Source organism: Aspergillus luchuensis, chromosome 7, assembly GCF_016861625.1.
Source record: "Aspergillus luchuensis IFO 4308 DNA, chromosome 7, nearly complete sequence".
Classification (NCBI taxonomy): domain Eukaryota; kingdom Fungi; phylum Ascomycota; class Eurotiomycetes; order Eurotiales; family Aspergillaceae; genus Aspergillus; species Aspergillus luchuensis.
In genome coordinates this window covers 1-956,701 of record NC_054855.1, presented here as the reverse complement: position 1 = coordinate 956,701, position 956,701 = coordinate 1, and the positions used below count along the sequence as shown (strand labels likewise).

General features: G+C 50.9%; 365 protein-coding genes and 1 non-coding gene across 366 annotated transcripts; 181 read left to right on the top strand and 185 right to left on the bottom strand.

The window, feature by feature from the left end:
• Nucleotides 1–553: 553 nt before the first annotated feature.
• On the bottom strand, nt 554–2,401 carry AKAW2_70365S (uncharacterized protein; the record flags this gene model as incomplete). Its single annotated transcript, XM_041682938.1, has 3 exons — nt 554–1,561; nt 1,612–2,028; nt 2,081–2,401. 3 exons carry the CDS (start codon nt 2,399–2,401, stop codon nt 554–556), a joined length of 1,746 nt encoding a protein of 581 aa, XP_041547249.1.
• A 2,657-nt stretch (nt 2,402–5,058) lies between these two features.
• AKAW2_70364S (uncharacterized protein) lies at nt 5,059–7,034 on the bottom strand (the record flags this gene model as incomplete). Its single annotated transcript, XM_041682937.1, has 7 exons — nt 5,059–5,220; nt 5,274–5,552; nt 5,606–6,424; nt 6,478–6,616; nt 6,678–6,717; nt 6,774–6,805; nt 6,859–7,034. 7 exons carry the CDS (start codon nt 7,032–7,034, stop codon nt 5,059–5,061), a joined length of 1,647 nt encoding a protein of 548 aa, XP_041547248.1.
• Nucleotides 7,035–7,499: 465 nt separating this feature from the next.
• On the top strand, nt 7,500–8,276 carry AKAW2_70363A (uncharacterized protein; the record flags this gene model as incomplete). Its single annotated transcript, XM_041682936.1, has 2 exons — nt 7,500–8,095; nt 8,150–8,276. 2 exons carry the CDS (start codon nt 7,500–7,502, stop codon nt 8,274–8,276), a joined length of 723 nt encoding a protein of 240 aa, XP_041547247.1.
• Nucleotides 8,277–8,483: 207 nt separating this feature from the next.
• Nucleotides 8,484–8,897, bottom strand: AKAW2_70362S (uncharacterized protein; the record flags this gene model as incomplete). The annotated part of the gene is made up of 2 exons (XM_041682935.1): nt 8,484–8,665; nt 8,801–8,897. The coding sequence occupies 2 exons, from the start codon at nt 8,895–8,897 to the stop codon at nt 8,484–8,486; spliced, it is 279 nt and encodes a 92-aa protein (XP_041547246.1).
• Nucleotides 8,898–9,935: 1,038 nt separating this feature from the next.
• AKAW2_70361A (FAD-dependent oxidoreductase) lies at nt 9,936–11,247 on the top strand (the record flags this gene model as incomplete). The annotated part of the gene is made up of 2 exons (XM_041682934.1): nt 9,936–9,953; nt 10,003–11,247. 2 exons carry the CDS (start codon nt 9,936–9,938, stop codon nt 11,245–11,247), a joined length of 1,263 nt encoding a protein of 420 aa, XP_041547245.1.
• A 2,000-nt stretch (nt 11,248–13,247) lies between these two features.
• On the top strand, nt 13,248–14,243 carry rho2 (putative Rho GTPase Rho 2; the record flags this gene model as incomplete). Its single annotated transcript, XM_041682932.1, has 5 exons — nt 13,248–13,282; nt 13,493–13,571; nt 13,643–13,648; nt 13,713–13,904; nt 13,956–14,243. The coding sequence occupies 5 exons, from the start codon at nt 13,248–13,250 to the stop codon at nt 14,241–14,243; spliced, it is 600 nt and encodes a 199-aa protein (XP_041547244.1).
• A 723-nt stretch (nt 14,244–14,966) lies between these two features.
• AKAW2_70359S (mitochondrial 54S ribosomal protein mL40) lies at nt 14,967–15,567 on the bottom strand (the record flags this gene model as incomplete). The annotated part of the gene is made up of 2 exons (XM_041682931.1): nt 14,967–15,301; nt 15,360–15,567. 2 exons carry the CDS (start codon nt 15,565–15,567, stop codon nt 14,967–14,969), a joined length of 543 nt encoding a protein of 180 aa, XP_041547243.1.
• Nucleotides 15,568–16,043: 476 nt separating this feature from the next.
• On the bottom strand, nt 16,044–17,486 carry AKAW2_70358S (RING finger domain protein; the record flags this gene model as incomplete). Its single annotated transcript, XM_041682930.1, has 1 exon — nt 16,044–17,486. The coding sequence occupies one exon, from the start codon at nt 17,484–17,486 to the stop codon at nt 16,044–16,046; it is 1,443 nt and encodes a 480-aa protein (XP_041547242.1).
• Nucleotides 17,487–18,557: 1,071 nt separating this feature from the next.
• Nucleotides 18,558–20,915, bottom strand: ILV2 (acetolactate synthase catalytic subunit; the record flags this gene model as incomplete). The annotated part of the gene is made up of 5 exons (XM_041682929.1): nt 18,558–18,613; nt 18,674–20,359; nt 20,434–20,501; nt 20,574–20,672; nt 20,752–20,915. The coding sequence occupies 5 exons, from the start codon at nt 20,913–20,915 to the stop codon at nt 18,558–18,560; spliced, it is 2,073 nt and encodes a 690-aa protein (XP_041547241.1).
• A 2,256-nt stretch (nt 20,916–23,171) lies between these two features.
• GAL1 (galactokinase galE) lies at nt 23,172–24,861 on the top strand (the record flags this gene model as incomplete). The annotated part of the gene is made up of 3 exons (XM_041682928.1): nt 23,172–23,827; nt 23,887–24,768; nt 24,825–24,861. 3 exons carry the CDS (start codon nt 23,172–23,174, stop codon nt 24,859–24,861), a joined length of 1,575 nt encoding a protein of 524 aa, XP_041547240.1.
• Nucleotides 24,862–25,331: 470 nt separating this feature from the next.
• AKAW2_70355S (uncharacterized protein) lies at nt 25,332–26,582 on the bottom strand (the record flags this gene model as incomplete). Its single annotated transcript, XM_041682927.1, has 1 exon — nt 25,332–26,582. The coding sequence occupies one exon, from the start codon at nt 26,580–26,582 to the stop codon at nt 25,332–25,334; it is 1,251 nt and encodes a 416-aa protein (XP_041547239.1).
• A 612-nt stretch (nt 26,583–27,194) lies between these two features.
• On the top strand, nt 27,195–29,687 carry AKAW2_70354A (Mcm10/DnaG-type zinc finger protein; the record flags this gene model as incomplete). Its single annotated transcript, XM_041682926.1, has 2 exons — nt 27,195–27,204; nt 27,277–29,687. The coding sequence occupies 2 exons, from the start codon at nt 27,195–27,197 to the stop codon at nt 29,685–29,687; spliced, it is 2,421 nt and encodes an 806-aa protein (XP_041547238.1).
• A 1,415-nt stretch (nt 29,688–31,102) lies between these two features.
• On the bottom strand, nt 31,103–32,515 carry AKAW2_70353S (uncharacterized protein; the record flags this gene model as incomplete). Its single annotated transcript, XM_041682925.1, has 2 exons — nt 31,103–31,700; nt 31,764–32,515. The coding sequence occupies 2 exons, from the start codon at nt 32,513–32,515 to the stop codon at nt 31,103–31,105; spliced, it is 1,350 nt and encodes a 449-aa protein (XP_041547237.1).
• An 894-nt stretch (nt 32,516–33,409) lies between these two features.
• On the top strand, nt 33,410–34,251 carry AKAW2_70352A (DASH complex subunit DUO1; the record flags this gene model as incomplete). Its single annotated transcript, XM_041682924.1, has 2 exons — nt 33,410–33,706; nt 33,781–34,251. The coding sequence occupies 2 exons, from the start codon at nt 33,410–33,412 to the stop codon at nt 34,249–34,251; spliced, it is 768 nt and encodes a 255-aa protein (XP_041547236.1).
• Nucleotides 34,252–34,594: 343 nt separating this feature from the next.
• AKAW2_70350A (uncharacterized protein) lies at nt 34,595–35,348 on the top strand (the record flags this gene model as incomplete). Its single annotated transcript, XM_041682923.1, has 4 exons — nt 34,595–34,962; nt 35,031–35,073; nt 35,126–35,228; nt 35,278–35,348. 4 exons carry the CDS (start codon nt 34,595–34,597, stop codon nt 35,346–35,348), a joined length of 585 nt encoding a protein of 194 aa, XP_041547235.1.
• Nucleotides 35,349–36,022: 674 nt separating this feature from the next.
• Nucleotides 36,023–36,397, bottom strand: AKAW2_70351S (uncharacterized protein; the record flags this gene model as incomplete). The annotated part of the gene is made up of 1 exon (XM_041682921.1): nt 36,023–36,397. One exon carries the CDS (start codon nt 36,395–36,397, stop codon nt 36,023–36,025), a length of 375 nt encoding a protein of 124 aa, XP_041547234.1.
• A 1,004-nt stretch (nt 36,398–37,401) lies between these two features.
• AKAW2_70349S (formin-binding protein HOF1) lies at nt 37,402–40,739 on the bottom strand (the record flags this gene model as incomplete). Its single annotated transcript, XM_041682920.1, has 7 exons — nt 37,402–37,571; nt 37,631–39,710; nt 39,758–39,856; nt 39,918–40,130; nt 40,183–40,469; nt 40,530–40,634; nt 40,697–40,739. The coding sequence occupies 7 exons, from the start codon at nt 40,737–40,739 to the stop codon at nt 37,402–37,404; spliced, it is 2,997 nt and encodes a 998-aa protein (XP_041547233.1).
• Nucleotides 40,740–42,330: 1,591 nt separating this feature from the next.
• On the top strand, nt 42,331–49,562 carry AKAW2_70348A (CCR4-NOT core subunit CDC39; the record flags this gene model as incomplete). Its single annotated transcript, XM_041682919.1, has 4 exons — nt 42,331–43,053; nt 43,138–43,462; nt 43,525–49,433; nt 49,497–49,562. 4 exons carry the CDS (start codon nt 42,331–42,333, stop codon nt 49,560–49,562), a joined length of 7,023 nt encoding a protein of 2,340 aa, XP_041547232.1.
• Nucleotides 49,563–50,472: 910 nt separating this feature from the next.
• On the top strand, nt 50,473–51,671 carry AKAW2_70347A (seipin; the record flags this gene model as incomplete). Its single annotated transcript, XM_041682918.1, has 3 exons — nt 50,473–50,564; nt 50,667–51,122; nt 51,182–51,671. 3 exons carry the CDS (start codon nt 50,473–50,475, stop codon nt 51,669–51,671), a joined length of 1,038 nt encoding a protein of 345 aa, XP_041547231.1.
• Nucleotides 51,672–51,935: 264 nt separating this feature from the next.
• AKAW2_70346A (putative acid phosphatase) lies at nt 51,936–54,558 on the top strand (the record flags this gene model as incomplete). Its single annotated transcript, XM_041682917.1, has 4 exons — nt 51,936–51,947; nt 52,053–52,966; nt 53,018–53,077; nt 53,265–54,558. The coding sequence occupies 4 exons, from the start codon at nt 51,936–51,938 to the stop codon at nt 54,556–54,558; spliced, it is 2,280 nt and encodes a 759-aa protein (XP_041547230.1).
• Nucleotides 54,559–55,073: 515 nt separating this feature from the next.
• Nucleotides 55,074–56,694, bottom strand: AKAW2_70345S (aminoglycoside phosphotransferase family protein; the record flags this gene model as incomplete). Its single annotated transcript, XM_041682916.1, has 4 exons — nt 55,074–55,696; nt 55,753–56,137; nt 56,203–56,498; nt 56,547–56,694. 4 exons carry the CDS (start codon nt 56,692–56,694, stop codon nt 55,074–55,076), a joined length of 1,452 nt encoding a protein of 483 aa, XP_041547229.1.
• A 266-nt stretch (nt 56,695–56,960) lies between these two features.
• AKAW2_70344S (uncharacterized protein) lies at nt 56,961–58,284 on the bottom strand (the record flags this gene model as incomplete). The annotated part of the gene is made up of 3 exons (XM_041682915.1): nt 56,961–57,400; nt 57,496–57,779; nt 57,860–58,284. The coding sequence occupies 3 exons, from the start codon at nt 58,282–58,284 to the stop codon at nt 56,961–56,963; spliced, it is 1,149 nt and encodes a 382-aa protein (XP_041547228.1).
• Nucleotides 58,285–58,722: 438 nt separating this feature from the next.
• On the bottom strand, nt 58,723–60,083 carry pex14 (putative peroxisomal membrane anchor protein (Pex14); the record flags this gene model as incomplete). Its single annotated transcript, XM_041682914.1, has 5 exons — nt 58,723–59,460; nt 59,519–59,603; nt 59,660–59,912; nt 59,974–59,980; nt 60,054–60,083. The coding sequence occupies 5 exons, from the start codon at nt 60,081–60,083 to the stop codon at nt 58,723–58,725; spliced, it is 1,113 nt and encodes a 370-aa protein (XP_041547227.1).
• A 555-nt stretch (nt 60,084–60,638) lies between these two features.
• NDC80 (kinetochore-associated Ndc80 complex subunit NDC80) lies at nt 60,639–62,937 on the top strand (the record flags this gene model as incomplete). Its single annotated transcript, XM_041682913.1, has 2 exons — nt 60,639–60,683; nt 60,745–62,937. The coding sequence occupies 2 exons, from the start codon at nt 60,639–60,641 to the stop codon at nt 62,935–62,937; spliced, it is 2,238 nt and encodes a 745-aa protein (XP_041547226.1).
• Nucleotides 62,938–63,552: 615 nt separating this feature from the next.
• Nucleotides 63,553–66,687, bottom strand: AKAW2_70341S (uncharacterized protein; the record flags this gene model as incomplete). The annotated part of the gene is made up of 1 exon (XM_041682912.1): nt 63,553–66,687. One exon carries the CDS (start codon nt 66,685–66,687, stop codon nt 63,553–63,555), a length of 3,135 nt encoding a protein of 1,044 aa, XP_041547225.1.
• A 745-nt stretch (nt 66,688–67,432) lies between these two features.
• Nucleotides 67,433–70,301, bottom strand: AKAW2_70340S (uncharacterized protein; the record flags this gene model as incomplete). The annotated part of the gene is made up of 4 exons (XM_041682910.1): nt 67,433–68,873; nt 68,934–69,649; nt 69,727–69,838; nt 69,907–70,301. 4 exons carry the CDS (start codon nt 70,299–70,301, stop codon nt 67,433–67,435), a joined length of 2,664 nt encoding a protein of 887 aa, XP_041547224.1.
• A 1,565-nt stretch (nt 70,302–71,866) lies between these two features.
• Nucleotides 71,867–73,512, bottom strand: AKAW2_70339S (uncharacterized protein; the record flags this gene model as incomplete). The annotated part of the gene is made up of 2 exons (XM_041682909.1): nt 71,867–72,998; nt 73,073–73,512. The coding sequence occupies 2 exons, from the start codon at nt 73,510–73,512 to the stop codon at nt 71,867–71,869; spliced, it is 1,572 nt and encodes a 523-aa protein (XP_041547223.1).
• A 4,574-nt stretch (nt 73,513–78,086) lies between these two features.
• AKAW2_70338S (uncharacterized protein) lies at nt 78,087–79,179 on the bottom strand (the record flags this gene model as incomplete). Its single annotated transcript, XM_041682908.1, has 2 exons — nt 78,087–78,984; nt 79,073–79,179. The coding sequence occupies 2 exons, from the start codon at nt 79,177–79,179 to the stop codon at nt 78,087–78,089; spliced, it is 1,005 nt and encodes a 334-aa protein (XP_041547222.1).
• Nucleotides 79,180–79,465: 286 nt separating this feature from the next.
• Nucleotides 79,466–80,938, top strand: AKAW2_70337A (NAD(P)/FAD-dependent oxidoreductase; the record flags this gene model as incomplete). The annotated part of the gene is made up of 3 exons (XM_041682907.1): nt 79,466–79,514; nt 79,594–80,578; nt 80,647–80,938. 3 exons carry the CDS (start codon nt 79,466–79,468, stop codon nt 80,936–80,938), a joined length of 1,326 nt encoding a protein of 441 aa, XP_041547221.1.
• Nucleotides 80,939–82,635: 1,697 nt separating this feature from the next.
• SPT15 (TATA-box-binding protein) lies at nt 82,636–83,634 on the bottom strand (the record flags this gene model as incomplete). Its single annotated transcript, XM_041682906.1, has 3 exons — nt 82,636–83,127; nt 83,205–83,292; nt 83,366–83,634. The coding sequence occupies 3 exons, from the start codon at nt 83,632–83,634 to the stop codon at nt 82,636–82,638; spliced, it is 849 nt and encodes a 282-aa protein (XP_041547220.1).
• Nucleotides 83,635–86,744: 3,110 nt separating this feature from the next.
• On the bottom strand, nt 86,745–87,580 carry AKAW2_70335S (uncharacterized protein; the record flags this gene model as incomplete). Its single annotated transcript, XM_041682905.1, has 2 exons — nt 86,745–87,127; nt 87,247–87,580. 2 exons carry the CDS (start codon nt 87,578–87,580, stop codon nt 86,745–86,747), a joined length of 717 nt encoding a protein of 238 aa, XP_041547219.1.
• A 795-nt stretch (nt 87,581–88,375) lies between these two features.
• AKAW2_70334S (electron-transferring-flavoprotein dehydrogenase) lies at nt 88,376–90,437 on the bottom strand (the record flags this gene model as incomplete). Its single annotated transcript, XM_041682904.1, has 3 exons — nt 88,376–88,475; nt 88,526–90,047; nt 90,140–90,437. 3 exons carry the CDS (start codon nt 90,435–90,437, stop codon nt 88,376–88,378), a joined length of 1,920 nt encoding a protein of 639 aa, XP_041547218.1.
• A 1,536-nt stretch (nt 90,438–91,973) lies between these two features.
• Nucleotides 91,974–92,294, top strand: AKAW2_70333A (uncharacterized protein; the record flags this gene model as incomplete). The annotated part of the gene is made up of 2 exons (XM_041682903.1): nt 91,974–91,980; nt 92,023–92,294. The coding sequence occupies 2 exons, from the start codon at nt 91,974–91,976 to the stop codon at nt 92,292–92,294; spliced, it is 279 nt and encodes a 92-aa protein (XP_041547217.1).
• A 2,576-nt stretch (nt 92,295–94,870) lies between these two features.
• Nucleotides 94,871–96,859, top strand: AKAW2_70332A (putative pre-RNA splicing factor Srp2; the record flags this gene model as incomplete). The annotated part of the gene is made up of 7 exons (XM_041682902.1): nt 94,871–94,922; nt 95,300–95,428; nt 95,493–95,498; nt 95,560–95,720; nt 96,179–96,252; nt 96,315–96,411; nt 96,473–96,859. 7 exons carry the CDS (start codon nt 94,871–94,873, stop codon nt 96,857–96,859), a joined length of 906 nt encoding a protein of 301 aa, XP_041547216.1.
• Nucleotides 96,860–97,793: 934 nt separating this feature from the next.
• On the top strand, nt 97,794–98,918 carry AKAW2_70331A (dihydroneopterin aldolase; the record flags this gene model as incomplete). The annotated part of the gene is made up of 2 exons (XM_041682901.1): nt 97,794–98,657; nt 98,730–98,918. 2 exons carry the CDS (start codon nt 97,794–97,796, stop codon nt 98,916–98,918), a joined length of 1,053 nt encoding a protein of 350 aa, XP_041547215.1.
• A 1,244-nt stretch (nt 98,919–100,162) lies between these two features.
• PSK1 (AGC family serine/threonine-protein kinase) lies at nt 100,163–101,911 on the top strand (the record flags this gene model as incomplete). Its single annotated transcript, XM_041682898.1, has 1 exon — nt 100,163–101,911. One exon carries the CDS (start codon nt 100,163–100,165, stop codon nt 101,909–101,911), a length of 1,749 nt encoding a protein of 582 aa, XP_041547214.1.
• A 1,152-nt stretch (nt 101,912–103,063) lies between these two features.
• AKAW2_70329A (uncharacterized protein) lies at nt 103,064–106,202 on the top strand (the record flags this gene model as incomplete). Its single annotated transcript, XM_041682897.1, has 4 exons — nt 103,064–103,293; nt 103,347–103,659; nt 103,707–105,352; nt 105,401–106,202. 4 exons carry the CDS (start codon nt 103,064–103,066, stop codon nt 106,200–106,202), a joined length of 2,991 nt encoding a protein of 996 aa, XP_041547213.1.
• A 1,177-nt stretch (nt 106,203–107,379) lies between these two features.
• AKAW2_70328S (uncharacterized protein) lies at nt 107,380–109,506 on the bottom strand (the record flags this gene model as incomplete). The annotated part of the gene is made up of 1 exon (XM_041682896.1): nt 107,380–109,506. One exon carries the CDS (start codon nt 109,504–109,506, stop codon nt 107,380–107,382), a length of 2,127 nt encoding a protein of 708 aa, XP_041547212.1.
• Nucleotides 109,507–110,318: 812 nt separating this feature from the next.
• On the bottom strand, nt 110,319–111,983 carry AKAW2_70327S (putative cyclin; the record flags this gene model as incomplete). The annotated part of the gene is made up of 1 exon (XM_041682895.1): nt 110,319–111,983. One exon carries the CDS (start codon nt 111,981–111,983, stop codon nt 110,319–110,321), a length of 1,665 nt encoding a protein of 554 aa, XP_041547211.1.
• Nucleotides 111,984–112,924: 941 nt separating this feature from the next.
• AKAW2_70326S (ELL-associated factor) lies at nt 112,925–114,253 on the bottom strand (the record flags this gene model as incomplete). The annotated part of the gene is made up of 1 exon (XM_041682894.1): nt 112,925–114,253. One exon carries the CDS (start codon nt 114,251–114,253, stop codon nt 112,925–112,927), a length of 1,329 nt encoding a protein of 442 aa, XP_041547210.1.
• A 577-nt stretch (nt 114,254–114,830) lies between these two features.
• AKAW2_70325S (Dor1-like family protein) lies at nt 114,831–116,336 on the bottom strand (the record flags this gene model as incomplete). The annotated part of the gene is made up of 1 exon (XM_041682893.1): nt 114,831–116,336. One exon carries the CDS (start codon nt 116,334–116,336, stop codon nt 114,831–114,833), a length of 1,506 nt encoding a protein of 501 aa, XP_041547209.1.
• An 834-nt stretch (nt 116,337–117,170) lies between these two features.
• Nucleotides 117,171–119,093, top strand: AKAW2_70324A (acid phosphatase DET1; the record flags this gene model as incomplete). The annotated part of the gene is made up of 2 exons (XM_041682892.1): nt 117,171–117,185; nt 117,246–119,093. 2 exons carry the CDS (start codon nt 117,171–117,173, stop codon nt 119,091–119,093), a joined length of 1,863 nt encoding a protein of 620 aa, XP_041547208.1.
• A 1,952-nt stretch (nt 119,094–121,045) lies between these two features.
• AKAW2_70323S (putative cyclin-like protein (Clg1)) lies at nt 121,046–122,464 on the bottom strand (the record flags this gene model as incomplete). The annotated part of the gene is made up of 1 exon (XM_041682891.1): nt 121,046–122,464. The coding sequence occupies one exon, from the start codon at nt 122,462–122,464 to the stop codon at nt 121,046–121,048; it is 1,419 nt and encodes a 472-aa protein (XP_041547207.1).
• Nucleotides 122,465–126,505: 4,041 nt separating this feature from the next.
• Nucleotides 126,506–126,913, top strand: AKAW2_70322A (uncharacterized protein; the record flags this gene model as incomplete). The annotated part of the gene is made up of 2 exons (XM_041682890.1): nt 126,506–126,781; nt 126,893–126,913. 2 exons carry the CDS (start codon nt 126,506–126,508, stop codon nt 126,911–126,913), a joined length of 297 nt encoding a protein of 98 aa, XP_041547206.1.
• Nucleotides 126,914–129,648: 2,735 nt separating this feature from the next.
• AKAW2_70321S (forkhead domain protein) lies at nt 129,649–132,981 on the bottom strand (the record flags this gene model as incomplete). Its single annotated transcript, XM_041682889.1, has 1 exon — nt 129,649–132,981. The coding sequence occupies one exon, from the start codon at nt 132,979–132,981 to the stop codon at nt 129,649–129,651; it is 3,333 nt and encodes a 1,110-aa protein (XP_041547205.1).
• A 527-nt stretch (nt 132,982–133,508) lies between these two features.
• On the top strand, nt 133,509–134,475 carry AKAW2_70320A (uncharacterized protein; the record flags this gene model as incomplete). The annotated part of the gene is made up of 2 exons (XM_041682887.1): nt 133,509–134,025; nt 134,189–134,475. The coding sequence occupies 2 exons, from the start codon at nt 133,509–133,511 to the stop codon at nt 134,473–134,475; spliced, it is 804 nt and encodes a 267-aa protein (XP_041547204.1).
• A 571-nt stretch (nt 134,476–135,046) lies between these two features.
• On the bottom strand, nt 135,047–136,501 carry AKAW2_70319S (cyclic nucleotide-binding domain-containing protein; the record flags this gene model as incomplete). The annotated part of the gene is made up of 1 exon (XM_041682886.1): nt 135,047–136,501. The coding sequence occupies one exon, from the start codon at nt 136,499–136,501 to the stop codon at nt 135,047–135,049; it is 1,455 nt and encodes a 484-aa protein (XP_041547203.1).
• Nucleotides 136,502–137,924: 1,423 nt separating this feature from the next.
• On the bottom strand, nt 137,925–138,272 carry AKAW2_70318S (uncharacterized protein; the record flags this gene model as incomplete). Its single annotated transcript, XM_041682885.1, has 1 exon — nt 137,925–138,272. One exon carries the CDS (start codon nt 138,270–138,272, stop codon nt 137,925–137,927), a length of 348 nt encoding a protein of 115 aa, XP_041547202.1.
• Nucleotides 138,273–140,023: 1,751 nt separating this feature from the next.
• Nucleotides 140,024–142,557, top strand: AKAW2_70317A (carbohydrate-binding module family 48 protein; the record flags this gene model as incomplete). Its single annotated transcript, XM_041682884.1, has 3 exons — nt 140,024–140,046; nt 140,267–140,402; nt 140,764–142,557. The coding sequence occupies 3 exons, from the start codon at nt 140,024–140,026 to the stop codon at nt 142,555–142,557; spliced, it is 1,953 nt and encodes a 650-aa protein (XP_041547201.1).
• Nucleotides 142,558–144,655: 2,098 nt separating this feature from the next.
• On the top strand, nt 144,656–145,161 carry AKAW2_70316A (uncharacterized protein; the record flags this gene model as incomplete). Its single annotated transcript, XM_041682883.1, has 2 exons — nt 144,656–144,861; nt 144,948–145,161. The coding sequence occupies 2 exons, from the start codon at nt 144,656–144,658 to the stop codon at nt 145,159–145,161; spliced, it is 420 nt and encodes a 139-aa protein (XP_041547200.1).
• A 314-nt stretch (nt 145,162–145,475) lies between these two features.
• On the bottom strand, nt 145,476–147,160 carry AKAW2_70315S (uncharacterized protein; the record flags this gene model as incomplete). The annotated part of the gene is made up of 7 exons (XM_041682882.1): nt 145,476–145,791; nt 145,837–145,986; nt 146,035–146,243; nt 146,289–146,327; nt 146,376–146,552; nt 146,599–147,012; nt 147,062–147,160. The coding sequence occupies 7 exons, from the start codon at nt 147,158–147,160 to the stop codon at nt 145,476–145,478; spliced, it is 1,404 nt and encodes a 467-aa protein (XP_041547199.1).
• A 1,470-nt stretch (nt 147,161–148,630) lies between these two features.
• AKAW2_70314A (VIT1/CCC1 transporter family protein) lies at nt 148,631–149,589 on the top strand (the record flags this gene model as incomplete). The annotated part of the gene is made up of 2 exons (XM_041682881.1): nt 148,631–148,995; nt 149,061–149,589. The coding sequence occupies 2 exons, from the start codon at nt 148,631–148,633 to the stop codon at nt 149,587–149,589; spliced, it is 894 nt and encodes a 297-aa protein (XP_041547198.1).
• A 6,167-nt stretch (nt 149,590–155,756) lies between these two features.
• IPC1 (phosphatase PAP2 family protein) lies at nt 155,757–157,153 on the top strand (the record flags this gene model as incomplete). The annotated part of the gene is made up of 2 exons (XM_041682880.1): nt 155,757–156,178; nt 156,256–157,153. The coding sequence occupies 2 exons, from the start codon at nt 155,757–155,759 to the stop codon at nt 157,151–157,153; spliced, it is 1,320 nt and encodes a 439-aa protein (XP_041547197.1).
• Nucleotides 157,154–159,002: 1,849 nt separating this feature from the next.
• On the bottom strand, nt 159,003–161,021 carry AKAW2_70312S (phospholipid:diacylglycerol acyltransferase; the record flags this gene model as incomplete). The annotated part of the gene is made up of 2 exons (XM_041682879.1): nt 159,003–160,634; nt 160,707–161,021. The coding sequence occupies 2 exons, from the start codon at nt 161,019–161,021 to the stop codon at nt 159,003–159,005; spliced, it is 1,947 nt and encodes a 648-aa protein (XP_041547196.1).
• A 294-nt stretch (nt 161,022–161,315) lies between these two features.
• On the top strand, nt 161,316–162,101 carry MAK3 (peptide alpha-N-acetyltransferase MAK3; the record flags this gene model as incomplete). The annotated part of the gene is made up of 2 exons (XM_041682878.1): nt 161,316–161,750; nt 161,826–162,101. The coding sequence occupies 2 exons, from the start codon at nt 161,316–161,318 to the stop codon at nt 162,099–162,101; spliced, it is 711 nt and encodes a 236-aa protein (XP_041547195.1).
• A 373-nt stretch (nt 162,102–162,474) lies between these two features.
• Nucleotides 162,475–164,940, bottom strand: AKAW2_70310S (uncharacterized protein; the record flags this gene model as incomplete). Its single annotated transcript, XM_041682876.1, has 1 exon — nt 162,475–164,940. One exon carries the CDS (start codon nt 164,938–164,940, stop codon nt 162,475–162,477), a length of 2,466 nt encoding a protein of 821 aa, XP_041547194.1.
• A 441-nt stretch (nt 164,941–165,381) lies between these two features.
• Nucleotides 165,382–167,059, bottom strand: AKAW2_70309S (uncharacterized protein; the record flags this gene model as incomplete). The annotated part of the gene is made up of 2 exons (XM_041682875.1): nt 165,382–165,774; nt 165,872–167,059. 2 exons carry the CDS (start codon nt 167,057–167,059, stop codon nt 165,382–165,384), a joined length of 1,581 nt encoding a protein of 526 aa, XP_041547193.1.
• Nucleotides 167,060–167,795: 736 nt separating this feature from the next.
• On the top strand, nt 167,796–168,717 carry AKAW2_70308A (uncharacterized protein; the record flags this gene model as incomplete). Its single annotated transcript, XM_041682874.1, has 2 exons — nt 167,796–167,972; nt 168,049–168,717. 2 exons carry the CDS (start codon nt 167,796–167,798, stop codon nt 168,715–168,717), a joined length of 846 nt encoding a protein of 281 aa, XP_041547192.1.
• A 574-nt stretch (nt 168,718–169,291) lies between these two features.
• SEC14 (SEC14 family lipid-binding protein) lies at nt 169,292–170,536 on the bottom strand (the record flags this gene model as incomplete). The annotated part of the gene is made up of 3 exons (XM_041682873.1): nt 169,292–169,903; nt 169,979–170,102; nt 170,319–170,536. The coding sequence occupies 3 exons, from the start codon at nt 170,534–170,536 to the stop codon at nt 169,292–169,294; spliced, it is 954 nt and encodes a 317-aa protein (XP_041547191.1).
• A 1,903-nt stretch (nt 170,537–172,439) lies between these two features.
• Nucleotides 172,440–174,754, bottom strand: AKAW2_70306S (Ras GTPase activating protein IRA2; the record flags this gene model as incomplete). Its single annotated transcript, XM_041682872.1, has 3 exons — nt 172,440–174,299; nt 174,349–174,482; nt 174,550–174,754. The coding sequence occupies 3 exons, from the start codon at nt 174,752–174,754 to the stop codon at nt 172,440–172,442; spliced, it is 2,199 nt and encodes a 732-aa protein (XP_041547190.1).
• Nucleotides 174,755–180,491: 5,737 nt separating this feature from the next.
• AKAW2_70305S (uncharacterized protein) lies at nt 180,492–181,637 on the bottom strand (the record flags this gene model as incomplete). Its single annotated transcript, XM_041682871.1, has 1 exon — nt 180,492–181,637. One exon carries the CDS (start codon nt 181,635–181,637, stop codon nt 180,492–180,494), a length of 1,146 nt encoding a protein of 381 aa, XP_041547189.1.
• Nucleotides 181,638–182,592: 955 nt separating this feature from the next.
• AKAW2_70304A (putative membrane protein) lies at nt 182,593–183,466 on the top strand (the record flags this gene model as incomplete). The annotated part of the gene is made up of 4 exons (XM_041682870.1): nt 182,593–182,779; nt 182,860–183,076; nt 183,168–183,301; nt 183,384–183,466. 4 exons carry the CDS (start codon nt 182,593–182,595, stop codon nt 183,464–183,466), a joined length of 621 nt encoding a protein of 206 aa, XP_041547188.1.
• A 267-nt stretch (nt 183,467–183,733) lies between these two features.
• On the bottom strand, nt 183,734–186,088 carry RRP6_2 (exosome nuclease subunit RRP6; the record flags this gene model as incomplete). Its single annotated transcript, XM_041682869.1, has 1 exon — nt 183,734–186,088. The coding sequence occupies one exon, from the start codon at nt 186,086–186,088 to the stop codon at nt 183,734–183,736; it is 2,355 nt and encodes a 784-aa protein (XP_041547187.1).
• Nucleotides 186,089–186,431: 343 nt separating this feature from the next.
• MDM35 (uncharacterized protein) lies at nt 186,432–186,849 on the top strand (the record flags this gene model as incomplete). Its single annotated transcript, XM_041682868.1, has 4 exons — nt 186,432–186,472; nt 186,535–186,572; nt 186,628–186,698; nt 186,757–186,849. 4 exons carry the CDS (start codon nt 186,432–186,434, stop codon nt 186,847–186,849), a joined length of 243 nt encoding a protein of 80 aa, XP_041547186.1.
• Nucleotides 186,850–187,294: 445 nt separating this feature from the next.
• Nucleotides 187,295–189,673, bottom strand: GPI1 (phosphatidylinositol N-acetylglucosaminyltransferase subunit Q/GPI1; the record flags this gene model as incomplete). The annotated part of the gene is made up of 5 exons (XM_041682867.1): nt 187,295–187,639; nt 187,686–187,771; nt 187,824–188,285; nt 188,342–189,476; nt 189,539–189,673. 5 exons carry the CDS (start codon nt 189,671–189,673, stop codon nt 187,295–187,297), a joined length of 2,163 nt encoding a protein of 720 aa, XP_041547185.1.
• A 21-nt stretch (nt 189,674–189,694) lies between these two features.
• Nucleotides 189,695–190,147, bottom strand: AKAW2_70300S (uncharacterized protein; the record flags this gene model as incomplete). The annotated part of the gene is made up of 3 exons (XM_041682865.1): nt 189,695–189,760; nt 189,853–189,945; nt 190,028–190,147. 3 exons carry the CDS (start codon nt 190,145–190,147, stop codon nt 189,695–189,697), a joined length of 279 nt encoding a protein of 92 aa, XP_041547184.1.
• A 468-nt stretch (nt 190,148–190,615) lies between these two features.
• On the bottom strand, nt 190,616–193,522 carry MSH2 (mismatch repair ATPase MSH2; the record flags this gene model as incomplete). The annotated part of the gene is made up of 2 exons (XM_041682864.1): nt 190,616–193,426; nt 193,499–193,522. The coding sequence occupies 2 exons, from the start codon at nt 193,520–193,522 to the stop codon at nt 190,616–190,618; spliced, it is 2,835 nt and encodes a 944-aa protein (XP_041547183.1).
• Nucleotides 193,523–193,942: 420 nt separating this feature from the next.
• Nucleotides 193,943–195,418, bottom strand: AKAW2_70298S (DNA replication factor Cdt1 C-terminal domain-containing protein; the record flags this gene model as incomplete). Its single annotated transcript, XM_041682863.1, has 1 exon — nt 193,943–195,418. The coding sequence occupies one exon, from the start codon at nt 195,416–195,418 to the stop codon at nt 193,943–193,945; it is 1,476 nt and encodes a 491-aa protein (XP_041547182.1).
• Nucleotides 195,419–196,478: 1,060 nt separating this feature from the next.
• AKAW2_70297S (uncharacterized protein) lies at nt 196,479–196,850 on the bottom strand (the record flags this gene model as incomplete). Its single annotated transcript, XM_041682862.1, has 2 exons — nt 196,479–196,649; nt 196,731–196,850. 2 exons carry the CDS (start codon nt 196,848–196,850, stop codon nt 196,479–196,481), a joined length of 291 nt encoding a protein of 96 aa, XP_041547181.1.
• A 1,750-nt stretch (nt 196,851–198,600) lies between these two features.
• On the bottom strand, nt 198,601–200,436 carry AKAW2_70296S (C2H2-type zinc finger protein; the record flags this gene model as incomplete). Its single annotated transcript, XM_041682861.1, has 1 exon — nt 198,601–200,436. The coding sequence occupies one exon, from the start codon at nt 200,434–200,436 to the stop codon at nt 198,601–198,603; it is 1,836 nt and encodes a 611-aa protein (XP_041547180.1).
• A 2,947-nt stretch (nt 200,437–203,383) lies between these two features.
• AKAW2_70295S (uncharacterized protein) lies at nt 203,384–203,683 on the bottom strand (the record flags this gene model as incomplete). Its single annotated transcript, XM_041682860.1, has 1 exon — nt 203,384–203,683. One exon carries the CDS (start codon nt 203,681–203,683, stop codon nt 203,384–203,386), a length of 300 nt encoding a protein of 99 aa, XP_041547179.1.
• Nucleotides 203,684–207,655: 3,972 nt separating this feature from the next.
• RRP6_1 (Golgi transport complex subunit COG5) lies at nt 207,656–209,089 on the bottom strand (the record flags this gene model as incomplete). The annotated part of the gene is made up of 1 exon (XM_041682859.1): nt 207,656–209,089. One exon carries the CDS (start codon nt 209,087–209,089, stop codon nt 207,656–207,658), a length of 1,434 nt encoding a protein of 477 aa, XP_041547178.1.
• A 1,127-nt stretch (nt 209,090–210,216) lies between these two features.
• On the bottom strand, nt 210,217–211,398 carry AKAW2_70293S (class II aldolase/adducin domain protein; the record flags this gene model as incomplete). The annotated part of the gene is made up of 4 exons (XM_041682858.1): nt 210,217–210,517; nt 210,575–210,707; nt 210,769–211,029; nt 211,110–211,398. The coding sequence occupies 4 exons, from the start codon at nt 211,396–211,398 to the stop codon at nt 210,217–210,219; spliced, it is 984 nt and encodes a 327-aa protein (XP_041547177.1).
• A 1,299-nt stretch (nt 211,399–212,697) lies between these two features.
• AKAW2_70292S (protein SYS1) lies at nt 212,698–213,422 on the bottom strand (the record flags this gene model as incomplete). The annotated part of the gene is made up of 2 exons (XM_041682857.1): nt 212,698–213,109; nt 213,175–213,422. 2 exons carry the CDS (start codon nt 213,420–213,422, stop codon nt 212,698–212,700), a joined length of 660 nt encoding a protein of 219 aa, XP_041547176.1.
• A 441-nt stretch (nt 213,423–213,863) lies between these two features.
• Nucleotides 213,864–214,350, top strand: AKAW2_70291A (cytochrome c oxidase subunit 6B family protein; the record flags this gene model as incomplete). The annotated part of the gene is made up of 2 exons (XM_041682856.1): nt 213,864–214,088; nt 214,228–214,350. 2 exons carry the CDS (start codon nt 213,864–213,866, stop codon nt 214,348–214,350), a joined length of 348 nt encoding a protein of 115 aa, XP_041547175.1.
• A 552-nt stretch (nt 214,351–214,902) lies between these two features.
• AKAW2_70290S (putative RNA-binding protein (Nab3)) lies at nt 214,903–217,915 on the bottom strand (the record flags this gene model as incomplete). Its single annotated transcript, XM_041682854.1, has 6 exons — nt 214,903–215,450; nt 215,515–215,735; nt 215,798–216,293; nt 216,353–216,532; nt 216,595–217,410; nt 217,606–217,915. The coding sequence occupies 6 exons, from the start codon at nt 217,913–217,915 to the stop codon at nt 214,903–214,905; spliced, it is 2,571 nt and encodes an 856-aa protein (XP_041547174.1).
• Nucleotides 217,916–219,820: 1,905 nt separating this feature from the next.
• Nucleotides 219,821–220,602, top strand: AKAW2_70289A (peptidyl-tRNA hydrolase domain protein; the record flags this gene model as incomplete). The annotated part of the gene is made up of 3 exons (XM_041682853.1): nt 219,821–220,098; nt 220,182–220,442; nt 220,515–220,602. The coding sequence occupies 3 exons, from the start codon at nt 219,821–219,823 to the stop codon at nt 220,600–220,602; spliced, it is 627 nt and encodes a 208-aa protein (XP_041547173.1).
• Nucleotides 220,603–220,727: 125 nt separating this feature from the next.
• Nucleotides 220,728–221,990, bottom strand: UTP6 (snoRNA-binding rRNA-processing protein UTP6; the record flags this gene model as incomplete). The annotated part of the gene is made up of 2 exons (XM_041682852.1): nt 220,728–221,819; nt 221,901–221,990. The coding sequence occupies 2 exons, from the start codon at nt 221,988–221,990 to the stop codon at nt 220,728–220,730; spliced, it is 1,182 nt and encodes a 393-aa protein (XP_041547172.1).
• Nucleotides 221,991–222,562: 572 nt separating this feature from the next.
• Nucleotides 222,563–225,690, top strand: AKAW2_70287A (putative integral plasma membrane protein; the record flags this gene model as incomplete). Its single annotated transcript, XM_041682851.1, has 7 exons — nt 222,563–223,034; nt 223,094–223,220; nt 223,332–223,370; nt 223,428–223,512; nt 223,567–223,612; nt 223,663–225,467; nt 225,532–225,690. 7 exons carry the CDS (start codon nt 222,563–222,565, stop codon nt 225,688–225,690), a joined length of 2,733 nt encoding a protein of 910 aa, XP_041547171.1.
• A 1,755-nt stretch (nt 225,691–227,445) lies between these two features.
• AKAW2_70286A (uncharacterized protein) lies at nt 227,446–229,855 on the top strand (the record flags this gene model as incomplete). Its single annotated transcript, XM_041682850.1, has 3 exons — nt 227,446–228,073; nt 228,347–228,448; nt 228,513–229,855. The coding sequence occupies 3 exons, from the start codon at nt 227,446–227,448 to the stop codon at nt 229,853–229,855; spliced, it is 2,073 nt and encodes a 690-aa protein (XP_041547170.1).
• Nucleotides 229,856–230,286: 431 nt separating this feature from the next.
• On the top strand, nt 230,287–233,399 carry AKAW2_70285A (cleavage polyadenylation factor subunit CFT2; the record flags this gene model as incomplete). Its single annotated transcript, XM_041682849.1, has 2 exons — nt 230,287–230,435; nt 230,501–233,399. The coding sequence occupies 2 exons, from the start codon at nt 230,287–230,289 to the stop codon at nt 233,397–233,399; spliced, it is 3,048 nt and encodes a 1,015-aa protein (XP_041547169.1).
• Nucleotides 233,400–236,890: 3,491 nt separating this feature from the next.
• AKAW2_70284S (putative extracellular thaumatin domain protein) lies at nt 236,891–237,433 on the bottom strand (the record flags this gene model as incomplete). Its single annotated transcript, XM_041682848.1, has 1 exon — nt 236,891–237,433. The coding sequence occupies one exon, from the start codon at nt 237,431–237,433 to the stop codon at nt 236,891–236,893; it is 543 nt and encodes a 180-aa protein (XP_041547168.1).
• A 2,233-nt stretch (nt 237,434–239,666) lies between these two features.
• SFB3 (Sec23/Sec24 family protein) lies at nt 239,667–242,956 on the bottom strand (the record flags this gene model as incomplete). The annotated part of the gene is made up of 6 exons (XM_041682847.1): nt 239,667–240,301; nt 240,370–240,561; nt 240,611–241,048; nt 241,096–241,436; nt 241,486–241,583; nt 241,631–242,956. 6 exons carry the CDS (start codon nt 242,954–242,956, stop codon nt 239,667–239,669), a joined length of 3,030 nt encoding a protein of 1,009 aa, XP_041547167.1.
• Nucleotides 242,957–243,702: 746 nt separating this feature from the next.
• AKAW2_70282A (uncharacterized protein) lies at nt 243,703–244,041 on the top strand (the record flags this gene model as incomplete). The annotated part of the gene is made up of 1 exon (XM_041682846.1): nt 243,703–244,041. One exon carries the CDS (start codon nt 243,703–243,705, stop codon nt 244,039–244,041), a length of 339 nt encoding a protein of 112 aa, XP_041547166.1.
• A 2,918-nt stretch (nt 244,042–246,959) lies between these two features.
• Nucleotides 246,960–248,884, top strand: AKAW2_70281A (amino acid permease; the record flags this gene model as incomplete). Its single annotated transcript, XM_041682845.1, has 8 exons — nt 246,960–247,016; nt 247,064–247,464; nt 247,512–247,627; nt 247,672–247,849; nt 247,905–248,219; nt 248,287–248,616; nt 248,669–248,740; nt 248,800–248,884. 8 exons carry the CDS (start codon nt 246,960–246,962, stop codon nt 248,882–248,884), a joined length of 1,554 nt encoding a protein of 517 aa, XP_041547165.1.
• Nucleotides 248,885–250,212: 1,328 nt separating this feature from the next.
• On the bottom strand, nt 250,213–252,379 carry AKAW2_70280S (Zn(II)2Cys6 transcription factor; the record flags this gene model as incomplete). Its single annotated transcript, XM_041682843.1, has 3 exons — nt 250,213–251,402; nt 251,495–251,625; nt 251,706–252,379. 3 exons carry the CDS (start codon nt 252,377–252,379, stop codon nt 250,213–250,215), a joined length of 1,995 nt encoding a protein of 664 aa, XP_041547164.1.
• Nucleotides 252,380–256,686: 4,307 nt separating this feature from the next.
• Nucleotides 256,687–257,031, top strand: AKAW2_70279A (uncharacterized protein; the record flags this gene model as incomplete). Its single annotated transcript, XM_041682842.1, has 1 exon — nt 256,687–257,031. One exon carries the CDS (start codon nt 256,687–256,689, stop codon nt 257,029–257,031), a length of 345 nt encoding a protein of 114 aa, XP_041547163.1.
• Nucleotides 257,032–261,199: 4,168 nt separating this feature from the next.
• Nucleotides 261,200–262,099, bottom strand: AKAW2_70278S (uncharacterized protein; the record flags this gene model as incomplete). Its single annotated transcript, XM_041682841.1, has 1 exon — nt 261,200–262,099. The coding sequence occupies one exon, from the start codon at nt 262,097–262,099 to the stop codon at nt 261,200–261,202; it is 900 nt and encodes a 299-aa protein (XP_041547162.1).
• A 5,978-nt stretch (nt 262,100–268,077) lies between these two features.
• Nucleotides 268,078–269,439, bottom strand: AKAW2_70277S (camp independent regulatory protein; the record flags this gene model as incomplete). Its single annotated transcript, XM_041682840.1, has 1 exon — nt 268,078–269,439. The coding sequence occupies one exon, from the start codon at nt 269,437–269,439 to the stop codon at nt 268,078–268,080; it is 1,362 nt and encodes a 453-aa protein (XP_041547161.1).
• Nucleotides 269,440–280,463: 11,024 nt separating this feature from the next.
• Nucleotides 280,464–282,152, top strand: AKAW2_70276A (transferase family protein; the record flags this gene model as incomplete). The annotated part of the gene is made up of 1 exon (XM_041682839.1): nt 280,464–282,152. One exon carries the CDS (start codon nt 280,464–280,466, stop codon nt 282,150–282,152), a length of 1,689 nt encoding a protein of 562 aa, XP_041547160.1.
• Nucleotides 282,153–283,639: 1,487 nt separating this feature from the next.
• SLM5 (asparagine--tRNA ligase SLM5) lies at nt 283,640–285,404 on the bottom strand (the record flags this gene model as incomplete). The annotated part of the gene is made up of 3 exons (XM_041682838.1): nt 283,640–284,887; nt 284,945–285,065; nt 285,139–285,404. The coding sequence occupies 3 exons, from the start codon at nt 285,402–285,404 to the stop codon at nt 283,640–283,642; spliced, it is 1,635 nt and encodes a 544-aa protein (XP_041547159.1).
• A 391-nt stretch (nt 285,405–285,795) lies between these two features.
• On the bottom strand, nt 285,796–288,859 carry AKAW2_70274S (uncharacterized protein; the record flags this gene model as incomplete). The annotated part of the gene is made up of 2 exons (XM_041682837.1): nt 285,796–288,585; nt 288,638–288,859. 2 exons carry the CDS (start codon nt 288,857–288,859, stop codon nt 285,796–285,798), a joined length of 3,012 nt encoding a protein of 1,003 aa, XP_041547158.1.
• Nucleotides 288,860–290,192: 1,333 nt separating this feature from the next.
• On the top strand, nt 290,193–291,287 carry AKAW2_70273A (putative histone acetyltransferase (MysT1); the record flags this gene model as incomplete). The annotated part of the gene is made up of 1 exon (XM_041682836.1): nt 290,193–291,287. One exon carries the CDS (start codon nt 290,193–290,195, stop codon nt 291,285–291,287), a length of 1,095 nt encoding a protein of 364 aa, XP_041547157.1.
• A 619-nt stretch (nt 291,288–291,906) lies between these two features.
• CCT6 (chaperonin-containing T-complex subunit CCT6) lies at nt 291,907–293,895 on the bottom strand (the record flags this gene model as incomplete). The annotated part of the gene is made up of 7 exons (XM_041682835.1): nt 291,907–293,133; nt 293,196–293,369; nt 293,425–293,445; nt 293,498–293,539; nt 293,600–293,621; nt 293,676–293,770; nt 293,854–293,895. 7 exons carry the CDS (start codon nt 293,893–293,895, stop codon nt 291,907–291,909), a joined length of 1,623 nt encoding a protein of 540 aa, XP_041547156.1.
• A 383-nt stretch (nt 293,896–294,278) lies between these two features.
• Nucleotides 294,279–295,986, top strand: sik1 (snoRNP complex protein NOP56; the record flags this gene model as incomplete). Its single annotated transcript, XM_041682834.1, has 3 exons — nt 294,279–294,442; nt 294,502–295,621; nt 295,711–295,986. The coding sequence occupies 3 exons, from the start codon at nt 294,279–294,281 to the stop codon at nt 295,984–295,986; spliced, it is 1,560 nt and encodes a 519-aa protein (XP_041547155.1).
• A 650-nt stretch (nt 295,987–296,636) lies between these two features.
• Nucleotides 296,637–297,482, top strand: AKAW2_70270A (uncharacterized protein; the record flags this gene model as incomplete). The annotated part of the gene is made up of 1 exon (XM_041682832.1): nt 296,637–297,482. The coding sequence occupies one exon, from the start codon at nt 296,637–296,639 to the stop codon at nt 297,480–297,482; it is 846 nt and encodes a 281-aa protein (XP_041547154.1).
• Nucleotides 297,483–297,783: 301 nt separating this feature from the next.
• Nucleotides 297,784–298,437, bottom strand: AKAW2_70269S (uncharacterized protein; the record flags this gene model as incomplete). The annotated part of the gene is made up of 2 exons (XM_041682831.1): nt 297,784–298,040; nt 298,104–298,437. 2 exons carry the CDS (start codon nt 298,435–298,437, stop codon nt 297,784–297,786), a joined length of 591 nt encoding a protein of 196 aa, XP_041547153.1.
• A 478-nt stretch (nt 298,438–298,915) lies between these two features.
• Nucleotides 298,916–305,725, top strand: POL2 (DNA polymerase epsilon catalytic subunit POL2; the record flags this gene model as incomplete). Its single annotated transcript, XM_041682830.1, has 3 exons — nt 298,916–299,523; nt 299,582–299,721; nt 299,772–305,725. The coding sequence occupies 3 exons, from the start codon at nt 298,916–298,918 to the stop codon at nt 305,723–305,725; spliced, it is 6,702 nt and encodes a 2,233-aa protein (XP_041547152.1).
• A 1,738-nt stretch (nt 305,726–307,463) lies between these two features.
• Nucleotides 307,464–308,222, top strand: AKAW2_70267A (uncharacterized protein; the record flags this gene model as incomplete). Its single annotated transcript, XM_041682829.1, has 2 exons — nt 307,464–307,561; nt 307,631–308,222. 2 exons carry the CDS (start codon nt 307,464–307,466, stop codon nt 308,220–308,222), a joined length of 690 nt encoding a protein of 229 aa, XP_041547151.1.
• A 637-nt stretch (nt 308,223–308,859) lies between these two features.
• Nucleotides 308,860–309,915, bottom strand: AKAW2_70266S (AMMECR1 domain-containing protein; the record flags this gene model as incomplete). Its single annotated transcript, XM_041682828.1, has 2 exons — nt 308,860–309,328; nt 309,413–309,915. 2 exons carry the CDS (start codon nt 309,913–309,915, stop codon nt 308,860–308,862), a joined length of 972 nt encoding a protein of 323 aa, XP_041547150.1.
• Nucleotides 309,916–311,155: 1,240 nt separating this feature from the next.
• AKAW2_70265S (putative regulatory factor Sgt1) lies at nt 311,156–313,101 on the bottom strand (the record flags this gene model as incomplete). Its single annotated transcript, XM_041682827.1, has 3 exons — nt 311,156–312,523; nt 312,579–312,778; nt 312,837–313,101. The coding sequence occupies 3 exons, from the start codon at nt 313,099–313,101 to the stop codon at nt 311,156–311,158; spliced, it is 1,833 nt and encodes a 610-aa protein (XP_041547149.1).
• Nucleotides 313,102–313,516: 415 nt separating this feature from the next.
• On the top strand, nt 313,517–317,305 carry AKAW2_70264A (putative spindle-pole body protein (Pcp1); the record flags this gene model as incomplete). The annotated part of the gene is made up of 3 exons (XM_041682826.1): nt 313,517–314,107; nt 314,155–317,006; nt 317,074–317,305. 3 exons carry the CDS (start codon nt 313,517–313,519, stop codon nt 317,303–317,305), a joined length of 3,675 nt encoding a protein of 1,224 aa, XP_041547148.1.
• A 1,028-nt stretch (nt 317,306–318,333) lies between these two features.
• Nucleotides 318,334–319,863, bottom strand: VPS4 (AAA family ATPase VPS4; the record flags this gene model as incomplete). The annotated part of the gene is made up of 4 exons (XM_041682825.1): nt 318,334–318,555; nt 318,626–319,076; nt 319,146–319,478; nt 319,565–319,863. The coding sequence occupies 4 exons, from the start codon at nt 319,861–319,863 to the stop codon at nt 318,334–318,336; spliced, it is 1,305 nt and encodes a 434-aa protein (XP_041547147.1).
• Nucleotides 319,864–320,407: 544 nt separating this feature from the next.
• On the top strand, nt 320,408–321,096 carry AKAW2_70262A (tubulin-binding prefolding complex subunit YKE2; the record flags this gene model as incomplete). The annotated part of the gene is made up of 4 exons (XM_041682824.1): nt 320,408–320,468; nt 320,640–320,835; nt 320,916–320,976; nt 321,043–321,096. 4 exons carry the CDS (start codon nt 320,408–320,410, stop codon nt 321,094–321,096), a joined length of 372 nt encoding a protein of 123 aa, XP_041547146.1.
• Nucleotides 321,097–321,180: 84 nt separating this feature from the next.
• Nucleotides 321,181–321,354, top strand: AKAW2_70261A (uncharacterized protein; the record flags this gene model as incomplete). Its single annotated transcript, XM_041682823.1, has 1 exon — nt 321,181–321,354. The coding sequence occupies one exon, from the start codon at nt 321,181–321,183 to the stop codon at nt 321,352–321,354; it is 174 nt and encodes a 57-aa protein (XP_041547145.1).
• A 314-nt stretch (nt 321,355–321,668) lies between these two features.
• Nucleotides 321,669–323,415, bottom strand: AKAW2_70259S (2,3-bisphosphoglycerate-independent phosphoglycerate mutase; the record flags this gene model as incomplete). Its single annotated transcript, XM_041682821.1, has 4 exons — nt 321,669–321,879; nt 321,947–322,529; nt 322,584–323,321; nt 323,385–323,415. 4 exons carry the CDS (start codon nt 323,413–323,415, stop codon nt 321,669–321,671), a joined length of 1,563 nt encoding a protein of 520 aa, XP_041547144.1.
• A 624-nt stretch (nt 323,416–324,039) lies between these two features.
• On the top strand, nt 324,040–324,663 carry AKAW2_70260A (RNA polymerase II mediator complex middle subunit MED9; the record flags this gene model as incomplete). The annotated part of the gene is made up of 1 exon (XM_041682820.1): nt 324,040–324,663. The coding sequence occupies one exon, from the start codon at nt 324,040–324,042 to the stop codon at nt 324,661–324,663; it is 624 nt and encodes a 207-aa protein (XP_041547143.1).
• Nucleotides 324,664–326,222: 1,559 nt separating this feature from the next.
• On the top strand, nt 326,223–327,840 carry SHM2 (glycine hydroxymethyltransferase SHM2; the record flags this gene model as incomplete). The annotated part of the gene is made up of 4 exons (XM_041682819.1): nt 326,223–326,258; nt 326,331–326,381; nt 326,447–326,811; nt 326,877–327,840. The coding sequence occupies 4 exons, from the start codon at nt 326,223–326,225 to the stop codon at nt 327,838–327,840; spliced, it is 1,416 nt and encodes a 471-aa protein (XP_041547142.1).
• Nucleotides 327,841–328,457: 617 nt separating this feature from the next.
• On the bottom strand, nt 328,458–330,175 carry AKAW2_70257S (putative prenylcysteine lyase; the record flags this gene model as incomplete). The annotated part of the gene is made up of 2 exons (XM_041682818.1): nt 328,458–329,956; nt 330,016–330,175. The coding sequence occupies 2 exons, from the start codon at nt 330,173–330,175 to the stop codon at nt 328,458–328,460; spliced, it is 1,659 nt and encodes a 552-aa protein (XP_041547141.1).
• A 568-nt stretch (nt 330,176–330,743) lies between these two features.
• AKAW2_70256A (small subunit rRNA maturation protein TSR4) lies at nt 330,744–332,143 on the top strand (the record flags this gene model as incomplete). Its single annotated transcript, XM_041682817.1, has 2 exons — nt 330,744–330,869; nt 330,941–332,143. The coding sequence occupies 2 exons, from the start codon at nt 330,744–330,746 to the stop codon at nt 332,141–332,143; spliced, it is 1,329 nt and encodes a 442-aa protein (XP_041547140.1).
• A 749-nt stretch (nt 332,144–332,892) lies between these two features.
• On the bottom strand, nt 332,893–333,903 carry AKAW2_70255S (CSN8/PSMD8/EIF3K family protein; the record flags this gene model as incomplete). Its single annotated transcript, XM_041682816.1, has 2 exons — nt 332,893–333,478; nt 333,734–333,903. 2 exons carry the CDS (start codon nt 333,901–333,903, stop codon nt 332,893–332,895), a joined length of 756 nt encoding a protein of 251 aa, XP_041547139.1.
• Nucleotides 333,904–334,645: 742 nt separating this feature from the next.
• Nucleotides 334,646–335,665, top strand: AKAW2_70254A (sterol desaturase family protein; the record flags this gene model as incomplete). Its single annotated transcript, XM_041682815.1, has 3 exons — nt 334,646–334,866; nt 334,941–335,446; nt 335,493–335,665. The coding sequence occupies 3 exons, from the start codon at nt 334,646–334,648 to the stop codon at nt 335,663–335,665; spliced, it is 900 nt and encodes a 299-aa protein (XP_041547138.1).
• A 171-nt stretch (nt 335,666–335,836) lies between these two features.
• Nucleotides 335,837–337,902, bottom strand: AKAW2_70253S (uncharacterized protein; the record flags this gene model as incomplete). The annotated part of the gene is made up of 5 exons (XM_041682814.1): nt 335,837–336,144; nt 336,195–336,481; nt 336,543–337,661; nt 337,719–337,773; nt 337,833–337,902. The coding sequence occupies 5 exons, from the start codon at nt 337,900–337,902 to the stop codon at nt 335,837–335,839; spliced, it is 1,839 nt and encodes a 612-aa protein (XP_041547137.1).
• An 813-nt stretch (nt 337,903–338,715) lies between these two features.
• On the top strand, nt 338,716–341,697 carry AKAW2_70252A (uncharacterized protein; the record flags this gene model as incomplete). Its single annotated transcript, XM_041682813.1, has 11 exons — nt 338,716–339,001; nt 339,068–339,189; nt 339,241–339,387; nt 339,438–339,558; nt 339,610–340,125; nt 340,181–340,271; nt 340,331–340,872; nt 340,925–341,013; nt 341,065–341,135; nt 341,186–341,278; nt 341,328–341,697. The coding sequence occupies 11 exons, from the start codon at nt 338,716–338,718 to the stop codon at nt 341,695–341,697; spliced, it is 2,448 nt and encodes an 815-aa protein (XP_041547136.1).
• Nucleotides 341,698–343,604: 1,907 nt separating this feature from the next.
• On the top strand, nt 343,605–344,876 carry AKAW2_70251A (adenosine deaminase family protein; the record flags this gene model as incomplete). Its single annotated transcript, XM_041682812.1, has 2 exons — nt 343,605–344,195; nt 344,253–344,876. The coding sequence occupies 2 exons, from the start codon at nt 343,605–343,607 to the stop codon at nt 344,874–344,876; spliced, it is 1,215 nt and encodes a 404-aa protein (XP_041547135.1).
• Nucleotides 344,877–345,151: 275 nt separating this feature from the next.
• AKAW2_70250S (LOG family protein) lies at nt 345,152–345,952 on the bottom strand (the record flags this gene model as incomplete). The annotated part of the gene is made up of 2 exons (XM_041682810.1): nt 345,152–345,824; nt 345,903–345,952. The coding sequence occupies 2 exons, from the start codon at nt 345,950–345,952 to the stop codon at nt 345,152–345,154; spliced, it is 723 nt and encodes a 240-aa protein (XP_041547134.1).
• Nucleotides 345,953–346,578: 626 nt separating this feature from the next.
• On the bottom strand, nt 346,579–347,862 carry AKAW2_70249S (uncharacterized protein; the record flags this gene model as incomplete). Its single annotated transcript, XM_041682809.1, has 1 exon — nt 346,579–347,862. One exon carries the CDS (start codon nt 347,860–347,862, stop codon nt 346,579–346,581), a length of 1,284 nt encoding a protein of 427 aa, XP_041547133.1.
• A 902-nt stretch (nt 347,863–348,764) lies between these two features.
• On the top strand, nt 348,765–349,235 carry AKAW2_70248A (uncharacterized protein; the record flags this gene model as incomplete). The annotated part of the gene is made up of 1 exon (XM_041682808.1): nt 348,765–349,235. One exon carries the CDS (start codon nt 348,765–348,767, stop codon nt 349,233–349,235), a length of 471 nt encoding a protein of 156 aa, XP_041547132.1.
• Nucleotides 349,236–351,234: 1,999 nt separating this feature from the next.
• AKAW2_70247A (glycoside hydrolase family 16 protein) lies at nt 351,235–352,389 on the top strand (the record flags this gene model as incomplete). Its single annotated transcript, XM_041682807.1, has 2 exons — nt 351,235–352,031; nt 352,095–352,389. 2 exons carry the CDS (start codon nt 351,235–351,237, stop codon nt 352,387–352,389), a joined length of 1,092 nt encoding a protein of 363 aa, XP_041547131.1.
• A 766-nt stretch (nt 352,390–353,155) lies between these two features.
• AKAW2_t70001S lies at nt 353,156–353,227 on the bottom strand. The gene has a single exon. It is a non-coding gene; the product is annotated as a tRNA-Arg (tRNA).
• Nucleotides 353,228–354,011: 784 nt separating this feature from the next.
• On the top strand, nt 354,012–357,663 carry AKAW2_70246A (bifunctional cytochrome P450/NADPH--P450 reductase; the record flags this gene model as incomplete). The annotated part of the gene is made up of 5 exons (XM_041682806.1): nt 354,012–354,132; nt 354,274–354,519; nt 354,585–355,025; nt 355,089–356,075; nt 356,144–357,663. 5 exons carry the CDS (start codon nt 354,012–354,014, stop codon nt 357,661–357,663), a joined length of 3,315 nt encoding a protein of 1,104 aa, XP_041547130.1.
• A 553-nt stretch (nt 357,664–358,216) lies between these two features.
• Nucleotides 358,217–359,659, bottom strand: AKAW2_70245S (extracellular proline-rich protein; the record flags this gene model as incomplete). Its single annotated transcript, XM_041682805.1, has 1 exon — nt 358,217–359,659. One exon carries the CDS (start codon nt 359,657–359,659, stop codon nt 358,217–358,219), a length of 1,443 nt encoding a protein of 480 aa, XP_041547129.1.
• Nucleotides 359,660–363,706: 4,047 nt separating this feature from the next.
• On the top strand, nt 363,707–365,327 carry AKAW2_70244A (uncharacterized protein; the record flags this gene model as incomplete). The annotated part of the gene is made up of 4 exons (XM_041682804.1): nt 363,707–363,840; nt 363,921–364,503; nt 364,556–364,924; nt 364,983–365,327. 4 exons carry the CDS (start codon nt 363,707–363,709, stop codon nt 365,325–365,327), a joined length of 1,431 nt encoding a protein of 476 aa, XP_041547128.1.
• Nucleotides 365,328–365,843: 516 nt separating this feature from the next.
• AKAW2_70243A (glycoside hydrolase family 95 protein) lies at nt 365,844–368,492 on the top strand (the record flags this gene model as incomplete). Its single annotated transcript, XM_041682803.1, has 6 exons — nt 365,844–365,985; nt 366,046–366,128; nt 366,196–366,452; nt 366,500–367,366; nt 367,423–367,654; nt 367,701–368,492. 6 exons carry the CDS (start codon nt 365,844–365,846, stop codon nt 368,490–368,492), a joined length of 2,373 nt encoding a protein of 790 aa, XP_041547127.1.
• A 1,022-nt stretch (nt 368,493–369,514) lies between these two features.
• On the top strand, nt 369,515–370,517 carry AKAW2_70242A (4-hydroxybenzoate octaprenyltransferase; the record flags this gene model as incomplete). The annotated part of the gene is made up of 2 exons (XM_041682802.1): nt 369,515–369,762; nt 369,821–370,517. 2 exons carry the CDS (start codon nt 369,515–369,517, stop codon nt 370,515–370,517), a joined length of 945 nt encoding a protein of 314 aa, XP_041547126.1.
• Nucleotides 370,518–371,413: 896 nt separating this feature from the next.
• AKAW2_70241S (uncharacterized protein) lies at nt 371,414–372,464 on the bottom strand (the record flags this gene model as incomplete). Its single annotated transcript, XM_041682801.1, has 3 exons — nt 371,414–371,605; nt 371,705–371,988; nt 372,062–372,464. 3 exons carry the CDS (start codon nt 372,462–372,464, stop codon nt 371,414–371,416), a joined length of 879 nt encoding a protein of 292 aa, XP_041547125.1.
• A 516-nt stretch (nt 372,465–372,980) lies between these two features.
• Nucleotides 372,981–374,525, top strand: AKAW2_70240A (uncharacterized protein; the record flags this gene model as incomplete). The annotated part of the gene is made up of 5 exons (XM_041682799.1): nt 372,981–373,264; nt 373,319–373,650; nt 373,712–374,019; nt 374,079–374,241; nt 374,332–374,525. 5 exons carry the CDS (start codon nt 372,981–372,983, stop codon nt 374,523–374,525), a joined length of 1,281 nt encoding a protein of 426 aa, XP_041547124.1.
• A 568-nt stretch (nt 374,526–375,093) lies between these two features.
• Nucleotides 375,094–375,954, top strand: AKAW2_70239A (SDR family NAD(P)-dependent oxidoreductase; the record flags this gene model as incomplete). The annotated part of the gene is made up of 2 exons (XM_041682798.1): nt 375,094–375,671; nt 375,765–375,954. 2 exons carry the CDS (start codon nt 375,094–375,096, stop codon nt 375,952–375,954), a joined length of 768 nt encoding a protein of 255 aa, XP_041547123.1.
• Nucleotides 375,955–376,180: 226 nt separating this feature from the next.
• AKAW2_70238S (endo 1,5-alpha-arabinase) lies at nt 376,181–377,657 on the bottom strand (the record flags this gene model as incomplete). The annotated part of the gene is made up of 7 exons (XM_041682797.1): nt 376,181–376,212; nt 376,291–376,376; nt 376,430–376,491; nt 376,542–376,570; nt 376,621–376,808; nt 376,861–377,396; nt 377,448–377,657. 7 exons carry the CDS (start codon nt 377,655–377,657, stop codon nt 376,181–376,183), a joined length of 1,143 nt encoding a protein of 380 aa, XP_041547122.1.
• A 2,299-nt stretch (nt 377,658–379,956) lies between these two features.
• On the bottom strand, nt 379,957–382,630 carry AKAW2_70237S (putative C6 transcription factor; the record flags this gene model as incomplete). The annotated part of the gene is made up of 5 exons (XM_041682796.1): nt 379,957–380,034; nt 380,096–380,182; nt 380,238–380,539; nt 380,590–381,868; nt 381,968–382,630. 5 exons carry the CDS (start codon nt 382,628–382,630, stop codon nt 379,957–379,959), a joined length of 2,409 nt encoding a protein of 802 aa, XP_041547121.1.
• A 1,611-nt stretch (nt 382,631–384,241) lies between these two features.
• Nucleotides 384,242–385,174, top strand: AKAW2_70236A (sucrase/ferredoxin-like domain-containing protein; the record flags this gene model as incomplete). The annotated part of the gene is made up of 2 exons (XM_041682795.1): nt 384,242–384,538; nt 384,593–385,174. 2 exons carry the CDS (start codon nt 384,242–384,244, stop codon nt 385,172–385,174), a joined length of 879 nt encoding a protein of 292 aa, XP_041547120.1.
• A 533-nt stretch (nt 385,175–385,707) lies between these two features.
• Nucleotides 385,708–387,487, top strand: sld2 (the record flags this gene model as incomplete). Its single annotated transcript, XM_041682794.1, has 2 exons — nt 385,708–385,849; nt 385,920–387,487. 2 exons carry the CDS (start codon nt 385,708–385,710, stop codon nt 387,485–387,487), a joined length of 1,710 nt encoding a protein of 569 aa, XP_041547119.1.
• Nucleotides 387,488–387,738: 251 nt separating this feature from the next.
• On the bottom strand, nt 387,739–388,877 carry AKAW2_70234S (RING finger domain protein; the record flags this gene model as incomplete). The annotated part of the gene is made up of 2 exons (XM_041682793.1): nt 387,739–388,619; nt 388,670–388,877. The coding sequence occupies 2 exons, from the start codon at nt 388,875–388,877 to the stop codon at nt 387,739–387,741; spliced, it is 1,089 nt and encodes a 362-aa protein (XP_041547118.1).
• A 673-nt stretch (nt 388,878–389,550) lies between these two features.
• Nucleotides 389,551–391,467, top strand: AKAW2_70233A (rRNA 2'-O-methyltransferase fibrillarin-like protein; the record flags this gene model as incomplete). Its single annotated transcript, XM_041682792.1, has 5 exons — nt 389,551–389,677; nt 389,737–389,784; nt 389,839–390,020; nt 390,076–390,344; nt 390,396–391,467. The coding sequence occupies 5 exons, from the start codon at nt 389,551–389,553 to the stop codon at nt 391,465–391,467; spliced, it is 1,698 nt and encodes a 565-aa protein (XP_041547117.1).
• Nucleotides 391,468–392,070: 603 nt separating this feature from the next.
• On the bottom strand, nt 392,071–395,635 carry AKAW2_70232S (uncharacterized protein; the record flags this gene model as incomplete). Its single annotated transcript, XM_041682791.1, has 4 exons — nt 392,071–395,058; nt 395,116–395,166; nt 395,223–395,402; nt 395,471–395,635. 4 exons carry the CDS (start codon nt 395,633–395,635, stop codon nt 392,071–392,073), a joined length of 3,384 nt encoding a protein of 1,127 aa, XP_041547116.1.
• Nucleotides 395,636–399,287: 3,652 nt separating this feature from the next.
• Nucleotides 399,288–401,205, top strand: AKAW2_70231A (MFS transporter; the record flags this gene model as incomplete). Its single annotated transcript, XM_041682790.1, has 4 exons — nt 399,288–399,608; nt 399,679–399,865; nt 399,937–400,433; nt 400,513–401,205. 4 exons carry the CDS (start codon nt 399,288–399,290, stop codon nt 401,203–401,205), a joined length of 1,698 nt encoding a protein of 565 aa, XP_041547115.1.
• Nucleotides 401,206–401,986: 781 nt separating this feature from the next.
• On the bottom strand, nt 401,987–402,956 carry AKAW2_70230S (Fig1 domain-containing protein; the record flags this gene model as incomplete). Its single annotated transcript, XM_041682787.1, has 4 exons — nt 401,987–402,359; nt 402,416–402,743; nt 402,795–402,863; nt 402,929–402,956. The coding sequence occupies 4 exons, from the start codon at nt 402,954–402,956 to the stop codon at nt 401,987–401,989; spliced, it is 798 nt and encodes a 265-aa protein (XP_041547114.1).
• A 1,841-nt stretch (nt 402,957–404,797) lies between these two features.
• On the bottom strand, nt 404,798–407,170 carry EXO1 (putative exonuclease; the record flags this gene model as incomplete). Its single annotated transcript, XM_041682786.1, has 3 exons — nt 404,798–406,895; nt 406,952–407,099; nt 407,158–407,170. 3 exons carry the CDS (start codon nt 407,168–407,170, stop codon nt 404,798–404,800), a joined length of 2,259 nt encoding a protein of 752 aa, XP_041547113.1.
• A 447-nt stretch (nt 407,171–407,617) lies between these two features.
• On the top strand, nt 407,618–408,278 carry AKAW2_70228A (translation machinery-associated protein 16; the record flags this gene model as incomplete). The annotated part of the gene is made up of 3 exons (XM_041682785.1): nt 407,618–407,786; nt 407,852–407,936; nt 407,996–408,278. The coding sequence occupies 3 exons, from the start codon at nt 407,618–407,620 to the stop codon at nt 408,276–408,278; spliced, it is 537 nt and encodes a 178-aa protein (XP_041547112.1).
• A 422-nt stretch (nt 408,279–408,700) lies between these two features.
• Nucleotides 408,701–409,995, top strand: AKAW2_70227A (MAM33 family protein; the record flags this gene model as incomplete). Its single annotated transcript, XM_041682784.1, has 5 exons — nt 408,701–408,899; nt 409,072–409,193; nt 409,254–409,312; nt 409,387–409,913; nt 409,970–409,995. The coding sequence occupies 5 exons, from the start codon at nt 408,701–408,703 to the stop codon at nt 409,993–409,995; spliced, it is 933 nt and encodes a 310-aa protein (XP_041547111.1).
• Nucleotides 409,996–410,205: 210 nt separating this feature from the next.
• Nucleotides 410,206–411,861, bottom strand: AKAW2_70226S (uncharacterized protein; the record flags this gene model as incomplete). Its single annotated transcript, XM_041682783.1, has 3 exons — nt 410,206–410,599; nt 410,663–411,660; nt 411,730–411,861. The coding sequence occupies 3 exons, from the start codon at nt 411,859–411,861 to the stop codon at nt 410,206–410,208; spliced, it is 1,524 nt and encodes a 507-aa protein (XP_041547110.1).
• A 389-nt stretch (nt 411,862–412,250) lies between these two features.
• Nucleotides 412,251–413,914, bottom strand: AKAW2_70225S (DNA primase subunit PRI1; the record flags this gene model as incomplete). Its single annotated transcript, XM_041682782.1, has 3 exons — nt 412,251–413,382; nt 413,441–413,638; nt 413,700–413,914. 3 exons carry the CDS (start codon nt 413,912–413,914, stop codon nt 412,251–412,253), a joined length of 1,545 nt encoding a protein of 514 aa, XP_041547109.1.
• A 1,588-nt stretch (nt 413,915–415,502) lies between these two features.
• Nucleotides 415,503–418,228, top strand: cspA (putative cell surface protein; the record flags this gene model as incomplete). The annotated part of the gene is made up of 3 exons (XM_041682781.1): nt 415,503–415,577; nt 415,638–415,674; nt 415,731–418,228. The coding sequence occupies 3 exons, from the start codon at nt 415,503–415,505 to the stop codon at nt 418,226–418,228; spliced, it is 2,610 nt and encodes an 869-aa protein (XP_041547108.1).
• A 927-nt stretch (nt 418,229–419,155) lies between these two features.
• On the bottom strand, nt 419,156–420,926 carry THR4 (threonine synthase THR4; the record flags this gene model as incomplete). Its single annotated transcript, XM_041682780.1, has 3 exons — nt 419,156–420,380; nt 420,449–420,774; nt 420,873–420,926. 3 exons carry the CDS (start codon nt 420,924–420,926, stop codon nt 419,156–419,158), a joined length of 1,605 nt encoding a protein of 534 aa, XP_041547107.1.
• Nucleotides 420,927–421,251: 325 nt separating this feature from the next.
• On the bottom strand, nt 421,252–422,456 carry AKAW2_70222S (NAD(P)-dependent alcohol dehydrogenase; the record flags this gene model as incomplete). The annotated part of the gene is made up of 3 exons (XM_041682779.1): nt 421,252–421,545; nt 421,605–422,216; nt 422,283–422,456. The coding sequence occupies 3 exons, from the start codon at nt 422,454–422,456 to the stop codon at nt 421,252–421,254; spliced, it is 1,080 nt and encodes a 359-aa protein (XP_041547106.1).
• A 1,503-nt stretch (nt 422,457–423,959) lies between these two features.
• TRP5_2 (tryptophan synthetase) lies at nt 423,960–426,174 on the bottom strand (the record flags this gene model as incomplete). Its single annotated transcript, XM_041682778.1, has 3 exons — nt 423,960–425,592; nt 425,672–425,975; nt 426,039–426,174. 3 exons carry the CDS (start codon nt 426,172–426,174, stop codon nt 423,960–423,962), a joined length of 2,073 nt encoding a protein of 690 aa, XP_041547105.1.
• A 535-nt stretch (nt 426,175–426,709) lies between these two features.
• Nucleotides 426,710–429,321, bottom strand: APL2 (putative AP-1 adaptor complex subunit beta; the record flags this gene model as incomplete). Its single annotated transcript, XM_041682776.1, has 7 exons — nt 426,710–427,166; nt 427,229–427,590; nt 427,645–428,213; nt 428,270–428,907; nt 428,967–429,098; nt 429,169–429,189; nt 429,245–429,321. The coding sequence occupies 7 exons, from the start codon at nt 429,319–429,321 to the stop codon at nt 426,710–426,712; spliced, it is 2,256 nt and encodes a 751-aa protein (XP_041547104.1).
• Nucleotides 429,322–430,199: 878 nt separating this feature from the next.
• On the bottom strand, nt 430,200–431,380 carry AKAW2_70219S (putative transcriptional regulator; the record flags this gene model as incomplete). The annotated part of the gene is made up of 2 exons (XM_041682775.1): nt 430,200–431,030; nt 431,123–431,380. The coding sequence occupies 2 exons, from the start codon at nt 431,378–431,380 to the stop codon at nt 430,200–430,202; spliced, it is 1,089 nt and encodes a 362-aa protein (XP_041547103.1).
• A 638-nt stretch (nt 431,381–432,018) lies between these two features.
• AKAW2_70218A (flavin-linked sulfhydryl oxidase) lies at nt 432,019–432,750 on the top strand (the record flags this gene model as incomplete). Its single annotated transcript, XM_041682774.1, has 2 exons — nt 432,019–432,200; nt 432,270–432,750. The coding sequence occupies 2 exons, from the start codon at nt 432,019–432,021 to the stop codon at nt 432,748–432,750; spliced, it is 663 nt and encodes a 220-aa protein (XP_041547102.1).
• A 567-nt stretch (nt 432,751–433,317) lies between these two features.
• Nucleotides 433,318–437,374, bottom strand: AKAW2_70217S (coatomer subunit alpha; the record flags this gene model as incomplete). The annotated part of the gene is made up of 8 exons (XM_041682773.1): nt 433,318–433,572; nt 433,628–434,712; nt 434,761–435,356; nt 435,407–436,373; nt 436,430–436,765; nt 436,819–437,138; nt 437,199–437,248; nt 437,345–437,374. 8 exons carry the CDS (start codon nt 437,372–437,374, stop codon nt 433,318–433,320), a joined length of 3,639 nt encoding a protein of 1,212 aa, XP_041547101.1.
• Nucleotides 437,375–438,143: 769 nt separating this feature from the next.
• On the top strand, nt 438,144–438,797 carry AKAW2_70216A (uncharacterized protein; the record flags this gene model as incomplete). Its single annotated transcript, XM_041682772.1, has 1 exon — nt 438,144–438,797. One exon carries the CDS (start codon nt 438,144–438,146, stop codon nt 438,795–438,797), a length of 654 nt encoding a protein of 217 aa, XP_041547100.1.
• A 289-nt stretch (nt 438,798–439,086) lies between these two features.
• Nucleotides 439,087–440,622, top strand: AKAW2_70215A (uncharacterized protein; the record flags this gene model as incomplete). The annotated part of the gene is made up of 4 exons (XM_041682771.1): nt 439,087–439,306; nt 439,353–440,220; nt 440,273–440,490; nt 440,543–440,622. 4 exons carry the CDS (start codon nt 439,087–439,089, stop codon nt 440,620–440,622), a joined length of 1,386 nt encoding a protein of 461 aa, XP_041547099.1.
• Nucleotides 440,623–441,452: 830 nt separating this feature from the next.
• On the bottom strand, nt 441,453–442,847 carry AKAW2_70214S (putative tubulin-specific chaperone c; the record flags this gene model as incomplete). The annotated part of the gene is made up of 4 exons (XM_041682770.1): nt 441,453–441,659; nt 441,713–442,435; nt 442,484–442,644; nt 442,727–442,847. 4 exons carry the CDS (start codon nt 442,845–442,847, stop codon nt 441,453–441,455), a joined length of 1,212 nt encoding a protein of 403 aa, XP_041547098.1.
• An 843-nt stretch (nt 442,848–443,690) lies between these two features.
• AKAW2_70213S (uncharacterized protein) lies at nt 443,691–446,929 on the bottom strand (the record flags this gene model as incomplete). Its single annotated transcript, XM_041682769.1, has 5 exons — nt 443,691–444,278; nt 444,329–444,778; nt 444,833–445,516; nt 445,574–446,251; nt 446,315–446,929. The coding sequence occupies 5 exons, from the start codon at nt 446,927–446,929 to the stop codon at nt 443,691–443,693; spliced, it is 3,015 nt and encodes a 1,004-aa protein (XP_041547097.1).
• A 2,022-nt stretch (nt 446,930–448,951) lies between these two features.
• AKAW2_70212A (uncharacterized protein) lies at nt 448,952–449,959 on the top strand (the record flags this gene model as incomplete). The annotated part of the gene is made up of 3 exons (XM_041682768.1): nt 448,952–448,989; nt 449,064–449,312; nt 449,398–449,959. The coding sequence occupies 3 exons, from the start codon at nt 448,952–448,954 to the stop codon at nt 449,957–449,959; spliced, it is 849 nt and encodes a 282-aa protein (XP_041547096.1).
• A 565-nt stretch (nt 449,960–450,524) lies between these two features.
• On the bottom strand, nt 450,525–451,835 carry AKAW2_70211S (uncharacterized protein; the record flags this gene model as incomplete). The annotated part of the gene is made up of 3 exons (XM_041682767.1): nt 450,525–451,089; nt 451,149–451,724; nt 451,786–451,835. 3 exons carry the CDS (start codon nt 451,833–451,835, stop codon nt 450,525–450,527), a joined length of 1,191 nt encoding a protein of 396 aa, XP_041547095.1.
• Nucleotides 451,836–452,591: 756 nt separating this feature from the next.
• On the bottom strand, nt 452,592–454,440 carry AKAW2_70210S (cytochrome P450; the record flags this gene model as incomplete). The annotated part of the gene is made up of 5 exons (XM_041682765.1): nt 452,592–452,763; nt 452,830–452,996; nt 453,072–453,686; nt 453,772–454,260; nt 454,339–454,440. 5 exons carry the CDS (start codon nt 454,438–454,440, stop codon nt 452,592–452,594), a joined length of 1,545 nt encoding a protein of 514 aa, XP_041547094.1.
• A 581-nt stretch (nt 454,441–455,021) lies between these two features.
• AKAW2_70209A (uncharacterized protein) lies at nt 455,022–456,482 on the top strand (the record flags this gene model as incomplete). Its single annotated transcript, XM_041682764.1, has 6 exons — nt 455,022–455,180; nt 455,241–455,326; nt 455,412–455,559; nt 455,671–455,706; nt 455,774–456,365; nt 456,442–456,482. 6 exons carry the CDS (start codon nt 455,022–455,024, stop codon nt 456,480–456,482), a joined length of 1,062 nt encoding a protein of 353 aa, XP_041547093.1.
• Nucleotides 456,483–456,701: 219 nt separating this feature from the next.
• Nucleotides 456,702–457,762, bottom strand: AKAW2_70208S (uncharacterized protein; the record flags this gene model as incomplete). Its single annotated transcript, XM_041682763.1, has 4 exons — nt 456,702–457,184; nt 457,338–457,450; nt 457,518–457,603; nt 457,677–457,762. 4 exons carry the CDS (start codon nt 457,760–457,762, stop codon nt 456,702–456,704), a joined length of 768 nt encoding a protein of 255 aa, XP_041547092.1.
• Nucleotides 457,763–457,830: 68 nt separating this feature from the next.
• On the bottom strand, nt 457,831–458,367 carry AKAW2_70207S (uncharacterized protein; the record flags this gene model as incomplete). Its single annotated transcript, XM_041682762.1, has 1 exon — nt 457,831–458,367. One exon carries the CDS (start codon nt 458,365–458,367, stop codon nt 457,831–457,833), a length of 537 nt encoding a protein of 178 aa, XP_041547091.1.
• A 440-nt stretch (nt 458,368–458,807) lies between these two features.
• Nucleotides 458,808–459,548, bottom strand: AKAW2_70206S (putative secondary metabolism biosynthetic enzyme; the record flags this gene model as incomplete). Its single annotated transcript, XM_041682761.1, has 1 exon — nt 458,808–459,548. The coding sequence occupies one exon, from the start codon at nt 459,546–459,548 to the stop codon at nt 458,808–458,810; it is 741 nt and encodes a 246-aa protein (XP_041547090.1).
• Nucleotides 459,549–461,028: 1,480 nt separating this feature from the next.
• Nucleotides 461,029–462,243, bottom strand: AKAW2_70205S (uncharacterized protein; the record flags this gene model as incomplete). The annotated part of the gene is made up of 3 exons (XM_041682760.1): nt 461,029–461,772; nt 461,835–461,901; nt 461,957–462,243. 3 exons carry the CDS (start codon nt 462,241–462,243, stop codon nt 461,029–461,031), a joined length of 1,098 nt encoding a protein of 365 aa, XP_041547089.1.
• A 1,791-nt stretch (nt 462,244–464,034) lies between these two features.
• On the bottom strand, nt 464,035–465,891 carry AKAW2_70204S (cytochrome P450; the record flags this gene model as incomplete). Its single annotated transcript, XM_041682759.1, has 5 exons — nt 464,035–464,166; nt 464,254–464,821; nt 464,903–464,973; nt 465,043–465,587; nt 465,654–465,891. The coding sequence occupies 5 exons, from the start codon at nt 465,889–465,891 to the stop codon at nt 464,035–464,037; spliced, it is 1,554 nt and encodes a 517-aa protein (XP_041547088.1).
• Nucleotides 465,892–466,136: 245 nt separating this feature from the next.
• On the top strand, nt 466,137–467,241 carry AKAW2_70203A (thioesterase family protein; the record flags this gene model as incomplete). The annotated part of the gene is made up of 3 exons (XM_041682758.1): nt 466,137–466,233; nt 466,288–466,525; nt 466,581–467,241. 3 exons carry the CDS (start codon nt 466,137–466,139, stop codon nt 467,239–467,241), a joined length of 996 nt encoding a protein of 331 aa, XP_041547087.1.
• Nucleotides 467,242–469,865: 2,624 nt separating this feature from the next.
• On the top strand, nt 469,866–471,567 carry AKAW2_70202A (uncharacterized protein; the record flags this gene model as incomplete). The annotated part of the gene is made up of 3 exons (XM_041682757.1): nt 469,866–470,410; nt 470,466–470,601; nt 470,662–471,567. 3 exons carry the CDS (start codon nt 469,866–469,868, stop codon nt 471,565–471,567), a joined length of 1,587 nt encoding a protein of 528 aa, XP_041547086.1.
• A 177-nt stretch (nt 471,568–471,744) lies between these two features.
• Nucleotides 471,745–472,380, bottom strand: AKAW2_70201S (cupin domain-containing protein; the record flags this gene model as incomplete). The annotated part of the gene is made up of 2 exons (XM_041682756.1): nt 471,745–472,080; nt 472,147–472,380. The coding sequence occupies 2 exons, from the start codon at nt 472,378–472,380 to the stop codon at nt 471,745–471,747; spliced, it is 570 nt and encodes a 189-aa protein (XP_041547085.1).
• Nucleotides 472,381–472,534: 154 nt separating this feature from the next.
• On the bottom strand, nt 472,535–473,591 carry AKAW2_70200S (SDR family NAD(P)-dependent oxidoreductase; the record flags this gene model as incomplete). The annotated part of the gene is made up of 4 exons (XM_041682754.1): nt 472,535–472,791; nt 472,862–473,147; nt 473,236–473,483; nt 473,555–473,591. The coding sequence occupies 4 exons, from the start codon at nt 473,589–473,591 to the stop codon at nt 472,535–472,537; spliced, it is 828 nt and encodes a 275-aa protein (XP_041547084.1).
• Nucleotides 473,592–473,938: 347 nt separating this feature from the next.
• On the bottom strand, nt 473,939–475,133 carry AKAW2_70199S (SDR family oxidoreductase; the record flags this gene model as incomplete). Its single annotated transcript, XM_041682753.1, has 7 exons — nt 473,939–474,013; nt 474,064–474,200; nt 474,260–474,316; nt 474,372–474,530; nt 474,586–474,759; nt 474,822–474,998; nt 475,049–475,133. 7 exons carry the CDS (start codon nt 475,131–475,133, stop codon nt 473,939–473,941), a joined length of 864 nt encoding a protein of 287 aa, XP_041547083.1.
• Nucleotides 475,134–475,505: 372 nt separating this feature from the next.
• Nucleotides 475,506–482,914, top strand: AKAW2_70198A (type I polyketide synthase; the record flags this gene model as incomplete). Its single annotated transcript, XM_041682752.1, has 5 exons — nt 475,506–475,635; nt 475,699–476,173; nt 476,241–476,549; nt 476,603–481,145; nt 481,217–482,914. 5 exons carry the CDS (start codon nt 475,506–475,508, stop codon nt 482,912–482,914), a joined length of 7,155 nt encoding a protein of 2,384 aa, XP_041547082.1.
• A 247-nt stretch (nt 482,915–483,161) lies between these two features.
• Nucleotides 483,162–484,653, bottom strand: AKAW2_70197S (Zn(II)2Cys6 transcription factor domain-containing protein; the record flags this gene model as incomplete). Its single annotated transcript, XM_041682751.1, has 2 exons — nt 483,162–484,436; nt 484,528–484,653. 2 exons carry the CDS (start codon nt 484,651–484,653, stop codon nt 483,162–483,164), a joined length of 1,401 nt encoding a protein of 466 aa, XP_041547081.1.
• Nucleotides 484,654–485,583: 930 nt separating this feature from the next.
• Nucleotides 485,584–487,523, top strand: AKAW2_70196A (cytochrome P450; the record flags this gene model as incomplete). Its single annotated transcript, XM_041682750.1, has 8 exons — nt 485,584–485,688; nt 485,735–485,827; nt 485,881–485,950; nt 486,033–486,594; nt 486,669–486,785; nt 486,837–487,101; nt 487,155–487,312; nt 487,364–487,523. The coding sequence occupies 8 exons, from the start codon at nt 485,584–485,586 to the stop codon at nt 487,521–487,523; spliced, it is 1,530 nt and encodes a 509-aa protein (XP_041547080.1).
• Nucleotides 487,524–487,858: 335 nt separating this feature from the next.
• Nucleotides 487,859–489,545, top strand: AKAW2_70195A (aldehyde dehydrogenase family protein; the record flags this gene model as incomplete). Its single annotated transcript, XM_041682749.1, has 4 exons — nt 487,859–488,158; nt 488,235–488,397; nt 488,472–489,205; nt 489,261–489,545. The coding sequence occupies 4 exons, from the start codon at nt 487,859–487,861 to the stop codon at nt 489,543–489,545; spliced, it is 1,482 nt and encodes a 493-aa protein (XP_041547079.1).
• A 782-nt stretch (nt 489,546–490,327) lies between these two features.
• On the bottom strand, nt 490,328–491,405 carry AKAW2_70194S (Zn(II)2Cys6 transcription factor domain-containing protein; the record flags this gene model as incomplete). Its single annotated transcript, XM_041682748.1, has 3 exons — nt 490,328–490,722; nt 490,790–491,219; nt 491,274–491,405. 3 exons carry the CDS (start codon nt 491,403–491,405, stop codon nt 490,328–490,330), a joined length of 957 nt encoding a protein of 318 aa, XP_041547078.1.
• A 2,944-nt stretch (nt 491,406–494,349) lies between these two features.
• On the top strand, nt 494,350–496,055 carry AKAW2_70193A (FAD-binding oxidoreductase; the record flags this gene model as incomplete). Its single annotated transcript, XM_041682747.1, has 5 exons — nt 494,350–494,571; nt 494,632–494,848; nt 494,906–495,291; nt 495,357–495,733; nt 495,803–496,055. 5 exons carry the CDS (start codon nt 494,350–494,352, stop codon nt 496,053–496,055), a joined length of 1,455 nt encoding a protein of 484 aa, XP_041547077.1.
• Nucleotides 496,056–497,499: 1,444 nt separating this feature from the next.
• Nucleotides 497,500–498,549, top strand: PLR1_3 (aldo/keto reductase family protein; the record flags this gene model as incomplete). Its single annotated transcript, XM_041682746.1, has 2 exons — nt 497,500–497,554; nt 497,615–498,549. The coding sequence occupies 2 exons, from the start codon at nt 497,500–497,502 to the stop codon at nt 498,547–498,549; spliced, it is 990 nt and encodes a 329-aa protein (XP_041547076.1).
• Nucleotides 498,550–499,146: 597 nt separating this feature from the next.
• AKAW2_70191A (uncharacterized protein) lies at nt 499,147–500,490 on the top strand (the record flags this gene model as incomplete). The annotated part of the gene is made up of 1 exon (XM_041682745.1): nt 499,147–500,490. The coding sequence occupies one exon, from the start codon at nt 499,147–499,149 to the stop codon at nt 500,488–500,490; it is 1,344 nt and encodes a 447-aa protein (XP_041547075.1).
• A 1,337-nt stretch (nt 500,491–501,827) lies between these two features.
• Nucleotides 501,828–503,658, top strand: SED4_3 (S53 family peptidase; the record flags this gene model as incomplete). Its single annotated transcript, XM_041682743.1, has 2 exons — nt 501,828–503,314; nt 503,379–503,658. The coding sequence occupies 2 exons, from the start codon at nt 501,828–501,830 to the stop codon at nt 503,656–503,658; spliced, it is 1,767 nt and encodes a 588-aa protein (XP_041547074.1).
• A 543-nt stretch (nt 503,659–504,201) lies between these two features.
• AKAW2_70189A (uncharacterized protein) lies at nt 504,202–505,143 on the top strand (the record flags this gene model as incomplete). Its single annotated transcript, XM_041682742.1, has 1 exon — nt 504,202–505,143. One exon carries the CDS (start codon nt 504,202–504,204, stop codon nt 505,141–505,143), a length of 942 nt encoding a protein of 313 aa, XP_041547073.1.
• Nucleotides 505,144–508,099: 2,956 nt separating this feature from the next.
• Nucleotides 508,100–509,017, top strand: rpnL (proteasome regulatory particle lid subunit rpnL; the record flags this gene model as incomplete). Its single annotated transcript, XM_041682741.1, has 2 exons — nt 508,100–508,657; nt 508,739–509,017. 2 exons carry the CDS (start codon nt 508,100–508,102, stop codon nt 509,015–509,017), a joined length of 837 nt encoding a protein of 278 aa, XP_041547072.1.
• Nucleotides 509,018–509,188: 171 nt separating this feature from the next.
• AKAW2_70187S (uncharacterized protein) lies at nt 509,189–510,546 on the bottom strand (the record flags this gene model as incomplete). Its single annotated transcript, XM_041682740.1, has 2 exons — nt 509,189–510,272; nt 510,335–510,546. The coding sequence occupies 2 exons, from the start codon at nt 510,544–510,546 to the stop codon at nt 509,189–509,191; spliced, it is 1,296 nt and encodes a 431-aa protein (XP_041547071.1).
• A 307-nt stretch (nt 510,547–510,853) lies between these two features.
• AKAW2_70186S (proline racemase family protein) lies at nt 510,854–511,762 on the bottom strand (the record flags this gene model as incomplete). The annotated part of the gene is made up of 1 exon (XM_041682739.1): nt 510,854–511,762. The coding sequence occupies one exon, from the start codon at nt 511,760–511,762 to the stop codon at nt 510,854–510,856; it is 909 nt and encodes a 302-aa protein (XP_041547070.1).
• Nucleotides 511,763–512,723: 961 nt separating this feature from the next.
• On the top strand, nt 512,724–515,203 carry AKAW2_70185A (uncharacterized protein; the record flags this gene model as incomplete). Its single annotated transcript, XM_041682738.1, has 9 exons — nt 512,724–512,779; nt 512,832–512,954; nt 513,013–513,083; nt 513,161–513,304; nt 513,349–513,887; nt 513,938–514,208; nt 514,261–514,436; nt 514,482–514,665; nt 514,716–515,203. The coding sequence occupies 9 exons, from the start codon at nt 512,724–512,726 to the stop codon at nt 515,201–515,203; spliced, it is 2,052 nt and encodes a 683-aa protein (XP_041547069.1).
• Nucleotides 515,204–515,359: 156 nt separating this feature from the next.
• AKAW2_70184S (uncharacterized protein) lies at nt 515,360–516,394 on the bottom strand (the record flags this gene model as incomplete). Its single annotated transcript, XM_041682737.1, has 1 exon — nt 515,360–516,394. One exon carries the CDS (start codon nt 516,392–516,394, stop codon nt 515,360–515,362), a length of 1,035 nt encoding a protein of 344 aa, XP_041547068.1.
• Nucleotides 516,395–517,123: 729 nt separating this feature from the next.
• Nucleotides 517,124–518,116, top strand: AKAW2_70183A (uncharacterized protein; the record flags this gene model as incomplete). Its single annotated transcript, XM_041682736.1, has 1 exon — nt 517,124–518,116. The coding sequence occupies one exon, from the start codon at nt 517,124–517,126 to the stop codon at nt 518,114–518,116; it is 993 nt and encodes a 330-aa protein (XP_041547067.1).
• Nucleotides 518,117–518,913: 797 nt separating this feature from the next.
• Nucleotides 518,914–520,489, top strand: AKAW2_70182A (epoxide hydrolase family protein; the record flags this gene model as incomplete). Its single annotated transcript, XM_041682735.1, has 8 exons — nt 518,914–519,134; nt 519,187–519,320; nt 519,379–519,651; nt 519,701–519,709; nt 519,756–519,945; nt 520,003–520,123; nt 520,187–520,351; nt 520,406–520,489. The coding sequence occupies 8 exons, from the start codon at nt 518,914–518,916 to the stop codon at nt 520,487–520,489; spliced, it is 1,197 nt and encodes a 398-aa protein (XP_041547066.1).
• Nucleotides 520,490–520,931: 442 nt separating this feature from the next.
• On the top strand, nt 520,932–522,104 carry OXR1 (putative oxidative stress response protein Oxr1; the record flags this gene model as incomplete). Its single annotated transcript, XM_041682734.1, has 1 exon — nt 520,932–522,104. The coding sequence occupies one exon, from the start codon at nt 520,932–520,934 to the stop codon at nt 522,102–522,104; it is 1,173 nt and encodes a 390-aa protein (XP_041547065.1).
• A 510-nt stretch (nt 522,105–522,614) lies between these two features.
• Nucleotides 522,615–525,245, bottom strand: AKAW2_70180S (uncharacterized protein; the record flags this gene model as incomplete). The annotated part of the gene is made up of 3 exons (XM_041682732.1): nt 522,615–523,433; nt 523,486–525,047; nt 525,227–525,245. The coding sequence occupies 3 exons, from the start codon at nt 525,243–525,245 to the stop codon at nt 522,615–522,617; spliced, it is 2,400 nt and encodes a 799-aa protein (XP_041547064.1).
• Nucleotides 525,246–525,756: 511 nt separating this feature from the next.
• trm10 (tRNA (guanine(9)-N(1))-methyltransferase) lies at nt 525,757–527,019 on the bottom strand (the record flags this gene model as incomplete). Its single annotated transcript, XM_041682731.1, has 1 exon — nt 525,757–527,019. One exon carries the CDS (start codon nt 527,017–527,019, stop codon nt 525,757–525,759), a length of 1,263 nt encoding a protein of 420 aa, XP_041547063.1.
• A 377-nt stretch (nt 527,020–527,396) lies between these two features.
• AKAW2_70178A (putative NADH-ubiquinone oxidoreductase subunit GRIM-19) lies at nt 527,397–528,028 on the top strand (the record flags this gene model as incomplete). The annotated part of the gene is made up of 4 exons (XM_041682730.1): nt 527,397–527,447; nt 527,565–527,671; nt 527,746–527,898; nt 527,980–528,028. The coding sequence occupies 4 exons, from the start codon at nt 527,397–527,399 to the stop codon at nt 528,026–528,028; spliced, it is 360 nt and encodes a 119-aa protein (XP_041547062.1).
• Nucleotides 528,029–528,543: 515 nt separating this feature from the next.
• AKAW2_70177S (karyopherin MSN5) lies at nt 528,544–532,761 on the bottom strand (the record flags this gene model as incomplete). Its single annotated transcript, XM_041682729.1, has 11 exons — nt 528,544–529,220; nt 529,273–529,871; nt 529,920–530,062; nt 530,112–530,370; nt 530,419–530,522; nt 530,573–530,797; nt 530,859–530,930; nt 530,979–531,103; nt 531,153–531,624; nt 531,680–531,868; nt 531,934–532,761. The coding sequence occupies 11 exons, from the start codon at nt 532,759–532,761 to the stop codon at nt 528,544–528,546; spliced, it is 3,693 nt and encodes a 1,230-aa protein (XP_041547061.1).
• A 1,026-nt stretch (nt 532,762–533,787) lies between these two features.
• AKAW2_70176S (sterylglucosidase 1) lies at nt 533,788–536,250 on the bottom strand (the record flags this gene model as incomplete). Its single annotated transcript, XM_041682728.1, has 4 exons — nt 533,788–534,441; nt 534,510–534,828; nt 534,877–535,808; nt 535,867–536,250. 4 exons carry the CDS (start codon nt 536,248–536,250, stop codon nt 533,788–533,790), a joined length of 2,289 nt encoding a protein of 762 aa, XP_041547060.1.
• A 608-nt stretch (nt 536,251–536,858) lies between these two features.
• SKI3 (SKI complex subunit tetratricopeptide repeat protein SKI3) lies at nt 536,859–541,224 on the top strand (the record flags this gene model as incomplete). Its single annotated transcript, XM_041682727.1, has 3 exons — nt 536,859–536,974; nt 537,034–537,234; nt 537,291–541,224. The coding sequence occupies 3 exons, from the start codon at nt 536,859–536,861 to the stop codon at nt 541,222–541,224; spliced, it is 4,251 nt and encodes a 1,416-aa protein (XP_041547059.1).
• Nucleotides 541,225–541,357: 133 nt separating this feature from the next.
• AKAW2_70175S (OB fold domain-containing protein) lies at nt 541,358–542,083 on the bottom strand (the record flags this gene model as incomplete). The annotated part of the gene is made up of 1 exon (XM_041682726.1): nt 541,358–542,083. One exon carries the CDS (start codon nt 542,081–542,083, stop codon nt 541,358–541,360), a length of 726 nt encoding a protein of 241 aa, XP_041547058.1.
• A 315-nt stretch (nt 542,084–542,398) lies between these two features.
• AKAW2_70173A (COG1/VPS51 family protein) lies at nt 542,399–543,301 on the top strand (the record flags this gene model as incomplete). The annotated part of the gene is made up of 1 exon (XM_041682725.1): nt 542,399–543,301. One exon carries the CDS (start codon nt 542,399–542,401, stop codon nt 543,299–543,301), a length of 903 nt encoding a protein of 300 aa, XP_041547057.1.
• A 424-nt stretch (nt 543,302–543,725) lies between these two features.
• On the bottom strand, nt 543,726–544,814 carry AKAW2_70172S (DUF1917 domain-containing protein; the record flags this gene model as incomplete). Its single annotated transcript, XM_041682724.1, has 1 exon — nt 543,726–544,814. The coding sequence occupies one exon, from the start codon at nt 544,812–544,814 to the stop codon at nt 543,726–543,728; it is 1,089 nt and encodes a 362-aa protein (XP_041547056.1).
• A 1,643-nt stretch (nt 544,815–546,457) lies between these two features.
• On the top strand, nt 546,458–546,757 carry AKAW2_70171A (uncharacterized protein; the record flags this gene model as incomplete). The annotated part of the gene is made up of 1 exon (XM_041682723.1): nt 546,458–546,757. A coding segment is annotated over one exon (300 nt), but the record flags the coding sequence as incomplete, so codon positions are not given.
• A 2,883-nt stretch (nt 546,758–549,640) lies between these two features.
• ace1 (putative C2H2 transcription factor (Ace1)) lies at nt 549,641–552,095 on the bottom strand (the record flags this gene model as incomplete). The annotated part of the gene is made up of 4 exons (XM_041682721.1): nt 549,641–550,604; nt 550,654–550,926; nt 550,978–551,186; nt 551,241–552,095. 4 exons carry the CDS (start codon nt 552,093–552,095, stop codon nt 549,641–549,643), a joined length of 2,301 nt encoding a protein of 766 aa, XP_041547054.1.
• Nucleotides 552,096–558,021: 5,926 nt separating this feature from the next.
• Nucleotides 558,022–560,429, top strand: AKAW2_70169A (multicopper oxidase; the record flags this gene model as incomplete). Its single annotated transcript, XM_041682720.1, has 8 exons — nt 558,022–558,360; nt 558,419–558,515; nt 558,566–558,589; nt 558,636–559,025; nt 559,084–559,136; nt 559,192–559,336; nt 559,390–559,976; nt 560,049–560,429. 8 exons carry the CDS (start codon nt 558,022–558,024, stop codon nt 560,427–560,429), a joined length of 2,016 nt encoding a protein of 671 aa, XP_041547053.1.
• A 739-nt stretch (nt 560,430–561,168) lies between these two features.
• pex6 (AAA family ATPase peroxin 6) lies at nt 561,169–565,685 on the top strand (the record flags this gene model as incomplete). Its single annotated transcript, XM_041682719.1, has 3 exons — nt 561,169–561,352; nt 561,418–565,162; nt 565,217–565,685. 3 exons carry the CDS (start codon nt 561,169–561,171, stop codon nt 565,683–565,685), a joined length of 4,398 nt encoding a protein of 1,465 aa, XP_041547052.1.
• Nucleotides 565,686–566,672: 987 nt separating this feature from the next.
• Nucleotides 566,673–566,981, top strand: AKAW2_70167A (uncharacterized protein; the record flags this gene model as incomplete). Its single annotated transcript, XM_041682718.1, has 1 exon — nt 566,673–566,981. One exon carries the CDS (start codon nt 566,673–566,675, stop codon nt 566,979–566,981), a length of 309 nt encoding a protein of 102 aa, XP_041547051.1.
• A 15-nt stretch (nt 566,982–566,996) lies between these two features.
• On the top strand, nt 566,997–569,628 carry AKAW2_70166A (GABA permease GabA; the record flags this gene model as incomplete). The annotated part of the gene is made up of 18 exons (XM_041682717.1): nt 566,997–567,079; nt 567,166–567,199; nt 567,300–567,369; nt 567,487–567,559; nt 567,611–567,639; nt 567,757–567,821; nt 567,869–567,940; nt 567,993–568,107; nt 568,158–568,236; nt 568,287–568,321; nt 568,372–568,400; nt 568,451–568,483; nt 568,533–568,557; nt 568,606–568,807; nt 568,855–569,061; nt 569,118–569,265; nt 569,322–569,400; nt 569,453–569,628. 18 exons carry the CDS (start codon nt 566,997–566,999, stop codon nt 569,626–569,628), a joined length of 1,554 nt encoding a protein of 517 aa, XP_041547050.1.
• A 549-nt stretch (nt 569,629–570,177) lies between these two features.
• AKAW2_70165A (questin oxidase family protein) lies at nt 570,178–571,557 on the top strand (the record flags this gene model as incomplete). Its single annotated transcript, XM_041682716.1, has 4 exons — nt 570,178–570,372; nt 570,420–570,565; nt 570,622–570,749; nt 570,803–571,557. 4 exons carry the CDS (start codon nt 570,178–570,180, stop codon nt 571,555–571,557), a joined length of 1,224 nt encoding a protein of 407 aa, XP_041547049.1.
• A 794-nt stretch (nt 571,558–572,351) lies between these two features.
• On the top strand, nt 572,352–575,213 carry AKAW2_70164A (uncharacterized protein; the record flags this gene model as incomplete). Its single annotated transcript, XM_041682715.1, has 1 exon — nt 572,352–575,213. One exon carries the CDS (start codon nt 572,352–572,354, stop codon nt 575,211–575,213), a length of 2,862 nt encoding a protein of 953 aa, XP_041547048.1.
• An 829-nt stretch (nt 575,214–576,042) lies between these two features.
• Nucleotides 576,043–577,890, top strand: AKAW2_70163A (HECT-type E3 ubiquitin transferase; the record flags this gene model as incomplete). Its single annotated transcript, XM_041682714.1, has 3 exons — nt 576,043–576,738; nt 577,221–577,529; nt 577,594–577,890. 3 exons carry the CDS (start codon nt 576,043–576,045, stop codon nt 577,888–577,890), a joined length of 1,302 nt encoding a protein of 433 aa, XP_041547047.1.
• Nucleotides 577,891–578,180: 290 nt separating this feature from the next.
• Nucleotides 578,181–578,573, top strand: AKAW2_70162A (uncharacterized protein; the record flags this gene model as incomplete). Its single annotated transcript, XM_041682713.1, has 1 exon — nt 578,181–578,573. One exon carries the CDS (start codon nt 578,181–578,183, stop codon nt 578,571–578,573), a length of 393 nt encoding a protein of 130 aa, XP_041547046.1.
• A 248-nt stretch (nt 578,574–578,821) lies between these two features.
• AKAW2_70161S (TauD/TfdA dioxygenase family protein) lies at nt 578,822–580,229 on the bottom strand (the record flags this gene model as incomplete). The annotated part of the gene is made up of 6 exons (XM_041682712.1): nt 578,822–578,935; nt 578,988–579,121; nt 579,172–579,208; nt 579,261–579,715; nt 579,769–579,974; nt 580,024–580,229. 6 exons carry the CDS (start codon nt 580,227–580,229, stop codon nt 578,822–578,824), a joined length of 1,152 nt encoding a protein of 383 aa, XP_041547045.1.
• A 1,589-nt stretch (nt 580,230–581,818) lies between these two features.
• On the top strand, nt 581,819–583,754 carry AKAW2_70160A (putative transporter; the record flags this gene model as incomplete). Its single annotated transcript, XM_041682710.1, has 6 exons — nt 581,819–582,085; nt 582,139–582,467; nt 582,521–583,364; nt 583,415–583,533; nt 583,590–583,673; nt 583,730–583,754. 6 exons carry the CDS (start codon nt 581,819–581,821, stop codon nt 583,752–583,754), a joined length of 1,668 nt encoding a protein of 555 aa, XP_041547044.1.
• Nucleotides 583,755–583,936: 182 nt separating this feature from the next.
• AKAW2_70159S (uncharacterized protein) lies at nt 583,937–584,373 on the bottom strand (the record flags this gene model as incomplete). The annotated part of the gene is made up of 2 exons (XM_041682709.1): nt 583,937–584,156; nt 584,279–584,373. The coding sequence occupies 2 exons, from the start codon at nt 584,371–584,373 to the stop codon at nt 583,937–583,939; spliced, it is 315 nt and encodes a 104-aa protein (XP_041547043.1).
• Nucleotides 584,374–585,415: 1,042 nt separating this feature from the next.
• Nucleotides 585,416–585,955, top strand: AKAW2_70158A (uncharacterized protein; the record flags this gene model as incomplete). The annotated part of the gene is made up of 4 exons (XM_041682708.1): nt 585,416–585,577; nt 585,628–585,698; nt 585,750–585,863; nt 585,916–585,955. The coding sequence occupies 4 exons, from the start codon at nt 585,416–585,418 to the stop codon at nt 585,953–585,955; spliced, it is 387 nt and encodes a 128-aa protein (XP_041547042.1).
• Nucleotides 585,956–586,551: 596 nt separating this feature from the next.
• Nucleotides 586,552–587,329, top strand: AKAW2_70157A (uncharacterized protein; the record flags this gene model as incomplete). Its single annotated transcript, XM_041682707.1, has 2 exons — nt 586,552–586,833; nt 586,895–587,329. 2 exons carry the CDS (start codon nt 586,552–586,554, stop codon nt 587,327–587,329), a joined length of 717 nt encoding a protein of 238 aa, XP_041547041.1.
• Nucleotides 587,330–588,635: 1,306 nt separating this feature from the next.
• AKAW2_70156A (uncharacterized protein) lies at nt 588,636–590,021 on the top strand (the record flags this gene model as incomplete). The annotated part of the gene is made up of 5 exons (XM_041682706.1): nt 588,636–588,815; nt 588,883–588,987; nt 589,046–589,270; nt 589,326–589,468; nt 589,526–590,021. The coding sequence occupies 5 exons, from the start codon at nt 588,636–588,638 to the stop codon at nt 590,019–590,021; spliced, it is 1,149 nt and encodes a 382-aa protein (XP_041547040.1).
• A 754-nt stretch (nt 590,022–590,775) lies between these two features.
• AKAW2_70155S (DUF3431 domain-containing protein) lies at nt 590,776–591,927 on the bottom strand (the record flags this gene model as incomplete). Its single annotated transcript, XM_041682705.1, has 3 exons — nt 590,776–590,984; nt 591,036–591,478; nt 591,536–591,927. The coding sequence occupies 3 exons, from the start codon at nt 591,925–591,927 to the stop codon at nt 590,776–590,778; spliced, it is 1,044 nt and encodes a 347-aa protein (XP_041547039.1).
• A 548-nt stretch (nt 591,928–592,475) lies between these two features.
• Nucleotides 592,476–593,520, bottom strand: AKAW2_70154S (lipase family protein; the record flags this gene model as incomplete). The annotated part of the gene is made up of 4 exons (XM_041682704.1): nt 592,476–592,784; nt 592,838–593,174; nt 593,220–593,385; nt 593,439–593,520. 4 exons carry the CDS (start codon nt 593,518–593,520, stop codon nt 592,476–592,478), a joined length of 894 nt encoding a protein of 297 aa, XP_041547038.1.
• Nucleotides 593,521–595,797: 2,277 nt separating this feature from the next.
• Nucleotides 595,798–597,018, bottom strand: AKAW2_70153S (cleavage and polyadenylation specificity factor subunit 5; the record flags this gene model as incomplete). The annotated part of the gene is made up of 4 exons (XM_041682703.1): nt 595,798–596,090; nt 596,172–596,419; nt 596,487–596,738; nt 596,816–597,018. The coding sequence occupies 4 exons, from the start codon at nt 597,016–597,018 to the stop codon at nt 595,798–595,800; spliced, it is 996 nt and encodes a 331-aa protein (XP_041547037.1).
• Nucleotides 597,019–597,297: 279 nt separating this feature from the next.
• Nucleotides 597,298–601,192, bottom strand: IDE1 (a-pheromone processing metallopeptidase Ste23; the record flags this gene model as incomplete). The annotated part of the gene is made up of 3 exons (XM_041682702.1): nt 597,298–600,378; nt 600,453–601,060; nt 601,129–601,192. 3 exons carry the CDS (start codon nt 601,190–601,192, stop codon nt 597,298–597,300), a joined length of 3,753 nt encoding a protein of 1,250 aa, XP_041547036.1.
• Nucleotides 601,193–602,116: 924 nt separating this feature from the next.
• On the bottom strand, nt 602,117–602,599 carry AKAW2_70151S (putative BYS1 domain protein; the record flags this gene model as incomplete). Its single annotated transcript, XM_041682701.1, has 1 exon — nt 602,117–602,599. The coding sequence occupies one exon, from the start codon at nt 602,597–602,599 to the stop codon at nt 602,117–602,119; it is 483 nt and encodes a 160-aa protein (XP_041547035.1).
• A 1,785-nt stretch (nt 602,600–604,384) lies between these two features.
• Nucleotides 604,385–606,942, bottom strand: hdaA (histone deacetylase hdaA; the record flags this gene model as incomplete). The annotated part of the gene is made up of 12 exons (XM_041682699.1): nt 604,385–604,552; nt 604,603–604,695; nt 604,741–604,804; nt 604,862–604,909; nt 604,954–605,065; nt 605,109–605,319; nt 605,370–605,497; nt 605,545–605,657; nt 605,706–605,844; nt 605,900–605,913; nt 605,963–606,251; nt 606,303–606,942. 12 exons carry the CDS (start codon nt 606,940–606,942, stop codon nt 604,385–604,387), a joined length of 2,019 nt encoding a protein of 672 aa, XP_041547034.1.
• Nucleotides 606,943–608,347: 1,405 nt separating this feature from the next.
• On the bottom strand, nt 608,348–609,058 carry gpdA (glyceraldehyde 3-phosphate dehydrogenase GpdA; the record flags this gene model as incomplete). The annotated part of the gene is made up of 1 exon (XM_041682698.1): nt 608,348–609,058. One exon carries the CDS (start codon nt 609,056–609,058, stop codon nt 608,348–608,350), a length of 711 nt encoding a protein of 236 aa, XP_041547033.1.
• Nucleotides 609,059–611,682: 2,624 nt separating this feature from the next.
• On the bottom strand, nt 611,683–612,407 carry AKAW2_70148S (PHO88 family protein; the record flags this gene model as incomplete). Its single annotated transcript, XM_041682697.1, has 3 exons — nt 611,683–612,068; nt 612,126–612,286; nt 612,391–612,407. The coding sequence occupies 3 exons, from the start codon at nt 612,405–612,407 to the stop codon at nt 611,683–611,685; spliced, it is 564 nt and encodes a 187-aa protein (XP_041547032.1).
• A 968-nt stretch (nt 612,408–613,375) lies between these two features.
• htz1 (histone H2AZ) lies at nt 613,376–614,228 on the top strand (the record flags this gene model as incomplete). The annotated part of the gene is made up of 3 exons (XM_041682696.1): nt 613,376–613,474; nt 613,828–613,897; nt 613,981–614,228. 3 exons carry the CDS (start codon nt 613,376–613,378, stop codon nt 614,226–614,228), a joined length of 417 nt encoding a protein of 138 aa, XP_041547031.1.
• Nucleotides 614,229–616,556: 2,328 nt separating this feature from the next.
• Nucleotides 616,557–618,397, bottom strand: AKAW2_70146S (putative R3H domain protein; the record flags this gene model as incomplete). Its single annotated transcript, XM_041682695.1, has 4 exons — nt 616,557–616,573; nt 616,672–617,373; nt 617,440–617,986; nt 618,056–618,397. 4 exons carry the CDS (start codon nt 618,395–618,397, stop codon nt 616,557–616,559), a joined length of 1,608 nt encoding a protein of 535 aa, XP_041547030.1.
• Nucleotides 618,398–621,467: 3,070 nt separating this feature from the next.
• Nucleotides 621,468–621,902, top strand: AKAW2_70145A (uncharacterized protein; the record flags this gene model as incomplete). The annotated part of the gene is made up of 1 exon (XM_041682694.1): nt 621,468–621,902. One exon carries the CDS (start codon nt 621,468–621,470, stop codon nt 621,900–621,902), a length of 435 nt encoding a protein of 144 aa, XP_041547029.1.
• A 6,093-nt stretch (nt 621,903–627,995) lies between these two features.
• On the bottom strand, nt 627,996–628,647 carry AKAW2_70144S (putative GPI anchored protein; the record flags this gene model as incomplete). The annotated part of the gene is made up of 2 exons (XM_041682693.1): nt 627,996–628,279; nt 628,344–628,647. The coding sequence occupies 2 exons, from the start codon at nt 628,645–628,647 to the stop codon at nt 627,996–627,998; spliced, it is 588 nt and encodes a 195-aa protein (XP_041547028.1).
• A 1,367-nt stretch (nt 628,648–630,014) lies between these two features.
• On the top strand, nt 630,015–631,050 carry AKAW2_70143A (putative aldo-keto reductase (AKR); the record flags this gene model as incomplete). The annotated part of the gene is made up of 2 exons (XM_041682692.1): nt 630,015–630,281; nt 630,364–631,050. The coding sequence occupies 2 exons, from the start codon at nt 630,015–630,017 to the stop codon at nt 631,048–631,050; spliced, it is 954 nt and encodes a 317-aa protein (XP_041547027.1).
• Nucleotides 631,051–631,063: 13 nt separating this feature from the next.
• AKAW2_70142A (uncharacterized protein) lies at nt 631,064–631,369 on the top strand (the record flags this gene model as incomplete). Its single annotated transcript, XM_041682691.1, has 1 exon — nt 631,064–631,369. The coding sequence occupies one exon, from the start codon at nt 631,064–631,066 to the stop codon at nt 631,367–631,369; it is 306 nt and encodes a 101-aa protein (XP_041547026.1).
• Nucleotides 631,370–632,275: 906 nt separating this feature from the next.
• On the top strand, nt 632,276–634,718 carry HSF1 (heat shock factor family protein; the record flags this gene model as incomplete). Its single annotated transcript, XM_041682690.1, has 2 exons — nt 632,276–632,742; nt 632,795–634,718. The coding sequence occupies 2 exons, from the start codon at nt 632,276–632,278 to the stop codon at nt 634,716–634,718; spliced, it is 2,391 nt and encodes a 796-aa protein (XP_041547025.1).
• Nucleotides 634,719–635,565: 847 nt separating this feature from the next.
• Nucleotides 635,566–637,296, bottom strand: cwc27 (putative peptidyl-prolyl cis-trans isomerase; the record flags this gene model as incomplete). Its single annotated transcript, XM_041682688.1, has 1 exon — nt 635,566–637,296. The coding sequence occupies one exon, from the start codon at nt 637,294–637,296 to the stop codon at nt 635,566–635,568; it is 1,731 nt and encodes a 576-aa protein (XP_041547024.1).
• Nucleotides 637,297–637,746: 450 nt separating this feature from the next.
• Nucleotides 637,747–638,897, bottom strand: AKAW2_70139S (DUF3431 domain-containing protein; the record flags this gene model as incomplete). Its single annotated transcript, XM_041682687.1, has 3 exons — nt 637,747–637,792; nt 637,851–638,441; nt 638,503–638,897. 3 exons carry the CDS (start codon nt 638,895–638,897, stop codon nt 637,747–637,749), a joined length of 1,032 nt encoding a protein of 343 aa, XP_041547023.1.
• Nucleotides 638,898–639,513: 616 nt separating this feature from the next.
• Nucleotides 639,514–640,947, bottom strand: AKAW2_70138S (uncharacterized protein; the record flags this gene model as incomplete). The annotated part of the gene is made up of 1 exon (XM_041682686.1): nt 639,514–640,947. One exon carries the CDS (start codon nt 640,945–640,947, stop codon nt 639,514–639,516), a length of 1,434 nt encoding a protein of 477 aa, XP_041547022.1.
• Nucleotides 640,948–641,980: 1,033 nt separating this feature from the next.
• On the top strand, nt 641,981–642,415 carry AKAW2_70137A (uncharacterized protein; the record flags this gene model as incomplete). Its single annotated transcript, XM_041682685.1, has 1 exon — nt 641,981–642,415. The coding sequence occupies one exon, from the start codon at nt 641,981–641,983 to the stop codon at nt 642,413–642,415; it is 435 nt and encodes a 144-aa protein (XP_041547021.1).
• A 142-nt stretch (nt 642,416–642,557) lies between these two features.
• AKAW2_70136A (aldo/keto reductase family protein) lies at nt 642,558–643,927 on the top strand (the record flags this gene model as incomplete). Its single annotated transcript, XM_041682684.1, has 8 exons — nt 642,558–642,626; nt 642,683–642,829; nt 642,889–642,993; nt 643,046–643,242; nt 643,292–643,376; nt 643,434–643,489; nt 643,545–643,690; nt 643,752–643,927. The coding sequence occupies 8 exons, from the start codon at nt 642,558–642,560 to the stop codon at nt 643,925–643,927; spliced, it is 981 nt and encodes a 326-aa protein (XP_041547020.1).
• A 248-nt stretch (nt 643,928–644,175) lies between these two features.
• AKAW2_70135S (NAD(P)-dependent alcohol dehydrogenase) lies at nt 644,176–645,385 on the bottom strand (the record flags this gene model as incomplete). The annotated part of the gene is made up of 3 exons (XM_041682683.1): nt 644,176–644,451; nt 644,531–645,063; nt 645,118–645,385. 3 exons carry the CDS (start codon nt 645,383–645,385, stop codon nt 644,176–644,178), a joined length of 1,077 nt encoding a protein of 358 aa, XP_041547019.1.
• A 358-nt stretch (nt 645,386–645,743) lies between these two features.
• AKAW2_70134A (NAD(P)-dependent alcohol dehydrogenase) lies at nt 645,744–646,916 on the top strand (the record flags this gene model as incomplete). Its single annotated transcript, XM_041682682.1, has 2 exons — nt 645,744–645,902; nt 645,960–646,916. 2 exons carry the CDS (start codon nt 645,744–645,746, stop codon nt 646,914–646,916), a joined length of 1,116 nt encoding a protein of 371 aa, XP_041547018.1.
• Nucleotides 646,917–648,483: 1,567 nt separating this feature from the next.
• Nucleotides 648,484–649,599, top strand: ERG20_2 (FPP/GGPP synthase family protein; the record flags this gene model as incomplete). The annotated part of the gene is made up of 2 exons (XM_041682681.1): nt 648,484–648,603; nt 648,667–649,599. 2 exons carry the CDS (start codon nt 648,484–648,486, stop codon nt 649,597–649,599), a joined length of 1,053 nt encoding a protein of 350 aa, XP_041547017.1.
• A 544-nt stretch (nt 649,600–650,143) lies between these two features.
• On the bottom strand, nt 650,144–651,784 carry AKAW2_70132S (uncharacterized protein; the record flags this gene model as incomplete). Its single annotated transcript, XM_041682680.1, has 3 exons — nt 650,144–650,283; nt 650,333–650,377; nt 650,437–651,784. 3 exons carry the CDS (start codon nt 651,782–651,784, stop codon nt 650,144–650,146), a joined length of 1,533 nt encoding a protein of 510 aa, XP_041547016.1.
• A 900-nt stretch (nt 651,785–652,684) lies between these two features.
• Nucleotides 652,685–653,516, bottom strand: AKAW2_70131S (SDR family NAD(P)-dependent oxidoreductase; the record flags this gene model as incomplete). Its single annotated transcript, XM_041682679.1, has 2 exons — nt 652,685–653,359; nt 653,424–653,516. 2 exons carry the CDS (start codon nt 653,514–653,516, stop codon nt 652,685–652,687), a joined length of 768 nt encoding a protein of 255 aa, XP_041547015.1.
• A 2,793-nt stretch (nt 653,517–656,309) lies between these two features.
• On the bottom strand, nt 656,310–657,606 carry AKAW2_70130S (zinc-binding alcohol dehydrogenase family protein; the record flags this gene model as incomplete). Its single annotated transcript, XM_041682676.1, has 5 exons — nt 656,310–656,515; nt 656,598–657,157; nt 657,228–657,347; nt 657,407–657,429; nt 657,484–657,606. The coding sequence occupies 5 exons, from the start codon at nt 657,604–657,606 to the stop codon at nt 656,310–656,312; spliced, it is 1,032 nt and encodes a 343-aa protein (XP_041547014.1).
• An 866-nt stretch (nt 657,607–658,472) lies between these two features.
• AKAW2_70129A (hexokinase family protein) lies at nt 658,473–660,182 on the top strand (the record flags this gene model as incomplete). Its single annotated transcript, XM_041682675.1, has 2 exons — nt 658,473–658,921; nt 658,973–660,182. 2 exons carry the CDS (start codon nt 658,473–658,475, stop codon nt 660,180–660,182), a joined length of 1,659 nt encoding a protein of 552 aa, XP_041547013.1.
• A 215-nt stretch (nt 660,183–660,397) lies between these two features.
• On the bottom strand, nt 660,398–661,522 carry AKAW2_70128S (uncharacterized protein; the record flags this gene model as incomplete). Its single annotated transcript, XM_041682674.1, has 1 exon — nt 660,398–661,522. One exon carries the CDS (start codon nt 661,520–661,522, stop codon nt 660,398–660,400), a length of 1,125 nt encoding a protein of 374 aa, XP_041547012.1.
• A 1,629-nt stretch (nt 661,523–663,151) lies between these two features.
• On the top strand, nt 663,152–664,730 carry AKAW2_70127A (sugar porter family MFS transporter; the record flags this gene model as incomplete). Its single annotated transcript, XM_041682673.1, has 4 exons — nt 663,152–663,230; nt 663,278–663,999; nt 664,070–664,402; nt 664,458–664,730. 4 exons carry the CDS (start codon nt 663,152–663,154, stop codon nt 664,728–664,730), a joined length of 1,407 nt encoding a protein of 468 aa, XP_041547011.1.
• Nucleotides 664,731–666,001: 1,271 nt separating this feature from the next.
• On the bottom strand, nt 666,002–667,083 carry ARC18 (actin-related protein 2/3 complex subunit 3; the record flags this gene model as incomplete). The annotated part of the gene is made up of 6 exons (XM_041682672.1): nt 666,002–666,049; nt 666,103–666,181; nt 666,253–666,365; nt 666,464–666,738; nt 666,865–666,910; nt 666,979–667,083. 6 exons carry the CDS (start codon nt 667,081–667,083, stop codon nt 666,002–666,004), a joined length of 666 nt encoding a protein of 221 aa, XP_041547010.1.
• Nucleotides 667,084–667,288: 205 nt separating this feature from the next.
• AKAW2_70125A (replication factor C subunit 3) lies at nt 667,289–668,622 on the top strand (the record flags this gene model as incomplete). Its single annotated transcript, XM_041682671.1, has 3 exons — nt 667,289–667,425; nt 667,481–667,568; nt 667,639–668,622. The coding sequence occupies 3 exons, from the start codon at nt 667,289–667,291 to the stop codon at nt 668,620–668,622; spliced, it is 1,209 nt and encodes a 402-aa protein (XP_041547009.1).
• Nucleotides 668,623–668,812: 190 nt separating this feature from the next.
• On the bottom strand, nt 668,813–670,610 carry trm6 (tRNA 1-methyladenosine methyltransferase subunit GCD10; the record flags this gene model as incomplete). Its single annotated transcript, XM_041682670.1, has 2 exons — nt 668,813–670,466; nt 670,525–670,610. The coding sequence occupies 2 exons, from the start codon at nt 670,608–670,610 to the stop codon at nt 668,813–668,815; spliced, it is 1,740 nt and encodes a 579-aa protein (XP_041547008.1).
• An 889-nt stretch (nt 670,611–671,499) lies between these two features.
• Nucleotides 671,500–674,282, top strand: AKAW2_70123A (MINDY family deubiquitinase; the record flags this gene model as incomplete). Its single annotated transcript, XM_041682669.1, has 3 exons — nt 671,500–672,142; nt 672,195–673,093; nt 673,143–674,282. The coding sequence occupies 3 exons, from the start codon at nt 671,500–671,502 to the stop codon at nt 674,280–674,282; spliced, it is 2,682 nt and encodes an 893-aa protein (XP_041547007.1).
• A 1,202-nt stretch (nt 674,283–675,484) lies between these two features.
• Nucleotides 675,485–678,377, bottom strand: AKAW2_70122S (putative DUF221 domain protein; the record flags this gene model as incomplete). The annotated part of the gene is made up of 6 exons (XM_041682668.1): nt 675,485–676,200; nt 676,253–676,651; nt 676,703–677,626; nt 677,685–677,977; nt 678,039–678,271; nt 678,330–678,377. 6 exons carry the CDS (start codon nt 678,375–678,377, stop codon nt 675,485–675,487), a joined length of 2,613 nt encoding a protein of 870 aa, XP_041547006.1.
• Nucleotides 678,378–683,132: 4,755 nt separating this feature from the next.
• On the top strand, nt 683,133–684,269 carry AKAW2_70121A (uncharacterized protein; the record flags this gene model as incomplete). The annotated part of the gene is made up of 2 exons (XM_041682667.1): nt 683,133–683,763; nt 683,824–684,269. The coding sequence occupies 2 exons, from the start codon at nt 683,133–683,135 to the stop codon at nt 684,267–684,269; spliced, it is 1,077 nt and encodes a 358-aa protein (XP_041547005.1).
• A 1,393-nt stretch (nt 684,270–685,662) lies between these two features.
• Nucleotides 685,663–688,339, top strand: AKAW2_70120A (cell differentiation and development protein Fsr1; the record flags this gene model as incomplete). The annotated part of the gene is made up of 4 exons (XM_041682665.1): nt 685,663–685,774; nt 685,843–686,121; nt 686,183–688,024; nt 688,080–688,339. 4 exons carry the CDS (start codon nt 685,663–685,665, stop codon nt 688,337–688,339), a joined length of 2,493 nt encoding a protein of 830 aa, XP_041547004.1.
• Nucleotides 688,340–689,217: 878 nt separating this feature from the next.
• AKAW2_70119S (uncharacterized protein) lies at nt 689,218–690,002 on the bottom strand (the record flags this gene model as incomplete). The annotated part of the gene is made up of 2 exons (XM_041682664.1): nt 689,218–689,799; nt 689,892–690,002. The coding sequence occupies 2 exons, from the start codon at nt 690,000–690,002 to the stop codon at nt 689,218–689,220; spliced, it is 693 nt and encodes a 230-aa protein (XP_041547003.1).
• A 322-nt stretch (nt 690,003–690,324) lies between these two features.
• NOP2 (rRNA (cytosine-C5-)-methyltransferase NOP2) lies at nt 690,325–692,601 on the top strand (the record flags this gene model as incomplete). Its single annotated transcript, XM_041682663.1, has 1 exon — nt 690,325–692,601. The coding sequence occupies one exon, from the start codon at nt 690,325–690,327 to the stop codon at nt 692,599–692,601; it is 2,277 nt and encodes a 758-aa protein (XP_041547002.1).
• Nucleotides 692,602–693,361: 760 nt separating this feature from the next.
• On the bottom strand, nt 693,362–697,370 carry AKAW2_70117S (putative MATH and UCH domain protein; the record flags this gene model as incomplete). The annotated part of the gene is made up of 4 exons (XM_041682662.1): nt 693,362–693,938; nt 693,997–694,744; nt 694,795–696,888; nt 696,953–697,370. 4 exons carry the CDS (start codon nt 697,368–697,370, stop codon nt 693,362–693,364), a joined length of 3,837 nt encoding a protein of 1,278 aa, XP_041547001.1.
• Nucleotides 697,371–699,537: 2,167 nt separating this feature from the next.
• On the bottom strand, nt 699,538–700,739 carry DYS1 (deoxyhypusine synthase; the record flags this gene model as incomplete). The annotated part of the gene is made up of 2 exons (XM_041682661.1): nt 699,538–700,437; nt 700,512–700,739. The coding sequence occupies 2 exons, from the start codon at nt 700,737–700,739 to the stop codon at nt 699,538–699,540; spliced, it is 1,128 nt and encodes a 375-aa protein (XP_041547000.1).
• A 1,976-nt stretch (nt 700,740–702,715) lies between these two features.
• AKAW2_70115A (MYB DNA-binding domain protein) lies at nt 702,716–709,232 on the top strand (the record flags this gene model as incomplete). The annotated part of the gene is made up of 2 exons (XM_041682660.1): nt 702,716–706,981; nt 707,055–709,232. 2 exons carry the CDS (start codon nt 702,716–702,718, stop codon nt 709,230–709,232), a joined length of 6,444 nt encoding a protein of 2,147 aa, XP_041546999.1.
• Nucleotides 709,233–711,005: 1,773 nt separating this feature from the next.
• Nucleotides 711,006–713,000, bottom strand: AKAW2_70114S (uncharacterized protein; the record flags this gene model as incomplete). The annotated part of the gene is made up of 2 exons (XM_041682659.1): nt 711,006–711,565; nt 711,632–713,000. 2 exons carry the CDS (start codon nt 712,998–713,000, stop codon nt 711,006–711,008), a joined length of 1,929 nt encoding a protein of 642 aa, XP_041546998.1.
• Nucleotides 713,001–713,264: 264 nt separating this feature from the next.
• AKAW2_70113S (5'-methylthioadenosine/S-adenosylhomocysteine nucleosidase family protein) lies at nt 713,265–714,386 on the bottom strand (the record flags this gene model as incomplete). Its single annotated transcript, XM_041682658.1, has 2 exons — nt 713,265–713,413; nt 713,471–714,386. The coding sequence occupies 2 exons, from the start codon at nt 714,384–714,386 to the stop codon at nt 713,265–713,267; spliced, it is 1,065 nt and encodes a 354-aa protein (XP_041546997.1).
• Nucleotides 714,387–714,565: 179 nt separating this feature from the next.
• On the top strand, nt 714,566–716,535 carry AKAW2_70112A (uncharacterized protein; the record flags this gene model as incomplete). The annotated part of the gene is made up of 3 exons (XM_041682657.1): nt 714,566–714,797; nt 714,849–716,380; nt 716,440–716,535. 3 exons carry the CDS (start codon nt 714,566–714,568, stop codon nt 716,533–716,535), a joined length of 1,860 nt encoding a protein of 619 aa, XP_041546996.1.
• A 122-nt stretch (nt 716,536–716,657) lies between these two features.
• AKAW2_70111S (uncharacterized protein) lies at nt 716,658–720,022 on the bottom strand (the record flags this gene model as incomplete). The annotated part of the gene is made up of 10 exons (XM_041682656.1): nt 716,658–717,276; nt 717,335–717,849; nt 717,917–718,101; nt 718,156–718,271; nt 718,333–718,404; nt 718,457–718,655; nt 718,705–718,941; nt 718,990–719,152; nt 719,206–719,867; nt 719,914–720,022. 10 exons carry the CDS (start codon nt 720,020–720,022, stop codon nt 716,658–716,660), a joined length of 2,877 nt encoding a protein of 958 aa, XP_041546995.1.
• Nucleotides 720,023–720,107: 85 nt separating this feature from the next.
• On the bottom strand, nt 720,108–720,795 carry AKAW2_70110S (uncharacterized protein; the record flags this gene model as incomplete). The annotated part of the gene is made up of 3 exons (XM_041682654.1): nt 720,108–720,147; nt 720,232–720,694; nt 720,741–720,795. 3 exons carry the CDS (start codon nt 720,793–720,795, stop codon nt 720,108–720,110), a joined length of 558 nt encoding a protein of 185 aa, XP_041546994.1.
• Nucleotides 720,796–721,809: 1,014 nt separating this feature from the next.
• AKAW2_70109S (Zn(II)2Cys6 transcription factor) lies at nt 721,810–724,246 on the bottom strand (the record flags this gene model as incomplete). The annotated part of the gene is made up of 6 exons (XM_041682653.1): nt 721,810–721,866; nt 721,913–723,181; nt 723,235–723,266; nt 723,318–723,540; nt 723,729–724,086; nt 724,140–724,246. The coding sequence occupies 6 exons, from the start codon at nt 724,244–724,246 to the stop codon at nt 721,810–721,812; spliced, it is 2,046 nt and encodes a 681-aa protein (XP_041546993.1).
• A 414-nt stretch (nt 724,247–724,660) lies between these two features.
• AKAW2_70108S (Zn(II)2Cys6 transcription factor) lies at nt 724,661–727,008 on the bottom strand (the record flags this gene model as incomplete). Its single annotated transcript, XM_041682652.1, has 4 exons — nt 724,661–725,716; nt 725,769–726,259; nt 726,310–726,479; nt 726,596–727,008. The coding sequence occupies 4 exons, from the start codon at nt 727,006–727,008 to the stop codon at nt 724,661–724,663; spliced, it is 2,130 nt and encodes a 709-aa protein (XP_041546992.1).
• Nucleotides 727,009–727,637: 629 nt separating this feature from the next.
• Nucleotides 727,638–729,833, bottom strand: AKAW2_70107S (Zn(II)2Cys6 transcription factor; the record flags this gene model as incomplete). The annotated part of the gene is made up of 3 exons (XM_041682651.1): nt 727,638–727,702; nt 727,760–729,701; nt 729,756–729,833. 3 exons carry the CDS (start codon nt 729,831–729,833, stop codon nt 727,638–727,640), a joined length of 2,085 nt encoding a protein of 694 aa, XP_041546991.1.
• Nucleotides 729,834–730,727: 894 nt separating this feature from the next.
• Nucleotides 730,728–731,563, top strand: AKAW2_70106A (uncharacterized protein; the record flags this gene model as incomplete). The annotated part of the gene is made up of 3 exons (XM_041682650.1): nt 730,728–730,993; nt 731,042–731,273; nt 731,324–731,563. 3 exons carry the CDS (start codon nt 730,728–730,730, stop codon nt 731,561–731,563), a joined length of 738 nt encoding a protein of 245 aa, XP_041546990.1.
• Nucleotides 731,564–731,647: 84 nt separating this feature from the next.
• Nucleotides 731,648–732,556, bottom strand: AKAW2_70105S (uncharacterized protein; the record flags this gene model as incomplete). Its single annotated transcript, XM_041682649.1, has 1 exon — nt 731,648–732,556. One exon carries the CDS (start codon nt 732,554–732,556, stop codon nt 731,648–731,650), a length of 909 nt encoding a protein of 302 aa, XP_041546989.1.
• A 6-nt stretch (nt 732,557–732,562) lies between these two features.
• Nucleotides 732,563–733,047, bottom strand: AKAW2_70104S (Zn(II)2Cys6 transcription factor domain-containing protein; the record flags this gene model as incomplete). Its single annotated transcript, XM_041682648.1, has 2 exons — nt 732,563–732,865; nt 732,979–733,047. The coding sequence occupies 2 exons, from the start codon at nt 733,045–733,047 to the stop codon at nt 732,563–732,565; spliced, it is 372 nt and encodes a 123-aa protein (XP_041546988.1).
• Nucleotides 733,048–733,502: 455 nt separating this feature from the next.
• On the top strand, nt 733,503–733,902 carry AKAW2_70103A (uncharacterized protein; the record flags this gene model as incomplete). Its single annotated transcript, XM_041682647.1, has 2 exons — nt 733,503–733,567; nt 733,632–733,902. 2 exons carry the CDS (start codon nt 733,503–733,505, stop codon nt 733,900–733,902), a joined length of 336 nt encoding a protein of 111 aa, XP_041546987.1.
• Nucleotides 733,903–734,115: 213 nt separating this feature from the next.
• On the bottom strand, nt 734,116–736,490 carry AKAW2_70102S (uncharacterized protein; the record flags this gene model as incomplete). The annotated part of the gene is made up of 5 exons (XM_041682646.1): nt 734,116–734,723; nt 734,775–735,815; nt 735,884–736,067; nt 736,122–736,349; nt 736,407–736,490. The coding sequence occupies 5 exons, from the start codon at nt 736,488–736,490 to the stop codon at nt 734,116–734,118; spliced, it is 2,145 nt and encodes a 714-aa protein (XP_041546986.1).
• Nucleotides 736,491–737,756: 1,266 nt separating this feature from the next.
• On the top strand, nt 737,757–738,266 carry AKAW2_70101A (uncharacterized protein; the record flags this gene model as incomplete). The annotated part of the gene is made up of 3 exons (XM_041682645.1): nt 737,757–737,765; nt 737,873–737,947; nt 738,114–738,266. 3 exons carry the CDS (start codon nt 737,757–737,759, stop codon nt 738,264–738,266), a joined length of 237 nt encoding a protein of 78 aa, XP_041546985.1.
• Nucleotides 738,267–738,994: 728 nt separating this feature from the next.
• AKAW2_70100S (VOC family protein) lies at nt 738,995–739,583 on the bottom strand (the record flags this gene model as incomplete). The annotated part of the gene is made up of 3 exons (XM_041682643.1): nt 738,995–739,013; nt 739,071–739,325; nt 739,387–739,583. The coding sequence occupies 3 exons, from the start codon at nt 739,581–739,583 to the stop codon at nt 738,995–738,997; spliced, it is 471 nt and encodes a 156-aa protein (XP_041546984.1).
• Nucleotides 739,584–741,044: 1,461 nt separating this feature from the next.
• On the top strand, nt 741,045–742,817 carry AKAW2_70099A (uncharacterized protein; the record flags this gene model as incomplete). Its single annotated transcript, XM_041682642.1, has 7 exons — nt 741,045–741,211; nt 741,277–741,443; nt 741,500–741,595; nt 741,656–741,756; nt 741,808–741,863; nt 741,910–742,122; nt 742,178–742,817. 7 exons carry the CDS (start codon nt 741,045–741,047, stop codon nt 742,815–742,817), a joined length of 1,440 nt encoding a protein of 479 aa, XP_041546983.1.
• Nucleotides 742,818–744,154: 1,337 nt separating this feature from the next.
• AKAW2_70098A (uncharacterized protein) lies at nt 744,155–745,353 on the top strand (the record flags this gene model as incomplete). The annotated part of the gene is made up of 4 exons (XM_041682641.1): nt 744,155–744,319; nt 744,366–744,402; nt 744,450–744,523; nt 744,574–745,353. The coding sequence occupies 4 exons, from the start codon at nt 744,155–744,157 to the stop codon at nt 745,351–745,353; spliced, it is 1,056 nt and encodes a 351-aa protein (XP_041546982.1).
• Nucleotides 745,354–745,857: 504 nt separating this feature from the next.
• Nucleotides 745,858–747,772, top strand: AKAW2_70097A (uncharacterized protein; the record flags this gene model as incomplete). The annotated part of the gene is made up of 3 exons (XM_041682640.1): nt 745,858–745,929; nt 745,976–746,098; nt 746,147–747,772. The coding sequence occupies 3 exons, from the start codon at nt 745,858–745,860 to the stop codon at nt 747,770–747,772; spliced, it is 1,821 nt and encodes a 606-aa protein (XP_041546981.1).
• Nucleotides 747,773–748,942: 1,170 nt separating this feature from the next.
• On the bottom strand, nt 748,943–750,045 carry AKAW2_70096S (uncharacterized protein; the record flags this gene model as incomplete). The annotated part of the gene is made up of 2 exons (XM_041682639.1): nt 748,943–749,800; nt 749,854–750,045. The coding sequence occupies 2 exons, from the start codon at nt 750,043–750,045 to the stop codon at nt 748,943–748,945; spliced, it is 1,050 nt and encodes a 349-aa protein (XP_041546980.1).
• A 661-nt stretch (nt 750,046–750,706) lies between these two features.
• On the bottom strand, nt 750,707–752,241 carry AKAW2_70095S (uncharacterized protein; the record flags this gene model as incomplete). The annotated part of the gene is made up of 4 exons (XM_041682638.1): nt 750,707–751,272; nt 751,321–751,498; nt 751,549–751,682; nt 751,740–752,241. 4 exons carry the CDS (start codon nt 752,239–752,241, stop codon nt 750,707–750,709), a joined length of 1,380 nt encoding a protein of 459 aa, XP_041546979.1.
• Nucleotides 752,242–752,907: 666 nt separating this feature from the next.
• On the top strand, nt 752,908–754,271 carry AKAW2_70094A (uncharacterized protein; the record flags this gene model as incomplete). The annotated part of the gene is made up of 6 exons (XM_041682637.1): nt 752,908–753,075; nt 753,127–753,163; nt 753,222–753,289; nt 753,376–753,734; nt 753,795–753,859; nt 753,919–754,271. 6 exons carry the CDS (start codon nt 752,908–752,910, stop codon nt 754,269–754,271), a joined length of 1,050 nt encoding a protein of 349 aa, XP_041546978.1.
• An 806-nt stretch (nt 754,272–755,077) lies between these two features.
• On the top strand, nt 755,078–756,400 carry AKAW2_70093A (uncharacterized protein; the record flags this gene model as incomplete). The annotated part of the gene is made up of 1 exon (XM_041682636.1): nt 755,078–756,400. The coding sequence occupies one exon, from the start codon at nt 755,078–755,080 to the stop codon at nt 756,398–756,400; it is 1,323 nt and encodes a 440-aa protein (XP_041546977.1).
• A 493-nt stretch (nt 756,401–756,893) lies between these two features.
• Nucleotides 756,894–758,351, bottom strand: AKAW2_70092S (uncharacterized protein; the record flags this gene model as incomplete). The annotated part of the gene is made up of 4 exons (XM_041682635.1): nt 756,894–757,674; nt 757,748–757,874; nt 757,955–758,084; nt 758,181–758,351. 4 exons carry the CDS (start codon nt 758,349–758,351, stop codon nt 756,894–756,896), a joined length of 1,209 nt encoding a protein of 402 aa, XP_041546976.1.
• Nucleotides 758,352–762,559: 4,208 nt separating this feature from the next.
• Nucleotides 762,560–763,764, top strand: AKAW2_70091A (uncharacterized protein; the record flags this gene model as incomplete). The annotated part of the gene is made up of 4 exons (XM_041682634.1): nt 762,560–762,712; nt 762,760–763,132; nt 763,186–763,303; nt 763,356–763,764. The coding sequence occupies 4 exons, from the start codon at nt 762,560–762,562 to the stop codon at nt 763,762–763,764; spliced, it is 1,053 nt and encodes a 350-aa protein (XP_041546975.1).
• A 260-nt stretch (nt 763,765–764,024) lies between these two features.
• AKAW2_70090S (uncharacterized protein) lies at nt 764,025–765,946 on the bottom strand (the record flags this gene model as incomplete). Its single annotated transcript, XM_041682632.1, has 7 exons — nt 764,025–764,513; nt 764,574–764,899; nt 764,958–764,981; nt 765,037–765,497; nt 765,556–765,669; nt 765,723–765,793; nt 765,839–765,946. 7 exons carry the CDS (start codon nt 765,944–765,946, stop codon nt 764,025–764,027), a joined length of 1,593 nt encoding a protein of 530 aa, XP_041546974.1.
• A 1,072-nt stretch (nt 765,947–767,018) lies between these two features.
• NAT1_4 (arylamine N-acetyltransferase family protein) lies at nt 767,019–768,068 on the top strand (the record flags this gene model as incomplete). Its single annotated transcript, XM_041682631.1, has 2 exons — nt 767,019–767,455; nt 767,519–768,068. The coding sequence occupies 2 exons, from the start codon at nt 767,019–767,021 to the stop codon at nt 768,066–768,068; spliced, it is 987 nt and encodes a 328-aa protein (XP_041546973.1).
• Nucleotides 768,069–769,622: 1,554 nt separating this feature from the next.
• Nucleotides 769,623–771,141, top strand: AKAW2_70088A (uncharacterized protein; the record flags this gene model as incomplete). The annotated part of the gene is made up of 5 exons (XM_041682630.1): nt 769,623–769,850; nt 769,924–770,028; nt 770,086–770,310; nt 770,425–770,567; nt 770,622–771,141. 5 exons carry the CDS (start codon nt 769,623–769,625, stop codon nt 771,139–771,141), a joined length of 1,221 nt encoding a protein of 406 aa, XP_041546972.1.
• Nucleotides 771,142–773,235: 2,094 nt separating this feature from the next.
• Nucleotides 773,236–773,628, top strand: AKAW2_70087A (uncharacterized protein; the record flags this gene model as incomplete). The annotated part of the gene is made up of 1 exon (XM_041682629.1): nt 773,236–773,628. The coding sequence occupies one exon, from the start codon at nt 773,236–773,238 to the stop codon at nt 773,626–773,628; it is 393 nt and encodes a 130-aa protein (XP_041546971.1).
• A 399-nt stretch (nt 773,629–774,027) lies between these two features.
• AKAW2_70086S (ferric reductase family protein) lies at nt 774,028–776,746 on the bottom strand (the record flags this gene model as incomplete). The annotated part of the gene is made up of 6 exons (XM_041682628.1): nt 774,028–775,048; nt 775,105–775,226; nt 775,284–775,336; nt 775,402–775,634; nt 775,691–776,076; nt 776,129–776,746. 6 exons carry the CDS (start codon nt 776,744–776,746, stop codon nt 774,028–774,030), a joined length of 2,433 nt encoding a protein of 810 aa, XP_041546970.1.
• A 2,848-nt stretch (nt 776,747–779,594) lies between these two features.
• Nucleotides 779,595–780,886, top strand: AKAW2_70085A (FTR1 family protein; the record flags this gene model as incomplete). The annotated part of the gene is made up of 4 exons (XM_041682627.1): nt 779,595–779,622; nt 779,697–779,821; nt 779,874–780,319; nt 780,382–780,886. 4 exons carry the CDS (start codon nt 779,595–779,597, stop codon nt 780,884–780,886), a joined length of 1,104 nt encoding a protein of 367 aa, XP_041546969.1.
• Nucleotides 780,887–781,520: 634 nt separating this feature from the next.
• On the top strand, nt 781,521–782,909 carry AKAW2_70084A (uncharacterized protein; the record flags this gene model as incomplete). The annotated part of the gene is made up of 1 exon (XM_041682626.1): nt 781,521–782,909. The coding sequence occupies one exon, from the start codon at nt 781,521–781,523 to the stop codon at nt 782,907–782,909; it is 1,389 nt and encodes a 462-aa protein (XP_041546968.1).
• Nucleotides 782,910–783,832: 923 nt separating this feature from the next.
• Nucleotides 783,833–785,628, bottom strand: AKAW2_70083S (Zn(II)2Cys6 transcription factor; the record flags this gene model as incomplete). Its single annotated transcript, XM_041682625.1, has 4 exons — nt 783,833–784,648; nt 784,706–784,840; nt 784,897–785,496; nt 785,569–785,628. The coding sequence occupies 4 exons, from the start codon at nt 785,626–785,628 to the stop codon at nt 783,833–783,835; spliced, it is 1,611 nt and encodes a 536-aa protein (XP_041546967.1).
• Nucleotides 785,629–786,925: 1,297 nt separating this feature from the next.
• AKAW2_70082S (uncharacterized protein) lies at nt 786,926–787,746 on the bottom strand (the record flags this gene model as incomplete). Its single annotated transcript, XM_041682624.1, has 4 exons — nt 786,926–786,967; nt 787,020–787,166; nt 787,226–787,516; nt 787,576–787,746. The coding sequence occupies 4 exons, from the start codon at nt 787,744–787,746 to the stop codon at nt 786,926–786,928; spliced, it is 651 nt and encodes a 216-aa protein (XP_041546966.1).
• A 197-nt stretch (nt 787,747–787,943) lies between these two features.
• Nucleotides 787,944–788,474, bottom strand: AKAW2_70081S (epoxide hydrolase family protein; the record flags this gene model as incomplete). Its single annotated transcript, XM_041682623.1, has 3 exons — nt 787,944–788,043; nt 788,097–788,395; nt 788,451–788,474. 3 exons carry the CDS (start codon nt 788,472–788,474, stop codon nt 787,944–787,946), a joined length of 423 nt encoding a protein of 140 aa, XP_041546965.1.
• A 432-nt stretch (nt 788,475–788,906) lies between these two features.
• AKAW2_70080A (SDR family oxidoreductase) lies at nt 788,907–789,787 on the top strand (the record flags this gene model as incomplete). Its single annotated transcript, XM_041682621.1, has 3 exons — nt 788,907–788,981; nt 789,033–789,188; nt 789,245–789,787. The coding sequence occupies 3 exons, from the start codon at nt 788,907–788,909 to the stop codon at nt 789,785–789,787; spliced, it is 774 nt and encodes a 257-aa protein (XP_041546964.1).
• Nucleotides 789,788–790,283: 496 nt separating this feature from the next.
• On the top strand, nt 790,284–792,741 carry AKAW2_70079A (uncharacterized protein; the record flags this gene model as incomplete). The annotated part of the gene is made up of 8 exons (XM_041682620.1): nt 790,284–790,394; nt 790,446–790,528; nt 790,578–791,230; nt 791,278–791,410; nt 791,462–791,665; nt 791,762–791,917; nt 791,974–792,148; nt 792,253–792,741. The coding sequence occupies 8 exons, from the start codon at nt 790,284–790,286 to the stop codon at nt 792,739–792,741; spliced, it is 2,004 nt and encodes a 667-aa protein (XP_041546963.1).
• A 2,848-nt stretch (nt 792,742–795,589) lies between these two features.
• AKAW2_70078A (uncharacterized protein) lies at nt 795,590–797,218 on the top strand (the record flags this gene model as incomplete). The annotated part of the gene is made up of 1 exon (XM_041682619.1): nt 795,590–797,218. The coding sequence occupies one exon, from the start codon at nt 795,590–795,592 to the stop codon at nt 797,216–797,218; it is 1,629 nt and encodes a 542-aa protein (XP_041546962.1).
• A 1,499-nt stretch (nt 797,219–798,717) lies between these two features.
• AKAW2_70077A (uncharacterized protein) lies at nt 798,718–799,003 on the top strand (the record flags this gene model as incomplete). Its single annotated transcript, XM_041682618.1, has 2 exons — nt 798,718–798,792; nt 798,842–799,003. 2 exons carry the CDS (start codon nt 798,718–798,720, stop codon nt 799,001–799,003), a joined length of 237 nt encoding a protein of 78 aa, XP_041546961.1.
• A 954-nt stretch (nt 799,004–799,957) lies between these two features.
• Nucleotides 799,958–801,695, top strand: AKAW2_70076A (cytochrome P450; the record flags this gene model as incomplete). The annotated part of the gene is made up of 4 exons (XM_041682617.1): nt 799,958–800,176; nt 800,258–800,891; nt 800,945–801,267; nt 801,321–801,695. The coding sequence occupies 4 exons, from the start codon at nt 799,958–799,960 to the stop codon at nt 801,693–801,695; spliced, it is 1,551 nt and encodes a 516-aa protein (XP_041546960.1).
• A 506-nt stretch (nt 801,696–802,201) lies between these two features.
• On the top strand, nt 802,202–804,492 carry AKAW2_70075A (putative C6 transcription factor; the record flags this gene model as incomplete). Its single annotated transcript, XM_041682616.1, has 4 exons — nt 802,202–802,311; nt 802,375–802,497; nt 802,550–803,291; nt 803,341–804,492. The coding sequence occupies 4 exons, from the start codon at nt 802,202–802,204 to the stop codon at nt 804,490–804,492; spliced, it is 2,127 nt and encodes a 708-aa protein (XP_041546959.1).
• Nucleotides 804,493–804,579: 87 nt separating this feature from the next.
• Nucleotides 804,580–805,607, bottom strand: AKAW2_70074S (DUF1445 domain protein; the record flags this gene model as incomplete). Its single annotated transcript, XM_041682615.1, has 2 exons — nt 804,580–804,741; nt 804,837–805,607. 2 exons carry the CDS (start codon nt 805,605–805,607, stop codon nt 804,580–804,582), a joined length of 933 nt encoding a protein of 310 aa, XP_041546958.1.
• A 486-nt stretch (nt 805,608–806,093) lies between these two features.
• On the top strand, nt 806,094–807,760 carry AKAW2_70073A (allantoate permease family MFS transporter; the record flags this gene model as incomplete). The annotated part of the gene is made up of 4 exons (XM_041682614.1): nt 806,094–806,307; nt 806,366–806,789; nt 806,857–807,259; nt 807,329–807,760. The coding sequence occupies 4 exons, from the start codon at nt 806,094–806,096 to the stop codon at nt 807,758–807,760; spliced, it is 1,473 nt and encodes a 490-aa protein (XP_041546957.1).
• A 90-nt stretch (nt 807,761–807,850) lies between these two features.
• Nucleotides 807,851–808,898, bottom strand: AKAW2_70072S (aromatic alcohol reductase; the record flags this gene model as incomplete). Its single annotated transcript, XM_041682613.1, has 3 exons — nt 807,851–808,306; nt 808,393–808,803; nt 808,863–808,898. 3 exons carry the CDS (start codon nt 808,896–808,898, stop codon nt 807,851–807,853), a joined length of 903 nt encoding a protein of 300 aa, XP_041546956.1.
• Nucleotides 808,899–809,575: 677 nt separating this feature from the next.
• AKAW2_70071A (Zn(II)2Cys6 transcription factor) lies at nt 809,576–811,606 on the top strand (the record flags this gene model as incomplete). The annotated part of the gene is made up of 4 exons (XM_041682612.1): nt 809,576–809,624; nt 809,681–809,706; nt 809,768–810,544; nt 810,599–811,606. 4 exons carry the CDS (start codon nt 809,576–809,578, stop codon nt 811,604–811,606), a joined length of 1,860 nt encoding a protein of 619 aa, XP_041546955.1.
• A 466-nt stretch (nt 811,607–812,072) lies between these two features.
• On the top strand, nt 812,073–812,315 carry AKAW2_70070A (uncharacterized protein; the record flags this gene model as incomplete). Its single annotated transcript, XM_041682610.1, has 1 exon — nt 812,073–812,315. One exon carries the CDS (start codon nt 812,073–812,075, stop codon nt 812,313–812,315), a length of 243 nt encoding a protein of 80 aa, XP_041546954.1.
• A 488-nt stretch (nt 812,316–812,803) lies between these two features.
• AKAW2_70069S (gelsolin family protein) lies at nt 812,804–814,054 on the bottom strand (the record flags this gene model as incomplete). The annotated part of the gene is made up of 1 exon (XM_041682609.1): nt 812,804–814,054. The coding sequence occupies one exon, from the start codon at nt 814,052–814,054 to the stop codon at nt 812,804–812,806; it is 1,251 nt and encodes a 416-aa protein (XP_041546953.1).
• A 1,878-nt stretch (nt 814,055–815,932) lies between these two features.
• Nucleotides 815,933–817,196, top strand: AKAW2_70067A (uncharacterized protein; the record flags this gene model as incomplete). The annotated part of the gene is made up of 2 exons (XM_041682608.1): nt 815,933–816,255; nt 816,302–817,196. 2 exons carry the CDS (start codon nt 815,933–815,935, stop codon nt 817,194–817,196), a joined length of 1,218 nt encoding a protein of 405 aa, XP_041546952.1.
• A 236-nt stretch (nt 817,197–817,432) lies between these two features.
• On the bottom strand, nt 817,433–818,265 carry AKAW2_70068S (type 1 glutamine amidotransferase domain-containing protein; the record flags this gene model as incomplete). The annotated part of the gene is made up of 3 exons (XM_041682607.1): nt 817,433–817,821; nt 817,887–818,124; nt 818,188–818,265. 3 exons carry the CDS (start codon nt 818,263–818,265, stop codon nt 817,433–817,435), a joined length of 705 nt encoding a protein of 234 aa, XP_041546951.1.
• Nucleotides 818,266–819,047: 782 nt separating this feature from the next.
• On the bottom strand, nt 819,048–819,788 carry ASPF3 (peroxiredoxin family protein; the record flags this gene model as incomplete). The annotated part of the gene is made up of 5 exons (XM_041682606.1): nt 819,048–819,083; nt 819,147–819,287; nt 819,350–819,513; nt 819,578–819,690; nt 819,742–819,788. The coding sequence occupies 5 exons, from the start codon at nt 819,786–819,788 to the stop codon at nt 819,048–819,050; spliced, it is 501 nt and encodes a 166-aa protein (XP_041546950.1).
• Nucleotides 819,789–820,191: 403 nt separating this feature from the next.
• Nucleotides 820,192–821,523, bottom strand: AKAW2_70065S (NADH:flavin oxidoreductase/NADH oxidase; the record flags this gene model as incomplete). Its single annotated transcript, XM_041682605.1, has 1 exon — nt 820,192–821,523. The coding sequence occupies one exon, from the start codon at nt 821,521–821,523 to the stop codon at nt 820,192–820,194; it is 1,332 nt and encodes a 443-aa protein (XP_041546949.1).
• Nucleotides 821,524–821,785: 262 nt separating this feature from the next.
• Nucleotides 821,786–823,000, bottom strand: AKAW2_70064S (alpha/beta fold hydrolase; the record flags this gene model as incomplete). Its single annotated transcript, XM_041682604.1, has 3 exons — nt 821,786–822,435; nt 822,488–822,690; nt 822,741–823,000. 3 exons carry the CDS (start codon nt 822,998–823,000, stop codon nt 821,786–821,788), a joined length of 1,113 nt encoding a protein of 370 aa, XP_041546948.1.
• Nucleotides 823,001–823,232: 232 nt separating this feature from the next.
• On the bottom strand, nt 823,233–824,933 carry AKAW2_70063S (amidohydrolase; the record flags this gene model as incomplete). The annotated part of the gene is made up of 2 exons (XM_041682603.1): nt 823,233–823,699; nt 823,751–824,933. 2 exons carry the CDS (start codon nt 824,931–824,933, stop codon nt 823,233–823,235), a joined length of 1,650 nt encoding a protein of 549 aa, XP_041546947.1.
• A 937-nt stretch (nt 824,934–825,870) lies between these two features.
• AKAW2_70062S (uncharacterized protein) lies at nt 825,871–826,321 on the bottom strand (the record flags this gene model as incomplete). The annotated part of the gene is made up of 3 exons (XM_041682602.1): nt 825,871–825,903; nt 825,954–826,040; nt 826,097–826,321. The coding sequence occupies 3 exons, from the start codon at nt 826,319–826,321 to the stop codon at nt 825,871–825,873; spliced, it is 345 nt and encodes a 114-aa protein (XP_041546946.1).
• A 2,106-nt stretch (nt 826,322–828,427) lies between these two features.
• Nucleotides 828,428–829,891, top strand: AKAW2_70061A (putative solid-state culture specific protein; the record flags this gene model as incomplete). Its single annotated transcript, XM_041682601.1, has 1 exon — nt 828,428–829,891. The coding sequence occupies one exon, from the start codon at nt 828,428–828,430 to the stop codon at nt 829,889–829,891; it is 1,464 nt and encodes a 487-aa protein (XP_041546945.1).
• A 66-nt stretch (nt 829,892–829,957) lies between these two features.
• Nucleotides 829,958–830,775, bottom strand: AKAW2_70060S (CIA30 family protein; the record flags this gene model as incomplete). The annotated part of the gene is made up of 3 exons (XM_041682599.1): nt 829,958–830,141; nt 830,210–830,665; nt 830,729–830,775. The coding sequence occupies 3 exons, from the start codon at nt 830,773–830,775 to the stop codon at nt 829,958–829,960; spliced, it is 687 nt and encodes a 228-aa protein (XP_041546944.1).
• An 838-nt stretch (nt 830,776–831,613) lies between these two features.
• On the top strand, nt 831,614–831,901 carry AKAW2_70059A (uncharacterized protein; the record flags this gene model as incomplete). The annotated part of the gene is made up of 2 exons (XM_041682598.1): nt 831,614–831,660; nt 831,718–831,901. The coding sequence occupies 2 exons, from the start codon at nt 831,614–831,616 to the stop codon at nt 831,899–831,901; spliced, it is 231 nt and encodes a 76-aa protein (XP_041546943.1).
• A 1,018-nt stretch (nt 831,902–832,919) lies between these two features.
• On the bottom strand, nt 832,920–833,246 carry AKAW2_70058S (DUF3425 domain-containing protein; the record flags this gene model as incomplete). The annotated part of the gene is made up of 1 exon (XM_041682597.1): nt 832,920–833,246. The coding sequence occupies one exon, from the start codon at nt 833,244–833,246 to the stop codon at nt 832,920–832,922; it is 327 nt and encodes a 108-aa protein (XP_041546942.1).
• A 2,631-nt stretch (nt 833,247–835,877) lies between these two features.
• AKAW2_70057A (uncharacterized protein) lies at nt 835,878–838,850 on the top strand (the record flags this gene model as incomplete). The annotated part of the gene is made up of 13 exons (XM_041682596.1): nt 835,878–836,070; nt 836,128–836,184; nt 836,248–836,324; nt 836,374–836,532; nt 836,588–836,718; nt 836,769–837,051; nt 837,100–837,275; nt 837,330–837,936; nt 837,984–838,056; nt 838,104–838,285; nt 838,335–838,452; nt 838,509–838,595; nt 838,657–838,850. The coding sequence occupies 13 exons, from the start codon at nt 835,878–835,880 to the stop codon at nt 838,848–838,850; spliced, it is 2,337 nt and encodes a 778-aa protein (XP_041546941.1).
• Nucleotides 838,851–839,932: 1,082 nt separating this feature from the next.
• On the top strand, nt 839,933–841,766 carry AKAW2_70056A (MFS transporter; the record flags this gene model as incomplete). Its single annotated transcript, XM_041682595.1, has 4 exons — nt 839,933–840,237; nt 840,304–841,290; nt 841,343–841,474; nt 841,523–841,766. The coding sequence occupies 4 exons, from the start codon at nt 839,933–839,935 to the stop codon at nt 841,764–841,766; spliced, it is 1,668 nt and encodes a 555-aa protein (XP_041546940.1).
• Nucleotides 841,767–842,641: 875 nt separating this feature from the next.
• Nucleotides 842,642–843,755, top strand: AKAW2_70055A (uncharacterized protein; the record flags this gene model as incomplete). The annotated part of the gene is made up of 3 exons (XM_041682594.1): nt 842,642–842,699; nt 842,793–842,896; nt 842,961–843,755. 3 exons carry the CDS (start codon nt 842,642–842,644, stop codon nt 843,753–843,755), a joined length of 957 nt encoding a protein of 318 aa, XP_041546939.1.
• A 629-nt stretch (nt 843,756–844,384) lies between these two features.
• AKAW2_70054A (Zn(II)2Cys6 transcription factor) lies at nt 844,385–846,420 on the top strand (the record flags this gene model as incomplete). The annotated part of the gene is made up of 2 exons (XM_041682593.1): nt 844,385–844,777; nt 844,855–846,420. The coding sequence occupies 2 exons, from the start codon at nt 844,385–844,387 to the stop codon at nt 846,418–846,420; spliced, it is 1,959 nt and encodes a 652-aa protein (XP_041546938.1).
• Nucleotides 846,421–846,933: 513 nt separating this feature from the next.
• On the top strand, nt 846,934–847,979 carry AKAW2_70053A (NmrA/HSCARG family protein; the record flags this gene model as incomplete). Its single annotated transcript, XM_041682592.1, has 3 exons — nt 846,934–847,107; nt 847,162–847,582; nt 847,642–847,979. 3 exons carry the CDS (start codon nt 846,934–846,936, stop codon nt 847,977–847,979), a joined length of 933 nt encoding a protein of 310 aa, XP_041546937.1.
• A 532-nt stretch (nt 847,980–848,511) lies between these two features.
• Nucleotides 848,512–850,649, top strand: AKAW2_70052A (uncharacterized protein; the record flags this gene model as incomplete). Its single annotated transcript, XM_041682591.1, has 14 exons — nt 848,512–848,613; nt 848,669–848,746; nt 848,796–848,875; nt 848,919–849,000; nt 849,049–849,102; nt 849,152–849,222; nt 849,277–849,436; nt 849,498–849,551; nt 849,601–849,652; nt 849,702–849,809; nt 849,871–849,961; nt 850,009–850,132; nt 850,179–850,270; nt 850,325–850,649. 14 exons carry the CDS (start codon nt 848,512–848,514, stop codon nt 850,647–850,649), a joined length of 1,473 nt encoding a protein of 490 aa, XP_041546936.1.
• Nucleotides 850,650–851,131: 482 nt separating this feature from the next.
• Nucleotides 851,132–852,819, top strand: AKAW2_70051A (uncharacterized protein; the record flags this gene model as incomplete). The annotated part of the gene is made up of 6 exons (XM_041682590.1): nt 851,132–851,365; nt 851,418–851,543; nt 851,592–851,804; nt 851,858–852,355; nt 852,407–852,499; nt 852,550–852,819. 6 exons carry the CDS (start codon nt 851,132–851,134, stop codon nt 852,817–852,819), a joined length of 1,434 nt encoding a protein of 477 aa, XP_041546935.1.
• A 485-nt stretch (nt 852,820–853,304) lies between these two features.
• On the bottom strand, nt 853,305–854,082 carry AKAW2_70050S (caleosin family protein; the record flags this gene model as incomplete). Its single annotated transcript, XM_041682588.1, has 3 exons — nt 853,305–853,472; nt 853,544–853,768; nt 853,840–854,082. 3 exons carry the CDS (start codon nt 854,080–854,082, stop codon nt 853,305–853,307), a joined length of 636 nt encoding a protein of 211 aa, XP_041546934.1.
• A 1,039-nt stretch (nt 854,083–855,121) lies between these two features.
• On the top strand, nt 855,122–856,741 carry AKAW2_70049A (FAD-dependent oxidoreductase; the record flags this gene model as incomplete). The annotated part of the gene is made up of 1 exon (XM_041682587.1): nt 855,122–856,741. One exon carries the CDS (start codon nt 855,122–855,124, stop codon nt 856,739–856,741), a length of 1,620 nt encoding a protein of 539 aa, XP_041546933.1.
• A 949-nt stretch (nt 856,742–857,690) lies between these two features.
• AKAW2_70048A (uncharacterized protein) lies at nt 857,691–858,059 on the top strand (the record flags this gene model as incomplete). The annotated part of the gene is made up of 1 exon (XM_041682586.1): nt 857,691–858,059. The coding sequence occupies one exon, from the start codon at nt 857,691–857,693 to the stop codon at nt 858,057–858,059; it is 369 nt and encodes a 122-aa protein (XP_041546932.1).
• Nucleotides 858,060–859,219: 1,160 nt separating this feature from the next.
• Nucleotides 859,220–860,195, top strand: AKAW2_70047A (RTA1 domain-containing protein; the record flags this gene model as incomplete). The annotated part of the gene is made up of 3 exons (XM_041682585.1): nt 859,220–859,367; nt 859,429–859,677; nt 859,732–860,195. 3 exons carry the CDS (start codon nt 859,220–859,222, stop codon nt 860,193–860,195), a joined length of 861 nt encoding a protein of 286 aa, XP_041546931.1.
• A 1,684-nt stretch (nt 860,196–861,879) lies between these two features.
• AKAW2_70046A (uncharacterized protein) lies at nt 861,880–862,761 on the top strand (the record flags this gene model as incomplete). Its single annotated transcript, XM_041682584.1, has 4 exons — nt 861,880–862,045; nt 862,098–862,223; nt 862,269–862,424; nt 862,481–862,761. 4 exons carry the CDS (start codon nt 861,880–861,882, stop codon nt 862,759–862,761), a joined length of 729 nt encoding a protein of 242 aa, XP_041546930.1.
• An 842-nt stretch (nt 862,762–863,603) lies between these two features.
• Nucleotides 863,604–865,028, top strand: AKAW2_70045A (uncharacterized protein; the record flags this gene model as incomplete). The annotated part of the gene is made up of 1 exon (XM_041682583.1): nt 863,604–865,028. One exon carries the CDS (start codon nt 863,604–863,606, stop codon nt 865,026–865,028), a length of 1,425 nt encoding a protein of 474 aa, XP_041546929.1.
• Nucleotides 865,029–865,337: 309 nt separating this feature from the next.
• AKAW2_70044A (uncharacterized protein) lies at nt 865,338–866,968 on the top strand (the record flags this gene model as incomplete). Its single annotated transcript, XM_041682582.1, has 3 exons — nt 865,338–865,523; nt 865,580–865,648; nt 865,703–866,968. 3 exons carry the CDS (start codon nt 865,338–865,340, stop codon nt 866,966–866,968), a joined length of 1,521 nt encoding a protein of 506 aa, XP_041546928.1.
• Nucleotides 866,969–868,521: 1,553 nt separating this feature from the next.
• AKAW2_70043S (non-ribosomal peptide synthetase) lies at nt 868,522–871,617 on the bottom strand (the record flags this gene model as incomplete). Its single annotated transcript, XM_041682581.1, has 1 exon — nt 868,522–871,617. One exon carries the CDS (start codon nt 871,615–871,617, stop codon nt 868,522–868,524), a length of 3,096 nt encoding a protein of 1,031 aa, XP_041546927.1.
• A 3,170-nt stretch (nt 871,618–874,787) lies between these two features.
• On the top strand, nt 874,788–875,921 carry AKAW2_70042A (carbon-nitrogen hydrolase family protein; the record flags this gene model as incomplete). The annotated part of the gene is made up of 2 exons (XM_041682580.1): nt 874,788–874,960; nt 875,024–875,921. 2 exons carry the CDS (start codon nt 874,788–874,790, stop codon nt 875,919–875,921), a joined length of 1,071 nt encoding a protein of 356 aa, XP_041546926.1.
• A 534-nt stretch (nt 875,922–876,455) lies between these two features.
• On the top strand, nt 876,456–878,932 carry AKAW2_70041A (glycoside hydrolase family 95 protein; the record flags this gene model as incomplete). The annotated part of the gene is made up of 3 exons (XM_041682579.1): nt 876,456–876,925; nt 876,973–877,196; nt 877,254–878,932. The coding sequence occupies 3 exons, from the start codon at nt 876,456–876,458 to the stop codon at nt 878,930–878,932; spliced, it is 2,373 nt and encodes a 790-aa protein (XP_041546925.1).
• A 53-nt stretch (nt 878,933–878,985) lies between these two features.
• On the bottom strand, nt 878,986–879,993 carry AKAW2_70040S (TatD family hydrolase; the record flags this gene model as incomplete). The annotated part of the gene is made up of 2 exons (XM_041682577.1): nt 878,986–879,903; nt 879,958–879,993. The coding sequence occupies 2 exons, from the start codon at nt 879,991–879,993 to the stop codon at nt 878,986–878,988; spliced, it is 954 nt and encodes a 317-aa protein (XP_041546924.1).
• Nucleotides 879,994–880,643: 650 nt separating this feature from the next.
• AKAW2_70039S (uncharacterized protein) lies at nt 880,644–882,215 on the bottom strand (the record flags this gene model as incomplete). Its single annotated transcript, XM_041682576.1, has 8 exons — nt 880,644–880,726; nt 880,773–880,973; nt 881,022–881,213; nt 881,268–881,520; nt 881,570–881,755; nt 881,803–881,877; nt 881,924–882,049; nt 882,108–882,215. The coding sequence occupies 8 exons, from the start codon at nt 882,213–882,215 to the stop codon at nt 880,644–880,646; spliced, it is 1,224 nt and encodes a 407-aa protein (XP_041546923.1).
• Nucleotides 882,216–882,933: 718 nt separating this feature from the next.
• AKAW2_70038S (uncharacterized protein) lies at nt 882,934–884,089 on the bottom strand (the record flags this gene model as incomplete). Its single annotated transcript, XM_041682575.1, has 3 exons — nt 882,934–883,131; nt 883,193–883,923; nt 883,975–884,089. The coding sequence occupies 3 exons, from the start codon at nt 884,087–884,089 to the stop codon at nt 882,934–882,936; spliced, it is 1,044 nt and encodes a 347-aa protein (XP_041546922.1).
• A 1,353-nt stretch (nt 884,090–885,442) lies between these two features.
• Nucleotides 885,443–886,342, top strand: AKAW2_70037A (uncharacterized protein; the record flags this gene model as incomplete). Its single annotated transcript, XM_041682574.1, has 1 exon — nt 885,443–886,342. One exon carries the CDS (start codon nt 885,443–885,445, stop codon nt 886,340–886,342), a length of 900 nt encoding a protein of 299 aa, XP_041546921.1.
• Nucleotides 886,343–886,767: 425 nt separating this feature from the next.
• AKAW2_70036A (uncharacterized protein) lies at nt 886,768–887,851 on the top strand (the record flags this gene model as incomplete). The annotated part of the gene is made up of 3 exons (XM_041682573.1): nt 886,768–886,996; nt 887,061–887,427; nt 887,488–887,851. The coding sequence occupies 3 exons, from the start codon at nt 886,768–886,770 to the stop codon at nt 887,849–887,851; spliced, it is 960 nt and encodes a 319-aa protein (XP_041546920.1).
• A 1,582-nt stretch (nt 887,852–889,433) lies between these two features.
• AKAW2_70035A (uncharacterized protein) lies at nt 889,434–891,695 on the top strand (the record flags this gene model as incomplete). The annotated part of the gene is made up of 3 exons (XM_041682572.1): nt 889,434–889,588; nt 889,673–891,429; nt 891,481–891,695. 3 exons carry the CDS (start codon nt 889,434–889,436, stop codon nt 891,693–891,695), a joined length of 2,127 nt encoding a protein of 708 aa, XP_041546919.1.
• Nucleotides 891,696–891,796: 101 nt separating this feature from the next.
• On the bottom strand, nt 891,797–892,741 carry AKAW2_70034S (class II aldolase/adducin family protein; the record flags this gene model as incomplete). Its single annotated transcript, XM_041682571.1, has 2 exons — nt 891,797–892,416; nt 892,474–892,741. The coding sequence occupies 2 exons, from the start codon at nt 892,739–892,741 to the stop codon at nt 891,797–891,799; spliced, it is 888 nt and encodes a 295-aa protein (XP_041546918.1).
• Nucleotides 892,742–893,237: 496 nt separating this feature from the next.
• On the top strand, nt 893,238–894,396 carry AKAW2_70033A (NAD(P)H-quinone oxidoreductase; the record flags this gene model as incomplete). The annotated part of the gene is made up of 4 exons (XM_041682570.1): nt 893,238–893,475; nt 893,524–893,579; nt 893,629–893,715; nt 893,767–894,396. 4 exons carry the CDS (start codon nt 893,238–893,240, stop codon nt 894,394–894,396), a joined length of 1,011 nt encoding a protein of 336 aa, XP_041546917.1.
• Nucleotides 894,397–894,607: 211 nt separating this feature from the next.
• On the bottom strand, nt 894,608–895,930 carry ADH1_2 (zinc-dependent alcohol dehydrogenase; the record flags this gene model as incomplete). Its single annotated transcript, XM_041682569.1, has 5 exons — nt 894,608–894,837; nt 894,888–895,023; nt 895,074–895,194; nt 895,251–895,482; nt 895,540–895,930. 5 exons carry the CDS (start codon nt 895,928–895,930, stop codon nt 894,608–894,610), a joined length of 1,110 nt encoding a protein of 369 aa, XP_041546916.1.
• A 523-nt stretch (nt 895,931–896,453) lies between these two features.
• AKAW2_70031S (uncharacterized protein) lies at nt 896,454–897,833 on the bottom strand (the record flags this gene model as incomplete). Its single annotated transcript, XM_041682568.1, has 3 exons — nt 896,454–897,241; nt 897,293–897,641; nt 897,738–897,833. 3 exons carry the CDS (start codon nt 897,831–897,833, stop codon nt 896,454–896,456), a joined length of 1,233 nt encoding a protein of 410 aa, XP_041546915.1.
• Nucleotides 897,834–899,424: 1,591 nt separating this feature from the next.
• AKAW2_70030A (fungal specific transcription factor domain-containing protein) lies at nt 899,425–901,672 on the top strand (the record flags this gene model as incomplete). Its single annotated transcript, XM_041682565.1, has 2 exons — nt 899,425–899,524; nt 899,598–901,672. The coding sequence occupies 2 exons, from the start codon at nt 899,425–899,427 to the stop codon at nt 901,670–901,672; spliced, it is 2,175 nt and encodes a 724-aa protein (XP_041546914.1).
• A 233-nt stretch (nt 901,673–901,905) lies between these two features.
• Nucleotides 901,906–902,344, bottom strand: AKAW2_70029S (uncharacterized protein; the record flags this gene model as incomplete). Its single annotated transcript, XM_041682564.1, has 2 exons — nt 901,906–902,111; nt 902,164–902,344. The coding sequence occupies 2 exons, from the start codon at nt 902,342–902,344 to the stop codon at nt 901,906–901,908; spliced, it is 387 nt and encodes a 128-aa protein (XP_041546913.1).
• A 114-nt stretch (nt 902,345–902,458) lies between these two features.
• AKAW2_70028S (uncharacterized protein) lies at nt 902,459–902,791 on the bottom strand (the record flags this gene model as incomplete). The annotated part of the gene is made up of 1 exon (XM_041682563.1): nt 902,459–902,791. The coding sequence occupies one exon, from the start codon at nt 902,789–902,791 to the stop codon at nt 902,459–902,461; it is 333 nt and encodes a 110-aa protein (XP_041546912.1).
• Nucleotides 902,792–905,500: 2,709 nt separating this feature from the next.
• On the top strand, nt 905,501–907,289 carry AKAW2_70027A (uncharacterized protein; the record flags this gene model as incomplete). Its single annotated transcript, XM_041682562.1, has 7 exons — nt 905,501–905,664; nt 905,767–905,780; nt 905,848–905,920; nt 905,990–906,321; nt 906,379–906,522; nt 906,582–907,022; nt 907,090–907,289. 7 exons carry the CDS (start codon nt 905,501–905,503, stop codon nt 907,287–907,289), a joined length of 1,368 nt encoding a protein of 455 aa, XP_041546911.1.
• Nucleotides 907,290–908,684: 1,395 nt separating this feature from the next.
• AKAW2_70026S (dienelactone hydrolase family protein) lies at nt 908,685–909,532 on the bottom strand (the record flags this gene model as incomplete). Its single annotated transcript, XM_041682561.1, has 3 exons — nt 908,685–908,893; nt 908,951–909,391; nt 909,445–909,532. The coding sequence occupies 3 exons, from the start codon at nt 909,530–909,532 to the stop codon at nt 908,685–908,687; spliced, it is 738 nt and encodes a 245-aa protein (XP_041546910.1).
• Nucleotides 909,533–910,225: 693 nt separating this feature from the next.
• Nucleotides 910,226–911,795, top strand: AKAW2_70025A (uncharacterized protein; the record flags this gene model as incomplete). Its single annotated transcript, XM_041682560.1, has 4 exons — nt 910,226–910,507; nt 910,570–910,799; nt 910,854–911,064; nt 911,124–911,795. 4 exons carry the CDS (start codon nt 910,226–910,228, stop codon nt 911,793–911,795), a joined length of 1,395 nt encoding a protein of 464 aa, XP_041546909.1.
• A 197-nt stretch (nt 911,796–911,992) lies between these two features.
• Nucleotides 911,993–914,543, bottom strand: AKAW2_70024S (bifunctional terpene synthase/polyprenyl synthetase family protein; the record flags this gene model as incomplete). Its single annotated transcript, XM_041682559.1, has 9 exons — nt 911,993–912,310; nt 912,364–912,445; nt 912,501–912,567; nt 912,631–912,896; nt 912,963–913,117; nt 913,177–913,807; nt 913,859–914,106; nt 914,162–914,208; nt 914,267–914,543. 9 exons carry the CDS (start codon nt 914,541–914,543, stop codon nt 911,993–911,995), a joined length of 2,091 nt encoding a protein of 696 aa, XP_041546908.1.
• A 1,076-nt stretch (nt 914,544–915,619) lies between these two features.
• On the top strand, nt 915,620–916,833 carry AKAW2_70023A (CRAL-TRIO domain-containing protein; the record flags this gene model as incomplete). Its single annotated transcript, XM_041682558.1, has 4 exons — nt 915,620–915,759; nt 915,810–915,951; nt 916,005–916,388; nt 916,438–916,833. The coding sequence occupies 4 exons, from the start codon at nt 915,620–915,622 to the stop codon at nt 916,831–916,833; spliced, it is 1,062 nt and encodes a 353-aa protein (XP_041546907.1).
• Nucleotides 916,834–917,009: 176 nt separating this feature from the next.
• Nucleotides 917,010–918,164, bottom strand: AKAW2_70022S (tellurite-resistance/dicarboxylate transporter family protein; the record flags this gene model as incomplete). The annotated part of the gene is made up of 1 exon (XM_041682557.1): nt 917,010–918,164. One exon carries the CDS (start codon nt 918,162–918,164, stop codon nt 917,010–917,012), a length of 1,155 nt encoding a protein of 384 aa, XP_041546906.1.
• Nucleotides 918,165–918,900: 736 nt separating this feature from the next.
• Nucleotides 918,901–920,823, bottom strand: AKAW2_70021S (MIP/aquaporin family protein; the record flags this gene model as incomplete). The annotated part of the gene is made up of 1 exon (XM_041682556.1): nt 918,901–920,823. The coding sequence occupies one exon, from the start codon at nt 920,821–920,823 to the stop codon at nt 918,901–918,903; it is 1,923 nt and encodes a 640-aa protein (XP_041546905.1).
• Nucleotides 920,824–922,746: 1,923 nt separating this feature from the next.
• Nucleotides 922,747–923,421, top strand: AKAW2_70020A (uncharacterized protein; the record flags this gene model as incomplete). Its single annotated transcript, XM_041682554.1, has 1 exon — nt 922,747–923,421. One exon carries the CDS (start codon nt 922,747–922,749, stop codon nt 923,419–923,421), a length of 675 nt encoding a protein of 224 aa, XP_041546904.1.
• A 282-nt stretch (nt 923,422–923,703) lies between these two features.
• AKAW2_70019S (uncharacterized protein) lies at nt 923,704–924,903 on the bottom strand (the record flags this gene model as incomplete). The annotated part of the gene is made up of 1 exon (XM_041682553.1): nt 923,704–924,903. The coding sequence occupies one exon, from the start codon at nt 924,901–924,903 to the stop codon at nt 923,704–923,706; it is 1,200 nt and encodes a 399-aa protein (XP_041546903.1).
• Nucleotides 924,904–925,931: 1,028 nt separating this feature from the next.
• AKAW2_70018A (Gfo/Idh/MocA family protein) lies at nt 925,932–926,851 on the top strand (the record flags this gene model as incomplete). The annotated part of the gene is made up of 2 exons (XM_041682552.1): nt 925,932–926,226; nt 926,283–926,851. 2 exons carry the CDS (start codon nt 925,932–925,934, stop codon nt 926,849–926,851), a joined length of 864 nt encoding a protein of 287 aa, XP_041546902.1.
• A 75-nt stretch (nt 926,852–926,926) lies between these two features.
• AKAW2_70017S (MFS transporter) lies at nt 926,927–928,331 on the bottom strand (the record flags this gene model as incomplete). Its single annotated transcript, XM_041682551.1, has 2 exons — nt 926,927–928,059; nt 928,124–928,331. 2 exons carry the CDS (start codon nt 928,329–928,331, stop codon nt 926,927–926,929), a joined length of 1,341 nt encoding a protein of 446 aa, XP_041546901.1.
• Nucleotides 928,332–930,869: 2,538 nt separating this feature from the next.
• AKAW2_70016A (uncharacterized protein) lies at nt 930,870–931,609 on the top strand (the record flags this gene model as incomplete). The annotated part of the gene is made up of 2 exons (XM_041682550.1): nt 930,870–930,970; nt 931,042–931,609. 2 exons carry the CDS (start codon nt 930,870–930,872, stop codon nt 931,607–931,609), a joined length of 669 nt encoding a protein of 222 aa, XP_041546900.1.
• Nucleotides 931,610–932,882: 1,273 nt separating this feature from the next.
• Nucleotides 932,883–933,326, top strand: AKAW2_70015A (uncharacterized protein; the record flags this gene model as incomplete). Its single annotated transcript, XM_041682549.1, has 1 exon — nt 932,883–933,326. The coding sequence occupies one exon, from the start codon at nt 932,883–932,885 to the stop codon at nt 933,324–933,326; it is 444 nt and encodes a 147-aa protein (XP_041546899.1).
• A 494-nt stretch (nt 933,327–933,820) lies between these two features.
• Nucleotides 933,821–934,870, bottom strand: AKAW2_70014S (uncharacterized protein; the record flags this gene model as incomplete). Its single annotated transcript, XM_041682548.1, has 3 exons — nt 933,821–934,647; nt 934,708–934,763; nt 934,821–934,870. 3 exons carry the CDS (start codon nt 934,868–934,870, stop codon nt 933,821–933,823), a joined length of 933 nt encoding a protein of 310 aa, XP_041546898.1.
• Nucleotides 934,871–935,393: 523 nt separating this feature from the next.
• On the top strand, nt 935,394–937,772 carry AKAW2_70013A (fungal specific transcription factor domain-containing protein; the record flags this gene model as incomplete). The annotated part of the gene is made up of 3 exons (XM_041682547.1): nt 935,394–935,626; nt 935,691–936,619; nt 936,673–937,772. The coding sequence occupies 3 exons, from the start codon at nt 935,394–935,396 to the stop codon at nt 937,770–937,772; spliced, it is 2,262 nt and encodes a 753-aa protein (XP_041546897.1).
• Nucleotides 937,773–938,129: 357 nt separating this feature from the next.
• Nucleotides 938,130–939,057, top strand: AKAW2_70012A (RraA family protein; the record flags this gene model as incomplete). Its single annotated transcript, XM_041682546.1, has 4 exons — nt 938,130–938,192; nt 938,270–938,440; nt 938,508–938,678; nt 938,776–939,057. The coding sequence occupies 4 exons, from the start codon at nt 938,130–938,132 to the stop codon at nt 939,055–939,057; spliced, it is 687 nt and encodes a 228-aa protein (XP_041546896.1).
• Nucleotides 939,058–939,406: 349 nt separating this feature from the next.
• Nucleotides 939,407–939,685, bottom strand: AKAW2_70011S (uncharacterized protein; the record flags this gene model as incomplete). The annotated part of the gene is made up of 1 exon (XM_041682545.1): nt 939,407–939,685. One exon carries the CDS (start codon nt 939,683–939,685, stop codon nt 939,407–939,409), a length of 279 nt encoding a protein of 92 aa, XP_041546895.1.
• Nucleotides 939,686–939,695: 10 nt separating this feature from the next.
• On the bottom strand, nt 939,696–941,105 carry AKAW2_70010S (uncharacterized protein; the record flags this gene model as incomplete). The annotated part of the gene is made up of 3 exons (XM_041682543.1): nt 939,696–940,522; nt 940,573–940,846; nt 940,911–941,105. The coding sequence occupies 3 exons, from the start codon at nt 941,103–941,105 to the stop codon at nt 939,696–939,698; spliced, it is 1,296 nt and encodes a 431-aa protein (XP_041546894.1).
• A 497-nt stretch (nt 941,106–941,602) lies between these two features.
• Nucleotides 941,603–942,064, top strand: AKAW2_70009A (Dabb family protein; the record flags this gene model as incomplete). Its single annotated transcript, XM_041682542.1, has 3 exons — nt 941,603–941,621; nt 941,680–941,908; nt 941,965–942,064. 3 exons carry the CDS (start codon nt 941,603–941,605, stop codon nt 942,062–942,064), a joined length of 348 nt encoding a protein of 115 aa, XP_041546893.1.
• A 244-nt stretch (nt 942,065–942,308) lies between these two features.
• On the top strand, nt 942,309–943,445 carry AKAW2_70008A (Ldh family oxidoreductase; the record flags this gene model as incomplete). Its single annotated transcript, XM_041682541.1, has 2 exons — nt 942,309–942,455; nt 942,504–943,445. The coding sequence occupies 2 exons, from the start codon at nt 942,309–942,311 to the stop codon at nt 943,443–943,445; spliced, it is 1,089 nt and encodes a 362-aa protein (XP_041546892.1).
• A 945-nt stretch (nt 943,446–944,390) lies between these two features.
• AKAW2_70007S (class II fructose-bisphosphate aldolase) lies at nt 944,391–945,227 on the bottom strand (the record flags this gene model as incomplete). Its single annotated transcript, XM_041682540.1, has 2 exons — nt 944,391–944,658; nt 944,737–945,227. 2 exons carry the CDS (start codon nt 945,225–945,227, stop codon nt 944,391–944,393), a joined length of 759 nt encoding a protein of 252 aa, XP_041546891.1.
• Nucleotides 945,228–946,721: 1,494 nt separating this feature from the next.
• On the top strand, nt 946,722–947,165 carry AKAW2_70006A (GFA family protein; the record flags this gene model as incomplete). Its single annotated transcript, XM_041682539.1, has 2 exons — nt 946,722–947,045; nt 947,097–947,165. The coding sequence occupies 2 exons, from the start codon at nt 946,722–946,724 to the stop codon at nt 947,163–947,165; spliced, it is 393 nt and encodes a 130-aa protein (XP_041546890.1).
• A 234-nt stretch (nt 947,166–947,399) lies between these two features.
• Nucleotides 947,400–949,037, bottom strand: AKAW2_70005S (MFS transporter; the record flags this gene model as incomplete). Its single annotated transcript, XM_041682538.1, has 3 exons — nt 947,400–948,224; nt 948,298–948,754; nt 948,844–949,037. 3 exons carry the CDS (start codon nt 949,035–949,037, stop codon nt 947,400–947,402), a joined length of 1,476 nt encoding a protein of 491 aa, XP_041546889.1.
• A 3,155-nt stretch (nt 949,038–952,192) lies between these two features.
• Nucleotides 952,193–952,531, top strand: AKAW2_70004A (uncharacterized protein; the record flags this gene model as incomplete). The annotated part of the gene is made up of 1 exon (XM_041682537.1): nt 952,193–952,531. One exon carries the CDS (start codon nt 952,193–952,195, stop codon nt 952,529–952,531), a length of 339 nt encoding a protein of 112 aa, XP_041546888.1.
• Nucleotides 952,532–953,084: 553 nt separating this feature from the next.
• Nucleotides 953,085–954,476, top strand: AKAW2_70003A (uncharacterized protein; the record flags this gene model as incomplete). The annotated part of the gene is made up of 1 exon (XM_041682536.1): nt 953,085–954,476. One exon carries the CDS (start codon nt 953,085–953,087, stop codon nt 954,474–954,476), a length of 1,392 nt encoding a protein of 463 aa, XP_041546887.1.
• Nucleotides 954,477–955,290: 814 nt separating this feature from the next.
• On the top strand, nt 955,291–955,945 carry AKAW2_70002A (uncharacterized protein; the record flags this gene model as incomplete). The annotated part of the gene is made up of 3 exons (XM_041682535.1): nt 955,291–955,345; nt 955,405–955,721; nt 955,772–955,945. 3 exons carry the CDS (start codon nt 955,291–955,293, stop codon nt 955,943–955,945), a joined length of 546 nt encoding a protein of 181 aa, XP_041546886.1.
• A 51-nt stretch (nt 955,946–955,996) lies between these two features.
• AKAW2_70001S (uncharacterized protein) lies at nt 955,997–956,316 on the bottom strand (the record flags this gene model as incomplete). The annotated part of the gene is made up of 3 exons (XM_041682534.1): nt 955,997–956,038; nt 956,098–956,217; nt 956,275–956,316. The coding sequence occupies 3 exons, from the start codon at nt 956,314–956,316 to the stop codon at nt 955,997–955,999; spliced, it is 204 nt and encodes a 67-aa protein (XP_041546885.1).
• Between the last annotated feature and the right edge of the window lie 385 nt (nt 956,317–956,701).

The window sequence follows — 956,701 nt, the reverse complement described above, 5'->3', positions numbered from 1 at the left end:
GCTGATGTATCTATAAACGATGAGGACGTTGGGTCTTGTGATCCTCCTGGATGACCTGTCTCGTAGTCAAATACTGATCCGCACTGTTCTTCCACAATGCCTGCTGGCTAGTCCCGCAAAATATCCGCAATAGCAATCGTAAAGAGCACAACTCTGCATACGGTTGGAAGTCAAATGGAAGACTGAGAGGCTCCAGAGCATGGCATGCACGCCACCTCAACATAATCAGGGCAAGCGACCGGACCAAAAGTAGAGTTCCTACCATACGAGGGCGCTCACGACTGTCACCTAACCGAGACACGGCACGGCATTTGACGGCCTATGGGGTTATAGCCAGCGTCTTCCCTGTCCCCTGATACTGGTGCCCCTGTCTCGGTCCAGAAGCTGTTGGTGGACCTTTCGCCTCAAAATGTCCCGGAGATTGGCAGGCCAGACGTCATCCATGTTACTTATCTGTGCGTTGTGAAGCCCGATAATCGATGCGAAACTTCTGGAAACCGTGGAAATATCATAGCGCGATTTCTGCCCGCAAACGTTGAATGAAATTGCTGTGTCAGGTCGCAGTCAGGAGCTCTGCCTCGCGCATGCCGAGTTCTGTTCGGTCGCCAGAAAAGTCATACTCATCACCGCTGCTACTGTCATCCTCTTCCGTGAATGTCGCAGAGATCAGTTCGGCATACAGGGACTCGGTTGGCTTCCTCATGACCGTCCCTTTAGGTGTCCGGAAAAACCCGAGCTGCGGTGGACACAAAACAATCCGGGATCGCTGGATGATTGCGTGCTCGGAGGCAACGGAATTGGCTTCGACGACAGATGGCCAAATGGCGTCCAGTAGCTCGTCTCTACTCATTTCTTGATAGGAGCTTTGCCTGGCTTCAATGAGAAGCACGGGTTCGGGACGACCATTCCCCACAATCAAAGCCCCTGTAACATGAGGATCTCCTCTCAGAATAGTCTCCATGGGAATAGGCCACACTTTGAGCCCATTCTCCAGCACGATTATATCTTCGGTGCGCGAATGAAAGTGCCACAAACCAGCTTTGGTGGGATGAGGCTTGAATAGATCCTTAGTGCGCCACGTGTGTACCATGGGATAATTATGAGCAAGGGATAGATATGGCCGTGAGCTCTCGGTTGGGTGCAGAACCAGCTCATAGACGTCATCACCCACAGCCTCCATCTCAATTTCCGGCAGATTGTTGAACTCGATATATTGCCACTCTCCTGGCTGGGGATTGAGCGCCTGGATGTGACATGTCTCAATAGAGCCATACATCTGGCGTATATTAGTTACCTCACTGAGCTTATTCCCAACACTAGGTGCCAACGCCGCTCCGCCACAAAGGATGAAATCAAGCCGTCGTGCCTGGTCATAAGCATCTGGTTCAAGCACCCACTGCTCCACCAGAAACGGGGGAACATAGATGGCTCGTATCTGCGGCTGTTGTTTCATGATGGAGCTCAGCAGGGCCCCGCTGGGTGGGACGGTAAGAGGGCCCATGACGAAAGCAGCCGTACGTGAGATGAGAGGCAAAAGGGTGAAGGCATGGAGGCCAGCGAGCTGTTTGATCCATGAGCTCAAGAATACAAAGAACGCGTAGAGTTACTTACGTGGTGAGGCGGAAAGGGGGAGTAATAGCGTCCTGGTGGAGAGAAATTGAACTGATCTGCATTCTGCGCACGACGTCCTTCTGGGACAGACATAAATGTATCATTGTCAGCGCAGGCGAGAGTCCCGTGGGTGTATTGGACCAGTTTTGGCTGGCCTGTCGTGCCGGAGGTGTGCAGAATCAGACAACGCTGGTTCTGGAATTCTTCAAAAGAGGCATTCCAATGAAATGGAGATGACCTGGACTTGAAAAGCTCGGCCAGTGTTGGCACCGGCAAAGATTGCATGAAGGGGTCGAATTGCTGAAGGCTTTCTGCTGCCGAGCACATAACGTCCGCATAGAGAAGGCCATAGACGCTTGCTTCCTGCAAAAGGCCCAAATTCTGAATGGGGGTGTTTTGAGGAGAGACGAACATTGCCTGTCTCATGAGTTAGTATCGGATACTATTTATAGAGAGAATGAACACATACATTCCACCCGCACTTCATGAGTGCCAGCAGCAAAATGGGGTAGCGGAGGTCAGGAGGGCCAATGTAGGCCAGTGTTGTCTTTTTGGGTACTCCGTCGAAAGCGCGTTCAAGCCACCAAGCCATATGATCTACTGCCGTCGCCATCTTTTTCACGCTTATGTCTTTGTAACCATCCATGACGCTCTTCGTCTTGGGGATAGCAGCGAATACACGATCGGGCTCGTCATGGGCGTAGTAATCGAGAATGTCAGGAAGCAGCCGATGTCCTCTAAACTTTTCCCCGCCCCGAACCCACGACTCCGTGCCGTTACAAGCAGCCATTTTGAAAATATGGTAAGGACCGCCTAGTTCTCTAGTAGTTGCGACCTGAGAAGATCTACCGCTCCCCAAAACCGCGTCGAAAAATGAGGTTGTTGTCGCTTATGATATGACTGCCCGGGGGAAATTGGCCGTGGCGGGCTATTTCAAACTCTTGTGGTGGGTAGGCAGTCAGTCAGTAAACCAAGTGCAAAGGACCTTAGCCCAAGCAAATGCCACAGACTGGATGCGACTAAGCACGTTTTCACCCCTCGTGGGAATCCATCAACCTGCGTGTCTAGGTCTGCGCTAAATTGGTCTTTCGATCAATGATAGTTGGGCGACCCGTGCCTGCAACATGCATGATTAGCCCGTGGGCCGCACCAGGAACCTCCGTGAAGAAGGAAGGAAACTAAGAGGAAGACTGCCGTACTGTAAGTGTAATCGGCTGAACGGACCGGAGGAAGGTTCAGTCAATTGTAACTACTAACTGACTAGCAAAGCACACTGAGAGTGGGCTCTTGCTCGGAAATGGCCGCTGTCCCGCGCCACGACGACTGGCGGGCCGCTGGCACTTGTACCAACCAGTCTAGTAGTTCATACGCTCCTTTCGTTTGGCACACCCCCCCAATTGTGCGCTCGTTGATGGTGGTTAGGTTTAACCTAGGACCAGCTTATCGTATGACACGGACGTACAAAGGCGCAATCACCCCTTTCATCTTCTGCACTGCACCATGTGGCGCCTGGATGGCCATGAGGTGCTCCGCAATTGTCTCGACTATTTGGTTAGCGGAATGATAGAAGCACTAGGGAATGCCGATCAGCCTGGCCCAAGTGTGCGCCCGTGGTATTGAAGGCTGCTCCACAATTGCATCTGCGATTGTCGTTTCCAGATCAATTCCGCTCCGGTGTATCTTACCCAGAAGTTGGCATGTTCCGGCGGCCGGACCAGATGGAATTTGCGATTGACGTCTTGACGGGCCGGCTCACCATGGTTGAAGGGTGGAGGTTAGAATTTGCGGGAACATCATTGATCGAACCCTAGTTGCAGGATTCTTCCAAGAGCCGATAGAGGAAATCCTGGGAGACTAATGACTTCATTGACCGGCCACTCCCTTCCTGAAGCGTCAGGCGAAGTCTCAATTTTGATGTTTCGTGTCCGTCGGTTTTCTGAACCGCGCTTGGAAATAAGCGGTGACGGTTACAGTAGATGCCGAAGGAAGCGAGGCCAGAGATAAATGGTCCCCATAGATCCGTAGAGACCATCCGGCGAGACCATCATTGGATACGGATGATAAATGCGCAACCCGGGCCCGTTTCGCTCGATGCTTTGATTCGCAGAACGGTTAATGGGGCATCCTCGCGCGCCCCGAATCAATCGACGGCGTCCGGAGAAAACGCCCGACCCAAAATTCATGGTTAAAGGATGGTCCTAGTGTTAAGCATTTCACTGCTAACGGCTGCCAAAAGCCGTATTTGATCTTGAGATGGGTGACGGCCAGAGCTTATTGCTGAGCTTGTTAAGCAGATGTAGACCAGCACTATATGAAGGGTCCAGTCACAATAAGCAGGTACCAACGAGGTATCTGCAATAGCGGGCGTATCTCCTCCGATTCTATATGTTATGCATCGCAGGCTCGTCGTCAATAGTGGACTCTCAGCCGATGCCTGAGAGCTAGAGACCCTGTTGAGAAGAAAGCATTAGACCTGCTATACCAAACCGAGGAGCACTGTCAAACCTCCGGTAAATTATTCTATCAAGCGAACAATAATTTAGTGGTTCGTCAGAAGGCGGTTGATTCGAATGATAGCCCACAGGCACTTCTTGAGTGTCTACAACATGCATCGGTTTGTCGAGAACCGGCCTCCGTCCAGTCGGTCCGTGGTCGCATATTGCGAGTCGGGCAGATAATGATTGAGAGAGACAACAAGAGACGAGACGCTTTTAAGACGATCAGAGACCCACGGCGATCTTGTTAGTCTGATTAGCAGTCACTGGACGAAGACGCATGTCCCTATTTAGAGGGGTTCAGTGTTCAACGTCGGGAGCATGGATTGAATGGTTCAGCTTTCAATTTGGAGAGCAATTCCCAACTGGCTGTTAGGTGACTTGCTGAGAGTCAGACGCACGAATTTGAAGAGGGGTATGCAGAGATTTTCCTTTGTATAAGCCGGTCGCGCTCATCTTCGGCTCTTGACACTAGAATTGCCTAGCTTATGCAGGAGAGCTGCGCCGCAAGCTGGACTGCAACCAGATGCGACTATCGTACGCTAGTGAGAGGGCCAGACCATGACATGGATTTCTAGTAGGGTCATGAAAGTGTGATCGCAGAAGACAGTAATACAGTCAGTGAGGGGATGAAAGCGGTTAAGTAAAAGTTGATCTCTACGATGTGTTTACAACATGATGAGTGATTCGGGGTTTTCTTTGACCTAATACGCCTCAGTACCCCCGCCGCCCCGTTGAATATAAATAGCATCAGGCCCACTGGGTTAGATTATATTGTTGGCATTCCTATACTTACTACTGAGTTATGGGTGTGTATAATCGGCAAACATGCCCAGTTCAATAATTCGATGCGCACTGTCCAGAGTTTGCTTGGACACTCTTCAGCATTGACCAGGCTTTCACCCTCTCAACGCAAAATCCAACCGGAGCTTGCTGATATTGCAATGCGTGCCTAGCCAAAAATAAGATTCTTGATGTACTGCCAAATCTTGCTCATTGTTCCGGTGTCTGCCTCATAACCAACAGCCGCCCTCGCCCGATCTTCTTCATCAAAAGCAGCTGCCGCCGAGAAGTCCATTTCTGACGGCCGTACCAGCTTGGAGCGATAGTAGATCTAAACGAACGGTCAACGTAGTTCAGTGAGACTTTCCGATGATCATCACTCACCTTGTAGCCGAAGTAATCTAGGAAGAATAGAGGCGCCGCGATGTAGGATGAAAACCAAGTCTTTGCAGACCCCTTCTCGCCGAAGGGGAAGCACGCTAAGTAAAATTCGCATCCTGCGATGAAGAGAACCACAACGAGACCAAGATACTGGGCGTAAGGAGCCATTCGGTCTCGGAAAGGCAGTGTCTTTCTATCGATACCCTGCGCAGCAAGACCTTGTCGGAATCGGATGTGGGAGATGAAGATTCCCGACCATTGGAATAAGGCAGATACAGATACCTGTGGAATGTCAGTATAGGATATCAACGATCGCAAATAAGTGAGATACTAACCAGAGATGAGAACCAGCCATAGACGGTAGCTCCGGTGTCGCTACAGTTGAGGTAGCATAAAGCCCCTCCTATAGTGAGGCTGAGGGCTAGAGAGACGTAGGGCCTCCCGACATTGTCTTTGCGGCCGAAGAAAGGATGCAAAATGGCCATGTCAGACAAGGCTGCAAGACTGCGGCTAGCGATGTAGGCACTGGTAATGCCACAGCTAACCACTGTCAAGAATATGAAGCCGTTTATGATGTGCGCTAGCCACATCACGCCTGCACGCTCAATGGCAATGACGAACGGGCTCCCTAATGTGCCACTTCCATTGATGAGGTTTTCATCGTCGTAAGGAACACACATTCCCACGAGCCAAATATTGACCACGAAGAACGAAAACATGCGCCAAAACACGGGGTATACAGTCCTCTTGATGGTCCGGCGGGGGTCCTTGGCTTCTCCAGCAATGACTGCGATATGCTCTCCGCCACCGAAGCTGAACAGCGCTTGGACAAACGCCTTAGAGATACCTTTGATGCCATTGTTGAATGCGCCGGGATTGCGCCAGTAGCGGAATTCGATTGGGCCATGTGTGGCCGGGATACCGCCCGAAGTCATAATGAACATGAAGAAAATCATGACAAATATCGCCAAAACCTTGACGAAAGACATGATATACTCAACATGACCGTAGATCCGGACACCGAAACAATTGGCTGCGGCAATGACTACCAGGAAGATAGTTATATACGCTGCAAGTGGGACAACCTCTGTTGCTGGCCAGAATTCAAGCACAGAAACAGCTGCAGTTATTTCGGCAGGAATGCAAATCACCCACTGCCAGGAGATCAGTCGCCCATGCATCGTCTTAACTTGGCAGAGCTACCTACCGAGAACCAGAAATTGATACCGACCGCGAATCCGAATGCGGGCTCCACGTATTCAATGCATTGTCTAATAAAGCCTCCATGGACCGGCTTGAAGGTCGTCATTTCACCGATCGAGGTATACTGTAAGTACACTATGAATCTGATAATGATAGGTTGGCATGTCAGCAAGCCCGCAGTTGAGTGCAGCTTGATAGACTTACGCAGTGATGGTGTATGCAACGGCAATGCCACCAGGGCCAGCTACATGCTGCAGTTAGTCGCAAGAGACTTTGCCGCTTCGCTCAGGGGAGCCTCACCATACTTCAGTGCAGTACCTGTACCGACCCATCTAGATGTTAATGTCAATTAAAGTGAGCCAGCAGCATGAAGGGTTCGTCCTACAAGCCAGTTCCCACACCAGCGCCGAAGGTCATCATCATAATCTGACGACTACTGAGCGACCGATGGTAACCAACATCTTCGTTCGCTCCTAAGAGCTCACTGTCTCCCTTGGCAACATCTGTCTTTTCCAGGTCGGTGTCGACAACGATGTCTTTGACGTCCACCTTCTGCGTCATCGTAACGGTAGCTTACTCCACTGACTACATGAGCATCGGAGAGAGGACCTATAGCGGCATTTATACGTTAATTCTGGTGAATGTCATAAAAGGTATGATAAGTGTCATTGGCCATTATAGCCGTCGTATCTGGAAAGCGGCAGCGAAATGGAGACATTGCGTCCGAGATAAGCTAGGTTGGAGCTTTGATAGCGACTCGCGGCGTTAACAGCCAGTTGTAGATAATAGTACGGAGTAGTCCGAGTCTTTCCCCATTTCTGTATGAGGAAAAGCTGGAGTTTACTAGAAGCAAAAGTGGGGTTGCTGATCATCTGTTCTGTATGAACCCTGTCTCTTAGTTTGGAGTCAGGTGTATAAGAAGGTAGACCAATGGCTTAGGCAAGTTGAACGAGAGCTAAACTCTCAGTCACTCTCCCAACCCTTCTCATTTGATCCCTACGATAGATCAGCACCAGTACCAGCACCATGACCGGCAGTAAGAATGTGGTGTTCGACATTGTCGGCACACTGGTCTCCTACGACGTCCTTTTCGATGCGATCGACACGCAACTGGGCGACCGTCTCCGTGTGGAGGGGATCAAGCCTTCCTTGTTAGGATACACCTGGATCGAGGTCGCAGAGCGCGAGTACACATATCTGAGCTTGTCAGGCCAGTATAAAACATTCGCTACTTGTCTGGAATTGCTCTTCTGGCGAATGCTCAAGATGGCAGGCATCCAAGACCCGCGAAGCTTTGCCACAAAGAGCGATCTCGAGTTTATCATGAGTAGGTATGCCAAACTTGGACTCCGCCCAGGAGCGGCCGAGTGCGTCACTAAGTTGCGTGATGCTGGGTTCACTGTCTGGGCGCTCACAGCGGGGGACGCCGCGAGAGTGGGGGGTTATTTCGCCAACGCTGGACTTGAATGGCCCGCAGAGAATCTGAAATCCTGTGACTCGCAGGGAATAGGCAAGCCAGACTTGCGGGTGTACCAACCGCTCCTCGAGCAGCTCTCCCAGCACGGACAACCCTGGTTTGCTGCTGGACATATGTGGGACGTTTCGGCGGCTCGCCGTGCGGGGTGAGTACAAATGCACTAAATGATTACAGGACTAAGCTCACACATGACATATAGGTATAAAGGAGCGTACTGCAGCATCTGGGAAAAGGAGCCGATTGTGGAATTATTTGGAGAGATGGAAGTCATGGCAGACACTCTGCCAGCGATGGCTGACAAGATAATTGCTGCGGAAAATAAGTGAGAAGGGAGAAGTTGACGGCCGAGAAGCAGGCATATCGGCACTAGCTTGGTCACTAGATACTACTAGTCTGGGGAGCGTGTCAGCTACTGATAGATATGATACGTAGCCAGTGTAGTACTTCCTTTCAAAGAATAGCACATGGGGCATATCTTGCAGATCCATTTCGTTGCTGATAATGCTCCAAAGGATTTTATCTTCCACACAGACTTACTCCCTATTGGAAACAGACATGATGCGCACAATACTTGCTTGTGTCTCCTGATCGCAAATATTTTTGTAAGAGACAGGGAAGGGTCCAAACCACAGGTGATGCAGCACGAGGATCTTGACATCGTACAACTCGTGGCTTTCTGGTACATCCGGCTCAAAGATGTGGAAATTGAAGTCAACTAAAATCGTCACTTCAAAACTCCAGATGTCTGCAGCAGTGCCCCAAGAAACTCCTGGATGAACTTCAGAGGGTTGAAGAAAGGCCATCTCCATGCAACACTTGCAAAGCTACAAGCACATTCTTGGCCACTTACTTGATGTCTTGCCTGTTGAGCCTTTGCTTCCTAGACGACCGTGCCATGTCGTGATCAAGGTACTTGAAAATGATAGCCGGAGGCTCTGCTGGATCATGTATTTTATCCAGGACGGGGCGCAGGCTCAGACAGCGACTCTGCAGCGATTGAGGACGTCACGTAATCTGCTGGGTAACTATAGGCACCTGCTCTGCCGATGAGGTGTTGCCCACAGAAAATAGAGACTTGGCTGGCATTGTACGTTTTCTTGGACCGCACCAAGGGAGTAGGAATCATCATGGGAGCCCGTGGCATTCAAAATCGCGCCAAGGTTCTAAGCAGTTCATGTAATAGGCTGGTACTGTTTATTACAAGCAAGCTCATAAGTAAACAAAAAGAGGTTTCCGGAAATGAATTATGTAGAAAAAGAAGGAATATACCCTAAAGCCGCATCAGACTTACCGCTGGGAGAGACCACGAATCTGATAAGCGTTAATACGGAGGACTCATGTGCTGATAAGCCTATCCTGAAATGTTCGAGTCATGTCTCCACCCGACAGAATATACCTTCAAACGGCTGTGTATTCTTGCTTCATGATTTGCCCACTTGACATGATTCTAGTCGTCAGTGTATAAGATATTAAATAAACACCAGTAAACGAGTACCGTTCCCATGAGTCATTTCGCATAGTATCGCAGGAAAGGTGGCCTAATGGGATAGGTCCAGCAAGAACGCCATCACATGTCAGTTGCTGCTCTTGGCCGATCACAGCTACTTTGTATTCTCTGATAAGCTGATAGACTCAGTAGGCCGCGCCTACACAGCAACAACTCATTGTCACCCACGAATCATGTCCACTTATTCTATCTCGATCATGTCGGTGTTTAAAACAAGAAAGACATCGCCACTGCTTCGGGTCAGGTACATACGATGGATATGGGTGAGCCACAGGAACGATCGTCACTTCTTGGTATCAGGTACCAGGCTAAACTTATTTGGGTAACTCCCTCCACGGCCCTCCCCGGTCTCCGCGGGGACTAAACCCGATACTATCAAGCACTGATTTTGAGATCGAAGTATAAGACGAGCGATGGCTGACCGGCCTCATCAGCAATCCACTGTTAATTCAAGCACTTTTACAAGCATCCTACCAATATGCCTGCTGTACAGAAGGTGAGGCTACTCTCCTCAGCTACATGATCTAGCTAACATGCCTATTCAGGCCATCATCATCGGTGCAGGTCCCGCCGGCCTGGCTGCCGCCCTCCAACTGCACCGTAACAACAATATCGCCATTACCGTATACGAGTTACGCCCGGAACCAACCACCCTAGGCGGTGCTATAGGTCTATTCCCAAATGGAATGCGCTTGGTCCATCGACTAGGGCTACATAAGGAAGTCGTCGCCCGCGGATTCTCCGTCGCCGACATGGAGATGCACTCTCTGCCAAACGGTGACATTGCCAAAGTCGACATCTCTCGCTGGGCAAGCCAAAAGACTGGCTTCGGATACTTGCGTATTCGTCGCAAAGACCTCCAGGGTGTTCTTCTTGACGCCGTTGCAAAAGACCAAATACCTGTCCACTACAACAAGCGCATTGTCTCCGTTACCGAGTCGCCAACAGATGTCACCGTGACCTTTTCCGACGGTTCAACTGATACAGCCGATATCCTGCTCGGATGCGATGGTCTTCACTCTAGTGTCCGTCGACTGCATGTCGACCCGTCCATTGTGCCCGAATACTCCGGTATCGCGGGAACGCAGTCCGTCATTGACTGCGCAGGCCTTCCGGAGGAGCTGAGTACGCATGCCAACGCTTTCCTCACTCGCACGGGTATTTTGGCGATGATGCCGTGCTCTCCGTCTGGCGATAAGCTCTTCTGGTTCTTCTCCCGGGAAACCCCTATCCCTCACTCGGAGTCGGGCAATGCGCGAGACGGATGGGAGGAGCGACGTCAAAAAGAGGTTGCTGAGTACAAGGATACCATCCTGAAGATCATCGGAGAAGGCAAAGGTAAATGGCCGGAGGCATTGACGGAGATGGTGAATCGGACGGACGTTGTTGGGTTTTATCCCATCTTCCGGCTCCCGCTAGGTGGGAAGTACCATACATCTCGAACGGTGCTGCTCGGGGATGCAGCGCATGCGATGCAGCCTCATGCGGGCCAAGGAGTGTCCATGGCATTGGAGGATGTGTTTCTGCTATCGCGGTTACTGAAAGACGATCAGCGGAGCTTGGAAGATGCATTTGCCAAATACGAGGCGATCCGCAGACCGCGCATCACGGAGATATACAATCTGGCTGCCAAGAACGGAAAGAAGCGAAAAGATGTCAGTCCGTGGGGGTTGTGGGTGAAGGAGTATATGGCGTGGGCTGCTTATGGACTATATAACCGATTAGGGTTGGAAGCTTGGGGAATTGGTCAGAAGCATTTGGTCTATGATATTGATGAGGTGAAGATCTGATTGATTGATTGGGACTGGAATTTCTTTTTTCTTTTTTTCCCCTTCTTTTCATACTATTCTTATCATGTATATTTTCGGAGGGGTTCGGACTCTCTACTCATTTTTGTACCTTAATGCGGCGCTAATAGCGATGTCTCGGAAGCATTTATCATGTTGGGAACACCCTTCACCGGGAAGCTCTATGAGTGGTCTATTTCAAGCCTAGAATATGGGCACGGTGCCGGGGTATAATGTGTCGTATTATCCATGTCCTAGGGGGTGTAAAGCTGGCCAAGGATGAATGTAGTAGGATGTCATGTCATGCATTAACTGGAGACGAGGACAGCCCTGTTCAGTGCTCAGCCATAGTATGATGGAGCTCAACCCCCTGAAGTGGCTGTACTGTTTACAGGGGATCGGGGTGACTACTGGTGCCAGGATTTAGGGCGCCGTAACTAGTTTCGAATCTACTACTACTCATGCATTCTCAGCTCCAGAGGTAGACGGGATACGAGGAACTGATTCAAGAAGGAAGGTGAGAGAGAAACTGTTAAAAATTGTTGAGAGTTTAGCAGTAGTATCTAGTCAGTAGTTAGCGATTATCCAGTGGATCCCCAAAGAAGTGCATTTTTGTGTGTGTCTATTAGTTTGATCAACAACGGGTTTGACTGGGTCAGGGCAAGAGCCAAAAAAAAATATGAATAAATAAATAAACAAAAAAGAAACATCCCACCATCTCCTCCTCCACCACGAGGATGACTGGGGAAAATAGAAACAGAAAAAGGAAAAGGAAAAGGAAAATAACGGGAAACCGGACTTGCCCATTCATCGGCATCCCCTCCCTGCCAGAAGCATCCGGGGGGCTATAAATATACTAACTGCCATGAAATGGATCAATGGTCCAATGGTAAGCAGCAGTGCCAGGCCCCTTGGTCCCGGCGTGATCCCCCTCTCTTTTCTGGACCAACGCGCTTTCTCTCTCTCTCTCCACCCTCATAATAGTAACAGCGACTATCGCGAAATAACCACCGTCTAGCCTGCAACGTCTGAGACAAATCTCTAACCTTAGTAACAAGCGGCCGTGCGGTGACGATTCTTCAGCTGGGCCATCACTGGGTCGATCCCTCCTTCTCTTTGATTACTATGGGGGAGTCGTTTAGCTGCCAGTGGGATTGGTTGGTTGAGCTGTGATGCTGGGCGTCCATTTTGATGCTATTTGTGCCCATTCGGTCAGCGTGGTGGGAGGCCGTACTGATTCATGTATATATATGGAGTGAGATGCCTGGATTGTGAGGGTACAAGAGTTGCATCTATTCTAATTTCTAATACTTCTTCATATTATCATCATAATCAAAATAATCATCACCAGCTACTTTCCTTCCTGCCTCGTCATCTCCTCTATATCAAGTGCTGTTATAGTGAAGCTAAGTTACTCAAGTTACTTATTTCCCGTCGACTTAACCACGGTTGAGTATTTATTCGTATTTGAAGGTGCGTATTTTATCCATCCGTTTATTTCTCCCCCCCTCCAAATCTTTTTCTTTTCTCGTTTCTTTCCCTTCCGGATCAGCGTCAGCCTCAACGCTCGACCGCCTTCCCGAAGGAACGAGACAAGTTCTTTTGCTGGGCCCCCCAAATCCACTTCTCCCAGATTATCATCCATCCATTCATTCCCCCGGCAAAGCTATCCACCCCCTCCCCATTTTCCCTGGCTTCCTCCTCATTCTTGTATTCTTTAATTTTTAGGGGGAGGGGCTTCATCAACTATTTTCCAATTTTCTCCCCTCCTTCCCACAAATCGCATTTCCAAAAAACACTTCCCACCGAATTCCTCTTACCTTATCCTTGACCATTGATCCCGACCGCAGTTCTGGCCAGCCTTGCCTGCTGCTGCCTGATTCTTATTCCGTTCCGGGTTCCGCCAGGGCTCGTCAGCGCCCTCGCATTGCCTCGACCCATTCGTGCATTCTCGCTTCATCGATTCCAGGGATCCGTGATCCCCAAGCCGGTTGACGAAAAAAATGGCTCAACAACAGACTGATAATGTGATGCGAAGGTATGTTCCCCCGCCCTGTTGTCGTTCCTGGGTTCCCGGTGTGCACCTGAGGCCATCATGTTATCTACTGCCGATTTCTGGTTCCCGTTATCAGCCCACCCGCTGTCACTCGACCGGATTGCTCGTATAGAGGGGTGCGGGGGTGCAGCCAGCCCCAATGCAATCATCCATGCCATGAACGAATGGGGCATTGAGTTGACCTGCATGTAGGAAGTTGGTGATCATCGGGGATGGTGCCTGCGGAAAGACCAGTCTGCTCAGCGTCTTCACCCTGGGCTATTTTCCAACCGTAAGTCAACCCTCTTCTCCCAATGCGCTGATCGATGGAGTTTCATTGGCTAACCGGTTTCTGATCTGTAGCACTATGTTCGTACCTATCACCTCCTTCGCTGACTACTTAGCATGCATCTGACTGTCGCGTGTCAACCAGGTTCCGACGGTGTTTGAGAATTACGTGACGGATTGCAGAGTGGATGGCCGTTCGGTTCAATTGGCACTATGGGATACTGCTGGTCAGGAAGATTACGAACGATTGCGTCCGCTCGCTTATTCCAAGGCGCATGTGATCCTTATTGGGTTCTCCGTGGACACGCCCGATTCGCTGGAGAACGTTAAACATAAGGTTGTCTGACCATCTTGTTACCGTTGGACTGTTGCTGACTGGTTCTTGTAGTGGATCGAAGAAGCGAACGAACGATGTCCGGGTGTTCCTATCATCCTTGTCGGGTTGAAGAAAGATCTGCGGGAAGATCCTTTGGCTGTCGAGGAGATGAGAAAGAAGTCGCTAAAGTTCGTGACGTTCAAAGAAGGAAGCGACATCTCAACGCAGATCGGAGCTCGCAAGTATCTCGAGTGTTCCTCGTTAACCGGCGAGGGCGTCGACGATGTATTCGAGGCGGCCACGCGTGCCGCGCTCCTGACGTTCGACAAGCGAAAAAGCTCATGCTGCATTGTGCTATAATGGGGAAATGACGACTTTGCGATAGATACGTCGCCGACTCTGATGGTATTTCAGCGATTTGCATGCCAGCCATGATGGGTTCATTTGCTATGCGCTTCGAGCATGTTGCACTTGCAGTTGCCGCGCGACACGCGTGCGCCAGTTTGAATTGGATTTCGAAGAAAAGGGAGAGTGAAGGTGACGGATGTTGATCGATATATCTTGCATTTGCGGCGTTTGGGAGGGCCTCTTCTTTTGTGTTCGAATATCAAGTTTCGCATGTTGACATACCCTTGGTCCTCCGGGGGGACACGCTTGGTGACATTCGTTCATTTGGTGTTTGCCTTGTTCAGTGTCTTCTTTGCCTGTTGTCCGTGTTGTTTGCCTTCTTCTGTGTCTTACTGTCACTAGCGGTTATACCTGTATTGAAATTGTATCCACCAGTCTATACTACACTTTACACAGTAGACACAGTAGACACACAGTACCTACACAATAGACTGACCGAGAACAACCCATAATATAGTAACATATTATACAAAAGACAAATACAGAACATAGACAATAGTAATACCACACATACCCAATCATCCATATCCACCCCATTGAACCCACACCTCTATTTTCTATCACATTCCCATCCCCAATCCCCCTTCTCCTCCATCACATTTCCCCCTTCTTCCCCAAGGAACCTCTCCTCCGGAGAGATTATCCTCCGGAGGAGATTTCTCCGAAGGAAACAACCTAATCCCTCTTCCACTCATGATTCCACCCCTCCCTAGCCGGCCCATCCGTCTGCAAACGGGCATACTCAATAGGGACCAAATCCCTAAACACACCCGTCTTAATCATACTCTTACGGAACAGTTTCCCGCCATCGCCCGCACCAGTACGCAGTTCCTCACAGGCGGCCTGCATCGCCTGCCACTGTCTCTGCAGCTCCAGCTCGTGCTTCCGTCGCTGCTGGCCCTGGTAGAGGTTCCATGCCCGGTGGATCGTCCAGTGTCGGAGGAAGCGGGTGCGCGAGAAGCGCAATGGGCGGGGAGTGAGCGGGTGGTGGAGGAAGTAGCGGATCAATGCTATTGGATTATTTTGTGGTTAGTAGGTGGGTTGGATTGGAAATGGGGGGAGGCATACTGATTCTGCGGTCGCCGCGGAAACCGGACTCCTTTCGCTTTTGGAGCGTGGTGGTTGTGCTGAATTGGTTGGTTTGGGATTGAGGCTGCAATTGGGATTGGGATTGGCGGAGAGTGTTGGTGATGGTGTTGCTGGTCAGGGTTGGACGGGTCATGGGGATGCGGAAGACGGATGCCAGGGAGGCGAGGACGGGGGAGAGGGTGCGCATTTTGATTTTGATTTTTTTTTTTCCCTTCCCTTTCTTTCTTGGTTTCTTCTCTCCGGTGATTTCTGGGTTGGGTGTTGGGTCGGGGGTGGTGGTGGTGGTTTCTGAGAATGTTCGGAAGACAGACACTGCGCGCCGGAGCGGAAGTTTAGGTGGATTTAGTTGGGTTTGACTTACTGGGTTAGCCTGGTTGGCTTGCCTGGTCGGTTGGTTATCTGCCGCGCGCTAAGTAAGCGCCGTTTCTGCCTTTCTGTATTCCGTTGTATACTCCATACTACTATCGATTCGCTGGATTACTTTGTATAAATGCTTAAAAATACTAATATTCATACGACTCATATGAAGGAAAAGGTATATATTCACACTTTTACCAAGGCATCTGCATCGCTCGTCATCAATTGCAAAGAGCTCAAAACCAGCAAAGAGTGTATCTCAATCCATCAGCCTAAACGCCAGAAATGCTTCCATCATCCCTCTCACTATCGATCAGCCTTCCCAGCCCGCTTCTTCGATCGATCGTAGTTCAACACCTTGCGCCGTCGGTGCGTCTGCGCCAATTTCCACCGACAATATAACACCAGCGCATCCTTCAACAGCACGAATGCACATCCTCCGACGACACTCCGGCCCCAGCGGGTCTGCAACAGTCCTGGTCGGGCTTTGCCCAACGTAGATGGCGTCGTCCATGAAGCAGGTAAAATGTACTTCAACAGCCCGCCCATCGACGCAGATATGGCGGGAAACGCAAGTGCTCCGAGGATGATATCTGCCAGACTACTTGTGTCGGCTACCAGCTCATCCCGTCGACCCAAGCCCAATGGTTGGCCGTTTCCACCCTGATTCTGCCCTTGTCCACCCTGCGCATTTCCTCCGTTAAAGCCAAACAAGCCCTGCGGCCCGTCCTCGTTGCCCATGCGTAGCTCCAAATCTATCTCCATAAGGACACCATTGTCATCGTTAGGCGGGTCTGGCTCGGGGTGTTCGGGCGGCGCATTATCGTCAAACTCATTGACATCCGAGCGCGGTTGTACTTCCGCAATCCATCTCCGCTCCAACTTGCCAAACATTCTCTCGTAGACGCTGCCGTAAAAGCTTTTTAAGTATGGAAGAGCGGCGAACGTCACTGCCGCACTGGGCGGCCAAAGGTCCAACTCCAGCTCCTGTCCCGGTTGATGTGTGGCAAAGAACATCACGGGAATGGCAGGAAGGAGACCATCTGCGTACCGGGTGCGCGAGAAGATCAACACGAGCGGGATGAGGGGCAACCCCAGATTCAGCCCCGAATTCCATGCCCCATCAGCTGTTTCCTCCAGAATCTGGCGAGCCTCGTCGGTCCCGAAGACAAAGTACATCGAATATACTCCATGCGCACAGCACCCCGCCCACACGGTTGCTCCTAACGTGAAGACCATTCCTGGGAGGACCATCCGACCCGCGAGGCGCTCAACCAGTCTTACTATATCCACAATATAGCTTCGGGGACGAGAAACGATGATTTCGGTCTTGCATTGCGGACACAGCATCTTTGCGTCATGGCCGTTGCGCCTCCGCGATCGGGGATTCTCGAGATCCGCCAACCAGTCGAGCAGGCACGCTTCGTGGGCGGTCAAGGCGCATGGGCATGGCGAACGCCATTGTGAATTAAGGGGAGAGTCCTCTGTCTCATCTGTATAGCAAATCCAACATCTGCGTGGTTCCTCACCAGACGCATCGGCGAGAGTCGGACTTGTCGGGGAGCCATGGGCGGTGGCGGTATCCGAGGTGCCGTTGAGCAGAACGGTATCGCTAGCTTCAAACGACTCTGTCGATGAAGCGCTGCTGGTTATATTCGTGGAGACGCTATTCTGTTGGGTAGTGGAGGTAGTATTATTATCAGATAACTGTGGCCGGCTAGAGGCCGAATAACCTGGGAGGGAGGCCATGATGTGGGAGACACAAGAGGGGTGGATACAACAGTAGTAGAGAAGTGGACGGGGAGTTACGGAAACAAGCACTGCATCATGTGAGGAGAGGGAGGTTAGTCAAGTTGCGTCAGTCACCAGATGGTGGGAGAGAGAAAGAAAGAGAGAGAACTGGAGGCGAGAACGGAGGGGAGAGAGTTGAGAGTTGAGAGTTGAGAGTCACAGCCCTATTAGGCAGCTCCGACATCTGCACTCTGCCCCAGCAGAAGCAGCAGAGCAGAAGCAAATAATTCAGTCAGTCAGCAACCAAGTCCGACGGTGTCTCAGTCGACCCAGGCTCTCAGTACCAGGCTTAATTAGTGAGATACTCCGTACTACATTTCCCACTTCCCAGCCCCCGCTAGTGACCTTCGGATGTGAACCGCGGCTGTTCGGCGGCGAAACATAAAGGCGCGCATTCCGCGGACCCCAATTGTTCAACCCTCACGTGATGCCGAGACCGATCACCTCACTTTGCGCCATCATGGCGGATGCAGCAATCTGGAGGACTTGGAGATAGTAGATGAACTAGCTGCTCACTAGTCACTTAGGATAATCTACGTCGCTGCTCCAGTCAGCACTAAATTATCGCGTCATCCAGGAACACTCATCCCTTTTCAATGCCTCATGATAGTATTTCCAAGGTCATACAAAAGATTACAGCAACATAAGGATTATATACAGCTGGATTTCCCACAACAACATTTGAGGCAACTTTTGCGCGCAAGCCATAATGCAAACGGTGAAAATGGAAAACGCAATAAAGGGAAAGGAGGTCCAAGCCCAGCCAGAGGTCTTTTCAGCTCAGGACCCCAGTACAGGACCGAGTGGAGCTACTATAGCATGCCCTCCACGGTCCTGCACCATGCTAGTTCAGGGTTCTCTGGTCGAAGTAGACCGCTGCAGCTTGTCTCCGGGGCGCAGACCGGCACCCGCTAGCGTTTTAGAACCTGCCAGAAACGCCATGGATATCAAGAGATCAGGAATGGGTGGGCACTTTTGCAGCTTTCAAATAACAGGCATGGCAACTCATCGCTAGCATCCGCGGCTCACCTAGAAACCGGGAACTTTCCGCTTCTTCATCAGAGCCTTACGCTCCTTCTCCTTGGCTGTATTGCAAGTATTATATTAGCATTCATTCACCCAATCAGATCAATCATTGTGCATACCTTCGTCATAAACAAGGAACTCGTGCAGGGCACAGCCAGCGGGCACCATGGGAAGCACAGGCACCTTGCGATCAGTGAACACTTCCAGAAGGGCAGGGCCGTCCTGCTCGATCAGCCACTTGAGCTTCTCCTCAACCTCCGAGGGCTTGGTGCAGCGGTCCGCGGCAACACCCATGGCCTGGGCCATCGGGACAAAGTCGGGGTTCTTCTGGTGAGTGTGCGAGTAGCGGTCCTCGTAGAACAGGTTCTGCCATTGCGTCACCATACCCTGTTCCTCGTTGTTCAGGAGGAGAACCTTGACACCAATGTTGAACTGAGCAGCAGTGGTGAGCTCGGTCAGGGTCATGTTGAACGAGGCATCACCGTCAATATCGACGACAAGAGCGTCAGGGCGAGCAACCTTGGCACCGATAGCAGCGGGGAGACCGTATCCCATAGTTCCAAGACCACCAGAGGTGATCATGGTACGGGGGTGGCGCCAGCGGAAGTGCTGAGCAGCCCACATCTGGTGCTGACCGACACCGGTAGTGATGACAGTACGATCCTTCATGTGAGCAGTGAGATCGCTGAGTTTCTCAATGACAGCCTGGGGCTTGATAGGTCCCTCAGCAGTCTCCCTCTCATAGAGCGAGAAGGGGAACCGAGCCTTCCAGTCGTTGATCTGGTCGAACCACTCCTTACGCTCAGCAACGGCCTCGACGTGGGGCAGGAGGAGACGGATGTTCTCAGCACAGTCACCCTCAACAGCCTCGTTGGCCTGGACAACCTTGTTGATGTTCTTGGGCATGATTTCGAAGTGGACGATACCACCACGGTTCTCCGAGGCAGCAAGCTTGGCCTGAGGGGCGAACTTGGAGATGTTTCCGGTCACACGGTCATCGAAGCGAGCACCGATAGCAATGATGAGATCAGCCTCCTGCATGGCCATGTTGGCATAGGCAGATCCGTGCATGCCCAGCATGTGCAGGGCCTTGGGGTCCGTCTCGTCGAATCCACCCAGACCCTGAAGGGTCGTGGTGACCGGAATGCAAGCCTTGTCGGCCAGCTCCTTCAAGATCTGGGGGCCGTCGGGGCGAGCAAGGAGACCCTGACCCACATACAGGATGGGCTTCTTGGAGATGTTGACAAGGCGGGCCACACGGTTGATGGTACCCTTGAGCTGCTGCATGCTCAATTCACGGGCAGCCATGGTCGCAGCGCTGGGGAGAGAGGGCAGGGTGCTGTTCATCGGGATGGGTTTACGGAGAATACCGGCGGTGATATCCTTGGGCAAATCGACGAGGACGGGTCCGGGGCGGCCGCTGGTGGCGATTTCGAAAGCCTCCTGGATGCGACGGGGGAGTTCAGCGACGGACTTGACCATGACGTTCCACTTGGTGCAAGCACGGGAGATACCGATAACATCGGCTTCCTGGAAAGAGTCGGTACCGATCAGGCTGGTGGGCACCTGACCGCAGAAGACGACCATGGGAGTACCGTCCGAGAGGGCATCCTGCATGGGGGTGATAACGTTGGTGGCTCCAGGGCCGGAGGTGACGAGGACGACACCGGGCTTTCCAGAGGCACGGGCGTAGCCTTCGGCCATGTGTCCGGCGCCCTGTTCATGTCTCGGGAGGACGAAGTCGAAGTGTTTGGAGTTGTAGATGGCATCGAAAACGGGAAGAATGGCACCTCCAGGGTAACCGACTAAAAGTGGTGGGTCAACCTTATGGTCTTGAAGAATATCGGGAAACCGAAGGAAAAAAAGACGCGTGACTCACAGACATGCTTGACGCCAAGACGCAGCATCATCTCATGGAAGATCTCTCCTCCACTGAGTCCGACAAAACTGTTTACGCTCCAAGGACCAGGTCAGCTCTACTCCCATAATCATTTTTAAGGTGTTGAGGGGACTGCATACGAGTCGTCCAGTTCGGGGACCTGGCGATTTTGCAGTGGCGAGACCTCATTGCGGTGAGGTTCCTGGTTGAAGGCGGGGCTGGGGATCGGTCTCGTGTTTCTGGCAATTCACAAGCATGTTAGCAACAGTAATTGACGTCCCAGTAGCCAGCTGGATGCTTGTTGTAGATAATACTCACTCAGCTGGGGCACTTGCGGTGCTCTGGAATCTCTTCTGAGCTGAAAAGCGGTGGGGCGTGGTCGCAGCAGCGGAAGCAGTAGTAAAACTCATTCTGCCAGAGGCAATGTACCTCTGGTAATGCAGAGCGCGCATGGCGCTTTTCGAAGGTCTCATAGGCATCATCTTGATGGCGGATGACTGCCAGGCCTGGGAACAGAGAAAGGGGAGTGCTCACAACGGGGAAAAAGAACGGGACCAGGAAGAGTGAGTAAGAGATCCGTTCCTTAAGGCAGGAGCGAAGACTCAGACTTCGGGGACGGTTATGGTTGCATTCTAGCCTGTCCAGGTCTAGCGCCGTTGGAGTCGAATAATCTGGGTTTTCCCATTGGCTACGGATACCCCACTGCTCCGATCATCGGCCCTCTCGGACGCGAAAGCGGTCACCTGATTGGGATGCAAGCCTCTCGTTTGGTCCTGTCTTCCCCAGAGCAACGCCTTGCAAGATCGCAATAATACAGGCGAGGGATGTTGATGATAGAAGTTGACGTTGCACAACCACGTATTTTTATTTTTCAGTAATTGTCATGGTGCGGCCTTTTGTCAAGGCTCCAACTGCTATACGAGCTTAGAATCAACTAGCCTGATTCACTGCTGACATACTTTTAGTCCTCATAGCAACCAAGAGACAGAGAAAATTAACTACAACCCGCAGAGTACATCATTTATTAACTAGGGCTTCTACAATTTCTATTTGAACTATTACCCCTTCAATCTGTGGTATTCACAGACTTTCGGATTTTCTACATATACTCCTACCGCGGGTGCCGGTCCGAATACGGCTCGCTAATGCATCTCCATCACATGCAGGTAACCGGCATGAAAAAGAAAGCAAGTATTGTATGATTCTACCCCAGTTACAATTTATTGGCGCAGTAATTCTCCGTGGAGGGGTTGTCTATTGACTCTGAAGATGACTCACTCAGAACATTGGTCAGCGATACCTGAACAATGCCCCCAATTCTCAAGGTCTAGGAACATGGTACCTCGGCCTTTGAACTTCCCTCATATTCATGAAGCTGGACCGAGCTCGGCTGAGCATACATAGGCTGCCTGCAGATTACTTGTTCGGCCTTGCGTCAGATATGCAGAGTTTCTGCCACAACGGGAACTTGGGGATCCCATCCATTTTACTCCACCAGACGGAGTACATGTTTATGTGCTCGTGACCTGAATAATGAGCCGTTGTGGTCAGAATAGTGTAGTCAGTCCTTCCGTATAAGGTAAGAACCAGAGAGGATATGTTGTTGTATCGCCTCACATGAGTTGCGCATGAGAAATTCGCCGCGGGCCTTTTGTCCCTTCCCGGGTTACTAGAAGTAGGCGCATAGGTTCTGCTGGAATGAGCTCTTCCGAGATCGGGACCACCCGGCCTTTGTGAAGTAACTCTTGAAGGTTACGGGATGAGCTCATATACCGAACAGAAATCCTTTCTTTTCTGGAAAAGTCTTTGGATTTCAAGATACAAGATCTCCAGTTTCTTGATGACGATCGGAATGTGATGTTGTTACCCCACAATTTCCATCCAATACTAGTTAGTCAGTCTTGACTCGATCGGGCGAGGAAGCTAGCAATAGTCAACTAGGCCTGAACACCAATACCGGATCAAGAGCAGTATAGATTAAATATATTGTCTCTCGATTAGGGTGTACTAGTTGACTGGTGGTGGTTGACCTCTCTAATATTATACAGACGGCCGTGCGATTTGCAACGGTTGGCAACCACTCGGCCGTCCAGAAGCCGAGGCCACCTGGGTTCGGCTAAATTGGGTGTCTTGCGGGATTATGGGGAAGAGGATGCTTTACTTGGTGTTGATTGGCTGGCACCTGTCGAATCCATTAACAATGAGGTAGTGAAAATGAGATAGAAGTGTGATGAAAATTCAACGGGAACAAAGATACAACGGCTCGCCGTCGACACAATAGCAGAAGGGTATCCCGACCGAGCTGGGGGGACCCCAGGGCCATGCCGAATCAGCCGAAACACACGGGGAATCGGTTGAAAAGGACTGGAGAAGCGAGTCGGAGAGCCGTCCAGCGACTCCAGCGAGCGAGTGTCATTTCCGGGCAACTCCACTCTTTCCCCGGCCTTCAAGCAATCACACCTCCAGAACTATCCCGCCCGTGACCAGCCTGTTATGCTCAATCCGGAACCGATCAGGGTCTCTGCGGAGCACCACCACCTCGAATTTTTCCCTCCTATCCTGGCGATTCAGGGACGCTGACGTTTTAGCCGGTATTAATCTATTTGTCTTACTTTCTGCTTTTCTCCTTTTCTCACTTCGTTTCTTTTTTTTTTTCTTGCTTCTTCTCATCTTCTCCCATATCCCGCTCCCCTCGTGTGATCTGCTATTTTTCTTTTCCCTCCCATTTCTACCCCGCCATGGCAACCCCGCAGGAACTCGTCCCCCAAACGGAGTCTATCGCTGAGGTCTACGCAACTGACGATGCCTCCGTCACTTCAGTTGCGCCTCACCATCAGTCTCGGTTCAACAACCTGGTCTCTCAGTTCACCAAGGTTTACAGTCATCGTCCCGATTTCGTGGCTCGCAGTCCCGGTCGCGTGAACATCATTGGTGAGCACATCGACTACAACCTGTATGATGTCCTCCCTACAGCAGTAAGCGTGGACGTGATCATTGCTGTAAAGGTCGTCCCTGCGACTGGCTCCGACTCTGTTGTAAAGATTGCCAATGTCAACCCGGAGAAGTTCCCTACCCGCGAGTTCGTCGTGCCTCGTGACACGGACATTGAAATCGACCCTAAGAAGCATGAGTGGGTTAACTACTTCAAGGCGGGGCTCCTGGGTGCCTTGAAGTTCTTGCGTAAGCAGAATGCAGATGGTTCTTTTGTGCCTGCTAGTATGGAGGTTCTCCTGGATGGTAATGTACCTCCGGGTGGTGGTATCTCTAGCAGTGCGGCTTTCGTATGCGCCAGTGCATTGGCTGTTATGAAGGCCAACAACCATGATGTCTCGAAGCACGATCTTCTTGATTTGGCTGTAGTGTCTGAGCGTGCAGTTGGCGTCTACTCCGGAGGGTATGTTACCACTGACCACTCCATTTCACTATCCGATGCTAAACTCTACTGCTTACCAGCATGGACCAAGCCGCCTCCATCTTCTCTCGCCGAGGATACCTCCTCTACACCCAATTCTTCCCTAACTTCTCCGTTCAGCACGTTCCCATCCCCAAGGCCGATGAGGAAATCACTTTCCTTATGGCCCAGAGCTTCGTCACTTCCAACAAGGCCGAGACCGCTCCCCGTCACTACAACCTCCGTGTCGCTGAGTGCACGCTCGCTGCCGTGGTTCTGGCTGCCCGGAACGGCTTGACCCTCCCCAAGGACAACAGCTCCCTTGGATTCAGTCTCCGTAACTTCCACAACGAATTGATGCGCAAAGAGGGCCGTCTCGGCGACCCCCTGGAGTACCAGATCGACTCCGTCATCCAGAGCACCCTGGAGCTTCTGACGCAAGAGGAAGGATACACCCGCGAGGAGATCGCCAAGCTCCTCGGTATCACTGTCCCTGAGCTCGAAGCCAAGTATCTTTCTTCCTTCCCCGTTCAAGCAGAGCGTTTCCTCCTTCGTCAGCGCGCCCTGCACTGCTTCACCGAGGCCCGCCGAGTCTTGGACTTCAAGGCATGCCTCGCGAAGGCGAGCACCCTCGATGAAAGACGCATCCAGTATCTGGGCCAACTCTTGAACGAGTCTCAGGCTTCTTGCCGCACCCAGTACGAATGCAGTGCACCGGAGGTGGATGAAATCTGCGACATCGCTCGTCGGGCTGGCACCCTGGGTAGCAGACTGACCGGTGCCGGATGGGGTGGTTGCACCGTCCACATGCTGCCCCAGTCCAAGGTCGAAGCTGTTACCAAGGCCTTGAAGGAGGAATACTACCTGAAGCACTTCCCTGATATCAGCGAGGAGAAACTGGCTGAAGCCATGGTCATTAGCAAGCCGTCTAACGGCTCGTTCATGTATGCCTCCTACCCTAGGTTCTTCTCTCGTGAACAGATACTAACGTAATGGACAGGGTCACGGGCGCAGCTATTGCCCAGGTTGAGGTTTAAAGGTAGCATAGTATTCTCTTTTTGAAGTAGTGCGTCATATGACTGGCATCATGAACTTGGATCATTCAGCGTTGGCTTTTATTTCCCTTGCAGATTGCAAACTCAATCGCGACCCTTTGTGTCCAATTAGAAGCCCAAGCACTTGTGTAAATCGTGTGAGAGTATATGTACAAATGGGATTATTTTTGTGACGGGATTATCTTAATAGAATAATTCCTGCTTGGAGGAAGAAGCAGCAATGGCTTGTCTGCAAGTTTCTGTCCCAATCGCAGGATAACGTTGCAACCAGAAAGCCAGGGTCACTAAGCCCAACGCTCGAGGGGGTGAACTGAATACCCCAGGATTCTATGCATCCTGCTGGAGTATGGACCTTTAAGGTCCCGATAGCGTCTTCTCATGACTTCAAAGTGCGCCATCACTTAGAGTAATGGCGAAGCATATATTCGCAACATAACCAAAACCCCCGACTCTCAGGCCTTCTTCTTCGCAGCCGCCTTCCCAAAGAAATCACTCATCTTCTTCATTCCCGTCGTATTAACCTTCTTCAAATCCCGAACTCCCCTCGACTCATTCGCCTTCTTCTTCTTCTCCTCTTCCTCCATCCTGCGCTTCTTCTCCGCTCTCGACTCCGCAGCCTCCTGATCCTCCACGCTCCTCTTCCGAGAGAAATCACCCAGCGACCTCGACGCCAGCGCCTCCGCCCTCAGCTTGGCCACAAGGTCCAAATGATCCCGCATCGGCTTGAAATCCTTCGGACTCTCCGGCGCAGCTAGTAACTCGTCTATCCGCGCGCTCATCTCCTTGGACAGATAGCATTCTTTCATGAATGACAACGCCACAGATATCCGTAGGAGGTTGGCTACGCCTTCAGGAACCTTTACGCCTTCGGGGAGATCCTCCTTTGCATCTTCATTGTTTGTGGTGGTCTTCTCATCCGTTCCCTTCTCCTCGTTCTTATCTTCGCCCTCATTCTCCTTATTCTCCCCCGTAGCCGCTACATCATCCCTCTTCACCGCCATCAACGGCGTCGCTAGCGCCTGTCTCACAAACCTCTCCTCCAGACTCGGAGGCAACCCCGCACTAACCATCCTATCTGCCTTCGCGACAAGTTCCTGGAGAAGTTTCGTCTCGTTAAACCGGAACATCTTCTCGTCGCCGGCCTCAACGGAGTCGCTTATCGCAGCGGCGCGGGCGTGCAGTGTCTCGCGAAAGGTTTCGTCGTATAGGACATGGCGGAGGTGAGGCGGGAGGAATTCCTCGTCCAGCGAGTCGATGATGTCGTCTAGAGGTTGAAAGAGGTTGTTTTGTTTGGTGTTTGCGGTGAGGATGGGGATGAGGAAGAAGAGGATGTCGATGGGGGTGGCGAGGAGGAGTTCGGCTTTCTTGGAGATGTGCGCTGGCGGTTGGGATGTGGATGAGGAGGGATCGGAGTTGCGCACGAGTAGGGTGCTTCGGGGTGCGGAGGGAGGAGATGAGAGGACAGTGAATTCGTATACGCCGAGTTTGGGATCGAAGAAGTAGCGGGTTGGTTCGGCGCTTCGCGGGTTGGGGAGGGTGAGGAAGCGTGCGTCGGCGCCGGCGGTGGAGGGAAGGATGAAGGTTTTCTTGGGGGTGGATTGCGCTGGTGGTGCTGATGTTGATGCTGTTGCTGTTGTTTGGTGATCGGAGGTGGATGGAGGGGATTGAGGTTCCTCCGATGGAGCGCTTGAGCGGGTTCGCATTGTGATGATAGGATATGTGAAAGGTACTCCGTATACAAGAATATTATTTGAGGTGGATAGGTGTTATCGGCGGTTCATCAGCAGCAATTGAGGTTTGATTTTTGGCTATGAGATAGTGAAATGGAAATATTGACGGATAGTCCGAAGGGGGAAAGACAAGTAATAATGGTAATTGAAACGCGTCTTTTTCACTGGTTCAACGCGACACGCGCTAACCAATCATCGGCCGTTGCGACACAAGTCAGCGGGCAGGCATGCATGGGCCTCAGGCCGCGGGCGAGAAAGGAAACTAAAGGCGGATTGGTTGCAGCTCACTTTCATTCCCTTGCGTTTCATTTCATGCAGGCCTGCGGTTCCTGCTCCCCCTTTCTTTCTTCGTCAAAGTCTTGAATCCGTCAGGTGGCTGAGGTAGTTGTCCCTTTGCTGCTCCTGTCCTCCGAACCCCAGAGCCCCAATTTCGAAAAGACGCCATTCCCCGCATCCCTTCATTGAGTGAATATGGCAGGAAGGGTAGCACGATAGATAGAAGACGATAAGCGGGATCGGAATTCAAACTGCATTTCTTGTACTTTTCACAACCGGAAATACTCTAGAATTGACACCGTGGATGCGATGACAAGCAGTGAGTGAGTGCCTTGTGTTTCTGTTCAGCTCGACCTTCTTCCCGTGCGCTGACGCGCTGCTTCTGTTGCAGTGGCCGAGATCTCGTGGCCGCCAAAGTCCCCTCGGGATGCCCTCTTGAGTACTCCGAATGGTCGCAAGAGGTATGAAGAACTGCAGCGACGTCGCGAACACCTGGGCTCGCCTTTGAAACACTCTGTCACTACTCCCGACTTACGATCCAAGGCGTCACAGCTTCTTAGCGACGGGGTGGACGAGGGTGAAGATGATGAGGATGAGGAAACCTTACAGTTGAAGCTCGCGGCCATTGAGGCGCGTCTTAAGCTCAAGCAACTTCAGAAAAGCCGCACGAAGACGGGGACACCTGGTCCAGAGAGGCACGACGGGGAGACTTTCTCTAGGCCTACGTCAGCCATTGGATCTTTCCAAGGACATGATGAGCCATTAGGGACAAGAAGTAATGGTCATGTTACGGATAGCAATGCCCATATCGATGATGTGCAGGTGCCGCTGTCGCCAACGAGGCGTGCTGCTCCTCCCACGGATCCCGTGTCCCCGCGGAGGTATTTGTTAGGCATTGACAAAGGCCTCAGAAGTCGGGATGTGTCGCTGAAACGTCCGCCAAGCTCAAAGGGAGCTGCTCAGTCAGCAAGTAGACCAGGGACGCGAGATGGTCTAGTCTCTCGCTCTGGCAGTCTTCTGCAAGCAATAACCGTGGGTGGGGAGCGCAACCGTCCAAAGAGCTTCAGTGAACGTATGGCTGAGAGCCGATCTGCCGATGCGTCTCGGAGAGAACGAGCAGCACGAATGGAGAGAATCCAGGCAAATCGAAGCTCTGCCTTCCAGATCGATAAAGCGGAAGTGGAGGCCTTCAAAGCAGCTGCCGAGTCAAGGAAGGACGTCCCAGCTTCGCCAACGAGGAGGCGACGGGCCGAAAGCTTTAGTCGAGAAGATGTCCTCCGGTCATATAATCTAAAGCCGTCGCTGAAAAGGGGCCGGAGCCAGACCATGTCTAGCGTACAGAGATCTGATGATGGTGCGGCTGATGCGAAGGAGTCACTGCCATATTTTCACCGACGGAACCACAAGTCTGAGTCCGAGGTGCCGGCCAGCTCTCAAAACAGTGCAACTGATGATTCCCAAGGCGAGAAAAGTGGTGACTCCTCAAAGTTTGAAGCATTCTCTTCCTTGCACTTGTCCAACCGCATCCTACCCCATTCGTTCTTGTCTCGAACACTGGAAGACAAGAAAGCTCTTAAGATTCCTGATCTCCTACGCACAGTGAAGGCGCCTGACTTTGAACTGCCAGAGGAAATCGACACAGACTATGTTGTATTCGGTATAGTAGCATCGAAATCAGAGCCCAGGCAAATCAAGCAACCGGCCAACACTACTAAGAAGGAGGTTGATCCATTTGACGATGGAACTAACAACACCAACCAATATATGGTCATTACTCTGACAGATCTGAAATGGACAATTGATCTCTTCCTTTTCGACACTGCCTTTCCACGATACTACAGAATCTCCGAAGGAATACTCATTGCCATTCTGAACCCCACAATCATGCCACCGCCCAAGAACAAGACAGACACCAACAGGTTCAGCCTCGCCATTTCCTCATCCGACGACAAGATCCTAGAGGTCGGCTATGCGCAAGACATTGGATTCTGTAAGGCCGTTAGGAAGGATGGCAAGACCTGCCACTCATGGGTTGATGGCCGGAAGACAGAATTCTGCGACTTTCATGTCGACCTACAGGTCCGTCGAACACAAGCAGGTCGAATGGGAGTAAATGGTGGCACAGGAATGTATGGACCCGGTGGCCGCTCAGGGTCTCGAACCGGTTTCTACGGCGGAGACAAGAAAGTTCGCCCCCAGAATGGACTGAAGCCAAATGGCGCAAGATACGACTATCAATCACAATCGTCCTATTACGTTGCACCGGCTCCAAAATCCAGGGGCGGCGGACCCTCCTTCCACCCTCACCCGTCTGGCCAGTCTGCCGCAGCCCTAATCGATGCAGATCACGACGACCCATTCATCGCCGCCGGAATGATGGGCCGTGGCATGGAAAGCAAAGAAGAGCGCTTCCGCCGACGACTCGCAGAGAAGAAACGCGAACGCGACATCGCAGAGAGGCTTATTTCCCGTTCCGGGGGTGTTGGCGCTGAATATCTCCGATCACGAAATAACAACAACGTCCAATCACACCATCCCGAGCAGGCAAAGAACAACTTAGAAGACTTTTCCACCACCAATCTGGGCATCTCGAACTTCAGAAAGGCAGACAGTGTGAAGCTGAGCCCTCTGAAACGGGCTCATGACGGCGACAGACCCCACGGCAGCGGTGTCAAGAAGACCCGGTTCATAACTTCCCATGGCATCAAGGAAGCCGGAAGAGACAGTCTAGGAGGAAAACCCGACATGGTGCCAACGAACAATGATGATGACGACGACGACGATGAACTAGACATCATCTAGAAGAAAAACAGCGTTTTTTTCCAGTGTTATGAAAACAAAATATAGATACCCTTCGTTACCTGCAACGCAGTTGACCCCCGTCCTTCCACGGCGAATATTCCATTGAAATATCAGTCATTCCAGTGTCACTCACCAGCAAAGGAACTCACTCGCTAGTCCGTCTCACATGAGCAATAAAGAACATAGTCGACTACTCATTCCTATTTGACACCAACTTACCACTTTCATTTTCCTTAGCAGCAGAAACATGAACAGCAGCAGAAATCAGATACACCATCTTGGTACCCACTGGAATATTCCCCTTACTACTTACTACTACTACTACAACAAGAGAATGAATGAATGAACGAGATTTTTTTCCCCTTTCCTTTATTTGTCTGTCCTTCCAACGAATGACTAACCTGACTGCATGATGGTATTAGCACGCTTGTCTTTCTTCTTTTTCTTTCTTTCCTGATTTGTACGAGTACCCCCACTTTTCGTTCTTCTTCTTCCCGATGAGTTCTTGCGGATTATTTGGGAGATAAATTGTATTATTAGCAGAAGTTACCTACTACTATTCTTAGCTTAATGAAGTAGTATGAAAATACTAGTAGTCTTCACTGAACTGTTCTCCCGAGGTGATTTGGTTGAACCCTAGTACTACTAGTAAGTACTGCCATGTTTGTAGAGGGTCGTAAAGGGCTATGGCACTTGGTCTGGGCCACTATATATGTCCGTCATTCTTATAGAGAAGAAGCAGAATAGTAGGAAAGAAAGAAAAAAAAAAAAGGCGTCACAATTTCATGTTCATTGAATGGTATCTAAGTTGGTTGTACGAGAGAAACTGAAACTCTCAAGCTAGCTAACTAAGCTAAGTAGGTAGAAAGGCCGAGGTTCTCAAGCCAAGTCAGTCACAGAGACATAAGCAGTTGAAGGGAGCAGAAAACACGCCGGCAATATGGAAATAAGAAGCACTGAAAAAATAAAGAAGCAGTAAAAAGTGGAGAAGAGAAAAGAAAAAAGAACAAGAAACTCCATCCCATGTGCCAGTCCAGCCCATTTACCTATCCGTCCGTCCCATTTAGCCCATAGTATCGCGCCTGTTCCCTTTTCCGACTGATCACTCGGAGTCATTGTTATGTTCAAGACAAAAGACGATTGCGCTTTTGTAGTGGATATCAAACAAACGGAAACTGAACTGAGAACAGCCGGACACATTAAAAAACCTAGTATAGTCGGTCGACCTATTGAGTCAAGGACGCCAGTGAATATCGAACGAGAAGATGAAAGAACGCTGAAAACAAGGACGCTCGTCAAGAGATTGTTTTTTCCTGCGGCATAATCTGTGACGGCAGAATCAAGAGGGAAGACTTTGCTTCCGATGGCTTCAAGGTTCCACTGGTAGTCTTGCATATAGGCGGACAAGATCATGCTCATGACGCAGTCGCTTTGTTGCCCCGTGTCTTCTTGGGAGCTGGGCCACCAGGGCTGCCAGCGGCTTCGGCATCTCGCTTCTTGGCTTTGGTCCCTGTCAGAGCAGGAGCTGTCTTTTTGCGGAGCCAACCATCGAACGGACTGACGCGCTTTTTCTTGGTTTCGGAGGCCGTGGGTGTCTCACTATGCTCGGGGCCATCCCGCTTGGATCGCGAACGCAGTGACCGCATCGTAGCCCCGGGTGACGCAGGAGTTGCAACGGAGGATTGCGGGGGAGGAGTGACTGGCCGTTGCTGCATCTCCACGTCAACCGCAGGATCTTCATCCTCCTCGACTTCATCGTGAAGCAGGTGATCCTCAATATCAGTGGCTGCCTCCTCATCGACATCGCTCGAGCGAGATTCTTGGGGAGTCTGCGACTTCGCGGTAGGGAAGAGCACACGAGGCTTGATTGACGAGCGAGTCAGTGGACGAACATTGTGGATAGATGAGTCGATGAGGTCCGGACGGGCGGCCAGCAGGCCCAAATCATCATCGTCATCATCAAGGTCGCTCTCAGCATCATCCGTGAACTTGCGGAACATTTTCTTGCCTCGGCTGCGGGATATTGTTAGTACATAAGACAATGTAGGGAAGGGAAACTTGTGGTAGTGAACTTACAAAACGTAAAGCATGCCATCCTCACGATTGAGCGAGTCGTCTATTTCCTTGTCGCGGCGGCTCTCTTTGCGTCTGGAGGCACGAGTAGTTGTATTGCTAACCGTGGGTTTGTTGTAGAACGGGTTATCTTCGCTTTCGTCGACTTCCGGGATGCGATCGCGCGAGTCGGTGTAGATTTGAATCTCAGAGCCGCCCTGGGCGTTGTCTTCGCAGAAACTATCCAACGAGAAGCCTGTGTGCTTCTTTGTCTTCTTTCTGGCGCTAGGGGGCGGAGGGAACAGCACTCGTGCGGTATTTCCAACATCCGCGACAGCCTTCTTGCGAGGCGTCTTGGCTGGAGTGGGAAGCATTCCTTCAGTCATAGTCGGTCGAAGTGATCGCGATTGATGCCGGAGGGAGGAAGGTTCTGCGCCGAAGGGATCCGAATCATGTGTGCCGGACGGGCCTCCAAGTGAATGTGTCGCAAACAAGCCGGTAGCTCGGGCCGACTTGAGCTTCCGGGGCGAGGTCTGAGCTGAGCCAGGAGGAGACAGTGTGTCGGATTCATCCATGTCGTACTTGTTCGCGGTGGTCTTCGAACTCGGGAATGTAGGTGGGGGAGTGGTACGGGACTCTCTGTCTCTGGCAGCACGTTGGCTCGCTAGCCTGGCTGAGTATCGCGTGGAGTATGGTTCATAATCATCGTATTTAGCTCCCAGTCGCGGAGTAGGCGGGATTCGTAGGGTGGAGGGCGGTGGTGGTGTTGTGGCCATTGTGAATAATGACGCCGAACACGGGCTAATACAGGTCCAGTGTGGCTGTGGACACGCTCGATAGCCCCAACTTCGGGTGCACAATAATACCCAGCTAAACAGATAGATGCGAATCCAAAAGAATTATGATATATAAGCGTGGTGGGTGATGGGAATCAGGCCGTGACCGGTTCAAAGGCGATAAAAAGGGAGGAAAACGCCAAAAGCCGACCGTGTAATCCAAGGCAACAGGGCGCGCAATATCGATGGGCGTGTCACTATCAAAGAGCAGATCCAAGGGAGCGAGACCAATGGAACGGTAGTAGCCGTAAACAAAGAAAGGAGTAGGAGGAGTAGTGGTAGTGGTAGTTAGTAGTGGTAAGAGTGGATGTGAATTGTGGATGTGAGGGAGAGAAGGCGGTAGTTAGTGGACTGGGGAAAGGGAGGGAAGAAGAGACGAGGTGAGGTTCAGTGAGTGGATGGGGATGGCCGGTGCCCGCGATCTGGAATGTTTGGCCCGCTTTGGTGGTGCTTCCTTGTCGCGTCCCAGCCACACCTTTTTCTTCCTACACGCCTTCTTCCGCCTCGTTTAGTTAGGCTTTAACAACTAACTAACCAACCAATTGCTTGGGTACCGACTAGATAGACTAATTCCAGAGTCGGGCTATTATACTCTCCCATCCCAACGACTGGCTGAGACTGCCCCACGATAATTAGCTGTCGATCGGCATTCTTCTTTTCTTCATTGGTGGTTATTTCCCCTTCCCCTCCGCCAGCTGGTGCATTTCAACTACTCCGTTTTTGTATCCTCGTTTCCTTTCAAGATCAAACAAACAATCATTGTTGTTTCCACAGCCACGCCTCCCCCACATCATAACCACCACCACCACCCATTCTATCTACTCCTCCTAAACAATGACGCACCGCAGCACCGCAGAGGAAATGGACAGGCTTCAGCTGTCGGATGATGACTCTGATGACCTTTGGGATTCCCCCTCCAAACGCGGAAATAAAATGCTACACCACAGAGCTGTGAAGGAAGAAAGCATGTCGCCAGAACCCACCATTACCCATGACGGAGGGGAAACTCTGTTTGACCGTCAGGAGGCGCGGGAGGCCGCATTGCGCAGTGAATTGGAGAGCGTCAGCAAGATCAACCAGGTCATTGAGGGGCTACTAGGAAGCCTAGATTGTGCTAAGGAGAACATGGGTGTAAGTTCAAGGCCAACTTACCGTCATTGACCATCTACAATTTGCAATTGCTAACCACCGATAACGATCTGTAGACTGTCTCGCGCACCATAGACTCCGCTTCCACCTTGCTCCAAACCTGGACGCGAATCCTCTCCCAGACCGAACACAACCAGCGGTTAATCCTCAATCCTAATTGGCAAGGCGCCGTTCAAGATGTGGCCGACATGGAGAACGAAGAAATTCTCCGGCAACAGGCAGCAGAGAGACGCGAACGGGAACTCCAGCAGCAAAGGGAAGCTGCTGCTCGGAAGGCTGAAGAAGACCAGCGCAAGAGAGCACTGGCTGCGGGCACCCGCACTACGCGTGGCACGACCACTCGTGGACGAGTGGTGCGTAGCGGTCTGGGAAGGACACCAAGCACCTCGTACTCAGGAACAAGCTCCAGCACAACCAGGACTACCGCATCTTCAACAACCAAGCCATCGACGACCTCCACGACGCGTAGACCGGTCAGTGGGATCGCGCGGGGCACAGGAATTGCGCGGGGGCGCGGCAGGGTGTAGAGGAGGCAGGCATGAACAAAAACGATTTTCCATGTACAGTACTACGAGAGAGGAATGACAATGACAATGATGATATGATGATACCCAAGATGACATGCAGTTACGTGATGAGTGGTGGAAGTGAGAAGAATGTACCCAGCAGCAGCAGCAGCAGAGCAGCGGGGAAGTGAGGGCTGCCTGAGGCGACGAACTGCGGCACCGCGATAAAGCTACTTACTTGAAACTAGTAGCTCAAAGCGTGGGCTGATAAGCGCGTCTCCCGTCCATCCATCCCCGTTTGTCTGTCCTTACTTTTCTCTCCTGGCTTTCGTTCTCTCATCTTCCGCTTCATCGCCTGCTCAAGATGAACTTTGCGCCCTACCAGGACGAGTCCCCCGAGGTGGAACGCGCCTTTTCGCCGTCGCTGGCCGACGCGAATCGCATCAAATCCCCCAATCTTCGATCGCCTCGCGGATCTCCTCCCGTCCCCGGACTCGCTTCACCGGGGCTCCCCTCCCCCAGTCAGTTCGCCGGTGCGGGTCATATAAACACCAGTGGACATGGAAACACAGGATTTGGCAATGATGTGGAGAGCGGTCGTTGGAATCTTGGGGCTTTCGATACCAGTCTCCCCATCCGCATGGATGTTGAAGCTATGCTGGCATATTTGCTTCTGCCTCCTGCCGGTGGTGTCTTCCTCCTGTTGGTAGAACACAAGAGCGACTATGTTCGGTACGCTTTCTCTTTTCTCATATTCCAGAGACAACCCTTTGCCAACAAATTTGCTGACATATTCAAAGCTTCCACGCCTGGCAATCGAGCATGCTTTTCACCGTCATGTTTGTAAGTCTCGCTATCGACCGAGTCGACCGTTGACACCTCTAACGCCTTCCAGATACTCCACCTAATATTCTCCTGGTCAAGCTTTTTCTCATGGCTCTTGTTTATCTGTGATATTGCAATGATCGGTTTTCTCAGCATGCGGGCTTATCGAGATGGTGTGTTTCCACGATTGCGCAACGATAACACAAGCTGACCACACTTTAGTTGACACACTCGAACATTTCGAAGTCCCAATCTTTGGCCGACTGGCCAACTCCTTTGTTGACGATGAATGAACTCTCTATAATAACTGCATGATATTGCTCTTCACATGATATGTGTCCCGAGGCTGCTCGCCTGATGCTTCTTAAGCCACCTTGCCTGGACAATCTTCCTGATCAAGGACTGGTGAGCCTTCCATTGTACAGTGTCAATTGAACATATTGCGGAACTTCTTATGTCTTTATAATCTGTTATTTGCTGGCCTGCTGTGCATGATGCTCTGCTATGTATTCCTGTCACTACCCATCATGCTGTCTTCACTTGAATTGTAATATCTCTTTATCACATCTTTCTAGCTGCTCCATACCGTGCTTCAGCAAGTTCCGTCGTTGCCTGCCTGGCTGTGAAGTCTTAACAAAATTTTCATCTTGTAGTGATGCTGAAAACTTGATTCACAGCTTTCCGTGGAATAAACGTCGACACAATGGCTCGGCGTGTGCCCCAATTCACCACACTTTGGCATATAGAAAGTTTCCTTTCTGCGCCTGGCAAAGATGCCATAGCTCTCTACTCATCATCTTGCAGATCAACCAGCGAGATTTTTAAGCCAAGATTTCCAGACTCATTTGCATGGCTTCAGATAATCAGCCAATATCGAATTGAGAAAGCTGGAAACCACTTTTTCAAGCTCCTAACAATCGGCCTTTGACCCAGGGTCAATAAAATCAGCCATTCGCGGACTTCCACTCTAATACGCTTCTGCATGCACCAACTCCTTTTGAGACAGATAAATATGTGCCACATTCAGCGGGTCTGCAACAGTTGCGGACATGTTAACGACCACGTCTACCTCGTCTGCAACATCGCCAAAGCCGCAGCTGACACGAATGGAAATGGAGAACCATTCCAGCCCGGTCTTAAAAGTCTTATGCCCAAAACAATATGGGATAAGATCTCCCAAGTTGGGTTTCACGCGTCCACACAACCGTATTGCAAAGACGGGAGAATACGTTGCCTTGCAACTCCAGGAGGTTTCAGATGTATGGTGGAGGGTTGCGGCCGTGCAGACTGAATCGAAGACGCACCACAGGGTCAATGAGCTCTCTTCTCCTCCTACGACCATCTTCCTTCACCATAGACAACCTTGAAATCGAGACCGACCTGCTATTGCTTGCCTTGCAGGCATATCTTCTCCTTCTTCTCGTCTCTCAAAACTCCACACGCTCACACGCTGGCATGTGTTCTCTAGATTGCTAGGACTCGATTTCTCTCTCTATCTTTTGTTATGTACGATACATGTGCGCGGGCATCTCATTTTGTATCAGTTGGTATTGGTTTCTGAGCATTTCCTAGACATCGTGCAGGTTCTATACCCGTTTGCTACAATTTTTTTTCCCAGGGAGTGGGCTGGCGGGCTGGCGCCTGATGTGGCCTCCCTGTAATCGAGCGGTCACTCTATGGTATTGGGTTACCTTTTCAAGCTTGCTCTGCTCACTTAGTCTTTCTTTGTGGGCTCATTTAGCCATGTCTACAATTCTTGGTCAGGTATCTAATATTAACTGGCGATTCTCTTATCTGGAAGCTATTACATTACATGCATCCCCAACGAGATTAAGCTATAATAAATTGTCTAGTTATAGAACGTAGTACGTATACGCAGAAAATGCAGCGCCCATACGCCAAGTTATTATTCAAGTATCTCAACCTAGCTAAATCAAAAAGAAAAAAAGAGAAGAACTAGTCCGTATCTTCAACGAAAGACAATTCAAGCCAAATCAAGCACACAGGTATCGGAGATTCAGCACACAAGAAACACAATTGAGATCAACAAATGAGGTCCAAAGAGGCAAAAACCAACTTTGACATGCAAGTGACTGGGGAGAGAGAAAACGCATAAAGAATGTGCCATGGAAGGGGAGGAATAGATACTACTAGACCCAAAGATTAGAAGATGTGGCAAAGAAGAGACAAATGAGCACAATTTGGTATCATGATCATGAACACGTGATTAAGTAGGACATGGTTGGGTCATAGATGGGGTGATGGAATGAATGATTGGTTGTTGGTTCATGAGATAGGCATTGATCGTGTTTTGTCGTTCGTTTTTTTGTTTAGGATTTTTCGTCTTTAGATGATTTGGAGGTAGTTGCTCGGGACTAATCCGGTTCGGCTGCGTGCGGTGGTGATTTCGGCTTCCCACCAGCCGTCGTCTTGGAGGCGGATTACTGATAGGACGTCGCCTTTGCTGAAGCCTAGCTCTTCGGGGATGGCGGCGGTGTAGCTGTACATGGCTCGTGCTGCAGGCAAGGTTAGTTGATTATTGCTATGGGGTTGGAGGGGAGGAAGGGGTATTTACCGAAGTGAAGGATGGGTCGACCGTCGCGGCTGAATTGTCTGCTGGGATCGGCAACAGCGACTGTTCTGCTCCTAGACCGACTCCTCACGCTCGCGGCCTCGTCGTAGTATGACATGGGTCTACCGCTGCCGCGTCGAGAGCCGTACCCGTCACGACTGCCAGCATACATGTCGGGTTGTCCGGAAAGCTGAAGCTCCATGCCTCCGGCGCTGGATGGCCGGGTTTGTTGTCTGAACTGCAGCTGTGGTGAGACGGCACGGGGCATTGTGTTCTGAGGCTGTCTGTATTGAGGCTGCGGGGACACGCCGCGCGGTGCCATGGTGGGAGACTGCCGGTATTGTGGCTGAGGAGACACGGCACGCGAAGATCCTCTTCGGGCATATTCTGCAGTTGGAGATGCATCCACGGGACGCTGGGATGGGGATGGGACGGTTGGCGATTGGTTATACCGGCTTCTCATGCTGCTGCTCGAATGGTAGGTTGGACTAGGGCTAGCCGCTCTACTGTATTGCCCCATGCGGGTGTCAACTCGAGGGCTGGCATGAGGGCTCGCACTTCGTCCTGGACCGGGTGAACGAGCCCGGGTCGCCTCCTGGGACTGTCCACCGTGTCGGCTTGTCATTGAAGGGGGCTTGCTCGAGCCACGAAGCATACTCTGGGCCTGGCCAGTGTATCTCTGAGTTGTTTTCTGCATCTGCGCTGACGTGAATGCGGGTTGCGGAGCGTCGAGGCGTTTCAGGGATGAATCGTTGTAAGCGGGGGGAGGTGTGCTCACAGCACCTGGGTTAGCAGCTACCGGTGGCACTGGAGTTGCAATCCCGTGGTATCTGTCAGCAGATACACGAGTGGTTGATTGCTTCCCTGCTACTTTCAGATCTGCAAGAGCCCGGGCAATCGGATCGAGTTCCTCTTCACCAGCCTTGGCTGCTTTCGATGGGGATCCCTTCTTATCCTTGTCAGGGGAGTCCACATCAAAAACATTGTTTCCAACATTAAGCTGGAAGTTTGCCCTTGGATCCACGGGCTCGGGGCTTCCAGATACTCGGTCGGGGTCGGGAACCGAAATTGGCTGTTGGGGTTGAGGAGCTTTAACAGGACTGGTGGACTTTGACGGTGACTCCCAAGTGCCGCGAGAAGGTGGTTGAGACGGTCCAGACTGGCGGTCTTTATCATGGCGACTCTTCCGTCGGAAGGGACTGTTGCTGAAGAACGCACTCCTCTTCTTTTGTACCTGTTTGTCTGCCCCTAGACCTGGAAGGGCTACACCATTCGTGGGTTTCGTGGGAGATTGTCTAGCACTTGGTGGCTCCTGACTCGACATCGATGTAGGGTTTGACACTTCGCTCTGGGAATCCCGACTGGATGGTCGGTAGGCGCTATTGGATCCCGAGCTGCGCTCTGAAGGCGGACCTGTCCTGCAGAACATGGTCATACCATCGGTGGGATAAGCGTTGTGTGGCACCTTCGCAATTTCACCATGCTGGTTGGGGTCATAGTTCGGTGGAAGCTGACCGCCGCGCCGTAGATCCAAGGGAGCGGGTTGCTGCATCGGTTGTTGCATTTGTTGCGGCATCTGCTGAGGCATTGGCTGTGGCATAGGTTGCTGCACGGGTGGCTGCATTGGCGGCTGCATAGGCTGCTGCACTGGCGGATGCACCGGCTGCTGGATTGGCTGTTGCGGCTGTTGCTGCATCGGCTGCTGCACAGGCTTCTGTACGGGCTGCTGCATCGGTTGCTGTGGTGGTTTTTGCGGAGTGATTGTAGCTTCCCTGCTCGAAGGAGTGGACGGGCCGTTTATCTTGGCTGCAATCTCAGCATCGGGGTCAATTTGGGGCTCGTACGAAGAAGGCTGCGGTGATGAAGTGCGATATGCTGGGTTTATCGTCCGTTGGAACTGGGCTACCGAGTACCCTTCTTCTTCAGATATTTCCGAGCTGGTATCGTTGATGTCGCCCCGGCAAAAGTTGATAAACTTGGGAGGGTCAGGAATATCCTGACCAGTTCCTTTCTCTTTGATGAAGTAGATTATGTCCTTTTCAACTTCGCAGTCTTCCAGGGAAAGTCGGATTTTCTCGCAGGACTATTGATCATTAGCGGAAGCCGGGAAGTTGGGTTGATAGAACGTACCGCATCGTCACTGACGCAGACAGTTGATGCAATATTCGCATACGTCCATAAACTGCTTTTTGTAAAGTCAAGTCTCTCTTCCTCGAGATCTTGGAATTTCTGGAACAACTCATCAGTATTCAGAAGTCAAGTTTGAAGATAAGTTGTCGATCGCACGTACATCACAAGCTGCCTTCCACTCCTTGTTCCAGCGTGTAGTAGTTTCTTCGAGAATTTTAATAGCTGCTTCATACTCGCTACTGCTCGATGCCAGTTGTATTTGCGTCTTCTCCAATTTCGCTTTGTTCTTACGCTCTTCGTGGCCCATGACCATGTGCCCCTGAGCCAAATAACCCTTGATCCGCAGGCAATCTTGTTCATACCGATCTCTGGTCTGCTTTGTTCAGTACGGTCCTGTGCACTTTTCCATGGGCAGGGCAATTTACCTTGTTGACAGTCTGAGTCTGTTGGATTTTAGTCTTCAGAAGACGCTCAATACCGTTCTGTATGATCTTTCTTCGTTCCTTGGAACCACCGGCGAAAGCAATCAATGGCTCCTCTAGCTCCCTCTTCATCTGGCCCGCAATTGCTGCGTGGGCCTTGGCAATAGCCTCAGTCTCACCGCGGACGGTATCGAAGGACGACCGGAGGGAGCCTATCTCTGTTGATCCTAGTGGCTTGCGACATAGTGCTAGAAGCTTTCGCGCGTACTCATCCTCAATAGCAGCCCGTACTAATCATCATATTAGAACACAAACAAGCCTCTTCCTGAGCCCAGGATCGGCCGACGTACTGTTGTAGAATGTCTTTAACTCATCACACGATACTTTCGACGTGTGCATTCTATCCAACATTGGCCCAACACCCGCGTCTTCCTTGCCCCAAAAGTTGTTGGCAACTGTAGAAGTCGAAGTGTTAGCTGGACATGGAACTCGCTAATCGAATGTCGAGGTACTATACAGGACATGGCCACTGTTGGCCCATCTGCAACTGTGCCCGGCATTTTGGCAGATTATAGTCCGGTAAAAGTGTAGAGCTTCGGCCAGCCTTTGCTCATCTGGTTATCGGGTATCTAGGGATATGGACAATTTGAAAGGTAACGCAGAGCGAGCTGTAAAAATGTTGAACAACCCGAGAACCCCACGGCGACGGAAAACCAAACGAAGATGGCAACCTGGATGCCCCTGGAGAAGCAAGATAAAGAACCAGAATTCAGAAAGAAAGAATGGAGAAAGCAGTACAGATGGAACTGGATCTGGTGGAGTTAGCCACAAGCTACGCTGTGGAATGGAGATGGCTGACGCTGTCATGTTTACACTGGCGTGTCTCTCGGGGCAACCGGCGGTAATATCACGGGGCAGCGTCAGGCAGCCCAATGACCACCTCATCTTCCTCGAGGGCCCATCAAGGGATATCCGCCGGTGGCTATCATTCTCTCCCAATGAACGGAACCTGACGAATGGTATGGATTCTTGTTCCTGTGACGCCCTTCCCACACTTTATTTGCGCCCTTCCTTGGCTTGTAGGGTTTTAAAAACCCTGAGGTCGGTCATTATCCATCCATGGATGTGGCTGGTCCCGAGGTCTCACTGATGGCGCGCGAAGAACGCAATTTACCCATACATTCATTCTTCCTTTCAAACCCTTTATTAACACCTATTCTGCTCTTGGTAAAGTAGGATATATCTAGTGCTGTGGATCGTATACGTGGTTCTTCGAAAAGTGTTGAGAGAAGAAGCTCCATTGCGATAACTCGCCATTATCTACACTAGGTCTGCTCGAGCGGAAATGTCGGTGACCATGTTGAGGGTGTCGGGCATCAATTATCGAGTAATTCTGGGGACAACCGTCAAGAGGGGATTCCGGTTTCCCCCATTTTTGGACTTTTGAGAGAGAGCGTAGATAACTTTACCTTGACTGTAGATAACCCGATTGCAACCTTCAACCCAGGAACACCCGATGACTCAGCGGTTATCTAAGCCACCGCATTGGTCCCGTCATGCTCACGTGCCCGGGACCCCCAGCCGCACTTGCCTAAACGTAGTGGTCATTATGCAGGAGAGACAAAGCTGGAGGTCGAGTCCGGTCGCTCGCCTACGCACTTTGCCCAAAACTATATTGCGCGTCCTTTCCACTGGTCGTTAATCTCAGCTTGAGAACCCCTAAAATCGTGATTGCCGGTTTGAGAATTTCCATCTCTCTGCCCGTATTCAACCACACTTCCCCCCTCAAACTTTGGATTGATCGACCTCCCCTACCTACTCTCTTCAGTAAGTGGGAGGAGCAGGACGCAGCTCTCTTTCGCTGCCTAAGGCCACCTAGTGTGGGCTTCTCAGGCACCTCCCGACCCGCACGTCCACTCAACCTCGCTTTCTCTGCCCGTCATTCACACCCATCGGAACTTCCATCCTGTGCCACGAAGCAACATCCTCTTCATTGCCATCGGTCTCTGCTCTTCCGCTGCCAGAATCCGTCGCTCTGTTGCACGTCTCACGATTGTTTTCCATCAATTTTGGCTTCGACTTTGCTTTTATTCTGTTGCAAATAATAAAAATTTGTCGCTCGCCTTCAGATCAAATGATCGCGTCTCCTAGATGACCTTCCCTCCCCCTCCTCCTTCCTCCCAATCGTCGATTGCTTCTGGCACCGATAAATCCTCTTCGACCAGGCCGGCAAGGTCACAGCAATCTCCTTGGGGTCCGTCCGTGTCCCAGTCTAGTGTTCGGCGTGGGTTGACTCCACTTGCGACCAACAACCTCTCCTCACTCGCCTCAGCTTCTCGGGGGCCACCTCAGTCCAACAGTCCTGGTCCAGGTGGTTCAACCGCGTCTCCTTTGACTTCCTCCTTTTCCGCCGTTCTGAGCTCCGCTAGGGGCCATCCTGTTGGTCGGAACGTACCCTCGCCAGCCTCCACGCCCTCACCGTTCGCCTCCTTTCAATCTGGCTCGCAACAGCACCAACAACCTGGGCAGTCTCTCTCCTCACCTAAATTCAGAGCTCACACCCCGTCTTCAGGGTCACATCTGGCTTCCGCAGCGGGTTCTGTCGCGGGTGGAGGAGGCTCCGGGGGAGGCGGAGGTGGGACGGGATCTTCCAGAGGCGCCACCTTCTCTCCGTTGTTGTCCGGTACAACCGTGAACTCACCTACGGGATTTCCCTCTGACAAGCCGGGATCGGCAGCTTCAGGCTCTGCTGCTCACGCGAGCCAGTCGTCGTTGACGAAGATATCAATCGCACAGGTTTTCCTGCTCCTAGATTCTATCACAGAGAAAGAGGGTAGAGAAAAGTGGGAGACCAAAGCTGCTCAAATTCATAAGGTAAGTACATCAGATCATAGCGTCGCAGACGTCAACCTCCTCTCTACTATTTGTTGTATCAGTACGATGCTGACTTGGTACCAGCTTGTTGAGTCGAACGGAATGGAGGTCTTTTCCAAATACTTTCGCCGCTTGCTTACGGGCAATGCCCCGCAGATTTTCCCCGGGGTCAACAAGTCCGTGGAAAATGCTGGCAATTATCCGCTCCTAGTTCAGGAGATGCAAAAAGTGTCTCAGGATATAGAACAGGCCCAAAAGATCGCAGAGACGGTAGATACATCCGAGGGAGATATCTTCCGCGATTTTGATCTCTCCACATTTTTGGATCACTTCAAACTCGATCCTCTTGTGAAGGTTTCTCTCGCGCTGGCCTTCAAAACTGCTAATAAGTCGGACTTGCGTGCTAAAGGTGAGTCGTTAGTCCGAATATCAAACTGCGTCCTAAGTCAACTGACGAATGCTTTCCAACAGCTGATGCGATAATTTCCAATTCCATAACACCGTTCCTGCAAAGTCTGGCGACGCTGTCTGATGTCAGCAAGGATTACAAGAATTCTTTCATTGGCATGACTATCGAGCGGTTCATACTGTATCCGCCTAGGAATTTCACAGATGAAGTGAAGGGGAAATTGGTGTATGCGGCGAACTTGCGCTATCAGAAGCTGGGCGTGGACATGCCATTTGAGGTTGCGTCTGCTCTTCAGATGTTTAATTTCATTAACCCCAGGTATACCCTTGTCCGCCAACTTCACTCAAGAGGACCGAAAGCAACCTCAAATGCCGACGCCGTCACTGAGACGATAAACTCAACCGGGTCCGAGTGCTGGGGCGAAGAGCATATTGCCAGTGCGCTGCTTTTCCTTGTGCTCTCTCAACATTGGCGCGAGTTCTCTCTGGAGACATTCCTCGGGGCTGTTCAGGCACACTATGGCGAGAAGCGAATCAATTGGTCTCTCATCTTCCGCAGCTTCGACCGTGAGGGCTTGAGGCTTGATACTCGACAATTCGCAAAGCTGTATGCGGTCCTGTTGGCTGCTGCTACGGATGACCCATCCCTGGATATTCAGAAGCTTTGGGGTGGTGATTGGGAGCATCGTGATACACAGATGTCCTTCCTGACTGCTTTCATTGCTTCCAGGACAGATGTATCCCAAATCCCCAACCTACGTGCCACCTTTCCCTCCGACTTCTTCGCCGATGGTCCCGAGCTCGTTCGCTTGCAAGGCGAACGTGCTGCAAAGTCACCACTCCGGTCCTTGGACGCTATGAGAGCCATATTCGATCTGGCATTGTTTTCCCAAGCATCTTGGGCCGCCGCGGAGAGCCAACTGATGATCAAGGCCGTTGTTCAGTACGATCTACCCGTTTTCTTGTGCTCGGCCCTCTCTCTCCCTCAGCCTTGGACTAGTGTGCAGCAGAGCTTTGTCCTTCGAACTTTGATAGTTTTCATACTCAAACAAGAGGAAGGATATCATTTGGCACTGCATGGGGCCTGGCATCAAGATCGGCAGTGGGTAGCAGAGCAACTCTTCACAACTTTCACGCAGGACCCGACATCTACTGCTGCCATCTATGAACATGCTGTCGAGTTTGGTTGGCTCGACTATCTCCTGGGATATACGAATGGTCTCGCTATGGATCTTGCTTGCTACGCTCATCGTAAAGGGCCCTTCGACCTGGAACAATGGGTTCGTAATGCGGCACAGAAAGGCCCTATGGATATGGGAAGCCTACTATCCAAGTTCCTGAGGATTAAGGCAGAAGACGAGCTTCACGTCCAACGGAAGGAACAGTCGGCTCCCCAGATGGTTAGTCTTGCGGTCAAAACGGTGTTCACGTTGCTGTCAGTTCTCGAAGAATATGTCGGTGACCGCGAAAATCTTACTCCTGTCCAACGGATATGCATTCAGACTTATCCGCGACTCATCAACTACGGAGAAGGTTTCGACGACATCATTGACGCCAACGGGGAAAACGGAAATTCGTTGCCTGAGGCAGTTGATAAGCAGATGCAAGAGCTTTTCGGCAAGATGTATCACGAGGAGCTCTCACTCAGGGAAATCCTTGAACTGATGAGAAGATACAAGTCCTCCCGTGAACCAGCCGAGCAGGACCTATTCGCTTGTATGGTGCATGGTCTTATTGACGAATACCATTGCTACCATGAATATCCCCTGGAGGCACTTACCAAAACAGCTGTGATGTTTGGTGGCATCATCAACTTCCGGCTAGTGGACGGAATTACCTTGAAGGTCGGCTTGGGCATGATTCTGGAGGCAGTGCGTGATCACGAAATGCATGATCCTATGTACAAGTTCGGTGTCGAGGCGATTGAGCAGTTGATCAACCGTCTTCCTGAATGGGCTGGCTTCTGCCACCTGCTCCTACAAATCCCAACCCTGCAGGGCACTACGATCTACCAGAAAGCCGAGGAAGTTCTGCGTGAGCAAGGGAGTCAAGTTAGGGATGAGCCTGGAAGAGCGGACAGTATTCCGGGTGCTGCCGTGAATGGGAACGTTGACGAGAACGCGACCGCGGATGGATCGACTCGTAAATTTGTTTCCGTTCATGTTGATCCGCTTCTCAGACCTGAGGTCTATCGTGATCCTGATGAAGATGTCCAAGACAAGATTCTCTTCGTATTGAACAACGTGTCTGAACAAAACATTGATGAGAAGCTGCGTGATCTCACGGATGTTCTTCGTGACCAACACCATCAATGGTTCGCGTCTTACCTCGTGGAGGAACGTGCGAAATTGCAGCCGAATTTCCAGCAGCTCTACCTTGACCTGCTGGACCGTATCAATGACAAGCTGTTATGGGCGGAAGTTCTAAGGGAAACCTATGTCAGTGTATCTAAGCTTCTGAACTCCGAAGCTACAATCAACTCATCCACCGATCGCGGTCATCTCAAGAACCTCGGTGCATGGCTTGGATCTTTGACCATAGCCAAGGACAAGCCCATCAAACATAAGAATGTCTACTTCAAGGGACTTCTCTTGGAGGGATTCGATAGCCAGCGCCTGACTATCGTGATTCCTTTCACATGCAAGGTGCTCGTCCAAGCCACCAAGTCCACGGTGTTTAACCCTCCCAATCCTTGGCTGATGGACATCCTTGCATTGCTCATGGAACTGTATCATTTCGCTGAACTCAAGTTGAACTTGAAGTTCGAAATTGAAGTCCTGTGCAAGGACCTCGACCTCGATCACAAGACCATTGAGCCCTCTGTCATCATCCGTGACCGCTCTGCTCACATCGAAGATGCGCTGTCTACGGCCAATATTCCAGATGGTCTGGAGGCGTTCGAGGACATGACTCTCACAAGCATCAATCAAGGAATCCGCCACGAGCGATTGTCGCCCGCTGCCATTATGTCGACTCTCCCGAGCTTGGACAAGATCCTTGTACTCCCGTCGTCTGCCAGCAGCATGGTGGACCCGAATGTCCTTCGGCAGATAGTGCACAGCGCGGTCGAGCGTGCCATCGCGGAAATTATTACTCCCGTTGTGGAACGCTCAGTTACCATCGCATCTATCTCCACCGTCCAACTGGTGTCGAAGGACTTCGCAATGGAGCCTGATGAGGAAAGAGTGCGTCATGCGGCTGGCATAATGGTTAGGCAACTGGCTGGTAGCCTGGCTCTTGTGACCTGTAAGGAACCGCTCAAGGTGAGCATGACCAATTACATTCGCATGATCCAGCAAGAGTATTCCGATCAGCCAATGCCTGAGGGGTTGATTCTCATGTGTGTCAACGATAACCTCGATGCTGCTTGCGGTATCGTTGAGAAGGCCGCAGAGGAGAAGTCTCTTCCTGAGATCGAGAAGGTCATCGAACCCCAGTTGGAAGCTCGTCGGCGTCACAGGGCGGCCCGGCCCAATGAGCCTTTCATTGACCCATCAATGAATCGCTGGGGCCTTTTCATCCCCGAGCCTTACCGACAGGCTGCAGGAGGGTTGAACAAAGAGCAACTGGCAATTTATGAGGAATTTGCCCGTCAAGCCCGTGGCCCGGCAGCGGCCCACGTTCAGAATGTTTCTACCGATTCTGGTCGACAGCTTCCAGATGTTCTTCAGGAACCATATTCGCCTATTCCCAATCTCTCTACTCCTGCAGAACAGCCAGCTGTACCCCATAGGACACCACAAGCCCAGCAAGATGCTCGGTTACAGCAGACTGGTCTTGTCGGCGCACAGTCTCAGCTCAATGGCTTCCTTGAGGCACAAAGCCCGCGTGAGAAGGTCGAGAGCATAGTTTCCGAGTTACAGCAGGCAGCTCGGAACGCTCCTGAAGAGCGCATCCGGGACCTTGGCAGGGAGAGTGCTGTCCTCCAAGAGTACAACCAAGCACTTCGCACTATCCTTGCCTCTCCCAACGGTGAAGAACTCGCTCGTCTCACTGGCCTCAGAATCTGTACGACTTTGTATTCGCAGACACCCGGGACATTAGAGATTGAAGTCCTCGCACACTTGCTTGCGAAACTGTGCGATATGTCCACTCTTGTGGCCCGCTACACCTGGGCCATACTTTCTGAGGTTGACGACGAGCACATGTTCAACGTGCCAGTTACGGTTGCACTCATTGATGTCGGACTACTGGATATTCGTCGAGTTGACATGATCTTGACACGTCTTATTCTGCAAAAGAACACTGCTGCCCTGGATGTCCTCTCCAACCTCATGGACCGTGTTCTTTTCAGCGAGGAACCCTCTGCTCTAAGATCTGACTTCTCGGGTAGTCTTGAAGCCATGAGCCAATGGCTTGCGGAAGATTCGGACGTTACTGTGGCCAACGACATCATTCGCAAGCTGCGTGAATCCGGCATTCCCGAAGTCGTCAACCCCCTACTCAGTGACAAGGCCAGGTCCAAGCGTGACCAGATGGAGTATATCTTCAGCGAGTGGATTGGTATCTACAAGGCTCCCGGTGCCATTGATCGCACCTACTATTCTTTCCTCAAGGATCTGCATCAGCGACAGGTCATGGACAACCAAGAAGACTCGGCACTCTTCTTCCGCCTTAGCATCGACATCTCGGTTGCAATGTTCGATCACGAGTCACAGAACCCTAGTGGAAGTCTCGATGAGGCTTTCCTCTACATCGATGCCCTTGGCAAGCTGGTTGTCTTACTTGTCAAGTTCCAAGGCGAGTCTACAGGAGCTGCCAAGACAAGCAAGGCAGCCTTCTTCAATTCTACCCTCTCACTGCTTGTGCTTGTCCTGAACCACCACCATGTCATGAGAGGCGAGGCCTTCAATCAGCGTGTCTTCTTCAGGCTATTCTCCAGCATTCTGTGTGAATATTCCATGAACGGGCTTCAGCAAAGCGATCAGCATCAGGACATGATGTTCGCTTTTGCTAACAAGTTTCTGTCTCTTCAGCCCAAGTACTGCCCAGGATTCGTTTACGGGTGGCTGTCGTTGGTCTCTCACAGATTCTTTATGTCCGGTATGCTGAACATGCCGGAGCGGGCGGGCTGGGGACCGTACTGCGAAATCATGCAGGCGCTGCTCTCTTACATTGGCGAGCAGCTCAAGCCGGCCAGCATTTCATACGTTGCTAAGGACTTGTACAAGGGTGTTCTTCGCATCTTGCTGATCTTGCATCACGATTTCCCTGAGTTCGTGGCAGAGAATCACTTCCAGTTCTGTAACGTCATCCCTGCTCATTGCGCTCAGCTTCGGAACCTGGTCCTGAGTGCTTATCCGTCGTCCTTCCACAAACTCCCGGACCCGTTCAGGGAGGGGTTGAAGGTTGAGCGTCTGGAAGAAATGCGGGAAGCCCCCAGAATCGCCGGTGATACTGCAGGTCCGCTGGAACAGGCCAACATCAAGAGTGCTGTCGACAGTGCACTCCAGAGCACCAATGCATCTGACTCGGTCATTCAGCAGATCTCTGATGCCGTGTACAATCCTCCCACCAAGGAAACCGGCCCCTACTACACGCCGATTAACGTCAACGTGGTCCTTTTGAACGCGCTTGTACTTTACATCGGTCAGAGCGCCGTGTCTGCAAATGCGACCAAGGGCAACATTCGCGCGGCCTTTGACAATTCCCCTCACTCGGCGCTTCTCGAGAAGCTAGCAAAGGCCTTCCGGCCTGAGGCGCGGTACTATCTCCTGAGCGGCATGGCCAATCAGCTCCGCTACCCCAACAGCCATACCTACTTCTTTAGCTTCGCCATTCTCCGCCTGTTCGGCACCGACTACTCGGAGCAGGACGATTCTGACATTCGTCAGCAAATCATCCGGGTGCTTCTCGAGAGGCTTATTGTCCACCGCCCTCACCCATGGGGTCTCATCATTACCCTGCAGGAGCTGCTTCAGAACCGGAGCTACACCTTCTTCCGTCTTCCGTTTATTCAGGCTGCGCCTGAGGTAAGCTGACCTTTGTCTGAACGGTTTATTAGTTCGTTTCACTGACGTGACATTTCCCACTAGATCGGCCGTCTGTTCGATGCTCTCCTGCAGCACATCCAGCAACAGAGCCCGCGGGCCATGGCTTGAGTGATCGCCAACCTATACTCTCTCCTCTATCTTCTTCCACTATATTAATACGAAGTATTTGATCATGTTTCCATGCCTTGCATTCAGCCGCGATGACCGACTCTGATGGTGTTCTATCGATGCCGCTCATGACAATGCAGCGCAAAAATACGGGTCTTTACCGGGGTGTATGATCTGAAGGGTTTCTACGTTTGCTTTGCTTTCCGTTGGCATGCTGTATTGTTCTATGTTTCTATTCTCATTGTTTCGGTTGGGTTTCTGGGCGGGGTATGCATATTAGGACGTGTTAGCATGGTCCATCGCTACATGGTGCTTATATCTTGTTCCTTTTTGCTCGTGTCTCTTACGCTTCATGTTGGTGTTTTTTTCTTATCCATTCCATCTACCACATCGGTAGTCTGTAACGATAAGTTTATCCTAAAAAAGATGAGTCCATGAGTATCGGTGCATACGAATTCGTAGAAAACAGATCTCAGTAAAGAGATGGTCTAGATGGTGAGAGAGCATATTGTTTGGTGGAGCAGTTCAGTCCCTTACTTAAATTGGTGATCGGCGTCGGGGAGATTCTCCGCGCCGTGCTGCTCGGTGACGTCGACGCGATCCTCGTACCTCTTCGGAACAAAACAATTGTTGCGGCGGTTCTCCTGTCGCCGCACCTCCCATTCCCGAATTCTACAGATCGATCAAGGAACCATGAATCCTGACCATGGAGCAGATCCTCATAGGGGCGTCGTGTCAGAAGTGATGGTATCAATTCCTCTCCCTTCTCCCGTCCATCGTGGCAGACCAGGAACTAACGACTTTCGCAAACACGCAGCACACAGTGACAGAATATCTCCGACCACTTGTATCGAAGCGAGCCCAAAAGATATATCTAGGGGCTTTTCTATTCTTCTGTACGGCTATAGCCATGATCGTCACATCGACGGTCGCGTATGGGGTCTTCTACTACAGGTTCATCCCGCAGGCGGGCCTTGAACGGATTGTTCACTTGCAGTTTGGGTGAGTTAGGCTCTAAATCACGAGCAGGCATTGAGCTCTTGATGCCTTCGCTTGATCTATGGTTATGACTGATGATTGACTCTTTCTGTTACCGAATTCTAGCGAAGGTCCTCCTTGGGGAATCGCAAGCCTGGGATCAGACCTGGTTTCATCCCTGCCGTACGATGTCCAGGTGGAACTCGAATTACCACGAACACCCTCCAATCTCGCCGCGGGAAATTTCATGCTAGATTTGGCCCTCCTTTCCCGTCCGTTCACGTCTGCTCCGCAGGATACGAACACTTCGATTACGACTCTCTCCCACTCGCGCCGCCCTGCCATTCTTACCTATGCTTCGCCGTTGGTGGACACCGCTAGTAAGATCTCGTTCATGCCGTTTTATGTGCTGGGATGGCACCACGAAGCGGAGAAGCTACAAGTGCCGATGATGGAACGAGTGCAGTTCGCTCGTGGTTCGCGCAACATACCGGAAAGTTTGCGCTTGGAGCTGCACAGCTCGGAGATAATGCAAGTATACAAGGCGAAGGTCATGTTCCGGGCGCGGTTTACGGGCTTGCGGTATGTCCTTGGTACCCCTTATATTCTCGGTCTCTTTACGATGCTGATAGGAAGGTTAGCTGGGTCATGTATAACTGGAGACTCACTTCATTCGTTGTCTTCGGGTTCCTGTTCTGGAGCATCAGCATGGCTTCTGCAGGGCTCGCATGGCTATTTTTAGCATCGCTTCTTAGCAGTCGGGATGACACATCCGGTCCTGTTGTTGTTAAGGAGGAGGATCGCAGCGCTACACCCCTCATAAAGAAAGAAGAGGAGGAAATTGACGAGCCGCTTTCCGATGTACCGATTGCGGAATCCTCCAACGCAGCGGGGAAAAGGAGGGCAATAGAGCCTGAGGAGGCCGTGAAGGAAGAGGACGAGGAAGATGATGACGAGGAAGGTGATGTGGGAAGTGCAGATGAAATTGCCCTAAACAAATATCTGTTTGAAGGGGACGCAGAAGATGGCCGAGGCGAAGAGCCTCTGGAGGCTTCTGGCTCTGGCACAGCCAGGGAGAGTGCTCACGCCCGAGGAGTGCAGAGACGGCGAAGCCATATAATTCAAGAGTAACAGAGATAGGCATTGTAGCTATTCCTTTCGAGATACCCAATACGATACAGTTGTGTACTGGTTTGAATGTTGATGAGTACTGGACTGCAGATGGAGCGATGAATATAGTTAAGGCAGAGTAGTTATCGATAACGGGTGGAGAAGGAAGAGAAAGGCGGGGGAATATCGCTGCCGCCCAACTCTGCCTTTGCCTGCCCCTCCACCATCTCTTCCTTCTCTCCTCAACCCCTGTGTCTCTCGCTCCAGACTCCTCACGCCCATACAATGCATATCTTAGTAAGTGGCCTATCTTAACCTCGCAGACCTCTTCTGGAGCAAGACCAGATTCATTTCCCCCAATCCCCCTCTGGACTCATGCTGATCACCATCCTCCGCCTATAGGTTGTCAACGACGACGGCCCGCCGTCCAACCAGTCCTCGCCGTACATCCATTCCTTCGTCCAATCGTTGCAGTCTGCCGGGCACATTGTATCTGTCGTTCTCCCCCACCAGCAGCGATCATGGATCGGTAAAGCCCACTTGATCGGGGCCGCCGTGAAGCCAACCTACTTCCGTCCCGGTACTCTGCACAAAGACGATGGGACCACACACGAATTCCCTCATGGCATGAACGAGGGCGATGATGACAACTACGATGGAGATGAATGGATTCTTGTGGACTCCACACCGGCCAGCTGTGTTCAGATTGGCCTGTACCACTACTTCCAAGACCGTGGCCCGATTGACCTCGTGGTGTCCGGTCCGAACTACGGCCGGAATTCAACTGCTCTCTTCGCCCTGTCCAGTGGAACCATTGGCGGTGCTATGGAGGCAGCAGTCTGCGGTAAGCCCGCTATCGCACTGTCGTACGCCTTTAGCTCCAGAGACCATGATCCCGTTGTCATCGCGGAGGCATCGCGTCATGCCGTTCGGTTAATCGAGTACCTCCACAAGAATTGGGCCGACGGTGTGGATCTATATACTGTCAATGTCCCCCTGGAGCCTGGTGTGAGCCAGAACAAGGTGCTGTACACCAACATGCTTGATAACCGCTGGTCATCGGGCAGCTGTTTTCGCGCGGTCGATGCCTCGGCCTCGGCCAATACGCCTGAGAAGCAGGAGCACGACGTGCGACACCAGACTGTGCCCGCGGGAGAGAAGGCGCCATCAGCCGTGGATGGAACGACCCCATTGAAGAGATCTCGCATCCAACACAAACACTTCGAGTGGGCGCCAAACTTCTCGGACGTGTACAGAAGTGTGGAGGAGGGTGCTCCAGGGAACGACGGCTGGGCTGTCAAGGAGGGCATGACCAGGTTTGTACAGACCCTATCAATATGCTGGTCAGTCCCACTAATGCGTCACAGTGTTACGCCGCTTCGGGCCAATTTCATGCATACACCTGGAATTAAAGGAGAGATTACGCTGTGAGTGGAATGATGCTGAGTCGCGGCGTGGTTGCATATAACATAGAATTTGCGCGTCTGTCAGATATACAAGCTAGTTTATGCATCTCGCGCTCTGCTGTTCGCCCCTTTGACTGATGTTTTTGCTACCACTTTATCTTGGTCTGTCTGTTATGGCTGGTATTCTGATAGATTCCATCTCATGTAGACCGGATAATAACACTGAGCCTACCTTCTATTCTCTCGTCGACAGCGACGACTCCTATGTCCAGAGTCTGATGGAGCGGGCGCTCCAGCGTCGTCTTGGAAATGGTCAATGTCGCGCCATTTCATCTCTCGCTGACCTTCCCTCTCGCACTACGCCTATCTTCCAGTACCGCGAATACGAACGGCTAGACTTCGAGCATGTCATGATGCACACCTCCACCTCTCTCGCCAACGCCTACATCATCCGCAAAGCCCTCATCCGCAAACACTACCTGTCCAACACCGTCATCAACTGGGTAACGAAACACCCGGACAGCGTCCTAGCCAAGCACTTCAAGCCCGGCTTCGACTTCGAGCTCGACTACGCCGAATTCCTCGACGACGCCCTCCTCGAGGCCTACGAGCTACGCGACAGCCTCGCCAAGAACGAAACCCTCCCCGACGAAGAAAAAGAATGGTGGATTCTCAAACCCGGCATGAGCGACCGCGGCCAAGGTATCCGCCTCTTCAACAGCGAAGACGGGCTGCGCGAGATCTTCGAAGAATGGGAAGTGCCCGACTCCGACGATGAAAGCGGCTCCGAGCGTCCAGAGCCCGAAGAAGAAGACGACGACAACCACGGCGTGGTGACCTCCCAACTCCGCCACTTCATCGCCCAACCCTACATCGACCCCCCACTGCTCATCCCCTCCTCCCACAACCGCAAATTCCACATCCGCACCTACGTCCTCGCCGTCGGCTCCCTCAAAATCTACGTCTTCAAGGAAATGCTCGCCCTCTTCGCCGCAAAACCCTACTGTCCTCCCTTCGAAGACGAAGACGAAGTCACCGACCTCGCCCGTCATCTCACCAACACCTGTTTCCAGGAAAACGGCCGCGCTAACCCTGACAGCGTCCGCCGCTTCTGGAACCTAGAGGACTACGTCCCCGGTCTCAGCGATACATGGAAACAGAACGTCTTTGATCAAATTTGCGCCGTGAGTGGCGAGATCTTCGAGGCTGCGGCGAGGGGCATGATGGTGCATTTCCAGACTCTGCCGAATGCGTTTGAGCTCTTCGGTGTGGACTTTTTGGTCGATAAGAAGGGTAATGCTTGGTTGCTGGAGTTGAATGCTTATCCGGATTTCGCCCAGACTGGAGAGGACCTGAAGGAGTTGGTTGTGGGCAGGTTGTTTGAGGAGACGGTCGATGTGGCTGTTAAGCCGTTCTTTGGGTTGCAGGAGGATGGGGATGTGAGTAAGGGGACGGAGATGTTGAAGTTGGTTAGGGATGTGGATTTGGGGAGGAAGGCTTAAAACTATTTGCCTTCTTTGTTCTTTAATGTTTAATTCTGGTTTATGTTGCTTTCTGGCGTTTTTTATGGTTATCTGTTCACTTATATAAAAGGGGTGCTAAATTACTCTGGGTATTGTTGGTAGATAGAGGTAGAGGACTAGAAAAAGTTTTGGATTTCTTTAATAACATCATAGTACATAAGAACGGATTCTCTATCCTACCGACAAACATCCTATCCCTCTGAATTAGTTCAATCAAAAGGCCACCACCGCCGATACTCCTCCCTCTCCTCCTCACTCTCTCCCAACTCCTCCACAATCCGATCCCTAAGTTCCCCCAGCGCAGCCCTACACTCCTTATACCTCTCATTCTCAATAAGCCCCTTATCCGGCCACAAACCGCCCAATTGCTCCTTCACCCCATCGACAAGCTCCGTCCCCGCCACCGCTCCATCACAAGCCACTCTAATGCAATCGATCTCCGCATCTGTGAACTCAAACGGGAACGGGACATCACCAGTATCTGGTAAATCTTCTCAATGATCTTTCATATCAACCAGCAGCGACATGAAATGCGCCTTGCCATACTCGAACATCCGATGAGCGAGGAATATCAACCCGTACGCGGGCGTCTTTCTGAACTCGATAGCTCGATATAGAGCTGGGTTCTTGGCGCGCGTGAGCTTGCGCCATCCGATGAATAAGTTCTGGGTGGTGTATTCGCGTACTGCTGCGGCTCTTTCCTGGGGAGTGAGACCGGAGAGATTTGGTCTAGGTAGTAGGTCGAGAGTCTCGGGTTCGAGGCCATCCGCCCAGTCGAGGAAGGCCGGATCGGGATTATGGGTGAAGAGGGGGGAGATGTGGGTTGATTGCCAGTCGATTACGGAAGTGATGGTTTCGGGGTTCTGCGGGTCGATGAAGATGTTGTCGTCGTGGAGGTCGTTGTGCCAGAGGTGAGGGGTGGTTAGGGCTGTGTCTTTTGGGATGAGGGATTCGGAAATTTGGAGGTAGTGGGATAAGGTTGTGAGTTTGGTTTGGGGGCATGGTTGGTAGAGCTTTGGGCCGCAGAAAAGGGCTAGTTGTTTGGGTGGGTGCAGGGATTGGATAGCTTTTGTTTCTCGTGTCACAACTGCTTGCAGAAATTGCAGTATATCGGACCCTACGAACGTGTCAGCGACTGCTCGCAGATGGGAGGGATTCTGACGTAGGATGTACATGGTCCTCTATCTATATTCAAACGTGAGCGGCTCGCATCACACCAATCGCGGCCTGTGGTAGGGCCGATGGCGAATTGTGTATGCTTGATGGCTTTGCCGTTCTTGGTGTAGTGGGTGTCTTCTGGTGGTGATACTTGGATGTCTTTTGCGTAGTATAAGCTACCGTAATGCGAGAAGGACACGCTCAGCCATTTCTTCTGTAGACTTATCATGGCAAGAAGCACTTGGAGCTTTTGGGGTAGTTTCAGTGTCTCCCAGACATGAGAAAGAGGAACGCCGGCAGCTTTCTCCATGATGATGAACTCAGCTCCGACTGGGTGTGATTGTGCATGCGAGTTCCATGTATAGACACGAGGCACTGGTGTTTCAAGCACGTTTCTGGCCTCCCCAGGATCAAGTTGTGTTAGCTGGACCTGGCATGCATAAATACAAGCTCGGATATACCTACAAAGTCCATGGTAGCAACCTCGCTAGCTGTCGTTAGATGCGGAATACCAGCATTCGGATTAGGAACCTTGGCTACGACTTCGCGGCCATTGTCCATCGACATGAGAAAGGCCTTGTTGAACATGCCGTCGGGGTACTTCTGTATGGAGGTGCAGTGAGTGGCTCCGACTGATTCTGCTGCGACACGGGCGAGGCTGTTCATGTCGAATTGGATCTCGCGCATGCGGCGGTTTATGGCTTCATCGACGAGAAAGCGGCCTCGTGTGAATTTGAAGAATTCATCGTGGTTGTTCCAGTCTAGTAGTGATTAGAGTCGGTTGGGTTGTGTTGGGGTGGCTTGTTTACCTGTCTGAGAGGAGGTTCTGCTGGCAGGAGTGGCATTGTAGTAGAGCGTTGATGCTCTTGAGAGTGAGCGGCATGGTTGCTTTAGGGCTTTTTGGGTGTATTTGATACGACTGTACCGACAAATAGGCGCGGTTGGAGATCGGTTCATCGTTCATGAAATGTGATGGTTTGGATGATGTCCCTGCCCGTAAACAAAGTACGTCTAGTTTAACATGTGATCATCAGGGTATCCAGAATTAAGGTCTCTATAATAGCAAGACTAATGAGATAATGGCTGAAGGATGCAGCAGCAGCAGCAGTGTGGATGATAAGTAGGAAAGAGGTTGACAGGGATAAGGGGCTATATTCCATTGACGTCCCGTCTACAGCCAATGCCCGATCATAACACTAGTAGTCTATAGACCAACAGAAGAATCATCCAAATCTCTGCTTAGCCAACGTCTTCAACCACCCAATCGTCTCCTCCTCCTTCTGTCTATATTGTTGCAATCTCTCCTCACGCTCCGCCGCCCGTGCCCGGAGTAATTCCTCCCTTCGAATCTCCCGCTCATTCTTCTTCCGCTGCTCCCTCTCCTTCGCCTTCTTCAATGAATCCAGATCATTCTCTCCAGACCCCATCAACTCCTCCTCCGGCGCAGCCTCCGGAGACCCCCCACGCTTCGCCTCCGCAAAGGCACGATTACTCGCCGCAGCCTCCTGTCGCTTCTCCATGCGTCGTTCATGAGTCCCCGGTTCCGCGCGCGGCGCTACCTCCTCCTGCAAGTATTTGACCTCGGACTTGTGTGAGCGCAGTTCGCTGCGATATTGGGCGCGCGAGTCCTGACGTGCCGCAATTGCGTCTTCGGCTGCTAGTTCTGCTCGTTGTTAGCTTTCCTGTCCATATAAAATAGACCTTTCAACCACCGTCTGGTAGACAAAGGAGCCTCAGTAAAGAGGGAATGAGACATACCCTTCCGCAACTCCAAATCCTGCATCGTAGGTATTGTAGGGCCCGAGGACGGTCCTCCACCACGCCCAGATGTAGAAGGAAGCACCGGACCGTATTCATCGTCGTCCTCATCTTCCTCCCCTTCAACATCCCTATCTCGAGTCTCATCCCCTCGCTCATTCTGTTGCGATTCGCCCCGATAACCAGTATTCGTACTCGTCTGCGCCTGCATTTGCGCAATATTCGTTCTCGCCTTTTCTAACGTAGCAGGGTCATACCACCCCTCTGCTAACTCCCCGCGGTTCCTGTAGTAGCACCATGTTAACTAAATCCCGTCCTCGCATATATGTACCTATCCAAAGAACCAAGTTCGTAATCTGCTTACCATTTCCTCATAAAGCTCTTCCACCTCCCCTTCACCTCATCCTCCGGCAAATCATCCATAATTATCCCCTTCTGAATGTCCAGGTACATATCGAACATAGGGGCGTAGTGCTCCAGGTCATATTTGGTGAGTTCGCGCGAGTTGAAGGGAAGGACTATGGGGGCTGCTGGTGCCGGTTCTGCTTGATCTTTTGAGCGGGAGGTATGGCGATCACGGCGGTGGCGATCACGATCATGGTCGCGGTGGCGGTCGTGTCGGTGATGGTGATGGCGGTGGTGGTGGTGGTGATGTCTGCTGCTGCGGTGTCTGTCCGATCTAGAGGTAGGATCGCGATTGGGAGAGCGTGAGCGTGTGCGAGAGCGGGTGTGGGAGTGGGTGCGATCTCGGTGGGAGCGCGAGTGGGAGTAGGAGTCGCGGGTGGACATGGTTCTTTCTGGGTGGGGGTTGTCCATATCTGAGAATTGTCATAAGGTGCAAAATATTGGTGACTTGTGAAGGTGAACGGGACTGACGTCGAAATGCCAAGCTTTTGGGTGCGGCGGATGGGCGTCAATCATGGAATGTCTACCGACTGATAAGAGCGGGTCTGCCCTGTGGCTCTATGCTGTTTTTTCGTGGTCTATAGGAATTGAACGAGCATGCTGTTTCTAAGATCCTTTCTTGTATATGATCGGGATACCTATGGGTAGAAGTGGTGTTGCGACATGGTACTTTCACGTGCTACATACTGTACATCCTCCGCACCATCCAGCAACGCCTAGACATCTCATGCGTAAAGTTCGTTCGATAACCTCCATCTAATTACAAAATTGGAACAATGCAGTTCGCTGGAAAGTGAAATCTTCAAAGTATCTGGTATGTGTTCAGCTAGCCGGGGCGCTCGACTCAGGAGCCGCGCTAGCCGTGTTGTCCGGAGTGCTGGTGGAAGGGGTCGAGGGAGATGCGGTCTTGGAGCGGTTGGCAGCAGCCATCTGCCAGGCAGGAATGGAAGCAGAACGGCCCAGGTGCGACAGAGGGCTGTTGCTCGCCGAGGTAGTGCTAGGGCTCGCGCTTGGCTGTGCTGATTGAGAGGGCTGCTCGGTTGATGCTGGCGCGGCGGGCGTACCATTGACCGGGGCCGCAGCGGCGGGAGTTGACTCCTCCGCAGGTCGAGAAGCAGTAGGAATGCTCATACCGCTGAACCGTCCAGGAGCAGGAGAGGTGGCGCTGTTGCCGCTGCCACCAAGTCTATTGCCCAGCAAGACCTTCAAGCTCTTCAATTCAGCACCAAGCTCCTTCAACCGTGTCTCATTGCCTTCCCGGGCGCCTTCCAGCGCCTTGGGGATCGCATCCTTCAGTGACTTGACCTCGTCGCTGATACGACGGGTCTCATCGTCCCTCCGTCGGGAGGCGTTCTTCATGTCAGAAACGAGGTTCTCAACTTCCCGCAGGGCGGTGTCTAGCCGTTCTGTGCGCGTCTCCTCCGCAGACTTCAGTGCGGCAGTATCTGTGGACAGTTGTTCGATCAAGGCAAATGCGCGATTGAATTGCTCATCAATGTGTTCCTTGTCTTGTTCGAGCTGGGGTGGGGTGGGGGGTGCGATTAAAGGTGAGATGTAGCGCTTAACCAATGTCAGCATGTTTCAATTGATCGAGCAACGTGAGTAATGAGACACCGACCTTGGTGATCGTGTAAAGTCCGTAACCTACTCCTCCCATCACCGTAGCCATAATGAACCAGTCACGCCAGTCCCGTTTCGGGGGCCTTGCGACGTAAGATTAGTTGAATACAGTATGGAATGGACATGAATCGAGACTCACTCTGGCGGAGCCTGCCATTGACCATAAGGAGGATATCCATAGCCTGCAGCAGGTGGAGGAGGAGGTCGGTAGACAGCTTGTTGGGGAGGCGATTGATAGCCAGATGATGCGGTTACGGCGGCAGCTGCTGTAGACGGATCTTCACCTGCTCGGGCGAGCGCAACATCGATCTCTTCTTTAGTCAGGTTCTTTGACTGGAGAAATGCGACTCGCTTCTCAATTGGCGAGGCGGCGACAGAGGGGTCTTGGAGGACTGCAGAGGCATTAGACGAGCACATGAAATCAACACGAAAATGGGAGTGTTGAGCACATACAGGTGACCTAGCGATCGAGCGTGAGGGTCAGCTCCGATTCCGGCAACAAGATATTAATCATAGATAAAGGCGGCACTTACAGCAGAGGAGATAAGCTCCTCGCGAACCATGATGGGCAACTTTCCCAGGAGCAGTAGCTCTAACTGGGTGGTAACAGGGTTATTCTTAGCGAGGAGAAGTGTTGGGGGAAGGATCCGAGAGAAAGGGACGATGAGGAGAAGGGAAGAAGAGAGACACAGGATGAGGAGGCGATGGAGCGGCCCTTCCCAAATCAGATGGACCTCGGAAGTAGCGCTGGTAATTTACGTGGTTCTGGTTTCGTACCGCGGCGGAGATTCCCGTGACTTTCCCCAGAGTCTCGTGATAGCGCCTGGCCCAATCCGGCAGTTGTTCCCTGGACTTCACCGCCTACTTTGTTGGGACGAAAGAAAGTGGCATGTCTTGTTTACTTTGATTATTATGATTATTGCTGCCCGCTCGGTTGCTACTGCCATCCACAACTCTCCCGCCTCCTATTGCGCCTCCGTCGCCAACTTGGTGTCGCGCCTCTTCTGGATATATCGATTTTGGTACAAATTGCATACCCTTTGCAAACCAGCCGTTTTTCAAGAGTTTGCGCTTGCTAGGGTTGTGATTCCGCCGCAGTCGCGGCTTTTTCCGTCATCATGTCGCAGGATACAGGATTGTTCAGCATCAGGCGCCCCCGCGAGGTATGTACCTTGCTTCCTTCAGGCCTGCCCCTCTTGTATAATACTAATATAGCTGTCTCAGTCTATGGCGATGGGTAGCCAAAATTACTCTGCTCTTCCGCAACCTTCCTCGGCCTTGAAGCGCACCAGCTCAATCGGATACCAGAACCCTCCTTTCACGTCTCAGCACACGCGTATGTCGCTTCTCAACTCCGCCAGTCGTCCTCAACAGCCCAACTTCCAGCGGTCCTCTTCAGGTGGAGGCTTTGGTGCCGATGCCGGTCTCTCATCAGTCAGACGCTCCGTCTCCAGTAACATGTTCCATGGCCCTAGTGTCGGGCGCCCAAGCTTTGCTCCCGGCCCGATGTCGTCGCAAAGCACAGCAGGATCGCAAGGATTGCAACGAAGGAGTAGTGTATTCTCACGACCATCCGTGGGTGGCGCCATGGGTCACCATTCTTTCTTTACTCAAGTTCCGTCAGTTGCTGGTGTTCCCAGAGACCCACGGCCGCTCAGGGATAGGTCTTTCCAAGCTCGCATTGGACAAGAGCTGTTGGAATACTTGACGCATAACAATTTTGAGCTCGAAATGAAGCATTCACTGGGGCAGAATACCTTACGCTCTCCTACACAAAAAGATTTCAACTACATTTTCCAGTGGCTGTATCATCGCATTGATCCTGGATACAAATTTCAGAAGAGCATGGACGCGGAGGTTCCACCCATTCTCAAGCAACTACGTTATCCCTACGAAAAGGGTATCACCAAGTCGCAGATTGCGGCTGTGGGAGGCCAGAACTGGCCGACATTCCTCGGTATGCTGCACTGGCTTATGCAACTGGCCCAGATGATGGACAGATATCTGCTTGGAGAATATGATGAAGCGTGCGCAGAGATGGGAGTCGATGTGTCCGGTGACCGGATTATCTTCCGTTTCCTGACAAGTGCCTACCATGATTGGCTGCAAGGCGGGGAAGATGAGGATGACGCAACAGCAGAGAAGAGACTGGTCCCTCACGTTGAGATGATGGCCCAGGAGTTTGAGAGAGGAAATGAGAAATACGTTCAAGAGATGGAATCTTTGGAAGCCGAAAACCGAGCGCTACGTGACCAGATCGAAGAGATGGAGAAGAATGCTCCGGATATGGCCAAGTTGGACAAGCATTTCAGGATTCTGGAGGACGACAAGAGGAAGTTTGAGGACTACAACCAGAATGTCCAGGGCAAGATCGAGAAATATGAGACCCGCATCAAATTCTTAGACGACGAGCTCAAAAAGACGGAAGATGACCTGCAAGCCGCCGAAGAGGAGCGGGCTGGGCTTCAGGCCAGTGTTGACCAACAAGGCCTGACAATCCAGGATATCGACCGCATGAACACAGAACGTGAACGCCTGCAGAGAAATCTTGACGATACGGTCAACCGACTGGAAGAAACCCACGCGCGGGTCATGGCAAAGGAGGCCGAGGCTAGTAGGAAACTCGAAGATTTGGAGGAAATCGTCAAAGTCTACAACACGCTCGGATACCAGAATAGCTTGATTCCTTCGTCAGCTGTCAATGCCAAGGGCGAAGATTACGAACTTAGTCTCAACGTCAACGAGAGCAATTTCTCCGCTTCTCAGGTCGGTGGTCTAGCGAACCGAATCTCAACCGATGGAGATCGCCTATTGGCGGACCCGTTCACCGGTTATCACCCAGCACATTTGCTCAACCTCGATCTCCGCGGAATCGTGCGCAGCAATCTGCAGGCCCTCCGGAAGGAGATCAACGAGCGCCGGAAGCGTGCCATTGATGATGACTTGGAAAGACGCAATCTCCTGGACAACATCAAGGAAGCAATGGACGAGAAGCGAAGCGAGGTTGAGGCTCTGGAGCACAAGGCACGTGCCGCTGAAGAGGAATTCGAGCGGCTCAAGGAGGTCACCACCACGCAGAAGCTCGCGTCGGATGCACAGATTGAGAAGATGGAGAAGGAGCTGGCCAAGATGCGAGCCACGTTGGGCGAAAGCGTTCAATTGATGGAGCAGCGCGAGATGAATACGAACATTGAGTATGAGCAGTTGACTCTCCGCGCTAACGCGTTGAGAGAGGAGCTGCACACCAATGTGGAAAGCATGCTGAACGATGTCATCCGCTTCAAGGTCCATGTCCAAAAGGGCTTGGAAGACTACGAGAGCTTCGTTGTCGACGAGGTCGAGCAGGAATTGGGTGGTGACATGCAGTATGCAGATGAGGACGTTGAGATGGGAGTTGACGAGGAGGAGGAGCTCTAAATGATATTTCTGTGTATTCTGTGCCACGATGACGGTTCGAGTATGATGATTGATGATTTCGGGAAGCTCTGGAGTCGCAGTGTCATAAACATTTGTTCATTCTGCTGATATCGTTGTCTACTACTGGGGCGCTATTGGGAGCTAGCTGGTTGGGATTATATGTTATGGGTATTTTGGGATGTTCGGTTGTGGTTTCTATGTTGTTTATGATACCTTTGATGTTCAAATGCGCCATTAGTGTTGATAATTGCTAGAAGTGGGTGTACATACCATGCCTTATACAGCTGTCTCATAATGCTCCCAATCTCTAGTGCAAACTAGTTCAGAGGGAGGGATATTTTCATCTATCCCAACAACTAACTGTAACTGAAGTAGTCCATATTGCTACCACATACGATCAACAGTAGATATTTATTTGAAAAAGCACAGCAATGCTTTATTGAATAGGGTAATATGATACAGTAAGCTATTATCGCTCATCTATAAACAACCCATGCATATATATCTCCCAAAACCAAAATAATACATAGTACACAGTACATAACCCCCCCAAAGGACACACACATACAGACAGATCAATCATGGTATAAACACCCCCCTACCCAAATGCTCAAATCAAACAGCCACAGCCACAGCATCTACCTTCTCCTTCTCCTTCTCCTTCCTCTCCATCTCCCTCCTCAACTTGCCCCCCTCCCTCCGTCTCCTATACACAATCCCCCCAACCTCGCGATTAATCTCATGTCTCCGCATCCCAAAGGCCTCGAACCTCTTGATACAGAAATCCAGAACCTCTTCGGCAGGATTATTCTTCACCACCCCATTCTGCTTCTCGCTATCAAACTGATGAAACTCCGCCACAGCAGCCTGCGCAATAATCCTCACCGTCATGGGATTCGGCATCGTGGCTTTCTCCCTGGCTCGCTTGAAGTACTTGGCATCGAAGTGCGGATCGCCCTTGGCCGGGTTCCGCTCCTTGCCGAGATAGAATCTCTCGATACCTCCTTCCTGGAGACGGCGCGAGGTGGGGGACTTCGTGTCGAGACACCATTTGTCGTAGAAGCGTTGGCCGGCGGCGCTGCCGCGGGTGTCGACTATTGCGGAGAGGAGGGTGTGGAAGGCTGTTGTGGGGATGTAGGGAATGGCGTTGCGGGAGGGATTGTTGGTGGTGGTGGTGGTGGTGGGTTTGTTGTGGGGGAGGGAGTTGGAGAGGGAGGCGGCGAGGTCGTGGAGGGTGCCTGGGATGGAGAGGAAGATGTTGTGGAGGCCGGAGATGGCGCGTTCTTGGAAGCGGGAGGTGGCGATGTGGGTGGGTTCGTTGTAGACCCCCGTGAGGAGGCGTGAGAGGAGGTCCTTGGCGCGGGTGAGGGAGGTGGTGGTTTCTTGGAGGGTTGAGGGGTCAGGGGGTGGTTGTTGTCGGTAGATGGTGTGCTCGAGACGGATGATCTCTGCGGCGAGCGCGGTGGCGTTGCTCTGGCCCCAGGATTTGGCGCGGTAGTCGCGGAGGTATTCGAAAAGTTTGGTGACTGCGTCCCATTGGTGTAGGGCGATGCGGGAGTTGAGGAGTGCGCGGAGGGTGTTGGAGGAGAGAGGTTGGGAGAGGGATTGGACGACTGCGTCGCAGAGGGCAGCGTTCCGGGTTGCTGTAGCGTAGCGGATAATGGACGGAGCTAGGGCTTGGTCGCCGTAAGAGCGGGGAGGGACTGGGGGGCCATCGATGTCGTCGGAATAAAAGAGCCAGTTACCGAATGTGAAGGCGCGCGATACGGTGATTAGGTCGATCAGCTCGGCCAGGGTGACGCTGGACAGTTGCGGCATGGATGATTCGAAGGGTTCGGCGGAATTCAAATCGTCAAGGTCGAGGGTAGGGAGGACGACGCCAGGTCGATCAACGCGCGAAGAGAAGAATTCGTCGATGCGCTGCATCTTGCTGCTGTCAACGATGGCTTGCAGCCAGGAGAATGCGTTCAGGGCGTCACCGCAGAAACGCTTCGACGAATAGAACCGGATGTTGTACTCAATCAGACCGACCAAGGCAGCTGTGTCATCGTATAGCTGTGACCGACTCATTCGCGTCAACGCATCTTCATTGATGTGGTGGAGGTCGGTATCCCAGGGCGGAACGACACACGGCGTAATCCTGAGGAAGTCTTCAAATATCCGGGGGTCGGCTTCCGGTTTGAGGCCTCCTGATTCCACAACCCGCACGGTGAACCAGTTCGATGTTCTGCGCGTGGGCAGTAACTTGCCGTCGTCCGTTGACGGAGCAATCGCGAACTTGAGACTGGAAGCATAGCGCAAGAGGGCGCTCGGCGACATACCTCTGAAACCAAGGCCTAGATATACCTGATTGGGAAGGCTATCCAACAAGGCCGCGGCCACTTCAGTACTCATGGTTCGCTTTCCGAGCCCGTGGAAAGGCGTCGGATTATGCCGCTTTCGCAGCATCGTAGAGCGCTCCTGGTGGCCGGGCTGTCGCCAAGTCTCTTCCTGGTCGACTTTAGTCTGCCAGACCGACCCAGAGTCATCGAGTAAGGGCTTCCAGCTCTGAAACTTCCAGGCCTGATCTCCTGCCTTGCTTGTCATTCGATCAATTAGCCATACTCCCTCCTCGATGTGACCATGTTCGACACAGCACCAGAGGATAAACTCCAGCCAAATCTCCGGCCCAAGCTCACGAACCCCCATTTTGAACGGAAGATAAGGCGAATCCTCGCCAGCAGCAGCCGCTTTAGCAGCAACCTCCGCTTCATGAACCAGCCACGCAGCGTCAGACAGGACACTCATGATATGACTGGAAAGCAGATGCATTCCCGGAGGTCGGAAGGTAGCTTGATAACTATCCGGCGGGACGTACTTATACACCCTATCGGAGATAGCATCAGAGTGGTGCAGCCGAGCTAGAATCTGGAATACATGAGACATAGCCAGCTTCGACTCGTTAGGCGAAGCATCAGCAGCCTCCAGCACGATAGACCCTAAGCTCTGCCACACCTCAGCCATAAATCGTTTCGAATGGTCATCCGCATACGGCCGCTCCGTAAAAGCATCCAAGCTCGTCATACCCGACACCGGCAGGGCGTTCGAAGCCGCCTGCGGTATTTTCGGAGCCTGCGACTCAGACCTATCCGTCAGCTCATCCAGCGAGAGCCCCTGTCCCAGACCCCAATCATAGCTAGACAAAGGTCTAGAAGGTATCGTGACCTCCTTAAGAGAGTCCGCAGCATCAAGCAAACGATTAATCAAGAACTGCACAGCGGGCCAATTATTCAACCGAAAACCAACATACGCCAGCAAATCAATCTTCCCGGAATCCCGCGCATGCAACAGTAGATTAGCCAATTCAATCGTCTGCGCAAAATAAACTGCTGTGTCGGTCCGAACCACATCGTCATCCGAAACATCGTTAATGTTTGTATGACCACCGTCGCTATCTCTCCGCAACGAAGATGGCAGGTACTGATCCAGCCTTGCGATCCAAGCCTCCGGATTACTCTGATCTGGTCCTGCGATAGGACATCTCTTCTTTTCCACCCTAACATAGTCTTGCAACAATTGGCGATTGATCGGAGGACCGGCCCCGACGGAGAATTGGCGACTCCATTGTCGTCGCCTATCGGGGAAAGGTCCCCGGCTTGCGGACGCGAGTGTGTGTCGGGGGACGAGACGACGGAGGATCGAAGGGTGGAGGACGGAGGAAGATCCGCGGTCCAGGCACGGCAGACGAGCTGGACTCAGGCACCTTTTCATGACACGACGGAGGAGGTAGCGGAGGAGACCTGCGGGCGGAGGAAATCCAAATCTCGATGTGACCGTCGGACGGACGTTCTGTGGCGCATGTCTAATCGTTGAGATGGGTCGGCATTCCTCGGGCTGAGCGGACAAGGCGTAGGCCTGGCGATAACGGGCGACTTTGAGGGGAGCTGTTGGAGGGAAGCGAAAGCTTTGGATGCTTTTCGTCGCCGCCGAAGAGAAAAGCTTCGCCGGGGAAATTCATCCTGCTGAGTCAGCGTCTTGCGGTCAGCCAATCAGAGCATTGCATATTCATATCATGGTCTAGATCGATGGATGGGATTTATTACATAGATATGATGAGGTCCATTGTATTTCAGTGCACAATAAACTATCATCCTATAAAAAGCCAATCAGACCCTAAAGCTCCGGTCACCTCTACCCCATCTCGTGTATCGTTGCAGTAGCCACCAGTTCCAGCCTGTATCATCCCAATCTATCCCTCACCCTTTAAAACACCAGTCGCCCTGCGTGACATCGCTGACGTAGATAGAAATACATGTAATGTAGACATACTTCAATAGAATAAAGAAAATAAAGAAGAAGAAGAAGAAGAATAAAAGACTTGAGAGTCAATCCCAATAGACAAGAGGTATAGAGCATCGCTCGCTCGCACGAAATGGGATATGACAACGATCATAAGGCGCGAAATAACCACAACGAATGGCAAGGTTGCGCTCTCCAAGCAAACAACCAAAGACACTCACGCTTCACCCCATGGCTCCTCGTCGTTAGAGGAAGGGAAGAATGAGCGGATGAATTCCCCGCTGATCGGATCGTACGGGAAATACGAGTCCCCAGGACCGGAGTTCAACTCCGAATTCGTGGACAACGGGTTGGAGGCTGGCATCGCCAAGCCCTGGAAAGCCTGGTCGATCTGAGCGAACAAAATGTTGGGTTGCTGATTCATCTGAAGAGGAGCTGAGGATGAATTGTTCATATTCGATGCCGCAGGGTTGTAGAAGGTTGGTCCCGCCTGTATGGATTGTTCCGGCTGGTTCGAATAGCCAGGTTGTGTACCCTTGAGCGCCTGGCTCTGATCCTGGGCCTGAGGCTGAGCCTCAAAGCCACACGCGGGCAAGTCACTAATGTCGTAGCTCATACCTGCAGCGATCTGCCGAAGGCTGCCATAACATAACTCCCATGCACGCCGAGATGCGAGACTGTTCTCAGACATGGCGAAGAGCCAGCGAATGGCTTTTTTGGCGGCGTGTAGGAAATTTACCTCCTCATCTGGCATATGAATACTGCCGAAAGACAACTCCAACAGCAGCACGGTCGTTGCCTGCATAAGATAGTGCAGAATGCACCACCACGGGCAAATATCGTAGAGACGAACAGCGTCAGGCACATCAGGGATCAAGTCGAGCATCTTTCGGGCAGAGTCTAGTGATATCACCGCCATCTCATGGCTGAAGGTCTCCTTCTTGTTAGACGCCGTCTGTCGTGCGTCACGGCGACATAAACACGGTCGTCCTAACGTAATTCGCGCGCTGTAGTAGTGGAAGGCGAGGAAGAGCTTGCCACGCAAGGTATCTGCTGGCTGGTCTTCCCGTCGAGTGAAATCATAGGACTCATGGAGATTGGCGTACCACACGTCAGTGCGGGCTCGCAGCTCACCAATGCGGTTCTCAATGTGGCCCCATGGAATGGAAACACAATCCAGTGAGTACACACGGTTAACAATCTCCTGCGAAATAACTGCAAGGTCGACGTAGTACAGGAATCCAAGAGCACTTGAGGGCGGAAGGCTTCTCAGCCATGCGGGATCGCGCGGTTTATCTGTCGTCTGAGCATTTCGACCCCCTTTGGGATTAGATGGCATTTGCCGCACAGAGATGCAGGCGAGGGCCGTATCAATGTACTCCTGGCGTAGTTCGGGCTCGTTCAAAAGCTTGGTCGCTGCGGCTTCCACCAATTGATCTTCTTCAAAGGGGAGAGGGAACGGTGTAGTACAGATACCGTCAGTAATGGTTGTAGCTCGGCCAGTCATAATGCCCAGCATGTGCTCAAACGTGTATAGACACCACCACACCCGATAGCGTGCCTCCTTGGATATGTTGGCCGTTCCTTCGCTGGAGTTCTTCATGTTCAATCCGAGAGTGACTGCGGAGCGAACAGCCAAAGCAGCAATTCTCCAAGCCCTATCAAGTGTCAGGTTAGGACAGAGACATTCGGCAAAACGATTCTCTGGAGCTGCTTACCTGTTGATCTGGTCCGATGCAAGTAGATAATAGGCAATCAAACCTTCAACCTGCACCTGCTGGAGATCAGGGTGACTAAAAAGCACGTCGCCGTTCATGCTCAAGATCCGAGCTCGCGTCAGATACACCAGATGGTCATTCTCATCACCCCGCCACGGGGCCCGCGTAAGATGGGCATGCTTGGCGGAAATGGCAAATATCATGTTCAGGATAGCCAACCACTTGTCTCCTGGCCGTGCAGCGCTCTCGAAGAACGTTTTGTATTGCGCCCGAAAGAGGGTCCGGCTGATGATAGGATAAAATGGGTGGACCGTATCGAGGTAGTCTTCGAAGAGTTTATCTGCCACCTTGCGTGGCGGCATCCAGTACACATGCACAGGCCCTGGCACAGAGATATCCATGTCGTCTAGATGGTAGTTGACGGAGTGAATGGCAAACTCGCCCTCATGTTCAACCTCGTAGGGGCCTGGCAGTCTGCGAGCACGATGCTCGGCCTCCATGCGCACCCGCTGCATCCAAGTGACTTCAGAGTTCTTTCCCATATAACCAGTGGCTCTAGAACTCGGAGTGCGGTTCACATCTTCCTCAACCCGATCGATCGCATCCAAAGATCCGATGGACGAAGGAGAAGTCACCTCATCTTCGTTGTCTTCGTCCTGGGGTGTCACCGAACTGGACTGAGTGCCTTCACCGCTACCGCTGCCGTTATAGGAGTGCTGGCCGGGGTTAGTGACTTCGCGGGACTAGCAGAGACATTCGTTTCGTCGAGCGTCAAGATCGGGATATCTCTAACCTTTTCCAACACCGTCCTAATACGCTCCGCAGCCCGACCATCGACAATAGTACCAAGATCTCGCAGTAAGTTCTCATAGTCCGTAACCCTCACAGCAAGTTTATCCAATTCCCTAGAAACGTCAGTATCAATTCCCCACCTCAATACCAAGAAACAACAAAACACACACAACCAACATACCCTTTCGTCCGCTCCCGCCAAGAGATCGGATACCGACAACTTATCCTCAACTCCTTGCACTGTCGACACACGGGCGTATCACCACTACATTTCGTCTTCCGTTGCCTGCACGACTCACACGCCAGCGGGACACGTCTGGTATATCGCGGGGCTGCAGCCGAACGCTGTCGAGGGATGGCGACTTTGCTGCTCCCCGTGGACAGAAGCTGTTTCTTCTCGGCATGCGCGGGACGGGTGGCCAATCTGGGTTTCTGAGGGTTATGCGACGAGGTGCCCGGAAGAGCCGGCGGATGCGCGGTAGGCACGACAATAGATGGACCATCGGTATGAGGACGAAGGGGGATATCGCCCTGCGACAGGCCCTCGTCAGTCTGGGAAAACCCAGGCGTCTCCATGGTCTTTCTCTCCAACGATAGATGGTTCCTGGAGGGGCAACGCCACAGCACACCAGTCGAATCGCCGAGAGAATTAACAGCCGGTCACGTGGTATTTCTTGGGTCGGGAAAAGATTCTTTGGATGGAGAATTGGCTGGATATATTTTGCGATTTAGGAGACGATGAACCACACCGGTCAATACTTCAGGCGGACGTATGAGAAAGATCCAGTCAAGGTTTGAAGCATGATGTCGCGCGGGGACGGAGTGCGAACCGGGCTTCTAAACCGGGATCAAGGACCAGAAGACCAGGCGCAATGTCAAGGTCGCAAATGAATCGATGAATGTCGGAAGATGTTCGATGTGCCCTGGAGAGGATAGGAATGCAGGGAAGCACGAAAATTGGGGGGAGGAGGGGGGGTAAGTCTGGAACCAAAAGTGCAGGGGGATTCGGGATGAAGAGGGGCGTGCGGCGGGATAAGAACTACTATCGTATCCTACTTCTACTACGAAGTACTCGATACGACCGGCCGGCCACTCGAGACCATTGCATTGGAACAAAGTACTTTGTCCCCTTCCACTGCGCACCAACCAACCAGAACCTTCCAAATTCATCCACCGCCTACATGACTAAGAGTAGTAACATGACGTCATGGAAGTCCAGTGCCTTCTAGTGCCTGAGGTATCCACTCATCCCAGCCTCTCTCTCTCTTTCTTGACACAGGATACTTCTGCCATGGTGCTACATCTCTTCTCATAGGTCGGGCGTTTTCACTCCCTGCAACAACCGCTACTTTGGCATGTCTCGTTCCTGCAGTCACGCCAAATGGCCCCCCACATGCCAGGAAGGATCCGGTCATCCACATTCCCCAGGGCGCGGGAGGCCGTGCGTCTATCAGGCACAGCAGACGTTCAGGGTAGATATCTACTCACTATGATGAAAGGGCATACGAGGATGAAGGAGCTACTACTTCAACTTCAAAGCAGAGAGTGAACAGGCACATGGTTCTCGTCAGATCTAACCCTTGCGGGGAATTTTTGGATTCAAAGGCCACAGGCGCTAAGCATACATAGTCAGACATCAAGCATATCCCCAGTGTTTTTCTTTCTCCCTGGTCCTTTCCTTCCTTCGGCCGTATTCATCATCACCTGCTTCGGGCTTCATCTCTCCTTGCCCATCATTTGAGAAGAACTTGCAAATTCAAACCCCCAGAAAACGATCAATCAGATACATCACGGCCAGCCAGGGGATATAATAAAAAAATCAAGACGGTCAGAGTGAGAAAAGGGTAAAGAGTATATATGTACAGGCGCAGCAGGCGCGAGAGCCTCACCGGAGATGGCGGGGTCAAAACAAGATGCAGCAAGGTTGCGAAACGGGCATTAAACAAATAGAAGCTGTACAAGATTAGGTCAAACGGAGTATCAAGGTGGTGTAGGTGGGTAGCCGGCTCAACAGGCCGGCTACAGCGGGAGTGGAGATGGAAGGAGTTTGTTTGGTTTTCGACTCCCCGAGAAAGAAACACACGATCCAAAACGCCTCTAGTCTATCGATTGGTGGATGAGAAGTGCCGCGACGACGACGTTCAGATTTCCCCGAACATCTCGTCCAGCTCATCGACTTCCACGGTCTCGGGACTCTGCAGCTCTCGCCACGAATCAAAGACCATCTCGACATCCTGGCTGGCAAAGGCACTGGCTCCCAATGGCAGTTTGTCATCCTGCTCATTGAGATCGGACATTTTCATGTCCAGATCGGGAAGCCCACTGTTCAGCATGTCGATGGAACGCTTGAGCGCCGATACCGGGGGGACGGTCAGGTCCTCCGGGAGGCTGATCTGAGGGGTGCGTCCGATGGTTTCGGGTTGCGTCTCGCCATCCAGCCCGTCATCAGAAGCCACGCTCGTGCCAGACGAGATGGATGAGGCCACAGATGTGAGGGACGGGGAGGGAGATGTGCCGAAGAGGGTGGCGACAGCAGCGTCATCGAGATCCTGCTGCTGCTGGAGATGATCTTGCAGAGGGGACTGCTGCTGGTATGCGTTGTGCGAGAAGTAGTCGCCATCCTGGTCGTCCGACATGCGATCACCGCTAATGGAGGAGAGAGGGCTGTCCTCCACGGAATCGGAAATGCTCATGGCGCCATCGTGCAACTCGCTCAGACCTTCCGAAAGAGCAGAAAAGCCACCTCCCGGAATCTGAAGCTGGTCTCCTTTTTGTTCCGAGGCCCGCTCACGGACGGCGCTGGCAGTTTGTGTGAACTCCTTCTCATCTCCTTCCAACGGCGGGGAGGCAGCACGGTTCGAGTGCATCAACCGCGCATGGTGGTGATCGTTGAAGTCGGTGCCAGATCTTGACGCACCACCGGGGCCATTACGACCGTCCAAGTCGATGGACTCTTCCTCGAAGTCAGGCGAGGACAAGTCGACCTCCGGACTGGGACTGAGGCGAGACCGCTCCCGCGCCATCGCGTCTTCCTCGTCTAGATCAGCGCTGGAGACACTGGGAGTGATATCCTTGCCCTCTACACCGGGGATGATGACATCGTCCGAGTTCTCTGGAAGAGGCTGACGGGGTAATGTCGTCAAGTAGTAGTACACTTTGCGCGGGTGAATAGGGACCAGTTCTTTTGCCAAAGGACAGGGCGCCAGAGCAGTCCACGGGCGCTTCATGTAGGCACTTAACCGAGAAGATAGAAGGGCTGCAGGGTTTGCAGAGCTATAAGTAGAAAATAACCCGTTAGTATGGCCAGCGACATAGAAGAAGATGAAGATCAAAAGAGGGGTACGTACTTTGCGACATTCTCATTCAATGCGATAAGAACGGCAGCCAACTCCTTCACCAAATGAGGACGATTTCCAGTCTTTTCCAACTGCTCAATCACACCAACCACAATGTCATCATTGATCCCCTCGGTGTCGATCTTAGTCGCGACAGTACCATCGGTGGGCGATGGCGGTGGCGTATGTTCCAAAGGACCGCGCCGCCCACTCTGACGTAGAGGAGCGGCGGATTCCTTGCCATCGGGAGTGCGCGCAGAGGAAGACGAGGAAGGCTCGGGAGATAGAGAGTATGCCGAGTCGTGCGACCTCTTCACTTTCTTGGAGGGAGGGAGCTGATCATCGGTCGCGTGAGGCGATTTCGTGGCGGAGGGAGAGCGGCGAGATGTATTAGGGAGGTGAATTCCCAAGGAGGGGAGCGACAACGACTTGCGACGTGTATTATAAGGCATAGTTGCGTAGTCGGGAAAAAAGAAGGAAGGGAAGGAAGGTGGTCAAAAGGTGTAGTAGGGGTACAGTGGAAATAGGAGAACGATAGGCGATAATGGAAGTAGTAGTAGTAAAGTAGTATACCGATAACCACACAAAACACGAGGGAGGAACAATACAGTATAGAAACAGGGAAATAAAAGTAGCACTAAGAGTAGCAAGATAATAGTCTAATAACACACACAGAGAGACACAGATAAACAGACAGATAGAGAGACAAGAACAATAGGATAGAAAGGGAGATGGTGAGAAAGATTTGGGGGGAAAGGGGAAAGTAGGGTAAATGTTACAGGAAATATGGTGCACAGGGGGGGGATGAGGGAGGGAGGGAGGATGGATGAATGGATGGATGGGAAGGGAATGGGAGAGTTAGGGAAGGATGGGCGGCGGCGGTGGTGATGATGATGAGATGCCGACCGGCTGCACGGGAAGATGGGGACAGGACAGAGAGGCAGAGAGAGCAATGGAAAGGCGAGGGAATGGGAATGGAATAATCACCGGAACGATCGTTGGCCAGTTAGAGACCGGCCGTACTTACCGTCGGAACAGGAAGCAGCAACGATGGTAATCGAAATAGTAATGGAAATAACAATAGGAAGGCACGAAGCCTGAGGAATCCGTTCCGTGAGGTGGATATGTTCAAGTTGGGATAAGTTTGGATGTGATGGTTTCCACCTTTCGAAAAGAAAAATTTTTTTTTTTTTTCCTCTTCTCTCTTTTGCGCCCCGGGTGAAAATTAAAATGGGCAAAAACGGGTGGATGTTTTAGGGTGGCGATTATTGGTCCGACGCACGATGGGGGGTGTGAATTTTATTGGGGATTTCCAGGAATGCCGGGATGGGAACTGGAACTGGTGTGCCCCCCTCCGATTCCCTCCATTAAAATGAAAAATGAGAAGAAAAAATAAAAAATAAAATAAAAATTCAAATTTGAAGATGTGTCTTGTTTTTGTTATTCCATTCTAGGGGATTGTTATCGCTGCTTTTGGATCTATCTCTTTTCTTCTTGAGCAACCCCCCACAGTCGGAAGATTGAATACAATCTACTAAGAAGAGACTAGAGGATGTACACATCTACACCGCTTTATCCCAATTCCCTATTCTCAAAGGAAAGAAAGAAAAAAACGTCCGTGTGTCGCGACCAAAGCAACCCAAGCACACAAAAGAGCGTCAACTGGACACACACACTGGGAAGGAGACCGGCCGAGGGCGAAAGATGGGCGAGAAGCGAAACTAAAACACGGCCGATGGACTGAAGGGGCAAAAAGTACGGTGGAACCAACCATGTGTCTATGACGACCAGAATGAAAGCCCGCGATGGTGATTGGTGGAGGAGACCGTGATCAACTGAGGTTCTGCATGGACTCCATGATGGAGTATGCTCCGTGGAGTCAATCCAAGGGAGGGCGAATCGGGTAGCTACTGCTGGCTAACCTGCAGCTCACTAGAGCGCCTTGGGACCTGGTTGCTGCGCAGAAATTTTTCTGATAGATAGACAGAAACAAACAAGCCCTGCTCGAACATCCCTAACCCGCGATCAAGGCGACCGACCTACTTACTGACTTACTACTTCCAGCCCAGTTTCTTGAACTTCCGGACTAAAACTCGGAGTGGTTGTTTATTTGTTTTCTTTTTCTCACCGACAAATTCCGCGAAAATCGGACCATTTTTTGGGACTGTCGGATTTGATGTTTCTTCTTATTTTTTTCCCTAGCCTCTAACAAGTAAGAAGTCTTCTGCTCGGTCGTTTTGTCTAAAAACTACGGGGCAACACTTCAAACTACAATGGTATATACTGTGTCCCTCCCACTGACGGCAAAACGGCGGCAACCACCTACGGGTAGATGCATCATAGCTTTAACATCTTCCATGGTACTCATCAGCCTAGCTTGAAGGAATGCTTTGGTCCATGACAAGTGGGTGTGAAGTGCGTTGGCCATGGGAGCCTAGTGCTGGGACTCGAAAAGCAGGACCAAACCTTGGGACAGAAAAAAAAGGGACACACACCACCACCGAAAAAAGAAAAAAATGAAAGGAAGGGAAAAAGCACTACACACAAGAGCCTTACACTAGCGCATAGCGCTGCTGCAGGCGCTAGCCTTCCAAGTTACTTGACTTATGCACTAACTTCGTAGGAGAAATGGAGGCAGGCAAAAACGCAACGAATCACGGTGTACACAGTAGCTCCACCTACAACCGCGGTCCCAAGGATAATCGTTCCTAGCGTCGCCGTTTGGAGCCTATGGCGAATCAGATCGGCGAGAGTGGAGTAGATGCCGGGTCGTCTAGAAGATTGGAAGAGGACCCAATCGGATGGATGAGAGGTCGCGCTAAGACCAGAGCTGCACAAAGGGCACAGCGCGCTCCTTTCTGCATGGAACCCGGGCCTCGCCACTCCTAGTCTTGGCTGGGGGGAAGCCTGTGGATTTGGGATACCGCGACGAGGCTGTCATGCATATTGCTGTGCACTGCAGTAGCAGGGGGAGCTGGCCAGTCTCTTGTAGATAGATAGTGGTTGATAGGACAGAATATACCTATGGCCTCATCTCTGCGATGTGTGTGTGTGCACACACAGACACACACAGTAAATATTATCTGCCTCTCCTACTGTAGATCGGGAAAATGAGCGATGTATCACATCTCAGCAAGGGATCACCAACCTTATGCGACAGGTGGACGATTCACCAATCATCTGAGTCACCATCACCAACGAATAACTATGAATCATTCCAGGTCTCATCTTCATACTCCATCGTTAGTTACCTGTCTGTTGCCTAGGAGGAGAATGTTATCCATTATTGTTTCCAAGTATGTTCTCGACGGAGTAACAATAAATAATGCAGACAAGACAATGGGTTGGTTAGTTAGTTCACAGCCACTCTCCACCCTCCACTTTCTCTCTCCACCATGCATTCATCATTGTACGTATGCAATTGTCATAGTTCCTGCAGTCCAGGGAATGCAATGCAGATGGACGGGAAGAGGATGGATAGAGACGGAGAGGTGGGAGAGTGGGTAGGTAGAGTGGAAGGGGAAGTCGTACAACTCACATGCTGCAATGTATGTATGTATGTATGTACTTTATCTCCACTCTCTCTTCCGTGGCGGGCAGCATCTGCAGCTGGAATACAGACAGACAGGCTGGGAATTGAAGTTGTGTATCGTCATCGGCAGCACATCATCATCCCACCTCTTCAGCTTTTGTCGGTGCACAGATCGTCAGGATTTCATGCACGGTACTCTTGGTGATGGGTCTGTCCCACTATTCAGCTCTCGTATTCAAAGCACTGATGTGTCTATTTACTATCTATGTAAATAAAATAAAGGTATATGAGTAACTAAATGGCAAGTAAGCGTCAGCCGGAGTATATCACTCCTGAATTCTAAATGCTATACTCCGTAGATAGTAGTAGTAGTAGTAGTAGTAGTAGTAGTAGTAGTAGTAGTAGTAGTAAGTAGTCTAGATCAGGGCTCTCGAAACCCTGACCACTCAGTGACTACTACTATCTACTACTAACTCTCCGTACCTTTCAACGCAAAGTAAAATAACCCTCACCCCAATAATAGATAGACCGCATGTTCCCCCTCCCTCCCACTTCCTCCCTACATCTAAAGCATGTACCTAAACCACTCCCAAACTTCAATATATCCATCAATACCTGCACAACACCGTCACAAACAAACAAACAAACAGAGATATATTCTCCGCACCTCCTACTACGTATACAGATAAACTTTATCCTACATACACATACACATACAATACTTACATTAATGATAGATAATATATACACTGTATCCTGTGAGGGAGACCTACATACCTACATACAGGTAGCATCCCAGCCTAGCCTACATGTAGTTTAGTCCACGCCAACACATCTATGTTTACCCCGCAGACGCAGATCCAGAGCATCATCGTAATCACAACGCCATCTTGACTTCATTCTCGACGATCTAATGCTTCTATCGTTCTCAGATGATCGGGTCAAACCTTGGTTTTGATGGATTTTCTTGACACCGGTCCTGGTTTTGCATTGTTGGCCCGGTGATGTGTTCGCGTCGCGTGACTGGGAAAATGGGGTGGGATACTATGGTGTTGGTTGTTGAGTAGCAGGTTAGAGTTGGGTATTAGGAATATTTTAGTATAATCTGGGGAGTATGGTATAAATGAGACTGGGGTTAGAATAGTGGTTTGATGTTTCAGTTACTATAGTACCTTGGTTGGAGTAGAAGTATATTTATTCATGTTTCTAGTATACAAGAATGTCACTGGTTAGGTTAAGTACTATGATCATAAGTATTATGTTTACCTCATTATTCAATATTTATTTACTTTAGTTAAGCTACAAGATACAGCTTTGGCTAAGGTGAATAGTAGCGAGTAGATACTACGCAAGTCATCTTCACATTGTGATCCAAATAGTCTTATTATATAGTCACAACTATAAACCCCGCTATGCATATTTACAAATACATCCAATCATCCAAGTCTATCAAAATCCCTAGTTAGTAATATACAAGTAACATCCTCTATACCATCACTTCTCCCTCCTCGCCGGCCGCAAGACATACTTCCACGTCGTCCCAAAATGCCAGCGCTTCTCTTCCACCACCTCCAACCCACTATCCCGCACAATCTTCCCGATATCCCGATTCCACCAACACCCATGTCTATCCGCATGCGCCGACGCCAAATTATCCAAGATCCGATTGAGCCAATCATAATGCGACCGCCCGTGCTCCAACAACAAGATCTCACCCTTGTTCGGCTCAACAACCGTCCCCAGATGGCGCAACGTGCCCACCGGATCTGGCATCGAACAAAGCCCCATGGTCTGCACCACCGTATCATAATAGCCCTCGTCACCCTTCCGTGACGGATCAACCGGACGCCTAGACACACCTGCCGCATCCTGCACCTCGAAGTTCACCGGCACCTCATGCTCCGGGAATTGTTTCGCGAACTTGGCCTTCGTAATCTCCACCATCTCCGGACTCAGATCCACAAACGTGACGGACCGGCATCCATGCACACCGACACGCCCCTTGTTATCGAGTCCCCTCCGCTGTCCGAGCTCATAATACTGGAGGTTTCGACCCGTACCGCAGCTGACTTCGAGGACATCGCCGCGTGCGCGACTGATCAGGTCTGCGCGCTTGGAGCCCATGCGCATGACTTTCTCGGACATTTCGACGTCTGCGTCGAAGGTGCGTGCGGTGTGATTGTAACGGTCGGAGACATCGTGGGGGACGGAGAGAGATTGCGATTGGGTGACTTCGCGACGATAGGAGGCGTAGAGGTAGCCGATGTAGGTGCTGAGAGCGAGGGCGCTGACGCCGAAGATGGTCATGATTCTGGGGGATACGGGGGCGGACGGAGGTGTAGAAGGGGGGTCCTTGAGGTGTTGGTTGGCACGTTTAGGTAGGGTTTTGGGTCTGCATATCACAATAAGTCAGTAGGCGTGAGCTGGATTTGTTGCTGACGGAAAGCGACATGGGCAATGCGGAGTTCGTTAAGACTAACCCGGTGCCATCTGCTACTGGGAATCGAGGCGCTGGCTTGGAAGCAGAAGCAGAAGCAGGCAACTTGGCCTTCTTCAGCGCTGCTCGCCCGACTCGTGGTGCACTCATGGTTGCGGCGACTGGAGTGATATGGAATAAGGTGCGGAGGTGGGAGGGAAAGATGGAGAAGTTGGAGAAACTCAAAGATCGGACACCGACCGCCAAGACAATCAGGCACGAGCTTGTTCAATTTCATTTGCCAATGCGCCGTTATCGCTGCATCTCCGAATCATACCACCAATTATATAGTCTCTTTTCCCCCCTCATCTGTTGAGAGTCGACCTCCTCTCAATTATACTCCGTTCAGATTCTCGCCTTCTCTCTTATCATTATATCTTGTTCCTCCACCCGCAACATGACTCTCCCCGCCAACATTCTTATTGTCGGCGGAGGGGTCTTCGGCCGTAAGTCGCACCACACACACACCGCACCCATTCTTTCCCCCGACATTCCAGCATGAGCCAAGTTGCTCATTCAATCCAGTATCTACTGCGCTCTCCCTCTCGCACCGTCATCCCAACTCTCAGATTACCCTCCTGGAAGCCTCCCCAATAATCCCCAACCCGCACGGCTCATCCGTCGACTCCTCCCGTATTGTTCGTGCCGACTACTCCCAACCTCACTACGCCAAACTCGCCGCCGAAGCCCTTGATCTCTGGCGCAACACCGAGTGGGGTAAAGAAGGCCGATACACCCAGAACGGTCTTCTCCTGGTCTATCCCCCCGGTAGTACCAATGCCCGCGACTACGCCAACAAGAGCTACGAAAACGTCAAGCAAATCCCCGGCCAGGATGTCGAACTCCTCCCCACTCGTGAGGAGGTCGCGCGAGTCGCCCCGGCCTACGGAGTGAACCGCAGCGTTGCAGGTGGCTACGTGAACTGGGGCTCAGGCTGGTCCGACGCCGAAGCGGGTGTCCGGTACACCAAGCAGCGTCTGGACCAGGAAGGAAAGGTCATCTTTAAGACTGGCGACGTGAGCAGTCTCCGATACATCAACGACAAGACCAACAGAGTCACTGGCGTCAACCTTGCCGACGGATCATCCCTGACAGCCGACCTTGTCGTCCTCGCAACAGGAGCCTGGACCGCCAAGCTCGTCGATCTACGCGGTCGAACCGTCCAGACCGGTCAAGCAATCGCATACATTCGCATCTCGGACGAAGAACAGAAGCGTTTCGAGCATATGCCTACGATTCTCAACTTCGCGACGGGCATCTTCATCATCCCGCCGCGCAACAACATGCTCAAGATTGCCCGACATGCTTACGGTTACGTTAATCCTGTCCAGGTCCCGGTTCCTGGCACCACCCAGGAAGAGGGACAGAACATGCAAGTCAGTCTGCCAGAGAAGGGAGTGCCTATTCCTGCCGAAGGCGAAAAGGCATTCCGGGAAGCTTTGAAGGAGTTGATTCCCTCCTTTGCGGACCGGCCATTCGCTGAGACTCGCGTTTGCTGGTACACTGATACGTGAGTGCCCACTCCCCTTCAGTTATCCACTTGGTTGAATTCCTGGCTAATATATACCTTTGGCACAGCCCCAACGGCGACTTCATCATAACATACCACCCCGACCATCCTGGCCTCTTCCTCGCTACGGGCGGCAGCGGCCACGGATACAAGTTCCTCCCCGTGCTGGGCGACAAGATCGTCGACGCACTGGAAGGTAAGCTGGATCCTGCGCTGCAGGACTTGTGGAAGTGGCCCGCGGCAGTGTCGGAGAGTCAATTCGATGGAACCGAGGATGGCAGTCGTTCCGGACCGAAGGGGTTGCGGTTGATGGACGAGTTGTTGAAGACGAGAAAGGCGAAGAGGGGTAGCTTGTTGTGAGGAAACAAAGATAGGGGTATATAGATTAGAGTTTGCTGTTGGTAGACTTAACTAGACTGTATATATTGATCGTGTAAATATGCAGTAAAAAGTATGTGTGTATGTATGGAGGTTGGGAACATACCATGTGCAATTGAATTGGTTTGATGAGATGGAGAATATTCCAGGAGGGAAAGAGAGAGAAAGATACATCACAGTCGAATTGTGATACAAGCTCACATCAAGGCAGAGAGTCGTTGCATTAGCAGGACCTTCTAGTATAACTTTTAACCATGGAAGGAAGCGACTTGAATTCGTATTCAACTATACTCCCTCCGTCCCTTAAAATCCGTTGGCAATCTTGCGAAATAGCAAGGTATCCAGTGAAGTCTAAGTTCCCCTTCACCAAATACATTCAGCACAGCCTAACCATCTACTTCACATAAATATCTATCTGCTCTCCCACACCTTGTGCAAGGGTTTCCAGCCAAATTACCAAATATCTGCACCAAAGCTTTCTCACAAGTGCACCGATATACAAGAGTTAAAAATCTATTCTACTCTTCTAGTCCGAATTAGATTTTCATCGTTCTATCTGATGTGTGTGTGTGTATGTTAGTCACACTCATATGTAGACGGACAGACAAGGACATGAGTACTACACCAAATTAGAGCAGTTCTTCATTTGGAAAAAAGCATGGCCGACGTGACCTGGCCTCAAAAGACACACAAAGTACGTACTACTTAACGTCCAGACAGGTTCTAGTTGCATGACAATAACGTACCACCCACTGTTTCAGGAAGAACAGGGGGGGGGGGTTGGAGATAATAACCCCGAAGCACGGGGAAATTAAATTCATGCAAGGGTCCGTCCGTTCGCAGGAGTTATCTCATCTATCAGGTACACACTTTAATAAGACACACAGCCAAGACTAATTAAACTATAAACTACTACAAGCTACTACATAGTTTTAAGATTAATGTCCGACACACTGACGTTCTACATCATATGACACTGGTTCAGACAAGGGATATGCGCATGCATGTCTCGAGTTCATTTTCTACCTATAAGAGGAATAAGGAAATAGTTAAGAATAATTATGCCACTATTTGGAACCTGGGCACGCGCGCCCATCCTTCATTCTCCCAGTGTGTATTTCATCCACTTCCGTAGCAGAGCGTAGCGATCTAGAACAATAAACAGGAAAGATTTTTTTGGGTGCTTGAGCTTGAGTTAACCCTCCGAATCAATAGCAAGCAAGTCCTCGGAGGTCCGAACCACCTCGAGCGATGACCAAAGCCATACACATCGAGGATCACTGCCAATAGGCAAAGAACAGAAAACCAATAATTAGAAGGAGGCAACCATTCGACCAGCGCACAGTACCGCCCCCTTGAATCTGCGGTGTGCGACTATCTAAGATGGTGAGACACTTTGTTTGTTGAAACAGGAAGGAAAAAAAAAAAAGGGACAATAGAGACCAATCGCTCGAACGCCGTACAGATGCTAGCATGAAAATCGTGATGTGCAAAGGTGTAGAAGAGAGAAAAATCGGAACAGCAAAAAAAGCATCAGCCGTGCTGGGTTGAAGCGCGTTGTCCGTTCATAGTACAACCTCGCGGGCCAGTGCAAGGGGAAAAGCCAAGTGTTAATACAAGTTGATGAAGATGGGAAGGACGAGGTGGTCGAGATCTTCCTGAGAAAAGGCGATGCCCTTTTAGACTTTACGGAAATCTTTACAGCTGGTTAGCACGATGTCCACTTCAAATCCGAAGTGAGGAGAGCAATGCATACCCGAAAGCACAGGATAGATCAGTTCGAACGCCTGGTAGATCTCCTCACGGACCTTAGCACCAGTGAGGACGATCTTTCCACTGACGAAGATAAGCAGCACGATCTTAGGCTTCATCATGCGGTAGATAAGACCGGGGAACAACTCAGGTTCGTAGGAACTGAAGTTGTGATGGCGACTGGCCAAACCCTCCAGGCGGATGGGGAACTTGATATCGCAAGAACCCACGATGTTCTGGATCTTGAAATCCGTGAACTTGGCATTGAAACCAAGCTTCTGAATGATACGTGCGTATTTTCTGGAAGCCAGCTTGGAGTCATCCTCCGACTTGGCACCAGTAACCACCATCTTGCCGGAGGCGAAGATCAAAGCGGTCGTCTTCGGCTCTCGGATACGCATGATCACGGCCGCGAAACGCTATTGGAAGAAAAAAGAACAGTTCAGCCACACTATGCCCTGACATATCAAGCACAGGGAGGTGTGGAAAGTAATACCTTAGGGTTGTACTCCGCATTTCTTGCGTGGAGAGCGATCGTTTTCAAATCCAGACGACAGTCAAGGTTGACCGTCGCGACAATGTTTCTTCAAAGAAAAAGAGAGATCATTGTTCAGTAATCTGGTGACCCAGAAATAGAGACAGCAAGAGTATACTCACTGCAACGTAGGCACAATGCCACTTCCCGGAGTGTTGGCACCGGGGGTCGCAGCTGGAGTTGCGGGCGCCACCCCGTTGCCATTAGCGGCATTTCCTCCCTGCTGCTGACCGTTCATCATCCCATTCGCACCCTGAGCCATCGCCATGTTTCCGTCTTTATCGGAAGGCGGAGTCAAATCGCCGGCACCACCGGGGAAGGACAGAGAGGCGGGGGAAGTGAAGGCCCGGGCCTGCTGCGCGGTAGAAGGATGGGTCGTAAGAGAATCCATCGCGACGTGAGTAGTGGAGTACTCGAGCCGTAAACCAGCCGACGCTGAGAGTAGATAGAAAAGCTTTTTGCAGATAGCAGTCTGTGTAGACGCAGAGCTCAAAGTCAGTCAAGAGAGGACAGACAAGGTGAGTGACAGATGGAGATGACGCTCAGAGAGACTCAAGAGCGACAGGCACCTGAGGTGTCTGCCAGGAAAGGCAAGACAAGTGAGGTCAAGACCAAGTGAAGAGAACAACGTACCCTTTGCGGGAGATGGACAAGTCAATGTCTCCCCTGCAGCAATACTGCTCTGGGATCCAAGCAATAAACCGTTTCGAAGACGAAACGGAATGAAGTCAAGGTGGAGTGCAGAGGTATGTGACAGGCGATGACAAAAAGCCGCCGTGGAGGAAGGAGGATAAGGTGGATGGGAAGGGAGGATAAGGCAGCGACCAGGGGACTAGAAAAGCACAGTCAAGTGTTTTCTAGGGGAGATTAACTCAAGAGCAGCAGCGTTCACAAACTTATGGATGGAAGTAAGTGAACAAGTGCAGAAGAGGAAGGGAGTGTGAGATGACAGAAAAAGCACGTTGTTTTTTTTTTGTGGTAGATGACACAACTTTTTTTTTTGAGAGGGGAGGTGCGTGTGTTTTGTTTGCTTTTCTTGGTTTTTGTATGAATTGGGAATGTCTATCTGCGATTTGGAGAGAGAGTGGCGAAGATGCACACCTGAGGCTGCAAACTTCCTGTTTCAGTAACTGGGACTGATAACGGTTTGGAGTTCAGAAGAAAAAAGAGAAAAAGGGAAGAAAAGAATTTTTCTTTCCCAATTTGATACTCTTTTTTTTCTTGGCTTCCCTAAAAAATCTTCTTCCCGGAAATGTGTTTAGATCCAGCAGGTTAATAGCAGAGATATAAACAGCTGATATCAGCAGTAATCTCTGCAAACCGTACGTGAGTGTGGAGAGAGTGTATAGGGAGGGGAGGGGAGGATGGCGGGCGGGAAGAGAGGACAGTATGGCTTTCCGGGCGGTGCCAAGACCAGGATCAAAAATTCCAAAGGCGACAGGAAAGTGGGAGGTTGGGCCTTTATATAGGCTGAGTCACAGCGCCCGGGCGCAGCTGGCGTCAGGGGGGGCTGGGCCCGGCGGCGGCGGCAAAAGCAGCGACGAGCGGTCGCTTTCACTCGCTTTCCACTCGCTTTCACCCATGGAAGTGGCCGCTCTGCCACTGCTCGCTGCGTGTTAGCGCCTCCACTAGCGGCTCTTGGGTGGCCAAGCGCCATTCCGTCATCTCTGGTTTGTTGATCGGCGACTCCACTCACCACACCTGCGTTCGTTCTCGTTGGCTGTCGCCCCCCTTACGCTGGGGTTGCAGGCCTGCAGCCACTCATCTCCCCAGCCAGTCCGCGTCGCTCCTGCAACTGATAACTCTGACCCACTTTCCAGTCCATCCATTCTTCAGTCTACCAATCATTCCGCCTTACTGTTCTCGGCTTTTTCCCCTTCACTCCTTCTTTTTTTCCTTTTTCATTTTTTTTTCTTCTTTTCTTTTGCCTTGCCGCTTTAGCGGTTGCCAACTGAACAAAAATTTCTTCGATCCCTTTCACTCTCTTCCTGATCTCTTTCTTCCGAGCCCCAAAAATACAGCCTTTGGGGAAGATTTTTTTTTGTTGGGCCCGATTCATCGATGATCATCAAGATGATTCCAAAACATTCTAACAGATCACTACTTACACTACACTATCACAGTCACAGCTAACCGCTGTTGATGAATCTCATTCTTGAGTCACAGTCTTCCTGTTTGTCCAAGAAAGTTGGACCAGTCGTGAGGTCGCTCATCCCGGTACGCGCCGGTCGCGTCGTCGGTCGCGTCATGGGGTTCATCCCGCGCGAGGCTGTTCTCGCCTCTCATTTGGCGTTTGATTTGCCGCTTTCCAGCCAAGTTCCATACCATAATAACATACCCCAGACAACTTTAGTAGATCTCAGGCAATTTCCTGCCTTTCGATCCACAAATCTTGCCCCCCTCCGATCGTAGCCTTGCGCTGCGGTCGGTGTTCATTCGATTTTAGTGCAGGGGACGGAAATAGCCTCGACAAGAGTTATAGGCTACTAACCACTTATCGCTTTCACGCGCAACTCAAATCTCAGCTTTTATGGGCAAACTTCCGCGACGCGACTTTTGACTCAACTGTCGGTCGGTCGGTCGGCAGGCAGCGGCTACAGCCGTGTTCAATACGTAATCCGGCCAGGTGGCCTTTCCCATCCTTTTTTTTGCCATCTAAGTTTGTTACCCGCACCACCTTCAGCCTCCCCGGAATATCTAAACTGTGATAGAATGATTGGTGTGGGATGGATCCCGTTTCAAGTCTATTTTCACTTTTTACTTGACCATGGGTATATGCCGGACGGAGGACATCATGACTAGAATGATACTCCCGTACCACTCCGTCGGTATTATTAGCTGTGGCCCAAGGTGAAAAATCAGCTTACTGTATACAATAGCAATCGAGACGTCACAAAATAGGCATCTATGCAACATGGGACAAATTGGAATAGATTAGAAAAAAGTCGGTCGGTGATGAACATCCATCACATGGGCTGTCAGCGTTACTTGTCGCTTGCTTGCTTTGCTTTTTGCTTATTCGGCAAGCGGCAAAAGCAGCATCGCTTTCGCATTCGGGAGCTTGGCGTCATAGGGTCGTTTGTTTTTGTTTTTCTATTTTTCGTTTTCGTTCTTTTCATGTGATCAGCATTAACTGTCGGTCACGTTGACACCCCCTTTTTTTCGGTTGCTGCATACTTGATGCATGTAGGAAGTAACTAAGATAGTATACATTCTATAGTTAGTTAATTTCGATTGGTTTATGGTTATCGTGGATCGTCAGTACACCGGTTTCTTGTAGTGATTTTACCGTTTTGGGAACTATATATACTTACCTACTTAACTCTTAGTATACATCTCGACTTCACTACAACAACTACAACAAATTTACTACAACTACAGTCCCAACCTAAACAACACCCATTTTCTTAACGAAAAAACTACTATTCATTTTATAACCCCCCCAACCTACCTCCCCAACACCCCTCCAAAAAATCACCTAGTAATACTACGTAGTAATCACTATCTCAACCCTCTCATCCCGGCCCCCGGCGCAGGCAAATAGGGCAAAACCACCTGCTTAATAAACCGATCACTTAACCAGGCCGACAGGGTCAAAAAGTAAATCACCAGGAAGAAGATCTGCGGATCATTACACAGGCGATTAAACGAGCCAAGAATCTGCGTGAGGAGACGATCATCCTCCGAGTCGAACTCCTCCAGCGGCTTATCCACAGGAAGAAAGAAGCTATTCGCTTCTTGCTCCCGCGTCATGAGCATGATGTTCTCGCGCCGGAATTGGTTCACGGTTCCTTTGCCGCTGTCGGGGATGCCGCGCACGTAGAGGAGGGGGTAGTGGTCCATTAGGTTGGTGAGTTTGGTGAGGGTTGTGTGCCGGGTGTCTTCTATTATCTCTCTCATTTGTTTAGATATTGGTGGTCCGGTTGGTTTGGGGGGAGGGGGGGGGGGGGGGGGATGTTCTATGGGATAGGGATAGAGGGGAGAAGGGAAGGGAAGGACATGCCTTTTCGTTGGATATCGATATCAATGCCCTCGTGATCTGCGACGGAGTGCTCGCAGTCGATGCATTTATCGCTGATATCGTTGGTATGGGTTAGAGAGAAGATTCCCCTGTTGCAGGGACAATCTAGGCCTATATTGCCGGATTTGAGTTCCGCTTTGCATTTCCCGACGGCCATGAGGCGGGTGGATGGAGGGGATGATGAGGAGGATGAAGTGGAGGCGGCGGTGTCGACCACTTCTACGACGTCTTCGTCGTCCATTGGGGAGGAGGGACCAGGGGTGGTGGTTAGGGTTCGAGTTGATGGCATGCTGGTGGAATTAGTACCAAAGACCATGTTTGCTGTTGACGGTTGATTTGATCGTGTGTTGTATGATGGTGATGGTGATGGTGATGGTGAGTTTGGTCGTAGTAGGCTTGATAGTCGTGACAACTTGGGATTCGGAGACAGATGTGCGCTTTTTATAGCTGTGTCGCGCCATCCAGTGATTAAGATACTTTCTGAAGTGAGTTCCGTGAAGGTTTGGTCTAGATTGTTACTTCGGAGCGTTGATGGACTGGTAGTTGCGGGGGTTAGGGTGTGTATGACGGTGTTGTGAGGTTAGGGGATACATCCCTTTGGGGGTTGTGATGGGGAAGTGATGGAATTCGGGTGTATTTTCGGAGGTGTGTTCCTGGATGCTTGTCATTTTGCATGTGTTAGTTGGTTGGTTGGTTGGTTGCATCATTTGAAGTATATGCTCGTGGGAGAGCCATAATGGCTTAGCTGTGAGGTTGCTAGGCTCGTTGTGATATTATCAGACTTGCTTTAGCTGCCCTAACATTCAGCTTGAACATTATCTAGACATCTGCGCTGCTTCTAGGTAGCTTACGCTGAGCAAAACAGCTTATTTCCCGAGTAACCGGTATACTCAGTATTCATCGTCACCGCGAACTATGGAGTACAACTATATATACAAGGCCCCGTCCGGGCTCAACACGCAATAACGTAACAGGCATCCACCGGCCTAGAAATAAAACATGATCAAACATTAGTAACCAACGCCACAATGGATACTCTAATCCATCCAATCCTTTTTGTACCCTGATGAAGGGTAGAGAGAAATATGTAAGTGTTGAAAAATCGCTAGGCCTAAGTCATGAAGTACTTCGGGCCCTCTCCACCTTGAGGTGTCTGCCAGTTGATATCCTGGGTAGGCACCTTGATGTCACAGGTCTTGCAGTGAATGCAGCTATGACTAGTTAGCAAGAGAAACAGTACGAGCATTCGGGTTTGACTTACTTCTGGGAGTTGATCTGGAAGCGAACGCCGTGAGGCTTGCTAGAGTCCTCCACGTACTCATACACACCGGCAGGGCAGAAGCGGTTCTCGACACCCTGGTACTTGGGCCAGGCAACATCGGTGTGCTTGTCCCAGTCCTCCACCTGCAAATGCACTGGCTGGTCTTCCTCGTGGTTGGTACCCGTGCGGCTGACGCTGGTGAGGATATCAAAGCTGATCACTCCGTCGGGCTTGGGGTACTCGATCTTGTTGCATTCAGACGCCATCTTGGTCGCAGCAGCATCCGTGCCATGGTGCTTCAAAGTCCAGGGAGCCTTGCCCTTGAGAACGTATGCTTCGAGTCCAGAGTACAGGATACCGCCATAGAGACCCAGTGGCGTGCTGAAAGAGGGCCGCATGTTACGCACCTCGTACAGCTCCTTCCAGATGGACGACTTGCGCAGAGCTTCTTCATAGTCGAACAGGAATACAGAGCCCTCCGAGCTGCCCTGCAGGGCCGCATAGGCGGATTCGGCAGCAAGCATGGCCGACTTCATTGCGGAGTGTGTGCCCTTGATCTTCGGAACGTTCAAGAATCCAGCACTATCGCCGATAAGCGCTCCTCCCGGGAAAGCGCACTTCGGGATCGACTGGAATCCACCCTCGTTGAGAGCCCGTGCACCGTACGAGATGCACTTTCCACCTTCGAGGACGTCCTTGTACAGAGGGTGGTGCTTGAGCTTCTGGAACTCGCCATAGGGCGACAGCCAGGGGTTCGGGTAGTCCAACCCAACCACCAAGCCAATGCTGACCATGTTGTCGCCAAAGTGGTACATCCACGCACCACCATACGTGTCACTAGGAAGGGGGTATCCCAGGGAGTGTGTGATCTCACCGGGCTTGAACTTCTCGGGCTGGATCTCCCAGATCTCCTTCACACCAATACCGTAGGTCTGAGGCTGGCTATCGCGCCTCAGGTCGTACTTCTTGACCACCTGCTTCGTCAAGCTACCATGGCAACCCTCAGCAAGAAGGGTCACGCGGGCGTGGAACTCCATTCCCCGCTCGAAGCTGTCCTTGGCCTTGCCGTCGCGACCAACACCCAAATCATTGGTGGCCACACCGAGAACCGATCCATCCGACTTCTTGTAGACGAGTTCACTGGCCGCAAATCCGGGATATACTTCAACACCCAATTCCTCAGCCCTTTCTCCCATCCACTTCGTAAGTTCGTTCAGACTGATAATGTAGTTGCCATGGTTGTTCATCTGTGGCGGCGCAGGGATCGGAATGGCCGAGTTTTTGGTCAAAAAGCGCATCTTATCCTCCTTCGCCGGAGTCACATTCTCGAAGCGAGACGGATTGTCTTCCGACAACCAATCTGGCAACAGCTCGTTCATGGCGGTAGGCTCCAGGACGTTACCCGAAAGGACGTGCGCACCGAGTTCACCGGCCTTTTCCAACACGATGACACGGAACTCCTCGTTGCCGGCCTCGTTGGCGAGCTGCTTCAATCGGATGGCAGCAGCCAGACCAGCAGGGCCTATGTTGTAATAAAGACAGTCGGTTAGTTACTTAAATCCTGTACCATACCTCTATACGCCAAACGAAACAGGTCCGGGTCATTCTACATACCACCACCGACGATACAGACATCGACCTCATCCGACTCCCTGTCCAACTGTCGCGGATCAAAGTTGCCATGCTCATCAGTCAGCTTTCGGGATAGTGATTGCGAAAAGGCTCGAGTCTGAACGGGCGGGAAGAACAAGGTGCGACGAATGGCACGCTTGCCGGACGCTGCGAGGGAGCTGTTCGAGATTCGGGCGGAGTTGCTGAAGGGGGCGAGAGAGGCGGAGGGTCTGGAGAATCGCGACCAAGTGGGTCGCAATTCGCGCCTCAAAAGAGGCAAGACAGCTCCTTTCGAAGCCATGGCGGAGATTCAGAAAGGGAGCAATGTAGGAGAGGAGATGTCACAGTGTGTTGCTTGAATGGGGAGCTCCTATAAACGAGACAACTGCATGGTAGGATGGAAGCAAGCAATGGGTGAAAGGAGTGGCGAACGAGAAGGGCACAGGAATGGGCACCAGGCGGGATGGTGAAGGAGAAGGAAGAAGCAACTTTCAAGCGTGGGATCCAGATCAGAAGAGTAAGTAGGCTAAGTAAGTCCCCTCTCCGTCACCGGCAATGGAGAACGTGACTAAGAATATGGCGGCCGTGGGATAAAATTTGGCGGTGGGTGCTGGAGGTTGCGGGCAGAACTTGACCTGTCTTGGGACTACCCGAGGCTATGTCGGCCAATGGGAGGTTCGGTGATGGGAATCATTCGCACGCTTGCCGCTCCGCCCGCGGGTTTGCCGTCAATCCCGTCGGATATGATCTTCTACTAGTAGTAAGTATCGAGTCTCGACACATGCACCGAGTATCTAGATAGTCGTCTTCGGATATATCATGGCTGCCACTCTCCATCCGAGTAAATCCACCATGGAGTCAACGTCAAAGTGCTAGAAGATATCTCATGTCAAGTGCTGGCTCTTTAATATTGAACTCAAACTTGGCATCGGCTATGCTACTTAACACTGCTGATGTGAGACAGAGGTGCCGGTAGAAAGATCACCCATACGTTTAGATAACTTTTTACTACTAATCCTGTACAAATGAAGTATTCAATGACAGCCGCTCAAAGTGTCCCAATTTCCCAAAAAAAAATAAGAGAACAAATTGCCCAGCATCTTGATAATTCATTTGCACGTGATTCGGGCATACCTTAAAGGAGAGCCATTATCATGTGAAGCGAAGCCTCCGAACGGATGCTCTTCTATATAGCCTGACACTTAGTGCTCTGTGCTGCAGGGATCCCCGCTTAGGGCTATACTAAGATCGTTTCCTCATAAGTGGAGCCTCTCCGGTGTCTATTAGTGCAGACTATGGCTTCATGCCCTTTACCGCTGCACTGGACCATTGGCATATCCATCATACCCTATATTTTGCACCCTTCATACCTACTCTGCTTTCTAGACAGTGTACCTTTTAACTGCATTCGTATGATATGATAATGATGAATACCTCATCTCTACTCTCTCCGCCTGTCTCGATGTCATGCAGCGGTGACTGCTCTCTCTGGTTATTCCTACTACTCCTCTATATATCCTAGATAGCTTGAACGATAAAGCCTTAGCTCTTGTCGAAACGGTGTGGGCAAAAGAAGTACATCTGTACTACACCGTTGCCAACATTTTTCAGTTTATCTAGCGACAAGATTTTGGAATTCTATCTGTTGATTACTATTATCTCATATGACTATACGTGGGGTTGGAGTCTCACTCGCCGTTGAGTCAACATCAAGAGTACAATTACATCCATAACCATTTCGGAGGTTGTCAGATGCCAGAGAGTGTATTCGCTACATACAATTGAAAGCCAGTCTCATCCATATTAACCATACCACCCATTATACCATCTAAAACCAATGCAAGGTATCATATCTTGATCCCTACATCTCAACCCTGTGTCGTCAGTGCAGCGACAAGAACGACACCTGCGAAACGCTTTTGGACGCCCCAATTGCTACGACTTGGCTGACTGGCTACGCTCCCCGGGGTTGCTTGGTTATGTCGGCGATGTCATACAGATCTTGGACTGGTATGCTAGCTTCTATGATGGACCTGAGGAAGGTCAGGAGGGCTGGGATATAGAGGTGATTATGCTCGCCAAAGAAGCCATCATTCGCCTTGAAAACACGGAAAGTGGGCCCGAGGCCTATTGCCACAATGCCCTGAGCAGCCTTTAGTGTTCATCTGGTGAGGCTCGTGAAGAACGAGGCTGTGGAGAGGCTCGCCAATTGGTTGAGGACTTTGCCACTTGGTATGGACATGATGTTGAAAAGCGTATATACCGCAGGGTCGATTTATTGCGTCCTATTGCCTGTCTATCCTGTGTGTTTTCGAACTACTTTTGAGGTACCAGGGTATAAGCTTATGGGGGCGGGGGGTGACCAGCCACAACATACTACGAGCCCTCTTCCAACTGTCAACGACTGCGGCAGTTGAAAGTAGCTCACAGAAGGGTAGAGACAAGAAGGAGTACCGGAATTCCATAACTCCGAATATATCTTGAACTCAAGCACTCTATTGGACTGTGCATATTACTTTCCTTCTGTCTCTTTTCTTCATTTTTGGAACGCCGCGCGTCTTTTATTCTTCACACCCCTTTTGACGTGGTGCTGCGATTCGCTTTAAGTCGTCTACTTAGCATGACCCCCTTAATACACCCCAGCATTTAATTGCTACACGCCAAAGTATAATTGGTTCATATGCCGAATATATTGCGGTGATGTGTTGTCTCTAAACTGTTGTACGCCGGAAATGTGGCATACGTCCTGTAGGCTTCGGCCAAACACGTAATACATACCAGCATTCTATAAGCGTTCTGCCTGCATCTCGGTGGCTAGCATAGCATGGATGGTCTCACTGTTCAAATATAGCAAAATATGAGGACTTTGCGTAGGCGTTTCAGTGGCAAAGTGTCCAGAAAACTCAACGTTAGTATACAATCAACACTCGCCGCTTCATAACATGGCAATGTTATACCATACTATTTTTAACACACTGGGTAGAATAGTGCGCAATCAAATACAATGTAAAAGGGGTCTGGTGTTTTCCAGAGACACGTACATAACATTAAGATACTATCTCATCCATGTATTTACTAGCGGTAGCGATGGCTATAGTCAAGTATATTCATTGTAGGTAGAGTATCTCAAGGACTGCCTACTTAGTACATAGTACACGCTGTGCAAATACACAAAGTATGTCCATGCCGATCAAAGCCAGAACGTCATCGTCCTAACTAGCATACTCAACAATGTTATGGACGCAATTTGTTTTGTTGTTTGAATGAGAGGCTGACTATAATCACAGGTAGATCCTATTACATCAACGCAAATATATAAGATTGCAATGTAATATTGTCCAGCCACCCTGTGGCAAATATGCATTACTTTGCCTGATGATGAGATCAGTCATATTCATTGGAGCTGAATCTCAGCTGCGACTGCCCATCCCTGCAGAATTGACAGCCTTGTTAATTGCTTGGCAGGGACTAGACCCAGTGCAGATTAGTGGAGGTTCCATTTTTTCTACATTAATATATTAGTATGGGGTAGATGTTGAACAGTAAACTACAAAGTAGATGACTAAAGAAGACATACTTCAATCATTGATATGATATACATAGTGATATCATTGTACATCCTGCTACCATTGCCTACTATACTATTGGTGCTGTATGTATCCTACCTAGTATGTAGAATGCCGGAACGACTAAAGCATTCAGCTACTTTAGTAGGAAGCTTGACCGGGCCACCCGAGTGGGCTGAAGCCGAGATAATTATAGAGGGATGCAGCAGGGCTGTACCGGAGTAGTGGTGCTGGTTCAAGAAGTGTTGAGTAAGATAAATGTAGATCGGCTGCTCAGCATAATAGATTCTACATGAATAACTCATAAATATGGGCAACAGCACTGCCTCTGTAGCTAGTAGAGAGTGACATAGTGGACAAAGTACTACAGAAAAAGGTCAGGCGGGGCCACGTGGATCCCGCCGAGGGAAACAAAGTGAGGCGATTCCAGACTGCGGCCTCTGATTGGGTGCCTTCCCACCGCCAGCATCAAGTTGAATTTCCATTTCCACCCGGATTTCTGGTTTGGCAGGGCGGTCAGCCTCTCCCAATCAGTTCGCGCTTCTCCTCTTTTCCCTGCTGTGACCCGGTCCATTCGCCCTCAAAACTCTCCTTTCTCCCTCATCTTCTTCTGATCCTGCCTGTCTCGCTCTCTTTGCCCAGCGCTTCCCTGGATTCCCCGTGCTGCCGCTCTCCTTCTCCCGCTCGACCGGATCTCCGTCACCATCTAACCCTCTTCCAGTCCCGATTGTGTGTGTGCGCGCGTGAAAGCCAGCTCTTACCTGAGAGCTACTTCATCTCTGGTTCAGCTGTCCCCTCAGCGTACCAAACTATCCTCTCCTTGCTTCCCTAATCAGTCAGGCCCACCGTTACCTTCTGGAACCGTTCTATGGTCCTCGCATTCCCCGGATAAACACCAGGAATTATTACTTTGCTGAATACTGCCGCCATCACAACTTCCAGCTCTAGATTGCCCAGGATAACGACCCATTTGACCCCTCAAGGATCTGCTTCCCCACGGTCGCCTGTACCATCATTGAATCGGAATTTTCTTGTCTAAACCACGTTCCCGCAGGGCCAGAAGCGTTGCGACTGCGATTTGCTTGTTGATTTGCCTGGACGGATTTCACCTCGACCATTGTGCGCGCTGTGCTAGTCCTATCTCTCTCGCCATCTACTACTACCCGCCATGACTGAGGTCTCGTCCACCCGACTCTATCTCGGGAATCTCCCCCGCAATGGTATGAAGCCATCTACAAACTCTCCTTAGGTCTCCTTGTTTTCTCCTCAACCCGCTCTGGATGTTGCCCTTCTTGTCCACCTCTATCTTCGACACAGAAATCGGGATATTCCGCTGGATCGCCATGCGTCTGGATTGACCTCCCTGAGTCACCGAGGTTTTCACCCCTCCGGAGATTGATGGCGGATTTTTCCTTCCTTTCGTTTCAATCTTCCTTGCTTGTGTCACGGTAAACTCAGTTTTCCGGATACTGGGTTGGCAGCTTCGAAATCATATCCAGTTGTCTCGGTTATTTGTTCTTTCAAAACCATTCGCAGTAGGCTGACATTGTACTCACGGCGCCCCGGGTGGGCGCCATTAGTGGGGTTTCTTTTACAGTGACTAAACAGGATATCGAGGAACATTTCAGCACCCATGGTTCCGGAAAGATTACAGAGATCAAGCTCATGAATGGCTTCGGTTTCATCGAATACGAGGATGCGATGGATGCTAGAGATGTTGTACCCGGTAAGTCACCCTGTTTCGCTCCCTAGCTGTCGCGTGACCATGCTAATCTAGGACGATTATCTAGCCTTCCGTATGTACCACGCAAGCACCATATTCAAAGACCTTCATGGTTGACTTAACTCTCCATGCAGACGGCAGTGACTTCAAAGGCGAGCGCCTCACCGTGCAATTTGCCCGTGGACCGCGCCGCAAGGAGAACTTCCCTGGCCCAATGGACCGTCCCAACATGCCTCGTCCGCGTCGCACGATCTTTCGCATGATGGTTTCTGGACTCCCGGAAACAAGTTGGCAGGTTAGCAGCCCAAGTCCCCTTTCTTCTGGATCCACCGGACGCCTTGCATCTCGGCCGATTTGCGTTCCCTAATTCATCCTTTTCCTGTACTCCATTCTATGTTCCTCCACCTACGGCCCAAGGGAATCCTGGCGACGATGATCAGCTCCTCATGATGTATGGGTCGTTCACCTACCAACTTTCGGACCCCACCTAACTGAAAGGAAGGCTGGATGGCTGCCTTCCATGGTCGAACCCCAGCTCTGAGAGCTGAGAGCTGAGGCCGGACAACCCTGTCCAGGATGGAACGCCCTCGCAGTCATCGAAGGATCCCTTCGCCTACTACCCTGTATCGCTTGGGTCCCTTCCTGGCCTGTTATTCCATATTGTATTTTTCTAATTGCTGGCACCCGGACACATCGGATACCACTGTACCACTCTTGCACCTGGATATGGACTCACATCCTGGGGTTATCTAGGATCTTAAAGACTTTGCGCGTCAGTCTGGCTTGGACGTGGTTTACTCTGAAACTGGCCGTGAACTCGGCAGAGGGTGGGTTAATTCTTCAACTTCCTATCCGGTCGGACAGGACCCCATTGACATATGCCCCCAAGATTCGTGGAATTCGAGACCGCCAACGACCTGAAGACGGCCATTGAGAAGCTGGACGGACGTGAATTCAAAGGCTCCCGCGTAACTTGCATTGCCGATGTAAGCAACTTCACTGGTACATATGATCTGAGTGGAACGAGAAACCTCATACCCTTCCTAGATTCAAACCTACCCGGATGAACGTGCCATTCGTGACCCGTACCGATCTCGGTCCCCTCGTCGGAGTTACCCGCCCATGGATGAGTATGACCGGCGGTTCCCTGCGCCGCGTGGCTACAGCCCCCGGGCTCACTATCGGGAACGCTCTCCCATCCCAATCCGGAGGGACTATTATGACCGGGATGGATACGGACGCCGCACTCCTCCTCGTCCTCGGATGGAAGACTACCCTCCCCCGCGTCGTCCCTACGATGACCCCTACGATGTCCGCCCACCCCCGCCACCTCGCCATTATGATGACCCGTACGCACCCCCTCGCCCTTATGGACGGCCTCGTAGTCCGCCTCGGGGCGAATACATGCCTTACGACCGCCGCGGATACTGGTAGTCGTCTGTAATTAGCTCGTTGGTTGTGTTACCTCAGCGCATGGCGGATACCCATTGTGCATGCTTTCCCCCTTTGTTCTCTTGTTGAACTGGTTTCCCTCATTGCCGTTCCGGATGAGTTGACAATTCCCAATCGGAGTCAGCTTCTGGATTGAACACGGCCTCAGATACGAATGCGTGTGTCAGGTTGACATGGACAACGGAACGACACTGGCGCTTGCTTTCATCACTTGATGTGACCATGATCTCTAGCCCCGCTGGTTCCGGGCTCCGACTGGAAGGTTTTTCGAGGTTTCAAAAGTAGGCGTATGTGGACAGCCGTGTCGGTGGTTTCTTTGCCGGTGTGGACGGCTTTCCTGCACATAATGTACGGATGGACCTGCGGATGTGGATGGATCTTGGCCTTTTTTTTTATCTAACGTAATCACCCACGATGTCGATCATTTCACCCCCCGGGATATTGTGTATAGTGCAACAATCAAATCAAAATATAGTATTTCCACGCTTGTTGGTCGTGGAAGTAGGGTACATAGTTACTAGTTTATTATTATGCTAGTAAGTGACTCGCGTGGGTCCCGAGAAAATGAAAGCAGCTCCCCGCGCTAAACCCAACCCCGCCATCGTCTCGTCATCCGCAGCTCACGCGAAATTTCCTTCCAGCGCAGCTCTTTGTCTGAGAATTTTGCCTCGGTGGGACGGAATCTCAAAGCCAGGAAGGCCAATTGATCCATGCGACTGCAGTGGTAGCTTTCTTTATCTGGTTGGTGCTATCTCTACCAAGAGTTCGACTGGGGCTTCCACGCTTACTGGTTGACGTCACAACAGCCCATTGATTGTCTGGTACTCCAGCAGCTGCAGCTTCGAGCTCGTACCCCAGGAACTGACTAGTTCCAGCTCTCTCCTTTCATATCTCTGTCGCCCATCTTACAGTCATCATGGCCGATCAACGCGTAAATGTTCATATCCCATCCCACCCCCCGGTGTTGGACAGCGTGCGTCTCCGCAACATCCAACTGCCTCTCCCAGCTGCCCCGGACCCATGGCACCGTTCCGGTAAATCGCAGCCTTGCACGGCATCGCTGAAGCTCTCCTACTCCTCCGCCGTGGCCGCCGCCATTGCCGACGATGTCTCCCTTTCCTTGGACTACGGCAAGCTCTACCGCCGTCTCGAGGAGGATATCCGTAACCTGGGCAAGCACCCCGAGAACCCGGGACACCGAATGATCAGTGTCGACGGGAGCCGCCGTGACGAGATGTTGGCAAGTGATGTGGGACAGGATGTGCGCTTGACGGCCGGAATTGTGGCTCATTGTGGACTTGGACTGTTGGATGAGACTGCTGCTGGGGTCCGTAGGATGTCGCACGTGCACAACACCCAGCGGAGAAGCAGCGCTTCGGCGGGCTCACAGTCTCAGGCTCTGGCGGCTATTTTCAACTCATCTTCGACTTCGCCTATTGACGGGGTGTTTGGCCAATGTGAGGTGTCTTTGCATCTCCCCAAGGCATTGCTGCGGGCGGACGAAGGACTTAAGTACCGGAGTGTGACGGTATGGGGGTATCGTCAGGCTAATGAGGCCGTTACGGACGATGTGGGAGAGTCGGAGCGCTGTCCGGTCGTCCTGGAGGAGGAGTTCCGCATTGATGGGATTCGGTGCTACTGTATCTTGGGCGTCAACTCTCACGAGAGGGTGGAGAAGCAGGCTGTCATTGTCTCTCTGGAGTTTAAGGGTCCTGGACAGCTGCCTTGGGGGTCTACGGTGGTCAATACGTACCAAGCCATGACCCGGGCTGTCGCTGAGGTGAGTTCTCCTTCAATGTGTCTGTGCTTTTCTTCCCTGGGTGTTAGGCTAATCCAACCTACGAATTACTAGCGGGTCGAAACCACCTCTTTCCAGACGGTGGAGGCCTTGGCGACATTTGTCGCGCGCATTGTCACGGTGGAATTTGGGAATGAACGGGTGACAGTGCGGGTTGAAAAGCCCAGTGCGCTGGCCTTCGTGGAGGGATCGGGGGTGGAAATCACTCGGTCGCAGGCCTTTTTTGAAGGGAGAGATGCATGAAGGGCTGCAGGGGGTTTTGGATGGATCTGAACCTCTAGTACAAAATAATTACTAAATAGTTGGTTCAGGCGGGTGGAGCTAATAGCCCGTCGGTAGATCTACTACCCCTGCATAAGCTACAGTAAGTAACTCTATAACAAGATCCTGTGATAACGCCTTCCTCCTTCTCTCCTCCCTCTAGATACACATACCGTAGTATAGCCACTCAAGTACTTCATCGTACACAATATCAGTGGCTCTGGTTCCTTAGGCAGCTTCCCCGGATTGCCCGATTGGGCAATCAGGTGCCATCCTCCAATGACCGTAACACGTGAAGTCATCCTGCCCCATTGAGTCTAGCGTCGCTTAGCACCGGCACACGCTGATTGGTCTGCGGGCCGGGAAAAATACACTCAGCGCCGAGGCCGGGCAGCTTTCTTTTCCCGTTTGTCAAAGCAAATCCAAGTCAGCTCTCACTTTCTTCTTCTCCTCCTTCTCCCTCTCTTCTTTTAAAAGGGATCTTCACCCGGTTTTTAACCCTCGCTGTGCCTCTTGTGCCTGCTCCCTGGAGACTAATTTCCATCCCCTGCTATCTCAACCATCCTCATTTTAGCTGTTCCTCTATGTGCTTGTCTGCGCTGCCCTCGATTTCGTCGTCCGCTTTTATCCGCTTTCCCCGCTCTCGTTTGCTGACCCTCGACTTGAATTCGTCCTCCTCGGTGTCTCTCGATATTTCCTCTTCGACTGGCTTCTCGGCCGTGTCGTCCGCTCACTCCGTCTCTGACGACAAGGTGTTCTGGCTTAGGGTCCATGGTCCGTCCTGAACAAGGGCGGACGGTAAATAGGTGCTATATCCGAGAGATCTTGCAGGCTGCCGCGTAACTTCCCTGCTGGGTCGCTTAGCCCTCTCGGATTGTGTGCTACCAAGTGTACGCTGCTCCGATCGACCCTTGACTCCCCCTTGCATATGGAAATTTAGGGTTTTCCGTGCATACCCCGCGCTTGTGCGTGTGCGTGTGTATGTGTGGATATGCGTGTGGGGGCGTGGAAAGAAAAACAAAAAAAAGCTGACCACTCTGTTTGTGCTATTAGATTACTTTGACTAGACCTCAATTAGAGGAGTGCCTCGATTTGTCGATGCCTGGGTGCATTTGATCGCCCTTGGCTTACGCATCGTGCTGTTGCCGTTCTGATCGGACGGCTGCTGGATCGTGCTTGGTCAATTACGGGAATAGAGAGATATTCGAAAAGAAATCTACGACACAATGGATCCCTCGGTGAATACTACTGGTCACGATGACATCTCGGTCAGCGATGTGTTCAGTCCGCAAGCCGACATGTCGCATTCACACAAGGAGATCAATATGAGCGACGCCCCGGAAACCGGCTTTCGTATGAGCGCCCGTAGCCCCCAGCGCAAGCAAGGACCCATGATCAAGGGGCCTGGTGTTCATGGTGGCAATCCCTTTCCGGCTCCAGAGCTCAACGCACACCCTCTCGCCGCGAAGGCTGACCGCCGCAAGAAGAAGAAAAAGCACGCGGTTCATGAGGTTGCCCCGGCCCTTTCGACCGTGCGCGGGTTTACTCCTCGCGGCTCTGCCGATGAAGACTCGGACCGATCGGCTGCCAGCTCTCGTGCACCGAGCTCGCACCCGCGCACTCGTGCTGGAACTAATGGGGGCAGTCCGTTGGTTCAGCCCGCGGCTGGCTGTGGGGTGAGCGCTTTGAAACTCCAGCTTGAATCAATGAGCCTGTCTGGCAATGGAACCCCAGCCGGCCCCGCTGAGACCCCGAGTAATGCCAGTGTGTGCTCCGACAGTGATCAGACCGAGGTCCTGACTAGCTACGAGGTGCCTCTAGAGCATGACTATGTTAGCGCCGATGCGGCCGCCGAGGAAGACTCGCGGAATACGTCAAGCGTGCGGGATATGCGTACCCAGCTGTGCCGAAAGATGACAACTGATGACTTTGAGCCCCTCCTTTGCCTGGGGAAGGGGTCGTTCGGTACTGTATTACTGGTGCGCCATGTGCTCACGGGCAAGCTGTACGCACAAAAGCAGTTTCGCAAGGCGTCGATTACCGTTCACAAGAAGCTTGTCGAACAAACCAAGACCGAGCGCACCATTCTGGAGAGTGTTAACCGTCACCCCTTTGTGGTCAAATTATTCTACGCGTTCCAGGACCACGAGAAATTGTATCTGATCCTGGAGTACGCGGAGGGCGGCGAGCTGTTTACGCATCTAGCTATGGAGCGTATGTTTGACGAGGATGCGGCTGCATTCTACATGGCGGAAATGGTGCTGGCCCTTGAACACCTCCACCAAAACGTCGGGGTCATCTACCGCGATCTCAAGCCGGAAAATTGCCTGCTGGACAGTGAGGGCCATCTGCTTCTGACGGACTTTGGGCTCAGTAAGATTGCCATCAACGATGACGACCGTTGCAACTCCTCGCTGGGTACGATCGAGTACATGGCCCCGGAGGTCGTACAGGGCAAGTCGTACGGCAAAGCCTGTGACTGGTGGTCACTGGGCGCGCTGGGCTACGACCTGCTCACTGGATCTCCTCCCTTCAAAGCCAACAACAACGCCAAGCTGCAGGAGAAAATTGTGAAACAGAAGCTGGCTCTGCCTTATTTCCTGGGACCCGATGCCAAGGACCTGTTGACCCGACTGCTTCGCAAGGAGCCGTCGAAGCGGTTGGGTTACCACATGCCCAAGGACTTGCAGACGATCAAGAACCACCGCTTCTTCCGAAAGATCGACTGGAAGGCGCTGGAACGACGGGAGGTGGCGCCTCCGATCAATCCGGTGGTGACGGACCCAGCCCTGGCGGAGAACTTCTCGATGGATTTCACGCAGCTGCCGCTGAGTCCGATCGTGCATGCGTTTGACGACCATTATGCGGCCCGGGCGTCCGGTCCGCCAGCCAGTCACCCCGGTGAGGGCGAGCTTTTCGGCGGATTTAGCTTCGTGGCGTCGAGCAGCTTGCTGGATAATGGTATGATGGTTTGAACGGGGTGTAACTGGTTGGAGGAGAGCATACAAATAGAACCAGACTGGTAGTTAAGCATTGTGCATATTTCTTTCGATGCGATTGTGCGATGCTTAAGATGAGCGTTTTCCAGCAATCCTAATATGAATTTCGGCTTTTAGTGCTTGGACTCCTGAAATAGTGCAGCTGTAATACTGAGGGTTGAGAAGTGACGGTCGGGCATCACGCCAGTAGACAGAGCAGACATACAGCGCAAACAGACCCTTTTTAGTATGTCTCTGTAGCACACAAGAACTTCTCATCGTCCCTACCCATTGCACCCATCCTGGTATCAAGCTCTCAGGTTTCTCTTCACCTAAGTCTGGTATGTCATGTTCACCAAGGGCATTCAGGGAAGGTAAGCACAGGTCCAGACACTAATTGCTATTCTTGAGACTGAAAGACACGTGCAACAGGGACAATAGTATGGACCTTTAAGAGTGGAGAACCGGGGTAGATGGCAGTTTCAATCATCATACCACCCAGCGACCTGTCTATACTCGTCAGCCAGTCCAGTCTCCTGCAGTTCCAGACTCGCCTCGGTTATGGGTCATAGACAGTCTCGGCTCCACCGCTGAATCAGTGTCAATCCATGGGCGTCACTATGAACCAACCCTCTGTCGATCACTCGCTCGGCAAGTCCAACATCCCTGTTCTGCGGTCGAGCAGAGAATTTGCGGTAATGACATGGAGGAACAGGACGCGAATGGCATCAGCATCAGCATCAGCATGAGTCCTGCATAACCTCCTTTTCCAGCTCATCTTCGGCAATCCTTCAGGCAAACACCTTCCGGACCCCCCCGGACCATCCATGGAACGACCAACGGCCCTGGTTCAGATCAACCCGATCTATTTAACTCTAATTGCGATAATGGTCACTCCTTTTGCGGCGCCACATATTTGCCCGCAGGGCCTTCAAAATGCCAACCGGTTCCCCTCTTGATCGACGCCGGGCCTGTCAACCTCTTCTCTCGTGCATTCATTCCGCCTCCGTCGTTCATTTCTTATTTGCATCCCTTGCTTCTTTGCTTTCCCTTTCTCGACTCTCTTTTTAGAATCTCCTTCCTTTTCTTCCACCAGCCCTCATGCCCACGTGGGCCATTTAAAGCCAAGCAAAACAGCCCGAGGCCATCATGGCCGACGAACGAACCACGCAGGAATCCCCTCCGACATGGTCGGATTCGGACAGTGCTCCTCCCGCCATTGCTGAGAAGAAACGCCGGTTACCCCCGTTTCTGGACCATTTCAATGGTCGCGATCTCAAGATCTTCTTTCGATGCTGGGTCGCCGTCTGGGTGGCTTGTTTGTTGATCTTCATCCATCCCTCGCTGGAAAGCATCGGCACTGCAACATTCTTCGCAGCGTATGCATATGTCCCAATGCACGGCTCGCATTGATATGCTAAACATCATATAGTCTCGTTTTATTGTTTCTACCTCCATCCGGAATCGTATTCATCTATCTTTTGGGTGCGCTGTCCTTGTTCATCGGTATCTGTCTAGCTTGGGCATGGGGCGTCATCACCATGAAGGCTGCTCAGGCAGCTAGACCAGCGGCCGAAACGCAGGCTAAAGTGGCCGCCCTGCAGCAGACGGCTGTGTCACAGGCCCAGAACTCGACCTACTCCGCTACTGAAATAGCGCAGCGATTGGTTTACGAAGGGTACATGCTAGATGCGCGCGTCACTGCCGTGACCTTTTGCCTCATCTGCACTTTTGTTTATTTCATGGTAGGTAATTCTCCGATCAAGGGCAATGGGCTATACTGAATATACAGGCGCGTCTTCGGGCCAGCAATCCCAAAGCAGCTTTGACGGCTATATTTGGCATTATCATCTCGGATCTATTCCTGAACTACACTCCACTTCTACCCTCTTTCTCAGGAACCCTGCCCCTAACTCTCGTCAAACCTGCCGCAATTGGGGTCGGGCTCGGCCTAGCATGCTCAATCCTCTTCTTTCCTCAGTCGACATCGCATGTGGTTCTGGATAGTATGGAGGATATCGTCCGACTCCTCCAAGTTCCACTAGCAATGACAGCAAATACACTCTGCAAGAAGGAAGAACAACCGAATCCTGACGACCTGCGCATGACACAGGCTGGGATCATCCAGAAGTATAAAGGCATGGAACCATCCTTAGCGTTTCTGCCTCTGGACTTTTCTGTAGGCTGTTGGGGGGCTGAAGATGTCGCCTCCTTCCAGGGCCCTTTGCGAGACGTACTTGTTGCAGTTTTATCCCTTCTTGACTTTCACATTGGCCGGATCGTGGGAGAGGCTCGCACGCAGGATGTGCTGCGTAAGTATGTTGATAAGACTCCGGACGAGGATGAGAAACGTACGCGCGAGGTTGGCGCGCATCAGCTCACACAGCTTGCACAACTGCTGGATGGATTCCGCAGCCCGGACAGCCACCCGCTGCGCAAGGAGGTCGTCCAAGAGCTAGTCAAGACAAGCGCGACCGCCATAGATGCTTGTGCGGAGGGGCTGAGCGTCGTGCAGGAGTGTATTCACCTGGTGAATTGTCGGCGCTGGTTCAAAAGGCCATCCCAGGCTGAGCGCGAGCAGCTACAACAACGCTGTGAGAAGGCACTTGAGGCATTGAGCAAGGCCCGTTCGGTCTTTATCAATGAAATGAGCGACATCCTGATCGGACAACACGAAAAACAGCCGCTCGGCGAAGCCCATCACTTCCGGCCGCTCATGTTCGTTTTAGTCTTCGAGGAGCACATTTCCAACACCGTGCAGAAGACCGAGGCACTACTCGCGCGGGTATCTACGGTCTTCCAAGAATCAACGAAGATCCGCGTTTACCTGCCAACCCGGTTCAGATACGCCGCATCATGGGCCTCCTCGAATGAGGTCAAGGCACCGGGGTCCGAGGGTACCGAAGACGATCCGGATCGCGTCAGCGCCGACGACGTTACCAAAGCAGCACAAGAGAAGCTGCGTGTTATCCGTGGATTCCGCACGAAGCCACGCCCTCCTCTCAGTCGAGCCATCCTGGGAACCTACCACTGGTTTACCTGCGATGAAGGCCTGTATGCCATACGTATGGTTGTCGTCACGATCGCCCTGGGCATTCCGGGCGTGATCCCTCACAGTGCGGGTTTCTACTACCGTGCGAAGGGACTTTGGGCGCTGATCATGGGGCAGACGGGTCTGCTCGTGTACATGGCGGATTTTACCTTCTCCTTGATCGCAAGAGTCATTGGAACCGTCATCGGAGGAGTTTTGGGGCTGCTGGCTTGGTATATTGGCTCCGCAAATGGCCCGGGCAATCCGTATGGGCTGTCTGCTATCACCGCCGCAATCCTAGTCATCCTTGTCTGGATTAGACTATATCTGCCGCCGGCCCTGATGCAGGGAGGTATCATCGGTGGAGCCACGTTCCTGCTAGTCATCGCGTATAGCTACGATGATACGTAAGTTTTCCCTCAACCCTATCAAACCATCCACTAATAATTTTCCAGTCACATCCCTCAATACGGCAACCCTGGAGTAGGCTACAATGTCTTCTGGCGACGACTACTCCTCGTCCTCGTCGGCGTCGCCGCGTCCGCCATTCTCCAAACCCTACCCCGGCCTCCATCCGCCTCCCGACACGTCTGCAAAACGCTCTCCCGCGCCATGCGCACCCTATCCACGCACTACGCCCTCCTCCTCACCGTCTGGGCCCAAAACTCCACCGAAGGTAGGAGGCTCGCCGAACCTCTCTCCCTGCAACTCGCCGAAACCCTCGTCGCACTCGACGGGCCCATCAAACTCCTCGGCTTCGAATTCTCCAGCTCGCGCTTCGACAGCGCCTCCCTCGCCAAAGTGAACTCCCTCTGCCGCAGCCTCAACCGCCAGCTCAGCCGCCTCCTACTCCTCTCTTCATCCCTACCTCAGGAATTCCAGGAGCAACTAGCCCGTCAGACGGGACTTCTGGACCACCGCCTCATCGGCCAGGTCATGGCGGTTATGGGTCTCTGCGAACAGGCCCTGAAAACGGGCGACGCGTTACCGGAGATCCTTCCGACGCCGTTGTTCAAGCAGGCAGTGGATAGTTGGTCGAGGGGACGTCGTGGGCAAGAAGAGCAGGTTATTTCGGGGGAGATGATGCGCGATGAAGGATATAGACGGTTCTGTGTGGCGGCGAGTGCGTACTTTGGGTTTTTGATCACCGTAGATGAGATGGTGTTGGTCGTGAAGGGGGTGTTGGGAGAGGCGCATCTGGTGGGTGGTTTGGGGAGTAGGGAAGGGGGGTGGTTGTTGGGGGATGCGGAGGTGTGAATGAAGAACCAGATTTATAATAGATTGGTGATAGTATAGTGTTATAGAAAGGGTGAGTATCTATATAAATAAATACATTACATGGCACTAAGAATAATACAGAAGCATGAAATACAAGCCAAAGTAAAATAGTGAAACCAACACTCCCTCCCTCCACTAGACCGCGAAAACATCAACAATCAATGAAAACATCATGAATCTGACATATAAGTTTTATATAAAAGTACTAGTACATAAGACGATCGCTTAATCTACCCTCAAAACACAGTGACTAGTATTCATCTATCGGAATTATACTAGATCTCATCATCATCATCTATCTAATCAGACGGCAATTAACTAGTAAAGTTCACCTCAATCATAGCATAGTGCTAGGCTAGTTTAGATCAAACCCCAACATGGTATGGAAAAAAAAATAAAGTTCAAACTTGGAACATGGTAAGTCGGACAACACAAATAAGTTAAGGGTATACGTATAAGGTTAATAGACATCCATCCTACTACTCAACTTGAGTTTAATTTTAAAGAACTTTACATAACCCTTTCCACCTTGAAATCGGACTGATGTTGTCAGTATATATATATAGTTAGTCTGGACTATATATAGGATGGATGAGTGAATAGAGTATATAAGCAATTGGCTATTCAGTAGTTGCAATGTCTGTGTGGAAGAATGCATCGTTCGTACTTCATACAACAACTAAGTCTACAACAGTAATTGTCGATTGAATCCAGATGTCTAAACTGTATCTATCTACTACTAACTACCTTGAAAAGTCGCCTGTTTTTGTATGAAAAATGGTGATGAGGTAATTTAATTAAAAATAGATTTACTCACTTAAACCTGGATTTCCGTTTGCTCTATTAGTATTACTAGTTAGTTGAAAGTGAACGTAGTCGCGGATGTCTTCGTGAGGAAATAATGGAAAAGGTTGGTGGTGCTGGGAACGGTAGGAAGGTTAATTTAGATAAAGTTGGGGAAATAGAACGGTATAGATGTAGTTGATAATATGCATTACGATTCGGAATAATCTATCCTAATAAAGATGTTTATTATGATGTATCCACAGGAAATCAAACTACCCATGTGTGGTTGATTTCGTCCTACCCCAATCATTTTCACCGCATCCGTAACGCCATATGCAACATAATCCCCAAGCCAGATGACTGTCTAATGCTATGTTTCTTCATACGTTGAAGGCTCAACTGGGATGCTGTATCCCGGCACATACGGTAATTCAGTAGTAGCCGTGTATAGAGGCATAATGGGTGTGGGTGCCGGCTCTGTCGGCTCTGCCGCCACCGCCGCGGTCACTGTGGGTAGGGAGGAGGATGACAGTTGTCGCTCCGCCGCCCTGATAGGCATGGGAAGGCCCTCCCATCCGGTTGGTACGCTTTGCAGCTCCGTTTTGTACTTGGATAACCGATGGAACCGGTCTTGCACATTTCGCCACCGCCAGTCTGTCAGTAGTGTGTCGTTTGTGAAGAGTGTGTCTAGCTTTGTCGCCTGCTCAAGTAGTCGGGCTAGGCCCTGCAAGATATCCGGTTCCCAGCATTGGAATTGTTTAGGTGATATGAGGAAGAGCGCGTCGATGGCGCTGCCGCAGGCGGCCAGACCGGCCATGTAGGAGCGGACGCACGACTGAATGCTCGATTGAGGGAGCGCCTGAGTGGTGGAGACGTGGACGAGGACGGGAAAGCTGCGCGTAAAAAAGGCGAGACAGTCGGCGAGGTTCTGAACGAGGTCGGCTGTGATGGGAATGGTCTCCATGCGCGGGAACAGCAGGTGGATGAGCAAAGTGCGGTACGCGGTGAGAATCCATGTCTGAGCGACCTGATCTTCCATATTGGCTTCGATGATTTGCACGTTGCGCGCCAGGACAGCGCGAGCTTCGTTACACATATTGCCAATGTCGACCTTGTAGAGCTGGATGTTGCGCAATTGCTCGTGTAGCTTACTTTGCCAGGAGTGGTGGGGATGAGCTATGGGTGACGTAGGCCCGCTAGTCTGACGAGGGTAGATTGAGTTGAGGTGAACAGCCGCGGAGGTGATGTGACTGATGGTCCATATTTCCTGGATCCAGGCCCACTGGTGAGGAAGTGTGGACAAGTTGTCGGCCGCCTTGTCGAGTCGTAACACCAAAGACGCGTCCTTGTTCATGGGCGGGTGCTCATACATCATCGCGAGCGCTGGCAGACTGTCATCTACTATTCCCAAATGTGTAAAATACCAGACCATCAACGCGAGAGTCATCCACCCCAGGATGTGCATCATCTCCAACTCGATCTGAACTAGGTCGACGCCGTTGATCTGTCGGGCATCGCGTGAGGACCGGGCCAAGGTGTCCATTGTGAGGCGGGTTACGGTACGGTTCGCGTATATGCTGTAGGACATTGCTCGGATAATGTTTCCCTGACATGTCTCGTGCCAGGCCAGCAAGCTGAGAGCCTGCGCGGTCGACAAGTCGGCTGCCGCCGTCGAAATATATTGTAGGCGAGACGACGCCCAGTGCAGAAGTTGCTCGGATTCCACCTGGGCGTCTGTATCCTCCAACTCCTGCAGACCGCCTCCTAGCACGACGGCCAGGAGTAGGGGGTCGTAAGAGTTACTGCGGACATCACGCAGCAGCAGCGTCTTAGAAAGGGCCATGGACAACGGATGTGCGCCAAACCACACATCTAGAATCTGGGTAATGCGGTATCCGTTGTATGCGGCCAGCGGCGCCGGCTCGAGCGCAGGGGACGGTTCGGGGGGAGTGCTGGACGCCAGGTTGGCTCGGAAGAATTGGCTCTGGTTAGCGAAGAAGGCAAGGCAGTCGAGCCCGCTGAAACGGGCCACTGTAGCGTCGATAATATCCTGGGTCAGCACCATGATGAGCTCGTGACAGCCCAGCTTAGCCGGCTGCTGGCGAGGAGAACCAGCCTGGCTCCATGGCATCCCGTCGACCCTTTGACCTTGTAGCTTCTCCTGTATCTCGGCCGTCACCTCAGATAGAGCATCGGCAACGCTCTTCAGACGCGGCGAGAAGAGCTGGCCGGCCGCGGCGGACGACGGACTCGAAGGGGATGTCCAGGGAGTCTGTTTTGTGGCGGGCTCGGGCCCCGGCTGGCCAGCTACCAGGCGGCCGGTGGTGCGCGCCCCGGAGACCCGGGGACGGCCTTTGGGGCCGCCCTGGTCATAGACACATTCGATCTGGCGATCCTTGCAGGCACTACAGACGCTGGCGCCAGAGCAGCGGAGCTTGCGACTGCGGCAAAAGCGACAGCTGCGTCGCCGGTCCGTCGTCGAGGGAGCCGGGTGCATCTTGGCTTCGGCAGGGGAGCGATGTGGCCATAACGGGGTGCCCATTGGCTGGTTCAACTGACGTTGACGGACGGGCCGCTCGAAAGTTTCTCGTTCGCCCGAAGAAAGAAGATGATGGCAAGAGGGTTTTGTTGGCTGGGTGGCCAAGCCGACATTCTCTCCATGAACTTTGATTCTCAAGACGCAGGGCGAGTCGTGATGTCAAGCATTCCCAACAACACATAAGAGAGTCCAGTGGGCGCTGCTGGGATTCAGCCAGCCACGGCGGACAAAGAATCCGGCCGGTATGTCTCCTGCCAAATGCCAAAAGTCCACCTGCAGTATTGCTTGACTCGCCTTGGGTTGTCGGAGCCATCCCATTGGGACCTTGACGGCAAGTCCGGCTGCAAGGGGGTTGTTGCGCAACCATGGTTGCTCCCCTGTCATAGGCCAGCCCTCCGGAGATGGAAATTGTGATCAAGGGCTTCTGTCCACGATGATCGCTCTAAATTCAACGGTAGAAGATATAGATTAACTACAGATCTGGCGTATTTCCTGGGGCTTAATCCTAACCCCTTATCATTCCCCATCTTTGTCAAGAGTTTATTTCATCTTCGTCCCCTCGTCTCTCTGTCTCTCTGTATGTCTCTCTCACTCTGTGGAGGTGTTCGTGCCCTTGCAGATGCGCTCAGCCTCCCAGTCCTCATCGGAGGATAATGAGGAATGTGTCGGGTGGATTTTCCGACGCCCCCGGCCGAAATAAGTTATGTATGGAGGTGTCAGGCCCCACCTTTCATGAATGGGCTCGTTCGTCTCATTCAAAGGTGAAACTATCATAGCTCGCCCTCCTCGCTGCCACCTCCCTCGTCCTCTGGTTCCGGAGCCTGAGGCGGCTCGGGTTGCGATGGCGGACAGGATTCTTCTTCCGGAGGTGGCGGCGGCGGCGGCGGGAGATGCTGAGGTGGTGGATGTGGATGGGCATCCTCCTGCGACGGTAGCTGGCCTCCTGTGGACATGGACGGTCGTCGTCGTCGCCCCGAGTCGGTCTCAGCCTCCCAATCGCCCCGATGCCGTTCCTGGGGTCGTCGTTCCGCCCTGCCAGGCCCACCGCCCTGGGTGGGCATGTTCTGTTGCACGATCTCGTCAATCCGTTGCTGAATCGGATCGACAGGTGGCCCTGGAGGCCCACCCCCGGGCCGGCTGCCGCTGTCCCGTCGAGGGTAAGGCCGGGGAGGCGGTGGTAAGGGATGCGTATGTCTGGTCGCAGGGATTGGGTGCGAATGATGTGCTGGAGGAGGGTGCCCGTTCGCAGAAGGGCGGTCGTGGGAGAAGGCCGGCCCGCCGCTGGGGAGAGGCGCCTTTGGAATACGAGATGACGGGGCTCGGTCAGCCGATGCTCCTACTGAGTCCCTCCGGGGTCGTTTTGGGGATGGGGCCCCGTTCTGCGTCGCTGGCCCTGCCTCTAACAGGGGTATCGAGTCGGCCAAAGGGCGTGGGGGCTTCGTTTCATCGTCGGGGTCCCGCGAGCGCTTCCGACCGTTGACAGTGTCTGCCTCATGCCCGGAATCGATGGGGCGTGTCGTGTTGTCCGCCGGGCCATCCACGCGCGGGATCCTGGTCTTCTCAGTACCCTCGTCTGTGCTGATGGGGTTGGTCAAGTAGTACAGGCCGTTTCGATGCGCGGCGTTATTCTCATACAGCTTTGCCATGCGCATACACGCGCGACGCACCTGGGTCAAGTCCACCTCGAGCTGTTCCCACCACGGCCGGCCCAGCACATCGTCTTCAAAACCAATGTCACAGTGCTGGGCCGCCGCGTATAGTGCGGCGGCCGCAATGATGCGGGCGGTAAACTGCAGGCACAGCACCGTGTATCCGGAATCGTTGACGAAGGCCCATGCGACGTTACGGAGAGGCTTGTTGTCTTGCATGCGGAAGAAGCAGATGAAGTCATAGAGGATGCGATACGGTTGCTCGAGCTGCAGATCGAAGCACAGCGCTTCCAATAGAACATCCTCGTGCACCAGAATGGTATCGCGCCAGCGCCAAAACTCCTTAGACTGTTCATCCACCACCATGTTCGGCTGCTTCTGTCCCACCCGGCAGCATGCTACCACCAACTCCTTCATCCGCCGTACGTTCTCTTCCACCTTTGTAGCCAGAAACAGAGCCGCCGCGGCTGTTGTGTAAGGGTGAATGCCCGGTCGTTGAGGTAAGTCGACCATACTGTGTCGCATATAGAATCGGTGCAAATAAACGGCGGCCGTTGCGAGCGTAAGTTGCGGTAGCTTCAGCATGATTCCTACCTGGTTAATAAAATTGACACCTTTGCTGCGGCTCATATGCTCGGCCTCCAGAGCCATGCCATCTAGCTGCGATGGCGTCCGTGTAAGCTCCTCATCGGTGAAGATCCAATGCGCTTGGGTTGCAAGGAGGACGGGATTCGACGGGGCAGGAACCGGCGGGAGTTCGGAAGGATGGGCTGCGGAAGACGCCATCGGGGACAGCGGAAGCGGAAGCGATGAACTTGGAGCTTTGGGTCTTGGGAGGCGAGCTGTGTGAGAGACTCTACTATCCCCAGCGAACTTGGGAAGAAAGCAAAGCTGCCAGTGAGAACAGAGGAAGGCCTAGGAGCTCGCGTCGACCCGGGGCCGAAGTGAAAGAGACAAGAGGGATCCAATCCACTCAGACGAACTGATCGCGCACAAAGAGCCAGCTGGGACCAGCGCAGTGAAACAGCCTCCTGCTTGTCTGTAGTTTGTCCTACTTTGTTCCGATCACCCAGAGTCCTGAGATTACCGAGGCGTGTTAATCATCGCGGGAGAGGCCACTGCATCGCATGCATCGGAAGCCGGTGATTCGGGAAGCCAATCGCACCCACAGGATGTCCGGACCAGGTGAGAAGGAGGATTGGGAAGTCACAGTTGTCAGAAAAGCCGGTGGAGACGGGCAGAAGATTCGAAAATAGCGGGAGAGGAGGGCGATGGGAGGCAGCTAGCTTTGAGTGCAACAGAGAGAGAGAGAGAGAGAGCAAGAGGAAGAGAAGAGAGACTCCTTTCTCACTTGGGACTTTCCTTTTCCTTTTGCTGTGGCACTTTTTGGCGACTGACCGCCCAGCCAATGACCGCCGGCTTTTCGGATCATCCCGTTGTTCCGGGCCCCAGGGATCGTCGCTTCGCTTTTCGGAGAGATTCACATCTATATTTTTGGCGTATTATCATTATCGTTATCATGGCTATTATTAGTGTTATTGTCAGTGTTATTGCTGTTATCATATTATACGACGAAGTTCCCTGGTATTCTGAACCTTGCCCGTTGTTAAAACTCCGAATGGCGCCTTGCTTTGCTGGTATATACGCAAACACGGGGGAACCATGCCCCCAAAGAGAAATACGAGAGATATTAGCAAACATGCTACATAGTAGACTCTTCCATCCCCTTATTCCTCCTCACTGACTTCGCTCTCATCCTCACTGGCCATATGATACTGCTGCGACACCGCCTGCGTTGATACAGGCTGGCTCCGGTCGTCTTCCTGTACATCCTCCTCAAACGCCGCCTCCATCTCCGCCGCGAGGGGATCATCATCAACCTCCAACTCCTCCTCATCCAACCCGGGCTCCAGATTTAGGCCGCTCGAGGCCACAGGCGCTCCTCCGTGGCCAGCCGGAGAGGGAAGCCGTAGGTCCTCAATGTCCTCATCCTCCTCCTGCTCCTCGTCCTCATCCCGATGCCCTTCTTCATCCGCCGGGGTGTTGTTCGAAGAGAAGTATGCGGGATTGACCCGGAAGGGACGAGCAGGCGGCGGAGAGCCCATATCAATGATGAGATCGCCGTCGATGATGATATTCGAGCCCGGTGATGGAACTGCCTTTTGAGAAGAGACAGCACCCAGGCCCGTGTCGGACGGCGAGGAATTAAATGTCTCCACCAAAGGCTCCTCCTCGACCTCTGCCTTCCGCTCCTCCCTTGGCTGCACAGGACGGGGCGGAGACCTGGGCCGTGGCCGAGCAGCCGCCGGTTTAGGAGGCTTGACCCCGTCTGGCTTCTTCTTCTTTGCATTTACGGGCTTCGTCCGGCTCTCCGGGGGTGGTTGAGGGCTAGGAATGGATCTGGTAGCGGACATCAACGGAGTATCGAGCTTGCTGGTGTAGGAGGGAGGTTCTGGTGTCTTGTCCGAGCCCGACTTGTCATCGTCCGCATTCTCCTTGGGGAGGAAGTGTCGGTAATCATAAGGATTGCTGTCGTCAGCAGGGCCATCATCATTACCGCTGGCATTGTCCATGCCCCGATCATCACCCGACCCATGGTCCTCTTCCTGCAAAGTGCGTAGCTGCTCATATTGCTCGAGCACCTGCTTCTGGGATTTGGCCGGAGCAGACCGGAGGTTGAAGTTCAGCTGCGTTGAAACCGGCTCCAAGACAAACACTTTCCGCGCTGCGTCAAAGACTAGCACCAAATTATGTTCCCCAGCATCCGAGACAGCTTGTGTTGGGTCGACACTGCCTTGGTATGAATAGGTCAGGACATTATCAGCGTTGGGCGCTTTATCGGTGATTGTGAGGTTGTAGCGATCGCGGGACTGTCGGGCTCGGGTGATGCGTTGCCGTGCGGTCGCTGACTTGGTCTTATAGTTATATTGGATATTGACCAGCTGCGACTGTGGCGAGCTGGATTTACCATTGAGTCGATCACCCAGCACGATGGGATACTCAGCCTGTTTGGTCGGGTCGATCAACCCGCCGGTAGACAAAGCGGGGGCCGCCATCCAGACGAGGTGCAGGATCAGGGTTAGAGAGAGGATGTATTGCAGAGAAACGGCCGCTATTCTTCAGATAGCTTTGGTGCACGCTTTCAGAGAGAAATCTTCATTGCTGAGAAGAATGCGGTGTCTAAAACGCCAGCAGGCCCTGTACGCAAGGGAGAACGTCACACAGCAGCAGCGGCGGCGGCAATCGAAGGGGCCAATGCGACCGGCAAGCCAGCACCGATCATGAAGCAACGGCTGTGTCGACGCACTAAGAAACCAGGGATGTATATATATAAGGGAAAGTTCTGAAATATCCCCAGGAAAAGATACAGAGAAAAATGGGGAAAAGTAGACCAAGGATGTTGCCGAAAGCAAGTCTTGAGGGAGAAGGAGAGGTGAGGAGGGAGGATGAGATGAGATGACGGCCGGACCAGCAACCCGGGCGGAGGCCTTGCTCCATTCGGTTAGTGCCGCCCGGGGAGGCCCGAACTTCCCCTTTTGAAAGGGACGAGCCAAAGCAAATGCCGTCTCCAAGAATAGCACTTTGCACAGCCTGTGGAAGAAGTGGTGAAAGATTCTTTAGGGCATCTACCACTCAAATATCTCCTTGCGTAGGCAAGGCTTGTCGCGACGAATGTCCTTTGGCCGAGGACCCGGGAGTTGCACCTCCTGTCAGCTGCTCTAAGCGTCCTGCCAAGGCTCTGTGTTTCCGAGTCACTTCCTCCCATTCATAAGCCAAGTCATCGTCATCGGCATCGTCGTCCTCTTGCTCCTCATCCGCTGCCTCGCTGAGCTCGGTCAGAATCATGCCAAAATCACCCCCTAGTCGACCCAAGCTGGCAGCACAGTACAAGACCTGGGTCAGGAGACTCTCTCGGGAGCTTTTATCCCGGACATTGGGGAGATAGGTGCGCAAGGTGTCCGTCAACAGTTGTATTAGGTGCATTGGGAAGGTAGCAAGTGCCGGTGGAAGACACTGGAGTGGATCCTCTGGGTGAGAGGGTCGCGATGCCGCAGCTTTGATCCGCGCATCGATGCCCCGTAAGCCGGTCACGGCGAGCTCTGACTCCGATTGATCTGGAGTGAAGATGTTTTTGTAGAGAGAGACGATTGCAAAGCTCTGCTCGCGAAAGATCTCGATATACCGTTTCAGATACTTCTCCGTCTGGTGTCCTTCGGACCAGGTCCCCGTCGCCCCATTCTTCTTGTCTGTGTTTGGAGCCCTGCGCTGTGTCTCCTGATCGGCCAGCTCCCGTAGAGGATCCAGAGCTTCTAGCATCGTGATCAAATTCGCCAGCCTGCAGATCAGGAAAATAGCCCCCAATGCGCCCTCCGCCGCAGCCGGTGATCCTTCGTGGTGGAGGTTATCCAGTTCTGGTGCCACCCTACGCAGCCAACCCACCGTCCTCATAGCAGCTGCTAGTCGCAAGTTCTGTGCCCGAAGACCTGCAATCAGATTCGACGTCATGTCCTTCATAGCATCCTCAGCCTGGGAGACTACATCTTTGATGAGCGGGGAATCGGGATAGAGTGTCTGTAACCGCTTGATATGCGCGTACAGATCCAATGCCGTAGAATACGTCGTGGAGACCGAGCTGCCTGTCGTTGCCGAATTAGCGGCCGCGGAAGAGACAGCTGTTGCGAGCAGCGTGGGGAGCTCGAGGATATCGGACAACCGGTCGACATTCCGCGCCAGCTGCATCACCTTCTTCCGTTGCTCCATAGCGACATTCTCCGCTGCTCGGCTGTATTTGGACGAGAATCGGACTGCCTCTTCATCGAGTTTCGGGACCGCATCTCGCAGTTGCTGTGCGTTCCGGGCCAACTGGGGGATGGACGCGCGGAGATTGGACAGGCCATCTGCGGAGGTGACAAAGGTCTTGTGGGAGCGATTTGACAGAGCTTGCAGCGACAGAAGGGTAGAATGAGAGGACTGAGTTAGGGATTGAGGTTCCGTGGATTGTAATGCTTGGAGGGAGAGCGTAGGGAGACGATTCAGGTATTGTGCGGTGGTTGTATCGCGATCCGGATCGGAGAGGGCGGTGGCAGCCTTCGTCGAGGCCAGATGAGGGGCTAGAAGATCATATAGATAATCGGCCATCGTGAGAGTCGGCTTCTTCGTTGCTGAGAGCCGGGATGGTCGGCAATGGAGGGTAAAGGGGAGCGTGGAAGCGGGCGATGATGAGCAGGAGGGCGAAACAAGGCCAGATTTAGCTGTGCCGAACTACTTACTACTGCTCCGTACGGCGGCCTCGGCGACAACTGGCGAAGGGCCATCCCTCTCTTTTTTTTTTTTTTTTTTCTGGGAAAGCTAGGTGCTAGATATTATATTAGGGTGGCATATGAGGAGGTACATCATTGTTGTTGGTACTACTACAATCCATTTTATCAAGTACAGCTTATCATGGTCCCTAAGGAACGGGGCTTCCTAAACTACTACAATGTGAGGAGAGAGAGATGCTATGGAAGGATGTACTCTTTTGATTACGGGCAGGTAATTGAGATGGTAATACGTGATACCAAACGGTAACAAACCCGACCAGCGCCGACTGACATCATGCGCTGTGCTAACCTGATCGGGCGATTTCTAGATGCCTGGGGCCAATAGCAGTGCTGGATTTGGCAATTCTCCCCTACTCCGCAATCATCTCTCCTCTTTTCTCTCCTCCTTTCGAGTCCCAAGTCACTGACTCGCCTCGTCCCTCTTTCATTTCTTCTTCTTCTCGCGGTCGCTTCCTCTATCCCTTTACTTCATCTTGCTAGCTTGTGTGTTTTGTGCTTCAGTGACCTGATCGCTAGCCTACATACATACATCAGGTCGTTATCGCGGTGGGCCTGTCTTACTGATCTAGCATCGTAGCGCTTGCTTTTTCCCCTCAACCCCACTTCCACCCAACTACTTCTGCATGCAACAGTAGATGTCTAGTAAGTAATCATGGGCAAGCCGCGGGTCAGTTATTCCTCCCCCCTAAACTATCACTGTTTCCAGTACAATGTCTCACTCTGGCAGATGATCATCTTGATCCGCCATGCCCAATCGGAAGGAAACAAGAACCGAGAAATCCATCAGACTATCCCCGACCACCGAGTGAAACTCACCCCCGAAGGGCACCGTCAGGCGCAGGAAGCTGGCTCCCGTCTGCGTACCCTTCTACGACCGGATGATACCATTCATTTCTTCACCTCCCCATACCGTCGCACCCGAGAGACAACGGAGGGTATCCTGCAGTCCCTGTCCTCAGATTCTCCAGCCCCGTCCCCTTTCCCAAGACATACCATCAAGGTCTACGAGGAACCCCGGCTGCGGGAGCAGGACTTCGGGAACTTCCAACCATGTTCAGCCGAAATGGAGCGTATGTGGCTCGAAAGGGCAGACTATGGTCACTTCTTCTACCGAATCCCCAACGGTGAATCTGCTGCCGACGCCTACGACCGCGTCAGTGGGTTCAACGAGTCGCTGTGGCGTCTGTTCGGAGAGGACGACTTCGCCAGTGTCTGCGTGCTCGTCACGCACGGATTGATGACGCGGGTTTTCCTCATGAAATGGTACCATTGGAGTGTGGAATACTTCGAAGATCTCCGCAACATCAATCACTGCGAATTCGTCATTCTGAAACTCAACCCAGACAACGGGAAATACGTCCTCCAAAATCAGCTACGTACCTGGTCCGACCTGCGGAAGGAGAAAGAGGAAGAGCGGCAGCGTGAGCGGGCAGCCAAAGGACTGGATCCAGTGCAGCCAGCACCACCAGAGACGTCAGTCCCTATCCGTCGCAAATGGGGTGGTTGTCCTGATGGATGCAATCACGGCGTCCGAAGACGAAGCTCTTTACGTACGCCCCGTGCACACAACGCAGACCATCCAAAGCATCAACATGACCCTCAGTCGAAGGAGACAACAACACACAGCGCTACTCACAACCACAGATCTCACGGGAACCAAAACGGCCACCCAAGACCAGTCCCGGCTGGAACGGGGACAGCCACTCCGGTTGACCAGCAGATGCTCAGAGCCCCGGAGCCAGCTTTGGGAGATCGTTCTATCGATGCAAGGCCTCTTGAAAGGACCTTGCCTTCCCCAGCTCCGCAATACGAGTTCGAAGGTGTACAGCTTGAAACCACGTCCACCTCTCAAGCAACTTTCCCGACACCCGTTGCATCCACCACAACTATCAGTCACCTGAGCCAACCAACCTCAAATCCCAGCCCGATACCCCGCCGCCCCGGCCTCGCCCATCTCCACCGTGACAGCGAAGACCACCTCCTCCATCCCCCGAACTGCAATTACGCTTACATCCACCTCGTTGGCCGCGACGGCGGCGGTTCCATGAGCGGCGCAAACAGCCTCGCCCCGTCGGAGGATGAACGCGAAGAGAAGCTTCGCCCCAGCATGCACGCTTATACCCATAACCACAAACAGACTCACTCCCGCCCTAAACCGACCCCCTCTGCCCATCAAGTTAGACCATCTCAAGACCTAGATAACGACGGCGACGACGAAAGCAGTTCCAAGCAGGCTGCGCGACCCCGACGTACCCGATCCCACAGCCACCATGTCCGAAACCCTCCGGGCCTAGCACGCCAAACCCTGAGCAAGCAAGTCGCCAACGCCCTCAACCAGGATCGAGCAGGCCAAGACAGATTAGATGATGAACCTCTCCCCACCGATCCTCCAACTTCGAAAGCCGAGAACCAGCAAGTGGACGACCACAATCGTGAAGACAGTCATTACGATGATCACGATCATGAACACTATCACCATCACGGCGACGACGAAGAGGACGATTACAACGATGAAGACGCCTCTTTCGAAGCTGAAAGAAAACACGACCAGAGCATAAGGGGGAGTGTATACTAGCACAGGACTACGGGCAAATTCTTCTTTTTTTCTATCTTCTATACCCATATACAAGCAAACATACAAGACAATCAACCTGCCTACCCTACCAACCTCACATCACCGCCGTACACAGACCCCGTACATATCACCTTCTAACCCCATTTATACTCGTGTAATTATGACCTAGATTTCCTCCTTCATGATGTACAACCCAACCCCCTAACAATCTATCGAAGACCACCATCTATTCAATGAATAAATGAATGCGCACATCGACAAATAGATACCCCAGGGCAATCAATCAACCAATCAATCCAATAAATTCCAATTATTCTAATACTACATACATACATACTATCTTATTGTTCCCTCTCACTCTAGTTCATTTGAATTATTTTCGCATTAGATTCACGATAATAGAGTTCTACACAAAATCTGTACTTGCATTTCGGTTACGGTTCTTTTGTTTTTACACTCTTAAGTCGACTACTTACTATCTACAGAGAATAAAGGATAGATAGATGTCAATACAATTTTTGTCATTATTTCGTTATGGGTATCATTGAGAGTTTTTCTTTGTGCTTTGCTGTGAAATAGAAGTTCATTAACAACATCTTTGTGTTTCGTTCCTTTGCAAGGTTTCAAAAAGTCAGTGAGAACGACTAGTCAGTTCAGAGATCAATGGAAAGTACACCTTCCTTCACATGGGGGCAAGATGAAAGAAAAGAAATGTTAGACAGAGTTTTACATATACATAGTAGTTACTTAGAAGGGATAATGGAGAGCAGTATATATCAAATGGGATCCCTGTGCTTTTTCTGTAAGGGAAGCTCGAAATGTCTTTGTCCCATATTTCTTGTGAATGATAATAGAAAAGTAGTGAAAGAATCTAACTTACATTCAGGGAATGAGCAGTGAGAAAGAATAAAAAGGAAGCCACACAAGAGGGTGTTATAATCACCGGGAGGGGAATAAGACAAGACAAAGAGTAAATGTAAAACAAGGGGCATAAGGGGAGTATCACTTTTCAAATGCCTCACCAATGGTTTGAGGGTCGGGCGGAATAAACAAACATGCAAAATGGAAAAGGTCATCGAAGGTAAAGCGAACAAATAATGGTAATGTTACAACCGAGAGCGCACCTCCACAAACACGAAGCTGCAGTAATGTACTCTGGTCGCATCACGAAACGTAAAAAAGGATCTGTCGACCGGAACAGATGAGTATGAGAAAGAAGAGAAAAAGAAACAGATTAAAGGCAACCGAACAAAAAAAGACAAGGTATTAACGCCACGGGACTCAAGTGGAGCGTGCGTGAGAAGAAAGCCAAATGTACCAACTTGACAAGTGTCAAGGAACACAACACAATCTATGAGTAACAGTCGCCAGATGAAATGCCCAAATCCAGAGAAAATGAGGAAAGATCGAACAGGTCAAAGAGGGAGGATGGAGAAGGCAACGGCGAAGCACAGGCGAAAACGCAGAGAGAAACAATCGTAATTGTCGTGACATCTGACTCCAGAGCTTCAGCGCAAGGAATCTCTTGGAAGAACTTTTCGACACGATGAGAGGAGTGTTTCGTAAGAAACAAGTCGTATCGAGATAGGAAAGCGAAAGGCAAAGAAAAGAAGAAAGGAAGATAGTGTCACATCGTGCAGAAAATGCGCAACCGGTCGGACACTTTTTTTGGGAGTTTTTGCTTTTCGAAAAGCATAAAAGACAGAAAGAATCGGAGGAAAAAGGCGACCGATGGTACTTTTCAGCGAAACACAGACGTAACCGAAACTGACCAAAGAAAACGGGTAGTCATGCAGAAACACGAAGGAAACACGGTATCATCAGTAATAACGGAAAGAGACAAACAAGGACAACCTGGACAGGTCTAGAACGAAGTGAAGAACAGGATCGAAGGAAACACGTTTCTCCAGTGGACTCTGTCAGAGAGATGATTAGATGGCCGCAGCCCCTGACTAACCAGCCACGATCGGTTGCATCGAGCCAAACGGGTTCGCACACATGTAGTGCTCCATATGCTTGGCACAATACAGGCAACCACAGGATGACCCGTGGCCCGTCCACACGCTCTGCGCGAAAGGTAACGCATATGCGGGGGTGTGGTGGTAGGACGGAGGCTGGGAGCGAGGGGCCGGTGGAATGTACTGCTGGGGCGGAGGAACCCAGGTACGCGAGTATGGCGGGGGAGGCTGCGTGTACCACGGCCCAGCTGCGTAGTAGTCCGGAGTGTTCGGTCCCGTGTGAGGTGCAGAGGGCGGCGAATACTCCGACGCGGCAGGGTTCAGCCACGAGGTTTCATAGCTAGTACTGCGCTGGTACTGGGGTGGGATCGGCCCTTCGGGCGAGAGCAAAGGCTTCGACACGCGGTGGCTGCGGGAGACATTCGTGTCGATGGGAGCCAAAGCATGGCGGGACTCTTGCGCCCGAGCAACGGTCTTGGTACGCCAGGTTTCCCAGTGAGACAACCATGACGCAAAGCCATCCTGTTGATCGTAGATCCGGTCGTGTATCTTCCACTCGAAGGCAAACAGCCAGTCGAGCTCCATCGAGTTCAGCTCGCTCACAGGGATGTTGCTAACTTCGGCCCAGGACTTATTCTGGAAGGTGTTGTCGTCCAAGAACTTGCTTCCCAGAAGGAGGGCCACGGTGAGCATGCGGTAGACCTGGCCACTGCCGGTGTGGAACACCTTGGTGGAAGAAAGCATGCGCATCCTGCTGGCTAGGTAGTAGAGTCCCAGAAGGATGGTGGAGCTCGGGAGACGAGTGGATGACAAAATCTGGTAGACGTATTTCCGGAACTGAGGGGGGACCGACGATCCTGGGTAGACGCTTCGCGCTAAGTCAATATCTGCTAGGTTGATCTTGGTGATGTACAAAGCATACATTCCCTGGGCCATCTCAGCCACAAAGTCGGACATCTGGTCCATCTCATAATCCAAGTGGGCGGCGACACCTCCAGTGGCCTTTTCCTCCTTGCGCTGGGGTTCGGGCTGCACCATCATCTCTTGGCGTCGGTATTGGGGCGGGATGGCACTCTCCATCGGGGGCAACTGAACGTTGTTGCGGATGGGAGGCAAGACGTTGGCGGTACCCAGAGGACCGAACATGGGCTGGTTGAGCGCGGAGTGAGCGGCGACCATATCCCGGCCATTGCGGACGCCCAGAGCGGACTGCGAGTTCATGGGCTTGGAGTAGCAGGTCGACTGGGAGTACTGCTCAATGAAATCACAGCCGTTCTGGGGGTAGCGAGGCGGGAATGCGGCCGAGGGACCGAGGAGGTAGAAGGGTTGATCGTGTTCCATCCTGCCACCGCTCAAGATATGGGGAGGAGTAGGAGGAAGGCCCTGGAGGCCGGGAGCGAAGAAAGACGGCATAATGAAAATAAAAGAAAAAGCAAAAGAACCAGTTCAGAGCGGGAAGGTAGACGGTCTGAGGCTGTAACAACGGACAAGATCCCGAGTCAGCAAATTGGGTTTCAATGGGACGAAGGGCAATCCCAAAGAGCAAATTGAGTGAAACACCAAGTAAAACACAAGATACGAACCGTCTACACGTTCGCCACGCCCTGATCCTGGGGGGGTAGAGCAAATGCTCAACGAGCCGCGGCTCTAGATAATTTCGTAGTGAATGCTTCTTAGTTGAATAACATGGAGGAACAATTCCACGGCACGAATGTCGAAAGGAGCGGACGGAGCGGTCGCGACTAAGATGTCTCTTCGGGAAGTTCTTCCTTGCCGGGGAGGAGCGGTCCTGTAGCGGCACGAGTCTGGTGATCCCTTTCTGGTTTTTTTACTTCCGGTGTTGTAAGGCGGGCAATTGATCGAACACGAGGCTGTCGAGGACGGAGGCGAAAAGGGACGGAGTTTGACGGTAATCACCGGAGACGCGTGGGGACGCTCAACAATGAATAGCAAGCAGCAAAGGATGATGTAGTGGAGGGAGGCAACAGGCGAGAGACGTTGAGATTCTTTTCTTTTTTTCTCCTTTCTTCTTTTTTTATAATTTTGTGTAGTTCAAGGATGAGAGAAAAAAAAGTTAGAGCAAAACAAGTTCTCGCGTTTGGTGGGAATTAGCCCCGATCCACAGCGACAACGACACTTAGTGAAAAGCTCGTTGGGGTATAAGGGAGGAGAAGATGGAGAGAGCAAAGGGGGGGAGAGGGGATTGAGGAAGGTAAAGTTGCAAGAGCAAAAAGCGAAGATGGTGAGAGAAGGTGTAGAGAGGAGGGGGGAAGAGGATTGGAGAAGTAGGTTAGAGAAGGGGAAGAGGGAGAGGGGGGAGTGAGTGGGAGGATGGAGAAGAGAAGAGAGACGGAGAACGAGAGGTGGAAAGGCAAGGCGAGAGAGAGCCACAAGCCAAAGCAGGAGACCCGACGAGAAAAAACGAAGGGGAGAGCGGCTGCTTAGTGGTCCGAGGTGTCAGAGAGAGTCTAGTCTAGTGAGGGTTGAGGAGGTGACGATCCCCGGCTCACTTCTTCTTCGCTGCTCTTCTGACTAACGAGTAACACCAATACACCCTCTGGTTGTCTCTCTTGTCTCTATGTGTCGTGTCTGGCTAGGTTGGGTCTGTCTAGTATTCGAGTCGTGATCCTTCACAACATCCGCTGGGTTCCCTGCCATTGATTATGTAGCCTTCTCTGCCTGTTCACCATATTGTGCTCTGTTCTACCTATCCGAGCAATGGATGGGATATTCCCTTTCTATTCTCTTTCCCTGTTCTATTCTCATTGTTATACTGTAACTTTAAACAGTAAAAAAAAAAAGATAACTACATTGTAAAGTAACCTATGCCCCCTACCCATCCTTTTTTTGGTTATTTTAATTATCATTAATATTTTTTTTTTATCTCCTGTCCATGATCCTCCCGGCAAGTCCTCCGTTAGGGGAACGAGACCATCGGAATGGACCCATGGCCAGGTCAGTGTAAGGGAAATGTATCAGGTTTAACAGCAATTAAATTTCCCTCGAGAATATTTTTAATCTTTTCCCCCCCAAAGTGAATAAAAATCGTAGCCAAAATTTACATCATTAATATTAAACATTATTATTAAGATCAGTGGCATCTGCCTATGAGGGAATGGGGCAAAAAAGGATTTCTCTTCCTTTATTATGACGCAGACCAGGTACCGATTTGAATCGCAACCACCACGATCGAAAGGGAAAGGGAGGAAGTTACCAGAACGATCGTAGTGATGAATGGGGACAGGGTACACACCACTGTCAGACCAAACAGAATCCCAGCCGCAACACCCGAGTGAAGCAGTCCCAAGTAACTACTAGACTAGTAACATACTTAGTAGTTGAGTTACCTACGGCTTTCCACGGAGTACACCTCATGGGGTTGGAGGGTTGTTTAGAGTTTTCAGAGTTTTCCCTACTATTTTCCATTAGAGCCCAGCTAGAGGAGAGGGGGAGTACCCAGTGATGATGATGGAACGGCCGTCCTTGGGAGAGGGTGGAGGAGTTGACTAAGGCATGTTTAGGATGAAAGAGGGAACCTGAAATCAAAAAACAAAAACAAAAAAAAAGAACTAAATTAAATTAGAAAGAGGAAGGGGAGGATGAAGGAAGAAAGGGCAGAGGAGAGGGAAATAGGAAATAATCATAAAAGATAAATAAAAAAATAAAAAGACAAAAAAGAAAAGAGGAGGTCAGAGGGAAAGGAAAGGAAAAAAAAAAAAAAAAAGAGGGGACCAACCAGCCGACCAGTAATAAGTGACCGACTGACCAAACCGCCTCCACCGTAACGCTGCCGAACGGCCAGGTTACTTCAATCTCAGAGCCAGCTTTTCTCTCCAACTTTTCTCTCACCCATGAAAAGACCCGCGGCCAGAACGGAAAGAGAAGCCCGGGTCCATGGTTGAGGAGTGCTTACTCACCCTCAACAACAAGCAATCTTAATATAGCATCTTGCACGGGTAGCGATATGAATCCATCGTCTATTCTCTTGAATTGTACTGAAATGTTGGTTGACTGAGGCATCAATTCAAAAGTCCCAAATGTATCTCATCTCAATCAGTCAGTCAGTCAGTCCGTCCATCAGTCATCAGGTGCAATACGAGCAAATGGTCATGTTACTGGGTGGATAGTAAATTAAGTGTCAGATGGCATGGGCGGGAAATGCTTCAATCCAGCACCGGACAGGACGGCCGGGAGTCAAAGTAAGTCAAGTAGGCACTCTGACTGCAACTCCATCCAATAATCGACTGCACGACCTGCGTCGTCGGCAGAGACAGACAGACAGAGAGGCAGAGGCAGAGAGAGGCAGGCCAGCCAGCCGGACGGAACCAGACCAAAAACCCCTGGGGCGGGAGGACTCCGGCCGGTCAGACTGTTTAGGACTGGTACTTACGTAGTGTGTCTTGTCTACCTACTGGCAGTTTTCACTCCCCTTTAACTAAGGGGGTCAGCGAGCAGTTCGTGGTGACCGTTAGATTAGCGGCTAAGAAGGGGGGGAGAAAGAAAGGAAAGGAAAAATCCTCGAATCCACTTCGGTTACTACTACTGTACTGAATAGTCTTGTCTTGCTTTTTTGTCTTGTCTTGACTGGGAAAGATTATTAATTCCTTTCCCGAGTAACAACGGAGTAAGTGGTATGTAGCCTTGGTTATCTATTCTAGATTCTACTCGGTAGATTTGATAGTTTACAAAGTCTATCTAATAGTAAGTAAGTTACCAATGATACCATTCATTAAAGTGATGCAGGCGCAAAAAGTGACGAATTGACCCAATCAATCCCCGGCAGGCAATCGTCATTCCCTTCATTGGCTGCAGCCCGTGGGCAAATAGGGGAGTGGAACAGGAGGCAGTGCGAAAGCTGCGATTTGCCTATCGTTCACCAGACAAGAGGAATTAATGGGAATTGGGGGGTGGAGGCAAATGCAACTGCAAGAAGCCCAAGGCGTCACACAGAAAGGTTGAAAGTGGACATGACTGACTGACTGATTTGATGATGATCAATTTTAGTTGCAAGTTGAGGAGAAAAATAAGAGCAAGTACATTACTTAGTAGGATTGAAAAGTGACAGGCGGTGTCTTACAGGCTCCGTAATGTTAGTGCTCTGAACACTTTCAACTGTGGGTGGACAGCGCTAGTGGGAGGACCTCGAACTGCTTCGACAAATGGGTGGGACGTGCGCCCCCGTGCTAATTTAGAAAGAAAAAAAAAAGAAAATTCAAGAGGGAAAATAAAAAAAAGGGTAAGGGGAGAAAAACGTGTCTGAGTGGTACATGGGACTAGTCGGTCTGTGGCTTGGCTTATTGCAGGAGGCGAGTGATATAATCATCTGGGAAGATTATTTATAGCCAGTGAGAGAGGGAACCTGGCCAGGGAGAGGAACAACGGAAGGAAGCAACTAAGTAGACTAGATAGGCATCATCAGTTATTTTTTCACTTGTTACTAACTACCATGTATGTATGCGACTAGAGAAGCACAGATGCAGCAGGAGCGACAGTGGCAATGCCGTCAGTCAGTCAATCAGTCGCCCTCGAGAGGGCCAGCCAGGGCTTTGGACTTTCCTGTCAAGGCGGAGTCCCATGCCACCCACCAACCCTCGGAGGAGAGCCAATCCGAGAGGCGGACAGCCTCATTTTGAACTTCAAAGTATAAGCGCAATGACACAACAGGCAGACACAGGGAGAGAGACAGAGAATAAGTTACTACGGAGTACTACTACTATCTATCTGTACACTGTAAGTCACCACACATGCAGAACACAGGACAGGACAGGACAGGGACATTGCACCTACATCATCATCATCATCCTCATCATACACATCCTCACTTATCGTCATTATCATCAGCATCATCAGGTGGCTGAGTAAACCAACATTCCATGCCTACATTCCGCGGTTGCTAGAACAACAGGCTGGTCTACGTAAGGTCGATGCCTGAGAAGAGGCACCTTACAGTGATTGCGATTCCTACTGGTTTCTCGGATCAGGTGCAACTTCCAGTTTTGAGGCTGTTGCGATTCCTTCTGGGCTGAGAGGGACAGAGTGACTCACCGACCGTCAGGAAGGATGGGCAATCCAATCAGCATATGATCAGGCCGGAGTATTTTGGAGCCTGCTCGTTGATTACTTTGTACCTCACGATAGAGGTATACACTGCCTACTATGGAAGGTTACTACTACTTACGAGTAATAGAGACTGGCAATAGCCGATAGTAAACCGGTATATCCCTCACGATGGAGGGTTTCCTCTCCTCACTCTCTCCTGTGAACCCCGCAGGCACGGAATATACAACCACGCCTGTATATGCGCGTCTCCCACAGCAACCTACTACACCATTCGCAGTCCCCTTCATCTTATCAAATTTGATACCCAATCATCCCCGATCCCCAAGCGCGGTACCTACATCCCATCCCATCCCATCCCCCCTCAGGATGGATGAATGACCCGAGTGAGTGATCACTACCATCATCAATCTCTTCCCTACTATGTTTCACAATCCCCCAACCACCGAAATAATGAATAATATCAATGTCTCACTTACAACAAAACAACCAATGAATACATTATATTATAATTTAATCATATAATAAGAGTTATGCCAACCGAACCGAATCGAAACAAATCAAGTCATTGTGAGAGTTCAGTCAGGTACCAAGAATATATTCCCACAATCCCAGCCACACAGACTTCAGTACTACAGCTGAACCTGCACCAAGCAAGATCCAGTAACCCCAAGTGGGGTCCTCCATACACAGTACTTACTCTCAACTCCCCAAGCACACACTTGCATCCACCATCGAACCTACCAACCTCCATCATCGCTGCCCGATCTATTTTACCACTCTTTGCCCCTCCCTCCTCCCCCCTTTGAACTAAAAATGCACGCTCACATAATAATGATGGAATGAATGATGATGCTGATGATGATTGATAGCCGATATTCAACCTCATGCATTCTATTACTGATACCCAGTCAGTCACACCAACCCACTCACCTGCCCAATAAACACCACCAACCTACCTAAATACCTACCCAATAACCACCCACCAAACACCACTTAGACACTCAGGTAGATCACAATAACCATCCCCAATCCATCCATCCATCCATCAACTCATCCAACTGACAGTCTACATATACATACATACTTACATGACATCCTACATCCTACATACATACATGAATGACACCCCGCATAAACCATAAACAAATAATATCGCAATGATAGCGACAGCACCTACCAGCCATCCATCCATACAGATAGAATAGATAGAATTTGACATACGGATGAATGGAAAAGACCAAAATAGATGGTGGAAGGATAATCAATGCACACGACCGGCCCGGTGACATTCTCCTCCCTCCCTACCATACCGTACGTTAGTAAGTACTTAGTAGTAGTCATGGGTAATATATATTATATATTCCTGCAGTGCATCATCAACGGGTGAATCCGGTCATCGGGTCAATACTAACCTTTCTCTTCTCTTTTCTTATTATTGTTCCGATAGGGTAGGTACTATAGCTATGCAGTAGATACTAATAGATAATATTTATTATAATTTATTAGTAGGTGCAAAAGTTCAAATGTAATTACAAACCCCCGCTGTTCCGGTCGGAAGTAAGAAATGAAGAAAGAAAGGAAGAAAGAAAGGAAGAAAGAAAGGAAAAAAGAAAGGAAAAAAGAAAGGAAAAAGTATTAAGGAAAGAGTCGGATGAAGATAGTAGTAGTAGTAGTAGTGGGGGAGGGGTAATTCGATAATACTACTTACTTACTTCCTCCGGACTACGGTAGTTCGTTACTTGTTTCCCCCCTTCATGAAGTCTACAGAATTGATAATCATCAAATAATCAAGCCCCATCGTATAGCGACATCCCCATTTCGTACAAGAAATTGTTTTTGTTTTAAATTCTATGCAAATAAACTCCAGCTGCTTTTTTGATGTAATTTTAGATATAACGAAAAGTTGGACAAAAAATGAGTTTTCTTCTTCCGATTCTCGGAGAAGGAAGAAAAGAGAACCCCATCCCATCACAAGGGGAGAGGGAGGGGGTGGGGTGGGGTGGGGAGCAAGTGTCAATGCAAGAAAGAAAAGAAAAGAAAAGAAAAACTTGCCCGGCGCTTATAATCCATGCAAGTCCGGGATGTCGCGGACGTGGAAAAGACAAAACAGGATAAGCAACTAATAAAAAAGAAAACAAATACTTTGGAAAATGGACCCTCGGTCCAGAACGGAGGGGATATCATCGAGAAGCAACTGCAGTGGCGGGTGAGGAAAGACAAGAACACAACCCACTCAAGAGACGCAAATGGAAATAGCAATGGAAAATGTAGTAGTAGTGAGTCAGTCAAAATAGCCCCAGAAACAGAAATGGATAATAACAATCGGACTCCGTTTCAATATCATGAAAGATAAAGACCAGTTATGTGATCGCGCGCGCATGTTTTTGTATCCCAGATCACAGATCTCCTAACACCGGCCCGGTCTCCATGTGGTAGATGTATGTTCGTAAGCATAAAAGCAAATCCCAAGTCGTAAATTCGTCATCCCAGTTTGAATCCTATTCCCGCTTGCAAATAGTCGCCCCTTGTTGGGCTGACTATTCGTCCTTTAAGCTACCGATCAGATTACGAAGCGCATCCAGGATGACTGCTTCATCCTTCGGTTCGCCGCCGGGGAACGAACTATCCGTGGCATTGCCGAGAACGCGAGCGCGGGCACTCTTGAGCACCTCCCGGATGTAGTTCTTATCCTCGTAGTCTTCCATCAGGACCGCTTCAAAGTCGTCAATCGCCTTGCTGGCCCGCTCATTGAACGACGACGCCTCCGAGTTGTCCATTGGGCCCGGCCCAGGGTCGTGACCCATGCCCATATTCGGCGGAGGATGCTGCATAGGTGGACCTGGGGGCGGCGGGGGAGGATGATGGCCTTGATGTGGCGGTGCATTCATCGGCGGCATGGACGGTGGGTTGGGTGGAGGATAAGGTGACTGGTGCTGTGGTTGGGGTGGCATTGGCTGCGTCTGTTGCGACTGCTGCAGCTGAACCAGCTGCGGCGGCGGATCCGAGGCATAAGGCGAGGTATAAGTGGAGGGTGTGGTCTGCGCAAAAGCAGGTGGAAGGTTGTTGCGGAGCGGACTCGGTATCGGGAAGGGTGTAGAGGCAGCAGCTGGAGCAGGAGGCGGATAGGGACTGGAATGGTGAGGTGTAGGAGTAGGATTGGGGGCAGGAGCTGGGGGAGGAGGAGGAGGAGGTGCATAAGGATTGGGAGGCATAGAGGGAAATTGGAAGTGCGGATTGGCCATCCCAGGTTGTCCATGCTGATTGCCATAGGATGGGTTCAGCTGAGGCATATACTGGGGAGTAGCTGCCGGTGCAGACGGAGGCTGCGACGCCGGCGGAGGAGGCGACGGGCGTCGCTTCTTTTCCTTCTCAACCGATGCCCCTGGGCGGAGCTGCCACGACCATCCTTTGCCATCACGCTCTGCATGCATGAAGAGATGGCTGTTGCCATTGAGGTTATGTCGCACACTAGACGTCCAGCCTTCGGTTTCACACTTGAATCGGAAATACGGGTATTTCAGCTTCAGCGCGCGGTAAATCTGCTTGAGCGTCATCGGAGTACCAGCCTCAGTGAGGGCATCAAAGATAAGCACGGCATAATTGTATGGTGGTTTGGCCAGATCCTCCGGTGTGTAGGCGGATTCGGGAGGGTAATTGGGCGATGGTGAGCGAGAGGGCTTGCGCTTCTTGACTGGAGGTGCCTTGATGAACTCCTCTGGGCGATGTTCCATGGGAAACTGGCCGCCCTCGGTTGAGGGTAGTGGAAAGTCCATGGGCGTACCATCAGGCTTCTTCCTCTTCGTGTACTTGCGCTTCTCCGGCTTGGAATTAGGCGACTCCGCACCAACTGATTCTTTGGGTGGTGCCGTAGCACCACTGGTTGGTGCTGGTGCCTTTCCAGCTTTGGGACGGTTCATGGGCGGAGGAGTGACGCCTCCATTGGCCTCGCGCTTCGCCGCCAACTTCTGTTCTCTTGCCAGTTCGGCTCGCTCGCGTTTGGACATGATGCCGTCCTTAGGCGGCCGTCCAGGACCACGACGCCGAACAGGCTGCTGGTTGGGATCTCCGGAGCCTTCAACGGACTGCACTGGTCGCGACGGATCAGGTTCAGCCCGGGTCTTGAGAATGATCTTCGTGGTCTTCGGCGTCTCCTTTGTCTCTGAGCCATCAGATGCGCGCTTCGGAGCTGGCGTTTCGTTCTCGGCCGTGGTTGAAGCCTGAGCATTCTCGTCTTCGGCCGTAAATGGTTCTTCCACTCTATCTGCTCCAGTTTCGCCAATTGGGACGTCGGGAAGCAGGAAGCGGATGCGGACGCCTCCTATTTGGATATAATCGCCACTATGTAAGGGTCTTACTTGCCCCGGTGATAGCCAATCCGCGCCGATAAAAGCGCCATTTCTTCCCATAACCTCCATTTCGAAAAGGTTTCGGTCAAAGTTGTATGCAATTTTGACATGTTTACGTGAGATCCCTCGATGCCCGGCAGCACTACCGTCGACCGTCGCTGGGGGATGAATAGGGATCGTTGGACACGCATCCGGCGAAGGAAGTAAAGCCAAAGCATCCACTGGCTTCGCATCGCCGTTCTCTTCGTTCAAGGACTGCATTGCAAGTGCATTGTAATCAGTAGTCGATTGTAATTGGGCCGGAGTCGCATGCAACGGAGCCGATTCAGCGTGGGAAGACACGGACGAGCGACGACTGAGATGGTGTGGTAAATGAGGCGGAATATCGGGATCAAACCCCATAATACCACCGCGGTCACTGACCACACTTCCTAAGATGCCACTGCCCTCATGTTTCACGCGGTTGGGCGTATGCGACGTGTTGCCACCGCTCGAACTCTTAGCCCGGGAAGTCCTCATCGCCTGACGGACCTGGATTTCGCGCTGATGCGCCGCCCGGGCCGCCCGTACATCACGTCCAAGAATGAAGGAGTATGTATTGCAGTAAAAGTGACCGTCATCGAATTCTAGCTTCGCAAATGCCTGGATTCGGGGCTCCGATCCCGCGACTGAGCCAGCGATATCGTGAGACAAATGCCCACCAGAATAGCCAAGGGCGGAAAGATCAGCGCTTTGCGAGAGGTAGGCGGCGGTAAGCATCTCATTCTGCTGAAGGGCTTCAAACGGGGTCTTCGGAGCGGCGGTGATATCGAAGGAGGAAAAAAGGTCGGGATGGTCTAAACTCGCTTTGGAGAACAGTAACGGATCCGTCAAGCCTTCTACAGCATCTGATGCCTTCATTGACATACTATCGCCATGATCTGGGTTCGAAAAGGATAAATCGGTATGTTGTTCGGGGTTTTTCTCGTCTTGTTGGTGAGGAGCCAGCGATTCAGTCGATTCCGGCGGATATTGATCCGCGCCTCCATTGGTCGAATCTGCAGGGGCAGCCGGGGGTTCGGAGGTCGATTCGAAGTGCCATTGACTCTTTACATCCTGGTCGTTATTTTGGGACGGCTCGGCCCCGTCTTGGGCTTGCGGCATTGGATGATCCTCAGACTCCAGCCCGTCGGCCGAGACCTGGTTCCCGAGGAGTTGAGCCAGGAGCGCGCTGGCGGCCGATTGACGACGCATATCGGACTGGGCTTCTGGAGGAGCGGACGCGGAGGGGGCAGAATCGTGGTCGCCGGGTTCGGATTTGACCACGGGGGTGGTTGAGGACAGGGTAGACAGGCCATTGGGAGGAGAGTCGGGGGCAGAATCGTGCAGAGGGCGGATTGCGGAGTCGCTGGGCGGGGAGGGGTGCGGTTGGTCGTCGTGTTGCTGCTGGGAGCGGGCGTAGTCGTACACGGACGACATATTTGGAGCAGCATCTGGCGGACGATGGCCCACCGCAGACGCTGTCATGGTCTGCGACGACGACATGACCGGCGGGCAGGTCTTGAGGGCGGAGGGGGATTGGAGAAGGACGACGGGCTGGGAGAGGAGGAGGAGGAGGAGCAGAAGTCGAGGGCGGTGAGGCTGAGGCCCCCGTCCTCCTCGCCCTGTGACTGGCTGGGCCCGTCACGCCCCGGTCGGTTTTTCATAAATTTTCTGCCAGATTGTGACGGTATTTTTGGCATACTTCTATGCAGACGCAGCAATCTTACTGTACCCGCATGGTTATTACCACCGGGAACGTATCACGGGCCTTGATTCACTGTTTCCGTACCTGAACTTGACCCCATACTATACCACTCACTAGTAAAGTAACTTACCTGGGAACTTTTTTTTTACTCCCCATCTCGGACCGACAGATCAGACCAGACCGACCTGCATAGTACTTCACGACTACGTTCTAGTCACTCCTACTTACTACTGACTCATTATCCATCTGTCCAACTATCTATCTCCTCACCGACTCTCACTCCCATCACCACACACATCACCACCCCCATATCTCCACAAAAAGAATGCCCAAAAAGACATCCAACTCCAAGCAGCAGCAGCCCCCCTCATCCACCCCCAAATCCCATCTCCAACAAAAACACCAGCAGCAGCGGCAGCAACCCCCCAACTGGCCCCCTCTCCGCCCACTCATCCCCTCCACCTCTCTGACTCTCGACCCTCTCGTCCCCGACCAAATCTACCTCATCCGGAACTTCTTCCCCTCGACGCTCTGCAAAACCTACACTTCATTCCTGGCCTCCCTGCCACTGACCACCACACCCGGCAAACCCAAAAAGGGCGATGCAGTGCGAGTCAATGATCGGTTTCAGATCCAGGATGAGGGGTTCGCGGAGGGTCTTTGGTCGGGGACGGCGTTGAAGGAGATGATTCTGAATGCGGGGGGAGATGGTGAAGATGAAGATGAAGAAGAGGAAGCAGTGACGAGAGACATGAAAGATATCTGGGGCGGGGAACCCATTGGGCTGAATGGGAATATCCGTATATATCGGTATTCGAAGGGCCAGTTCTTCGATAAACATTGTGAGTCTATCCTATCCCCTCTTCCCTATTTATCCTTCTTTCTTTTAAAATCATGGTATCTCGGGGGTAGAGGTGGGAAAAGGCTCTGGTTGTAGAAGGATGTTTCGTAGTCAACTCCTAGTCAAAAGTAAATTCAGTATGCTGATAGCTGCTCCTACCGTAGATGACGATTCCAATGCTATCACTTTCTCCTCGCCCGGTCGTCCGCCCCGTGCGGCCCGCACCACTTGGACGCTTCTTATCTACTTGACGAGCTGTGAGGGAGGGGAAACCGTCTTCTATCCAGAGGCGACCCGGTCCAATCGCAATCCGGAGCCGGTGTCGGTGGCTCCGGTGCCGGGGATGGCGCTGCTGCATCGGCATGGAGATCGGTGTATGTTGCATGAGGGGAAGGAGGTGCGGGAGGGGGAGAAGTGGGTGTTGAGGAGTGATTTGGTGGTTGCACGATGATCTACAAAGGGCTTAGCTATCATTACAATTTACAGATACAGAGTCTGCTGCTTTTGAAGGCTATGCTGTATTATAAATATCATCTTACGCATCCTATCGACACTGTCAAGCACTTGTCGTACATGTCAACCATATATGTATCCTTCGTAGCCAATGAGCTATTATAAACATAGAAACGGCAAAAGACAGGAATAACCCAGGTGGTTTATCAATGACACACGCGTCCGATCGCAGCGAACGAAGTGAGCAGTCTGGTGGCTGCGGCTTCCTGCGCGACTCGGCCATGAATATAACCCGTGTATGAACAGTCCAGAGACATACACAACCCCCCGCGATGCCGATAGTAAAACACGACCCAAATGTTTCGCCGATGAATAGGGGATCCTTTTTTTCAGCCATCTGTCGTAGATCTCAAGACCAACAGGTTTCCCCGATTGGTCCGTCCAACCAAGAGCATAGATAGGCGAAATTAACGACACAAGAAAGAGATAGAAAAGTCACCACATTGTCCCACACAAAACTCCCTCCCTCTTCGCCAAGAATTTCGTGTATTTATGACCCATTACGCCTCTCAAGCGGGCACAGGTTTAGATTCATATTCCGCTCGTCGCATGATATCTTCCACAGGGCCGAGTAAGCGCTTGAAGCCATCCCGGCCCAGTTTCGCCACCTTCACCTCTGTCTTGGCCACGATGCTTGCGGCCCGTGGCTTGTCGTCCAACAAGGCTAGCTCACCAAAGTAGTCGCCGCGCTTGTAGGACTTCACAGGGCCCTCCACACCATTCTTGAAGGCCTCCGCCTCCCCGGATTCGAGAAGGTAGAAGGCATCACCTGGATCGCCCTCGTTAATGATCGTAGAGCCAGCAGGATACTTGATGGCGTCCAGAGCATCGGCGATCTTGGCACGCTCATACGGCTTCAGGCTGGACAGCAGCGGCACCTCCTCGAGGAATGCCTCGTACATGCGACGGCGCTGGAAGGCCGAGTCCATGAGGATCCGGCGGAAAGTGATGCGGTCCAAGGCCCAGAGGGTGCTCTTCGGGTCCACCGACACAACGGTGGCCGCGCGAGGCGCATTGTACATGAGAGCCAGCTCTCCAAACGAGCCTCCAGGTCCAACCGAACCGACTTTGTTGCCCATGCCCTCCGGACCGGGTTGCACAGAGCCCGACGGGTGGATCATGAAGTCAAAGTGGCCATTCTCTACGATGTAAAAGTAGTCTCCAGCATCACCCTGGCTGATGACCTTGATACCCTTGGCGGGGATAGGCTTCTCCACCAGGGCATCGAGCACACTCTTGAACTGGTCATCATCGAGGTGCGAGAAGAGGAAGTTGCTGCTGACCGCGGTCTTCAGCCGAGCCAGCTGCTCCTCTGATTTCTCATGATACGGGGGAGTCCAGCTATCTGAGCCAGCCGAGGTCGGGTTCAGTGACTCTGCAGAAACCGATGTCCGGCGGCCCAGCGCGTAGTTATTGGGGAATCCCTGATTCGCGGCGCCCGTGGGGCGGATGTCTTCTGGAGGGAACTCGTCGGCACCCTCCTCGTCCTCCTCTCTGGGCCCATTGTCGAAGGGACTCCTGTTGAAACGAATTGGACCGCTGTTATCGCCATAACCACCACCAAAGAAGGGGCTGCCGGTCGACGAGGATGCGGCAGCGGCGTTGGCAGATCGAAAAGTGGGATCGGTTGGTGACGTCACCTCGTATTCGTCCTCCTCGGAGATCTTCTGAAAAGCAGCGGCTTTGTCGTCTTTTGTGCCCACCCGGAGGGGTTGTTGGGCGCTGGGGAATGCACTCTCAGCCATGCTGGCGAAAGAAGGGCCGGAGAGAACACCGCTCCGGCCACAGTGAAGCGGGGAAGTTGGAAGGTCGGGAGACGGCGACTGAAGCGGCCGGCACGTAAGGACGGAAATGGTCTGAAGGAGGTCAGACGCTGAGCAAGACTTGGAAAGGCGAGCAGGTGAAGAAATGGAATGTATGTGCGGGAGAGAAGGAGAGGAAAAGTAGGAGGGGGCAGTAGTCATCAGAAAGCGAGAGTAGTAGTAGTAGCAGGGTTTGGAAAGGACGGGGGGAACAGAAGATGTGGTAGCACAAGCCCGAGAGAAAGAGAGGGAGGGGAGGGGCGGGTAGGGAAACCGACCAGAAGGTCGTAGCAGCAAGCAGATTGGAAGGTGGCCGTGGATGGAACAGAAATGGGGGATCCAGTCAGGGAAGCAAGATCATTGATGATTGGGGTCTCCGCTAAACAGTGTGGGTATTGGGTCCAGCAGGCCTCATTGGATGTCCGCCGTGGTACGTTTTTCTGCTTCGGAGCCTCTGAAGCTTTCTTCTGGCGGAGGGAGGGAGCTGTTTTGCCCGTAGATAGCTGGCCAGAGCTGTTCTGGTGCAGAGTAGATCTCACGAAGCAATACAAGCAATGTAAATACAAAGAAAAAAAAGAAAGGTAACAAAACTTGAGGAATATAATAGTGAGATACACAATAAAAAGAAAAAAATAAAATAAAATAAAATAAATGAGTCCAGTGTGAAACAACAAGCACAACAATCACAGCGGGAAAGGAAAATCACCGGGCAAGCTTTGGAGGGGCAACACGGCAGAAGTTTAATGGAGAGTAGCTTTGGGAGGAGGGGATTCCCTTACCAGTGAGACTTGAGCGGCTTCTCGGTCGCGTGGGATTTGCAGACAATGGAAGGGTTGGGGGGCCGGCTAGAAAAATGGCAGAAACACCTAATCTCGGGATGGAAGCCTTCTAGACAGTTCAATGGGGGGCTTTTAAATGAGATTAAATGGCACCAGAAAAGGGGTGGTGGTGAAGTGGTGATACGCAGGGAACTTAATCCGGAGGGGTTGCAGAAAAAGGGAGGGGGAATGAATTAATGAAGAACCATGAAAAAGGCGGGGAGCAAACCAAAAAGCCAAACTGGATGATGGTTGGATTATTATATGACTCGCGTCTAAAAAGTAAAGTCCTCTCATGATCATATCACTCTCTACTTCTATTTGCAGTGGGAAATCATGATTTTTCATTTTCATTTTTTACTTCCCTTTTCATGCTAATTATCTTCCTTCCTCACCCCCTTTCTCAGTCTATTCCATTCCAGGAGCTCGGCTCTATCCTACTACTGTACACACCATCCTTCGGAGAACTCCCCGGTGGTGCCCTTGTCGAACCCACCACCACCACCATCATCACTCAGGCCACCCTCCATTCTTACTAGTAGACTCACCTCCTTAATTAAGGGCAATGGACTAAATTTCGGATGCGTTGGGAACCTCCCATCGCTAGGACAAGATGGCTCAGACGGCTCGATCGACGTCACGGACACCCCGCTAGTCCAGTCCACTACTTCAATAGCTGACGGCCTTGGGTCAATAGTCTGTCTCCGTTCCTAGGTATTATCAAATGAAATCCATAGTCGGGCGTAGTCGATCGGACTAGCACCGTCTCAGCGTGTTCCAGAAGGTGAAAACGAAAAGGAGACGTGGACGATGGGCCCCAGACCTCCGAATCCTTCAGCCCAGTCGACCGGGAACGGACGCGATGTGGAAGAGGTGGAAGCTTCGATCGGCCCTCCCAGGGGCTTCCAGACGGTTTCTAGAACATTGCGGTATTCGGAATAGGAGGGCCAGTCAGAGTGCCAGCCAGCACTGGGTTGCGTTGCGTTGCGTTGCGTTGCGCCACCGGCGCTGTGATTGAGATTGACAATCAGACCCTTGAACCGACCAACAACAAAGGGGGCGGGGAATCGCAAAAAGGAGACACGCACTGCCGACCAAGCATCATTCCTGCCCATCCCAATTCAATCAAAGGTCGGTCTCGATGCGGATAATTGGCTCATTGGGGGGTTCTGATTCTCTCATCTCATCAGGCCCGACGCAGGTGGCGAACGAAATGGTGCTTGCGTTTGTGAGTCTGCTCTCCGTTCGGATGATCTGCTCGCTGAGGTCATAGCCAGGGTAGACTATCCGTTCGTTGACGTTTGCTGGAGAGCCACCATTCTGACAGGGCAAGTGGTTCCGTCAGCCACTTCGAGGTGTCAAAGTGCCATCATCTCCACTGGAAGGTCAAGGTAACGGTCTGCTGTTTTGCCCATGCGGCAGGCAATGAGAGCTATCAGACACACAGAGCTCCCATGGATCCATGAACTCGTTGCTGCTTTTGGCTTCATTCGAACCGACTTTCCCTCCCAAGCCTAATCCGGTTAGCGTTCTAGCCGTTATCGCATTCTTGGTTCGTCGACTTGGACTATTCCTTGTGCGGACTAGCTGCTGTCCGTGCTCTCTGGATCAGGATTAGCGCCGGGAGTTGCTGTTGGTGGAGGATGGAAAGACAAGACAAGAGCGAAAGGGTGTTGAATTTCATTTCATCCACTCCAGCGCTTCTTCTTACCGCCAGCCAAAAGGCCAGCTCCTATTCTCGTGATCATAGCCTTAAAACAATAATACAAACAGGGCGGTTATCTATTGGCGTAAAAAAACTTCAACAAAAAAAAGAAGAGAGGGGGGGTGGGCGGGGCGAGTGCCTAATGCAAGGTCGCCAACAGTCACATAGATGGCTGGACTGGACCTTTCAGTCTTACAGTGTCAGTGTAGTAGTCCAGTCTAGTACTTCGGCTGTGGGTTGGGATCTACACGGACCATATAAAGTTTTCCAAGCCCTCACAGTGCATATGTTGAATAACTTACTCTCATGCCCTCTGTAGTCTGTACGGATTAATATGTAAAGCAATGTGGGTGATTTGATCAGGTCCGTCAGGTACCATCGACATGCTTCATCCAGTAGAAACTCTGCCTGGGAGAAGCCCCTGGGAAAGATGCGCCAAAAGGCAAGGCGAATGGCTGTTGACTACGGGCAGGAATGCAGCCCTGCACGAGCCTCCATACCAACGGACTCTTTGGTTTCCCACAACAAGGTTCTGATGAAACTGGCCAAGTCTAGCGCGATAAGATGCCAGCTGTCGCTGCGCTGAGTTGTACACGGGCTGGCAAAGAGCTGGCAGCCACTGGGAGTGTCTAGAATTCCTTCCGATACGGTGACTCAATTCCATGTGTTATTCCGCGAGGCTTGCTTAAGATTCATCATTACCGAATCCTCGACACAGAATAAGCCACGGCGAAAATCATTGCGTGTGTGTGTGTATGCTGTTGCTTGCTGTTTCGCCTTGATCAATTTTGACACCAGGAACATCCAAGTGGCGGCTTCTTACAGCGTACCTACTTACTTACTCATCTCTCTTTCCAGTCAATACTTCCTGCCAAAGAGTCCGACCGGTGACGGTCTGTGTGCGACCGAACAGGGCCCCCGCTCCATCTCTCTCTCTCCCCTCTCCATCTTTTTCCCAGCAACACTTTATCGCCGTTCCCAGCCTCTTCCATACGCCATTTCTTACCATTCTTTAATTTTTTTCATTTTATCCTGTTTGCTTCCGAGCGTTTAGCTCTTTCCTCATCCCTCCTACTACAGTCTCTGCTGCTGACAAGTTCCTGCTACCCACCACATCTTATTGCCTGAGTTTGGGGGATCCAAAGCCCACCCGCCGTAAAGATGGGGAGCTACACATTTACATGGTAAGTGACAGATCCCATTCTTTCACCCTCTGGAACCTCCCCAATTGTGGGGGATCAGCCACTCCACGGCCCTCCCTGTGGAAATTCTATTCTATCCGACACCTTCCGTACCAAGCGACAAGCACGTATGGATCAAAGCCTAGCTTTCTTCAGCGTCATGAGCTGGAAACTCTCGGGTGGATTTGATCGCTGACCGATGCGGATCCTCGCATGCGACCAGGCCGTACAATGCGAACGAAGTGTTTGTCACCGGCACATTTGATGACTGGGGCAAGACAGTCAAATTGGATCGCGTAGGCGATGTCTTTGAGAAGGAAGTTCCCTTGCCAGTGACGGATGAGAAGGTGCACTACAAGGTGAGACAGCATCGCATGCTCTGCACATGACTTTTTTGGCGCAGAGCCGTTCCCTGTCCTGATTTGCTTGCCATGCCATTGTTTGTACTTCCCGCCGAGGATTACGTCCTTTGATGGGGAAACTCATCGTGAGGATCCCGTTCCTCTTCCAGTCCCTCTGCCTGTCCTGCTTATCAAGTTCCATCGCGCGATGACGCTCCATCCGTGGACTGACGTCATGTCGCCGCCAGTCGCGGACGGGCGTGGTTTCCCCCTCTCATGTTTCCTGACTCTCCTCCCCCAAAACTATAAGACTCCCTTGTCAGCGTCATCGTTGCATTGGTTCCACAAACTAACAATTGTTTTTTTCTTTGGTTCATAGTTCGTCGTTGACGGCATCTGGACCACCGATAACAGAGCTCCCGAAGAAGACGACGGCAGTAGCAATATCAACAACGTTCTCTATCCTGACCAAATTCTTAAAGAATCAACCACACCTTTATTAAACGGCACTGCAGATATGGCCGGGGTCACACCAGGCTCGACAACCGCTGCATTGGCAGCCGGAGTCCCCAAGGAGTCCAGCAGCAAACATGGACAGAATGGATACTATCCCACCATCTCATCAGCCGCTCCGGGGTCGACTACTGCCGCGCTCGGCCAGGATGTGCCGCTCGAGCAGAGGGCCAATGTGCCCGGATCGTATCCCATTACCCCAGCCAGCGAAGCTGACAAGTTTTCCGTGAATCCAATTCCGGCGTCCAGTGGCGCAGGAAACCCGATCAAGCTGAATCCGGGGGAGAAGGTGCCTGATCCCAGCACCTTCAACACGAACACTATCTCTTCGACTGCACGTACCGACCGCGCCGGCTATGAGCAGGGCACTAGTGGTGGATTCCCCGGAAGCCCTGCTTATGATGCCAGTGCCTTTGCGATTCCCCCAGTGTCCAAGAACATGATCCCCGAGTCTAGTCTGCCAATGGGTGAAAGCCAGGGAGCGACTGACCCCACCTACACAATCCAGTCGGCTGCACCGACGTCCACGACTGCTGGACTTGCAGCTGCTGTCCCGCTGGAGTCTCAGCGACAAACAAGCAGCCGAGTGCCCACGCGAGATGTCCCGGACGTGGTGCGACAGTCGATGTCTGAAGCCCACCGGGACCCTGAGGCGGCCACCAACAAGGAGGCTGTCGATGAGAAGAAAGAAATGGAAGAGGAACTTCGAAGGAAGGTTCCGGTGGACAACTCGACTGGCGCGCCGGCGCCTACCACTGTTGCCGGGCTTGGTACTTCATCTGGACTTGGGTTTACCGCTGGGGCTGCTCCTTCGACCAACCTTGGTCCTTCCACTGGCCTTGACGTTGCGACTGGTATGGGCACCACTACTGGCCTGGGTGCTGTGGCTGGGGCTACCGCTGCACAGGGCTCCCAGAAAGAGACAACCAGCGGGTTGCCGGCCCACGACGTCCCAGATGTGGTGAAGCAGTCGATCTCTGAAGCTCATCGGGATCCGGAGGCAGCAGGTGTCGAGGAGACTGTCGAAGAGAAGCGAGAAGTCGAAGAAGAGCTTCAACAGAAGGTTCCCGTGAGCAATCAGTCTGGCACACCCGCACCTGTGATCACGGCTGCGACTTCTGAGAGAGCACCCGGAGCGTCTGGTGCTGAACCTGCTTCGGAGAGCGCACCGCGTGCTACTGGTGCTGAGTCGGCTTCGGCCCAAGTTTCTCCCAGGGCCACTACCCCTACAGATGGGCCCACGGTGACCACCGGAGTTGCCACATCGAAGGCTCCCGAAGAGTCTGGACCTGGCGCATCTGGCCGTGAGGACACCACTGAGATTCCAACGAAGCCCGCTGCTGGTGCGACGGGAGCGAGTGCGACCAAGACTGTCGACTCTGGCGTAGAGAGTGGCATTGCTCCCGACGAGACGACGCCTGCTCCGACAGCTGGTGCCACGGGGGCCAGCGCAACGAAGACTGCCGATCCCACCGGGACCAGTGGTGCACCGACCAGTGGTACTAGCAAGCCAGCAGAGTCCGCGCCGACCAGCAATGCGGCGGCCACCTCGAAGCCGGCTACCAACAATGCCGCTGGAGCGACAACGAATGGCAAGGAAGAGAAAAAGAAGAAGAAGGGCTTTTTCTCGCGACTGAAGGAGAAGCTGAAATCGGTTTAAGAGGATGCAATGATACTATGATAATGACCCAGGTGTATAATGGGAGGTGGAATGGGGTTTTATGCTTTTCACGTTGACTGGATACCTGTTTGCATGGCTCGTATAATTGCTACGGCTTGTTTGGTTTATTGCTGCTCCACGGAGCATCGATAGCTAGTATGATAATGTTAATGTTCTGATGAATATATGCCGATTCTACCTATTGATAAGATGTAGCTATATTACTGGATTACCAGATTACTAGAATACTAGATGGGTATTGCGTTGCTCACAGCCCCATTGACTTTGACCGGATACCCAAGGACACTAGCAGAGATGTCAGTATACGCAGTAGACATGATAGAAAGAATGAATTGAATGAATGAAAGACATACTCCTTCCCCGTCTGCGTCAAACAACAACCACAGAAAATCGACGCCGGATAGCAAATGACCTGCAGGAAGGCGGCAGTTAGTTGTCAATTCAATTCAAGCCATGGAAGTAGTTGTGATATAGATATACGTACAGCCGCGACCACCGTACAAATAAAGCCTGAAGAAGTTACTATTAGCATACTTATATAGAAATCAAGAATATGAAGGAATCATATACCTAATGTCGGTCCCACAACCTTACAGCGACATGGGTTCTGGTCTGTTCCGCATTGGAAGCAGATGGGGAAGATGGGGAGGAAGGGGATGTCGCACATATTCCTTGGTTTTATTATCAAGGTGCGGGTTAATTGAGTTATTATGTATTAGAGGATTAAGGGGAGATACTAGTAGAGAGAAAGGATTGGAGCGGGATGGGATGGGGAGAACTTTTCTGGTGTTGGTGTCTGTGTTGTGTTCAGTGTTCATGTAGTATATTCCTAGTTGCTGAGAGGGAGTGCTGTGTCGTCATCATGAATCATGTATGCAGCATGCTACTTAGTAGAGTGAAACTGCATGATAAGGGGTTTATGCATAGTTATTTCATAGGATATCCTGTGCCTGTGATTATTCTGTAGATATAATTATATACTAGAGTAGATTCGAGTTGAGTGTTCTACTTGTAAGAATTGATATGTTCACTGGTGAGTGAGATAGTGGTGGTCACGTTCCACCGTACCTTACATACACACAACACACCTTTTATCATCAGCAATTGATCAGGTGTCAAATCAGATGACAGTTCTGCCTAGCACAGACTAGTTAGTAGTAATACTTCAGTAACCATATTATGCAAATGTCACAACCAACTACCGAATTGAACCCTGCATCCCATCCCATCCCATCCCTTCCCGCTTTCCCCCCCCCAAATCAACGCTCTGCATACCTAATCGGGTAATGTTTATGCTGATAGATAGAAAAACCGAAATTGACTGCATGACCTGCATTCAGCCATCAATATATCATCCATCCCTGCTCTTCATACATATTCCCACAATTTTCTCCAAACTCCACCTTCACCTACACAGCCTTTCTTCATATTTCTTGTCTCCCCTTACCAAGCCACACCAACCTACAAAAATAACTGCCAGTCTTGTCTAGGCATCCTAGGCACCCGAATTCCCCGTTGGTGGGAAATAGGAAATAGTTCACAAGGCAGGCATTTTCCTCACGCCCCCGCCCGCACACAAGCCTTGGCATTAATTGCACAGCAAAGCCACACGCATTACTTTCCTTTCCTTGGTTAACTTGAATTTGAGGAGAAAACCATCTTTGCTTTTTCTCCCTTTCTCAACTCTTTACATACACAGTGGACTTACTGCTTTTGCTTTTTTTGTCACTAATCTATTTTTCTCTCTCGTGTCAAAGCCACAATATCCCCCCCCACTCACTCCCCAGGATTGAAATAAATGATTTAAATACCGCTCGTGTGGGTTAGTTATATAAGGTGTTCGCCCGTGTTCGTATTCAGACTCAAGTTCAGATCAAAGATCAGCCCTACGCCTTATAAGGTCAACAGAACCGCTCACTATATTTCTCTTTCACTTCACTTCCTTCACACTACAACCAACACTACAACTACCACCACCACCACCACCACCACCATCACAACAACAACAACAACAACAACAACAACAACAACAACAACAACAACAACCCTACGGTTTTAAAAAAAAAAGAATAAAAAGATGACCCGCCTCTACCCCCTCTTCATCCTCCTCTTCGTGCTCCTCATCCTAGGCACAATCTTCTACATCACCTACTCGATCATCCAAGATGTGAAGCGCAACACGCGATCCAAGATGGAGAAGAAAAACGTCACGTTCTCTCGGGATGGAGTCACTGTTGGTGTGAAGGAGTTGAAGGATGAGGATTATTTGGATCGGAGTCAGAGGTATATATATATCCCCTTTCCTCAATAATAATTCTTTTGGATAACTGTGAAGCTAATGTTTGTTTGTTTGTTTTTTGTGACTGTAGTATCCTCGTCAGCATGTGGAATCATACCTCCTTCCCTGCGTATAAGAGTCGACTGTGGAATATGACGAAGCCGACGAATTGGAATGAGAATGGCGCTGGGGGCAGCAGTGATGACGGGTTGAGGGATCGGTTTTGGAGTGCGGCGGGGAAGGTTGGGGAGTGGGCTGGGTATCAGCAGGGTCAGGAGGGGGAGAGGGATAAGAAGGGGCAATGATGAGTTTGATGAACTTTGGGGTTGGGGTTTTATATATTACTAGAGATTAGGGATTGGGGATTGGAGTTTTCTGGTGGGTTGGGTTTTCTTCTGCATGGGGTGCGTGCGGGTGGTATTATGCTCTGCTATGTGCATTCGTTATTAGCTATGCATTATGCGGCTATCTCCTTTTTTGCTCTTCTTGCTGACGAGATACATGAATCAACGAATCGCATTGACTCGATTTTAAATCACTTTGCATATTTGCATATGTGCATATGTGCATATTGCAGTCATCATATTGTTAGTCACATCTCATCCGTCTCATCATGAGTTTAATCGAGATTCTCGTAATAGTCATAATCCTGGTTCAGCTTGTAGTATGGATCCGGCTTCGGCTCCCAGCTGCTGCCGTACCAGGTCGGCGTCGTCAATTTCTCCGGCGTGTCGTCGCGCTTCTCGCTCGAGAAGATGTACTCGAACGTCTTGGCCCATTGCACCCGGTTGTTCAGTCCCTCCAGACCCCACAGTTCCTGAAGGAAGTGCAGGAAGGAGGTGTGCGTGTACGCCGAGTTGTTGGCATACATGGTACCCTGGTCGTGGATCAGGTGGTTCGCCGGGATGTAGGGCGAGATGACGAATGACGGCACACTATGCCATTAGCTAAAGTCAGATACCTTATGGCTGGATACTCACCGAACACCGAGACGAGTAAAGTCATAGGTCACATTGTGGCCGTCAGACATGCCAGTGAAGGTGATGCCATCCTCGGGCTGGGGAACGTTGACCGGCGTGGGAACGTGGTCAGCAAAACCACCGTGCTCGTCAAAGTTGAGGATGATCAGACTGATATGTCAGTTGCTTAAGCTCAAAGTAACTTCTGCAGGCACTTACACGTTGTCCCAGTACTTGGACTTGCGCACTGCATCGTACAGATGCTTGATCAGCTGCTCACCCGAGGCCATGTTGCTAGTCGGGTGCATCGAGTCAATGGTGCAGCACTCGGGGTTATAGTAGGAGAACTGGGGCAGAGTTCCCTCCTCGAGATCGCGGTAGAACTGGTCGGAGTGAACCAGACGGTCCATCGCATTGTCTTGCACCCACTGCTCCTGTTAGAACTATACTGACGTGGAATCTGGCCTACTCACCTTGTACATGTAGGCATCGACAATGTCCGTCTCATAGTACTGTGTCACTTAGCCATTGCTCCGTTTCCAATGTGTCACATCGCTTACGTTCTTCCAGGTAATGTTCTTCTTGCTGAGAGCCTCGAAGATCGACGTCGCACAAGTCGTACCGGTGTAGTTGGCATACCATCCGGCGGACTGGTAGGTGTTGTCAACGAAACCGCAGGTCGATCCCGAAGTAGCGAACTGGCGGTTGGTGTTGGTCGGGCCAGGGTGTTCCGCGAACTGTCTGGTCAGTGTGCGCTTATCACCAACACAATTCGCAACTCACATAGCTGTCCCAGAAGGCAAAGTTCTTCGCAATCTCAATTAAAGTTGCCGTCTTCTTCTCATCATAAGCCTTGATGACGAAGCTAGACTCGCCCGGGCTGGCTGCGTATTTCTCCGACTGACGCTCAATAAAACCTCCCATGTTGGGAACATCGTCCTTGGTGGGGTACCACTTGCGGAAGATTTCATACGTGACGCCGGCGAAGTTGTGATCCGGATCGGTCAAGGGCACCTCGGTTTCGAATGGCGCAGCGCAGACATTGAGAGGTTCGTCCCAGACCGTCCAATTGGGATTGGTGTACTCGTTGCAGTAGGAAATGTTGCGCAAGTTGTCAATGTCGGGGTGGAAGTCCCAGTACCCGGCGATGTTGTCGAATGAGTGATTCTCCATCATCAGGTAGATGACATGTTTGATCTGTCCACGTCAGTGGCACTATCGTTTCTCGACAGGCAGCCGCACTCACATTGGAGCGAATGTGTCCCCATTGATCGCTATTGCGCTTGTGAGGGAGAGCGGAGGCCACAGTGGCCAGGACCGAGATAGCAGCCACGTTCAGCTTCATGTTGACTACTGCTCCGCAACCACTTTGTTTTGGAGAGACCTCTGAGCTTCAGAATCCCACCTCACCGACACCGGGGCTGACCGGTGAGATATTTATCTTCCTACCTTGCATGATGAAGGACGCAACCGGGCCTGGTCGGATGCATGGGGGTCTCCTTCGGCGCATGAGGGATCCACTGCGGCAGACATCTTGCGTTCACTAACCAGCTAGAAGCCAAAGAATGAGTCGCGATGCTCCGTAACTGCCAACCATGGTCCAATGGCACGCGAGATGGCCCATCCCACGTGGTAGGCGGACGGACTGCTCGCGTGAGCCTTTTTGTTGCAAGCAAGGCAACACAAGAAAATGCCAACTTCGGATGCACTCCGCAGTGGGATGAGGGGAAAGAATTGGAGCAACGAGCACAATTCGGACTATACAGCGGCGGAGGATGGTGATCAGCTGCTGGAATGATTGGTCATGAAGCAGTATATCGGAGATAGCTGCGTCGATTAAGCCGAAATAGGGAGGTGAAAGCGTCTCCGCTCACGCGAAGGACTTCCTGGAGAGGGGAGAAGAGGTGAACTCGGTGAAGTCGGCGTCCTCCGGTGCATGCGATAGCAGACGATAGGAGACGATAGTCGATGCAAGCGGTGCATCGTGCTTCAGCCGTGCTTCTCGATTGCAGCTTAACTTGGCCGACTAATCGGGGCTGGACCGGACAGCCGATTGTACTAATCAGCCAGTCGAAGTGGAGTGTGATAGGGACAAAGAGTGTTGTATTAGGAAATAAGCATCCCTTATTGGACAGTCACCCTCAGCGGCGGAGACACCCACTGTGACACTAAGCCCAACGAGGCAAGGGCGCTTTCCCTTACCGGCCCAAGCTTCAGGGACTCCGCAGTGAAGTGGATCCCTAATTGCAGTATCCCGGCTGCCCCAACCAATCAGAGGCCCACGTGCCGCATTCACGCACCCCCGCGACTGCAGATGACTGAGAGGCCATCAGGCACGTTGTCGGTCAGCTTCTCTCCATAGGCAGATGATAAGCCTGGCTGGCTATCACCGGAGCACGAGATGCATCCTGGAGGGGGTCGCTTCATTGTGCTTTTCCCGTCCGCTTCCTGGTCTCTCTTCCTCGGTGAATGCAGCTCATTCATATGTAGTAGCCGACGCTCCCGTAGACCGACTGAATAATAAGAATCACTAAAACTTTCCTGGACCTGAGATCATGCTGATGTTGCTGCTGTGATCTATTTGCTGCAGCCCATAGGTCAATTGTCTCCCCGATCTAGCTGGTCTGAAAACTACTTCTTCACCCAGCAATCGTCCTCTTCAGCAGAAATCCCCGATTTTCAGGCTAGTCTTCTTGCTGCTGATTTAGTCTGGTGGCCACTGTGTGACCTGCCAGTCCAGTAGCAAAGTTTCCTCCTCATCCTCTTCTTCAATTTTGGTTGAAACAACATTCGAAGTCCTGTCAATTCTGTCAACATGTCGATCTCTTCTCTTCGAGGCCTTCTTTCCAGTTACTCTCCCGTTTCAGAGGGATTCAGTCAACCTGATCTGGAAAAAGAGGTTCACGTTTCCCTTCGAAATGGTGACGACAGCGAGTCTTCCTCATCCCGGTCTGTCTGCCGGGAAAAAGCGGAGAAGAAGGAGTCCAAGATTGTTGACGGACGTATCGTCTCCGACGCTATTATCGGTCTCTCCGACGGCATGACGGTTCCTTTTGCTCTAACCGCAGGCTTATCTGCTCTGGGAGACACCAAGGTCGTGGTTTTTGGCGGCATGGCCGAACTCATTGCAGGAGCCATCTCCATGGGACTGGGAGGCTACTTGGGTGCAAAGAGCGAAGAGTGAGTATTCTCCAATTTTTCACGTAAGAGGAGGAAAGAAGCGGATAAAGCTAACCGGACTCCAGGGAGTCCTACCGCGCAACCCTGAAAGAAACGAAGCAAGAGATCCTGACTGACCCCGCTTCGGTGACCGAGACGATCTCCGATGTCTTTGCGCCCTATGATCTCCCCGCAGAACTTGTGGGAGAGCTCACGCGACACCTCTCCTCATCCCCTAACCTCCCCTCCTTCCTCATGAATTTCCATCACACCGTCCAAGAACCTTCTGGCTCTCGTGCCTTCATCTGCGCCTTGACCATTGCACTGGGATACTTCATCGGTGGCTTCGTGCCACTCTTGCCCTACTTCTTCGTTGGGCCTCATGATGTTCTCTCTGCTCTGCGCTGGTCAATCGCCACGATGGCCGTTGCTCTGTTTCTGTTCGGATACGGCAAGACATGCTTTGTGAGCGGATGGAAGGGATATCGGAACATCAGACGCGGCGTCATTGGCGGCTTGCAGATGGTTCTAGTCGGAGGTGTTGCAGCAGGCTCTGCAATGGGGCTGGTGAAGGGATTCCAGATGCTGGCAGACTCTCATGGGCATGAGCATTAGCCGAGCACGATGGCCGGTTCGATTCACACATGATTGTTAAAAATGGCGTTTTTGGCGGGATGACCAGAGCTTAAAATGGTATTATCTTCGGCGTTGTTAGGTCATTATTTGGGACATGTACATAGATCTATTAAATCAAGGGATGGTTTCAGATAAGTTGATAGTACATCGTATCTCTCGAATACTACATCAGCCCACACAACCATTAGAGCAAATCTTCCCAGAATCGTCAGCCCTGCAAACGTCCTCCCAAGCAAGGCACCCACAACCATTCACTGCAACCTCAGGCAGTCACATCCTCCCTCCAACCTGAGGCAACATCATACCCCATCCATCACCACACCTCTTGTTCATGATCAATAAACCAGCATTCCAAAAATACCCTCGCAACATACTAGCAGTACTACCTGGTATCTACCTCTCCCATTACCAATAGATACTGGATCCGTACATACTCTACAACATACAATACCAATTATACTAGGCACCACCAATTCAATCATTCTTCCCCATATCATTCACAAAGACCTGATACTATATATAACCACTATACATACAGTAGTCCCTTATACCCCCGAATATAGATCCATCACTGCAACTAGTAAGCGAGCAAGCGTTAAACAAGCAAACAGAACAAAGCAAACAATGCCACCTAGAATCGACTAGACGCTGGTACCTAGCACCTCCCCCATATAGTAGTGGCAGTGACACCGGTATACTAAAGAGTAAGCAGTGGCTGTGCCTGCATTCCCCAGATCAAAGCAGATCGACATCATTCATCCAGTCATCTGCTACGTAGTAACTCCGTACCTTGATCTGCACTGCGACTCGGCATAGCCCAGCCAGGCTGGCAGGTTGGCAGATCACTATCCATCGAGAAGTAGAAAAAAAGTATATAAGTATAACCGAGAAAAAAAAAAGAAAATAAAAGAAATACCAAAGAAAGGCTAAAGGCCGGTAAGGCTCAAGGGTGCACTGGCATTCCAATCCTCGTCGATCGGATCAATTGGGCTGAAACAACATGCCGGTTCTCAACTACTACGTACCCCGTTTCCCCACCGTTAGCCACGCTTTGGCTTGATTTTTCTCCCCGGTGAGAACTTAGAAGCATTCCATTTTATCTACTGTTCCTTCGGGAGTACAGTAGGTATGTTTCATCGTTTCACGGGTTGAAAGGGGTGGAATGGGGGGGGGGGGGGAGAGGGGAGAGGGAGCATGGCTTTGAGCCGCATTGTGGAGTAAATATCTACGAGGTATCCTGGGTTGTACAATTAGTTGTACCTGGGATGGTTTAGATAGAATGTTTGCAGATGTTGAGAACTCATGAATGAGTGAAGCCTTGTGGGTGGGTTGATGATGTGGGTAAGTAATCCATCAGGCTGTTACAAAGCCCAGTGCCAGTGCACCGCAGCGCAAGGCAGTGCTAGTGTTGACATTTGTGTCGTGATTGGCTTGCTAAGTATACTTTACTACTAAGTAAGTACTTATGTATGTACTGTGATAGTAGATGGAGTTACCTACCTTAGTAGTGCAGATCTTCCGGCGAGAGAGAGAGAATCAACTACTCCGTAGTGGTAGTCTATAATATACACAGTATACTATTGCTGCGTATCACCTGTAATTTATCCATCCATTAGGGAAAGCAATACCCGACCAGACACCACTTGTATACCCTGGAGGCGATCCAAGAGTTAATTTGACCACCGGACGAGTGGCATGCGGGCAGCAACTGAAATGATTTTAAACAACGAACATCATAGCGGAACGGCATGCGGCATGACCTCATTGCCCGGACCACCCTGCAGATGAAGTGGCTGTCTGATTCGTGCCATCGGATGGCACGAGCAAAAGAAGAAAAAAACAGCTTGAACATCAGGTGATGCTATGGGGCTGGGCTCCTGCAGCTGCCGACCGGGCGGCGGTCAACGAAAAAAAACCCCATCATGAGTTTGGTTTGAGAGAAGTAAAGAAAGAAAGGAAAGAAAGTAATGCTGTATTGTTGTATGTAAGTAAAATGGGTATGTATGTACGGATCCTTACTTGCACCCCAAACGAATGCAAGGCTCACTCACCCACTCAACTCACCCACTCAACTCACTGCTCGTTCCTGATGTCAGATCGATATCCATCAATAATGTGGGAGACGTTCGAGAAGCTCGGATTACAGGAAAAGAAAACCAGATTTCGAGTCGATTGTGGCTGATGGGCTGGAACTCCGCCCACGGTTGTCTCGGCTTTCCATGATGTACTATGATGTATACGACGTTGAACCCCATGTTTTCTGCCCTCGGAAACCGAATGTCCATGATGCAACAAGAAGCGAAGCGGGGACAAATGCTTCTGTTACTTTCTCGCTTGCTTCGAGACATCGAAGGTTAGCTGTCACCATCCTCCAATCCTTTGTTAGGGTACCCCCCTATGCATCCCTGACGTTGAATTTCTCAACCCAAATTGAAGTAGTGATGATGATGATCTTTCTGGTCCAAGCCACGGCTCGGCGTCGGGCGGTGGTCGCGTTGTGTTGGCCCAAGCTTATGCCGATCCACTCACGGCCAGGCAACCGTCAACTCTCAGCCATCACAGCAAGTCCGGAACGAGCTTGCTGTCGAGAAATATCCCTGGATTTAGGGGAGGGAGAAAAAAGGGTTTCTTTTTTGTTTCAATATCGGACCCTTTCTGATAGTTAATTTGTAAGAATAGATGAGACACGTTCACTGCCCCCTCTAGTAGTATTACTATTATTCTATTGTTCTCGCATCCTTTTCTGATTCGCAAGGTATACCTCCATTCTGGGGTTGCTTGCTGCCTATGCGGCTGGAATTAGACTGCGGCATTCCTTCGTCCTTTAATCTTAGCTCACCAATAATCCCAGCAACGAATCTATCAAAGTAACTATCGAAAAGCACTGCCCGGTGTGCTACGTAAGAAGAAGCTGTGCTCTCTGAGCCTCCGAAATGAAGCTGGACCCGTGCCCTCGTAAAGTGTTCCCAATATGTATCTATCTTGTTACCGAAATGAGAATCACCTGACGCTGAATCAGCGGAATTCCAAACGATGCAAGAAGTAACATACTGAGGTAAGTAAGTAACCAAAGTAATTAACGCGGCCACGACCACGATGGAGATTGTCATCAAAGTAAATTGGGGCGAAAACTAACTCATGACGCCGCATTCTGAAACAATAACTTCATTCAGCGCTGTGCTCCCCCAACGCATTATATTACTATATCTTACTTCTTACACAGATAGACAACTCAATAATGAAGCTGCCAGAAATCATCACAGTTGAAGTGAAGCGCCGGCGTCCACCCTCCCCGCATCATCACGATGGATGCAGTAATCTGCCGTGTGCCATGGTCAGCTGCCACTTAGATCCCCAGACTTCCAACTAACTACTGCAGAGAGTTTCACACCAAGAAAAAGCCTACCAGTGAGTGTGATGTTTTTTACTCTCTTCTTTACTCGGATGTGAACTGATCATCTCTGCCCGGCGCGGCTTGCCGTGATCTTCCCACCCCATCTCGAGGTATTCCAACTATGGTATGGAGCCCGCGTACCATACGTACGGTATGCCAACAATACCATACCAGACGGTAATGAAAGGTCCGGCGCTTCCAGCTTTCTTTCTACTCGTGTGCCCAATACAACATAATTCCCTACTAGACTGCTGCTTAGACTCCCATAGACTTGCACATCATTGCCTATCCTTGACCCTGAAAATGTCATGTCCCCTATAACTAATAGTTTAGTGACTTTAGTTAGCTAGAACACGGAGGTTTAATCATTCATCGTCGATGTCTGTGTCCCCTTAAGCTAGCACCTTAGTTATTAGGTAACTATGGAGCAAGTAACTGTCTCTACTATGTAGGTACTACTAGGTAGTAATGTAGCGGATGACGGAGGGGGAGGCGCATGCGTGGTCCCTCTCATCAACGCGCGCTTTTTTCTTACAGCAGCAGCAGTGCGTGCCTCGAGAGCGTTAGATCGGGCATATGACAGGCGCAGGCTGTTTCGTGTTGAAAGAAAGATGGCTGGTTGAGCGACTAGCCCTGTTAGACTTTTGTGCAGGACGGAGGGGGCGCGCCACTGGACAATCCCTCAACAAAAAGCACCTGTTGGCTGATCACTGTATAGCTAGTCTAGATAGCAAATATCAGGTCGGGCTGGGCACGCGGCTATCGTCCGAGCTGCTTGACCCAGTCATGGGTCGTACGGTCCTGTCTATCCGTCTGAGCTCCATAGCCGCTAGCTACTCTGTTTGGACAAAGGTCAAGATTCGAATTTTCGAGTCTTCCGAGCCCAGACTACTATCTCGTACTATCTACTTATGAAGCAAAGCGGGATCCGGAAGTTTAGATTACCGATTGATATCCGGGGGAGGAATGGGCTCTTGCCAACACTCCCCCGATTGTTCCCTTTGAGAGTGGGAATTCACACGGCAATCCCGGCACATGGACTCCGTATAAGCCTTGCCAGCCGGTCAGCCAGCTAGCTAGACAGGTGCGAAAACCCACACCAGCAACATGGCATCGTGTCGATGCCGGGTCCGATCGTGCCCCAGCTTCCGCAGGGTAAGAAGGAGGAGATTTGATAATGCGCATAATGCGCAGGATGATATTGTGACCAACCAGACTATTCAGGGACAGCGGGTCTTGGCTGCAGGGTAATCGGTGATTTCTTTGGTCGGATGCTGCTGACTGTGAGACCGTTGTGGGTTAAGCGAAATTGGTTCTGGAGATCCACTGCTTCCAATTGGCTGCGGATGGCTTGCGGGTGGAGCTTCCAAGACCAATCATCAGGGGCAGTCCGGAATCCCATGAAATGAGCGTCCGGAAGTTTGGCTGGGATGGTCTGAATTGGGCGTCTCGCTGAGTGATATTTTTCATTGTTTATTTGGATTTTGAGGTTTGCTTATTCCATTCCCCTCGAGACTCCTGCCCCCTCTCTTCACTATCTTAATCATATTAATGTGATGTGTAAGATTCATTTGGAACCTGCGTGTCACCAGCGAGCGTGTCTCATAGGTCACTCCTTGCGGAGAAGATTTATGTCTTGTGTCTCCGGCTACTCGGTGTCAGCCAAAATCCGTAGTAGTAACTACTAGCCTGCATGTTCCGTAGTATATCCCGACTTCTCCGAGAGCTGCTGTTTGGATCCGTTTACATTATGCCTTGTCAGGCAGAACAAGACAAGGCTTATGCTTGTTTGTACCCATCTTTTTCGATTTTTAGCCTCACCCGCAGTTCGGTTGTAGCGGACTCCGTTGCCCGACCATGAAGAAAATTTCTGCAATATGAAAAAGGTTGGACCTTGGTTCTCTCAGGCACCTCGGATCTGCCTGTCCAGCGCACCGAGGCACCACCGATGCGCGCTAGAGCCAACAGGGGAAGGCCTCCTTTCCCATGACTAAAAGCGGGCTAGTGGCTTTACCCGGACGACCCTGATTAGGGATAGCAGTGACGACATGATACGGGGCCAAACCGGTAATACGAGTACGACTTCCCAGTCAGGCCCCGTAAGCCCCCGTACCCGTCGCCGTCCGCCCCGTCGTCTGTCTTGCTGATCGAGAACCTGCAAAATCCTCATATCCCATCCATTGTTCCCTTCTTCTCTTCCTCTTTCTCTTCCGTTTCTTCTTTTCTTTTCCTTCCATTCCTCCCGCCTATACTTCCGCTCCTCCTCCTCCTCTTTCTCCCCAATCTCTCTTCCTTCGTCGACCCTCCGGCTCCGTGGCCATTTGCGCCCCTCGCAAACACGTCTCCCTCGTTCTTGGTTTCCTCTCTCGCCCTTACTGTCCGCCTTGCGTCAGAGTAACCCTTGCAACGTGACCGTCCCCGAATATCCTCGTTTGGCCGCTGGAGACCGGAGCCTGCGCTTCCACTTCATTACTGGATCCCTCCAATCTGGTATTTCTCCGCCTTCACCAAACGCCTGTCGGGCCTTGAGCCAGCCAGCGATCGAAACGTTTTGTTCCAGGCGCCGCCCCTTTCAGCTTCTGTCACGTTGACGCCCCGAATCCCCCTTTCCGCCGACTCCGCCCGGCGCTTCCTTTGACCATCTCGAACCTCAAGACTGGCGACATTCTTCCCTTCAGCTACGCCTAAAGTGCTGGGATTTCCTGACTATCGAAGATTCCACGGGGGTTTCCAGACGTGACTAGCCGCCGAGATGAATTCCACCCTTCCTTCTTGGAAGGACCGCACGCAGAATCAGTTCGGCAAGCTTCAGATCCAGGTACCATGGCGGTCGATCCAGCTCCTCGTCCCGCATCGCATGCGACGGAAGATTCGCTCCAAGCTTCGCAGCAGGCTTTCTCCGACATCTTCGATATCGTCTCTGCAAACGTCCTTTTCGCCCATGGATACGCTCCGATCACTGCAGAGCCATCGTTGGACGCTATATGATTTTCAATACTTGCTCCTGCTGATCCTTCTGATCTTCTCCCTGAGTGTGATGGGATCTCCTGGGCCTTTGGGGAAGACGGCGATGTTTACCCTGCTTCTCCTTTCTCTCCTACTCCCGATTACACGCCAATTCTTCTTGCCGTTCCTTCCAATTGCGGGGTGGCTGATCTTCTTCTACGCCTGCCAGTAAGTCAACCACCCTTTCAGATCGCAGTATGCTGGAGTTTTGAGAGAAAGTTGGGAACTGACGCTGTTTGAAATAGATTCGTTCCAAGCGATTGGCGCCCGGCTATCTGGGTCCGCGTGCTTCCGGCCCTGGAAAACATCCTCTACGGAGCGAACATCAGCAACATTCTGTCTGCTCATCAGAACGTTGTCTTGGACGTGCTGGCGTGGCTGCCTTATGGCATTTGTCACTATGGCGCACCATTTGTCTGCTCGCTCATCATGTTCATTTTCGGTCCTCCCGGCACGACTCCCCTCTTTGCACGGACGTTCGGTTACATCAGCATGACTGCTGTCGCCATCCAGCTGTTTTTCCCCTGCTCGCCTCCGTGGTACGAGAACCTCTACGGGCTGGCACCGGCCGACTACTCCATGCCGGGTAACCCCGCGGGTCTTGCTCGCATCGACAAGCTTTTCGGAATCGACCTGTACACCTCGGGCTTCAGGCAGTCCCCTGTCGTGTTCGGTGCTTTCCCCTCTCTGCACGCTGCGGACTCGACTCTGGCCGCTTTGTTCATGAGCCATGTCTTCCCGCGGCTGAAGCCCTTGTTCGTGACTTACACCCTGTGGATGTGGTGGGCAACCATGTACCTGTCGCACCACTATGCAGTGGATTTGGTCGGTGGTGGCCTCCTGGCTACGGTTGCATTCTACTTCGCCAAGACCCGATTCCTCCCGCGCGTCCAGAGCGACAAGACTTTCCGCTGGGACTATGACTACGTGGAGATCGGAGATTCTGCTCGCGAATATGGCTACGACTTGGCTGCCTACGACGGCGACTTCAACCTTGACAGCGATGAGTGGACGGTTGGATCGTCATCCTCCATCTCTTCTGGCTCCCTGAGCCCGGTGGACGACCACTACACCTGGGAAGGAGAGTCTTTGGCGTCGCCCATCGCCGATGTCGAGTCTGGCAGACATATGCTCAGTGCTTAAGCCAGTCGACCGCCATTTTGCACCCACCTCCCTGCATATACAGCATCCACTTCTTGCATCTATTTACGAACGGCGTTAGTACATTTGACGACATGCTGGGTTTATTGCATTGAGCCGATTTCGACACATAATATCTTTAATACCGCTTTTTATTTCGCAGACCAGGTCGGATAGTTTCGATTTTCCGTTTTGGATTGGTCACCCTGGATACTGCTATGTTTTATCTCTTCGTCTTGACCTAACTGTACATCATACCGCACACTTTTCTGGGCTGCGTTGCCGCATGATTCTGCAGCCCGACCTCCTCGAAGCTCCGTCGATAATATTAATACCGAAGGCTTAGTGTTGCACAGCACCGCGTCCCATCCGGTCGTGCAACTCCTGATGCCCTCGTTGGAGACATTCGCTTTCTACATCTCGCCTGGACAAACCAGGACGACCACACTCGCTTACTTCCTACTTTAGTCTTTCGCTTTTCACCAGCTGGTCGAGCTTTTTACCTTCATCTTCTTTTGCTCGGCCAGGTACATATTTTATCTTCGTGTCGATCGCTCACACCACTGGCGCCTGGGATTGGGAACTCAATGAAGAAAAAGTTGATTGAGGCGCCCAACTTGCTTGCACCTCATTCGCTGTGCTTTCAAGGGATTCAATGCTTTTTTTTATTTTAATGACCATTGCATTGGCATATAGACAGAGGGGTTATGATGAACCTTTGTATTACGGTCTCGTTTGCGCACCAGAGACTTTTATTGTTTGTTATACGGAGGGCCGTGCTCACACGGGCTGCTCATTCTCCGCAAAGGGGAACGAAGCCGAAATGAAGCCCGACGCACGCACCCACGAGGAAGGGGACGCGGGAATATAGATGTTGACGGAGGCATCTTTCCCGAACAACACGTGTGCCTGGATTTTGTTGATTCGCTTTGCTATGGAAACATGTCACCCACCCCATCATATCCTACACCTTTTAATTAATTCCGTTCGCACGGGACTACTCTACCTCCTGTGTCCCCTAGGTTGTGTGGTTTTCTGGTATCAATCGATGCAAGAGAACCATTTCTCTACTTTACCGCCCGCTCGCTCCTATGACCTAATTCATTAATAGCTGCGGCTGCGTGTGACGGGATAAGGGAAGGGGTGGTTTGATTGGATGGACGAAAGTATCCATTAGCAAGACCTATTCTTAATTATAATCAGGTAGCGTTATGATTTATGAATGCTTGTATCATATATGTTTTATTCTATTTTCCTCTTGTTTCTACTGTATACATTTCATGTCTCTCAGGGAACTTCTTGAATGACTACTATGCTCCTATTGGAAGTATTTGCCCTTTTTTCTTCTTTTCTTCAGTCTAGCCGTATGTAGCTTAGAAGTAAACCACTATATTATATTAAATTACTATCTTATCTGTCTCTACCATGTTAGTCTTGCGATAAAGATAATTCGAAATCAGATCACATGTAAGATTGATTGATTGATTAATGTTATCCCACGCAGAATTAATCACAACCTAGTCACTCCACAAGACACAACTGAATAAATAATGTTTACTAATATCATAAACAACCTCCCCAGATAAGACAGATTACAACTCAACCCCTGTTAAAACAAATAAAAGGATACACAAACAAGTTGACAGTCATAAGATTCACAACTCTATCTATATTGAACCTAACATACCCCATCACCACCACCATCTCACACATATAACATAGGTATATAGTATAGTATAGTATAGTAGGTACTATGTAATAATAGGTATGTAATCCCCGATAAAGTCAAGGAAAAGAAAAGAAGAAGAAAAATAAAACGCCCTCTACTCACATTACAATACATCTATCTCATTCATTCATCATCAAAAACCTGTACCCGATCCGCGTACTCCTTAATCCGCGAGACGAACGTCTCTTCGATCTGGTCTCCTTGGCCGCCTGCTACGCGGAGGATGAGGTCATTGAGGGATGCGCGGCCGAGGATGTCGACGTGGTCGCCTATATACTCTCTCATATCAGAAATAATTCTCCGGAAGGGTGGAAAGGGAGATGCTAAGGGGGGTTTTTGGGGCATACCTGTATTCGGACCACCACGGGGCGAGAAGCGATCCGGTTCATGCGGCATCTCAAAGACCTTGACTTGTACCCCGGCAGGGTTGTACCGTTTCATGCGCCAGCCCTTGGCGCACATGTAGCCCGTGCTCAGGAGATTGACGGTGCCGTCGCCCTCGCCCATGAGGACGCCGTGATCGACGCCGTCGTTGTTGGTTACTGTCGTGTCGATGCTGACGTTTAGGTTGACCAAGGGGTCACGTTCTTCCTGGTAGTAGTAGCTCCGCTCGGTGGGTTTTCCGACGCCGTAGAAGCAGTAGATTTTAAGGTCCGGGGCGAGCGGGAGCCGGGCTTCGAGGGGGTTGAGCCATGTGCGGGGGTTGTTTTCGTTCTCTTCGACTTCGCGGGCTGTGTGAGCCACGCCGTGGGAGTAGCTGCTGAGCACCTGGTCGCGGTACCAGGACTCGGATTCGTCGAAGAGGTAGTTGAGACTTTCGGTGACGGTCATGTTCTTGCTGGTGTGGGAGGAGTTGGTTTCGCGGAAGTTGAGCACGGTGCCGAAGGACTGGGACTGGTCGGGCAGGTCATCCGGGGCCCAGGTTGCATTGCCCCAGACGGCTTCGCCGCCCTTGGGAAGCATGCTGCTGATGCCGGGCATGGCGCGGAAGATCTCGGCGCGTTCTTCCTTGGAGAGGAACTTTTCGAGCCCGTAGACGGCGAAGGCGTTGAGTTGGGCGGTGTCGCGCATCTCGCCGGAGAGGACGGCCGTTAGGCCCTTCACGGCGCCCAGCATGCATCCGCTGATGTTGATCCAGTTGGCGATGTGGTTGTTGACCCAGTCGCGGCCGCCGGCGCCGTGGTCCGGGTGCTCGACCCATTTGAGGAAGTACAGGACCACCTGTGAGCCCATGCTGTGTGACGCGAGGGTGACTTTCTCGCCGCCGACCTGGACGGCGGTCTCGATGTAGGATTTCAGTCGGCTGAAGTACTGGTCGCGGCGCTCGAGGTTGGGGTACGAGAGGCGCCAGTCGTAGGCGGCGGTGAAGGCGTTGGTCGGGTCGTAGCCGATCGTTGCGAGGTTCTCGAGGATCTTGTTCCAGATCCAGTAGCCGGTGATGAAGAAGTCGGTAGCGTCAAAGCCCTGCGCGGCGCGGAGCTTGATGCCGGGGGGATCCAGGCCGGTTTCCTTGTCTAGCATAATGTGGTTCTTCCATTCGGTCTTGTCGAGGACCAGTGCGCGCATCATACTCCAACTACCCCAGAGTCTGCGACGGAAGTACTGGCGGGAGTTTGCGTCGGTGCCCCAGCTCTCGAGGCCGGTCGAGATGACGCCGGGGATCATGACAATGGGGTGTTTGGCGTGGACGCCTTCGGCTTGGAGGTGCAGACCGACGGAGAAGGAGTCGTAGTTGACGGTGTCGCGTTCATGTTGCTGCGCGGGGTGTCAGTATACGGTGTGTCCTATTGATATATCCAAGTCGTTTCATGAGCAATTGGGTCGTACCGTGAATTCCCTGACATCCGAGAGCAATCCCTGAGGCATAACATCCATCAACGACTCCAAGTTCAGATCCATTATGCTATCCAGACTAATCACATCCTGCTGGTTGGCGAAGAGGACGGCCACGAGGACACCAAACAAGCCACCCAGGACGAAGATAAGACCATTGCGCCGTTTACTCCGAGGTTTGGTGACAAACGACTCTCCTTTGGGTTTCTTCTGCGCCGACGCAGTCGAGTCGGGGATGTCGCGGGAGTCGGACGGGGACGGCGATGCGGACGCACCGTCCTTGTCCTTGGCCACACGACGGCGGAGCATGCTGTACTTAGACGACGGAAATCATGTAAGAAGCCGGGAAAGCAAAGAGAAGAAGAAGGAGTTCACGTCAAAGCAGAATCATAAGAGAAAGGAGAAAATAAAAGAAGGTTTGAGCCAAAAATAACCGAGTTTGACATGAAGAAAACCGAATCCGTCCCAATTCAGGCACCGCCGGAAAATCACATGTGCGGGACGTCATCACCTTCTTTTTATTCTCGGCTTCCCTTTTCTCTCCATTCATGCCCTGCTCTCTCTCTCTCTCTCTTCTGATTCGAGTCCTTCATCGTCTCCACAATGACTTCCAATTCTCCTACTACAGATGCTACCACCACTCCCACAACAACAAATAATACCACTACTGCCACCATCACTACTACTCCCCTCCGCTATATCCGTTACAATGCCGCCCACGAAGACACCTACGTCCCCGCCATGCGCCAATTAATCTCCAAAGACCTCTCCGAACCCTACAGTATTTATGTCTACCGCTACTTCCTCTACCAATGGGGAGATCTCTGCTTCATGGCCATGGACGACAACAACTCCGAGCTCCAATCCTCCTCACCAATGGTCGGCGTCGTCGTGAGCAAACTGGAGCCGCATCGCGGGGGCCCCTTACGCGGATACATCGCCATGTTGGCCGTGCGCGAGGAGTATCGGGGCCAGGGGATAGCCACGAAATTGGCTCGAATGGCCATTGATGCCATGGTGGAGAGAGGGGCAGATGAGGTAAATCCCTACCTCCCCAAAGTTCCCCATGGCTAAATGCATGTGCACGTTCCACTAACGCTCCATTGGTTGCAGATCGTGCTGGAAACCGAAACCACCAACACCGCGGCGATAAAACTCTACGAGCGACTCGGGTTCCTGCGGAGTAAACGTCTGCATCGGTACTACTTGAATGGCAACTCGGCGTATCGCCTTGTGCTGTACTTGAAGGAAGGGGTTGGGTCGATGCGGACGAATTTGGATCCGTATGCTCAGCAAACGGGACCGCCTTACCCCTTGATTGAGGATAGAACGGACACGGTGGTGACTGCGCCGGAGCCGGCGTTAACGCATGAAAATGGGAAGTGGTAGAGGTTATATGTCTACCCTACCTTCACTTTTTTTTGGACACCTTTCCCCTTTCTACCTTCTTGGATGGATGTGAATGACTGTAATGACTATGCTATGCTATGTTATGCTATGATGAAGATATATATGTGGATTTGTTGGTCTGGTTTGGTCTGCTTGCATCGCATTGCATGTGTGCGGGGTTGGGTTGTGGATTACTATAGATACAATCTATTGCTGTTGGGTTTCTATATGGTGGGGTGGTTCCAGGTCTATGTACAGAGTGTTATGTGATGTGATGTGGGGTGGAATAGGAGGGAGGGCATAATGTACAAGATGTTGTATGTATAATAGGGCCATGGTGAAACCACAATCGAGCAAATAACAAGGGAACAGATCAAGCCGGATACATCGACTTCCTCACCGGCACGCGAATGGCATTCTGGACCAGCCAGTGTACCGGCCGCGGCACCTTCCGCCACTCTTGATCCAAGACCGAGGCGGCCTCCAACATAATCAGCAGAGGAAACTGCGGGCGATGCCAGGAACCGATCTCGATATCATGCTGCGTGAGCGCAGAGGCCACTTGGATCTGCTGCTCCCGCTCTTCGCCGCTGGGCTTATAGCCTGAACTCAAATAGGCGATGGGGTTGGTGCGATACTCCCGGGGTAGTTTGTCGAGCACGGTGGTCTGGAGCTTATGGTCGGGACGGTGCAGATCCAGTCCTACGATGACTTTACCCGCACTCACATCCCAGATCGTATGGACATTGGTCTCGGGCTTTCGGGGCACGTTGCGAATCAAGGAAGTCACGACCGTGCGCTTCATCTTGTATGTTACGTTCCCGGACATGCACGCGTACCTCCAGAGAACCCGGCAGATGTTGTAGTATTGGCCTTTGAAAGCGACCAGGAAGAGTCGCTCCCATGCGTGCCGTTCGAGCTTCGTTTCCGGGCGCTCAAGGCATCGGAAGAGATACCGCAGAGCGGTGGGCATGTCTGCTCGGAACAGAGACAGAATTTGGGTGATGGTAGCACTGTTGAAGGTTAGGTCGTTCTGCTTGCAGATGTCGAATAGCCGGTCCAGGGCAGCAAAGTCTTTCAGCCGGACGATGACACCGAACATCTGGCTGATCAACGATGGAGCGAAACAGCTGTCTCCGCAGGAGTCGGCGGTCTGCCTGATGAATGAATCCACGCTCTTGCCACTTTCTAAGTGTGCTCGGAACGTGTTGGGCAGGGTCAGGTGTAGCGCCGTCCGCATCGCACCCATGTTCTCCAGGTACCCGCGCTGCAGCATATACGTGACGAGATCTGCTTTCGCCTTGGGAGCAACCAGGCAATCTAGCAGGGTGAGCCATGTGTTGGGGTCAGGCCGAATGCTCAGTCGAGACATGGCAAGCAAGAACTGACGGAAGAAGCGGAGGTCTTGCCTCTTAGCCGCAGACTTCAGGAGGATATTAAAGGTATCCACCGTCGCAAGGTGTTCGGACTTGAGGAAGATGTCGCGGGCGGCATTCAGAAACTCATGGTCGAGCAGATATGACAGCGCTCGATTCAGCGCCGCCGTCGACATAAAGCTGGAATATGCCTCATTCCGGAACAGCTGCACAAGGGCCCGCGCCACCTGCTTCTGGTGCGAATAGGGAATCTTCGAGTTATACGAAGGTTTCGACCTCGTCAATTCCTCCACATGTTCCGCGAAGTCCCTAATTCCAGACAAATTCTTCCCAGCAGGTAGAACCATATGCAACTTCGCGGCCTGCTTGACAGCCGACTGTATATCCCATACACCTCGAACCAACGGCACGGGCGCACCCTGACGCTTCAGCGCTTCAATAGACGGGATGATCGGGAAAAGCGGGATTTGAATATCGACCAGAGGATCGCTCTGCTCCTGCAGTCTCCTCGCCTGCGCAATCCTATCGCTGACCAACTCAACCACCCGCTCCGAGCCAGACAGAATCACTCTTCGAAACCGACCCTGGCTCTGCAACGGACGCAGCACATGCACCTTGCACCCATTATGCACCGGCACATACCAAACATTCTCCTTCAACGCCATGTCCGTGACGCCGGTCAACAGCGCGATCGTCTCCTCCGGCACGAGCAATTCCTTCTGCTTGACACCCTTCTTCGCCCAGACATGCGTATCCTCATGCATCTCCTCCAACATCTCCCGGATCTTCGTCCACTTATTCCACTGGTTATTCTTTCCCTTATCACGACCCTGACTCTGCTTCGTCAAAAACAGCCGATATCTCAACTTCCGTCGGTCGCGGTGCGATAGTCGCTTCAGCGCAATAGCGGGCGTTTCACCAGCCGACGATCTCATACCCTTCCGGCCCGTTGTCGGCTGCACAGGTCGCGTCTGTAAATCGGAGAAGATATTGAAAACGTGTCTTTCGCTCTTCACCTCGGTTTCCGGGTCATTGTCTAATTGGTTATAGATAGATGCAGGCGGTCCGGTGTCGGCATTCTCTTCACCACGTTTCCCTTTCTGCGGAGCCGCTGCCGACTTCCCCTGCTCAGGCGGAACAACATCCTGCTTTACCTCCGTCTTCACAGCAGCCTCCGCCGCCGTCGTCGAAACCCACCGTCTCGACGAGCTCCCAAACGAGAGCTTCCGTCCCGCCGGTGGCGGCTTCGCTACCGTCCTCCTTCGAGCAGCAGCGTTATATACATTCCCATTTCCACACGGCGAAGGACCTGACGAGGAAACAAGACTCCGGTGTTGTCGTACAGCCGAACCCACCCAGCGAGGGTACAGGAATAGGAGAGGTTCTTCGGGACTAGCCGCAACGGTGTCTAAGACGGTAGATAGACTACGTCTTTTCAGACACGGTCGACCACGAGATAACATGTGGGATCGGAGTGACACACCAACCAAGCGGGGGGTGGGTACTTGGGAGGCGTGGCCGTGGTCGGGGTCGTGGTCGTAGAGAGATCGGAATGGCCGAGGGAAGAAGAGGCAGGGGAGCTTCGGAGCCAAAAAAGTTATTATTACTGTTAGTTAAGTTAGGTGTTGGGTTGGGGTGGTTTGCCGGGCTTGGTAGGCGGTAGGTAGGCGGTCGTGGTTGGCATTTTTACCGCACCTCCGCGGTGCCAAGCATTTACTCCGTATGACATCTAGTCTAATCTACTCTTGCAATATTTATCAGCTGTTGCCGATGATTTATATGACATGAATACACATCAACAATAAACAGCTGGATAATGATACAGTTCCTACGCTAACCAAGCAGTACTAACCCAACCCAACCCAACCCAAAACTCCACCCCCCATCCAAACAAACCACCATAATCAAGAAGAATACTGGAAAATATGCCCTTCCCTCCCTACCTCCGCCTCCTTAGGAATCCCCTTAATCTCCCCACCATCATCCATTGACTTGAACTCGAACCGACCAGAGTATCTCGCCAACAGACTCCCGCGCTTCGAAACGGGTGTCAAATCCAGCATCTCCATGCTCGATTTCCGGTTCTCGGTTCGCAGGACCCCCGGGCCCGTGAGATGGCGTCTAGCTGTTTCGGTGGCCTTTCGGAGATGATTCAGCTTGCGCTGCAGCTCGGCGGCTTCGTTGTCCCCGCTAGATGAGGAGAGTTGTTGGGAGAGGGACTCGACGACGTCGGTGAGGTGGAGGACGAAGTGCCAGCGGGAGGCTTGGAAGACGAACATGGACATGATTTCGGGGATCTGGATATTCATGAGATTATCACAATTAGCATATTGCACCTTCTGGATGGGGATATCTGCAGGGAACGGGTAATGATATATATAGGGGGGGGACTACCTTCTCATCCAAATAAAACAACTCCTCCCCGCCCTCGTCGACGAACCGATCCAACGCATCCACCTTCTCGCGATCCACAATCGCTACTCTCAACGCGTGCATCAACGCCGGGATATCTGCTATTTCCTCTATCGGCGCCCCTTCCTCCTCCTCCATCTCCCTAGAAGTCGTCGCAGTCGTGGTCCGACCCAAACTCGTAGCCCCATACCCACCCCCACCGACCTCACTAACCGGCCTCTTCTTCTTATTCTTCCCCGAGTGAATCGTGAAGTAATCCTCATTCAACCTATGTGCCATCTCCAACTCCGTCCGTCCATGTCTATCCACCAACCGTTTCGTCCTCACCCGCACCCATCTGCGCCGGCGCACAAACGAATGGAACCACGGATGCGACCCATGCCACGCCGTCGACTTGAACGAGAACGAATACTGCCATCCCTGGTCGTCCACGTCGCCGGACATATCGACGTACCAGGACCGCCACGCCCACACCCAGCTGGGGTCGGGCACTTGCGCGTTCGTGATGTCCACGGGACTGTCGCGCAGGTCGGCGGTCTGCCAGGCGGAGGGGTCGAAGTTGAGCAGGGAGCTATGTGAGTAGAGCGGGATGCCAAAGAAGAACCACCCGCGTTGGTTTTCGTAGAGGATGTCGAGCTCGGTGTTGGGTTTTAGGCCGGTGAGTTTGGGGGCGTTAGCCCCTGTAGTTGTAGTGGTGGTGGTGATGAGGGTGTTGCTTTCTGGGGCGAAATCCGTGGCGCTTACATCCTGCGAAGGGGGGGAGGGTTGTTGTTGTTGTTGGCTGGGACTGTCACTTCGACTTTGGTATTGCGATGGGGGAGGGCTCGTGGTGGTTGCTGTTTCTGTAGTAAAGAGGTCTGACGGTTCTGGTCTTTCGAAGGGTCGTCTGCTGGATGACGGTATGCCTTCCTCCTCTTCATTGTTGCTGTTGTTGTTGTTGTAGTTGGTATTGTCTTCATCATCGGTCGTAAGCCCCAATCGATCCGGTTGCCATTTAGCGTACTTGCGCTTCTTCAGCTCCCCGCGAATTGACCGTTTCGTCCATTTTCGGGAGATGTGGCTGCCGCCGTTTGTTGTAGCGGTGGGAGTTTCTGAATGGCGGCGACGGGGCGCAGTGTTATCAATGAGGGCGATGGAGCTGGTCGTTGTATTGGAGTGGTCGATGTCCATTGTAAGTAGGTGCCTGCCTGTCTGCCTTACCATCCACTGTATCAGAAGCTGAGACCGATCTTGAAGTAATTATAAATTAAAGATAGTAGAAAAAAGGGATCCGATCATCGCAGTAATAATAAGGCCATCATTCCGCAGGGATAGAAGTAAATGAATAAGTGTTGTATGTGAGACAAGACAATACAACTAAGTAAAGTGACTAGTTGGAGATTAAAAGGGGACCTCTCCAATTAGAATAAGTAATAATGGGAGCCTGGACGAGCAGAGGCTACTATATAAAGCAACAAGATTTTTTTTTCTCTCAAACTAAGATTAAAGACTAGCCCATTGGAATGGTGCGACAGGAAACAACCCACCGGAACCTGCCTGGTTGGGAGAAGATGATGATAGGAAAGAAAAAAAAGTTAAGTAGTTCGTTCGCAAAGCAAGGCATGGGAATGGGAACTTCAAACTTCACCTTCCCGATTTCGATCAATGATGACATCGTTTGCGGGGCGATCGACGCCGTATATTGCCTGAGGCATACACACACGCTTTCAACTTGTTGTGTCCCCTTGTTGCCTTAGGCATCAAAGAGGGATAAGTTGCTAGTTATCGTAAAGTTAGTATCTCCGCATCAAACAATCATCAAACATAACTCTACGACGCGTGATTCCACTATTCCTCCCCGCCAGCACCACACAACCAACACCCCCCAAATCACAATTAGAATAAGATAAAAGAGGATAAAAAAAAGATGTCCACCGACCACCACCGCAAAATCGAACTCCAATCCCCAGCAGACTTCACCTACCTATACGCCAACACCGTCGCGCTCTCACGAGCAAAACTCGACCTCCACCTACCTCCATCCGCGAACCCCAACGATGGACCGGATCCCATGCGCGAGCGCGTCCGAGAATTAGTCGATGAGGTAAGACGACCCTTGCCCATATCATACATATAAATCCCACAATGTGTCTAACGACGAACATTTGTAATCTACCCAGTACATAAACCGTACCTTCAACTCCGCCTCCCCCTCCATCAGCATCAATGGACTCGACTCCACATCGCCCGAATGGCCCTTCCCAGCAGCCTTCACAGCCCCCACAGAACAAGTGGAATACGAAGCGTACGACGGGAAACTAGCATCGCGGGTAACATCGCTGTATGCGCAATTGGAGTCGTTAACGACGACGGTGGCGCAGTTGAGACGGGATGCGCCGGGCCGGGCGGCGAAGGCGTATGCGGAGCAGTTGAGGAGGGCGTTGAGGGAGGATGAGGAGGAGGAGAAATTAGAGGATTTGGAAGGGGAGGAGGAGATGAAGGAGGAGGAGGAAGAGCAGAGTACGGGACAGGATACGGAGATGGCTGATGCGGGGGCCACGAGCACAACGACAGCGACTCAAAGGAAGGGGCCGATGACGAGGTCGCGGGCGAAATTGGAGATCTCGCTGGGGACGGAGAATGAGGCGGAGAGGTGGCGGAGTGGGGAGATGGCGGAGGTGTATGAGGATGCGTTGCGGACGTTGTTGCGGCTTCAGGGTGAAGGGGTATCTGTGGACACGAGTGGTGATGGGACGGATGGGAATGCGCTTTCTTCGACGCTGGGGAAGGCCGAGAGGGCTGGGCGGGCTGTCGAGGTGGTGGAGAAGAAGGGAGAGAAGAAGAAATGAGGGGTTGTTTAGGCATGTCTGCTTACCACTGCGTTGTTTATTTTCTCTGCTACGGGTTTGGGTTGGCGTTTGCAGGGTTCTTGGGATGATACCAATCGGTTTACAATGTGTTTACAATAATGAAAGATCTGATGGACACGCTCTGCAACGTTCACTCTAACGCTATATGAGTGTATACCCTGGTTCTACCTAGAGCATCCTGACCACGTAACACTTTTATCTTCTGTCCCCTATTACTGACTGCCCCGGCTCCAAATCTATAAAAAGCACCTCGCGCCGCTCATATGGTGTTTGATATCTGACTGCAAAAGGAAAACAAGCACGACCAAAAGCAAAAACATATAACAATAGGACCGCGGAATCCCCGAGAACAACTCTCAACAACCCTTCCAGCACGTATCTTGAAATATGAAAGAAAAGTGGACAGGCACCCGCGGAGTACCTCTCCCTAGCAAAACAGTTCTAGAAACAAAAGAAGGGATATAGATCGGCAAGATAGTGCCTGAAGCTTTTACCATATTGATCCAAGATGTAGAACGAAAAAGAAACAAAACCGGTGGATGACACAAAGCCTCTATGCGGTGGCCTGAGCCTCAGCCTCCTTCTCGGCAGCAGCCTCAGTAGAAGCCTCAGCAGCAGCCTCCTTCGGGGCAGCCCACTTGGGGGTCTTGGCCCACTCAGACTCCTGCCACGGGCCCATGTCGCTAAGCTCGCAGCCTCCAGCACACTGGCAGGTACCGCCGAACTCAACAGGAAGGTTCTCAGCGGGGACCTGAGCCAGCAGCTCCTTCTTGTAGTTGGAGCCGAGAACGTGGATCTTGTTCACGGTCACCGGGTCAAGGAAGCCCTTGACCACGCTGAACACGCTGCTGAAGCCCCAGGGGGCGTTGATCAGGTAAAGCTTGCCCAGACGCTCGGGGTAGTAGTTCTGGGAGATGGCAGACGCCTGCTTGACGTAGCCGTAAACGGAAGGGACGCTGGTGATACCGACGCCCTTCAGGTCCATGATGGTGCAGCAAGTCTCGAGCAGCTTACCAGCCTTGCGGGAGCAGGCGGGCAGACGGGGGTCGGCAAGCTTCTCATACTCGGTCACGAGGTTCTGGAGCATGCGCTCGCCGGTGGTGATCTTGTACATGGCATTGAGGTCAATCTTGCCCAACTTCTCGATGTAGACAGGACGGCCATCCTATTCGGGGTTCCGATCGTTAGCGTCTCGACCAGTCTAGCGGTGGAGAAAAAGCGGTCTGTTCAAGTCACGCACCTTGTCCGTTTTGTGGTAGTACTGGGGGTAGTATTCGAAGACCTTGGCCTTCTCGGGGTACTCGAAAGTACGGACGAGCTCATCAGTGCCGAACTCCTTCCGCCACTTCTCGCAGTCGACGAACCTTTATTTCCAGACGTGGATGTTAGCGCGCGCTTCAAAAGTTTCAGGTTTCCATGATCACTGTGCATGGCATCTCGTAACAAAGTCTCTGTGAAACAGGGAGACAAAAATGGAAAACAGAAACTTTCGACACCATCTTCCCAGTAGCACCCGCTTACGCGTAGGCTCCAGCAACAGACGCTAGTCGTCACATCATAATCAGGGAGCAAAAACGTACATGGTCTTGGCAGCAGCGACATCAAACTTCCGGGCTCTCAGGAAACGCAACAGCGTCAGAGTATCCAGCCTCTCGGTGTAGCCAAGCTGTTCCAGCTCGGCCCGGAGCTGCTCTACCTTCGCATCCTGCTCGGGGGTGGTGTGGCCAGGGTGGCCGGGTTGGTCTTCCGGCGCAGTGGTCGGGAAGTCATAGTCATCGTACTTGGACGGAGCCGCCATTGTGAAGATGATGGTGGATGAAGGAGGGTTGGGGGAAAGGAAGAGGAGGGGAGATTTAAGAGAAAGTTATAGACCCGAAGGCGGGATGAGTTGATGGTCAAAAGGGAGGAGGAGTAGGAGGCAAGAGGAGAAATCGGGCGGTGCAGGGGGGGAAGAGAGAGGAGGAGAGAGGGGAGTGGGGAGGGACAATTAAGCGGGATGTCGCAGATAGCAGCGTTTAAGGGGAAGGAGAAGAGGAGGAGGAACAACTGCCTAGAATATTGAACAACTAAACTGGAAATTAACCTAGAGGCGGAGAGAGAGAAAGAGGCAAAAAAAAAAAGCCAGAAGGCGAAAAAGAAATGAGACGGCGGACGGAAACAGCCAAACTCAGACGGGAATCCAAACCAAGTCGAACTCACTGCAACTTCCTTACTACTGCTGGAGTTGACCACTCACTACTACCTACTCACTGCCTACTTGTCTGGCCTGTCAAGTGGCAGTAGTCGGCCTGAATTGCGTGCCTGAAAAACCGAAGGGTGGCGCGTAAAGCGGTCGACCTTCGATTCCCCCCTTCTTCTACTACTTCTTCTTCTTCTTTACGGAGTACTCTTGAGGCGTCATGCGTGGCTGCACCTGTTTCATTATCGATCCAATTTACTTGTTGATTAGGACGCATCCTGCTTCCTGATCATCATTCTCACTGAGACCCTTCGCAACCCCTGGTTGGCGACCACCTAAGCCTCTCCTTCGCCAATGCGCCCTTTCGTTTCAGGGCGGTCGCGCCGTTGCCATTCTGCGCCCCGGCGGCAGTGACGTAGGTGTCTGGACCAATGCTGGCGGGTGTCTGGGCAACTTGGCCGAATATCACTCGGCGGAAATTGCTGGCCAGATACCCCCGACGATCAGTTATTTACATCGACCAACTTGAACAGCTCAGGTCGATCATATTACAGTCGAAAGAATCTCATAATTTAAACAATGTCCGGTGTTGCAGACTGCTCGTGGCCTAGACACCTCAGAGCATCATCCTCATTAAAAGCCATATAATATATGATTCCGGGGAATTCACAACGCTAAATCCAAGGCATACTGATACATATAAACACAGGGTAACATGACGGCCGGCCTTACCAGAGCCGCTGAAGCAACACAGCGCACCAATCTCATCAAACCGCACTGACCCAATAAAAGACACTCAAGCGCAATATCATTCAACGGGGTATAGCCGTCGCAAGGACAAAACGAAAAGCAACACGGCTCAGAAAACCCCTGCTCATGACCACTCACCCCCGAGCCAGCGAGGGAAGAGTCCAGGACCACACGCTTGGGATTAACAGAGCTGGTCGCCCCACCACATTACTGCCCCGCATAGGAGCCTTATCTTAACAAAATCGGCAAAACGAAAACAAAAACAAAACGCAACTCATCTTATGCATCCATGGTCGACCCGCACCACGTCTGGGTGGGAAGCCGCATGGTAAAGTGTACAAATCAATCGTCCGTCCCCAGGTCATAACGTAGAATAGACGATCCAAACAGATAACACGGCCACGGCCTTCGGGACATGTTAGCGTATTGCCAAGGCCAATTGTCGTTCATAAAATTGGCGGCATAGTAGCCAAGACCAAAGGCTGGCCTGTCTTGAGGCTTGCCGGTGACTATCCGCTCCGTTTCATAGACGTCGTGATAGAGTGTAAAAGAGAGGCCATAGGTGCGGTCTCTCTACCACCCTTTCTTTCGTGCAAATCGTTTGTTCAAAAGTAGAAGCACCTTCGAGACATTGAACTGGACGTACTCCAGATCCAAGTCCTCCTGGTTGTCCTTTTGCATTTCGAGCAGATCATCGAGCTTGAGATCCAGCTCCAGAAGACCACGAGCACGGCCTGGCATAGTTTGTTAGCTAACATGAGAATGAAAAGAGTCAGATCCACGGCGTACCTTTGTAATGCAGGCTGATGACAAAAGTGCCTGGCAAAGGACTCTTGAACATAAAATAGATGTTGGCTCGGCGGTTCTCGGGCACGTTACTCTTGCGAATGACACCTTCCTTCTCAAGCTGCTGGTGTGTAAATTTGTACGGCCCGAGTTCCTGGTGCTTCTGCTGTTTCCGCTGCTTGCCCTCGGACTGACTGCGGACGTTGTGAAGATACGACTTGTACGTTTCCAGCTGACCCACCAAGTATGCATTGTGGTCGCGTATGGTGGCAAAGACTTCTTCCAGTTTCTTCGTCTCCTTCAAGACATTCTCCTTCAAGCCGCCCAGGTACGCCAATTCCTGTTCAACCTCGTCACGCAGGAGACTGAAGTCATCGGCACGTTCGATGACGCCCAACTTCATCAATTGATCGAGCAGTTCTATAGTGCGGATTCCTTTCCGGACCATCACCGCATCGTTCTTGAGGGTTGCAGCACTCTCCGCAATGAGATATAGCCGTAGCGGACGACGCATTGCCGGGTGTTTCGGAGGGAGAGACCGCAAAATCTGGACAAAGGTGGATTTGGCCTCCATGAAGAAGACTTCCTCTTGGGTGATATCCAAAGCCGCGGTCAGATCATCAAGAGACGTCTCCCAGCGGCTAAACAAGGGCACGGTGATGGTCCTGTTTTCCTTCCGGGGGACCTGTGGTGGCGCAGAACCAAGCTCCTGCAGGATTTCATTGAGATGGGAGTGCTGGTCCTGGGCCAAAGCCAAGCTGTGCTTCTCCAGCAGGGCGTGTGTGGCGTACATCTCGTTGAGGGTAATCTGCAACTCAAGGTCTCGCTTCGAGAGCGCGACGTAGTTGTCCATCTCCAAGCTCTCGTAGAAATCTTGCACATCACACAGATCGAGCATGAACTTGTTCACACGTTCCTTGTTCTGCTGGATAAAAGGCTGAAGTTTCGCCATGTACGGCTCCTTGGCATACGAAGGTTTGTTGGCCAAATTCTGAAGCATCTTCGCGATCAGAGTTAACGTCCGCCGGGGTTTCTCCGTGGGCGTCGATTCAATCAGCATATACGATCGGGGCGTGACAATAGCGGGGTTGATGAAGCGAAGGAAGAAAAATCCTCCGATCAAGGTACAGATGGTCTGATCTTGAGCGTCCGGGTACTTGCGTCGAGACAAGCTTCTGATCTGCTTGCATATCCATCGAATACCGTACGGTGTCTCTTCCACGGACTCGATAATTATGTTCAAGAATCGGTTGGCATAGTCGGTGAGCATCTTCAATCGCGGTTCGATAATGGCCTGCACCTGCGCATTTGCCGCTGCATCTTCCGCCGTAACAGATCTCTGAAGACTTTCTGGCAACGAGCCTTGCTCTTCTTCGATCTGTTTCACCATGGTTTCATACACTTTGAGCGGGTTGATCTCCAAGTCGACGTCGCGCAGCTCGATCAGGGCATTGATCTGGTTGGCAAGGACTTGTTTCAGGTAACTCTGACCAGGACCGCGCCGGGTGTAGGTGGTCATCATGCGGGAAACAGGGGTGTTCTGGCGCAAGAGTGACGAGTACTCCGGAGTGTTATCGAACTGATAGGTGAGGACAGACTGAAACATGGTAAGTAGCAGATGTTCTTCACGACTCTCATACTGATTTCCGTAAATAGTAAACATTACAGTTTGCAGGAGGGAGTCGATCTCGGACATGGAGACTAGGCGGCACAGGTGGGCGATGTGACGGGGTTCGGACTGGAGAAGGAAGAGAAGATTGCCGTACTTCTGTGTTCGCTCATCGTTAGGAAAGAATCCCTCCTGGGGATCTATAGCATCGTCGAGGTGGCTGGCAACTTCGTTTTGCTGGTACTGTCAGGAACTACCCATGCAAGACAGACGGATCAATTCTTACTTCTTCCAGAGCCATACGGTTTTGGATCAGCAGGGCAATCCGTGAATCCAAATACCGCACATCTTTTTCCAGGACGAAGTTCTTCTTCGATTGCGTTGAAATCTTCGCCTTCAGTTCGCGCAGATATATTTGAGCTGTCGCATAAATTGTCAGCAAGCGTGTCCAAGTTGAAAGTAATCACACCCAAGTCCAGTGACTAACCTCTCGCCAGGTCGTCTGATATATCCAAATCCCTGTCCTTAGCATTCATGGACATGTACAGCGCAGTGACTGACAGCCGCTTCGACTGGCGGAGGGACCGCGTATCGTGGGAAGACATGGTGTTTTGGCGTGTGACAGGCTGAAAGGAAGAAGACGATGAAGTCGAGGCTCTTGAAGCGGGTTGTAGCATCGTAGCAACGGACATTATGTGCAAGAAAGGAGCGTATAGAGGTGTGCTGGAATCGAGCAGCACACGATTGGGTGTTCAGGCGCGATATATGCGGGCGAACAATCAACCACACCGATACTCGACACCTTCAATATCGCGATTATGACAATTCACGAGCTGTGGTCGCAGGGTTTGTGTCTTTAAAAACCACTGATCATTTGGAACAAGACAAGCGAGTGCAGCGACGCAACGCAGGTGTTTCAAACCCCCCTTATCGGACGTGTGGAAAGGCTGTAGCTGTAGAGGCGAATGAGCGATCGGAGCGAGCTCTGTGCACGGTTGGTGAGTTTAACGGTGTTGGCAACCTCGAGACGTGGACGCCGCTAGTCGCGTAAGAGAAGGAGTAAAAATAGGATGGAGAAAAAGTAAAGGGCGATCGGAATGGAGGATTAACGTGTAGCGGAGCGCGATGGATGCGATCAACAGGAGGCGTCTCAGATACTGCCCGGCGGTTATAAGGGTTAACTTGGAGAGCAGCAAAAGATAGGCGGTGGGAATAATTCCGAATCGGAGAGGGACGGAGGAGTTGCAGAGAAAATCAAAGAGAGAAGGATGGGTTGTGTGGTATGGAAGAGGAGATTTCTCACTGCCGAAGAAGGAAGGAGGCGCAAGGCAAGGATGGAGAGGATTAATTTAATGATTGATGGAGAGAGTGTGGAAAGAGAGAGACTGGAGAGAGGGGAGGGAGGGAGGCAGGAGGAAAGATGCCGGTCGGATGCAGAGGAAAATCAATCAGGGCAACCTACTAACCAACAGGGGGAAGGGATCGGAATGACAGTGAATTGAGAAGGGAGAGAGGGTGATCGAGTAAGAGAAATAAGAAGTAATAAGGGAGAGAAGAAGTGCGGTGAATAGAAAAAAAAAAGTTAATAAAAATAATAAGAAGCGATCCCAATCAATCAACTTTGTAGAATGCGGCAGGATATCAGAGTGGAAAGTTGACAATGTGGTGAAGGGGGATGACGACGACGACAAGAACAAAGAGGGTACAACTGGAGGGTTGGAAGTATTGAAGAGGGAAAAATCAATAATAATAATAAAAGTAAATAATGATCATTAAGGGTAGAAGAATAAGAAGAATGGGTATTGATTGAGCCAGTGCACCAGAGATCCAGGAGAAACAAGAGAGGGAGGGGAAAAAAAGGCACAGGATGGTTCGCGAGTGGACTTAAAGGAGGGGAGAAATAAATCCGCTCGAACCCTCACGACGGCGTTTACGGTTGGTTAAGGGTGGAGTTGGTTTCCGTGACTTGCAGCGGACGGGATGGAGAGCCAAGCAGGTACCACTGCCACTAAATAAAAGTAAATACTTTTAGTTGCGCGAGGATTCAAATTTCGTCAGGGCAGTTTGACCTTGAGTATGGCTGGTGTGGACCTGCATCTAGTCTACACCTGCATCAATATCATGCTGAGGGTTTGCTCTGCTGGGGAGTGGTTTTCTTTTTTTTTTTTATAAAGTCAGTTTAATAAACGTGTTTCTTAAGACTGACAAATTCTCCTACTTGTATGTATCATCATTTGTATTAATCTTTTTTGTTTCTTTTTTATTTTCTCTTGCCCTGTTTCTTCTTACAGCGAGTGTGTCAATGAGTGAGGAACTAACTAGCACTGACTAAGTATTGCATGAGAGGGGGAGGAGGAGGGGGGGAAAGGAAAGGAAAAAAAAGGGAACGGAGCACAGGGTGGCCCAACGGTTGAACGGATTACATGAAGGCCCTCTCTCCACTCAGACAGCCCCAGAGACCCAGTGAACAATTCCTGTTCCTGAAATTGGTCCCTACGGTCTTGGTGTGTCGGTCTGTCGGTCTGTTCCTCCCCTCAGGGATTAATTACCCACCCACCATCACCACAACCACCACCAGCACACACCTCCTGATTTTTAAGGACTGGTCAATCCATCCCGCTTCCAGCTGACTGACTGACTGACAGCCAGACAGAGAGAGAGAGATAGGCAAGACAGACAGACGAGGTTGAATTAATCAATGCGTCATGACTGTCAATCCAAGACAAAGAATTTAGAGACATTCTCCAGGTCAGATGTTTTGGATATAATAGCTGGCCTATACCCATGGACGGAGAGATAATAAAATAAATTAGCGTTCGTCCAATTCCATTTACCGCTTTGGGTACTATTTCTTCCCCTCCTTCCTCTCCAAGTCCTCTCCTTCAAACCTTCGAACGCCCTTAACATCATCCTCATCCCCATTCCTGTTATGAGAGAAAAAAAAATTATTACTTCGTTATCCAAACAACCAACAAATAATTCCGATTATACCATTAAACCAGTAAAATCACAGTAGTATCCATTAATCAATTAAATCAATCATCCGGATCGTCCCCCCAAATAATGATATCCGGATGATCGTCTGCCGCCGCTTCTTGACCGTCGGATGGTCGCCCATGCAAGAAGACGCAAGGGGAAAAATCCAGCGGAGCCCACGGCTTGCACGTACCGTAACCGGGGGGTGCAGATAGATGTTTAGTAGCGCGTAGGTTAGGTTCCGAGCTAAGCAAGTAAAGAAATAGCGGCACTAAACCAAACTAGATAGAAATACCAAGTAGAAGAGAGACTAGCATCATTTGCAACAGTAGTATAATAGGAACAACCAGGCCATTTTTTACAGAGTAAAAGAAAAATAGTTATAGATAATTCGAAACTTAAGATGATATCTTAATCTTCTTTTTAGTGCATCAGCCCATCGCATGGCACATTCCAAGATTTTGCAAGGAAATGTTTAATTTCGCATGACCTGAGTAGTTGTTGATTAGTGCTGTAGATACTTTTGTAGTTTAGTTCAGTCCCTTTTCCCCATCCGTCCGCTGGCTCGCTTTGTCTGTCTGTCTGTCTTTTCTTACCCCTGGCCCAGTGCTTCTCCGTCCACGGGTACCTGAGTCCCCGTAGTCCGTATCTAGTCTGTTGCCACCACACCCACACCCACTCCTCTCGGTCGGGTCGGGGGTTTGGCACAGTAACAAAGTAAGAAGAGGAGAGGAAGAGAAAAAAAAGAGGGGATACTACTCCGTACTCGACAACGCGACGCGGCACTAGTCTGAACTACTTGCTACTGCACACGCAACTGTGCGGAGAGAAAGTGGAGGAATGAAAAGAAAAAAAATAATGAAATAGAGAAAAAAGAAAAAGAAAGAAATGCACAAAATCTTAAGCAAGTCTCGATTTACACATGCATGACATCGCTTTTTTGAGTTACGACCCATAGGTCAATCATCCTGTCATGGGAGGACATGATGGCAGGCAGGGCAGCACAAAATTCTGGAGGAGGGGAGGAGAGAGGGGGAGCATGACTGACTCCGTAGTTCGTTTACCTGCAGGGCGCCCAGTTCCAATCTAACTTTAGCCACACACACCACACACACACACACACACACACACACACACACACACACACACACACTTGATGGGGAAAAGTGAGAGAAAGAGAGAGTTTGGTACCACCGGTTCACTAATCACTACTACTGCCGGGATAAGTTTGGTGAGACGAAGTTGCCGGGGGCGGAGTAATGACTGAATCTTAAAAAGGACCAAGTTTCAGATTTGCGCGATTCGAGTCATCCATCCCATCCATGGATTGGACGGGAGTTGCATGTGTGGTACCTGCAGCATTGGTGGCTTTTCATTTTTAGTACGTACATTAGGCCCGCCTGACACGATGGATTGATTGATTGTTTGCTTCGCGTAGAATGGAAAATTTGAAATCGAAATCTCATGTGTCGAGATGATGTGGTTTTATTGGCTTTTTCCTGATGAGGGGTCTGAATCATTTGGTTAGTCATTTTAATATAATGTTTAAGCGACATGCTTGATTTGATCCCTTCTTCTTTTACTAACTGTACTGCTGTAGTCATAGTAATTTTCCCACAGTTGTTTGATAAATCTAGCCTGCAGATTTGCAATTCTCGCGTAGTACAGGATCTAAAGCATGTCTAGGAATTTGGAGTCGGGTAATTATGTGGAATTGATGAGTGATAATGCAAGCCTCTGACGATGCAGCATTGCGATGCGAGACATTTGAGATACGATCAGAGTCGATGACTGGGTGACTGGCCGCGCGCCCTCGTGAGCGGGGGGTTCCATACGTAGTAGAGATTCTTACTCCCTCCTTATCAGGGATCGGCTATCTGCCAAGTTTGGATGCATACCAAGCACCCATGGTGGATATTGCCACTGCATTGTATCTAATTGTCTCTTATTCTTGGCCTGAATATCTTCAAACAATAGAATAGCAGTCAATAACCGTGAATACCCTTGTGGCTTAAATTCTTGGTAATCAGGGTCAATGTATGTATGTAGATCGACCGGGGTTCTTCATTCTAAAGCCTCACGGTGCATACTGCCGGGCTTGGCAGAAGAACTACAGTAAGAAAAATAAGATGTTATAATAAAATGATGGTAAATTATCTACAATCAATAACCGAAAGAAAAGAAGAAGACGGAATACCAGAGTAATCTACATAACACAAAATATCAATCCTGCATGACTCGTGAAGCGAACCGTGAAATTGAAACATAACATACTAAGTTCCCGCCCCAGGATTGACTACTACCGTATCTAGATAGCATATCAATCCCCAAAAATCCCTCATCTTATGTTAATTGTTAATGATCTCCCGATATTAACATGGATCCTGCGACAGGAGCAAACGATGGAAAACGATCGACATGATCCAAGTTAACCTCGCACAGATCCTACAGTAGTAATCAGCAGTGACCACTTCTCGTCAGCGTCATCATGATCTTTGTCATTGTCATTAGTAGCTTCATTTTCTCCACATTAATTACTACATAGTAGATGTAGATGAACTCATATATCTATATATTCGGCAATATAAGCGAGTAGTAAGAAAGTATGATTCAGATCCCGACCTCCTACCTTCAAATCCCTAGTAAGTAACAACACAGTTTCAGAGAGAGAGAGAGAGAGAAGAGAAAAAGAAAATATAAGAGAAAAGCAATACCCACCCTCCCCAAACCAGAAAGAAACCATAGTAGATAATCAGCCCAACCCCAACTCTAATCTACTAAAGTTCGATAGTCCACACCTGTCAAAAGCAAACATCATCCACTGCCATGCAAATCCAGCAATCTGCTTATTGGATGTCACGGATTACTACTGGTCCTAGCTAACTAACGAATTAACTATTTCTTTTTCAATACTAGGTAACTCAATGCATTAAGCTTGCCTATGCACATATGCACACACTAATCAATCGTGTACCACCTTCACAATAATGTGGGGTCACACATATTCTTGTTGCTGTGGTACATCCACCAAGTGACACACATATGCAATGCATGCAGCCTGCAATCTGTGCATTATGCACCCCAAATTTCAGCGTGTGGTTGTGCTGTCAGTGGAGGTTGTCTGGCATAGCAGGCTCCTCCTGGTTGGTTTATGTTTGTGTTGGGTTGGTCTTATTCGGGATTGATACTGATAGGTACTGAAGGTTGGAGCTATGAGCACAGGATCTACAGTTAGTGTGGTATATAATTGTCTTCTACATTGGTTAGTGGAAAGCAAGAAAGGCGGTCTACAGGAAATGGAGTCATAGTTTATTCAATGAAGCAAAACTATGTTGGATTTTATGAGAGCTTATTTTCTGGCAGTAAGCAAGTAAAAAAAGGAATGACTATTGATACCAAGCTCCCAGGTCATCTCAAACCGTGGGTAAGGATGCAAGCACGGTCACTCTGTTCTCAAGAACTGTCGTCACCCGAGAGGTAGCCCATGTCCCGCAGCCGGTCTTCATCCCACATAAAGAGCATGTATTGTGGGTGGCCAGAACCGGTGAAGAAGAGGCTCATCTCTTGATCTGGATTAGCAGGCTGTTCCTCCGCGATCTCGTACCAGAGACGGTGTGGGCCATTATCCTCCTCGATGAATACAAACGGATCATACATCCTTTTGAGCATTGGGTCAGTATTTGGAGAAAATTTCTGCTTATTGAACTTGGGATCGCTGTTTTCTAGCTTTCCCCAAATGGCGTTAAGTATTCTCTCGCCACCAGCCCTCCAGCACTTGAAGCGAAATTTTTCTTCATCATCCAGTCCTCCATGATGCCATTTTTGGTCCAATGTGCGCTTGAACGCCAATCCTCCTTCCAACAGATAGTTGCAACCTTCTTTCTCAGAGAAAGAGCGGAGAGAGCTTTCCAGCTCCACATTATCGGCAATGCACCTCGCTGCATCATCATTGTGGAGAATCTTATTCACAGTTATCACCTGATATAGCATCCAGCCAGTGAAATTCTCTAGGAAGCTCTTCCAAGGAGCATTGGCTTCCTTGCGAGTCATAGTGTGGCGGGGTATGGTGGTCATCGCCTGCAATAGAATATCATGTATGTAGAGGGCACGTTCGACTCGTAGCAACTCAGTCCTAGAAGCGGTCCTCGACGTGGGCCTACCATGTTTTCCTGTTTGTCGCTCAATTGTGTTTTCAGTCAAACTTTTGGCATAAAATTGGACGAGGGCATAGAACCACAACATGCTGCGGGCCTGCTCCTCAGATACTTCCTGCTCCAACTCAACTTTGTGGGTGTTGTAACGGAATAGGAGAGCCGTGAGGCCATAACTCTTGTACCAGTCTGGTTGGACCATGTCACAGTGGACATACGCGTAGACTCGGATCTCCTTGGGGATGGTGTTGTACATGACATGTCTCATCCAATTGGCTCCATATGGTGCAATTTTCTGTAGCATTTGAGGACATTCCTTTTCGATGAGAGCATGCACTTCCACGGCAGGAATATCAAGCAGAGTGATCTTGTTCCGAATGTTTTCGGGAAAGTCGGAGAGACTTGGTCCAGTAACTCCTGGGTTCACCGCAGAATGACTTGACGCCATTTTGTAAGTGAAGGCGCTACTACGGCTTTTTGTAGAAATTTTGAGTTTTTCGAGGTTTGTTGCTTGCTAATTCCTAGGCGATAGTAGATTGAGGCGTGTTGCTGGGAAAAGAAGGAGACCTCTATGACTACTTGCCTCTATTTATAATAATTCGAGGGACTCGCGGGGAGTAACAGCATGCCTTGGTTGAGGACATGCTAAGGAAATACCCATTATGAAAACTACATGACGGTAGTTCCCATGAGTTGGTCTTCTTGCTGTGTGAGAGAAGTGGAATGTCCCTGAATACTCTGGAGCAGTGTTAAATGATTGCATCGGAAACAGCCAGACATTGATGTAGAAATAAGACTTCCCGTGAGCGCTTTCCAGGCATGACAAAAAGATAGAAAGGACTAGCAGGTGCTACCACTATTGCTTCCACACTAGGAGAGGAATGTATGTCTTTTGGAGACAACGAAGAGGCGACATTAGGCAACATCACTCAGTCAGGTGACTATCATGAGGGAAGGGAAAGCACGAGTCTAACAAAAGTATACAACCTATGTATCAATCAATACTACTAAAACATTATCCTTCCCTGAAAAGTGGACCCCAGGCACCCGAATGGCCATTGAATCTCCCCGAACAAAGCCCTTTCATCCACCGGGCTGTACGAACCCCTGCGCATTCCTGCATGAACCCTAATTTGTATCCGATAAGCTTAAATTCAAATCCTACAATGATGAGATAGACATGTCAAAATAGCCCTAAGAAAACACAACATACAACATCACCCGCAATGCTGGAGAAAATTAAATCGATAGTCCCTCATTTACCCGCAGCTATTCTTTTCAGCCGCAATCACATGCAAAAATCCACCTTAAACGGAGTTGTATTTCCTCCGTTTCTTCAGCACCGCGTTCCCCAAATCTCCACAACCACCACCATCACCACGTCACTACCTCAATCCGACAATATGCCCTCCCTCAGAACAACCTACCTAGTAACCTACAACACCATCAACGCCCTCCTCTGGCTCTACATCTTCTCCTCCATCATCCTCTCCCCCTTCCAATCCCCCCAGACAACCTACGCTACCCTCGAACCCTGGACAAGATGGACCCAAACCATCGCCATTCTTGAAATCCTACATGCTGCATTAGGCAAGCCAAGCCCCTATCACCATATACCTAATCCCTACAACATCCACCACCGAACACCAATAACTAACTGCAAAGAAAAGGCCTAACCCGCTCCCCCATCTTCACAACCTTCACCCAAATCTTCGCCCGCAGCGTCCAAGTCTGGGCCATCAACTACGCCTACCCAGAGACGACCAGCCCCTCACTAGCATACAAGTACATGCTACTAGCATGGTCATTCGCAGATGCAATCCGGTATTCTTATTTCGCGGTCCTAAGTGCCGGTGCGCCTGTGCCGGGATTGTTGAGGTGGTTGAGGTATGCACGCATGCAACTTACTCTTCATTTTCTTCTTCCATTGTTCCTCCCCCTATTCATATAGATAACGTGACTGAACTAATGGGATTAGATACTCCCTCTTCCTGATCCTCTACCCCATTGGCATCGGAAGCGAATGGTGGCTCATGTTCCAGGCGCTGCGCGTTACGAATAGCATCCCTGTTCAGGCGTTGTTCGTTTTCTTTCTGTTTCTTTATGGTCCTGGTGAGTTTTTTTCCCCCTTTCTCCTCGTTGACATTAGTGTGGATGTGGTATAGGAGCGGTGTTGTTGATCAGTTATGTGTAGGTTCGCCCATGATGTATTCGTACATGGTCAAGCAGAGAGGGAAGACTTTGGCTGGGGGTGAGGAGAGGAAGGAGAAGAAGTGAACGAGTGGTTGGTTGGCGGATGCAGGATGTGGCTAGTTAGTTATATACTAATATTGCAGGGGATGGATGTGGTTGGTGGTATGGGACAACTAGTATTGACGAATGATACAATTGGAACGGACTGGACTAGACAAAATTGAATTGATTTGAAGGAAGATTCAAAACCGGGTATCGCTATGCATTTACAAACACTATGTCCATGCCCATGCTTTTGCGCACCATTCCTCTGACAAAGAAACAACACTCCTTTCTATCACACCTAACAGATCACCGGAACGTAAACGCCTTACCAGCAGTCTCGCGCTTCTGTTTCCGCACGCCCGACGGAGCATCGAGCACCTTCGCATATGGGTTATAGCGACGCCTAGACGGGAGTCCCGAAGTAGCCTTAGGGTTGGCATTGAACACAGAGGCAGCGGACTCGTAGTTGAAAGCAGCCTCCTCTTCCTCCTCTTCTCCGTCCTCCTTGGAGGCAGACTCAGGCTGTGCTGCGGCCTTGTTCTTCTTCTCCTTGCGGCGCTGTTTCTTGGATGGCTTATCTTCAATGTCTAACGAGGAGCTGGCGTCCGTGGTGGGGCCATCGATTTCCGATGAGGCAGACTGCAACTGCTCGACCGTCTCTGAGGGGGCAGCCTTGCGCTTGCGGGGGCCACCCATCTCCTTGACGGTGAAATATTTGTTTTCGTCCTCCTCTTTCTTTTCTTCCTTAACGGCGGGAGCAGAGGTAGCGGGTTTCGGCGTTTGAGGTTGAGCGGGTGCGAGCTTCTCGCGGGCTTCGGAGACAGTTCTAGGCATAGGTGGAAGAGGGAGGGAGAGACGTAGAGCTTCGGCTGAGGCAACGGCGGAGTATTCGGGAACCGTGGGGGGTTCTTGCGACTCCAAAACGGAACCCCAGAATTGGGATACCTCGTAACGAGATACAGTGGGGAGATTGGCCTCTGCTGGGGATGGGGATGAGACATCGACCGCCTGTGTCGCCGGTGTGGCTGGTGTACCCCTGGTTGGCTTGACATACACGTCACGCCATTCAGGGCCTTCAGCACCCTCATCCTTCGCCTTCTTGATGACTTCCAGAAGGTCTACAGCGCGGTTCTGGACAATTGGCGTCACGGGCGACAATGTTCGGAACAAGGTGCCCAAGTCGAGCGGCATAGTGTGAGCAACCCTAAAGAGAACGTGCTTCGGGAACACACACTGCACGCCTTCATCTTCCTCTCTGGCAACCTCGTCACGCCACTGATGTACTGCCTTGAACACGGCGAACTGTTCCCGGTTGACCACAACCGAATTGCGGGAAAGGAGGTCGTACCAACCGCCCGGTCCTTGACCAGTAGCAGCATCGTAGACAGGACGCTCGTATACTTGCAGAGCTTCTTTCTTCGACTGCTCCAAGACGTAGTCGACAAGGTTGTTGTCAGGTAGGGAGTTTTCGACAAGTTCATTGCGAATGTGGTCGTAGATGTGAAGAAGGTAGTGAGTATCGGAGCGAGCGTAGTCGAACATGCCTTCCGGGATCGGCCGAATGCGCCAGTCGGCCATCTGGTAGCGTTTATCGGCTTCGAAATTGACAAACTTCTGCAGCAAGAACTTCAAACTGCGCTTCGGGTAGTTCAACGCGCACGCAGCATGGTATGTATCGAACATGCCGACGACATACAGCCCCAAGTCGCGCTGAAGCCAAATGATATCCATCGAGGAACCGTGAAGCACCTTAAGAATGTTGGGATCCGTAAACACTTCGTTGAGAACCTGCAACTCCTCCCTCCACGGCTTAAGCGTATCGACAACCCAATCCTTATCCCGAGTGCTAATCTGCATCAAGGAAACAAGACCCTGGTACGAATGCACATCGTGATGCTCCAAATCAATCGCAATCTCCTTCGCAGCCTTAAGCTCCTCCAACATCTCCTTCACACCTTCCTGAGTATCCACAAAAGTCGCCTTTGTCGACTCCCACGGCTGATAATCCACCGGCGGCGAGACACTGTACGACGAAGCGGGGTACTTCGCGGCACGGATCTCCGTCTCGTATGGGTTGACATATCCGACCGCAGAACCGGCCAATTTCAACGAGTCCTTCAACGGAACTACAGCATGGGGCTTCGTCTTAAGCAGCGGCTTGAAAGGGGCGGTATCGGTGTTATCGGCCTTGCGCTCAAACAGCAATTGCGGCTTCGGGATCTTCGACGGGCCGTAGTCGTAGATGGTCGGAAATTTGGCGGGTTGCTTCTTCGCGGCCTTCGCAGCGGCAGCGGCAGCCTGATCTTGTTGCGACGGACTCAGCTTCTTAATAACACCAGTAAATTCATCCAGGCACGCGTCGGCCTTTTCCAAAAGCGCATCGATAACATCCACGACACCGCGCCAATTGTCTTCAAGGGAATCTTCGTCGTCCAGAGTCGGCGCGGAAATATCGGTCCCGGCGGTGGCGGCTTTCAGGATGGACGAAGTGAGCGACAAGAGTCGGTTGCTCTGCTCGTCCAAGGAATCGGAGACCTCTGCGTTAGAGGTGCGATGGAAATCGAGATCTTCGGCTGAAAGTTGACCGGCGGTGCGCGTCACCTGCATCAGGGACGACTGCACCTGTTGCTGTAATGAGCCGAAATCTGCTGTGGAATCCATGTTGAGAAGCAGAGACCAGACAGACAAACCCGTTGGACTCTGGCGGCAGCAGCAATGGGAAGTGGACTTGTCTTTCCTGGATAAGAAAAAAAAGCAGTCGGAGGTGGAGAAAATCGTCGCGTCGGTTGATACTGACCGCCTGCTTGAAAAGTACTAGTGATCATCACGAGTGATCTCGAAGATGGATTACATAAGGTGCAATGAAGATGATCTCAACTGGAAAGCAGGTTTCATTTACATGCACTCGAAAATATCAGCATCTGGTCTTAGACAAGGGATAAAGTCATCTATCTCATACCCTTGATTATCTGTGGAAGGAATTGTCCGATTCATCCGACCCAAGATGTCAGCATCAATCGCCCCCGAGTGCAATGATATCAAAGAGTACGACTCATTCACCAGCACACCCCAACACATATCTAACATCCATCTAACAATTTGAGTAGAAAATATGATACATGCTTCTTGAAATGGTACAGCGAAAGTAAGTCTCAGCTCCCTTATCCCAAGTAAGCATATAACTCACCAAAGACCCGCAGAGTACCTCCGTGGCAACACCACCTCTAATGATTGCGACGAGCTTTTCAAGAAGTACAGGGCTTGTTTGAATGTATGACTCTACTCAAACCAGCTCTCAAGCTAGCTACCTAACTAATCTCGTCTAAAAGCTCGCACTGAAAGAACGGGGTATCGACACCATGCTTGATGATGCTCGCAAGAGTGCGAAGGAGAGCGAAGCTGAATACACGCGGAAAAGCTGATGCGTTGTGTTCACGATTTTTTATCAATCTTTTCTTTCGTTTCCTTTCGTTCCTCTTTCGATGTTTTTTTTCTTGCATTAGGGATGTTGGTTACGATGGACCTCTCCTCTCCGACGACATAGGGTTGGTCCAGAGACCCCGCCCAGCGAAGCATTCATCTCATCTCATCTTATTTTGTGCTGTATCTGACTCTCCTATCGGGTGTTTCATTGTCGAGAGAAGACGAGTCTACGATTGTATTATTAACACATGTCATTTTGGCGTTTTGGGTGCATCTCTCTAGACGCTTTTGCTATCATGGCAGGAGTTCTAACTGTCTATCTAGCTATGTTGTACTATATATGAAGCATATACTGAAGGTTAAAGCTTGATCTTGCAACCCGTCTCTATATCGTGTATCAACATTATATACTAGATTATTATCTAATGCGACATGAATCATATACTATCGATGCCCTCGCCTCCTCAGTTCGCCTTGGCCAAATGCCCCTGGAACCTTCAGTATCCCATTCGCTGCAGTTCCCATGCCTCCAACCATGGACGAGGAACTGCTGCTGCTACTACTGGTCTTGCGAGGCTGTGTCAGCATCGACCATACCTCAGTCATGCTCGCCCGGCGCGCAGGAAGCATGCTGTACTGCATGCCGTACAGGTTGCGGCGGTGGATAGGAGGCACAAAGCGGCCAGTCACAAGGCAGAAGATGACTTGTGGGGAAAGATAATGTTTCCGTAGGCGATGACCCAGTTGGAAGTACTGATCAAACATAGCACGGAGAGTAAGAGGGATAGACTGTTCAGGTTAGCATTTGATGGCTCAGTGGATATTGGCTGCTCACCTCGAGGTGAATATAAGGCACAGTGACGCTCGACTTGCTTGTCGAGGCCTTGTCGTGCTCTTCACGAAGTTCGAATCGTATCCCACCTAAGAATGCAATCAGCTAATTGGCCTTCGATAAGACGTGAATTTAACGCACCTGGCAGTCTCCGTGAGTCCTTGACTCGGAGCATCAGTGCGAAAAGCGGGAAATGATTCAAGAATGCCAAGCAGGTATCGAGAGCTGCCTTAAGTGAAATTATCAACATCCGCGCGCTCGCGAAGGCGAGATAGAAGACGATAACTGTGGGTAGAAGGAAGAAAAGAACGGTGAACAAGATGGTCCCAAGAAGTAGTTGGTCAAGATCGTAATCGCATGAATCTATACGGTTGCGAAGCACGTTTCGCTTCTTGCCGCGGAAAAGATGGAAAAGCGAGATAATGATGGTAAGTTGCCAGTTAAAAATCCGGGCAGATGCGATGTAGAAAGAGTAGATATGCACTGTCAAGATAGATATGAGGTCGGAAAACAGGGCAATTGGCATACTTGCCCCGGCGAAACTGGAACAGCCGACAACGTAAATAATATGTGGTAGGTAAGGTTGCAAGTTGGCGATGCAAGCTTTCATCTAATTAGCCCAAATGGAACATTAAGATGGACAGGGAATCCAAGCTTACCCGCCCAATTTTCAATGACCCACAAGAAAAGGTCACCCAAGAACGCGGCGAGTTCGTTATTGAGCTTAAGGCCAGCCGGCCAGTCCATGAGCCAGGAAATAGTACCCTGTAGCCCTTCCACTGTATAGCCTGTCAAGATGAAACTGATCTGAAAGGCGACCCAGTTGGCATTGTCGATAATGTATGACCCTAGTGCAATTCCAATAATCACATCGTTGGCGACAAGCCACAAGCTGTTGTAGAAGCGAATGTAGTCCGGATGACTCGTAGTCACACTCTCCCAATTATCTTTCCTCTGGCGTAGTTTCACATATTGTATGGGCCAGTAACAGAACTGCTGTAATCGAATATCCACCTGCTGAGCTGTCGCAGATATGTCTTTCAGAGCAGCGGCATCAGGACGAGCGCGCCATTCGAGAATCTGCAGGACAATCTCTGCAATCGTGCGATGGAACACAAGCCCAACAATGAATATGCGGGTAATTACAGGCCAGATCCACTGCCAGAAGACATAGGAAACGCCGAGAACGAACAGATCCCATAGCGTAGTAGCGGATTCTACAACCCGCTCACCCACACTCATGCTTCTCTTGACACGGATGCCTACCAAATGGCTATTCTTCTCCATAAGCTTCCCCATCTCATAAGCGCAGTTGACCTGGTTGATGATGAGGGGTAGGGCCTGTTCTTTAGACGACGGAACATGCTTGACCACCGTGTGGAGCTTCAACTTCTCCACCAGCATTCCAGCTTGAGCCTTGTCCGACTCCTCTTCGGTATCAATCTTGTCGGATACAGCATCTGACTTATCCGAGCCAAACACCTTGTCGCCCAATGCCAAAGAGATCGGTTCCAAAGACATGTATTCCATCCTGGTAGGATGGGGCCGATGAAACATGATAACCTGGACAGACAAGTTTGTTTCCGGCGGACAGAAGATCCGAGGGACCTTGCCTGACGAACTCGTAGTAACATAGAGATGGGACGGATTGAAAGCCGTTGGCGGATCTGGCGAATTAGTCGATCCTAGGACATGCATAGCCGAACGTCCACATAGAGCGAATATGCGCACGATAGGATGGGGACTATTGCGGAAAAGAATCCCCGCCCGCAAAGCGTTGTCGACATTCCGGGGCTATCGGCCAAATGTTAGCTGCCTCTCGCTCCCAGCATGAACACAGTATAACCCAGTTTTACCTCCACATCTTCCAAGACTGTCAGAACGAAAAAGTCCACCTCTGAATTCCGCCATCCAACAATCACTCCTGGCGACGATGACCGGGGAAGATCGTATGGCCAAAATACCCGTAGCAACCCATCGCTCATGAGCATGTTGACATCCTCCAACCGTGATCAAAAGGAGCCTCGACGGCGTAGTTGTTCGCGCGCGGAGACGCCCAGGTGCACGTATCGAGGGTGCTAATCAAGAATATCAGCCTTGTTCGGGATCTCATAGCTGTATGGCCGTTCCGCAACAGCACGGCAAGCCAGCCATGGCGATAGTAGCATACCAATTCACCCTCAGTCGCAGCTATGTGATTGATAGGAAGTACGAGAAGAAAGAAGAATACTGATAAGAGGAGGAAACCCTTTGCGGTCCGTGTCTATTGTCGAGGGAGAAGTTAGCCCGTCCGTTGTTCAGTTACCGCGATTGCGCGAAGGAACAGGTAGCAGAACGAAGCATACCACAACGCCGTGATCCCAGGCGAATATAGCCAATTCGTATAGGCGAGTAACAAGATCCCACCTCGCGGTGATGTAGCCCGCTACGAAGATACCGAGAGTGAGGATGGAAAAGGGGTGCATGAATCAAGCTGTCCGGCGGGTGGTCGCTTCAGTTTGCGCGCATTGCTGAGGGGAGTGAAGAGGGCTGGAAGCGGAAGCGAAATTGCCGAAAAAAAGTGACGATCGCACAAGACAGGCTGACAAGTCATACAAGAGGAGATCAAAGACAATGAGAGCTTCTCAATCAACCGGCAAGCTGAAAGTCTCACGGCACGGAGTGGGCGACGGGGAAGATGCGGACCGCAACCCTGAGGCGTCTAGATCTCCGCGGTCCCACGTGACTGGGTATACATCTATGCTACTACACAGTATGGAGTAGATGAAGATTTGAGGCATGTTTTTGTATTGTGCTCCTTAAACTAGATTTAACCACTAAATCCAATAAATTCTTTTAATCCTTTACCCATTGAACCATGTCAACATACAAATAATCCCAGTCCGAACTCCCAGCCGCTATAAACCCGAATGGCAGCAAACCCATACCCATAACTACAGAGCCTTAATGCCCTGGAACACCTTGTTCGCTTGTAACTTTGGATCACTGTTGACAAGGTCACGCATGATTTGGCGCTTTTCTTCAACCGTCAGGTCCTTGCCGGGTGCCTCAATTGCTTCCTTCCACTTCAGCAACATGTCCTTGAGGAGAGCACTTCCCTCCTCAACTTCTTCCTGGGAGTACTTGTCAAGTGTCATGTTGGACTCTTGTCCCTGTGCTCCAGAGGAAGTGAAGTCCTCGAGCTCGTCTGCCTTCTGTCGCGCCATGTTGACCACCTTCTCCGGGAAGCGGACCAATTCAGCGACGTGAATACCGAATGACTGGTCACAGATGCCCGGTTCGACGCGGTACAGTAGCGTGACCTGGTCCCGCTTCGAGTCTTTGCTCTCCTCATCACCTGTGCCATCACCAATAAAAGCCACTACATGTAGGTTCTTGGCCGACTTGGGGTAGCGATCGGCCAGGGCCGTCAATTCGTGGAAGTGGGTTGCAAACAGGCCGAAACAGCGAATCTCAGTGACGATGTGCTCTGAAATAGCCCATGCAAGGCCGAATCCATCGTATGTACTAGTTCCGCGACCAAGTTCATCGATGATGATCAAGGACTCCGAAGTCGCAGACTTGAGGATGTTTGAGGTTTCAAGCATCTCGGCCATGAAAGTCGACACACCCTTGAGCTGCGAGTCACTCGCACCAACACGAGCAAGGATACAGTCGAATATAGTCAGCTCCGCCTCGGAGCAGGGCACGAAACAGCCCGTCTGAGCCATCAGCGCAATAACGCCAATCTGTCGGATATAGGTCGATTTACCACCCATGTTGGGACCGGTAATAATGAGGAAGGATGACTCATCACGTATGAGCGACACATCGTTGGTGATGAATGAAATATCATCCTGCATTTCCATGCAGGGATGCCGCGCTTCCTTCAGAATCGTGTTTCCAGTACCGCGCGGGTGAATTCTGGGGCGGACATAGGGCGTAGGGGCGTGTACCGCACAATGCGCGAAGCTCACAATAACATCGAGATGAGCTAGAACGCCAGCAAGCTGCTCCAGGACAGGGCAGTAGGAAGCAGCTACACCAACGACCTCGCTGACCAGACCAGTCTGGGTGCGATTGTAGTTGGAAGACAGCTGATCGTGCTCACGACGGAGCGCTTGCATTGTCGAAGTCGTAAAGTAGACACCGTTCTTCTGGGTGGAGCACTCCTGGTACTCTCTCTTGTTGCGGATACAGCCTGCCTCGTTGCGAGTCAGTCGGAAGCACCAGCCATGCACACGATGGTTCTCCAGAAACAGCTTCTTGTCCACTTCTTGGTCCAGATCCCGGCCCACGCGACGGTGTTCCGAGTCCATATCGTGACGCAGCTTATCCAACTTCTTGCGAATGATGCGCAAGCTCTCATCGAACTCCGGCTTGATAATGAACTCGTGGTTCTCCAACGCATCCAAGTCCACCGTCGTCTCAACCATCTCCTCCAGCTTCGCCAGGTTATCCGAATGGCTGCGCAGCTTAGACGTATACTCCGCTTCCAGAGGCGTCTGATACTGCTCATCCATCACATTCTCCAGCGATGCAACAAAGCCCGGCAGGCGAATGGCGACTTGATACACACGCACGACATCCTCCAACGTCGCCTGCTTTCTCTGGAACCGCTTCGCCAAGCGATATAAATCCGGGATCGAGCGCAGATGCTCCTCCTGCATCGTCTGCCGAAGCTCCGTGTCCATCACAAACGACTCCACCAGCTGCTGTCTCTTCTCAATCTCATCCTTATCCATCAACGGCTGCTTCAACCACTGCGCCAGCAACCTGCTTCCTACCGGCGTCTTACAATGATTCAGCAACCCGAACAGACTCATCGACTTAGATCCGTCCCGCGGACCCGGCATGAGATTCAACGCCCTCAGCGCCGACGAATCCAGCTTCATGAACTGCGACAGATCATGCTGATACAGACGATACTGGCCAAAGTTGGATGGATCCGTCATAACGCCGAGGTACTTGATCAGCGCCGCCGCGGAACCCATTGCCAACTTCAGCTCAGTCTGCGGCAGCGTCCCCGCAGACCTCTCATCCCTCAACAACCTCGTCAAATCCTGCTCAATATCCCTGACCCCAAAGTCACCACTCTGCCTCTCTGACACTGCAATCCCACAACTGTCCATAATATTCCTCACCTTCCCCAGCTCCACATCCTTCCTCCCGGCGTCCATTTGCACAAGACACTCCTTCACTCCCAGCTGAATTACCAACGACTCCAGATTCGAATAGACATCATTATCCAAGAACTCACTCACACCAAGCTCCCTAACACTCGCATCCGCAAAGCAAACCCCCACGCTCCTCGCCTCCCCGGCCTTCGCGGATATCTTCACAGCCAGAATGATCGGTGCCCCGGCCTCAATATTCAATCCACCCACACTCCCCAATTCCTCTTCCACATCCTGCAAGTTACCGGGACTAGCCTGCTTAATGAGCTTCCACTGTCCGCCGCGCCCGCTCGCAGAGCCCCAGATCTCCACTCGCCGATTGAGTCGAAATAGCGCCTCGCGCAGGAAATTGCGGAATACAGTCACGCTCATCGTCACGGAAGGCAGGCCGCCTGTGTCGCTGCGGCCGAGGTTGCGGATCACAGAGGTGGTTTTGTAAACGGTGCGAGCGATGAATTCGGCTTCGGCGCCGTGGGCGGAGTACCAGTCTCCGCGGTCAAAAACTCGAATGGTCTCATTGTTGTTGTCGTTGTCAGAGGAGGAGGAAATGGAGCGGTAGAAGCGGATGAAGCCGACTTCGTCGTCCACCTAGATAGTACAATTAGTCCAATGTTAGCCGATTTCTCTTCTTATTAGTTTTTTGAATTGGGCGGAGCTTACCTTGAGATCTGGTCGAGATGACATGGTGCTATAGTCTATCTCCAACGAGGAAAGAGACTTGTGCGCCTGCTTGTCGGTCGTTGGAGGTATGGGCTCAAAGCTAAGCTGCGGATAGTTGATAGTTGATAGGTATGGCTGCCGACGCGCTGCGGGAAACGCGGTCACGTGTATACGCGTCCGCGCGCGGCCGGGTTAATTAAGGGATCTGCTGCCTGAGGTATGGACATGATGATGGGGAAAGAATACACTTGGATATACGGATAGGAAAAGCACAGAGTCATAGTCTTATAAGTTGTTTTTATACTATCATTACATACATATGCTAATGCTACATACCGCTGACAATGCAATCATAATGCCGGAGGCATACCAGGCCACCCGGATGAGGTATCAAACAGAACATCCATCCAAATGAAAGACACAGGTGTATCCAACGTATCCATATTAAGCAGCAGAGACGACAGTCTTCTGCGCCTCAGACCCTTCCCACCCAAGCTTCAACTGGGCCACCTTGGCTCCAATCTCCTTGAGCTGGACATCCGCACATGACTTAAGAACCACAGACTTCATCTGATTCACCGTGACGAGATTCACCCACCCCCCGGCAACATCCTCCCGGGCCAAAATCTCCAAACAAATCTCCACCTCCTGCTGGGAGATTGGACTCCGCACAGAATCCCGGACGTGCTGCGCAATCATCTCGATCCGGAACGGCGTCCGCTGCGCAGCCATCACGGCCTTCGCTCCGGTCCCGACATACCCAGCAGGTCTCAGTAGCGCCAAAACCCCCGCAACCTCCTCCACGCGCTCCGCAGCTGCCCTCCTTAACAGCTCCTGCTTCGACGGCGGCGGCGGCAACGTCGCCTGTCGCAGCTGCTTATCCTTGATGCGCTCCAGTAGTCCCTTCCGGCGCGTACTTGCCGCATCGATCGGTTTCTCTGGCACATCGTCCTTCCCATCCGCACGTAACTTTTCCGTCTTCAGTCGAATCACCCCGCCCCTCAAGTCCTGCAACCGTTGCTGTCCCTTCCGGAACGTGGTGAACGGTGTCAACGACTCTTGGATCGTCGCAACGCCCAGCGTGTTGACGAAGTCCACCCTTGATTCGTCTCCGTCCACCGCATCCAATGCCTTCTCCCAAAGCAAATCCACGCTCTGCTCAAACCGCTCTTGCAATTCACTCTCGCTCGTCCGCTCCTCGCCCTCCCGTACAATTCGCTCCAAACACACCCTTCCCAGTCCATAGTTCGCAATTCGATATCCGGGAAAGGCTGTCGATGATGGCTCCTGGTCCAGAACCCAAATGAGTCGTTGCAGATCCTTAATTACCACCTTCCGCTTCTTCCAGAGTCGTTCAATGGTAGGGAGCAGTTCTCTCAGGTCGGCAGGGGCAGTAACACCATTGTGCATAGCATGAAGCGCAACAGCCTTCAGGAACGCTCCATGCAGGTTTACGAGATCCTCCACACATGCTGCACGACGATTCACAGGAGCTGACTTTGTGGTTGTCTTCCTAGCACCTGTGCGTTTCGAGGGGGTACTCGGCGGCTGCTCAGGAACAGCAGTAGCAGCCGAGCCGCTCCTCCTCACTGACACCGAAGACCGTGCATAATGTCCACTTCTAGGCGTATTCAAGGTCAATTCTCCCAATCGAAGAGACTTGGAAGGTGTGACTGCATCCGTGCTTTCCACTCCTTGAGGGCCCCGGCAGTCGACGTTTTCGAGCTCGACCAGTTTGCGTTTCTTGGAAGGCGTGACCGGGACATTCGTCGTCGTTGTCGTAGCGGGCTTCTTGATATCCGATAAGGAGGAAGGAGCTACAACACCAGGCTTAGTCGCTCTTGCGAAGCTCTGGATGCCCGGTTGCTGCTGCTGTTGCAGGCCTCGGGCTGCCTGCCTTGTGGAATAAGTGCGCGGCATCGCGGTTTCCGACTATTAAAATGAGGAAATTAAGGGATAGGAATCCTATTGGCGTATCATAGAGTAATTATTAAACAATTAGACCCTTTAGATAAGATATGATAGAAGTAGTAGTGGTGTACGTATGGAAAGTCTGGGGAAGAGAGAAAGAAGATAATATGAGTGTTAGAGAAAATCCACTAAAACGGGGAATGATTATTCTTTTTTCTTTAAGGGATGGGACAAAATGGATGGGTAACAGCGGGTAGCGTGGATTTTAGGTGGAGTTCACGCGCGACGCGATCAAGGCGCGTCTGGTGTCTTTGGCGTATCCGTGTTAGCCGGAAAGGGTAATATTAGTTTTGAGTTGGAACTTTAGCTGCGGGTCATGATCACATTGACTTTTGATGAGTGCAGAAAGAGAATTATATCATTGATACACTCGAGAGAGAGAGATTGTTGTTCTCTCAATATTAGCCATACTTCAGTGGTCATATATGAATAGAATGAATGTTGATATCTCTCACTAGTCTCTACAGCAATAATCAGCCTCGGAATGCAGCATACCGGTAACCCCCTCCCCGCACTGGGTTAGTAGTCTAGACCAAGTGCTGCAGATTGGGGGACGGAGGTATGCTCTAGAACATTGCTTTTCTTGTCACTCTCTCTCTCCACTATTTTTGCACTTTGGTTGGGTACGTAGTTGGCTAGACTGCAGTCATCTAACCTTACTGACTAGATCATATTCAGGCTCCGCACACTACGTAACTATCCCACTTAACCATATTCCAAGACATAACAGAGAAGAGGGTAAATGAATGCATCATTCATTAACATAACACCATCACCTTAACCCAGATATACGTAGTTAAGTACATAAAACAACATATCCAGACAAGACACACAACTCGTCATTCTTATCATCACGATAATTATAAAAGTAGAAGAACGATGCATATTAGAACAGCATCAGCATCAGCATCATCATAAAGCCCAGCCCAGCTAAGCTCTCAATTCATTTTCCAATCAACCACCTTCCTTCTCATCAATTATGAATCACTTCCAAGAGGCTGTAAGATTATTATTTCTTCCCCCCAAACCACCCGGACACCGCTCCCTTCGCCTCCGCCGCCTTCTCCTCAACCTTACCCTCCAACTTCTCTGCTCCTGAGCGCAACTCAGCCGTCTTGTCGCGACCAATCTTCTCCAGACGGTTCATGCCATCTTTGGCGTCTTTGCTGGCGGTGTCGATCTATTCAATCACACAATATCATTAGCATCCATCGTGTCACATCATTGGGATGAAAACATAGAAAAGAGGGTATGGACATACCGCCTCATCAACATTCAACCGTGCCTCATACGCTGCCTTTTCACCTGCCTTCTCGGCTTGATCGCCTGTGGGTGCCTTGAGACGGGCAAGGTGGGCGTCATCTACACACATACCACACATTCAGCATTAGCAACAAACACCCATCAAACGACGAAAGGAAAGAAGAAGTGGCTTGGCATACGTCTCATCTCCTCCTTCGCAACCTTGGGATCGCCTCCAGCGCGGTACATGTAATAGCCACCGGCGCCGAGGGCAGCAATGCCGAGGTAGAGGGCGGTAGGGTTCTTCGACATGGTGAATGTGTATGTATATGTATGATCTTCTTTGAGGTATAGACAATTCGAATGGTATGCTTGTTATTGTTGTTTGCAGCTTGAATGAAATCCGGTACAGGAGGGAGACAACAGACAGGTACTTATAGATTGTAGATGAGTTGAAGTTGGAAATGAACTTTGGTTGTTAGTCTGGGCAGAGAGTAAGAAAGTAATGAGTGCAAGTGGCTAACTAGGCAAGTGTCACAGGGTATGACGTCTTTGGGGGGTTAGGGTCCGGCTTCGGTCTTCTTCTCCTCTTGTCGGGTGGTGCAGTCGGTTCTTTTTTTTGTTTTCTTGTTTGTTTTACTTGTAAATTTTTAGGTGTTTTTGCTTGTGCGAATCAGATGATCTGGGTACTTGATTTTAGTGTAGAGGTTTTGTAAGTCGATTATTTCTCCCATATATTGTTCTCTGTAGTAGAGGTATTTGCAGATAGCTACAGAGCTATGTTGCTCCGGCGCGGCGAGGATCGCCTGCGGGACCGACACTACGTCACTGCAAGGTCATCGGGTCCAACGGCTTCCATGACCCAACTCTTCTTGCTTCTGACACAACTAACGAAGGACATAGGGTAGATGTTGCTGGAGTGGGCTGGTGTAAATCGAACACGTCATGATGGGGCTGTTAGCTACTTCATGTTGGCCTATGTAGTGGTTACCCACCAGTTACAAAGTACAACTGGAATGGAATTGAATCTCTGACATTTATCACTTTACCCGCAGCTGGTTGCTAATTGAATCCTCACTGTCGCAGAAAAAAAAGACACATATAATGAAATACACAGAGGGCCACACTTGGACACCATAAGGAGAGCGCAATGGATAGATATAGACAGAAGCCGAACACACAATCGAAGCCACACCACGACCAGAGTAGGAAACTCCTTCCATAACCTCGTAGCTGAGCTCGAGATCAAGGCCGGGGGTATCTTCATGCACTATGGACAGCAGACCGGAGGTGATGAGAACGCCAAAACATGCAACCGGACAAAAAAACCAAAAGACAAAGAGAAAGAAAACACCCGAACGAAGACACAGCAATTGTCAGAGAGCCCATATATCGATCCAACCCACTGATGCATTATTCGTCAGTCATCACATCATAAAGATTCCCGCAGCCGAGCGGTGGTGTGCAGCTCCGAGTAACGAGAGGCTAAGTATCTAGCAATCCGCAGTTATATCAAGAACAAAGAAAATGTAGAGGATCCCCCAGAAAGAAAAAGACCGGGCGCCCCGTACTATACAACTCCGGCTCGAAACAAAAGAGGAAATGGCGGGAAAACCGAGAAAGATCGACTTCAGAATTGAAACAATTCAGAACCCCTGCTCGCAGAGGACATCCCAACATGTTCACACCACGATTCCTTCACAGAAAAAGCTTCGCTGCGCTTTTGTTCTCACTCGTGGCAACGGCAACCAGTGCCTCCAGCCGACCCATTCCAGGCTCTCGGGCAGTGTGGGGCAGGAATTCGGACCGTGGATCATGTTTGCCGTGATAGCTCTCAGTCTGTGGGGGAAGCGGGGGACAGGCCTGCAGTTCAATCAGTGATTTGGCCCTCAGCGATACTCCGGGTAACGGGTGCGTACTGCATGAGAAGTATCGGATGAAAACGGGGGGTGGTGCGGCTCCACATATCCATTGTTGTGCACAATGGCGGGGTGGTATTCCAGGGACGCCGTTGAGGGAGTATGTACCCCTTCACTGCTACTGGAGTCCTCAGGCGAGGTTCGCGTGGCCTGAGAGCTCGAGGTAGCATTGCTGTAGGAAGGAGCATGCCCATGTCCTCGGTATTCGTGGAACTGTGGTTGGTACGAAGACGAGGGGCGAGATCCCACATTGTGAATCTCTGCAATGGTCTGCTGGCTCCAGTTCGATGCGTCCCGCTGTGGAGGCTTGTCTCTGATGTGCAAACCAGTAAGGTTCGTGTGCAATGACATGTCCCAAGAGACATGGCCCCGTCGGTGACCAGGGCCAGAGATTGGCGGCGCCGGTCGTTTAGCGGGCTGTGTGTAGTTGTAGCCCCCGGCAAGGTTATAATTCGGAGGAGGCTTGTTAGGGTTGTCGATTTGCATCGGACTCGACCGCCGAACGGGCGGTGTCAAGGGCCTTTGAGCCACCACCTTATCAAAGCTTTCAATTCCAGGCAGCCGCGGTGGCTGCTCTGTTGATCCATTGGCGCCAAAAGATGGCTTAAACACTTCTGGCGTCTGATAGTTGCTAAGACCGCTTGTAGCAGGCCGAGGGACCGTAGACCAAGTCGAAGGATGCCAAGTCCTTCTCCGGAGATCAGCGTCAGTAGCACCGTGGTTTGTTTCGTCGCGGGAGAGTGAGTAGGACGAGCTGACAGGGCTCGCGTAGACGCCTCCATGAGGAGCATACGCTTGCGTCGGAACGTAGTTCGGCGGGTAGGCATTGACGTGTTGCGATGCGAACGGGTTCGCACCCGTAGGAACGGAGAGACGGCGGGCGGCAGTTTTGCCTTCCCAGAAGCCCGAGGCCTGTGATGCCGTAGAGATGGGGGAAGCTACGTGCGGGCTGCCGTTGCCGCCCGCTGAGAAGATGTGGTGAGACGGCGTGTAGGGAGATCCGCCGGCTGCTGGACCGGGTATTCCACGGGCTGGTGGCGTGCTAGGGGCGTCCATCGGCTCCATCAGGCGCGCCCTATCATTCGCCATCATCAAGGGTGGAGGTCGGCGACGAAGCTCCTGGGGCTGACTGAAGGTGGACGCGGTTGAGGTAATGCTCGAGGCAGATAGGTTTCGACTGTGACCTCTGCTATGGGTTCCCTGACTGCCCGCGGTTCCTGCTCTAGCTCGACCTTGGGGTCGTACACGGTCTGTCCGGATCTGGCGCTGGAATCGTGTTCCAGTGGCTGCAAGAGAGTCTCCAGGGATTTCCTCGTTGACGTGCACCGTCTGAGCATGCTGTCGCAGATTATCGAGACGGGAAAAGCGACGTGAACAGTGACACTGAAACGGACGTTCTCCGGTATGTTTGCGGATATGTCGAGCGAGATGTTCACTTCTTGTAAAACTCAAGTTACACGGTGGGAAGTCTGTGCAATAGAATCGTTGACCCTTCTTCTTTTTCGAAGGTGGAGCGCCACCCTTATTTTCCGCCTCATGTTCAGATCCTTCATCTGACTCACCGTGTACAGCATCCTCTGAGGTCAGCGATGCACTCCCCTGGGAGTCGGCATGGTGATGTGAGTCTTCGATGCTATTAATGTTCCGAGGCGTGCTCTCGTCGTGGGCAGCGATCATGGACGATGTCGTATCTTGGGGCGCCGCGCCGGGCTTGGCGTGAGGGCGAGGTGTGGAAGATGTTGTCGCCTCCTCCATGACGCGGTCTGGCGGCGATGAAATATTATTCACAGGTAAGAATGAAGACATATTGACAGCGAGGGCAACCCTCGACTCCACCGAGTAGTCTATGTACTGTTCCGAGAACCGGGCAGGCGAGCGATCGACGGAATGCGAGCTCGAGCCGTTTCAAGGGTGAAAGATGGAGGTTTCAAGATGTCAAAAACGCGGTGTCGATCGCACGATGCTGACTACTGGATAAATGTGCGCAGCAATGTAAGCAAATGAACCATCGTGTTTGAACATAATTTCCGTTGTGAATAAATTTTACCACCTCAAAGAAGGCGTAAACATTACCAGCAAGGGAGTAGTGAGGGGGATCTTTGTGGTTTCTGGTATCGGGCGAACGAGGATGGGGAGAAAAAAAAGAATTTTGGGAAACTTACGAAGGAGGGGAGGTAACTCAAGGTGTTCTGAAATCCGAGCGAGGGGTTGAAAAGTGAGGGATGTTGGAGACAAATGGCGATGACCTGTTTAGCCGAATGCCCGACGAAGATGGCGAAGCAAGGGTAGCCAGGTTGTACACGATAGATGGAAGGGCACGACCATTAGGTGTGAGGACGCATCGCTCACAGATCGACCTGGCCGAGAGGAGGTAGGGACAGCTGGTTGATCGACCGACAGATAAGACTGGTGGACTGAACGGGCAGAAGGATACGATGACGGAGAAGGGAGGGAGGTGAGGTTTAAGGCAGGTGTATCGGTGATCACTAATAGGAAAAGAGGCGGCGGCGGCGATGGAGGATGAGGACGTGGTAGTTGGAGGTGGTCAGCGGTGGTTGTTGTTTGGAGAGATTTGGCGGACTCGATCGAGTTTCCCGCCGACGTCGAGTCCTGGTTGTGGGTATGACAGTCAGGACACCGACCCAGCCAAGACCTGAACTAATGGCAATAAAAATAGGTGTATCGCGAACCGATCGGGCCCCTGGTTTACGGATCGTCCGGGGAGAAACCAGGCATGCGCAACGGAAACAATAAACGGAGAAGTCAAATGAAAATAGAACAGGATGAAAAAAAGAAAGAAAAACAACAACAACCGAAATCAGAAACTAAAATGTGATATGGATTGCCACAAAAAAACCAAAAATTGTATAAATCATATAAATAGTATAGGGACGAAACCAACCAGGTCCAAGCTAGGCTGGGCACTAGTAAGCGATGATGTACAGGCACCAGGGCCACGAGGGGCGGTGATGGATGGGAAGGAAGGATGAGGGGAGGGGGAGGGGGATTTGTTGGACAGGAAGGGAAAGGAAGGATGGGAAAGAATGGAAAGGGAAGAAGGATGGACGGTCAGAGGGTGAGACGGGAAAGTCAAGTAAGTAGGCGAAGAAAAAAAACAACAAGAGAGGAAGAGGAGGCTGATGGATCCCAAACTTTAGATTGGAGGGAAGGGAAGGGTGAGAGTCCATACAAGTAGTAGTAGTAGTAGTACTAGTAGTGTGTAGCCTGTAACCAGGGTGAAGATGACGGCAACCCACCCACCCCAAACAGGTGAATGGTGACGACGATAGTGCCGGGCGTCAGGACCCCAGCCAGAAACACTTCAGGAGTAGATGGAGAAGCAACTGGAGGCTTATCGGAAACAACGGTCGATTCGGCAGCGGACGGCGAAACGAGGGGGCACAAAGAGGAAGAGTAGTGTGATTGTGAATAGAGAGTAGATAGTGGAAGAAAGAGAAGAAAGAGGAGGTGAGAAGGGAGAAAGATGAAGAGAGAGGGAGAAGGTCAGAAAGAGACGAAACAGGCGTCAAGAGGAGGGGGGAAAACCGGTGGAGAGAGAAGAAGAGTACTAAGTAGTAAGTAGTAATGGTGGTAGATAGTGGTAGCGGTAGTGGTAGTGGTAAGTATAAAGTCGAATACTCATCCAGAAAGAGTAAGAATCCTTATTTTACTTAATATTTTCTTCTCTTTTTCCCCCTTTTGGGTACCAGACAAATTTACCCTACAAGAAAGAAAGGGAAAAAAACCACCATCTATTCAGACTACAAGGCTGAGTACCTTCGGTCGGGGGTACAGGGTACTTAGATAGAGAGCGGCGACTTAGCCAGTCACCGCCGCAATGCTACGTACGATCGTTGGAGAGGAACGGATAGCGCCTGAGTTTACAGTTTGATCAACATGACGGTGACGATGCGGATTTGTCCTCTATTGAGTTCGGGCGAATAATGAACTCACCGGGGGGTTGAGAGTGAAGGTTGATAGGTAAACTCTTTTAGCCCCAGGTACTGACGACTTGGTCCGGACCGATGGATACGAATCATCGATCGCAAGACCGGTGGAGATACTCCAGTTGGATGAATTCATGAGCCAGTCTCGCCGACGGTTGGAGCCTTGGATTTGCCTGAACGATGGGAAAGTTGGACTGTAGGATTCTGTTTCATCGAGTGGTCATCGGTCGGCAACCCCGGGTTTATCCCTTCCAGACACATAGCAGGGAAAAGAGAAAAGAAACGAGAGATACGATAACATCTACGAGGCAAAGTACCTGATACACCGATATGGCGAGATTGGAGGTATCTAGTATCCCAAGGAAGACAGAGAATTGAGAAGAGGATGGGCGCACCGAATCAATACCGCTCGTACGCGCCGGTATGAACCCCGTATCAGGAACCCAGCGCTTAGCAATCGCCAGAGAAGGAAGCGGGCAACAAGATGGGCTGGCTTGCGAAGACCCTTCCCAAGGGTTTGAACACCTTCCCTCGAGAACCCAGAACTAATTCGGATGAATGGGCTTCTTCGAGGTTGTTTCTCGGTAAGGCTGGCTAAATTGGCCCCAAAAGCAGTTCTCGGCCCAGGTCTGTCTGGAGCGGTGCCATGGTCGTCTGGATCAAGGGTCCTTCTTGGACAGTTCATATAACGGAGGAGGCCCGTCCAAGAAAAGAGTGGTGAGTGGTGAGGCACCAGGCACTGCAGCCAGTGGGGCACCGCAGAGGGGGACCGATCGGCTACTTTTTCCCGGTGCCAGGGCTGCCCGTCAACTGGACGGATTACTGTTTGATGATTCATGAATCGTTCTTGCCCGGCTGAGTCCAGGTGCTGACCAGAAATCCTCCGCGGATGGCCCACGGGCGGCGACTCTCGGTGACGTTAACCACTCAATGCTCCCTCGCCCCTTTGTCTGGTAAGTTTGACCGGTGACAAAACCCCCAGCCCAGATCTGCTCATTCTCTTCTTCGTCTTTGGTCTGTCCACCACCCAGACATCCCGTTCGTGAGTTTGGAGGGGAAAAGGAAAAGGGCCTGAGCCAAATGTTGCGGTGCAGAGTGTGTGCCATGTCTCGTGGCGTGGCACAGAGCGGCGTTACCGGGAAATCCGGGGGTTCGAGAGGGGGAGAAGAGGGAAAGAATAGTGAAATGGGGAAAAGTGGACTAATTGCCTAGATACACACATTGTGACTGACTGACTGACTGCCTGCCAAACTAGACTCCGTATAGACTAAACGGATTAAAGGTACATGAAGGTCCACCTGTCTTTCAGTGTGGACGGTATATTGTGAGATCTAGGCTGCAATGCTGCAGGAGAGGGGAGGCACAGGGTGCGACGACTGCGTAAGCCGGCCAACGCCTGACTGGATTATCAAACGGCCCAGGACAGCAGGATTCAGCATGGAATACGAACGGAATGTCGCACAATGGGTTCCGGGGCTTCCACACCTGCAGTTTGAGGTGGAATTCTCCGGGCCGAACGCTGCAGTACCTTACATCGGCCTCGTCACAAATTCATGTCCTCGCCGGTATACTACTGAGTAGATGGCTCGACATCTCAGTGTCATCTCACATTCAACGGCACACTCTATTTGAGACGCTCCCTCCGTTTCATAATCCCCACCAAGGAAGATTAGCAGTATCATCATGACAATGTCGATGTTAATAGCAGTGATATACGTCAGGCCTGAACTAACTGGCTGAAAGCTTGTTCCTGATTAACGAAGAGCGCAGCATTAACCCCCCAGCAGGCTCCATCATGGCCACGTTCAGGACATTGATAAGGTTCCTTCTTGAACTCAAGACCCCGGTGAACAATAGTAATTCAATTCATTTAGACTCTGGGGAAAACCTGGAGCAAAGTCAAAGTAGGGCACTCAGGTGTCTGCACGCATCTCCTCGCCAGCCTCTCTAGCACCTGCAAACGGCACGGGAGTCGATGGAAGCTTCTTCATCGCGTCTATGACCTCTGGTTGATGCGGGACAAAGAGGAGTCCATCTGGGGGTGCACGCGGACAGCTAACGCCACATGTTAGAGTGATGATGTGCTCCCCGGTATGGAGATTGGAGTCAAAAGCGCGCCGATTGACAGCAGCTTTCCCTGGAATCCCCATGCGCGGGGCTACTTAGCCTGAGCATGGAAGAGATAACCCAAGTAGGCGGAGCACCGTGCTTATAGGACGTCGGAGTATAGGCCTGCGAGCCTCGCAAAAGTTACTTTACTGTGGTGAGTAAAGATGTGAACAATGCATTAGTGTCCCGCATTGGCCTTATTGATGGGATCGTGGGGGTTTTACAGTACTGTGTACCCTTCTCTCCAGCCCAGATTGGCAGCCAATATCCACCAGCTATTTTGGAAACCCACACGCTTGAACAGGCTATTCAACCTAAGCCGTGCTATACAACGACATATGTCATATGTCAGTATGAAGCAACCCGTCAGTTGGCCCGATCCTGGATTAACCTAACTTCCACTCGGAAGGTAGCGGCACCAAGCTCTAGATGAATCAGTCCGGTCCCCCAGACCTTCAACTCCCAGCACGATCGTAAAGACTAGCACCTCAAACCAAGTCCGATCTCGCCATCATTCCCAGGGTCGAACGGGAAGAGGGGGTGGAAACGCTCGTCTCGTAAAAAAAGGGCGGGTAAGTTAGTTCCCCCCTCTAGCACTGCAGAGATCCGGTCTGGGTGATCGACGTGGCACTGCCAGTCTAGTAATCCACCAATGAACAGGACCAAGAGCAGGTAAGGCACAGGAGCACGGGCGAACGCACAGGTAAAGGTACCACGCCTCCCCGACCAGCAGGCCCATTCATCATTGCACCACCACCATCTTTCTCCTCCATTTGCTCTGGTTGCTTGCCCCTCATTTCCAAAACCTGATAAGCCCACCGGCACACGCGCGCGCCACTGAGGGGCAAAAAAAAGAGTCAATCAGGTTTAGTTTCCCCCTTTTGTGCCAAGATCATCTTCAGTGGCTACGATGTCCATCAAGGGGGAGCGGGTGGGAGACAAGAGGAGAAGATGGTTGTAGTAAATGCTGAAGAGGGATAAAAGCGGGTGTGACGGGATCCCGTAAGACAGGTTCAATCAATGATGATGATGATTGATGACAGGTGACACGGGTCTGTCCCATCCCTGTTGTATCTGAAACATCCATATCGGTGATGACGGGAACTGCCAGTGCATCCCTCGCCTCTAATCTATCTATTATTATCTCCTTTCCCATTTTTTGTTCCCTTCCCCTCCTTGCCGCCGGGTTCTTATCAATGGGAAAGCGGGGTTAAGATAAGTACAGTAACTGAGTAGTCCAAGTGGGATGTCCCCGGAGCTAACGAGAAGAGGGGAGAATAGAGAAAGGGAAAAGAAAAGGGCGCGTGCACGGATGTACGTGTGTGTGTGCTATCTGGCCTAGCTGACTGGCTGACAGGACTAAACTAGTAGTGGTTTCGTTTTTCCTTTAGTCTGCTTGTGCTACCCGCTGAGAGATGGAGTACAAAGCAGGTACCTGCGTTGCAAGAGAGGGGTGTACCTGGTAAGGTATTGTTGGGTATCTACTACTACCTCTCCCCAGATTAACATAACATTATACTCCATAGTAGGTGTAATCAACACCCAAACCACTTGATAAATATACACAACAAAACAAGTAAGAATAAAAGACAATAAAATAAAAAAAACTTAGGAATCCCATCAGCAACAAACTATCCACCTAAACGCTTACGTATAAGACCATCAGATCACAGCGGGTCCTGGATCCAGAATGCTGACGTCTTACATTATGTGATTCTCTCTCCGGCGGCCAAACACTTCCTCTCTACACACACTGCAGCACACTCCTAGAAATACATTTATCATAGCGGCAAGTAAGTATCTACTAAAACAGTACTTTCCTTCCATCCGTCCTTAATCAATCCCTTTTCGCCGAAGAATGTACCCTTTCCCCCAAAAACACACCCAAACTGAGGTATATATATATACACACTACTACTTGGTTAGTAGCACCGAATCAGTAAGTAAGTAAGTAACTAACAGATTAAGAAACTAAATCGAAACCCAAACCCCAAACCTAACCTAATACTCACTACTTAACTTACCTGTAGACTACTAAGTAAGTTACTAAGTAACATATATGACTCACATCATCATACATCAACCCAGCCAGCCAACCAACCAACCAACTAAATCCTCCTACCACCTACAGTACACAGCCTGTATACTACTTACGCATTACTTACCTCTATCGACAATCCAAAATTAAGTGCAGTGCGTATCGTATCTAGGCACAGACACAACATTACTTACACACTTACGTAGTGGCAAAAAAGCAAATTCAATCTGAAACTATACTATAGTAGTAGTAAGAATAAACCCTAAATATGGACAAGAAGATATCCTCCGATAAATTTACTAGTATCCCACACAAACATCAAATATCAAAAAAGGCAGATCAATCGAAGCATACGTATGCTTGCTTAGTAGTAGTAAGTAGGCTGTTCAATAAAAAAACAGAAAAAAAAAAAAAAAAAAAAAGAAGAGGGAAAGCAAAAAGTGAGGCGAAGTCAAACCCCCATGATTGGTCCAGAGATGTATGGTTGCACAGTTGAGTAATACTACCACCATCCCGACTTCACGCTTACTATTCATTTTGCTTGGAGATGGAAGAAATTGGGGGCCGAGCTGGAAGGATAAGGCAAGCCAGGGGGGGGGGGATTAGGGGGGATGGGGCAGGTGGGTTGGTGTCAGCTGATGATGACGATGTTGCATATGTGCATGTATGTATGTGTATGTGTATGTGTATGTGTATGTGGTCAGTGTGTACCTGATAGGCATGTACTGTGTCTATTTTACATTTTACATTTCACATGGGAAATGTGTCTGTTGTACTACTTACGTACTCTTGCCTGCTTGCTTTGGCTGTGTGCCTGAGGAAACTAACTTACTCACTGCGCATGTGGTAGGGGGTATTATGGCGTTATTGTATCTAGTTGGTAGCTATTTATCATTATAATACATACTGCACCGCCTCAAATGCGCTCCCATCATGCCTGTCTATCTAGTACACTGGCAATAGAACTGACCATAACAGCTGCTTCCCGTTCCCAGCTCCTCTCCAATCCCGAGTCAACCCCCAGTCGCTTCTCAGTGCCGAGGATTGACGTGGGGAGCTGCGAGCCCCGCAGAACGCAGTCCTTGACTTCCTTCTTGATACGGTCCCGGTTGGAGCGCAATGTCCGGGCGGACACGCCGCCGCGGTTGATGATTTCCTGCACACGACCCGCGAGGTACGATGCGAGTGATCGCCAAAAGTAGGATGGGAGGGAAGACGTGTCAAGAGCATTCAGCAATGGTTGCAGCAAATTATTCTTGCCACTGGCTTGGACCTGTGGTTCCGGCTGTTCCCCGTTGCGGGTGCCAGCAGCTGCAGCTGCAGCAGGTGCTGCTGGGGGGAAGAGTGGATGCGAGGGTGGACGCAGGTTGTTGAGAATAGCTTCCAGGGCAAAGACATCCTGGCAGCGTGCAGACAGGTCGGAGAGAGTGCGCTCGAGAGTGGGCAACATGGTGAGCGCCCGAGTGAGGTTACTCAGGGACGAGGAAATGGCCGTTTGCATGTATCCTTGCAGGGTTGAGAGGAGCAAGTCTGGCTGGAAACTTGCTGCGGAGGTGACATTTTTGGGGACCGGCGATAAGAGATACAAGATGTTGACGGCAGAAACGAGGCGTGCTCTGGCATCGCGCGCCTGTTTGTAGCTCATTTGAGACTGGGAGCCAGAGCCCGCGCTTGCAATGGTCGACATGGTAAACCGGCCGATGGCTTGCTGGGCTCTCGTCTTGACCATGTTCTCGGCGGGAATGACAAGCTCACTGCGCAGCGTTCGGATGACCTTGACGCGGTCTAGTCCATGGCCTTCCTCGCCTACTGCCGTCTCAGAGGACATTCGACGTAGACTCACAATCGTGGAGGCGGCCCGTTCCAGGGTCCGGTAGTCATCCTTTGCAGGGGCTGTAGCATCAAGGCCTCCGATCTCTGCGAGCTGGCTATCCAGCTGTCGGCCTAGAGAAAGACAACGTGCAACCGCTCGTGCGAGTCGTACAGTAGCCAACGACTTCTCTGCAGCCACCCTGGCCTCATCGGCAGCTTCCCATTTGCGGAGAACTTCCCTTTCCAGCCGCTCATATCCCTGCGTTACCGAAGCGATCTGCTCTTCGGCTTCTTTGAGGATACGGCCCGCTGCGGCGGTCTGGTCGCGCGTGTGCGTCAGTAGGGGGAGGGCAGACTTAGTGGTCAGCGCATGGATGTGGGTGTCGATCTCCTGAAGATCGAATAACACCCGTGAAAGCGGGGTTGAAAGATCCAGCGGTGTGTCTGTTGCATTGTTGGTGGCTACAACCAAGGAATTGGCAAACGAGGCGGGTGAGAATTCCGGGTCTAGGAAGGCCTCGTAGTCTATGTATGAGGGTTCACCGTCCGCCATGGCTTGTGGCGTCTGATTGGGAGGCAATCAGGGAAGCAGACAGGTAAGAAAGATTGGGAAGAAAGAAAGAGCAGCGAAATTGGAGAATATGGAACTGAAACTCAAAATAAAAGAGGCTTGGGTATCACCGTATCGAACAAAGCAGATGGATTACAGGCCAGCCGTGTTGTTTACCCCAGGTGGCCGCTTCACCGCAGGAAAATCAAAGCTTAATGTGGCAGAGACTCCCATGTGATAGAGAGGATAGAATGGGGGATGCTGATCCAGCTAGCCATCGTTCAGCTCAAATGCTCGTGAAGACAAGCAGCAGCAGTTGTTGTTCGGGATGCCATGTGTCGCCTAGTGCATTAGTCAGCTGGCATAAGACGGTGGATATTTCCCAAGCATATCCTGCCAGTTCAGTCTATATCCGACATGTTTACAACACACTGCATTCACATTGGTTGCTTATATATCCGACGATGGCAGTACCATCGTCTCTTGAAAAGTATTCTCCTATCACATTTCATATTTACATCTACTGACTCGCGTTCTGCCAACATATACTTGGTAAGGTTTGTGTCTCAAAAGTAGTCGATAAACTTTTATCAATCTTAGTTGCATTTTCTCGTTAGCCCCATAATAGACCCACCTATAACAAACCAGTCAATCACTGCATATAGACGATACTTCAGGCACATTTATGGCCATACAACAACCTCGCTATTGCTGTTTTGGTTGTTCTGGAACATATAGCAATAAACAGCAGCGCTGTTCATCAATCAAGGCAAGATGGCCGAGTTGGTCCAAGGCGTCAGGTTAAGGTCCACCTTAATACCCAGCTTCACAGCTTCCTGATCATCGTAAGATGGCGTGGGTTCGAATCCCACTCTTGTCATATCTTTTTGCTTTTCCACACTTCTTAAGCAGAGAGGTTCATCTTCTCTTTTCTTTTTTATTTTTGTTATGTGCCTTGCCTATCTCGATCATGTCTATTAGGTTAAAGTGGCACGATGAAATATGTGCTGCTTTAGGAGGCTCTATGTTAGAGGTTCTGCAATAGGGTTGTTTTATCTTCAAGGCTGCAGACATGGCAATGAAACGTAAAATGCATATTATGGACACTTTTGCTGGCAGACACCAGTTCCTTATTGCAGAACTCTTCCGTTAGTCTCTTCAACGATCAGCTCGTACTCGGGCTGGAACTCGGTGTAGAAGTTATGCTGTATGTTGTCAGCCATCCATCCATCCACTACAGATTCTACAGAAGAGTAACTCACATGGTTCTGCGCAACATCAGCAGTATACTTCGCTACCTCATTCGAGATGATTCTCTTCGGAACACCGTTTGCGGCCGCTGCTTCAGCCAGCAACTGCGTGTGGCAGGCATTGTCTAAGCTAAAGTAGAGAAAAGCCGCCTCGTCGACAGTTCGGCCCACAGTGAGAAGACTGTTTTCCTTCGTGAGTACATGGTGTGTCAAGTGTCATGATATGTATCCGACTCACCCATGGTTCTGCAAGATGCAAGCGATGTTGTCCTTTCCTAGGGCACGAGCAATTTGCTCACCCTCCTCCTGCGCAAGGGCAATACCGCCGTGGTCTTCGTAGACACTGACCTTTCCGTAGAGGTTGCATGCATCTATAGATACCAAATCAGACAATCCCTCTCAAGCAGCTAGTGTCAAATTGAATCTACTAACCCTGGGTAAGCATCTCAATCGGCTTTCCAAACGCACTCCACGTCTTCCCATGAATTGAATGAGTATGCGCTGCAGCAATAACATCCGGCCGGGCCTTGTGAATTTCAGAGTGGATCATGAATCCGGCCTCATTGATGGGCAGCTGAGCACCGCCCTCAGTGACATAACCCTCTGCGTCAACGAGGACAAGATCCGATGCTTTGATGGTGGAGAAGTGCTTGGCGAAGGGGTTCATCCAGAAGTGGTCCTTTAGGATAGGGTCTGTAGCACATCCCATTAATACTTGTCTTGTCGAGCTGAACTTCTGCAGTTGCATTGTGATACTAGAAATGATCACTCACCTCTCATAGAAATATGCCCCGACACACCCTCCCCGTACCCTTTCTTGCCAAAGAACCGAAACGCAGCAGCCATATGCTCCTTCATCCACTGCCGCTTAGCCACAGGATCACTAAAGGTCGGAATACCCCGTAGCTTGAGCGTTCCGGCACGGTTTCCCCGTGCAACAGATTGGAACTCCCTGTCGTTGGCGGCATCTTCGATGTGGGCTTTGCTAGTGGTGCTGTTGTTGTCGGCCGCTACGACGACGGGGACGGGGTTAGTGGTGGTTTCGGTGATGGTAGCGGACATGGTGATTAGTAGCAGTATGGCTTATTTCTCTTTGATCCGTGATTTATTTCTGGAATAAGGTGTCCTGGGGAGAAGAGGGGAAGATGAGTTGGCGGGGACAAAGTATAAATACTGAATGTATGAGGGGCACGCTAGATACTAATCTACAGTCTTTATCCTTTAGGCTTATCGCAGCCCCGGAATTGCATGTCAAGTAAAATGATAGGCGCACTGCGCCGAAGGGACGGGGGCTCCGATAGCTTGATAAGAGCTGTGCCCCGGCCCGGGGTCGTGCGCCTTCCGGGGACATGGTTCCATCCTTGTCTTAATAGGGTGCACTTGTCCGGATGACAGTACCCGGATGTATATAATTCTTTCCTTGAGGATGTAAAGTATAATAATCAAGTATTTCATGTTAGTAGAGGCTATGAAGTCTGTGATGTTCAACTTGTTTTTTGTTTTGGGGGGTTGTTGGGATCATTGCCCATTGCCGTTGCAAGAGAATGAGCTATTCAACCACTGCACTGTATGTTGCTAGATCAGTGGAGGTGATTATGGATTAACAAAATACCAATTGTGATGATGCAGCCAATGCATGAATAGACCAGCAACACTATAATGGAAGTGGTACAGTCTGCTGACCCTTCAACGAACTGGATACTATCTCCGATTAGGTGTATCAACAGCAGGATCTGCTACTGGCTTACTTTCACGATTGGCAATTCATACTTTTCACTTCTTTGAGGGATCTATATCTTTCAATCATATGCAGATATATTTCTGGGGGTCTTGTAATACGTTACCTGCAATCAACCCTGTTGTGGAATGGTCTGCCATTTATATTAATAGCCGTTAGTATCTGTAAGGGACTGTAGGGGTTTAAGTTCTGTGGAAGCTTTTCGTTTTGACCGTCTTTATACTATTGTCCTTGCTAAAATGTCATGGGCCGATCAGGTGCTAAAGTAATACGTTGCTGGATATATATCCGAGATCGTAGGGAGTGCAAAATCAATGTCTTCCATATCTATGCCTACTCTCGCCGCAGCAAGTTAAAATATATATTTCACACAATATAACTTAAAACAACACGTCGAAGAAAATGAGAAATAACAGTAATTGGCATCAATCCAACAACGCCACCAATGCAGGTACCAGCCAGCTAGGGTATACATGAGAAAAGAACAGGAGCAAACGTGAAGATAGACCATAACCACATCCAGTGGGAGTCTCACGCACTCCCAGGTCAATGAGAAATAATAAGAAGGGTGATAAGGTCATGACAAAGAAAAGGGAAGAGAACCCAGAGAAGAAGAGAGGTATCTATACCGCCGCGTCACCCTTCATTTCCACCATCTCGTACTCATCCCCGGCACTGCTACTATCGCGCAAGCCTCGTCCCCTTCCTCTACCCCTCGACAGTGAGAATAACTCCTCTTCGCCAGCACCACTTTCTGCCTCACCACCACCTGAGGCCCCAGCAGACGTACCGCCATTGCTACTACTCCCACCAATGCCACCAAAACTGATGGGCTGCAGTTCCCGCCAACGACAGGCCCAAATGCCCAAGAACGTCATGAACGCGGCACTCGCGCCTTGCAGGCCCCACCAGAGCCAATTCGCGGGCACGGAATGCGTGTACAAGGTTGTAGCGATGAGGTGGAGGAAGTGTAGGGTAAGAGCGAAGTCAGGGATAAGCTTGGACCGAGCGACGAGGAGAAGGAGGAATATTGCCCTAGTTGTGCATTTCTTATTAGAATGTGTGCCTTGTACTGTGGAAAGACAAGCTAGAGAACTCACCCAATCCCACTCGTCAACAACCACACCAAGCCAAGCATCCATCCAATCGTAGTATCACCGCGGAGGGCATTCCAGCTAAAGACAAGGTCGAGGGAGAAGGGAGTACCGTAGACGACCGTCGTAAAGAGGATGAGAGCCGTGGCGGTGACATAGTAGGCGACTTGAAGGAGGAGGATCTTCCGGACAATCTTCAGCGGGGGAAGGTCGGTTCGAGAGCCCGCTCGAGGGGCCCGGCGGCGCGGGGGCATGAACTGTTTATTTTATTGTGTATAGGCGATTAAATTTAGGTTGGGTGTGTTAGAGGGACCCCGAACTGCGGTGGTCGGGGAGTTGTGTAGTGTATTTGACCGCAAACTTATCGAACCGAGTGGATGTTTTGCGAGACGTCAAGTCTGAATAATGCGTTCCTGAATAACGCCAGGCCGGAAAGAAAATATTCCAGGGCAGAATTCCTCAGGTTGTATGACGTGGTGCTGCAGGGCTGATTGATCGATAAATATCCAGAGCGCCGTTCGGCGATGTTGGAGCCAACTTGACCGGACGGGTTAGCGCCACATGACCGGCGTCCGCGGCGGCGGAGCGGAGCAACCAATGCATCATCTCAATTATTGTCGTTCAATATCCGGACATTCTAGAAACCCCATCTACTCCTCGCACCCCTTCTACACAACCATATACACATAATAACAATGGGCTGGCTTCCCTGGTCCTCCGAATCTACCAACACCGCCTCCGATGGTGGCCGCATAGCTCCCGATCGAACCTCCCGCCAACGATGCTACGAGGGCCGCGACATGTTCTTTACCTGCCTCGACCGCAATGATATCTTGGATGCAATTAAGGATGACAAGGAGGCGCGCCGGAAGTGTGGAAAGGAGATTGCAGAGTTTGAAACGGCTTGTTCGAGGGCGTGGGTATGTGTTTTTTCCCTTTCTTCCTCGCGCATTAGTTTTCGCTTGTTGCTGGGGTTCACTGCGGCATAAGAGAAAAGATCATGGCAAATTCGTCTCTTAGTATTGAATCTGAAGCTGATTATATACGTATGAATGACAGGTCAAATATTTCAAAGAGAAGCGCGTGATGGAGTATAACCGGGACAAGACAATTGAGCGGATCAAGAAGGAAGATGCGGCCCAGGTTCAAGAATTAAAAGCACAAGGGTGGAACTCTCGGTAAAGAAGATGGAAAAAGAATAGTTGAGGTGATTGCTTGTGATCGGGGAAGTGGCGGCGCCCGTTGAGGGCTTTCTACCTGTACGATATTGATGTACGGTTACCAGGCTTCCAATGACTGCCGGACCGCATGCTACTAGATACTCTCCACTATAGGCTGGAACTGTGGCTTATTAGAATTACCGTGTGCTTGCATTGTGTCTGTCATGCTAGTCACTATGCCTGAGACCCCACAAGAATCAGGGGATAAAAATAGATACAAAAGCTCCGCATAGAACCCCAACATCGCTGTCCGATGTCTAATTCAATACCTCAAAGCAAACCGAACCATTGCACCCCTATAACGTGTATTCGCTGATTCGATCGAGTGCGCAAGAAAATCAACCCAACAACAGAACCTTCATAACCCTTACCTGCGGTAACGTTCCATATCCGATTCTCGATCAATCAATCAGTCAACGCCCGACTCCTTGAATGTCGCCAACGACTGCGAAGCCAGAGAGAAAGAGGAAGAGAGGAAAGAGAAAAGACGAGAGAAAACAGGGAATGTCATCAATCATTGCTTCCATTTGCCCAGTTGGTTCATGATGTTCTGCACATGGGGACCAACGGCTGCCTGGTTTTGAGGCTGTTGGCCTCCAAGTCCCTTGGCAAGTAACGAAATCAAGTTGGGGTCGGATACCAAAGGAGCATTTGGCGCTTGCAGAGGAAAGGGCGGTGGAGCTAGTGGCTGTTGCGGGTTAGCAGCAACAGGCTGGCGAGTGGCAGCGTTCAGCAGGCTAGCGAGGTCTGCTGCGCCATGCGGCGTGCTGGCACTAGGAAACGGCTGCTGCGCCGTTGGCACGGCTGGCGGCCGTTGCTGGAGCACTCCCAGCAGCGATTGTAGTGTGGGCCCGTCGAGGGAGGTAATCAGATTGGCAATATTGGGCTGATTGGCGACGGTAGGCAGCGGCGCCTGAGGAGGCACTGTTGCGGCCGGAGCAGGAAGCGGGGGAACCCCAAATGCCGGGTTGGGAGGGAAAGGCGCCGGGGGAGCGCCACGCTGCACCGACTGGGCATGGAACACAATTTCGGCGGCGATACTGGGCTCGACATCAGGGTATTCTAGCAGGAACACTGTCAGCGAACCACAACCCATGCAGACTTACTGAGGATAATGGCGACTCACCGTTGGAGCGAACATTGTCTGCCCCCCCGCTCCGGTCAAACACCTGCAGGGGAATTTTCCTAGAGAACTGACTCGGGCGCGAAAGCCTCACTACAGCAAGTACGCCCTCCTGGATCTGTCGTTGAACAGCAGCGTTCAGGGGAATCCGGAGTCCAAGGACGAGCACATCCACCCGGAGACCCCGGTTACGGAAAGAGTTCTCCACAAAGAATATGAAGTTGCTGGCCACGGCATTAGAAATTGCATGGATGGTCCACAGAGAAGAAAAACAAGAACCACTCACCGATCCAATTCCTCGAGCACAAGGATCTGTACTTCTGGTACGTCTCTCGGAGCTCGCCGAGGAACGGGCAGGTCTGCATCACCCTCGTAAGACCCACGGCCCCGTGGGCTAGGGGTGCGATATCTGCGATCTCTCGTGTAGGGCGACCGGGAACGCCGCCTCTCGCGTCGTTCGTACCGCTCTGGAGTTCTATCCCGAGACCGGTACCCGTCCCTGGCGCGGAAAGCACGAGGAGACGGCGAGCGAGGCGGAGGGGGTGGCCGATAGTCGTCACGTCTACGGTGACCGGGCTCATCCCTAAAATCGCTGAACGGCACGCGCCCCGATTCGTACGGACGGTCGTAACGATCAGCCGGGGCTCTCGCACTGCGGCTGCCAGAAGGACCACTCCGGCTGAATTCTGGAGACCTCGAGCGCCTTGGTGGAGGAGCGCGAGAAGGTTCTGCCGGGGCGGCCCCGGGCCTTGTGCTCCTCTGTGGCTTCGAAATTTCGAGATCTGGTGCAACACGGATGAGTCTCAAGCGAGGACATCCATTGTCGAGTGGGTATACTTACGGACTTTGCGCCCTCTAACAACAGCTCCTTGCTCAGCGTCGAGAGCCTGTTTACAGGCAGACGAGTCAAGGAACTGGATGAACCCGTAGGCCTGCTTGATGGATATCTGCGCCAACTTCCCGAACTTGTGGAATATGTGGAATAAATCGCGCTTCGTCACTCTTTCGGTGGGCAGATTACCTGCGACCTCGGTCAGATCACTGTTGGGGCCTTTGTCTTCATACACAGCAAGTGGTACTAACCAACAAACAATCTAGACCCCGGCGGGAACCGGTCCCAAAGACCCTCGGTTACGTAGATCCTCTCGTCATGCAGAAACTCATCGTACTTCTTCTGCACCTCGGGGCCCCATGGCGTGTCTTCATCGGAACCCTTGCTCTGTCGGGCCACTACCCGTTCACCGCCAGCCTTTCTGTTATTCACTGGTCCTGGGGAGTCCTGAGTCTCGGAGGTAGTAGTAGATGTAGACTGCTGGAAACTCGGCACGGGGGGAGGGGGCAAAGCGCTGGCACCCGAGGACGTCCCCGGTGCGCCAGCCGCAGCCAATGATGGGAGGCCCAGATTGGACTGATAATTACTCTGCTGGGCGGTGTAGGTGGAGGAGGGGGAGGGCTGTGCATTGGAAGTATTAGGGGGGAGCTGGTGATATGACCGGATGTCATCACTGGCATTGTAGTTGGGATGGATAGAGGGCTTCTCCTGGGGAGGGGGGCGAGGGGGAAGTCCCAGGGAAGATTGGAGCGCCTCGTCATCCGTTCCTGCCTGGGGAAGGGCAGAAACGTCTGTAGACAAAGGCGCTGTCTCTGAGACCGCAGGGGCAGAGGGCGCAGTGGAAGAAGGGGGCAGATTATCGAGGAGGTTCTGAAAATCGACACCATCCTCACCAGTGTTATCATCAGCTTTGCTCTGGGAGTCTAGGCGAGTTTGCGGCGCGGGCTGGGCGGTCCAGCTGGCGACTGCGTGGTCTACCTCGCTCGCACTGGGGGTGTCTTGAGCGGCATGGGAGGAAGAGGGAGGGACATCGGGGGGAGGAGGAGGAGCTAGGAGGGAGGCGGGATCTGATGGAGGCAGAGTGGTTAGAGAAGAGTCTGTTGGAGCGTCCTGGGCTGCGGAGGAGGTACCGCCGGCCATGGGAGGCGCGGGTTGGTCTGATGCAAAGGACGCCTGGGCAGTTGTAGCCGTAGCAGACAGTGCGTGGGCAATCTTGTTCATCGATCCATCCTCCACCTGCGACGAATCCGAGTGGAAGCTACCTTGAGTGTTTGGTGGTCGGCGCGGTGGTGGTTGCTCCGGCACTTGCACGGAGCCAGTAGTTCCCCTCACTTCGCCGGGCCCTGCATATTGGCCATGAAGTGAGGTGGAATCATTGGGATGCTCCTGGGAACTATTGCCAAGGAAGGCCTCGGACTTCTCATAAGTCGACGTGTCGTTAAAAACAGGGTCCATTTGATTCTGAAGCACCGGGATCTTGGCAGGTTCCGCGACGTGTAGCGGACGAGGGCTCTCGGGAGTCAGGGTCTTGCCGCGGAAGTGAAGAGCTTCATCTGGGGAGCTGGGCGTCATGTAGACCAGGGGGAAGAGGTCGATTCATCTACAAGAGCACACAAGAAGGTCCGACAAGAACCACACGGAGATGGGGTTTTTGGAAAATCGACAAAGCTAAGGTGGGGCTATCTTGCAAAATGAACCGGGCCGTTGGAGCCGGGGCGGTAAAAGGGATAGCAGCAACCCAGAGGGAAGTAGTAAAAGAGAGAGGGGTGGGCTTCTTTTTTTTCTTTCTTGTCTTCCGATGGTGTGGATGGGTGAAGAGTAAAGAGACGGATGGCGAGAGAGAAGATAAAAAAGACAAGCCACACACACACAGTCTCTGACACTCACACCCCTGGATCCTGTCCGAGGATAACACAAGAACCAGTGAGACTTTTTTTTTTGTGAAGGGAGGCGGGGGAGGGAAGGAAAAAGCGCGTAAATAACAAAGCGATAAGCGCAACGGAGAAATGGATGGAGTAAACAGTATAAGAAGAGAACAACTGAAAAGAAAAAAAAAAGAAATAATAGTACAAGGATGGGTGAGCAAAAGGGGAGAAAAATCAGGAACAAGCCGTTATAGAAAGCTCTAGCAAGATGGAGTCACGGAACAACAAGGAAAGGCGATGAGGTAGTGAGAGATGAGGAGGAGCGCGTATTATTTCATCAATACCCAATGACAATTGTCAGGAATTGGAACAGAACGAGGGACAAGCGATCAGCAGACGCAAGATTGCGATGGAGGAGCTAAAATGGTAAATGGAGCAGGGAAGAAACAATTCCTTATCCACCAGATGGATGATGGATGGCTGGACTGCTTTTTCGCGCTTTCACACAGATTCAATCTCTGGTGGTGGAGGGGGGAGAAGAGAAAGAGGAAAGAGGAAAGAGAAAAGGGTGGTGAGAATACTGAGAAGATTCGAGCTCCACGGCGTAACTTGAAAGTTACGGAAAGGTCAAAGTTTGCGCAAGTCAGTACCGGCGCCATGCCTGATCGGGGTGCTTTAGTGCTTCAGCAGGTCCAGCCATGCGGTGTGACTGGCTGGATCGGACACTAGCGGCGGGTCATGGCGCACCTGGACTATTTTCTCTTCTGGAACTGGTCGTAGTTGGCATCGGTATCAATTAGTCAAGCCCGACTACTTTTGTACTAACTACGGAGTATCTAGACTAACACAGTAAACTAAAAAACGTTAAGTCCCTCTAAGAATATCCCTGGGCCCCATGATGCCATCTTGCCATCTTGCCATCTTCGGGGCCAGATCCTTGTTGCCTCGCTCCGACGGAGTTCTTCCGTCTGTGGTGACTACACAATAATACTAATAAGTAATAACTAAAGTAGTAACTAGTTAGCTTGGTCTAAGGCTCGGAACACTTGGAAGTCAACTGACTGGTTTGTTGTTGTTATTGTTTGGAGTGCCACCTTGGTGTCGGTATCGGAACCATTGTTCATAATTTCAAGCGGTGACCGACCCAACCTATCCATCCATCTACCTACTACTTAGTACTCTTTTAGTCTGAAGAATCTAAACATCCCATCTTTGATTAATGATCAAGCTACTATCTTACTAAAAATCGCAACCGAGGCCGACCGCTGCTAACTACTGAGATTGGTGTCTACCCTACCCGTTGACGAACCATCAGCCCGACCCTGCCGGTCACCCTACTTTTAAATTACCTGACGGGTCCTTGGTGAAAGTAACTCCGTCATATCCGTACTAAAAGCTACTTTACTCTAGCTCGGCTTCTGGAAGATCCTTGTGCTTGTTACTCGTTAGCATACCCATCCTTAATTCAATGTCCCTGTTCCTATCGGTCCTACCTGCAGCTGCGCGGCACCTCCCTTCCCCGCGCACTGCTACTGCTGCTACTACTGCTGTTACTACTGCTGCTGCGAACATGGTGCGAGCGAATCATGTAAGCCGTGGATTAGAATCCATCATGGCACATGCCCGGCTTTCTCTCCCCCGTAATTTTCACCGCGTTTCCCTCGCTTGCTATTATCCCCCTTCGTCCCGCCCCACCGTCGCGACACGAACCTTTGCGTCCAGGCGAGCCGCCGCCATCTCGACTCCCTCGGGCCTAGATTCGGACCACCACCTGACGGCGGCTAGGGAATGGGTCGCTAGGCTCAATTCAAAGGCTATCACCATCCCGCGTGACATCTGCGAGATTTCCTTTAGTCGTTCTAGTGGCCCTGGAGGTCAAAACGTGAACAAGTCGGTTGCCGCCATCGGTCCTGAACCCAACCACTCCCATTGATTGGTGACTAACATGTAATTGTCACTGCTACTTCGTATAGGGTGAACTCGAAAGCCACATTACGAGTCCCCCTCAAATCGTTACTGCCTTTCGTCCCCCAACTTCTACATGCCCCGCTGCAAGCGTCTCGATACGTCGCGGCGAAATCCCAGTTTCTGGTCATTCAATCGGATGAGTCGCGCAGACAGACCGCCAATGTGGAGGCTTGCTACGATAAGCTCCACCAGCTCCTCAAGAGCATAGCAGAGGACACGATTCCCGGAGAGACTTCGCAAGAACAACGTGACAAGGTACAAAAACTGTATGTATTTTCCCTCTGGGTATTTAGGATCCACTTTGAGGAACATGCGAACCTCGGACTGATCTAGCGCAGAAAGAAAGCTGCAAACGAAGCCCGCATCAAGTCGAAGAAAATGCACAGCAGCAAAAAGAGCAGCCGCCGGGGTAGTTATGACGACTAACAAACATGCTAACTTTTCATCACCTAATAACCAAGAGGACCTTTCCCTCATTCTCATTGCCCATTAAGCTTGCGACGGAAAAAGCCCGATAAACGCCGATGAGTGATTTAAATGAAATGTAAGCTCTATGCTTCCTGTACAATGCGTTCCGCGTTACGGATAGTCGCAGAAATCGCCTTTTGGAGAGACGCATCCACGCCTTCTGTCTTCTCAAGGGGCTGTAGCCAGCTGATGATCTCCTTGGCGACGTTGGGGTTATTCCGGTACTCCTTGATACGGGCAAATGATGCGCTAAACGCACGTGGGAATTCGGGCGAAGTGACCTGGAGTCCGGCGGTGGGGAATTTGATGTAGCAGATTTGCGTATGAGGGCTGTTGGGCTTGCTCTGCTGCATCACGTCGACCACATGGCCGAGGATCTTGTGCAGACAGGGCAGGTCGTCGAACTCGACTGCCATATCGTAGAATTCATGACCGAAACGGTCGTCGTTTTCGAAGTTCTTCATGGCCGTATCGAAAATGGCGAGAGGGATGGCACCAGTCAGGGCAGGGGTGTTGGCAAGGTTGTCCAAAGCGACTTGATCCACACCGCCATCCTCTCCAGCACCGGGGTTGATATCTTCTCCAGTAATCTTGGGCATAGCGATCATGTCGGCATCCATATCATCCTCCTCCGCTGGCTTCGGGGCTTCAATCGGCTTATCGAGACCCAAGATTCGCTGTCGAGCAACCAATTTGGCGATATATATCAATTCCAGTTTGGCATAGTGGAGCCACAGCTTCTTCGAACTTTTGCAAAAGCGCAATCCGCGCTGCATGTAACCTCTAGATTGTGTCATATCCGCATGCTCATCCACAGCGTATTGCGCGGCGTATAGCCACAAATCGACGTTGGCGGGATGTAACCGCAAGGCGTCTGTAAGGATGCTCGAGACCTTTTTGTAGGCCTTTTGTTGTTTTGCATATTCGAGGTACTGCACCCACAAGCCCACATCCCCATGAAACTTGCGAGTCGCGCGGTCAAGGATGAAAAAGATGCGCCTCTGCCCAGTGTATCCCGCCGACCTGATTCCCAATCGCTTCACCCTCTTCCGGCGCAGGGTGTCTAGGTTCATCTCGTATTGCGCATATCGGACGAAGTCAACGGGCAGGGCGCCACGTGCATTCAGTTTGTGCTCAAAGTCGGACCGTTTCTTGATGATGGCTGTGATTTCATCCTGCAAGCAGATGAAACGGCATGTCAGTTTTCTAGGCGCATTGAGGTGGGTAGATAGATGATGGCCATGAGCGCCAATTACCTTAGAGAAGATTTTCTTCCGCTCAAACTCCTTGAGCTCAGGGACCGACTTCTCCAAAAAGAAGCGGGCCTTGTCGGTAGCAGCTGACATGATTGCTCTGGATGGCTTTGGCAAGCAGCGACTTCAGCAGTTCCTTTGCAACCCAGAAATCCAGCCAGAACCAGACGATAGGCAAAAAAAGTTGTCGGCATCCCGCACGAGATCTCCGCCCAGGGACCTGGCCGCCTGCCTGATCAGGGCTAGTGGCTGGAGCGCGCCGCCCGCGTGTTGCCGAGCCTCGCTCCGAAGGTCATCCCATCATCTGTCTCTCACCTTCAGGGGAATCTTGGGCTTCTCGCTGTTGGGATTCTTTGTACGACCCGCTCTTTCGCTTTTCTTTTCCCTTCTCGTTTCATTTCTCTTTCGTTGACGCTCATTTCTATCCCCCTTAGTCTGTTTCTTTATAGCTTATTCTTTTAATTGGCCGGAGTCCGTGCTCGGTGCCTCCCTGTGCTGCCATGGCACCCAGATATAAAGATGGGGATGCCGTTGTGGCGGTTAGTGTCTCTGCGCTTCGCGGTTTGTCAGGCTAATTGACCATCTCTCAGGTCAATGGAAAATGGATCTCTTGGGCACATACGGCTGTGGCCTATACGGCCTTCTTCAGTGCCCTGGTAGTGGGAATGTCCTTGCATTTCCACAAGATCGTCCAGAACGAACACTACGGCTACCCTGATGAATGGTTCCCTTCCGTGTCGGCCACCATCGGTGATCGCTATCCTGAACGCTCTTTCTTCCAAGTCTTCATTGCCATCACTTCCGGTCCTCGTTTTGCCCTCGTCTTCCTTTGGTACCTCCTGACTGCCCGCCCTAACTCCGCCCTGCCAAAGCTGGTCGCTGGTGTGGGCTTGTTCCGGACATTCACGTGCGGAGGCTGGACTTACGTTACCTCGACTGATGATCACGACTGGCACGATATTTTCATGATCTCGTACCTGGTGGCAACTTTGCCCTGGACTCTCGGTTGCCTCGCCCTCAGCCCGAACAACCGCCGCGCTGTCAAGTACCGCAAGATTTTGGCCAGCCTGTTCTTTGGCACTCTGGTGCCACTGATCTACTACTTCATCCAACACAAAGTGCACAAGGTTCCTGGGGGTAAGATCGCATGGATGCTGCTGCTGCTGCTGTGGATGAGATTGTTAACCTTTGGCCAGCCTACACGAGATACGCCTTCTTCGAGTGGTCGCTTATTTTGTTTGATGTCGGATTCGATGCCGTCACAGCTCTTGACTTTGACGCATTCGAGATTGTTGTGAGGGATGTCAAGGGGGTTAGCAGAGGGTATGTACAATGGCTTCCAAAGTAATGCAGAGCAAGAGAGGAAAATGTACAGTCGCCAAAAGATGGTTGTCGGTATTTGAAAGACGTGATCTAAGATTCGCAAACTTCCAGGCAGTTGAAGACCACTGCGGACTCTGTCCTTGAAAAAGAGTGTGTACAATCTGATTTCCAGACTTAACCTGAACATGGCAGTTAACTCGTAGTCAGGAAGGGCAAGCCTGTCGGAAATACGTTTGGCGAGGGCTTTTTCTGGTCTGAAATCATCGACGCTGCTGCAGACGTCTACAATGGGGTACGCTTCAGATTGGGCTTTCCCTCAAATTATGTGGTTGCTGATAAGTTGTAGTTCGTCTTCTGGACCCTCTGCACTGCCCTTCCCGTTCTCGTCTGGTGTAAGTAGTGCGTTTCTTATCTGCAGGATCGCATGTCTGATTGGATGTAGACTTCCCCCTTTGGCACATGGGTATTTCCGGATATGAGGCAGCCATTGTCTGCTACCTTTCGCCTTTGCTCCTCGGCATCCCGGCCATAAAATCTGCGGCAATCAAGAACCCTCGCCTTTTCCACCTGCTCTCGCTGTCCGGACTCCTGGCATATAAGGTGCAAGACCCTGCCAACCGCCTCTTCGTTATGGGCTTCGCCGTCGTCTGCAGCTGTGTTACCTGGGCCGCTAGCTTGTATGCGGAAAGGGCGAACAACGTCAGATTGGAGTCCCGTATCCTTTCATGGAGCATCGGTTTGATTCTGTCTAGCGTCGCCAAGTTCGCATGCGCTACCAACAACCCTCTGTGGCCAATCATGCACGCTCAGAACGGTGGATGGAACAAGATTGGACTTCTCGCCGTCCTGGCTGTCCTTCGATCCTACCGTAGACCTGCCACGAGCGGAGGAGATTATCTACCGTCGAGTGGAAAGAAGGGCTCTCCGTTCTTGGCCGGTCTAGGTGTTGGTGGTTTGATGTTCGCCATGCACTACCTTCTTTCAGACTCTAGTACGATGATGTCTTGGGTCTGGGAGGGTTATCCGGTGCGGGGCCCCATCGCGGCTCCCCACGGTGCCGTCACCATCTTTACCATGGGTGCTGGTCTCGTCTACGGCCTCTTTTATCCTTCTGTGGCCGGTAGTTGGACAGCGTTCGGACTTGGCTCTCTGGGTGCCACATTCCTTACCTGCTACAGTCACTGGACCGGATACTATGGCGGTCTCGTTCTCACGTTCTACCTCCTGGCCGTGACTCCCGTTCTCCTTTCCTCGGCCGTTAGACATTCTCCTGCATCTACGTTCGGTGTGGGCTGCGTCTTGTACATTTTCTTGATTCTGTTCCACGTTTGGGTCGTTGCTTACGCCTTTGTTCCTGGCGGATACCTCGTCAGAGAGCACACGGATTGGGTCGTGATCACCATCATGTTGTCCATTGGCGCTGGTGTCTTCTCGGCGGGTGTGTCGAATGCTTCCAGCCCGAAAATCAAGGCCGTTAGCCCCAACAGCAGAAGACAGCGTTCATACTTTATCTACGTTCTCGCGCTCCTGCAACTGCTCTCCGTCTCCATCGCATACCTCCGCTTCCCCACTAATGACTACACCCCTTATCACAAGGACGACAAAGTTGCCACCATGGGCATCTGGACGATCCACTTCGGCCTCGATAACGATATGTGGGCATCTGAGCGGCGCATGCGCGATGTAATCCAGGAGCTTGAGCTTGATGTGATCGGCTTGCTCGAGTCAGACAACCAACGCATCATCATGGGCAACCGTGATGTTACGCAATTCTTGGCGGACGACCTGGGAATGTACGCGGACTTTGGACCGGGTCCCAACAAGCACACCTGGGGATCTGCCTTGCTCTCCAAATTCCCCATTGTCAACTCAACCCATCACCTACTCCCTTCACCTGTTGGTGAGCTTGCCCCGGCCATCCACGCCACTTTGGACATGTATGGTGAGCTTGTTGATGTTGTGGTCTTCCATTCGGGTCAGGAGGAGGATCCGGAAGACCGTCGTCTGCAAACGGAGTACTTGTCCAACCTGATGGGTTCGTCGTCTCGTCCGATGGTGTTGCTGAGCTACTTGGTCACCAAACCGCTCGAGGGCAACTACAACACTTATGTCAGTGATATCAGTGGTATGAAGGACATTGATCCCACGGACTGGGACCGTTGGTGCGAGTACATCTTGTACAAGAGGTTGAAGAGAACAGGCTACGCAAGAGTTAGCCGTGACTCGATCACCGACACTGAGATCCAGGTATGCTCCTTTGGCCTATTTTACTTTCACGATTCTTTCCCCTCTAACCAGCTATTCTTAATAGGTCGGTAAATTTGTGATTGGCGAGCCGGAGCCGGAAAATGAAATGCGTATCCCCGAGGAAATGGTCCCTGAAGGCCGTCGATTCCCTGCGTTGTTCCGCGGCCAGGGAGTTCGTGGTCATCGGTACCATGTCTTTGACGAGCCCCGATACTGGCAATGAGTGTTAGCTCTCGATTGAAGGGGCACATCATTCCAGATACCTCTGAGCAACGCCGAATGTCTTCCATACACTGTTCTTGAGTATAGTTCATACGACAAGCATACCAGCATTGCGTGGCCAATTGCCTGCGGTGATCATATGTGGTCTTTTTCTTAAATCGTACATAATGTCATCTTTTCCTTATTCTTCTATTCAAAGTCGAAATTGTGCAACAAATCCGCAGCGAAGGTGCACTGTGAAGTGCTGTACGGACTACCAGGCTCAGGGACGACGGGGTTGCGCTTTGCCTGCTGTTGGGTTGTAAACTTAGTAGTAAGGGGATGGCAGGAGCTGAGGGCCCTGGTCTCGTGCCTGCCTGCCTGACTGCCTGATTGCCTGCCCCTCGTTCTGTGGAACGTAGTCCAGGACTGACCTTCACCTTCAGTGCCATCCTTGACTGAGCTGTGGAATGCGAAACCGCCAATTAAGCATGTTCGCTAGGTCGATGTGACATAATCTATATGACAAGGTACGCGATGCTGGTGGTCTTTACAGCGAAGCTCTGAGCTGGTCAGCTGCCAAGATCACTATTGTTTCTTGATGATTCTTCTAGAGCAGGCAACCTTGTCAGAGAATACAGGCCAGTCACATCATAAAGTCGGATTCCAGCTGATACCGGTTGTGTTGAAGCATCATTGTCCTGGACGAGTACCAGCGAGCACGACTACCAAGTACAACGTATATCACACCATAACAAAATCTTTTAACTAAGATCAACACTCAGGCTATCCACAAAAGAACATTCCAACGACAATAGAAACTAACGCTGAGGCAAGTAAGCACTTTCCATTGCTAGTTTACCAGTCATTCGGTGTCAGCAGTGCTAGGAATCCTCCGAGGAATGTACCGAGTACTTTGACTTTCTTTGTTGATCTTCGCCCCAGTTTTGCCTCCCCTAGATAGAAATTGTTTGACCTTTATCAGGCAACAATGAAAGAAAAGAAGGAAATTTCTTCGATTATCTTCTAGGGCGGAAATGTGCTGAAAATGTACATTGGAAAGGCCAGGAGGACATCTGACAGGTGTGATGAGGGCCATGGAGAGACGATATCTGTCTCTTTTTCACTGTCCTCGCGGGATTTACCGTCCCTGTATGTTGGATGCTCAGCGAACTCAATGTGATGGACTTTTCTGTTCAACTGAACTAACTATCCGATCGATCAACAGCACAACTTGCGAGAGACTTGCTCCTTCAAAGTGAAGATTGCAGTCAAGTGCATGAGTGCTTTTGCTCAGACTTCGGCGGGTATACGAAGGTTTAGGTAAGTTTAGCGTCGAAATCGATTGGCTTTGTTACTGACAATGCTGACGCCGGCTCATAGATCTTTCACTTTGCAATTTCCGCCTCGTGGGAAGTTCTTGTTGATGCTTTCAGGGACAAAGAAGTGTCCAACAAAGACAGAGGAATACATTGCGCCTGTTCTATTTTTGTTGAATCAATTACCTCGATCGATATATGTGAAAGGAAGTTCATTCGAAACCTAGCGTGAATGAACCCCTTCGATAATGCAAGTTGTCCCAGATATATTTGACTATCATCGTTCCGCACGGGGTGTCCGGGCTGACCATATTGTTTTCCAAGTCATCTTGAGCTTACAAGCCTTTGGGCTCGCATTCTGAGGAATTTAAAGTACGAGGCGTACTTCCAGTGTGTACTCGAGCATTATACTTTTATTCAAGCTATCCACATCCACCACCCCAGCAACTTGATAAGCAATGTCTGAAGAACCCGGCAAGCGGCTCGAGAATCCGTCGCAAAGAACTTCCCTTGACGCAAACCCACCAGGGGACCAACACGTGGAGTTTGTGAATGCGGAACCTGAACTCCTGTCAAGTGGTACCGGGAGGCTTTCGGCAGGACGGGGGGCCATCCTGGCCAATGCTGCCAGAGAGTTGCAGGATGTCGCTGCTAAACAGCCAACTAGCCATACGAGCAATAGGCTCGAACCTCTACATCTGGGGACGCGAAGATCTCGACCATATGGAGAACCAGTCGTCCCGCCATCGTGGACAGAGGGGCCTCAGGGCAAGAAGTATCGTCGACAAATGCCCGTTGGTGAGATGGTAGTACCGACTCAGGCTGGCACAGGTGAAGGTTACAATTATAGTTCATACCAGCGGCCGCCTTTATTCACACAGGCCCCCAAGAACAAGGTCCATCGGCCAAAGTCCCCAACTGAAGGACACAGTCGATACTTAGCAGGAACATTAAAGATGCTATCCAAGCATAATAACCCTCCCCAACAGGAAAATGATCCAAACAACGGAATAGACACGCCGCCGACTGAGTACATGGTCCATGAACCGCCATACACTCCGGATGATGGCGGAGTCACAAGTCAGGGTGAGTGTAAATGGATTTGGATTGTTGTCACTTTACTTGTGTTGAGCATGTTCCTATGCCTCTTTTTGTACGTGTTCAAGGTTATCAGATGATGTAATGTATGTCTTGTCGGATCGGCGTAAGTCGCTATAAGCAAACCTGGTTGGCGATATATACGAGCTATCTCTCAGATATTGCGGCTTACGGGAAGGATTTGCTCACATTCTTCATGTATCCCTTGCGTTATACATTCCGGAACTTTTTCTGATGTGCTAATTCTGGCCATGTGCTTAGCTCGTGGGGGTGATGTGGTAGTCTATGAACAATATGACCCAGACATTCATCCTCACCCGCCCCCCGATCCCCAGTTATATGGATTTGGAGTACCGCAACAAGGTAAAGATAAACTGTTGACTTCCCCTTCTGAAAGTGATGAAATGTCTGGCTGATGGGAATCTAGTGCCTCCAGGAGGAGCGTCCGACAGGCCATCAAGACAAGGTGCGAAAGCTTTAGCGAGGGAAAGACCGAGACAGCTACGGCAAGGTCTAGCAGAGCCGCAAGTACTTACTGGGGTATTAGGAGTGACACCGGAACCGAAGAGGCAGCTGCTACAAGAACCTCTCAATGGAAATAGACTTCTAGCGATACAAGAGGCTCGAGCCCGCCCACCAAGGTGGACAGGATGGGGCAACATAATAGGGCCACATGTCGACGTATACCCGGCTTTGATCGAGCCGGTCGACGAGATAAGAGAACAACAACGTCGGATTGAAGGTGGGGAAGCTGGCTCACGGAGAAGTCGACCTATTCAGGGACCACCTGCTCAAGGACCGCATGTTCAAGGACCGCATGTTCAAGGACCGCATGTTCAGGGACCGCCTATTCAGGGACCACCTATTCAGGGACCACCTATTCAGGGACCACCTATTCAGGGACCACCTATTCAGGGACCACCTATTCAGGGACCACCTATTCAGGGACCACCTATTCAGGGACCACCTATTCAGGGACCACCTATTCAGGGACCACCTATTCAGGGACCACCTATTCAGGGACCACCTATTCAGGGACCGCCTATTCAAGGGCCACCTGTTCAGGGACCGCCAGTTCAGGGACCACCTGCTCAGGGACCACCTGCTCAGGGACCACCTGCTCAGGGACCATCTGCTCAGGGACCGCCAGTTCAGGGACCAATCATTCCAAGAGTAATTTCCAAGGTAATTGACAGCACGCAATACATGCATGATCACTACGATGAATATTACCCTCAAGATATACTTCACCGGATGAGAAATTGGGGCGGAGTGAGCCCAAGCAGTTTGCATTCTGCTCTGGCTCCAGGTCAACTTGAGCAGATACCTAGGGCTCCGCCTACGCTACCCAAGGCGGCGCCAGCCCAAGTGGAACCAGCGAAGAAGGGAAAAGCGAAAGCGACGAAGAGGAAGAGGGCTACAGAACCGGAGAATTCGGAACCACCAGCACGCTCAGCATCACCAAGACGCTCAGCGCGCACACCACGGCCACCAGCATCAGCAGGAGCTGCAGCAGAGGAAGCAGCACCCAAACGATCGGCAGTACCGAAACGCTCAGCAGCACCAAAAAGCTCAGCGGCACAAAAAAAATCAGCAGCACCAAAAAGCTCATCAGCACCAAAACGATCGACACGCTCAGTACGATCATTAGCATCGACGGGGCCTGCAGCAGGGGAAGCAGAACCAGCATCGCCACCGCGGCGAATGCAAACGCGGGCCATGGCCAGGTCCCAGGGGAAAGAGGCTGCAATAGCGACTAAGAAAGGTTGAAGTAATGGGACAAAGCATATTTCCGTGTGTATTTAGCATATCTTGTAGCATTATTCACCATGCTTGTTATTGTTTGTGTCTTTGTATACTTCGACAATAGTACTATATAAATGATCTGCATTATGATTACCCGATAAAGACAGTACTGCAAACCGGACAAACAAGACCCGTGATGTGATGCTGCTTTGTGTCTGCCGATGTCGACCAAACAATCAGCGGCATCAGCATCCTTCGCACTCAGCCATTGTTTCGTATTAGTGAATGCTGATCAATAGTCTGGATATGTTACGATAATCGCCAACTGGTCGCGCATCTGTTCGTCGTTAACCCGTTTGGATCGATGAGCTAAGTGAGAGCGCTTCCCGAGTCTCCGCGACAGCCTCAACTGCAGCTCTCCTGGGATCGCCGCGCACGAGAATCTCCAAGCCAAGATGTTCACCTTTACCCCCCTTCTCGGCGCGCAGTCTGCGTCATCGAAGGCTTCACAATCGATTCTCGAGCTTGATGGAGGAATCAAGATTCTTGTGGACGTCGGTTGGGATGACACTTTTGATCCTCTCGACCTGCAGGAACTTGAAAAGTGAGCTACCACTGCAGTCCTGTATATCTAACGGAGGAGTCCGTCTTCTAATAAGATAATGATAGACATGTTCCGACCCTGTCGCTCATTCTTCTAACCCACGCTACACCCGCTCATATCGGTGCCTTTGCCCATTGCTGCAAGACCTTCCCTCTCTTCACACAAATCCCCGTCTACGCTACGAGTCCCGTCATTGCGCTCGGTCGCACGTTGCTACAGGATTTATACGCCTCTTCTCCGCTAGCCGCAACATTTCTACCCAAAGCCTCGATCTCCGAGCCCGGCGCTTCTACGGCCGCAGCATCAGCTGCTGCGTCGGTGGCCGAAGGCGATGAAAGCGCCGAAGCTACTCATGCCGGGCGCATCCTCCTCCAACCTCCTACCGCCGAAGAAATCGCCCGGTACTTCTCTTTGATACACCCTTTGAAATACTCACAACCACACCAACCGCTTCCGTCACCATTTTCCCCGCCCCTGAACGGCCTTACGCTGACCGCATACAACGCTGGACATACCGTTGGTGGTACGATATGGCATGTACAACATGGAATGGAATCAATTGTCTATGCGGTCGACTGGAACCAAGCTCGAGAGAGCGTCGTCGCGGGCGCTGCCTGGTTTGGAGGTTCCGGTGCTAGTGGAACGGAGGTCATTGAGCAGCTGCGCAAACCTACGGCGCTGGTATGCAGCACCAGGGGAGGCGAACGGTTTGCATTGCCCGGAGGCAGGAAGAAACGGGATGACTTGCTGCTGGACATGATTCGGAGCACCATCGCCAAGGGTGGTACAGTGCTGATTCCTACGGATACTAGCGCTCGTGTGCTGGAGCTGGCTTATGCACTGGAACATGCCTGGCGCGATGCGGCAGGCTCTGGCCAGGGTGACGATACACTGAAAGGAGCCGGATTGTACCTGGCCGGCCGCAAAGCTAATACTACGATGCGACTGGCAAGGAGTATGCTGGAGTGGATGGACGAGAACATCGTGCGAGAGTTTGAGGCGGCTGAGGGTGTGGATGCAGCGACTGGTCAGTCAAATACAGAAGGCCAACGTGCAGGTCAGAATCAGGGCAAGGCAGAAGGGAAGGGCGTGGGGCCTTTTACATTCAAACATCTCCGAATCTTGGAACGCAAAAAGCGATTAGAAAAGATTCTGTCCGACCAGAAGCCCAAGGTCATCCTGGCTTCCGATACGTCGCTGGATTGGGGATTCGCAAAGGATTCTCTTCGTTTGGTGGCGGAAGGTGCCAACAACCTGCTGCTTTTGACGGAGCCTTTGCATAAGGAGAGGATTACGGAGGGCCAGGAAAGCACCCACAGGAAGACACTCGGCAGTATGATCTGGCAGTGGTATGAAGAACGGAAGGATGGCGTCGCTCTGGAAAAGGCATCGGATGGCGAGATGCTGGAACAGGTGCACAGCGGAGGCCGGGACCTCTCCTGGACGGATGTGAGACGTGCGCCTTTGGACGCAGGCGAGCAGTTGCTCTACCAGCAGTATCTGGCCACGAAACGACAACTTCAAGATACCTCACAAGCAAGAGGACAAGAAAATCTTGACAATGCCGCCGACGCCCTCGATGACCGGTCCAGCTCTACATCAGAAGACTCGGAGACGGAACAGCAGGGTCGCGTCCTGAACTTCTCGACCTCCTTAGCACACTCCAACCGAAACAAGCTCGGCCTCAGCGATGAAGACCTTGGCGTCAACATTCTTCTACGACGCAAGAATGTCTACGACTACGATGTACGAGGCAAGAAAGGTCGCGAGCGCATGTTCCCGTATGTGGCACCGCGGAAGAAGGGGGACGAGTATGGCGAGTTCATCCGGCCTGAGGAGTACCTCCGTGCCGAGGAACGTGAGGAGGCCGACATGCAGCAGCGCCGGACTGACTCCCAGACCAAGCTGGGGCAGAAACGTCGCTGGGACGAAACAGCGCCCCACGGACGTCGACTGTCGGGCAGTGGCGCCAAACGGCAAGCGCTTGGCGATGCGCAGAAACGGGATGTCAGCACTGCTGACGAACTGAGCCTCGCCGAAGACGGCGAAGTGGATGCCGCGGTATCCTCGGAGGATGAGGTGGAAGGACAGAGCTTCGAAGGGCCAGCGAAGGCAATATACGAAAAGGCTACACTTACAATCAATGCCCGGCTGGCATACGTGGACTTTACGGGACTACACGACAAGCGCAGTCTGGAGATGCTCATCCCACTCATCCAGCCCCGGAAGCTGATCCTGGTTGGTGGCATGAAACAGGAGACGACCGCGTTGGCGACCGAATGCCAGAAGCTCCTGGCAGCCAAATCCGGAATGGATGTTTCGGCCGCGGATTCGGCAGTCATCTTCACGCCAGTCAACGGCGAAGTTGTTGACGCCAGCGTCGACACCAACGCATGGATGGTCAAGCTGAGCAACAACCTGGTCCGGCGTTTGAAGTGGCAGCACGTACGCAGCCTGGGCGTGGTTACGCTGACGGCGCAGTTGCGGGGGCCGGAACAAGCCGTCCTGGAGGATTCTACAGAAGAGAACCCCAGCAAGAAGCCGAAACTGTTGGAGGAGGAGAAGAAGGACGAAGGAGGTAGCACCAAGGTCGCGACGAACGCACCACCAGAGGGGGCCAAACCATCAGCCGACAAGTCCGAGGTATACCCACTGCTGGATGTGCTGCCGGTCAACATGGCGGCGGGGACGCGGTCCATGACCCGGCCGCTCCATGTGGGCGACCTGCGGCTGGCAGATTTGCGCAAGATCATGCAAGGGGCCGGACATACGGCAGAATTCAGGGGCGAGGGAACGCTCCTTATCGATGGGATGGTGGCAGTGCGGAAGTCGGCGACGGGGCGGATTGAGATTGAAGCATCAGCGCAGTCTGCGGCGTCGACGAATCTAGGACGAGGAGGAGGGAGTTTCTTGGCTGTGAAGCAGAAGATTTATGAAGGATTGGCTGTTGTGTCGGGGAGTTAGGTGCTGCCACGAACCGGTTCGTCTGATGTTGGATTATGCCAACCCAGTAGATTAAACAAGACATAAAATATCCGTTTACCCTCTATACCTATGAGATGTACTCCGTAGTATGCATGCCATGACTTTGGCCCGTCAGCCGAATCCTCCGAATAGCACTGTGTAATTTCGCCCCATTAGCTGAGCGTGCAGGTAGTATATACTACTGTAAGTCAGCATTATAACTCAATGGCACTTGTCACATCATTGTAGTGGTATAGTAGTTGATCATGAAATCGTGCACTAATACACATCTATCTACTATAAGTATACTATAAATGGACATGTCTTAGTCCCATCAAGCCACATTCTTGACTACAGTAGTACTGTATGTTATTTACCCCTTTTTCCTGCCCCAGATCCCGAAGTTGAATCAATAGTCGCGGGAGGGTGTTTTCTGGAAGGGCTAGAACTATGATCTAGGGCAGGGCCAGGCCAGGAGGCGGGAACTAGTTGTGTCAGATGGTGATAGTGTGTAGTTTTGTGTAGGAGTCCAGATTGTAGGTTGTAGATATTTTTGGTAGATGGTATATGGTATATGCTAGTGAGTATATAGGTGGGTAGGTTATTGGCGTAAGTGAATCAGGGGGAGTATTATTATCTAATTAGTCTAGATTGGTGTGGTATTGTTGAGCCTGTTCCTGGAATGATTAATTGAATATGTGGGAGTATTGTTAGTGATTACTTTCAGCCTGAGGTATCTATCCATCTACCCAGTAACTGACTAAGTGTCTAGTGAGATTAATTACTCACAATGAGATCAATCTGTCTCAGATGTCAGCTTTTCAATCCCTTAGCAATTGGAAGTGGAACCTGCCATTCCTTGATTGCGAGCAGTGATACTTGTCTTACAGGTACACAGCAAGTACTCCGTGAACTTTGTTAAAACAACCAGATCGTCATCCCAACCAAACCTACAGTAGTAATCAATCCATCCATCCATCCGGGAATATCCATCAAGGCAACAATAAACGAGGAGAAGAAGAAGAGGCAAGCAGGGTTCCCCTCATCACGGCGGCATTCTCTCGGATCCGTCGGATAATCTCATCCATTCCATTTCCCCCCACCACAACCACACTCACCCACCCACCACTTACAATAGTAGCTCGAAAGACCATTATCCAGAGCACCAACCACCAAAGCAACAAGTGATAGACAGACAATAGACGAAGTACTACTACTACTACTACTTACTAGGAGGAGGGGTAAATTGTGAAACACATCCAAAACACACCTACCTAACCCCCACTCAGCATCAGCACCATCCAGCAGTTGGTGAACCCACCACGTCAACCATCAAACATACACACTCTCATTGGATGAATAAGCATGATGGGTTGAACAAACCATGACATACGTAAACGTCCATTGACTGGTGGTGGAGTACGGCCCAAAAATCAATCGAAACGGACTCAATCGATCTTTGAATCTTGAATGGACAATGCGGCGGATCCGCGGTTGACCAATGGGATGTGGGGGATCCATGAAAGGATAAGGTTGGTGTAATGGCCAATCATATTGAAGAAATGGGGGGGTAGGGCAGGCAGGGCACCTGTTTTTACCGCTTTGCTTGCTTTAGGCTGGTGTTCATCGTTGCTTGGTTGGGTTCTTCAGCGGTTAGGAAGTGTTCACTTAATGTTATGTGTGTGTGTGTGGTAACTAGGTACTTGTAAACGATTGTGAATATTCTCTATTCACTTACCTCTGAAAGTGCAAGTTGAATGGCTGCCTAACTGGCCAATCACTTTTTTTTTTCCTGGTCTGTGTCTGTCGTGTTCTTCGGTATATTTGGTACTTACGTATTGCGCCACTTTCTTTCTTTTTCCATTTTCTGTTTTCTCTTCCCGTTTTCTTTTTTGCCTCGTAGGTTGACTAACCAACCAACCAACCAACCAACCGCGGAATTGAAGAACCCAATTTAACAACCATCCATACACAGTGCTCTGTAGGCTGACTGACTGACTTTACTGCAGCGAGATCCGGCACATGGGAGGATGAGAATCCCGCCCAAGTTTGCCTCCTACTGTACCGTAGTATGTTCACCCATCATCGTGTGGGATACTCTACACAGTAACTAATCCAGGTTAATATCATCCTTGTATTTCTACATTAATAATTCTAACCACACAGAAGAAACATGCACAGTACGATAGTAGTGGGCTGGTTGTTTACCACAGCATGTGTCATCCTCAATACGTTATCCTTGTCGGGCACACACACACACACCCCTCCTCCCCTCCCCTCTCAGCCGAGCGACAGCAAGAAAAAGAAAGTCTAGAACACCCAATTCATCGGTGAGAAAGAAAAAGAAAAGAAAGGGTGTGGGTCCCCGGATCCAGCCCAATCGATGAAATCTGTCTGAACTGGGGCTGGGAAAAATGGAAATGGAAGAGGCGCCTGCCCGCCGGCCGGCTGGCCGCCCATTCAGTTGTGATTCGGGCCCCACTTTTTGATGGAGTCTTCAAGGGGGATCCACTGTGGCTGATTTTTGCCTGTCCACGGAGTAGTTACGTAGGTGCTGTGTGTTCCTCCACAGGTTATTTGGTGAGTAGGTGGGAGGGGGAGGGGAGGGGTCACTTTGTGAGTCACTGCCTGCTCTTCCTGGAGAGAAGTTGTGTGTATGTAGAGTACGGTGAATTCGGAAGTAAAAAGTAGGTGTGAATAGTTCTGCATTAAGCTATTAAACTATTGATTTGTTCATTCTTGTTCATTCTGTAGGTTTGGAATTAGGGTATTTGATCTGTCAGATTGAGGGTGTACATGTATAGTATGTAGGTTGTGGGTTGTCAGAACTTTGGAAGGGGAATATTAGTATTCTTGAATCTGGAGAAAGTTATTCGATGTGTGTAATTGTAGGGATGAGGGAGGGATTAGGGGGGTGTGACAGAGATTGTCTTGGTTGGTTGGTTGTATTCCTTCCTGGAGGAGTAATATTGATCTTGTGAGTGGTAAGTGGTAAGTCAATTAATTGAGGGGACAGTTACACCGATTATACTTCTGACAGGTCAGACATTGATTTCGATGTCAATTATTGATCAAGTACTTCGTATAGGTATTTCTGAGGTATACCACTTCTCCATAGGAGAGAAGAGAATAGTAGAAGGTTGTCTAGAGTAAGGAAGAAAGTTGTTTGATGATGATTTTTTGATTTTCTTCTATCGAAGCAAGTCTATAGGCATAATTCATGTGATCTCAAATCACTACATACATAACCGCATAGCACAGCAAGCGAAATCCACCCAGAAGGTGTAGGTGTGATTCACGAAAGAGAGTGTGTTGTGTTTGTTCTGCTTTGTCTTGTGCGCAACTCATCCAGGAGGCAGATCAAGTCAATCTATACATGAGAACTTTCAAAACCAAAACCCATCCGACCCATGGTATATTCCAAAAAAGAAAAACTCCATTCCATCCATCTCTTGTTAGATCCCAATTGATTGATTGGTTGAGGGATCCGTTTAACCCAGAGTAAGAGTGAACTGAGTGTCAATGGGGCAGCCGTGAGTAGCCTCGTTGTCATCGGGCTGGAGGTAGGCCTCAGCGCACTCAGTGTCACCAGCCTCGCAGTTGACAGAAGGGCAGTTGTCACCCTCCTCGGAAGGAGTGACGGAGAATCCGTACTTGGTGAAAGCAGAGTCACTGCCGAGGTTGATGCAGGACATGTCCCAGTAGATGGTGTCACCACTCTGAGTGTACTCGAACTGGAGGACATCGGACTGGCTCTCAGTGGTGGACAGCTTGATGGAGATACCACCACCGTTGTCGTTGGATTGCCAGGACTCGGAGTAGCTACCACCGCCCGCAGAAAGGGTATGCATGTTACTGACTCTATCAGAAACAGACCACGCGTAGACGGTAGTGTTGCTCATGTTGTTGGAGATGGAGACGCCGCCGGAGCCAGAAGAGGTACCGTTGCGACGAACCATGTTGTTGCTGAAGGAGTGGGGAAGAGCCGTGGCAGCGGTGGCCAGAGCGGCAGTGAGGATGGTCTTGAAGAACATTTTGATTGTTGTAGTGGAAGAAAAGAGATTGACTCGAAAAGATGAGATTTTGGTTTTTGTTGTCAAAGATTTGACTTGTTGTGATTGTTCAGAAGAACGAAGTAGTTGGTAAAAGTCCAAAAGAGAGAGGACTAAAAGGAAGGCAGACTAGTCTGATCGACAGACTAATATCAGATGTATCAAAAAGAGAGAGAGAATGACAGGTCAGACAAAGCTGATCAAGAGAGTGTCAGTGGATTTGCTGATGGATTGAAGAGGAAGCAAAAGGTGCAGCGAGATGCATCCTTATATAGCTTTTTGCGGCGGCAAGGCATCCAACCGTCGGCGAAGAGATCGGCTAGTGGTCACCACTACTTTTGCTGCTGTTCCTGGCCGTTTCAACGAATCGCCGCCAGAGGCGCAGGGGTAAAAAGTTTGTTCGACTTTGGGGTCCACATGGCCACTGACGTGGATTGGATTGTCCCTGGCGAGCCATGAATTGCATTTTGATTTTGATTTTTTTTTTTCTTTTTGCCTTTTCGCTGATTTCCAAGTTGTGCTGGAAGTTGGGCGCAGGTGGAGAACAAGTTCCTGGAGACGCCACGAGACGGAATCCACTGCCATCTGCCATACGCAGATTCCGTTCAACTACACCGTAGATAGTTAGTTGATGGAGCATTGTGGTAGTGGTGGTGTGGGTGCTGACAGCGCCTGCAGTGGGTGTGTACACTCTACAGTACTATGCTACTAAGATACACTCATCACCACCCACTACGTAGTACTACCTTGTCCCTTGTCCACTCACTAAGTATATTCACCCATCTAGACCTCGATCCATCCACTAGATACATAATAGATACTTGTCTAGAATCTCTCACTTCTTTCAAATCCATGCTAATCCCAACCCTAATATCAACAATGAAATCTCAGCCATAGTACGGAGTCAAGTACTAACTAATTCATATTGATCCCAAAAATAGGCACTCAATAATACTCCCTTTTCCCCCCTAACCACACCAGCATGGCAGCTACCTACCGACCTACCGACCCAACTCCCTTCTTTCATCCATCCATCCATTCATTGACTGGCTGACACTCCACAGAACCCCAAGTTCGCCTTTCCCTGGGCCCAAAAAAGTCAAAGTAGTGTACCAACTCTCGGAGGCCGTGGAAATACACAACCCTCCTATCCCGACGCGTGGTAATAACGCCTATTACTAATAAACTAGTATGTGCCCACAAGCCCTGCCTGCACCGTTCCAGACTCTCTCTCTCGGAACCAGTCAATTCTGACTGATTTGACTGGCGGTGGATCAAAGAACTTCCACTCAGTCCCCAGTTCCAATGGCAATGGCAATGGCAATGGGGCGAATAGAAAAAGAACGCAACTGTCCCTCCCAACCAAATCCACGGATCGGAATTCTTCGCTTGCTCGTCTGTCCTGCCTTGCCTGTTCTTTTTCGCTGCTCGCTGCTCGTCCGAGAAAAAAACTGAGTAATCAATCCATTATCCACCAACGACAATAATGCCTACGCAATCTCAGTTCAACTCACCTGGTGGAGATGAACCACACATAACACACTTGTTCATCGGGACGAAAAGTGCTGTGCTTAGGCCACCACCACTCACCCACTAAACTACTAAGCTAATTCTAGTCTCCGAACCTAGTCCGACCTTATTCTACTTTTTCCCGATTTTCTTCCCTTGTAGAGAAAAGTCTTCGATTTGGGTGGAAAGTCTAGAAGTCTAGAACGTTGTGCCATCTAGATTTTGTGGTCTTCTCTTTCTTTCTTCCCCTCCTGCTAAGAATCTTTACCCCCTCATTGCCCCCCTCTTCTTGGATTTCTCGTGTGCCTATCCTTTCTGGGAAGGTGTTGCCTCTTTACTCTACGTCTTTTTTCTCTTTACATGGTGTGATCGTGGTGGCACAGACACTTGCGCATGCACCATACTACTATTACGCCATACCTGCCTTTTTCTACTTACTACTGCGTACTGCGTACTGCTTACTGCTTACTGCTTCTTCCTGGGCATTGTCTGATCGTGAGAAAGAAAAAGACCCTGAAAAGGATCCCAAGAATCCAAACTGAACGGAACTGAACCCTTTCTGTCAACGCTCTTCTCAACCGTGGTATATTGCAAGTCACTGCCGCTTCTGGAGCACACCCCCCTCTCTTCCAAATTCTTTCTCTTGAACCAAAATATGTGTAGAAATGTTCCCTGTACCCTGTATTCCACCCCCCTCCCTTCTATCCTACCAATATGGCGCTCGGAGACCCGCCAAACTCGTCAATCCCCCCTCCCCCGCTGTGTCCTCGCGTTTGCGATGCCCCGCCAGCTCTAGGTTGATTTGCCGGTGAATGTGTACCAGCCAGTCTACTGAGCTCTGCGCCTCGTTGTTGCGGTCTTCTACCAGCATCCGCGCAAACTCGTACTCCGCCCCGTCTAGACCCTGCCGCGCCAGCTGGATCGTCACGGCCTTGGATCCCCGGATCGTTGAGAAGTATTGCAGTAAATTGCGCACCTGCGCGTTCAAATGCGTCTCCAGCACTGGGATCGTCGAGGTCTGTGGACTCAACCCCTGCAGCGACGTCTGGCCCTCGCCGAACAGGTCCTCCAGGAGGTTGGGCGACACATGTGAGTGCAGCCACAACAGGCACTGCTGCCCGTTGTCCACCAGGTACGCCCCGCCTTCCTCAATTTTGGAGAAGCTGGCCCGCAGCGAGGGGGGCACTTGCAGTTGTCCCTGTTCGTTGGGGAATCCGTCGGTCGGCTGCATGTTGTGGATCGGAATAATGCGGGGGTACAGGTACAGTGACAGCTCCGTGCACCCGATGGACCGCAGCATCCGCATGTCGTGGATGCGTCGGTCCGACGCCTCTTGTCCGCCTGCATGCTGTCAGACACCCGCGTTCCTCCGATTGACGGTGAGCGAAAAGGGAATTGAGCGGTCTTACCTTTGATAGCCCGCGACTTGATCAGGCTGAGCATGTACATTGAGAACTCTTTCAGATTCTCTGGCAACACCAATTGTCCGGGAGGATGAGATCCGGAGAAGATCTTGCGGTATCCGCTGAAGATGTCCACCGTCTTCTCGGAAACGCTTGCCCGGATGTCCTTGAGGGACTTGTCTAGGGTCTTGGAGGCCGCTGTAGTTTTCATTAGCATTTGTCATTCCTGCCAATAGAGCAAACATACCATCCTTGGCCACCATTGCGACCACTGCGTCCTGATCCACAAACTTCATCGTCTCCATGCCACCCTCATTCACTGCAGCCACGGTGTTGATGCACCGCACCCGACGCTGGCCATTAGCCGAAGTATACAGCAAGGCTGCCTGGAAGTGGGCATCCAGCTTCGGGTCGAGCTTTCCATCGTAGCTGAACACCACTCCGATAGCCTTGTCGGCATCGATGGCTCCGATCTCGAGGTCGGCTCCGAACGTGTGCTGGACAAAGTTGCCGTGATAGCCTGACACCTGCAGTCCATTCGAACAACGGACCTTCATCAGGGCCTGGTAGCCCGTCTCTCGCGTGATCGCATGCGCCAATTCCTTCGAGAGCTTGCGGATATCGCGAGGTGCGTGGAAGTTCGGGTAGAAAAAGGTCTCACCGCCGGTTACCTCAGGGACGTGGCCTGCCAACGTTAGCGTAGTCAGGCAGGGGTAGCACGTGTCAACTCACCAATCGTAGCAACGTCCATGTATGTTCCGCTCGGTGCGGCGATGAACATGTCCAGTCCGATTCCAGCTTCGGCCAGATGCCCGGCCGTCTCACGCCATCCTGCATGCTCGGTCGTGAACAGCTTCCTCTCCGCATCGGTGCCGTGGACCTTGGGGTCGTCCCGTAGGGACAGCGCACCAGGACCCCAAGTGGGCAGGCTAGCGATCGTGCCTACGATCTTACCGCCAGTTGGTCTCAAGGCAGACAATGCCGCGTTGAGGGCGGGCAGCAAGGCTGGCTGTGGGTTCTTGACATGAGAGAAGATGGTCGGGATGCGCTGCAGCAAAGAGGTGATGACGTCCCTAGATTTGTTAGTTGCATAGTTCAATCACGATGGTGTAAGAGACGCACTTGGATTCGTAGGGGTCAACAAACAGTCCCTCGCTGAGAGGGACGAACGGCTCCTCCAAATCGGTCATCACCATCATCTGTGCCTGGTCGAGTTGTGCCTGGAACTGTAAGCTTAGTAGCGACAGGGGGTGATTCGAGAACCTACACTAAGGTTGTAGAAGTGCACCTCCTTGTCATAAGTGACAATGCCAACCTTGGCGCCTTCAGGTATCCGCCTTGAGGGGGCCTCATCCTCGGGATTCTCCGTCTCCTCGCTGTACAACGCTTCCATAATACCCTTGCACACGCCCTTCAGAAAACCCTTGTTCACTGATTCCTGGCTGACATCAACCAAGAACAGCCACTGAAGACCAACAGGCTCCTTATTCCAGTAATCCTTCGGCACCAAGAACTCCACGGTTCCCATCATCAGCTCCGGACGCTGCATGCGGTCGATGCGCGAGCCGGACGGGTCCAGCGGGGCAAAGTATTCTGGCGGCACATCGTTGGGGAATGTGCACATGTTACAAACAAACTTGTTTCCGCCGGAGCGGAACGACATGAAGGGATTGATATACGCTCTGCACCGGCGGCACCGCGGCGGCCCAGCGTCACCAAAGTCCAGCACCGGGATCGGCTGCTCGCCGTCTAGACGCGCCAACGGCTGCAAGACCATGCCCAGAGGAAGGCCGGTCGAGGAGAGGAAGTCGGAGGTGGATGGGATGTTGTTCAAGGTGAGACGGGCGTACTTGGGGGACGAATTGCCCTGGTCGTGGGCGACGAACGGAACCGCCGCCGGAGGAGGAAGATGCCGCTCCATCGTCGGGTACACATGATTAAAGTAGTATTGCGCAGGTATATCGCGAGACCGGGGAATGCTGGGAATCTGCTCCGGATCGACCTTCCCTTGTGTCGAAACCGCACCGGCACCACCTCCGAACGCTGGGTTCACCGGGGCGGGGATGCTCGCGGCGGGCGAGATGGGACGAGGTGCCTGGTTCAAGCCGGTGTTGAGGAACTGCGAGGTTGGCTGAGTGGGATCCTGGGGAGCAGCTGCAAAGGGTTGCGCGACGGATGCCGAAGCACCAGCAATCTCATGGTGCGCATGCCGATGCTTCTTCTTGCTTGACCGGGCCGCTCCTCCTTCACCTCCCATTATTCCCAAACCACTCATCTGAGATGCTAGCCCAGCCATTCCGGGGTCCACAGGGGCGCCCCCCGCAGCTTGCGGATCGGCTTGGTATGCGAATTGTGACGGTGGTTGTTGCAGAGGCTGCTGTGCTGGCGGGGGAGAGCCATAGGCGGGCCATTGTTGATTAGGGGCAGGAACTCCGTACGCAGCACCGGGCTGGGGAGGTGAAGGGCCGGGAGGAACTCCAGCAGCAGGATAGCCTTGCGGAGGCACCTGATATGCCATTTGATTGGGATCGGAGGGGTTTTCACCAGGCACCGGAGCCTGGCCGTAGGTATGATACATGTTGGGGTCGGCCATAGTGCTTCATAACGCGGGGGAAGCAAATCAACGAATGTGGACGAGGGGACTGAGGGATCGATCACCGGCGAAGAGAAACCCTGTCAGCCACGGACCATCACTGAATGCTGCAAGACGACAGCCGGGAAGGGTTTGCACCAAGAAAAGGGGAAGTATAGCAATTAATCGCAACTGACCACCTAAACACTTCCTCGTCGGAGGAGAACCCGTGGCCTTGGCCGCTTCCCCCTCTCGGCCTAGCGCCTGCTTATTCAGCGGCCACATGTATGGCACTGTTGGTCCATCTGGATGCCCGGACTCAGGTACACACATCCCTCCATTATAAAGTTATAGTGTTACCTTTACTCTTTTTGTATCATAGGTCATACAGATTAAGGCCTTTGCAGTATCCAGAGATCTCGTTGCGTGTGTAGATAACTGTGATTGGTAGGAAGGATCGGTCAAAAAGGTTTGATATGAACAGCAGAAATTATTTACCCCGCACTGTGTGTTGTATCTGCCCAACTTCTCATTGTTAACCATGATTGCTTTTTATGTTGGAATGTTTATCCGGTGGCATCCCTCAGAAAGACCCGTTCTTTGACACGATGAGTGTTTTAAACCTGACATCTATATCATGTTGTAATAGAATTCAATGAGGACTTCATTGTGAATATCCTGAATGAAGATGGAGTTATGCGGTCCCTGTCAGAACATCGACATCCGAGACCTCTTGCAATCTTACCACAATTCAAAAGCTGCCACGCATGAGATTCTGCGTCAAGTCTATTCCACAGAAATCCAGCCTCACCATTCTAGCATTAACGCTCTTCAAGATGCCGCGAGAACCGGATGTAAGTTTTGCAGGACGATTTGGGCACATCATTGCCACTTCCGGTCTCAACAATCGTACAGCGAAGTATCCCATGAGAAATTACCTGCATGCCATGAAACGTATGCATGCGCGTGTAAGGTATACAAAGGGCCGCTATACTTTGTCATCCACAAAGATTGGAAATCTGATGACCTCCGATTATTCATTTTACCTATGGGTAATCATCAAAAGTCAGCGATCCCGGATTTGGTTCGCAGACGAGATCGAGTGATCGCAGAGTTCGAAATACGTATTGCAAAGAGTTAGGTCCCCGCAAGTTCGATGGCTTTGAGTCCAAAGTTAACGTCGACAAGATGCAGAGATCCCAGAGGAGGACACACTTCTCCTTGAAGGTCTTCCTCGGAATGCATTGCCCTTTGATCTGCGCTCTGAGAGGTGTCTCTCGCTGGCAGCCAAATGGCTACGTAAATGCTACAAGGGACATATAGAGTGTGATAAGCGCGAAGGCAAACCGCCTTTTTTCCCTACACGTGTTATTGACGTCGGAAGCCCGCGCAGAAGGCCTCATTTACATGTCAGTAGTGTCGGCGAAACTGGGAGATGGGTGGCTCTGAGCTATTGCTGGGGCGGTTATTCCAGATTTACTCTCAACGCCTCCTCTTTCGACGGCCTCCGCAGAGGACAGTCTTTAAAGCTTTTCCCATCTACTCCACGGGACGCCGTCCTTGTGACAAGAGCCCTTGGGGTCCGTTACTTGTGGGTCGACTCTTTATGTATCTTTCAAGATGATTCTAGCGACTGGGAAGCCGAGGCTTCAAAGATGAGCAGTGTCTATAGGCATGCAGCTGTCACAATTGCCGCTACAAGCGCAGAATCAGCCAACGACGGGTTTCTGGATAAGAGGGCACCGTACTTTAGCTGCACTTTTCCTTGGCGTCGACGATACTACCAAGGTAGCGGTAGCGTCAATGACGGTTCTCGCGCTGACCCTGTCGTCTTTCGGAGTTGTAGGCTTTCTTTTCACCGGGAGCCGTTACGGCATTCGCGCTGGGCCACCAGAGGCTGGACACTCCAAGAGGAGCTATTGTCGAGAAGACTCTTGTATTACACAAAAGAAGAGATGGTTTGGAGATGCCGCGCCGGGAGGGCTAGAGAACCAGCGAGAGACGTCAGTAGATATGACACCGAGTTTCCGGAACCACGATTATTTACCCTAGATGAGCCAGATGACAAACACACACCAGGTTCCACGCGATCAGCCTACAAAACCTGGTTTCAGCTGCTAGAAGATTATGCAGCACGAAATCTCACATTCGAAAAGGATCGCCTGCCGGCGATCGGAGCATTGGCCGAGTCGTTCCATGCTCACTTGAAAGAACAATACTGCGCGGGATTGTGGAGGGGTGACCTCCTATTTGGCTTGCTATGGAGCATTCGCCATTATCAAGGTTCAGGAATACCTGCTCCGACGAGTGTTCCTTCAAACGAGCGCGGGCCGTCGTGGAGCTGGATAGGAGCCGACGCATATATCAGTTTGAAGTGGCCCTCGCCAATCGCTCGTTCCTATATGACCTACCTTGCAAGGGTTGTCCATTGCCAGGTTTACCGCAAGTCTCACGACCTTTTTGGCCACGTAGAAGGCGCGGAGCTTGTCCTGGAGGCACCGTATCGGCACGTCTGTCTTAGACCCGGCAGCTATTCGAAATTTAGATGGAATCCCGTGAGTTTAGCGCAAAGAGTTCTAACGCAACTTGGCCCGTTAGAAAGTACGAGGGAGCTAACACAGTTTGCTCTGATGAGGCCTGACCACCTTGAATCAACGGAAACCAGCGGCTCTGTCATCTTTCCGAGCAGCAGCGTGGGGTTCACACTGATCCAGGTTGCAAAAGTGACTGAAACTCTCAGGCCACGACTCTATCTTCTCATTTTACAGCCACACACAAGAACTGAAGCCAATAGTGGAGGACTGCATCGCTATCGTAGGGTTGGACTGTTGCGACTTTGGCCTGAGAGAGAAAATTGCTGGCCTGATGAGTCCAGCCACGCTGTATCTGTCAAGGGAATATCGACAAGACGATTGGAGGATGCTGCATATTGGGAAGTTATCCGAGAAGAATGGCCAGTTGGGTCCTTTCTAATTGAATGATTACGAAAAGGTCTGGGGGTATATTGTGTCAAGATGCTTATAGCTTATAGCAATTGGCAGTCCTCTTGCTGCAGTGTTTGGGTCATCCTTTCTCGATTAAATGCATAAGGTGCACCCTGGTATATGGAAGTTATCATCGTTTCGTAGAGAATGGTATTCCTGTGAAGACACAAGCCAGCCTTTGTGGATATGTGATCACAGACACTGCGCCGCATTGGATTTACTAACTGTTTATGTACACGCAGCGTGTTCTGATAATTCGTCCATTTGCTGCAGCCAGCAGCTTCAGCCATCTTGGAGATATACTAATCCTTCAATTTCCATGCCATGAACATAAGGTATGAGTACTAGGTTGAGCTAAATTGGGAGCCATCATGAATGAGCGTTAAGCCACTGCTAATCGTCAGTCGCTATATACTCCATACCCTATTATGCGTGGATGCCCTCCAGGACATCTACACGGCTCAACGCAGCCGAACCCCAAAAGCTATCTCTTCAATCATACATCAGGACATTAGCAAAGCATTCCGTTCAGGTATCCGAGAGCTGGACCTTAGTGCAGCAACTTAACTTCCCTCCGATCGAGATGCGATGATTGAAATTATTCTTGGGACAAGTTATCCTCAGATTGGAGGTAGGGATGCCCTTGCTGGGATTTATCAGTTCGGCCCCGATAAGAAATGCATCTCATTGCATCTGCCCCCCTCCCAGCCACTTCTGCTAGATTTCCAATTCCTTTCGACTGGTGATGGAACTTCGTCCGATTTCATGATCAATAGGTTGGATGTCTACTAATCTCTTTTTTTTTTCTCATTGTTAACCCTCTAAATTACCCAAATTTATCGCCAGTGTCCGTGGTGATCCTCGCGGGGTTCTCACCGACTCTTGATCGGCAACTGAGCGGGTGAAGTTCCGCATCGACTGAGCCCGACGATCACTGGTCAGAATCTACAGAACTACCCTGAATATCGCATTCGAACCCACCACTCGCCCTCGTTGCTTCATTTGATTCTAGGTAAAACTATATCCACACTCCCAGTGCGATGGCCACCATCCACGACAATGACGAGCTTCTTTTAGCCCGCATTGGCTACAAACAGGTATGGCCTAAGCGCCTGTATCCACCATCTGGTGCCTGACAGTCCAGGAATTGAAACGTGAATTCTCAAAATGGTCCACCGTCTCTTATGCCATCTCCATCCTAGGCATACTAGGCTCAGTCCCAGCCACGTTCGGAGCTCCCCTGGCTGCAGGAGGCCCGGCAACCGCAGTATGGTGTTGGTTCGTGGGCTCCTGCATGGCCTTGTGTATCGGCAGCTCGGTGGCAGAGCTGGTCTCTGCATACCCTACTGCCGGAGGCATGTACTTTGTCACCAAGCATGTAGTTCCAGATGAGCGTGTGCCTATTTTCTCCTGGGTACAGGGTTGGTGTAACCTCCTTGGACAAACGGCGGGAGTGTCCAGTGTCGCCTATACTGTCAGTCAAATGTTACTTGCTTGCGCGAGTATGAATTCGGAGCTGGTGGATGGGGAGTATTCATACTCACCGTAGGTCATCGCCTGTAGTCTGTCAACTATCTTAGCTAACGGGATAGTTCTGCATTGGATACGGTGCTCTTGTCTGTGATATTGCTCTGCCTACTGGGTGTGATCTGCTCAATGACCACCAAATCTCTGCACCAGATTTTCCTTTGGTTTGCCCCAATAAATAGTATGTCATTCTCTCGAGTAATTAGAACACAGCTGACCAACCAGTTGCCGCGACCTTCTGTATCTGCTTCTCCCTGTTATGGTTCACCCCGGAGAAGCAACCAGCTACCTGGGTGTTCACCCACTTCACAGATGGATCTGGTTGGGGATCAAAGGTATTCTCCTTCCTACTAGGCTTCATCTCAGTTGCATGGACAATGACCGACTACGACGGAACCACACAGTAAGTCTACCTTACATCTATGCCAATACCCAGACCCGCTCACAAATAGTCCCAGCATGTCCGAAGAAACCCACAACGCAGCAGCCCTAGGCCCCCTAGCTATCCAATGGGCCGTGATAGTATCCGGCATACTCGGCTGGATCCTGACTATATCAATGTGCTTCTGTCTCACCGACTACGAAGGCATCCTCAACACCCCCACCGGCCTCCCAGCAGCCCAGATCTTCCTCAACGCCGGAGGGAAGCTAGGTGGCTCAGCGATGTGGGGTCTAGCAATCCTCGTACAATTCTTCACCGGCTGTTCTGCCATGCTAGCAGACACTCGCATGGCCTACGCTTTTGCGCGTGACGAAGCCCTGCCCTTTTCTTCGTACGTTCCCTACTCCACCCCCTTCATCCCAACAAGCAAACCCAAATTAACAGCACAACCCACCCAGCTTCCTCTCCCAAATAAACCCATACACCCAAACCCCCGTCAACGCCGTGTGGTTCGTCGTCTTCTTCAGCATCTGCCTGAACTGCATTGCCATCGGCTCAACCCACACCGCCACCGCGATCTTCAGCATCACCGCGCCAGCCTTAGACCTCTCCTACGTATCTGTGATCCTAACACATCAGATATACCGAAAGCAGGTCAAGTTCGTCGAAGGACCATTTACGTTGGGACGATGGGGACCGTACATTAACTGGGTCTCGGTGATATGGGTGATGTTTATCAGCTCGGTGCTGTTCTTTCCGCCGACGGTGCCGGTGACGGTGTCGAATATGTGCGTTTATATCCCTTAATTGGGTATCTGGACAAGACTGATTAGTGACTAGGAACTACGGTATCTGCGTCGGTATTTTCATCGCTGCGTTTGCGATGGTTTGGTGGTGGGTTGCTGCGAGGGGGTGAGTTATCGTTCTATTTCTACATGACTTATAGAGAAACATACTGACTAGATGAACAGGAGATACACCGGCCCTCGAACAACAGAGCACATGCAACCTATTCCGACTGAGGAACCGGGCCTTGACTATGGGACTATGCAGTGATGGATTAATACCATCTCTCCTGATCCACACACTGAAAACCCCAACGTGACCATCCATCCTGGACCAGACTCCAGCCAGCTGGATAGTACCTTACCCCCCTGAGAACAGATATAGATCGAATAGAATAGACTTAACTCCTTGGATTTGATATACGTATTAACATATACCAGTCCGTGGTTATTACCCACCTTCGTAAACCAGGTAAATAACATACATCATAAAATCAGCAACGATCACGATCATCATCCATATCACACACACTCTCTCTCTCAGCTTTCAGCTCCGCTCCTTCCTAGATAGCATTCAAAAAAACAAATCTACCTCTAGTTACTAATAAGTAGATCAGCACTTACAATAGCCAAAGCCAAGGTATATGTATATGATCTACATGCCAAACCCATCCATCCATTAATTCCTAGACTGAAATAAAATAGAATATAGTACCAGCAATGACTCATTCATGCCCAACCAACTCCAAACCCGAATTTACTTACTAGTTAGCCAAATCCCGAGAGGGGAAAGAGATTAGCGGGAGCTTTCTTATCTACAACCATACACCATATGAATTGCAGAATGCAGGGGGAAGGGGGGAAAAAAAAAGAAAAGAAAAAAAAAAATAAGACGGATGATGATAAGAAGGGTTAAAAAAGCAAGCATATTCAGGAACAGGTATGTGTCAGTGGAGAGTTAATTCGGACCTACTGCTGTAACTAAAGGTTGCCTTGGGTAGCCAGTACTATTCAGTTGGGTGCATTGGGAGAGGTGGGTAGTTGACTAGTGGGTATTTTGCTGTAGCTATTGTCAGGGTTGATGGATGACTACGACTATGTCAAATTTGGTATAATGTTGATCCTGGTATAAGGATTGATAAAGGGTAATAATCTTAACTATCTGTATATACAATGCAGTAATCTTATACATGTATCACAAGAATGAAAAAAAAGAAGCAATATCATCACGACTCATCAGACGCATACTCCGTCATATATATAAATACATCTCAAAACCGTTCCCACCGGCCAGTGTCCCTTTTGGTATGTTGGTATACGGAACTGTGCCCCTATCCATGCCCGCTGACGCCATGTCCGTCCGTCTCGCTTTGGGGCTGATCCCCTTGGGTCCTGTTGCCCATTCGCCATTCGGTAGACCAGAAAAAGAAAAGAATGGTAAAGAAGAAAGAAGACAAAAGGAAGAAAAAACAAAAAGAAGAAAGAAATACATACATCGAACAACGAAAAGATCGTCACCAGTAAGAATGACGGACCATGCAACCGGACCGAACCGAAAAGAAGAAAATATGCAAGATGCAAATCGAAGTGGCCAATAGCCTAGGTAATCAAGAAATCCATATTCATGTCGCTGATGATCTTCTCCCAGTCCCAACTTTCTTCCATTTTCGTGTCCATCACTTCCCACACTCGCTCCACCACCTTGAAGGCGGGCTCGATGTTGCGGAGATTGGAGTAGCCCTTGAGGGTCTCAAAGCCCTTCTTGATCCTCTCTCGCTGGCGGGGCACGAAGGCAGAACAGCCCAGGAGGAACAGTGGCATCAACACAATACTGTATGCACCTGCATCCTGAGGTAGCTGGTCCAGAAAAGAAAGTCCGTCGTCCACAACCTGTGCAATTTTCTCGCTTGGTCGGGACGGGCGGATGGTGCGGTACAGGTAGACCCAGGTGGACTGGCGATATAGTTGTGCCAGGTAGTAATTCGGCGTGTTGGGCGTGTACGAGGTCTCCCAAGCCCGGATGGCGGAGTCGATGGAGACGGCGTCACCGAGAATCTGGTAGTCAACTGCAGGCTCGTAGCCTTCATTGGACCGCTGTCGAATCCGGTCTCGAATCCGAGTTACCTCGGAGATATAATTGAACAGACCATCAAACACTCCAAGGAACATCCCTGCCTGCGCGTGTGGCACAAAGTCAGGCAGCCGTAAGCCGCCCTGCAGATGGGCGGGGCGGCGATCCAGAGAAGTGATGGAGTTGGAGACATCATGGTACTGGAAGAACTCGACAATAAACTGCCGGAACTTCTCATTCCTCGGCTGCTGCGTCGACAGCAAGTACCGGGCCGCATCCATGTGGGGTCGGTATTCTCCTTTGGTTTCTCCTTCACTGATGGTGTTCAAGCTGAGAGCTATCGTGGATGCGATTATGGGATCTTCGATAAGAAGCTCAGGGTCCTGCTCAGCAGTACCCGAAGACGCTGTGATATTATCCTTGAGATCCCTGATAGCACGGTGGTAGTGATAGAACTTTCGCTCCTCCAACATCGGATCATGATGGAGACCCGACAGGTGCGATCCCGAGAGGCACATGAGCGAGTGCATTAAACCTCGGTGCTGAGTGGCCATAGGGAGCAAGATCTCCTTGAACGGGTTGGAGTCATCGTTGATCAGGGTCAAGACGCGACTAAAGCCATAGACGAAATGATCGAGGAAGCGTCGGTCAATCTCGGTTTCGATGCCGTCGATAAGCAGCGGTAGAGAGCGGGCAACCATGTTCTGGGTGCGAACTGCTGTGGAACCAAGGAGTCAGAACGTTCACACAAGTGTCAAGGTGATTGGATCAAAGGTGCCGGATAAGCAACCAGGAGTAGTAAATACGCACAGCAAAGCAGCTCGAGCATGCCACGGTCCAAGGTGCACTTACCATCCTCAAGCTTCTGCTTACCACTCTTCCATATTTCTTTTGGCGGGTAGCCCTCGCATACTACGGCATTCTTTTGACAGTTGAGACACCTGCAGGGAGGGAAAGAAAGTTAACCACTGCGACCGTTGCGACACAGGATGGACCAGTCAAAGGAGGACGGGAGCTTTACGCTGGCTTGGTTTCGTCGCATTTCTTCTTCCGCCGACGACAGGTAATACAACCGGTCTTGGATCGACCCTTGGTGATTTTGATCTGATTCCCGGGCGCTGGCAGCGGATGTTTGCGCGGTCGTCCACGTTTCCGTGGGACGTTGACGGGAGCAGCCGTGGAATCCGGATGGGTAGAACTCGCATGGGCCATCGATGTCTCCACTCCCACCGGTTTTATGCTTTGCAACTCGTCCACATCATCTATCTCCTCGATCTTGGGCGTGACCTCGTCCATGGACGCCTCCATGCCGTGGGATGCGATCACGTTGAATCGGAAGGTTTTCGGCGAGGTGTCTGCGGTCGTCGGAAATGGATGGTGTAAGCCGTCTTGAATTTTGACGTCGACCTCGGCAGAGGGAGAATTATCGGAAGGGGCGTCGCCATCCCACGAGGCGGGCGAATCGTTAGATATGCCGTCGGTGGTGCTGATGCTGTTTCGGTGCGAGAGTGACGAGTCGTCTACTAATGGGCAGTCGCCGAGGGCGGGGACGTCCGTCAACATGACCGAGCGGGTGGAGTCGCGACGCTCAGCTGCCGGGTTGGCCGATGGCATGGCATGAGGGAGACCGGTGACATTATTGTAGGTCGCGGATGGAGGGAGCACATAGGAGTGAGATTTCTGCATGGACAACATTGGCCCATACACACCTCAAGTTGAGGTGAGCTATGATTGCGAGGTAGACAGAGGAGGGCGATAAAGAGGGGGTGGGAGGATGAGGTGGAAAGGAAGGTGAGCGAACGGGAAGCGAAATGAGTTGGTTGGTTGGTTGGTTGGTTGGGGGAGTTTAGACCAGCGCGAGGAAGAGGGGTAAGTAGACGGGCGACAATGCTTCGGCAATATTGGGGGAGGGAAGAAGGGTGGTTTAAGAAGGAGGTTGCTGGGGGAGGTCTTGTTTAAGGAGGGGAAGGTGAAGAAGTGAGTTGAGGATAATAGAATCTCTCTATAGAGTAATTATGATTGGAGTGGGGAGCAGTTCAAGACTTGGCTGTGATTTAGTGGAAGCACGGATTGGACCCGAGGGAGATTAGTCGGTAGTTAAGCAGGAAGATTTCGTGGTGTGAGTGGATGGGGAATAGGCAGGTTTCAATCAGTCAATCAGTTAGCTGTTAGTGTAAGAATAGTTGTAATAGTAGTGGTAGTAAGAAGGAGGAGTAGTAGTGGATCGTCCGTGGGCAGTGATTGAAGAGTGGAAGTGCACTAGAGGCAGAATCTTTCCTCTTGAAACGAGGCTGAATTCGAAGATCCGGGAGAAGAGAAGGATGGGGAAGCGAGTTAATATAAGGAATAGTATGGTATTTTACTGGCAAGAGGAAGTAGAACCAAAGAAATGATTTTAGGTTTTTTTTTTGTCTTTCTTATTATTCAATAGGATTCCGAACAGTAGTCATAGGAATGAATAATGTTCCTGACAATCCGTATTGTATGGACGGGTATGGCGATGGGGATGGGGATGGGGCAAGGTATCAACAGTAATTCTCTGTGAATGGATGGTTGGAGGGGGATGGATGGCAAGACGGAAAGGTAACCAACCCAAGTGGGCAAGTCGAGAGGGTAGTAACAGTAATAATAGTAGGAGGAGAAAGTTAGTAGAATTTTTAGTAGTACTTCTGGGCTGCACCGGAGTATTATGAGAATTATAATTATAGTTATAATTCTTCGTCTTTTTGTGGTTAATTCATGATTTAACTTGCTACCAACTGATTTCTTACTACTATAGTTCTGATGGTTGAGCTATGGACTGACTGACTGACGCCTCTAGAGCCCGTCGGACTACTACTACTACTACCGACATAAGTACAGTAGCTACCATGCGCAACAATAATGAAGGCACAAAAAAATAAAAAAATAATCAATTTTAATTTCCTGAAAAATCCGAGAAACAATTCCCTTGGGAATAACATTCTCGTGATGTATGCTAATGGGGACTTCCCAACATTAGGATTATCATTAGTATCCTCCTGCTCATCTCTGGTTCATTCTCTTCTCCTCATCGGTCGGGGAGAGTGATTGGAGGCATGGAAGTGGACCCCATCAAGAGGGCATCCAAACTAGGCAAACTTTGTGATCAATGCTTCCTGTCTGGGGAGAATCGCAATAATTAACCGTGACAATGACAACAATGCGCGCCAGAGCCAAGCCCACTTTTCGGAGATTCCGCAGCGTGCCAGACAAGCCAACTATACCGGCAGTTCGACCATTACTACTTTGAGTAAGCTGAGGCGTTTTGTTTCTATTGATTTCTCTAACATAGCGGGTCAAAGGATCTGGGAATGATGATGATCAAGAAAATCAAACAAAATGGCTAAATAAATACAAAAACCAGGAGAAATAAAAAAAATGAGGAAAAGGGAAAAAAAAGACAGGGTCAGTAGGGCATCCATCCATCCCGTCCCGGGCTGCGCTTTTTTTAAATTCTAACATGGATGCGGGGGGGTCGAGGAACGCCAAGACAGTGCCCATTTGCATTCTGATTGGTCCATCGTTAGACGGAGAAAAACGCCAAAGAAGCGAGCCAAAGCGATGCTAAACTTCACTAGGTTAACCTGCGATTCTCTTCGCCGACCTGATTTTCGTCGTCCTTCCTTAGTGCCGAGTGCCTAGTTCCAGTTCCTACAGCTTCCACTGACTCCTGCTCCAGCACGGTGGATACGCAAAAGCAAATGATGCTGCTCGAATGAGAAATTTGTTTTTACCCCCAGTAGAACAGCCCCAGCTGGGAGGGTCCCCCTCCAGAAAATAAACCTTCCCTAGTCCTACGCATGGATGGTGCACCCTGGGAAAGGTCGCCGGACGGATTATCCTCGTCGCTCACCACTAGATCCTGCTGGGCACACCTTTCGGTTGGCGACCGGCCGGTGTGGGTGATTCCCCAGACCCGTCCAGAATGCAATGGATGGTCCTCCCCTCCCCCCTCTCTGCTTCTCCCAGGGGCCCGGCAGCCTGTAAGACTAGAGTGAAAAATATTAGTGATGGCCGAAGCAACTAGCGACTGGCTTGCGTGGAGGATCTGCCCCATCCGGTGAGGCTATTGCCGACTCCATACAACCAGATTGACTGGCAACCTTCCCCAGTGGTACAGGGCCGCGTCGCTATGAGAGAGTTCGTCACCTTGATTGCGAACTGCAGCTGGAAACCCCGAATCCGTCCTGATGACACAATGCCAGCGGGAAGCAGGTCCAGATTATGGAGCAGCCTCGCACCGGTATGTGCAGGTGGTGGCAGTGGTGGAGGTGGAGTTGGTGGTGGTGGTGCTTGTATTGCTGTGGGAACCAGCAACCGACTGACCGTGATCATGGGAATCTCGTTCTCGTATATTATTCAGTAAACTTTCCCCCGGCCCCCTAATGGTTTGGTGGAACAAGAACGGGAGGATTGGCTTGTCCAAGTGTAAATCTTTTGGGGCCCCCCCAAAACCACACCAGACGATCAGTCTACCAAAAAAAGCAACTACGCATTTCGATCTATCTCTAGCATATCGAAAGGAGAGAGGCGAAAAGTCAGGACCTTCTTTCATCTCTCACAGACCGGACACGTTTGAAGCATTGAATGCACCATGTGTTCGCGGACAGCCCTGCTGCAGTGGAAGAGCGACGCCGATGACGGTGGTGATGACGGGGCGTTCTAGTCGGTCTTATGTATTACTTGCATGCCGGGATGACACGGCTCGGGCTCAGCTGGACGCCACACCCCACGCTACGACGACCTTGGACACTGCGCCCTCTCTCTCTCTGTCTCTCTCTCATTTTCTTGGGTCTCATCAGCCGGTGTTGGACAAGTGCGGAGATGGCCAGATGCTCGGGCAGTGACACCACAGGCCAATTTCCCTTGAGGTACTAGTCTTGGAGCTCTTGTCCTCCCTGCATTGTGATCCGTCTGACCAGTCTGATGCCCCCCTTTCGAGTCGTCCGATCTTCCCCAGACTGCTGAGAGATACTGCGAAATCTATTCGTGAGAGCAGATCGGACGGTAATTAGCGAGGATTGACATACCCCTCCGAGCATGCCTTGGTCGTGTTACAGACGGTGACAGGAATGGAAGGCCAGAAAAGCCCTCACCCTGACAATCTGGGGAAAAGTGGGCCAGATCTCCTCTCCTGTGCGCCCCCAGCACGGACATTCAAGGCACTGCAGATGAATCTTCCATCCAGGACGGCCAACCCATCTGTCCACCAAAGCAGGCACGGATGGCTTGGAAGTGACTCCTGTAGGTACTGGAGGTATTACATCTCTTCCCGTGACCAGAGACAAATCCAATCTGGCAGGTCTGTGATCTTGTCATGGGCGACTGGTTCCCTGTTTATGCGCACGGCACCCCGGGAAGGCTCCGTGCGAAATAGGCAGAGGCCGCCTGCAAATGATCCTGTAGTAGGACTAGGTACTACAACTAGCTATTCTGTAAACGCTCATAGTCATACTACTAATACTGCTACTCCTACTAATCACCCCTACTTACATCCAGGCAGTACGTGAATGTCCTTGCGCCCGACGGATCGCCGTGTTGGGGGTCCTTGGTCAATGGTCTGTCCTCCCCATCGCAGGTGGTCTTCTCACTCCACCTTGCCCTCCCACGCTGTCTTTCCCCTCTCATCAGATGTTCTGCCTTCCCTGACATGAGGAGAGCGTGGACTTTTATTGGAGGACTATGTTTCCGAGGGCTTGGACCTCACGGCTGACGGTGATTCGAAACGGCTGGCGAGGAGTAGTAGTCCGCGCCATCTGCCAGACGACGAATTCGGAAGTGGAGCTAGAGCTTAGGCTGGCTGGAGCTCGAGCTCGGAGCTTGAGAGGCTCTGGCGCCGTATTCTTTTTCCCACTACTTACAAAGTGGACTAGGCTTCTGGGTCCGACCGTGCCTCGCTTCTTCCCCTTTTCCGTTGATTTATCCGCGTGTCGCCGGTTTCACTCTAGCACTCGTCCGGTTCGCTCTAGCGATTAAGCTTGATGATCATGGATGGTCAGATGGTCATGACGATGGCTTTTTCTTGTGTAAGAGCCAAGGTCATGAGTGGATTCTTTCTCCCTCTCTCTCGGGCGAGTGCCCGAGAGAGAGCACAAGAGAAAGCGTCGTGGGAGACGGCGGATCGCCCAATGGGGAAATCCGTAACGAATATTACAGTACCTTGTATGTACCCAGCACCTAAGCAGCTGCTGCTATTGAAGCTGGAGAGTTTGCGCTATGCTCTCTCAGCCCACGAGTCCTCCGTTTTTCTACGAGTCAAGCCGGTCTTGGGGTCAGGCAGGTACAAGAAACTAGGTCGCCTAGCTTCTGTTAGTCACGATGGCTAACCAACACTCGTGCCCGGTCACCGGAAAGCCCAGCAGGTGCTGACGCTGCAAGTGCACTCCTCACGATCAATTTGCTACAACAGGGAATTCGAGTTAGCCAGCTTGGGAAAATTAAGCATTCATGATGGAGCGACGATGCCTGAGTTGAAACACGCCCCACTCACCAACGGAATGGCCGTGACAAGACCCCTCCTGCACTCCATACTACTCTACCGCATCGGGTATACGCACATGGCGAGAGAGCCATTGTCTTTGCGCCAATTTCTCATTAGAAAGCAAGCACAGCAAGCGGGCGGGCATGAGCCCAACCACTGCATGAGAGAAGGTTAACAGCGCCATCTCAACCAGGAGAGTCAGTGGAACGGGACAAGTGGATCCACGGAAGGGTGTTCCCGCCGTATTCCAGTGGAGAGAGACAGGGAGTGAACCGCCGGTTCTGGTCACCTAAATTCTTCATCCTCATCCTTTTGCTTCAGATCAACAAGGCCTGCATTTGCTCACAAATGGGTGTACGATTGAATTTCCTTGCCTTATGCCTGCCTGTCCACGTAGACGCCTGCCACCTACCTACCCCGCCATTCTTGTCCTTGCGGAGTCTCGTACCGAGTATTGTACTTACTGGGCAGATCTCTTGACTCGCAGCTCTGTCGCTTTTCATCCGTTGCGATCGTCATCTCCTCATCACTCCTTGCGTTAATGCGGAGGTGACACGGAGACCTGGATGTGCTTGGTCTTAGCTTGTCAATACAGTCGTTTCTATAGGCACGCCATACAGACTACGTTATGGTGATGCCTATTCTCCCACCACTTCATCACATTATCACTATAAACTCGACAATTAAGGACTAACAAGCACCTACATCCATCCATAAGAGCATCCGGTATACATTCGACCGTAGCACAGCTCCGTTCCCGTCACCCAGCACCCACAGTCCTGTTTCCATAAACAAGCTATAAACACTCAACAGACGGACACAATACCCGTTGCGTAAGTAGTGTTTATTGGCATTGTCTACGAAACACGAACCAGAATAACAGTATACCACCTGACCACTCTCCGTACTAGAACGGGCAAGTCAGCCGAACCCCTGCTGCGGATAGGCAGCTACAGTACCTACTCTAGTAAGCGCTGTTCCAACTTTAACTTGGTGCGTCGGTTGAGAGCGATGATGTTGATGCTTATAGTAGTAACAGATTTATTATGATTAACCTGCTAAAGGGGCAGGCAAGGCACATCCCAACACACTAACCTTAGTTCAAAGTGTTAGGATGGATGGATTGACACAGGTGTGGACTGACCACTCAGGCCCTGGTTATAACTAACGCACGGCCCTGATTCGTAGCTTGCATGAGATGATGAGAATTGAGTCCGGTTCCAGGAAGTTCGGTGGGGTTCTATGCTCTTTGCTTCGCAGATAGATACTCCTTATGGCTGTGTGCTAGCTAGTATGTTGAGGTAGCATGTGCATGCAGTGTGGCAGTATTTTAGGTGAGTGAGGGAGTGAGAGGAAGCTATCTACTATTTACCCTATAGGGCATTTCTACCTACCACACGACACAACCACTTCCATCACTTCACAGTATATGTCAAGCGAGGATAAAGACAGAAAACTGTAAATAATATCCCAGAATAGAACGCAATATCAACGAACGTAGATATGTAGAGTGACCCTGATGGGAACAAATGTATACATCAGAAACCCCGATTCGTACATGTAGATCAGCTTTTTTTCGTCGCATCAATCCAATTGCCTATTCAGGTAGTTACCTAGTTACTTACTGCTTATGGTGACCTACCTAACACTTAGTTACCTAGCGAGCCGCTTGTTTTCTCGATTGCCTGCATAAAGCGGGCACAGTACTTATCCCCCATGTCTCCACTCTGGGTAGTGTAATTTCTCTGTCGCTGCTCTGTTGTACACAGTTACATACATAATGCTTGAGAGTAACCAGATTATACTGTACCATTTATTTGATAGTGGTATCTCTATACTATCTCTCTCTCTCTCTCTCTCTCTCACACACACACACACACACGCACAAACAACATCACCCTGAATAAAACAACGAAATAAACAAGACAGAACCAAAGCAACCAAAGCAACCCATATCCTCAATAGTACTCTAATGTTTCATCCCACCCATCCCACACACACACATAGTACCCACCCATACAACAAAAATACAAACAACATCCATCCATCCATACACAGCCCCATCCCATCCCATGCCCATTCCATCCCCCAATCCACCGATCAATCCACCCAAGCAAAACACTAAGTAACTAACCCAACAATTGCGGGGAACAAAATTTAAAAACCGTCTAAGCAGTAGCCAATCACATCGCCCATTAAAGAACACTTATTCAGCCTAGCACACAGCCTTTCAGCCAATCATCGTGCAGAAGTTGGCAATCGCCTTGGCTTTGCTCTCTCCAGCTACCACGGGCATCCCCTGGTTCCCCCCTTCTTCAGAATGAATGATGTGACTTTTTTTTCTTTCTCTTCTTGACTATTAGGTAGTAGGTGCCTAATAGTTAGGAAGAGGTGTGTATGACCTGATCCGTTTCTGGGAGGCGCCGGTCGGCCGGTCGGTCGGTCTGTCGGCCGACCGAGGGAGGATGGTGTGTGTCTTTGACCCACTATTTACTACTTACTGACTTGCTTACTACGTACAGTGGGTGGATGGGAGTATTATGTGTCGTGCGGTTGGGTACTGATAGTAGTTACCAAGATCTGATGATGATACTGTGTAGTCGGTTATTGATTAGTGAGAAATGAGTAAGTATGAGATCTGTAGATAGGTGATGTATGTATGTAAGTAGAGACATCTACTCCTTAGGCTTGCTTCTACAAAGTATTACTACCAAGTGAACAAAAGCACACATACATACACAAATACCTACCAACACCCAAAGACATACATACCTACTCACTTACCTATATCATCACATACATCAATACATACACATAGTATGACTCACTCCCCCTCCTCTCCACTCCACTCTTCTCTTCCCTTCTTCTAACAACTTCCCGCAAAACGAAAAAGTAAGAGTGCCTAATATACACCCACCCACATATACATCCCCGAACCAATCCCTCTATAGTAATTCCCGTAACTTGGGCAGCAACCCATCTCAAATAGAAAACAAAAGTACCATAATAGCTAACTTTTCCATCCGGTTTTTGCTTTTCTGCATGGGGTCAGTCAGTCATGTTGTTTGTCTTATGGAAGGTGGAAGAAGGTTCGTTCGTTCTGGATTCCTTACTAGTTAGTTAATTTGTTAGTAGCTAGCTAGACTAGCTGGGTAGCGAACCGGCTGCTGCTGCTGCTGCTGTGGTGGTGGCTTGGTGGCTTGGATGGCTGCTGAGTAGTTCGTTGGATAGTTGGTACAGAGTAAGTGGGTAGGTAGGGTATCACCTGATGGTGATGGGTATGCTATGTCTTGGCGGGAAGGATTGGTGATGGAGATGTTTGGGTTCGGATTGGAATCGGCTTTTTTTTCTTCTAATAGTTTCGTATTGAGACTGATGTGTTCCTTTGGTGGATGTCTTGATCATGGGGATTTGGGATATTATCACGTGATCTCACTGTCTTTGATGTTGCTTTATGTCCATCTAGCGAGCTACAGGAGATGAGGGGTGTAGATTTGTATTCAGATGCCAATAGAGTAGCTATGGTGGTATGCTACAGACGTTATATATGGAATATCCCCAGTAAATAGCAATACCACTAATCAAACATGCAAACGCAAACGCATCTGAGTATTATATAGCAGAATCCCGACGTTGTCTCAAAGCAAGAACAAGCGATGCACCATCATTCAAATGTCCCTTAGCACCGAGTATACTCCTAGTATTCTCTTGCTGAGCAGGCTCACGACGCCGCCTAAGGGCAAGCATGAGCGATGAAACATCGCTCAGCTGCTCTTTCGTATCCGGTATATCTGTATGATCCCCTGCACGAGCAGTTAGAATCAGAACAATAAGTCAAAAATGAAGCAGATCTCCAAGAAGACACCCAAAACAAAAATGCTTCACTCATAGTCAAAGGAATCAGGGTCAACTTCAGGCTCATCTGAGTCATTGTCATCATCGCTGTCAGTCTGAGCGAGAGGCTGATTCATGAACCCTAGAGTAATAGGAGGAACAGGCTCAAGACTAAGAAGTCAAGATGACGAACTACTTGAATCATCCTCAGCCATATCAGGGACATAAAGCTCATCGCCACTATCAGTCCCGTCAGACAATCCATCATGACCAGATCCAGAAGAACCCGGACGAACAGCATCATCCACACCCTCCCCACCGCAATCAGAACTGACGGCATCCGAAACAAAAGACTCATCCACATCTCCCTCCCCAAGAAAATCCTGCTCAACAAGATCTAACTCACTTTCGGACCCAGAATCAAACCCAGGATCATACCCCGGACTAGGAGCATGCCTCCTCAACCCGCGTCGAAAAGTACGAAAGTACCGTCTCAGCATACACTCATTATTCGCAACCCAGTTCCTGCCCATCTTCTTAATATACCTCTCGTCAGTGTGACTCCCGCGGAACCACGCCTGTTTCTCTTCATCGATAATAAGCCCCATTATCACCTTTGAGGACATCTTCTTCCTATTGCGATGCCAGGATAGTCGTAAGGCCTCTTTGCATGCTTCCTCGTGGGAGGAATGGCCGTATATAATGATTAGACAGAGGTATCGCGTCCTGCGGTTGGTGTGGTCCCGGAAGTAGAGCTTCTGCGCTTGGAAGAGCTGTTCGTCATCGCTATAGCTCTCTTTTTCCGGGTTTGGGCTGGCTTCGAAGGGTTCGAATTCGTAGCTCTCGCTCTTGGTGGTTGGGAAATATCGCTTGAGATTGAGAGGTATGATTGGCCAGATGGGCTCAATGGACTGGATGATTTTGTTGAGCTCGATGGGTTTGTTGGGCTCGGTGGGTTGGGTGCACTCATCTGGCTCTTCACACTCCATGGTGTGGCTGGAGTCGCTGGACATTGTGAATGTTGTAGTTGAATAGAGAGGGCATGAGGCGACTCGGACAAATTGGTGGGAGTACATCATGGAACTGCATTGATCCTTTTATCTATCTTCGCAATTATATCTCTGCAGTTGTTTTTCTAGGGATATTCCGGGAATATCACGGAACGTCAGTTTCCCTTCAGAAGAGGCAGGCAGCAATGCTTCTATTCTTTATATGATGAAAAAGTCTCATTTCACATGCTATATAAGGCCTACGCGGTATATACCACTCGTAATGGTGTCAGATACTTATTCGATGAAAATGCACTTAATAACAAATGGAAGGCTGAAGGGTTACTTCGAAGTGTGACTTGGGAGAAACTATAGTTTCTGGTTTGCGCCTAAGTTATCTTATAAGTCAAATCTCGATCCATCGAGTAGCCATCGGAAATCTCCCAATAATCAACGGGAGCAGGTATAATGGTTCAAATCTGCCGGTAATACCCAGCCGTAACATATTATTTCATTGTCGTTTCCAAAAGCAAGCTTTCTAAGTCTGCTAGGGCTTAGAAATCAATGTCTGTCACTATATTACGTACAATAAGATAGTCACAGTAGTAGTGCTCTCACTCCTAAGTCCTACTAAGCCACGCATTTTTATAAGAACCCAGAACTAAAACTCCTTCTATACTGGTATCATGATGAGCTAAATCAAATCCCATGACTCGCAAAATGCGGGAGCTTCCATCCCGATTCTCGTGAGCGGCCTTTCCAAATGACCATTGAAAACATGAGAGCTGCAATATCGTCTCCAGGGCATGTATGCATATAGACACAAGTTTGTATAGGGGCCATCATTGCTTGCAGCTTCCTATCCCTATGATCATTTCTGCCCTGTCTTATAAGCATCGTCTTCCTTGGCCTCGTGATTGTGGCCCGTTCCCAAATCGAATGGTCGGTGTACATCATAGTGGATGCAAACAAGACAGGCAGAATCTTTTTGCTAACTTCTTCAATATTCCCGTGCTCGGTAGGGGGTAGAAACCTCCTTGGGTGACTTGGTAAGCGTCACAACGGTGAGCGGCACTTCCTCTTCAACCTGTTCGCGGAATATACCCCATTTGCCTCGTGATAACGCAGAGAGTTCTTTGAGGTGCCTTCGGTCTTCGACTTGGAGTCCTCGCCAGTCTGTAAGAGACCTCGCATGTCCTCCCCACCCGCTGCATCAGGAGATCCTTCCAGATATGTTGAAGTCGCATACCCGTGTGACAGTGTCCATTGGGACAATATAGCTTGGATCTATTCCTGCTAGTTGAGGCCGCTCACCCACCCGAGGGTATTTTGATCCTAGCTGTTGATATATCCAGAGCCCACCAGATCATGTGTTGGTGCCCTGGTTCTGGCTAGTATCAATGTCAAGATGGTATGCAATTATCATAGAAGCAGATTGCTTATCTTGCAATTGTCCATCTGTTGTTGACTGGAATACTGGAAATCTTGGAAGATCCATCTTTCGAAAAATGTTCCAATACCAGATAATAAAGGCTTGGAGGCACTCCGTTACTAAAGAAGGAAGACCATACTATCATCTCATTGATAGGCAAAGTTTTGGTAAGGATACATAACTGTACTACCAGACTGTGCCTGGGGAGCGAGATATCCTATCCCTGGTGCTGCGTGCGTCTTGATCCGAGGCGTTGAATGCGCACGTCTAGTCTTATTGAAGGAGATGAAAGATGTGTAGAAGCGTGTGTTTATTTGTATGTGTCTGATTATGAAGATCATCTACAGACATGCAGTAAAACGGGTGAAGAAGATGTTGTGTTCGAGACCTCCCTCCCAAAGCTGAATTGCAGAGATGTTATCGAGTATTCCAGTGCAAAATCTTTCCACCTGCTTATCTTTGGAAGATATCAGGCATTATTTGGCCGAAGACAATTATGATGTCTCACCTTCTGCTTCGGAAAGCACGCGAACCAGCTCAGGGACAACAACTTCAGTGAAGCATACGATGTCTGCGCCCCCGCCCAGGAGTCAAGTGCATCGGCAACTTCGATCCCTCTCGGGGGACTATTCGGTGGTTGAACCCCTCGCGCAGTACCTCTTCTGGAAGAGCGCAGTACGCAAGAGGACCACTATTGCCCGTCCTCATTCCGTCGCGTCTATATGCAGCAGGAACTCTGATGAATGGTCAAGAGGGTTGAGGTTCCTGTGCTCTGAATTGGACGCAGTAACTGGTATAGAAGAGATTGTTGATTTACCAGGGATTTAGCATCTAAAGATTTTAAATGCTTTTGCTGAACCCTGGGTAGACTGCTTGCTATGCTATAGTTTCAATCTTTCTCCTCTTCACAGCTATCGACGTGCCAGGACCAGATCCTATTGTTGTGTCAATTCTGGCTTGACTCTATGAGTTATTATATTATACTCATATGCTTTTAGCGAGATTGCTACTTTGAAGTCATTAGTTGTAGCCTCTAGTAAGCGATAAACTGTAAAAGCAAATGCAGTTATCTGACTTTCGGTTCGATGATTCGAGACGTTCCATGTCTGCGAGCCATGTACATGTGGCGGTAGCGGCATCAACAGACCCTCACTCTATTTTATACTTTATCTTATCGCTCGAGCTTTTAATTACTGAGATCCTCTTGAAATGTAGAGCTCTGTCGACGACAACTTGATATTCAATCTTGGCTAACTCAGCCTACCGCTCGAACCAAGAACCAATTTCATCGTAGAGCGGCCGAAGCTTCTGTACCTTAAGCCACTGGTATTTAGTTGGAGCAGATTCAGGAGGACAGTCGGTTTACTTAGAATAAATAGATGACGATGATGGTATCTTCTGCACTCTGTTTCCAGGGTATGCTGGACGGCATCAGGAAGACTTCTTGTCCACATTGACAGGGGCATTCTAGTCATCCTACTTTGAGGAGTTCTGTACATGGCCCGATGCCCATTGTTTGTATGTGCAAGGATGCTTAACTGTCTCGACAAGGATGGACCTGATTGTCAATACGAAAATGGGGAGTGATACTGCATCTTGAGCACGAGTACATGCAATTGAAAGCCAGTGACTGACTGGATGTCACTGTCGAACATCACCTGCCTTGTATATGTCCATCCCTAGCAACGATCCTCACGGGTATCCATGTCTCCTATCTCTCTAGGGCGTTTTATGCTCATGCATATGTTTATGGATCTGTTTTTGATTGCCTGTAGGTTGTGAAGAACCCGTAGATTGGTTGTATGTCATTTGAAAAGAGATGGCATTCTCGAAGCGATATAGCGCTGCCAACCACAGTTTAGTGATGAAGCTATGCTTCTTCATTTCGGTGTTATGTAAACAAGAGAATATGCTGGACATGTAGGTGTTGGGACAGACATATCGTCGTCCAAATACTCGGGAACGCTGATATAGTACTTCTTTGAAATATAATCGGCAGGAGTAGTGATGATCGTACTAGTGGGGTGCCCTAACTCGAGGGAACGCACCGTGGTAGCTCTACCGCACGTATGGGAAGATGTAATTTCCTTATAATCATTGTGGGGGTCCTGGAAAAGCCAGAGATGCAAGATGTAACCAGAGTATGGCAAGAGAAGTCTGAAAAGTCAACAGACATCAGGGTAGTACTGCCTTTATTTTGCATCGGCAAATGCACGATACCAGAGAAGACAATTGTAGCGTCTTCGTCATTATCCCCAAGCATCAAGGCCGTGACTTTCTCTCAGAGCAATAGCTGTCGGTGGGGCTATCCTGGCCGGACCATGATTGGCCTCAATAATAATCAGGTTGATAGATTGTAGACATGTCCATATTGTATTTCGTTAATCAGAATGGCCAGCTCATAGATGAACTGTGCACAGTATGGAGGCATTAATTTTGCTCCACACTGGCAAATATCCCCCGATAGACTGTACACAAGTGATTGACTTCTCTGTCTCTCAGGTACGCCACGGCATATAGTATGTGAGGTTAGACATCTACCAGACCTCGATGGCAAGAACCTGATGTTAATGTGGAAGCTGTTGCATCATTTGAGATCGGCTCAGATTCAGTCCCATTTCATGGTCCCCTTCCCTTCTTGCCCTTGCCAGCCAAGTTGAGGAAAAGGGCATTCATCTTCGCTGGTACGTATTATCATCTATCTGCATCACTGTCTATCATAAGGCTTGGTTTGGAAGGATAGGATTGTTGTCCATAGCGAATCCTCCTCCGGTATGGAGATACATGCTCGGGAGGGGCTTCGCTCTATTTGTCGTTGCTGTACGATTCATTTAGCGTTGGAGCTAAGCCGGTGCGCATCATTGTTATCATGTGAGATAACTTGAGATAATCCAGTAGATACACAGGAAATATATGATCGTAGTAAACATGAGGAAATGCCCTATATAGATTGAACATGATGGGCTATGTATGCAAGACGTATTCCACTATGGCTTAGTTGAGTTCTCTACATAGAGTAGCTTTTATAAACTCAGATACCAGTAGATGTAGGAAGGAAGAAGAGGAGGAAGTAGACAAGAAAACTTATATAGCCTTGACCAGAAACGTGAATTATCACCTCCACCTTCACCATACTATAATCAATTTCCAACATATTCATCCTCAAGATTGAATACCCACCAACCCTACTCCCATATTCCCAGCCCACCCAGCAAAAGCAACCAACCCACTCACTTCCCCAAACCAGCAGCAGCAGAAGAAGAAACAACAAAAAGCAAAGATACACACACACACACATCACTTCGCCTCCGCACTCCCTAGCCCAGATGCCAACACACCCACCCACCCACCCACCACCTCCCAACACATCTCACGCCGTGCCTACAGTATCATTTCATCTTCACTTCCGATCGTCATCTACCTCACAGATCATCCCAGTCCCTCCACGCCAATAGATAAACCAACCAAAACAAACAAGTCAGTACCAACAAGATACGATACTCCAATGGAAGCTTCTCTCCCATTCTCCATCTGCAAGCCAGGAACGATCTTCATACATATGACAAGGAACATTGCATTGCATGCATGCCACAGTACGTACGTAAGTTCTACTGTATGCAGGGCTGCAATAGTTTCTTATCATGGCCAAGGAAATTAACTTTTTTTTTGATATGTAGATGCGGACATTGATCTTCGTTGCTATTTTAGATACTTGAGGTTCGATGAGTACATGTCAGTGTAACTTAGTTTGTTATATTGTGGTATTACTGTTACTTGGTCGTAGTTGTTTCGTTGATTAGTTACTCGTTTGGATTCGGACGATGTGGTGATATATACAATACATAATAGTAAGACAGACAGGGTAGTAGGTTAAGCACGGATGGATAGTAATGAATCAGTAGCTGCCAGGACTACAGAAGGCCCTTAACCCTGCCAAACGAGCTGCTGCTTTCAGCTGTAGACAAGGTCGGTGCGCTGAGCGATGGCATGGTTTCCTTGATGGCCCATGTCAAGTTGGCCAGGCTGATGCTCCATGCCGTGCCAGGTTTGACAGCGTTAGATACAGCACAGACTGTTGTGTCAGTCACTTAAGCAGTTGTGAGTTACATTAGTCGGCTGGAGTGAAATCCAATAGAAAGAGTAGGCGCAGAGATAAGATTGTGGCATTACTGGTGGTTATTTTTGCCACTGGACTGGAGGACATATGAATCAATCCTGGTCTGATGTACGACGGCAACTACAAGTAGGTTGAATGCGAATTTTGATATGTTGTATTCAGGGTGTATCATCGCAGCCCAACCGCCGGTCGTGACCAAACCCAATGCAATTATCAACATCAATGCAGCACACAAAATCACACAAGACAGTTAGAAAAAGACCCCACCCATGCTGTATAGCAATGCTCCTCTTGTACAACGCCGATCCAGTTCAACCCTGCCTGGGACCAACGGATCAAAGCAAACCCAGGGAATAAACCACAAAAGTGTCGTAAACATAACCATTCCAATCTGAACAGTGTCAGACAAAGAGCAATATGCTAATTCGTATACAACAGAAAAAAAGAAGAATAAAAAGAAGAGATCGACAGCATGAGGATCTAACTTCGTCAAATAGAACTGAAAAGGCCTCCAACAGACTATGCGGTGAACACCCGGTCCAATTGCCGCAGTGCGCGCATGTCTTCTCCTCCGAACCCGATCTTTTCGCTGGGAATGTCTCGGGGTCCCTCGGCGCGTCCTGCGGCCGGGGCTGGGGGAGCGGCGATCGACGGCAATCCACCAGAAGGCGCGCCGTTCATCAGCGCACCGATGCTGGGCACGGTGGTGCCGGTGCTGGCTTCCAGTGGCTTGGGCGCCATCGTGCTCGGCGGAGGGATTTGTACGCTACTGGACGGTGGCTGACTGATAAGCTGGGGACTGCGCGCAATCGATGGGATCCCGTTGCTGTGCGGCATATGATGTGGCTGTGTGCGGGGTGACGATCTCGCAATCTCGCGAGGCGGGCCAAGCTCCGGTGGACTCGGGCGGTGGTGAAGAAGCTCGTGCGCTCCAGGCGGCACTCGTGGTGACCGGCTTGCAAGCACCTGCACGCTCGACGGTTGATGGAGAGATGGCGCCATCGTAACTTCAGCTACATGCACCGGCCGCTCGTGGTGTGCCGGCAATCCCGGGGGTTGCGGAGGCGGCAAGGGCGTACCAGGTGGCACGGCAGCCTGATGGCCATATGGTATTTGACCATTGGGCTGAGACACTGACGGAAGGTAAGACGGATAGTGGACCGGAACGGGCGGAGTAGCCAGCGGAGTCGGAGGCCATGTATATGAAGGAGTGTATGGCGCCGGGTGTGCAGCCGGAGAGCGCCCATAGGGTGCCATGGGATGAGGAGGCACATATGCGGCACCGGCCATAGGACCACGAGTCACGACGGGAAGATTCTGTTGATCGTTTACAGTAGACTCCGGATAAAGCCCCTTTTGAGGACGCACGTGTCGCAAATTGGGGTCTGTCGAAGGTTGTTGAAGGTTGGCCGCAGACGGATGTGACCTCGAGTAGTAGCTGATCAGATGGAGGTGCTGACCGGTAGATGTCGTAATGCTGAAGGACTGTTTCATCAAGCCATCAGGCTTGTAGCGGTAGCCGTCCGGCCCTTCGTCTGCGCCATCTCCACGGTCGTCGTCACTGCCTCGTGTGCTTTCTGGTGTTTTACCAGCTCTCGACATCGTCGTCTGAGCAACACCGGTTCCTCCTCGTTTGCCTTCCATCTCGCGATATGTTAAGAAACTTCCAGATACGCGACTGGCACTCCATGACTTGCCATCGGTCCATCTTCGCATGCCCGCTTCGCGTTCATCCCAGACAAAGACTGACCCGGAACGAATTAATTGACGCTCCTTCTCGGATAAACGTCTCTGTACGCGGGGAAGAAGGCCAATGCGACAAGCTTCGAAGAGGATGATAGCGTCCGCAGGAGTGCGGACGTGCCCGTGATACGTCTCCATCCACCTTCGGTGATCTGTGTAGGTCCCCGTGATGACTGTTGGTTTAAGCGCTAGGACCGGGGGTTTCGTAGGGTGAAAAATGTTGAAAGATGTGCCGGAGTGCAGGCAATCTAGATGAGGTCGGAAGTCGAACAACGGCTCTTCGGTAGCCGTTCAACAAACACCGTTCAAGCGTGCGATATTCCCGGAACAGGAAACAAAAGGCCAAGCTTCACGAGAAGGTGAGAGGTGAGTAGGTGCTGCGAAGAACCCACAGCGGAAAATAATCTGAAGGGTCAAGAAACAACATTAATTTCCCATCTATGTGATTGAGTTTGAAAATGGATAGGGTGGAGGAGTGGAGTGGGAGGGGAGGGGGGAGAACAGAGGGGATGGAATGTAAAGAAACCAGGGCAGCAAGGAAGGGGATAGGAAACAAGGAGTGGGGAGGGACTGATAGGAGAATAAAGAAGAATGCAGGCAGGCGGAGGTTGAGCGTTATACAAACGCCGCTGAGACAAGGGGAGCTACGACATGCAAAGGCCGAGCAGGTACAGGCAAGACTTACCGTGGCGGAAGGTAGCGCGTTGTAGTCGCAGTTAAAATCGATCTTGGATGCAGCAAGGCGGGCGACGAAGTGTTTAGTGGGCGATAATGGAATGGTAACCGTCAACACCAAGTACTATACTTGGTAGACTCAGTTATAGCAGCAGTAGATGGGGAATGGTTGAAGGTCGCAAGTCGCAGCAAGTCGCAGTAGAAAGAGAAGAAGGGGAGAGGGATCGTGGTAGTAATAATAAGAATAATAATCCAGCTACTTGACTACTGAACTAAACTAATCGGAACCCGAATAAAAAAAAATATTATTTATTATAATAATAAAAAATAAATAATAATAATAACAGAAAAGGGAAAAGGAAAAAGGAAAAAGAATAATGCTTACTCGAAGAATTAGCATTAGAGATAGGGTGGGGAACCGACTTAACTCTGAACCCCACAAGGTCAAGCAGTGGTTTTTATTGAAAGACCATGTAATGATAAATTAAATTAGCTGATGGGAGTTTCCTTTTTGTGCAGGGTGGGAGTGACTAAGACTGGCGTATGTATTTGATTAAAAACCAATTTAGCGAACAGCTCCCGGAAAAAAGAATTCTCATGACCATTATCCTGATTATTGATGTTTTCTTTTTTTAATCTGTTGTAATATTATTATTTCCACATTTATTCTAATTCCATTACTGGTCTCTTTCTTCTGATATTACACCTTTTCAAAACAGCAGACAAGACAACCAAGACAAGTGAAGGTCAGAGGACTAAATGCTTGGGCCTCTCTCTAGGCGCTAGCCATACCGAAAATCAACCAGACGAAAGAAACGACCCCCCCGAAAAAGTGGGTAAATAGGAGCCGGCTGCAGCAAATGATCTCATCCGACTGATATTTAGTTGCTGGATTCATCACAAACAAATAGAACCTTGTTTTTAACCTTTTCTTTTTCGCCTGATGATTATCCATGGTTCTGGGGAGCGAGGCTGGCTGGTGTGGGCACCGGTGGAGGCTTCGGTTCTTCTTTTCTCTTTCTTTCTCTCTTCTGCTGCTGGGCCATTTCCATGGGGCTTAAGATTACTCCGTTTGTCTTACGGCTGATTGTTACCATATACTTACCAGGTCAGATCCGGTCAATCTCACTTGTAAGAAAGGGATTTAATTATAGCCGAGCGTGCCCACCTTCCCCCCCTCCCTCCTTATCGTAGAAAGAAAGAATAGTAATGAATTTGAGCGTGTTCGCACCAGGGTGAATAATGAGATATGAACAAAAGGGGGGCGCGCGGAGGGAGGGGTGGGAGGGGGGAGGAAATAAAGAGACTTCCGGTGGTGGAGTCTAAACCAAGCTTAGCGATGTGCCCGGTATGACTATCAAGTATGGGACTTGGAGCACAACATGAATAGTCAAGGTGACGCCTTTATACATCGGTATACAGATGGAGTAACTGTATACATACTAGGTGTACATGATGGGTGACACAAGCTCCTGCTTACAGGGCTGGAGGATTCCCACATACCAGATGTTCATTCCGCAGCAAGCATGCTGCACACTGATTGAGCTTCCCGTCCGTATCATGACGACGGAAGGATACCATGATAGTCGTGGCGGCCCTCCTTACGCAGTTTGGCTTCTCCGGTGACAGTCGATCGACCATATCTTGACCGGTCTGCTGCTTGGAGGCTTGGAGGTTTCTTGGCTCCAGTAAAACCCATGATTCAGAAAATTGAGAATATTCTCAGTAATCAAACAGGGAAAGGCCAAGAATATTACCGTATTACACTAGAAAGATACCAGTGGCGCTCTGATCGCTTGCTACCAACCGGAAATTGATTAGTGCGCGACTTTCTGAAGCTTAAGCTTAATCCAACACGAGGAACCTTAAGCTCGCTTAGAAGAGAGACATGGCCCCCTCCTCCTCCACTGTGGCTGGGGTTCCACTTGTTCCATGGTCGCTTTTATTAGTCTCTTGGGTTTTATGTTTGAATTTCTCATAATTATGCCCGGATATCCGGCGTGTGCACAATATTAATAAAAGTAAAACCTTTTTTCCGTTTTGCCAGCTCCATCCGATCCTGTGTCTTGATTTGGACCCCTACGCGATCGCCAATCACTCATCTGGGTTTGTGGGTGGTGGCCATCATCACCATAACTTTTACGGCATTTCTCGTGTTCATCTGATCCGTCTTTGGAGGCCCTCCGTATCGTCTAGAAGAACTTTAGCACAGACCTTGTTCCATGCCCCCGATTCGTAATCGGTATCGGACGGGGAATACGATACGCTTTTTTCTTTTATGATTATTTAGGGTTAGACTATCCCCGGGTTACGCAGCGGTTCCGCCCGAAAGTGACCCTTTCGGGCCAAGACTGACGACATTTTCTCCCTTGTAGGCTCGCCTGCCTTTGCCGTTTTGCCGTTGTTTAGGCTTCGTGACTGGATTTTCGGGTCCTCTTATTTTACTTTGTACTTTTCACATTTTATTCCCTTTCCGCTGACATTTTTGACTCTTTAATTCCGTGCTCTCGGACTTTCGGCTTCTCGGCAGATGACAACAGCCACTGTGGCGATTCGTACTCGTATCGGGGCGAGCACCTGATCCCGCAAAGGGAATTTCTTTCCCCTCTGATTAGCAGTGTCTTTGTCGCCGCAGTAAAACCAGTCCTAATATAGTCAAAAGATAGTCGCAATATAGGCCCGATATTGGTGATCTGGCTGGTCATGTTAAGCATTCTGACTAACGAGTTTCTCGGACTCTAACTCCGGGTAGCATAACTTCCAACCTATCGTTGGACCCAGGCCTCTTCCTCCATGCGTCTGAACACCTATCCTGGTCTCAAGCAGGGAACAACTGAGCCTACCAGTGATAAGCGCCAGGCAGATGATTATTCTTTTTGCCTGCTAAATGCACCCCTCTTTCCAGCTGAGAATTTATCCGCTGAACCAAACATCCAGGCATTCCCTGTGAAAAGCTTGACAAATCTTATCCGGGGTGATGGTTCGCATGACATACTTGTCCGATAAGTATGATAGTGGGCCCTCCCTCTTTCTTCCCCCTCTCCAAAAACGCCTCTCTTTACTGAGGTAGGCAGGTCTTCGGCTCTGGGCGGCAAAGTGAAACCCAGCCAGAAGCAGAACAAGGAACTCCGACAAGCAAAAAGAAGAACAGAGAACTTAAAGAAAAAGCCAGCCTAGGATCAGTCATATGCAAATCAATCGGCCACGTAAGACCAGAGCATAGCTGATCTGCTCGCGACTTATCATACTCCAATCAGCGGGCGTTACCTCCCCGGCGGCGCTTGACCGGGAAATTCGCGTCGCCCATAGTCCGGAGCTTATTGTCCAGTAACGTTGATTAGACTCGATAAAGTTGCGGGCGCAATTCAACCAGGATCGAGCTTTGTCCGTTGCTTCATTCTTTGCCTGAAATTACTCCGTACTTTAATTTAAATTGAAGGTTTGCCTTCTTCTCATTCTTCTGCTCTAGTTGACTTCATTCCGGATTGGCAAAGTTGATCAAATTAATACTTTCAGCTTTGACGTGTTAGTATTCTGGTCTTGCACAGCCTTCTTCCATTACCATCCATCATCCACCGTTTTAGGCTTCAGCTTTTTCATTTTCTTATTACACCTTGGCGCTAATGGGGTCCATGATCGATTAGAATCGAAAATAACCACACTAAGAGAAAGAAAGTATCCGACCAAGCCGGCTAGGCTACTAAATTATTACCTTTTCTTTTTCTTTATCACGATAGTGAATTTAATCGAATCGGAAAAATAAAATAATATTAATAGTAGCAAAAGCAACGTAAATTAAAAAATAGAAACACATACTGAAACATGGACGAAAAAGGGAAGTTTCACTCATTCGGGCGCTTCCCAAGTGGCTACTTATTTACAAACAACTTCATAGTTAATGGGAATCTCAAAGAGGAGGGGGTGTGAGATAGATACGTTACAGCTTACAAGGGCCCAACCACAACTAAGTACTAACTAGTAGTTGGACTAACTACCAGCAGCGCCATCACCACTAACTCCTGGAACTATAGCGTAGCCGTACTACCGACTAGCGTTCAGGATAAGCGTATCGCCAACAAAGTCGGTCGCATCCTGGCCGGTTTTCTTGGCCCTCCTTGGCTGGCCCACATCAGGATGCGTAAATTATTCGGGCCAAGCGATTCTGGCGGGGAGGTGTGGTGGTCAGGAGTTGCTGCTGACACTAAGCTATACTAGTACTTACAGGGCTGGGCTGGGTTGCAGCTGATGTCTCACATGGGGCAAATAGGAGATAAAAGAAACAAGACTTTCTTCGATGAAGGATGCGACTGTTGTTATTAATTTAGATTAATTTTTCGATTACCCCCATCCGGTGCAAGGTACGGCGTATCACACTTCACAAGGCAGTTGGCGTAGTAAGTCAGTAAGAAAGTAGTACAGTAGTGCAGGCTGATGTTATACTTGGATTATGAAGAAACCTGTCTACATTATCTAACTGCAAGTTACCAGTTGCGGTAGTACTGTGTGTTTGTTTGGGGCCAAAGTGTGGTCGTCTTAATTATTCACGCAATAAGTCGTTGGGTAACACTTATACTACCTATGCAGGGATCACAAACCCATCCAAGTCACGAACCGGTGGTATGTAGATTAGTTTGGTACTAGGTAGCTAGCTTGCTGCACCTTGTGTTCAGTGCTACAACAACCCAAGTATGGGATAGGATTAGTATACATAATGTAATGTGTGTACACCATGCCATTATGTTGTGGGACTCACACTAATGTATGTTCTCCGTCTGGATGCTCAAACTCCTAGTTTAGCGAAGTAGTAGGGTGTCACTCACTCACTCACATTGCTAGATCCAACGCAACACCCGATTTGATTTCCGACGTCTCCCATCCCACTCTGGCGCCTATGGCGGGCAATAGCTATAGCACCTACATATCACCTGCATAGCCTTGTTTTTTGGAATTGCTCGCCCCTCTTCTGCTTAGCTTCTTTACTTTTCTTTTCTGTCTCTCCACCCATGTATGCAAGGCGATGCGGAGAGTCCGGAGTACCACCATACCTATCTGAAAATAGATCAGCGGGTGTGTATGTATGTACACATTCACTTACATCCATCCATCCATCCATCCATACATTCTGAGCAGATCGTCTTTCCTTGGGCTAGCTAGAGGGTTAGTGTAGAGAACCTGTCGATATTTTGTTGAACAATGATGTCAGAAGGCAGAAGAATGTTATTATTCTTTTGCTTTTACTATTTGTTTTTACTTTTTCTTCCTTTCCTTTTTTTTCACACTCTTAAAACGGTATTTGCCCGTACCACTGGAATCTGTCTCCCTCCTCCCTCACTCATGCAACTGACGATCATGGCAGTCCGGGGAGACCGTCTAGATACACAGAGAACAAGAGTTTCCACATATCTGAGTTAAATATGTGTCTGGAACCAAACAACAAACGCTGCCCCCCTTCCCCCTCCCCCTCCCCATCCAACGTGTCACGGACAGTTAGTTGGCGATACAATCAAGCTTTTTCGCCTCCCAGGCGAGCGATATTAACCGTGTGTGTGTAATGTGAACAAGAAACCTTGTTTATGGTCATACCCAAGGTACATTGACACCTTAAGTGTGAGTCGACTGAACCTCATTCTCCATCTGCGACCAATCGGACTTTGAGCGTGACTCAAAAAAAGCCCAAAGACTAGACTAAATAACTAGTGTGGATTGTTTCACTGATCTACTGTGACTGATTCCATGATTTTTGGACAGGGCTTGACAGAGAGAGAGTGTGCGTGTGTGTGTTGTGCATCTGTGCTGCCTGCTTTTCTATTTTCCAGTTGTGTGCTTCTTGCGTTTTAGTTACTCCGTCCGTGGGTTTAGCTGAACTGAACTATTTGCTGTAGAGGATGTATCTACTAGTGAAGTAAGTGAGTTGAGTAATATATATGTAGGTAGTGTGATAGGGTAGTAGAAGGTTCGCTGATCGGGGAGGAGCTCTAAAGTTAATTTTCCTTCCAGTTCGCCTTCAACTTACTTACCAGGCAAGCGAGGCACTGGGTGACATGGTTGGATCAACCTGGAACCAGCAATACTATCTACGTAGGTTTGTGCTATGGACGCTATGCGCTCCGGACAAATGCGCAATGAGTCGCTAATCATTGAGACCATTCTATCTTGTACTCTGTAGCTTTTTAAAGTTATCATACTTGTAGTAGCCTGTGTTAGGCAAACGCCCTTTCCGTACCTGCTTAATCTATCTATTGTTGTCTATCTATCTACTGTATGATACGGAAATTCAGTCAGTGTGATCAATACAAATATTATTTATTATATTTTATTTAATATTTTTCTTCTGTTCTTTTTTTTATCTCCCCTGAGTTCCCTTGCATAAACTCACGTCACACAAGAACAAACTTTGCTTTCTGGGAATTTTGTGAGTCAAGATTTTTTATAGTTAACCCGCTACCAATGTATGCATGTATGTATGTATGTATGCCTGGATTTACTCCTTAGGCTACCACTACTACTACTACCTACTGCTTGGGCTCGGCTATGCTCCAATGCAACCCTTGATTCGGAAAAGGTTTCTGAAATGCCAAGGGGGTTAGAGGGTGTGTGTGTAAGTAAACAGAAACAGGAGAAGAGGAGCAGCCATTTTGTGAAACGTTGCACGGGCTTATCTCCACTAGCATAATTGGTTTAAGGTAGATTATTTTTCCTTTATTTCTTACTGGGAGAAATGGTGGGTGGGAGGAAAGATAGTCAGGCTATTCATTCCATTCATCCGTGTTTTCTCAATAATTGCGAAAGTTGGGTTTGGCCGGTGTAATATGTATGCATGTAAGAGATTGACGCTTTGATTCATTTATTTTGTTACTTACTTTTTATTTGACAGTCGCGTAGTTAACTATTTTGGATAATTAGATTAAGGTGTCATCGTGTTGGATGACGCGCTTGGACTTTGATGGTGGGCTTGTGGGTGGACGTGGGGGGGTGGCTGTATTTTATTTTATTCTTTGTTATTGAGCTTTAATCTAATTCAATGTAACTGATATGCAGGAATTTTTTCAGACAAAATGGAGCCTGTTGTTTGCTATTGCTATGGCAGTGGCAGTGGCATTTAGTTGTTGCTGTTGCTGGTGCTGTCAAAGCTATTTATTGACCTCTGTTGGTTGGTCTTGTAGTACTGCCATGTCTGTAAGCCTACTTTCATCGTCGCACTCGCAGATCAACTACCCGACGCAGACATTGCTGATGGAGATCATCCCCCCCTCCCTCCCTCTTCCTTCCCTCTCAAGTTGCATGAATGATCGATCATAGCCTGTTTGAATTAGGTTAAGGTACGGAAAAGATAAGGGTGTGTGCCTACAGCCTAGTCATTTTTTGACTTACAGACAAGGGAAAGACAAACAGACTACCCAAACTGTGCGCACTTTTTGCCTTCCTTCCAAGCCCCAAGCCCCAAGGCTGATAAGCCAAGACGAAGAAAGAATGAGCATAAATGGCTGGCTTACATCAATAACTCCAAACCAAGCGTGCTCTAGGCGCCCACCGTTGCAGCCCTAGTCGGGCGACTATTGCTTAGTTAGTGTGAAGGCTTTCCACCCCCCCCTCCACCTTGTCGCTCTCCATCCGCCACGCGAATGGAGATGAATTACCAGATTGGGAGATTTCCATGAGCGATTTGACTAATTGGCCGCCTCCGTGGCAGCGTATCAGACCTCCGTAGCCGAGGATCGCTATCCCTGACCAGGCCCAAGCGTCAAAGCGCTGCAGAAGCCAAGCCATCCCCGCTGACTACTTCGTTTTGGTCCAGCAAAAGTCGATGTAACACGAGTTTTCCGACTGGACCCTCGATTACCAGATAGCCAAGGCTTAGCCTGTCTGGCCCTGTGGTCTGGTCTTTTACATGGTGTATGGGTGTTGTACTAAGTAACAGTGTCCTATCTACTCCGTACTAAGTTACCTAGTTGGTATTTCCCCGAGCACAGCAACTGATCCTTTCCATCCATTCACACACGCTCTTTCTCCTTACACCACCCAGAAATAGTTCATCGTCTTACCTACTTAAGTTACTTACTCAGAAACAACCTCTCCCCTCATAGGGTATTGGAAATCAGCCTAAATTTGAAAGCAATTTTTAGTTTGTGTCATATCACATATGGCAAGGGAGACTGGCGGCTAACTCCGTCATGGCCATCATCTAACTATCCATCTGATGTCGCCGAGCCACTGCAAATTTACTGGGGGGCTATTATTATTGATTCTCGCATCCTTCACCCTTTTTGTCCGGGATTCGGCCATGGCAGCCGACCTGCCTTTTTCAATCTGAATCCGGTCCCCACGGAAATACCGGACCGATTATGTAATGACCACACCAGAGTGGTGCGTCGGGATTGAGGGAGCAAAAAAACCACCGGAAGAGCAGAGAGCTGGACGAAGAAGTACAGGTGTCCTCATCTGAGTCAAGTTGCCGAGCAAGCCAGCCGATACGAGCGAGCGTCGCGTAGGCGATCCACGGTCCCCAGTCTAGGCAAAAAGGGCCAGAGGATCGATCATCAGTCGTCCATACTCCATTCATGTCAGTTTTACGCTCATACGCCGAAATAGTGCCCTGCTGGTCTGGCGCCGGACAAAGGCCGAGAGAATATGCTTAACACCAGTAAGGTTGGCAACTTGGCATTCGCCCCCCCGCGTGGTATTCCTCCGCAGATTGACTAAAGGGAATACAAAGTAATACTGGCTACGTACGAAGTGCTCAGCAGGATTGAGCCCATCAGTCATGGATTCCTTCCTCCCCGTCTCCCAAGACTTATGTTTTCCAACGCTTACTTGACCACGACTGTTTTCAGTGGAAGTATATTAGTAACTATATTCCCTCAACTGGGGCATCCTTTTTTCGAACGGACCCCCCCACGATGGATGCTGACCCTGTTCAGCGCTGTCTCGTGCCGATATTAAACGATCCATCCAGTCATTTCGCCTGTTCAGCCCAATAGTTAAAGCTTTCCGTCTGAAACCGCCCGACGACCCTTTTCTCTCGCGACCATCGTAAACGAAGTGGATCGCTGCCATCCTGATTTGGGCAACCGGCGTAGCGAGGCTCCGCCCAGACCGCAGCTTGGAGGGAATAAAGTATCCGTTCGGTGTGGACCCCGTCCAGAATCCAGCGCCCAGGTAGGTCGGTTAGTTAGGCTTTCCCCCCTCTTCTTCCCTTCTGTTCCTGATTCCTGGGTACGGAGCACTAGGCAACGATTTCGATTGAAAGGGGACCCAACTGGCGCTGAGGGTGTGGATGGGTTTCACACCTATCCGCAGCTCCCGAATCCAATCCATCCGCCACATCCCTGAGACGTGTAGGTAATCGCGGTGACCTTCCAGAAACCGAATCATCGACGAAGAATGGATGGAACTTCGGCGCGGAACAGAACATGCTTCCTCCGGATACTCCGATAGAGATCCACTTTGCGCAGATAATGTAGAGCTGAGCCCACTCTGTGTGCGTGTACTCAGTATGTGAGAGTATTCATGTCGGCAGCCGGACACACAAAGTTCTCCGTAAACAGATGGATTGTATAGATTGTCAGTCGTTCCATGATCCATCAGATGGGGCCAAGGTTTTTTGGCCCCTCTCTCCCTTTGATGATGATGACTTCTTTGAGCTAATTTGAGTTGCTGGGCGTTTCTTTCGTTTTCTTGTCTTTCTTCCTTACACACCCTGGGTAATCTATAACAGTACAGACGGTATCGTAAGTTTGACACGTGAGATCACGCCAGCAGGGCCTGCCATCCATGGCAGTATCTCACCGCTATTCCCGCCGCTCCCTGTGCGTAGTCTATGTTCACGTGGCAATCTAACAACAAACAATCATCTTGGTGATACATTCCAACAAGCCATCCATCAAGTCTGGGCCAGTTTGTGATCATTCAACTTATCACACCATTGACTAAAGTCATCACAATGGCGGGTTAGACTTAGTGCCTCCATCGTCTTACTTGCCACTCCACAACGAAGTCATTCGATCACTAGGTAAACTAACTAGAAAGCTGGAACGCCGGTCCGCCGTTGCTGGCGCCGGAACTACTGCCCTGGTTTGATTGCCTTCAAGCCACTAAATGAAGTCTCGAGCATTCCACGAATCAGTTCGTCTCGTTGGGCGCTTGACTACACCTATTTGCGGTGCCCGTTCAATACATCCATCCATGGATAATAATGACTCATGATGACAGGGATATACACTGAGGGCTTATCTCTACCCAATCAATTAGCTCTTGTCAGGAACTATACACACACTATCTGGAACAAGTTGGCCATGAACCATAATGATGCTGCTTTCTACAGCTAAGAAGGGACGGGACGATGCGAGAAAAACATGCTCTTCTATACTTACAAATAGGATTGGTATTGGCTGCCAGCCAGATCAGCCATCTACCGAAAAAGTTAACCCTATTAGCCTTGTTTTTCTGGCAGTGATCAAAGGGCTATTCTGCTCGATACTACGCCTCCGATGTCAACCTCTGATCCGTCGATCCTGCATTTCGAGAGACTGTTTCCAAACAAGGAAGCTAACTCGGATTGCATCGTTGCCTTGTCTTTACTGGATGACACCACGGTAGACTTCTCGGATACAAGCGCTGTTTGGCTCTTTGAGTGTGAGCAGCAAAACCGCGGCAACCTGGTGAACCACCTCCGTCAATCGCTCAGGATCACGCTGGATGCTTATCCTCAGTGGTGTGGCTTGATCAAGGTTGTTGACTCGGTGGATGGCCCTGCGGTTGCTGATCGAGATCGGTTGGCGCCTCATGCCCGCCGTTTTGGCCGGGTGTATGTCCATTATGGCACGCGGGCTGACCCCGGCGTTGAATTCGTCACTGCACGTGCGGCTGATACTCTCGATGGTCTCTGTCCTTCCTCTCGTACGACATCTCAGCCTCTCTGGAATCAGGAAAAGGTGGCTTTGTCGAGGTTTGTCCCAAAGACTTGCTTGGCGAACCCGCTCAAACAACTTGTTGTCGACAATGCAGATATCACCCCTCCAGTCATGGCCGTCCAAATCACGAACTTGGCCTGTGGAGGGTTTGCCCTAGCAATCAAAATAGCTCATCCTTTAGCGGATGCGCAGTCACTTTTTCACTTCGTCAAAGACTGGGCAAGTGTTAGCCGTTCTGCGTTACTGTGCGAGCCTACAGCAGTCTTGAAACCTTTATTTGAACCGGCACGACTCGACGACGCAGCAGCAGGGGACATCAATGCTGCTACGCCGGACGAATCGATCATCGAACAGACAAAAAGCCTACCGTTTCATCGCTATGACTGGTGGAACGTGCCCCCTGACTCTCCTCTGAAGACACGCATCCCTGAAGCTTTCCGGAACCAGGACATCCCCCCAGCGGGGAAACAGATACCATGGTCAGAATGGGACAAGAAAGCGCCAGTGTCTCATTACATCGTGCACCTGAGTCGCGAGCAAGTCGAGAAGATCTGGACGCAAGCCAACAACGTATCCGCCACAACCACAAAGACTAATCGACTGAGTCGACACGATGCCATTCTGGCACATATATGGTCAAGCATCAACCGAGCTCGGAAGATGCAACACGACCCCGGGCCGGTCCACTGCGACCTGGCGTACGGGTGCCGACCGGCGTTTCATCTGAGCGATTCCTTTATGGGGTCGCTTTCCGTGATGGTCAATGTGGAGATGACTGGGGCGGAACTGACGACGACTGCAAACTCGGACGGCAAGGAAACTGCCGTACTTCCGCCCATCGCGCACCGCATCCGCCAAACTATTCTTCAGCTGAAGAATCATCCGGCCCGCTTGGCCGCCCACCTCCACCGTCTGGCATACGAAACGTCTCCGCAACGCATTTGGCAGGGATTCTTGGGTTCTCGGCACGTTATGGTGACGACGTGGGCGTGCGCAGGGCTGTATGATGTGGATTTTGGGTTGGGTCCACTTACTTCCTCCTCTTCCTCGGCTCGCTACGCGGATGGTATCCTCGCCAATCTCGATGGCCTCGTCTTGATCAAAGAGGCACCGCCGCCGTCGCCATCCGATCGGGAGTCGGAGGTCAGGCACTGCCGAGTTCCGTCGGCTTGGACGGAGCATGGTGTGGATGTGCAGATTCATCTCCGGAGTGAAGATATGCTCCGGTTGTTAAGAGATCCGATACTATTGCCGGACACTGCGTAGACCAAAACTATTTACATAGCTAAATAATCTTAATCTGAGTATACTACGTACACTCAATCGAATCAGATAAATTACCAAGCGGATGATCAGAGATACTCTGCTTGGCAGCTACACACACTGTCGTGAAATGGACCCACTTGCATATACTTAACCCCTATCTACTGTCTTATGGACTTGGCTTCAACGGCCGTCTTGTCTTCCCCTGAATCTATAATAAGTTTGTTAAGCATCTACTACGAATCAGACCTAGAGTTATGTTCTTATAGTAACTTTCGTTTGTAATGATTTGAAAATAATACAATACGTTAGACTCGGAATATACTTTCTATATAAACATTACTAGGTACATTCTGAAGCCATGCATGCATAACATAAGATAACAGAAAGCCCATTAATTTCCACATGTCCCTAGTACTTCATATACTAAATAGTAAGTAACTACTAGTTATTGCACTATGATCATGTTACATATATATATATTTATATAGAATATGAATTTAATGACATAGGAATATATCTTAGCCGGTGTGGCCTCTTACTAGTATATAGTAGTAGTATCTATTCCATAGAAACTTACTTAATACTATTTAGCAGTCCCTATTCATTTCCCCACGTAGGATGGACAAAATATACACATACACAGAATAAAAGTCCTGCCCTACCATGTATTCCACTACAGTACTAGTACTACTCATACATAATCCTTTAGTCAACTTAATTTACCAACAAGTAAGCATAGCATGCATTAGCCCATATTATCCCCAACATCAACCAATGTATCAATTAGTATTTATTTTTTCCCCCCTAGTGCTTACTTACTCCCATCCCATTCTCATGTCATAACAATCAACTAACTAGTTAACGTTACTGGTAATACTTAAACGTAACTGTCATATCCAAGTTTCCTACCTGGTTACTACAGGTATGTTTTATTGTGGCTTGGTGCTTACTTTACTTACAGTAGTTTATCTGGCTAATGCATGGCCTGGTTTCAGGTTATTTGTTTGGGAGGGGAGGGGGCTGTGGATGATTACTTACGAGGTAACTAGAAATGTTGTTGTTATTATGTTGGGGATAACTGGTCACTAGTATAGGTGGTAAATTACTTTAGCTAGTTACCTAAGTAGGTAGGTAGTGAACAAGGTATAACTAGTGTGATGGCTGTGTAGGGTGTGCTGGGGTGCTAAGCCTTGGGGGATGTGTGTGTGTGTGTGTGCGTGTGTGTGCTCTTGAACGGGACTGGTTAGTTGTTGTTTTGATTGATTGCTTACTATGCTTATTTCTTATGGTTTGTGTCAGTGTCAGTGTCGGTGTTGGCTGTTGGTTGTTACTAACATCATTGATTACTTTGAGAATAGTAGATGACTGGTTACTGGCTACTGGTGTATGCTACAATGTGAGATTTTAGAAAACTATAATACATACATTTAATATTTCGGGTAAATGGTGATAGATAATATACATGTCTCGTCTTGTCTCATCCTGTTCTAGCAATCCGCCCGACCGAAGTATCTAGGGAACGCGACAATATCTCTAACACTGGATACGCCAGCCAAGTACCCCAGGAAGCGATCGAACCCGAGTCCGAAGCCTCCGTGCGGCGCGGTACCCCATCGACGGAGGTCGGCGTACCATTGGAGATGGCCTAGATCTTCGCCGGGGAGGAGATGAGGGTACAGCTCTTCTGCTTGATGGGAGGTGGGCGTGGCTGTGTCAGTGCCGTCATTCGATGCGGCGGCAAGGTTCTTGATCAAACCATGTTGGCGCATGTTCTGGATGATCTCCGGGAGGCGGTGCTCGCGGAGTGAGCCGCCAGCTACTTCGCTGACCTCTGGTAGGAGAAGGTCAAAGCAGGCGACTGTTTCACCGTGGGTGGTGGCCGCTGATGCGTGCGACGGGGCCATGTAGAAGGGTTTGATTGGCTTGGGATAGTCGGTTACGAAGACTGGGTGCCCGTGGTTGAGCACATCAACGATGTATTTCTCGTGTTCGAGTTGGAGACCGCCCTCCCACGTTGGGGGGTACTCGAAGGTGGCGGAGTCCTTGGCAACGGCGTCTTGGAGGAGCTCGATCGCTTCGGTGTATGTCATGCGTCGCCATTTGGGCCCGTCGATCATGTCCTGCCACCGTTGGCGGAGGTCAGCAGGGTCTGTTGCTGTTGCCGATTCCTCCGAGCTGGATTCGCCGGGGCGTTTTGTGGTGAGGATTTCCTGTCCGACGGGCGTGTCGTAGAGGCGACGGGTTAGGTCGCGGAGAAGGTACTCGACGAGGTCCGTGAGGGTATGCAGGTCGTTCATGAAGTTTGCCTCTGCTTCTAACATGTAGAACTCGCTGAGGTGACGCGGCGTGTCGCTCTTCTCCGCCCGGAACATGGGTGACATGGTCCATACGTTTCCTAGCTCCGCAGCGTATGCTTCCAGATGCAGCTGTGATGATACCGTGAGGTACTTGGGAGCGCGGAAGAAGTGGTCGCCATCGGCTGGCGTCGTCCCTACAGCCTCACGCGGTAGCACTGTGAATGTTTCTCCGGCTCCTTCGCAGTCCGACGATGTGATTAGCGGCGGGTGCACCTGAACGAAGCCGCCATTGGGGGCGTGCCGAAACACATTTCCGAGTTGGTATAGGCATTCAGATCTGAATCGCGAGAGGAGGGAATTGAAGGGCGTGCGAAGGCGTAGGTGGGGGATTTGACGGAGGAATTCGGGACTGTGGTATTTCTTTTGGATAGGGTAGGTCTATGTATGAATATTTGTGTTAGTATACATCTGTAATTGAGGACGAGAGGATCCTACCTCGGGATCTGTTTTGCCCACGATGTTCACAGAGGTGGCCTGCAGCTCATGTGTCTGCTCCTTGCCTGGCGGACATGCCTTCCAGACTCCTGAGATTTCGACAGCTGTTCCGGTTGATAGTCTGGAGAGCGTGCGAGTGACAGTCAGTATCTAGGGTCGGGGGTGAAAAAGTTTCGAGATCGCAGAGCACGTACTCGGCAGCCTGGGAGGGATTCAGGATAGCCTGCAAAGGCTTGACTGTCGATCCATCGGAGATCTCTGCAAAAGCGAAACGCTTCTGCTTGCGAACGGATCGAATGAACCCGTTCAATTGGATCTCCTGGTCCTCCAGACTAGATCCCTTCTGACCCTGCTCGAGGACCTGGGCGCAGCGAAGAAGCGTGGAGCCGGCGCTCCTTGCTGCTGGCCTATTGTTCAGTCGCGCAACCGATGTGGCGAACGTCCGCCGCCATGTCAGCATCTCTTCGAATCAATGGGAGAAATCGCGCGGGCCAGAAATGATAGATTGGAGAAAGTATCGCGGGTGTGCATCGGCGTGGAAGAAGTGCGCCGGGCCGATCGATGATTCAGCTCCGTAAGCCGCACGCGATAAGCCGCTCACTTATCGCTGAACCTCTGTTACATGCGACGGACAGCTACGAGCAGCTCTACATTAAACCATATACGATTAAATATTGTCACTTTTCTGATTTAGCGATGGAGTAGGGAATATGTAGCGTAATCCGCCCAAAGCACACGCATTCCAGCAGTATCAGTCTCAGAACAGACCGTAAAGTCCACAGCTACTTGGATCACAACGAGTCTGGGTCATATCAAGTTGTAAGAAAAGAAGTATTATTACCAAGTTGTCATCACATCGTCGATCCCTGTTGTTCGTATGCCTTGCGTTCTTCCTCAATCATTTCAATCGCATCTGATACCCTGCCGTCTGCGGCCGCAGCATAAATCGCGATTCGTTGATGGCCACCATCGCTTGCACCGCCATATCCCAAACTCACTAAGGTAGAGACGCAGTCGTCAATGTCGCGTTGCCTGACATCAGGATTGATTGCCTGGGTCTCAGAAGAAGGGGTTTCAAAACTGTTCCGACGTCCACCGCGGTGACGATGACGTCCTTCCGGTCTCCAGCCGAATATGCCGCGAGGGGCGTCCCACCCTGAGAATTCATCTTGCCAAGCAGAGCGGGGTCGCTGGCTCTTCCAACGTCTAACATGCCGGCGAGGGCCAAAAGATGATTCCTCATGGTCATGCCCACCATGCAGATGATGGGTCTCTGAGAACTGTCCAGGCCGTGCCGACGAATTCTCACGGACCTCCTGCGGAAACGTGCCGGGAAGCCCCTGCAGCGCCACATTGCCGTTCAAGTTTCTGGCTTCTGGTGCTTTACCGTCAGACCTCGTCTGAGCGCTGGATGAAGCCGCTTCCTTCTGCTGCTCAGCCAAAAAGTGCGCTTCGAGCTGTGAGACCGGGGGAAAGCGGCACTCTTCCAATTCACGCGTAAGCTCGGGGATCCGATCAAATTCAGGACTCACGGGCTCAGAAGGCCCCGACTTGGGGACACCTTCAGGCAAGAGGGAAGGGTAGAGTGAATTGAGCCGCGTAGAATCCCCCAAGGACGAGTCTTCCAGACTATTGGGAGACGCTGTGTTGCCCGGATTGCGATTATCATTGGAACACAAGTCCGCCACGGTCAAAGGGACGGCACGTTTACCGCTGAGCGATTTAAACCCCTCTTGGCTGCTAAGTGATGTCTTCTCCAACTTGGCGGGTGTAGCTGTAGATCCTTGAAGCTCAGACGGAACGGACTTTCGCTCACTAACAGCAGGCACTGGACCGTCTGGTGTTGCTTGAGAAGAAGGTTCTTCGGGGTGCAGCCTGGTGACCGGGGTCTGCTCACTGAATTCTAGGTTAATCGCATGTCCATCAATATGCGTCCCCTGCAAGGCCTCCAGGGCCGCCTTTGCCGCAGGGACAGATGGGAAGGACAAGTAGCCAAATCCAGCGTGCTTCTCGGTCCCAACATCAAGAGGCAGATGTACATCTACGAGAAAACCCCTGGAGGCAAAAACGTCGCGGATCATCTTCTCGCTAACATTGAAGCCCACATTGCCGACGAACAATGATGTGTTAGTGGCGCTTTGTGTGTCTGCCGGCGTAGCGTCGCGGCCAGATGATGGCACATCGTTGGTTCTACCACGATCTTGTTCATGAGCATGTTGGCGACTAATGGGAGCGCGGCCACGGCGACAGTTGTATCCGGTGTGTGGATGCCAACGTCGGTGCGTGTGTTGGGAAGGATGTGCATGAGTACTCGTGGGTTGTGGACGAGGAACCTCAGGCCCAGCAGGGAAGTGAGGATGATTAAGATTTTCCGGTGTCGGCCAGAAAGGAGGCGGTGGTGGACCTGGGAAGGGCTGGTGAAAGTGATGAGGAGGTGGACCGAAGAAAGGAGGAGGCGGAGGCGGAGGCGGATAATGGTGATGGGGATGAGGATGCGGTGGAGGAGGGGGCGGTGGTGGTTGAAAGTAGGGTGTGAAAGCAAAGGGGTTGTGACGTCCATGAGGGACATGAGGCACGTATGAAGGTGCATCTGGCTGCGCCTGGTCAGGGCCGCCGCCTGGTTGAGTCGGTCCGTCCGCCCCTGCAGCTTTCTTGGAGCCAGTTTTAAGGTCTGATTCTGGTCCCGACTCTTTCTCTCCGGATTTTGTCTCGCGGCTTCCCAGATCCCGATCCTGGGTTGGCTGGTCTACCACATCGGGGACAACACTATTACCTGCAGTGGCATCAGATGGTCTGGAGGTTTCAGCAGGGAGGCCATCTGGACTTTGTTCAGAGGAAGCCTGGGGTTGACCACCAGTTCGAGTGCAGCCAAACTCCGACTCAAATGCTTCGAACAGAGTATGCCCTACATTTCCCAGTTCCGACGCCATTGCACGCAGACTGTCCACAGTTCCGGCGGCTGTGGGGAGTTCTCCCTGGAGAATGTTCCCTGTCGACGCACCGCCAACAGTATGGTTGATCGAGCCGGTAAGCTGTCTCATCTGGGCTTCCAAACTCGCAAGAGCACCTTGTACCGAGGACCCGACATTTCCAGGAAGGGCCCTCTGAGCGTTCTCCAGCTGCCGTTCAATCTCGGGTATACTTGATCTCACCCCAGAACTGAGCAACTCAGCCCCGTTGAGCAGGTTCCGCATTGCATGAGTAAATGCATCCGTGGGATTTGGAGTTCTGCCCCTGGGGGTTCCTGCTGGCTCCTGAGCGGGAGCTGAAGGCTCTTCCGTAGTGTTATTGTCTTGTATATTCCTAGAAGCATCGAGAATCTTGGCCATCTCAGCCTCAAAGGCGGCCATGAGTGATGCTGTGTCGTCGTTCTTCGTAGCTTCAACGTGCTCTTGCTCAGTTTCTGACCGTACTTCTGCTGAAGCGCTAGCAGCCGGGGCATCCCCAGTTGATGATCCAGCGTGGTTGTCCGCATCCTTGCCTTCTTGCTTTATCTGGAACTTCTTCCACAACTCGGTTATTGAGTTCGAGCGTCGAATATCGAAGAGGTGCATGGGTTCGGTGGCTTCCTGCGGCATCGGGTCGTGCGCAAGGTCAATAGGCTCATCGAGGCGTTGAGAGAGTTCGAGAGACGATCCAACCTGTAAAGACCGATTAGTACCATAATGACGCAGGATATGCGATAAGACATACAGTGATGATCTCCCCATCATCGTCATCAACATAAGTCAACCGTGCCCGCGGGTGCTTCGATGCAAGATCATCATATTGGGGAGCAGACAGCTGCACGATTCCCCGACGAGCTCTAGGTGATGATGGTTCCCTTGTCAAGGGTTGAGTGGATGCCGAGGGCACCTCTGCAGATGTATGTGATGGAGATCCATGAAGATCTCTGATCTGGAACGGTTTCAACATCTTCGGCGATAAAACACAACGGTCGCGGAAGAGCAAAGTTCCGCTCCCAGACCGTTATGAAGCCAAGAGAAGACGATGAATGATGAACCACGCAGCACGTAGGCGATGCTGGTGAACAAAGTAGCCAGTTGAAGGATTCAGATAGACCAGAGGGGAACGGTAAGCTGGCTGGCGATCAGCAAGAGAGAAAAGGGATCAAGCTTGACAGGAATCTAGGCCGTAGGATAAGGGTCTGTCTGAACCCCGGGGAGGGGGGAGCGGCGATAAGGAGGGAGAGGGGGAAACAAAGGCTGGCAGGCGGCGGTCGTCGTCACTATTGCTGCTGCCTATGGGAATAACCGCTTTAGTTTCGGCGTTGGATCGTCTTTTCGCCTCAGTTCAGACAACAAGATTCCGCAAGAGGAAGCCGACCATCGTCATACGAAGGCCAGCTGCAGTGTAACGGGAAGGGAAGGCACAGGAAAAGGTTAGGGGTCCAGGCAACCAGATATTGAAGGAGATGGTTTGACGTGATGGTGAGCAGTAGATAGTAGTCTATATGAAGGAATGAGGTTGGGTGGATGAGGAGAGATCTAGTCAGCCAAAGTATCTTCTTTGTAAAGTAATCCGTCAATAAGAGACGATGAGAAGGTTAGTTAGTTAGTCTGGATCCTCTCCAAACATCCCAAGAACTCCAAGACTCTTCTAAGAATCTCTCAGCAACGAAACTAGTTGCAGTCAAGCTTGTCTTTCTCCCCGCGCGGCGGTAATATGATTGGATGGTGACGGAGATCAACTGACCCGGTCCAACTGGTCTGACTGGTTTCATTTGACGGGAAGGAATCCGCAGGTGGATGGATGGAGGTCCTACGTATTCCTCTATACCAAAAACTAATCTAGTGACGACTGCCGCAAGTGTCCCTGTAGAGTGAGAGGGAAAAGAAAGCTTAAGCGGATCATATACTAGCTAAACAGCTAAACAGATTGATTGTATACAATTCCCCCCGATAAGCCCTCCACCTTTCCTTTCCCGGTTCCTTTCTTTCTCCCCATAGTAAGCAGAAAATATGCAAGTAAGCTGTACTGCCTTTCCGGACTCTTTTAGGCTAATCCCTCCCGCCCGGCCTATCCAAAGCAACCAGCGTAAGGGAGGAGAGAGAAAAAAAAAAGTGTCCAGGACATACTACGAACCGCCGTCACAGATGGCTGGCATCTCCACAGAAACGCGTCTGCCCTCCGATTACCATCAATTCATCATTAAGGGGGAAGGAAGAAAGAAATAAGCCGCGAATTGATGCCATTCGTTCCTAGCTACTAGTCCTGATCGTTTCCCCCCTTCCCTTCCCCGTCTCCAATGGCTCCCAGTGACCCTGTGTCGCGCACCGAACCATCCTCCTCCACCGACCGTAACGTCAAGCACGTCGTACTGGGTGACCTCCTTTTCCCAACATGGTATCAGTCCATCTATCCGGAAGATCTCGTCAATAAAGACACAGACCGGTTGTACGTCTGTCGTTGGTGCTTCCGGTACTCGTGCGACGTTCACGCCTACGCGCAACATACGCGACTCTGCCAACACCGGACAACACCTCCCGGAACGAAAGTCTACGATCATGGCGGATACTCTGTATGGGAGCTAGACGGTGAATGTCACAAACTATACGCACAAAACCTTTCCTTGTTCGCCAAACTCTTCCTCGATCACAAGTCCGTCTTCTACGATGTCGTCTCCTTTCTCTACTACCTCCTCGTCTTCACCGATCCCAATGACCCCCAGAATTACTACGTCTTGGGCTTCTTCTCGAAAGAGAAACTCTCCTGGGATGCGAACAATCTCGCATGCATCCTCGTCTTCCCACCCTACCAGCATAAGCAGCTTGGAAAGCTGTTGATGGGCGTGAGTTACAAGATCAGTTCCTGGGAGAGCGATAGTGGTCTCATAGGTGGTCCGGAACGACCGCTTAGTGAAATGGGCCATAGGAGTTATACTCGGTTCTGGCAGGAACGAATAGCCCGGTATCTATTGTTACAGGGCGGTAAACCGAAGGAAGCAGAGGCGGCGTCGGGCTCCTCCGTGCCACTGAAGCAGAAGTCTCCGAAGACGTCCAAACGAAAACATACCCACGAGCTCATGACAGTGCAGGACATTGGTCTGGCGACGGGGATGTTGCCTGAGGATGTCGTCACCGCTCTTCAAGGCCTGGGGGCCGTGGAGCCTGCGACGCCTGCTAAAAAGCGCCGGACAAAGGATTCATCTGGCGAGGCTGGATCGGGCGCAGAGGAGCCCTTGTTGATTCGGAAGTCTAAGATTCTTGAGTGGGCCAAGTCACATCATATGGCGCTCCAAGACCCTGTTAGAGATGAAGGTTTCCTGGGGAAATGGGCCCCAGCTGATTCCACTGAAGAGAGTGATGTCGACAGCGATGATGTTGACGAAGATGTTGGATAGGAGCTTCCTGCCTATCCTTGAGCCTATCGTTACGTTCTACCGCCATGTTTCCTGATGTGGAAACAGCGTGTCATGTATTATCATTTGCCTCTACTTACGCTACTGACCGTATGGAGCATCTTATCATTAATGAAATCCAGCAATACGATAGATTGACGGACTAGTCACATGGAATTAGTAGTATTTTTGGTCGGCTCCTGAAACATCCCATCCGAGGATGCTACCTTGTAACGGGTGAGTTACTACTCTGTGTATTGGGAGGTAGCTCTGCAAGTTACGCAACTCGCTCACTTATTCACTGGTCATTACAGCCAAGCGATAATACTAATACTCTGCATGTGCCATGAGCATGGTACTTTATCTCGCTGCCTACATTTTTAACTTTCAATGGATCAACTCAAGACACTCACCGTCCCTTAGGCAGCCATGAACGAGGCAATATTACATGCTAGCGGGTTTGAAACACGATTAATTCCCTCATGGATTAAAATCGATTAGGATACGTAAGTATGTGAAGTACAATTTTCGACGTAGGATATTTTTCTATACCGGTATTCCGAATATGGAAGAACCTGATGTTCTCGCTTTACAATAACTCGCCTTAGACGTAGCCATCACATTACTCATCCATACCGCCAGGTCCTCCCTGTCGGCCCATTTGTCTGGCCTTGAGCAGCTCATCGCAGAGCAGGAGGTTCGAGGCAATACCCGTGCTTGAAGCGACGCAGTTACGTAGCACACGGAAAGAGTCGAAGACACCTTCCTGGATGGGGTCCATCGGCTCACCAGTGGTCAGGTCCAGACCGACGGTGTTGCCGTTCGACTGCTCGTCTTGCAGAGCCGCCAATGAGTCCTGGACATCATGGCCAGAGTTGGCCGCGAGGGTCTTGGGGATGATGAGAAGGGCGTCGGCGAAAGCCTGAACACCCCACTTGGCCTTGCCCTTGACAGTCTTGCGGAAGGCCTCGGAAGTGAGGTGTGCTGCACAGGCCACCTGGAAGCTACCAGCACCGGGGATGACACAGTTGTCGACGATGGTGTTGTAGACGGACCGCAGACCGTCGCGAACGGCATCCTTCACCTGTGCGATGGTGTGCTGGTTGGGTCCCTTGATGAGGATAGTGACGGACTTGGGGTCCTTGACTTCCTCAACGAAAGTGAACTTCTCCTCGCCGAGCTGGTGCTCGTAAACCAAGCCAGCCCATCCAAGAACATCGGGGGTCAAGTCCTCAACACTGTTCTGTGCAGTACCACCGCAGATAAGTTGAAGACGCTCCATGTTCCTCCGCTTAGCTCTCCGGAGGGCGAGAATGCCATTCTTGACAAGAACATCCAAGCTCAGGGGGTCAATACCCTTCTGGTTAATAACAACGAAGCTCTTGTTGGGGTCGGTACCGCAGACTTGTTGCTTGAGCTCCACGATCTTCTTCAGCTTAGCATCGACGAACTTGCGTTCACTCTCCACCAACTTATCCCTCTGTTCGGCAGAAGAGTAGTAGAAGCCAGAGTTGATCTCAGACTTTTCGTATTCCAGACTCACGTTCAGGGTCAGGATGAACGCGTTCTCCACACGCTTGGGCATGTCGGGGTGTCTGGCACCGTGGTCAAGAGCAAGACCACGGATCAGTCTGGTGTCAGAGGACGTGCGATGTTGCATGGTCATGATCTCAATCATGTGTAGATCGGGCTTCTCGGGAGCTCTGTGGATGGCAAGGACGGCGTCGACGATATCAGGCGTAAGCTTCTCGGCCAGAGCGCTGTTCAACTTTGTGCTGAGCGACGTCCGCGCGACGGAAAGGAGGAGTTCACGGTCAACTGTCCGTTCAAGCTTGAATTGCTCGAGGAACTATACACCACCATAGCTTAGTATTGTAGATGACCGACCATCTGAAAATTCGATGTACTGACCTTCAGGGACTCGTTCTTCGCAATCTCATAACCATCCGTGATAACACGAGGGTGCAGACCCTCGGAGATGTGTCGATTTGCCTGCTTCAAAAGCTCACCCACCAACAGGACGACAGATGTCGTTCCATCACCGGTAATATCATCCTGTGCCGTTGCAGCCCGGGCAATCATAACCTTTTGCCTGTATTAATAATTGCGTTTGGGGGAGGAGGAGGGAGGTCTAGCTCACAGCCGTGGGGTTTTGGATTTGCTGCACCGGTTAGCATGAGAGTTTATAATGACTGATTGTAGATAACACTCACCATCTCACGCAGCAGAACATTTCCATCTTTAGTCAACTTGATCTGTTTGCAACATTGTTAATAAGAATGCCGAATTGCCGGACTCAAGGGAATATTTCATACTCCGCCTGCACCATCCACCAACCTGAGATCAGTCAGCTCTGCATCTGTCTATTAACCATCGTAAATTGGAACATACATCTTCAGGGTACCCGAGGGACCCAAGTTGGACTTCAAGACATCCTGAAGACCCTCACCGGCGCTGATGTTGACCTTCAAGGCCTCCGCTCTCCGCTGCGAACTGTTAGTCTCTGCTGGACCACTGAGGGGCTAATGTTTCGGGGGGGTAAAGGGAAGAAGGATAACTGCATGCATACCCTCGACTCGGCCTTGGGATTGAGTAACTGCGTTGCAGACATTTTCTGCAGCACGAAAGAGCGACAAGCAACAAAAAACCCAACGAAAGAAATCCGGAGAAAAACGATAAGGCTGGCTGGTGCTGTAGGGCCCCTAAGACGATGCCCGCGCGGCCACAAACCTGGTGGTGTTTGCCGTCGAATGCGGTGAGCTGTAGTTTTGGCAAAAAGCCCACATTCGATGTTCGCACTAGCGCCGCCGCGAAAAAAAAGAGCTCCGACGGCTCGACTCTGCAAATCTACCCTCCCAGGCTTTTCTTCAACTCCACGTCGGTCCACGGCAGGTCTACGGTCGCATAACCCCGGGAAATTGAGACGCGACCACGATAAGTCGCACGTAAAGGACCGTTTTGTCTAATTTTTAGGGCCCTTCCCTCAATTTCGCAATGGCCGACTTCCTTCTGTTCGAGGGCCCCATGGGCTACTCGCTTTTCAAGGTCGCCCACCAGGGTGACAGCGTGGGAAACCGCTTGAAGGAGGTTCAAGAAGGTGTTAACGACTTGGCCAGTTTCGGTAAAATGGTCGAACTGTCCAGTTTCCTGCCTTTCGAGTATGTGGTTCAATTTTTCCCATAGGGGCACTTTCCCGCAGGATTCTGACAACTTCCAGGAACAACAAGCAGGCTCTCAGTGAAATCAACGATGTCTCCGAGGGTGTCGCTTCGGACACTCTGATCTCTTTCCTCGAATTGAACTTGCCCAAGCCCAACAAGAAGAAGAAGGTTGTTCTGGGTCTGGCCGACAAGGCCTTGGCTGGAAGTATCAAGTCTGCCTTCTCTTTCGTTGACTGCGAGACTGGAGACACCAGCGAGGTCGTCCAGGATATGCTTCGTGGTGTTAGACTGCACGCCACCAAGCTGCTGAAGCAGCTGCGTGAGGGTGATATGGACACCGCCCAGCTTGGTCTTGGTCACGCTTACTCTCGCGCCAAGGTTAAGTTCTCCGTCCAGCGCGATGACAACCACATCATCCAGGCCATTGCTATCCTCGACCAGCTCGACAAGGCCATCAACACTTTCTCCATGAGAGTCAGAGAATGGTACTCCTGGCACTTCCCCGAACTCTACAAGATCGTCTCCGACAACCAGCGCTACGCCCAGATTGCCTTGTTCGTCCAGGACAAGAAGAGCTTGAACGACGAGAAGTTGCACGACATTGCTGCCCTTGTGGAGGACGATGAGGGTGTTGCTCAGAGCATCATCGACGCTGCTAAGCACAGCATGGGTCAGGAGATTTCCGAGACCGACATGGAGAACGTTATCTCTTTCGCCCAGCGCGTTGTCAGCCTGTCCAAGTACCGCAAGTCTCTCCACCAGTACCTGATTTCCAAGATGAGCGTTGTCGCCCCCAACCTTGCTGCCCTTATTGGTGAGATCGTTGGTGCTCGTTTGATCTCCCACGCCGGTAGCTTGACCAACCTGTCCAAGTACCCCGCTTCTACGGTCCAGATTCTCGGTGCTGAGAAGGCCCTGTTCAGAGCCTTGAAGACCAAGGGTAACACCCCCAAGTACGGTCTTCTGTACCACTCCTCTTTCATTGGAAGAGCTGGCCCCAAGAACAAGGGTCGCATCTCGCGTTTCCTTGCCAACAAGTGCTCCATCGCCTCCAGAATTGACAACTTCTCCGAGGAGCCCTCCACCAAGTTCGGTGAGGCCCTTAAGAAGCAGGTCGAGGAGCGTCTGGACTTCTACGCCACTGGTGCTGCCCCTACCAAGAACGAGGTCGCCATGGTGAGTCAATACAGCTAGTGTGATTGCTATTACACTAGTGAACCAAATATCCCTATCCTTCGTAACAAATTTACTGATGGTTTTTACAGAAAAACGCCATGGATGCTGTCCTTGCTGATATGGACATTGACGGCGCTGAGAGCGATGCCGAGATGCAGGACGCTGATGAGAAGGCCGAGAAGAAGGACAAGAAGGAGAAGAAGGAAAAGAAGGACAAGAAGGAAAAGAAGGAGAAGAAGGAGAAGGGCGAGAAGGAGGAGAAGAAGAAGAAGCGCAAGTCTGACGTTGGCGAGGGCGAGTCCGAGAAGAAGAAGCGGAAGCACGACAGCGATGCTGAGCCGTCCAAAAAGAAGAAGAAGGTTTAAAAGTACCGAGTCTTGGGACAGGAGGGCGTCATTGTCGCGGCGTTGATGGGTTTTCTTTATTATTCTTGCCAACCATGTTCTGTTTTCTCCTTGACGACTTGATGGGCTGGGTATCTTGTAAATTATTCGATTGAGGCCTGTGTCGTGCCAAAATTTGTTTGTAGTTCTTGCTGCCAATCTGATATGGCTTTTTGGTTCTAGACTTATATGACATGGCAATTGGCTGTAAGCGAAAAAGTACTAGTAGTACTAGTTTGACGGACTTCCAGTAGCGATCTAAACAAAGGAACCAACCATATCCTGGATATCTAATCCGAGCCAACAGCGGAGGAATCCTGGCTACTCTAAGTTACAGGGTCGATCGCTGCTTATTCACCGGGCGGAGGAAGGGGCCGATGACCACCCAGACCGGCTTCCCCCTCTCAACCCCCCCAGCGAGGACTGACAACCCCATTGCGCTTTCCCTTCGTTCAGCCACTACCATATATCATGGCCCGAGCATCAGTGCTCTCCTCACTTACTTAGTTATAATGGCTTCGTTTATGACTCTGGTCAAGATACTAAGAAGCTAGCTTTATTATTTAGCGCACACTTACTGTGTCATTCTTTACCATAGCCGGCGCGGTCGATGTGATGCCCCCACCTTCGCAATGAATCCCAGCCCCGCGATGATGCCAACTACCCTGCCGACGATGTCCTCTGAATCGCCTAAACGTAAGCGAGCATCGTCCGAAGATTTTGATTCCCGCAGTCCTTCCGCTTCACCTACATCAAGCAGCTCAATCCCCAACCCCCAGGAATCCAAGATCCGGGAAGCAGAGGACTGGGGACGATACAGCCCGCGAGCGCTAGTCGCTGGTCGCTTGGGACGATTGGCTATCCGCGGGGATCAGCTTTCCACGTCGCCAGTGCCGTACGGAGTAGATCAGGGCATAGTCGCACATACTGCGCAGTCGGGGAACTGGCCTACCTCGGACGGTGATTCTCATGATTCTTACGCCTTATCCGAAGCGAATGCCTCGATGGAGATTAGTCCCAGCCCAGGGGGATTGTCAGAATTTGCGGAAGCTACCCAATCTCCTGAAATTGCTAGAACCGGATCACCATCTCCCAGAAAGAGACGATCGACACCCAGCCCTCGCAAGAAGAAGCTCTCTACGGCTTCCTCCACGATGCGTAGCCGCAGTGCATCACCCCCTCTTATAACCGATACAGCTGAGAACCCACTTACATGGCATGACTCGGAAATCACGGGTCACAACCCGACTGATCCTACTGACGACGGATATGGGCTGAATGGAATTGGTTTCAAACCGACTGCGGCAATGGCTTGGGCCAGGTCAGAGAGGAGAAAGAAACAGGTCGCAGAATGGAGGAGCCGTGAAGCCAGAGAGGCGCGCGAAAAGCGGCGAGAACGCCGAGACGGTGCCGACTTCGAGAGGATACGGTCTATCCAATCTGGCGCCATTCAGAAAAGGGTCAAGTTTGACGTCTAGATGCGGACTTCACATGAGTATGCATATGCGTATGAATCCCCTTCTCTCGAGACACACCTTCTATTCTCTACGATATCCCTAACACTTCTGGAGTTTATCGGTTATTGTGGCTTTATCGAAACGGGCGTTGGATTAAATTTATCGACACGAGACATGACGACATCACAACTTCATGGTTGGATAGGGTAGCAACCCCTAACATAGAGAGGAATATGTACTTTTGCAACCAGCCCACTTTATACATAGTACTATACAATGAGATTCCATCCAACTCCAGTACTCCATGCGATGCACAAAAAGCCTACCAAAATTTGTAGTTCGATAGGTTGGTCCAGCTCTTCCGTTTCCTTTCCTCCTCTGCCAAACGGGCGGCTTCCTCGATCTTCTGTTCCTTCTCACGTTGTTTCTTGTCCTTGAGTGCCTTCATCAACTCAACTGCCTGTTTCATACCGTCCAATTCCTCCACGCGACGCCGTTGGCAGAACTCGTGGGCTGCAAGCGCTGTGATAGCGAAAGCACCTACTGCCCAGTTACAAGCGGTCCACATAGAGCGCAATCCTAAATTCATTCAATCCATCAGCGACCATGTACTATACCAGACCCGTTATTATAATATCGTACCTCCAACCACGCCCCTAACGCCGCCTACACCGAACCCGGCCCCGATTCCCAGCAGCAGCGAGTCACGCGCACATGGCGCTTTGTGGAAAGACATGGCATTTTCGAGCGACATTGTTTTCATAGCCTCAGTGACCGTGATATCCTTTGCCTTTTGTCCAGTCTTGGTGGTCGCTGTAGGCAGCATATTCACGGGCTCTTCGGGGTTTCCGAAGGCATCCCACAGCTTCCCGACCTGCGACTTGGGAAACTCATGCTTCGGTTTCCGGTCTGCCTGTTGCCCAGGCTCCCTCACTTCCGGGGTAGAGGTAGTTGGGTCCCGCGCATCGTCGGCCATTATGTGAGATCCAATTGTGGGTTCGAGATACCTCGTCGTCGCTCTATGTCCAATCTATGGCCTTATGCGGGCATTTTCTCTACCGGGTAACTATGCGCGGTATACGGATCAACCTATTATCCGGTACCTCCCGGCTAGCCAGCAGAAATGGATAGTTTCCCCGAGGTGCCTGCGATTATCCAATGACTACGCGTAAAGTAGAAAACGCGAACGCGTCGGAATGGCGTAGGGCAAATCTGGGCTCCGCAACATGCAAGTGGATCAACGACCAATTCAGTTACATTGGAGCGCGCTCAACTGTGTCTGTGAAGAAACGTCCATTTCACAAAGAAAAGAAGCTAATTTCCACCAACAGTCAACTATGCGCAGCTTTGTCCTGTGTTAATCACACCATTGCTCTTCCATGTTTCGCCTAACTCATTATCGCCTTGCTCTGCAGTGATCTTCAGCCCCGGCCAGTGGGCGCGTCGCCGTCGCAATGCCTTCAAGAAAACCCAGCAAGTTTGGGAACAAGTTCCGATCAAGCGCGGCCTCCTTTAACCCCAAAAGAACGAAGACAATCGAGTTCTCGTCCCTCCGATCCACTGAAGCAACCTCTCAAGATGAGAAATTCGAGGCAATTCGGCTGGCCAACAGCATCGATGAATCCTTGGGGTTCCCTCGGTTTGAGTCCGGCGAAAAACGAGTCGGCTGGCTCATCAACATGCACAGTACCTCCATAGAAGATCCGAATGTCCCCGGAGGACGCGCCGGCGTGGATTACTACTTTCTCGAAGATGGAGGTGGGAGTTTCAAGGCAACTGTTGAATACGACCCATATTTCTTAATTGCTGTGAAGAAGGGCCGTGAAACTGAGGTCGAGGATTGGTGTCGGAGGGCGTTTGAAGGGCTCATCAAGAAGATAACGCGGGTGGAGAAAGAGGATCTCAAGCTGCCAAATCATCTGCTTGGGTACAAACGGACATTTCTCCAACTCAACTTTGCGAGTGTGAGCCACTTGTTGGAAGTTCGCAAAACACTTCTTCCTCTGGCGGAGAAGAACAAGAAGAATGTAAATGTGATGGATACTTATATGGAGATCTCCAGGTACTTGCATTGATCTGAAATTTATGTCTTGGGAGTTCGGGCTGACTGATGTCTATAGCGCAAATGCTGGGTTTGACCTTTTTGACGATGAACTTATTAATGAATCACGATCTAATGCTACTATGAACGCGAGCGACTTCATTATTGATATTCGAGAATATGATGTTCCTTATCATGTTCGAGTCTCGATTGACAAGGGTATGTGTACTCATCATATGTAATCTCTTCACGTCGCTAACGGCTTCAAGACATCCGAATAGGAAAATGGTATACAGTAGAGGCGAAGCATGGCGTTATCTCATTGACCTGTATAGAAGAACGACTCACGCGAGCCGACCCTGTCGTTCTAGCATTCGATATCGAGACAACCAAGCTACCGCTGAAATTCCCCGACTCCGTGATTGACCAGATCATGATGATATCCTACATGATCGACGGGCAAGGATTTCTAATTACCAACCGTGAGATCGTATCCGAAGACATTAATGATTTCGAATACACGCCCAAGCCAGAGTACAGTGGTCCTTTCATGATCTTCAACGAACCCGACGAACGCGGTGTTCTAGAGCGATTCTTCGAACATATCAAAGAAGCGAAGCCTACTGTCATTGCTACCTATAACGGTGACTTTTTCGATTGGCCTTTCGTGGAAGCTAGGGCTAGCGTTCTCGGCATCGACATGTACAGAGAGATTGGTTTCCGCAAGAACAGCGAGGATATCTACCAAAGTGACCACTGTGTTCACATGGATTGTTTTGCCTGGGTGAACCGTGATAGTTATTTGCCCCAGGGAAGTCGCGGTTTGAAAGCTGTTACTGTCGCAAAGCTTGGATACGATCCCGACGAACTCGACCCAGAGCTGATGACTCCATACGCAAGCGAACGCCCTCAGACCCTGGCAGAATATTCCGTTTCCGATGCCGTCGCCACATACTACCTCTACATGAAATATGTCCATCCTTTCATTTTCTCCCTGTGTACGATTCTTCCTATCAACCCCGACGACACGCTGAGAAAAGGAACTGGAACTCTATGTGAGATGCTGCTCATGGTGCAGGCGTATCAAGGAAACATCGTCCTGCCGAACAAGCACAAAGACCCCCCGGAATCCTTCTACGAAGGACATCTACTCGAATCAGAAACGTATGTCGGAGGACACGTCGAGAGTATTGAAGCCGGTGTGTTTCGAAGCGATATCCCTGTTACGTTCAACGTGCAGCCTTCAGCGATAGACGAGCTCCTCCGCGATCTGGATGCGGCGTTGAAGTTCAGTATCGAGGTAGAAGAGAAAAAGTCGATGGACGATGTTACGAACTACGAGGAAGTTAAGAAGCAAATTGCGGACAAGTTGATTGACCTCAAAGAGAGACCACACAGGGATGAAGTGCCCTTTATCTATCACTTGGACGTTGCATCTATGTATCCGAATATCATGATCACCAATCGACTGCAGCCTGACTCCATGATACAAGAGTCGAACTGTGCCGCTTGTGACTTCAACCGACCCGGAAAGTCATGCGATAGGCGAATGCCATGGGCATGGAGAGGTGAATTTCTTCCGGCCAAGCGCGACGAGTACAACATGATTCGTCAGGCTGTTGCAAATGAGAGGTTCCCTGGAAAGCACAAGAATAGCCCGATGAGGTCCTTCGGTGATATGAGCATCGAAGAACAAGCCGGCATCGTCAAAAAGCGACTGCAGGATTACAGCAAAAAGATTTACCACAAGATTCACGATAGCAAAACAATGGTCAGGGAAGCCATTATTTGTCAGCGAGAGAACCCATTCTATGTCGACACTGTCCGCAGTTTCCGTGACCGAAGATACGATTTCAAAGGAAAGCAGAAGGTCTGGAAAGGCAAGACTGATGCTCTCAAATCTTCAGGCGCATCAGCTGCAGAGGTGGAAGAGGCCAAAAAGATGATCGTCCTCTATGATTCCTTACAGCTTGCCCACAAAGTCATTCTTAACAGTTTCTATGGTTATGTCATGAGAAAGGGATCTCGATGGTATTCTATGGAAATGGCTGGTGTTACGTGTCTGACTGGTGCTCGCATCATTCAGATGGCAAGAGAGCTAGTTGAACGCATTGGACGACCCCTGGAACTCGACACTGATGGTATCTGGTGTATGTTGCCGGGCTCGTTCCCAGAGAACTTTTCATTCACCCTAAAAAACGGCAAGAAGCTGGGTATCTCATATCCTTGTGTCATGCTGAACCACCTTGTCCACGGAAGCTACACAAATCATCAATACCAGACTCTGGTCGACCCTGCTACATTCAGATACGACAGAAACAGTGAGAACTCTATCTTCTTCGAAGTCGATGGTCCGTACAGAGCCATGATCTTGCCAACCTCAAAGGAGGAAGACAAGAACTTGAAGAAACGTTATGCAGTTTTCAACCATGACGGCTCACTGGCGGAACTGAAGGGTTTCGAGGTCAAACGTCGTGGAGAGCTGAAACTGATCAAGATTTTCCAAACTCAAATCTTCCGATTCTTCCTGGAAGGCACAAATCTTACTGAGACGTATGCCGCAGTGGCTAAGGTGGCTGACCGATGGTTGGATGTACTTTACGAACACGGTGCAACTTTGGCCGACGAAGAACTTATCGATCTCATTTCGGAGAACAGGAGCATGACGAAGACACTTGAAGAGTATGGAAACCAGAAGTCAACGTCTATCACAACTGCACGGCGTCTGGCAGAGTTCCTGGGTGAGCAGATGGTGAAGGACAAGGGCCTAAACTGCAAATACATCATTTCATCCAAGCCACGGAATACTCCTGTCACTGAACGAGCCATTCCAGTGGCGATTTTCTCTGCTGAGGAGAACGTAAAGCGTTTCTTCTTGCGCAAGTGGCTTAAAGATGACCCCGGCGATATGGATCCTCGTACTGTGATTGACTGGGACTACTATCTTGAGCGTCTGGGCTCCGTTGTGCAGAAGCTCATTACCATCCCCGCTGCGTTGCAAAAGATCCGTAACCCGGTTCCTCGAGTTGCTCACCCCGACTGGCTGCAACGGCGGATCAACACCAAGGATGACAGGTTCAAGCAAACGAAGATGACAGATATGTTCATCAAGTCCGATAAACAGGAGAAGAATCCCTTGACAGACATCTCGACGAATATTCTTGACCATCGTGTCCAGCATACAGGTGATCTGGATGAAGCCCTTGCCAACTCTACACAAAAGCTGAAGCCATCATCCGAAACTAAGGTCTCCCAAAAGCGAAAGCATCCGGAAGGTCTGTCGAAGACCTCTCTTGATCCTTTCGCCACCCTGCCCGCGAAGATGCCGTCAATGGCGGATGACTATGTTGGCTTCCTGAAATATCAGAAGCAGAAGTGGAAGATACAGAAACAAGCCCGAATCCGTCGTCGTCAACTTTTCGGTGAAAGGGCAAACGCAGGTGGTGATTCCTTGAGCAATCTTTTCAGAAACCAAGCCGAGTTGTTATACATCAACACCTGGCAGATTCTGCAGCTTTCAGAGACGGGAAGGCCTGGCATTGTGCGAGCGTTTGTGCTGATCGACCGAAAGATCCATGCTCTCACAGTCAAGGTGCCCCGGCAGATTTACGTCAATCTCAAACAGGACTCACTTCCTGATGTTGACGTGCCCGACTGCGAGGTTGAAAAGGTCAACCACACATTGCCCAACGGACATCCTTCAGTCCATCTGTTCAAGTTAACATTGTCGGAAGAGACGTATCTCAGCGAAGCGGAAAAGATCGATGTTCTCTTCCAGCACCCTAGTGTTGAGGGCGTTTACGAGAAGAACATCCCTCTCAACATCCGGGCAGTCCTTAAGCTGGGTAGCATTTGTACGTTCGATGAGGAGCAACGGGGTGTTCTGGGAGAAGGCCTGGACCGCGGCTTTGATCTTTCGACTCTATGCCGGACAACGACGGAGCAACCGTATCTTCTGGACTCGCCACTTGCCTTCCATTATCTCTATCATGTCGCATCTGGGGACAGGCAGATTTTCGCCCTTTTCTCCAGCACGAAAAATGAGGCACATGTCGTGATCCTGAACCGCACGCGGGATGTTCAGGGTCTTCCGAATCTCGATAAGATCTATTCTGAACTTCTCACGCGTAGAATGCAAACCATGGAGGGAGACCCGTCACAGACTGCTTTCGAATATCAGGAGAAAATCCATTTCAGGACTACGCAAGTGACCACTAGGAGAAAGGCCCACCTGGAGGTTGGAGACTTGATCAAGAAGTTCAAGTCCGAAGAGACCATGCCCGCTGTTATGGTCATCCAGTCACAACAAAGGAAGCGTCTGTGCCATGATATTCCGATCCTTCGAGAGTACCCTACACTGCCGGTCAAACCGGAAGTGTCAGATATGGATCTCCCACCACTGGGGTGGCAGTCCTTCATTGCCAGACGATTGGTCACTCACTACCTCTATCTCTCCGCCTGGATTCAACACTTGACATTGCTAGCTAGATACGGTGACGTTCCTCTTTGCAACTTGGAGAACGATGACCCTCGCTTCCTCATTGATATCTCGTATGCCAGACGGCTCCAACAAAACAACGTTGTGCTCTGGTGGTCTTCGAACCCAAGGCCTGATCATGCGGGCTATGAGAAGGACGATATCTCTGGTCCTCTTGAGAAAGTCTCCATGCCATCGGTGAATGTTCCAAGTGCGTATACCACAGTATGCATTGAGTTGGAAGTTCGTAATTTGGCAATCAACACAATTCTCACATCGTCCATCATTAACGAGATGGAGGGTGCGGATACACTCCTGGCTTCGTCCGGCCAATCTGCAGACCCTAACGGAGGCGGTGTCTTGTACTCCGAAAAGGCATTCGCTTCAGCCGGCGCGGTTGTGCTGCGTGAGATGGTCAAGCACTGGTGGACTGAGGCTTGCGACGGAAACAGCATGGCAGATATTATGGTGCAGCATTTGATCCGATGGGTAGAGAGTCCGGTCTCATGTCTCTATGATCGGTCCTTGCATCACTACGTGCGGATGCTGTCACGGAAATCTTTCCAGCGCCTGATGGCTGAATTCAGGCGCGTTGGGTCAAATGTCATCTTTGCTAGCTCCACCCGCCTCTTGCTCCAGACCTCCAAAACGGAGGTGGGCAATGCCTACGCATACAGTCAGTACGTGCTCAAGTCCATCCGAGCCAACCCGTCGTTCCATTTCATCGACCTTGAAATCAAGGAGTACTGGGACTACCTGCTTTGGTACGACGAGTATAACTACGGTGGCAAAGGTTGCCAAGAAGTCGTCGAGTCCGATGAACAAGAGCTGGAAACGGTCATGCACTGGCAACTCAACCGTACACTGCCCACGCCCATGCAAACTATTTTCCATGACTGGGTTGTGGAGTATATCGAACTCATGCACGGTCTCAAACGGCCGGATACAAACGACTCCACACCCCGATTGACGCAGATTCCAATCGGACGTCCCAGTGACGAGGATAGCCAGGAAGTTTCGGCTGCGCTTGCAGAAAAGTTTTCGAAGCCACTGAAGAAGCAAATCACTGGTCTCATTCGTCGGCAGCGCGACGAGCTTCTTCACCCGGAGTTGGCCTCTGATTACATCTTCCCTGTCCTCCCTGGTGTATTGTCGGACCCTAACGAAGAGAAGCGCAACCCTGTGTTGGAACTCGTGAAACTACTCATGCAAGTCCTTAGTCTGTCAAAGATGACCACTATGGAGACCCGGTTACTGCGGCGCGAATTGCTCGCCCTGTTCGAAGTGCGAGAATTCAGCAAGGAAGGCCGCTTCGAGAACCCCGGCGCGAGCCTCAAAATTCCAGAACTCACCTGCGGCTCATGCTGCCTGATCCGAGATCTGGATTTGTGTCGGGATGAAGATGTATTGCCCGAGCCCGGAGTTGACGCTGGTAAAACTTCGACCAAGCCATGGCGTTGTCCCTTCTGCCAAACGGAATACGACCGATTGGCACAGGAAGAGATCTTGATTGGTCAAATCCAGGGGTACATTGTCGGGTGGCAGACACAGGACCTGAAGTGCTCGAAATGCGGAACGCTAAAGGTCAGCGACTTCATGGAGCACTGCTCCTGCAGTGGCGTGTGGGTGGAAACGATGGATCGGAAGGAGATTGAGAGGAAGCTGCAGGTCTTGAACAGCGTGGCCAAGTTCCACGGGCTGAAGTTGTTAGAGAGTGTTGTGGGAGAAGTGCTTGCACAGATGTGAACATGTGTTTGTTCTTGCATGATTGCTTGTTGTCGTTTTGAGCGTTGATGGTTGGTGGCTATACCCGCGGTAACTCTTATACACTTCAGTTTCGATATATACATGCGGCCGGGGGCAACATTGGATAGGCGTTGTGGAAGGGATTAAGGGTCATTTGAATGGCGTACATAGCATTGTTATTATCTTGACTCCATTCAATACATAGTGTATGCATAATAGGATCTCAAAACGACGCTTGTTGTAGCAGTGCCAGTGCCCTCTTTTATGGGCTGCTCAAGATGTCGGGAAAAACCTCCGGACCTCCCCACAGTGAGCTTTCGATCTGAGAAACACATAGATGTATTTTATAAGGGTCCTAGGCCTGTTGCCTACTTCCATAGTGGGTGTAGAATCACATTCGTCTGATCGGTGTATATCGCAATTAATCGCATTCTATAAATATACGAGACCAAGTGCCCCCAATCCATGGATGAGACCTGATTAGCACCTCGGCACGTGTGTTTGTGGCAGGCGCAACACAATCCGATCTGTCACCCCAACTTACTTTCCTTCCCCTTCAACACGCCGATCTCCATCAATTTTGTTTCCCACTTTCCCCCAGAAGGGCAGCATCGCTAGCAGCGTGTTTCTCTCTTCTGTAGATATATCCCAGAAGCATCATCCTCACCTGGCTTCTGATAACACCCCCCCACTTTGAACAGTGTCCGCCCAACGGCTGTCTGCAACCAAAACCCCGCAGTCGGAACTCCACCACATCGTCCCATTGCGACGGAACAATCCAGTCCCTATTTCTGCCTATCACCCTGGCACGTTCCACTTTTGCCTGTGAATCCTTCACACTTCCTGCAGGTATGTAAGGGGTTTTCTGATTGGGCTCACCTTTATTGGGTCCAGGATCCGCTATCTTGTCTATCCATCTAATACTGACCGCGGGGCTGAAGACGCAGGCCCGAACCACCCTTATCCCGTCTGCCTTGAAACCCCGGACCCTATCGACCGTCCACCCTTACGAACTCCACCCCTGAAACACAATTCCGTCGCTTTTCTAAAATATCATATATAAATGGCGTCGCAACCGCAAGCCGGTCAACGGCCGAAAGTCCAGCCCTGCCGATACAAGACCGGAAAGACCCTAGGAGCTGGCTCCTACTCGGTCGTCAAGGAATGTGTGCACATCGACACCGGCCACTACTATGCGGCCAAGGTCATCAACAAGCGCTTGATGGCTGGACGTGAGCACATGGTATTTCTTTACCCTCATGAAGATCCAGGTGTGGCTGGGGAGAAAGTCGAGATATAGCAGGAAGGCTAATGATAAGGATTATGGGGGGGTTATCATGATAGGTTCGAAATGAGATCGCGGTGCTAAAAAGGGTGTCGATGGGGCATCAGAACATTCTGACCTTGGTCGATTACTTTGAGACTATGAACAACTGTATGTGCATGACTGGTGTGGGGTCTAGTATCAAATGTTGTCGAGAACTAACTATCCTCGCATTTTACAGTGTATCTGGTGACCGATCTTGCGCTTGGTGGCGAGCTTTTCGATCGCATTTGCCGAAAGGGCAGTTACTACGAATCTGACGCTGCGGATCTTATTCGTGCTATTCTTTCCGCTGTGGCATACCTGCACGACCACGGCATCGTGCATCGGGACCTGAAGCCAGAGAACCTTCTCTTCCGCACTCCGGAGGACAATGCAGATCTACTGATCGCGGACTTTGGTTTGTCGAGGATCATGGACGAGGAACAGTTCCATGTTCTTACAACGACGTGCGGTACACCGGGATACATGGCGCCCGAGATCTTCAAGAAGAGTGGTCATGGAAAGCCAGTGTACGTTGCTCGCCATGGCAATTTGCCAATCCGACTACTATTTTCATATACTAACGACCAACCCAACAGAGACATCTGGGCCATCGGTGTCATCACCTACTTCTTGCTATGCGGCTACACCCCCTTTGACCGCGACTCCAACCTGGAAGAGATGCAGGCCATCCTTGCAGCAGACTACTCCTTCACCCCCATCGAATACTGGCGCGGTGTCTCCCACGACGCACGGGACTTCATCAAGCGTTGCCTAACCATCGACCCTAGCGCTCGGATGACAGCCCACGACGCCTTGCAACACGCCTGGGTCAACCCGCCCTACGACACATCCGCCGACAAGCTCGGCTCCGGTGAAGATCTCCTCCCGACCGTCAAGAAGAACTTCAACGCCCGTCGCACCCTCCACAAGGCCATCGATACCGTTCGCGCCATCAACAAGCTTCGCGAAGGCGGCGGCCTAATGATGGACGGCATGATGAGCGTCGACCCCAAGCCCGAACGAGTCAACGGCAACGACGTCATCGAAGAACGACGGGACCACGACGGAGACATGGAAATTGACGGTCGTGCCAATGCTCGTGGTCAGACGGAAGAGCAGATCCGTGCTCAAGAGCGGAAAGTCCAAGAAATGGTCGCCGGGTTGTGGAGTCGGACTGGGAAGAAATAAGGGTCGGTAATAAATATATATACATCGTATTGTTATTACTTTTTGTGGGATTGTTTCTACTACTTACTAAGCTTATATACCTTTGCTCCCTTTCGCTGACGCCCTCTCTCTTATCATTATCCTATCCACTGCTTACTACCCTTGACGGGGAAGGATTCTGATCATTATCTGGTGTGGTTTTTGTGACAAAAGAACAGATATTTCGGTCTTCGTCCTTCGATGCTCTTTTATACCTAGTAGTAACTATAGCAAATGATGTAATTGGTTGATTGATGGATTGATTAATCCTTCAACTAGATTGAGCCCACATTACGTCTAGTACTGTAAATAGGGGTGGATTGAACTTAGTAGCTGGACATTAAGCACACAAGGCACTTCAGTGTACAATATCAGAGAGCTACAGGATATAGTACCGAAGGGGTCTATTCGCGAAATGAGCACGCTTAACCGAAAGATACATATATTCCCATTATTATAACCACACAAACGGTTCGTGTACGTGGTTTCGCTGTTTACATGGCATGTGGCAAATATGTCCCAAATGCATAAAATAACCAAAGTGACAAAACGCCTCTCGTCTCATTAACGCCATCGCATCATTAAACATCCAGGTTGAATGGAATCATTGGTTGGCTCGTCAACTCAATAGCTGTTGGCTCCCATCGTCTAGCGAGAGGACCCATTGGCGCCATTCTTGCCATTCCGCGTAGCTGCTGCTGGCCTTGAGGCCCTGGTACTTGACAGCTCGAAAATCGGAGACCTGCTCCCATGGCTTGGTTGCGGCGGCAGCGCCATGACCAGCATTGCTGCTGCCTCGCAAAAACCGTCTCGCCACGCTCTCGGAGGGCCCATCCCAGCCTGCTTTGTGCATCAGGCTGTTGACGGTCTCTTCTTTAGTCCATCCCTGCTCGACCGCGACATCAGGGAGGTAGGTTGCGCCATAGCGTCTGCCGCGATGAATGAAGGAGATGCGAAGGCCATGCACCCCGAGGATCCAGTCCAGAGCGTTGGTGCATGGCTCGAAAGACCCGAGCAGCGTCAATGAGCAAGAGAGAGATGGCAGAAGAGACTCTGGAATGGGGGAAAACCGAGTGTCATCAAACGCGCTGTGGGCGGTTAGCATGCGCGAGCCTTGCCAAGGTGTAGGTGGAAAGGCCCGGTCTCATGAATAATGAAAGGGGTATACGTACGATGTGAGCGCGTAGGATTTCAGGCCCTCGGCAAGCTCCTGCGCCTCAAATGTGCCAATGCAGCCCCGGAGCGATTTGTGGCCGTGTTTCGAAACAGTATTCCATGTTACAAATAGAGGATATTTGTCCTCTCTCGGCTTGCCACTGGCCGTGTCTGACGAGGAACTGGGTGTCGTGACTGAGGTTGAGCTTGACAGGACAGACTGCGATGAGTTGGTAGACGCGAGAGATTGAGTTGTAGAGGAGCTCGAGCCAGACTGAAGTCGGCTGACTCGGGGTACTTTGATTTTCTGGGAGCGACTGCTTTTCCCAGAAAGTGGCGCGGTGTTCTCGTCATCGTCTACGAATTGCGAATCGTCATCCTCATCTAACGCGGCGAGCTTCTTATATTGTTCGTGTCGTTCCCAGAGCTCTTCCACAGACGCAAGGCTGATTGGTTCTCTGCGCCTATAGGAGGCAGCAAGGGTCTCGAAACAGTAGTAGCATTGAGCCGGGGTGGCCATTCTTTATATCCAGATGTATATTTGCTTAGATAAAGAGTCACGGAGTCAGGACTTTCAATGAATATGTATAGAAACAGCGACGTCGATTTGAGGTCTGTTCGTCACAGCCTAGGAGTTCTGCCACTAGACAGGCACCCGGTTGCTCGGCTTGACCGGGGGAATCCGACACCAGAAGGCTACTTGCGGCACAACAGGTCCGATGGGACTTGAGATGAGATGGACCAGATGTTGAACGAAGAGGCCAGCAGAAACGTACAGTCCAGTGCCAGGGATCCGCCCAGAAGGTGAGAGTCCACGGAAAAGGCAGCAAGAGAGAGGCAAATGAGAGAGGGGAAGGAAGAGGGGGAAGAAGCCCAACGAGGGGAAGTACGAGCCAGCCCGGCCGATAACGCCGCCACGTGATCGACACGGGGGGCTTATCGGCAGGCCTTCTACCTCTTATCGGGCTTATCGGGGCCGCTGAAAGAAGATCCCTTGTCAGGCAGTTACTATATGGTGACAAGCGTACTACAGCATCATCATGGTGGTGGCTTCATCAATTGATGGTTTAATAGTATGACGCTGCATCTGGCATGGGTTGATGGACATGATGTTAGTAAAAGTACTGGATTCTTCACCAAATGAGTCCAACTCCAGCAAGTGTCTGAGTTCAATGTATATATACACTACAGTACTAGTATGTGGGGTTAATACTAGAACTACTACTGTGTGATGCAATCACTTCATCAGGCTGTCTTCAGAATGTTATAAGAGTAGTAACTAGTATATACAGTATCCAGTATGTCCATGGTTCCCTAAAATTTCGGCACTTATATTCTACCATGTCCGATATAACACCGATACAGCTCCATGAGAGCAGCCAGTCCCATGGGAAGTAAGGAGTGGTTTCATTGAAAAACGTCTAATGACCAGCTTTCCCAGACAGTGAGCACGTACTTTCAGGTCACATTTGACCTCGCTTTGCACTTCAGCTGAGCCTTCATGAGATTTACGTTGGCAGGCTGAAGTATATAGGGCTCGATCCGAGCTCCTCACAGCAAGCGTTCAGCTTCCCAGGACCCTAAGCATAGTACGACGGTAGGGAAGTACCTGCCCTCTTGTCTGGCAGAGGTATGTGAGGTCATCTCGTCTGGTGACGAACCATTGAAGGACCATACGTTAGCGACTGGCCATACATCATATTGTCGTTGACAGTCAACCCAGGACATTATTGGTATTCTCGTCATTTATAGTCGCAGTATCAGCGGTGGCGATCGTCCTTGGGCATAGCCAAGTTCATCATGGAAAGCATGTTTCCCGCTGGGCCAGCCGCACCACCTTGGCCCTGAAGACTTTCGAGAAGGTTTTTCGCAAAGTTGATGTCAATGTCTTCCTCATCCAGTTCAGGTAGGTCATCGTCATCTGCTTCTCCCGACTTTGTATCAGCCAAAGTCTGCTTGTCACCGGCTGCCTTGGGCTTGCGATTGAGATCAAGCACTCCCGTGCCTTTTAATTCTGCCTCCATTTGCCTCGAAAGCTCCTTGATCTGCTCCGTGTCATCCTCGGATTCGCTATCCAGTTCCTCCACTCGACCCCGAGGCTTCGAAGGCCGAGACGAGCCCGGCAGACCAGAACCGCGTGATGGCATTCCCATCATCTCCTTCATCATCCTCGAGAATTCCTCTTCGTCAAACGAAGCCTCTTTATCTTCACCGTCACTGCTCATCTCATCCTCATCATTATCGTCATCATCGGTGTCAGTGCCATAGTCATCAAAAAATTCCGCTCCTTCGAAGCCAGCCGCATCATCATTCAAGAACTTCTCGAATTGCGCCACAATACGCTGAAGATTTTCTTGCGCGTTCGCATCACCAAAGGTACCCTCAGCGCTCGGTCTGCCGTCTTTGTCTTTCCCCTTGCCTTTGAGCTCTCGATCTAAGTCTTCAAAGCTGATGTCGAGCCACTTCTCGTCATCTTGTCGCTTGTCCCAGGTTTCGATATCCTTGTCTGTGGGCAGTTGTTCATCGCCAGTGTCCAAATCTTCCAGGATAAGCTTCATTTCTCGGACGGCCGCCTTGTCTTGATTCTGAGGGTCCGTAAGAAGCATCTCAAATCCACAAGCCAACTTCATGCCTATCTCGGCCCGATCATATGCTTTCTGATCATCTGTCGTGGGAAGTTTATCGCTCCATGACTTCGGTACTGGAAAGTCCTGGCTTTTGAGCTGCGCATATCCAACTCGCGTGAAGCGGACGCTCACGGTGACGAAATCCTCAGGCTTGAAGATGAAGCTGTCGGTATCCTTGGATCGAAGAGGACGCAGTGCAATCGGGTCGCGCAGATAGAAGGCTTCCACAGCGGCAGAGATATATGCGGGTTTCTGATGAAGTAGGAAGGCAACTTTGCGAGGGATGGTCACGAACGCAGAGTGAAGGTTTTCGTTGATCTGCTGGGGATAGTTACGCAAACGGTAGAACGCCTCCTCCTGAATCATGGTAGACCTCATCAGACGTGCCGGCTCCTCCATGATGATCTTCTTCGCATCCGATAGCGAGATCTTTTCCGTCACTCTATCTTTCTTATCGTTCTTGGGCTTGATTATGACAAGCTGACCTTGATTGATCCAGACCTGGGAGGGAATTAGCCTGCGTCATAACAGACATCATACCGGAGGTGCCACTGACTCTGTTATCTGCTACCTCAGGTTCCAGCCAAGCAGGTAGCGTGGCGGCAGCTTCCACCAAAAGGAACTGACCGTCACCATCCACAGCTTTCGCCCAGACATTTTTGTGTTTCTTGGTCAACTCGCGCAACAGATACACGATAACCCACTCGTCCTCAATTGAATCGCCGAAGTTGGTGCGCCCGTGCAAAGAGGTGACTCCTAGGTATCTGTTAGTGGCTGGAACAAGCAATCAGTATAATGAATGAACGTTGCGCACCATCATCTTTCGTGATTTCCAGCCGAAAGCTTTCGCGTTGCCAGATATAGTCCTTTAGCAGGTCTTTTACCAATTCTGCAGAAGTACGTTGCACCTCTACCAATCGCGCTCGTGTTTCAGCGACTTCGTCGACGACAGCGGGGGCGGGGCTGGAAGGAATATAGTAAAGAGAATAATCGACACTATCGTCAGGGATCTCCGGCTTGGGAATGGGGTGGAAAGTGGACTTGAACCACTCCAGATCCTCCTCCGACATGGGTGCCATATTGCGAATATTTGCAACAGGCACACTTTCTGTTTGACAATAGTTTGCAGGCTGCTGTGTGCAGTAATTCAACTAACTTCTTCGGTCATAAGAACTTTGAAAATAAATTACGGCATGACTTCATACCGGACGAGACGCGGCGAATTGCTTGGCCGCGGGCCCCGTGACCGGGCGCTAGGTCGCGTTGGGCTAGATGTCAACAAGAACGAGGGCTTGAGGCCTCACCGCCCAAAACACGTCCCGTATCGCATCGCATTTCCAGTACTACCTTAGATTGTCAGTCCCCTCCGCCGCGTTCCCCCCGATTTCCAGTGGTGTTGTCGGCGATGGTTTCCCATTGAATGGCCTTCGCTCCTTCCCACACACTGTTCACACCAATTCTCAGCACTATAACCCCGCGTTATACCCGTCGACCATGGCGTATCCGTACATCGACACGCCGCGCACCGAAGTCGACGGAAACGCGACTTACTTGACCGGCTATCGCAGCGTGGGACGACCCAATTTGACGGCACTCGACTCAGTGGAAAATTCGTTTGCTACGCCTTCCAAGGATGATGACCTTCTTAAAGGTCTTGGTGACGGTCGAAGGCGGACTTCCGGGAGTTTCAAGACTCATACGCCGCGTGCAGGCGCAGCTTCCAAATCGACAAGAAGCGCGTTAAATAGTCGACATCAGCTTCCTACCGCAGCGCCTCCAAAGGGTGAATTTACGCCTCTTATGAGGAGTGCCACGAAGAACAATTATTTGCGAAATATGTCTACGACGCGCGGACCGAAGACCCCGGGACATATAGGCAGGAGTTATTTGAGCAATGGCAACACGCCGGGCTTGCCTGGAATGGAAATGACCGATATTGATGAGGAGGACGCGACTGACGATCAGCCCACTCCTATCCCGCAGGTTGCAAGCAGCAGCGTGCAGAGCACACCGCTTCCAGGGTTGTCAAGGAACGGTGGTGTCCTTAATGAGGGAAATAACATGACATTGAAGGAACAGGAGAAGGTGAATAAACGACTTTTGTCACCAGGAAACTTTGCTAACAGCAATAGATGATCGATCAATTAGACAAGGATAATTTCGGTCTTAAATTGAAGATTCACTTCTTGCAGGAGCAACTGGAAAAGGCCGGACCCGCTTACAACCAAGCAGCACTCAAGGAAAACACAGAGCTAAAGGTCTCGAAATTAACGATGCAACGCGACATCTCACGCTACAAGAAGAGCCTTCAGCAGGCTGAACGCGACCTCGAATCGTACCGCATACAATTTCAGGAGCTCAGGGAGAAAGCGCGGGGAAGACCGACCGACGATACGATACAGCGCGAAATGGATTTGATGCGGGAAGAGATTGAATCGAGAGACAACCAAATCAGGGAGCTCCAGGAGGATTTGAGGGACGCCAAGGACAGCCAATCTCAAGAAATGGAGAAACTCCGTGACGAAGTCGAAGACCTCGAGGCGTCGGTACGAGAGCGGGATCGGGCTATCGAGGAACGCGACGAAGAGATCGAGGAATTGAAGGACAGAGACGGCAAGGAACGCGATGCACTCACTGAGCTGGAATCAGAACTGCAACGTGCGAAGGAGCAGATGGAAGAGCTACAAGAGTCGCTGGATCAGGCAAAGTCTGATGCAAGAGAAGCGAGGGATGCCGCAAGCCAAGCCGCCATGGAGAAGGACCAGGCTCAGAAAGATCTCCAAGAGTTGCACGATGAGATGGCGAACAAGTCTATCAGTACAAGTGGACTGACACGCCAGCTGGAGGAGAAGGCAAGTAAGTTGGAGGAGGAGCTTCGTGAGCTCCAACAAGAGAACAACGCTTTGAAGAAAGATATCGAAGCGCGATCTGATCACGAAGCCCGAGTGGAGGAGCGATACCGGGAATCTCAGCAACAGATGAACGATAAGGAGCGGAAGCTTCAGGATGATGCTGCGCAAGCCAGACACGAGCGAGACTTAGCCCAACAGGAATATGACAGGATCTCCGCCCAATTACAGGAAGCACTCGACGAAGTTCAACGCAAAGCGGAGGAGAAAGAACTCCTACAAACCCGACACCATGCATTGACGGATGAGTCCGGTGGCCTGCAGCAGGAGCTGGCGCGAGCGCAGTCTAAGATTAAGGAGCTACAACAAGCCTTGGAGGAAGAGCATCACCATGCGCTAGACAATACAAATACTGTCCGTAATCACTACAAGGAAGAAGTCGAGAGACTTCAAGAAGAGATTGAGGCTCTCCACCACGAAATCGAAGACAAGGAAGGCCAATTTGCGCTCGAGCAAGACAGGTGGGAGAGCGCCAGGCGTGCCTTGCAGTTGCAGAAGGACAGGGCTGAGGATCAGGCAGCTGGTTTCAAGCGCACAATTGAAAAGCTAGAGCAAGTCGAACATACTCTGTCCGGAAAGGAGATGAAACTGCAAGAAGTCATCGATAGCGAAAAGACGCGCCACTTCAATTCGGAGGCTGTTTTGAGCCGACAGGTCAAAGAACTGAACGATGACCTGACATCAAAACGGGAGATTATCGATGAACAGCGGAATGAAATCCTTTCTCTCAAGGAGGACTTGAGAATTGTTAGACGCTCAGAGGCAGCGCTTCAAGAAAAGATCCAGGCTCTGGAGGATGAAGTTGTTGTCCTACAATCAAGCTTGGAGGAAGAACAGGAGTATACCAAGGGCCGAACACAGAAAGGGTCTGCAGAACACGACAGTCAAATCCAGAAGCTCATCAACGAGAAACAGAGACTCCGTGATCAGCTGGCTAATGCTCATGTTGAATTACATGACTTGCGGACGTCTGCTGCTGAGATTGAGACCGAACGCGATGAGCTTCAGGTCCAACTGGATCAGGCCCAAAATCAAGTTGACGACACGACGCGTTTCGATAAGGAAAAGGTCGATCTCCGAAAATCCGTCCTACGGCTTGAAGGCGAGGTAAGACGCCTCAAGGAGGACAGAACTTCATTGTTGGAAGCCAAGGAAACGCTAGAAAAGCAGCTAAGTGCTGAGATCGAGCGGGCTGCCCTGGAAGAGAACCGTCTGTCTGCCGAAATCGACCAACTTCACGATAAGCTACACACGGCTTCGGGTGGAAGGGATCGCGAGCTTGCATTGACAAAGAGTAAGGCTCAACGTTACGAGAGACGCATACAAGAGCTTGAGAACCTCCTTCAGCAGCAGCCACATGCTGAGAACGAACATTCGACTGCAAATGGAGATCTCTCAATGCTTCGTCATAGTCTGGACGAGGCTCGGAAGCGTGAGAAGACGTTGCTGCAGCGCGAAGCCGACCAGAAGTCGTCCGTCAGAAGTTACAAAGCACGGCTTGCTGAATTGGAGAAGGAACTGCACGATGCGATGATGAAGAAATACGAATCCCACTCACCCTCCTCTTCACCCTCCAACAAACTCCATGATGAGCTCCGGAACCTACGGAAACAGCTGTCTGAGGCACACCGAACGCTACGGGAGGTCAAATCGAAGAATCGCGATCTTGAAAGAGCCGCAATGAGAGAAGAAGACCAGCGTGATCTTCATGAGCTACTCAAATCATCGACTCTGGAGGCTGAATCGCTCGCGCTCAAGGTGTCAGAGCGAGAGGCCCGTATGGCCGAGCTCAAGGCGCAAATGCGCAGGATCCGTGATGAGCGTTCATTCTGTGCTAGAAAGGCTGAATCGGCATTGAAGGAGCTGGAAGCCCTGCAAGAACGTTATGACCATCTTGTGGAGAAGATGGGGACAAAGAGCGAGAGCAGTAAGACAAGGCATGAGAAGGAGATGCTCGGTCTAGGCAAGGAAATTATCTGGCTTCGTGCGCGACTAAAGCGTGAGGAGAAGTTCCGCCGTGACCTGGCTTGGAGTAAGGGCTTGATGGAACTTGGCGAGCGTGTTCGGGTTGCCTGGTTAGTTCCCTCATTTCTATAACTACCCTTTCTGTATAATGGTTAACTAACATCCTCCTTCCAACAGCAACGAAGCTGATCTCCGCATGATCTCCGACATGGGCGTCAAATCCCGTGACCGCAACAAGACCCGCACTCCCCAATCCAAGTTGAAGACTGCCGTCTCCATGGTCAGGGCCGTCGTCCGCATGCAAAGGATGTGCCAAGACTGGAAGAAGACGAAGAAGCTTGGTGAAGGTCTCAGACGGGCGAAGAACGAGGTGCTGAAGAGGCGAGACGCTTCCTACAGTAAATCCTGATCGCCCTCTCGAACCGTCTTATGTCGAGCCTCTCTCTTTCTTCCTCCCTTCCCTCTTTTCCTTTGACTGGGGCTACCCCCCATTGTTTTCCAATGATTTTGCATTTCCTTTTGGGTTCGTTGAGAAGATTCCCCGGCGTTATTTCGATGGATGTGTCTTAAGGCGTTGTCCTCTCCTAGGTTGGATTGTGAAAGGAATTGTCGTTGGTACTGTACCTACTAGCTACCCACTCTGTGTTTGTGTAGTTGCAACCCCAGGGACATTGGATCCCTCACACATATACTCTTATTCTTAGTTATGTTGGTTCTGGATGGTTAGATTGAATGGTTAATGAGATATGTCTGAGCCTAACATTGATATTATGGTTATTGTCTACCAGTAGTGGGTGTGTTTTCGGTCAACAGCCCTCAGGAAAACATTTCATAAAGACCACCACAAAGGCTACTTAGTCTATACGCACATAACGTAAGAATTGGATTTCCAGCCGACATTCATTTCATTCCACACCGAGCTCGTCATGTAGTTAGGTAAACAGAAACAGGAGAGAAATAAAAAAAAAACAGTGGACTTTGAATTAACGCCTCGCCTTGCTGCACAATGATAAAAACAGAGTTTGCCTAACACCGAGATGGAAGGTGAGAGGAAAATATAGGAGAGATAAAGAAAAATAAGATAATGGGGATAAGGTCGTAGGAAGCATTTCGATGGTGTAACGTATGTGTGTGTGTGTGTGGTCGTGGATTTTTCTTTTCTTCTCTTTCGTTCGTTCGTTCATTCCAATTGAGCACCTGATACCCAAGCATGCATGCCAAACTCATGTTCATCGAACCAATATCGGGATGGGGGGAAAGAGGAAACCTGAATCCATGACAGGGACGGATGAGAACGAAGGCTTGACTTTATGGGAGCGTGGTTGAATCTATCGGGTCGTGATGAGACACAACGAGAGGGAGGACGCATGGACTCGTTTGTCTTCTTCTAGATGGAGAAAAGATGGATGTGTGTGGACAGTAGAATGAAGGATTGGATTAAGCACCCTCGCTGCCGAATTCCTTGGTCCATTCGGAGTTTCGTTGCAGGTCTTCTTGACTGACGGTTGGTCGGGAGTTGCGGACCGCCTTGATGAAGTCTTTCAGGACAAGCGGGGGCTCCAGGAGCTGGTCGGCTTCTACGGTGGTCCATGACATTTCCATTGCGCCTTGATCGCCCGGTGAGCAGGGGGTTAGCTTTTCGGCGCCGTCGAGGATGACCTGGTTTTCGTGGTTAGTGGTATGCTCTTCTCTTTTGTATGGATGGATGGTGGGAGGATAGCGGGCTCACCTTCTTGTAGTGTGTTGCTGTTTGGATCTTGCGGATGGGTTGCATCAGCGCATCCTGGACAGCAATACTGATATCGCTACCGGAGTAGCCTTCGCTCATCTCCGCCAGGGTTCGGTAGTCGGCTTGCGTCAATTCGCAGGGTGTGGAGCCGACAGCCAGCATGAACATCTTCATTCGTGCATTGATATCGGGGAGACTGATGTGGACTCGACGTTGGAACCGACGACGAATGGCGGCATCCAATTGCCAGGGAATGTTTGTTGCGCCGAGGATCAGAACACCCTTTGAGTCTTTACCTACACCGTCCATCTGAACGAGCAATTCCGTCTTGATACGACGAGATGCCTCCGATTCACCTTCTCCACGAGGACCGCAGAGCGCGTCGACTTCGTCAATGAAAATAATCGCCGGCTTGTTTTCTCGGGCCATGTTGAAGAGCTGCTTCACGAGTCTGTAGAGGTGGGTATGTTAGCTCTAGGAACCAACATGTGGCAGCATAAGATCCCTAAGGTATCCATACCTTTCACTCTCACCCATCCACTTCGACACCAAGTCACTACTACTGACACTGAAGAACGTGCTGTTTGCCTCTGTCGCAACAGCCTTGGCGAGATATGACTTTCCCGTACCCGGGGGCCCATACAGCAGGATACCCTTCCAGGGTTGACGCTTCCCCGTGAAGAGGTGTGGGAACTTAATAGGTAGAATGACCGCTTCCTTCAATGCCTCCTTTGCGCTCTCCAGACCGGCAACATCCTCCCACTGCACGTTGGGTTTATCCGACAAGATCGCCCCAGCAAGGGCGGACCGTAGCTTCTTCGAGTCGGCGTCCTCGCCATCTTCGTCCTGGTTTCTAAATCACCGAACAAGTAGTGTCAGCACACAATGCTCTCTGTGCCAGAACCAATCGCAAGGCGATGTCGGCAGACATGTACATACCCTCCCTTCCCACTCCCCTGCGCCACCTTGCCGTTAGCGCCCACCGCACTCGGCTTTTTTCGATTATCTAGAGTAGCGAGATGGTTCTTGAGCTTCTCCGCACGATCCATGTACTCGCCCGCCTTTGCGCGGATCATCTCCTTGGACTTGGGGTTCTTCTCCCATTTCAGTGCCAGCATGAACAGTTCCAGCGCCGAGTAGTACAGCTGATAAGCCTTCTCGTATTCGCCCTCATTGTCGTGCTCGATGGCCTTCTTGACGGTGTCAATCGCCCTCCCTAGGAAGTCGGTATTACTCATGGTGTGAAAAGGAAAAGGATCGAAGTGTCGTTACGGAATGATCGCAGGAATAGGAAGCAAGCAGGGCTGCCTGGCTGGATTGGTTCAAGGCGGGGAGCGAATGACGACGGAAGCCTGCCTGGTTTCGTCCGTCCGTCCTGTAGTAGTACTTAGTACTAACTAGTCTGTGTCTCTGCGGGCGCAAGAAGGGAATGGGGACTCGATTGCACCGGAACACGGAACAAACAATGACGTATATGAGTAATTCTTAGCGAATAGACACTTCTTCCAAGGGGGGAGTTGAGAAGGTCCTTAATCAGGATAGAATGGTAAAGGAGGACATTCAAGAGGAAATACTTAGGAATGGAGGAATGGCACGAGAGACAAGAGACAGAGAGACACCGAAAAGGCGGGCAGACGGTCTTGTTTACCGTCTTTGGTTGGTTTTCTGCCGCTCCGCTTCCCATTTTGCCCCTCCGATAGATAACCCATTTCCCCGACGACCATCAATCACTACCCCAGCACACACAATCACGGGCTGAGTAGGGATTTATCACCCAGCATCATGGCGGACGCACAAAAGCAAATGCAGGCACTTACCGAGGAGTTTCAGGCCTTGCAGACGGGTATGTTGGTATCCCATGAGTTGTTTTCATATTCGGGGAGGGAGGGGTGCTTGAGCATGGGCATGCAAGCGTCATCTATCTATTCCAGTTACCCTGGTGCTGTGCTATGCTATGCGCACCATTGGTTATAAGCATGGAACAAATACTAACACCACACTTTTTTTGCAATAGAGCTTGACGGTCTCGTCGAAGCGCGCCAGAAGCTCGAATCCCAGCAACAGGAGAACGTCGGCGTCCAGAAGGAATTCAACTCCCTCGATGACGAGTCGAACATTTACAAGTTGATCGGACCGGTCTTGCTGAAGCAGGAGAAGAGTGAGGCCTTGATGGCCGTCAATGGACGTCTTGAGTTCATTGAGAAGGAAATGTACGTTTCAATTACCGTTGCTCCTCTCCCCACTTTCTCATTGGGTGGGAGCTGTGACTGACGTGACGCATTTATTGTAGCAAGCGCATTGAGGGACAGATCCAGGAGAACCAGGACAAGTCTGATAAGAAGCGCACTGAGGTGAGTGCTCCGATTTTCATAATTACAGGCATGCTTTCGGCAGTCGGTCTAACAATTGTGATGCAGATCGTTCAGTTCCAGACTCAGATGCAACAAGCGGCGGCGGCGGCTTCTGCTTGATTGTAGACGGATCGCTGTTATCAGTACTATAGGTGGAAGACAGTGGCTACCTTTATCACGCGAGGAGATAAATAATTGCTGGTGATGGCGGATGTGAAAGCAGCCAAGGTATCCGACCGGTCCTCGGAGGCGATGATGCACGTCGCCTTGGAGGTCGTGCGAGAAGAAGAAGAAGAGGAACAAGCACCGACGGCAGCGCAGAGCTACTTCGTGCGATGGCCAATCCTGGCCCAGCACTATGAGGTTGAGAGGTTCTAGATACCCTTGTTAATGATCGTTGCGGATACTCTCAGAAGACTATACGGATACGTAGTCGATCGATCAGGCTGTCTGTCGACCGAGGTGTGACACCTACCTTGTGTGGGTGCTGTGGTTGATCGAGATACGGTGTACACCTTAAGGCACAATTGGAAGTACGCTTGTATCAAAAGATGGGAGAAATTGAAAATAAACAAAATTCTGTTCTATCTCGCTCCAAAGCTAAACCCCAGTATAGACACCGTAAACAATTCATTTCTTCATCAATGGAATCGTATCCAGACAATACATGACATCTACTCTATACGCTAAATCTATGCCTTAACCAAAAGGCTGCGGCCGGACATCTCCTCGGGCTGCTCGATGCCCATGGCAGCCAGGACGGTGGGAGCAACATCTCCCAGAACACCCTCCTCCTTCTTGAGGCTCCAGCCCTCGGGGGCGTTGGCCATGACGAAGGGAACCTTGTTGGTGGTGTGGGAGGTCTTGGGGGTGCCCTTCTCGGTAAGCATCTCCTCAGCGTTTCTATTGCGAAGAGGAAACCAATGTCAGTGAGAAGGTCTTGCGCAAACGTGTCGGAGGCGAAACTTACCCATGGTCGGCGGTGATGAACAGGATGTAGCCGTGCTTCTTGCAGGCCTCGTAGATGACACCGATGGCCTTGTCGGTGGCAGCGACACCCTGGATGGCAGCCTCGTAGACACCGGTGTGACCAACCATATCGGGGGGAGCAAAGTTGTTCATGACAAACTCGAAGTTGCCCTCGCCAAGGCGCTCGGCCATCTTGTCACCCACGGCGGCAGCGCTCATCTTGGGCTCGAGGTCATAGGTGGCAACCTTGGGGGACGGGATCATATCGCGGACCTCGCCGGGGAACTGCTTCTCAACACCACCGTTGAAGAAGAAAGTAACGTGAGCGTACTTCTCAGTCTCAGCAACGTGGCATTGCTTAACATCCTTCTTGCCCAGCCACTCGGCCAACACATTACCCATGTGCTGGGGAGGGAAGGCAACAGGGAAAGTGTAGTCGGTCTTGTACCGGGTCATGGTGGTGATGTGGATGTCCTTGGGGTAAGGGAATTCGGGCTTGGGAGAGCGGTCGTAGTCACCCAGCAGCTGAGTGATCTCACGGACACGGTCGGAACGGTAGTTGAAGAAGAAGAGAGTGTCGCCATCTATTATCACAAGTCAGCACTTTCATCATTGAGCAAAGGGAACAAAAAACATACCCTGCACACGTCTGTCCTTGCCGCCAACAATGATGGGCTTCAGGAACTCATCGGTCTCCTTGTTCTCATAGCGCTCATTGATGGTCTTGACGGGGTCAGAGCTCTCCTCACCCTCGCCGGAGACGATACCCTTCATGGCGATCTCAACCCGGTCCCAGCGCTTGTCGCGGTCCATAGCCCAGTAACGTCCGACAACGGTAGCGATCTCACCAACACCGATCTCCTTGGCCTGGTCAAGCAGTTGCTGCATGTACTTGGTAGCGCTCTTGGGCTCGGTGTCACGGCCATCGCCGAAGAAGTGGATGAAGACCTGAGGAATCTCCATCTCCTTGGCGACCTTCAGCAGACCGATCAGGTGGGTGATGTTGGAGTGGACACCACCATCCGAAACCAGACCCAACAGGTGCAGACGGCCGTTACCCTCCTTGGCGCGCTTGAAGGAAGCGACGATGTTGTCCACCTTGCCCAGCTCGCCCTTCTTGAGGGTCTGGTCAATGCGGACACTGTCCTGCCAAACGACACGGCCAGCACCAATGTTCAAGTGACCGACCTCACTGTTGCCCATGAGACCCTCCGGCAGACCGACAGCGAGCGAGGAAGCATCGAGTTCGGTGTAACCCTGAGCAGTCTTCGAGTCGGCCTCCGCGAAGCCGGACATGAAGGGAGTCTCAGCGGCAGCGATAGCATCGCCGTCCTTGGGGGAGTTGGGACCGGCGACACCCCAGCCATCGATGACGACTAGACAGCAGGATATCAGTGGATTGATGGGCGACAGAAAGTAGTTGGCATATTTCAACTTACTGAGGGCGACCTTTTGATCAACCTTGGCCATTTTTGCTATATACTCTGTGCTCTAACTTGTAGGGGGTGCATATGTTAGCCAAAGCAATTTACATAGCCAGCGCAAAATGAAGTCCGGGGATAGAGCGGGATGGGCTCGGGGAAGCACTCACCAAAAGTGGGGAAGAGATTCAAGAGCAAGAAAATGGGTGGAAAAAGAAGAAGGGAAAGAGGGAAGAAGAAGAAAGATAGAGAGAAGAAGGATAGAAGAAGGAGAAGGAGAATTGATAGGTGGAGTCACGAAAAGGCTGGCCGGTGAAGAACACAATCGCAAGACCAGCGTAGTAACAGTAATAGTAATAGAGAGGAGGGGGAGGGGCACCACACTTTGGCTTTCGGTGACGCTTTGGGACTTGTTTTGTTTTCGCTCCGCCCCGACGTCACCTTCCACTTCCACTCCCTTCTTTAGTCTCTTTTTCTCCGACTTTCCTCTCCCTCCCGTTCTCGTCCGGCTTCCCCGGCTCTTCCCTAAACAATTACCCAGCTTCCCCCGCGAAACGAGGCTATTCCATTTTCCCCACGTGAGCCGCCTGCTCTGATACTTGGAATTTTTGTCTCTTCTTCTTCTTCTTCTTTTTTCGTCGTGTGTCTGGTCCGCGGTATTGCCTTTCCCGCCATGGCGTCCCGATCCCCCACGGCGGTGACTCCCCTACCAAAATCATCCGTCGCGCCCGAGACCCCGATGGTCAGAGACGCCCCCGCAAACCCCCAAGCCGTCCCTTTCCCTTCTCCACAGACATTCGACATTGTTCCACCGTTGCATGGCCTCCTTTCACGTCTTTTATCGCCGCCAACGAACGCTGCTGGCGTATCCAATGGCGTGAGAGCGGCCGATGACCCTACCGGAGCTGGTGCTCCTACCGGACCACCTTCAGGCACCCCCGGCCAACCTCAATCGCAACAACAAGCGGGGGCTGAGAACACCAACACTGCTGGAGTCCTGGGGACCGTACCTTCAGCTGGTCCAGGTGGTGCAGAAATATCCGGCTTGGGTTCGAATAGCTCTCCAGCGCTCGATATCAAGGACCTTCCGACAGAGGTCAGCTCAATCAAAATTCGCATTCAGAAGGCACAAGCCGTGGTGGAAAACCTACCCGACGTAGATCGGTCGGTTGCCGACCAGGAAGAGGAAATTGAGGAGCTGGAGGACCGCATTGCAAAGCTCAAGTCGGTCATCGCCGACTTTGGTCAGATGGCAAGCCCAGGGGGTGCTAAGAAGCTCAAGTCCCAGGGACCTTGAGGGTGTGCGCGGAAGATGATATGACAGTATGTGTAAAAGGGTCAAAGCCAACTACCCTCGATCGCACGTTGATCGCGTCCAGCCCACGACAAGGATCCGAGAAGAATCTCCTGAGATCCCTCCGCAACCCCGAGGGTGAAGAGCAACCTATATCGAGCTTGGGATGGAATCATACACTGCGACTCTGTCGGGTTAAGGGCTTAGGGAACAGCACACCGGAAGATCCAGTTGAGCAGGTTACTAGCTTCGCCCAACTCATCTTCACTCAAACTCCGGATAAACCATAAGTTGGAGGACCCATAGGTTGGTCAGTGTATGTGGCTCTTGGTAACGCACAGGTGATTGTAACCTGCAGGGACACACAGATGCTCTTATGGGGAAAGCTTTTTGGGGGGTTCTGCTGTCGTTCCATTACCCGTGCTATCGAGATTATAAGCTATGGCTTGTCCAGATTGCCATGTGATCATGAAGAAAGGAACAGGTCTTAATATTTGCAAAACTCCCAGTTGTCCAGCAGAACTTCTTTGATGGTGTCTCTCAGGTGGGGGACTGTTCGCAAGCTGCGTTGACCCCTCCAGCGCCACCACGGTCCCCATCACAAGGTGCGAGCATCCCGAGAGGCTACGTTTGCCATGGGGATTGGAAGATCTATGGTGGAGCAGGGTTTGTAACGGCTGCACTGTGATACGGATGGCGATCTAAAAGTAGAAGCTACGAAATAATAGTGGAGTGGATATATACTATGACTCATTACTATAGTAGGATTATCAGTTCAGAAGAGATGAAACTCATTCTGCAAAAATGACTACAACACTTGCATCCCTCATGAGTATCATAACCTCAACAACATCGAGGCATGATTCATATTATTTTATTTCTGTTCTTTGAAAATTTTGACTACTCATCAGCCCTCCAGATGTAGATCGAGGCCCCTCGTGTTTCATTGAGGATGGTAGCTTCAGTTGACCGGTGCTGATCGACCAGCGGCACCAATCGGAGCTGGGCTGGTAGACTAGTGGATTGACTTTTTCCTGCCTCTCTGTCGCCTTCAGCCACTTAGTGGCATCCTGTTCGGGATTCCGAGATTGAGGGAAAATTTACTAGATTGATTCTTGTCATACTGTGTTCTAGTCAGCCATGACACCTGATAGATCACTAAAATCAATCGCTTCTTGCATATGTTGGTCGGCTGCTGCTGGGTCAAAGATGGAATATACTTTACTGTAGTCATTAAGTAATGAAGACGAGTCAGCGCCAAATAATTTCCCCGAGCCGGTGAAGGTGTGGCCGGGCTCCGATGTCGTCCCCCCGGGGCCCGATGGGGCTTAGCTCGGGTTTAGAGCACAGGCGGCGGGGTGTAAGACTCACGTTCCGTCTTTCTTGGGTCCTGAGGCAATCTTTTTTTCCCTCCCCCACCCCATCCCTAGCTTTTCCTCTTCTTCCCTCTTAATCCTCCCCTTCTTCCCTCTTCTTCTTCCTTTTCTTCATCCTCAACTTTCATCTCATTCTTCTCTCTTTCCTCCTCTAACCCCCCTTTTCCTCACACATCCCTCTACACAATGGCTACCTACGCTCTCTCTCCGGCTCACCGGAACGTAAGTACCCCACTGCACTTTTTTTCTATCTGGGGTGTCCTCGCAGCAGCACTCACTGACTCATCGATGTAGCAAATGGAGGTGTCCCTCGTGGACAGCGATCCTGAGATCGCCCAGATCATGGTACGTTTTCCACTGTTGTCTTCTGAAGCAAATGTGGTGTCATGGTACTAACTGCCCGATTACAGGAGAAGGAAATCCAACGTCAGCGCGAATCCATCGTCCTGATCGCCTCGGAGAACTTCACCTCCCACGCTGTCTTCGATGCTCTGGGTTCCCCCATGAGCAACAAGTACTCCGAGGGTTACCCCGGTGCTCGCTACTACGGTGGCAACCAGCACATCGATGCTATCGAGCTTACCTGCCAGGCTCGTGCCCTCAAGGCTTTCAACCTCGACCCCGCCAAGTGGGGCGTCAACGTTCAGTGCCTCAGTGGTAGCCCTGCCAACCTGCAGGTCTACCAGGCTCTCATGCGCCCTCATGACCGTCTCATGGGTCTTGATCTCCCCCACGGTGGTCACTTGAGTCACGGTTACCAGACTCCCGCCAAGAAGTAAGCGAATTTGCCTCCCGACAACATGAGACATCAACATTGGATGCTAACCTTACACTCCACAGGATCTCTGCTGTCTCTACTTACTTCGAGACCTTCCCCTACCGTGTCAACCTTGAGACCGGTATCATTGACTACGATCAACTCGAGGCCAACGCCGAGCTCTACCGCCCTAAGTGCTTGGTTGCTGGTACCTCCGCCTACTGCCGCCTGATCGACTACGCTCGCATGCGCAAGATCGCTGACAAGGTCGGCGCCTACCTCATTGTCGACATGGCCCACATCTCCGGTCTGATTGCCGCCGGTGTCATCCCCTCTCCCTTCGAGTACGCTGATGTTGTCACCACCACCACCCACAAGTCCCTCCGTGGTCCCCGTGGTGCCATGATCTTCTTCCGCAAGGGTGTCCGCAGCACTGACCCCAAGACCGGCAAGGACATCATGTATGACCTTGAGGGCCCCATCAACTTCTCCGTCTTCCCTGGTCACCAGGGTGGTCCCCACAACCACACCATCACTGCTCTGGCTGTTGCCCTTAAGCAGGCTGCTTCCCCCGAGTTCAAGCAGTACCAGGAGCAGGTCATCAAGAACGCCAAGGCTCTCGAGGAGGAGTTCAAGACCCTCGGCCACAAGCTTGTCTCTGACGGCACTGACAGCCACATGGTCCTTGTCGACCTCCGCAACAAGAGCCTGGACGGTGCTCGTGTCGAGGCTGTCCTCGAGCAGATCAACATTGCTTGCAACAAGAACTCCATCCCTGGTGACAAGTCTGCTCTGACCCCCTGCGGTATCCGTATCGGTGCCCCCGCCATGACCACCCGTGGTATGGGTGAGGAGGACTTCAAGCGCATTGCCCGCTACATTGACCAGTCCATCAACCTCTGCAAGAAGGTCCAGAGCGAGCTCCCCAAGGAGGCCAACAAGCTCAAGGACTTCAAGGCCAAGGTTGCTTCCGAGACCGTCCCTGAGATCCTCAGCCTCCGCAAGGAGGTTGCTGAGTGGGCCAGCACCTTCCCCCTCCCCGTCTAAGCTAGTTATAGCCGGGTGAACTTTTGATATGATACCATAACATTCTATCTTCTTTTATTCTCCTTTTCATTTTTTTTTCTTCTGTTTTTTATCTTGTTAGGTTACGAGTTCAACATCATTGCGAGCAAAAACGGATTGTGGGCTGTGCGTTCTAAGGGGTTTTATACAGGTCTGCTTTTTCAACCTTACGCGGGTCATGGGATATGGATATGCATTGAGCATGTGAATGAACAAATAGCACCGGGATGGCTTCTTCAACACTTCTTCAACAGGGCAGGAAAAGTTCGTGGTTGCATGGAGGCTTGGTACGCCTGGTTGAGTATTACTTCTTACCTAGTAAATAGGTATTATGAACTGAAATAGAAAGATAATAAGTTCCATGAGACAACAGCCGTCCAATGAGTATTTGTAGGGTTATGTGTAAATATTCCCGGGACTTCATTATCAATGCATTAGTGAATACTATATACTCTAGACAATTATATTATATGGTCATCATAAGTGCCATATATCACCATGCCATTAAAACCTGCACCGACAGCGCGGCACGAGAACAGATGACTTGATACTAGGAAACGTCCTGCCAATTTCCCATTCTCCATTCCTTGCCGTCCCCTTTATAGCTCATGACGAACCGAATCCGCTGCCGACTCTCCCTCCTCCTCTTCAACCTGGGCCTGCCACTCTCGAGACATCAGAGCAGCTACATTCCTCCCCATCAATGCACTTGTCTCCATTGTAGAGATGAAGCTTTCAATTCCGCCCGTATACCAGACATGAGGGGCAAGAAGCGGCTCTTCAAACGTGACCCGTGGATATTCGAACGGATACGGCCGCCAGATCTTCTCATGGAACCAGCTGATGTCTCGCTTGGAGAGATCGCCGATGGAGGTGTCAGTTTCAGTGTCGGTGTTAGAAGATGACTTGTGCTCCAGGCCGAGAATCGATTCAACGAATTCGGCTGTTGGCCGTTCCGGGGAGAATATCTTGTACACGTAGTGTTTCCCTTCTGATGGGTCTGGAGCGTCCACGGTCCGGAGAGTGCTGATGCTCCAGAAGCCAGCTGGACCGACTCCGGCTTCGCTTTTTCCGATGTCGCTGTCCGGAGGGAGGGTGGTGAGGATTGTCTCCGGGGTGTAGGCATTGGGCTCTATGAGGCCAAAGTATTTAGGTGAGAGACGGTGCGGGGAGGCGAAGAGGGTGACGTAGAGTGTTACGAAGGGGATCTCATCCGGCGTCTTCTTTAGTGGTGGGGTAACGGTGATGTTGGAGAATTGCCATGGACCGGCGATGACAACCTCATCGAACTCGAGCTTCTCTTCGGAGTTGGTGTTCGTGTTGAAGGTTAGGGTTGAGGGGCCGTTGGCCTCCCAGTCGAGGGATGTCACTGTGTGGTTTAAGCGGACGTCGGCGTGAGACAATTTGAGCATTCCATCGAAGATCAGCCAGTTGCCTCCCTCCACGGCCATGGCACCTTCAGTTGCCATGCAGACCATGGTCTCGAGGCCATGAATCAGAGCAAGGTTCTGTCCGTAGTTGACGCGGGTACTAGCTTGGATAACTTCACGGGAGAACTTGGCGGATACCTGGTTCTGCTGGAGGAAAGTCTCTCCAGGAACGGCAGTTATATTGACCAACCCTGCTGCTTCTGAAGCGGATGTAAGGGATGAAAAAGGGAATATGGGTTCGTCGTAGAGTTTGAGGAAGTTGTTGACGGTCGATTTCATTAAACGATAGGTCCTCACGGGTGTCCACCCGTACCTCCAAACCAGCTTCGCAATGTTCCACCAGGACGATGCTTCCTTCATCACAAAGACGAATTGCTCGCCGTCCCAGACGCCAAGGGTGTCTTCGGTCTCTCTGGGTCGGTCATGATTGGCGCTGTTAACGTGAAGTCCCAGCTCTTTGGATGCGTTGACAAGGTGATGGTTGGCCTCCACGAAGATCGAAGCACCTAGCTCTACGGGTGTAGCTGGATTGTCATGGACATTCACTGTTGTGGAACGGCCGCCAACATATGGAGAGCGTTCGAAGACCGTTATATTGAGGGGAATGTGCAAGGCATCCGCATACTTGCGTAGTGAATAAGCAGTGCTAGACCCCGCAGCCCCCGCTCCTATTGAGAAGGTTAATTGTTGTCAATGGTACATGAGGGGACCATGGGAATGATCTCACCGATCACGGCGACCCTCTTGGGTGGTGTGACTCCAAATGAGCCCAGGGGTTGCTGCTCGGTGGCATTGGCATGTGGGGGAAGGCATAAAGCTAAGACGTAGTATACTACATGAATATGAAGAATAAACCGAAGGAAATATGAAAGAGATGAGCGATGCATGAATGCTCAAATTGATGAATTGCTTATTTTGTGAAGCAATGCTTCCACACTAGTGGACGTTACTATCGTTAGATGCAGGAGCTTGAAGAAGCAACGGTGCTCATGCTCAGGAGCTCGCGTGCAAAAAGAACCTGCTCTATAACCTCTTTTATAGAGATTTGCCAGACGAAGTAGATCTATAGTAAGCCGAAAAAGGGGAAAAGTGAAGATGGAATGAAGATGAAGATGAAACGAAGAGGTATTGAGACGGTCGATGGCGAGATGCTGGAGATGTACTGACTGACGTATCACACGGGTATGTATCGATACCACAGTTACTGCACTAGCCTATATCAGGAATAGCGCATTCTGGGGCTATCGCCGATGGGGCTTTTCCCGTTTGGGCCATTCCCTCTTTTTTTGCGCCAGAATTTCGGGCAGAAAAGAAAGACGCGCTCTTCTGGTGATAAACTCTCCATCGCAACCTCTTCTGCGTCTGGACTAGGATCTCATTGTTCTGGATCTTCCTTACTGATCCTCGAATTGACTATTATTCATTATATTCCTTGACCATACCAGCAACAACACCATGGATCCCTACGACAGCGACTCCTCCTTCGACGATGAGGGGGACTTCAGCGAGACCAACGTGCTGCTGGGTTACGCCGCCGACGAGATTGTTGAAGACACCATCAGTCACCTGGGAGGCTGGCCGGTACGTACTATATCCAATTCAACTCTTCATCCCCCTCTCCCCCAGTCCGACTAACAATGTACCCCTCACAGACCTGGCTCGACGACGCTACCCCGCCTCCGGGCGACTTCGCCAAATGCAAAGTCTGCAACCAGCCCATGCTCCTCCTCCTCGAGCTGCACGGTGATCTCCCCAACGACTTTCCCGACGATGAACGCCGTCTCTACATTTTCTCCTGCCCGCGCAAAGCCTGCAACCGCAAACCAGGCAGTATCCGGGCCCTGCGCGCCGTCAGAAAGCTGAAGATCGAGCCCCAACACCAGCCTCTCCGCCAAAAGGAAGAACAAAAGCCAGAACCCTCGAACAGAGAGAAGGAAGAAGAAGAGAAGAAGCCCGCCGCACCAAAGCCAGATCTTGGAGCCAGCCTATTCGGTTCTTCCACTCTCACCGGCAGCGTCTCCGCCAGCGCAAACCCCTTCTCCGCCGGCGCTTCTTCCACCAGCACCAACAACAACCCATTCGCAGCCCCAGCGCCCTCCCCCGGCCTCGCCGCCAAACCCACCCCCTCTCCAGCACCTACCCTCTCCGAATCCTTCGCCGACAAAGTCCGCATCTCTTCTCCTCAACAACAACAACCCAAAACCAACCTCATCCCACCCCCCGAAGCCTCTACCACCCCTAACACCCCCTGGCCCGCCCAATCCGACTTCCCCACCCCCTACACAAACTTCTACCTCGATGCCGAATACGAGACCATGTCGCGCCCCTCCACACCCACTATTCCCGCCAACGTGACCATCGACAACACAGAAGAAGAGGGTCCCAATGGTGGCGCAGCGGAGCTCAAAGATACCTTTGAATCCGAGCTCGACAAGGCGTTCATCCGCTTCTCTACCCGTCTCGGCCATAATCCCGAGCAAGTCCTCCGCTATGAGTTCCGTGGTACGCCATTGCTCTATTCCCATGCTGATGCGGTGGGCAAGCGGCTCCACGATCCGTCGAAGACAGCGAACCCCAATGCCAAGGTTACTACGGTTGGTGGAGGGAGTCGCATGCCTCGCTGTGAGTATTGCGGTAGTGAGCGCGTGTTTGAGTTGCAGCTTGTGCCTCATGTTATCAGTGTGTTGGAGGATGGGAGGGAGGGTGTGGGGCTTGGACCCAAGGATGATGCTGGTATGGAGTGGGGGACTATCATTTTGGGAGTTTGCGGGAAGGATTGTGGACCGAAGGAAGTCGGTGTTGTCGGTTATAGAGAGGAGTGGGCTGGTGTGCAGTGGGAGGAACAGGCGAAATAGGATGGTGATGAAGATGATGATGGGTTACGGATTGGAACTGTGAAGCGTAATGTCCGTTCAAGACTTGATGTTGATGACATATATATCATATATAGACTTGTGTTCTTTTTGTTTAGGTTTGGCCTCGAAATCAAAAGTACATACAATACTACTACTACTACGACTACTACGACTACTGGTTGTCTGTTACATCGCTGGTCATGATTTTATAAAGATTGTACTGTACTGGTACTGATCGCTTTTTGTGTATACGCACAACATGGATATCTTCGGTGAAATTGCGTTATCTTTTCACGTAGAGAGAAATATGGTGAGAGGATAATCAAGGAGGTAAAAAATGATATAGGAGGTAAGATGGAAGAGGAAAGAGAAAAAAGATGATGATGATGATAAAACACAACCTAGTCATGCAGAAGCAAAACTCGAAACGCCAATTGCGCCAGGTCCGGACTTCCCAACCCTCTCCCATGCTGGTCTATCCCCGTCATCATCATCTTTTTTGGTTGTGTTATAAGAGGCTCCGAGCTCATGTCATGGGGGGTATCCGAAGCAGACACTTCGTCCCGTGTTCTTCTTTTGAAACTTTTCTTTTCGGGTGGTCATTCTTCCAAACAAGACAGACCGAGATCAAGACCTTGGGGAAGGTCTAATCTTCGTTCGAGGCAAAATATGAGCAAGAATAGAAAGGGAATCTAGAACGAGAAAGGCTGCGTTGCGATGCGGATATCTATTTTATCGTTGAGATCCGCTCATGCAGCCTGCTCGAAACCCCGGCGGATGACACGGCCGAACATGTCAACACCGACACGCTCGCTCTTGACCTCGCTGCGGGCCTCGTTCTCCTTGTTGGTGGGCACCTTGATCACGGTGTTGGCGCCAGACTTGTCAACCTCCCAGCTGCAGACCTCGGCGACGAACTTCTCGAGAGCCTCGCGGCTGCGCAGGTCAAGCCACTGCTCCAGAACCTCGGCAGGGATCTCACGGAAGGTCTTGCCGACCTCGACGGCAATGCGGATGCGCACGAGCTCCTCGAAGCCGGCAACGTCGGCAACAAGGTCAGCGTACAGGTCGTCCGAGTTCAGGGTGGACCAGAACTGGGTGTACTGAGCAGACTCGAGGAGGGTGGAGAGACGGGCGAGCTTCTGGATCGACTCGACGAAGTCGGAGGTCTGGGCGGCGGCCTGGGCCTCAGCGTCGGAGGCCTGGAAGGGCTGAGTGTGGGCGGGGAGGAGAGCAAGGCAGAGGGAGAAAGCGGGAGAGGGGAAGACAGTCAGGGCCTTGACGAGGACGTTGGTGACGGTCTCCGCCTGGAGAAGGTGGGGGTTGAACTGGTACCTGCCAGAAGGCGTGAAGGGGTTAGCATCTCTCTCTAGGTATGATGTATATGCGACAGAGTAAAGGTCGAATGGATGGTTTTGTTTCAGGAGAATTGAGTCTCGACATCCCCCAAAGTAGGGTGTCAGGTAATAGGAAACGTGATAATGATATAAGATTCTTCATCACATAAAACCGGATAGGTTCCCCGCGTCGGAGCTCTTTTTGTTTCGGCTGAATGTATTTTGGGTGGAACATAAAGGCGCTTGAACTCACAGCTTCAGCAAGGCCAGGTTGGCGTAGCAGTCGAAGGTGCGGTCCTCGCACTGCTGGGCGACATAGTCCTGGAAGACAGTGGTGGTCTCGGGGTTGTAGCGGTCGAGGCCATTGAGGATGGCGTCAATGTTGGCCGGGCGGGTCTCGCACTTGTCGAAGGTGACACCCATCTTGACGGAGTTAAGGAGAATGGATGAGTCGGGGGAAGAAGAGGGGAAGGTCGTGGGTGGGTGGAGGAGGAGAGGGAGGGAAGCAGAACGAGGGGATAGAATGAGAGCAACGGAATGGATGGACTCGAGGTTTGGCTGGCCGCGACTTGCTTTTGGTGGGATTTTTCGATTGTCTCGCTGTGCGGCTGCCCGGCCATCGGAACCAACCCAACTCGGTTAATTTGTCCGATGCATCTGCATTGGCATAATTTTATTCCATTCTATCGCGGTTTACTCATCTTCAGTCAATAACTAAGACTTTGAACTAAGCATATTAGTGGCTGATCTGGTAGTCGTATGATATAATTTGTTTCTTAAGATGGACCAATTCCCACGTGCCCCCGGAATCGGTCTCGCCGGGGGGAATGGATCTCCCTCTCCCGTGGTGGGATCATGTCGGTGTTGGTAGGGATAGCCCGTGTCGCCAGTGTAGTTTGTTAGTAGGGAATCGCCCCCGTGTAGGTTTACCCCGTGGTAGGTATATCCCGTGGTAGGGATTCGCCGCGTATATAAGATGACGGGGGTAACAATCAACACAGTAGTAGCTTCTGCGTGTGATATCTAGTACAGAGTTGTATGAACAATCGATCGCAAATTTTCTTTTTCTTTGCCCCAAGCAGCAGTCGCATTTTCTGGGCGCAACCAGAATACCCTAAACAGCCCTAACGATATCCCCAGGTCCTACCAGACACCTTCACTCGCGATGGATGTTGTGCTCGATGTCCTCGACACATTCGTCCTCGATAGAGTGTACGCATCAGTCCTGCCTGGTGGGAATAGTACCTCGGATTTTGATACAACGTTCTTCCTAAATCAACATGTTGGCCGTTACTACCCTCTTCAACCCTCTCCATGGGCGACCGCCAGTCGCTGGAAGCGCGATGACCTGCCGAGACAAGCTACCTCATTGTTGTTCATCACATGGTAATATTGTTCATGCTCTTCTCTCAAGTCCATCGAGCATGGTCCAGCTGACAGCAAATTCGTTACACAACTAGGCTCTTCGGTCTAGCCATATACTTCATCGGCAGCACCATCTTCTACCACACATGGTGGGACAAGACCTTGCTCAAACATCCACGGTTCCTGAAGAATCAAGTCCGTCTCGAAATCGAGCAAGCCTTGTTCTCCATCCCGATAATGGCTATCCTCACGGTCCCGTTCTTCCTAGCAGAGATTCGTGGCTGGTCTAAGCTGTACGATTTCGCCAGCGAAGCTCCGTTCCCTGCGTACAACTGGCTCCAGTACCCCCTATTCGTGGCATTCACCGATTCCGGCATTTATTGGATTCATCGAGCGGAACATCACCCTTTGGTATATCGGTGGTTGCACAAGAGACATCACAAGTGGCTCGTGCCGACACCTTATGCGAGTTTCGCGTTCAACCCACTGGACGGGTGGGCGCAGAGTCTCCCGTACCACGTCTATCCGGTACTGTTCCCACTGCAGAAGGGTGCATATATGGGCTTGTTTGTTTTCGTCACACTGTGGACAGTTTTGATCCGTAAGTGTCGTCCTCTAGTTTGGTGTCTCCCGCTAATCGCATCCAGACGACGCCGACTGCCTTTCTCATTCTGCTATCATCAATGGCCCCGAATGCCACACCCTACACCACCTGTACTTCAATTATAACTATGGGCAGTTCACAACGTTCTGGGATCGTGTTGGAGGAACCTATCGGAAAGCCCGCGGCGACGAGTTCAAGATCGTCAAGAGTGAGTAGGATGCACGCGCATAAGATCGCTCGCTTACAGGGGCGCAGCGCTGCTCCGGTGACTAGAGTCCATACCGCCGGTCGGGAAAGCCGGTCATTGAGCCTAACCCTGTAATATTAATGTTAATAATGGATAGAGAAGCCCCTCGCCTGTACATATTGTTAGACAAGACATATGAACTATGTCCTATTGGGACCTTTAATATTCCGGATGAAGTTATTCAAGCTTTCTAGGTCATCGGTTGCGGCGTTGTCCAGGTATCGAAAGTTCACGTTCCGCCCACTGGCGCGATCAAGCGTAGCAGTCAATAGCCACCAGAGCTCTTCAGCATGCTTAGGATACCCTAAGTGGTGCAGCCCTTCTTTACCCACAATGCTGGAGACGGAGTCCCAAATGCTTCGCCAATTTTCGGCGGCCCGTTTGATCGAGTTCGTGGATATCCACCCGAACAAGCCGGTTCTCGCCTGAAACGCGAGAGAGTGCATTGCTAGGGGCATGATTAGCTCGATTGCTTTGCATGTGGACGGTTATACAAACCATATATCAGGATCAACAGGTGTTCGCCAACTAGTGAGCGACTCCATTGAATCAAGTCAGCCGTAGCATTTTCATCGAGCAGGCGCGTGATGAACTCCCTTAGCGAAGGTAGCGGGCGCCCCGCCGTAGAAGAAGCGGCGATCTCGCTAAAAGATGATGCGTTTTCAGCTTCAAATAAAGCGGAGCTCCAGGGAAATTGGCAGTCCATCTCGAATATCGACAGTGCAGGGTGATTGTTGAAACAAACGGTGAGAAATCCGTCTGCAAGGAAGGCCCAACAGGCGATTCTGTTGGTGAGAAGCTTGGTGAGAAGTGCCCAACATTGATGCTCATCTGGTAAGGTCTTACCTTATACAAACTTCCTCGGCGATCATTGCTCTCCATGTCTCATCGTTACACATATCAGGTGTCATACTTCGTTTGAACTGAAGAACTCCCAACGATCGTACCGTGGAAATGACACATGGATGTCTAATTATGCGAATGCGTCGTCTTGTACCCGTTTCGCCCTGCCCAAACTGAAGCATCTCGATGATCAAAGCTCCCTGAATAACTTCCACTGAAGGTAGGAGATAGGGAGCGCTGGTAGGGTGAGGGTTTGATGATAGATTAGCCAACTGACGGAAGATATACTCCTCAGCTACGTCCAGTACTCTACTTGCAAATACTGGGCCATCTTGCGAGGTAGCATATGTTGCTCCAGCCAAGAATATTGCAAAGAGAAGAGGGTTCGAGATTATTGCAGGATCGAATGTCGGAAAATGTACAATTGGAAGATGCCAATGAAGAGACTGAAAGTAAGCCGAGATAAACACCGAAAGGTTGGAGGTCGTGAAAAGCGAGTTTAGTTCCGCCATTTCGAGCTGGGCTTGTTGGCCCTGGCCCATAGACTTCGAAGTCTCGACCAGAATCATCATAATCTCGCCGAGCCTGTGGGAAATCGTTGAAGATAATGCACTTTCAGGCATAAACTCCATAGAAAGATGCCCAGTTGGGGTGAAAAAAGGCTGAAGGAATAGATCACCACCTGAAAAGCCTGGCATGTAAGCCGACAAGGAGTCGTGGGGCAAGAGTGGTTCTTCCTGTCGGAAGTATGCCGGGTCAAGATGCCTTCTAGTAGAAGATTTGGCTGTTTCTGCAATTGCAAGTTTGTCTTGCTTAACAGCGGGATCAGTGAAGTGTGCTAAGAAGAAAAATGGGTCGTTTCTTCTTTGCGGAGTCTGCGAGAGAGATGGCGAGGGCGATGGAGACATTGAGTAAGTGTTCTCTGTTGAAGGGGTCTGGACTTCAAAGGAACATTGTTTCCCAAGGGATTGGCAACGAGAGCATGGTGATGCCCTGTCGCAGGCTGTCTTCGCAAAGAAGCATTCGTCACAGGACTGCTTCTTCCTCCCGGGTTTAGCTGCTGCCGGAGGAGGCTGGTTGTGCTTTTTGGCACATATCTTACTATGCCTTCGTGCAACCTCCCTTGACGTGCATCGGATTAGAATGGCTTCATTCAGAGGTATCGCGGGGTTTACGCACTTCTTCAAGAAGGATTTATTGCAGAAAGGGCAGCTTGAATGGGAGGCGCCGGTATCTGTCGGGTTGTCAGCATGTTCCGCGTACCTGAGGCGGCATGATGTTCAGGGGCCTAACGTGTTGTTTCATGTCGAAGCAAGTGGCTCTTTCTCTGATAAGATTTGTTGCACTGCGAGCACTGAAACATGATGCTATTGTCATTCTGTCACCTTGACGGGCGAACTAAGGGGCAGTGGATGAAGATGGTTCGACTCAATCGATCTGGACTCCGAATACTCCGACCGTGCCGCTTAGTAATTGCTCACAAAGCCCTACCAGATATTCCTCTTCGTTTCAATTACTTTTTCTTCACTGAGGTATTGACGATGTAAAGACTGAATGGTATCCAAAGAGTGTCATGGATCCAATGACTGATGACTTTCATGTTTGTTGAAGGTACAAACACGTCCCCTTCCCACGTGGGGTCATGCCTTCCCCTCTTCAACCACTAACTTTAACCAAACTTTTGCAATGACACGCTATCCATTGTTGGTTCATTTGACCCGACGCTGTACCTCGTCTGGCATGACTTCACTGTAACTCTGATCTAGTTACCTCCCGGATACATCAATGGAACCTTGGATGGCACTCATGGGGACTTACCTGGGAAACACGTCTACCACAATTAAAAGGCGTCCGCGTGAAGAAGAAAAGGAGAAAATGAAGAATGGGAGAATCAGAAACAGTCAAAGAAGTGATAAATATGCGGGGGCCGTAGTGCGGCAGCGAGAGGGGTCATAACCCAGTGAACTATCAACAGCATTCCTGCAGTCGCTATGCAATGTGTCGTGGAATTATTCCAGCCAGGGATGAGCTGCAGCCGACTCCGCACTGATCATCCCCGCGGGGAAATGGCATATTTCCATGAATCTAAATAACCAGGAAGATCTATTGTTTATAAGCTTCCTCCCCCCGCGCTGCTTTGCCAGTCTCGTGAAGCGTCCTCTATTCGTGCTTTACCATGCGAGCTGCAAAAATGCGCGTTCCAAACCAGCTGTTGCTTCTTCTTGTCCTTGGAGTGTTAGAGCTTATCTCCGCCACTCAAGTGGATTATTCTCAATATGTTAATCCTTTCATGGGATCGGAAGGCCCAACTCCAGGTCAGGGTTACGGAGGGGGTGATATTTTCGTTGGTGGTGCTCGACCCTTTGGAGTAGTAAAGGTAGGAATCGATACAACAGCCGCAAATTGGAGTCTCGCTGTTCTAAACGGTGGCTGGACACCTGATGGGAATGTCACCGCAGTCAGTATGTTTATATCCTCTTAGGACTGCTTTGCATACTTGGAATTTGTGCCTAATCTCCATCTACTAGCCATGATGCATGAGAGCGGCACCGGAGGTGCCCCCAAATATGGTCTTATACCACAGATGCCTCTTACCTCTGTAGAGTCGCCGGTAAATCTGTTAGATAACCTTACTTATAGCCAGCCCAGGGTATGAAACTGCCTGTCCTTGACTTTCATTTGTCCCAGCTCACAGAAATAGGTTGGGAACGACTCTGCAAGTGTGGGGTATTTCAGGACCTTGCTTCAGAATGGTGTACAGATTGAACTTTCAGCTAGCCGACATGCTGGTATCATTCAGTATTCTTTCCCTGAAGGAGAGAAACACGTTTTGGTCGATATATCCCACGTATGAATCTCCACACTCAGAATATATGGAGGAAGCTAACATGGCTAAAGTATCTTCCCGGGTCACCCGGCGATTCTAATGGGCAGTTTTACGTCGGTGGCGAGATAAATCTTGAAGATAATGGAAAAGCATATACCGGTTATGGAACATATGTCGGTGGCTGGAACAATGGTTCGCACTTCACTCCGTAGCACCCACGCATGCATTCTAATGGGCTTTAAGGCGCACCTTTTACCATTTATTTCTACGGCGAGTTCTCTACGGCACCGACGAATGCCCGTACATTTACCGGTACTAACACAGATCCGATGCCACGTTATCAGAACCTGGCAAATGGAGGCATACCTCAACCAACATATGGCAACACCACCGATAAAGCGACATCAGGCCCTATGAATGACCGTATCGGGGCGCTCTTCAGCTGGGATGCTCAAGCAGAAACACAAATCAGCTCTCGGGTTGGTATATCTTTCATCTCTACAGAAAAGGCTCGCTCATACATCACATCGGAAATTCCTTCTTGGACGCTGAACGATACCGTGCAGTCTGCTGTTGACGAATGGAACCAGAATGTCTTCAGCAAGACTCAAGTATCTCTCGATAGCACGGCGAATATGACAAATGTGCGACTACTCTATAGTTCTCTCTACTTTATCCACTTGATGCCATCCGACCGCACCGGTGAAAACCCTCTGTGGCAGTCAGACGAACCTTTTTGGGATGACTTCTACACGCTTTGTCAGTCTTAAGAGGCTTCGCGCGGCAACTAGAGAGTGGTACTGACCATACTTAGGGGATATATTCCGCTGCACAGTCAGCTTCTATCACGTCTACCAGCCCACCTACTATGAGTCCATGATACGGGGGCTTATCGACATTTGGAGGCACGTGGTAAACCATTCAAAATCGAAAATATAGCATCACAACGCTAATATACACATAGACATCAAGGGTTCCTGCCAGATGGCCGCTCAGGGAACTGGAACGGGCTGGTTCAAGGCGGCTCTGATGCGGACAACATGCTAGCAGATGCTTATGTGAAGGGTCTGCGAGGTGCAATTAATTGGACGGACGGCTATGCAGCAATGAAGACGAATGCGGAGGTTATTCCATACAACACTTGGGACGCTACTGATCTATCTGCAAGTACGAAGGAGGGGCGTGGTGCTTTGGGTGACTGGTTAGAACTAGGATATGTCTCGCAAGATCGAAACACGCGCTGCATTTCTAGGACCGTGGAGTATAGTCTCAACGACTTTGCCGTCAGCCAAGTGGCCGCCGGGGAAGAGCCTAGCGACCAAGAAAAGTATTTGAATCGGTCTGCTGGCTGGCAACATATCTGGAACCCGGATGTGCAGAGTCTGAACTTTAGTGGCTTTTTGGCGCCCAAATTTTCGAACGGCTCGTTTAACAACAGTGGCTATGACCCTCGTTACTGTTACGGATGTGAATGGCTCGCATATACGTATGAAGGTGTTCCCTGGGGTAGGTCACCATTTGCAAATTGTGAATTGGTCTGACGAGTATGATGTTCTAGAATACTCGTTTGTGCTACCGCATGACATGGAAACTCTGATCGACTTTATGGGTGGTGCTGATACATTCGAATCCCGACTGGATATGATGGTACTCACCAAGATGACAACTCTGGGTACGCATACAGCTAACATTTTCTAGTTTGAGCCGAACATGTCAGTCCAGAACCTTGGAGCAAATGGGGCAGGTATTACGACAATCATAAACATTGGGTAGGCAGTTTGATATCCAGCCATATGAGTGATGACTGAGCAGTTGAAAGGAACGAACCCGACTTTGCGACTCCGTACTTATACAATTACATCAACAAGCAAGCCAAAAGCGTGGAAAAGTCGCGGAATCTAGGGTATCAGTAGTAAGTGAGGCAATGTCCTCTGCTATCCACAGTAACTAAAGTCGAATAGCTTCCGAGACGAAGCCTATGGAGTCCCAGGAAACAGCGACGCCGGGGCGATGAACTCGTGGCTCTTGTGGCAGATGTTGGGTATCTATCCTGTCGTCACACAACCAGTGTATCTTCTCGCTTCGCCCTGGTTTCCAGACCTTAACATGACCGTCAATGGCAACCAGACACTCCGTATCATCGCGAACGGATTAGACAAGGGCTACTATGTGCAAAGCGTGAAAATCAACGGACAAGCCTGGACGAAGAACTGGTTCGAGCACGAGGATGTCATGACCCAGGGCGGAACCATTGAGTTTGAGCTAGGCGCAGACATGATAGCCTGGGATACTGGCAGTGTGCCTCCCTCACCGGGACATCGGAGCATATGAAGGACAGGCAGCGCAAGCTAGTCACCCAGTTCTAGTCGATAGCCACCACTAATAGTGAGCAAATGCACATGCACACTGTGACTTAAAGCAATTACCCATACCTCGGCTATCCCGTTCTACTAAACAGTAGCCCCATAATTTCCCAACCGGTAACTACTTCCGCAAGCCTCCAAACCAAGAATTGCAACAATGACGCCTCCAAACCCTCACCAATGATAGCCATACCCCGCACCCTCAACACAAGGCACATCAAACCCAATTGACTCTTCCACGGACAGTCATTGGCAGAGTTCCACGCGTCGTAACTGAATCAAAAATCAAGAACAAGAAATCCGGGCCGTGGTGGAACGGACAATCGCTGCTTCGTTTGGCATCGTCGGGACAAAGACGTGTGATTGACGTCAACGGATAGAGATTCCCGCACAGTGTAGAAGGATGCGAGTAATTGTTATATGATGGACATTGCCCTCAGTTCAATCAATTCAGTGAAAATATACCCATCAAATTCCTATCAAATATCATCCTTAACATAATTGACCTTAATCCATTAATCTAATAACCATGGTACGTACCACCCACTCTTCATCCATGGATGGAATGAAGTGAATCCCCATCATCCCAGCCATAAGATAAAAAGAAAAGCGGGTCTCATCCGAGCCAACCACCACTCTATCCAACATCTACAACCACCATCAAATAATCACTAACACAACCCCAGGCCCCAATAATACCACCGCTACCCCTCCACCAAACAATTACCAACACAAATAACCTCCTTTCCGCCCGCGCCGACCCCGACTGCCCTAACACCATCTCCGGCGGAGGCATCGCAGGCATCGTCCTCGGCACTATCGCAGGCACCTTACTCATTCTATGGCTATGGCATTTGTGTTCCCTATCAGGGTCTAGTTCAAGTGGGGGATCGGATTACGGCGAGGCGAACTTGGCCACCTCAACGACAAGGAGAAGAAGACGGCGTCATAGTAGTCCCACGGTTTATTATCTCGAGAAGCATCCGTCGGGACATGGTGGGGGGTCGTCGGTGAGGAGGCCGACGAAGGTATATCTTTCTTGATTTTATGTATGGATTGGGAGGGGTTGGGTTGGAGAATTAGGGGGGGATGGGATGGGATGGGATGGCATGGTGTATGTATTTTCTGTTGGTAAGGGAGTATAATGAGCTATGATTTATGGGGGTTATATGATATATTGAGGAATAATATTTGTGATTTTGATATGATTGTTTGCGATGTGTTCGAGGGGATTCAGTGTATAGTTATAACGATATGTAGATAATGATTGAGGTACATGAAAGGGATTGGGAGTCAATTATTTGAGAATGAATTAAGGCCAATTTGCACGCTTACTGAGAAGAGATTAAGTACTGGATCATACGCTGTGAATATAGATAGATACAGAAAGGAAATATAGGAATGGTATAAGGATATCTCGAATTTGGAACAAATATACTAAGGAAGAAGTACAAGCTGACTGCGATCCAGGACTCTAGAGGAATATACTTGCTATTATCCATTATCTTTAGTATAATACTGAACCAGTACCTATGTTGCCCCTACCTCACTTGAGATATGTTAGAGTATCAAAATCTGCAGATTATATAAACCATGGGACAGAAGACTAAGCCTATCTTAAGATTACAGTTGGTGGCCAGGGTGGACGGAGATAAGGTACGGGGACATCGGTGGTATTTCGAAGAAGATGCAAGGTTTTCGGGACGCTCCAATCAATCAGCAGTCAGACATGACAATCTACTACTCAGTGGTAGGTAGTATTACATCGTAACCCCGCGCCCAATCATTGCTAGTTGGCTAAAACCCCGCTTCTCAGGCGTCCGATCGATATGACACGCTTCCAAGAGGGTTTATCCCTCGAGTTCTAAAAGATAGATGAACGACGTTCAATCCATTTGCTTCCCAATTCCAAGTCAACAATCGGAGCTGTATTTCCCGCTATACATTCCACTCTGTCTTATCATGGCCTTGAACGCGTCTGTCCTCTCAAACAAAACCCTGCGAGATTATCGAAACACAATCCACCAGCACAATGACAAGTTCATCAAAAACATGCCCAAAGTCGAAATGCATGTTCATATCGAGGGCACAATGACACCCGAACTCCGGTGGGAGCTCGCGCAACGGCGCGGCGAGTCAGTTCTCAATATCAATACCCAGCAGCCTTGCGAGACTTTGTCGGAGTTAAAGAGTACGTATGAGCTTCTCAATGACCTGGATGCAGGTGGTGTAGATGGTGGAATGCAGCGATTCTTTAAACTGTATTACGGTGGTTTCAGTGTCCTTCAGGATGAAGAGGACTTTTACCGTCTGGCAATGAATTACTTTCGGAAGGCTGCTTCCATGAATATCCGTTACTGTGAGCCGTTCTTTGATCCGCAGGGTCATACACGGAGAGGTGTTCCATTTAAGACAATGATGGATGGGTTTAAGAGGGCGCAGAGTGAGGCTGTTCGAGATCTTGGGGTAGGTGGTTAAGACCCTTTTCTTATGTCCTATGATCCCCACTGAGAATTGTTTTAGGTCCACTGTCAATGGATGATGTGCATGTTGCGAGACATGTCCCCGGAATCTGCTATGGATCATTATCTCCAGGCACTACCATATCGCGACATGATCGTCGGAATCGGACTGGACTCTCTAGAGGTGGACCGTCCGCCATTGCTCTTTGAAGACGTTTTTCTCCGCGCTCGCAAAGATGGTTTCAAAATTACCTGCCATTGCGACGTCGGCGACAAGGATACACTGAGGAATATTGGGCAAGTGGTTGACCAGCTGGGAGGAAGTGGAGCGGACAGGATTGATCATGGGTTACATGCCGCCGACGATTCTTTTCTTCTTCAGAGGGTCAAAGGAAAGGACCTTGGAATGACGATCTGTCCGTGGGGTTATCTGTGCTACTCTGGAGAGGCTCAGATTATTGATCGGGTTCGCACATTGTTCAACGCTGGCATCAGGATAGCCATTGGCAGTGATGACCCGTCATATATGGAGGATATTTGGCTGAACAACAGTCTTTACCTGCTTCGTGTACTGGGCAATTTCACTGATGCGGAGTTCGTCCAGCTACAACGGAATGCCGTTGATATCTGTTGGGCCTCTGATGATATCAAAGCAGCAATTCTGAAGGAACTTGAGGATTTTTGAATGAAAGAAGAGGCGGAACATGGTAGTCATGCGGTTTAACAAGCGTGTTATATTAGCCTGGCTAAATAATCATGTCCTTTCCGTTTGCCCACACCGAATGCTCGCACAAAAACTATGGATAAAAGCAGAAGCCCAGACAGACTCATTGATAATGAAATTGCACACGATGAAGTTAATTGGCCGGCAGCCGGCAACTGTCGGAAAGCCCCGAATTCTAACTTTATTCTCCAGCCCTCGAAATACCGCCCATCCCCCGACCTCCCCTCGCTTCTTCCTCACTTACTCCCCCAAGAAAGGTTCAACCTCCCACCACTCGGCCTATACGCCTTAAGCACCCCAATAACCTCCTCTACCTCCTTACACTCCACCATAATACCCTTATTCGCCTGTCCAACAAACCCCCGCTGAGCCGCCATTTCAATCCACGTCACAAGCCCATCCCAAAACCCATTAACATTCAACAAAACAATCCCTCTATCATGAATCCCCAGTTGATTCCACGTAATAACCTCAGCGACCTCCTCCAGGGTCCCATAACCGCCCGGGAGAGCTACAAACCCTGACCCAGGACCACCGGCAAGAACCTCCTCTGCCATTTTCTGTTTTCGCTCGTGCATGCTGTCCACGATGGTGATTCTCCCGTATTCGCCCTCAGCTGGTGAAGACCCTGGGGCAAGCATTCGCTCGGGTTGTTTTCCATCCTCCTGGGCATTGCTCTCGGCCTGGCGGCTGACGTCCGCATCAGGATAGTGTGCTACCAGTGCCTTGGGTATGAAGCCATGCACTGCAGATGGGCCAGATAGTGATACTAGAGTCTTTGCCACTTCGCCCATCAGTCCCTTTGTTCCGCCTCCGTAGACCAGTTTTGCGTTGGCGGCGTGCAGTTCATGCGCGAGTGCGCGAGCGGCGGCTATGTACTCGGGTGAATTGCCGGGTTGGGCGCCGCAACTGCATGGAATCAGTAGATTAGATTGCTGGTTATGGGGTTTAGGCGGATTGGGCTCATTAGGTTTGGGATTGACCTACAAAACGCATATGACGGGCTGCTGCACATCCCGGCCGCTAGGCATAGACATATTGTGTGATAGGGGTAGATAATTGTTGGCAATGAGAAGGGTGGTCTGAAGCGAGGATAAGAGTATCACAATGCTATAGGGGATAAAATCAGGTATGTAACACGCTTGAAGCTATTGGAGAGTGCTTTGGGTGGTGTCTAGAAGGAATGACTCAATCTTGAGGTGGGCCGGTTCCGTTAACTATGCCGATGGTACCCGGCATGATTTTCTTGACCCGCTTGCTTTTGACCTTCCCCTTTGAATCATTTTACCTCGTTTTTAGTTCGATAGTGCGGGTATTGGTTTAAATGCGTCAATTTGTTTGCCATTTCTTGTTTGGGGGTAGATGTGGGGTTTACAAATCAGCATCTTAGTGCGTAGATATATACAATAGAAAGATTAAGATTCTGATAGGGTGTGGTTGACTCTGACCATCCTGTGGTATGTGTAACAAATCTGAAGCTATTTTATATAGTACTTGTGCTCTATTATAGCTAAAACGTGCAGAAACCAGGAGATATACCACAGGGAACGTCTCCGAGATACGGCGTCGAAGGTCAAATGAAGGGCATATTCTTGCCGCAGGCAGATAATGACGATGTAGTTCGTTGTAATTCCCCCAGCAAGTTTATCACCACATGACCATATCACTTCAAGGGTGCCACTTGTGGCATGAGTGAGAATTCACGCAGTAGCTCTCTTCTAAGCCCTTCATTATGCCGAGCGCCAGACAGTAATCTCTGAACAATGGGCGCGCAGCCTGCACTGGCAGCCATGCACCAGAGTTCATATCCCCATTGCTGCTGGACCATTTGATCTCTCATGAGGTCAATTAGTGCAAAAGCGTCTTCCCAGTCGGGTCGACAGACACTCGATTCACGCCACCTGCGGATAATCAGGCGAAAAAAGTCCAGATTTCGTAGCTGATGACCAAGTCTCGGATCCAGAAAAAGTTCCCTGAGCCTGGACAAGTCTCCCCATTGAAGGAGTTGATCTGCTCCCTTCAAGGCCGTCATCTCGAGGAAGTTGCCATTGTCAAAATTAGAATCTCTGAGCATGACATGAAGCATATCTACAGAGCCATAAAGGCAGGTGATACTGAGGGGATCATATAGCTGGCTGTCAAATGGGAACCTCGGCGGCATCGCACAGCCTGGACGACGGTTTTGCTGCGTCCAATTGCGAATTCGGTTCGAGTCGGCTTGACACAACTTTTCGATGCTCGCTAGTCTGGGAAGGGCCTCAGCCGTGACAAGACGATAATATTCAGGCCAGTAGCATGACGCGTAGACAAAGAACTCGCCCAATCCACGCTCAGTCGGACTGAACCGAGGCATGTCTTCTTCCCAAGCTTCCCACGAGCAATGAGAATTGTACTTGACTGGGTCCTTCTCGTCGTTGAACAAGTCGGACGCTTGCGGAAGCTCCGAAATCGCAATCTGCTCTTCGGAGAACACGAATTTGACGCCTATCTCATCTAAAAGAAGATATCGCACGCATATATCCAATATTAATGCTTCTGGGCTTGCAAAGCGTTGTCCATCGTCTCCCGAGGAGTGTGAACCTTCTGTATTCGAGTATTTTGTGGCCCAATTCTTCTTGATTAAGTCCTGCAACGACTTGTCTATGAGCTGAACTTGGTATTTTCTCAAGTCATCAAGCTCAACACTTGTGATAAAGGGCTGGATCATGCTCATGAGCTTTTGGTGGTCTACTAGCTTGGAAAGATCGTCAACAGTAGTAACATGATGAGCGGTATGCAGGGTAACCGCCCAGGACAACTCTAGTATGCTAAATGGTCTGTGGGTAATGGCGAGGAGCTTCAGAGCTGTGATGGCGAGTCCCCAATCTTTATGCTCATTGGGTGCACAGCGGGAAAGAAAATCATTGTAGAGCTCAGAAACCTGGTCGGGAAGCGGTATTGCATCCATCTCTGTAAATGGGGCACTTTCTTGTAAGATTGACTACAACAGCGATTTAGTTTGGGTTCAGCAATTTATATATTGATATACTGGCTGCTTCAGGAATACTGTCGATCATTGCTTCTTTGTTTATGTGTGGTCGGGCCAAAGATGCGAGATGCCTGCGCCCATCTATGCCGCTCGACAAAGGAGATTCCTAGAACTTAGAAACTCTAAGCGCGTTAGAATCAGCTATATTATTGCTATGGATACCTACGTCCTATATCCATGGAAATACTGACAGTAAACCTGGGGTTGAAGCGACTGATGCCCATATCCTTTGGTTGGCTTGGAGTACTGTATATTGTTTGAGTAGTGAGTTTGGCAGCACATTCTGCCGTAAACCTAGGCATCAACATAGGGACTAGAAAGCTCAAATTACTTAAAGTTGTCATGTTTCGTTGATCAATTCGTGCTCCCTAGAATAGATCTAGATGCATCCAGTGGAACTGATGCAACCATGGATTGTAGGGAAGCAATCCCATGGGTTGGGAATTCTCGGAAAGAGGTAGGGCATGACATCCCCCGCTTCCGCAAGTCACATGGCTTCCATCCTTTGTTGTAGTGGCTTTTCTATCGATCATTTCTTCCTTTCCTCCAAAACCAAACTGTGAAAGGAGGGGAGTCATTATCTGGCCTACATCTTCCAGTGAGTTGCAGAGTATGGCACATCCCCGGGTGATGTATTGACAAACTCGTGAGTAGCTAGAGTCCAATGCCACAGAAGTATAATACCTTGCATTTCTGCTAACTAATGTAGATCACGCAACGCTGAACCTTTCTTTGTTTCGCTTGATAAAGAAATACTTAGCTTGGAAGAGCTGCCGAACAGCTTCACTTACCAAACATAGTCACTTCGATATTTTCTTATCATGTCCTGTTCAGGTATCGCAGACACGCCTACAATATTAGCATCGCCAATGCCTCTCAATTTCTTGGATTTGCCTATCAAGATACGTAACAGCATATACAAACAAGTTCTCGTTTTACCTCATCCAATTCACATCTTCCAAGACCCAGGATGTCCACTGGAAGCTTTTGCACCCGAAAAACCCGGCTCATGGCTTGCATTGATCTACGTCAGCCGACAAATATCGGACGAGAGCAGAATGATTCTGTATAGTATGAATCGGTTCATCTTCCACGAGATGGAGACGGCGTGTCGTCCAGGCACTCTCTTGGAGTCCTTCCTGAACTGTATCGGACCCAAAATTCCGGGATTTTGTCTCATCTATGCATCAACTTTCCGGTCACCGAGCACATACCAGGCGCCTCCGGAGAGCCGAGACTCACAGATAGCTTGCGAAGATTACAGCTATTACGACAAAGCTGTGTCAATTTGAAAACATTGGAAATGCTCATCTTTGGTCAATTTGCCAACATTCTGGTTGCGAATGACCAGATGAACAATAAGTTTATTCGGAAGATATGCCTGGAGGTCGATGCCCAGACAAAGGAAATAGCACCCCTAGATACCATTGTTGTCAGGATATATAACAACGGTACTCCAGCCGCAGTACGAGAGTTTCTACAAGAGCTTGGATGGATTGTCAAGTTTGGCGACGCTTAACATTTTTTTCTTTACATCACAACAAGACAGATGAAACGAGAAAACAGCCGCAATTATAGTCTACTATACACCAGTTCACTCAAAGCTCCTCGTCATGTGCCCCAAAGTTATGGCGGATCTACTTTGGACTGTTGACAGCAGTGGACGGGTACTAAGCCCCCAAAAAGGGGGCTGTAAGTTCTCCCCACTAGTCATGGGCCGACAATCTACCGAACGAGGTACAACAATCTACTAAACACAAGGGTACCGGGAGAGCGCATAACTTCCCTGATGATGGCGTCTAATAATATACGAGGTCAGGCACCCTCTTTGCAGTTCGGCATCTTGGCCTCGCGCTCATCCGAACGGGTGTTGGCAGTGGGTGAAAGAATGCTTGGCAAATCCGAAACTGCACGCTCTGCATAAGTTGGTAGGTAGCGGTCTGCAACCTCACCTTGAAAACGCTCCTTATATCTGCATGTTCTGCCTCTGCAGCACTGAGACCTCCTGCTGATCCTCATATCTTTAATCTTTGCAGGGTGAAGAATTATGGTTCGCCTATTATATCCACAAGGAGGCGAACCTTGCGGGAGGTTGCGGTGTCTCTAGACTACTGGCTCCTGACTCCAAAATTACCACCCCATTTAACGGACCTAAAATTTGCCGCAGTGGTGTCCACTGTTCAATGGCATCCACCAGCCACTGCCACAGCACTGGCCTTGTGCTGAGACCTTCCCCAGCCAGCCCCGCCACTAGTAATTCGCCTGCTGAGACTGCCTTTGACTTCGACAGGCCAAGGGTCTTGGCCAGGTGCAGGATGTTGGTGCCTGGGATGCTTCCGAAGCAAGGTCAAATTTGACCCTGGTTATTAATGAAGAGTGTCGGGAACAGAGGCTTTACACTGTGGGTGTCAGCCTGATGATTTGTTGGCAGGACCCTTCCCCGAATCTCGCACAGTGGCAATTGTTATCTCTGGCCCGGATCAAATCAGACTAACCCATACTAACACAAACTCATTTAATCTTCAGGAAGATCCAACGACGCTCCCCTGAGCTGATTGGATTTGGGTGCCTGAGCGTTGCTTATCGCCCATCGCGGCAGGGTCTTGGCGGGTACAAGCGACCCTTTCCAGATCAGACTAGCGTCAGGGTCAGGGACCACGCTAGTGGCCAATCCAGAGTGGATCGGCAGCCCGCTAGGCCCAATACCGTTTAGCCGTACCCTCTTGGTCGGGCAGTTTCCTGTTTCAAAAGTGCCCCTTAATGTTTAGGGCCGAACTAGTGACATCCAATGTAGGGAAAGAAAAAAGAGAGACATGCTGGTTTAAAAATAAGCATGACTCGGATATTAGTGATGAGGGGACGAAAAAAAAGGGAAAGCAAAGTGTTTGCCAACGCCCATGTGTGGGTTGGATGCCATGGCTCTAAATTAATTAAAAGGAAAACCGTCATACCCTCTCGTTCTTCTCCTCTCCTGTCGTTTGTTCTTCTCCGTTTCATCTCGTTCCTGTCTTCCTCCTGCTCCCCTTCGTTCCCTTGCCGGTGGGCATCAAACACACCTCGTGCGATTCGATCGCACTGCCATTCATTCAATAATCGTCACTCTTTTCTTGTGGGGAACAGTTGGATATTCGACAACGCCGTTGTAGGGTTCGATCCCTCCATTTAGATCCCTCTGTTACGTTTTATCATATTCGGGAGAGATCCTTGACCCGCAACTTTACCCGAGTCGTTCCGCTCATTGCAACCGAGATCTCTGGGGAGTGGTGACCCTCGACAACACAGCCTGCCATCATGTCACTCTTTCATGTACTGGCGCTGCTGGTAGCCAGTCTTAGTCTTGTTACCGCTCAGACTTTCAGCAACTGTAACCCACTCAATACAACATGTCCTGCAGACCCAGCCTTAGGTACCAATCATACCTGGTACTTCAACTCTACCCTCGACGACACGATCTGGAATGTCACCAACGGCAATATTGGCATCACCGATGAGGGTGCGGAATTCTCCATCGCTCAAAAGATGGATTCGCCCACTATGCAATCTAACTTCTTCATCTTCTTTGGCATTGTCGAGTCCCATGTCAAGATGGCCAAGGGTGGTGGTGTAGTGAGCAGTGTGGTGCTCCAATCGGATGACTTGGACGAGATCGACTGGGAGTGGGTGGGATATAACACCAGTGAGGTTCAGTCCAACTATTTCGGCAAGGGCAACAACACGTCTTTCGACCGGGGTGGCTTCCACTACGTTCCTAATGCCGACACGGAATTCCATAACTATACCACCTACTGGACGAGCGAGAAGGTTGAGTGGTGGATTGACCAGCAATTGGTCCGCACGCTGAAGTATGAAGATGCTGTGGGTGGCAAGAACTTCCCCCAGACCCCCAGCAACATCCGCTTTGGAATCTGGCCTGCCGGCGATCCCAGTCAGCCTCATGGTACCATTGTATGGGCAGGTGGTGAGATTGATTACTCGGCTGGCCCGTACACCATGGTAGTTGAGAAGGTTCGCGTGCATGACTTCCACACCGGCAAGGAGTATACGTACTCAGACCATTCGGGATCCTGGGAAAGCATCAAGGTCGTGTCGTAAGTAACTCCCTATAGCTGATTTATCCCACTATACCTACAATACTGACTCTCCAATCCTAGTGGTAATTCGACCACCGTGGAACAGCTCAACAAGCCTCCTCCGAAGTCACTGTCCGAAAAATGGAACGAACTACCAAGTAGCGCAAAGGCTGGTGTCGGCATTGGCGTAGCAGCTGTCGGAGCCAGCTGTCTTGCTGGTTTCATCTTCTTCTGTGTGCGGCAGCGCAAGAGGGGCCGTCTCGAACATGCCCTGAACGATGCGAAGTGGGATTCCGAACGGACGGAGATGAACAACTTCCAGTCCGAGTGGAAACAAAGCGAATGGAAACATAAGGGCTACCAGCCAGTCTCCTAGCCGGCTGAAGTATCCATTTTATAATGACCTCTGTGTCCATGACGAAAACGATAAATCCAACCTTTGTTCCAGGGGTGCCACCTTGTCTCTTTCTGTGGGGATTTGTATGAAGCTTTCTGCGTGCCCGTCACACCAACGCGGCGAAGCAATCCATACCAGCGCCTGCTTTGCTGGCCAAGGTCGCGCTGGAGTTGTTCTTGAACCATATTGAGTGAGCACCACGATCGGGAGAGCGGCGCACTATCCAACTTTTACTGAGTTTTTTTCTTGATCTTGTTCATATTGCTCCCATCATCTTCTCCAGTCCTGTGGTCCTAGGACGAGCGTTCATTTCCTCTTGTATATATACCAACTTGCATTTAAACGGATTCTTTTCTGGGCTACGCAGATTATTGCTTCTATATCTTTGCGAAATCAGCTAAGCACCCTGACTGATATACTGACCAGCCCCGTCGGCCTATCTAAGTAGTATAGAGCTTCCATAGTGAAGCAGACCGAGTCATATCGCCGTCTGTCACGTCCTGTAGCGTGCCTACGATCATCTACGGTGCTCTATTAATATTATTATTGATGGGTGTATTATCTCTGGGAATTCGCATTTGCGGCCGCTTCAGCACGGTGGACAGGCCTCGAGACCGAGCGATAAGGTTGTGAACCGGGAACACGGTTCAAGACGGAGATTTCAATGACGCAAGGATGCTTGTTGAGTGAGATGCGGTGCGAAAAAAGAAAGTATTACAACGGTCGGATGGCAAAAAGGAAAGAACGATCCCGGTGCGACTCGAACGCACAACCTCTAGTACCGGAAACTAATGCGCTACCATTGCGCCACGAGACCAGTTCGATAGCAAAGTGGGGGCCATGATGACTAATCATACGCACATACCAAGCATCATCTGGATCCACCAAAACGCATAAGTGGCATAAAAAGAGAGAGCATCCATGGAATGGATCGTTGCTTTTACTTACTTTGGAGTTGTCACGGAGTCTCTACTAACTTCAGCCATCGGTCCGTTGTCACCGATCTCCGTGTCGGACATACCGATGGACCGATCATATGCCCCCCGTTGCTAATCATAATTCATACCCCAGCTATGAATAGTAAACCTCCATCTCTGGCTGGCCGAGGTTCCCGCTAGTGCTTACAGGCCGCGGTAGATGCGCTGTTTCTCCATTACTTTACGATCCCGTCCTCTGGACTCATTGATCTACATTGTATCATGATCCAATCTCATCAGCCCCATGACGTTCGCCACTATGGTTGCCCTGGTATGCACTGCAGTCGGGCGGCCTTCTGGCTGGGGATTCCCTTCCGCAGATGATGGCGTGGAGTAATGACACTTCATCTGCACTGCACTTATGCACCATCATCAGGCATACGTTCCCTCCGACCGCAATATTTTCCAAATTTCTACGAGGTATAAAGTCTCCTTCCTGCATGTGTCTGTCTCCTCTCCAGTTCAGTTCGACTCAGTAAAATTGTGTCCGTCAGGTGATCTGTGGTCGCTGAGCGAAACTTAAACCCCGTGTTGTTTGTTCCACCAGACCTTTTGTGAGAACTAATCATCTTCTCTATCAAGAGCTCTAGTGCAATTGGCACCAATCCATATCCAGACACCATCATGAGCAGCGTACAGCATGTTCCTATCCCAGGCCCCAAAGGCGTTCCATTTCTGGGAAATGTCTACGATATTGACCAGGAGATGCCAATCCGAAGCTTTGAGTTGCTGGCAGATCAATATGGTAACCCCGCCCTTACCCCTCCACAATGCCATGTTTGCTTTTTCTATCCCTTTTGCGTCTCACTCCAGAGTCAGCTAGCCTTGACTCGTTCTTCCTCTCATTGAGATGATTATCTCTGCTAAATCTGATGCATCTGCCAAGGTCCAATCTACCGCCTGACCACTTTCGGCGTGTCGAGAGTGGTGATTTCTACCCAAGAACTCGTCGATGAAGCGTGCAATGAGGAGCGATTCGCTAAATCGGTAGATGGTGGTTTGGGCCAGCTTCGCCATCTTCTTCACGATGGTTTATTCACAGCCCGGTACCCCGGCGAAGAGAATTGGGCGCTTGCGCACCGTGTTCTTCTTCCTGCTTTTGGGCCCCTATCTATTAGGGCCATGTTCGATGGTAAGCAGCCCATCGCCAATTGTACCCCTATTGCATCGGACTAATGAGTTGTCAATCTGCCACAGAGATGCAAGACATTGCCAACCAACTCGTCATGAAATGGGCTCGACAGGGACCTGAGACTCCCATTGTGGTCACGGAAGATTTCACCCGCCTGACTCTCGACTCCATCGCTCTCTGCGCCATGGGAACCCGCTTCAACTCCTTCTACCACGATAGCATGCACCCCTTCGTAGAAGCGATGGTTGGTGGATTGCAGGTTGCTAGCTATAGGGCACAGCGGCCATCTTTGTTAAATCAACTGCCCACAAGCGATAACAATTCTTTCTGGAACGATATTTCTTACATGAGAAATTTGGCGAAGGAGTTGACCGAAGATAGGAGAAAGCATCCATCGGACAAGAAGGACCTGCTCAACGCTCTCATCCTTGGCCGAGACCCTCAGTCAGGGAAGGGCCTCAGTGATGAGTCGATCATTGACAACATGATTACCTTCTTGATCGCAGGTAGGTACCTTGTCTGACTTTGGTCGTTGTGATTTATCATGTTCTGACCTTTCTCACCCTCAGGCCACGAAACTACATCTGGAATGCTGTCCTTTGTTTTCTATTATCTACTCAAAAATGCACCTGCGTATAAAAAGGCACAGGAAGAAGTGGACAGGGTGATTGGCCGACGGAAGATTACCGTGGATGATCTCCCCAAGTTGCCGTATATCAATGCAGTCATGCGAGAAGCACTACGCCTTAACCCCCCGGCGAGTGCCATAAGAGTCCATGCGCATCCGACTAAGAACAAGGAAGACCCCGTGACCTTGGGCAATGGAAAATATGTTCTAAACAAGGACGAGCCAATCACAGTGCTTCTCCCGAAATTACACCGCGACCCCAAGGTCTACGGTGCGGACGCCGAGGACTTCAAGCCAGAGAGGATGCTGGATGAGAATTTCAACAATCTCCCTCGGAACGCCTGGAAGCCTTTTGGAAATGGCATGCGAGGTTGTATTGGGCGGCCATTTGCCTGGCAAGAAGGCTTACTGGCGATTGCTTTGCTGTTGCAAAATTTCAACTTTCAGCTGGATGATCCAAGCTACGACCTGCGGATCAAACAGACACTCACTATCAAGCCGCAGGATTTTAAGATGAGAGCTACTCTCAGGCATGGGCTGGACCCGATAACCTTGGAGTCCGCTTTGAACAGTGGATCCGTGCCTCCTGAGTCTTCCAAGGTAGCTAGCAGGGAACGTAAGAAAGACGCAGCCCTTCCTGAGGGAGACATGAAGCCGATGCACATTTTCTTCGGTAGCAACACCGGAACCTGCGAGGCTTTGGCTCGGAGATTGGCAGATGATGCAGCCGCATGGGGGTTTAATGCCAAGGTCAATTCGTTAGATTCTGCCACTGAGAATGTTCCGAAAGGAGATCCTGTGGTTTTCATTGCTGCATCTTATGAAGGCCAACCCGCTGACAATGCGGCCCACTTTTTCGAGTGGCTAAGCGGAGCGAAGGATAATGAACTCGAGGGCATAAATTATGCCGTATTCGGTTGCGGACATCGTGAGTCTCCCTTATCATCCATGTGGTTTCTGTTCTATGTAACTTCGCTGATCACCGATTCCATCAAGATGATTGGACTGCTACCTTTTACCGGATTCCAAAAGCCATCAACGAGCTGGTGGGCGAGCATGGTGGGAATCGCTTGTGTGATATTGGATTAGTTGATACCGCCATCGCCGACATGTTTACTGATTTCGATAACTGGAGTGAGTCGGCATTATGGCCTGCCATAAGTGCGAAATTTGGCTCCAAAGCTCAGGGTCAGGCTGGCAAGAAAGCCAGCTCAGGCCTACAAGTCGAATTCAGCTCGGAAAAGCGAGTGACAACCTTGGGTCTTCAGCTGCAGGAAGGATATGTGATTGAGAACCAACTCCTAACAGCACCCGACGTTTCAGCGAAACGACTGGTGAGAATCAAACTTCCAAGCGACATGACCTACCAGTGCGGTGATTACCTTGCCGTGCTTCCCGTGAACCCAACGAGCATCGTCCGTCGAGCAATGCGTCGGTTCAAGCTGCCTTGGGATGCTTTTTTGACTGTTCGCAAGCCATCCCAGACCCAAAGCGGACCGTCAGCCATTCCAATTGACACCCCTATCTCCGCCTTCGCTCTCCTCTCCTCCTATGTTGAACTGTCCCAACCCGCGTCTAAACGAGACCTGATTGCTCTGGCAGATGCAGCTGTGGCCGACGAAGAATCCCAGGCTGAGCTGCGATACATGGCGAACAGTCCTAGCCGCTTCAATGAGGAGGTTGTCACCAAACGCCTCAGCTTGCTGGACATCTTGGATCGTTATCCTTCCATAGGCCTACCCCTCGGCGACTTCCTAGCCATGCTCCCACCCATGCGAGTACGCCAGTACTCTATCTCATCCTCACCCCTTCCGGACCCGACAGAATGCTCAATTACAGTGTCCGTGCTCAACGCACCCTCTCTCTCCGGCACAGACGAGCCGTACATGGGCGTAGCCTCTACCTACCTTTCCATTCTCCAACCCGACGAACGCGTTCACATCGCTGTCCGTCCCTCCCACTCAGGCTTCAAGCCCCCCACCGACCTGAACACGCCAATGATAATGGCATGCGCAGGAAGCGGCCTAGGGCCTTTCCGCGGTTTTGTCATGGACCGGGCTGAAAAGATCCTCAGCCGAAGCGACTCTATTACCGAAAAGCCCGCCCCGGCTATTCTCTACGTTGGCTGCCGCACCAAAGGCAAGGACGACATTCACGCCGAAGAGCTCGCTGAATGGTCTCGCAAGGGTATCGTCGACGTCAGATGGGCATACAGCCGTCCCACCGACGGCTCCGTAGCCCAGCACATCCAGGACCGGATTACAAATGACCGCGACGAAGTAGTTTCGCTATTTGAGCAGGGGGCTAGGATCTATGTTTGTGGAAGTGCAGAACTAGGCAAGGCTGTGCGCCAAGCGTTTAACAATATCTACGTCGATGTGATGAAGGAGCGCCGTCGGGTGGCGCTGGAGGCGAAGCAGGAAGATGTCGCACCTGAGGTGAATGATGAGGAAGTTGAAAAGTTCTTTGATCACTTGAAGGCGAGCATGCGTTATGCGACTGACGTGTTCACTTGAATACACTTTGAATATGCTGCATATGTTTACACCTCTGCAGTGGTATTGTGTCTTGCTTGTTTTTGGGCAAGTGCTTGTCTCAGTATCTAGTGATAAAGGCAATCTATTATTTTGCGGTTAAAATAACGGAGTCACATCCACCAATAGGGTCTAAGGGGTACTACAATGTCCATTTTCTTTCGTATCACCGCACATATATCACCTGTCCGACAGCCAGGACGGTTCTCATCACTCCTCCGCCTTGGCTACCTCCCCTAAAACAAAGATGTTTTGAAATACCAAAGACCAATATACAGAACGGATTACTACCGTATGAGCGTAAACGACCAACTGACCATCTCATTGACAATCTAGGTACACACCACAGCCATCTCAACAAAGTGAACTACCATGTAAATTTCATATCCTCATATCCTGACCAGCAAGCATGACATAACAAAATCACATCCACCCATATCCACCATCCATCCTCATCAACCTCAATTCCTCCGCCCGGTTATCCATCCATCCACTCACTTTGACCCATCTGTGTATACCCCGTGTCGACCATCTTCTAAGCAAAGAACTGCTTAAACGAAGACGGCGCAGTCGGCACAGCCGCACTAGTAGGAACAGCCGAGCTGGTCGGAATAGCCGAGCTAGACGAAGGAGCCGGGAGGTTCAGACCACCGGGCGAGAACGCCAACGGAGTCGGAAGGCTGAGAGAGGGCTCGGAGTCCGACGCAGAGGATGAAGAGTCGCTGTCGCTGGAGTCGGAAGAGCTGCTGCTGCTGCTGCTGCTGCTGCTACTGCCGGTAGGCTCGGGGAGGCTGATGCTGGGGAAGGCGGCGCTGGGCTGGGGGGCGTCGCCGCTGGGTTGAGCCGGGGCAGAAGAGTCGGAGGAAGAGGAAGAGGAAGAGGAGCCGCCGAAGGGGTTAGGGAAGCTGCCGGAGGGTTGGGAAGGGCTGGAGGAATCACCCCCGGACGAGGAGGAGCTGGAGCCGCCCCCGAGAGAGCCTAAGATACCGGAGAGTCCGCCGAAGGGGTCGCTGCTGGAGGGCTGGGAGGAGCTGGATGGGCCGCTGGAAGACTGGGAGGAGTCGCCTCCGAGTCCGCCAAAGATACCGGAGAGCCCGCCGAATGGGTCGCTGCTGGAGGGCTGAGAGGAGCTAGAGGGGCTGCTAGAAGACTGAGAGGAATCGCCCCCGAGCCCGCCAAAGATACCGGAGAGGCCGCCGAGAGGGCTGCCGCTGGAGGGCTGAGCAGAGCTAGAAGAATCGCTGGAAGAGCCTCCGAGGCCGTTGAGGAAGTCGGGGATCCCGCCGGAGGATGATGAGCCGCTGGAAGGCGAGGGAGAGCCGCCGGACTGGGAGGAGGATGAGCCACTACCACCAAGGCCGGGTAGGCCTCCGAAGGGGCTGGAGGAGTCGGAGGAAGAGGAGTCACCGCCACCCAAGCTGGGCAGGCTTCCAAAGGGACTGGAGGAGGACCCGGAGGAGCCAGAAGAGGAGTCACCGCCACCAAAACCGGATAGGCCTCCGAAGGGACTAGAGGATGAGCTGGAGTCGCCGCCGCCGAGAGACGGCCCTCCAGAACCACCGCCAAAGGATGGACCGCCAGATGATCCGCCTTCAGGGCCCCCACCACCGCCGAATTGGCGCTTCTCGAATGGAAGCCCGGTGGGAAGGGTGATGCCGAGGCCGGACAGGTCGGGAAGACCAGATGGCAGTAGCTGAGACAGTCCCTGGGAGTCTGTAGGGAGTGCGGCACCAGAGGGCAGAGAGAAAGGCACGTCCCGGCGCTTCAAGCCTAGGTCGGACAGATCCGTAGGCAGAGAGAAGCTGGGGAGGCCTGAGGGGAGGGAGAGACCAGATGGGAGGGAGAGGCCAGTCGGAATCAGACCGCTTGGGATAGGGAACGGAAGGAGGTCGGAGAGATCCTGTCTCTTCTCGACCGGAGTCGGCAAGGCCAGGGCACAGCCCGCAAGGCACACCGGTGCGACGTGTTGGAATTTCATTGCAGTGATTGTTATCCTAAGTGTTGTGGAAAGAAAGGATGAGGAGCCCGAGAGCTGCAACTATCGAATTTGAAGGAAAGGAAGCGATGAAGCCTGATAGACAGTGGGTAGGGGACGCGGACCACGAGGATCCTTTATAAGTCTGCCGGCGGGTGACTCTCGCGAAGAGGTGATATGCTGATAGGCATAGGGGTTCAACATGCCGTCCGTGAGGGTTGATCGGATGAGATCATCGATGAACCAGGTTTTGCAATGGGATTGAGCACGCGTTCCCAAATGATGCAAGCGGCATCTTACTATTGCGGGACAGAACCAACATCAATCCGCCTCATGAGCAAGTTTGGCTTCGGAGTCGGTTGCTGTGTCTGCTCAAATGCCCAACTCTAAACCGCAGGGATCTTGAAACACTGGCGGGCTCGGGGTTTTAGTCCAAGACAGAAATTGATCGATGATCCCAAAAATGAGGCCGAACCGTTAGAGGGAGGGAACGGACCCAGCCTTATTCGACACGTCCGTCATGGCACCACCAGTCACTGTATGATGTTGATTAGCCAAGTCACCCCAGATGAGCCCATGAAACATTCTCTGTGTGATGCATACTGACAAATTCAGGGTCTTGAGGAAGTAAATCTCCCTGCCCATGTAAGCGCAATTACAAACGTAGAGACTCATGGGTCTGGAGTCGTCCTTCGGAATAGACATGGGTCATGGTTGATTCAGCCGCCAATCGGAGCGAATAATCGCAACCATGTTCCTGATCAGCGTTCCAAGCATCCAGGGCACTTGATCAGTGCCCGAGGTACATTCTGGCTGGTTGCGTCAGCCTTGACCCTATCCTTGAAGTGTTGACGGTCCATTGGCCTTTGTATCGAGAGTCCTTGCCGCAGATGCCAAAGAGTAGTGTGGACGAGATCATTCATTGAGGCAATTCCAGAAGCCTGATAAGCCCAGTCATAAGTCCCAGACTAGACAGCCCGACCACTTGTAAGAGAATAAAGCCTAAGGAGGAATGCCTGCCAGACCGTTGTCCGTCAGCTATAATACTTGGTGGTGGATCAAGGTTCACGGTTGCGGGGAGACGGCACGGTATTCCTCCTTATGGTGGACGGTAGATGGCTTATCCGTCGTCTGGTTTGAGTACGCGGCCCTGAAGGACAAGGCCATTCTCAAATCTTCTGGAAGACCTAACCCGGAGACTCAAAAAGAAGAACAAGTTGGAACGGGCAAATGTGGAGCAATCGCAGGGTCGATCGGCGGAGTTATCTCCCACTCTTGATGCCTAAGGCATCGAAGGCATTAATCGGGCCGTTTTGCCCTTGGTAGGCGACCCTAATCTGCTATACTTGATAGTATTGATATGCACTGACTCTTAGATAATTCGGCAATACATGCATACATACTGCAATTTGCCGCCTAAAGCACAAAGCCCGGCATGAAAGCATCGATTCGTCATATTCGCTAACGGAATGTCAGACTATGCTGAAGGAGGCAGAAGCTAGAGAGACTACCATGTGAGTAACTTCTACAATCACTGTCGACGTATGTCCCATATGCATTAGGCAGAGGACTCCTGCGCCAGTTTTCATCTGACTATTAGGTCAATGTGATAGCCATTCAAGAGATACCTGAATATCTAGTAGCAAAGGTAAATAAAAGTGTACAAATAACACTATACAATGGCCAGATTTGCGTGGCTAAATAGTGTACACAAGCCATAGGCATGAAGGCCAATGATAGAATCTCGGACTTTATCATGCTGATAGGGTTGTGAGATTTAGGAGGAAACATGAGCCTCTTCCTGCACACTTCATTCAAAAAGGGAATATACATATCATTACTGAGTAAACCCTGTGACCTTTCAAGTCAAGGCGCACCATCTAACGTTTTTTATGCTCCATGCTGAAACGTTCTCCGTACTTAGTATTTATGCAGACAAGCTTTTGACCGTTTTGTACTGATACGTACTTGATTGTCAATGAATAGCTCCTCAAAATTATGCATCTGGCTTGTTATATTAATCAATCACCCATACTGGAGGGATAGATCTCATCTGCGGCGACGACTAATACCTGGACCATTGCAGAATCGATAGCTGTTATGATTTGCCAAGAGCGTTTTACATCCCATACACTGAGACTGTCTGATGTGATGCACACGCATCACATTGGGTCTTTTCTACTTCAACATAATATAGTTCTTGTATCCAGTCGCCGAAGCGGGTGTTTCATGCTCATGCCTGCCTAATGAGCGTTAGTCGCTTTGTGACGGTGTGGCAAATCTCCCTGTGAAACCAACTCTGCCCCTCCCCAGCTGACATGTGCCCTCTTTGACAATAGGGACAGAACTATTGACCTTTGATAGTATATTAATGGGCATTCCTCAGCCTACTCATCAGCGTCTACGACTCTCCCGTTCTCATGACATGCTCCATACGTCTAGCGGACTTATTATCTAAACTGGCATCAGACGTGAGTGTAGTTGCGTGCTTTCCTTTCATCGGAAGTAAAGACCAAGTATTGATTGGCTACCAACATATGCCAAGTTCTGGAAGTTTCGTGTTAAACCTTACACGTCACCAATCTATCTAATGCAGAAGGACATGAACTGACCCAGTCAATACAATTCTACCGGACATGAGCAGATGTCACATCCATCGAAGGCGAGTGGAAAATTGCCCAGGTCCCAAATTTTAGGCTCAGAAAACTACTATGAAACCCACAGGTGTTTCAGGTTCATTGAGGAAAGATAATCCTCACGTGCGGGTAACAACCAACCTTATTAGACTCTCGGGCTAATCAGAGGCAGCACCGCGCAACAGTGCCCAGATGTGGTGGGCGGTTGATCTTCTTCGGGGCTAGTTACTCTACTAGTGACTACAGATAGGCTTACGATGTCATGATCTTGGACGGAGTTTCGATATTTGTCAGCGGAGAAGCCATTCCCTTGAGGAATGCCTGAAGATGTCCATTTGTCCAGGAAAAACTGGACTGTTGATGGCGAATCCTTGGCCAAATGGTTGAACCTCGGAAGTACGCTTCAAGTGTCGACATATGATGATCAGTCCACCACGCAGGATACAACTGTTCAAATTTGCAGACGAGGTCTATGCAGTGGAAGAACCTGAAAAAAACTAATATTTCTCATGCGCCAATGTCGCCATACTGCTCAATATTCGCTAGTTCAGTCGCTTGCCTTTTACCTTGTATGTTCTGATAGCGACTACCTTGATGCATGTATATGGTTGTATCGGTAAATTCCATGACCCTGAACAAACATAGAAGGCTGTGTTATATCATGGAGGACTGCTAACCCTAATAAGGATCACTTGTCATTGCCAGCTCAGTCTTCTGCGACCTTTGAGTACACTAAGACTACTCATTCCCACTCTATACAAGAGTCCAGTATTGGAGGATGAAAGGACGTTCGTTCATACTACTCCGCATCTCCCGATACGGCAAGTTGAGCATTGATCCAAGAACCGCGACTGAGAGTTGTTTCGGAGTCTTTCCGAACTCGATAAAAACAATCACAAATGCAGTTGGATACTGAAAGGCTCCAACCGATGCCACAAGCTGATTGGCCGTGATGCTTGGAAAGGAACCGGTTAGGTGTAACGCTGTCCAATGGGAGTGCTTATACAACTGACTAACATCAGCCACGTGACGAGGGGCTGAGATGAACCAGTCAGCGTCGAGGATGAAGAAAAATGAGATAAACGCAAAGTGAACCGTGCTTCGGAACCGCAATGGTTAGGTCTCGTCGTTGATAAGCCGCAGGAACATAGATTAGGGACAGAAGCTTCTGTGAGTACAATATTCCTGCATAGAAATGGGCTGGATGATCACCCGCGCCCATGTCGGTTTATTACTGGGCTCCGCTGACGCCATCCGCGCTATGATTGGCATCAAGATAGCTGGCTAGAACAATTCAGAAACTGACCCCTTGCAATCCAGGATAACCTCAACCACCAACCCTGAGGGTGAGCAATTCCTGGAGCTATAGAACATTCGGTTTGTATACCACCGACGCGTTAGAGCTTGCGTCAAAATGTCTCCAATCAAAAGCGTGGCTGTCATTGGCACGGGGCCTGCGGGCGCCATTGCCGTGGATGCCCTGATGCAGGAGAAAGCATTTGACCGGGTGCGCGTATTTGAGAGACAGGAAAAAGCCGGTGGGTGCTGGTATGTCTATACAGCTGCTACCAGAGGTCTTGGGAGCAATCCTTTGCTGGTTTACGCAACCGATAGTTAATCGACACTAGGGTTTCGCGAGACGAGAAACAGGTGCCCTTGGACGTCGATAAGCTATCCACAAGGACAGCGGATGCTCCTCTCCCAGTTCCATCCGATTTGCCTGCGTTCACACCAGCATTGACCCAGCATCGCTTTACTGACTCCCATATCTACCCGAATTTGCATACCAATGTGGATGTTGCGACCATGGAGTATTCCCAAGAGTCAATTCCGACAATCCGCTCGGAGATGTCAATCGCGGTGCATGGGCCAGACACCCCTTTCCGTCACCACACTGTGATTCGGCAGTATGTTGAGGATCTTCTGAACCGCAATGGTTATCAAGATCTTGTAGAATACAACACGACCGTGGAACGTGCGGTCAAAAACCCTAAGACCGGTAAATGGGAACTGGTCTTGCGGCGGGCTGGCAAGCCGGGTGGGTATGACTACTGGTGGATTGAGACGTTTGATGCACTGGTGGTTGCCTCGGGGCACTTTTCTGTGCCTTATGTCCCCTCTATCCCCGGCCTGAAAGAATGGATCGACAAAGACCCAGAGAGCGTGTTGCACACGAAGCAGTATCGTGGTCCCGAACGCTATCGCGGAAAGGTATGGTTCTATCTAGACTCTAGATTCAACAATCGGTGTTAACAACATTTAGAAAGTCGTCACCGTTGGAGCTTCTGTGTCAGCAGCAGATACAGCAGTCAGCCTGATCGGCTCTGCACAATCCCCCATCCACGCTGTGGTCCGAGGTCGGTATAATCCTTATTTTGGGGATTACGCGTTCAGACACCCGTCAATCAATCGCAAACCACCCATTTCGCGCGTCTCCATTGAAAATGGGCAGAGGACGGTGTACTTCGAAGATGGAACCTCGGTCTCGGATGTGGACTATATCATCTTCGGAACGGGTTTCACCTGGGCATTGCCCTACTTGCCGGATATCCCGACCAGAAACAACCGTATTCCGGATCTATACCTGCACGTCTTCCACCAGAACGATCCAACTCTGGCATTCTTGGGAGCGGTATGTACTCATGCTCATCTTGTTCGTGTCGAACGATTCAAGCTAATATTCGAACCAGGTTGGCGCCGGATTGACTTTCAAGATCTTCGAATGGCAGGCTGTGGCTGCGGCGCGGGTCCTGGCTGGCAAGGCCCAATTGCCACCCTTGAAGGAGCAGCAGAAATGGGAACAAGATCGGATTGCAAAGAAGGGCGATGGGCCTGGGTTCAGCGTCATCAATCCGGACTTCCGGGAATATTTTGAGACCCTGCGTAAATTGGCGGGCAACCCCAAGGCAGGCGAGCCGGGGCGTGTCCTACCTCCCTTTGAACAGGAGTGGCTGGATTTGTTCAATGCTGGGCATGAGCGCCGGATTCGGATGTGGCAAAAGGCCAACGAGGCGGCGGCGAAGAGTAAATTGTAGATGATGCTCATTTGGTATTTGGTTCTTATTTACGGACTATTTTGGCACTAGTATAGCGCTCATTGCTTAGACGTGATATTTAGGCTATATAGACCGGGTCACATGGTCCCCGACTCCGTTTCAAGCGTACATCTCTTTGATCCTCCCTCGAATTAATCAATCAATCACAATCAGACCAGCTGATTCCCCGCATCATCCTCTCGTGGAATACTGGTCCAGTCTTGCGAAATGCAACCAATTCTACCCGAAGCCGGTTTCGCCGATCTGCAGGCTAACGGGACTACTGCGGACAATTCCTATCCTCCTGAGATATCCCTCCAATAGAGGCACGGTACACCTCGGTTATAATGTAGGTAGCTGCAGCTAATATAATTGTTTTCATCCAATTCCCCATCATTCGACAGTGTGATCATCTCATAAATATTATGCTGGGTCAACCCACAACGGCGATAAAATGGCCCCTTTCCCTTCTCCGCTGCACTTCAGCCTTCGATCCAAGCAGCCAGCTCACGCAGAATGCTCATCTCTGGATCATCGGCGGCTCTTTGGGCATTGGCTTTGCCTTTTGCGGCAGCCAAGTCGTTATGGTCTGATTCCCCGGGAGATTACAGTAGCTTCATAAGCACTGCATTTCCTCTAGGAAATGGACGACTGGGAGGTAGTTACTTTGACCAGACTTCGAAAGGTTATTACGGTCGGATACTAAAATGCTCATTAGCCATGCCTGTGGGCTCCTACGACAAGGAGATTGTTAATCTTAATGTCGACTCGTTGTGGCGCGGAGGGCCTTTTGAAAGTCCGGTGCGTGGAGCGTGTAAAACCCGCATCAACAGCCTTCGAGGCTAAATAAATCCTGAGAGCGATATAGACATACTCAGGAGGAAATCCAAACGTTTCCAAAGCAGGTGCACTTCCTGGAATCAGGGAATGGATATTCCAGAATGGGACAGGCAATGTCTCTGCGCTGCTGGGTGAGTATCCGTACTACGGTTCGTATCAGGTGTTGGCAAACTTGACCATCGACATGGGCCAATTGAGTGATATTGATGGATACCGTCGGAATTTGGACCTGAGTTCGGCTGTTTACTCGGATCATTTCAGCACCGGCGAGACTTACATCGAAAGGTAAGCAGCCTCAACGGTCCCATGGATCGATTGTTGACAGATACCAGGGAAGCATTCTGCTCGTACCCAGATAATGTTTGCGTTTACAAACTCAGCTCGAATTCATCACTGCCTGGTATTACATTTGGCCTCGAGAATCAGCTCACCTCGCCGGCCCCGAATGTCAGCTGCCATGGGAATAGCATCAGCCTATATGGTCAGACATACCCCGTTATCGGGATGATTTACAACGCCAGGGTGACTGTTGTCGTTCCCGGGTCAAGCAATGCATCTGATCTCTGCTCCTCATTAACTATCAAAGTACCAGAGGGAGAAAAGGAGGTGTTCCTTGTATTTGCTGCTGACACCAATTATGATGCCTCCAACGGAAATTCAAAAGCTAGCTTTTCGTTCAAAGGGGAAAACCCGTACACGAAAGTACTCCAAGCTGCTACCAATGCTGCCAAAAAGACTTACTCTGCACTCAAGTCATCTCACGTCAAAGATTACCAAGGCGTCTTCAACGAGTTCACATTAACCCTCCCAGATCCCAATGGCTCAGCCGACCGTCCAACTACCGAGCTGCTGTCGTCTTACAGCCAGCCCGGGGATCCCTACGTGGAGAATTTGCTCTTCGACTACGGTCGGTACCTTTTCATATCAAGCTCGCGGCCAGGGTCTCTGCCGCCTAACTTGCAAGGTCTCTGGACAGAATCCTATTCTCCGGCCTGGAGCGGGGACTACCATGCCAACATCAACCTACAGATGAACCACTGGGCCGTTGAGCAAACAGGGTTAGGTGAACTGACTGAGCCACTCTGGACATATATGGCTGAGACATGGATGCCTCGAGGCGCAGAGACAGCAGAGTTGTTGTATGGCACCTCGGAAGGCTGGGTGACGCACGATGAGATGAACACATTTGGACATACAGCGTGAGTACATCAGCAGCTCATTAACGGCATGAAAGTCGCATTACTGATCAAACCAGCATGAAAGATGTCGCGCAGTGGGCTGACTACCCTGCCACAAATGCCTGGATGTCACATCACGTATGGGACCACTTCGACTATTCCCAGGACAGTACCTGGTATCGCGAGAAGGGCTATCCCATTCTCAAAGGAGCAGCGCAATTCTGGCTCTCTCAGCTTGTGAAAGATGAGTACTTCAAAGACGGCACTCTAGTGGTAAACCCTTGCAACTCACCGGAGCATGGACCGACAGTAAGTGCGCAACGAACCCTTAGCAGACACCCAGCTAACGCCCCAGACCTTCGGCTGCACCCACTACCAACAACTAATCTGGGAAGTATTCGGCCACGTCCTGCAAGGTTGGACCGCCTCTGGTGACGACGACACCTCCTTCAAGAACGCTATCACGTCCAAATTGTCCACCCTAGACCCAGGCATCCACATCGGCTCATGGGGCCAAATCCAAGAATGGAAGCTCGACATTGACGTTAAAAACGACACCCACCGCCACCTCTCCAACCTCTACGGCTGGTACCCAGGCTACGTCATCTCCTCCGTGCATGGATCTAACAAAACCATCACCGACGCCGTCGAAACAACCCTCTACTCCCGTGGCACCGGCGTCGAAGACTCCAACACCGGCTGGGCCAAGGTATGGCGCAGTGCTTGCTGGGCACTCCTCAATGTTACAGACGAAGCGTACTCCGAACTTTCGCTTGCAATTCAAGATAACTTTGCCGAAAACGGATTCGACATGTACTCTGGATCACCACCGTTCCAGATCGATGCCAACTTCGGGCTTGTGGGAGCGATGGTTCAGATGCTTATTAGGGATTTGGACCGTTCCAATGCTGATGCTCGTGCCGGTAAGACGCAGGCTGTGCTGCTTGGACCGGCTATTCCAGCGGCGTGGGGAGGTGGGAGTGTTGATGGATTGAGATTACGGGGTGGTGGTGTCGTCAGTTTCAGTTGGGATGATAATGGACTTGTCGATTCATGCAATACGGATCTTTCTGCGAGGGGGAGCGATGCCTCTCGCGTGGAGTTCTATGTTGCGGGTGGTAAGGCGATTGACTGTTCATCATTGTGAGACCTTCTGCTTCTATACTGCCAGGGTGATAGTAGCTGGGCGCTGGTCTAGCTGGTGTCAACCATGAATACTCTGCTATATAGTATGATTTATGAGGACCCCTCTTTCTCTAATCAAACCATAACCACTTGAGAAGCACCTAGTAACAACACCCAGCCGCTCAGCCACGTGTAGATTGCTTCCACTTGTATCTTGATCAAGTACGGGACATGGCACAATAGCCATAACAGGAAACTAGGACCACTCTCCACAAGACAAGTAAGGATCACCACCATGGACTAGCATCTTCGCGCCAACCAGGCTTGTAGGTTATCCCCACTTTCATCAGCAGTGCAGGGGTAGAGAGCCTACTGCAGAGGTGAGCCAATAAGTTGTAGTCGCCAGTTACCAGTGCCAGGTATCTTGCAGGATAAGCTGCATGCGGGCGTGAGGGGAAGTTGGGGGATTCCCTCACTGTCAAGATTGCGATAAGGGCAATTCTTTTTGGATGGGGGCTCGTTGGGAGAGCATATCCTGGCTATCATGCGAAGTCTCGCTAAATACGCTGACCGGGGAGAATCACCTGGGTAGAAATATGATGGAGGGGAGGGGAAGCTCTTTTTTTTTTTTTTTCCTTCTTCCCTAAGATGCCAAGTTAGCGTGAGAAACATACAATCATATTTGTAAAGACAGGAAAAAGCAATACATCACTCCACTTCATATCCATACTACTATCTGACATGCCGTACGGGCCCGTCGGATCTGCAGCGCTGTAAGCGCTGAGCTTAGTCTTGCTAGCCTGGTAAGGTTTAAATAATATACGTAGTATGATCTAGATGCAGGCATAAGCAGGGCATGGATGATCTACCGGAGTATCTACTCGGGCAAAAGAGATACCCCACACCGTCCCCTACTACATAAATTAACTCGCTAACAGATGACCATGACAAGTTATATTAAACCCATTCATTCAAACGGTAGCTGTGCTTATTATCATACTATCCGCGTTCTTTCACTCTACGTGACATCGTGAACGATCCATCATGGATGTCGCAGGAAAACTGATCCCCGAGACCGATATGCTGGATGACCACACACGCAAGCGCATCCGCGCTATTTGGGAAATGGGTCGTCTCCATACCCACGAGACATGGCTGTCTGTCTTCCCAGCTGTATGGGGAGCCAGTATTGGTGCGAAGTCAGGGAGGACGGATGGATGGTCACTTGCCTGGGTTCTGTTCGGCATCTGGGCAAGTGCGACGGTCTCTCATGCCGCGTTTTGTACTTGGAAGTGAGCAGATCCCTCTTCAGTATGTGCTATACAAGCAGCTATTAAATGATTTGAGCAGCGATATCTGTGATGTCGAATATGATAGACAAGTCGAACGATGCAAAAGCAGACCACTCCCGTCTGGGCTCGTCTCTGTCAAAGAAGCTACTTTCTTCTTCCTTTGCTGGATACTTCTCACCCTAGGGACCACGTGGTATACACTAGGACCTCAAGCAACTCTGTGCACCACACCTGCGTGGCTACTGGGCTTGATCTATCCCTTTATGAAGCGCATCATGCCCTTCCCTCAGCTTGTGGTGGGCCTCTCTATTGCCAGTGGTGTGATGCCAGGCTATGTTTCCGTGAAAGGAGATATCGAATTCAATGGGTCAGTTCTGGCTCTGTTCGGCGCAACTGTTTGCTGGATTATTTTCCTCGATACTGCCTACGCTGTCCAAGATATGGTTGACGATGCGAAGTGCGGAGTCCAGTCGCTTGCGGTGTTCCTTGGACAGCGTGTTCGGGTGTTTCTTGCCCTCGCTGCGATTATTTGTAGCGCATTCTTCGTGGCGGCTGCTTTTCTGAGTAACCGCTCTCTATTCTACTGGATCTTTGGTATCGGGGTATGGGTGGCAAGTATGATACGGAGCATATCTCTCTTGGATCTTAGTGACTGCGCATCTGGGGGACGTGTGTTTAAGTTTAACATTAAAGCTGGCTTTTACCTTACGGTAGTTACGCTTGTGGAAGGTTATCTTCAAGCATACTTTTTCTGAGGGGTTACAGCTTGAGCCTCTCAAAATAAACTGTTACTCGTCATTAAAGATCAATGTGCATTGCCTGAATATAATCCTGTACACCTCACTATGTTGTCTTCATTCCGTCAGGACTCTCAACACGTTCCTCTTTATAATAAAGCTGGTACAAAATCCTTGTTGAGGATATCTAGACTTCCAAATATCTGGTGGGTTCTCACAGCCACAGAACACTCATGCCTTCTAAATTTATGGTGAGGCGCGACTGAATGGTGGGTGAGCGCAAGATGAGGTACAGGTGAGGACTTTTATGATTGCCTTGGTTGCTTTTCGCGTCTGATAACTCCTTTATAAAGGCAGCAGCGCCCATTTGTCCTCTTTTAGGTACTTGTCATATTCTGGACCATATCCTTCCCATCGTATCCGGTAGGTTACCCAAAAATTGACGTCCCTTGCTTGCTCCCGTTTGAGATGTTTGGCTATATTAGGATATTGTTGATTCAATCAAATTGCAGAGCGTCAACCCAGGCTTTCCACAAGACCCTCCATTCTCATTGAAAATCTGGCATGTTCCCTGAGGCTATCTAAGCTCCACAACCAGATGTCGTTAGCGTTTCGACCAGCTGGCACAATACCTCCGGGGTACAGATCGCTTCTGAACAAGGTGAGATGTTGGGGACGTGTTCCTGGGGGTGTTTCTGGAGGTGGCACTGGGAATAGAGTCTACTTCTATACTATATCCAGAGGATGAGCACTACGGGCGCTCTTAGTGCTAGTTATGCGTGTCATATCATTTGTAAAGCAAATATAGACGAATAGACATGAGATGGGAATGATCTGTAGCGTTAGAGTACTCGGACGAGAGCCTCCTCGCGTCGCCTTACCCATGCACCGCTGCAGGTCAAAATCCCAAGCTGCTAAGCTGGAACAAGTCCCTCAATGTCCATTCTCTGCCCTGCAATGTCTCTCAGACGGTCCAAGCTCCATAGCCAGATATCGTTTCTATTCCTTCCAGGTGGTACTTCGCCTCCCGAATAAAAGTCGCTTCTATACAGGGTGATGCTCTCGCTCTCCCAAGGCGTTCCAGGAGCGGGAGCTGGGAAGATGTCCTATGGAGTCAATTAGGTGTATTCACTCATTGGATAGACAGCGAATGAGATATGTGACTTATGATCACTTAGAATGAAACCAGAATCAATGACACTTACCTTCCGTATAGCGGCACCATTATCCCCGCGGCGATGCAATTCGATCCACCCAGATACGCGGTCACTATCCGCCTCTTTATCCCACTTTATCAGGATAACGACATTGACATGCGGTGCTCCGCCCAGCATCCAAAGATCTTTATCACATTGCAGCTTGGTATTGCTTTCATTGTAGTATCCGCATTCAATAACCACTGTAGGTAGCAATGTGTTAGGGTGGATAATGTGGAAATCGGGTTCTTTATAGCTGCCGGCGGCCCACGGCGCGGGAAAGCTGAAGAATCCTGCATGCATGTAGATTTATTAGTGATATCCAGTTTATCACTTAAGAATGGATATGATAATCGGATTTCCTACCGTCATTCCCACCCATCATTAGATATCTGAACTCGTTCCTGGTGAAGTATCCTTGGCTAAGGCTGTCAATCATTTCGGTTACTCCCCAAAGAAACGCGCTGCCGTGGGTCATGCTTGACATGGTCACCGAGAGCACCCTGTCTAGTGTATTGTAGCTCAAGGTTGGGTTCGCTTGTTCCACATTGCCATCCCTGGAGAAGCTTCGTACCACCAAGGACCCGGCTTCAAGCGAGACCTGTTGGTATTCGAAATACTCGGGCCCCTCAGCTTCGACTATACGGCGTCTAACCAGCTGCAAAAGTTGCTGGGGAGTGGTGGGCGATGCTTGGAGCTCAGATTCGTTGCCCTGGGTTCGAGTGACTCTGATACTGAGCTCGAAGCTTCTTTGGTTTGAAGGGGGCATTCTGATGATGACGATAGAAATCTTGTCTTTCTCTGTCAAGATGACAACAAGGATGGAAGTATAGCAGATACTCGTCCTTACTGAGAGAAGGGATAAGTCCTTGATGATAAGAGCGTTAGTTTATGATGGACAGGTCCACAGGTAGATGAAGAGGAGAGGGTTTGTCCGGTTATGTCAATTAGCCAAGGGAAAGAGTGCTGAAGATGTGCCATAAATAGGCACTAGCAGAAGGATACCGCTTTCGCAGCCCATATCGTTGCGAAACGCCCTAACCCAGTAGTCCACATTGCAGATACCAAAACATCCAACTAGCATCTTCCATAGAACAATCTTAGGTTCCTCATGTAAGAGAGCGCGGGGTGAGTGAGCGTTTAGAGTGCATTGCTCGAAGCAAGGAGAGATTATCCTCCGCCTTGCATTGCATTCCACCTCCCGCACGTGGCGCATCTCCCATTAGAGCCGCGCTCCGGCAGACTTGCGTTTGACAACTACCTCGTACTCTCTTTGATCCTTGCAATGACACAAAAGTACTTTTCAACAATCAGGAGTGGTTTATCACTCATCAAGTATAACAAGCTCATCTCATCACAAGCAAGTGTCTTCAATTGCAAGCGTGCAATACGCTCTCGAGCATTTGCTACTAAGCCCGAGGAGCTCCTTGAAGAAGAGAAGCTTCCATTCTACAAACCAGACCAATTTTATCCCGTACACATTGGCGAACTTCTAAACTCAAGATACAGAGTAGTAGGAAAGCTTCGCTATGGCTCATACTCGACTGTGTGGCTATGCCATGAGAAAAGGTACGCCCACTCAGTCTACACAATGTCCTCTAGTACTGACCTACCTCTGTAAAGTGAACAGAGATATGTGGCTGTCAAGATCCTAACCAAGAATCATTCATCGAAAACATTATCAGGGGAACTGAGAATATACAGCCACTTAAGCAAGATAAACTCTTCTCATATAGGAGGTTCCTATATACGTGGCTTATATGATACCTTCGACATCACAACTCCAGACGGCACATATCCATGCTTAGCGCACCCACCAATGCATATGTCTTTGCATAAGCTGCGATTACTCTCCAGCTCCCGAAGACTGAGCGAATTCCTACTCAAAGAAACCCTGAAATGTATCCTCCAAGCACTTGACTTTCTTCATAGGGAAGCGAGTATTGTTCATACCGGTACATTTCCCTATTCTCAACCAGCTGATCAAATCATCAACAATAACACACAATAACACAGATATCAAACCCTCAAACATCATGCTCAGCATAGATGATCCCTCGATTCTCACAGATTTCGAAATATCCGAACAACAAACCCCAACCCTCAAGAAAACCATAGACAGCACCCGTTCAATCTACACATCTCGAAAGCTACGCCTTCCCAGAGACATGCTCTGGGGCCAGCCTGTACTCTGCGATCTGGGACAGGCGAGGATCGGACCATCTCATCAGGGAATCATCCAACCGAACATCTACAAGGCACCAGAGGTGCTCTTCGATATGGAATGGGGGTATAGTGCCGATATATGGAATCTTGGCGTCATGGTAAGCATATCCCTACTAACATCTATCTACATCAGTTTCAAACTTATCAATCTCCACAGATATGGGATCTGTTGGAAAACAAGCATCTATTCAATGCCCTCGACGAAGACGGGGATTACTCGCCATCGCACCATGTAGCTGAAATGGTGGGGTTTCTTGGTCTGCCACCGTCGTCATTTATCGAGCGAAGTCGGGAGACTCGGAATGTGTTTACAGATGACGGTTAGTCTCTCCTACCTCTTCCCTCGGGCCCCTATCTGTCCTCCTCTTGGTACGAAAATCTACTATAGGGGATGAGCTAATAATCTATAGGCAAATGGCTAGCCGCAGGCGGAGTCACCATCCCTGCAACCTCACTCGAGGAGATCGAGGAGAATCTTAGCGCAAAAAACCAGGAACTGTTCCTCCAGTTCATCCGATCAATGTTGCAATGGGACCCTGAGAGGAGGAAGACGGCTAGGGGCCTACTGGATGATCCGTGGTTGAACTCGACTTCACATTCGTAGTATTTGGTTAGATATTACACCACATCTCTAGAGGTTTAGCAATTGTTATTGTACCAATCCTAAGGGATACTTTGTTCTTGTGGATATTGTAATACATATTGACTCACTCGGTAACTACTATTAATAGCACTACTAGATTATCACGGTACTTCTTATGATTCTTATGGAATAAGCTGCTGCTTTACTGTTGTCGAAGTACTTCCTTTTTCAAGTAGTAGTAGTAGTAGCCGTCATGATCGCATTTACCCATTTAGCCGATTTGGCACGCTGATTTGATCCACACTATCATCTGCCATTGATCTATCCATGTAACCCTAGCTTCTAATTCTAGATCTATCATGTGTTCATCATTATCCCCGGATCGGAGTATCCCCGAGTCTGTCATTCCGAAACGGGTATATAAACGCCCCCTCTTCTTCTTCGTGGATGCCGATGCGGGGTAGGTCAAGTATACCATCCATCACATAATTCGGAAATCAAACTGAACTGAATCAATACATAATTGAGAACAAAGCATATTATCAGCTACAATCATATCCAAAACATATCAACAAATCATAACAGCATAATGTCGTCATCATCATCATCATTCAAAGACAAAGTCTACACCATAACCGGCCTCGCAGGCATCGGCCTGGCCGTGGCACGCCAACTGCACGCCCAAGGAGCTCGTCTCTCCCTGGCAGATATATCTGACTCTGCGCTACAGCATGCACGGGCCCAGCTCCCCAACGCCACCGATGAGAATGTTCTCACCCGAGTCGTGGATGTTGGATCCCGCTCGTCGGTGGAAGAGTGGATCGATGCCACGGTCCGCCATTTTGGTCGGCTCGATGGCGCAGCAAATATGGCTGGCATGATTGGGAGTAAGCATGGTACGGGCTCGTTGTTGGAGCAGGATGATACGGAGTGGGATATGTTGTTGAGGGTGAATTTGTCTGGGGTGATGTATTGCATGCGGGCCCAGATAAGATCGATTCAGGGGACGAGTAAGACAGGGAGTATAGTCAATGCGGCGAGTATTCAGGGTCTGAGGGGCTTTGCGTTGCATGCTGCGTATTCGGCCACTAAGCATGGGGTTGTTGGGTTGACCAGGAGTGTGGCTAAGGAAGTGGGGCCGGATATTAGGGTTAATTGTGTTGCGCCGTGAGTGTTGCTCCCTTTTTCTGATACCTTCATTTCGCTTCTTCGCTACCCTGGTTTGGGGGCTTGTTGGTGGTGATGCTGACGGGTGTGTAGTGGGTCGATTCAGACACCGTTGTTGGATAGGGCCACGGCCATCCAGGGAGGGTTCACTCCCACGCCGACGGTGATGCCGCGAGTAGGGACGCCTGATGAAGTTGCTCGTTCTGTGCTGTTTTTGCTCAGTGATGCCTCGTCGTATACAACGGGCACGGCCCTCAATGTGGATGGTGGATGGGACCCATGATCCTGCTGAATGTTTGTGGCGTGAATGGATCGTGTCTGTGCAGTTAGCTGCTCCATAAGAGGAGTTCGAACCAACATGTTGGTTTCAGATATACCAATTGAGCAATGCGTTGGCCCCATGTTGGTTCCTGCAGGATCGGACCCTGAGATTTGGCCCCATTTTGGCCAGGAACAGGCAGTGCGAGACGACTTGGCGGACATCGGTGGACGCTAGAAGAGGCGTAGATTCAACTGTAGAGCCAAAGGAATGCACCAATGACTAGCGCAACGAATAGAACAATGAGTTTGTTGCCAGTATAGTGGATAGGGAGCAGTATCAAGATTAGACAGCACATACACAGAAGCGCTAGTGAATTGAGCGAGTGGTTCGGTTGGATAGCCCGACCACTGCTTTCGGTTGATGTAGCGTTTATGCTAGATTTACTGATTTTCCACCTTTAGTGCCTGAGCGTTATTTGCCGTTGGCATTAACATACCCCTCGACAGCCACTGGCCATCCATTTACATAGTGCAGATAGTTCCATCCCAAGTGCGCGTCCTATATAGCGTTAGTATCGTTATCAGTGGAAAGGTTAGGATTAGACTCACGCCCTGTGCGAAACCAGATGTAGTGTTGACTGCAAGTTCTGTTAGCTAATTCCTCAACCATTGTGGACCGCAAACGTACGATAATGGTAATACAAGACATCCGCGTCGCTGCCGTTGTTGATCAACACGCCCACACCACCGGGGGCATAGACAACTCCATGGTTGGATCCGTAGACGATGGTACCGCCTCCCTTGAGGGTATCATGGCCATCCTTGTCCACGAAAGGACCTGTCGCGCTCTTAGATCTGCCGACTCGAATGCTGTACCTGTTGTGATTGTTAGCTATCAATTTCTCCATAGAAGATTGGGTGCACATACTCGTCTCCCATGGGCGGAAAAGCGTGAATATCAAAGTGGCAGCACTTGCCGTGGCTGAACCACAGATAGTAGTAAGGCTCCTTGTAAGTCATGAAAGAGCCCTCGATAGGCTTCGACTTGGCGTCTGGAATGTAGGCCAGGTTGGTCGCGTTCGGGGTCTTCGGGGTTTTGACGGAGAGGAGATCATCAGCCAATGGCACCGAGAAGATGCCATGCCAGTAGCTCCCGTAAAGTAGGTGAGACTGTCCAGTCTCTTGATCGGTGATAAATGCGCCGTCAATCGCATTGGAGACTGAGTAGGGATAGATGTCCGACAGGTCTCCGTTGCCGGTGTTGACAACAGCGCCATGATCCGTCCAGTTTCCACCGGTGGGAGTGTCCGAAGAGGCGACTCCAATGGCGCTGTCGCGACTGCCATTCTCGCTAATCGCGTAGAAGCAGTAGAAACGGTTGTCGTGCTGAATGGTCGTAGGCGCCCAAGGACGAGAGCGGTTTTGCTTCTGGATCACGCTGGACTCGTCCAGGACAGTGCCGACCTGTTACCAAGGCCCACTGAGGGAGCGGGCTCTGTGAATCGGGATGTGCACACCACCTTTGTACAAGTAGAAATAGCCGTCATGTTGAACGACATTAGGGTCATGGGCGACGATGTTGCCCAGATTGGGAAGAGGATAATCTTTGGTCTTAGAGAATGACTTGGTGTCGATCCCGGCGAGCGCGCTCTCCCGGGGCGCCAGCGGAACAGCGTTCACTGCATAGAGCAGGAAAAATAAGACGGAAATCACAGATGGCAGCATTGTGATGCTCTTCATGATGCTGTGGAACGAAATCTCTGCAAAAAAGGAGTGGCGCGAGGAGAATAGTCCTCAAAAATTCACAGAAAAGAGTAGTAGTACTAGTAGAGCAGAACTGACATGAATGACTGAAATGATGGGTCAGCATCCAGCAGAGGGGATCTCATCGGGATATATCAATGACAAGGATCCAGGGGAATGGGGCCGGAGCGATCCGGCCCCATTAAGGATGAGGGTGTTGGAATTGAGGACAAGGCAGATAGGGACGCAGAGCTAGACCAGGCAGCGTGCCGTGAGCAGCATGATTGGCAGTGAGAGAGACCGGAAGTGAAGCTAGTCAAGGGACTAACGGGGCCAACAAGGCTTAGCTGTATGACAGCGCAGACGCACAGAAAGGCCGCTAAGATTTGGCCCACGAGGCTGTGGGAGTAAGATTAACTGCCTGAGATCTGATTGAAAATGAACGACCATCATGGCGAGGATTCCTATCTAATAAAGCGAGATTATTAGTAGTAGTAGATAGATAGCAGAAGAGGGGATAATCACGAAGCACGTCACCAGCGACAAAGTTGGCGAGAAATCTAGATTGTCTCCATGACGGCAATCGTTCCAAGAATAGGCCACAGTCAAGCTTTTACACGAAATACCGTTACCGCTCGCACCGGCTGTAATACCCGTACCCGCCTGATGTTTACCCTCTAGCCAATCAACTGCTCAAATTGGTCAGAACCCTGCAGATCCGGATCACCCATAGCTGGTCACGACCCTGCATTGAGACGGTCTTCATACCGTCAATACCGTATAGATCGAACGGAGGATACCACAGCCGCTAAGGTAATATGCCTGCCTAAAATATAGTCTCTCTTTCTATCTCGTATTTGAACCCTTGAGTGCATGACGCTAGAAAATTCTGCTTCTGCTCATGATTTCGGTTCTTACTTGGATCAATGCGGTGTGGATCTACTCGGACGGGATGATTGTATTGTTGCATTGCATGTTACATTCAATCCTGCCTGAAGTCATTGTCTGACAAAGTGACAGCCTCTGTCATGATATCAGTCCAGGCAAGAGTCAATGTCCCTCCCCCACAGCGCATCAAAACTGCATTTTTCCGCTTGACACTTTCGAGAAATGGCCCCGCAAGAGAGGCGTTGAAAACCCCGCTGCATCTGGCGCTGTCAGCCTGCATTTCATATACACAGCGGGGTGTAACTACAGAGCATCAGCCACTCACAGTTTACTGCCCACCCATGTGATAGCCGTTCGTCCGTAGATAAGAATTGAGGCGGGACATAAAACCAACCATCTCAGTTCACAGTAAGGGGAACGAGTCTATATTAGTTGTTAAGCTAGTGCGATAAGTAGTGCTCGTTGATCATGCTAAGCAATTAGCCCCCACGCTCAGCCTCTTGCTCGGTAGAGCAACTTGGGGATAAAAGCGATGCAAAGCCACAAAAGGACCACTGAGAGAAAGTAGAACCCTCGAACAGAAATAGAAGGGCAGAATCTCCTGAAGATCATCTTCAGCCCTGTGTTTTGTTTGTAAGGTAACTGAATGTTCATGTTCGTGGTTTCGGGTATGCGAGAGTTCATCGCCAACCGGGGTTTGGTGGTCGGATCGCAGCACTGCCTGAAGTCAATTCCGCGATGGTAACTATCTTCGTGCTCCTTACATCTTTACTTTACAATTTTTGTGGGATGGTGTCAGTAATTTATTGGCCAATTGAGTCGTTGAGCTCCTCGTGGCAGCGACCAATACAATCAATCAGGTCTGCAGTAGAATAGTACAGTTTACCCTTGAAGCATGTGATCAATCACTCTCACCCGATATCTGAACTACTTCGTCTGTCTGTGAAATCAATTGTTTACTCACTCCTCAATCAAGTTGTGCTCCAGCAACCTCAGTTTGTGGACCAGCAATGGCAAAATCCTTACCACTTCTGATATCATCCGATCTGCATCGCGGTCGGGCTGTCGATCCCTCGGTCCACTTTCCCTGCCGCGGAGACGAATGACGGTTCTGCCTTTGTGTGCAATGACTTATTATTGACATCGATAATTACAAAGTATATGTATCCAATGATCGACATCCTGTTTGTGTCTGGTCGTCGTTCGGTTGTTGTGTTGTGGCGTCATGGTAATAGATGATCGGTCAGGGTTCACGATCGTATCTGAGGATAAAGAAAATGTTGTGTTCATACAGCATGATAATACATATTACAGTATTCCAGGGATTGAGTGTACACGAAGGTGTTGGTACAGTTACATACAGTCGTCATGATTATATAGAGGCATTTTTACATCATTGCTGCAACGTGAAGCCGGTTAGGTCGCCCCAGTCGAAGGCGTCGAGGAATGGATCTAAATCTCCTCCCGGTGGCTGCTGTGTCTGATTAGCTCATTGCTCCAGTGACATATATCCATATAAGAAACAGACTTACCATCATGCCAAAGTTCGGCGCGTGCGCCATGCTCACGTCGGGAGCAAATGGAGGTGCCAATCCAGGGGTTGCATTTAAGCTGGGAACCTATCGCAAACCAGATTAGTACAGGTTGGAATTTAAAGTAGACAGAAACACTCACTTGGTTGGTCTTGAAGTTGCCCAATCCCCATTCGCCTAGATGGGCGCAATTGGCGTGTCGTGTAAACAGGGTTTGCGCAAAGAGAATAACTCTCTCCACAACCTCCTGCTTGTAAATTTGCGCTTGACTCGGCCAGAGACCTACTTTAACCAATGCGACAATCGTGGACATGAAGAAATATTCCTTGGCTCCCTTGACCACAAGGAGAAGCCGGGATTCGAGACACGTAAGAACCACCTCCACCAGGGATATGAGAGATTCGGGTAGTCCAGGAAGGGTTCGGGTCAAAAAGGTGGAAGCGCCTGGTTTGAATCAGCATATAGTCCAATGGCATAAGGATGACTAGGCTTACCGTTGGTTATTTGCCCCTGATGGAGGAGCTCGCATATAGTGCAGTACGCCTGCATGGTCCAGTCGCCCATGTTACAGAGGGATAGCTGTTGCGAGGTTTCGCGTAAGCGCCGTTGTGTGGACAGGATCATCGACGCCACTTCTAAACGAGCCCGGGCGGACGGTGTAAAGAGGGAGTCCTTGGGCGCTTCAATGGCGAAAGGCGTGTGTATAGATAACAGGGAATGTCCGATTTTGTTTTCCAGCATTGCTCGGATAAGGATTCCGCGGTGCGCAGTTTGGAAGTCGTCCACGTCTGAAGTCGGCCAGGTAGGGATCTTAGAAAGGTGTCGGTTCAACTCGAAGTCATAGTGTAGGATATCTTCGTATCGGCAACTAATATGTGGGGAATGCATTAACGCACAGGCCTTGAGGCGCAGCGAAAGAGATTGTACGAGGACCGCTTGGAACGAGCAGTCAGTCATTACACCCAACGGCTTAGCCACCGGAAGCTCGGTGCTGTCCTCGTGGATCTCGTCGTCATTGATGTTGAGTGCTGGAGCCGTGTCATAATCGGCTTCCTGGACCGACGGCGGCATGCCTCGTTCAAGGGATACCTGTAGATCGAGTTCCAAAATCGTCGTCCATATTCTTCGGCGCATTTCCATGTTGAAGACGGAGATCCGGCTATATCGAGTCGGATCCCGGTGATAACCGGCCATCATGGCTTGCTTGACTAGCGTTCCCGTCGCAAGCCAAGCTTGGCTGCGTTTCATGCCATGAATATTGAGGGCGATGATCAGCAATGTATTCAGGCGGAGACTGGTCAGCTCCGGGCGCTTGATATGCGCGTTCTCTATCCACTTCTCGGCATGCATGACCCACTCGATGGCCGTATAACATTGCAGATGGCCGTCATTCTTCATTTGCAGGGTCTGGAAATCGGCGAGATTCCATGCACACGAAAGCACCAGGAGAAGCTGCACCACAAAAATCGGCGAGACCAAATCCGGCTGGTCTCGCTGCGGCCAAAACGCTTCCAGTTGCTTGAGGAATGTTGGGATGTGAAAGATCCGATGGGTGGATTCAATGTAGGTGCAGTACAAGGAGATAAGCTCATCCACCACTGCACGTGACGGGATCATTGTGATCAAGGAACTTGTGGTGGGCATGGGGAATGGCTCGTTCAGAGGCTTTCTCTTCCAGACGCCTTTCCGTACTCTCATTAGGTCAGGCCGTAACGCTGACAGATGCGGGCTGGCTTGACGGATCTCTTCCGCAAAGGCCCTCAGGTCAGGAAACTACATAGACGTAAACATGCGCCCAAAAACGAAGTCATGACTGGGCCCCTAATAGATACCAAGCTGGGGGGAAGGATGAGGAAGCAAGGGAAGGTTTACCTGCGCGATAAGGTTGGCAAAAATGCCCGACCCATTGAAACGGGTCTTTGTCTCTCGTCCTCGCATCATGATCCGAGGGGAGACATCCAATTGCTGCGACGGCGATGCAGGAGTGTCATCGTTATCGTCTGGGTAGGGGTGGGAGGTGGAATGATGATGGGATTCGGGAGGGTGACGGGGTCGCTGGAGGAGGTCGGTGTTGACATATGGCTCCTGGTTGACGGCGGCCTTGGGGGCACCCAAGACGGTTTCCAGAAATTTATCACGTTTTTCCTCAACGGGATGCGAGGGATGACACCGAGATGCGAGACTGCTTATCCCCGAGTCCGGGGTAGGGTGGGCAGTCGCCCGATCAGTTGGGGGCATTTGCACCGTGGTTGTGGGACCTCGCTCGGAGAAAACGGGCGAGGCAACTGTATTGGGTTGCTGCCAAAGGAAGCCGTCCTCATAAGTGCATTTATTCGGCGTCTTGCTCTTTTGACAACGACTGCATACAGGATACTCACGGTCGCAGCGTAGTTTCCTGCTGCGACACTGCATACATGCCATGGTGCGTCTGCGACGTTTCCTCACCCGTTGCTGCTCGGGCGGGGGTTCATGGTCGGAAGGAGCAGCAGCAGCAGCAGCAGCGGCCCCCAAAGGCTGCTGATGAAAGTCGGCCATAATGAACGGAATGGATACTTTTTCTTTTTCTCATCGGAGACAACTGCTGGGGAAGGGAGTGACTTGCGAAGAAAGAGTTAGTTAGTTGGCCCCTCTTCTGTTGATAGTGGTTGTATATTGATTGTTCTTTTGGTCTTCGGGGGTAGTAGAGTCTTGTGTGTCCTCGGACGGACGAACACAACCAAGCTCTCTCTCACACACTCAAGTGGCAGTTGGTCTCGCTCACTTACTGTATGGACTCTCACTCGGTCGGTCGGTCGGTCGGCCGCGGCAGTTCACTTTCAGATAAGAGAAGCGAGTCGCTGGGCTTACGTGTTTGGTCCACCGGCCCTTTTCCCCAAAACGGGCAGCTTCTCCCGGCCAGGTTTCAACCCTTCCCTGAAATGTTAACGATCTCCGAATGAGCCGTGTATTGGTTCAGGGAGATTTAGGCAGAGATCAAATCCCCTGTTGGTTATCTCTTTACCTTATCCAATGGCCTTGTTGTGTCGTCAGGAAATCGTGGGATTTTGATGGATTATGACTGCTGAGATTGCAGCCACTCCCTAAGCGGGGATTTATCGGACGGGAAGAAGATGAGAAGAAAAAAAAAAAAAAAAAAAAAAAAAACTCTCTTCTTCCTTCTCCCACCCCCCCCTGACCGAGGTAAGACAGTCAGACAGACCCTCAAACTCAGACTGGTTCCAATCAACCAGTCACTGCGCCTCGTTGGACTCCATCGTGTTAGTCATCCGAGTCACGACAGCAGCCAGATTAACTAAGAAGTTAACTAGTATCTGGTACTAACTAACTAGATACTACTAAAGTAACTATGAGAGGGTCTCTGGCTTCTTGCCTGTCTCAGCCTAGTGGTAGGGGTTCCAACTTCCAAGGGTTCCCGCGCACTTTTCTTAGTAGTATTTTTATTCTTAGACTTTCTATAAGCTTAACAAGGCTTGATGGGGAACGACCCATGTCGGAAAGTAAAACCCCCCATGAGTGTGATTTCCACCAGCTGTTCAATGATTTCTACTTAATTTGAATGCCAGTATAGAACAATGTACTACGTAGTTGAGAGAGATGTTGAGGTCTTGGCAGTATAATAGGCAGAAGGAATTGTTCGAAGATGACAGCAAGGAAGATCAGCCATGTGCTTCGTGTAATGGTTCCATCTACTCACAGCCATCACTACTAACTTTGTGAAACGCACGGCAAAAAGGGTCCCTGAAGTGGGCTGAAGGATTTCCGTCTTTGACAATCTTTCTCCTCTCATTGGAGAGTTACTCTTCACTACGGAGGTACTTAACTACCGATTGCCAACGGAGGGAACGGACGGAGGCAGCAGACGCCATGACTCCGTAACTAGTCTGACTATGCATAAGAATTAGGGTGCCTGGCAGGCACTTCAGGCTCGTATGTCCATCTCCTCCGGTCGGGGATAGGCCTCGGGATATTCGCCCCAAGGCCATCTCCGAAATCTTACGGCCGTAGAATGATATAAGGATTAAAGCAGACGAGTTGGATATTTTGCGTATCATTTTTTGACTCTTGAACTATCTTTCTTTTGGTCTCCGGTCTTGCGATCGCATTACATACAATACACACGCTGTGCTTAGCGAGACAATAATCATCATGTTCCGATCATTACTCTCGCGCGGCGGCCTTATCCGCAACGACAGCTACATTTTCCCGACCGTCGATCCGACAGAAGATGGCCCGGACTGTAAGAGGGATTGCGCCGACTGCACCGTGCAGTTTCCCTCCAAAGTGAAGGTTGAAACCACCAAACCGCTATACGGTCATATCAAGGAATTTCACACCCATGTCCTAGTCGCAACGGGGAAATCGGACTGGACCGAGAAGGTCGAAAACGAGAAGGGTTCTTTAATGCAGGCCTTTGACGAGTCTTCGCATCTATCCAAACATGGCGTATGTCTACTACCCCCAACTCCTCCTTGGAAAATCGCTGCTAATCGCAATTAGCGCTTCATGATCTCCGCTTCAAATCTGACACCCCCAGAAACCGACGATGAAACAAACCAAGGAACCACAGTTCTGCTCTTACCATCGTTCACTTTTATTGATGCCGTCAAACAAAGCGACGTCAATGAAGTGATCTCTCGTTTTATGGACGCACCATTATCCCACAATGGCGCCATCCCCGCTAATCCAGGGTCCAAATTGAACCCCCGGCCATGCCAATACGACTACGTGGTGTTGCTCTGCTCCCATAAACGACGCGACGCTCGCTGCGGAATTACTGCTCCGTTAATCAAGAAAGAATTGGAACGCCACTTACGGCCTCTGGGGCTCTACCGTGATGCAAACGACGAGCGTCCCGGTGGTGTGGGAATTTTCTTCGTTTCCCACGTGGGTGGTCACAAGTTTTCTGCCAACGTTCTGATCTATCGGAAGGAGGAGCAGCAGATGATCTGGCTGGCCAGAATCAGGCCCGAACATTGCGAAGGACTCATCAAGTACACCCTTTTAGAAGGAAAAGTAGTACATCCTGAGACGCAGTTGCGCGGAGGATTTGATAGAGCTCGGGGATTGACGAGCTGGTGAGACTATAAATTTCCTATAGCGAGAGATATATATAGATCTACACTAGACCCTATTACCACTAATAGATTAATGAGCGATGATCAATGAGTCCTTATTTCTAAGCACTAAATACTTCGTATTACATACAGATGTGTAAATGGAGATCAACTCTTGTCTCAAGAATTGCGGTGGCTTACACAGTAGGGACCCAATTCCATATTCACCCGACTATAGAATTGGCAATTAAAGATCACTTAAGATCTCCACTATGTGCAGACGACGGCAAATGATAGTGACTGCTACCCTATCGCTCTGTCAAGGACCCCGATTGGACAGACACGCTACGTCACTCCACGCGGGTGCTACCCGCGTTAATTGATTTCGCGCACGCGACGGTCCAACCGCCGGGGCTGCAATTAGCCATTACTACAGTTACTCCTGACGCACGGCTCTCACTCCCTTGAACCACCTCTGCAGACTGCATTTCTACTTATCAAACAGTCTATTCTTACTGCTACCCCATATACATCTTCTATCGCCACCAACATGCAATAATGGCGACCGTCATGGCTCCGGAGATGGCAACCCAATCCGCCAATCTACGCGCCGAACTGAAAGAATGGGAGCGGGCTTTTGCGGACGCCAATGGAGGGAGAAAGGCCGAACGAAGCGATATTAAGAAGGTCCCTGAAATCGGTATGAACAATATTTTCCTATTCAGCTCTTCTCATCTATCATCTAACTCACCAATTAACCCCCAATTCAGCCGCAAAATACAAAGAATACTCCCGCCTAAAAGCCCTCGAGACATCCTCATCCAACACCAAGACCGACAAAAACCCCGTCCAACTAGAAGAACGACCCAAGAAACGCAAACACACCTCTCCAAACGGCCCTTCAACTTCCCTCACCACATCAACCCCCCGCAAAGCCTCCAAAGGCGCCGCGGCAGCATTCGAAACACCCTCCAAATCCCGCCCCGTCGCAACCTCCCACCCCTCCGAAGTTGATCCCTACGACTCCCCCTCTGTCCTCCGTCGCCTCTTCAGCCCAAGCACTCATCAATCCCCTCTAAAGACAGCCATCGGCCCGACCCCACAGCGCGATGGAAAGGCCCTAGGCCTCTTTGACCTCCTCTCCGAGTCCGGCGGCAGCACTGCCACTCCCTCCGCAACACGCATAGCCAGTCTCCGCGACAACGCAGTCCAGACCCCCTCCCGACGAAAGAAACAGCTTGACACGATCGCCGAAGAAGGCGAAGAAGACGAACATGAAGAAGACGACGACGACAGTCCGAGAGGCGCACGCACCCCTGCATCATCAGGCAAGAAATGGATGCTTTCCACCCTCTTCGCAACCCCCACAACATGGCGCTACGCAATGATGGAAAACGAAAACCAAGGCCCCCGGTACCCTGCGTACATTCGAACCAACGACACAGCATCAAAACCAACAGAAGCACAACCCGGACCCAACGCCGAAGAAACCCCTTCGTTCCTCCGCCGCGCACCAGCAACCCGCTACAACCCCAACACCCATCCCGACGGAGACGACGGCGGCCTAAGCCCCATAGCAGTACGCAAGAGACCCCAATTCGTCGGAAAGGGCCTTTCAGCTCTCGTCCAAGGCCTCCGCGACATGGAAGAAGAGCAAATGCAGAATGACATGGACATACTCCATGAAATCGAGGCCGAACAACTGCAACAGCAACAGCAACAAGCAGGAGAGGATGTCGCAAATAGCCAAACCCAACAACAATACCCATCCACCGAAGTATCCCGCCCATTTAAAAAGAAGGGCCAGAAACGAACTACCCGCAAAGTGCGCATGAAGCCCGTTACCGCGAAACCGAAAGCAGAGCCCCAGCTACCCGCTTCGGACGATGAGGAAGATACCCAGGATGCAGATGCGGATGCGGATATAGTCCCCGAAACACAACGCCTCAATATCCCCGGGACGGAAGCGCACGATATAGACGGAGAAGAAGAGGAACTCAATTCACTCCATTCCTTTTCAGGGTCCGAACCGGACTTAGATCCCGACTATGACTTCGACGAAGATGAAGAGACATTATCTAAGCCTCCGGCTAGAAGTAAGAGTTTCTCAGAGAGAATGAAGGAGGCGATTGAGGCGGATAAACCGCAGGGGCGGGCGAACGATGAGGAAGTGGATGATGAGAAAGAGAAGAAGAGGAAGGAGAAGACGAAGGAGAAAACTCAGACTCAGCCGCGTGCTAGGAAGGTTAATCCGGCGGCGCATGCTAATTATCGGTCTTTGAAGTTGCGGAATCGAGGGAGTAAGGGGAGGTACGGGGGGCGGTTTGGGAGGAGGTAGATAGGTGGTAGATGAGTATAGATGGAGGGGATGGGATGGGATTGATAGATTACAGTGGAGAGAGGATACCCAATGTTGTCCCTGTGGTGTCTTGTCTGCGCGGGACATGATATGAGCAATGACTATAGCATAAGTATATAATTCTTGTTGAGATACCATCATATCAGTTAAACTATATATCAAGTCGAGGCGTCTATATGTCTATCATAGTACATAGTACCACACAACACGAATACTTCGAGCTTTACAGCTCAATCAGGAACATACCGATCCCGAGCATACTGCACCCGTCTCGCCTGAGCCACAGCATCCCGAGACGCCCTACCCCCTCTCCGAGAATACGACGGCTTATTCACCCGTCCAGAAGAACCAGGGAACCTCGGCCCCCTATCAGCCCGATACACCGGCGTAGCAGTCCTACTCTCCTCCCTCTCCCTCCGCGAGTCCGAAGGACGAGCATTACCACCACCACCCACCGTATCCTCATACTGAACATTCCGATCCCAATCCTCGAGAGAAACATACGGACTCCTCAACCAAGCCTGCAACTCATGCAGGAACAACCGGGCATTATCCCTACCCAGAAAATCCCGCAACAGTTCCTCCGCCTGCCCCGCACTACCCTTGATATCCACAGTCCGTAGAATAGCAATGATATACTCGAGCAGAAATTCTGCGTTGTTGCCGCGCCGGCTTTCGAGTCTCTGCTGGCCGGGGCGCGCAACCCCTCCCCCGCCTTGTCGTTGGTCCTCTGGCTCTGGGTTGAGGAACTCGAAGACTTGCAGTTCCCGACGGATCCATTTCCGGGCTCGCGAGACGAGGTCTTCTTCGCGGTTGAAGCGCTCCGGTGTCAGTTCGCGGTATTGGGAGAGACGGTTGGAGCCGACGCGGAGGGAGTAGAGTTGGTGGCGGTAGATGTGTTGTCGGCGGCGGAGGGGGTCGGTGGACGACTGTTGTCGTTGTTGGGGACGGGGGCTGCGCGGACGACGGGGTCGGCGGGGTGGGCGGTGATGTGAGGGTGTTGGTAGGTGTGAGGTGGTTGTGGTGTCGCTTGTGCTGGCGGGGAGTTGGTAGATCTTGGGTCCGTTGGTGTGGTCAAGGTTGTACTTTACGGATGTGATCTCACTCTTGCCTATATGTAGTCAGAGACTTGCTGGGGGAGAATACGAAAGGTGTACATACATAGCGGACAGTTGCGACGCTGTTCCAGCCAGCTCACCAAACACAGAAAGTCAAAGTTCGCATGGCGACATGGCACCGCGATGGCGGCTTCGGAGATGGGTTCGAGACAGATCACGCACGGGTTAGCGTCGTGCTCGCCTTCGTCGTGCGCTACCTCTTGCAGAGTTCGCTGGAGGATTTCCTGTTGCAGGTCGACATCATCGGACATGAGATCGACACCCGACCGCTTGTTGGAAGCTTGAGGACTGGTTGATGGGTGTCATGGAGCGATAAGTTGAAGCAGTCGCATTGCGGCGTATCTGACCGCCTGGGACGTCATTCCTGGCGTGACCGCCTTGACTGTGGGCTTCACCGCCAGAATGTAGTGGTTTCTGTCGGCAGAATGAGTACGGGAGACGGTAGTCCCTGTGTGGCAAGACAAGTATTCACTGCGGATTACTTAATGCCACGGAGTTATTTATCGCCACGGGTGTACTACTGTGTACCTTCAGCAGTGTTTAGAATATGCTATAGACTTGAACCTTAGAATAGATAGAAATGAAAGCTCAGTTTATATAGGTAGACTTGCTATCAGTTCATTAATCAAATGAGATAATAGTTATATATTTTTTAGCTTCATAATATATCAGTAGCTTTAGGTTGTCGATGTCCTTTCTTCGAGTACTGTGGCCATCCGTGTGGTTAGTGTAACAATTCCGTGCCATTCGGTCGGAGGGAAACTGGGTGCTGGCGTCCACCGTATCACAACTCTCGCGGCCGCATACATTGGCGAAATCTCCGCAAAACTCACCTCAGTCGCAAGCTGTAGCCAAAGAAAAGTCCTACTTCTATGTAGAGACATGCACTAACGATACACTGCTGATTGCTATGATTGATGAACAATGAGATCAGCGAAGGCTGTAGTCACTGAAAACGCAGCCGCCGCCATGCGTGTCCAGGCTCACGGCGCTCCAGCGCGAACCATCACAAGTTTAAGGCGATGGTCCATAGCGAACAGAGAGCTGCCAGGTAAGCTAGCTCTACGTGAAATTCATTACTGTGCTAACGGTGTTCCTCTCCCGAATCAGCGGTATCCCATATCCGATCTATTCACGTCTACGACTTTGATAATACCTGTAAGAATAACCCGTGGTGCCGGCGAACGACAGCGTCAGATTAATGTCGTCCAGTGTTCTTGAGTCCTCTTCCAAATCCACAGCTATGGAACGGCCCGACCATCGGGTTTCTGCAGGCCTACGAGAGCTTCGCGAACGGAGGCTGGTGGCACGATCCGAACTTGCTGGCCGCGACCGGCGACGGTATCGATAAGGAAGAGCCACGAGCTTGGGAGGGATGGTGGAACGAACAGATTGTGCGAAATAAGTGATTGTGATTGGCGTGGCTGGCAGAGAACTGACCTGTTACAGGTCCAATTGGTCAAGCTGAGTATGGAGCAGAAAGACGCCCTCACGGTGCTTCTGACAGGCCGCGGCGAGAGTAATTTCTCCGATCTTGTCCGGCGTATGGTGGACAGTAAGAAGCTGGAGTTTGATCTCATCTGCCTCAAGCCTGAGGTTGGCCCGAGGAGCCAGCGATTCTCCACTACTATGGAGTTCAAGCAAACTTTCTTGGAAGATCTTGTTCTCACTTACGATCAGGCTGAAGAGATTCGCGTTTATGAAGATCGCGTGAAGCAGTGCGTGTCCGCCAATACCTTTCTTATGACAAACTTCTGATGCTCTGCCAGTGTGAAAGCTTTCCGGGATTATTTCGAGCAACTAAACCGCAGGTTCCAGGCACCAAATAGTGGAAGAAGGCCCATCGGCTCTGAAGTCATTCAGGTCGCCGAAGGGTCCATGTACCTTGCCCCTGTAATGGAAACTGCCGAAGTGCAGAGGATGATCAACTCTCATAACCTTACTATCCGCAATCCGTCGCTCAACCGCGCCAAATCCCCTTACGGCCGGCTTCGCATCAAGCGGACTATCTTCTACACTGGATATTTGATCTCCAACGCTGATTCTGGTCGGCTAATCCGCCAGATTCTGAACCCTATGTTGCCATTTGGGCATGCTGATTCTAATGATCTGAAGTACATGGCCAACAGTATACTAATCACTCCCCGTCCAGCGCCCCGGTCAATTCTTGACAAGGTCGGTGGCATCGGTAAGAAATTGAGCTGGCAGGTTACTGGTACTGCATGCTTTGAGAACCGCGTCTGGGCTGCGCGCCTGACGCCTGTGCCAGCCACAGAGAAATACTACACAGAGAACCCCCACCCCGTGGTAGTGCTGGCGGTGCGCAAAGGCGCTCGTCCGATTGACGCGGGTAAGATCCAGAATTGGCATCCTGTCCCTGCCGACAAGGCCTTGACTTTCGAGACGGTCGTCGGAGAGAAAGTTGTCCTACGTGTTGAGGAAGAGAACCCCAATGAGGGCGAATGGGAGAGTCAATTCTTGAATAAAAACCACAAGAGGCGTCATCAGCAGGAACGGGATGAAGAAATCCTGTATCCAGATGGAACTCAGGATGGACCGCCCCATAGCAGGCCGCACTATAACCCGCGGTATGGAGGCAACAACCGCAACCACCACGATGATGGACCTCGACGAGGTGGCTCATACCGCGGGCGTGGCCGTGGGTCATCACAGCGAGGCAGAGGCCATCAAAACCGGGGTGGCACCCGTGGTCGAGGCCGTGGCCGTGATGCTGGACCTCCAGGAGGGTATCGGTCCTTGGATGACTATGGTGGCGGGTATGATGGGAATCACTACGAGGAGAAACCAGGACCAGGCGGGGGCCCGGTGATGAATTATTAGTCTTGGCTCTTTGAAGCTAAAAGTGGTACCCTGGGTTGTTCATTTCATGTTTACTTGTTGCAAACTGCTATCGAATGATATCCTGAAATGATATGCTTCCACCAAGGTTATGTACCGCAATCGCTCATCCGACCAATCTGCTGCGTGATGCAGGGGTCAATGAAATGTTGCAGACTAGTTGATAGATACCACATGAGATTAAAGTTGACGTCATTCAGCAATGAACGGGATATAACATCTACTATCCACCGTCCCTACCATTCGGTAGATTATGTCAGGAAACATATCCTATGAGGATGATCTTCCCTCCCCCCCCCCTTTTCTCTTTGATTTTCCTGTTCAATCCCTCAGGAGATATGGAGACGCAATTGGAGGAGATGCTCTACTTTATAGGAAAGGCTGTAGCGTGGTCGTACGTATTCAAGAAAGCTCGAGTGAATGTGAAGAAAGGAGGATAATAGCAGCCCATGTGAACAGTTCAGTTGCAAACTCGTAAATTCAAAATTCTGGCAGTCTGTAGCTAAAAAGGAAAACTAATAAGAGCAATTAATTTCGCTCAACAATCACTGAAAGCATGAAATCTAGAGCAGGGTAGCTTTAGTTTTAAGACTGCACCACAGGCGCAGGATTGGGTGGCTGCCCATCTTGGTTTCGCTGAACCTCCTCGCGCTTGTAAGCTCTACCCGACTTCCGTTCAACCCAGGCATAGTGTCGCTGATTGTTTATTGTATTGTCTGGATCAGGAGGTGCCTGCTTCTGGCCATCCAAGTATTTCTGGAAGTCCTCATTGTCCACATGCAACTTGCGCTGCTCTGCGTCGCAAATATCGCCCACCGTGATGGGATTTTCTTTTTTTATGTTGCTCATGGCCAGAATTGACTCCAGGGAACGAGCACCATGTAGGACGCTGGGGGTGAACAACAGGGCGTTGAGGACACCAAGGTCCATGTTAATTGGGTTTCCTCTAGTGAACCCGAAAATCCTCTCAAGCATGCTTCGAAGCAGAATCGCTCGTCGGATGGGGAAATAGTCTCTGTCGTCTTCCTTTGGGCTTCCATCCTCGTTCAACAAGATGCTTGGTCCGAGAATGTCTACATGTCCTTTCAGGGCACTCTTGAAAGTCTCCTTGGTTTTCTGGTAGGGATCTTGGAGGTTTTGACATTCCCGGAACAAACCAATCGAAAGTGGCTTGTTTGACTTGTCGCGCTCAAGATACCAGGTGAGAATGTTCGTGAGAGGTTTAAAACGTCGATCTTCCGCATCTGCGGAAGCTTGGTTCTGTGCGGAAGCTTGGTTCTGTGCGGGAGTTTGGTTCTGTGTGGGAATTTGGATCTGCCCTCGGAGTCTGCTCACGAAGTCCGGTAGTTTCGCACCTGGAAATAAGAGTGAGTTCAGTTGTCTTACAGGGAATCTGTTGAAGTGGGTTGACCCCTGTTCAAAGACGAATATGGCACGCCCGAGGAGATGTCGGCTGCCGTGGTCGAAGAATTCGCCGTCTTGCATCGGAGCAAGGAAGTATTTCAGCCATCCCAGCTTCTCGCTGCCAAAATCACAGTCGAAGTCTCTGAAGAAGACCAGTGGGATATTTTTCTCTAGCGTCGCGTCCCGGATTTCGTAGAATTTTCTTTTCAACTGGTCATATTGAGACATCTCAGAGATGTTTACGGTTATGGTTTTCAGCGTTGGTGTAAATCCATTGCGAGTTCGAGGGATAGTACCAAGGAATTGCCCGAGTGCAATTTCCGATTGCTCGAAACTGATGATTCCCCCGGGACTTCCTCCGGCGCCGCCGCCATTTTCTAAGGCCCGGAAGAAGTCGTCATATTTTGTTTTTGTGCCTCCGATGAAGATGTAGATGCCGCGTCCCAGTGGTCTTTCTACTCCACCATCCTGGTATTTACCCTCCGTGATGGGTTTGGTGAAAAATGGTAACCACCCCAGCTCTCTTCCTTGGAAGATTGAGTCAAATTCATCGAAGAACACAACTGGAATCTTTTCGGAGAGAGTTTTGTCCCGGATGACTTCGAATGCGTGTCGGAGGTCATCCGCTTGGCGAAACTGCGAGAGATTAAATTCTAGATCTGTAATCCCCTTCCCATCGGCAGCCAGTATGGATTTGATGACCTCCTTCACTCCAAAGGATTTTCCAGACCCTGGCTGTCCGAATACAGCAAGGGATAAAGGTATGGGATCTGTGTTAGTTGTGTACCATTCATGGACTTTGTTGGCAATTCTTCGAAAGCCATCAACTTCCCCCCGATCAGCCGTCACCAAGTTGCCGAATCGGGCACTGGGCATATATGGCAGTACACACTCAAATCCCTGTTTCAACGTATCGATGGCGGCCTTTTTGGGGGTGCATGGCAGACTTTTAAGGACCAATGGTTCTCTGGAAGTCGTCTGAGAATCTCTCAAATCAAGCTCCACCGACACCAACACCGGTTCTGAGTCAGTTTCGAGCTTCAAGCGGTTGTCGGCGGGCTTGGATTGCTTGGCCTTTCTTTTTGGGAACATCATCGGGGCACAGCGACGAGACCACCTGATCCCAGTCATTATTGCGTCTCTGATCTGCGTTATGCCGAGATTCCCAATGGAGTCGGTGGATCCTTCTTGCAGAGAGGACACCAGGCCTTCCATCCAGACAACCCCCACATCATTCCTCAGCTGTTTCCTCAGCTTCTCCATCAGCTTTCTCCTCACCTCTTCCCTCGCCTTCCCCTTCACTGCGTCAGTTAGCTGTTCAATTTGCTGTTGCACCTCCTCTTTTTCCATCAGATCTTTTACCTCTACACCCTGGCCTGTGACAATGTTCAGGCCCCCCTCGACTTTGAGATTTCCTGATGCATCCTCGCTGACTCCGAGTCTCTGTATATCCGCACTTCTAACTCTGAGATTTTCCATATCTTTATCCGAGTAAGAGCGAAGAAAACCGCCTTTGGCGCTGGTTGGCTCGTAGATGAGATGGACCTTGGTTGCGTCCTCTTGGAAGCCCTTGTATATCGCGCCCTCCAAACCGAGCTGGACGAGAAGGTGGAAATATTTGTTCGCGTTGGTTTTGTTCCATATCGTGTTGCAACGCGCTTTCATCGCATGCTCCCAGATATTCTGGACCGTCTGACCCCAGGACAGGCGGCGGTCTATAGCCGTCGAATCTGGTAGGTCTTCCGCATCAAAAACAAGCAGAACATGCTTCTTTTCCCTTTGAGCCTCCTCTGCGAGTGTCTCGTACTTATCAATCTCATCCCAGCTTTCCCATCCCAAATTACCCATGAAAGCCTTCGCCCCTCCCTGCCGGACTTTCCTCCTTATATCTTCTGTCGTAGTGAGCTTCAAATTATCAACGCTTGAAGCCGCCTCCGGATCTTTCGAAGCCAATCCAAGCAATCCACGAAGCTTTGAATCTTCAACGGGTTTCTCACTATCCGCGCATCCGACACCGAATATCAAGATACCCTTATTGTAATGATTTTCCGACTTCTTTTCAGCAGTGGACTTCTTTTCAGGAGTGGGCTTCTTTTCAGCAGTAGACTTCTTTTCATCAGTGGGCTTTCCATAGTCAGCGGCAGCGTGGACTTGGATACAATCACCGTCCTATAGTCCAAGTCAGTCCACTTATGACCGGAAAGGTCAAATTCAGCTGCAATTCACCTTCAAGGACTTCAAAATATCGCTGTGTCTGGTGAAGATTCTTCCTTCGTGCTAAATAAATGTATAAGCTGCAGTCATCGTGCGTTAGGGAACTGATCAATGCATACATATTCGTAATTTTGTGTCTTGAACCTATTTTCATGGCTCATCCAGCTTACTCCAATCAGGGCATTGCTCTGCGAATCGAAAGCTCGAACCATGACCGGCTTGCTTCGGCGACTTCGGATCCTTTGTCGTGGGAAGAGGTTATAAGCTGAATGCTGTTGAGACGCTTCAGAAGGGAGCCACTGAGTGCCTGGTTAGGTTATGATAGATTAGACATTTGAGTCAATATCACGGGCACAATGCGGCTTACCTGTGATCGAAACCACTCCTTGGTCTGTTTTCCTTGCACAACTCCTGGGTTAGCTAGATTATCTCCATGGCCCTGGTCGAAATAATAGCCGCATAAATTAGATTGACAATCCTTTGCGGGGAGAAATTGAGACTCAAGAGACACAGGATTGTTGGTGACGCTCATTTTGCTGCCTGTGTTATCTGGTTCGTTTTCTTGACTTGTGCTATCTGGCTTGTTTCTCTGTATTCTGGTCTCACTTTAGCAGACGCGAAAGGGGCCTTTATACCTTTCTCATTTTGCATCAAACTCTATGCTATTACCAAATTGAGAAAAATCTGAAGTCCAAATTCCAAAAAAGCTCATCAGGTCACACGAATAGTCCGATGCCTAACTACCAAGTGCTAATTGCGTCACAGCCTCTACTGTTCACAGGTCCTTAGCTCCTAGAGCAGGTATGCATAGGCGTCTAACCCGCACAGTCCTCCGGCATTTCCTCCATCTGTTTGTATGAGGGATATACATCATCGTCCCGTGCAAACCTCTGGATGTCGTGTTCTCTTGCCATTGAATACTGTAGCGTGTCGCTTGACCTTCTGTTATGGGCTCTATTGGCCTCATCGAATCAATGGAGCTTGCTCTACAAGCTACCGTCAATGGCAAGTTCCATATAATCACCGAAGATCTCACATACGACATACCCCACGGAGGCCGACAGCCTACAGCACAGCTTCCGACACAAGGTACAGTATGCCGACATCTCCGGGTCTAGCTTCTGCTGCAATCATAACATGATCCCACAATTCCGTAAGAAAGCAGTCGATACACGTCACTTATGCAAAATGCCGATAGCACCATATCAGCTGGAATGATATAAGCAAGCATCGAGAAATCCAGCCAATACAAATGTTGAAACGGGCCGTGCCGACTCCAAGGGATCTCAACCCCAGCTTCCACTATCCAATCCGGATGTATTCTCCACTCACACCTATTGGGCTTTCGGTGGTATCTATACTTCCAGTTGTAGTTGACAGAAGTGGAAGGAGGGAATTTGGGCCGACAAGGATGTGTTTCTGTTAGGATCAGCGAATGAACTCTCCGCCGACATCTTTGGTTTGGGGCTACTCCAAATCCCCCGCATTAGATACATATTTTAACCCCTCCTTTAGCGAGAACGTCGTTAATATTACCTAGGCCTAAGTTATTAATTTCTATCTTGATAATATAGATCATTATGATAGATTTAAATTACATAGTGCAGTATCTTGATATATCTCAGGATTATAAATCAGCGTTTGTATGAGCATTCTCAATCTTGAAAATAGCTGTGATCAGGCAGTCCACTCTTTTCATTTCTATCTGATATGCACGGAGTCATCTATGCTGCCTATCTATTTTTTTTCCCTGTGGGGCTACGTGGCGGTATGCCTGTGATATCTGCGTGTGCTGTACATTGATCCGTGAATCCATGGTGCATGGTGCATGGTGCACCATGATAAATGAGTCAATATGCATATGCGCGATAACGAATTTCAACGAAATATTCTCGAGTTTGCGATTCTGATTTTGGTTGGGCCATGCAAGCTGCAGTATGTGTTTTCATTTAGGTCGCATACGCAGAGACATAAAAACGGATATGTACATAGCCTTGTCTCTTATGTAGCTTACGACAGCTGCCAATGACAGGAGCCAGCTCTCAGCCTTGCATATATCTGAGTCAGTTCCATAGTACTTCCAGAAGTCATTTTCAATTGATGCCTGATCGGCGGTCCTTCTACTATCAATTGGGTAGGTGAATTGATGTCTAGAGTTAGGAGTGAGCTCTGTTTAGTGATGTGAACAGTAGATCGATACGATGGTATTGGAAAAGATGCTGAGATCATGGATTCTCCATTTGGCACTACCTCTACAATGTGATAGTAGGACATGGAATGGTAATCAAGCTGGTAGTAGAGCATGAATGTTGAATAATATTTGATATACGGAAATTCGAAAGAATCTCAATAAATAGTAGTACTGCTATCCACAGTAAAGTGCTGCGTCATATCAATATACACAAGTCAACAAGCAGCCCTAGTAATGAATCACATTCAGTTCAGAAGATCATGCACAGCACCCCGCAGGAAATGCAAGTGTGTCTCTAATTCGTTGAATTTTATTATTATACGCAAGGCAATGCAAGCCGTGGAGCCCAACCTTGATGAATCGGCTGTTTATTGTGGCTCGGTTATCCTTCTACAATAGCACGTCAATGTAGGGCACAACATGACTTTGAGTTGGGTTCTGTCTCCTATTTCCCAATGCAGTCTCGATCGAAGGAAGCCCTTTGTCGCGTTCAACTTATCTTCAGAATGGACGTAATTTCCTTTACGATACTATGTCTTGTTACCTACCTAGTTCAGAGTCCTTATCCATGATCTTTGGTTTGGGCCTTATCTGTTTTCAACATTTGACTTACTTATGATGGCGACAGCATAAGTTCTGCAGTCTTGTTGGAGAATGAGATTGAAGAAAGACTCATTCTACTCTGCCTACCATTGGCGCCTGTTTCAACTCCAAGAAGAAATAGCTATGTTTCTAAAGCCCAAGTTGGGATCTACAATAGAAATCAGCGAGTGGGGAAGTGGTGACTGCTAAAATGTAAATTCCGAAATTCATAGAGACGGTCCTTCGTGCTCGGTAGTCTACAACCGAATATATATGCCGTGGCTCTGCCTTACCTGCCAGTATCCTGGACACGTTTTCCGATTGACTATCCTTAACTTAAGGCATAGCTGAGTTTTGAAGCAACCCATTGGTCGTTGAACACACGCTTGCCACATTGATATGCCAGAATGATGCCAAAGCGACAAAGGAGATGTTCTGCATAGTCACATAAACTGATCTGTGGACATTAATTGCGCTGCTTACTGCATGTAAGAATGGTGATGTGCGCAGAGAAGTAAAGGTATCGACGTGCCCCTTTACCCCAGCTAAGTAATTTAAACAAAAAGATAACTGCGATACTATCGATGAGAAATTCCACGGTATGGCCATGAAGCCAGCTGCAAAACTTACCGGGCGTCAAGGGTAAACTATTTCGCTAGCAGCGACTAGAGCCTTTCCCGGAAGCTTGCTAGATCCGCAAAACTTTATTTCATCATCGCCTTCATGTCTGTCCATGGACCGGAAACCCGGTTCGCGCGTGTCCCACTTTGCACTTGCTGTTGGATCGCCAATACTGAGATTATAGGTTTGTTGTGGTGGTCCTCCACTGAGGTGAGTGGCATCTACTCACCGTCTAAAAACTGTACATGCCGAGCATAGTTAACACACTATTCCAACGCCTGACAGGAATAAATAGCATCTGCAAAGCAACAACCGGTACTCAAACTTCAGCTGGACAGTTTTGAGTGGTAAATCTTCTGCCGGCACGAATGTTCAACAAGTCGTGACGTCACAGCCATGAAGTCTCACGAAGCTACGATGCAACTCATCAGGGGGTGGATGACGTGCTGCAGTGTTTTTCGTACTGAAATGAAGTCATGCAAGGGATCAGAGTCCAGACCAGCAGCTACATCCGACGGTTCAACTCCCATCCAGCTATCGACGGCCCCAAGTCTTTCCGTCGGAAGGCTTTATCATCGGCATTACGGCTATGACCCCGGCCGAGATGGACGTTCGCCTGTTAACCTCGCTTTAGAGTTCATTGACCAGAGGATCGCTCTAATAGCTGCAGATTGCCACTGCATCTTGTTCTTATAAAGTAACCATGTCTCCGCTAGTGTATCGTGGTGATATAGAATCAGTGTGTTTGTTGCTCCCTTGGGCCCCCGAGATCGACTAGCCCTCCCACATCATGGAAACTATTCGAGACTCAGCATTTGGGAAGCTAGTACGCATCTTCAGCAGGAAGCGATGGCTACGTTATCCTGAAGAGAATGACACGGGCATGTGGACCGAGTACCTGAAGACAGAGAAACAGGTCAAAGATGAAGAAGCAGCAGCCTCTGAAAGCGATCAGGAAAACCTGGGTCTCTATACTGTTCTTTCGCAAGCGTCCAGAGCATCACGCCGCCTATCAACCGCGTCGTCAGCTAAGCATGACGGGGCAGAAGGAGCGCATCCAAATTCCAATGCATCACTTGTCATCGATTGGAGCGGGCCGGATGATCCTGAGGTACGTATAAATCATATGCTTTGTGTCCGCTTGCATCCGATAGCTTGATTTCGTGCTGACAGGCATATAGAATCCGCAGAACTGGAGCACATTCAAGAAGTTGTTCGTTAGCAGCTTAATCTGGCTTCTGACTTTCGCTATCTACATCGGATCTGCGATATACACCCCCGGCATCCCCGGCGTCTGTGAGCAGTTCGGAGTGAGCAGAGTGGCTGCCACGTTGGGACTGACCCTGTTCGTGTTGGGATATGGCTTGGGTATGTACTAGCAGCATCTGCTATACCCCCCACCAGAAACCTTAGTCTGATAACAACTAACGGCATAATAGGCCCAATGGTCTGGTCTCCCCTATCGGAACTCCCTCCAGTCGGCCGAAGCCCTACCTACGTCCTTACACTGTTCGTCTTCGTCTTCTTCCAATTTGCCGTCATCTACGCTACAAATTTCGGAATGCTTCTAGCCTTTCGATTCCTTACCGGCTTCATTGGATCCCCAGCTCTAGCCACTGGCGCCGCATCGATGGGTGATATCTGGAATCCGAAGATGCGCGACTACATGATCATCATATGGGGAGCATTTGCCATCTCTGCACCAGTCCTAGGACCCCTGGTAGGCGGATTCGCAGCACAAGCAGAAGGATGGAAATGGACCATATGGCAGCTCCTCTGGGTCTCCGGCTTTGCTTGGGTTCTCCTATTCTTCTTCCTCCCGGAGACATTTGCACCCAACATCCTCTACCGGCGAGCTCGTCGCGTCCGCCAGATCACCGGCAACTCCAACTACCGCTGCGAAGCCGAGATCGAGGTCGCCAACATGAGGAAGATGGTAAGCTCTCTCCCCCTCCCCTCCCTCCTCATATCCCTACAATCAGTCCACCCTCACTAACAACACCTTCCTCACACAGGACATAATCTTCGAAGCCCTCGTCCGCCCCTTCGAACTCTGCTTCTTCGAACCCATCGTTCTAATCATGAACCTCTACATCGCCCTAATCTACGGCATCCTCTACATCTGGTTCGAAGCCTTCCCGATAATCTTCGGCGAAATCCACGGCTTCAACACCGGCCAAAGCGGCCTCGCCTTCCTCGGCATCCTAATCTCCACCTGCGCCATCACCATCCCCTGCTACTTCTGGTGGAAATGGAAATACCAAGCCAAACACTTCGACGAGAACTGGAATATCACACCAGAAAGACAACTCCCCCCAGCCTGCGTCGGATGCTTCGCTCTCCCCATCTCTCTCTTCTGGTTCGGCTGGACGGGCCAATTCGCTTCCGTGCATTGGATCGTGCCGATCATTGCATCGATGTTATTCGCGCTCGGTGGGTGTCTTATTTTCAATTGCATTTTTTGTTACCAGGCGCATGCGTATCCGAAGTATGCGGCGTCGGTGCTGGCGGGGAATGATTTCTTGAGGTCGTCGTTTGGCGCGGGGTTTCCGTTGTTTGCTACCGCTATGTTTCATAATTTGGGGGTTGGGTGGGCGTGTACTTTGCTCGGGTGTTTGTGTGTGCTTTTTGTGCCGTTTCCGTTTGTGTTGTTGAAGTTTGGGAGGAGGTTGAGGATGGCGAGTAGGTATGCGAGACATGATATTTGAGGGGTGGGGTTGTTGTTTTGTTTGCTCGTCATGATTATGATTTGATGGTTTTACTTTCATATGGCGCGTTGTATAAAAGTATCTCGTTTAGTAAAATACCCCAGGATAATTGACTTAATATGTGCGTGTTGTAATTTGTGTATTGTGCATTGCATTTGCATTTGCAGTTACTTACATCTAGACTAAGAAACTTAAAATCAATCATGCAACCAATCGCAGGAACCATATCATCTTTTATACATGCTCAATCATCAATACTAACCGTAACAACGAGAACCGTCCATAAACACAATTCAAGCCAAACCGACAGAATGTACATATAAAAGAAGAAAGGACAACAGGGAATAATTGGCAGTGATTCGATCAATCATTTGGGTTTCAACATGTAGTGAATATAATCTTTGTTCATCCGGGCGAGACACTTAAAAACAGACGGTCTCAAATATGTTATCATGGTGATGTTGATGACAATGATGCTCATTATGCATTTCTTCATGAATCCCGTATTTCCATATCCATTGTAGTCCATAGCAATCCATATCCGTAAACCATGTGCCGTTAAAAAATTCCATAACAAAATTCAATCGTTTCGAGTTGGAGGGTGGGTGTAGGTGTGGGTCGTGATTATTCGTTTTGCTGGGTTGGTCGTGCGTATTCGTGTCGTGTCGTTGGGGAAGGGGAATCGGGGTGTAATATGTCCGGGGGAAGGAAACCAAAACCAATCCAAGCAGATATAATGCAGCATCAAAACAATAAAGAAAAACAGCGAAAAGAGATCATGCTAGTCCGTCAACTGCTGGATCAGTTTGACGCTCAGAATCATCACTAGCAGTCCTATCGTCACAACCACCAGAAGTCCAAATCCAAACCAGCCGAGAACCATAGCAGATGTACCCACGCCACTCTTGACACTTCCGTTGCCCAGATCCTGAACTATCGTGCTGGCGGCTACGGATGCGGTGTGCTGCCATAGTACGGACACAAGGACGAAGACCGAGGCTACAAATGTCAAGGCCAGTGCTGCTTGGGATACAGGCCGCGACGGAATCGGCCTGGCTTCGATCTCGGAACCGCTGGGGTCTAGCTCGTCATGCCATCCAGGGAAGGTGGCGAGGATGACGAAGCAGAAGAAAGCGAGAATGACGGCAAGAATTCTATATTGTAACCGTTAGTCAAAACGCGTTCTTGAGGGTGGAGGGTGTGAACGTACAGGAGATATGGGAAGACGACTGCATCTTTGAACGTCGATGCTACCCAAATCAGGTTCAACGGATCTTGGTCGACTGTGACAATCTCCGCCAATGCTGTCGCATTCGAGTTGCAAATGTAGGATCCGGAGTCTGGCTGTACACAGATGCCAAAATAACCCACACGGACTTCCATCTCGGCTCCTCCCACAATATTTGCTGTTGCTGTCACTACCCCCGGATCTACCTGAGCGAGATTGAAAGTTGGTTTGTAGCGCTCATAGTACATGGAGATCAGGAAGATGTCGGGGATCTGCGGGGAGGACGAGGAGCATCCTGCTAATAGTAACGCTGGAACAGAGTTAGTCGCATTGTTGGGAGAGTCGGGAAATGACTGCTCACATAGTAGGATGATCGCCACCGCGATGATAATCATCAACACATGGTGGTACCCGACCAGTTGCAGAACCCCTAGATATCGACAATCAGTATCGCTAGAGATATATCCAATCTGGAGGCACGTAATGTAAACATACGGGGTAGCTTCGCTGTTAGTCCCGGCATCTAGGGCGATATGTTCTTCGTATTCCTCTTTCTGTCCAGTCCAACTCGCTTCTCGGGACTCCGAGAAGGAGTATTAAATGTCCGGTGCGGCTCACTCTGTCGGACACCACCCGACGACGAGCGGTATAGCTATTGTGGTAGGGACAGGGCCCCGAGTCGACTGTCGATAGGGTCGTAAGGCGGAGCACGCGCTTGGTGAGGGAGAGCACCGATATGGTTGGAATGGAATGTGACGGATCTCGTGGGCGATGGGGTATTCGGAATGTGTCAATGCGGGAGATCGAAAGAATGGATAACTCCTTTGTCCCACGTTGGACCCTGACAGATCTAAGGGCAGTCAGAATGCAGAGAAAAAGTAACGAATCGGTCTTGTGGGTTGAGATAGATGGGTTGCAGTATGCCGAAAAGAGGCAAGTGGAATATGGGAGGGGGGAAGATGGGGAAGGGCAAGAGAGTGAAGGGGAGAGGGAGAGGGAGAAATGGCTCGTAGCTAAACGAATCCTCCGAAAACCTCGAATCGCGCAGCGGCAGGGTGGATGGCGATGGCGATGATGGTGGTGATAATCGAGGAGGCTGGGAAGGGCGTATACAACTAAGTGACGGGCGGAAGTGGCCCAATGGGGGAGGCTGGGCCACTGGTCTTTTGTTTACCGTGTTGGCCCGCCTCCCGTTCCCCGGTAACCATTCCTCACCGCCTGCTGTATTCTTATCCGTTACTGGCGCTTGTCCAGATCGGGCAGGTTGATCGTGTCCACCGATAACGCTAGCCGGATCAGATCAGCCCCACTGGCTTATCGGCACCTGATCGGTCCAGCCTCCAATTCGGAAATCAAGAATCAATTTCAATAGTACCTGCTGCTCCATCGGTACCTTGCTTAACTTCTGGATCATCTTCTAAATATATCCGCCCACAGCTGGCACTGCAGATGATATTTTAGAGCTAATTCTAGTCTCATTCTTATCTTCACAACCTTCGCAGTAGCTGCCTCGTTACTCACTTTCCAGCGTCATACGATACTGGATATATATATTAAACTGCATCTTAGTACTATTCATCGACTAAGAGTTCTTTTTGATACCCATGAAATTGGAGCACCAGTAGTTGCTTATTGGTACTGCTAGTAGTAATAGTTTTATAATGCTACTGATACTGAAATATGTTGATCGATAATACCTGTTTTTAGATGCCGCGCTGCATAGAGAACCGAGCCCTTGCACGACTAGTCGCAGCTGCGTTACTCTGTCGTTCTCCATCAAGCCTCTCATTTCATCAAGCTAGGTGCTGCGAGACAACATTTCCTACTTGTAACATCTCAAAGGTACTTATATATTGGGATCACTTGAATATCGAATACATGCCCAGAATCAAGGTGCTTCCAGAGAGGACCCTACAATGACTACTTGTGTATATCTACTGGTTCAGGTCCACGGTCACAGTAGTCAAACGCTTTATTTGAGAGGTATCTAATTATTATAATTCATCTACTGGATGTGGTATGTGTAGAGCGCTGGAAGGCTAGAGGATATTCATCAAACGCCCTGTCACGGAAGGCCTACCAATCTTTCCGGCATGGCCAAGTATAATCAAAATCTGTAAGGACCCATAACGGGAGCAGGTGTCCAAGCCTGTGTCTTCAAAACAGGGCCCTGGCGAGCGCATATAAGAGTCGATGCTATATGTATAGGAAAATCAAGTGGTGCAAGGTGAAGGCCATGAAATGTAATCCAGAGAGGGCGTTCACATCGAGGAAGAGCGAGTGTAGGTCCGGTTCCACGCATGTAAGATACTTCCAAATAATGCCAATGTCTAAGATGTAACTGCACTCCGAGAACCCAAGATTCTATTTACCCATGAACGAGAATCGTCGCACATCAAACGGGGCAAGTCCCACTGGGGCTCGGGTCTCGCCCTCGGATTCTTCATCTTCGCTATCCGGAATTATCATGTCTTCACTGCCTTGACTGGGGGTTGCCAACCTTCGCACAGGCTTGTGATCAAGCCTTGGAACTGCAGGGCTCTTTGCCGGTGATTTGGAGGCTCTAAATGCTGCAAGGGAAGGCGAAACACAATTGAGTGATCGAGACCGAGCCAAGGCGCTTTGGCCTAGCCGTTGCAATGGCGTCGTCCGCTGACGTCTGGGAGGTGTTCCCAACAAGCCGTGCCGCACTCCGGTAGTCGCCTTGTGCTCATTCAAGGAACCTGACTGATGACCCTTACCGCCAAGCTTATCATTTTGATTACCCACACCAGAAGTTCCGGCCTGAAAAACGTATTTTGAAAGCGTGGGAGAGTTTGCGACAGGCAAAGGGTTTGGTGTATAGCCGTCGCCAACATCATCCGATCTCTTCTCCGAAGCTTGTTCAGCAATGGATAAATTCTGCTCTTGAGTTTGCTCTTTGCAGTCTTCCTCAGAGGGTTCAGGAGCACCGAGCTCAGAAGTAGCTGCAGCAGGTGTTTGAATGGAACTGTCATCGATGGAGGATGAAATGACACGACTGCGAGTTTCAGTCGCCTGGCTCGGGTCTGGCAGCTGTGTCATGAGGTCTTCTGCAGAGTCATCTGAGAACACGTCCAAGGTAGACTTGCGTGCCTTCTTTGTGCGAGTAGCCTTCTGTGCGCTTGGGCTAGCATCGTTGACACTACCGGAGAAGAATCTGCTGCGGGAATCCGGCGGATTTGGAAGGTTAGCTTCCTCTGCATCAGAACATAGTCGCTGCCGCTTAGCGGGCTGCAAACTCGATGTTCTGGAGGCATGTGCCAGGAAGGCGTTACGCTCCACACTTCTAATCAAAGGGCTAGAAGCCCGGTTTGATGACCCGACTGATGACGCAGATCGCATGAGTGCTGGCCGTGATGGCGCAGGAACACTATCCCAGGAGCTGTTCGCATGGCGTTGTAGCAGCCGTTGTTGGCTGGGAGAGGGGCTGAGACTATTCGGGTCCAACTCTGCCAGGGGAACGCGCTTGGGGGTGAAAAAGGAATTGATCGGCTTGTTTGGCTTGAGTTCAGCAGACGAGCCCAGGGTCTGTCGACGGCTTATCGTGTTGGTCAGCCTCTTATCGGCCGGCTTAGCTGCGAGCGATGGCTTTAGTACAAGACGTTCCTTTGTCGTCGGGTCCAAATCGCCACGAGCAACTCCGACCGCAATGTCAGGTTCCACGTCACCACCGATAAACGTGAGTTCTTCCAACTTGACATCAGCCTCAGGAGGTGTGAGGGTGACTAGTTTCCCAGCTTTCGGACAAAATACTCTCTGATAGAGGAACGTAAGCTCCGCCTGTCTGAAGTTGTCCAGGTAATCAGAGGGTACGTGGTATTGACCGTCAAATTGAAGCATCCGCAAGGCCCGCTCTACGTTCTTGTACTTCCGAATGCTTCGGTAGGCTGTCTTCAACCCTAAGCGTGCAATGTTGGGGAGATAATCGCAGCCACTGAGAATGCACATCCGTCGAAAATCGGCGTCTGTCCACCCGATCAGACTTACCTCTCGGCAGGCCGAAAAGTCAGCACGGTTGATCTCAATACAGTCGCCATGTTGGTCGAGCTTGGATAACAACCGCTTTGCACCAAAGACGAGCAGATCAGAATCCTCTGAAATGATACCAGCAATAATGCCTTGCTGTTCCAGATAGGCCAGTTGCGCATCTGCCTCGTACGGAGCCACGACGTATTGGACGTCTATCTTCTTCAGTTCCTCTATTAATTCCCGCGCCATCAAGGGCGTCACGTCAACGGCCTTCTGCAGTTCCTGGTATGCCTCTGCGATCCGCCCTTTTCGCTGGAGTTCCAGACCGAGGGCTTTGCTGTCCTGCCGTCTCTTTTGACGCTCCACTTCGGTTCCAGCCTTGCTTGGCAGCTCATCGCCGTCGAATACAAGATATGGAGTTACTCCGAAGTAGAGGAGCATGCGGACTCGATTCAAGACGAAGTCGATGTGTCTGCGATCCTGTGAGAAAGGGATGGTGACATACAGCCTTGTTAGCTATGAACGTACTTCCTAGTAGGCCTTTCCAAGACCAAGTCCACTGCGCAGGCGACAGTGCCTCGATGTAGCCATCCATATGCATCGATTCCCAGGGTCTGCCCACTAAACTTTTTCAGGTGACATGGTTTTTGGATCGATTTAAGCAGGCCATGAAGCCCTATATTGTGTGTAAGCAAATGCAGTACTTCGCGAGTCAAGGACAATAAGAAGCATACCTTTAATGCCCATTGTCAGCGTCCTTAGAAGACCAAATACTCCTCGTTCAGGGAAGTAGCACCGCCGAAACAGACATCAACTGGTGTCTGTTGGTGCTTAGAGGTCAATTTTGACGACGGACATGGGAATTAGAGGACATCAGTGCTCAGTAGCATGCACCAAGCCTAACTAGCACCTAAACAGTCGCGAAATGAGGATGACCCAGACAACAAGATTGGAATGTTACCTCCCTGGTCCCTCTGACGCGCAAGGAACGCGATGGGGAGGCCCCATCCATCCGCTCTCCTGATTGGTCTTGTCGAGGCGGTGCTGCCACCTCATCTTACCGCCTTGAGATTCTGCCGGAGAAAAAAGAAATCCTCCGCAAAAGATGAAATTCGACTTTTGACTGTCGGATCAAAAAGTTCTCTTCATTCGTTGTGGAAGGAGCCGAGAATCTGATAAAACCAGTTGCCCACCATGCCGAAGACATTCCAGAAAGTTACCAAGCATATTGCTAAGAAGAGAGGCGCTGTTGAGGCTCTCCACGAGTTTAGCAGAGATGCCAGAAGACTGCGCCGAGCCAATGCCAGAGAAGATCGAGTCGCTCGTGTCTCCGCCAATATGTCGCGGGCCAGACAGACATATGGTACGGCAGTTTTCGTTGGGATTTTGTGCTTCGATGTTGCGATAACTAATGTTTCTCCTGTTTAGTGGAACGGATCGCCTATTTCCACGAGAGTGTCCCAGAAGGCCAAGCTCCGATGTCAGAGGATGAAATGAAGGACATTGTTGTCAGGTGCGCCACACTCTTCGTAAGTTGCGAAAATCGCATATACTTACGATCTTCAACTATAGGTACATCAACCGCAGCGTGCCCGAGATCGAACAACTACAGAGCGAGAGACGGAAAGGCAGACCACCCAGCAAGCGCGAAGAAGCATTGTTGCAGCGAACAGACGTTGAGAATCGCGAGTTTAAGACGGGATTTTGGATGCCCGACTTTAGCGATGAGAGTGTTCTCAAAGCCCTCGCCTCGTGGAACGGAGACTGGTCCGGACTGAGCACGATGAAGTTCATTCGCATCACTAAGGATGGAGCAAAACAACCTTCAGTATTCCCGCCGAAGGGCATGTCATGAGACGTCAAAAGTTCTAGTTTTCTTTCTGCATTTCAGTTTGGGAGATCGAAGATTCGCAGTATGCGCGGAGATGGATGGCATAACGGCGTTACGATTGCACATAGAATTTTACAAAACCTGTTCAATCATTTTTTGTAGCTGTATAATGTCCATTAAAGCCTTGAGGGTTACCAGAAGGCTTCTCATCACAGTATCATCCAAACCATGACTACTAATTGTAACTTCATGATGTCGAAATGCGATGGACGGCATGAGTCCCGCATTGCGACCGGTGATTGGTCTGGCAGTTCATTGCAGAGCTCCAGTCTTGGCGGGCGGTAACATCATCCATCATCAGCTTGTCTTCTTTTCCGATCCTTCATCATCCGTCCATTTCTTCCTCTTCTCCTGCCACTTTCCATTTTCATCCTCAATTCTTCAAGATGATGTCCCTCCGCACTCTCGCTCGCTCCGTGCCTCGCACCATCTCGCGCTCTGTCGCTGTCTCCTCCCGCTCCGCCATCTCCCGGCCGGTGTCCGCGGTCCCCAAGAATGCCTTCCAGTCTTCTCTGAAGCAGATTACGAGACCTTCCTATGCTGCTTTCTCGACGTCCCGCGCTTTCAAGCAGTCCCCTGCCGAAGGTAAGAATATATGAGTTATTTGCTTGTGTAGGAAAATTTCCAGAGAACAGCGATTGAATGAGTCTTTGTGCTTTTCTTTTCTTCTGGCAGAATGAGACAGAACCCTGTTGTCAATTGTCAATTGCGGATCTACGGAAGAATCATGCTAACATGGGCCTTTCGATGATTGTAGGCGATGTTGAGCTCGTCGCCAAGCTTGAGGACGAACTGAAGCACGAGAAGGCTTCTGGCCTTGAGGACCTCGAGTCCTCCGTTCAGAACATCCAGTATGTTCTTCAGAACAACTCTTGGGAGGTACGCTCTTCGCTGGATATCCATTAAGCCGTCGATCAAAACTAATATACTGGTGAACAGGTCAAGGACGTCCCTGGTGAGCAGGAGGTTGTCCTGACGAAGAAGTTCGGCAACGAAGAGTAAGAACCCTTGTTACTGAGCTTCCCCCCCCCTCTTCTGTGACATTCCTTCTCACGGTTCGCTCAATCATTAGGATCCGCCTCACCTTCACCGTCGCCGACCTTCAGAACCTCAGTGAGCAGGAGGACTTCGATGATGCTGCTCTCGATGAGATGGACTTCGGTGGCCACCAGCCCGTCAACCAGGGCCGCTCTGGCAACGTCTCTCAGCACGCTGAGGACCGCGTCGCTCCTGCTGACCGCGAAGGCGATGAGTTGGACCGCGACCTTGAGCCTAGCTTCCCTGCCCGTGTCAACATCACCGTTGAGAAGCCCAGCAACGGCGCCCTCCTGATCCAGACTGTTGCTCAGGACGGCCTGTTCCAGATCGAGGAGGTCTCCTACTTCAACAAGTCCGACCTGGCCCACGCCCAGACTGCCGAGAAGGACTGGACCAGACAGAGCATGTACGCTGGTCCTCCCTTCGAGAACCTCGATGAGGACCTGCAGACCTTCCTCGAGCGCTACCTCGACGAGAGGGGCATCAACGCCGAGCTTGCCAACATGATCCCCGACTACATCCAGGTCAAGGAGCAGAAGGAGTACGTTCGCTGGCTCGAGAGTACGTGACATCCTATCAGATCCCTATGTATGATACTTGGCTAACCCTATCCACAGACGTCAAGAACTTCGTCTCCGCTTAAGCGTGGACTATGTTCTATAAAATTAATACGGTTATGACAATCCGTCATGAAAATATCGAAATCATGTTTCAATAATTCTGCCACTGTTCTCTGCAGTGTGCTCATGTATATTAATAGTAGATGCTCAGTTGAACCTCGCAAGGTACCACTGTTGAAATGATTGATACTCCCCCTCTCTAAACCGAGACAGACATAAATTGCTCCAAACAACTAATCCAACCGCGTAAACCAAATCTTCTCCTTCATAGTCTTCTCCCACGCCACCCCAAGCGCGGACGGCTTCCCTTTCTCTCCGATGCGAAATTCCACCGCATACACATCAGGAAAGAAAGCCCCCAAGTCCCCAACATGCTCCGAGATAGCGAGAAAATGCTCCCCATTAACATGCTTAAATTTCAGATACTCCGGCCAGGTCGTACGATCCCGGTCAGCGCGCAATATATTTTTCGACTGATCAAGATAAATCTCAACAGTCTGATAGCCCGGGTGCACATACGTCCCCACATATTCCCCTAGCTCCAACGAATGCGGTATCACATGCGCGGGAGCCTTATGAATAGCATCAAAGGCTTTCTTCCTCTCCTCTTCTATGTGTGCCATATTCCTAGAAAGAAGAAAACCGTTAGCATTATAATCACCCCGAGCAGAACTCTGATCCAAAACATACTTCGCATTCCAATCGAACCGCCTCTCAACCGGCACACCAAGCTTCTCATCCACCAACCGAAACGCCAACGCCTTCTGCGCGTAATTCGACGTCCCAGCTGTGTTCGCCAACATGACAACCGCATATTTCAAACTCGGGAACAAAATTACCTCCGCCCCAAACGCATTCATGCCTCCCGTGTGCTCGAAGAACTGCACGCCTTGGTACACGCCCGTGTACCAGCCCAGAGCGTATGCGCGCGGGCCTGTGAACGGCGCCTCGGAGGGCAGTAAAGTCCGCGGTTCGAAGATCGCTTTGTATACGGCTGGCGATAGGGGCTCGGTTTGGTAGAGTAGTGCGCGCGCCCATTTCGCGTAGTCCAGGACGTTGCTGATGATGCTCCCGGCGCCGGAGATTTCGTCTAGTGGCATCCAGGGGACTCCGTGGTAGTGGTTGGTGTCATTGTCGCTGTCGCTAGGGGTATGGTAGTATCCCCGGGCCAGGTGGTGAGGGGATGCTTTGGCGTCGTTGAGGTTAAAATAGGTAGAATTCATGCCGAGGGGATGCCAGATAGTGCGGGCTAGGGTGTTGCCTAGCCATTCTCCGCCGGTGAGGGTCTCGATAACGTGAGAGACGACGACGTACATGAGGTTGCAGTATTGGAGCTTTGTGCGCGGAGGGGCGGTTAATGGGAGATGGCGCAGCTGGCGCACTATCGTTCGCACGGCTTCATCGCGGGTGAGACGGTTGCCGTAGGCTTGATCGTGACGAGGGAGGCCTGAGCGATGTGATAAGGCATCCTCGATGGTGGTGTGTTCGGTTGCGTGCTCGTCGTGTAGCACGAAGTCGTCGCGGATGAGCTGGCTGATGGGCGTGTCCCAGTGTACTTGGGAGTAGGTGTCGTTGTCTTCAACGATGGTGGCCATCAGGGCTGCGGTGAAGGCTTTGGTAGTGCTTCCGGCGTAGAAGAGTGTCGAGGGAGTTACGGACTCAGCGGGGAAGGCTGCGATGCCATAACCCTGTGTTTATCGGTTAATAATTTATTCTTGTATATTGTCTTGATCGTTGGGGATGTATGAGACACCTGCCTTGGCCCAGGTGTTGTCTCCATCGACTACTGCGATTGAAATGCCTGGGACGTGCCAGTAGTCCAATGTTTCGTGGACGAGGGTCTTGAACCGCTCATCTAGTGGGTTTGTAGTGGTGTTGTCTGTTGCCATGTTTGCCTGGCATGATGATTGAAGATTATGATCGAGCCAGGGCCTCTCATTTAAGTAGTTGAGAGCATTGTCAGCGCGGGGTTGAGGCTGAAATGAGGTTTCCCGTCGGAGCTCCGCATTTCAATTGAAGAAGCTTAGGGTGACAGTCAGGACTATGTGCCGAGGAACAGTTCTGAGAATATGGCAGGAAAAAAAACTGATTATTTACGTAGAATGATGAATAAGGTTGCAGTGACCTAGAAAAATAAGAGTAAACTCCAGCGTGTCCAGCCTTTGCAATGCACGATGACGCCAATCCCGTTCCCCATGAATGAATGTATCATATCCGACATGCTAATCCGAATCAACGATTAAAGCCAAACACGCAACATAGAACTGGCAGGGAATGTCTAGAACTCCATGCTTTCAGTCTTGATTTCAGTCGCATCGTCGGCCCTTTCCCGTTTGCCCGTCCGCTCTTCTTTCAGAAGCCCGGCAATGAATGAGCGGAAGTAGTCGACGTACGGCTTCAGACTCGTCTTTTCATAGTCTTGCAGTCGGCGACTTCCCCTAGCATCAGATTCGGGTACACTGCCTTCGCCCTCTGCCACTTCCGCACCTGCATTATTGCTCGGATGCTCCGCATCCCATGCATCGATCTCCGCAAGTAGCTCCGTAACTGTAGGCACCGACAGAGGGTCAAACTGTTCCGCCTTTCGGGCGTCTATCGGAACACACACGCGACCAGTGCCGGGGTGAATGACAAATGGACTCTTGAGCAAGTGGATCATCTTTTTGCTGACCTCGGAATCCAGGCGCGGATATGTGTACTCGAGAACAATGTCTTGCTTGGCGTCTCGCAGGGTAGTAGGGTTGAGAGTGCTGCTCTTGCCTGTCTTGGCCAAGGCATCGATATCCGCCCATTTATTGGCACTGCTGCGGTCGGGTGATGACTCCCATCGTTTCCGTAAGGATTCATTCAATCCCTTATCGGGCAACAATGAAAGGATACGTTGCGTCTGCTCGGAGCTGGAGAAGGTTTCCTGGTCCACCAGCGTAGTTTGAGCGAAGTATGGTTTTAGTATCTCCAGACTGCGAGACATGTGGGGATGCAGAGGCCGCTTGAGGTTGACCCGCTTTCCGCTCGAATTTCCTCCTCGGATGACATCTAGGTAGCCCGCGATGGCTCTTCTCCTATCATCTGGAAGGCTGCGCGCACGCGGGTCGCAAACCCAGGCGTGGGCACCACGACGACCAGAATAGACCCATAATATGTGCTCGAAACCAAAATCTTCGCGTAGCGCTGTGTCGACGACCTTCATTGCCATAGTGACAAAGGCCCAGCACTTGCTACAAATGTTTGCCTTTTCACAACATGATCTGATGTCATCGTAATCCGTAAGATCGATATCGAATACCAATTCTTTGGCGATCGGCTTCATCTGGCCACCTCGGAGTGTCTTTTTGTCGCGAGGGTTCGTGTTGTAGACAGGCCCAATTTCAAACCGAGAGGGGTTCATTTTCAGGATATCTTTACGGAACCTATGATATGGAAACGTTAGGACCTTGAAAAAAGATAATAGAGGATTCTTGGACTCACAGATCCGCAGTTGCATATGACTGGTACCGCAGGTAGGCATCGTTTTGGAGGGTAAGGGCGAATTCACGGTTTCCGAAGTCTGGAGATGGGACAATGCCATGGTTTAACCACTGGAAAAGGTAGCGAAAAGGAAAGAGGCGCTGATAGAACGCAAGCATTGTATCGGTATCAACCTGGGGCCCCGGAGCAGCAGCAGGTCTGTTTAATCTCAGTTAGATTAATGCTCTCTTTCACGAGATATCGCAGCATGTATACTTACTCCGGAGCAGATGAAGCACCATTTTGCGTCTCTGGTGCACTAGAGGCTGGGTATTCATCATCGTCATCATCGTTAAATAGGTCTTCAAGTTTCACTCCTGCGGCTGCATTGTCCTCCTGGTTTGCCGATGCTGTCTCCGGAGGAGGAGCGTCAGGCATAAGTTCATCATCCTTGCGATCGGCAGATGAGTCCTGCGAAGATACTGAGTGAGGCATTCCCAATGTTGACGTAGTGCTAAGCTGTGGTGAGTTGCATGAGCGCTTCAATCCACATCCATTATCGTCAATTCATTAAACCCACGCGTCGCGACGCGTTGCCCAACGCGATCGGCGTGTTCCCCGACAGCCCTAAGCCCTACCTCATCTGCTGCTTTGGGGCGGAACAAGCTACATATCACGTGAGTGGTTACATCCGCAAACGGCGATTACTCAGCAAGGTACCGAAGTATGGCCTCAACGACGACAACCACTTCTTTGCCTGCTACAACCTCATCATGTTTGGGTCCACCCCTGCGTGATCAGGAACACCCTGGCAGAGTTCTGGCCGTTTGCGGTATCTGCTGACGCTGTTCCATTGGACTTCTCTCGTAATCAAAGGTGGATGACGTGTATACTGCCCTGACCCATGAGAATGAACTTCGGGCCCTATGGAACCTGAAGGCTCCCATCAACACACTGAATCTATCTATATCCTCTAGTTGGCCTTCTTAGCCTGATCCGGCTGCACCATATTGTTGACTCATTGATGTTTTAGCTGATTCAGCCTGACTCGAGCCAATCCAGTTGGATCCTTGTGTGGTAACAACTGGTCTCCCCCAAAGTGAGCGAAAGGGTATCCCCCATGCTTGCCAGTTACTCTCGGTCGATACCCACAGCAGCCTCAACATGCTGTGGAGGCATCCCCAGCTGCTCGATTTGATTCTTCTTTTCCTTGTTTTCTTTTACTCTGAAGTTCCAGGGTTTCCCCCACCGCCCTGAATTTTATTCATGAAATGCAACGTTGCAGAGGTACTCATTGAGTATCCACCATCCGGGGTAGCCCATCGAAGCCCGCGGATGTTTTGGGACTCTATGGGACCCTACAGCTTGAGGGACAGCTGAGTACTCAATATTGCTAAGGACGTATGCCGTCAATGCCATGGTAGTTGTCATCTGCGAGAATGGAGCATAGTCAGCCGCTCGTTAACCCTTCATCCTATAGGTGGTGTTCACCAGCTTTACGTAGGGCTTTCGGTGCGAGGAAGTTCCTGTGATACACAAAAATAATTTTCTATTGGAGTGATGACGCCACCACTATGTTCTTTCATCTATTGGATTCTCTCCAAGTTTGCATCGTGAAGACCCTGATGTGAGCATTGTGGGCCTTGATGTTCATGATACGACGGAATGCGACACTCCCAACAACTTCTCCAAGCAGGACTCTCCCTCTCCCATTACATCGGTTCCTTCACTATCCATGGTTTGCCTAACTTTAACTTACAACGCAGCTTGCTAGCTCCTGGCGTTGAGCAGCAAATCTAGCTTTTTTCTACTGGACCGAGCGTCTATTGCGCCATGATCTGTTTCTCATTGGATCCTACTGTGGTATTATCGCCATCATGCACGAGCTATGGTCACGGAAACGGTTGGAAGATTCAACAATGAAAGATTTAAGGGCAGGCCTCCCTGCTTCCTTGACATGCTTCCGTTTCCTTTTCGTATTACATCCGGGAGTCACTCGCTGTTTCAATTTCCACTCGTTTCGCCTAAAAAGTTGTGTTGTGGTGTTCGCTTTCATTAACCGGTCTGAGTATCGATAATCGAAATGGTTAAGGGAGGTGTCGCATTACTGGCCTTTGCTGGCCCAGCTCTGGCAGGAGTCATTGCTCGCGGTGGAGAGGTATGCTGGAAATCATTCTGACACTGATTGTCTTGCACATGTTGACTTGAACTTCGATAGCCTGATGTCAAAACCGTCGTCGGCCCCAACTTCCCTGGTAAGAGATATGCCCGAATCCCTTACTGCTTATGATCGTCTCTAATTCTTGTACAGTGGGTACTGGCACGGCCCCGCCTCCCCCTCCTATCCAGTTTCCTACTGGTACTGCGCCTCAGCCCAAGCCTACCACCAGCCATGGGACTGCTCCTATTAAGCCTACCACCAGCCATGGGACTGCTCCTATTAAGCCTACCACCAGCCATGGGACTGCTCCTATTAAGCCTACCACCAGCCATGGGACGGCTCCTATTAAGCCTACCACCAGTCATGGTACGGCTCCTATCAAGCCTACCACTAGTCATGGTACGGCTCCTATCAAGCCTACCACTAGTCATGGTACGGCTCCTATCAAGCCTACCACTAGTCATGGTACGGCCCCTATCAAGCCGACTACTAGTCATGGAACGGCCCCTATCAAGCCGACCACCAGTCATGGTACTGCTCCTATCAAGCCGACCACCAGTCATGGTACGGCTCCTATCAAGCCTACCACTAGTCATGGTACGGCTCCTATCAAGCCTACCACTAGTCATGGTACGGCCCCTATCAAGCCGACTACTAGTCATGGAACGGCCCCTATCAAGCCGACCACCAGTCATGGTACTGCTCCTATCAAGCCGACCACCAGTCATGGTACGGCTCCTATCAAGCCTACCACTAGTCATGGTACGGCCCCTATCAAGCCGACCACCAGTCATGGTACTGCTCCTATCAAGCCGACCACCAGTCATGGTACGGCTCCTATCCAGCCCACCACCAGTCATGGAACGGCTCCTATCCAGCCCACCACCAGTCATGGAACGGCTCCTATCCAGCCCACCACCAGTCATGGTACCGCTCCTATCAAGCCGGTCACTACTGAAACTACTGTCGGCCCCATTCCCACTAACGGCACAACGGTGATCCCACCTGCAACCGTTACTACCCATACGCCTGTACCAATCCAGAACAGCACCGTTATTCCCACTCAGTCCACTCAGCCGCCATTCCAGAACACCACGGTTCCTGTTGTTCCTATTGTTCCTGGCGAGAGCACTGTCCCTGCTGTTCCTGGCGAGAGCACTGTCCCTGCTGTTCCTGGCGAGACCAGTGTCCCCGTTGTTCCTGGCGAGAGCACTGTTCCTGCTGTTCCTGGTGAGACCAGTGTCCCCGTTGTTCCCGGCGAGAGCACTGTTCCTGCTGTTCCTGGTGAGACCAGTGTCCCCGTTGTTCCCGGCGAGAGCACTGTTCCTGCTGTTCCTGGTGAGACCAGTGTCCCCGTTGTTCCCGGCGAGAGCACTGTTCCTGCTGTTCCTGGTGAGACCAGTGTCCCCGTTGTTCCTGGCGAGAGCACTGTTCCTGCTGTTCCTGGTGAGACCAGTGTCCCCGTTGTTCCCGGCGAGAGCACTGTTCCTGCTGTTCCTGGTGAGACCAGTGTCCCCGTTGTTCCCGGCGAGAGCACTGTTCCTGCTGTTCCTGGTGAGACCAGTGTCCCCGTTGTTCCCGGCGAGAGCACTGTTCCTGCTGTTCCTGGTGAGACCAGTGTGCCCGTTGTTCCCGGCGAGAGCACTGTTCCTGCTGTTCCTGGTGAGACCAGTGTGCCCGTTGTTCCCGGCGAGAGCACTGTTCCTGCTGTTCCTGGTGAGACCAGTGTCCCCGTTGTTCCCGGCGAGAGCACTGTTCCTGCTGTTCCTGGTGAGACCAGTGTGCCCGTTGTTCCCGGCGAGAGCACTGTTCCTGCTGTTCCTGGTGAGACCAGTGTGCCTGCTGTTCCTGGCCAGTCTACCGTCCCCGCTGTTCCTGGTGTTTCGACAAGTGCTGTTCCTGGCGAGACCAGCGTCCCTGGAGTTTCTACCAGTGGCGTTCCCGGCGAGACTAGCGTCCCTGGAGCCTCTACGAGCGTCGTCCCTGGTGAGACTGCTGTCCCTGGAGCCTCCACGAGCGTTGTCCCTGGTGAGACCACTGTTCCCGGTGCTTCCAGCGTTGTACCTGGTGCTTCCGGCGAGACGTCCGTGCCTGGAGAGACTGCTGTGCCTGGAGAGACTGCTGTGCCCGGCGAGACTGCTGTGCCCGGCGAGACTGCTGTGCCCGGCACCTCGGCTGCTCCTGGAGAATCTACTGCCACTGGTGTCTCGCCCGTCACCCCTGAACAAACCGCTGCCACTGGTGTCTCGCCCGTCTCTCCTGGAGAGACCGCCACCGGCGTTTCTCCCGTCAGCCCCGAAGAGACTACCGCTACTGGCGTTTCTCCCGTCAGCCCCGAGGAGACCACCGCCACTGGTGTCTCCCCAGTTAGCCCCGAAGAGACTACCGGCGCGACCGGCGTCTCCCCCGTCACTCCTGGAGAGACCGCTGCCACCGGCGTTTCTCCCGTTACACCCGGCGAGACCACCGGCGCAACTGGCGTCTCCCCCGTCACTCCCGGTGAAACCACCGGTGTCTCTCCCGTTACCCCCGGCGAGACCACCGGCGCGACGGGTGTCTCCCCAGCCTTCACTGGCGCCGCCTCCTCAAACATGCAGCCCGCGGCTGGCTTCCTGGCGGCCGTCATGGGTGTCATGGCTCTCCTCTAAATTGGCTCAGTCCGGTATGTGTGATCTAACGATCAAGCTACACTTGATCGCGATGTCACGCATTAACTAAGATAACCCCATATTATCTCCGGTGTTACGGTACGGTACGGTCCCATTTAGAAAAATTTGGCTTTTACTGTTTGTCTATTATTTTCTTGATCTCGTTCCGTGATTTCCTCCTTTGGGCTCCTTGCTTGTCAAGTTCCTAACGCATACCAGCCATCCTTACGTTGGTCTGGAATGTTTCCAAGGGCTTTTGGTGAGGAGTCATGTATTTGGCTTTTGTGTCAGATAATGATGCTCTAATACATAATAATGCATAATTTGTACTTGTGGACAGGAAGATTGAGATATATTTAGATAGACGTCGTCGTTCGTATTGCTCAGTGGGTCATGTGGTTGATGTCGTATCGGTCCCGGCAGGTTACGTTGCCCGGAATAGTAACAGTATGTAGCATGAGTCGTCGGTTGAGTAGTCAATGACACTTAGATGGATGGTCATGTGTCGTGAGATTCCCCTCACGTCCCTACGTACCCTTCTTCGCTTTTGGAATTAAGCCAATTGACAGGTCGAAAGTAATTTGCAACGTAGAACCTCTCCTTTCACTAGGAGGGGGCGAGCGGTTGACATTTTGTAGTGCCGTGATACTATCAGTTTTACTATCAGTTTCTACCTTTATTTCTGCTATGTCTGGAGGATCTAGTATAACCATCTCAGGATTGAAAAATCTATCTTGAATGAATGGTATGATATAATATGATCTATGGGAAGAGAAGCCAAAGATGCACAGGATGTAAGATATAAGTAAAGGGAGGAAGAAACATGAAGATCGTGAGATATCATCGACGTAGCTTGGCTTTTTTGGTCAAACAGACATTGCAGAAGGAGGAAAATCATCGTGATATGCAAGTTATATGATTAAGTGCCTACCGCTTACCCTCCAACTCCTGCTCGACCTCAGCCTTGACAATCTCGCGCACCTGCTCCCAGCCAGCACCGGGGCCGACGGCAGTGACGCGGCTTTCGCGGTCCTCAAGGCCAATGAACTCCTGGGGCAGGACCTCAGTGAAGTCGTAGCCGTCTTGGCCGCGGAGGGCCAGGTCGACGGCGCTAGCGAACTTGGCCGGGTGGGCCGTGGACAAGGAGATGTGGCTAACGCCAGAGTTACGCTCGATGGAGCGCAGGGATGCGGCGACACCAATGGCGGAGTGAGGGTCCAGGATGTAACCGCCCGTCTTGGAGCTCTTGGCGCTGCCAGGGCCCAGGTTGGACGGGAAGCAGGACTGGTAGGTGGAGCGAATCTGAGCGATGGTCTCGTCGTTGCTGACACGCTCGCTCTCGAACTCGGCCTGGGCGGCCTGGAAAAGGGCAGGGGGCACGCTGAAGCCACCCTCGGTCTTGAGCTGGTTGAGCCAGTTGCTGACATTGTCGCAAGCCTGCTTGCGACGCTCGTCGGCCGTGCTGGCCTCGCTGGTCTGGTAGGCCAGGAACCAGAGGAGACGCTCGAAGTTGCTGCTGACCAGGATGTCCATGGCAGGGCTGTGGGTCTCCTTGACGCCGGCACCCTTGCTGTCGCTCTTGCTGTAGGTACCGCCAGTGCGGAAGAAACGGTCCAGGATGTCGTTCTCGTTGGTGGCAATGACGAGCTTCTCCGCGGGGAGACCCATGCGCTTGGCGAACCAACCGGCCAGGATGTCGCCGAAGTTGCCGGAGGGGACGACGAATCTCATCTTGTTGTTGTAGCCGGGGGTCTTGGTTAGGGCGAGGTAGGAGTAGAAGTAGTAGGTGATCTGGGCGAGGATACGGGCGAAGTTGATGCTGTTGATGGCGGCGAGGTTGTGGGTGGAGTTCATGTCAGGATCGGCGAACAGGGCCTTGACGAAGTCCTGGCAGTCATCGAAGGTACCCTCGACGGTGAGGTTGTGAACGTTGGCATCGAGGATGGTGGTCATTTGGGCCTGTTGGATGGGCGAAACCTTGCCCTTGGGGAACAGGATGAAGACGGAGACATCCTTCTTGCCACGGAGGCCGTAGATGGCAGCAGAGCCAGTGTCACCACTTGTCGCACCGACAACAGTCAGGTGGTGTCTGTCCTTGCCCTCCTTGCCCTGGTTCTTGCGCACCAGGAAGTACTCGAAGAGGTTTCCAAGACTGGTAGAGATCGAAGTCAGCACCGAGTGTCCTTTTTCACATGCATGCGCAGTTTCCAGTAAACCTACTTTTGCAGGGCGACATCCTTGAAGGCAAAAGTCGGGCCGTGGAAGAGTTCGAGGAGGTAGAGGTTGCGCTTGGCGTCGAGTTCAACGATGGGGGTGCGTTCAGGGTGACGGAAGGTAGCATAGGAGCGCTTGATGATATCCTTCAGATCTGTACTGGGGATCTCGGACTCGGAGATGTAGAGGGACATGATACGGAAGGCCAGTTCCTCGAAGCTGAGATCGCGCCATTCCGACTCCCAGCCGGCGGGGAGGGTAGGGATCTCCTCGGGGATGAAGAGACCACCATCGGAGGCGAGACCCTTCAGGACGACCTCCTCGAAGGAAAGCTATTGTTGGAGATAGCCAGTTAGCAATTGACTCCGTTTGAAAAGAGGATAGGATTTGAAGGTGACGAGATATAATCAGGGCGTGGGATATCACTTACGCCGTAGGAGCCACCCCGGGTGCTCAGAAATCTTTGAGAGAGAGTAGGCGACATTGTGAATAAAAATTAAGGAGGCAATGGTAAGTAAAAGACCAAAGGAGAGAAGGAGAAAGAGTGATAAAGATGTCTGAGTCAAAGAGGCAATTCGGAAAGACCCCCCGCGGCGAAGGCCGAGGGGAAAAATCCACTTTGGGTTTAGCGCCTCCGACTGCGGCGCCCCTCGCAACAACGTGCCCGCCACCTGCCTGTTTCGGTCAACGAAAATGGTATCATTTTAGTCTCTATTTCTATCTCTATCTATTTCTGTGCAACATCGCTGTCCTCTTCTCCAACTAAACTCCAACAACTCCATACATCGTAAATCATCACCATCATCATATCACTGCTCATTCACCAGCACATAACGGTACCGCGCCTTGCCCGCGTGCATATCCACAATGGCCTGATTGGCGTCCTTCATCGGGATCTCTTCAATCCAGGCCTTGACTCCCTTCTCAGCAACAAGCTGGAACATCTCACGGATCTCGTTGGGGCTGCCGATAAAGGAGCTGGTGGCCTTCAGGCGACGCTGCAGCTTGCCGACAGGGGCCAGGAGAACACCGTCATCAGGAAGTCCGACCTGGACCAGGGCACCGCCCGTCGCAAGCAGGCCCAGGTACTCGGTCATGGGCATCTATATCCCCATTAGTACCCGAACCCCCCCAATTCATGCGTATAATGGGGTAAACATACCTTGGTCGAAGAAACAGTGCAGACAATCAGATCCAGAGACCGGGCATACTTGGTAGCCCAGTCCGGCTCATCATCCGTAGCAACATAGAGATCGGCACCCATAGCCAGCGCATCATTGGCCTTGCCAGTCTTGCGGGAGATAGCAACCACCTTATCAGCACCCATGGCCTTGGCCAAAAGCACACCGAAGTGGCCCAATCCACCAACACCAATGATACCCACGCGCTTGCCGGGACCACAGTTGTGGTGCTTCAAGGGACTGAATAGGGTGACACCACCACACAGCATAGGGGCGGCCTGCGCCGAAGGGATGCTGTCGGGGATCTTAATAACAAAGTGAGACGGGGTGCGGTTGTACAGAGCATATCCACCGTAAGACTTGCCGCCATTCAGGTGAACATTGTTGTAGGTACCGACGATCTTGTGGGAGCAGTACTGCTCATCACCCATCGCACATTCGGGGCAGTCTCCCAGACGACCAAGGCAGGAGTCGCTCTGCGCGCCGACACCCACGCGGTCACCAACCTTGATGCCGCCGACAGCCTTGGACCCAACACGCACAGCAATGCCGACGATTTCGTGGCCCACGCAGCAGGGGTACAAGGTAGGTCTCTGCTGAGGTTAGCATCTAAATTTTCGAACTTTCTACAAAATCAGACATGGTGATGGATGACTTACCCAGCCGCTGCGAAGAGTGTGCAAATCGGAACCGCAGATACCGCAGTGAGTGATCTTAATGTCAACATCGGTTTCCTCCCACGGCTTGGGCTCGAACTCCTGCCAGACCATCTTTCCGTCGGCGGAGTCCTTGTCGAGACCCATCCATCCTTCAAACTTGTAATCTTGAGCCATTGTGAATGATTGAATGGGCAGAGGTATGTCTAGGTTTTGGAGTATGACAGGTGCAACTAAGTGAAGGGATAGGAGACAACCCCAAATCTTTATAATTTATACGCCAGGAACCACTACAGAGGGGCAACTGCTATTCCATGGATCATTCATCGGTTGGATCGGCAGATGGCCCACTTTTGGCCAGAGACAGAATAGCCAAGAAGGGAGAAGAAGAGGCGGAAAGGGCACGGGTTATTGCGGATATCCCATCGATGGCCTATTAGCCCACTGAGAAGAAGTACTTGTGGTCTAGATGGAGTCTTTCCGATAGACAGCTGGCGGAGTCTTGCCTCGATCCGTCGGCTTGTTTTGCAGCATTATCAATGCTTCTTAACCCAATTTTACAACATGTAGACTTTGCAGATTTACTTTATTATACCGGAAACAACATTCCAAATATTACTCCGAGCATTTTTAGACTGAATTGAGTTGATAATTGAAACTAAACAATCGGTGTTAGTTTTCTCCAATTTCTCCAAATCTTCCTTCTCCAAAGCCGGACAATAAATGAGACTAATAAAGTGGACGGACAAAGCCCCCCCACTAAGTAATGAGAAATAAAAGAAAACCAAAGTGGGAAAACCTCCCTACAGCCTTAAGGACCTTAGTTGATTGATTTTATTATCTCACATACAGTCCCCTAAAACTCATAATACCCAGTAATATAAATGACATGTGTGGTGTGATCTAACTCATAGACAAATCTTCACGGCCCGATAACCCGTAAGTTGAAGAATACGACGCGGAAACCTTGCAGGAATCGGATCTTATCGGGAAACTCACTCTAATCAAAGCAATCAACCCCGTTCCGAACAAGGGTCCGATTCGGTAGGTATCTTTTTATCTTATGCCAGATCCAGATTATAGATAGCGATAACTTTCCTACTTTATTGTGCTGTCTGTCTGTCTGTCTGTCTGCCCTCGCTACATACATTATTTCCGAACTGGTATTTTTATTCCAGTCTTATCATTGAACTAAAAATATCAGGACATTTCGCTACACTGAGATGAATTATCGTGAGGGTACACTTCGGTAATATTCTCGGAATTATGTCGGTGACACGGTACTACGTATAGTTGACCGCTACTAACTACTGTCTATAATTATCGGTCATATTGGGGTGGTATGGCGTTATCTATACTACTACTTTTTAAGTAGCCCATGTGTTGCATTGAGCGTTGCACATCCTGGACGTACTAATACAGGGGGTGAGCTGCAGCTTTTGCTGTGCATATTTCTGTTTATTATTTACACTAGTTAACTAATATTGGAGGTTCATGTCAATTGAAAGTCATGAGCACTCAATTATATCAATGGACATTTTAAGAAAAGCTGCATTTATACTACTCGGGGTCCGTAGAAAATTTAAGTGAAAAAAGTACTAAATTGATAGAATTAAACACATCCCGAAAATTAAAGAAAAAAAAAAAAAAAAAAAAAGCTCAAGTATTATACTAACCTCCCTAAGCCATCCCCTCCACCCCCATAACCGTATCAACATCTTTATCCCCCCTCCCACTAACACACAAAACAACATGACCACCCACTCCAACTTCTCTCGCCACATCCACCACCTTGGCAATCGCATGCGCCGTCTCCAACGCCGGCAAAATCCCTTCCAACCGACACAACAACCTCAACCCCTCCAGCGCCTCGTCATCCGTCGCCGAGATGAACCTCGCTCTGCCCACCTCCTTCCAATGCGCCAGTTCCGGTCCGACCCCAGGATAATCCAGCCCCGCGGACACGGAATGCGTACCGGAGATCTGCCCATGTTCGTTTTGAAGTACGTACGTCCGCACTCCATGGAACACGCCTACTGAGCCAGACCCAGAGGATAAGGTAGCGCAGTGGTGCTCCGGGCCGGTGGTACCATCGCCGCCGGCTTCCACGCCGATCAACTGGACACTGGGGTCTTCAGAGAAAGGGTAGAACATGCCGACGGCGTTAGAGCCGCCGCCTACACAGGCGACCACTGCATCAGGGAGACGATTGATTTGCTGCGCCAGCTGGTTTTTGGTTTCCTGGCCGATGATGGATTGGAAGGTGCGGACGATTGTGGGGAAGGGGTGTGGACCGATAGCTGAGCCGATGATGTAGTGGGTGGTGTTAAGGCGCGTGATCCACGCGCGAAAGGCTTCGTTGACGGCATCGCGGAGTGTGCGGGACCCGGATTCTACGGGGATGACGGTGGCGCCGAGGAGGCGCATCCGGAAGACGTTGAGGGCCTGGCGGCGGACGTCTTCGGAGCCCATGTATACGGTGCATTTCATGCCGAATTTGGCGCATACGGTGGCGGTTGCTACGCCATGTTGGCCGGCTCCTGTTTCGGCGATGATCTCGGTCTTGCCGAGTCGGCGGGCGAGGAGGATCTGGCCGAGGGCGTTGTTGATTTTGTGTGAGCCGGTGTGGTTGAGGTCTTCGCGCTTTAGCCAGATGGTGGCGCCTCCGGCGTGGGAGGTGAGGCGTGGGGCTTGGTGTAGGGATGAGGGCCGTCCGATGTAGGGGTAGTAAGAACGGTATTCAGCCCAGAAGGTTGGATCGTCGATGGCGGTGTTGAAGCCGGCTTCTAGTTCGTTGAGACATGTCGTTAGGGCTTCTGGTACGTATTGGCCGCCGAAGGCGCCGAAGCGGCCGGGCTTGGGCGCTTCAGTTGACTGCTCTGAGACAGGGAGGTTTGATGATGGTGATGACGAAGATGAGTGAGGGTTCTCTGGGACAGAGTGAGGTTCAGTTGGCTTGACTGTCCGACATGTAATCTGAGAGCAGTAGTCTTGGATGATAGCTGCACCCTGGCCTGCAGGGGCGTTTGCCAGCTGGGCGATTATCTCACTGCCAATGACGGCGCCGTCTGCGACAGAAGTGACGCCGAGGAACTGTTCACGGGTGCTGACGCCGAAGCCAACGGCCACCGGTACTCCGCCGGAAAGATGCTTCACGCGCTTCATTAGTTCCGGGAGATCGTGACTCAAAGTGCCAGTGACGCCAGTGACACCCATTCTGGACACAAGATATATAAAGGAATCGGCAATTCCGCAGAGAGTTTTCATGCGGTCCTCTGTGGTCGACGGGGCTATCAATGGGACGTAGGAAAGACTGCTCAAAGGATACGTGTCAGTGAATGGTCAAGCAATGCCATGTTGCCTCAACAATTGGTATTAGAAAGGTAACTAACCCAGCATCCCTACACTGATTCCGGAATCGAACAGCTTCCTCGGGCGGTAGATCGACAATGATGAAGCCATCCACCCCCGCTGTCCTGCTCGCAGCGAGGAGCTCGGATTCCCCATAACGCATAATCGGGTTATAGTAACCCATGAAGAGAACGGGAACGTGCAGACCTCTTTCACGAGCATCCTTAACCATTTGCAACATAGAGGATATGGTGACACCGTTATCGAGCGCCTTAAGGTTTGACATTTGAATGGTAGGGCCGTCGGCAATAGGATCCGTGAAAGGGAGACCGAGTTCAATGACATCTACCACATCATTAGCACACCAGCGGACGTTGTCACTTATACAAGCTAGGAGGTATTGCATACCTGCTCCTCCAGCCTGCATTGCAAGCATAATGTCTGGAGTCTCTGCTGCCGTAGGGAAGCCAGCCGTGACATAAGTCACAAGGGCTGGCCGGCCCTCCTGCGCACACCGGGCGAAAGTTTTCTTTAGTTGATCCATTGCACGGTAATAGAAGGAGTTCAATGAATTTCAGTCGGAGAAAAGCGATGAGAGCCATGAGAATGGCTTGACTATTTATAGTGGTTCACAAACTGCCGGAAGTCTGGGCAGGATGAGCAGCCGTGACTCACCCGGACAAGGGAGGGTTTTGGTTCCGACCAACTAGCATTGCTGGCCCCCCGCTAGAATGGTTAAATGCAAAGTCAGCAAGTCCCCTGAAGTTGGGAAAGGTTTCCTGAATGCGTTGACCGGGAAAGAAGTGTGCAATTAAGTAAGGGATACGTAAAATAGATCAATGCTCGTCAAGTCCAATGAGATGGATATACAGGTGGGCGGAAAAACCCAGAATGGCAAACAGGAGAAAGGCAGAGAGACAAGAGTAGTATCAAGATAGACCCCAAGCTAGAGTAACGAAAAATAGATCTATATTCGGCATGCATCAACAGAATTATGTGTGCTTTTGGCTCAACCTTCCCGCACCTGCGATTCAGCTATACGAAATCGTGCGCCAACATACAGACATGGCTCATTGCGCTCAGAATAACGACAAAATATCCTCGTTTGTCTTCTTTGGTTGGCTTCCTCCAGGAGGTGGTGAAGCCATGCCACCTCCAGACAGGTCCAGCCCCTCAAAGCCATTCATCAAGTCTGCACCAGCACCGCCACTGGGAGCACCGCTCCCGCTGGCTGGGGCGGCGGCGGCGGCGGCGCCATCGCCAAAAACTCCGAGCAGGTCGTCCAGGTTGTTGCTTCCAGAAGGTGCCCCTGCGGCCGGAGATTCCACCCGCACGGGCGTTCCAGCAAGGCCTTCGAGACCTGACATCCCAGCGCCCGGTTCTTTCTGAGCAGATGCCGGCGCGGTGCCATCGAAGTCGATATCCAACAAATTCTCGACGTTGCTCTGGGCTTGCGGAGGCGGAGCACTGCCAGTAGCTGCTGCTGCTGCCGCCGCTGCCGCCAACGGATTCTCCCGAGCGTTTTGGATTTGTTCCCTAGGATTTTCATTAGCCTGGATTCCGAGTAACCAGCTTTGCAAGGCGAGTGTAAAACATACTCGATGGCAGCTCTTTGCACGGCATCTGCACCGAATCTGCCCTGTCCAACGAATTGCTCCGGAGGCTTGTGGTAGACAGATGCGAGGGTGGATAGTTCGCTCAGTAGCTGATCGAGGAGATTCGGGGGAAGAGAGTGGATTGTGGTGACGATCGGCGGTTTGTCAGACAATACGATGTTCTTCGTAGCATTGGGGTCGCTCGTGTTGGACAGCAAACGCCAATACACGTAAGCCCTATCGCGGACATCGGGGTTGTCATTCTCAGCCGTGGCCGCCTGCAGCACTTTCTGGACAAGCCCCTGAGCCTTCTCGGGCCGCTTGAGGAAGAGCTTGACGACAGCGGTCAAGATCTGCAGCTGGGTCTGCACAAAGGATCAGCAATTGGTCGAGAGACTTGGCGAGAAAAATAAACGAACCTGAGAGAACTCCTCATTGAAGCCTTCCACGAAACCAGCAAGAATGTCACCCGCGTTGCTGATCTTCTCCGCATACTGACCAACAATCCAGATGAGCGCAGCGCGCGCATTAGGTTCATCCAGTTCATCGATGCACTTGCAGAGAGTGGGAATGATTCCTTCGTAGCCGGGATATTTGCGGAAGATGTCCTTGATGACCACGATCGCCTCTTGCACCACATAATTGACCTTGGTGTTAATGAGGTCCAGCAGGGTGTTGACACACTTTTCGCTGGCGCTCTCGATCTTGATGGCGACCTGACCGATAGCTTTGACGGCACGACGCACAAAGTCCATGTCCACCTCCAGCGCGTACTCCTTCAGCTCTGCCAGGAGCTGGTCGACGTTGCGGTCGTTGGCTATGCGGACCATAATCTCCAGCTTCTGGAACTTAACATAAGGTGGATCATTGTACTTGCAGAAGAAGACCCGCAGTTCCTTGTTCAGGATATCAGGCTGCTTCTGCAACAACAGATCAATGTTCCGTAAAGCAACATACTGGACTTCGGGCGCCGACGACACCAGCGTTACTGAACCATAATACATCAGCAAGTCAGTCGGTCAGCAGAATCTATGGTTATCTTACCAAGTGGGGGAGCCATCTTCTTCAGGTAATTCTTCGCCAGCTCATAGTTGACGTTCCTCATATGGAGGAATACCACTTTAACGGCCGCCAGGACAACACTAGGATTGGCATGTTGGAATTGGGGAGCAACCCTTTCGCAAATGTGTTCAGATTCAGTCACTTCATTGGTTCTGTACTCGGCCAGAGTAGTCAAAATCGTGACTCGACCCCATTCCGTGCACTCGTTCAAGGCCATGAGAAGTTTGCGCAGAGTGTTGGAGGTCACCTTGAGGGCTTGCGTTTCAGGGGCAGCATGGTATATTTCGGACAGTGCGGTGACGGAGTTGGCGACAACCATGGGGTTAGGATCACCAATCATCTCTTGCAGCATCTCCAGGAAGCCGTTTTCCAGGCACATAGCGGGGTTCAGGTCGAAGAGCTTCGCTACACAAATCGCGGCGGTCTTACGGACATATGGCGACTCATCGCGAAGCGTCTTGCGGAGGGGCTCCTCCATATAATCCACCATCTTGTCCACGCGGATACATCCCATTGTTCGGATCGCGAGAGCCCTGATGAGGGGGTTCGGGTCTTCGGAGTCTTGTACGAAGGTGTTGACGGCGAGAATGCAAAGGTCCGGGTGAGATTTGGCGTAGTTCCTGGTACGTAGGGAGTGTTTAGTCAAGATCACTTGGACAACCAAAGAGCGAACACGTACATGAGATAGAGGTATACTAGTTTCTTCTGCTCGAGATCGCTGGTCGCAATGTTCTTGAGGACATCCGGAAACAGAGCGGAAACGTCCTTGCCCAACGTCATGGCCATGATGGTCTTCTGAATGGACTCCTTCCTATGCGCGCATCAGATAATGTGTCACGGGCTATCGGCGGTTCTCCATAGGCAGATTCATGTCGACGTACCGTTCATATGCATATTGAGATCTGTCGAGAGGTCAGCAAGATGTCGGTCACCGATCGGGCACGGGGCACACCATACACAAGACCAGCTCGCAATTCGAAGGTCTCTCCTTTTCTGGGGACCGCAAAGGCCCCCCTAATCTTACTCATAGCCATGCTGAGCGAACCGGGCTTCAGCGACGACGGGGTCGCGCCTCCGCAAAACCAGATGGGATCGGAAGTGGGAATGCAGGAGACTGCGGGGAATTAATGCGAGGCGGCGAGAGCTTCAGGGTGAACCGGACACGGGCAGCGATCCGGCAGAGGATGGTTGGACGAGTAAAAGGAAACAAGACAAGGTTAAAGGAAGAGAAGACAGAAAGTATAGAAAAAGACCCTAAGGGAGGGAAGAGGGGGGTTGATGGGGGGGAGCAAGAGGGCCGGGCAGGAAGTGGAAGGAGGACAGATACAATTAGGGAGTCGAGCGAGTGAGTGTCTGGACCCAACACTAACTTAACCTGAGCCGCTCTCTTTCTTCCCCGGTCTGGCTTCCCCGTCACCACCACCACCACAACCACCGCCGCCGCCTTCCGTCTTTCTTTCTTTCCTTCTCCTTTCAAACAGCATTACTTGCCACCAGAGCTATGGTATGTAACTTGAAATTACCCCCTCAACTGCTACCACTCACATCTCTATACTAGGCCAATCTACCCAATCTCCGACGCCTGTTTGTCGAGGCTAGAACAGAGGCGGAAGAGAACGAGTACTCCAGAACAGCGGTAAGCTCTCGCTAGCTAGCTATAGCTTTATGGTGATCCCAATTACTGACTGACATGCTATGCAGTTCTATAACCTCGTCCTCTTCATCTCTTCCGTCGCCGTTTTTAGCCTGGTGGCTCAACGTATGGGCGGAACAAAGACAGGGAAATAAGGCGTGATGTGCCAACATGGACTATTCAATTATCTCGAGTGTCATTACGACCCACAGCCTGCGCCAGGCAGATACTGCGACAGCTAAATCCTGCAGCAACCCGCACATTGATCGTCCCACCATCTCAGTCCGTTTCCTCTCCCTCGCTCTCTAAAAAGGCCAGACTCTTCCGCCCGCGATTCAGCCGCCGCTTTGGTCGACTATCATCACTGTTCTCGCTGCCGCTTTCTTTACCCCATCGCTTGGCTCCTTCTTGGACCATCTCCAGATCAGCTTTGAGTTCACGCTCCTCGCGGATACGATTAGCCTTCTCAACTGAGTAGCGACCCTCCATGCCTGCGTCTTTCAGCATGCCCTTGAGGTGATTGATCTTCGCTTTGGGCGTATCGTAGGGAGCCAGCTCCCGTGCCCACATCTTGCGGATCCCGCACTTCAAAAGCCAGCCTTGCAACCGCTTGATTTCTGCTTGGTTCGGGTCAATATCCGCATCCTTTCCCTTTGCCGTGGTCTGTTTCCTGCCCTTGCGCGGGGGTGCCTCGGCACTTTTCTGTCGCTTGCGGTTCGGCTTCGGTTTAGGCTCCTCGTCGAGGACAACTGAAAGTTCGCTCTCAGAGTCGTCTTTTGGCGTTTCTTCGGCTTTCTCTGGCTTTGCCCCTTCTTCCTCGTCCGAATCTTGAACGTAGTCTTCAGAAGTTTTAGGTGATTGCTGCTTCTTTGGTGTTGCCTTGGTCTGTTTCTTCGGGACCTTTTCTACCTTGTCTTCATCCTCGTCTGGTGATCCGTTGGCTGCATCTCCGCCATCGGATTCCGAAGCGCTTTTCTTGTGACGCTTGCGCGATGTCGATGGCTTCTCTGGTCTCGCTCGTTTGGCAGGCTTTGCGTCTTCGGAGGCAGATGAAGCGGCCTCTTCCTCGTCATCCGGCACAGGCTCCTGGGTAGCTTTCTCTTCCTCCTCCTGTATACAACAGCAAGTCAGTAGATGATCTTCACAAACATTATACACTCTTAGCCATCGCACACTATGACAAACAGAACCCGCAAACTCACCACCTGATCCTTGATAATCTGCTCACTCCTTGTCTTCCAATCCCCCTGAGTCTTGTAAAAGCCCTCCTCCAACTGGAGCTCCTTCTCCGCAGCTAGCCGCACCCGCTTCACCGTCAATTCCTCCATCTTGCCCGACTTGTACACCTGCGTAACCGCATCACGCAGTGCCTTCTCCAAGACATCATCGGCGGGTCGACCAGACGCAGATTCAGCTTCCGACTCGGGCTCCGAACTTGAAAGGGCGTATCGTGGCGCCATTGCGCTTGTATAACTGTATGGGGGGTAGATGGCACTGCGTTGCGATAACCTCAACTGTCGCGTGGTACCTAGCAGGAGGGGACACGGCGCTAGTTAGCTAGCTAGCTAGTTCGATAAAGTTACCGATCGCGTTCTGGCAGCACGTCTGATAATCTCGTCAGGCACAGAAGCCTATTTTAGCAGGAGTAGTAATCAAGTCAGAAACGCGTGTTGACGCGAAATATAACAAGTCAATTAGTTGATCAACCACAGTGTACGGATCCACGAAGCTTGGACGTCCCCATCATATTCCATTTGCTCCAGGCAAGGCACAGGCGGAGCAGCGGAGATAACTCTCGGCTGACAAAGCAGGCACATGGCAATTCTAGAAGCCGGAGGGATTCGACGGAGACATTCTTTTGTTGCATTACCAATCAAGCACTATCAATTCCCCAGAAGTTGTCTCTTAAGCTCTGTCGCGGATATTGCTCCTTCATGTCTTTGCCCTGCTCGGATACCAGACCCTACAGTGTACATACTACTTGGCCGAATTGACTACTTCTGCGCTGCGCTGCGTTCTACTTCTTCTCCGCATCGCATCCGAATACCTTCATCATCATCCTCCCACCAGCATAAATCACCAACCTATATAACCCACAATGGCAGACACAACGCCACCATCAGACACACAAAAACACCTCTTCATCCACCAACAACCTGCTACGCCTTCATCCTCCACCCAACAACAAGCCCCAGCGCCAGCGACAACAAAAGATGACTCCGTCCCCGCAGGCATGACCAAACTCCCCAACGGAGTCATCCTCGACAAGGACGGAAAGCCGTACGCCTTCCCCCATTTCCCTCCTATTCCCCACAAACCCTCCTACTAACAAACACATCCCATGAATAGATGCCGCCTCTGCACCTCCGCCGCCTCCTGGCGCGCCCTGACCAAACAAGCCAAATCAACCCCCACCACAACCAGCAGCACCAGCAGCACCACCATCCCAAAAGCCCTCACCACCACCCCCGGCTACACAGACTGCCCACCGGACTCAGAAGCCCTCGGCCGCTCCACCTGGACCTTCCTGCACTCATTGACAGCGTCGTACCCGGCGCAAGCGTCCAGCGAACAACAGTCCGAGATGCGCCAGTTCCTGGGGATATTCTCGAAGTTGTATCCGTGCTGGGTGTGTGCGGAGGACTTCCGGACGTGGATGGCGGAGCCGAGTGGGGAGAATCAGCCCAGGTTGGGCGGACGGAAGGAGTTCGGGGATTGGATGTGTAGGGCGCATAATGAGGTGAATCGCAAATTGGGGAAGAGTGAGTTTGATTGTAGGTTTTGGGAGGAGAGGTGGAGGAAGGGGTGGGGGGATGGGAGGTGTGAGTGATTTTTTTTTTTTTTTCAATCTCGTGTTGGGGATGGGGGAGTGTGTATAATTAGATTATAGATATAGATGACTGCTGCTGCTGCTGCTGCTGCTGCTGCTGCTGCTGCTGCTGCTACCATTGGATATGGTGAGGATGGGATAGATGGGGAGTTTACATTGTGTACTATACTAACTATTGGGTGACGGATATCTCTACTCTGCATCTGATCATGATATGATATGATATGATAATACTATCTCACCTCTTTATCTGTACAAGAACAGTCTCGCAAAAAGAATAAAAGAAGAAAAAGAACTGAAAAAGAAGTATATCAAACAATAACAATAACAATAAATAGATGAATGAATATACTAACGTCGCTGGAATTATGAATTTCACACATCGGGACCATCCAAAGCAGGAGAGCTTCCTCCAGCCATGGGCGCCAACATTTCCTCTCCAACCAGAATCCATCCTCCTTTTTCCCCCACCAGAGAAAGCCCATTTCTATCATGTTTGCACATCGAGACGGGGAATTACAAGCGTGAAGAAAGAAAAAGGAAAGCCGTCACATCTCGTCATCATCCTCAGTACTGACCCGGGACGAACAACCGCAGCCCGCTGGCCGGCGCGCCGATCTCCGTCACCTGCGAGATCCGGCACACGGTGCCCTTGTACTGCTCGTGGTACTTGGCGCCCGTGAACGGGTCCGACACGCTCGGTGAGCCGCCGTAGATCGGTGTGAACGAGGCAGCACAAATATCGAATTCGGCAAATTGGTCGAATTCGATGTCGATCTTGTCTTGCGGGCTGCGCTCGCATTGCAGCTTGATCTTCTTGGCCTATTTCATGTGTTAGCATCTCGGATCATCAACGGGGAAGGCATGTATTGCTTACCTGTTCCAGAAGCTTGGGCGAGCCACCGTTAGCCAGCATGCGGTTGGCAAAGCTGAGGGCCGAAGAGTAGTTCTTGTTGGCAAAGGCCAGCTTCATGGCAGCCATAAGTGCCAATTGCCGGTGTGCAACCTCCAGCTTGGGGATCGTGAAGTAAGCAGAAAGCTCGAGGCTTCGCTTGAGGTTGTCGGGAGTGTCAGTGGGGATGGAACGGCGCTCCAGTTCAATAGACATGGCCAGGATGTATTCCCGAGCAGTCTCGATGATCTTCTTGGCCTGCTCCACCTCCGCCTCGGACGAGACAGTGTTGACCAGAACGGAGTTTAGGATGTTGCGGAAGATCCGCACGCCATCTTCCAGCTTGTTGGCCCGCATGGCGGCGTAACCCTCCTGCAGATCCACGTTGGCGATTGTCTCCAGGTCCTTCGGGATGATAGGCAGGACCTTGCGGCTATCCGTCTCATCGACAGTGCGGCGCACATAGTTGACCAACGGGGGCAGGCCAGTGGTCGCTGGGAGGAAAGTCTTGGAGGCCTTGTACACCTCCAAGAACCGCGGCTTGAGAGGAGCAAAGTTGACCGCTCCGACTTGACGGTTAAGCAGTTGCATAGCAGTCTCGAAGGAGCCAGCGGCGACATGGTCGGCTGCTAGAGGGGAGTTGCGCGCCCACAGGTCGGCCTCGGTGCTGCCTGCACCGGCCTCTGCGCTGTCCACGTTCACAAAGTCAACGTCCTCCTCGACATTGATCTCGTCTCCCATGTCCCAGCCAGCAACGTCTTCTTCCTCATCCTCGAGGGTGTCGCGTGCAGTGATAGCCTCGTCCTCCTCCTCGGGCTCAAACTCGATCGCCGCAGCCTCCTCGTCGCCGGCGCCAACCTCTCCAAGAAGGGCCTTCTCGAATGAGGAATGACCAGCAGCCTTGACAGGCCAGTTGGACTTGAAGGTGGGGACAATTGGGTGGGGGACCCGTGCAGGCTCCTCGATGGAGGGGAGGGTGATCTGGTCCTCGGTAAGCCCGCAAGCCTCGAGGATCGACTCAGCCTCTTCCGTCAGTCCATGAGACTTGGCAGTGAGGTATGCGAGGGGATCTTTGACTGATTAGCGAAACCCGTTATAACTGCTAGTGTTTGACTTACATTGGTCAACTTCCTTGAACATCTGAATCCGGTCTTCAACGTCGCCACGGTAGATCGCATTCTGGAAGCGCGAGGTGAAATCGCCACGGTGTTCGGCAATCTTGGCCATTCTTGACAGCTTCTCCTGGTCACCAGTGGAGAGGTACAGGAAAGACAGCTTGTCAAAGTTCCTTTGCTTCTGGTAGGCCATCTCAACCGTCTGGTGATTACCATGAGCCAAAGCCTCAGCTCCGAGTCTGCTCCACAATTTGGGACGGTCGAGTTCCCTAGCCATCTCAATAGCCACCTCCAGGTTGCCGCACTCCAGCGCGAGCTCGAAGCGGGTCTGGGGGTCTTGTACGAACTGCAGCGCGATCTCAGGGTAACCCTTCTTCTGCAGGTAGGAGATGATACTTTGACCGACCAAGCTGGAAGTCTTGATGATCTGAAGCATTTCATCGTAGTTCCTCTTGACAAGGGCAAGCTTGAAACGGTACTCGGTAGGGTCAATCTCCAGAACGCGAGGCTTGGCATTACGATCCAGACAGTAGACATTGCGACCCTTGACCTTGACGAGGTAGACCGTCTGGTCCAGAGTGCGAATGATACCGTTGTCACTGCGAAGTTGTCAGTATGTAAAGCATTCACCACTTTTAAGGAGACATACCCGTTCAGAAGGGAGTATTTAACGTGGTTCAAGGTGGAGTAGAGAAGGACGCCAGCGTCATCCCAGGCTGCGCTCTTGATCCGGATCGTTTCGTGCAAGCTGCTCACCTGCTCAAGGGACTTGGTCACAATAGTGACGTTGTGCTTGCTGAGCAGAGCAGCGTAAAGGCCGTCGTTAGACCAGACAACATACTTGACACCGCTCACAGCCAGCTCCGCCAGTTGCTTCTTCTGCTGGATGTCGAAGAGGACAACGTTGGTGGGCGTGATGAAGAGCAGGCATCCAGTACCGCCAAAGTAGATGTCAGTGGTGCCGGCCGGGGGCTTGATCGATTTCGTGGTCGAGTTGCTCAGATCCTTGATGTCCACCTGTTGGTTGCCCTGGCTGAAGACGGCGAATCGGTTGCGGGCAACAAAGACAGCAGAAGAGCCCTGACCACGCTTGACATCCGTAGGCTCAACGGCACCAGTGGCATCGCGCGGGAGGTGAATCAGTTCGTACACGCCACTATCGGTAGGAGAGGTAACCAGGATGGCACGTTCAGCGGGGTTGTAAGAGAGGGTGCGAGGCGGCACCCAAGGGGATCCGAGCTTGCGCAACGACAGCATAGGAGGGGTCTCGACGTTCTTGGCAAAGTCATACGACTTGACGTGCTTCTCCTTCGTGATGTAGAAGAGCTGGTTCTGGTAGACGGCCGAGGCAGGGCGCTCACGCTCCAATTTGAACACCATGACACCGGTGTCGTGACCAGCAGCGAACAAGTTGATCTCCGGGTGAGCAGCAATAACCCAGAAGCGGTCCAAATCGCGCTTGAACGACTGGACGGATGTGCGCTTGTTCAGATCCCAGCACCGAATAGTCTTGTCCTCACCAACGGAAAGGATCAGGTCCTGGTGTGGGTGGAACAGACAAGCAGAGGCATTCTGGAAATGTCCACGGCAAGTGTCCACCTCCCATGCCTTTGTGTCTATACATCCGTGTCAGCCTGAAATCCATATCTCCTTAACAAGTATCTTGACGTACCACTCATCCTCCACAGCTTGATGAGACGATCGTCACCCGCGGAGACAATCAGGGGCAGGGTTGGGTGGAAAGACACCCAGTTGACGCCCCGGTCGTGACCCTCCAGAACGAACTTCACCACCGCATCAGTGTTTCCGAACATATCTGCCTGGGCGGGATTGGCGCGGGCCATCTGGTCTTCGAAGGACATGGACGTCGGGGCCGAGTGCTTCTTCCGCAAACCCGAAATATCCCAGATGCGAACCGACTGGTCCAAGGAGGCGGAGGCGATGAGGTCTTCGGTAGGATGGAACTGCGCGCACATTACATAGTGGTTGTGGCCGGTCATGGTGCAGACTGTGAAGCCATTGTCAGCACTCCTCCGGACAGGTGGCCAGATTCCGACTTACTCAAGGAGCGGTTCTGCCAGTTCCAGATTCTGATGGTCTGATCGTCCGAGCATGAAAGGATCCATGGCAGCTCATGATGGAAGAATACCGTCCGTACGTAGTCCAGATGGCCATTCAGTGTGAACATGCAACGACGAGTCTGGTAGTTCCAGACCTTGATCTTGTAGTCGTCACCTCCGGAAACGAAGAGGGGCTGTGTCGGGTGGAAGTCAATGCCACGAACGGGGCCATCATGTTCTTCGAAGCGATCAATGAGAGTTCCCATGCGGTAATCCCATAATTGGATGGTGGATGAATGAAGGGATACTAGGATCCATGGCCTGTTCGAGGGTCAGCCGAACTCGTTTGCGACGCGTTGAATAGGACAATTGTCCACTGACCGCTTGGGATGGAAGGCAATTCCCTTTGCGCGGGAGGATTTGGATTCAAACTATCAAATAGGATGAAGATTAGTTCCTGTTCCTGAAAGCAGCAGCAGCTCCGCGGCGATAGGGGGGAGCTGGCAATGGGGGAGGGGATAGCGGACCTTGGTGAGCATGTTTGGGGAGGACTGCATAATGAAGGAGGGTTGGCCGGAGCCGCACCATAGAGAAGCAAGCTCCGCACTCAGGTATTAAGAGAGGTCAAAAAGGCGACCACCGCATCCACAACAACGGCGGGAGAGAATGGGCAAAGGGGGGAAGACGGGGGGAGTTCGGAGTGTCTGGACTCAGTCACTCTGGGCAGCTGGTGGTTCCGTCTTGGATGGCGGTAAACGTGGACTTATTGTGTCGCAGCCAATAAGCGAGTCCCGCGGGCCAATGATGGGCCCGGCGGTGAGCAGCTGCCAGGCACTTCTTTTAGGCTCTCTCTTACATTCTGGGGCAGACATTACACTGATCTTAATTTACTTGGGGGACTTAGTCAAAGCTGCAGTTCTGCCTCCTTCACTCCGGTTCGAGTGGAGTTCGGCGGAGGTTATTCGAGTGTGATCTCACTCTCCCCCTTCTCGATGCTTCTTCGGGATCTCCCCCGTCGGGTCCATCTCTCCTCTGGGCCCCTCAGGATAGTACCATCCGACATGATTTCTCTTATCTGGGCCATTTCTGTCTGTTACAACAAGCGGTTGAAGCCGTGGTTGTGAAATTTCATTTGTCTCATATGTTCATACATCTAAATCAATGGAAAAGCGTCATCGCGTGACTTTGTTCGCTATTGAATTATCCTCGTTTCCGTTTCGCAACGCATGCGCGGTTTGCGTCACGCTCTACAGAGCAGCAGCTAACCTTCAGAAGGGCAATTTCGTCCATACAAGATTCGCTCTTTTGGACTTTGGCTGACTCAGGATGACGGAAATTCTTGAAAATGAAAGCCCCCCTACGTTTCAACCACACGATGGATCAAGAGCTTTTACATCTCAACCATGCAACACGCAAGGCGATCCGGGAATCTCGTCTGGAGCAGATACAGTTCCTTTGGAAGGTAATTCACCAACCATTCACAAACATGAGGCGAATGCGGATGTAGTTCTACCGTATTCTATTGAGGAGCCAGACGATGAGCCTGCCGAGGCTGCAGGACAGACCACAGACAAACCGGCGATACGTTTACTTGTTGGAGACAACTCAGAGATCTGGCAGGGAGAGCTGGTGGACTCGATGGAGGGGCTCCAGTGCGACTCAGACCAAAGCGCTAGCCGGACGAGAGGGAAGAAAAGAAAGCCTTCCGCGACAGCAACCGGTTCATCTCGACCATTCCGACAATCATCTTGCGACTCGATACCCAATGCTCAGCGTGATGAGTCCAATGAGGGTCCCAAGAGGAGGCGCCGAAAAGGCAGATGCGCGAGGGACCATTTGTCCCCGGGGATGATCTGGCAACACGATAGCAGCGAAACCACCTCGTCGGGGGGCTACAGTTCAAGGTCTCCGTCAACAGATGACAGTGCAACCCAGCCTTCCAGTCACACTGATGCCGACGCAATGGACCTAGATGAATGAGCGATATTATTCCGGGAGATTGACACTGTCGCTCATCCTTTCGTCCCAATTCTCCGAATCTATATGCGACACGTGACGTAGTTGACGCGGCGCTAGCCAGAACGGGCTGGACCCTGTATGACGTCACGCGGTTCTCATCGCCATTTCCGGCGAATCTCAACGACTTCCATTGGCGACCACCAGTCGATTGTTCATGCCCCTCACCCATTCATCTCTGCTCGTGGTCCCTGTGTGCATACCTTTCCAATTGGCCTATTGAATATTCATAAAGTTGACCCATATTGCTACAATGGCCGCCACTAGAACGTCTACCCGTCAAGCGGCTCAGAAGGCGAAGGAAGCCATTGCGGCTGCTCCGGATGTCAAGAGCCGAGGTCCTGCTGGCGCAAAGCGTAAGGAAACCACTGACAAGGGCCCTGCACCGAAGAAAGGAAAGAAGGAGGATGACAAGGTAAAGCCCGAGGAAAATCAGCAGCCGACGACCGAGGAAGAAGTGAAGACAACAGAAGGTATGGTGTACCATCAATCTATGGAGATTCGGGCTGACGAGATCAGAACGTGCGGAAGAGCCGGAAAAGCCAGAGTCGAAGTCTGAAGAAGAACCTGAGAAGCCTGTCGAAAAGGAAGAACCGCGGAAGACGGATGAAGAGCCCGCAGCGGCACCAGCTGAGCCTGCCGACAAAGTTGAGGATCAACCAAAACCAGATGAAAAACCCGAGGAGAAGCCAGAAAAGGATGTAGAGGAGAAACCAGAAGAAAAGAGTGAGGAGAAACGCGAGGCTGAGCCAGAGACAAAGCAAGAGGAGAAACCCGCTCCTGCTGCTGACAGCGCCGAAGCCGGTGTCAAGACATCCCAGGAGCGGGAGGAGAAGGTCGCATCAAACGTACTCGAAAAGGGAATCATCTATTTCTTCTACCGACCGCGCGTAAATGTGACCGACCCGCAAAGCGTTAGCGATGTTGCCCGGAGCTTCCTGGTGCTGCGACCAACACCCATTGGTGCCACATTGAATCAACAGCAGGGCTCTGTGGAGCCTGGCGCAAAGTGCCGGCTATTGATGCTGCCCAAGAAGAAATTTCCTACCTCTGGTAAAGAACGTGACATGGGGTTCGTCGAAAAGGCTGGACAGAGTATGAAGTCACTCCAAGAGACCTTCATTGCTGGCGATACATACGAAACGTCTACCCGTGGTGAGCGAACCGTTCCCGAGGCCAGACCGTTTGCTGAGGGCGTCTACGCCATCACATCTACGACTCGGGCGTCTCACTTGGCTTATGTCTTGACCATTCCGGAGACTATCGGATCCATCCAGGAAGACTTTGGTTTGCATTCTCGAGGCAGTTGGGTCATCCAGTCGAAGAACCCTAAATACCCCGGCCCATCCTATGCTCAGATCCAAAAGGACCCCGAGTATCCCGAAAGGTACACTATAGCAGCCCCAGATCATTCCAGAGACATTTGCTGATAATACTAGTGTGCGCGAAAAGTTCGGCGACTACCGTTGGGTCCCGTTGCAGCCAGAATTTATCGACTACCCCAACGCACAATTCCTGATGATCGGCGAGGCTACCGACGACCTGGGCAAGGCCGCGACAGCCGAAGAGGGCGACAAGCAGGCCAACGAAGCACAGCCCGGCGAGGAACTAGAGAAGTTGGAACAGGAGAATGAAGAGCGGATTGAAGCTCTACGGGGTAAGTTGCCAAGCCTAACTATGTTGCGATCAGATGACTAACTTCTATTTAGGCGATGACACCATCTATGAAGATCTCGGATTGGATGCGAAGAACTATCCCAAAGTGCCGACGACCTGGAATGGCGAATGAAAGCTTCAAAAGTAGTGACGAACCCCAAAAACAAGTATTGAAATGAAATGAAATGACATGACTCGAAAACTACCCTGTTGCTGAAGCCTGTAGAGAACTGCCACACTGGACTAGACCCTCGGCTCTGGCTAACTCATCCCTTTAAAGCAAATAGCCACGTGCTTCACTGCAATGGTATCCATTTAGTTCCGTTCCTCTAAATCTGGTCTTTAGAGGTACTAGTAGTTGGAACTAGTTAACAAGGGAGCTGCACTTCTATTACTACTTAGTCAGGGTTCATGAATTTCGCGTCGGGTTCAGGTATGCGAAATGGGTCGGGGTATGGTCTTGATAGTGATCAGGTGTTGGTGTGTAGAGTGAGGTTATAGATTTAAAAGAATTCAGGTTCTGTAACAGTTCTGTGATGGTTGGTATAATAGTGGCTACTAGGTTATTTGTAGTTGTGTGAATATATTTTTGCGGGCGACGCGGTCATTCAGCATCACGAGTGCAACCATTAAATTGCAGCGACAACTCAAAAATACTCAGGACACCGTCAAGTGGATATTTAAATTGAACCATAAGAGGCGGATACTAATAAATAGTAATAAATGAATCCGTGTGGGGTCCGACACCAGATATATTTACCCAGCTGCCTTAAATTGACTACCACTCAAGAGAAGAGAGTACTTCAGAAGCAACACTCGCATCGCGGAACCCAGTCCCGTACATAGAATATGTTTACCTTGTTTGTCCCCATCGCATTCATAATGCAGTAATTGCAACTACGACACTCGTTAAATCGGACGCCAATTCCCTCCTCCTCAGCTCGTTACTGGCAAAACGTTCAGTTAATGAGATGAAATATTGATCGCACGCAGAATATCATCCAGCGACCAGCCTGGACCGCCCGGGACAATCTCCGCCCAGACTTCTTCCGGCACGGCGTCTTCGGCATCCAGCAGGCTCCAGTTGGGACTGGGTTCCGGCTTGATCCATTTGAAATCTTCGACCTGGCTCCAGTGGTCTTCGTCATCTGGGCGATCGTGATCGAGCGTCTGGATTTATCATCGTTAGTAGAAGGATGGACATGGTTATAGAGGCAACCTACGTAAACGCGGGGTTTCCGACCGAATCGGACATTGCTGCAGTCCTCGATGATCGGGTTGCTGGAACAGCTGAGGTAGACGTCTACATTGGAGCAGTTGTGCATCCGGAACTGTCGACAGTCAACCACGAGAATGCTATTCTCCACCCCCGTGATATGGGCCGGGCCGTTGATCTGGCCACAAACGAGGAGACTCTCCTTGACGCTCTTGATGGTCAAGCTGGTATACGGTTTTCCGTTGGCGGTGGGAATGGACATGTCGACTACGCAGTGGCGAAGATGGGTAATAGATGCCGGCACAGTTGCGGTTGAGCCTGAGGACGGCAGCATGATGTGCAGATTATGGTGGTTGTTAACAGACACCGAGGACACGGCCGTTGCGGCGAATCCACCTCCTACGTCTGACTTGGGTTTGTCCTCATCTTCATCCACTGTGAATGCAGGGATAGAGGTCGGAGCAAGCTCCGGTCTTTGTAGATGGAGGCGGTTGTCGGGCTCGTTCAGAGGCGTTGACGGATACATGGGGGTTTGTGTCGCGGACGAGCTAACCGATGATGTGTCAGGGGAGGGGAACCCAGGGATACTGCGTCGACCTTGAGCGGCGAGATGCGCTGCATCGGACAGCGAAATGGCGGATGCATTCTTCTTGGTCTTGAAGCTAAACTTTGGTCGTGGTTCGACTGCAGCTCGAGTCTCGACGAGTTTGTCCTGCAGAGCTTTGATGGCCTGGAGAAGTCAGTATGGCAAGCGTTACTCAGGCGCGTGGATGTGTACCTCAGCATATATCCGCTGATCATAGGTTGGGATATAGCTGGCTGCGTCCTTGACCTCGTTGGACAAGCGCGCAATGCCCGCCAGACAGTGATCGGTTGCGTCTGTCCGTTCACCTCCCACTAACGACGTATCGGCCAGCCGATCCATCTGTTCCTGGAGCGCTACAGGAAGAACAGGGGTCAGATTCCTCTCTTCTGAAAAGAGGAAGAGCATAGGTAATCAGCCGGATCAGCTCAATCATACCGGTGATCTCATGCTGAAAATAGCGGAAGAACCGTTCCTTCAAGGGAATTTCGGACTTGAGAATGGTTTGATTCTCGGACTGAGAGGGCCGACGGGCCGGATCAAACTCAGACATCGACATGATGGCGATGATTTAGATGAAGGTAGAAAGTATAAGAGGATAGGGAAAGGACGAGAAGACTGCGAGTCGACGATGTTTTGGGGTTGGAAGAACGGGGCGGATGAGATGTATTGATGACGTCGACCCGAGCTCGCTTCACTTTTTGCAGCCGGGACAACAGAGGTTGGAGCTTGAATTTTGGGGACTGAAAAGGCAGGAGATGGTAAATGTGGCCTTGCTGAAGGGAGCAGAATGCTAGAAAGCTCCAGACACACGAAGGATTAGCTATTCACGTCCAATGCACGACAGGGCATCAGTCCACCCCAGCGATAGGGGGAAGACAGAGAGGGGCAAGCGCGCTTCGATGGCCAATGCCGAGTCGATCACCCGCCGGTCCACCTCCGGACACCCCGGAATTGAAGCAAAGGGAATCCAGCATTACCCACCCCAGTAGGTTAGGACGACATGCACAAGCAGCGTGTCCAGCTCGTGGTGGCACGAGACCAGAATTCACTGGGTCAGTTCTGCTACGAGAGAGCAATTGACTCCCAGAAGATGGTTGGTGACGTCGACTAACCGGGCCGTTCGGAATTCGGCGATTCTCGCCCTCCGCGTTGTTGGCGTCCCCGCACTAGTCCCTTTCGGGCCACGACAGCGGCCACTCCCGAATTGACATAAAATTATTATGGAAGAAAGTAAGTAGTATATTATGGATAGCATACAATTCATACATTCATTGCACATTAAATCAGAATATATAGTAGCTCATCACACATACAGCCAGAATGCATTGTAGCCTTTTATTCCAAAGCGCCAACGCCAATTGTCAGCCGCCAGACTCCACCTTCATTTTTCCCTTCAGAATCACGTCGACGATAGCTCTGGCAGATCGGGCCGGGGAAGAGAGGGAAGACCATCGATCTCGGCCAGTAGTTCGGTCGAGAGCAACGAATGCCGTCGACGTTGAGTATGGAAATCAGCTGCCATGGGCCGCTCAACTACTAGTCGGTCGAAATCGGATCGCAGATCACAGTCGCTGGTCGTCTCAATGCCGTCTTGCATGCGGACCGACCTCAGCACCAGTTTGCCCGCCTTAACCCAGAAGGCAAGCACCTCGGTTTCCTGAGGGAAGGACAATGCCAGTTGTCCTGGTCGGAAGACAGACGGGCTAATCTTGGAAGAAGCCTTCCTCACCCGCGAAAGCTGAAGACGCCCGTTGGCCTTGGAATCACCCACGTATACTTCGCACATCCCGTTTGCTAAAATGAATCGTGTCCCGGAGGGGGACTGCGCCGCATGCACCACTCGAGTACTGAAGGAGTCGTTCGTCGTCTTGTCATCCAACATCGAAAAGAATGAGGGGTATTCTTTCGCGAAGAAGGCCGTAAGGAGAACCGCATGCTGTGTCCCATCATAAAACACACCCGTAAAGTCCCCGTCGTTGCTTGTCCACTAGGAATAGTTAGTGACACATTTCTTTCGATGAGAACGAAGATACATACCGACGGAAGCTTGAGCGACTTCGACTTGTCAGGGACAATGCTCCATTGCTGAAACGTGCAGTTCCACACGTCAACGTAGGCATAGTGGTCTCCAAGATGGGTCGCAATGGCGAAGTGTTTTCCATTTGGAGAAAATTGCAACTTCCTCTCGATGATAGCCTCCTGTCTCTTCCCCTGATATGCCGTCCCCTTGGCATTGGGGGACGCGCCCATCACAGACCGGTGACCAAAGTCCGACGACCGATCCATGCCACTACCTAGCGAGACTCTCTGGATAGTTCGTGTGCATATCTCGTATACTCGAACCTGGTCTTGAAGGGTGAACGCAACATACCGATCGTTGCGTGACATCACCATGCAGGTAACGGGAAAGGTCTGGTTTTCTGTTTCGATGGTGAGGTAAGCTTGGGGAACGTCGCTGTCGTTCTCGAACACGACGAGCTCGTAGTGCTGTGTTTGTTAGTATCCAGTTCACAAAGTCAAGGACAAGTGGTGAATACACACCTGTCCAACAGAAGCCAGGACGGCGCACCGCTGGTCTCCTGCCGCGGCTTGTTGCACGCCCGGAATATCATATTTGTGACCCTTGGGCTTTTTACCGTCCCCTACGCTTGTTTCGAACCTCATCACCCAGTTGCTGCCTGCACCCCAGAACAGCAGGCAGCTTCCTGAGGTCGAGAAGCAGAACCGAGGTTGACGAGGTAACTGATGTCCTCTGGCCGAGTTCCTCCTGAAGAGCGATGCCCCGCCTCCAAAGGGGAGCTTGACATTTCTGAGGTCGCGTGAAAGGGTTTTGATCGCTTGCCTGTCAAATGACTGGTCCGTCCTACTACGTGATAGGATCGGACTGAAGACTTCGGTCGTGGTGGCGATAGCCTGCTTGCTCGTTACCTTCGACAACGGGGCTGGATTCGAGCTGGGTGAAATCGGGCGTTTTGACGGGTCGGACTCAAGCCGTGAGGACTGACTGGTGGAGTGACTGAGAGAGCTGGAACAGGACGTGGTGTTCCTCGAGGTCGAATCAAGAAGAGAATGACGCCGCTCTGCCTCCGAGTCTGAGAAGAAATGTAAGGCATCTGATAACTGCTCGAGAGGCTCGATCATCCGAGCATGCTGAACCCTCTTGTTGCCTGGGCATAGAGGACAGTCGATATCCATCGTCAGAAATTCGGGGCTCCCTTGTAATTGCTAATCAATGTTAACACTGCACAATCACAAGCAGGACCATCAAGATTCCGCTCCTACCTCGTAAGCACCTTTGTCATGGGCCTTTAAGCTTTCCTCCAGTAGTGGTCCAGGAACCGGATGCACCGCAGGGCAGTTGACGACGTAGACTGCGCTGACACGGGAAGTCTTAGGTTGAGGTTTCGGATCGGCTTCGGCTGCAGAAGAGCTCTGCAACCACTGCGTAAGGTGTTGTTGATAATCATGGGAGAATGCTTCTAATTCCCCGTTACAATCCCACATTTGCACGCGGCGGTTGATAAGCCACCGCACAAACTGGCTAGATGCCTTCTCCCATGAAGTCCGGATAGGAGCCATTTGATGCCAAGTATCCCGAATCCTCCGTGTCTGTAGGGGCGGGTGTTCTTCGGCAGTTTGACTTAAGATGATCGTTGCGAAAATGCGAAGAGGTGCGGTATTGAACTCGTCATCGAAGGCAGCCAGGACAGTCCTTGTGAGCTTTTTCTTTATTTCCTGTGCTTGATTGAAGGACTCGTCCACTTTATATGCTGCCGGACTGGTGTAGCCCTGTTCTTGGGAAATCCGACGGCGATCAATGTGACACTGGATGATGGCGGAGTCTACTGCCCAAAGCATATCGTATAAGAGACAGAAGGACACCAACTGATCCGCATCATTCTTCATCACGTTCGTCAGAAGATCAGTGATAAGCCTCTCTGGAGCGCCCGAAAGTGGATACTAAGAAGTAGTAAGTTTCTGTCCCATCACAGCATGTTTCCTTAACAAGTCTTCAAGACTTACAAGGCCCGTTGCAAAAGGAGGAAGATAGGGCTTTCCACAGTCCAACAGGAAGGCCTGACTCGCTGACAGATCTGGGGATCCAATACTAGTTAGGGCCTTGGGCAGAAAATCACTAATCAGGAAGCGCTCGACATTTGAAAGGTCCGGGTTCCTCCAGGCCGCTCTCATGGCTCGCTCAAACTGGAACTTCCGGTCGGTATCAATCGCCTCCCCGCGCAACAGGAGCACTCGAATACCGGTGAGTAGCGTATGCGCGATGAGGAGTCTGTATCGAATGAAGTCGCCATCGGTTGATTTATGGGAGGGAAAGAGCTCGACTTTGACTTTGACTAGGTACATCAGAGCCGAGAAGATGGTCTCGGTGGGGAGCAGATAGGGCAGGAAGTAAGGGTGACAGTCGCGAATATGGCTCAAACCCTGAAGATAGGTTCGCTGGGCGTCGAAGATGGTCTTGATCCAGAAGACGGAGCGGGTGAGAGGCTCAACGGATGCCTTGGCATCCTGTTGGTAGAGCGCGATGTCCAGCGCATGCTCTCCGATGATTTCGCGTAGGATGTGGGCAAGATCACGGCGGCCCAGCTGTTCCCACACGGCTGCCACCAGCGGATGTGACATGGGGAGAACCGGGATGGCAGGCCACGGACATAAGAGCGAGCGAGCAGACTAAAGTTCGATCACCAGATGACTGGTTTGGGGGGCACGACAAGGAGATCCGATCATCGACAGAGAGCCGCAGCGACAAAGAAGAAGTTGTTTCAGAGTAAGAGGAGAAGGAAGAAAGCAGGTTGAGGCGCCGTGCCCGCCTGCTGCCAGGTGACCCCGACTGATTGGGGGGGGGGAAAGCAACCATGCCGTACTAGGACGAAAATGCCTTATGTCGGTGACCTGCAGCCCTCCTCGAATTTTTTGTGGCCAGCTTATGCGAGGCTGCGTGTCTGTCTTACACGGTTTGCTGATTTGCTAGCAGCCCGTCACCCAGTCATCCGGCCCGCTCATGGACACGGGAGGGGTTGCAGACGCCCCAGCCTCGTTGGTTGATGATAAGTTAAGAAGTAAACCCTTGCTAGTAAGGCATTGGTGGTGTTAGCCATCGGAGAACCAACGACAGTTGAAAGAATGAGGGAATGTTATTGGAGAGGCTAGTGTGGGAACCGTCATAGCTTTGGGGGGGACCCATTGGGACTTTGATGGGCGATGGTCCGGGCTGGATCGAATGTGACAGAAGCACAGCAGAGAAGGAGGGATGGTAGGCAGTGTGTGCGCAAGAGTGGAAACGGAGAAGATCATTCCTGGCAGGAGATGGAGACGGATGGAGACGGGGAACAGGGATTGCGGGTGGAGAGAGCGACCAAAGCAGTAAGGTACCGGCCCCAGGCTGCAACTAGACGGAGCGACTAGTTGCTGTCCCTGGTTCTTCTCCTCCCCATCATTGCAGTGGGAGGGATCTGGCTCGCTTTAGGGCTCCTTCGCTTGACTCCGTTGCGTAGGGAAGCTTCAGGGCATGTTTCACGAAGCATGACTTTATTATTGCTTCGTCCAATGATCCTGGCAGGTTAGATGCATGGGGATAATGACCGACTTGGGATGCATAGAATGCTTACGGTGTGCCTGAGAGGATGAGCGGCACAACGAGGGGGCCAAATAGCCTAAGCTAAACTAGAACCTCGTACTAACAGCTGTATCTAGTATCTACTATCTTCTAGTCACTCCTAATAACTAATTGTTATTCACTAGTCAGCTCGTTACCCCGCCATGTCTCTCATCATCCCAGTCTGTTTTCCAGGCACCATTTCTGGTAGGAGTCTCTCCCCCCCTACTGTCGGTCTTTACTCCTCGCTGACATGTAGTTAGTGGTTAGGTAAAGATCCGACTACCTGCTAACTGATTTGGTTACTGACTAGGCTGGTCCCGGTAGTACCGCCGTTATAACTGTTTTGGACCCCACGGCCCGTCCGTCTCGCCTACAATTAGCGGCAACCACCGAATGGTCAATCCCCGCCTAATCCAGCAGCTCTACTTTGTAGGCTGTCTCTCTGTCAGTCTGCCGCGGTCGGCTTTCTTCCTCCATTGTGCTTACCAACCACAACCGCCATTATTTTACTTCTTCTCCTTCCACTTCTTATTCCTCTTTTCTTTTTCTTTTTAATCTACCCCTCGGTCTGACATGCATGCAGCCTAGTACCGCCCATGCAAGACCGACTGTTTCAACCCCAGGGCTTGTCTCATAGCATGTTTGCACCTTGCTGAGATAAACCGAGGTACACCGAGCCTGAGTGTAATTAGTTTGTGCCCTGAGTACAAAGAAGATAGTAGTGATGGTCTCGTCTCGTGCACTGCCACAGCCGGCGGTTCCCCGTTCTTAGGCCCGAGCGCCCTAGTAGTAGCAACTGGTGGTTCCTCTCTTGACAGGGTCCCACTAAAGATCGTGCACGAGGCTAAATTGATAAGAAGCAATGAAATCCTGTGTACGGCGGGCAAATGCAATTCCGCCGTGTTTACTGCGATCGAAGCTGCTCCCAATCTGCCACCCTTCCCAAATTCTATAATTATAATTTTGTAGTAGTAGTTGATCTCCCCTCTGGGTTTCTCCAGCACCCCACTGGCCATCCATACTACAATTTTTGAGGTTAAAGCGCGATGATCGACGGAACACTCCTTCCTTCCTGGTTCCGGATGTGCGTAATTTCGAAATAGCACTGCTTATGATAGTTCCCATTGTACAGGCCTGACACTGACTTCATCCAAATAGCCTCCTACTGGGTCTCAGCATCTACTCATACATACCCCAGCTGCAGCTCCTCTGGAAAACCAAGAATAGCTCCGGTCTTTCTCTTTGCTATCTACTCTTCAGTCTCATATGTGCGACAGAACAGTTTCTCCTTGCATTTATATGCATTAATAACCCAGATCCCAATGTCTTCGTGGAGAATCGCGGATCCTTGAGAGACTGGTTGAACTTCATTCAAATAACGGTGGTCTGGCTACTCTCTGGCCTCACGTGAGTTTAACATTTACATCTATCCCCACATTTAGTAGGTAAACAACCAAAAGAATGCTCATATATACTAACTCCACCTCCAAAGATTCACACTAACCCTAGCATATCCCTCCAACTCATCCTTCCGCCAGAAGCTCTACGCTGCCTTGTGGTACATCATCTTCCTCCTCCTAGCCGTCCTCCCAGCAGTATGCATAGCCGTTACAACAGATATGACGAAAGAAGACTCAAGCTTCGAGGACGAGGTGCTCTTTGTGATGATGAGTAGCGTTCATGTCATATTTGTCAACCCCGTCACGACAATCCTCGCATTCAGCGCCCTATTCTGCCAGACACCGAAACTGCGGAAAGGAGTGTCGCCGCCACGAGTTTTGAGTCTTCGAGGACTCGCACTACAGACAGGAGTATTCTCAGTTCTTGCGCTGACTTGGCCGTTCCGGATCATATATCTCGGTCCTGAGTGGGATATTCTATCATCGTGGTTTGCGCTGTTTAATTGGTATATGTTGGTCGGTTGGGTGGCTGTGGACTCTGCGGTCTTTGCACTGGTTCAGGGGATTCTGTTGTGGTTGGCGTGTAGGAACAGGAAGCACTGGCACTTGGCTGAGGATGGGGAGACTGAGCCGTTGCTGGCTAATGGGAGATGATTGAGCCGGTTGATGTGTACATTGTCAGTTATTCACCGCTCCCAAGGCCTTGTTTTTTGGTGTCTCTCTTAGTCAATGGCTGAGTTGGTCAGCTGCTGGTAGGCATCGGACCACATGATGTACACTTAATTCCCATTACAACTAAAGAAGTTCCCAGTCCGCTGATTTGAATGGAAAACGAAAATAGACAATATGATCTCATAGCACAGATACCCCTGTATTTCTATCTAGCTCGTAAGCATGTCAGAATCTTGACGCTGTAGTTAAGGCTAGTCAAGGCTAGTGATAGCTCTTTTATATTGAAGCTATGATAGAGTTAGAATATACACTAGTATGTTCAAGTAGCAGGAATGATATAGACTAAGTCGGGTAGTAATAATACTAGGAATTATGCTACCATTCCGACTCAATCGTTAGGTAATTCTATATAGACATCAAATCCGAATAGCTAGAGAAGGGAGCTTCTCCTTCTACCGGCTAGTACTATTAGTGACTCGAAGGGGGTACCATGGCTATATCATACCCGACGCTAAGTCATTGATCGAACAATCAATTGTCTTAACTTCTAGTTCACAGCTGTAAACTCCACCATATTCGAAGCCGGCACCACCACCTCCGGCCGTCCGTCATTGTCAGCTGGCTTAGTGATCACCCCGAATCCAACTACCATTACAATAGTGTCCATATGATCCTCCTTTGTTCCCCAATCCCACCAAGTCCACTTGCATCCCTTGAATCGGTGTCGCATGACCTCTCCATCGCGAGCATCCTCTGGTAGATCAACCATAGTGTCAAGCCTTTGTACTTCAGTCCAGGTCTCGTTGGGCTGTAGAGACATAAAACCGTCGCTTGTACCTACTGTTCGTGGAACCTCTTCATCCTCAAACAAACCGTATCCACATACGCCATCGCCGCGCCAGGACTCCCACTCTCCAGTATCCTGGCTACGCCGATAGAAACAAGATACCTCCCAATCATACAAGTCGCCCACTGAGAAAGTAATCGGTCGAGGGGTCTCGTCTCCTGATACCCCGTGGTAGGTAAGCTTCCAGGTCAACGGCCACCTTTCTTGGATTCTCCACGTCGGCGGGCCTTCAATCTCGAGGCTGAATATCGGCACGCCTGGGGAGCTTAGCAGTTGTTAGCGTCCTAATATCAGCGGATAAATGGGCGGAGAAGAGGTACTCACAGAGTATTGGGATCTAATTCGATGATTGGGGGAGTCAATGGCCTTGGTGGCGGCGGCGGCTCACTACCTTCGATTAAACTGAAGGAGCATCGTGCGCCTCCAGGCAGTGTCATCGGGGTCGATTTGGCCTCCAGCTCCGTGATTTTCAACGTTTCTATATTTGTATCCTTCGATCCCCAATCCCAAAAATGCACCTCACCTCCGGGCCAGAAGAGCTCGTATTTGATCCATTCACTTTTTATAACGGATCGACATAGATTCTCCCCAAGAGGGATATCCCACGACACGGCTTCATCATCCGCACCCAAGTACCAGAGGTGAAGAGGGTTTGATTGCCGCGTTATTGGTGAGGAGCAACCTGACTGCACCTCCACCTCCATTAGGCCCTCACTGGACGAGTCACGAAAGACCCTGAATCCTTCATCGGTGCTTGGGGACCAGTAGAAGTAGCATGGCTTGGGTTCCTGGTGCTCCTTGGATCGCGTGATAGTCACTGTAACGAGATTCAAATTCGGGCTTTCAGTATAGAAGTTTCTGGGTGCAGTTAGTGTTACCTCCAGCGCTGGAGTATGTGGACTTTCCGATCCCTTATGTCAGTATCTTTCTGATGGGCTGTAATAATACGAGGGATACACACTGTCGGTCCGCATCGGAGAATTTAAGATACGGTTTCAGGGGGTCGTTCATGGTAACGGATATCTTGGTTGAGTAATTTAAAGCTATAAGCAAATCGCGTCGGGATAAGAAATGGAGTGTATAGAAGATGATTGTCAGTGGACTTAGGTTACGGGGAACAGACGTCCTTATATGGAAGTGTTTGTGTGCGGGGTGTCATCGATACCACCAAGACGTAGTAAATTACTCAGACGAGCTCAATCAAAATTGTAATACTGGCAACTTCAAATTTCATTCTTCTTGCAGTTGGTTTTGCTGCTCTTATCTTAGTCGCTTTGTAAATGGTGGTGTGTTTCAATACACAGTAGTCATTAAATGACACTAGTATTTTTGCTGGGATACGACATTCTTTTTGCCTCACGTGATTTGGGGCCAAGTTATTTCGAAGTCCGACATCCTTCTGATATATGTACTTGTAGAAACTGTGGTCGAAGCGCCCCACGTAGGTGTTGACGATCTCGGGCTTGGGCTGAAGCAATGCGGTCTTGATCAGACCCTAGACGCAATCGTCCAACAGGGTGTCGTAATTGACCGGCTTATACTGCGACTCGGAAACCGCCAACATGATAGACTAGTATGAACCCTATTGGGCGTCGGAAGAAGCAGAAGAAGATGGGCTGAGATTCAAGCTACAGGAGCAAACGCCTACTAATATGAAACCTCGCCTACCGTTTCTAAAACAATCAATGACGTGTATTCTCCAACCTTAGGGAGTGGAATGAGTTTACCTGATGAGAACCTTTCATTCTATACATAGCACTCCCTACTCTACAATATATCCGAAGCAGTCCTCCTCTCTGTCACGCGGACATCCAATGGCCCTCGTTCCCAGACCATGTACGACATCTGCTCCGCCCAGTTGGAGCTATGTGGCATGAGCTGCAGATCAAACCGAAACAGTAGACGAGCAAGAATCAGACGCATTTCGGCATACGCCAGACTAAATAAGCGTTGTCAGTCGACGACCTAGCCATACAATCAGCTATGAACACAAGGGAAAGTATACCTCTTTCCAATGCAATTCCGAGGTCCAACATGGAACACCTGGACTGACTGCAAGTTATCGTCCTTGTATGCTGGATCGCCCAACCATCTTTCCGGAATAAATTCGTCCGGGTTGCGAAAGTTCTTGGGGGACCTCGACGTCGCCCAGCTATGAACGGATACGACGGCCTAGTTGGTCTTCAGTCAGTGCGCAGCTCTCATCTTCAATAATCAAAAGCAGAATGGACTATATTCAAGACGCACCCCGCCTGGAACCCATCTCCCAGCAATTTCAAACCCCTCCCCAGGCACCTGTCGTGGTAACCCCGAGGGAATTGGCGGATACAATCTCCATCCCTCCTCCAAACACGCAGTCAGGTACTTCAAGCCTGCCACGGACTGGATTGTGATCTCCTCCTCCATGCTGAAGGCTGTCTCAATCTCTTTCCTCAGCTTGCGCATCTTCTCCGGATTCTTCAGCAAGTAGAACGTCACTGCCGCCAACGAGGTCGCACTCGTCTCACTCCCCGCTACAATCAACGTGGACGAATTATTTGCTAGCTCGTCAAATGATAGCTCCGGCGTTCCCGTCGACAAATACTGCATGAAGTCCTTGCGATCCGTCTCTCTGCCCAGTCGGCGCATCACCTTCTCGGTCGTCTTGGCGATATGCGCCAGTCGCTTGCGCGCCAGCTCCGCCGGCAGCAGATACCACAGCAGAAGGGACTGCAAACCTGGGAACCGCGCGCTGATCTGTATGAGCATGCTCGTTTTGAGAGCGAGGAAGATTAAGCGCACCCAGTCGTCATACGCGCCTCGTTTGAGACAACCGAAGGGCTCACCGAAGCCTAGGTCACCGATGATGTCGAAGGTGCAGAACTGTTTCCTTAACTGATTAACATGATAGAGAACAAGTAACAAGAGGGGGTTTTATTCGTTTTTCCGCTGCTGCGCGGAAACTCACATTGAACCAAGCGCTCATGTCCACCACTTCGCCCGCGCGCTGCCCCAACTGCTGCACGAACAAGTCCACATACCCCTTGATGATGGGTTCTTGCTCGCGGATTGACTTTTCTGCAAACGCGGGGGCCAGCTTCTTTCGGAAGCGGTTGTGGTCGTGGAAGCCTGCGGTGGTGATGCTCTTGTTGCCTGAAGCAAAGCCCGCATAGAAAGTGGGGTCTTTTCCCAGTTCGGGGAATTCAGTGCCAGTGGGACGCCCGCTGTAGATGGACGTCCAGGCACGCGGGTCAGTGTAGGAGAGTTCGTTGGGGGCATAGCGTACGACGGAGCCGTAATGGGCATGGAGGTGGCGCATGTCCTCGTGGAAGTTACCGCGGAGGAGAGCGTAGGCATACCAGAGGGGGAAGACAGCGGCGTATTTAGGGCCTGGGTAGTTGGAGAGCGGGTGGAAGTAGAGGTTGTATAGAGCGAGGGCAGTGAAATAGGTGGGGAGCTGGATGGTAGCGTTTAGTGGGGATTGATTAGACATGGTGTAGGTGAGAGACCAGGATGGAAGTGCAGTACTACATACCGCGATGAGAACTGGGCTAATCGCGTATAGGGGGTTGGACCACAATGATGCAGCGACATGACTTCCTAGCATATACAACCCATGCAAGCTGGAGACAGCCATGGTGCCTCCCCAAGGCTGTGACTTGCCCCGACAGGTTTTGTGGCAGGATCCAGCGTATTAGCTAGTAGCAATGAGTCCACAAAAGGAAAGGATGGGGCGGATGTATCACTCTCTCAAATAGGAAATTTGATTCTATTCATGTCTATACCATGATTTCCCAACTGAAATAAGCATAATATTGAGGCCTTCATGGCCGGGCATTCTGCATTCGGTCTAGCCGCGGAGCCTCTCCGAAAGGGTTAGCCAGCATCGGGCCATCCCAATACGGTAATAGAGCGCCCTGGTTGTGTTACCTTGACCTGATAAATGATAAGCAGGGATGAAATGAATGACACAGTCATGAAAAGGTAGAAGGAAAAGCAAGTTCTGGCGTGGTATATGTATTCACTTCCTGTGGCCCCGGGCTTTCATGGACATAATCAAACTAGTATACATTCAGTAATCCCGAACTGGGAGCTTGAGTAGTTACCGGTGACCCTAAAGCACCGCCGAATCAAGTTAAACTATATAACGAACAAGTAAGGATCCATCATCCCAAGACGGAATGGATTTATTCAGTCCGATCGCGCTCCGAAGTCAATATGTCCTTCTCCCAGTATCAAGATCAAGATGGTGCAGTCCAGTCAGCAGATCGAATTCCCTGGGATCCCAATTGCTCAATCTTCCCCTCCAGAAAGGACCTGCCCCATATACCTGGTGCTCCCAAAGATGCTGCGTGGGTATGGGGAGAGAATGATCAGGTAGGATACTTCCTTCAGTCCACGTTATATCTTGGATAATTGGAACTAATTTATTCCCAGATCGGACGGTTAAACTTGTTGACAACCACACGTGTCAAAGATGCGGCCTCTTCAGAGATCAAGACTGGCCAAATGATCCGGCTAGAGTGGGTGATATTGCATACCTCCCCCCATAACCGCTCATCCCAGTTCATTGACAGGTACTTATTTATTATACCTGGGCTCCTATAGTCTTCCCCTAGGTGTACCCAACCCCCCTGCATTCGGTCGTGCAGGCTTTGTGCACAAGATCAAGCCCTTACAAGAAAACCTCATCTACGATGATCTGTACGAGTCATTGAACACACAGAGCAGCACGCAGTGGGATGGATTCCGGCATGTAAGTGAGAATCCCTTCTGTAGCAGTACTGTAGTAGTTCAAGCTTTATTTCATCCCATTCTATTCCTTTCGTGAAGACCCCATCACTCAGTATTCTAACATAACTACTAGTTTTCACACCTTTCCTCGGGACTGTTCTATAACAGTGTACGTACATCATGTCCAACCGCACCCAATCAATCAAACCAATTCACTAAGCAAATTACAAAAATAGGCCACAGCCACCGACATCACAGGCTCGACCCCAACCCTCAACAACAGCATCCACCACTGGTCCGCCACCCACGGCGGCATCGCTGGCCGCTGCCTCCTCCTAGACTTCTACACCTACGCCCAGACCCATGGCCTCACCTACGACCCCTACCAAGGCAGCGCCATTTCCTTCACCGACCTCCAGGCCTGCGGCCACAGCCAGGGGATCAACATCCTACCCGTCTCCCAAGGCGGGGATATCCCCGTGGGCACGATCCTGATGATCCGCTCGGGGTTCGTGGCCAGGTATAATCAGATGTCTCCAGAGAATAGGGCCGATATCCTTCAGAACGAGAAAACTGCGTATGCGGGGCTCAAGCAGGAGGCGGCGATACTGGACTGGCTGCATGATTGCTACTTCGCGGCGGTGGGAGGGGATGCGCCGGCGTTCGAGCGCTGGCCACCCCAAGAAGAGTATTTTCTGCATGAGTACGTGTTGGCATTGTGGGGGATGCCGATTGGGGAAATGTGGGATCTGGAGCGCGTGGCTGCGTTGTGTCGCCAGTTAGGTAGGTGGACTTTCTTCATGACGAGTGCGCCGGCCAATGTCGAAGGTGAGTAGGTTAGCGCATCGCTGATTTTGCTGTATTGGATGCAGGGTGTGTTTGCTAACTAATCTAATGGGTGTAGGTGGGGTTAGTTCGCAGGCGAATGCGATGGCGATTTTCTAAGTTTGGGGGGAGGTGTTAAGGTATGCGAATAAAACAGAGAGTGGTAGATCGTTGGTGTATGTAGTAGGGGCTTTTCCTTCTTTCTTTATTTTCAGTAGCTCTGAAATAAGATCCCATGCTTGTTGACTATAATACGACAAAGAATCAATCAAATAAACAGACCAAGTACTCATCAAATTCAACCTACCATATCTTCTCTCCTACGGTATTTCCAAAACCCTACTTCCTCAACTTGAACTCAATCACCCCCATCGTCCCCGGCAACCGAATAATCCTCACCACCTCATATCGCCGATCCGCCTTCACGATCAAATCCCGGAAATCCTGCTCACTTCGCTGCTTACTGTTCGCAATCACCATCATCGCCACATCCACCTGACGAACGAGATGTTCCTCGCGCAGCGGCACCGTACCCCGAGCCGGCACAATACTCTCATTGATCAGCACCGAGCACTCTGGGCGCGCCTCCAGCGCTGGTGCGAACTGCCGCAGCACGCGTACGCAGTCGTCGTCGCCCCAATTATGCAAACACGAGCGGATGTACCATGCCTTCACGTCCTCCGGGACGACCGGCTGTGGTTGGAAGAAGTCGTGCTGGCTGAATTCGACACGAGAGAGCAGACTCGGGTCGGCGCATTGGGAGTTTTCTGAAAACATGGTTTCCGAGATGTCTTGGACTGTGAAGGACCATGTTGGGAATTGCTGTTTGGATATTCAGTGTTTGGTTTGGTGGGCGGAGAGAGGGAGAGAGAGGGAGAAAGAGGGAGAAAGAGAGAGGGAGAAAGAGAGAGGGAGAAAGAAAGAGTATGAATGGGGGAGAAGATAGAGACACAACTGGAGAGATCAAGATCATACCTTGGCGAGTTCGAGGGCGACATGGCCGCTGCCCCCGCCCACGTCAATGAGTCGGCCTTCGGGGTGGCCACTGGATTTGATCCATTCAACGAGGGCGGCAGAGGATCGATCCACTAAAAAGGCAATTTCAGAAGTGTCTAAAAGACAATGAAGCATTGTATGGGTGGCCGCGGTACGTACACTTGGCAATCCCCTCCTGAGCGAGGGCGAATCGAACCCCCTTTTCCGGGTTCTTCTCATACCACTCGTAGAAAGGGGTGCCCCAGCTGTATGTAATATCATCAGTTTGGTTGTGGCTTTGAAATCCATGTTTAAATTTTGGAGTGGTGCGTGCCCTACCGATATTTGAACGGCGACAGATGACTCTCTTCGGCCGCCGGATACTCCTTGAAGTAATTTGCTGTCTCGACGCTCGCTTTGTGCATCTCATCCAATCTACCATCCCGCCTTAATATCAGTAATAAAGCGGAAAACGATCTCTTTACGAAGGAGTTCACTCTAGAGAGAAGTGGGGGAGGGAGACATACTGCATCTCCACCTGTGCCCGCAACTCGCGATCCCGGACCAACACCTCCGAAAAGGCAGTATGGCGAAACACCCCATCCTCGACCTCCTCCGCGATATTCAGCGTCGCCAGCAACCGTAGCATCCGCGCCAACTTGGCTGGATCCAGTCCCACGCGCTCGCCGAGCTCTGACAGTGTCATGCAACCGCCGCCGAGCGGAATCTGGTCATACACCCTGTGCTCAAGCATGACTTGCAGCGCGGCCAGGTCGAAGTGACTGCCGAAAACCTCGCGGTGGAAGGTTAGAGGTCCTGCAACAAGGCGGGTGAGGCTGGTGGCCGCATCCACAAGTCGGGCTTTGGTGGTGTTGAGGTCTAGCGTGGGGTCTTGCCAGAGAGGGTGGTCCGTGGAGCTGGTAAAGGTGGGTTCGGGGACATTGTGCATGGTGAGTTTAATGATGATGGCTTGGGTGAGGGTGTTGATGGTCGTGGCCAGGGAGAGGAGGGTTGGCGCTGGGGTGGTCATTGTGGATGAGTAGACTTCTTCTGATGGGGAGACTGTTGGATTCGAAGGCAGGAATGTGGATGGGGGAATGTCGACTACTGTTCGGGGAGTAATGGGTGTATTATAGATACTTCTGTTGCTTGTCTGAATGGGTGATGGGCATATTGCGCATTCGGGATATTGTCGAAGTGGTAATGGCCGAAGGGGGTCGGATGGAGACGGCAAGTTCGGCGAAAGCAACAGCAGGGATTTTACCTCTCATGCAGTTACGTAGTCGTGTTGTTGTACTGTTTTAGTGACAATTCTCTGGGAATCTATCAATACTATTATATGAGCAGGCTACCCGTCGTTGGCTACGGTTTTAGTTACACGGAGTACAATCTAGGTCCTTTCAGCTGTAGCTATCGTATCCAATCCGTTAGGATGCCCAACAATGATAGTCCCACCAATATACAGCGACACTACCATCCCAGTGGCCCATCTGTGTTGCTAAAGGTACCATTTGGTCCATCCTTATCCAAAGTCGCGAGGTGAACCGTCTGCAGTGCACCACTCTCCGGGGTGCCCCAGCCGCGGAAACGGTTGAAGTTGGTGGCGCAGAATCCCGGGTCGCTCGCGTTGACTTTCCATCCCTTGGGCCCATAAAGATTGGCGTAATGGCAGGCGATCATATTTAGCGCCGCCTTGGAGCTGCGGTAGGCAGGGAATTGAAAGGAAGCAAATTGATCCTTGGGGTCCAACCGACCGGTGCACGACCCCAAAGCTGAGGATACAAAGACAATCCGCGGCACAGCGGCCTTCTCCAGCAGAGGGATAAAGGCTTCCGTAGTGACGACTTGGCCCGTGGTATTGATGTCAAAGCCCGCTTGCCAGGTTTGGCGAAGGGAGGTGCCTTCGGGCAAGCGGCCCTCGGTGATAACACCGGCGTTGTTGATGAGGACGTCCAATCGACCGAACTGGTCTGCCACCTGTTTGGCAGCCGACTGAATGGAGGTGTCATCGGTCACGTCGATGATCACCCCGTCGACGGTCAATCCTTGGCTTTTGAGCTTGGCAATAGCTTCTTCACCCTTGGCGGCATCGCGGTAGCCCATGAGCACGTGGTAGCCCGGGTGGTCGGTAGCCAGCTTTTTGGCGACCTCGAAGCCGAGCCCCTGGTTGGCGCCGGTGATAAGGACGATTGTGCTGTCAGGAGAAGCCATTTTGTGCAGCCTAGATGAAGAAAGGGTTGAGGCAATGTGAGACAGTCTTTTGAGGGCAGGAAAGGCGGGGAAGCCATTCATTGATTTGAGAAAGAATGTGGAAGAGGAGAAGGAGGGGAAGGGTCCTTCAAGGGGGGGCTGATAGGGCAAGCAAATTCCAACGACTCGGGGAAGGCGAAAAAGGGCGTCGGCGAGGACGGAGCTATCGGCATTAACGACGAGCTACACACAGTTAAAACCCGGTACTTTACTATCAAACATCACATCAATACAAAGAAGATGTAATCAAGGCCCCCCATAATCCAATGCCCCGATTGCCTGACTCCGTTCCCGAACCCCCGCGGGCAACGTCAGCTTCAAACATCCAATTAGGACAAATACTGAGGTTAGCGCTTACTGTCAATATTCCTATTATTGTAGGTTTCTGATCCACCGGCCCACTTGCTTTATTTAACAAAAAAGCTTATTGATGATAAAAGCTTCCCAAGCTCCCGTGATCAGGGTTCGAGCCTTTGATCCCTGATGGGTTCGGCTACTTTTACTTCACAGAGTACCACGACAGCACCTTCTGCCCCTCCCTTGCCTATGTCTGTCTCTGATTACTCTTCCCGGCTATTTCTCTTTTAGTTCAGCCCGTCGCTTCCGATTACCACAACAGAAGGCAGTGTCAAATTCCCCTGCACTTTCAGTCCCCTACTAGTACCTTTCTCTTCCTTTACTCGAATCACGGGCCGGTCACTAGCCGCCACGCAGTCCAGAATTAGGGCACAATGCATTAGCGCTGAGGTGAGTTTGAAAATATCGTTAGCCAGAGCAACATTATTCTCATGTCCTTGGTTTTGAAAAGAAGAGAAAAAATACTTACTATACATAGAGTTGAAGAGGGCGTTTGAGGGGCGAATTATATTGTGACCCTAAATATTCCAGGAATTTATTTTATTAGTTAATAGTGCTCGACCCATGATTGAGAGGGTCGCTATACCTAGATGCTCTTGATATTATGTTTACACATATATTATTTTTTTTTCGCGGGTAGTACGTCTATTCTAACAGTCTTCTAGCTTCACTTCAGGGCAGAAACGTTGGAGGATACTATTAGCGTTTGAGGAGAAAGAAAGAAAGAAAGAAAAGATAAAAAAGTTTGATTCGTATGTTGACCTGTTCAAACTAGTATTCTGCATCATGTTTCCAAGAATAATCTGGCAGTATATACTCGTAACTCCTAGGACCGTCGACAAATTAGGAGTTCAATCTGAAGACATTTATCTCGCTCAATTTAAGTATCTACTCGGTATTCGCATAATCACCCCCTTGACACTCGACTCGGACCGAATAGAATTTCCAATGATGACAATCTTCACATTCTGCGGTTCGAATCTGGCACCGTACCGCCCACAAAACATCATATCATATCACCGATTGCAAAATGGGACAAGACAAATTTACAAGCCCCGTACACACAAGTAATGGAGCAAGCAAGCTAGACTACAACGAGAGGAGAAGCCTTGGCCTTGCTGGCACTTTCCGTGCCACTCATACGGTCCCAGTGCTCCGGGCCCTTGAACTTGCCGTGACGCTTCCCAGCTGCACGTCGCTCGATCCACTCCTTGCTCGTGAGCTCTTCCTCCACAACTCCATCTGCTAACGGTGGAATAACCCCACTGCCAGGCAGGCGCTTCAGCACTACATCGTCGCGCGGTCTCGAGAAGTAGATGAGGGAGTACCGATCCACGAGCTTCTGAGTGCCCAAGGGAGGGTCCACGCGGTGCACATTCGAGCGAAAGAGGCCGTTTGTGAACTTCACCAACGCATCGCCCAGATTGATGATCGCATTACCGGGTCGTGGCTGTACCCACGGCCATTCGTCCCAGTCGTTCTCGCCGTACTGACGGCCAGGCTCGACCACGCGCAATCCCGACAGACGGTTGAAGAGAACCGTGATGCTGCCGAAGTCAGTGTGCTCACCCAGCGCGGTGCGGCGGTCCGTGTCTGGCTGAGGAGGAACCTTCAGGAACCGGACGTGGTCTCCGGACTCGGCGGAAAGTCGGTGCAAGTCGGCGAATGTGCCCTTTGGGAGGTCGAGGAGCGATTCCAGGGCGGCCAGGATGGTCAAAGCAACTTCATGGCAGCTCTGCGTGAAGTTCTGGAGGGTTTTCTGGCTGTCAAGCAAGAGAGGCGGCTTGGGTACACTGTAGCCGGGCTGCATTATATCGTCTTTCCCGAGCTAAGAGTAGAGATGGCATGTGAGACAGTTGCTATTGTTCCTGGAATTGCCTGTCGACTTACATTCCATACTTCCATGCGGTCTCGAGTGCCGTTACGGTCAATGACTGTTCCGCCAGGGGCAGTGTATCTGTGCATCTGGTGAGAGGTCTAAGAAGGTCACATAGGGCTATAGGGGCACGTACCCTAAAAACTGGCCCGTATCGTAAGGACGTTTCTCCTCGGCAGGCAGGTCAAAGACCTTCTTCTGCAGAGTGAATGTCTCTTTGACGAGGTCGAGTAGCTGCTGGCCCTTCTCACTGTGGTCCAGCTTCAGGTAAAAGAACCCATAATGCTTGCAGGCCTCAAATAGACGCCCGGCTTCGTCAGCATCAGGGCCATTGACCAGTTTATCATAGTCGATGACTTCAAGTTGCGCTAGGTTGAGGCCCTCGGGAAACGGGGGTTCTTCTTGGAAGGCTTGTTTGTCCATATTATGTGACAATCTTCAATATGGCTTCTAAGATAAGAAGTCCACAATACCATAAGGGCATGCGATAAGAGTTTCTTATTGTTTCGCTTGGACTGAACGCTTCTTAAAAGTGAGACAGATTGTCTGACATGCCTTGATTCGCTATGCACATCCGCAGGTTTAGGGGTTTGCCGTATGGGGCTTTGTCCGGTCACATCCAGAGTAGGAAGGACCGAGGGCCGGTGAAATCGAAGACATTTGTTGCATTGCGTCGTACGGCCATGTGAGGGAATTGAAATAGATCAACATTCCCATATCTTCTTTAAACTGGAGAGAACGGGAACAGATTTTCTTATGTTTAAATAGTGCATCACGGTGCCATGTACCCTCTCCAGGTATGTATTGATATCGAAAGCCAACAAGATGGCTTCGTGAAAGTAGTATAGGTGGAGAATAAATTCCAAGCACTCCGTATAACCCTACCTATTTTGATTAAACAAGACATGAGTCTCTTCCGATACAAGCCACCAAAAGATTGTACAGGAGGCTGCAGCAACTGCTATTGAGACTGGGATCCCAAGTGGGAGACTAATTGTATAAAATTGCCTAGGAACGCACTGATGCTTTTATTGAGTGCGTCTTACTTTAGAGAGAGATCATAGAAAACATTTGCGGCCGACAGAGATGTTCAGAGTTGTTACGTTACATATTGCTTCTCATTCAGCGAAGACCAAGTCACAAGTCAGTAGACAAGTCTCAAGTTCATCAAATGATTCTATCAAACTTCAAGCATAGTTCCACCACGAATTGGTAGTTAGTATTGACTCTATGTTTAAGGTACATCACAATGCAAATATGTTGACATCGGTTTGCAGTACTGCAGCAACCCCTTTTCAAAAGGTTCAACAAACTCAACTCCAAGGCCGCTCTCCTCGTGCCCGCCAAAGACACCCTCAAAACGAAGGCCTTGCAAAACTGTTAATATGTACGCTTCTAACGTCCACTTAGTCTCCAGTTCGTCGGGCTCGCATTACGTCAAGGGACCAAATGTGAAAACCCTGGATGTGATAACTACGTTGATAGGGGCCATTAACTCGTTGTGCTTCAGCCACCTCATCTGGTCCTTAAGGCAATTTTGATGTTGGATGGAAGAGTATTAGTAAAATATATAGTGGCTTTCAAGTCTGTCTAGCACATCAAGCTAGTCAGTAATTGTTGTAGCTCTATGCATATATATTTACTTGAATATAGTATATTACGGGTATCCACAACGACTAGTTAGTTGAAAAAATTTCACAGTAAACATTAACTTCAAGGGATAATTATTTGTAAATACATCAATTTTGCCATTATCTCTCTTGCACTCCAGTACCGTTTGTCGGCTAAGCCTAATAAGGCTCGGGCCGAGCAGAAAGGGAAAGTCCGATTCTATTTTGCTCAACCAATTTCTGCATTATTATGTCATTAATGATTATACCAGTTTATGCCCTGACCCGTAATCTTTGCTTTGAACGCGTGTTAGCCCGTGTCTCAGAAATGACACCGCGTTGTGAGGAGTTACACTATGGTCGTAATCTAAATCCAAATACTGATTATTATCAGCGCATGTCTATTGGAAGCGTAGACAAAAGTGCCTGAGAGTCTAAGGTATGGAAAAATTCTGTCATGTCTTCTCTCTCTGCATCAAGTGTGTATGAACAGCATGTGCGCTAAAAAGAGAAGCCTGGCAAAGTAATCAATCATCGGTTTCTTCGTCACGTCTTAGAACTACTAGTGAGTTCAAATGGTCCAACCGCATCCCAAGGAAAAGCCTCAAATGGATATCGAGGTAGCTGTGCGCTCACTGATCCGAAGAAACTGCTTGGCAAAGACCATGATGGCCAAGTTATTCGCCTCCCAAGGATTGTTGCGATCTACGATGTCAATCGTAAAGTCACGGAACAGCTGCACTTCAAGTCAGACCGACTGAGATTCCAGGGTGAAGGGCACACAGAAGGAAGAAGTATGAGACAAGCAGGGCCGACCACGTACCTGGCAGCACAGTTTTTGAGTCTCCAGCTGAGCGATATTCTTCCCCAAACATACGCGCGACCCATACCCAAAACTCATAAGATACTTGTCCATCTCCTTTGATCGCGCCTCATCCTCCAACCATCGCTCAGGTCGGAACAAGTGCGCATCCTGGCCATAGATCTTCGTGTCCCGATGAACCACATATGGGTTGGCGCCCATTTCCGTTCCGCCGGGGATATACGTATCATTGAGCACCTTAATCCCATCCTTGGTTATGTAGCGGGGCATGATCATGGGGGTGGAAGGCGAGTAGCGCAGCGTTTCCTTGACACAGGCCATGAAGTAAGGCATCGCATTTGTCTCGTCAAATGTGACCACTGGGTTCGACAGCAGGCCTTTTCGCTCGTACGTGGTAATCTCTTCCATCAGGGAGTGGTAGATCTGTGGGTTTTGCACTACGTAGTTAACGAATGGGCAGATAAAGGCGGAGGTAGTATCTGATGCGGCGACCATGAGCACAAAGCATTCGGTCTTGATCTCTTCGATGGTCATGAGGCTGCCATCCTCGTTGCGGGCTTTGAGCAGACTGTATCCATTCGAAGTAGGGTAACAGATGGTTAGCGCCTTCATGAGTTGAGGAGAAGACTGGGAGATGAATGACACCTACTTTGAGAGGAAATCATCGTATCCTTCGGCAAATCGGTCTTTGAGTCGATGTTCAAGCATGTCATCTCGAAACTGATTGCGTCACATTAGCAAGTCAAATCAATTTTTTTCAGGCTCCCAATTTCGTCGTGGGCCCCTCACCTTCATAATCTGCCCCGTTCCAGTACTATCCCCGGGTTTCGGCATCGAAAATTTCTTGAACAAGGGGTTCTGGAAAATCGGATTAGCAAGCCACGGCAACGCCGCGATGAAGCCCGCCAACGGCGCCATGTCGTGAAAATGATGGATTAGCCCTCCAATGTCGCGCGTCTCGCGCACAAAGCCGACCGGAGAGCCGAATGCCAGCTGCGTCACTAGGTCATAGACGAACCACTGCGCATACTCAGCGAAATCCAGCGGGTTGCCGGTTTTGGCATGCTTGGTGCGCAAGGTGGAACAGAACTCAAGGATGCGAACATCCATGTCGGACTCCAGACGGCGCAGGTTGGACATAGAAAATGACGGAGCGATGCGTTTGCGCTTGGCTGCATGGTCCTCGTGTTTGAGGGTCTGGAATGGGGGCGGGATGTCGCCAAGGATGCCGGTGCTGTAGAACTCGGTCTTATCTGCGCGACGATGGTAGACCACGGGGAGGAGGAGAGGGTCACTGAAGGCCAGGAGATTGGGAGCTACTCGGACGATAGGGCCTGTTGGTTGATGCATATTAGTGACACTGAGCACTGTACTACATTATGGTAGTTGTAGTTTCAGACCATATTTCTTGTGCATTTCAATACCACGAGTGTGAGCATCTTTTTGCGCCACAATGTACAGCTTATAGAAATCCGTGAGACTTCCCCAGATCGGACCAGGAAAGTTACGAAGGGGGTGAAAGTAGCGATTGTACATCAAGCGAAGAACAATGTAGGATCCGAATAGGGTGAAAAGGATCCTTGAGGCGTCACATAGGCCAATCTGGCCAATCTGGCCCAGAGAAAAATAGTCCTGCATTCTGAGCGCCACCATGGTAGTATCTGCGAGCGAAACATGTAGTCTTTTCCTCTCAGGTACTAACGATGAGATGTCTCCATGATATAGTGCCCTTTGATTTGTGCCGGCCATCGTCCCATTACGGAAAGCCCCGACGACGGATTAGTGAATGCCGATCTGTAGGGCTATACTAAGCATCATCCTGCGGTTGGCTGCGAGCAAACTTCTACACTGTTCAGCTCTGAACCCAATCATACAAGCCTAGAATGGAGACCAAAAAACTCCGTGACGCACTGTCAGTCAAGCGTTTGACTTCTCATACATATGAAAAATATTTCGAGTCGGCGTATGCAAATGGACAAGGTAATAATTTTCCAATCTTCGAAGGGCAATAACACAGGCTGACCAGCTCTATAGCGGCCCATGGCGGCCTCATCGCGGCACTCTTTGCAGAGGCAGCGCGAGTGCATTTAAGCGAGTGGGATGTTTCTAATCCTTTGACCCTACAAAATCTGCATGTGGAGTATGTGCGGCGCGTTGCGATCCATAGAACTGGAGTCTTTGAAGTAGAAGAAATACAGAAGGGGACCCTTACCAGTCTGCTTCATATACGATTAGTACAGGATGGCCAAGTACGAGCATTGTGCTACGCACGGTATGACAACACATATGTGTAGACCAGGAGATGCTGATGCTAGAAAAAAAACCAGATATGGTCCTTGGATTAAAACTCCGGCGATTGCTCTGGACCCCGAAATTGAGCGAAGGCGAGCCGAGCCAGTTCCTCGAATGGTCATCGACGACGAAGAGAGTGTTCAAGATGAGTCGTGGATTCGGTGTAGAATCAGCCACGACCCCTACTCACGCGTCAGAACTCACTTCGACTACATTCTTCCGCGAGATTCTCGACTTGGCTCGACCAAGGTTGTGGAATGGATAGGTCCTCGGTTTGCTCACGACTGTTTGACAAATGAATGTATTCCGATGATCAGTGACCTTTGGCCGCAAATTCCGGATAATTTCAAAGCGGAACGAGGGGAGCCGTCGCCTTATAGCGCGGTCGGGATGGTGAACCGGATGGTGGAGGTGGAGGACAAGACGGTCGGCATGATGTTGACCAAAGAGGACGCAGATACGTGGGTGAATGCTTGGTATCCCACAATGACACTAGAGCTACAGCTGCACAAGCCATTGCCAGCCGAAGGCGTTAGATGGCTGTTTCAAGAGGCTCGTACTCAGCAGCTTACATCAAAGGAAATGGATATTGAGCTTCGGATTAGCGATGTTGAGGGTGATTTGGTGGCGATAGGCCAGTTATCGGTGCTGGTTGTACCCAAGGAAAGAAACGGCGGACGGGCAGAGAAGATTTAATAACTATTTAGATACGAAGATCTTATATGTTCGCTGTTATCTGACCTTATTCACCTCTCGCGTAAACCTAACACAACTTCTATGAGGAGATAATAGCCCTGACAAAGATGTCCTGGCTTAGAGCTTCGAGGATCTCCCAACCTCTGCTGCCATCTTTCTGAGCTCCCTCCTGAGTATCTTTCCACTGCCACTTTTCGGAATAGCGGACACATATACCACCCCACCTCTGAGTTGCTTATGAGCAGCTAATCGTGAGCTCACAAAACTCAGGATCTCTGATACAGGGAGTTGGGCGGGATCCGCAACCACGTATGCCCGCGGCAACTCGTTTCCAGTCTCCGAATCGGTCACACCAACCACCGCCGCATCCTGGATCAAAGGGTGGGACAATAGCAGACCCTCAATCTCAGCGGGTGCAACTTGAAGACCCTTGTACTTGATGAGCTCCTGTACCGAGCACGAGCGTCAGTAGAGATAATAGTTCGCTCGTTGTGACGCTCAACCTACCTTCTTCCGATCAACAATATACAAGAGTTGTCCTCGTTGCTGGCCGATATCGCCGGTTTTGTACCAAACGCCGTCTTGGGTAAAGCTGTTTTGAGTGGCTTCTGGATTCTCGTGGTAGCCTTGCATTACAGTTGGTCCGGAGATTAATAGCTCTCCTTCTTCCCCTTCGCCCACGTCCCTCTCGTCATCGTCCGCGATACGGAGACGGCAATTGGGCATTAGGGCGCCCACACTGCCAGAGTTATCGTTCAAGCTGCCATCCCACGGGAGCATTGTCACGCCCCCGGACGTTTCAGTCAGCCCCCAGGTTTGTGTGATAAGGCAGCCGAGACGTTTTTCAGCCGCTGCTTGCAACTGTGGCCCCAGCGGTGCGGCCCCTGACAAGGCGCGTTGTAGATTTTGGAACTGATCCGTTACGTGTGGTGACTTCGCGATCATGAGATAAATCGGCGGGACCGTGAAGAACTCGGTAATCTGGTACCTTTTGTTGTATTCGAGAAATTTTGCAAAGTCAAACCGGCGCATCCAGTACACCTTCACACCAGAGATGGCGGCGATGGTGAAGTATCCCTGACAGCCGCCGATATGAGCTGTGGGTAAATGTGCCAGCGTCGTACCGCGATAGACGTAGCTAGGCTCGGTGTGTCGTCTCTGCAGAATGTATTCCCGATCTAGCAGGGATGGAAGAAGTGAGGAGGAGACCAGATTCTGGTGAGACAGTTGCACCCCTATTTACCAGAATCATAAGTCAGTCCTTGAATGGGCCTGTCAAATTAATGGTATAAGGTATATCAACATTCGTGGACGTACCCTTCGGAAGCCCAGTCGTTCCGCTGCTGTACAGGAGACATATCGTCCGATTCTTAAGGGTTTCAGGCTCTTCAATTCGTTCCCAATCCAGCCTTTGGTTTGAACTCCAAGGTTCTTGGAGGTAGTTGCGATCAGTGGCTGCACATCTGAGTTCTCTCCGATGTCCTATGCTCTGCAATATAAGCACGCGATTCAAGGAGATACCACAATCCTTAGCAGCAGCAATGGCAACATCAGAGCAGTCTTCGCTGGCGAGCACAATATTACTCTTTGCCCGCTTGATCTGAGCAGCCAACTCCGATGCAGTACAGGTAAACGATGCGGACGAATAAACGCCCCCGGCAGCGATAACTCCATAGAACAGCACTGGCAACATGACCTGTCCGGAGGAAATGACGGTTACCACATCCGTAGATGGTGTACGGCCGACGCCAAAGTCATGGCAGAGATGGTATGCGATGCGCTTGGTCAGTATTCGTGCCTGGCCCTTGGTGATCTGGTTGCTTGGATCGTCCGCCTCGGCATGGAGGACGGTGTCTTCCTCGGTCCAGGAAATGGGAGAGTCTGCGTATCTTAGCAAAACGAAAATCTCACTTCTCCGAAGATCATCATTGTTATGTTCATACCAAATATAACCGACAACAAATCGAGTTGCGGGAGGTTGTAATCCTTTCGGGGCAAGTACACGGCCATGTTACGCGTCTGTTTGCATCTCGTTGTTGGATCGTCACGGTACAAGTGTGTAGATGGATTAGCAGAGACAAATGATGATATAGCTCTCATGAGTATGAATGAGCGGTCTTACATGCAGCTGGTGTCTCAGCCCCTGGCCGATGCACCAACTGAGTGACCACCACAATTAATGCCGGCCCTAATGGTCATTTCCTATTTCGGCCAGCCCGAACTCCCCAGGATGCAACTAAACCCCAAATATTGAACTCCGACGCTTCGCCCCCTCTATTATGCCTTGTTTCAGCTGTCACTTCCCAGTGGCGAACTGCAGGCTTCGAGCTTCTAGCATGTTTCAGAGAAGGGAGTTGATGGTGGAAGCCTAATTAATGTTGGTGATTGACCATGTGCACCGCCGCTCCCTAACTCCTGTTCGTGACCGGAAGAACATGTCAGATAAGCTGGTAGATAACATCGACTAGGTTAATGCTAAGGACTGAAAATAGAACCCGTAAGCAGTGGTAGACGTAGTATAAGATAAAAGAATGCGATCGGGAGTACTTGTACATTGAACTATATTGTCTCATCTTCTTGAAAAGGTTCCGGTGCCAGTGTATCAGACCTAGCATTTTCCAAACATGGCTCTGAATGCGACAAGAGAGAGTCCCAATATTGATCCTCAGTCAGACGAAAATAGCATCGCTCTAGAAGCAAAAAGGGGTATATCCACTCCAACCGACGAAGCGACACCGTCCTCGCAAGCAGCGTCGAGTGCTTACCTTGTACCCAACAACGAGTCTAGCTGGCACATTCCGGAGTTCTGCGTGGACTTCTGCGATGACGACCCCGAGAACCCCAAAAACTGGAAGACTTGGTACCAGGTCTGCGCGATCATGGCCATAACATACACTGCATGGGCCACGGTCCTCTATTCGACGTGCTACTCCAGCGGCATCACGGGGATGATGGTCGAGCTGGGTATTGCCAGCGAAACGGTCGCCAACCTGGGTATTTCGCTCTATCTGATTGGGTGGTCTGTCGGAGCGCTTGTTCTCGCTCCATTGAGTGAGACATTTGGACGGCGACCGGTGTACTTTGTTTCCTTACTGGTCTACGTAGGCCTAATTCCAGCCGCTGCTATGGCCGACTCGTTTGCTGTCGTCCTGGTGGCACGCGTCTTGGGGTGAGTCCTGTGTTTCCAGTTTGCAGGATTAGGAGAGCTTATGTCGATCGGTTAGGTCTATTTTCGGTGGTGTGATGATCACCCTTGCGCCGGGGAGCCTGGTCGATACCGTGCCCAGTTCACGACTGGCGCTGGCAATGTCAGTATATTCCATTGGTCCATTGAATGGGCCAGTAACTGGACCGATTATAGTAAGATATTCCCACGTAAGCACATGGAACAAGGTGCTAACAAGCAGATTGTTTGTTCAGGGTGGATTTGTCTACGAGCGCTGGGGCTGGCGAGGCATCAACTGGTTCATCATGATCATTTCCGGGGTGGGATGGCTGCTGATGAGCTGCATCAAAGAGACGTACCAGCCCATCATCCTGCGTCGACGCGCAGCCGCTAAGCGTCAGTCCACCGGTGATCTACGCTGGTGGTCGAAGCACGATGAGACAATCCCCCTTCAGCAACGCCTCCCTACGGCTATTTGGCGGCCCATCCAACTGTGCATCACCGAACCCGTGCTGTGGTTTTGGAATTTGTACATCGCCGTCATCTACGCCGTCCTCTACCTCTGTTTCATCGCCTATCCCATCGTCTTCTCCGACCTCCGGCACTGGTCCCCCGAGATCTCCGGCCTTGCCTTCGTGGGAGTGCTGATCGGCAATACGCTGACGGTCTTATGTGAGCCCATGCTGCGGCGACTGATAAATCGACATCCAGTCGATGCGCGAACAGGCAAACGCGCCCCGGAGTCAGCCGTCTCCGTCATTATCATCGCTGCCGTGCTGGCTCCAGTCGGGCAATTGATCTTCGCGCTGACCTCACTTCCCACCTCGATTCCCTGGATCGCGTCTATCATCGGTGGTGTCCTCTTTGGGTTTGGCAATACAGTCATCTTCACCTACGGCACGAACTATGTGGCGGCCTCATATGGGATGTTTGCCTCGTCGGCTCTGGTGTCCAATGTCGTCTGCCGGTCGCTCCTGGCGGCAGGCTTGGTCGAAGCCGGCGAGCGATTCTACCACGCGCTGAGTCCACGCTTGGCCGGGATTGTTCTGGCTGCCTTGGAATTTGGGCTGATCCCAATCCCGGTGCTGTTCTATATCTGGGGGCACAAGGTGCGGGTTCGGAGTCGGGCGCTGAAGAGATTGAATACAGAGTCTGCATAAGCCACATCATCTGTCTATGAGCTTGTTGGTTTCTGTAATATAACAGCTAGTTTCTAGATGGCCTAGACTTTCCGCGAAATCTGGTAGCATTCTGAGACATTTGTCTCCACGATTTCTCTAACTGTGTGACATCTTCGAAGATCACCTAAATGCATCACACGTCCTACACGAAAGCACTCATTCCTCCCTCTTAGCATATTCACCAGCCAAATCGCCCAAATCCTCCGTCATCTGCACCCCATTTACCGAATATGGCAAGCAGTCCAACAAAATAAACACCACGCGAGCGGGCTTCGTATCGGACACATTCCGCCACTTGTGCATCGTAGCGCGCTGCACCGAGATATCGCCCGGTTTCATGATTTTGGACTCGCCACTGTCCAGGGTAATCTCCACTTCGCCCTCGACAACAATGCCATAGTCCAGGGAGACGGCGCGGTGCATGGGCGATTCGACGCCGGGGGCAAAGTCAATGAGACGGACGACTGAGCCGTTGGGGATGTGCAGGGGAGGCTGTTCCGGGATGTTAGAAAGGGAAGTGGTTAAATGAGGCTGTGGGATGAGGGGAGAAGGGGATACCTCGTTTTCTTTGGCGAACTTGACGTCCGCGTCATCGGTCATGTCTACCGGGTTGCCCTTGGTGCTGTAGATGATGTTGGCTACGCCTTTGCCGCGGACCATGATCTTGTGGTGGTCACCGTGGTCCTCGGTGATGAAGACGCCTTTGCCCTCGGAATTGTGGGACGTGATGAGCCGCTTCGAGGCGCGGAGGCCGTCAGCTGGGAATTGGGTAATAGGGCCGGTGTCTTCCATGGTGGTTGGTAGTGGTAGTGGTAGTAATAGTTGCAGTTGTTGATAGAGATACGGACGCAGAGAGAGCAGATAGCAAGTATGCGTTGATGGGACTAATGGAGAAATACGACACCGATACTATCGAGGTACTATGTATGTTTATGTATAACTGCCTTCAAGTCTGCAGCTGCAGAGTTGCTCCTCCATCGACCATCCAGCCTGCCCCGGTGACGAAACTTGCCCGCGGACTACTCATGAACATCAGCACATCGGAGACTTCCTCCTTCGTCGCAATCCGACCCATCGGCACCACTCGACTCATCACAAATGCCAAATTCGGATCGCCCGCCACCGCTCGCTCGATCATCGGAGTTTCCACCCACGAGGGGCAGATCGAATTGATTCGGATCCCGTATGGGGCCAAATCTAGGGCTAATTTTGATTTTCTCGTTAAGCTTTGGAAATGAGGAGAAAAAGACAAAGAACTGAGTGTAGAACACACCGGCATTGCGAGTAATTCCCATCACCGCATGCTTTGAGGCCGTATATTGAACGATATTGGGCGTCGCCACATACGAATTACTCGATCCCAAATTGATGATCACGCCCCTGCCACAGTTCCGGGCAGGGGTGGACTTACGCAACGAGAAGTGCCGAGCTTCTTGCTGCTTCATCTGGGCGCTCACGGCGCGGACGCAGAGTAACGTGCCTTTGACGTTGACGTCCATGAAGCGTTCGAACTCTCGCACTGACGCCTTGGAAATCTCCGCTGGCTGCTCGACTCCAACCTAGAAGGGTTGAACGAATAGTCAGCTGAAAATAGCAAAGGCTTTGCGGTATATATTCTTGGGATGACGGGCGTCACTTGTCACTCACCCCTGCGCTGTTGACGGAGTAGTCAATGCGGCCAAAGGCCATGACGACTGTGTCAACCATCTCCTGGACACTGTCTGGATCACGGACATTAACCTCAATGGTCAATGCTCGGTAGTTGGGGTTCGTAGCGAGCAATTTGCTTTCTTCGGCGGCGGCTGTCGCTGCGACGGGATCCAGATCGGCGAATGCCACACCGGCTGCGCCTTCAATGGCATAGGCAATGGCACAGTCGCGGCCAATGCCACTACCTATTAATAATAACGGTATACATATTAGTTGTTGAACCGCATGTGTCTGTATATTGCTTGTCAGCGCCTACCTGCGCCCGTCACGAGTGCAAATCCGTCAATGTTCATCTTTGCCAAATGCGTCTTGTTTCTGGTCTCAAGGGCAAGGTGTACGTATGTGTGCAGTTATATGATGAGCAGTACGTCAAGGTTAAATATAACTATCGTGGTGTGTTTGCATGTTCATTGAAATCACAAAGGAGATCTAGTTATCTCCGACGAAATTAATATCGGGGTTGGCTCCTTTGAGAACCGGCCCGAGCTAAGGTCCAACCACGGTCTCACAAGCCAGAGCTCGAGTTCCACTACATCCTTACTATCCCTGGCAGTATAGCACAGCCTATATTGCTCCATGCAACAATATTTGGCAATTCGGGTGTCAAGATTATTGCCAATGTCCACGAAAGATTCCCCGATCAGACATCTCCCTTCACACCTCGGACAGCATTCGCCAGTTTTTCGAAATTGAACATATGATAGAAAAGCCAATCCTATTGAGACGGCGTTAGCTATGAGATGGACGGATTGCAAGGATTCCTACCCAGAATGTGCGCGGCAGCAACATGTCACACCACCGCACAATTCCCGTCTGCGCACCGTACCACACCCAAGCTGCTGGAGAAGGCTTGAGCAGTTGGTCGACCACCCCCCGGGCATACTGCTCCGGGGTGATAGTATCTGCAGTAAGAGTATATGAGCGAGTGATGGAGAGAACACATGGGTCGTGTGAAACCTACTGGGTGTACGATAAATGTGCTTTTGAAAGTCTTCCGCTAGAGCACTATAGATTGACTCTGCCATGTCGGAGTCAGTGATAAGTTTGGCGCGATGCAGAACATTGGAACCCACCTTCTGGGAGCTTCCGCTGGTTGTTACGATCAGTGCGCAGGACATTGGTCGAGACTTCTCCCGAAATGATATTAACAACGCGGACACCGAAAGGCTTGAGTTCCGCGCGCAGGGTATTGCCATAATGATGAAGCGCTGCCTTGCTGGCATTATAGCTGGCTGGGTGGGGTTTAAGTCTCAGTAATCTACAGGATCAGCTGGGGAGAAAACGCACCTCCATAGATGTAGGGCACAATTCCCCCGACTGAACCGATGTTGACAACGAGCCCTTTGGCTTGCACAAGAAGAGGATGGAGATGATGGACCATGCGCATTGGCCCGAAGACGTTCACCCGGAACATCTTTTCAACTTCGTCAACCTGGGTATCAGTTGCTGTCATCGTATAACCTGCTCGGCGCTTCCGTCAGTTGGAGCCACTCTATCGGGCTTCTAACCGGGTGATGACTTACATATGCCTGCGTTGTTGATGAGAATAGAAAGGCGCCCGTCAAGGCGTTTTTCCACTAGTCTCTTCAAGGCAGTTACGTCTTCTTCACTGGTAACATCGCACCGTACCACCTCAATGTCGAGGGCCTCGAGATGGCTGGGGTCTTCAAAGGACAGGAGTGTCGAGATGACGTGGAACCCTGGCAATCGTCAGGATGCTATTTCTACACATATCATGCGTGAGCCTAACCTCGACGTTTCAATTCGGCAGACAGTGCATGGCCGATGCCTCCACTTCCACATCCTGTGATCACTGCACCTTTAATATGGTTCATCCTTTCGTAGAGAAATGGTATCAAAGCAATAGGGCGTGTGATGAGCGAAAAACGTTCACAGAAGAGTCACTCAAACGGGTGCAACCATTGATCGAGGTATGTAAAGAGAGAAGAGACCATCATCGCACAAGTCTATCATCCAACGTAATAGCCATCTACCTCCGGAGCATGAGAGACCGGCACTCATAGCCCTATAGTGTTTCGGGGCTTTCCCAAAGGAGCTCCTCCGTCAGCCCTTCCTGTCTATCCACTGTCGTTACGGGGCACCATCATATATGGCCACGATCAAGGAGATCCAATCGACAATTGCATTGCAACATTTTGTATGATTCTGGGATTTAGCAGACTTTTCATTGTCTAAGACTCTCTACAATGGCTCCATCTAGTTCCTCAATTCCCTCTTCCGTTCCTTCGTCGCCTTCTGTCTTCACTGCAAATGGCACAGGCCCACATAGAGATGCCGCTCGTGGCCAGCATGAACCAATTGCTATTGTTGGGATGGGTTCGAACTCCCCCTTACCTCGGTCTACATAACATTTCAGTGCTAAGACTAAAGCTTTGCTAGGCTGTCGCTTGCCCGGTGACGTGAATTCGCCTTCCCGTCTCTGGGACTTTCTGAAGGAGGGAAAATCAGGACAATGCAAGATCCCTTCAAGTCGATTCAACGTTGATGCTTTCTACCACCCCAAGGGTGTGGATCGACCAGGATCTATGCACACCACGGGTGGTTATTTCCTCCAGGAGGATCCTCGCGCCTTCGATCCGGACTTCTTCGGCATCAGCCCCATCGAGGCGACCTACATGGACCCGCAGCAACGAAAACTGCTGGAAGTCGTGTTCGAGGCGTTCGAGAGCGCGGGGGCCAGTCTGGACGAGGTGTCAGGCTCTAACGTGGGATGTTACGTCGGCAACTTCACTGTTGACTTTCAGGTGATGCAGACGAGGGACCCTGAGTACTTGCATCGGTATAGTGCGACGGGTATGGGGACGACGATTCTTGCGAACCGCATCAGTCATACGTTTAACTTGAAGGGGCCGAGGTATACACTTTCCCCTGAAGCTACCAAAGGGAGATTGAGCCCGGGCGCTAATCCATATGGAATGCAGTTTCGTTCTCGATACCGCCTGCTCATCGTCTCTGTACTGCCTGCATGTAGCCTGCGCTGCCCTTGAGAATGGTGAGTGTGACAGTGCCGTTGTGGCGGGTGCGAACCTGATTCAGTCGCCTGAACAACATCTCGGGACGATGAAGGCCGGCGTGCTGTCGGGCACTTCGACCTGTCATACCTTCTCCGACGAGGCAGATGGATATGGGAGAGCAGAGGGCATTGGGTGTATCTACTTGAAACGTCTCTCCGATGCCATCAAGGATAATGACCCCATTCGAGCTATTATCCGGGGAACTGCAGTCAATTCGTATGTTTTCCCTTTCAACCTGAAAAAAAGGAACCCAGCTAAGATGAGAATAGAAATGGTCGGACATCAGGAATCACCCTCCCCTCCGCAGAAGGTCAGGAAGCCGTGATACGCAAAGCGTACGAAAAGGCAGCCCTCGATTTCTCCCAGACAATGTACGTCGAATGCCACGGTACAGGAACGCCCGTAGGCGATCCCATTGAGGCCGAAGGATTATCGAAAATATTCCACGGCCGGACTGGTCAGCCCTTGCTCATCGGGTCTGTTAAATCCAATCTTGGCCACAGCGAAGCAGCAAGTGGTATCTCTGGCATCATCAAAACGGTGCTCGCCCTGGAACATGAAAGCATCCCGGCGTCTATCGGAGTCAACCAGATCAACCCCAAGATCAAGTGTGAGGAGTGGAACATCGACATCGTGAAGAAGATGACTCCCTGGCCTTCGACTGGGACCTCTTCAACACGCCGAGCCGGCGTGAACTCCTTCGGCTACGGGGGCGCCAACGCCCATGCCATCATTGAATCTGCCGGGCCCTATGCTATCCCAATGCAGCAACAGCACCGTCTCAATGATATTGCACGTTCCAAAGTCCTCATTCCCATCTCGGCAGGTTCCGAGGCGTCTTTGACCACCCGGGTTGATCAGCTGCACCAGTATGTGCTGTCCCAGCATCCGGACTTGACCAATCTTCTCTACACCCTGGGTTCACGCCGGTCGCATTTGCCCTATCGGGCATTCCTAGTCTCCGATACCAGTCTCACAAACGGCCTTGTCAGCGAGAACCTCGTCACCGGCCGTCCCAGCTCTTCAGCCAACGGTCAGTACGCATTTGTGTTTACCGGCCAAGGGGCACAGTGGCCGCAGATGGGAAAGCACCTAATTGAAGAGTATCCCGAGTTTGCGAACGCCATTTCCGACATGGACGGCATTCTTCAGAGCCTTGATCATCCTCCCCAATGGAATCTGAAGGAGGCGCTAGTAGCATCAGCGGAGAGTAGCAATATCCAACACGTGAGCCAGTCGCAGCCGGCATGCACAGCGGTCCAAATAGCTTTGGTGTGTCTCCTAGACTCCTGGGGCATTCGGCCTGCGGCGGTTGTTGGCCATTCATCCGGTGAAATTGCGGCGGCCTTTGCAGCCGGTCGCCTGTCGCTGGGAGAAGCCATCACCGCTGCCTACTATCGCGGATACGCGGTCGCACTTGATACCGGAGATGGAGCCATGGCGGCTGTCGGTCTTTCGAAATCTGAGGCCGATGCCGCTATCAAAGAGATGTCGTTGGGTGGCCAAGCCAACGTCGCCTGTGTGAACTCGCCAGAGAGCGTAACTGTTTCTGGCGACAGGGACGCTGTGCAGCATTTGGTGGAGACTCTCGCTGGCCGAGGAACATTTGCACGGACACTGAAGACAGGCGGTCGTGCTTATCACTCCCACCATATGGCACGGATCGGCCAGAATTATGAAGACCTTCTACGATCTGCATTGGAGAAGCTGGAACCGTCAGTACAGCTCGATGCAGGCAATGTTACCTGGGTTTCAACCGTCACAGGCCAATTGAGCGAGAGCGCTCCGGACGCGGCATACTGGCGATCCAACTTGGAGAGCCCCGTTCTCTTCAGCGATGGTGTAGAGAAGATGACAGAGATTGACAAGTATCACTTCATTGAACTGGGCCCTCACTCGGCCCTGGAGATGCCCATCAAGCAGATCAAGAAGAAGCTTGCCTTGTCCGATGATCACTTCCCGTATGCCTCCGCTCTGTCGCGAGGCAAGAATGAAGTCACCACCATCCTCAGAATGGTCGGCCAGTTGTACCTCCGCGGAGAATCCGTCTGCTGGAGCAAAGTCAACGGCCTCCAGTCGGACTGCTCGGTCTTGCCTGATCTACCTCCATACCCGTGGACTTATGACGCCGCGCTATGGCACGAATGTCGGGCCAGCATCGAGTTCCGTACCCGCAAGTATCCCAGACACGAGCTTCTGGGATCGCAGATCCCCGGCGGAAATGGCCTGGAAGCACAATGGCGCAATGTCATCCGCGTCGCAGATATCCCCTGGCTAGACAGCCACAAGCTGCAAAACACAATTGTCTTCCCTGGAGCCGGATATGTCTCCATGGCAGTGGAGGGAATGCGACAGATTGCAGGGTTTGCCACCTCTAGCCCTGCCAACTACGAGCTGCAGAATGTGAATATCCTGGCTGCCCTGGCCCTAACAGACTCACCCACCGCTGAAGTCGAGCTGTTCACAACCATCCGGCCAACCCCGATCACGTCGGCCAGCGACTCGAAATACTGGTACGACTTCTCCATTGTCTCATACGACCAGGGCGATTCCACGACTCGAGCCACGGGGCGAGTCCGCATCAACCCCGAGGCAGAGTCTCTTGTACAGAACGTTCAGATCAACCCTGCCATGCTAGAGAGCACTCAGCCCAGAGTGTGGTACGAGAATCTCATCAAGGTCGGGCTGAACTTCGGACCGGCCTTTCAATCAATCCAGCGGTTTGATGTCTCGCGCATGCGGACCGATCTTGTCTGCAAGACTCAAGTCCCCCTGCTGCAAGACTATGTCTCCGAAGGGTTAGACGTTGAGTACCCCATCCACCCAATCACCATCGATGCCATGCTCCAGACGGCCATCGTGGCGACGACCGGAGGCCGTGTCCGCGAATTGCGGGCAAAGGTACCCGTCAGCTTTGATTCCATCCACATCCACGCCCCTGAGCCGTCAGACGCGACCACCAAATCCTGGGCGATCGATTCTGTCGCGCGCGTGGTAGGCTTCGGGACCTCTGAGATCGATGCCGAACTGAGCACCAGTGACGGGCAAGTCGCAGCCAGGATCGCCAATGTCAAGCTCTCGCCGTATCAGACAGGACAGGGCGCCGACGCGGGCGAACAGCGTCATCCGATGCTGCGCGTGTTGTGGAAGCCGGATGTGTATGGGCTGGGCTTGATGCCGGAAGATCATTTCCGGAAATATTTGAGCAAGTTCTTCAATGAGTCAACATCACCTGTTCGGGACGAAGGCCTCCTCAAAATGGGAGCCACCCTAGACCTGTTGTCCCACAAGAACCCGTCCATGCGGGTGTTGGAACTCGGCAATGTGAATCACCTTATCACTAACGCCACTCTCGATCTCTTGCACGGAGGAGATTCTTTCCCACGAGTTTTGGAATTCACGTCGGGGTTGATCAAGGATGACGGAGTCCTTCACGGTACTAAACTGGATCTAGGAAAGCGTCTAGATGGCCCCTTGGAGCATCACGCGGCCATCGATGATTCGAAGTATGACTTGATCATTCTGCCCGCTAGAGAGCAGACGGATATTTATCTTGCTACTAAGCTCCCCATCATCAAGGACCTGCTCGCAGAGGACGGATCCTTGTTGTGCTTGTCACCTTCTACTGCACGGCTGCATGCCGCGGAGAATGGCTTCCAGGCCATCGAATGCATTCTTGAATACGGGGGAGGTCGTGTATTCCTCGCTAAGCCAGTCGCCGATCCGGCGACATCAGGTGTTCAGCAATCTCCAGTGTATGTTATTGATCGCAGCACAAGCACCGCATTAGGAGAGTCTATCGTCGCGGAGCTACACAAAACCTACGGCCCGGAGAGTTGCAAGCATGTCTACCTCGATGATCTCGTTGACGGGATGATCCCCACAGGGGCAACAATCATAAGCCTTATTGAGTCTGAAAACCCGGTCCTCTCGACCAGTACAGATTCCGAGCTGCGCGGGATCAAACTAATGACCGACAATGCGGAGACACTTCTGTGGGTGACGGCAGGGGACTCGCTGAACGGGGCTCAGCCTGAGTTTGCCCTGGTTTCTGGCCTGGCGCGGGCCGTCATGATGGAACATCCTTCGCTGAAGTTCTACACTTTCGATGTCGATAATCCCACAACAAAGACCCCCGTCACAGCCAAGAACATACTATCTGTGCTCCACTCCCGTGAATTCCCCAGAGACTACGAATATATTCAGAACGACGGACTAGTGCACGTCAGCCGATTTGTGCCCGACGACCATCTGAACGTCACATTCCGGCAGCGCCAGGGCCACGAGATGGTGCAAACCACCCTGCAGCAGGCTCGGCCGGCGAAGCTGCAGATACTCGAGCCGGGCAACTTTGACAGCCTGTTTTTCGACCAGATGCGCCCCTTGCCGGCTACGTTGGAAGACCGCTTCAGTGTTCAGGTCGGGCTACGGACCGTGGGAGTAAATGCTAAAGATTTCTACGTGCTCGGTGGCAAGACAGAGACCAAAGATGCCACCTGCGCCTTGGAGTTCTGCGGTGTTGTTGAGAACGTTGGGGCTGCGGTGACCCGCGTTGCGGTAGGCGATCGTGTCGTCGTAATGGCTCCTAATCATTTCCGCACCTCGGAGGTCGTGCCGGAGTGGAGTTGTCAGAAACTGGAGGAGAATGAGTCTTTTGAGTTCATGTGCACCTTACCAGTAGTATACGCGACTGCCATATACGCTTTGCACGACCGAGCTCGGATTCAACCGGGCGAGACTGTCCTGATTCACTCCGCCGCCGGAGGCGTGGGTATTGCGGCAATTCAAATCGCTCAGGAAGCTCAGGCTGAGGTAAGTTTCCGGTCCCCATTCCCCTAATTTGGTTCTATATTACAGTCTGCTGATTATCAATCTTGGTCCAGATCTTCGCTACCGTCTCCAGTGAAGACAAGAAGAACTACCTCGTGGAAACCCTCGGCCTATCCGAAGACCACATCTTCAGCTCGCGCGACACTTCCTTCTATGAGGGCATCATGCGGGCCACACAGAACCGCGGCGTTGATATTGTCCTGAACAGCCTGGTTGGCGATCTCCTGCACGCGAGCTGGAAATGCTGCGCTTCGTTCGGGCGGTTCATCGAGATCGGGAAGCGTGACCTGATTGACTGCGGAAAGCTGGAGATGGACGGCTTCCTGCGCAACACGACCTACACGGCTTTCGATCTCAGTAACATGTTCTATAATCCCAGTGACGCCTACCACAAACGCTGGGCATCCCTTCTCGAAGATGTCCTCTCGCGCTACCGCGCCGGCACGATCGGGCGCGCCAACCCGATCACTACCTTCGACGTCGCCGATGCCACCAAGGCCTTCCGCTACTTCTCCTCGCGCAATCGCATGGGCAAAGTCGTCATCACTCTGGAGAACCCCCAGGCACAGGTTGCGCTGCGCCCGCAGAAGCACCGCACCACCTTCAGCGCCAACAAAAGCTACGTGATGATCGGCTGCCTAGGAGGTCTGGGCCGGGCAATGACCAAATGGATGATGGCGCGCGGAGCGCGAGGCTTTGTCTTCCTGGGGCGGTCTGGCACCGACAAGCCCAGTGCGCAGGCCCTTATCCACGACCTGGAGACACAGGGCGCGGTATGCGTTGTGGTGCGCGGGGACGTGTGCTCCCGCGCGGATGTTGACCAAGTCGTTGCGGCCGCACCGGGCCCCATTGGCGGTGTCGTCCAGGCCGCGATGGGCCTCCATGAAGCGCTCTTCACGACCATGTCAAACGCAGCGTGGCACACGGGAATCGACCCCAAGGTGCAGGGCACCCTCAACCTTCACCGTGCGCTAGAGGGCCACGACGCGGCGTTGGAGTTCTTCCTCATGACCAGCTCCATTTCCGGCAGCGTTGGCACGGCCACAGAATCCAACTACTGCGCGGGCAACCACTTTCTGGACATGTTCGCCCGGTATCGCCGCGCGCTGGGCAAACCGGCGGTAGCTCTGGGGCTAGGTATGATCTCCGAGGTGGGCTACTTACATGAAAACCCAGAGATTGAGGCACTGTTGCTTCGGAAAGGGATCCAGGCGATCAATGAGGATGAGATGATCCAGGTGATTGATATTGCCCTGTCGGAGACGCAGACGGTGCCGCATTCGTATGATGAGCGGGCGCACGCCCATGTCCTGACAGGGTTGGAGCCGTTTGGATTGAAGGAGTTGCGCAAGAAGGGATTTGAAGGGACGAATCCGACGCTGAATGACCCGCGGGCAATTCTCCTTAGTCGGGCGCTGGATGGCGAGGGCGATATGGCGCTTAAGAATCAGGCAGGCAAGCTGCCGATGGAGGTCGCGGCCGCCGTGGAGGAAGGAGCGAGTCTGCGTGCAGCCATAGGAGACCACGTCGCGCGCAGGTTCAGTAATCTTGTACTGATGCCGCTGGCGAAGTTGGATGCGAGCAAGCCGTTGGCGGCGTATGGAATGGATAGTATGATCGCTGCGGAGTTCCGGTCATGGTTCTTCCAGGCGTTCAAGACGGACATTCCGTTCCTGGAGTTGTTAAGTAAGACGGTGACATTGGACAGTTTAAGTGAGATGGTGTTGGTGGATGTAGAGGCTGATGCATAGGATTGAACGATACTGTTCCTTTAGTGTCATAGAAGAAGATTGGGATATGACTAAGTAGACAAATAGGAAAGACTACCTAGACCTGCAATGGTTGCTCTTGCCTTCCTGGGATGAGAACGAGTAGTAGTATTTTAGTCTTGCATTCTAGTATCATATTTGACTAATGCTCTTATGTCATCTTGCAAAGAAACAATATATACTATCTAATACTACAGTCACCGATCATGACACATTAGCATTACGCTCACTACCGGGCTTTAGATTTGGTCTGCAATGTATACGCCAGTCCCTGACACCGCTTCTGCAACCCCGAGAAAGTGTCATGATGGGTCCTCCACCCACAAGCATCAATTATCGGCCCCAATAACCGCAGCAGGTGCACCATTGAGGCTACCCGCGTGGCCAACAAGCCACAAGTCATGTTGATATCATCCTCGTCATCCAACAATACCGGCACATCACCAAACGGCAAATTGGCCAATTGCACAATCTCCCCAAGCTGATCCATTTCCGAGCGCGCATCAGATGCATTGATGAAACTGCTTCCGTTCGACGAGGAGGTCATACTCCTACTTCGCAATCGCCTCTGGTGCGAATCGTGAAAGATCTCAAAACAGGTCAGACACTGGTCGCAGACAGAACAGAGCAACATCACGAACAGTGGCTCACGCTTGCACGAGGAGCAGCCAATGAGCCGATGACACTGGTTCAGGGCCAACTTGCAGGCTTTAAGGATCAGGTGAGCCATTTCACGCGAAACACCCGCGCTGGCACCGCATTGGGCACGCCACTGCACGGCGCGGATACTTTCGTAGAGGGTCAGGGTAGACTGGAGACATGTGCACGAGGGCATGTGCAGATTTGCGATGCTCGGGCTACTGGCTAATTGGGACATCCCCGGGATCCCTGGACGGGACATTGAAGAAGAGAGACGTGGCATGGCGGGACTAGGGTTGGGAGGATACGACGGGTTCACGAGCTCCGGCGTACTGGAGGCGGCCAGCTGTGAGAGGAAGAGTAAGTCCTGGTTGACGTCGTTGCTGGCAAAGTCTGTATGGCCGAAGTCAGGTAGCAGGCTGGATAAATCATCATCGGGTGTCATGGGAATGTCTGAAAGCTGCACTTCGGCCCCTAACTCTGTTGCTGGCCCGTGCATGCTGGTCAAGAGCTCGGGGTCCAATCCGTCTTCGCCCAGGTCCGATGTGGCATGAGGTGTGCCTCCATTCAAATTACCGGGCCCCTCACTCCTTCTTCCATCTTGCTCTTTGTCTTCTCTGTACCTAATGTGGGCTTTTGCTGCTTCCGATGACTGACTTGCTCTTCTCGAACCGTCCGAATTCTTCGGTGCAGCAGAAGCGGAGGACTGATCTGTTGAATCTTCGACTTCTTCGTTATTCTTGTTGTTGTTCAAGCTGGCCCCACGAGGCCGTCGACCTCGATGAGAATTAGCTTCTTGGTACTCGCAAGGAAGTCCTCGATCGAGACACCGCTGACATCCCGTTCGCTCTCCGGTGCATTTCAGCTACACTGGCAGGTCAATTGTTTACTCATAGGGCATGATAACATCGTTTGTTCATTATTCTAAGGGTATCTTGGCTGCTGGAGTGTCATACCTTCTTTGTGCGACACGCCAAACATGCCAAGTGCTTCAACTCGCGATCGCTCTCAAACGGTGGTCTAATCACATGGGAGATAAATGGCTCCGATTCCGATTGAGTCGATACTAATGTCCCGAACATCCTGAAATTCGAACTAATGAACCTGTCCGGATACTTTCTTTGTCGTCTCTATATAAATCGCCAGCGAAATGTACAGAATACTGGACTTGGGAGGCCTCTCACCACCCACCAACGTCAAGTTCTAGCATGCCGTACATAAGCATCCTTCAGCAGCAATCCAACACTATCTTCTCCGCACGAAGGAACAGGTGTCTCCGCTGTCACAACAAGCCACGCTGAGGACCACGCCTCGCTCTCACCTCAGCGCTAATGCGATGTGTCCACGTTCTAAGCGATGTGGCGGCGAATGGCCGGTCCACAAATTGAGCGAAGCAATTACCTGAAAGAGAAGAGGAGCAGACTGAAGGCGCAAGGATTTTGAACCCTGTCATCTGTTTGTGGTAAGCCAGAGCGAACGGGCCGAGCCAAAGAAAGAAACAGCCGGGGAGGGTAAGCAGAGGAAGAGGCAGTGGTGCGCAAGGGGGGGATTGTCATGGTGGAAACGTCCGGAATCCATCAGACCCAACGGGATCCAATTCTAGCCAAAGGATCCCCAGAAGCTTTTATTATTGATGACTCTTATTGTCCCGTTCGGATAATAATCGGGTCGATAAGTCAGATTAGCCCGTCGATCAGGGAGCTACTACGGTGGATATACTGATAAGCCCTGGTTTGATTATCCGGTCTGGACAATTGGAGCTGACGTTGGAGATGATTCTCCGACGGATCCGGACAACCGGACCTTTGGATCCTGAAGGCTCTTAATTCCATCTATTAATGGCTGATGACGAGTAGCCCGCGATCGACGTACAGCCCAGCTGCAGCTTATCCGCCCATCGGTTTCCCCCATTTCGGATGGCCCGAGCGAGAGCTACCGAGGAATGGGATAAAGCCTGTAGACCAAAGCAATAATATGACAAGGATAGAAGACAGGATATGCAAATAACAACAATGATGATCAGCATGGAAGACGGACACGTCGCCAGCGCCATAGCCGGCTTGGCCTCGCTGCTCCCGGAATCGTTCAAAGATTGGGCTATTTTCCTAACAATATTGGTAAGTGCATTGCCTAATGTCTAGATCTGACGGCTAACTCGATCAGGGCATTGCCCTCCCCTGTCTTTGGGTTGTGTATTCTCTCACGTTGCACCCATTGGCAAAGTTTCCCGGACCAAAATGGGCGGCAATAAGCCAGGTGGGTTGTACATGCTCTGCGCTTGAGTGATGCCAATTCTGATGTGGAGAAAGGTATTCTACTGTCGCATGTCAATGAGTGGGAAAATACATCTCCAATTAGAGGAATTGCATCGTCAATATGGTATGTTTGGTTTTACTTCATGTCACTGCCAACATCCCGAGAAGGTATGGAAACCAGATGCTAATTGCGAAATAATGAACAGGGGACGTAGTCCGGATCGCTCCTAACGAACTGTCTTTCGCCACGGCATCAGCCTGGAAAGATATCTATAACACCACTGGCAGCGGCACATTCATCAAATCTACTTTCTACAAAGTGGCCAATTTCGAAGCGTCCGATATTATTGGTGAATCGGACATCAACGAACACGCGCGGATGCGCAGACTCTGGGCGTTCGGGTTCTCAGCTAAGGCCTTGATCGCGCACGAGGAGCTTGAACAGCGATATGTGGATCTGCTGATCAACCAGATTCAAAAGTTCGGAAGCAGTCCGCAGGGCATGAACGTCGTGGATTGGTTCAATTACCTCACTTTTGATATCATCGGGGAGCTGGTCTTTGGAGAGTCCTTTGGGGCTACGGAGAAGGGGACTTCGGCATTCTGGATCAGTGTTATACTGGGGAATATGCAGGCGGGTGCGATCATTGATGTCTTGAGACGGTTTGGCATGGTGTTGGGGTTTAAGAAGGTGTTCGAACTTTTGCCTTTTGAGAAGATCAAGGACATGAATCGGCATACGCAGGTCACAAGAGAAATGGCTGCAAGGTAGGCCCTCATTATGTGTGTTTACTGTGTTCTGTGAGAGACTATTGCTAATTAGCGCACACGTGCACGGGCAGACGTCTAGCGCGTCCCAAGGATGATGCGCGAACTGACTTTCTTTCTGCTATGCTGGAGAATGCTGGTCAGGGAGTAATATCGACTGAAGAGGTCGCAGCACAAGGGCAAAATTTGGTGTGAGTGTTGACTATTTCTTCGGCTACAGCGCATGAAACTGACGGAATTAGTATTGCTGGAAGTGAAACAACAGCGACAACTCTATCGGCAGCTACATATTTTATCCTTAAGCATCCCGAGGTCTACGCCAAAATGCGGGACGAGATCCGCTCGCGGTTCAAAGACTATAGTGAAATCACTTCCAGTTCTGTAGGCCAGCTGCCATACTTTCACGCCGTCCTCAACGAAACTATGAGACTATACCCCCCGGTGCCTTTTGGGCCACCACGGATTTCACCTGGGGCCTATGTAGATGGCCACTATATCCCTAAGAAGGTCGGTGCCGTGGTGAATCAGCAAAACAAGCATTTCTGACTTTCATTCAACAGACAGAGGTCTCAGTTCACGCATGGACCACCAACCGCGACGCCCGATATTTCAGTGACCCTACGAGATTTGATCCCGAAAGGTGGCTAGATCCTAACATGGACGATAAGTCAGCCTTCTTCCCATTTCTGCTGGGCCCACGAGTGTGCTTGGGACGAAAGTGAGTGCTCTCCTAATTTTATGGCATTCTCACCCACTGACAAGTCGATAGCCTAGCGTTTATTGAACTGCGGCTGGTCCTGGCCAAAGTCCACTTCATGTTCGACTGTGAGCTCGTCAACGACGATGTGGATCTCGAACGGGAGTCATTGAACTATATTCTTTGGCAGAAGCCGGACATCAATGTCCGGTTCGTGCCGAGACAAACTTGATGATAGTGTAGTATGCCGTGGTCAAAGTAACGCGAATGTGTGCAAAGCTAGACATTTTTCCATAGACTAGCGGAAGAGAGGGAGGGCGCCTACTTCGGCTTCGATTCGACTGTCCGGGGTTTCTATTCGTGGCCTCGGAGGATTCAATTAGCGGATGTCCATTCGCTTCTTTCCCTTTCAGGCTCTCCGAGGGGTGATCTCGGGGTACAGCTGCGTAGAAACAACAATATATATATAGTATATCAATCGATAATACCTCTGCATGGTAACTTTCTTCAACATCTTAGAAACACAAAGTACGCTTACGCTTAGGTCAATAGTACTACACAGTCAAGATGTCTTCGTCTCACTCAACCACCTTCACCACATTCTACAACACCATCAACGGCACCCTCCGCACCTCAAACACCACCTACACCTCAACCAACCCAGCAACTGGCACCACACTGCCGGAAGCACCAGTAGCCAGCTCAGCGGATCTCGACGAAGCCGTCGTCGCAGCCAATGACGCCTTCGTCACCTGGAAAAGCACCACCTGGAAACACCGCAGCGAGCTCCTAGCGAAGCTAGCCGCCCTGATCGCCGAACACGCGCCATCATTAACCGATTTGTTGATTGCTGAGACAGGAAAACCGGTATGCATGATACCGAACCTATATCAAATGTGTCCATACATGCGTATACTCTATGTCTAACACACACATAAACTAGAGGTTCTTAGCGCAAGCAGAAATCCAAATTGCTCAAGATACTCTACTGCATTTCGCTTCACTTCAACCCGTTGAACATACCGTGCTTGATGAGAATATCTCCAAGGTAGTACATACGACCTTTGAGCCGATCGGTGTGGTGGGGGCTATCTGTCCTTGGAATTGTATATATTTTCCCCTTTCCCCCCCAACTCCCCTCCATTCAATGTCCCACTGATCCTGATATAATTGTTATTAGTCCCCATCGCCATGCCAATGAACAAACTTGGGCCCGCCATCCAAGCCGGAAACAGTATTATTCTCAAACCCTCCCCTTTCACACCCTACACGCTTCCCAAGATATGTGAAATCGCCCAACAGCTCTTCCCACCGGGAGTTATCCAATGCCTTGGCAGCAGCGACGATGACGAGTCGCACAAATTAGGAAGCTTGATGACGCAGCACCCGGGGATTGGGAAAATTTCCTTAACGGGGTCAGTGAGCACGGGGAAGAAAGTGATGGCTGCGTGTGCGGGGACGTTGAAGCGCGTGACGTTGGAATTAGGTGGGAATGATGCGTGTATTGTGTGTCCTGATGTGAAGGATATTGAGCATGTCGCGGGGGAGATAGTGCTCAGTGCGTTTTTGAATACGGGGCAGGTGTGTGTGGCGACGAAGAGGGTTTATATTCATGAGGATGTTTATGGGGTGGTGAGAGATGCGATTGTTAAGAAGGTGGGGGAGATGAAGGTCGGTGATGGTGCGGCTGAGGATGGGGTCATGGTTGGACCGGTGCAGAATCGGATGCAGTTTGAGAAGGTAAAGGGGTTGGTTGATGAGGTGAAGGAATTGGGATATGAGGTTTTGACGACTGGAGAGAAGTATGGCTTTGATGGAGTGGGTGAAGGTAAGCAGGAGGGGGGATATTTTCTACCCTTGATGGTGGTAGATAATCCGCCTAGGGAATCGAGACTTGTCCGTGAAGAGCAGTTTGTCGGTGTCCCCCTCTCTTCTCTCCCGAATTACTAAAATTCTAACGATGGAACAGGGCCCCATCCTCCCCCTTCTGCGATGGAGCTCGGAATCAGAAGTCGTCCACTGGGCCAATGATACCCCAACTGGACTGAGCGCGAGTGTCTGGTCCGGTGATATAGCGAGGGCTCGTCGAATTGCCGCCCAGTTGGATGTGGGTAGTGTCTACATCAACAGCACACAGAAACCAAGCTTTCAGGGTTTGTTTGGAGGACACAAGGAGAGTGGAATTGGCGTGGAATTTGGACAGGCGGGGTTGTTGCAATATTGCAACGCCAAGTCGACCTATATTTCTTTTTAGGCGCCTGATTTGACGATGTTTACTTGGGATACAGTACTTGTGGACCAGTCTTAGTAAACGTGGATATTTAGAACGGTATATTCCAAAGTATGAGGTGGCAAGCAGGGCCAGGTGTAAGCTCTCGGAAACATCCACTTGATTGATTGCATGCTTCACGCTCGGGTTACCGTGCGTGTCCTTTGTCCAGATAGTCCAGAGTCAGCCAGTCATGGAACTGTGAGATTAAATGGATTCAATAGTTGGCTGACGCCTAAGACTCTATAGGATTTCATGCCATTGAGGCTTCTGAGCTAAGCATATAGTGTTTATTTAGACGGCCTCTGAGAGAAGGAAGACGGGGGTCTTCCTGTACGGTCATTGATAAGGGCACTTAATAGGAATCCCCGCCGTATCTTCAGATTACCCCACCAATTGGCACATTTATACGAGGCAGTATCAGAATCACCAGCAGCGATTTCAAAGACGCAGATGCCTCATTTCTCTCTCCTCCCCATTCGATGAATACTAGCCGCGGCAGCCTGATGCAGCGCCGACACCCTGTCCAGCAACTCGCGATGCTCGCGCCACCCCCCAACGTCAATGATATCTTGTAACTTTGCCAGAAGCTTGGCAGTGGCTTGCATTCTTAAGGTTAGTAATGTCTTGAGCACCTGGATCTCGTCTTCCAAGTCCTCTGATTCCAAACTGTGATGAAAGGGCATTGGCGGCCTCTGTGTAACGGGATCCAGGCTACTACGGTGAGAGAAACCCGTTCCCTGGCCTGTGTAAGCGTCATTAAGATGTCAGTCCGTCAGCCGGTGATGGCTTGTGGTGGTGCACTGGCGCTTAAGACAGATGATCAACTGGTGGCTGACGGAGAGGAGAATCATAGCGAGGTGAGACTGTGTCCGGCACAGAGCACATTCCGTTAGATTCTCACATTGGTAGATTATCTCCTTGCTTCGGTGGAGGGTATCCCGGGCGTCAAGGCTGTTTATCGTCGAGCGAGGTGTTGCGTCAAGCCGATTGTATAGAATTTGAGTGCGCTCGTAGAGAGCGAGGGCTTGGCTTGGGCAGTGGCACTGGTTGGAAGGGGAAATGGAGACGCGTTCTACTCCTGATGTTGAAAATGCAGGAAGGATGTCGGTGTCGAGGTCAATGCAGGCTGGTAGCCCGGGGAAGTTAGGCTTGTTCCGGTCTCCACCGTTCAGTCAGTACGGATGAATGGCAAAGAGAAGGTGACGGGGCTAAGTTCAATAACTTGCCTTGATTGATGTTGAATAGAGACCCGTGACCGAGAGTGTCTTCCAGGTTGGTTGATAGAGAGCCGGTTGGTAGACCACTGCTCAGACCCAGGGGCGCCTCTAACCGGGATATATCCTCTGCGTCCGGCGTAGAGGACAAGCCCGTATCATAGAAATCGGGTAGGTCAAGAAATACATCCTCGTGCATCTCTTCCTCGCCCACATGTATTTGACTAGGCGATTGTACCTGCTGGTTACGTGGTTCTGGAGAGCCTTGTCTGCCGCTGGCACTGCTGTTCGTCGGATGATGGGAGGTCTCTGATACAGCGGACTCGGAACGCTTGCTGCGGTGCTTCCTGGCGGAGCGCGAGGCGGATTGATCTGGAAAGACGCAGGACAGGTTCTTCACCTGACATCGTTGACAGCCCGTCTTTTCCCCCGAGCACTTGAGCTGGAGGGCTTCTGTTAACCGGGGACGCTGCAGTGGTGTAGGGTAAGAGCTCACCTTTTTGGTACGACAGGGCATGCAGGCCAAATGAGGGGTTCTTGCATTGCGGTCTGTCTGAAAGGGAGGATCGGTGACCTGGACAATGTAGGAGGCCTGGGTAGAATGGTCCTGTGATAGCGTCCCGAACATTGAGATAGTTGGAGAGATATTGTAAAGGAAATGCAAGACGATGAAGGCCTGCGGGCGTTACCCCTCATTCTATTAGTTTACCCAGGATATAATCATGTCATGACGGGAAAATGTATCCGTGCAATTTGCTTTCATGCATAATATCCCTCGGACCCCATGTATACTCAGGGCCGATCACTACCACGAATGGCAACAGAACAGACGGAGGCAAAGGAAAGCGGGGGACGAGGATCCAAAGATTCCATCCACTAAGATACACAGTCAGCACGGACAAGACCTAGACCCATTTAAGGAGTGCTTTGGTAACTGAAAAGAGTAAATGCTGGTTAGTTGGAGTCCAATTACCTTGGAAATGGTTATCGGACTAAACTGTGTAGCATGGATCTTGGCATGAGTGCTTGTCAGAGCCTCGTCTTGCACACACGTATAGCCCGCTCCCCTGCCAATGATTCTTTAGTGCTTATTTATCTGAGAATAAAAAGTACATCCGCTGTCTTCCAGCCCCTGTGAGCGTCATCCTTCAGCTTCCCTTTCGGGGGTTTATAGCGAGGTGCTTACATCTTGGCAGTTGGGTCTTTATTGTGTCAGATCCACAGCTCAGAAATTTGTGAGGCCTCCGGCTACCTAAATCGCCATCCTATCGGCCATTCGAAACCAAACATCTACTATTTGACGGATGATCCGTACTGCACAGGCCCACTGCCCGAGCTAACAAGGACCATCCGATGATAAAGGCTTGGTGATGGTTGAATGCAGGAAGACAATCAGATATCAGGCTGTGACCTACTCTAATACCTCTGATCAGTGACCGACCGATACCGGATACACCCCATTATTTGCTCTAATGGCTGACTATACCAAATGCTGCTGCGCCATCCCGGTAGCACAGTAGGGCGTCCTTGTGAAGATATCTGCCAACTCGGTGGTGAAGCGATCTGGATTAGCGCGCGGGGTGATCCACTTCTCCACCGGCAGATCGCTCCAACGTGTGGTCCGTGGCAACATAACATCGAATTTGTCCAAACTCAGGAAGAAGGATCATGGGCAATGCCACCATCGTATTCACTGCGCCCCAGAGTGAGGACCCTGGTTGGGGTATGTCTTACAACCCCGGACGGGGCCAGTAGAGACAGCAGCTACGGCGGGAGATGGTTGTGATGCATGTAGCTGGCTGGTTGGCAAGCAATAAGCGAAATGATCCGTTGCCCGAGGCTACGCCACCAAGTTCCTCTCCGAATACCTCGCAAACCTCGGGACAATGACCGTGACAGCCAGAGAAAGGGAGATACAGAAAAAGAAAGAAAATTCTCACTTTACATAATCCCGAGCACAGGACCGGTTCTTCAGATGAGAGTTGCTATAGAGAAGGCTCGTCAACTATTCCTGTCTTACAGTTTTTACCACAAGATACCCATCTCCTAGCCCCGGACAGGCCACGGGTACTCAACTATAGCAGGGACCCCCCAAAATGGTTGATTGAAGGATTTCACCCGTGGACTGGAGATCTTCCTGCGCCGTGTGAGCAATCAGCGCTGCCACAAAGCACCCATGAGCTGCCGCGTAAAACATGGCCATCCTTCAGGAATGCCCCTCGCTTACGCACCACTGCTTCTGGAATTTCGTGGTCCACATGCAGAGGAATATCAATACGCTCCAGGCATTGTGACAGCCGTTGCCGTCTGCAGGATTGTGGTGTTGGCGACCGGAATCGTGATATGAGGGTCGATCCTGAGCGTTTGGTCCGAATGTGTATGGAACCTCACATGAGACCGTAGGCTCCAGCTTCTTTCTGGAAAGCTAATCGGCTAAATTTAGAGATCCTGTCCATATACTAATGGCATTGGTGTCAGATGATGATACGCCCTCCAAACATCGTCAGGTACATACTTGGTCCTTGTTAGAGTAGTTCCTCACATTTCGAATATGTAGAGCTTGATTGACAAAGATCCGTACTCGGCAGTTGGCTTTATCGATAGTAAATATCTCTTATGGCTCTAAAAATGAGACTCCTGGATCTAGTACAAGGATTATTGAAGGAGTAAGTGGGGATAGATGCAAAATGGTTCTGGAACAATCCCCCCCCCCCAAAAAAAAACATCAAACGGACCAAGTGGAAAAGGAATACTCAACGACAACAATGAGACCAAAAATGGGCATGAACGTTCTCGGAGCTACCATTTTGGATCAGTCCGAGAATTATCGTCGTCAGAATTAGTAGCTAGGTGATCTAGGATCCGCAACCCTGCTGATAGAGGGGCTGTAATCTGACATCAGATTTTGGCAGAGGTCAAAGGTGGGACTGATTCCACCTAACTGAAGGCTTGACTCAAGGCGCATCCATGGTCCAAACGATAATTAAGACTGAAAACCACGTGTTACAGATCTCTTTTCGAATACCCCTGTCGATTCCAGAAAAGCGCTGGATGCTTTTCACTAAGGTTAGCCGCAACTCTCATGATATCGTAACGGACTGACGAACCTCTGCAGATTCTAGACGACACGGCGCAGTGGACGCTTTCACCAAGGAACTAAGTATCGGCCAGATATGCTTAGAATCCTTTTCAAAGCTTATCACCACCCACAGCGGATGAAGGAAGCCATTCTACGAAACAGAGGACCTGCCAATAGGACACTATCGTTAGCGAGTCCACTAATATTGCCATATCTAGATTTCAGGATAGTAGTTGAATCCTTCGACTCCCGGCTGTTTGTCAGCGGATATTATTGTTTTTGCGAGGCTACCTGAGTTGAGGGATGTCCGATACGATGTCAGATCTCTCGTGGGTTCATGCCATCATCTTACGTTTACGCACCACGTTGACTCTCTAAAATAAAAGACAGCGGTCACCGTTCCTCAGAATGCGTTCTCATAGTCGCTCCAACGGTATTTAGAACACTAGGTGCCTGGTTGTATTATTCTGCCTCTACCACAAGCACACAGGCCATGATCTCTTTCAAGCAATACGCTACGGCCTTGATCGGGCTCGCGCAGATTGCAACAGCCTCAAATATCACCGCGCTTCTATCGCAGCTCTCCCCAGCTGCCGAGGTGTTCTATCCTTACGCGACGAACTGGACCGACACTACCCAGCGGTGGACGACATATGAGGAACCGACTTTTTTCGCCTCCATCAAGCCGAACACGACTCTGGATGTGCAAAGAATTGTAGGTTGAAACTCAATTCTTTCTGTTCTCTATGCATTCCCCAGTACTGATGGTAGAAAGGTCAAATATGCCTCGACGCACAATATCCCCTTCCTGGCCATGGGTGGCGGACACGGCTACACGACGACGTTTGCTGAGCTGCAATACGGCCTCGAGATTGACCTTAGCGGCTTCAATCAGGTAGCCGTGGATGCGGACGCCAATCGAATGACCATAGGAGGTGGTGTGCGGTTTCGTGATATTTTCGAGCCGCTCTACAGCGCTGGAAAGGAGATCCGTAAGTTTAAAAGCATCTCATGGGAATTTAGAAGGTCATTAACCAGAGATAAACCAGAGACTGGATCTGGATCCTGTGTGGGAATGGTAGGAGCCACACTGGGCGCCGGTGTGGGTCGCTACCAAGGCATCCACGGCCTGATCATCGACGCGCTCGAGTCCGTGCAACTGGTAACCAGCAATGGTAGTCTCATCACCGTGTCCAAGACCCAGGAGCCCGACCTCTTCTGGGGCATGCGCGGTGCGGGTTTCAATTTCGGGATTGTTACCGAGGCGACATACACCATCTACGACCTGACCAACAATGGCTCCGTCTTGAATGCCGACTTTCTATTTCCGGCCAGTGCTAATGGCTCGTTTTTTGAAATCCTTGCCTCATTTAATGGCACTCTCCCTCAGCCACTCTCTCTGTTTACGTTGGTTATTAACGATACTACCTACGGTGTATGTGCTCTATTTGTTTGATCACTCACAGTGACTTAGACACACGACTGACTGTCTGAACTCAGCCCTCTATCATCCTCAATGCAGCGTACGCCGGCCCTAAATCCGAAGGTCTCGCTCACCTCCAACCATTCCTCGACCTCCCCTACCACAAGCGCAACATCACCCAGCTGACATGGAACGTACTCGATACATCGGCGCTCTTCGGGATGGACGCTGACTTCTGCATCGACGGCGACATGCACAATCTCTGGGCGCTGGGAGTCGCGCGCATTGATGTACCCACTCACATTGCCTTTTTCAACACAATGGTTGACTTCTACTACGCGTACCCGGAAGCAACGGGGTCCAGCTACGAGATTGAATTCTTCTCCACACAGGCAGTGCGTGCCGTGAAGGATGAGGAAACAGCATATCCTTATCGGGATATCACAGCGCATGTGTAAGTGGCTTACATCAATGCTTCCGTTCGTTTTTCAAGCAGGAATTAACTTACATGGGGTATACTTAGGATGCTCACATTCGCCTACGATGACGCCTCCTTGTCACAGCCGGTGAACGACCTGGCCAGTCGCTGGATCTCAAGATTCAATGCGACAAGCGGGTTTGACCGGTTGCAGGTGTATGTGAGCTATGCCCATGGTACGGAGGGCTTGGATGCGTGGTATGGGGCTGAGAAGCTGCCACGATTGTTGGAGTTGAAGAAGAAGTGGGATCCCAAGGGGTTGTTTGTTTATAACAATGGATTGCCGGTGGGGAATTGATGTCACGTATAGTTTAGATATTTGGCTTAGGTTATATCAGGATGGAGGCAAGGAGGGGGGGAAGCAGGTGTAGATACGTTGAGGTAGGGTGAGTTCGTTGTTTTGAGATGTGTCAATATTAAGTGGCTACTTTGCTGTCATTTGTATATCAAGTTCTCATTGTGCTTCTTCTAGAGTCTATACTACCACTTCATGATTAATATTAGCAAACCGGTGCCTATTCAATCCATTTGCACATAATATCATGCCAGTGGAGGCCACTGACAAGCGATCGAAGTCGGATTACAGGGGAAATTTTGGAAAAGGCGGGCATGGTCGCCTGATAGGCACTCCAGAGGGGCAGTGAATTAATAGTATGAAAAGAATATTAAATTAGTGTTCATTATCCATTGGATGATGGTTCGAGCCACATCATAGCAGTTACGGACGTAGATTTAGGTGAGCAACTAGCAGTCTGGGACCAAAAAGGAATGAGATCTGGCGGAGCGGTTGCATGATATTGATGTTTTCTAGTTGCATCCTCTGTAGTTGGAATTGCTCTATTCTGCTTGGTGCGTCCAGGACTGTGCATCGCGCATTTTACACTTTCATTCAGTCTCGTGTGTTATGCCGGTCGATCACCGTCGCTGCTAGGGGGGCTGTGCCCGAATAACGAGACCCTGGTTTTGAATGTCGTACTTTTTGGCTTTTCTGGATAGGTAATTGGTTCGAAGAGATGCGTCTCCATTTGGGGGATCTGCTTCGTGATCTGCAGGAACTGGGTCCCCGACCGCACTGTCATCTAAGTAGAAGAAACTAAAACGCTTGCGCGCATCTAGTAATTCCTTGGCCTCTTCAACGTCAGTATAATCGAGGAACTGGGACAAGGAATAGATGAAGATCCTTCTTCTCTAAGGATCTTCAGTCAACGTCAGCGCAATGCATAGCCACTGTACAAGTATTTGTGTTCGCAATATTGTGTCTGAAGGAGAAGTAAGCACTAAGTAAGTGTTAGGTATTCGCTGTCAGATGATCTGCGTCTAGGCCGTAGAGGGGAGGGGTATTGGGCGTTTCAGCTGTAGATGATCGAGGGTTCCTCCAACATCTTGATCTCTATTACGCCTCTCAGGGCGGCATTCCGATCGGTCGGGGAGCCCTCAGAGAGGCAAGTCCGTGACAGGGATTCTCACGGAGTTTGGCGGACATTAATGCGTATATCCGATGTGATTTAGGGCATTTCGCTGATGTGAATAGAGTGATGGATTTACCCCTCCCTCCAAATAGTAGTGGCGGGATTGATTAAGTATTACTACCCCCCGCTGGTCTTCTCTCGTCCTCATCTGACATTTTACTTCTGTTCTTTCTCTCCATCTTGATATCGTCACAAGCTCCCTAGAAATATCAATCTACCACCTTCAATACCCGTTTCCCTTAACTTATCCTTTAAATACCTTACCCTTTCACCATGACTGTCACTCTCGTCAATAAAACCATCGGCCCGATCGGGTTTGGTCTCATGGGTACGTCCACATCCTCTCCCATCCCATCGCCTAAAAAAGCCCTTCTAAACTGACCAACAGGCCTTACCTGGCGCGCCAACCCCACTCCTTATGACGAGGCCGTCAAAGTCATGAAGCGTGCTCTGGACCTCGGGGCCAATTTCTGGAATGCCGGAGAATTCTACGGTCCTCCACATGCCAACTCCCTACAGCTACTAGACTATTACTTCACCAAATATCCCGAAGATAGTAACAAAGTAGTCCTCAGCGTCAAGGGCGGTCTGGGCGCCAAAGGTCCCGACGGCACCCCCGAAGGCATCCGCGCCAGCATCGATAACTGCTTGAAACTCCTTAACGGCAAAGTGTTTATCAGTATCTTCGAACCCGCGCGAGTCGACCCCAACACTCCCATTGAAACCACCATCGGCGTGATAGCCGACTACGTTAAGGCCGGGAAGATCGGCGGCATCGGTATCAGTGAATGTAGTGAGCAGACAGTGCGTCGGGCTCATGCTGTACATCCGCTGGCTGCTGTGGAGGTTGAGTTGTCTCTGTTTTCTACAGAGCCTTTGGAGAACGGAGTTGCTGCTGCCTGTAAGGAATTGAATGTTCCGCTGGTAGCATACTCTCCATTGTCTAGAGGATGGTTGACAGGACAACTACGCTCGTTCGATGATCTGCCTGCCAATGACTCTCGGCGTAACTACCCTCGATTCCAGCCAGATGTGTTTCATCTCAATCTGAAGTTGGTGGAGCAGTTGGAGCAGATTGCTAAGAAGAAGAATGTGACGCTAGCACAGACTGCTATTGCCTGGGTGAGGGCCCAGAATAAGCTACCCGGCAATCCGGTGATTATTCCTATTCCCGGATGCACTACGGTCGAGAGGGTGGAGGAGAACCTCGCTGATGTAGAATTGTCGGAATCCGAGGTGAAGGAGATTGCTGCCATTCTGAAGGAAATTCCCGTTCATGGTGATCGGTATGGAGGAGCACTCGCCCGGTTCATGAATCTGTAGATGCTTAGAAGATTGTCTCGGCTGGGAACATATCGCTAGAAATCCAATCTGTCGGGCATTTCCAGATGGTCCTGTATCATGATGATATATATTTCCGCCAAGGATCAGGTGGAGCAATGCCCCTGAGGTGACCACGCAGACAAATGTAACAATGTTGATGGTGAGGGCACATCCTAGGCGATAATTGTAGGTTAATACTCTCTTTCGCATAACAATATCAGACATGATGCACGAAAAGACAGCGGTCTCTTACCAAGTAGTAGCTCTTGACGGGTGGCGATGTGCCCGACGCTGACGCTATACAACGACTCGAATTCGAGTCACCGGCTCCTGTTGCGCAACTCCACTCAAATAGCCCCTTACGAAAAGCACTTTTTATTATGCGTGGAGTCCTTCACCGTGCGAGGATATTCAGCAGGGTGTTTCTTGGTTGTATTAACAAATAGGTTCGGTCGGCGACCCGATCAGGTCTAGTGTGCTACCAACTCATTATGAATCATGATTTATGCAACCACTGCATATTGATAAATATATATATTCACGGGATGTACATATCCATCTTTCAAGTTCACTTCCCATTCTATCTGCTCAAGCAGTATGAACGATTATCTCGACATTTTCGGTCAACAGACCTTCACTATCAATATTCAATCATGTTTCTGCTTTCCCCTCCCGGACAACTCCGCATGCCCCAAAATCATCGACACACTCCCCAAAGGTCTTGAGAGACTCAGTGCAAGCTTCCCGTGGTTAGCAGGTCAGGTTGTCAATGAGGGCTCGGGAGATGGTGATACGGGTTCCTTCTTGATCAGGCCGCTGCAAAACGAAGCCCAGCTGGTAGTGAGAGATCTGCAGCATGACCCTTCAGTCGCGACAATGAAGGTCTTACAGCGTGCCAAATTCCCTATTAGCATGCTTGACCAAAACACTCTGGCGCCTCGAAATATTTTCCCAGACAACCGAGATGAATCGGCGCCTGTCTTCCTCATTCAAGCAAATTTTATCACGGGAGGCCTTATTCTCACCTTCGTCGCTCAACACAATGCTATGGATGCGACCGGCCTAACTAATATCATCCATCTATTTTCTAAGGCATGTCAAAACGATGACTTCGCAGACAAGGAGATCCGGGGCGGCAATCTCCCACGCCGTGATATAGTTCCCTTGCTCGAAGACAGCCATACGATAGGAACCGAGCTCGATCGTTACATTGTGAAACCCGCTCCATACAGACACCCATCAGACTCGCCAGAGGCTCTGATGCCCAAATGCTCATGGACATCTTTCAAGATCTCTCGTCGCTCACAGGAAGCCTTAAAATCAATTGCTATAGCATCCCTCGCACCGCCATCCTTCGTCTCCACTGACGATGCTCTCACAGCCTTCATCTGGCAATCTGTTACTCGGGCTCGTCTGCGGCGGTTGGACCCCTCCACTCACTCGACCCTGATGCGTGCCGTTGATGTACGAGGCATTCTCGGTATTTCTTCCCTCTACCCCGGTCCCATACAAAGCAATGTATATACCGGGTTTTCGATGAGGAGACTCACTGAGGAGCCACTGGGTACCATTGCACTGCAGCTTCGGTTAGCCCTAAGTGACAGATCACGCTTGGAACACCACACGCGTGCCATTGCAACCTTCCTAAGCCGTACGCCTGACAAGAGTAAATTCTCCTTTGGCGCGTCGATTGATACAACAACGGATCTTATATTCAGTTCGTGGGCGAAACTAGAGGGCTGTTGCTTCGACTTCAACCTTGGTTTGGGATTGCCCGAGGCTGTACGAAAGCCAAGATGCAATGAGGTAGAGGGGTTGACTTTCGTATTGCCCAAGACGCGTGAAGGAGATATCGTAGTTGCGACATGTCTACGGGATGAAGATATAGGACAGCTTAGGTCTGATGTCGTCTTTATTGAGCATGCGGAGTACATTGGATAGAGAAGACGCAATACAGTAGGGACTGAGAAACTTCTGATCTAATAAAGATGACAAGTCTTTTCAGGCTAGAAATAGCTAGATACGAATAGGAAAGTGTTGCAGTAAATAGCACTCTTACTTAAAGAGCACTATTGACATATGTTGAATATCTTGCACTTCATCTCGCATCTAGTTTTATGATCATGTAAGAATTGTGTACCTCTTCCTTTGAGTCCCCCATGCCCAAATGTCTTGTTAGAGAGCGTTGCTAAAATACCATATTGCACATCTTTGACTGATAAGCTTTTTGTAAGCATTTCGGTGACTGGGATCCACGACTCTGGCTGTCTTTGTCCACATAACATAGAAGTCCTTTCTTGATACAGTTGTCGAGCCGATGAGATATTCAACGGGTATAGGACATGTCTACCATTGATAGACAGTGTCAGCATTACAACAAGGCAATCGGAGTATGAGCAACTGATTACTTGGTAGATGACTCCAGTCCTTTGTCCTTGTGAATCAAGCAGCATATGACCGGGAGCTCTTCAATACATGATCAATTGTTATGACGTGCTCTAGCTAAGGCAGGGTATTTGGCTTACTCTGCAGGTTTCTATTAAATTGCACTAATTCCTTTGTTCCATTCAGCTAGAGAACCACAGGATTATCTCCCACGGAAAACAAGCTGCAGCCTCCCGCACTCCTTGATTGGCGCATTCCCAACGCCCCCTTTGCTAAATAAGGGAGTCAATAAATAACCGCGCATTGAGCCCTGAATAGACTCAATCCCGACCGGACCGCCCCTTAAGCGAGTCGCACTGCTGCCAAGGACGTAGAAGCTTCGAACCACTATCAGACCTCGATCTCGCTAAAAGACACTCAATACGCACATCGCAGACATGCTAATTCATGGTTATAGCCTAACAATTAACGAAGCTCTTCCAGCAAAAATGGCGTCTAGTGTCCGTGGATCTGCGGAGTTACATGCTCTCTGTGTTGGTAAACACGCTGTCACATTCTCCATGTCCTCTGGATTGCTCGATAACTTTAACGCGTCTCCTCCAACCACACCGATGAAACTGGTAACAAGACCCCGCCTTATTGGCATACCCGCCATTTCTCAAAAGTCTTGCGGGTGAGAAGAGGGGTGTTCGTCACAACAACTGTCGGTCTTCCTTGGTTTATATCGAGGGAGGGAGCTACGGGCGACCACAGCACGACATCCTACTAGGAGTGCAAGAGACAGTTCAGTTTCTGCGGCAATTTAATCCGCACGTGGGTAAAGGTTTGAGACAGCCTCGCCTGGGACTACTCCCGGTATCAGTACTTGAAACTAATGCGACATTCAAGCGACCATGACATATATCCAATATCTCATGGGACTTCTCTCCCTTATACACACGGCTGTAGCTACAGCGTCCGATTATGTCGTGGTAGACCAACTAAGCAGCATCCCCGAAGGATGGAGCAAAGGCGCAGCTCCATCGCCATCCACACCGATGAAGTTCTGGTTGTCGATGCATCATAACTACAAGGCGGAATTCGAGCAGAAAGTCATCGATATCTCGACACCCGGTCACCGAGACTATGGACAGCATATGAAACGCGACGATGTGAGAGCCTTTATGCGCCCATCCGACCAGGTCTCAAAGACCATTTTCTCCTGGCTTGAATCGGAGCATGTTCCATCGGATGCTATTGAAGATCGCGGGGACTGGGTCGCCTTTACAGTCCCGTTGGCCCAAGCACAGGCAATGATGAAGACAGACTTTTACAACTTCCACCACCTGGAGACGAACACAACTCAGATCAGGACACTCCAGTACTCAGTCCCAGAAGAGATCGATCCCTATCTCCAAATGATCCAGCCAACGACTCGCTTCGGACAGCCCAAGACCCAAACCAGTCTACCGAGCCTCATGCCTGTATCGATCAACATCGACGAAATAAGCGAAGACTGCCTAACAGGCGTAACGCCAGCATGCCTCCGCCAACTCTACGGCCTACCCAGCACCAAAGCAACCCCTGACTCGCGCAACGTCCTCGGAATTTCCGGTTACCTCGACCAATACGCACGCTACAGTGACCTCGACGAGTTCCTAGAAGTATATTCTCCAGACAGCATCGACGCCGACTTCTCCGTAGTTTCCATCAACGGAGGCCAAAACCCCCAGAACTCCCAGGAAAGTAGCACCGAAGCCAGCCTCGACATCCAATACGCCCTCTCCATGGCATTCAACGCTAACGCGACCTTCTACACTACGGCCGGACGTGCCCCGTCCGTCTCGGACACGGGTACGGTGAGTACCGACGGGTCGACCAACGAGCCGTATCTCGAACAGCTCCACTATCTGGTGGGTCTTCCGGATGAGGATCTCCCTGCAGTACTTAGCACGTCTTACGGCGAGGAGGAGCAAAGCCTTCCGGAGGAATACACGGAAGCCACGTGCAATCTGTTCGCCCAGTTAGGTGCGCGCGGGGTCTCGGTGATCTTCAGTAGCGGAGACTCGGGCGTCGGAGGGGGTTGTGTATCCAACGATGGAAGTCAGAGGACCCGCTTTCAACCTATCTTCCCGGCGTCGTGTCCATTCGTGACATCCGTGGGTGGGACGGAGGGCGTCGAGCCGGAAAAGGCTGTGGACTTTTCGGGAGGTGGGTTCTCCGAGCGCTTTGCTCGTCCGTCGTACCAGAACACTAGCGTGGAAGCATACCTCGCCCGTCTAGGTGACAAATGGGATGGATTGTATAACCGAGACGGACGGGGCATTCCTGATGTGTCGGCTCAGGCTAGCAACTATGTTATCAGGGACCATGGACAATGGTTACAGACTGCGGGAACGAGGTGAGTAGACCATCACTAGCACATAAGCAAACAATTAGAATCGAACGAGCTAATGCGATCATAGTGCCGCCGCCCCCGTCTTCGCAGCAGTCATCTCCCGACTAAACGCCGCACGTCTCAAGCAGGGTAAACCCACCTTAGGGTTTTTGAACCCGTGGCTCTACTCGCTGGACCAGAAAGGTTTCACGGATATTGTAGACGGTGGATCAGTGGGTTGTGAGGGATCTAATGGAGGAGCTCTTGTCCCGTATGCTAGCTGGAATGCCACCAAGGGATGGGACCCGGTTACCGGGCTGGGAACGCCTCTGTATCAGACTCTGGAGCAGATGGCGCTGTCAGCTTAGTACGCAGCGGGCTGTCCTAGTTATGCGCTGCTAATGTTATTCGTCTATTGTTATGCCAATGGGGAGTAGTTTTGAAATGATTGCGACGAATAGATTTCGTGACCAAACCAAGAAGCTCGATGAATGTAGGAATTGAAAGGTGGTACTAGTGATTGAGTGTGGATTCTTAGAATTGGCTAGTGGTTGTGGTGCTTGTGTTGAGAACAACATCCGCGATGCGTTAGGACACCCGCTACATGTGTCCACTGACTTAGCTACAGCAGTAGTAATCTAGAAGATACTGCATAAGCTAATCGCCCCTGAAACCTCTAAGCTTACCTACCCGCATCCGTATAGCCTTGTACACAACAACTTACTACGGTGAGAGATCCTTCACCCGTCTGTAAGATCTAAGAATTACTATACACGCAGTAAGCACTAACAAGCAGCTTAGGCAGCACGACGACTATAAATGTTCTCCCTGCACCACCCCGTTGCCAATCACATTTCTATCAATCACAATTCACATCTCAAATCTACAATTCCACAAACCAACCACTGACAATGTCTCCCAAAACCATCCTCGTCATCGGCGCCACCGGCAACCAAGGCCGCGGCGTCGTCCAGCACTCCCTATCCGCGGGCCACTCCGTCTCCGCCTTCGTGCGCAACCCAGCCAGCAGCGCTGCAGTCCAACTCGCCGAACAAGGTGCGAGTCTCGTCACAGGCGATCTCGACGACCTGGAATCTCTCCGCAATGCAACACAAAATGTGGACGCCGTGTTCTTTACCGAAGTGCAGACCGGCAAACCCGAGGCTGATTTCCAGCGCATGGAGAACATCATTCTCGCTGCGAAGGAATCATCCACTATCTCGCATATTATTCTCGGGACAGCGCTGAAGACAGGCCAACATGAGTCATTTCCCGGATGGGAAAGTGGTGCTCACCCGATGAAGGAATACTGGTTGAACAAGCATGCGTTGGAGAATCGTGTTCGTGAAGTAGCGGAAGCGAAGGAGGGCGGGCGCTGGACGATTGTCCGACCGGGCCACTTCCTTCAGAACCTCCTGCCGCCTGTGCGGGACTTCATGTTCCCTGCGTTCAAGGAAGAGCGGGTCCTGCGCGTGGCATATCGGCCCGGCACGGAGCTGCCGTTGGTGGATGCTCGGGATGTGGGGATTGTGGTTGCGGCGGCGGTTAAGGAGCCTGAAAGGTTTGCGAACAAGGCGGTTGATGTGGCAGTGGAGGTGGTGACGGTGGAGCAGCTGGCAGGGAAGATTGGGAAGGTGGTGGGTGAAGAGGTGAAGGTGGAGTTTTTGGATGATGAGGTCGTGGATGGGATGATCAAGGAGGGACATCTTGGTGCTGCTTCGTCGAGATGGGCGGATGAGGTGCCCGGTGGGGATGGAGTGAACAATTGTCGTGAGCAGTTGGGGGCGTTGGCGGAGGGTCTCACTTCTGTGGATGCATTCTTGAAGGAGAATGAGAAGGCGATTTTGGCTTGATGCTGATGATGCTGATTATGGTTTTGAGGGTGAGATGGGATGATTGGTTTGTTTGAGCATGTTATATGTAAAGGACTGTTTATGTGATTCTGCAATGTACGGTTATCTGGAAATGATATGAATGCCTCGTGCCATATTAGATCTGACTGTAAATCCTCCATGCAGGGGTTGGCTTGGACAAAGTATAGACCCCATGCCATTCGCAAGATCATCGTGAAATCAAAGTCATTAGCCGACGATAAAATGACCCTCTGATCCTCGGGGCAGAAGATGTGTTCCAATGTAACCTCAATTATCCTCCTGCCATCTGGTGCACCAGAATTAGCAAGCATTCCGCATTCACGCGAGACCCCTACTTACCTATGTCCACATTTAGCACAGGTATAGAAGATAGTACTTCCCTCATCCGCATTCCGCAACTGAACCTGGGCATAGGTCACCTCCCTAGAAGGACATTTGACGCATGCCATGTCAATGGAGGGACCCTTCCCAATAGTTTTCTAAGTCACCTATTGCGTATTCGATTTCAGTCTGTTTCTGAGCCTGGAAGGGAAATTCTCTGATGTGGATACCTGCGCACGATGCATTGCCATGTCTATTGCCCTTGGTCAGCCCTGCGGTAGTTAGGGAGGGAGGCTGGGGTGGTGTAATCTTAGCGGTCTTTCCACATATCCCACATTTCAGAGTGTCATCGGATGATTCCTCCAGAAGGTCACCACAATCGTCGCAGAACTGGACGACCATGTTTCCTTGGCAACTAGTCGGGATGGTTTTTAAGGGGGATGGGAGGGTCTGAATGGTACCCAGGAAGGTGAGACAGGACCTTAGTGGGGAGCTTGGGGTCAAGTGTGAAAAGAACCGTCATGTATCAAGCCACTGGTTTCAGTCGTCCAGTATATACTGCGTGTGAAAGTTTACTACCCGAGTAAAGCACATAGTAAAACACGTGCTTAAGCACAAAGACGTGGGCTTATACTCCGTACTCTTTTCCGTTTAGAAATGATTTTCTTTTGATCTAAGAATAAACTGACCACCTTTAGTGTACTAATTCCCAGGGCCATTGATAAACGTCTTAGGCTGCCAGATTCGGCTTTCTATTATAAGTTACGATGCCAGAAACTATACAATGTCCCTGTGTGAGTCACTGTCACATTCTAGGCTCGCAAAAAAGATGTCAAGACACAATACTACGTGGGCCTTCTGGTCTCATAGGTATAGTAAAATGGACGAGAAAGAAAACGGTTCAGACTCTCATTGATGAACGTAAGATGTGTTTTCAACCCTAAGCACCAAAGTGCGGCCATGGTTCTCAGGCCACCAGTGGAAAGTACTACCACAGTCTGTTATCCATACACCAAATTGGCGTCGAAAGTCTATTTCCGTGAACTGGCACCTCTAATAAATTCAGAATAGCCAGTCACCCAATCCTATCACACAACATCGTGTCGCGAACTGAATTTCTATCCACGCTTGTTAAGCGATCCCACTAGTAAGGCGCATCTGATGTACTTTCATACCGGTGCCAGCCCGGTAATAACATGGAAGGTTCCAACCATGGATATGGATGTCCGTTTTGAACAATCAGCTCTGCTTGGATATACCAACTGCTACATTAGCAGTATGGTTGGATATCGGCGGATCTCCTTTGGGAGGTTTGTATCTTCCTCGTGCAGCCTACATGCTAAACAGGCATTGTGACATGGTTTGACCACAAAGCTCATCCTCTGATCAAGGTTAAGTAGAATATCAACGTTTACAGCCCAGAGGACCATGTGGCCATCAACGAAGCCACTGTGGCAGTCCAGCAGGCCCAAAAAGAGGACCCAAAGATGGGGCTGTTTGCCAACTTCAACGGATCTGTCGTAGTAGGCATGTTTTACGGAACCACCCAGACGAGCCACCGAAGGTGTTTGAGCCGTTCCTCACCTCAAAAGCCTGGTGGCTAGGGTACTGCCATCCACTAACGGCACGCTACTGTCATTTTTCCAAGCTCTGGGTAAGGTGGGCCACGCCCAGACGTCCCAGAGGTGAGTACAGACCCCACGGAGGCGTAATGCACTAGTCCACTCGACAATTAACCTGATGCGTGATGACAGACGGTCCATTTGCACATTCGCGACTAAGGGTTCCGGGGAGCTTCATGAGAAGTGTATGAAACGCGGTTTGAAGTCTGCAAGACCCCCTTTCAAGGCGCTGTCCTGCACTACACAGTTCAGCCAAATTGGGTACGGCTAGTATTCAGGCCGGTAAAGATCGCGGAGGGAATATCGTGGACCTTGGAAGTGTCCCAGGGGCTGTAAGTCTCTTTCAATTCTCCCATGATGTCTGATTTTTGACCACAGGATTAAGGGACGTCACGCGATCAGTAGGGTGGGTTTTCACCTGTGATTGGCCTGGAAGATGGTAGTGAGGATGTCGCGGACCGAATGCAGTAGATACCATATCCAAGACGGCGCAGTCTCTGGCCAAAGAAGGGCGTGCTTTTGGATTTCAGGTGTATGACCTCTGCAAGTGGCTCGCAGAAGGTCCTTGGAAGCTACGGAGCCTAGAATATCAGGCTCATGCAGGAGGCGGCGGCCAAGAATGACGCGGTGGGCGTCTTTTATAAGTTCCAAAATGACAAATTTCTTGTATGTGACATCATTTAATGAAACATAGTTGAAAGTATGCAGCGTGTAAGCAGAAGAGCCAGTGGCTCTTTGCAAAAGAGAGAAAAGAGTTCAAACGCTGTAAACAAGATAAGCTCGATCCGTAGTTTTGCCCGATGATGTCACGTGATGGGCTTCTCCGAAGCTCCTGGAAGCTGCGGCTGCCAACGTCACAACCAGCACTTCCATCTCGAAACCACTACACCACCACACCAATCTAACCAGTCTATCATTCCTAATTCATCCCTATCTTGCTCCTCGCACACATATATCTCCACAGCCGATACATTCTACTATTCTAATCCACAATGGCCAACGACCTCAAGGTCATCGTGTCCGAGCTCCACAGCGCCCTCGGCCGGCAACAATTCGAAGCCGTCAACGACCTCCTCAGTCGCGGCAAGCGCGCCCTCCTCCTGCAGAATGTCCTGATTCCCACGCCGTCGGCACCCGCCGAGCTGGTCGCCCAGGCCCGCGAGGTTCTCGAGCTCGGAGCCATCGCCTCTATCCGACAGACCGACGCACCCACCTTCACACGATACTACCAGCAGCTGCAGCCGTTCTACGACCTGGAGCGGGACAGCACGAATGCCGGCCACGTGGACATCCGAAACAGCCAGCGCAGCAAGATCACAGGCTTGTATCTGCTGCTGTTGTTGAGCATGGGCGACAGCACGAGCTTCCACACGGTTCTGGAGGGTCTGGTCGAGGAGGCGAGTCTGAAGGGCAAGAGCGTTGAGGATGATCCGTTCATCAAGTATCCGGTTGAGCTGGAGAGGAATTTGATGGAGGGAAGCTACGATAAGGTGTGGCGGGAGACCAACTCCGAGCGCGTGCCCTCGGAGGACTTTGCGCTGTTCTCGAATGTGAGTATATCAATGCTTGACTATAATATGCGCGCCGCGTTTTCTTGTCGATGGTTTGGTTAGCTAATGCTGATGATGCAGGTCCTGGTCGGAACCATCCGCAGCGAAATCGCAGACTGCTCCGAAAAGGCGTACCCGTCCCTCCCCATCTCCAACGCTAAGAACCTCCTCTTCCTCGAATCGGAGGGCGCCGTGATCGAGTTCGCCCAGCAGCGCGGCTGGGTCCTCCGTGACGGCCGCATCTTTTTCCCCGTCGAGCCCGAGGCAGCTGCTCGGTCCGAGAAGGATATCCTCGTGGCCAGCGGCACGATCATCGAGAATGCGATCGGCTATGCGCGCGAGCTGGAGACCATCGTCTGATTTATCTATAATCATTTCATTCTCGGGTTTCGTTTCGGGACGGGGCGTGTTTCGTTGGTATACCTGTTGTTGATGTTCACTTCTGCATATGACCTCGAGCGTTTTACGAACATAACATAAACCTACTTCATCTCCTTCTTCCCAGAGCTTATGTAGACTAGGCAAGTATACTCATACATTAACCCGCCACACACAAACCCTCCGATCATAGAAACTACTCGACACAACCACCAACTCCCTTCCTTCCCCGTGATTGCCCCCCAGATTCCACACATCACTCGCATAATTCATACTCTGATGCTCCGTAAACTCCGCCAGCACCTCCATCTCACACTCCTTCAACTCCCCACTCTCCCCACCCACAACCCGCACCTTAACCACCCTCGTCCCAGCATGCATACAACTCGCCAACACCAGGAACTCCCACTCCTTAACCCCCTCCTCACCATTCAACGTACGAGACTGAGTTGAAAGAATCTGCAACCTCCAAACCCCACCCCCCAACCCAATCTCCCCCAGTACCTCCCCCCGCCGAGAAGCATGATACACCCGCAACGACTCATCATAACTTCCCGTTAAAAGCCACGGCGCGCCATCAGTCATAGGCACAGGGAGGGGCAGGATGGCCGTCACACCTGCAGTGTGGTGGCGGGCGCGGTCGTCATGGGAGAGGATGGGCGTGCTAGCCTGAGCTTCATCTTCATCTTCTGAATTGGTCCTCTTGCAAGGAGCAGGAAGATAGCGAGTGTGCAGCGAGCCAAAGTCACTCCCTGTAAAGATGTAGCGCATCTTATCCCCATCGGACTGAGGTGGAGGGTATGTAGCTGCTGCTACGAACCAGACTTCTATTTGTTGGGTTGCGGGGTAGGATGATTCCTCTGCTATGGAGAAAGAATTGGGAAGGGATGATAAGTTAGTGTTGAAGATAGTGGTTAGGCCGTCGGAGAAGGTTACGGCGAAGCCGTATTCTGTTTCTCCCTCGGGGTTGGTAGTAGAGGTGGAAGTGGTGGTGGAATGCCATCCAGCAGGTAACCAGGCTAGATAGAGGGCTGGGATGGAGGGGTCTTCGTGGACTTGGTGGGAATGGATCTCCTTGATACAGGAACTGACATCCTCTCCTGCATCAAAGTCGGGGGTGATGCGGAAAAATACCACTGATGCTGCACTGGTTGCTATCGCAGCCAGGGTTGGGTCAGTGGGGTGGAAGTGCAGGTCGAAGACTGCGAATGGGAGTGGGTGTTTGTGGCGGAGGGTTCTGTGTTACTTGTTAGGTTCATGCATTTCTTGTCTATTTAGATAGTATTAGGGGGATGGTACAGCTGGTTTGTGGCAGGATCTAAGTGCCATAATTGGAGACTGCCGGTTTTGGTTTGTTGGATTGGTGCAGAGTCATCTTCCTTGTGTTCTGAGAGCAGGTAGGTGCCTACGAGGAAGTGGTTCCGGGAAGAGGGGTGGAATTGGAGACAGCTTGGAGGCTGGTCCAGAAAGATGGTTGTATCTGAGGTGGGGTGTTGGGCCATTGTTGTCATGGTTGATAGTATATCAATATTTTATTATATCAAATGTTCAAGTGGGATGAATTGCATTGCCGTTTTGGGTTTTATGCTGCTTTGGGAATACATCCCGCTATGCTTAGTCAGGATATATACATGATTATGGACATAACTCGAACTGTGATTGTCTGCTACACTCCAAAGCGTAAATTCATGCTGTTACTCTGCCATATGCCATTGATCACCAACTCGGAAGCCCACCGGCCATGGATCAGTGGGATCCAACACCATCTGCTTGAACGAATTGATCCAAGCACTTCCTTTCACCGTCGGCAAGACAGCGTCATAGTCCCCCAATTTCTGTCCCGCGGATGTGGCACTCGAAAGTGCTTCCAATGATGCTATGATGCTGGAATCTCTCGCCTACTGCGAGCTGACCACGGGCATGAAGTACTGCCATTCTTGCGCAGCTTCCTGTGCCACACGGGCACCGATCGAATCGCCCTGGAGAAACCACAACGGTATTGACGGCCGTCATAGTATCCCGCTGAAGTGGCTCTGTAAATTCAAGGATACTTACGCCTCTTATGCTGGGGTTCTCCGGATGGATGGGAACAAATGGAGCCTTTTGGAGAGCATCTTTGATCCGCTCTCCGTATTCAATCAACTTCGGCCCGTTCTGGTTGCTGATGCTAATCCCAAGTGAAGTCGCATCGACAATCCCGTAGATCATTCCTCCCCATGCAATGTCCACCGAGACAGTCCCCAGTCCAGGGACATCGACCTTGTAATCCAGGGCGAAAACAAGCGAAGGGACGTTGTCAAATGCAACCGCCTTGCACTTCCCACCCTCGCAGTCCGCGGTGACGGGCACTAGACCTGCTGGGGTTTCCAGGATTATCTTGGTGACTGGTTCAGTCATGGGCACCATGCCTGTCTCCAGGAGAACAGTCGTAGTGGCAATGGTGTTTCCTCCAGACATGGCAGGGTATTCCTCAGTCTCCATGATTAAGAACCCAGCGTCGGCCTTTGGGTTGCAAGGAGGTAAAACGAGATTCACACACATAGCCGGTCGCCCCCGAGGCTCTTGCATGAGAAGCTGGCGGATATGGTCTTCTTTGTCGCGAAAGTGAACGAGCTTCTCATACATGGTGCTGCATCCCGAGGGATTCAAAACACCCCCGACGATTACGTCGCATACTTCGCCGGCACAGTGGCAGCCCACGACGTTGATGGATCTGGCGACTCTCATTTTCTCGGTGGATATTACTCAAGGGAAGTAGGTTTGAGATGAATGTCAGCTCGTAGGATTAGCCAGAGCTCGTGGACTATTTATCGCTTTCAGCGCCCGCTCGAGCATGTCTGCTCTACTGATACTTTGCGTACTGTCCGTAGCAGGAGAGATAGCCAATGCCACATCACCGGCAGTGTAGCCGATCAGAGACATCTTCCTTTCATGCGTCGGGTCACTTGTCGATCGTTCATGACTTGGATGGAACATAATACTGCCATTCAGTGATAGAGTGCATGCGGGGGAGTGGATCAGTCTGTCGGGAGCCTAAGCGATATCTTACAATATGCATCGGCAACGTTCCCGACCGGCTGTTACGATTGTGATACTTTCGTTTGTCAACTATCGCAATCAACATAGATCACTCATCTACGATTAGTTGTGTTTCAAATGAAAAAAGGAAGAGATTTGGCTAATATGCTCAATGCTTTTCGATTGAATTTATAAGGGAACAATTTCGAACCAATAGTTCAGAGATACTGTTGACATCATAAATACCAGAATCATGGAAAATAGTCGTAGAGTCATGAAAGGCATCTCACTATGGTTAGTCAACCTGGTGCTATTTGCAAGTCTTAATATGGAAATACGCCGGTGAGCGGGGTATACTTCCCCGCCTGTTTGTGGGGGTCTCTTCTGATAAGCATCTGTCTCTTCGCACACCGGTCTTTCTTATATTATAGTATCTTTCTTATCAGAATTTCTTCTCAAATTGCAATCTCTTCTCATGATATAGCGTTTTCTCATCTGTGGTTTCATCTATCTTGTCTCTCAATACACCTTTTCTATTCCGAAACTCTGCTGAACTTCGTTTCTTAACCTCACTCTAAGTTGTTCTATCGCATGTTCCTACTAAATTTCCCTACTACGCCGTCGTACTTGGAACATTCTCCTGAATCGCTTTTTGGACGCTTCACCCAAGATGAGAAAAAATTCAGTGGCAGGCGTCGCACAAGCCAGAAAGAGATCAGCTAAGGTGTAAGAGTCATTCGTGTTGAACTAACTACTATCGCTAAAGATTTCCGAAAAGGTGCGTACGATGTCGAAGACAGAAGATCAAGTGCTCTGGAACACAGTCATGCTTTAGCTGTAGCAACCGAAACCTCTCTTGCATTTTCGACGACATGAGCCAGAAGGTTCTAGTGACACGGAGGTCTGCCACACTGGGCCTAACCATCTATACCGTCCACTGACAATTGGAAGCTACATAGGCAACTTGCGGAGTTGAAGCAGAGAGCAGCACAATTGGAGAAACATACAAGTGACCGTCACACATCTTTAGGTTCGGCTCCCGATAATAGTTAGTACTCATTGGACCTCCTCAAGGTCTCCCCACTAGGTGAATGCTAACATTTTCAGGCTCAGCTTCTCGTGAACGTCCTCCCGAGAACACACCAGATAACTATTATACTCCCCCAGACGGAGAAAATCCTGAATCTGGATTAGTGAATCCACTAGTCTCTGGGCCACCTGCCTTTATGTCACCGGGCAATGGAAGAACTTGTACGTTCATGTCATGACCTGGCGATATGTCTAACAACTTTTAGATTATCTAGGGACATCCTCTAATTGGTCCTTCGCTCGACGCGTACTCAGTATGGTTCATGAACATGTCCACAAAGAATCCTTGCCAACAGAGGCGCTGGCGTTCGAGGGGACTGCATATGACCTAGGCTGGGACGGATCTCGAACTGATCCGAGTCCAGAAAGCCCTGTCATTCCAACTCTTGACCATGCCATATTCCTGATCAATGCCGTCAGGTTTCGCTGCGGGCGGTTATACCACTTGTTTGATGACAGTGACTTCAAGGAATCACTCTATAGTTTCTACTCGGAAGGTCAGCGGACAAGACCGAGGGGGCTATGGTACATCCACTTTCTTATCATTATAGCTTTCGGGAAAATGTTCACTCAAGTGAAGTACCTTAAAGGAAAGCCCGCTGGCATCAGCCTTTTTGTCAAAGCTTTGCAAATTCTGCCAGATCACACCCTCCTTTACTCCTCGCCGATGGTATCGACTGAGATCCTATGCTGTATTGCCATTTTTTACCAATCTCTCGACTGTCGAACTGCCTCTCATAACTATGTCAGGCTCCCCATGGGGTAGTTGCAAACTCGTTAGCTAATTAGATACAGGTGGGCCAAGCGATGCGAATGGCCATGGCTCATGGCATGCACACCTGTATGCCCGTCACGGACCTGGGACGGGATAGTGTGGAGAGGTGCCGGAAGATTTGGTGGACTGTCTATATTCTGGACAGGCACATGACATCTATCCAGGGGCTTCCGCAGTCTGTCGACGACCACTTCATTCAAACCAAGTTGCCCTCTCCTGTGAGTTCGGAAAACATCACAAGCTTAGACATGCACATCAAGTTATGCCGGAGCATAGCTGATATTAACGCCAGTAAGCTTCCCATTCTTTTTTAGCCTCAATGACCTTACTCAAAAAGATACAGGAGTTTATGCCACTGATGGCAGACTGGACCGATCCTTTTTATTGAACATCAAAGGAGCATTGTCCAACCTAGCAGGACTGGCAGATGAACTGAACAAGTCATTTCCTCTGCATCTTGAAGCGACAGACAGTGGACTCTCTCGAGTATCAGCATATCTACACCTATTTTATCAACAGGTGAGAATCAGTTTCTAGCCATCATTCTGATATTGACTCGATTAGTGCGTAATAGTGGCTACCAGGCCTTTGTTGTTCTGCTTTCTCAAAATCCGACTCGAGTCTGCGGAAACATGTGTTCAATCCCTCCAAAAATCTCACAATGTCAGGAATCTGATCAAGATGTGCTTAGACTCTGCGCTGCACAGTATAAGAATTTTGCACTGTCTAGCGTCTCAGGGCCTTCTAGGTAAAGAACACGTCCGTCCGATATTGTTATGGCACTAACAAAACGACTAGAAACCTTCCTGACTTTTGATCTGGAATCTCTTTTCATCTCCACGGTGGTTCTTCTAATGGCTCCAGCAATTGACCGTCAATTGGTAGTCAACGATACGTGGTGGCACGCTACAGCGGACCTAATATTTAATGACATGGTCGAGGCTGGGAATCAGATAGCACGGTTCCGGCATTCAGAAATACAGCAGCTAGACGAGAAACTAAATTTGCTCTTGCCAAACCAGGACCAGAATGGGCAATCCAATCCTGAAGTTCTTCAACACTCTATCACAAAACACCCGCTTTCTTCACATGAAGCTCATACAGCAACACCTATGGAAGAGAACTCTCGTGCTGACCCTTTCCTTGGGGGTGAGACTACACGGGTGACGGGATGTGCATTTGAGCCATCATTGACATCTGCTGAGATGATGGCCATGGCGAACTCGATCGAATTGTTTGACGCAGAATGGGTATCGACGATGATGGACAACCATGCTATCTGGTAGTTCTAGCATATACGTCCTGCAGCTGAGCATTTCAATGGCATTGTTCCCATCATATATGATAATCGACTACCTTCTCACAAATTACCCTGCTTCTCTTGATATAGCCTCAGAACCTCCCTTCCAGCCGTCAAATCAGTAAGACCCACGCCGACACTCTTATAAACAACCAACCCCTTCTCCATAAACCCCTCCCACACACTGAACATGCTCATCACCAGATACCTGAGTCCTCCCACTCTTCAGAGCAAGTATCTCCCCGATCTCCACCACATCCTCCTCTTCCAACCCACTCTGCACAACCTCCCCACACCCATGCATCGCATACTCCCTATCATCCACCAACACCACCCCCCTCCCCCTCTCCCCAGTCAACGGATTAACCCCCTCCTCACCACAAACCACCCCCCTAAGCAACTCGGGATCCAACTCAATCATCTCCGGCAACCAAGACCCAATCGCCGAAACCAACGGCTTCCTCCCTTCCTCACCCCTCTCCATCACCCACGCCGCCGGGAAAAGCATCTTCTGCGAAGGGGTCGTACAAAACACACAATCTGCCTCCCTCAAACACCTCTCAACCTCACCATCACTCCCATCAGCACTCACAAACCGAAACTTACACTCCTCTGATCCCCACCTCCCCCCCAACTCCCCCTTTACCCTCCCAACCAACGCCTCCACCCGTGCCCTCGAAGAACCCACAAATGTAATACACCTCACCTCCTCCCCCCTCAACCCCAATATCAACCGCGTATGCCACAGCGCCTGCATCCCAGCCCCGAATATCACTATATTTGATACATGCTTCCGCCAGGAGAACGGAATCATGGCGCTCATCGACGTCCGATAGCCGGTTATTTCCTCGGCGGATAATATTCCCGTGGGATTGCCCAGCGGGTCTAGTATAACTAGAAGGCCTTGGATTGGGTGCTCGCGTTTTCCGGTGGTGGAGTTGGGAGCTGGCTCGACGACGAGCTTGGCGCCGATGCTGTCCGGGGAAGTGAAGGGGCGGAAGAGTGTGCGTTGTCCGTCGGGACGGGTTATGGTGCTTGGTGAGGGCTGGTGTTGTCGTTCGGGGGTTGTGGAGAAAGAGAGGAGGGTGGAGGAGATGATGTGTAGGAAGTGATAGATTTCGGGTCGTGCGAGGTTTAGGAGGAGGGCTTGGATGGTGGGGTTTGGGAGGTGGTGCATTGTTAGTTTTTGGTTTTTCTTGGGGATGTGTAGATGGAGGGTGTAATGAGGTAGGAATAAATAGAGGGAAAGTTATCTTAGAGGATTAGATTCTTTGAATAGGAATATGTGGAGTATGGATGCATCTAAATACTACGAGTTTGGGGTACTACTGTACTTAGATGCCGATGCGTCGGGAGGGTTGCCGTAGCGTTGTGGACTGCGTCGGGTATGTTGCCGATTGATATCGCAACGGAGATCTTACGGAAATTGTAGTCTTGGTTGAAACGGGGATGTATTAACGCCTTATAATGGTCTATTCTGCGGTAATTAAATCTTGCAAGGCAGTGGCAGCGCGTGACTATGTGCTGGCCAGGTCTAAATGCATTTCGCAAGACTGGAACAACATTAGGACAACCTCCTCCCCAACGACACTCTACCACTAGTCAAGCGTCGTTTTCCTATTATTCGTACAACAAGTAATGATTTACATAAAACACGCTATTACAGAAATGGAAACAAAGCGAATCCCCAGCAGGCTGTGCTAGAGCTAGCTGAGTGTCAACGCTAACAACCGAGCCGGCCAGTTCTATAGTAGCGCCGGTTGGTCCGCTCGTCTAAACATGTATAACGATTGACGGGACTAAACATACCCTACAGGGGTCTCGCCCAAGAACGCAGCACATAAATTTGTGACCGAATCACCATCTCGCCTCATGTCTACAGCACCTACTACTCTCAGCCTCCACAATGGGAGCCCAATTCTCTCAGTTGTTCCCTCCCCGCCCAACCTTCACCCCCGATGACCTCCCCCAGCAATCGGGCAAAGTGGTGCTCATCACCGGCGGCGCATCAGGCATCGGCTTCGAAGTAGCCAAGGTCCTCTACCGCAAAGGCGCCAAAGTCTACATAGCAGGACGATCAGAGTCCGCTGCTCAGGCGGCCATCCAGACTATCCAGAAGTCCGTCCTGAAGACTACCAAGTGCAGCCCGGGCGAGCTACATTTTCTTGAACTCCATCTAGACGACCTCTCTACCATCAAGGCTACCGCCTCTACTTTTATCAGCAAAGAACCCAAGCTCGATCTCCTCTTCAACAATGCCGGCGTGTCCCAGCCCCCATTAGGCAGCGTCTCCAAACAAGGCATCGAGCTCCAACTCGCAACAAACTGTCTAGGCCCATTCCTCCTCACTCAGCTCTTAACCCCCCTCCTCGAAGCCGCGGCATCATCCGACTCTGGACTCACCACCCCCGGCTCCGTCCGCGTCATCTGGACAAGCAGCCAAGTCTCCGAGCTCTCCGCTCCGCCCGAAGGCATCATCATGTCAGAGCTAACCAACCCACCGAAAGACGCTGTGCGGAACTACGTCACCTCCAAGCTGGGAAACTGGTTCCTATCCACGGAAATGGCCCGCCGGTACGGCGAGAAGGGCATCGTCAGCGTAGCGCAGAATCCGGGCGGAGCTAATACGAATCTATTGAGGAATGCACGCTGGATGAAGATTCTCTCTTGGCCGCTGCTGCATAGTCCGGCTCTGGCGGCTCATACAGTGCTGTACGCGGGGTTGTCGGGGGATTTCGGACTAGAGAATAATGGTGCGTACGTTGTTCCTTGGGGGAGGATTCATGATGCTGTGGCGCCCGGGTTGTTGGATGCGATGAAGAGTAAGAAGGAGGGTGGGACGGGAAGGGCGTGTGAGTTTTGGGAGTTTTGTGAGGAGAGGACGAAGGATTATATGTAGATAGGGTTGGAAGGGTTTATTATGACAGAAATGATGTTTATTAGTGTCTTCATGTTCTTAGCTACCATATTCATTACCACGCGGAGGTATCCAAGGGTGTCTTGATACTTCAGTATATACTGCCGGTGTTTGTTTTAAGGGATTCCGGACACAAGTGGAAGTGGCTTGTCTAGATAATAATCTCCAATCAGTTTAGTTAGACCAGGGACAATAATCTAAATCAAAATCTAAACTCTATGTTGAAGTCGAGCTTACTGCAGTAGTAACCATGAAAGTGATCCAATCAACTGTGATTCCTTCTCTACCTGCGCATGATGGCCGTATACTTGCATGTCGATCTGCTGGCCACGTTGAGCTTGCTTGGATCCCCAATACCTGTAGGTAGTTCTTATACTCCAAACCCTTTTTTTGGAAAATCATAGTCTCGAATAAATAAAGGACGGAAGAACTAAGCTACTTAAATGAGTGATAGCTGCACGCATCCGCATCGGGGTAAGAGGTAGTATATGCTGACTCTAATAATGACAGATGATTGGTGCAATACCAAGAGGGCTTGCAGAAATGCTTATAAGCATGCTAGTTCTCTCCAATCTTTGCGTTGTCGTATCTGCGTGATACTCACTGGAGGAGCGATGATTAGAAGTGTAGGTGAGCCTCGGACCAGCCGTGACCCCGCTCATCATCTAATATTAATTATCCTTTAATACATTTTCTGGGCAACCCCTCATTTCTCACCACTTCTCTCTTTCATCTCTATTTCTTCTAAACATAGTATATCCAGTTAGCTTCAATACATCATGTCCGCTCCGTTTACCAAATTTCCCTCTTCGGCGAGCATTACGCCTAATCCCTTTACTGTCTCCATCCCGGATGAACAGTTGAACGACCTGAAAACCCTCATTCGACTGTCCAAGATTGCTCCTCCCACTTACGAGAGCTTGCAAGCGGATGGCCGGTTTGGCATCACTTCCGAATGGCTGACAACTATGCGGGAGAAATGGCTCTCGGAGTTTGACTGGTTCGGTTGCCTGTCTGCTCCATCGATGTGCAATGCTGACAGGCCGATGTAGGCGACCATTTGAAGCTCGACTGAACTCTTTCCCTCAATTTACCACGGAGATCGAGGGTCTCACTATTCACTTTGCTGCTCTCTTCTCCGAAAGAGAAGATGCTGTGCCCATCGCATTGCTCCATGGTTGGCCCGGTAAGTATATACTTTGCTTCGCTTACGGTATGTTCAAGCAGGTCTAATGAGTCTACAGGCAGCTTCGTTGAGTTCTACCCAATCCTGCAGCTATTCCAGGAGGAGTACACCCCTGAAACCTTGCCTTTCCATTTGATTGTTCCGTCCCTTCCTGGGTATACTTTCTCATCCGGTCCCCCACTGGACAAGAACTTCGGCTTGATGGACAACGCCCGAGTCGTAGACCAGTTGATGAAGGACCTCGGGTTCGGAAGTGGTTATGTTATCCAAGGTGGCGATATTGGTAGCTTTGTTGGACGACTATTGGGCGTGAGTTTCGACGCCTGTAAAGGTTAGTGCTGCTCTGCCATCGAATATGCTGCCATGCTAACTTCCACCAGCGGTTCATTGTAAGTGACACCCCATATATATGTTTACAAGACACCAACAGTATAGTGAACCTGTGCGCAATGGGGGCTCCCCCTGAAGGCCCGTCAATCGAGAGCTTGACTGCAGCGGAGAAAGAGGGAATCGCGCGAATGGAGAAATTCATGACAAATGGCTTAGCTTATGCCATGGAACACAGTACTCGGCCCAGTACGATTGGCCATGTGCTGTCCAGCAGTCCGATCGCATTACTTGCATGGTGGGTTTGCTTTTTTCGGACAAATATATCTTAAAGTTTCTGGCTGACTGCATCCAGGATTGGTGAGAAATATCTCCAATGGGTGGATAAACCCCTCCCTTCTGAGACCATCCTCGAGATGGTGAGCCTGTATTGGCTGACGGAAAGTTTTCCGCGGGCAATTCATACCTACCGCGAGGTATGTGTGAAGAATGTGCCCTAGTAGTAGTATTAATTAGTATTTGGCGTGCTGACGGTGTAGACTACCCCAACTGCCTCCGCTCCCAATGGAGCGACGATGCTGCAGAAGGAATTTTATATTCACAAGCCGTTTGGGTTCTCCTTCTTCCCCAAGGACCTTTGTCCTGTACCTCGGAGCTGGATTGCTACAACGGGAAATCTAGTATTCTTCCAGGATCATGCAGAGGTAGGTTAACCCCAGTATCAATTCGTGCGTTGAAAATCTGACATTGATCGACAGGGAGGACACTTTGCCGCATTGGAGCGTCCACGCGAGCTGAAGGCCGACCTGACAGCATTTGTCGAGCAGGTGTGGCAGAAGTAGGAATTCAGTAAATCAGTAACTAGCAAACAGTTGTAAATTGTTGATTCACCAATCGTATTCTTAACTGCACCAATATTGACAAATGGCATGTGCCGTGCCATGCACAAGCACGACTAATTACCAAAAGTAGGCAGGAGGAAACCTCCGTATAGAAGCTCACCCGCCGATCCGCAAAGCGTGACGAACATTAAATTAATTAATTAATTAATTAACCTCCCTCCTCCGTCTGCATCTCTTATCTTCCTCTTAACTCTCCACCACATCATCCTACTCCTCCCCTATCCCATCTCTCCCACCCCCTCTCATCCATCTCAATTGCATGATCTCCCCCTATCCCCATTATTAATCTCCCCCCTTCCTTCCAATCCTACCTAATCCATCTCCCAAACCAAAAACCCACGTCATCGCCCGCACAGCAGCAGCAGCAGCAGCAGCAGCACGCATGTCGTCCTCCTCCAGCTCGAGATCTGGATCTCGACCTCCCCCCACAACCAGCAGCACCAACGCAACCACCCCCTCCTCCCTCCAACAATCCGCCGCCTCCTACTTCTCCTACCCAGTAACCCACGTCGTCTCCGGTCTCTACCGTCGCCTCACCGACCCCCCCACCAACAATAACAACAACATGCGCCGCAAAACCACCACCACCACCACCAATGACCCCTCCAACCCCGTCTTCACCCCCATCCGCACCGCCTCCCCCTTCCAACCACCCCCTCTAACCCCCCTTACGCTCTCCGACCCCTCTCCGCTCCTCACCCGCTCCCTCGCCGAAGAAATCCGCCTCCTAGTCCCCCCGCGCCTCCAACTCTGCAACACCTGGCACCTAGCCTACAGTCTGGACCGCGACGGCGCCTCCCTCTCCACGCTCTACGACAACTGCCGCGACATCGCCTCAACCCGCAGCCCGCGCGCCGGCTACGTCCTCGTCATCAGGGATGCATCCCCCTCGTCGAACGCCGTCTTCGGCGCTTACATGACTGACCCCCCGCACCCGGACTCGCATTACTACGGGACCGGGGAGTGTTTCCTCTGGAGGGCGAGCGTGTTACCGCCTGCTACAGCTATGCTGAGCAATTTCACCAATGGGGATACCGCCGGTGAGGAAGGAGGAGCTGGAGCAGGTGTAGAGGCCGAAGTGCTCGAGAAAGCCGGATTACCGTTGCCTCCGAGCGCGGACACAACGAATGCGGGGCGGTCGACGACGCTGCGTCGGGCGGAGGGGGAGAAGTGGCTTTCTCCTACTTCTACCTCTGGAGCTGGAAATGGTGGTGGTGCAAGTAGTGGAAGGACGAGTGGGACTGTCACGCCCGAGCAGATTCGCTTCAAGGCGTTCCCGTATTCCGGGGTTAATGATTATATGATGTTTTGTGAGACGGGGTTTTTGAGTTTGGGTGGGGGGTATGTTAATTCCTTTTCTTTCTCTGGTGCTGTGTCTTATGATGATTGTGATGATGCTAATGGGTGTAGTGACGGACATTACGGTTTATGGGTTGACTCGAGTCTCGAAAAGGGCGTCAGTGCGTCGTGCCAGACTTTCGGGAATGAGCCGCTCTCGGATGAGGGCGTCAAGTTTGATATTATTGATGTGGAGGTGTGGTATGTTGGGTCTTGAGTGGGGAAGTTCTGCTTGCTACATTGCCAATGTCGGTTTGGCTGTAATGGATTGAGTGAGTGGGATGCGTGACTATCATCTGCTGGCAGAATGGTCCATAATCATGGGTTGGTTGGTGGTAGTGTTTTGGGGCTGGATGGGCAATTGCTGGCTTGGTTTGCCTACGTCAAGCTAGCTACTAGGGGATTGAGGCAGCGCCGCAACAGGTACGGGATACCTGTCGACGAGAAGCGCAACTATATACTACGTGGCCGTCGGCCCAGAATGTCATCCATTAACCATCATGCAACGTCAGTCATAATTCGTAGTCGGATTATCAGCTACTAATAAGGGTACAAATATCAATGCTTAATTCCGCAGTGCAACCGTTCGCCATCCGTTCATATCACCGTGAAAAGACATTAAACCGTTTCACAAAATATCAGAGTGGAAGAAGAAAATAGAAAAGTATGAGAAACCGAAACATCAAGAGGGTATGCAGCGGCGCAAAAGAACATGAAAAGCCACTCATCAGTAAGGCGAGTTGACAATCTCGTCCCTGCCTAACCGGCTGCCCCATTGGGTTCGGCGACGGGGAGTGACGGGAGGTCCGGCGATACTCTCGCGAGTGGGCTTCATCAAACTCCTCTTGGCAACCATGTTGACTTCGTTGGGCAGGGCCACAATGACGTTCTTGTCCGAGCCGAATCGGAAGTTGTCCGCCATGACGTCCTCGCCGTAACGCTTGATGGTGTAGGGGTCCTTGCGGCCGGCAACGACCTTCTTCAAGCTCCAGGTAATGATGAAAGGACCAGTGGCAGTGACAATCGATGTCTCCTGGCTGTCCACACCGGTGTTGAAACGCGCCTGGGTGAAGCTGATAGGCTTCTTCGTCTCGTGCTGGAACTGGGCCACATGGGCAGGCTGCAGACCCAGACGACGAGGCTGCGGCTTAGAGTCCTTGGCGAAGGAGCGCTCGAAGCCAAGCTTGCCCTCGTTCTTGCCCTCCTTCTGCAGCGAGTCGATGAGGAGGAGGTATGTCCGGCAGGTTGCGAGCACCCAGCGACCGTCCGCAGACACGTCCAGACCGATGATCGGCTCTCCCAAAGCAGGAATATGGGTCTTGGCGTTGATTCCAAGACGGTCAAACATGCGGATATCACCCTTGTTGGAAGCCACAGCAAGGTAACCCTTCTCAGTGGTAGCCACCGAAGAGAAGTCGTTCTTGCTGGCATACTGCTTCAGGTCTGTGTCCACCAACTTGTTTCCGTCGACACGAGGGTCGATGCGGTAGAGGGCATTCTTAGAAGCACCAACGAAGGTCTGCGCAGCGGTCATTTGAGAGAATTTCTGGGCAAGTCAGCAGATATTTCACATAAAACCAGATAAAGAGGTTACTCACAGTCTCAGGAGCAAAGGTAGTGACCGGAATGTCATCGTGGACCTTCCACTCATCCACAATCTTACCATACTCCAGGTCCATCCGGTAAAGCGAGTTCGGATCGTCACCGTTCTGGAGGATCATGTTGGTGTCTTCGGCGTGCAACATGACCTTCTTGGGGCTGAAGAGCTTGCCCCTGGGGGTCTCAACCTTGGAGATGTTGGTAGAGAACTCGAGGTTGTTGTCGGGAGTGTGCTTGAAGACGCCAATCTTGGAACCACGGACGACAAAGGAGCGGTCATGCTTGTAACCGACAGCAAGTTGAGAGTTGACGTTACCATCGTCATCCCGCGTAACGACATCATCTTGCTCCTCGTCAGAGTCGTAGTGTTCGCTGCGTTGACCGTCGTAATGGTCTTCCTCCTCACTCTCCTCTTCTTCCTCCTCTTCAGCCTCGGCTTCGCGTTCCTCGGCATCCTCCATTGTGAGATCCTGGAAAGCATCCAGCACGTACTCCCGTTCTTGTTCCTTGACCTTCGTCCACTTCATCTCATTCAGCTGTTCCCACAGAGCCTGCATGAGACCCTCCTGAAACCTCTCCTCAGTCTCCTGATCCTTGAAGCGCAAGAGCCAGGAGTAAGCCGAACCATCTTCACCGTAGGCATTGAAGATGAAAGACAGATATTCGAAGTTGAAAACGGGGTTGATGTCCGCAACGACAGCCTGCCCAAGCCACTCCTTGTCTTCTCCGCTGATCTGGAGCCAGTACGTCCAGTCACCAACCTCAGAAACCGTGGCAGTCACGCTGGCCGCCTGCAAAACGAACGTTCCGCTCACAAAATCGAACAGGTGCAGCTCGGCCTTCTCCTGGGCGAGGACCTCTCTAGCTTCAGGCTGTGCTGCAGAAGGGGGAGCAACTGTGGCTTCCTCCGAGGCTGCGGGCTTGATTTGTCCCTTGGACCGCGAGTATTCGACGTCCTTCACCATGGCGGCGGTCGACTCTCCAGATGTCAGCGACCGAGCAGGAGACCGTGCTGAAGAAGAGATAGGGCTTGCAGACGGTATAGGCCTCTCCTCCTGGAAAGAGAACTCTTGCAGATCTTCGCGGCTCACGTTCTGGGAGCTCCGGCGGTATGCGCGCTCGTACTGGCACTGCAGAGCGGCTAGCTCGAAGGTGGAAACCTTATCCGAAGGTACGGAGGGGTCGCAGACAAACTCGAAGAGGTCGCCAACGTCGCCACTCAGGTCTCTCCAGGCCAAGATCTTTGCTCCTCCGTCGCGCACCTCCGAGCGGAAGTGCAACGCCTGGTCGAGCAGGAAGACCTTTTCGTCCTTGTCGAGGCTGTCACTGCCGCCTTGTTCGTCGTCCTCTTCCCCGAGCTCCTCCTCGCCTTCCTCGTAGGCGCGCTGGATAACGAGCTGGTACTGAAATTCCTGACCGGTGCGTCTGATGGAGGCGGCGGCGTCCTTGAAGATGAGCTCTGAGTAGCCCTTGGGCGACAGAGGGCGAACGAGGTAGAGTTGTCCCTGAGGGATCTCGATAATAGATTCCTTGGAAGAGTCTCCGAAGAGGTACTTGCTCACTGCACAAGTCCCGAGAGGATACGTCAGTATGAGAGGGGACCAATAAGTGATGAAGGTAGGATGGGAGGAAGCAGGGGAGGAGGATGAGGGGAGGAGGGGCAGATGGCGGGGTAGCAAAGCCAAAGTGAAGGCAGAGCTGCCCTCGAGGAAAAGACATCCGGGAATGGAAGGGACTTACCGTTGCGGAGCACAAACATGGCTGGAGGTGCTTTGCTGCTCAGCAACAGCAACCTTGTTTACTGAACTTTGAGATAAGGTGGGTTGCTAGGGACAGGGATTGAGGCAGGTCACCAGACAACAGAGGGGACGGAAAGTAAACAGGAAAGGATGAGCCTTGGTCCGGGGGCAGAGTGAAGAAGGCCAGGGCCCAAACAGCAAACAGAGCAAAGAGCAGGCGAGTCTCTGTGGAGCTTCTGGAAGGAAGAAACAAAAAAAAGATGGAACGGCGAAGTTGTTGTTGTTTTGGTTGCCGTCATCCATCGCTCGGTGGCAACCATGTGGCGCAGCACGTGTGGCGGTGCGATTATGTCATCTCTCTACATCATCATCCCACTTGTCTACTAACTAGTCAATAACTACTGCAGAGTATGAAGCTCACTGCCTTGCGAGTGATTGGAAGAAATGTAGATTGGCCAGCCACTAGTCTAGTAGACAGCTCATGGCAGCTTATACCGCTGCATATATACACTTTACTTAGCACTGCACCCCTCACTTGCCCTCCGCAGGCACCTCTGCCATAGCCTGATCAGGCTCCTCTGCAGCCTGCTCAACCGCCTCATCAGTAACCTCCTGAGCCTGCTCCAACGCCTCCTCTTCCTCCTCCTCCTCTGCATTATCCTCCTCGTGCTGAGACCCCTCTGCCTCAGCCCCCGACTCCTTTAACTTCCCACCCTTCCGCTGCGGGATAACAGCCAAGAACGCCTTCCCCCAATCCCCCAGCTCCAACCACTTGAGCATGATCTCCACGACATGATTCGTAGCCAGCACCTGTCTGGAAGCCATCTGGATATAATCCCCAATAGGCAGCTTAGCCGTCTTAATCCCCTTCTCCACAGCCTGCTTATAACAAATCCCCTTGTGCCGATTCTTATCCACCAACCCCCCAACAATATACGTACTGAACGGCTTCAACTCCGTCAACGTATGGGGACTGTCACTGCTCAGATAAACCACCTCCCCTTCCTCAGGCTTCATCTCCGTCTTATCAGCAAAGACTCCCTCCATCTTACCCCCGTCAGGAACGACCATCCACTCCTTCGCCTTCTCCGCCACCTCGGCAAAATCATCCGGCAGGATCCTCACACCCTTCCAGTTCAAGTAATGCTTATTCAACTTCGTATCAAACCGCTCCTTCAACTTCTTATTGAACGACGAAAACACCAGATGCGACCGATACACCGACCGACTGTTATCCGAGTACGACCGCGTGATCTGCGACCCCAGTGAAATCCGCTCCTTCTCCAACATCAACTCGTCGTATCCGCAGTCAATCACCAGTGTAAGCGGAAGTAGCGTCGACTTGCGGAAGCGCTCCTGAGTCCGTTCGTATTGCTTCTTCAGTTCGGCTTCCGTACCATCCAGCCGCGCCTGCTCAAACGCTGCGCGGCGGCGCTCTTTGCGCGCCTGTGCGGTTTTCTTGCGCTTTGCGAGTCGCAGATCGCGTTGCTGGTCCCATTGTTCGCGGCGGCGTTGGCGCTTCATTTCGCGCTTGGAGATCTTGGGCGTTCCATCTTCGGTGGTGGGGGCTGCAGTGCTGTCGGCGGCGGCGCCGTGGGTGGTAGTAGTAGTAGTAGTATCATTCTCGGATGTCATGGTAGGTTGCTCGTTGTCGCCATTGTCTGTCCCAGCCGTAGCAGCCGTAGAGACATTATCAGCAACCTGCAGCGCACCGGTCATTCTGGGTTCAGAATCCTGAGACTCGTCGTGATCAAGCTTAGGAAGCTTTCTAGGTCGATCGTTGTCTTCCTCCATAACGTAGTCGGAGTCCTCAATTAGAAATGATATTCTGTCTCTCCCCTATCACAACTTTAGAAAATAATCCCTTACAGAGACCAAAAAAAAAAAAAATAATAATAAAGAAAGGGAACAGAGAATCACCAAGAAGTAGAAAATCAGTGGAAGCACACACCCAGCGGCTATCCAGCTGAAGATCACCAATATGCCCCACCCACCAATCACAACCCCCTCAGCGCTCATTACCAAACCATGCATGTATCACGTGACACAACATCCCAAGTTCCCATCCGCAACCGCATCATATCTCCCAGCACCACCCTCAATTGAAAGGCTGCGGCAACCCCCTCCCCTCCTCTTGTCTTGCCAGTCCTTTTTCCTCCTCCTCAGTCACCATGCCTCAGGATATGCCCCCGCAGGGGGGCTACTTGCCCGTGCAGTACAAGGTGCGTTAAACCAGACACGAAACGAACCGTCCGATTAATCCGATCCAACGACGAGCAACCACACACCCTACATTCGAACGAACAAGCAAGCAGGCCAATGGCTAATTAATTATATAGCGCAACATCCCTGCCCGTGGCTTCCGCCCCATCTACTACCTGATCGGTATGCACCTGATCATGGGCTACGGTTACTACAAGCTCTTCTACGGTGTCCGTGAACAATAGTACGTCCATGCCTGACCCTCCGAATAACCGGCAAAGGAAGAAATGGAAATTGACAAATGTGGCAATGAAATAGCGAACTCGCCCGTGAGAAGATGTGGGGCCGTATACACATCATGCCTCTTCTCCAGGCCGAGGAGGACCGTGACCAGGCTCGTCGCTACTTCGCCGACAAGGCTCGTGAGAAGGAGCTCCTTGGTACGGATGCCAAGATCTACAACTCGGACCGGTATGTGTATCTCTACATTTGTATTTGGATGATGTCAATTGGGCAGCAGGGAATCGCTAATCATGATTCATTTGAGTACAGCTTCGTCCGCCCTACCTTCACTTATACCCCCAGCAAGGTCACTCAATAAGCGCTTGGAAGATAATAAAATTTTGCGTGCGTTCGATTATGTTCTCTTCTGTTTGCCCGGGTCGTTCCCTTTTGGGGACGGCGAGCGTCTTGCGCATGATCTGATTGGGGGGTTCATGTGCAGGCAAATGATGGGTTCGGAGTATTCAGTTATGGGCGTGTAGGCTGCGGTTCCGTGAGAATCAACAGGTGCACCGGGATAGTCAAGATGAGCTACTATTGTATGTTGTAGATATACCAAACCAAAGAGACCGGCCAGTTCCGCAATGCGTTTTGAGTGTTTTGTATTCTTTTTTTTTCTTGCCAATTGGCGTCTATCAACCGCTGCTACATTAGACTATGCTGCGTCGCTGCCATGACCTCCGGGGAGGCGTCTATGTGCTTATATATGTGAGAAAAGTCAAAACAGCAAAAGGTGGCTGTGATGTCGGAGAAGGCTTGAAGCCAAAGCCACCATACTATACAAGGGGAAGACCTGGGTATGAGCGGCCGCCGCACCGAATCTAGGGGGAGATTTCAACCGAACAAGTCCGCGACACCGGCAAGGTCCGGGCCATCGTTGATATCGACCTTGTGATTCTGTTGGCCCTCCATCTCACTGGTACTCATGTACCGTTCCTGTAGCGCACTCCTGGCCTTTCGGCGTTCTTCACGAGAGCCCAGAATTTTACCCTGCTCGGCGATACTCACACCTCTCAGGCCTTCCAGAAGATCCAAAATCAGCGCACGCTGCTGTCGCGCCGCGGAGGAACGTATGAGAGCAGCCTCTGCGTTGGCAACCCGTTGTTCGTCCAAGCCCGGAAGGCTGAGCATCACGGCCCGCGGGGTGGGGCTGGACGATCCATACAAAATCCAGATAGAAGCGATGAGCTGGGCAAGGTCTTTCTGCATGTCAACAAAGTAAGGTTCGTGCACAGATGTGATGCAGGCCTTGAGCACCTCGGAAGAGATAAACTCGCGGATCGTTACGGTTGTTGCCGTATCATTGGGAGGCGCGAAGTCTTGAAGAATGGAGCGAATGACACGAGTGATGATGCTGCAGCACCGCGTATCGCGCATACGGAGGGCATGGGTGCAGAAGAGCATCACCGGCTCGAAGATCTCAGGAGAAGACAGGACAAAATGCCGGATGGAGTCAGAAAGCGCTGGTGCCGCCTGTGGGACACTGGGATCTACTGGCTCGTCGTCGGGGTCTAGCATAAGGAGTTAGCACATCATAAAGATCACAATTTTAATGCAACTTACCCCCTCTCTGCGGGTCTAGGAGGCTTGCCACGAAGATCACCGCGGAGTATGTCAACTGCCGTAGGATACTTTCCGATTTCATTTCATCGGTTAGATCCCCTTCCCCAAGGCCCTCCTTCTGACGTTCAATGGCGTCCCACTCGGACGTCACTTTCTTGTCGATATTTGTGAAAAGAGTGGAGAGCATTGGAGGCAGGAACTGGGCCCGGAAGCGGACAGGGCAGTCATCAATCAAGCACCTTGAGATGTTAAGAAGGACGGAGAACTGATGGGAGGAAAGATGGGCGGAGTCCTTGAACAACGCCTGGGCAAGGGGGCCGGGAAGTTCTGCGAACCCATAGAAATGCTCTCGCAGTCTACTCATGCTGAACAACATGGAGTAGCAGGATTCTCTAACTGCCCGAATCTTGCCTCTTACTGAGGACGCAAATCCCTCAAGCGAGGCTTTGGAGGCCGTGATCTTAGCATAAAATTCATCCCGGCTTCCAGTGGAAATTCCAGCTTGCCAAAATCTATCGGTCAGGATACGCTCGACCACACCGCGCATGTCATGAGGCAAGCCACCCCAGTTCTCCGGGTTGTGGAAGGCATGTGCGTTACTGTGTGTGGTTAGCCAAATATACAGGGCTGATGGACAGATGGCTTACCTGACAAGCTGCAGTAGCGTTGGCAAAATTGTCGGAATAATGTCATGCCAGATATTGCAGGCCAGTTCGTACGCCTGATCAGTTTTTTTAAGTTTGTCCGAGGAAACGGCCAACATAGTCTTGGTGCCTCTCAAAGGCAATTGCTATCCCGAAGTTAGCACTTGTTGGTGATGACTAAGGAGTTGTTATTACCTGGAACTTTCTGGTCATCTCTTCCTGGATTAGCTTGCCCTCGCTATCCAGAGGCACGGATGACCAGTCCTCGAGCTTGGGTGCATGTCTCGCTTGCATGTATGGACCAACACTCTGCAATCCGAGCATAACGCAGAAGCCTTCAAAGGTTGAGCTCATATTACGAAACTCCTCTTCCTGCCAAGCATTCTTTATGGGTTCCACGAAGGACACTAGGCGGGACTGGCGGAGATACGGTTCGACGTTGTTTGCACGTTGCCTGCAAGGTCAGCACTAGGACGCAAGGTATGATGTTGTTGAGCCATACATGATGATGAGCAGAATCGATGTGAGCTCCATTTGGAGCTTGTCATCTACGCGGTTGGCCATACTGATCTCCTTGATTTTAGGCTCGAGTATATCGTAAAAGGTCTGTGGGCAGAACAGTTAGCAGTGCTTGGACCGATAGTGGTCTAACTTACAGCAAAGTAGTCTGCATAACGCATAGCCAACCTCCGGAGTTCATGGCTGGTCAAGCCGTGGAGTTCCTTGACGGACTCGGAGTACACTGGGTATTCCGGCTGGTCAGGTAGACGCGTCATGAGGATGTACTCTAGGGCCTTGAGTGCAAAGCTAGGGGTCTTATCCAGAGCTTTGGATGAAATATCGACAACAAGCTTGATGACCCGTTGCTTGAGGATTGGATCCTGTAGGGTAACGTGAGTTGGTTATAGTGAAACATAACATCCGTGGACAAGTCAGTCGAACCTCAAAGTTCCGCTGCATCAACTTGAAAGCCCATGCCTCTAGCATCTGTTCTAGTTCGCTCCGCTTTTGTTCCTACATTTATGTTAGCTGAATAACGGTGGTTGGAGTCGTGTCTCGCACGTCTTGCTGGGGCATCCGTCCATGCGCAGACACCCATTTATTATATCCCTTCAACGTTGCCTCAACGACTGCGAACTGCGTGTCGGCACGCATGAGGGGCATTGAGTTCTTCGAAAACGACTTGACTGATGCAGGTTTTAGCTAACAGTTCAAACCCAGGCAAGACATACATACCGCTGAAAGGCTCCACTCCGGCGTAGAGATTGTCTAGGTTAGAGTCAACTTCCGACAAGATATGAAGAATGGCTTCCTGTGGTCTCTTTTGTACGATGCTTTCGATTATAGACGAGCAGTAGCGCCGGTAGTTACCAACGAATGCATGCCTTTCGGGGATAGTGTCAATATCCTCGTTAAGGAAAACAACCGTAGCATTCTCCGAATCAGACGGGAAAGACTCCCAACGAATCAATCTTTCGGTGCAGATACTCAGCAGGGAAGGTACGAGGCCAGTGACCAAGTCTGTATTTCCGATCCTCTCCGATGCGATTAACTTAGACCACACATGAAGAACGGGAATCGAAACAGTAAGACTTTGGTTCTGAATAACGCTGACGGTGAGGTGGAAAAAGAACGGAAGGTTAAGGCCCTGTACGCTTTCCAAGGCAAAAGACTTTTCCTCAAGGAAACCCGCAATATATGATATCATCTACTCATAATGCGTTAGTGTGTGCCTCCCCATCGAGTGCGGTTTCTTTTCATACCTCAGACACTTTCTTACATATGGTGTACCGTAGGTCGTCGACGTCGTCAGGCCCAACGACGGACCATTCGTAAAGTTTCTGCAGCACATTCAAGGACTCCGTTTCGTACATGACGTGGACAAGTGGTTGGAAACCCTCGATGTCGACATTGGAACGACTATATAAGGCATGCAGGGCTTCAACCGCGGCCTAGATTGGTTAACATTAGCACGACATGCCTTCGCATGACCCCCACAGGTTCGGTGGAGACTTACCATCAACACATATTCGTCATCACAAGTGAATGCCCTCGCAATTGAAGGAACGCAGTTGGCAGAGAGAATTGCTTTGGGAATTGACCATGCAAGGACGGACTTGAGAGTCGCGAGAGCTTTAAGGGCCGAGTCTTTCGCTTGCTTCGAGTTTTGGATGTTCCCGATACAATCGGCCAGGAACCCACAGATGCGGGAAAGCCAACCTTCCGAACCACAGCGCAGATCAATACTGTCCTTCTTTGGGTGAATCTCCTCGAAGACAGACAGGGGAGTGCAGATCTCCACCAGAGCCCGATTGAGATCCGTGCCGCGCAGGGAAGAAACGGTGTCTTCGCGGTAGAAGATGTCTTCGGACAGGGTTTCCAGAATCGACAGGACTAAATCCTTGTGAACAAGACTAGCATTCCAGAACTGAACGAGCGTAGCGTCCATGTCGTTCCAGTCCAAGCCCCAGCTCCGTTTGGCGACTTCGGCCCATAATTGGGTGATTTTGTTGCGGATATACGGGGGATCTTCTGGCCGTACCGATTCGGCCAGCTTGAGGACCAGACCCCTCAGTGCATCGATCTGTTCTGATGCCTCAAAGGAGGTGTGACGCAAGACGTGATCTAGCAAACCCAAGCCGAAGTAGCGAACCAAGGGGTTGCTCTGGTCCGGGGAAGCGAGCAGGAAACCATTACGAGCAGCAGATTTGCTTTCTTTCTGGGCCTCCACAAAGGTCAAGGCCTCCCTGCGCAGCTCATTTGTCGAGGAGGGGCTGTGGATGAGCTCCAGGGCACGGATGATGTCGGCCATGCGGCCCTCCGATAGATCTGCCTCGGCCGCCATGGATAGGATCTGACGGAACTAGTGCCGCCAGGGGACGAGTGAAGGATAAGTATAGCGGGAATAGGTTTAATTCAAGACTTTTTCCAGTGGCAGCACCAATGCCGGCATGATCTAGGCCCTTGTAAAGCCTTGGTCACTCTTCCCGATGAGAGAGAGATCCGTTCGTTGCGGGTCAGGTAGGACTGCGTTGGGCAAATAACAAACGCTGCCGCAATCAGCCTTCCAGAAAAGGTGGGCGACACACGGCAACCGCCTCCGAGGCAGTTGCGGCTCGGCGGTGCAGTGGTGTTCTGGAATGAATGGGGGATGCGGTTTCTGCCTAATGAAAGGGTTTATAAGGAGGGGGGAACCACGGGGGAAACTAGGAATGTTCCGAGTACGGAATTGAGGAATTGCTTCTCTCCTCTTGGTGGTGCTTGTTGAGTTGAAGGGGAACGGGGAAACCCGAATCTATCACGTCCGATGGTTGGACGGAGGGGGGAAGGGAAGAAGACTGCAAAAGTGGGATAGGAAGTAAGTTGCAGTAGTAGTAAGAAACGTGCCTCTTAAGGGAAGAAGAGGATCGGGAACAACAATAGAATGGTGAACCATAATCAATCATAAATAGCTCACTGTGAATTTTCCACGCGCCGCTGCTCCAATCACCACACCGACTAGGCGGTCAGGGAGGGGCTTGCACCACTCACAGCACGCCCTGCCCTTCACCGCTTCCCGGGGTTGGCCTTATCGATAAGGCCCGGATCAGCCCTGGAACTTCCCCTCTCCGTCGGCATACAGAAAAGGAGAGTTTATTTACCCCTTAAACCATAGGAGGCTTCAGTGCCCTACTCAGTGACCATGTTGGCAACCTACGTTGATATGTTCTATGACAGTTTATATAGAAGACAGGCAACACAATTACCGTACTTAGACTAATACGTATGACCCATAAACCATAGTATGACCGAAACTCCACCCAACATCTGGGAAAATATAATTTGTCGTTTCAAATGCTATACTAGGACGCAACAGCGATGGTCCAGCCATCTACATCACCGTGCAACCCCCCTTCTGGCACTGCTCAAGATAGCTCAGATCATCTGCCGATACACTGCTTAGGTCGCCGGGTTTCCGCTTTACACCTTGAATCTTGATATCCTGCTCCCCTTCCATATGCCACCAGCGGAGTCGTTGCACCTTGATCGAGTTGATCTCCGTGTAGTCGATGCTCCATTCTCCACTGCTGACCGAAACGACGGTTTGTGTATCAGGAAAGTGAAACTCCGGCAAGTATATCTCCGTTGCCACCTCATCTCCCAGGATCCGCTTGCTGCCGACCAGCGATAGGGTGAATGTGCAGTTCCGAAGGTCAAAAACATACTTCGAGACATCTCCATAGGTGTAGATTGGGCTGGGTCGGATGAATGCCTCTCCAGCTCGGAAGCCCAATTTGTCTGCGTTGGGCTGGGTGTATTCTGATGTGATGGACGGTGTGGCCAGTGCATCCTTCAGATTACCGGGTCCAACCTGATGATGCTCTGGGTTGCCTTGACTCTCCGAGTAGGCGGGTGAACGAGGGTCGGGGTCCGTTCGGGATTCACCCTCCAGTGCCAGAAGCTTGCCACTTGGCAGCTCCAGATCATCGAGGGAGTAGATGGACAGATCTTCGCCGTTCCAGTTGTCGCCCCACTCGTGGTTGTTCTGTGAAACATCGAAAGTAACTTGTTAGACAAAGATCCTCTTCCAGACGGTCAGGCGGCAATGCTTACCGTGGTGGTGTAGAGCCACAGCGTGAAGCCATTGCCCGTGCTTCCTTCTAGGGCAAAGTGGTTCGCATCCATCGCACTAACTTGGCTGCTATAATCGCCGGTTTTATAAGCATGTTTGTCGTCCATGTCATAGGGAATACCAATCTCCGTGAAAATCAACGGATGGTTCCCCATGTACTTGAGACTTTCATCACGGAGAAATTTGAGTTGGTCGCGCAAGCAATTCCGAATGGCTGTCTCTCCGATCTTGACGGCAAATGCCGGAGTCAGATACTTCCCTCGAAGAACGCCGATTACATCCACATTGTATAGCCGATTCCTGTGACTGTCAGCACCGCTAGTTGTGCACATTTGAGTAGTTACCTACCAATGTTTCGTCAAGAGAGTCAACCCATCGTAATAATGTACCGCATGAATCATATTAGGATCATCATCGGCTGTTCCCTTCAAGTCCGGGGGTATTTCCATGACCGGCGGTTGGCACAGCATGATGGCCCCCGGCCACACGCTTCGGAGAGCATCCCTGTAAGCCCGATAGTGTTCCATAAAATACGTATTGGTAAACCTATCATAATTCAGGGGTTCTCCGGTCTGCGGCACTTTGGAAAAGTAATCCTTCTGAAGGAGTTGGTCCGTCGACGGATCCCAAACTCCATGCTGGGCCCAAAGACACTCGCCTAATTTCCAATCGGGATCGCGCTTCCAGCCGTATTTGTGGTCGTCATAATCAGCTGGCAGCCATGCAGATTCACCCTCAGGATCTACAAGTTCTCTGCCAGTCTGGTGAGGGCCGAAGCTGCCAAAATTCCAGGTTGTTTGCTCGCATGCTCGCCCCGAGCCAGTAAGCATGGCTTGAAAAGCAGTGGGCGATGTGCCGAGCTGTAGTTGTTGCTCCGGTGGGATCACGGATATGTCCTGTACTCCAATGAGTCCACGATGGGGTTCATTCATACTCTCCCACCCGATGACAACGTCATTTTCAATGTCGCCAGCCTCATGAACCTTCTGGGCGAAATATCGACATGCTGCAATGAAGTGGCCTTGCAGATAGTCCTGTATGTTCATGCCGTTGATTATCGCTTTCGGAGCAAAGTCCCGACCTCCCCAAAACAGGGTAAACATTGTCTGACAGACAAGACGGGTGTAGTTCGTACTCCAGATCATTTTAGGGAATTCAGCCGGGACATCATACGTATTTTGAACAAGGGCAGCTTCGGTCTTCTTGAACGTCCGCGGGTTCAAGCCTGCCGCGTAAAGTGTCCAGGCTGGCGCACCGGAGCCTCCTGATAGTCTAGACCACTGGGCTTGTTCAGCAACAGCTCGTACCACCAAGCAAGCATAATGACTGGGAATATACCACATCCTGATGAGGATCCAGGAACACATAAAATTGGTACTGCTTGGCGATCCGCAGGACCTCAATAGTGAATGCTATCCATTCATCATCGTACTTCCCGGGCCCTTCATGTTCAATCGCTTCCCATGTGAAGATGTATCGCAAAGTATTGTAACCCCATTTACGTAGCCGGGCAAAGTGTGTATGAGCGTCGTCAAGGGAGAAAGGGCGACCGACGAAGGAAACGTTATCGGCGTCGAAGAAGTTATCGGAGATATAGGACGGTGTATCAGGGCTCTTAGGGTATTTGCATTCGCCAGCAACGTTTATTCCTCTTAATGTAATCTCTCTATTGTGCGAGTCCTTGAAAGTCCGACCATCAATGCGAAGCCGTAGAGGGCCCATGATTGCCAGTGGCAAGGTAGGTAGTAGGCGACAACGAACGGCGTTGACGCTCCAGATATGATAAAAGGGGTGTAGACACCGACGGCCACAGCCTCTCGGAGAATATCTAGCACAGCCTAAGGTAACGAGACAGGTCGGGTGACAGATAGGTTATTCTGGGAGTTGAGAGTCAGTCAGTACGGTGTACAGCAGGACAGCCGGGGGTCCGAATGAGGTGTCGATCGGGGATCCGCGCTAACCTTGCATGAGCACACCGTCCAACCATCAAAGGGAAAGTCAACGAGAGTGAAGACAGATGTGGAACATGAAGAGATGCACTTATTAAATAAGACGCGAATCCTGCACCGCAAAAACTCCCCTGGTGCCTGGAGAATCCGCTATCAAAGGTAGAGTGAATCCAGGATCACTGCGGAGAGAGTATCACGGGTGATTGGAGATAACGGGAAGGCGACCGGGCCTCTGACGTACCATACGAATATACGATCCGTACCCGCTTGGGCTTCCCCACATAGACTAGCTAGCCTTTTCTCGACCGGCGCTCAGCTCCTCCACTTCGTCTACCCAGAATCTCGCCTCGACAGGCTGGGCCATGAAGCAATTGTTCTAGAATGTCAAGCAAATCCGCTCTGAAGGCGGTGCGAACAGCACTCGACGCAAAGGATTTTGAGCTCGCAGCTGAGAAAGCCAAAGCTATTGTACAGCAAGACCCTCAGATCTACCATGCGTGTGTTGCCCCGACCCCGCGGTACCCATTGCGCTGCCCACTATCTAACCATATCACAGCAATGTCTTCCTTGGTCTAGCTTTAGATAAACTCAACAAAAACACCGAGGCTGAAAGAGCCTATCTTTCGGCAATCCGAGTGAAAGAGAACGACAAGACAGCGTGGCAGGGACTCATCAACCTCTTTGAGAAGCAGGGAGCTTACAAGCTCGATACGTATCGCGACGCAGTTCTCCGACTTGGTCAAGTATATGCCGAATCGTGCGTTTTTATTCCGTCTTTGTCTCTAAACTGAATGATTACTGAATAAAGTGCAGAGATGACAAAAACCGCTGCCAAGATTTGGTCGACAAGTACGTTGGGTTCGCGAAGAAGAACGGATCTCGGTCGCAGTACAAGAAAGCCCTCGAATTACACCTGCCATCATGCCCGCTCTACGATTTCCTCGAGGGGAGAGTTCCCCATCCTTCGCACACCTACCTCCGATTGATAGAAATGACCGAGGCGGAGGAAAAGGAGTTCATCAACAGGGAAATCGGTGAACGACGTACGCGACTGGGTGCAAAGATTGATCAGGTTACACTGGAGGTCAAGAGGGAGGCCTTCAAACGGAGCGAGCTAGAGGAGCTTTACCGTGGAATTGTCAATTGGTCTCATGATGATGAAGTTCGGCGTACCTACGAAGAGAAGTTGTTACAGCGAGCGAACGACATTCTCTCCGTGCTACCGGCGAATGAAAAGGACGCCAAGCGAGCAGAGGTGCTCCAGGCCGCCCACGATATGGTGATCATCAAGCACCCTTACGAGCTCGCGTGGAAGATCGTGCTGGAATGGCAGGATATTCAGAACTTCTCGGAGTGGGACCGCAACTTCTTAGACGACTTTATTGAATTCTTCCCCGAAGACGGTCTCTCTAAGCTGCTGAAGGGCTTCTTGGCTAGCGACTTGTCACCGTTCCCGAAAGACAAAGAGCCCAAAGAAGCTGCAAAGAAGGATGAAGAGACTGAGAACAACAATGGCGAGAGCAATGAGCTAGGTGTCCAGGATAACCTGCTCTTGATGGTGGAAGGCCTTGAAGGATCTTCGGCGTCGATCGTCGCTCACCGGGTTGTGGCCGAACTGTATCTCTCACTTGAAGAGTACGACAGCACGGTGGATGTCTGTCGCAAAGGCCTTCGCAATGTGCAGGACCTTGTCAGGAGGACTGGCATTGGCCTGCAAAACACCACGGATGCACTCAACATTATGCTCGCCAACTCGCTTATTTATTACCAGTCTCCCCGGCATCACCCCGAAGCTAAGCGAATTTTTGAAGAGATCTTGGGCAGAGAGCCGAAATCCACGAGCTGCTTGTTGGGTATCGGTCTGATTCTTAAGGTTGACGAGGATTACCCTGAAGCCGTCAATTTCCTGGAGCGTGCGCTGGAGCGAGACCCGACGAATATCAAAGTCCGCGGTGAGCTGTCGTGGTGTAGAGCACTCAACGGCGATATTGCATCTGGCTTGGAGGGACTGCAAGACGTCCTTGAAGAACTTCAGGAAGCGGAGTCCGACAATAGAGAATTCAAAGCTGAGATCCTCTATCGAGTGGGATACTGCCAGTGGGAGAATGATCCATCGCCGGCAGCGCGCAAAGACCGGACTGGAGCATACGCCAGCTTCCTCGCGTCTATCCAGTCAAACATGAATTTTGCTCCTGCCTATACAAGCCTCGGTCTTTACTATGCGGACTACAAGAAGGACAAGACCCGAGCACGTAGGTGCTTCCACAAGGCATTCGAGCTGTCAGCGTCAGAGATCGAAGCAGCTGAGCGACTTGCCAAGACATTCGCCGATCAGAGGGAATGGGATCTTGTCGAAGCCGTGTCCCAACGTGTCGTTGATTCAGGGAAGGCTAAGCCTGCCCCAGGCTCGAAGCGCAAAGGCTACAGCTGGCCCTACGCAGATCTGGGCACAGTGCAAATCAACAAGCAACAGTACCCTAAGAGTATTGTCTCTTTCCAGGCAGCTCTCAGAATCTCTCCCAATGACTACCATTCGTGGGTCGGTCTAGGCGAGAGCTACCACCACTCTGGCAGATTCATTGCCGCTACAAAGGCGTTTGAGCACGCACAGCAGCTGGAGGATAACCTGTCCGACAAGGAGCAGATCTGGTTTGCAAGGTACATGCTGGCTAATGTCAAGCGAGAGCTCGGCGAGTACGAGGATGCTATTGCGAGATATGAGGACGTCTTGCAGGTGCGGCCTAATGAATTTGGAGTGGCGATTGCGCTGCTTCAAACGCTTACTGAGAGCTCCTGGAAGAGTTTGGACCAGGGTCTTTACAATGACTGTATTGAGCTGGCACGGAAGGCTCTACTAGTAGCCAAGTCGCTTGCTCTGGAACGGGTCGACGTTTTCAACCTATGGAAAGGAATCGGAGACGCCTGTACGCTCTTCTCCTACGTCCAGTCGAAAACGGGTAGGCTGCCGGTTGATGAGCTACGAGATCTACTTGAGACTCAGCTGGAACCTACGGCTCTCGATATCTTGACAGAAGTTGATAATGTTGGTCATGACTATCTATCTTCGTTAACAGCGGACGATGAGACCGCCAACCGGACGAGCCAGTGCCTCTACGCTGCTATCCTGGCATACAAGCGTGCTATTCAGGTCTCCCTGCGGGACAGCCATGCCCAAGCAGTCGCCTGGTACAACCTGGGCTGGGCAGAGTACCGAGCCTACCGGTGTTTACAAACCATCTTGAACACGGAGAACAAGAAGCAGTCACGTAAGCTCTTGAAGGCAGCTATGCGATGCTTTAAGAGATCCATTGAGCTCGAAGCCGGAAATTCGGAGTTCTGGAACGCCCTAGGAGTAGTCACCACGAGCATGAGTCCCAAGGTCGCACAGCATGCATTCGTCCGCAGTCTTCACCTCAACGACAGGAGCGCCCAAGTCTGGACGAACCTGGGAACTCTTTATCTCATTCACAATGACATCCAGCTCGCTAACGAGGCTTTCACCCGGGCACAGTCCACTGACCCCGACTACTCCCCGGCCTGGGTTGGTCAAGGATTCTTGGCTCTCTTGTTCGGAGATCCTCAGGAAGCGAGAGGCCTCTTTGAACATGCCTTTGATATCTCCACTTCATCGACCCGTTTGTCGAAGAAGCAGTATACGATGAGCTTGTTCGACCACCTCCTGTCGGATTCGTCGCTGTCGAACGAGATCTCACAACTCATTCAGCCATTTTTTGCCCTGCACCAGCTCTCCAGCCAGGACCCGTCTGACCTTCCATTCGTCCACCTTTCTGCTCTATTGGCGGAAAGAATTGGCGAACACACCGACGCTGAAGCTAGTCTGCGGTTAGTTTGCGCAGGCATGGAAAGTGAATACGAAGTCACAGAATCCGCATCATCCCTTTCCCGATATGCACAGGCCAATGCAGACATTGCTCGTGTTTTGCTTGCGCGCCACGACTTCGAAGAAGCTGCTGAGAAGGCAGAGACAGCTCTTATGCTGTCCGGAGAGGAAGATGCCGAGAAGTTTGACCCAGAGACAAACCGCAAGTTGCGTCTGTCTGCCCATTTGACAGCCGGCCTAGCACACTACTACATGAAGTCGATGGACAACGCGATTGACATGTTCCGGGACGCCCTTCAGGAAGCCGACAACGCTCCGGAGGTGGTGTGCCTCCTGGCACAGGTTCTGTGGGCCAAGGGCGGAGAAGAGGAGCGGGCTGTGGCACGCCAGCAACTATTCGACTGTGTCGAGGAGAACCCCGACCACATTGGGGCGGTCACGCTCCTAGGAGCAATCGCACTCCTTGACGCTGATGCGGATGCCATCGATGCAGTCGAGTCCGATCTGCAGAATATGATCACAAGAGACGACATTGAGATTCATGAACGCGGCAAGCTAATCAAGCTCTTGACCGCCATCTCGACCCTTGGATTCACGGACAATTCTGGCGTACCCGAGGATGTTCGGCGCGTCGGCGAGGCCACAGCAGCGGTGATGAGATCGCCGTACGAACCTCAAGGTTGGGTAGAGTTAGCGTCCGCCACGCAGGAACTATACCCTGCGGAGATGGCGACCAAACGGGCAGCGAGGAGTGTCCCTCCCCGCAGCAACCTGGAGGCCATCGATCTCTCCGCCGCATACGCACAGACCGGAAAGGCAAGCGACGCGCTGCGGGCGATCATGGTTGCGCCATGGAAGCAGACTGGATGGGAGGAGTTGAACCACGCGGTCTCAACGACCAGCTAGACGTGTTGTGATTAGTTAACTGTCACACACACACATACACATATTAGTATAGATGCATACAAGCATTAGACACACTCGCATCATCCACATCCCTCCAAGAAGGAAACCAACCTACCACCACAACAGACCCAGTCTACATCCCCCCATTAATCCTCCCCAACAACCTCTCCTTCCTCCCCTCCCTCCACTGCACATCCAACCCCTCAATCTTCCCTCCCAACACCACACAGGACTCCGGCGTAAGCACCACCAACCCCCTCGCAACCGTAACATCCCTCACGACGACCTTCGCCCCAATAGCCAACTTCCCCAACCCAATCCCATTGACCCTAGCAAACTCCACCCCAACGGCTCTCGTCCCCGCCGCATCCTGTAGTATCAACCGATGCGGTCCATTACTATCACCTCCACCATCCCCGCCTGCTGCATTATTATTATTGTTCTCTGCAGCAGCAGCCTCACTATCCTCCCCCACATTCACCGTCCTCACGATCTCCCTCCCCCGAATCGCCTCCCCCCTTTCCACGCGCTCAATGGCCTCCACCTGGCTCCAGAGACTCGTGCCGATGTCTTCGATGTCGAGGACTTGGAGTGGGATGGGGCCGTTCAGACGGCGTTCTTGGATCGTGGGATCGAAGATGTCGACTGGGAGGAGGGTGGAGGGGTTGGTGGTGCTGAGGGAGTCGCGGATGTCGGAGGTGAGGATGCGGAAGAGGGCGGTTTGGGTGAGGGCGCTGAGGGGGATGGTGCGTGATGTTGTTGTTGAGGCGAGGAAGGTGGTTAGCCAGGTGGGGGAGACGGGCAGGGATTTGGTGGTGAGGAGGTGGGTGGTTATCTGTTGATGAGGATTGGAGGTCATGGCTGTCGATAGTAGGGGTGTAGATCAATTATTAGAAGAAAGAAGGTGCATCGTTGTGAGGGGTTCTTTTCGTCCTGGGGAGGAATGTAGAAAGTAGCTCTGGTAGAAAATGTAAGTTTACTGTTCGTAGCTCCGATGCGGAGCGGAACGAATCCGGGGAACGGACCAGCTAGCTAGACTTCATCTGAACTCTCCTTATCGGGGCGATCTTTAAACCTTCCAAACTCCTTTCACGAAACACTACATAATACATACGCACCTATATCCCTACCTCACCTTTTGACAAATTGACATCCACGAAATCTTCAAATCAACATGTCCACTCTCTCCTCCCCCCGCCCCTCAATCGCCTCATCCCGCGCCCACTCTCCAACACCAACATCCTCGCACCGACCCTCCCTCGACACCCTCAACACCAACTACAACCTCAACAACCTCAGCGCCTCCTCCACTCCATCCACCGCCCGCGCCGTCTCTCCCTCCTTACACCCCCGCCGCAACCGCGCCGCCCTCCGCGACTACTACAACCTCAAACCCTCCTCCGCAGCCGATCCCAACAATGACGGGCGCCGCTCACGCAGCATCCCGCGCCACACCGACGCAGGCGACATCTCCAGCAGCAGTAGCGGTGCCGGCGGCCCATCTATACTCTCCACAACAGGAACCGAGCTCGATAGCCCGGACTTCGACCCGCAACGCTACGTCAACCAGCTTCTCGCTTCGTCGTCGCTATCGACGGTCCTGAAAGCGGAGAATACGCTTGTCGGGGATATTCGCACGCTGGACAGTGAGCGCAAAGCATTAGTGTATGATAATTACTCGAAGTTGATCAGGGCTGTTGAGACGATTGGGAAGATGAGAAGGACGATGGATGATCGGGGCGCGCCGTTGACGATGACGAAGACGCTGGGGCCCGCGATTGCGTTTGTGGCGGAGACTGCTGGGGGTTTGATTCAGGAGGGGGAGGAGCAGCAGAGGAGGATGAAAGAGGTTAGGGAGAGTGAGGGGGTGGAGAGGAGGAGGGCTGAGAAGGGGACGGTGAAGTGGGTGCTTGCGGCGCCGGGGAGGTTGGAGAAGTTGTTGGAGGAGGGGAAGAAGGATGAGGCGGAGGGGGATTGGGGTGAGGTGAAGAAGTTGTTGGATAAGTGGGAGGGGGTGAAGGGCGTTAAGGAGATTAGGGAGGCTTGTGAGAAGGTTATGGAGGGGAGGGAAGCTTGAGTTGGGAGGATCTTTATCTGAGGATTCATAAGAGGCACTGCACAAAGGTCGGGGACGGATTTGGTATCCCCCATAATGCGTGAGAGTCGCCTCGTGGAAGTCACTATGGTGCACCCATGTTCAGTTGAAGGGTCGTCTTCATGTGGGAGTCATAAATTGGGCCTCAGCATGGCACAAGAGGGCGCCGTGCTATCACCTATGAGCCACCTCCGGACCAACAGACATGTGTCTCATCCATCACGCAGCTCGAGCCGGTCTCTGAGCTACTACCGATCGTCTCCAGGTCATTGAAAAGCAATATAGATTAATGAAACGATATACCCACAACATGCATACATACCACGGTTCACATCATATCATATCCAAGCACACATCAAATGTCCAAGACACCAAGCTCAACTCCAAACCCAATATCACAGTCTAGTTACTTCTTCCCAAAATCCCGACTCGAGTACATACTGGCCCTCAATCCCCACACATTCCCCCCTTTAATATCCAAATGCGTATACGCATCACACTTATAATAAACCGGCCGTCCTTCCAAATCCACCAACTCCAATTCCGCCATCTTCCTCAAAACCCTCTCCACATCAGCTCTATCCTCATAGTCCTTCGTATAGATACAAATCAACCTCGTCTTGTTTGAACCTCCATCACCAGAAGGAGCAGCAGCAACATCAGCAACAGCAGCAGTAGCCACCTTCGCCCCGAACCCCAACTCCCCCTTCGCCGTAGCCTCCGCGACTACCCCCCACACCTCATCCACCTTCGCCGGCGAGATAAACAACATCCACTTACCCAAAACCACACCCGTTTCCCTCGCCAGAGCGAACAGCGATCTCTCTAAATTTACACGGTGCTTGGTGAGTTCGCGCGTCAGCGCAGCAGGCGTCTGCGTCTTCTTCGGCTTCTTAGCGTGTTCGGCGCACACCTGGGAGATCTTGTCCTCGTGCGCGCGTAGCTCGGCTGTGCCGTCTTTCACAAGCTTCTTAATGTCCGCTTGGGGGTGCTGATAACTGTAACTAGATATGTATATCCAGGACCCTGTGGGGGATGTGGAGAGGGTAGATGAGGGCCGTAGACGGGCGAGGAAAGATGAGATAGGTTCGTTGGGTGAGGGGCGGTTGTGTCTGATTGGGGTGGTGTCTGTGCTTGAAAAAGGGACGTCGAAGTCGTGGGTCGGGATCGGGGTTGATGGGGGTTCGCTGGAGGTGAGGTCCATGGGCTCGGGTGCATCTGATGCATCTGCTTCTGGGGCCGGGGCTGGGGATGATGATGAGGCGATGGCTCCTCGGGCTGCAAGGACATTTTGCTTGATAGTATTGTAGGAGTGGGGATGGAGGTTTGTCCAGTAGTTGTCTGTGTCGAATTTGGACACTTTCTCTTCCAGACGTGCTGTCTCTTCCTCCGAACCTGTGGGGTTGGTTAGTTGGTGGGTTCGTTTGCGTGGAGGGGAGTACAAACCGTAGAAACTGGATTCTTCTGATAGGTCTGGCATGGGTGCGTTGGACATCGTGATTCTAGTGTCGATGGTATTTGGATACGATGAATGAATAGATAGTAAGTAGATTCACTATGAATAAGGACAGGAGATGGAGATGGGAGAGATAGATTGAATGGGGAGAGGCCTAGTTGAATGAGGCTGAAGGTGGAACAAGTGAAGGTGACTGGGGCTTGTCACTCCCACCCACCACTGCCACAGTCACTGTGCCATTTATGGGTGAATTAGTGGTCTGGCGTTTGCCTATAAATTTGCAGCTTTTCCTCGCTCTTCTACTCTTCTCCATCTTTCTGGTTGGTCATCTCCTCTGCAGGTTTTATATGGACTGGACTTTCTTACTGGTTTCATTAGTGATAGACAAGCTTTAATCAACTGATATACCCTATGAAGAAAGTAAACCTGTCTTTTGTAATCTGATCACAGCAAAGCTAGTATGATCTAGTGCTGTGCTTGATGATTCAGGACTATGGAACCTGATCCTAAATAGTGGCCTGAATTCATAGGAATGACCCAAGATCATGAAAAGTTTACCTCATCATACTGATAGTCGTATCTATGAAAATAACACTTTGCAGAGATCATTTCAATCCCCATTATATCTTTCATTCTATATGTTCTTTTCAATCGAGGCCATGGTGGAGGACAACAAAGCGCATTGGCGCCCTGCTCAATAATTCTACAGTCGTAATGCAAAATATAATGCCCTAAATCCCACGAGGACTTTCTTATCAAACTTCTCATTGAATGAAACCTACCCTGTAATTGCACTGAATGTGTACCACCAGCACAAATCCATTTTGGGGCGTTGCAGGCCGATAGTTGGCTGAGACACGGCTCTTCAGCAATATTTGACGATATCGAATATGCCGCCTTACAAGAACCATCAGGCTGTCACTTTTTTGCCCCATCAATGGAATGATGAGGACCCCAATACGCATGCATTTACAGAAATCAGCGGCCGCATCTATATCGATCAAAGCTAGTTTCACTAGGGACAACTGACAGGGGAAAGCTTCACCCAAGAGCTAATCTAGAGCACCAGACACTGTGGGTCGAATGAGAAGCTATGTCCTCGTGGCTAGGCTTCAGGTCTACTACCGCATGACAGACACAATACATCTAGCCTGCTGATAGAGTTCAAGACTCTTTCTGAGAAGCCATGATATATATGGAAAACCTCAGCAAGACAGGAACATCGTGCGCCCTGCGTTTTAGGGCTCGAATGCAGTGGATGGGTCCAGATCATTGATCCATGCGGGAAATGTTATACCTCGAAGATACAGGGACAGCGCTGCGAACAAAATTACACTGTCATCATAATTCTTCCCTCGCCTGCTATATGCCAAGTTCGGAGCAGACTCAACGCGAAAGGGTTGGTGCACCTTATCGGGAACCACAAGTAGGAGCAAGTTGAACTCCTATCGACGCTCTCCAGAGATGACTGTGGAATAACACCTGAAAGACTCCAGGAAGCCACTGTCTCGCTTTGTGGGAAAGTTCATGATGGCAGACTAGCATACAACGACAGTGACAACCTAACTGTTATAAAGCTGGATATGCCTGCTGACTTATAGTAACCATATAGAGGGTGAACGGATAACAGAGCCCTAGTATACCCACAAGCCAACATGAAAACTCGTCTTTACCCATGCGAGTTATTGGAAAGCCACTCACTCTATAACTTCGACTGCTCTTCGGCAGACTCTGTTGCGCTTAAGAATGGACCACAAGCAATAGAGACTGGCGATTGGAAGCAGACAAGCTCTGCAAGCTTGAACTTCTGCTTGTCGCTTGCCCTGATAATTAATCTGGTATATAGTGACCGGGTACGCATAACAATGACCGAATTCTATCCGATGCTGAGGACACGCAGGATTGCCCCGATCTATGACAGACATTGGCCCTGCTGTCGGGAGCTAAAGATCGAGCTTCTCCTCATTTCTGTTCCTGACTGAATGGCTCCCAGTCAACAACGACTTCAAGCGAACGTGACTTTCGGAAGACCCAAGTAATCTTGGGAAAGTCGTTCAACTCGGGGAGTTGGAAGAGATGAACATTGTTGCGTGATATGAAGGCCGGTCTGGTTTTTCTATGTTTCGTTGGCCTAAGAACTTACCCGAGCATCAAAGACTTCATTCTAGGAACAGCGAATGTTGCTTACGAGCCGTACGATTTGACCTCATGCCTTATTACTTATCTGACGATATTCGAAGAAAGCATGGAAGCTCACCAATGAGCTACAAAATTTTCGTTGTCTCATAGGTCGTAATAGCCGCTGCTTCAGGAAAATGACGTGTGCAGGTATCCAATTATTGCCATCAATCCTGGCAATATATTCGAGATGCCCATGTCGCTCTTCTATAGAAACGCTAGCACAGTCTAGTACTTGCCGTCGCATCTGGCTACCCAGAAACATGCATTCGGGTAGTCTCTGAAGCAGATGCAGAAACCTCTTTGCCCCCTTTACTTTCATATACCGGATCGGGAAACTAATACTCCTCTTCTGCTCATAACCGAAAGAACCACCCAAGTGGGTTGTGCCCATTAAGAAGAGAAGCTACATTATGATATCTGACATCAAAGTTGACGACTCACATAGGTTATCCACAAGGCCGTTTTTCTCGCCGGGAGTTTCTCAAGGCCTGGTTCCCGCATAAGCAACCGCCTGGAGAAGAAGAAGCTCAAAAAGGCGCACAAAGGCATCTTGAAATTGTCAAAGCGAGATCTTACTTTTCTGGAGAATTCCATCCAAAGAGGAAACTCATGGCATTATTCGTGAAGTTACTTGGGCCCACTGTGGCTGGAAAACATGGAGTACTTACCTCTATTTATCGCTGACTACGCTCGAAGCCCAAATACCTGGTCAAAGCCAGCAGCCGGTCGATAGAGAACACACAAAGATAAATTCTAATAGGCGAGCTTCAAGTGCAGCATCTAGCGATGAAGCCAAAGGCCATATCCGCGGTGTACACGTGGAGCTGTTCCCCCAGATTAAGAATACCACAGACTTATTGAGCTACGAATCAACGCTCGGTGGGTGTCTGTTCCTGGTGCGTACCAAGAGATAGACTTCGACTGGCATACCGAAAGCTATGAGCAGCAATGTAATCTCAGATTCGCATTGAATCGTACACACCTTGGTTTATAGCAAGGGCTATCATCTCTGCTCTGCGATTCGGATGTCACGGGCTGTTCGGGGACTTCCCTGTGCTAAGAGTTTAGATCAAGCATCAAAGAAAAGGGAGATAACTAACTTATATCAAGGCATGCCATATTAGTCATACAGATTGACATGGCACAATAGAACTACAGAAAAAAACTTAACCATCCACGACTAACTTTGCAGGTAGATCCAGTTTGCCCTTAGGACGATTGCCAATCCAACAGCAGGTGAGATTAAACCGCGCTCCGCCTTGATGGAATAATGGCTTCGACGAATTCTCAAGAAAAAAGCTTTATCAAAACTGAAGAACTTCTAATTAGAGCTGGTGGGTTTAAAATGTCACGATCTTCAGCAGAGACATCTGAAGGCTACTTTAGAAGAGGAGAAACAGCTAGAACACATTCCCGCTCGGAGTGGAAAGATGCAGAGTTAACGCCTCACGGCCAACAAGTTGGATGGACGACGAACCTAACTCTGAAACTCGCCAGTAACTCAGTGAAAAGTGAGGATCTAAACCGGTGTTCCTCAAATCAGAGATGGGACACACACTTTGGAAGTACGCAACCACCGACGGTCAAACCATCGCATCGAAGAGCATACAGCTCTTGCTTCAGTAGGCGGATCGCAAGGTCAAGTCAAAGCTTGCGAAGAATTCGTCCGTTGAGTACTACACTAAACTGACCCAGGCCGACGAGTAGGAGAAGGCGTTGGATGGACGGATGCCGAAGACACTGTTTGCTATCAAGGCGCTTCAGTATGGCCAATAATGACGAACCGACCAGGTAGCAAAGTGCTTCGAAAACAATTTTACTACGCCTACCATATTTCGGCATTTCTTCGCTGTTGAAAAGGATATACTGGACTAGGACAACTTGCGTGAGCTGGGCACGTGGTTTCTCAAATGTATGTCATCTAAGGTCTGGTATAAGTAATCATTCCTACTGACCAGATGAGTTAGAGTACTATTGAGGTGAAGCTATGGGACGACATTGCTGAGACAGGTGACTGACGACTGGCTGATGATAAAGGTGTTGTGTTCACCTTGTATACTTCATAGAATACATGCCTACATGATCTGAATCATTAACATATGCTGTTCGAAGTCATATGCGTTGACTATACCGACGCGCGGCTCGCACAGAGACCTCTCGAGCGAGTCTAAGCAGGGTTTCGCAGTATGCATTATATGCTCAACGATCATCATAAAGAGTATGTCTACAATGCAGCATAGAAAGCCTACTCCAGTGGATAGTCTGAATGGAAATACCATTTTAGATGAATAACTCATAAAAATGAAACAAGATTCGCTTTCGTCCAAAGTCCCATAACATGTAGCTCAGCCTGCACTGTGCCGTCATCAAGGCAACAGGCAAAAGAATGAATGGTCCAATCGTGATAAAAAGAAAAGGATGTTGCGCTTCTGAAGGCTCTCGACTATGGTCGTGACTAGTGAGAGGGCAATCTATCCTTGAATGATACATACAACTCGAATGGAAGAAATGTAGAATAAACATAGGCTACTAGTGCAGCCTTGTGGGTAAAGAGTGGCCATTCTTTTAGTAAATCTGAGTTCCCAGTCCTTAAATCCGCTAAAAAAAACCAACGCCAATTGAAACGAGTGTCCGAAAACAAATCCAACAGACTCGACATTTCATCTGCAGCACAAGTGAGCTACCTAAAACGGTGGCATCTGCGTTTGGTTGAACATGTACATGCTCTCATCCGGAAAGTTGTTGTTGTTGCCATTGGCAGCAGTGTCGAAGAGCATGCTGTTCATGATGGAGTCATCGTAAAAAGCTCCAATGGAGCTAAAGTCCATCTGGCCAGGCTGGTACATATGCTCACCGTACCCGAAGGAGGCATCCTCGAAGAAGTCTGTCGTTCCGTTGAGAGGGGCAAAGTCATTGTCGGTATACAAGACGCAGTCTTCGTGCTTCAGCTGAGAGTACGGGTCCTGCAGCGGCAACATCGGGTTTTGCGAATAGTTGTTGACAAATCCCGGGGATTGGAGAGGGCCCGTTGCCGGTGTGCTGAGCTGAGCGGGACTGACTTGGGGTGGGCTCATTTGAACCGAGCTGCCCTGATCCGGGCTCATCTGAAGGGAGAGCATTTCGGCAGGGCTGGCACGGTCGGGGGTCATTTGGAGTGGACTCATATGGTCCGGGCTCAGTTGGAGAGGGCTCATATGGTCAGCATTCATCTGCAGCAAGTTGACCTGGTCCGGAGTCATCTGCAAAGAGCTGATATCCGAAGCCATTTGGAGAGAAGCCAACTGAGCGGGGGCCAGCTGAACAGGGCTGACTTGGTCAGGGCTCATGTGCAGTGGGCTCGACTGAGCGGTGCTGTCTTCAGCTGGACTAGCGCGAGCCGAAGTAGCCCGCCGCTTAGCATTGCGTCCATTGTTCTTGGCACGCACATAATTCCAGCCGTGAGCCTTCTCCATGTGCTGCTTGCAGTTACTCTCTCTCTTCGATTTGTATGCGCAACCGTTGAACGTGCAGGCGTACATGCGGGGAGTGGTCGAATGACGATCGTTGACGTGACGCTCGTTCTCCTTCTCGGTAGGCCATCCAAGCTCGTGGTACTTGCATCCTTCAAAGGGGCACTTGAATGGACGCGAGTGCGTTTTCTCATGTTTCCTGTAGAACCGTCAGTAGCTGTATAAGTTGACTCTACACAAATACTTACGTCAAATCACAAGGTCTCTGGAAGATCTTGTCACAGTGAGAGCACTTGGTGTTGATGTTCATGGGGGGAGCGTTCTTCTTGCGACGAGCCATAGACCGCCTAGCTCCCTCATCCGCTTCATTCAGACTAAGTGTACGCTTCACCAAGGGTGGAGCGTGGGCATCATAAGCCTCGCCAGTCTGCATAGAGACCGCCTGGCCTTCCTTTTGTGCGACGAGCTCAAGAGGACGTCCAGTTTGGCTCATGCCGCCTTCCAGGGTCAATTTGAGCTCACTGGGCTGGTCAGTTTCTGGTCTCTGCCTATTGTGTAGGGAGTAAACATACGATGCCTCTTTCTTGTTCTTGCGAGCCTCGTCCCGCATGGCCTTGAAACGGTGGACCTGGGCAGTGAGGTCGAGAAAGTACGAGTTGCTGTAGCTCTTATCCGTAGGGATACACAGGTCCCGGGGGTCCAGGTGAGTGTACGTCTCACTCAGACACAAGATAGTAGAACTGCAGAACTGGTAGTAAGAGCCAACCTCCGCTTCCACGTCCTGCAAATTTGTAAGTGGCATGCAATTTGATGCTAGTGTTCGAATTGTGCTTACAGCAGCTCCGTGGAGGAGAGACTTCTCAAGATCACGAAGAGTACCAATCTGCTTCTTCTCGATCTGCTCGCGAGCGCTCTCGACAAGGTGATGGAAGGGCTTGCAAAACTCCTGCCCGAGTAGGGGGGTGAGGATTCGCTTTTCAATCTCCTCGCTTGCGCTGAGGCTGAGATTCTGCTTCGAAGCAGATTCCGGCTCAACAGCCATTAAAGAGCTAGTGATAGCCGACTGTGTGCGCGTGACTGTCTTTGAGCGGCTCTCTTTGGCTGCAGGCAAAATTAGATTAAAATGCATGTCAGGAGCCTGTAACAATGATAGCTCACCTTGGCGTGCGGATGAGGTCTCGCAGCTGCTAATTGATGTTCCTAGACCACTATCAGAAGGGTGGCAGTGCACCTTCCTGACCTTGGTCTGCGAATCCTTCCTCGAGGGGCCTCTGCGTAGATCGTAATGGAAGGAATCTCCTTTGCCGGATTGTGAGCGCTCGAGGTGAATCTCAAGGTAACCCCTGGGAACTGGGAGGCCGTCGCGCTCTTGTCGAGGCGCTGAGTCGCTAGAATCTAGGTCGAAGCGACTCAAAAGTTTGTGCATACGTTGCTGACCGGCGAGAATGGCTTGAAGGGCGGCAGGGGAGGTCGAGGAGCGACGAGGTGAGCAGGCTAGGTCCGCGAGGGGATCCTCATCATCGGACGAAGAGGGGCTTTTCGAGTGAAATGTTTGATTCTTCTTCAACTGATAGCGCGAGCGCGATGCATGAACGTCTGCTGTGGAGGCGAGCGATGGAGGTCGTGAAACGTGACGTCCCCGGCGAGGGTTTTGAGACTTCATGGCGTCTGGATTCCGAATGGTATTCATGTTGGGCGAGTAGCGGAGCAGTGGTCCAAGGCACGTTACTGAGTATGGCGCACCCCTCTTGCCGCGGTGACTCACTTGTCCGGTATGTTTGCGGATAAGAACTTGGGAGATCGATGAATGTACACTGTTGATGCGGCTCTAATGACGTACGGTGCTGGCGATGGGCTGATTCGAAGAGATAGAGAGTTAGTTGGTTTTGGGACGGTCCAGGAGAAGGGAAAGGGGGTAAGTGATGGAGCTGGGGCTGAAAGTCGGAGGAACTCACTAGGACTGGGGCTCAAGGGGTGTGGTTCTGACCGACGATGGTATTTCGAGGATCACGACTCAAGGTGAAGGGAGAAGGGGGTGACGGGAGGCCCCGGGCGGCTTATGGTGAAAACAATCAACACCCCTTACGATGAAAACAAGCAACGAGAACAGATCTAGGCTTATGAATGGCCTAAAACGGACGCTATACAGGAGGGTTTGGGGGGAAGGTGAATAATGAATACGGATAGCGGAGATGATAGAACGTGGAAGGAAAAGGATGGGGTCAAGTATGGATCATGGCACTTGGAAGGTAAGGGAGACTGAGGCTGTTCATCCGGGCTGAGTCGTCTTCGATGTCTGCCTGATAGACGAGTTGCGCTAGCCTAATCTAGGGATAGTCGAAGAGTAATACAAAATTCCATTGGATGGACCATCTCGCATTGCCCCATCGGGGACGATTCTCTTCGACGGCCAAGACGGTAATTCGTTTACACGCTTTGCGCCTGAGGTTGGTGTGTAAGTTACGGGCGGATGGTAATATATCCGTGGTCGGGGCCGTTATCTCCCGTTCTCCGCTTCATCCGGGTCCCGCTCACACCAGGGCTGGCCAATAATACGGCAGCGTAATTCCAACTGGAGTGGGGGCTCATACCGGGACTGCCGAAAATAGAGACCAACGGGGTCGATAGAACTAGTAACGGTATCCATACGCTCCAGAACCTCGGAGGAACTTTGGGCAATTTTAAACTTTGTCCTTGACTTGCTGTCCTTTTCCTTCGAGATCTCGTAGTCGTATGGGTTGTTCCTCCGTAGTAGAATGGTCGATGTTTATTCGGGGGGCTTCCGCACCAAACAACCCAATTTATCAACACCTACAACAGATGTATCTCAGCAACAGCACTTCATCTATTTACTAATCGCGCAAACTGTCATCCGCCAACACGATACCCGTTGAGAGCCAATCAGAATTCCGGTCTCCGCTTACTGTTATCATATGATACAGTACCACTGCCCGCCTCCGGGAGTAACTAAGTACTAACTAGGTAATAAACTCGGACTACGAAAGACCTACCTACTTGGGTAACCAACCCCAAAGAGCTAAGAAAGGGACAACACCAACATGGCCGAGCTTTGCACTGACCTTGGCCGTGGAGGACCGAACCGCGGAGGTCGTTGATGCCATTGGATCTGTCTTTCATGACAGGCTGATCTTTTCTGAGCCAATCCCCAACCGCCTCGTAGCCACCCACGTAGCCTGTGTTGAATCGGATGCACCCAAAATTCGCAGACCAGCCTCAGCATTCGTAGATCCTCGTGCTTCCCTTCTAACTACGAAGTACATTGGAGGATATGAGCCTCATTGTTATGACGATGAGGTGCATGGCAACCCCCTCCAATGCCAACAACATCTCAGTGATTGGAGGGTCTCTAACCACTTGCAGCAGGGCAACAGCCAATGACCATGAAAAGAGTCGCTTTCCTAACTGTTCCGCTGACGCGCGGGAGTCAATCTCTTCCTCGCCCTACATAAACTGTCGCAGACTGGATTATTTGTGTGACAGGCCTCCGTATTTTTTTTTTTTTTTTTCTCATTGCTTTGTCATTCCCCGACCGGGACGCCCTTGAATACGAGGCTAGTAGCTGGAAAACTCGGCAATACCAAAGTGAGACATTATCAGACCAGGGAGGACAGACCATTAAGAGGAGCATTAGAACAAAGTGGGGTTAATTCTGGAGCCCAGCGACCTGGAATCTGCTTTGTACTTCCAGTCTGAAGTACCAAGTCGTGCATGTCACAGCTTCTTGATGTCTGCTGCGCCACAATCAGGACCAAGATATGAGGCCCCAAAACCTGTCATGTCTTTGCTTCTTCCCTTTTACGACCAACAGAATGTCGAGCTCTGCAAGCACTAAACTAAATGCGGGATGGCCATTTATTCTACCCGTTTCTATATATTATATGGTGCTCCTGCCGCCGTCGAAGGCAGCACAATTCTGATGGAACATGGACGGGATCCCCCTGTCGGTCGTTGAGGGTTGAAACAGTCTATCGAACATTCACTAGTTGCAGGTACTATACATAGCAGACTGCCTGGTTGTAGTCGGAGCTTTTTTTAGCAGGCTCATCAATTGGCCTGTCTCGTGGTTTATCTGATGATCTTCTCACCACTTTGGGCTCATTGCAGTTCATGTCAACTATCTGGCGTCAAAGTGCAGGAACATTGTTCTAGGACCTGAACGGCTGCATCTTCATTCACCCACCTACTGGTGAGACGTGTCCTGTCTCGCGGTAACCAACAGGTACCAGAATTTATTTGCCTGTCACTCCCCTCCGATGTAGATCCATTCATCTGTGTGTGAAGCGCCATCTTACCTAAGACCACCTACTTCTAAGGGGCTGTTCCTGGACGACTCTGCTTCAGTGAAAGTAATCAGGGGGTTCAATATCCTGGGAATAGGGCCAGAATGAATGCAGAAGGGGCTGGCTTAGTGATGTGGAACGTGGGTTTAGAAATCCTCAGAATCTGGACCCAAGCGGAAATTGTTTCTGTGACAATGCCGATACCTTCACACTTGCTCATTCATTCACTGGAAAAAGCCACCCAGTATCTCAATACTGTACATTATTGTCGACCCGCAACTTCCCCATTAGCGAAAATTATAGTATTTTTGAGGCTGTCTCAAAACATCCACTTTACCATCAATATGCTAGTCCGGATTCCCTCTAGACTTCCGTTGGCAAACATTGGGTCATAGCTTGTCTCGGTGCAACGCGATCTACTAACTTCAAGGCGAGCATTAATGGAACCCCTTATTCGCTTTGGCTAGCTCCCTAAGACGCACTCTTACCCGCTATGGTTTCCAAGCATCCTGCCCGACCCCTCCTAGGACTAATATGAACAATACAATGGACTCCCACTTTGATCTACAAGAAGAAAGCAAGACCTTGCATCTTTCTACACTTGTCGTCGGCATACTTAGTCCTCTCTCGTGGAAGATTCCGCGATCAGGGGGTCTCGGGACTAATTCGGACACTAGGGGAATTTGACTCTACGCTACTATCCTAGGAGATTCCCTGAGAAAGGCTTGCAAAAACTTTGACAGCACACTTGCTGCAAAAGGAAAAGTAGATGATCGTCTCTTTGATTTGGGTATCAACTGATCTTTGTTTACTAATTTGAAGCTAGTTCATCCAGATCGGCAATGGATAGGGTAGTTACTAGCACGGGTTCGTTTGTATGAGGCTTTTCTGATCAAAAGGAACGACATCAGCTACTGCAAGACCCTAGTACCAAGGAGAGAAGAGGGGGCTAACGCGGTCCGTTCTAGATCTGAAGATGGTATTATTGAGCCAATGGCTGATAGTGCAGCGGTCTACGGTAGGTAATCACACGATGGCCCGGCCTGGACGGAGGGTGGGTGTTGTGTTTGCTTCTTCGATGCTGTTGCCAATACTTCAGCCAACTACGATCAAAAAGGCAATCCCGATCACGACTGCGGCGAGGGACATTTCCACCTCCATGGATCTTAATAGCATAGCTTGTAAAAGCACAGCTGATTCCGCGAGCCTCGACCTGGTCGCGTATGCTGTCTCGAACATGAGGCTCCACGCTTTGTGCATCACATATCACCGAAAATAGGGCGAGTATCCTCCAGGTCGATCTTGGAATGTAGCCGCATGGCTGAACCACTTCAGTCCGTATCTAAGCGAGTCTTGCATTGAAATTTAGGGGCAACCAATAATCCGTGTGGTGTTCGTCGGGTCCGCATGTCGGTTACACAGCAAATGTCGGTCAGTCCTAGGGATGGCTGGATCTTCGTATTAATCGACGCATATCGGGCAGATGGCCATCATTGATACATGCGCCCTCGATTTACTTTCAAGGGCGCACCCGGCGCAGTGGTTCGATTGCGGATATGGTCGCACGGATTGCAGAAAAATGGCCCGGCTACCAGTCGTGCGGCTCCTGGGTTCCGGGGTCATCCTCGAAACACAGAGTTCAGCTTTCCACTGATGTTTCAACTTTTGCTTTGGGAAACCGCACAAGAACTGTAGTGACAAAGAGCTCGCTCCCAAAAGTAGGAGGCGAGGAGCCTCTTTGCAACCACATACCCAATATTCACCAAAAGTCCTCAAAGATGGCGATAAACTCCGAGTGAGTGGAATTGTGAAACATCGGCTAACCTTTTTTGTCACATACCGCAGGACTTGGTTCGTCTGGTTGGATACATGATAACATTTCAGGTCTTTTAAGGTGAGTGCTTGAGTAAAGCACAGCACCATAGTACAAATATGGTCATAAGGGGTGATTTGGAAGCCATCTTATTATATACCATCCATGAGTAGGGTCATACAGATACAGCTTCTGACGACAAAGCTTAAATGTGGCACTGCATCATTCATTCTGTCCTATGCTACAAGGAAGACTCTTTTGCCAAAAGGTCCAACCATCTGCCATCTTTTGCTCCAGAGATCAAGACAGTTTATCGGATATATAAATGCTTTCAAGGCCAATGAGATTCCCGGGTCATGCACGGTACTATCGGGGGACCGGGTTACATAAAATGCACTTCGTATCCATCTCAAATTGTCTAACCTGATTGCTTGGTCAGTAACCCATCTGTCCAGTGTCATTCTGCTCCGTGAAATCATTCATTGGTCATCATCATTGTGGGTTTGCTGAGTTCAGCGGCAGAAGATCGTAGTTTTAGCTGACGTATCAACAGCGGATGCTGTCTTGCCGCTTACTACAAAATCGGTAGCCAACGATACAGCTACTTGTCTTTCAAATATGAAACCTACTAAGGTGTATCTGGATTTGCTCTTTTGAGAGCTAGTCACGCTGACTAGATATCAGCAGTCTCGCGATACGAGCGCCATCAACCCGCAATATACTTTGCCTGCCTAACATGACTGAAGCCATTGGCATCCCACTCATCTCGAAGTTTTTTGTTTGCCGTCGTGCCTCGTAGGCATGTCTCGGACTTAATTCAGGGCCCGATTATGTGGACCAAGGATGCTCATAACCTTACGTCAGTCTGTATCAGTGTATGTGTACCCTGTCTGATCATAGTGAGCTCGAGAGTCTTGCGAAGGCTGCCTGAGACCTTCGTATTCTCTGTTCCCTACCATGCCTCTGTCCCAATCTCTGGGTTCGGAGTTAACCACATGATTCCACCTTAGATTATCCCGAGCCTTCTGGGTCCAGAGTAAACCATTGATCCCAAATTGTGAAATCCCGAGCCGTCCGAGAACCCTAGGATATTGAACCAGGATTGGAGGTTCAGTTCAAACCAGGGATTCCACACATTACGAACAGGGCAGCACCCGGCGTCCAATATATAGAACTTATCGAATAGTATACTACCATATCCGATCTCGCTTGTTCTGTTAAACGCAAGCCACAGCATTGTTCCAGGGAATGTCCCTTCGAACATCCAAACGAACTCATAGCTTAGTGGTCCAAATCCGTATGAACAAGCAAAGCTACTTGTTATTGAATTGCCTCATTGTCAAGGATCTTTGTTGTAGCATGACACCCGCCCAGTTTGGTTAAAGACATATCTCACTGCTTGCTTTTCTCAAATAGTAGATACCATCCGTCCTATAGCGTACAAGTTCACTTCTATAGTGGTAAGTCTTGAAGTCTTCGCTAAAGCCTAGAGACCGTCCAAAATGTCTCTCCAGACCTACCTTATTGCTATTATCACTTACTTCGGATTTCCATCCTTCCATGGATCTCAACAACCCTCGTTGCAATACCCATTGCAGCTTGATAATGCAGATCTTACGCCGCCTGCTCCCAAAGACCTCTCTTTCATACCCCCTGGTGCCGCGGAAGAGACTCTTGGCGAGCCTTTTAGGTGTCAGTATCCTTCCATGGCAGCTGATTATACCTACAATCCTACGCCGGAGAACCGAAGCATCTGGCTCAAGCATCGGACCAATTCTTCGCTGGACTTTGACATAAACACGGACTATGAAACGAGATGGCCTGTTGGGATTGAACGCAAAGTATGTTCAATTAGACCCTGCTTCTTTGAAGTACATTACCAAGATTGACAAGGCCTAGTACATCCTCACAGTGGGCGAACGATCGTTGAACCTGGATGGAATTGAATTCCCCTATGCCAAGGTCTTCAATAATAGCTATCCTGGGCCTTGGATCCGTAAGTGCCGCCTTGTCCACGATATGTTAGACCATTGCTCACGAGACTAGAGGCATGCTGGGGTGACTGGATAAGTAAGTTGTATGCGTATCTTGCTTTGGCCCACGCTGACAGCAATAGACATCACCGTCAAAAACAATCTCAGGAGAAACGGGACCGCAATCCATATGCACGGACTCCGGATGCTAAGCAATGGTCTCATGGATGGTGTGCCTGGGGTAACCCAATGTCCCATCGCACCTGGAGACACCTTCAACTATGTTTTCAATACAACCCAGTATGGCACAACATGGTACCATAGTCACTACAGTCTTCAGTATTCTGATGGCGTGTTGGGTCCATTGACCATCCACGGACCGACATCGGCAAACTTCGACAAAGCCATCGACCCCATCATCTTCACGGACCACAACCACCAAAGCGCCTTCCAGTTGTACTATCAAGAGCAGTTTGCGAATAATTCGACCCGAGTTCCACCGAAGCAAACGAGTATTCTGCTTAATGGACATGGTAAGTCATAGAGATCTTGTCCTCCTTTGACGCAGTGTCTTGTCTTAACGCAGTATAGGAAGCTATGCTGGTTCTTTTCCGGAGAGAAGATACCACAAGAAGGTTCAACCTGTAGGCAACCACTGCTATCATTTGTCACATTTACTCAGAGCTAACTAATACTTAGGGCAAAAAATACATTCTCAGACTTATCAATGGGTCAACTGATACTACCTTCATCTTCAGCATTGATGGTCATAACCTCACAGTGGTCGGCATGGATCTGGTGCCAGTCCAACCCTACACGACAGACCATATATATGTTGGAATAGGTATGTCTTCAACAACTGTAGTTAAAGCCGTAGCACATTCTAACAGAACCCAGGCCAGAGATACCATATCCTCCTCGAGACCAAAACCGACTTCAGTGACTCCATGAATATGGCCTACTGGATCCGAACCGATCCTGCCACCGGGTGCCACAACTTCGAAACCATCCCCGACGCCAGACAGGGTATCCTCTGGTATGGAGGCGGCTCACATCCGCCGATCCCGACAACGAACGCACATGCATACAACAACACCTGCAGTGACATGCTAGGCTTGGTGCCGGTTGTCCCATGGACAATAGAAGAGCCACCTCCCATCATCCCAATGGTACGATACACCATGGCACAGTCGTCTATCGAGACAATGAGCGTTACCATTGGCCAGTGGAATCTCTCAGCGGTGGGAGATGACCCCGAGGTGACTGTCAACTTCTGGCAGTTCCTGAACGATACTCTTTGGGTGAACTACGCGGAGCCAACAGTCAATCACCTCGATCCTCCATATAACAGTAGTGCTGTCATCTACTTAGCTGCTGAGGCTCAGCCCGCGCAGACCACATGGAATTACATGCTGATAATCGGTGGTAACATCGTCGCTACGCCCCCAGTAACTGGAGGCAATTTGGCACCCAACGCACATCCAGTAAGCTTTTCTTCCCGCCTCCTTTTTTTGCAATACCCAAGTCGCAGCGTCCTTTAACATGTGTCACCTAAGATTCACCTCCACGGCCACGACTTTGCCGTCCTACAATACTCCACCGACAAGTACAACAGCAGCGAAGACCTAGACCTGAATCTGGAGAACCCACGCCGTCGCGATGCCGTCCTTCTCCCACAGAATGGCTTTATTGTGATTGCATTCAAGACCGATAATCCAGGCTCCTGGACTCTACATTGCCATATTGCATGGCATGCTTCTGCGGGTTTGGCTTTCCAGGTCCTGGAAGAGCAGCCGGCTTTCAAGGCGGGTATTGAAGACTCTACTGTTGCGAGAATTCAATTGGATCGGACGTGTCAGAATTGGGATGTTTGGTTTGCGAATGCTTCGAATCATTGGAATCCAAATGGGAGGTTTCAGGATGATTCGGGGATTTGAGGATTGTGTTTGGCGAGGATAATTGTTGGGAGTCAATAAACGTGACTGATACCAACAGCAGCGAAAGCAACGTGGCTTCATGTCTGTTGTCAGAGTTGTGCTATAGTAGTAGTACGTTCTGGTGCTGGCAGTATTATAGTGATATCTTGTTCTTGAATAATTTTTGATGAAGCAATACAGACGGTGGTAGTAATAGGCGGCTCAAGATATATATTCAACCTGCACAAGGCGAATACATTGCCAGATGGCTACTGGTCTTTATCACTCGTACTGGCCGTCTTCAGGAATGAGCCTTCACAATAGAAAAACACAATGGAATTTAATGCTACCACATATTTACCCAGGAATGTGAAAGCAGACCATGTGTCAAGAGTGGATCAGGGAGAGACCCCAAAAGTTGGGGAAAGTAAGGAAGATCTTGTGAACCTCGGCATCGGGAAGGGGCAGAAACGAGGCGGGCGGTGCCGAGCAACAGTAGCTGCTGCTGCGGCCTCGTCGTCTCCCCGGACTTGTGTCGCGACTCTCCGCTTCTCTCTTCCTCTGCACTAGTCCCATCGGTGACTTTCTCTTCCCTTTCCTTCCATTATCCTGAGTCGCTACTGGGCGAGGAATGTGACCACTTCTTCCTTCTCTGTGTGGCAATTCCTCCTTCCCCTCATCTTATCTTGTGTCGCGGAAAGACACCACCCATCACTCCCCGCCCAGCACACGGCAATTGACCAGACCCGCGCCTCCGATCATGGACCTCGAACACCGTGACTTCAACAACTCAGACCAGCCCAGGCGGCGGAGACGGAATGCAGTGAGGCGACGAATGCGCAATCGGGCACCCATCTCCGCCCGTCTCTCGCTGGATCCTCAGCTCCGCGGGAATGTCGGGGTTGTGTCCGAGGATCTGGCCGGTGACCTCTTCCACACTACCGGTAAGGGAAACATAATCGACGAGGGTTGTACTACTCCGCTGACTTGGAATTCACCGGCTATGTAGAAGGGACTGGAAAGGAAACAGACATCCACTACATCGCCATCTCGCCGTACCAACCGGGATCGAACGCGGTTGAGGATCTAGCCTGGACCATCATTCCCGTTCGGCCGCAGTCCAAAGAACGCTCTTCCCAGTCGCCGCTCCCTCACTCCACCGTCCTTTTCCCAAGCTCGGCGACTTCTCTGCAGCCATTTACCGATGCCCTGAGCAAGCTTGATCCCACTCGTCATACCCTCCAAGCGCAACGTCCCATTGAGATTCAGCTGTTGGATGTTGCGCCTCTACCTTTGGACACCATCTACGTGACTGTAGAGCGGGATCTCCTCCGGAACCACGACGATGTTCAGAACAAGTTTGGCGGAGGTTTTACGCCCAGTCAGAATGGCCCCAACGGACATTGGGCGAAGGCAGGGAAGGGTGGTGTCGAGGCCAAGAAGCAGTCGAAAAAGGCGGCAGCGGAGACGGAAGATAGGCTGACGGCTGCTGTACGGCAGGCCTTGGGAGCTGAGAAGGTGGTGCATACTGGCGATGTACTGCCCCTCCCACTACCGCCCCATCCCATCACCTATGCCCCGTCCCCGCCTGCACGTATCTCTTACTGTGAGCCGGTTTCTCAGGGCCTGCTAATGCCAACGACCAAAGTGGTTCTGATTCAGGCACGGCCACAGGGCCATCGGTCACAGCGAAGCTTACGGTCGAGCTCGGGTCTCCTGAAGCAAGTCGCGGAAGACGAAGCAGATGACACGTCCAACGAACAGTTCTACTCGGCCGCGGAGGATAAGCCGGTGGAGAGCAGCACAGAGGTCGAAGCTACATCAACGGCAGATGAGTCGGAGACGGAAGGCTCAGGAAATGCTAGCGACACATCGGACGACTCCCTAGATGACATGATCTCTCTTGCTGCTCCCGAGCTACCTCAACCGCCGTCCGGCGTCATGTCCGCGATGACTGCTGCCACACCTCGGGCAGGTGGTCGCCGTGGGGACGGTACACATACCCCTGGGTCCGTGGCGTCTAACTTCACCTCTACGACTATGCGCCCTGGGCGAACAAACGGCGGGAAGGTGTTCAAGGCGGAAGGCTTGCTTCGGAGGGTATCGAGCGACCTTCTCCACCCCAGGCCACGGGAAGATGATGATACCGAATCATTCATCTTTGTGGATATTAGCACACTTGCAAAGATTGGTTGTTTTTCAGGAGACTGGGTCAGAATTGAGGCCACTGAAGAACCGCAGCTGAATATGTTCGCCTCTATTAAGCTTGGAAGCTTCAACGCACAAGAGGAGGACTCTGGAAATTGGCGTGCTGCTAAGATATACGGACTCCCAGGCCTGCCATCGGCTAAACCTCGGTATTCGATCAACCAGTCTGGCGAGCGACGGTCGAGTATCTCTCAGCGTGCGCCAACGCGCTTGACTCCTTCCGTCTTCGTCCCGCCTCTGCTCTTGAACAATCTTGAGAACCCGAAATATCTACGCATCTCCCCGATCGCTTTTGCTGCGGCCAATGGAGCTAAGCCTGGTCTTTTGCACCAGGTGAAGTCAAGTGTCGTGCGGAGCCCACCTCTGGCGAAGGAAGTAACTTTACTTAAGGTGTCTACCCCATTGTCCATGGACCGTGTTCTTCAACCGGCTCTGTTTGCTGGCCTCAAGCAATATTTTGAATCGAAACGACGACTACTTAAAGGTGGTGATCTTGTGGGAATCAGCGTTGATGAGGGACTCGGTCGAGCCGTCTTTCCTGTAACAACTGGTGGTGACACTGGTGCCCAGGATGATGACCTGACTATTCGTTTGGGCCAGGTTACTGATGCTAACCACACCGCATCCAAGAAAGTGGGCGTCGCCTGGTTCCGCGTTGGACAGGTTGTCCCTAGCACGTCCAATGAGCAGGATGGCCCCGAGAATCAGTGGGGAGGTGTTGCTGTTATCGATTCAGCCACCACCCGAATGGTCCAGGCCGGTAGTGATGTCAGCAGGGTACCAGGCACTATCAACAATGGATGGGAATATTGGCTTGGAGTCAAGACAGTTCCACGGGCCGCCAACGACGCTCCGACTCCGCATGGCCTTATCACGGAAGCCCCACAGTCGTTTGTTCCTCCGTTGCAGCAGCGCATTCGAGACCTGATGTCAGTGGCAACCAGCCCCCGTGCGATCCAGCTGGGCATGAAACCGGTCGTCATCCTGATCAGGTCCCAACAGAGGCATATCGGCAAGGCGACCATCGCAAACCGCGCTTGTGCTGACATTGGTCTTCATACATTCCCCATCGATGCGTACGATATTTTGACCGAAGGTGGTGCCAATGGAGGTGATGTGAAGACCGAAGCATATTTGAAGGCCAGAGCAGAGCGCGCTTTCCACTGTGGGCCGGAATGCACTGCTCTTTTGATCAAGCATATCGAAGTCTTGACTGCAGACCGCATCATCTCAGCGATGGCTGATATTGTGGCGGATGCGCGAGTCGTGATCGCGACCACCACGGATGTGGAGCAGATCCCTGAAGGCATTCGTAGCATGTTCACGCACGAGTTTGAGATGGGTGCCCCGGAGGAAAAAGAACGTGAGGGAATTTTGCGCAACGCTGTCACCGAACGTGGTATCAAAACATCACCTGATGTTGATTTATCCACTGTGGCCCTGAAGACCGCGGCTCTGGTTGCGGGAGACTTGGTGGATGTTGTTGAGCGGGCCTCAGCCGCAAGGACGGCTCGTCTCGAGAAACTGGCAGAACTGGCAAGCAAGAACGCCGGCCAGGCTGTTAGCGTTAGGGATGTACTGGTCTCCGGTGGAGACGCGGCACGAGGAGTTACGAAGGTTGATTTTGATGCGGCAGTTGATGCCGCCCGAAAGAACTTTGCTGATTCCATCGGTGCACCGAAGATCCCCAACGTCAGCTGGGACGACGTGGGTGGTTTGACCAATGTCAAGGATGCTCTGATTGAAACTATTCAGCTACCGCTCGAGCGACCCGAGTTGTTCGCTAAAGGCATGAAGAAGCGAAGTGGTATCCTATTCTACGGACCTCCAGGTACCGGCAAGACATTGCTCGCGAAGGCTATTGCGACCGAATTCTCTCTGAATTTCTTCTCCGTCAAGGGACCGGAGCTGCTCAACATGTACATTGGAGAGTCCGAAGCGAACGTACGCCGAGTCTTCCAGCGGGCCCGGGATGCTCGGCCTTGTGTTGTTTTCTTCGACGAATTGGACTCCGTCGCACCTAAGCGAGGCAACCAAGGAGATAGTGGCGGCGTCATGGACCGCATTGTCAGTCAACTTCTCGCGGAGCTCGACGGTATGAACGGGGGTGAGGAAAACAGCGGTGGCGTCTTTGTCATTGGTGCCACCAACCGGCCCGACCTCCTTGACACGGCTCTCCTTCGTCCTGGTCGGTTCGATAAGATGCTCTATCTGGGTGTCTCCGATACCCATGAAAAGCAGTCTACTATTCTAGAGGCCCTGACGAGAAAGTTCACATTGTCGCCGGATCTATCGCTCCGCAGAGTGGCCGATCGGCTGCCTCTGACCTACACAGGTGCCGATTTGTACGCCTTGTGCTCGGATGCTATGCTCAAGGCCATTACGCGCAAGGCCACGGCTGTTGACGAAAAGATCAAGCAGCTCCCTGGAGAGCCGGTCAGCACGGCGTACTTCTTCGACCACTTGGCCACACCAGAGGATGTGGCGGTGATGGTTACGGAGGAAGACTTCAAGGAAGCACAGGATGAGCTGGTTCCTAGTGTTAGGTAAGTCACAATAACTGTTCCTCCCCAAAGATTTCCCGCTCTAACAGCGTGCAGTGCCAAGGAACTGGAACATTTCGAGCGGATCCGACAGACATTCGAATCGGTTGATAAGCAGAAGCAGGAGTCGGGCAATTCCGCGCCCCAAACCATCGAGGAAGTGCTGGAGGCACTCAAATCGGGAGACCAACTAGAGTTCAGTATGGACGGACCCACCACCAACGGAGACTCGCATGTCAACGATGCCGGAAAGGGTAAAGGCAAGCAAGTACCCAGTGGCCAGTCTGCTAGTGGGAAAGGTAAAGGGAAGAGCCCTGCAGGAACAGGCGGCAAGTCGAAGAACAAGCTCGTGGCCATGCCGAACGGCGACTCGGATTCGTCTCTGGACGGACCGACGGCCGACCGGGGCACGGGACGAGGCTACGATGATGTTGGCGAGGACGATGAGGATGGGGTGACCAACGGGGGAGATGAGGACTATATCATCCGTACTGACCACTTAGCACAGGATGGTGGATCCAAGTGATGAGGAAGAGGTAAGGGAGGACTGATTCCTGGCGCCACCAGATGACCTGTTGTATTATTCATCATGATATCAGGCCATCTGGAGGGCTGGTGTACATATTATACATATATCATAGCTGTTATGACTGCATACCATGTGAGAAGAGATTATGATGTTATTATACCATAGTACTATACAGAATTTTACTATTCCAAAATGCAGGCAAAGATTGCATGCGGCTCGCGTACTTCATAACGATCGGATCCAAATGCGTTAACCCTATTCAGGTTAGGTGGACCTTAAATTCCAGTTAGCGATGGGTATTAGTTTTGCTGTCAAAGGGAAGATAATGAGCTCTATCTTGGGTATAAAAGAGAAAAATTATGGGTAAGGAACTTATCTTCTTATCGGTTCCTGATAACCGACCAAAGACTGTTTGCCTCCTGTGAGTCAATTGCTGCCCTAATCACCCGTGTTGCCACATTCTCATCATTGGGATAATAACTATGAGATATCTAAACCCGGAGCGGGAGCTTATCTCTGCTGGAATCGGAGCAGGTCCTTTGCCCAATCCATGTTTCACCGGCCAAATAAGCTTCGTCTCCGTCACCCCAACCTGGTTAGACTCCGGTCTTCTCCAGCAACCCATCCTCCACTATCTCGAATCTGACTGGCGGTCGGCGATTCGACTTCGGCGCTGTGCACGAATCAACTTAAGTCGCACCACGGGGGTTCTTATCATGCAGTCCCATTCAGTGCCATGGTGGGTTGAGAAGCAAGTAAGGCTGGCACTGACTGGTAGTTCTCTGCAGTGGAAGTTGCACCTGTTTGATATTACCCCATATCCATTAGGTAACAGACGACGGAGCATCTCCGCCACTGCGATTCCCTCCCCGCAATTTCGCTGCTCCTCGACCAGCCAGAGCTGCTCTGGCTACTCATACCTCGGGGAGATATTGTTGCTCCCTCCCAAATTGAGCTGCGATAATCCCGGTGGATAATGAATGGATGGCATCCGTTTGTCGTAATGACGGGCTTGGGCGTGTGGAAGCCTTGTTCCGTGACCACCCCTCCCTCTCCCTCCCCTTCCTTTCCTCCCATTTCCGCTGTCGCCTTACAACCCTCAACTGGTCTGACGTGCTTTGCTTTCTCTCTTATTTTCCCGCGGGATTCCCTACATTCTCTCTCTTCATTCAATATACCTTTCTCCTTCCTCCCTCTTCTTCTTCCCTCCTTCCATTCCCCTTATTCCTCTCTCTGTTCGATTCCCCCTTGATCCCGAACAATTCCCTTGGTTACACATACTCGGGCAATTGATACACCTCGCCCACCATGAAAGACTTTCGGGGAGATGATGACGCCCAGTTGGCGGCCATGGGCCACAAGGCCGAACTGAACCGCAATTTCTCTATGCTGTATGTCACCTTCCCACCCATGCCCTGATGCTGCTGATCTACCTCTCACGTGGACCAATACTGATGGATGGTGGTGGTTGATGCAGGTCAATGTTGGGTTTAGCGTTTGCCATTCTGAATGTACGTCGACAAATCATCGCCTCCGCTCGACCTCGATGAGAGACCGTCTCTGGTGCTAGACCACACCGGGAAGTCGATAGCTAATTAAGTCTGCGCGCAGTCATGGACCGCTTTATCAGCCAGTCTATCCCTCAGTCTGCCGTCTGGTGGCTGTGTTAGTGTCATCTGGGGTAAGTCATTGGTGTTGAGGGTTCATCCCTAGTTATTGTCTGCATGGCGGGGATGTTTCATGCTCTGATTGTGTTGGTGGTAGGTGAGATTCCTCGGCTAACTTCTGTCCTTTCTAGGGTTGATCACGGCTGGTATCTGTAATCTTTGCATGTCGGCTTCGCTTGCCGAGTTCTTGTCGGCATATCCTACGTAGGTGCTTCTATATGTGCTTTTTGGTGTCTAAGACTAATTGTGGTAAAGTGCTGGTGGACAATATCATTGGGTTGCAGGTGAGTGATACATGTTTTATACTCTATGACTGTTACGGTGCTAACTATCCTTCTTTTACAGTTAGTATGTTTTATGAGACCTGTTTCTTGCCGCTCCTTGCTGACAGTAGATGAAAGTTTCCTGGGAGAGATGGATGCCCCTTCTTTCGTGGATTACCGGTTGGGCGAACGTGACTGGCTGGGTATGTATACAGGACTTTTCTATACGTGCAGCTGCTAATTCGTACAGGTTGCTCTGACTGCAACCGGAGGTCTTCTTGGAAGTGAACTGATCTTGGGTGTTATCTCGTTGATGCATCCCGTAAGTCTCTCGCTGACTTCTTCGACCCGAACAGTTACTTACAACTCAATAGTCGTATGTCTCGCAGCGCTGGCATCAGTTCCTTATCTACATCGCCTATAACATTATTGCATTCCTCATCAATGCCTTTATGGGCTCGCTTCTTCCCTTGGTTACTAAGGGTGCCTGTGAGTGGACTTGTATGCCTAAATATATGATTTTGAGCTGACATGTCCAGTTATCTGGTCCCTCACCGGCTTCACTATAATCTGCATCACTCTCTTAGCATGCGCATCCCCAAACTACAACTCCGGAGAGTAAGTAATACATCGGCTAATTGCTTCTATACGTTATGCTGATCAAATAGGTTCGTCTTCGGAGAATTCATCAACGAAACAGGATGTATGGCAAACCACACCCCTTATTTATCGGTAAATGCTAACAGATCTTAGGGCCTGATGGACTTGCTTGGCTGCTCGGAGTATGTTCTGCTACCTAAATTCTGTGGAATTTGTTACTCATACCATGTAGCTCCTTCAAGGTGGACTGGGTCTCACAGGCTTTGTAAGTCTTCTGATCTCTGTTGTACAACACTGTACTAATTTCTATTCAGGACGGTGTCGCACACATGATCGAAGGTAAATCTGCCAGCACTACTGGCGTCATCATATACTGAACAATCATAGAAATTCCAAACCCTTCGGTGGTAGGGCCGAAGATCATGATCGGTTGTGTCGGTATTGGAACCTTTACTGGCACAATCTTCTTGATTGTTCTCCTCTTTGTGGCTGGAAACATCTACGAAGATATCAACTCCGCGGCCACGCCTTTGCTGCAGATTTTCGTGAATGCGACGAGCAACAACGCCGGTGCCATCTGCCTTCTCGTGTAAGTTGTTCCTAAGATGTCGGCCCGCAATCACTGACATGTTCAAGCTTCCCTCTCGTGTGTGTTCTCTTCGCTGCTACCACGATCATGACCACCAGCAGTCGTATGATCTACGCCTTTGCAAGAGATGGCGGTCTCCCCGCTTCTCCTTTTTTCAGCAAGGTGCACGCCAAGCTGGAGGTTCCTCTGAATGCATTGTACCTTACCAACATTCTGGTCATTATTTTTGGGTGCATTTTCCTCGGCTCGTCAAGGTAGGTAAACTGCAAAAAGTAAAAATGCAGATTGCGGTATGTTAACCTCTCAACAGTGCGTTCAACGCTATTGTGTCGGCTTCGGTTGTCATGCTTGATGTGGCGTACGGCATCCCTATCGCAGTGAACTGCATTCGCGGCCGGAAGATGCTACCGGAGAGGTCCTTTGTCTTGCCCAATGTTGTGGGCTGGATTGCAAACCTGGTACGTCTGACTGGGAAACTATTGATCCGTAAAACACTGACATGTTTCCTGGATAGATCTCGCTAGCCTACGTTTCCCTCACGACCGTGCTCTTCCTCTTCCCCCCTGACTACCCTGTTACTGGAAGCAACATGAGTAAGTTCGTCCCGGTATCCACTTTACCAAATTTCTAACGTATCCGCCCTAGACTACTGTGTAGCTGTGTTCGGCATCGTTATGGTGGTGTCGATCTTCCAATGGTTTGTTGACGGACGTAAAAACTTCACCGGACCCCGGATGGATGTAGATATCATCAGTGGCCAGGTAGCCCCCGGTGAAGGCACCGATGAAGTCGTGGTGCCTACCAATTTCCATGAGAAATAAGCAGGTCGCAACTTGGCGAAACGGATGAACATGGGCCCGAGCACAGGTGCTCAGGCATTTTTTGGAAACCTTTTTTGTATATAACACACGGCGTCTTGGAGCATAGAGTTTAGCCTGAATAGTCATTCACTCGAACCACTGGTGGCAGTCATCTCCGGTGAATGCAGCATGAATTGCGTCATATCCAGAGGCGGGCGATGGGCCGATCCCAACAACTCCAGATAACCGCTCCTCTTTTTCCCCACACTTCGGCTCACTTGCTCTTTGTTGACCTCGTGCACACCTCGTGCTTTTCTACACGCGATTATCAGGGTAGATCTGAACTTGATAAGACCGATAAGGCTGCTGCTCTGCCGATCTTCACAGTTTCAGGCGTGCATCTACTTGTCGAGTGAGTGATTCTTCGAGTGTCTCTCGGCGCCCTCGAAAACCGCCCGATCTCAACGCCAAGACCAGCCGCTCCAACGGCTCGTCAACAGATCGGGTTTCCCGTGCTAGATAGCGATTAAGCTGTCTTTAGTCTCTATTTCCCTCACAACTGGAGTAAATATGTTTTCCTTTATACCTCAGATTAGCAGAATATTCGGGGATCGCGTGTTATTCGCGCTGCCTCCTGTGAAGACTCAGGAAATTGATACGGCCCATGAGAAGCCCGCACGCGCGCTGAAACATCTGCTGAAATTGAACCATGCCAACCATGCCATATTGTACAATGATCGAAAGTTTCATAATCATGCTCCGCACGTAAGTTGACTGCTATTTATTGGTTTGGATGCTGCTAACATGCACAGATTCTGAGCTCATCGTTCATGCAAGGTGCTGATGCAGATGATCTGCACCGTGTATATGAGGCCGAGTCTACGCACCTGGAACCTTGGACTGATGCTCCTGGGGAAATCAGTGACTTTGACTGGAGAGATTTTCTGGGTTGCAGAGAGTAGGGCTGATTCTACACTCTTTTCTGACGACCACTCGCTAATATGCGCTGAATAGGTATCAACGTGCCTTTGTGGACTTCTTTGAAGATGAACTTGTCCGCCAGTCCTACGACTGGAAGCAGGTCGTCAACGAGTACCTTTTCTCCGGAAAAGAGCCCATCTTCAACTCTATCATCGCTGATCGTACGTTGTGCAAGCAAAGCCCCTCAAAACACCTCACTAACCATCTACCGCAGTCGGCCACCCCCTAATTCACCTGGCATACGCCTTCGAATTCGCCAGCCGCGAAGTAGCCATGGAAGCCCTAGCCCTGACCTCAACCTGCTACAGTGCGATTCACAAATACCTGGATGATCCATCCTACGCCCAAGCAGAATCATCCTACCAGTCAACCTCCCTCTTCGACATCCTCGACAAAGTCCGTCTCGACAAACAATTCAACGGCCTCTTCGGCACCCCCGGCGGCAACAACATGGACATCGTCTTCCGCGACCGCGAAGCTGCCCTCCTCAACCACTGGAACGCGTGGAAAATCCAAGATCCTATCGCCCAGTTCCGCGAGAGCCAGGAAGTCGCCGTCGCTATCCTGACCGGCACGCACTCAGACCGCACCAGCGAGCAATACGACTTCTTCTTCGTCCACATCCTCACTACCAGCCACGCTGTCCGCGTCTTACTACCCCTCATCCCTCCCCAGTTCCAGCTCTCCCTGGTCAGACAGTGGTGGCTCATGACGCTGTGCGTTTACATCGCTCAGCTGCGTCCGAAGATCGACCTCGACCGGATCCGCAAGTATGATCTTGGTGGTCGTGATTGGAACTGGACTGCTAAGAAGGCTGTGAAGAGTGAGCATTCGACTGATGCGCATTATGTGAAGGCGCTGCGCGCTTATAAGGAGTGTGCGGCCACTTGGGGTGATGCGGATGAGTTTTATCTCAAGGCCGCGGTGAGGTTCGGTGAGGAGTTCAATGGTTGGGGTGGGTTTGTTTGAGCTTGATTTAATGGATGTGGGATACGGAGAGTGATTTGTTGGTGGTGTATCTGATATCTCTGCTCTTTTTATGTACGCGAAAAGTGATGCTTGATAGGTTTGTGCAGAGTAATGAATTCTTCTTTCTCTCTTTTTGTATGGACTAGTTGGATACAATTATTTCATAGATGGCCGCTGTAGGCTCATTGAGTATTAAAGTAATACTGAAGGATAGAAACGGTATATGTTCGTTGATATGAAAAAGGAAACTGCTATATTAGGAAGGAACTGCGCAAACATACAACGAGTGCCGTCTTAAGCCTGCTACCGAGTAAACAGGACTAGCTACACGACCACTTTCGAACCGAAAAAGGTGACTTTTCATCCCATCTTCTTCGCACCTTTTGGTACTTCTGCTCTAGCACCCAACCGGACGGTGCCACCGATCCCAGATCTTTCCTCTCCCCGCGGAGCAAGCGCCAGGCGGCGCAAGTCAACGTCGATCGCGCTACGAGTTCAGCTCTCAGCCGTACTTCCGTCACTACTGCAGCAACAGTGCAGTAGGCTGATCCACTGCCTTGACTCGAGCTCCAATAGCATCGCATGATCTGATGTATTGGTGCCCAATCGATGATTTGTTCACCAAAGAAGAATCGGCTGGTGTACTAGAAAGTTGGGTGCAAACCTGGCTGAAAATGACAGGACAGGATATTATTATACCCAGCATGAATGGAGGGTATTGCAAATTGAACAATCATACCTTGCGGATATAGGTTCCCCTCCAAATATCGTCAATGCCGTTCTGAGTACGGACGATGGATCCGCTCACTGCAGCCGGCCTAGCAAGCAGTATCATCTCCTTTGTCAGTTTCACAACTCAGGTGATTTCACGATGCGAGAAACTCTATCGGTCCGCTTCAGGGGCTTTGGCAGAAAACCTAGAGCTAGAAAATCTCGCCACAAATATTCGTCGATTGGCTGAGGAAACTCGATGCACGAAGGAAGATGAGATACTCGAGAGCCTCAGTTCACAGTGCATGAGTGTATCTGATGAGCTGATCGCGCTCCTCAACTCGGTGAAGGTTAAGAGCGACCGGCATGGATGGGCTAGCATCCACCAAGCCGTCAAATCAGTATGGAAGCAGAGCGATATCGATGATATCCAGCAGAGATTGAACCGAATTCAAACTCTGCTTCATAATCGTTTGGTCACCCACCAGCAGCGCGAGATCGACTACAAGTTAGAACGTCTTATCGAGGAGAATGAGCGCCTGGATTTGAATCGGACCAAGGAGCTGGAAACGCTGAGAAATCAGATCACATCCGCCCTGCACGATATCATCAATGATGTCCAGCAGGAAGGCCAGAAGACGCGAGCCTGGTCGGCGTTGTACGCTGGCGCGCAGAAAGAGAAAGTGTACTCAACTGAGCAGCTCCTGCTGAACAGCCTTGTCTTCCGCTTGATTGACTATCGACTACGAGCTATTCCGAAGGAACATGCAAGAACATTTGCATGGGTCTTCGAGCCAGACACAAAGTGTGATCAAACACTCCCACCCGCGAATTTCGTGAATTGGCTTCGACATGATTACGGCCTATATTGGATCTCGGGGAAGCCAGGCTCTGGAAAATCAACCCTCATGAAATTCCTGGCAGGACATGAGCAAACTCAAGAACACCTTAAGACATGGTCTGGGGGCAACAAACTTGTCCTAGCAAGTTTCTACTTCTGGAGCGCTGCCAAGAACTCACTGCAAAAGTCGCAGACCGGCCTACTCCGGTCAATTCTCTACCAGATTCTACGCCAATGTCCAGAACTTATACGGGTCGCTTTCCCCGACCAGTGGAGCCAGTCAATTTCCAGCGTCACAGGCTTGGCCGAGACACCCTTCAGCAACGCAGAGCTGCTCGAAGCTTTTGACAAGGTCACCACAGCACTGGAAACTTACCAAATCCGATTCTGCTTCTTCATAGACGGGCTAGACGAGTTTGAGGGCCGACCGGCAGACATTGTTCAGTTAGTCGAATATTTAGGATCCTCACCCAGCATCAAAGCTTGTGTTTCCAGTCGTCCATGGAACGAATTCGAATCCAGTTTTGGTAAACACAACCCGTGGAAACTGTACATTCACGACCTAACGCGGGAGGATATCCGTATATACGTTGAAGATAGACTCGGGAAACATGAACGATTCCGAGAGCTTCAAGTATCTGACGATAACTGTCCCAATTTTGTGAAATCAGTTGTCGACACAGCTCAGGGTGTCTTCCTCTGGGTATTTCTGGTGGTGAACTCGCTTCTGGATGGCCTCACCAACGCTGACACAGTCTCCCATCTACGAGAACGACTACTCGAATTCCCCCAGAGTCTGGATGAGTACTTCCAGAAAGCCCTTATGACTGTTGAGGAACGGTACCGCCCGCAAATGGCTCGGGCCCTCGCTGTCACCCTGGAAGCCGACGAAATTCTTCCTCTGATGTGCTACTGGTTTCTAGACCGCGAAGAGCCTGACTATGCGCTCAATCTAGAGTTGGGACGGCTGTCCAGGGAGACGATAAGCACACAGATGAAGATTACCCGAACTCGACTGAACGCGTACTGCAGAGGGCTCCTTGAGGTACAATATCCTACGGACACCAAGGATATCGTAACGAACATGTTTGTATCGCTCCTCGACTGCCACGTTGATTTCCTTCACAGAACTGTACGAGACTTTCTCTGGACGCCAGGAATGCAAGCTTTGCTCTGTACATGGCTGCCACGGGGCTTTGATCTCAACCTCGACATCTGCAAAGCCATCCTAGCCTTGATCAAGCTCTCGGTGCCAATTTTAGTTCAGGAGACTCACTCACACCTTCTTGCGAGGTTCGTCAAAATCTTCTTCCATCACATAGCGGGATTAGACGGCGATACAGCCTACGAATCTACTCAATTCGCTCTGCTAGACGATGTGGCAACAATTCTCCAGGTCTATATTGAGTTTCGACATCGTCGCGACAAAGACCTGGACCATGATGTTGATGTTGTCCTAGAGTTAGGGCATTCTCCACATCATCAGGCGTTGAACGGGGAGGTAGCAGTACTCGGCCGATCGATCCAAGCAGGTCTTGCTCGCTATACTGAGCATACACTAAAGAAGCACCCACGTCTGCTCCTGGAGAATTCTGAATTACTTCTGGGTAAAGCACTATTTTCCGCAGCGAATTGCAAGTCTGATGGCCTTCTTGCCCCGGATACCGCGATGCTCCAGCTACTTCTACGAAATGGCGCTGACCCTAATACCCCAGCATCAATAAACACCTGGGCAAGATATTTAGACCATTTGAAGTGGAAACAAAATCATGGAATATCTAAGAAGAATATCAACAATCACTACCCAGCTGTCCTGATGTTTTTAGACTATGGGGCCGATCCCGATGCCCGGTGTGAGGATGAGAGGACGGCGGTCATGATACTGCAGGAGATATTCTCTCCGGCTCAATACGCCTGTCTGCAAAAAGTGATTGAGGATAAACGGCTAAAGAATGGTAACGGGACGGTTTTTCAAGAAAACCAGGAGGGCACTAGGAAGCAGCAAGCGAAGCTCAAGGATCCGGGCAAACTCCACGTGGTTCGATCTACTTTTCGGGAATTGAGCCCTTTCCGTTCCCGACGGAAATCCTTAGTTCACCGGTGACCTACTTGGTTGAAATATACAGAAAGTGGCTGAGAGCATGAAGGGGAGGATGATTAAATTGTTATGGTTGGGCCAACTTTCGCCGGTAATGCAGGAATGTACTATATGAAAGATATAAGCATCTCTCCCTTCCACACGACCTTGCCCAGTAGGCTGGCACAAAGCCATCGAGCTTTGTCAACTGGAACATTGTACTGCTAAAGTGTAATTGAAGTTGTAGGCCGTCGACCTACTAATTGAATATTAGTAAGAATAGAAAAGAGGTGGATGGCATCGAACAACGATTGTCGTACCCCCGGGAACCAGCATCATGTATACAGATCATTTCCCTCCTACGTCTCTCACCCATGTGGTAGACGAAGGGGATGCAGACAGTTATTCCCACCAACATCCTTCGGCGTCCAATCCACCTCTAATAACATCTCCTAGGGTTGAAATAATTAGGAATCACTGGCTACTTAGAAGGACTTTCAACCATGCGATATGGCTCTCCACCTTGGCTCCAGAAGGCATTTCTAGAAAGTCCCTTCTAGTATTGAATCAATCTAGTTAGATGGACCAATGTAGTTCTCGGGAATGTGTGGAGAAAAACCACCCTCACTATGGAGCATGTGACATATAGTTCCCTTTCTGCCTAAGGCATGAACTGTAGACTAGCACTCACGTGAGCGCGCGTTCAGTTTGTCTCCTTTGCATCCCCACCTCCGCGGTCCTCTTCATCTTCATGTATGATTTTCTCTCAAACAGACAAACAATATCCAACACAGAGGACACCAGTGCTAGTCAGACTAACTAGGTACTAAACACAGTAACAGGGACTTAAACTGCAATGTCACAATTGTCACAAGATGAACCACAACCCAACCAAACTCCATCCCTCCACCTACACGCCGAACTCCTCCCCAACATCCGGCAACTAACCCTCTACATCTCAGTTCCCCCAAACACCCCCCGCTCTGACCTGCAAATCACTCTTTCAGACTCGCGCCGCGCTGTCACCGTAACAGTCCCCACCAACACCAACCAAGATGATCCTACCCCAACCTCAGAAACAATCAAACTCCCCGCGCGCGTCAGCGAATCCTCCAGACGCATCCTCCAACAACAGCCACCTTCCACACAAAGCGGAAGCGAATACTCCTTCCGCATGCAAGTAGACGACAATGACACGTCCCTGCACAAGGATGAAACAACCCTAAATGACGGGTTCATTCCCTGGACAGCGACGGACATGTCCGCGCATACACGCCTACGGTGCGTCAAGTGCCATAGCCCTATCCTTAATGAGGGGAAAGTGTGGAAAGACCTTCCCAGTGGGAATTGGGCTGAGATGATGGATTTCTGGCACTGTCATAAACCGGATCCGCCGGAGGAGGAGAAAAACGAAGGTGGGGAGGATCCTAATGCCGTGGTGAAGGGGTATGGGGCTGGTAATCAGCTTGTTGCAGTCGAGGGGGCGGTGTTGGTGGATGTGACGAGCTTTTTGGTGAAGGGGGTGGATTGTCTTGGTGTTGCGGAATCAAAGGTAAGGGATTTTATGTTTATGTGTTTCTGGGTTACACTATTCGGGGTATGGTTTTGTAATAGAGGGTGGGATATGGGCAACAAGAAGGAGACCTTTTCAGTCAATGATGAGGCCTTCGATACAATTGCCCTATAACTACAGAGTCTTGGTCGGTCTGTATGGCCCGGCATGAACAAGTGCAGTGGCTGGTGCTGGGGTGCTGCGGGATAGATATCCTCTCTCGCAGATGGATTTCATCCCGTGGTCGTCTCAGCATGGGTCAGTGTAGCTTGGGTGCTCTGGTGCTGTGATCAGGACTGCGCCTCGCTGTTTCTCCGTTGTCTTGGTCCAGAGTGATGGAGTCGACGCGATTATGCAGAGGTACATCTATCGTCTCTATACCAGTTAGCGTAGGCTCAAGATAATGCATGTAGATAAAATCAAGCGTGTTATACCTTATACCACATACCTATATCTTCCACAGGCTAATGCCCTCCTCATAGGTCCCATCCAAAGACTCAACACCAACCCAACCAGACACAGAACCAGAGCCAGAACAAACAATCCTAACCTGCAAGTCCTGCACCACCCAACTCGGCCTCCCCGACCCCATCGCCAACGGCTACCGACTCTTCAAAACCAGCCTGTCGGCCAATACCCCTTCATCCTCATCCTCCCAACACAACCCTCCAGAGGAGACCTGGGAATCCCACCCCCCGGAAACAATTCTCACCGCACAACTCCTCGAACTCATCGAACGCGAAAGCTACCGCCGATTCGTCATCCACTGCGGAGCTAAAGAAGGATTACTCGTAAACCTGACCCATACCCATCCCCATCTTTAGATTCTCTCAAATGCTAATATAAAAGGTATAGATATGGCCCTTCAACCCCTCCCTCCGATACTCCACGACCAGCGCATCACACAGCACGGCGGCCCAACTCGCCATGAAGGTATTCTACCAGCATATCGATAATGTCGAGGAGGTGTTGCACCCCGAGGCGGGCAAGGGAAGTCAGTCGTTGGCTATTGAGGAGGTGAGACTTCCTGGGGAGGATGCGTATAGGGAGTTGGTGGGCGTGTTGGAGGAGAGGAATGGCATGTTGCCGGCTTCGGCGAGGGTGTTTCGGGAGTGGAGGGTGGGGTTGTTGTGGAGGTTTGAGAGGAGGTAGTAGTATTTCTTTCTGTTTGTTCCTTCCTGTTTGGGTTGGGGATAGTGAATGGAGGGAACACTTACCTTGGTACCTACAGGAGTAAGAGTTGAGAGAGATTCTGAACTCACGTCTGAGTGGTGATAGTGTACTTGCAGGTAAAAAAATCCTATCTAGATAGGTTTCCTGTTTGGATTGTACGTTATACTGACCGAATACTGAGTTCATAGATACACCCTCCAAACCTACCACTATCAATCCACACTCTACAATCCTATAATCTCACTGTCTACACACAGACACAACAAACAATGCCCCCAATAACACCCCAACCTCGATCCCCCTCCACTACCACCTCCGACGAAAACAACACCGTCACTTGGGAACATCTCGAACATGCTCCGCTGGCACTTTCAACTAGATCAGCAGATGCTACTGCTCACAATCATGATAACCGGTCTACCGCGGATAACCGTTCTGAAGAGGACATTGGCCATGGGATGCATGCACGGTCTGAGGCGGTGCACCTTGAGGATGTGATGGCTATTCCCCAAGGGACTGGAACTGGGACGGGGATGGGGCCTGGGACTGGTAGGGCGCCGGCTATTAGGATTTATCCGCCTGGGGATGCTGGGTCTGCGTCTGTGTCTGGTGCTAGTGGTGTCGGGGGTTCTACGAAGTCTGCTTCCTTCTCTGGGAGATGAGAGGGGTTTGGGAGGTGAATTGGGTGCTGATTCGTGATGAGGTTCTTATTGCTGGGTGGTGAAGCGGTGGGTTCAAGCTTCTCTTGGTGTTGCCAAGCGCTGCTATAAATATTCCTAGTGTGGAAATGTCCTGACGGCTGCACACAGTTGATAATCTGCTTAATTCATGCTCTGTACTGTAATTCATATCTAGGCCAGTCCCGCTGCCATCGTGCACTTCATTAGTAGAAACTGTCGAGACCGTGCGGCTAACCCTCAAACGGCGTCTCATATGGCGCTTCCGCCTGCGGAGTGATTCTCGCATGGTGTCGTCTCTGGCCGTCTTCCCAGTCGAAGAGGGCAGAGTGGGTAACAACGCGGTTCTACACTCGTTAGTCTTTAGAGTTGTCGAGTAGGTGGGGAGGGTAGACTTACGTCCCAAACGACCACAGTTCCAGGACGCCATCTCACCCGCGTCTGGAGATCCTGGGAGAGAGCAATGTGGTCGTACAGGAACTTGAGAAGGTAGTCGGACTCTTCCTTCTTGTAGCCGACGATGTAGCGGGTGACTGGGCTTCTTAGTATCATAGAGTAGGGGTGAGATGATACTGGTACTTACATTGGGGATTCACGAAGAGGGCTTTTTCTCCGGTCACCTGGATGAGACTATTAGATCAAGATTTTGGAACGGTTTCGGGTTGTGCATACCGGGTGAGTCCTGACAATGGGGTGTTCAGAAGTAATCGGATCCCGTCGAGCAATACCACCCTTGTTCAGACTGTTGTTGACCTGCTCAATGCCGGAGTGAACTGCCTTCAGCCCGTGAAGTCTCTTACGGAACTCAGGCGAGAGACGTCTGTATGCCTGTGCCATGTCGGCGAAGAGAGTGTCTCCACCGCTTGATGGCCCGTCCAGGATGTACAGGAAGGTCGTGCCAGGGGGCTGCTTCTCGAAGGTCACGTCCGAGTGCCAAGTGATGGTGTTGGTGCGTTGGGATAGGAATTCAGCTCCGCTTCTGTCATCGGCACCTCTGTGCACGAGATGAATCTCCGGAAAGCCCTTGGGTGCTCCAGAGGTCTGGTGGATGTGATGTCTGCCAAAGTAGCCACCGAATTCTAGGGCTTTCTCGATGGGCAGGTGTGCGAAGTCTTGGTCGCGGAATGCTAATAGGGTTTGTTAATGGGAAGTCTTCTCGTCTTGGAGAAGGGGATCTTACCAACGACCTTTCGCTGAGCTACGTACAAAGCCAGCTGGTCTTTTCCTTCCTTGGTCAGTTGGCTCAGCTGGACGCCGCGGACTTCGGTGCCAATGGTCGGTGTAATGTCGTCTACTTCGGCTTTGTCCTTGGGTAGGAGGTCAGGGAAGGTCGGGTCGGCATCCTTTCCGTGGTCGTAGTGCTCGAAGGGCTGAAGGGGAGGGTATCTATGGTTGTCAGTGTGATGGGAATAGATCTATGGATAGTGTAAGTTACCTTTCTGTTTCGTTGTCCCAGACAGGAAGATAGTTGGGGAAAGAAGCTGGTGGCTGCTTCTCAGTTCCCTTCAGCTCGTTCTCATGCTTGTAAGCCTCTCCATAGCCAATCACGTTCTCCTTATTAAAGCCAGCATCGGTCTTAAGCGTAGTCTTAGGTGCCGCCCGAAGCGACAGAGGGGTTTCTTCAACCAGAGATGGGGCCATGTTGGATGTCTGCAGGTGCAACTATGACAGCTGTGCTGTTTTTGTGGTGATATCTAGAAAGCATCCTGCAGAGAGAACAGCAACCATATATATTCTGCTCTCATTCCGAATATCCGTCTTTTGTCACGCAATCCCTGCGGGGTATGGATTGACGCCATTTTCCGGCTGTCAGGTATCACGGAGATACTGCAGTCGGATATGCTGGGAACTTGGACAAGGAGTTACGCGAGCCACGGGAAGGTCGTGTAAGCCAGCATGACTCGCCGATCGGGCATGTCAATGGTGCAATGATAATGCAAGAAAGTTAAGAAGTCAGTGCTGTGGTTATCAATCATCGTTTCACTCGAACCGAGCCATGGCTGCAGCCAACCAGATCTATGAATGGCTAGGAGGATGCCCTTGACTATTTTTGGATATCCTGCGGACATGATCATTAAAGTCCATTTAAATCCAACATAGGTTCCTGTACTCTTCGCGTCGAGGGTGTGCTGCATTTAATGCAGTCTATGTAGTGCATGGGAGGAAGAGAAGAGGAGGTGGTTGCTGCTAGCAAATGCGGGCCAAGCATGGCGTGATAGTGCTGTTGCTTCGCGCAACTCGCCCTAATTAAGCTCGCCGGCAAGGCGACGTGCAATCCAGACTCATACCCCGCCTAAGCCTTTGTCTCCAAGATTTTATTGTATTTTGATCTGGGTCAGATTTATTTGAAAAATTTCTTTACTGCGTTGGCTGCGCATATTGTGAGGTGGTACTGGTACTGTTGTCTTGTCGCGATGAATCGCATCAAAGTCAGCATCTACCACATTTTGAATGCTCACCATGAACCTTTGGAGACCATAAGAGAAAAAAACTTGATTAACACACCATTCGTATCAGATTCCCCCACCATAAGCGGCTTATCCTTCCCAATCAGCAATAAATCCAATGTTGCGATGTCAAGCCCCTAGCATATCATCATAAGCCAATGCGATGGTGACATCGCAGGTCTGGCGAACTTGATACAATCTCTCAGTTATTATTGGATCCTCTGCCATCAGCTGCGGAGATCTGGAGCAGCCGCTAATCTCAGGCCCGGCACTTGTCCGCTTAACCTTACTTGTTCCTCATAACGTCAGTTATGCTCCCCTTGCGTGATTTCATCCCCTGCCGGGACTTTTGCGCAAGATCGGTCAAGTCTCCCGCACTATCAAGCACTTCGGCAAGTAAAGCCATATCAGATTCTGCGGCCCTTGAATCATGGAAGATCAGTCTTTAGGCACTTCTCGGCCGTAGTTGACGTTGGCCCCATTCCGCCAACCATTTCATGTCGCACATCGATGCGCTCAACGTTCTAGGTTGCCTGAACCTTACCCACTCATGCGACGGTTGGCTACGTATAGCTACCCACAGCTCTCGTGCTAACAACTAGTACATCGTGCTGACAGTTTAACAAAAAATTGCGTGATGGAGTTCGACGCCTGTTTATCGCTGATGGAAACGTCAAAAAGGCCCGATGTCCCCTGAGGTCGCTGATTATTTCTTGAACTCAACCACCCGAAGCTGGTCCTTCACTGTTATTCTGCCTCTCACCAGCTTGCTATACAGGCGAGATGACCACAGACGGTGTCAAGGAAGTCCCTGCGGACACGGCCTCCGCAAATGAGGACACCAAGAAGAACCCTGATGTCTCGACATCATCGGCATCGTCATCCTCACTTACGGACTCGGAACACAGAGTCGCAAAGGTGACTGACTGCGCCTTCGATACGACGGAAGACCCTAGGTTTTACAAGCCGATTCCTGAGTATGAGAGCGCGCATCGCTGGGATCCATACTTCGAATGGACGGAAGAGGAAGAAAAGGCACTAATCAGGAAGGTAACTACCATATCATCCAAGCCTATCTGCTAAACCATAGCTGATCGCAACAGATTGACATCCGAGTTTGTACTTTCGCATGCGTTACATTTTTCGCACTTCAGCTTGACAGAGGCAACATTGTGCAAGCAAACTCGGACAGCATGCTGGGGGACCTCGGAATGACCACGAACGATTACAACAACGGACAGACAATTTTCTACCTCACTTTCCTCTTTGCCGAGCTTCCTTCGCAGTTACTGTCTAAGAAGGTCGGTCCAGACCGCTGGATTCCCATTCAAATGATCGCCTGGAGTTTCGTCGCCGCATTCCAGGCCTTTCTCAAGAACAGGGCCGGATACTTCGCCTGCAGAGCGCTTCTCGGCCTCCTGGAGGGAGGATTGTAAGTCTTCCTACACCTTACTACCTGGGAATAATCCTCCTAACATATTCTAGTATTGCCGACACTATCCTCTTCTTGTCCTTCTTCTACAAGTCCAAAGAGCTGCCGCAACGATTGAGTTACTTCTGGGTTTCTTACGAAGCTACATCGATCGTCGGCGCTTTTCTGGCGTTCGGCTTCCTCCACATCCACGGCTCTGGCGGTTATACTGGAGGATGGCGCTATTTGTTCGCTTTTGAGGGTCTTATTACAGGAACCATCGGGATCATCGCCGCGTTCTGGATGCCTGCATCTCCCACCCAGACTAAGGGCGGTCTCCGCGGTAAAGATGGTTGGTTCAACGAGCGCGAGGAGAAGATCCTTGTCAACCGTGTACTTCGTGACGATCCCAGTAAGGGAAGCATGCACAACCGTCAGGCGGTCACACCGAAGATGCTTTGGCATGCTCTGTGCGACTACGACATGTGGCCCATCTATCTGCTTGGTCTGACCTGGATGATTCCCAACACACCTGCTACCAACTACATTACCCTGGAGTTGAAGTCGCTTGGATTCGGCACCTTTGAAACGAACCTCCTGACCATCCCCGCATATGTCATCTTCATTATCAACCTACTGTTCTGGACATGGATTTCAGAACGCTTCAACCAGCGTCTACTTCTCGGCGTCGTCTCTGAATTTTGGTGTTTGGTCTTGCTCATCGCGCTTGAAGTCCTGCCAGATGGAGCCAGTGCATGGGCGCGGTGGATCATCAATGCTCTCTTGATTGGAGCCCCTTACGTGCACGCAATCATCGTGGCCATGACTTCCAGAAACGCGGGCTCGGTCCGTACACGCACTGTTGCAAGCGCGGTATACAACATGATGGTTCAGGCCTCTAGTATCATTGCTAGTCAGGTCAGTGAGATACTACCCCGCACTATTCTTCACTACTAACCCCCTTGCAGATCTACCAAGACAAAGATAAGCCTTACTACCGTGTGGGTAATAAGGTTCTGATTGCCATCTCTGTGTTCAGCATGGCTTTATTCATTGGGGCCAAGTTCTATTACATCTGGCGCAACAAGTATGGCTCACCAATTCTCCGATAGTAACGACTACAATGCTAACTGTGCTGGCTAGGTACAACGCTGCTCGTTGGAATGCCATGTCCAGCGAAGAGAGGGAGGAATATCTGGAAGCTAATAAGGATCTTGGAAACAAGCGGTGAGTCTCCCTTCGGCAAGATTGCCTGATAATCCGTCTAATTGATCGCCTTGCAGACTCGATTTCCGATTTACTCACTAGATGAGCACGATTAATGATTGATTATAATATACAACTAAAAAAGTAGATGCCAAACTGCATATATGGAAAAATGGTGGACGGCCTGCGGGATACCCTGAAGTCTATAGATTAGACGATAGAGCAAATTCATAATACAACACATCGCTCAAGTGATCATAAACCGTAAGGGACGAGCCTCATGCCTATTCCCCAATAACGTACTCGCATCCACTGTCTCCAATCCACACCTCATGCAACTTGCCCGCCGGAACATCCAGTCGTGCACCGACACCGAACGTCTCCTTTTTCACCTCCCCATTATGCAACTTGGCGTTATCATCCGGGTAGGTGATTGTCAGACTCCCTTGGCGTATTAGATGCGTTGTGACACCACCATGGGAGTGAGGTGGATAATGAGCATTGCTAGGACAGTATTAGCTCCACGAGGACTGAAACTATGATAATATCAATGCACAAAATAATGACATAGATGAAGAGACCCTAAAAAGTACATAGTACAGCATCCATGGTTTCTGTCAACTCACCTTCCGTCCGCCCAAGTAAAGACGTGCTTGAAGCCCCAGTCCTTGACGAGACGTTCGCATTCTTTGCGTGTACCAATGGGGTATGTTTCCACCATTGTGCTTCTTCGACTAACACAACCCGGTTATACGAGGATAATTTTGAAGGCAGATAGATATTCTGGAAGCTGTATAGAAGTGTTGGTGATGCGGGGAATAGACAGCGATGACGTCGTTGGGATTAGTAATTCATGGCAGATGAGATGCTTGTTGACGGTCACGTGGAGGGAGTGTCATGTTGATTCTATTTGTCGATGGTGCTTCCTTGGCTGGATATATTACTGAGTAGATTCACGACTGCCACTATGCGTTCTAGACGCATTGACCAACGTAGTAATGGCCAACTGCGCCATTGAAAGTGTCAATCCCAGGGTATTCTCTTTAATCTAACACCAGTAAAGATTTTACTTTTGCTGAAACAAAAGAAGACCCAATTTTTCTGTTACAATACACGAGTCCCTCGTCACTTTTTAGTGGCAGGCGCCCGAGAAGCGACTGACAACAAGATACACCATCAGCAAAGCAACGACTGGGGTCCGACAGATCTTTAAATGAAGCTTTCCAAAGGACAAGCCTTACCTCACCGAGACATGGCTTCTTACGCAAAAGCCTTAGTAAGGCTGAAACAGTCGGAGAAAAGTCTATACCCGGACGAAATGCTACTGCAAGCGACATGGAATGGTATGGCGCGGTTCTCCCCCGAGGGCGTTAGATTAACGCTAGTCCACTTAGCCCACGCCAACGCCTTAGCTCCAGAACGCCAGGTGGGTCAAGCTTGATAGTGGAACACCCAGGATTTGATGAAGCTCCTCTTATCGCGGCCAACCCAAGGCGAATTAGAGCCAGCTGTATCTGGCTACTGAAGCTTCTCACCCGCCTCGATGGCTTCTAGGCCACCCTACCCCCTGTCGATGACTGAGATGAAGGGCAGAGTTTCCCTTCTGGGAACTCGTCAGGAATTGGTGGGTTGGCTAGTCCGGATGCATGATGCAGGGCCTCGAGTGATTAGATTGAAATATAGCACTCGTCCCTCGTCTTGAAATCCGTGCCAGTTCTTTGCAAGAATCAAACCCCGAAGGAGAGACAGAGGACGTCGAAGAAATGCCGGACAATATTGAACTCACAACCACCAAGGGTGGAAATAATATTTCCACTGTATTCGCCGATGAAGGGCTTGCCAAAGGTCATGTCGCTCAAAAGTATATCGGCACTATGGCCGACCAAAGGGATATGCAGGCTTTGGGAAAGGAACAAGTTCTCAGGGTTCGCTATCTGTCTACTCAGTTATAGACTTTTTCTAATGGTGTTCCCAGAGAAATTTTCGGTTCATTTCAATCGTCGCCTTTGGATGTACTCTAATTGCTTCATGGGAGGTCATGTTGACGTAAGTCATACTATTTTCTAGGACTTTTTGATGATGCTGATACTGGGACAGCATGATGAGCTCGCCTCTGGTTGATGGTGGCACTGCTGGCTTCATCTGGGGATTTGTCGTGGTTTCGGTTGGTGTGTTGCTTCTGTTCGCCAGTTTGGCGGAGATGGCTTCCATGTGAGTGCACGCACTTCATCATGAAACTGTACACCAGCTGATCGTTCAATAGGGCACCCACTGCTGGTGGCCAGTATCACTGGGTATCATAGTTTGCACCGAGGAAGTACCAGAAGTTCTTGAGTTATATCACTGGTATGTATAGCTACCCGCTGAGGATGGCTGAGCCTAACAAGCCCGGTCGCACCTAGGATGGCTCTGTGCCACGGGCTGGGAATGCGCAATTGTGTCAATTGCATTCCTGGCAGGTACCATCATTCAAGGACTAGTTATCCTCAATTACCCAGATTATGTTTCTGAGCGGTGGCACGGTACTCTCATTACAATCGCCATCACCCTTTTCTCCGTTCTCTTCAACACCTTCCTCGCCAAGAAGCTCCCTCTCGTTGAAGCCTTTATCTTGATCCTCCACGTGGCTGGGTTCTTCATTGTGATTATACCCTTGTGGGTTTTGGCACCCATCAAGGATGCAAAGTCAGTTTTCACCCAGTTTACAAACGGGGGCGATTGGAATAGCAATGGCACTGCAACGATGGTTGGTCTAATCACTGCTATTACTGCCATGATTGGCTACGACTGCACTGTCCATATGTGTGAGTAAAGGCTCTGGCTCGATCATTTAGACATGCTAATACAGTACGCAGCCGAGGAAGTTCGAGACGCTTCCACGACCCTCCCCAAAGCTATCATGGCGGCGTGCTCCTTGAACGGGGTCTTGGCCTTTGTCGTTATGGTCACATTGTGTTTCACCTTAGGTGACGTGGATGAGGTCCTCGACTCCGCTACTGGGTATCCTTTCATTCAGGTCTTTTTCAACGCCACCAAAAGCTACGCAGCTACAAACGCAATGACTGCAATTGTGACCATGTCGCTTATTGCCAGTGTTATTACTGAGGTCGCTACTGCGTCGCGTCAACTTTGGTCATTCGCCCGTGATGGGGGCGTCCCACTGGCTAGCTTTTTCGGTCATGTAAGGGTTCCCACTTCTTGATTAGTTTCAGCTTTAATATACCAGTACTGATGGGCAACAGGTCAATCCCAATTGGAACATCCCCCTCAACGCTGTTCTGGTGTCCCTCGTACTTACGATGCTGCTATCACTCATCAACATCGGCTCGACTGTCGCCCTGGATGCATTGATTACCCTCACTGTCGGAGCATTGTTGAATTCCTACATCGTCACTGTTTCCTGTGTCGCATGGAAAAGAATTCGCGGGGAACCATTACCCCCACATCGGTGGTCACTAGGCCGATGGGGACTTTGGGTAAACCTCGGGGCCCTGGCTTTCCTCATCCCGGAGTTCGTTTTCGTTATGTTCCCCCTTTACTCGACTGTGGATCCCGAGAACATGAACTGGAGCTCACTCATGTATGGCGGCATGTTGATTTTTTCCATCATCTACTATGCATTGTACGGGCGGAAAACTTATGTGCCGCCCGTGGCCCTGGTCAAGCGCGAAATCTGATTTGGCCGTTCATCGGTTGGAGTCGTTATTGCTGCTGCATGGACACGCCACCTCTTTCCGTTTTCATGATCCTGGCGCAGTAACAGGTCGACGTTGGCGGTCTCCACCGCACCGGCCTATCGCCTGCATCAGTGTCGCAAGTGCCTGCGCATTCGTCGCTGGCGTAATGGAGCCCGAACTACGTTTATTGGCGAGTAGTATGGAGTATGGCCAGGATGCTATTCCTTCCTGACTTCTGCCCACAGTGGGGTTGAAATCGAAAAGTTTTCTTTCTACCGTATGGTTTGATTCAACCGCTGGTAATACTACAAAACTCAAATGACAGGTTCTGATTACATCTGGATTCTAATCTCAATTTCATATATCTCGGCGATGGCCCGGCCGGATCTTGTTCGCCAGATGATCCCGCCACGGCCCACCGGAACAACACCGGAAGCTTACCAGCGCTTCTCTCACGAACCCTAACTGATCCGGGCAAGTCCCCCGACGATCAACGGGAACGCCGCTGCGGACACATTCCCCGGAGCGTTCCTTGTGGATCCGGAAGGATGCCCGCTCCTGTTTGGTATCACGCCAATGAGCACTACGTTTATGAAGCCAGGCAGCAAGCTTGTTAGTGATCTTGAGCTGTTATATCCCCAAGGCCAGCACCTTTCCTTTGCACTGGTCACAATGAAATCATGTTCAGCTTCTTCGAAAGAACACTCGGTATAAACACTAGCACGGATAGTGGCAGTCTAGTCAGGCTAAGGGGTAGCTAGTCTGCCATGGTTTGAGACGGATGCGACACGATTGCGTGTTACAATCATACTAAACTCTAGGGTAGTATGATCCCTGCAAGTGCTTCCTTCTCCGTTATTAACTTTTCTTTGTAAAGGGTCGGGTTTAGCTACTCGCAACGCTACAGGGGCTTTGGATTCCGAACATCAGCCGTTATAAACAAGCACCGTTCGTTTCTCAACTGGCCATTATATGAGGCTGGACCACAAATCCTTCCAGGAGCTCTAGCTGAGCCTTTTGTACTATCACTCTGGCCAATGATAGGTCTCAATTACTCGCACACTGGAGTCAGATCCCTGATAACCTATCTGACCAGGCCACCATAGTCTTGAGCCGGAAGAGATGGCACTATGGCGTTCGCTTCGGAACATACCTAAAACCTGCATACAGGCCAGTTTATCTACCGGTCTTTATATTTGGGAGATCCTGCATTAGGGGATCTTAACCTGATCTCTTGATTTCCCAAAGGGCACCGCACGATAAGCGACTCACGATCGCTTGCTGAGCCTCTGGGTGGCTCCCGGTCATGACGGCATCTGGGAAGCCTCTTGTGGTCATTGACGAGAGTCACCATGCCGGCATTGTCATTGTTGTTGGGACTTTGGCCCTGATAATGACATTGATCTGCTTGGCTATCCGTGTGTATGTCAGAACAATACTGAGCCCGGGGTTTGGACGAGATGACTACCTATTATTTGTTGCTACGGTAAGTTCCAACGTTGTCTCCTGTGATACAACTTCAAAATTGATACTAACTACAGCGTTATGGATAGTCTTTCGCCATTATTCAGACCTCACTCGTCATGTCAAACTCTGCCAAAGGGTTCGGGACATCTATAAGCCTTCTTTCTTCAGATCAGGTCGTGAACGTTCAGCGGGTACGTTGTTCAGAATCTGGACAGTGGCACAAATTAATCAGGAATCATGTCCATGCAGACGATGGCTACTACAGATACCTTGTTCTTGATCACCGCGTTCCTGTCCAAGTGCTGTGTGCTTGGGATGCTCTCGCGGCTAACTCCCCAGCGTATCCACCATTTCATTCTTTACGCGATATTTGGCTTGAGTATCTGTTGGGTTCTCTCTTCAGTCCTGATCATCCTTGTCAACTGCGAATTGAACAAACCATGGGCAAGACCCATAGACCACTGCACTGGTTTGGTAATTAATCCTCTTGCCCCATATTCCTACAGTTACACTGACCACACCTCACCAGTTCCAAAAATGGGAATACATCGGTGCAACGGACAGCATCATTGAGCTCATGCTCTTCCTATTCTCGATCTTCCTAGTCAAAAGCCTGCAAATGCCAACATCCCGAAAAATTATCGTCCTCTCTTCTTTCGCCGTTCGTTTACCGTAAGCAGTACCCATCACCCACAAACACCACCCTTCTGACCCCATTACCTACGCTAGTCTCATTATATTCACCTCTCTACATCTATACCATCTCAAGAACTATGCCTACTCCACGAACCCAACCCTAGACATCATCGACAGCTACGTCTGGACCCAAATGGGCATGAACTACTCCCTCATCGTATGCACCTCTTTCTGCCTCGCCCCCTTCATGCGCGCCATCAGCGTCACCTACGGCAACGCAGGCGAAGTCACCCTCGGCACCAGCAGCGCTAGATCCAAGTCAGGCAAGTACGCCCGGGATGTATCGAAACAATCACAGAGCTACGCCTTGCAGTCGATGGATAATCAGGAAGAGATCGGTCACAGCGTGAACAACCCACGACACTCGCAGCCGACCTTCGTGCCGGAACAATCGGCTGGCATTTTCAACGCTACTGTGTCCGATGGATGTAGTCGAAGAACGGATGGGGATAGCGTTGCTAGTTCGGAGAGCACGAAGATGATTATTAAGAAAGATGTCGAGGTCACTATTACTCATGAGCCGAGATAGTATATATAAAAGTTCTTTTCTTTTGTTGGGGTGGTGGTGGTCGTAAGTCGTAGACATACATTCGACTTCTGGTCTGCTTTCTACTAGGCATTGCCTTTTATCAGGGAAAAACTTGATGATAAGTGACGGTGAGTATTTATCGAACACGATTGCTCTGATCATGTTATGTCTTATATGTTCTTGTTGGAGGATGCATCGGCACTGGAGGCTGAGGGGCCTGAGGCATTAAGTCTATTATTATGGTGCCTGAGGCAATAATACTAAGGTATCCTGGGCGCAGTTCTGGGACTCTCCGAAGTTACTTGTTCCTCTTCATGAAGGAAGTATGGTAAGATGAAATTCGACATCTGAGAGATGGAGTAGTATATTTTGGTAGGTAGATATTACTTCACATGAGAATGGAAATAGTAGGTTTATAATACATCAGTAGGTTTTTTTCAGTGACAGCGTTCGCTCATCAAAGATGTCAATACATAGTAGGTTAGTTATATGCCATATGCCTGTTTTTGGGTTTGCCAAACTGTGTCTGGCAGCGGCGGAGGAGGGTGAGATCTGGTTCCACTGGGAGAGAGAGAGATACGCGACGCTGATGCTCCATCTGTTTTGCCAGATGTGCTGCCGCTCTGATCCTATCACAGCATTTATCATGCTTGTAGTGAGTCCCGGTTTTGACCTTAGTGAGCAGTGTATACCCCCGAGTCGCAACATGTTAAACTCGAACATCTCATCTGACTTGTGAGACGATAGGTATAGATCAAGCCTCCGGAAGTCCCTTGCTAGGGTCCTGCTTTTGACCCTTCCAGCCGATATACGGCCATCCCTTGGGAAGAGAAGAGTATGGCGGGAGAACATAGCGGCCAGCGCAGTCTCCCTCCGTCGGACAATCCAAATTGCATAGTCCGAATACCTTGCAGTAGCATTCTTCTGCCGTGGGACAGTAGACGGGGCCCTTGCCGAAGATCACTATTTCTGTTAGTTAGTTTCCCTTATCGTTGGGATAAGTGTGGGACATACTGTGCCATGAGTATTCCATGATCCGTCCACTGAGATCATCGGGTAACGTCGTCTCAGCCAACCATTTGCGGTACCGCACATAGTCACTCTTAGGCCGCTCGCGGATCTTCCAGCGTGTGACGGCGAATTGCGCGCAGCATGAAACCCCCACTTCTTCAGGGACCTCCGCGCCGGGAAACAGTTCCATGAATCCTGTCTTGAAGTACTCGCCTGCGTGGACGTCGTTGCGATGCGTATCACTGAGGGGATGAATCTCCGCCGGACAGCCCAGGACCCAGGCGCAGCGCAGATTCACGTAGCCTTGTTTTTGGAGATATGGGACCTGGAAGTTGCGAAGAACGGGCACACCATCGTAGTAAGGGTCGTCGTTGTGCCATTGGTATCGTTGGGAATGGATGAAAAGAATCGAGTCGGGAAGGTTGTCGTAATTATCAATTATATATCTGCAGCAGTGAGTTGGTGCGCCCAGAACCGGCCAAGACACGGAGGAGACTACTCACGTCAGATACACCATCGATTCCCTCCCCTTATTCAAGGCCACCGTTAACGGCGCTTTCTTGTCGTCCGCCACGTAGATGCTTTTGTGCCACTCAGGAAAGTATGTGTACAGCCATGAGACATCGTCTCCCTTCATACTAGCCACCACCATGTCCTTGTCCAAGGCCTGGGGCTGTCGCGAAGCCGAGGCGGACGGGGAAGCCTTCCCCGACCGCGAGTCCCGATGCGGGCCTCCCTTCACCGCATCCTCAGCAGACGTCTCTGACCGTTTGGGATCGGAGCTCCCAGCGAAGAAGAGGAAGTATAGAGCGTAGATGATGAGAATGGTGCAGAAGATTGCTTTTTCTTGGTTGCGCCGGCGCGGACTGTTAACTCCGCCGCGGAAGAATAGCATGGCTGGCAATGGCGGCGGCGGGACTGGCACGAGGCGGGGAAACTGTGATCATAAGCTGCTGGATGTATGTATGTATGTCACGGAAGTCAATTGAGCGTCAAATCAGCGTGACGGGGCAGGGAACATGGCTGCACGGTTGGACGATCGCAGACGGTCGGGGGTCGGTGAGGTTGATGCGGGCGGCGGTTCGAGGGAGTTGACCGACTCGGGGAGATTTTGCGGCGGCGCAGGATGAGGGTGAAACGTCGGCCGTCGGATGGAATAATATAGGAGAACCACGGAGGCCCCGGAGGCGATAGTTGTTGCAACCCGGGGATGCGACAGCTGGCAGGATGGGAGTTGTGGTGGACGAAAGTAAGGAGAGGAAAGATGATTGATGGCCGCAACTGCAAGTGGAGGAACAGCGCCTCCACACGTGCTTTATCTGCTACGTAATGGGATCTCACTGTGTTTCTTCTTTCACCACCATCACCACCACTGGGTTGCTCTGATTATATACTAATTACTATGTACACTTCTCCCGTCCACTAATCTGACAGTCGGTCTAGTTATAGCAGGCACTCGGAAATCGCGAAAAAGTACCACAAGTGAGCCAAAACGCTCACCGTTGCTTCGCCTGCATTTCCCGCCGTTGAATTGATTCCCTCGATGACTTCAATATCCGACGCCGTGACACTGGCTCCATTGCCACTGGTGATCCAGTATTCCGGACTTGGCTGACTGAATCCAAAGTCCATGGGTGGCACCCGGGGGACGATGTCGTTCAAGTGTGTAACACGGAAGTTGGCCCCAGATCCCTGACTGGTGATATGCTCAGCCAGCGCATAGTTTCCGATTCGAGGACATCCATAGGTGTACTATTGACTGTCAGAACCCGATTGTCGCTCCATCACCTTTGTGAAGGACTCACCAGCTCAACGCTATACCCGTCATTTCGCAAAACTGTCGCTCCCAGCGTAGCCAATGCGCCGCCCAAACTGTGCCCGGTGAAGTATAGGGTATAGCCCGAATACGTGCTCATCGCAGACTTGATCTTGCTCGTCAGTTCGTCGGCAGCGGACTCCCATGCCTTCCAGAAACCAGTATGGACCTTGCAGCCGGTGCAGAGGTCGTCGTTATCTTCCAGGATGAAGTCAAGATTAGCAATCCAGTTCTCAATCGTGCTGCTTCCCCGGAAGGCGACCACGAGCCGCTTGTTGGTGTTGTCCGCGGCCAGGAAACCGGCTGTGCCTCCAAAGTCGTTCGTCCTGTTCAATTAGCTGTGCTCTATGTCTGCGATCTGAGTGACATACAGGTCGAACTCCAGCAGCATTGTGGTACTGGCCTCCTCGACTGATGGACAGGCGTTGGCCGTGCATGTCAAGTTGGAGTCTTTCGAGTCGATATTATTCGAGCAATAAGCTGCGGCAGACCATTGCGCGAACAATTGCAACTCATCCAACGTGGAAGTCGAGACACCTATTCACACCTTCATCAGTGCTATCCAACCACCTCAAATCGGGCACACCTACTCCGCACAGCAAGCGGTGCCGGCGCGGCAGCACCCAGCGCAGCAAGCGCTGTCAAGAGCACTCCAAACCGTCCAGAGAACATCTTGCGGTATACAAACAATCGAGGCGACCAAAACCTTGCGACCAACGGGCTTCTGCAATGCACACACACACACTGCCTCAATCCAACTGCACCTCTGATCTCCCTTTTATACCCATATCATATTACCCACCGCGATTCCCCATCAGGGGCCTCAGGGGGGAAAAAGCAAGAAGCGGGGTAAGTCAGACAACAATATTCACCCAAAGAGCACTGTCACGATAGCAGATGAAGCCAGCCATGCAATCAGGCACCGTATCTCCTCATCCGCATCCTTTGTTCCGGGTCGGCGGTTGTCCGTTGCGCAACTGGAGTTGCCAGTTTGGCCCCATCTCCATCCGGAGCGGAAGCCCGGTGGGGATTAACGGGCTGCTATAGCAGCCCGTAGACAAGCATAGTCTGCTCCGAAAAGTTAAATAAAGTAGATGTTGTCTGAGAATGGGCGGTGTCGAAGGATCTACTGGCGGAGAAACGTGGAGGGCGTGGTACTGCACATGAGCAGTAGATTGAGATGGAGATGGAGATTGGGGATAGGGCCATGACATGTGCACAGGCCGAGGTAAGTAGACCGAATCGGAGAGCAAGTCAACGGGAAATGGTGTTACGAAATCTGAGACTTCTTCACATGCTGCTACTGTTGCTGTTGCTTGTCAAGGGTTGTGGTTCGTGACATGCAAGTAACTAGTGGAGTTAGTGACTTCTTGTCACTTTGCCGATCACTTGCAGCGCTTATACTCATTCAGACTACGATACATACATAGTACATACTATAGATGGGGAAAAAGCACACAAACAATCTATGTATGTTACGAAAATTTGAACATGTCCACGTGCCCATAATCAATACCATACTATCGAAGAAGTAAGTAACTTTGACAAAAAGAAAATAGAAAAAGAAAATACCTCAACTCACTATTGAAACAATACTCATCCCTTATTCCCGGCCCCCAATACTACCTTACCTTCCCAAGAACTCTCACAGTTTTAGGATAGTAATACAACAAATAACCTAGTTATAGTAAAGAAATCTCTCATTACCTAACCAAGTCTACTACGTAGTAACCACTCAACTACTAAGTCAATCCATTACCTAGTTACCTGAAAGTTATTATTCACTCACCTAAAACTAAACTCCTCACTTCATCCCGGCACTTACACCACCCACACAGCACTAGGTATTTACTTTGGCAGCCTAAATAACGAACTAGTTAATTAGTCCCGCTGCCTTACGAGTCCCCTACTGGACTAGTACTCCGTAGTCACAACCACCAACAACAAACGTCCGGGCTTCCCGGGCTGCGGGGTGCATGCCTTAGTATCCCGTACTATAACTAACCCCGGGGTAGTTAACTAGTTAGTTTGTTAGGGGACGGGAAGACGGTGAGGTGACTCCCTTCACTTCATAATATTATTACTAGTTAGTTAACTTCCTTGCAGAGTTTGTTAGTCTGTTTGCCGGTTTACTTGGGTAACCCCACTTTCTCCCTTCCTTCCTTTCTTCCAATCCATACCGTGTGTGTGTGCGTGTTGGTTGGGATTGAAGGATTCTTCAGACTTTTCGGCGGTTCAATCAATCAATCGGTTCAAAATCAGTCCGGCTTGTGATCTGCAGTCTTTAGTGTCGGGGTGGTGTGGCAGGTGACTATCTAACTTTTAGGACTATTAAGTGGTTAGTGTTGTTGAAAATGAAAGTGTGGGATGGATGTCTGAGGTACTTGTGGAGTACTTGGCCTATGGTTAGGAGCTGTGGGTGTGTGCGTACGTGGGCAGGTGCCGTTATGTGCCTGTGCTCTCTATGTCTCCGTATCTACTATCTAGTAGTTTGCTCGGTCGTTCGGTGGTTCTCGGGGGTTTTTGTACCAGTGATATAGCATTAGTAGCAGTATGTACTGCCAGTATCGGGAATGTATCATCTAAGCACATGGCAACAGTGGTATCTGCTCAAAGGATATATTGACTGACCGCTACCTGCATAGCTAATTCAAGAATAACAAGTGAAATGATAATGTGATAGAATGAAACAGTCAATCTTCGCTCCTGGAACGCCAACCAGACTCACATCACGTCTTTTGCATAGCATAGAAGAGAAAACAAAAACAAAAAGAAAAGAAAAAAAGAGAGAAGCAATCCACGGAAAAGGAAAAATGCCCGAGCGGATCAGCAGGGGTCCGACCCAATCCAGCCAGGTAAACTGTCTCGTCACTGCCATCCTTCATCGGGGAATAATCGGAATAACAGCTCATGCCGGCTGAGTTCACGACAGGCCAGGATACCTCTCAACTACGCACTAGCCCCATTCTCGCCCTCTCCAGATGGGTAATCCGTCATTCCCTCATCCTGTCCATCACCGCTGTCCCCGGCCAGCACCTTCGTCCGGGGAATCTGATGGTCCGGCAAGGGCGTGCCCGGCGTCGCGGCAACCACGTTGTCGTTCTCATCAACGAACTCAAAGTTGTATCTCGACAGCAAGTGCGGGATGGCCGAGAGCTGCGGGCCATACCGGGCCGTGTTGTCGTATAGTTCGAAGAGTGGGACGGCAAGGAGCTTCATGTTCTTCGGGACGGAAAGGACCTCTGCACAACACATGTTAATCAGACCATTCTCCCCTTCTCACGCGCCACTGGTATTCATATGTGGGGGACCGGAATGCTTACTCTTCTTCGGCAACTGAATGAAATACAACTTCTTGCACTCCTTCGGCCGAGTCACATGTCCCGGCAGGAACGGGTACATGAAGGTCTCAAAGTTCGGCCTCCACCATTGCGCCAACGTGTCCCCAATCTCCCAGTCTTCGTTCACGCCTTCGCCCGAGAACTGCGAGCCGACGGGCGCGAGACGCTCATTGAGCCGTTTCTTGAAGCCCTCGACTTCGTCGTCTTCGAAGTTGAGGTAATCACCGGGACTAGATACCAAAAACAATGTAAGTAAGAAACTCGAAGCTTCATAATCCACATGGTATGGGAACGCACAGCTTGAAAAACGCGTTGGCAATCTGCAGCATCAACACATGAGGATGGTTGTGTTCGTGGCAGACGAGGACGCCCTCGCAGGTGCGTCTCATGCCATGTAGGTCGTAGTGCTCCTCGAGACGTTTTAGACGCGCCAGCACGGACGGGTCCTCCTCCGGTTGGGTTTCCTTGGTGCCGAATGTGTAGTTGGAGAGGGGGTACAGGCGGATTGTTTTGGGTTGTTGCGCGGAGAAGTCTTTGGGGATGATGGGGCTATTATTCAGGACATGGTCAGTGGTGAATGCGTGGAGAAGGAAGCGGTAGTGAGGTAGGTCGGTGGCAGGACGTACGGGCGCGAGCTTTGGATCGCTGTCGCGGTGGTGGTCGACATGGTGAACGCAGGGGAAGCCAATGCGCCGCGAGTATATAGGCTGGAGGAGTCGAATGCTGGATACGTAGCCAGGAAGTCAAGAGCGGCTGGAGCTCTCGGTGGTGGATCGGCGATGATGGCGGAGCTGGGCTCGGCGTCGGAGCGGCCCTCCCGCGAAAACATTCGACCGCCCCGATGCTCGCAGTCTATTAGTCTACTAGTCTTCCGACTACGAAGTAGCAACCATGGGGATTATAGGTCGAAATCATCAGATGATTTATTCTTTGCTGATTCTATTCTCATTTATCAGAGTAGATCTAACTCAAATCACAACCTAACCCCAAACACAGCCCCATCCCTCCCATGCAACAAGCCCACGCCAACTATGCAAACCCAACAATACAACATCATGTCTATCAATGCGACGGACTTCCGCCCCAACATCCAACTCAATCACGAAGTTTAAAGTTTGGCGTCAAAGTCTTCGAATTCGCTCAGATCGGTCACCGGGCTGGGTCCAGCACTGACGGCCAAACGAGCCTTGAACTCGGGGACATTGTTGATGTAGGTCGACTGCTGGAGGTCACCGTTCGTGCCATTGGGCTGGACAGCTGTTCCATCACTCTTAGGCTCGATGCCGGCTTGCTTCAATTGCAAGCCCAGGCTGCTTTCGAGCTGCGCGATGACGGGCTTGGTCTGCTGCTCGGAGAGACTCATGCCAGACTCGAGGAACGCCTTCAGAGTGGCCAGAATTTGAGCCTCGTCGCCGCTCGACACGTCGACAGTAGCAAAAGCAGTGCTCAGACGCTCCGTGTCCACGGCGAAGCCAGCCGCCTCCAACTGCTTGCCGAGGAATGAAACGACCTGGGCCTTCTGCTCTTCAGGCTTGGTGGCGTGCGCATGGGCACCGGCCTGGGCTTTGAGGTGAATCGCCAGCTTAGCCCGAGTCGCGGACTTGGGGTAGACGAATTGCTGGTAGAACTGGATGAGGTCGGCCTTGGTCAACGACCGGACGTTCGCGGCATCGCTTTCGTTCTGCACGAAGTCGAAGTATTCTGAGCCAATATGAGACCAGAACCGATTAGTCTCAGAGCTCAAGTTCTTGAGTTTCTCCAGTCGCTTGTTGATAACACTGCGCTTGTGGCTCTCAAACTCTTGCTCGGACATATTCGCCAGACTCTTTCCGAAACCGGTCAGGAAAGCGTCGATGCGAGACTCGAGATAAGCAGCATTGCGCTCACTCTGGATGATCACACGGTATCCCATTGTCGTCGCAGAGTAGCGGGCGCCACTCCAGACAACATAACCAAGCTGCTCCTTGCTCCGCAGTTGGTCAAAGGCAGGCTCATCCGTCATCTGAGCAAACAGCAGCAGCTTGGCCCGCAGAGCATCGTCGTCAAGCTTGCCAACGAACAAGTAGTATTCAATGCAGTGGTTGACGTTGGCGGGATCCTTCAGGGCACGCTCGTAGACATAGTTGGCGCCCGGGGGAAGGATCATGTTGCGTCTAACGTGCCACTGGGATTCGGGCAGCGCACGGCTCTGAAGAGTCGACTCCACCAAGTCGGTCATGCGCAGCGCATCCTCCTTGTACAAGTTACCGTGGGCCAGGACTTCGATGTGATTCTGGCGGAGAAGTTGAGGGAAGAAGCATGAAACGTCCTCTGCCTCGATGTGTACCAACTCAGCGGCATACTGCTCGTTGAGCCACGTCCTTTCGGCAGTCAAGTAGCGCGTGTAGTCGCCAACCTGATAGAACGGTTGCTGGTACTCTGCATTCTTGTAATTCCGAGTCATGCGCTCTTTGATGATGTTGAAACGATCCGGTTTGATGACCAGGTCCCGCATACTGGTAAGCACCTTTTCAAGGAGAACCGACATCTTATCATTGTATCCGCCAACTGAGATATCGAGGCCGAAAAGGCTGGCAGACAACGAATAGTCGAGACCCGCAAGCTCAGCGTCGTAGGAGTACTCGTTCAAAGCGTCGCGAACCAGCTCGCAGTAGAACTTGGTCTTGACCAGGTTTGCCGGGGTAGCATACGCCAAGGGATTCCTCAAAGTGACATGAACAGTCGCCTTGGGGACCCAGAAACGGTCATCCTTCTTGTACCACAATCGGACATGGTCATCATGACGGATCAGCTTGGGGGTCTTGGCCGGCTCAGACACCTCCTTCTTCTCCACTGTGAGTCTGGTAGGAACGAACTCGTTCTTGTGTGGAATGTGGAGCTCGGACAGTCTACTCTCGGGAGAGGTCTCCGCAGCCTTGCGGATGCTGTCCATGAAGTCTTCCGGAATATCTTCGACTTTGTACTCAGTTCCGTACCATTTCTCACGGCAATTCCAGTCACCGGGGTAATCCTGGGCGACAATCACCATTCTGAAGTTATCAGGTCGCAGGTACGACAGCGCCTTCTTGACCAGCTCGGGTTCGAACTTCCGCAGGAGGTTGCCGCTGAGAAGCCATTCCCTAGGGTAAGGCTTCTGCATCACGCTGCTAAGGCGACTCGTGAAGCGACTGGCGGGGGACTTTTGCTTGAAACGGAACTCGACTTCAGCCAGGTTCTTCATTTCATCAAAGATCCACTGCTGGGGCTCGCGCTCCTTAATCATGGCGATGTACTCAAACACCACCTTGGTGACCTCGCGATACTGTTTCAGACCCTCGGGAGTCAGCCGAACGGAGATGGTGAAGAAGGCGGAGCCCGGGCAAACAGGCATCACACCTGCGGACAAGCCGTTTGCCCAACCCTTCGCTTTGATGTAGGCCAGGATACTGCCCGGACCTTCATGGCCGATCAGGTGGCTAAGATAACGGCTTGGTTGGGATTCAAACAACGACTCTTCATCCATGAAGGGAAAGTACAAATCGAGCGAGCGCATATCCATGACTGGTTTGGCGAAGATCTGTTTGCCCAAATGTTCCGGTAGGCAAGGTTGAACGTGGTCCCAGCGGTTCTGAGGAAGATCTTGGTTCTTCACATGCTTGAACAGGTCACCCACCCACTGCTCCATTTCATCCAGAGAGTCCCGTCCCAACACCACCAATTTCATGATGTTGGACGAATAGTGCGCCTGGTAGAATTTGATAAACTCCTGTCGGACCTCCAGCCCCCGCTTTTGCGGCTCCTCTTTCAGAGTCTGCAGGTTCCCGGTCGAGAAATGGTGGTACGGGTGGGCAGGGTTGGACAAACTCTTGTTCAATTGCATCAACCGCCACAGGTCGCTCTGCAGGTTCTTCTTATTTTCCGAATCTACTGCCTGCAGCTCGCGGTCCAAGGTCGACTCGAGGAACAGGGGCTCTACAAAGAACTGCGCAAAGCGATCCAGAGCACCATACAGGGGAGACGTGGGGTGGTTCGGCTTTGCGGGTGTGTCTGTGCCGTTCGATGTTCCATTGGCGCCATTAGGTGTGTCGTCAGTGGAAGCCGTGGTGGCACCGACCTCAAAGAAATAGTTCGTCTCGGTGGCTGCGGTATAGGCGTTGGAGGAACCGGAGTTGGATGCTAGGTACTGATTGTAGGCATTCTCCTTGGGATACTACACAGGGTTAACATGTTTCCGCATAAGCCCAAGCGGACAAGGGGTCTCGTGTTCCAAAGGGCGCCACCTACCTTCATGGTTCCCATAAAAAGCAGGTGTTCTACCGCATGCGCCATGCCCGGCATGTCGTCTGCGTCTGAAAAGTTGCCGACATTGACATTGACGGCCGCACTAGCCTTGTCTGTATCGGGATCATGTACGAGAAGAGCCTCTAGTTTGTTCGGCAGGCGAATGACACGATAGGAGCGATCATCGAGCTCGGGCTTCTCCAACTGCTCAGCGAGGCGCTCGATAGATCCCATGGTTGCGGTATGAGAGAAGAGGCGAGCACAGGAAGGGAGGGAATGCGAGACAAGGGCGTGAGACGAGCGCAGGGCAGGAGATGAGGAGTAGCGCTCGTTCGGTGTGGGGAAGCGTGGCGAGGGGTAGATAAAAGGAGGGGCAATCGCCGCAGAGGCGCCTGACTTAGAGAAGGCGCGAAAAGCTGGGGAGCGAAGATATAAAGGCACTCGAGAGTTCCACAAGCGGCGTGTTGCAGGGGACCTTGGAGGCATCCAGAGAAAGGAGGGATCGGTTGCCGGGAAGCACCGCTCGGGGCGCAGGCGGTGTTGGGAAAGTTGCCGGCGTGAAAGTGAAAGGGGTAAGGGAAGTCCCGAATTTGAAATTAGCAGTTTGAGAACTAAACAGAGCAAATGGGGTTAGCAGAACGCCACGTAGGAAGAGGTGAAGGGCAAGCGAGGCAATTACTGGGGTCAATGGTCGAAGTATATCTTGTGGCACGAAGGAGGGAGAGTGACTTGTCGGTGGCCATCGGCGGGAGGCGATGCACAATGCATGATGGCTTGGGGCTTACTAGGCGGTGAAGCCCCGCGATAAGGCGGTCAACGTGGGATACTTCTTTGCATATTGTCTGTTGCCAGTGAATTGACTACTCTTTTACTTTTCTGATGTGAAATAGATCTCTAAAGATGTTCTGCTCCTTTGTCGAACTGGAGCACCAACTACTAGTAGCTGGTCTTTCACCCGAAGGCTATTAGTAGCCACTAGTACTGCTACTATCTGCCTCGGCAACTCCGCAGCTGGATATCTTCAATGTCAGTGCAGATTTCAATTATCAGTCCACATTCGAATTCATGAGTCTCAGGATTCGATCGAGTCAAAGTAATATTATCCTTTCATAAACTAGTATTATTTCTTCCAGATAGTATTCTCTATAGTGATCATCTAATATCTTCACCAAATTGCATTGTCTCCGCTTACTGAGGTGTATATTCAGCCGACTACGGCGAGCACCTTGTTTACTATATAAATAGATGCATGCAGCAACTGCAAACACATTAACAAATACACGAGGATACATGTAGTGAATAAGCCATTATGCCCTATCATATCGTCATCGCCACACTGATTGGCCCTCATAGAGGCATGCTTCACTGAGAGCTAGACCGTATATTCACTACATATTCTGAATTATATATATACCATCCAGGGCAGCAAACTATACTAAATCCTGTGGTTATGACTGAAGGCATACAATCAATCAATTTAACTAGTGACATACTACCTACACACACTCCTCCAGACATCCCACAATGATTTAATCAATCAATCAATCAATCAATCAATCCCCAAGTCAACACAAATAACAACATCACATTAAACCCCCAAATACCCCAACCATCCCTGATCCTTGACTTGTCACTCTAACCCCCCACCCAACAATACTCATCCAAATCTAACAACTATCCGCACAAACCGTCAAGATCTCATCCGCTTCAGCCTGACAACTCCTCACGACACTTCCAGCAGGGGGCACACCCCCAGCCCAACAAACACTCTGGCAGCTAGCATCACTCGAGACGAGACTAACGACGCTGCCCGAGAACGGATCGCCATAGACATCCGAGATATCATAAAACACGTTGCCCGAGGAGGTATCCAAAGTGTAGGCGTAATCCGTCTGCGGAGCGCCGCTGTACAGACCGTTCTCCGTGGTGGTGATCTTCAGGGCGACGCCACCGGAGGTCGAATCGTAGTAGAAGGTCTCGCTGTAGCTGGAGCCCGGGTCGATGGTTTGCATGCTGCTGACGGAGCCGCCCACGGACCAGAGGTAGATGGGGGAGGTGCAGTTGTTTTGCACGATGGCGGAGCCCGTGGCGGTGGTTAGGGGGAGGAGGGGAAGGAGGAAGGAGAGGAGGGTTTTGGTGGTGAGATGCATTTCTAGTAATAGTAGTGGTTTGAGTGGGTTTGATGGGAAGGTGTTGTTGTGTGGATTGTTGGGTGATGGGATAGGGATTTGGATGGAGGGAGGAAGGGTGGTTTATATGTCTATTTATTTTTTCTAGTCTGTACAAATAGCTACATATATTTATGGAGTGATGAGAAATAATAATAGCAACTACATCATCCCACCCATCCATATACAAAGACATAGGCATAGGTCATAATGTCTCACATCTCCTCTCCATCTCCATTGCCAAGTACATTAGCAGTCCACCAGATGCGTTAGCAGCACATAGTACCACCCCATAATAACACCCACATCTATTCCAATCGAATATCACCGAAGCGCGCACAATCCTCGATGAATCAACTGACTTGGACTAAAACCCAACCAATGGATTCCATCTCACCGCATCTATTCAGGCGTCCCATATATTAAACCTGCATTCATCTTACCGTTGAGTAGAATGTGTAGGAAGCTCAATTCAGTCCCGTCCCATCCGTACATATGCAAATATAGGAAGTCTTGCAGTGCGGCTTACCCCGCGGGGTTCGTGCGTGAGACATTAAAGTTACATTATGTGGGAGGGAGAGAGATAGGTGCGTATGGCTACAATTACTTTCTGTATGTTATGGTCAGGTGCATAAGTAAGCACATAAGCAGCGTGATGTCGGATGTAAGTCATAATAGGTATCACGATCCAATCATGAGATTCGGCTGTGGAGGAGTCATGGATGAACTACTCATGTATGTCTCAGTTCGGTTGCGGAGATTCGGATGATCGGATGGGGTTTCCTTGGCAGGAGATTAAATAGTCAGCGGGTGTGTCTGCAGGTTGCTCGTATTGCAGTGGTTTCTGGTTAGTGGATGAGAGAGCATTGTTTTATAGGCGAGATAGTTTAATATATTGATGGGAGGCCTTGCGTGGGTTTAATCTCTTGTGTATGAGGGGTTACTGGATGGATGTGGTTATGGTGTTATGCAGAGCAGCCTGGACAACAATGGATGGATGAAGAAACTGTTCTTCCTGCCCGGCACACTAACAATTTCAAATATAGGGCTACCCTATAATTAGTGTGGGATATGTCAACAACGACAGCGGAATGCCTTATCATGAAGTATGCTCAACCAGTACCCTGCATCTCTACTAGGTACAATTGCAATGATTGTCCAAGACAAAACCGAACCACCCACCTATGCATAGATCCAACACAAACAAAATTACAACACACACTCCACTTAAGACCCCGCTCAGCCCGGCACCGAACGGGGCTCCGCCTGGTTCTCCTTCGTCGGGGACCGGCTCTTCGACTTAGGTTTCTTCTCATCTTCCGTCTCCTCGCTATCTTGTACGTCCGCACGCTCGGAGATCCATTGGTATACCTCCTCTTTGTGATGCATGAGCATCTCACTCAGACTGGCTTTAGGCGATTGGACGAGCTGGCCGTAGCGCTTGGATGGCTTGCGCCGAGTCTCCACGTTGTTCCAGACGCCGTGCGTGTGCGAGACAAAGACAAGGGAGTTCTAGTGGATGTGAGTATGGAACCACAGGAGCTGAAGGGGTCGGCCGGCTTACATCTTTGTACCACCGCGACAGCCAGACCTGGGTGTGGGAGGCTATGGCGCGAACCGGGTTCTCGGCAACGAAGGAAACAACGCTGTTCACTCGTTTATACAATGTTTCTGTTCACACGTTAGCTGCTGCCTCCCTTTTCGAGGATAATAACTCACCTCGGTTGATCAGTAGGTTGGCTACTCCGTAGAAGGCATTGCCTACGCCTATGAAGAAAATCTCGGTGGCCTCGCTCGGTCTGCAATTGTCAGTTTCAGGCTGCCTGTTGATAATCTCGGCGTCACTAACTCGATATAGTTATCCCACAGGTAGCCCGCCAATTCCTCAGTAGCCGTGGGCCGATTTTCGTCTTCTTCCTCGTATTTACCGGATGACTGTATGGATCAGGACTCATTCAACAGCTGATATAGATCACCGAGCTTACAGGATCGATTGTCACATGCTTAGGGATATTAACGTCGATGACTGCATACCCCTTGCTCACAGTCCACCCAATGTATTCCTTCATGACATCAGCCTACTACTGTCAGCACATGTACAATATTATGGCGCAGACACATACCAGCCAGCAGTTATGGGCTTCCAACTTGTTGGTGACCGGATGGGGCAAACCCATGATCTCAGGACTGCGTATGGTTAACTAAACGCTTGATTTGCCGACAATTCCTCGGCAGCGAACTCACGGATCATGAAATATCACTACAAGTGGCACGGCTTGATGATAGTTGGGGCTGCATGGTGTTAGCAGAGCCAAACTCGTTGTGGTTCTACTTACCTTGCTAGAACCTGGTTTTCGAAAGACCGGGAGATGGCAGTACGATATATGAAGAGAGATGTGAGCTTGTAGTTGTCGTAAAGTTGTTTTGACTGGTAAGCGCGTATAACATCTGCAGAAGTTAGCATTGCCGGGTAAGGGGTGCGGGATCTTACCATGAAGCCTATCGGTGAAGAGCCCATCCTGAGGAGGCCCTTTAGGGTACATGCAGTGCCAGTAATGCGACTGGATCATCATCACACGCCGTACAGTTGTGGTGGCCAGAGCTGAAGGTGAAGTGGTATGAAGTCGGTCCGGCGGGTCTCCCATCAGCGTCTTTGTGACAGCGAGTGCGGACTTGGAGATAGACCTGAAGTTATAACCACCCTATCATTTGGTTAGCCTACAATGCCCAAACAACCTCTGTGTGCGCATACCTCGAGACAAACAGCAACCTTGCCATTGGCAAGCGTCATGAGCATGTGTGTCATGTGAGCGTAGCACGAAGGGGTAACAAAACATCCACCAAGCTCGTCGCCTGCAGCCGCATCAAACCCGGAGGCAACTGATCCATGTTAGAGATACACACCCACTACTCGAGTCCTCACGTACCGATGACAAGGTCCGGGTTGAACTCATGGGCAATTGGCATGACAACTTGTTGAAAAGCATACATATAGTCACCATCGCCCATCCCTTGGCTCGGCCAGGGTATATTTACGTTTCTTAACATGTCAGAGAAGCTTCCACATAACAGAAATCTAGGAGCATACCTTCCAACGCCCGGGCCTTCACCACAGTGATCCCAGTCACCTTCTTCCCCTCCAGGATAGAATTTCCCATCCTGATACACATGGAGTGAGATGTATAGGATATTAGGGTCATCATAGAAAGCTTTTTGAATACCATTTCCTAGAAGAGTGAGTCAGATGCTTTCATTCCATGCGTAATACGAGCCCCTAATTACCGTGATGCACGTCCCTAGTTGGTCAGTATCTCCGCAGATTGAAGTGAAAAGGGCTAAGCATACCAGTCGAGAATCAAAATCTTTCTGCAGCTATCACCCAGTCGATTCTGACAAACACGGGCTGCTACAGAGACATTATTGAACAGACAAAATCCCATAGTTTTGTCGTGCTCAGCATGATGCCCCGGAGGCCGGATCACTGCAATGGCATTCTTGACCTTCCGGGTTGCAACAGCCAAGCATGTCTCAATCGCGCCTCCAACTGACAGAATCGATGATGCAAACGTCAATTTATTGAAGTATATCGAGTCACGTGTGTGTTCCAATGCAATGAGCTCGTCATCAGACATGTCTGTTAACCGTTAGAGAACCAGAACCCGAAAGACATTGAATATAGGTCTACCTTTGGTGCTTTCTACGAATGCAAAATGGTCAGGCGTATGAATCAGCGAGATCTCCGCCTCAGTAGCATTGCGAGCATTGATGCGCTTCAGCGGTCGTGAGACAAGCGGACGGCACGATTCGGGATCATCGACTAGTCCCGCTCGACAAAGTTCCTTGTAAATGTAGTAGATGCGTCGCGGATCCTCTGGATGAACGTCCGCTGTTGGCCGCACTTCACAGTGATAACGCATCTGAACGTCATAACATAACCCAGAAGGCAGTGAGGCGATGGGAAGCCCAGTGCGGGCTACAGTATCCTCATCAGTCCAATCTGAGTTGTCTTCGACAAGACTATCTTGCTTGTCAAAGTCTTCAGTAGTGGCGTCGCCCGAGTCTGACTTGGGCAGGCTTTTAGGTGGCGAAACTCCCTGATCTTCTGCCGATGCTGTGTTCTCAGGCCTCTGGTCTCCCGAGTGTACAGACAACGGCAGCTTCATGGTCGGACCCAGCAATGGCGGTGCAATAGATGGATCCGAGCTACCATTGAGCTGGCCAGCACCCTGGCTGCTGGGCCCATTGCTTGGCCATTGATGTGAAGAAACAGAGGTGGGGTGGTGGGAGCCGACCTCTCCCATGACGGTGTCTTCGTCCTCATCCATTGCCATGGATATTGGATGTGTGAGAGCGCCTAGTTTCTTCCTGACTGATGATTTACCAGTGCGCAAATGTCATGGTCAAATGCGCAGATTAGGATCAGATAATGTTCACTAGACGGTGGAGTTCCCCTCAAAAGTAACACCGGGAATACGACGAATGCAGATGGCCCCAAAGCACAGGTGGCAGACAAGTGAGAGATAAGTAAGAGATTAGACTAAGTTGGTCGGGGTTGGAGCCTTGCGAACCAGCACACAAGCAGAACCGAGGTCGCTGTATGGAGAGTTGAGAGAGCACAAAACAAGGGAACTAGTAGATAGTACTAGGTCCGAAGCTCAGAGGCTCAGCCGCGACAGAACCAATGCAAGGAGGACCAGGCCGTATCAGAAGAAAGTGAAAGCGTCGCAAAATACAACTTGAGGCCAAGTCTAAAAGGCCACGGGTGGCTGTTGATACGGTAGTCACCGCAACGCGCACACCAGCATAGGAGATCTGGTCCAGGAGTCTTGGATCAATGTAGCTCTAAAATCCGTGGTCGAGCTGCCCTCCACGTGACTTGGATGGCCGCGGACACCCCTCGGTCCACCCAAAAGTACCAAGTGAACACTCAAGAAGGGGATATTGAGCTCGTTTCGTTTCTTGAGGGTGGTGACGAAAATCTGCAATGACTGGGATGTGGCATGGACCAAAAGCCCGTGGTATCATCCTTCTTGCACCGCTAGAAAACGCCGAGAAAATCCCGCGGCTCGCCGAAGTCGATCAAGCATACGCATTCCATTCACTGCAGAGCTTAGTCACCACCGCAAGCATTGCATCTGGGGCCGACGTTATCAACCGGTGCATGCTGAGAGAACTACTACATTGCCAATGCTACCAGGTCTCTCCCTACGAATTTAGTATGCCGTCGTGGACATCTTACGCACTGACCAAGGCCGTCATTTTGAACGGGAAATATGAACATTGTATCATTTCATTAAATTGTACGTCATCATGAGCTTTTACGCTAGGAGTTAAGACCTTCTCAAGCTTCCCCACACGCTGGGTTCCACGAGAGCCGTCTGCGCTCGGCAATCAGTCTCACTCACAGCACACTTCTGAATTCAGTTTGCCGTCCTGATTCCTACTGGGCATCAACCTTGGAGATGTAGGCTAGAAGAGAGGTTAGTAAAATGTCACCGATTTTTTTTGAGGGGAGACAAGAATGTCCTTACCAATGAGGTCGACAACACGGCGGGAGTAACCCCACTCGTTGTCGTACCAGGAGACGAGCTTGACGAAGTTGGAGTTGAGGGCGATACCGGCCTTGGCGTCGAAGATGGAGGAGTGGTCGTCACCGTTCAGGTCGGAGGAGACGATGTCGTCCTCAGTGTAGCCGAGGATGCCTATAATAAAAGGATTAGATGTCGAACCTCACGGTATCATGGATTTACGTAGGAACTCACCCTTGAGCTCGTTCTCGGAAGCATCCTTGATGGCCTTCTTGATCTCGTCGTAGCTGGTGGCCTTCTCGAGGCGGCAGGTCAAGTCGACAACGGAGACGTTGGAGGTGGGCACACGCATGGCCATACCAGTGAGCTTGCCGTTAAGGGTGGGGATGACCTTGCCGACAGCCTTGGCAGCACCGGTGGAGGAGGGGATGATGTTCTGGGCCGCAGTACGGCCACCACGCCAGTCCTTGCTGGAGGGGGCATCGACGACCTTCTGGGTAGCGGTGTAGGAGTGGACAGTGGTCATGAGACCCTCAACGATACCGAACTTGTCGTTGATGACCTTGGCGAGGGGAGCAAGGCAGTTGGTGGTGCAAGAGGCGTTGGAGAGGACGTTGACATCCTTGGTGTAGGAGGTGTTGTTGACACCCATGACGAACATGGGGGCATCAGCGGAAGGAGCAGAGATGACGACCTTCTTGGCACCACCCTTCAAGTGAGCGGAGGCCTTCTCCTGGGTGGTGAAAACACCAGTGGACTCGACGATGTAGTCAGCGCCAGTGGTGCCCCAGGGGATGGCAGCGGGGTCACGCTCAGCGAAGAAGCGGATCTTCTTGCCGTTGACGATCAGACCCTCCTCGTAGGTCTCGATGGTGCCCTTGAACTGGCCGTGGGTGCTGTCGTACTTGAGCATGTAGGCCTATCGCAGATTCACTCCGTTAGCCACTTGCTTCTTGTTGTTGTGTAGCAGACAATGTAGTGAGGCAGAACGTACAGCATAGTGGGTCTCGATGAAGGGGTCGTTGACAGCAACGACGTCAACCTCGCCGTGGTTGATGCTGTGCAGCCAAACATGTCAGTATAACGTTCTCGCAATGTCGATTAGACTCCATGAGTCCCAGACTAGGGGCCATCGAGTGACGGTGAAAGACGGTACTCACGCGTTACGGAAGACCTGTACACTCATGTTAGTCTCTTACCACCCGGAAGCAGTAACGAGGGAAGAGCAACTTACGATACGTCCGATACGACCGAAGCCGTTGATACCGACCTAAATGGCATTGATGTGAGTATACAAGATCATCAGGCTGGTAGATAGCTGGAACCACGCCTGGTAAGTCATTGGCGTACCTTGGGAGCCATTGTGTAGATGTGTCTGTTCGGCGGGGTAATAGGTCAGTCAAAGCTTCGTGATGTAATGAGAGGGAGATGATGTGCAAGATGCAAAGCCAGATGGGAGGGGGAAGACTCACTTGAGGGTGAATTGGATGGAAAGAGGACAGATGTGATGAGGAGAGGATGGATGAAGAAGAAGAAGAGAGAAAGTAAAAGGGAGGAAGGAAAAGTTCAGCGGCGGGGGAGGGGAAGTAGAAAAAGGGTAGAGGGGGAGGGAACCTCAGGACTGACGCAACGACCAGGTCAGGCCTTCTACTGGGTCCTCCGCTCCTGGAGGAGGTACAGATGCCGCGCCCAGTCGAATGCGCACACCGGGGAGACAGACGGGGCAAAAGCTACCTGAGCTCTGCCACGGCATGAAGATGGGTCAATTGTCAGCTGGGATTCCCGGCTTGCGCCGCTCCCCAGTTCCCCAGCAGCCCTTTCCGGTTTCATACACCGGGCAAAGCAGGAGACTCACGATATTTGGATCTCCTGCTCCCCCTCGGCAGCTGCCGTACCGACCAATGAGCGTCTCCCCCCTCCATCACGCCGGGTACTCACCCTTCACTATCTCGATTCTCGAGAATATTTTGCCAGTTCGTCGGGTTCAATTGATACCTTCTACCTAGGTTATACGGAACTCCAGCTCGGGACAACGGGTCTATCCCCCGGGTTTTTGTTACGATCCTACCCGTAGACTGCCGCGGAGGCGAGGAACCGGACGAGATGAGATGATGTAATAGAATCGGCCCATCCGTAGAGTCAAAATACCATAGTAGTATTTACTAGGTAGTCAGTTGTTATTATTATTTTATTATTATTCACTCCAGAAAATACTGCTAACTTACTCTTTCAACCCAAAAAGAGGGGCAGTGCCGGCCTTGCCGCTTTCGGCCCGTGATCCCGGTGATGGAATAACGTTAGTCCTGTACCCCTCCATGTTGGAGTCGCGTGGCTGGACCCCGAAGGCGGTACCTTCGCCTTCCCCATTCTTATTATTCTGGCCCCTCTTGGGTCTCTCCCGTCACCCAAATCAATTCACCGGAGTCCTCACCGGTCATCACGCGCTTGATCATATTTTTTTTTCTCTCCTTTCTGGAGCGGGATGAGTGGGATGATGGCTCCAACGGTTCATCTCATTCGGCCGGGCGCGCGTCTAATTGCTTGAAAGCTACGGATCCATGGGGAGGGCATAATGCATGCATATTATTGCTGAGGGTACCCATGTCGATGATGCTCTGGCCTCTTTCAAATACTTCCAACCAAATGGACGAATCCGATATGTCAGATGCATGATAACGGATGCATGTGGCTTTGATTTGGGAATTAACTGGCTGGGACTTTTCTTTCTTTCTGGTACAATAACATCAGTGGTACCGTAGCATAAACTATCTATGGCCGCCTAAAGGCCGCGCACCAAGGTTTGTCCCTACATACTACTAAGTATAATTCCACGCCACAACGGTGTGCTCGGATCTATACAATTGGCGACATCCATGACTTGGGAGTGTAGCACAACTTCAAACGGCTCTGGTTTGACTCGGGTTTCATGATCATGCTGGCGTGTCAATGTCCAGGGTCGCGGAGACCGGGAGATGGTTCTAGTACTTTCTACATATTGCTGAAAAGTGGCCCCATCCAGCCTCCAGCCTTACATGGGGTAAATGCACCAGTTTATCTCGAGCAAGTGACACGGTGTGGCCACAGCCCGTATTGCTTAGAAATGCCTTCATTGTCTTCACCGGCCACCGATGTTGGTATGTCAGGAGACGCAAGCCGTGAGACAACAAAGCATCGGCAGGTACTTCGCCACTCATCATCATTTCCGCTCCTACCTGGTTGGGAAGCCATAACGATCAGGGATTTCTAATTATCTATGCGCCCCCTGACTCATGCTGCGGGCATGGGAGAATATAGGACATGAGGTCACCACTGACGTGGTTCTATTATATTTGATAGTAAGCGGTCATTGCGAATGATATCGACAACATGCATAGTCATAAAAGTCTCCCATCACAGCAGCCAAGAAAGCCAGTGTGAAGCCAGAAATGCGCAAATCCAAGGTGAATTCGCGCTCACTCCATTGAAACCACATCTATAAATACACGGGAGGCAAGGCCTAGCAATATCTCTCGCGCTCCTTCCCCAGAATCTGTCACCCTACTCCTCCTTGACACCGCCCCTCCAGTTCTTCTCCGCGTTCTCCACGGAGGCCTTGTCGCTCTTGATCTGGCCCTGGTTCAGGAAGCTGTTGTTGGCCTTGAAGGGGCGCTGGAGATCACCGGTCGCAGGCTTGCCGAAGACGTGGATCTTGACCAGGTTCGACTCGAAGGCACCCTTGAGGGGGATGATGGACTGGATCAGGAGAGGGTTGGTGTACTTGAAGTAGAGGTGCATCACACCCATCATACCCACACCCATCAGCTGGCTCCTCATAAGCTGGCGCAGCTGTCCCTTGTCGTACTCCATGTTGGTAGTGGTGACCGGCTTGGGCTCCTCGCCGCTACCCATAGGGGCAGGCTCCACGTATTTCAGGGTAGTCAGATCTGATCGCAAGTATTAGAGAACCGTAGCTTAATGAAAACAGAATAAAAAAAGCATACCATTCTTTTTGTTGATCTTCGACTGAGTGTACAGATACACTCCCAGAATGATCACGTTGGACAAGATGTACATGCCACGGACCAGCATCAGGACATCGGGGTCCTCGAAGGGAACCTTCTTCGCCAGCTGCATCATCACCACGATGATGGCCAGGTTGGTACTGCAAGACAGGCGATATATCAGTTATTATTCCTCCGATAGCACCACGACATAGCAGACCATGGTCGTTCGAGTCGCGTGCAAAATAACGCAGGAATCACTTACACTTGAGGAGACACCATCTTGCCGGTAGTACTGAGACCAGGGAGCCTTGAGAAGTGAGGAGCGGCACACGATGATGTGAAACTGGGGAGGATGGGGAACGCGTGCGCAAGGACAGAAACTTCGAACTGCGGAACTGGAGCCCCGGGGAAGTCGGACAGCTGTCCAGATAGTGAGGATCACGTGATTGCTCTTGACCTCTCTTGGCTTAGCCGTATCAGTGTAAGGCGTAAGGGAAGATAGCGGCGATAAGCAAGTGATAAACAGTTTTATTACCTGATTCGGCGGTTCAAGGTCTACTGCAGCCTCAGGCATACAGCCCCCCGGACAAGGCAAAGAGGCACAGATCACCTGGTTGCTTAGATAATCCGCTGAGCAACTATCATGGTCTGCACACTCTCCTGCCAACCTCTGTTATATCGCTACGAACGTGTGCAAACCCCCCACGTTACGGTTTAAGAGTCTCTATGTCCTCTCTCCGCCGATTAGGCCTACTGGTGCAAGTATATTGATGCAATTATATTTGCTCACAAGTGTGGTATGTCTGGCATTTGGGGATTCGACTACTGAGTGACTCTACCCAGCAATGGCGTGGACGCTCAGCCCCAGCCTCATGCGCCCGATAAAGCCAGGCCATCAGAGCTTTGGCTGAAATTCTTTCTCGGGCTTATGACAAGATACAAGGACTTGAAGCTTGTACTTCGCTGCCTTTGCAACGGCGACCAACAACCACCTCGCCCGTTATGACATCTCCGTGGATGGAAGCTGAGCAGGTTTCCTAAAACGGACTAGCGCCACTCGACGGTCGACGCCCGTCTTTAGCGACCAGGATGGCTCTGACATTTCTGACTCCTTCATCCATCAACAACGCGCGTGCTTGTGCTGCATCGGATCGCACCAACATCCACCATCACGTTCTACCACTTCCAATACTCGACTGACGCGACATTTTCGCCCCTGCGGCCCCAAATCTCGACGCTTTTGCAAAATGCCTGGTGGAAAGGGAAAGTCTATCGGTGGAAAGGCCGGCTCCAAGGACTCTGCGGGGAAGAGCCAGAAGTCCCACAGCGCAAAGGCTGGTCTGCAGGTCCGTATTCGTCTTTTTTTCTCCCTGCAGGCATATGACATTTGATCCATCCCTTGGCGTCTGGCGGCGACATACCACTGAAACCGTTACGGCGTGGGATTTTGCTTTTTGCCTCCTTTGCCCCTCGCGATCGCCTTTTCGTTCGCAAAAGCACGCGTATAGCTTTCTTTTATCAAACATATTTCCTTCAAGAGCTATATCGCACCGGCTTGTTGCGGTTCAGGCGACTGGGTTGAGAGGGGTGGCGGTCACGATCCCTCCCGTATCCACCTTCACATCAAAGCTTCACTTCACACATTCAAGCCTATCTACTATCATCAGTCCCATTCGCTGACAATATCTTTCAACCACAGTTCCCTTGCGGTCGTGTTAAGCGCTTCTTGAAGAACAACACCCAGAACAAGATGCGCGTTGGCGCCAAAGGTACGACCCTTTTATCTAAGCCTACAGAAGGCGCACCTTCCTTTGTCTTCTCTTTCAGCCATGCTGACAAATCCCGTTCGCAGCCGCCGTGTATGTCACCGCTGTTCTCGAATATCTGACTGCGGAAGTCCTCGAATTGGCCGGAAACGCTGCCAAGGATCTCAAAGTCAAGCGTATCACCCCGCGTCATCTGCAGCTCGCTATCCGTGGTGATGAGGAGTTGGATACCCTGATCCGCGCCACTATTGCCTTTGGAGGTGTTCTGCCGCGCATCAACCGCGCGCTCCTGCTGAAGGTGGAGCAAAAGAAGAAGAGCAAGACTGAGGCTTAAATGATGGTGGATACCCGACGAACTCCGGCGTTTGGTGATTGAATGATCGTTAAGGGAAAAAAAGCTAGGAACGGGTTCTTTATTGTGATCATGATACTACTTCCAACCCCCCTCTGCAGAATCACGCCCGAACAGGGAGGCAAGGAAATCAGGTCACGTCCTTCTGACGAACACAAAAGCCCACCCTTTATTCTCGTGACGCTGCGAAGCTCGAGATGATTATTTCCAAGTTCTTCCTTGCTTCCCCCCATCTTTTATTTTACTATTATTATTTTATCTCCCCTGACAGCTTGATGTCTTTTGTGTGTATTCCGTGTTTCATGTCAAATTTTCCAAGGGCGCTGTAATGGGAAAAAGGGGATATGTTTCGGTAGTGGGAAAGTTATTATTTATTTATTTATTTATTTTCCATGACCTTTTCTTTTCTTATCATTTTTTACCCCTTTATGTTTTCTGTACTCTCTGTTTTCTCTAATATCAACGGGTCTGTACGAGTTTACCTTTATTCACCGCCTTCCATTATCTTCTTTACTTCCTTCTATATGTGACCCATTCATTAATTCATGCCCCTGCTGATACTCCAAAGAAATGGGTGGGGTGTGAACATGATAGGAGTCGTACTACATGTGTATGGTGTGAGTAGAAGATCTTAACTAGTTACCTTAGTAAACTGAATGAAATACTTGAACCAGCTTGTATGAAATGACACACTAGTACCACACATAGTACGTATGTATATTCACGCCTGATATCATATCTAACACTTCGCGTTAGTACTAGTTGAGTTCAATGATAAGTAGTTTCAGAGTGATCTACATACATATATTGAAACGCTACTTGTTACTAGTAGTAGTACTACTACTAATTGAACCGAAACACGGATGCGATTGAGCATTGGAAGTGAATGAATGAATGACGTCTCTATACCTAGTACTATATGCTATCCTACAGTCTAGTAAGTCCCAAAGCGACCATGATAAAAATAACAACTGAACTGATCAATCAAGCTCTGTGAGGGTCTGAAGGAGAGAAAGAGGGATGGAGAGAGTCAACAATATATAAATACAGTAAACAACAGCTAGTAAGTTGAAGGGAGGTATGGCGATCTGAATGGCAAGGTAGATAAGGGAAGAGGGTGATGAGCCCACCTAATGGCAAGGGAAATATAATCCGGCCAGACCGCCGTCGGGAAAAGGGATAAATCACGAGACGTCATCAAGTCGGACAATATTGCAAGAGTTGTCATTTGTCCACCTAGATAGTTGCCCGGGCATTCTCATCCCTAGATAGATACCCACAGGCAAAACTCTCCCCCTCCAAGAAGCTGCAAAGAATGCAGAATATTCGCCCATTGGATTCGCCACTGTATCTCCCCTAACGCACGCCATGCAAGTCATCAAGTTTTTTTTTGAATTACACCTGCAGGTCAGGGAATTGAAAAATTGTAAGGTGAATGAATGACCCGTCCTCGGCCACAGCCACATTGCATACGATGTGGTATGCCGACAACGTTCCGTCAATTCCCCCACTCCCACTTATCACAGGGGCTCCATAAAAAACACGATTAGAGGAGATGAGAGAACAAAAGCACATTGGACACGTCTGACAGAGAAATAAAAACATTAAATGATGCAAATTGCCCCATATACAAAGTGACAAACAAGTAGATAGAAGGAGATAAGTAAAAGGTTAAATGCAAATGCTGGTGAGTCATTTCTCTTGCCATGGGCACACAAAGACATCCGAATCCCGTTTTGTTGTCGTCCTTCGTAGCCATCCAGGTGTTGATGATTGGTTTTATATTGCTTTCCGCCGACACAATTTGTAGAAGGTAAAAAGTAAGAGTAAAATGAAAAAAAAAAAGTATAGATAAAAAAAAATGTTCCTGCATGCAAGGCGCCCGCGTCTCAAATAGTCCACAGCTTTCTTTTTGGGGAGGTCTTTATTTTCCGCGAAACAAGGAGAAAAGCATAAAAAGGTTGCGTTCAAACAGCGTGCCTGCTGGGCTGCCCCAAAATAACGTCTAAACTTGGCTAGATCAGAGAAATATTCTTTTGGTTCTCTCGGTTGAGTGTCATCTCGTCATCCCTCATCGAATCGTAAGCCAATAATCGCAGAACAGGATCAGGCCTCGTGATATAAGAGTCGTATGCATCTTGCGGCAAAGCAATCTAACAAGTTTCGTCGTCTTCGTCTTCCCATCAAAGTGTTTACTCCACAATAATCTCTACACCAGAGCTGGTGCGTAACTCGTCGCTTCCGCGCGATTGGTGTCCGTTCTGGCGTCGAAATCCTGGACCTTTCTCGGGCATCGGGCCTCTCGGCTGCCTAATGGGCATGCGCTCCTGTGACTGACCGTCAAATCCAACTCCGATGGATCGGTTACTACCGATGGGACCAGCGCTAGAGGGCTGACTTTCTGGCTGCTCCCAAGAGAACATACCCCGCAATCTCCTCGGGCTCGCATTCGGCCCACCAATTCCAGTGCCCAGAGAGAGGCTACTGAGGCTGTTAACCAACAGACTGTCGTCGCGCTGCATACCGAGGGAGGAACCGGAAGGCGCGGACGTAAGCGTAGGGGTGTTGGAAGTGCCGCTCGTGGCACCATCGTAATGTTGCAGGCGCGCACCGTTAGACTGCAGCGCTGCAGGGAAGCTGGCAGAAGAGGGGACGGGGGATGGCGTGTAGGAGCGTAGGTCTGCAAACGACTTGGCGGCTCGAAGGTTCTGCGTGTTGCCAAAGTTGCCAGGGGAGTCTAAGACTCCCAGGAAGCCAGCAGAAGGCTGACCGCGCAAAGTGTTAAAATGAGTGGGTCCGTCGTTGCGAGACTCACTGAAATCAATGGTTGCGGCGCGGTTCAGTCCACGACGAGCGGTCTCCGCTGGCTGGACAGCGGCCGGGATGGACGACAAGGGAGGGCTAACGTTGGTGCCAGGAGCGACCTTGAAAACATGCACCTGCCGCTGATCACCTGATCCCCGAGACGCATGGCCTAGGCCCATGTTGTGAGCAAGTGTATGAACGGTGCGGCGCTGGACAGGAGAAAGGTTGGACGGGAACACGAGGGTATCACGCGCCGTATCTTCCTTGAAGAGAAGTAGCTGCGAGTAGTACGAAAGCGTTGTGCTATCGTTGAGGTCGACCTCTGTAGATACGCGGGATGGGTTAGCGACTTGCAGAAAACAGCACAAGGGTGTGAGAAGCCACCTACCCAACTTTTGGCCACGCTGGGAGACGGGGGACGGGGAGGTAGCGGGAAGGTGCGAGGTGAGAGACGACATGGAACTCTGAGTCTGGAGCTGCGAGGTCGCCATGGGGCGATGCTGCTCTTCCAGCTGACCACGACGCTCGCGCTTCTCACGCTCAATCCGCTCCCGCTCCTGCAGCGGCAGCATCTTCTTGTATTCAACCCGCAGTTTCCGACCCTGGAGCTCGAAATGGTTGAGGACCTCGATGACGGTTGCGGTCTCTTCAGCAGAAGTGAAGTTGGCGAAAGCCAATCCCCGGAAGACGCCGTTGTCGAAGTGGTAGTTGAAGGCGTAAGGCAGCGGCAAGTTGAGCTCAGTCATGAGCTGCACCAGCTGCTCCTTCTTCACCGCAAAAGGAATGTTCTTGATGACAATGGCGGTGGGAATCAACTCGTCCTCCGCTTCCGACGGACCACCAGAGGCTTCCGGGCGCATCGCGCTGCTTTGGAGGGGACCGGGACCGAGGTTGGAGAAGGCGCTGGGGATGCCAGGCTGCTGATCAAGCCATGTCTACTCGTTCAGTCAGCAACGCCAATTCCATCAAATTCTTTCCATCCGTGCACGCAATTGAATACATACCGTTGGCAAGCCTGCCCTGCCAGTGCGCGAAGTTGTCTTGAGGCTGGTCGAAGCCGACCGAATGCCTCCGAGAGCTTGCGCATTGGCGAAGCCGTTGGGGTTCCAGGTCTGGGAGCCCGCCAGATCGTAGGCGTAGGAGTTGTTGTGCAGCGATGAGTTCAGGCGCTCCAGCCGACCGGTGTCGTAACGAGCCATGTCGTCATACAGGTTCACGGGCATAGGGCCATACGCGTCAAGATGACGAGAGGGTTGACGGTGCAGCGGCTGCTGGTGGCGTTGGGAGCCAGGAGAACGCGCCGCGGAGTTATCGTGGTACATGTCCTGGGCTTGTTGATAGCTCATGGCGGCGAAAAGATTGCAGAATCCCTAGAAGCAACCAAACCGAGGAATGTGGGCACTGAGATCCACCACACAACAAACCCTTTCAATAGATCGCAACTGTTGTGTCTGGCGAAACTACTCCAACATAGGAGCGACCGGACAGGCGCTGGACACTAGCGGAGAGGAGGATGTCAAACCACACGTGGTCGAGGGTGTTTGCAAGGTCGAGAAACTCGTAGCAAAATAGGGTCAACTTCCGAGGGGGAGGAGGGAGTGACCGATCGTTGAATGACTGCGGAGAGGAAAAGCGCGGTGGAAGCGACGAAAACCGGAAGAAAAACAAGCAAAATCGCTCACAGCTGCTGAAATAAATCTCTCGTGACTATTGGGTCATCAATGGCCGTCGTATCCTTTAGCATGAAAATGTTAGGAACTATTTTTTCTTTGTTTTTTTTTTTGCTTTTTCGTTTTATGTTTTGTCTTTCGCTTCTCGAGACCCTAGGGGCATCAGAAGAAGGCAGGGGAGGGAGAACTCGGGAAAAAGAAAATCGGGGTGCGGGAAAAATTCGAGGTAGCAAGAGAAGGAAGAAATGGAAAATAAACGGAGCTTTAACACGGGAAGAGGAAGATAAGGGTGAAAAAAGGAAAACGAGCTGCCACTACCTGGGAAGGATAAGCAGTGCCCAAGGCTTTTTGACGGCCGAACAGAGAGAGAGAGAGAGAGAGGGAGGGAGAGAGGGAGGGAGAATTGGGAGTGAGGGGGAAGGGAAGGAAAACGAGGAACGAGCAAGTAGCAGGAGGTGGTCCAGGAGGAGGAGGAACACCAAAGGAATCTCACTCTTTGGCTGCAGTTGCTGCTTATTGCTGCTGGTTGCTGCTGGGGGGGAAAAGGGAAGGGAAAGGGAAAGGGAAAGGCACGCCCGCCAAAACGGCACGCAGAAAGAAAAGCCGGCAACACCGCGACCGCTTAGTCGGGTCCGGTCTGGTCTGGTCTTTTTTTTTCTGCTCTTCCGCGAATCCACACCCCAAGGAAGGGAGAAAGAGGGAAAACAAAAAAGAAAAATTGAAATAAAATAGAAGAAAGATTGATGGGGATGGCTGAACGCACTCTGCTGCACTGCACTGGATAGATCGTGCGGGAAATGTGATGGAGAGAAAGCAACGAGAGAAGCGCGGCTTGCCCCCAAAGTCAGGAACACCCGGTCTGACTCCCTAATTCCAACAATAGATGAAACTGTCAGAAGGATGTTGGAGATGGTAGAAAGACAATAGCCAGGGAATGTTAAATAAGGGCCACCCTACCCGAAACGGATGTTGAATGGGTAAGTAGTAGGGGAATATGGGGGAGATGGGGGGGGGAAAGAGAATGATCAACACAAATAGAGAGAACTGAAGACTGGTAGAACTTTTGGAAGGGAGGGGGGAACGAGAAACGAAACCACAGAAACCAAACACAACCAGAGAGAGACAGAGAGAGACAACCAAGGTGAGAGCGAATGGGATGAAGGGATTCCCGTAATCCAGAGTCAGATGGGGGACGGGACGGCGGACGGGGAAGATCGAAGGTATCCAGTGGGATGTCCTTCGCTAGTGGCTCTTACTTTTTTTTTTCTTTCTTTTCCTTTTCCCTTTTTTATCCTTCTTCGTTTCTGGTGCTGCTGCAGCTTTTCTTATTTTCCTTCAATCTGTTGTGCTGCTAGCAATTCTTCCCTTTTTCTTTCCTAGTTCTTGCTTTTCGTTGCTTTTTGTGTTTGGGTTCGGATCGGTGCTTTTGTTCTTTTTCGATGGTGGTAGAACCTTGATCCTGATATCACCGGGTGATGAAGTCACTAAAAGACGGCCGTCGCTGATCGGAGATGTCTGCGCTTCGTTTGCCCGCCTTGACTCCTCTTTGAGCTATCTATGCCCGTTGCGCGTGTTTTCTGCACAGCTCGTTAAGTGGCGGGAGGCAAAAAGAAAGGAAAGAGGAAAGGGAAAAAAAGGCGAGTCCCGGTAGCGTTGGGAGTGGAAGAAGTGGGAACAAATTCAGAATGGAGAATCTGAGGCTTTGCCCAAAAGGGGAGTGTGATCCTGATTGGTCCAAACACACAGGCAGGTCGAATGAGTCCAACAGGAACAGGATGGATCAGGTGGAGGAGGAACAGGGCGAACAATAGAATGGAGGATGCGGATACAGATGCAAGAACAAGAATAAATAATGGAAAAAAAAAAAAAAAAAAAAAAAAAAAAAAAGAGATAACAAAAGAAGTAAAAGTGAAAAGAGAGAAGAACAAAAAGCAATGCTAACTATTTGTCCAACCAAAAAAGCAGGAAGGTGGATCACCAGATGAATGAGAGAAATCAATGGTGGTTAGTAAAGTTAGCAAGAAGCTGAAAAAGTGTTGATTCAGATTGCTTGATGGTTCTTGTTCTTTTGGCTGCTGTGCATATACGGAGGGGGGCGGATGATATGACTCTTGGATAGGCAGCTGGTACTTGCCATGTACTTAAGTACCTCTACCGACAGCAGAGTGGCTGCCAGGTACCTATTCAGTATTAGTAGAAAGAATGGGGTACCTTTTCCTCTCTTCTGCCTCCCTCCGGCTGCACCGCCCATCCGGTACCTTCCTCGAGCACTAATTTACCATCTATCATTTCCCTTCGTTCTAACTAGCAGTATTACAGCCGTATTTTCCTCGTTCTCCGTTCCCCCCCTCCCTTTGCGATTTCACCCCCTGGACCCTCTGGTGTCGCTGGTTGCCAGAGAGAAGGGAAGTACGGAGGCCCAGCTAATAGAAAATTGACTCAAAGGATACTTTTCCTCCATCACCTTCCTCCCTGCTTGCTTGCCTGCCTTGATCTGAAAATAACATCACACACCCCCTGATCCTGATCTAGAGCAACTATCAGTATTTCATCATCATCATCATCATCATGTGCACTTCTCTAATTTTTCCTTCCTTTGGGGCGTTCTCTTTGTTCCAATTCTTTCGCCTTTTCCCCTGTCATCCCCAGGTTTGTTGATCCCATTAATAAATCATCTCCTCTGGTGATTACCTCCTCCGCGTCATCGTCAACCCCTTCTCCGTAGCCAAGCCATATCACGGACAGTATGGTCCGTTCCCCATGTCGCAATGTTTCAGACTCTCCGTCAACGTGTCTCTCCGTCCCTGAGAATCGATACCGGAGCACTCAGGACACCTCACCCCGCCTCGAATCCTCTCCTCCACCCCCCTCTTGCCACTTCCGGCAGCACGGGCTGCCTTACCTACTGGACTCCCTCAGGAGCAGGTCTACTACTAGGAAAGTTAGAATGAGCGGAGGTCTGTCATCACGCATGACGCACCAGTTCGAAGATCGCATCCTCTTTTCGTTGTCGGATGTTTTCCGGACAATCGCAGGCCATCCTCTGCCTCTTGGCTTCCTTCTGAATCGAAACCCCATCTATTCCACGAAAGCGACTGTGCTGAGTGGTCCCGAAAGGTTCCTGACTGATGGTTCCTATCCGGGAAAAGCTGCCAGCTTTCAACGCGTCCCTACTCCCTAGGGCCAGACTATGGTGGGTTCGGGATCCGCCTGGAGTGGGTAACGGATGCCCTATAGCTTCATCACCTCTCCGAATAGGGGAAGCTCCTGTATTCGCGAGCTCTTGCAGCTTCCCCGTTTGTCCGTTGGTTCGATGTGCAGCTGTTATGCTACCTCAATTCCTATATGAAATTTTTCTACCAAAGCAACATCTTAACCATCATCAGGAGAACACCATTATGCAACACCATCCTGATAGCCATCGGTTATTCCATGGGAGGAAGATGATAGCCGGCTGACCCCCTACGCTGGCCGGGGGATCATACCTGTCACTCGGAATCTAGCAGACCCCTGATGAGCGGTTAGCGGTGCTTCCGTCCAGTTTTCTTCCCTTCCCTGCAGCCGTCATTTCGAGGCAGGTACGGAAATGCTGTTAAGATTACCCCGTGCTATAATTATCGTCTGGACATGACATTCCCATCATTTCCCCTCTATTTACCTGACACGCAAGTCTTGAACGCATTCCATGGCTCTCGATATATGACGGGGATTTAGGACTACCCTAAAAATTCCTCCCTATCCATTTCTGGGAAATTGATACTTACCATACAGGATTTAGGTAGGTAAAAATTTTTCCCCCTGACTTTTCTTCGACTCGGCTCCCTCAGGGCATCGAGACCAAGCCTAGTGACCCATCACCTTCCACGAATAATTGAAAGTGCAATTGCCGCAATAGTAGTACATAGGTGGCGAGGTCATTTTCGAGGATCCGCAAGGCCTCGGTGTTTGGCTTACTACAGAGTACTATGGCCACTACTCCTATGGGGGGGTAAACTGGACCCAATATTGGCGGTATGGGATTAACACCCCGAGCTAGAACCCGCTAGAGTGTCACCAGAACCTGTTGACTGGAGACGTCAGATTACCATGCGCTCTTCTCGAGCAAGCGCCCGAGATGGGATGTTGTCCGCCCGATATTGCTATGGAGAGAGGCCCGCTGCATCTGGCGCCTCCCACGCAGGCTAACAGCAGGCCGGTAACCGTAAGCCATCGGAGGGATCGAGATGATGAAATTCCAGCACGTACGTATTCGGTTTCGGTACTTGTACCTGATGGGGGGCGCCCTAAGGGTAATTTATGAGGCCGACTGGGCCAGTCCCCGTCGCATAGCCTACCGGGGAGTTCTGGGGGCGATCCCGGCGCGAGCTAAACTCCCAAGCGTTTCTATAGAACATTCTTAGTCCGTTCCCAAGTCCACCAAGAGCGATTCCATTCACCTTCCAGGCAAATTGGACTGGAGCCCGCTAGGAACCACGAGCCGGCCTAGTGCGCAGTCGATCTTGCTGATTGGAAGCTTCGATTTTAAATAACTGTAACGATGGTGTGATTCGCTCCGTGACCGGTGCCGATAGGGGGAGCAGCCCGCTCCGGGCCATCTCGACCGCTTTACGTGATCCTTTTCGTCGGAATCGCCAGGGAATTGGTCAGGGAGTGAGTAGGTGAAAAGGGAGGGGCAGAGATCCAGTATGTACACAGTAAGTCAAGTGCATGCTGCCATTGTTGTTATTGCAGGCGGTGCAGAAAGTGAGTGGGTGGAAAGCAAGCGAGTGGTCCGCTCTGACAAATCCGATCAACAGACCGCAGGTGTGGGTTTGGTTTCCTGCCCACCACAAGTGTTGCGCCTGAAAAAGTAGCTCACTGTGTTACTGAGTACTGTACAGGAAAAGTTTCGGATCATCGAAGACTATTCAATGTGCAGTGTAATTCCGGCCACTCAGAATGGTTGTTCGATGCTTATAATTAGCACCAGGCACACTCTGAAAGCGCTACGGAGAATAGTCTCAAGAGTTAACCGGCGACGACTGCCTCACCCTCATGAATCAATAGTCAGGGCACCAAGGGTATCTACCCAATCTTAAGAGAGTAAAACGCCAGTGCGGCAGTGCTGCATCATGATTTTCTGTGGCAATGGTGCGAACAATGAAAATCAAGAAAAGCACGACTAACACATTTGAATGCCTCATATTTCGTTGCCAGGAAGCGCTGATCATCGAAAAAGGACTCCCTTATTTTCTGCCAAGTTACAATTGCTTACTGACTGCCCAAGTATTCGGTGACTGACTGACGGATGGACTTGATTTGACCGAACAGAGCTGCCAATCCATTCATCCGAGACATTTTGCCCTTTTCAGCAGGCAAGTCAGATCACTATCCATTTCTTGCAGGTCAGGGCCACTGCTGCCCACTGTGGGCTATGCAATATTTCTTGTATGCTTTGCAGCGGCGAGACCTATCCATGCAGTATGGAAGAGAAGAACCAAAAATAATAATCACTATTCCACCATGACAATAAATATTGCTACCCAATCTTTTCAAAATCTCCTACTTGATGTTCTGGATCTATTTCCGAGCCTCCGACGTTGCTTTTTGTCCTCATTTTTTATGGACCTGAGCAAAACGAAGGGGAGGCGTTTTAAGTACAGAGTCTAGTCTAGTCTAGTCTAAGTTGATCTATTTCATCCTGGGCACCGGCTACCGGGCCTAATGCAATGCAAGCGCCGCGCCGCCATGTAAGCCACCTGATCCATCTGGGTTTGTTGCCACAGGAATCGCAAGCGAGAGTTCGGAAAATGAAACAGCTGAAACTGTGCTTCGTTTTGCTGTAGTTTCTGATACCAATAGGGACATTTGAAGGTTTAGAAGTTTTATCCAAAGATGATGAGAGATAAGGGTAGTGGTAGTAAATAATATACATAAATTCGACAGACAGATAAATCCAAAACCAACAAAACTCATCTAAAGAGTCGTCCTCCATCACAGACCAAGTAAAACCGAATAAATTCTCCTTCCCCTTGATCAACTACCTCATCCATTACTCACTCATCCGTGCACTACAGTAAATCTCATGCAAGGGTTCAACTCCCGAATTATTAGAATTTCTTTCCCCTTCGTTCCACCCTGCACTGCCCGAGTTCTACTATCTACTCCCGTAATCCGTTCAGCTTTGCAGATTCTATTCTTTGCATGTTGCAGGAAAACTAAGTACTTAAGTCTCTAAAACTAAAACCTACTGATCAACGGATTGGTGGGTTGTTTGAATTTATTTCATACATTTTTTTGCTTTCTCATTTATTCGATGGAATCATTGTTATTATTATTTATCCAGGATTGAATGAATGGAATGTGCAGTGAGATTTTGGTGGTTAATAGTTAGCTAAGTATCGCCTCGCTTAAGTATTATTTACATAATTGATCAATTTGTATCTTGTGTTTGGAGTGGTGGCTTAAAAGTTGGGACATACGTAGTTGTGGACACATTCACAGTATTGTGGTTATAAGTAATCCTTACCGGTTGGGCGGTGCAAGTTGCGGATGTGTGGTGTGGGCTTTAGGCAGAATGCGTGTGCTTTGTCTGTTGCCTACACCTATTGAGGATGAATTTGATTGATTGTGGCTGTGACATGTGGCTTATATCTATTATGGAGATTAGGTGGCTTTTGCGAGTGTGGCTGGCGTGCTCACCCACTCCTTGTTTTGCCAGTCGAGTGTTTGGTTGGTGAGGAGGTGGTAGTGGGCTTATCTGTGCTTAGCCCGTGTCTCTGATAGGAGTTTAAAGCAATTTCGTTTTCAAGCAAGGAGAGAGGCATGAGGGTCTGGTGCACGTTATGCTGGGTTGGTGGTGGTGGTGGTCGTGGTTACTTAGTCATGACAGGTTCTTCAGGCCCTGTAATCGGATTGTGTGACATGACGATTGCAATCATGCTGGTAGGCAGTACAATTTTATGTAGCCAGATATATACTGGGTATATAATTTAGATCCAGTAGTGTCTGGATTGATAGTATAGTAGCGCTCGCTGTGCTTCTGTCTCACACTTGATTGTATGACGGCCTTCGGACTCAATAATACGTTGGACTCAGGCATACCTCTTACTATACAATAAGACAAGGAACACTACGAAATCATGATTTGTTTCCTTTCTGAATAATTTAATAATATTTAAATTGACATAATGATTTAGGAATAAGCATCGGTGAAATTGCCATCTGATAGCAGCGACATTCCTCCTAATTCAGTCGTCTGCTCAAGCAGTACAGGAAAGTGAGTACAGGGATAATATCATATCTTTCACACTTGAGAAACTCAGTGTCCCCCATCAAGTTGTATGGTAAAGAATAATTTTTAGGATCTTGCCTATAATAATAAGGATTTCTGGGACTCTTTGTGAAACACTATATAGACTGTCACACTGGTACATGGCGGACTGCATATATTTTGAACGCTAGCTCTATTCCTGCTCTACAGGAAGGACTTTTACGCGACACGGTTATATTCTGATTACACACATTCATGGTCCTTATGTTCTCATGTGTACAATTGGCTTCAATATATGCTCCTCTCCGCGTCTGTTCAAACTCTGTTGTTGTGTACCTCAATTGATTGAGTATGAATGGAGCTCAAATATGCTTTGTGACATGGGCTAGTGCCAAGGCGTCTATTTCCGAGATATGAAAAACGTACCTTACCTTATACTCAAGTGTCACAGGCCAATGAGCAGAGGTTTTGATTGGCAGTGGCGGAATATAGAGTTTTGGAAGAGCTCTCTACTCGTCTCTTTGTTTATGGATACACTGTTGTCTGTTGCTATGATTCGTTGCCGGCTATCAGCCGTTCTTGAGGGCTACGATCTTGCATTGTATTTTCGCTATCTTTGTCGCTGCTATGGTAACAGGCGTTTCTAAAATGCCACAGTAATCTAAATATCCATCAGCTTTGACCCGCGCATGTTGAGCAAATTCAACTTCATAATCGAGTGCTCGACTTATATAGATAGCGGAAAGGAACCATGACACTTGGCCCTCATAGCAATATCAGGTGCGTCGAGGAGTTCCGTACGACTTCGTTGACAGTATTTTCTCTGACATACTCATATTGGGTGTTCAAAATTCCCATAGGAGATAGAGACACATGGCTGAATTCTCGTTGATTTTTCTGCGTATGGCTGGTTGGGGTAGACTATCAGCTATGGAAGCGTGGGTGTTTGACTATGTGCGCGCTTATGAGAACTGCGAGGTATTTGTTTAAGACGTATGAGACAGTCCATGCTACTACCCTAATAATAATGTACATTGTATCAAAATATATTGTATTATCTATGCAGAATGAGGGTCTGTGACGTCTCGCAGTACTAGTAAGTATGTCTTATATGCCGGTACTTAGCAATAACAGACGGCATATAACTATATATTTACCGAAGAGCCTCGTCATGTCTCAGAACCCGGTCCTAAAGGCCATACTATCTCAATAACTCAAAGACTTAGCAGTCATAGGCATTGATCTGACTGCAAAGCAAAATTATAATCTCACAATGGACTAATTGGGGGCATATTCCGAGTCTGACTTGATAATGAAAGAATGATGAGTATTTTTATCACTAATCGGGCTTCGTTTGCAGTCATCCGTAAGCGCATCGCCCTAGATACCATTGTTTTCTTTCAAGGCTTGTTTCACCAAATAGTCGTTGTCCGTTGCTGATGGCCATTGTTATCTGCACAGTACTGTCAGTTTGGCTTATATTAGAAGAGCAAACCTCTCGATGCTCTCGCATAATCTTTGGTATAACGAAGTCATTGTTTGTTAGGAGGTGCGTTGATGCCCACTTTCTAGGGATTATAACGACTGATAGCCAGCAGCTGTGGTATTTGACAGAACATGGCTTTAGCTGTTTTTGGCTTGGAGTAGCAATGTCCTGAAGATCTGTGTATATATTGCAACAACATTACTACCAACTAAGTTGCAGAGTTTGCATCCCACGAAATTTGAATCCGTATATGTGCGGATACAGCCATCCACAAGCACACCACAAATACTGCAAGACTGAATAACCAGATCGTATATTATTTCTGTAAGGAGCGTCCTAAACTGAACTATCATATATAACATCCCTTTATATCATCCTCCACCATAAGCAATCACAAACATCCCCCCAAGATCCAATATCAGATAACCAACGGAGGTATCCTAGAGATGTTAATAGCTTCATCTCATCAATATATAAACTCATTTCTCATGAACATGACCGTCCATGCGATTTCTTCAATCACTAATCCTTCCATCTCAAACCACACCCAAGTACCCCATACCCATGGCCAACATCACCGCCACAGATGAGAGCCCGGGAACGCTCACCCCAGCAGCTCCATTAACACCACCAGTAGAAGAGGCAGCAGCAGCAGAACCACCGGTCGAAGCCGCAGAGCCAGTACCAGTAGCCCCGGCACCAGAGCCAGTAGCGGTAGCAGTAGCACTCGTGCTGTTCACAGACTGAAGGGCAGAAGTAGCGGCCGCTGCGTTCCAGGTTGTCGTGGACAGAGAGCAGGAGGTGAGAATGTCGTAGGCGTCTGTTATAGTTAGCATATTACTCTTCATTTCTATACGAAGCTTGTATGAAAATGGCAAACCTACCATTATCATGCGCATCATGGTCATCGTCATGGTCATGCTCTCTGCGATAATTGGCAATGCAGGCCTCGCACAATGGCAGAAGAGTAGGTGCCTCGACCCAGTTGCAGATGCAGTTGAGCTCGGCGCGGTCGTTGTCGTTGTACCGGTGGTCGCAGCCCTGGGTTATGCCTACGACGGGACCGCAGACGGACCAGCACCGGTCGGGGACATCGTCAGAGTCGAGGTCGTTGTCGGCGCGGACGAGAGAAGTAAAGAGGAGGGTGGTGGTGATGGAGAGGAGGGCTGGGATGAGGTGAAAGTGCATTTTCGATTGCTTTTGCTTTCGCTTTTGCTGCTGTTCGTGGTGTCGTTCCTGTGGTGGTGATTGGGAAGCTTTAGAGAAAAGGCCGCGTTGAGTAGTAGTAGTGATAATTGAAGTGTGATGATGGTTCGTTCTCGAAGGAATTGATGTTGATGATGATATATCGATGTTGGATGGATATTGCTTCTTATTTATACCTTGTTTCTCTGTATACCACTACCTACTTTGTTTCTATATTTGTTTTTCCTGTACTACTAGTCGGGGTAGGTGACATGCTGCTAGGAGAAAAATCATATGCACAACAACTCCTCAATGCAATATCGGAAACAACTGTCCTCCCTACATTCGTGAGGTCTTCCCACCCCCAGCTTGCCTGATTCGGCACGAGAGAGAGGTGAAAGTAAGGATCAGTAGCTCGGGTATATGCACTTCGGTCATGCCAAGCTGCGGGAGGACCCTGATCATCTCTGATAACACCAATCTGGGAGATGAGAACGAAGTTGCCTGGAAGTTAGTCTGAATTTGGTGTTGCTGAATGGCTGTATAGTTTGATAGTGTCAGGGCACCGCCACGGTGGGGTAGCCCGATATGCCGTTGCAGTTAGAGTCCTTAGGTGTGGGTCGCGATAGTTTAATAGTAGGCGAGTTGTGGAGTGGGTTGATTGATTGATCGGAATGATTCCCAGGGTTACATGGAATGTTGTTGGGGGCTGCTGGTGTAGTGCTGTTTTTGCATAGAGTCAAGGGAGGTTTCTACTGCAGTCAAGTATGGGATAAAGGTATGATGTCATCTGTGAGACTGTCACTCGGGGCTCTTCTGGAACCAACGAGGAACTCATCTGCCGGAGTTCTCCATCAGCTGGCATGACACTGCATGGAAATTTGTCTCGAATGAAATGGTTCAATGCTCAAATTTGGGGAAAGCCCAGGTACACAGTACAAGCTGGTCCTTCTCCACCCGCGGGTTAAGTTCTAGTATCGGATGGATGCACTGCCTCCCCGCTATATTTAGTTCCTGCACAGGTTATAGAAACATCACACCTGCATCTGCCACTTAAAGCTCGGATAATGATGCTGCCTGTGTGCAAACGTGAGGGACCGGAACAAAGCTGCTACCACTAGTCAATCTTTGCTGCAGGCCACCGCTATCATACACACACCCAGATACCTATGTTTGCAAAATCTTGTCGGTATCAGCACAGTAGGTCCCTGGAGTTAGGTCATCATGAAGTCAGGTGCTCGCACCTTGGATGACCCGATCGGAGTTAACCGCTATTTCTTCCTGCATCCGCTCATCCGCAGGCATCATGACAAGACATCTCGGCTACAACCCTGCATATCATCCAATCCATTGAATTGATCGACCTCACTATGGCTCGCGCTGCAATGACCAAACTCTCCTGGGAGAGTCACGTCCTCCGTCCCGTGCAAAACGCACCTCCCGCCATCATTCCCACATTAATCTACGGTACCGCTTGGAAGAAAGACCAGACCGCCGATTTGGTTCACCAGGCGCTCGGGGCTGGTTTCCGCGCCGTGGACACTGCTGCCCAACCCAAACATTATCGCGAGGACTTGGTCGGGGAAGGTATACGCAGGGCCCTCCAGGACGGCTACGTCCGACGAGAAGATCTTCATGTCAGTGGTCAATCCACAACAAAACCCAAAATTAGAAATTCTCCATTGCATTTCGTGTCTGCCTGTTGCTAATTCATGTCAGGTCCAAACCAAATTCACGTCCGTCAATGGCCAGAGTCCGGATAATATGCCGTATGACCCCAAGGCCTCCGTGACTGATCAGGTCCATGCGTCTATCAAGTCGTCGCTGCATAATCTCCGGCCGTCAGGCACGGCAGATAGTGTGAACGACGCATACATTGACATGCTCATTCTGCATTCACCGCTGCCGACGATGTCTCAGACATTGGAGGCTTGGTCCGCGGTTGAGAGCTATGTTCCTCACCAGATCCGTAGCCTGGGTATATCCAACACGACTCTGTCCATCTTGAAGGAGCTGTTTGGCCAAGCAAGGGTAAAGCCTGCGGTGGTTCAGAACCGATTCTATGCCGACACGCAATACGATGTTCCCTTGAGGGCCTTTTGCCGGGAGAACCAAATCATTTACCAGAGCTTCTGGACGCTATCGGCAAATCCAGATTTAATTCGCTCGGATGCTGTTCAGCTGCTTGCCCACGAAGCAGATATCTCGCCAGCTGCAGCACTTTACTGTCTTGTTCTAGGACTGGGACACACTACGGTGTTGGACGGTACAACCAAGCGCCATCATATGGAGGAAGACTTGGCTGCCCTGCAGAAGATCGAGCGGTTTACGGAGGATCAGCCAGACCTGTGGCAGAGAATACTGAAACGCTTCCGGCAGTTAACTGGTGACCAGATGCTGGAATAGACTGATTCTCTTGATGGTGAAGTCTTTGATTGCTTTCATTCTGTACATCTGTGCTTGGCTTTCTGCAGCCCCTAGATGTTCGGCTAGGGAAATATTTGAAGCGTCAGAAATCGATAGAAGCATCGTGAAACCTCTGGAAGGAAAACAGGTTTTGGATCAGGCCGTCCGAAGAAATGGGCGGGTGGTGATTGGACAATGGGGCAGTGGGGAGCTTGCCGTCCCAAAGGGAGCCAACCTCACTAGCAAGTACTTAGTAGAGGTCATAACAGTAGCGTGGTCAGCAGCGATGGTTGCCATTGACGATGATTGCTGCCCGTAAGTGAGAACAAAGTCTTTGACGCCCAGGAGGGATACTAGAGTGAATAACAACGGAAAACTGCGAATCGCGACTGAGACGCCCTCGTCCACGTGCCGTACGCTGAGTCAGCCATTGGCCAATCACGACTCACCGCCGAGGTTTGAGATCATCACCGCCCGCCAAGCATCTCGAGTTCCCGAGTTTGCTGGCGGTGACCAGACGCCGTTGCCTGTCCTGAGCCCCCCTCAGATCCAACTCCATCGCTTCATCCCGTTCTCCGTCGCGCCCATTCTTCTTCACCTCCCGTGGTGGAAGGCTTTGTTTCTTCTGCGCTTTGTGCCTGCCTTTGTTGCGCCGGCTCGGTTGTATCTATCAACCCACCTTCGGCTCCAGAGCCTTCCCGTGTTAAATAGGCTCTGTCGAAACTCCATCGCCAGCCTCGATTCGCCCAAGTAATTCGGATTCAGCGACTGCATCGCATCCAGACGCATATTTTCGGTTCGATATAGAATTGCCGTCTTCGCAGATTGCCTGACGCCCGCCTTACATTCGATTCTTGCTACTACGCCTAGCGTCTGCGGCGGCGCCGTCGCGTCTCCGCCATTGACACTTGCGCCTGCAGTCCCACGCTCTCTCCGCTGCTGAGCGCTCTTCATCCTTCTGAGTGCCATCGCCCTGGACGTCTCTCTGAGAATCACGACGTTGATGACAAGTTCCCCTCCTCATAATCGGATTGCCCGTGCCAACTAAGGCCTTCCGCTCACCCCGCCATTTACCCGACCGACTAAGTACTTCTCTCGTCTCTCGCCCAATCGCCGTTATTCTTCCTTCCCTCCTAGTGGACGACCCTAGGCCATCGTATACGCGAATTCACTCGCCCCTTAGAACGTCTTTGCTCTTTACCGACCGTTGGTTTCATCGCCTGTGATGAGTCCTCAAGGAATTACCCGCAAGAGACCTGCGCCTGGCACATCCCCGATCGTCCATCCTCAGCTGGGCCCATTATCCAATTACCCTCAGAACCCCGGGAACCAACTCTCCAACGACCAGTTTCTGCAATGGGGTCAGACCTCCTCGAACGTGTCCAGTCCCTCCTTCCCTGATTCCAACCCCTACAGCGCTGCTGCCTACACATCCAGCCCGGACGTGCCTGCGGCCAACGTTACTGCTGCTGCTCCGGGGCAGCTTGCGCGTCGTCAAACCCCAACTCAACTAGTGAATCGCGGTCGAGGATATGAACAAACACCACCGTTCTCCGATCATAGCACTGGGACTGGAGAAAATGGGGGATGGGGGGAGAGTCTGGAGGACCTATACAAGCGCGCGATGGTTGCGAAGAGGGAGGCGCAGGCCAAGCGGAAGCAGATCCCTCCATTTGTGCAAAAGCTGAGCAGGTAGGTCGACAGACTGACAGGAACGAATGAACGAATACTAACTGCAGTGTAGTTTTCTGGACGAGTCGAAGAACACTGAACTTATCCGATGGTCTGATGATGGAAACTCTTTCATCGTGATGGACGAAGATGAGTTTGCAAAGACCCTCATTCCGGAGCTGTTCAAACACAACAACTACGCCTCTTTTGTTCGCCAGCTAAATATGTACGGCTTTCACAAGAAGGTTGGGCTGTCGGACAATTCGATGCGTGCTAGCGAGCGGAAGAACAAGAGCCCGAGCGAATACGCCAACCCCTACTTCAAGCGGGGCCATCCTGACCTGCTATGGTTGATTCAGAAGCCTAAGAACACGGCGGGCCAGGGTAGCAAGTCTGGGAAAGCAAATGTGCGTGTGAAGACCGAGGAAGCGGAGGACCAGGACCACGACGACTACGGGGATGATGGCATTGGATCTCGAGATGATCGTGCGCGCAACCGCCAATTGTCCCTCATCACGAACAATGTCATGCCCAAAGACCAACTGGCAGGCGTGTATCGAGAATTGCAAGCTATTCGGCAGCAACAACAGATCATTTCCAACACCATCAGCAAACTACGGCGCGAGCACGAGCAACTGTACGCGCAGGCGGCCAACTTCCAGGAGCAGCATACGCGGCACGAGAACTCGATAAATGCTATCCTCACTTTCCTAGCAACTGTCTACAACCGCAGTCTGCAAGGACAGGAGGGACCGCAGAATCTGGCGAACTCGTTCGCGGGAGCTATTTCCCAAGATCAAGGTAACGTCGTCGACATGGGGGACGATTATACGCTGAGCACCTTGGGTGCGTCCAATCTGAATAGCCCTGGTGGACAACGGTCAATGAAGAAGCAACCCCTCTTGCTGAAAGCCCCCCCGGGGGCTGACCGGCAGAGCCGTGCGACAACATTGTCCCCTGCTGCCACCGCCTATGACCGCTCACAACCGCGTGGCCATGGCCGGCAGCCGAGTGCGTCGCAACCCGGCCATGTCGAGGAGGTGTTTGACACAAGCCCGCAGCAAAAGGAGACGGCGGTGCCAGCGAATCAACAGTTCCCACAACGGGACATTATGTCGGTAATTCAGAACTCCAATGCACGCAACGGCATGCCAACGACGTTCGCCGACTTCCCTAATGTGCTGTCATCCCTCGAAACATCCGGTGGAAACTCGCCACTCACCCCCAACCAGCGTGCAGATATGCTCCGTCTCATGGCCAACGAGAGCAATTCCAGCGGCACCAGCCTGCCGGCGTCTCAAAATAACGCGCTGATGACCCCGACGCCACCGCCGATGCCACACAACTACTCGGAGCGGCTGGCCAATACCCGCGCGGAGATCGACAACCTGGTGAAGATGCAAGCGGAGCAAGACCGTTCCGTGCAGAACCTGACCAACCTGCTTCAACCCTTGAGCCCTACGGGCACCATCCCTGGCATTGGCACTGATGGCAGCGTCCCCCCTCCCCCACTAAACCTTGATGAGATCTTCACCAACGACTACTTCACGGACATTGGAGACCTCGAACATAATAAAAACAGCTTAGACTTCGGCGACTCGTCGCACTCGGTGCCGGTCACAACATCAGCCGACCCAACGGCGACGACCGGTCCCGAGGACGGCGTGATCAAGGATGCCACCGAGCTGTTCGATTTCGACCAGATCCCAGCAGAGGGTGATATCTTCAGCGGAGCCAACCCGCAGTCGACGGCCGGGTACTACAACGGATATGACGGCAGCGGTTATGGAACCAACGCAATGAGCTCGGGGGTCGGCGCGGATGCGCAAATCCCCATCAACCACGAGACAAATCGCATCGAGGCACTTCCAGACAGCGAGAGCACCAGCCCGGCCAACACGGTGGATGATGGCTTGCAGTATGGCGGGTCCGAAACTAACGATTCTCAGGGAGGTAAGGGCAATGGCGGCGGCGCGAAGCGGCGCAAGAAGGCTTGATTTTTTTTTATTATTTTCATTCTGCTTGATGACATTACTAACGGGGCTGTGTGTCTGCGGAAGGCAATATCAAGAGCCAACCTTGGAACTGCGTTTACGAATAAAAGCTTAAACTTTACATACCTTGTCTTGCTGCCTTTTTTTTCTTTAATCGAGCTGATCTGATAATCAGGTATATCGCTGCATATATTCCCCATACCCTTGCCCTTCTTCTCCCCTACCCACCTACCCCTTCTTCCCCTTGAACTCGTCAATCCCTTGATGTCTCTTTCCCTTCTTCTCTCGCCTGCCTGATTTCAAACAACAGATCAAGACATCACATCACAGTTCGGTTGACTGACTGACTGACTGATTGAATGAATGATTGAAATTCACGCTTCTCTTCATTGACTGACGGCCTCACAAAAGACGAAAAAAGCAATCATACATACATACCCTTATCAAACACACTATTCCCCTTACGCAATTCCCCTTCGCCTAATTATCTGGTTTCATTTATCTTATACATTCCTCTTCCCTCCCGTACACGAAAGAATGCTTCTACACATACCACGATTCTAATGATAGCGGCGCACGTTTTGTTTCATAGTATGAATTAAATAAAATGACATTAGGTTCTTCTCCTCTCTTGCTCCTTCTTGCTTCGCTTTTTCCCGCTGGTTAGGGTTGAATCTCGTTGTGTCCTGTCTACACATTGCTGGCTTGTTACTGATGGTAGTTGTGGATTAATGAGTTGTATTGACGTTTATCCTCTCGGTCGATTCCGATATACCATGTAGAAGTAGTATAGGATATAGTATAGTATGTATGCTACACATCAATTGATCAATATCAACGAGAGAAAAATTTACTTCCTCCCCTTCTCCCACTCCAAATCTCCCACCCTCCCTCTCTTCCTATCCCTCTCACGATCCCGTTCCATCATCCCCCTCTTCTTCCTCCCAGACCCGGACCCGGACGCAACAATATCCTTCTCCTTCTCCCGCGGATCAATCACCATCAAGCTATCCACGTCGTCCGGATGCTCCTTCTTCCATTTCAGATCCTTGCCCAGTGTATCTTTCCCGAAGCGGAGCTGGTGCGTTAACCAGCCTTGGTCTGTGTCGTCGCCTAATTGGTTGTCTTCATTGCCTTCGGCGGCATCTGTGCCGGCTGCGTTGTTGTCAGACCAGGATTTGCATGATTGGCAGTTCACGATGAAGTGGAGGTCGCAGAGCTGGGATTCTTCGTCTTCGTCGTCTTCTTCCTTTTCTTTCTGGGGTTTGGGTTGGGACTGTTTGCTCGTCGTAGTGGTGGTGGTGGTGGTGGTGGGGGCAGATTCGGCGTTTTCGAGCTTCGCTTTGAAGGCATTGAACATCTTCAGTGCGGCGTTGTCGCTGGTGCTAGAGAAGCCCGTTATCCCGTTGCTGGCGCTGGTACTTGCTGAGGATCCTGGTGGTGGGCGTCTGCGGCCGCGGATGGCTGTTTGAGGGATCATGGCTTCCAAGGCGGTTTTCTTGCGTCCTGTATCTGATTCCGTGGTTACGGTGCGGCGCATGGAGGCTTTTAGGGACTCAATCTCGGCGTTGGTTCGCTCGAGCTTGGACTTTTGTGCTGGCCGTTCTTCCGGGGTAGGAGAGCGCTCAGGAGACTCTGGATCGCGCAGAGGAAGTTGCGTCGCTGGGTCGGGACTCTTGGGTCGGTCGATGGGTGGAGGGGTGGGCGATGCGCGCTTGCGCGGTGGTGGTGAGGGTGACGCCTTCCTTGCCTTGGGCTTCTTCTCTGCTGGCGCATCCCCGTTCCCAGCTGTAGTATCCGTCACCAGCGCAGCATTATATTTCGGCTTCGCCGGCCTGACAGGCATCTCCTCACCCTCTTCGCCTTCATCATCACCAAAGCTGAGCAGCGTCTTCCCTCCCTTCGCCTTTCCCTTCTTCTTCGCCTGCGCTGCCTTCTTCCCGCCCTTCACTTCAGCAGTCGCAGTCGCAGAACTTCTCGCCGTCAAATCCCTCTTCACAATCTTCCCCTCCAACGGCCCCAACTCTCCCACCTCACACCCGGTAACCCTAATGGGATAAACTGGCCTCTCGGTCCCCTCGACCACCTCCCCCTCCGCAATTTTCAACACATTATAGATACTATCTCCCTCGATCCTCCCAAACAACGTACACTGCCCATTCAACTCTCGACTCGCATCTCCCAATGTAATGAAGAACTGACTCCCGTAGCTCCCGTCCTCGGCTTTCGCCATCCCAACCAATCCACGCCGATTGAATCGTAACCGGCTGTGCAGTTCATCGCGCAGGACTACTTTCTCGTTCGGATCGCGCGCTGTCGGGTCGTATTCGAATTCGGGTTCCTCGTAGATGCTTGTTCCGCCTGAGCCGGTACCGGTTGGGTCGCCGCCTTGGAGAATGAAGTTGGGGACGATTCGGTGGAAGATTGTCCCTGTGTAGTAGTTGTCTTGGATGTGTTGGAGGAAGTTGCGGCATGTTAGGGGCGTTTGAGAGGCGAAGAGCGCGATGTGTAAGGGTCCCAGGGTTGTGTGCAGGGTTGCGGAGGCGGTGGCGGTGGGTTCGGTGTTGTAGTGTGTCGACATTTTGGTTCAAGAGCGCACGGAGGCGTGCAGGTGTGAGGGTGGTAGTTGTTTGGTGGTAGAGATAAGTGGCAGCTGGAGCTGCGCGTTTGGGGAGGTCCGTGTAGGTAGGTGGATAGGTGGTAGTAGTTGAATTGATAGGGTTAATTCAATTCATTAAATTCTTTAAGTAGGAGGTGACGACCCGAAGTAGGGTCCGTGGTGCGAGGGAGCGCGTGCGGAGGTGAAGTCGGAGATGAAGTTGAAGCAGTTGGAAATTTGCGTGGGTCACGCACGTCATGTCGCGCCGGCGCGGCGGTAGTATTAATAGCGTAGCTCCCTTCCGCTTGATCTACTCTACAACAAACCCCCTACTTTCTACCACTGTTGCTGCTGCTGACTCTCAATGTGAGCATAACTGACTATATTAAATCTAGTATCACTAGTTCATTACGGAGCTATATCGTTGAAAAATCACAACCCATAAACATCCTCAAAACACTTGGCCGTATCAGGACAACTAACACCAGTCAGCAAACACATCACCCCAAGCATGGACGAAGATGAACTCGACTTACTATACAGCCTCCCTCCCAAAAATAACATGCCACAATGACCCCATCACCTGCTCAATCTCCTCATCCTTCAACTTCGTCTCCATCACCCACTGCTGATACCTCATATACTCCTCCCTGGGCCGCTTGTGCACCTGCTCCCTCGACACCGCAAACTGTCCACAATACGGCGTCGCAATCTTCTCCGGCACATCAGTGCTATTGAAGACCGTCTTCCAGATGACCGGATACTCCTGTTCAATCGTTGTGACTTGCGCACTAGTCTCGTTGGCATCGGAAACCGGACGGATCACGTTCCCGCACTGGTCATTTGAACTGGAACCAGAACTACTGGTAGTAGTACAGCGGAGGTTAGCGAACCCATTCTTCTGCACAAATTCGCGTCGGAGAAAAGTAACGGCTGCCACGTTCCCGTAGTCGCGGAACTCGGTGTGACCTGGTTTGCGGTGGTTGTGCAGGAACACAATCGTCGCGGGCAGATGGTGGTAGTGGTCGATGATGTATTGGAGATAGACGGTGCTGGCTTTGCCTTTGTTTTTGGGGATGCTGAGGGGGTGGCGCCGGTCGTCGCGCGTGTAGATTGCGTGGCGCCAGCTGGAATTGTCAGTGGTGATACAAGAAGGTATGGATGAAGTGTAGGGGGGTGAGCGCTCACTCAGGCAATTCATTGATGAGCCAGTCAGGTCTTTCGAACTTGAGTCGCCCGACGACAATGACGCCGTCAATCGGTGTTTGCGTCGTGTCCAGCATATTGTCGATGGCCCATTGAGGGGATGCAGTATCCTTCTGGTACGACGGGAGGAGGTCCGTTATCGAAGGACGCTTCTTCCTACCGACTGATGGGGAGGGCGTGGCTGAAGGCGTGAGCGAGATGTCTGCAATATCCGGCTGTATAGACTGCGTAGGTTTGCTAGATTGATATTCATCCTCCAGAGGATTTGTTTCGGGGATAACCTCCTGCTGTTGCTGGACTGCGCTCACTTGCGATCCGACCCAGAGCACAGTGAGGACCAACAGAGCGGCCATCGTTAAGCGGATAAGGACCTGCATGGTCGAGTGGATGCTGGGCCTGTAAGGCTGGCTGCGGGTGTCGCGTTCGCGGGCTGGAGAGCGCACCGGAGTCCCTCATGGAGAACAATTGTAGATGTCTCTGGAGTGGTAGTCGTAAGGAGAGATGAGTGTCTCGTCATCGAAGAAACTTTGCGATTGTATCCAGAACAGCCGAGGTCATGATGTAACGGCTTAGGTGTCGCGATGGCGGGCCTCCCCGTGGTGGAACCAAGAAGTGCATCCATCCATGGTTCAGGGTGTTCGTCGCATCCAGGCCTCGACCCAATTTTTGGTGCAATCTACTTTGAAGATGTGGTTGCCGGAAATGAACCGGTCAAGCTATTGACAGAGAGTCAGAGGTGGAAGAGGAATTAGCTACGAGGAATATTTGGTGCGGCGCAAAATATCGGAATGACGGCAGCGTCAACTTGGTAGAATATCATAAAGACTGTAGTGCTAATGTAGGCTCATTATAACTCGGACCAGGATCCTGCTACGAAGCCAGCTATTGGTGGAAAAGTAGCATAAGACTGGAAGTCACGATGCTCCAGCCATCATAAAAATCATCACTCATCCAAACTCATCAAGAATACATGCTCACTGCTTTTGGTCTCTCCTAAGAGGTCTTGTCTTCCTCGTCGGCAGCTGCGTTCTGTGCAACTGCGCCTTTCTTGGTAATGCGGAATCCTCCCACGAGAAGGAGGAGCGCCTCTGCACCAAGAATGACCGCCAAAGTTACCATTGCACCGATAACACCCGCTACCGGCCGGGAGATACCACTGCTTGACTTCTGCTGAGGCGTAGAAGTAGAGGTAGTGTTGGAGCTGGTCGAGTAAGACGCACATTGACCATCGGTGTTACCACATGCCTGGCACCACTGCGACTGCGATGTGACGGCAATCTTCGTGCTCAGACGCTCAAAGTCGGACCAGGGAATGGTGGCACTTGACCGGCCGTAAAGTGGGTACTCAGTAGGGCTATCGTTCTTTGACTCATTGAGTGTCCCATTATGGAAGACGAATCGCACACTGATGTCGGAAGTGGAAGGAAATTCACTTGAAGTTGAGTTCGTCACCAGTTCCCATGCCATAGAGGAAGCATAGTCAGGAATTCCAGTGAAGTTGACATCCGCAGCAGGGAGTTGTGCCAGACCAAAGTAGGAGAGGAAGGTGCCGTAGGAGCCGAACTGAATATTCAGCTTGGTTTTTCCCTTGGATGTAATCGTCTTGTTCAAGCCCTGGAGAACGTCACCTGCCAGCATGGCACCTGCTACGGCACGGACGGGCTCAGACGAGTTGTAAGCTAGGTTGTATTGTTCAATGTTAGCCAGCAGGAAGGCCTGGTGGAGCTGCTCTGCTGTTGGGACATTGGTGGTATTGTGAATGGAACCGACATTGAGATAGTCAAAAATGGTGTAGGCATTCTTGAAGCTCATTGCAGATTCGGAGAAGGCACTGTTCAATAGCGACGAAAGCGATTGATAGAAATCGGTGGTAGAATTAAGAAGTGAATTATACAATGACGAGCTGTAGTAGTTGTTGCTGCTGACTTCCGCATTCTGGCAATTGGTCGCACTCTGCAGCCAGGTGGTGTCCTCGCTGTTTGATCCCGAGTCTGTCATGGATAGGGGGATCAGCTGGTACCCATCCAGGGGAGAGTCGACGACTGTTCCATCAGCCAAGGTCTCGTTGGCTGACGAGCCGACAGGCGGATAGACTCCTTGCAAAAATCCTGTGGCAGAATTTTGCAGCACATCGTCAGAGGGGGTGGAGGCACTGATCTGGCTCAGCTTGACGATGTTTTCACTGATATTCTGGATCTGCAGAGAGGAGTCCGAATCGATGTAACGGCTCCGCCAGTAGGTACCAGTGGTATAGACCTCACGGTAACCCAGATCGGTCAACTCCGTGTCCTTCAGCACCTTAGCCGTGCGGTCTCCATGCCGAGCAAAGATGTAAGCACCTAGCACCTTCTCAGCAGACGCTGGAAGGGCCAGAGACATGGCCATCAAGGCCAGACAGAGACCAGAAGATTGCGAAGAAGTGCGCATGATGAGCCAAGCGTGGTGTCGCTGGGAGGAGAAGTGAGGGGAAGTAGCAGACTACCTATAAAGGGCGTAAAGACATGCATGCATGGGGGGTTGCAGAAGAACCCCCGCGGAGAAGGTTCTTATCATGATGACTCGTCCACGGCGGGGTCCGCGAGAGTGTTTCCCGGAAAGGCAGGATTGGAGAGGGAAAGAAGGGCCGACAGGGTTGAGCCAGTCTAGACCCGGAGGCAGATGGAGGCACTCCGTGGGCGAATCGTTGGGCTGGTTGGCTTGGATAGCCCGCCTTGGCTGTAGCCGGTCTCTTGGCTGTCACGAAGAGTCAACAAAAGAGACATTAAAGGTAATTAAGTTTAATAAGTGAAATAGCATACTCTAGATAAGCGATAGTATATGACAAGATGGGTATCGGGATAAAAAGTCAATGGATATCTGAGAGGTGTTGTTGGGGACTCATTCTTTCCCCAGACCCTGAGCTGTTCTCAAATGCCGAGGAGAAGCAAAACAGGGCTCTTCCCCACTTTTGACTTTTGGAGTCCCTGCAGTATAGGGCGGAGATGTTGACCAATGATTTCAACGCTTGCAAAATACCGAAGATTCCGAGTGCCATCACATGACTACCGTGGTATGATATTGCTCTGCCACTTATTATTACGCATAATTTATTTCACATGTCTTTCCTGGCCCTAAAACCTGAGTGCTCTTATTTCACTCTTCTATGATCTATGTTCCCTATCCTCATTAACACTCATGTTTCTTTGCCAGATTGCAGACACCGAAGACCTATATCAAGTGAATACTGATTATTGTGGTGTGTTGGATGATATCGCTTTTGCTGGCATATTTTACTGGGCGAGGACCAACACATCAGATGCAACGAGGTGGGAAGATAACTGTTACAGCAGAATCGCGGATGAAATCACCTACGCATCTGATGCACAAGGGTACTCCCGGGTGCAACCGCGGGAGTAGATCTGCTTGAGGATATGGTAATCAATCCCAAAACATTAATCTTTAGTTAGTATCCAGGTAGATCATGCTTCTCCGCTACCCTGTGGCACCTGAAGCACCCCTTCTATATGCGCCGAATTGGGAGTTGCGCAGCTCTCCATACCATGGACCAAAGCATTACTATCGACCTGGTCACTGCGACTATAGCGTGTGCCGAGCACCAGGATCTATACAGTCGGAACCTATGGAGGCATGCTTCAACACCTTTAGCCGTTCCGACAAACTTGAAATCTTCATCCTCATTTTTGCGTTATATCTGCTTCTCATCACCCTGGGGGATTCATACGGGAAAATAACTACTATGGATATTGGCGATCTCTTCCACTGCCCCACAGCGTGGGATATTATCCTATGGGAAGCTCGGAAAATAGCCCGGAAAAGCATCCGGATACTCTACTACTTTTCCGACAACGGCATTATTTATACGCGATCTATATTCTTCCTTCTCGAAGAATTGTAACCTCAAAATAGATGATAGTTATATTATTACTACCTTCGCATAGTTGCTCAAACATACACTTCCTACCGTTCGCACTCTCATTTATTGTGGCCTTATACTCTTTCCAACAAGTCACGTACTATAAAACATCGGGTTTTCAAAAATGGCATTAGGTCGCACTTTCAAGCTCAACACGGGCTACGACATGCCTGCCGTTGGCCTCGGAACATGGGTGCGTCAATTACCTCTACACAAAACATGTCCGCTTTATATCTGACCATCAAACAGCAATCGAAAAAAGACGAAGTCCGCGACGCCGTCATCGCAGCCTTGAAATGCGGCTACCGGCACATCGACGCGGCAGCAGTGTACGGCAACGAACAGGAAGTGGGTGATGGGATCAGACAGTCTGGGGTTTCGCGGAAGGACATTTTCGTAAGCAATACCTCAAACCGAATCAGAGTACATGATACGTCGCTAACATGTATATGTAGCTTACCAGCAAGCTATGGAACACCCACCACCACCCGGAGAACGTCGAAGAGGCTGTGGATAAATCGCTCGCTGATTTGCAGACCGATTATCTTGATCTGTATCTTGTATGTTGTCGATGCGTCTACTAGTTGTTGAAGGGATGCTGAGAAATGTTAGATCCACTGGCCTGTCGCTTTCAGATACTCAACAACCACTATCCAGCCCGTTAATGAACAAACGGGTCTGATCGATGTCGTGGATGTTCCGATCAAGGATACATGGGCTGCTATGGAGAAGCTAGTCGAGAAGGGGAAAGTTCGCTCAATCGGAGTGAGCAACTTTACTCGCGAGAAGATTGAGGAGTTGTTGAAAACGTGAGTGTCTTTGATACTATGTCTGTATCAAAGCTGACGGTAGACATAGAGCGAAGATAACCCCCGCAGTCAACCAGATCGAAGCTCACCCGTTTCTTCAGCAGAAGGACCTGCTAGAGTGGTCGACACAGAAGGTAAGATACTCCAAATCTTTGACACAATAACTATCATACTAAGTTGACAATGCACAGGGCATCGTGATAGCAGGCTACTCACCGCTAGGCAACAACATCTACAACATTCCCCGGTATGCACCCCATCTTCTATCTTCACATACCACAGTCAACTAACAGATAATCCAGCGCCGTCGACGACCCCCTCGTCATCCAAACAGCCAAGAAACTAAACAAAACCCCCGCACAAGTCCTGATCAGCTGGGCCGTGCAGCGCGGAACAGTCGTGCTTCCCAAATCCGTGACCCCAGAGAGAATCGAGAGTAACTTCCAAGGTAATCCCCCTGTTTGCCCTCATGTACATAGTCCTTCTATATGCTGATATGCACTAATCAGATTTCATCCTCCCCGACGACGCATTCTCGACTATCCAGTCACTGGAGCGACATCAGAGAATGAATTTCCCGGCTAGAATTGGAGTGGATATCTTCTCGGAGGTAGGTGAGGAGAGTGTGAGGAAGAGTGCGCTTGCTTGGGCGGAGGAGCAGAGGGTGTTGAAGGCGAAGGCTTAGTTCTAGGAATCGGACATCTGAGTTTAGTCTACGATGATGGGTCGTATGTGTGGTTCTGCTGACTTTTGCGGACGGATGTACATAACAAGGTAACTTGGAGATACGTTGATTAGAAATATGATTACCTTTATTCAACTTAATGAGCAGTAGTGAGCCTATCACTAAGGATCCTAGGATCGAACTATGTTCTCGGCTCGTTACATACAAGTAAACACAGTCAAAATTCCCTATTCATCTACTATCTATAATTAATCATCCAAAATCTGCACCTTAATCGCCCCCGAACGAGGGTTACTAGCCGTATCAAACGCCTGCAAACCCTCCTCCAACTTATACCGATGCGACACCAGCGGCTTGAGATCAATCATACCCGCAGCGACCAGAGCAATCGACTTGGGGTAGATATCATGGTACCGGTACTGGAATTTGAGGTTGATTTCCTTGGCGGACATGTGCATGAACGGGATGTTCTGGAAGTCTTTTCCGACTCCGATCACGAACACTGTGCCTCCGAAGCGGGTTGCCTGTGTCAAATCAGTCAGTAATCAACCCTCACCGATACGGTGCTTTCTCCAACTGGAGGGTGGAGGAGAGGAGCCATACATAGATACCCGCATGCACACTACTCTCCACACCCGTACACTCCATCACAAGCTTCGCTTCCTGTCCCAGCTCAGAGATAATCCGTTGACCAAGATCCGCCGAGCTCTCGCCCTTCTCTACCTTGACTGGTCGGACGCGGGGAACCAGCTCCTTTGCTTTCGCGAGACGGTTCTCATCGAGGTCAGTGATGACGATGGGCTCAGCGCCAGCGGCGTTAGCGGCGAGTAGAGTGACCAGACCAATGGGTCCTGCTCCGCAGATAACGAGTGGATCGGCGAGTCGTAATCCAGAGCGATCTATACCCGCCAGCGCGACGGTCAGTGGCTCGAGGAGAGAACCCTCTTCGAAGGAAACGTGGTCGGGAATCTTGTGGAGCCACGCCTCAGGGTGGGCGTGGTATCTGCGAAGGGTACCATGGTGCGGGGGTGTGGAGAAGAAGACCACGTCCGGACAGGCGTGGTAGAGGCCTGTTCGGCAGAAGTCGCAGGTGGGTTTGGAGCAGGGGACGCCGCATTCGAGGGCGACGCGGTCACCTGGAGGTTGAACTGGTTAGAGAGTGGTCGTATGTAGGGTGGTGATGGATTTACCAGGCTTGAAGCGTGTAACAGCCTCGCCGACTTGCAGTACCACGCCGGCACTCTCGTGCCCCAAACCGTTGTCGCCCGTCACGATCATGGGCCCGATATGGCCATGTTTCCAGAAGTGCACATCAGAGCCACAGATGCCGGTCGCGCGAACGTGCACTAGGCACTCGGTCGGTGCGATCTTGGGGATTTCGCATTCCACTAACCGCAGGTCGTTGGCTGGGCTGGTGTGGATGGCGTAGTTGGTAGGTTTTTGTTGAAGGATCTCCATTGTGTTAGATGTGCGTAACGTTGTAGGAAAAGAACTCTCCTTGAAAGGGTTGGGGAAGTGCCATATTTATGCGATTTATCTCTCCTTTGAATCCCATTTTTGCCATACTTCAAAAATTAGACGGCGATACCCCCGAGACGCGGGGGAATCGATGGACAACTGGACAAATGTGGGGTAGTGGTGGGGAAGGGCTCTCGGGGATATTTCCAGCCTGTGGCACCGTTGATTCGTTCGGCGATAGCCCCGGGCCAATCGCCGCCCAAACTGTATGCAATGCGAGACGATGTTTGATCTATAAGATTAGACCAAAGCAGTGCATGGATGCATAGACCAAAAATTTCTCCTATTAATCATTATCATGAATACCAATATGCCGACACCGCAGCTATCGGTAAATCGTGCGTTGGTCCTGCACCCGGGCGGCACTTTCACCTACTCTGAGCGCGAGATTCCGACTATAGAATCCGATCGGGATGTTCTTGTCCGCGTGGTAGCCACCGGTCTCTGTGGTTCAGATGTACGTGAATGTTTCTCATTTATAATAGGTATATCTTTTGACACCGTCTTCACGCAGATCCATTACTGGCAGCATGGAAAGCTCGGTCGATACGAAGTCACCCAGCCCCTTGTTCTCGGCCACGAGTCCTCCGGCGTGATCGTGGCCACCGGCAGCAATGTCGATGGACTGAAAGTCAACGACCGTGTAGCCCTGGAGCCTGGAATCTCCTGCAACGTCTGCTCGTACTGTCGCAGTGGCAGATACAATCTCTGCACGTCCATGCAGTTTGCTGCCACACCCCCTGTCAACGGTACCCTATGCACCTATTATCGGGTTCCCGCTCAATGCTGCTATAAACTGCCTGACACGATCTCCTTTCGTGATGGTGCGCTGGTCGAACCCTTGAGTGTCGCCGTACATGCCTGTCGTTTGGGAGGCGACATGCAAAATCGCAGTGTGGTGGTGTTTGGTGCTGGACCGGTCGGATTACTTTGCTGTGCCGTGGCTGCTGCGTTCGGAGCTAGTACGGTGGTAGCTGTTGATGTTGTGGAGGAGAGACTAGAATGTGCGCCTCGTTATGGCGCAACGCATACTTATCGGATGCAGACAGCCCAGAATGAGGGGGATAGTAGTAATGAAGCGCAAATTCGTGCTCTCGCGGGTGTACCTGAGGGCGTTGATGTTGTTCTTGATGCCTCAGGGGCAGAAGCCTGTCTGGCATGCGGGATTGGTATCCTCGCATCTGGAGGTACCTTTGTGCAGGTTGGACTAGGAAAGCCCACTGTGGCCTTCCCGGTGGGAATGGTCTGCGATAAGGAGATCGCCTTCAAGGGGAGTTTTCGGTATGGGCCGGGCGACTATAAGTTGGCTATTGGACTGCTGAGTTCTGGGCGCGTCCGGGTTGATGGCTTGGTGACGCATGAGTTTGACTTTGAGAAGGCGGAAGGGGCGTTCAAGAATGTTGTGGCAAGGAAAGGGATCAAGAGTGTTATATATGGACCATCGGTTGATAGCCGTATGCGGATAGCATGATATTTTAGTTAGTGGACTAGACCTGGAGAATCTTAATGCGTAACGGATTGTGCTTAGTGTGGTTCCAGGTCGATTGAGGTAGAGAAGGGAAGTGACGAAAGGACGTAGGGAACGGAGGCTGAAACTAAGAAATGTATTCATTCAAAGTCATTTCCGCGATATACAAAATAAGGTTAGAGATTCTCCGTCAGATTGCTGTAGATCGTGTCATAATCAACATCACTAAATCCAAGCGACGACAGATAGCCCCGACCATCATGATACGTCTCTCTCAGGTAAGAAAGAAACAGCTTCATGGAGCCCGGGAGTGCCTTGAAATGATTCTCAAGGGCAATTGGTGAAACCGAAATCCCGCCCATGAAAGCAGTTTGGAAAAGTTTCGCTTTTCTCTCGTGAATAATATCCTTAATCTCGTCCTGCGATAAAGTGTAGTCGTAGATTATATCCGTCTCGCACACTCCAAGGACGAACAAGAGCAGAGAGATAAAGACACCTGTTCGGTCCTTCCCAAGCTCACAGTGCACTAGCACAGGACACGAGGGATTATCTCTGATATACTCGAATATAGCTCTGAAACACTTCACCGAGTTATTGACGGTATGGATGTATAAGCGAGCGACTGATTTCGCTGGTGATTTAGATATTCCCTCAAAATAGGTCTGGAGGGTTTCGGGATCAGGGTTCGCGACGGCGGGCAAAGACACAACAGCTCCATCAAGCAGCACCTTTGGCCTTCTGTGCTCCACCCTGCTTCTGAGATCAAAAAAAATTTTGATCCCTAGTTGTGATTGCAGTATACGAGCCCCGGGATGCCCAATAGAATCCAAGTTGGCCGAGCGATATATCACGTCTTTGCGCATGCACCGGTGGGGTGAGACTCGATAACCTCCCACGTTCTGCAAATTCCATAGCCCAAGATCCTGATATGATTTCGACATTTCGTCAGTTCAGTGAAGGTAAGTACGAGTAAAGGAATCTCGAAGAAGAGAAGGAGCGAGTGAGAATGTGTGGGTTTTTGGGTGAAAAGGCTTCCCGCATGTAAGGCATGGACGTGATTACAGGTAGGTGGAATGTTGCATGTGATGAAGGTGTTGTGTACCGATGAGGTATGCATGATTAGGTTCTCATTCTGAAATAAACCGTACGATATATTGAGGCGTGTTTGGATTAAGGGTGATATACAGGGCAGGTCGGAAAAGATTCCAATGACATCAGGTTCTATTGGCCTCGCATGCAAGTATCCAATATAGAACGAGTAAGCTACCAGTTACGTCAAGACGTTGTAGACCGATGTGCAAACATGTGTTACGTGGAACAGGTTTGTTGCCTATCGTGTCAAGGAAAGCAGGAAGTTTAATGTCCCTCGAGGGTCGTCGAGTCTGTATACGCGGTCTTGCGCTATCAGGACGGATTGCATGACCATGGTTTAGTGTCAAACTCAACTTTATCCCGCCCAAATTTGACAAGCTATACGTGTACTTCACCCTGCCCGAAATTGACAAGCTGTACTTGTACTTCATCCTGACCCTGTTCATTATCTCTATAGCTCCTAGCTCCATGAGACATAATGGCCTTTACGGTTGATCGCAGTAAGTTTGACGCTGTCCTCGCGGAGCTCGTCGAAAATGTTAAGGAACATTTTGCCTCGAAAGGAGCATCTCATGAAGTGATCACTTACGTCGAGAAGGTAGGAAATTGACCCATTCTCCCAGAAACGCACTTGCAACTCATCATTACAACATGAAAGTAGTGCTTCTATGAGAATTCAACGAACGGCAAAATGATCCGCGGGCTCTCTGTCCCCCAAACGGGCCTGTCGACCTTGAACCGCCCTACAACCGAGCAAGAGTTTCGCGACCTCTGTATACTCGGGTGGCTTGTTGAGACACTTCAGGCGTATTTGTTGATGCATGACGATATCATGGATAACTCATCAACTCGCAGGGGCAAGCCGTGCTGGTATCGACGCGCATCAGTCGGGATGAAGGCAGTAAACGACGGTGATATACTAAAGTCATCAATTTTCTTCCTTCTAAAACTACATTTCCAAAAACACCCAGCATATTTGAAAATGATGGAAACTTTCCACGAAGTTGCGTTTATGAGTGAGATCGGCCAAGAATGTGACGGTATCGCTTCCGACGCACGGAGAATTGAGGAATGGACCATGGCAGAGTATGAGAATCTATGCAACTTGAAGGCAGGACATTATACCTTTTACTTATCAGTTCTTCTCGCTTTGCAATATCTTCAACTCGATACGCCCCTCAATGTCCAACAAATCCGGGATGTGCTTATCCCGCTGGGCGGCTTTTACCAATCCCAAAATGACTATCTTGACATCTTTGGTGACCACCGTCTGACCGGGAAGATTGGCACCGACATACAGGAGAATAAGTGCTCCTGGGTTATTATCCAGGCATTGCGGATGTGTTCTACCGAACAGCGGCGTATCCTGCTTGGGAATTACGGTCAGCCAAGTCGAGATTCGGCGATGAAATGCCAGCGGATCTTCGAACTTCTGCCTCTGAGAGAGGAGTATAGGTCAACGGAAGACCGTGTCTTGGGCAGGCTGGAAGTTAGTATATGCAACTTGGATGAGAGCGAGGGCTTGAGAAAAGGCATTTTTGACATTCTTTTTCACTGTGTTCGTGGAGTGACAAGGAAGCAAGCACCCTATTGAAAAGCCACTGAGAATAGCGGAAACCCGGATGGGATTTACTAGTATGTTGGGACATATATCTCTCCGGCGCCCGGTTGACTAGACGAGATACTGTATCATTTGCACTTGACTTTGATACGCCGGCGATATATATCTTACATTTTGAATGTCAGCTTCGTGGACTATTCATTGTATTATGATTTACTCTCTACTATTCCTCTTTGAGGTAAAATGAGACATAAATTGCGAGTAATGGCTTTGCTTGACGGACACAAAGCCTACTCGGTGGACCGATTTTCTACACCCCTTACAGACATCCCTCCGCTACGTCACTTCAATCCCCGTACATGATTCAATTATGCTTCACTGCATCAGGTCTAGTGACCAGAGTGGATATGAGATGGTATGTTGACTTGATAATGCTGGACACATCCTGTGACCAGTCGCACTGCTAAGGTTCCTGGCTAGCATGCGCGTACTTCAATTCGGAAGTAGCATACCACCTATCGCAAGGTCTCCAGGTATCATGTCTCACAACGTATCCAAATAACACCTTTGGCCAGCACTACTTTCTGTGTTCCATTGTTGCGTGTATGTCTGTCCTAGCGTGCAATAACTTCTGGGCGAATGGTGATCGTTTGCGAAGGGTAGGTCCATAGAAGTAGACGACATATACCGTCGCGACAAGGAATATGGATATGCAGACTATAGTTCAGATTAGTAATTTGCTGCAGCAGGACCTAAAGTTACTTACATAGGATTGTCGACGCATATTCCAAATGATAGTCTCCACCAATATCTAGGATTTGTCAGCACACTATACACAGGCAAACACATCTAGAGTGAGGGTTGCCATACTCTCATAAAAGGGCGTCGCAGGTACAGTCAATACACCAGCCAAAAAATCTCTAGCCCACCCATTACCTCCCGTAGCAGACGCGGAGTAGGGGCCATAAGCACAAATCATGTAGTCGATGGTGGCCATGAAAATGCTAAAGTTGGCAATTCCGACCAAAGCTGAAAAGAACATGCTGCCAATCCAATGTGTCTGCGGAAGACTCGTCCATGCGAAGCCAATAAGTCCAATGGGAAGACACGGGGCAGTGTAAAGAAGCCACCAGAGTCGAGATTCGTATTGGGCCCTCTCGTCGTTGGGCTTGCTGCGACGTTCGTGGATGTTGCGTTTGATCACTGGGATGACCATGATCCAGGTGATAATGTAGCCTATCATGATGGGAAGGAAGGAGAGGCCAACAGCAACGGTACTGAAGTTCCATTGTGCGTATACGAGCCCGAAGGACTGAATGAATATGAAGATCAGAGCATCAGTAAATCCACTTAGCAGGGAGAGACACAGCACGATGGGTTCAGTGAGCAGCATGTGGAAGGGTCGAAGCCAGGTCCCAACAATCTCCTTCCCTGAAAAGCGGTCCTTGAGAGGTATCAATTCGGTCGGGCCGTACACATTCTCCCCCTTTTCTCTCCGCCGCTTGGCGATTTTGTCAATCAAGACCGAAGTTCTTGTTTCCGGAACGAGGATCAAATGAGCCAGCTGGACGAAGCCACCGAAGATAAGCTGAATCCAGATGTTCCATCGCCACGGGAGGTATGCTTCCACGAAACCCCCAACCACAGGGCCAAGTACTGATCCACCAACTGACGAAAAAACCACGCATGCTACTGCGTACTGCTGGTCATCAGGCTCCCATAGATCTGCTATCATTCCCAACGTCACGGAGCCACCGGCTGTACAGATGCCACCAAGGGCCCGGCCAACCATGATGGTAGCAAAGTTAGGAGCAATACCGACTGGTATTTGCCATATGTTGACCAGGAATAGGCTCAGTTGCAGGATAGGTTTCCGACCCATCTCTTCGCTCCAGGGTGCCCAGAGCTCACACCCGAAGGCATATAATATGAGAAAGATCATTGCACCGCAACGAGCCGCCTGCTTGCTCACGTTGAATTCTTCGGAGATTCCGGATATGGCGTTGGAGTAAAGACTGGTATTAAAATTCATGGATGTCTGCACGAGAAATATGACGATGATTACCGTCCATTTCTTATAAGATGGGAACGAAAATCCAAGTTCTGAGTAGCAATCGGCTTCGGTGAGGGTCTTTGGGCGTGATGCGGATTCGATCTCGTCACACGTAGGCTGCTGAGAGGCAGCCTTTCGGTGGCAACCAGTTGAGGGAGCCGACATGTCTGAGAAGGGTAAAATTCATGAAAATAGCAATAGGGTGTGACTAAAGTGGGGGAAAAGCTGTGAAGGAACTGAGAAGAAGAACTCTTAAGCAGAGTATGAGAAGGAAAAATAAAAGAACAGCACCATATACAAAGAAGGAAAGGCGTTTTATATTACCCCAGAACCCCAGAGATAGCCCCCGCATTGGCTGTCAATTCGGCATTCATGCCAATGGGTCATGATGGGCACCCCCGGTTTCTTGCCTAGTCCCGGTCCAATGTTGTCCGAGAGCCAAGCCACCGTGATATAGCCATAATTGATTTTAAAGGTTTGGGTAGCAGTTATTCCCTGGCGATTCGGGTCCGCGGACCTATCTACAGATGACTACTATCTAGTACCGGCAGCTCGAAGACCAAATGCTTGCTAATTCGGGCTCTGGCAAAATGAGTTGATTAAAGGTAACCAATGTTGAATCCACATCTACACATCAAGTTGTGGCCTCATTCGTATCAATTTGATTCTCTGCAGCTGTCAAGTTTTCCACGAGCTCATATTTGGGGCCGATGTCCGGGACGAGCCCTGACTGTGGGACTCGGCTCGCGGAGCTATCGCCGTGATAAACGACGGGGGTTTTCCCGATCCCGATAGCATCCACTAGGCTTCGTTAGAGACTTGGCCTTCCCATGGAGAACAGTGAATATCATGAGCAACTCCAAGAGATGAGTTTCGGGATTATGTTGGGGTTGTGGTGACCTTGCTGGCGTAATGCCGGATTGATTTTGTTCTAAAGAACCACATCTGAAGCGTAGTATCGAGCTCGAAGATGTTCACCTATAGCTCTAGGGCAAAAGATCGGTCAGAAACCATAATTAAATAGCCAAGTATGTTTATTCTCTGTCTCAGTAAATAAGGCTCTGCTTAAATATACAGCATCCCACCATTAGCGCATATCACATCTCCCGTCACCCATCGGGACCTCTCTTCAGCCAAGAACGACACAATGTCCCCGATATCTTGCACGGTTCCACATCGCTGCCCAGCCGGGACCTTCTTGTTCTGCTCCTCCATCCGCTTCAAATGCACTTCTCCAGCTGCCTGATACATATCTGTATCAACGGGGCCGGGATTGACCGCATTCACGGTTACTCCGTATTTGTGACCAAGTTCTGTTGCCCACACCCGTGTGAGACCCTCCACTGCTGCTTTACTAGCTGCATACACAGACTGGGTGGCATAACCGCCCCTAGAAGATATAGACGACAAATTGATAATTCGACCGCCGCGGGGTATGTATGGAAGTATAGCCTGTGTCATGAAGACCACCGCTCGCACGTTGACGTCCATCAGGTGCATGTAGCTTTCCATGGTAACTTCTTCCAGCGGCCGGTTATCACCCGCGCCTGCGTTGTTCACAAGGATATCAACTCGGTCTGTCTGGAAGGCATCAAGTGCTGCTTGTATGATCACCTTCGGGGCATTTGGGTCGGTGATGTCGGCTTGAACTGCAACGGCTTCATGGTTGTCTTGCCGGAGCGATTCGATAAGCGCATTTGCGGCTTCGTGCGAAGATGGGGAGACGTAGTTGAATGCCACCTATCCAGATTATGTCAAGATCATTTATTTTTTTTGCGGACAGGTAAAATTTGCTGCTAATTACCTTTGCACCCTGTTCACTTAAACTGCGGACGATGCCGGCGCCGATTCCGCGCGCTCCGCCAGTGACAATCGCAACTTTTCCTTCGAGAGACATGATGGGGTTTTTCAGATTGTGTGTGAATCGAGTACTGAAGACTAATGCAGCCGGGTCTTGCCAGCGGTTTCATTGTTTAAATGGCCTGCATGATCGTCCGAAATCTGCAATATGTCATTGGGTCCGAGCCGTGCAGAGAGCAACGGATCTATCGCCGTCGCGCATCGGGGCTATTTCCGGGCGCCGATGAGTGGATGCCGGATCGGTAAACCGTTGCCTTTTGCCACGTAGCTTCCTCCGTATGTCGTATAGACTGCCAAACTTGAGCTTAATGCCTCATAGATAACACGTGTACTTCGCAATCAGGACCCATGACGAATTTGCATTGAACAACGTTGTCGGGGTAGATGTCGGTATCCCCGGACTCTGCGGGGAGCCGTCTTGGCGTCGCCCGGGGAAATCTCCGTTCGCCACGATTGACTTCTCATTCTTCCCTTGAACTACACCCGTGGCAATGGACATCTCTCAGTCTCGACGTATTCTTCGGAAGACCTTTGCTTGTGATGAATGCAAGCGACGCAAGATACGCTGCTCTGGCAACGAAAATTGCAACAACTGTCGTCGGGATGCCAAATCATGTCGTTACTCCTCACCATCCCAACGTCTTTCTACTCTGCAAAGGTTGGCCTATCAAATAGCTTCAAACTTGGTTACTTTATTAATGCTGATTCATATAGACGTCTTCATGAGTTAGAGCGCTTGAGAGCTGACATGGAACGGGCATGGGCCATTTATCTTCCATCAGTTGATCTCCAGGATGCACTTCAAACCGTTCGCTCTCAACACGACTCTATCACCGCTATCCAGCAAGGCCCACAGAGACAGAAGCACCTCAGCGAGGTTACTCATGCAACGGAGCAGCCTCCTGCTAGTTTTGCAGAACCCAGCAACGCCGAAGACTACGAGTTTGACGAGTCTCAGGACTTCGACAACTCTACCGACGGCATGGGCTTTTTGACGGTCGACCCACACAAGGCCGGCTATACAGGGCCACAGTCTGGCATAGCGGCCCTCAAATTCCTCCAGTCACTTCCACTATATTTACCCCTTACTAGCTTCAGCCCGTTGTCTTGCCTTGATGACGACATGGATGGTGGCACCATCTGCACTGCACAGCAGAGACGAGCAGATGTACTCCGCTATCTTGATGACTATTTTGCTATCTATCATCCCGCATATCCCATCTTGCATGAGGGGACCTTTCGTGCTAGGGTCTCAGGTAGCTCTTCGTCACAACAATCAATAAGCGAATGTCTAACCACGAGCAGGTGCCCTAGCAAAGCCACGCGATGGTTCTTGGCCCATCTTGTACAATATCGTACTCGCCATTGGTGCCTTCGTCGGAGATTCGCAAGGCACCAAAGTGGATATACCATTTTTCAAAGAAGCACGGAAGCATTTGTCAATGGATGTTCTTGAGAAAGGATCTCTCAGTTATGTGCAAGCGATAGTCCTCATGGCGAACTACATGCAGAAACGCAACAAGCCAAATGCTGCTTTTATCGTAATAGGTATAGGATGGAGTATGGCACTTGCCATAGGCTTGCACCGGGAATTTGGCATGCCTAGTACCTCCCCTTTCACGATGGAGATCCGCCGACGCGTCTGGTGGACACTCTTTATATTCGTCTCAGGCGTCCAGCTGACCCTTGGCCGACCAGCCGTCTCGCTTGTTGGGGTGAATGTTCATCTACCAGCTAATGTCGATGACCACGATCTTGCAGTAGACATGGATGAACTTCCTGAATGTGGCACCGGCCCAACTATCACGTCTTGCCTCATAGCGCAAGTGAATCTCGCAAAGATTGCCAATGTCGTTCAGGTAGAGCTGCTAACGCATCATTTACCTACTCAACAAAAAGCCGCGGATTTAGAGCAGCGTATTCACACATGGTACCATGAGCTACCGCCCCACTTTGGGCTCAGCGTTCCTCTAGAGCCACGCTTCGACATCCCGCGTCGAGTGCTTCTATGGCGTTCTTTCCACCTACGCATCGTTATCAACCGCCCTTTTCTCTTCCAAAGTATCGCAGCTAAATCCGAGTTGGCCACCTCTACAGGTCCAGTCGCCGCCTGTCTCACCGCGGCAGACGAGTGTGTTGCTTCCATCTGCAGCTTTCTCGAGTCAACGAGCAACCGCCGCCGCGGCCTGACGTGGTATGCAACCTGCTGGCTGCTAACGGCCAGCTTTGTCCAAGCGACGTGTTATATCTACGAGCCAGCACATAGCTTGGCGCAGGCATGGAAATGTCAAATACAGCGTGCGGTGAACTGTTTAGGGAGTCTGGGTTCTTCCCATGATATGGCCCTGCGAGCTAGAGACGTGCTCCAAAATATACTTGGTATGGCCCCACCACTTTCCACTCTCCTCGAGAAGATTAAGTACTTGCACACCGGTGAACGTGGCTAACATGCGGTAGAGCACGGTCATGGAATCGCCGTTCCTAGCGACATGGGCCCCTATGCTTCCAGCCAGCTACCGGGTTCTTTCCGGGCCCTCTGGTTCCCTACGAACGACCAACAAACGTTCAAACCTAATACACTAGGGCTAGATGAGAACATGTCTGGATATGCCCCTGGCTCATTTAATGCCGAATTTCTCGACGCGGCGGGCGGATTGATGATTCAGAACTTCTTCGACAATTATTCTGAGGAGCGGGGACAGGGTGCTCCTGGCTCATCTATTCCTGGGTAGACCCTAATATATTCTTCGACTTGTCAATGACTCTTATCTACTGTATAGTGCAAGCTGCGTCAAAAGACTTCCATAGTAATTTGATGGCATCTCGACGATCACAGAGTGACAACAATTTTCTTAGCCGAGACGCCCTTCTTTAAGATGTCAACAGCTTCCTGGACCTTTTCTAGCCCTTTCCCAACCACGTCAGGGTCCGGCTTTGGTTGAAGGCGTCCGTTCTCCAGGGCTCTGAAGACAAAGTCTCTCCAGATACCCTCCGCGACATGTTTGTTTGAGTCGAATGTCAGGAAATTGGAACTGACTAAAGGATAGCATATCAGTACTAGCTCCATGTAGTGAAGATGAGCGAAAAAGGATAGGGATGTTATAACAAGGACCCTTACTGAATATAGGCGCAAACCGTTCCGTAGGGTTATCATAAGGTATAACACATATAGTCTTAACATCTGCATTCAACTGGTCCAGAACCGCACGCACCATTTCAAGACTCGTAGGTTCAGAAATGGCATCGTAGACACCAATGAACTCAGTATTAGTGAGCGCATTGACAACATCGTCAACGACAGTAGGAGACTTGTAGTCAAAAACAGCAGTTGCACCAAGAGACTTTACCAACTTATGGTTATGGGCCGATGCAGTTGTGATCACTGTTAGACCTGCTGCTACTGCAAGTTGGATTGTCGTTGCGCCAACCGAAGACGCGCCACCCCAGATAATAATGGATTTGCCTGTCGGCTTCACACCAGTAGGAGGGGGGATGGGCAGATCGAGGCTTTCTTTGAGGAATAGACCTGCTGCAGCAGTCGAAATAGCCTGCGGTAGGACAGAGGCTTCTTCAAAGGTGATTGAGTCTGGGATTCCTGCTACGGTGGTTTCTTTTACCAAGGTGTATAACTGGAATCCTGAGTTGGCGGGATTGCCGGTCCCTAGACAGTGGCAATATCTATGCACAGATATTAGCAGGTCTCCGTGCTTGTCTATCGTACCTTTGAAAAAGCGACTGTAGTACTTACGCAACAACCCGCTGGCCCTTGGTGAAGCGGACCACATCAGGGCCTACATCAACCACCACTCCAGCGACGTCTGTGCCCAGAACAAATGGCCAGTTTTTCAGCCAAGGTGCGCCATATGTTCTGTAGATATGATTAGATTAATTACATGCTGCGTGATAGCTGTGAAAGTTCATTCGTACTGAATTTTCCAGTCAGCGGGATTCTAGCGAGAACAGAACATTAGCTGAGATCAATGAATTCGGTGGACTGATCGCACAATAGAAATAGCAGCATTCTTGACCACAACCTCTCCGGGTCCTGGTGTAGGATATGGGGCCTCTTGGACAGTGAACGGATGCTCAGTAGGAGCTGGAATCCAGGCAGCTCTGTTTTGTGTCATCTTGTGAGGGCTGGAGAGTAGATGGTAGATTGTTGGGATAACTTTGGAAGGGGAGGCCGCTGATACAGACGAGAAGTTCGCAAGTCTGTTATGATCTCAACGTTGAAGCTTCCTTTTCTCATATGTAGACGAAAGGAGAGTGCTTCCTGTCAGATTCCGCGGTCTGAGGGGCACCGGTGCTTACTCGGACTTAAATGGCTTGGATGAAATCTTCAGGCTTCCATCCATCCCGCAGATTACTCATATGAGCCAGTACTAATTAACTAGATATATAAATAACATCTGACATAATATTGGTTTTATTAACTGATAGTAGTTGAAGCCTTCACCTCCATCTCTATAAATCAGACAAAGATAGAGTACCCACGCATACAACACGCTAGACACTATCATAGAGACTACCCCACTATTATACAGAGCCCCCCAAACTTAGTCTCTGGTGATAACTTGACGCTAATCACCTGCGACTCTCGCCATAGTAAATAATGATGTCATGATTGATAAGATTTGCGATCTGTTGGGCGTCGCAAGATCGGGAGAGATCTATGAGAATAGAGTGTGTCGAGTAGGCACTCTCCCGACTCTAAGAATAATTTCTACCCTGTCACTTATGTCCAGTACATCAAATCCAACATGAAGTATCTGCGCAGTATTTATTTCCTACGTTTATACAAAGAGTTGCCCCTTGCATGGAGACCCGTGGAACCACCGCGGCCAAGAGCCACGGGGAATCGAGCAAGAGCCACGCACCGGCGGCTCGTCCCCGCCGCCCGCCTTGGTTCCTTCCATCCATTAATAACTACTACTACTAGATAGTCGGTTGATTACCCTTGCAACCTCCCCAGGGCAAGGAACCATCCGCCAAGATGGGAAAGTTGGATCCTGATCTCCAAGAGTTCCTGCATCCCCTCCGTATAGATCACGACACACTCTATGACCTCTCCCATCGTCTGTCACACACATATCGGGAGCTGGCTGCCAGCTCATCGGAGCAGTTCTTCCCCACCGCCATCACCCGGCTGCCCACCGGCCATGAAACCGGTCGCTATCTGGCTGTCTACCTCGGCCTCTCCTATCTTCGGGTCGCCTTCATTGACCTGCTGGGACATCAGCCAGTCGGAAGGCAACCTCATGTAAGACGAACCCTGGAGAAGGCGTGGCCCATCGAAGAGCGGCTCCGACGTGACCAAGCCCAGTCCTTATTCGCCTGGATTGGTGACTGCATTGCCGAAGTCATCGCGGATGATCTCGCCAACTCTAAAGGCGATCCGCCAAAGGAGCTCATCATGGGAATTTCTTTCTGTTTTCCCACTAAGTTCGTTTCCTGCCGATTTAATTTGCGTGGTATGGGGTTAACTGATCGCAGGCAAAAGTTCCTCAATGAGGCCATTCTTATGCCCACAGGCAAGGGGTTCGCCTTGAGCTCTTCCCTGAATCTCCACCAAGCCTTGCTGGATGGATATGAATGTCACACCCGGCGGTCTGATCAGGACTCAGGTGACATGCCCACTAAGCGTCGCAAGACTTACTGTCTACCGAAGTTGAAGGTCACGGTCATGACCAATGATACGGTCGCTACATTAGCCTCTTTGGCATACTCGATAAGGGCCCTTCCCAATACTCGAGTTGTCATGGGGCTCATCGTCGGCGCCGGCTGTAACTCTGCTATTCCCATGAAACTTACTGACCTACAGGAATCGAAAGTGGCCCATATCCGAGAAAAGCAGCCAGAAGCGGATGAAACCGTCGTTTCGACTGAATGGACCCTCCACGGAGCAACCGGGCCTTTGGAGAAGCTCGGTATCGTAACCAAGTGGGATGCTGAACTGGAAGAACATTCCAACCGTCCCGGCTTCCAGCCACTGGAGTATATGGTTGGTGGTCGTTACATTGGCGAGCTCGTCCGCATAATCTCTTATGATTGGTTTCACGGAGTCAAGAAGATCCCAAAGTTTTCATTGCCAGAGAAATTGGTCGAAAGGAACTCACTATCTACAGAATTTCTGTCGCTTGTGGTGGCTTCGAGCTCCTCAAACGAACATCTGGCCGTGGCACTGTCGAACCACCTCCCGTCACCATCCTCGAGTGACTGGATGTGGACCCCCGACTTCGCTGGACATATTCGAATAATCGCTGCGGCAGTCCAGGAGAGATCATCTGCCTTGGTTGCTGCAGCGACGGTTGGTCTTTTAGCATGCACTGGCGAGGTAAATTTGAAGAGCACAGCACAGTTAGAAACGGATGATGAAAATCCCAAACCAGGCAAATTGAGAAGCACTCAGAACGATACAGTGTCAGATTCCAAAGCAGTGATACCCGGTTGGCAAAAAGGGCCAGAAGAGCTGGTTGTGGCCGTGTCTGGTGGTGTGATCCAGCACTACCCTCACTACAAGGACCGAATTCAGCGACATATTGACCGCTTGATTCTCAGTGCTGGGCCACAGGGTGAAGGGAAGAGTGTCTTCCTTCGCGAGGCCAGCGATGGTGGAATAGTTGGAGTGGGCGTTCTGGCTGGTACTGCGGCCGGAGAGATCCAGGAAATAATTGGCTCGACCTTGGAATCAGAGCGCATTTAGGTGGAATCACCATTCGAAGGCCACCCGAGAACAATATGAATTATAATTATAAACCAATATGGAGTGTTTACAGCCTATACATATTTATATTGGGGCGAATGAGGCTTTTTTCTACCTTGCACTCCAATATTCTGTTCTAATCACCTGCGATACAAAGTGTGTGGCCTTTTCATAATGTGCGTGTGAAAGATAATTATTGACACTGGCAGTAGCACCTAAAAGGCCGCCTGCAGAAGGTATTCCTTTGTTTCAGTCAGCTGACTGCAGCAGAAATTAGGCTTCAGCGAAGCCAGCTCCTCCATCTTATAGTTCCCTGTCGCAACGGCCACGACTGAGCAACCAGCTTGCTTCGCACATTCCACATCGAGGGGCGTGTCTCCAACAACTAGAACATCTTTTGCGCGTATATGAGAGCCAAAGCGGACCTGTAATTTGGAGAGGGAATCTTGAAACAATGATAGTCGATTATGGTGGCTGTCCCCAAATGAAGAGATGTCAAGGTCGAATATACTGGTGTCAATTCCCGCCCCACGGAGTTTCAGCAAGGCGTTTGGACGAGAATTGCCAGTGATCAGGCCCAACTGGAACTTCGGTTGCCTGGAGCTCTCATTCTCTCCAATCAACCAGCTGAGCATTTCCTGTGCGCCGGGGCATATCACCGATGGAAGACCCTTGGACAAAGAACGCTCCAGATACTGTGGGTGGAGTTTGAGGAATTCCTCTACTACCCGATCCTTCCTGGCTACTTGGTGATAATCCAGGATGTCGTGCAGTAGGCCAAGATCGGTTCGTCCGTGCAAGTTGACCGGGGTATTTGCATGATTGATGTCCTTTCCCACGATGTCACTCACACAGGAATAATATGCATCAATGCTGAGTGCCTCTGACCGACAGAGTGTGCCGTCGATGTCAAACAAAATTACCTTCTCACCAGGTGGGGAGAAGGGCCTGACAAGGACTCGCAACAACTCCCGTGAACCAGTGAAGGAGGCTCGCCCATGCAGGTACCGGTGGTTATCTAGCACATAACCCTGACCGGGTCGCAGGGACACAAAATAGGCATGCTGATAGATGATACCCTGCAGCTTGGCGAAGCCAACAACCATAGATGCCGACATCTGGATGCCGTCATCGAACCGGAAACGAAAGATTCCCGTCTCTTTGTCGACCATGGCCCGTGGCACGAACGTTCCATCATCAGCACGGAAGCGGGTATGCTTTGAATTAGTGAACAGGTTGTACAGATCCTCATCATGTTGCCTGAGAGCGTTGAGTACATTCTGGCCGTCAACCAGCAATGACTCGCCCCCGGATTCTGATTGGGAGCGAAGAGTTGACATCAAAATGCGCGGGGGTTCGTCCCATCCGCTGCGATCGGTATGGAAGAATAGCTCTGTGATCAGTACGTCAGTCTACGACCTGCTAAACTAATCTCGTTCTATGAACAAACCTTCAGAGCTGTATCCCTTTCCCACCAAGTCTGATGCAAATCGAATTCGACTTACACCACTGCCGGGTGTTTCCTCATTCCGCGGTCTCACGACTTGTCCCAGTTAGTGAGCAAGACCTATCAAGGCCTCTTCCTCACACCCCTCCACAAATGCTATACCATTATTGAAGACAGAGGCACGGATGGACTCGATGTCAGATGGGTCATAGAAGGTTGGGACTGGAATGGCACGTCAACTAGATGATAAGAATTTCAGTGAAAGACAAACATACTATTCGCACCCAGACCGCATTTTTTGATATCCATGGCTATAATCCGTTCAGAGACTCTTGTCTCTCTGCTTTGAGTGTTCCTACAAACTGCTCGGTAGTGAAGGAACCAAGGCCCTTAAATACTTGGAGCTTTCAGCTCGGCGATCCTCATGCATTCACTGGCTTTACGAATTTCGCCGTCGTCAACACTGGAATCCCCTTGGTCCTTCACTGGCGAAACCATCTAGCTGTGGTTTTCGTCAGCGAAAAATTAGCCGACGGCAAGTGTTGCGTCAAATCCCGGTCAGTACACTTGTCCATACGAGGTAAACATTATGTCTGGGCATCAGCTCGCGCGTGCGGATGACCTATAAAACTGTTTCCCGTTCAGGGCGCTTTATTGCGACAATGCAACATTGCATATTCGGCTTGCGTACCCTGGTCGCCGCTAGTTATATCGTGGACTACCCGGTGCGCCAATGTCTTCCTCGCGTTCCTACATGAGGCGGCGATCCCGATGCAATTACGTCGATAAACCCCTGCGTTTGGTGGTCTTTACTGACCGAGATGAGTAAGACCTGCTATTGAAGGTATAGTTCTAGTCAATCAGATGCGTGTTACCAGAACGGGTACGCAACTTCCTGGATTACGAGGCTCGTGGGTTGCACCCGCTTATTTCGCCTGTGACAATTGCATTTAAAGTCGCATGTGCGCAAGGAGACTGGCCCTGAAGACTCGCGAGACCGGCTCGGTGCCCAGCGATAGGTGTGACTGTGCACAGGGTTGGCCCCTATGGCGAGCAGTGATCAGCATAAGCGCTAGAGGCAGCATGCGAGTGAATGTAACCTCAACTTAGATTCAATTCGAGTCATTCCTAGGGATGATTGGTGGCTGGGCTGCACTACCTCCCCGCCTTTGGTGTCTCGGGCTGAAGCTGCAATCTAAATCCAACGGTGATCCCACCTCGCTGAGACCCTGATCTGACCGCTCGGGGTCGATCATGCTGCGCACAACATTGCATATATTGCTGCACTATCCTATCAAAGTCACTCTCAATTACAGGGGTGTTAGCCCAGACCGCAAATGACTGTCCTCGCAACTCCGACGCCGGCGACCATTCTGTTGTCTAAGAGCAACTTAGGCGATGCTACCTTAGAGAGGGGGTGAATGAAGCCCATGCAAAAAGGAGGTCGCTTCAAATCGTCTTCTTCCTCAGTCAAAACATCTATTTCCGTCTCGCTCACTCTCAACCGTACCAGTCTCATCCGATGGTTTCGCCCAAGGGGAAGGTTTTCCTCATTGCTGGCCATGTCGCCCTGGCCGGGCTCTTGTATGGCCTGGACACAGGTCTGTTCACTTCCCTCACGCCATGGCCCCGAAACTCACACTTTCAGGTTCGATTGGTCCGGTCACGCAAATGCCTCAATTCGAATCCTCTATTGGCCGATTATCGTCTACTCAGCAGGGTGTTTACGTCGCTTGTATCCTCCTTTCGTCATCCGCATCCTCTCTGGCGAGCGGCCATGTCTCGGACCACATCTCGAGAAAGTACGGAATTCTCATCGGCAGTCTGCTCTCACTGGCAGGGACCATAATATCCGCCTGCTCGCCTAATTTCGCTAGCCTGATCGTGGCCCGCCTGATTACCGGGGTCGGCATGGGCCAAGCCATTTCCGTCACCACCGTGTACCTGGTGGAGATAGCCCCTGCAGATGTGCGGGGCGTGGTGGCTTGCTCACTTCAGCTCTACGTGGTTTTTGGCATTATGGCGGGGTACTTTATCACTTATGGGACACAGTATCTCAGTGGCAGCATGTCATGGAGGGTGCCGTTTATTATCCAGGCCATCATGGCTGCGGTGCTGTCGGTTGTGATGCTTCTGCTTCCATTCTCGCCTCGGTGGCTGGTGCAGGTCGGCCGCAACGAAGATGCACGTCAAGTTTTGCGTAAACTGCGCCCTGAATCTACGGTGGACGACGAGCTACGGGAGATTCAGGACAGTCTGCAGTCTGACCAGCGGCGACCGACCGCTAGTATGGCGGAGATCTTTGGTCGGAAGTACATTGGTCGTACAACCCTTGGAGTGTTTCTTATGACTTTTCAGCAATTGACAGGGGTAATTTCAGCTTCGTCTCCCCTCATGGTTCTCGACCGGGCCTCCTGGACACTGGACTAACTCACTGCAGATCGACGTTGTCCTATACTATGCACCTATCCTCTTTCAACAAGCGGGTTTCACGTCCACCAAGGCCTCCTTCCTGTCATCTGGCATCATCGGTATTGTGATGTTGGTCTTCACCATCCCCGCCCAGATCTGGGTAGACCGATGGGGGCGCCGCAAGCCATTGATCACCGGGGGATCAGCAATGTCCATCTGTTTCATCATTATTGGAGCACTGTACGCCCGTTACGGTCACACAACCCACGATGCTGTCACCCTCGAATCTCACTCTGCTCAATGGGCCGTGGTGGTGCTGATATTTATCTTTGTGGCAAACTTTTCCTGGTCGTGGGCTGTGGTGAGTACTGTTCTTCGAGTTGCACAGATTGGTTTACTGATATGGTTCTCTTCAGGTCGGCAAGATCTACGCCTCAGAGATCATTCCCACTCGACTCCGAGCAAAGGTATGTGCGGTAGAGCTGCTTGCTAATTGGATTGTTAATTTTATCGTCACTCTTACTGCTCCGTTGTTCCTGCATCGCTCTCCGTCAGGACCATACTTCTTGTATGGGTTCTCGACGCTTGTGGCGGTGGCGGTATGTGTGCTGATGCCGGAGACGAAGGGGAAGAGCTTGGAGAGTATTGAGGAGTTGTTTGAGAAGGGGGAGGATAACGAAGCAGCATAGCCCGTGATATCCAAGGTTGCCGGTCGTGCCGTGATGGATGCATGTCTTAATGAAGCTGCCGATTAGAAAAGCATAATTACTAGCGCTGCGACCTTACTGGTGGTTTATATTCTGCCAAGATTATTGATATGTTATATTCACATCGCTAATCGGGGCTTACAGTGGGTGAATCATTGAAATGAGCTACATCTTGCACTTAAAGATAGATAACCCTAAATACATGACTATTTGTCAGCCGTGGAGGTGCTTGCCCGTTCCAGGCCTATCAATGCCATATACTACAACCCAGACTCAGAGCCTCATGACTAGCTGACCTCCTCTAATTATCTACATCATGTCCTATCATCGCAAATAACACATCATTCACAAATATATCCACCCTTATCATCATCTGGACATTCCGTCTTCCGCATGACAGAACAATACTATGGTGAGCAAATAGTATCCATCTGCCAAACAATCAGTTAAAACTAATTTCCGCCTAGAACTATCAAACATACACACAATACCCTCTTCCGCCCTTTCTACCACGACTTATCCTATTACTATTTATCTGATCTATGCGTTTGTAAAGGCTTGAATGGCGGGTGAAATGCTCGGTGATGTTGACATCGAAGAATCCGGAGGATCTGAGCACCTCGTTGCCGAAACCCTTGTCAGAAATAGGCTGCGACGTATGGAGTTATAGTATGTCCATGCGGACTGGAAAGCAGAGCGGTGCGGGAGGGGTGTAGTAAAAGTTGAGGAACACATTTGGGTTTGAGGTGGGGATTGAGATGGCGGGTGTGGTGTGGTAGTTGTTATGTAACGGCTTGCTGTATGGGGGTTAGAGGGGGTGGAATAGGGGTGTTGTTGGTTGCTGTTGCTGGTGCTGGTGTTTTGGGGGGGCTTGGGAGGGTCGTTTGTAAGAGAACGAATGGGTATTGTTCGACTGGAGCCGGAATACGGAAGCCACTTCTGGGAATTTGGCTCCGGCCGAACAGGGCTTCTGATATCATTATCATGGATCAACTGGCTCTAGTCGAGCAGGGTCTTGTGGCTCCCTTGCCCGCAGTGGGACTCTACATCTGCTTCTCCCGTCACCAACGACATCAGGAACGACACCAACCAAGCAGCGAGAGTCGGATCAAAACGCTTCAGATTCAAATATACACAGAGTAAAAATGACTAGACATGGACAACAGGTAACAGTCCAGGTAAGAGTTTGTTCATACGCTGAGTTGTGACAGCAAAAAACAAAAGCACATCCATCTATCTATCAGTCATTCGCCTTAGAAGCTCTTTCCCATGAACTTTCTCTTGGCGAAGCTCAGCCACCACTATACTTTTGTCAGCCTAGATCCCTCCATGATTGCAGGGTATGGATACATACCTTGGAAGGCCCAACACCACCGGGGTATAACCGCGCATGCAGCCGCATCGCAATTTCCTGCCTGACTTGCGAGAGGTACCTATTGCAATCCAGTCAGCACTGTCCGACACATCAATCCGGTCGAAATGGGCTGCTTCATATTTAACATACTGTCTCAATGTCTCCGCATCCTGGCGATCGCGGGGCGCCTCAAACGCCTGGTTCAGAGGGAAGGACACGTCACCGGGAATAGCAAAGTGGTCAAGCGCAGCGTTGATCAACGCCTGCAAATGATACCCATTAGCACTTCACAATCACATCATTTATCACCACCACCAGTCCTTCCCCACAAACCCGCACAACCAGGACAAGCAAAGCATACCTTCTCAGCCTCGCGCATCACCATACCGGGCTTCACCTTCCCCAAGCATTCACTGATGAACAGGGTGCCGTAGATGAGCATGCGATCGGCGGGCCCATTGATCTCGAAGTTACGGAACAGAACATTTGCGCGGAACAGGGAGAGGATCTCGTCGACGCAGTCGTAGGATTCGCTGTCGGCGGGCACATCGGTGGTGTCGGCGGTGGGCGGGAGCGGGGGGAGGGTGTATGCGGGGCCGCGGGTGCGAGTGCGGAGGGGGAGGATGGGGAAATTTCCTATCAATGGGTGATTAGTTGGGTTGATGAGAGAGTGGTGGATTGTAGTGGATGGTGTAGGTAGCTATCGCGGTATTGGGGGGGTAGCTAGGTGGGTGTATGGCGGGGAGGGGAGTGCGGCCGTACCTATTACGGGGACATCCCGATCCTCGAGGAAGATGGAGTGGTATGCCTGATATTGGATTAGTCAATTTATCGGGGGGTTATATCTCGGAATGGGTAGAGGAAAAGGAATAGTACCGGCATTGTGAGGTGCAGGGAAATATAATGGGTGGTGGTGGTCCTTAGAGCCGGTCTAAGGAAGGGAAATAGGTAGATACAATAGGGAGAGGGACGGAGGTGCATGTCATCACCCGTTGCCAGTCCAGGAGCTGCCGCTGTCCTGCTCCTGGGCGGGGAGATTTTCCGGCCCGAGCCTCTTTACGCGCTACGCGTCTCTCGTGATTTCCGGATAGCTACAATTTCACCAGATTCCCCTTTCTTTTAATATAATTGGAGCTCTGCATAATCATTTAGAGATTGAGTGCATCGCTCCTCTGAATTACACACCATGTCCGACTACGAAGATTCAATGGACGTGGACGTCCCATCCAAGAATGCTATCCAATTCAGCTCCGACAACACAAATGGCAAGGCAAAGCGAGTAGCAGCTGATCTGCCCGTTGAAGCTCAAGATAACCTCCCCTGGTATATTCCCTCTCTTTGTATAGGCAGTATGATAATCTCTAACGGAAGACTATAGGGTAGAGAAATACCGTCCCAACACCCTAGAAGATGTGTCCGGCCACCAAGACATTCTCGCAACAATCAACAAATTCGTCGAAGCAAACGTACACCCCCCAATCCCCAATTCATTCCCTCAATGATATCCCTAATCTCACAAGTCTAACACCCTAACAGCGCCTCCCCCACCTCCTCCTCTACGGTCCCCCCGGAACCGGCAAAACGTCCACCATTTTAGCCCTCGCGCGCCGAATCTACGGCGCAAAGAACATGCGCCAAATGGTCCTGGAACTCAACGCCAGTGACGACCGCGGCATCGACGTCGTCCGCGAACAAATCAAGACCTTCGCCAGCACAAAACAGATCTTCTCCATGGCACCTTCATCCTCCACCTCCACCTCCACTTCCTCCAACCTCGCCTCCTACAAACTCATCATCCTCGACGAAGCCGACGCCATGACGGCCACCGCACAAATGGCCCTCCGTCGCATCATGGAAAAATACACCGCCAACACGCGCTTCTGCATCATCGCCAACTACACACACAAGCTCTCCCCGGCGCTCTTGTCCCGATGTACGCGGTTCCGCTTCAGTCCGTTGAAAGAGGCGGATATCCGTGTATTAGTGGACCTTGTGATTGAGAAGGAAGAGGTGAATATTCAGCCGGAGGCGGTGGATAGTCTGGTGCGCTTGAGTAAGGGTGATATGCGACGGGCGTTGAATGTCCTGCAGGCTTGTTTTGCCAGTAGTATACCGTTGCCGATGAAGAATGCGCCCAAGGATCAGGATCAGGATCAGGATGCGAAGGGGAGGCCCGAGGCTGAGGTTATCACGAATGAGACGATTTATGATTGTATTGCGGCGCCTCATCCGTCGGATATTGAGGAGATTATGACGACGTTGTTGGCTACGAGTGATGTTACGTCCTGTTTGAGTACCATTAATACCCTCAAGGCGAATAAGGGCTTGGCGTTGGCGGATATTCTCGCGGCGCTGGGCGATCAGTTGCAGAGGTTGGAAGTGCCCGCGCAGACGAGAGTTACGTGGTTGGAAGGGTTGGCGGAGATTGAGTGGAGGTTGGCTGGGGGTGGGTCGGAGACGATGCAGACTGGTGGGTTGGTGGGTGTGGTGAGGAATGGGTGTGAGTTGATGGGGAAATAGATTTCTACGGAAGATTATAATGTCATGATATCGGATATTTAGTAAACCAGACAGTCGGTTGAGCTGTCGGGATGGATGTCTTCCTCATCGTTTCTGGATTCATTATCTCATGTTGTAGTTGTGCACATGGTATACTTTTGAAGCCAATTTTCGGCTATGTTACAGGTAGGGTAATTGAATCTAGGATAGGTCACGACGTCATCTCCACATCCCCGCTGCCCGTCTGCGTCTCAGTCGGTGTCTCCGTCTCCTTGGTCACCTTTCTCCTCTTCCGGCCTGAATTTCCGGCCGCCTCAATGATCTGCTGCGTCGGGATGACCCGGATGCCGTGGAAGATGTACCCTTCTGCACCACCACGTCCCGACATCAACGGATGTGTCCGTCCAGGCAGGACCTGCCAGACGCGTACTCGGGAGGTTTGCAGAGTCGGTGCAAGCAGCATGGTAGGGTCGACTGTGTATTCCTCCTCCAGTGCGGGGTGCATCTTGCCAGACTCATCCTGGCCGTCGGCCTGTTGCTGTTCTTGTAGCTCACGCTTCCGGGCGATGTAGGCGTTCTTGCGCGCTGTCGAGTACAGGTCCATGACCTCTGTCAACGGTTCAATGGTAGGCGAGTAGATAGTGATCGGTGCTGAGCCTCCCACCAATGGGACAGTGTACTTCAGGATACTCGTCGGGCTCATGAGGGAAGCGATAATGAGGCCGTCAAAACCGCCGGCCCGGGCTTCGTCGACTACCCTGCGAACGCGCATCCACCGCCCGCGCTTGCGGTGGTAGGCGCTACGCTTGCTGGCCTTGTATGTGGCAAGCTCCTCTTCGGGTACTACCGACGGTTCCTCGGAGTAGATGTTGTCCGCGTTAGGGTCGAGCAGCTGCATGAAGGAGACGGTCTTGAGGTTTGTGTAGAGGGGGTGAGTGTCGCTCGGACTATCTTGTTCGTAGCCGAAGTATTTCAGAAGACTTAGGTTGGGCTGTTTGTTGGCGTGGAGAAGGGTGATGGTATTTCCTGAAGCGGACATCTGTGGTCGACGGTGTGGGCGATGTGTGGTGGTCGTGGTTTGCTCCTCTCCCTCTTGGGCTTTCTCTTCGCCGTCTTGGGGTTTCTCTGCCTCATCAGCTTCCACCGCGGCAGGCCGCTCAATAGCATCCTGTTGTTCTTGGTCATTCTCGCCATCGTGAGGGTACAAGATTCCCATTCTTTCAGCCAAAGCTGCGACGACCAGACCGCCCGTATCATCGACAACGAGATAGCGACCATTCGGTTTTGAGGTGACAGTCTCGTCAAAAGAGGTGCTACCACCGTGATGCACATTTCCCCAACACCCAATGAGGCCGATCAGTTCGTCGCGCAGTTCCATAGTCCGCGCTGCATCCTTGTCCTCAAGCATGTAGTTCGTCAGGAGACTGACATCCAGAGGAATCACCGTGAACCGCTTCATGTACTTCTTCTCCTTGCGCAGCTTATACTTTGCCAATGAAAATGCCGTCTTCTGATCCAAGGCCTGATGCGACTCAAGCAACTTCGCGATGATTTCCCTGCCCGCTCCGGTGCTTTCCTTCTTCAGCGCCAGAATCTCCTCTAGCGTTAACTTTTGCGTTGATCGGTCGTCGATGGTTTCGCGGTTCGACCGCACCGGCGTGCCATCTTCATTGACTTCTACATCATCGCCGTCGCCTTCGCCCTCAGTAATGAGGGATTCCGCGTGAAGCTCTGCCGCCGATACGATGCGAAGGTAGGTGCTATCAGCTTGTCCGGGGGTCTCGTGGATCTCGAACGTCAGGTAGAAGGGACGGCCAATGATTTGGTTGGCGGGGAAAGCACCGTATTTTCCTAGAGAGATTTGCCTATCCAACGTACTTAGCACTGTGCAATTATTGAGGGGCTGGCAAGTCGAGCGCATACGTATTGGGAACGACCTTCTGGATCCTCGTCGCCTCGGAGGGGAGCTTGAAGGCGATGAATTGATTTGGTCGCACGTAGGAATGCATGATGCCGGGGATGCTTCAAGTGATATGTAATAGAATAAGGATCAGCGCATTCTATGCAAAGAAGAAGAGGTCAATTCAAGCGACCTGAGCCAATAACCCCACCAAAGTCGCAGCTTCTAATTGCAATTGAATTCCGTTACTTTTTTCTGCGATAGCGCACGGACCCTCCACCACTGCGATAATGCACGGCTTATGTAATGAGTATAGCAGCGGATCATCGTTCCTCCTCAGTTCCGTGACTATACGTCATTTATAAGTGGCGGTGCACAATACGCGGAGAGTGTGGCGGTGCCGGCGGGGCGTAACCATACGATACAGTAATTGCAGGCAGCCACATTGCGAACCCCCGCACCAAATAGCGGTAACAGCGGTAACGGGAGAACAGGCAGGGGTCCACCGCCAATCCCGAGCATCGATCGCAATCCATCCATTCATTCCGTCAGGGAATCCGGGTGCCTGTGACCCTCGACGGTCATTCCCGCCATTGTTGTTGACTTCGCGTGCCTTTCCTCCCTCAATTTTCACTTTTCATCTTCTTTTTGTTGCCCAGGATCGACCGTTTATCCCCTGCAAAAGGCATGGCTGTGGCTGCTGCTTTCCTTCTCGCGTATACTGGCTAATCTTGATCTCCTCGTCTTTGCCGGAGCCACTGCCTGGTTACGTATACATCCCCGAGAGCTCCCAACCACGTCTGCGGCACTCTGGCGCCCATTCGTGCGTCAGACTGTCAAACGAGGCAATCTCACCTGTCATCAGAGGAAGCCTGTCGATCTAACTCTTCTGACTGGCTCCTTGACCGCACTTTATTGGCCCCCAAGCTTGTCCAACCCTCTTGTGATTCCCCCGTGAGCTCGGTAACCCCGGGCCTCGTACACTAAGAGTCCGCCTCATGGTCTTGCGAAAACGAGCTCCGCCACGCCTCAACAGCCTTCCTCAAGGGAATGACCGTACAGGGTCCCGTTTCACCAACTCCAAACTCTCTCCGACTTCCAAGTCTCTCTCATCCTCGTCGCCAAAACGCCTGACACGCCCGCGACGGGCCCAAAGCTCTCCCCAACCTCATCGGGTTGTTTCTCAGGAATCGGTTTTTTCTCCTGACCTCAATACCTCACCAGCTTTTGACCTCATGCCGTTGGAACAGGCGCAGAGGTCGCCAATCCGGAACTCGGCCGGGGACGGGTCGAATCCGTGGGCGGACGAGCTCACTGCGCGGTTCGGTTTAGATCACCAGGGTTCGGTTGGATCTCCCCAACAGATAGCTAGTAGTCCTTCGCAAGGTATGGGGATGGTGAACGGAAACCCATCAGACCAAGTTCCGTCTACCTCTTTTCCTGGTGCTCAAGAGAGAGGTGCTGCGGAATGGCGATCTGACAGGGAGTACACGGGACAAACACCGGTGCAGCTGCAGTCGAACAACCCTTTCCTGAAACCGAAGTCGCCTGAACCAAATCCATGGCAAGACCGCAATTCTCACACCTCATTTGGAGAATCGTCTCTGTCTCAGGACGGGGCCAGTGGACATCTCGGACAAGGTATGCACTGTCCACCTATTGTCAATCTAGCAGCCTAGACTGACCCACTTAGATGAGGGATACATCCCGATGACAGCGCGCTTATCGCTCTTTGATCAGCCGGAGGACGAGACTCCCTGGGTTGGCGAACACTCCACTGCGATGCAACCCCCCGCATCTTCGCAACCGTACGAATACCACGACCAGGGTCAATTATATACTGGCCAAGAAACTGGCATAATATATGGAACATCGAATGTGCCGGCTGCGCCTTATGCAAGTCAACAAACGTATCTTCAGCCGACCTCACAGCTACATGACGAGGGCAGGGAATCCCCGGCGAGGAGTATGAGTACTCCGGCGACTATATCCAGCAATACCACCGGGTCGTCTCACGTCTTGATTGAACTGGATGAAGCCCCTATTCCACCACCCAAAACAGATACTCCAACTGAAGCGCCCCAAAGCTACAACCTCAGTTCGCCAGACGGCCCACGGGAAGAGACCTTGCGACACAACCCTAGTGACGCTCCACCATTGCCCGATCGCTCGAAAGGCCCCGGTGCAGTCTATACTCATTCAGCATTCAGTGGACCAATATCGGAAGCCGAAGCCAAGCGACAGCAAGAACAGCGGTCAGAGACCTATTCGATCAGACACGTGAATTGGGCTGATAGCACCGGCAAGTTACGCGAATCGCCTATTCTTGTACAGAATAAGAATGGACCGTGTCCTCTTCTGGCACTGGTTAATGCTCTTGTACTACGTTCCACAATTCACGACTCGCAACCGCCGATTGTGAGAGCTTTGCAAACTCGGGAACAAATCTCATTAGGGCTGTTGATCGAGGCACTCTTTGATGAATTAACGACACGGCTGGGACCCGATGACGAGTTTCCGGACATTGAAGCTCTTAGTCGGTTTTTGACTATGCTGCATACCGGCATGAACGTCAATCCCCGGCTCACCTTGGTAAGTAGTTCGTACACGTGGAAATTGATGCAGCTTCTAATGATTGCAGGAATCTAATGATGCGCTGGGTACTTTCCTTGAGACCGAAGATATCCGTCTCTATGGAACATTTGGAGTCCCTTTGGTTCACGGTTGGGTTGCAGCTCCGTCTACGGAAGCAGATGCCGCATTGGCCCGCGTGGGTCAGTATCACGAAGATATTCAGTTGCTCCCTTTTCGAAAGCAAGATTTGGAAGACCGCGTTATGCGAGGCAACGCATTGACGCCGGAGGAAGAACTCGTCATGAGTGATATTCAGACCATCCAAAAGTTCACAGAGTTCGAAAACGCGACTCAATTGAGCACTTTCGGCTTGAAGCATCTAGCGACGACCTTGCAGCCTGGGTCATTCTCGATTCTATTCCGCAACGATCATTTCTCAACGCTGTACAAACATCCTCAACTCGATCAGCTCTTTACCTTGGTCACCGATGCTGGTTATTCCAGTCACGCTGAGGTCGTATGGGAGAGTCTGGTCGATGTCAATGGTTCACAAGCTGGTTTCTTTTCCGGGGACTTTCGCCCTGTTAGCCATGACGCACCTCCGCCTTCCGACCCATCGGGCCCAAGAACATCGAGCAATACTGGCCTGGCTCCGGAGCCACAGGAACAGCGTAACAGCGCCATGACTCCCCAGGAACAGGCTGATGCAGACTACGCCTACGCGCTCGCGCTGCAGTACCAGGAGGAGGAGCAGCGAGCCAACGCCACTCCCAATAGGGATTCAACCAACAGAAACCCTTCCCAGCGAGCTTCGGTCTCTCACCCGCCATCAGCCGGACTAGCACCCGGGGCAGCATACACTCGCAACCGTTCATCAAGCGCTGTAAATCCCAGCAGTGCTTCTTACGCCACAGTGGCATCTGGAAACCGCTCGTCGAGGCAGAGCCAACGTCCTGCCCGGTACTCCCAGTCCAATGTACCAACCGTCCGACCGACGGATGACGACGATGTGCCTCCGCCCTCATATGAGCAGGCCGCGAGAAGCCCAGTATACCCGTCACCCCAGCGAAGCCCCAACTTTACGGACTCTCCTAATGCGTCTCAGTACCAAAGAAACCAACAGGGGAGACGCCCTCCAGGTGTGCCTCTCACCACCGGACCCTCGGACCGCATGAGGGACCGACCCAAAGACTGCATCGTGATGTGAGCTTGCATTGCGAGATTAGACAGTCTGCCCGTACTTTCGGGTCCCAAACGATGTACATGACTTTATGTATTTTATGTAACCGCCTAGCAGCCAGGCGAGGTTTAATGTCTTATCATGCCCTACTACGACGACGATCATTCACGAGCGCGACATGAGGCCACTATGGCCAGCGGGATTTATCTGGTATTGGTTGTCTTTCTATTCCGGTAGATATATATCTGAGCAAATGGTACTTATTATTATGAATAATACATTTGTTCGATACATGACATCTTCCTATATTTCAGATAATATGTATATTCAGTAAAAACAACCAGTAGTAGCTTTCAGGTCAAAGCCCGGATAAACCCATTAATATTTTCAAGTCATTGCATACTAGCAGTATCTACATACTACCATGCAAAAACCGACATGATCACCAACACCCAATCATATTATTCCCAGTTTGACTCAACAAGTACATCACTTGAACACACTACAACTGACAATCCCATCTCGCTCATGGCGTCTAACTCAATAGCTAAGTAGACATTCAGATATCACTTCGAAGGAAATCACATAGATACTCCAATCTACTAGTAGTATATATATATATATAAAAAAAACGCCTCATCAACAGCTCTCCACTAGCATCAACCAAGCGATCAGTATTGCTACTTTTGCCGTCCAGTAAGTCCCAATTTTTGATTAGATACTAAGTAAACACAACACTGAAAGATAATAGTACTTATGCGATCCCCTAAATATAGAATACTGGTTCTCCGCTTAGCAACGCCAGTGGAACCCTCACTTGATCGTACTTCCGTTTCGGTCTGTTCTACTCCGTGAACATGAAGGCAATCGGTCATGTCTCAGCGGAGGATCGAAGAGTCGGAGATCCTGCAAGGGATGGGGGCCATATATTATAATAAGCTTTGGGGAAAGGTGGAGCATGGTTTAAGTTTGGGGGCTGGGATATGGGGTGATGGGTAAGATGGGTGAGTGTCGGTGCACGATACCCGAAAGTATATAATAGCGGGCAGTTTGAGATTTGGCTCATCCTAGATTATACAAGTAATATACACAATGAATAGTTTAAGGGTGTTATTTATTCATTAACATTATTCGGTTTTATAGATAGATAGATAGTAGGTTAGATACATGTCACAATCTTGTGGCTAAGTCAATTCAGCATAAAATCGTTAGTCGTAGAGAAGAGTAGGCTAATAAAGAATCTTCAGTTCCCACAGCGGCAGTTTGGGGTCATATTTATCCCAGACAATTCTGTTTTTCTCGTTCAGATGAGCCCCCTCGTCTGTGATAGGAATGCACGGATCCGTATCCAGCACTTCCTGTTGGCTGAATCCCCATTTGTCTCGCGGGATCCAGAGAGTCGGAGTGCGTGCGGTAATGCACGGCTCGTAGTAGGCCTTGTTCCTTTCTCCCTCTGTGTATCGGATTTCCACGTGGTCGCGGGGGACCTTTCCACGCAGTGCGGCGTAGTCGCGATAGAGATTCGGGTGGAACCATTTCCAGGCCGCTTCCCATTTTCCTACTTTGCGGGGATTCAGAGCATCGGCTTCCGCTTTTGATAGTTGCGATTCTTCTTCGACGTCGAGGTTGGCTGGGAGGAAAGAGTATAACGGTTCCAACGCATCGTTGAGCGATATATGAGCTAGGATGGTGAGGATGAGAAACAGAGCCATGATCACGAGTGGTCCGACGGCTCCTTTGATGGCAAAGAGTCCGATCAGGCAGATGTCTGCAAGGTAGATGCCAGTCAAGAGGTGCTGCAGTGCGCGCGGGTAAACGAGGCCTCTGGTATCGATGCGGAGATCGTAGACGAACAAGAAGTTGTACCGATATGCTTGATATACGAGGTAGAGTCCGACGAAGGCGAATCCCAGAATTAACGGAGCGATACACGAGTAGGTGATTGCTATGAAGAACAAGTTAGACTCAAGAAAAACATGAAGGCAAATTGAACGTACCAATCACACCCATGTTTGTGAAAACAGGAAACACATTGCCCCATCCTACACCACTCAGGGCAGCCCATCGCTGGTATAGTCGTCGAGGGGTGCGGTCGAAGAACGTCGTAATGAACTTGAAGACGACAGCCCCTGCAACTTGTACGACCGCCATGGAGCTCATGGTCAGGCCCTGAAGAAGAAAGTAGGATATATAGAAATTGGTCGCTTTTGGTAGGTTCTCGGCCAGAAGATCCTTGGCCGATAAAGGGTCTTTGATGATCTGAGCAGTCGCAGCAGATGCCGCCGAAGTCAATGTAGTGACAAGGAAGACTTGCACGACTTGGAAACAGAAGTGTGCACTCTGAGTAAAGAGTTCCACACGCGACGTCGAAGGTACACCGGAAACTCTGGCGCAGGCTGTGTAGCGATTAGAAGCTGCGGGTCATGAACTAAAGGGGGAAATCATACCTCTACAAATGATCGGAACCAGAGACATCAACATAGCGAGCGCAGCGGAAGGAAGTAGACCAGAGATGAGACCTAGGATGACCGATGGGAGCTTGTTGATGAAACCTAGGAACGGAATCATGCTAGTGAGATAAGTGATGTTCGAGATCGTTCCGACCATGGCGGATGGGATAGACCAGAAAATAACGAGGGCAGCAAGGCCACCCTGTACCAAGAAACGGCGTGCGATCCGCTGCCACCAGCTCAGGTTCAAAGCTGACCAGACAACCTCGTTGGGCGAGATACCAATGAAACGAGGCGTCATGTGAAGTGGCTGGTGATGGGATACGGTCTGTAGAGCAACTTGCGCGTCCTTTTGTGTGGCAAATTCGATGAAGACGGCAGAAAGATTCTTCATTTCGCCATTTCGGTGCTTTTTCTGAAGAATAGAGATCTCCTCGATGACCTTTGCCAGCTCAGCGCGTAACCAACGGATTGTATCGACCTTTTTGCCGAGCAGTTTAACACGATGAGTTGGTCTCTTAATACCATGATATGTTGTAGAAGTGTTTGATTGACACTCTTCGCAGCTATCTGAATCCAGGCATGGCTTAGCTAGGGCGATCCCCTTTTTGATGGCTTTCAGCCGCGCCGAATTCGCTGCTCGGATCAATTTCGTTTCAGCATGCTCCAATTTATAGGCTAGCTTTGCCCTCTCCATGACCTTCTTGTCCAGGTCCTTGCACTCGGACGTGATCCAAATCCGGTTTATATTATCACCAAAGACTTGACGCAGCGTCTTCTCATTTTTATACTCGTCCGGTACTGACATGAATAGGACCGTTCTTGAAGAGATACGCTCCGCATAAGCCGGGGAGTTAAAGTATGCTTGGCGTAGGTTCGCATAGAAGATGCTCTCGCGAGTTACCACGAAGAACACGAAGGCTTCAACACAAAATATTAGTTAGTAGTGCCCAATCGAGGTAGTAGAGAGTTCTCTTACTGAAATAGACAATTGCTATGATTGTGTGTGCATAGTAACGCTGCGAGTTTGTCACATTGCTGAAACTTAGAGCGTCCAGTTGGGTATTCCCTGCGCCACCAGTGGCATTGATTGGAAGCAAAATTGGCCATGTTATAACGCAACCCGTGAAGCATGTGGCAGAAAGCACGCGTAGAAATCGGAGAAAAAGATACCCGTCCATGGAGGAATGCCGGAGGACCTGGGCATCGGAGATCTTCAGGAATTGGCCGAACCAATTGATAAACCCCGAAGGTAGTCGTGGGGCTCGCTCACTATGCGCATCTTAGCAACATTCCTGGTGGAGTAGGTAGGATAAGATAATGATAAACATACTGCTGGTGCCAACATGGCAGGTGAGTTCTCGGTGCGTACCATCGCAGCTGGGTTCGCCGGCAGATCAAGAAGAGGCCGAACCAGAACGCAGCGATCACCAACGCTGGGATCAGTGTGGTCAGGAACGCAGAAAGGGAGGTCGAGTCCCCTCCAAGGCCAAGATCGGACATGGCATCGGACGTCGTCGAGGACGCATTTCCTCGTGATGAACCGACATTAGGGTCATCGGGATTCTGGACCGACCTAGGGTTAACAACTTGCACGAGATGAGGTATACAGTCTGCTACATACGAGGAGATCCCGTGTAAACAGGACCTTGAGAGCTGCTGGGTAGGCCATGGTGGTTGTCTGTAAACTCAGACGGCCTTCGTCTGGCCACTCTTAGTGAAAAGCAGGCAAGGGCGTCCGATAAAGGGCGGCGGCATAGATAAGTAATATAGCTAGCCCTACTCCGTACAGATCCTGTTTATTCTGGGAAAAGGCCCCTGCCTCCACACAGTCGCGGATTCCATGGTGTGTAAATCACGAGCAAGAAACCTGTCGGACCTGTCACTCAAAGGTGTCAAGTGAAAAACTACTACTGGTCCGGACAAGCTGAAGCATGCACTAGTGCTGTCTGACACGGCTGTCATTGGACGACCAAGAAATCCAAATGTTTGGAATGTGCGAGTGTTTATCGTGGATTTTAATCAGCCATCACCAATCATGGTTCGCTTATGCGCCCTGCCCTCGGCGAGGACCACTGTACAGAAGTACTAAATTGCAATTCCGGGCACTTGACAATTAAGCGACTAACCGACTGTAGGTTTTGATCCACTTGCCGTCGGGCACGGTGCGTGGACGGCGCTGGAACGCGGACGCAATCAATCTGGGTTATGGAGCAGTTACACACAGCATGTCGACCGGAAGCCAGGGGTCGAGAAATTTCACTTGCGAACCAGATCAAGCGTTCGGTCGGGACCCATGGAGGCATGGACACTGGACAACCCAAAAGTGCAAGTCGAGGCCAATGATAGTTTACAAACACCCCCTATTGCGGAACGCGCATGAGATCGGCTGCAGGAAGGCTACCACAGTCGCTAATCTTCACTAGTGCCCATAGGCTTGAGGGCAGGCTACCCAATAGACGATGGGTCCCGCCGATCAGCGATATCACAGCTCCGTCTCGCCCTCAAGCCTCCGCAAGGGATGTTTAGGCTCCTTCCTTTTCAGCCAAAGGTCTCGGCCGGACAGCGGAGTGCCACGTTGAAGTTGCACTGAGACATGCAGTAGGTTTTCATATCAGATATTGAAACAGTAAAAACCACTTCCATCTGGGGAAGCGAACGGACGTATCCTGTTCCTGGCGCACCATCGCATTCGGAGGACAGCTTGTGGACAAAAAGACCGAGAGAGCTCCCGGGAATCCGCCGAGCGCCCTAAAACCTGCTAACCATGGATCATCTTAGTGCCATCTGCATGACCAGATCTTCCCCTCGCCCAATACCATGATCAGTAATCCGTATGCTTCGTAGTCCCGGTGCTATTCAGGTGTTCGCCCCGGCGTATGCCAAATCATTTCCAGTCCCACTGCATGAAACCAACGTCAGTTGAGCCGTCCTGCTGTCAAATGTCAAGTTCTGCACTGACTGGCTAATGCACAGATGCCGTGTTCAAACTCTGGTTCACCGCGCAATTAGACTGGGTACTGCCGCATGGTTGACCGACAAAGGTTATGCCTTGTAACCCCATAAAAGCGTAGTCTCCCCGCAGGATTCTAGCTACTGTTCGTCTGCAGTGGCTGGCGCAGGATCCCTGCACGGAGCAGGGAGACTGGAGACATGGAGAGCAATTCCCTAGCTGGCCGTCCAAGCTGACAGCCATCTTCCACCTAATCCGTACCGTCCTTCCGATCGTCCACTGTTGATCATAGCCCTGCGGGGCAATAGATACTCAGCTCTGTGTCCCCGTTGAATAACGGAACACTTTATCAGCAATATTTTGCGGAAAAATTTAGGTACACATGGCCGGGAATGAGGGGATGTAGGATGACTGGAAGGAGAGGGAAACAAGGGGAAGTTGGAAGTTGGCCCAAACGGGCATCGGGGAGGAGGTGCCTTCACGCGTCGGGGATCCGGTGACTTGGCTTTGTCAAACAACCCTAACACACGAAGAGTAACACTCTTTAGGACTGCAGCTCGACCAATACGGACACTCACAATGCCTTGTTCAGTTACATGCACAGCAATGGATAATCTTATGGCTATCGATCACCCCGAGTCCGAACAGAAAACTCTTACGCTGCAGCGCTATCCATCTATACAATACTGGACTGGAAGAAACCCAGCACAATTACAGATAGGTTCAATACCGTGGAAATAGCTCGGTTTGTCAGTACTACCTACACGAAGTATTATTGTTTCTTGCCAGGCTGCGACATTTTTCTCGACGCTAGTTGCACTGAATTCCTCCGATGCCCGCGGAATGCACGTTCATTTACGGGATTTGATCGACCCATTAAGGCCATCAAACTTGCAACACGGGACGTTCCTTAGGGAGAGTAACTGGTTGGGTGATGCGCTCGGTTTCAAAAAAAAAAAGCAATAAGAATCAATTGCATCATTACAGATGCGGCTTCTTGAACAGCCTAAATTCGTGCATACACGAAGGTCTGGCCTCTCAGACAACTCTGTACGCGCGCTTTGCAGATTTCCTACGCGTCGTACTTCCTCTTCGATGGTTTCACAAAATGTTCCCAACATAGAGGTATTCGCTGGTGTTACAGCATGAAGTCCACACCAACCGTCTCTTTCCACGCGGTATTGGGGAGGTATCCCTTGCGTGCGCCAGCACAGCAGAGCCAGGTGTGGTTGGGAGTAACTATGCTAAGCTTTTGGTGGCTTAATGGCTTGAGCTGATACCGCTGTGTAGTCAGAGACATGTTCACCACAAGTTACCCTCATCGGAGTGTATGTGCCGACAGCCCCGCACGATGCCAGCTGAACTTTCGTCAAGCTGTCATGCCAGTGGTCTAGAAGGTTCATCGAGTCTGTGATAGCATTTACTCCGCAACCTGAGTCTTCTCTGCAGCCCGAATGGGTTTACACCAGCTCACTAAGTACCTATATCCCATCTCTATTCAAACGTCCACCAAAGCCTATCTCGTCGGATGCCAAAGAGAATACCCTCTTCGTATGTAGACGAGACCAAATGGGCAAGCAGTTCGCAATACAAGCTGCAGGGCAGGGGCAGTCAGCAATGAAACCCAAGTCACTAGGAGCATGGACCGGTGATGTCTGGTTGCATCACATTGCAGTTAACAACGAGGCCACATTAACGGCTTTTCTGACATCATTGCCCCTTCGCACCCGGTTCAAGCAAGAAGACTGCTCCACGCCGCAAGAAGCATCTGCTAAGGCATATAGCCTGACCACGATAGCTGGGCCCTTGTGGCTGTAGCCTTAGTCCTCGCTGCCACGAGTGGTTATGTAATTCTCACCATTATGTCCCACACCAAAGCCGAAGTCTTATTGGTCTTCTCTATCAAGTGCTATCCCATAGCTCAGTACTAACATACACAAGCTGCTATTCCGGCTCGCTCAGTTATCTAGACAGTGGGAAGGAACATAACAGCGTCTACTCGATGTAATGTCTTTGACTCTGCCAGTTGAGAGCTTCTAATAGAAGCCTGCAGTACATGGTCAATGACCAATTTCCATCCCACACTTAGCCTCATATCTAGAACCAAGTGTCTTGGTTTTTCTAACGACTCTGCTGTGTCCCACGGCTTTGCTGCACCTCTATCAGTTGCCTTCAAACCTTTTAATCAGCATCCTTCCCCGGACCTTGCTTCTAGGCAACCCGTCACGGTGTAATGAGACTAGGTCAATGCATGCGACCGTTTGTGCACAATGCTAGCAGTGCTCCATCTGTAGAATGCAGTGTCCTGCGTCGAAACCGAACCAGAGCATTGTCAGGCCATTGTGTGTCCCCGTCTTGAAAGCCACTGTGTCCAGTATTTTTTTCAGCTTTGATTTCTCGGCATTCAATTCACTGCTTGATATTCTTGTTCCACGACTTACTGCGTGTGAGACAGCATAGCTGATTTCAGTCATTGGTACTGGACAGAGGCTGCGGTTTCCAGAAGCGCAATGCCAATCTAGGTGGTAAGGGCACGAGTCCATGATATTGGCCAAAGCATGCTGAAGTCTATTATCGCCTTCCGAATATCCTACAATGTTCTCGGCGGAGTCTACATCAGCAAGTCAGAGGCTACGTGCGGCACTACAACGAGCTCCACCAATGTCACTCGTTTCATTGGAATTAAATGCGCATTCGAGGTAGAAGTATAGAAAATCATCCTTGGTGAATCGGGTTATATCAAGAAATACACCAACGGTTCGAACGTTCCTCTGTATACGAATGGTCGATAGAGTATATATCTTTTTGTTCAAGGACAAGGATATGTAATTATACCATTCGACAAGATAGACTTCTGCGTCGGCACCGTCGGTAAAAATATAACATAGAGACTGGTTAGATCTCGGTAAGAAGTGGACCAGCAATTCAGTCAATTGAGCCTCAGCTACAATATTAGAAATGCGCTTGATACCGTACACCTAAATTACTTTCCTATTTAGCATCTTAGTAAGAGATGAAAGTCTGTCTCATCCTGTCAAAATCAGACTGGGTGCAGATATAGTAAGCTAATTATAATTGCAAGAATGTGAGTACTTTATTATACTTTGGCATGCTGGAGCTCTAGCTGGAAGATTTTCGGTTGAAGATGTTGATGTTCTATATATATAGTTAGCTTAAGATTACTAGTATGCAAAATGCATGATGGAGACGCATAGTACTATACAATATTTGTAAAAACGCGAGCAAATAGCTACTAGTTAAATAGATATATATGTAAAGGGAGCGATACCTTATTTAGTGAAGCTAAATAGTTACAAAATCCAAATCTAAATAACCATATCATTGATCTGATATGGCAATAGGCGGTGAATCACGGCAGTATATACTCCATGGAGGCGTGCCGATAACCAAGTCGAGACTACTCCTGTTGAACTTACGCATGAGCCGTGTCTGTCTGGCTAGTCATCCGCGAGAATGTCTCTTCTCGATAACGAAGAAGACGAGCATTCTGGATACTTGCGAAACAATTCAGAGTCACCGTCGGTGATATCTTCGGTCGAACCCAAACAACCGTTCCCGCCGCTCCCCGCCGATGACCTTGCGACAACCACACTGAGCTCGCAAAATGAGGACTACATCGAAGAAGATGAGCATGATCCAACCTCACCCTCCCATACCGATATCGATGCAGAAGATGATGCCGACTTTCAATCACAATATTCCTTAGAAGACCAAGCCTTTTCGGATGCCTCCACAGATTCGGAGGAGCAGTCACCAGAAGATGGTCTTTCTATGCATCACCCATTTCGCCAGTCCACCAGCTCACTTCATGGACCGAATGCCTTTGCTCCACCCTTCTACAATAGACCCCCTACGCCGCTTCCCCCGTCTCCATCATTGACCTCCCTTCTCCGACCGCCGTTCTCCACGACTACTTCCCGACCTACGACCCCTGACAGCTCGGATGTGGAAACACCGAATGACACAGAGGCTGCCGTTGCGAAATCCGCCCGTCGCGCAACGACTGTTCCAAGAGCCAGTCCGAAGGTGCCGACGTACGAATACTATGGATTCGTCCTGTATCTTGCTTCCTCTTTAGCCTTCTGTAAGTCGGCACCCAGTGCGCCCTCTTGCTAGAGACATGCTAACACTTTCCGACCCGCAGTGATCTACATCCTTTGGTCCTACCTGCCGTCCCCGTTTCTACACCAGCTTGGAATATACTATTACCCGAATCGGTGGTGGTCGTTAGCGTTCCCCTCATGGCTGGTCATGTCCATCATCTACATATATGTTGCCCTGGCATCATACAACACGGGGTACCTGACACTACCGATGAATAGCATGGAGAATATCGTGGATGAGGTGGCCAATGTGGCCGTCATTGATGGCAAAGGCAGGCGACGACCCGGTGGAGCTGCGAAGATGAGGCCTGGCGCGACATCGTATCAAATTATGGGGCCGCAGAACCGAAAGGTCAACTGGAAAGAGATCTGGAGCGAAGGAACGGATGCTGTGCTGGATGTGCCAGTCGGTGGAGTCTGCGAAGTTCTTTATGGACAGGAGCGCGATGATGATGAGTTGTTTGAAGAGACGCCTAATATTTCATAGACTATAATCTTAATTTCCAGATAGACTTTATCATGTGAATACATACAAACACTGTATTTGAATGATAACCATGAATCGGATCCATTATCCCCTGATCGGCATCTTATCGCCACGTGATGTATTGAGTGCAAGAGAGAGAGAGAGAGAGATCTTGTAGTAAATGACACCGGAGGAATTGACTTCGTGACCAACAAGAAGCTCATTTCAAATGGGACCTGAGCGGAATGAAGGAAACGCAGATAACGAGAGTACACGTTAATAATAAAAAAAAAAAAATCTCCTGTAGACAACACAGCAGAGGCACAAAAAGAAGGTTTCGGTATGTGGGCTGAATGAACAATTACCCATAAGGCTCATGACAAGTGCCGTGCCACCCTGGCAGCATTCCGCCCGGCAATGGCTGGTTGAAACAAATAAAAAGAAAAAGAAAAAGAAAAATAGAAAACCATAAAAATAGCGACACGTTGTGCTTACATGGCCCATTTACTACTTAGTAGTTATCTGCCAGGCTAAAATCCAATTCGAGACCCGTCATTCCATCCTGATTGGTGGGTTAGACGGGGATTGAGTGCCTGAGGTATTGAACTGGACAGAGTAACTGTTGGATCTATCTATTATCGACTATTATCTCTACTACTACTAAGAAGTAAGTCCGTAGCTGAAGTGGAGGTTGTCGTCAGGTACATGCGACAACTGGGACCTAATGGATTTGATTACTTTTCCCTCTCAACCTCAGATTTGCAATCTGTATGATACAAGGGTGAGAGAAAATCCATGCACGCCTTCATCTCTCACTGAAATGAAGTGAATGTGCAAGGCCATGCACTGACCCTGACCGCATCTTCAAAAAGTGAAGAAGAGAAGAGAAGTAAAATTGGGGGTTGGGAAGGCCAGCTCGCCCAGCGCTAAAAGCGGTTACGGCCGCGTGGGCGCCTACAGAACCAACGAAAGCTCAGCGGCGGCGGTGGCTTTCCCCGACCTCAACTGCGAGGAGAGAGAGAACGCGCACCCAGTCACTCCGAATCGTCTCGGGGGCTCAAGCTTGCATCGCTGACCGTCTCCTTTCCCCCCCTGCACGCTCCATTTCCGAGGCCCCAAAAATTAAACGGGTCCTTTACTGCCCTCTTGAAATTATATTCCCATTGTTTGTTTTTCCTCCCCTCGGCGTTGACACGGCCTGGAACTTCGCTTCCTGCCGTTGTCGCCCCGTTCCCTCCACCTGTGGGCTTACACGGAGACAAACACTCGGCTGCGATTCAGAAGATCACCACACCTCGCCCTTTTCCATTGGGAACAGCGCCCTTCCTGATCCTCCCTCTGGCGACTTCGTGAGCTACGCTGCTCGGTCGCTACGAATTCCACTCCTTTCATCCTCTCCCATTGTCGATTTTGCATGGCTTGGCAGTCTCCCTCGGCCATGGCTGGGGGCGGAGGGTACGTCGGCCCCGGGGGTGATGGGTCTTCTAACGGCGGGCATCCCCAGGGGACGGAGTACACCCTGCAAGGTGGGTACCCAGTGATAGATCTCGACGGTCGGGGGGAGAGGCTAATTGCTTTTTCGGTTCATTTCTAGGTGTGATGCGCTTTCTGCAGACGGAGTGGCACCGTCACGAGCGTGACCGCAATGCCTGGGAGATCGAACGCGCGGAGATGAAGTCTCGCATCGGAAAGCTGGAGGGTGATGTTCGTACGAGTAAACGCTTACATGAATCATTGGGGAAGCACGTCAGGTTGCTCGAGGCTGCCTTGAAGAAGGAGCGCGAGAAGGTCAGGAAGCTCAGCAACAATGAGAAGGTTGAGGACACTAGGGATCCGAAAGAGATTGCCAAGGAAAGCATCAACTCTCTGAAAGGTGAGATTATTGTTGGTTTACGGAGTGGTGATATCGTATCGGTATACTGATTGCTGTCTAGCCCAACGCCCCAAGCCTCATACGGGACCCAGCGAAGTCGATGTGAACCTTGAGAACGAACACGAATATCGCCAAGAGAACGAGCGGGAGAAGTCGCGATTGTACCTTTCGAAGTGCTCTCAGGAAGTTGCCTATCATGTCATTCCTTCGTCACACCCTCCTCCGGAACTCGGCGAGCAGGATCTCCCAAATCACATCTACGGCAACCAACAGCTGTCTCAGCAGAGCCTGGAGGAGGCATACCTCCAGCAGCAACGCCAGAAACAGCACCAGCAACAGCAGCAAGCACAAGCGAACGATATGATGGCGCGAGAGGTGGCGCTTCAGAACCACCAACCCGTCATCACACACTACGCAGATAACGCGGCCATGTCTCGCGCACAGAATCAATTTGGTTTCCCACCTGTGACCAGGGAAGCGATGGAGAGACGACCCCTCGAGCCACAACAAACCCCGCTTACCGCAATCGATAATAGAAAGCAGGCCCTCGGCAACTCGCTGATGGAAGAGCGCGCCGGTCAGGGGGACCAGGCATATGATGGATATGGCTCACAATCGGCGGCTAAGGATGCCAAGCAACAGCGAATGGAAGAGCAAGGTGGTGATGATGCAGATGGCTGGAACTTCGACGAGCCGGCCGAACCGGCACCGCAGGCGGAACAGGTACCACCGCACCGGCCTGATGTGGATGCTTTCCCGAATGCAAACTTTGTCAGTTCCAAGTCTCCGCAGCGGTCCGGATCTCTCTCGCATCGGCGGAAAAGTTCCGGTGCCAGAAGGAAGAGTGATGGTGCCGTTGATCTTGCAGCGGGCCCCAAGCCAGATCCGACCTTCAAGGTTCGCTTCGCCCTCCGCGGCCATTTGGATGTCGTCCGTTCGGTGATTTTCACGGGCGGCGGAAGCCCTTCGGAGCCGGAAATTTGTACATGCAGTGATGATGGAACGATCAAACGATGGATTATACCCGCCACTTATGGCACCTTTGGCGCAAGCTCGAGTGACCTGGACATTACCAGCTATTTCACTCACCGTGGACATGTGGGGGCTGTGACTGCGCTTGCAGCATGCTCTCCGCAGAACTTCTCCAATGGAGGCCGTGCGCTCGGGGACGGCTGGGTTTTCTCAGGTGGACAAGATACCAGCGTCCGAGTGTGGGAACGTGGACGTGTTGACCCGAAGGCGACGCTTGATGGCCACACGGATGCCGTCTGGGGTCTCTGTGTTCTACCTGGAACCGCAGGCTCTGTGTTAGGCGAGTCCAGCAGCCATTACGGTGGCCCCGATCGTATCCTACTCGCATCCGGTGGTGCGGACGGCCGTATCATCATATGGGCTGTTAGTGCGCCCCCGCAGCTTTCTTCCCCTCAAGCAGGGTCTCGACGCGCTGGTGGTAGCCGGAGAGCCAACTCGATCTCTTCCGGCTCCAACTTCCCCTCGTCACCGCAACCCAGCACGGCGACTACCACGCCATTCCACTACAGTATGGTTCGTCAGATTGTTCGGACCGAGTCTCCCTCCCCAACGTGCATTAGCCCGTTGTCGCTTGCAGGTATCAATTTTGTTGTGTCCTACACCGACGCCTCCATCCTTGTGTATGATACCAGGACTGGCGAGGAAATTGTGGGCATGGCGAGTCTGGAGACATACGATGGCACGCCTTCGACGGGCGTTAACTCTGTTGTCGCCACTACAGTCGGATTTGATGGTTCGGCAGGACTTGACCCCAGTCGGACAATGGGCGAAGAAGAGGTCGTCCATGGTGCGACTGGCTCCAGTGGTGTCGAAGGCGTAATCATTAGTGGATACGAAGACCGCTACATTCGCTTCTTCGATGCTAACAGCGGTATGTTTCACCAAGCTTCCTTTAGCTATTTGGTATACTAATAATCTATGTTTAGGCCAATGCACATATACGATGTTGGCCCATCCATCGGCGATCGCCTCGCTTTCGCTATCCCCAGATGGACGTGAGCTAGTCTCTGCGGGTCATGACGCCAGCTTGCGGTTCTGGAACCTCGAGAAGCGGAGCTGCACTCAAGAAATCACGAGTCACCGGTTGATGCGTGGTGAAGGAGTGTGTGCCGCCGTCTGGAGCCGCGATAGCCGCTGGGTCGTCAGTGGAGGTGGTGACGGGGTTGTCAAGGTGTTCTCGAGATAGCGAGACCCCTTTGCTGATGTATGTTTCTTTCTTTCGACAGCTGATTCTTCCTTTTCCTACGGCATGTTCTTCGCACGCATGAGATGGATGAGCGCTTGGCCGATTCTCGAGCATTTGCAACGGTGTCAATCTACCTGGCATATGTTCCTTTCTACTCCTGTGGTTATAGTTTCTTTACTCTTCTACCCTTTTATTGACAATCAGCTGCTTTGCTCGACCAGCCCTGCCTGATGGTACGAGCTTATGTTTTTTTCATACCTCTTTTTTATATCCTTAGCCCTGTCCTTGACCCACATACCCCACGCGGACTCGAAGGGGGGGATATAATGTGTGCTTTTATACTCCGTGACGTTCAACCGCTGTCTGCCACACGTCTGCAAGGTGTCTTTATAACACGACATTTTCGATACCAGCGAATTTCTTGGTGTGTTTCCATATGAATAGGATTTGCGGACCGTGTGGTCGCCTTTCTTGAATGTCTTGATATCCCTGGTCCCCAGTACATGGGGGGTGCTGTGGATGAACGCTGTATGATGATCTCCTTGCCCTGTCCTTTAGAGCCTTTCGCACCAGCCTGTACATTGCCTGATTTCTGCCCCAATTATTCTCGAACCCGTTTGCGAACTAGGGTACCTAAGCATGAAGTATAGATGTATTCAAAGTCGCTGAGCATTGGTCTACCCTCAACTGTACAATATTCCAATCCACATATTCCACCCCAATGCAATTTCGCACATAAGGATTTACGCCACACATCCAAATCGATGTCAAATCATTCCATGACAAGGTATCATATTACATACAATACACACCTACCCACGATTAAGCACCCCACGCTCCCCTACACACGAACCTAAATAATATTATTAAATAACAACTCATTGCTTCTCCCAAGCCCCCTTGAACACCCCCCTCAACCTCCTCGCCTCCTCACTATCCTTCAACCTCTGCTCCAAGAACCCCTGCAAATCATCCCAAAACGCCTCTGTCCTCAACACCTCCTCCCCACTCGGCCCAACCGCCGCCTTAGGCGCACCAGCAGCACCAGCAGCAGCGGCAGCAGTAGCATTCCCATCTCCCTCACCACCCTCCACAACCTTCGCCCCTCCCATAATCATCACCCCAAACTCCACCGCCTTGCCTCCAGCCAACATCTCCGGCTCATCAGCCAACAACTCCGCAATCGTCTTCCCCGTCACCGGCTTCCGCTTATACAGAATCTTGATCTTCTCCAATGACACCTTTCCGTCCTGTGCGTCAACCACCCGTTCCTGAACTGCGTCTTTGAGGTCCTGCACTGAGGTCGTGGTGATGGGTGCGTTGGGCAGGGTGAATTCGAATGCGGGGTTGCGTGCGCTCTTTACGTGTACGGTTATGGATTTCGAGGAGCCCGGGGCTTGCGTCCGTTGCACTTTCTTGGGCATTTCGGGGTGCGGGGCGCTGAGGCGGGGGAGGAGGTACTGTTTGTTTTGATTGTTAGATTTATTGGGTTATGGGGGTCCATGTGGGAGTGCATAGGGAAGAGGAGGGAGGCACGAGGGGATGGACGTACAGGGACGCGAGGTCCGACTCGCTCTTCGTCGAGGACATAGTCTGCTCGGAGCTTGATGGGACGGGAGTCGAGCGATGAGAGGAAGGATTTGATGAAGGCGACTTCGGACATGTTTGCGGTTTTCTTTAGTATAGGTGGCTGAGGCAGGTTGTATGTCGAGCGAGAAAGTGTATAGGGGGAGTAGATGAGATAGAGACAGTCAATATGGATGCGGCATGTGGTACTGCCATTACCCAATTGGGCGGTAGCTGAAGCCCATCCCTCTGACTGCATTGGATGCCTCAGGCTACAATACTTACCGCCTTGCGGGACTCTTTCTGCCGGCGCCAACCGCCCGCAGAAAAAAAAGTAACGAAAGAAAAAAGTTTGGATTCTCCGCTTCAGACTCCAGTTATCCAACTTTCACCACCCTTTTCCCATTCACATTTTCATTATGGGTGTCGGTCGTCGTATGAAGAAGCAGGGCCCTCCGGCCCCGCTGGATGAGTCTAAGATCACCATTTACAAGAAGCGCAAGGCTGGTGAGCCCGAGTCGAAGCCCGAGACGGGAAAGAAGCGGAGAAGATCTGATGCCGATGAGGAGAAGGTCGCGAAGCCCGCTGTCAAGAAGAAGGCCAATGGCGCTGTTAATGGCAAGGCGACTAAGGCTGAGGCTAAGCCTAAGGCTGAATCCAAGCCCAAGGCTAAGGCCGTCGAGAAGAAGCCGCAGTTCATGGACTCCGACGATGAGGACGACGATGAGGAAATATCTGGTATTGAGGAGATGGATGCCGATGAGTTCGACGATCTGGACGGTATAAGCGATGGCTCGATGGATAGCCAGGAGGAGGACAACGACTCGTTCGTCGATTCCGACGATGATGACCACCCTCGCGAAACCATGTTCTCCGACGACGAAGACCTTTCCGACGCTGAAGAGAAGCTGACCGCCGCCAACATCGAGGGTTTGTCGCGCAAGCTGGACCTGCAGAGACAGGAAGAGGAGGAGGAGGCCGAGCGCGAAATCAAGGAATCCGCCATGCAGACCAACATCGCCGGTGACCGTCCCGATGTCTTCGGCGACGCCGAGGGCACTCAGCCCGGCCTGGCTCCCGATCTTCAGCTGCTCCGTACCAGAATCACCGACACCATCCGTATCCTGGGTGATTTGAAGACCCTCGGTGCCCCCGGCAAGTCTCGTACCGATTACACCCAGCTGCTCATCGGCGACATCTGCACCTACTACGGCTACACCCCCTACCTCGCCGAGAAGCTCTTCAACCTCTTCACCCCCATGGAAGCCTTCGCCTTCTTCGAAGCCAACGAAACCCCCCGTCCCGTCGTCATCCGTACAAACACCCTCCGCACCAACCGTCGTTCCCTCGCCCAGGCGCTCATCAACCGTGGTGTCGTGCTCGAGCCCGTCGGCAAGTGGTCCAAGGTCGGTCTCCAGGTCTTCGAATCCGCCGTTCCCCTTGGTGCCACCCCCGAATACCTGGCTGGTCACTACATCATCCAAGCCGCCTCCTCTTTCCTCCCCGTCATGGCCCTCGCCCCGCAACCCAACGAGCGTGTTCTCGATATGGCCTCTGCCCCCGGTGGTAAGACCACCTACATCTCCGCCCTCATGCGCAACACCGGCTGCGTCATCGCCAACGATGCCAGCAAGCCCCGTGCCAAGGGTCTGATCGGTAACATCCACCGTCTGGGCTGCAAGAACACCATCGTGACCAACATGGACGCCCGCACCGCCTTCCCCAAGGCCATGGGCGGGTTTGACCGTGTCCTTCTCGATGCCCCCTGCACCGGTACCGGTGTCATTTCCAAGGACCCGGGCGTCAAGACCTCCAAGAACGAGCGCGACTTCCTCGCCATCCCCCACATGCAGCGCCAGCTTCTCCTGGCCGCCATCGACTCCGTCGACCACGCCTCCAAGACCGGCGGCTACATCGTCTACTCCACCTGCAGTGTCACCGTCGAAGAGAACGAAGCCGTGGTGCAGTACGTCCTGCGCAAGCGCCCCAACGTCAAGCTCGTCGACACCGGCCTCGGCGACTTCGGTAGCCCCGGTATGACCAGCTACATGGGCAAGCACTTCGACCCCAAGATGACCCTCACGAGACGCTACTTCCCCCACCGCGAGAACGTCGACGGTTTCTTCGTCTGCAAGCTCAAGAAGACCGCCGCCTCCCCTACCCCCAAGCCTGGCGATGCCGCCGCTGCCGCTACTTCTACCGAAGGCACCTCCGCCAAGAAGTCCAAGACCCCCTCCGTCGCCTCCACCACCACCGATGACGACGAACCCATCGACAAGACCCCCATCACCGACGAAGACGGCATGGTCATCGAAACCGAAGGCGGCAGCTTCGGTCCCTTCGAAGAGGACGAGGAAGACGCTGCCCGTATCGCTCGCGCCGAGCGCAACCGTCTCCGCCGTAAGGGTCTGAACCCTAAGGCTATTCTGAACAAGCCCGCCAAGTCCAAGTCCAAGGACGAGTCCTCCGACTCTCCCGCTGCCGAGAAGAAGAAGACCGAGGAAAAGAAGGAGAAGGAGACCCCTAAGAAGGATTCAAAGGAAGAGAAGCCCGCCAAAACCAAGACAGACACAGAACCCTCCACCACGACAAAGAAGCAGCAACAAAAACCCACCACCACCACCACCACCACCACCGCGCAAGAACCTACAGAGAAGAAGACGAAGAAGACCGCCAAGAAGACAAGCAAGAAATGAGTTAACCAAAATATGTAACCCATTTTCTGCTCTCTTTACTTTCCCCTTCTTGTAATCTAACTCATGAGGTGATTGTTGTTGTTGTTCTGACATAAAAAGCATTTATTTGTCTTGTTATTGTCTTGTCTTGTTGGTCTGTATGGGCGGCGCATGCATATGTTTTTCTATATCTTTGTTTTCTTTTCTTTTCTTTTCTTGGTATGATGATGATGATGGTGGTAGATAGGATAGATGAATAGCTTCGTTTCTACTTGGGCTGAGTGAGTGAGTTGAGTTGAGTCGAGTCGAGTCAATAGATACCATTAAATTTTCTTCTTTAATTTTTGTTCATTAATAGTTGCTTAGTAGGATTGGAACTGTAGTATGGTTTGGGTAGTGTAGATGGGTGGTAAGTAGGTAGGGATTACTAGGTTGGGGATGATGCCCTACTAGTAGCCGAGTTATCGCTTTGATTATGTTGCTTTGTCTACAATATATTTACTGTGGGCCAATAAAGTTGAACTGCATATTCTTCAGATTGCTTAACTTCATGAAATTAAAAACAGATAGTATAATCAATCAAGTCTAAACTCCAAATCTGCTGACAACATCGTGTCTAATATCAACCAAACCAATCACTCCGGTCTTTGCAACATCCTGGGTATGATGAATTCTTCAATGCAATGTTAACTGAAACCAAATGCAGGGGAGGGTCACGTATTTCTATTTCCCCGTTTGCCCTGCAACGAAGTTGGGTTGAGGGCGGGCAGGCACGGGCTCACTATGTGCGGTAGATCTTAACCACACTGATGATGTTCTTCCGGCAGATGGGACAGAGATCGACCTGGCGAGCGCAGGTCACGCAGGCACAAACATGCCCACAGTCATAGAACAAGGCGTCTTGCTCCTCTCCGTAACAGATCTGACACAGATCCATTTCTTCATCGGCTACCTCCCAGTAGCTGATGCCCTTGCCGTGGCGTTTGCCGTCCTTGTACCCGCCGACATACTTGTTGCCTGTCTTGCGCTCGACGTACGTGCCTTGTCCGTGACAAATGCCGTCGAACCAGTCACCGTCGTACGTGTCCCCGGTTGGGTACTCCATAAAGCCGGTTCCATGGCGCTTGCCTAGCACGAAATCTCCGACATAGGTTGCGGCAAGGTCAGAGATGTGCTTGCCCTTGCCGTGGAAGTGACCCTTGTTGAACTCCCCACTGTAGTAGTCGTTCGTGAACGATGCATCAATGGTCTTGAAGCCGGTGAAGGCACGCGTGGGGTGGTTGCGAGAATCAGCCCACAGATAGCGGACTAGCTGATCGGGATTGCCGAAGAGACCGGCCACGTTGAGCTGCAACCGTCTATAGAGGTAGGGGTCAGTCTGGGGAGAGTAATCACACGAGGATAGGTTAGGCTTACCTGTCTTTGTTCAACTTGTCACCCACAATAAAGCAGGTACCATCGGGAACATAAACCTCGAATGTCTCGCCCGAAGCCATGGTAGTCACGGTGGTTCCATCCACACGTTGCCAGATCTGGAAATCCTTCATTGGCGGGATCTTGAGATGTCTCCGGACGGCATTCTTGATGTTCTCTTCCTTCTTCGAGAAGAAGGATCCCACTGTGCGCAAGGCCTGCGCTTCCACATCGAACCTTTGGATGAAGTAATACACGTGGTCTACTGGCTGGGGGACCTCCGGCTCGATTGACGGAGCAGGAATGTCCGCAGCTGTGCTAGCCTGAGTCTCAGGCTCAGCTGGTACCGCTTGACTGGGCTCCTGAGTGGCCGGGGGAGCTGCATCAGGGACTCGGTCGGTATCCATCTGCTGCAGATCTTCCGCGATAATGGCAGCAATCACTGCATCGTTCTCGGAGTCTCCAGTAGTAGGCGCACCCGTGCCGCTCGAGTCCGTAGGCACAGGATCCTGAGGGACAATTTCGATGTGTGAAACATTCACAGCGTTGGTGATTGTCGCACCCCCAGTTGCACCGATGCTGTTCTCCGGTACAGTTCCCGATGAACTCGCGCGGGCAGCTTCACCTTCGGGAAGAGGCAATCTATCTTCCGAGGATTCTGAACCGGCGCGTTCAACCACAGCTTCCTCAGGCTTGGCCTGAATCGAAATCGCCTGAGGTGGATCCGCTATGGCGAAAAATTTGGCGTTCTCTGCTGTGCATTAGTTATCTTGTAAAATACGCGGAGGAAAAGGGACATACCATCAGAGACGACCTGCATCCAGAAACGGACCGTCTTCAGCGGAAAGTCCAAGGTGCTCGTCAGGTCGGAGATACGAGCAAATGCAAGGGTAGGCCCGAACTGGTCACGAGTGTGACCGATCTGCCACAGCCGGACATGCTCGGCGCAAGTGTTCTCGCTAGACTTGGCAGATGCCCACAGGGCAATCTTCTTTCGGAGATCAACATAGTTGGACGAGCGGGGCACAGTCAGATACATGACACCGTTTTCCAACTTGGCCTGTGACATCAAATCATACGTATCGAACAAGCTGCCCAATTGATCGTACTTGGGCAGCGAGTAGACCTCCACGTTGATCTCATCCTTGTCGCACTTGTCATCCAATTGCACCGGAGGGATGCCCGTTTCATAGTACTCTTTCAGACTCGCGGGCACGTCCCATGGACCTTGCGGGCCAGGCAGGAACTCCTGGACGACATCACTGCGGATGTACATCACGGCAATGGCAACATCATGGCCGGTCTTGTGGTCCACCTTCTGGGAAGCGTCCAGACCGAGGTGAGGGCCCAAGGCGGTCTTCCGAGTCAGGCATTCGACACGGTTATCACTGCCATCATCGAAAGCGAGCCATCTGGTTCCGGGGCCTCCCGGTCGCAGAATACTGAAGAATTTGCCAGACGTACGCCGACCACGGTGAACGATGTAGCCGTAGAGGACGTATTTGCCTTCCTGGCTATCCAGCAGCCATGGCGTCAAGTCCAGCTCCTCATCCAGATCGACTCGGTTGTAGAGCAGTCGCCATTGCCGAGCAGCCTTGTCCAGCTTCTGACGACCCAACTCCAAGTGAAGCACCGGTGGAAGTACCCAGCGTCCCGGCTTGGCACTCAAGTACCAACTGAAAGCTTCAGTGGTGGTCTTGGCTTGATCAGCTGGCACACAGATTCGGGAGTTGAAGTCCTTCGGGACAGTATTGATCACATCCTGAGTCTGCGCTTCACTGGGAAGCGACTCAATTGACGGGCTGTCGAACAGCCTGGCCAATTCTTGCACCGCGTCTGTGCCTGCCAGTTCGATTTCGAGCGTGCGGCGCAAACGTTCCCAGAACTCGCACACATCGCCGGAGTATTCGTGCAGGTTACGCAAGGTCGAGGTGATCATGTCCGTATCCACATACTGCAGCGATTGGCCCCGGGAGCGCAGCTGCCACAGGAACTTTTGCAGTGCATCACAGAGTGGCTTCGGCTTGACATCGCAGCTAGTCAGATGCTCCAGGACATTGGCCTTCTGGATGATCTTGCAGAAGGGCGCCATATGCACCCAGGTGGCCAACCCAGCCACCTCGGCACTGTGGTTGATGACGGAGTCACCCAACGGCCGATAGCCTGTGAGACTCAGGCTGTCCCACGTCGGCTCGGTGTCACTGGCATGCCACCAGAGGGAGCGAGTGGGGTCGTCGACAATGCGGATATACGCATCGAACGCCAGGGTATCGTTGCGGAGAAGCGCCTGACGCTGGCCTCGCTGACGGCGGTGGATCTGGTCCCAGGGACCATGGAAGTTTGTCCAGCCCCAGTCCAGGTTGTGGGGGTTGAACTGATGGCACGAGGACTGCATCCAGCCTGTCCGCGGCTCCTCGGGGTTATACAAAATGACGCCAATTTGAGCCGACACCCGCCAGGACTTGGTGCCGTTCGATTCTGCCTGTTGAGCGGCAGCGGGGTACTGGGCCTTGAAAGCCTCCAACCAGCTTGCGGAATCATTGGTCTGAGCGAACTTCATGTCAACGTCCGGTGCATTGACATCCAGGGCTGCATCAGCCGGGCCGTGCATCACCTTGAATTCGGTCTCGGGCAGATGCTTATCGGGCAGGGGCATGGTCGGAGAGCACTCGATGTAGATACTGAGGGAATTGACATTGTTCCCCCGAGGGAAGAACTTGATGGTCCACCAATAACCACCCATGTACGCGGGCGGAGAACGCATGATCTTGACGCGGTTGGGGGCGTCTGGGGTGCCTCGCACGCCCTTGATCTTCCATGTCATGCGGGCCTTCTCCGCCGGGAGGTATTCGGGGTCGTCCAGATCGGGATGGAAGTTCTTCTCCCAGTAGTCATCTGATTTTGTCAGCTATCATAGTTCTTTAAAACAGCTCTGTCCGAACTGCTTGTGTGAGCTTACACTCGTAGGCGCTGTAGTCGCCATCTGCCGCCGATTCAATTTCCTTCATTTCAGCCTCATCGGGAACCGATAGATCCTCCTCGATATCGGCCCAGTAGGCATGCTCCAGCTCCGGTTGGGGGGGCTGAATTACCGGAACGGGGTCTGCTTGCACCGGAGGCGGGATATCGACTCGAGGTGCCTCATCCTGAATCTCGACTGAGGGTGAATCCGATGAGGGGGGTTCTAAAGGAATGCTTGTTGTGATGGGGTTTGTGACAGGGACTGTAGAGTCATCTGTAGCCGCCTCGATGGTGACGGTGGTTTCCCGAACCGACTCAGGGGGTACTTGAGCGCTGAGTGTGATGGGTGGTTGTTGTTGTTGTTGCTGCTGTTGCTGCTGCTCCACATTGGAGCCAGGATTCGGAGATGCATCCATTGTGGTGGGTAGAAAGAAAGAAGACAGACAGACAACGAAGACGACCGAACTCAGCAGAGGACACAACAGTCACAGTTCACATGAAAAGAGAGGGCAGTTGCAAAGCAGCAGCAAATAAGCCGACTAACCGGTAGGCTGACAGAGCCGCAGGTGAGAGAGCAAAAAGAAGTGAGCAACACGAGTAGCCTTGACAGCCAGGCTCTGGATGCAAGTGAGACTGATCTAGGCAAAACCACACATTCAGATGCCGCTGTGGAGGGGAAAAGAAGAAGAAGAAGAAGAAGAAGAAGAAGAAGAAGAAGAAAAGAGAGAGAGATGAGATTCTCCTCACAATCAGCAAGGGAGGGTGGGGATGGAGGGGAAGCAAGAACCCAAGGTGACAGAAGAGAAATCAAAAATAAGACAGATCACACCAGAAGAGCAATAGCGAGCAATGACAAGCCAGTAAAAGCACGACAGCCTAACGAACAACTTGGGTCAACCAACGAAGCAATGAAAGTCTAGAAGGTCGGGCGATAAGAATAGACAACTGGGCTTATCAGCACCAGTAGAACGAGTCTAGTACTTTAGTGAGGGAAACTGGGGTAACCCTAAGCCCAGAGCGGTAAACCCAAGGAACAATCGGCGAGGGTGTATCGAAGGGAGTCTAGAATATATATATAGATCGGGCGGGAAGTGGGAAGTGATAGAGAGGATGGAGATAAGGAAAAAGAGAGAAGTTGAGATGAGAAAGGAAGAAAGAAGAGATGGAGAGGGGAAGAAAGAAAGAAAGACACTTCCTCGAAACGAAAGAAGAAAAGCAAAAATATTGAGAGAAAATAAAAAAGAAGAATTGATTGGGATTGGAAAAAGAAAGGAAAGCAGCAGCATAGAAATGGGGGGAAAAAAAGAAAAAGGATGAGGCGGCAATGCAGGCAGGACCAGATCACGGATCCTCACCGCTGGTTGGCATCCAATAATCCTCTGGCAGCTGCTGCTTGAGGGTCCGCAACCTGGACGCGGACTGGCCCAACTGGTCCCCTTCAAGTCTTGCCTTCGACTTGACCCCCTGCAATCCACCCCCGATGGAACTGGAACTGGAACTGGAACTGGAACTTCTTTCTCGATTGCCACCCGGGTCCCATTTTCGGATCCCGTCAGGTGGTGGTGGTCGTCGTCGTTCCAACTGCCCCCTTGAGTATCTCTCAACGGATAAAAGAATTCGGGATGGGAGAAATAAATCAATCTACTCCATACCCAAGGAAAATGATATGATACGGGCCTGCGATTCGATCGAGTGACCGGACGGATCGACTGCGCGGGGCGTCGCATCCCTGCAGCCCAGAGAAAGACAGGAACTGACCTGTCATTAGTTCGCTTTCGGAGCTCGTAATCTCATTAATCATTTGTATCACTCTATATCCATTATCCAAACACAAGACAAAAATCTAATCATCTATACCATACCTCCATACCAATCTCTTCCTCCCCTTCATGTCAATATTATCTTCCCAAGACAAAAGTCAATCAGGGCATTCCATTTGTTGCATGGATCCCCACCAATAAGTGGGTGGCAAGTCAAGTCGGAAGGATGAAACTTTATTGCCATGAAAACCCCGTGCCGACCGCAATGATCGACCGGTGGAACGACCCCCGGCAATCCAAGTCCATCTCAACTCTCTCCTTCCCCCATGATTTGCCATCCACCATTATTCGTCCTTCCAATCTTTGCCTCCGCCGAGGTTCCAAAGCCTGTGGATTCCGGACTTCCGGCTCTTCAAGGGGGGCGGGCGGCTGCTCTTCTCCGTGCAGAATTCGTCCTAGGGGGTGGCCCCTCTTGCGTGCTTTGTTTTGTCCTGTTCCTTTTTTTCCTTTTCTTTTCTTTTTTGATCGGAACCAAGCCTCCGATTTGCCTCCTAACTCGAGGGGGATGATGTGGGGCGCCTTTCGCGTGCCTGCCACGCCGGGGCCCAGCCCCTGTCGCTGCCCCTCTGTCAACCAAACGGCCCGAGCTGTCGTGGAAGGGGGGGAAGCTCTCACGGTCGATAGACACAGCAGGCCTAGGACCAGTAATCAATTTCTTTTATCTTATCGAGTTGATAGGAGGCATGGCGAGAGATAGAGGGGTTGGCGTTTGACAGATAGCAGGAAGTACCCCCTATCGGAGTGATGTCCCTCAAACTCGCACTCAGTTCTGAGACGTTTCACCGTTGGGGGTCGCCGGACTGGCTCGGGCAAACGAGGCCGCAACAATGAGCGGGAAGACCACTGTGGCTTCTGCATAGACCTTGACGGCCTTGGCGTCGGCTTTGATCTTACCCCAGCTGACGGCCTCATCCGGTCGGGCCCCCGCATCGCTGCCGTCAAACTCCTGTCCCGTATTGATGTACACGGCATGCTCGGCCCCGTTGCGCATCAGACAGGCGTTGGCAATGTGATGTTTGATGACTCCGCCACCCAGAATGATCATGCCGGCCCGCGCGGCCCGGACAGCCATGGTGTTGATGCGGCGCACATCGTCCACAATGTCGACCCGCAGCCGTTGCGGAGAGGAGCGGTAGGTATGGAAGTAAAGCATATCGCCCAGGGAGCCGTCGGTGAGGGCGGGACAGAAGATCGGGATGTTGTTGCGAGCAGCCCAGTACAGAACCGAGTCCTCATGGTTGATCTCGCGGCCGAGGCGTTCAATAATCTTGCTGGGGGTCCAATGCAATTCGTCCTCCTCATCGCCAGTTTCCAGTGCCTTCTTCTTGGCGGCTTCCTGTTCCTCCAGCATCTTATCCAGAATAGGGATCAACCAGTCTTCAAATGCACAGTAGTTGCTGTTCGGGACGATGAGGTTGCCGATCCGGTTCAATCCTTTGGCCCGCAGTCCAGCGCCCGGGGCAGTAAACGAGCCCATGTAGGTGGGAGCCAGGCATTTGATAAGATCTTCCTCGACACCGCCGGCCGTGGTGACAATAGCGGAGACGTGTCGGTTGCGGACCAGGTAGCGGATGGTGTCTCGAAGGCCGGAGGAGATCAGGTTGGAGGTGTATCCGAGAAAGATGGTGGTCTTCTCGCCGGTCTCCGGATGACGGTAGGCTTGCTATGTAGAGGTGTCACGGAAATTAGCTACGCTGCTAGGTCACTCAATGGCCGGGAAGAAGACAGGATGCGAACCATCTCGTTGACGATGCGGGCGGCTTCAGCGACCGCACTGCCCTGGAAGCCAGTGTATTTCATGTTGTCCACCATCTCGGCGACCGTAATATCCCGGCCTTGGAATCGGTCAAAGTCGACGCCGCTGACCTGCTGCGTCCCCTCAGGCACGGGCTCCGAGGCCACCAACACGGCATCGGTGACCGCAGAGGGAGGGGCATTGCCCGCGGCGGAGTCTTGTGCGGACATGGCTGTCGAGCGAAAAGGAGATATGAATGAGAATGCCGAAGTAATCAATAGCGTGAAGATATCCCGAGTGTGTATCAGTTAAGCGGGGACCAAAATGATATAGGCGAGGAGTAAACCCGGGGGCACTCAAATGCGGGATGAATTGGATGATGATCCCCTCCGTCTCTTCTGGAAATTTTTCTGCAGGCGGCGGGATTGGCGGGGGTGTGACAGCCCGTTCGTGACACCCGCCGTCTGTGTGCCTCAGGCATACAGGCAGGAAGGCAGACAGGGAGTAAGCTAGACCGAGCCATCGCCGGGAAATGCCCAGCGATCCTCCGGACACAAACTCGATTCCTTCAACCTAGTTCAGTACTGCCTGAGGCAGATAACATATGTTAGTCATCATTGATGGGGCCTTCCCGACAGGGCAAGAGATCCTCGCCTGAGGCATGCACGCCGGGGGAGGCGATCCAGAGTTATTTTTGAGTTCCCTTTAACTAGTCACACTAAGACCAGTCAGTCGTGGCCGAGGGAAAGTCCCTGGCCAACTAAACTCAGCCCATCCAACCATCCAACCGCTGCCCTTCACCAGGGATCCATCCATCGTCTCTGCCCCATTTCTCGTTCCTCCGTTTTTGTCTTTCAAGATCCTCTCTGCCTTCAAACCACCACCAAACTAACTTACTCACTCCCCCTCTCCCCCATTCTTCTCTTTCTCACCTTCAAATCGAACATCTATCCCCCCCCCTTTCATCAGTTCACGCGCACATCATATACACACACTCACTCATTTTCCTTCATCTCGACTCTCCTTGTATTATTCGATTCAACAACTCGCGTCCCTACTTTATTACCTCCTCAGGCTGGTCCTCGACGTTTTTATTCGGCTCCGACTTCCGAGACACAGCAACGAACGGGTCTCGAATAATCCCAGAGGCAGACTTTCCCGTAACTGCTTGCAATTTGCGATTTTGCTGCCCGGCGTGGTCTCCTTGCAGGTCTACTTTGGGTTAACGGCTTGACACGTTGCATAGGCTCCCAGGTGCGGAAATTTCTCCTTTAATTTTGCTATTTTACGCGCGCTTTCCAGTTTGATGCCCAGTTTTGGTTTTTACGCCTGTCATTACTGCCCTCCCTCCTTTTTTTTTGTTTGGCGTTGGTCGTGGGCTGGGCTGGGCTAGTCGTCCGTGGGTGCAGGATCGTGCTTCACTTTTTGTCACCAGTCACTTTGTCCCGGTGACACGGGATCGGCCAGCATCGAACTTTCGGCACGCCTCCTGGAATCCCCCATCTCAAACCGAAAATGTCAAACCCCAGGAGAAAGGGCCATGCTCCTCCCTTTTTTCTTTCTGGCGGACTGGGGTCGAATCCACCATGATCATGAACAGGTTCTGATCCTGTGACTTCCCTCGGACGATCGATCCACCTTGAAAAAAGCTCCCACAGGCGCTGGCAGTTCCGGGTGAAACAGGCCGCGCCAAGTGGCTGGCGCTAAGGTGATGGAATCCCGTCAATCATGGCTGCAATCTTGCTTCAGTGCCAAATTGGGATCCGCAGTCCGATTTGGGCGCCACTCATTGGCTGCTTAGCTAAGCTGGTCTGCCTGTCTGCCTGGCCCGTGCCCCTTCCATGCTTCCCTGTCGTCACGTGCTCTCCACTCCCCGTTCGCCGCCTTAGGCGCTTCTGACTGGCGCTGCTGCTGCGGCCAGCGGCTGTCTCGTCTCGTCTGGTCTTGCCTCTGCTGGGACCGTTCCGTCCCTTTGCTGGCGATTCTTCCCTGCCTACCATTCATTGCGCTCATTGTGTGACCCTTTCCCTTGGTTTTTTTTCTTTTCTTTTTTTCTGTGTTTTACTTTTTCTATTTTTATTATATTCACATCTACTTACCATTCACATCACCATCCACGATCTTATCTCAAATTACCTTGCAACTAACCTGTGGCAGGCTCTCCTGCCAGGTTACTTTAGCTCACGCTCACTAGCATGACCTGGTGATGTCGTCCAGATACCCTCCATTGTCTGGGTTCAATTCCCGTGATCGTTCGCCCCAACGCTTCGGTGACCGTCGACCCCCTGTTGGCCCCCGTGGCACGGATGATGCGAATTTACCCCCGCTGGGCAGAGAACCCCCCCGGGGTCCCAAAGCCTTGATCGATCCCCCGCGAGGAGCCCCATTCGGTGGGCGTGGCAGAGGTTATCCGGGCCGTGGAGATTTTCGGGACCGGGACCGCGACGTACGAGATCGAGATCGCGACCGTGATCGCGACTTTCGAGATATTCGGGATGGACCACCGCCCTTTCGCCGAGATCTCGACCGGGACCGAGACTGGGGCCGCCGTGACCGCGACTTCGATCCCCGGGAATCGCGTATCGGCTTTGGCCGTGGCCGCTCGCGCTCCCCGCCGCCTCCCCGCGACTTTCGCGATATGAGAGAACCCCTCGGACGAGATGCAGACATGATTCGAATGCGACGGGGCTCCCGAGACAGCATGATCTCGGTATCATCCGCAGTGCCGGATGTCCCGTCCGGTGGCGGTCATCACCCCCGCAGTGGCCCGCCCATGCGTGGACGGGGCCGAGGTGAATGGGACTCGGGACGTGGTCGTGGTCGAATGCCGTACCTGGACGATCGAGACTCCTTCAGACGTCGAAGTCGGTCACGAGACGCTCGCTGGGACCGGGAGCGCGAGCGCGAGAGGGACCGCGACCGGGAAAGGGATCGGGAGCGTGAACGAGACCGGATTTTAGATCGCGAGCGGGACCGTGATCGTGATCGGGACCGCGACCGGGTCATCCTCGATCGTGATCGCGATCCTGAGCGGCGCGAGCGCGACAGGGAACGGGAGCTCGAACGACGGGAAAGGTTCGAACGGCGGGAGGAGGTGGACCGTCGGGTTGAACGGGATGAACGTGACCGACCCGGCGACCATTGGAAGCGCGATCGTCCTCCCAGTCGCGCCGAGAATCGAATTCCGAGCAGCTCAACAGTGTCGTCGGTGACTGGGCCAACTGTCCTCCCGGTTCCCGGTCTGCCTGAACGGCTTCCAGACCATCCACCCGCAGAGCCCCCTCGTAAGCCCTCGGGAGGAGAGGCACGTCGGGATTCGCAACGCATGGACCGCATTGACCGTATTGAACGCATCGAGCGCATCGAACCACCGGCGCCTCTCCCGGAGCAGCCAGCGAAGGACTTGGTTCCTCCTCCCGTGAAACGATCCCCGCCCCCCGCTGCTCCCCAGGTGCCCGCATTCGGTTCTGTCACCGCGCCCCTTCCCGAAATTTCAGCCGAGAAACCTGAGAAGCCTGAGAAGCCGGAGAAGCAGGACAAGCCGGAGAAGCCAGAGAAGCTAGAAAAGCTTGAGAAGCCTGGCAAGGTCGAGAAATCCGAAAAACTGGAGAAGCCCCCGGTAGATTCGACATCAACAGCCACCGCAGCTACGAAATCGGAGAAGGAACGGCATGAGCTTCCGCCAAAAGCCCCAATGCATCCACCGACCGCGCCCAAAGCGGAGCGAGGTCCTCCCCAACAGCCGCTGGAGCAAAGGGTTCGACGTGATGATACGCGCCGTGAAGAAACGCCTGATATCCCGCCGAAGTCCGAGCCGGCTACCCGTCCCCCGAAGCCGCATGTCCCAGCAGCAGCCGGCGGGCCGAAACCGACAGATATCTCACCTCCTACTGCTCCCGCGGCGATGGTCCAGAAAGATGCACCAGGCGCTCACGAAACACCGTCTCCAAGAAAGCTAGGGCCCACAATAACCTCCCCAGAACTTGGACGGAGGCCATCGGCCGCAGGGTCAGCCACTTCCCCGGGTCCGCACACTTCACCTCGGATGCCTACATCGAGTATTCCTACCGGACCCCGTGCGCTTCAGCAACGCCCGTCAATCTCTCGTGGCTCTTCGAAAGCTATGAAACAATGGGTGCGTGCGGGATTCCCCAGCGCACCCTCTGGTCCAAGTGCTGCACCATCATCAAAGCGCGATTCCATCGATGGAAAAGAGCGAAGTCTGTCACTTAGTGAAGATCACAAGCTCGAGTCGCACAGCCAGGCCGATGAGTCTGCCAACGGACTCGAGGCGGGTGAGATTGTCGGCGAAGATGAACCGGTAGAATCAAAGCCTCAAAAGCCCGCGGTGTCGTTTGAGTCGGCCATGGACGTGGATATGCCCGAAATTGTCGCGAAAACGCCAGCTGCCGAAGAGAAGCCTGCGGAAAAGGAAGTGCCCAAGGAGGCGCCCAGTGAGGCGCCCAGTGAGGCGCCCAGTGAGGCACCTAAGGAGGCACCTAAGGAGGCACCGAAGGAAGAACCTAAAGAAGCATTGAAGGAAGCACCCAAAGAGACACCAAAGGACCAGAGCACCGTCGTCATACCGGATTTTGGACGTTCAAGCGATGAAGAAGAGGACGAGAATGTTGTGTTTACACAAGACTATCTAGAAGAACGGAAGCAGATTTTCGAAAAGGATATGAATGCTCTCCGTGCCGAGCTGCCGCCCCCACCATTGGAAGACCCCAATATCGTGGCGCTACTTATGCGCATCCAGTATTTGGGGATGATCGCCCATGACCAGGTCCCTGAAAAGGCATCCACACCTCCAGTGTTAGCTAAGGATACCAAGATAGCCAAGGAGGAACCATCGGCACCCGAGATGGAAAGTGAGCCGAATGGCAAGGCTGAAGAACACGAGCCACCAGCAAAGGTGATTTTGGATTCTGTTCCTGCGGCCGATGCACTTACTCTCGAGAGTCTGCCGTTTTTGAACTCTGGCCCACCGACACCGTTATCGGACTTGGAGGTTTACCAGGAGAATGCGGCCACTCATGAACGTCTGAAGGACACCTTCCGCGACATCATCATGAAATGTCGCAAGGACGTGGCGCGGAAGAATGCCGAGTTGCGATTGGATTACCTTTCCTACTACAAGCCTTGGAGGCTGAATGTGTGGGAGTTGGACCATGCGAAGGAAAAGACTTCGGGTAGTCCCGGGCCCACTACACCACCTGCTGCCCCAGCCACGGCGACGCCTACACCTACGGTGGAAAGCGGAAGACGGTACAAGGGCAATAGCGAACTGGACTTCCAAAATGCCCTGCGCGCCTCTGAGATTTCTGCCCAAGAAGAACTGGAGAGGCGTCGCGGCAACAAGGCTACTGCGCAGCCTGACCTCGCCCGCGAGGCTGTGATTCCTGAGATGCTTGAGCCCCCAGAGGTGAAGGCAGGCATCTACAAAGACACCAATAACATCATTGACCCAGATCAGGCCATGGATGTCTTTGGGTTCCTACCACCTCGGAATGATTTCAGCCAAGAAGAGCACGAGATCTTTACCGACGCGTTCATGGCACATCCGAAGAAATGGGGCAAGATTGCAGAATCGCTTCCAGGACGGGACTTCCAGCAGTGTATCATTCACTACTACTTGACCAAAGAAGAGATCAAGTACAAGGCCAAACTCAACAAACGGTGGAGCCGTCGTGGGCGTGCCCGGCGATCTGCTCGACCCAAGTCCAATGCGCTTATGGCTGACCTGGGTGTTGTCAAACCGGACTATGAAGGCGAAGAGGAGCCCGCTCCAGTCACCGATACGGGCCGTCCTCGACGTGCCGCTGCCCCAACGTTCGGAGACTCGTCTGCCGATACGGACAACAACGGCCGCCGTGGGAATGCCTCCAAGGATGGTGAGCAAGCAGAGAAGCCCAGTCGACGTGGACCTCGAAGCGGTACAGGCACGCGAGGTGGCCGACGAGGGAAGGCTGCCCAACAGCAAGCGCAGCAACAGCAGCAGCAACAACAGCAACAACAATTGCAGCAGCAGCAGCAGCAGCAGCAACAGCAGCAACAGCAAACACCACAACCTACCCCCTCGGAGCAATCTCTCCAGAGCACGCCTGTTCCAGTGGCTGCCGCTGCCGTCACTCCTGCACCAAAGGTGGAGACTACGGAGCCATCCATGGATGGAGCTACTGAAGCCCCGATCGTGCGGCCCAAGGAGCCGCAAGAGCGAGAGGTAAACGATGTGCCACCGCGCGCCAGGTCTGGTAGGGGACGTCCGAAGGAGGGCGTGTATGTCTTCGAATCCACTGAACAGGAGGCTCCAGCACCTGCCCGGCAGCCCGAGGTAGGCGGCTACGGGTCTCTACAGCCGACGAGTTACTGGTCGGTGCCTGAACAGCGCGATTTTCCTTTGCTGCTGGCGCACTTTGGTCGTGACTTTGAGGGTATATCCAACTTCATGAAGACGAAAACCACAGTCATGGTATGTTCTTCCCCTTGCTCACGCCCACACCTTCCTGAATCATCTAGGCTATCAGCAACTAACTTTCAAGTAGGTTAAGAATTACTTTCAGCGCCGCATTGACTCGGGCCAGAAAGATTTCGAAGATATCGTTGCCGATGCAGAGGGCAAGAAAGCTCGTGGTGAGCCTACAGGTCCATTGCCCGTTCCTAACTTCGCCTCTAAGCGGCGTTATGAAGCTACACCATCTTCTATCATCATGCCTCGGCCTCTCGCCCCGCACACTGATACCGCGCCGGATACAGATGATAGCCGGTTGGGATCCAAGGGCAAACCCGCCAGTTCAACCCCCCAGCAGGCGCCTCTGCAGGCTCGCGCAGGCCAAGAGAAAGAGCGAAATGTCTCTAGATACCCACCGCTTGCGCAAGCCGCTAGTGCTCCAATGGCAAGCGGCCCCATGCTTAGTGAGGATTCTGCTCGGGTCATGAGCTCTCAGGCACCTTTGCCATCGCGAATGCAGGGACCCCGAATGGGGTATTTTGCCGAAGAACGACGAGAAGTCCCAGCAACGGTGCTGTCGCACACAGCTGCCACACGGCCCCAGGAAGCCCCCATGTCCGTGCGACAAACTCCGGTATCCGCATCCGAGATGGCGCGGCTGGAACCTCTCCATGGCCAAGGGTTCCGACCCGCCAGCGTGGACGTGCACCGGTCACCATTGCTTCCGGCACAATCGGCGTTGCCAGGCTCGCAGCAGGCATATCTCCAACCTCAACATCAACCTTCCTTGATGCCTACAGGATCCCACTCCCGTCAGCACAGCCTCACGAAAACGCCCAGCTCCCCGGCGCAACCGCTGCAGCGGCCGGAGCCGGAGATATCGCCTGTTCGACGTGATTCTATGTCGCAGCGGCCTTATTTCGCAATGCCAGGGCATGTTGGCATTCCTCAGTCCACCCCAATCTTGTCGCCACCCAAGGAGCTGTCTCGACCTGGACCGCCTCCTGCGGAGCCGCCTGAGGCCCCTCGCGTGCCGGCGAAGCGGTCGAACATCATGAGCATCTTGAATGACGAGCCGGAAGAACCCCAGCCGCGCAAACGATTCGCTGGCGACCCGTCGTCTTCGACACCCGCAGGGCATACGGGGTCACCTTCTCGGCCTGTCTACGGTGGGATGCAGTCACTCCCGCAACAGCCACCGCCACGTCAAGAGGAAACTGTTATGTCATCTCAGCAGAGAGCCCCAGCCTACGGTCCTCCAAGCCAGTATTTGCCGCCATCACGCGCCTACACAGACTACCAGTCTTACAGTTCTGTTCCAGGAGGCTCCGCAGCGCCTGCGAACAACGATTGGATGGCCCGGTTTGACCCTCGCGGACAGCCACCCCCACAACCACCGCAGGCTCCGTCGCAATCGAGTAGCCGTCCTACCACCACGCTTGCCTCTCAGCCACCCTACTCCCCCTATACGTCCACCCAATCTTTATCTAATCCTTCCTTGCCGAACCTCACCGCTCCATCTCCTGTCCCAACTCCCGCATCAGTGACTGCGCAGCGCCCAGCGTATCATGGATCCGCATATGCTCCTTCACCGGTGTCTCACGCACAGGCGACTGCGTCGTCCCGCGAACTGGCAGCACAAAGCCAGATGTATCGCCAGAGCATCGGTTCACCCACCCAGCGTACCAGCAGCCTCGCTTATGGTACCCGTCAAGGTCCGCCGACGCCGATACAGTCTCCTGCGAATCTGCTGGGGATGGGATCGCGACAGCCACCAGGCACGGTATCGTACGCCTCGCCCGCGCCAGCCACGCCTGGATCTAGCCATTTGTCTGCGCAACAACATGCGGCGCACCAGTCATATCAGCAGCACGTGCAGACCATGGTCAGTGGGGCTCATCAGCAAGCTGCGCACCGCCAGACGCTTGGATTAGCTAGTGGGCCGTACGGTCACAACACTCCACCCCCGCAGGCATCGGTCTCCCGGGCAGCGGGCTTGCCTGGACCGGGGCCGCAGTCGATGTCGATGGGTCGCTCCTACACACCCCCAGCAATCTTGCAGCCCAGTCCTGGCGGAGGACTGAGCTATGCGCCCAGTGGACCTGCGGCCGTTGGGTCGATGCACCCCCTTCAAGCACGACCCGGGGGACCTGGAACGCTTGTGGAGGCGGTGCCGGGAGGTCACCCTACGCCAGGCCACCACCGAGTGTACAGTCAGGGGTCCAATGCCGGGCCATTGCCTGGGCCAATGTCACAGCACCCACCTCGATAGACTTGGAGTGAGAGCTGTTGATAATTTCATCTCTTCATTACATTGTCGCTGCACAGTCACCGCCATCTCTGTCTATACCGTGGGAGTGTGGTGTGTATTATTCTTAGAGCCATCTTTTGTTCTCATTCTTCTTCGATCTTGCACTTTTAATCCTGGTTGGATTGTTCGGCCTGGGCCGTATCTTCTTATGAATAATGTACAGTAGACGATTCGATGGATGGCAATAGTGAAAAGCATGAGACAGCGGGTGAAAGAATTAATTGAAGATATCTTGTAGCTATTCTAGATTGGAATCTGTAGGTCAATGTTGAGATCCAAAGTGGATCCTTGGCGCTGAAACGGCCGCTGGCGCTTGGCTAGTGGGAGCTGACGCACGCCGTGTCGTGGCATGTAGCACCCCATTGTGCAAGACCCAATAAGACGTCTGGAGCGCTGTAAGCGAGGAGATCTAGCGCTGGAACCCAATATGACGCGTGAGCTAAGCTGAAGACTTGCGTAGTATCGAGTCAGCCTTATAGTGTAGATATATTGAGTAGCAATAGGGAGTACTTTGAGTATTAGTGGTATTAATATGTGGAGTATATCCGATCTCATCTTTAGTAGTGTACACCCTATATTTCCACTCTCTGATAATCCAGAATTCTTCTATCATGTTATCCTCGTCATACTACTACTACCCCCATGAACAGAGAATATATTTTATCCCTCAATACTACCACCATCAAAACGTCTCCACATCCTGCCTGCAAATTCCAATAACGACTTACCATCCGAAGCAACGTCCCATTACTACCCATCCAGTTTATTACTACAGCCCACTTCCAAATCAATATCAATACCAGTACACACATACACGTCCAAACCATCACAGACCACTGCATACCCATCAACAGCACCACAAAAGCCAACAAAACCCACCCCCAACGCAGGAACAAGCAACGCACGAGCTAAAGAATAGACTACACCTTCGACGATATCAACATGCGCTTCTGCGGGAGGGACTGAGGAGAAGGTTACATATTCACGATCTGTTATTTCTTTTGGGTCATAGATACAGGTATAGAGATACTTCGAGTATGGGTGGTGGGGTTATAGGTAAGTTCTTTTTTTCTTCCTTCTGTGGGAGGGAGGGCGATTGGGTTTAATGTTTGTGCTTATAGTTTGTTAGGTGGAAGGGGGTATGAGGAGAGAGTGTATTTCTATCCTTCTCATGTTCATGGTGTTGGTACGGGACAGGGGCTGGGAGTGAAGAGGCGGGGTGATAGTGATAGTAGTGGTGGTAGTGGTAGCGAGTGGGAGGATATGTATAAGGGTTCGTTTCTGGATAGGGAATACAAATGTAAACGGAGACGGTTATAGATATATTACCCCATGCTTCCATCATCTTGTCCCCATCTAGCCACTCCCCTCCACGACACGTATAGGATCAAATCCGTTTGTTCAGGTATACTCATTCTGTATGAATAGAGCCCTATTTGAGCCAGCAGGTTATGTATAAGAAGGAACTGACACCTTGGAAGTAAGAAAAGGGGCAACGACCTTCCTATGTCATGGCATGCGTTGCTTCGTGGGTTACGCGGGTTTGAGGGTTTTGAGGGCGCTCAGGGCCAATCAAGTTTATTAACCTCAAACGAGTTACTGTCTAGATCCGCTTGCCCTTCCCGATTGGGGAAGTGAGGGTATAGCCAATGCTCACGAATGAGACGGTGTTGCCTCCAAGTCATTCACCTCTTTGCTTTCCATCTTACATCTCGATAACTAGCCCTCAGTAGTCTATTTTTTCTTCTTCAAAGTATGTCCTCCATCTGCATGTTCACCACCCTCATCCCCTACTTCTCGCCCCCGTTTCTGCCCTCCCTCATGATCACCACCATCCCCATCCGCCATCCCATTCGTCTCATCCACCACCCTCCCGTCCTTGATTTCATACCTAAACACCTCCTTCCACGACCCATCCATCACCCTCTCATCATCCCCCATCAAATGCACCCCGTACGCCTCCTTCATCTGGGCAATACACGTCTGTCTCCTCTCATCAAAGTCGAACATGGGCTCCGGGTACGTTCTTGATCCAGTCTCTTCATCCTTCTCGACCATCCCATCCCCAGTTACCCGACACTCCCACCTCTTCTGGTCCTCTACCGGCGCCTTCCACGGCTCATAAATATACTTCTTATCATAATGTTCCAGCTCCGGAACATAGTGTCTCACGAACAGCCCTTCTGGATCCCACTTCTTCCCGAACGCCACCGGTGAATAGCATCTATAAAACTGTGTAAAGAACGCCGTGCAGGACAGCCACGACCAGTTTCCGACATTAGACGCTGTTTCATCTATTACTCTATTATTAGTATCATAGCTATCAAAATCAGAACGGGAAAAGAGGATGGGAGATATACGATCAACCAACCACTCCTCAAATACCTCCGCCCCCCTCTCCCAATGCACATAACATCCCCCTCTGGTCAGGAAACATGCGACACTATGTCGTCCCAAATGATGAATCCACCCCTCATACTTCAGCTGTCTCATTAATGCATCGATCCATGGAAACCCCGTCCGCCCTTCCTTCCACCGTCGGAACCATACCTCCGCTTGCTCATCATCGATCGTATACGTCCTGTCAACTAACCCCGTCTCCTCATCGTAATTAGATTGTAAATGCCACGGAATGAACCGCGCGATCTTGTTCCCGCGTGCTTGCGCATACACGGGTCCCAGAGCTGCTTGCGCAGCGAAGAACATTTCTCGGAAGAGAAGCTGGCCCGGGAGATTAGTAGGGAGGTTTGAAGTTGGCTTGTGGGCTGATTCGCGCTCGTGGAGGGTATCCTGCACGTCGTGCCAGAATTTGCGCACGGAGAGGGAGCCGAAATGCAGATGCGGCGAGAGGAGGGTTGTCGCTTGTAGATGAAAGGCCGCTGGGGATGTCTTGGGTTTTTCGAATGTCGCGACGAAGTCTTCGTTTTGTTGGAGGTAGGTGCGTAGCATCTCGAGGGCGATGGATTCGCCGCCGTGGTGGGGGGTTGTTGCTTGGCTGGGATCGATGGAGAGTTCCTCTAGTTTAGGGATAGAGAAGTCGCCGTTGGTACCTGCTATGTTCTTGTATTGATTATCGTTGTGCTCAGTTCGATGCGCAGCATTTAGATCATCTTCCTGATCTGGAACCTCATGCTCAACTCCACAGATAGCCCTCATTTCCTCCTCCCCCAACGGATCAGGTACACTCTTCGGTGCATCAACAGGCCTATCCGGCACTCCATTGTTTATCTGTTCAACAGCCTTCTCGACCTGATGAATACTCATCGTCGGCTCGCCTTTATTGTGTTTCACCACTTCGTCCGAATCAAACAACGTCCGTCCGGACTTCACTATAACCTCTACTCCTGCCTCCTTCGCTAATTTTATAACTGTCTCATCGCGCTCCCGCGCATACCCATCTGTGTCACTTTCGAATACGAGGTGTGTCGCACCCCATGCTTTGAATAACTTGGGGAATACTGTTTGAGGTGCTTCACGTACTACCCACAGCTTCTGCTTCGGGTTCAGCTTGCGGTAGGATTGTGACAGGTCGCTCTGGCATTCCAGCAAGAAACGCCATCGGTTTGGACCTACGCGGACCCGGTATGCGTAGTGCGGGTCCCAGGTGAAGATTGGGATGAATGTCGATGGGTTGAGGGAGAGCGCGGCTTGCAGGGCTGGGTTGTCGTGTAGGCGGAGGTCGGTGCGGTGCCAGAATATCACGGTGGATGGAGGGGATTGTTGGGGCATGTTGGGCGGATGTGAGAAGGTGAGTTGCGATTGAGAGCCAATGGAATAATTGAGTCAATTGGACGTGTTTTAAGGTGGATGTGTAGGTGATGTGCAGAATTGAGGGTTGTCGTTGGGAGCTGGAATGTGAGTATGATGTCACCGTATCTGGTTAACTCTGACCCTGAAATCTAGATGCGTGGGATGCAACTATAATGGACTGGGAACCATGGAATGGTGGCTGATATTGACTACTCGGTAGCGATGCCGAATAAGCGGGTAGATTCATCCGAAATAGATATTCCCGGCTGCTGTCATGGTCTGAATGTTGGTAATAGTGCCATTCTGCGCATAAAAGGTGCCTGTGATTGCTCCATTCGGGGACACAGCACCTGCAGATGAAGAGTTGTGATCATCTTCGATTCGAGGAACCGCTGCATTGGAAAGGTTACCAGTTGACACGCAATAAACTCCGGCAACAATTGACTCACTAGGCTCAATAAACCGAAGAATTTCCTTAGCTACAGCAGCGGCAGCGGCAGCGGCATATTCATGCCATACATCGTTCTTGTGGGAATCGGCGTAATCGCATATTCCTCGGATAACCAGACAGGGAAAATCATTCATCATGGCTGCAGCTTCCATTTCGAAACAGATGGCTCCACCTTCATCGCTGGCGATCTGGTCTCTGGTTGCCGCGTCTTTTATCACTGAGTCACCGGAGAGGATGAGTCCGTAATGTATGACTGGCTTGGTTGGATCAGAGCGTGGTGGTCTCTGAGTAACCCTGTCTCGACTACATTGATCGCAGGTAGATTCACCTTCGACATGATCATATGTGGGCTCAAAAAGGGTATCTGTATCAAATGATGGGCGAACAAAAGCTTGATGCGCACAGCGTGTATGTAGCTCTTTGATGTACTGATCAACATTGTCACCTTCCATTCGATGTGCAACCTTCATTCTAGAGATAGCGTGTAGCCATTCGAGCGGAGGAGGTAGCAGATGCTGCTCGGCTCGCACAAACCTATCCTGATATGCTGTGCCCAAGTCGTATTGGACCACTCCAGGATTTGTTCCTGTAGGGGTGCTGACAACTACATCTCCTAGCCGGACATCGACACCCTGAGTGGGTATACCACCGCCAATGCCGACGAGCAGGAGATATGAGATGTTAGGAAACTCTTGCTTCAGCTGACTGACAGCGGTCGCTGTGGAGATCTTGCCCCGAAATGTGTACGGCAGTGTGGCGATTACCACATTGTGCCCGCTGAGGTTACCCAGCACATATCGAGTCGTTCGGGATTGTGTTTGCTTGTGCACCTCATCTAGCATGTAGTGGATGGCACATATTTCGACCTCAAGTGGGCAGAAAATACCGACTGTGTAGTCTCGTGACAGAGCCATTGGGCTGATATTGCTCGACGGCAGGCAACAACGGACAGAGGGCACTTTTCTCGCAGCGGTCACAACAATGTCCCTTGTTCGTAAGAAAGTCATTTCTGATGAGCAGACAAGGCTCGCAGAACAGGTGTCCGGGATCAGCGTCCAGGCGCTAGAAATCGGGCGGTTATTGGCCAGACTAAATGCACTTGCTGAGGGGTAGACATCTACTAGCCTGGCGCTTACAAAACTGCCTCATTATCTCCGCCCGGACATTAGGTGTGCTCACTATTTCCCTTAAGCATCTCGTACCGTTCGGGACTATGGGAGGGGAAGCAATTATCGGACCGGCCCTTTCAGGCCAGTTCTATGCTGGAACCGGAAAGCAGTACAACTTCGGCAGCGTATCGGGAGAGAAGGTCTATATGGGTACCGGTGAGTACATTTGATGTCCAACTACCAGGACAGCGGGCTGAGGCCAGACAGGAGGTGTCCAAATATTCTCGACTTTACATTTCGCAAGAAGTGCTTGCTTCAACTCCCGGGAAAGGGAGCACGACTCATTCTGCCTTGAAGGCACCCGCGTGGATCTGTTAAAGGACATAGCAGAGTGGATTGATGCGGACCATAACGAGGGTATTTTCTGGTTGAGTGGAATGGTAGGCACTGGAAAGACGACGATTGCTCGCACGGTGGCACGAAATTATGATCAGCAGTCGCGGCTGGCTGCGAGCTTTTTCTTTACAGATGCAAATGGAGATGCCAATAGTGCAGACTCCTTCGCATCAACAGTTGCTTGTCAGCTGGCCAACTTCGATACAAGCATGAAAAATGCTATTCAGGATGTGTTGGAACGATGTCCTCTTTTGCCCTATCAAGGGTTGTCGGAACAGTGGACGCGGCTTGTGAAAGAGCCACTGATGGCATTCATTCAGAAGCACGATAAGAATACGATACTTATTGTGGTTGATGGCTTGGATTTGTGCCCGGATAAGAATGATCAACGCTTGATTCTTCGTCTGCTATCTGGCATTACTCGGGCATGCGAAAACAAGGTGCTTGTCTTTCTGGCGAGTAGACCAGAATCCGCCATTAGGTCACAACTTTCCGATATTCAGCATAGAAAGTTGAAAATACAGGATATTGGAGAAAGGGTCGTTAACTCAGATATTAGAATCTTCTTGGACCACGAAATTGGCAAGCTCGTGGCCCCGTTCGAAGAAGAGGTTGCATGGGACGGAGGAATCGTGGCGACTCTCGTCTATCTTGCCCAGGGTCTCTTCCTCTGGGCAGCCACTGCTTGTCAATACGTCCGAGGTGCTAAAAACCACCAGATTATCAGGCAGAGACTGAGAGACATAGAGCTAAAAAGCCGGGAAAAAGGAAGTCCAACTGAGAGATTGTATCAAATCTATACCAGCGTCTTAGATGGCTCAGTCAACGAAGCATGGACTGAGAAAGAGAAAGCAACCTACTGGAACTCCATTTCGCGTGTATTATGGACTCACGAACGTACCCTTGGCCTTCTGCCAAGAAGTGCCTCCGGCAAACTGATACGGGTGGACACTGACTCCATGCTAGAGGACTTGCATTCTATTGTGACGGTTCCAGAGGATGGTGACACACCTATAAAATTCCTCCATACTTCCTTTGCCAAGTATTTGGGTGAGGGTGAACTGGGGCATCCAGACCTTCAATTAACACTAGAACAGAGTCATTCCATGCTGGCGGATGCTTGCCTTGACCTCCTGATTGAAGCATGTGGGCAAGATGGTAGCAACCTACGGAATCTTGTTCAGCACAGAGGAGAGCCGAAAACGCAGAATATTCCCCAAGAGCTGGAGTATGCGTGCACCCGATGGGTAGAACATCTCTATTTTGGGGTGGAACTTATGTCTCGAAAAACTAAAGCATTCGTGTTTCTCGAAACACACGGGAAGAGTTGGATCCAACTACTTGCCTTGAGCAACAGGTTAGAAACAGTAACTACAATGAGAATTTTGCTTCTTCAGAGAGTTGTGAGTGATAAATTAAGCGGATATCTTAGCCATCGAAATCTATAGCTAATCTTGAATAGGAGGATAATCCAGAAGAGGACAAGCGATTCATTCAAGAGTTACTCTCTACTGAATCTATATCCGAGATAACTGCGCAGTGTCAACGACAAGGATAAATTGCAGCACCATACATGTATTGCTTTCAGCACAGTTCTCGTTATGTTTCCGTTTCATTGTATGTGAATAATTGATATTCTCAGCCAGAATACAAAGATCACTATACACGCAGAAAGACTATCTAGTTCTCTTCAACCCAATCCATAGACGTGCCAATAACAGATACCCGTAGCTTTCCATCCTTCATCGTAGCAAGGGCATCTACACCTGGCCTCAGAGTATTCATGATCCCCTCAGTCCGATGAGCAATCATGATAACCGTATGATACTCAAGTTCTTCACGCAGAATATCTCCCACAATGGCCTCCGTCTCACGATCCAGAGACGAACTAGCTTCATCGAGAATAATAATCGGTTTCGTCGGCGCAGTCGCCTTCACACGGAGCAGCATCCGACAAAGTGCGAAGAGCTGCATCTGACCGGCGGACAAGGGGAGTATTGCCGACATGGGAAGATTCAGTATAGTGTCAACATCTGTAGAGGCGGCAGTAATCTTGTCCCAAAGGCGAGTTCTCCTCAGTGCTTGTACAATCTCATCACTTGTGCATTTATTATACGGGTCCAGATTAAAGCGGATAGTTGCTGTAGGAATGTTAAAGCCGTCTTGTGGCACCGCGATCATGCCGCGTTGTCGAAGGATCTGTAAAGGCACGTGTGCGATGTTGATGTCGTCAATGCTAATGGATCCGTGTTTGGTCTCGAGGAGTCGAAGTAAGGAGAGCATCAGTGTGCTTTTTCCACTACGGTAATCGGTCAGTGTTTGCTCCATGAAGAATTGGGTTGCTGGGTAAACTGTACCTTCCCGTCCGACCCATGACAATGAGTTTCTGTCCCGGATTGACTCGAAATGATACATTGCGCAGAGCGGGCTCTGATTCCTCGGAGTATGAAACCGTGATATTCTCGGTACGTAGGTCTCCTGTCGAAGGCCATCGTGTACCTGGCTCTAGAGCACCTTTAGCAGCATCATCGTTCGATACACATTCCTGCACATCCTTGAGTCGGGCAACGGCGCCAAGGGAGGTCTCCAAAGAAGTCCAGTTCTGGACTAATCGTAATAGCGTAGTGTTGGCCCCGATCATCATATTTAAGGCCATTCCGACATCAGCCCCCGTGAAGTTCCGGTACATGACCGTGAGTGTTATCAGACCTATGGCAATGATCGCCATTAAACAGTCCAGCGCAATTTTAAGCCAGCACTGCAAGCAGAGAAGCAGGTAGTATGGCTTTTGTGACATGTCCAGTGCCTGGATATTTGCGGTGGCGAATTTGTCCTGCCAACCGAAAGCACGGATCGTGGTAACACCACTGGTCTGGGATATATTAGACATGACTTATCATGGAGGTGTATGAGGAATGTCAAGAGCAGATTGAGCATACTGTATCTAGGAAATTGGTGTTCAGTCGAGACCTTGCCTCCAGGTCCAGAAAGCGCAACTGACGAGAGTTGCGAAGATAGACTTTCTGGATGAGGTAGACCAGTATGTAACATGGTGGTATCGTGGCAAGCATCACCGGCTGTACATACACAATCAAGGCTACCTGCATTAGTAGCTTGAAGATTTCTGGAACAGACCTGGTTAGGACAATGTGAGTGAGAGGGTGGACTGGAAGCTTACGGGTGCTTAGATTGGCGAGAGCGGAGGGTAGTTGCTTATCCACTAACGCTATGTCTTGGGAGAACCTGTTTAAAGTGGTGCCGATCTGTGTTTTTGCAAAATAGGACAATGGGGCTCTGGATTAAGGTACCCTGCATTAGCAAAGAGTAGTGTGATGAAAGGGAGGTGAAGGCTGACCCAAGTACCCGCTCAAGCAGCTGAGAATGTAACACTCTCCCCGAGCGAATCGCAACCTTCATCTGCGAGAACCTTCAATGTGTTAGATGTTAGTGAAGCTAAGTCAGTAAACAGGGTAACCAACCACATCGTTCCACTGGTTGCTGCCCACGCAATGAATGATATCCCGGCATAGAGCCCCATATATCCATTAAGCTCCCCAGACGAAGTCTCTGTTGCCCATCTTAGGACATATTGTGAGAAGGTCAAGCAGAATGAATATGTGGCGGTGCAGACTGTCATCAGAAAGGCATTTTGGTAACCAACAGCATTGAAGTAGTACCCTGTGTATGATTTAGCACGCATTGTACAACTTTGGAGAAAAGAACCTACCATAGAGAGCAATATCGCCAGCATTCCGTGATAAGTCTTCGGCAGCGTTATCGATTCGCTGGTTTTGACCAGGCGCCTTTCTGTCATACAGATCTGAGGGATGGGTAGTCTGATAGCTTGCAGCGGAGGGAACAAGGCTACCCGTAATTTTTCCCTGATGAACGGTGCTAGGATCATGGAGGCGTGCCTCCGAGCCTTGAAGAACCAGTAGTCTATCTGCCATGGGGAAGAGCTTCGCTATGACGCATTAGAAAACCTGACTGGTTTTAGAAAAAGTAGACTTACGGGTGTTGCTAATGAGCAGAACACCTGCGTTCATTTTCTTGAACAGCCCCCTGGGGCCCAGTAGCCTATCAGAAATCTGCTCTGCGACATTTTTGTCCAGGGCACTGAGCGGGTCATCAAGGATTACCACATCATATCTCGAGTATACCGCGCGTGCAAGAGCCTGCGTCAATTAGCGACTTTACCAGGAACAACCCACAGTAATAATCAACATACTACGCGCTGACGCTGTCCACCGGATAGGTTCATCCCGTTATTCTCGATAAACGTCGAGTCACCGTTGCGAAGGCTCTCCAAGTCAGGACTCAAGCAGCACGCGTCCAGGACAAGCTTGTACCACTCTTGGTCAAAATCAGAGTCACTAATTATTGCATCTCGAATAGTAACGCTGGGTAGCCAAGGAGCCTGGGCACAGTATGCGATCTTCTTTGATGCAAGACTAATTGACCCGGTTAAGGGTAATTCTCCAAGCAGGGCCATGACTAGCGTTGTTTTTCCACTGCCAACAGCTCCAGTACAGACGACTAGCTCTCCTCTAGAAAGCCTAAAGGAGACTTCTCGAAGTATTGGTGGATTCGTCTCTGATGGAAGTCTAATGGAGACGTGATCCATTGATACCAAATGTTGGCCCTTTTTGGCATCAATATGTCGGGGACCTAAAACTGATGACCGACTAAGATACGCTTCGATGCGTGAAAAGTTTGCGATTATACCCACAGCACGTGGGACTAATGTCATGACCATGTTGGCCGGATGCGTGACCATGGAAAGAAGAGCGATCGACGTGAATACATCGTTGGCGTGCAGTTCTCCGGTTCCAGATGACAGCGCATATAAGACCAGAGTCAGTACCGGCGCAAATATACCAAGTGAGTTTGCTTTGTTACGTTAGCTTGCAGATGTTGATATGGATTTATCACATACCGCTGGCATTATAGGCGACGAGAATCCACCTTAAACGTTCCGACAGGCGTAACTCCTTGTCACGTAATTGCGAGATACGACACTGCGTTGCATCCACCATACCTATCATCTTCAGGCTCTTGATGCCACCAAGTACACTTGTAGTCGTGGAAATGCGCTCTTGCGTTGCAGTATTCCATTCCTTCTGTCGGGCTTCAAGGTGCTTGGCAACGTATGCACTCATCCGCGAACACACTGTAGTGCATTAGTACGATGAGCATAGATATTCAGGATCCACGTAGTAGACCGAATATGATAGCCAGCGGAAGAAAAGCAAACCATTGAAGCCGGGCAGCCAGTAGCATTGTGCCGATGACCACCTCCAAGATATAGGCCCATGTGTCATGAAGAATTTCCCCCACTGACTCAACACTGTCAATATCGGAGCTCATTAGGGTCACAGCCTCTGATTTAGCCTCTTTACCGGGGAGTTTCATCGCTTTATCGTGTACCAAGCCGATCAAGGCACCCCTAACCATGATTCGCAGTCGATCGATATAACGTTGATATATTGCCGCAGAGGCCGCCATTCCTATGTACGTAATCGCGGCAGACGAGATAAGCCAGATGCCACGAGCTGTGTCAGTAGCCGTATCATTCACGAAGCGGATAAGGGCGTCCATCACTAAGGGTTGAGCGTAACGAAACACGATGACGAAGAGACGAGGAATCACGGGCAAAAACAAAGCAAATTTAAGGCAACGTGCCAAATTAAGAGGAAGAGCCCATCCGGAGGACTCAGCTGATAGATATTAGCACGATAGTTGAATTTAGATGAAGGCTCTCACCTCTTGAAGTCCACGCTTTAATTGCTCTCGTACGGAGAGTTCTTGATGATAGCATGTAATGGATTGCAGGCAATTGTGCCGAATAAAGAGTCGAGATATAGCCTTCCCTCAGCATAGTACTCATCCAAGAGAGGGAGGCAAGACTAAAGGGCCCAGCCGCATCCTCTGAGGTTGACACCTGCGACTTTAGATATCCTTCCCATCCCCAGGAACGGATATAGGTGAGAAGCCATAGTGCTTTCAAACATGACCTTAACACAATTGCGCCACAGTCAAAGACTGTTTCACATACCATGCCCCTCATCTTATGCATCTCTTGTGCTAATGCAACAGCAAGGTACGCAGGTACCAGGTGCGGCGATTGAACTCCTCGGCCATGTTCAAGGATGGATATAACAAGAATACCTGCTACTACAGCAACCGAGAGGTAATTGTCCAGGGCGGCTAGACCATTGTGGAGATGCGCGTCTGGCCCAGGCCCAGTTACAAATATCAAGTGAATTATGCAGAGTGCGACTGCGATTACCTGCGATGGACCCTCCGGAAGCAGAATCTGGCTTCTTTGGTAGGTTGTAAATGCCACAGACTCTCCGGGCCATTTCAAGGAGGAAGGCCAACGATAGTACAATTGACCCCCATTCGCTGTTGGTGGCCTGAGAGAAAGTCAGGATCATTGCGCTTCAATCACCACCAGGAACTCGAATATTATGGAGATTGCGGTCAGTGCCACGAGTAATGAAATTTTGGAACTTGTAGGGAGGTGGAAGTGGCGGTATGCTGATAAGGAGACTGATGCACGTGCAGCCACAAGGGGACCGAGCTCCACATGAGGTGTCGCTTGTCGTGGTGCATCGATAGTTCAGCCTTATGTCTCAGATAATATTACACGCTAAACATGCAGCCAATGACCAGTTGGGCTGCGGTGGCACGTCATAATTGGGCGTTGTGCCGCCATTTTTGCCCTTGCAATAAGAAGGCACTTCTCAATCCATGATGAAACGTTCAGATATTTAGACCGAGTACACGTTGGTGATGAGACTTTGACTCCTAGGTACATAGCCTCCTTTGATCAATAGATAGGCCCGTCCTGCAACTCGGTATCCTGGATGAAGGCATCCCACGTAGTCTGTTCTAGTCAGTATAGGACAAGTTGAGTAGCATGAAGTACGAACCCAATCAATATCTACATCCAGTGTCTCCTTCTCAAGCGATCGGTCGACACTATCAAAGGCTGTGAATGGAGAACTGAATCCCTGAAGATCTAAGGCATGGGCTGAAGTAGTTGCAGATTCGGACCGGAAGCTTGCGATCATCCGCACAATAATATCATAAACTCTCCCAGCTTCTTCGTAGGAGTCCTTCGCGTGTCTCCATAGATCACAAGACCTTTCTAATATCTGCAGTATATCGATGCTCCTGGATGCATCTGGGTTGTTAAACCGCCGCGCGAGCTCCAACTCCAGAAAGAGAATCATAGCAGCTAGAGTCAACACCTGTCTCGTTAATGAAGACTTGTACCACGACGGCTCTAGTGCCACTTGGTAATCTAGTAAAGTCATCGCGGAGGATAAGCATCGATCGTGAGATAGCTTGAATCTGCTATCGAGCAGCCCTTTGGCCATAAACTTTCTATGAAGAGTGCACATGGCTCTGTGATACATTGAGCAGAGGCTGAATCTGGAAACCTCTGCTGCGTTTCCTAATGGGATAATATTGCCCTCCATGTGGACCTTAAGGTGTGAAGGAAACTGCTCATATGCATCATACAGGGCCTGGTCAATTTCGCGAACAGTGTCGTAGGTGATAACCGTTGGGGTGTTGTTGAAATCTGCAATGCGTCCGATCGCACGGAAGAGGCGGGTCTTTGCTATTATATAGGTCGTTGCGGTAGGCTCTTCCAGAGGCCTCGATGGCGGGAGGGACGTCGTTCCTTCCGATAACTCCCAGTCGTGGATGTTTCGTGGCTCCATTGTATCCGAGAATAGTGTCGAGCCCGTTCGAGGAAAGCCGCCAAGGAATGAAGCCATATCGTCCATGATAATGACCGACATCCAGACCCGACGTCGATATTCTGCCTGAAACGGCGAGATAGACGGGGAGTGAGAAGGGTCCCGATGGTAGCCCATGTTTATTGCAGCTCGTACAATGACTCCTGTCATGATCCATAGTCCGCGACGGTTGTCGTCTTTTCTGTTAAGCTCAGCTGTTGCGTTGAACCTCAAGGTCTCGATAGTGTAAGGAAGGCATTTAGCAATGTCGCCATTGAGCAAACACTGCGCTGTACGGATACGATAGAGCTGAAAGAGTGACTCCGAGATGCCTTCGTACTCTGGCGGTTCTCCGAATTGATGAAAGGAGAGCATTGTGAGGCCAAGGATTGAGAAGAGGAGGCCCAGCCATATGAAGTTTGTGCGGGACGGGTCTTTCCAATGCTCGTTATACTGATGTGTGGTTAGTAGGTAGGTGAATATTATGGCAGTAAAGAGATTGATACCTCGCGCATGAAGGTTGGTATGTGTAAGATGGCTTTACAACGGTAAGTCAGCTTTTTGACATTCATTGGACGAGGTCACTCACGGGGCACAGATATTTGGAATTTCTCTGTGTCAAAGAATAGAGCTATGAGCTTATCGACCTGATGCTTTGGCGGTAATGTAGATACAATTTCTATTCGCTCCAGTGGCTTGACTTGACCAAAAAGCAAGCTTGAGCCGTCGGCAATATGCGAGGGAGCAGACCGGACGACCTCATCAGCGATTTCATCCTGAGTTTCGGTCCATGTTTGCTTGAGTGTGTTAATCTGTGAAGTATTAGCTGGCGGGGCTTTACTTTTCAAAGGCACTGGACACAACGTCAAAGGAGCGGCTGCTGTTCGCTAACATGATAAAGGGGAGACGTGATGTAGCTAAGATCAAACAGTGAATGGACCAACATGGGGGAAGCAAAATAGTCTACAGCAAAGATGGACAGGCAGATTAGAATACTCACCTCTTCCAAAACGTCATACCACTCATCACCCCCTCGGTACACCGAGCGAGTGCCATCAATCATCGTCGTCCCAGCGCATGCGACTTCTGAAGCATGCGACTGCGCACCTTGCAAAGCCTTATTATCGTCAGGTATAGAGCTCTCCGGTGTATGAGGCGTATTCTCAGCCAATCCATTCTTCCGCTCAGCAATCAGCCTCTTGACCAGATCCTCCAAGTGATCGATCCTATTCTTCATCTCATCTCCACCATCCCGACGCGTAGGGGTAGTGCCATTGTTAGCTCCTCTGAATCTGCAGGACGACTGCTCATTGCGAGTGATACAGTTCTGACAAGGCTTCTCGCGATTGCATCTCAGCCTGGATCCGTCAGCCGTTATCCTGCACATAGTATATGTGGTGGATCTACAAACTTCCTAGCGCGGCAAGGATCACATGACAATGGGATCCGGTGGCGCCGTTTTGGTTGGTGAGATGGTCTGGAGGCCCAAGTGGGTTTTGTGACACCATTGGATTCCATAGTGACTGAGGTATAAGAAGCTGGAATGGCATGGAGTTGGTTAAGTCCATGGCGATGGAAGCAGGATCCCCCGCTTGGGATAAGCTCGGTGCACGTGACTTATCTCCGCGGACTTAAGGGATCCGACTTATCAACGAGACGCGGTGGTCCTTGATGACTTTGCTTTCCAGTATAATGGTGATAGTAAGATATGCATGGGAATCTCGTCTACAATTGCTAAGCGAAGTAATTCCACCACTTCATGACTTTCTTACTTGTGCCCGAGCTTTGGTCAAATTACAAGTATATTTGATGTCCCTGCTAAAGTTCCAGTAAATGGGTGCTATCTGATAAATTGCCCGGCGCTCATAATCCATTAATTCATCAAGCAAAGCCTCGCGTCTTTGACGAACTGTCGGCGTCAATAATCGCTCTTTAAGCCTCAATCAATCCAAGAAGGTTTGCGCGTGCTGTCCTGGTCTTCAAAACTGCCATCTCAGCCGTGGGATAAGCCTGCATCAAGTGTAACGCAGCCTCCTCACAAGCATACAGATTTGTCATAGCCTGCCTTCGGACCATGATATCCGAGCCCTGAAGATCCAACAAACTAGCCTCAACAGCGAACATCAGTATAGTGACTGATGCTCCGGGAAGGAACAGAAGTAGTCCAAGATCCTGCAGCTCCGCGAGTACCTTTTTGATTTGCGACGTGGATCCCCTTAGACCTTCCATGTTAGGACGCGCAGTGCTGGTTTGCTGGCTATGCGTTCCTGTGCGGTATATCACAGCCATGGTGGCTAAATATAGCAGGTAGAGAAAAGCTTTGTGCACTAAAAATACTGTTTCGGTCGGATTTCCATCAAAATCGGCGGGAATGTGTGGTGGATGGTAAACTGCGTTAAGTGGAAGGAATTGAATCCAGGAATAGAGGAGCTTCTCACAACTGGGTCTGATGGATGGCGAAATACTGCATTTAGGGGCGAGTGAATAGAAGCTGCTGCGACGTGCTGGGATTGGAACCCATGCCCCTTCGTATAGGTAGTCTAAGATTGCCCCAACACAGTAGGAGAGTTTGACTAGTTCCTTGAAGAGCATCGCAGACTGTTCTTGGCTAGTGTCGGTAAGCATAGCAGAAGCGCTACCTAGGCTCTCATGAATGATTTCATCATATTCCTGAGATGCATCGCTCATAAGATGAAGGATTGAATCTGGATATATGTTGACTGGCATCCGTGGGGGCCGACGAGATCCAAGCGAGATTGTTCGATCACGGACGTAAAGGCAGCACCACATAGTGGATCTGAAGGAACGGCTATCGCATGTCCAATCTTCATCATGGAGCAGGCCTATTCGTTCCGCAGTGGAGAAGGCGATATCAAGCCAGTAGGACGGCCCTTTGTGGCGTGACATATCTCCATGCCAGAGAGTCATCAGCAAGAGAGCTTGGATTTGCGTATAGGCACATGGTTCGGATTCAAACTCGTAAAGAACCTGCTAGTCGCTTAGTACATATGAAATGTGATGTGTTGTAATCAGTACAGACCTTTGTACGTTCAAATAAAGCTCCCGTTAGCTGTTCCATTTCGTCATTGCCTCGCCGAGCGAAAATACTGCCGGCAAACATGACAGCTTGGTATAGTAGTGGTGAATTGAATTGAGCATCATCTCCAACTATGACTTTTGAGAGAAAATCCCCGAGATCAAGAATTGGTAAGAGCGGATGAACATATTTGACATACGCCGCCAATAGCTCGTTGCGCAAGGCTGGTGGCAAGAGCTGCAGAGCTCCTTTCCTAAGCAAATACTCACTGTCCTCAGGGGAGACCGCTGGGAGTCGACTTCGAAATTTCCGGTCCGGTCTTGTAACATTTCCCTTGCTCGGAGCCAAATAGGAGACTGGCTGCTCGAGAAGTCCCTCAATATCTGAGAGAAGGTTGTCAAGAGGATAGGTAGACAGGACATCAGGCTTGATGGCAATGTGTGGTTGGCCTGATATAGCTTTGGTCCCTGAAACCAATAACTGGGAAAGAGATTCTATAAAGACTGGTGAGTAAGTGCGGCAGACAGTACAACTTGTTACATACCACCGTCGAAGAGACCATTGCTTTCCCAATCATCCACACTGCCGGGACTCTCTGTGTGGGGAATGGAAATACCAGCATGGGTCCCACTAGAGTCCGAGCATGGCGAAGACGAGGCATTAGTGTCAGGAGAGGACGCCGTGTTCGGACTAGTTGAAGACCTTCTGAGTGCCCTATAACATACAATTGTCAGAAGCCTTACTCTAGCGCCAACATTATTCCATTGTATACAAAGAGCAGCAAATGACTCTTGGCTACCAATACGCACGGAAAGCTAGACAGAAAATACCTTCGTGATTTCGTGTAGACACACTTCAGGTTTCTCAAGTTGCATCTGCGACACACAGTCGCTCCTCGTGTTAACTCGCATCGCACCTTTGAGCTCCGACATGCAAGGCAAGCGAGTAGAGGCCGCTGTGTTACACGACTACAGACCTGAGATCGAGGGCAACTCTCCATGTCGGATAATATTTCCTGAATCGCTCCACTGAAACTTGACCAAGAATTTGCGGTCGAGACAGGCCAGTCGACGGGTGCAAGAAGTAAATATGGAATAACAATCGCATCCCTTTCATGACCAAGTTCCTGACCTGGCCCAAGATTCAGCCACCGGACATGTGCAGGAAGCTCATCTTTTCCGGCGGGCAATTGGGTCTTCTCCACCAGGATCCACATTCTCACCAGCTCAACGCCGCGGAACATGAAGGGTCACAAATGATTTGTCAATCCAGTGGTGTGCCGGACGATCGGCTTGCCAAGTGCGTAGCCTATCTAGTCTAGACTGAGCTTCTCGACCTTCCCCCGCTCCAGCTTTTTGAGAGTTTCGAAGATCATCATCGTTAAACCAAGGCGCAGTACTGTACACACAAAACAGTGGCAATGTACGTATTTGGGATCCATTGAGCTTTAAGAAACCATTCTTTAAGCATATTGATCGAGCGAAATTGTCTCATGCGTCTTCTAAGTAGTCGAATGGCTGTTGTGAAATAGAAACTTGACGATGCGGAGTCCGAGTATTCCGGGCTCAGGAGTTTTGGTGATCACCGCCGTTATCTCCACCGGAAAGACAGCCACCGGAACTATTACACCAACCCATGGATCCCGTGACCCCTATTATCCGGCGGCTTGCCACATACCATTGAACTCCGCGGACATTGTTGCTACTGTGGCCATAAGCATTCTATGTGGATACATGTGAGCATACTAAATAGCAGTTCAACTATCGCGATGCTTGCCCTTCCACCTTCCTCTGTAGACTTTAGCTTGGCCTCAGGAATATCAACGAGCTACAAGGCTGTACAGATCACATTGACTCCCTCCCGCTCTTTTGACTAGGGAAATGTTCGGCCCCAGTTCCACGTACTGTTTTGATCATCAGGGACCAAGTTAAACATGGCTATGCACGAGGTCAGTCAAAATTCGAATTGTGTCTTGGGAGATCAAGGGCCATTACATTCTCCAAATGCACCAAATGTATCGTCCAGCTGTTGGAAGGCCTGGGCAGGGAGGAAATCATATGGTCCCATTACGGCAGGGGGCGCATTATAGTCTGTGTCCCAGGAACCTTGGACAGGGTCTACAGCGGCCTGCGCTGCGGGTCCGTGAATTGTCCTGGAGCGCCCGGCACTCAAGGAGTCATTCGAGGGGCCGTCCACCCCAGAACCAGTTAATCGCGTATCAGAAGGGCAATGTGTTTCGATATTATCAGCCAAGGCGTGTGTTATCTCGCGCTGAGTAGTAACTTTCAGCAGCTCCGTCAGAAGCTGTTCAGTTTGCCTTGCTATTCGATCATGGCTCTTGAGACTTCGACTAGCGCGAATTATTCTTACCACTCCATCCTTTGCCTCGTGAGCGGTGGCCGTTAAAGGTTTCACAGTTGGAGGTATGCAGAGTATCACACCGGCAGTAAATTTTGTCATGGATACAACTGCTATAGCGAAGTGATTCTTTAATGTGTCAACTGGCACGCGGGATATGCGGAGGGCAGCAGCTGTGGCTCGGTCTAACGCCCTATGCATCGCATCCATTATCGCCCGCGAAGATGTTAGCCTGTTGATTCTTCGCTCCAACAGCGGTCTGTTTGCTTGTATGACCATGCCATCGTACGTCAATTGAAGAACAGCAGCCTGTAGATAGATTGTCTCCACCTGCTGCCTTTCTTGAGGCGGAAGCGTTTGCAGCTGCCCTTCAACGGTCTCCCAGCGACCATCTGCTTTCCAATAGTCAAAGTCATATAATTTCGGGACGGCTTTCCACCAGTCAGTGAGAAGAGCGTTCGACTCCTCGGTAATACGGATGATAGCTTCCAAGTTCTCTTCCTCTATTCCAGATGTCAGGTCAAGCCGACGGAAGCGGATAAGAATTTCGCGAGCAATCGCATACACATCTGTCTTTAAGACGTGAAATGGGGCGCGCGACGTTATTCCGTCGCTATTCTCCACTGATAGAATCCTTAGCAGGGAGTGGTCAAAGACCAGGTCGTCGACGAGCTGTAGATGACGAACGTTGGCCGAAGGCAGAGAAGCAGGGCGCCCATAGAGAATCGAGCAAAATGTATCCGAAATGATGATCTGGTTCCAGCAACGAGAGCGTGTCTCATTAGCGATAGAAGGCAGCGACGATGTGCTTGTTTCTTGAAGATTGAGGGCATATGCAGCTCTGAAAGCCATGCCACACGTGGTCCAGGCCATATTTGGAGAGCTGTGGAACATGTAATAGCAACAGAGTAGAAGACAGACTTGCACCCCTTCTATACGGCGGTCCTCCAAGATGTCAAGCACACGGGAACGAATCTCTGTCAGAAATTTACTCAGCAAATCCTGGGCATCAATTGAATGCGTGGATAGAAGAATATGACCAGGCCAATCTGCGTCAGGGAGGACTGATTGTAAGCTGATGACAGCGACAGCAAGCACCATCATGACCGCACCAAGATCCCGGCGTTGCCATTGATGCTGAGAGATGATTGGCTGGGCCATTTCTCTAAATGACGGCTCGTGGAGGACCAAAATAAACCACTGCATTCGATCAAAGTAGGCGTTGATCAATGCAAGCATCACAGTCGTTGGGGGCATGGGTGTCTCTTTCAGACCCCATAGTGAGTTATCAGCACCCACCATGCCAACATCACCCGGCACAGCAGCTTCAGTCAAGGTCCGGCCTGTCTCCTCCTCGTTATAAACCTGCCTGGCGAAACCAATCGCCGAAGTACCAGTTGCATATTGTTGAAGGTCCTCGGACGCTCTTCTCGGTAAGACCTGCGGTGTATCAGATCCGGCGGAAGCCGCTGGGGTGGCCGGTGCCTGATATTCAGAAACACGACGACATGATGCAGTGGTTGTCTCGCATTTGTGACCAGCACGAGTGCATAGTACACACGGACGAACTGAGTCACACTAGAAAAGATAAGAATCGCTCACAGCTGCTTATGTCCAAATGTGGGAGCCTACCTTGAGCTTCTGTCGACGACAACGGTCGCAAGCCTTGGATATTCGCGACCGAGTCGACCGCCTGGAAGCTTTCTGCATGTAGCAATTAGAGCGGTGGCTGAAGGATACGTCAGAAGCGAGGAGACCAATATCTGAGATTCCTGGGCTGTATTGAATAGAATCCGGGGTAGTGGAGAGAATGTGTTCGTGTTTGCCGGTGGAAAATGTGCGGGGACGAATGAAGCCCGCCAAGGAACCTGCGGCTGGGGCCGCCACGTGCGGGGAGTCAGGACGTAAGGCCACAAGGCTACAAGGCCACAACGTCATCAAGGCAGAAAGGCATTAAGGCTGTAAGGCAATAAGGCATCCGCTCGGGAAAAGGTTGCGACCGTCAAACAAATCATCAACATCAACATTAACAATCAATTGACCTCCTTTTGCAAAAGTTGCAAAAGCTTATTCGTGTGGATTGGATCCACCTCACCATCAATCTGCTGTGCGCGCTTCGCCCCTTCAACAAATCAACGGCGTGTGAGCAATATTGCTATTTCTGTCATTCGCGACATCCTACAAACTGGTCTAGCAGTGAAAGACTGCTCAGCCTGCCCATCACTTGTTGATCAGCCAGCTACCCAACCCAGCGACAACGAAAAGAAGATATTTCTCATTCTCCAGGACGCCGTCGACCGACTACGTAGTGATCTAAGCGATATGTGTGGTGGATATCGTTTTGGCCCCAGCAGCGATGATCACTGGAGCCACTAGAACGTGGCTGTCCTGCCGCGCCTCCTCGGTTTCGGTTTCGCTGCTTAATTGACATAGGGCGATGTCACATGAGATATTCTAGTAGGAATATTGTAGTTATAAAGAATGGTAGGGTTCTTTGCTTGAGCAGTACGGTACCAGTTCTATATCCATCTCTATTGCAACAGTTTATCAACCATATACTCCATTGCTCTATCCGCTATTTACTCTGACGCTACATCATACACAATGTCCGCAACTGAACACTTGGATGCAGCCAACTTGGCCTTCTATGCTCTCTTCTCTCTCCCAGCAATATACTGCCTTGTTGTGCATGGCAAACATGGCCTCGTCGGCTGGGCTTACGTTCTCGCCATGTGTGGTCTGCGTATAGCCGGAAGTGCAATGTCCCTCAACGCTATTCACCACGACAAAGTCAACACAACAGCTGCGATCCTCAACGGCATTGGTCTATCCCCTCTTCTTATGGCTGCCATGGGCCTGCTCCATGAAGCGTATGTATCACGCTCGGGAATTTTACTTCGCAACTAACCACCTCACAGAAACCACTCCATCCACCGCTTTCTCCCTCCTTTCCTGAACCTCTGGGGATTCCTCATCACACACATGGTTGTCGCAGGTGGAATTGGTCTTGCTGCTGCTAGCAGTGGAAACGAGACACTCCTTCGTGTGGGGATGGTTGTCTTTGCGACGGGATGGACCTTGGTGGCTGTTCTGATTTGGTTCTCATATGGGGCTAATGCCCACAGCCGTCGACTGGGAGAAGAGAGACAGGTTTGTATCTCTCTATTCTTGTATTAAGATCAAGTCACTAACAGTCAAAGCTTCTCTCTGCTATCACTGTCGCCATGCCCTTGATCGGTGTTCGCATCGTCTATGCCATCGTAACCGCATTCACCAGCTCCAATCTTGAAGGTGGCAGTCTGGCCGTGCGCGTCATCTTCGGTACCATCCCGGAGTACCTCATCATGCTCATCTACGTGGGAGTCGGTATCGTCACTCGCAACCTGGCACGCAGTCGTGTCGAATACATCCAGCCGAAGAACCAGGCCGTGCCCGTCTGAACACTCTGACGACTGGTTTACGATCCTTGATGTATATATATAGACTACCAAATATAATTCTCATCATTCCATTTATAATCGTATTCATAACACTACCTCATCATTAACATCCACCACCCCCATAACCACCCCGACCGGCCACTCCATAATCCCCCTCCACACCTCCGGCAAAATAGACTCAATCCCACGAACCTCCATCTCCGGAATACCCCTCAACCACCACACTCCCTCGGCACCCTTAACCAACGCAAACAGATACGCCAGAATAACCAACGCCCTAGGCCTCCGCTCACTCACCAGCCCCAAAAACTCCCCTGGAACCATACTGGGAAACGACGAGAACCTCTTCCGAATATCATACCCAGACTCCCCCATCCTAACCGCCATCAACAACCCCTCCAAATACCCAACACACTGCACATACACCCCCATCACCTCCTCTTCCTCCTCATTACCAAGCAACATATCTACCAAGAACCTCAACTCCCCACTACTCCCCTTAGGCCCCCCATCCTGCACCTCCACATCCCCCCGATGCACAACCGGCCTAGCAACCAACAACGGCGCAATCCGTGCCCTCTCCTCTACAAGCCGATAATACACCATCGACACGACCGTCCTCACCCCGCGAGCCATATTCAACCACAGGTTCGGAGGCTCGTACTCACCCTCTCCTCCTGCGCTACCATCCATCCTGCACGCAAGCGTATACAGCGAGATTAAAATCGCATTCATGCACAACGTCTCCGTAACACCCGCCCCCCGGGAAGACACCGCCAACTTCGCCGTCTCAGCCCTATGTCCCCCAATTGCCTGAGCAATAAACCCGCCCTGAACACGTCTCAACTCCTCTGCTTCATGGGGCACAAGCCGTGCGCGATGCGCCGCAGCCACAGCCAGCAAAGTGGACAGAAGGGGCTGGTACTCAAAGGCCATTTCGGGGACAGAGAGTTCCCACATCTCGCGCACGGAGGGGATCTGTGCGGTGCCCATTGTGTGTTAGGTGGAGGTTATGTAGAGGTGGAGCAGGCGGAGGGAGGTGGTGTTAAGGGGGGTTAGGTGGGGGGCTTGCAGGTTGGAGGTGAAAGGTGAGGGGGTTGGGATGGGGATGGATAGGGTTGTGGATGTAGAAGTGGGCGAGGATAGGAGGGCTGCGGTGGTGGTAGTAGTGCTGGCTGTGCTTGTGCTTCTATTACTGGAAGTATCCTCTCGGTAAGTGTACATGCGCGGCTCGAGAGGCGCATATTCGCAGGGGAGGTTGTGACGATTGCAGTGCTGGCATTTGGGGCGAGTTTCGCTGCACTGTTTGTTTTTTGCAAGAGGGTCCACATTAACGCAGTGCTTCGGTTAGGTACCGAGTCGTTATGGGAGATAGATTCTTTTGGTGGGGTGAGAAAGGGGAATTGATTGAATACCTTGACTTTTCTAGCTTTGCACCGCCGACATCCGCGGGTGGATTTGCGGTGGTTGAGTCGTGGGGGCATGACTAGTAGTTTGACTGACTCGGTTAGAGGTGCAGCACAAGTGCAGATGTGCTGTGCAGGAACAATCTCGGATTCGGGTATGTAGCTAGGAAAGGTGTTTGCAGGAATAGGGACCAAGGGGATATCAAAGCTTGACTTATCCTAGCTTATCTTTAGTGAAATGGGCTGTGTCAGGCTGTGAAGTGTCCACTCTGTTTCCACTAATGAGCCGCAGTTTGGGGGCGGATTCGGATCCTTCAACTTGTAGGGTTAGTGTTAGCATTACCGCTTCTGGTAGAGATCGTCGAGTGTTTGGGAGATAAAGAGTGGATGGTTTTCCCAAGTTCTTCATCATCAAACAATAACATCAAGCCTTCTATTGTATTCAAGAGTATCTTTCTGACTCTCAAGTGTTCATCACCTTCATCACAATCCATTGCTCCTCTTTCCTACCGATAAATCAATCAATAATCAACATGGGTCTCATCAAAACTGGTATCCAACTCGCTGGTGCTTACGGCCTCCTCAAGGCCGGATCCAAGTATGTAATCGACTCATGCATCATTGCGGGTCGTCAGATCTTTATACTAATACTCCATCCCTAGGGCTGCCAATGAATTCCAAGACAAGAAGCAATCCAACCAGAACCAAAGCCAGAACCATCAATGCTCCTGCTGCCATCACCATCAGCAACCTCCCCACCCTCAACAATTTCCTCCCCACCAACAAGCTCCCCTCCAACAAGTCCCCCACCACGAGTACGGATACAACAACAACACCCAGATGTACCCTCCTCAGGGTGGACCCCAGTACATAAACAATGGACCCAACTATGCCAACCCCGGGCCGCAATATCAGCATCCTGAGTGGCGCTAGAAAGAAGCTTCAGAGTGGAGTTTGGTTTGGGGGCTTTTGTGTTTACCTTTTGGTGGAGCGGGTTACGGGCATGGTTCTATTGAGCGAGATGTTGTTTGGATTCCCCTGTATTCACGCATTATATACTATGATTGCATGTAATTAGATATAGAGAGCGTTTTCGTTAAACATATGTTGCACCATCACTTTCTCCCAGTGAAAATCGATGTCGAGTTACTCTTGGTACATTGGTGGCTCTGCACTTGCTGGCCAGTGCTCCAGTCGCTCAAACTCCGCCATCGGCACATCATACCCCAGGTGCCGCTTTAGTAGTTCATGCGTGATATAACGCTCCGGCGCATTGCCCTGTGCGTCCACAAATGAGACATGTGGATTCACTTCGCTGATCCTTTGCAGCTCGTTAGCGTGCCGGTGGTGGTGCGGACACCCGTCCACTCCAATCAGAAAGATGGTGACATGGACCCAAGAGAGACCCAGCAGATCAAGTTCAAACTCATCCATGTCTGTTGCTTCGCCATCAAGTAACAGTAGCAATCTCAGCATTGGTGTTCGCGGGCCTGCTTGCCAGCCATAGACAGGGTGGTAGATAGCGGATTCTGAATGTCTCTGGAAGTGCAGATCCTTGATTTTCTGCCAGCCGGTCATGACGCGTGTTCCTCCCCCTAACTTGACATTTCTCCACATATCGTTGAAGTTCGAGTGGTTGATAAACCCGATATAATCGGCCTTGTTAGCAAAGGTAACCAGCTGGTAGCCATGAAGGTCCTGGTCATGGATGGACATTGCATCCGTGAATCGGCGGATGATTGCTTTGGCAACATCTATGATACTAAGTCAGATAGTGTGATTACTGAAGAGAGGGACCCACGTACCCTTGTTCTTAGGTTGGTTAGAACGGGCGAACCCGGTGACTAGGTATTGAGTGTAAAGTGGTCGAAGAGGGTCAAAGTCCATTGATCCAGACACGTCCAGTAAGATCATCGTATTGTCAGTAGCTGTTTCGGGGAGGTCGAATGGTGTGAATGGAGGCGGCATCACCTGCAGGGAGTAACTCTCTGGCAAACGCTGAAGGCGGAAGGTATCATCCATGGAGTAGTAAGCCGGGGGTGGCTCAACGGCTGTGGCCATTCTCGCACGAGCCATCTCCAGAGCGGATATCATGTCTGGCTTCATGCGAGGCCCCGTGTTTCCCTCTCGATGGTTCAGGACCCAATAGAGCCGCTCCTCGGCCGTATTTTCGTACCCTCTCCAAGCCGGAGTAATACCTCTCCACCCAGAAAGTCCGTCGATGCGAAATTTCAAGGGGTTTGAAGCGCGAGTTGCCCAAGCTATTGGGATGGGCTCAAAGTATCCTGCTCGAAGCATATGCAAATACTGAATCGGGCGTTTGGCTCGTAACTCGGCGATTTTCTGCTTCATGCCAACCTTTTCTTGGTAGGCGGCTACGATTCTTCGCCACTCTAAGTCTGGCCAACGACCATTTTCCTCCTCCAGAATTTCCCGTCGGAGCTTTCGGGCGCGAGTAAACATTTCTTCTGTTTTGGAGCTTGATTTATTCAATGACGAGATGGACAGAGCCCGCCTAAAGTTCGATAACTTGGACGATTTCAATGGCCCTATGCTGCTTGGGGCGGGAGCACTTTTGTTTTCTACGGGGCTTGAGGTAGCCGAGGCGTTGTCCGGTTCATCTAATGCCCAGATATCGCATTGTGGCTCCATAGCATCGATTGTGGCCTGTGACTTGTTGTTCAGTGCCACATTCAGGGCAATGGTCTGCCGAACGGAGTTGGTGTATCGTGTTGCATCCGGACGTTGTAAAGTTGTGTACGCAATACCATACGCAGAGGGGATCCGGATATACGGATTATTAGAGAAAACAGACGACTGGTAACAATCGTGATAAGCCTTCTCTCCTATTCTCCGCCATAACCAGAACATTAGTCTTTGTGGTATCTCTGAGCCCAAGGGTGACAGTACAAACCAGGATACATCACTGCTTTGGACCACATCTCCTGCACATCGAGGCGTGCAACTTTCCTCCGCCTGTACTGATGGATTTCGCACGTACAGGCCATGAACTCACTGGCCTCGTGTTCCGGCTCAATGTCGGTATTGTAGATCTGACACTTTATTTGGATGTCCAAAAGCATGTTCTGCATTTCTTGCTAAATAGCCGATGATGTTAGATGGGTCGCACATGTGCTGACGTCGAGGCGTACCTCATCCCGAGCTCGAACATCCCCGGCTTCGGTGACAACATTTTTGTGGGGAACACGTTCTGCTCCGTTCACGGAGCTAATGTGCGATTCATATGATGGGGGTAATGCTCGCATATCAGCATGATCGCTTTGGAGCCTCGAGTCGGACCTGCTAGCAGCTGCGACATTTGAGTATCTATCCCGGTTCTCGTAAAACCGATCAAGGGCCTCATCGAAAGAGCTCGCTTCCTTTGAAGTGCAGAGTCAGTTCCATGGTCACTTCGCTTGGCTCCTTGTGTCGCATACCTGCAAGAAGAAAAGAGCCTTCCCTTCAGTGGCTTCTGGGGCGATGGAGATGAATTTGGCGATATCGTCTGTTGATGGCAACATGGTGACGGTACCAAGGGGTACGTTGGGATGTTCGAACGACAGCTGTAGGCATGGGTGAGGAAGACTAACCTTAGCCCAATTTCCCCTCCTGTCAGCCTCAGCGTGCGGTATTTATCTCTCTGCTGATGGAGGGTTATCATGGATAGGTAACGGTTCGGAATGCGGAGATGGCCCGGGCGCCGCTGGTCTCCGCACCGCAGATTGGCTGGTGCATTGAGGTTTATCGTGACTAAAATGGCGCTATATTCGCCAAGTGAGCTTGCGTGAGATATTAGACTCGAACGAATCAATTAGAGTTCGCTATCTTTGTGAACTCCAATTAGCGCAGGGGGGATTGATGAGACTGTCAAATTGTCGCTAGATATGCTCAATGAACCGTGGTACCTCCTTGTGTATGAAATTCAAAGCGCTTTCGCTGCTTCAGTCGCATGAGAACCAGAAGATCGCTGCCGCGACACCTAATCAGCACACTTGAATTCCCGTGGATTGAGCAATGATATATCGTAAATCCCTCGGTCAGTGACACATCCATGTGAAGAGACAGATGACACGGAAAATTGATTGCATGGGGTGATAAGAAACGGAAGACGGGAAGGAATAGCGGCGGCATCCACGTGCAGCAAGTGATCACTTGACAGACGGGGGTTTCTCCATCATCACATCAGCGAGAAATGATGGGGAATCTTCGATCTTAACGAAACCAAATCGCCGATTGTCTTGAGAACTGCTAGTAGTAATACCTATCAATTCGAGATGGTAGTTGCGAGTATCATTCCAGAGTCTCCAGCGATATATAAATTGATATGTAAATAGCCTTAGTAGTATCTATGACATTCAGGGATTTTCTGCATGAGATAGTTCAAGACTGCAGATGACGGTAGAAGGATTATGCGTGAACCGACCACTCACTACTTATAATTAAGATCGAATTAGAGTGCCAATTGAAATCCGTCCTGATATGTGCAAAGCCATGGGAGGGCTGGTCGCAACCCAGGGCGCGTGATTGACAGCCTGAGGCAGCAACTGCAAACCTAACAAAACACGTGCCAGGAACTAACCAATCAGGGAACGGCAAACAGACCAGTCACGGTCCAGACCCGGGCGGGCTTAGCGTGTCAAAGCGGCCTCCCCTAAGAAAAAAAAAGAGGCAAAAAAAGGGACGCCGATATAAATCTGAAAATTTCCCCTCCTTGACAATCTTCCCCCCACTTCATAACACCGATCTCTATCTTACTCTACTCCTATTTACTAATTACCACATTCATCATGGGAAACGTAAGCCTCTCGCTGTTACTGACTCTACGCGAAGTCCTTCCTCCGAGAGTGAAGCGACCAGCGACTTGATTGCGCCTTATCAGACTTAACATGAAAATCATCCACAGGGAGCCAAAGCCGCCTCCAAGCGCGAGCGCAACGCCAAGGACACCAAGGCTGGCGGCAAGTCGCAGTTGAAGACCGTATGTATCCTCTATTTGTTGTTTTATTGATTGTTTGAATCTTGAAGACGAAGGGGGTAGCTTTTGTAGGGTGGTGTCACGATCTGTGTAGAGAGAGAGAGAAATGTATAGGTGTGGAAGTGAAAGGGGAAATCTCCCGACGATCATGCTTACGCAGGGATTACAGAACGAAGCTGCAAAGGATATCATCTGCATGACTTGCAGGTCGACTTTCCTCAAGACTACTCGTGCTCCGGCCTTGACTGAGCATGCTGCCAACAAGCACAACAAGACCCTGCAGGACTGCTTCCCCGGCTTTGTGGAGGCGCCTAAGAAATGATGGGAGAGACTGAGATTGAACGGACTGAAAAATCTTTACGAAGCCATGTGTGTATCTGACTTAGCCTATTAAAGTGGCATTTTGAGCGATGTTCATCATCCCGCTAGTTACAGTAAGAATTTGATGTGAAGACTCCATTGAAAAGGAACAAAGAAAGGGAAATTGTCAACAATTTCATATGTATGCACAATAGCGGGCTATAACGTAACCGGCAAGCGAGTCGGCCAGGCAAGCCAGTCGGCCACCTGTATATCCCATACTAATCCAGCAATTTTTGAGCTGTAATACTACAGCCAAACTTCATATATTTAAATTTATTTAATGAAACTGGCATACTAGAATATATCTAAGATTAGTATACAAATATTATAAGATAAATATCAATATTTAATCAAGTAAAATAGATTACGCTGTATTTTTTTGGTAATTTATTTCAAACTCGTATTATATATAATATGAATCCTATTATATTATATATTTTTGATATTTGGTTTCTTAAAGTATATATATAGCTTCGATTAATATTCTATTGTAATTGAACTTACGGTGGGTGAGATATTAGAGTTAGATAAATGTTAGATTAGTATGGGATACACAGGTGGCCGACTGGCTTGCCTGGCCGACTCGCTTGCCGGTTACGTTACATTACATGACTAAGCATATGCATGTGTATAAACCCCCCGCTATCAGCAGCCATGAACCTCTAGAATATCAGCTCTCTCTCCATCTTAACAGTAGTTTGATATTCTACCATCATTAGTAGTCAAGTTTAGCGGAGTCATGATATAGAGATTGAATACGTACTCAATCAAGTTGCCATCCGGATCACGCACATAAACACTCCGGATCTTCCCCACCGCACCCGTGCGTTCCACGACTTTGTTACCTTCGAGGACGTCGATCTTAGCTTCTTCGAGAGCTTTGAGAACATTATCCACTTTGGTGTCTGTCAGAAAGCAGAGGTCTGCGCTTCCTGGCATGACATTCTGGGCCTTGGGCTCGAATTCCTTCCCGCTCTCGTGCAGGTTGATTTTCTGGGACCCGAAGAGAAGGGCATGTCTGAACAATGAGATTTATCAGGGTGACTGAGGAAAGGAAAGACCAGGGGTTTAAGGTTTACCGTTGAATGTCTGGACTGCTAGGTGAAGAGAAGACTTCATGTTTCATCCCCAGATGGCTTGTATAGAATGCGACGGAGACGGGGATGGACCGGACTGTCAAGACCAGGTGGTCTAAAGACTTGATAGCAAACTTGGCGGCCATAGTGTTGTAGATGGTACAATTTTCGTTTCGAGGGAACTTGGAGATATGATACATCTGGGATGACTGGACGCGCCAGATGAGTAGTGACTGCTGCGCGGGCTGTCGCAGTTTTCGCCGAGCCTTATGCTCGGCGAGTTATTTTAGGCGCCGAAGGCAACATCATGGTATAGATGTGGTGCCTCGGCTCGTATGGATCCAGCTCTTCGAAGTGTATGATGAGAACTTGTCATGTATATTGGACTGCTTGGCGTGTCAACTGGGTCTGGCATGGGTCGCAGAAGATGCAGTCACACAGCGACTTCTAATGCATCATGTCGAGTTTCGTTTGGCAGCGTATCTTGACACGAGCCGACATCATTATGACCGTATGCATGTAATGCCTAATAAAATAGGGTTAGGTATAAATATTTCGCTATGAATCATTCTATTTGACTGGTGTGTCGTGTTTGTATTGCTCTGCATTTGCCCATACTGCTGCACTTGCTTTTTCGCAATCGAGAATACCGTAAAATGCACCACCAGGGCTATTGATGAAGAAAGGGGAAGGAAAGGTGGATTAATCGTTAAAAAGGTGTAGGGCATCCTTAAGAGCTATTTAGTGCGACTCTTGATGTCGGTTGCATAGAGCGGTACCCACTTCCGTCAGTGAGTACTTTGCACCACGTGTTAGGCGTGCATGTATAGTGCTCACTCTACTCCGTACAGAGCTGCTATAAAGTGCAACATGTGGGTAATAACTAATATTCCCTGCAGCACGTGGGGATAACACCCACAGTTGTGATGTTGCTTGTTACTTACCAAGATTGAGTAGATGTACAGTCTATTATGGGGATGGGCCTCCGAAATGGTACCAAAATCCTTGCATGATGAAATAGTTCACCGTGGCCTTAATGCACATTGCTGTGCACATATTCTGCAATTAGGCCACCCGTCTTGCCAACTGTCCATATCACTCTTGCAGTAGTTGCATTAAGGCGTCCATGCCGTTCTGCAAGAAGCACGACAGTCATTGGTAGATGCGTGGTGGGAAAGGCTCCGACACCTTCCTAATTAAGATAGTCACATATTACTTGACTTGACTCGAGTACTCGAATTTACAATCTAGCTGCCCGTCCCCTGTTCCTCTGGGAAGATGTTAATGACCAGACTAAACCAGGGTTTGTTCCGCTCATGCAAGACGGCCATGTTGCACTTAGTATATTGGCGTGGGGCGCGCTAAGCGGAGCCACTTTTACCAGCTGAACAACAACGATACCGTACCATATCAGCCCGTTAGCTGTATCGACCAATGGGCCAATCTTTACCCTAACCCCCAGCCAGGGATACATTTTCATCAGGACTGGATTTGTCGCAGTTTTGCCGAAAGATTAATTTCCTTTTCTTCCTTTGCCGCTCGGATTTTCCGAAACTTATCCCTGCTGCATCCTTTACAAAAACAGGGGTGTCCCGCAGTGTGGAGGCCGAGACTCTTCCTTTGCATCCTTCCCCTCCGATTACACAAGGACTGATAGAATCATGGAGATGGAGAAGATAGAGATTGAACCACGGGTGGTGGAAGCCTCGACTGGCGACAACATCGACCCGGCTTTGGAGAAGAAGCTCCTGCGCAAGCTGGACTGGAGAGTCATCCCCGCTTTATGGTTTCTTTTCTTGGTGTCCTTTATGGACCGATCGAATATCGGGTGAGAATCTCTACCTGCACAACCAGTGTTCAATCCTAAAAGTGCTAACGATAAAACGTCTTTAGCAATGCGAAAATTGCAGGCATGAGCAAGGAATTGCACCTGGTCGGAAATGACTACAATCTGGCTGTCACAATGTTTACCGTCGCGTACGTCATTTTTGGCATGCCGGCAAATCTGCTGGTCAAAAAGTTCGGGCCGAAGATGCTGGTGCTGTATATGTTTACATGGGGTAAGATGGCTGGCGGTTACTGATAATTGTGTCTGCTAATGCGGCGTCTATGGTAGGTCTTTTCGTGATGGGCCAGGGTCTCGTCAAGACCGCGAGCGGACTTATCGCTTGTCGCTTTTTTATGGGAATGTGTGAGGCTGGGTTTGTCCCAGGTTAGCGCCAGATACATTTCGACTGCGTGGGAGGACGTTAGCTAATACTGACACAATTAGGCTGCGCATACTTGATCGGAAGTTACTACAAACGCGATGAGTTCCTTCGACGATACGCCATCTTTTTCAGTGCAAACATGGCCGCAGGAGCGTTTAACGGGGTCAGTACTAGTTTCTAAGAGTTGCGGCGACACTCACTGACGCGCTCATAGCTCTTCTCGAGTCTTTTAACACCATTTAATCTGGACGGATATAAGGGATGGCGTTGGTAAGATTTCCCCGATACAACATTTGTCCACTTTCTTACAATCTAGGCTCTTTTTGATCGAGTCTATCATTACCATGGGTGTCAGCCTCATCTGCTACTGGGTTGTGGTCCCGTTCCCCGAAGACGCTACATTCCTGACGGCCGAGGAGAAGACATTGCTCCTTGCGCGCCTGAAGGCGGACGGAGGAAGTGTTCGCGACGACCCTATTTCGTTCAAGCGGGTGGTCAGCATGGCTGCTGACTGGAAGATATGGATATGGTGGGTATTCTGCGTTCTCCTATCTCGCCATTGACTAACTGAACTGTCATGATAGCGTGCTGGCCTACCTTGGGGCCGAAGAGAGCGCCAGCTCTCTCGTAAACTTTCAGCCAACCATCCTGAAGGATCTTGGGTGGACTAGCCGCTCCGCTCAGGAACACACCATTCCTGTCTATGCCGTTGCCTTCGTCCTAACCCTATCCTGCGCCTGGCTGAGTGACCATTTACGACACCGATATGTATTCACTATGATTGGCTCCGTGTTGACCATTATCGGCTGGAGCGTCGAGCTTTCACATGTGCAATCTGCCGGCGTTCGCTATATGGGCATATTTTTTGTGGCATCCGGAGCATTCATCATGATGTCTACGATTGTGGTGTGGTTATGCGTCAACCTTGGCAAAGGCGTGAAGCGCAGTGTTGGAATGGGTCTGCTTCCTGCATTCGGCAACTGCGGTGCCTTTGTGTCTGGCAATGTTTTCATCACCAGTGAATCGCCAAAGTATCCGACAGGATTTGGTGTTGGGTTGGCCTTTGCGGTGGTGGCCGGGCTGGCGTGCACGGTGTATTTTTTTGCTTTGCAAGCGGAGAATCGCCGCAGGGACGGCCAACCGGCCAAGGAGGAAACATCGGAGATGGCGCCGGAGGCAGATGACCTCGGGGATGCCCATCCGGATTTCCGGTTTCAATTGTAGGCTTAATCTGTGTGGGCTACCACGATCTGGCTGGGACGGGGCCAAGCTCAATTGATTGGATCCACCATGGCGTGGTCACTAAAATAATACTTTGTACGGCTATGTATAAGGATTACGCCTCAACATCATGTAGCCGACGCTGTCGTAGCACACAGCAGCCTGGGCCCTAGCTTTGAAATATACAGCACAAGCTAATGCTGCGTGATTACGTTTCTTTCAATTCCCTCCACGCCGGAGTACAGAGGAGGAGTCTAAATCAATATGAGGCAGTTGTTCCTAGAACGACAATCCACGGCATTGGGCACCCATCGCCACGCACCTCCCACTGCTTCTCAAGGTGCCACTCTTCTTAAATCAGAAGTTATACTCACTGGAAATGCAATCGGTCATCTGAAACTCGCTCATAGTCTGTACTACCTGAAGACCCTGGACCGAATTAATGTGGCGGGCGATTTCTCCGGTTTCAAACCCTGAGCGCGCGACCGGCAGGGTTACATGTGCTTAAGCACTCAAATTTAGCGAGAACAAAGAATCCTTTGAGCGAATAAATCATTCGTCGTACACTACGGAGTATTTTGGCAGGGATCATGATCTAGCGTGGCATGATATATATTGTGTCTTTATTTTAAAGCGTCGAGTGGTCACTGTTCCGTTCGTGGATCCTGGTATCGGGGCCGTTCCGGCCCTAAAGATACGCCACTATGAGTTGGTCTCATATATGGCCCACCGTGGTTTTATTACCATTCATTCCTAAGATATTACGCAACCTTCACTAGGTGTACGTAAATTACATACATACCCACTGGAAAATTCCAGAGGCAAGGGTCTGTATGTGCATGCGCACCGTAGAGAGTCTGAATATCCGGCCGAGTAGAACGGTGGACCGATGGTAAGATTGTCTCGAGACGAACAAATCCTTCCAGGTTATGAATTTCGACGCTAACAGAACAAATGAAGGCGGTAGTATTTGGGAAACTTTCCCGGACCTTTTCAGTGGTCACAATCGAACGACCGGTGCTGTATACTGGGCATAGAGTTGGACCCCCCAGACTGATGGAAGAGCTAGGCACGGGAATTAAGGATCCCTGTACCACTGGCATAATTTGAAGCAAAAGCTGTTATTAAGCCTTTGAGCCCAATGCTTGGTTTACTACATAGCAGTCATTTTCTGATGCGGTCGATTGTCGTTCGCAACCCTATTGACTCCGTGTCGTAGGCTGGCGCTTTCAGTTCCTAACATCCACCTACGCTCGCTTCGGTTGTCATTCGTTTTATAATTCCTTTTCTTGTCCTTCTTAGCCATTGCTTGCTCTTATTCAGGCCACAGCAGCGTCGTCATGGCGGTTAGTCCGCTGGATGTCCCAAATAAAGGCCCTGAATTTGTCAAAGTTACCGCCGTCTTGACGTGCATTGCATTCGTCCTGGTGGTCTGTCGCCTGACATGGAAGGGTTATGTCCAAGGCAGGTTTGCTGTAGACGATGGGATCATTGCGTTTTCAATGGTAGGTCCTAAGCTCCAGTACTAGACGTTTACTCACCCAAAGCCAGGCCATGCAAATCGTCAATACTGTTATGGGTGATTTAGGTATGGTTTCCTACAATCGGATTGCGACTCATACTAACTGTATTCAGCCTGCCACTATGCCTTTGGACGGCACAAAGCCGACATTGTCAGAACAGGCGGCAACGTTGTCCTTGCCTTGAAGGTGCGAGATATGTTCTTCAAGTCAAGCACGCCCAGCTAATCTTCGGCTAGTACTTCTGGCTCTTCCAGATCTTCTACAAACTTGTCCTATGTCTTAACAAACTTTCCTTTCTCACCTTCTACCTCCGGGTTTTCCCCAATCGCATCTTCCGCACGATCTGCTGGATTACCATCGGTCTCGTCCTCGCTAGCACATTCGGTTTCGTTATAGCCACCATATTCCAATGCACCCCCGTTCGTGCCAGCTGGTACAAGCATATCCCCAAGAAATGCGTCCAGAATGCTCCCTTCCGTTGGTCTTGGGCGGGTTACAATACGGCAATGGATATTTGGGTGTGTTTACTGCCGCTGCCGGTATTGGCGCAGCTACAGCTTGATCGAATCAGAAAGATTGGAGTCATGTTGGTGTTCTGTATGGGGCTTTTTGTGTGTGTGACGAGTATGATTCGCATGTGGGCGATGGAGAAGAGCACGACAACGACGGACCCAACCTGGGGGTCGTTCGATGCGTTGCTATGGAGTGCCATCGAGGCTAGTACGGGAATCATCTGCGCTTGCTTGCCGTTCCTGAAACATCCCATTCAGAAGGTCCTGCCTGGTCTGTTTGGTTCATTGTCAAATGGGTCCAGAAAGAGTCGGAGTCGGACGAGGCCGAGCTATCGGATGAGTCGATTGGGGTCCCGGTCGGGGAATGGCACGCGGAATGTTGATGCGGATATTTGCGGAGATGAAGATGATTCAGAGAGCGTCGGAAGCCAGGGGCCGATTGCGAAGAACCAGATCATCGTGAAGACGGGCATTTCCATGCACAGTGAAGCGGCATATCCATGAGGCTTGCTGGTCTCGGGCAATGAACCGGAGTGCTGGTATTGACACGTCCGAGCCCTTATACCCACACAAGCACATAATTGCATTCGTCTTTGCCATCCCTCAGGCCATTGGTTTCACCCTTATTAGCTTCATCTAAAGCTGACCCTTGCTCTTGGCACCGGTTCAGCTGCAGCCACAGTCCATTCTCTGCTCCGGAGCTTGTCCGGAGCTTGTCCGGCCCTCCGTTAGCGGGGACTTAGCCTGCCACCCGGCCGACCGTAGCGCCCATTAGCCCTGGATGCTTATATTGACGGGTGGATGGTCGGCGCCAAGAGGCCAGGACACTCCTAGCTAGTGGAGACTTCCATCTAGCTGCGTATTGACTTTAGTGTAATACATATCAATACACGACCCCTCCTCGTTGACATGGGTGGATATGCATTAATCCATCAAGTGGCAGCATAAAGAGGAGGGGCTAACTAGGCATTTGCATCTCCCTGCATACAATTACTTCGAATCGCAAAAATGTCACAGGAAACGACAGTTGAGGCCGCTCCCCATACTGTGGCGGATGCCTTTCTAGAGGCTCTGGCCGAGGTAAACTGCCTTCAGCTGTCTCATATACCTCATCTCACATTAATAGGCTGGCATCGACTACCTTTTCACCGTCCTTGGCTCAGATCATCCTAGTATTATCGAGGCCTATGTCCGCCGTCAAAATGACCCTGCCAGGCAATACCCCAAGATGGTACTCTTCCAACACGAGGTACGTTCGCGAGATCTCAAATGAAAGCTGTGGTACTGATCGCCCCAGTTCGTGGCCATGTCCGCCGCCGATGGATATGCCCGAATGAGCCACAAGCCGGCCTGTGTGATCGCCCACGTGGACGTGGGGACTGCAGCGCTCGGTCAAGGCCTGCACAATGCATCTAGCGGACGCGCCCCGGTCGTGATCTTCGCCGGTGTCGCTCCATCCACTCTGCTGGGTGAAGCTCCGGGTTCGCGCTCGGAGCACGTCCAATGGTACCAGGACATTCGCGACCAGGCTGCGCTCGTGGCACCCTACAGTCGCTTCAGCGCAGAGATCAAGTCGCCGCATAATGTTGGTAGCCTGGTGCATCGCGCCGTTCTTATGGCCACTACTGGCTCCCCTGGCCCAGTTTACCTCACTGCCACACGCGAAATTCTTGCCACACCTGTACCTAGCCCGCAAACCCGCCTTAAGCCTGTCCCTTCTTGTCAGCTGGGCTCTCTATCCCCACAAGCGGTGGAGCTCATTGGCAGTGCGCTTCTCAATGCAAAGTCACCACTAGTAGTGACCGGATACCTGGGCCGGAACCACAGCGCCGTTCAGGAACTGATCAAACTGGCCGACACCATCCACGGCCTGCGGGTATTCGACTCCGAGCTTCGCGAAGTATGCTTCCCAGCTACGCACCCAGCCAGCGTAACGAGAGGAACCGGCGCCGCACCAGCTGTGCAAACCGCAGACGTTATCCTCGTCCTCGACGCCGACGTCCCCTGGATTCCCCGACGCATCCATCCCTCCTCCGAGGCAGTCATCTTCCACATCGACCTTGACCCACGCAAAGAGCGTATGAACATGTTCGACATTGGAGCAGCAGCCACCTTCCACGCCGATACGGGACTAGCACTAACTCAGCTCAACGCACACATCACCTCCTCGTCCTCTCTCACTGATCTCCAGATCAGCTGGACTGATCGACGTGAGGCCCTGCGCACAGCCCACGCCGAAGGCCGCGCCCGCATTGACGCCCGAGCAACCAAGCTCCTCGAGACCCCGGATGCACCATGCAGCGTGGACTTTCTGTGCAGTCGCATTCGTGAACTTGTACCCAACGATACCATCTTCGTCACTGACTCCGTTACCAATCAAGTCGCCATGACCGAGCAGCTACAACTAACCCGCCCGGGCTCCCACCTTACCAAAGGAGGTAGCGGTCTCGGCTGGGCCGGAGGTGCCTCCATCGGCGTGAAGCTAGCCACAACACGATACGATATCTCTAATCGTCCAGATGTTCGCGTGAAGTCCGATACGAATTCACCTTTCATCTGTAACATCACCGGCGACGGGAGTTTTATCTTCTCTGTGCCGTCGGCAGTGTACTGGGCTAGTCATAGATATGGGTGTCCGTTCTTGACTGTGATTCTGAATAACGGTGGGTGGAATGCGACGAGGCAGTGTCTGGTGGATGTGCATCCCGGCGGTGAGGCGGCCAGCTTGTCGAGTAAGGAACTAGGGATCTCGTTGGTAGAGGACGGGCCGGATTATGGAGGAATTGCGAAGGCGGCTGCCAATGGTAATTTGTGGGCGACGAGGGTGAGGAGTGTAAAGGAGTTGGATGAGGCGCTGAGGGAGGGGGTTAGGGTTGTGGTTGAGGAGGGGAGAGGGGCTGTGGTGGATGTGGTGGTGCAGTGATTTAGAAGACCGTCATCATCCCATATTTATTTTGAGTTGTTGTGAGATTCCTGTGGTTTGAATATAGCAGGGCGATTCCACTTGAGGTGATAGTACTTGCTCTTCAACTGCGTAGGCCGCAGCAAGAGGTTGTTCAGGGAATCTCTAAAGTCGAGGTATCTTTCCCACCCAAAAACATGATACACCTCACCACAGACATGAAATTCAGATGCAGAAAGTAATTTGGGTCAAGTCAGCTGTGCCAATATACCAACTCCATATCATCGCACCTCATATTCAAAGCAACCCATTTGGTAGGTAGTACCCCGGTCCACCAATCACACCGAACGAATCACGTGCCAAGCCTACTCTCCACCCATTTAACCGCAATCTTATCATCACAAACTCATCCATCAACACTCACCAACACCCATAACTTCCCCAACATAAAGAAAAAGACAATGCCACCCACAACCCAACAGGTCCGCCCAGGCGCAGGCGTCCACATCGTTTTGAAAAAAGACCAACCGACTGGCCGCACAGTCAGCGGTACTGTCGGTGAGGTATTGACGCGGGGTAATCATCCAAGGGGAATTAAAGTCCGCTTGACGGATGGGAGAGTGGGGAGGGTGCAGGCTACGAATACTAATCTTAGCTCTAACTCTAACCTTGGTGGTATGGAGAATTTGGGTGTTGAGCAAGGGGACCTGAAGCAGGGAAGTTCTTGGGGAGGGGGTAGAGGTGGGCGGAGAGGTGGTAGGAGGGGCGGAGGCAGAGGTTATCTGGGTGGTGACGGGGATGAGGGTGAGGCGCCGGCGGAAAGTGTGGGGTTGGATGCATATGTTACTCCTGGGTATGGGGGGAGGCAGAGGGGGAAGAAGGGGAGGGGGAGGGGTGCTGATGGGACTGTGGATGGTGTTGATGAGGTGGTGGTTCCTGGTGTGGAAAGGGTAGGTAGTATGGATGCAGGGGTTATTCGGTGCCCGGTTTGTGACGTGTTTGAGGGCGATGAGGCTGCTGTTGCGCACCATGTTGCGGAGCACTTTGATTGAGATATCCTCGATGACTTCGTGGACTATCTCGTGGGGTCATTAATATGAGATCTAGACGTCGCGGGTGTGAAACCGATATCGACAAAAGAGAACCCCTGAAGCGCACCACTGTCTCTAATCATTTGCCAGGCGTGAGGCGTCACTTCATATTATAAATGGCGACCAGCACCACAGCAGAAACCCCTATCAGACACAAGCACATCTTTGCGTGCAATTCGACACACCATAATACATATGTTGCTCCGATGATCTTCACCACCTCCTGTACCCGAAGTGGGACCCTATTGAACGCTGCAAATATTTCCCCAACACGTCTGCCCCGCTGCTGCTGCTGCCCCCCTGGGTTCACCAGCGTAGAGACCAACGTCTCACAGACGGACGGCAATAGACTGGTCTGAACGAGAACCAACGCTATAAACGAAGGGAAAAGAAGCAAGAACTGTGCGGCGAGCATGACTCCTGACACTAAGATCTCGAATCCCACGATGCCCGACAAGTGCGCTTTTGTGACATCTGTGCTAGCGGATGAGGCGAGGTCGCTTTGGAATAGGGCAGGAAAATGCATCATGAATGATTCAGCCACCGCATGTAGTGCTGTGGCCGGCACCAAAGCTTTCCATCGTTGGCGATCGCGAGAGTTCGGCACAAAGCGTTGCTGGTCGCGCGGAAGTATGGTGCGCGCGGTCCACAAGAAACGATCTTCAGCGAGCAGCACCGAGGCTACGACGTACGCGACCGGACGAGGAAGGAATAATGCTCTGATCAATATCTGCTTCGTGCACAAGTGCCTTGCCCAGTAGCTGCATGCGGAGCCAATTCCATTCAACAGGAGACGGAGATTGCCCGTGCGGTAGAGGGTGGCCATGGTTTGGAATAGTTGACGACTGGATGGACCAGCCTTTTTGTCTCTGAGCTCAGGAAAAGAGCCGAGAGCTTGCTTCTCCACACTTTCAAGTATCAGAATAGACAACAAGACATGTCCAACAATATACCGGACCTGAAGTCTATCAATATACCTTTGTTGTGTGATTTCTCAATCTCATGACTTACCAGGCCGCTCATAAAGATCTGTAAAATGATAGGCACCACCAGTAATACATTGTTGGAATGTGTAGGTCCATTACGCCATATCGCATGAGCTTGTGCAAGTAGCGGATGGCCTCCAGCGGAAGGGATAAAGGTATTGAGCAGAATACGAAAGAGACTTAACAAGAAGTGTGGGGATGGAACGTATACCATCATGCTGTTAACAAAGAGTCTACAAGACAAAAATCGCAATCGAAAACAGCAGGATGACCGGAAGATAAAGCTTCTGCGGTGCAAGGCTTAGGGTAAAAGTGGAGAACACCAGTTCCTTTGATCGATAGATCCAAACTACTTAGACTAGGCAGAAGCGCAAACCGCCAATAGAACCCGGTAGTCAGTGGAGCTGAGGGCGAGACCCTTTGTGTGGGTGGGGCTTATCTAGCTACTTTGACCCCTTATGGGACCCTGAATAAACCCTTATTGGATCATGATGTGAGACATTCTTGCTTGTAAGACGGATGGGCAGGTAGTAGTCTAGCATACACGTGGCTTCAACATTATATAGTCTTAGATGACACAATGAAACAAAAAGCCGATATGGCCACGGTGTCTTGTCCGCGCATGCTCTTCAAGATAGTACTGTGGCTTGGATATTCATGTGCTTGATTGAGGGTGCTGACAGAGCCCTCCATTAGGGCGTGCAGCACGGCCCCATTGGGTCCATGACTTCAATGAGATAGAGTAAGGGTAGGAACTATAGTAAACTGCGTTTAGAATTTTGATACCTCTTACGTCTGTCTTATTGGGCATCATCACTTCTGGACATCCACTATTGGGTAAACCAATAGTGATTCATTTACCTCCAGCTATTAACATTCTATGGTCCGTCCTCATCACTGATACATATAACCTTGGCCCCAATCTCACTAGGAGCGAACTTGGCCAACGTCCGCTCCCTCAAGCTAGCACCAAGCAACATTAATACAACCACGAACCCAAATGCAAAAATGGAAAAGAAGGCCATCATTCCATATACCCAACCAAAGCCCACCCGGGCAACCCACTGGTTGATGAAGAATGGCACAACCAACCCCAGCGTGAGACGATACGCGCCCATGAACGCACCCACCTCGGTGGGCTGCGAAGCGACGCATTCGATCATATAGGTTACAGCGACGGGAACAGAGCTCATTGAAGCAAAGGTGATGAGATAGGCACCTAAGGCGAGGACCATGTAGTGTAGATGGTATTGTAGAGCGGAGCCGACGATGCCAAGGCCGATGGGAAGAACTATGAGCGACGGGATCCAGAGGGCATGTAGCCGACACTCGGGCTTCCATACACCCTTTTCGCGCGTGCGGCAGATCCAGAGAGCGATGCGGTCATTGCAGAGGTAGCCCCATAGTTCGGCTGTCAGGAGGCCGACCCAGAGGGAGAAGATGACTTTGAGGGTTAGCCTTTGGTGTAATCGAGAGGAAGAGGAAGACGTACAGAGGGCGTTCCGTTGAGGACTGAATCCCCATCCGCCGACGGAGACGGGTTTCTCCAGCCACACAGTCAACAGGCTGTGCGTTGCGACGAACCAGCCGAATGATGCTAATTGGAAGATACCAATAAGAAGGCCAACGGGTGAGAGACCGATGCGGAAAGGTAGGCGAGCGATGCGACCCTGCATCTTGAGTTAAAAATTGCTTGATAGGGGGAAGAGATCAGGCCTACCAGTTCTGCGTGGGATATCCCCGTCTTATGAGGAAGGAGGGTCGCCATCCGGTTAGCCCAGAAGTTCTTAGGCTTGACGGCGGATGATGTCTTCCCGTCACGAGAGTAGCTGGTCTCCTCCAGGAAAAGGAACGCTACAATAAGATAAGATAGATGCCCACCGGTTATCCATTTCAGGGCTATACACCTACCAAGAATCAGAACGACTCCCTGTGCAATGACGATCCACCAAAACACCCACGGCCATTCGGTATGTTGGACGATGAATCCCCCAAAGGTCGGGCCCGCAACAGTACCAAACAGAAAGGAGACATGAAAGATGGCATATGCCTTGCCACGCTCGTGCAGAAAGAACATGTCATAGACCGCTCCCACGCCAACGATAGATGGAATTGAACCAAAGATGCCGTCAAAGAGGCGCGATGCAACGAAACGCTCATAGTCTCCTCTACTTGTCATGCAAGCAGACCAAATCGCACAGGCCATGGCAAACACAAGGCACCAGAATATGATGGCAGTGCGACCAAGGGACTGCGCCACGGGATTAATCAACAATGGCCCATAGGCGATACCTGCAATTGAGGCAGATATAGTGTACGTGATGTCTATAAGTTCCTTGTTCCAATTCTTTGCCTGGTCCTTCATAGCAAGTTGGTTAGCGAGATCTAATGCGGTCCCCGCGAACCCTGCCATGCAGAGAATAGTCAGGTTTCTTAGCTTCCTCCCTCTGGCCCAATTCTGGCGAACAGTCAGTATTCAGTGGGGACAGAATTAATGATGAAAGGAGATAAACAACATGCCAATGGGTCTTCAGGATCCTGGGATGGTTGAGGAACTAAGACGATACCGTCTTTTGTCCGTAGCCCGTCACTTGATAGGTCGAAGGATTTGAACGCCGCATGATCCTTCGTATCCAAAGCATTAGATGAGTCATATGTAGGCATAATCATTTTTCTGCGCTCTCGGCACAGGTGTGGAAGATATTGTTATTGACAACAGGGATTGCGACCGCAACCGCGCAAGAGAGTTTGGGAAAAGCAAAACTTCCGACGGCAATTCGACAGGGGGTAATGTGCTCACTATATGCTAGATCCTGTGGAACGAGCGGCGCCCTTTTTGTGGGACATGCTAAGTTCTAGGCCATCCTGATTGCTGGACTAGACCGGGGTTGTCCCGAATGCCTGCATCCGCCACCCTCTCCGTCCTACGATGGCGTCTCAGAGTGACCGGGGTTTTTTTATGAGGCATGCCTTCTCACCATCCTTGAATATATTATAGCCTTAGTGACTTATAAATATTTTTATCTAGCAATGTCTGACAGAGACAAAGAGTGAAAAGTTCTGCCATGCCGAGCACACGATGGGGCTGACCTTGACGGGCACGTACAACACCAGACAGCTAGAGATTGTCATCATCAACAGCATCCTCGTTGTATTGTCAGTTTCAGCTGTTTTTCTGAGAGTCTCTCCACGCAGATTACAAGGCCTGGGACTGTTCATAGAAGACTACCTGAGTATTGTCGCTCTGGTAAGATATTCACTCGTCCCTTCCTGCGAACATACGCTAATGTGATCAAAGGCCTTGGCTCTTGCAGTTAATGCACTTCTCTTCCAGAGTGATTGATCCTCCTAGCCAAAAACCTTCAAGACATGCTCGCTGACAGAGAATTGAAGGTCTTCACGCCGGCGTTGGGGAACATGTCGATACGCTTTCCGCTGCTACTGTTCAGGAATATTCCTTGGTATTTGCATTTATTTCCCGAAGAATGGAGGGATAGAACTGATGCTGACCACGAATCATGGGGGATAGAACCTCTATGTGATGCAGCTATTCTGGAATACATGCCTTCCGGTCATTAAGCTGTCTATCGTCTTATTCTACCAGCGCATTTTTCCAGTGCCTTCCATGATATTTGCGTGCCGCGCGGTCATGTTGTTTTTGGCTGCGTGGTACGTTGCATTTCAAACAACTGCCATCTTCCAATGCATCCCAATACATCACGAGTGGCAGAAAAAGACTGCTACGGGGCACTGCATAGACTTTGTCCCTTTTGTGATCACACTAGCTGCGACAAACTTGTGCACCGATGTCCTTTTGTTGGTTTTGCCTACACGTGAGATCTGGAAGCTCCAAATCCCCTGGCCTAGGAAGATCGGTTTGTCGATTATATTTACTCTGGGTGTCATGTACGTTGTCTGTAGCGCAGTCTTCCAGAAACCCAGCGATCTGACCATCATGTTTGCTAGTGTCTGCACCATCTCGATTGTCCGTCTCGAAAACCTGATTGCAATCAGTGATTCAGATATCACTTGTATGATTTCTATTGCTAGTCACTCGTGACGAGACTTACTAATTCAATTCGTCCGATAGGGTCAGATACTTACTCCCACCTTTGGACTGCGATCGAGAGCAGCCTCGGGGTGGTGGTATCCTGCCTGCCCAGCTTGATGCCAATTGTGCGCCTAGTAAGGGACAGGAAATTGCGGCGCAGCGGAAAATCTTTTAGTCTTCCACAGGATGGCTCATCTTCCTACCCGAGTTACGTGCGACCGCCGTACGAGCTGTCAAAGCTGTCAAATCATGTTACCTCGGGGAGTCGGACAAGACATCGGTCGGGAAGTAGTCGCTCGGACTTAATCCAGAAGGCTGTTGGGGATATTGAGATCGTCACTGAGATTAATCAACAGGTGGAGTCGGTCAGTCAATGTGGCTTCGAGACTTAGCCTACATCTAGTGGCTCGATCGGCCGCTTAACCCTTGCCAGCTCTTTTCATGAGCCTTGACCCCAAGCATTTCTTATTGAGGTTATACACCAAAGGAACATTCGCTCGGAAATTTAATAAGTCGGAAGATTACTTTGAAGCATAGACAGTGGGTATTGCATATCAAACGACGATGATGTTATCATTTTGTGTCACTTGGTCTTATTCCCGTCCTAAATACATGGCCGACCGTGGCTGCAGTGTTCTCATCGTCGCGGAGGATGATAGGCTGATATACGTACGCCGCTGATGCAGTCCCCTGCTAGGATAACTCTTAGCGGCATCGCTAATTCCTCTCCTGGTCTCGCCACGAGTCAGGGTCACCGGTACACGTAAACCGCTTGACAAAATATGATCGCTTGTGAGTTCGAATATACTGCCACTACTCCTGGAAATTCAGGTCTATCTTTTAGCAACGTCTTCGCGGGATCTCTGGAGGGAATATCATAGATCATCTCAATAAGCTTTGGGGCACCCTTGGCAGGCTTGGGGGACGGCCGGGGAACGGGGAAGCCCGACCCGGTGTGCTTAGCAAGCTCACTACCACATCCTAGCGTAGACGCTAGGAGTTATCTGACCACCAAAGAACCCTCAGCTCCCGAGGGCTAGATAGTAGCCATTCCGAAGCAGCTTACCCCTCCTTCTAGCCCGCGTTGCCGTTCTGCCATGTCAAATAACTGACCCTGCGTATGCCAACGTAGCGCACTAACCGGATCGCCTGTGAAGATCTGCCCAGCATTCTGCATGCAACAAGAACCCATCCAAACATGACCGTGTCCGACAATGACAAACCTCTCCGAATTGCCATTATCGGTGGCGGTATCGCAGGTGTCACCCTCCTCCTCGCGCTGCTGAAGCACACCCCCCGTCAGAATATCGTACCACACCTCTATGAAGCCACCCCGGAGTTCTCTGAGATTGGGGCGGGGATCGCCTTTGGGTCAAATTCTATTCGTGCCATGGAGCTCATTGACGCCGAGCTAGCAGCAGCATACAATCGACATGCGACATTTCAGCCAGATACAGGCGCCTTGGATAAGAAGCTTTGGTCCAGTTACCGAATGGGAATGGATGGAAAAGGACCACCGTCGAACAGTCTGAAAGCAGGCGAATACCTGCACGAGGTGCATGCGCCAGTTGCAAGGAGCAGTGTTCATCGCGCACGGTTTCTTGAGGCTATGACGGCACTTCTTCCACCTGAAGGGGGGTACGTGAGTTTCGGCAAAAGACTGGTATCGATAGATGAGGGAACAGACGGAGTCACCGTGCACTTTGCAGATGGGACTTCCGTTTCTGTCGATGCCGTTCTGGGGTGTGATGGAATCAAGTCCCGAGTGCGGCAAATTCTGCTTGAAAGAGAGGAGGCAGCCAATGCTATCTTCACGGGTAAATATGCTTATCGAGGTCTGATCCCGATGGATGAAGCAGTTGCCGCTCTAGGAGAGTACACAGCACGCAATAACCATTTTCACTGGGGATATGGCGGCCATCTGTTGACGTTTCCGATTGAGCACGGAAAGACAATGAATGTCGTGGCCTTCCGAACAAAGGTAAATGGTATCTGGGAGCATGGGTCACAGTGGGTGTTACCGGGAAACAAGAAACAGATGCTGCAGGACTTTGAGAGCTGGGGACCAGATGTCCGAGCCATTCTGTCATTGATGCGAAATGCAGATATATGGGCCATGTTTGATCATGCGCCCGCTAGTACCTATCATCGGGATGGTCGCATCTGTCTCGTGGGAGATGCAGCCCATGCAAGTACACCGCATCAGGGCGCCGGAGCCGGTATGGCAGTGGAAGACGTCTTTGTTCTATCTCGTCTCTTGGGTGAAGTCCGTGAGAAGAGCCATTTGGGGCGGGCATTCATGGCGTATGATGCCGTGCGGAGACCTCGCACTCAGCAACTTGTGCGCACTAGTCGGGATGCTGGCATGCTTTATGAGTGCCAAAAGGAGGGTGTGTGGGATGACGTTGACAAGATTCGCGAGAATCTGAACATGCGCATGCGCTGGATCTGGGAACTAGATGTGGAGCAGCACCTGCAAGATGCGTTGGATATTTTTCATACTATAAACGGACCGGTGTAAACACTAACTTCGGATCGCAACGTTGTTTTCTCTGCGTGCTTTGTAGGGACTGCTGTTGATTGTATATTGAGCAATAAAGTACATATTCCTATAATCTTGGCACCATACTAATGGACATGTAATGGTAGGCCTGCAAGCGCAATTCGCAATAGCCGGATAAACACCAAGGTGTAGGCCCGGAGCCAAATACTCATAATCGGTTATACTACCCCACGGACCGTTCGAGAACAAACACCAGCTTTACCAAAGCGACTAAGGCATTCGGAACCAACTTGGCATGCAACATTTGGAATTCCCATACCAATCAGGCAACAATGCTATAGTGAAGAGTCTCTAGTAACGACATTCTATCATCGCTCGACGGTGATCTCTACGTGGTGCCCAATGGCAAAAGGATTCTTATCATAGGACTGATGAAAAGAGAATGATATGGGTTTCTATACCTCTAATATATCCTGACATCTCTTGATCGATAGACCGAAAATGACACTAGCTAAACACGAACGGCCTCAAACAGAGCATTGGACCCCGTTCCCTGATCGTCCGAGCGCCACACTTTGACGACCTTGAATCCGGCACGCTCCAAAAGACTCAGCCACTGCTTATCCGTGCGCTCCAGTGAAGAAAACATATTCATCATTATGAGATCGACGCTGGTATTGAACCGCGGTACCCCTGTTTCGGGAACAGTATTCTCATTGATCAGCAGCACAGAATCGTCAGCCATTGCCTCCCGAACACGTTGCAGCACCTCTAAGGCCTGCTTATCCGGCCAGTCATGTAGCACCGTCCGCATATAGTAAGCCTTGGCGCCACGCACAGGCTGCGCATCGAACATGCTGTAGCTAACAGCTTCAACACCGTCTGGAAGAGGCTCCTTGATGTCCTGAATAACCCCAGGGAGGTCCTGAAGCACCAGGCGGCCAGTGGGGTTTGTCCTCTTTTTGAAGGCTTGCAAATCGTGACCCTTGCCGCCACCAATGTCAACCAGGAGTACGCGATCTTCCTCCACATTGTCACCGGTGGCCAGTGACAGCCGCTCTTGCCACGGGTAGAAATCATACCACTGAGCGCCCTCCACTGCGCGATTGCTGCTCTCCATCACTGTGTTGAAAGCATGCTGCTCGGCCGGGTCCTGTGCGAGCCATTCGAAGTGGTGCAGGGTGGTCCCGTACGCTAGCTGGAAAGGAGTATCGTAGGCGTCATCTGGGCTGCGGTATCCTCGGGCTTCGAGGAAGTCATGCGTAAATGCAGAGGCACGGAAGTTGACATGGCTGAACGTAAGGTTTAGATGTTAGTCAAACGATGTTTCTCCCCCATCCTCGAATCTGGGACTGGGTTATGTACAAGTTCTTGATAACCTCGCTAGGCGGAGCGCCTGTGGCGAACGCCAAAGCCAAAGGCTGGGGCTTATACTTTTCGACACCGGGTTCGGTGAACAGGCGATTAGCAATGAGGAGGCGCATAATTCTGACTGTAGCGTGAATGTCATCATATTAACAAAGGATTGAGAAGGACTAGGGGAATTGTGCTGCTTGGAAGGAATCATCTTACCCAGCAGATCCTTGTCGCCCTTGGTCTTTTCATTCAACTGCTCAAGAGACAACTCAACACCGCCGGTAGCGGCGAACGCATCAAAGACTCCCATTCCAATAGCAGTGCGGATTGCGACTAGAGGATGATGCTGCGACCAGATACCGGTGGCATCGGGTTAGCTAAGTTCGATTTGATTTTTTTCTTCTTTTTTTTTCTCAGAACAATCCAGTACTAGGCTCCTTACCGCCCAGCAAATGTTCAGCACTGTCTGGATAGGGGGCTCTACGGCCGCACGCAGTTGGTCCAACACATCGAGAAGTTCGAATCGTGCTGAGTCTGGGATATTGTCGGTAGGCGAAAGCTTGGGTAGTGCTGCTTTAATAGTCGCAGTTACATCGGCGATGGTTTGAGCCATTATGGATGATTGGGGAAAGAGAATACAGCAAGCTTGAAATATGTGCTAACAATATGGGAATCTGGCTGCGCAACTTTTGGAAGAAAACCCGGGGAATCGAGGTGGATCATGGCTGGTTTTATACTATGCTCTTGATCTCCGCCTGATTTTATGACGCGGTCTACTACCCGGCTCTTTCTAGCCGCATCCGACGTTGCGCTGGAGGGAGGCCAATAAAGAAGACTGATGGACCGACACAGCGGCTCGGGCGAACGAGATCAATGCGTCTAGTGGATAGTATCGCTCTTGACCTTCGCTTCTACGCTGCTTGTTAGGGTAGTACAGTCAGCGCTAAGGCGATATTAGCTCAATAGCTCTTGTCAAATTAGCGTTGGGGAGTCGAACGACTGGTTCTCAATATAAGGGAATAGGAGCAGGAAATGATGTCAGATGTTGATCACGCCATACCCCTTAGGGAGATTATTTAGCGATGCACGGCCCATGCGAGCCCTGCGTCTGACAGACAGTCACGAAGGGTTCAGGCCTCGGACCCCTAATCCTCCCCTCCCCCCGTCATTGGTGCGGCTGAAATAGTCACCATTGTTCTCCACCTCCCTAAGCTACCATGTTCTATACGCAAACCCCGCCAAATGTTTGTATTCTTCCGCTCTTTTGCAGTCCCAAATTATAAATATGCGGAGATCTTGACTTTAGCTTGCAGCACGCACGACCCCGAACATGATTCTCGACCTCGCATCACATATCCTCGTGATCTGGAACTGTAGTCATCTCTGACGACTCGGACTTATGGCGGAAAGAATTTCCCGGACGCTGAATGGGCTATCGCGCTGACAGTGTGGTAAGGCGCAAAAATAGCGGACATAAACTGCGGGGAGCTTGTACTCCAAACACCCCATTGTCTGCATTTAATGCTGCCAGCATCCATTTCAGCAATGGTTATTCGACGACTGCTACATGCTTTAAACTTGAAAAAGTTGAGTCATCACCACTGTGCGACACTGGGATAAGAGATACGATGCTAACAGAAAGAGGGCTCATATCTTCGATCACCTGTTGCGGCACGTGTGTATTCATAGTTGCATATAAATCCAGCAGTATTAATATTATTCTTAGGCGTTATACATTTAAAAACGCGAAGAAAAACGTTACCGCCTCATTGGGAGAATGAAAAATAGTTTGGGACAGCAAAGAAACCAATGTCTATGACATCTGGATACAATATCCACTCGAATCGCAACAAAGTAAGTGGCTCCGCTTCGGATCGTCGCCGGATGGGCAGCTGTTGGTCGAATTAGAAACTGGAATATTATCACAATTGCCATTAAGTTCATAAGGCAGTCGGACCTGCTCAGTGCAGCAGAAGCAGGCCCCAACTTCTGGAGAAGGGGTAGCGGTTTGGGTGGCAGTCGTTGTGGATATTTGCATGTCCGTTACGGTGGTTGGTGTGGGTTTGGCTGTGACAGATTCCGTATTGGTTATGGTCTCTGTAGCCGTGACCGACTCTGTGTGGTGCATAGTTTGTGTATCTGTGATGATCTCCATGTTTGTGAAAGACTTGGTATCTGTGATTGTCTGTGTAGCCGTGAGTGTGTTGTTGATCGTAAGTGTAGCTGTAGTAGACTCTATGTCAGTCGTTGTGTGAGTTGCTGTGAGTGTATTATTGATGATATGTGTCGCCGTAGTAGGCTCTATATCAGTCGTAGTCTGCGTGGCTATTATCGTGTTGTTGATGGTCTGTGTGGCTGTCAGGGATTCTGTTTCAGTAGCAGTCTGCATCACTGTCCAAGACTGTTTGTCGGTGACTGTTTGCGTAGCTGTTGTAGGCTGCGTTTCGGTAACACTTTTGGTGGCTGTCAACGACTGCGTGTCCGTTACCGTCTCTATAGCTGTGGTAGACTGTACATCAGTTGTAGTTTGTGTTGTCGTAAGCGACTGTGTGTCAGTCGTAGTCTCTGTAGCCGTTGCTGATTCCGTGGCGGTGGTAGTTTTCGTAATCGCGGAAGATTCCACATCGGTGAGTGTCTCCGCAGCAGTAAGCGTGACTGGGGCTGCGCTTGAAGAATTGCTCCAAGAACAAGTGCAGTTACTGTCATCCCTAGGTTAGATATGTAAGATACGTAAGCAGCACAGCTCGAAGCACCTACGGGGTGTTCGTGCTAAGCAAAGGAAGCCCGAGAAGATTCAGAGACGGATTGCCCCCACAATTGCCCCCGCTACTGCCTGCCATTCTACACTAAGAGCAGTTAGCTAGCCTCTCCCATCGAAGTATTCGCGCAGAAAGATATTCTTACTTCCATATCGCAGGCCTCAACATCACATCCTCGCAGGGCGACGCCGAGATTAATGTCACTGGGAAGGGCAATGACATAAATGAAGACCGTGAGGACAACCACGCGCTCGGTGTGCATTTTGCAATGTAAAGCCTCTTTCGAGGCTTCTAGCGTGAGTCGAAAGTGGATTGATGCCTTTGTTCACCAGCACAAGCAACGCCGGTTGATGTCGATAACGCTTAGTTACTTTCCAATACGAGACAGGGCTACGGGTTATCTCCTTTATTAAAGTTCCTGGGTGCTATCAGTGTACGGAATGTGGAATAAGAGAGCGAAGACTAAAAGCAGCCAAAATATTCAGACCTCAACATACCGCAGCGGTTAGCCATAGGGTCAGAAGGAATATAGTGATATAGACATGATAGGAGCCAATAGGGGAACACACGTGTCTCGCCAAAGCTACCCTTCCAGGGGCGTTTATCTCTGTTTGGTGATGCAAATATGCAGGGGGTGGGACTTATGCCAAGGGTTTCCCTTTGTGGCCAATTATGCCGAAACAATGCTGGAAATGGGTCTTGTCAGTTAGTAGCTGGTTGCATGGCTGTAGGGTTGCAGGGTGCATGGGATATTGTTAATTTTTTCCAAAGTTAAAAGCTTCTGTAGGAGTCGAAGATATTATTGACTAAAGCCATTGGTGATCCTGGTCACCGCTGTATGAGGAATTGTCCATTTCTTACTCGCAATTCTAACTGCCTTCTTACCGAATCCCCATGCTACAAAGTGCACCCAGCGAAATAGTACCACTTGCTGTTATTTTGCGGAAAATATTGCCGGCTGTTGCACAACGACAATAAGGTGATTATTTCCACGTATGCCTGTGCATGCCTGAACCTCCGATCGGAAGATTCCACCGTCGATCTCAGCATAATATAGTGTGGCGTCATGTAAGGTGGATATGCTAAGTAGCTCTTAGAATCCCCAATGATGATAAGAACCTCGAATAGGCGTAATTGGGGCAACGATTGGCGTGACTGTTATGCCACATTCCACCCTAGTACCGGCATGGGTTATTTCCGTCTGGCGACCACAAGAAGCGCTAACCCAGATGGGTGCGTTAGCGGTCCCTGCTACTCCGAAGAGATTTACTATTGCTGCTGGCTGTTCAAAGAGATACAATGGCGAGAAACAAGCCAGCCACGGACCACGGCGAGGAACTTGCATACTGGCTGCTGATCAACCTAACCTTTGCACGGGCGGGATTTGCCCGGAATTAATTTTGAGGATCAACTGAAACCATGGTGCCGATCCCCTCTCCCTGAACAAACCCCTGCCACAACGTGAACGCTATTTTTGTTCTACGTATGTGGATTGGAAGTGATCTTGGCCCGGCGCTATGGTCCCTGGCTGGCACGGTTCCTTGGTTAGAGGCCGAAACCGGTGTCGGACCCTGAAGTCGACCTCCTGGCGGCTAAATATTTAAAGCGACTTGAAGCTCAAGTTGAACTTTAAACAATCTCAAACGGACATGAAACTGCAGTCGAAGCAACGCCGCCCCACTGGTTCATCCAGCTTTCTGGCTTCCACGCACTACCTGGCCTGGATGCAGAAAAGGAGACCCAAACGGCCTGCAATATACTACCATTATAGCAACGTTCTTTCATCGGAAACGATGATCCATGCAGAGAATCAGCGGACCTGTGTGTCAACCTACCCTTAGCTAAAAAATACTCCAATTTGCCAATCATACATGAGACCTTTACTTGGTGTTTTTTAGCTTCCGCATGGAGGAGCTCGGTAGATCCACGAATCCTGAAACCATCGCCGGCACCTTCGAAATAAAAAGCAACATCATCTCCGTCCCACGCGCTACGTTTTCCTCTCGCATCATGCAAGCTTGCACCGGGTGTGCCAGCAAGCCTACAGGCTAGGCTATTACGCATGGAGTCTGCATCCTACGATGCTGGCCCTGGCATTCTGGGCCTCACTTGGGCAGCAACGGGTGTAGCAACCCTCATCATGCTGTTGAGGCTCATTGCGAAGCATCGCATTCGCAACCTTTCTTGGGACGATGCAACCATGGTCTTTGCTTATGTATGGAACCGCTTGCAACGATCATACAACTCCGCTTACAATGACAGGCTTTGGCTATTGCGTCTTCCATACTTATCACCATAGCAATCTCTCACGGATATGGACGACATGGTTACGAACTCGATCGAACGGACCGTATATTGACTACAAAGCTCTACACGGTGTTTCAATGCGTCACGATCGTCAGCACGGGCACAGGAAGGGTCGCTTTCGTGTTATATTTAATGCCCATTTTCCGACACAAATACCTCACTGGACATTTACTGTGGCTCATATTCGCCCTTCAACTCATCGCCAATTACGTCAGTCCAGTGACTATTCTGGCCCGGTGCTCTGATATTCGCGCTATCTGGGATGTTAGTGTGAAGAGCAAATGCTGGAATCCGAATATTCTGATCATATATAGCTACGTGCAGTGCAGTGAGCGTCCATGCCAATATTGTTCCAATAAATGGCACTAATCATTCTCACAGCTATTAATACAGCCACCGACCTTTACCTCGCAATATTCCCCGCATACACCTTGTGGAGTCTAAACCTCAAACGACGGACAAAGACAATCCTCATCATTCTGATGAGCCTGGGGCTCATGTATGTACTCTTGCTACTGTCAAACCCAACACACCCCTAACCGACCTTTCAGCGCCATGGTAGGATCGATCATGCGGATCATTAATCTCCCCTCCCTCTCCATCATCGATGATGAATCGGCCGCAACGAACCGCTTGACAATCTGGGCATTGCTAGAATGCTACTTGGTCATCACGACGGCATCGATTCCCTGTATCCGGACCTTGGTGTTGGATTCTGTACGACTGCTAGTTAACAGCAGTCGATCACGGTCGCATCGGGAGGCAGATAGTAGGAGGACAATGCAGAACACATGGGGCGATTATCACATCTCGCGAAGCCACCGTGTAGCAGTGGGTGATGATGTCGAGGACAGACGGCACATTCTGGGTGATGTTGAGTTAGGACGGTACAGTCATACCGGGATAAGCAAGTTGGTTGAAGTGACTGTTGCGGAGGAGTCGATACCAAAATGGATATGATAGAAAAAAGCTGGCAGCTTTAGCTACAATATAATACATTAATATAGTCTCGTGGTATACATGTTGCCAGTACTTTCAGTAGGTTTTAAGAAGTACCTATTACGGGGGACACGAACAATACTTTTTGTCTTTAGCTTCCAGCGCTACTGCTACACGTAGACCGCTGTACAGACCATGATGAAAACACCACGAACTCAGACATTAATTCCGATATCTCCTCAATGTCGTCCCACCCCCTAACGGACCAATGACGGGTAGAATTACTCCTCATCCACACCATCCCCACCCACCACTTCACTTTCCCCAACAGCAACCGGCATGTCCATAACCGGCCCGTGATAAATCTTCCTACCCCTGACCAGATACCACCCCAATCCCAGAAGAAACTCTCCCATAAATACCACAATGGACCAATTCATATTTGTCGGCGTGACCGGCAACTCTTCGGGAAAGAATGAGAAGAAGATGGTGATGGTCAAGAAACAGATCGAGCCGATATTGATCAGGATTCCCCAAAGCCTACCCATCTTCCATGGGCCATACTGGAGGGGTTCGTTCTTGAGCTTCTTGATGAGGATTAGTACGATCGCGATCTCATATGAAGAGAAGAGGCCCGCTGTGGTCAGGGAGATCATGGCGTTGAAGGCCGCGCTGGAGCCGATGTTGATGAGACAGGTGATGGCTGTGATTATGGCGCAGAGGGCGATGGCGCGGAGGGGGAGGGCGGAGCCGGACGCCCTGGAGTTTATCTATTTCAGTTACGTTAGTAATGATGTTCTCTTCAAAGCAAGGGGGAGGTGTTTTCGTACATGAGATAGGAAATCAGCGAATGGAATTCCCTTGTCCTTCGCTAGTGCCCAGGTAAGACGTGATGAGGAGGCCAGGAACCCGAACGAGGCGCAGATAGTCAGCGCAATTACGATGGCGGTCATTATAGATGTTCCGGCGTGGGATTTTGTCGCGTTGAAGAATACTTCGATGAAGTCGTATCCTGTTGCGCTGTCGAGAGCGGCGTCGAGGTCGCCAACGCAGAAGAGGAAGGCTAGGACCATGGCGAAACCGAGGACGCCGTTTAGCATGATGGTCGCGATCATGCACCAGGGGACTATAACCGAGGCGTTCACTACCTCCTCCGCTGCAGATGTGTGTTAGATATGAGTTGAGTTGTAGCTGGGATGTGGTCGAGGACATACACATGTGACAAGGGCCATCATATCCTGGGTTACAGAGTCAGTTAGATCGACTGAGTCCACGCGAGGAGTGTGAGCGTACCAATAAATGGAAGATTCGTCCCCATCAGCCCAATCAGCCAGGTAAGGCCAGAGCTCTTCCATCCCGAAGTATTGGTGAAGTTTGCAAAGACGAATTCGGCGTTCTTGTGTGGAGCCAGATAAACCAATGGGATCAGGATGGCTAGGAAGCCGGCGGTATGGAGAATGAGAATTAGACCTTCGATCTTGGGTAGGAGCCTTGCCCCGAAGGAGTTGACCAAAAGGCAAATCACCAGCGCCGCGAACATGAGCAGGGTTCCATGCCAACGTTGGAAGTCGTATCCGTCATAGTTCAACACCAGAAGACCCTGCAGGACGGTGGCAGCGAAATACACACCCGACGCAGTGTTGGCCCACCATCCGATCATGTCCAACCATCCAGTTACCCAGCTGAGGAAGACAGCCTGGCCTTTAGGGGCGAGGATTGACACCCAGTGATATTGGCCTGCCGACGTGGGAGCCCTGTGTGACAAATGTCTTAGTGTTGTTCTTTTCAAAGGCCGTCTAAAGGGGCTGCTACATCGAGGCCATTTCGGCAAGAGAGGCTGCTGTTAACAAAGCTCCAATCCAGCAGAAGATAAACCCGTAGACGAGGGTTGCTGGTCCTCCGTCAGTCATGGCTGCTGGATTAGCGCTGTACTATTGATCAGCTGCCTGACATTCGACAGTGGAGATGTTGACACTCACGTAAGGACTGCCTCCCAAGTACACATCATCGTGGTTGTGAAGCCCAGCATCGACAGGAACCCGAAGTTTCTCTGCCTACATTAGTTGCGACGTAGAGACACTGAATGAAGGCTCACCTCGAAACGCTGTTTTCTGCCAAACTTTGCCATGTCTGCATCATCACGATCCTTGTATTGCCGGGAGCCCAGCTCCTGGATTGCCATAGCTCCATGTTTGAAAGACATTATGTTGCTTGACTGGACATCAATATGGAAGTCAACAAGGCAAGACAGAAAAACAAGAATGGCAGGGAGAGAAGAGAAGGAAAGAAATATTGGTGTACAACTATGGGGAATGCTATTAAGACCGAGCGACCGACAGATACTAGCAGATGTTGCAGGTTTGCTGCAGGATAATTAGGTCTATCCCTGAAATATCCACACGGGGATTCCTTGAATAGGCAGGTCGTCTTCCAAGCTTATTTAAGATTGATCACCTCCGACCTTCCGAAGTAAATTAACATTTGTGCCCCTTAAGGTAGGCCTTGGACCTCGTATGATAAGTGGCTGTAGGATATCAGGCCGTCTGTCAGTCCGTCAATGAACCGGCTCTGACTGCATATTAGCCTCGGGGATCTAGAACGACACGAATTAACTCCCAGATACGCTCATGGAAAACTTCTAGACCTAGTTCCAGTTTGCGCTACTGCGAGCCCCTTGTCTAGACGACTGCCCGGATACTAGGTCGTCGGACAGGAATCAAAGTGAAGACGGCCACGGCTGACCCAGACAAGCTTTGGGGTAAATTTCAGATGGCCAGATTATAATTTCATATTGACATAGGATGTGTGGCTGATTCATCGAGGTCAAGCTGCGACGCCATGAGTGACAGTTAATCTTGATGTGATAACTGGGTCATTATCATGTCAGCACTAATCCATGGTGCATGCACTAATTGCTAGCGTATTGCTCCAGCCCATAACAACTTGCCCTTAGCTTCACCCTATCCCGGAAAGAGTGAGCTATATGTCCTAAGTGCCACGGTAAGGTCCCAGACTGCCATCGCCCGCACTGCTGTGTGGAAATATCTACTGGATGGCAAACACCGCCTGAATCTCATGACCCCGCTGCTAAACACAAGCAACTCAATGTAATCAACCACCATATCAAGCCGGGCTTATTTAGCTTACTCTCCCAGTAATCCATGGGCCCTCTGGGAGTTGGCGCTTTTCACTCGCATTTTAAACCTAGGATTCCACTGTCAATTTCCACCTCCCTCAGCCACTCAGTCCGAATCTGCAACCTCTAGTTACCCGAAATGGGCGGCATGGTCAATTGGGCAGCGCGTCCCACATATTCCTTGGAACAGCTCAGACGCTACTTCGACCGGATCGGGCTCCCCGAAAATTATCGAGAAGCTCTTCCAATGCAAGATGGAGCGATCCTCAATGGCCAGTCTGCATTAGCTTTGCTGAAGGTGCTGCAACGATACCAACTAGCAGCTGTCCCTTTCGAAAACCTCAACCTCCACTATGCTGTTCATCGGAGTATTTCCATTGATCCTTACAAGGTGTTTGAGAAAGTTGTTGATTCTAAGTCTCGTCGTGGGGGCTATTGCATGGAGAACAGTCTCTTGTTTGGCACCGTCCTACGAAGCCTGGGATACGATGTGACCGCCGTAGGAGGGCGTGTCAACGAAGCTGCGCAGCCCATGTCTGCCTCGAAGAATTGGAGAGGACCCAAGTATGACGGATGGTAAGTTTCCCGTCTCTTTGGGGGTAAAGCTCAAACATGAAGTGCTGACTAGCTTTAATGAAGGAATCACATGGTCAACATCGTAACCATCGATGAACAAAAGTACCTTGTAGACGTTGGATTTGGCTCCAATGGGCCACACCAGCCCCTCCCACTGGTCCAGGGTTATGAGTTCCACAACGTTGGTGAACAGTTGGGCCGGCTAGTCTACGGGCCTATCGCTCAACACACTAGCAGGAGCCAATCTCTGTGGCAGTACGAATTTCGCAACGGGGACAGTCATTGGATTCCGGCTTACTGCTTCACCGAGTTGGAGTTCCTTCCAGAGGACTTTACTATAATCAACTACTACATGAGTACCAGCCGGGAAAGCTGGTTCACTTATCATGTTGTCTGCGTGCGGATGTTACTCAACGAAAATGGTGACAAGATCGTGGGCGATGTGACCCTGTTCAACGACACGCTCAAGGAGCGCCTGGGAGCGACATCCAAGGAGCTAGAGAAATTTGCGTCAGATGAGCAGCGCGTGCTAGCGCTAGAGAGAGTATTCAAGATCCATGTCTCCGAGGCCGATCGGGAGAGTATTCGCCATACAATATCGGAAATCCTCTAGAGAACGGCGCAGCCGGAGAATGGACATCCGGAAAAGGGCTGTAGGAAGCGAAATCAGCGCACTGATAGGCAATTGTTAATCAAATACAATCTGGACATCTGAGTTAATCTTATTGGTCATTATTTTAACTGATAGGAAGCCCAATTTAATCTTGATATTGTAGCGCCACAGTTAATTTAGCACGCGCTTTAGGGTACGGACCGTTTGTTGTCTCCGCCGCGGAACTGGCCAGTCATATGAACCCCACAATCCTGCTGACGTGGCGCAAATGAAGCTTGTCTAACTAATGAGATAGGATGAGGATGCTAAGCTCATTTGCTTAGCCATCTATTAGTTTCGCTCTACTATGTAAGTATCATAGGAACGTCCTTCGCAGTGGGCGAACGGCTGGCCCTTTCGCTCCTTTTCCGTCTTGGCACGCGCTCATTTTACGCAAAACACGCCGGTATGCTACGCTAGAAACAATATTCCCTGAGTTGGAGACTGGGAGCTGGGACCTGAGACCTGAGGTCCTAGCTGTATCTCAAGTTATTAGTCGGGATTAACTAATTAAATTAGGCCGAGGAAGCGAGGACGGAATCCTTTCATCCTCGACTCACTCACAGCCGTCTTCTGGGGAAATGCCAGTGTTCGCATAGCTGGTTAGCTCGTGGCTGCTTTCGAAGAAATGCTTCCTTTCCAAGTGTCCATAATTAACCCCTGAACCTCGCTTGGGCCTGTCTCATGTCCCGCGCGCGGTTTCCTTGCCATGCACAACGATACTACACGGTTGGCACTCGTCTTCGGCAGGCAAACGGACACTGCGAATTCAACACTGATCAATTTCCCCGTCGGGAACAAGGGGTAACAATCCCCCGTCATCGATCACCCATTAATGCTATGTTTTTAGCCCGTTCCTACAACTTGTGTTCTCACCCCCACCCTTAACTGTTTGGCAACCTTGACGCATTAGCATAAGCTAGCCATCCTTTTCCCAGAGAGGGCCGAATAGTACCGCGGAGCAGAGGCAAGTAGCTCTTTAGGGGACCTTGCTGTATACTGGTTTTGCATTCCAGCCTGGGAATCCTGGATAGCGGCCTGTAATTTCCCCAGCAACATGCGCGCTCGCCTACGTACACGACGGTACGCCATGCGTCACGGATTAGCCCTGGTCTAATGGTATGGTGGTCAAGCTAAACAGGGATCAGAGATAGTGTCTGATAGGGGTACGCGCCTAGAGCGCACTACGGATCTGCTCATTCGATCGGAGAAGTAGCTACAGACCCCGTCCCAGCTCCTGTGTGCACTCCCACGGAAGATGGGTTATTTCGATGGCCGAGCTTGTCCGATATTATGCCATTCAGCTAATGCATGTGCGGATAATAAGACTTCCCAGCTCGATTCAAGCAATAGGTGTTACTAATTGGCGCTTCTGTGGACTGAGGGGTGCGCGTGTACATGGCTTTCCATACTTACTGTTGCAGGCGTTCGTGCTCCCCGTGTTCATGAGCGCACAGTCTATGCTGGTACCTCTCCTTTCATGTCTGCATTCCTGCTTCTACGTCAATCCCGAAGATGCTTTCACAGCTCTCGCATGTCTACCATCCTCTTCGCATCCCTAATATTGGCATACGCGCAATTTACCCGGCGACGAAACATGCGCCCGATCATGTCGACGAAATAGCCATTGCCACTATTTACTTGATGGTGATGATGATACTGGCTGTTTTGATACGACTGGCCTTCCGGATTCACATGCTTCGTTCACTGGAGTGGGACGATGGGACTATATCGCTTGCACTGGTATGCTTACCGTTCCAGGCTTTCGAGAGAATGGGTGTATTGATTCATTAATGCGGTTCTATCACGATAGTAGATCTTCGCTGTTGCACAATGTGCTGTCATTCTTGCTGGAACGAGGAATGGCTTGGGCAAGCGAGAATTGAGCCTCAGTGACACGGAAGTCCAAACACTAGAGAAGGTGAGTTTTAGCCAGTCTTTGAAAATGCAGGTTTGTTGATATGACAATGTCTGTCAGGTTCTCTATTCATCGGACATTCTATACATTCTTGCTCTTAGCTTAGCAAAGGCCTCGGTACTGCTGCTCTTGAACAGGTTGGCTGTTAACAAGTGGCATAAGCGAATTTCATTCTGGACGTCAATTTTGGTCGGTATTTGGACTGTGCCCGTCTTTTTCACTCTGGCACTACAATGCGGAGTGCCTGAACCTTGGTATTTTAGCGAAGGCCATTGCATAGATAGTGTGAGTTGGCAGATCCTCCTCGCCTATCGTCCCAAAATTCGCACACGCCTACATGCTATCGGAAAGTCCATATATATCCAATCCATGCAACGACACTGACAGATACGAACGCAGTTCGCCTTCTGGACAGGCATCTCCCCCATCGACATAATAACAGAACTCGTCATCTGCATCCTACCCATCTACATCGTGAAACCAGTCCAGGTCGCCTCCGGGAAGAAAGTCACAGTTGTGGTTGCATTCTTCATCCGCATCTTGTAGGTCTATTCTAGAACTTACTGCAAATATAAACCTAACAAGAGGCTGGCCAGCGTTATCATAACCACAGTTATTCGCCTCATCCTCATGCGCCACTCCCAGTCTTTCCCCTCCACGGACATGAACGACGCCGCGTTTGCAACAACCATCACAACAGAATGCGTCCTCTGCGTCAGCATCATGACAGCCTGCATTCCGTGCCTGAAACCGTTCCTCGACGCCTTTGACAGCGGCATGCTCAATGTATCCTTACATAAGCGCATTGGTGGAGGCAGCAACAGCAACTCTTATGGCAATGCGTACGCGATGACGAGTATGAGCAAAGGCGTTAGAGAATCAGCCACTAGGTCACGGTACATGGAGGATGAGATCGAGGGATTGGGCACTTCTGCTGCAGCGTTTGCTGTCACATCTCCGGGTCAGCCATTGGGTAGGAGGGACTCTACTTTGGTCATTCAGAGAACAGACCAGTGGAGTGTAAGGTGCGAGTACGTTGATCCGAGAAATGAGTCTGTTGAGGATGTAACAGAGCGGTCGGAGAATAGTGTGGCTGGGTGTGAACATTCTTTGTAGTAATTTCCTATGTTTCTGGTACAAATAGTAGATAATCTCTCTGTGGTTTTACTGACCGGATCTCCCTCTTAATAGATTCTATTCCGCTCCCAAGCTGTTTGTATATGTGTCGTTAGGTGCTCATACCGTGTATTCTATTATTAGGCCAACAACTTGTGCTCTATATTTGACTGATTGTTTACTTGTTTTGTTGCTTCATCTTCGAACATCGCACATTAATAGTACACTTGCCGAGCTGCTAACGGATACAAGAAGCTTCTTCTTTAACCTCGCTAGCATTGAGGTCCAGAAATGGGAGCTAATCAAAAGCATTTATGCGGTAAATTGAGAGAAAGAAGGAGGGGGGATAGCGTTAATGAAAGCGGCCTAGTCCGGCTGTCAATTTATGTAATGAATCACCCGGCTTGCTCTGCCACCTTCATCACTGTCAGAATATTTAGGAATGTCAAGCTTCCTTTATTGCCTTGATCGTGTGAAGGTAACGGACAGGTCTTTTAAGGGTGTCTACTAAGCAAAACAACCAACAGAATGCATTAAGAAAATCGAAACCACAATAATGACAATTCACACGTGGCCACCCAATCAAGCGACTGACCTGAGTGCTCATTATATGTCATTTACGATTTCAATGGGGCATATGGGCTCCCAGGGACACCAATAACGTGTCAATGAGCTGTATCGCGACCACTTTCTGGGTATCTATTCAATTACTGTTCCTCTCAAATCGGGATATATATATATAAGGAACTAGCAACTGCTTCATCCGAAGGCCCGTACGAGGGGCATTCACATCCGACGAGGGCAGAAATTAGGGTGACAGTGTCAAACCTGAGCCGGAAAAATAGTTGAGAAAGATTCAGAGGATTTCTGATACCGTGAGTCAATATTACTGGTACTGTATCACCTCTGCACGAGATTCTGGACTGTACATTCAGAATAGGAAAACATAAGTATTATCCCCAAAACTCCCTAAAAGAGTAGATGTTATGGGTGATTTCAGCTTGATAGTAAAATGTCTTTGCACGTGATAAAAGCCGAAATGTTTTTCCAGCTCCGGTTTGACACTGCCGCTCTAATTTTGAACCATGTCACGTGTGTGTGCCCCACGTACGCTTTATCTGGTATCTCGAATTGAATATGGTGGAGGTTATATTGTTGAGAAAATTGGGCGAAGGAGATCACTTTGATGTGATAGTAGAATTTTCAGTATCGCTTATCTTTATCTTGCAATACTGCTTCTGCTGTCAAGTCACTATTCCTTATATCATACCTTCATTCGTATATATCATACCTTCATTCGTATTCATGTCAAATGAACACCCGCGTCACGAATATATATACATATACATATATGAGCTATATACTATTGAAGTACCAATCTTGCTGCATCATGTCCTGCTTGTCCCGATTTCTGGTTTAAGAAGGGTATTGAAAATTCCGAGACCAACATTCACAAACGTATTCTCTATTGGACATAGTGCAATGAGTATTTCCTACTTTCTACTTGGTTCCTTATATTCGTCGATATTGCTCATCGCTATCGGAATATTTTGCCAGATAACGCCTTATCTTTATGAATGGATCCTAATGTTTCAATGTCTACCTGCCCGTAGCACGAAATAAATAAATATATATATATATGTTTATATCGTACCGGTAGTTGTATTAGAGGCAACTGACATAGGTCGGAGTAAATAAGCTGCCACAACCTCAAATGAAAGTAAAATTCTATACAAAACTCATTATCTGATGAGGGTTGGCCACCTGTTGGTGGTGACTAATAGCTTCATGCTGTGTAGGCTTCCTGACTGAGAGCCTAGTACCATAGTGGAAGAAAAAAGAAACAACGTTTTGGCAGAGTCTAAAACTACCATTTTGTTGGAAGCGAAGACTATGCCTGGACTCCACACATTATACAAAACATATCACCGGTAGCTTGGATGTCATCCCCCAAGCTCGGAACTAGAAGTCACACTTGGGCTGCCCCGAGTAGCAGGAGACGCTGCCGCCCATTTGTGCAGTGCCTAGTTCACTATAAATTTATTCGGCTATTTCGGATATCACGAGAAATCAAATTAAATGCCGCCCTACGCCATGGCAGTGAAACGGCCCAGGCGCCTGGCGCGCATTCCGCCGGAGAATCTCAGCTCGAATACCAGCCGAGCCTGGCCAGCCGGCGCCAAGCTCTCACCCAGATTTTTAGCCTCAGCCCAGCCAAGCCCGGAGACCAAAACCAAACTTCCTAGATCAATTGCTTCGCCAAGCGCTGAGACCTTACCGAGCTCCGAGGCCCTACAACCCTACTCCATCCATGCCCAAGCGGGCTGGGGGGCATATCCAGTACAAGCTTGCGAGAGCCTCTCTACCCACACACAGATCGATCACCGCAAGGATGGGCCCATCTTAGCTTGTTTCGGGTACGAGCTTGCGAAGGTTCCACGCGACGGGATCCACCGGCCGTGGTTCCTCCCGCTCAAAGCAGCCTGAGTCGGCAGTTTAACCCGAAGGGCCGCATTTTGTTATCAACGGGCGATGGGGCCGGAGTTTGGCCGGATGGGGGATTACCGGTGAGGACTTTATATGTTTGTTGTTGCCTGGGTGTCGTACAGCTCTAGGTACAATCTACAGGGTAGATTAATGAGCTAATTGTAGTCAGGACGATGCCGTTGTATCTTTCACACAAACGATCTTCAAGTATAGACTATCGGCGAATAAAGAGGAAATGTGATAAATAACAATTTTAAATATCAATATTAAGTAACTTTTCATTACTGTGCAGTAAACCCTGCATAGTTCCACATTACATATACTCATTGGCAGACATAATCGATCCATGCCGTAAACCCCTTCCAATCATATTGCATCATCCCCGTTCCCAAACCCACTTTACCAGCCGAATGCCTCCTCGAAGTACTCAATGTCCTGGAATCCACCCTTCATGGCCTCGTACACCGAAGACCTGCAATCATCCGCCATCACGGCCGGACCACAGGTAATAACAGCTAAACGGGCCGAGCTAGCCTCTGCCTCACGCACAGCAGTCATTACACTAGTGCGAATAGCAGGCCGGCCGTAGCGCAGTTCGACGTTGAGGTCCTCGACGGAGCGAATAGACCCACTGGACCTGTCCTGGAGAGCCATAGCATCCGCAACAGCCTCCTTCTCCTTCGTCGGAGTCGTTGAGCCGGAGTCAATTACGTTTCCGGCCGCCGACTTGTCAGTGCAGAAAAGAGTGGTGGTAATGTCGCTGTGCTCCAAAGCTGCGGACAGATCTCTGCAGCAGACTTCGTCGAAGATCTTCTTTTGGCGGCCTGTCCAGATGAGCTGGATACGAGTGGTGTTGGTCTTACCGGCCTCGACGCGCGAGATGTGGTCCAGGATGTAAGGCACCGCGCAGGCAATACCAGTTCCACCCACGATCATGAGGACTGTGTCGAAAGTGTGAAGTGGGGCCTGGTGTCCGTATGGACCCTCCAGGAGGAGCTTAGGGCGGATTTCAGAGCCGGCCTTCTGGCATTGGTCACGAAGACGTCTCGTCCAGCCGTCATAGGGACGGATGTAGAAGATAAGCTTCGAGGACTCCTCCTTCGAGGTTGCGTTCTCGTAACATCCCAGAGTGAAGGGGTGGTTTTCCCAACCGCGGAGAGTGACGGGTTGGTAGAGGTAGTAGTGTTGGCCAGGGCCAGGCTTCAGGGTCTGAGAGGCAGGGTACATCTCGACGCGGATCAGGTCGCTTTCAGGACTATAGGTGACTGTGGAGGAGGTCGTCGAGATGAAGCCCTTTCCGAACTTGACGTGGAGGTTGCAGTAGAGCATGCGTACATAGCGGACGGTACGATCGAAGCCCCAAATGGCAACCATGGGCCAGAGGTAGCCGTTGTAGACGGTTCCGTCGAAGCTGGTGTGGCTGCAATCTTACAGTTAGAGGTGGTGATGTGAATTGCGTTGTTAAGGAGAGCATACCGGAACAAGGCGTAGATGGTCAGAATGGCCAAGAGGACGTGAATGATGAGGAAAGTCTCGTAGAATCTCTGACGAAGCCAAGTACCAGACTGGAAGAGTATAACTGCCATAACAACGGTAGCCTAGAAAATGATTAGAATTGTTGGGCACCGCATATTATCAGAATAGCTATAACATACCACAATACCCATGTAGAAGTAGTTCTGCTTCAGCGCGCTGTGGTATCTGCCATCTGTATGTAGGATATGTTGTCAACGGTATGTAAATAGTAGAACTGATTGTGATGAGGGAGCTAACCATAAACCTGGAAGACCACAGTGTAGGCGATTGAGTGAACAATAGCCAAAAGGGTACACACCCAGGCGGTGTGACGGTGGAAGATGTTGAAAGACTGCACGTTGAAATCGGTCGCCCAGAGGAAAATATTGTTGCGTCCAGCAAAGAGCCAAAGGAAGGGCAGGCAAGCGTAGGACAAAACACCAGTGCGGTCGGAGGAATATTGCCAGTTTTGCTGGTACAGACTCGGCGTGCTTGAAGTTGAGCCGTTAGTTAAAGCGAACTAGCCCTGAGTAGACTGATAACGCACCTGATGTTACCCGTGAAACTCTGGTAGTTGACGCAAGACAGGATGATAGCGACGGCCCAGAAACCAAAGACGATCAAGGTGTCCAGTCGTTTGGGAATGGTGTGAAACAAGAACAGCTGTTGGTGGTTCGACAGGTAGGGAGCGAAGCTGGCAGGAATCACAAAGTATGTGCGCATAAAGTGTGCAACTGCAGCGACTGGTGCGAATGCCTTGCTTTGAGGGCCTGCACTGTTTTTCTCGGCGTCACCAGAACTAGAAAGTCTCATACTAGAACGGACAAACTTCCAGGCCTTCACTATCATTCCAAGGGCCAGGACACCGCCCCAGTATCCCATGAGACCCCATCCGTAGCGTTTGTCTTTGATCAGTGCATAGTCGTGAGTAACCTGAGCTCATGTTAGTAGACTAGTGGTAGGAATAGTCAAGCAGTTGACCCACGTAAGACTTGTAAGCCCGCTTGTAGTAGGAATGGCTCAGAAGGACAGGTGATTCAATGGTTCCGGTCGTAGTAGTACTATTAGTTTCCGGGTCGATAACAGGCAAGGAGGCAATATAGGCGTCGGTGGCATTGGCTTCAATCTCGGTCAGGCTAATCAGGGACACGCTGCTTTGTTCACAAAGACTCTCCCAGTAGGATGGGATTGCGGAATTGAGTTGTTCCTCAGTGCACCACGCCTTTGCACTTGCATACAGGGACATGACTCCCACGGTACTCGTACAACCTCCCGTTGAACTGGCACCATGATGACCACGCTTCTCTCGCAAGGCTCGGCGACGGTGTGAGCTTGAGCTGCTGGACGAGCCATGTCCAGAGCTACTGGAGGAGCTACTGGAGGAGTTGGTAGAGGAAGACTGGCTGGAAGACCCATGCGCTGTGGTGCCGGAGTCCGACGATGTCGAGGTTGCCCCTTCGAATGTGTATGAGCCGAGGGACGAATATATAGAGTAGAAGCAATAATCAGCCAGATTGGGAGCCGACATTGTCAAGCCCTGCCCGGCGAGGACCGGGCTCACGGCCCAACTCAGTCCAAGCAAGATGGCAGCCTGGGAACGCATATTGAGATGGATGAGCTCAAAGTCTGTCTGACCAAGTCGAGGAAGCCCATTGCCCGGTATATATGTCTGGCCAGACTTTTGCCTTCTATTATCATACGGTGCCAAATGGGACCCATTCTAATCGCTGGATTGCAAATACATCCGAGCCCAGCCAACTGAAGTCTCTAGAAAGAGGAGGTATTTTTAGCAGATTTTTCTTCTCCAGTCATACCTTGTGCAAAATTCCGGAGCAGCCGATGGTGGGAAGCGTTGTATCATACCCCATCTACTGGTCCGGTAAATTGCGCCCACGAACCATTGACCCGTATGGTTGGACGTGCCAAGAGGCAAGAGATTGATAAGTCGGAAATAACGATCCAACCAAGTACACGTATGCCTAATCCTCGTCAAAGTGGCTCTTCCCCGTTCATAGGAGCCCGTATCTGTAGCCACCGACGACGGTGCCCACCAGCCATGTGGGCTGCCAAGACTAATATCGCCGAAGCTTCATCAGATAAGATCCACAGGCCAAGCAGCGGCCATATGACTGACAAGAAATTCTTGGCCACTTGTACTTGACCCCTCCAACAAGGCGCCACCAGCTGGAAGGTCGTGCTTGGCAATAATGCAACGACGTACGGGCCGTCGGTCATCTCCCGGCTTTGACTCATGACTTGGTAGGTTCCTTTTAGAAATGGTAGTTGATGTATGTGCCTCGGGCGCTGTATCCGAGCCCCGGGTGGTCCTAAGCGAGATAGCGGATTGTTACGGTCTGTCTTGGCATCAAATTCTTACCATATTGGGAGTCCTCCCCACGTTCGGTGTGGTTGTTCCAGGTTTGTTGTCGCAAAGTATACACGTTTCAGGGTAACCTGTCCGCGTTCCTGCGGCAATTATGTACGCATTGTATGATTGTGATAATTTTGCTGCTTGGAATGACGCGCTGTTCATGGTTGGGCTGTAGGTTGCACGTATTGGATTCAAAATGCTCCTATCAATCTTGGAAACCTGGCCCAAAGCATAGGTTGCCGGTTGGGCAACATGACCACACAATTATTGGACATGTGACCATGTTATGTTACAATCAATTAACCTTGCGTAAACCAGCAAATCTTGCATCGGTCCTAGATTCTATCGGCGAAGAACCCTTTTTGCAATGAAGATATGTGGGTGTCAATCCCACGTCTGGAGGCAGTCAAAATTTCGCCCGTTGAACTTCGCACCTAGTATCCACCCTTGTCCGAGGCAAGCGACCGATCCCTCCCCGCCTCCTATTCATCTAATGGCCCCATGACCCATAGGAGGAGGAGATGCAAGTCACTAGAGAACTCCCCGTATGGCGGTCCCACCGATCCGCCGCTGATATCCCGAGGGAAGGTTTTGAGAAAGAAAGGAATTAGTTTGCGAGCCTAACCTAAAGCTTAATTAGCGAGTACACTAGTATTGCATGGCGCAACCGAGTTCTGTGGGTCATCTTATCAATCAACAATACTTGTATGGAACGAGTGGTAATTTTACGTCCACTGTGCCTGACGATCCTCGAAAGATAACTTGAATCTGCTTTGGTCCCATGCACATAACCATTATTCTGGAGCACCGGGGAGTGTTGTAGAGGCGAATCAGCTAAGTATGGATTGAATTGGGACATTGTATGTGGTTGCAGCCGTCCTGTCTTTTTCGGCCATGGGTCGAGTAATTGTACGATTCTATGGTGCCGGTCAAATCAACCACTGGTATAACCGCACTGGCACCTCGATATACAGGAACAGAGCATTCGTCAAGTGGCCTTCCTTGATTAGTGTGAGTAGCATCGGCGGGAGAAGATTTCTCCCTTGGGTACTCTGGCGTCCTTCTAGATGGCTCTGTCCCTAAATTTTAGTTGATTCCAACTATGAAGGTATAATAACCAACATCGGGGTCCCACATACGCCTAAGTAATCAATCTAGTTGACCTTTCCACTAAGCTCTGGCACTGTAGCCATGTTTCGACCATATCCACCGTCTTGGTTCAGGTACCTCGATAGGAAGTCTCGTCAGCGTTGTTGTCGCAGAACAATTACGGCGTGAAATGACACATTTTCTTCCGATCTCCTGTGTATGTCTGAGTAAATCGTACCTTGTGACAAGAGCAGAGCATACCTCTGTTATGTGGTGGTTAAAGGAGCAATGCCCATAGTAAATCCGTTATAATGCCATGTGTCTCGGCGTGTTTCTTGGCAAGGCGTTGAAGTATCTGGAATACGGTAACTGTATCGTTACAGCCGACTATCAACCCAAACTTCAACCATCCGCCCGCTGGGGCGCCCATTTTTTGACCGGGTACGATTTATCAGATCCATGCCCATGACTCCAGTAAACCAATCGCTTCTGACCTCCTCACTATCAGATTTTTTCTTGCGTCTTGGCAAACATCCTTGACCCGCTTATAGTTACCAAGGCCACGCCTCTGAGACCCTTTGCATGCCGCGATAGCCATACTTTGGGCATATGACCAGAGATTATTCCCTGTGAAGATTGATAAGCGAGGACCGGAGTGGCCATTTTTGTTACGTAGGTAATTCAACATCGTATACACCCGGACGCTGGAGGCCCGGTCGAATTTGCTCCTAGTGCCATGGCAATTTCGGTGTGGTGCCTCTATAGATGGTTGGAGTGGCACCTGAGCCGCTGAAAAGACGCATCCGAATGGGTTGCGGGAATCGGAGAGACTTAGAGTAAATTGTCGTTGATCCGCCGGGGTATATGTTGCTATCATCTCCCTCGGTCATTTCAGGGACCGAGACAAGACATTTTGCTTGCACTCTCATTCACTTCTGACCCTTTCAACTGTCTCTTCGGGTTGCCTTGGACAAGGCTTACTGTCGACAAGATGGCCAACAGTGTGTTTGCAGTGACAGGTACGATACCTCTGGCTCTTGCACCTTAATATAGCAAGACATTTGTCCTTTGATCTGGTGCTCACAATATACAGTTTTCTTCATCTGCTTTCGTGAATGTCTCGAGAGTGTCATTATCGTCTCCGTGCTTCTGTCTTTCCTGAAACAGACACTAGGAGGAGAAGGCGATGTGCAAACCTTAAAACGATTAAATCGACATGTATGTCTTTTTCCCCACAGAGATTCACCATCTCCCTTCTTACATAATCCAGGTATGGCTTGGTGTAGCATTAGGTCTCTTCATATGTCTATGTGTCGGTGGTGGTATGATTGGTGCCTTCTACGGCCTCAACAAGGATGTCTTCACCGGCAGTGAGGATATCTGGGAAGGTATCTTCGGTTTCATCGCTTCCATCATTATCAGTATCATGGGTGCTGGCCTGTTGCGTGTCTCGAAGTTGCAGGACAAGTGGCGTGATAAGCTGGCCCAGGCTCTTGAAGAGAAGGAGAAGACCAACATCGGTGTTTACCAGCGTTTCAAAGACTGGTCCAAGAAATATGTCATGTTCCTTCTTCCGTTCGTGACTGTTCTTCGTGAGGGTCTTGAAGCCGTCGTGTATGTCGGTGGTGTGGGTCTCGGTCTCCCTGCTACTTCGTTCCCTCTCGCAGTCGTTTGTGGTCTTGCTGCCGGTATTGCTGTCGGATACCTTCTTTACAGGTTAGTTTGCCCACTCTTGCTGGAGAGGTTTACGGTTCCGTCTAACATTTCTACTCCAATAGATGTGGTAACACTGCCTCACTGCAATACTTCCTGATCATCTCGACCTGCTTCCTCTACCTCGTCTCCGCTGGTCTCTTCTCCCGTGCCATCTGGTACCTCCAGAACAACGCCTGGAACAATATCATCGGTGGTGATGCCTCCGAAACGGGTTCGGGAGCCGGTTCCTACGATATCCGCCAGAGTGTCTGGCATGTCAACTGCTGCAACCCCGAACTCGGTAGCGGTGGTGGATGGGGTATCTTCAACGCCCTTTTCGGCTGGACCAACTCTGCTACCTATGGATCTGTGCTGGGTTACAATCTCTATTGGATCTGTATCATCACTGCCTATGTTTGCATGTGGTACAATGAGCGTTACGGCTACATTCCGTTCTTCTCGGCCTGCATGCGCAGAATCCGCCCTAAGAAGGCTGCCAGCCGGTCCAGCAGTGAGGGCGTGATTGAGAAGAGCAAGGAGGTTGATATGATGCCATCGCAGATTGTCACCAGGGAGATCAATGCCTGAGAGTAGGGCTAAATGTTTTCCCGTCGGTGTTGTGGTGAACACCGTTAATGAGATTTGGAGGGTGCCAGAAAAGATGAGGGGCCTTGAAGAAAGGAGGTTGCCTACCGCGCACGGCCAGGCAACAGTTAGTGATTGCGATGATTATATTCGGATCTACGGGTTGGGAATTTCAGTTCCCGCCACATAATGCTATTACTGTGGAAAAGCTAGAGGAGCTAATTATTTTCGTGAATCAAAATTGCAATTATTATACCCACCGTCGGCTGACAATCATCCATCATTGTAGGGCTGATCGGAACATCTGATCTGGAATTGGGAACATGAGGGGAAGGGAACACAAATAAGAGACTGCAACCATCATGTCTCTACCTCCGATCCTGCATGACGAAATTCGTAGTACGCGTCAATCAACAGGGAAGGAAAGATAACTGAATAGGTGGCGAGCAAGGCTCGGGGATAAGCGCTGGCGGCTTGAGCTCAATGTGGATCCTCCGAGCTGCGGACAACATAGCCAGCCGCCATATAACTATACGAGAGCCCAATAAACTTAGGAAGAGGTGAGTCCCATTTAAACTCCAACACTTTGATGATCATGTATCATTCAGTTTTATTAACGTGCCTAACAGCCTTCTCCATGACTACCACCACCACGGCCCTCGCGATCGGGGAACCGCAACCCATGCACAACGCCAACCACATCTTCAACGCCATTCACTCCTCCATGCGACAATGGGGATCATCACTTCATCATAATGGAATGTCTTTTTTTCTTGCTTCTGTCCCGAAGGGAGTCAAGCTCTATCACGGTGAGACACGATCGGACCCCATCTCCAGGATAGGCTGGATGGCTTTCGACCCCGAGCACGCCATGGTATTCGCTCGAACTCCTTCAAAACAGCCATCTCACAGCGTGGACTCCGAGTCCCAGCAAGTAATAAATACCCCAGCTCAGACTGGCTGGCTTCACACCTACGCGACCACGGAAGACCTTCGCCTCGTTTACATTGACGGTACCTCGGCGGGGAAGTCTCAAATAGGCACACTGGACCTGCAGGACAGAGTCCTATTCGAAGATAAACTGGAGCATGGAGGCGTAAGCCAAGAGTCAGCGCGCGCTCGCGCCATTTGTGAGATCGTGCAAGAGGAATGGAATGGACGTATCGACGGCGTGATCAGGATGGCAGCAGGTTTTGAGATCATTCTCTGTAATCCCGAACAGAAGCTAGACACAGTCAATATTGCTCGAGTGACGCTTCCCAGTCGGGATTCCGCAAAGAAGAGCGGCAAACCTGGTGACTTGCTTCGGACGGTCACATCAAGATACCATGGCATTGGCGGCGACCGCGTCATTGTCAACTATGACGCTTTCGTCACTGCATATGACTATGGTCTTGATCTGTTCCATGGTGGTAGTAAGCATCCACGTCTTGCGCATCTCCCTTCTTCATCGCTTGCGCCCATTAGGGATGATTTGACTTCGCTAGTCATGAATCACGATCCTACGACGCGGGTGATAAACTGGCAAGGAGTGGTGGACATGGTGGTTGAGAAATACGGTCGCATTCTGCGCGGCTTAGTATCCGGCCATCATGACGATCAGGCTGCTCGTCTCGAATTTATTATAGAGACGGCAGAGCGTATATTATCCCCATTTATCGATCGCGACAATCGTGATTACTACGCTGAGATTGACCGATGTGCTAGCCAGTTCATTCCAACTCATGCTCCTAAGGACTCTTTGGGCTACCGCGCTGTCTATACTGTTGGCAGCAGGATCTGCAGCAGTCTTATGGCAGTCACGGAGGCTAAGGAGTACGGTATAGTGACAACTATTTTGCAGGACCTGATGCACTATCTTGACTGGAGTGTATGGAAGGAGTGTTATGGTTGCCAGGATGATGAATTTTGTGCTGTTCCTATCTGGCCGCAGGGGTCACAGGAAGATTACGATCATCCGCGATGCCAGAAGTATGATAGCGCCTTTCAGGGGGACAATGACTACTGGGGCCCTGTGTGGCGTTAGTTCGCACAGATTTCCTTGGTCTATCTTTTGCATGTTATACTGGAGTTTTTATACGGTGTTGGGTTTGGGTAGTTAGTTGAGTTTGCGACTATAGAATCTACATCCATCACATCTTCACATATCACATGAGCAGATTGTCTTGTATACTTGAACAGAGTTTTTTTTTTAGCAATGAAGATAGTGACATTCTCCCTTGACACCGTGGCGGTGCTGCGATGAGTCCCAGTCAATCTGGGTCCCCTCGCCGCCGATTGCCAGATTAGGAAACTGACGCCGACCCCGGCCATCCTCCGAAATCTATCACTGTCAGTCTAGACGGGCCCGAACCGAGCAATCCCACGCGCAATATTAGCACGGTTGATTTCCAGCCGACACATGCAATTGACCCCTGTGGGAATGGCTCACTAAGATATTCAGTGTCCGAGTGGACGGCATTTCACCACCGGCTTATCCTGTACAGCCCTACGAAGATCACCCCGCTAACCCGTTCTGGTGACCCTTTGCGAACAGGCAGTGGGGGCTTGTCGGATTTTGGCTTATCCCTTTCTTGCTCTAGTAGACTTTTTTATTTGCTTTTCGTCCAGTGGGAGTTGTTGCTTTTCAATATGCGCTCTGGGGAATGCCCCCTGAGAAGTATTTAAGTTGCCTTGCTCCCTGCTTTTCAAGACGTGCGAGATACACTGCACGGATACACGTCGTTTGAGCGAAATATTTACAGGTAAGCATGGACAATGTCTTTAATGAAGAGGCAAAGATATATTAATATGATAAAAGATATTCAAGTTTTGGTTACAAAGAATGCGACATGGGAAATCAGTTCAGGCATACAGTCGCCCAAACTGCTTTCGTCTCAGCATCGAGGGTATAAATCACAATGGTCATCGTGTCTCATAACACGGCATGAAAGGTTCATTATTTGCAGCTTACTGCACGGCCGTGAGGCTGCGAGTCATTGGGGATTGTTCAAGTATGCTTGAACGAGGTTCTTCCGGTCTGCTATCTGCGCACAGGACAGAGGCCAACCGGTAACCCATGGTCGAACCAACACACTCGAGAGCAAGCCGGCAGAGAGTCAATTGGTCTGCTGTCGCAAGCCCGGAATTTACAACCACCCACATCGGCCACAGAAGCGTGTATCCATTCGCCAGCTTGCTGTTGGGGTGCAGCTGGAATTCATGATTTGGGGTGACATGTCCCAACGTGTAAGTCACTGTGTCGCAAATCACCTCTATCAGGCTTCTGATCCGATCGTCTATCCCGCTGAAGGTCTCTACAGGGAAATCTTCAATGTGTTCATCGTTTATCGCAGAGGCAAATGGAACGAACTTCTCCCAACACTCGAACACGTGGACGAGATAGAGAATTTGTGCTGCCTGGACGACGGCCAAAAAGCATGGGGTCCATGGATCTCGTGAAGCAGCCTGCTCTGCATGATTCACTTGGCCCATACCCGGCACGGCAAATTGGCGTTTCCAATGTTGAGGGACTGCCTCGTCCCAAATGTTGATTTGTTCCATGATGAAATACGCCCGTCCCAAAATGGAATGCAATAACCGGGCCCTGGCGGTGGGCGGGTAGTTGTGTTCGGTTCTTCGGAACTCGCTGGCCCCTTGACAAAACTCGGAGATCATACTGGTGATTATCCCTGAGCGTAGCACGTAGTCGGGATTGTACGCCATATTGATAGACGCTGGCAAGCAGGCATACGCAAACTGATTATTCGCTACCGCTTGAATTTGCTGCGACGTACGAACTAAGTCAACAATGGCTTGTGTGATTACAGTGGTTCCACTTACTATTTGAGTGAATGCCCAACCAAATAGTTTGCGGGCATATTTGCTACTGCGCTCCGGTCTACCCCGAAGATGCATCAGAGAGCATATTCCAGGGATATGAGGATTGACTGCCCCCTGTCTCTCGCCACTTAGATCCTGAGGTTTGGTAAGCAAGTGGTGCCGGTTAATCCGGTCGATGTTGGTAAGCTTACCATGAACATACTCAAGAATAGCGCTGCTGCAAACGTCTCGTCTTGAGTCGAGGTCTCCCTGTTGCTGAGTGACGCTGTGAGCGATTTCAATGCCACGCCATAATGCTTCCTAGCATTCACATAGAGCTCATTTACGCGAGCGGTGTTGAATAACGAAAGGTAGGATACGCTAAGGATGGCATGACTCAAGGAAGGATCATTGCCTTTCTCTTGATATAGCTCAGGAAGAAACGCAAGATGACCCTCACAGGGAGACTTCTCGGTAGGCAGGACATGCTGATGAAAGAAATAACAGAGTGATTGCCACTCCAGACATGGCGTTATCGCAGCAGGGGGGCTAGGTGGTGTGGATGGGGATTTAGTGGGAATCAGACGTGTATCCGTTCCATCTTGATCTGATACTGCCGCGGACGGTGATGTTGAGCCATTCGCGGGCTGTTCACCGTCCGTCGTCCTTTTGGTCCGTTTCCTGACTGCTGCCTTGCCTGCTTGAGGTTCTTTCGTGGCTTTATATTCACGAAAGGCAAAGGCGTCCGGATAACCCGTACACTGCCTTCCCTGTGTGACGCAGCGACGGCATGCTGGTCGAGCCCCATCACACTGTTCCAGGTCAGTTAAGAATCACGTAGAAGAAGAGACAGAACAGCTTTTTATCATTGTCATCAAACATACCTTCACTTTACGCCTCCGGCATACATAGCAGCCGGTGCTAAGCCTTCCAGGGAACACCATGTGTATATGCGGCGGAGACGAAGCTACCAGATGCAGGCAAGGACAGATGCAGGTCAGCTCGGAGAATGGAAGAGGCTGTGATTTGCATGCAACAGGAATAGGCAGTGCTTGCGAGACCGACGATGTGATTCATTCCAGTGCAAAAAAAGAATAGCAAGCGGGCAGCAACTGCAAGTTTCAGATCCCCGTCTGGAAGAGGGGAAGTGCGACGGCTTTCCGCCACCAATCGGATATCGGGCGGGATCGACACTCCGTGTCTGTCACGTGTGCCAGACCCTCGTCTATTTATGGTCTAGCGCTGTCGTGGCCCTACGGGGCCACTCGCAAAGTCACCCCAGGAAGGGTTTAGCTTCAGTAACGCCAAGACCGCACCGGGAGTGCGAGCCAATCAGCAGCCGTTCGTACCAGCGGTACCAGGTTTCCCTTCCAGAAGGAGTTCTGCCGCGGTCTTGGCTTAAGCTTGACCTACTTTTTGAGACTGCCGACTCTATATCCGGTAAATGTTTATCCATACCCTGTACAGGGCACACAAAACCAGCTGGTGAACCCTCATGCAACATGTGAAAAATTCATGTAATGGAGAGATGTTCCCACTTACCTACCTGGATCTACATGCTCTCTACATCATCTCACATTCTACTACACCCCTGTCGGCCAGTACTAATATGTACTTTCGAGAGCTGGGTCCTCAACGCTTATACATCATTATAATATCACGAGTGCCTACGAAGAAAATGTCAAGTCGTATATGATAAACTACAGTCTCATCCTACGTTTCATACCTATCGTAGTAAGCTCAATGTTCGATCTACATATATCTAGGGTACTAATTATCAACGCACATCACATGAGCCCTCAGAAATCTTTTCATGCTTAGGGCCACTAAGTTCTCCTTCTTCTCGGAACGAGGGCCTCCCAACATTCCACCTAGGATTTGTAATACTTCGACTAGTCAACTTGCCACATGAGTCAAATGCTCGAGTAGCACTCTACTAACAATGCTTTGCGGGTAGACCGGCAGTAGTGCTCGGTAGTATATCGGTCTCTATAACCACACCTCGGCTTTTCGAATGAGTGAGGACTAATGGAGGAGATAGGTGCCATTTTGGGAGAACCCATGCTACTTGACGTGGATTGTAGATATACAATTGACAGTCCCCGTCCGGCATCTCAATTCCACATATTCGAGGTCATAGTTTGTGCAGGTTGTGTGTCCTATACCCTGCGCATACGGTAGAGGGGCACGACAAAGCCGTATCCAAAATTGTAGAGCAGAATACGTCATGAGGCACTCATCTTATTCCATCATCCGCCCGAGTGTTGTGGCCACCTGCTTGCTCTATTGAAACCGTCATATTCCCTCCACCATGGCTTCCACCGTTCTTAAATACCGGTCCTTCCTTGTCGAAGAATTCTGCAACATCCGCCACCAATACCTCTGGTCGTTCCCACGCAATAAAATGTCCCCCAGATCTATGTTGCTTCCAAAATTGAATGTTGCAAGTCTCGCCCATCCAGTCGCGGGGGTATAACCACAGCTATTACAATGAATGAACTCTCAGTCCATGTCACGGAACTTCAAAAGCAGCCGACGTACCTCCTTTGGAAAAACTGAACAACCCACAGGCTGGGATATATATCTGCCTAGCATACTGTTTCTGTCTTCATTCAAAACTGCCTCTGCCTCTTTGTAAATCTGCATTGCTGCACTCGGACTTCCCTGATAGTGTATGAATGTCCAATGAATGAGTTCTTCTTTTGTCCAAGGGTAGTCGTGGGTCCATGCCTTCAGTTTGCCCACTAGCCAAGCCAGCATACCGACGGGGGAGTCATGTAATGCGTAACCAAGCGTCACGTTCTTTGTCTCTTGAACCCGCTGATACCCGCGCTGTGGATGGCTTCAGTCAGATGCAAAGAGCAGTTAGTCATCTGCTTAGTACCACTCACTTCATTATGCGCAAACCATCTTGTCCTCTCCAAGTTCTCTAGCTCTTGCGTATCATAATCCATCCTCTGGTACCGCTGGAACTTCTCAGTCGAGCTTTCTGGACTGGGCGGAAGTGCTAGGAACATGTTTATATGGATCCCCAGCACCATCTCTGGATGGCCCAATGCCATGTATCGAACAATAGACGAACCCCAGTCGCCACCCTAAACGATCCCTTAGTCCAGTGGCGGTGAAACGATTAAGAAACATCAGAGCTTACCTGACAAACAAACTTATCGTAACGTAGTGTCGCCATTAGTCGAGCAAAGCAATCGGCATATTGCTCCAAACCAAACCCGCTCTGCCGAGAAAAGTCGCTGAAACCATATCAGGGTAAAGATGGTGCAACGACGTGGAACGCCTGCTGTCCTTCTGGGGGCTCCGTGAGCAATGGTATGATCTTCAGTGATTCCAGAAAGGACCCTGGCCTAATACGTCCACATTAGCACGTTGAATGAAATCAAGGAGTATGCTACTATACCATCCATGAATGAACAGTAAAGGAATTGCATCCGCCCGTGACGATGGGTGATGCAGAAAATGAATGTCCAATGCCTCAAAACCAGGAACTTGTATCGCCGTCTTGTAATGATGAAACGTATTCAGGAAACCTTCGAATTTTCTACAGTCATACTCATCCCGCCAGAATTCTACAAGTTGCTTGAATTCGGCATGCCCAGTCTCTAGGTCGTTCCATTCCACTTCACCCATGCGCTCATCGAGACGGGCGACCCTGAGCTTCGTTTCAACTTCCTCAAGGAGAGTGTCGGAAATATGGACCTTGAATATTTATGTGCTCAGTATGATTCACCACGCCAGCCATGAAATAACTTACAGTAAATGATCTGATATTTGCCATGTTGCGGTTCAGTTTCTGTTGTAAAAAGGAACTCTGGTGTCAACAGTATAAGATTCCAATATTTGCGAAGGTCAAAACGTAATTACAAACGAAGGTTGGTTTATACGTCTTTGAGCCCTTGAAATTAAGTATATACTCAGCCTAAATCTACGCTGATATCATAACCAGAGTTGGCCAAGTCGGGAGTTCTCCACTTCGGAAAGGCATTACCCGCCAACCCCACCAAATGCGATTGACCCCCCTTGTATATTTATCACAAGACCTCAGTACTGACTGTAACATCTCTTGGACAGAAATTGTGAACTTCCATATTAATCGACCACGAAAAAAATGGAGTCGTACCTAAAAGGTCGCACGGCAGTTATTGTGAGTCCTCTGTTCCGCGTAGTTTCCTTTCTTTGCTAATGATGCTATCCTAAGACCGGCGCCTCCATGGGCATCGGTGAAGCTATTGCTATGACCCTAGCAGAGAATGGAATGAATGTCGCTCTATTAGCAAGAAGCGGGGTATGTATCTCATTAACGTTGGTTCCACAGGAAAGTCTGACTCGGAATCAGCCGAAGCTAGAAGCTGTGAAGGCTCGAATCGAAAGCAAATGCCCCAATATCAAGGTTCGCGCCTACAGCGTTGACATCCAAAGCCATGCGGAGGTCAACGCGGCTGTGGAACTTATTGTATCCGCGTTAGGAGACATCGAGGTTTTGATAAACAATGTAAGCTTCCTTTCGGGCCTCGAGATATGGGATGTGAAAACTGATCCTCGCCAAAGGCTGGGCTCGCTCTTGGTGCACCGGGGAGATTCTGGGAACTACCGATTGAGATGATAGAGCAAATGAATGGCACGAATATTACGGGAGTGATGTACATGACTCACAGCGTTCTGAACCAGAGTATGTGGTCCAGAAAACGCGGCACTATCATAAACGTCTCGTCGGTTACCGGGCTTGAATGCCCTCCGTTTGATGGGGAAGCTGTATATCACGCAAATAAAGCCTGTCTTGAGGCATTTACCAACAGTTTGCGGATGGAAACAGCTGGATCCAACATTCGTGTCTCAGTCCTCCGACCAGGTTGCGTGGTCAGTCACTTTCATCTTCAGCGCGTTAAGTATGATCAGAACGCGATGGATGAGTTTTTCTACGGGTATGAACCCCTCGTACCGGAGGATCTGGCTGAGGCGGTATGGTATATGGTCAGCTGTCCTGAGAGAACTACGATCAAAGCGCTTGACTGTGTGCCAACCGCGCAGAGAGCCCTTACTCGCTTTGACCGGGAATGGAATGCACGGAACGACGGAGACAATCAAGCATAAAAGGCATGACAGTCGTTATGGTAGTTTACAAATATCGTAATGAGAATGAAATGCACAAGTCTCCTTTCATTATTATTGTTGTTATTTTTATTAATTATTCATCAATTGGAGCAGTCCAGGGTTAAGGTATAAAGAATACACCTGGTCTAGAAGAAACAATGCCCTACTGGGTCTTCGACCTGAAAAAAGTCCTTAGGCAACAGTTATAGCATGTTAGTAGATCACACGTACGGAATAAGTCAGTAATTATTCATGTCCTTTTTTGCCACCAATCAATATTTCTTTTCTTTGCGCGTTGACTATAGTCAGCCTCGACGAAGCTGATGACGTATCTAGTAAAGGAACGTGGGCTAGATAGTAGTTCATCAGACTGTCATTTATAATCAAGGGTACAATGATCTTCAACTGTAACTGAGCGGGCCCATTCTTGCTGCTGACAAACCACCCCGCTCAGGGCCCACAGTCTCAGGGTCGTCCATTTTCAGTCAATCCTGTCATGGACATCGACACAATACCTCATCATCTCGCTGCTCTGAGAATGCCAGCTACACAAAAGAGACAGCGTGTCTCTATTGCTTGTGTACCATGTAGAAAGAAAAAACGTCGCGTGAGTCTGAAGACATATGATAGCTGGTTGTGACCCTGACCCCGAGTATAGTGTGATGGGCAGAAGCCCGTTTGCCAAGTCTGTGAAAGAGAAGATCGCGAATGTAGATACACATATCATCTTGAGAAGCGAAAGTTGGTGATACGGAAACTCTGGCTGAACTCATCGCTGAAAGGACCCTAGGCCTCCGACCAAATGCTATATCCATGCACTCCACTCCAGGATTGCTTTCCTAGAACATCAACTCGCAGCAGCCCCCAATGGTGCAGAACAAGGTGAGTTCCTGGGCTTCGGCAGTGACGAGGAAATCTTGAATACGGCTAGTCTAGAGCCTGCATCACATCGCTTTTCGGGCTTCAGGCGAGAGTTCCGGATTTCGGGGGCGTACGGACTGTTCTACTCTAGGGAGCTTGGCGAACAACAGCAAAGCTCTGGCGGGGTGGGCATCTTGGAAAATGTAGAGTCAGTATCAGAAGAGCTGTTTTTACTTTCTCCTGATGCACAAAGCCAGCTTTTAGACGACTTTTGGACCTGGAGAAATACTTGGCCAGTTCTAGTCCATGAGCCTCTGTTTCAGAAAGATTTGACCAGCGGCGGAGTCAAAATCTATGCCACCCCAACCTTATCGGCAGCAATGCTAGTCTTCAACTCCCAATATGCCAGTGATGCACAGCTCAGTGTCTGGAGAACATCAGGCGAGGCTCTTGCTAAACATGCAAAAAGCAAAATACTCGCGCAAATAGAATATCCCAGTCTGGACATTGTCCTGGCAGCAGCTATTATCGCTCTAAGAGAATTAGCAGTCGACAATCTGTCCTCTGCTTCGCAGTATATTGGTAAGCCTATATACTAACATCAGTATTTGAAGGCTCACACATCTTAGGGATTGCTTTTCGACATTCTCTGACTCTTGGACTTCATGTCGAAACACCTACAATAGATGGATCGATACAAGGCTCCCAAGAAGTTCTAGAAGCCCGGTCACTTGCATGGTGGGGTGTCTGGCTGCTGGAAAGGTCTGATTATCTCCAACGCTATGCCTGAACTCCAAGCTAATACTGCGATAGACACATATCCCAAATCCTTGGGCAGCCAAGTGCTCTACGCGACGGTGACATGCGTCCAGGACCAGTCCCAATCCTTCCCAGTGTCGAGTATCGCCTATGGTCGGTATCTGACAAGTCAGATCCAGAATTGGCATTCTCCAGTATGTCAAATCTTCAATATGCCTGTCAGCTAGTGCACATGGTATCACCTGTTCTGGACGAAATGTAAGTGATCACTGCGAGAAATCGACAGTGCTCATGGATTTTCCCGGCCGGACTCAGAGAGGCCTTTTTCGTCGATTTTACTAACTACGCCTCAAGTCATGCACTGGAATCTCCTCTAAGCATACATAAAAAGGAAGAGAAAGCTACAAAGACTCATGTCGCCATGTCCGAATTCTACAATAACTTGCCGAGTCACCTCAGACTCCCTGCCACCGCTACGAAGCAACTGAGCCCACCTGTGTACCAATTCAAGTATACAATCCTAGGAGACCACAACGAGGGGTGATGAGGAGCTAATGTATGTCCAGCTTGCTATATCACAACTTGAAAATCATGCTTCATCGTCCTTTCATCAAAACAGCCCCGTCACTGCATGATTTGGAGGAATTGAAAGGCCCGGAAATGGTACATATCCAATCAGCAACTTTTTCAGCCATTCGCATAACATCCATAATTAATGCGTATAGAAACTTCTATCCATTGGTAAGTACCACTTAGCGAATCAACTCCACCGCCCTCTTTTGGTCTACGTTATACGAATATTGGCCCAGAATGAAATTCTATCTAGAATACTGAACTGTAATTAGGAAAATCTTTCCCCATTCGCCGTCCATAGCTTGGCAACTTCATCTCTCGTGCATCTTTTGAATGCCGACTCGGCTGATGCCACTCTGTCGCAACGGACAACGCACCTTTACCGTCTCAACATCCGCTTCCTGGGCCAAATGAGCTCAACGAACTATGGCAGCAATCGCGCAATAGAGGCTCTTACATCCTTAGAATGTGAGGGGGATGCATCAATCCAGCCGAATGCCACGAAACCATCCGTGCGTGACCGCGGAGCAGATGGTAATAGTTCTGTTTCCGCGGGACCAAGAGGAGCGCCAACCACAGCACTAGAATCGATGAACATTTTCGGCCACATAGATTCCATGGAAAATGCTTTCGATTGGTTTCAGTTGCCTCTGAACGAACAACTGGTTTTTGATGATGTCATTGAGAGCACTTTGTGGGAGGACGTATGCGAAAGCCATGACCCCATGGGCGGCCTACCGCCTCTCCACGGAAGTCTATAGGTGGTGCATCGGTCAAAATATTATGGTCGTGCCTTATCTACTGGGGTAACCTCCTGCAAGTGGAGATTGGGAGAGAAAGGCTTGGCTTTGTTGATTCGGAAAGCAAAAGCCCGTTTCCCCGGAGCGTAATCAACATACTCCGTTGAATTTTCACCCAACTCGTGCAGGTCTACAAGCGGTCTGGCCCTCACGACTTAGGAGATCCTGTCAATCTGTTCTGCAATGTCGACCGAGTACCCTAATCGATCACGCGCCGGTCTTAGCACAAGGCTAGACCAGTCTGTAATCCCATGATGGATTCTTACCCATTCAACCATCGCTAGATATTACAAAGGGGTTGTTTCGGCCTGTCTAGATTATGGGATCGATATGACAAGTGGGCAGTGGGCGTGTCATGGGGTGTCCGTACAGAGCGGCATCCGAGTCAAGATAAGAGGGGTGGGAAGAAGTGGGTTTGGATTGCGATCTAGATCAACCTCTAAAAGACAATTATTAGCACCCGGCATTTGACTTTTCGCAAGGCTGGCTGAAGTTCAGATTGCGGGTCCCGGCATACTCTAACCGATCTCCCGTCTGTGGGGCGTTAGGGACCAAAGATTTCTGTTTAATCTGGCTTTTGAAGGGCAAAAATTTTTATTTCACCTTCATGTTGAGGCTAGTATGGACCAGATGGTGCGGCTGATCGGAAGACAGCGTGGGGAATCAGTAAGGGGCGAGTTTTGTAGAGTCAAGCAGAATGTACAAAGTAGGTAGATATGGAGCGAGATGGCAGATGGATGGATCATAGTTTGGGGTTGGCCCTTCCGAATGGGGAATGTTTCGGCGCCCCCGGGTACGGGGGGCAACACTTGCCGACTGCGCAAGGGCGTGGTCCTTTCCTTTCATTTGCTCTCCATCTTCATTCCTTTCTCATTCCTTTCCCTGCATGCCTGCAGACACAGCCAGGTTACATTCCAGGAATGTAACGTCTTGTTCACCTCATGCAAGCAAGGCCAATTAAATTGATGAATGACACATGTTCCACGGATAACCACGAGGGATCAATCCGGTACCCCGAATCAACAATGCTTTGATGCCTGGCTAGTTATCGTGAGAATGCCCGGCCGACAGTATGGACCTCTACATGGTCGAGCTACACTAGGATACCTCAGTCCCTCTGCGTTCGCCTCACCCTAGGCTATACTTCCGTCGGCGTTCGTGATACCATTTTCCGTTAAAATAAACGCTTGGCACTCTTTGTTGGCTTTTCGATTCATACTTCCTGTCATCTCCGTGGGCGAATGATTGGACGGCCTGTACGCCATCACTAAGATTAGGTTACATTCCGTAAGAAAACTGTTGCAGCAGCCCTGCCGATGCCGGCCCGACACGTTTTCGGCTCGGTCAACACCTTGGCAATCCCGGCATGGTGGTTATTGTGCTACCAGATGCATCACGTTATGAATGTAGTGGTAACGGCAAGAAGATGCTAGAAAGGCAGAGTCATTGACCTGTCAGAGGACATCGTGAATACATACTTGAACGCGATTGGCTGCCGACACCCTTTATCGCAGGCTACATGTTGTCTTGCTGTTCGGTTGTCAATGACACTCGCTCGGTCTCTTTTCCGGAAGCCACGCGACGACGGAAATGCGCTGTTACCGATCCCCATCCTCAGAAGCAAGGGATATGAAGCAATGGCTAGGAAGTACCCTACACAATGTCGACGGTAAGGAGTCTTGAGTGTAGGTTGTCTAGAAGTAGCCCCCCAGGAATGTGGCGGTGCACGATTTCGAACGGGCAATGTTCTAGAGCAAGTGATGCCATTTGCTCGCCCCATGAAGTGATTCTATTCTACTCACACCAGGCATTACCATTCTCAACGTTGAACATGCCCATCTAGTTCAATCATAGCAGGTTCATGTCAGGCGATAGGTCGCTTTGCCTGTCCATGGATAGCCATGCTGCAGGGTTACATGCAGTAAGAACGTGGATATCCCCATGCAAACCGGATTTGTCAAGGGTTTTGCCTCTGGAATGGCGTCATGGTTGGTGGTTGAAGATGGGATGGACCAAACGACGTCTTCGGTTTGGGATGCGGTCGGTGGCCGGACTACCGCTTTGGGTACCCCGACAAGCGCTCGAGCCGCTGATTGGCGCGACAACCCAACGTCTCTATCAAAGGTATTCGATGGCTTGGGTACTGAAAATCTCACGGGGTAATGCCGACGGTGATGGTGTGTAACTCGAGCTCATTTGTCATAGAAATTGTCAAATTCTTGCTTTCTTTTTTCAAGGGCGAGACTTTGCAGGCGTTGGGTACAAGGCGCAGTGCATTGTGTCACTTGAGTGTGCCATGTGCGGCTAGCCCTCATCAACGCAGGAATGGTGGAGAGAAGCAATGAAAGTTAATCCAGAGTGTTCCAGGCATTTTCATTGAGTCCCGGCCGTGGCCCCACGGCGATCGATCGATATCGGAGCTGCACCCTCCCTACGCCTAGTGCTACACGCTACAATCGTTTCCTCGGATACTCCGACGTTCATGACGTCGTGCCACCATTGCTTTTCCTAGAGCGGTGCAGTCGGCCACCTTCAACTCCGATGTTGGGCCTGCAGGGCTGAAGTATGTGATTCTACTATATAAGACGCTCGCCTTGTTCCTGTTATGGCCTTCTCCATCCATACCAAACCTACCCACCTTCCAGTTCCTTGTTCTTGCCCGGCGCTCTCTATTACTGGTACAGGACTATAACCTCGCCCGACCTTTATTTGGCCTTGCTGTCTTGGCCAGTTCCTTGTTCGAGATATATTCCATGAATCCCACAACGGCAGTGTTTCTTTGGATCACCTAAGAAACAATTTTCTCATCATGGATACAAAGGAGCTATTAGAGAAGCCTTCAGGAAAGGAGGGGGCTTTCAGTTCTACGAGCCAACCTGGGAATATGCATGCAGAGCATGCCACCCAGCCAGATGATGATAGTGAAATTCAAGGGAAGTTTCACGGCCCCGTGAAACGAGAACTTACCGAAGACGACTGCTACGAGAAGCTGGGCTTCTGTTTCCCATGGTACAAAAAATGGACAATCCTTACGGTCATCTTCGTCGTGCAAATGTCGATGAACTTCAACAGCAGCACTTACTCCAACGCCGTCCCGCAACTCTCCGAACACTTTAATATCAGTGAACAGGCCGCCCGAGTAGGCCAAATGATCTTTTTAGTCACATATGCTTTTGGCTGTGAACTGTGGGCCCCATGGAGTGAGGAGTATGGCCGGTGGCCGATAATGCAGCTCAGTCTACTGTTCGTGAATATCTGGCAGATACCGTGTGCTCTTGCTCCTAACTTCGCAACGATGGTTGTCTGTCGTGGCCTTGGTGGTATTAGCTCTGCAGGCGGCTCTGTGACTCTTGGGATGACGGCTGACATGTGGGAGCCGGATGATCAGGGCTTTGCTGTCGCTTATGTGGTCTTGTCCTCCGTGGGAGGCACCACCATTGGACCGATATTTGGCGGAATGATGCAGCAGTGGTTGAACTGGCGGTGGAACTTCTGGATCCAGCTTATCTTTGGCGGTGCTACTCAGCTCCTGCACTTTTTCCTTGTCTGTGAAACTCGATCGACGATTCTTCTTGACCGAGAGGCTAAACGCCGACGACAAACCGGCGAGGATCCTAATGTGTATGGACCGAACGAGCTGAAGCCCTCACGACTCAACATCAAGGAGGTCCTACACGTTTGGCGCCGACCCTTCGAAATGTTCCTCTGTGAACCTATTGTGCTCTTTCTATCTTTGCTCTCCGGTTTCTCCGATGCGCTCATCTTCACCTGCATTGAGTCGTTCTCTTTAGTCTTCGCACAATGGGGGTTCAATGCCGTCCAAATCGGTCTGTGCTTCGTTGCCATTGTGATCGGCTACTTGTTTGCCTACGGTATTTTCCTACCCGACATCTACCGTCAACGCCTGGTCCGACGCCGGGAGGGAAATGCCTCTCGGTACGCTGAGCGACGCCTTCTACTTTTGCTCTTCATTGCGCCTCTTGAAACGATTGGACTGTTTGGATTCGCCTGGACCTCTATGGGCCCCGAGTACACCCACTGGATCGTACCGTTAGTATTTGTGTTCCTCATAGCTATTGCTAATTACGGCATCTACATGGCTACCATCGACTACATGGTTGCCGCGTATGGAGAATACTCTGCGTCTGCGACGGGAGGCAACGGGTTTGCACGAGATCTGCTCGCCGGACTCTCAGCCATGTACGCAACACCCATGTACACCAATATCGGTGGCCGATTTCATCTACAATGGGCGAGCACCATTCTTGGCTGCTTGTCCGTCCTGGTTACAGTCCCCATTTACATTTTCTATTGGAAGGGACCTGAGATCCGGGCCCGAAGCAAGTTCGCCCAGACTTTAGAAGCGGACCGGCAACGGCACGCAGCCGTCCGTCGGTCCAGTCAGGTCACCATCTCGCGCAAGACATCCATGGCCTAAGCGCCTGGCTTGCGGTAAAGGTATATGAGGGTGCAGTTGGTCGGAGTTTCCTTTTTTGGCTGGTCCGAATGACGCCATGATTGACGTTTAAGATCCGCGTGTATGCATAGATACCCGTTTTGCTTTTTTCTTTTTCCGCTTGATGTGCTGTCCTACCAGGGCGTCGGGCCACGTGTACTTCAATGTATGTGGAATAAAACAAGGTTCACTTATCTGCAAAGTCCTGTCGATCTTTCGGGTGTAGTTCTGCCGGTGTTGGTATGCTTAGTGCTTATTCAGACCCATTGCCATGGTATAATCGAATTATTCAGGATGTATTAATATCCCTCGCCTAGAACCCCCCACATGTAAAAGCAGTAAAGATGTAAATGGATCACGTATTGTAAAATGCGGTATGATAAGGGGGGAATGGGTAGACAGGCCTGGATGTATGTACGAAAGGACAAGGATTCATCAGTCGATTCCGCGGTTGTCCGTATCCTAGGTCAGCCGAAGAGCTGTCCCTCCTTCGGTGGTTAGACAGCTTTCCAAGGGATACTCGGGGAAGGTACTAATTCAACATATGGTCATTTGCGTATTTATGCCGTTCGTGAAGTGCGAGACCTCCAAGTCTGAACAGGACTGTAGTGGGTTCATATGTTTTGCTCTTGTGTAGTGCAAAGGAGTACTCCTATTTGCAAAGGACATCAGGTGAGGTTCTGTCATCTGCCATTTGATATATGACATCATGGTTATACAGGGATCTGGATCATGGGCATCAGACACTTTCAGCTATACTTGGATATTAAGTTGGAATTTAGAATCACTAACTATGTTTGCACACACCACAGCAGGGAACTGAGAGATGAACATCCCTATTGTGGTAGCGATCATCGCCAATTCCGCAATTTGTGAGTAGAGCGGGAGCTGAGAGATGGCATTATCGCCTATCTGATTCGTTATTGCAGTATTTATACTGACCATTTCTATCACATTGAAGTTGTGATTGAAAGCTGAGAGATGTAACATCAGGGTGATCATGACCCATTTTAGCATACTGGTAGCGTAGTGGTGAGCTAAAAAATGCCGTCTTTGTGAACAGGCGGCCCATGCGTAGATAGTATAGGCCAATCACACTGAACATCACATTGCCCCTTGGACATGAAATAGATACCCCTTCAACCTCTTCACCATCGATCTATATCCTTCGTGAATTTACAGCTATCTGCGATCAGATCCTGATCGGGTGCTGGAAGATGTCTATGAAAACGGGAATATTCACACCATGTCCCTCAACGAAGTATCGCACCCACCAACTCCTTTTCTTATATGACAAAGTATAAAACAATCGTTGCAGAAATATACCCTTAGTGCCTTATAATATTCTCATCACCATGTAATGGTACGCAGGTTACGGCAATAGAACCATGGGCAAGTGGGCGATTCTCATCAACCATGAGCGTCTATACTGGTTCTATGGCGATGGGGGAAGTGCGGATGGCTACGGAGAGAGACACTAGATGTGTCTCGATTATTTGGAATACATTTCCGCATGGTCTCGCGATTATCATGTGTACCATGACAAATGGGATCGGGTAAGTCCCACTTCATCTTGTGTCAGTGTGATTGAGCTAAGTGATGTAGGCCCTCCCCTCTCATACCATGAAGAACGGAAACAGCTGGGCGTTCTCCGAAGATGATATCAAGACGTACGGAAATATCATTGAACAGAATGCTGGAGGCGCGTATCTTGCACCGAACCCTTACTATCATCCTGGCGCACCTCGGCGGCCACGTCGGCCTTGAATAACAAAATGTGAAAAGGGCATAAACGTTTCAGAGTGGTAGATGATGCAGCAGTGCAGGGAGAATTGTGAAGAAATTTCTAGAGTGTCTTTTTCTTTTCGCTTCGACTCCTCTTTCTGTTGTTCATGGCTTTCCGGTTAGGTCTTGGTAGGACTGTTTATCTGAAAACAGTTAGGGTAGACCTCAGGATTTACATAGTTGCATTGGCAGACCCTGAGTAGAACATGACACTCCAATCCAGATCATTCCTTACAGCTGAGGTAAATCAAGGCATCCTTGCTTTGAATCGATGGTACTACTAGTAGTATCAAGTCAAGTACCAAAATAAGTAGTAATCATCATATTGTGAAGTGTCTTAGAACTAAACTAAGTGCGGGAATATATTTTGGGATGAATGGATCCTCAGAGGTGCAGAGTACAACGATACTATATATATTTTGCCGATATGGCTGCAGAGATGGTACCGACGCATTTACGTAACAATAGACAGCGCTCGATGTAAATACTGGACTCTGCAATCTATTTTCATCCTATCGTTCCGAGCCAGCGAAGGCGAAGATCATCATCTCTCGGCTGCAGGAGACAACAACTACGGGAGGGAGGGTTCCGCAGCCAACCGCAGTGCGGAAGGACATTCCGAAATGCCGCACTGGGGCCATGAGTGGAAAGCCAATGTCGGGCCGCCGATTGCCAAAGATTGGAGCGGTAGTGCGGGGAAAGTGAAAGGTAAAGTGCGCCCAGACTATCAGACTGGACCAGCCAAAGCTTGGACATGTTGCTCGGCCGGAAATGGAGCCGTAGGAATGACGGCGGGTGGCTGTCCTCCAGATATCGTATCCACCATCACCAGCCGAGGACAGCTGCATTGCGGTCAGCATACTTATAAAGGGTTCGCATCGCTCGCATTCTTCCCTGAAATTGAAGAATCCATATCACATCGTCTACACCACAATCATGGCTATCCAGACGATTCTTATCGCCGCTGCGGCGGTGGTCTACTTCCTGGTGCGCTACATGAACCGCACCGATGTGCCCAAGATTAAGGGCATCCCCGAAATCCCCGGTGTGCCCCTCTTTGGCAATCTCCTCCAGCTGGGCACTCAACATGCCATCGTCGCCCGGAAATGGGCCAAGTCATTTGGCCCTGTGTTCCAAGTCCGTATGGGCAACAAGGTACGTGAAATATGCGATCGGAGATTTGATTGATTTAAACGGTTCCTGTTCCTGACCCGCCCTTTCCTTGCTTCTTTCCAGCGCGTCGTCTTCGCCAACAGCTTCGACTCTGTCCGCCAGCTCTGGATCAAAGACCAGTCTGCCCTGATCTCCCGTCCCACCTTCCACACCTTCCACAGCGTCGTATCTTCCTCGCAGGGCTTCACCATCGGTACCTCGCCCTGGGATGAATCCTGCAAGCGTCGTCGCAAGGCGGCCGCCACCGCGCTGAACCGCCCTGCCGTGCAATCCTACATGCCCATTATCGACCTCGAATGCACTGCCAGTATCAAGGAATTGTTCAAGGACAGCCAGAACGGCACCCGCGATATCAACCCCAAGGCTTACTTCCAGCGCTTCGCCCTCAACACCAGTCTTACTCTCAACTACGGATTCCGTATCGAAGGCAATGTCAACGATGAGCTGCTGCATGAGATTGTTAATGTCGAGCGTGGTGTCGCCAACTTCCGCAGTACCAGCAACAACTGGCAGGACTACATCCCTCTGCTTCGTATTTTCCCCAAGCAGAACCGTGAGGCACAGGAGTTCCGCGAGCGCCGCGACAAGTATCTGAGCTATTTGCTGGAGATTCTCAAGGACCGTATTGCCAAGGGCACTGACAAGCCATGCATCACCGGTAACATTCTGAAGGACCCTGAGGCCAAGCTGAACGAAGGTGAATAGTCCCACTGTTTCCCCCCGACTAGAGTATCTGTTAACACCTACCAGCCGAGATCAAATCCATCTGCGTCACCATGGTCTCTGCCGGACTGGACACTGTCCCTGGAAACCTGGTCATGGGCATCGCTTATCTGGCATCCGAGGACGGCCAGCGGATCCAGCAAAAGGCTTACGATGAAATCATGAAGGTCTACCCCAATGGAGATGCGTGGGAGAAATGTCTGGTGGAGGAGAAGGTGCCCTACGTGAGCGCGCTGGTCCGCGAGACTCTCCGCTTCTGGACGGTCATTCCCATCTGCCTGCCCCGTGAGAGCACCAAGGATATCGAGTACAACGGCGCGACTATTCCTGCCGGAACGACCTTCTTCATGGTGAGTTTGGACACTACCTTCCCCTATCACTACGCGACTGCTAACCCCATCAGAACGCCTGGGCCGCCGACTACGACGAAGACCATTTCAAGATGCCGGAAAAGTTCATTCCTGAGCGCTATCTGGATGTCGGTGAGGGTTCTGGCACGCCGCACTATGGCTACGGCGCTGGTTCGCGCATGTGTGCCGGTTCTCATCTGGCCAACCGCGAGCTCTTCACGGCTTACATTCGGTTGATCACCGCATTCACCATGCACCCGTCCCGCGATCTGGCGGATCGGCCTATCCTGGATGCACTGGAGTGCAATGAGATCCCTACGGGATTGACGACGGAGCCCAAGCCATTCAAGGTGGGCTTTAAGCCGAGGGATCCGGTGAAGCTGCAGCAGTGGATTGTGGAAAGCGATGAGCGGACCAAAGATTTGTAAAGGGTTCCCTAGTTGACGATATTTTTTTATGATTCTGGATGTATATATACATAGTAGAATGCTGCCTTGACCTGTGACCTATCTTTTCTCTCTATCTATCGATTTATCTACAAACTTTCTCCGTGGCATTAGAATCCCACCTGCAAGGGGTGACACGGTGCAACTCTGTTACGAAGGACACGTAGCGAGCAAAGCAACCCATTGAACCCACCTTCAGCCGAGGAACTGCATCATGTCCCACTGTAGCCTGTCAGCCATCATCTCCATTGACGAATAACAACCCGAGAGATTCTCGTACTAAAGCAATGGCTGCGAACTAGACTGCGGAACCCCGCCGTGGTGGCCGATCGGCGCTCCTTCACCGCCGCCCATCCAATGATGCATCGCTGGATTCGCTGCTTCTCAGCATCGTTCCTCCATCTTTTCGACTCTGCATTCTTGCTTCCCTTCCAAGACAGTCTCGTCGTTGTCTTCTGGATACCTACCCACCAGGGCACTGCCGCAACATGGACAGCCATCCCCTCGAGTCGTGGGAGCGACCGCCAGACGACGATCTCGGCGATCGGGACGAGGCCCGACCGCGCAAACGCCGTCGCAAATACATCGCCAAAGCTTGGTACTGCTGCTCCCCCTTAGCTACTCGAAAGCATCCATCGATCGCATCTAACCTACTCTCTAGTAATGAATGCAAGCGTCGCAAAATCAAATGCAATGGGCAGTCCCCCTGTCAGCGATGTGGTCGCCAGCGCATCGACTGTGTGTACGAGTCGCCGCCGCGAACAGAGACCAGCGGAGAGAACCAGTACGAGACCTTAAGAGAGATGTAGACAAGAAACATGATTAACATGAACCAGTGAAACTCTCGACCGTCTCCTGACTCAAATGGCAGCTATGCAAGAGCAAATCACCTCTCTCACCACAGCTGTGCACGCCTTGACGCAAAACACCCTCGTCTCAACAGCAACAGCACTGCCGCGGTCGGACGTAGCATCTCAGCGACCCTTCCGGCGGCACTCCTCCATCAAGGAAAAAGAATCCGTCTTTCAAGGCCCAACCACCTCCGCGTACAGTCTGGACCTAGCGAAATCCAGCCTCCAGCGTCGCGGAATCGTCGAAGAACATCCCGATGTCGCGGATGCTGAAGACGGCGATGTTGATGGCGACGAGGCCGATACGGCCCCTTCTCAGGTGATCCCTATGGCTGTGGCTGCGTCGCCGCCACGCACGCGCCATCATCCGTCCGGTGATCCACTGTGGACCATCGGGAAAAGTGAAGCGTTGCGGCTGTGTCGCGTGTACGAGGAAGAAATGGGAGTTATGTATCCTGTGCTAGACTTATCGCAGCTCCTGCATCAGGTGGAGTTGTTGTACGGGACAGAGTCGTGGCCCCGGGTACCCGTTGTCCAGGGCAACGAAGAGCAGTTGGATAGCACCGCTGTGCATATTCTGCGCCTGGTGTTTGCTTGTGCGCTTACGGCCGAGGCAGCGGGAAGCAGTGCCCTGGCTCTGAGCTTGTTCGAGAGTGTCCGAGAAGTGGCGGATAACTTTGTCTGGGGAGTAGCGGGGATCAAGAACATCATTTTCTTAACGTTGGTGGTGAGTACACCCATGCCCTATATTCAGAAATGTGTCTGAATAGTTGTAGGCCATCTTCTACTTCCAAATCGACGAAGAAACCCTCGCCTGGCGCACCATCGGTATCGTTGAGCGCATGTGTCTCGAACGAGGCCTTCACCGCCGCGAAACCCTCAGCCAGCCATCCATAGCCAAGGCAGGCAAAGACCGCGTCCTCCGACTCTTCTGGTTGATTTACATTCTCGACATCCGCTGGAGCTTCGGCACCGGCATGCCCTTCTCCCTTGAGGACAGCGACATTGACCCGTGGCTACCTGAGCCGGAGGAAAAAACGCCCTACCTGCGTGTCATGATTCGCTATAGTCGAATTGCAGCGAAAGTGTGGAAGTTCATTTCGGCCTTCAACAACACCAATGAGATCAAGAAGGAGGAGATGAATTACCTCGATTGGCAAGTCCAGCGATGGACGGCAGACATCCCGCCCGTGTTGAGCATTAACTCGGATAACGTCCACGAGGAGCCACGGAGCTTGCGTCGCTTGCGGTCTCTGCTGTATTTGAGGGCGAATCAGCTGCGCATGCTGATCCATCGACCTGTGCTGCACTCAGCGGCACATATCGCCAAGTATCCTGCAGAGTCACAGACCGTGGTAGAGTTGGCCAAGGAGTCGATCCGATTCATCACCAATCTGAACGAGACGACGGACATCTATCGCTTGCAGCAGGTGACCTTTAACTGGTTTCTGGTGTCTGCTGTCGCGGTGGTCTTTCTGGCTGTTACGCAGGCTCCTACCCACTTTAGTACCATTTGCAAGGAAGAGTTTTACATGGCCCTGGAGCTGATCAAAGGCTTCTCGACGAGGTCGTATATTTCGCAGCGGTTGTGGAAGTCGATTCGAAGCTTAAGGAAGCTGGGTCCACAGCTCATGCATCGGCCGGTGCAGAGTCAACCAGAGCCCGAGTGGAGAGGAGGCGCTGCAGTGCCAGCGGAGAGAGGGGACCTTGGCAACGTGGTGGAGGTCGCACCGAGCCAGTCAACAGGCACGCAGGAGCAGTCACCGCTGGACGGGGCGCAGATGACGCGCGAGCTAATGGAGTGGTTCGAAGCGGTGGGGAATCTCGAGACGCAGATTATGGGCATGGCGCCCGAGGGATTTGATGCCGGGTGGCAGCGGTACGATTATGGGGAGGAGTTGTCAAGTGTGATGAAGGATTGTTTTTAATGCATCTTTCAATGTAAAGCATTGTTCTAGTATCCACGACGCTATTCGCTTCATAACGAGTCTTTCTATAGTGTATGTCTAGTACCATCAGATCTTTGCTCGGAAAGCCGCGATCCCCTCCTTCAACCTCTCCAGATCCTCCACCACCCAATCCGTAACCAGCATATGTCCCGGCTCATGCGCAAACACCAACCCATCAATCTTCTCCCCGGCTGCCTCGACCGCCATCTGTGGCGTCACTCCACACGCCTAACCATGATCCCGCATTAGCATACTCCACATACACTTCATCAAAACGCAAGGGAGTAAACAAAAAGAAGAATAAGAAAGTATATCTTGCATACCCAAAAGACAGGCACCTCCCCCTCCCCAAACTCAACCTTATCCCCAAAATCCGGATCATGAATATCCCGAATGCCCAAGCGCTTCACCGCATCCCAGCCCCAAGCAATCGGCTCCCCGTGCGTGGCCAGATACGGGCGCGTGATGTCCCGCACCCGCTCGACCTCTGATTCGTGGTATGGGCGCATCGACACGGTACATGTTGTGTTGGTGAAGATCCCTGCAGGCGAGAGAGGCAGAGAGGTGCGATACATTGGCACGAGGGTGTTGGTTACTTGGTGTCTTGGGGTTAGGGGCGGGGTGGCATTGCAGAGAGCCGCTTCGAAGCTGTAGGAGCAGCCTAGGAGGAAGGCTGTGTAGTTCTCTGAACTTTGTTGTTCGTCATCATTCGTAGACCATAGGTCCAGAAGATCACGTTTGTTGGCCGCGATGCATTTCCCGTGCTTGTACACTCGGTATGCAGGACAGTCGGTGCGGATGTCAAAGTCGCTGTTACGGATGCATGGTGTTGGGGAGATTTTGTGGGGGTTTCCCGGGATGCTGCTGATCCCTAACAGTGGGCAGGCTACGGGGTTGCGGAGGCAGAGGTTATGGAAGTCCTGGCTGTATTTCTCGGGCAGAATGAGGAGGTTGGCTTGCAGGTTGGTCCCGGAGTAGCCGGCTGTGTTGGTGATGGTATTTTGGCGGGCCAGAAGCCGGGTTTTCTGGCTGCTTAGGGTTTCCGGTGTCTGGGTAGTGACGGTCATTTGGATTGCTGCATGAATTCTTGTCATATGTACCTACTGTGCAGTAACTTCGACATTGAGTTAGCATATATAATCAATAACCTCTCGACCGATAGACCTGATAGCCTATCAATTGTTTTGTATCTACCCCATACTTGTGTCTCTATCGGCAGGTGGGCTCCGATATCCGGGGATAAACGTGTTGGTGCTCCACCAGCGTGATAAGGGTTGGTCGCTTTAGTCCGCGATTTCACCAATGAGCGTATGCCAGATGATATCCTCCCGGACAATCTTAACTTTGCTTATCAGTCCATCGGCCCGATGGGTGACCCTGTGGAGCGTAATGCTACTCGCCCCTCACGATAGATAGCTTCCCGGTTTAATGGCCGTGTTATCGATCCGTTGCCGCCTTCAGGTGCTACCCTGAAGGGTCTGGTCCATGGTTCTTAACCCCAGATCTTCCGCGTTTGACGCTTTCTTCATCCTCCCTCTTCCCCCACTTTCTTCTGGGTTTCACAGCTCACTTCATCCATCATGACTACCGATCGGATGGATCCCGTTCTTGAGCGCAAGTCGGTCGAGAAACCATTCGAGCAGGCGTCTCCTGAAGAGACTGCCATTGGCGACATTGACGATGTCGTGCTCGATCCAGCGAAGGAGAAGAAGCTTCTCATAAAGCTCGATATGGCTTTTGTGCCCATCATCATGCTGACCTACCTGTCGTGTTTCCTTGACCGCAGTAATATCGGTGAATACCCCCCAATTCATATACACCACGTTGGTGCAGCTTGCTAATGATCATCCAGGTAATGTGAAGGTAGCTGGCATGCCTGAAGACATCCACGCCTCCGACAGCGAGTACTCCACTGCCGTGTCTATCTTCTATGCCACCTACGTGCTCTTGGAAGCACCGTGGGCGGTAGCAATGAAGAAGCTCACCCCGCGGAATATCCTGACCGGTCTATGTATCATCTGGTCCATCACTACCGTGTTCACGGGGTTCATTCACAATGTTGCCTCGCTCTATGCAACACGATTGATCCTCGGAGGCTGCGAAGCCGGTCTCTTCCCCTGTCTGAACCTGTACTTGACCATGGTGTACCGTCGAGAGGAACAGGCAAAGCGCGTCTCGTACCTAATGAGCTGTGCTGCCATCTCCGGTGCCGTGGGCGGTCTCCTCGCCTATGCATTGCTGCACATGGATGGTATAGGCGGCAAAGCCGGCTGGAGGTAAACCTAACTCCCCTTCCTCATCATTCTCTGCCATACCATTCCCAATGCTAATGAAAGGATCAAGATGGGTCTACATCATCGAAGGAATCTTCAGTCTAGTCTGCGCCGTCCTAATCTGGTTCGGTCTCCCCAACGACCCCAGCAACGCCTACTTCCTCACCGACGAAGAGAAGTACATGATGCGCGTGCGCAACGAACAACGCCGGAAGTACATGGGCAGTGAGCACTTCAGCTGGGAGGAGATGCGCATTGCTCTGCGTGATCCCAAGCTCATGTTCTCGGCCCTCACCCAGTTCTGTCAGGACATTCTTCTCTATGGGTTTAGTACCTTCCTCCCGACTATCTTGGGGAGTCTGGGGTATAATAGTCTTATGAGTAATGTGCTCACGGTGCCGGTGTATATTTGGGCTGCGATTGTCTTTATCGCTGTTGCGTTTTGTGCGGATCGTTTTGGGAGATTTTCAATCGTATGTATCTTCTTTCCCGCTTACCATCAGTTTACTAGGGACTAAGGAGTGTGCTGACATCATGGACAGTTCATCCTAGTCACCAATATTTTCGGCATAGTCGGCTACATCCTCCTCCTGACTGTCTCCAGCGACCCCGTGAAATACTTCGCAACCTACCTCTGCGGTGTGGCTGTCTACACAGGTGTCGGTCTGAACGTCGCCTGGCTGAACGTCAACGTGGCGCCGCAGTACCGGCGTGCACTTGCCATCGGTCTGCAGCAGACGGTGGGCAATTGTGCCGGTATCGTAGCGGGGCAGGTATACCGCACGTCGCCGTATGTACTTGGGAATGCGTTCTCGTTGGGGGCGTTGGTGGTGTCGCAGATAATTGTCGCGCTTCATGCAATGTACCTGAGACGGGAGAATAAGATGAAAGAGGACATACTGGCGGGTGAGAAGGAAGACACGCGACGAGTGAAGACAGGTGATGGCGAGGTGGAGTTCAGATACCATACTTGATATCTATATTTATCTAATCAAAGATTTATTGCTTGTTCCAAGCACTTGGTACTGTTATACAGTACAACAAGAAACATCATCCATGTCACCCTAATTGACAAGCGACCCCACAACCTCATCGAAATTCTCCTTTTCAAGCCCCAACCTCTCATTCCACGATCCCCCGGGCACCCGTGACCAATCTCCATACGGGCCATCCGGGAACCTCGCCAACCCAGCCGCCAAGAGTAAAACTCTCACGGCAGTAAAGTCCCCACCCTTGAGCCGCTCGGTACTTTCTTCGATAACCGGCTTCAGGGCAATATCAGTGACCTTCCAGTCCTTGCCAGTGGCTTTTTCCAGAGCACCGAGAATCTGCTTCTGAGTGATGGTGAATGACTCGACGTAGACGTATTGGTTCTGGGTAACCTCCGGGTTCTGCAAAACAGCAACGAGAGCACGGCCGATTTGAGCGAGGGTGGTCACGGAGGCCGGGTTGGTGCCGTCGTCGTAGATGGTTGCTTCGTGGGATTGGAGGTTGAAGCCTAGAAAGCCGTTCTTGACACCCTGTTGTGGTACCTTCTTAGCATACCTTCATGAATGGGACGTAGCAAATGATAGGTATTATATGTGTGTGCTGTAGATCTACTTACCGCATCGAAAAAGGGTCCCGTGATGAGCGCAGTCCAAGTTAGCCGATCCTGTCTCTCCTTGAGATAATCGACGTTGGCTTTCTTGCCGTCGAGAAGCGGTGCGAGAGCCCGGACGCGGTCGTCGGCGGTGTTGTTGCCGAATTCACTGGGGATGAATCGTTTCACTCCTGCATCGACGGCAGCGTCGATGAGTTTCTGCTGGAATGCAAGACCTGCGTTGCCTACGATGCTGATCACGGCATCTTGGCCCTTGAATGCGGAGACGAGCGAGTCGTGGCTGTAGTCTGATTTGATGACTTGAAGGCCGTCGGGGAAGGTGCTGGTAGATGACTCTCTGGTGAGTGCGCTGATGTTGAAGGCTTTGGATGAGAGGAAGGCTTTTAGGACATGAGAGCCGAGGTTACCTCCGGCCTGAGAGAGATCGTATGTTAATGTTGAAGGATAAGGAGGGATTGAGCTGGATCACTTACTCCAACGATTACCACGTTCTTTAGCGGGGAGGCCATCTTGCTGTGATATTTATTGGGCTTTGTAGTGCTTTGTAGGGTTGGTAGTATCGAAGTATCCTGCTGAAAGTTTTCCACTGTTCTGCAGATATTATAAGGATGTGACGGCCTTCATCCCGCACTTATATACATAATCTTGCTCATTAGGATTGGTAATCACGTAAGTGATGCCTTCTGGAAAGTGTTTCCTTAATATGCTTAGCCATAGGTACCTGGATATCACGCCATCTCCATCATGCCGGAATTGACTCCGGTTTACAAATCGGCAGTCGATTGACATGTATAGTTCCGAGAGTCGAGTACCTTCTGTTCCGGATCGTCTGACGCTAAACCATTTCCGGCGCAAAAGTGCGATTGGTCGAAAAGGGGGCAGAATGACACAACTCAAGTGCCGTGGTGGATTACGACTGCCAATTAGCACATAAGGCATAATGCACAAAGACAGATTCCATCATTCACAAACGTTTACCTAAGCCAGAAACACAACATACCACCTTATGCACTGTGCAGGTTCATTGCCACTGAACCTTATTCTTGGAATTTTGTCAGTACCATTGCAATTCTTAAACACCTAAGCTCATGAGTGGCCAGCTGCAAGCATCCTGTAACGGACATTGACGCGCCTTCTCATCCTTCCTTCTGCGTGCGTGAAACCCTCATGGCTGTAATGGGGCAATATGAAACGCCAAGAACTGGCTCAATCAAGAAGAGCAGTCAAATCTCGAGGTACGTAGTCCTAATACTAACACCCTAAATATACAAGCCACTAACATAAATTAAAGCGGGGTGCGCACGGTGTAAGCAGCGTGTAAGCTAGTTACTAGTAGTCGGCGATTCTCATGTCAACGTCAGAACACTAAATATCACAGCGAATCAAATGTGACGAAACTAAGCCTTCTTGCGTGGCTTGTTCTCGGAGAGGATACGACTGCCCGGGGTATCGCAAGGATGTCAAATGGTCGGTCAAGCACGAAGCGAAGGATCTGGCTTCACATAATCTGGAACAATCAGAGTCCTCATCACATAATGAACCTCTTATGGGTTGGTTCACTGAGCCAGCGGAGAAGCTACGTCTTGCTTTGCTGAGCGATCTGCAACCTCCTCTTGAGCGTAGCCATTCCTCTACTAAGACCATCAAGGAATGCAAGACATCAGACGTATATGGTGAAAGTACAGAAAAGCCCGATCATTCAACCGCAGGCAGCCGTCCAGCACTTACATTGCAGACCTCCGACGCCGAAAGCACCCCGGGGAAACAACATGACGCTGGGATAGTATCACGACTAGCTGATTCGTCTACGAAGTTGCGAGCATACTATTTTTCTGACACATGCCGTATCCTTTCCGCTTATGATTCCCCAACGAATCCCTTGCGAGAATGGGTCATACGGCTCTCAAATGAGCACCCCGTGATCGACGCCTGCGTTCTATCCATATCGGCTGCACATCTCTCGCAGCAACAGCGTGAGATGAGTAAACTGGCTGCAAGCCACCACACAGCAGCGCTTTCAAAACTTGCTGCTGAACTCGACGCTCTGGACAAACAGTCACCGTCAGACTCACACGATAAGGCTTTACTCTCCCCAAAGAACACTGCATTTACGACTGTCTTACTTCTTGGACTTACTATGATCGGAAAGACTTCAGTATGTGTACTCTTGCTGCTAATAGAACCTCCACTAATTTTCGAGTGCTACTAGTCATGGAATGATCCATCCTCACCTGGAACGCAGCACCTCGAAGCGGCAAGGGCTATTTTCAAGTCGTTATATTGCGAACGCCACTCTGAGCCTTCCCCAGACTCCTGTTTGCTGGGACCAGATGACCCGCGCCCTCGACACTTCTTCGTCGGAGCTTTAGCTTACTGGGAAGCCTTGATGTCTTTTGTCGTAGACAACAGCACAGACACGACAGACTACCTCCTACCCTTCCGTGACGACGAATGCAGCATGTCATTTATCCATCCCTGGAGCGGGATGTCTCCCAAACTCTTCATCTATCTGTCCAGAATCGGCTCCCTCGCGCGACAAGCGCACCATCTACGGCGGGCAACAGCTTCCTCGCAACGGACACCAAAAGACCGACACGAACTGCTATCGCAAGGCAAGCATCTAGAAGAGTTAATATGCCAATACAGATTTCCCCGTCAGGATCAGTTCCAAAGTACAGGCGATCCATCTACTCCAATCCTCCATTTCCGATTCCTAGCAAGAGCCTATGAACTATCGATTATGCTCGAGCTGTGTCGAACATTTCCTGAGTTGCTGCGCCGGGACCAACGGGAGTTGGATCACGACACTCAAAAACAACATCTGAATACTCTGGCCATCGCGATTCTCACGCTGATCGCCAAGTTACCCGAAACATCTGGAACGAGGGCAATTCAGATGCCGATTCTTGTGATAGCGGGGAGTACGCTTCAGTTTCAGCGGATTGAAGATCTGGATGTTGACATGGAAGTATTGCCTGAAGGTGTGCCGGTGTCTACTTCAACACGTGGACAATTTGATATACAGTTCTGGCGGTTATTTGTCGATTCTAGACTCGACAAGTTGGCGACTTATATGGGGTTAGATACAGTGCGGCGGGCATGTAGGCTTGTGAGAGAAACCTGGGCTCGGGCGGACCGGTTATTGTTGAGTAGTTCATTGCATGTCCATTGGATTGACGTGATGATCGATAATGGATTGGAGACGCTTATAGGATAGATTGTCGACAGATTGGGTACCTGATTTGACAGCAGGGTATCTACCACTGGCTCAGAGAGACCCCCATCAGGCCATGTCTATATTTCATCAGAACATCCAAGATTCCTTGCCCGCTCCTCTCAGATCCGACAGATTGTCAATTTCCTCCATCTCAATGACGAACTGGACAAATTACGACAGCCAAGAGATCTACTCGGAGAAGATAATATACGAATTTAGCTTGTTCCTTGGGGTTGCAAAGTTAAGGTTGTAGTCGGAGAAGGGGCAGTACTACGTCACGGCCGATGAATGACGCCATGACTGACAACGCCTGTATTTATCCCTTGCCCTACCTACTTCGACACCTGGGTCTTTTCACTTCAGCAGACATAGTCTGACAGACACAGTACTTTTTCAATTATTCTGAACCATATTCCTGATATTATTACAATCCTTGCATCGTAAATAAATCTACAAGAATACTACAATGGGCCTCTGCATGTCCCTCATGGGCCGCAACCGGCGGAGATACCCCAGTATGGGCATGGGCGGTGGCTACGGCTACCCTCCCCCGCGCCCGCACTACGGTGGTGGCGGGGGCATGCCGATGCATTCCTACGGACGACCCCACGGTCCTCCTGGCGGTGGCTTTGGTGGTCGAAGAGGCGGTGGCTTTGGACCCCCTGGTGGGAGAGGGGGATTTGGTGGGGGAGGAAGAGGGAGATGGTAGATTGTGAAGATAAGGTATGTCAGCTGTTGATCTCTTAATTGGTATGTGCTAATATCTGAACGTAGGGCTGGGATGGTATTGAGAGAAACGAGGATATATGAACGGGGCTTTCTGGCGGGCACAATTTGGAGTTTGGAGTCAGCTGTTTGGATTTCGGATATTATGGACGTGTCGAAGCTGCATAGACATGCTTCGTGTGAGAGAGAAGAAAGCATGTTTTAGTTCACTGCCATCGAGTTATCATCGAGGCAACCGACAATCCGCTTCGATTAGATCACGATACACATAACATGGTCTTTACATTTCTCTGACTGATGTTCAATGAATCATTTTCGATGCATCCAAGGTACTGGACCTTTGATGGTATATACTACCCTAGACAATAGACTGTGACTGTATGGAACCTGCCGCTCCAGTAACTGTGTCTGGGGTCATCGATGCTTGTTGCACACATATATAAATTACACAAATTTGGCCTAAGCACATACCTAGGCCTCGATGGCTCTCATGAATGCCGGGCTCTCATAGCCCTCCACGACCTTGGCGATCGGGATGTAGTGTGCCTCTGGGAGCTGGTTCTGCAGCTGACGGACGTAGTGCTGGGCAACCTTGAGCCACAGCGCTTTCTCGCGCTGGCTGGCCTCGGAGCCTTGCCAGACCCACAGCCGACTGCCAACATCGTAGAGAAAGATGTCGTTTCCAACCAAGTCGGACTTGCTCACACGCTGGCCGTCTTTGACCAGGTCGAAAGTGAGTGTGCCGGACGAGTCGCTCAGTCTAAAGAGCTTGCGTGACCGCACATCGCCGCCGTCGTCCGTGCGTTTGGCGAAACGCCCCGGTCGCGGAGCCTGGAATGTGGATGGGTCGGCCTCCTTGCCTCCCAGCAAGTCCACAATGACCCTGGAGCGCGACTCGAGCTGCGACAGAACCTCGACATCAATGTGCTTAGCAAGAGTCATGTCATTGACCACCTGCGCAGCTTTGGCCTTCTCCATGGGGCTGCAGTTCTTGCCCTGCCAGACCCAGATCTTATCACCCTTGTCCAGCACGAACACATCATTCTCGTCGAGGCTTTCCCAGGTGGGCTCCACCTCGTGCACAATAATCGAGCGACCTACAGAAGGATGCTTGAACACGCGAAGCAAGGTGAGGATATCCTTGGGTGCTTCAGGCTCGACGTGGTGGAATCCAGACCGCACGCCGCCCGACCGGATGGAGATGTGCCGGAACAGACCCAAGAATTCCTCGGATGGCTCCTGTTCAATCTCGCGATGCTGTGTCGCGGTGCCATGCAGGAATTCATCCAGCTCGACCGTCTTGTAAGCGGCTGTACCGGCTTCATCCTGGGTGGTCTTACTGCCCAGCCAGAAGAAGATGTCATGACCCAGCTTGTCCCCCACCTTGTACGAGTGCAGCACGATGTAGCTGTCTCCATTGTAGAACTCTCCCGTACGTTCCTTGGGCCATGGTATAACCTCGAAGTTCTCGATCCTCCACACGAACAGACCCGGCTCCTGGCCGATAGATCCGTTGTTCCAAGCGGGCTCGGTAGCGGCGGAGTTGTACTTGACACGGTGGTCAAGGTCGGAACCGATTAGTTCCACATTGCTGTCCTTGATATCGTATTCTTTGGGGTGGACCAGTCCTTCGTGAGGGGGCATGCTGTCGGTGAGAGAAGTGGTAACTGATAATGGAGAATGGCTAAGAAGATGTGTGTTGACTGTTGAGTTCGAGGACATGTCCTGCAGCTGCTGCTTCTGCGGGGTCCGGCAGAACCGGCGGGGGGAAGGGTGGGCGGTGAACTCAGGGGGGATCGCCCTCATGCTTGCCCGATGTGGGGTGCTGAACCAGCCCCGGCCAGTTGCCCCGTTAGGATGTCATCAACATTCCACAGGGTCATTTTTGTTAATGGGTCTTCCTTGGACACGCTAGACTCGCGTGGTTGCTTGTTGCTACTCTATACATCTACTGGTCTGGTTCAGCCAGTGCTCTTTCCTAATCGATGACGGTCGTCCAACGTGATACCCACTTATGGCCTGCAATACAACCTCCCACGCTCCCTAGGAGACGACGATGTTGTAGAGGTGTGCTCTGGTGCATTTGGAATTTACAGATCGAGCTGCACAAGTAATTTGAACAGGTTATTGCACTTATACCCCTAGCTCTTGCTGCTGGCAATGGCTCACTTGCTCACTATGACCTTCCTATACCCCAACTTCAAGAGCTAGGGCATCAAAATTATGCGTCTACTCCACATTAGTTGCCTGCGAGGGACATCTGTGACGCATCCATCTCTACGACAAGCAGCAGGGGAACTGAAACCACCTTGAAGATTATATTGAACCTTCCGCCTCTCGATCTGCAGATTGACCATCCCAGCTGTCGCCAGCCACTAAGCTGACGACACCACCAGCTGATGCTAATTTGATCTTGCCACACTCTGAAACAGGCAGACGCACCGGGTATATCAGGCAGCCGATGAAGTACAAAAAAGCTCCGGGGGATCAATTCAAGCGCATAAAGTACCGTTGCTGTCTCCAGAATTTCCGCAATACACTGGTAGGGAATGCCTTCTGCAGATCACTCGTCATCTGCTTGTCCCTTGCATCCGTTCCACTGCACTGGCCACGTAGAATATGGATCGATCCCCATCAGCTAATTGGAATGCTGCGCACGCATTCCTCACTATACACCCATTACCTTGGACTGGCTTCCTTCAACTTTCCTGGTCTTATAGAGGTTTCCTTGCCTGATCACGGCGCCGTCCAATGAGTACTCGTGCTTTTCGGAAGATACATTTCCATAAACACCGCGTGCCCCCAGCAGTGCTCCAAACCTCCATTTCAGCATCTTTTTGCGTGATGGGCCATCACCTGCACATATCTCCAGATCATGGCGCACCCCTTGATTGGTAGGGTGGACACAAGTTTATCCACATAAGCTCTCTGGCGGACACGCAAAGTAACTCAATGCACGATGATCCTCTACCAGATTCAGTGCCTGACGCGTGCTATGCACTATCTAAGTACTACATGTCGCGGACCAGGGGAGATTCACCTTACAGGGATGATCGACCGAAATCACAGCCGATCTACTTTTAGATATGTCCTGTAGACATGGCCCAAGTCAAGAACGAAATACATATAGTCCCCTTTGGCTATCAATCGGCAGACAAAGAAGATATTACAGCAGGGCCATCGAGGGCGAAGCACATCAGCCGGACTCAGGACATGGACGAATACCTGCTGAAGAATGACCTGGAGTTCACGCCAGATAGACAATATGTCCGGTGGGCAAAGGGAAACAAGAAGCATCCCCGCAATTGGAGTGCAACCCGCAAGGTGTACGATATTGGGTTGATCTTTCTGTTGGACCTCTTTGTGTAAGTATTTACACCTCGATGTTGCTGCACTGCTAACAACCGCAGAACTGCTACAAGTACTGCTGGTGTATGTTTCTCATCCAACAGTGTGGCCATTCTAATGATCATAGGCATCGGCCGCTTCAGAGGCCCAAAACGAATACCATATTGGAAATACCTTGTGCACGTTCTGCTTTGTGACTTTGTACGTTCTTTCAGACCTCTGACAGTACCCGACTGACCGTATAGATTCCTCATGGGGCAGGTTGTTGGCGCGATTGTCTTTCCTCCGTGGTCCGAGTGCTTTGGACGCAAAAAACTATATTTTATCAGCAGCACCGGTAGTGCGTTATGCTGCCTGATCATTGGGGTCGTTCATTCCTTGGTCGCCGTGGTCATCTGTCGCATCGTGGGAGGGTTCTTGAGTGCTATCCCATACACTGTTGGCAGCGGCAGCAATGAGGACATGTTCAACTCACGATCTCGCATCTGGACCACATTTCTCTGGACCATTGCCTCAAACGTCGGTCTTCTAATCGGCCCAATTATCAGCATCCTTGTTGTTGAAAACCTACATTGGTATGTGTCCTGATCCGGCTCCCCAAAGCTAGCTCTAATTCAATAGGCGCTGGGTATTTTACATATACACGATCATCCTCGCTGTCATGAGCGCGTTCTTCCTCCTCATCCGGGAATCACGTCCCGCCCTGCTCCTGGCCCAGGAGGTCTCACGCATCCGCCACGAAACGGGCCACGACAGCCTACAGCCTCTGAACCACGACCACTCCCCTGACCTCCGCACCTTCATCAAAGCCTCGCTGTTCCGACCGCTGCAGCTCTTCTTCGGTGAGCTTCTCATATTTACCATGGCCATGATGATCGCCTTCTCCTTCGCCTTGGTCTATATCTTCACCGAGGCACTCCAACCGATCTACGAGTCCATGAACTTTACACCATCAGCTGCCGCTTTGCCTTTCCTCGCCGTCGGTGTTGGTGTTTGTTTCAGCACTTTTACTCGCATTCTCGACTTTCGAATCATCGATGCCAAACACGCAGCGTCTCAACCCGTCAAACCAGAAGATAAACTGACCGGGCTGGCCATCGGGGCCCCTGCTTTTGCCATTGGGCTGTGGTGGTTCGCCTGGACCATTCCCCCGAAGGCGGAGGATATTCATTGGATCGTCCCTACGGTCTCCCTTGTGTTGATTGGGTACGCATTGAATGAATTTGATACTGTGCTATATGGATATCTGGCAGATAGTTATCTGAGCTATTCGGCTAGTGGCACGGCGGCGGTACAGCTAGTCCGGGCAGGGATGTCGGGAGCATTTCCGCTATTCACACGGCAAATGTTCGACGGGCTTGGAGCGAATGTTGCGGCTTCATTGTTGGCAGCGTTGGCAACGGTGTTCTGCACCGTGCCGTTGTTGTTTTTGTTGTATGGGGAGCGGATCCGAGCGAAGAGCCGGTTCGCGAAGCATAGCCTGGAGGTCCAGGAGCAATTTGTCAAGCAAGGTTGAAAAGTGCTACTGTTGTGCTTCAATCCCGGCTGTGGGTATTTCCATGGCCTATACAATGTGGTCTCGGCGTTCCGGGGTGCAATCTATTCGAGCAACTTTAGATGAGATTAGAGTTGTGAAGCAAAGTAAGTATTGTTAATCACAATCAACTTTAGATAAATCGACGGCGCATATACCATTCTCATCGTATAAAAATGACATTATTTCCTAACAACCCTTCTCCACACAAAGTCAACTTACAACCCCAAAGCCGTCAAAATAGCCTTTCCAACCCCAGTCGCACTCGCCGGGTTCTGACCCGTAATGACCGCTCCTCCCAACTCAGCAACCTGCGACACCACCACCTTCTCCCCCCACGGCTGCTCAGCCTTGACGTACGTAGCACCCACCCTCTTCAACTCATCCTCCAACATGAACGGCATAATCGAACTCAGCTGCACCTGGTCCTCCTCGGTATTCGAGAACCCAGTCACCTCCGCACCCTTCAACAACGCCGTTCCGGAGGGCGTCGTAGCATTCACCAGCACCGCAGGACCATGACACACCGCCGCGACGGGCTTCTTGGCCACAGCGAAGGCTTGGATCAGGGCCAGGGAGGTCTTGTCGCTGTAGAGGTCGTACATAGCTATACCACACAGATACTCATCAGCATTCTGTTGACCATAGATGGGTAAAATATGGGATACATACGTCCATGACCACCAACGTAGAAGATGGCATCAAACTCGGAAACCCTCGACACAACATCCGACAGTTTGACGGTGTTGGTCCAGAGGGATTCCTGCTCCTTGAGGAATTTCTGGGACACGGGGTCCTGCTTGAACATTTCGATGGAGCCCGGGTCCAGTGGGGCTTTGCCGCCGGCTGGGGAGGCGATTACCAGCTCAGCTTTGGAGTGGAGGACGTCCCAGGGGTGGGCGAATTCGGGCTATATTGTTATTTTGTTAGTAATGAGGAGGTTTGACAGAGAGGAATTGAGAGTTGGGCTCACTAAGTACCAACCGGTGGGGTTGTTGTTGGCATTGTGGTGGTCGTGGGAGGTGAGGACGATGAGGACTTTGGGAGCCATTTTGGATGAATAGTTATTATTTGGTTGACTTGATTGAATGGCAATTGAGAAGATGAGGTTTGCTTCCTACTCTGTATTTTGGGGAGAAGGGGACCACTGTGAATTTAAATTCAAATGCCTGGCGGGGTTCTGGCTGGGGGGAAATTGAACATGATGACATCAAACAGGCATAGCTCTGGTGGGGTGATTGCTGATTAGTCACTCAAGGTCGTGGGCTACAGGAGACTTGCCCTAGACGGGACTAGTGTCAGGCATCGATCCCTGAAGGGTTCATTATTCAGCTGGCTTCGATCCTGGTCCGGAGGTTTCGACTGCTTCATAATGGGTTATGTACAAGCATTTCAGGGCTGTTAGTGGCTGCGGAGACAACATGCTTATGTCCGATTGGTATTGATAATCCTGTCAGCATTTTAGTGCGAGGACCTGGTTGTCTGTCTCTCCATTTGTCCGGTTGACCGCTATAGTGTGACGAGCTGTGGGACTGGCTCGCTGATCAGAGCCTCGATACGGAGTGACCCTTACTGTGTTGTAGCAGGAGATTAGTACTACATCCTACTGATGTTGTATCGGCGTGGAGGTTTAAAAGTCACTCAAGTGCAAGTGTGACGTGATAGCACTCTCTAATCAGTCTATGTGGATAAAATATATACCACCTACTTAGTAGTTTGTACTTGATTCCACCTCGGGCAGTTCACTTCATTACTATCCATATGCTCAGTAGCTACTTCCATCATGCAAATGAGATTGTCTCTACTGCATCACATCTAGTGAACGCTCAACGTTCACAGGTTCGCCAGGATAGCATCAGCGCCGGAGACCTACATTCGTCAGCATACATTTCCCAAGTCCCTACATCGCGGACACATGAATGTGGAACATACCTTAACAGCACCCTTCTCCGTCTCAATTTGCGCATAGGTCACCTTTCCATGGTCAATGACAATGGCGAAGCGCCCGGTACGACCAGCGTTGGCCCAGCCGAGAGTGTTGGCGAAGCGGGCATCGGGATCAGTCAGGAAAAGCTAGCATCGAAGCATCGTGAGCAATGGGGCAAGGAAAATATTTCCGAGGGGAGGGGGCTCACAATATCATCATTCTTAACGTTGTTAGCCTTTCCCCATGCGCTCATGACAAAAGGATCGTTGGAGGCGATCACTGCGACAACCTGCACACCCTTCTCCTTCAGCTGAGGAAGGTTCTGGATGTAGCCGGGGACATGGTTGATGGAGCAGGTGGGGGTGAAGGCACCTATTATGATGGGTTTGTTGGTCGGATGTTTATTTGAAAAGAATAGGTTAGGGTGGGTACAAACCAGGAACAGAGAACAGGACGACCTTCTTATCGGCCCATTCTTTCGAAGCGTTGTAGTTAATAGGGATACCGCATGCGGTGATGTCGCCCTTTTCTTGGCTCCAGGGGATGTACCTGGCTGTTCGTTAGATATAAGGAAGGTTACTCATTTAATGGACAACGCACTGGAAGACAACGTCGGAAGGGAAGGAATCGCCGGGTTTGAGAGCCATGGTTAATGCTAGTGCGGGTGGAAGAGGAGTGGAGAGGATGAGGAGGAATCAAGGGGATGGGAAGTTGGTTGGTGTTGTAGAAATGGAACTGCGGGGTAGTCAATGAAGGGTGGGAGGAAGTAATCATCCATATTAATAAGTAGCTACAGCTGCACACTAAGTACTACTAGTTACTAGCTATCCATTAGTCGGTGGCGCCCCCAAGGTTCTAATTGCGCGATGCCATCCCCGAAGCAGTAAGTAGCTCTGATCCTGCACTGCTCGGAGGTCTCCGTATGCCGCCGTCTTGCTCGGGTCGGCTCGGCAATTGAAATTGTCGGTAGGAGGAAATTTCTTATATCATGTCATCATTGAAATATTTTGATGATAATGTCTATACTCTTATATCTAGATCGCTCAATGCTTAAACCAATCCAGCCCGCCAGAATTGCACCGGCACCTCCACCTTCGCTCCCAGCTTCTTCGCCGCGTTCATCACCCACTCTGGTTCACGCATGAACTGTCGCGCCATCAACACCAGATCCGCCACAGGCTCTGGTCCAGATACTGTCGCATTGGCGGCGTGCGCCTCGTCGGCGCCTTCCACGAGTCCCCGGGCCTGGTCGGCCTCAGTGATGAACCCGACCGCACCCACCAGCGTCTTCGCGCCGGTCGCATGGATGGCTTTGCGCACCTGTGCGGCCAGATCGATGTGGTAGTTGGTGTGGATATTGATCTTCTGGCTATGGTGGTTACCCCCGGAGCTGACATCCAAGAGGTCGACTCCGAGCTCCGGAAGCAAAGGCAGAAGCTTGAGCGAGCTCTCCATGTTCCAGCTGCCTGATTCCGCCGCAACATCTTGTCCGTCCAGCCATTCCGTGGCACTGATCCGCAAGAACAACGGAGTACCGCTGGGGACGGCCGCCCGAATGGCCGTAGTGGTTTCGCGGAGAATGCGCGTGCGATTCTCGAAGCTGCCTCCATACTCGTCCGTCCGCTTGTTGGTCACTGGGCTCAAGAACTGGTTGATCAGGTATCCGTGAGCGGCGTGGACCTCGATCACGTCAACACCAGCCCGGATGGCCGTCTCCGCACTCTTTGCGAAGGCCTGCACTATTTCCTTGATCTCCTCGACCGTCAAGGCCCGAGGCGCCCAGTATCCCTCGCCAGTTCCATCCCAGGCCTGGTCCGCACCACCGCTGGGCCCGACCACCTCGGACGGGAATCCACCCGTGCTCTCGTCCGCCTTGACGCAGGGCTTCTTGGCCTGCACGGCCACCCACGGAGGGAGCACACTCGCCTTGCGACCCGCGTGGGCGAGCTGGACGGCTACCTTGGCACCCTGGCTGTGACAGAATCGCACCACGCGCTGCAGACTCTTGAATTGTTCCGATTCAGGGGAATGCTCCCACAGCCCCGCGTCGTTGGGAGAAATGCGCCCGTTGGGCTGGACAGCCTGGGCTTCGACGAATACGAGACCGGCGCCTTTAAGAGCGAATTGGCCCAGGTGGGCAATGTGGTAATCCGTGAGGGCGCCAACGAAGGGAGAGGAGGTATCGCTTTCGGCGGAGTACATGCACATAGGCGAGACAACGACGCGGTTCTTGAGGGTCACATCGCGAATCTTCAAGGGGCGGAAGAGCGTGGGAGTGTTGGGGTCGGCGGGGTTGAGGGCTTCGCCGCCATTGTTGGCGGGGGTAAAGTAGGGGGTCTCCGTGGAGGGAATCACACGGGGGGCTTGGTGGACAGAACCCATGGCGATGGAGAGGTTTGGAGGAAGGGAGCGAGAAGCAATTGCTGTAGCCAAGGAGACATGATGAACAGTGGCCGGGTGGGTTTTATACCCAGCGCGTCCGTGAGGTTGAATTGAATTAATAATTGACCCTTCGATGGTGACATTTACGGGTTGGGGATTTGCTGACAAATGGGCCATTCCCGGATAATCGGATGAGAAGCCCTGCTGATTCGGGGATGCCCCATGCAATGCACACCAGCACGCCGAATATCCAAGGGCAAACTTACTGAGAGAGCGTGTCTTTAATATCTCTCAAAATCTTCAAGAATGCTGTGTCCAGGCCCCAGAGCGTGTCATGTCCCGTCCCTTTCTCCATGACCGATTCAAACGAGACCACCCCGTTGAGATCGGATCTGGCGAAACAGTCTTCGAAGTATTTCTGTCCCTTGGGTCCAATCATCCCATCCTTCTCTGCGAAAATAGCCCTGATCTGCAAAGGCTGCTTCTCCTCCGGGTGGCCTTGTTGGTACCACTGTTCTGCCCGCACCAGCCAGCGGATATAGATCGGGAGGTCTTCACAGACTCCCCACAACCCAGTTGTCTTCTTTAGGCAGACAACAGCCTCATCGTTCATTCCTGTGGTATCCTCCAGGAAAATATACTCGACGCATAAGTTTTCCAACTCCTCGGCGGTCCGTGGGTCCATCTCATCTGCAGTAAGATTTGGTTCACGGTGCTCAATGTCTTCTTTGGACGCACGGGGGATACTGCCGCCCATCGAGGCGAGAACGTCCACACTCGAGCAGAGCGAAGGGACCGCTTTGGTGACCACGAATTTCATCACCTTGTTCCATTGCTTCAGAACGCCAGTAGGGATCATCCTCGCCATTTGTAAGGAGAGAATTTCCGAGTGTTTGGGCTCCACCCACGGCGCTGCAAATGTTAGCCTGCTGTGAGTTTACTCGATAGAGAAACATAAGCTAACCCATCAGTACTGCCATTGGCCTTTTCGGGCACAGCAGGTCGCGTCGATGCAACAACAAATTCAAGATGTAGATAGTGCCAGCACTGTGGGATATAGGGACGATGTGCTTAATGGATAGATGTTCCAACACCGCTGACACTGTCTCCAGCCATACTTGGACTCGCTGTCCAGGGGGAACCGGAGTTGAACCGCCAATGCCGGGTCTAAGATGTCAGTTTTCATCCGTGAAGAAAGGGACAGTGACAAAGAATACCGGTCGATGGAGATCATTCTGACCTCCAGTTTGTTAGCGAGATGGTCTTTATGGCAGCACCATAACCGGGACCCTGCCATTCCCTGAATCAGCAGCATAGTCGGGGTGGGTGAGCCATCCTTCGTTGTCCGGGGTCCGATGTCTGCATAGGTAACCGTAAGACGCCCATGATTTCCAGTAGCAGGCAGAACTATCCGCTGGTGAAAGCGCTTTTGCGCGACGAACTCGAGCAGGTGGATATTATGGGTATTATTCGACATGGCTGTGGGGACTAAAGGTAAGATAATGAAAGATGTTGAAGTTCAGCCCGGCTCGGTTAGTTGTGTTTAGTGCGGGGACCCTGGCTATATAGACTGGTAGATTAACGTTGGGATTTAGAACAGGCAGCAACAGCAGAATGGCTTGTACGCGGCCTGTACTCAACAATGATTTCATTCAACAATGTAACCATCCCTACTTACTGCTTGGCAGGACGTACAATTTCCGTCAGCCTTACGCCTGATACACTTTCCTTCCCTCAAACCACGTCTCCAGCACGTTCGCACCCTTGAAATTCCCCTGGCTCAAATCCCGATCGACGACGATAAAATTGGCCATCTTGCCTACTTCCAAACTCCCAGTGCGATGCTGCGCCCCAACAGCCTCTGCTCCGCTGAGTGTCAGAACGCGACAGAGGATCTCTCCTCCGCGTTGCATCGCCGTCTCCCCCAACGCGAGACGCCGGCATCTCCCTCCAGGTTTGTATCGGACGCGTTCAACAATCGCAGCCAGGGCATCAAATAATGATGGCGTCTCGGGGAGCATCCAGTCCGAGCCAATGGTCATGAGTGCGCCCGACGCGAGCACCCCGTTGAAAGCCCATTTGTTGAGTTCGGGATACTCTTCCACAACATCGTGATGGAAGATGGCGGGTGACATTTCCGCAGTCACTTTCAACGGAGCAAACCGCGCAATATCATCTGATACCTTATCAGTACGCCCGACGATTCAGCAAACGGAAATGGACTTACCCTTGTGCACCGCATTACAATGAGCAAGCTCGTGTCTGGGACCAGCCGGATTTCCTTCCCGGACCTTGGCGATGACATCTAGCGCCAGTCGAGCAGATCCCTCACCGGCGACATGCAGTTTACACGTCATGCCCCGGCCATCGTATTTTTTCACAGCCTCGTAGAGGAAGTCCCTATCCAGCGCCAAATGCGTCGGGATCGGCTGTCCATTCGCATCCAGATCTGCCTGCGTGAATTCCGGAGGCAGTGGAGCCCCATCCAGCCAGAACTTTACAAATTGAGTATGCACATGTCGGCTTCTGAATCCCTCCGCCACATCGAGCAACCCGGCTAGACTATCCTGCGGCTCCATGGCGAAATAGACCGGCGCTGACACAATGTGCGTATGTATATCCAGATCCAACCGGTTCTCTAGTTCCAGTTCTCGCACTGCATGTAGGTATAAGGTATTCGCCGACGCTTCCTGACAGGAGGTGATTCCGAATTTGTGGCATATGGACATCGCATGGTGGATCGCGCGTTTGACATGCGCCAACGGCGGGATAGGCAGACAGTCAAAGACAGCCGTCATGGCATTTTCAACTACTTCCCCCGTGAGGGCTATTCCATCTTTTCGGCGGACGTAGTACCCTCCATCTGGATCTGGGGCGCCATTAGGATCAATTCCAGCACGGATAAGCCCAGCCGTGTTTAGCAAGATTCGATGACAGGAGACTTCGCGGATGAGGACGGGCTGATCGGGGTAGTGATCATCTAGGTATTTGCGATCGGGCACGCCGTTGGGGAAATGGCTGGCCTGGTAGAAGTTCCCGATGAGCCAGTCCCCGGTAACATTGGCGTAGGCGCATGCGCAGGAACCTTTAGCGAGTCGAGATGTGAGGTTGTCGGGGGTGGAGTCGAAGCCGATGCGGGCTTCGTTCAGCCCTTGTAGGCCAGCGACGAGCAGGTGCGTATGGGCGTCGTGGATGCCCGGCATGACAAAGCGCTGGCGCAGGTCATATTGAATGAGGCCGCGAGCCGAGGCGATCTCCAAGATGGCTCCGTTCCTGCCAATGTGTTCGATGACCCCCGTCGGGGATACAATAAATGCCTCGGCCCAGGGTTGGTCGTCGTTGATGGTATATACGCGACCGTTGTGGAAGGCGAGGGCGTTGCTGGAGTCGATCGACGAATAGACTCGCATTGTGGATAATAGGTAGGTTTGCTACGATTAATAAAAGAGTCCACTTCATCGTCTTTATACATGCGCTGCCTCGGCTACGTTGAGGTGATATCCGATGCCGGAATAATTCCGTATCATATCGACCAGTCACACCCAACATTTCACTCATCAGACGCCTCCAAGAACTGGTCCTATGCATCCTCCATGGATACGTTGGCTAAGCATAGCTTCCAGGTTTAGTACAGTCTAGATCCTCGTGGCCAGGTAGTAGTAGACTAAGTACTTTATCCATCCGCAATGAAAGCACGACCCTCCCTCCAAAATCGTGAGATTCGGCCCCGAAAGCAGACAGTTAAGTATCTCTCACGTGTTTCCAGTCATCACGATCGTTACCACCTGTATCCTGTGAGATATTACTTTTAGGCGTATGCCAATTGAGATCCCAGGAATATTTGGGGAACGATCAGGCTCCACTCGAACACGGCCCACGCACTATGTTTCTTCCACTGCAGTCGGATCCTCTGTAGCGTGGAAGTAGCCATACGACTCATCTGTTGTCTAACGTTGTACGCGCTATAAACTAGTTCACTCTGACACATACAGTAAATTCATTCTGTGTAACAGCTCATCATTCAGAATAAGTTAACACACTTCACTATAACGTCAACTCGACAGCGATGCATTATTACTTAGTTGATGGCCCAAGCGGCAAGTAGTATACTGTCCCTATGGCAACACAATCTGCTGGTACCTGCCGTGTCGGTTTATACCACTGTACATTCTACTGACAGTTTATTGGCATTGAAAGGTCCCGACTACGGGAATGCACTCACTTTGCCGCAACAACATCTTCCATTCCGTATCTGATCCTAAGGTAACGGCTAAACTTTAACTTCCATTCTGACCACCGTGCTTCCTTCTGCATACCTCACTTTGCCAGGCCGAGTCGAGGATGAGCTCAGTCATATCGCTCGCGGCAGCGGCCATAGCGCTAGTAACCACAATCAGTAAGCGATCTAGTAGTGAACAAGGTACACTCACCTCGTGGTGCTGTTTGCGGCACTCGTGGCAGCGGTTTCCGCGACGACATTCCCAGTCGTATTCGCACCGTTCGCCACAGTAGTTTACCTGTTGAGAAAACGAGAATTAGCCATGCAGACCAGATTCTGGGTTATGCCTCATACATCGAGAGTGCCATCGGAAACCTTAGTGCTGCCAACGTCGTCGGTGCTGGACTCCGTTGCAGCGGCCAGGGCAAGACCAAGGAGGGCCATGGATGCGATCAGAGTGAATCTCATGATGATGCTGATTGGTTTGTTAGCATTCATTAGCGTTCTCACAATATAAACTAAAGTTGTACATGCATAATAAGGCTCAACTATTGGGTTGTCAATTTGATAGTGGGTCATGTCGTGATTGAGCTCGAGGATGATGTCTTCTGGGGGAAGCCAGGTCTATTTAAGCTCCTCGTTAGGTCTCAAGCGAAGTTTTGTTTCCTTCCATCGCATGACTACCACTGTACTACTAAATGTCAATGGAAACTTGAGGCCTCGGAGGGTGTACTGGCTCGGTTCCATTCGGAGGGTATCTGAGACTCCCCTGTGTGTTCCCTGAAGCCAAGCTTACTACCTCTGCTCATGCAATAACCCCTCGTTGGCTCAGGAACTACCGACGCCAAGGTCGAGAAGGTTAGAGCTGTCGGTTCAAGTATGGGGTAGTTACAGTCTCCTAGTCATCCTCCCCGCATTCAAGGCTTGTGCAACAAGCGGAGGATACGGCAGTCAACGTTGTGCACGACCTCCGAAGGTAGGGCGACAAAGCCTTTACGGCTGTATTCCCAGGCCACTGGGTCCTTCCATATCGCAGGGCTATGTTGTGCGAAGGAAAACAAAGCATCCAAATCGTGTTAACTCCCATATCCGCGCTGGATATATGTGATGAATGAATGGGTTCGGTATGAATAATTCAGCAAAGCATTGTCCATTGCAAGAGCCCTGAACAACTGCACGCCTTCAGGATGTTGCACAGGTTAGCTTATTGTTTACTCCGAAAGCTAATCCTGCTGCCAAGATGTAAGCTTATAATGAGGAAGGCCTGCTCTTATGGCTCGATACATTTGTACAGCTGACCTGATCCTCGGGGACGGCATCGAACATCATGCCACTCGCCTCTGTTGAATGACTCCCCCAATTCTTGGCAAACCATGTATGTGATTTTGCAATTTCTGCTTCGATGTGGACTTGCACTCGTGGGATTCTACCGCCGTCCGAGCGGCATAGGCAAACCGCATTCCCTTCGTACAGAGTCCAGTCTAGAGTTTCGGGGACACCGAGATGATATCAAGATTCTGTTGGCCGCTTCTTGTGGGCCCAGCAAACTCCACACCCAGGAACATGAGAACCAGAAGGGTGTCAACTGACTTTGACGTTCATCACCGTGGAACTGAACGGCCAACGTGCCGTATTCTACAGCCTCTTTGTTTGTGATTTGATAATGCTCACTTACAGTTGTGGGAGTCTTGAGCGAAGATGCCATGGTTGATATTCACCATTAAGCCATGGGTCAACATCAAAGAAATGCGCGGGCCGAGCTAAGCAGCATCCTGACAGTCCATTGTTCATAGTGGAGCACCCTAACCATGATTGGGTACAGCTAGGAAGGTTACTATAGGCATGAAGCTACCCTGGACGCCTGTGCTTGTTTCTCAGCCATATCCGGGGGCATGAAAGAATGGAAACCAATACCGCAAATGTCTAGCTCAAAAGCTTTGCTGGGAGAGTGGTGAGCGCACTGGCTTGCCCGGATGGCAGAGTTAGAGTACTGAGGAAAGCCAAACTGCCCTGGTAGGCAACTAGGCATTGGACTGGTGGAGCCAGCAGATAAGCGTCACTCTCTTCCTCGAAATTCCCCGTTTGCTAACATTCAAGCCAGCTACACTGGGGTTGGGATTATTACGAAGTAACTTTGATTGATTTGGCCTTGAGTGTGAGGCCTCCTGAAGCCAAAGCCTCGTGCAGCATTCATCATGAAGGTACGGGGAGATCTCGGCCTGCCAAATGCGGGTCCAGATATACCCGAACCCACAACTTCCCAGGGTTACATCGGTCTGCAGGACTCGTCTCAGTGGTGGAGAGATCGGCAACCCACTTGTTGAACCAGGAAGAGAATCAATGAGTCAAATCATTGTCCACTCGCTTCAACCACCGGTACTATCTTTGGTTATCTAGATGAGTAGTAGGCTACCGGTCCGCGGCGAATTAGTGAACCTTCGCGAGAATTCCGACCGCGAACGGCCATCAACTTCCCTCATGACGTCTCTTGACGTCGACTAACTACAGGAAACAATACCTATCTGGTAGTCCTGATGTCTTTGTTCCGTGGACAATGTGGCATGTGTTATTGCTGACTGGGGATGGCTTCCGCATAAATGCTCACGGACTTGAAGTCCAAGTGAAAATCTGACGAAGGGAGATGTACAATAAAATAACATCGAATCTGTCAATTGACTGAACACCATGACTGCTGTGACACTTCTCCAGCCACTGCCACTGGTGCCAGCTGAGCCATATACCTCGACTAAGGCACCCAATACTAAAGTTCATATCGCGCTCGACTATACCCTGCATGATCTATACTCTTTGGATAACGATGCCCCCCAAAACATTGTTCTCATCTATGATCACCCCTGCAAGTTCCCCCGGGACCAAATCAGCCTCCCTTCGGGCGCACGGTTTCTGTACGCTGCCAACTTCCCTGGTGCGCATACGAAAGGGGAGGCGCCGAACCTACAGAAGCGCAGTATTGCTCAACGTTATTCTTTTATGGCTGGCCGTACTCCTGTTGTGATGTTAGACCAGAGTGGAGATGGTGGTAAAGACCTTTCCAACATCTTGACAACCTCTCAGGACGAAGTACTGCGCATCTACGATCAACTAAGCCCGGACCAACGGCCTGACGTGCAATTCATTCGTGGTGTTGACGGTAGCCAGATAGCTGCAGACTCGCGTGCAGTATTCATTGTTCCCCAAGATCACATGTGTACACGGTTTAATCACGCTGTGGATCCAGAAATGCTGTACGAGGTCCTGTCCAAGCGTTGGATAGCAGTGAGCGGTCTGCCAACACCAAAGTCCAAGGTTATTGACCCGCTACCAATCAAGTCCTGGCAAGCAGGCTGCGATGGGGAAGTCGAACGAATGCTGCAAAGTGTTCAGCAGCAACGCCTCCCGTTTGTGGTTAAAGTGTCTATTGCTACCTCAGGATATGGAACATACGTTATCCGAAGTGAGTCGGATAGAGACGCTGCTGTGTGTGAGCTACGTGGGATTCTCCAAGACGTACTTGGCAAGATCAATGAAAAGCATGAGCGATTGTATCCTGCAAGCTTTGTGATCCAGGAGCTAGTACCAGGGGAGGCCCATGGGGTGACATTCTTTGTTACAAAAAAGGGCCGGGCAGTGTACCTCGCAACATCTCGGCAACGGTTCGACGACGAAGGTGTCTGGAATGGTGGGTGCGTCTCGTACCTTTTGCAGCCTGTGTTCGAGAATCGATACAGATCTACGATAGATGCTTTGGCCCAAGCATTACACAGCAAAGGGTACTACGGGCCGGCGGGAGCTGATGTCATGACGGACGCGAATGAGGAGCGTTTGATTGTCGACGTCAACCCGCGCGTTACTGGATCTTACCATTTGGGACTGCTCAAGAACCATTTCATGCAGCGCGGGTTATATGAAGCGGCAGTTCTCTCCCGCCTGGAAATCCCCTGCACACGAAATGCATTTGAGGAACTGTTTGCGGTAGATATTGCACAAGGAAGGTTGCTCATAAACGCATGGGTCATTGACTCGAAGAAAGAGATCAGTTATGTGGCCTTGACGGTGGGGGCGGAGGATTCTGTCAAACTGGGTCGAACAATTCGTCTGATTGAGACTTTTGTCAAGACGGGCGAGTATGCTGAAAGTGCTGAACTATGAGTAGATAATAGTTGTTCAATTTGGCGTTTATCCGTGTATCTTATTAATTTAGGGAACCTAGCGTAATCACCAGCAGCATAGCCATCCTAGGCCCTTGCTTTCTTGATCGTCGCTAAAGTGCTTCTCATCATAATATTCCTCATGATCCTCAAAATCATTCGGGTCATCCCTATACCGATCCTTTTCTTTCTTAATGCCCCTGATCCACTCTATTTCTAATTCGAAATCCCCTTCCTGTTCCCCGAAGAAACTATGACAACCAAGTCAGCACCAGACCAACAGCCCTAGCCCAACTAACCAATGCAAAAAGTTACTCACCTCCGAATCATAATCCCAAACTGCTTCACCCCCGCCAAGATCAAGGGTCTCCCCATATGCACCTCCCTCCCACGATACGTCGGCCGAAACTCCCTCCACCCCAATTTTACCTTCGTCTGCCCCTTCTCGACCTTGAACTTCGCTTCCCAGACCAACCCGCTCCGCTGGCGCCCATCCGGTCGAGGATCCTGCAACTCATCCCTCAAATTCAAGGTGTACGTGTGTCCATCACTTTTAGGAATAGAGAGTTCCAGTCCAGCGTAGCTACTCAGATCCCATAAGTCGGTGGTACTGGCTGTGTGTTGCGAGGCGAAGCCTGCTCCGCCAAGGGTCTTGATGTCGAGATTACCGTGGAAGGTAGCGGTGTTGGTGTCGTCGTTGATGGTGAGGTGAGATTGCGAAGAGCCACCGCGGACACGGTCATCGGAGGAGGTCCAATCGGTGGAGGACCAATGTCTTCGTTTTGGTGGTTTGTTAGGTGAGAATGGACGTGATGGTTGTTTAGATGGGTGGACTTACTGCGATCCCCCGAAGAAGAAGGGGCCAGATGGACGTTTGGTACACATTTCTTGTGTATATGCGTTGCGTTCTGGTTGAGGTTGGTGTGGGAATATTGTGAATGTTTGGAATTTTGCGATAACATTGGAATTGTTGAGACTGGATTGAATGTGGATCGATCGATCGCCGCGGTCCGGACTCGATGACGTCGGTGCTTTGTATAGCTTCCGTTGCCGCACTTTATCGATCGGGTTTGGGTCGCGACGGGGCTAGACTTGTTTGAGTTCACTGTGTGAAGCTTGAATACTAAATAGAATTGCATTGTTTGTGGATGTGATACTTAGGGTTGCTTTTATTGCTGTAGCTTCGGTTACTATTATATTTCAATGTGTCTCGTGTCTTGATGGGCATGCCGTGACTAGTGTGCCCTACCTGCCACTACCTTGAGGCTAGGTCTTGTTCTTCCTCATGAACAAGTCTATCTGTAAAGGATACCTTCCATTGTCGTAGATCTTATCAGTGGTCAGTAGCGTAAAGGATGAACAGCAGCCATTCTAGAATCCAATCCGCCACCACGCAGTTACACAATGAGGGACCTCTCATTGCAGGACACGATCCCTCCGGTTCATCCATCATAACGTCGCCCTGACGCAAGCTCGTAAAAGTAGAAGCCAGCTTGTGAAAGAGACCAAGAGGTTATAAGCTTATCCGCCGGAACACGAACCGATTGTGGCTCTCCCGACGGACGCTTAATTTTGACGTCACCCATCCGCCATCGAATCTAGACCTATATTAGCATTAAAGCCCTCGTTGCTTGGAAGTAACAATTTACAGATATATTGTATCGGGCATCTCGTTACCTAGTCAGTTACATACCTAGTCCACATTCTACCGTTCTCAAACACAATGGCTGCTGCTGGAGGTCTTACTGGCGGTCACCCGCCCTCGGTTCGGTATGTCTCTGCTTTCTGCATTGTTGACTTTCCTGTGCAATATATTAATAACTGCAGCTCTCGCAACATTGCCATCGTCAGCGTGATCGGAATGATCGCTGGTGGTTGGATGTTCTTCCGCGCACAGTCACCAAGCAAGGAAGAGAAGCTGTACTCGCAAAAGGACATCCATACCATGGTTGGCGGGCAGACGGGTGAGAACAGAGTTGGTCGTGCACCGAGCCATCAGAAGAAAGATTGACTCAACGTGTGGAATGGTATGTCTGATCAAGGGTGTATAATATCAATTGAAAGGGCATGATGGAGGCGTCTGGTGTTACGGCCTTTATTGTCTGCATATCAACTGTTGTCTTTCTTTTTCGTGTACTATGATGATAATGTTATTATGTCTATGGAATGGATGCATATGTGTCTGTCATGAAGAATATGACTGCAGATGTGTGCTTTTTCTGTCCTACATCGCCTCGAGTCGCAGTGATGCCCAACCCCGCTCGCCACAGTCTCAGTGGAATTAGAGTTATCCACTTTTGAATGTTTCACAGCAGTAGTGGTAACGGAGATGTGCGTGTCTCTAATGGATGACATCCCAAGAGCTCTTCGCGCAGGCCATCTGGCTGTCACAAACATTTCTTATTTTCTTGCCTCAGGCTCCGCGATAAGCGTCTCTCATGATCCGATCAGCTAACCCTCTTCGGTTAGACTGTGTACCGAATGGGATTAGTGCAGTGCTGAGGGCTGACATCCGCACTCCCACTTGGCCGAATTGGGAAAGCCGCGGTTTTCCCAGGCGATGATGGCTGGCTGACTTCTTCGGATCATCGAGGGTATGCACATCGCCTATACGCTCAATCGATGAAACCGATTGTTGTCACCACTCTATTCTTAATAGATGAGAAGTATAGTCAGTGAGTACTATACTCAGGTTAATACTGTCTACTGGCAATCGCCAGATGATAACATCCGTCACTGACTCAACCCTGGGTTTGATCAAATTTATACATCACCCATACTCCTCCTATGTGTAGTCACTGGTAGTAGGAGTTCGACCCAATGGCACTTCCTCTAGATTATCAAAGCGACAGATGACATAGTATATTCGGGAAGCATATGCATTTTCACTACTAGTAATTACTGGCACAAGGTATTGCAAGGAGTGGCCTTTCTCCCCGACGCAACCGCCATGCATTAGTCGAACGAAACAAATCCCAGCAATCCTTGACGCTCCATCCCCACAATTGGAAGAAAGTCTCGGTAATCTCCTAGCCAGCAGGATCCCAGGGGTCTTTCCACACGATCACTCCCGTTTCTCCTATCCCCGTTTGACATCCACGCCCCGCCCGAAGTACCTGAGAGTGGTAGCCGCACATATCCCGACACAATTGGCCATCGTCCATCAGATTCTCCATTAGACTCAGGTTGTCGCGCATCTTAGATATGGGAATGAGGTCAAGCCAGGGATGATGGGGTACAGTGCGTTGAATCTCTGTGGGCTGTAATGCAGGTGGCAGGAGAGCCTCCCGACCGATTGTTGCTAGACATCGTGGTCCAATCATGGCGAACATTGACAGCGCCTCATCGGCAGCCATATATCTGGCATCATACGGAGTTCATCCAAACATTGAAAATCGAGTTGACAGGGCGTCGACGCCGTTGTAGACCATGCGTGAGGATAGTATGGCTCAGAGCTTTCGGGCAGCGCTTCAGTCAAGTGCTGACGGCGCCCTAACTGGATGGTCAGCCAGCCCGCTCGGCAGAGACTCGTTCGCCAACCCACTTCGGGCCCTCTGATTTAACTTGTTCTGCAACCTGCGCCTTTCCTTCGGATCAGTCACACCGATCCATCCATCCCTGAGTCTAAGTTCGATCTGCTGCGGCGGTGATGTGGAGTCGCGGTGAGCAGCCGCATGTCCACCTACTGCTTCCCGCATGGCTGATCCACGTAGAGATGCGACGTACAAGATGAGTGGCGGCACTGCTCGAACTGACACTTATAGAACGTTATAATGCTATGTTGGAGGGGCAGACACTGGTTTGCGACGATGTTTATCGCTCTCCACCGTTATCGCTGATCTCATATGCGGCCCATCATCCGCCGTCCCCACGGCTTGGCTCTATGCCTATCGTTCTTATAGGTGGCATGCTCCTAGTTCAGGTTGTAGGCAGTGGAAATATTGTATGCGACGACAACATTGAAATATTCTGGCAATTACCAGACAGTCCTTCACATCAGATTGGTACCTGCTGGGCATTATGACGGACCACATTTCAAGGCGCGTATTCTGACATCGTACCGCTCGGCGGGCGGGTTGATTATTGCTTGACTCGGCTAATATATCAGAACTCCTTGCTTTTTTGCATTTGAGACCAACAGAGAGCCGAGGATTGTTGAACGGCCTTTCCCTTACTGCACTCAAGTTCACACAGTAGGTGAGGTCGGTGCAAGGGATGCATTACCCAAAGAACAAAAAGTGAGACCGATGAGCATGGTTATAATGCAACCTCGGCTCATACACCCCAAAAGTGGTACTTGACTCGCCCATCCCAGTTTGACTTGGAGGAAGGGTTGCTTTTGTCGTCCGACTTTTGAGCAGCGCGATCGGCAAAAGTTCTGGCGACCGACTTTAATTACTCGAGAAAGTATCCTTTAGAAAATTAACCAGCCAACTGTCTGTATATATGCAGCTTTGGGTTGAATATGGCCAGCTGACCGGGACAAGAGGGCGATCGGCATTGACCGCAGCTGAAGGTTCTGCTATCGCTCGCTCGGACACCATCTGGCGCAAAACGATCCAATCAAGAGAAAGATGCTTCTTCTTCCTTCCAAGTGTAGGTGAGCCATGGCCATGTTTATTCTTTCCACAATGCTTGTCGTGTATTGGCCTTGTCTTGGGAGCACCCGCTGGAATTCTCACCCCCATTTTTGTCTGGACTAAAACTGTTAAGGCTGGCGTCCGCGGCCACTGGCCAGACCTTCTCTCTTGGGATAGAACTCCGTACGCCTGGGCACAAGAATCCACGCACTGACGGTGTTCGTCATCGCTGGGCCTCGTCGAGACCATGCCACTGTGGATGCAAGAGGAGTGTCTATCTGCAAACGTGGTGTCAGAGTAGTTGTGGGGACCATGTAAACTCTAGTAAAAGAGACAAATATGACATCTTATCACCTGTCAGCTCCCTACATCTCAGCGTTGCCTTAGCTGCATTCTACTAACCAGGATGTCGGCTGATGGGAATGTAAGACCTGAATCGGGGTACTACCCCAGTCCAACACACTAATCCGCATTTTATCACTTTAAAAGGGAGCAAATAAGCGTGAATTGATCACACGATTGCCACCCGCTGCAGGGAGTGACAAGGGCATGAGCGCGATGGCTCCCGGGAGAATACCTCTCGAAAAGCGGGGAATGGAGTAGCCAATAGCCCTGATCAGGATTCGGAGACTCGGGGCCAATAAACTGAACTCCGATAATAGATAAACGTGCTAACAAGCTTGAAGGAGATGGTTGATCGACCATCGATTAGCTTCCATCCTTAGCTCCATCCTGGCCCCTCAGCGCTGTCGGCGATAAGGCCAGTCAACGCGGTGCTCCAGCACGCCATCCAACGCCAAAACACAGAATCAACGTCGGACCACCTTAATAAATTCCTTTAGTATGGAAGACGCAAGAGTTGACCCCAATGGTGTTTGGTAGGGCTCGTCAACCCTGACTGTTTGCTGCCTGCCATATGGCGACTGCTCTGGCTAAAACTTCGCGCGGGATTCCAGAACTGCGCCGGAATATGCACAATGGCCATCCGGTGTCGGGCGCTCCGATGCCACCATTGAAAGTGGATATGACTCGTGGACTGAACGGCATGTTATCACAAACCTTCACGGTTGGTGACACTGCATCCGCTAGAGCTTCACGGTCGGTCTTGGCCTGCTGGGGTTAGGAGCAAGGGAGCCAATCTGCTAAGCGTCTCCCCCGATAGGATGGTGTGCTTCACCTGCGGGTTGTTATCATTTACGGTGGGACTATCGCCAGACTGCAGCTACTCCTGCTACTTTTGTGGTACCTGCTCGATCGTTGTGACAGATAAGATGCAGGTATCCGCGGGGTTTATGGGCGCTTCTAGGTAATATTATTGACCTCGGTGCATATCTCCTACAAAGGCTTGCTCATTCGGTCGCTCCTGCGCCAAACGTTGTCCTCTTTGTTACTCAGGAGGCAGCAGGCATGGATTCGGTTCATCATCCAGAAAATGAGGCCAAAGATGCCATCGAGACTAAGCAAGCTGGTGTTACCGACGTGGACGCCGAGCTGCTCGAGGAGAATGATGACCTAAAAAGGCAGAACATTATCGCCGAACAGAAGGAGCTTACTCCTCTCGAGGCCTTCAAGTGGAACGTTGAGGGGGACCAATCGCCTTGTGAGCATTGCTGGCCTGTTTGACTGATATTGTTCTTTACTGATAGCAGGTGTGCAGTTCCAGAAGTCGCCGCCTGTGTGCCAAACACCGATGATCCTACCTTACCGTGCAACAGTCAGTCAATCCCGTCCAGGCGAATGGAGGGGGTGTACTGGCCAACATACTGATGTGACACAGCATTCCGGGCATGGGTTCTGACCACGATATTCGTTATGGTCTTCGCGGCAGTCAATCAATTTTTCAGTCTACGATATGTACGTCCGAACCTCCATTTGTAAGTGGTGTCTGGAACTAACTGTTTAGCCATCCCTCACTGTCCAATATGTTGTCGCTCAGTTACTCGTCTACCCCATCGGACGAGCATGGGAGAGGCTGCCGCGATGGAGGATACCTCTTGGAAGATTGTCCTTTGACTTGAACCCGGGGCCGTTCAGCATCAAGGAGCATGCACTTATTACCATTGTAAGGGCCATCAAGTCTACTATGGCGTTTGTACCCCAAAGTCTAATTGAACCAGTGTGTGAACATCAGTGCCTCAATTGCTTATGCCTCCGGCTCCCTCGTAGCCATCGTTATGCCGCAATATTGGGGCAAGGACTACGGGGCGGGATTCTCATTCCTATACCTCTTGACATCGCAAATGATGGGGTAAGTGTCCCTATTGTACTTTTCACCAGCACGCCTGCCTGACAATATAGGTTCGGCCTTGCTGGAATGTGCCGGCGTTGGCTCGTCTACCCTGCGGCCTTGATCTGGCCTCAATCTCTGTCCTCCACGGTCTTGTTTCGCGCCCTGCATGAGCCACAAAATACGGCACCCGCCAATGGTTGGAGACTGAGTCGGTATAGCTTCTTTGGGTACGCGACTCTGTTTGCCTTTGCCATCTACTGGTTCCCCGACTACATCTGGACAACTCTTAGCGCGTTTGCATTCGTCACTTGGATCGCACCGCACAACCAGAAGGTCAACACTATCTTTGGTGTAAGTCTTCCATACAGTATATTTTCATGGGCTTGCTGACATGGGTAGATGAACTCGGGTTTGGGGCTGCTGCCGCTCAGTCTAGACTGGACGCAGATTAACTACGCCGGATACCCTCTTATGACCCCTTTCTACATTACCTGCAATGCCTTTGCCGTGGTAGTCTTTTTCTACCTCTTCCTCTCCCCAATCCTATACTACAAGGATGTCTGGTTTAGCGCATAGTGAGTGTCCAACCTTGAATACACATGGAAGATGTCTGTTAACAGCATGCTCAGCCTGCCTTTGCTCTCTTCTTCCACCTTCGACAACACCGGAAGCGAATACAATGTGACCCGAGTCGTCGACTCTAACGGGGACTTTGTCCTCAGTAAATACAAAGAGTATTCGCCAATGTATATTTCCATGTCGTACTCGCTCACCTACGGCTTGTCCTTCGCGGCGGTGACAGCTATCGTGGTTCACACCTACCTTTACAACGGATCGGAGATCTGGGCCAAGTTCAAGAACGCTCGTCACGGTGGTGAAGATATCCATCGTCGCTTGATGCGTGCTTACCCTGAGGTCCCGGACTGGTGGTACGGCGCATTGTTCGTTGTCATGGCGGGCCTGGGAATCCTCACCACGAAGTATTGGGAGACGGGTTTGCCGGTCTGGGGTTTCATCGTGGTGTGCTGCGGAATGGGCGTGGTCCTCATTGTACCAGAAGGCATCCTCGAGGGGACAACAAACCAGCGCATCTTTCTTAATATTATCACCGAGCTGATTGCCGGTTACGCCTGGCCGGGCAAGCCCATCGCCAACATGATGGTTAAGTGTTACGGGTATAATGCCGTCAAACACGGGATGGACTTTGCTCAAGACCTCAAAATGGGGCAGTACATGGTAGGTCTAGCCGATAGATCGCAGGCTGCAAGTATTAACGGGTCTAGAAAATTCCTCCCCGTGTTCTGTTCTTCGGACAGATATATGCCAGTATCCTCGCCACGATGACTCAGACAGGAGGTAAGGATATCACTACCTAGCAATAAGCTCAAGCTGATTGGGGGCAGTGCTCCGCTGGATGATGGGAAATATTTCGGGGCTATGCGACACCGACAATGCCCAGCGTTTTACCTGCGCCGGCGCCAAGGTGATGTACAACGCCAGTCTGATCTGGGGTACCATTGGACCACAGCGGATGTTCCAGTCCGGGCAAGTCTATCACTCGTTGATGTACTTCTTTCTCATCGGTGTATGTTTGACCTGCTCCTCATATATTGTATAATTGCTGATAGCTTCAGCCCGTGGTGACGGTGATTGTGTACCTGATCTACCGACGTTATCCACAGAGTTGGGTCAAATATATCAACGTACCCATTTTCTTCAACGCTGCAGGAAATATCCCTCCTGCCAATACTAGTTCGTTTGCTCCTTCATACCATCCGAGCATACAAAGAAATGCTAACATGGCTCAGCACAATACTCGCTCTGGTTTATCTTCGGTTTCTTGTTCAACTACCTCATTCGCAAACGTGCCTTGGCTTGGTGGAAGAAGTACAACTGTGAGTATTCCCAGTACACCGGTGAAACGATAGCAAGTGCTCAAGGCTTATCACATAATAGACCTCTTCCAAGCAGCCATGGACACCGGTACGGCCATCGCCACCATTGTGATCTTCTTCGCCCTCGGCTACACGAACACCACCTTCAACTGGTGGGGGAATACAGTGGGATCGAACACCGACGATCAGAACTCCGTGCCATGGCTGACAGTGCCTGCCGGGGGTCATTTCGGCAAGGGGCCTGGTGAGTTTTAATAGAAAATGCCCATCAGGGGCACACTGTGGTGGGGTAGCATTGTTGATACACTCCCGACATGAATGTCATAGTGGAAGATGGTTGCCCCGTGGAATTAGTATAACCTTGACATATGTATTCGAACAATGAGACCAAGAATGATTCTACAATAAGATGATATGATATGAGTCCAGGTGCCTATCGCCTGGAGCAAGGTTAAGGAGCAAGCAAACAAGATACCAGCGAGATGAGTAGAGGCGTGGGGAGGATGGTAGAGAAAGAGCACATTAAAGACATGATATACTTATGCTCCGATAACCACACAACTTTTACATTATGTAGATTCAATAAAAATAGATAACCGCCGAGCAATCAGGAACTGCGCTGATCCGACGGAACCGATTCCAGTGACGCTTTGACAACCACATGGATTGATACAAATCATGCCAGCCAATGAAGACTTATCCGTCAGCCGCATGCGTAAGGCAGTGACATTAAATTCTCCTAAACTAAGTGACTAGTTCAACCCACTTTCATCCCTTATCAACATGTCTTGTCTCTGTATACCAGAAAATTTTGTGTGCCCAACGCCTACCCTCGGATATCCTCGGTTGGTGTCGGGAGCAGCCACAGTACCGAGCGGCTAGCCGTTGCACGAGCCACAACGCCGAGAGTACCCGCTGTCAAGTTTGGAGGGTATTATCCAGGGCAGATACCATGATTGGCTCCATGCCATCAGGAACGGAGTTGTGGCTGGTGGATCAGGGCCAGAAGGGAGTATCCGTAACGGCGCGCGGAAAAAGATGGATCGGGGGGACAAGGCATTGTTGGTGTCTCGGGCTCGGGATGGGTATGGTGCCATGGCCAGAAGGTGATGGAACAGCTATGAAAACCCTGATAGTGGGTGTTTCTCCAGTATGGCAATGGGGCCCTACGGAAGTGGATTCTTTTTTTCTCTTTCTTGCTGGCTAGTTCGTAGCATGGGGCTCTTTAGTCACTGATACTTATACCTGGTGGTTTCCGTGTCTCTTGTCCAAGATGATTGTGAGAAACGAGCGTGTTGTTTCACTCGGTCTGCAGAGTGCAGTGCTATCGGCAAACCATGGAGCACGTTACCGAACACACCAAAGAAATCTCTCCGATTCATACCTCCGATAGTGAGGATTATTCCGATGATCATCCCGATGAACATCCCGATTCCCTCGAGCTTGCTCGCATCAACACATACCGTCTGCAACAACGTGCTACCGTAGGGTCCACGAGAGGCCCTGAGCCTCGCCAGGAATGGCTGCCCATGGGTGCTGGGAAAGAATATCCGCCGTCGCTTCCTGATCCGGAGAAATATGTCGTCGAGTTTGATGGTGCGGATGATCCTCTTCATCCTTGGAACTGGTCTATCTTGCGGAGGTAAGTAAAATCTGGAGTTGGAATACGTCTGGCCGATATGAAGAACGCATCGCTCATCGCATCCAGGAGTATTCTAGTCACCATCCTCTGCTATTGCACCTTCGCCACAGCCTTCACCAGTGCCGTTTTCTCTGCCGCCGTCAGTGCCGTAAGTCAGGAATACCACGTCGGTCGAGAAGTCAGCACCCTCGGAGTCACATTGTACGTTCTCGGATTCGCTGCCGGACCGACCATCTGGGCCCCGGCCTCTGAACTAATCGGACGACGCTGGCCGTTGTCCATTGGCCTCTTCGGATGCGGTATCTTTACCATTGCCTCTGCAACCGGAAAAGACATCCAGACAATCATGATCAGTCGCTTCTTCGCTGGTCTCTTTGCTGCTAGTCCTGTCTCCCTTGTCCCCGCCGTCTTTGCCGATCTGTTCAGCGCCGCGCACCGTGGAGTCGTCATGTCGATCTTCTGCATGGCAGTGTTTATCGGCCCGTTTGCTGCGCCGTTTGTGGGCGGGTTCATCGCCACGAGTCCGTTGGGATGGCGCTGGACCATGTACATCTCGGCTATCATGGTCTTTCTTGCCTTCGTGCTGGTGCTCCTCTTCCTCGATGAGTCGTATGCACCTGTCATTCTGGTCCGCAAGGCTGCTGTCCTCCGTCGACAGACCCGAAACTGGGGCATCCATGCCAAGCAGGACGAGGTGGAGGTTGACATCAAAGAGTTGGTTCGGAATAACTTCACTCGTCCGTTGAGTATGCTTATCACTGAGCCAATCCTGCTTCTCATCTCGTTGTACATCTCTTTCGTATACGGCCTTATCTATGCCCTTCTCGGTGCCTACCCGGTGGTCTTCGATGACGTTTATGGAATGAGCGCCGGCGTGGGAGGCCTCGCATTTATCGGCCTTATCCTGGGAGAGCTGGTTGGAGGTGTTTTCATCCTCTGTCTGCAGGGATCTTATAAGCGCAAGCTGGCAGCGAACGGGGGCAAGCCTATTCCCGAATGGCGTCTTCCAGCTGCTGTTGTCGGCGCTGTTGCGTTTGCCATTGGCATGTTCTGGTAGGTATCCTCCTTTTTAGTTACCATGCTGGATGGTGCTGACAATAACCAGGTTCGGTTGGACCGGATACTCGAACAAGATCCACTGGATGGCTCCGACAGCAGCTGGTATCCTGATCGGGTTCGGCATCCTGTGCATCTTCCTGCAGTGCTTCAACTATATCGTTGACTGCTATCCCACTTTGTAAGTAACTCCCTCCTGCCCACCATGACACCGTGCTAACGACAGCAGGGCTGCATCCACCATTGCGGCGAACACTATCCTCCGATCGGCTGTGGGCTGCGTCTTTCCGTTATTTTCACGCCAGATGATGGTCAACTTGGGCGTGCAGTGGGCGGGCACTCTATTGGGGTGTATTGCAGCCATCATGATTCCCATGCCTGTTGCATTCATGATATTTGGGCCGTGGATCCGTCAGCGGAGTAAGCTGGCTGCGTCGCCGGCTCGCGATATGGAGAAGACCTGTAATGCTTGATGTTGTGATGACTGAGACAACTGTACATAGAATAGATTAATGATGTTATGTTTGCACCAGAAACTATCTCGTGTAGCTCGGGGACATTCTTGAAGACCGGCACAGCTTTGGGGGAACGAGCTTCTCCCCGGTCTATCCCTGCTCGGGGGAACCCTAGCCAGGTCGCCATGAGATTCATTCTTATCATCCTGCAAGGGGTGAGGATGAGGCTATAGTGCGGTTCCTTGTCGTTCGCCAATACCAATCCAAATATATAAACTAAGAGGTTATACTAGAGTTCGTGGTAGTTGTCAGCTGCTCAAGACGGAAATATATATCTACTAACTGCCACTGCGATCATTATATCATGATAAACTAGAGCTAAATCGGCAAGCAATTTCAAACACCCCACTGTCTCAGCCACATTTTGGGACCAGACTGTCCTACAAAGCAGAAATGTAGTAGTATTCGAGAACGCACGAGTTCGTCATGAATGAGAACCCCCACCGAAGTGGTTGCTGAATTGAGATGGTCAGCATGCATGGGACACGGCAGAGAAAGAGTGAAGGGATCCACTCTGGCTTCCACAAGCTGATCCTGCTGGCCCCCAATGCATTGATTTCATGCGCTGGCCGACTTTAGCTCCTCCACTCACTACGATGATCCAAGTCACCTGGATTGCTGGTTGGAAGGAGCAAAGAACACCTAAATTGCGCTTCAACACAAGCCCCCCTCTACTTAAGATAACAGAGAGTCAAAATGTCGATTTCAAACCACTTCCCCCACTTGATTGGGGAGCTTGTTTTATCTGTTTCTGCGTCACTTTGCTCCTCTGTCGTGATTGAACTCATCCATTGATTTTTCTCATCATTGCTGGGAACAAAAGTATTGCAACCATGCCGCCCTTTGAGAAGCTCCGGAAAATGCACAGCCCTTTCCCGGGCTCCTTTCGCAGTAGGCGCACTCCCCTGTCTATTACCACACACAGCGACTTCCGTTTGGCGTTCTGCGGTTGCAAAGACAGCGACTGACAAACGATCCCTGCAGGTGAATGTAACAAAGCCGCCCAGATTCTAGACGCCTTTACGAATCCTATGAACCCGGACGGTCGTGACAGTCTCATTCCCCCGAAGATTCTCGGAGCTGCCAAGGCAAGTGGCATTACGACGGTCGCAAATAAATCCCACGCCATAGACTAACCGGTCGAGTGTGCAGGGCTTCGCAATTTTCTCCGTCTCGAAACTGGGTATCGTTGGATCAGTACGAATGGGCTCAGGCATCTTAATCGCCCGCCTCGAGGAGGGAGACTGGTCTGCGCCTTCGGCCATTTTGACAGCGGGAGTTGGAGTAGGGTCCCAGGTAGGCTTGGAGGTGACCAACTTCGTCTTCGTCCTCAACACAACCAGCGCCGTTCGCACATTCGCCCAGCTGGGGAGTTTATCCCTGGGCAAGACTGCTTCATTTGCCATGGGCCCATCAGGGAGGTTTGGAGAAGTCAACGGGGTGGTCAGTGCTGGTGGAATGGCAGGCATTTTCGTCTACGGTCATAATCAGGGCTTCTTTGGGGGCTTCAGCACCGAAGGGAGCATGATCTTTGAACGCCGCGGCGCAAACCAGAAGCTATACGGGAAGAAGGTCAAGGCGCGCGATTTGATCGAGGGCCAGTTCCCACCTCCAGATGAGGCGGACGAGTTGATGCGCGTGTTGCGCTCCGATCTTTTTGCTCCTCGACCAGAATTGTACGCGACCTCCTCGGCATCCACCAAAGGCTCCATCTCGTCCGGACGGCCGTCACAGTCATCTGCAGGAACGGATATTCAGAAAAAGCCCATCGAGATGCCCGCCGACGAGATCGTCCAGTTACCCGCCGAACTGCCCGCCGAATTCATCGCCGAGCTCCCAGCAGAGGTGGTGCCGGACATATACTACGACAAATCGGTTGGCTCGTCGGAGACGCTGCTGCCTGAGTTGCCCTCCGAGACAGCCTCGCTGCGGCCTGCGAAGAGTTGAATGTGTCTAGGAGAGGAACAGTATGAATAACAAGGGAACATCACTCAGATGTTGAACACGGGAGGCAAGGACTCCCTCCCAGCACGGTCGGGGCTGCAGAAATAACGGTGAATAATCCCGGCTGGCCACGATCGGACCTCTCATCACAGCAGCATGCATGATGCGCACTGGAATAATACCCAGGAAAGGGCTTTCAATCTCGCAGCTGATAGTTGCTGTTGGATCGTTCCAAGTAACATTCCCCTGAGGCAAGCAAGAGTGAGTGCTGGCGCGTATGGGGAGGCTTGGGGAGCAAGAAAGTGACACGCGGCGAGTAAGCTGGAACAGCGACCCCTACAGTATTATACGAGCTTGATATATAGCAGTGAAAGTAATCATATACAGTGTGATGGTGGGTGCGGGACAGACAAAGAGAAATCAGTAATCGGTGCTGGTTGTGTTACTATCAGGCGTCGGTGAAAGATCCGCCAGACGCGACCGTGGGTTTCAATTCTCCTTCTGTCAGTGTCTCGGACCCGCGCCCGAATCCTCTTTTCTCCCAACTCAACCCAATCAACCTCCAAACATCATACCCTCTGTTCCGCCAGATTCATTCCCAAAAACCCTCTCAGGGATGGCGATGTCGCAAGATGGATGATAGTGGCACGTATCCCCGTAGCTGCATCCCCTGCAACCGCCGCAAGGTCCGATGCGACCGGAGGTTTCCCTGCGGTCGATGTGTCAAGGGCAGCGAAGAATGTGTCTTTCCTGGTCCTAAACGAGCACCGCGACAGCTGAAACGCCCCCCAATCGCCGAGGTGCTGGCCCAGCTGCGACACCTGGAGCAAGAGGTCCAGCTCCTGCGCGCCCAAGCTCAGCAACCTGCGGAGGCTGGATCGGCTTCTAGCTTGTCTCCACTCGGCCATTCCCAAGAGGAGGCCGCTGGCCCACTGGAACCAGGCCAGCGGGAAGGCAGGCTGGTGATCAAGGAAGGTAAAAGTCGTTATGTCGGGGATGCGCCCTCGGCCGTGCTGGGGGACAAGGTGAGATCTCCCTTCCTCGTATACTCCTGTTCTACTCCCCACAGGAGTCCTGACGGGTGTGTTTGTGACCATCATAGATCCGAGAACTACAGGACATCTGTGAAGCATCATCCTCCGAGGATGAACTGGAGACCCCGCAGGCATCCGGCTTGCACTTCGCTAGTAGCCTTGGGGGCAACTGGCAGGATCACAGTTTACGAGACACCTACCTGCAGTCGGACCAGATCCAGCGCTTATGGCAAGTCTACAAAAACAATGTAGCTCCGCTACTCGGCGTTCTGCACGTACCGTCTGTGGAGATCATGGTTCGTGAAGAGTCTGAGAAAATCAATCCGGACCCTGCACGCGAAGCACTCATTCTGGCTGTGTGCTTTGCTGCCATCGTAACCATAACCCCAGGTCAGTGCTTGGACTTGGTGGGTCTCAATTGCGAGAAGGCTATTCAGAGCTACCAGCTCGCCGTTGACCAGGCTTTGGTAAGGGCCAACTTCATCAAATCTCAGAACATCAGTGTTCTGCAAGCTGCAGTGATCTTCTTGCTCTGCCTTCGCTGGAGGGGGGATGCCAGACTCGTCTGGGCGGCGTCTGCCGTCGTTGTTCGTGTGGCTCAGGGCCAGGGCGTCCATCGCGACGGTCAACGCCTCGGACTCAGCCCGTTCGACTCGGAAATGCGGCGTCGCTTATGGTGGCACATTTGTGTCCTGGATATGGTGTGCTCCGAGGATCAAGGAACTGACACCCAGATCCAGCCAGGCATGTTTGACACTCGTCTCCCCCATAATATTGACGGGGAAGATCTGGCTCCTTCGATGACTGAGCTGCCACCGGAAAAATCCGGCGCCACTGATATCACCCTCCTCATTATTCAGTGCGAGCTTATCTCGGAACTCAATTGGCCAAATCGACGTAATGGTGCAAAGGATCCAGAATCCTCGGCCGATCAGGAACCGCTAGTTACCACTGTAGCGAACCGTCTGGAAAATCGGTATTTGCAACACTTAGACATCAACATCCCAATCCAATGGGTTTATGCCATGATCATTCGATTGACCCTGTCGAAGCTGTGGCTGTACGCTCATTACAACAAAATCCCCAGCCATGGGTCTCAATCCGAATGCTCGCAGGCCGCCTGCGATGATGCCTTTCGGGCGGCCGTCGAAACCATCAAATTTACCATTCTGCTGCATACCAACGAGAGTACTTCGCACTGGGCGTGGTTGTGCAAGACGTATAAGCAATGGCACACGGTCGCCTTCATTCTCGCCCAGCTGTGCAACCGCCCGATCACGGCCGAAACCGATCATGCCTGGCAGGTGGTGACGGAGATCCAGCGGCAATGGGAGCAGGATGGCTCGCCTCAGAGTGTCATGCTCCGGAAGCCGCTCAAGCGGTTGATGCAACGGACAGCTTCAACTAGGGCAGCCAAAATGGGAGTATCGCCAGGCTCCTCTCTGGGCACGGGGGTTACGGAGGATGATAGCATGGATTCGGAGTTGATGTCTTTAGATACCAACCCTGTTCCAGGCATGGAGATCTCACAGGTTCCCCTGGATCAAGGTTCTATTCCATCAGATGTCTATTCGCTAGGAATGGCTGGCTTTGGTGTCTCGGGCATGGAGTGGCTGTGGGAGCCATTGCTGTGACGGGCGGGCTCCCAATGCCTTGGAAGGAAGTATTTGGTCGGCGTAAATCAAATGTAAAAAATAACTCGACATATAATATCAATATAATTTTATGTAAACGGATTTGTAACATGTATGTGAAATCGGGTTGTGGAGAAAGCGATCATGGAATATATTCATCATGTACTCTTAGATGGTGTCACGGTCGGGGGGGCGATCCCCCTCGGCATTGATCTCAAACCCGACCCTCGTCCACTTTTAGTCAGGCTTCAATGTCTCTCTTACTAACATCGGTCCCAAATGAAGCCGATATACGAGGGGTGTTTTGTCATTCATCTCCGACATTGAAGCCGAAAGGGATATGAAAGAGACATTAAGCTTGGTCAGCTGCTGTGGGTGGCCCAGGAACATATAATGGAGGCTTGCCCCGGGTCAATTCCATGCAGCCGAAGTCATCCATTAGCCATTACTCCAGCAGACTGAAAGCAATACGAACCCAACGAACCGAACGATTCATCTACCTCTCAAAGCAAAATGTCCAAGATCATCACTGTCTTCGGTGCCACTGGCCAACAGGGCGGGTCCGTCATCCGCACGATCCTCAACGACCCCGAACTTTCCAAGGAACTCAAGATCCGCGGTATCACCCGCGATGCTAACAAACCAGAAGCCCAGGCATTGGCTAACCAGGGAGTCGAAATCCAAACTGTAAGGCTTGACGTCCCCACCCCCACCGCAAACCCACTCTAACAGACCATCTAGGCGGACATGAACTCCAAAGACTCTATCCGGAACGCCCTTGAGGGCAGTCACTCTGTCTTCCTAGTGACCACTCCCGCCTGGGGTATTGCTGGTTCTGATGCAGAATTAGTCCACGGCAAGAACGTTGCCGACGTGGCCAAGGAGTTGAACGTCCAGCATCTCATTTTCTCTTCTCTGCTCAATGTGACAGAGACCACAGCCGGACGTCTCAAGAATGTCCCTCACTTCGATCACAAAGCCCAGGTCGAGCAGTATATTCGCTCGCTGGGAGTTCCGGCTACCTTTGTCTTGCCAGGGTATTTCATGACCAATTACTCTGTTATTGGTCTTTTGCGGAAGGGCGAAAACGGGGTATGGACTCTTGCTTATCCTATTGGAAAAGAGTCTAAGTTTCCGTTGATTGATATTGCGGGTGATATGGGTATGTGATCTCTAAGTCATTTGCTCTAGCATGAGTGCCTTGACTGACGAGTTATGTAGGCAAATATGTCGCCACCTCTTTGAAAAATCGGTCAGAGACACTCGGCACTCAGATCCTCGTGGCGGAGGATTACTACACTCCTACTCGCATTCTCGAAGAATTCGAAGCGGTGACAGGACAGAAGTCCCAGTTTGTGCAGGTCGATCCCGAAACGTACAAGTCATTCATGCCGGGTCCAATGGGTCAGGAAATGCTGGAGAACCACCTCTTCATTGGAAACCCGGGTTACTTCAATGGTCGGAGTCTCAACGAGAGTAAGGGTTTGGTGGCTAAGGCGGGGTATAAGCTCACCAGCTGGAAGGAATTCTTGCAGCAGAACAAGGCTTCGTTTGCTTAGTCTACCTGCGTTCTCTAGTCAGAGCTCAGTGGTGTAGTCGTCAAATTACCTATGATGGGGCTAGCTAGAATCTTGTGTAATCATATTATCGTGATATAATAATCGGATGGTTTTGGGATGGCCTAAATCATTTTTCTTATTTGTTTGAGCGACAAATCACTCGTAATCTTGGCGGCTGGTGGCGTAGTTAAAATACTTGACGCCGGTGCCGGATGTTACCTAATTTGATAGCTACAATTAGAGTACTGCACTTGCATCTTTATCGGGGACGATCTTCTAGACCTCAACGTCAGCAGCTTCCTGGTCTGCTTGGCGAATAACGGCGTGCATCAGACCAATTGAGCGGGGCGGGCTATACAGAGCACGCCTTCACATCCCGCCTTGATGCCATGCCTGCAGGTCGCCGATAAGACATCGCCGAACGCGCTTTCCTCCCATGGCCTTAATGTTGCTTGACTCTTATGACGGTCCTAGGTTCTAATATCAATTTCTATCGCTTGATGAATCCTTATTACCCTGAAAGATCGATAGGATGGATACGCCCAAGGATAATAGTAAAGGCCCTATTGATAGGGTCTCCTCTGTAAACGAGCAGCTATCGGATGAGATACGGCCGGAGGATGAGAGGGCACTGGTATTATTTCCAGTCCACAACATCGGAAATGTGTGCATCGACTGACCGATTCTAGGTATGGCGACTCGACTGCTTCTTCCTCGTCGTGGGGTTTCTGGGATATGCATTCAAGTACCTGGACCAAACGAACATTGTTAGTACCCGCATGCATCACATAAACAATGTGTACTTATCATCGGCAGAGCAATGCCTATGTTTCCGGTATGGAGACAGATCTCGAGCTCCTTGGTAACGAGTACAATTATTTCACGACCTTCTTCAAGTATGTCATCACCTCTGACTACTGACAATTCTGACTCCATCAGTATCGGATACATGATTATGCTCTACCCATCATGCATCATTATCTCTCACATCGGGCCAGCTATATGGCTGCCAGCATGCGAAGTAAGTTTCCTTCAGATAGGGTATACATATAGCTTACCAACGAAATAGGTTCTATGGGGTATACTTACCTGTTGCTTATCCACTGTCACATCTGCTAAACAGGTATTTATCCCGAGCGTTTCGACAATCATCGGCACAACTAATTGCTTAGGTGTATGGCTTGCGTTTTCTCATTGGCTTCTTTGAAGGTGCGACGTGGCCTGGCTACTTCACCATTATCAGGTAAGTCGCTGAATCTTCTAGAAAATCAAGTAGTGAGACTATTAACACGCAAAGTCAATGGTATCTCCCGCACGAGATGGCCTTGCGTATGAGCTTGTATAACATGGCTCAGCCAGTTGGGGCTATGCTTTCGGGTGCCATGCAGGGTGCAATGTCAACCAATCTGGAAGGTGTCATGGGGCGAAGTGGTTGGAGATGGGCCTTTATCATAAACGTATGTTCGACCTGATTGTATATTCGAGATGACGAAGCTGACTAGTTCATATTCCGGGTAGGGAGTTTGCACCATATTCATTGCTTTGTTGGCATTTGTCATCCTACCTGGCTTTGTGAGAATCCCCAGCTCTTCGGGTGGGATACCCTGCTAAGTGACTATAGCCCGAAAGGCAAAATCCATTGTCCAAGATCTATCTCGGGCCACAGCATATTAGTAGGTGAAGATTATAGGAGTTGTGGAGAAACTCGCTAAACTCATACAGAGACTGCCATTGCACGTACACGCCGCGTGGGCCGGAAACCGCAGATCGGCATCCAGGTCAAAAGCTTTCTGCGTTGCTTCAAATTCTGGCATTTATGGTTGTTCGCCAGTATGCCCCCCCCCTCCCCCCCCACACTCTGCTGTAGCACGCATAACTGATCTTGACACAGTCGCGTGGGCAATCGGCACCGGCACAACGCCAACGAGCTACTTCAACCTCTGGCTCAAGTCGTTGAAGAACCCTGATGGATCCGCTAAATAGTATGTGTTCCTTACCATTCTATGCATCCAAGTCTGATCAAATATAGCTCCGTGGCCATGCTCGACTACCTTCCGATCGCTGGTCAAGCAATCCAACTTGTCGCTGAAATCCTTTTCAGTGGGTTTAGTGACTATTTTGGAGTCAGACTGCCATTCCTCCTCTTGCATTCGGTAAGTCGCACCTGAGTAAGCACTACTCAGTACTGACCAAGTTTAGGTGATCAATATAGTATCACTCATCATCCTGACGATCCAACCGAGCAATGAGCACACCTATATGGCTGGGTGGTATATGGACTATATTGGAGCGTAAGCCTCACCTATCCGAGAGGTAGGGATATCCAGCTGATATCTATTGCTTAGGGTCTCGACAATGCTGTTGTGTGCGTGGGCAGCTGCCCATTTGGAGACGGAGCCAGAAGTTCGCACCGTTTTGTTCGCCACCGGAACCCTCTTTGCGTATCTGCTAAGTGCCTTCCTTCCCATAGCTGCATATCCAGCCTCGGAAGCTCCTCACTGGCGTATTGGAGCAAAGCTGTACCTCGGTCTTTCATGCTTGGCAGCGGTGTTGTTCGTTTGCATCCATTTTGCCTTTAAGTGGGAGGAGCGGAGAAAAGCTAAAACCCGCCAAGTTGACGATTGGAATGTGAATGCAGATGAACATGAAGTCAGTGAAGGGAGGGTTTAGGGGTAGAACGGACATTCTGAAGAGCTGAATAGACCAGCTCGTGACCTCCGTGGCAGCTTGGCAATTAGCATGTCTACCACGACGCTAATCGATCCTTGGCCCTGCAACTTTTCACCACTCACGCAAACCGCGCCATGTCTCCTTTCTTCGGCTTTCGGCGTTTAGAAATGGCTGAAGGAGACTATCTCCAGTCTGCAGGGCTTGGCTAGTCATATCGCTACACTACACGTAGTAGCTTCATGGTTAACGCCGATTTCCGACCTCGAGCTTTCCCCGCAAATGAAAATCCATCCATTAGCATAGTTTCTTTTGCTATGACCTGATAAAGCATCTATGGTCTCGAGAATTGCTTCCAATGTCGCCATCGATACCAAATTTGCATCATTGCTTCGAAAATACTTTAGGTCCTACAAATCTCCCTAGGAGCAAGAGCACTCCCATCAATGTAGCCGACGGTTTAGTTACAACGTCCTCAACTCGGGATGATGGCCGACGACGACACCATCAAAGGCCTGTCCGTTGAGGCAGAGAGCTCCCGAACCGATGATACGGAGCTGACTCCACAGGAGCAGCGACGGGTTATCCGTCGAGTTGACGCCCGATTGATTGTCATGCTGGGGTTCCTGCACACCGTATCGCTGCTTGACCGGGGAAACCTGTCTACTGCAGCGGTTGCGGGAATGGAGAAGGAATTGCACCTCCAGGGTAATCAATATGTGAGTTTTTTTACCGCTGAAGAAACATGTCTATACTAACACAGTCGCATAGAATATCATTGCTGTCGTGTTCTTTCCTCCCTACATCTGTCTGCAAATGCTGGGTCCAGTGCTGATTCGCAGGCTGGGCCCGAAGATCTTCCTTGCGGGCATTTGCTTTATCTGGGGTATTGCTATGGTAAGATATCACTGGAACACCCCTCCTGACGAAGAGCTAACCTGTCAGATGTGCGGTGGATTCGTCCACAACTGGGCTCAACTAGCTGGCATTCGAATAATCATCGGAGCCTTGGAAGCAGGGTTCTTCCCCGCTGCTGTCTATCTTATTGCGACCTGGTACACCCGCTATCAGATGCAGAAGCGATTTGCCATCTTCTACCTGCTCGGCTGTGTGGCATCGGCGTTCACCGGTATTCTATCTTATGGCATCACGTTTATGGTTCGCAAGCACTCCTCATTAATGGTGTTCCTACTAACAACTAGCTTGAATAGAACGGCCTGGGCGGCCTCACAGCATGGCGCTGGATTTTTGTCATCCAAGGCCTCCTCACCTGCACACTCGCAGCAATCAGCTACTTCGTGCTAATCAACTTCCTGGATCGTATGCGATCAAACAAGAGTCGATTCCTATCGGACCGAGAATACGACTTCATTACTCACCAGATCAACGACGACCGCGGGGACGTGAGACTCGAGCCGTTCAATCTGAAGAAGTACCTTGTCGCTGCACTGGACATTAATATATGGGGATTTGGACTAGTGTACTTCTGCACTACATCCACTGCCTATTCGATCGCATATTTTCTGCCTCTGATATACAGGCAGGGAATGGGATTTTCAATGGGAGCATCATTGTGTCTCTTCGCTCCACCGTACGTGGCTGCGGGGATCACCATGATGGCAACATCGTGGATTGGAGACAAATATCGGCTGCGGGGACCAATTATTGTCTTCAATGCCATGTTGGCGTTGATCGGGCTGCCTTTGATGGTCAGTTTCTCCTCATACCAATGTAGTGGTAAACACGACTGATAAGACTAGACCTTCACCAAGGGCAACGGGCCACGACTGGTTGGGTGTTTCCTTACTACCATGGGAGCCAATTCGAATGTTCCTGCTGCTATGGCATATCAGGTAGGATTCTACATCCCTCTGATCGTAGTATCAGTACTGATTGTCATTAGGCAAACAATGTCCGCGGTCAGTGGAAGCGAGCGGCCTGCAGCGCCATCTTTGTCGGTCTCGGTGCGTCAGGCGGCATGGTCGGGTCTCTTGTCTTTCGGTCTCAGGATGCCCCGGAGTATCGGCCGGGAATGCTTACCTGTATTGGATTGCAGGCTGCTGCAATAGTGCTGGTGGGGTTGTTGACCACTCGATTGTATCTGCGCAATCGTCGCGTGGATCGGGGAGAGTTGGTTATTGGAGATCTGCCGGGGTTTCGGTATACTTATTAGGCTTTTAACCGAGAGTGCTGTTTAGCTCATTTCATATTCTGGTCTTCAATGCATGGAGTCGTTGGTATTATGCTCACTATCGGATTATACGTGAGAGAATGACGTTGCAATTGCTCTAAATAAAAGTACAATGGTCTAATGCAATGCATGTATGCTCAGCCATCCAAATATGCATTTAAATATCCCTTCACTGTCCGCTTCACCCATAAGCCCGGTCTAAAGCCTTGCGTCCACCCCCGTCCTGAACGGTTCGCTTCGCGTACCTTCCAGAATAATGAGCCCTGTAATAATCATTAGCCGCAGCTCTCACTCCAGTCGAAGAATAAGTAAACATACATCATATACACCCCGTACATCTTCCTTCCAGACCTTACCGTCTTTCTCAATCAGCAACCATGTGGTGCCCCATTCGAATAAGGCGGCTCCCCACTGGACTCCATGTCAGCTACATTTATCCTTTGCGCGAAAAGGAGAGATAAGAGAGATCATACACCAAACGGATCAGCCGCGCATCTGTTCCCGTGCATCATATCAAACAGCTCCCGCAATGTCAATGCCCCGTCACCATCTCGATCATATTTGGCGAACATATTCTCGAACGATTGGGGAACGAAGCGTCCTTCGGGGTCGTAGGTATTGCTGTCTGAGCCGTGCTATTGATCCATATCCATTAGCCGTCATCTTCCGTACAAGCCGTAATTCCTTCAGGAAGGTAGGTATGTACCTTAGCTTTGTGAACCGCATCCACATATACCCTAAACCACGGGTCCGGGAGATACGAATGCGCCAGGCGAGTCGGATAGGAGAAGTTCAAGTTGATGATTAGAACAGCTAAGAAGGAGAAGATGATATTGAACCCTAGGTCGCGAAAGCCGTTATATGTATCCCAGGGGTATATTTGCCCGTCGCGGTCGCGGTCCCAGAAGAGGACATGTTGTTGGAGGGGGGTCTTCATCAGATATCAAGTTAGTGCTATGTTTCAATCGATCATATAGAGTGCGTATTGAGGCTAGTACGTACAAAATCGCCAAATTGCTTTGTATAGCTCTCATCCCCGTCCGGCCGGTCAATCGAGGCAGTGGTATTGGCCCGCGGCACCCCCGGCTTCTCAATGTAGTCGTTCGTATAGCGAGCTGGTTGGCGGGCTGCAGTGACGGGGCATTCGGGGACAGTGGTGGAAAAGTCGACGCTGATAGAAGGAGGGCGGATGGGTTTGTCGAAATTGGGTAGTTGAGTTTCCGAGAAAGAGACTTTTCGAGGCATTTTGGTGGTTATGGAATTGTCAATTGAGGTAACGGGTCGCAGGAGGTAAAATGTAAATAAAACAGGGAGTAGAAGTGTCAGTTGTTGGTAATGGGAGATGGTTGATTAGAGTATCGGAAATTCGTTCGTTAGGGTTGGTTGGAGTGGGTGGTGATGGCGTCATTGGTCCGGGAGTCATGGTGAGGTCATAGTTGGTGCTATTGATAGTACATCACTTGAAAAGTCACAAATTTCGTCGGTGAGTTAGCGGGGGCTTATCGCCACTGAGCATGTCATGATTACTGCTTATCAGTAGCAGCATGAAACACTCCAATTGAAAGCATGTGGGGTGAATGACTGGGAAATTTTCCGCTGAGATGGTGTGGATATATTTTCCGCTATTGAGTACTTAAAACCACCATGACTGGGTGGCTGAGGTATGCGCGCAGAGGCTACCACTATGTGCAGGTCAAGTTACAAGAGCCCTTTGAAGAAGTCTAATCTACATGCCATCCATACCCTCTAGCCGGGTCAGAGCTATACCGTGTAACCCAAAAGATGGGACACGCAGGCCTACTTGAGGTCTGACAGTCTGCCCACAAACATAAAGGGTCTTCTACAGTATCTCCACGCCCCGCATGCTACATCCACGCAGGCTGGTCTAGGCTATGCTTCCAGCGCCAATCTCTGGGAAATGATCTCTAAACCCGGTTTCAGGCAAATTCGAGGTCCTTGGCTCCATTGTATCGATCCCAGAATGAACTTTATCTAGCCTTTGCACAATTGAATTTTTGGGTGGGTCGTTATGTCATCATGATGCCCCCCAGGGTATATTGTGAACATAAACCCGCATTGGAACACCCAATCTGCCCGTTGATAGTGAAGGGTTGGTCTTGCTCCGCACGACCTTGCCATGTTGTATAAACTGAGCTTCCGCGGCTTTGCTTGCCATCCTGCTAGTAAGCTTACTTCGTTCAAACGGGTTAATTGCCAACTTTTGTATACTGTCTCTTCTTACTCAACTTCTGCTCCCCCTCCCAAATCACGCAAACTAGCCACCATGTCCAGTCCCACCCATTGGATGAACACCTCCGGTGAGACGGACCCCGTCTGGGTTCACTCTATGCCGTACTCCAAATATCCCAAGTTCCCATCATTGAATGAGAACGTCGAAACCGAAGTCTGCATTGTCGGGTCAGGTATTGCCGGTATCTCGATTGCCTATGAGCTGGTCAATCGTGGAAAGCGAGTGACCATGATCGAGGCCCGCAATGTCCTGTCTGGCGAAAGTGGCCGTACCAGTGGTCATTTGTCCAATGCCTTGGACGATGGATACACCGAGATCCAGAAGAAGCATGGACACCAGGGTGCCAAAGCCGCCGCTGAGAGCCATACCTGGGCACTCAAGCGAGTCGGGGAGATTTCCCGATCACTCGGAATTGAGTGCGAGTACCGCACGCTTCCAGGCTATGAGATCTCCCAGTACCCCCGTGGGGACCCAAACCATGATAAAGAGGTCTCCAGCCTGAAGAAGGAAGTTGAGTTGGCGAAGCAGCTTGGTCTTCCTGCGTCCTACCGCGAAGGTCTCACCGTGAAGGGATGGGATGGCAACATCGACCAGCGGGACGGTGCCATTTTTGCCGACCAGGCAACCTTCCACCCGACCAAGTACTTTGTTGGGGTACTAGAGTGGCTGCAAAAGCAGCCAAACTTTCAATGCTACGCGCACACTCGCATGATGTCGTCCAGCGAGAGTGGCCTGGTGCAAGTGACAACCGCCGACGGCTACACGATCACGGCCAAGGATATGGTCGAGGCGACTTGTGTGCCACTTCAGAAACTGAGCGTCATTGCGGAGATGGAGTACATGCGGACGTACTGCATTGCCATTCGTGTTCCGAAGGGCTCGATCGAAGACTGCCTTCTCTATGACGAGGCAGAAGCGTACAAGTACATTCGGTTCACAGAATGCGATGAGAAGGACGACTACCTAGTGGTCGGAGGATGCGATCATAAGGTCGGCCAGGATACGACCAGCGGACGCTTCCAGGAACTTGAGACTTGGGTCCGTGAACGCTTCACCAAAGCCGGGACAGTCGACTATAAATGGAGCGGACAGATCTTTGAGCCTGTGGATTACATGGCATTCATTGGAAAGAACCAGGGCCTAAACCATACATACATTGTCACAGGAGACAGCGGCAATGGTCTCACACACGGCGTGCTTGCTGGTAGACTCATTGCCGACGAGATTATGGGCATTGACAATCCATGGGCCAGCCTATACAACCCCCACCGGCTGTCCAGCATCGCCAAGTCCCTACCCAGTATGCTGGCGCATGATGTTCAAATCAATACCCAGTACAAGCGCTGGATGAAGTCCGACATTAAGGACATCGAGGACCTGGCCGTCGGCTCTGGAGGCGTAATCAAGGAGGGACTGACCAACCCCGTAGCCGTGTACAAAGATGAGCAAGGCAAGGCGCATAAGTTCAGCGCTGTCTGTCCACACATGAAGGCGGTGTTGAACTGGAACGACACTGAGAAGAGCTGGGATTGCCCTGTGCATGGTAGTCGCTTCAGCTGCGATGGCGTTTGTGTGGAGGGGCCGTCCAAGGCGAACTTAAAGCCCATGGATTCGTTCGCTCAGAAGGAGCAGCGGGCGCAGCAAGCCATTTAGGCAGCCGAAATGTTATCTATGGTTTTTTTATGGGTATTCAGTGTGTAGCACACGAAATATAAAAAGTTCTTAGACGGAATCACTCCGGGTCAATCGACAAAGTTAGAAAAGTAGAGATTTAAACGTTCCCGATCCACTGGAGATCAGCCGGATATTGCCTGTTTTGGGCAAGGGTGCGAGTACGAATGGCATCTTACCCAAAATGGCATACGCAACGAAAACGAAGAGCACCACGTAGGGCAGAGGTTGATCCCCAGCCACGGGTCTTCAATGTGAGGTTCAGGGACAGATGCACTATCGTCTCTCGTATATCGCGACCGTTACCATATTGGTACCTTGCAAAAGTGGGAGGCCACGATGATAGGCCTTCATAAAAGCAGGGCCTCGCTCCCTACTTCCTTGCGACTTTATCGACTCCAGCTCTTCTGGCTGCCTGAGGCGTGATCAGATAAACGACGAACCCCCTCTCACTAAAGCTGCAGGGGTATGTCCGCACTACGGAGCATGGAGGAGGAACTAAGGGAAAGGAGGAGGGGACGCTGAGGGGAAAGGGGGAGAACCTGGAGATGAGGTATCCATGATCTACTCGATGGCCTCTCCCACCCCCGTATGGGTTAGAAAGGCGAGTCCGTCCCGCTTGTCTGTTGTCGTGTATAAGACTTTTGCCACCGGCGACAGGCCGACAAGCAGCCACGCGGACTGGGATTTCATTGTGAGACAGCCAGGTTTATCTGCCTAGTCTATATGGCTGATTATAATTTCTTCCTAGGCTGGAAAAGGATTGTTGTGACTTTCCCCAATAGGTATTTTCCACGGTCTAAGATAGGGAAGAGACGGTAAAAAAATGAGAGGTAAGCTGATTCAACCTTCCTTTAGATGTCGATTGTTATTATTTTAATTATTATTATTATTATTGTTGTTTTTATTATAGCATTAATTCTGTCATTCTATGATTAATACTAAGGTTAACTCGCTAGCAACAGCAGCAAACAACGATATCATCATCATCGGCTGCCGAGGCACAAGAAATGATAATGCAAAAAGCAAAATAATACCGCAACAAGAGGGTCAGCCCCAGGCAATCAACCAACTAGCGAGTTTAGAGGGCCTGCCTCAGGCGGGACACCGGAATAACGGACTCTCATTGCCAAGCACCACCAACCTCCCCTCTCTTCCTTCTTCCCCCTGTCAATCAATTTCCCCCCCCCAGCCCCAACCCACCTCAGCCCGCTACTCAATTTTACCTACTAACTACGGAGTTACCACTCGTGCTCTTCCTTTTTTCTCGGCGCTGACTTGGGTTCTCAAGCAAAGATAAAGTTACAAGCTACACCATATAGTCAATGCAAGTCCATCCCAACACGGGTTAGGTCCTATCTACCGTGGGCTCTCCCCCCCCTTTTATGTCTAGGGGTCTGGTAATCAGGCCGTCTAGATGGTGGGTCTGCGGGATTTTTCGGCCCTTCTATGTACATCCATGTGATTCTAAACATTCCAAGGAACAATATCTGCCTATTCCTTCTCCGGTTGGTGATCGTCATCTTCAAGTCCTTTTCAAAATTCATGTGATCCGTCAAAACTCTGATGCCTGGCGATCCTTCTAACAAATGGAACCATCTTTCAAATGCGTACGTAATTGCGAGCAACTCTCTGTCGTATGTGTCATAATTTTTCTCGGCGGGGGTCAGTGCGCGGGAGCATATGCCGGTCGGTTTTCCGTTCTGGGTAAGCCAAGCGCTGATTCCGAAAAGTGAGGCGTCCGTGATAAGTGTGCATCGTTTGGTTGGGTCGTGTTCGTGTATGTCGATGACATGTGATGCGGCATTTTTCACTGCCAAGAATGCGCGATTTTGCTCATTGGTCCAGATCCACTTTTTCCCGGTGGACACGTATAGTGGTGACGCAAGCTCTGCATATCGACTGATGTGATCTCTCATGACGTTCATTGCCCCAAGAAATGACCGTAACTGTGACGGGTTTGTTGGTACGGGCCATTCTCTTATGGTCTTATCCGATCTAACCGGGGTGCAACGTCCATATCCGTAGGTAAATCCACAAAATGTTACCTCTTGGCACTCGCGGACCGTTTTCTTCTCGTTTATCGTCAATTCCGCGTCTCGTAATGCTGTTTCAATTTCTCGGCAGATCTGTCTTAACTGTTCTCTCGTATCTGCGTATACTAGGATGTCGTCCAGGTGTACCGTTGCGTTTCGTCCCAGGTGTTTTCGTATAACGTGCTCAATGAAAACTTGGAAATATCCTGGTGCGTTCTGTAATCCGAAAGGCATTCTGGTGCATTCGAAGGTTCCGAGGTTGGTTCGAAATGCGGTTTTGTAAATGTCGGATTCTTTTACTCGTATGTGAAAGTACGCTTCTTCGATGTCGTATTTCGCGTACCACCGGTATCGTAATATTCGGGATCGGTATGCTTGTGACGGTGGTGGTGCGTGTACGTATCTTCTCGATCGCATACCAGCCATGGAATTCATTCTATACTACTACACACCCTCTGCTGCGGCAGCAGGCATCTTTGTGGTTCTGTTCGGCATCAGCACTGTCTTGCACCTTCTCCAGCTGGTCCGCACCAGAACATGGTTCATGATCCCCTTCTTCATCGGCGGAATCTGTCAGTCACTACTCTCAACGATAACTGCAGGACTATCACTGACCTGATGTCTAATCTCCAGTGGAAACAATCGGATATGTTGGCCGTCTCCTCTCGTCACTCGAAAGTCCCGACTACAGCACGGGCTCGTATGCCATGCAAAGCGCCCTTATCCTCATCGCCCCGGCCTTCCTGGCGGCTAGTATTTACATGACCCTCGGTCGCATTATCCGGATGGTACAAGCAGAACACTACTCGGTGTTCAAATTGAAGTGGGTGACAAAGATCTTTGTCGCGGGCGATGTTCTATCGTTCCTGATGCAAGCGTCTGGTGCGTTCTTCCCCAGCTCCTTATCTTTAAATGCAGCGTCGCTAATAGCAGTAGGCGCTGGTCTCATGGTCAGTGGCTCGAGCGACCCAACCACGGGCGAGCACATCATCATCGGCGGTCTCTTCGTTCAGATTATCTTCTTTGGCTTCTTCATTATCACGGCGCTCGTCTTCCAAATGCGACTGGCAAAAGCTCCTACTAGCACCTCAACGGAGCTGTCGCACATCTGGCGTCGCCACATGAACGCCCTCTACATCTCCAGCATCCTCATTTTCGTCCGTTCCATTGTCCGTGTGGTAGAATACCTCCAAGGATACGACGGCTACCTCATGAAACACGAAGCTTTCATCTATGTGTTTGATGCGTTGCTGATGTTCCTGGCGATGGAGGTACTCCAGTTCGTCCACCCTAGCCAGGTCAACTGCTATCTGGGGCGCGGAGACCGTTACTCCGAAAAGGTCATCAAGACGCAAAAGTTCATGTCAGTGCCGGTGGAAATGGAGGTTTCGTCCGTTTGAAGAGCTTGCAACTTTCTCCTGGCGGTGTATAATGATTGTTATGATTATCGGCATCCAATGTCTCATTTATTTTGTGTTTGTCAGTCGGTTCACAATAGATGTTATGTTGCCACAAGTTATGCCTCGTCCTTCTATCATGGCAAAGAGGTCGCAGGTTACCTACTCAACTGTGGGATCAGGGCTGGCAGTATTAAGCTAAGATGAGGATATAATATCTATTTTTAGCATCACTATACTGTCCTGTGCTGTTGCCTTCACATGAAGCACTAGTATGGCCTTGATGCGCGCTTGACTCCGTGCCGCAAAGGGGCAAGATAGGATCCCGACGGCCCCAAGTTTTAGCCCCATCGGAAGACCATGCAGGGCAACCGCATTATTCCGAGTCAGGGGCAGCTTAAAGGATCACAAGCTTTCTTATCAGCTATATTCAGCCCGACGAGGCTTTGGCATTTGAGGGAGTGTGCAGAAGCCCTTGCGGTCCTTGGGATACACAAGAGTTCTCTGAACACTAAGTTGACATGGCAATGTGCGCCTGTTAGTGTAGTCCAGTAGGGCCAAACTTATGCCAACAGCTAATGCGCAATATCCTGTATGCAATTGCCCAGTATATGGACCCTGTAGAGTACCTCCATTTATTAACAGCAATAACGGGATAATTACCTTGCGGTGGGGCCAGTATGTCTATTGAACTCTCGTATTGTCCAACGTCCGCTTCCTGAGAACCCATTAATAACGGATACCACCCGCGAACTCACATCCTCCGAGGCACTGTGATGCCGACACTAACCACCTTCCTCTTTAGGAAAATCCCCTGAAGGAAGTAGAGAGGTATGTCGACCATTTTCAAGTAAGACCTTGCGGCCCCAGGCAATTGCGCCCGCAGAAAGGCCGTTGAGCGGCTAACCATATCAGGAAATCTCTTGTCTTTGAACGTACCAAGGGGATATTTCCATCGGACCAGTAGATCCAAGTAGGACCTTGACAGGAAACCCCACAGCCGAGCTATATCTAAGAATAGGAATGGACCTTGATGAGGCCATCGAATTGTGATCAAGCTCCAGTGACCTCGCTAAATGAGGATGTCGGGGCCCATATTGAATCCGATCTCCCGCTAGAGTCCTAGGGCTTTCGGACCCCACACTACTTCCAGAACGCTTTGGAGAATAGTTTGGGGCCACCACGAAGGTGTCTCATCTCGGTAAATTGCTGTGACAGCGGTGTATCTGCAGAAAAGCCAGAAAACGCAATATGATTGAGCATGAGAAGAGCTTGGAAGTAATCAATCATAGCTCGATAATTCCCTTGTCAATCAGAACCCGAAGCATTATATCACAGACGATTGAGATAGTCGAATTTGGGGGACAGGAGATAAGCACTAGGATGCGTCGATCAGGCAATTCATTCATTCTATCTTCGAGACCAGTTGGGCATCTCGTATTCCCGCCAATAGAAGGATTTTACAGGTAGTAGGATGAAACATAGCGTCTTTTCCGCGGTGTAGGAGCTCGCTTCAACGAAACCTCGGCATTTACACGAGAATGAGTCTAAGACAATATTCATCGTAACTTCCCTAGCCAGACCATGAAGCATATAAACGCGGTTTTCCCACTCCAAAGTTCCTCATGTTCTTTGGCAACACAGTATTCTTACTTCTTTTTTTATCACTATTCTTTCTCATCATACAATGAGCTCCAAGGTTCTTAAACTTCTTGCCGCCGCCGGCCTTCTTTCGGCATCTGTGGCGTGTTCGACTGAGTCTGATGTGGAAATTACCTTTTACGGGTATCCTGACAACGATCCTCCCAGTGCGGACATTGCCTACGATTGTGGTCGTGGTTACACGGCAGGAGGTATGTTCTTGGAGTTCTTTGGGCTGAGTATGTCAAAGCTAACAGCTGCTAGGCACCGGCACATATGACGACCCTCTCACTTTTGCTACCGCTCCTGGGGAGTTTGAAAAGTGTGAGATCATCTATCTGCCGTACCTTCGCAAGTATCTCCGCTTCGAGGATACATGCGCGCAGTGCAGTAAGTACCCCACGCTTAATAGTGTGCCTCCGCTGACAGAAACAGCTACCGATTATCACAACGGCAAGCTCCACATTGATATTTGGACTGGGTCTACCAAGTCCAGTGGTGGCGATACCCAGATTGACTGCGAAGATTCCTTGACCCCGGATGACTCTCAAACCGTCATCATCAGCCCGGGAACCTCCTACACCGTCAACTGTATGTTAAAGACCCGAGCTAGTACTTACCAGATATGACCTAACTGTCCAATCAAGCGGACGAGCTCTTTGCGAGCGGCAAATGCTATACATCAAACACTTATAGCAGTGCCGACGCTTCGAGCTACTGCAGTTCCGGTTCTTCGGGCTCGAGCTCCGGTTCTGGCTCCGGGTCCGGCTCCTCATCTTCCTGCTCCTGGTCAGGCCATTGTGCCGGTAGGTCCCCTCTTGGAACCCGTGCTTTGTGTTACACTGACCCATGGCATTCAGGTGCTTCCTGCTCAACCGAGAACGACTGCTCCGACAACCTCACCTGCCGGAGTGGCAAGTGCGCCTGATCACAGTACTACTGCCGCGGTAGCTGGACCGACCTTGTTGGACCAAGGCGCGTGACACCGCACAGGTCCTTCCACATTGTGCGATCATCTGATACAATCTGCTTCTTTCCTTCTTTACCTCAGGCCATCAAACCCCGAGAAGTTATCTTCAGAGGATAAGTATGACCAGGCGCGCGGAATCACTGCCACTGGCCATCCGAAGGAGAATACTTTCTACTACAACGCAGCCATGTATGATGAAGCTATTTGTCTCATCGTTAGTATATGATTAATAAATCAAGTTTTATCCTGGCGGGCCTTTTGAGTACATATTCCTATCACATGCTGATGGCGGTACTGCACTTTATCTATTTCCCTCTCTCTAGTAGTCACATCATTGTCTTTCGCGCCTGGGTATATGCATCCGACGGATGAATTGTAAATTTGTCCATGTTGCGAGAGGTCTTGCCGCGGAACGTCTGAGCTTCTTGGTGCTCAAGCTTTCTCGAAGTGGCGGACCCGACAAATCACGATGGAAAGATTGTGATTACTGCCATTATAGGAATGTATCACAGGTGGTCGTCACATTCCATGAGTGTGGTGATTGGTCCTGTCGATCACCGGGTACCACCTGCTATTTCTCAGAGTAACGGCAAAAACGGCAAGACCCAGGCATACCTGCATCTTCGTACTCGCAGACGACTGCACGCAGGACTTCCGTCCTTCTTTCGGCATTAGTTTGCCACATTGCTATCACCCCAGACCTCGTTCAACCTGGTGGTCGACGGGTATAGATAGGTCGCTCTGACCACCAACAGCACACAGGTATGATGCGTATCAAGTCAATTGTGCACTTCTCAATCATGCTCTGGCCATTCGCTAAAACTCCCATACTTCTATTTGCTTTTGCAACATTGATTAACATCGGTCGTTCCAGCACTATCAATTCCTCCTCATGCAGTGAATGCGAGGTAATTCGCCGAGACGTTTGTATTATCGGTGGCGGCGCTGCGGGCACCTATGCTGCGATAAATCTACTTCAAGAAGGTTTTTCAGTTGTCCTGGTTGAGAAGACTGGTCGTTTGGGTGGCCATACTATCACGTACATCGAACCGAGCACGGACACGCCGCTTGACTTCGGAGTGACCCTGTTCGAAGACTCGCCAGAGACCATAGACTTTTTCTCCCATCTTGCAGTACCTTTTACCAAAACTTCCAATGGCGGTGGATACATGGAACGCATTGACTTTGAGACTGGTGAAGTGGTCGAGCCCTATCCTGGTAATGTCAGCGATGCTTTGGAACGCTATGGAGACATTCTCCGTCAATATCCCTATCTTTTGGAGGGTTGGGACCTCCCAGAAGACATACCCGAGGATCTCCTTATGCCTTTCGGAGAATTCGTCGAACAATACGACCTGGGGGCTGCCGTCGAGCTGATCAGTATCTACAGCCAGGGGGTGCGCAACTGGCTAAACTACCCGACTGTTTATCTGATGAAGTTCGTGTCGTTGGATATGTTAAGAGCGCTTCAGACGGGATTTCTGTCCACTGCTCGACATCATAACTCGGAGCTCTACGAGGCTGCTCTGGAGGAACTGGGAGACGATGCTCTGCTTCATAGCGTTGTAGTGAACGCGTGTCGGGAAAATGACGAAATGCATCGATTGATGGTGGAATCGACGGATGGTACACATTGGATGATCGAGGCCGACACGACTATTCTGGCTGCACCCCCGACTGGGCATGTGCTGGATGGCCTAGATCTGGATGAATTTGAGTCTTCTCTGTTCAGTCAATTCATCTACGGACACTACTATGCCGGCCTGGTGCGGGTAGACGGATGCCCCGAGGGAGTCCAGATTGTGAATCGTGGGTCCGAAAGACCTTACTCGCTTCCCCTTCTTCCATGTATCTTGATGATGTATCCAACCGCAGTGCCAGGTGTGATGGCCGTTGGATACGGTAGCGAGGAGCCAATGACGGAGGAACAAGTCAAGGGGGCGATTGTGGAGGATATTCTGGGACTGCGCCGAGCTGGATACGATGTCGGCGACCCGGAATTCCTGGCGTTTGCCGACCATTCCCCCTTCGAAATGTCTGTTGGCCGGAAGGCCATCGAAGACGGATTCTACCACGACTTGAAGAAGCTGCAGGGACACCGCAATACGTACTATGTGGGGGCAACCTTCGAATATCCAGGGTCCTCGGCCATCTGGCGGGCGGTGGATCGACTGCTTCCATCAGTTGTTGGGAGTATCGGAAGATCACAGAAACCAGAGATGTAGAGGCGTGGCAGAAAGAAGAACACAATGTCACGAAGCATTGGGCAGATTGTAGCTACAAAGTGCACGGCTGGCAAATCATAAACCTGCAGATTATTGGTGGATAGCGTATCGCGGCGGCGATCCCTTGCTATTAGGGTACGTGTTGCCGATTGGTGGTTGGCACCAGATATCGGAAGGGATCCGGCGGGGGAAAAGATATGGCACTTGTCTTCAGAGCTCTAAATATCGTTCTTAATCATCCCTCTTGGAATCTTGACCCGTGTAGACCTATTATCCTTTGCTAATCCCTCAACTTTGCGAGTTATTGTGATGGACACGGTCGCACCCGCTGCAGAGGCGCACGACGCGCCCGAAGAGTCGCCGGTGATCGCCTCCCGCGTGTTACGCAAGGTCGACAGTCGACTATTGCCTCTTCTCTTCATTACGTATCTGCTTAACTTTATGGATAAAACTATCCTATCAAGTGCATCTGTGTTTGGGTTGATTGAAGATACTGTGGGTGCCTTCCTACTACCCCAATACCTAGGGTATCACTAACTCACTTTCATCAGCATTTAGTCGGCCAGCAGTACAGTTGGGTATCCAGCATCTTCTACTTTGGATATTTCTTCTGGGAATGGGTGCGACCGCAATCCATCCCGATACCTTTCATGAGATAGCTGACTTCCCCTCAGCCCACCAACGTCTTGATTCCTCGGGTGCCCGTCGCCAAATACCTGTCCATCAACACCTGGTTCTGGGGCGCCGTGGTAGCCCTGACGGCTGCCTGTACCAATTACGGCGGTCTGTTGACCGTGCGATTCCTTCTCGGGGTTGCAGAGGCCACCATCACACCGGCCTTCATGTTCCTCACCTCGACGTGGTACACCCGCGATGAGATTCCCTTCCGCACGGGCATCTGGTTCTCGGGCAACTCGGTCGGCGGGCTCGTCGCCAGTCTGCTCGCCTATGGCATCGGCCACATTGACCATCCCCTGCATCCCTGGATGTGGATGTTTATCATTCTCGGCGTGGCCACCTTTCTATGGGGGTTTGTGCTTTTCGCCTTCCTCCCGGATAGTATCTCCACAGCCACATTTCTTACTCCCGAGGAACGAGAATTCATGGCTCACCGTGCCGTGATCGCAGGTACCGGTCGGACAGAGAAGACGACATGGAGATGGGCCCAATTCATCGAATGTCTCTGCGACCCCAAGACGTGGCACCTGTTCGCCCTGGCAGTGCTGACCCAGATTCCCAATGGCGGGACACAGAACTTTGGCAACCTCGTCATCAAATCCTTCGGCTTTACATCACTTCAGTCGACACTGATTGTCATCCCTGCGAGTGTAATCAGTGCTGGCACCATTGCCCTCACCGGCTGGCTAGCCAGTCGCTCCCACCATTGGAATTGTCTGCTGATTGTGTGTATTGTCGCACTGTCCATCACTGGCAGTGCCATCATCTATGCTCGTGCTCACCATGTGCCCCTCGGCGCCCAGCTTTTCGGCTACTTTCTGCTGTCCACGGGTCCCGGTGCCCTCCCGCTCATCATGTCCCTCTTGCAGGCGAATTACCGTGGTGTCACCAAGAAAATGACCATCACCTCCATGATGTTCATCGCCTACTGCGCGGGAAATATCGCCGGGCCGCAGTTCTTCAAGTCGAGTGAGGCCCCACTCTATCAGACTTCGTTTCGCGCCATCCTCATCTGCTATATTATTTCGGCTGCGTTGGCCGTGTCGCTGCGGTGTTATCTGCAGTGGTTTAATCGGAAGCGCGATCGTGAGGAAGGGGTCCAAGGGACAGCGACCCTGGCTGGAGCTGTGGGCGGCAAAGTCGCCAACCAGCGACAGGATGGGAATGATGTGTCAGTCTTGGTGCAGTCGGTGGAGTTGCAGGCTGAGGATTATGAGGATGCGACCGATTGGAACACGGTCGGCTTCCGCTATCGGTTGTAGGTAGAGATATAGCTGTCTCAGTAGATGTAAATGGAGTCAAGACCAATTCCAGGTGATTGACATTGTGTGCCACTGAGTATTCCCCACGCAGGAAGTATGTTATTTGGCTGAAGTGGTGCTACCGACCAGGAATTTCTTTTACTTTGGATGCCTATAGTACAAACGCCCCAAAACAGCCTGAACATTCACCTTGACCTCATGCTTCCTGCACCCGGTGACTTTCCTCTGACTGGCGTCTGCGCTGATCTTCCGTGGTGAGCTCGCTGACTAGCTGCGCCGGGATCTGTTTCGAAGCATTCGGCTGCTCCATGTGGCCTCCAGCCTCGACGAGAACTAAATAAATTGTGCCTGTGCTCGTGACGGAGCATTCCAAAGCTGTGTGCGGGTTCCAGTTTCCGGCTTTTATTATACCGCCGAGGGATGGTCCAGCATCAGCTCTCTAATCTAGGAGAGGTACAATCATATCCTCGATTTTAGTGTCCTTATTGCAGGCTAAACTGCATGATAGCAGAGGCCCAGGGCTTAAACTGACAGATGGAGTCTTCGCGGCAGCTTCTACGGAGCGAGCTGTAGTGCCGGCGCAGTCATCGTCAGTAATCAGTCGATGTATACAGACCCATGTTTTGGATGACCATTTCATATCCCAAAAAATCAAGAAAAATCAGGAAAAAATAAGAATGAAGAAGAATTGGTGAAAATATCGGAGTTAGAATGTCCGCTGTTTCATATCGTTAACTAGTATCGAAAACACTGCGGGTGTTCACCAAACACAGTCATGAATGTAAGCAAGTAGAAGAACAGAGGCGTTAAAGAAGGAAACCATACACTCCACAAGAAGAAGCATCAGACTCCCATTATAAGCTTCCTACAAGGTTCAGAGGAAAGACTGCTAGCGAGGACTTGGTAAAGATATAGTGTATCTATGAATCAGTGGTCTAAGAGTAGTGATAAAGCTTAGCCCAAGTGTCCATCCTTAGTACGCAGACATCTACCACATTAACCCTTCAAGTTGATAGACATGATTATTACCCTACTTAGTATACATTTTATCCCTTAGGCAACGATGGCAGAGAAAACAGGATTTTTCCAGCTAAGCTGATTGTTCAGCCTGATGACCCTTACTCTGAGCCTGAGTCTACGAAGAAGGCCAAGGGTACACAACCTGCAAGGCAAGCAATGGCTCCAGGCAGCAAGATATCTAGCCATTCAGACGAAGCATTCGCACTTCCTCCCATTAGTGCCAAGAGCTAGCGTGACAGCATTGCCCCTACGAGGGATGCCGCGAAGCGCTGATAAGCAAATTCGATTGTATTCTACCAAGCAGTCATAAGTCGTCCTATCTGACATCAAATAGCTATAAATCATTGTTCTCCTAGGGTCAGACCCCTTTTATTTTCTCATTCCCTGTCTCATTTTATCATCAGTCATTTATGTCTGTTGAGGTGTGCTGGTGTGCTTTGTTGTCTTCCATCTCTTCATCCATTATAGAGCCACCAATGAAAAGCTCAGCCCGAACAAGAACGAATCACCCACAAGAAATAAGCGAACATTTCTCACACTTGCATGCGTACAGGTTTGTGCCATACACAGCATGGTAGCCAACTTTTCAACGATCGGTGGAAGAGCACCTCAATATCCTCCCGGTTCAGGATGTGCGGAGCGTCTTGCAGGGCGCGGCGGATATTCTCCCGCCCGTACTCAGCCATGTTCTCATAGACCTCCCAGCGGGTCATGTTGCCAAACACCTTCTCCCTGAGCGTGGGAGTGAGGGGATGCAGAGGATCATCCAATCGCTCAGAGAGCGAGTTCACCCATTGCTCGTAAGGCACTCCTTCCATCTTGTAGGGAGAAAGCTGATTGAGCAGGTCAAAGCTGGTGTTAATGTCGATAGCGTTGTTGAGGTCAGGCTGCACGAGATTGTAGGCGTGGCCCAAATTCTCGTGGGTTGTGGAGATATGAAGGATGGAATCGACAACGAAGTCTACAGGGATGAATTCCTTGCGCTGGTTGGGTAGGATGGGATACAGCCCCATGTCCATACAGCTGGTGAAGAGACGGGAGATGAAATCGTCCGGGTTACAGATGCCGGACTTGCTATGGCCCAGAACAAATCCTGGACGGTAAATGGCCACGGGGAAGCCGTTGTCAATGGCATTCCAAACAATCGCCTCCGCCACGTACTGACTTTGAGCATAACCAGTGTCGCTGGGCAGAGCAGCCAAGTGCGGCGCGGGCCGTTCATCCTCTGGCAGCAGCTTGGCGCCCGTAACATATCCAGTTGGACCGTAGGCCGCGATGGTGGACGAGTAGTGCATGGCCTTGGTCCGCCGGTGAGTAGCAAACTCGAGCATGTTCAAGGTGCCGATAGTATTCTCCTGGCGGTGGGAGGAATAAGGAGCGACGTAGCTCACCTTGGCCCCGAGGTGGAAGATCACACTAGACCATGTCGCGAAGTAATCGTACTGCTCCGGAGACAGACCCAGGCGTGGTTGTCCGAAATTGCCTGGCAGGGCGATGACCTTGTCCATGTTTGCGTAGAGACTGTACTTCTCCATGGTCTTCTCAAGACGTGCCCGGGCCGAGGGCTCGTCGTCGGCGCGCACCAAACAGGCCACCTTTTTAACATCAGGCCGCTTCACGAGTGTGGCCAGGAGAAACACACCCACAAAGCCCGTAGCTCCCGTCAGGAAGATCCTGCCTTCATTTTTGTCCTGCCATTGAGGAATGACGCCTCCGATGGGCCGCAGGTGTTCGCCCAACTTAGAGTCCTGTAGCCAGACCTCCTGTTCGGCCTGAATACTTGAGTCGTCTCCATGGACTTGGATGTTGGTGACAAGCCGCGTGAGACTCTCGAAGCTGGTATTCTCGTAGAGCATTTGGGCGCGCAACGAGATGCCAAATGTTTGGTTGATGCGAGCGATCATGGTGGCGGCGATCAAGGACGTTCCACCCATGGCCACGAAGTCGTCGGTTGGGCGTAGATGCTCGACAGTGAGACCAAACACGTCAATCCAGATATACTCCAGCTTAGAAGCGTTGCTGCCAGTGTTGACATTTCCATTAGCTCCATTAGCCCGTGAGCGCTTGAGCTTCTGGTAATACCGTGCTTCCAGAGCCTTCCGGTCAGCTTTACCGGTGGAGCGAAGGGGCAGGACGTCGATGAGCTCCAAACGGGGAACCATGAGATCTGGAGCTTGCTCCATGTAGGCTTTCATGATGGCGCCATCCGCAACATCAGGTGAGGAAGGAATACAATAGGCCAGCAGAAATTGGCCACGGCCAACTTCTTCCGGTGTGATCTTCACCACCACAGCAGCACTCACTAGGCCCGTGCCAACTAGGGCCGATTCCAAGGCCTCCAGCTCCACGCGCTGACCACGAATCTTGATCTGATTGTCTTTCCGTCCGAGGTAGTAGTACACGCCTTTCTCATCTACACGCATCAAGTGTCCAGTTCGATACATGTGGTGGGGTCCCCGCTCCACCTTCCGGTGCAGTTGTGGAAGAACAACGAAGCTCTTGGCAGTTTTCTGGGCGTCGCCAATATATCCCCCGGCAACACCTACGCCAGATACCACGAGCTCGCCGACTTCACCCGGCTTGACTGTATTCATATTGTCATCAAGGAGGAATACCTCGACGTCGCCGAATGGCTTTCCCACGGGGATCTCACCCCGGCGGGCCTCGTCTTCCGAGACTTGATGATACAGAACATATATACTGGCTTCTGTCGGACCATAACCATTGATAATGCGGCCTGGGGCTCCGGCGTCGAAGATGGATTGGATTGTCTGGCAGTTGATTGCCTCACCTCCAGTAATAAGGGTGTCCAGAGTCGAGAAAGCATCCGGACAGGCATAAGCCGTCACGGTGAGCAGAGAGGTTGTGAGTTGCAACACATTGAGTTCTTTCTCTTTGACGAACACACTAAGAGCAGAGGGATCGAGCACAATTTCATGGGGGATGATGACCATTGTCGCTCCGCGCAGCAAGGGACCCCAAATCTCCACCAGGGAGGTATCAAAGATGACGTTGGAACCGTGCCCAACACGCTGTCCCTTCCGAATGAGGTCCGCTGAATCGAGGCATAGATTAATTAACCCCTCCGCAAACGCTTCGACTGCCTTCGGCTTGCCGGTCGTGCCCGAGGTGTGGAGCACATGCGAGCATGTCTGCGGCCCGTTCTGACTTGGGGCAATGTTTAGATCGAAGGTCTCCGGAACCACGCGATGGTCAACCACCAGATGCTTAACGCCGGGTAGTCTATGCTGTTGTACAATATCCGTGATGACGAGGGTCGATCCCAAGTTTTCCAGCATGTCTCTGAGCATCTCGTCTGGGAGCTTGGGGTCTAACGGCACACAAGCTCGGCCCGAGTAGATCACAGCGGCCTGCGACAATACGTGATTCAAACTGCGAGGGGCAATAATGCCGACTGGCGAAGGGTCATCGTGAAGGATACTGTTGACCTGGTCGGCGACGAAGAGGGCCTTTTCGTGTAGTTCGCCGTATGTGACTTCGTACTTGCCTTCTTCAATGGCAATCGCTGTGCCGCGGACTATAGCTTGCCGCTCCAGGAGCTCAGCCAGGCCCAGCCCGGTGTCACATCCATTCTCCAGACGCTCTGAGATAAGTAACGACGGTGACATGGTGGGAAGCTAGCAGATAAGCAGGAGCTTAATGCTATTGTGAAAATTGAACGGGATCTGTGGTTGAGCAGTCCCTACCAGCTCGGGGACGTCTCTTCATATACTCTTTCCTCCACGGACAGTGTTGTGTCTCGGGCTCGCCTTCGCCATGCTCCATGACTAAAACTGCGCCCACCGAGGTTGATGTGGTCGTCCGGAGGCATACCATTGGCCTCTCTTCTGTTACATTCAGGACTACTCGATCTGTTGAAGCAGACCTAGACAAGCGAATCCCTTGCCTGTTCTAGCGGCCAATCCCGCTCGCTTATGTGATTGATGGTCATAGGAAGACCATGGCATGGAGACGCAGAATGTGGTGTTAAACAGACAAGTGCCCTCACCGTCGCCATCAAGGCCGGGGTATATCGAAGCCAGCGCGGTTCTCCGAGCCACCGGTCCTCCTTGCTCGTGTGAGGAGGTTGGAATGCCGCAAAACCTGGTAGTGATACCAAGATCCGGCTCCGCGGCGTTTACATAGAATAGGTTTATCTACTTGAGACCCTGCATGTTGACATGCTCCCGGAAACTTTGAGTCGACATGGGTCAGGTGTACGCGCGACGGCGCGGTGGCCATGTAAGATGGGCCGATGGCGCAAGGTTAAGGCTTATGGTTAATCAATCTGTGGATTCAAGGTCCACAGAATCGCTCAAACCTGCCATGGTGTTCTAGCGAGCGGCTTTCGGTGCCAACTAGTGCCGCGGCGGTGAATGATGCATGCTGAAGTTGACATACAAGGACAGTCCAGAAGAACCCGGCTGGGTCTGGAAGCCACAACTCAGCCCCCCAGCTTCCATGATGCCACCGGCTTTCTGCACCAACACTGCCGTCTGGACAGGGCAGGCAGGATCCAAATAGGTTGAGATTGGCGCGGGATTGAGGCGATACAAAAGCTTACAGATCGCCGCGGCGGCGTTCCTCAGTCTCTCGCCCACGGTAAGGCGGGGATGATCTATCTCTCAATAAATCAGAACCTGGTTCCAGCACCGTCCTTAGATATGCATCAGCATTGGAATAGGATGATTCAGAGCAGCTTTGGTGGAGATCCAGTGGGTTCTTCAAGCTGCTGTTGCTGTTCCAGCAACGGCCCTTGTGCGTACCGCTTATGTCAGCCTCGTGCAGGTCTCCGGTGATTGTCACTAATCAGAATCGGCGCTGCTGCAGGATAAACTAGATAGGATGTCCACTCACGGACTGCATCCTGCAACCAAATGTCCCCCTTTCAAGGCACAACCGTGGCCCAGTTTCCTGGGTGCGCAGCCTCCAATCACCCGGCACCCCTCGCGCGGACTTTATCCAGTGACTGGACCTCTAAAAAGGCGCACCGCAATCCGTCATAACGCTATGATACATGCTACGGGTCAAATTCCCGTCGCTGGAGCTGTCGGCGAAAAAACAGAAAAAGGAAACCTCAGGGTAAAGTATGACTCATTGTGCCTGGTAGTCGTTCTTCAAGAGCCTATATAAGCCTTTCTTTTACCACCAACCCCAGTTTCAAAGTATGGTAGCGGCGGGCTGGTCCGTGGATCGTTCGATGTAGCGAGCGATCAGCGTGGAGGAGCCTCGTAGACAACTGTAAATTAACCAGATTGACTTGGTTAGCAGCACATAAACAGGGCATACCAGGACTGGCGGGGTGAAAATGGCGCCATGGCCATGGCCAGGCCGCTCGACCAAGGCTTTGCAAGGGAATCAAACCTTCGCATGTATGTAGGTAGCAGTGAGTTGCAGGACATCGTGCATGTCTTACGTAGCACGACCAACATTCTGGCAGGGTTCGATGGGGTGCCTCTTTGCCGCCTCTTTACCATGAGCTGCTGTTCATATAGCCCAACACGCACCGTTGTATGAGTGAATTAGGTCCCGTTCAATTTGCCGGATAATAAAGTTCATTTCGTCTGCCAGTATCCTGCAACGTCTCATCCCACTTGGGCAGCCCCAACACTAGTAAGTGACCGTCCAGCGCGCCATCCTAAGACATCTGTTATATTCTCTATAATATATACAGAGTACTCGTAGGTTAGTTTGGTATGGGGCGACGCCACATCTCACCGCTGCAATCATTCTGAAGTCGTGACCTGGGCCCTAGTCTGGCTAGATCTCAAATCATGCCATCATGGCAGGAAGGTGGTAACCATTTCAGGAGGAATGTCTGTTCTCTCCAGTATCGAACCTTCTAGGTGAACGAGGAGTGAGGCAGAGTATTTGGCCGAGAGACACAATGCCAGAAGTCATTGCCATCCCTTCCTTCCCTTTTCCCTGATGAAATTCTGGAAGGGGCCAAGAATCCCGCAGAGTCCCGTGATCTGATTGGCCCATTGTGCATGGGTCTTTTTTCCATCCTTCGATGGATCCATCAATTCTTCTTTTTAAAAATAAACATTACCAGAGGGGTAGGTTAATATTCCCGCAGTCATCTCTGCCATCTCTGCCTCCTCGCTTAGATAACTTCTCAACGGTTCAGGTAATGAGGGGAAGACTGCACCATGTAAGATCCGTGGCCTCCGCTGGAACCACCGCCAAGAAGGTAAAACCCCGACCGTAATGTCACTACTAGCATCTATCTCATCGTCGACTCCGACAGAAACACCACGTTTCATTCCCAGAAGGGACCCAACAACAAAGTGGATAGTGTCAGATTCAACGGATCCACTCCTCCCACCACAACGGATCCCATCCCCTAAAGAAGCAGCTACGCCGCATCCCCGATCCATTCTTTGGCCTCGCCTTCATTGCTCTACGCGATCGGGCCAATCGGAGTCTCTCGGATGGGGTGGTTTCCAATGGAAGTGAATGAATTGCCCCCTATCCCTATTGCACAGATACTACTACGTCGTAGCTAGTAATCCTAAATCGCCCTTTCCCAGGGCCATGGCGAACCTCAACTTTCCTTCCACACCATTCATGGTCCAATCTCGTGGAGATTGACACTGTCGGTCGTATTCAGCTGCCTGATGCCTCGTCAGCTGGTCGCTTTGACCTCCATTTTGTGATCCCCTCAGCCGCAATTGAATTGACACTCTGGTAGTAACACACCACATAAAAGATCCGGTGTTCTCCCCGTTCGACTAGGACCGTTCACTCTTATCACTCATATTATCACATACTACGCACAGACTTGAAACTAGCAATCATGTCGGCTTCCAACAAGGTCCGTGTCGCTGTCACCCAACACGAACCCGTCTGGCTGGATCTGCACGCCACCGTGGATAAAACCTGCCGTTTGATCGCCGAGGCGGCGGGCAATGGCGCCCAGCTAATCGCTTTCCCCGAATGTTGGCTTCCGGGGTATCCAGCATGGATCTGGTTAGCATGATCCTTAATCCGAAAAGTTATTTCGCGACCGTATATGTACTAATCATTAGGCAGGTGCCGCCCCGTCGACATGGGCCTGTTCACCACTTACCTCAAGAATTCCCTGTCGTATGACTCGGAGCACATGCGCCGCATCTGCAATGCCGCTGCCCAGTACAAGATCACCGTCGTCCTGGGTTTCTCGGAGCGCGATGGCAACTCCCTCTACATCGGCCAGTGCACGATCGATTCCACTGGCAAGATCGTGATGCGTCGGCGCAAGATGAAGCCCACTCACATGGAACGCACCGTGTTCGGCGAATCTTCCGGGCGGAGTCTCCTGAACGTCGTCGATCTGCCAATTGGTAAAGTGGGTGCCCTCTCGTGCTGGGAACACATCCAGCCATTGCTCAAATATCACACCATGATTCAAGGGGAGGAAATCCATGTCTCCGCCTGGCCAGTTCTACATCCCCATATGGGGGGCGAGTCACTGTGGGGCATGTCGCAGGAAGGTAAGTTTCCATCCATAATCAGCAAGATCTACCGCGGAAAGCTGAGATATGTTCCAGGTGGAATGGGTGCATCCCAGGTATATGCGCTCGAGTCGGCGTCATTCGTTCTGCTCGCGACCGCAGTGCTGGGTCCCAGCTGCGTGGAGAAGATGAACCTGTCTCCGCCGTGGGATACCCTGGGAGGAGGCGCGTCTGCCGTCATCGCCCCCGATGGTCGCCGGCTGACGGAGCCATTGCCCCCTAATGAGGAAGGATTCATCTACGCAGATGTGGATCTGGATGTAATCTTGTCGTGTCGACACTTTGTGGATGCCTGTGGCCATTATAGCCGTCCCGACCTGTTGTGGCTGGGGGTCGACACGCGCGAGAAAACACCACACCGACCGGAGGGACAGGGAGACAATACCACAAGTAATCTGGATAGTAGCCCAGCTCTTATGGAGGAGGAAAGTGCCTGATGTTATCCCGCCTTTCAATGGCCCGCATCGGAGCCCGCGAACAATTCGTGCCAGATGGTGGTCCCGTCAAACACATTTCTTATTTTAGCCACCCCGACCTTGGCTTGAACAAGATCAATACCAATAAAAATTATTTATTCTAAGACCATATTCCATCTGGCGTACATTTCTTCGAGCAACTCCGGAGTTAGAAGTTACTTCGCAGACCCATCAGTGGTTTCTTCTCTGGTCGGCACCGAGTGCAGCCCGGAAGACAACCGGATAAATCTGGGGTGAGCTAACATGATGCTGCAGTCCAAATGCTAATGGTCCTGCTGATCAGGGCGCGTCTTCACCCTCTCGAGCAGCTCTGATTTGTGGAATCCCACCTATCCCTGTATTTCCGTGGCGGCACTCCTCTGTATTCCCATGCATCGTGTTTGCTTCAATGCCACTCATCCACGCTCTCGGGTAAATGCACGGTTATTCTATATATTGTTCATCTCCTACTTGCGAATGATATCCCCACACACATGCACCGATGTTCCTCCAACAATGCGTCCCTTCTACTCCGCTTTCGTAGCAGCCATTCCCTTGGTTCTCGGCAACTTCGATGCCTCCCATGTCTCTTGGTACAACACACCGGCCAACAACTTCACCTCCACCCTCCCCATCGGTAATGGCAGACTGGGCGCCGCCATCTGGGGCACCGCGACCGAGAATGTCACCCTCAATGAGAACTCCATCTGGAATGGTCCGTTCATCAACCGCGTCAATCCCCGCTCATATGATGCCCTCTGGCCAGTTCGGTCGCTTCTGGCACAGGGGAACATGACCGAGGGGAATGATGTTACTTTAGCAAATATGGTTGGCATCCCGGATTCACCGCAGTCCTTCAGTGCCCTTGGATCGCTAGTACTAGATTTTGGACATGACCAGGCCGGGATAAGTAATTACACCAGATATCTAGATTTGAGGACTGGTGTGGCAGTGGTGGAGTATACTTATCGTGAAGTGCATTATCGGTATGTTTCTATGGTGTGTTAAAGCGGGTATTGGCTGATGAAGATAGACGAGAGTATGTGGCCAGCTATCCGGATGGTGTCGTCGCTGTGCGGCTGTCATCGAGCCAGCCAGGAAGATTGAATGTGGCTTCTTCGCTGGCTCGTGATCGATATGTCGTTTCAAATCAGGCAGCCGTCTCCAGTGATCTCGGAGTGTTGACGCTGAGGGCTTACTCGAAAAACATTTCGGATCCCATACAGTTCACGACCGAGGCTAGAATTGTCTCCGATGGTAAGTAGTAAATGAAGCTATCTGTACATGATACGCCAACTTTACTAATTTGAGGAGGCCGAGCCACAAGCAATGGAGTCTCCCTCGTAGTCCGAAATGCATCGACAGTCGACATCTTCATCGACACTGAAACGTCCTATCGCTACACCACCCGAGAAACCCGGGAAGCAGAAATCAAAGACAAGCTTGACACTGCCTCGAGATCAGGGTTTCTTACCGTCAAGCAGAATGCGATCGCCGATTATTCAACTCTGGCGCAGCGAGTCGACCTGAACCTGGGCTCCTCTGGCTCAGCGGGCAACCTGCCCACCGACACTCGATTGGTAAACTATCGCACTGATCCTGACAGCGACCCTGAGCTAGCTGTCCTCATGTTCCACTTTGGCCGGCACTCGTTGATCGCCTCGTCGCGCGCCACTGAGTCACCGGCCCTACCGGCCAATCTACAGGGTCTATGGAACCAGGAGTTCGATCCCGCTTGGGGTGGGCGATTCACCATCGACATTAATCTTGAGATGAACTACTGGCCGGCAGAGGTCACCAATTTGGCTGACACATTTTCACCGTTCATTGATCTGCTGGACATCGTACATGGCCGAGGGCTGGATGTAGCTGAAAGCATGTACCACTGCAGCAACGGCGGGTATGTCCTTCACCACAACACCGACCTCTGGGGCGATGCTGCTCCCGTCGATAATGGGACCACCTGGACGATGTGGCCGATGGGCGGGGCATGGCTGTCGGCTAATCTGATTGAGCACTATCGATTCACACGGGATGAGACTATTCTCCGGGACCGCATCTGGCCACTTTTACAAAGTGCTGCGAGGTTCTACTATTGTTATCTCTTCCCTTTTGAGGGCTACTATAGTACCGGACTCTCACTGTCGCCGGAGGCATCCTACATCGTGCCAGATGATATGACCACAGCGGGCAACGTAGAGGGCATAGACATTGCTCCCACGATGGACAATTCTCTGCTCCATGAGCTCTTCCAGGCTGTCACTGAAACATGCGACGTGCTGGGAATCAACAACACAGACTGCACCACCGCTGCAAAGTACCTCTCGAAGATCAAACAACCACAGATCGGCTCCTCCGGTCGGATCCTAGAATGGCGACTGGACTACGAAGAATCCGACCCCGGCCATCGACACATGAGTCCGATCGTCGGTCTGTTCCCCGGCGATCAACTGGCCCCGCTCGTCAACGAAACGCTCGCCACGGCCGCCAAAGCGTTCCTGGATTGGCGCATTGCGCACGGCAGCGGAAGCACCGGCTGGTCGCGCACCTGGACGATGAATCTGTATGCCCGGCTATTTGATGGCGATCAGGTCTGGAACCATACGCAGATCTATCTGCAAAGGTTTCCCAGTCCGAACTTGTGGAACACGGATTCAGGCCCGGATACTGTGTTCCAAATTGATGGGAACTTCGGGTTTACCTCCGGAATTGCGGAGATGTTGCTGCAGAGCTACCAAGTTGTACATTTGCTGCCGGCGCTTCCAGCCGCTGTGCCGAGTGGACATGTCTCGGGCTTGGTGGCTAGAGGGAACTTTGTCGTTGATATGGCATGGTCGGGGGGTGTCCTGACGGGGGCGAATATCACCTCGCAGAGTGGCAGCACGTTAGATATTCGTGTCCAGGATGGGTTGAATTTTACCGTCAACGGAGAAAGATATACGGGAGGTATACAGACAGATGCTGGGAACGTGTACACGGTTGTGCCTGTCTAGTATATACACATTTGTTCTATATACATACATATCTCTCCTCAAGTACAGCTGACCTACTGCCGTACGCCCAACCCAAACATCCTGACACTATTCTCCCATGCTGCATCCGCCACCTCCTGCACTGATATCCCTTTCACCCCCGCAACCACCATCGCTACCCTCTCCATGAAACAGCTCTCGTTACGGTTCTTTACCATCTGCCCCGAGATAAACTTGTTGTGCTTCCTCACCGGTGGCATTTCCCTCGCCTTCTCCAAGAATGGCGCAATCTTCTCATCCCCACTCAACACCTCGCACCACGGCGCATCCGTCTCCAACTGCAACTTCTCCAGAGGAATCGCCTTCACCATTTCCAATTGCTCCTCCGTTCGGAAACATACCCCGTTCACACTGACATTTAATCCCAGCTCATCGGTTAATTGCCGCATCTCGCTCACAGATCCAGTAAACGAGTGGACCAGTCCGCCCTTAGGTAACCGGGGTAGATACGGACGGATAATCTCGATGAAATCGGCACAGGATTCCCGAACGTGCAGGAACAACGGGAGTTGGAATTCCACTGCTAGATCGAGTTGATCCTTGAATGCTCGAGCTTGCGTCTCCTTGTCGGCGCGGTCGAGGTACTCGTAGTCCAGACCGATTTCGCCGAATGCTACGAGCGGGGAATTCTCCTCGCGGAGGAGGGATTGGCCTAGTTCGCGGATCTGGGAGAGATAGGATGGTTCATTGGTGGAGGCGTAAATCTCTCCTGCGTGGTACGGGTGCACGCCTAGTGTGAGGGTGCATGTTTCTGGATGTTGACGGACAAGTTCCAGGTTGCGGTGGAAACCTCCCAGGTTCATGGTGGTTAACATCATCTTTTCGCAGTTGTACGCTTTGGCCCGCTGGATGACTTCCCCGAAGTCGCAGGGATGGTATTGTTTGCCGCGGTAGATGCCTTGGAACTGGTCGGCCGTGTAGGTTACCGCTACCTATTTACCTGTTAGTGGGGATGAAGGGCAATGTTGTGTTGTGGTTGGGCTTACATCGGCGAAGCGGAGGGGCTTTGTGTCTGTCACCATTGTTGAGGGACTGGCTGTCCGATATTGCTTGACTGGCAGGCTTGAGGTGTAAATATTGGGATGTAAAGAGCGTACTTCTACAATTCTAATCGCTGATCTTATATTTGGGTGTTGAGAGGTAAAGTGTGGAGAGTGGCGCTGCCTGCAGCTTGTCTGGGGTAAGGCATGAAAATTTTCTTGTGAAGTGCTTGGCGCATCCGACGATCTCTAACATGATGCTTCACGCAGCCACCCCTTCCTCTACAGAGTAGACACCTTTCATATGCAATCAAGAGTCTCTGGGAATGCTTTTCGCAAAGTTTAGGTGTTCTTGGCGTGTATTTTAGAAGCAATGGTCAACCTGCTAGCCAAATATATATCTCTGCGGGGACACTGCTGTTGATGCCGCAGTGGGGTTTGGTGGCAACACCGTAAATTCATAACGTAAGGTAACTGCTAATACTGAGATATTATAAAGTTCATTCTAGCGAGCAGACGGAAGTAATGTATGTACAACTGTCTAATACGTCTAGTGCGCACTCGACCCCCATATACAATTTCTAAGACCCTTTGCTTCAAAGCTTTACGAGCTGGCCAATTGAGTATGTGGTTGAAGTCTAGATGCTGAGCTCGTAGGTCAACACCAGATCAGCAATGATTATGCAATAAGTCTAATGTGAAGCAAGTAGGTCTGCCGAGCTTTGCACCTCGTTATGAGAAAACAATATGCCCATGAATTTTACCATCTCGGCAGCTGCAATCGTCAGACTTTCTTCCTCATCACATTGGGATAAACTCACCGGTAATGCGCCTGACGGTCGTGTCATTTTCATCGACTCCATTGATGCGTGTATACTCCAGGACCAGGTCGACACGCGATCGTCTGGCTTTCTCGTACAGGGCCAGCCGAGCCGGAATCTCGTGGACTTGGGTTCCAGCCGGGAGCAGCACCGCTAGGGATACCGCATCTTCAATGGCCATGGCACCTCCTTGACCCATGTCTGTTATCGTTAGTTTATACGATGACCCTAATAAGATGAGGCACCTACAAGGCTGGAATGGGTGCGCTGCGTCGCCCAGTAAAGCAGAGCATCCTCTCACCCACGATGGGAGAGACTTCATATCGTACAGCTCCCAGACCTTGAGATTCTCGTCCGCTGCGTGGACGAGCTCCCTGACTTCCGAGCTGAACTCGGAGAATCCAGCAATAAGAGCATTCTTGTTTCCGACCGCTTGCCAGCCTACAGTGACTGTTAACGACAATGCTCAACCTGAACAATCGGCAATGTGCATACCTTCAGCGGCATCACCAGCTTCGGCAGTGGGAAGGAAACCACATAGATTGAACATCGTATTGTCAGAGCAGGGATAGGCCACGAGTCGGCGATCATTCCCGGCCCATTCGATGAACACTCCGGGATCGCGCACAATTTCCTGAGTGGCAGGGAGATGGCGCAGCTTCTCTGTCGGGAGAATCCATCGGAAACACGACTTGCCAGCCGGGAATGGAGGAGGGGGTGTCTGTCCGATCACTTCACGGACAACGGACTATATGTGGTGAGTAGACACTCAATGAATACCAAGTGGTTGTGCATACATGCAGACCGTCAGCTCCAAGAAGAAGATCTGCTTCATATCTCTCGCCATTGTTAAGAGTCACGGAAGGGCGCGGGCTGTCAACATCAATGTTGACGATCTTGCAGCCCATGTGGAGAGTGGCTGTCCGGATGGCGCACTGCTTGAGGTAGTTGTGCAGGTCGACTCGATGGACCAGATACCATTCCTCGTTTGTTAGTGAGTATTGTCCCAAGGCATGTATGGAGGACATACTGCTTGCCATTTCTGCCGGATTTCGGAAAAGTCTTTCAGGTACTTCAAGTTTCCGAATTGGTCATATCGGTGAATCTATACCGTCAGTAGGTGTGCGGATATCAAGCATCGCCAGGTATACCTGTTCCAACAAGGTGCCACCAAAGTCTTTGGGGTTAATGCACAGCCAGTTTAGCAGAGCAGTGCAATTGGGAGGCACATGGATGGCGGCGCCCGTCTCCCGGGCAAACCTGGATTTTTCGATAATCTGCAGTCCTCAGTACATCTTTCAGGAGTGGATGCATGTATAGAAGCAGTTGTCGTACCACAACTTGATGGCCTTGTTGGCCCAAAGCAATGGCAGCCGTCAACCCCGCAATGCCGGCACCGACGATGAGGACCTGCAGCGGTCGGGATTCCTGAGAGATGGTCATTGGATAGATACAATGTTTTAGTGTGGTGCTAAATTTTCGGTGACACTGCTAGTTCTATCCCTGCTTCCTGAACAGCTTTTAATGCAGGGTGAAGACATCCACAGCATGTCGGAGATGAGGACTCGGGGAATTGCTCGGAGATATGGTATCCGGCGGAATCTGCTATGCTGTCCTGTCCTATAAAGCTCGAAAGGCCAAAAAGAACCTATACTCTACAGCGTTAAATCGCTCGTTTCATGGTTGCTCCACCGGACCGCCGATCTTTCCTCGATACCGCAGTGAATCCATGGATCCGTCGCTGTCCAAAAGTACTGCCCCCGTCACGCGGCTCATTCTTTTTCCTGCCACCGGGACCCTTTGGGGTGGACTGATCCAGGGCAGCGCTTCAATTGGTATTCAGATGAGAGCCAATGCCGAAATATTCTCTAACTACGCAGTGTTTATGCATGGAACCAGGGTGAAAGTTCCGTTGCGGGAACAGGGTCCGACCCTCGTCCATGCTCCTCCAGATCTCACTATCGCTTCCAAGTCTACAGGACAGGAAAATGTTGTCTCATCTCTAGTACTTGCCTAGAGGGTAGAATCATTAGGCCAGCCAGTGCACCTGTCTATCATTCAGAGTAATACAAAACGGCGAAGCAGTGCTTTACATTCCACTTTGTAGCATTTCGAATCCGCCAGCCACCGTAAAACTCGAGCATACAAAACATATCGTGAACTAAGACTTAGTATCCTCAACATGAGTCGAACCACCCCTCTCGGCATCTGCCTCCTGTGCCTTAAAATCGGTTTTATCGATCACTTCCATCTCAGCATGTGTCGCAGGGACGGTAGCATTTGGATCCTCCCGGTCCCAGCTCTTGTTCAAGCTGTTCAGCGGCATGAGTGTCAAAGTTAGAACCAAGCAGAAGATAACCTGATCGAGTTCCTGTTAACACATCATAGTCTAAAACACGCGTAGGAATCGAGTTACTTACAATCCCCACAAGGATCATCTGCGTCTTCGCATAATCCGGTGACCCGTCCGCAGTCGGGAACCGCTCTCCCAGCGACGTTTCGATCGTGGGTGCGATCGACGAGACCGCATTGCCGATGTTGTACGCCACACCAGTAAAGGCAGCTCTGATGCCAGGATGAGGGCACAACTGCTGCAACAAGTTTCCCAAGTTACCGATCGCAGCACCGTAGAAGAATTGCAAGAAGAAGGCTCCCAGAGCGAGAAGTCCCCATCTCGTGGGCAGCGTCCATAGTGGTAACCACGGCGCGATAAGCAGTCCTGCGATCGCCGCCACCCATTTGGCGCTCACTTTGTGCGAAAGGAACCCGCCGACCACGCCTCCCAGGATACCTCCAATCTGCAGAATACAGGTTACCCATGTCTCTTGTAGAATGTTCAGCTTGCGTTGGCTGACGAGGAAGGTTGGGTAGAGATCCATTGTGCCGTGGCCCATGGTAGCCAGACAGGAGGTCAGGCAGCAGGCGTATATGAAGGCCTTGTAGTGATAGCGGAGCACGTAGGCGAGCTTCTTATGGAACGGAAGGTTTCCTCCCACGGCTGCGCGGGCGTCTTGAACCGGTCCGTTGGCGTGTTCTTCGTCTTGAGTGGCCGGAGAGGCAACGCTATAATATGGGGTCACCGCGTGAAGGATGGCGATAGGGACTGTCAAGCCGGCGCAAAGCCAGAAAAGAGAGCGCCAACCATAGCTATCTTTCGAGATGGTGAGTAGTGATCGAAGGTAAGGGGAAACTGTAAGCTTACTCATAGCCAGATGCAAGCCCGACGCAAAGAGATAGCCGGATGAGAAGCCTTGCTGTGTGAAGCCGGCCACCACACCACGGGACTTTTCTGGCACTGCTTCCAGCACCGTCGCCATGGCCAACCCATATGTACCACCGTATGCAACCCCTGGGGAAATTAGCACTGTCACTGTCAAACCTTTCAGTATTCATCTACAACACCCACCAAAGAGGAACCGGAATCCGATCAGCTGGGGAAAGGTCTGCGAGAACCCCGTGGCGACAGTGAAGCCGCACATGAGTATCAGGTCAATGAGCATGGGAATCTTCCGCCCGTACTGGTCAGACAGGATACCAAAGATTACTGCTCCCACGGCACGGGACAGCATAGTAGTGGTATTGGCTTCTGACACATTGGTCTCAGCAACGTCAAGAGCTTCCGCCACGGTGCTGAGAGTAAATGGGAGGGCATAGTATTGTAGAGAGCCCAGGGTCCAGCACGCCCAACAAGCCAGCCAGATTAACGCCTGGACAGGCTTCATGTGCAGCGTGGAGCCGATCTCCCTGGGGAGGGCGGCGAGGGTGGCAAGGATGTTCATGATGAAAGTGGACAGAGAACTTGAGGGAGTGGTCGAGGACAGAATCGAAACCTCCCTCGAGCGAGGCAACGTTTATACCTCAACCTGGGACACCATACTTGGCATCATCTTGGCATATGGGGAACCCTAGACGTGTGGGGGAAGACGCAATAGAAAGGGTCTAGCAGCTGGTTGGGTTTTGACCTTAGCGAGGTGGGTTTAACATGTATCTCCCCTCATCGTTCGCCAATCGCCAGCTTCAGGCGCTCACCGAACCGGTTGCACAGTAAGATTGCGGCGTAACTGTGCAGACACCATGACGGTCGTCGAGCAGATCTAGTGATGCAAGTCGGCTGTGAAAGCTTTGACCGATCGGAAATATCTGAGCCCCCATCGGTGTTTCTGCTCTTCGCCGATATCGAGCCCTAGATGCTTGATATCAACCAACCGATTCCCCTTCGTTCTTAATGACAGTCTCACTGTATCGCGCGATCATGACCACTAATCTGTCGCCACCACGATGTGGTATGATCAGATGCCGATCCCCCAGTTCCCCAATTTTCATCTAGAAGGGTTAATCTAAGAAGCAGGCGTCCTGCGGGGGTTGGTTGTCCTTGGGATCCAACAGAATGGCACGACGGACAACGATAGTCCGCACGACGGCTGCGGCGCCGGTCCGGGACGGGCAGATGGAGCATCAAGCTCCAACCAATGAAGCATCCATGTGAAGTCAGCTGGTAGCAACATATATGTCGGTCGTGCATGCATATCTCGCTTGGTATGGACCGTTGCCTCTTCATTCCAGCTTAGGCTGCCCAGAATCACCGCAAGTTGAGCTCGCGTCTGCCTCCAAGTTGATAAGACTTATTCCGACCATCTGTCCGGTCTGATCACTCATCCCGCTCACTCACCATGGCCGAGCTCGTCCCCGAGAACGCGTGGGATACTCATATTCATGTCTTTGATCCCAAGAATTTCCCCTATGCAGTGCCACGCTCGTACACGCCCCAGGCCGTTCAAATGGCTGAGTATCCGACGGTCATCACGGGCTGCAGGAACATCGTGATCGTCCACGCCTCCATCCAAGGGGTCTCACCGGCCCCATTGGTCGATACTCTGTCCAAGCAGCAAGAGATGCCCGGATACACTCTCCGAGGCCTGGCAACCATCGACCCCTTCACCGTCACCGATGAACAGCTAGACGCGTTACATGCCGCTGGAGTGCGCGGGGCGCGCTTGCACGAGATGGCCTGGGGCCACGGCAAACAAAGCGGTGGCAGCGACATCATCAAGAAGGTAGAAGCTCTGGCCCACCGGCTGGCCCGGTTGGGATGGGCTATTGGCATCTTCTGCCCTGTCAGTGCCTGGGCTGCCATGGCGGAGACGATCCGCAATATGGATCCTCGGATCCAGATGGTGGCTGATCATTTTGGGGGCACGTTCCCTGGGGAGGAGAACTCTGCTGAGTTTGCCACGTTCCTGGACCTGATCCAGGAAAAGCGAGTCTGGGTGAAGGTCTCAGGCTTCGAGCGACTGTACCACGGTCACGAAAGTGGCATGAAGGCCATCGAGCCCATCGCGAAGGCAGTGATCCAGGCCGGTCCGGATCGCATCATCTTTGGCACGGATTGGCCTCATACGCAGTTAGGAGTGACACGGAAAGGCAAGACTGACCAGCAGCGGTTGGAAGAGGTGGAGGGATTGCGGGGGGTCGACGATGCCGGGCATATCCGGACATTGCGTGAATGGATCCCCGATAAGGAAACCTGGCAGAACCTGTGGGTCAACAACCCAGCCAGATTGTTTCAGTAGTTCATGGATTGAATTTCCCCGATGACGTCTTTTTATGTCGACACGAGAAACCATTGCGTGCTTTGCTCTTATCTCTTTATCTTCTACGAATCCGATCGCTGTATAGCTATGTAGCTTTGATGAAGTACTACTTAAACTACGTAGAATAGAGCATCTACAGTCTGCTAAGAGAAAATGGCAAATTCTATGGCAAACTTTATATGTAGAAATAATGACACTATAGGATTTAACGTACGTCCGAGCACTGACAATGAGATAAAGTCACATCTGGGTTCTAATCGCCGGATCGCCGATCCGAGCCCGCGGGGTGGAATAGCCATGGATAGCCGGGCTGCGGGGACGGGCCTTTATTATAAATCCAAATTGCCAGCTTCCACATCAACCAGCACATTCCATGCAAGCCATCTTCCAACCACAGAGCCACGATGTCTGATAAGTCCAATCTTCTCATGTTCGGTGCCACTGGCACCATTGGCAAGTATATTATCGAAGCGATTGTCAACGCCCGGGATTCCTTCGGTCGCATCGCTATCTTCACTAGCCCCAACACCGTCAGTAGCAAGGCCGACGAGCTCAATGTCCTGCGTCAGAAGGGGGTCGACATCTTGATTGGTGATGTTGGCAATCGCGAAGATGTGCTTAAGGCATACGCAGGTACATTACTGCCGCAATCCACCCTTCCATTACATATGCACCTTGATCTAATCAACTACACCAGGGGTGGACACCGTCATCTCCGCGCTCGGTCGTGGAGCCATCGCAGCTCAAATTCCTCTGATCCAACTGGCCAACGAAACCCCCAATATCAAGCGCTTCGTGCCATCTGAATATGGCACGGATATTGAATACAGCCCCGCCTCACAGCACGAGAAGCCGCACCAACAAAAACTGAAAGTCCGCGCAGCTCTTAGAGAGGTCCGCAGCACCCTGGAGTACGCCTACGTGGTAACTGGACCCTACGCCGATTTCCCCTTTTTCTTGGGTCGGTCAAGCAATTCCAAGGCAGGCAGTTTCGATATATTGGCTAAGAAGGCTGTCATCGTGGGAAATGAGCATGGCAGAATTAGCGTCACGGCGCGTACAGAGTATGGTGACCCCTGGGCTGATCTTTATCTTCGTGATTCGATATAGCTAATGAAATATAGCGTTGGTAAGTTTGTTGTGCATGCCCTCACCCATTGGGAGGCCGCTCGCAACCGCGCACTCAAAGTCAACTCATTCACCACCACCCCGGCCGATGCCTTGGCCGAGTTTGAACGCCAGACCGGTACCAAGTGGAGCGTCGAGTATACCTCACTAGATGAGCTGCGGGCTTTGGAGAAGGAGGCGTGGGAGAAGGAGGACCCCGTGGCTACGGTCTACACACTTCGGCGCATCTGGGCGGAGGGAGGCACACTGTATGAGCGCCGGGATAACGAAGATATTGGCGTGACAGAGACGAGAGGCCTGCAAGAGTTGGTGGCTGACTCTATCCGGGCACAAATCGAGGGGGTCTCAGCGAAGCATTGAGTTATGGCCAGATATATGCTTTCCATAGGATGTATTGTTTGTATCCCACCTGCTCCCATGCCAGATAATGCTTGGTCATTCGTTTGCCTTCAGATGAACAATCGGTGGGCATATTCAGGAAATAGCTCCGGAGCGGTAGATAATACTCCCCTATGTAGAACCCACCGGGTCAACCCGAATAATATCGCTGGGCGAACTCATTAGCAGGGCTGAAACTCCGTAGATGGCGCCAGGGCATTCCCTGGGAGCCTTGGGACTTCACGGAGTGGCAGATTGCTTGGCATCTTAGGAAGTACCTCACGTCCATGTCAGAAAAACTGCCCTCCTTGTTGAATACGACCCAGTTCTTGGTCGAGTCGAAACATCACAACCCGCACATCAATAAGCGGACTTCAGCACCCTGTGTGTATATACCTCCGAGACTCTGCCTGGTGATCATCCGAGAGATTATTTGAGATGAATTTTGGTCCTTGGCATTCCCTAGCAGTTGCAAACGTGTCTTGCCGAATTCGATTGGATAGTGAGGCGGTATCGGCGATGTGGGGGGACGCTTCGAAGGGAGACAGATGCAGTTGTTTTTCTTCCACACCTCTAGCCAAGTCTCCAGCAAAGTTAGGGATCACGGGGGTGGGGGCAAGGGAGTATCTGGCTATGGTGAGGCCCCATCAGCAGCGTACCAAGAGTGCTTAAAGTCCGTATATGTGGCTTGGTATAGTCTTGGTGTGATGACACTCATCCTGGGTAGCCGGGAGTTGTATTGTATCCTTTGTGACAACTTCACACTCCCACGGCAACCATTGAAACTGCCATATCGCACAGCTTGGCCGTCAATAGCTAGCGACCTCATGGACGCCTTTTCATTGTCGTACAAAGGACTGTCGCGACCTCTCTAACGGAATATAACCCTCCGTGCAGCTTCTCGCGTACACAGGCAATGCTGGTGCGAGCTGCATAGAGAAGCAGTATGACCGCAGTGCTACCTCCGGTGTGACCTCCCAGCCTCGATGTCTCAAGCGACGGGGGATCTGACCGTCTGGCGAGTGGGGATAGTTGTGGATCGGGGTTGAAATGTTGTGATCAGTTGATATCCGGGAGTTTACGGACCGAAATGCTCCGTTAGTCTAGTCTAGAAGAGGCTAGCATTGTATGGGCGTCATCCTCGTGACCAACTGGCCAATGAGAGTGTGCTTTGGGTTATTACTCAGCGGGACATCCCCTCGTCCCAAAGAGAAAGGACTGGGACTGAGTGACAACCCTCATTTCGACTTCAACATTTACCCCCTGTTGAGCATACAGTGCGGGGATGTCCAATCCCAATCCTCAATAGATGTCCAAGCTCTGTATCTCGGGAATTACCTCGCTTAATTCCTTCCCCTGCACGGTCTTCCCCGCAGATGTCAGATCGGTCACTGCGTCATGCTGGCTGTGCCCACAACTAGCTCCTTTTGGCTGCCCCAGATTATCGGCTCCCTACTGTCTCTGAATTAGCCCGTCCTGGCCACGCTGCTTTACTGTCCGTAACCCCCTCTCATTTCCTTCTGACTGCTTTTTTTTCTCCGAGCAAGGTCGGCCATGTGCGGAAATGAGTCCCAAGCGCCAGTCTTCCCCGACCACCCCCCGGGCCTGTCAATTCTGTCGCGTCCGCAAGATCCGTTGTGACAACGAGAAACCCACCTGTGGCTCCTGTCAGCGTCATGATCGACAGTGTGTCTATGTGGTCGACCCACCCCGCCAGAGGTAGGTGTTCATCCCACCTGGATGCCTCTCGCCATCCATGGCTGCATTTATCTTGCCACGCCTGCGCTGACGCTGCTGGCCCAGGCCGTCGCGAGCTCTCATTAATGCCGCTCACCGCCAGAGGCGTGCGGCGGAAAATGTGATCATTGCTCTGAAAAAGGCTGATTCGGTTGCTCGAACTGCTACTCTGGATTCGATCCATGTCAAGGACGGCGTCCTGCAATTGCCGGCATCATTGGCCGGCCTCGGTGCCAATATCAACGACCCTCCGGTCTCCCAACCCACCCAAGCCTCGGACAATAGCTCAAATGTGTACAGTACGCCCAATGATGAATTGAATGATAGTAGCTCCGAAGACGAGGACTACGATCCCACCACCTTTCTCTCCCGCGATGAATGCGGCACCGTCGGCATCTTTGGTCCGTCGTCGGCGTTGCATGCCCGGAGCCCCCTGGGCCTAGCCAACAGTGCCAACTCACGACCTGCCGCAGAGCCGGATCGATACCAGCTTATCGCCGAGGCTGCCCTCCAGCGCCAACGTGAACCTGATCTGCGACGTCTGCCGACCATTGGAGGGATACCGTCTGAGTTGGCTCTGCATCTGCTCGATCTGCACTGGAACCGGCAGCATCACACATTTCTACTGACCTATCGCCCCGCCTTCATGCGTGACCTCGTCACTGGCGGCCCGTACTGCTCAGACTTTCTGCTTAATGCCGTCTTCGCTTGTTCGAGCAAGTTCTCCACCCGTGTTGAGGTGCGGGAAGATCCGCAACGGCCCGAATCGGCTGGCAAACGGTTCTTCGACCGCTGTGATCAATTGCTGGCAGAACAGTCGCTCTTGACTCATTCGAGCATCCCGACCATTGCCGGTTTGATCATGCTTGGTAGTACCTTCAATGCCCGGGGACAGACTTCCAAAGGCTGGCTCTATACGGGATTCGCCCTGCGCATGGTATACGACCTTGGCCTGCATCTGGATTGCAAGGAGGTTGCTGCCAGTGCAGAGGATATCGAGGTTCGACGCCGGGTCTTTTGGGCGGCCTTTATATGTGATAAACTACAGAGTTTGTACTTCGGACGTCCCTTTACGATTCAGCTGCGTGATGCACATGTGTCGCGAGACTTTATGGATACCTTTGAAGAGAACGAGTTGTGGATGCCATATATCGATCCCCTGAAACCAGACAGTACTGCTCGTTCTCACGTCCCCACGCGCATCTACTCCGTGACCGTTTTTCAGCAGCTATGTTCCCTGTCCAAGATCATGACCAGCATTATAGACCGCTTTTACATGGCTGGTGCCACTGGAAGCAAGACTCGCAAGCATCTGGAACTCATTGACCGTCGTCTGGAAGCTTGGTATCGTAAATTGCCGGCAGAGCTGCAGTTTGAGCCCTGGGCAGATGATGGCCAGTCGCCGCACGCCACTGTAGCACCCAATGTCATTATCTTGCTAACTACCTACAACGCACTTATTATCTTACTCCATCGTCCGTTCATGGGTAGCGGGCATCTGCGCTCCGATGATCCGCCCGCGGACTCCTGGGAGCGTTGTGTCACAGCTGCTCGCAACATCACAAGCTTGGCGCTGGCCTATCGATCAGCCTACTCGCTACGCCGAGCCAACTACATGCTCAGCTACGCGATCTATGTAGCCTGCACCATCCATGCGCGCAATCCAGCTATTCGGGAAAGCACACGTCGGAAAGAGGCATCGTCCCCGCTAACAGTGTGTCTGCGTTGTCTGGACGAGCTGGCCATCCCTAACTGTGGCGTATCGGCGCCATCTAAGATTATTCGCCGGCTCATGGAGGCCAACGGCATGTCCATCCAAACTGGTAAGCACTGCACAGTCTTCAAGAAGCCTTAAGGCCACTAACGAAGTTCAGGATGTGACCCGGCTATTCAAGACCCATTCCAGGTAGACATCAACTTAGACTTTCAAACCTTTCCCGGTCTGGACTTCAGTCCTGCGCGACTGGATCATGCCAATCAGATATCTGGCTTCCAGGACTTCAATCAGGACCTGGACCTGTTGTTCGGGTTCATGAACGAGCCCGATGTGTCCATATCCTCCATGTTCACCGGGGTTGTACCCTATTAGCGACGTGTATATAGACCACATTTCGAAATAGAAATTCGGGGCTCAGTAGATCCCATAAAATACATAACAACTTCAAAACATCACATCATAGCTCAGTAAACTCATTCCAACACACTCGGATCCTCCTTGACCACCTGGTCATAATACGGCTGAAACGCCAGCCACATCTTACTCGAGTTCCCACTCTTCCGATGCGTCATCTCTGCCTCCTCTTTGTTGATGTAGACCTTCTCCCACCCCGGTCCAGCCGCCGCATTGGCCATCATCTGCGCATGACAGCACCGATCGAGCGCAATAAACAGGAAGGCTGCCTCATCGACCGTTCTACCGCAGGTAATCATACCGTGGTTCTGCAGAATTACACTGCGGCAGGTTGGACCGAGGGCCTTGGCAATGCGAGCCCCTTCTTCAGTGGAGAGAACGGTGCCTCCGTAGCGAGGATACACAGCCAGATCGTTGTAGAAGCGCAGGGCGTCCTGATACAGCATTTCAATGGGCCGCGCAAAGCAGGAGAATGCCTTTCCGTAGACGGAGTGTGCGTGGCATGCGGCATTCAGGTCTGGGCGAGCTTTATGGATTTCACTGTGGATGGCGAATGCGGGTCCATTGATGGGATGCTGGGCGCCTCCGGGGAGAACTTCGCCATTCTCGTTGACGAGGACGAGGTCAGAAACTTTGATCATGGAAAAGTGCATGCTGAGTGGGTTGATCCAGAAGTGGCCTATTGTAGGCTTTGTTAGTGGGTCGTTGGGTTGCAGGGGGAAACACGGTCACTGACGAGGATTCAGGGGATCGCGTAGCGAAATATGTCCAGCCACTCCCTCATCAAATCCCTGCCGGGCAAAGACACGGAAGGCCACGGCCAAATGCTGTTTCTGGTATGCCCGCTCATCTTCGATGTTGTTGAAAGTCGGGGGCGAGCGGATCACAACCTTGCCCTCTTTGTCGCCTAGGAAGTGTACATCGTCGAAGAACTTGTTGGTCGAAGCCGATCCATTGCTGTGACCGTTCTGAGGGGCGGATTCAGTGACGGTGGTGGTGGCCATCGTTGGGGTCAACTCGTCAGTAGTATCGGATTATATATAGAGAGTCGGTACACTCAGAGGAGGTATGTATAGACAAACAGGGTTAGTCGAAAAGAGACAGGACCCAGGATTAAATGCTTAGACAAGTCGATCGACTGGCCCCGAGACTGACGTATCTTATACCCTATCCACGTGTCTGTTTCCAGAAAGCATAGAATTTCCGTGTCAGTGGTCATTGCTGGGTGAGCCAGTCGGCGCGGTAAATCCAGCGACGGAGGATTGTTCTCCGTCGGACGGAGGTGTAGATCCGCCTCGGAAAGTGGCAAGTAATGGTCCATTTTCAACTCGACAAACTGTTTGTCTTGTCCCCGCAAGTGATGTCAGCGGGGATGCGTTCGATCCAGCGTGTGCGCCATTACCATTATTATTTCTTCCTCGCGCTGGTCGTGTGGTGTGTCTATCAAAATTGCTTTCACCCCTTTACACAGCATCTCTACACCACAGCGCAATCGTCAACATGAAGGCTGTCGGGGTAAAAAATGGCAAAGGCAATGCCGATGCTCTCTTCATCGAAGATGGTGTGCCTGATCCCGTTCCGACAAGCAATCGCATCCTGGTTCGCATTAAGGCATTCGGTCTCAATCGCATGGACATAATGCAAAGAGAGGATCGCTACCCATACCCTTTGTTGCCCGAATCGGGGAAAATCATGGGAGTGGAGTTTAGTGGAATTGTAGAAAATAAGGGGCCCGATTGTGAGCTACTACATTCATCATTGCAAGACCATTAGTTGACAGTAACAGGCTCCGGGGATTTCCAAGTGGGAGACAAGGTGTTCGGTCTTGCATACGGGGGTGCAGTAGGTGATTATTCACACTTTTCATGGAATTGCAGTTGACATGATATAGTATGCACAAAAGATCGCTGTGTCGGAAAAGATGCTCATGCATCTTCCTTCTACACTGAGTTTTGAAGAAGCTGCTGGTATCCCGGAGGTAGGATTAATTACCCTCACTGCATTCACTTCCACCCAACTGACCAGACAGACCTCTTTCACAGCTATCCAGGCCGTTCACCTAGTCGGTAACCTTCAACCTGGCCAGTCGGTGCTCATCCATGCTGGTGCCTCTGGGGTCGGTCAATCTGCTATCCAGATCGCCAAAGTCGGCGGAGCATCGACCATCTTCACGACTGCTGGGAGTGACGAGAAATGCGATTTGTGTCGCTCTCTCGGAGCGGACTTTGCGGTCAATTATCGCTCCGGAGAGGACTTCTCAGAAGTGGTCAAGCGGGAGACAAATGGACGCGGGGTGGACCTGATCGTGGATCTCGTAGGACGGGACTATTTTCACCGGAACATGTCCTCGGCAGCCATGGATTCTCGCATGGTCCTAGTTGCAGCTTTAAGCGGGAGCAAGGTGGATGACTTCGATCTGCGTGCATTGCTCAACAAGCGAATCTGGCTGATGGCTACAACGTTGAGAACGAGAGCTGCTGATTATCAGGGACAGTTGCGTGATCTTTTCTCTGAGAAGATTCTACCCCATATCAAGTCAGGCGAGGTGAAGACGACGGTGGATAAAGTGTTTCCATGGACTCAAGTATCGGATGCTCATAAGCGTTTGGAGTCGAATGTCAACGCTGGGAAGATCATCTGTCTGGTTAATGACGACTGAATAGATTTCACGTATAGCTTACAGATATGGTCAGATAGGTGATGTGTATATAACTGCCCGTTGTACTCATGACACAATTACATAGAAACGTTAGCTGAGAGCGACACAAACTCTGAACTGGATGTTAAGCTAGAAAGGGAGATGAAGAGACTTAAATGAAACTGGAAGCTGTACGCAAAGACTGCTGGCAGAAGCATAGCCTCATTACTCATCAAAATTTGACCACAAATCGACCGTCGCCCTCTCCTTTCTCGAGTGCCTGCAGACACGCCCCGATGTCCTCCAATCGCACCTCAACAATCATAGGTTTGACTCGACCATCGCGTACATACTGCAGTGCCTCGCGCGTATCCTCCATCGTTCCTGTGCTACTGCCAGTAAGGCGTACACCACGAGCCACAAAATATTCAGGACCGATAGGGAAGTGCATCTTGTTTGGTGCTGGAAGGATATCAGTACATGTGGTAGCAGGGATGCCTCACGTAGCTTACTGATCCCAATGCAGACTATGATTCCCATTTTCCGGACGTATTGCAGGGCCTGTTCGTAAGCCATACTACTAGAGCTAACCACAATTACTCCATGAGGACCTCCATCAGTAACACGGATGACATCTGCTGTGAGATCCTGCAAAACGTCCGTTAGCCACATTCTGCCTAGGCTAGCAGTCTGCGTACTGGTGTATCCATGAAATCAATGTATGAAGTGACACCCAATTTGCAAGACAACTCCCGTTTACTTGGGCCTGTGTCAATTCCAAGAACCCGCAGCCCGCTCGCTTTGGCGTATTGTATTGCCCTGGTCGGAGGTTAGCGTTCATTAATCCATGGGATCATGTTTGAAGGACATCTCACAAGTGGCCCAGTCCGCCTCCAGCTCCAATGATTGCTATCCACTGCCCAGAAGTGAGCCCGGTAGTACGAATAGCTCTATATGCCGTTGTGCCTGGAATTACGCTATTATTTAGCATCAACACGCTCGCATGGGGTCTTCCACTCATACCAGCACACAAGGTCGGCGCGGCTTCAGTTGCAGAGATATCTTCAGAGATGCGCATCAGATATTTCGAATTGACAATCGTGTATTCTTGCATATTTCAGTTATGGTCAAAACTTGGGGTGTGGGTTTGTGATGAGATAGTACCTCCCCAGCATCCCTCAACATCCTTTCCACTAAGCTTTCTCGAGTCGCATAGCTGCTCGTTCCCTTCCTGGCACATCTCGCAATTCCGGCAGACATCGAAGATCCACCGATGAGCGACTCGGTCTCCCAAGCGCCACTCTGAAGTGTCTACATCCGGCCCGAGAGCAACAATACGTCCAACACCCTCATGACCACAGACGTCGACTTCCCGTTGAAGGTAAGGAATACTCCGTCGCACGAGATGTAAGTCTGTCGCGCAGATACCGCTCGCTTCAATTAATACCACAACCTCCGAGTCATTTGGTATTGGCAGGGGGCGCTCTTCAACTTTGATATGTTGGGTATCAATGCATACAGCCACTTTGCGAGTGGCTGGATTATCAGTACTCATGTTAAATACTGCTTTGTCTGCCAAAATATGCACTTTTCTTTTTCTGGAAAGATATCGGTGTCAAACAACCTCGTTAGAAGTCAACCCTCGAGTTGTGAAGAGTTCTTAAGTATTGTAGGGAAGCAGCCATCCGCCTGACATGGAGCCAAGGAGTGCGGGGTCTCCACAACTGCTGGCGTAGTTCACGTATTGCATCGGGGACAAGTGACCGACAGTCAATAAGGTTGCGAGGTTTGGTTGTGACAGCCGGTGGCAAGTTGGGTTGAAGAGTATACATCGAAAAAACATGACCGTATAATCCAAGTCTTGGGAATCATGTTGTTAGTTGCCTTCGCTACATGGAAATACCTGGATATACTGCGTTGGACGAAATCTACGCACCGAGCCTATCTTGGTCATTCAGTGGTCTACCGAACGAGAAGTATCCTTTGTTCTTCATTCTAGTGACATGTCTTTAAACGTCTAGAGATGAAAGGGTAATCTGCGTATGTCATTACCTAAGTCCATCGACAACTCCCTGACATTATAGCACAGCACTTCTGAAACGTGGCTCTGCAGTGGCCTCTTCCATCTGTTCAGCATCGTGGCTGAATAACCATCCTCGGCGAAGCTCGTATCCCCAGAATATTGGACTAGACGGACTGTCCTGTCGCATAAGCTCATCTCGCCGGCACTGCTCCTCACCGTCATCAATGTGTAAGATGTATTGGTGCTCTCGCGTCTTAGACTGAATTAAAGACGCTCTAGGTTTGCGGATACGCTCATAACGCTTTAAAGCACTCGTGATATCGGTACCCTCGGCCAGGGCCCTGCGAATTGTGGCAGCATCCTCAGCTGCCTGAGCAGCTCCTTGCGCCAGATACGGTAGCATGGGATGGCAGGAATCTCCCAAGAGGCAAGCCTTGCCTGACGAATGGATCCACGTGGAAAGGGCCGGAAGGTCGCATAATCGCCACTTCATAAAGGACTTTGTCAGACGACATAATTTCTGCACCCGCGGCTCCCAACCGGAAAATCGCGCGCAAAGCTCCTCGTTATCACCCTCTACCACCCAAGTCTCGTCTGTCGTCTCTCCTTTCGATGTCGCACACACTACTATGTTGTACAGCTCACCATCCCGTATGGGATATCCGACGAGGTGGGCATCTGGCCCGCACCACGACGTTGTTGCCGGGTGCGTAATAAGACCAGCGAGATCCGGGTCGGCCAGAAGATCCTGACCAGGTACGAGGATCCGATATGCGACGTCTCCAGTGTCTCGAGGACAGTCTGGCTGACTTGTTAGGAGAGGTCGAGCAGTGGACTTGATACCTATGAGTTCCATCAGTCCAGTCGTCCATCAATTTGGGCAGAAAAGCCTACCGTCCGCACAGATGATGAGATCAGCCATCCATTTCTCGGTTTCTGCCGTGATAGCCATTGGGACGTTGAAGTCGTAGGAGGTCACATGTCGATTCTTATGAACGACCACTCCAGCTTCGATTGCGGCCCCTAGTAATGATGCATGCAAATCGGCTCGATGAACCAGGTAATATGGTTCACCATGACGTGGGACCAAGTCCTCGAATTCGATCTTCGTTATTGTCGAGCCGTCTTCCCAGCGCAGGAAATGGTATCCTCGGCAAAGGCATTTTCGCATTTTGTCAAAATCGATCCCCCATCGGCGGAGAAGACGAGTGCTGTTGGGTGGGATGCGGATACCCGCACCAGCCTAATTGTTCGCGCATTAGCTCACTTTGCTCAACGAAGAAGTGACCGGTTTCATTCTTGCCTCTTTGAACTCAGCAGAGGCATCAAGAAGAGTTACTCTGTGTCCATCTTGCCGCAGAGCCAAGGATGCAAACAGACCACCGAGTCCAGCACCCACGATAAGAATGTTCAAAGCTTCAAATTCCAGAGACATTGTAAGGTTACCAGGGCATCCTACCGTGAGATTCTACAGTGTGTATCTGTTGTGGCCTTATGAAGCATGTCATGGGTCAGTTATTGTGACGAACTGCAGCACAGATCCGCGTCTGGGACTCGAGTCCTCGGACCGGGGATGTATGCATCCGGAGTCAAGATGTTACCCGAAAAGAAAGACTGCAGCATTTGCGCCTCCCAACTGTGGCTGTTCTGCCAAAAGTCAGAGGTCTACAATTCTGTCAGCTGACATTTGCCCCGGCTGTGACACACCCGGATCAATTTACCAAGTTGCTGCTTGGAGAAGAAACTGTGCTCTCTCCGTCTTGCCTGCTACCGGGGACATTCTGCGCCTACATAGCTATAGCGCTGGCAAAGCTAGTTTGGGATTCTCGCTTCTTAGCTGCTGGAAGTGCAACAGCTGTGGGTACGATCTCTGGGAGCTTTGCAAAGGAGAGAAGATGATTAAATATGCCTGGTTTTCTCTCTGAGCGACACACCCGCTGGCAACGCCTGGCTAGGTGTTACAATACGGAAGCCTACAAGTGCCCTTTAATACTATTCCTGGACTGTGGTGCTTTTTTCCTGTGCTTTTTTATCATTGCACTAGGGTTAGCCAAGCTGCTTTCAATCTTGATACCTCTGTTAAACTGAGCACTACCGCCGTGAGCCGATAATCACTGGTTCGGCGTCTGTTGGGGGTATTTCTCGGTGTCAATCAATGCTACGCTCATCTAGTGAGGGCTCAGAGAAGACTATACTTGCCATGCAACATCACTGGTTTGACCGTACAGAGCCCGAAGGGTGTCTCCAAGGCAGCTTGTTGACTTCTAGTGCGAAGGCTATGCATGTCGATGGATTTTCATTCACTTCTATTCCGGTTATAGTATAGACAGGGGGCAGATTGACTGCGTTTTCTGTTCATTATATATCATATAACAAAGATGGTTTTCTTTTCTCTGTGAAGTCATCGTATTTTACATATATATACTCCTATCTTTCTGTTCTTCTCGTCCTTCCCAAGATAGGAGTGAATATATGTTTATATTATTCTTTGGAACCAACTCTAAGTGGTGTATCAGTGTCCAAAATGGCAGGTGCCAGTGAGCTTTCATGCCCGCGTCGAACATACTGAAGAGCTCGATTTCCCAGAACAGGATAATGTAGATCCCAGCGAAGTGTTATCTGATGATGGCAGCAGTAGTGGTCATAACTACCACCGCTTGGACACCAGCATGGAAGTTCTGAGTAGATGAGAGGCCATCCGAGGCTCCGGCTGCATGTATCCGCCGATCCCCCTCCCTTTGCCGAGCGAGCTCAACTGTCATAATCTACAATCGGGATATCACCAACCACTTCGAATACTGTCTGCGGATCAATTCTTCCTGAACCAGTCTATTCCCAAGGATGGAGAAACGTTTAGCCAGCCGTCGCGTTCCTGATGAATTGCGGAAACGTACATTCGCGAGCTGTGACACCTGCCGGAAGGCAAGTGGCGACCTTATCCTGCCTGGCTTACTCTTTTCCAGTCACAGTTATGCTAACTAGGATGCTTTAGCGTCGTTGCAAATGTATCCGTCGCGGAGGCTCAGATGAGGACTGTGTCGCTTGCCAACGATCTGGCATCCCGTGCGTATCCAGCTATCAGCGAAAGACACGATTGTACGGAAGTGTCGAAACCATCCGCGATCGGTATGCCGGATCGATCCTCCCTCAATCTACTGTATAGCCGACGACTAATATTGTAGGATTCTTTGTCTTGAAGCACTTGTGAAAGGGACGTTTCCGGGTGAACCCATTGATAGTATCCCTGCTCTGTTGGAGCTGGGCCGGAAAGCCGGCTATGAAATGCCCAAGCTAGACCTCCCACAACAGACCGGGGATGCGCAGCGCTTTGAGCTACCGAGCCCAGAAGGTGCTGATCAGATTCTGACGCGTGATGGCAATGGTAGCGATCAACATGGGTGTATTGGGAGCGGCCAGCGCCCACCGCAGCTGGTCAAAGACAGCCGGGGCCATAGTCATTACATTGGGCCGTCAGCATCCCTTGCATTCTTTGCTGATCTTCGCAGCCTAGTATCGGAGCAACAGCCGTCCTCTTGCTTTGCTGCAGATACCTTGACGGAGTCTCTCGAGACTCGGCAAAGTTCTAGTATGTTGTCAATGTCAACTGTTGATACAAATCTGGCGCCAATTGCACGCGACCAAGAATCATCCCTTGTCAAGGAACAGCTGCATAGAATGCCCCGAGATCGTCTGCTGGCAATAATAAATGCTTTCTTTTACTCTGTGAATGCAAATTTCCCACTTTTGGACCGGGGATACTTCTATAACAAGCTTGAGTCCTACATCTATCCCGTCAGCCATACCGAGGGATTGGACGATGGTTGGGTGGCCTGTATCCATGCTGCTCTCGCCTTCGGCTGCTGGATCCTGGAGGATGACGCTAGATTTGATGCCGATGAACTAACCATGCTAAAACCTCGCTGCTGGAACCTCGCTCGAGGAGCTTTGGCCAGCTTGTTGACCACATGTACAGTCTCTAATATTCAAGCTCTTTTGCTTATGGCACTCTTCCTGCACAACAACAATGATCGGAATGCAGCGTGGACCCTAACAGGTAGTGCTGCGAGAATTGCAATTGCGTTAGGCTTGCATCGAAGCGATATTGATGAGAGCCTTCGTTTAACTGAACAAGACTCCCGAAGGCGAGTCTGGTCTACATTATTTACGGTTGAGCAATTTCTCTGCTTATGTTTGGGACGCCCAAGTGTAATTGACGGTCGGGAAGTAACCCTGGGACCTGCACCCGAAGAATCTGCTACTGCATTCCCCAGTCATACTAGCCATCACCAGGTGGCCACTGACCTTCAACGACAAGTCAGTCGACTCCGCGATGCGATCGCTTTCTTGCATCAGCCTGCTTTCCCTGTATCATCAACTGATACGCCGGTCACTGATCCAGTATCGCTCTTGACCGGGCTGAAAACTTGGGAAACTAACATACCAACTTATCTCATTATACCGTCTGCTATCTTGGATTCGTGCACCATTCCCCAAGCGGCAGTCCTGGAAACGTTCGTTTCTGGTTATCCACCGGCTCAACTACGGCCAACGGTTCTCCTCCATTTAACCTATAATAATCTCCTTATCCAGCTTACGCGGCCATATTTGCTTACAGTTATTTCAATGAGTCGAAGGCATACTCCAAAACAACAATACCCCTGGGCTACACCTCATGATACTTCGAAAGACGTGCAAAAGAGCGCTGAGTATCTGGCCTCCAGCTGTGTAACAGCAGCGATGCGGATTGTTAACCTTCTCACCCTAATTGAACATGCCAACAGGGTCAATGGAAAAACTAGCCTGGACCTTTTCTATGGGTACTCGGCTGGAATGGTTCTGCTCCTCCGTCAGCTGTGGGTCATGCCCCCGGATCTTCCAATGTCTATGTGGCAGCTAGAAGACGCAGCCCAGCGTGATCTTCGATGTCAGGTGACAAGGTTGCAGTCCCTAATGCAAGAAAACGCGGAGTGTCCGACCATGCAGAGGTTTAAGTCAGTGCTTCAAAAGTTCGACGAAGCTGTTCTTGCGAACGGGCAACGGATGCGAATTGGAAATGATGAAGTTGCATCTTTGGACGTGGCGCAGGAGGAAGGCATAGAACCTTTGTCGACCTCACAGCTCCAATTTCCCAGCGTCGGTGGGACTAATAGCGACCTATATGGTACTATGTTAGGTAGCCCAAGCCTGTGGCAAGATTCCCTACAGACGATCACCCAATACAGTCTCGACTGGAGCAACTTTGAGCAATTTCTTGGCAGCATGAACGTGGCATAGGATCCAATGGCTACGTAGCTACTCTGAATGAAACTTCTCGAGATGGCAGCTTTACGTCGTGCAGACCTCGACATCAAAACCATATTCATTCTGTCAAGACTGCGCTCACTGATCCCTCAAACCCCAATCCATCAAACATGTCATTTCCCCCAACGTGCTCAATCCATTCATGATCATACTGAACCGCAAAGTCCTGCATGCGACACGGACTTCATGATTACTGGTGATCTATCTTAGGCATCCACACAAAAGTTCAGTGTCATAGCCCGGCGGATTTTCTCTCCTTCTTTGATGAAGTCCTCGACGTTGTGTCGTGCCCTGGCCCAATGCTCCCTGTTGAACTGGCAACGATGGTTGACATAGTCGATCTTGACTTTGACAGATCCTCTCTCATCCTCCCCGCCCTCTTCGTAGACCCGGAACATTGTAGACTTGACCACTATGACATCCTGTTAGTGGCTGCGTCACCGGAGACGGTAATATCTGCCTACCAGGATTTTCCCTGCCATCAGCACACACTTCCACATTGGTGAAATGGTACTGCTGCATGTCTTCTTGCTTGCGTGCAGCAATGATGCGGTTGATGATGCGCAAGACAACGCCAAACTGTGCCGGCAGGTTTTCCTTGGATTCCAGCCGCCCGCGCAGCTCCTGTTCGACCTTCTTGTTCATGCTCTTCTCATCTGTCTTCAGCTCAACGGTAAATTCCTTCTTGTCGGCTTCCACCAGCCTTCGTGGGGAAATTTTAGAGACCACTCCGAGGAAATTCACTCTCAGCATGGAAACTCACCAGGATTCGTGCTCCTTGCGCAGATACTGGATCGCCTTGCTGCGATAGTCGGTGCGTCTGACGCGCGATTCGTTGTAGTCGTCGGTTGGCAGATTTCCCTTCTGCATCAATTCATTGACCTGGGATTCAGCGCGCCCAAGTTCAAAGGCGTTCCAGGTCTCCAGGTCATGTCTCAACTCCTGCACTGCCTTGCGATGCTTGTCGGAGACCGGCTGATTGTAGTAAATGAAGAGGAGACTAGGGGTGCCATAGTCACCAGCCACATCCACTCCCTCTGGAGCGCCCACGAATTTGTGTCCATTATCACCAGACAAGGGAGACGCGTCCATTCTTGGAAAACTCCTGTAGACAAGACTGTGACTGGAGATATAATCAGACAAGGTTTCCTATGACCTGGGAAAGATGCTTAAGCTGTCGATGGATAGAACTCTAGCATGGCTTCTCAGTGAGCAATGGCTGGGCTTCTTATAGTTTTGTGGTCCCGACAACAGAGGTGTTATGTTTTGGAGTGTTGTAAAGCGTGTGTCAATGGCTAAGCACTCATGTTACCATAACTTACTTAGACTACTGATAGCACGGGTTCCTACGACATCCAAAGTGATGCAGATGCGTAAGACTCCGCTGCATCCGACATCAGATTATGCTCTCCATGCGCCCAACGCAAAGCGACGTTGGCTATTAATCGATATGACAGGTGCTTTGCTTGACTTACCTTCGGGCACTTCATTGCATCGTGGAGCAGATGCAAGGTAACTCTCAAATGCACGCATATCCTTTACTCACACGAACTTGGGCTTTTCTCCGGGTCCAGGAAGGGTGTTTCAGGAATTGCTCATTCTATGTTGACATTGCCCAGTTTACATGGAGTCTGCGAATACACAGGATCCTTCTTAGTCGGATTAGGTTTCCACTTATAGTTATGGATTTACGTACGGTGGGCAAAATTATCCATAACTTTTGAAGCTCGATAGCCGCTTCAAATACCATTCCGACAATGGCATACTTCCACGGAAATATGAGCAAGTGCCATCGTAGCGAGATAGGTGCGTTGCTCCTCACGCACGCACATTCCACGTCCACATCCAGTTTGCGGCTTTAACCACGATACAGTGCAGCCAATCTTGTTGTACGAGATGTACGCAACGTAACAAGCTTAAACGGCACGATGGGGTAAGCCTTGGCACAGACATCCTCGGGCTACTCAAAACAGCTACTTTGTTACGTGGAATGGAGGCCCAAGCTCACCATGGCTAGTCATGATGGCTTCATCTGATGCACGGAGTATAAGCAGCTGCGACATGACAGATTTCTACCACGTCAACCACAGCGCATCTCAGCTACGACGCTAGCAGACAATCACAATGCTGTCAGCGTTGTCTCGCAATTCGCATCAGATCGCCGTCAGCATATATCCAACAAGTGCAGACGATGCAGGTCCACGCTCGAATAGCCATGGAAGCGCTCTCTTGGTGAGCGAGAGCCCAATGCACGTTGCATGCTCACCAATGTACGATTCATGATGACGCTACTGTCATATTCACCAACACTTGGGACTGCAAGGTACTCTTGTCTCATGGTCAATCTTTCTACTTGAAGTTGACGAGCCATGTGGCCAGACGGACCAAGTCTATCGAACATGGTCAACCGGACTCTATAATCCAGATGAGTCACCCCCGTCATCCCTTTCATCGCTAGATCTGCAACTATAGTCCACCAAGAAGCAACAATATGTGAAATAGCCAGCCTCTTATCAGATCATTGAAGCTGTTATCCCTAGCTTCATTGCATCAGCTCACTGTATGAGTCAGGCACACGTCATGATGCGCAAGTTATACTATAATTGGGAATATTTGCCACCGGTGCACGATGGACACTGTCAAAACGAAGATAGTCACCAATGGAAAGGGTGGGTCCATGGACAAAAGATCGTGCGTGAGGCTGCAAAGAGCTTGCTCGCTAGATATGAGTCAGGGCAAGATGGGAAGCGCGGCCGATTCCGGGGATCCGCCAGAAGGGGGCACGTGGCATGAATGGGGGGGGAAATGGGATCCAGGCCCATTTGGGATCATGGCTAATTTGGCTGGAGCTGTCACCGGTCGGCAAACCAGTCAGATGAACGAGTCAGATCGGCTTCGCGAGCTTCTAGAGAACCTTCGATTTCTCCAGGTTAGGTTCGACAAACTAGACGGGAGGCAATGCCGGAGTGTTGCCAGGAAGCTCCGAAGAACCGGCAGCGGCCATGCCTCAGACACAAAAACTCCTTAACCCAGTTGGGAAAGGCCTCCGTCTGGCCACCAGCCCTAACCAAGAACGCCGAGGGAAAGAAGGCGGAAAAGTGGAAAACCTTGAGAATGGGGAATCTGGAATCCGCCACCGCGACGCTGCATAAGGTTTAGTGGCTACGACTCCCCCTCCGGCCGCCGGATTGCAACAGGAAAAAAGAGGGGGCGCAAGTAGTATTTCCGGGGCTGAGCTTAATTTGATCCTCATGCTTCCCCCAGGTCCGGTGCCGGACCAGCAAGCATTTGCGATATCTGGTGATTCCTCGCCCAATCGAGGTATGAAAATCGTGCAGGATGTTCGTCGATCATCTTCAGATGGTCCCTGGACGTTTTTTTAGCTTAAATAGAGGCTTTTTGTGCCTGAACGATGCATGGTGCGACCGGTGGAGCCGTGAGGGCGAGCAGGAGCCCGATGTCGGAGCAGGATTCTGCGGGCGGCAAAGTTTGTGTCACACCAGCAGAGATTGCATTAAGTCGGCCTCTGATTTGCCAGGCTGACCCTTCTATTAACTAAGAAAAACCTCCTCGCCATGCGTCAATGCTTTGCAGACTCTGGCCATATATGGTTGACGCCCGCATCGTGCGGGTGTGCCTGGGTTTAGTTCCGCTACTCCCTTTACCTGGTGCTGTTGCTGCTGTCGCTGAGACTTTGAGAGATTCGAGACGGGTGCTTGTTCAACACTTTATATCCCATCCATCTCACTCACCCTGCTCGAGGAGTCGGCCTGTCAACCAACCCATCCCTGAAGAGCAATCATGTCGACCTTGGACGTGAAGGATATTGAGACTGGACCGGGTCGCCGGGTCGAAGAAGATGGAGGCATGTGGGAGAATGATATCGTGAAGACACCTTCCGTGGAGAAGGACCCCTTTGGAAATGAAGCTGTTGGAGAGGTTCACTATAAGACTCTCGACTGGTGGTACGTTTGGACCCCGTGAACTATATACTATCGCACCGTTTATATCAGACGGCATATTCTCTTGATGGCGAAGACTGACAAGACTCTCTTTTCTCGTTATAGGCAATCTGGCATGCGTATGCTACTCCACCTTGATATGGTCTTTTTTAATCCATGTAACTAACCTTGATTTTATGTCTGCAGTGATGATCGCCGAGACTGTGTCACTGGGTGTTTTGTCTCTTCCCGCCACCGTGGCTGAGGTTGGCTTGATCCCGTAAGTAGTATATGATTTCGCACCATCTACATCGTCACCCAGTCTGGCGCTAACCAGTTATGCAATCAGTGCCATCATCCTCATCGTCGGCATGGGCATCATCGCCACCTACTCTGGCTATGTCATTGGACAGTTTCGGGCCAGGTATCCCTTCATCCACAGCATGGCTGATGCCGGTGAAGTCTTGTGTGGCCGCTACGGTCGCATGTTCACGGAATTCGCTCAGCTGGTGTTCTTCATGTTCGCGTCTGGTAGTCACTTGGTGACCTTCACTGTCATGATGAACACCCTTACCAACCACGGAACCTGCTCTGTCGTGTTTGGTGTCGTCGGCTTGGTGCTTTCCTTCGCCTGCTCTCTCCCTCGTACCATGAAGAACGTTTCATGGCTGGCCGTGACTTGTGAGTACTCAATCGTGTCCATCCACAGGCTCTTATTGTGCTAACTCTGTAATCCAGCCTTCATCAGTATTTTCTCGGCTGTCTTGATCACCATGATTGGAGTCGCTGTTGAACACCCGCACCCTGCGCCCATGCAGCTCACCCGCTCGACTTCTTTCGTCAAGGGCTTCTCAGCTGTCACCAACATCGCTTTTGCCTACTGTTCGTCTTCCATCTTTCATCTGTAATCGGTCGCATCTGAGTACTAATCCTTGGTCCAGGTGGTCATCCTGCCTTCTTCGGTTTCATCGCTGAGATGAAGGATCCCAAGGACTTCCCCAAGTCCCTCTGCATGTTGCAGGGCTTTGAAATCGTCTTCTACACGGTCGCATCCGCCGTCATCTATCGCTACGCCGGTCAGAACGTCACTTCCCCCGCCCTGGGCTCCGCCGGTATCATCGTCCGTAAGGTCGCCTATGGCATTGCCATTCCCACCATCGTCATCGCGGGTGTCGTCCTGGGACACGTTGCCATCAAGAACGTCTACGTCCGCCTGTTCCGCGGTACGGATGTCATGCACAAGCGCAGTGCCCTGGGTGTCGGTGCCTGGATTGGACTTGCTGCGGGCTACTGGATCATCGCCTGGGTGATTGCCGAGGCCATCCCTGTCTTTAGCGATCTTGTCAGCTTGGTCAGCGCATTGTTTGCTAGTTGGTTTTCATGTGAGTATTCTATACATTGTCGATATCTCCTTGGCCCGCATGAGTTGGTCGCTAACGAATTGTCTAGTCGGTCTGCCCGGTGTCTTCTGGCTGTACATGTACTGGGGCAACTACTTCACCTCTGTCCGCAAAACGCTCCTTACCCTCGCCAACTTGGCCTTGTTCGGCATTGGCGCCACCATCTGTGTCTGTGGTCTCTGGGTCTCCGGACTCTCGATCTCCAGTGACAGCTCTGGCAGCAGCTTCTCCTGCGCCAATAATGCCTAATTCGGGTCATGAGCTACTGCCTCCTCGTGACTGGGTTGTAAATATGTATAGACTTGTATTATAGATAGACCTTTTTATTTAATATACCCCTTTGCGTTTGTTGTTCACCACTGGATTCGTACATGTATGCTCAAAATTGACATGTACAAGCTATTTCCTAGTACTGTTCCCAAATGTCACTTCACTAGTTCTATCTCCATCGATATCAACGTGATTTAGTAGGCCTCTTCTCTCCAGGCCGCGCTTTCTGTGATGCTGCCAATGCAAAGTCAGTTGCGACTGCTCGATTCAGCACATTATCCACAAAAGCTGTCCATATACTACGATCGGAAATTGCTACGTACTAGTAATTTGGGGTTATTTCGATTCGCAAGCCTGCGTAGTAATAACACCAATGTCAGGCAAGATATGAGGATGAACCCACTAGTACTTGTGGTATCCACTTGAACGTGTATTAAGTTGGGTTTGAATATATATAATCCTAACGGGCACCAATAGATGCCCGTTGCATAGTACCCCATACGCTCCAGAAAAGCAAACGAAGTCAACAGCCAGCAGGTAGTAGTAGTTTGTTAACCAGTGAAAAGCCAAACACTGACTAGACTGAACATCTTCATTAAAAAACATATTACTACTAGTAAACGCTCTACACGATGCAGGTGAGTCACCCACATAATTCCATCTCCGCTTTCACATGATGGAGACACGATCATCCGAGGTGCCCGGTCAGGACCCTTGGGCCATCAAGGTATCTTTCTTAGTCTCTCAGCCGTTGTTGGTTCGAGGATTTCAATTTGGGGATGATGCTACTTCAGGGTCCACTGGGGGACGCTACGTTACATCGCCTTTGCGCCATAATTGCCTTGATTGCTGCGAGCGGAAGGTGGCGGATCGGGTATGCTGGTGCATAAAGTGTATCCGCTTAATCATGGGCATAACACAAGATAATCAGCTTAGTAATTATTTGAAAGTAGCCTATTCGGGAAAACCGCGTCGCTCAAAATAACGCGATGGCAATCATTCCATTGCCAGACAGGAATTAAGGTTTCGTGATATGCTGATGCGGAAGGAACGATCGATGCCTGGCTATATGATATACTGCTGTTCCATAAGATTGGATCTCGGTTCTTCGTTCGTCTCAGGCAATACCCCTTCCAGAAGCTCTCTCCCCTTGATGGAATGGTATATAGGTAGTAAGTAGTATGGGTACTATATGTAAATTCCCTGAAACAAGGATCAGCACTCCTTGAAGTCTGCAAAGAAGACACATCTGTAACCCAGGGAGGTTTGTAGACATCAATTTAAACATAGTGCCGCTGAAGGTTGATAAAGGATAGGTCTAGCCTCAGCCGTCCAACCTGAACAGTGAATCAAGTGTTGGCTGGCTCCAGTCATTCACTCCTTCACATACCGATCGAACCATGCCACAGCCTGCTCAAATACTGATTCTTTGGCGAATCTCTGCCGCGGCTCTGCTGGATCACAGCGGACCGCAAATCCGTGCTCTACATCAGAGAATAAATTTATCTGAAAAGGAACACCAACTCTAGCTAGGATCCCCTCACTCTCGTGGCGGTTGGCAGTGGTGAAGACGGGATCAACAACTTGTCCATTGGTCAACATCAATAATGTAAGAAACTACACAGTTCTGCTCAACTCACTGGCTGCAGCAATGCTCAACGGCCCTTCGACCCCCTCCAGCTCCTCCACCGTCACCATGGTTGGGTGGGCAACGAACCCTGCGTTTAGTTTGCCAGCTTTGAGGTAGCGACACACATATTTGCCGCCGAAACAATACCCGACAGCGCCGACTCGCTGACAGCCGAGGGTAGTGCGCATTTCCCCTAGTATAGCATTGACAATGGGATCAACCTTATCCGGCAGGTGTTGGTTGTACCAGCCCATGATATCAAAGTCAGGCCCATGATCGACTGGGATGGGATCGCCGTGGAAGAGGTCGGGCATAACGACGAGGAAGCCACGGGCGGCAAACTGGTCCGCCATCAAATGGGCGTTGATAAAGCGATGGCCATTGCCATCAGTGAGAAACAAGATGGCATTCTTTGTCGACCGATCAGGTGGATAGGCGATGTACGTCGAGACTATCACACAGTCAGTGGTGGTAGTGACAACATTATCGGTAGTGAATACGCGCTGTTGGCAAGTTCTTGGATCTCCCCACTGGCCCTGCCGTCGTGCAGATGTCCTGCCATGCAGCATTCAGATGGTGCATTGGAAGTCATTATTGCGATGGGCCACCAAAGCAAGGACCAACAACAGGTACTGAAATGACCAGTAATTTATATGGGAGGGGAAAAGCATACTGACACAGGCAGCCAGCGGTTGGCGTAATCCTCTCAGCGTAGGTTCAGCCTGTTGTCGGACCCTTGCGGATATCTCCGATTTAATATTATTAGTTTTCTCGAACCGAGTTTGTAACACATTTAACCAGCTTTGGAGTTCGAACTGGGCCTCACTGTGTCAAATATGCATGGAGATGCAAAGCCACAATGCCACCTATAAATAGGTGCAACTCACCTGAGCCGCCATGGAGGAGGCCACCTGCTAAAACACCACAGCCTGTCCCCGCGAGCATCTCGATAACTTTGGACCACGGTACGGTCCGCGGCGCCTTGTAGTGGGGACGAAATGTCCTTTCTTCGAGACGCCAATGACCCGACCAGCCACTTAGCGATGGGCCGGGTGGTAGACTTGCAGGGATCAACGGACTGGCTAAGCCACCGGTCGCATCCTCAGCTGGTGCACGTTGGGTGAGGTTTCAGGTAAGCGCTCATATCCTGGCCATTCATAGCTCCGCCAGGGAAGATTTTTGGATGGTGACTACGTACTCTCGAGCTGTCAGCGCGTGGTAGGATGGCTATATGTGCAGCCTATCCCCCCGAAGAACTGACAGGCAGTCCAGTTCAGTCCGGGCCATGCTCCCCATGTCAACAAATTCTACCTTTACCGCAGCCATAGTTGATGGCTGGATTGACGAGCCCGATGGGCGTGGCACCTGGTCCATTCTTTCGAGCTGTCTACTGACTATTGTACTATGTTGCTGGACGGCTGTCATGCCCAACATCCCTGCCCGCTCCGACCGATGGTATCATGGCCTACGCGACCGACTGCATTTGGCTTCTCTGGGACTTTTGGGCCCCGAATTTCTCCTTATGCTGGCGCTAGGGCAGTGGTCCTCGGCGCGAGCGTCTGTCAAGGTCTCGAGATCATTCTGTACTGTTCTGCCCAGAACAACAAATATGGCTAATACCCTCAACAGGGATTTGAGCAACTATTGACAACAAAGACCACTAAGCGACCCCTTTGGACTTTAACTCATGCCTTCTATGCGGATATGGGGGGTTTTTTGATCGATGGCCCGGGAACCGATCGGCCATTTCCAGTAAACGCGAAGCAGCTTCGATTCCTCATCGAGAAGGGCTACGTCGATTACCCTATGATTGGTGAAGACGACATCAACGATCGGAACAAATCTGACGCGTTCTCTCGGTACGTCTCCAGCTTGCTCGAGAGCGTTTAACATCGGCTTATTTGGGTTTCCAGTGTGATCGCAGTTTGCCAGGCACTGTGGTTGCTCGTCAACTGCGCCATGCGTGTAGCTCAGGGACTGGCTCTGACGACCTTGGAGCTCACTACCATCTCATTTGTGGTGGTGTTCCTAGTGACGTCTTTCTGCTGGCGCTTCAAGCCATCGGACATCTCGAGCACCCTGACTCTACACGCAAATACCGATATCAACATCATTCGGGAACAGGTACGTTAGGCTCTACTCCAGCCAATGATGTGCGTTAACAGTATCTCATCTCGGATTAGCATTGCCCTTATCCTTCGCAAGAATGGCACGAGACGCCCCTAGACTTTGTGTGTGACGATGTCTCCTTTTGCGCAGTGCACTGGCATTACTACACAGAAATCCTGCGAAAAATGCATATTCCGATGTTTTCACGTCCAATGACCGCAAAACCACGCGATCGCATTGTCAGCGACAACTTTCCCATCACCGACCTGAAGGCCGATTGCATTGCCACCCCAGTGCTGCTTGCATTCGGCTCAATGTTCATGCTTGCCTGGAATTTCCACTTTCCTTCCCCCGTCGAACATCTTTTGTGGCGTATCGCCAGTATATACAACCTGGTATTCACCGTCATTGGTGGACTGCATGCCGGTTATTGCGACAAGATTCTGCTGCCCAGGGAGTATAAGCGACGAATGGTTCTGCCCTTGTCGACAGTAAAGACCTCGACTAACCCATCCCGGCAGCGGTCGTGTCTGCGAAACTTAGCAGCCAAGTTGAGAAACATCGATCCGTATCGCAATCCCAAGAGAGAGGTCCCTCTTCGCGTGCTATTTCCCACTTCTGTTCTCTGTGCAGCGTATTGCGTGGGTCGAGCGTACGTTCTGACGGAGGACTTTATCGGACTGCGCAGTTTGCCTGCCAGTGCCTTTCAGACGGTTAGCTGGTCAGACTACGTCCCACATCTGTAAGCAGGGCGCGGTGCAGCGGATAACTCATTGCTCATATCACACATGTAATGACACAAATAGAGATTCTATATACTATAAATGTTCAAATCGACAAGACCTCCCAAGCAATCCCATATCAGCCGTCACGGCCCAAATGGTAGGATAAACGCCAAATTCAACATTACTGTTGTTACTTTCATCCATCGGTCAACACACCATCACACTTCCAGTCGGTGAACAAGGAGTCTCAGAACCCAGTTCGGGCAGCCCGATTCCTTTTCCACCTCGTCGACCCGATGCCGGATCTCACCCATCAGGCCTCGAAGTGCTTCTTGCGTGTATGCCATGCTTCCGCTCTCGTGGAGATGGTCCAATACGCGCTGCTTCTGCGCGATATCAAGTCCGCCTGATTGGCGGCCGTGCTGTAAAATGATTCGAATATCCGATGCTTCAGGCAATGACTTATTGGCATGAATGAGGGGAAAAGAGAACTTTCCCTCGTCTAGATCTTCGCAAAAACCCTTCTGTCCAGTGTACTGCGCTTTCGTGTCAATCTAAGTGTCTAGTTGTACTGTGTTGGTGAACTGACCTCTTCAGTAAGGTTCTTGTAATCATCTCGGATTTGGAAATATTCCCCCATAAGGTCGACAAGAGGTTCCAATGGGAGGCATCTATTGTGTCGGAGAGATTAGTATAGTATTTCATCAAAGCATCTGCGCTTCCTACCGGTTCTTCTTCGATGTGGTCTTTTGCATCATCAACCGAGATAATAGCCGGAAGAGACCACCAGTTTCTGAATACCAGTCAGTAACAAAATTATGATAGGACTGTATGAGATGAGAAAGCCTAGATTTACTTTGACGTATCATCTCCCGGTATTCGTCCTCCGACGGACACTCGCCCTGCCGTGTCCAGTACAGATCGAAACTCTGACCAATGAACAGATTACGCATCTCTTCGACGAAGATGTCCACACAACGTGAGTCCTCCAATAGCCTCACTTGATCCATAGCCTGGATCAGGACAAAGTTAGCGGAGTTGATGGTTAGTGCCTGTCCAAAGACGGTGTGTGTCGCGGGCTGGCCCCGACGCAGAGGCGATTCGTCTTCAATGTCATCCAGCCTACGTAGGAGGATAAATCGTTAGCAGAGTGGCGTTTGGGGTACACCTTTTAATGCAATCACTCACATCAGAGAGGCATTATGTAAAGTCTTTGAAATGGTCTTTATGACGCTTACGAAGCGATCCGGGAGAGCAAGCCACACGTTCAGCGCGTCGATAAAGGCCTCGCGAACACCTTTGGAGGGGAGAGAGGCGATATACTCTGCTGGACCAATGAGGTGCTGTATAGATCATTAGCAAAATTCGATCAATGAGACGTTACATTGGGCAACGCTCATACCTCTGTTCCGAGTATAACCCGGTCCGTCTCCTTTCCCCTGTCGTCAACAGAAGGAGCCGATGAAACTGATGATCGCCCAGAACGATCACTTGCCCCAGTCCAGAGGGAGGACATAGACGAGATACTATCTCCTGAGACACTCCGTCTTTTACCTATGTTAGGCAAGTCGCGAGCCTCTTCCATCGATGCTTGCAATAAGGCACTGCCTTCCTCACATAGCCAGGGGTGGTACCGAGGACATCGTAGACTCCAAGCGACGTTCCCTGGAATTTGGCATCCCAAAGCAGTGAGATACAATTGCACCTTAGTATTGGACTTTCCTTTGCCAGCTATAAATTCTTGTACTCGTTGCTGGTACCCTCTTTCGTAGTCATTTGTGACTTGCCGCACAAGTCGTTTGGCTTCCTCTTCATCCACCTGGTGCCATTGCATGAATAACCAGACGGCATTCGTCATGGTGGTCTGATTTGAATCTGGCTTTCGAAACTCTTCCCACTCGACATCGAAGGAGAAGTAGTCATTGGCGAGCCCGAGGGCAGCATAGCACGGCTTGACAATAGGAGCGACAAGCTCCTCTTCTTCGGGCGTGAGCAGAAGGCCCATTCCAAAACGCATTAATGTGTCCACAAACCTGTAATGTGGGTTAGATCAGCGTGAGTTTAAATCAATAGGGACTCCTTACGGTGCACCCGTGTCAACAATCCGGTAGTCCACGTATTCCTCCAGGTTCTTGAATGCGCGGGTCTTGTCCTGCTTTACCGTTGTGTCGATCATCGTCTTCCAGGAGTCAATAACAACCTCAGCACATGCAGGGTCGATTGACAGGAGGTCGAGTAGCATCTTAGACTGGATCTGTTTGGTTCCAGTGACAGATCGCACGGTTCGGTACTCTGTCTCATCGAGAGCAATATCGTCCGTGTTATTGTTCAACTGGAGTTGGTTAGGCTTGGGCAACTCCCTGAGTCAACTTCACTATAGGGCATACTGTGGATTTGGCGGCTGATTCAACCACATTATCGTACATAAATGCATCTATTATGTGTGAGCTTAGGCGAAACAGCTATGGCTCAATGTGTCCCTGAAATCTCACATTCGAAACAGTAGCTAATGATGGCAATGCGATCGGGCCGACAAAAGGGCAAGACGACCGCGGAGAAGTGACCCTCCCACGGATTACAGCATCCCCAGCGCTCTATAGGCCCAATATATTGCTCCCAATCGTCTCGGCATTGCTGGGAACCTGTGTTGGCCCAGTCCTCAAATTTATGACGTCGCAGGGGATAATCTCTGCAAAATCCTTGGAGGTCCCGTGAGGCACGAGGAACCCGATCGGAGGTATCATCGGGGAATAGATGTGGAAGCGCCATCACGGTATGAAGCGATTAAATCTCCGAACACTAAACATTCGAGTCGTCTTGCAGATAACGTAGGGAAAGCGAGGGGCCAGGATAAGACAGTTCTACAAGACTGGCGTGGCCGTTTTATATCATGGACGGACAAGCCCGTTTTCCGAAAAGAGAACTGGCAGCTCCATAATGAGACATCTCAGCGTAATTGCTTAGTTTCATACCACCAACAAGGAGATCTCCCTCTATGAGAACAGGCGTTCATCTGAGCGGGACGCACAATCTGATCTGAAGGGGGATGGAGAGATACCACTGCGAGGATCATTGTAGGCATGGGCCAATCAACCCCTTGCGGGCAGTGGGAATCTGTGAACCAGCAACCAGAGTTGCGTCGCGATGAGGTGTGCCAGGATTGAAGAATCCACTCCACTCCACTTGGATCCTTCATCCGTCGAGTCTAATTGGGGCAAAGATGAAGATCGTTGAAAGTGCAGTTCATTTTATGAATTACGTTGAATGGTTGACCCGGGCTGGGCTCATTCAAGGAATAGGCTCAAATGTTTTAAGTCATTGATTTCATACATTTAGTTGCAGCTGATTTCCGGGACCTTTGCACTGCATGGGCCAATATTATTGCGGCTGTTGGTGAGGGAAACCTGGCACCGGAAGATCGGCAAGTGAAAGCCATCATTATGGATTTAAACTTTATCTCTCACGACGCTAACATCCTTGATGTTCCCGAGGGAAGGGTAAGACGGCGGGTAGAGAAACCCGACGACGACAACTGGCTTTGACAATGTACTTTGCGGGTTCATAGTAAGATGGAAAACGACATCTCATATGTCAGACCAGTCAACTTCCAAGAAAATATTGGGGGCGTGCCAGCAATCACGCATCATCCTGCACCATCCCGCTAAGGCCGTGACTCCTTCAGCCGCACCCCCAGCCACTCAGCTCAGGAACATTGACGTGACACTGCAGTCACAAAAGACTGAGGCGGTACCATTATCCTGCAATAACATTGATCTGGTCACTTCTCTAACCTCCTCGCATTTTATTGTCCTCATTCGTGGAGCCCAATCTTTTCGTACCTCAAAATGGGAGAGTTAGCCCCAGACCAGTCGACCGCGCTTGAGATTTTCAAGGGTTGCTGTTCTGCAGAAGGCCTATTGGGGCATCGGGAAGGGTTACAGGCTGGGGATGTGGAAGATGGGATCACCGACAACACTACCCTTTTGTGAGCAAATCATCCCTTTCCATCGAGACCGTACTGACTAGCATATATAGACGATTCTTGGAGGCCCGTCGCAGGGACCCGGAGGACGCCCTAAAACAATTGCAGGAGGCAGCTAAGTTTCAGGCTGATAGACAAGTTCTCCGTCTGTATGATCTGATCTCCGTGAAGGATTATGAGGAGACACGAAAGCTGGTATGCTGAGAATTCCCACGAGTCGCATGCAAACCATCTCACACAATGACTAGTATCCTCACTGGACGGGACGACGGGACCGCCGAGGGCGACCTATACTGGCGCTCGATGTCACTCATTTGAACGCATCGACTATGGCAGCCTGGAGGAAGACGCGTGAGATTCCGAGGCAAACAGACATGATTTTACCAAGTCCAATCATTCCGGATATGGAACAACGTGCAGCAATACATTTTGATAGCCTTACTCGATTCGTGCTCCCGCTTTGTACAGCCATGAGCGACCGTCCTGATCCGACTGTCCCCGTCACCAAAGCCATCTACATCGTCGATGCCTCTGCCATCTCTCTGAAGCAGGCCTGGGATTTGCGGGATTTCGCACGCGATATTAGCTGGATCCTATCGACCTGCTATCCAGAGACCATTGATCGGATCATTGTAAGAAATACCTACATCGTGACTGGTATCGTTGTTGACTCTTTTTTAGGTGGGCAATGCGCCCTTTTATTTCGCCAAGATTTGGGCTTTCATGAAGAACTTTGTCGACCCCATGACGGCGGACAAGCTGGAGATCACCAGGCCCGCGGATGCATACGCGACCATGGCACGATACATGGGACACGAGAATATTCCAAGCCAATTCGGAGGAGGTTTCCAGTTCACAAATGGGATGTTGCCGGATTTGGATGATGGCATACGGCAGGCTCTACAATGGCCCATCTCCGGTAAGGAGGCATTTCCGCAAGGGCCACTCAAGTGGACCGAAGACGAGAATGGCCAGCGACGGGCCGTGGCAACAGGAAGCATTGATAGTCGGCAGCGATGCGAGGAGGTTGCAATCCTTCCAGTAAAATCGACAACACATTCCCAGCTACCGAATTGACTACAAAGCATGATTCGGTGTCCATGAGATAGAACATGGTATTGTTGTTTAGGAATTTCTCTAAAGACAGTAGTGACGGCAAACGCCTAGGACATAGCCAGCTATGCCACTTTACTTTCTATCTATTCTCTAGTGGGCAATAACCAATCCGCCAGGGTATATCCTGCATGAGTAAACTAGAACTCCCTTTTATACATCCATTTGAATAGTTGGCAGGCCGTGATCGTCAACCATAAACACACCTGAAAGATGGTCATCCCCGTCCCAACCCACTCGATCGCCGGTGAAGCCAAATACTCCCCCAAGTCGATTGTCGCCAGAACGAACCCGGTGATGGGAAAAACCATGCACCACCAGATAAGCTCGAAGCGAATGGTGCGGTGCCGGAGAGCCTCCAGCATGCTTAGTGCCGCCATGCAGAAGAGAAAGAAGGCCAAGATCCATAGGAATACCGACGCGGCCACAGCAACAATGAGCAGGACATCCGCGGTGCGCACACTTGTTGCGGCACTGATATATTGGGTTGGGAGTTTTTCCACCGCAGCGTCCGCCATGCTGATCATGGCGATGATTGTGAAACTGGGCGGGCCCACTGCGATGAACATCTCCGGTCGGAAATTCGGCACCGGGAGACCCTCGCTGGACATCTCCGTCAGGCTCTGCACCAGAACGACCAGGAACATGAGGAATCCAAATCCTTGCATGGTGGTGCCGCCTACAAGCATGGGCACCGCCTGAGCGGGGCCCTGGTTCGGGGCCAACACGCCGGCCATGGTGCCACTGAGCATGGGTGGAAAGTAGGGTAGGATGTTCACAATGGCAAAGTGGTCACCATGGTTTGTGCCGGTATACGGGATCCACCAGCCCAGGACAATGGAGAGCAATAGCGAGACGCCAGTGTAGACCCAGAAGAAGACGTTCAGGGTGAGGATTAACCAGCGGCCACAATGCGGGGTGCCATAGTAGGAGGTGCAGAAGATGATGGTCGCAAAGGCGAGCAGCGAGACTGGGACAAAGTACAGGTCCTGGGGCTTCTTGATATGCAGCCACCGGGCGGCGAAACTGGGTGACTCCTCCAAGGGCTTGGGGGTCTTCTGTGGTCGGACAGCCTCGAAGAGGAGGCAGAGGGTAACTGTGGTGTAGATGACGAGGTTGGCTATGAAGACGATGGTTCCGATGGTCGTGAGGCCTGTGAACTGGTTTGGGGTTTGGTGCAGCAGTACCGCTATCCCACCCCAGCTGAGTGAGATGGCATACCAGCCCCAGGTTACCGATGAGGTAACCCTGCGAATGGGAGACATTGTATAGCCTCCTTCTACATCCTGGCTCATGTCGATGGCGATGGTGGTGGTGATGGTTGGCAAGAGGACGGAGGAGTCGGACTAACAATCATGGCCAGGTGGTAGGGTTCTCCACGGGCTAAATAACCGTTGTCTCCAGACCGCGTGTCAAAATATCCTGTTGTTTTGTATTTATCATCTGTTGCCTTTCCTGGACATCACCGAGCATCATATCCAAGTCTCTCATGGTTTCGGAGGTAATGGTGGGTGACGTCATTTTCCACTCGCAGTGGAGTCGCTCGCAACCAGGCACATTGGCACAAATGATGAAAGAACAACTGATGCCAGATAACAATCAATATCTGGTTGACATGACCTTATCAATCCGCCCGCATCCTGGTCGATTGCCGAAGTGGTCCGATACTTGGCTCGGGATACCGATCGGGTGGCCACAGGGACAATACATATACTGTAGACTACTACTACGTAATAGAACAAACAGGCGAACAGAAGTTGCCAACTAGGATGCACGCACAAAGTACTACTGGTACCCTGACAACTGTAATAACACCGAAGATTGAATGAATGCAACCGTGCGTGTTATTCAAAACAAATTCATCAATGCTTATGTACAACGTTTATCGGTCATTGCGGTCACTCTGACAGTATCCTGTAACTACACACACCATGGTTCATGCCACACGCAAGTTGCAAAGCTTTCTCAGCCAGCCAATATAATGAATCAATCGGCAATGAAAAACTCCATATGTATCTACGCGATCGCTATTTAACGCACAGTCTTCTCTCCCCGGTCTCGGCGAGACAGATGCAACCGCTTCCCCCACTTCATCCGACTCTTGCGCATCGCCCGCTGTGTCCGTTCCCAGGGGTAGTTTACCGGCGACTCACCACCCGTGAAGATCATGAAATCGTACAGGAAGGCACCGAGGAAGGAGCCCGCAAGTGATCCGGCCCACGGCCCATAGAACCAGTACGGATTGGTGAACAGCGACGAGCCGTACCCGAGCGCCAGCAAGGCCAGTCGCGGCCCAAAGTCTCGACTCGGATTCAAGGCGGCACCCGTCTGGTAGGCAAAGCTCATCGTATTGCAGGTCACCATGAGACCCACGATGAGTGAGTTCATACCCGCTCCTGGGGGTGCGTTCTGATCGTCACCTAGCGCCAATACCACCACCGTCAGCACCATCGTGCCCAAGAATTCGGTGAAGAAGGCAGTGCCAGGACCGATCCAGGTCTCGCGCTGACTGGTCACGAAGCTGGTGATGATGCCCGTGGTGGAGTTGGTCAAGAGATAATGTTGGATGGAGTGATAGTAGAGACCGTACGCGGCGAGCGCGGCGATGAAGGCCCCCAAAAACTGTGCAGCAAAGTACTCGGGCATCTTGCTCTTGGGGAATCCACGATAGAACCAGAGCATGATGGTGATGGTTGGGTTGAGGTGGGCACCGGACACACCACCAGAGACGTAGATGGCCATCATGGTAGCAAACCCCCAGACCCAGTCGGTGGTGTTGGGATTACCGGCGTCGGCCACGGTCACTGCTAGATCGCCGCAAAAGCCGACGAACAGCTGCACGAAGACCCCCAGAGACTCGGCCAGGGCTTCGCGGTGATGGGTGCGGATGACGGACCAGGTGGTGTGGTTGTTGTGCACCTCCTCCTCCACTAGCTCCTGCACCAGCGGATGCAGATCTTCCGGATAGGCGGCCTCGATCTCCTCCAGGTCGGGCAGGTCGTCCATCATCATCCCGTCCTTGCCATCGTCAGCGCGCAGCTCGGGCTCCTCCGGCACGGGCTCCAAGGGCTCCTCACTACTCATCTGAGGGGGTTCCTCATGGGTCTCACTGGGAGCCGGCGTTTCGCCTTCGGGCACCGTTGACAGGTTCTCCGGCGGGAGATCCCAGGCAGATGGACGGCGGATGCGCGATGACGAAGTGCGCGAGAGGCGCGAGCCTTGTCGCGTTGTGGTGGCATCCCCACTCAGAATCTTGTTCATGAAATTGTTCTCGCGTTGGATCCGGGCATCTTCCACCTGGGCCGCCATTTTACGAGGGTCAGCCGACTTCTCGATTTGGCCTTGCTCCAGGTCATTGGGATCGACCTCCAGCCCCAGCTTCTGTGAGTTTTCGGCTGGCAGCTGAATGTTTTGACGGGCTTCCAACAGCTCCTCCTTCGTCGGTACCATGCCCGGTCGGACGACACGAGGAAGTGGCTTCGCCAAACCCCAGACTGGTTTGGAGTTGGCGGGTTGTTCGTAGGACGGATTGAGATCGCCGTAGCCGGGTTGCACAAACGGTTCATGGGCCAAGCGCAGCTGAGGCGTCTCATCGGGACCAGCCATGGTGAAGCGACCTTGGGTTCGTTCAGCCAGCGTGGTGCGTGGCGCCAAACTGGGAATGCCACTGCCACCACTGCGGCGGGAAGCGGCGGAACTGCGTCGACGAACTCCAGCCCCGGAGCCATCACGACCGGACACACGGCGGGTGGGAGAAACAAAGTCGGCGTCACCAGCAGTTCCTCGACGGCCGCGGGTGGGTGATAAAGGTGAGGTGGGAGGATTCTCTCCTCGAGGGGAGATCGCATCGGACTGCTCAGGCGAGGAGAACACCCTCCGATCAGCTCCTGGTGCAGCTGCAGGGGAATGCGTGTGAACATACCGTTGCCCGTGGGCGCCTGGGCTCCCCGTCATCCATGATGTGACGGTATTAGATGCTATATGCTTCCTCGGAGGATGATAAAATTGCTACTGCTGACGGGATGCGGATGGCCGACTCAATTGGAAGCAATGGCTATACCCAGATCCCCAGCCGGTGTTCCGGATGTTTAAGGACCACCTAGTGAGCAACAGGGGTAGGGTACAATAAAAGAATAGGAGAACAATGACTGCCCTGAAGGAGCAGCATGGACCATGACGACGACATGCTGGCGCCCTCTCCGCTTCTCCGACTGGATCAGAGACTGCAGCGACGGCGTAAGCGAGCGCATCCGCACCAGTCATAGAGCAAGATTGATGCGCCAGATCTACAAAGTACAGGCCAGTGGGTTGCGATGGTGCGGGCAGACTATTGGGGAGCGTTGAAGACATGGAAAGACTGGCGTCATGAGTGGATCCTTCTGGGGCTTGTCGGAAAGCTTGAGAGGCAAAAGAATCGACACACAACAGGGTTTGGTTCCTGGCCTGATCCCCCAAATGCTTCGCTGGTTGGCCCTGGTCGGCAGAGATAACCCACTGCAAACCCCCGCTCAATGACGGTCCTCTGTGGTCATCGTCACCGATCAACCTGGGTTATTGGGCCATGGATGGCCATTTCCCCTCCCCATCGATCGATCGGGGGGCTGTCGTGGGAAGGACCAAAAAGATGTCAAAGATTTCCACTTCAGCCGGTCATCGGGGGTAAATACCGGTGACTGTGTCCAGTGAATATTCGTTACAGTGAGAATGTACTTCAATGGGGGGATGAATATTTTATAAAGTTGTGTGATATGGTTCGTGGTGGATGGAACGTGCACGGAATCAACCACGAGGGAACCAGCCGGCACGAGTCCGTTCCTTGATTCTGGCTTCTCGGTTCTCTGGACAGACACACTGAATAATCCAATTCAGTTCAATCCCATTTTGCCTTCCGAGGATTCTCCGATGATCGGTAGATTCCCGGTCAGAATCGTACACAGAAAAGACTTATCGCGAAGAGAAAAGCCACATAGAGGAGGATAATGGATTTATCAGTCTTTGCTGGATTTTTCCACCTTGAAATACCTAGTCAGCATCTATGCTGATAGTAATGGGTCCCTCTGATCAGGATTTTCAGACTTTCGTTGGGGGCTAGGGAAATGTCTTGGCGAGGAGTCTATCCGAGACTCCCGCAAAGAGTTTGCAACGGGAATGAAGGGCAACTCCAGTTGGAAAGGAGACACGTCTTTATGTATGTAATGTCTTCCCGGCATTCTCTAGATCAAAGTAGGCGCATGAATATGTCAAGACAAGCGTCATGTTGATGCGGTTGTAGTCTGCCAACTTGTTATAGAGAGGAGATTCTGCCCGGCTCAACACGAAATGGCCCCTGGAAGGATCACTCAGAGCCCAACGGGTCCTCCATAAGTGCCCTTTCGCAAAAGTACATCCTCCTATCTCAGCTCTTATAACTGACTTCATTCTTATTGACGTTCCCGGGTGCTCTACCGTCGCAAACTCTGAGCCAAAAATATTTGGCTGGCTACCTTTCACTCACTGTGAGAGGTTGGAACCGTGCTTGACAGGCAGCCATGTCTGCCTGCCACTGGACATCTACCTAGCACTCGTCAGGTACCCGAAGATGAAGGAGTTTCCACTCTGACAGGAGATGAAAGACGAACAGTGGGGCGTGTCTCAGTTGAGCAGCGTCCGCCTTCCACATTAGGCCTGGAATAGCCTCGTCTTCGCCTAATTCGGGAATAGGCGATGGCCCTATTAACGCTATCGCTTTCCGGCTCATCCAGGGCCCAAGGGTCCAAAGCTATTAGATTGGTTCGCCAAGCGGCACCTGTAGAATATAAAACTCTGAATCTCCGGTTTCAGAGGGTGAGAAAGGTCAACTTCACACCAACCACGAGTTGTGCTGTATGCTATCTTGCCATGGCTGCCCTCTCCCGCCTCAATGGACAGATCTCCACCTTTCTCGCAGTTGGCTTTCTAGCCTCGTGGGCCGTCACTGCGTTGAGTTTGACCGCCATCAATGTCCTCAATACCGAGTCCACATTCACCGCGCAGGCCGCCTCCATCAGCTTGCTCACCTTCCTCGTCTGCCGATTGCTGGTCCGCCTTCGGCCTGTCGCCCCCACCGAAGGGAGAACCATCGCGCATCTCCTTGCAACAGCAGACCATGGTTCTCGACGGGGCGCGCTCATTTTCATCTCTTTCTGCAGCACATGGCTGTACGAGCTGCTGACCAAAGGACTCCTCCTGCTTCTGCTGACCTTCTTTGGCGGCGTCATGGCGACCGTGATTCATAACGACCCCAACTTCTCGGAAAACTGGCAGACTGAGCCGGTATCCGATCAGCCCCAGACGACGACGGCCCTGGCTGAGATTAATGACTTCAAGGAAAAGGCTGGCTTTGATCCGACACAACTATTTCGTTGGATCCCACCTCAGGCAGTCGTCTACTTTATCGCCCTAGTGTGGTTTAACTTCATCAGTCTGGGGCTGTACATTCTCGGCCATGCGCTGAAGGCGTTTTGTAGGATCTTGGGATTTACTGTTACGCGAACCACCAGTAAAGACGCCCACACGGTGAAAGGGCGCTCCTGAGAATGCTTGGATGGAATGCCAGATTAGGGGAGACTCCGTGCATAACAGACTCGTCCCGAATGTCAAGAATGGTTTCCTCGACCACATTTTACTACTTGTAATGCAACTCCATTGTGATCCCAGCGATATCTAATATCGGACGTCCTTTACATATCCGCAAAACATATCCACCGCGAGAGATTAATCGAATTGAGCTCACCATTGCTGCTAGCAGTGCTCCCCTTCTGTTTCAAGCTTGGGGGAAAAACAGTGCTAGTTACACTTCCAAACCCAGAATGTCGCCTAAGAACCAATTACCTCAGCATCCGGGGGGTCTCCAAGTGTTGGAATGTTCGTTGCTTCCCGCCAGAACCCCCAAACGCGTTGAATAACGAGGTCCTGTTGCCTTTCTGTAAGTTCCGCGTAGAGTGGTAACAAGACAATTTCCGCTGCGGCGCGTGTGGTCACCCGATCTTCGCCATGAAAGCGCCCGACCTGTTTGCCGAACGGAGAAGAGTGTAATGGCACGAATTGAGCCTGTGTCTGAATCTGTCCGGCCGCCATATGCTCGATGAAGGCAGGTCTGTCCGAGGCATTAGCCAACCGAAGCCAGAAGACGGCTGCGTTATGGTCCGCCTCCGCAGCCGGCTGGGGTAGGCGGATGATGCCTGCGTGGGCCAGAGGGGCCAGGCGTTTGTGATAGCGAGACCAGAGACGTCGGCGGCGTGAAATGATCTCTGGTGCGGCTTGAAACTGGGCGTAGAGAAAGGCTGCTTGGATTTCACTCAGGGTTGCATTGATCCCAACATCCAGCCAACGATAGACATCCACTTCACCGCGCAGAAATTGAGCTCGGTTCGTGCCGTGTTCATATAGGATCTCAGCCCGCGCCACGAGTGCGTCCTGATTGACGAGTAATGCCCCTCCCTGTCCGCCACTGGTGAATATTTTCTTCTCTTGGAAACTGATGCATCCTAGGTGTCCCATGGTTCCCAACGCACGTCCTCGATACATGCTGCCGCAGGCCATGGCGGCATCCTCAATCACAAGCAGGTCATGCCGATTGGCAATATCCAGTATGGTGTCCATGTCGCAGGCGATTCCAGCATAGTGCACCGGCACAATGGCCTTGGTCCGGGGCGTGATGACATTCTCGATCTTCTGCGCATCGATGTTCATGGTCGTCTCTTCCACATCGACAAAGACCGGTAGCGCCCCATGGACAACAAACGCATTGACTGTCGACACGTACGTATAGCTCGGTACAATCACTTCATCCCCTGGCCGAAAATCGGCTAGGAAGGCCGCAATTTCCAAGGCTGAAGTGCACGAGCTCAAGACAAAGGCCTTGCCATGTGGCATGCTTGATTCAAGCCATCGCTGGCACAATGCCGTGTATTTCCCTTTTCCCGTCAAAATTCGGTTGTCGAGTACCTCTTGGATGGCCTCCAGTTCCTGGCCGGTGACGGTTGGCTGGAAAGTGGGTATGCTTGCCCCCGGCATGGCAACTTTCAAACACTTAGAAAGTGACTCTTGCTAAGGAATATGGTAAATTTTTGATCCGAGTCACGCTATTTTCTAAAGAAATTAAAGGAAGGTGATTAGCTATCTGGGATCCTTTTACAACATATATGATTAGTCACACCCCCCTTGCGCCTTCCTCTACATCTTGACTGCTTGATGACTGTCATGTGCGCAATCAACGGACGCTCGGACGTCGGTTGCCGAAAGATGTTGGTTTTCCTGAAGTCGTGGGTCGTGAAGGACACTGTCAGACGCATTTTAAATTCCTGGTCATTCCTTGCTGATATCATCCATCCTTGTGCTATTATGACATGTAACACAAACCCCTCCCTTATGGCTGTCGTGACAGGATAGTGTGTCAGCTTGTCCAACGCTTGTCACACCATGGAGTGTTTGCGCAAGTGCTTCTCGGTCTGAATGTGGGTGGGTGCACAGGTGAGGGGTCTCAAACTTGAGATAGACTTGGCCCGCTATAGGTGCTAAATGGACATGTTCTCTTCTTTGTCCACGAATAGCTATCGATCTTATGCCCAGCTCTGGGTTATGGGGTTGAGTAAGGTCGGCCATCTACCTATTCAACGACATGAGTTCACATTCTGTGCCCGTGCCATTCGGCCTCCGTTGGGGCATTATCGGTATGTGTCTTGCTTACATTGCCTTGTCCGCGGATACGTTTATCAGACTGTTGACATCTAATAGCTACAGGAAGCATTGCTGAGAGTATTACACTTGACAAGTAGTGCTGTGATTCTCACCGGCTAATCCGCTATGTAGCATTTGCGAAAGACCTTCTCATTCATCCCGCCTCACGAGGTGTTACTGATGTGTCGCATTTATTGGTGGCGGTGGCATCTTCGCGATCCACCGAGATCGCCAGCCGCTTCATCAACAAGGTCGGAGCGCCGTCGTCCTGCATTGCGTATGGTAGCTACGACGCTCTGGTGGCGGACCCCCGCGTAGATGTCGTCTACGTCGCCTCACCACATTCCCATCACTACCAGAATGCTATGCTCGGGCTGCAGGCCGGAAAGCATGTGCTCTGCGAGAAGCCCTTTACTGCGACGGCTAGACAGGCACATCGACTCGTCGAGACCGCACGCGCGCGTAACCTTTTCCTCATGGAAGCCATGTGGACACGCTTCCTGCCAATCTCGGCTCAGATTCGGGAAGAAGTCCAGAATGGCGCCATTGGGCCCGTTATTCGGATCTTTGCTGATAACTCGATCGGAACGAACGCTTTGAAGGAGTTGAAGGACAGCTATCTTACCAAGAAGGATTTGGCTGGGGGCGCGTTACTAGATTGTACGTGATGCTTAGATTCTCTGCGCGGAGCGATACTAACGATGGCTGGACTTTAGTGGGCGTATATCCAGTGCACTGGATCATGCAGACCCTCGCTCCCAGCCCCGATCCCAAGCCCAGCAGCATTCTATCAGCAATAACACCCCTTCTTGGCGCCGGGGTGGATGAATCGACAACCATTATTATGACCTTCCCCGGCACAAGTCCGTCGCCTGTATCCGTGCAGGCGATTGCCAGTTCCAGCCTACGCGCCATGGCGGATCCGGATGGTCACACCCCGGTAGTACGAATCCAGGGAGACAGCGGGGAAATCCAGATCTATGGCCCGCCTTGGTGTCCGTCCAAGTACCGGATCATCAAACGAGTGCAGCAGTTTGGTATTACAGGTGGAGGGGAAGACTTCGAGTATCGAGTCCCAGGGGGCGCACATGGGCTTTGCTTCGAAGCGGACGAGGTCGCCCGTTGTGTCCGAGATGAACGCCTGGAAAGTGCAACCATGCCGTGGACGGAAAGCCTGACTGTCATCGAGATACTGGATGCAGTGCGTAGGGCTCATGGGCTTTGCTTTTCAGAGATCGTCGAGTCGGAGGAGTATCCAGTAATTATGCCCGCTAAGATGAACTAACCATGTGATCGGGCTTCCTATGAACATAATGCAAGATGCCTTTTCTAGGCACATTCATACATATCGCCCCGTTGCCTAGATTATCTGAGAGTTGGAGCGCGCCGTAGCACTCGACCTTTTCATGGGAGTGAATGAAATAGCGAGAATCATCATCAAAGCACTGAAGGTTCCTAGTGAGATGGCCATGGTAGCCCAACTCAGAGCCTCCCGAATGTATCCGGCATACAGAGGCCCAACCAGTGTCCCAGCAGCAAATGCGGCGTTACTTAGACCGTAAGCTTGCGAAGACGCCCCTCCATCCCCGAAGATCCCTGGACGTCCCTTCTCCATGTCGTCCTTGGCTAAGGTAATTTCTGTCATCATCGCAGGCATGGCAAGTGATACCCCACAACCGAAAAGGAATAAAAACAGGCGGAGCAGCACTGACATTACTTCCGTCGGTTCAAGTATCAGCGAGAGCAGCATAAGGCTCGGAGTAATCAATGCAAAGCCCAAAATCTCCGGCCAGAACGGACCCAAGCGATCCACCACAAATCCGCCAAGCGGAGAGCAGATCATAGGAAGGGTATTGGACAGAAATACAATGGCGATGTCTGTCGACCGGTAGGGAAAAACCTCGGGGAGATACACGGGCAGTACGGCCTCCAAGGCAGTCATGAACGAGTTCAGCATGAACATCCCCACCATTGCCACGAGAAACCTAGGCATGCATATCAAGTATAACAGTGCAGGCTTCCTTGGAGAGCCTGTAATAGGAGTACCTGCCACGTCTGACATTAGCGGCCGCCCCTCCTCGTCGGAGAGGTCTTGCTTGACATCAATCTCATGCGACGGCGTGATGAGAAGCACCCGTAGCACAAACTCCAGTACTACAAGCACGAAGGCTGGGACAAAGACGGCGAAGTATCCCGCTAGATCATATAAAAGCCCACCCACAATGGGCCCTGCGAATAAGCCAACGCTGAGACTCATGCTCGTAAAGCCGATGGCACGTCCTATGTATTGCTCACCAACTGTGTCCAGCATCAGACTAAAGCCGATGGTAAATACTATGGCAGTGGAGCAGCCCTGTAGGATTCGAGCGAGAAGGATCAGAGTCAATGAGCTGGTAAGCGAAAAGAGCAGTGTAGCACCCCCCATAACCCCGACCCCGAGCAAAAATGGCAGCTGCTTCGTACGAGTTCGGTCGCCCATCCAACCGAATAGCACTGTGACCATAAATCAATAAGTATGTGCATGCAGTGAGGTTCTATCGACAATGGATGCACGTACATGAGCCCAGCATGATGGATGCCCCGTAGCTGGCAAGTAAGATGGAATTCCAACGCTGAATATCGGCATCAGTGAGACCAACACGCTCTGCGAGGGCAAATGGAAGCATAGGCACGACTAGTCCATAGAGGAAGATATCAGTAAAAACTGCCACGCAGACCACAATGACTGCAAACGTGGTTGATGACCGGATCTGCTTCACCAACATGTTGCGGAGGGACAGAGCGGGAATGCAAGGCAGTGCAACACGGTCGCATATGCTGCATTTGAGGCGCAGGATGCAGTCTATGTCCACCGAGAGATAGAATATTTAAGCCACTCGAGCCTAGGCTCTTGTAAGCCCGGACACCTTATCAATCCCGGAAATTCCAGCAGGATGGAAGGTACGACCCCATGGTTGTGCGACTTCTTCAATAATTGGAAATTAGATCAATGTCATACAATGGCTCGCGCCGAAGATACCGCGGAGTCTTCACTTTAGTTGCAAACTTATCACAATATGTGATTATAGTGTTGTTCGTAAAATCTGACATCTCTTGTGTCTCCAGGCTGTGCCTTGGCATTGACTGGAGGACAGAACAAAAGCAAGGAAGTCGGTTAGTCCTCTCAAACCCTTAACTTAGACTACCGTGTGTCACACTAATGCGAGATTTCCGGGTCTGTACTTGTGGCTCATTCCGTATATCGAGGACATTGAGACTTGCAGTTCTAGTGGCAATGGATGATTTTTGTTCAATCACTTCCAACAGGACACTCCGCCCGCACTCCCTGCCTATGTCGTGGCACAAGTAGTCATTCTATTTGGCAGCTAAAGAGATTTGGTTCATTTTGTGTGGAAACACATATTCGGGTCCGAAAAGTTACACCACATCGATGACAATTCTTGTAGTCAGGATATACCCTCGATTGTTGGTAGTCATCCAGCCGTGCTCTGCAGGGATATGTTTTCAGTTTCTTGAATATGAAGACCCGTTCTAACGCACAGCAAACCCAGCAATAACTGTCAGCATCTCAATCTGCTCTGGACCGTCTAATAGCTGCTTCTCCAAAAATGTTGAATACATCTGGCGGAGCCAGGGACGACTATGGTGGTGCTCAAGGGCATTGATATTGGCCCATCTGTGTAATCGGTCAACTGATTATCCTACAGATCTCAACCAGGCCCGTGCGACACATGCCTTTCAATGACTCTGAACTCTAAGGTACCATCAACTCGATGATGTTCTGTTAGAAGGAATGCCAAGCACGATGGTTCTGCCTGCTCCACAAGACCTGCCGTGTCGCAAAGAAGGTGTCTAACCTGATATAGCGGCGAATATCAGTGGATTTTTAGCAATGCCTGACAAAGCGCGAGGTAAGGGGTGCATACCTCAGTCTCCTTTCCCGGGGCCGGTCGCAGGGTGGCAATAAGTTGGACCTCAGCCATGACTCAGTTGAGTTGGTGGCAGAACCGGCATGCTGACGAGAGGGAAAATGGGCTTTTATCTCGTTTTCTTGCGCAACCTTGTCGGAGTTTCCTTTGTCGAGTCAGAGCCATTCAAGCAATTGGCCCTGGACATTGACCATGCTTGCAGCTCCATGAAGGTCAGCAACGCCTACCATGAGCATCTACAAACTCCTGGTGGAATTTCCCTACTGCATTAAGCCTTGCTAATTCCTGGGCTTACTCCACGTGATCCTAAACACCTCCTTCGTACATTGAGACAGCCTTTGACCATGATCTACCATTATGCAAGCATCTGTCGGACCCGGGTAAAAGACTCGTTGTGCAGCACAAAATGAGATCTTACAGATGACGCTGTGCATTATGTTGTGTATATCGGTATCATTGTTACAGAACTGATCGTCATAGATGCAGGAGAGGTGATCTCTGGCCCGCATCTCTAGCAAAGGGGAGCGGCTTCCTTGGAGGGAGAAATACTTGATTTTTCAATATTAACTAGACAGTACTAGCATCGCTGGTATGTACATCCTTGTGCATATCGTCACAGATACCGACTTTGATGAGTGAACGTCGAACAGTGATATATGTGTCTTGGCCATCGTCTACAGGGGTAGCAGTGGAGAATATGGTCTGCTTGTCAGGCTGACTAGGAAATTCCCGCTGGTTCCTAGCCTCTTGTACACACATGTGTCATTGATTATGCCAGATAGGTTACGTTGACTGCATAAAGACACATCAGGGCTACTGTCTTTCTGTACACATGCACAACAAAACGACATTGAGGACTGTAAATCCGAGGCCAGCTTTGGTCATGCGGGCATAGACCTGGGACACGAGGTATACATCATGTCCTTCTTTGAAATTTGAATGACATTTGCGGGGACCTGAAGGCGAAACTATTCGATATGGTGTCATTTGCTTGGGAGACAAGCTGATAGATAGACCTCCGCTTGTGGCACACCCCAGTAGCCTACGTCAACGCTGGCATTTCAGCACCATTCGCAAAAGTTTTGGCTCGGTAAACTGTGTCGGACTCTACGGAACAAGGTACATCTACACCCACAAGTGTCTGAACTTCGAAGGCGCAGAGGCGTCGATATGGTGAAGAAGGTGTCTCACTCTCCAATATTGGAACATAGAAAAGCGAACATTATGTTAGATTCCGCCACCTAACAAAGAGAACAGTGCCCATTATGCTATAGTTGTATATCTGGAAGCTAATATTTCATTCATAGATGATCGCAACCTCTGTGCAAGATTTGTAGTGTTTATGTGCAATCATTACACAAATTCGGCGGCACGATGACTGTCCAACAGCGAGGACTTGGAAGCAATGGCTCAGATAATGAGGATGCTATGGGAAGTGTGAAGACCATCTTGGTTACTGGGGGCGCAGGATTCATGTAAGTTTATTTCCGGGCGATGATCATTCGGATGTAGAGACATCGACAGGTGAATTAACACTGCATTTCAGTGGGGGCTGGTTCATTCGGCACCTCCTCCAGGTATATGGTACGAGGTATACGGTACTCTGCTTTGATATTCTCGATTACTGCGCGTCCAAGTGCAACATACACCCCGTCGAGCATCTTCCCAACTTCCACTTTTTTGGAGGCGATCTGTGCGACCCCGACAGTGTAACAGCTGTCTTCCAGCAGTTTACAGTGGATGCCATTGTCCACTTCGCAGCAAATTCTCACGTGGATCAGTCTCTGATTAACCCCGTCTCTTTCACTCGGAACAACGTGACTGGGACCCATGTTCTTCTGGAAGCAGCACGACAGGCTGGGACGGTCGTACGGTTTATCCACGTATCTACTGACGAGGTATACGGAGAAAATCGGCCAAACCAGGACTATGCCTTTACCGAGGAAGATCGGCTGAACCCGACCAATCCATACTCAGCTAGCAAAGCCGCTGCTGAGATGATCGCCAATGCCTATCGGTATTCTTTCCATATGCCCATCATAATAACTCGCTGCAACAATGTTTTCGGTCCCTGTCAGTACCCGGAGAGTAAGAGCTCCCTGATGACATTCTAGAGGGCTGCTGGTTCCTGACGTATATTTTCTTAGAACTCATCCCCAAATTTGCGATGCAAATGCTGCGTTCCCAGCGTATGACTTTACATGGTGAGGGAAACGCAGTTCGTGGGTTTGTCTTTGCCGGCGATGTCGTGAACGCTTTCGATCTCATTCTCCATCGAGGTCTTGTATCCGAGACCTACAATATCTCCTCAAAGGAGCAGATTCAAGTCATTGACGTTGCGAGACGAATTCTACGGTGGTTCCACGCAGGTCCGAGCCATGCGTGTGAGCAATATCTCGAGACAGTGACAGATAGGCCCTTCAATGACCGGATGTATTGGACCGATGACTCTAAGCTCCGGCAACTAGGGTGGGAAGAGAAAGTTTCATTCGATGATGCACTTACAATGACACTAGAATGGTATCGGGACCATGGCGAAACATTTTGGTCTGATCCAGGCCCAGCTTGCAAATGGAATGGGCGTCCGGGGTAATCCTCCTTATTCACACCGGTACCATCGCTTTGCTTGCGTTGCGGGTGAGGTTAAGACCCATATATGAGGATATTACTACCGCCATATAACCGGTATCTGGATTCCACTCATGCTAGACAGAATACAGTAACTTTATCTTCTTATTGGACGGTTATTACACCTTTTGTAATTGTGCATTTCGCTATGAAAACATGAAGACGAGAAAGACATAACTTCCCTCGCTTAGCTGTTGACTCTCCATACCTCAACCACGAAACAGCTTCACCTCTCAGGCCAGCAAGTGCACACGTTGGTGCTTACTCTATGATTTGTCCTGGCGTTGTTGGTAAGGACATTGACTGTCAGCACCGAACCCCCTACAGGTTCGATCATCAAAGTGCAAGAAAGGACTTTCTTTGGACATAGAAACCGTGTGATCTAGCCAAATATATAGGTTTCCAAGTCTTAATCCACGTAAGCCATAGGCCTCACCAGAAATGACCTTCTGAGACTCGCCGAAAAGCAGTGCGGAGTTTCCCAGGGCGCGGAAAAGAGCCGACGGCTGGAGAGTTCCAGCAGGCCAACCACAGCCTCAAATAGCCATTATCATCAAACCCTTTCAGCTTCTGATTCTTCAAACAAACTACTACCATGTTTGCTTCAAATTCTTCCAGAAAGTCTATCCAGGCCATCTGTGCTTTTAGCACAAAGACCCCAACTGTGGCCGTTCTTCTCCAGGCTATTGACCCACCCGTGATCAGTGGCGTCACAAAGCCTCGCAAGCCGGGTGATAAGCCCTCAGTACCCTCAGAGACATGCTTATAGCTGAACCCTTCCCCGGCTATCGGGATTCTGGCGCGGACATTGTTTACACCCTTCGGCAGAAGGGCGTGAAGGTCTTAAAGTCAGATCCTTCGGCCCCAGTCTCCCCCAATGAAGGCTGGGCGTTCCCAGACACGGAGGAAGGAATTTACAGCGCGGCCCAGCAGGGCGCCACGTATTCCTGGGCTAACACCATTCTTTTCACCTCTCACCCTCTTCAAATATCCTCAAAACTAACACCTGTAGCCTCTGAGATCTACGCAGTGGGTCAGTCGCCAGGCCTGGTTGAAAGCTTTGATGACAAGGCATATCTGAACGATAAACTACGGGAGCTTGGAGGCTACACCCTACCGAAGTCCTGTCTGGTGAGTCCTGAAAATATCAGTGAAATTATCAACTATATCGACCGGTACCCAATCGTCGGCAAGCCTGTTTGAGGACGCGGTAGCCATGGAGTGAAAGTGTGTCACGATAAGGGCCAGCTACAGCGACATGTCCAGACCCTCCTTCGTGAATCGCCACTGGTCATGCTTGAGAAGTTTCGCTCCACTTGGGAGGCAACTATCACTGCCATGCCTCCAACTATGGAGCATGCTCAACACTGGAGCATGCTTCTGCTGATCCTGTGGTGTATGTTACTAACAATGTATGGCACATTGAGTGTAACATCTACGTGGTCATGGGATATGATGCATTACTGCATTGACGAAGACAGAGCCACTTTTAAGTAGATCGTTGTTATCGGCAATAATGACTGGGAAAACATGCTTTGGCTTTCATTGCCACATAGCTCAAGTCAGCGGTCGAGAGCTGCGTTGATATTCCATTACCTGGACTGCTTAATAGAATAGACTAACATTAGCGAGCGGTAGGAACACAATATTGATCAACAGGTGCCTGTCACAACCCACCCCTGCCACAATGTCACATATCACGACTCCGTGTCGGTCCACCCCCATAACCTTCTTGGGTTATCCACAAACAACCTCCTCACCTGCGCCTGCGTTCCGGCCCACTCAAGCGTCTGTTGCAGAATAGCCTGATCGTCAACGTCCCTAAAGTCCTGCTCAACCAATCTCCCTCCAGCCCCATTCCCCTCCTTACTCGCCGTATGCGGCCAGTCGCTGCCAAAAACCACCATGTCGGGTCCATGCAGCATAAGTGTCTCCGCGATAACCCGCAGATCACTATACAGCGGCTCGTCCCGCGAGTTCTGGTACGGCGCCGAGATCTTAACGAAAAGGTGGTTTCGTCGCATTAGGTCTACCACTTCTCGGAAGCCGGGGATGCTAAAGGGATCGATCGCATTGTGTAGATTGCCCGTACGGGAAGCTGTCATCGCGTGAGCATAGTGGTCCGCTACGACACGTACCCCCAGGATTGGAATTATAGGGTGAAGGGACTTGAAGGAGGCGATAGGGACCCATAACTGCAGGATCCAGTTGTGAATTCGCGCGATCGACGCCGCGCGAATGGTATCTGCAGTAATTTGTGCGTCTGTCCCTCCGTTACCATAGTTAATGCGGATTCCGCGGACGCCGGCGTCGTGAAATGTTTGAAGGGTAGTGTTATCGATTTCCGCCGAGAGGTCTAAGACGCAGACGCCGCGATAAGTACCGTTGGTGGAGCGTAGGGCGTCGATAAGGACGCTGTTATTAGTTCCATATACGCTGGGTAAGACGATGACGGCATGCTGAATGCCGACGGAGCGTTCAAATGCCAGGGCCTGTTCGCGAGTCGCAGCTTTGGGGGTGTAGTCTAGCAGGGCAAGTCGGTCAGATCTGGGCTTACGTTCTGAATACGGTCAACAGCGCGCACCTCTGTCTGGACTGAGGGGGAACTTGTCGGATTCAATGACATGAATATGAGAGTCCCTATCTTCGAGTCAACACCAAAGTGAATAGTTGGTTGCCACGAGCCAGGGGAATGACCAAGCATATTTCGGGACTGTTAGCCCGGCTTTAGACTTGACGATTGTCATGCTGACGAGAAAAAACAACTGTCAATGTTAGTGGAGCCTATTACTGTACGTAACAAACGCACTGTCTGTAGAAGGGTAAGGCCAGCAAACTTGAAAGGCATAATTGGAAAACTGCAGACACCAGCGACTACCGGCAGTCCCACCAAGTTGCTATTCTTAAAGTGTATTTTGATGATTTCCCCGGATCTCAGATCAAAGCATCTCCACTCTCACCCCGCAAATATCTGTGCTGGGAGTTCGGCAGAGCGGAGTTCGTTTGAGAACTGAAGACTGCTACATGGTCTATCGGATCTATCCGAAGCTGGCGTTTTCGAGTCTACTTATTAGAATGGCGAACGGACCGATGCCGAAACTAAATACATATTTTGCAGCGCACCTCGGCTCGGCTGCCAGCCGAGATTGACTACTAGGCTGTCTTTCCTCGCCCCCCGATCAACTTGTTGCCTTCTCTGACAACGATATACCCGCTCACTGCCCGTCTTTTCTTCGGCCTCGAGACCCCTGTATTGTATTGTAGCCAGATATGCCAGGATGGAGCAGCGGAGCCTACTATCGTATCCAACCGAACTGGTCCGCCCTTCTGCAAACACAACCTCTAAGACGCGGACCCCAACTGCCCCGACTCGGCATAAACGGCGTCCTTCGGCTTGTGTCCGCTGCCGACGGCGAAAAGTCCGCTGTGATGGCGCCGTACCCGCATGCTCGAATTGCGCGAGAGCTGGTGTGGACTGTTTGGAAGGGAGAGCTGCGTCTGCTGTGTCCAGAAGGTGGCTTTCCTCCCTGGTGTTATGCCGTCTGCTAATATCCATTGATTTGCTAGTCGATTATACTATCTCGAACGGCGTGTTCGAGAGCTGGAAAGACTGGAGCCATTGCCGTTACGCGATAATGCTGATAATGCTGAGAGTACCGACAATAGCCGAAGCGCCTGTGATCAAAATGCGTTGTTTGATGGGCATAATGCAAGTCCAACACCGGCCCCTGTAGTCGTCGAGAATCATGGCATTCACCTGGGTGAAGACCACCACAGCCCTGCCGTGCAGTCACCAGCCGTTTCGGGCTCGACCCAGATCACTCGCAACCAACCACTGGCCCATGAAGTTGGGCTTCTGTCGCTCGCCAACAACACAGAACCTAAATATCTAGGTCCATCATCTGGTATTTCTTTTGCTCGCCTTATCTATGAAAGCGCACCGCAATCACAAGGCCTCCCACTGTCGCTACTTCAAGGCCAAGGCACGCATGAACAGCCTCGCGTGCTTCCGCCTACAGCGACAGGACGGGCGCTCAGCTCAGATGCATCTAGCATTCCGCCCATCCCTTTACCCTCTCCGGCCGAATGCCAGCAATACGCTGAGGCTTATTTTGAGGGCACATATCTCTATCCTTTCATCTCACAGCAAGGGCTTTATCAGCTCCTAAGCCAGATTCAGAAGTATAATGAATCTTCTACATGGAACCATCCGCTTCCGATCCGATTAGCTGCGGCGCAAGTGGGCCTTGTTCTTTCCCTGGGGGCACGGTTCCTTGAAGTACGCCTAGGGTCCGATTTTGATTCCAGCGATCTTTTCGTCTCTGCCATGACTCACAGTTCCCAGATCTGCCTTCAGGACAGCATGGAGGGTGTGCAAATTTTGTTACTGATGGTTCTTCACAGCTTCTACAGTCCAGAGGGTCTGAATGCTTGGTATCTACTTCACACTATCATTGCAAGCTGTCTGGACCTTGGACTTCAACGGCGGAATGAATGTGAGTTGACGCAACGAAATGTGAGCGCCCCAATGTCTGACCTTGTCTTCTAGATGCAGCAGAGTTGAATTCGGCGACATACCGTCTGGCCGCACAAAGACGTAGCGCCATCTTCTGGTCGGCCTATTCAATGGATCGGACATTAACCACTATTCTCGGTCGTCCATTGACCCTCAGAGATGAGGCCATTGATCAGCCATTCCCAGGCCTGGATGCAAGTGATGAAGTTGAAGAAGCAGCAACCAGGTGGGATAGTGCAAAAATGACGCACCATCCGTTCGAGCAGATACCGTCGACATATCTAGCATTTATTTACTCCTTACGATTTGACCGAATTACTGCTGAGATCAAGCTCATGATATACCGCGTTTCTCGCTCACCACGCCGCTTTCCCTGGCCATCAAACATATCCTCCTGGCAACGGGAGACAGATCAAGCCTGCAAGAATCTCCTAACTGAAGTCTACACTCAGCAGCGCGGGCGTTCCGTGTGCGGTCCTAGCTCACTATCTGGAACTACCGTGCAACGATTGGAGATCAAATTTCACCAGTGCATCATGCTTCTCTACCGACCCAGTCCTCAACTTCCATATCCGACATTCGCAGCCATAGAGTCTTGTTTTGGTAGCGCAATGAAGATAATCCAAATCAACACGGAGCTTCACCGCTTCAGGAACATGGAGTGGTCGTGGCTCTCTGCCCACACTATCTTTGTTGCTGCCATCACAGTTCTGTATTGCCTCTGGGCCTACCCAGCGGTGAGAGACCTGACGCCAGCGACCGTTCCATTATCCCGTGTAGACTCCGCCTTGGAGCTCCTTACCTTCCTTAAACAGCGGTGGTCTGTAGCAGAGGAGCCATGCGAAAAGCTCTCACGACTGATTGCCCTAACCCACGAAACTATGCGCGAGACCGCTGAGAACCAAAGGCGATCTGCGACTGCGGATGACATTACAACACCTCCTCCCGCTGAAACACAGCTTGGAATTGGAGTTAGCATGGTGCCACAAGAGGACGGTAGATCGCTGCTAATAGATGAATTGGGCATCCTACGAGATTTGTTTGACCTCGGCTGGCTCAGTGATTGGGGCTCGGATGCTACCCAGCCACCAGTTTGGGATACTTCCGAGCTTTTGAGGGGCTTTGATAGTTAGGGTAACTTTGCCGTAGGTGGTCTTGGAGAATGAGCTGATCCCCAGAAGACCGTCAAATTCATCATTTCTGTAGCATGGATAAGTGCTTTCCATTATGTATATGAAGTGTAACTATATCATGACCTTGCTCGACTATCTCATTATTCTATTTGATTCGTTCATCAAGGACACTCATGTAGTCCGCGTAGGCCGAGCCTCCCCCGCGAGACGGCAACCCCCCGAAGTCCGTCGGATCAGCCGATATTCCCGATATCGCCCATTCACGACGCCAGCAAATCGTATAAAGGCAATTGAATAAATTTCGGCGGCCTCAGCCAAATATCATCTTCACCGACTACTATCGGGCTTGTCTCAAAAATGACTCCTACGAGCAATTCACGAGATATCATCGAGCGTCTCAAGCAATGGGGCGCTTGCGACGTAAGACCATGACCATGCACAGACCCAACACATTGGTACTTTTTGGTTAGCTCGTCATCAATGCTAATTTACACTAGGTTGCCGACGGCCTCAGCAAACTAAAACACCCAGACGGAGGGTTCCTCGAAGGCCTCACCCTCTATTCACCAGATTACCAAGCCGGAGAGACCAAGATCGTTGGCCAAGCATTTACGGTGAAATTCGTGCCAAAAGACGACCAAGCTGCGCCGAGACTCGGTGGAAACTATGTCCGTGACGTCTCTTGGGCATCCAAACTCACAGCTCTTACTTGGCTGATCGTTTTCTATGAGGTAGATTGATATGGTCCCACCCGGAGTTGTGATTGTGATATCCCAGCCCCTCCCACAGGTAAACGCCGTCTATGGTGGGCTGATGACGCTGCGGGCACAGGCGGTAGGTGCAGCGGGGGTAGTGATTGACGGACGTGTACGAGATTTAGGAGAGCACCGAGCCCTAAAATTTCCTGTATGTCATATTTCTTCTCCTTCCTCATAAGTCATCATGGCCAACACGTTGGCGCTCTGGCTCCAACAACGACTAACAGCTACGTTAAATGGTACAGCTGTTCGCCAGATATGCCGGCACAACAGCTGGCGGGGCAGTCTGTCGGCCTTCTGAAGTAAACGTTCCCGTGCGGCTGCACTCTGAACATCAGGAGGCTTGGATTAACCCGGGTGATTACATTGTGGCCGATTTGAATGGAGTTGTGCGTGTGCCAAGGGAAACGGTGGAGGAGGTGCTTGATGTTATTCCGGAAATTGTGGAGGCCGATCGGAAGTGTGCAGAGGGGATTAGGGCGGGAAGGAGTGTACAAGATGTCTTCAAGGAGTTTAGGGGGCGGTAAGGGTAGATTATAGGTGATATTAAGCGTGGTTGCAATAGCCTAGCTACCTGGTCCTTCTCGTCTGGTAGTATATCCGTCCATGAGGAGGCAGCTTTAGCAAAGGAGATCCCAAGAAAGCTGATTTGTCTCGTTTTGTCTAATTGTAACCAGTAGTTTGATTACTCAAAGGATACGTTCTTCAATGACTCTGAGGCCCAAATATATATCTGAAGTGACTGTGGCCAATCAGGGAACACACACCGAACTAGAAAGATGACATTGCCAGAAAGAAGTGACTACAAAGCAGCATGGAGATGTTGGAAGAGCAGTGACTCATCCGGTCCTCAAAATGCGCTAGCTTTTGGGTAGGCTAGGCAATGTATCGGAACCCCTCCCTTCGCGCAATGCGCTCTTCATCAGAGACACCAGCGATCTCTCTCTTGCTGTGACCTCTCATCTCCTCCGTCACGGTTGTCTCCCCCCTATCGATGCGCCGATTAGCGCGACGGAGAACGAATCGCATGAATAGCGCTAGCACAATCGCACCGAGTGAGAAGGCTGAGTTCGCTGCCATGGCGGTCACGTACCGCGGAGCGGAGCTGTCGGGGTAGAAGTACGAGGAGAAGATCTGCAAAAGCACTGTTGGCATGGTAATCCTTTTATTTGATTCGTTCGCTGAAGGTAAGGAGGTTGGTATGTACTTGCGAAAGGTTCCCAAAGGCATTAACAAATGCCACAGCCGACGCCCGCTTAATTCTAGGCCTAAGCATTGTTTTCTGCGTCCAGGCCAGCACGACAGCGTTCGAGCCATGCCCCCCGGCTACCATCAAAATCATGGCGAAGTACCTCGCGCCCGTGTTTAGCGTAGCGGCCGCAATAACAAAACCGGCAATCGCAACTGAAAGTGGCCAGATAGCGTGAAAGGACGAATTGCGAAGCCGATCAGCAGACCAATTATTAGCTATAGAGATGACTAGGGCTACCATGTAGGGTGGGACAGTAAGCAGCAAGGTATTAACAGTGCTAAAACCTAGCGTCTTAACGACGGCGGGAAAAAAGTTGGACGTCGCACTCGCGACTTGGATGCAAAGAAAACTGAGCGCGAAGGCGTACAACCGCCAGTCGCTAAAAGCCATCTGGAATCCGTAGCTCCAGCGTTCATCATCTTCGTCAACCTGACCGGCATCCGCAATTAGGCGCCATTCGGCGACGGCGCGCTCTTCCTGGGTTAGCCATGGGGTATTCGAGGGGTAGTTTGGGAGGATGAAGAAGGCCATAAGAGCAATAAAAATGGTTGCTGAGCCCTCAATGATAAAGATCCAGCGCCATGATTCGAGCCCTCGGGCCCCGTCTAGACCGCTCGTAATGCCGGCGCCGATAAGGCCGGAGAATGCGCTTCCCAGCTGGGAGCCGGAGAAGAGAAAGGCGCTACGTACTCCCATTTCGGAACGCTTATACCAGGATGAGATGAGGAAGAGCGCGCCGGCTGTTAGAGTCATGTCAGGAGGGTCACACGGGAGGAGGTTGGAATCTTACGATAAAACGCTGCCTCAACAAACCCAAGCAGGAACCGGAGAGCATACAAACCGGCTGCGTTGTGGACGGCTCCTACCAGCGCAGAGAGCATGCCCCAGATGACCATAACGGACGGGATGTAGAGTGAAGGGCGTAGGTTGGCCAGTAAAATATTGGATGGGATTTGCATCAGCACGTAACCAGCGAAAAGCAGAGCCACGGCCGTAGCATAGTGCGTGCTGCTTAGGCCAAGGGAGCCCTCAATGCCGGCTATCTTTGCAGCGGATATGTTGTTCTACACCACATAAGTCGAGTTATCATGAGGCCCAGTCAAAAGTGCACAGGGAGGGAGAAATTACTCGATCCAGGTAATTCATCACGAAAATAATCCAGACACAGAGCAAAAGACGCATATCCAGTTTCTTCTTCAGCCTCTTCTCTGCCAGGGCAAATTGCTCGGGAGTCATTGTCCGGGCAGGCGTTAGTCGGTCAGGCTCGAGACCACTTTTGCCTGAACTGACAAGCTCGGTATGCTCGACGGATTTGTGCTCCATGGTGTAACTACGTGAGTAACAGATTTTTCCAAGCAGAAGTTGTGGTATCTGTTGAAATGAGACAGTAGCGGAGGAACTATCATTGCGGCAGCTTCACTACATGGGATACCCATCATCAAGTATACCCTTTCCCCACGGGGATGCCAAGCAGTCAAACCCCACGGGGAGAGCACTTCAACCCCGCTGAAGCAGCACTTGGCTGGACTAGTCTCAACACGGTCTCCTAGTACTATGAACGGTAATGTCGGTCAGGGCTTCGGATAATAGCCATGGCAGTGATAAGGGGTTCTTCGGGGCAGGAGGCGAACGGCAAAACGCCGAAGAAATGAGGTTATCTTCTCCTACCCCGTGAACGGTTAGAGCCGGGACATGTCTTTATGTATTAGTACACCCAATGTCCATATAAAATTGTTCGTTATTGGCTAGTTCTACTCTAGTGATCATTTCATCTCCCAAAGACAGAAACTAGCGCCCACGGTATCTGCAAACAGAGCGAAATGACAATCGTGCACATGGGTACACTGGCTCTCTTCTAACCGCGTATTCACAAGCTAACAGACTTCTTTGATGTTAGTGATGTTCAAGTTCCGCTCCGATGTAACTGCGGCGCATAAAGAGACCTTCGCTCGAGAACTCAAAAAGCTCAAAGACATGGACTGCGTGAAAGGACATCGACTAGTCGTGGGAGGGCCCTCAATGACCGACCCCATTGAACGAAGCAAGGGGTTCGAGTTTGCGCTTTTGAGCTTTCATGAGTCTCTTGCAGACCTAGAGAAGTATCAGGCAAGCAAGGAACACCACTGGTGAGCGGCAACCTAATAAGTGTCTAGGAAGCTGCTAATGTGGTCGTCGGGTGTAGGGTTACAAGCACGTATATGTTTCCATACAAGGAAGACCTGGTCCGTTTTGACTTTGAAGTTTCGCCGGAGGACGAGTACATGTTTTTGTTCTCACAGTAAAAAATACTCCAAGATAGTTGCCGCTGAGAAATATGTGAAAATGGCGAGTTTGGACTTACTGCACCCTGTCCCATTCAATAAATTACCGTAAACACTACTAGTGGGGTGAGTGTCGGCGTTTAACCGACCTAACCCCCTCATCCGACTCTCGGAACTTCCGACCTTGGCAGCTATATAAATATACTCCCTCAGACGCCGAAAGGTTTTGCACGTATCTAACCACTTCCTTCCTCTCACCATTAACATGTCCTCCACTAAACAGTCACGTTATTACGCCGATCCGGAAAAAGCAAAGGAGTTCGCGGCTGCGCTCCTCGTTAAAGCAGGCCTCGATTCAGAGGACGCACGCTCGATGGCAGAGTGCTTAGTCCTGGCCGATGTCCGCGGTGTCGTAAGAATCCCAAGTACTTTGTTTCTAGTACTATCTAACAGATGATAGGATACCCATGGTCTTGCAAGGCTTCCGCAGTACCTTGATCGCGTTAGCAACGGCCGGGTCAACGCCCGGCCAAGCATCAAGATCACCAACAAAACCCCCGTAGTTGCACACCTGGACGGAGATAACGGCTTTGGCTTCGTCGTCGCAACTCGCGGTATGGACGAAGCTATCAAGCGTGCAGGAATCTATGGCATCGGAATGGTAACGGTCAACCACTCCAATCATTTTGGCATGGCAGCAACATACGTCCTCCAAGCACTCAAGGCAAATATGATCTCGCTTGTCTTCACCAATTCCGCCAAGCAGATGCCCCCTTTCGGAGGGAAAGAAACGCTCCTCGGTATCTCTCCGTTTGCTGCCGGTGCTCCGTCAAACACGGAGGTGCCATATATTCTTGACATGGCGCCCTCTGTTGTTGCCAAGGGAAAGATCCGACGCGCTGCACGCCGTGGTGAGCCTATCCCTCTGGGCTGGGCCCTAGATGCAGATGGGAACCCGACAACGGACGCAAATGTCGCCTTAAATGGCAGCATGGCGCCAATTGGAGGGCCGAAGGGATCCGGTATTGCGATTCTTATGGACATTATGTCGGGCGTTTTGGCAGGCGCCGAGTTTGGCGGACAGGTTGGAGACCAGTATAAGGATACGAAGCCCCAGAATGTAGGCCACTGCTTTATTGCTGTCAAGCCCGATGTCATCATGAGCACGGAGGATTTCAAAGCTCGAATGGATATACTTGCGCAACGTGTGCACGGGGTTAGTCCGGCGCCCGGATTTTCGGAGGTGCTGTTTCCTGGGGAGCCCGAGCACCGGTTGGGGTTGCAAAGGCGGGCTGAGGGCATTCCCTATGCGGATGCGGAAAAGACTCTTTTCGCTGATGCCGCAAAGCAGTATGGTGTCCCAGAACTACCACTATCGGATTGTCCGCTAGCATTACGTTGAAATCGTGGAAGATCAAAAGACGATGTAAAGGCGTATAGCAATGCTCTCATTGAGAACATACAATGAGCCGTTCTATGTCTAGCGACGTCCGCTTAATTATATTGAGCTCACCCACCTAGGTCAATGGTTGATTAGCTTGACTTATACCTACGAATACTATAATTAAGGATGGTATATTTGATTATAGGAATGTTTTATCAATTCTGGTTGTGATAATGTAAGACCAGGTAATTATTCAATAGTTATCATATTTGCCAACCATATATAATTAACTACATCTCAGACCTATGGAGACAACAACAGCCATGCGTCCCTATCTACTCATTTATTCCAATACCTTCTCAAATCATGATCGTTACCAGTTTCTCACATTTTGAGTGCCCTGAGACCTTTTGTTCATCTACTGTTTGTAAGCACTTTTTTTCCAACTAGATGAAAGGCACTCCAGTGCCAGGCAGCTACATCAGAGTGTTGTCGAGGCTGTGCAGTTGAGCTTGCTGGGATGCTCATACTCGTGATTCACTCTTTCCATATACTATTTCAAAAATGTAGCCATTAACCCCACCCTCGGTCGGCCATGGCCGGGCCAACCCATCGGACCGCTACCGAAGGGTTCGGTTAGATCCGTCTTTCCCGCGTGTTGATCGCCTCGCCAGTCGATTTGTTTTACTTTTTCAAAAAGAAAGAATCACTCAACTACTGGTCTTTGGGCGGTTAGTGAGTGAGATGTGGACATGTAACTAATGGATATTGCAAAGAAGAGAATGCTGACATACTACTGGTGTCCATTCCTTCGTTCTGCACATATAATCATCGATCTTATAGTTAGGAAAATCTGATATCGGCTTAGGTTTTGGAGTATATACTCGGTGCACGCATCCTTGACAGGCCAATTCGGGAAGAATCTACACTGATACCACACTCTCTATGAATACTCAAGCGGGATCAAGCCTTGCCTGCCGAGCCAAACAACTTCATCACCCTTTCCACCGACTCAGCGTAGATCTCAACTGCCCGTACCTTGAGCACCGTCAACTCCAGCTTTCCCGCATTCTCCGCCACAAACGCCGTGTAGTTGTCGCGCACCGTCCGGTTAACATTCACCTTGCTCATGCCACATTCAATTGCCCTGAGGAAAAGCTCGTCCGAGACCGGATGCGTACCATGCAGGACGAGCGGAGTGGACGGGACGGCCTCTTCGATCTGTTGGAGCCTGCACAGTAATGAATGCAGTCAGTGGCCCTTTGATCTTCCCAACCTAACCACATTGGAGAAATGAGGAGTAGCCTACAGCTCTAAATCCCAACATCCCTCCGCTCCCACAACCCCGTAGCCCCCATGCACATTCCCAAAGCTGGGCGCCAAAAAGTCCGCCTGAGTCGCCTCCAGGAACACCCGTGCATCGCTAGGCCTCGTCATCACACTGCCTAGGTCCATGTTAGGAAGGCCATCCTCGCCACCCTCAATCCGCCCTAATTCAACCTCGACCGCCATACCGCACTCATGCGCCCTGGCTACCGTGCTCGCGCAGAGCGCGACATTCTCAGCCTCATCCATGCTGGACCCATCAATCATTATCGAATCAAAGGGGAGTGTGAGAGCGAAATCAATGTCATCGGGTTCGATGCAGTGATCTAGATGCACAGCGATGGGGACGGAAGCGGCATGCGCAGCAGCGACGACGAAGCGGATGAAGTGTGCGCCCTGGAAGTGCATAGTCCAGGGGAAGAGTTGGATTATGGCGGGGCTGTGCGCGCGCTCGGCGGCGCGGATGACTGCCATGATGCCGTCGGTGTTATAGCTTTGGTTAATTTGTTAGGTCTCGTAGTGGGAGAGGATTGGGCTGGAAGACTGATTCCGGGGGAATATGTACCAGTTGTAGGCGCCGACAGCGTATTTGCCATTCTTTGCGGCATGGAGGATGGAGCGCGTACGGTTAGTGTGATGAGATTGAGAGCAGGTGGACATTTTGCGTGCCCATTTTTGTTGACCAAAGAGGTTGATTTGGAACATTTGAGGCAGTAGTCACTTTTCTACATTAATACTCAGTCACCTAGCCCAGTCCCGACGGACTTGCCTCCGAGGACAGCTCCGTCAACGGGGAATTCCGAGCGCGCCTTTACCGAGTCCGAACAGTTGCCGCGATCAGTGGCCCTCCGTTCCTGGTGATCGTATACCTAGTTTAATATTATCTGCAGATTAATAACTTGTCATGGATAGTTTGAAGGGAAACGGTGAGAAGAGTGGCTTCTTCTGGAGGAGCTGGGCGGCCCTGCGTAGATAGGGGAGTTGTACCTGAGACAGAGTTTCTTTGTATGTAGTTCATATCTTGATCTAGTGAATCGTTCAGGAAATGGATAATGTAGTGTCTTGAAAGGGCCGTGTTCATGCTGACAGTTTTCCCGATAGTTGGGTCTCACGGTAGTAGGCCCGGATATCATGGGTCGTCTATGAATTTGTATTAGACACCATCCTACGTCGAAAGTTTGAGGCGGCTATGCCTTTGAACGGAATCAGATTGAATTAATTCCAGGCAGTTCCCGCGCAGGATATGCAGATATAGCCCTGTGGTAGAAAAGTAGTATCAGAGGTATCCCATATTACCTGTGCTGAGATGGTTCGGTGTGGGATGGACCTGCGGTCTAGTTGCATGCTGGTCAATATATTCCTCACACTCTATGTGTAAGGTTAATATTTGATCTAACTATCTAATTATCCTATCAATCTGTAACCTCTATTCCTAGTAGATATCGGGGTTATATTAAACGCGTGCTTCAGATCAATTTGTGTCATCGCGGCATTACGCGTCCAAGGCATTCAGACAAAAGCCTCATGAAGAATATAGAATATTCTAGAGTGGCTCATGTACTGGGAGAAATATGGGATCAATATTTGTCAAAAATTTGATTTTCCACAACAGAACCGGTTAGAGAGTCTGGCGGAAAACTGCCGAGGGAAAAACAAAAGAGAAAGATAATGCATAAATAAAGAGTTAGATGAAAAGGAGATGAAGAAGATGAAAGAAGAGAATGGTTCCGTCAAAGTAATCAAAAGACCCGGAAGATAGTAAGCCTCTGATAGAGCGAAGAAAAACTACCATCAGGCGTATTGGCGGGGAGCTGCGGTTATCCGCGCTGATGTGAGATTGGTGCGGGGATAGCCTTGCTTACGGCACTCCTTTTAAAAGAAGCGCAAAGCCCTGGAAGACGAGGTGGCTGAAGGGAGTACAAGTTCCATTCCACGGCCATAAATGCCCAAACCTATCAACCGATCATCATGTCCTTCTTCCCTACCCCAACATCAGAGCAGAGCATGCACAAAGGCAACTGCCACTGCGGCGCTGTGAGCTTCCGCTTTTCGCTGTCTCCGCCTCTGTCCGAATATCCTGTCGTCGACTGCAACTGCTCTATCTGCAGCAAAAATGGGTACCTGCTCGTGTACCCCTCGCTCCAAGACTTCACCCTTGAGAGCGGCGACGAAACAACCCGGACGTACCAATTTGGCCGGCGTCAGGCGAAGCACGAGTTTTGTGGGACCTGCGGGAGCAGTTGTTTCATCCGGCTGGTGGCAGAGGACGCGCCACCAATCATAGCAGTTAATGTGAGTGCATCGGTGTAATTGAAGGGCCAAAGGTGATGCTAATTGATCCAGGTCCGTTTGCTGAAGGACTGTGATCTGGACAAACTAAATTACAAAAAAGTTGATGGAAGGTCTTTCTAACCACATTATACGTACCAGCCGCCGCTCTATCAAAATCTTATATTCACGAGATGCAGCCAGTCAACGTCACTCGGAACACTCCACTCACCGTCGGTATATGTAACCTCGTCCATCTCATACGAACAAGAGACATTGTGGGGGAAGGTGGTAACTCGGATATAACTTTGGTAATATAGGATGTTCTATGTACATTATTCTATGAATGCTTTTGTCTATACACGTCTAGGGTATCTTTTACAACTTGACCTGAAATCGAGGGTGCGTCCGGATGCGTGCCCCGTACCGCCAAAAGAACAGCGGACACGCACACATCACGAGCGCAATGAAGGCGAGAAGAGAATTGCCCCATCCCAAGCCCAGGGCATCGTACATGGAAGGTCCAGCCAAGGGCAACAGGGCCCCAACCAGCGATCGTAGACCCGTGTTGGCGGCCGTCACCGAGGCGGCGTAGCGGAGGTAGGAGTCGACCAAATAGGTACTGGCCGACATGAAGACGGTCATCAGGCCAATGGCAAAGACACCAGTGCCGAGGATGGGCACGATCCAGTGCGTTTGCGCCTTGGCTGCCCAGCCGTACCAAAACAAGCCGATGGGGATGGCCCAACAGCCGAAGACCATGGGCGGCAAGCGTGATTCTGGGGTGAAACACCCCTTGGCCGAATGGGTGCGCGCAATGTGATTGGAAACGGCGCCACAGATGACGAGCCCAATCAGACAGCCCACACCGAATCCCAGATATGCCAGGCCTGCGACGCCTGGGGAGAAATGATAGACGTCCTCGAAGATGGAGGTGATGGTGGTGAACATCAGGTACAAGTACCCATAGGTGATGGCGGCAAAGAGCACCATGAGGAGGACAATGGGCGATTTGACGAGGAGCTTAAGCGGGCGAGCCAATGCGATCAGAAGGAGCTCACGCGCCTGCTGGCCACGGTCATGGACCGAACGTAGGTTGGGATTGCCCGTAGCCTTGCGTAACCGGGCCGCTTTCCGCTCCAGAATGACGGGGGCATAGGTTTCGCGATACCAAATCATGCACAGAATACTCATTACTGCGGTCTATTGCCAAGACGATCCATGTATTAGCGGGCGACGGGAGGAGGAGGGCTGGAGTGTGGAAGTCTGGACTTACAGCGATCGCGATCACCCAAAACACCCAGCGCCAGCCTTCAGCTTCGGCGAGGAAGCCACCAGCTACCGGTCCTACCACGGGGCCGAGGATGGGCCCCATGGCCCAGATGGCCATGATACCGGCGCGCTTCTCCTTGGGAACCATGTCGGCCACGGTGCCTGAGCCGATGGTGAGGGGGCAAACACCAGCGGTACCAGCCAGGAGACGAAAGACGATCAGCTGTGGCATGGTTTGGGCTACGGCGCAGGCGATGGTGAAGATGAGGAACAGGATGTTGCATGCATGATAGAGGGGCACCCGACCATAAATCTCCGAGAGCGGGGCGATGAAAAAAGGGCCGATCATATATCCCAGGACATAGACAGACACCACGAAGGAGGCGAGCATGGTACTGGTGGAATGAAAATCGATCATAACGTCCTCCACTCCGGGGGCGAACATGGAGGAAGCCAAGGGTCTAACGTGGTGGCATTAGCTATTAGCACCGAGAACGGACAGCATGGAAGAGGATATGATAAGCAAAAACATAGCAGCAGCGAGACATACGTGATAAAGGTGTTGAACGCCATGAGAACTAACTGGCGGCCTTTTTTCCAGCGAGGCCAGTTGAATGGGTTTTCGGGGTCATCGGGGCCATCATAATCTACGACGTTGTCTGGATGCAGTTCGGTAGGCTGCAGAGTCGCGGGCGGCTGACCCTTTTCCAAGTCAGGGTTGGCGAGGGTATCGGATGCACCCATCTTGGCCCTCCTCGCTATAGTAGAAGGATTTGGAGGGGGAGGGGAAAAGAACGGAAACAGGGGTAAGCAGACTACATCTACTGGATAGAAGGGCAATGACCCAGATTTTATGCTGGGAGGATTTTCAGACGACTTGAGGACGAATTGGCCGCAGCCCCATCGCATGTTGACCCATGGGAAGTTATGCCGACCGGCAGGAACACTGGCAGATTAGAAGAATAGCAAAAGTCGTAACCGAACGGGTTATGCCATACTCCTACTTAGTACTAGTTTCCAGAACCATTTCGGCTGTCTTCGATCCGCGGGCCAATGGGAAGCGTCAGTAGCCCCTAATACACATAAATCCTCCATCATAAATACCCCTGCACAGGGAAACTAGTCCCTGGCCACTATTCATGTTGATGCATAATTGATAGATGTCTAGCATAACACGAACGAGACTAACTGAGTAAATTGAATAATTTAATAACTAGTTACAGTTAGTTATTCCCGAAGAGCTTACATCAGCTAGTCCTCCTCCTAAACGTTGCTTCTTCCTCTGAAATAACCTTTTCTAACATGAAGTAGAATTGGAATATACCTGCTTGTAGATGAGGGCAGATCATTTGACGATATGGTCAGGCGATATTAGTCTTTTGATGGGGAGACAGGGCATGAAACACAACGTCTTCATTCTGCACAGAAGTTATGCTGTGCTCGGCTCGCTGGTTTTTCTTCCCGAAAGTGGGGCAACCCACTAAATCCAAAACAGGAATTAATGGCCGGGACGAATGGGAGACCGAAAACGAGAACGAAAACGGAAAGTCACTTAAATATGACCAGGAAGACATGAACGAGGTAATAGAAGCCCGACTGGATGTGCTGGTCGAGAGGGCTAAGTAATAACACTACGGTGTAGAATATCAGGTCAAATACTATTGGTCAGATTTGGAGATACCTTGAGTTCTTCCTGTCAGAAATCCAGGTTCAACCCATCTTCAATGCCACTGTTTACAAAAATATATCTCCTAGTATACCAGACTTGTACCACAACATGATACCTCTATGCCGCCTCTAGTAATTCTAACTTATTCCCAGGCATGTTCAAAAAAGAACGTAGGCTTACAATAGAATTAAAGCAACGACATTTACAATGCCAATAATTGCCTACAGTTCAGGACACAGGGCCGCTTCTAGTGGTGGAAGCTCTGAACAGGTTCACTGCTGCATTGTATCAGTCTGTCCAGAGCACCCGTGTGCAATAAACTGTGTACAGGGTAGCTCGTTGGTTGTTCTCCTCAAGCTAACAGTTCCTGAGGTGGATGCCGATTTCATTTTCTGCCATGTACAGAATACTTCCACATGGAACAGACATACGCAAAGTCCCTAGTGATGGAATTTACCGCGCAGACACATCAGCGAAGAATAATAACTGACCTATAAGCCAGAGACTTAACTATCGGTTTAGTTAATGATGCAACATATGCTTCTGTGGGGCGATGGTGCGATGTGAGGCTCTAGCCTGGGGCAGTTTTCCACGCAGACGAGTTTAAGTAAGCTTAAAGCCTGAGATCGCACGGATTGATGAACTGCTTATGGAGCTTACAGACCACGGGCGGCCAATCATGTCAATGGTTCCTGGAACATAACTATTCCTGTACGTATAACTATTACGAGCTGACTAAGGAGGGGGTAAAGAGCACTGACACAGTTTAATGCTATTCGACTCCCATGGCGTAGACAGCGTTGGTATGTCAAGGACCACTCCTTATGTAAGAAAACTCGAGAGACAGTCGGATGCTAGCTGCTGCCAGTCTGGGCTGGGTTGCGTTGAAAAGGAATGTATGTGAAGCCTTTGTTGAGCTGTAGCATGATATGCGGAATGGAGCTACCCTGCTATTCAGTACTTTCATTATTGTGACTCTTGATTCACCGCAAGATTAGAATCAATATTGCTACCATGGTATCGCCTGTCTGAATCTGAGTCATTATTTCACTGATTCATGCCTTCCACAGCCGTAATTCGGACGCGGTCGGTCACTACAATCAACCCACATATGGCAACAGCTGGTATAATGCCAGATCCCTACATAACGCTGTACTATGAGGCAGGGAGCTAGTCCTCAGCAGTAACCGAAATAAATACAGGGATGATACTACCCATATTCATCATGAGCAACATCAGCTCCATTACAGGCATCAGATTCCCCATCGACGCTCTAGATGGGAACAACAGCCGTGCAAGTCGCTATGGAGATATTCCCGAATAGCCGTGATTATAGCTTAACATCCATACCACTCGAATGGCCAATTGTGATGGAAAAATCACCCTTAAAATGTATGTGGTTAGCACTTTCCCATAGATCAACAACATACAGACTATTACAGCAGAAGCAACGTAGAGCACCAGCCAAAATAAAGCAGAATGTGTTTTCGTAGTCTCCAACTCCACAGGTATCATTTCCAGCAAACATGACTTGGTGATTGCATTCAGGGACCAGTATACAGGCGGCTTGATCATGATTCATAACTTTACCATGGACACGTAGAACGTGATTTTGGGCATGGCCGGGCTGCGAGAAACTACATTCATTGCGATATATCTCCGCCGTGGGCTTGTGCCGCGAGCTGGACCTAGCAGTCCTTGCTGGTATATGCATCACAGCGCAGGAGGGGGCAATAGATGTCATGATGCTCCCATATGACATGCTTGATGATTTGGCGGTCTCTGCGTTTCAGTTTACTGGAATACTCAGCATCGGCCTAGCACCCAGGTCTCGGGTCAGGGTGGCATTCACAACCACTCGAGAGACTAAAGTGGCGACAGTTCTTCAAGACAAGAATACACCTCGACTTCAGCAGCAGTACGATGAGAACCTCTCGATGGAATTTCATGAGACCGAGTGCATCAATATCGGAGCTCTGCAGCGACATAACCCCAGAGACTAAGCCATGATATGCTCCACAGCAGCGGTCTGAAGACCAATAATTACTTACTGGTGCTTTTCCCTATACGGTTTGCCTGTCGAATAACTAGCCCGCATGCGATATTCATGACTGTATTTACCCAATGTAACGTCACTCATACTGCAACTGAACCGTACGGAAACCTTTGATATAAGGTACGCAAAAGCGACAAACTCAGTGTCTTCCCATCGAACAGAAAGCCCGGTCTGATGGAGTGCAGCTCAATGATTCTCGAGGTCGTTACCCACAGACAACTGGCCACAAATGTGAGAAAGCTTCAAATGTCTGCATATCGCTACGGCCCCTCATGGACAAAACCACTGGCCATCGAGTCTTTGGATTGGCTGCATCTTTTAGCACAGGGTTCAACCCTCGGCGTGGCTTGTCCGAAGAGTGGATTCGACCAAGAGGAATACGAACTCCAGCCAACTTCTCGACCAGGGGCACAATCACGAGATAGCTCGATACTTAGGCACCAGGGGCCAGCCAGGCAACATTGGAGGAATTTCGGAACAAGCCGTCGAAGTCTGTTTGATCTAGTGGCATAAACTAGACTCGATTGCGACCGTGAACAGAATCGGGTGTCAAGAGCGAAGGCGCTAACAGTTCTCGCCCCCCAGTCCGGTTTGCCACGCAAAGAAAGGGATCCGAACGTATCGCGACTGGTCTGAGGCCTAGAAACTCATGAATATTTGTTTATGAGTATACAGTAGGAAGAGAGAGGGTATGGGACTTTCCAAGCCCTGAATCATAACGAGAGACAACTTAGTATCCGATTCTGCCCTGTTGGACCCTGGTGAAATTATCTCGACGGGGAAGGAAGAAAAAAAGCGTGAGTCTTAGCGCCGGCGCTAAACCCTCCCAAAAGGCTCCATTCCGGACCCTTTTTCGAAACCCTGCCAATCAGTTACCCGAGGAGGCAATCTATCAAGATGCAGCAATTTCCACCAGTTCCTACGTGGAGTGATATGAGGCTCGAACCTCGAGGTAATTATAGATAAGCCCTGTTGGACACCACAATGGACCCTGGACTGCCCTCGTTTGGATTCTCCCTCCTCTCTCCCTTCCTCACCCACCATTCTCAGCGGTTGTCCGTCGGAGATGGCATCCTCACGTTCGTTTTCGGGATTCATCTCCCTTCTGCTTCTGTTCCAACTCTCTTCCTTCGTTTATGCTGCCCCATGGATTGTCACTGCAGACTACCAGGAGGTGGTCACCACAGAAAGGCATTACTATGCAACGTACACCACCACTCTCATTGAGCAAATTACTCCCACCGTCACTTCCATGCCCGAGGCAGTCTCCACCGCTACCTCCCTCGGCTCCTCAAATTACTACTATTACTACAACGACGACGATGACGCCGAAAAGGATGTGACTATCATTCAACAACTTTACCCAACAGGCGTTGGGTCAGTGGTTGATGATTACGACTACGATTATGGCTATGGCTATGACGACGATGACGTTTACCACAGTACCAAGTTCGTTGTCAACATGACATATTCGGCGCCCACTGGTTGCTCGTCTCGCTGGATCCAAACAACAGCTGTTGAGGTTGTCCCGCCTACAGACATACAGGATCTGCTCCCACGCACGGCTGTTGCTACATCGATCTCGGTCGACTCTGTGAGACCTTTTCAGCCAACGACTTACACTATCGACATTGTCTACGTTGATCCCACGCAGCTCCCCACAAGCTCACTGGAGTCAATGAGTTTGTACAACCGGCCTACCTCATTGTATACTGCTTCTAGCTGTGCCTACACTGGCAGCAGCGGGAACGGGTACTACAGCGGCAGCTCGTACTACGGCTATTACGGCTATGATGACGGTTACAACTGGTTTACGGACGATTACTACATGGGTATCACGCCGCTGGCACTCACCCTCATCTTGACACTCGGCTGGATCGGCCTCTGGTTGATACTAGGTTTCATTGAGGCGTGGATTCGATTCCGCCGCCTGATGATGGGCTGGCAAACACGTCGCGGTCTCCCTGTCTGCTGGTCACTGACTATTCTCCCCTTCACCCTGTTACTGCTCTGCTTTTTCCGGAAGGGTTATCGGGCTCGCTCTGATGCAGATGGGGAGGTCCTTCGCAAGCGGTGGAAGGCAATGGGGTTCTGGACCAAGCTGCGGCTCTTCTTCGTCTGGGGATTTCGGTACAAGTACCCGCCGGTCCTCGGTCCTGCACCCGCCCGGGTCAAGACCAGCAAGCAGCCAGCAAAGAATCCTGGTCCTCGACTGTTGGAGCCTAGTCCCTCGCCCAGCGTGGCGCCACAATCGCGGCCGGGATCAGCCTCTGCATCCACCGCTGCTGCTGCTGCTGCTGCTGCTGCTCCGGCTTCTACCCCGGCTGATCCCGAAATGGCGATGGTTTCTCCCCCCCAAGTCACACACCCACAAGAGACCACTGTGCCACCAACGACGAATACTGCCCCGGAAGCGCCACCTCGTCGCCAGGATGATGAGATTGGTCGGGCGAACTAATCCCTCAAGTCGTGTTCAATATGCTCATGGTCCTAGTGTGATACCCTGAAACTCACTCTTTCTTATATTATCATCCATTACGTCACAGATAAACCCTCATGTTATGTCCAATGTCCAAATGTATTTCATATTAAGCTAATGTATTTACTGGGTCCTACCATTTGGGCCAGCCGACGGTGTCCGCGGTAACACCAGTCAACATATATCTAATAATATCTATCTACCAAGAATACCATACCAACTAGTTTCAGTAAAATGATATGACAAGTGACTGGCTCTTCCCTGTGGCATGCGCAGGGAAGGATCGACTATCAACATCATGAGTTCTCATGTATAAGGTCAGGAAGCAGGGTAGGTGTCTTGGTAAACGGTTTTCCGAAGTATGGCGGAACATCAATCGATTGTTCAATTTGCGCCGCTATTCATCACTGCTGAGGCCGGTCTCGCGGTTGAACTAGAAGGGAAATGAAGGCGAGCATTATTATTTTTTTCCCCTAGGATTTTCTCTTCTTGTCCTCTGTTCTTTCATCCTTGAATGAAGAAGGAGGGACCGCCTTATTTTCTGAACGAAAGCCTTAAGCTCAATTGAATAGGGTGGCTCGAGCGACATGGACTCCAGCTCTTCGCTGTTGACGCGCTTGCGACCGTCGAAGCGGATTGGCGAGCATCGCCTATGTAGGCGACTTTCGCGACGCTCTCCGGTAATTCTCATGGCTTATTCGCCCGGATCCCCACCAACATATTTATAAGGCGCATACTTGGTACGTTAAACAATAAACCCAAATTTAGCTTTCTTGAGGTCAGGATACCCAAAATGACTGTCATCGACAAACCAGACGAAGTCTATCCCCCAATCCCCGTATACGGTGGTGAGTCAACCTGGTAATTTATATCCAATGGTCGAGCATGCTTACATTCATCTGCACAGGCCGGTGGACTCCGCCAAAGCGCCTTCTGGACTGCTACAACCACATGTGGATTGACACAGACGTGTGGGAGCTTCCAGAAAATGTTACATATGAGCTCTACAGCCAGCCAACGCGCGGTCCTGGACCCCAGGGCTCCTATCTGGTCGTCCTACCACCGGGCTACGATGACTTAGATGTAAACGGAGAGCGATACCCCGTACTCTACTGGCTACATGGGGGCTTTTCATGCTCCCGCCATGCGCTGTGGTCACTCCAATTTTATGCACGCAAAATGGAGCTGGGCACAATGCCCAAGGTGATTTTGGTCGCACCGCAGGTACGTAAGGATATCATTATTTTTTACAGATCTGTTCACACCGTTCATAGGCATTGCCAAAAGGTCGCTGGATCAACAGTTACGATGGCAGCCGCCGCCTTGGGGACATCATGCGCCATGATCTCGTCACAGCCATTGATGAGCGGTACAGGACCATTAGACATCCATCAGCGCGTTGGCTGGAGGGTCACTCAGCAGGAGGGTACGTGGCTAAACACCCATAGATTGTTCCTTTTACTGACAGTTGACCAGTTATGGTGCCTTCAACCTTGGTCTCAAGTATCCCGATGTTTTCGGAGGCGCCTTGTCGTCACTTGCTGGCTCGTTCAGAACGGAATTAGCCAAGGAAGGCTTTGAGGTTACTTACGACACTTACAACGGCTCGCAGGAGTTCTTCACCTCTAATCATGCCCTCACGCTCCTGAAGGGAATCCTCCCTCGGGTCCATCGCGACAAGCCGGAGTTGCGTCTGCTCATTGGCGGCGAGGACATTAGACTACGCGAAGCACATGAGCACATGTGGACCAGCTTGGATGTTCTGGGTGTGCCTTACACGAAAGCTATTGTCCCAGGAGCTCCCCACACAGCAGAGCATGTCCTGGGTGGCCTGAACAACGATGGTCTCCAGTTCTGGTGGAACGCACGGGCAAAGGTTGTTGAGGCCTGAACTGGGGCGTGCTGGGCCCTTCCATTTGGAGTAGTACTAGTACCTCACTCTAGAAATCGTACTCCCTGATCATCAATAAGCTCTTATAAATAGCACAAAATGAATGAAGTATGTGATGCGACACAATCCTGCTTTCGTATGCCACCCGTACAGGGATTCGACCTCTACATGTCGCGGCGGAAATTAATTTTTTTATCGGGCGTCGCACAATTAGGGTTTTATTATTAGGGTTTTAGGGTTTAGGGTTTTAGGGTTTTAGGGTTTTTAGGGTTTTAGGGTTTTATTAGGGTTTTATTAGGGTTTTATTAGGGTT